Raw genomic sequence first — 1,153,433 nt, 5'->3', positions numbered from 1 at the left:
CAAGCCTTGAACTATCAGCCTGTTAGTAAGTATGGATTACAAGTTGCTCACATACCTTAGTGACAAAGAGTAATAACTGCACACTTGCAGCTCCTAGGAAACACAAATGCTTCACATCCTCCTGGGGCTCCAAGACCCTAGAGAAGTCCATTTACCCAGGGCATGGGGTACAAGTGCAGAATCCACTTGTGCTCTCCTTGTATGGGGCACCTTGCTGTTGTTGGGATAAAAGGCCTGAGATACACAATTCATTTTGGCTCATGGTTTCAAAGGTTTCAGTCCATGGTCAGCTGGCTCTAGGCAGAAACATCGTGGTGAAAAGGCCTAGTAGGGGAATGCTGCTCAACTCATGATAACTGGGAAACAGAGTGGGTTGGAAAGATCCAGAAAGGAAGGGGCCAGGGGCCAGAAAGTCCCCCAGGTCACACCCCTATGACTACTTCCTCCATGTAGGCCCTGCCTCCTAATAGCTATCAGCTATTGATGAAGTTATCAATGTGCTAACCTATTGATGACCTTATTGCCCTCACAATCCATTCACATCTCCAGGAGTCTCTTAATTCAGTCACACTGATGACCAAGATGGACTGGCACACCCCCTGTGCAGTGCACCATGTATCTGCTTTCAGAATAAAGGAATATTCTGGACAGACATTGGTGTCCTTGGAGAGAACTTCCTAGAGGTGGAATTTCTTCAGGGAATGCTGAAGGATGAGATAAATATGAGTGGTAACAAAGATATCTTCTACTTCCCTGGGCTCCTCAATCATAAGAACTTTGTCTTAGTCACCTGGGATACTCTGTACGCTTCAAGAGTAGGATCATAATACATGTTTGTAAACTTGAAGTGGATTGAATTGACTCAAGCCCTAAAGATGGAATCTGGTAAATTATTGGCAGAATTTTGCAAGGAAGTAAAGGAATTGAGGGAGGGATAGAGGGATATCGGAGATGGGGGAGGCAGCAGAGTACATTAAAGGCAAGGAGTTGTAGAGTAGCACATGAGGATCATTGAGTAGATGGACCCAACCATTGCCACTCTGCAACATGGAGGGAGATAACATACAGAGCATCAGCAAGCTCACTGCATAAAGGGGCTTGGCATGTCCAGTGAAGGTCCTTAGCAGTGCAGATTGGAGTCATTCAGAAGAGGCAGCACCCCATGGGATCTGCGGGAGGCAGCCAGGGTCTGTGAAATGGGAGAGATTTGGTGCAGGTGATTAAGGGAGTTGCTACATGACAAGAAAAATGTCTTCTGAAAAGAGTGGTCATTTTTCCAGTTTCCCCATGTGTCCAGAGAGGGAGACACTAACCAGAGTAGCATGAGCTATGGATGATAGCTAGCATTTATTAAGCAAGAACAGGGTGGCCCATTGCCAAGCACTTTACATAGGTGGTCTGAAAGGGATCATGGTAGAAATACTCACCAAGTACCCGCTGAATATGTCAGGTAGTGTTTAAGGTGCTGAGGATTTAGTGGTGAACAAAATACACAAAGTTTCTGCATGTCCAGAGCTCTTCAAGTTATACTTCATGATGACCCAAGGTGGTAATATTGTGATCCGTATTTTACAAAGGAAACAACTGATGTGTGGTATAGAAAGACTAAGTAATTTACCAAATTTACCTGGGCAGTCATCCATGCTTTAATTTATGAGTATAATAGTGAGGCCAAGACCCCAGTATACTGATGAGATTGGGAGGGTCTTGAGGATACGGAAGTGGCGAAGATACATTGCATCTTTGCAGAAGCTCACTGTGGAGAAGGAAGATGAGCCTTCAGGAAATAGTTACAGGCCAGTGTGGCATATTAAAGGTATCAAGCACTTGAAGAGCAAGTGGCTTTCCTAGTAGGGGAGGGAGGGCTTCCTTGAACAGACAAAATGGTGAGTAGGAACGGACTCAGTAGAAAAGGAGGCAGAAAGCAAGTCAGAGAAAATAGGGTGCTCAAAATACACAGAGGAGATGAGTAGGCAAGGATGCTAACCTTTGTTGAGGATGTGCTTTGTGTTAGAGCTTCACATGTTTTTAAAATTAAACATTAGGTGTATAGGAAGGAATTTATAACATGGAAAGAAACATAATAGTCTTGCATAGTGAGGAATCCTCAAAGGGACACAGCAGACCAGAGTGCTGGGCCTGGGATGGAAAGGGATCCTGGACGGGGTATGCTTCTGCTTTCACAAGGATGATCACAGAAAGTCACTGGAAGACAGGCTTTGGTCCAATTTCTGGGTGAGAACAACATGCTGATGTTGTGAAGGCCTGGGGAAAAGTGGTTCAGACAGAGCAGACAGCAAGTGCAAAGGCCCTGGGGAGGTTCAGTTGAGGTTATCTAAAGGCCAAATACTGAAAAGTCTTCCATTTTGAGATATTAAAAATGTTATATACCTGGTAGTGTATGGGATAACATCATTTTAACAAGCTTTTTATTTTAATGTTTAGTTTCCATGGAATGGAAGGAATTTGGGATTGTCTTCTTAAAATAGTCCTGTCAGTGTTGAATTTTTGTGAGAATAAAATGCATTTGGTTTCCTTATTAGTGTCTAATAGTTTCCTCTCTTCTTCATATTGTTTTTATTTTATGTTTTGTCTGGATCAAAGATAATTTATTGTGAATACTATTATAAGTAATTTTGGAGTATTTCCTTCTTATGAAATTTTGATACAGTGAATTTGACATTCTGCTTTTAATTTGTCCTCACAAGATGTGAAGAATTCCCAAATAAGATTTTTTCTTTCAAGACTCTTGGGCTAAATGAAATTAAATAATGACAATTTAAATATACTCCTTAAAGGTTTTTTAATGTAATGGATGCACACACCAAACAATACTACAAGGATGAGAATTATGATACAACTGAATCTATTATACTGTCTTATATTGTTATTTAAATTTCTATATTTAAATAATTCCTTGGCTCAAAAGGATGTAAGTTAACCAGCGAATACATTCTTTTACTTTTTGTATTGTCAACTGATTTTTCTATTTATTTAACCATTTAAAAGTCAAAATTGTTTTGGGTAGAAAAGACTTTGTGTGCCATTAATCATTATAACATTGTACTCTTCCAATAATAAATATATACCACATAATAACTGACTGATAATATTAACATATGCACTACATAAGAGGCTTTTTCCCATTGTATAGCTAGAATGCAATCTCATATTTGGAAATAGCAACACAACCAAATGACAGACCTTCATATTATTGACCTTATTATGATATTGGTTACTGACTATATGATCACTGATCATGCACAATGTAAGGGAAGCCAGAAATGACTTTGAAGTGGATTTTTGTTTTTTCAGCCCTTCAAAGACAGAGGCTCAAATTTAAGTCAGATGTATGGTCAATTCTATGGCTGAGACTTATCTTCAATGTACTCTTCACTAGTATAGACCTTTATTCTTTGGTTTTGTTTTTTAAAAGTTTATATTGCCAGACATAATTTCTGCTTTTAGGAGGCTGAGATAGGATCACAAGTTCAAGGCCAGCCTGGATTACATAGTGAGACCCTATAGTGAGGGTTCTCACTAAAAAGTCAAACATATAATGCTAAGTACTCACATCCTAAGTGCTCAATTTGATTAATTTTTGTGTGAGTTGAATATGCCTAAGTAACTAGCCCCCAAATCTGCAGTAGTGTCTCATAAGCATCCTTTGTACTCTCTCCAGAAATTTCCACCACCAAGAGAAGCATGCATTCTGATCTCAACCATTGGAGATGCTCTGCTAGATTTCGAACTTTCTGTAAGTGGAGTCATCCATGTGCATTCGTTTGTGTCTGTCTTCTGTAACTCAACACTGTGATTGAGAGATTTCCTTGTATTATTTTAAGTCATTACAGATCTATTAGGGTTTGAATCCAGAATGTCCTCTAAAGGCTCATGTGTTGGAGTCTTGGTCCTACATACTGCACTGTTCAGCAGTGGGGCTTGGGAGGTGACTGGCTCATAAGGGCTTTAATGTCATTAATGGAATAGTCCCTTGGTGGATTCATAATTTGATAGCATCATTGAGAGGCAAAGGCAACTTAAGAGGTGAGGCCTGGTCGAAGGAGTAGGACATGGGGCATGTACCCAGTCTCTTTTTCTCCAGCTCTTTGTTTCTCTTTGCTTCCTGGCTGCCATGTAGTGAGCAGCTTTTCTCTACTACATCCTTCTGCCATGATGTTTTCAGCCATCGCAGGCCCAGAAGGGATGGTGCCAGTGACCATGAACTGAAACCCTAAAACCATGAGCCAAAATAAACCTTTCCTTCTCTAGGTTGTTTTTCTCAGGTATTTTGTCACAGCTCTGGAAAGCTGACTAATATAAGGTCATTCATTGTTATTGTTATATATTTCTTTGTGTGAATGTATCATGATTTATCTATATATTTTGCTGTGCCCCAGAACTGAGCAATTTCCCAGGCTCTTAAGTGTTATCAAAATCTTATTTTATAAAGAAAAAAATGGTAAACAAATACAGTGTCTGTGCTTGTTGTAAAAACTAACATTGAGGATTTTGTTGATTGCACTATTCAGTGGCGTGTAAATCATGGTTCCTTGGTTTTTTTTTTAGAGTTTAGTTCCAGAGGAAAAACCATCTCTCTTGTGCTTCCTCTTTTCTTTTAATAAGCATGCTTATTATATTCTACCTTGTTCCAGAAATAACTCGGCAGAATAATGAAATAAAGAAAACTTTGCAAAATTCAAAATTCAAAATGGAAATCCATTTTAAAAGTTGGGGCAAAGTGGGTGCTCCATTTGACTTCTCCAGTGACCTCAATGTTGAGACTTATGCAGTCATTGATATAATGAAGCCTTTCTGCTATCTTACTGGATTATTTGACCCTGTAAGCCTCATATCAACTGATCCTACAATGATAATCATAACAGTTCTACCACACTGTGTCCAAACTATGAGAACGTAGTGGTTCCTCAGGAGGAGAGGACCCATTGCTGGTATGAGAGTCACATTTCTTTGAAGGATTCTCCATCAGAGGACTGGCTAAATATCCACAGGTAGATACAGTGGTCAGGTTACTTGGCTATTTTTTTGACCATCCTTTCACCACAGAATGATGGATTCACACCAGGGTACAATGCAGGAGTAAAAGTAAGCAATTCAGAGATGGTCCTCAGGAGACATTAGGGAGAAGTCATTCATTACTACCTCAGCTTGCACACCCCAGCTGATCTGACTTGTTCTGATGGAAGAGCAAGTGCATTTGGAATATGGCAGTCTAGAAATCTTTTGGGTCACCCCCCCACCACCCCAACACACACACACACATGAATAGTGCTTTCCTCCATTAACTTGGGAGACAGAGGGTAGTAAGAAGTTTAAAATCACATTCCTTTTTAAACATGTAGAGTATTGTATGTCATCAGTTAAGTGAGGGTAGCATTTGCTGTAACAGCCAACTAAAAAGGAGGTGGAATTAATATCCTTGTAGAAGACCTGATGATCCCAAACAGAAGATTGTCCACCTCTTTTTTTGGCTGGGCCAAGTTCCCCCATAGTAAGTATTTGGGATCTGTTCTCTCTAGGGTTGATACAAATGGCTCATTAGAGCTGCAGAATCCTACTCTAATGTGGTCATAATGCCTGTACCCCAGAACATGTTAAAGCAGATGTAATGAAATGCCCCAAAAGGTCATTCAACATTAGTCACATACCTCTCTGATGTTGAGATGACGTTATATAACACCATCTTTCCTTTCCTGACTGGGCTAGTGAGAATCTGAGCCTTATCACAGTAGTTATGCTGTCTTTACATTTAAAATATTTACTATTCTTTTTGCCTTGAGTTTCCTCTTCCCTGTTCCTATTTTATGTCCTGGGTCTAGATAAAACTCTTTTTGAACAAGGTCTCAAAGCCTTTCAGGAAAAAGACATCGTCTAAACAAATTTCAAGGGAACAAAGTATAATGGGTGAGAAAAGTGATCAAGAATTGGCAAATGTCTAGTGCTTGTCTCCACTTCCTCTACCCTGGGAATAAAGAACTGTCTGTACAAAAGCTTCTTGACAGCCAAAGGAACAAAATGCTCTCCTGGAGGAAAAAAGCGAGGGCTGCTCCATCTCCCTCCACCCCTGAGCTGCTGGGAGACAATGGCCCCCAGAGGGGCTGGCAGCTGGCCTTTGGCAGGTGGTACAAACAGCCCTGCAGCTTGCACAAAAGGAGAAAATCCAAACTTCAGCTTTCTGGAGTGGTGTGATTATTCTGCCCAGCACCTCCTGAAAGAGAGGGGACCACTGCATCCGCCAGCCAAGCCCAAGTACTGGATGCCATGGACTTCTTCTCCCCCAGGGAAGTCCCTGCTCTTATTCCCATTGGCTCAGGCAGAATCTGCAGGATGGAGGGGAGGCTGAGGGACACACAGCTCCTGCCCTGTCCTCTGGGCTCCTGGTTCATGCCCAGTGCATTCACTCACCTTGGCTGCTCTCCCTACAGTGACTTCCACTGTGGCACGAGGGTACAGGCAAATGGCCGTGAAAGGGAGAACCATACAAGGTCCAGGTCTGTGGACAGAAGGACTGTTGGTGGACATCCTCATCCTTCCCCTGGATGCCTTGCAGAGGAACTAAGGTTAAATTAGATTAGAATGGATTATGAGCTTTCTGCTTTGTGATGCTGCTTTTCATTCTTTGGTAGGAACTGAATAAATACATGTAAGTTTTGATGGAAGAACATTTTCACTACCTCTCTTCTCTCATCTATATTTCAAACCTGGCATGACACAAAGGTCGGAGTTGTTTCCTCTCAAGCTGTATTTATTCTTCCATTGCTGTAGTATGTATACTGACTGTATCTTTAAGCAGCAGAGCAGACCTAGCTCTGCCATCTACTGCGATTTCTCAAAAGCTCTGTGCGATTTACCTGACCTCGGAGCTAGAATGAGTATCTGTGAAAAATATGGAGATGCCAATGTGTATCTCATAGCTTTTCAGTAATGAATAAATGGAGCTAACCTGTGCAGATTATCTGATACAAGACAGTCTGCATTCAGTAAGTGAGTGCTGTCACCATTACGGTAATGGCCACAAGAGAAGCACTCATTCTACGAATTGCATCTGTTAGTGGAAAATTTGTGGGCTGATGACACTAAGTTTATGATAATATTCTTCAGTTTTTAAAGTGTCTAATTGTCTTTTCTGGACCATAATGATGATCAGGGTCACTGGAGAAGTGACTGTATTGTTGGATTTAAAATCCCAAAGTAGGGCCAGGATTTAGCTCAGTGGTTCCTTGCCTGCCTCAAAAGCACAAGGTCCTGAGTTTGATCCCTGGTATAAAAAAAAAAAGCCCAAAGCATCAAGAGGCTTCTCACCCTTATTAGCTGCAGGTACAGAGCAACACTAGGAACCCTGAGGTGACAGTTGTTCTCCAGGGTAGTCACTGTGGGCTAGTAGAGAAGAGATGGGACTAAAAAGATAATCTTAGTCCAGTACTTTGACAGCTGAGTTCTGTAACCTTGAAAAATCATAGAAAACAAACCTACTCAGTGTCAGGCATATCAGCACTTTGCACGCACAATTTCACTGAATTTTGTAATGATGTATGAGATGGGGATTCCCGTCACTTCACAAGTAAGTCCAGCAGCCGAGGCTGAGACTAGCTGCCCTCACAGAGCTCCTGGTGGGTCAAATGGGATGGCAGGTGCCAAAGCCCTTCATATTATTATTGTCATTTAGATTGAATGGTCACAGTCTCTGGAAAGTGGTCTGTACTTCCTCCTTTTGAAGCTATAAGTCTCACTGGCTGAATAACTTGCGCATACCTTGCACACTTGCCAACATACCCTGTCCATTTTCAGTGCACTGACCATCTACCACCACCCATGTTCAGGGCATGAAATGGAGCTCCAAATATTATCCTCTCTCCTGGGATTTGTGTGCTTGGGGGACCCCAGAGAAGTGCTACCATGCTGAGGGGATCATAGAGCAAAGGGTTTGAAGACAGGACCATGTGTCTTTGACCTGGGGTGTTGGGAGGGAGGAGAGGGGGCCGGCATCAGGGGAAGTCTTCCTGAGGACCTGCTACTGGGAGTAGACCTAGAGAAGTGAGCATGATAATTTAAATAATGCTTTTTACCCAATCACTGAATCAGTGTGCAAACATTATTAGCAACACATAAAAACAAAAGAGTAAAAGTATTTACCACATTCTAACCAATGAAGGACATTTTTGTTACATTTTGGAGATTCTTCTTACAGTATTTTCCTATGTACTTAAATATTTAAGTACATATCAAATTAATGCATAATACATACAAGCACATAATTCCATAACCTGTTTTTTTCACCTGAAATTTTAAGTGTTGTCTCAGTTTGTAAAGACTGTTCATAAACATGAGTTCAGTAACCACATAATGTCCCAAAGAAAAAACATGTCAAAATATACCTAATAAATTTCATGTTTTAAAACATTCTGATTTTCCATCTGTAACTGATCCAGCTATATGTTTAACAGAAAAAAATAAAGATAAATCCCAATTATCTGGTCTGGGACATTGAAAAGCATTTTCCCTACTTCCATCCTCTGTGCCTGCTAAACTTCCTAAATCATTCCATTCTCACATTCAGTCTTCCAGTGAATTTCAGTTGTTCATAATATAAAATCCCACTCCCACCTGTGCCATTCCAGTTTCCCAAAACCCACCCTGACTGTATGTAAATTTTTATTTCCTGCTATTGTTGTGTGACCAGTGATGTGGCCTGGCCTTATACTGTCCCTTCCCTTTCCCTATTTTGAGTTCTTTGACTCCTTAAGGTCCTCTGTCTCTACCCCTGCCTTTGTCTGGGTCTGTCAGTGCTGTCTGGCTTTCACATCTTGCTTCTCTGATTTAGATTCATTTGAGCCAGTTTTGTGTGAGGCTTTTAGCTTATGTGTGGGGCTTCTTGTGCTCACCACCCTTTGAAGATGCTCTGCCTGATCTTGCATTTGTAACATTCTATTCATTTTCTTAGAGAACAGCCTCAAATAGTGTAAGTTTTCAGGGCTCACAAAACTTGGATCTGCTCCTGAAATCCATGGTAGACACCTTGTCCCTAAATCTTCCCCCATCCCCAAGCGAGGAAGTTTATTCTCCTCTTACCTCCAAAGCTTTTCATGGTCTCTGTGCTAGAACATAACATACTGTGTTAGAATTGTTTGTGAAACCTTACATGGTAGAGACTCTTAGTATATTTATGTCCATAATAAATGCATGTTTGCTGAATATGCTGCGACAAGCTTCCCCTTTCTATTACTATGGGAACCCTTGAAATGTTACTGGAAACCTCTGTAGTAGGCTCCAGTCTCCTACTCAATGTACTTCTATGCAGGCCTGAGGGAAAAACCCTAAAAGATAGAGCTAAGAGCGACAGAAAGTGTGGTACTAGGATGACCAAAGCCAGTACAACTTACAAAGGTGCTGGCCAGTCCAAGCCACTGATTTTTATTAGTAAGCAACTGGGGTAAAGGCAAGCTATGTGCAAGGGTGTACTATGTGCAAGGATGTGCAGTTGTGTGGTTTCTATGGAAATTAATGTAAACAAGGCTTGTAAAGGACAAGACAAAGCATTCTTGAATTAGAAAGAGAATAGACAAAATATATAGTTGTAGTTAGAACATTGTCCTTCTAGTTAGAAGGTTTTAGTTGTGAGAACGGAATTTGGGTGTGAGTTACTCTGACCTCAGCATGTAGGCTTCAGCTGGACTCACTTCTCAAAACAAGCCAATTGTGGGATTAACTCTTCACAGCCTACATTGCTTACCTCCTGCTTTGGGCATAATCAGTATTGCAGTCTCCCACATATTATTGCTACAAATAATTATAAACATTTTAGGAAGCATACTAGGTGTGGTAGGTGGTAGTTTTCAGAAACAGCTAGGGCAGGGTTTCTAGTGCTACCTACTCTTCTAGATCCTTACCATGCTCCACTCAGAGTGGAAGTCATTTCCTCTCCCCTCTTTGGCTGCCAACGAATAGAGTATGGGGAAATGAGACCTTGTGACTCCTCAGGTTAAGTCATGAGAAGGAAGAAGCTACCCCTCTAACCCAACCACCAGCTGTGAGAAAGCAGAGCCACGTGGAGAGGCCACATGAAGGTGGTCCAACTACCAGCTCCAGCTAAGATCCCAGCAGCATCCAGCATCAGCCACTAAAGGTGGGAGTGGGAGGTCTTCCAGTGATTCCAGCCACCAGGGTTCAAGCTGCCCTGGCACTCCTGAGTCGGGTAGGCAGCTGTCCCCACTGACTGCCACCCAGGCTACAGTTAGTGAGCAAAATGAAGGTTATTTCAACCCACTAAATTCTGGGGTCATTTGCTTTAAAGTAATAGTCAGGCTGTGAGTTGAAAACAACATATGCATTATCTTGTTGAGGAAACTGACACTGGGTAAAGGTAAATGGCTTTCCAGAGCTCACCTTCTCTCCGCCTAGCCAATTTTGCCATTGTTTAAGCCTTATTGCCTCCACTAGGTCTTTGGTTTGTATAAATGGACTAGATCTCCCTTCTTCAACTTCAACAACTGATATATATATATATATATATATATATATATATATTTTTTTTTTTTGGTACTGGAGATTGAACTCAGGTCCTTGCGCTTGCGAGAGGCAGGCTGCATGGAACCACTGAGCTAAATCCCCAGCCCAACTAAGTATAGTTTTGATGGCAGTGTCTGTTCCTAACTCCTCTCCCAATGTAGATGTATCACATTTCTTGTTTTACATTTGAGGAAACACACACATACAGGTTGAAATTTGCTGAAGGAAACTAAATGATAGATGTCTGTCTTCATATCTCAGTATTTTAAGTTTAAACTTTTCCTACTTTGCCATTCTGAGGTCTTAATTTGGGTCAGTTATTTAGGCTTTTAATACAATACCGCCTGGTTTTCCATTTCAACTATTGTATATGCATTTTGATTTCCACACTGAATTGTACACTCCTAAACAACAGGCTGGATGTCATACGTTTCTTTGGGGTCCTTCTTAGCACTTTGCACAGTGCTAGGCACAGCCAGTGGGTTTACCAATTGAGGAAATGTAAAAAGTCATATGCAGCATCTACAAAAATTATTTTTAGTGTTGCACTAAGAAGAAAACAAAAAATGTATAGAAACACACAAGTTAAACCTTGCAATAGAATCAGTAAGGGCTTTAGGCAAATCTTAGTGATTTTACTTTTTTACTGCCTAAAAATATCTTTCCTCCTCTTTTCAAAAATGTTTAAAAGAATCACAAGCATAAAAACTTGGTTATGTCTTTTTAAAAGCAGCTTTAAAAATTTTGGCTTTTGTATTGGCTTAGTGCTTTCTGCAGCATCAGAATCTTCTTTTGTGTAGTTTTGTTTTTATTTCATATTTTAGCAGACGAGAAATTTGAATGAAAGCCTCATATTGATCTCACTTATTGCTTCAGGCTCCAGCTTCAAATTGAAACTTGATCAATATGGATTTGAGGCAGTCTGGAACATTAAATAAGACCTTGTTAGACTGGCATTTTTTTCTTTGCTGTATTTAATTGGGAGGGGCAGGGAACAGGCGGGATGGGGGGAGGTGGGCTATATTTTAGTCTTGCTAAATGGGAGCAAGTCGCAATCCACTTCCCCTTGATGTCATCTGTGCCGAGGTCCTAGCCGAGGTGACATATTGGGTCACACCAGTTATAACTGTTCCACAAACTCACCATCCTCTTGCCTCAAGTCTAGGTTCTATCTTTAAAATATCCTCTTCAAAGCCACTGAGAATTTTGGAGGGAAGGGATTGCACTTTCAGGGCCCTATGCAGGACAAGGTGGGGTCTTGGTTAATTCACAACCAATACTCATTTACTAAGCCCCTGCTATGAACCAGGCACAGGAATGTGAAATGAAACAGTGTTACCAATGTGAAAGAATTTAGACTCCCCCTTACCATCTCAAGGCAACATTCTCTGTGAAAGATACAGGGCTGAACAGAGCTGTCAAAATGTGATTTTGTCTGACATGAATGTTCTCATAGCAACACTACCTTATAGTTTGGCTGAATATGGGTCTTATAGCATTCCAAATTAATAAGTAGTTTCTCAATATAAACTGTTTAATGTGGGAGATCCTTAATGTCTGCATATCCTATAAGCGTAACGCTAATTTTGAAACAAAATGTAGGCTCTGCAATTTAAAAAAAAGGAGATAAAAATATCACAGTATAGAGGTAGGAGAACTGAGACGCCTCATTTTATAGATGAGGAAATACAGGCCCATAGCCATGAATCATTTAACTTCATCAGGGTCCATGGATCACGTAAACACATTTGCTTATCCAACATTTATAAATGAGGGCGATTTCCTTGGCAGACACAGTGGCACTGTGAATGCACAATAAATAAAGTACGCCTGCTGCTTTCAAGGAACGTAATTTAGAAATTACAGCGATGAATAAAGAAGAAAGTAACAATAGCTCATTATTCTACTGTCTTCTGAGTTTAAGACTATTTTAACTTTATTAAATCAACCTTGTGGGTTGATAAACCTTTAAGTTTTAACTTCAACTTTGTCTGACAATAATAGCCCTGTTCCTGTTTCCTTTGGTTTGCTTTTGCCAAGTGCAGTTGCTCCCTAAGTCGTGATGGTGCTATGTCTCAATTAACACATTCTAACTGAAAAATGCATGTGGTACACTCAAACTACCAAGCATCAGAGCTTAGCCTGGCCTACCTTGTACAAACTCAGCACACTTATGTCAGCAAAATCATCTCATCCAGAGCCTACTTTATAATGAAATGTTGAATATCTCGTGCAATTTATCCAATACTGAAAGTAAAGTACAGGATGGTTGTAGAGATAGGCTTTTATACTATCATAAAGTCAAAAAATTGTTAATTTGAATTATTGTAAATAAGGAACCATCTGTGCATATTTTATAGCCCTTAAATTCTAATTTCCCTTATTCTTAACAGTTAAGTTTGTGATTTTGATCCTAATTTGGATTTCAGTGTCTCCTAATGGAAGTTTAAAGATCTTTTATGCTACTTTGCAAATAGGCTTTGGTTTCTTTTCTCTTTTTCTAACTGAAGTGATTCAGATGATATAAAGTCTGTTTTCTTTCTGTTAGTAGTTACCTTTACGTTATTCCAGAATATAGTTAAGCCAATGTGTTCACCTCTAATTTACAATGTTGAGATTAAAATGTAAAAATACAAGATCACATGAGGTGTGATCTAGAAACACAATGGATGTTTAGTAAAAATTTTTACAGTAAATGACACAGTGCCATTAAACCCCCTCACTTTGAGCACACTTATCCTATCATTCTTGACACTTTCCAAAGAAACTCTGGAAATCTTCTTTCATGAGTGTCATTAGTTGTGTTGTTGCAGTTGCCTCCATGTCCTGAACTGATTGTAAATGTTTGCCTTTTATGGTCAGTTTGAATTTGTGGCAGAGCCAGAAGTTATGGTGCCAGATCTGGTGAATAAGGTGGATAAAGACATGCTGTAATGTTTTTATGAGCTTGCATTTCTTTTAGTTGGCAATCAGCCTTAGAATTCAGTATTTTATCACATGTGTAGAGACATGAAAGAAGGGACTTTGGGGGAAATTTGTGACAATATGTGTTTTACTGTAATAGATTTTTAAAAATGTAAACATTGTATTTTTAGATCGCATTTTATAGTTATATAAACTTAATGAATGAAAATTAAATCTCTGATTTTCCTAAAAGAATCTGAAATTCAGTTTACCCTGGTGGCCTCGGTCAGGTGCCATTTGGCAATGTTGTTTTTTGGTTTTTTAATTAGTGATATTGGTACATTTTAGGTATACAATATAATTACACTCATCATTGGAAATTTGCACCTTTACATAATCTCTCTTGGTTCTTATTTTCCCCCCTTCCCTTGCTCTCCATTCAACCCCTCCACCCCCTAGTCTACAAAGACTTTGTTTCCATTTTTTCTTTTTCTCATATTAATTCCATTCCCTTCTTTCCTTTCCCCTACCCCTCCCACTTCCCCTTCCCCTTTGCCCCTTTTCTTCCTATTTCACATTATCTATTAGAAGACCTTTTAGTCCTTATTTACACTTTCAGTTTCTCACACTAGAGAAACTATCCGGTATTTACACCTGTGTGTCCTATTTATTTCGCTTAAGGGTATCACCTCAATGTGCATCCATTTAGCTATAAATGTCTCTAGTTTCTTGTTATTTATGGCTGAGTCATACTCTATTTTATAAAAAAAACCCCACATTTTCTTTATCCAGTCTCCAGTTGATGGGCAATTGGGCTGTTTCCAAGCTTTAGCTGTCACAAACTGTGCTGCTGTGAACATGGGCGCCCATTTGGCAATGTTTAGGAACATTTTTGGTTGCCACAACCTGGGAAAGATGGCATTGCTGGCACTTAGTGAGCAGAGGCCCATGCACAGGACAGCTCTCTCAACAAGGTATCTGGTCAAATGTGTCAGTAGCACAGAAATTGAGAAACCCTGGTTGTATTAGTCTCCTTCTTATTGGTAGGACAAAATGTTCAACTGCTGCAATTTAAAAGAGGAGAGATATAGTTTGGCTCACAGTTTCAGAGGGTTTAGTCCATGGTTGCTTGCTCCAAGGCAAAAAAAGTCACAGCAGAAAGCATGGCGGAGAGCATCTGCTCACCCCATGACAGAGGAGGGTGGGGGTAAGGGAAGAGCCAGAGACAAGAACACATCCCTCTAGGCCACGCCCTAGTGATGTCTTCAACCAGGCAGGCCTTTTAATAGCACATTTACTCATCCATGGATAAATATGCTAATGAGTACAGCACCCTGATGATCCAGTCACCTTCCAAACACAAGAGGCTCTGGGAGGACGTTTACATGTAAACCACAATGCTGGTTTATGCTTTCACCAATTACACTTGCTTAGGTAAATTTTACTACCATAAGCTTTATCTCTCTGTTTTCAAAATTGACAACAGAAAGGAAAAAATGTGCATGTTATTTTTTATTTTGTTTTCTCTTTTTCTTTCCTGATTTCTTCTATCTAAAACTGCATGAGCTCTGTTGATGACATCTGTCTTTTCCATCCTTTATGTACTTTTGCCCCACCCCCATCCCACTTGCCAGACACATCCTGAAGGAGTTGAGGTGCTACTCAAGGGTGGTGAGTGTAAGGGACGCTACTCCTGTTACACATCTAGATTAACTCAGATGAAAGCGCAGATGGTGTAAGGAGATTCTCGAGTCTCTCTGGAGTTCTGGCACTTCCCAAGTTCCATTGGGCTCTGAACCCACCCACCTGAGGTAGAGGGCGGACATTCCCATCACCGGAGGGATGTGCGCATGTGCACAGCAGGCTATCACTGTGAGGCTCTGAGACCCCTCAGGCAGAGCTGCTCAGGCTGCACAATAGCACATTAAATTAATTGTTTTTCATTGAAGTAAAGAGTAAATATAATATGGAAACATAGAGCCAGATTGTTATTAAATTATTATTTTCATTTTACAACTCTTTTCAATAATTGTTATTAGTGATAATTATTTAATTAACTGTGTTTTAGTATAGCAATTCTCAACTGTAGCTGCACATTAGAATCACCTGGGGAACCACTTAAAAATACTTTTGGGGAACCCACACTAGACCAATTAAATCAGTATATCTGGGTGTAACAACAGTACCATGGTACTCTTAGAAGCTTCCCAGAGATTCTAATGAGCAACCACATTTGAGAATCTATGGGTTTGGGGATTGTATCACTCACCGCCAATTCACTGGTATCAAATCTCCCCTGTTGTGTTTTTTTAAAAAATTATTTTAAAGTGTAGCTATGTGGGGTAGTGAATACTTACAATCCCAGCCCAGAGGGAGGCTGAGACAAGAAGATCAAACAATCAAGTGTTGACTGGTCAACTCAGCCAGACCACGCCTCTAAATAAAATATAAAAGGTAGTATAGTGCCCTGGGTTGAGTCCCTAGTGCTGAAAATGAAATTGTGATAAAACACACAAAATGTAAAATTTGCTATTTTGATGATTTCAAAATGTATACTTCCAGTTAATTAAGTACATGCACTTCTTGTGCAATCATTTCCACTGTTCACCTGCACAACACTTTTCATCTTGGAAAACTAAATCTGTGTACCCGCTGAGCACTAACTCACACTCCACAACCTCCTTCCATCTGTTCCTGGCAACCACCATTCTTCACTCTGTCTATGAATTTGACCAGGTAGCTCCTACAAGTGCATATCATACTACAAACTTTTATTCAGCTTTAAACACGAAAGAAATTCTGATACATGCCCCAGTGTAGATGAACTTGGAAGACATTGTGCTAAATGAAACATGCCTGTCACAGGGGACAAGTTTCCGCATTCTTTCTCATTTTCTATTTTCTCTTGGTAATTCTCTTCTGATTCTGGTAGTACTGTATACATTTTTCAGGTACTGTTGTTGGTTGTCTCTGCCCTGAATGAGAACTTGGTTATTGTGCTCCGATTAGTATTTATGTATTACCATCGATGGTCAACACTATGTAGACATTGCTCCTTGTCTTTGTGTGTTTGTCCATTTATCCTAACATTTTCCTGCCTAGATTCTCCTATTATGTTTTCTCTCTCTTTACATTTTAGTAATTTATAGAGCTACATCTGGGAGCAGGTCTCTCCTGTTCTCTGTAAACATTAGTAAGCCCCTTTGATATTCAGGCACAAGTTTTTGTCTCAAGAGAATTTTCTTCTTTTATTTCTTGTATTTTTGCTCTTCTGTTTGCATGGTTATATTCTCCTGGAATGGCCATCCCATATACTGTATATTGTAAAGTTTCCCAAATTGTTTATACATTAGAGTCACCTGAAGATCTTTGAAATTTGTCAAATCCTGTGTCAGACACAGTCTAATTAAATCACACAACCTAGAGGATTTATGAGTATTATGAGTATTTTAATCTCCCCAAGTGATTGCAAAATGCAGGAAAAATTGGAAGCCAAAGAGGTGGTAGCTTTCCTGGGACTGTTTTCCAAAGCTCCATCTTGCCTTTATAATATTCAGGTGTGATCACTTGAGCATTATAAGGTTCAGAGGCATTAAGGACTCAGCTCAGCCTGAGTTGCCCTCCTTTTGTATGCTGGGTTAAGTTAAGTTTACAACCGTCTCTTTGCAGTTCTTTTGTACAGTCCAAATCCTAAAGTAGTTTATTACTTGGGTTTAAATTTTTTTTTTCTGTTAATTCCTTCTTTAGCGGCCTTTCTGTTTCTTATTATAGTGTCTTCCTTTTTGCCTTAAATAGTAGTTCTCTAACTTGGTGTTTTCTTCAGAAACACTTAAATTACACTTCTGGAGATTTAGACTTAATTCTTTTGGGGTCCAGAGGGTATACAAGTGTTTGGTACTCTCTAGGTCACCTACCTTCATTAGTATATTTGAGTGTGTGTGTGTGTGTGTGTGTGTGTGAGAGAGAGAGAGAGAGAGAGAGAGAGAGAGAGAGAAAGACAGACAGACAGAGACAGAGACAGAGAGAGGGAGAGAGAGATCATGGCAATGGCTGTCAAACTTTGGTATGTTTTATCATTTGCAGGGCATCTTAAAACAAAATTTGAAACCCTCTTCAGAGTTTCTGGTTTAGTGGATATGCAGTAAAGCCCTGTAATTTGCATTTCTAACAAGTTCCAAGATGCTGCTGATATTGCTCGTTTGGAGACTGTTTCAGGAACTATTGGACTAGAATATAGTTGGCTAAAGTAATTGGTCTCCTTTAATAATCCACTCCCCTCCCTTGCATGATATATTGACTTTATCAAAATGTGGAACTTACGTAGTATGTGAATTTTACATGCACAAGTATAATTACAAGTCTTGATTCTAAGACCTTGCGAGAACTCAGATCCAACTGGTCTTTAGGAGTGCTATTTGGCAAAAAAATAAGTAAAGCAAGGTAATTTTTAGAAAAGAAAGAAAAGGAACAAAAAGCACTGGTGTGGTTTGGATGTCTCCTCCAAAACTCATGGTGAAAAAAATATCTTTGTGCTGGGACTGAGTCCAAGGCTTTCAACTACATTTCTAGTGCCTTTCATTTTTATTTTGAGCCGTATCTCCATAAGTAAGTTGCTAAGTTGCCAAGGTTGGGTTTGAACTTGTGATCCTCCTGCCTCAGCTTCCCAGAGGGCTGAGATTATAGGTGTGCAGCACCACACCTGGCTGGTGGTGAACTATAACTGCCATTGTGGTTATGTGAAGAGGTGTGTAGGGAACAGGGAAAGGGGACGTTACTAGAACCTCTGCAGTAAGTCCTAGTCTCCTGTGAGCCATGACAGCACAAGGCGAATTAACTTATGAGACAGAAAAGATAGAGAAAATGAGACTTAGAGAAGAAGCTGAGCTTTGGGCCTGATCAGTGCTGTTTGGGGCAGCAAAGATGAAAGACTCAGGGCAGAGAGTTCAGTACACTGGAGAGTAACAAATGTAGAAGGTCACTCAGGGGGCAGCGGTGGTGAAAATCCTAGAACAATGAGGAACTGTGCAGGTGAAGACTTTGTTCCTCCCAGGCTGCTCCTCCCAGGATGTCTTCAGCTGGTGTAATCTTGTCCTGGAGCATCACAGCATCACCGGACCATTGAGATTTTAGCTGTGACCAGAGGCCAAAATGAGTTATGTTTCAACATGCCATAGTTGGCCTGTAGGCAGGAGAACTAGGCCTAATCATAATTTTAATTGTGAAATGATTTTTCCTCCAAATTACATAGAACTGCTCCTGACCGAGGTGGAACATTTATGAGGAATACCGCTGTTGTCTCAGGAGTGGGTTCCAGATTAGAAGGCTGGACTCAGCCTGAGAGCCCTCTGTTTCCCACCTGCTCACTTGCCCTTCTGCACGTTATGATGCAGCGTGAGACTCTTGGCAGAAGCAGGCACCATGCTCTTGTTTCTAGCACTGTGAACCAAATGTTCTCCTGTTGTTTGTAAAGTACACAATCTGTGGTATTCTGCCGGAACAGCAGAAAACACACTAAAACAAGCATCATGTGTCAAACAGAATGGGTCTACCAAGTAAATTCCATAGGAGAGCCCTCTCCCACCTTTACTTGATAATGCTTTCAATCCGTGTGGATGTGGAAAAAGAGATTGACTCAACATGGGAGAAAAGGAAGAGTGCTACTTTGTGGATCGAGGCATAATCTGTGTATGTATTTGTACAACGTTACTCCTGGGGTGATCTACAGAAGCACCTTTTTGGTCTACCGAGGTCTCTGAGTAGCAGGAAGTTGAGAACGTCTTAAGCCTTTTGCATGCCGTAAGGATCTTTGTAATCAGGATGCCAAATTTCCTTGGCATATGACTATTTACTGACTTGGTTGCAGTTTTTAGTTTCACCATAGCATCTGCACTTTAATGGGGGAGTTTCCTCCACTCCCTGTGACTACCTGTTGTTCTAGTTTTGTAAACAGAATGGCCACTTAAAATATGCTGAGAATGCAAGTAGAAAGTTTCTAAATTTTTTTGTGCAGTCATTTTTATAGAAGGTATTGGCTCTGATTTCTCATTGTGGATCCTCATTGTGAATGCAGAAAGTTTGCTCATTCCCGGTGAATTCTGTCCTTTCCATAGGAGTTCTGGGCTTTTCTCGTATTGCAAGCCCAGGCAGGTCTTCTCTGATTCTCTGCGTGTGCTCTTTCAGATCTCGGATTTCTCCTTTGCTGGTATGGATTGGAAGTAGCCTTGGGGGTATAGAGAGGATGCCAGATTCAGAGGCTGCTATGCCAGGAAGCTGTGCCTCTGGCCTGCAAAGGTAATGACTGTTTGTGGAAGGCAAATATTATGTGGGTTCTGCAGTGAGGTCCACAGTACCAAAAGTGGGTCAGCGGTCACCCCACCAAGGTCTCCCTCACTGTGATGGCTTTGGCATTTCTGTGCTGGCAGTGGCATTGGTGGCAGCCACATGCTCCCGACTGTGCTTCCATTGGTCCTCAGTTCCAGCCTTCATCCTTTTTTGGTGGGGGTCCCCATCTTCCTCCATAGGTATGCTGGAGGTGTAGCAATATATCAAGATCTCCAGACATTTAGTGGAAAGGCTCAGATGCTCAATGTTTAAAGTTTTGCAAGAGATATGATCTCTGTGGAAATGGTTCCTGACTGTTGTTTTAGTGAGAAGGTAGATATAAACATCACACAATCAAATAGGGATGTTTATACTGCAATAAAATTCACTTACTAAAACACACCACGGTTTGCTGACTCCTGAAATAGGTGGGCTTTTTTTTTTTCTGGTACCGGGGATCAAACTCAGGACTTTGCCCTTGTGAAGCAGATGAGGTGACGCTGAGCTAATTCCCCGGCCCAGGTTGTCTTTTCTGACTGTGATCAGTCAAGGCATCTCCAAAGTTTCTGATGTTCTCTTTTCCTAGTTTATAGTTTTATAAAGGATTTTGTTTATTTTTACATTCTATTTGTCATATCAGAGATGATAATGGTGGAGAGTCAGACACATCTCTTTGAATTGGAATATTTCTAGGAATCTCTAGTGTCTGATTTTTATGTTCAGCATCACATTTCATAACAAAGACACTTAATGTTCTTTAACTCTGCATTGATATTTAGGCTCAATAAATCATAGTATCTGAAAGCCTAGATTTAAATTTTATTTTTGGATAATTCTTTTCTTATACTTATTTAATATCACAAAGCTACTCTTCTCCAGAGATAACAAGGTTTATATGAAGCCTGAATTTTATAGCTTCACATGAATCTATTTCCATTTGTTTAAGGTGTTGCGAAAAATATTTTTATGCCTATGGCTAGAGAAAAATAAAAGTTTCTTTCCAGATTCTGAAACTTAGATAATACCAGCACTTGAGTCTCATTCAAGGAATAGTGAAGACTGAAAAACCTCCCTCTCCAGGTCCTGTTTTTAAGAAATTCTAAATAGATAAAGATATGAGATGTTCCCTGGGTGGAAATTCAAGTATTAAATATAAAATAGGAGTTGTGTTCTAGATGACACACATGTTTCAGAGGTATAAATTATAGTTTCTAGCTTGTATGAATCAATCATGAAATTAAAGGAAGGAATATTTGGCAATAATATCTAATCAGCTGGTTGGGCTCATTCATTTTTCAACACACATTTATTGAGTGTTTCTGACATGTCAGGCTGTGTTCTAGGCACTCCAACCACAAAAACCAGCACATAGTATCTGTGATGATGTTTACAGTCTTCCAAAAAGGACAGAAAAACAAACCAATAATTGCCCTGGAGAGACATTTAAGTGCTACAATGGAGTGGGTCACAAAGCATGGTAAGTGGACTCTACTTGGCAGTGAGTAGGGGAAAATCAGGAGTTTCTTTCCAGGAATTGTCTGAGAATTAAAATGACCAGGATTTTCTATTCTGATAGGGAGGAGATGGCAGAATGCACTAAGTTAGTGAGTTTACAGGGGACCTCAGAGTACTGTATGTAAAGGGATTCTTAGCATTCCCACCCTTAATGTTTGCATTTGTAACTAAGTTCAGCAGGTACCAATGGCTCTGGTATGGATGAACTTTTGCTAAATTTCAGTTTTGAATCATGTATCTATGCAGAGAGAGGTCTTATTTCATCGAAGTATTTTCAGCACCCAGGACAGTGCTCAACACAGCGTAGATGATTCTTTAGCTAGTGAATAAATACAGCCAAACTCTCAGGGTAGCAGTGTGGTTTTAATCCTCTGTATTCAATCTGCAAAATGATGATTCAATACTATTATTCCTTGTGAAAATAATGGCAGAAAAATACCCCACTGCTAATCTTGGCAATGAAAGTAAGTAAAGATAGTTCAGAGAGACTTCTGAGGGAGCAGCTCCTCTACTGAGTGCTACAAAAGTTTCCCATAGTTCCTGTTTCCTCTTTCTCTCATTCCTTTACAGACCACACACACACACACACACACACACACACACACACACACGTGGATCACCAAGTTCTTTGCCTCTTCCTTTGAATATAAGCTGAATCTATCCTTTTTTTTTTCCTATCTCCACCACCGTCATGGCTAAGCTACCATTACTGTATCACTGTGTAGTCACATATGACTCATAGATGACTCACTTTCTTCCTGGTCCCCTGCTTCCTTCTGCCCATGAGCCCTAATGATTCTTTTCCACCAGCAACTAGCATAGCATTCTAAAACTCAAAGCCCTTCAGTGGCTTCCCACTGCAAAATCCTACCTTTACTCTGGCCTATGATTCATAGATGGCCAGGCCTCGCCCCTCTGTCTGCTCCAACTCTCCCTGCCCTCCTCACCCCCTTGCTCACAGGCCACCAGCCCTTCCAGCCTGCTCCCTCCTTGGGGCTTTGGAACTTGTGTTTGCCTCTACTTACATTGCTCGCTCACTTGTCCTAGGTCTCTGCTCTAATGCCACCTTGGTAGAGAGGCTATCATTTATCCCCATATAAAATAACACATCTTGTCATCCTAAGATATACTTTATCTTTCTCTTTTGGTGGTGCCAGGGATGGAGCCCAGGGCCTTGAGCTTGCTGGACATGTATTCCACTACTGAGCCATACTTCCAGTCCTTGTTTACTTTTTAATAATTAACCACCTCTTTCCCATTCTGAGATAAATTTCGTGACATCATTGCTTATTTCACAGTAATGATTCTCAACTAAAATGATTGGTTTTAGTAGAGTATAATTCTGCACTTGGGGATGCCTGGGGTCTACAGGAAGGAAGTGGCCTGCACAGCTTCTTTGAGGAGTCAAAGTGCACCCAGAGGGACCTCACACAGGCTTTGCTGGGACATGATAAAGTCTCAGGAACTTCCATTTTAGGGATGATTTGTATAGCAAACATAGAACAATCTTACACAGTTAGTATTCTGTTGCTCTCTCTGGGTTATAAATAGAAAAATGGGTACAGAGAGACTAAGCAACTTGCCTCAAGTCTCACATTAAGCAACTGGCAAAACTGAGATTTGAACGGAGTCAGTCCAGCCAGGTCTCATTTGTTTGTGTGACTGCCTACTGCCTAACCTGTGTGGGATAAGGACCCCAAGATGTTCCCCAAATGTCTGCCCATCATGTTCTGGAACCTCATATTCTCTTACTTGTACTAATTACTGCTCATGGCAGGATATGAAGATGCTTGTCTTTGTTTCTTCACTGAAAATCTGCTCTTTACACTTTCAGGTCTGCTTTGAGCAGACTGGGAAATGTAACAAAAGGCATTCATTCGCCACACAAATCAGCCTTAAATGGGGCAGAAGGATTGAAGACCTCTCCTGAGTGAATGATTTTGTAGTCTATTGATTTGGGCAGCAGTTTATTTAAACATTAAAACCTTGAATGAAGTAACGTAGCCTGCAGAAAAATGTGTCAAATACAGTACTTGTTATAGCTAGTTTTTTAGCCTCTGAGGACTTTGTAAACTGTCCAGATATATTTATTTAAAATTTTTTTCCAAGTTAAAAAAAGAAGGATTGGAAGAAGAGTAAATGTCTCCAGAAATTATAAGCTCTTTGAAAAGAAAACTTTGGAAAGGCTTTTTGTTTTTGCTTTCTTTTTGTTTCCCCCCCCCCTCAGAAATATTGTCTGCCTTTTCTAAAATATTAGATGTTATTGCTCAGATTCTTAAAAGCCTGAAAATTGCTCCTCCCTTCCCTGAGACCTGCATGCCCTTTGTCTTTCTTCATTGCAGTTGGTATATGAGCCTGGCGCTAGCCTCGAGGGAGTTGGAAACATTAATTAACTGGCATAATTATATGCTAGTTTCAAAGTTGGGAAAAATGGATTGTTCTTGCCTTTTGTGTAACCAGGTAACAATAATAAAACTATAATGGCTATGTACATAGTTGTATGCAGTTGTATAGTCATGCTACGATTGTTTGAATCTTGAATGTCCTCTGAAGGGCCAAGTGTTGAAGGCTAGGCTGCCAACTTGGGGCCTTACTGGGAGGTCGTGGAACCTGTGAAAGCTTGGGCCTAGTGGAAGGAAGGAAGGTAGCTCCCTGAGGTGTGTGTACCCTTGAAGGAGATAGTGGGACCAAGGCCCCTGATCTTCCTATCTTCCTTTCTTGGCCATTATGATGTGAACTGGCCTCCTCTGCCAAGGACTCCCACCAGGATGTACTGGGATGCCACAGGACCAAAGCGACAGGGCTAGGTGACCATGAGCCAGAACCTCTGAAATTTGAGCCCAAATAAACATTTCTTTCTTATAAAGTTGTTCATCTCAGGTATCTTGTCAAAGTAAAGAGACACTGACTGACAGGCCTAGGCATTTCCTTTGGATAGCATTAGTGAATTTCTCACTAATTGGCTCACATGGTTTAGTGTTGGCTCTGCAGCTGGTGTGCAGATGTCCTGAGAGCCTGGGCCTATGAGATGACAGGACAGGTTAAGAAGGTGGGCTTCAGATTCTGTTTGCCATGGTTGAGTGTACTGGGCAGGTTATTTTCATAATTCTCAGTTTTCTCATTGGTACAATGGGAATCATGATGGAAACTGGGAGGAAGAAAGAGCTAACATTTGTAAAATCATTAAGATAATGCCTCACACATTGCGGGGCGGGGCTTCTTGTTACTTGGAGGTCTTTTAAATCCTTCAGTAAATTGCTATGCCAATCTTTATATCTTAACTCATTTGTGCTAGAAATGGCATCACTTGAAAAGAATCCCACTCAGAACTATCAATACCTAATTCTCCAAGAAATGGAATAAATGGGAACATCAAAAAGAAGAACAATGTGAAAATGATTAAAAACATGAGGTCACCTGTCTAATGGTGATTGTCTTGACCCTCCAGTGGGCATTATTTTTTTTTCCTTTTTTGGTAATGAGGTTTGAACCCAAGGCCTTCGTGCCAAGATACATCTCAAGCCCTGTTTAAGAGACTTTTATTGAATGCTAGGATTTTGCTCTGTTGCTTAATTGCCTAAGCTGGGATTGAACTTGTGATCCTTCTGCCTGAGCCTCCCAGAGTGCTGAGATGACAGGCCTGAGCCAGTAGGAATATTTAAATGAGAGGCCCCTGTAGTATGTTGTATTATTTTAGCCCAAACTGGACCTGTATTAAGAATGAAAATATGAACCAAACAAAAACAGCTAAGTTGACAAGAATGACTCACTAAGTGCTGTATGCACGCAATGAGTTTGGGGAGGTTAGGAGCAAAGATTTCCTTCTCTTTTTTAAGTTTCTGAGAAACTTTGGTGGGTGAGGCTAGAACACTAGAATCATTTGAGTAAAACAGAAAGCCATTCCACATGCTCATTTCTCACACTTCCTACCAGTCAAGTTTTGTCTCTTAGTCTCCAATATGGAAGCACTGACATCTTTTTTCCTTTTCATAGTGTTGTCCTGCACATGTTCCTAAAGTATGAATATGTCAGACTCCTTCTCCTTCTCAAATGGGCCCCTAAAAATTCTATCAGGTGCTGGGGATGTAGCTCAGTGGTAGAATATGTGCTTGATATGCAAGACCGTAAGTTTAATCATCAACACCAAAAAATAAAAAGTTAATAATAAAAATTTTTTTGAAATTTTAAAACTAATTGAGAGTGAACATAAAATTTGGCAAAATGTGCATAAATCTGTGTTTTAGTTAATAATGATGTCCAATGTTGGTTTTTTAGTTTTAGCAGAAAGATCATGCTTATATAATACATTAGCATTAGGAGAAACTGACTAAACAACATACAGGCGCTCTGTACTATGTGTGTAACTTCTTTGTATCTAAAAATTACTTTAAATTAAATATTCACTTAAAATTGAAATTTGAGATATTCCAATCCACTCCTTCCATTTCATATACAATGAAACTGAGTGAGTTCCAGAGAAAGAAAATTAACTACAAATCTGCTCTCCTGACCCCAGTAGTTTGGTAATATGTTTGAAAATGTATTTAGGAACTTTAATTTAGAAATTAAACAATGAGCTGTTTTATAAAAGACAACATGAGATTTTGAATTTGTGTCTTACCATGTCCCCAGAAACCTTATTAAAGTCTGTCACGTGAGCCTGAAGTGGTGGCTGCAAACACTTCAGTCACACACAATTTTTTGGCTGAGCAGTGGTGTTTGTCATTCACATCCACCTGGCCTAAATTTGCCCTAGTTCTACAGGGCAAACCTAAGTCCTGGGATTGAGGGTGCTGTGGGATTAGGGGTCATGTTCTGAAGATAAGTGTACGTGGGGGTCTCAGGAATGCACTTTTGAAAAGGAATGCCAGCCCTTTGGCCCCAAATAATGTCACAGCCTCAATGAGTACACCTTGCCTGCTTGCTTATTGGCTTTGGAACCCAGACTGGCAAAGAAACCCATCTCTTTGTTTGCTGGGCTGAGACTCTGATGTCTTCTATTGGCTATTCCAGTCTCCTACACCTGCCCATGGCCCTGCCTAGAGCTCCTGTTCTGCTCCCAGGGTTTGCCATCCCACCTGGTCTCTCCTGGCTTCAGGCATTCTGACTTTTCCACTCGTCATTGGCCTTACCTTTTCCACCTGGCCTCGACAGCTTGCCTCAGCCCTGTCTTGCAATGCTTATTGGCTCTTGACTAGTGAATCGCCATGAATAGCATTGGCCAGTATTATGGGGCAAGTCTGTCTTCTCAGTGAGAAGCTAAGCTGTCTTTTCCTGGAGAAAAGAGACTAACCCATTTGTTTTCTGAATCTATCATCTTCCCAGTGTTGAGAAGCATCACTGCTGATGGCCTAGAAGCAGTTTCAGCTACAGCGATTCTTTCTCATTTCTTTTTCCACCTTCAGTAGTTAGCCCCATCTTAGTTTCATTTTGTTTGAAAAGTAGCCCGATACTGAGAAAAGTGGGTGTACTTGGAGTTGGACAGTACTACTTTGAAACTCAACTCTACTAATAACTTTCCCCTTTAAATTTTTATTTTATGCAGAGATAAAACAAATCTTCATGACCAAATAATAAGAGAATAATAATAGCTATTACACTGTGTATCATTATCTTCAAAGTAGTTACTCAGTACAAGACATAAACCAAAAAAATTCTTGCAAAAAAAGAAACAAACTAATTACACAAACTTTCCTTTTTTTTGTTTGTTTTAGGTACTGAGGATTGAACTCAGGACCTTGAGGTTGTGAGGCAGGCAGCAGAATCACTGAGCTAAATCCCCGGCCCCACAAACTTTCCTTTTTGAGTCTCAGTTTTCTTGTGTACGAGACAGGAAATAGCCCAAGCCATTTCCACATATCGAATGGAATGAAATTGCCCAGGTGAGGAGATGTGAGTCCTTAAATTCTTCCTACTGCATTATACAGATGAAGAAACTCCTGAGATCCCAAGAAAGGCAATTACCGCAGTAGGTTATGGAATTAATGGATGGCTGGAAGCACATTTTCCAAATTAATCCAAGAATCTTCCAGGGCAGGCTTCTCTTCTAACTTTGTTAATTCAGCCTGAAAATTCTAGGTATGGACATTCTTACCATAATTTCTGAACTGAAATACAAAGCTTTACATGCAGCATGATAGAAATTTTATTTCAAACCAGGATATATGTACACTAGAAGTAAATACACTCAGATGTTATTTACTCAGACCAAAGAAAAAGGGGAGTTTCTATATTCTGGGTGGTGGCATTACTGGTGATTTTATTCCTTCACTGTTATTTTCCTTTTTCTCCAAAGAATATATTCCTTGTACAGTCAGAAAAGAATATGTAATATGCAGAAATAATGTTTATGAAAATGGTTATGTGTACTGGAACGAGGAAAGGAGGAATGAATAAGAGAGGAAGAAGTTGGAAGGAAGTGAGTTGTGGTCTTGTCCATCCATCCATCCACTTGTTCATTCTTTCATCTGATGTGCATTGACCACCAAATACATACATGTCCTTGAATTAAGTGTTGTCAGGTATAAAAGACCAGAGACAGTTTTGACCTCAAATAATCTGGAGATTTAGCAAGGGATATACAAATATGTAGGAAAGATATAATTTCAAAGACCATGTCAAACTCCCACATGAGGAGCTCTGGTTTAAACAACATAAAGGTCATTTAAGAGGGTATTTGTAGAGGCTTCATGGAGTAGGTGGGATTTGACTGGGGCCGGGGGGATAGGTGAATATTAGTAAGCCAAGATAGTAAGAGAGAGTCTTTGCTCCCTCTGTTCCTTTTTCACTCTCCCATAGCTGGCTATAAGAACAGGTGAGATAGATGCTCTGTGCAGATGGACACGCCCTAAACTCCCACCAAGTGGAATGGGGTGTACTGAGAGAGGAGCAGGTGTGATGCTGTGTAAAGGACAGGAGTTCTACCCTCATCACCTTTGTATGCCCACTGTATGGGTCAGGCACGACGTGTCTCTGTACTTAGTAAATTCTAATTAAAAAGGTAAGTCAACTACCAGTGAAGACATAAGCTAAAATGGTCAGTAGGAGCGTCCACTTTCTCAAATCCATGGAATCATTTTCAGGTGAAACTTAAGATATCCGATGGAAGCATGGGGGCTGGTCATGCAGGCGCTGCTTTATTGTTCCTTGTCCTCCAATGTGCATAATCCTAGCATCCCATGGTGCTCCATGGTCCTCTGGGTGGTCTCTGTCCTATCATGAGGAATCAATTGCTTAACTGTAATCCACCATCCCTCTCAGCTCTGTTCTCTGTGGACCATATCTGCACCTTGTCCTTAGCTGTTCCCCAGAGCCCCACAAATAGAATGCCCAGAGTGGGCCCTGTCTAAATATTTGTGTAGTGACCAAATACTTAGCATCCTGGATGGTGACAAGAAATTGACAGACACAGCTGTTACAGATGTCAACTTGACTGTAACTGATGAATATGGAGTAGGAAGCAGTTTGGGCATCTACTCACTGCTACAAGTTCTTTGGGAAGCTAAGTTGGATCACTGCTTTGAGAGAAGATAACGGAAGTAAAAGAATACTATTTTGTGTACCAAAGGACAAGCCAATTCATACAGTTAAAGGCAGTGAGGCAAGACAGTAAAGGGCCACTGAGAACTTCCCCTCATGGGGGTTGAAAGAGCCCCAATTTAGTATGGATACAGCCAGAATAACTTAACCCCCAGGAAGCGACAAGGTAAAGAATTTCAGTGCATGTCTTACATAAGAAAAATATTTAACAGAAATTGTCTGAAACCAAGTTTGGAGTCCCTGCCCTTTGTTAAAAACAGGCCCCAGTAGCCCTCCTGACCTAAACCTTCCAGTGGCTTCTAGATTCAGTCCTCTCACCTGTTAGCAGAGCTGGAACATCCGTGCTCTTATCCAAAGCCCAGTCCTCTTCCACTACTGCTGCTACATCCCAGTCCTGCTGTCCTGACATAAAGATTTTGTCCAGAAATTCTCTTGCCTTTATTCAGATATTCCCACAAATGGGTAAACATGCTGTTATTTTTCTCGTCTTAAGAAAACCTTCTCTCAAAATGTTGCTGTAAAGGATTACATGTTCTTGAATTGGCTTCTTGTATCTAATCAATTTTCAAAATAATGGCTTCTAAAGGAGTTGCATTGATAGGTAAGGCACATCATACTTTGGGATCACCATACTGGATCATAGTGAGGGAAGAACTGCCTCTGTATTTCACTCTGTCACCTATAGCTTTGGAAACTCCAAGCCTGAATACCAAAGCTCCCATTTTGCAATTTCCCTTTGAGGTGGGTTTGAGTGGATGAGCTCAGCTCCCAGTTCCAGTTTGGTCCTCATGCTGGGGATTGCCGTCACTCCAAAGGACTGATTTTCGAAGAACCTGACATACTGATGACTGCTTTTGGAGTACTAGCCAAGGCCTTTGTCCCAGGCTCTTTGCTCTGCCCTCTACCAAAGCTCAGACCACTGTCATAGGGGTGAGCACAGGAGAAGAGCAGGAGAAACTGCCAGCAGCAGGCCTGAGTCTCCTGGACGTAGGTTCAAATCTTGGTTCTGCTCCTTCTTTAGAAGATTATTCAGGGCATTTGCTTCTCCCTTTTGAACCTTGAATTTCTAGCTCATGCTCTGTTTATAAGGATTAAATATCTAGCATCTGTTATACTGCCTGAGCCAGAGTAGACACTTAGTAAATGGCAGCTGTATACACTGTTTTTGGTGCTGGGAATCAAACTCAGGACCTTGTGCTTGCCAGGCAGGCACAGCACCACTGAGCTAAATCCCCAGCCTACCCTGTTTATGAATTTGCAAAGCATGGTCACAGTTTTGACAACATTCACTTCTCATAAGAATCCTGTGAATCTTTAACAGATTAAAAAAAGAGAGAGATATGGAAAAGTTAACTGGCTTTCTTAATATCACTCAGAAATGCCATGACCGATGAAATCTTGTTTTATAAACTGAAAACATTTTGATATGGTATGCCTAATATAAATTTAAATAGATAAAGCAGTGTCTTTAAAGTACTTATAGACTGTATGGTAAAAAAATTTTAAAACTCTATTGCAGTCCAGAATGGCATGTTCTTTAATTGCTTTTTGTATTTAATCTGTTCATTTTGTAGGAATTCATGGATGCATATTTTTAAAAAGAAGGGTTCATTTTTCTCCCAGTATCCCAGTCTATAAGGCTTATTAGAAACTCAACATATAATGATATAATGTATTTCTTATTTTCTTAATGAAATGTAAGGAATGTTTTTTTATAGAAAGTAGCTGAAACTTTTTCTCCAAGAAGTGGATTTCCAAGGAAGCAAAGAATTGCCAGACAATTACTTTCCTCCCCCTACACATATAAAGGCAAAATGTAGTCTTATTAAAGTCTTGAGAACGAATTCACTTTAGCTCCCTACTGCAGTGTTTCTTTGACAAGTTCTGTCTCAGAAAAAAAAGTATGTTGTACAGCTAATTAAGAAATTATTTTGACAAGGTGAATGTTTTGAAACTGTGTGTTGTACACAACCTAATATAATCCAATTTTCTTCCAGTGAAACAAAATACGTGGATTAAAAAAAAGAAGCACAGCCAGATAATATCAGTAAAAAGAGTGCTTCAATTTCAGCTGAGAGGAATTCAAGAAGCAGCCAGCCAATTTGTCTAGGGAAATTTGCTCTTGGCTAAAATGATATAAAAGGTCTTACCCCTGGGCAAGCCATTTATTTAAAAAGTTTAGAAAAAACATTTTTTTTTCACTGTAAGATGTTTTTTAGAGTTGCCATTTCTGTACAAGGGGATGTAGGATAGGAGGTAAATGGTTTGTTGTCGGAAAGGGTAGCAAATTAGGAGTGTTTGTTGAATATTTACAATTAAACGAGATTCTTGGCTTATTTCAAGCAAGACTGTGGATACACTGGGGCAACTATAAATCCCTCAGTGACAAACTGTCTTTATCAGTCCACCTCTCAACCTCTCTCTTTGTCTTTTTCCAAATAACCCCAAATAATCTATAACTTTATTTTCTCTATTTCTTTTGTTTCTAATTAGTGTAGCTTTCAGAGTCTAGGTGAGAAAATTTGTAATGAAGTAAATATTTACCAAATTAGTGTTACTTATGACTTCTTAAATACTGATTTTCTTGCAACAATTTGAATTATACAATAAAAAATATTCTGAAATATGGGGGGGGTGCTTATCCCAAATCATATCTAAGGATGCAAACTCCCCATAGACAAATGAAAGTAATATTTCAGGTCAAAACCTAATAAGGCTCTCAAAATAATGAATACAAAATAGATGGGAGTATTTTTGTGCTTCAGATGGAAATAGGAAGCCTATACAGAGAGGCTGTTGCTAGGACTTTTGCTGTTTTATAGGACATTGGTTTATAAATACCACTGACTCAAATGGAGAGCTTTTAAAAAACACCCATTCCCTGGCCCCAGGCCAAACCAATTGAATCAAAACTTTCCTTTGAAAAGCTCCTCCAAAGTTTTTCATGAAAGGCCTTTATGATGAGGGAGGAGAGGGAGAAGAAGTAGCGTAGAAGGACTCTTGCTCTTCTGGCCTGGTTTATAGGTTACAGGATAAGAAAGAAGTAGCTTTGAGGAGAAGATGATTGGTTGATTCTGGGACATGTGGCCTCTGAGGTGCTCCTGGGAATCTAAGTGGAGACAGTCAATTGTTTGCTGTAAAACATGGATCTGGATGTCCATGGAGAAGGCCACATTAGAGGGACATGGATGGCTGACTTGCCAACCTTTCTTGATCCTTTGAGACAGGCAGGGTCTCCCATAGGGAGAGCACAGAGTGAGAAGAAAACTGTGAGCTTCACTTCTTGCAACATTACCAGGATATGTGTTACATCTCAGGCACTGAACCAGGCATAGGATGTGAATGAGCCTCTGCCTTCGATTAATTCACTGTGTGGTTGAAAAGGCAAACTCATAATGGAATATACTGGAGAATAATATTAATGTTCAAATGATATGTAGTAGTGAAGATTCTTTGAGGAGACCCAAACGGAGTGGGGGGAGGACGAGTGTACCCTGTAAACCATTGATATTTGAGACAACCAAACGAGAGGTAAAGAATACATTCATTCATTGTATCAGGAATCAATACATTCATCATGTTTGGGAAGAGGATAAAGACCTTGGAAAGCCTTTTTGCCTTGGAATTGCCGGATTAGCTACCTGTTTCCTAAAAAACAAACCTGGATGGCCAGTTAAACTTGAATGTCAGGTGAACAGAAGATGATTTTTCAATATAAGTATGTTTTATGCAATATTCGGGGGTATACTTTTAGTAAAAAAATTGTTTATCTGAAATTCAAATTTAACTGGATGCCCTGCATTTTTTCCTGCCTTTATGATTTGGTAATAATCCCTTGATATATTGTTCTTGCTATCATTATTATTATATACATTCCAATAGTGTTTTGCAGCATTCCTAATGTTTTCATAACCTTATAATAGCCCTAGGCATGTAGAACCAAAATACCTTCTCACTGTGGAATGCTTTTGCACTTGATCACTATTGTTTTGTTAATGGAATGGTCTTCAGCAACATAATTATATTTTTCACAGTGATAGCCTCATTTATTGTGAGACAGTGGGCACAGTATTTTCACACCACTATCTCACTTGTCCTTATAACAACCCTAAGAGGTTGGTAAGGCAGAGACTATTACATCCATTTCTGCACATGAGACAGGCATAGTGAAGTCTGAGGAGTGGTCCAAGGTCACTTGCCTTGGCCACAAGAGAGTGACACATAAGTTCAAGCCTACTGACCCAAACTCTAGTGCTTGTTTATTACGTTATGCTGTCTCTAAAACAAGATACGAACCTGTTACATTGAGGTTAACTTTGACGTTCTCAAATTTTACTTGATGCATGGATTTAACCTGTCAATTATATTCTAGCAGACTTAAAATTTGAGGTAAATGACATTAGAACAATGTATAAGGGGGTGAACTTCGTAAATAGGTTCCATTGATAGAGGATTAATGGAATCATTGAAAACGTACAAATGTCTTGTGAACAGTTGCCATTAATATAGCTCTGAAATATTCTTTATAATTATATACTGATCACCAGATATATTCTATTCTTATGCCTTCCTTAATTGGAAAAACATTTGCATAACCCGCTCCTTTCAGTTTGTTCCAGGATATCTGTAAACTTGTAAATAATTTCATGAATTAAAATGGCTCAAAAACAGTTTGTAACTGAAAATTTAATAAAGCACAGATATTTATGTAATTTATTCCTATATATTTACTCAGTAATGTGTTCCCTATATGTTTTATGGGACATGAATATGTGATCTCTGAGAATCTAAATTGAGACTAGTAAATCTATCATAACAAGGATGCAAGGCTGTTATTAGAAGAGCATAAAGTTTTTTATGTTTAAATTTAATACTTAATGAGTGTCTGCTGGTTTTTTTTAAATTGCTAAAATTAGAGGCCCTGAATAGTAGGTAAAGAATCCCCTTCCTCCTTTCCTGATCTTTCTGCTTCCTGTCACCAATCATTGGAATACTATCCGTTTCTTTTTCTCCTGCTATTAGCTCATACTCAATAAGTGATTATTTCTATGTTAAATGCTATGTTCTTTTTAATTTTATTTTTATTTTTTGGCTATATGGAATGTTACGAAAAACTGCTCACTTTAAGAAATTGACAGGTCCATTAGCAGAGAGCTTTATGTGGGAGAGTTGGAGCAGTTAGGCCTTCTGGTTATTCAGGAAGTGGAGGGTGTCAGCTCAGTCACTTTTATTGCAGGCTGAAATGATGGCTGGAAGGAGAAGGGACCGCATGATCACTTCCTATAAATCACCTGCCTGTCTTTCATTTCTGGCCTTCCGTTAGAAGTTGGAAAGCTCAGAGTTCTTATACTTCGAACAAGAAATGAACAGAAAGCTTACAAGCCAGCATTCAGCCCAAGGTTCCTCCAATCTAGCTCATGTCTGGGGATATCAAGGGACATTTAGGAATACACAGACATTCTCTTTAGTCAATTTCAAAGAGTTTGTATGTCCCCTAAAAATACGAGCACATTTTTATTAGCCAGAGAAACTTAGTTATAAATTTTAGCCTCCCTGTTTTGTGACCATGGCTAGATTGCTTAACCTTTAAAAACCTGTACCATGGTGATACTGATGGAAAACACTGAGGTGGTTGGAATCCTGGACTTCCCATCAGCTTGAGGAGGAGAAGTTATTTTGGCTCCTGCCATTGAGGTTTCAGTCCATGGTTGGCTGGCATCATTGCTTTTGGGCCTGTAGTAAGACACAATATCATGGTGGTATCACGTGGTGGAGCAAAGCTCTCACCTCACAGTGGCCAGGAAGGAGAAAGAAAGAAAGGGAGGAGGGAAGGGAGGTAGACAGGGAAAGAAGGAAGAGGGTACAGTGTTCTAATATCCCCTTTAAGGCATACCCCATCAAGGACCTAACTTCCTCCCAGCAGACATCTTCTCCTCAAGGTTCTAGTACCTCCCAATAGCTCCACAGGCTGGTGAGCAGGCCTGGGCCTTTGGGAAATGGCAAGAAGAGGTACAGAGATAAAGTGAAGGAATGGAGCAGCCTCCTCCCCCTGTAGCAAGATGGGCTCACCCATCTTCCCCACCCCAGACGTCTTTCTTTTGATGCCCACCTGGCCTTGCCAATTGAAGGATCACCAATGAGTAAGCAGCCCAAAGCCTATCTTCTGGTACCAACCACATGGATCCAGCTTTTCCACTTAGAAAATTCAAGTGGCTCAGAGTTTCCAGTGGAATCAAGAGAGGAAAAAGCCAAGAAGCTGAGTTATAGTCTTCACGTCTCTTTCAGTGTTTCCCATGGCCCAGTTGTGAGTTTTCCTGTGGGCTAGACTAGGGTTTCCCATCATGAGCACTGGCATTTGGGGCTGGAGAGGACTTTGATGTGGGGGGCTGTCCTATGTATGGTAGTATATTTAGTAGCTTCCCTAACATCTGTTATGCAGTAGCACCCAGCCTCCAGTGTGATGAGCAACAGTGCCTCCAGACATCCCCAAATGTCCTGACACATCACTAAATCACCCCCAACCTGGCCCTACAGATAGGAAAGAAAGAATATTGAAATCCTCCCCTCTCTGGAGTTGGACTGAGTCACTGATGCCTACACAGCAGAATTCAATGTTACAAGGAAAGGGTCCTGCATGGTACCTGGGATATGAAGTGCCCAAGGCATTTAGTGTCCTTTATTCCTCCCTCCCCATAGTGGATGTTGTGGTGTGTCTCCTAGACCCTCATTGTCACAGCTCCTGGGAGTGTTGGCTGCTGGCAACTCATAGCCAGATCTGTCCCCGGGGGAGCAGCCAGTGTCCAGTGCCTGATCAATGCAGGGCTATGACATTCTGGGCCCCTTGCCTCAAACTCTCTGAAGGGCCATCCTAACTTCCTAGCTCTGGTGAACTAACACTTTGATGTCAATGTGCATCCTAACTGTGTTAGCTTCGGCCACGGGTGGTAAGCACCTAGAAAGTGTCTCCAGACCTGTGTCGACACAGGCTCCCAAGGGGCTGCAGCAGGGTGGGGAAGGAATGTTAGACGAGTTCTCATAGAGTTCTATTAGTGCTACTTACACAATTTGTGGACAGACTATACCTTGTAAATAAGCTGGTTTCATCACTGTTGCCAGGTCAGAAGTTCTTGGGTGATGAACTGAGTGTTTATTTTATCTTTCTTGTCTCCTTTCCATCTCTGCTCTTGGTATTTCTCACCACAGGCTGTCAGCAGATAGGGACATTATTGAGTGCTTATTATGTACCAGCGTCTTTCCCGGGAGCTCTCTTTTCTCTTCTTTTTCTGGTGGCCCACTAAGTCAGGAGAGCTATTCTTATTTTTCAGATATGGAAATAAACACAGAGAACCTGTCCAAACAGGAAAGGCAGAACTTAAGCCCAGAGCTGTTCAACTTCAGAGGCTCCTGTAAATGACTTCTTTAGTATCAAATTTCTCAGAAAATTTGACCAAAATTCTTTGCAGGAAATCTTAGGGAACATAATACAAAATCTCACAAACTGTTCAGAGAGAATATGAAAATAGGAAAAAAAATGCTGTGTAGGAATGAGTCACTTTCAGGTACAAGTCACTCTCCTGGCCCTATTTTCCCTTCTTTTTAGAGGTAAGCCCATCTTACCCAGTCTTCTCATGAGTAGTTTTTCCCGTACACACTCCCAGTTTCTCCCCTGTTTTGTCACACAAGCCTGGGGAAATAAAGGCCTCTCTAACTAGAAAACATGGATAGAATAACTAAACATCCTCAGCCCAGTGACACCTTTGTTTTCTCTTAGAAGCGATCTCTCTCTTTATAGAGAGCAGGGGGCTGCCCCACCCGTCCCTGTGTGCCTCTTTCCTGGGCAGACTGTCACATGGGGAGGTGTCATGGTGGGGAGAAGCCTTTCTGGTTCAGGAGCTCACGTGGCTGATCTCCCGGACTCTCACACTGAGCCATGTTCTCTTGCTTCATTTCTATGAATGAGTGCTGCCATTTGGCTTCCATCTCGACTCTTCAGGACTTGGCTGGAGATGGGTGACTTTTGCATACTCTTTGGGGGACTTCAGGATTCCTTACTGCAAGGAATTCTTGGGGAAACCTTGAGATGTGCTGGTCTATGTACTGTTCCTCTCTCAGCCCTCTTCCTCCTTCATCATCTCCCTTTTGCCAGTATCCATAGCAAGGAGATGGAGAGGCAGAATTTTATTATGTACATGTCCTGACTTTCTAGGACTCATGCCATGAAAATCTTTTTGAAGATTATCTGGTTGTTTCAAAATGATATTAATAAAACCAACCTATGAAATTGACCATTTCCATAGGGCACCCACAGTAAAGTTCTTGTTGTTTGTGACAAACCAGGTGCAGAATATTCCATGTATAATTTAAGCCCTTTCCCTGTGGGCTGCTCTGCTGGTTTTGTATATAACTTCAGTTATTATTGCCATAAAGAAAAGATATTTTAGGGACAAACTCATTGTTTGAATAGATTGTTATCTCAAATTAAAAAAGATTACGGGAACTAGCAATCAATGCAGCCATCTAATTGCTATTTCTCCAATTAAAAATTAATATACAGAAAGAGCTGCCTGGAACCAATTGGTCTTTAGATAATTTTGAAATAAGGGGAAAAAATAACAGTTTAAAAGCAGAGGGCTTGGGTGAGTGCTGGAAGGGCCTGCAGCTCTGTCCTTCCCACAGCACAAGCCTCAGGGACAGGGAAATGTGGGCCTCATGCTGGTGGTCACCACACACATGGGGACTGGAAACCAAGGGACACTGAGCCCATCGCCTCCTCCCTCCTCTGTTGGAGACTTACTTATGAAATCACTGTATTTTGTGATATACTTAGGAATAGATGGCAGGTGTCATTTTCGTGCAGTGCATGTCATTTCGTTGAGGCGGTGGAAAAACGTGTGCGATAGAGCCTGTGCTAAAAATGTTCTGTTCTTTGAGGATGTCAGCGAGGCCGTTCCTGCTCCTTGTCTTCTGCAGAGCTTCATTTGCTAAGCAGCGTTAGGATAGATGGGACCAAGGAAAATGAAATCAAAGAAAGGCTCATGTCTTAAAGACAGGACATCCTTCTACTTAGTTTCAAATAAGCCTCTTTAATCTGCAAGAGGGATGCTTTGCATTTTGAGCATAACAGGTGCTTAGTTAGGAGCTGAAACAAAGTCTCTCACATGTGAACACACATGTAGATGGAAGTGTGTGAAGTAATAGGCCAGGCAGGAACTGGATGGATCCAGAAGTGTGGTCGGGTCCCAGTGAGGAGGTGGGTTTCAGACCTCCCTTTGTCGGAGCAGAGATCACCTGTGCAGCCGCAGCACGGCCCCTGTGATGCTGGGATGCGACCTTAGCCCTCACTTCTGCAGGAGGACAAGATGGAGCCAGAGAAGATGCAGAAAAAGAGGATGGGCATCCTTCATGGGGTAGCAGCTGTCTAGAAAAAGACAAAACTGCAGTGTGGGAGATGGGCCAGAGAAGAGATGCATGGCTGCCTCAGATGCAGAAAGGGTTTGGAGCTGGTAAACAGGGGACAAATCTGGAAAAACTCAGCCTGGGACTAGCTGTGAAACTCATGAAAAGAAATTTAGAGTCAGGAGGGCAAGAGCTGTGAGGAGAGGGAGAGGCAGGTTCAGAACAAGGACCTGCCAGGACCCAGACCCCAGGCCAGCACTCTGGGTATCCAGAGAGTGACAGCGCCTACAAATGGTTCTCACTGAAATCTTGTATGCTGGCAGGGAAGGCCAGAGAGTCCTTGTTCTCTCCTTCTTTTGCCATGACTCTGAGTCTCACTGGACAGTCCCTCTCGGTCCTCTGTCCCCTGGGCCTAGTGACTTCCTAAACACCTCCCTCCCTCCCTCCCTCCTTCCCTCTCATCCCTCAAAGCCTCAGGTTTCTGACTCCCACCCCTGCCTTCCTGATGCTCACACCCTGCTGGAGACCAATCAAGCAGAATTAGGAGCATGGGTGGGAGCTAGACACGAGTATTGGTTAAAATTTGTCCCTGCACCAAACAACTAAACTATTTTTTCCTCCCTCATACAAAGCGTAGCCACTCCTCCTCTTTGTCCTTGACCTTCTTGTGGGACGCCTGCAGTTTTCATAACTGTGTGTGTCGTTTCCTTTCGGTTGCTAAGACCCAGTCCCTAGGTTTACCCCGTGCTGCTCCAAGACTCTGGAAGACATGACAAACACCTGTGCGCCTTTCCCACAGCACATACCACTCTGGACCCACAATTTCACACATGAATGTGCCTCTCTCCTTTCTCCTTGAAGAATTTAATTTTCTTGGGATTGTATCTTTGAAATTTTTTTGGTAGCCCTTAGTGTGGGAAAATAAAGTAGTTCAAACGTGACAAACTCATGGTTCTAAGATCTTTATAGATACCTGATCTTTATAGATACCTGAATCTTTACAACCTCCCTGTAACATAGATACTATTATTAGCATCATCATCCCAATTTTCCGATGAGGAAACTGAGGCACAAAGAAGCTAGGCAAAGATTACAGCTAATGTGTGCCTGAGTGAAGCTTTGAACTCAGCCTGGACTATTTTCTTCACAGCTATGGTCTCCTGCCTTTCAAATCAGGATTCAGAGGTCCCTGCAGTGTATCAAGGAGACACCTGCAGGTTGGCAGGATCATTTTGGTGACTAGGGCAAAAGTCCTCAAGGAACCCATAGAACTTCTTTCTGTCCCCTTCTTTCCTGGGCTCAGATTCTGGCTTTTCCTTCTCCCAAAGAACCCAGCATGCAGAAGGAAGAGCAGCATCCCTGCAAATGGATTGCTCAGAGTGAGGCAGACAGAGCATCCATTGCGTGCATGGTGAGGTTAGGTATGAGTACTGTTCCCTGCTGCATTGGTAGATTTTTTTTTTACATTGAGAATGTGTTTGGACACTTTTGTGTCCCTAAATACATGCATCCCACATTTTACCATTCCATAGGGCAATTTCACAGGAGTTCAGTGATATTTCCCATCTGTCCATGCAAAGGAGGTCTTGTTCGTGCCAAAGGGAGAGAATACAGTGGGGTGAAGCATTGTGGGGTTGGGTGCTCCCCTCTTCTCTGCTCGAAGGGAGACTTTGAGAGCCAGGGATAGGTGACTGTCATGAGTAGTGGCCAGGAGAGCTATGGTAACCTGCAGCCCAGCCCAGCCCCACAAGCCTTATCAGCCCAACCTGGACAGTGTGGAAATCGCCCACCACAGGATTTCACAGGCAGCTGCTTCTTGTGAGGGCAAGAAAGACCTCTTAAATATTATCTTTAAAGGAAACTTTAAGCATGGCCACTTGGTCCCAAGTAGACTGCAGTCCCTGAGTCATCCACCCCCTTGTTCAGTCACTGAGCATACAAATGTCAGGGACAACTGTGCTTGATACCCAGGGCTGGGCACTGGCTGAGGGGACTCAAAGCCAGCCCTGCCTCAGGGACGTAGATTCTCCTGCTGCAGGGGTTGATGAATATGGGGTAGGGTAAGCTCCTCACTTACATGAAATTTGATAAGAAATGGTCTTTTAAGTTGGATAATCATTAAAATCAAACAAATATTACTTTTTAAAAACACACATTTTATCCTCCCCTCCTGCATCTTCAGTTTTCTATACTCAGTCTCTGTTTTCCTTTCCTTTCCTTTCTTATTCTTTTCCTTTTCAGTACTGTGTATTGAATTCACAGCCTTCACACTGAGCTACATCTCCAGTCCATATATATATATATATATATATATAACAGAGTCTGGTTAAGTTGCTAAGTTGCCCAGGCTAGGCTTGAACTTGTGGTCCTCCTGCCTCAGCCCCCACAGAGTGCTGGGATCACAGGTGTCCACCACTGGACCTGACAACTTGGTCACATCAAGTAGCTCTGTGTTCTGCTTTTTATCTCTTCTAGCTTTGTCAGTGTGCACCTTCCTCTCTTTTCCTCCATGAAAGGGAACAGGTCTTTCGTGAGTGGTTTCAGCAGCAAGCATCTCCCCAAAGACTTCACCCTTAAAAACCATCTCCTACTGAGTAAAGGCTGAACACTGAGGAAAGTCTTTGTGTTTGTGTTGGAGATGTAGAAATTCCTGGAATCTTGCAGAGCGTTGTCTTTCACTCAGCAGATTCCAGAACAGCGTTAGGGAGGTAGATACCCGCTCATTTGAGTTACTTGCTGGGACTCTTGGAAGTTTAGGTAGTCTCTCTTTTATTTTTGATCCTCAAAATCCACATATAATACCTGGGAAAACTGAGAGTAGAACTTCTTTTTCTCAAACCAGATTGTGTTTGAATAATTTTACCCTGCCTACGTAAATTACCTCCGATTTCACCTCCGGGAAGGGAAGACTTGGATGTCTCTGGCCAGGAAATTGAGTTAGGTGCACGTCCTGTCTTCTGTCCTCTAGTTTGTCTCAAGGCTTGTCATACAAGTGGGGGATTCTGTGTGAGGCTAAGGGTTCACCCTCTCATTCCTACGCCACAGTTAAACTAGAAACACAGATAGATGCAACAGGGAAAATCTCTGGGCATGACGACAATACAATAACCAATGAGCTTCTGACTTCTCCAGCAGCAAACTTAGAGGTGGAGTGTGCTGCAGCTAGCCAAAAGTTAATCTCATCCAACAAAGCAAGATAAATTAAATGGCAAATCGTTTGCTCTTCCTTCCTCTTCTAGTATCTGCTGTAGACTGGCTCTTGAGCTTGCTGGATAATATATCTGTCCCATTTGCCACCTATTGCCAAGAATTTTTATGTTGTGGCTGACTTTTGGCAGTGAGAAGCCACATGGTAGGGAAGGACTGCAGGTGGAATTGGCTGGTCTCCGTCTCCAGCCAGGTTCCTGTGACCTCTGCTTCCTTAGAGACCGACTGCCATTCTGGTTTCAGAGTTGGTCCTACCATCTTGGCATGGATATTCCCACAAGGTTTGCTTGGAGCCTTGAACCAGGGAAGGTTTGCCTTCCACAGTGCGGTTGTGAAGACCATCTCTAATCTTTCCCTAAATGGCTTTGCCATCTGACAGGAAGAAGTCTCAGTAATCCTTCAGGGCCCCCTGCTTTGGTTTAAGGAGCTGTTCTAGGTGGTTAATACTAAGTAAGTACAGATGGTCTTTCTGGTCAGAAGGTCCCTGTCCTGAGGAAAGAACCTCAGGTTTGATGAACATCTCCAGCATTGTGCTAGAGAGATCCAAACTCATTGCTGCCACCCTCAAAGAATGTACAATGGAATCACTAATTGCCTCAGGCTGGCTCTCAATTCCAGGCAGAGTTCCCGGGAAATGGGAATGGTTTAAATAACTTCAGAGGCCAGGAGCTTGGTCCTCTCTTAGCCACCACCTAGACTGTGACCTGACCTACTGATTGGCTGCCTAACTCTGGTGCACTGTTTCGCCAGTGGAGCTCTAGGAGGAGATCCTCACATGCTTACCACCTGTTCTGTGTGTCCGTATCTGTCAAATATAGGACAAACCAAACCTGCGTATTTGTAATGCCCTAAGGATGATATGTTGTTTTGATTTTCCTTCCCACTGCGGGAGGTCTGGGCCTCACACCTTCCACCGCTGAGGCTTATCTATGCTCCCTTACACTTGGTATCACACAGTCCTGTGCTTTCGAGAAGGTACTCTGTTGTCTGAGGATGGACCCAGCCCTAGGTTCCCTCAGGGAGAGCAACTCAACTTCTGTCTGCCCTTCTGAGCTTCAGATGAGATTGTGTTTCAGAAAAGTGCTCTTCAGACAGCTAAGGATAGTCTGAAGACCCCTGGTTTGGGCTCATTACACCTGATTATTCTTGCCCAACACCCTTGCTGGGATCACCTCCTCTGCGTCACATGCTGGTGGTCTTCCCAGGCTCTGCTTCGGTTTTTGGCCCATCTCACCTTCTCTTTGGTGGGTTTTTCTAGTAGTTTTGAAGAACCACTTCCCATATTTCTTCACCTAAATAGAAAATAATTTGACCAAAATGGAGTGATGACTTGCCTGTTAGAACTGCTATAACAAAATATCTTAGATTGACTAACTTATAAATAATAATAAAAATGTATTTCCTACAGTTCTGGGGGTTGGAATCCATGATCAAAACTACAGCCTATGTGGTGTCTGGGAAGGGACTGGTCCTCATAGATGGTGACTCTTTTTTTTCCGAGTCCTCATATGGTAGAAAAAGGCAAACATGCTCTCTTGGGCCACTTTTATAAAGGCATTAATGACATTCATGAGGGCTCTGAGCTAATGACCTACACACTTCCCAAATACCAACGTTTAATACCAACATACCATCCAGTGGGCTGAAGTTTTAGCATATGAATTTTGGGGGTGCAAATTCTCAGATCCTAGCACCCACCTTCCTCCCTTAGCTTTCTTTTGTATTTTCCATCTCCTCGGTGGCACAGTGAACCACATAGATTCCTAGCTGAGAAACTTGGGGCATATCTTAGCTTCGGTCTCCCTTTCCTCTACACTACCATATGGACTGGTTTTATTTCTTTGATATCTCTTCACCAAATCCTTTTCTTCTGCTTCCTCTGCCATGGGCTTCATTTCAGCCTGTGACATCTCTTGCACTGACAAGTCATCTTTCTAGCATAGAAATGCGATTATGTCTGCCCTTGGCTTAGAACTCCTGGCCCAGTGCCCCCATTACCTGCTGGTGAAGTCTGAACTCCTTGACATGGCAGACATCATTCTTTGTGATCCAGCTCTGCTTGCTTCTCTCACACGCCTCTGCAACCTTGCACCTGATGGTCCTCCGATAAGTAAGTTTTGTGGTTCCAGAAATACATCATGCTGTCAACATTTCTTGCCCTTCCCATGTGCTCTTTCCTCTGCCTAGAAGGCCTTTCTGCCCTTGTTCACATGGGAAATTACTGGTCATCCTTCAAATGATGGGCTCAGCACATTTCCAGAGACCCCTCCCAAGTCAGGCATGTTGCTGCATGCAGGCCTATAATCCCAGCACTCTGGGAGGCTGAGGCAAGGGGGTCACAAGTTTGACCCCAGCCCGGACAACTTAGTGACTTAGAGAATTTTAAATTTAAAAATTTTAAATTTCAAAAAGGCTGAGGATGTAGCTCAATGTGAAGGTTCTAGGTCAGTCTCCAGTATCAGAGAGAGAGAGAGAGAGAGAGAGAGAGAGAGAGAGAGAGAGAGAGAGACAGAGAGACAGAGAGAGAGACAGAGAGAATCCTTTCTAGACAGGATACTCATGCCCCTCCCAGAAGCTCTATCTTTGCTGTATTGCCTGTTTCTGTGCATTGTGATTTGTTTGCATCCTTCCACTCCCTTCAGGACTACAAGCTTCTTGAAACACATCTGTGTCTTTGTTCGTCTTTCTAACCACAATGCCTGCTGCCACGTCTCACACATGGCTAATGCTTAGCTAAGCTGAATTGTCACGGAAGGTAGCTGAGCACCGAGCTACCAAATTATAGGCTTCCTTAGTCATAAAGTGGTAACTCACTTATTTTATTCTGAGTTGTCAAAACAGTCATGTGTTTAAAAATATCCAGTCATTATTCTGCCTAGAGAGAAATAAGGCAAATGGGAAACCAAAACGATGAAGAAAAGCATTTTGCATTAGGTGCAAATTAAAACTCCTAGGTAAATAGTAAGAGAGACACAGCGGGGGATTCCAGTGTGAGTTCCTCGGGAAATATTTGCAGCTAATACTTTTAATTGATATTTTCCTGGAGCTGCGAGTGTTCTACTGTGTGGCTGATTTGTTCCCATTTATTTTTACCTTTCAGCTGGCTTTATCTGTGCATAGATTATTGTCTCTGGTTCCATTTTAATTCCAGTTGCTCATGTTGTGCTACCAAAGTAAAGCAGTTGGGGGCCCCTTGGGATTTCATAGCCATTTGATTCAAAAATTTATTCTGGGGAAACCCCTTTAAACTATGGTGCTTAAAACCTCATGGATAATCAAATGAGATGAAGAAATGGTCCCCTCTGGGAAATCACACATCAATTTGTAAAATGTTTCCCTTGGATGCCTTTGGAGTGTTTTCTGAGGATCTTCTAGCAGCGTGACACGCTTTGTGTTAGAGGCGACCTCCCTTGGAGTCCCTTCTAGGGCTGGCTCTGCACAAAGGCGTTTGATGCTCATGGCTTCTAGAGCTGCTCATGTCCCATCTGATGTCCCAGTCCCCAAGGGATTCCCTTCCTTGAGGAGCTGGCAAGAGAGAAGCTAGAGGTTCCGATTCTTGCTCTGTCAGGTAAAGGTAGCTCATTTCTTCTTTAGCTGAGAGCAGTAGAAGCTGACTTCAGTGAAGGAGCCATGGTGTGGCTAAACGTCCTAGCCCAGCCCAGATTTAAAAAATATGTAATTAGGTATGGGCAAGTGACAATTTCTTACTCCTGTATAAAATGTAAATGAAACTTTCTGATGGGGATTTTACTATTTTTAATTGATCTTTGTCATGAACCCTGGGCAAGAACAGTGAGCTTGCATCCAAATGTAACTTCCACGTGAGTCCGGGGTGCGGGGCCTCTTCCTTCAGGGTGCAGGGCCTAGTCCCTCCTTCCTAGGTATGATGTGGCCCTGCGGCTCAGAAAGCCCGTTCCAAGATCTCTGCTATTCGTCATTCAAGGCCACGCCTCAGGAGAGTCAGCCAATGGCCACTTGGGAAGAAGCGTAGACCCTGTGTACCGGAGCATAGCTGTCAGCTCTGTCCCTGCCCTAAGGAGACAGTGCTTCTGTGCACTAGCGCTTTGGTCCGCCTCGAAAGTCATGGTTACTGAGTCTGACTGACACGGAATGAGAATCACCTTAGTAGGTGAACAGGCCTATGAATTTTGACAATAAGCAGCTGTGCAACTGTTACCATCATCAGGATCTAGAATTTCTCCCACCCCCCAAAGCTCCCTCTTACTTGTTCATTGTCAATCCCTCCTACAATCTCAACTCCTGGCAGTCACTGGTGTGTTCTTTTTTCCAATAGTTTTGCCACTTCCTGGATGTCACATAAATGAACTCACATATTAATTGAGACGTTTGAATCTGGCTTCTATTATTTAGAAGCTTTGTTGATGTTGTTACATGTGTCCACACTTTGTTCCTTTTTATTACTGAGGACTATTTTATTGTGTGGATATAATGGGTGTATCCATTTGCCAGTTGATGGACTTTTTGGGTTGCTTCTAGCTGTAGATGATTATGAATACTAGCCTCTGCATATAGATTTTTATGCAGGTATAAATATTTGTTCCTCTGGGTAGGTACCTAGGGGCTGAGTTGCTGATCATGTGGTAAGTATGTTTAACTGTATACAAAATACCAAGTGGTTTCCAAAGTGTTGCTAGCCATTACGTGTCTCCTCTGGTTTTCATCCTTACCAGCATTTTTTAATTTGAGCCATTAAGCTAGTAGTATGTGGTGCTATCTTGTCATAATTTAATTTGCATATCCCCGAGGCTAATGTGGTTTAATATATTTTTCTTTGCTTGTTTTTCCATTCACAATTTGGTGCTGAAGCTTCTGATCACATCTTTTGCTCATTTTTTAATTGGGTCTTTTATTATGGTTATTGCTATTGAATTCGGAATTTTCTTTCTATATTGTGAGTAGAGTCCTTTATTAGCTGTGTATATTGCCAGTATTTTCTCCCAGTGTATGGCTTACGTTATTTTCCTAAAAGTCGTTTTAGAATAGCAGGTATTTTAAAATTTTAATAATGCCCCATTTATCAATCTTTTATTTATGACTTATAGCCAGCTCGCAAAAATAACTGGAAAAGGATGTTGGACAAAGGGATTCAGTGGTTTTGGAAGAAGAGGAGGAGAAATCACCTGGTGCCTGGAAGTCCTCCCTAGGCGCCCCCAGTGTTGTCCATTCTTAGATCTCCTGACCCCTGTCCCAGCTGCCCCCTTCTGTTTCTCATCCACCTTCCTCCTGGGTCTGCTTCTGCCATTCCCAGCTTCCTGCTTTGCCATGGCTATATGAGATCTGAGACAGCAGAAACCCTCTGTGCTCTCACTTGACAGGCACTTTCTCTACCTCATTTCTGAGCCACACTGCAACTGCATCTTCTAACACATCTCAGAAAAAAGCGAGGTCTGACTCCAACCCACTCCTAAAGTTATCCTGCGTGGCTCTTATTTATGCTGTGGGCATTTTCTGATGATCATGTTTCATATAAACTCTTCCGGCTGCCTAGATTTTCAACATCTTCCCCACAGCCTCTGCTTCTTTACCTGCCCTCCCTCTCCATGACTGCACCCCTGGCCAGACCCCTCTGGGCCTGTTACCTGTCCCGTGTCCTCTGACACACTGTGCTCTCTCTCTCTCGCCACTCTGCAAAGGCTGTTTCCAGAGCATGGATTGGTTTTCCAGCCTTACCTCCCCAGCCTGGAGAGGTCCCACTCTGCTCCAGGCTCCACAGCCTCTTCAGTGCCCTTCTGCCCCGCCATCTCGCCTCATCCCCCCATTTTCTGCGCTCCCACCATACTTGTGCTCTGCACATGGCTGGGAAAACACTTTTCATTCCTTGGAGATATGGGCCGAAAGACATCCTCACACTTTCTGCACCACAGCCTCTTTGAGGACAGAACTTTGATTTATCTTTGTTTCAAGTTTCAGGCAGGCTCCTTCCACACTACAAGGGCCTCATGCATCCCATCTTTATGAAATGAGAAGGTTCACCGTGGCCTTTCTTCGTGTTGTGTCTCTCCTATACCTTCCCTCTGCCCGTGCCAATCCTATCCCCTCCTTCAGGCATGGCTGGGAGTCATTTCCTCTATGAGGCTCCCTGCCGGCTCTGGATCTCGCTTAGTGCTCACAAGCTCTGGGTCACTTGGTCTTCCTCTGAATTGCGCATCACACTGCCTCCCACCACCACTCCCATCTTGTTTGCCGCAGGTCTGCTTCTGTGGCCTGGTTATAAGCATGAGGAGCAAAGGCTTTGCCTTTGGACTCCCTGTGTCCTGAGGCTCTCAGCCAAATGCCGCCCTTCTCCACTCCTGGTGACGTGTTCTCAAACATGCAGAATTGACCATACATCCTCAGTCATGTAGCGTACTGTGCAAACTTATGTTGTGGGGGCACCAACACTCTGCTGACCCAGACAGTGCCCCCGCCCAGCTCCCTTGACACTCAGTGAGCTCCTGCAAAACTGGCCCAAGCATGTTGAGGGTTGCACAACACAGACATCCAATTCTAGCTCCCCTACTCGGTAGCTGAGTGAAGTACAAGTAGGATAATCAACACCAGTTGTAGTGAGAATCTCACGTTCTCAGTGCCTTAACTTACCCTAAGGTCCAGTTCTCTACTATGTCACAGTAAAATGTGGCTCTCTAAGGCATGGCAGGAGTTTGTGATCAGGAATTCAAGGTCCTTCTGTGCTGTGATACCCCATCTTCAGCGTGAATGATCACTGGCATTGGGGGTACCACACACAGAGGATATTGTGGGGGCTTATTGCCTGCCCTAGGAGTGAATGTAGTGCTTCCGCTAATGTTCTGTCAGCCTAACAGCTAGAGAATCTGCCACAGTATTCCTGCTATGACCCCAAGAAAAATGATACAGGTTTATGTTATGTATATAGCATCGTATCTGGTGTATTTTGCCTTATTTTCGTTGCAAAAATGGAATTATATCACTTAAGATTAGATCTCTGTTGCATATTATAAAAAGGCCAAAGTCATATTGCTTTAAAAAGTTTATTTTTTTCCAGCACAAATGGATGTAAGAATAGTTGGTCCAGCAATGAGACAGTGGCTCCCCAGAATGTTCAGTGAATCCATACCCTTACAACTCTGATCAGCCATGAATCTCATGGTTCAAAAATGGCATCCAGGGCAAAGCCATCACATCCATGTTCTATGAGCCAGAAAAGAGGAAGGAAGGCAAAGCAAGTTTCCTTAGGGAAACTTCCTGGAAGACTGTAACATTATTCTGCTTACATTTCATCAGCTAGAACTTAGTTATATAGTCATAATTTCAAGTAAAAATACCTGACAAATATATTAACCAGCAAGGCAAAAATATACCCAGCTGAAATCAAGTTTCTGCTTTTAAGAGGAAGGAGAAATGGATATTGAGATCAGCAGGAAGTACTCTATGCCGTAGAGGTAAGGCTGTTTACTTACCAAATCATTTTAAGGGCCCAATGAGATAATGCATAAAAATGGTGGCCAATAAATGGCAGTCATTATTATTATAGGCATAGTTATTATTATATGCATGCCTAGGACACAGTTAATGCACATTTGAAATAAACTATGTCAATAAGGAAATACTTGTTGGCCCGAATTTAATTACTTCATTATCCTATTATTTATTCATAATCATGAAGTATTCATTCTCTCAGATATTAAACAGTCCTATTCTTCTGGAGAGGTCCTTATTAGCTGATACTTTGCTAGGATTATTTTTTCACAGTATCTTGTTGGGCTCAAGGTCACCTATCGTCTGGCAGCAGGGGAGTAGACTTAGGAAGAGAAGGAGAAGAGGGGAAAGGACAGAAGGCTAAGGTTTGGGAAACCACGAGCTATAGCCCTGAGGGAATCCTTTCCACCGCTGGAATTTAGACCCCTTGGCTGCAGAGTAACCCTGCTTCCTGGGCCTCAGGCCATTATGTATTCTGTGTATGTTCCTTGCTGTGTCTCCTGGGAGTGGCAATGTCTTATGAAAACAGAGGCTATGTTTGCCTGTCACACATATGCGAGGGCTGCGACACTGGCTGAGAAGGTAGAACGCCTGGGTTGGGGTCCTGGCTTCTCCACAGTAAGCTGGAGGACTTGGGCTTGTCCCCTTGTCTTTCTGGGCTCTTCAATGAAGGGCTGGTCTTTGCTCCCAGAGCATTTCGGGCTCTGAGTTCCTGAGATTGAAGCAGCCATTGCCCTCCCTACCCTCTGCCTCCTCACATGGATGATGCTGTGAAAACCTTGGTGACTGTACTGATGGAAGTGACTGTCCCTGGCCCCTTGGCCTGGCTCACTTGGCCAGTGTATGGGCTGAGTCCTTCTTGAACAACAGCCGAGTCTTTAGTCACTCGCTCTGTCCTGTCTCACACAGTACAGTCACAAATGTCCAAGAGCCTGCTTCCAGACCTACGGAGAAGCTGAAAATGCAGACTTTGGATCAGGTGGACTTGAGTTCAAATCTGCTCTGTAGCCCTTGGCAAGTTGTGTGACCTTTTGGAACCTTAGCTTTTCACTTAAAAAATGGTCAATGTGATATCTATCAGGGAGGGCTAATGCTTATGGAAAAAATAAATAAAAATTCCTAGCACATATAAGCTCTTGGGAAACAGTAAGGAGTATTATTTCTTTCATCACTATGCAGAGTTCACTTTGCCATCCATCGCAGTGACATGGAACTTTAGACGGGTGGACATGTGATCTTGTAACAATGGGAGCAGGTCTCCAGGTTCCAGTTCTTTAAACAGAACCTAAGCAGAGAGTGCAGCTATACTGCATGGTGTGGTTGTGGAGAAAGTGGCCTCAGAAATCTCTGAGCCTGTCTTTTGAGGGTTGTGAAACAGTGAGAACCTATAAAGAGCTTCACACCAAACTCCTAGGTGTCCACCTTGAGTAATAGGTGCTCATAATCATGCCCTGAAAGTATGTAATCAATACATCTCCTCCTAGAAAAATATTGCACACGCCAAATAAAACAAACTTGAGAAATTTTTATATACTTTTCAGAGAGAGATATTTCAAATCGGCTTTATTTCACCGTGAATTAGCCTAGTTAATGCCAATCTCTAGGGGCTCAGAAGTTTAAGCAACATCAACAATAGCATCAATAATAAATTCCACAACAGCAGTTTGCACATCCTAAAACCTCCCTCCAAAAGGAAGATAGGATGCCGATTGTCCCCACCAGCTTAATTGTTTGCTGTTGCAATTAATTGGGTAATTTATAAAATTTATTATCCCCTTCTGGCCAACAGAGCCTTTCTATTGAGGAATGTAATAGATGTAATTTGGGCTTTAAAACCAAAATGGAAATGAAGCCAAAAGCTCATAAAAGTCTCTCAATATCGGAAGGATCCCTGCTCAGCCCTGGGTTAGGTTAGGCCATCCTGGGGATATGTGGCCCTGTATTAGCAAGAGATCTGGAAAAGAAGAATAGCTGCAGAAGCAGATGGTGACTGCACAAATGCTGCCGTGGGTACTGAGTGTAAATATTGCTTTTCAGATGCATGGGGGATGCATACCAGAAGCTTATCTCTCTCCCACTTGCCAGCAAGAGGGTGACAGGTGGAGGGGCACCTGTTGTGTCCCCTTGTTCTTCACACTTAGAGGCATGTCCTCCAAAGTAAAAAAGTCCGAAGTCCAGAAACAATTGGGATGTTTGTCAGTGTTCTGGAGCAATGGGGCAAACCATTTGGGAAATCCAAGTGATGCTTTCTAAGAGATATTTCCGATGATTTGGCCATAACTGAGGCAAGGCTCTGAAATGGGCACATGTGTGTGGTGCTCCACAGCTCCTGAGTATGTCCTAGGCAGCCCGATACTGTGGGCTGTGGGAGCTCCCTTACAGAAGGGACCTACCCTGGTGCCTCTTCCTTATTGTGGGACAGGAGTGCCAGATCCCAGGTCATTGGCTGATCTGTCCTGGGCAGGTTCCCAGAGAAGGCCCCCTTCTCCTGGACCACTACTGAATTGCCACTGTGGAGGGATCTTCTTTCAGCCACCATGGTCAATCATTAAGTCAAACTAGGCAGAGGGACAAGAAAGAATAAATTCTTAGAAGGGAGACCACTGATAAGAGGGAGAGAATAAGCAGGAGGGAGGAAAAGGGTTAGGGAAGACAATGGGGGGTGCTGTCAAAATATGTTATATGCATGTATGAAGATGCTACAATGAAATCCAGTATTTTATAAAATTATAATATGTGCATATGTGTGTGTATGTATGTATGTGTGTATTTTAAAGAAAGAATAATTTTTCCCTGCTCCTTTTAGGCCATGAGCTTCTTTAGGTCATGACTTTGGGAGCTCTGATGTCTACCACAGTTCCTGGTGCATAGTAGGTGTCCAATAACATTTGCTAAAAGAGGCTCATTGCGAGCAGAAGGGTAAAATGCGAGAGCATCGCCTTGTTTTAGTTCCACCTGACTTGCTTATCAGTACTGGACTTGTTTTTCTGCTTCCCATTGTCACTATGGAAAGCTCATAAATAGGTGAAGTACCTGAGTGGGCTCTGGAAGATGATTAGGGTGTCCACCCAGAAGCACCCGCTCTTCAGTTCCTCCGGTTATGAGCTTTTGTCACTTTTAATGGGACTGCGGACACTCATGTGGGACAGCATCTGGAACTGCAGCTATGACTCACAGAACTTCATTAACTGCAGACTCTGTAGGACACCAGGTGCTGAGGGAAAACAAGGTGAACAAAGAGAAGCTTTGCTCCTGGATTGCTCATGGTCCAGAGTAGGATGCCTTCTCTTAGACAAACGAGGGTAATGCCCTGCAAAGGAAGATGCCATGGAGGGAAGTGAGTGCCATGGGAGTGGAGAGGGCTGAAAGGCATGGGGAAGGGGAGCTTAGAGGAGATGTGAAATGTGAACATATTCCTCAAAGGTAACTAAGAGTTTGCTAGAAGAGAGACTATCATTCCAGGCATGCAAAAATTTCCAGGACTATTTGAAATCATGGCAGTTTGGAGAACAGTGAACTGCTCTTACTATAGGACACAGGGAGCAACATATGGGGAAGGGGGAGTTCAGGCCACACACCAGAGGTCCTGCTTTGCAAAGAAATCTTTTGAAGACATAGGTGTAGGGAAGGACTTTCTGAAAAAAACTCCAACTGCACAAGAAATAACACCAACATATCAGTTATTCATTTGAATCATTTTAATTCTTAGTTACACTTTCAGTTTCTCACACTAGAGAAACTATCTGGGGATGGAGGGAAATGGGAGGGAAAGGAGGAGAAAGGGAAGCAAAATCAATCAAGTTGTGTTATGTATACGTACAGATTCCCTGTGATGAATGTATTTGTTATGTATTGCAAACATATACTAATAAAGAAGGAATTTTTAAATACAAATTTAGATGAGGACTTTAGTCATGAGCTTTCATTTATTCACTCAACAAATGTTTATTGAGATCTACCCCTGTGCCAGGAACTGTGCTAAATATTGGGGCCTCACATGAACAGAGCTGACCAGACCTTACTTTTACGGCACTAAATATTCTGGTGGGGGCACAGGGTGCAGAGAAGTGGACAAAGAAGAGGGTAATATTAGACTGCAGTAAGTGCCATGGAGGAACTCAGTGGGGTCAGTGGGAAGAAAAAGACTGGGGGAATTTGTTTAGATATGGGAGCCAGAGAAGTCCTCTTTCGGGGTGAGGGTGGCATCGAAACTGTGTCCCGACACAGTCACTCAGCTAGGATAGACTGAGGGGAAGTAATCAGCAGGAAGAGTAGCCAGGAGGCTGGTCTGTGACTGGAAGACTTGGGCAGGGAGCAACATGAAGACAGCTCAGCAGGAGGTTGTAGCAGCCTCAGACCAGGGTGTGTCTCTGTGAATTCCCAAGGCCCTGCTTGGGCAACTGCTGAGTGGGCATCAGGACTCTTTAAAAACAGACTCAGGGAGCAGCTGAATATAGGAAGTCATAACAGGTGCCCACGCCGTGGGTCCCACTGACAGAGGAGCGCCGACTGCCCTAGCTGACGGGGACGTCAGGCCCAGGAGCAGTAATGATGCCATCATCTCCTTTGCTTCCAGGCAGTCACAGCTGCTGGCTTCCTGAGGACTGGTGGGCGCATTAAGCCGGACCCCACCCTCCGTGCTCTCTTCTTGGCCCTCGCGGTTGCGTTGCCGGCCAGATGAGGAGCTGCATTTGCAGCAGAAGAGCAGAGGTAAGGGTGGCACTGTGGAAGCTCGTAAGCCTCAGAGCCCGTAGGACTCTCATCCTGGGAGTGCCGCTTCGCGTGTTTTTGTTTGTGTTTCCTTAAGTGTCTGTCACTCACGGGGAGACTGGGGCCCTCTCAGATTGTAGAGCTGGAAGGGCTGAGGCGATGTCTGCTCCAGCCTCCTGCTTTCAGGTTGAGAACCAGGAGCTTCAGCCCAATCTCCCAGAGGCGGCACTCATTGCCAGCAGGCGAGGACTTGGGCACAGGTGTATTCTCTCCATGGCAGGGTCCTCCCCTGTCTCTGAGGGGCCTTGAGATCACAGTGATGTGTGGCCATCACCACTGTTCATTCCAGTAACAAACTCAAGACTTACAACGCTCTCTCCCTCACAGTCTCTACTAAAGTTGTCACAGGCCAGCTGTGGGGTACACTTGTGGTCCCACTACAAAGGGGAGCAAGACAGGAGGATCACTTGAATCCAGCAGTTCAAAGCCAACCTGGGCAACATAGAAAGATCCTGTTTGAAAACTGACAAAAAAGTTGACAGAGTTTCCAGTAGTCTTGGATCTCTGGGGAGCCCCACATATCCCCATGGTTGTAGATCTCATTTGTTTTGTTGTCTGGTTGCTTGGGGCTGGGAAAATTTCCAAAGCTCATCAATAACAATAATATAGATGCCTATGGGCTGGGTGACAGAGCTGAGCAAACACGAACACCGAGGAAAATATTGAACTCATGACTTTCTTGCTAAAGTAAGGCTCAAATCACCCTTTTCCCCAAACACTGTACGGCCTCACTCTTGCCATCTTTGAAATAAGGCAGGTGAACCCCATCCTCCTTTCCCGCCTTTCCTTCCTGTCTTGCAGAACTTAGCAGACACAAACAGGACTAGGACTCCCTTAGGGTTTCTGCATCCCATTCAGGAAGCACAGATAATGTAACCACCCTGCAAATCCTGCCTGCTTCTCTTCACTTGCTTATAGCCAGACTCTTCTTCAGCATCCCGTCAGTTCAGCTGTCTGCATCCAGTCCCTGGTAAAGAGTGATGCCTCGTGGTTCCTAAGGGAATCTCTCCTTAGCCTTCTGTTGCTACTTCTGCAGAGTCACCCTTTGGTCTCTTCAGGCTGTGCCATTACCACTTTGGAGTCTTTCTGTCTTCCTGCCAGGATCTTTGCCCACACCATCTTGGCCTGGAGAATACTCGGTACAGTTCTGACTTGTCATTTTTTTTGAGTGATGAATTACCACATCTCCTCCCCTTAAATTTCAAGATTTCTGATGGCAATCACTATAATCCTTATTTGTCAATGTATATCTGGTCCTAGGATAGTGCCGGCCATGTAGAAGATACTCAAATAAATATTTACTCAATAGATGACTAGATAAGCAGATGAGTGGCTCATATGGAGATTTAATGGGAGATTCTATATGAAAATGCTTGGTAAACCATACAATTATTGTAGTTAGATGGTATTGTACAACACTCGGTATAATGCTTGGTACAATTGTACCAACAAGCATGGTAAAATGCTTGTTCTATGGAGAGACAAACCCTACAAAGATACACTGGTTAGGGCAATCATTGGTTGTGCTAGGGATAGAAGATGTTAGTTACCAGAGGACGCCGGTTCCATCTAGGCCTGTCCCCTCCTTGTTTACAACAAATTCAAAGGAAAGAACTAGACTCCGAAAGTGGGTCTTTTCTGTCTTCCTCTGCTATAGTATCTTCTCAGTTGGTTTATGGAGATAGCTTCAGAAGGGAAGTTAAGATCTGTGAGTGCTACGAAGCACCGGGGATTCTTTGTATTACTGTTTAGTTAATCTTTGCAGCCGCTTTTCAGGCTGACATTACCCAACCTTATCAAAAACAGAGAGAGATTAAGTAATTTGCTCAAGATTTTCACAGTTCACTGGCAGGTGGTACAGAATGGAAACTAGAGTGTATCAGTTTGCAGGGCCCTTGGTCTTTCGACTGAATGTTCTGGCTCTTTAACAAAAGCCAAGGGGCCGGTGCACAAGCAGACTTCAAGAGAAACCCACATCTGGGGCTGTTGATAAGATAGGAAATGTGAACCACATAGAGGTTCCAGTGATTTCACCCCACACCCAGAGAGACTGCAAAAGACAGCAATGCATTTGGGGGACTTGAACCCAGATCTTGACTACCCCAGCCTAATGATATTTAAATTATGCTTGTCTGACATAAAAATATATTACAACTTGCTAAAAAATGTGCTGCCTTCTGCTAAGTGCTGTCGGCTGCTTCCATTTTAATCTCACTGCTCGTCTTGTTCTACTTCATGTTACTCCAAAAGATACTGCAGAGTCCCATTAAGGGTTTTTTTTTGGACATCTGTTACTTTTTAAAATCTTCATTTATTGTTTTATTAACTATTTTTATTAAAACAGTAATGCACACAGAGTAGAAAATTTCAATAGTACAATAGGGCATATGGGAAAATGTGTCTTTTTCTTCCTTGTAGATCTCCTCCCACCATCACCACTTTCTTAGCCATCTTTCTAGAAATATTCTCCATAGATGCAAATATGTATATGTATATATATTCATATGTGGTTATGTATATCTCTTCTAATGGCCAAGAATAATTCTATGTTTTGCAGAAGTGATAATGTATAACATCAAACGTTTCTCTCTAATCCTACCCAAATTCTTACTTCAAACTCCTGATTGCCTTCTATTTATTTATATGGTTGGGATTCATTATTGGAGGTACAAGGAACTTGGCAGCACTACAGCGTTTGGCAAGATAACTCTTCCTTTTCTTATAGCAGTAGTTAAAAGCCTGTTCCAGAATGAAATTAATCTGGTAGTTCAAATAAGTTGATATTTATTAAGCAATGAGAAGTGCCCTGATGTGGCAGAGGTGGCATGGGAAGTGGGAATCATCAGTCCCTGGCTCTTCCACCAGCAGTGGGGTCCTCAACAAGTCACTTACTGTCCTTGAGATTCAGTTTTCCTACCACAAAATTCAGAAAGCAAGGCAAGATACTGTGTCTATGCCTTCCTGCTTTGCCATTTTATGGCTCTGTGAATTCTGGTTAAGAATATCCTATGCTGGCAATAGAGAACTTGGGAATTTCCCGCATTAGTTCTCTCAGTGAAATATTTCTTGCTCTTTTAGATGGATAGGAGGATTTCAGTCCCTCTCCTTTGATGTCCCACAGCCATGTGACTTGGTAGTGGTCTGTGACATGGAAGTGGACAGCATGTGCTTCACTCCTGGGTGGAAGCTACAGAAGCCAATGTGTGATTCTTCATGTTCCCTTTTTCTGGCTCAGCCCTCATGGGCACAGGGGGATGAAGCCTTCCTCAGTCTAGGTCCCTAAGTGGAGGCACTGGAAGCAGAGCACCAGATGAACCACTATGGACCTACAGAGTGAGCAAGAAACAAACCTGCATTATTTTAAGTCAAGAAAATTTGTGGTTGTTATGGTGCTCCCTCTAATGTAGATCGACCAAAGCATCGTGTGAATATGAGGTATGTTTCTAGAAAGTCAGGAACTGCAGAGCAATGATAGTGATCTCCCAGTATGTGTATAGCTCATTTTGTATTTATGCAGGATTTTTCAGTGATCTTTCTAGCCATTTTTAATTCTTGGTGGAATTTGTGGTTGTCTTTTTCCCACTCTTTTCTATCATCTTTCTTCTTCTTTTATTCATCCCTGTTCCCTTTTAATCTGTTTCCTAAACTTTTGACCTGTTTCCCTATTTTATATTCCATCTTCTGAGAGCCCGCTCTCTCCTCTCCTGTCCCCTCCTGCGTTCCTCCTTTGCCTACAAAGCATTTTCTTGACACTTATCCTGACAATTGCTTCCCTGGGTCTGCCTTTCAGCTTCATAAAGCCCCATGTGGTCTCTACTTCCAGCCTCTTTCATGCATCTTTCTTCTTTCTTTTGGATCCTATTGAATCTGCTTTGTCTGAATTTTCTCATCAGACAGACAAACATCTTCTCACATGTGTATGGAACATCCTCATCCTCACCGGCCTACTGATATGGCACATGGTTCTTTCATTCTCCTTTGGTAACTGTTAATTTCAGTGGCTCTTTCATTTCTGAGACCTTTCCCAAATTATGGATGTTCACCTTTATTCCTATGGGTACTTCCTGGATCTCTACCATGAATGGGTCACTGTGCTGGTGATGAGAAACTCCAAGGCTATCTGGCACACAGAGATAGGGCTGAGGAGTTGTCCATCCTGGGAGTTCTGGAGATGCCAGACCTTGGAGAGTCATGACAGTAACCTGGCAGTCTGGGCTCAGCTCCAATTTGGATGGACTGGACAGTAGCCAGGTGTCTGGGGAAGGATACCCAGGGCTAACTGAGCACATCACAATTCAGAGTCATGGTCAGGCACCAAGGGCACAAGAGTATGAGGCAGATGAGGTGTCAGCAAGTGGGACTTGGAGGAGGGACTGGGTGTAACAAATTCTGATGTTCAGAGCTCTGCTGGAGATCCCATTGGAAAACAAGGGGCATCTCCAAGGTTCTTCAATAAAGGACCACTTAACAACTAGCATTTCTAAACCAACAGGAGAGGAAACACATGCTCAACCCATCCTAATGCAGAGTGAATTGAGATACCAGCCACGAGGGAGCCAGGGACTATTGGGCAGCGGAAGGAAGAAAGCAGTCCTAAGTGGGGCTACCACTGGGCGACTCAGAGAGGAAGGCTTTGCAGAGATGTCTCAGCTGGCCTCACCACACAAGGACAATAATCCCTCCATGCAGGCTACAGAGAGACAGGACACAAGGAGGAGGGGTGTGAGTGTGGAAGCTTTACGTGTTTGTGGAATTGTACCAGCTACAGAAGAAAGTCAGGGTAAGAACGAAGGCAAAGGTGACTCCCACAGTCTATCCCCTCAAAGTCCTCAATAGTTTTCTCTTTCCTTTGAGAATCAGCTTGTCCTAGAATGATGGTGGCCTTCCTTCTGAGGCAGGCTGTGATCTTAAAGTGAAAGGGAACAGTTTGCAAGGTGGCTGTGAATGGAGATTCTGGACTCAGATGACACGGGCTCCATCTTAGCTCGCCGTTTGCTAACTAGGAGAAGCCAGGAAAGTTTCCTTGACTGACTAATTCTCTATTTGTTTATCTATAAAATACAAAAGATTACATTACTATAGCAAGGACTGAATGACATATTTCTTATAGTTGTGGCATATGAGAAATCTTCAATAAATCACTCGCTATTGTAACTAAATGTATTGCTCATCAGAGTTAAGTCAGGGGACAGAGAGTACTCTAGATACAGTATTTCAAACTGGAAAGGATTTAACGCAGGAACTACGTGCTTTTGACAGCTAGATAAGTGGAAGCAAGCAGAGCAGTCATTAGCTTTCGGCTTTGATTCTCAGAATCACAAAGTCACTGCCTCCAAGGGGCCCAGAACCAGCAGGAAGCCACATGGGCAATGGTCACAGGTGGTGGCCCTGCAACCCCCGCTGATTAGGGGGACATGAGGGGGATCAATGACAACGTGTCTTTTATTGTAATACATTTATAATTTAAACACAGTTTTTCGGATCACACTGAATATGTTACAGTTAGAGGCAGGAGGATACAGTGGTTAGAACAGCCTGTAATCAGTGCTGCAGAAGCCTCTGCTACTGAATTATGGCCCCTACTTGATCCATCACTGTCTGAATCCCCTTCCGCCCACCTTGGTAAAGACTCTTAGGGGCCAGAGGCCATGAAAGAAACCCCTGCCCTGGTCACTGTGGACACAATTCGACGGTGCCCAGGAGCGCTTGTGTGTTTGTGGGGGCTGAGTGTCCACGGGGCTCTGAGTAATTCGCGTTAGGACAGGGACATGTCTCAGCTCATTGTCGCCTTTGAGACCCCTTTTGTTATGAAGACGCTTGTTGTCTAAAGGCAGCTAAATTTAGCCATATTTTGTCAGCTAGAATGTACGCCCTGAAGAGAAGGCTAGCAAATCTGAGCCATGTCACACTTTATTAGTCATGCGAGCACTTAAAAGCACGGTAGAAGCTGGGCTTCCCGGGACTGGCAGTGACACAGGTGAGAAGTGCTGTGCCGACTCTTTTAGGATTTACCTCCAGAAGCAGGATGGAGGGAAGGCATGAAATCTCCTAAACAATGAGTGATTTCTTTCCCTTCTTGCAAGATTCACAAATGGGATATTCAAATGAGGAGAAAATGTTGAAGTGGGATAGATGCTGTTCCCGTGGCCTTTTTCTTAGAATCATCATCTGACTCCAGTCCCATTTGAATTCAGAAATGTTGTTTCATTGCTGACACTTGGTTAGCTATTTGAGATGCGGATGGGGAAAGAGGCTCATCTTCACCGTGTCAACTATGAAGTAGGCACTTCCTATTCATCCTTTGCTGTAGGTGGAAAAATGATGCAATAAGGTGAGAAACATGAGCTTCATTTGAAAAAGAAGAAATTAAAACTCTGAGATGGGTAAAAAGGGCCAGGTATGAATTCACTTTGCTGAAGTCCATGTTATTTCTACAACTAGGGTCATTGTACATTGAAGAATTTGATTTAACCATAGCTTTGGGACTGAAATATCTTGGCCTTGGTGTTGGCTTCCTTTTCCAGGGTTCACAGTGCTCTGGCAGGGCTGTGTAACATCATCCTTCAAGGTCCAGGGTTCAAGTAGAAGCTGAGTGACTCTGATCACCAAGCACTCTCCATGCCACTGGGTCCATGTCACTACGGCTGTTATTAAACAGAATCTCTTGTCTAAAATCAGGCATGTGTCTGCTTCTCCATGGGGCCCATAAAATGCAAAAGAAACGCCCTCTGCTGTCTGAGGAAACAGGAGCTCTCCATACCCTTTGTTCATCTGGGAGTCTACAGTAGGTTAATAATGGAAACTCCCAACAACCCTTTCCTGTAAAATGTCTGGGGTTTCTCAATATGTAAAGGCAAATGCTTAATTCAGTAAGACAAGATGCCTCCATGCATCCTGCAAAGAGCAGTCACCACAGTGTCCCCACCCCACCACATCTTTCCTTTCCTGTAAAGGGCCAATCAGAATACCAGCTGGGATATCTGAGGTCTTTCTCTCACCTAGAAGAGCATTATGAGATTTATGACCCTCTGTGACCTGGCTTTCAGAGTGTCAGTGGTGCAAGGGGCCTTGAGGACCAAAAAATCAAGTCCACAGAAGTGAAGCAATACCTGTAAGGTTTGACTGCTAGTCAGCGACAGAACCTGGATCAAACCAGGTCTTCTGACTTGATGGTCAACAGGTGGCAACATGACAGCTGGAGGCCTATGTTCTTGACTTCACCTCCATACAACTATGTGACCTCAGGAAAATTTTAACAGCCCTGAGTCTCACTTTTTTCATCCAGAACAGGATGAAGGGTAGTAGAGAAGATTAGTGATAATCAAGTATCCACTGAGTACCTGCCATAGAATAGGTTATCAGTAAATGGTCACTGATACTATTAAGGGGTAAAAACATCAAGGGATGTAAGAGTTAAGGAAAGGAGAGGTGAGCTTACTGGAGTGGTAAGGAAGGACTGCTTGGAAAAAGGCATCAAATGAGGCCTTTTCCTAATATTTGGATAGGGATAGGAATAAGTAGGGCATTCTTGGTGGCAACAATGAAGTAAGCCAGAGTTTGTAGGCGAGAAAGCTAAGGTCCAATCTAAGGATAGTGAAAAACCTGTTTGATTAGAATAATAGGTTCAGGAAAGTGAGCTGCTGGAGTTTAGTCTCTGAAGGTTTGGGGGAGGGCAACTTGAATGTCATGCTAAGGAAGTTGGGCCTGTAGGCAGTGGAGAACCTTTAAAGAATTCAGAACAGAAGAATTATTGAATACAGCAAATCAATCCGCTGTGACTCAGAAGGTGAACTGGAACCAGAAGCAACTGGAGGTCAGCAGACTAGAGGAAGGGTTCTTGTAGCAGACCAGACAGTAGAGGAATAATCCAAATAAAAGTTGTGGCTGCTGAAATGAGCAGGAAAAGTTGTCAGGAAGAGTCAATACTATAGTAGGAAAGAGAGTTTAATTAGCTTTATAATGTAGAGAGGGAATATTCATGGCTTGTTGGGTTGAGCACTATATTTTTAAAGAAAAGGTGTCCCAATCCACATATCTACAAGAAAAGGAGCATGATAAATGATTAAGCCAAAATGAGTAAAAGACTTTAAGAAATGATAAAATGAACTCAAATGAAGATTGAATGTTCAAGATCTGCAAGTCTTGGCTCAAACACAACCCCTTAGGGTTAACTTTCAATATGCATCTTGGTGATTCTTCAAAGTCTTTTCACTAATGGCAGACCTCGTTGATGAAAAATGATGGTTGCATATTAAGTCGGTAGCATAGGCAGCCTACGTCTACCTTCCTTATTTCTACACGGAGGCTCATGGAGCCTTTCGTAATGATCCTTTCCCTCTCGCCTCAATGGTAATGCTCAGAGCTGCCATTCTCCTAAGTGCTTGGCAGAATGCTGGAGCCCTGTGCTGTTCCATGAAGGAAGGCATCATACTCATATCTACAGGCTATTTGGACAAAAAGAATGTAGTATAAATGTATAAAATTGTTAACTAAGTAACCAAAAAGGCAGAAGAACACTAAATTATCACAGTTAGCAACAATTGCAGCGATCACTCCTAAGACTAGTATTACTAATGACGCCAGCTGGTTTCCGTAGGGCTGGTTCTGCTAAATGCTAAAAGCCTGCAAGGAGAGCACTGAGGAGCTGCAACTTCGATCTCGAAGAATGGGCACTGCTTGTCAAGTAAGCGTTAGACTCTGAGCTCAAAGAAGCAAGGGTTCCCCCAAGAGCCTGGGATCCAGAAGGCCAAAGAGAGGGTGCCAGCCAACCGTTATCTCTTAAGCAACGAGGCTGTTTCTGCAAGGTCTGGAAAAAGAACAAACTGGATTCAGCTGCTGCTAGAAGAAATACTTGCTGCTGCCAACCGGAAGCAGCCATGCCACGATGATGCTTACAGGTGTGAAAGGAACAGGAAACAACCAGGAAGTCCCCTCTCCTGGCTCCCTAGCCCCAGCATTGCCGACGCCCCCTACTGGCAGAGTCTGACAGGGAGCCTGGTGGCAGAGCACAAATGAGGCCTGTGGTGGGGATCCCTGAACTTCCAGCTGAGTCAAGAGCAATGGGTTTAGAGCTGAATCACAGTAGCTCAGTGACAGGCACATGCTACTTCCTGCCTCAGCCTCCTGGATAGTCTGAGAAGTTCCAGAGAAAAGAAATTGGCTCAGAACTTACAGGCGTCTTTTTAGGTGCCCTTCCCTTCCCCAGTGTACTGCAATACAAATGTATAAATTAACAGGCTGGATCTATACAAATTGACATAGAGAGACTCCCATTATGAATCACTTTACTTTCATATGAAAAGCAAGTTACGTATTTATATAAAAATAGAGAAGAAGGCTCTATGCCAAGCTATAAACAGTGGTTACCATCTGTTAGGGAGGTATTAGTTATTGGATTTCTTTTGCTTTCTACTTCATTTCTCTATTGTTTGTATTTTTTAATATGAAGGTATGTTATTTCATAATCAGAAAAAAATCCTATTGCTTTTGGAGGAAAAGGAAAGAACCACTTAAAAATGACATTCTCCCCAATGCTACTGATGCTATAGTTAAGATGTGGTGCTCAGACTGAACAGAGTAATTTTGAAGATAAGGAGAAAGGAGGTTATCAGCACTTATTGAACACTTAGTCCATGCCATGCTGTTGGGAAGTGCTATAAAGTGTCACAGTTGATCATCTCATCAACTCTATTGTTCCCATCTTCCAGAGAAAAGAACAAGGCTCAGAGTAATAAACAATTGCTCAAGACCTAAAAAGAAGGAACAACTAAAAGCTGACCGTACCGCACTGCTTTATTTTCTATCTTGTAGTTGTACCTTACATCACTTATCTTTCTGCCTGACATTATACATATATTTTTATTTATTTATTTATTTTTAGCTAATTTATTTTTCTAACACATCATACTCCTTGTGATGGGTGTTATAGGCTGAATGATGTCCTCCCTCCAAATTCTAGTCCTTGGAGTCCTAACCCTCAAGAATATCACAGAGATCACTAATGCAGAGAGGCTGTGACTACATTTGGAAATCGGACCTTTAAAGGGGAGAGGGAGTAAAGTGAGGCCCTGAGGGTGTGTCCTGATCCATTCTGACAAGAGTCCTGAGTGGAAGACACTGGACGCACCAAGAGCTGCCACCAGGTCTGGTCACACCCAGACTGAGGACGACCATGGCAGGAGAGTGGGAAAAGGTGGCCGTCTGTCTGCAAAGCAAGAGGAGATGGCTCAGGAGAAACCGAGTCTGCTAATGCCTCAGTCTGGGACTTCCAGCCTCCAGAACTGTGAGAAAATAAATTTCTGTAGTTTATGCCACCTAGTTTGTGGTATTTTGTTTAGCAGCCTAAGCAGATCAACACAAGGGAATTCTTATGGATTATACTTACGGAAATTGTCTACTAGTGCTTTGCATGCAATAGATCCTATGAGAGTATTTGCATTATTTATCATCTTCACCTTTTCTCTTTTACTCATGTATTCAATAAGTCTTACTTGCATAGTTCCCTGGGCCAGTTGTAGATCTTGCAGATAAAACAGTGATCAAAACAAGAAAAATCTCTGCCATCACACAGCTTAGCTAGGGGAGGAGATAAGAAGCAAATTAAATAAACACTTCTATATAGCAGTATATAAGTAAAATTTATAATATGATAAATAATGAGAAATATTAAAGAGAGGGGAAGAGGATATGGAATGGGGAGAGGGAGGTGACAGGGTAGACTTCACAATGTAGGATACGTTGGGATAAAGAACGGTGGCTTTTAGAATCCAGAGATGATTTTAAGTGTCCGAAAGCCCGCAAGTTTGTACTTCCTGCCCTCTTCCTGGTCTAAACCTACATCACTGTAGGTCGCTAACCAGCTACAGGATCCAGAGGTCAACCAGAGACCTGTTTCTTGGGACAGTTAAGTCCCCCAGGGGAGTATCTCTGAATCAGGAAACAGTTTCTTTTCCTCACCATCAAAGCTTTACCATTACAATCCCTCCACTCTATCCACCCTGCAAAAAAAAAAAAAAGCCTCAAAGTTATTTCTATCCAGTCAAAAATGGAAATGGTTTGTAGCATTTGTCTGCATGCTGGTGAGAAAGGACCTAGGATGCTTCATGTTTGCTTGCACCGCTTCCTCTTTAAACAGCAGGAGAAAACAGGGAAGAGTAGTGGTTGAAAAAGAGCAGAGAGACTGAATTGTTTCCAGGATTTACTGATTTGCTGGCTGACCTCAACTAAATCTCCTTAACCTCCCTTTCTTGAAGCTTTCATTCCACACAATAGCAGGGATAAAGAAATTTGTGGTTTTGATGTTGTTATCAAATGTTTAGAGCTGTGGGTGGAAGAGAGAAAAGCAGCTGCTGTGTTTTCATGGTCTTTCCATTCCCTTTCCCCTTCTCCTGACCCAAAAGGGCACAAGCGTCTGCGACCTCACAGGTCCTCTTACTCTTTGGGGACAGGCTTTGCTCAAACCTAGTGGCTATGAGCTAACAGGACAGCGGCTGCCTTGGCATGCAGCATGCCCTTGCTTGGTCTATCTCAGCTTCACTATGCCCCTCTGCACCTGCAGGGTGATGTCAGTAACGGGAAGAAGCCCCAAAGACAAAGAACTAAGTGAATTTCAGCCACCACTAGGCTGCTGGGTTGCCTGGGAATAGAGTTCAAGGATCCAGAAGGCCACTTCCCAGAGAGGACCTCTGTTCTGATGCCTCCTGTGGGTCAGGTCCTGAGACTGGAGGGGGTAAATCCTGCAAGCACAATCACTGCCCATGTGAGGCTGCAGCAGCAGCAGCCTGAGGACTGGTTCCATGCTCCTGGGGACTGACGGGTAAAGGCAGCACAAGGTGAAGAGGCTCTGGCTGGCGACAGAGACCTGGAGGTGCCCATTCCTGGGTCCTTGTCTACCCAGGCCAGATCCCCTTAGGATTCCCCTAAATGACAGATGGCTCTCCCGGATGGCCAATCGGCACAGATGTGACCCCAGCCTTCAGATAAACAATGGCCCTTGCTGGCATGTACAGTAACCTAAATTTCTCTAATTATGAACCCAGCCAATGCCACAGTCTTGGACAGACCCTGTTTCCAGGCCCCATGGTCAATTTAAGGACAGAGGCAATGCATAGAATAGAAGATGGGATTGTGTGGGCAAAGCCTGCTTGCTGGTCCCAAGTCCTCCACCAAATGCCTGAACGACCTCCTTTGCTGGTCTCAGTGTCCTCACATGAGGCTAGAAGGTCACAGCCATGGAGTTATGTGCAATGTAGGTTTTATTGTCCTGTCCCCTTGAGAGCTCCTTGAAGTCTATTTACACTTCATGCCACTTGTAGTAGTGACTTCATCTTGCAGAGAGCAAGAGGGACAGGAGAAGGAAGCTCATGGCTTTTCCCTTGCACTCCCTCTGAGCTACTATTTCAGGTGAATTACCCTAGTTCATTTCTCACGTGTGAAAACCAGCCCTGGCCTCTGTCAGCCTCCACACAGCTGTCCGTTCTTTGGTCCATTTCCACCCTGGAGCAATCACATGAACAGAACCCTTGCATGGGGCCTTTGTGTGGGAAGCAAATGGAAGGCAAATGGGAGGAGAAGGAAGGCAGCTTTGAGGGGATGCCCAGCATCCGAGAGTCCATCCCTTCCAACCTGGGCTCCTGGCATTGGCCATGTAAGTTTGGCTTGTTTTTCCTCCCCATATCCTGTTTCCTCTCAGAAAATCCTCTCACTTCCTACTTAGAGAATCCACTTTTGGGTCTGCCCTTGTCTTCCAGGTCTGCTTTTTCCTTCTACACCTTCTAGAACCTTTATATTTTCACTCTCAGATGGTCCAACAATGTATTTTCCTCCATATGGTCTGTTCCTTTCTAGAGCAATTCTGTACTAGTTGTGTTCACACACATGTGCACATACACACTCATACTCAGACCGTCCAAACTCATGAGTCCTCAACATCTTGAATTAACAAGAATTGCTGTACACCTGCTGTGATTGGCACTGGACTGCCAGCTCTGAGACCCAAAAACAATGTATCCAGATTGGCATCTTCTTAGGTGGGAAAGCAAGATCAAACACGTAGGGAACTGAGTATCGCTAACTGGCAAAATGTACACTGGAAAGGTTCAGGCATAGAAAGACCAGTCTGATGCAGGAACATTGTCATAGCAGCAGTGAACTTGTGAGGTCTCCCCACGTGAACATGGAACCAGATAAATACTTCTAGAGTTTAAAGGTCATTTTCCAAGGCAAAGAAGCAGTTACCCCAGGGGCGGAGGAGTCTTCCACTCAAACCCATACTCAGGTTGGGAAGTGTGGCTTGATCCTGCAAAGCAGTGTTCCCATATGGCCTCCCTCTCTGCTCCCTCTTAGTGAGCACTCGCTATGTATGAGTCCCTGATAGAAACCTGAATCCCTGTCTTTCTTCACAAGCTCTATTCCAGACAGCTTGGTGAGGGCAGAAATGTTGGTGCTTCAGTGCTAGGATTCATCAAAAACAGACACCCTGAGTCTGGTTGGCGGGCTGGATGCTCCCATCAGTGGCACATGTCTTTGAGAACATGATGGGAGCAGAGTAAAACTCGTCAGTCTAAAAACAGAAAAAATGAAGATACTTACCCAGAGTACCCTGGGCGGCACAGATTCATTCTTTCATTCATTGTCTTGTGGGTCAATGATAGAGTGTTTGGTATGTGCCTGGAGCAATATAGACGGGACTGTTCCCATCACAACCCAGCCCTGGCCTTTATGGAACTTGCTAGTCTTTAAATCCAGCCTGTTGACTAGTATGTTAGAGAAATGGAGGATAAGAGCTCAAGATATTGAGAAAGAAGAAATCAGCCTTCTATAGAGTTAGTTCATACAGAAGGCTTCACAGAGGAGGTGATTTTTTTGGAAAAAAAAAATAAACATAACAATTATCTAAGCAGAAATAGGAACTGTTCGGTTTACAAAAGCCCAGAAGTATTAAAGAATCCAGAATCTCCCAAAAGCAGAGGTTCCAAATGGCCGGTCTAAGATTATTGCGGGTGAAGCGGATAAGGAGAGGTACGAGGGATGAGAATAGAGGGTGGAATCTTCCCCTCAACTGTTTTGGCTTTTATTATATAGCCATGGGGTCCTAGGGAGCTTTCAAACATCTGATTTCAAAGATTCACCTGTCTCTCAGGTAACTCTGTATTGGCATGAAAGGGTCATAAATAACAAGAGGCTGCTAAATCACAAGACAGGAAGGGTCCCCATCTTCTGAGTGAGACATGATCATGGACCAAGCTTACTGAGAAGTGGAAAAAAATCAGAACTGGCTCAATTCTGGTACAGCTGTTCCTTCACAAAATTAAAACACCATCAGTCAGGAGCATGGCCATGTGGTATTGATAGACTTTCCATGGATTAAAAACGGCACCCCTGATTAAAAAGGAAGACACTTACTCTGAGTCTTCTCTTTGAAGGTTACCTGTCAGAGCTTGTGCTGGGGGAGTTGCGAGCTGGGCTGAGAGCCCCTCTTCTCCCACAGAGATTGCTGGGAGATGTATCTGGGGGCTGAAGAGAACATGACTCTGTTGCTTCTCCTTAATGTCATGAAATCCCGAAGCCCAAGAGAGAAAAATGGGCCATCCAACACAGAAGTGATTATAAAAACTGACTTTCATGTTGATTGTAGATTCTTTAACATGCCTCTCACCCCATGGTGTGTGAGAAGAAAAAGTGTGACAGGTCTTACCCTGAAGGGAAAGGCACAGCACTTGCTGGGAACTTCTGCCAACCTGGCAATCTGGTGCTACAGCCAAAGTTGTCCTCCAGAAACACAGAGCCGAAGGACATCATGGCTGACCTTTTCCTCCCTTTGCTGAAGGCTGCTATTCAACAGCTGGCTTTCCCCCTCTTCTAAATCATCCTTTGATTCTATATTCTTAGGTGTGAAGTTGTTTTGTGAGAGACTCTAGAGTTTGCAGCTGGATTTTGGGAGGCCATTATGAAGGAGCCCAATAAACTCCCTCCTTCTAAGTTGCAAACACCAATTAAACAACTGTGCTTGCACCTGGAAGGGCAGAAATTGCCTTAAAACCCTTAATCTGTAGCTGTAATTGTCAGATCATATGTAGAAATGTGGAATTTGGGAATCATTATGGATGATAGTGAAATAGCCCATTTATTACCCTTTCTCGGCTTGAATGTTTCTTGAGTGAGTTGTTTTCCATTTATTAGCCCTGGCTATATAATGCCAAAGCATCTGATCCATGGAGCCAGAATTCAGCCCATTATTTGCTGCATAATATGAAAATTAAATAATACAAAAAGAATTGGGGTGGAAGTGGCCGATGCAAGAACAGGAGAGGACTGGGAAGGGCATGGGCTGTCATCCACATCGTTAGAACATTTAGATTGGCTCAAGTTTTCGTATAATTGAAAACTCCTTTCTCAATGATGTGTTAGGGATCCAATTCTTTTGAGTGTCAGAGTGACTCTTAGGGATGGCTTCATGAAAATTCAGTGATGCCTTCCCTTCTGAGTCAAGCAGTCATTTTGACCTTTCTGGTTAGGATTTTGGGATATTTGGTTGGTAGTATACAGGACTCAAAATATGTTCAGTGAAAAATTAGGAAACAAAGATGTACAGTCTGAGTAAGATTCCAAAAAGAAGGTCAAATGGGTGCTATTGTTCTCCAAAAGTCCTCTACATTTTGGAGGTGTATTGTAAGTAACCAGGCAAGTGATGTAAGGAAATGCCTACTAATTTCAGCTCTTTCCCACCAAGCTTCACCTGATTTGCATTATCTGTATTTCTTTGATCAACTTCAAACAATCTTTCAAGGTCAAGTTATTTGATCTGGGGGGGTTAACGTTTAACTGAGCTTTTACTATGTACCAGATACTGCTCCACATTCATTTCTTGACTTAATTCTCAAGGTAGCTGCTGTTGGTATTCCCATTTTTCAGGAGAGAAAAATAGAAGCTAGGAGGATCACATAGAAGCCTCAAGGACACACAGCTCCCTGTGTTGGGGCAGAGTAGGAAACAAGAGTGTATAATTAGGTGGCCCCTAGTTGAAGGCTGTGCTGTCCCTAAAGCCTCTCTTAATGTCCCCAACACACTGCAGACCCTGCCCCCTGGTTCCCTTTAACTTTTGTTTGTACTGTATATCTAGGAATGTCCTATCACCAAATAAATATCATGTACTCTTGACAGCTTTTCTTTTGTTATATTTCATTTTTGTGTTTTATGAATTTTTTCTCATGTATATTTAAAATTCTGTCAAAGTATATAGGCCACATCTTACATACCCATGTTGTAGCCTGCAAAACCTTTCCGGGGATCTGAGGGTGCCATGGATCTGCCTGATCTACCTCGTGGTCATCATGGCCTGATCATTTGCCACGGTGAAACTAGTGAACCGCAAATGAAACACTTGGGAATTGTGGATGTGTGCTCTGAAACTTCATGGTTCTGCTCAGAAATCGGAAGCCTGATTTCTGATGAAATTTATCCACTTCTTAGCAGTAGCTGAAACACAAGAGATATTTTTTGTGACTTGAAAATTGTGGGAAGACCTCTTCCTCAACACCTTGAGCAGGGTCTTGAGAAGTGGGTAGAGAGTCAGAGTAGAAGTGTAGATTTCTTTTCTGGAGATTACACAGAATATGCAAGCCAAACTTGCAAAGTGGTTTCTATGTTCTTGGAGTTGTCATTTTTGTCACTTTGTTTGGCTGTGAAGCTGATTTTCACACAAGCCTGGTGGTTGTTAAAGTAAACACAAGTATAGTATTAATATCCTCTGCATATATTTAGGTAAAACTGACATCCAGTTGAAGTCAAGAAGTAGTTTGCTTACTCATAGTTCTTGGAAACTGTACACATACTGACTTCATACTTATGTTTCCCACATATACTTTCCAACTAACAGCATCTTCTCCTCAACTTTTACAAAATTTTACAAATTTCAGCACACAAAATATGCTTAAAATATCAAGTGAGTAATTTGCAGCCACTATACTTTGAGAATCTGCCAGGCCTACTCAGAGCATGTCTCTGAAATATTTTGCTTGGAAACTGGGGGAATTCATTCATCCCTTTGGATCCACAGGTCAGGGACTGCTCTTAAGTAGACATGTATCTCTTCTAATTAGTCACCTTTATTTTGCAAGAATCCTCTTGGACTCTTCAATTGACCTCAGTTCTCCATTAGCTCCAGCATATTTTAGGAATGAAGGGTTGCCTTGGCCAACCTGATATGCAGCTATAATTGCTCCAGCTAAGAGAAGGCTCATGCTGTCCTGGAGCTGTGCTTGGTATTTATATTTTACATCATTTTGGTGGCCCCCAGCTATGACTAATTACATTCTTTTTTCAAAATTAATGAGCCAATGACAGTTTTGGAGTCTGCTATCTCTGAGTCACTCCCAGTTTCTTGTAGGTTTAAGACTATCATACATTAAATATTTTATTCAATATAAACCTGGTCCTGGACTTCAAGGAGTTTACAGCCTATTTGGGAGAGAATAATTAAAGATCCAGCAATGCAAATTAAAGATCCAACAAGGTAAATTAAAAATTCAGTGTAAGGAAGAACATTCCAAAATTGCATGGTGATTGCCGAAGGCATGGTGATTATAGGAATTCGAGGGAGAGAGGTCACCATGGTAAGTGGTGACGGGACTTTCACTGAGCGGAAGGAGGAAGTGAGCTGAGGTGGGTAAAGTCCATGTTTCACATCAGGCTCTAGGTTCTTCATTTGTGCATGGCTAGTGTTCAAAGTCTAAGCCATTTCATTAAAAAAACAAAAAGATCCATTAGTGTTTTCATAGGGATTGCATGAGGCCTATACTGAGTGGGTTTTTTTCTTAAATTCTTTTTTTGGTACATTTTAGGTATACAATATGTTTACATTTATCATTGGGTGCTTGTACCTGTACATGACGTATCTTGGTTCTTATTTTTTCCCCATTCCCTGTCCTCCCTTCACCCCCTCCACCCTTCCCCATTTACAAAGAGTTTGTTTCCATTTTTTCCTTTTCTCATAATTTTTCCTTTCCCTTCTTTACTTTCCCCTTCCCCTACCCCTTTGGACCTTTTCTTCCTGTTTCAAATTATCAATTATTTGTTTTAATTATTTTAATCCTTATTTATACTTTTTTTTCAAATTTCTATATCTGGCCTGTCCATCTCTCCAGTTAGTCAATCTATCTTATATTACCTGGTAAAGTGTATTACTCTCATTCCTATACATTTCTCATAAGCCTGTTTCCATATACTTTATATATTTAGTGCTATCATGGATGGGGCTTTTCCTCTTACATAGTTGTCATAGTTACTTTTTCACTGCTGGGACAAGATACCCAAAACCCGTAATTTAAAGGAGGAAAGGTTTATTTTAGCTCACAGTTTGTAGTGGTTTTAATCCATAGTTGGCTGGCTCCAAAGCAGGGCAGCATGGCAGATTAGAATTGCAGAGGAGAAACCATACACAGCAAGGAGGCAAACAGGAACCAGTAAGCAGTGAACCTTCCTTTCCCTTTTATCCCATCTAGGCTACAAGCCTATTGGTTGGTGCCACCACACCCAGAGTGGGCCTTCCTATTATTTATACCTGGAGCTATGCTAAATCAATCAGTGGACTAATTCAGTACCACACACTCTTAATTCAGTATCACACACCCTAGATCCAGCCAACTGCCAAAAACTCCACATATGAGGCTTTGGGAGGACATCTAGATGTAAGCCATGGCAATAGTCTCAACGGATATTATTTTGTTTTGTTTTTTGGGGGGGGTACTGGAGATCAAACTTGGGACCTTCTGCTTGCCAGACAGGTGGCAGAACCACTGAGCTAAATCCCCAGCCCTCAATCCATATTGTTAAAAAAATGTTTTTTATATTGTTTTTACATCTAACCATCATCCTGAATTCTATTCCTGTTTCTGAGAGGCCTGGACTTGAGTGTCTTGATTTTTCTGTTTAATGAAAGAATTCCAGAAAATAACAAGTTTATCTTTCTCATCTATAATTATACTTTTCCCTTTTGTTTCATGACTATTCCTTTGCCCAAATATTTGTAACAACACTCAGCAATTTAATGACATTTTACGTTCTTATCTTACACTGTCTGCTTTTATAAGAATGCCTTAAATTTACTGACTCTCAACCTTTGGCATGTATTAGAATTACCTAGGAAAAGATAATTTACTGCTGAAGCTCAGACATGGGTATTTGGGAGTTAGAGGAGAATAATTTCTACAAGTAAATTTTGAAGTAAATCAATTTTACAGCTATTACTACTATTATGTATCATCATTATAGCATCTGGTATATAGGTATTATTATAATACTGGGTTATTACTAAGTTTCAAACACTGTTCTAAGCACTTAATGTATGTCACTTTAATTATAGCTCACACCAATCCTGTGACATAAGAAATTATTGTGCCCATTTTACAGATAGTATTAAAGCAGAAAGACTAATTTACTGAAAGTCTGACAGCCAGAAAATGTTGTATCTAGGACTTAAACCCTGGTCAGTATAATTTCAGATCACGTTTCTCATGATCAACATTCTGAATGGTTAAGTGTGATAATGAAAATCATAAAAGAAACTTTATAATATGTTTTATTAAATATAAAATGCTTATTGCTAGTTCATTAGTTATTTGGATCGTTTTTTTCCTTTGTCTTGTTGATGTTATTCATTATAGTGACAGTTTTCCTAATGTTAAGTCACCTGTTCCTAGGGTGGTCTATCTAATTGTAGAGGATAATTCTTTTAGATGCTATTGAGTTTGATTGCTATTGAGTGATATTTGACTTAATAGTTTTTCTATGTATGTTGATTAGAATCATTGATCCATAAGTAAGGGAAGATGTGTGTACTTTCCACTAACTTTGGGTTTGGGGTTATTCTTCCTTCATTAGAAAGCAAAATTATGTAGCTTTTCATTTTTTCTTGTGCTCTGGAGCAAATCATGTGGCAGTAGAATAATGTGATGTCACTACTAAAAGACTTATGGGCTTTGACATGTTTTGTACATAATTGTTTAATAACTTATACAATTTCATCATGATGATTGCTCCATGGGAAATATTTTCTTATGGATGAAAAGGGTGTCACTATTTTCTGCAACCTGCTCATTATTGAAAATTTCAAAAACATGAAAAGTAGAGAGAAACACAAAAAATAATCACCAACATCCCATACCCAAGATCTACCAATTTTTAAATTTATCCTGCACCCAAAATTTTGTATCCTGCTCTTCTCAATTAAGGTCATAGCATAAACATTTTACTTTTCTTATTGAAAGTTATTTTAAGTTACTGAATACTATTTTCCCAATTTTAGAGGACTTTGCTTCGGGTTCCACACACTTGCTTAATGATTATATTCTAACTCAACACATAAATTAACTTTCTTGAAACTCTCTCCTGCTCTGGGATGTTCCCTGGCTGGGAGTATAAGAGAGCCAGGGTAGAAGTCTCTGTCCTCCATTTTAGCTTGCTTCTATTTTGATATTAAATAACCAGCTGATTACTAATTGTACCATTCAACACTAGGATGCAGAAATAATCAGAATGTTGAATGACTCCACTAATCTAAGGGAATGGAAGAAAGGGCAGCTTGCATGTGTTTTAAAGGATGAATAGAAATTTCTAGGACAATGGCAAATAGAAAAAGCCACAGCTCAGAGGTCTAAAACAGGAGGTGTGCTGCAGGAGTTATAAGTAGTACCGGAAGTGCCAAATGTGGAGGACAAGTGCTCACTAGCAGGTCCAGGAGAGCTAGGGGTAGTTGAGATCAATGCACAGTGGCCCTCAGGAGCCAGTGGCCCTGGACCCTCTAACTTAGCTGTGCCTCTCAATATCACCCCAGGCTTCAGGTGCTGTCCAATTGCCAAGTTAAAAAATTTTAAAAAACTATATGCCTCTTCAATCCTGATTTCCTCAAATTTTGATGTAATAGGTATTTCTTTGCTGCTTAGTTGGCAATACTTGGTTGGTGTCTTATTCTGAATCCCCCCAACACAGATCCTAAGACAAGGATTTGCATACAAGTAATTGAATTGTAAACTGATCCAGGAGATGGAGAATGGGAAGGAGAGGAAAAGAAAGGGAAACCTACTGTGGGAATGGAGTTCTACCCCAGCTGGGAACTTGGGGAACTAGTAGAAACATGGTCCTCAGAGTTGTCCCACCTGAAGGGCTAAGGTCTGGAGGTATACACCAGCTCCTACCAGTCACCATTCAAGGACTGCTGAGGGACCGTGCTGGTTAGTCCCTTGCATGTCTGGCCTGCCGGGTGTGGAAGCAGAGGGGACTCTGGGTGAGGAGGCATAGGTGGACATCAAGCCAACATGTGCTGAGATAAGACTCAGTGGATATGGTCACGAACTGACAATGTCACTACAGATTAGTATTTTGTACCTTAGATATATAATATAATATAATATAATATGGATATCTTTAAATCTGCTTTGTATCTATAAGTCTTTGTTTCCTTTGACAAATACTATAACATCTTAAGAATCATGGTGTCGCACTACTCATCTTATTCCAACCTCTCTGATTCTGTGCCTACCACATGTTCATGCAGCCACGCATCCCCAGTGGTTCAATACACCCTCTCTTTCTCCATGGGCAGCCCATCAAATCTCTGGCTGCTCCGTGTTTTAAAAGTGTACCTTTCAATAGTCTGAAAAGACCTCTCTCCCAGCCATTGGCTCTTGACTGCATGTCCAGAGGCCCTGACTTCTCAGTTATTTGGGCCATTTCCCAGCTATACATCGAAATCAGCTAAGAGACATGCAGAGTTCTTCCTTTGGGGCACCTGATTGAGAGTCTCTTGGGAGTGGAAGCAGAGAATCTGTAGAATTATCCCAAGACATTCTTTTTTTTTTTTCTTTTCTGTACTAGGGATTGAACTCGGGACCTTGGGCTTGTAAAGCAGGCGGTGGAACCACTGAGCTAAATCCCTGGTCCTATCCCAAGACATTCTTATCAGGCCAGTCCAGCTCTGGTGTAGGGAGTAGGGGCCTGTTGTCTATATAGTACCCTGCTTTGTCAGTGCCAAAGCATCTGTCCTAAGAGTCCTCCTCCATGGGAAAGTGTCTGATCCCTGAGAACATCCCTAAAGTGACATTAGTTTGAGTCCCATCAACATTCTACCATTTTCTTTGAATGCAGTTATGTCTACTTTCACATGAAAATCTGCAAACAAGAACTGAACTTCATTGTAATCTGAGCATGTAGACTGCAGGAAAAGTACCCTGTCTCCCCTTTTGAACACTATCATTTGGTTAATGTGACCTCAGGTTGACAACAGCCTCTAAATCTCCCTTCTCTACCCTGGAAGTTGGGCTTTAGCTTGTTTTTCACTCAAGGATGGTACTCTACTTTCTTTCAGTAGTTTTCATTCTAATTCCAACACCTACCATAGGACAGATATTAAGGACAGTCAGCAGAATTGGATGATCACTAGGTATTTGATCAGTCAGTTCTGGATGATTAATGTAAAAGGCTCTGTGGTGGAAATCTACATAAAACTGTAGTTTTTTAAGAATTATAGAAGGTGAAGTATTGGACTGTGGGGTACAGATGATAAATTCAACTTTGACCAAGTTGAATTTTGGGAGACTGCAGGAGCATCAGGTAGAGATGTCTAGTGGCGAATATAGAACTCAGGAAATAAGCTAGAGATAACAAACTTGGAACCTGGAGGTTTCTACATGATCGCTAAAAGTTATAGAACTCTTAGCTTATGTAGTTTATTATTCACAGACTTTGTCAATCTGTTTTAGGTACAACACAGTGAGAAATTATATATATATATATATATATATATATGTATGTATGTATGTATATGATGGCAACATGATTTACAGACTTCTCTTTAGATTGCCATTGATTAGCTAAACATATTTCTACATTATATCCATTCAGATATTGTGAGAAATCATGTGAAATATCTAAAAAAAGTTCAGATATATTATTTCTATCTCATTTCTCTGATGTTCCCAGATGAATAATCAGGTTGAACAAGGAAGGTCTGACTTTAGGGACCAAGTATTAGTATATTATATTACTGTTTGCAATTCAAGCCACAAAGTTATTTTTTCACAGTTTAATGCTTTCAAGATTTGTCCAAAGTATTTGCATGTGAGTTATATTCCATGCCTGGTTTCCTTTAAGGTTTTGTAAATTGTTTTAAGATATTTGGCAAACCAAACATAGTTTGGGTGAATGATGAAGACTCTTCCTCCAGTAAGACTTTTAGGAAACCCATGAACACACAAATTAACTCATTAATTTAGAAAAGAAAAATAAGTCAAAAGAATCTTCATGAAAGTACATATTACGTTTTCTTTCTGAATTTAAGTTATGACATGGTTAAAATAAGAGAAAGCATTTTGGTGTTGAATTGCAGAATCGGTCCCTGGGATTAAATTTTCCTTTGACCTAACTTCAAAACAGAACTAAGCAACAGTATGGGGTTCTCCGAGCTTTCGGGATGTATGTGATTACTTCCTTATTATGAATTGCTTTTAAATTATTCCCTTTGCTCCTGTTTACCTCATTATTCTTTGAGCATAAATTTCATCCTCAGATAATTTATGCATAAAGGAATCTGATAGAGGAACAGAGCAGGCTCACCAAGTGTCTCTTGCTCATTACAAGTGAATAAATAAACAGGAATACCAAACAATCATTCTCATCAAAAGAATGGGGTGGGTTTTTTTTTATCCTAGACAACTCTAGTAATTACTGAGGGATTAGGGGAATCTAACCACTGTGAAACTTGGCAGAGGCATGTAAAAACCAGCACAATCAAATATCTGAGACCCAAACTTGATGGCATTATTTTCTGCCATAATAAACCTCTTCATGATTAATCAGAGATGTTAAACTGGTGGCAACCCAACACCCTGTGGAAGTGACATGGGGTTGGGAGTGGGGTTGGAGGTGTTTTACTGGGCGCCGGGTGGAGGTAGGAGGGCCACTGTTTTGTTGTAAGACATGATTCAGAGAACTGACATGGGTTTGTTTTTTTGCCTCAGATCATCTTCTAATGAAACTCACCCCCAATTCAGAATGAGCAGAAGATTGAACCTCATTGGCCTACACGGTGTTATACCCATATTCTTTACTTCGTTACCACAGTATACCAGCAATGGTCCTCTCGTAGCCACCACTACATACCCTCCTGGCCTGCTTGAGGGACTTCAGAGTTAGAAGAAGGCAGGATCTTCTGTATGATTTGCAAGTGAACTTGAAAGTCATAGTGCACTCAAAATACCACCTTGTCTCCTTCCCAAGTGACCTACAGTGCACCATTGGAAAGTTAGCCCCCAAAGCCTTCAGAGTCTCCTTGGGAAAGGATTCACTTAATAGGTTCTAAGATAAAGATCATATGGAGCTGAACATCAGCTAAAGATGTGGTACAGGGATGGTATTGGAGATGGGGGTGCAGTCATGTTGAGAAAGCTATACAAAATGCCAGGTGAACATCGAAAGGCATTTGTAAATGATCATTTCATCATTCTTCCTCCAAAAGACAAGCCTTTGTTAGGAGACAGAGAAGGTTCTTAAGACTTAATCACATGCCCAGCAGACTTCCAGGGGCAGCTTCACATTGACAAAGCCTGACAAAGCCTCCCTAGGCTTTGAAGTTCCCAAGAACATGTGCGTGAATTTTGTCTTCCTGAACACATTTGGCTGGCAATACTGAGCCCGTAACTATGAGCTCCCCAGCCTGTTTGGTGCTGAAGGATAGTGCTTGTCCTCTAAGTCTAGCACAGAGTCAAGTGCATATCAGAATGCCTAGGTCTGGAGCACATATATCAGTTGTTGGCTGGACCTGAAGATCTGTTAGAGGGCAGAACTAACGACACTGTGGAAATGTGCCCAGAGACATTTTTCTCTTGAAGCCAAGAAGAAACATAAATGATCCACTTTGAACTTATTAATAACTGTCAGATTTCTCTTGGAACAGCAAGAGAGCCAATTGGGACAGGTGCCTGGTACCTTGAGTTCTCCATAATAAGTCTAGATGTCAAGATAGTCTAGGGCAGCGGTGCCAAGCGTACAGCACGTGTACTGCAGCAGGCTGTTTGTATCATTGAAAGCTTTGCAAAGTTCACCATTGCTGGTGTAGGGCCATGATTTTCCAACATGGGAACACCATGAAGGTGTTCCTCCTGAGGAAGAGGGCCTGTATTTTAAAGCCTTCCCCATTTACCCCATCATCTGAACGATCAGTCTTCTGTGTACCAGCCATAAGCCCCAGCCCTCAAAGCAATACTAATAGCCTGAATTGACCTGAATTAAATATTTTTTGGAACAAACTAGGGTATGACCAATGAAATAAAGACCCACATCCAAGAGCAGGGCCCTGGAAAACTGCCCCTGAGCTGGGGTGTAGCATATGGGGTTTGTTAGCAGGAAGCATTCCTGAGGGGGCAGCGGTGGGAAGGAGAAGGAATAAGAACTGCACAGAGGAAGATGCTGAGCTGCGATGAAGTCCCAGAGAAAGCTCCAGGGGACCCCATGGGGATATCTGGAGCTGAGCTGGCCCCCTAAGGTCATCCTGAGTTGGAGCAGGGAATTGGGTCTTCATGCCCTTGGGTTGATTAGTCACTCAATGTGGAGAGAATGCAACCTTTGGCCAGGGAGTTGCTTTAGCCAAGCCAACCCAGGGAGAGCTGACAGCCGAAACTGTCTTCTGTGGTCAGTCCTGGCACCTAGAAGGAAGGTCTTTTATTTATCAGAGGGTGGAGGAGGTAGGAGAAGGGCGCAGTATTTCCCACAGTGTGTTTCAACTTCAGATGTGATTTGTGTGTATGTAACATCCCACCAGCCCCTGGTGGGGCTGGAAAGAAGCCCAGCTTCCTCTGCCCTCAATTATAAAGGAATGAGGCTCTGGAGTCCAGAGAGGAGTCTGGAGCTGATAGTTTTCACTAAGAGGCTCTGAAAGTTATTGCCTGTGGCCAACAAGTCGGGCTGCAATGAGAGTAGAACTGAGTGAGAACGCAGGTACTGTGCTTGGAAATCTACCACTGCGTTTGTGTAGAGGCTGGCTTTCGGGGACCAATCTTGGCCACTGGCTGAGCACGGCAGGGAAATCAATGCCAGCCCTTGCTGGGACACATGGAGGGTGCTTTGGTGCCCTCGCCTCACCTTCCTATGCATCCCCTCAATGGGGGTTCCACCTTCAGGGCAGTGTGACAGCTCTTTAGGCTCTCCTGGCTGGGCCCCATTTTTTCCTCACAGGCAATTCCCCTAATAAAATCCAGAACATTCAATACCTTCTTGGCTTCTGCTTTTTACCAAACCCCGATGAATGGCCTGGTCTTCTGTCTTAGCCGCCGGTGTTTGCCTGTTTATTAATTAACTCTTTGCACCACTGTGACTCCCCATCTCTGATAGTTGACTTTTGTATCAACATGAGTAAGGAATACCCAACTGATTGGCTTGGCATAATTCTGGGTGTCACTGAAGGGATTTACTGAAGATGACAGACCCACCCTGGGTGCGAGTGGCACCAACCAGTAGGCTTCTAGACTGGGTGGAATAAAAAAGGGACAGAAAGAAGGAAGGTATCTTCTATTTCGTCAGAGTAGCTCCAGTCTTTGCCTTCACCTTGGACATCCATCTCCTGGCTTCCAGCATAGACTCTTCTGCTTCCTGATGTGGACTCACACAGGACACTACAGTGAGCTGCAGGCCTTCAACCTTGGGATTTTTTTGGATCGCCAGTGCACAGCCAGCCAGCTCTTTTATACTCTTCCACACCTGACTCTGCAGGCAGCCCATGCATATATTTTATATTAAATCTGTTTCTCTAGTGAACACTGACTGATACACCATTCAGGTGTCTTAGAAATGATGCTCCCCATGAGGAGGCAGGACTTGAGACTCAGGGATCCTCAGAGAAAATTTGGAATAAGAACTAGCACACACCAAATAGTAAGAATAAAATAAAAAGCATCATAGCTATAAAGATTAGAAAGAACATTCCTGGATCTTATCAATCTTACTTTCTTCTCTGTAAGATTCAAGAAAAGAGAACCAGTAGCATTTGTGGAGCACCTACCACATGCCATGTGTTTGCCTGAAGAAATTTTCATAAAAGCATCAACTCAGGTGAACAGATGAGGAATCCAAGGCAGGGGAAGGTAATGTAATTAGTCCTAGGTCACATTGTGAGCAAAAGATGAGCCATATTCAGACTCTTAGGACTTGAAAAATCTGTGCACTGCTCATTTCTTGGGAGTGAAATAAGGATCGCTACTCCAGCCTGTGCCTGAAGAGGGAAGGTATGAAGCTGTCTTTGTAGCTGAGCAAGTAGTGGACCACTTCCTGGTTGTGCAGCTAAGCCAAGGGTAACCTCCTCTGCCATCTCATTGGTACCTTTGCACCAAATCATGGTGAAGACAGACCCCCAGGAGCTCTTAGCAGGAGCAGTTGCTTAGTGCCCTGAGGAGGAACTGTCACCTAGGAGAGCAAGAGGGAGTATGAGGAGCTGCCTCATGTACGTTCATGAGGACAGGCAGAGAGACAGACAGTATGACTTTCGTCTGGAAGGCAAGGGACAGCTGCACTCTCACGAATAACCACAGCATTCTCTGACAGACCAGGAAGAAACTTGGGAAGAGATACACAATCCCAAACATCACTGTGGGATGGCTTGGCCTTATTCATCAAGTCAAGTGACCTATCCAGTCCCATGTGGACAAGTGCCCCAAGATCTGAGGGAAGTTTAAATCTTTTTAGCTCATTGACTCTAATTCAAGCAGTAGTCAAGGGATTAGAAATGACTTCTACCCTCTTCATGGAGATAGTGTTCTATAACCAAAAAGCATCACGATGCAGGAGCTCTCTGGGAGGGTCTACATTTGCTCTTACCAGAGAAGAACATTATACCAATGTCTTTTCCATCCTGGAGCCCTTCCAAGTCCTAGCATGTCATATCACTGCCGTCTCTAGAGTGAGAATCAATATGCTTTTGAATGCATATCCTCCAGTGTGAGAGAAATGGAGCACAGAGTCCCAATTTCCTTTCTTTCTTGCTTTTCCAGGGTGGAGGGGCAAACCCAGACCCTTGGGCATGCTAGTCAAGCATTCTGCCTGAGCTATATATACCCCAGCCCCAATTTTATTTCTCTATTTCTATATGTATTTACTTATAAATGATTTAAATATATTGTTTGCTAATGTTCCAACGCATAATATACAATTTCATCAAGGTTTATACAGTAGGTATAAATCTATGTTTCAGTCAGTCTTTTATCGTGTCCAGCTTTTTAGCTAGCCCTTGGTAGATCTGACTAGGTCACCATTCTTAATATTTTATAAAGGGCTTGTTTATTATTGGAGTAGGAAAAGCTCAGACATTGTCTTATTTTTCACTTGTACATAATATCTTTTGTGAGACAGTTCATGAGTTTCTTGATTTTCTGCATGTCTGGTAAGCAGAGGTTCTGACAGCTTTCATTCTGGACTATCTTTTCACAAATGTTTGTACTGCAAAAAGCCTTTAAACACAGAATTGGGCTCCTTTGGTGTCAAGAGCAGGATGGTTTGCTGTTCAGTGTTATAAAGAAACGTCTTCCCCTGGGGTACCAGTTGGGCAGCTTTCTTAGCATTCCCATCTGGGTTCCCTTCCTGCAGGGATTTTCAGCTATGAAGTGTACACACTGCTTATGCATGACTTACTGGAGTGGTCCACAGTGGCCCATGAATTTGGAGCAAGAGGGGCCAAAGTGAATGAGATCCATGCTGTTTACTATGCTGTGAGTCATAACGTCCTCTGTCTCTAACCCGAGGTCTCGTGTCTTCTCTAGCATCTATGCAATGTGGCAGGTTAGCTTGAAAGTAGGGGAGTATCTGGGACCATCTATACTTTTTAACAGCATCCTTTATACATTTTAAAAACTAGAGTGTAAGACCTTTCTAGACATTTGTCTATTTAGCTTGGTTAGAACTAGGTAAAATTGGCAAAGGAGCCAATTCTGTGTTTTAAGCCTTTCTGTGGTACAAACATTCTTGAAAAGATAGTCCAGAATGAGAGCTGTCAGAACCTTTGCTTACCAGACAAGCAGAAAAATAAGAGACCTGTGAAAAACTGCCTCATGGAAGATATTATGTACTAATGAATGTGTACCTAACTGCACATGCACTAACTCATCTTGGCACACCGACATGGAAACCATCTGTAGACTTCCTGTCGTGTTGTATGGAGCCCACCCTTCCCTCCAGGTGACTTGTTTATCCCACAGGTTATTGAGCAGTGTGCCACATAGACTGAGGGGGCCAGGAGTTAATCCATAATCAATACAGATAATTTTCTTCAAAAGAAGTCATAATGTCTTCTCCTCCTCACGGTCCCAATGAATGACCTTGGAAGCCCACTGGAAACTACTGCTTCTGAATATTTCTCTCTTACCCATTGTATTTATCCCACACCTAGAACATTTATCCATCACTGACCTCAGCCCTTCAGGTCTTGCTTTGTTTGCCTCCTACCATATCTGAGCACTACTGTGTCTGTTTTACATGTGAGTTAATATGGTTTAGATGGACTATGTAAATGTTCACATAAACTTTTCACAAAACAAATTGGCTAGCAGCCTCTGACCACAGTCTGCTCTCTGTTACTGCCCCTTTACTTCACACATGACAAGACTCAGGCTGAGGTGACAGAGGTACTCAGTCCCTGTCTGTCACCAGTTCTTGTGCAGGTATCATTTGCTTGTCAGGAAAACCTAGGCGAGAGTACCTAGTCATCATTACATGAGTAGTGGTTTTGAACCAAACTTGATTAATTTCTATTGAGTGAATTATTTCTTGTTCTGAAATCATATTAGAAGAAATTTAAGTGTGCTTTTGCATTTTTGAATACAGAAATTGAGATTCTATACCTCATGGATTTTGGGCGAGAGAAGGTGGGTAGAATTGGGGTAAGGAAGATACAGATTAATTTAGAAAATAAAAAAGCTGCCAGATGACTCTGTCACACTCAGGGACACACTCCTGTGTGATCAAAAACACACATGCTTGCAGGATTGAACACTTGATGCTGCAGTTAAATTGTGACACATTGTTCCCCTAAACAGAGACTCCAGCAAGTCCTGGGCATCAGACCCACAAACTTGTGAACACTGTCATACTTCATGCCTGCTGGTTTTGAAAAAGATGGATCACCCCGACTCCTTTACTGTACTCTGACTTCTAAAACCAGCCTTTCAGTTTGACAGAACAGAACATAGTCCTCCGAAGTTTTAGAAAGAAAGTCAACTACACCTCTGGAAGGAGGAAGATGTGTTCACATGTGTGGGGAAAGGAGGCTTATGGAAGAAGGCTCAGGAAGGGAATCGGGGACATGTGAATTCATACAGATACAGGAATGTGTGGTACCAGCTGACCATAAAGTGCTGCCCAAGTGCTTCATTTATAGTCTGTGGTGAAGAAGTAGATGGAGCCTCTCTAGGAGTCACTAAATGTGCTTTAGGTGGAGCTGCAAAGGCACAGGGTAGGACAGGATCATTGAAGAGATGGACAAGAGAGGCCGGACATAATGCTGGGCAACAGCAACAGGATTTCTCGAATGTTGTTATTAGGGAGTCTTTCTTGCTTTCTTTCACACCATTTGAAAGTCCTGTGACATTGCGCTCAGTTCTGTCTTTCCTGGTCTCAGAAACCAGTCTGGCTCATGATCATTTCCTATTGATGACAGTGTTATAACTAAAGGAACAAGGGACACCGATCTACCCCCTGAGACTCTTTCACAAGAGGCTGGATGCAAATTTCTGGACTTTTTGTGAAGGAGAAAGCAATTAATGAGAAAAAATATCAAGCTAAATAAATCAACTCACCTGTAATAGATGGGGGTAATAGAAGTCAACAAGTTTTCTTGACCACTGCTCAGGGAATTTTGAGAATAGTGAATAACAGTTAGTAATTAGAAATATTGAAATTTCCTTATTCTCAGAATAAAGTCTTTTCTTATCCCTGATTATATATATATTTCAAAATGTCCAAGCTGTAGATTAGAAATAAGCATAATGAGATCATAGAATTGGCATCTAGCCCAACCTCCTCTTTTTACAGAGGAAGAAACTTAAACTCAGAGATAGGAAGACAGTTATCTGAGGTCACACAGCACTCCACAGCCCACACCGTGTCTGGAACTCAGGGTTCAGTGGTAAGCACTGGTTTTTCTCTTAAAGCCCATCATTTCCTTGAAAGATCAGAAATAAGTTTCTAATCTCTCCCTTTAAATGAGCTTTCCTTTTGGCAAGAGAAAAGTAGATAGCTGAAAAGCTATAGGTGCTAGAGAGGTAGAGGTAGGGATGCAGAAGAGAAACTTTTCATTAATATCACTGTCCCAAAGCAGGCCACCCCCAAAGCCCTGCTATCTTCATGGCACTCCTCTGTCCAAATATCCTCCACAGGCTGTATCATGGCCTACAGAATACAGTCAGTCTCCAAAACACACCCCGGGGGTTCACATCCACCCTATTCTTATAATGAGGCTCATATGAACATTAGATGAAGTATTTCTTACCATTATGGTGGCCAGATGCTGAGATGGCAGGTGACCACATTCTAGAGATGGTTTGGGGCCAAAGGCCTAAAGTGATTTGTTGCCCAAAGCAAGCAAAGCCCGCTCACTCCTGCTGATAGGAAAGTAAAAGCTCAGAAGAGGATCCTTCCCTGGGAGAGTCCTTGGGGGTGACACAGCCCAGGGTGACCCCACATCTGCGGCCTTGCACAGGACCTTGAATGTGTGGCAAGCACACACTGCCTCTGAGCTGTGTCCCTCTCCTGAACGTGTGTCTGACCCATGGAAACCATGACATAATGGATTAGGAATCTGTAATAAGAGTGTGGCAATATGTTAGGCAGCACAAGATTCCAGATATACATGTTGAGTAACCTTGGGGTGATAAACTTTGTCTCTCTGGACAGTAATCACCTGCGTAAGAACCTTTGTTCCAGGGCCTGGTGTGGGTCTCGGTCCCCAGCAGCAGGCAAGACAGGCATTGTCCTGCGCCCACGGAGCCTTGAGTCCAGCCTCAGTCCCTAGGGGTGTCACTGTTACCCTGCTGGTTGTACACCGAGTTTAAGTAGTTTCCGGTCTTTCCATCAGAAGGTCACCTGAAGCACTAGGTAGAGAGACACCAGCCTAAGCCATTCTGGAAGCTTTTCACTAGGGAAATCAGATCGAATGAATGGAGCTTTTGACATAAGCAGATGCATTTAAGTCTTTTTCCTCTTTAAATCAAGGCAGAGGTGGGGCTCCTTGTAAGAAGCACGTGACGTGCCGAGCCATTCTGTACCCAGAGCCCATCCTATGTATCTCCAGCTCAGACTGTAAGCCCTTTTGCCTTTCCAAGAGAGAAACATTACAGACATCATTTTAGGGGGAGACTACCTATCTCTTGGCCTAAAAACAATGCTCCTGTTAGGGACCTGTTTGCTTTGTCCTAGCCCTGCACAGACTAAGTCCACTGTCCCAACCTCTGGGCCTTTCAGTTCCCTTGTGCCCTTCACCTTCTTCCCCTCCCTCCTGTAGGTGACAATACATCCCTCCCCATAAACGCTGCCTGTGCTCACACGCAAAGGTCCTGTCATCCTTCAAGCTCAGTGACTCTCATGCAAGCGGTCACAGCCCCTAAAACCCACCAATTCGTCTTCTTCTATGGCTCAGTAAAGGCCTCAGAAACCAATGGCCCCGTTGGTGGCTTTGTCTGGACAGCACACTGGGCATGTCCTTGCTTCTACAAGAATGTGCTGTCATGTGTCCTCCTAAGACTGACAAAGAACAAGCAGAAACCTGTCTTCAGGAAGGACTCGGAATGTTCTGCAGGACATGGTTGAAAACAGTTAATTGTATGGAAGACTGTGAATGTTCCCGGGTCAGAAATGAAAAATGTCTGAGCTAATGACTATGCAATGTGACCGAGCTTATTTCACATTATATACATATATAGATGTGTCACACTGTATCACTCATATATATATATATATATATATATATAGAGAGAGAGAGAGAGAGAGAGAGAGAGAGAGACAGAGAGACAGAGAGACAGAGAGACAGAGAGACAGAGAGACGAGAGCTTTGATTGATTGACTGGGATTGTAATCCTAGCTCAGTAATTTATAGCTGCTTATAGCCGTGTGACCTTTGGCAGATTGTTTAACCTCTCCATTCTCTGTTTTAGAAACAAGGATGCTAATAGCTTCACCTCATACATAGGATATCAAATACTTACAGCCTGGGACATGGCGAGCACTTGTAAACGTCAGCTACTGCTACTAGTGTGGCAGAAGGAAAGACAAACAAAACCATTTCTGCGTAGGTTGACTTTGCTGAGGACACAACCAAGGAAAGCAGGGAAGGCTTAGACTCTCCTTGTTGGGCTCAGGAGGGGAGAAGCATGGATTTACCCAGGGCGTCTTTGCTTTCGATTCTGGTCCTCCTGGACCCTGTCCTCCGCAGCTCTTCACCTCTGTCCCCCCTGGACTGAGACCCTCTGCCAGGGACCCCCATTTCTCCCCCACCCTCCCCCAAGCCTGGGTCTCACTGTCCCACTTCCTCTCCGCCATATTTCTCCTCTCCCTGCCCTTGTCCTCAGGCCTTTTCCTAGCATCTGATCAACTAATTAGTGCCAAAATGTTAATCACCCTTGGTTTAAATCAGTCTTTCCCAGTTCTTTTTTTTCAATGTCCACACCACACGTGTGAAATATATAATTCCCAAGCGTCCTTCAGCACCCGGATTTCAGCACTTTGAGGGGAGGCATAGAGTGGAAGAGCGCCCCCACCTGGCCACCCAGAATCACAACGGCCATGCAGGATCCAACCAGTGCACTGAAACAGAATCTGTCAGGAAAATCCAAGTTTCTAGAACAAAGGCCATGCTTGAAGCCTGGAAGGGGCTGTTGGGTGGGGATTGGGAGAAGACGCCTTGGAGAGCTTTCCTAATCACACGTGTTAGTTGTCCTCTCCATCCAACTCTAAAATCAAATAATTGTCATCTCTTGGCCTGATTTCCCTCTGGCTTTCAAATAAAATACCATACTGGTGTGGAGCTTCAAGGCCACCGTCTGCTCATATGTTCAGAACTGGCCTTGAGCAGAGCTCTGAATCTGTGTAAGTATAAATGATACAGAAATTCTTCTACTTATTCAGGGCAGTGTATTAACTGTTGAATAGGGGAAGCCTTCTTGACTTGGTTGGCTGGCTGGAGGGAAAATGTCAGGACAGGTTGAGTGTGCTGTATGCTACTTTTCCTTATTTGGCCAGGGGAGGTGACACCCAAAACCATGGTGTTAATGTCCCATCTCAGGAAGTCCTTGGTGTCCCCAAATCCCAGTGTTCATTAGATGACCCTAAAAGTTCCATTTTCCCAGGAGGAGAAAGACTCCATGCTATATAGTAGGATCACTGAGAAGTATCTGGATGTGGAAAGAGGGATGGAAATCAGCAGGTGAGACACAATTACAAGTGTTTAATTTTGCCTCCATAAAACCATGTAAGATAGTTGATATTTTAGTATCAAAATGAAGTCTTACTTTCAATTTGATCTGGTTGTTGTTGCTTCAAGATGGAACAATTTGTGTGCACACACGTGTGTGTGTGTGTGTGTGTTATATGTGTGTATGAATGAATATGTTAAAAATCTATTAGATCAGTGCCTCTCAAACATTGCCACATATTAGAGTCAGGTTGTACCTCAGACCAAATAGATGAGGTTCCCTCAAGTATTAGTATTTTTAAAGTGTACCAGATCATCTCAGTGTGCTGATAGTGCTAGAAGAAAAAGACCCATTGAACAAACCAAAATACAAGACGAAACAAAATCAAATTTCAGCCCCAGTGAAGACTTATCTCTAAGACCATTTTCAGCTCTAAGTTTCTATTTGCTGCTTTACACAAAGAAAAATACACCTTCCAAACTATCTGTTACACCTAGCAGTTGCAAAAATATGAAAAACAATAACAAAACAACAACATAGCTCCTGAACTGGAAACTTTGAAGATTACCATGTACAAGTTCGGAGAATTTCCCAATTTCTTGTGGGATGGACCTGTATAATCTCATGCAAATAGGCTTAGAGTTAAATTTGATTTCTCCAGGGAAGATACACTGGCATGAAGAAGCAGTCAAAAGTCAGGTGGAAACCAAAGTTCCCTGGTAAGCACTGAGTCTTGCTTGTTGTTTGTGTTGGTGGGAGGTCCCAGGGCTCAATCTTGGCTGCCAGAGGCATCATTAATTTCAATTAGGGGGAAAGCCTTTGGAGTGAATTGCTCCAGTGACAGCCATTTCAGGACGTCCCGCGCATGCGTGCATGTGTGTTTCCCAAGGATACCGCTAATGGAGTTTGAGGTCTTTTCATCTAAACAGAAGCCTTGTTAAGTCTCCTCACGTCTGTAAGTACCTGTAGCTGCCCTGTTCCCTCTTAATTCATTTTCTGTGCCACATTCAAGAGTATTTGGAATCTCTGCAAGAACAAATAAACCTCTGAACTCTGATACACGTGTAATCTGCCAAGGTCCATCCCACCACTACAGACTGTCCCCAAACGCGGCTGAAACAACATCAGAAAGTATCAGTGTTTCCTGTAATCCATTTGCAAGAGACAGTGTACCAGACAAGTCACATTTCCTATTTCAGCTGTGCCTGGCATTTCTTTCCCTCTGGTAACTGGGGCAAGAGGTCAAGGGAGACTCTCAAGGTGACAGATTTGTTCAAGATGAAATGCAGCCCCTTTAGCTCCTAGGGCTCAGCCCTCACTATGTAGTTATACACCTTCCTCTCTCCTTTTTGTTTTTGCTCGGTGGATAAGGGAAGAGCTTGCATAAGATGGAAACACAATTGAAAGTTCTTACATTAATCAGCTGTGCAACCTTGGGCTTCTGTAGCTTCCTTTGTAAAGATGAAATTCCTCTAAATTTCTCTGTTCTGATCAGCAAAACAGGTTGAAATGGGTTATTTCCATTACCACAGGCACCTTCTGCTCAACTCCCTCTTGACAGTGAGTCTGTGGCCCTACAGACATACACACAGCCTTGGGAATACTGAGCAGAAGCTCGGGGCCTGAGAGGGGTCCTGGAAAACTAAGAACTTGAGACATTAGCTCAATGCACTGCCACCCCCCACTCTCTGTGTAAACTCTCAGGAACCAAGAACACTGGGGATGCTTCTCCCTCTCATAATTACTTGGGAAGGAATGTCATAGCCTCAAGCATAATTAACAGCATTTTAATTCATTCTCTCTTTTTAGGCTGTTCGCATACTTGCTGTTGCAGAAATGAGCACAGCATTATGGTGTGTTATCTTTTAAAAATGAGGACAGCAGTGTTGTGCTATGGCCATCCCCATACAAACCCTTGCTCTCAGCTGAATCCCAGGTTGGGGAGAGCATGAGGAGCTTGCATCCTGTGCTCCCCAAATGACATACAAATAAGCATTTAGCTATACTTATCTGGGGGATCTGCCACTCATTATCTGGCCAGGAGCGAAAGAGCTCATGAATAAACCACCCACTGACAAAGTTATACAGTTACTCAGGAGGCTTTGTGATAGTTGGACCACAGGCTTCTCTTCCTTCCTCCTCCTCCCTGGTCACCAGGACTAGACCAGACCTTCTCCCTGCCTGCTGCGTTAGCTGTACTCACCCTCTCTGGCCCTGATTTTAATGAAGAAAAAATGTTCGCATGTATTTGTTTTTGGAAAGACATTGCACATTGTCCCATATATTGGAATGGGATGATCTCTTTCCCTGGAACATTTTCAGCCCCTCCTGCTATGGAGCACACTGATATTTACAGCACATGGACTCCTCATGCATTCATACACATGTGCACACCTTGACTTCACAGAAGCAACTAATTCTATCATTTAATTTCATCCTCGATGGTAATGAGTTATTTCAAACAGAAGCACTAAAATGTGAAACTGACATTGGTTGAAATTTAGGGCATCCTGCTTTCCTACATATTATTCCTAGCTTCTGAAATATTCATAACCACTTAAAGGTGATTTATAGATGTACATCTAGAATTATACCCTGATAACAAGTGCTTTACATACTTGTATTTCTCAAAATATAAATATGTTGGGCAACAATTGGAAACCAAAGCACAGTAAAATATTTTTATGTGTTAATTATGTAATATAAATATATGTATAATATTTATACACATATTGGCCAAAGCTCGAGAATGAGAGATACCATGTCAAAAAGCAGTAAACTGTCAGGAATCTATGAATATAAATAGTTTTTAGCAATAGCATATTATCAAGGCATTCTTAACTACATTTGGCGTTTTTGGAGCAAGAAAAATGTGGGAGTTTCATTAAACTGCAGTGCAAAGGAAATGGAGAATTTGGATCCTATACGGGGAATGTCCTTGAAATGAATAGATTGCATAGAAATGCTGAAAGGTACGTTTATGCAAAATCAACTCCTTTTGAAAAAAAAAAATCTCACTTTATTTTTAAGTGTCCAGAAATTAGCAGAAAAAATTGTAGTAAATAATTAAGAGTATGCTTAAATGTCATATACAACATTATTCATGATGAAAGTGAAGTTCATAAAAGATTCATTTGTTTTCTTACTCATGTAAAATAATAAGATCAAATAGAGTGGAAAAACTATTTTTGTGATCTATCTCAATTGTGTATATTCTTGATTTTAAGAGAATGGTGGTTATTTACTGCTAGAAATATATATATTTTACCCAATGATAAATTTACTAAAAATACATAGCAAATTGAATTATAAATGATTGCTATTATGAAGCACATGGGCAATATTTTTGCCATGTATCGGGTGCCAGGATAGTACTCCAGGTACCTCATGTAAGCCAGCCAATCTTTGTTGTTCTCAGAAAAGAAAAACGCATTTCTGGGAAATTCTCCATTTGAAATTTCAATGGTTGCTTATCCCCTTCTGGGACTAATGGTGCCAGTTGCTAAGAAAACAGGGCTTCTTAGCTGGCCAGAGGACGTGGTTCTTTCTCTGTGTCACTACAAGACTAAGGATGGCCTTGGAGACACTCATTGTCCCAGAAAATGAGTGTATTGTGAGTCTTTTCAACCTTGGCATCCAAGAGGTGTAATCTGTATTGTGTCTTGTTTGATCCCAGGGAAGGCGCTGATAGCAGTTTGCAAGTCTGTAAGAGCTTGGTCCCAAGATGCTCATATTCTAAAGAACTTGAAGTCTAGCTGGCTGTGGAGAGGCTTGGGGGAAGGATTTCTTAATAAAGAGCCAAAGAAGAGGAGCTGGCTGTGACTTCTGGCTGTGTTCTAAGCCCCAGCCCTCTCTTTCCCCTTCCCTTAATAATAAGACACAGTAAGTAGGGAAAATGCTCTCTGTCTTCTCTGGGCATGCATCCTCTTGGCTCTGTGCAGGCCCCCTGAAGTTGATGCTGGAAGTGCACTGTTAGGAAAGGGTCTCCTTATCTTCAGTGGCTGCACAGCATGCTGAATTAGGTCAGACACAAAATGGCTTCCTTGTCTCAAGACTACACTCCATGATATGCTTCCATCGAGCTGCCAGAAGCAGTGGTCCGATGTGTAGGGACCATCTTGAATCCTCAAAATCTAAGTATCATTTATGAACTAAATGCTTTCTCTGTATTCTTCTGAATGTGAAGCTTAAAGCCTTTCTCCCTAGAATGACTGAAGAGAAGAGTACAATAGATGAGAAGAGTTGAATTGAAGGGTTCAAGAGCAAGGTAGTGACTTAGAAAGACCTGTTGGGAAAACAGAAGGAAAGCAACATGGACTAGGGGTTTAGACAATGCAGGTGGTATTCTTACCTGATCCTGAACTCTAACCAGCTCACCTTCTGCCATTACAACTGCCCTTTCCCTCTCCTATACTAGTCTTCTTCCTTTACAAAGAAACAATATGAATTTTATCATTACTATGACAGACAGCCTGTATATGTTGTTAGCAGTCCTCACTTAGATCATTCAAGGGAGGTAAAACTCTCCTTCTTACAGGTAAGAAAACTATGACTAGAAGAACGGAAGTGTCTACTCAAGACATGGCTATTTAGGTCACATAGCGGGTTCCAGTCAAGTCTGTCTGAACTCAACCTGCAGCTTAATGCCTTAACCATATTCCTGCTTCCACAGTGGTACAAATAAAATCTTTATTGTTACTTCCTCTATCCAATGCCAGCAGCTGAAGAGCACCACCCCTAACCTGGGGGCCCAAATTCAGGTCTGTCTGGTTCCAGAGCCTCACCATCTCCCACCAAATGTCCACTGTCCAGTACACATGTGACTTCTGAGCTCTTAAAATGTGTGTACTCTGAATTAAGATGTGCTCTAACTGTAAAATACGGATTTCAAAGGCTTAGAATAATGTAAAGGGTGTCAAACATTATTTTAGTAATTTTATATTGATTCATTGTTGAAAGGATGATATTTTAATCGTATTGGGTTAAAATATATTAAAATGAATATTATCTTTGGCATTCCTTTACCTTTTTAATGGGATGTTTAGATCTGTAGTTCACACTATGTTTCTGTTGGGCATTTGTGTGCTATAGGCAGGGAAGGGTGTAGTGAAAAGCTGCCAACCTGTTCCTGGTACTTTTCTCACCCCATTGTGCCTACCCTGGACCATTTGCCTCATATCACAAAGTAATTGTTTCTCACCAAAAGATTGGAGAACCCCTGAGTATCACAGAATCCCAAGGCTGAAGGTGAGCTTACAAGTTATCTGGCTAAAACCACCTAACAAGCACTTTTATAGCTCTATGTCCCATGTTCACTGATCCAAAGATTCTGTGACCCTTATAGCTCCCTGCCTCACTGACACAAAACTTACACATAGGGCTTGTGCCCCTCAATAGGGGTAGTTATGCATCTGCATCCTTCTTAACTCAGGAGTGGCCATTCAACTTTGCTTTGGTCAATGAATGCATAGGAATACATAGGAATGTCATCTCTGAAGTGTGGCTTTCACAACCCACCCAAGGCTGGCACAGCTCTCATTTTGCTTTGTGGTGAGACTTACAGCATACTCAGAGTCTAGGGGCTGCTCTGTCAGCCTGGCCTCTGGAGCAAGAGGATGAAAGGGCCATCATGACCCAACAGACAGGTAGTCTGAGTGCCGCAGAAACCCCAGGTGTCGTTAGCCACTGAGGCTTTGGCAGTGTTTATTACTGCATCAAAATGTAGACAACTATTCCTGCTCTAGCATTGCACAGTTATATTTGGATCCCTCAATGACCCAAATTAATACTGCTACCTCGCACAGAAAATCTCATATTTGACTACAAGAAAGGACTTCCTCCCGTTGCACCCAAGATCTGCCCCAAGGAACACACTTCCCATGTAGCAGAATGGGCTTGCATCTGCCTGTCAGTACAAAGGAAAGCATGAGAAGCAGAGAACTGGAAAAGCATGAAGACCCTTGAAGGTCCTTCAGAGAGTTGGAGTAAGCTAAATTGCCATGAACAAAGGGACCATGCTTCTCTTAGCAGGAGAGAACTTGGAGTGCAGGTTGAGCTCAGAGCTGTGGGAGAAGAAGATGAAAAGCCAAGGAAAGTAGAGAGTATACATATGGTTGGTTGGCTAAAAGTTGTCTGGATGGCACGGTGGCATGACAAGATCACTTCTGGATAGTTCCAAGGTAGAGGCTCTGGATGCATAAGCCACCCCGTACCCAGACCTGACATTAACACTCTGAGGCATTGACCCACTGGCTTCAGCTGTGGAACCACAGTGGACAGTTTTCTCCTCCTGCCATGTGATCACCCTCTATGTATTTGTCCTGTGCTTCATTTGCTCCTGGACAAAGCAGCACGGATACTCACTTTGTAATTCAGCTAAAACGAATATGGTAAAGATGTTCACAATTTGGGTTTCAGAGTCAGGTTAGATCTGTGTTCAAATCCTAACTCCATTAATTGATAGTGGTGTGACTTTTAGCAATTTTCTAACCTTTGTAACCCTCACTTATCCCCTCAATCTTATAGGGCTATTGTGTTAAAGATTAAACAAACTACTATGAAGTGCCTCCTATTGAATCTGCCCTTCAATAAATAGTAGTTATATACAGTAGTTTTCTCTGGTGAGCCCAAAGGGAAATTCAAAGAAAATAAGGATCAATCATGTCATGGCAACCACATTGATAACACCGTGTATCTGAGGACTCCTTCGGGATCTTGCCACGTGTTCAGTGGGTCCTGAAATTTTAGGATAGGATCATCTGCTACTGAGATTTGGCATAGGATCCTTTGAAGGTTCCTTTGAGGTGATTCAGAAGAGGGATGGATTCCTTATTTCTATTTATGTCCTATTTTCTATTGTGTTTCCTTATCTAATTCCTCCCTTCTCCTCTTTTGAAGTCAACGCTGAGAATCAGCACCTTTACAAGAGCACTACGACAAAAGAGCACAGGAATTCCACAGCCAATTCCATACAAATATTTGAAAGCCCAAGAAGCAAAAAGGGAAGAGAGCACTTATCATGTACTGTGCAGTCATAAACATCAGAAAGGCTGCAACAAAAACTGGCCCAGCCATCAAGCCAGCACGTGATTCTCTCCCTGGTGCTGAAGGCTGTCCTTTCCCAAGTCACCTTGGAAAGTTTGGATTTGCCTCAACAAATTTGCTTTCCCTTAGTATGCTATCAAGTCCATTACTAGAGCACAATGTGTGTGTGTGTGTGTGTGTGTGTGTGTGTGTGTGTGTGTATAAAGAGAAAATCTATAATTCCTCTCCAAATCACTAGGTGGTGTTTGACCTTGAACTCTTTTATCAGCTCTAGCCCAGTCCTGTGTGCAGGGGCCTGGCTGTGGTTGTCATTCCCTCAGCACTTAGGATCCCCTTCTCCAGCCTTCACCATGACAGTTGTGTTCTACTGAGGTCCAGTGACCAGACCATACTGGGAGGCAGGGCCCAGCAGGCACTGGATTCTTTCTTTTGCCGATGGCATCCAAATCCACACCTCCTTCTGGCCACTGCTGTATTTATCTTATAGCTCAAGTCTATTCAGGCAAACATGGGTCCTATAATTCTGTGAGTATACTGGGGACCTTATATTTACACAATCCATTTTGTAAGTATATTTCTAAATTTCTAACCCAATTTAAAGTGTCTCAGCGATCATCATTTGTTAACAGAAGTTATTCCCCAATTACATTCTGCTTACCTTCAGGGGGTACAATAAAATAAAGTGCCTACATTTTTGTAAAATTAGGGTTTTTAATTCCCTTGTACCACCTTCAATTAGCCCATTTTCTGTCTTTATTCATTACAGACTTTTAAACTGTGATACATGTAGATCCTGAATGGGAGATTTTGAAAATGTACTTAGGACTCTCTGCTTCTGAGTCGTTGCAGTGGTAGACTCGATGTGCCCAGCAAGCCTGCTCCTAATCATCTATTAAAATGCTTTTTAAAAATACATAAAAAGATAGAAAATGGTGACAGTATTATCAACTAAATGTGCCATGGTTGGGGAATTTACATTAAGTAAACAGTTGATAGAAAAGGGTTGAGAAGTGCATTGTAGGAATACACATGAAAAACCGTATGTCCCACTCTGTGAATAGGAGCCACTCATACTGTCTTACAGGGCAGGGTTCACACCTGCTCTCTGGAATTAACCAACACTACCATGTCCAGTGAAATAGGGAGGTGTGACTTGATATAACAGTCTTCCAAGCCCAGAATCCTACCCTTCCCATAGCACCATCGTTTTTTGGTTTTTTTAAAAGATGTATTCAGTCACTATAATTCAAACCTTGCAATACACCGTAAAGTGATAGCTCTTAGCTGTCTTAGGAAAAATATCTCAGACAGGAGGAAAGACAGAAAGAGATTTATGAACAGTGCATGTGGTTTCAAACTGTGCCTGATCCCCATGTCATGTCAAAAAACCGAGTACCAGATCAAGGCTCAACCCAGCATAGCCAGACTGGAGCAAAGCTGTCCATGGTAAATTGAGTGAGGGCACCACATATCAAACTGAGTGGAGGAGAGGGAGCTGCCAGTCCTCAAGTGGGCAACAGAGGTCTAGCAGGTCTAAGGACATCCCCTTCTCTTTGCCAAGACAGTAACACTGAAGTATGTTTTCAGTCTTTAAGGGTGAATAAAGAATAGGAGTAAGAAAATAAGGGAGGGGGTAAGTAAGGGTAAGAGGAAGAAAGGGGGAAGGAAATATATATATTTATACATGTGTGTATATGTATATATATGCACATTACAGTATGAAAATATGAAGCTATCTGGACATAGATATAAATCTATGCTTAAACATGTAGTAGAGTATAAAATAAAGGGATGCGTTCTCTTAAGGACTTAAAGGAAGAGATTACCCTTAAAGATGATTTTCTGAAATTTAAAAAATCTTATAATACATTTTTCTCTGTTTTCCTCAAAAGAGAAATACAGAGAGTATGGCTTCCACAAAACAAGAGCAGATTGTCATAACATAAAATAGTAAGATTGTCCCTGGACCGGTTCCCCTGGAGAGGAGACGAAGACCTCAACTTGCATCATCACCAAAACGGTATTTCAGGACACATGAGTGAGAGGCACTGGCAAAGTCAGCAGGCAAAGTTAGAAAGTAAGAGGAAAAAAGGAAAAGGAAAAGGACTTCAGTTTGAGGAGCTGAAGGGCACACAGCTGTCATGGAAAGGATCAGACTGGGCTGTTCCCAAGAGTGAGACTAGCTTTACGGATTAGCTGAGGTAGGCCAGGTCTGCTCAGTCCTCTCTCAGTTGTGTGTACAAGATGGTGCTGGGAGAAGTCCTTATTGGTTGAGGGTGCAGTTTGGTCTCCGTGATGTGATTATTTCTGCTTCAGGCAGCCTGAGGGTCATGGAAGCTCTGCTAGATTCCAAGGTGACCATAGGTTTAGGGCAGTGACTAGAGATTTCTAGGGGCCCATTGGCCTTGAATGTGTCTGCAAGTTTTTTATCTTGATGTCTTCTGTTTGAAGGAGAATGAGAAAAGTTCTGTGGCTTTAGCGCTAATCAACCTTGTTTTGCCAACTTTTAAACACAAAATCTTTGCTTTTAATAAGTAACAAGTTAAGACCCCGGAACTTTGCTCTCCTGTCTCTGGCTGTCAATATGAAGACAAATATGCCAAAGGATCTGATCAAAATAAGGAATGACTACAAATAAACCCAAATGTCCCAGTCTGCATGGGGGTAGGGTGGAGTCTGGTAGGAGAGTGGTTGCTCAGCACGTGCAAAGGCCCTAGGTTCTGTTCTGCATTGGAAGTCACCAAAGCACAGCTTTGATGCTGCTGAGATAAACTGAATCAGTGCTGTAAAGACGCATGTAAAATTTTAAACACCCAGAAAACACATAGAAAGTCCAAGAGAAAAATCAAGGAGTAAGAGGTTGTTCAACAGGAGATCAGAAACAAGATAGCAGAGAAATAAAAATATTGCCTATAAATCAACTTTACCTCTGATTCTTGCTGCAAACACAATAAAACAAAACAAAACACCTCACCAGGAAACAATAGAGCAATACCTACAGAGTATTAAAAAAGGAAAATTGGTGTGACATTTGTAAACCCAGAACTCTATTAATATGTGAACATAACAGAAAATTCTAAAGATACCTCTACAAATAAAGTACAACACTTCTGTCAAAATTAGAAACTCAAGAATTTGGAAATTAAAGGATCAATAGTACCAGGCATGGAAAACACTTAGAGATAAGGGGGGATACGTGCTCTCAATATGAGTCCATATTTTTGAAATTGTCAAACAAGTTCTCACCCCTACTTCTGATCTCCTATATCAGACTCCTCAAGGAACGGAGCTGGGACCTATCTGTTTCCCAAGAGGGCCTCAAAGGAGTGCAACATACAGACAAGTCTGAGGATCTTTGTAATAGATGAACAATGTCTTTTCTTAAATTTGCCTCCTTGCTCAGTGGTAAAATGAACTTTTTATATATTTCCTAGCTACTTTTGTTTCTTTTGTGAATTATCTGCCTGTGGTTTTAATAATGTTTCTATGAATATGCCAATTTTTTCTTATTGTTTTGAAAGTATTTGATAATATGTAAGGGCATTAAGCAGAGTCATAATTAATGTTGGAGTATTTCCCATTTCCACAGTTTGTCATTTGTCTGTATACTTGGTTAAAATGCTTTCACATTTATAGTTATGGAATTTAGCCATATTAGGATCTCTGGGTCCCTATAATATTTTGTAAGCTTCCACACGTTTTCCTGGTGTCCAATGTTTATACGTTAAGAGAGACAAATGAGAACAAATACACTCTTTCGAACAGCCATTACCAGTATAGGTAGGAGAAATGCTGTATGGAAGAAATACATTCAAAAGTAATTGGGACAACAGGAAAATCAGTTCACACATTTGGCCTTTGGAGAGCATTCCAATTTAAGGAAACGTAAAATCCCTGATCGAACATAGAAAGAAGAAAAAGTAGACACTTTAAGCTCTGGGTCTCATACAATTCACCGAGTGTTGATTGAGAATTTTTTCTAAACCTTGGGAGGCAGATCCCTTGCTCATTTTCTCTTTGGTTTCTCCTTTAGGCTCATGTTGAGAAAAGCTTTCTCCAACCAAAGACAATTTTAAATAATTTGACCTATATGTCTTCTAGCTTTCTGGATTGATTTCTCACCTTTTTCTTGTTAATCCTCTTGGCAGTTGGTGCGTTGGTCTCCTCTCCATTTTTCAGACGATAACATGAAAGCTCAGAAATGATTGTAGAAACTTGGCTCAAGGTCAGGTCTTCTCAGTCGCATTTGACTAATTTCCAACAACCTCAGGATGTGAATTTGATTTTCAACCCCGGTAGCCTCGTGCAAGTCTACCATCCTAGAAACGGGGCTTTTGCCTGGCATGGGTGAAAGAAGCAAGAAGGGTCACCCCTACCCCCAGCTGTGTAACACCAGTGACCGGATGGGGGCTCTGACTTTGATCATGATGGCCCTTGGATCGAGGGGGGGCAATCATTGTGTCCACACTTCAGCAGCCTTTCTCTACAGGGGAACTGTGGAATCTTTTAATATTTTGCTTATAATTATTTTTCTACATACCTAAGCTTTTCAAGAAACTGTAAGGCTAGTACTCATTCAAAAATATGAGCACGATCATTTCTGTTTACTGTAGGTACAAAACAAATCAATCAATTTCCATGCCATGAATTGAGCATTTTATTCTAGTGCTTGTTTTAGCCTATTAAATAAAAAAATAATTATTTTGGACTTTCAGAGATGTGCTGGGTTCAATGCTGGGAATTATTGAGAAACAGTTTTCCACGAGAGATAAATGGGCTGGGCGATAGCACAAGTTGACTTCTACTTTTTTCAGAAACTCTTTGATGACTTTGAAATGTGGGTGCTCACCAGTACCACTGGCCTTAGATCGACTCAATATTAAATGTGTTGATTTACAAAAGGTTTACAAAAGGACCATGGAGGGATTTGTGTACATTGTCTGAAAGTGGAAATTAAGATACTAGTCAATAAATCACTATTTGGTGTATTGGATTTTTACTGAGGAAAAGGAAATTGATGCCAGTACACAGCCTTGATTAACTCCCAGGTAGGGCAATTTTTCTTTCTTCTTTTTTGACAGAGATAGAGAAGTAACTAAATAGATTGTGTTTTATAGACATCCACATGATTTTCTTGATAGCTCATTCGTAAGAATGTACTGTTCTTATCAGGTAAACATAGTCAACTCGGTGTTTTTATTTTCCTGTCTGAGGAATAAATTGCAAATTGTTTTGGATACTATCTCTTAACTACTCCCTGTGAGCAAAGTACACTTTCTTGTGAGACAACTAAGTTAATTAAAATAGTAAAATGTAATGTAGCACACCATGGGCTGCATGGCAATTTCATATGCAGAGTCTGCAAGTCCTTCATTCATTCATCAAACACAGAGTGAATACTTAGATAAGTAAGACCTTCCGCGGGACCTGTTTGGAACATAAAAATGCAGACAACTACCTCTGAAGAAATCACAGGCTAAGGAGGGACCCTGATGAGTGAGATATGGTATGAGAAATGCTACAAGAGAGGATGTGTAAAGAATTAAAACAGAACAGAAGAGAAAGAGGCCAGTCTGCTTTGGGGAAGTCAGAGAAGGGTTCACAAAGAAGATAAAATTTGAATTGAGTGTTCCAGAAGAAAAAAAGGAATTGACCAGTTTAATGCAGGTTTTCAAGAAAGACCAAATTATGTGTTCAGAAGGAAGTGATCTGAAAGGACAACGATAAGTTTGGAGAATCGTCAGTCTGATTTTAGAGTATGATGGCCTTAGGGGACAGACAAAGAAGGAGACTGAAAAAGGGGGTTGAGGTGTAGGACAGAGCTGGTTAACTTTTCCTACATAAGACAATAAATATCTCTGACCTCGGACAGTCTATGAAAACAATCATAGACAAAATATGAACAAATGGGTATGACTGTGTTCCAATAAAACTTTATTTACAGAAAGAGTATTTGGCCCACGGGGAATAGTTTGCCAACCTACAATCTAAAGTGGGAAGGATCACTCAGGATTAGAAGTTTAAACCTACCTTGTGACATCTTTAAGCATGGCACAATTCTCTCATTTTCTGGTAGCTTTACTGTTGGGTTATTGTGGAGGCAAAATGGAAGTAGAGATGGACATTAGCATCCCCTCAGTCAGGTGGTATCTGAATGCTAAGGGAGGGAAATGGGGAGGGAGGAAAAGGGCCAGATGTTTGACACATTTCCAGAATAAGATGCTCAGGGACTGAGGTGGAAAGGTGAAGGAAAGTTAAGTTGATTTTTCTCTGAATTCGCTTCATGTGTCTTAACAATAGAGACAGGTGAATCATTCTGACAGCTCAGTAATCCTTTTTTTGTCTTATTTTGAAGATGAAACCAGAAGATCAACCCCACAGGTCTGCATCTAAGGTAGGAAGTAACTGGAAAAAGGCCTCAGTCTTGTCCCAGGGACCAAACCCTAAATTAGGAAATTTCTGTCATTTGGGCACAAAGGAGAGATGGCCATTACGAACATCTGCTGATCAGTGCCCTTGCTGAGTCCCTACAATAAACTCTATTGTTCTCTGAAAAATCCTTGAGAATCTTGGAATCTAAAGATAGGGAAAAGAAAAAGACACTCTTTTTTTTCTCACGTTATACTCTTGTTTTACATTCTTTGCTTAGATTTTTATTTATTTATTTTTGGTAGCGGGCATCTAACTCTGGTCCTTGTGCTTACGCAGCAGGCGGCAAAACCACTGAGCTAAATCCCCGGCCCGCTTAGATTTTTAAATGTTCCAAATGATTGTATTTTGACTATGAGATGCCCAGAGTGTATTGGAACTTAAAAATAAATCACCACCATGACTCAGAATTGAAATTATCTTGTTGTAAATTTCTTAGTAATCTGTCTGTCCCTGGATACCCGGCCTTGTCACCATCTGTTTAAATGCTATGATTTACTTCTTACCCTCCTCTGCTCTCCCGCCTCCACTTTTGCTATAAGAGACAGGAGTCAGCTCTTGTAGATGGCATAGTTTTCTTTGTTTTGTTTTTGTTTTTTTGGAAGGCATAGTTTTGTTCACCATTAATGCTTTGGCTTAGACTCACAGGAAATGCAGAGCTTTTCCAAAGCAGTTTTTAAAAACAGAGACACTTAACTTTGTGTGGTCACTGTTTTCAAACATGACTTATTATTTGAAGGTGTTTCCTATAGGTATGTCATGGTGTATTGCTCGTTTCTGCATCTGTCCTTTCTTGTCTAGGTTCTGTGGCGTGTGCAGAGGAGTCTTGCTTTGTGGTACTTTTGAGAATCCAAGACTTCTCTGCCTCTGGTAGGTATCGTCAGGTGACTCTGAGCTTCCCAGAGGCTCAGGAGAGCATACTTGATTGACTTGTGTGCTCTTCCTGAGGATGTACAGGTCACTTCGCAGCTCCAATATAGGTTACAATCACTGGGTCCCAAGTGAATGTAGATAGAATTTCTACTTGGAGATTTTCCCACTGAAAGCTGTCTGCATGTCAATAAAGAGATTGCAGCACATGTGTTTATATATGAAAATTATTTTCCTGATTGGACCTACAAGTGAACCAAGAGTTTTTTCCCAGGGACTTAATTAAAATTAAAAGAAAATTAATTTCAAAATTAAAGAAACTGCAAGCACATAGTAGATTGGTTTTTTAATGGTTTCATTTCACTAAAAACTTTATATGTTAGGAAGACCTTTAGGACCATGTACTAAAAATACTTTATAAGGAGCCATGTATAATTAAAGCACGGAGTTAACAGGGATGAGAAATAAGTTCTTGTTTTGATCACTACCAAAAACTCTATGTTATGGTCAAGTAAATAATTTCTTACTTGTAAAATAACGAGGTTGAACTAGATGGTTAATAACCCAACCAACTTTGAAAATATTATATTTGTTGTATGTATAATTGCAATAACATTTATATCCAGATAACTGTGTATATTAAATGTGTAGCTAAAGTCTTCAAACATTAGTCCTGATTGAGGAATTCAACATTAGGCAGCAAAGTTATTGTGAAATATTTTTGCCTTATGGCAATAGGCATTCCTAAAAGGTAGTGCTCAGTGAGGAAGGCAAGATGGGTCGGTGACTTTCTTAGATGATGTGAAGGATTACATCATTGGTTCCTTTCCTGTTCTTAACACAGAAAAGCGATTTACCATTCAGATAAAGAAAATAGCAGAGCATGATTCAGGTTCCTCCTGAGGTGGCCGTGGGACTATCTGCACACTGATCAGATATTTTTTTTTCTGTGACCATTTCTGAATCCCATCTTAAATGGACAGAATCCCAATCTCTAAGTGAGGAGCTCAGAATTTGCATTTTAAACAGAATCTCCAGATGATTTTCATGCAAACTATAGTTTGAGAACCAGTAGCTCTGTTGTGAAGGGCTGGTGCTACATGGTTTAGGGGCTTTGCTGTCAACTGGACTCATCATAAAAGTGCTGAATAATGAAATCCAGGTTGCAGGGTTGAGAGGCACTGGGAACCTAGGAAAGAAAAATCCCTCAGTACGTGATAGTTATTCATGCCATAGTCTTTTTTGTTTGATTTATTTAAATATTTAACCCAATTCTCTATTTTACAAATGGAAGAAGAACTTTGTTTTGGGTCACAAAGCTTTATCACTCAAAATGAGACTTCACATGGCTCTCTGACTGTGAGTCTTCGTTTTTCAGGAGTAAGTTTCTGACATCCAGCCATCCTTCTTATTTTCAGACAAGGAAGAAGAGAGGGAGAAACAGGAAATGATTAGCCTAATACAGAATTCCCTGTGTTATGTGATTAGATACGGAGGTGAGGTCCTGCTGTCCACAACCCACCCAAAGGACAGTGTTCTGATGTCCCTTGGGCCTGTTCAAGTTCTAAAGTTGAAAGATAGCATATAATCCAATGTTATTGAATTATAGTGTTGAAGAACAGAAGAGATTTTGAGGTCAGATTCTGTGACATTAAGCGATGTACGCTCTCTAAGGGTTAGTAAAACAGAAAGAAAGTAAAAGAACTTGGGAATATAGAAGCATTCAGTTCCTCACATCAGTGCCCCCTTTCTTCCATGTATCCCAGTGCTTTTGTGATTGAGTGACTAGAAATGGTTATGTTCTGCTATTAGGCAGCAGTAGCAAGGAATGCTCTCTCTCAGGAATAACTTAGCAGGGGAATGTGATCTGAAATGTGCTTAATTCTTGGGTTGGACTACCTTGAGGTGGACCTGAGCTGTGGTTTCTTGTGCAAGGGGCTTGCTGAGGAATTTCTGTGTTCGAACTTGCAAGGAAGCAGGACAGTCAGGAGAGGCCTTCATCTTATTCTTGACCTTATATCTCATCACCAAATATTTTTGCCCCTGGCTTTTGATATTTTTTTTTTAAAATGACATTTTTCCCTGTGTTCTTAGTTTTCTAAGAGTTTTATCATGTACTCATTCTAGATTTTATAAATGCTTTTTCTGTATCTATTAAGATAGTTGTCTTCTTTCCTTTGTTAATGAAGATTAATAGTTCTTAGTCTTTAAACCATCTTTGCATTTCAAAGATAATCCCTTCTTAGGTATAGTAGGGTACTGCCTCTACAGAGTAATACATACACCACTGTTTATATAATTGCATTCAGGATTCTTACACTTTGTTACATTTTATTTGATATATATGTAACTACTTTTATAAATTAATTTAACCTATTTGCTCTGAGGATTGTATTCAGGTCATAAAATGAGTCCCAAACTTTCTCCTTTTTTTCTATTATTTAGAACAGTTTTTATGTTTTATAATGTTGGGGAATTATCTGTGTGTTCCTTTCCTAAGGCTACTATAACCAATTCCTACAAACTTAGTGGTCTAAAACAATCGAAGTTTACAGTGCTGGAGGCCAGACCTGCAACATAAGGGCGTCAGCAGGCCATGTGCCCTCCAGAGGCCTCCCGCTCCTGGTGCCTGTCGGATGCCAAGCATCACCTCAGCCTGTCTCCCTGGTGACATCACCTCCTCCTGTCTGCACCTCTTTTCTGTACGTGTCATGGCATCCAGGGCTAGCCTGACCTCCTCCCTCCCTCCTTCCCTCCCTCCCTTCCTTCCCTCCTTCCTTTCTTCCTTCCCTCCCTCTTCCTTTTCTTCTTTTCTTTCCTCTCTCCTTCCCACTCTCCCTTCTTGTCTTCCTCCCTTCCTTCCTCTATCTTTTACTCTCCTCTCTTTCTTTCTTTCTTTCTTTCTTTCTTTCTTTCTTTCTTTCTTTCTTTCTTTCTATACTGGGATCAAACAAGTCCTTTGCACTAAACTACATCCCTAATGCTTTAACATTTTTAAAAATTTTGAGCCAGAGTCTCACTAAGCTGCTAGATTGCCTAGCTGGGCTCTGACTTGCGATCCTCTTGCATCAGCCTCCTAGAGTGCAAGGAGGTGTGTGTCACCACATCCAGGTCAATTGTATTCATTTTTGAAAGAACAAAATATCACCTTCTGAGATCATCCCCAGGGAGCCCTCTAAAATTTAACCCTCTAGTCCTCATGTGATTTCTCTACCCCAAATCCTTGGCTTTTGCCCTTACTTCATAATCAGCGTCTAGTGTGCCATACATTTTATTTATTTGCTCATCGTGTTCATTGTCTGTCCTCAAGTCAAAGACAATTTCTGTAAGAACAGAGACTTTTATCAATTCAGATGACTACGGAATCCTCAGTGCCTGTGTCAATCAAGAAAAGTTTGTTGACTGAATGAACTAACCAAAATTTGTTTGAAATATGTCAATCTCTGTCATTGTTTTGTTCTCTGTTTTGTTAATTTCTGCTGTGTATTATTTGCTCTTTTTTTGTGTGCATTTCAGTGCTTTTTCTTATTAAATTTCAACTTCTTGACTTGAATACTCAGATGATTTTTAAATTTTTTTTCTAATATAAGCATTGAGGACAAGCCTTTTTGGGAGGGGAGAGGGAGGTTCATTGTCCAAAAGTTGTGCATTATCCTAAGGGATTTTTTTTTGGAGGGTTTTCACTGCCTTTCAGTTGTAGATATTTTATAGTTTCTTTTGTCCCTGAATAATTTAGCAATCTGTAGGTTATTTTTAAAGTTCTTAAAGAGGAACAGCTATTTGTTATTGATTTACAATTTTATTGCACTTTGGTGGAAATATATGCTCCATTTAACATTAATTCAGTTAAATTTGTTAAGATCTACCTTGTGGTCTAGTAACATGTAACTTTTTATATATATACCATGTGCTTCTGGTATTATGGAAATGGTGTATTCTCTCTCCCTTTACTTCTCTCTTCTCCCTGAACTGTGAGATATAATTCTCCTTATAATATTTGTACTTAAAATTTTATGGCTATTTCTTCTGATCATACACTTGTTCTCTTAATAATATGGTCCTTGCTTTACAATTTATCAAAATTGATTCACTCCAGTGAAAAATAATTTGCAACATACATAAAAGTTAAATTGTAATTGACTATTGGTCCTCAGGATACTAAGGTCAGTGGTATTAAATAATACTTCAAGATGTCAAATTTGTAAATCAGAAAAAGTGCCTTAATACTTTTTCATAATATATTCTGAAATACCCAAAATGTTCTCCTTTACTGTAATGACTGGAAAAACTTTATAAACATTATTTTCTCCTGTTGATAAAGCCAAGGCGTAAAAATGAAAAAGTTTGTTGTCTCTCTATATCCATAGTGCTCTAAATTTTAAAGGCTATTTTGTATATTTTAAAATGTTGTTCTTTGCTAGGAGAAAGGTGTTTTCATGGTGAAATGAGAATTGTTAACCCAAAGGACATTATCTTCAATTTAAAAAAATACTTTTTATGAAACTAGGGAGTCAAAGTTAAATGTCAAAAACGTTACAGACCAGTGCTGTCACAGTTCCTAGTGCCCCAAAATGTGTACGTTTGAATATGCATGCTGTAAATTGTGACATCCAAGCCAGTACAGGCAAGCCTTAGTTCTCACGCACAAAAATAAGTTCTAATCTCCTATTGCAAAGTGAAGGGATTACGGTTAACAATAATGTATATTTCAAACTGGCTTAAAGGGAGATTAGGAATTTCTTTACCAAAAAGGAATGGTGAACGTCTAATGTGATGGATACACTAATTACTCTGATTTGATCATTACACAAAGTATGCTGTATCAAAACATCACATTATAGCCCACAAATATGTTCAATTATGTGTCAATCAAATATTATACTAAATACAGGTTACCAAAGTGAAAATAAATTTAAATATGCCTTGTAAGAAGGATATAAATCAGTTTTTGAAACTTGAGCTACAGTGGCCTTCAGTTAATATTAAAGAATGAGCTCTTAGTCCAGTCCCTAATGACCTATCCTCTTTACCCCCCAAAAATACCTAGCTGGAAAATAATCAGCCTTGAAAACTAGAGATAAAAATGCCAGCCCCACTCAGCCTACCCTTGCCTTACCTGCCTTGCAAAGCAGCCACCGGGCAAGAGAGTAGTGGTTACTAAGGCAAGGATGGGCTTGTTGGGGCTGGCCTTTTTCATCTCTAGTTATTTCCAAAGCTGATGATTTTCCAGCTAGGTCTTACTTTCAGGGAAACACAGTGTGTGATTCAAGTGCACCAGGACTATCTTGCTCCATCTTCTAACACTCATCAAATCATGTTTTTAAAAAACATTATGCTTAGAGTTCAAATTTGGGATGGCAGGCACCCATGTTCCCAAACAGCCAAGAGGCAGAGCCTTCCTGGCCCAGCCTCCAGCCTCCAGCCTCCAGCCTCCAGCTCCCAGTGAGGGCCTGCTGAGCAGAGTCACAGGGTGGAAGCGTCCTTGGGAGCTCTGACCCGCCACTAGTATGACATCCTTCCTTCTTGGACCTGCCATGTGCCCTCGCCTCTTCCTGTCGTCTCCCATCGCCAGTGGTTTATTATGAACCAGTGGGAACACACTAGCCCGGGGACAGCTGGAGATGAGGAGCAGGCCCACCTTGCCTCCCTGTTGTGGCCTTTCCTCTGCCCTTTGCCTGTTGTCCTATCTGGGTTTTTAACTCCCTATCACAACCAAAGAGCCTGGTCTTTGAAGACATGCTTGCATAGTACTTGGACCAGATGTTTTGGACCCCTCTAGTAGCTCTTTCAACTATAATTCCTTTCCCCATGAGTTTACTTCTACCAGATTTTGTGGTTAGACCCTGATTGCCAGATTCTTGCGAATCAGATTTCCTCAAATACAGCCTGCTGTAGTCGATTCTTGCACCTCTCCAAATGTGAGTGACCAGTCTGTGCTTTGATCAAACCCCTGGAACATTATTTGTATTATCTCCAACTTTTGGAAACAAAATATTTACCCCTTTAAACCAGCTTAAGTTTGAGGACAGATCAGGAAAACAATACTTTTCATTTCTGTATCTTCCTAGGACCAGTGCCTGACACAAAATATCTGTTGACAATGCATTAACTACTAGTAGCAGAAAACCAGACTGCAGTTGGTGGTGTTGACAGGAATTTGCTTTTCTCAGATAAGCTGTCCAGGGGTAGACATCTGTCTGTGTTGGTTCAGCTGCTCCGCCACACCACTGGGGACCAGGTTTTTGCTCCTCTGCTCCCCATAGCACGTTGGATTTTTGTTCTCATACTCGCTGCCCAAGTCACCAAATGACCACCCTGGGGTTCTGGCATTGCAGGTCAGCGTGCTGGACAACACCTGGCCTCCTCAACTTCTTCACACTCTGCAAGAAGCACCAACCTATCACCCTGCTTGTTCTTTGCACCACACCCCTCAAATCCAGTCTCCATGTAATAGCCAAGACAACCTTTTCAAAAGTGAAACCAGACACTGTTTCTCTACTTCTTACAACCCTCCGATGCCTTCCTAGCAGATTTAGAAGGAAATTTAAACATTTGTCCACAGATTTCACGTTCTAGAGACCCATCTACCCCGCCATTATCCATCATTTATTGTCCATTTTTTCGTTATTTTCAACTACATTGCTTTCTTGCTCCCCTAAATCACCCCATTTGCTCTCGCCATTGGCCCATTGCCCCTGCTGCCTCCTCTGCACAAAATCATCCCTGGCCATGTGAAATAAAGAGGAGCCCCTGCCCTCTGTCTCTCTCCACCCACTGGGACCCTGTTTCCTCAACTTCGTGGCTACTCATGATTCTCACTTTATGCTTCATGTTTGGATTGTCTGGGAACTGTTTTTGAAATACCAATCCTTATTTCAGAGATTTGAATGGTAATTGGCCATAGTGGTCCCTAAGCATTGATAGAATTTTCAAAGTGCCTCCACCCCAGGATTCCATGGTGCACCTAGGACTGAAAACTCCAGGGCTACATGCTTCCAGGTAGGAAAGCATGAACAATAATTTTGCATAATCCTGTCATACTTCCTTGTTTTTTGTGTTTAGTAATTTGATAAGGGGGGATTAGGATGATCTCGTTCCTGATATATATTCCCTACAGAAGGTAATGGGTATTTGTGTTGCATCAAAACTTATAGGAAAGAATGATTTTCTTACCAGAAGAGAACAATCCAATTGAGAGAAAGTGTGTTGATGCTGTGTGCATCCGCATAGTGAGCCCAGTGTCTCAGCTTGTCTGGCCTTCTGCACCCCTCTTCTGACTGCTGGGGAGTTGTCAGTTGGTTGGGGAGATAGGCTGTGGAGCAGGGATCTCCAAAGCTCTCTGTGAGTGCAGAGCCTGCCCAAGGGGTCTGGGAGAGGAGAAGGCACGGGTCAGAGGCTGACAGACGGTCTTTCTGCCATGCAGACTGCACGCAGATGGCTCTGACAGTTTGGACAAGGCTGCAACTTTGGGCTGCTGAGGCGGAGCTCGAAAAGATGCTCCGAGAAGTGGCAGGTGACACACCTCTCTCTCTTGCACTGAGCAGACCTCCAGTCTGAGGATGAATGGGAGGTGGGAGGAGGAGGAGGAGGAGGAGGAGAAGTAGCAGGAGGCCAAAAAAACAAGAGATGGGGGCTTGCTCTGTGAAGGAAGGCCTTTCCCTCACCCTCCCCTTGCCCCCCCAGGGCCTGGGCAGCAACAGTCCTGGGAGGCAGTTGGTGGTGGCTTTGTATGGAACATCTTCTTGCATAGCAGCCCATGTTCCTGCTCTGCTGCTCATACCCAGCTTCCCAAATTCACTGAGCAGCTCTAATTCTTGTTTTCTCTGAACAATTGAACCTAACTCCAAGCATGGATTTGTAGGGGCAATGTTTGTAGAAGCCCCAGCAGAAGCCTGGCCAGTGGTAAATGCTCCTAACATGTTGACAACCACTTGTGTAGCTGGAGGCTAAGAAGGTAGAAGCCCAAACCATGGCTTCACTGTTAAAGTACATTATTTTTATTTTGGTCATAGGACACCAACCTCAGTCTTATCTTACCCTATACTCGTATTTTAATTTATGCCAGTCAGTTTCTAATGAAAATCAGGAGGGAAGTGAAGTGTAATGCGGATAGAGAGGGAGAAGGAGGAGGAGGAGGAGGAAAACGAAGTAGAAGAGGAGAAGGTGGAGGAGAAGGCAGTGGAAGTGGAGGAGGAAGTGGAAGAGGATAAAGTGGAGGAGGTTGAGGAGGAGGAGGAGGAGGTGGAAGAGGAGGAGATGGAGGAGGAGGAAGCAGAGGAGGAAAAGGTGGAGGAGGAGGTGAAAGGAGAGGTAAAGGAAGAGGAAGTGAAGGTGGGAGAAGAGATGGAGGAGAAGGGGGAGGAGGAAATGGAGGAGGAGGTAGAGGAGGAGAAAGTGGAGGTGGAGGAGTTGGTGAATGAGGTGGAGGAAAAGGAGATGGAGGAAAAGGGGGAGGGAAAGAAAGACTCGTCCTCTTTTTACCTCCTTCTAGCAGGAGGACAAGGCCTGCCCCTCAGCCCCGCTGCAGTAATTGCTTCCATGCAGCAATTGGCTTCCAATCATCTCCACCAAGGGCCCAGAAGAAGGCTTTTCTGCCTCTCCCACTTTGGTTTGCAGGCACCTGGGAACAGCCCCTGCAGTCAGCACCATTGTCCTCTTGTCCCCTCTCAGTGGATTTCACAAGGCCTCTTGGCACATACCTACTGTAGACGTTTAATTAACATAAAACACTCTGTAACACTATTAAGACAGGAGCTAGATTGGGAAGCTGGCAACTCCCCAACCCTGTGCAGCCAAATTCCGGGACACAGGTATGTCCTTCAACTTGCTCACGGTGACTGGAGACACGGAAGTCTGTCCTGTTCCAGATCTGTTGCCTCTGAAGCTTCCCCTGCCAGTACCCTGAGATCCTTGGTCCAACCTAGCACCCCATGGATCACAGAGTCCCCTTACTGCTCCTCGCTGATGTCCATTTGTCTCGTTCTTTCCACCCCTTGTCCCAGCTCCTCAGCTTTCCCCTTCCTGTGACCAGAGCCTGACATCCCCCGGGGGTCTTCATGTCATATTTAACTTGTACAGCACATTTATTCTGTACGTTACGAGATCATCTCCATTTTAAGTCATGCTACATGGAAAACAGCACTGTGTGAGTGTAACTGAGCCCTGTCTCCTCTGCGTGTCCGGCTACTGAGAATGCAGGCTGCATGAGTTACAGAACATGAGGAGGAGCAGGACAAACTTAGAGGCTGACAAGAAGTCCTTAGTGCAACACAGGGACATTCACACAACACTCTGGAAGGAGAGACAAGGACTGCCTGTCCTGCCAAGGAGAAAGGATGTGGAGCATCAGGAGGTGGCAGAGACTCTGAAAGCAGTGGTTCTAGCCAAGGTTCCCTGATGATCACACCCAGCACCTTCTTTGCTTCAGCTGCAAGTGTCAGGCTTTGCAAGCACAGGAAGCTGAATGATTAGAGCTGTCCAAAGCAGTTTTCAGGGCCTCACTCTGTGGCCTGGCCTATGTCTGATATATCAGCACTGGAGGGATTTTCTTAATTGTCACCATTTAGGAGACAAATGCTCCTTAAAGCAGAAGTACATGAACCCTACAAGATGCGATCTTTTTAGGTTAGTTTATGAGGTATGATTAAAATATATAGTGAATATTTAAATTAAAATCTTAACTATAGTAAAAGACACATTGCCATGAATCCTCCTCAAAATACTCCTGGCCTCAAACACATCCCATCATTCTTGGTGCTTTCAGAATCAGTTCTGGAAGTCTTCTTTCATGAGGGTCTTTATGAGGTATGATCTGCATTACAGGGAATGCAGCTCCTGGTGCCTAAAAACATTGCTATATGTTCTCATCTACCTTATTCACTGGACCTTGGACTGTGCAACTTCTGTCTCTTCTCCACAGTCAAAATGACCATGAAATGTAAATGTTTAAAGCAATTCAGAACCTTGAGGCAGCCACAACGGCACAAGTAAAGACAATCAGAGAAGAAGACTTCTTGAACTGCTTCCAAAAGTGACAAGAACTATTGGATAAGTGCTTTTGAACCAAGGGGAAGTATTCTGAGAGGAATTAATGGCAATGTATCTTTTACTATAATAAATATTTTAGAATTTAAGCATTCACTATATTTTCTGATCACACTAAAATCCTACTTTTCTCCTTCTGTTTCTCTTTGGTTGTTACTCCAAAAGAAACTGAGAAAAGCCAGATGGAAGACAGAGATGTATACAAAGCATTGTTCAGGGGTAAGCTTATATGTGAGTAAATTTACTTTTCTCTTTAATTTGGCTGAAAAAATGATATAATTTTCCAGAAGTTACTTGATTGGAAAACCAGTCCCTGGGGTGGGGGTGGGAGTGGTGAGTAAGGAAGGAAGCACAGCAGATGGAAGCAGAAAATCTGGACCAGAAATAGCCTTGCCAGAGGCCTGACAGAGCAAGGACTATGGCTTTGAGCCCTGGAGACCACCTCCTCAGGAATGTCTGTCCTCCAGGTTTGTTTTGCAGGTCAAATCAAATTGGTATGTGAATGCCCACAGGTTGGTTAGATAAATATTTAGATTGTGTCACCTGGCTCTTATTCAAAGTGTGGCCTGTGGACCACTGACCTGGGGAGTTTATGAGGATGCAGATTTTCAGGCCCTGCCCCAGAACTAATGAATCCAAATTATATTTTAACAAGATCCCAAGTGATTCCTTTGCACATTAAAATTTGAAAAGACCTAATCCTAGACCACTAGTTCTCTAATGTGGCTGCCCATTAGCATCACTTAGGGAACATTGAAGAATACGAAAGATCGAAGCTGCTCTCCCAGAGATTCTTGTGTAATTGGTGTGGGGTCAGCCTGGGTGTCCACATTTTTAAAATCTCCCATAGTGAGTTTTACATGAAACAAATTTTGAGCAGCCTTGTTCTCTACCAAGCCACCTCTGCAGAGTGGCCATTCTATCTATATATTTCCCATCCATCTGGTTGTAAAATTCAAAAGGCTCACTTGCTTTGAGAATAGCATTGATTTCAAATTGGTGTAAAGGCTGATAAATTGCTTACTCTTGATGTGTTCTTTGACTTGTCCCAAACTCCTAACAAAGGCTCCTGGGACTAGCGACAGCTCTTGGGCCACACCTTAAATTCTACTAGTGTAGACTACTGTCTTAGTTACTTTCTTGTTGCTAGGAAAAATTACCATATACCCACAAGTTAAAGGAGGAAAGGGTTCTTTAGTTCACAGTTTGTAGAAGTTTCAGTACATAGTCAGCTGGTTCCAAGGCAGGGTGGCATGGCACAGTGACATGGCAGAGGAGAAACAGTCCATGGCATGGTAGGCAGGAGGCAGCAAGCAGTGAGCTTTGCTTTTCCTTTTTTATTCCATCCAGGCTACAAGTCTATTGGTTGGTGCCACCCACACTCATGGTGGACCTTCCCATTACCCATAGCCAGAACCATGCTAAACCAATCAGTGGACTAATCCAGTATCACACACCCATGATCCAGCCACCTCCCAAAAATCTACCTATGAATGCATGAGGCTATGGGGGGACATGTAGATATAAGCCATAAAAACCATGGTCTGCCCCAATTAGAAAACAACCTCACCCCTACCTCATACCTGCTGGCCTCCCTTCCTCAGGTCATAGGTTTGAGCAGACATTATTTCATTAAACACACACAGCACTTACTTTATCCTGGGTACCATTCTATGTGTTTAACCTGTGCACAACCAGGCTGTAATTCATATGTCTCACTGCCAGGTGGCTCTGAGCCACCAGTGGTACACACATGACTGTCTCATTGGGTGGCATGGGATAGTCCCATTGTGAGATACAAGTTGCCCAATGGGAAAATCACGCATGTACCACTGGTAGTTCAAGTAAGAGAGAATGTGTTCAAAGGGTTCACTAATATCAGCAAAGCAGCTTTTTCATTACACCTTCCCCTTTTATAGGAGCAAAAGCAGATGCACTGAATGCCTAAATAACTGCCCAAAGTCACATTGTTGGTAAGTAGCAGCAGCAGGATTGTCCTCAGGTCATCTAGCTCCTAACCAGTATTTCGCTGCCTCACCCACAGGTGCTTCTGGGAGGAGGCTCTAGCCTCCTTTAACACAGCACGTCCTCAGCCATCTGTCCTACCCCAAGCCCCTAACTGTACCTCCATCCTACCCCACCCTCTCCATCCCTTGCCTTCCCTCTGTCTCCACCCACATCACATCTGTCCTGCACCACTGTGATCACATGGCCTCTCTCCTCTCATGCATCCTTCCCATTATCAGGATAATCTTTCTGAAATGCAAAGCCGGACAGGTTCTAAATCCTCAAATGGCTCTACATCCATTGCTGCTCAGTGAAGCACTTGTTCCTGAGTGCCATACATCAGAGCCTCTGCTTGGAGCTCTACCTTGCAGCCTTCTTCTTGCCCTTTCCTATCTGCTCACTCCAGCCACACAAAGCCACCCTGATGGTCCCTCCCTCAGTCTCTCTTACCTCAGGACCTTTGCACAGCCAGTTGGAGGGGGGCTTCCATCTAAAGCCAGCTCATCTTCCAGCCTTAGCTCAGGTGTGGTGCCCTCAGGAAAGCATTCCTGAATACCGCCTATCACTCCTGCAGCTTCTCATTCCCCATTGTGCATCTCCCATAGCATCTGAGGTGCTGTCTCAGATTCCAGAGGGAGGCAGCATCCCCTTGCAGCAATGGCTGTGCTTAAATCAATTTTGTATCCCATGGACTAGTATAGATCCAAGGTCATAGCCAGCATGGTATTCCTTTGGAATAAATGAATGTGTGAGAATGGAAATATGCCACTCTTTGATGACACAGGAGATGCCCTTTGATCCTTTCCTTTCCTTCCTTCCTCTGACTCCCACATGCTCCGTGCTCTGCCTCTCTGTCTCTGACTGGAAGGCTAGAGTCTTCCTCTGGCTTTGTTGGCTTGGGAACTTGGCCTCTTGCTCTCTTGAGCAGCCAGCACCCAGCAGTGGTCTAACTTCCTCTTATCACTTCCTTGCTCTGCATGCCCTCAAGAGAATATTTAATGTGCACACAAAATACATGCTGAAATATTCATGAATACATTTGAAATTTTTTTACTTAAGCCCACTTTGTCTGAAAATAGAATTGAGGAGACAAATAGACAAACATGGCACACAAAAGCATGGAGAGAAATATACAATAAGCAATTAGTTATAACTGATCACCTTGCAGAAGGTTGTCTAAAAACCAGTTTTAGAACATGTTCCTGGGACATCAAAGGAGGCCCATCCAGTCCCATTTGGAGGAATACCCTTTTTATGAATGCCTCCTTCATCATACATTATTGGTGGCCTGTCATAATCTTGCTCTGCTTTTCTCCTCACCTTGCTAGCATCTGTTCCATTATTCTTGAGATGGCTGTGCATGGATGGACCTCGGAGAGCCCTCGGGCCAGGCACCTGGGAGGTGAGCCTGGCCTGGTGCTCTCAGGTAGCCTGAGATAGGAAAGGCCAGCCTTGCCTGGATGGGGTAGGGGATCTCTGTCCTTATAGACCTTCCACCTATACTCTCCTTGCTGCTACTTGCCATAGAGATGCCCAGTTGTTTCACCAACTCTTTTCAGTGAGCCTAGTACACCAGTACCTCAGGGTTATAACCTCCTACCATGTTAGTCACCTTTAGCACTCATCCCTCTTTCTCTCCTTCCTTTTCCTTCCTCCTTCCCTCCTTCCTTCTTTATTTCCATCCTTCTATCCTTTCTTCATTCCCTCTTTCCTTCCTTCCCTTCCTCTCTTCTTTCCTCCTTTCCTTTTGCTTCCTCTCCCTTCCCTCCTACCTCCTTCCTTCCCTCTCCTCGTTTCTTTCCTTCCTTTCTTTTCTCCCTTCCTTCTTTCCCTCTCTCTATCCATACATTTCACCCTTCTTTTTTTACCTTCTGTCCTTACCTAGCACAGAGGTTGGCTTGGTCCAGATTCAAAGGCCTGGGGTAATCTCTGTATTGAGAGGTTCTCCTTGCAGTGGGAGGTGAACAGCAGACTCCATGGAGGCTCACTAGCTGTCATGTGGGTCTATGTTCAACACATCCTTTCCATTATCCTTAACACTTGGTCAATTCCCACTTAAAGTTTCCATTGTTCTCTGCAGGTAAGGAGCTAGAAAAAACTCACCTTTGTCTAAGTCTATGGGGAAGAGGCTGGTGGGGGGGCAGCAGAATCCTCTCCCCTGAAGTCAGGGGTAGTGTGGGTGTAGCTTCACCATGCCCAGCCTAGCTGTGATCTTAGCAGGGAAAGCCAGTGGGTGGTAAGGGGGCACGAGCAGGGTGCAGAGGAAGAATCTGTGTGTTTTGATCATGAGCAGATAGAGGCAAGGTCCTGGGCAAACTCTCAGATTCAGTGGAGGCCCTTTGAGCAGGTTGATCTCTAGCACAGTGTCCTCTGGGGTCTTCAGGGCCAACATCTTTGTAGTAGTTTCCAGATGTGACCTTCAGTAACAATAGCTCCAACTTGAAGGGAAACAGAGCTTGGATGGGGACCTTTAAGTGATAGTTTGGCAGGGTTTGAATTTCTGGCCCACCACCCTCACTTCTTAATCCATTCCTTTAAAAATACTGATTTCAGCCACTTAGGTAATGTCTCTGAGATCCGGTACATTATCAATTACATTGGATCTGTAATGAGTAAGAAGTCAAGTTAGAATGAAGAAAAATAAAAACAAAACAAAACAACCACATTTCCTTGTGTGCATTGCTAGATGATCTAGATGAACAGTGTGTATGTTAGGTTCTTTCCCCTTATATCCAAAATGGCAAGGATAGGGCACTTGTCCCAGTGGCAGACACCAGTATCTGCACAAATGTCAAAATCTTCAATAGGACAACTCAGATAGAAGCTGCTAACCCATGCACTGGGATGAAAGAGAGACTGCTTTTTCTTCCAAATCCTGCCATGTAAATACATGTGTGGCTCCCAAGCTGCTTTTTGGACCTATTTCTAAGCCTTCCAAGGATTGTTGGCACCACGGAATGGAGGGTCTCCTATTTCAAATGTCAAGAGGCTGAGGATCCTGAAAAAAGTCCTTGCACTCTGCAGCTCAATGGCAAAAACAAAATTTCTTACTGAATGGTGTACGTTGTGGGCAAGTGTGGCTAACATCTTAGAGAAACGATGAAGGAAGTAGAGAGGGCTTGCCAGGAGCTTCCTGGGGGAGGCAGTCTTTGAGCTGACTCTTGCAGGATAAATGAGAGTGGCCCAAGTCAAGAAGGGGTAGGGCGTTGTGCAGGTGAGGTGACACATGCAGCAGAGGGCCAGGGAGGCAGGAACACAATGTGCACACATGTGCTGGGGACCACCCGGAGAATCATTTTGCTGGAGTGTGAAATGCAAAGGAAGGAATGAGGTTTAAAGGAGCTAGGTCATAGAAAGCCTCACATCTTGGATCAAGGAGCAAGTGATTTCAGCCATAGACAAAGGATAAGCACCCAAGGATACTGACCAGGGAGGAGCTTGATCAGATTTAATTCTGAGAAGGACATGTGGGCTGGAAAATGACTGGAACAGGAGAATGAGTTAGAGAAAGTTGTTGCTGTTGGAATGTGTGAAGGCAAATGAGGAAAGGTCTGACAACTATTTAGGAGATAAAGGAGGAGTGTGTGTTTGACAAAAGATCAGGAACAAGCCTGAAGAATAGAGGTGGCAATGCATGTCCAAGCTCCAAGATCCTGTCTCCTAAGGGTGGTCAGGATAAGAGCACTGTGAGAAGAAACCAAAGCTCTAAGGGCAAACCCTTTTGAATTTGTCACTGGTGACCCTTACACTGAAGACACCTAAATGAAAGAGACTGGCTGTCCTCATGTGGAAACTCAGAAGTCCAGGGAGAAATTCTTACTCCATGTAACAAGGGACATCAAGTGGCACTGAATTCTGTGGTCAGTGACCTATCAGGTATGGTCTATGTGATCAAAAAGCACCTGAGATATAGTATTTACTTCTGAAGCAATTTTTGTGTTAATTTTTCTGATAAGAGTTCAATTTCACCATGTCTGTGTGTATATTTTAAAGCAAAAGAAAGAAAAGCAAAAAGGAAGACAATTATACCCCTGTCTTCTGTGGGGGGAGGATGTTTCCACCCATCTTCCCAGCTCCTGTGCCTAACTGGGCAGAGGCAGGGCGCCCCTCTCCTCTTGTTCTCACCACCCCTTCTGCCCTGTAGCTGCTAAGGTGTCATGGTGCCCAGCCCACACATCCTGCTGCCCCTTTCTTGGCTCTCATACACCTGAGTGGATGAGTGACCCACCTTGGCCATCTCTGTCCCTCCTCACAGTCACATGTGATGATCGCTGTCCCCACAGTTGGGGAGATGGGCAGAGAGGCAGAAGCATGTTGCTCGGGGTCCCCTGTAGCCTAGGTCATGTAATGCGGTAGGGTTTCTTACCAGCGTTTTGCTTGCGAGTGGACTCTTACATAGCTATCCATATACTGGGAGTCTTATCCTCTTCCTGCGATGGTGCCTTGTATGTGCAACATGGTCAGGGCAGGGGACAGGGATGGAGAAACTGAGGAAAAGTGAGGATTGAGAAGACCTAACTATTCCTGGACCTCTGGTCAAACATCACAGTGGCCACACCCCTGTATCAGTCTCTAACAGCTCTAAAAAGGAAATCTGAGAAAAGGGATGCCATTGTGGAAACTTGTTGTAGAACTGAGGTTTGGAACACATCTTTCCTTTCAGATCGGAGACCATGGCCCTTTCAGACGTGCACACTCAGCTATCGTTCTCCCTGTGACCTCTGAAGCCTGAGGTCATATGCTGTGTGATCCCATGTTCTGCCCCTTTCCTCATGAGACTTATGGAGGGGACCCCAATGTGGTGGCCAATCCTGACTACTGAACAAGACCATGTACCTAATAAAGGTCCTGATCTCACATTCTTCTAGGGTATGCGGGCAGCCAACAGCTTCTGATTAAGAGAGGCAGAAGGAAGGTCTGTATCGAGCACCTCGTGTGTGCCAGACACGGTGCTGTTATTTTACTTGCTCTGTCTCCAATAATAATGGGGATTGTCTATCACCAGGAGTACTACTGCGGTCAAGTATTCCTGTTATAATAGGGCAGAGAGCATGGGTCCCGAGAGGAAAGAGTGACCTGGCAATCCCACCTGCCTCCCTCCTAGTTAGGTGACCCTGAGCCCCCGTCTCACCTCTCTGAGTCTTTGCAAGCTCATGTATAAAAATTAAACAGTGTTACTGTATCTTGCCTGAGATAATACTGCAGAGGCATCCGGGATGTGAGATTTGTTAGCAGAGGTTCATCTGCACTTAGGTTGTTGGGAACTGGGACACACAGCTAAAGACCCTTCAAAGCCATAGTCTTTATAGGGTCCTCAGATGATTCCTGCCCTGGCCTTTTGAGCTCCAGATTTTGCTAAGTCATTTCAAAGTTCCATGCCTGCCAAGGAGGTGCCAGGGAGTGTAACTTGCTACCCAGCTTTCTGGGAGTGTGATCTGCACTTCTCAGGTACGACAGGGCTGGCAGGATTGTTCTAATATTTGGTGTGATGTTGCCTTCTGTTATCACCACCTTACCCTCCCCTTTCCCTAGCTGTGAGAATGGGAGAGGTGTTATATGGTTCATAGGACGGGGCTGTATTTGAGGGTTTGAAGGAAAGATATACACATGCCTTGCATCTGAATAAACCATCCTGGATGTCACTGGAGTCTTTTACAGAGTTGGATGGCCCAGGGACCACCCACAATTTACCAAAAACTGGAATATTTATTTGTTTGGAATTTTTTTAAACTTGAAGTTGAATACTGTTTTTGTCTTCAGTAGACATTCAGTAAATGATAAGTAAGTGTCTTTAGTTGAACAGAGTCAGTGCACTCCTTCTGAGAGCTATTCAGATATCTTAGAATTCAACCCCTGGTACAGAAAATCACCAGTAGGTCCTGGCAGTGCCGAGTGTGGTGGGTAATGTCATGGTTCTCAATCCTGGCAGCACTCAGGAGGCTTCTGGAAAGCTCTGAAAAATAGCAGTACATAGGCTCCACCCCTAGAGATTTGGTTTAATTGGTCTAGAGAGGGCTCTAAAAATTGATGTTTCTAATAATCCATTGATGCTGGAGGCTTGGTTTTACTTAAAGCAGAGCTTGTCACATGGACTGTACCTTAGAAGCATGTGAGAAAGTTTAAAATGTGCAGATGGTCCAGCCCTACCCCCAGGGGTTCTGATGGATTGGTCTAAACTGCCCTGGGCATCAGGACCTTATAAACCTCCTGACTTGTTTTCAGTGTCAGCCAAGGTTGAGAACCAATGACTTAAAGAGCAATACAAGCATCTATTCCTCTCCTTACAAAAGCACAACTCATCATTAAAACAGTCAAGTTTGTATACAGACTCATATAATGTTAGTCCTACCCTGTTCGTTCTTCAGTGTTCATTAACGTATATTTATAAAAATGTCTTAACAAATCAAATACCTTGATCTATTATATAAAATTTCAGCTCTGAATAGCACCTTAGGATTGAATATATGTCCCCTTAACAAATCTTGGTTCAGGTTCCAGGTGAGATGACTCATGACTCGGTCTGATTTGTTGTCAGAAGTCTCTCAAAATTTATTCTCAACCTCCTCCTCACCCCCTTATCCTCAATCATAACGCCCTATTGCCTCCCTTCCGCATGGATTTATAGACCTGTTCAAAGACACCCTTTACTTTTCTTTTTGAGTATTCAGTAGAAAGATCAACAATGATTTCACAAAACCCCCTCTCTAGGGGAAGAGCTACAATAGACCGTTTTCCACCATTTACACTTTGGTGTCAACTTTCAAGTTCAGCCCCAAATTCTGTCAGAATTTGATAAGGATGCATTGAATAAATAGATAATTTGGGAGAGAAGTGATATCTTTTCTATACTAAGTGTCTTAGCTAATGAAGATCATGTATTTCCCTATTTAGATCTCTAATGTTATTCAATAGTTTTATAATTTTTCTCTGCAAGCTCTTGAGCATCTTTCAGTATGTACATGCCTGAATATACTGCTGAGGCATTAAATGTATCTTTTAAAGATTTATTTGTTGCTATTATGTAGAGTGTTGGTATATGACTTTTGCGTTTTGATTTTTTTGTCCAGTAAACTTACTATACTCTTTTATTAATTCAAATGGTTTATATAGCCTTTTAGATTTTAAAAATATGTAATCATATGATATGCAATAATAAAAAGTTTTATTGTTCACCATTCACTGTTTTTATTTCTTTTTATTCTCTTACAGTATTAGCTAAAATCTCTGATTTCCAATAAAATGTCAAATCAAAGTCGTAATGGAGGCATCTTTCTTTTCTCCCCAGCTCAAAAAGAGACTGTTAAAAGTCTCATGTCATCATGACATTTGTTACTTGCTATAGATTTTTTGCTGACTTTATGAAAGCCTTTATCAGTTACAGGAAATTCCCTCCTATTTCTAATGTTACAAGTTGTATCATTGTCTCTGCCGTTCAAACTTTGCCTATGTCCATGCCTTTGGCCAAGTTTCATTGCCATTCTTCTCCCTTGAACTGCTGTGCATTTCTCCGCCTCACCATGGGTCACTCTGAAAATGTAATGTTCATGGAAATGACTGTGCCAGTAGCAGGGTAAGCCTTGTGAGAGATCCTGTGCTTGTCCTGACTCTTTTGTTGCTTCCACTGTCGTCGTGAGAAGAACATGCCCTCCTGCTCTAGTCGTTCAAACATGGGCACTCCTGAATCTATCCTAAAACATAGTGAAACCCAGAGTCAGTTCTGCCAGCCAGCATCTGTTTTATTTTGATGCATTGCATAGTTGTGTCTTAGCTCACAAGTATAATGTGCTAATAATGTTTCTAACCACGAATAAGTGTGGAACTCTATCAAATGCTGTCTCTTCTTCTATGGAGATAAGCATGTGTTTCCCCCCTTCAATCTGTTAATATGATAATTTTTCCTTTAATATAAATCAGTCTTCCATTACTGAAATGAATCCTGCTTGGTCATGATGTATTCTAGTTTCTATAAATTTCTTTATTTGGTTGGCTAATTTTATTTAAGGCATGTGCATCAATGTTTATGAGTGAGACCCCTTGCAATTTTCTTTCCTTGAATTGCCCCTTTCAAACTTGGTAGCAAGGTTATGGCAGGGTTTTTTAAATAATAACTATTAGGGGGTACTCTCTCTCTTTTTGTTACTTGGAAGAAACTGTGTTAAGTTGAAATGATCTTTTGCTTGAATATCTTTAAAATTTCCCAGTGAAGAAACTGGGCCAGAAGTTTTCTTTGTAGAAAAAATTTGACCAGTGCTTTACTTTAAAAAGATAAATTTTGTTGTATATATTTCAGATTCATGACATGATATTATGGGATGCACATAGATTATAAAATGGTTTCTATAGAGAAGCAGATTAACACATCTATCACCTCAACAACAACAATCTGCTTATTTAACAAAATTCCCTAGCATGATACAATTTTATTAACTATAATCTTCATGTTATATATAAACATCTAGAATTATTCATCTTACTTTTCCACTACTTTGTATCCTTTGACCCAAATCTCTCCATTTTCTTCTCCAATTCGACTTTGTTATTTTTATTTGTTTGTTTGTTTTTAGGTTCCACATATAAGTGAAACTTTTCTTTCTGTTTCTGGCTGATTTCAATTAATATAATATTCTCTAGGTGCATCCATGTTGTGGCACATGGCCAGATTTCCTTCATGATTAGGGCTGAATAATGTTCCATTTTATACATATACTGTACCATGTTTTCTTTATTCATGCATCCTTCAGTGCATGCTTATGTTGTTTCCATGTTGCTTTTATCTGTTTTTGCTAATAGTCATCCTAGTGGATGTTAGATTATATCTCGAAGTGGGTTTAATTTACAGTTCTTGATGATTAGTGATATTGAGCACCTTTCAATATATCTTTTGGTGATTTTGGTGTCTTCTTTGGAGACATCTATTCAGGTCTTTTAAAATTGAGCTATTTGTTTTTCTGCTATTGAGTTATAAGAGTTCTTTATAAATAGGGATTATTAAATTCTTATCAGATACTTGGTTTGCAAATAGTTTTTACCAGTCTATAGGCTGCCTTTTCATTTTGGTGATTGATTCTTTTCTGTATGGAAATTTTTTAGTTTGATGTAGTAGCATTTCATTATTTTGCCTCCATAGCCTGAGCTTTTTTGTTTGTTTGGTTTTTTGTACCAGGGATGGAACTCAAGTCCTTGTGCTTGCAAGGCAGGCGGCAGAACCACTGAGCTAAATCCCCAGACCATAGCCTGAGCTTTTGCTATGATATTAAAAAAAATCACCACTCAGGCTAATGTCAAGGAGCAATTCTTCTCTGTTCTTTTCTGGAAGTTTTGTGGTTTTAGATCTTACATTTAGGTCTTTTAATCATCTCGAGTTAAGTTTTGTTTATAGTGTAATAGTTCAACTTCATTCTTTGGCATGCCAGTATTCCAACTTCAATTATGAAAGAGTCCTTTGCATTGGGTCCCTTTGGGCCCTTGTTGAAAATTAGTCAACTGTGTATGTTTGGTTTATTTGGGGGCTCTCTATTCTGTTCCATGGATCTGTGCTTCTGGTGTTATGCCAGTATCACACTGTCTTCAGAGGCAGGCGGTAGAACCACTGAGCTAAATCCCTGGTCCACACTGTGTCGATTACTATAACTTTCCAATATAATTTTAAAATGAGGAAGTGCAATATTTCCAACTTTTTTTCTTTCTCAGTATTGCTTATAATTATTCAGGTTTGATTGTGGTTACATATGAATTTTAGGATTTTCTTTTCTATTTCTGTAAAGAATGTCATTAGAATTTTGACAGGTTTTGCCTTTAATGTGTATAATGATTTGGATAGAATGAACATCTTAACAATATTAATTCTTTCAATTCATTAACAAAATACATCTTTTCACTTATTTGTGTCTTTAATTTTTTCATCAATATTATATAGTTTTCAATGTATAAATCTTTTACTTTCTTTATTACATTTATTGGCATTTTTATGCTGTTGTAAATGGAATTCTTTCTTTCTTTTCTGCCTATGTTATTTGTATATAGGAATGCTGCTGAGTTTTGTATGTGGATTTTATATCCCACAAATTTTCTGAATTCATGTGACTGAGAGTTTCTTGTGGAATTGTTAGAGTTCTCTATGTATAAAATTGTGTCATCTGCAAATAGAGATAATTTTACTTCTTTTTGACTTGGATTTCTTTTATTTTTTTTTCTTTTCTGATTACTTCTGCTTATACTTTCAGTAATATGTTGAAACAGGAGTGAGAAGAGTGGGGATATCGCTTTGCTTTTATTTATGAGTATGGAAGAATTATTTTCGAATCACTTTGAATGTTACATTTTTTCATTCATCTATTCCACCTCAATTATTCATAATACTATGGCTTCTTATTATCTGTGTCATATATGCAGCAGTTACTAAGTGTTACATTTCTTCTGGGTAATGGTTCTTTTGGACCTCTCTTTTAGAATTTTGATTTGTCTCATCAGTTTTCAAGTGTTAAATCTTGAACAACTTTTTAAAATAATAAATATTGGGTTTGTTGCTTCTTAGGGTTTATATCTAGATGTCCCCACAAAACCTCATGAATTCATAGGTGGGGCTTTTGGGAGGTGATTGGATCATGGGTGTAAAAGTTCATAGCTGAATGAGGAGTTTATAGCTAAATATAATGTTGGGAGGTGAAGTCTCGTGGGAGGAGGAAGGTCGTGGTTGGAAGGGTCTGTCTCCTTCCCTCCTTTCTCTCTCTCTCTTCTCTCTCTCTCTGCTTCCTGCCACCATGTCATGAGCTGTTTCTCCTCTGCCGTGCTGTCCTGCCTTGGACTAGAGACTGAAACTTCTATGAACTGTGAGCCAACATAAACCTTTCCTTTCGTAAGTTGTAGGTGTTGAGTATTTTCTCCCAGCAACGAGAAAGTAACTAAGACATTACTGTGCTCTGTTGTATCCTTTTTCAGTTTTATTCATTTATAGTTTTATATTTATCATTTCTTTTCTCCTGCTACCTTGGCATAACAGTGATGTTTCTTGAGACCCGGTTTTTGACTTCCTATAGAGTAAGTTGTGAATGCTTTACCCACCTTTAATGAATGTACATAACACTGGTGGACACTTGTACATTGTTGGGTATTATGTTAGATTTTTGTCAAATAGGCCAAATTTGTTAATTATATTGTTTAAATTTTCTACATTTTTACTGTTTTGTTATTATTGTTGCTGCTGCTGCTTTTGCTATCAATTACCCTTAATATAATTGTTGTTTTTTTTCCTTTCTGTTGATGGTCTTGTCAGACTTTGGCTTCACATAGGCACATATCTTTCTGGATAATGAAGAATTTTATCATTCTGAAAATTCACTTTTTATATCTAGTGTTTGTTTTTCTTTGAATCAGAGTCCATTTGTTCAGATGTGAGTGTAGTTTTCCCAGCTGTCTTTGTTTAGAATTTGCCTGTTATTTCATTTTTCTATTCTTTTATTTCCAGTCATTCTATCCTTATGTTTTAGGTGTATAGCTTATAACTGTCACATAATTAGCTTCTTAAAAGTCATCTGTATTTCTATATCTGGAATATTTAGTCTATATTTACTGCAATTGCCAATATATTTCTATCTATTTTTAACACTTTATTTTATGCTTTCTGTTTGGCTGTACTGTATGACCTTCTTGTCCTTTAATTTTGTCTTATTCCACTTTTTTCACTACTATTTTATAATCTGTATTCTATGTTTTTATTTTTCGTGGTCAGTCACTTGAGAAATTATATTGTGTACATATACCGTAATGAAGGCTGAAGTTTATACCTTTATTTTACCTCCCAACAATAAAAGGTACTTAGAAGAGTCAAACTCCATATTGCCTATATTTTCTCTCCAATCCTTTCATTACCACTGTAATATGTTCTAGTTCAGGCTCTTTAACCCTTCAGTGTTTGGTTAAAAGGGATGCATTTGTCAAAGAGTATTAGTTACATAATACTAGAACAAGTTAATCCTGAAATCTTGGTGGATTTCCTACAAAAGTTTTTCCCTTCCTCAGGCTGCAGTTCAGTGAGGGGTATTTTTGGCTGGGTGGTTCTCCACGGGGTCATCCAGGGATGAAGGCTCTGTTCTTCCTATGCCTTCATCCTTCTGTAGTTTTTGGAACATTCTCCATGAAGCTGGCCTGTGGGGAAAGCATGTGGGTGAAGGTATGCCTACTTCATTACCACTTTATCACAGAAGTGACCTGTATCACTCTGCTCAAATTCTAATGCTCTTAACTATTTGCAAGCACCCTGAGAAGTGTAGCCTGACTGCCTGCATGCAGGAATGAAAAGTCAACAAATGCACGACAGTCTAGGGTACATGAGCATGGATAGTCACCATGGACTTTGCTTTTCTTGTCTTCTTACAGCACAGAATTCTATCTAGGATCATTTTCCTTATAGAGGAAGTAAATCTTTCAGCATTTCCTTAGTTTTATGGGGGTGAAATAGCTCAGTTTTTGAGTATCTAAAATATCTTCATTTTGTCCTACTTTTTAAGAGATATTTTTGTTGGGTATGATAAATTATAAATTGAAGTTATTTTTTTCTCAACATACTGAGTGTATTATCCCATAGTTTTCTGTCTCCCTTGTTGATGTTTAAAAATCTGCTGTTAGTGTCATTCTTGGTCTTTAAAGGGAATCTGTCTTTTTTCTTTATGCTGTTAAAATCTTCACTTTGAGTTTGGTTTTCTGCATCTCACATTGCTGTCAAAATGCAGATTGATTGATTAGGCATCTTGAAGCTATAGATTCGTGGTTTTTATCACATCTAAAAATTTCTCAACTAATCCTTTTTCCAATGTCCATTTCCAAATTCCTGTCTCTTATATCTGGAATTTATTTTTTTGGATGCTAAACATTCTTGCACTGTCTTTTGGTTTTCTTATACTTATTTTCATACTTTACATTTGCCTCTCTATTTCACTCTGAGTTATTTCTTCTAATAAAATATATAGCTCACTATTTTTCAGCAGTTTCTAATTTGCTACTTAACTGTTTAATTGAATGTTTATTTTCAGTTATTATATTTATATTTTAGATGTGTCATTTTGTTCTTTCTTGTTCAAGAAAATTTATATACAACTATCTGTATATAAATATATATGTAAATATGTATTTATATGTACATATAATTATATGTGTATATATGGAGATAGAGGAAGAGATTTGAGAGATATATGAAACATGCTAAAGATGGCTATATCTCTTCTCTGTGTGACAATGCCAGTATCCAAAGTCTCTGTGTGTCTGTTTCTACTGTCTGTTGTTTCTCATCATTGATCTGTAGCATGATCATTTTTCTTAGCAATTATTTGTGAGAGTTCTGTGGGGCTTAAAAGAAAAGTCAGTTTAGAAAATTCGCATTTACCTTTGCCAGGTGTCTGGGTGCACCTACTACCTATGTACCCTTTCAGTCAAATTCACAGCTTAATAATTTTGAACCATATGTGCAAAATGAATTTGGACTGCAAATATATTTTAGAGATAATTCATAGAGATAGCTTATTGGGAAATGTTTTCATCTTTGTTTGTTCGGTATTAATGCAACTTTTCTTGCAGTTGGTTAAAGCTCAGAGGTGGGAGTTAAGTTCTGGATCTTCCTTTCTTTAAACATGTGACTGTTGAGGATCTTAGCTTTATGGAGGAGGCTTGCTATGAATCTCTGTACATGGAAGCATAGGCTATAAAAACTAAAGCTCCTGCTTCCTGGGATTTTTGGTGTCGTTTATAACACTCCCAGGGCACAAGTACCTGAATACTAAGATTATTGGTCTGAATTCTCACCTTTGCATAGATTTTTGTTTTGGTTTCAATACTTGCAAAAAGAGTTTTAAAAATATTTAAATCAATATTTTTATTGTTTGAAGGATAGGTTTCACCTAGAAATCTAGATCCTGTATTACTAGAAACAGTATTTGGATTTAGGAGATATTTGTGAAAATAGAACCTCGAAGACCTGCAGATAGGCTGGATCTGTGTGTTTGGAGGGGGGGGATGTAAACTTGGGAGAGGTATTAGGGATGTGTCTGAGGCTTCTGCCCTGAGCACCTGGATGACTGGTGGTACCATGACTGAGTTGGAAATGATAAAGGAAGGAGGAGATTAAAGATTGGGAATGCAGATTAAGAGAGTGGATTTTAATGTTATAATGACCATTAGATAATCAGTTGAAGATGTTAGTAGGCTGTTGTATATATAAGCCTGAAACTTGAAGTCTATGAAGTCTGAATCTGTAAATTTGAAAACCATCAGTATGTGGTACTGAATACCATAAAATGACAGTATCACAAACTAGATAACTGGCATCAAGTATCTAGAGGTAGGCTATAGAGAGGGAAGGAGCCTTAAATGTCAGCACTAGGATACCCTAATATTCAGAAGTCAGGAATAACGAGCTCCTTAGGTTTAGCTAAAGAGATAGAATGAGTGGCTAGTAAGGTAGGGGAAAAAACAGAAGAGTGGATGTTCCAGAATGTTTCAACAGGGATAATCCCTAACAGTGCTTCAAGAACACAGTGAGAGCACGAAAAGGTCATAACCAGATTTGAAGAGGAAGTCAAAGAATGTGGGGAAAAGGCCAGTGGGCATGGATCCAAGGCCCAGTGTGAGACAGCACATGGGAAGATGGTAATCTCACAGTGTACTTCAGAGTTTTGCTACAAAGAAAACTATAAGTATAGGGAATTTGGACTCAATGGGATTTTGTTATGTTTAAGATTCCAAAGAGGGAACATTTTTGTTTGCCTGTGAGAATAATCCAGGAAAATTTTTGATGTTTGGGAGGCAATGAGCAATGGAAAAAGCAAAATTTTCATCCTGAAAAGTAGGCACCAGACCTTGGGCTGGCTAGGGCATCTCGATTTAAAAGTAGGAGAAAATAGAAGTTCTAATTGATTACCTTTCACCCTAATAGAAGAGGTGAGGTCACCTCTCAGACCTCTTAGCTAAGTCTAAGGATGGGGTGGAGTCATGGGAATATAAGGAAACTGGAAAAGGTATAAAATAGTTATTTAGGAAAGAGAAAATGTACTAACGAGGGAATTGTGTAAGACTATGGACCTACATTTAAAGTGCAATTAGCCAGCCTGTTTTCTTCCAGCCCTGTTCATTTCTCAGGTGCAGGTGTGCAGGAGGGAAGCTGAATTTAACCAGACATGAAAAATGTTCAGCAAATAACAGTAAAGAATGGTAAAGGGTAAATGAGGGTATTGCAAGTGAGTGATGGCAGTGAAGTTGGGTAAAAACATGAGGAAAATAATGAGCAATGGAAATAGTTAGAGCAGTAGATTAGAGGCTCAGGGCAGTAAGTAACATTTGCAATGAGCACAAGAGAGGACTGAGCTGGAAAATCCCAAGGGGTGGTCCTAGGGTAAGATGCTTGAGCGTCTATTGGCACAACTATTGGTAGTCTAGGATTTGGCTGTGAGAATAGGACTTTGAGGTTATGTGGAGAAATTCATAATAAATACCAAGGTCACCAGTATCTAGAACGGTGATAGAAAGGCAGTAAGAGAAAGCTAATCAACTCGGGGCTGATACAGGAAGTCACTGCATTTAAAAGTTGTAGTGCTTAAAAAAACCACATTCTTAAAAGGGGCTTTGTTATAATACTGTACAGTCTCACCTATATGGAGAATCAAAAATAGTTGAACTCCTAGAAGTAGAGAGAGAGATAGTGGATACCAGGGACTAGAAGGCAGGGAAAGGGAGGGTGGGCAGTGCTGGCCATAAGGTGCAACATTTCAGTTAGAAGGAGTATGTTCAAGAGATTTATTGTACAGCATGGTGACTACAGTAGACAACAATATGTGTTGTATAGAATATGTTCCTACTGTATACTTGAAAATTGCTAAGAGAGTAGAGTTTAAATGTCATCACATAAAGGCGTATGAGATAATGCATGTTAATTAGGTCCATTTAGCCATTTTACAACTTATACATATTTCAAAATGTTACATACACCATTTTTATTTGTTAATTTAAAATTAATCTTAAAAAGACCTGCCAGGCAATAAATTTCCATTTTGTAAGCCAAAATATAAAAAAGAGGATTTTTCTGGTAGAGCATCACTGGAAAGCTATAGCCACGAACAGGAAGGATCTTGCCCAGCCCTGAACCCAGCAGCAGGTGGGAGGTGGGAGGACACAGCTCAAGGTAGTGGAAATTCTATGCAGAGGGGAGAATCTGGCATCGTAAGAAGCTGGATGGACCATTCAGAGTTGCACATGGGAGATGTTGTCTGTTTCAGACTCAGCTTCACAGATAAGAGATAGATAGTGCTATGTAGAATGAAACCAAAGGTCTAATTGGAAAGAAAGCCTAAAAGTTGTAGGTAGGAAGGCAAATCTGATCAAAGTCTGACCAAAGTCTGATGGGTTTCTCTCTGATTACCTCCTAGGGGAGGTGAATCCTTTTCTCTTCTCTAGAGCCTTGGACTTGAGGATGGCCTCTTGGCTTGCTACAGAGACACAGTGGCAGTGGGTGGTGGGTGTAGGGAAGGTCAGTGAGGAAGAGACTCTGAGGTGACCTCCCAGGGCCACAGGGAGCTCTTAGTTCTTTGACTTTAAGAGTCGAGGATGACATTTCCTATCTTTGTGCTTCTTCCACAGCTCCTAGTCCAGTGTCATGCCTATAAGAGGTGATCAGTAAACATGGGTTGGATGAGAAATCAATTTTTTAACAGATCAAGGAATGATGAGAGATAGTGGCTATGCTGTATGCCTACTTCTGTGACTCCTGTCCTGCCATGTTCTAGCTGTGTGATCAGCAAGGTGCTTAATTCAAATTCCTTACTCTACACTGGTACCAGCCTGACAGTGATTTTGTGCAAAAAAACCCTCATCGTATAGTTGGGAATGCAGTAAGAGCCCAGCACTTGGCATGTGCCAGTACTGTGCTATGTACATGGTTTTTTATCATCTATGTGACCTCACAGCAACATCCAACATGGGGACCAATTCAGCTCCGTTAAACAGAAGAGGCAACCAAAGCTTCAGTGAAGTGACCCCCAGCTGAGCAGTGGCCAAGGACTACTTGCTCCTTGACCCCTCCTTCCAGCAGAACAGCAGGAGAATCCTCCCAGGATGAGCAACCTCAGGAGCCTTTAACACCCCCCCCCCAACACACGGCAGTGTTTGTTCAGTTTTTCCCTTCTATTTCCATGTTGAAATGGTGTGCCTTATGCTCAGATTGGCCTCCTGGCATGGCTTTCTATTTGCTCCATGGGAATTAATGTTCCAAAGCTGATTCCAACTTCCCTGGATGTCATGAACCATGTATGTCTCACAATTAATTTATAACTCCTAAAACTGCAAGCTCAAAGCACCACACCCGGTGGGGCCCTGATACCTGTTGTTCATGCTACTTAACACTCTTCTTTATTTTTAATCCTTCACAACTCTTAACACAGTCCTGAATGCATACTACAGCATAAGGTGTGTTGCTTGATGGATAGATAGATCTTTGAATGCATTATTTGAAAACTGTCAAGGTGACTACAAACAGAATGGACCAGAGTGCCTGCCATTAAATAAATTTAATTTATTTAATGAATAAATATGAAATAAAATGAATAAAATCCAAATGACTTTGGATTTTAATTCCCCAGATTTCACCTTTGTAATCTATAATGTCAGGGGTCTAAACTCAATATCGTAGGTCTTTTGGGACTGTAAAGTTCTAAAATTTTATGGAATTTTGAGATGACAAATGTATTAAGTCCTTAGTATAAATGACCAGGTTCATTACATCCTCTGTAGCAATATTATCTAAGTTTTATACATGAAGAAATTAGGCTTCAGAATGGTTGAATAAGTTGCCTAAGGTCACACAGTTATTAAGCAGAAGAATTGGGAGTCATGCCAGGGTCCCACAAATACCAAAGTACACATTCTCCCTCCTCGCTACTCTGCCTCCTAAAACCTCTGCCTTAGCAGTAATGGAAGATTTTTATCAGATTTCCTTTAACTACTTTTCCTCTAAATGGACTGTCTTGGGCTTAACCATGTCAGAGAAAATCCTAAGGCTATTAGATCAGAAATCAGTCTCCTGCAGCCCCTCCTTGCCAGGAGCATGTTTGGCTCCCTTTAACTTGCCGTTCATTAAGCCTGGAGAAATGGTAGGCAAGACAGCTCTGATTTTGCGGGATCCAGAACAAAGTTATTACCCATCCTTAGTGTAAGCAGTTGGGTTTCATTTGGGGTTGTAAGTTTGGCAAAGGTTCAGAGATTTGCATTTTCTGTGAAGCCACTGTCTGTTCCTGTCAGGAGATCAGTACATTTTGAAAGGTTCCAGAGCTGAAGGGTGAGTCACAGACGTCCGGCTCCACAGAGCCCTGCCTGTACAAATTCAGTGACCAGATGAAGTCCTGTGGCTTCTTCATGGTATGTGGACATTTGCCATCAAACACAATACTGAGCTGAGTTCTGGGTACCAATGGACGGTAGGAGGGAAAATTGTAAAAGGGACATTTAGAGGTGGATTCAGAAGATTCTCTGGGACATTGGTCTGACCTTGCTTCAAGATATTATCAAATGCTGCAGAAACATCAAGGAGCTGAGACCTGGCTCTGTTACCTTTCCACAGACTGATCAAGCTCCTTAGCTTTTCTAAGCCTCAGTTTTCTCTTACGTAAAACAGGGATAGCCTCCATAGGCCGGGCTAGTGTGAAAACAAAATGGAAACTTGTAGCAGATACAGAGAAGTTAGCGTGTTGCCAGCACACAGTAAGCACTCCATAAGTCATAGGGTTCTTTTTTTAAACATTAAAATGTATCAGGTTTGGAAAGCCTTTGAGTACATCTTTCTGGATTGCTGAGAGAATGGAGGATCACATGGATGAATGAAGAACACCTTCATCTGGCTGTCACGGCAGAGGCAGGGTGGGAACTCATCTTTCTCTCTGTCCTGAATGGAGTCTCCAGCACCCCTTCCACTTCCTTCCTTCAGGAGTTCAGATAGCCCCAGAGGAGTGGGGAGGGAAAGGAGTCGACAACCGCATGGCTGTCTGTGCTATTAGACTACCACAGCAGTCTGGGGCATCGGGACTTCAGCTTCATACTCTACCCTTGTCAGTGTTTGATCCCTGTAGAGAATGGGCTCTCACCAAGCTCTGTGAGAACATTGAGGGGGGGCGGGGGGGAGAGAGAGAGGGAGAGGGAAAACCTCTTTCTGGCTGCCCCCTTTGTGGATGGACTCCATGGGTAGATGGTGCTTTCAACCTAGGGGATAAAGTGGGCCAGCAACTGGGAGACACTGGATTCAGTATAGAAAACTGGAAACTGCCTTTCTGTTTCACCAAGCTACCAGCGGAAATCCCATGAAACCCAAACTCTAGAAAACTAAAATAATAAAGGAATTTCAGATGTTGGGTATGTTTATAGACTTTCCCATCACAGTCTGGGTACCAACTGAGTAACCACTCACGGCAGAGCTGGCTGTCTCTGTCACCAAGTCTAACTACAGTGGAGGGACTGTCACTTCCACCTCCCCAATAAGGCCCTCAAAGGCCAACATCTTGTTACTTTGCATTCAGTATCGAGGCTGTCAGGTAACTGAGGAAAAGTACAAGATAGTTTATAAAAAACCGCCAGTCAAAACTTTGTCCCCAATAAATAGAAGAAATACAGAGGTGACCTACATTAAAACTTGTCCCTTAGGTTAGATTTTATGGTTTTTATAATTTGTAATATTTGTGTGTATAATCTGTGTGTATACAGGGTGTGGTCATTAAAAATTTATTACAATAAAAAACACATTACCATTAATCCCCCTCAAAACACTTTCCTCATTTCAAACATATTTATCCCCTTCTTGGCACTTTCTGCAGTTTACGTTTTTTGGCAATTGTTGTCAAATAAAAACATTATAATGTGTCTTCATCCACCAAAGGGTCTGGCTCTTCCCCTAAGTTAAAATGGCTACAAAAGGTAAATGTTCTGAATAGATCCAGGACGTCAAGGCAGCCAGGACAGCACAACTAAAGGCACTCATGAAAGAGGACTTGCAGAACTGCTTCAGAAAGTGGCAAGAATGAAGGGATAAGTGTTTTGGAAGCAAGGGGGAGGATTTTGAGGAGGATTAATGATGATATGTCTTTTACTATAGTGAATTTTTAATCTAAACATTTACTGTATTGTTTGATCACTTGTTGTATATCAGATATATATAAGTATGTGTGTAACAAAATGTTCAGACAGATCTGTTATTCACTCAGTTAATATATATTAGGGGCTACTATATATCACATAATATTCTTTTTAGATTATTCCTATTTGCTGTATAGATAGTCATGACCCCAAAATTTCTTCCACATTGTCATTTGACAGAAAACTTGTAGAAAATATTAAATTCATTTTAAATAAACTTAGTAGATGTGGATTCTGTACTGAAATTTGTTTCCATTTATCAAGACCTGTTCCTTAAAATGATAAGAACATTATGTCCAAAGTACAAGCTCCTTCAGAAAGAGAAATCTAAGGGCACTATGTTTGTTCAGGGGGCAATGACTAGATTTCTAATGATTGCCAAAATTAAGATGTTCAAGTCACAGGATGGTAACTTTTCAAAAGGAAATCACTTCTCCAGATATTCATAGGACCCTATGAACTCACTTAGTGATTTTACAAGTACTTGATTGACTAAATAAACTGATAAATAATTGTTCCATAAAGGAACTAAAACTTTTACACTGAATATATTAACAAAAAAATTCCTGTGTTCAATTAAATTTTAAAGCTTTAAAAAAACCCCAAATTGTCACACATTCCTAACTTTAAAAGAACATTGTGAGATAAAAGAGAAATAAATGTTAGCTGAAGATTACGAGTTTATCACATTGAGTGCTTCAACAAAATATTAACCATAATTAATATTTGTTAGCACTTTATGTGCACCAGACCTTGTGGTAATTTCTATGGATTCATTGTTTCATATAATTCTCACAATATCACAATAAGACGGTCACTGTGCTTGCCCCTCCTTAGCAGATGAAGAGTGTTGAGGATAGAGAAGGTAATAACTTGTCCAGTCACACAGCTAGTGAAGTGATAAAGTTAAGGAACCTGTCTCCAGAGCTAGCCTTTCCTGAAATGGTGAGGTGGAGCAGAGGAACAGAGCTTTGGAGACAGAGACTACAGGGGTTGGAATTTCAACTCCACCACTTCCTGGCTGTGTGACCTTGGGCCGCACTATTTATTCAGCACTGCTGTGTTACAGACTGCTTGGCTTGTAGACAATTCTATATTGATTAGGACTCAAGCCAAGTGAGGCAGTGTGTGGCTCTGAATACAGGGTTCCTATATTAACTCATCATAGGGGCCAAGGCTAATGCTGGTAAATGTTCAGCAAAGAGTCCTATGGGTGAAGGTGGGGAATCTATCTGAGTTGTAGTGTTTGCTGATTTCCGTGGTGTAAATATTCCCTCTAGGACTGATTTCAGTGTGATATAACTGAATGTCTAGCTGTAAGGAGGTGCACACAGTCAACTCTAGCAAGTAACAGAAGTTCATTCTGACACAGCATGCATGGACCAGAGAGTATATTGGTGCCTAGTTCAGTATTTGAGAGTGAGAGAATATCAGACATCAGGTAAGTCCTGGCCTGATCATGATAAGATTCACTAATGTACCTGTAAAGATGTTCATCACAGCATTGCTCACAAGAGCAAAGAGACAAATTACTGTCATGAAGTAGCTCTTCAAGAGGTACTGCAATGCTCTGCTGCAGCACTCAAAACATTCACCAGAGTGCTGCCAAATTTGCATCGATGTGGAAAATTATACTTTTATTGCAACTGAATACTGTCATGGATAGATTCAACAAGTGGAAATACGGGTGTGATTGTAAAACAGGAGTAGAAAATAATAGGATAGATAGGAGGAGTTGCTATTGTGGTTTAGATCTAATGTCTCCCAAAGGCCTCATGTGTTTAGAAGTCAGGCTTTTGGAAGGTGATTGGATCATGAGGGTGCTGCACTTATTAGTGAATCCATAGGTGAATTCAGATCTAAATGTGCTGTTAGGAGGTGGGGCTTGCTTGGAGGAGAGTCACTAGGGTGTATAACCTGGAAGGGTATGTCTCCCTTCTTAGCTCTTCCTTTCTCTTTCTGCTTCCTGGCTGCCATGATGTGAGCAGTTTTCCTTGATACAGGCCCTTCCACCATGCCATTTCTGCCTTGGAGCCAGGTGACTATTGGCTGAAATCTCTGACAACCATTAACCCAAATAAATTTCTCTTCTTTTGAATTGTGTTTGCTGGGTATTTTGTCCCAGTGACAAGAAAGTAACTAAGAATGATTTTGGTACCAGAGAACTGGATTGCTGTGAATGTACCTGACTATCAGCTAAGAAGCCTTTCGTTTGTGACAGGAGTTTGGAAAAGCTTAGAAATGCCAAGTAGAATGCTATAGATTGATGGGAGATTCTAGTCAGAGTTCAGAAGACCAGAATGCTGAAAGAAATGCAAGTGGTAAAGGCCAGGCTCAGGAGGTTTCAGCTGGAATGAAGACTTCATTGGCATTTGGGCTAGGGGCTATGAGTGCCATACTGTGGCAGAAAATTTGTGTACATTTTGCCCATGTCCCAAGACTTTGTGGAATTAAGGCCAGCAGACTAATTAATCTAGCAGAGGTAATTTCAAGGCAGTCCAATGTCTAGGCTGTGGCATGGGTACTGCTGTCAGCTTTCAGCCAGGTTTAAAGTAAGGAATAGGAGCAAAAAGCCCATTTGAAAAGTTTTCAGTTTCACCAGAAAGGAAGTGACTACAAAGTTGGGGCATAGGAAAGCCTGATTGCTGAGAAGATGAGCATTAAAAGGAAGGCAAGTACTTTGCATCAGGATGGTAGGAAAGATGCCCTGAGGGCATTTCAGGAATCAGCAGGATCTTGCTCTTTACAGGATCAAAGGTGTAAAAGCGAAACATTTTCCTTTGAGAAGAGAACCACAGGGCATTCTGCTAAAAAAGGACCTTTTGGGGAACTGTTACTTCATGATTCAGTTCACAGTGCTCAGCCCTCCAGGCACTCAGAAGTGTTTGCAGTCATGGTGCAAGGGAGTTTGGCTACTGCTTGAGCTGGCAGCAGAAGTTGGCATCATGCACATGGTGCTGGTTTCACAGGTATAAAGAATGCAAGAATTGTGGGGTCATGGAAACTTCTATCCAGATTTCAGAAAAAGGCTTGGGAGGCCATGCAGCTACCACTGTAAGGGCAATGCATGAAGCTGTGAACCCAACATGGCATAGGAAACACCAGGAAGTAGGATAAGTCAGGAGTGTAGATTATCTGTTGAGGAAAGCCACAGGAATCAGTGGAGCTACCCCCAAGAAGGAGGCCATGAGGGCTGTAATCAGCCAGGCCTCAGGGGTCGGCTTGCCCAAGCCCATTGGAATTCACATCTCACCACAACTTTCCCTAGGTGATGGACATGGAATTTCAGGGTTTAATGTTTGCCCTGCTGAGTTTTAGTCTTGCTTTTGTCCCATTGATTTCTCCTCCTCATTTCTCCCTTTTGGAATGTAAATGTTTGCCCTGGACCATTGTATGTCAGCAGCATTTAACTTTCTTTTTTTTTATTTTTATAGTAGTTTATAGCTAAGATTTTGCCTTGAGTCTCAAAGAGAGTTTGAACTTGGACTCTTCAGCAATACTGAAACTGTTAAGACTTTAGTGACTCACAGAGATGGACTAAATGCATTTTGTATAAAGAGCTGCACATGAGTTCTATGGTTTAGATCTAGAGTGACCCCCAAGGCCTCATGTGTTTAGAGGTTAGACTTTTGAAAGATGATAATCTTAGGGGCACTATACTCATCAATGAATCCATGGATGAGTTCAAAGCTAAATGTGCTATTAGGAGGTGGGTCACTGGAGGTATGACCTGGAAGGGTATATCTCCCTCCCAGGTGCTTCCCTTCTCTCTCTGCTTTCTGGCTTCCATGATGTGAGCAACTTTCTGCAATTCAGGCCTCCAGGCTATTTCTGCCTAGAAGCCAGTTGGCTATGAATGAAATCCTTTAAAAAGCTATGAGCCCAGATAAACCTTTTCTCCTTTAAATTTTGGATATTGGGTATTTTGTCCTAGTGATGAGAAATTAATTAAGACAGTAGCATACGTGCCAAGTCATTGCCAAAGAAAACGTTAATATTTATATTCAAAATGAGAAGTTGGCTTATTTGCAATGCAGAAGAATATTGTTTAGTAGATAATTACACACTGTTGAAGAGTGACCAAACAAATAATGAAAAGCTCTTAGCACTGTTCCTGGCACACAGTCAGTGGTCAATACATGTTGGAGGTAGTTATTATTTTGATTAATTATAGTATATCACAGGATAGAACATGGTCACTGGATATTTCGCAGAAGCTGTATTGACAAGAAAAGATATTTAGCATGGAAAAAGGAACCTCAATTTTTATAAAATGTATATACTCAATTTTGGTAATAGAGAAATGTCTGAAATATGATAAGGGGTTGTTAATATATGGCATGATAGTGAAGAATTAAAATTTCTTTGTGCTTAAAAGGTATCAAAAATTTTTTTCAATAAAAATATATCATTTTGTCATTCAAAATGATTTGTTTAAACTTAAAAAGAAAGCACACTTATTAAATATTTCTTTCCTTATTTCCCCAGCCTAGAAAGACAATCAGTACTGTTCAGGTGGTTAAGCAGCATACAGCCAGTGAGTCATTTCCTCATTGCTTCTGTGGAGTGATGGGCCAGTTAATAACTAAGCAGAGGGTCTGAATACTGTTTTGAATCATTTATTACTCCTGTAACCTGTAACACTAAAAATCAGAGCAAACCCAGAGAATGGGAAACTAAGCCAGAAAAAAAATAAAGAATTGTCTCATATCCTTTTTGTCATTTTTACTATTTATTTATGTACTGGGAATCAATCTCAGGACCTTGCACTTGCCAGGCAGGTGTGGCACCACTGAGCTAAATCCCTGGCCCCATTTTTTTTTACTTTAAAAGTGTATCTTCATACTTGAAGTAGATTTCTTTAGACCAAAGGTAGTTGCTTTTAATCCTGTCTGGCAATCTCTGACTTTTAGTTGCAGTGTTTGGAGCCTGTACATTTGATAAAGTTTTTACTACGTTTAGGTTTATCTTACTATTTGCTTCCTATTTGTATCATTTATTCATTGTTCTTTTCTTTTCTTATCCATTGGACCCACTGAGGGTTGTTTTTAAATGACTCTGTTTTGTTTTTACAACTGGCTAATCAGTGTAGCTCTTTATTTTCTTTTTCACTTTACTGTTTACTCTAGGATTTAAAAAAATGCATTTTTAACTTATCTTGATCAATGTTACATACTGTTGTATTTGGAAGCATCCTTTTTTAAGAATGTAGGTAGTGTAAAGCAAATAGGTTTATAAATCAATTACAATTAATGAGTAAGACATCACAAATAAACAAAAATATAATCAGGAAAACTTTAATTGATAAAGGTTAAGAACCTACTTACCATTGTGTTAGTGTCTATACTATGTCTGAGTAAATACATCACAATTTATTGTAAAGCTTTTTCTCCCTTTTCCTTTTGCTTCAGTGACCTAGAACAGTACCTCAATGTAGTAAGAGGAATGAGTGTTTTAGAAGCAGATTGCCTATGGTTACATTATAGGCTGCCACCTTTGACTCCGTGACTATCAGCAAATTACTTAGAATTTGTGAGACTCAGTTTCCTCATCTGTAAAGAGGGAGTAACAATATTTATTTTCCCAGAACTTTATGGGGGCTAGATGATATTATATATGTAAATGCTTTGGTAGCAGAGATCATATGCTTAGTGAATGATAGTAGCTTTCAATTAGGAAGATGTACATCTTCATTGCATTACCTTTTTTCCTTCCTCATTTGGTCACATATGCTTATTCCATTTTTTTGAATCAATACATTTATTGCTACATTTTAGACACACACAAAGATAACATTCATCCTAGGGGATTTCCACCGGTACATGATATAGCCTGTCTTTTTTTTTCCATCCCCCTCCTCAACCACCCCTTCTTATATACAAAAGCTTTGTTTCCATTTTCTTTCTTCTACTTGCATTTTTTTTCTTGTCCTTTCCTTCCTTTCCCCCTCCTCCTCCCTTTTTCCTTCCCATTTGAACATTTTCTTCAGGCTGAGGTTGAGACATTTGTAGCTAAATGGGTGCACCCTGAAATCGTACCCTTAATTGAAATAAGTTAGATGCACATGTTCTAATACTGAATTTTCTCTGGTATGAGAAACCAAAAGTGAAAATAAGGACTAAAATGTATAGTAGCTATTGGGAAGTGGGAAGAAAATGCATTACTTTTTTAATAGTTTCTTTTTGTCAAATTTATCTTGAAGTTAAATGAATTCTGATTTTTTGCTAATCTTTCCTAATTGCCCCTCACATCCAAAAGAAAAACTGAGCCTGTTTTTCTGACACTTTGGATTTGAAATTGGGCTGATGACAAGTTTTTGAGATTTCGTTTCCTCCTCTGTGAAATGGGGATGATTTTATTTTGCCTTTTTCAAAAAGTGATTGTGAGGGTGAGTGAAACTTTCATTTTACATGGTTCTGTACCACAGCATATCATTATGTAAGTATAAGGTAGTAATGATGACGATGAAGGTGACAAATACTGGAGCTTGTTACTGTGTATTTACCCAAAACATATGATGCAGATTCTTTTCTCCCAGGAATTTGCAGTCTAGGAGCAGGGAAATGGGTGGGAATAGGTGCAATGGCGTCTACCAGTAGCAGACAGCATGGCCTCAGCAGAGGAGAGACGAAAGCAGAAAGAGTCGAAATATTTTAAACAAAACAGAAGTATATAGACTTCAAGGACAAAAAAGTGGTCCGTCTTTATGAAGAGGAAGATGTAGGTCTTGAAGATGGGTAAGAGTCATGTGAGAAAAGGGAAGAGAAAGGAGAGACCAGATGGAGGAGACACAAGTAGGTAAGGGTTGGAAGTGAGGCCCACTGGGGCTGATGTGCTCACTAGCTCCCAACCGGAGAGCCCATCAGAGTAGCTGGGGCAGGGTCCTTTGGTAGAAGATGGGACTAAGAGGTGACACTGAGCCTCGAATTCTTCAACCAGAAACCTGAATGTTGTTCTATAAGCTCTGTGTATCCAATGCGAGTAACACAGAGAGAGGATGGAGTGCTATATGTGGACAGTGGGTGTAAACTTAGTCAGCTTTTTGGCTACATGAGAGAAAAAGGGTGCCATTCCAGTCGAATGGCATCTAACAACCTACAAATATGTTCAACATTTTTTTTTGGTGCTGGGGATCGAACTCGGATCCTTGCGCTTGCGCAGCAGGGGGCAAAACCACTGAGCTAAATCCCCGGCCCCTGTTTAACATTGTTTTCTAAGACTTTTGCAAAGAATTTCTGCATAACCTTGCTTATCTGAAGTGGTCAACTATTTTTGAATGCATTATGCCTGATTTATATAACAAAACACATACTATTGTATAGGAAGCAGTATTCTCTAAATAGTTTTCATCCTAGTTCATCAGTGACATTGCACAGGAGCCATGCACTCTTTGGGGTTAGAACATGGGGCTAGGGTAGCAGAAAGACACTGCCATCTAGAAACTACTTTCCCACAAGGGACCAGTACTGGGAATGGATCACTTCAGTAGAGGGTCTGGTCTTTGATTTGAAACACAATCAGCAGCATTTCTCTTTGACATTTCCCTCTGCATAGCTTTTTCATCCTTTATTGACTATTTTCTTCTTTAAAAGGGAAAATGTGGTAGCAAAGTTTTGCAGGTGAAGTAAAAGCTATTTTTAGGCTTTTTTTTTTTTTTTACAAGCTACTAGGGAAAATTGCATTTCACTTACCATATGTCAAAATGGCTCTAGATAGAGTGGAAAACTATTAGACTTGAGTGACTTGAAGATTCAGGCCAATAATAAAAAATTTTCAATTCAAAAAAATTCAAGGATAGTGCTCACTATGAGAATTATTTTATTTAAGCCACAACTAGTTTGGTTAACTAGACAGGCTTGAATTCAGTCAAAACGCAATTCAGTTTACAAAACACTCAAGCATACTGACAGAATTAACTAGTTATTTGACTAAATTGACTTGCAGTGTGAAATGACTAGTTAATGTAATCAGGATGTTCTAACTGGTTGTGAATGCAGATTATCAGAAGACAGAGTGGAATAATTTCTCCTGGCTACTCTTTATTAAACAAAATGGCAAATGGAAAAAGTTTTATAAAATGTAATATGAATAGCAGATTACATAATACAAACCAGAAAGCAAGCAATTTCTGCTCTGGGATTAGCACTCAGCAATCCTACTCACAGAGTGTGGGTCCTCTAAAAATATTTGCCAGATTCCTGCTTAAATTCAAATCCTATCCAAAGGCTTCCTTATATTTTCTGTGCTATTTCCGTTCACTTCCCTGGATAGCCAAAATATGTTGAGGATCTGCTGTGTTTTATGTATACCCTTATACATTACTATGTGGACAAAGACTACATTTTTCCATTTAAGGGAGCCAAAAAAAAAAACATGATCAGATTATCTGTCACATGCTCAAACAATGTACCAAATAATTTTTGGTGTGGGATGTATGATTGTCAAATTTTTGTGTCGCAAGAAAAGAGAAAGGATGGAGGGGAGAACGGAAGGGAGAAACAAAGGGAGGAAAGAAGGAAGGAAGGAAGGAAGGGAGGGAGGGAGAGAGAGGAAGGGAATAATTTTTTTTTCATATAGGACAATATTAAGTATAATCAACCCCATATAAAATGAATGAGAAATTGAATCAAATTAACTTACAGAATTTCAACTCCCTTCTAACCCTAAAGACTTCTGGATGTTTAAAAACCAAATTATTGCTTACCACAATCTTTCTTCCCCCCTTTTGCAGCTTCTTATGATAATGCTATGGCCCTTCTATTTTTAAGAAAAGGGCAGATTTTTAATGATGCAGCATACATTCAGTTATAGGCAGGACTCTCAAAAATACAAGTTCTGAATGTTGAGCTTTTGGGAAAAGGGTTCAGTAGATGAATTCTCCTTATTGTGGAGAAGGAGAAAAGTTGAACAATTCGAAGACTTCTTAGCAGTGAAACTCCACTCTGAAGAGCCTTTGAGGTGAGTGAAATGAATCAGAAACATATGGATTACATTTTGCTTCAAGTGCCTCAGGGCTCAGAGTGTTTGGCTAAGTACATTTTAGGTTTTTCCCAATACAGAATTGAAAAAATATTATTGCCTGAAGCACTTTCCCAAGCCCAACTTGTACTAGGATTCAGCTCGTGGACATCTTGTCCCTCTTCTATTAGAAATGCAGATGAGCCTAGAGCTTCAGAATGCTCTCAGGAACGCATGGGGAATCTGTGGAAGACAGCTGCATAGATGGCACTTTTTATGAGGAGAAAGGAAAGAAGGGAGGGAAGAAGGGAGGAGGAGGGAAAGGGCGGAAAGGGAAGGGAAGGGAAGGGAAGGGAATGGAAGGGAAGGGAAGGGAAGAAAACCAAAGAAAAGAAAGGTGAGAAAGAGAGGGAAGGAGGGGAGGAGAGGAAAACATTTCCCCTCTTTAACTCTCCAGATGATGCATTATAAAATTCAACTGCTTAGAAATTTCTGCATGTGTGTGCTAAAGGATTATTTGTATCCTGTCCAAATACCTCTTTCACTGAGCAAAGGTAACTAATACACAGTGGCGTATTAGTTCTTGCGTGTGAATGAGGGTACTGTGTCTTCTCGAGGGCAGGTCACTCGAAAAGATTAGGCCAGAGGATCATACAAGAAATCTCTTGATTGTCCCGGAGAAGGGAATAGAATTTTGCTAAAGTGAGGATAAGATACATGTTCCCTCCCTAATACCAGGGCAGTGGTGGTGTCAGAACTCTACTTCAGTTGCTTTTCTGGGATGTAAGAATGATACTGATGATGATGTCAGATATTTCTTGTATAGATAATTTAATTTTGATCTATTTTATGATCTCACTCCTGCATATTGTAGTTTAATTTTCGAAGACATGGTATGGATATTTAGCATCCAAGAAAGAATCCCTTGTGCATCAGGAAGTGTTTGGGAGCAACATTCTTTCGGCAATTAAAAAACAAAACAAAAACTGCCTGAAACAACCCAAATGTTTCTAAGCAGCAAAATAGAAAATTAAACTCTACCATACTTGTACAGTGGAGATTGTCTATGGCAGTGACATGACTGTGAATACTAGTTATGGACATATAAGCACAGAAATCTATCAAGTGGAGACTTGCACTAGAAAAATTACCCCTCTTGCCTCTGGAGACTGAATGCAGCTGCTCTTCCTGCTATTTCCCATCATCAAGGCAGAATTTTGTTGTCCTGGCAGTGAGTATATCTTCCTGGCAAACCCTACCCCTGATCCCAAGACAGCCTAGGAAAGTGTATCTCAGTTACTGTCAAAGCCTGTCTCTGTAGGCCAGGTTTAGATTACAGATGAAAATGTGCACAACATGGGAGGGGAGGTGACATGGTGGGTAGCTGAACAGCATACCAAATCGTTCTATGCAGTCCCCAGAAGGATCTGAGACACAAGACCCAAGAGTAAGCTAGGTAAACAGGAAACTCTGTTAAATCGAAATAAGCACAGTCCCCAATATTACCATGGTTTAATCTATGATTGTTTAATTTATGATCTTTGCAATGGTGCAAAAGGGATAGTCTTGGAATGTGAGGATTTTTTTTTTGGTACCGGGGATCGAACTCGGGTCCTTGAGCTTGCGCAGCAGGCAGCGAAACCACTGAGCTAAATCCCCGGCCCTGGAATGTGGAATTTTCAACTTTTCCCAGGCTAAACATACACAGTATGCTACTCTTTCACAAGGCTGGGCAGCCCTTACAGCTCCCAGACAGCCACAAAATCGCAAAGGTAGGCAGCTGGTGCACTGTGTTGCTAGGCGAGAGCGGCAGGCAAGGAGTGTTAAGTGCACCCTTCATCCTGCAGTGTTTTCTCTTCTTTCCCAGTGCTGGGCATCAAAAACAGGGCATTGTGTATGCTAGGCAAATGCTTTTCCACTGAACTACACTCCCAGCCCCTCAACTTTCAATATTTTCCATTCTTTGTGGTTTAATTGGGGTGCAACTCCATCATATATTGAGGAACTTCTGACTTGATAGTTTAAAAAGTAGCAGCAGTAGTCTTGAATTTAACTCGCAGATAATATCTTATGGGAGATGAAGAAATAGGAAATCAAAAACATTTTAAGGCTTTTGTGAGGTTTTAGAGACTAATACAGATAGTAATTAATGCTAAGCATTGAAAAAAACCTATCTGAATATTCCATTAAAATGTAAGGACAGTCTCTTGGATAGCACTACATAGAATGGGGTATAAGACAGACCTCTGGGATGCTGGTATAAGGTGACGTCAGCATGTAAAAACTTGTCAAACTATACACTGTCGTATTTTTTTGTCACACTTTTCTTACTTCTTTTACGTTTCCATGAAAAGTTTTCAAATTTTTATGAAAGAGTAGTATGGGTAGATACTAAAAAAATCCTTTTAAGAGAAAGGATCAAAGATATATAATAAGCAATAAGTCTCCCTCATACTTCAGGCCCACAATCACCTATGTGTCCTACCTAGAGATAAAGCTGTAATAATTCCTGCCAAATCCTTCCAGAGGTATTTTGATATTGTGTGTATTCATGTATCTTGTATATTCATACTTATGAATGCATATACATGTATGTACAATTCCTCTGTTTTCATAATCATTATACTAGTACATTATGTCTCTTGTAACTTGCTGTAATATTTTTTAGCTGATTAGGTTAATTATCCTCCTTCTTTTAAAAGATTGCACAGAAATCATGAGTTCCTCTATTTGTTTATAGCACAATTGAATTATCCAGTCCCTGGCTACTCAAAGCAATGCAGCAAGCAACATCTGTATAATTATGTTATTGCATATATGTATTAATACATCATGTAGAAACATATATAAATATACTATATATGTACATGAATATTCAGAATAACTAAATCAAATTGTATATTCCTTTCTATTGATAGGCATTGTTAAATTGATCTATGAAAACTTTGTACCTTTATGCATTCTACTAATAATGAATTCTATTCTGTATTTTATCAGCACAATATATTATTTGATATTTTCAATGTGACCAACCTGCTAGGTGAAAAGTTCATTTTAATCTACATTTATTTAATTAGTTTATTAATTTATTAAGTAGGACTCATTTCATATGTTTAATATCCATTTGTAAGTATTTTTCTTTGTTCTTCTTTTGCACATTTTTATAATGAGTTACTATTTGCTTATTGTTATAATTGTGGACATATATATACATCATAAAATTTATCATCTTAACCATTTTTAAGTCTAAAATCTAGTAGCATTAACTGCGTTCACATTGTTGTACTGTCATGAGCATTATCCATCTCCAGAACTTATTCATCACCCCAAACTGAAACTCTATATCCATTAAACAATAACTCCCTATTTCCTTATTAATTTTATGAGCTTTTTATATATTAAGATAATTTATGATTTGTCATATAAACCCTCCCAATAATTCTGTGAAGGAGGTAATTGCTTTTATGATTCACTCTAGCCATGCCTTTACCCCCAGCACTCTACTCACGCTGTTCTTACTGAGCTCACCAATGACCTCTACACGGCTAACTCCAATCATCAAGTTTCGTTCTTCTCTTGCTTGCCTTATCAGCAGAATTTGACACAGTTGATTGCTTCCGTCTTCTAGTATGACTTTTTCTACTTGGAATCCAGGCTGCCACAATCTCTTGGTTTTTCTTGTACCACAATTGCCCCTTCATCTAAGTCTCCTTTATCAACTCTTCTTCCAGGTCTTCTGACCTTTGGAGACCCCGTGTCACAGTCCTTACTTCTCCTTTGGTGACCGCTTCCAGTCTATGGCTCAAAATGAATCTCCATGGTGATGACTGCCATGCACGGGTCTAGTCCAGATCTCTACCCTAAATTCCCCATTCAAATATTTACCTGCTGAGTCAATATTCTCACCTGCATGTTTAATAAATGCATCATCTCTAACATATTCAGAACTGAGTTCCTAGACTTGGTTTTGGTAGAAAACCGGGCTGAACTATTTCTCCTACAGATGACAAGTTTAACATTCAAATGTTTTAAAAACACTACAGAGCAAAGAAACATAGAAAGAAACTGAAGGGAAGGTGATCCTTAAACGACAGGAATTATATATGGTATTGTGCACATTTGTGGCTCTTTGCCTAAGGGAACTCCCCATTCTATTTGAGGTGAAACTAGACAAAGCCACAGATAGGACCTGCTGAATTGAGATGTTAGGGGACAGAGTTTGGGGCCGGATAAGGAGCTTGAAAATTAGAATAGAGAAATACCAGAAAGGAGGAAGCTACAGAAGCACTGAACCTCAAAAGTAAGAATTTAAATTATTCTCATTAATGAGTAACCATTGAACTGTGCATTTATGTTCAAGAGCAATTCCAGGGCTTTAGTAAAAAGAGAATATGGAAGCCACAGAGCTGAGAGGCAATCTCAGGTTTCTCTGTTGCAGAAAAGATAGAGTTTGGAGTTTGAATCCATAATCTTTATTCTAAGATATTAGTATCTAGAGTCTCTGCGATGTGTTACCACAAGACCCATAATTCAATAAAAACATTACTAAACTCTTGAAAAAATAAATAAATGAGACTCAAGTCAAGGAAAAGAAACAATCAATAGTAATGACCCATGGGCCAGGGATTTACCTCAGTGGTTCCATCACCTGCCCTTCAAACGCAAGGACCTGAGGTCGATTCCCCATACCAAAAAATAATAATAATAATAATAATGACCTGGAATGTTCTCAGATGTTGAAATTAACAGACAAAACTTTAAAGCTACTATTATATATATTTTAGGAATTAATGCAAGCTATATTCATAATGAATAAACAGTTGAGAAATCTGGCAGAGTAATTATAGCTATGAAAGAATGAAAATGAAATTCTAAAATGTACTACTAATAATAAACGTTCATAAGATGGACCTAAAAGTATATTACACATGGCAGATTCAGTGAACATGTGGGTGGATTAACAGAAATTAGCCAATTTAAAATGGGGGGGGGAGAGAGAGAGAGAGAGAGAGAGAGAGAGAGAAAGTACTGAAGCAAAATGAGCAATGCTTAATCAATCTATAAGACTATGTCAGGCAGTAAAATACACATGTAAGTGGAGTCCCAAAGGAAACAGAATGGTGTAGAAGAAAATATGTGAGGAAATTTGGCCAAAAAAACCCCTCCCACAAGCAATAAAAATAACAACAAAAAACCCCACTACTATTACTTCCATACCTAATAAGCTTAGTGAACCTCAGGACACATACAAAGAAACCACACTGAGACACATCTGAGTAAAACTTCTAAAAGGAAAAGAAAAGAGAAAATCTCACAAGCTGAAAGAGTAAAACAACATTACAAATAAGTGGACAACATTACAAGTGACACTGACTTCTAATTTTAAAAATATGTGTATATGTCACTTGACAATGAAATAGTGCCCTCAAAATGCTGATATAAAAAAGTGTTTAATAATACTGCTTTCAAATGAAGACAGAATCCACATTTAGAGAAATAAAAATTGAAAGAATTTGTTGCTGGCAGATTTACTCCATAACAAATGCTAAAGAGAGTTCTTCTAAGTGGAGAGAAAAATCAATAAAAAGTAATTTGGATAGGCAGGAAGAAAGGAAGAACATCAACAATGGTAAAAGTAAGGTAAATAATAAAATTGTATATTTTTAGAAGATATAGTTATTTAAATATATGATATTTAAAGGAAAATTATTACACAATATTATGGAGTTTATGGCAAATATTGATATGTTATATACTAGCACAGTACCACAAAGGATGGGGGTATAAATAAAACTCTATTGCTGTAGGATTTATATATTTCACAGAGATAGTACAGTATAAATTCATCTACCATTCTTATTTTTCCCCACTGTGCTTCCCACCTTCTAACATGTATATAATTAGTTATTTTATATATTTTCTTTCTTCCTGCCAGCGAGAAAATCCCGGAAGTCATGCTGCTTCTCCAGCACTTAGAACAGTATGTGACCCATGCTAAATACACAGTGTTTGTTGAAAAAAATGATTGGCCATGTTACACATCAGGACACTGAGGTTTGAAGTTCTTAAATGATTTGTCCATGATCGCATGGCTGGTAAGTAAGTGAGGACATGATCCCATTTTCACTAAGAATTCAAGCTTTTAGCCACTGTACAAAAGTGCATCTGTACAAGGAAAGATGCAACTCTACACCACAAGCCTTCCACTTTCTGTGCCTGAAGATAAATGTTGGAAGCCTTATCTAAGGCTAGGCTTGCACAGTGACAGGCTATTCTCAAAACACTCTGCTTCTGATTGCTCTTTCACATCAGTGGTACTGTGTTCACGTGACTCTTAAGAAACTTCTCCCTGAAGGGGCCAAAAAGGAGTGACAGGAAGAAAGATGTCATATCAAGAGTAACAAAAACATTCACATCAGAAGAAATATGTTTGGCAACTGATGACACTTTTTTCAGAATAAAATAACCATTTCTTTGCCCGTAGGAGCCAAAGAAGCAATTGTGCAAAATAAAGAAAAGGCCCGATTCATCCTTAGTAGAACCACAAAGCTAAAGACAACAAAAAGCTAACCGAACACAAAAGGAAAAGCACTGGCTGGACATACTGTTTAAAGCAATCAGGGATTTGAAGAGGAAAAAGAGAATATAGCAGTGTAGATATCATTCAAGTTTCTCCAATTTCAAATAAGGACCTCCAGATCCCTCAAGGGGGTAAAGATCTAGGCAAACATGTGCCCTAGATTATGACTCTATGGAACTTGGAGTCATGAAACACCCACTAGTCTTCCATCCAAAGGCAGAGGTATTGAGGGGAGTTTCAGAGAGCTATGGAAATTTTAGGCTCAGTCAGACTTGGAGAGGGTTGACCAGGGCCACCCAGTATTGTGGCTGAAGAGAACACAAGACCACAGTGAGGAAGAAAGTGCTGAAGGTCAAGATAGAAAAGAAAAAACAACTCAAAGAAACAAGAATGAGCAGTGGTATTGGATGGGTGTACCTTTCAAGCTGGGTGGGATATGATCCTTAATGAGATGAGCTACTGATTTCGAATTAAGACTGCAAACAGAAGTGAGCTAGGGTCCTTTCCTGAGTGGGAAAGACATTTAGCTGAAGAGATCCATGCAGATCTGATTGAGAAATTTACACACACACACACACACACACACACACACACACCCCAGCCCAGAACACTAAACGCAGGATAACCTGCTATACTGACCATCAGTTGTTTTTGTTGGACTTACATCACTTTCTTTAGGCAAATGCCCATTCCCTAGTCCATTAGGTCCTAAAGAGGATGCTGATTACACAGTATATCTCTTTGATTGTAGGAAAAGACACATGATCTTTGCCTGAGTGACCTTAGTACCCATGACCCTTGGCCATGATGACTGGCTTAGGAATGCTCTCATGTCGAGATGGAAGGTCCTTTCTCTGGCTTTCATGGAGAGACTGAAAGGAGCCCCCACTCTCTCCTGGCTTCCTAATCTGGTATGGTATAACCCTTACTTTGTGCCCATGCTCCCCGCCCCCTTTTCTAGATGGGGGAAACCGGTGAACAGCACAAATGAATGAGTTCAAACGGAAAATGAAACAACCCTGGCAGCACTGCGAATTCTTGGGTGTTTCCAAGGATCATCACACCCCTAGACTTCTTAATTGTTTTAGTTTTTTCCAGCCATACCAAAGAGTTCTGTTCAACAGATCCACCCTCAAAGCTCCCACATGTCCATTTGTCAAATTTTTTTGACAGCATGCTTAGCACTATAAAGAAGAAAATACTGCAAAGAACCCAGTGCTCTGGGATTTGAAACTATAACATGCAATAAGAAATTTGGGAGTTTCAAGAATCCCTCCATGCACACACATTGTGGTTTAGTAAAGTTGACAGTAGCTTCTTTTGGGCCATTACTAGCCATTGGTTACTTCATGTAATCTGGGAATAAGGAGCATTGGATCTCAGCAGCATAGATAATGGGACAAGGAAGGTAATAGTAATGGGATAAGTCCAAGGGAACTTATGTAATGATAGAGCTAATCTTAAGAGCAATAAGCAGACCATATAAGGGGACTCGATCTGTGTACAGCCTCGGTATCAAGGAAACTGTATCAAGGGTGGAAGTGTCAAGTATAGGAGTGAGACAAAGGACACATGTGTAAATGTGTTAGGAAATGTGGAAGAACTCAATACAGGTCATTTGTGAGTGCAGGGTGGAGTGGGGCATTGCTGGAATTGACTTGTTAACTCAATGTCCCTTCACTTTTTGGTAGCTTTGATTCTATAGATATTTCACCTGTAGTGAGATGTCATTGCAAAACCTCGAGAGCAGAAATGTTATTTCCCTTTCTCTCTTCTCTCTGATCCCAAAAGTACATCTTTTGATTAGTGTGGATTTCACAGAATGGTAGCATTTCATATCTGGAAGGCATTCCTTTGCTGAGTTTTTTTGGGATACACATTTCCCTTCTAGAATTATATTTTCTTTTCCTAAAATGGATCTTTTAGATATCCATTTAGCAGAGATCTGCTGTTGGTAAACTCTAAAACCTTAATCTGAAAATATTATTATACATCTTCGACATGGACAGTTAGCATTCCTATGGTTAAGTAGGTAGGTGGGTAGACAGATAGGTATTGTTTCTCAGAACTTAAAAATTATTTGATTTCCAGGCTGCAGTAAGGAATCTTACATGAATGCCATTGCTGTTGACTTGAAGGTAATCCTTGTTAAGTTTGCTTTTGATGTTTTAGTAACATTTTTGTTCTTTAATTTTGTTTCTAGATACAGATTTGATTTCTGTTTGGGAATTGTTATGGTTTCTTAATTTAGAATTTGAGCTTTTCATCAATTCTGAAAACTCTTATTATCATTTAAATAATACCCTCTCTTTTCTTCTGAAACTTTTATTAGATATTTTCTAGGTTTTCTCTTTCAATCTATCATGTTTCCTTACATTATTCTATCATATTTTCATTTTGTTCTGCTTCATGATGGACTATATAATATGTAGTTTCTTTTGTGCTATCTTCCAGTTCACTTATCCTCTCCTTATCTCTATCTATTATATTATTAAATTTATCCAACGAGTTATCAATTTTAAGAGTTATGTGATGTTTTTATTACTAGAAATTTTGTTTATAAAGATGTTTTGGTGTTTTTCATAATATGTTGTTTCTTGATCATATTTTAAAATTTCCTTTTATCACTTTACAGATTTTAAACAAGCCAGTTTTATAGACTTTTCTAGGCAAGTCCTCATGGTGTCCAAGGGGATCTTAAATCTTTTGCTTGTGGCTTCAGTCAACTCTAATACATTTGATTTGTTTCCAAGGTTTATAATTCCAGCTTATTGACTCTTACTCATTTCAGTTGAATTCTTCAGAGTCCACTTTCAGAATGATTCTTTGTAAGATTTACTTCTATTTCTGCCCTGAATTTGTTCAATGGACATTGTCAATTAATATTTTTGACTTGAGACTTTCTAGATTTCCTAGGTAATATAGCAGTAAGCCTGAAATGAGTGTGAACACAGACCTGTGTCCACAAATTCTCAAGGACGATTGTTTGCCCTCCCACAAGAGTTTACACACAGGTTATCAAGTTTCTTCTCACATCACAGGCCAGTGTCTTCTAGCTTACCCTTTTCACTGGAGTTAGACTCCTCTTAATGCTGTTAACTCTGTATAGGAGTCTCAATTTCTACCCTGTAGCATGCACAGTGCCCAGGCTTGTCTCCGGTCATCTAATCCCACTAAATTCCAGGAACCAGAAAAAGCCTTGAGAGCAACCAGAGCTTCATATAAATCTCTTATTCCTGATTTCATTTCCTCTTAGATTTGGGCTTCTAAGGATTTCCATTTCTTCCTTGAAAACTCAGGAAGTCAAACCTTTAAAAAAGCATTGATATAGTTTATCCTGTGTTTCTTGGTGTTTTGGACCAGGTGAGTTTTTCCAGGATGTTCTCAAGGTTAGCCTAGGTTGATCTGTCCTTTAAAACAACACAACTCTTGTCTCAAATGATTTGAAGGACTTCAATGTGTTAGAATGAAATAAATGAAACCAGAACTTCTTTGGATATAGATAAGAAGGCCCAGAACTCTGCTTAGAGTTTTCCTTATTCTCAGTGGCCATATCCAAGCTACCTGTTGGGTACTTGAAGGAACAACATAGGGAACACTTTGTGGAAAAGGCTAATATTGACCAAATATTTTTTTAAAAAATTCTACCTTTATAGAGCTTGCCTAGTTCAGAGTTCTCTCCATGAACAAAGTCCATGCCACATACTGACATGAAGAAAGATGATAAATTTGGGGTAGCTACTGAAGCATTCTGCTCCCTATTTATAAATAAAATTGGGCTTATTTCTAATCTTAAGTTTAATATACTTACAGCAGGCTGTTGAGTTTAAATGCAAAGTTACCTTGATTTCTGCAATATCTATACCGATGACATGTTTGAGGTAAATGAATCAACATTTTTACTCACTGTCATTCTAGTCTCAGAGCAGTGTTAGCTGCAGGACCCAAAATTACCTTAAATAATGTAGAAAAAACTATTATAAATACATATTAATTGAAAAACCCAATCCCTTATAATAAAATAGTCTTTTAATAAAAGATGAAGCAAAAATACAACATTGTAAATTAGATTATAAATGAGGTATAGAAGAAAAAAAGAAAGCCTCATTTTGTTAATCAAGGCCTTCAGGCCCTAGACAGTTATATTTATTATCTCCCCAAACCCTATCACATTAAAGGATAGCTGAATTCAACATGCATTCCACAATAGTTTGTATTCAGAGAGGTTCTGGTGTGCTCTTTTCTCTGGTGTGTTAGGAGAGATGAAAACACTGTGGAGAAGAGAGCTGGCCACGGACCCTACCTCTTCAGCAGGAAGAAGAGATGCTGGGATTCCATCCCCAAGAACCGTTGTCAGTGGGAGGTCCGTTCTGACCACAGTTGCAGGATAGGGCCCTTCATTGTTCAGAAGTCAGAGCCTCAAAATGTGTTTGCGATGAGAGAGGTTGGAAAAGCAGGATTGGGTGGGACAACCACATGGCTTGAAGGTTGATTTGCTTCCTCTGCCGGACCTAGGAGCAAAGACAGAAGCATGAAAGTGAAGCAGGGAAGGGGAGGGAGACCAGAGCAGAGCCCAGGGCAACATGCAAGCAGCAGAATGCCTTCCCCGAAGGGAGCACAGCGAAATGTAACCAAAGGCACTTGCCTGCCGGCCACTTGGTCACCTTGTGGTCAGCATTCTCCATCTTCCATGGTGCACCTCCTCTTCCTTACTAGACTCTACGTTTCTTAAGAAAGGGCATCAATAATAATTGATGAACAAGGCTAAACATCTGTGGCAAAAAGCAATAACAAAGGAAATGGACAAGAAGGAAACAACCTGAGAAAATTCTTGGCACAAAATCTACGGGACTTGGGAATGGTTGGATTGAAAGATGTCAGAAAGAGTCCCAGCTTGTGGGAACTGGCAGGGGTGTTCTCTTTCACTTAAATTAGAAGCTGTGAGTGATGCATTTGGAGATAGGAAGGGAATGATGTATTTGGTGATAAAAATGTAGAATTTCAGACCCGGTGTTGTAGTCATTTTGTTTTCATCCCTGGGACAAAATACCCCATAGTACAACTTAAAAGAGGAGAGGTTTATTTTGGTTTATATTTTCAGTCTATAGCTGGCTGATTCCAAGACAGAAATAGCGTGATGGAAGGGTCTTGTGGAGGAAAGCTCTCCATTCCATGGCAGCCAGGAAACAGAGAGCAAAATGAAGTGGGGAGGGACATTCACCCTTCCAGGTCACTCCCCCACTGACCCATATCCAACCAGGTCCCAGCTTCTAAGAGCAAGTCAGCTAGCACCCACCCCTTCATGTGTTCATTCTATACACATGAAGCTTTTAGGGAACAACCCAGATCTAAACCATAACACCCTAACAGATGCCTCAGAGGACAGTCAATTGAATAGATGAGTCTGGAGCTCATGAAGGAAACCTCAGAAATGTTGATTTGGAAGTTATTAGTGTATAGGTAGAATTTTAATCACAAGTTGAGAAGAGATCCCTAAAAGATATGACTGGAAATCCAAGAACACAGCCCCAAGGAACACTAAATATAAGAGACAACCAAAGAAAAGCCCAAAATAATCCTGGGAAGGGTAGCCCAAATGAGAAGGTGGAAAACCAGAAAGAAGGGAGGGAAAAGAAGTGGGACACCAAGCCCAAGAGAGGGTGACCACTTCTCTCCATTGACAGAAGACACTTGAAATTAGGACAGAAAGCTGTCAGGTGGGTTGCACAGCAACATAGCCTCAGAAAAGATGGCATCAGGATGGAGGCGAAAGGCAGAATATAGATCACAAGACACTAAGCAGTGGGTGAGGGTAAATGTTCCTCCATGATGCTCACATGTAGAGGGAAGAACTGAGACAGGAAGGGACTGAAGGGTCAGCTATATGTGCTGTGAATATCTTCTCCCAGCCTGACACTTGTTTTATGGTCATAATCATGCCTTTTGATGAACAGAAGTTTTTCATTTTATGACACCCAAATTACTTCTTTCATATTTAATCATTTCAATGACCTCTCAGTGAAATCTTTGCCTACCTCCATGGTCATGAAGTTATTTATTCCCCTCTGCTTATTTCTAGAAGTCTTAGAGATTTAGCTCTGTGTTTAGATCCTTGATGGTCATATAGTGTGAGGTAGGAATTGAAGAGTTGAGGTTCATATTTCCTAAGCACCAGCAATTCTAGCACCATTAAAAAATATATTTTCTGTCCTCCAGAAATTGTTTCAGGCCCTTGTCAAAATTTATTTGACTGTGGAAGTCTGAGTTTGTTTCTAGTCTCCGTATTCTGTTCCATGAGTCTATTTGCTAAAGAGACAAATCCAGTCCAATTGCCTTTATTAATGCAGTGTTATAGTTAGTCTTGAAATCAGGTTATATGCCTTTCAACTTGGTCCTAACTCTTCAGTTTTTAATAATCAGTTCAACTGACTTACTCTTGTTATGGAAACAGTTTACCATTGTTTCATTATTTCACTTATTCAATAAATAACTACTGAATACCAGATTGTGACAAGCACTATGATTCATATGGAGAAACAGCAATAAATTAAATGTAATTCTACCCTTTTTCCCCCTCCTACTGGGGGTTGAATCCAGGGCCTCTTGCATGCCAGGCCAGTGCTCTAACCTGGAGCTACATCCCCAGCAATTTTTATTTTATTTTGAGACCAGATCTCATTAAGTTGTTCAAGGTGGCTTCCAATTTGTGATCCTCCTGCTTCAGGCTCCTGATTAGCTGGGATTAAAGATGTGTCCCATCACACCCAGCTAATAATTCCTATTTTAAGCAATTTAGTAAGGGAGACACTTATAAATACAAAAACAATTACATAATGCACTAAAAGTAAACATGCAGTCAATAAATATTTATTGAATACATACTATCAGCCTGGCAGTGCATAATACTGAACTCTTGTCGAATTTCAGCTCTGCCAATACAAGTGTGAACTTCCCTCCCCAGCCTGATGTCGCCCACATAATATCTTTTCCAAGCTACACATTTACTGCTAATTAGTTGGATCCTTCCCTTTTGAACATTTTCCACCACAAAAGCACAATAATATGAATAGTAATATCATATTAGCATAATGCTTTCAACTTTTCAAAGTGGTCTTACATCTCTTACTTTGTTTATTCTCTTTGCATTTCTCCTGTGACTTAGGAAAAGCTACTGTTATTATTGTTATTTGACAGAGAAAAGTAGATCGTAGAAACGTTAAGTGATTTGCTACCATCATTCAGCTACGGCAGGAAGGCTTCCTGTTCCTCCACCCCGCAACTCCCTTCCTGTTTTCTCCATTCCTGCTCTTCAGCATCTTATCAGTACATGATGAACAGGGAAGCCTTGCAATTACAGGTATCACTTACGGGCTCCAAGTTAAGCTGCCACAATGGTACCTTCTGCTGTAAGACTACAATAGACTGTCAGTGTTATCTCTACAAGCTGATGGAGATTTATGAATGGGGACGGAGAAAAGAATCACGATCATTTTCACTATTATGACTGCGTGCGGAAGATTCATAACCTTTCTGACACCTTCTTCATCCTTTTTACCAGGCATCAGCTGTCAGGGGAAGGTCGCCCCTTCCCACCCGGCTTTGGACTGAAGTGATAAATGTGTCAGGAAGCTCATGCAGGGTGCGATCTTCTGCCTTGTAAATAGTTTTCATTGATGCATACATTAAATTTTGCTTTTTCTTTTTTTAAACCTCCATAAAGGTGCTTGAAAAACAGCATCATCAGTGATGAATGTTTCCCTATCGGAGACTTTCCAGGATGTGGGCTGGTTTAAAAAATAAAGATGTGTAGATGACTGGATATCTTGCATCTTGTGGGACAGCAGGATGCCCAGCTTGTTAGGGCTGTCACTTTTACATGAGCAAATCTACACCCAGTTCTGCATTTTCTGAGCTCCTCTTGTCTCTACCTTCCATATCTTTCCATAACACCCATCAAGCCTCTCAAGACATGGAGATACTGAATGCATTTAAGAAAAATTTTAGGTCAGTTTATTTTTTTTCAGTGTTTAATGCAAAGAGGGGCTCATTTTCCATTCCCATCAGCGATGCAGGCAGGGAGGAGCCTGTAATTGGGATCATGGTGGGAAGCATGCTAGGGACCAAGAGAAAGTTTTGCACAATTAATCTGCTGAGAGGACATGAGGCAGGGGGAGAATGTTTCTTTGGGCAGAAAGTAGGATACAAGTGTACGTTTTCCCTTAGAAGTTGAGATATATTATCCCACCAAATTAGAAAACAAAATGCTAGCAAAAACAGAACATGAGATAATAGTTAAGCTCCAGGTCTTCAACTTTTGTCATTACTAATACTATTAAATTATATATGATCCAACTCATTAACTGCTAACCAGCACTTTCTGTTCACTCTTACTAATTATTCACCTTTATCTGTCCAGCACCTGCCATGGTACCTGACACATATTAGGGATTCATTAAAAAAAGTTAAATTAAACAAATCCCTCACTTGGTCATATTCCAAATATAAAAATACCTCCCACTGAAATGTGTATATTCTGCTTTATATTAAAAGGAATATTTTGTTTCTCTATGTGCCCAGGAAGATGGGAGTATAATAGGTTCTTATCTAATACATGGTCCTGCAGAAATTATGCCACCATGAGGCATTTATTTCTTTATTTTTGTATTAATTTTACTGGTACTTTTTAGGCATACAATATAATAACATTCATCATTGGAAATTATTTTATTGGGGGTCTTCCCTTCCTCGTGCATTATACTGGAAGACTTCTGTTCCCCTTCACCTCTGCTCTTTGTTCCTCTTAATAGTTTTCCAAGTGAGTTTCTTGCTTCCTCTAGAAGCACACTGTAAGTGCTTTTGGAAAAGTACTTCAGCCTTTCTGTGGAAGCCCATTTATAATTTAGAGAGGCTAAGTTTGCCTGCTTTAAGAGTCTGAAAAGGTTCTGCTTTAGGCTGGACTCAGCTATGAAGCCTTACATGATTGCAAATAGGAATCTGACCCTGACTCCCTCCAGTATGGTTAGATACAGGACAGCATAACCCAAAGTCCAAGGTACTTCCTGTGTTGGCTGGTGTGTAAGAATGCCTAGGAAGGCTCTTTCCAGTTTTAAGTGGTTATTTAATATTTTGCTTCTGCATGCCATTAAAGTTGCCATGATGCTGGCTGGTATGCCTTTGTGTTAGTTATGGGTGACGTAAAACTAGCCAGTGCAAATTTAAAGAGATACCTTGGCTGTTGTCTGACTTAGAAAACGTTTCTTAGCTCACTCTGCAGAGCAGAATGTCTGAGTTTTGGCGATGGGTTACCATGTTTAGACATAAGGAGAGGTAGAAAATTTTCTCAAAAGTAAGCATTCATTAAGAAAGAGGAGGGCTTGCATGAAGCCTGTGAGGTTGTGTTGGAGGTGCCAGTATGAATTCACGGCCTTGTAATGTACATACACAAAGTGATACACACAGAAGTCATTACAGATGTGTCATGCAAGGGATAGTTCATGTGTGCATTTCCTACCTTTGTTCAGTGAAGGGGCTTGGAAGAAATGGCTCCCTCACTGAAGCCACAAGCACTTCTCATACCCAGATCTTGGTTTCTAAGTACCGTTCTCCAGTAAAAGGACCATAAGCTCCTTGGAGAGATGGTTGATTCCAGTACTGGAGCAGGAAAACTAGAAGATGAACCTGTAACATCTGTGACTACAAAATATAAAATGTTACAAAGAAGCAGAAAAGAATGGGGATGTGTCAGAAGTACCCAGGTATTCTCTGTAGCCAAAGCCAGAGCTAACCGAATAACAAAACTGGAAATGTTTTGTTGCCTTTCAAGTGGTTCTTATCTAATATATGGTCCTGCAGAAATTATGCCACAAGGAGGTGTTTATTTTATTGGGGTCTTCCTAATAAAATAATAGTATTGGGTGCTACCATAGTATAAAATAAACAAATGTCTACAATGATATAAATAAATGAGTAGAAAAGAACAGGGGTAAAAGGGAACACTTTTCCTCACAGAATTCTAATTAATCACTGCAAAGAATGTGGAGATTATAAAATCAACAGAACATTACAGGAATAATTGTTGCAGACAAGAACCACCAATGAATGCTAAAACAGTGGACAAAAGTTTCAGGAAAGACAGGATATTTGCATTGCCTAGAAATAATTCTCCCAATGTCTTTGCTGCAAAGAGGAAAATGTGACTCTTACAATGGCAAAATCCAGCAGACTCCAAGCTTACCAGTGGTCAAGGTCCTCAGCTTGACCTCATGGACCCCTTCCTGTGATGTAGGGTGATACCCTAGCCAAGGTGGTAAGATGTGGCACGTCTTGCCCAAAACATCTGATACCTGTCTAATTATGATTGAACATCAAACAAAGCAAATTAGGGACAAACTAACTGGCCAGTATTCTATAAAAGTGGCAAGGTGATGAAAGACAAGGGAATTTTGAGGGGCTATCGAAAGATTGAGGGATAGGAGGTACAACTCAATGTCATGTGGGATCTTGGGTTGGATTCTCCATCAAGAAATGGCTATTAGTGGAAACATTGGCTAAATGCAAATAAAGTCTGGAGTTAATAGCGTTGTACTAATGTTGATTTCCTAATTTTGATCTTTGTGCAATACATACGATACTAACATTATGAAATTGTGTGAGGTGTATATGGGAGCTCACTACATACAAAATATTATATAAATATGAAAGTATTTCGAATGTTAAAAACTGGGTGTAAGTGAAAAAGCTGGCTGTAAGTAAGCACCAGGCTAAGATATTTTCTTTCACAGTGAAATTTTATTAATTGGAACCCAGCTGATAGAAACATTAAAGTGTTAGAAATTTTCTTCTCTTCACTTCTGCTTTTAGCAGATGGCCTGTCAAGCTATATACCTAAGTTTTATTCATAAAAAGTTTATTTCCAAGGGAAATCCTGGACTTACTATAGATCCAGGATAGCTTCAGTGCTGTATACTGAGGATTCCCACCCGCTTACCTTTTATAGGCTCTTTCCTCCTACATTGTCCAGCTCAGAATGCACTGAGCTCATCAGGGACTTCCTAACCACACATTTGATAGAAACTGCTTCCCCCTTCACCTTTGCACTGCCTTTGGGATCAGCCAGAACTTAGTTCGAATGATGGTCTTGCCAAAATCAGCTGCGTTTAAGTGACTTAGTTCTCTGAACACTGGCTTCTTCATTTGTAAACATAAGCAATAATCCTTACCCTGCATGAAGTTCTAGGTGGTTAGCACAATAGCTAATCCATAGTGGACACTCTATAAATTGTGGATCCGTATATAGTTTATTTATATGCATTCAAATTTTTGTTTGGAGACATTATCTTGATGTGTTCCCCAGGCTGGCCTTGAACTCTTGGGTTCAAGTGATTCTCCCACCTCAGCCTCCCTAGTAGCTGGGACCACAGGTACCCACCACCATGCCCAACCTCTGATTAGTATGAACCGTGGGAGGTTTCATGATATTACACTAAATGAACTATGTGTTTCTTCCTGAGTCAAAGGCCTTAGAGATACAAAGGCCTACCAGGCAGACTGTTCCCTGTCCTGGTGAGACAGAAACAACCTCTAACAGAGGAGACAAGCATCAAATAGTGCATTCTGGGTCTCAACTGTGCTAGCAGAGGGGAAACACTTCTTTCCAAACCTGCTGTAATCACACTGGATGGAGTCAATGCCTCCTTTCTCTACTGTGAGACAGTAAGGACAGATTCTTAGCATTCAGTGATTTCTCCCATTTCAGCATGAATAAAGGCATGTAAAATTGAAATTGATTATTTACAATTAGATAAGAAATAGCTTTCTGGAAAACTTCATTTGAGTAGAAAGCTCCTCTCTCCCTTGAGTGTCTTTCTTAGCTGAACATTAACTTAACTCCTTATGGGTGCTGCTCACTGCATTCCTGCCTTCCACTAAGACTATACTCTCTTAGGACTGGGTTTGCAGTGGGTTCCTTGTAGTTCATTGTGAGGTGGGAAAGATGTGGGTCTCAGTGAGTCCCTGGTGCAGTGGTTGGCTTAACGTGCATAAGCACTGCAATGCGGCATGGTCAGGTAGAGCCCAAATGAGGGAATGTTACATTCTACCCGAGGGAGAGAGGGAGAGTGCAGGGTGAGCCCAAGATGCATGCTGATCTGCTTTGGGGAAGTGGAACTGCATCCTGGGAAAGGACAGGTGTCCACATGCAGGAGGAGTGCAGAGAAGACACCCACGGGGCCAGCTCACTAACTGGCCAGAGCATCCCTGGACCAACAGCTAGTCACTTCACTGCCCACCCCTGGACTCTGTAGGCTATGAGGCAAGGACCACTGAGGGCTCTGTGGCATTCTGAGCCTGGCCATATTGAATGCCCACTTTGCAGTAGGTATTGCTATTTGTTTTCACCAACTTGGCTGCAATTCCAGGTGTCTGTCTTCTTTGTTTTGGTGTTAAGCTTCTTTGCATTGATATGTGCATATAAGTCCCTCCCCAAGCTGCATGCGCATATGCTCAGTCACATCCAGACACCTTCCCCTCTCTCAGACCCTTCTCTGCCATGGGTGATTCACAGGGACCAGGTTCTCCCAGAAGCCTCAGGATCCACATGTGCCTCCCAATGTGACCATCTGCAGTGGAGCCACAAAAAGGGCAGCAATTCTACCCAGGAATACAACATCTCACCCCAGGAAGTTTCCCAGAAGAATCAGGCAGTGGCAGCTCGGGTACATATATACTGTGTCTGGAATCCTTTTCTAATCTAATTTTTCTTTGAAAGAGCACACAATGGGGAGCCTCCCCTTCAGGCTGTAGAAGGAATTTTAACCCGGGAATCAGGTAATGTGGGTTAATCCCCAGTTGTATCCACTGTGAGTAAACTGTAATCTCTCCAAATGCCCAAAGTCAGTATTCTTTTTTGTTAAATGGGGATAGTAATGGAATCTGCCCATTTTCTTGTGAGAGTCAGGTGAAATAATAAACACAGATGTACTCTGTAAACTGCAAAGAAAGGTACAAATTTAGCAAGGTATTATTCATTGCAGTGATAACATTAAATAATCCTGAATATAGGGCCGGGGATTTAGCTCAGGGGTTTCACCATCTGCTACTCAAGCGCAAGGACCCAAGTTCGATCCCCAGTACCAAATAATAATAATAATAATAATAATAATAATAATAATCCTGAATATAATAGAATGAGTCTTTGTTGACATTTTGACATTTTAAAATTAATCAAGGCCATTTTTCTAGACACATTATTATGATTATCATATATTATTTGAAGAAGAAAATTCTGCTTTATGTGAGATTTCCTGGGTGGGTCAATTTGACTCTGTATCTTCAGTGTGTCATACGCTTCCAAAGTTGAACCCAACTGTAAGATTTTAGCAGAAGTGTCATCTGGACAGTATTTCCCCCAGAAATTGAGAAAAAATGCTGGTGCTCAGAACTCAGAGCTGGGGGAACAGGCAAATGAGGTTTAGACAGGAACTGCAGATGGGTCACATGAAGGTGACCTGGACACTTTTGTGTCTTCTCAGAGCTTAATGAGATTACTCAGAACTCCTTTATAACTTCAAGTGAACATAAAATAATGCCTATGAAAAACTCTTTGGAAACTGTTCAAGGTTTAAGATAAATTTTAGTTACTATCATTAGGCGAGAGACCTTGCATTCTGTTTAGGTTGACAGGAAACAGTCACGTTCCTGGGTGATGAGTGTGGGAACAGTGTAATCCACCAGAACACAGTGGAAAAGACCATGAAGTACAATCACAGGTCTTTAGTTCAAATTCTGCCTGGCTCCACTCTTAATCAGCTCGGCGACTTGGGGCAAGTTTTTACCTCTCTGTGCCTCTTTTCTAAAATGTAAATGAGCAAGGCTTCCACGTCATAGTGGTGCTGGAGAAAGAAAATAAGATCATGAGTGAAAGGCAGGACTTGACATGAAGGTGGAGCTTAAATCCTGATCATGAGAGGCAACACCTGTATGTCGGAAGCTGTCTGTTTTCTATCAGTTGTTCACACAATTTTCCATGTAAGAGGACTGGGTTTTTCTCATCTCAGCCTGGGCCACCACCAGCTGGGACATCCGACGGTGAGAATGACTGTTTCTTGGAAACCTGTTCTCATAGGATGCATCCAGAACTGAGCAGATTTGTTCATAGCCCACTTGTCACTTTTTAGACCGTGGGCAGTGAAATGGCTTAGGAGTCACTTGGTTCTGGCCCCGCCTCTACCTCAACTTCCTGTGGCCTCCAGTGAATCACTCCAGCTCCCTGGATCCTGGTGTCCGCCTGTGTACACTGGAAACGAGACATCCCTGTAAGGAAAAGCTCCACTGACCCAAATGCCTCATTCTTACATGTTTTAAAGTATACAATGTTGATTTTTTTAAATTCCCAAAACAAAACATAACCACAAGAAACGATGACAGGAATCATATTAGTTGCTCATGGGTTGTTTTTAATGCCTATTTGGGAGTAGAAATAAAGCTGGCTGTCTCGATTGCTATAGATGTGTTGTTGTGAAACCCCAATCTGGAAACTGCTGTAGTAGGCCAGAGATGGGGCAGCACAAATCGCTGTGAGCTGGCTGCCTGGTAGGTGGGCCTTGCCTTCTCCACGCCCACTCGAAGAAAGGACTTGGGACTCCATCTTGCTATTCTTCATCAAGAAAGTCCAGACTCTCTTGAATGCTTTGCAGAATTAGGATTCCCTGGGAGCAAAGAGAACAATTAGAAAATGTTTAATGAAAAATTGCAAGCCCGGATGCTTGCTTTCCACTTTTCTTCCTTGTGTCCCGTTGCAGACTCCATCTCACTCCCAACTGCAGTGATTTGTCTTCTCTTTCTCTACTCTTTAAAAGTTAATTAATATTATTGGGACATTTTAGATAGATAGATAGATTGATAGATCACATTCATCATAGGGAATTTGTGCCTGTACATGATGTAGCTTGATTCTTCTTTTTTTCCCATTCCCCCTTCCTCCCTTCAACCCTTCTTCCCCTCCTTATTTACAAAAGCTTTGTTTCCAGTTTTTCTTCTTTTTTCCTTTTTCATTTTTCTTCCCCCCTCCCTAGTTCCCCTTCTCATTTGAACATTTTCTTCCTATTTCACAATACCTGTTATACATTTTAGTCTTTATTTACCCTTTCAGTTTCTCACACCAGAGAATCCATGTGATATTTGAACATGTATATCCTATTTATTTCACTTAACAATATAGTCTCAAGGTGAATTCAGTTACCTATAAATGTCTCAAGTTTACCCTTCTTTATGGCAGAGTAGCACTCCATAATATAAAAAACAAACCTATGACTTCTTTATCCATTCATCAGTTGATGGGCATTTGGGTTGTTTCCAAGATTTAGCTATTACAAACTGCCTCTATAAACATGGGTGTGCATATATTGCTGTGGTATGATGCTTTTAATTTTTTCTGGAAAATAGAAGGGGAATAGCTGGGTCACATGGAACCTCTAGTTATAGTATTTTGAGGAATCGCCACACTAATTCCACAGTGGTTGCACCAGTCTACATTCCCACCAACAGTGGAGAGGGTTCCTTTTTTCCCACTAGCCCTCCAGCGTTAGTTATTGGTTGGTTTCTTGACAACAGCCATTCTTTCTGGGTGATGGGATCTCAGGGTTTTAATTTGCATCTCTCCAATGACCGGTGATGTTGAACATTTTTTTTCATGTATTTATTTGCCATTTGTACTTCTTCATCTGAGAAGTATTTATTCATTTCAGATGCCCATTTTGGGTTTGGGTCTTTAAATTTGGGAGGTCTGAATTTTTGAGTACTTTATATGCTCTAGATATTAGTCCTTTGTCTGAGGGACAGTTAGCAAAAAAATTTTCCCAATCACCTTGTTGGTGATTTCTTTTGCTGTACAAAAGCTTTTTAGTAAGATGAGATGCCAATTGTTGATTCTTTGTATTTCTTGTGTGATCAGGGTTTTGCTCATAAAGTCTTTGCATACACCTATGTCCTGACCTTTCAGGACACTGTTAAAGTATAGTATATTAAATATTTAAGTGTGTGCTTTCTCCTGCCCCTCTTTCCTTCCTTTACTATGTATAGCCACTGGGTTCAGCAGGACTAAGCAAGGAAGATGTAGTTCCTGACTCCCCAAACCTTGCCTTACAGTCTAGAATGCAGATAGTAAATAGACAATCACAAAACACAAAAGTGATCACAGTACAGAAAAGGAGTGTACATGCTGCAGAGAGAAAACCAGGGCTTCCTAAAGTAGAATGGCCGAAAGTCCAGCTGGGACCTTCCTGTTAGCACCCCAAGAGTTAAATAAGTGATGTGAAAGACTGACTGAATTGTTTCTCCTGAGACCATCCCTACTTACATTCATTTCTGCCAATCATAATGTCCTACTTCTTCGTGCTTGCTCGGGTGCTATCTCTCTCAGTAACACAATCTCCTGTCCTCTCCTACCTGTGGTGGCCATCTTACTTTTATCTAACTGATCAGACTTCCCTCTATCTGACTTCACATCCTCTTGTGTAATGCCTTTGCTCCCCACCTCCCTCCTCTCCCTTTCCTATTTCCTAGTGTTGACACTTCTGCTTTTGTGTCTGTCCTCTCCACCATGTGATCCACCAGCTAAGAAGGGTGATGAATTGCAGAGAAAAAGACCCCGAGCTAGGAAGAAAGATAAACTGGAGTTGAACTTCTGGCTTCCCTAATTCATCACTAGTTTTGTGACCTCGTGAGAGTAGTCAGTACTTCCAGTCCAGAAAGGCCTAATAAAAGGAGAAAACTGAGTTCCAGGAAAATATCTAGCCATTATTTTCATCCTTGAGGGGTTGAATATCTTTTACACTCATAGCTCTTAGAACATAGTAGGTGTTTTTATAAATGTCTTATACATAGTTGCTAATAAAATCTTCACAATCTTCCTATGAAGTAAAATGATAAAACAATCAGGGCCCTGGATAGCTCGGTTGGTAGGACATCAGACTTAATCTGAGAGTCCAGGGTTGAAGTCCCTGTTTGTGAGCAACCTCCTTTAAAGAAAATGATATAACAAAAATAATTCTCATTTGCACCTTCATCTCCATTTTGCACAGGAAATCCAGAAGTCCAGGGAAACAAAGTGTGCACCTCAGGTTTAACAGCTTATGAACCCAGAAACCTGATTTATACCAGGAACCTCATTCTAGACCCATGAGCTATGGTGCCTCACTATTCCAATTATACTTTTAGATTTTCTCACCTTTAAAATGAGAGTAATGATACATCCTTCAGGAAACTGGCATAGGAATTAACTCAGATAATGTATAGAAAACTCTTAATATTCCGCCTGCCATTTGTCAATGGTAAAAAATGTCACTCGTGTGCCCTTCTTCATTTTAAAAAGTACATCCCATGATTTTCCTCTTGTCTTTATTTTGCTAACTCATGCACCAAGTTCTATCACCCCATCCATATATATAAGCTGTATCGTGCTTTCCCTCTTATACATATTTTCTTGCCTATACTTACCCATCATTCAGTGTGCCATTCCACAGTCTTTGTTTACCAAAAAAAATACATGACAGTGTAAAACATGCACATAGTTCAAAAAGACAAGTGGAACTAAAACGATTAGTACCTAGCCCCCTAGGCCCACATTCAAGTTCTCTCTTAGCAGACAGCCACTTTCAGTACTTAGCTTTTTCTGAAATTTACTTTATATTCTTAAATTATATACATCTGCTGCATATGTGTAATTTATTTAAAACATTTCTATTAAGATCTTACCATGGAAAATGGGGATTTAAAAATCACCACAGCCCTCACCTGACTGACATACCCTGTATGTCCGTGGCAAGGACAGACATCCTTGTATTTTAAATCACAGTTTTGAAAAGAGTAATTCAAACTCTATGTCATTATAAACAGAATTAAAGATATGTGTGTATATAGGTAGACACATATATACATACACACATAGATGGGTGTGGGAGGTGTATGTGTTTCATTGCCTAATCAAATAGCATGGTGTGATTCCATTTCATTTTACACTCACCTTTATGTTTTTCTTGAAATTAATAACTGCTTTTCACTTTCCATGTCTTATTACTGAATAATCCCCACACTTCCAACAGAAGGGGGCAGCTCCTTTCACTGGGCCCAGGACAAGAGTAGAAATGGAAACCTACAGTCGACACACTAATAAACGGTTAATGCTACTGGACTGCTGTGTCATTTACCATGACCCCGTGGCTCCTTGAAAAATATATAAAATTAAAACAAAATATATGTGAATACCTAGTTCATGACAAATAAGTGAGCAACAGTGCAAATTCAAACTTTATTTTCTTTTGTGACCTGGAGTAGTGGAGGCAACCCCCCAGGGAGGAGGAGGGAGGGCGAAGGATTTCATTTCCATTGCTGCAGCGCTTTAGCTATCCTCCTGCAGGTCCCCTTCCGGGGCTTGGGAGATCACAGAGTAAATGGTCGCTTTCTCGTTTTTCTTTCCCTTAAAGGCCTGGCTTCTCATCTGCCCATCTCCCCTCCATCTCCCCACCATCCACGACCCCTTGGGAAGCAGCGAGTGAGTTCCTTAGCTGTAAGGTTTTGCTCACACCGCCTGGTCCACATCTACCCATGTCCTGTCTCCAGGTGCCCTAGCTCCCGTCCTATGGTCCCATCTCCCACTTCTGCCAGCATTGCTCTCTTACACTCCCCAGTGAACTTAGAGTGGAAAGCCAGGCTTTAGTTAGGAACTGCCAGACTCCTTAGGGGTCTAGACAGAAAAGGAGGGGCTGAGGACTGGGGTGGGAGTCCCCAGCTTGAGTCGTCAGCCTGTAGTCTCCCCTCCTCTGCCCACGTATGGCTCTGCCATACACTAAGAGGGGCCTCCCCCCACCAACCTAGGTGCCTTCCCTCTACTTGTACCCCATATAAAAAGTCACCTTGGGCACCCTTTGGTACACTTCACTCTCTGCAGGATGAAGGGAGTTGCAAATGCCCCAGAAAGAAGCTTAGAGTCGTTTGGACAGGAAAATTCAGTGTCCCAAATATCCATAGTATGAACTGTAAGCAAAGAGGGTGGAGATTTCAGGTCAGCATCCCATTGATCCCAAAGATACTTCAAGCAACAAGGAGGAGCCAGGCAGGAGGAAGATCCAAGCCTGTCTTGCCCTGGGCTTAGGCCCAATTCCCTCCGAGTACATGTGAAACCACCAGGTCGCCTCAGCCTGTGTTTCTCTTTTCTTATCCAGTCTTGAGCCCTCCATCCTCCCCTTGTAGCAGGGACCCTCTGTCACATGCACACCAGCTGTCGGTCAGGAGGGGTGTCCACTAGCACCGTGTGAATCCCCTTCTTGCACATCCTAGATTGATTCTGAATCCTCTTTTTTGGTTTACCCCCTTATCTTGATGGAGCTCATACACAAGTAATTTTCTAAGAAAGGATAATATAAAGTCTTTTTTGAGGCTTTCCATTCCTGAAAATAGTAATTCTATGCTTAGGTTGATATCGTAAGTGGGTATAAATTCTAGGCTTGCCTTCCTTATCCTTAAGAATTTTGAAAATATTATTTCTTTCTCTTTCAGTTTATAGTATTTCTGGTCAAGCACTCATGGGCCATTTTGCTTTGTACCTTTTTTTGCGCACAACCCCACCTTCACACCTCTTAGGATCTTCTCTGTATTCTAGCATTCTGAAAATTCAAGTTCTCACGTGCCTTGGTGGGTCTTTGAAATGCATTGCCCTGCCCAAGTGCTCAGGGACTCTTTCAATATGGCAGTCTAGGCCCTTCCACTTGGGAGTGAGCCTGTCTGAACCACAGCCCAATCAAAGCTGAGCTCCAGCCGATGTGCCAACCAGTGGGCAGGAAATGAATATCGCCAAGTGCCACTGCAACTTGGGGTTTGTTTGTTGTCATCACAAAATCTGACAGATACTTGTTGGCTGTCAATGTGTATTTAAGAATGATGTATTCAAAGGCTCGTTAGAAGCTCTGTGTATGTGTGTGTGCTTGTATGTGATTCGAGTGTGTATTTCTTTTTTTTTTATTAAATTCTTTTATTGGTACATTGTAGGTACACAACACAATTACATTTCTCATTGGGAATTGTACCTTTACATAATGCATCTTGGTTCTTATTCTTTTCCCCATTCCTAGCCCTCCCTTCACCCCTCCACCCTTCCCTATTTACAAAGACTTTATTTCCATTTTTTCCATTTCTCATCATTTTTCCTTTCCCTTCTTTCCTTTCCCCTGCCCCTCCCACTATCCCTACCTCTTTGGACCTTTTCTTCCTATTTTACATTTTCAATTACTCATTCTAATCATTGGTACATTTTAGGTATACAATATAATGACATTCAGCATTGGAGATTTGCACCTTTACATAATCTCCCTTGGTTCTTCTTTTTCATCCTTGCCCAGCCCTCCCTTCAACCCCTCCATTTCTCCCTATTTACAAAGATTTTGTTCCTAATTTTCCATTTTCTATATTAATCCCATTCCCTTCTATCCTTTCCCCTAGCCCTCCAACTTCCTTCCCCTTTGCCCCTTTTCTTCCTATTTCACATTACCTAGTATACATTTAGTCCTTATTTACACTTTCAGTTTCTCACACCAGAGAAACTATTCAGTATTTACACGTGTGTCCTATTTATTTCACTTAAGAGTATCACCTCAATGTGCATCCACTTAGCTATAAATGTCTCTAATTTCTCATTTTTTATGGCTGAGTAGTACTCCATTTTATAAACAAACCACATTTTCTTTATCCAGTCTCCAGCTGATGGGCATTTGGGCTGTTTCCAAGCTTTAGCTATCACAAACTGTGCTGCTATGAACATGGGCGCACATGTATCACTGTGGTATGATTCTTTTAATTCTTTGGGGAAGATCCCCAGCAGTGGAATAGCGGGGTCAAATGGGACTTCCAGTCCTAGTTCTTTGAGGTATTGGAGTGTGTATTTCTGTGTGCCTTTGTGCATGCTGTGTGTGTGTGTGTGTGTGTGTGTGTGTGTCTGGGGCTTGTTGATGGGGGACCCGCATAGGTAGATTAGTCAGGACCTAGCTGTGTCCTGGAGGCGCCTGTATGGGCACCTTCTCTCAGGTGGACAGTGTTCCCAGGGAAGCCTTGTGCATCCCTTTCTGGGTAGCAGTCTGAAGCTAGCAGTGTCCTAGCAGGTGAGCGGGGAAGAGGATAGGCCCCATCTGTAGACCTTGCCTGACCTTGGCTTTCCTTGCAGTCCCTTACTTCACTGTGTCTGTCCCCAGGCCTGGATCTCCCCTGACTTCGTGCCTCCACACAATGAGCCTCTGCTCTGTGTCAAGGTGAAAAGCAATGGACTCAGCTGCATTGGCTCAGGGAGGAAGGAGGGTCTTTGGATGAGTGGCTCTCAACTGGAGAAAATTTTGCCTCTGAAAAGATTAGTAATATCTGGAGACGTTTTTGTCATCTAATGAGTAGAAGCCAGGAGTCGTGCTTAACTTCCTACAGTCCCTATTGCCACCCAAACAAAGAAGTAGGAAGCTTCAGGGGTCAGTCCTGCAAAAACTGAGAAAATACAGCCCTTCTACTGCCTTCTGAGGAGCTTGGTTTTGCCAGCTCCCAAGCTGTCCCCAGGTGCCAACGCCTGTGTCAGCTGGGTCTCATCTGTAGCTGGGCGTGTACACACTGCTCTGCACGGTCCCTCACCCACAAATTTCCACCTTCTGGATGTTTTGGCAGGAACTGTGCTCCAGTGCTGTCTTCTCTCCCACTCTCGTTGTCCTGTGGACTTAACTATTTTATTCCCTTTTACCTTTTTAGCTGGGGGTGGGGGGAGAAAGGGAGAGAGAGGGAGACAGAGCTAAAATAAATATGTGCATTTAATTTTTCATGTTTAATCAGAGGTCTACAACCTTTCTAAAACTCATTTTTTTTGGCACTGGGGATCAAACTCAGGACCTTGAGCTTGCGAGGCAGGCGGCAGCACCACTAAACCGTCAGCCCCTCTAAAACTCTTAAAGAAGTAGTTTCTCTCTTTTAGTCCAGTCCCAATGTCATGGACTGCAGGTTTTTCTTGTGTTTATTACAAAGACTCAGAGGGCCACAGAATCAGTGTTTTACTCCTCTCTGGAAGTGTACTTGTATTATCAGTAGACAGAGCGATCAGTGGATCGGAGGTGAGAATACTCATCTCCAGAGCTTCAAGGACGGGTGGAAATCATCAGGACCAGGGCTATCTTCCTTCAGTCATGTCGCTCAATGCTACATTTTACATCTGGAATGTATCCCCAAAGGCCTGTGTGTTAAAAGGTTCAGTCCCAGCCTGTGGTGCTCTTGGCAAGTCATGGAACCTTGGTGGATCCTGGTGAGAGGTCTTCACGTCATGGTGTTCGTGTCCTCAAAGGAAATAGTGTGACCCAGACCTCCTTATGTCTCTTTCCTTCTCAACCATGTGGTGAGGAGTTCTCCTCCCCTATGGACTTCTGCCCTGATGCGCCACCTGACCTAGGCCCCAAGCAACAGGGCCAGCCAAGTGTGGGCTAGAACCTTCAATATTGTGAGCCAAAATCAATGTTGTATCTTAATAAGTTGATTATGTTGGGTAAGTTGTTAGAGTGACGAAAAGCTGACTGACACACTTAGCCATGCCAGCCATTTCCATTTACCTTTGTCTGAACGCTAGTACTCACCAGACATACTTTCAAACCTTAAATTCCATTACTTTAAAATGAAATATGGTATTATTTCTATAAATGGAGTACAGAATCACTTGCCATAATTGGGAGGGGACCTTAAAAATCAAATGCCACAGGAGGGCACAAGGAAGAGGGTAAATTGTACATTCTACTGGACACTGTCACCTGGCGAAGGCTCTGACTCTGAACTTTGCTCTATAAAAGGAAAATGAGTAAGAGTAGAACAGTGTTAAAGACATCTCAGCTGGAGGCTGAGGCTTTCTAATGATACAATGCAAGAAAAGTACTGAAAGTAAGTTGAGAAAAGGGATTAACATTTTGTTACCAGACTCAGTGTCAGAAAACGTTCGCCAATTCCAGACCAGTCGTGTTTGGCCCAGTGCAAACCCATGGGTTGCTCAGAAGGAGTAAGAAGACAGGAGGAAATACCCTTTAGTGTCCCCCACTGGGCAAGAGTAGTGCTGGGTTCCTCTTCCAGATCTCGAGGCCCCAGTCTATGCCTCCCTGCTGCCCCATAAGCCTCTCATTTCCCAGAGAAGTCCACGTGTTAATGAGGCAGTTAGGACAAATTGGTGACAAGATGCTCAAGCAGGAAACATGAGGCTCTTCCCTTCCTCCTCTTTCTGTCAAAGAATCAGTAGCACATACAGATTGTTAAATTTATGGGGACGTGTCAAGGTAGCTTTCTCTTTTCCTCCTTCCTTTGGATCATTTTTTAGTTAAGGACTGTTTTCTTTTGAAAATATGTTTTAGTTACTCTTTTACAACATTATCCACACTTTACAGAAAGGAAGCTTATTAAAAGTTAAAAAGGAATGCAGAAAATAGCACCTACCCTGCACCCGAACAAAAAATACATATGGTAGAAAAACTGAGAATTCTGCCTTTATTAATTAAGTGACAGTAAAACAGGTTCATTTCCATATGCATTTTTAACCATACAGATTTAGAAATAGATAGTGAACAGTCATGGTCCTGAAAATATAAATCAGGTTTTGACTTGGAGTTTTAAGAAAAATAAAGAAAGGAAGACATATATCCGGCATCATTAGTCCAAGCTACCAAATCTATAGCAGAGATTTTCACAAAGAAGCAAAACTAAGGAAATAAGTAATTTCCCCCAAATTCCTGGGCATTTTTATTTCTCTAGTCTTTATTTCTAGATGCATTTCAAAGCCCACCTTCATTTCCACAATTATGCTAATTTTTCCAATTAGGATACCCCATAATAGGGGAACCTAGGGAGACAAATAACTATTGAGCTCTTTTCTTGTGTTATACAAGTGGGATTTTGGTTTGTTTGTTTCTTAATGAAGTAAAGTTCATCTGAATCTATTACTTACTACATATTTTACTTGTCTTGTTTTCTTAAGAGTTGGACATCAACTCTAAGAAATGTGCTGGACATTAGCCATGGCACTTCTGCCTGCTGAGTCCCTTTTCATCTTCACTCATGGTCCCTTGTGGCCAAGAAAGCAGGAGTGTGCCTTGTACAAAAGTGGCCCCTGACGAATTCAGAGTGGTCCCTTGACTTAAGAATGGCCTCTTGATCACTTATCAGCAACCAGTATTCTGCTGCAAGGGTTGATAAGAAGGAAGTAGTCCAATTAGACCATCTCCTGCAAATTGGTATCCATAAAACAGAGCTGTAACAGATACCCAGGAGTGGAAACACTGCAGGAGAGAGATCATGTGGGTCAGAGAGGTGTGGAGAGATCAGCAAGCTTGATTCGACCAGTCTCCCACTTCCAGGCTACTCTGCTTGTATCCTGGCAATAACTGCCCTTTTCTTAGGGCGGCCTAAAGGCCCCTGTTACCTAGCAGAAGTAGGAGTTAGTGGATTTATTTGATAGATGATGCTGAGGCTATGAGGTTGTTTATGTATCTCTGTCGTGGAATTCAAATTCCCTTTCCATACTACCTCCCAGGATCATCATTCCAGTCCCTCTTTCTCCAGAGCCTCACAAGGGCTTCCATGCAAAGGACAGCCCCTGCCTTCCCTGTAGCCTTTCTAGAACAAGTCCAGAAACATTCAGAAGAAGGAAGGAGGCCACTGTCATTTCTGCCTTCAAAATAACCCCCATAGCCCTCTCCCCGCAACCCCCTCATGCATTCAGTTTGGACCTGGCGACGTCATCTTGCTCTTAAAGCAGATGTACCCACAGCCCTCTTCCACACAGCAGCCCGAATGGTTCTCTTAAAACATGAGGTGATGTTCAACTGATGTTCTGCTTCAACATGGTCAGTTGAGCACACTCTAAGTTGCCAGCTCCTCCCTCCCTCCTAATCCCATCAGATTTAGAAAGTGGAGAGTGAAACATGCTGCTTTTCAAATACTACACTGAGAGTGGGAAGGGGGAAGTGTGTCCATTGCAGAAATTTTGATTACTCTCTTGAGGACCGGAGGTGGAAGGAATCGTGTTGGCTGATGAAGCAGGGAAAAGGGGACCCATGCTAGACAGGTGGCAGGGAGGCAGACACTGGTCTTTGTGCAGAATCCCAAGTGCATCTGGGACAGGAGGCAGCTGGTTGATCTTTCTGTGAGGACAGAAGCCTGAAGGAAAGCTGGGGCTCCCATATCTGGGCTGTGTCTTCCACTCAGATGCTAGCATAGTCCTTTATATATAAACACAGAAAGTCTTAGAACCACGAGACAGCAGACATAATCCACAACAAGATGGTGAGCACTCACTGCAAATCACTCATGAAACAAAGAAGGGTCTGGGAAGGAGAAGGAAGCCTTTTAAAATATCAGTATCCTTAGATAGAGTTAATATTATATTAGAACCATTAAGTAAGAATGGGCCCCTGTGAAAATGAATCAAAGAAAAAGAAAACTCGTGGAAAGAAAGAAATGTATGTTTGCCAACAAATTCATTTAAGAAACTACTAAAAACCACTGAGGAGTTTCCCTAGGCATAAAATTTAAGAAGACCAAAAACGTGAGAAAAGAAGAAAATATGGGACACAGAAAATCAATGAAGAAGGACCAGCATCCATCAAAAGAATGAACAGAGACAAAAAAAGAAGAGGAGGAGGAAAAGGAGGAGGAGGAGGAGGGAGAGAAAAAGGCAAAGAGGAACAGGAATAAAAAGAGGAAGAAAATCTTTTCTAGTACTACAGAGATAGAAATCTTCAGAATGAAAGGCTTCCCTGAATGTCAGTAAGGAAGAATTGAAAAGATCCTGAATAGCTTCATTCTTGTGCATTTTCAGAACATTAAGAATTTTTCTAAAAAAGACTCCAGGAAAAGAGCAAATACTTTCAAATAGAAATACAAGCACATGTTATACATAGGTAAGAGCCCAAATAGATAGGCAGGCAAGCAGACAGACAGACAAATAGACAGACATTGTCAAATGGAAATACATGCATGTATTATCTCTGTGTATCTTTCAGTGCTAAGCACAAGAGAATCATATCTTCAAAATTATGGCTTCTGTATTTTACACATCTTGTCTCATTTGACCTCAACAGCAGCTCTATAAGAAAGCACCCAGGATATAAAAAGCTAACTCCCAGAGCATAGTAGCCTGTGTCTCATCCCAGTGACTCCAGAAATTCACACTTGAGGCATTCTTTCAGCTCTAGGGACATATCGAAAACAGAAATAATTGAAAAACCAAGAAATTAAAAATTCCGAGATGGATTTTTAAAAACTGGTCAAACATTTCTGTACACTAAAAACAGAAGAGCAAATCAAAGAGATAAACAGAGTAGTGCTAAGCCCAGGCCAGGTAGGGACTGCCAGCCTTTCCCAGAACTAAGGAACCAAAGTTGAGCTCCTTTCTTAAAGCCTGGGGCTGGTGGAGGGCCATCCTGCACATGAAAGGAGTCTGAAAATACTGTCATTGACCACCACCCAGAACTTTTCACGGTTAGTAAGGTACAAGTGTCGAAAGACATAGGGTCTAGATATTGCCTGTAAATGGGATCTGACCCAAGAATTCCTTCTCTGCTTCCATGATTATAGTTCCAATGATCTCAAGTTCACCTTGGTAAAGGATTTCTAAAATGCACAGTAAGATCTAGGAATAAATAGAGAAACTAGGAATCTAAGAAAAAATCACTAGCAGAAAGGGATGTCCACAGAAAGAGAAAGAGCAACACATGAACCAAATAGTCCCCATTCAAATTAAGTTACGCTCTCATATTCAAAAACCAACAAAGAAGTATAAGAAAGAATCCACAAAATATACAGCTGACCATCAAAATATGACATCACTCTGGATAAAATTGGTTAAAAGTTGAAAAATAAAGATGTTTATAATGCCTTCAGACAAAGCAAAAATTTAAAAAATACAATCTTCAAAAAAAATACAATCTTCAGACATGGATAAATATCACATGTTTATTTCTTGTATGAAAAACTCAAAGAATAATTTTTTTCATTAAGTTTATTGGTACATTTTAGGTATACAATACAGTTACATTCATTGTTGGGATCTTGTACCTATACATAATGTATCTTGGTCCTTATATTTTTCCCCATTCCCCTGCCCTCTCTTTTCCCCCTTCACCCTTCCCTATTTACAAAGACTTTGTTTCCATGTTTTCCTTTTCTCATATTGTTTTCTTTTCCCTTCTTTCTTTTCCCCTACCCCTCCCACTTCCCCTACTCCTTTAGACCTTCTCTTCCTATTTCAATTATCAACTATACATTTTGATCCTTATTTACACTTTTAGTTTTTTACACCAGAGAAACTATTTGGTATTTACACGTTTGTCTTATTTATTTCACGTAAGAGTATGGCCTCAATGTGCATCCATTTATCTATAAATATGTCTAGTTTCTCATTCTTTATAGCTGTGTAGTACTCCATTTTATACAAAAACCACATCTTCTTTACCTAGTCTCCAGCTGATGGGCAATTGGGCTGTTTCCCAGTTTTAGCTATTACGAACTGTGCCATGATAAACATGGGTGCGCATATATTGCTGTGGTACGATGCTTTTAATTCTTTTGGGAAGATACCCAGCAGGGGAATAGCTGGGTCAAATGGGACCTCTAGCCCTAGTTCTTTGAGGTGTTTCCATACTGATTTCCACAGTGGTTGCACCAGTCTGCACTCCCACCAACAATGGAGAAGGGTTCCTTTCTCTCCACAACCCTGCCAGCATTTGTTATTGGTTGATTTCTTGATAGCAGCCATTCTTTCTGGGGTGAGGTGGAATCTCAGCGTTATTTTCATGTGCATCTCTCAAATGACCAGTGATGTTGAACATTTTTTCATGTGTTTATTTGCTGGTTTTACTTCTTTGTCTGAGAAATGTCTGTTCATTTCAGATGCCCATTTTTGGATTGGGTCTATATTTGGGGGGGTCTGATTTTTTATGAGTTCTCTACATATTCTAGATGTAGACCTTTGCCTGAGGAACACCTGGTAAAAAATTTTTTCCCACATTGTAAGTTGTCTCTTCACTCTGTTGGTGGTTTCTCTTGCATTGCAGAAGCTTTTCAATAAGATGAGATCTCAATTGTTGATTTCAAAGTATACAGAGCAAAATAAAAAACAGATAATATGAATCAGGGAGATAGATTTTTTGGTGATAGAAAGAAGATCTGGGGGTGGGAGAAATGGGAAGGAATGGAGAAGAAAGGGAAGTAAAAAGGATCAAGATGTGATATGCATATACAGTATACAAATTTAGCATGATAAATGTATTTTATGCATTACAGATGGATACTAATTAAAATTTTTAAATAGTAAAAAAATAAAATATAATGTTGGAAATAAAAACACTAAAATATGAAATGCTATAGATAAGGTAAGCTTTATATTGGACAGAATTTAAGAAAGAACTATGAAAGAGAAAAATGAATGGGTACTAAACAGGTGACAATTACTCAGCTTTGATAGTTAACTGAGAAATTGCAAATCAAAACAGTAAGGTACTATTTCATATTTGTTTGCTTGGCAAAAATTTTAAAGCTTTAAAATAGGGTGTGGATAAGAATGTGCATATAAATGGAAATTCCATGTACTGCAAAAGAATATAAATTGGAATCTACCCATTATGAAATATTTAGCAAAATCCAGTAAAGATGGAAATTGTTGTGCCTTACAGACCACCAGTTCCACCGCTTCATACCATAGAGGGGATTTCACACATGTACCCCAGAGATATTTATAAGGTTCACTGCAGCATTATTTGTGGTAACCAGAAATTAAAAACAACTTTAATGCACCTCAACATAAGGAATGGATTGAGATAGAGCCAAACCCTTGAGTAGTATATATTACCTTAAAAAAAGAATGAACCACAATTATCCCTGTATGAACATGAAAAAAAAATCTTTAAAATTCTATTGAAACATGCAGAGTGATACTATTTATATAAATTTGAAAAAAAATGTGCAAACCAAGTACATATTATTTAGGACACATATGTATAGTAATACTACAATGAAATGTGTAATGGTACCAAACTTATAGAAAGGAGTGGAAACATCCGTCTCAGCATGGCGATCACCTCTGGGAAAGGAGGGAGAAAGTTGCAAAGAAAACAATATCTACAAAGTCAGTCTTCAATTTATGAACATTTGAGTTGCAAACTTTCACAGATGTACTGTATAAGACTCACATTGTTAGCTTATGAACAAATCTGATTTATAAACAAATCTCCCAGAATGGAACTAATGCATAAGTAGGGGACTTACTAGTTTAAAAAGATATGATGGAAAATATCAAGTATACATAAGAGTGAAAGAATAATAAAATGTTTCATGTACTTAGCATCCAGCTTCAGTAGCTGTCATTTTGCATATAAGATTCATCCATCCTATTCTTCTGGAATTTTTAAAGGAACTGTGAGATATCCTGCTATTCTACCATAAGTACTTTCATAAGCATCTGTAACAAGTGGGGTCATTTAAAAAGTACAATCATACTATTATTGTATTTACCAAAATTATTAATAATTCCTGTAAAAAAACTGAGTGAGAGTCTCCTCCATTCCTTGCATAGACCCCTGCACCCTAATCCCTGGAACCTGTAAATATGTTACCTTATGTGATGAAAGAACCTTGCAGGTATGATTAGTGTATATCTGTGTAGGTAGGAGAGTAGCTTAAACTATCCAGGTGGGTCCAATGTAATCACAAGGGCAGTTATAAGACAACAAAAGAGTTAGCTCTAAAGGCTCTCCCCTACTACCTTTGATGATTAGAGAAGGAGTCCCTGGCCAAAGTGCAGGTCACCTCTAGAAGCAGAGAAACTTAAATTCTCTTCCAGAGCTTCCAGAAGGAATACAGCCTTGCCGACAATTTGATTTTAACCAAGTAAAAGCCATGTTGGACTTATCACCTCCAGAACTATAAAGAAGATACATTTGTGTTGTTTTAAGTCATTATATTTTTGATAATCTGTTACAGGAGAAATATAAAACTAATCCAATTCCTGAATATTGTGTAATACATCTTCAATAATTTTTCTACTTCATGCCTCATACTTCAATAAATCTTATCAGCATTTATGCCTAATACTTCAATAGGAAAAGTAAATAAGGTGTTACAGACCAAGATTTCTTATTATGTGATTTGGGGAAATTTATTTTCCCTCAATGCTGTTTATGAGCTTTTCAAAAAAAATCTATATAATGGGAAGTTTTATATCAGCATCTCTATCACAGGGAATAAATTAGCAAATTTAAGCGTATGCTTTAATTAACATACTCTACAACTATAAGGTAACTGTCTTATAATTCTGATTAGCCAAATCATACTTACTGAGTAACTAGAATGTACAGGGCATCTCCAGACACAAGTGGGCACCAGTGTAAAAGGCCCACCTGCTGACCATGAGCTCTGCCTTTCATTGTGAAAAGTTGTGTTGAGGCTTGGGAGGTCTCATGAAGTAGTGAAAACACCAAGGTCTCAGAGGAAAACAGGTGCAAAGCTAATTGTATTCCTATTTTGGCCAACTAGAACCCAGGTGTTCTGGGGAAAACTATTTAAGATCCAGGAGCCCTTTGTCCTTGTAGGTTGATAGGACCAGGAAAGAATTAAGAGTGGAGTGCAGAGCATATAAAGTGGGTTGCAGGTGAACTGGCTTCCCTCCCAGGAGGCACTGTAGAGCACTGCTCTGCTAGATCCATGATTTGGCAGGAGGAAACACTAAAGACTATATGTCTTGTTTTAGATATAAAATGTTCCCCCAAAGTTTCTTGTGTTCCAAAGTGGGGATTTCAAAGATGTTTGGATCACAGGGGTGCTATGCTCATTAGTAGACTAATCCATTGTGAGTTCATAGCTGACTGTACTGTCTGGAGTTGGAGTCTGGTCAGAAGAGGCAGGTCACTGGGAGGCTGAAAGGGTGTAATTTTTTCCTCCATTCCTCCTTTCCCTCTCTGCCTCTTGGCCACCATGATGTGAGCAGCTTTCCTCCACCAGACCATTCCATCATGCCTTTTTTTTTTTTTTTTGCCTTGAAGACAACTGACCGTAGACTGAACCCACAGAAACTGTGAGCCATAAGAAGCCTCAGCTCCTCTAAGTTGCAGGCATCAGGTATTTTGATACGGAAGTTGACTAATGCAATACCAATACAATACTGTACAAGAACATAGTGTTGTACAGTCACAGACAGAGTGAGACTACTGTCAAGTGGAGGAGGCAGAGAATGCCAGGAGATTGGAGAGACAGTAGGATTTGATCCAGGACTCCACAGGTGGTCTGTGTGGGTTAGGAAAAAGCAAGGAGGAAGCCCTTCCAGCCTCAGAAGACAGAGGGGAGGGAGGCAGCAAGGAACACGGTCTGGCAGAAGGAGGGTGGATGGTTTACACAAAGCAGAACCAGGGGGGAAAACAACTTGGAAGCTCACAGCCGGGCCATGGGGAGCCTGTACTAACCATTCTTGTATGTAGTAAGCACATTCTAGGCCTACAGTGTGTGAATGTGGACCCTTCCCTTGCCTGCTGCTACCACTTCTACAAAGAACTTCAGGCCCTGGTTTGTCTTGTCTTTTGGGATTCTATAGTTTGAAAAATGCAATAAATCTAGTACAAGCCAAATTTATAAGTCCCAGACATAATGGCATCATAACAGAGAGCAGAACACGTTGAGCCTGCTGCCAGGAGCCATTTCACAATCCTGCTCTGAACCTTTCATTACTCTCCACCATTTCCATTTAATTTGGAGCCCTGCACAGAATGTCCCACACAGAATTGCTTGCTGTCTTATTCACCTTCATCTTCGAGTCCCTGCTTGTTCCTGTTTGACCCTTACATCAGCATACATTACCCAGCCTCATACCCTTCATGGTTGTTCATTTGAGAGAACCAACTCGGAGTGAAGAATCTCCTAGATCTTGTGCCCAAAAGATCGCATGGGCAACTGGAGGAAGGGATGAACATTTTGTGGCGTTAATTGCTTCTTTGTTTTCCCCTTGCTAGCTGAAGTTCAGGGAAAACTGTTATCAGTTAGGACTGAAAACAGGACACAGAAACCCCTTGTGTATTTCAAACAGAAAGGAATTTAACAAAGAATTCGTTTCTTGATCATCAAAAGGGCTGGAAGAAGGCCCTCTCAGCTGTATCCCTCCAAAGGATCCCAAAGTCCTGTCCGACTGACCCACCAGGGAAGACACCTTTACTATCCCAGCTACGAGCTTACCTTGGAGCGCAGGGACATTCTGCAGTCACCCAGATCCAGCCATAGGCAGTCCCTGCTCCACTTCTGGAATCTGCACACCTCCAGCTGAAAGTGGATAGTGGTGTGAAGCTGGGGAAGAATTGCATAGCTCTAGGTCCTGTTTCCCAGCAGAAAGCAGCCTGGCTATTTCTCACCTCCAAATCTCCCATGGTTGCCAACAATTGGAAGAGCAGGTTCTCAGTAGGACCCTCAGTTCTCCTAGGGAAAAGAGCTGCAGAGGTGGTCACCCACCTTTTCCGCGCCTCTGTTACAGGGGTACTTCCTTCCTGGGCACTTCCTGCCTGGTATATAGCCTAGCATGACCTTCACTCATGTCTCCTTGAACTCTACATGCAGTTTCCTCACTCTCTCTGGTGTCGGATCTTTTTAACTCTGAATATTTACTAGAAACTTAGGCTTGGCCAGACTGTGGGCTGCCTCAGGAGGAAAGACCAGGATAAGCTCAGATCATTCTCAGACTAGACAGGCAGATCCCTTACAGAGTCTTCCAATTCAGTGTGATGAGTAGATCAAGAGAAGCCAGGTTGAGGAGGAAGAGGGGAAGAGAGGAGAGGCACCCTGCCTGCCTGAGGAGCCAGGGGGCACTTTGGGGCCTGGCTTCACCCTCTTCCTCCTGCAACCCTCCCTCCTCTTGACTCGCACAACACATCGCTCCTGATCCCACCGTGCCCTAAACCTGTCCCAACCCGAGCTCTTCCAGCTCAGTAGCTGCCCACACAGACATCGAAGCTTTTGTGCTCCTAACCCCCACCTTTCATTTCTTCCACACCCACCCTGTCAGCAAGCCCTCAGGCTCAAAGTCTGACACTGACCACTAATCTCCAGGGCTACCATCTATGCTTAGGCCACCATCATAAATGGCCTGGACTGTGCAGTAGCCGCCTCCCTCATCAGCAGCCTCTACGAATGTCCCTTTGCATCCATCCTCATAGAGCAACAAGTGTGGTCTTGTAATTATGAGAACTGCATCATAGCCATCGTCTCCTTAAAACTTTCCATGGCTTCCCATTGCATTGAGAGGAAGATCTGAATTCCTCTGCTGTTCTGTGATGCCTGACCTAGTCCCTGCCCATCTTCCCAAACTCATCTCCTGCCATAAAACTAGGTGGCAACAGAGATGTTGCTTCATAGTTACATTGGGGACATGGCAGTGTTAATGGGACCGGTGAGCCAGTTATGAAGTCCAGGGAACTGCCAGCTGAGTAGTAGCAAGATTTGTGCACCTGGCAGAATGCCATCAGCCCATCCAGACCAGAGAGACTAAGATGATACTCAGTGGACACTAGGGCAGGATTCCCAGTGACCAAGGATGATGTGTGACATTGTGTAGGGCAGGACAGACCCAGCCAGCACCTCAGAGAACCCAGTTCCTGCACCCTGATGCCATAGAAGTCACAGGGAGGGGTGACAACTTAAGAGGGAAAAAAAGTAATGGGAGGGAGTTTGAACTTTGAATTGAGTGAATTATTATAACAGGAAACTATTTTAAGACAATACTATTTTAGTGAATGATAATTTTTTCTTTTACTTTATTTTTTTCTCTAACTCCGCCTCTTGGAATCGGGGCTCTGGAGCAAGGTGAAGAAAGTTAAAGGAGATTTTAACACTTACACATTTTGACCATATCTTATTTGTAAGTGTAAATTTATGGGTATATGGCTATAAATTGGCAAGAAGCTAACCTAAATGTTAACAATTGTACCTGGCCTGACAATAGCTCCTTTTATTTTCTTTATATTTTCTCTTTTCTGATTTTTCTACAACGAGTGGTTATGAAGTAGAATGCAAATAAAGCTGTTAACACTTTCTTGAACATTCAAGAATCTCTTCATCTTGAAGACTTCCCTGGCTCCAGAGGAAGGACCTGAGGGCTGCTTTCCCATCCCCTTCCACCACAGTGGCCTTGCAGTCCCCTCCTCACTGGTGTAATTACCTGGCTTCCTTGTGATGTAGGAGAAATAGAACTCCCAACCTTTTAAATGTCTGCTGTGCCAAGTTCATGTCCCCTAAAATCAAAGAATGAATTCCTAAGGACAAAGGATGTTAAGAATAGGAAAGGTTTTTTGGGTATAAGCATAGCTCCTGAGAGACAGGAGTCCTACGTAGGTTGCCACTGGGGCCCTTTGTCAAGGGTAATTTATACAGCAAAGTTACGAGGTGAGTACAATGTGGGTTAAAGTATAATCAACCAGGAAGATTACAAGTATAGCCGCTTAGGTAATATTGATCCAATAAGGGAGTGGGGCACATAGCAAGGGTATATGGCTACATCACTTCTAAAACAGGAACAGTGTGGGGAAGGGATGGGTCTAGATGTTCTGGCCACCCATCCAGGTCTCTGTTGTATGTCTGGGCTTAATGGGCTGGGTGGTACCAATTACAGTACTATAATCTCAAGTTTCCATTTGTCCCTTAGAGAAGTATACAAGTCTGGCCTTTGTGACTTTAATCTGAAGGCCTTGCTTTCTTCAGATAAGCCACCAGCCACAGTTCTGATGTGTTTTCATCTTCTCCACTGACTTCCTGGAGGGCCTGTCCCTGTCTGACCGCCTATTCATTTCTACCTAACTTAGCTGCCTATAATACTGGCCAAGCTGTGAGGACTTCTGACCAGAAATGCTGTCTTTTCATCTCAGTATCCTCAGTGCCAGCACAAGACACACAACCGCTAGATGTTTAACAAGTATTTGTTGAATGAAAAATTAACTTTTCACTATGAGAGATTCATTCTTTTTATTTAAACAACTGAAATTTATTTTTTCACCATTCTGTAGACTCTAAGTCCAAGATCATGGTGCCATCACAGCTGGGCTCTGGGGAGGGCCTCTCCCTCGCTTGCAGATGCTGCCTTTTTGCTGTGTTTCCCATGGGAATGAAAGAGCAAGCCAGCCTTGTGATTCTTCTCACGGGTCCCATCCTGAGATCGCACCTCCAGATCTCATCCAACCCCAACCCCTCAGAAGCCCCATCTCCCAGTACTGCCACACTGAGGGTGTGAATTTGGGAGGCACACAAATATTCAGTCCATAACACCCTGGTGAGCATTGCTTCTGATCAAAGTGGCCTAACAGGGATACCGATCAAATCAAGATGTCTGTCTGAGAGCGCTTCCTGGTTTTGTTCCTGTTACTTCGTTTAATGTTCACAAAAATGTCTGCATAAACTAAGTGAATGAACCCAAGTTTTCAAGAGCAGAGGTGTTATTTGCACCTAAGGTTTCTGTTTCCTTGTCTCTCTCCCTGGACCCATGAAGGTCATTTTATTTACCATGTACTTTAGCTCCCCTTATTCCCTTCACAGTTCTAACAACTCAGCAAGGTAGGCAGGGCAGGGATTCTTGTCCCCATTTTACAGATGTGGACACTGAGTCTAAAGAACGTTTTACTAACTCAAGTCACAGGGCACCAACCAGCTCTCTGACCATGCCTGTTCCATTGTGAGGGGCACAGAAGGAGGAGGCCAGCTTGCTGGGCCTGAGCCCCCATTAAAAGAAGGCCTTGTGAAACCACTGGCTGTCAGGCTCTTCCTGCCCAGGCTTCATGGCACAGCTTTTGGCTTCCGGGGAGAGTGGACTGAGGGGCCTTGCAGGCAAGCTGTGCACATCCTGTTCCAGCCTTTCTGCACCCTGCCAGTGCCTCCAATGTTCACAGCATCCTGTGGGCAATGGCCAGCCCCAGGCTCACAAAATGCAGATGGTCCCCAGAGCGGACTGGAGAAGAGCCAGACTCAGGTTCCTCATTCAGCAGCACTGATAACTGGCAGTGGCATCGGAGCTTTCCGAGTCTTCCAGAAACTGTGCTTTCCCCCAAACAGACACAAACACATGGGCCCAGAGCCCCATCAGGGGCTGTAAAAACGCCAGCATGTGGCTAATGGACCACACATCTTGATATTTGATTATGGCGACAGGAGCAAAATACATTACAGGATAGAGAGAGCCGATACCAGCCAAGGACACCGAATCAAAGCAGAAGGAATGAAAATCCCTAGAGGAAGAGTTCAAGGGAGGTTTCCCTTTGAAGCCCAAGGAATCAGTCAAAACCTTCATCTGTGTAGCTTAGTAATGATGAGTCTTTGGAAAGCAGGATGTCAGGTACAGGCATTTGTGATTCAAAATAAAGAACTAATAAGTGACCCAAAGCCCAATGCCCATGACATTAAATATGAATGAGAACAAAAGGGCCAGAGGCTGGCAGAGTGTTGGAAGCAGCCAGTGCGACAGGGGCCCACAGAAAGCATCTGGCATGTGGCAAAATGAACTCTGCATTATCTAAAGACGCCAGATACTTGCCTCTTCCTCCTCCAGAGTTCTTCTCCCTCCTTATTTTTTCTGTCTCTCCCTCTGTCTCCTTTGTTTTTCACCTATTTCATCCTCATTCTCTTTCCTTCTTCATGTGTTCTTCCTCTCTGTGTTTATCCTTCCTTTGCTATTTTACTCTTTCTGTCTTTCTCTGTTTATTCATTTTTTTCGTTTGTCGTAATCACTTTCCTATTGCTAGGCACGTTACCCAATATCCATTAAGGGAGGAGAGGTTTATTTTGGCTCATGGTTGCAGCCCACGATACCACTTCTGCCTCATGCCCCCAGTGACCTCCAACTAGGCCCCACCTCCTAACGGTGCCTTCAGCTCCTGAATTAATCCATTGAGGAAATCACTGATGAGTATACTACCTCCATGATTCAATCATCCTCTAAAACATGAGGCTTTTAAGGGATATTTTTTATCTAAACCATAATACCACTTCCTTCTTTCTTCACCTTTTTAAGAAAGACTTTTATGCTCCTAAATGGCTTCGGTTTTGTGAAATGGGGCTCTCTGGAAAACAGAGAAGTCTTCCTAGGAATGAAAAGCCTGTACAAAAGGCTTTCTGGCATAAGAATTGCACATGCCCTCATGCTACCTGTATGATTTCCAAACAAGGATGTTCTGCAGCCATTAGAAATGATGGCCCTGGAAACTGTGAAATGGCAGGGAAACAGCTTATTTGCTGCACTTAGATGAAAAATTCAGGATGCAAAAATTTTATGTGTGGCCTAATTACAATTATGTTTCAAACCCTGCCCGATCCTATGTGTGCATGTGGAATGCCTGGAAGGAGATATACTACCATGTTAACAACCATTCCTTCAAGTGGGGAGACATTGGGGGAATATTTTCCATCTTTCACTTCTTTCCAAGTTTTATTTGATCAGCACATATTGCCTTTGTAAGGATGAGATAAGCAGTCATCAGGGCTTGCCAGAAATTTGTGGTTACAGCACAGCCCACTCTGCCATCTGAGGCCACACTTGGCAATGAGCATTGCCAATGACAGTCGAACAGGAGGCAGTGGGCAAAAACACCATGTACCAGCCTCCTTGTGTGGCATGGTGCATGGAACCCAACTTGATTTTCAACCTCAAGATAGAAACCTCGTATTTCTCAGTTCCCCTACAAAAGACCAGGTGCAGCATAGAATCTTTGTAGAACTTGTTGTTCTGGCCCCCGGAGCAAATTGCCAGTATCATCTCTGTCCTACAGCAGAGGAGCCAGAGACTCAGAAATTGAGAGTGACTTGTTCAGCATGACCCGGTAACTCAATCAGAATAAGATCTCAGTTTGGTTGGATATGAATTGTCCATCATCCTAAGTGACCTCCCAGGAGTTCAAGGTTTTGAAAGCACCAGATGGGTTTGGAAGCTCCGTGGAGTGGTGAAGGATTATGGAAACCAGTGAACTTTGAGCTGGGACAAGAACAACCTCAGTCCAAGGAGCTCATGTCCCTCAATAGTGAATGATACAGGGTATTACTGCTGGTTTCTGAGAATTTCTTTTCCCTTGACATTTTAGGTTGAAATGTTTCCATACATAACCAAAGTATTATTATGAAGGGCTTAGGAGTCCCACATTAGAGCACATTACCATATGCTACAAAAAGGCATTTTAAATGATTTTGAAAGTCTGTCACTACTTTTACTTACTTTAGACAACTTTACAGTATTTCAAGAAGGGAAATAAGGATGTAATATAACTTCTCAGGCACATCAGTGTTCACATTTTCATTTTCTACAACTTTTCATCCATACATGTTTTTATATAGTTGCAATCTTACTTTGTTAGAATGTTTGTTCCTGATATTTATATAGTCTTTTTTATTTTTGACTGTCCATGTATCATTGTCAGTAAGTACCTAATGTTCATGGAATGCATATGCTGGTTATCTTAATTCCCTTATCACTGGGTATTCAGATATTTTTACCACTATAACTTATATAGCTTAAATATATTTTACATAGCACTTATTTTTTTTCCTTCTGAATTATTACCTCAGGACAAATTCCCAGAAGTCAAGTTACTGGTACAAAATATACAAAAACAGTAATGATTCTAAATATGTGCCACTGAATTGTAACCCAAAAGTATAGGCCTGTGTATAGCACTCGGGTCTTGATAGATGTTTAATAAATGTTTAATGAATACACAAGTAAATGCCATCAGCAACATATGTGAGTCTTCTTTGAATATCTAAACTGTTTTTAAGAAAAGGAGACTTGGTTTTACTTTATTAAATATATGTATTCTGGTCACATCGACTGAAAACAAGATTATTTCCATTCAGTTTTGTTAACTACAGATTCCTAAGAAGGGACGCTCCTCCAGGAGAAGGACTTGCAGAGATCTGCAGGGGAGGAGGTTGGAATGAGCACCATCCAAGTAACTTCAGGGAGCCTGGGTCTGTGTTGGAAGCACTTGGCTTTTGCAGGACTCTTTGGCTTTGCATTGCCCACTGGCTTCCTGGTAGTGTGGGCAGTCTCTCTATCTCCAGAATTTTGTGAGCTTACGCATTTGGTTCTTTTAGGTTTCCTCTCCTGATTCCAGACGTGGGCAAAGTCTTTAGAGCTTTCAATAATACAAACAGCCCACTGTGGTGGTCAACCTCCCACAAACAACCTGAAAAGAAAAAATGCACAACCAGAAGTCAGAATCTAAGGCCCAAAAGCAATGGGTCCATTTGGTGAAGAGAGAAAGAAGTATTTGAAACAAACTAGTGTTGCAACTCCAAAGCAGAACAGAAAGCCAGCAGAAGCAGTGAGAAGACACCATCCATGGTACAATCTCCCTACAGGCAGCGGAAATAATCTGATTCTAGGTCCTTCATAAAAAGTAGGAAAAAACAAAAAACAAATGAGAGGTGGAAGGAATAGCAAAAGACAATTATGACCTTATAAATATGATAATAGAAGCAATGACATCAGTGGCAACCTTTTCATGAGCATGAAGAATTAACTAGAGGACCCAACCCAAATCCAAGACAAAGCTATCAATACTTAACTTAGTACAAAAGAGAATGAGAAACCTAAGCCAAAAACTGAGAAGAGTTATTATGGCAGGTGGGTGAAAGAAAACCCAGAGCAGTAGGGCCAGTGGAGAAGACTGCAGAGCTGCGACCGAGGTGAGGGGGAGAGGGTCAATGTCCATCCTCAGAGAGCTTCCAGCAGCGCTTCGTACAGACAGAGGGATGGACGGTAAATGACCTGCCAGAATTGCAACTGAAAGGACAAAGCGCTCTTGTAAGTGATCAGATGCAAAAATAAGAATTATGTCACACATTGCCCATCCAGAGTTGGCCCTGAACGGGAGCCCTTGGAGGGAGGATCAGCCACACAGAGCTAAGAAAAATGAAGCTGGAATAAGTACTGCTGCTTGCCCAGAGTATTGCTCTCCTTGGAAGCAGAAAGAGAATGTTCCGAGATCCGCCCAGAGGACATGAAATGATTTGTCAACAGAGTCCCACAGACACCACGATCACTTTAGAAAGTAATGAAGATTTAGAGCCCAGGGAAGGGAAATAAGAGATAGTTTAGCCTTGTTTTCTTGAGCTCATCTACTAGTAATTGTCATTTATAGAAATTTGCTGTCTCGCGTGTGATGTTCTGCAGCCTAAGTGCTTGCTGAGTTTACGGCTCTGGTTAAGAGATGATGAAGTGCTGACCATTTTTTTTTTTCCTATTACTCATGGAAGGTCAAAGCTTTGAACTCTTTAAGATGCATTTATTTAAATGATGCATTCCTGTGGCTGTAGAAACTACTTAATGCTCTGCTCTCCAAATTCTGTGTGCTCCAAAAGTGTTGGTAATATTAAGAAGGCCTCTGTCAAAATGGAGGGAAATTTGTTTTCAAAGTGTCAGTATCATCATGCTCCCTGAACTCAGATTTTTAAAATTAATACACTAACAGTAATAATGTCACATAGTTCTAAAAGGCTCATAACAATTTCTAAGTAATTCCCCACCCAACTGCTTCACACTCTTTCCATTCTACCTCTTGAGGCAGTGATTTGGTTCTTTCAGTGTTTTATTCTAGCATTTAAGCACACGTATTTCTAAATAACAAGCACATATTGGTCCCTTTGGATTAATGAATTTTAAGGATTATCTTCTACCTTTCTGTTATGATGGAATAATATCTCCTTCCTCACTTCTCTCCTGTCTCTGCTCATCATATTTGGGTAAAACAGTATTTAGTTATTACCAAAATATTCCTATGCGTACTTTGTTTCCAGCTTTGTATTGTTGTTGACTCTATTTGCTTTCCTCTTTCCCTTTTGTCTTTTTGTAACTGGATTGTTCTGTGAGTCTGTCTGTCTCTATATGTTTTTTTCCTTCATGTGATTACTAAGTCTATATATATTGCTATATTTTTTCCACAAGAGTTTTTTGGTACAATTTTCTACACAATCACATCAAGAAATGTATCTTTTACACTGGTTTTCCATGGGTATCTTGAATATCTTCACCTTCTCCCTCTCAGCTGAGTACTCTCTGGAACAGTCCCATGCTAGGAATTCCTATTGATGTGCTCCTGGATTGAATTCCGGGCCCTCTGGTTTCTGTGATGCTGCTTAGAAATTATGATCTCAGCTCAATGACATGGAGAGTTTAACGACATTGATCTCATGGAAGGAGGGAATAGAATAGTGGTTACCCAAGGCTTGGGAGCAGAGGGAAGAGAAAATGAAACATGGGGAGAGATTGGTCAACAGACATCACGTTACAGTTGGGTAGGAGGAATAATTCCTGTGTTTCATTGCACAGTACAGTGGCCATGGTCAAAATATTATATTGAATATTTCAAAATAGAAGAGAGAATTTGAACAACCTCACTGCAAAGAAATGATAAATGCATAAGGTGCTGGGTACCGGGAAATATCTTGATGTGATTATTGTACAATGTAGTCACATATCATTACTATTAAACCCCACAAACTCGTACAGCTACTATTTAACAAATAAAGGCAAAGTAATTATTCTGATTTTTCTTTTCATCCACCTGTTCATTTCCCTGGCAGTTTGTAGGATCTTTTTCTGGAGCCAAACACTCTGAAATCTCACAATAGTGTCCACAGACAGGAATCCTTTCCCCTACTACACACTCTGTGGGGCTCTCAATCTGTAAACTCATTTCCTTTCACTCTAGGAAATAGTCTTGAATTGCTTTATTGATTATTTTGTCTCCTAGATTTCTTCTCTCCTGTCTGTAACAACTACTTTTTTCATTTTAGAAACACCTCATTTGATTCTCTGGCTTTAAAACACCTTTCGAAAAATGCTTTTGTTACCTGGGTACACACCTGTAATTTCAGCTTCTTGGGAGGCTGAGGCAGAGATATTGCAAGTTTGAGGCCAGCCTGGACAACTTAGGGAGATTTTGTTGCAGATTTTAAGAAACAGTAGTTAAAAACAAATGCTTTTGTTGAAATATTCAGTCCTGCAGTTGTATTCTTAATCTCCATAAATGCTGTGTGTGTGTGTGTGTGTGTGTGTGTGCATACTTGTTCTATCTATTCCTTTTCCTGTGTTCTGCTCTTGTTGTTTGTTTCATGGAGTTTATCTTCTTTTATTTCCTAGAATGCTAATCATGGCTGATTGCCTATTTGTTGTTTTATTTTCTATGCATAATTTGCAGGGGTCTTTTTCCCCCTCTACTCTGTAAGAGCCTGTCTCTTTATTTTTTCATAGTTATGGATAAGGAGGTTAATTGAATTTGAGGTTTACCATAGCATATTGTGGGGGAACCACTTAGGAGAGCCTCTCCTGTGAAGGTTTTATGTCCTTTTACGTCTGGGTTAACACACACACTCCAGGGAGGACTCTTTCCACACCTTGCCTGGAGAGCAGAAGTCTGGTCTCCAGCGTCTGGAAGCTGAGTACAGAAGAGAGGCTGCTCTCTGCCTTGGGTATGGAAGGAGCCACCCACTGGCATTAGCTACCCCTGTCCACTCCACACACACACTTTATCTCCTCTCCAAGGAATAAGCCTCCAAATTTCTGATGAGATGGGGAAAGTGTAATCACCCAGGAATGAGAGGAAGAGAAAGAGGTCTCCTCCCGGAATGCCCCAGTTCCTATTCAGTTAATATCAGAGCCCCATCTCTGGCTCCTGGGTCCAGCAGTCCCAGTGCTGATGGCTGCTGAGCTCTTTGGAGATTTTACGGTGTGAGTTGGCTTGGTCCTTAGATTTCCTCACCTCATTCATCTTCTACTCGACTTTATCTCACCTACTCAATTAGTGACCAATCACCTGGCTGCTTTTCAGCCTCCAAAGATTCATAACCGTTGCTCCCTGTTTTCCATTCCTTGTTGGCTTATGTCTCCCGAAACAGTTGATTTGCCTTGTTTGAGTGGGACTTGAGGAGCAAATAGTTACTTTAGATGTTCAAAACAACCATAACTACATTGGCTTTCTTTTTATTTGAAACATATGCAACTGCAACTGTTGTAGATTGAAACTTGGCTGGAGATTGACAGTTTCGTATAGCTGGACCTCATACATTTTTTTTCAATGTCACCTTAAAAATCTCTCTTTATGGGAGAAGTCATGATATATTTATCCCTAAGTGATTCCTCGCATAGGAACATAAGATGATTGACCTGAATATTTTTGACTATGTAATACCTGTCCACCTTCTTACCATCCACATTAATTGATGTTCTCCCAGCAGACAAATTTCAGTGCCCTTTGTCAGGGTAAAATAAGCCAAACTGTGGTATATTTAAATGAATAATGTTTTGACATTCAAAGAGCCAATTCTCATCACTAGAATTTTCTCTCTATCTGATATTAGGACCTCCTTGAACTTAAATACTTTCTTTCACAGACCCTGCATCTTTGGTGTTAGAGAGCACTGGATTCACATATTTATTGGCTGGTAATCTTGGAGAGTCTTCACCTCTGAGAATGAGAGTATAGCAACCTACATCATGGAATAACTATAGGAGATAGTGAAAGTGAAAGTCCTAGCATGGAACATGGCATGTAGCGGAGGCCTCTGTGACATAACTGGCATGATTTATTGTTAATAGTATTAACAGTAATATATGTTGATAGGTAATAAGTTGTCAGATCTTAATATGTGATCATTTCTCTCCCATCACCACTGCTCTATAAATTTAAGAATCCATTGAGACAATACATGTAAACTCTCTCTAAAAATGCTATCTATAGTCTGCTCTGTATTGCAGACCACTGATCAATACTTTCCTGGACCAATTAACCCAAAGGAGGTTGCACAGTGTTAAAGGTAACTGTTAATATGCTTGCCAGTCAGACAGGTGCTTTTCAGTTGCTTGTATGCACTTTACCCAGCTGTCCTGACCATTGAGATTCACACAACAAAAGTCAGGAAAACCAAATCCGCTTTAGATCTAAATGTATTTTGTTTTTCAGAATTAAATTAAGAAATAATCTTTTCCAGTAAAACTCATAGGAAAGTTAATAATTAAGGGCAAAATAAGAGTTGAGTTCTTTTTTCTCCAAATGTGATCTTTCTTCCTTATTTCTGAGACCTAAGTAGGAGTTTGACTGACCAAAACATCCTTGCTCAATGATATTAGTTTCAGTATTGTGAAATCTACTGTGGTCTCTTTATAATTTTATGAAAATACAAGTCTATAAAGAGACCATAGAAGGATCAAAAGACTGAAAAAAATTTTATCATTGTCTTGCCATTGGCTTGAGACTTATTTCTAGGCGTAAGTCTCCAACAAGAATGTCAACCATTTGTCAGTTTGATAGAATGGAAAATGGCAGGGAAAGTCTTCAAAAGAGTGGTATAGTGATGCATTATTGTTCGTGACTTAGTAGGAGGACATATCTCATAGAATAAAAGAATTGCTCAGATTCTCAATAGTCTAGATTTTGGAATTACAAGCAGTAGAGAACAAAGTGAAGGAGCAAATGAACAGTTTTTGAATATCAGCTTTTCTCAGCCTTCTGGAGAACAGAAAGTGGGAATCAATGTCTCTATTAACTAATGAGAAAATATAGGCTCAGAGAGCTGAGTCACATCCCCACAAACTCCCAGATCTTGGGTATGGTGTGGTTGTGGAGCCCAGGAACGTCTGGGGCTAAGATGTTACCTCTTTATTCTCAAGTGTGGCAGATGAGAAAACTAAGGCTTAGAAGAGAAAGTAACATCTTCAAGGTTTCACTGAATGTAGTCAGGCTGGAGCCAGGATCAAAGTCTCTTGGCTCTTGGCTTGGTTTACTATCCTCTCTTCATACTTCCTTTTTCAGAAGCCATCCACAGACTTTCATTATATGAATCATCTTCCCTTGTTCAAAAGTGGGGTGGGTCTGTCTTGGCCTCGGACTTGAACAAGGGCTAATGGAAAGAAGAGAGATGAGCATCACAGTAACTGGTGGGTGGGTTTATGTCTCACCTGGGAATAATTGACAGGTAAACTAGCCAGGGCCCTTGGCAGCAGAGTCTTTGTAGTTTCTTGACTTGGTAAAAGGGCACTAAGACTCATCTTCTTTCTGCTTCTCAGATGTCTGCTAAATCATCGCGAATGTGACTGGCCTCTTTCTAACAGGGATATTGGGAAAAAATCATGAGACCATGCATTGTTTTGACTTTGAAAAGAAAGCTAATTTGTTTATGGGAATATACTCTTTGAGGCCCCAGGATAATGATTTATGCAATCTTTTTACTAGGTCCACTCCAGATGTCACACATTCCATAGGACTGATATGGCAGGATGTCTTTAAATGAACCTTCTGAAAATCTTTAAAGGGACATCTGATAGTTAATTGATGTTCTTAATGCTAGGATGTTAGAAATTTTTGTTTTAAGTAATAGAATGTTTTCGTGCTATGAGACAATTTCCTTACTAATGAAGTCCATGTCATGATGAATTGCATACCAACTGTATGTGTGTATGTATAAATGACAGGAAACGCTTACTCCAGGTCTTTGAAACTTATAGAATATTATAAGGGTAAAGAACAAATGGAAAAAAGTTTTATAACAAACCCATGGAGATTGTTGGCAAATAAGAAATACAAGGAGTAGAATTAAGGTTGTTTTCCATTTTAATTTTTTTTATTTACTGAATTGCTAAGTGCTTATTGAATATAATGTGTTTGTATATATGTCCTGATTAAAAACTAACTGAAAAGAAGGAGGGTAATTGGTGAATTCTGATCCCATAGAAAAAGATTTCAAATTTAGAACCAGAAAAACCTGGTTGGTAATCTGTTAGACACTTAATTGTTTATTTTCCTAATGACTTATACAGATAGTTGGTCTGTCTATACCAAGGGTAATAATGTATACACATTATACAGATGATTATGCATGTCAAGAGCATAAAGCTCTCAGATGAGTGCCTAGTACATTGTGTAGAGTCATCATCTTGAGCTGTTTCCCCCTCCCTATATAGACTCTTTACTCTGTGTCTTTGCAGTGTTTTCCTGCTGTGATGTATCTCCTCTGTAGACTTGGCTTTGGTCATGAATTATGCTTTGGCCAGTAGAGTGAGGCAGATTGTAGCACTCCACCAGTTCCTGGACTAGGTCTCAAGACGCTGTATGTTTCTGCTCTTGCACTTCTGCTCTCACCGTAAGAACATGGTTAGCCCACTGGCTAGTTCTAGCAGAGGGTAAAGCATGGGGGGTGGAAATGCTCTAAGCTACCTTAGTCTAGATCAGAGACTCCACCATTTCTGTGCTGCAGGTGACCCACGCTCACATGAATGAGCCTAGCCAGGGTGAAGAGCCACCCAGAAAAGCACAGCCCATATTTCTTATAAATATATTCATTTGTCTTAAATGAATGAAAATTAAGTGAATTTGTTACACAGCAATACCTAACTGATACACTCACAACAGGTACCTAGTACAATCTTTTGCAATATGATCCAGAGTTGAAAAACCACAACACATTAGTCTGTCAACCACATGCCAGCTTATATCAATTTAGCTCCCTCATTCATCTCTCTATACATTTATGACTGAGGCTGCAGGCATCATACAAAAAGTGGGTGGCGATCCCTCCTAGTAGCTTGAGGTTGGTCCCCCTCTACCCAATCTGGCTTCTCGAAAAAGCTACCTTCAGGTTCTATTACTTGGATTCTTTCCCTAGGCTCAGCCATGCCCACTTGCACCTTAGTCAGCCTAATGGCTGTTTGGGGGGTTTTTTTAGTTTTGATTGCTACTACACACTTTTTATTACATGATATTCAGCTTTATGCCAACAGCTCAGTGCCCCACCCCCACCCCCCCGCACAAAGTCCCCATTCTCATTCTAAAGTCTGGGACATAAGTTCTGGATTTTCATTAGTCAAGGAACAGAGAGTGATAAAAAATTATCCCAGGTGAAGGGAGGACAGGGAATGGGGAAAAAATAAGAACCAAGATACATCATGTACAGGTACAAGCACCCAATGATAAATGTAAATGTATTGTATACCTAAAATATACCAATAAAAGATATTTAAGAAAAAAAAATTACCCCAGGTGACAAAGGCTTGAGCAGTGCTCTCATTAACTTTTGATGGGATGACTTGGCTGAACAATTTTTACTGGGATGCCAAGGCAATACAAAGCAGTTAGTAGGTGTGTCACACTTCTCTCAGATAAGAGGAATCCCAAAACAGTGGAATCCCAGATCCCTGCAATGGGCAAAGAGTACAGTGAACCCTTGACTTACGAACTCAATCAGTTCTCAAGGGCTCGTTGTAACTAAGTTAATATAGCTGAGATCTGGATGCTTACTTGGGTACATGCTATACATAACAAGCAGCAGATGAATCTTCCATTAGGCTGGTTAACCCAAATTATTTGTATGTCAGCCAGTCATGACTTGAGGGTCCACTTTGTAGTGGACCTGATATTTGACTCTATAGAGAATAGAAATGGAGATGACTCAAGAGTCAATATCTATGAGTAAAATAAAAATCAAAAGCCAAGTAGATAAATCATTTTAAAATGCTGATGCATAGGACTAAAGCATAGAGCTAAAAGCACAATCTAGGGTTAAGGCAACAGGATAGAAGCCAGGCATCTCAGTACATGGGGAAGTAAAAAGGACTTCACTGGAATAAATCAAACAGTCACACTTAAATATCACATGGTTTCTCTTATATGAGAAACCCAAAGTATAAATAAAGAGGAAGATAGAAGACACATAATAGGAAGTAGGAAGGTAGATGTTCCTCAAATAGGAAGGGGATCAAGAGATAGAGGGAGGGAGGAGGGAAAAGGGACGGAAAAGGGAATGAAGATATGTACATGTACCAACTCCACACAAGAAATGTAAACATTATACGCTGCAAACTTGCACAAAGAAGAAAAAGAAAAGGTCTTGACTGGAAAAGGAAATGAGCCATAGGGAACTTCCTTAAGGCATCCATGGAACTCCTGAGAGCTTAGTTTTGGGCAAGGAAAACAGACCCATGTCACATGCCAACTCCTCCTGCACCTCCAGAAAACTGCAGATTAACTACTGTTACTATCAAAAGACCTCTGACGGTTCTTAGGCTGTGTATATAACACAAGTGCAGCAAAAGAGTCCCACCTACCATCTTTTACTCAATTATCCCAGTCATTCCCCAGTAGGAAAGAGAACTAAGCAACTGCCCTAATTTACCACACCCTAGGGACAACTCAGCTTTCTCATTTCCAAGGGTCCCGTGGGTACAAGGAAGCATAGTTGACAATAGAAAGATCTGCTCTCTAAATCTGAAGAAAATTGTTCCTATCTGCCCATGGGCCATGTGAAGTCATGGAGTTTTGACCCGAGTTGGAGGGAAAGAACAGTGAGGTGACCAGGAGATCTAGAAGGAATCAGTCTTCCAGGGGATTGAATTAGTGGAGATCTAGGTGTGGATGTAATTTCAAATGCCTAGTAAATCCTTTTGTCTTCAAATATATCTTCCATCGCTCTCTACAATAGTATCATTAGAGATTTATTAACTCAATTAAAAGAATATCAAGTATTTCTCTATAAATACTCTATTTTAATAGTATTGTCTGAGCAAGAGGTAAGAATCCATCAGTCCTTTAACCCTCAGTACTAAGTAACCGAGTAGAGGAGGTTGGAGATAGGCAGGCTGGTCTGGTGGGATTTCATGGAGGTGTCAGAAGGCCCCAAACACCTGGGTGTGAAAATGATGGTGGGAGAAACCAGGAGACAAAGAAGTAAAAGTGAGAAAAACAAGAAAAGTGAGAAAAATGTCACATACTTAATAATTAGAATGTTGGAAACAAAAAGAAGGTGAAAAGGACAAGCTGTGGTTCTAAGGTTAATACTTCCCTCAGTGGACCACTTAGAGGATTAGTAAAATAGTATCTATGGAGCATCTAGCCCAGTGTCTGACACCTACTAGGCACCCAGTAAATCACAGCCATTGTTACTTTCATTTACTTAAGGAGGTGTCTCTGTTCTGATCAGGAGTGCCCACAGACCAGTCTTTGAGGCTCAGATCCTAAATCTCCTAAGGTCCTTGTCCCCTGGACTCTCTCCTCTGTCCTTAGTGTCCTCATCTGCACTCAGTCTGCTGCTCATCTCCCCCACTTCTACACAGATCATGAATCATCAGTGGTCCTTTCTTCTTGCCTGATTTTCTCCAACTTCTTTTATTTAGTCTAATGCCTCACCTAGAATATGACATCCTCCAGACATCCCTGCATCTCTCTGTCCCCTGCCTCATGCATCTGGTCTGTGTCCTGGACTCACTGGAGTTACTTAATTGGAAAGAAAATTGCACTTTTAGGAAACCTGAATGTGAGACCTGGTGCTGGCCCTTGGTAGACCATGAGAAGTTTATTCACTACTTCTCAGTCTCAGTTTCCCCATTTATAAAACTAGGATGGCATTTCCTACCTGCCTGTTCACTTAGCACTCACCTCACACCTGCTGAGTGGTGTGTTAGGTAAGGAGGATTCTATAGTGGGAAAAACATAGGCACAGGCCTTGTCTTCACAGAGCACGCATTCAGACATTAATTGGATCATGAAATAAACGTAAAATAACAAATGTGACTTAAATGAAGATAAAATACCAACTGCAGTTGTGCCATGAAGAAGGGGTTATGTAATATAATAATGTGACAGTGAAAACTAAATGTGTCTTCACATCTGACCAGGCATGTAAAAAGTATCCAATAATTCTCTTACTACAAAATCTTTGGATGCTCTTCTCTCTTCTTTTTGGTCTAATTTGCTCCTATTTGTTCTTCAGACTCTACTTCCAACTCTAATTCCCCAGGAAAAGACAATCTTCTGTGATTCCATGTTATAGGAAGAATCAGAGGCTCTTGGCATAGAGGGACAGAATTGGCATTAGTAATTGGTTCATTTTAGGCTGTATTCCTAAATCACAGTCATGAGTGAGTTTTGAATAAGTCCTAGAAATGATGGTTTCTCTGATTTCTCTTAGAAAATTGGTGAGCAGGCCTTCTTCAGAGGCTTTGTTATAATAAAGCATTGCATAGATACCAAGTATCATCAAAAGGACCATTAAGTAAATAGGTTATGAAATATCCATGATATGAAATAGTGTTCAACATTTTAAAGAAATATGTATGTATATATATGAAAATGGCTCCAATGCATATTAGTATGCAAAGAAAAGCAAGTAATGACATAGTATTTCCAGTGTTGTCTACATTTATGGTATGAACAGCAAAATCTAAGTGTGTGCAGGACAACATGTAAGGAGTGATCAGAAGGGACCTGCAGCCTAAGTGCTCTGGTCAGTTAACTCAATGGGAAATACACCTATGGGGAAGAAGACACACATGAGGAGGGGATGGCATCCAGAGTGATCGTCACCCTTTGCTTTATATATTTTTATCTTGTTTGTATCTTTCATAGCAATGCTTTTCTATATCGCTTGAGTAATTAAATATAAAGATCAAAAAAGGAAATAATATAAGTCAGCAATTGTATTTGTCCCTTCCAAATGTCTTCTGTGTGCATGGTTCTATGCCACAAGTTTATGCCATGGTTTCTGCACATTTGTGTTACTGACTACATGATGTATATTTAAACCAAGTGCTTGAATTTTGCCTGTGCCGAGGTGACTTTCATCATTGCCCATGGAAGGGCTGTCATTTAAAATATGTTTTGTACTGCTTTTGAAACACATTTAATCTTTGTCCATTAATCTGCTTTCCCTAAACCTTTCCCTAATTCTTCTCAAGGATTTCCCACCTGCTGTTCAGGATATACAACAGAGTGACTTTAATCATGTTTGAAATTATTTTTGTCAAACTTAGTCCATATTTGCCAGTTTCTTTCCATTCCAAAGTCTGTGACTTTTTAGGTTGAATACTGATCAATTTTTTAGCATTATGGCACATTGGCAACAGATATGATAATAAGTGGATAATTATCTTCTGAAAAACAGTAATATTTCACATAGGCTAAACTAAGCTTAGATCTATCTGAGTGCGTTTTAGATCTTCCAATTGTGGAAGTTTTCTCTTACCAAAAATAACACCTTTCATTGGGTTATATTCAAGCTGCATACTTTTTAAGTCCCTCTCATGCAGGCATGCATTAGTTCATTATTTCTGTTATTTATGGGCTACTTTTTGATTAAAAATCTGATTGGGGACTTTATTTTTTATTTTTGGTACCAGGGATTGAACTCGGGTCCTTGCACTTGCAAGGCAGGCGCCAGAACCACTGAGCTAAATCCCTGGCTAATTGGGGACTTTAAATGGAGAGAGAAGGCTGAGCAGCTCAACATTTGAGGCCATTTCTCTAGATTAGGCCAGGACTCCCTTTGTCCTTGAACAACCAGAAGTCAGTTTCTCCTGGGGTGGGCAACCCCACTGGCTGCAGATCCTGGTTCTACCTTCTCCCCTTGCTTGGCATCTATGGCTTGACCCTTACTACTGCTTCACTTTCACAGAGCAGCAGCCAATGCGTAGAGTAGAGAGGGGTAGAGGAGAGATTGGCATCAGAGTACTCACTGAGCACTGCTGGGTGCACTGATTTGGTTGGTTGGTTTACTGTTCTTTCAGTGGAGTGGGAGTCATGAAATGACCCCTGGAAGTTCTGATAGGAAGCTCTGAGTATTGAGCCAAGGGACTCATTACCAGTCTGACCTGCTGTGTGATTTGGACACCATCTGCAATACCTCACTGTGTGGTGAACTGCGAACTTCATAAAATGGAAATTACACTCCATAACTGTTCTCATGCTGTCCACAGTGCTTAACTCCTTTATAGAAGACAAAGCTCACCCCCATGAGATATTTACCTTCACTACTCACAGCTTTATGGGTCCAACCTTGGGCAACCCTTGGCTTTGGGCAAGGAATTTCACTTCCCAATGCCTCCACTTCTTTGTGTCTATGAATGAACTTCCTTCATAAAGTTGGCTTGAGAATTCAATTAGATAAAAGCAATCAAACACTGAACCCAGTCTGTGTCTTTATGTTTTATCATTGTGTGAAATAATAAATCCTCTTAGTTTTAAAAACACGTTCCCCAGGGATTCTTTTACTTAATCCAGTTGTGGAAGCGTCCTGACCGACACTCCAAGATTAATGTTCTGGCTTCCAGCCCTGAGGTTAGCACCTCAGCCACTGCCGGCTGATCCCTCAGGACGCTGCCTTGCAACAATGATGTCCATTGATCCTTGTCCTTCCTCTACATCATGACCACAAGTATCCAATAGACTCTCTAACTTTTCTTTCTAATTCTTAGATTCCAGGTTTCTGACTTCTTACCCACTATTCACTTTACCTGCTTCAAACTCTTTTCTCTCAATTGGAGTAGTCTGACACATTCTGTGTCTTCTCAGATATGACACTCAGGTTCAAGTTCCTGTCCTGTGGTTTCCTTTGTGGCTGTGGCTATGACTGTCATGGTGGGGATCCTGTGCTTGCTAACCCACATTTTCTGCTAGCACAACTTTTTACTGACCCTCTTTCTGGAGAAACTTCACAAGTCCTCCAGAGTCTTTACACCGAAAAGATACTACTGGGGAAAAAATTAAACAAATGATTGCATTTCCTCTTCCAGTTTTTTCCCTATATTTCTTGCCTTTGTTCAGTTCTATACTGATACGGTAACATAGGTGTAAATGAAACAACCTCAATTTTCTCAGATTTCCAAGCTATTTTGTAAAACATCTTAAAAGCTCTGTATTTTCTCATGAATACTTCATTTGACTGGAGATTTTGTGAAATAGTCTGTTTGACCCAGAAGTTTGTTCTTTAAACCACCATGAGGACTGGAATAAGACTAATTTTCCTGACCATTGAATAGATGAATAGCTTTTCTTTGCCTGATACTGTAGCTGCTAGCCACATGTGATTTTTAAATTTAAATTTACTGTATTTAAATACAATGTATTCAGTTCTTTAGTCATACTAGCCACTCTTCCAGTGCACCAAAGCCACATGTGGCTAGTGGCTACCATATTGGATAGCAGAGAGCACAGAACCCTCCCACCATCACAGCAAGTTCTATGGGACAGTGTTGGTGCAGATGTGAGATGTCAGGTTTCCAAAGCTGAGTGTCAAGATTCTAATGATGAAAGGGACATGGGCTTCACACCTCTGCTCCACAGCCTAACTAACCATACTTCATTATGAGGTAGGATAGAAGAAATAAAGATGAAAACGAAACTATAGGTCTAAGATATGAGCAAAGTTAACCAAGGTTATCCATATCTGTATTCCATATCTTTACTTCCTAGCCTTTTGGGGGGTTTTTGTCCCATCATACCCAAATCCCTTAAAGATACCATAAGTCGATGAATTAACTTAGTTGGTAAAGAAAAGGGTAACAATTGGAACTTAAGATGAAGACACAAATTCGAGGGGTTTAAAGAATGTTTTTAGACCAAACATCTTAGATCACTCACCTTAAAGGATAACTCCAAGACCATATTATATTTATGTACATATAATATTTTATGTATATAATCTCCAAGCCCAGACCAAAGGGTATCTCTTTCCTGAGTGCCCACCCTCTATTTTTTCTGAATGCAGACTTCTTTAACTTTGCCTAGTAAATTTGTCTATGTCTCTTAATAATGACAAATCCTGACATTCTTTTTTCTATGACAGGAGTTGATGAACTTACTCCATGGAGAAGTGTCTCCTCTTTGGACCCCATCCAGTGACAAATGTGCTTTAGTTATTTCCAATCTATAAAATGGTAATAGAAAGTTTATTACCCACTTCCCTGAAGAGTTGTATATGAAGGTTCTTGTAACTGCAAAACTCACACAGAATTTTGCTAAGGAGTGTAAGTGGGACACGCTATAGAAGTGATCGCCATGTGTCTACTGACACCTCTTCATTTGGGGCTGACCCCATAATAGATCAGGGGGGAGATGTGGTAATGGCCTCAGTGCCACTAACCACTGGGATTGGCAGATGTATCCTAACCTCACCTTCTCCTTTAGCCCAAGCAACCCTCAAGACTTACACTGCTTGTTTAACTCTGTTTGATACATGTAGTCTAAGGCCACAGCATTATGGGACAGTTCTTATAATCTCACCAAAGAAAATGTGAGCAGCATAGAAGGGGCCCTGGTTCTAACTTGGTGGCTGACAATGACCACCTCAAGCCCAAACACAGAGACTTCATTCTTCCTTTGGCACAAGTGCACATGTCCACCAGGCACCCTGGGATGAGGCCTTCCTACAGCAGTACTGAGCTGGCTCTTATATAATCTCGTCACCAACAATATGTAAGCCATTTGCAAAGTGCCACAATTTATGCCATTTGCTCATGGAAGAGGACATTAGAAATTCAGCTCCACTTCATTATCCATTTGAATAAATTTTTAAATTTCGAGCCTGCTGCCTAACTATGAGGGCTGAATTATGACCACAGTTTCCCTCTTTCTCTTCTCTCTCCCTTTCTCTCTTTGCCAGTGGGAGCAATAAATAGATAAGTAAAAATCACTGCAGAATAATTGTAGGTACTGTGGGCTAGAAGCTAAGCTAGGCCGATTTGGAGCCTCTGAGGCTTGTCTTTCTGGGTCTTTTTTATATTACTTTTTTCCTGGCCCATCATTACATGGGATTCAATTATCTCCAGGAGCACAGAGGAAGTTTGCATACACCAGCCCTGGGGCATTATTCATCACAAAGCATTTCTGGAGAGAAAGAAATAGAGGGAGATGTTTCTCTGGTTTTCCCTAAAGCTGTTATTTTTTTATTTGGAGACTTGGTTGAGTTTTAGCATTTTTAACCCTCTTCTAAAGTCCCCTTCTCAAGAATGAGGTATTCTCAGAGGGTGCTCATCAAATTCTAGAAAATTCTAAGTATGAAATCAAGGCTTGTTGGCTTTTCCTGGGGAGGATCCTTCTCTCAAGAAACACCAAGCAAACTAAAAGCAACTTAACCCTTGGAATTTGCCTGTTTCCATACAGGTTTTTGAGACCTTGGAATGACCTTGGGGTCGGTCTCTACTGAAGGAAAGACAACTATATCCTTCGGCATCCACTTTTGGGTACCCAATGTGTCTCCCAATAATCAGGCGCTGAATGTTTCCCCTTGGCCAGGCTCTATCCTGAGGGCTCTGAAGGTACTAACCCATTTAAGAGTCACAGTACTCCCTTGAGAAAGATAGTATAATTATTCTCATTTTGCAGGGATGAGCCTACAGAATTTTTTTAAACTTAATCCAGTTCACATAGCCAGGAAATGGCAGAGAACAGACTCAAAAGACAGCTTTGCTCAGACCAGAGCCTTCCCCTTTAGCTGATAACCTCTCCTGGCTCATGCATGGATGGATTTTGGAAACACTGAGTGAAAGAAACCAGACGTGGAAGCCCATTTATTAGAGCATACTATTTATTTGAAATGTCCAGAATGTGAAAATCTATAGAGATAGAAAGAGATTAGTGGTTGTCTAGGATTTGGGGTCTGGAAAGTGGCTACTAATGTTCAGGATCTCTTTTGGGGTCAAGGATTAATTGTACAACTGATTGCAGTGAAGGTTGCATAATTCTGTGAATGTATCGAAAGCCACCAAAATGTACATTTTAAAAGGTGAACTTTATGATATGTGAATTATGTCTTAATGAAGCTGTGAAAAACAATATGAGGTCCAAGATGGAGGTTTCTTAGGCAGAGTGAACGCTGAGTAGGTCTCAGAGCCATGTGGAAAATGGTTAGGAAGTATATACATTTTGAATCAACGCAGGACATTGAGGCAGCCACAAAAGCACAACTAAAGACCCTCATGAAAGAGCACTTCCAGAACTGCTTCAGAAAGTGGCAGGAGCACTGGGATAAATGGGTTTGAAGTGAGAGTGAGTATTTCAAGAGGATTAATGACAATGTGTCTTTTACTGTAATAATAATTTTTAAAGAATTTAAATATACACCATATTTTTTTTATCATACCTTATCATCCCAGTGGACTCCATTCCTAAATCCAGGAAGCAGGCATGCCCTATTAATCTCCGTACCCATCTCTGCAAAGTGGTTCACACAGACCAGATGCTGAACTCTGGTAGTTGACAAGCTTTTTCAAGGATGGTAGAGCCTCTTACGCGTGCTATTTACTGAATGAATGCAGAAGTGGTATTGCATGAGCAACTCAGTAGGTCAGTGACACCCCAGAGATGCCAGAGTTGGGAATGAATGCACAAGCCAGATGAGCTGACACCTCCCAACCTCAGTCTTCCTTCTGTATCTCTCCCCTACATTTGCATACTTATTATCGGACTGCTTAAAAGAATAGCATCCACTCACTGCCTCTGTTTATTCGCCTCACACTTACTCCACGACTCTCTGCACAGGTCTTGCTGGGTCTTCTGAGCACCTCCTTGTCATTGAATACAATGGCCTGACTGTCCTCTTCTCTGGCCTGCCACAGCCTGTGTCACCACCTCCCATGTCCTCCGTGGCATACACAGCCCTCCTGCTTCCATAGCCCTCTCTCTTTGTGGATTCTCTCCCTATCACTCTGGTCTCTCATTCTTAACCACCTTTTCCCTAATTTCTGAATGTTCTGTCTTGGCCAGGATTATTCTCAGCCTTCCTTTTTATCTCACTGCCTTTTCTCCCCCAGGAGACCCCATCCTCACCCAGTTGTTAACTAGATGCAACTCCCCCAGGTTCTACCTCCCAGGCTCCACCCCTGTGGGAATGGTCCAGAGCACCTCAACCCCCCTAAAGCTACTGCCCACATCTGACCCTGGGTAAACCTCAGGTAACTTACTCAGATCTCAATCAGACGGCCCAGGCCATCTCCTCTCTATCTTGCTGTGTGCTTTACCTTCCTAAAACAACTTGCAGTTACCTCGTAGTGTAATTATTGTGTCAATGTTTTCCTCTAGGGGACTGTAACCTCTGCGTAGTAGGGGTCATGGCTGCTTTGCTCAAAAGTAGCTCCCTCTTAATCAGCTCAGTGGCTGAAACCATTGCTAAATGTATAAATGCTCTGTTCCTCTCTCTTTCTCTTTTATTAGGTGATTTGTGTCAAAAGATAGCCAGATTTAGCTTCCTTCTATACACTAAGGCTGCTGTGATTGTCTTTACTTGTGTGTGTGTGTGTGTGTGTGTGTGTGTGTGAATTCCTTCAGAATCACAAATATGTATGTGACTCTATCATGAATAGGGTTGCCTAGAGCCATTTCTACCCTAGTAAGGAAATACTTGTAGATGAAGATCTCACCCTTTGCTTAACATGTTTCCCTATTATTTAGATAATATCCCACTGTTAGTGCTAGAATATGTTTTAAAGTATGAAGTCTAAAGATTTCACTTTATAGTTGAAGGAACTGAGGCTCAGGGGAGTAAGCTAGCATGCTTAAAGTAATACATTGTTTTAGTAGCAATAATAAAACCTGGCTTTGGGTTTTCTTGACCAATTGCCATGGTAAACTATATGTGGTGTATATGTGACCTGTCTAAAACTTCCCAGGAAGAGTTGTGCATAATTAAGAAGGCATGGGCAGTAGAGTCATTTAGTCTTCGACTCCGAACAACTCCTGGCCCAGGGTCTCCTGTCTTATAGCTGTGACCTGTGAGAGAGTTTGGAGAATCTGGAAGGACTGAGCACAGGGACTGCTGGGAACACTGGTCATCTTAGGTCAGCATTCAAAAACTGCCTTGAGTACCATACATTGGCCAAAGTATACATAAAAATTTATACCTCTCTTAATCTGACTTTTGCTTAATATCACAAAAAAGTTATATCTTAGGTAGTTATCAAGGGCCATGATGGTGACCAATTTGTGTATTTGGTTCAGGGACTTTTGTCTTATTTTCATGAAGGCAATTTGGGATTTAGATACCTGGAGTAGGGAAGAATAAGAGTAAGAGGATGTCCAATGAAGGAGGCCAAGGTCCAAGGTGAGAGGAGCTCTGGTTTTGAATGGGAGGGGTGGTCTTCAAGGTTGTAGCAGATGAAGTAGTGGTAAAGGAGTGAAGAGTAAGTTATGGTACTGGGGAGCTCTGCATACCCTGGACAGGAGGCTATGGTGCCTTTTTTCTTTCTCTGGAGCCATGAGGTGATGCACCAGTAGAGAGACCCTTATGCTCGGTGAAGCCCATGTGAGGCAGACAGAAACTGGTCACAGAGAAGGAAACAGCAGGCTTGTGAGGAAAGATATCTCTAGAGAGATACTAGATGGGAGCTGAAGCCAAGTTCCTGCTGCTGTAAACAGATTTTCCCATGTCTGACAGGATCTGAGAAAAGGTCAAGATACAAGCATTGGTTTTGCTGTCTTCTACTTCTTTTGTTCAGGAATTCTCGGGCACAAAATGCGAATAACAAGCTCAAAGATAGATGAGTACCAAGTAGAGGCTTTTCCGCTGAATAAAGGAATATGTTGAGAAAATTATGAAGTTAACAGTAGAGACACAAAGTGAGGAGTCTTAATGTCTGTATGGCAGTTCCTGCTCGGGCCCATGAAAACGCTGGAAAAACTTTAACAGTAATAAAAGGAGTTTAAAGATATAACTACATTAGTCAGAATTCAAGCAGAGGAAAAGAGCTACTGGGAGAGCCAGATATAGCAAAGGGTTTATTGTAATAATCTGACCTTATGTAATTGCTAAATAGTCGACTAAAGTCTTTGTTTCAGGTGTTTGAGTCTGAGGTTGGAAGGACGGTAGATGTTAAGTGGGTGAAAATGAACAGACTGGAACCCACGTGAAAAAGCTGAGCTCATGAGAACAGACAAGACCTGGAATGATCTCTCGTGGTAGCCACCCCAACTCTGATGATATAGGGGCCTTAGGAGAACATGGTGCCCTCTGCCACGGTCCTAAACACCGCCTGACCCAGATGTGGAAAAGCTGAAGGTGGATTCGGGGGCACCGGAGACATTGTGGGCTGAGATGCTACCCACAGCAAGCAAGGATAAACAAGTGGTAAAGTGTTCCAGGTAATGTTGTAAATACATGCTGCCCCTCGTATAGTTTCCTCTAAGAATATCACATTCTTCATGACTTTAAACAACTCAGAAATATAATCTTACTCTTCTAGGGGTCAGAAACTCAAGAGATTTGTCTCATGGGACCGAAATCATGGTGGAGGCTGGAAGTATCCTTCCTGGGCACTCTAGGGGAGAATCTACTTCCTTGCCTTCTTCTAGATGATGTCCATATTTCTTGTACCATTTATCTGGTCCTCCCTCCATCTTCAAAGTCTGTATCATAGGTGGCAAGTCTTTCTCATGTGGCTACCTCTCTTGTTCTCCTTTTTCTACCCCCTTATGACTAACTTGGCCCATGGAGAATCCAGAATACTCTCCCTATTTTCAGGTCAGCCAATGAGCAAATTTAATTCCACCAGCAACTGTAATTCCCCTTTGCATTAGAACCTAACATAGTCACAGATTCCAGATATTGAGACATACACATCATTTAGAGGGTCGTTACTATGTCTACCACACCCTATTCACCAAAGGAGGATACAACAACTCTTTATCCATCTTTGCTGATTTGATTCTTCTTCTTGTGTCATATTCCCTGTTTAATAATCCTACAATGTAAATGATGACACAGAAGTTTAAATATTAACAAATTCCATGTTAAATGCTAGAAGGTTCAAAGAAAAAGAACAGTTTATATATACACACTTTCATTTTAAAATAAGAAAGAACTAGTCAAATCTCTATTCTTCATGTCTCTGTCTGCCTCTGGTCAGGTGACTGTAGCTGCTGTTTATAACTATTTTCTCTTAATATTCATTCTATATTGCCTTTGTGATCAACAGGTAGGTTGGCAGGTTGTGGCTCCTTGCCTGGTAGTGTGACACACACCTTCCTTCCTAAAGAGTCTTCATCATAAGTAGTCCTGCCCATATCAACTTGCACATTACCTTTGGTTTAATTGTAGGACAGGAGGATGAAAAGGCTCCCACTGGGATTTCTTACATTTCTGATATATTCCTCTTTTCCCTTGTTGTGTAGCAGCAAACCAGTTTCCCCTTGATAGTTAAGTTCAACTACCCGAGTCAGCATGATGGTCCCCTTTCCTGCCTACTGGTCCATTGGCTTGAGAATCCTCAAATGACCAGGTGACAATTTTAACTTCCACTCTGAGAACCATTTGCTCTGCTGCAAGGGGGAAGCATTCCTTTTTTGGACTATAAAACTTCTAGATCACAGAGTTGTAGGGATGGGACATAAAAATGGCTGTAGGGGCCAGGGATATAGCCCAATGGTCGAACAATTGCCTAATATGTACAATGAACTGGGTTCAACCCCCAGCACTACAAGGAAAAAAGAAAGAAAAGAAAGAGAGGGAAGGAAGGACAGAGGGATGGAGGAATGGAGGGATGGAGGAACAGAGGGATGGAGGGAAGGAAAGAAAAGAAAGGGGACTCTTTCTTAGTGGATCACTAAAGATAATAGCAGAGAAGTCCTTACCATTTGCACCCCTTGTCACAGACCCACAGATCTTGTCTATGGGAGACACACCGCCATATATTTTTTGCTGATTTAGAGCATATACTATATGCAAGTACAAACATTATCCCTGCAAGGTTTTTGCTACCTGGCTGGCACAGTATCTGAGCGTTAAATGACATTGCATTATTCTACCAGCCCACACACTCTCAGATGAAGTTGTTGAGGAACATGTGCAGACCATAAGCATGAGCCCAGCAGGGACTGTTTGCTACAGAGTGTGATCCTTGCACAGATGCTAGGCTGGGTCGGGGATTATGACAATGAGTGAGGTGCTCACATATCAGTGGATAATGGTTCTGGCAGACATACTATAGTTCAAGGAGGCAAGTTTATATTCACAGCAAGTCTCCATTCTAGGGAGAACACAGCTCTGCTCCTTCCAGAATGGAAGAAGTGCTCCAATGTAAACAGCCTGCCACTCAGGTCTGGCTGATCCTTTGGGAAATAATGCCATATCACAAGCTTAGGTTGTTAGCAGATTGGGAATTCTGTAACAGTGAGAGCCAGGTTGTGCTTCATGAATAGAAGGCCATGGCTGAGCCCATGCATAGTCTTCATCCAGGTCACCACGGCTACTTTGTAAGCCCATCAGGCAAGGATGGAGTTGGCTGAGGAAAGAGACTCAACTATGACCACAGAAACATCATCTTGTCCACCTGCTTAAGTTTGTGGTAACCTGTGGTCGTTCTCCAGGACCATATATCTTCTGTTTCCCTGAATAAGGATGTGGTAGGAATTATGATGCCTTTGTCGTTCAAGTCCTTTGAGGGTGACATTAACCTCTGTTGTCCCTCCAGGTGGGAGTGGTGTTTTTCCCTTCCTATCTTGGCTGTTACTATCACTGTAGCTCTTGGCTTATGCCCCATACAGTCAAGATGGAGATTCTTCCTGCTTTGGAGCTGCCCAGTGGCATTTAGGGTTTCCAGGCATTGTATCAATTCAGAGCAGTTCTATTTCCTAGAAAACTGATTACTCTTCCCTTCTCCAATCCACAATCACCCTGGAAAATGTCCATAGGTCCCTTTATGAATGGTAAGCAAGATTTACAGTCTAGATTTTTGGTTGTATGACAGGGTTCATCCCTCAAGGGGATCTTCATGAAGGGTTCCTTTATGGTAGACCATAAAACAAGTTCAAATATATTTCAAAGGGTATAAATCAAACATATGTCTTCTGATGATAAGAATATTAAATTGAAAATCAATAATAAGCTATATAATAATGCTCAAATATTTGGAAATAAAGCAACACTTCTAAATGTCTCATGCGTTAAAGAAGACAGTGTAAAGGAAATCAGATAGAATTTCAAACTTAAGTATAATGAAAATACAATATATAAAACTGCAGTATGCTTAGAGCAAAATTATGGATTTCAATGGATATATTAGATCTGAAGAAAGGTATACAATGAATGACACAATTTTCCTCCTTAAAAAGCTAGAAACTAAAAGGTAATTAAACCCAAGCTAAGTAGAAGAAAGTAAATGATAAAATTCGCAGGAGGAGTAAATGAAATAGAAAAACATAATAGAGAAAATCAACAAAGTGAAAAGGCAGTTTTTAGACTTATAAGTGAATATGCATGGTATCATTATTCATAATAGCTCAAAACTGGAAATAAAATGGATTTCCATCAACAGGTGAATGGATAAACAAATTGTTATCTCCACACATCGAAACATAGAATGAACAACTGATATGTGCAATAATATACATATAATCTCAAAAACATTCTGAGTGATGGAAATTAGACGCAGAGGGAAAATACTATATGATTCCATTTATATAATATTTAGAAAAGGCAAAACTAATCTATCAATCTTTGACTCAACCAGAGGCCAAGACACACAAGGATGTACTGGCACAGGGAAAGGGAAGTTTGAGAGGGATAGAAATGATTATATTATGAGTGGACTGATGCATTTTTCAACAGTACATACACTTGCAAGGTGTGAGTGAAAAATACAGTGAATGTTTCAGTTTTAAAGTTTATTACAGTAAAAGACGCTTTTCCATTAATCCTCCTCAACATACTTCCCCCTGCTTTAAACACTTATCCCATGGTTCTTACCACTTTCTGAAGCAGTTCTGGAAGTCCTCTTTTGTGAATGTCTTTAGTTGTGTTATTGTGGCTACCTTCATGTCCTGAATCAATCAAAATGTTTACCTTTCATGGCATTTTAACTTTGGGGAAGAGCCAAAAGTCACATGGTACCAGATCTGGTGAATAAGATGGATGAGGACACACTATAATGTTTTCCTAAGCCTACTTTTCTGTTGGATGGCATTCAGCAGCAGCCTTCACTGTATTTTGATTCACATCTTATAAAGATACTCATGAAAGAGCACTTCTAGAACTGCTTTAGAAAATGTCATGAACGATGGGATAAGTGTGTTCAAAGCAGGGGAATGGTATTTTGAGTGAGAGTAATGGCAGTGGGACTTCACTGTGATACATTTTTAAGATTTAAACATTTAATATTTGTTTTGACCATACCTCATAAAATAGGTATGTTCATTGGAACAGCTTTATTGAAGTTTCAATTCCACACATACAACCACCATGATCCAACTTTACAACAGTTCCATCAACCCAGCACATTCCCTCTTTCCTCTTTGTAGTAAATTCCCGCTTATATCTCCTGAATTCAGAAATCACTTACCAGATTTTGCTTCCAAAGTTCTGGCTTTTCTTGACATTTCATACAAATAAAAGCATACAGTAAGTAGTCTTTTGTGTGTGACATCTTTCACTCAAGGCAATATTTTGAAGTTCATCCATACTGTTGCATTTCTTAATCATTCCTACCTTTTAATGCTGAGTAATATTCCTCTGTATAGATGTACCATATTTTATGTCTACCACATTTTATTTATCTGAGAATGGACATTGAGATTTTTTCCTGGCTTAGGATATCACAAAAAGCTGTTATTAACATTTGTTATTATTAACATTTGCATGTAAGTCTTGGTATTAGCAGTGAAAGCCAGCAAATTCTAAAGAATGAAGTGGGGCCGGACATTTAGCTCAGTGGTTCCGCTGCCTGACTTGAAAGCACAAGGTCCTGAGTTTGATTCCTGGTACCAAAAATAAAACAAAACAAAACAAAAACCTAAAGAATGAAATGGCCCTAGAAATGTCATTTAATCTCTACTTCCTAGTCTGTAGTCAGAAGTAAATAATTCTATATTTTATCAGTATTGAGAGAATTAATTAAGACAATGCTTATAAAGTGCCTCATAAAATACAAAGAGAAGGTGTTCAATAAAAGATAGTTAAGGTTACTAATGAAAATATAAAACATCTCGTAATCTCTTATTTAGGAAATGGAGTTAGCACAATAGTCCACTGATCGTGCCCAACTCACAGGCAGATCAAATAACAGATTTATTTGGTTTGCAGTGATTGCTGATATTGTTTTCATTCTTCCTTCTTCACTGGAGCCTTACCTGGAATATGGATCATTGAAGGCAAAAGTCTTCAAAGGCAGACTAGATAAATATGTCGACAGGCAAGAAACCAGGAAGTAAGAAAATAAAGCCCAGGAAAACAATCTTTATTAACTGTGACTAGGAAAGCCTTCCTGAGTTGCTCTTGGTCTCAGAGACTATCAAACAAGAGAGGAATAAAAAGACATGTGCCCTCCCTACAGCCGCTGCAGTCTCTGTATCTAACGGTGCCTGAGAATAGGTTGTTAGTGCTCAAGGCTTTTGGAAGGATGACAAGCGTGCTCCAGCTTCAAGAAACTTTCATCTCATTAGGAAAATGAACCTCACATCTTGGAAAGAATCAGCCAGCTCTCTACACCAGACAGTACATGGTCAGTGCTTAGTTTATGTGTTCCTGATTCTTTCACCATGGGAACCTAGCAGAAGAGGAGATGTGTATAAGAGAGACAGCAGCCTCAAAGAATTCAGGGTTTGAAAAGGGATGCTAAATATTTCCTCTTTTAAAACAGCTAACTTTAATGGGAAGGCAGAGAACTGGGAGAAAGAAAAATAACAGACAGGTGTTGGAGGGCAAAAAGGTAGAGAGAGATGCTCTCTGAAAGGATTATTCAGTTTCTATAAATGAGACACTTGAAGACACAAACTTATATGCATGTAAAATGGACAGAATGTCCAATATTCACAAATAACGACAGGTCTTACACTCAGTGACGTTGAGGTTAGATATTGAGGAAATAGTCACCTGGCAGTGGAGAAGGTGCCAAAATATTTTATAATTATATACAACCTACTGTGCAGCATGAACATCATACTTACTGTATAATAAGTACAAGGCACAATGTGGGAACTTGGATAGACATTGATACATACACACATACACATAAAAGAGAGAAGAAACGAATTTGGCCATAATCCCACTATCTAGAGCTTATACTTATTTTTACGCTGTCATTATTTCAAAAAATGTTTATCTGTGTAGTGAAATGGTTGTGGTGAAGTCACACATAGAGTCTTCCACTTCATATAAAGACTCCCTCATCTTCCCCTTCAGTGAAAACCAGATCACTTAAAACAAGGAGCAGTCCTTCCATAACTCTCAGCCATAAACCAGTTTGATTCAGTAATTAATGCTCCACCCATAGTAATAATCTAAATGTCAGCCTCTCCCTGGGAATGGAGCCCCTCCCTACCCCTTCCCTGCTTTTCACGTTGATCCCAGGTGGGTAGCTGCCTGGAAAGGAGGAAAGGCGCATCTCACCTCTTCCCTCATCCAGCCCTTCTACCTCTCTCACTTTCCCACTGGGTTTCTGACCCTACAGCATGGGCAAGGAGGAAAACAAAGGGACACAGGAGGATTATTACTTGACTGATGCTGTCATGAGCTGACCTTGATGCTATGGGGACCTGGCAAATGTTTAAGCCCATTCTCTCCCAGAGTGTTTTTATGAATTCTTTGGAGACCCCCTGCACCCCAACTTAGGGCTGGAAATTTCTCATTTATAATTCCCTTCATGTAAGTATATGCCTTTCATAGTACAACTCCAGCTTGCTTCACTGGGGCTCCTGAGTCCCTCCAAGTAGCACTTCCTACAGTGTAAGATTCAGGCACCTACCAACCCTCCCTCGTATTGGCCTTCAAATCTGGCCCACAAGAAACACACACCTCTGACCTGTGACCGATAGGAGTCACTTCCTAAGCTTCAGTCCCTGGTCCAGTTCTGCTGGTTGATTCCCCAGCTCCTCTCTCTCCAGACTCCTCAGGAATAAGTCAGATGCTGTCCAGATGACACATCCTACGTTTTCCAGCTGGTGTCACTGAAACCTCTCCCTAGGTTTAAAAGGAGGAAAAGAGGCATGGGATGCATAGAACACCAAAGCCTCTACCTCTCTAAATAAATCCTCCTGCTGTCGGTGACTTTCAGATTCTTCTAACACTCTGAAGGTAGATAAGAAGTTAAATTGCAAGACTGAAACCCTCCTTGCCAATCCAACATGGTGCTCTCACATCTCACACTCATAGGCTTAAGATCTCAGTTTAAATCAAGACCAGTGGAGTTTTATGTGTTTATATAACGATTTATGTGTAGTATGTGTTTATATTTAAGTGGGCACATACAACAGTGACTCCTATAGTGCCTGAAATTTGAGAAACCACTGTCTCCTTGGGCATACACCTGTACAATATTAAGAATTTCCATGGGACCATGACTCAGTTCTAGCCAATAAAATCTGAGTGGACATGGTGTATGCCACTTCCAGCTTTGGTCTATAAACCTCCCCCACCCCATGCATGATCCTTCTAGATTTTTCTTCTCCTATTAGCTCATATAATGAAATTCAACACTCTTGGAAAACCATACATTGAAAATAGTAGTTACCACTGGGAGAAATTGGGGCCCTGAATCTTTACAGGGAGAAAACCCTCCCATGGGTGAGGACTACTTACTTTTTGTCACAGTGCATTTGGGCCACTGTAGCAATAATACCTGAGACTGAGTAACATATAAACAACAGAAGGTCATTGCTTACAGTTCTGGACCCTGGATATCCCAGGTCAAAATGCTGGCAGATCAAGGTGTCTAGTGCAGGGCTATTGCTCACAGGTGGTCCTTCTACAAGTCCCCTCATGGAGGAGGGACCAAAGGGGCAATGCCATTCATAATGGATATGTCCTCATGACCTAATCACTTCCCAAAGGCCACATTTCTTAATGCCACACACTGGAAATTAGATTTCAACGTAAGAGCTGTAGAGAGACACAAAACATTCAGAGAGAGAAGTCTTGTCCATTGTAATAATTTGTGGAGATTTTGCTGTTCCAGTTGTAAGCATTACTCTGAAACCCTTTTCACCTCTTCATTTTGGGGTATTGTTATTGATTTATAAGAGCTCTGTACTTATTAAATATATCACACATAATTTTATCATAAATTTTGCTGAAAAAGAATCCCAGCTTGTTACTTGCTCTTAAAATTATAATTTTGAGTGCCTAGAAAATTAAATTTTACACAGCAAGATCTGGAAATCATTAGTTTCATGCTCTGAGCCCTTTGCCACTATGTTTAGAAAAGTATTTTGAAATGTTGATAATTACAAATCCAATTGCCAACTTCTCTGCTGATATCGTAGACTTCTCTGAGATTCATAATTTCTGGTCTGCAGACTGCTCAGCTACTCTAAAATTTTGAAATACTCATTTGAAATTTGCTTTGAGATTTCAGTGAAAGAGTTCTCAGGCCAAGGGGTGAGGGAGGATGTGGAACCGGACCTAGTGAACTGGACTGCCATAGCATTAGAGAAAATATCTTGTCTAGATTTATGTAAGTGAAGTTCAACTCTAGAGTTTCAGTGGACTATCTTCATCCTATCTCTTGCCAGAGACCCAGCGCTCCCAAGATAATTTCTGGTTGGCTGAGAATGTTTAAGAAACCCCTTGTTATGTCTGTACTCTTGGGCTATGATTTATGTGCCCAATTTTCTCAATGCCATCCTCCAACTTCTCCCCCACATCAAAGCTGCCTTGACCTCTGTCCTATTTCTTTGGATAACTGCAATGAAAAACAGAATCTGAATTAATATGAGCCAGTTTCTTAGATTTATATTTTCTCTGCCACAACCAAAGCAACAAAGAAAAGAAATTGTGCAATTTGGGAAAGAATCCCTAAATTCAGGCTTCCTTAGGCATTCTCATTTACCAATAAGAGGTAGCCCAGAGGCAAATGGTGATCACTGTAGTTACTTTGCTCTGGTGCAATCACATAGCAAGAAAATTTTGTCTCTCTTTTCAATGGCTGGCTTGCCAATGCCAGTATATTCAGCTTTCTATAAAATACAAGGTATTACTTAAGGAAAATGTTGCATGTTGAGTGCAGCTGCCTTCCCAAGGCCTAACACGGTGCTGGCATATAAATCATTCAACACACGTGTTACGTGAATGAAAGATTTTGCCGTCCTACGACACAAAATGTAGTTTGCAGATGTGTTGTACAGGTGTACATGAGAAACTTAGAGATAACAATGAGGTTTTGGCAAAATTTCTCCCTATTGTCTGAGGTATGGGGACCAAAGAGAACATAAGCCCAGGGCATCAGAGGAAGGAGCAAGAGGGATGGGAGGACTCTAGGCAAGGTTGTGATGGGAAGTGGCTACAGGACCAAGGGCTGCCCAATAATGGCGCCAGCTTGGACTCCCACTGAGAAACCAAGCAGGAAAGCATGGCAGAGGGAAGCATATGGCAGAGAACCATTTCCAGAACCCCACAGGACAAAAGCAGAAATGTACCTGCTCCTCTCGGTGATGCATGAGCTCGGCTGTCACCACCTAAGGATCCACGTTTCCCATGGCAGTGTCCTCAGTTGCTGTGCCCGTGCCATTAGAGTATCATATGTGCACACACGGGTGTCTTCTCACTTGGCTCTTGCTCAAGCAGTTATTATTTACCACCCCATGAATTTATTAAATAGGAATAGCTTCTCAGACTAGCTTTACAGCAAGCCAGAGTGGGAAGGTCAGTGCTCTAGGGGAGCTTAACCCAAACAAGAAGCTGGAAGACTGGATGGTCAAAGCTGAGAATAGTGGTTCTCAAGCTGCTCACTGAGTCCAAAGCATCAGCACCACAAGGGAACTGGGGGGTTTCTCTTTTTCCACAAATGTGAGACTGATCATCCCGTGTGAAATTATCTGTGTAACAACTTTCACATCCTTTTCACGTGGCCCTCCTGCAAGGCACTGGGTCCTTGAAGTAATCTATGACCCTAGTGCATCTAATAATTCCAGGAAGCAAAGATACAAATCTACTAGCTGCAATCCTGTTCATGAGGACAATACGTCTCTTTATATCCTTTTCCTGAAGTTCCAACACACCAAGAAATTGATCAATTAGCCATTCCCCAAATACCCCTGGAAAAACAATTCCTTTATTATGTCACCATTTAAATAAGATACACTTTGCCATGTTTGAATTATTAAGTTAAAAGTAATAGTGTTCATGCAATTTGCTATTATAATCTGTGCCCTGAACATTTCTCCTTGTTGCTGTCTAAATTTCATAATCTTGATTTTTTTCTACCTAATGTTCTGCCAAATATATCCCTTAAGTTTACTTCATCTTTGATATGTTATTATAATTTTGTGTTGTCTAACTTATATGTTTAAGTACCTGAAATAATCATCTTTATATACTGTATAGCTTTTTTAATGTTTTGGAGTGTTTCTTTACCTCATTTTCCGAAAGGACTGTTTGGTAGCAAGTGATAGAAACTTTAAGGTATGTTATATGTATTTATAAAGTGCTTCCTAGAAGGATTATATCAATTTATATTTCTATTAACAATAAACAAGCATTCTAGTTTGACTATGCACTTACCGAGAAAAAAGTGTTATTTTTTGGTTAGTTTGGGGAAAACTTTAAAAGATAATTATGGTACAGATATAAGGGTGATTTAATTCTCACTCATGAATAGAAATTTCTATTCTCTTTCTTGTACTTGAAAGCAGAAAATGAGTTGACATTGGCAATTTTCTTCATTGTACTGGAACAGAAACTAGAATCTTCTGATGTTATTTGCTCAAGAGTAAGAATAAGCCATGTCTGACTTGAATCGCATCTAAGAGTTTAGTTAATTTGGTTCTAAAAAGAAATCTTAATAAGAACGCCACTTAGAAGGTGCTACCAAGGTATGATCTCTGAAGTGTTAAATTAAGGTTTCAATAGGAAAAAAAGAAAAAATTTAAAAAATTAGAATAAGTCGTGTTCTGTCACTATAATCCCTTAAGTTTATATAAAACCTTTTTACTCAACACTTTCATATCTATTATGTCACTGTGCCGCATAAATAACTTATTCCAGTAGAATGAGTATTGTTATCCTGAATCTGAAGAGGCTAAAAAAAACTTAGGAGGTTAATGGACTTGTCTAAGGTTACAAAGTTAGAGTTGAGGTTGATTAAAAGTATAGAATTTTTATTCATCCTTTCAGCCACGTATCTATTCATTTATTAACTGGACAAATATTAATTGAGGCTGTCACATTTGAATGCAAAGTTCTGAGGACAGATCATTGAAGAAAATATCCTCCCTCCATGGTTAGACAATATAGGAAGCAGCCAAGAAAGTACTGAATTACATAATGCATAAGTCCTTCTGTTACACAAATTAAATGGTGGCACTCACTCCAGAGGAAGGAAATGGGAAAAGAACGATGAGAACTATATTTCCGAGATAGGATGGTCAGACAAATGCCCACTGGAAAAATGATACAGAAGCAATGATGCAAAGAATAAATAGGCTTCGTGTGTGTGTGTGTGTGTGTGTGTGTGTGTGTGTGTTGTGGTATATTTCAGAAAGATCTGGATGTCAAAGCCCCTGAGGTGAAAAAGTTCTTTACAGTTTTCTGTAACTGAAAAAAGAAAAGAAAAACACAGGTTTGGCTGATAGAAAGTAAAATAAATTACGCCAGCTGACAGATCACACTGATCTCACAAAGCTTGCAATCAGCTCTTGTTAACTGTCTTTTAAATACAATTAAAGAAACAAAAAAAGCAGACATTTTAGTAATATCTGCAAAATGAAAGAGAAGATCAAAACAAGCAATCAAATGGGAGAAGCAGAGGAGATGGGTACAAACTCAAAATCAAGTGAACAATCGTATTCTTTGAATGGTTATAGATGTTATAAATGACATTATAGCCATCAAGCAAGGTTAAGATGCTATAGAAAGGGAACAGAATGAATAAGAATTCCTTTGATTACAATCTGGAAATCACATTTTTAAAACTAGTAGAAAACTTTGAGGATGAAATAGAAGCAATTTCATAGATCATAGAACAATAGCAAAAAATGGACAGTAAGCAGGAAACAAGATAGAGATTGATACAAGAAACTAAGCATCCCACTAATTTGATTATATAAAAATTTCCCAAATTAAAAGGCAAAGTTCTCCAATTCAAAAAGGGATGATTGCATGCCTAGCACAGTGAATGAAAAAGGACTTGCAGTGTGGTACATTCCATTATATAGTTTCAGAACCCCAAAGTAGAAGAACCTAAAAGCTTCTAGACAGCATAATGTTGGACTTCTCAAAAGTAATCATGAAAATTAGAAAAAAAATAGAATGCTATTTCAAAATTCTCAGAGATTGTGATTTTTTTTTTTTTTTTGGTACTGGGTATTGAACTCGAGACCTTGCACTTTCGAGGCAGGCAGCAGAACCACTGAGCTAAATCCCTGGCCCGAGATTGTGATTTTTAACATGGAGTTATATTTTAGATAAGAAAGCTACTACAGGGTGTCCTTCAGCAAAACAAAATTGCAAACCAAGAGAAAGAAAGGGGTCCAGGAAAGACTTCACTTCACACAAAGAGTAATGAAAGGAAGTCCCAGGATGCCAGCTGTGCAGGATAGCCAAGCTCCAGAGAAGTGGAAGGTAGAAGGCCATGGGAATTGGCGCTGGTGATTATGTGTCAACCCAGTATATTTGATGTTTAGAGAATAATAGCAATGTACATTTAATAGTACTATTTGCCTTTTTAACTCTTCTCATTCTTCTTTGACAAAAATGAAAATCAATTTTAAAAAATAAGCTATTTGATTGGGTAAGATTGCCCAGGGTGAGTGAAAAGCTAAGACTTAGAGTGAATCTTGAGAACATTTAGATTGGATGTCAGATGAAGGAGAACAGATACCATGGGAATGGGAAGAGAGAGTTTGAGGGAAGGAAAGTTGACTGCCGCTGAGATGTTAGATAAGATGAGGACTGAAAGTTTTCCATTTGATTTGGCATCCTGAAAATGTCCAGAACTTTTGGTTTGCACATTTCTAGGGAAATCCCTAGGGGTACAAGGGAGCCAGAGCCAGACTGAAGAGAGGTTAAGAGTAAGTATGAAACCAGTGTGTAGACAACTCCATTTCTGAGGGCTTGGTCTATGAACTCAAGAAAAGGGTGGAACATGGAGAGGTGTGAGGCCACTAGAGATTTTTTGTTTTGTTTTCCTTTTAATAAATTCGGGAGGTAAGAGAGTGTGTTCGTTTTTTGGTTGGACTGATAACAGTGAGAGCAAGAAGAACTGATACTGCAGAAAGAAAATAACTGCAGTAGGACAGTATTTGAGGGGATGAAACCCACGGTGTGTGTAAAGGGACTGGGTGCTGCTAGGGTGGAAAAAGTGCTATTTCCATTTCAACCAGAGCAAAGAAGAAGAAAATGGGTCCTGATGAAGATTGCAGGCTTGGTGAAGGGAAGATGATTTTTCAATTTTATCCATGAAATGAAAAGTCATCATCTGAGAGTAGAGGAAAGGATGTCAGAGGTTTCAGGAGAGAAGGGAAGATAGAAAGTAGTCTTCTCAGAGAATAGGAAAGTAAGGCAAAAAGAGAAAAATCAGAAGCCTGCTGGGCAGGTCTGAGTGCCCATTTCAGGCTAGAGATCTTGAATTTAAAGTGAACCAGACAGTGCTAATCCATTTCTTCTGTCCCCCTGGAGCAGCTTGGAGAAGGCAGAGCTTGTCTTGCCCTGAGTAATATGGAAAAGTAAGGGGTGGAGGGTTTGAAAGGGATGGGTGACAGTGAGGGATACTGGAATCCAGACATAGCCTGGAGCCAAAGTGAGGGCTTAGTGAGGAAATGGTGGGGTGCACAGGCAGGAAAGTACTTTGTTGGGGCTTGTTATCTCCATGGGAAGTGGACATCTCCATAGTATATTATGGAGCAATGCCGGTGCTTTTGCTGGGGTGCTATTTGGTAGAATAGGGTTACACATTAGCGAGGAAAACCTGTGAGGTGTCCCTCAAGGCTGGAATTCCAGGGCAGGGCTAAAAGCGCCAACTCTGGGTTTCTGCACCTCCTTCCTCAAAGCCCAAATTAAACTACTTCATTTGGCTGCAGTTGGCCTAGAGTTGACTCTTGCATCTCTTCCAGCTCTGACACTCCATGTAATGTGGAAGAAAAGCCCTAGGTTGCATATAAATTGGTGTTTTAGATCTTGGGGCTGCTCCTTCATGGGATATGACGCCTCAGAAAAGCTGTATAATCTGCTGATCTTGAGAGTTACCCCTTGTATGTAATGTGTTTCTGCAAAATCTCACGTCCATTTTGAATGCATGGAATGTTTGTGTCCCACTACAGAGAAGAGAAAGCCATGCATCTCTTTATAGGTGCATGATACAGCTAATACATCAAACAAGGAAGGTCCAACCAACCTTGGTAAAAAATCACTGCAAAGAGGAAGAGCAATGGACAATCACACTGAAATTAAATATTTTGCCCATTTCTGGGTGTCACTGCATGGTAAATGACTAAGGCTGTAAGACATGGCCATTTAGTCACTTTCTTCTAACTCCTGTGTTTCCTCCAGCACCCGGGGCTTTGCACTCAGAATGCTTTCCTATTGGCACCCCCATATTTAGGCTTCATACCCTGCAAGTCACATTTGAACACCCTTCTGTGGGGACACCTCTCCCAGTCACCACTTCTACACCATCCCAGCCCACTGCCCTTATTCTCTGTCATGGAGACACTCAGTTATTTTCCTTCTAGCACACTTTTATAATTAATGCATGAGGCATGAGCAACACATACAGTGAATGTTTAATTTTTTAAAATTTATTATAAAGATACATGGCCATTAATACCCCTAAAAATGCACTCTGGTTGCTTCAAATAGAATTATTCCATTGTGCTTGGCACTTTCTGAAGCAGGTCTGGAAGTCCTTTTTTTTGAATGTCATTATTTGCACTGTCAGAGCTGCCTCGATGTCCTGAGTTGATTCAAAATGTTTGTCTTTCATGGTCATTTGGACTTCTGGAAAGAGCCAGAAGTTGCATGGTGCCAGATCCAGTGAATAAGGTGGATAAGGACACACTGCAATATTTTTATTTGACAGAAATTGCCATAAACATTTGGTCAATGAAGTGTGATCAAAAACTATAGTGAATATTTAAATTTAAAATTTTATCACACAAAAAGAAATGTTGCAATTAATCTTTCCTTCACATACTCAAAATACTTTTGCTTACTTCAAACACACTTATGTCATTGTTCTTGGCATGTGTCTTTTTATTGCAGTAAGTTTTTTTTTAATTTAAACATTCATATTTTTTAATCACCCCTTGTGTTTATTTGTGTGTTGTTGATCATTTTATCCCTTGTCTGGTATCCAACAGATTGAAGACATCAAATTCATACTGAGTTGTTGAAGAAATTGGAGGATCCTAATACTTAGACATGAAGGATTTTTGTGATAAGGTGATTATGTGGCAACTGTCTTGCATGGTCTCCCACCTACACTCGGGACTGACTCTGTGTTTTGTTCCTAAGACTGTCCCTATACATGATGAGTGCCCTCAAATACATACTGACTCAAAAATAAGCGAATGGATGAATGGCATGTTTTGCAAATAATTTTTCTAGTAAACAACATTGCTCAGTCATAAGTATTCTGTTTCTTGAAGATTTTTGTTTTAGCCATGGTGAAGATTAGTTACAATGGTCTTCAGTTTTTTTATGCTCAAATTCATTCCTGCTACATGAAATACAACTTAAAGCTTTAATCATTCAGTTATCTGAATTCAGAAAGATATTTTTAGAGGCTAGTTCTGTTCCTGCCCAGAATACTCCCTGAAGCTCAGTCTTCTAAGAGTGGAGCTGAGATGGGTTTTACTCAAGTTGTGTCCTTTTTAAGCAACTGTCCACAGTTCTCAGGTAACTCATTTGAGTCTCCATTCAACCACAACTCCCTGCTATTAAACCACCTCTAACTCACTGTTTCTTAGCATCTGCAAAAGCTGAGCTCAAGAAAATGGAATTGTGGACTGACAAGAAGAGAGGTTTCTTAAAGCACACACAACTTTTCTATTTCTCCAAGTTACCCAGAATGCAGTTCTGAGTGAAACCAGAGCAGCGAGCTGCTAGCTACTAGACCCTCCCATGTCTGCTGGGAAGGACCACATTTCTGAACAATGCTTGTTTTTCTGCGTCAGCCGCCACAGGGATCCCTGTGAGCATAACCCCATGGAGCCATCCTTAGACAATTAGAAGCCACTGTCAGAAAAACCATTCATTACAGCAAACTGTGTTAAATTTTTTAGAAAGGCCCTGGGAGATCTCTTTGTATGATCTAGGTGTGAACAATGGTTTGCCTTCTTTAAAAAGTATTTGACTCGTTTTAATGACATGATTATTGCAAAATGTTCAGCTGGCCACCTTCCTCCCCCTTCACCACCTTTGACTGCTTGGAAGTTGAGAATGAAATGTGCCTCACCTCCCCCAGAAGGTGTGTAGTCCCTGTGTGCCCACTGAGAGCCACTTCCCTGGTTCTGCAGTGTCTGTACACGGATGTGTTTTTGTGTCCACATTTAAACTTGTGCTCAGTGGCCCTCTTTTAGCTATTCTTGGATGTTGCCAATGAAACTCTGACTAATGGAAATAGACTATGAATAACTAAAAACTTATAATAATGTGTATGTTGCTGAAATGTTATAAAAATTGCCCAGAAAATAGATACGCAACTTAAAATATAAAAGGCTTCCGACTAATGATGCTGGTGTAGCTACAGTTGGTGCTGTCACTACCGCCTGTACCCATGATTTTCACCCTACATTTCCTTACCTTGCTAATCAAGTGTTGCCTGCAGCTTTAAATAGACCCTGGCTAGATTATTGTTTTAGCTTAACTCTCAGTTCTCCCACACAATTACCCTAATGGCACATACTGGATAACAGCTGGAGAGTATTAGAGATGTCAGTCTGGTTTTAATTTCATTAAGAGCTGCTTGGGACTGCTTCACAGATCTGGCCTCTAATACCTTAGAGGGAGAAGGAAGGTACTGAGGTTCCAGAGGTTCTAGTCACAGTGCAGTGAATAATAGGAAGTAATGGAAGACAGATAGTGCTTTGATTCTTAGAGTGTGGCCAGCAACCTGCAGCACAAACACCCCTTGGAACCCTTTGTGTCACATGTGATGCAGACCCTCCAGACCAGAGCCTACAGTGTAACAAGAGGCCCTGGTGATTCATGTGCACTGTGATGTTCGAGAAGCACAGAACTAGGGTGCACTGAGAGTGAGGCAGTCCTGGCAGCCTGCATTAGCTGCTGGAGCTGTGCCATGAGTCCAGTGCACTAGCAGGGTCTTGATGAGGTTGTGGAAGAGCAAGCGTCCTGGATTCTGGTGAGATTTCAGATCCCAGCTCCACCACTTGTGTGCTGTGCAGACTTGGCAATGTGCTTCACCTCTCAGAGCCTCAGTCCTGTCATCCATCCAATAGAAATAATAACACATCCCTCATAAGGAAGCTAAAAAGATGGAATGAAATACCAGATGTTAAAATGCCCACCCCAGGAAATGAAAACTTATACGTATGTCCATGTTCAAAGCATGCTTGATGAAGAATGGCTGCAATGTTTAACTAATAGACACTGGGCATTGAAGGACATCTGTAGTAACCCTAGAGGGTGGACACCCAAAGACAGGATGCCAGAGTTCCTGCCTCTGAGAGGGTAGGACTCTCCTGGCCATCGGCATCTGCCATGTATCTCTCCAACAATAGTTAGCCAGGCCCTTCATACTCGGTTCTACCAAAAAGGAAAGGCACCCGAGACAGTCACCAACCTTGAAGAGCAGGAATTATGAGTCCCACTGGATAGATACAGAAAGGGAAATTGGTGGACCCACAACCCAGAGCTGACATTCAGAAACTTGGTGTTTGATCACAGCTCCTCAGCTGTATGCTCTTCCTACTCTGTGTTTATTATAGTCCCCTCTCTGTATTACTGATACACTGAGGAACCAACCATTGTCATCGGGAGTTTAATAATACCACTCCAAATATACAAATCCTGGGGTAGGACATCCTCCTCTTGAATCTCATCCTGAGGATAGTCCAGTCCATTTGCCAAAATAAACAGTCTCTAGTTTAGATATTTGCATAAGTATAAATATCCCCTTCTATCCCACTAACTCGGGGACTCTAAATTGGCTTTGTGGTTTGCTCTGCTCCTTACAATTAGGATCCCATCTCATAGTGAATGGTCTTTTTCCTTAAGGACAGTGACCAGTGGCTTCCTGGGGTCTAACTTACATGCTTAACTTGGTAATATTTCATCCACACCTTCCTCTGCTAAAAGGCTTCAGTATTTCACATCAGGACCTTGATTTACTAACCATCTGCTCAGAAGTCTGTCATCGACCAGATGATTTCTTATTCTCTCCAGACTGCAAGGCTCTGCCAAGGTTCTAGTGAGTCAAGCCCTGACCTTGAAGGCAAAAGGCACACAATGCCTCACTCCTTAATTGGTTTCACTGTCCATCTGGAAAGGTAGGCAGTGAGCCCTTTTGGCTCTTCTTACCAATCCTCCTATATGTGGAAGATATGACTTCAAGGCAGCCTCATGTGGGGAACCTCTGAGGAACTTGTTCTTTATGGAGATTTCATTGTTAAGCTTCTTCATGCAGTGATCTTCTAGTTGAAAGGAACAGAGATTCACTCGGGTGTCTCTTAGAGGGAAAAATAAGACCGTGAAAAGAGATATGTGGATGCCAATCCAGGAGAAGCTGAAGAAATGTGCAATAACATAGGACAGAGGTGGCAAACCTATGGCACAGGTGCCACAGCGGGCTGTTCCTTATCACTGAAAGCTCTAAAACTTTTGCCACCACTGGCATAGGATAAACTGGGACATCTTTGGGGATCTGCCTTTCTTCCCTTTCCCCTGCTCTGAGGATGCCTGCTCTGTGTTTATTCTACCACATTGACTTGCCGTTTCCTCGTGACTTAATCTCACAAGCTACCTCCTGACTGAGAGACCCCTCTGTTCCACAGATATTCTTCTGTTCTCAGGCCTCACTGGCTACCAATGGCCCCCAGGGTCCAAATAGCAAAAATTTTGAAAGAGAAATTATATGACTACCTTCCATTTTTACAAGTCACACATTAGGATACCTCTGAGTCAGGCGCTACCCACGCCAATTGTCTTCTCTGTCCAGGAAGGACCATGAATGGAGCAGATCCTCTTAGGAGACAGTATGAGCAGGACATAAACTTGTCATCCAGGGCACATCCTTATCATGCCAGTCTTCTAACTGGAGCTTCAGACAGGAGCACAGCAAATATGCTCAAACTCGTGTTGACCAAAGCACTACTTGTTAGATTTTCCCATCCATGGCAACCTCAGGAGCACCCAAACACAGCAAGAATGAGTGGGAGGACAGTCAGCGAACAGCCTCTACGGCAGGGTGCCTTATCTTTTACAGCTTTGTCGTGGCTAAAGCAACTAAGCATCCCAGGCTTCTCGACACCTACATGCCATTGATTCCCTGCCTCTCAGCCTTCACTTTTTTCTGCTTCAGGTTAATCCCATCTCTGACTCTGCAGACTCAACCCAGCCCAGAATTCTTAGTTAAGTATTTTTTCTGTCCTGTGATATTTGCCTCTTAATAACTTGTTTTCCTTTTCTTATTTGGAAAACTCAACAAAAAGATAAGAGGCTGTAGCATCAGCCTTAATCTGGGCAGCTAATACAAGGAAGGTCAGCAGAATGATGGTCATGAAAACAAACGGACTCCTATAGAAATAATGTCACTGTAATATCAACTTTATGGAATATCAAGTGGCCCGAAATGTTAAGAAAAATTATATGTGAAGAAAAATTTTAAGATACAGTACTAAATAAAAATAATTTAAAATTATTCTCACAGTATGGATATTACTATGTAAAGTATGAGATACATGGATTAGAAATATAGGGAATAATTGTAAGGAGGAAAGAGTTACTCTGCAATGTGAGACCCAGGGTACTCTCTGTATAGTTTGTAAAAAAATTATTTGGATTTTGCTTCCTATTTTATTTTTATATTTTGTAAGAAAAGAAAAACCAAAACAAAACAAGTAGGGGAGGTACGAATGGTGTGAACCTAAAGAACAAGCAATCAAGGGGAGAAGAAAGTTATTTCTAATTAGCCAGCTACAATTGAACATGTAAAATGACCCTGCAGCTTATTTCTTCTCTCCCTGGAATAGCAACAGAACTATTTCAAAGTGCTTTGCCAAAAGTGATCAATAATTTTTCTTTCAAGTCTGCTTTGTCAAACTAATGATTTAAAGGGTGCAGAGTTCTAACCAGAAACATGGAGGTGGGTGGAGGGGCTGCCTGGAGGGTCAAGGCTGGAGTTGACACTTGGATTGAAAGAACAGAGACATGCTGGGGATTTTTAGGCAGGAAGTACCAACAGCATGGAGTGGAATGGCCTCCCAGGGTGATGTATTTGGAGGTTGCTGTCATGCATATAGAGTATCAGGAAGTCTCAGCTAGTGTCTGGGATTGTGAGGAACCCAGATCTCAGTGGCCCATGTGTTAACTAATATTGCCAAGCCCAGGTAACCAAGATATTGTAAAGCCTGGGTGGTCCAGTTGGGGCCAGAAGTCAGTCCTCTAGAGCTAATGCCTATCCACCTACCAGAGTCATTAAAGCAGAATCAGCCAGCTGTGTGCACTGCCAAGGACAATTGCCTCGGGCCTTATTACTGGAAGCATCCCTGCACACCAGCTTTCCAGCAGGGTGCTGTGGCTTCTTGCAATCTGTCTGTTATGCTCCACACAGCAGCTAACCCAGGGAGGAGGTGTTTATTTATGCATTGCATGCTACACTTGGTCTCCATTATATATAAGTAACTCTAGACTTTCCAAGTATACCACCCTTCTGTTGATGAAGGTCATTTGTCAGAATCCTGGGGCATACCTCTATATCGCCATGGGCTTCTGGTGGAGATAGAAGGCTCGGGTCCTTGATTGCAATACCTGTGTCTCAGCAACTAGTCAGCTGACAGTCAACGGTTCTTAAGAGGAGGATGTTAGTGTATCTAAGTGAGTTCATTAGCCCCGTAGGTGCTAAATGAACATGGATGAAAAGCAAGATGAGAGATGAGCAAAAATATTGAACAGAGTCCAGCAACTTTGTTCTCTCCACAGAGATGTGCAAATCACTTGTGTACCTTCCGCAAATCGTTCAGTCTCAGAATCTGAGTTCCTCCTGTACTGTATGGGAGTAGCATTGTTTTCAGATTTGGTTTAATTCTTACCTGACTCAGTTCCTGCTATTTAAACTGGTCAACCCATCCAGGTTTCTTAACCACAGCCCCAAAATAATGAGGCCCTGTGTTCCTTATTTGAGTCACATTCTGCATCCTGAACTTTCTCCTTCTCTTAGTCACTTTCTCAACAGGGAGACACAATACCGGGCACCAGCACATTAAAGGAAGAGAGGTTTATTTGGGCTCACAGTTGCTGTCCATGATTGGCTGGCTTGAAGGAAGAAAGGGCAAGGCAGAGGGGCTGAGCAGAGGAAAGCTGCTTATGTCATGGTGACCAGGAAGCAGAAAAAGAGGAAAAGAACCTGAGAGGAGGATGGATGCACCCTTCCAGGCCATCCCTCTAGGGACCCTCCTCTGATTATCCCCTGCCTCCACCTCCAACAGCTCACTCAGCTATGGAACTCATTAGTGGATGAAAACATTGATACGTCTACTGCTCCCATGAACCAACCACCTGCCAAAAGCTCCACCTTTTGGTGCATGAGAATTTGGGAGAGTGGTCTAAATACCAACCCTTTCATGCTACTCACACCTCAGGTCTTCTTGGTTTTCACCATCTTGCCTTTCAAGGGTGGCGACATAAGCTTCTTGGGGATGAAGACGAAAACCCTGCTTTGTCCCTTCCCCGTGCGTCTCCTTCTTGGACAGGATCTTCTTCTGAACCCTCCCCCACAACAGCCTGGGCTATTCCATTCTCCCTGACACCTGTTCCCCTGTGTCCCTGGGCCCCTTGTTAATAATCATTATTTAGTATTCAGCGATTGGATTCAGAGCCCTGCCCTCAATCAGAAAGCATATGGGTATAAGACAAGAGTTGGTCTTGGCTTCTGGTTCTTTGCTGATTAGGAAATATTCCAATGAACATTTCATAGTTTCCCTAATTTGGGGACTGACTTGATTTTTGAAAATACAGGAAACAACAACAACCAAAAATCTTCAAGCCACAATTTAAAAATCCTGAATAAATCTTGGAACACTCTGAATCAAAGTTCCTTACATCTGAAGTAAACATAAGAGATGTGAAAATGTGCCCCATAAATCAAAAGCACTTACTGGCAAAATGTTTGACAAACACTACACATGCATAAAGCCATATTAAAGGCTCTGAAAAGTTCTAGGTTAAGGACTGCTATTTAAATTTGCCTAATCCTAATGTGTTTGCCACATTGATTTAACCGAGAATCCTTTGTTCAAGTTACATGCAACACAGCACTAGAGTTACATGGAACACATTTAGGAAAATGCCACTTTGGAAGATTAAGACATCTCTAATGTTCTCTTTCTCCATCTCAGCATCATCATCATTATTATTCAGTAAATCTCCAATTAACTGCAGGTTATAGCATATTAGTGATCGGGAAAAACTGATGTGCTGTTACATAAATGCTGAGCTTGTACATAGACAACAGCAGTTATGGTGACACACTAAACGTGCCACTTAAAGATGACTTAATAGCTACCCATAGGCATGAAGTTCTTGGACAGTGAAGTACATTAATTATTCTGGACAGACGATCAAAGTAAAGGGAGATGACTTTAGAGAGCTTATAATCAAGTCAGAAGGAAAAACTGTCATATTACAAAATAATTAGAAAATAACTTGAAACAAATCTATTAATACATTAAAATAGTAAAATATGGCTATATCTAAGACAAGAATGGTCAGAGTAAAGTGGAGTTAATGTCAGAGGTAACCTGGAGACAAACACAGGGATAATCAGAAAGCAGATGAGTGAGGCATAGAAGACTTAGCAGACCTGAGAAAACTGATTCTAAGCACGCAAAGGAAGTGGACAGAAACTCATCTGACTTCACAGAATCACTAAAAGACTGAGGAATTGTCCACACCCATTCCCTCAGGAAGCTGGTATGAAGAGGCATGGGCTTGGAAGTCTCAGAAGCATTTAGCTTTTCAGGGTCCTCCCAACCCCCCCCCCCCAATACCTTCCTCCTCTCACCCCTAACACAGGCTAAAAAGCATCAGACAGTCTGATTTGGAGAAGGTCAGCCAGTTGAGAGTGGGATAAGGCTCTGAAATTGAGGAAATGCCCAGAGCTCCAGTCCCCAGTCCTGTGGCAGTCTCCTCCTGTTGCGGTTTATATCTGGATGCTTCCCGGAAGCCTCATGCACTCATAAGCAGAGCTTTTGAAAAGTGAATAGATTATGAAGCAGTACAGCTGGTTGGTATTCGGAGGCAGGGTCTGGTTGGAAGAGGTGAATCACTGGGGATGTGACCTGATAGAATGCATCCCTCTCCCTAGTTCCTCCCTTCTCTTTCTGCTTCTTGGCTGCTTTGACATGGCCAAATTTTTTCTGCTGTTCCTCTCTGCCATGACATCCTGCCTTGGAGCAAGCCAACTATTGGCTAAACGATGAGCCAAAATAAACCTCTCTTCCTTTAAGTTATGGGTGTTGGGTATCGAGTCCCAGTAATGAGAAAATGACTAAGATACCTCCTAAACAATGACAGAGCAAATAGATAGGGGTGGGTGGGAAAGATCTGTCCTTGGGAATCTGAACTATGCAAGAGGAAAGATCTAAACACAAAAAAGCAAGGTAACAACCAAGACATAAGACATCTAGGGACAACTTCTAAAAGGAAAGTTAAAGAACAAAATAAACAAAAATAAGCAATTTGGAAGTCATCGAGATTAAACCAGGAGGAGAACAGTTACAAAAACACTGTCATCAGTGTCCTAAGAGAGAGATTAGAAGACATGCCAACCGTAAAACAAGAACAGTGTGCTATTAAAAAGGCCACTCAAAAAACAGCAGCAACCATCACTGCTCTTTGAAAATTAAACAGAAGAAACAAAATAATTCAGAGGAGTTTTCCTAAATAAATAAAGGAAATTTCCTTGAATGATAGAAAACATAGAAGAGAAGAAAAAGGTAAAACCATGTAGTTAGTCCAAGAGGTCAAACACCTAAAAATTCTAGAGTGAACGAATAATAAAAAGACATCAAAATAAATAAACAAAATAATTCAAGGAAATTTCCCAGAAACAATGAATCAGTTTCCAGTTTGAAAAATGCTTACCACATACCCAGAAAAATGGATAGAAATACATTTGTACAAAACACATCACTGTGGGATGATGGCAGAATGCTAAGCTTCAAGAGAATAACATAAATTTTAAGGAGGAAAAAAACAGGTGACATAAGAAGAATTACGTGTTAAAATGTTTTCAGTCTCCCCAGAATTTACATCGTAAAGTACAAGGTAGTTGAACAGTACTTTTCTTTCAAATTCTAAAAGAATATTTGTTTCCAATTATCATCAGTCAAATTAGCATTCTAGGAAATAGTCTTGTCATTCAATAGCTCAAGACATGGACCCACCCCAGAATAGCGAAAAGCATGGAGTAGAGAGAAAGGCAACCCAGGAAAGGAACAAAGGGGACCTCCTGGGTGAGGGAGAAGGGGAATCCCACCTGTCAGCTGTCCAGCAAGTGGAGAGGGCAGCCAGACCCCTTAACTCTGGTCACAAGTCTCCATTTTTGGAATCACTGCTGTATCTAGTTGTTCTGAAAAGGAAATTTTTGGACAATTGGTGATGAGTTTGGTGTAGGTTTGAATTAGTGATGAAATATAGAAACTGATCAAAGAAACAAAAATACCATCATTTGTCTTAAGCAAAAACAAGCAAAGTGCAGGAAAAAATTTTCTCAGTTTTAAAGAGCAATTACATAGTCTTACTAAGAAATCACTCATGTGGTCAAATCTACCCAACATTATCAGATGACTCTAGCAGGACAGTGGTGAGATGGGTGTGTGGGAATCAACACATTCTGAGAACTGCAAACTGAAGGGCAATTCAAGCATATTTACCAGTAACCTGGAGGTAAAGGTCAAAATAATCAGCTAAGGCCCAGCAGTGTGGCACATGCCTGTAATCCCAGATACTCAGGAGGCTAAGGCAGGAGAACCACAAATTAACACCAGCCTGAGCATCCTACAGAGAGCCTGTTTCAGAATGAAAAAATAAAAAGGATCCGGAGATGTAGCTCCATGTTAGAATGCTTGCCTAGCAAGCACATGGCCCTAGGTTCAATCCTCGGTACCACAAAACAAAACAAAACAACAATAGCAAAAAAAACAAGCAAAAAAATATTGCCCTTTGGGATAGAAAAGTAGTAGAGGAGGGGACATTAGAGGCAAAGGGAATGCGGTTTATCTGTTTTTGGTGGCAAACTTATGAGGAGTTTTAATTTTTTAAAGTACACGTATTTATAATTTTTACTTAAACAGAAAATTTAAATGTATATCTAAGAAATGAAAAATTAAGGAAATTTTACAATTTGTTCTATAGGGTACATTAAATACATGATATTTATGAAAATGAATTTATGGACAAATTACAATTATGAATTTGGCTATAGAAATCTTTTACAAAATGTTAGTACATCTTATTTCATAGTATTTTTAAAATATTTTACTCAAACATGTTGGATCCCTTTAGACCTTTTCTTCCTATTTCACATTATCAATTATATCATAATATCATTATATCATATGTCAAAAAGGAAGAAAAGGTCTAAAGCAGGTGGGGAAGTGGGAAGGGTAGGGAAAAGGAAAGAAGTGAAAAGAAAAAATATGAGAAAAGGAAAAAATGGAAACAAAGTCTCTGTAAATAGGGAAGGGAGGGCAGGGAAATGGGGGAAAAATAAGAACTAAGATACATCATGTAAAGAAATAAGATACATCAAGATCCCAATGATGAATGTAACTGTATTTTATACCTAAAATGTATCAATAAACTTAATGGAAAAAAAAACACTTTGGATCCCCTAAATGAAGAAATAAAGCTTAAAAAATGATTAATGTAGTATACTGAAGTAACAAAGAAAAATATGACCGTTTTAATAGATTTGGATAAACCATTTGATAAAATTCAATGTTTATTCAGGAAATAGGCTCTTAGTAAACTAAATTTTGGAGATAACTTCCTTACTCTAATGTCTATTCAAAACCCATGCCATGAATTGTACCTGAAAAGAAATTTTAGAAACAATTCTATTAAATTGGAAAACATAATAAGAATAATAACTGTCAACCTTTCTAAGAGTCTAGCTATTGCATTAAGATTTTTTAAAGTTTAAGAATAGGAGGGGAGAGGAGTCTTTATAATGATTGTGTTTATACAAAAAGTCCATAAAATTTGCAAGAAAACTTCCATAATTAGCATGAAAATTCAGCAGAGATATAATTTTAGCATAGCAATATTTTTATATACTACAAAATGAAATGAAAATAAAAATTTCATTAATAGTAGCCACAGCTGTCTAAAGTAACTGAAACTAAAATCAACAAATGTGTATATGATTGCTCTGGAGAAAATGCAAGGAATTGTTGAAGAACATAAATGATTTTATGCATCGATAGAAAATTATACTATACCATGTTCATTTGTTGGGAAACTAAAAATCAAGTACATGTTGGTTACTACCAAACTAATCTCAGTCAAAAGTCCCAGGCAAGTTCCTAGAAATTTTCAAGCTCATCCTAAAGTTCCTGTGGAAGGACCAAAGAGCCAAAATAGCCAATGCAATTTTGAAAAGGAGAACAAGTAGATTGCGAGTGATACTTGCCCTATTGAATGCCAAGATGTTTTATAAAGGTACATTGAGAAAGACCATTTATCTGCTGGCATAAATACAGACAAATAGACAAATAGGTATAAATAAGGAGTACAGAAATAGAGTGATCGCAATGGAAAATTGATACGTAAGAGAGATGGCATTACAAATCAGGGAACAACAAATTCGCTGTTTAAAAAATAGGAGTCAGAGCCAGGGATTTAGCTCAGTGGTTCTGCCACCTGCCTCGCAAGTGCAAGGTCCCAAGTTCGATCCCTGATACCAAAAAAAGAAAAAAAATAGGAGTCATGGGCACAACTGGTTATCTACATGGGAAAAGAGAAAATTCAATCCCTACCTCACACCATATATAAAGAAATTCCAGGTGGGTTAAAGTGTTAAGCATGAAAAATAAAACTTTGTCTTCTACAAGAAGATATACAAAAATATCATTATAACCTAGGATAAATAAAGATTCTTTAAACAAGACATAAAATGCACTACATTGATAAATGTGGCCATGCTTAAAAAGTTTTTAATTCTGTTTAAAAATAGATTCAATAAAGATGATGAAGAAAACACACCCCAGGCTGGGAGATGCTACTTGCAATTTATGTGCACATAACTTACAAAGAAGTGATATCCCGAATCTATAAAGAATTAAAAATAAGAAGACTAAGTCAAGCTACCCAATGGAAATTGGCCTAGAAAAATAACTGACATTCCAGAATGAGGAATCTCAAATAAAAATTACTGTAATGTTCAGCCCTGCTAGTAATCAGAGCAACCCAAAACAAGACAAATAGATACCATATCATACCAATCTGATTGGCAAATGTTAAGGGGCCTGACAATACCAAATATTAGCAAAGATGAAGGGAAAAGGGGACTCTCAAAACTATTATTAATAATACAATTGGTGGGCCAGGGATTTAGCTCAGTGGTTTTGCCACCTGCTGCACAAGCACAAGGACCCGAGTTCGATCCCTAGTACCAATAATAATAATAATAATAATAATAATATAATTGGTATAGGTCCTTTACAGGATAATTTGAAAATATCTAGTAAAGTTGAAATGTGAGTGCTTTACCACTCAGGTCTTATACTTTTATAAACAAAACAACAAATGTGTACAAAGAGCCATGTAAAGCCATGTATACATTCCAGCATAATTTGCATTACCAAAAACCTGAAATATGATCAGTGCCAACAACAAGGTAGTCGTCATTGTTACCTCTTGGGCAGAAACATCAATCCCCTGATGAATCCTGTGGGTCTGAATTAGACATTGCAAATGTAGTGGCTCGGGAATTTTATAGTCAACCATTTCCTGTCCAATATCATATGGACTACACATGCCCTAACAAAGGAATCCCCCTGTCCCATGTCATAGTTCTATGCCTGTTATCAGAAGGACTAAATTATATCACCATTGAAACCAGAGCTCAGACATCTTAGTGACTGGTTCAAAATCGAATTTCCACCAAATTAAGAAAACAAGAGTGTAACCATTTTGGACATAAGCAAGCAAAATTTGACAACTGTGTTAATGAAATATTTGCAAGCTCCATGAATATCTTTTGATTCTGCTTATTTGCATCTAGCAAAAAACTACTGGTTCTACAAGTGTGAACGAATTTGGTTGGAGAAGAATCATACTCATCGATTCCCTGTTAATCAGTGGGCCCCTCTGAGTATCCCTGGTGACACTTCTCCTTTGAACACTTAGTTCTTTTGGCCAGAGCCACCACTTGGACCAGACGGCTGTGTTTCCAGAGGCCCTGAACATCTGTCCAAACTGTGGCACAAAACCTGCCTATCCCCAATTGACCTCATGACTCATTTATAAACATACAAATAGATGATGGGGGAAAATCATCCTCGTGTTCCAGAAGGGACTGCTCATTACAGTCTCCACCGACTCTGCAGCTGGCATGCATTTCTGGGGAGACATGGGGAGCTTTTCAAAGGGCAGCCTTAACAAACACCACATTCCCCCTTTGGATGCAGCCCAGACATAACAAGCCTGGAAGCAAAGAACAGGCTTTGTCCCTCCGATTCAGAGATGATTCATGTATGTAACATGAACACATCATCCAAAGAGCTTGCTCTTTGATGCTTATTTCCTGTTTCCTCTTTTAATGAGCAGCCCGGGTTTCCCTGTGTTCTCTGGGCTTTGTGAGCCCCTAAATGGTTTCTAGGGAACCTCCAGGAGCATTAGCTGGTTTGGTAAAGCATTTGGACACTTGCCCGGTTTCCACTTCACCTTCAGATGAGGAGGCACCCAGTTGGAAGCCCTGATCAGACTCTGTGCTTCCTGTAGGTTTTTATAAAAGCCCAAGGGCAGCCTGAGAAGGATGAAATTTTTCTATTCAATGTTCAGATCAAATCCAAGTTACAGGAAATTAATAATACTCGTAGCTAAGCATGGGCTCCCTGTTTGTACAAAGGATGCTTGATTTTAGAGTTATTTTCTTTCTCTTTAAGACAAAAATCAATCCATTAGCAGGAATTAAAGCATTTAAAGATTACCTAGCACAGACCATTACAATAAAAGTCACCAAAGGTGTAGGCAGCCTGCATCGGGACTCTCCCTCTCCTACTTCCTAGCCCTGTAGACTTGGACAATTCACTGAACCTCTCTGAGCCTCAGTTTCCTTATTTGTAAAATGGGAATGGGATTAATAGGTACCTCATAGAGTCACTGTGGCAATTAAACGAGTTAATATCTGCAAAATGCTCAAGACAGGGCCAACCACATGGCAAATGTTCAACAAATACTGGCTGCTATGATAACCTAGCACTTTGCAGTGTATTTTGGGATAAAAGAAAGTGTACTGCACTGCTACTTCCCTCAGAGGTATTTAATTGGAAGAGACAAGTAGTGTTCACATGAGATAATTGGTGCACAAAACAATTTCTTCATCAGCAGCCTCTGCCAAGGTATAGTCCTAAATGGAGTGATGCTAAGTATTAAGAAAAAGGATTGCAGCTGCCTTGTTGTTTAAGATATGTGGTTCTCACAGACTTGAATAACTAGACCTAAGAGTAATGAAAATATGAAGAAAATCTCCCAGTGATGTAGACCTTGAACTAGGCCTTAAAGGTTCAGCAAAACACAGACAGGTGGAAGAGAGACATGACAAGCCTTGTGTTTGTTTTTGGTTTTTGAGGCAGAATCTCACTCTCTGTGAAGTCCAGGCTGCCTTGAATTCACTATGTAGCTCAGGCTAGTTTCGAACTCGGGGCAATCCTCCTGCCTCATCCTTCCAAGTGCTAGGATTATAGGTGTGCTCCACCACATCTGGTTGAGAGACCATTTGAGAAAAAGAGACAGAGGGATGAGGCCGGAAGACAACCCTTAAAAATTCCATCCAAGTGCCTCTCACTGTGCCACATCATTTGTGTGCAACTGATTTGACTTTTTTCATTGCTTTTTCGACCAACTGCCAATGGCCCCCATGAAAATCTAAACAAAAGAACCTGAGCTTCTTACAAAGTTTTCTCCCATTTTTCTTTGATTGAAACTTTCATGTTGGGCCCTGATAATTGGCCCAAAGGAAACACAGTCAAGGCAACAGTAAAAGTGAAGACACTTTGCCTTTCTGTTTCACAGGCCAAAGAACTTCCTATGCGAGGTGTAAATAAAACAGAAATGTGTGCTGCAGCTGCCCCTGGGACTCAGGTGGCCAGACTATGAGAAAGAGGGCTCCGCACTGGTCCCAGCAACCTCAGAAGACACAACCAGAAACTTCTCCAGTCCACAGACGTCTTGTCAGAGTCTGGGGACCTGCAGGACTGTGCAGCGCCTGGCATGGGTAAGTGTCTAATGAGCAAACAGAAGGAAACATTAACAGCTCAGAATCAATCAGAACAGTGTGAGGTTGAGGAATCGGGAGGATTAATGGGACTACGATGAGGCTTGTGGGTTCCTGGACCCACACAGGTCAGCTTCATCTACGCAGGTGGGAGCCAGTGACTCATGGTGGAGGGAATTTTCATTATACACTGCATTAATTTAAGTCACATGCTGATGGGTTTGTGAATGTGATTCCATCAAATGGCTACTGAGTGTACCTAGCGGGCTATAGGCCTCTACAGTTGGCATGGTTTTTGTTCCCTCTACTCATCTCTGTGTGTGTCTTATGGGAGAACCCGTGTAAGCAATTTTGAAGTCTCAAAGTGATTACAGACTTGTTGTTTAGACAAGGAAGGGGGCATCTTCAATGTTTTTCTATAAAAGACCCAATTAGGACTAAAGAGCAAAAGACATGTAAAGGAGATCTCAACAGCAGAATGGGTTTTCTTTCATGGTAACTTTATGATATTTACAGGGACCAGGCAACCAACTTTTCAAGGGTTGTGTGGTCAAGGAACTATAACATTTCCCTCCAGTGCTGAGCACAGTGGCTAACACATAAAAGGTCCTGGTGAAATCATAAAGACTCCTAGACATCATCTTATCCTACCATAGCACTAATTTATGAGGAAAGGGAACCCCAAATCATCAGCCAACTTGCTCAGTGTCTCACACAACAAAATGACAGTGCTAGTCCTAGAGTTTGTCTTTAAATGCCATTTTAGCACTCTTTCCAATTGGAAAATCATTCGCATTTGTGATCATAAAATACTCCAGTGTTAGATATGCTGTACATACAGAGTGGTTTTCTCAAGCTGTTTCTATTCCTTCCTTGAAAGAAACAATTGTTCAGGTGATGAGTTGGAGTTTTCCACTGCATCACCAGATCCTCCACGGCAAAGTGTCATAGGGAGGATCATTTATTCAACAGGCAATAACAGCATCATTCATGTCCCAAGCACTGGGTACTACGGTTAATATCAGGAGGATGCAAAGAAAAACAAGATGTTGACACTCACCATGGTCCAAAGAGAGAAAAGACAACTGCTTTTAATATGTGTGTACAGGCCAGGGGAAGTACTGGGGATAGCTCAAAAAAGGGGCGCCCCCCAGAATGGGGATAAACAGGAGTCATTCTGGTCTTTGAAGGATTAGTAAGCTTTTTTTTTTTGGTACTGGGGATAGAACTCAGGACCTTGTGCTTGCGAGGCAGGCGGTGGCACTGCTGAACTAAATCCCCAGTCTTAGTGAGCTTTTAAAATGTGGATTAAAGGCCATTCTAGGTAGAGGGAACAGACTGGACAAAAAAATAGAGGCTGGACTGCATCCATCTGTATGTAAAATATTAAACCAACCTGACAGAAATGTAAAATTTTTGAAGAAAAATGGGCAAGCATGGGTAAGTTGTTGGTGCTAAACTAATAGAAGTTTGCACAATTGAGCAGCTTAGAGCATTTAGGGAGGCATGAATGCTGCCAGGCAGTAATAAGGTAGAGCTAAGCTGGCCACACTGTGGGGTGAATGAAATGGACAATGTCAATGCTTTTTCTAATGTCCAGGTCCCCTCAGATCCTGTTTGCTATTTCTCTGTGCATTGCTCCCCTCACTCCCCAGATTTTGTATGTTTTGCTTCTAACAGCTCACAACTGTGACTTTATTCAGGTGCCCACCTTTGGGCTATAGCAGGCACTCTGACAAAACAAGCAGCATGCTGAGAATGTTGGGAATTGACATCCCTTTGGGGAGCCCTTGGGCAGTGATTGGCAGTGTGCAGCTATTAAAGCCCCACCTCCAGCTGGCATGGACTCTGAGGTGTGATTGATTCCCAGAGCTCCCACAGGACCAAGCTGGTGCTGGGACTCTGCAAAAGCTCATATCCTTGTAGTTTCTGCTCCTTACCTGTCTTGTTTCTTGCACTTCCTCTGTCAGTTCTCCTAGTATCGGAGAACCCCTTATCGGCAGGGGACACTTTCCAAGGAAATCTTGGATAGTAGGGAATCTCATATATACTGTGTTTTTCCTATACACTTATACCTATGATAAAGTTTAATTTGTAAATTAGTTTAATTTGTAAGAAATTAACAACTCAAAATTACTCTAATAAAAATTATGTAAGATAAGCTCTCAAAATGTCTCAGCATATTGTTCTCACCCTTCCTCTTGTGATAATGCAAGATGCCAAAGTCCTCCAGTATGTGATAAATTGAGCTGAATGGTGCAAGCATGGTGATGTAGCAGTGGACTACGACTGACTTTCTCCACCTCTGGGAAACCATTCTGTAGTGTGACAGAAGCTCTTGCCACTCACTCCCTTCTGTCCAGGGCATGGACCATCCCTTTATCCATCTTGTCCATGCTGTAAATGTTACCCTCCCGTTTGTCACTTAGCAGCCCTCCCAGTTATCAGACTGACTGTCTCAGTAACAAAATGCTTATATTCAAGTAACCCTTGGGATGGTGCACAATTTAAAATTTATGAATTATTTCTGGAATTTTTCATTGAATATTTTCAGACTGTGGTTGACTGTAGGTATCTGAAAGCACAGAAACAAAACCACAGATAAAAGGAGACTGTGATTATGTTACCTGTTCATAAATCCTCATCTCAGGGTCAGCTTCTAGAGTTGAGGGAAGAGTGTTACAATAAGGCCAGTTACAAAACCCCAGGCAAGACATCACAGAGACTGACACAGGGACAATGGCCATGTCATAAAAGGAGAAATGATCTACAAACAGACAAGACCTCTAGAATATAATGTTAAGTGAAATAAATCCCATCCACAAGCTTAAATTCTGTATCACATGGTTTCTCTTATATGAAATATAAATACAGAGTAAAACAAAATATAGATAATAGGAAGTAGGGAGATAGATGTTTCACAAATAAGAAGAGGATGGAGGGATGGGAAGGAAAGGGGACAAAAAAAGGAATTAAGATGTGTTCTGTCCATGTACCAACTCCACACAAAGAATGTAAACATTATGTACCACAGACATGTACTAATAAAAAATTTTTTTAAAACACAGAGAAGGAGGAGCCAAGAATAATGTGTATTTCCAAGCTTAGGTAACAGGATTCTCTCAAGAGTTGGAGGACCCTAGAAGGAAGAGCACATTTGGAAGTGGAGACAGGTAGAGTTGGGAGATGCTGCTTGTTCAGGAAGGGGGAGAGAATGCAGTATGGGTGCTGGACAGCTAGCAGGGGGCAGCGCCAGAGGTCTTATGTTGATGTAAGCAGTGACGTATCACTTACCGAAGCCCTGACTTGAGAGAAGCTTCCGAAATCTTGGACTTTGTGACCATATATGGAGGCTCCTCCCTGACACCCCATCATGCCCCCCAAAATAACAACACTCTCTAAAGTTCTCAGTCTTTGGAAAACCAAGTCCAACACAGCAGTGGACAGGGCAAGGCCTGGAATGCATCTAAGCTCACTTCTTGTATTAGTCGCTTTCCGCTCACTGGGACAAAATGCCCAACCTCTGCAACTTAAAGGAGGAAAAGTTAATTTTGCCTCATGGCTTCAGTAGGTTCATAGTTGGCTGGTGCCGAGGAAGAAATGGCATGGTGGAAAGGCCTGGCAGAGGAAATCTGCTTACCCTGTGGTGATCAGGACAATGAGAGAAAGAGCTAGGGCAAGAACATACCTTCCAGGTAAAGCTCACTGTGATCCACCTCTTCCAACTAGGCCCAAGCTCAAGGAGTACCTTCAGCTATCAACTCCTTCTGAATTCACCCACTAGTGAGTACAGCATCCCCATGATCTAATCGCCTTCCAAAAGCCCTACTGTGAAACACAGGAGACTTTGGGTGGACAGTTTTAGATCTAAGCCATAACACTTCTGTACCAATGTCTGCTAATTCTCAGAGAGCACTCTACCTGGGAACTGACCTCTATTTTGTACCCCCTTTCCCCAGAGAGGTGGCCTGACACACACTGGGGAATAAGCCCAGATAGTTCTAAGGATGTCAATCTGAGAGTATATTGGAAGGCATCATTTTGGGGATCTTTTAAAATGGAAATTGTTATTTTAATCTAAAGAATTTTCATAGGATTTTAAGGCTGGCAGAGATCTGAGAAGTCAGCTAGTCCATTTTATAGATGAAGAGATGGAGGCTATGCTGTGTGGCCATTCATGACTAGCTCAGGACTGAAGAATTCACACCCCCTAAGTCCAAAGCGGCTCTTTCTCCCCCCAAAAGCTGTGCCCACCCTCCTCCCTGGACTTCCCACCCCTGCCCTGGACTCCCATTCACATCCTGCTTGCTGGGTGGGCAGCTTCCTACAGGGAGGAATTTTCCCAAATGAGATGCTGAGTTATATCTACCGCTTTTCAGGGAAGTCCACAACAAAGGTGAGGAAGTGGGTAACTTTACTGCTTTCGAGAACTTCAAGGAGATTAGTATCCCAGGCATGCAATGGCTCAGTGAGTTTTATCTGCTAAATGAAAGATGGAGTGAGTGGCAGGGCTGTGGTAGCAAGGGAAGATAGGGTTGAAATAGGGGGAAGCCACAAGTGACTGAAGACATTTTATGCCACAGTGCCCTGCTGGCCTTACACGCTCCATGTGCACCAGTGGGTCTCAAAGTGTGTTGTCTGCACTAGGGCTGAAGCAAACCCTCAGGCTGCCACCCGGTCCTATTGATCAACAAGTCTGGAGTGGGACTCAGTATTCTGTGCTTTAACATGACCTCCGGGGAATGCTGATGAGTACACAGGAAGGAAACAAGATGAGCAGAATAAGTAGAGTCTTTTACAGGTACAAAGAGCCACATTAATTTATTGGGGCTAAAAGGGAGAGAGAGCATGTTGACTGCTCTCTCTATGAAAACGTTAGCTCCATCCTCTGGCAGCACTCAGCCAGAGTGCCTGGGGTCCTGCCTGGGCCTCTCCAATCCAGTCCCCCTGTCTCATCATGTAAGTAATCTTGTAGAAACACCAGCTCATTAGCTTCCATCATATGAGCAGTGAGGAAACACTTTTCATTTGAGAGCTGGATGACTGGAAAGATTTGTCTAGGGCAATCACAGTCGATGGCAGTGATTTAGGCTGAATTCAGTTCCGGAAGATGGCTGAGCAATGGGACAGCTTGTGCAATGTTTAGGCTGAGGACTCAGCGGGAATGTTGTACGGGACTCTCATGCCTGAAACTGCAGGAGTGAAGTTCACTCATGGATCCTCTCTCAAATCGATTTATATATCGAAGCAAATGGGACTTGTACACTGCTCCTCCGTGAAGCGAAGACCCATTGTCCGCAACTTAGGTGACTCAGAAAGCAGTCAGTGGCCACCATCACCCTCCTCCAACTCATGAAAACACTAATGAAAGAAAATGGAAAAATCAGTAGAGAAGCCAAATGATTCATAAAAATCAATTTAAAGTAGCATGAGATAAGCAGAAAGCTGAAATTTAAAAAAAAATACAGTGAGGGCATCAGACAATTCCAAATGAAAATAAATATCTTTAAACAGGACTGTATATAACCTTAGATAATTGAATTGGGCAGGATTTGACCACAGAAATCCATGGGTAGAATCCAGACAGACATCCTTGGCCAGGGACATATTATAACAGGTCAAAAAATGACAATAAAGAAAAGGTAGAAGGACAGATCTGAGGACCAGCATCGTGCCGCAGTGTCCAGGGGGTGGGTGGACAGGCCCCAAAGTCGGCTTTGCAAACATGCTGGAAGCTTCCACTGCTGCCCACCACACTGATCCTGACAGCTGGGCTGGCATGGAGGCTGGCAGAGCACATAGTCAATAGGCAATTACAGTAATCGAATCTTGGAGGAAATGACACAAGTGTAAATAGCCTACTCCCAGTTGGCCTGTGATTAACATGACACTAACTTGGATGTGTTTCCCTCCACTGAAGCAGGGCAGCGAGTCAGTTGGAGCAAAATGGATAAAAGCGTGTCTTACTCTATTCTTTATGCACACACTCTCAGTCCTGGCTGGAGAAGAAACCTCAGAGGAAGGAGTCAGGTACCCCTAGAAATAAGAGAAGTGCATGTAGGAAGTGCTCAATATTTGAGCAAGGTTTTGCACAAACATTAATTCACTCATTCCTTTCTGAAGCAGATGTTAGCATCAGCCCTGTTTTCTGGTCCCTGTCTGGCAAGGAGAGAGGCTCGGAGTGGTGAGAGAGTCTTTCCAAACATGCTGCTGAGCTACACATTACATTTGAACTCATTGTGGGTTTTGTGAACCTAGAGCCTAAGCTTTTCTAAACACAACAAGAGTAAGGTGGTTATTAGGGGTTACTGCCAACCATAGGAATCAAAGTCAAAACCGCCTTAATCGCCGTGGCTGTGTGTGCCGCGGGAGTGCTTGGTAAGGTGCACTTGCCCGAGTTGATTACAGTGAACTCTCCAGGGAAAAGCCTGTGCCTTCACTTGGGGATTCAAGAGAGCGCAACAAACTCAAAGACATGGAAATTTTGAGTGTGGTTTGAAAACTGAGGTTTGGCAGGATAAGTTAGAGAGAAAGGCACCGTGACAAGCGTGATTGAGGCCCATACCTCACTTCTGGTTGGGGTGGGGACTGGGAGTTCCCTAGGTCTTGTTTTTGGAGAAACTAACTTTAAATTAAAGTGGAAAAGCGAGGTGATCATTGAAGCCCCAGGGAGGATGAGACTGGGTGTATTGGAAGCAGCACTTTTCATCAGAAATCGGTGACAGGGTGGAAAAGCAAGCTGTACTAGGGGAAGGAAATGGTTGGAGAGGCAGGAGAAGAGACAAGAGAGGATCATCTTTCCTTGTTTTCTTTCTCTTTTTTTTGTACCAGGGATTGAACTTGTGACCTTGCACTTGCGAGGCAGTTGTGGTGCCACCATGCTAAATCCCCGACCCTTTTGTTTGTTTTTTAGGAGTTCTAATCCTGGGGATTGAACCCAGGGCCTTTGTTGAGTTACATCCCTAACCCTTTTTAAATTTTTTTCATGTTGAGACAGGGTCTTGCTAAACTGCCCAGGCTGAGCTCAAACTTCAGGTCCTCCTGCCCCAGTCTCCTCAGAGTTCTGGGATCACAGGAGTGAACCTCCACATCTAGTTTCCTTTGCCTTCTTGAGAGAAGCTGAGGCACCAGAGAGAAGGGCTAGTACCATCTGCTACTGAGCATTTGGCCCTTGGGGGGGGGGGGGTCCTGGCTGGGGGCGGGCAGGGAGCTTTGGGCTGTGGACACTACCTGCCTGGGACCTGCAGTGCCACACAGCTCATTCCCCAGTGCCTGTGGACACCTAAATGCTCAATAGGGCTGAGTGGACAGTGAGGACACTGCTCATCCATGGGCAGCTGGGTGCAGGGAGAAAGCTCCCAAGCAGTGCTCTCGGACCCATAGGAGAGGGTGGCAAGGTTGGAACTCTTCTCAGAAGGCCTGAATGCCACCTGTAGCTGCTCAACTTGCCTCCTTCTGAACCATTGCTCCCTTGAGAGAACAGCCACACATTAACTTACAGAGAAGCGATTTTATTCCCTTTTGGGGAGGTTAATGATGGGAGATGGGGAGGAGAAGGTGCTGCTCACTGCTGACATGAGCTCATGTCACAAAAGATGCTAGCATGTGCTACTAACTCGAGGCCCTGGTTTCACAAATATCATGGTGATGTGGAAGAGAAAAGGGCAGGAGCAAGTCAACTCACTCTACCTCCTCAAATGTGGGAGAAATTGAAGCTGGGAACATGGGGAAGAAGCTTCCAGTGACACCTGGGATCTCTGTGAGATCTAGTCAGGAGCGAAGGAGTGTGCTCGTGTCCTAAGTTACTTTGTCATCACTGGGACGTAATATCTAACACCCACAACTTAAAGGAGGAGAGGTTTATTTTGGCTCAGGGTTTCAGTTCATGGTCAGCTGGCTCCAAGGCAGGACAGCATGGCAGAGGGGCCTGGTGGAGGAGAGCTGCTCATGACATGGCAACCAGAAAGCAGAGAGAAGAAGGAGGGAGACAGGGAGGAGGACATGCACGGTGCCCCACCCCTTCTGACCTGACCCCACCTCCCAAGTCATCTATAGCACCTCCGTGGTACCATCCTTGTAGGAAACTCGACACAAAGATCAAGGCCCAGTTAACCTTCCCTGTGGACACAAAGGAGGGAACAACAAGCTGATCCTCCTTTAGCAATCTGCCAACACAATGCGAAGAAGTCAACAGTAGCAGAGATCTAGTTTAGAGAACTACTTACCTGGGTATACTTTGCAAATAATGAGAATCAGATGAATTTCCCATTAACCTAATTACTTGTTCCCTTGCCTAAGATAAATAATAGCAAGGTGAACCAGAGCTCTTTGTCCACTAGAGGCAAGAGCCCACTGCTCCCTCTTTCAAAATTGTCTGTGTCTTATCTTTAATCTCCATTTGCCCTTTCCAGGTGGGCATTCCTCGCAGCTGGTTTCCTATAAATCCTTTTTCCAAAAGCCCTCCCTATAAGCACATGAGGCTCTTGGGGAAACATCTAAATATAAACCATAACAGCCCAAAAGGCCAAAGAGAGGTGTTGGAGAACAGGCACGACAAAGGAGGGGTTTCAGACTGTTGGCTGTGAGGTGTGATGTAAGCATCTTCTTCTGTCCCTTAGCAAAACCTTCTCCAGACCCTAATGATTGGTGACACATTTCCACAAGTAAATTATTAGTGGGAGAGAAGCCAAGCTCTGTTGTTTGCATAGACACAGAAGTCTGATGCCCTCTGGGTTATACAGGGACCATATCATTTACTATGTCCAGCCACTGTGTCAAATAGATACTCTTACCATCTCTCTCAAAGTGAGGAAGCTGAACTTCCAGCAAGTCTAGTAATGGCCCAAGAAGCTAAGGCAAGGATGCCCCAAAATCTTAGCAATTGTGGAGCTCACTGGCTGCATCTACATGTAAATGGTTCTCAAGTGTTCTTCCCAGCCAGAAACATTTAGCATCCTCTAGGGACTTGTTAGGATCCAAACTCTCCATCCATGTGCCCACCTACTGAGCCAGGACCTCAGGGTAGAGCCTAGTATCTACACTTTAACAGGGCTTCTAGATGATTCTAGTGCATGCTGCAACTTGAGGACCATGGAGCTATACTACAGAGCCTCTTTGGAAAGTCCTGACGGTACTGCAGGGTGGATGGCCCAGTAACTCATTGCTGAGGAGAAACATGCCCCTGGCCAGGCTGGGGTGCTGGAGTGGCAAAACCTGCAGAGACACAAAATGTAGTCACTGTAAATTGAGACACAATCCCAAACAGGATCTTATGGGGTTTCATGGGTGGAGCACCAGCAGATTTAATCATAACCCCTATGAAAGTCAAGGCCACAATGTTACAAGTGTAACCAGGTAGCTCTAACAGCATCCTCTCTGAAGGCCACCTCAGTGGTTTCTGCCATTGAATGTGGTTACCTACTCTGAACTTGGTGTTTGTCATGTCTATAGACTGTCCTAGAAAATGAGGGAAGTGGGTCTTGGGGATTTCCAGTAGACCGTATATGTATGGCTCAGGAAAGCTGAATTGTGAGCTGAGCTATTGGAGGAGCTGGTACAATAGAGGTATCGTGGAATTTGAGCTCTGAATTCAAATCTTAACTCTGCAAACTCTGTGATCCTGGGCAACTCACATAGCGCTTTGGTAAGTGAAGATGTTACAGCATCTACTTAGAGTTTGTCATAGGAATGCAAGATAATATATGAGGCAATGTTCTGTAAAATGCAACCTTTCATGCTATCATTATTTTAATTCCCCTCCCCACCCCTGACTTTCAAACTCTACAAATATGTGCTTTGTTCCTTAATTTCCCTTTTACTAGACTCAGCAGTGGGCAGCAGTATTAATCAGATCAGTGACTCCTTGTATTTACTTAGTCTTTTCAGGTAACCCAGTGACCTTACCTACACTGCTGTCAAGAGACCTGGACAGGCCTGAAGGTGGAAGCGATGTCTCAGCTCTGGGAGGCTTTTAGCCAGTTTTCTCAGGGAGAAGTCACATTGGTTTGTGGGAAGTTAAAGAGTGGCATCTGGAAATCATGGTGTGTATTTTCACCACCACCCACCCTTTTATTTATAGACAAGGAAACAGTCCCCGGAAAGGGAATGACCTGCCCGAACAGCCTAGTTCTTTATTTGTAAGCCCTGACCTGGGATGTCTTCCAGTAAGTGACAGGCCCTGGTAGGAGGCAAGGGGGACAGCAGCTGCCAGAAGGACTGTGGGAGTCACCCTGGGAGGATGTGCTGGTGTGAGACAGGAGCACCTGTCGTGAGCCATCACCACAGACCGAGCCCTCCCCTGGGTGCTGATGCAGGCCATTCCTCAGTGACATCTGTATGCAACTAAAAGCCACTCCTGGTCAGCAGGCTTTTCTAATTATATTGTATAACCCAAGAGTCTGCTAGATTGTGAGTCAATGTGGGGCTGGGGAGGAAAATACACATTCAGAAAGAAAGAAATTTTTGAATGCAGTGTGGTTACCATACTTTTATAACCTGAAAGGTAGCGTGGTGTAGAAAGAATGCTAGCTTTTAGGAAAATGAAGTCTAAAATTGAGGATTACTCATAATGATAATTAACACTTACTGGTTCCTACCAAGTGTGAGATCTTGTTATGCTAAGTGTATTCATGAATCACCTCATTTTTACCATTCAGAGGCCCAGGAAGTAGGAACAAGTATAGTCTCCACTTTAGAGTCCGGAAGTCAGGTAGATAGGGGATTTGCCCAAGGTCAAGAGAGCTTGGTATGAACCAGGCTGTAAAACAAACAATTCCAGAGCTTGAGACCATTTTTTTCTATTTGCTGTGCTGTCTGTTGAAACCACTGTTTGCAAGCTGGGTGACTTAGGCCACACAAGTTCACCTTTCCGAATGTCATTTGAAAACATCAAAAGAGTAGTTATGTAGCAGACCTGGAAGAGTTGTTGTAATGACCAAAAAAAGAAGAAAAATCACTTTAACTTGCTAGACACAGAACCTATTACTAATAGTGTTAGCTTACAAAAAGAATCAATGGCGAAACTATTATGTGACAGTTCAGATGAGGTTAGAAGATTGTACGAGGAAGCCTGAGGTGAAGTGAGTTACTGCAGCTGGTCCGGAAATAAATCAACCTGGAATTTCCCATAGTCAGGGTGAAAAGAGAAGACACCTTTCATTGCTCTCAACAGTTCATAAATGGAAGGCTGATGCATGGCCAGGAATAAGCAATGTGTTTGTACTACATTCTAAGGAAAATTTACCCTCTGGTTGTTTCATAAAGGATATTAAACAACACAGGAGAGGTTGCCAATGGCGGCGGTTGTGTTAAAGTTCCCTGGATGTTTTCTGGGCGGCCTTTCTTAGAAAACAGTGGAAGGCTGCATTGCTGTTGTAGGAAGACGTTCTGTTAAATTAAAATAATACAGGCAGTGTGTCTGCTGCTTTTTGCTACCTTCGTAGATGCATTGAGTCTATTGGCAGAGTTGATATTTGCTCTCCACGATGTGGGGGGATTTTAAATATAGAGCATTTTCCTTTGGGAATGTGAGCCCCAAACTCCTCTAAAACTGTCCCTTTATGCATCCCCCTATACTTAAGAGAAAGAAGAAAGACTTCTCCAAGAACTGCCTTTTGTAAGACAACAGCACATCAGACAGATGCAGAAGAGAGTCCCTTTCAGGGGTGGGACCCAAACATCATGAGAGCAGGCCAGGGGGGCAGAAGCGCAGTAGGGCAGAGGAAGTTGCAAGTAGGCAGGGTGGCTGCGTGGAACCCCAAGGGCCCGCTGGCCAGGCCGGCACACAGGCTCAGCATCCAGAGATGAGCACATGGCAGCCCCCGCAGGCCATGTGATCTTATCACAGTATAGGGTAGTGGTTAACTGGCCCCAGATGCGGCTCTGGTTGCCTCTGAAAGTTAACTTGTGTGTCCTGATTTTCATGGCTGGGACATCTCTGAGGGCTGGGAAAAGAGGAAATATGAAGGAAACAGAGGCACTTTCCTCCCTGCCAGCCTTCCCGGTGAGCCTTTAGGAAGCAGCACAACAGTCCCCACAGGATGAGCTGTGCCACCACTTGCCCTGGCTGCAAGCCCAGCTGCTTTGCTTACTGAGGAAGAGTTTCCTAGGGAGCAGTCCCCACTCACCCCTTCCATACTAAGGAGCCTGCAGTTAAGACTGCACCCTTGGGCTCTCTGGCACCTTGACTTCCACTGGAGCACAGCCAAGAGATGAGGGAAGAGAGGGGTCATGGTGTTTATTACCGCCACCCACTCCATTCTCACCGATATGATCTGAGAAGTGGGTGCAGTCCCCAAGAGCCCTGGAGGGCAGCTGCTTCCCTTAGTGACCACAGCTGGTGCCTTGAGAGTCTGAGAGCCCTGTAGCTCCCCTCACCTTTCCCATTGCCGGGAAGAGAAGTAATGCTCCCAGGGTTGCTGGTCTGTGTGCTGCCCTGTTCGTAGTAGGTCTCTTAGTCCTAATGACATGTTTACAAAAATAAATAGCTCTTTTTTCAAACTCTTCAATTATGTGGGGAATATTGAATATGCTTTCTGGCATATTGAATATTGCTCCAAGCTTGCAAGAAAAATCACTGTTTGTGGACAGCACCTGACACAGTAGTGGTGATAATACCGGCTGTATCACCCCAAGGAAAGTAAACAAGCTTTTCCAGATCTCTATTGGCTGAGCCATCCCAGGGTATTGTGCGCTGCCTGATAAGCCATCAAGTTCTCTTGTCAGAGCAGATTAGCTGCAAACACTCATTTGATTTGGACAGACTTTTTGGAGGAAAGAAAGGACAGTTCGTGCTCCTCCAAGAGAGTGTGTCCCCCCTCCTGACATGGAGTCCATCAGTCCTAGTGCTGTGGCCAGAGCCTGGAGAAGGTCACTGAGAGGAGGCGGGGCCCTGGGAGGCTGAGCAGAGCCATTCTTACAATTCTTAGACTCAGGCAGGGAAGGTTTCTCAGCGCAGGTGGTCCTGCCCTTAGTCTCCCTGGCAGTGGCAGCCGACCCACAATGCTGTGGGTCACTTTTAAGCAGACCCTTAGTAAGGGGGGGGGGCTTCAACACTCGTGCTTTGGGGAAGAGTCTGGGGCAGCCTTATGCCCCAGAGGAGGACCCAAAGGAAAGCACCCTCCTGGGACTTGTGGAAGAACTTCTAGCAGCAGGAGTTGCCTAGGAAGAACTGTGCTGCCCTGCAGATGTCTCTGTGTCATTGCAGGCATAGAAGCAAGCACGCCCACCATTTTGGGAGAAGGCTGGGTCAGTTGGGTCCTGAGAGGAAACGGATGGCGGAATCAGAGTGAGCGAGCGGTCAGTGCAGACCTGCACAGGTGAATCGGGACGATTCCCAGAGACATGGGCAGGCTGCAGAGAAGCAGTAGTGCCTGCAACCCACTCAAGGAGCCCAGGATGGTAGATCATGGAAGACCTTTCTCTTGTCTTGATGATATCATATGGATAGCTTGAAATTAGCTATGGTGGGAGCAATTTAGAAATGATCACAGTTATCTGCAGATATTACAAATCTTGGTTTGCTTTTTTCTTTCTTTCTTTCTGTCTTTCTTTCTTTCTTTCTTTCTTTCTTTCTTTTTTGAGGTAGTTTGTCATCATATCCCTTTAAGAAGCATCCCATAGGTGTTAATAGCTAGGATCTCCTGTCACTCTTAAGTTTGAAAGAACCAGAGGAGGTAGCTTTTACCAGATGCGTTAGGCAAAGAGCCACTGTGCAGGGCCTCCCACCAGGAGCACAGGCCTTTGTTGGAGGAATGAACATAACCCATGCTAACCCCATCCGGGAAGTATCTACTGAGCTTCACCCTGCTCCCCCTGGCAGGGCTCCCCACTGCCCACACGGAAAGGCCAGGAAGCCACGCAGGCAGCGGACAGAGCTCACACAGGTCAGCCTTCTGGGCCTGGAGGGGAAGTGCTTAGTGGCAGATTTGGGGAACAAGTAGCAGCTAGGCAACTCTCCTGCTAAAGGAAATTCAGATAAGAGTAAGGCCCTGGAGATTTTGAGCCCTCCCAACCCACAAGCCTGCAATCAGAGAGCAGGTTTTTCTAAAGTCCAAAGGTTCAGGCTTGTGTTGAGATGCTCAAGGGAAGGGAAGGACACTATGGCATGCATGGAAGCAAGTCCAGCTGTGTGGATACTAATTTGCCTGCTTTGAGTCTGGTCCAGGCCAGCCCAGCATCTACTCAGGAATTTCATGGTAATACTAGTTCAGGGTTTGCATGTCAGGGCCCCAGCCTCCAAGCTCTGGAAATCCAGCCTGTGTGCCTTTGGAATTCATAATGAATCCCTGTTCTTTGGCTTCTGTTATTTAGCACATTTCAGACTAGAAGAGAAACATAAACATTTCCAGGCCCACATCTAATACAATTATAAGGTCATTACACATTCTGTAGCACAAAACAGCTGTTCCAAAATCCCTATTAGAATTTAACAAAGTTATTTGTTTGAGACCCAAAAAAAGCCATCTTTTAAATTATGATTTAATGAGAGTGTTAAATGTTCATCACCAAGTGGTTATGTATTAAACCTGCACGGAGCTTAGTTATTTGGGTTCATAAGAGGTTAAATGGATTTTTTTTCCCACCCCGACCACACACACACACATACACACATGTCCACATAAATTCACACTCAGTAATAAATGCAAATATTTTAATTCAAACCCTCTCTTCTCCCAAATTGTGGCCTATTATTTTAAAAACAAACTTTATAAATCTAAATAAATTTAAATTCTGCGGCTGAGTTGGCTATTAAGTCGTATTCATGAGGAATCTATATTTAAAAAATACCTTGGCTTCTAAAATATCCTTCCTGGCATATTTGAAGAGGGACAAATTAGTATTGCAAGTCACCAAATGATAAAATGCCTCTGACCAGGTCCAATATTTTGGATTCTATCAATATATAGGTTCTGGAGGATTTTATATCATTTCTTGGTGAGTTGGGAAATGCAGCCCTGTTTTCTAGGATGAGGCTGGGGGGTAGAGGAGAGGAAGGATTTTGCCTGATGACCTACAAGTGATCTAATACGAATGTGTCATTTTGTCAGACTGCAATACTGTAGCTGTTCATCCACCAGCATTTTAAATAATTGCCGAATCCTGCAGGAGCCTTACTGTGACACAGTGTATCCCTGGAATTCATAAGTAGGTTGTTTAAATGCAAAATAATTATTAAGCACTCATTCTTGGAATTCATCCTGAGATAAGTAGCCCTTAAGAAAATGTCTAATACAAAATGACATTTGGGTTTTAGAATATATAACCTTTTGTATTAATGGTATCCCAAGGTGTTTTACATAGTAATTGGATGGTAGTGTGGTAAGTATTTCAGTAAGTGAAATGGCTCTTGGGACTGAAGTAGAGGTGTAGCTATTCTTGGATTTTGAGTTGGATTTCATTGACTATGGGGGTGATGTGGTAGGATGCCAGGCTGTTTAAAAGTGGCTCAAGGCCTCCTTAAAACTTCACTGAAAGTGACAGGAAGCCGGGGGGAAGGTCTCAGAGGTTCAGAGAACAAACTCTTCTGTGATAGGTGAGGAACCCAGATCTCCGAGACAGCACCCAACTTATAATAATACTAGTTCAAGATTCGCATGTCAACTATACCAGGTCCTACCAAGTGACTAATTTCCTATCTACAAAAGGAGAAATTATATCTGTTGAGAGGAAAAAGGGGATAAAAATAAAGTAACAAGTACTGTTGCTAGAACATAGTAGGTGCTTCATACATGGCAATTACTATGAATTTAGGTTTGTAGAAATATTTCCTATGTGAACCTTTTCAGCATCGATTCACCTCACTTATCGGATTAATGCTGTTATGTTTTACAATTACAACTTATAATTATGCAAATATGACTCGTCCAACTTTCCATGTCCAATGCTCAGCACTCTAATAGCACATCAAGAAACAAATCAAAATGCAATTAGATGCTGACTTGATGCTAAATAGAAAGTTTATAATTTATTGTCTCATAGAAGATCACATTGGAAAAGAGAATTGATCTCAAGTCAGTAATGGAGGATTGGAAATTGGGTCTGTGACAAGTATGAAGATTAATGTAGATGCTAATTTGACATGTTTGGTGGGAGAATGTCTTAAATTACAGTGGATGGGTGTTGAAAACCACTACCACATAGCAACACGCTGAGAGGGAGACTTTGCCTGACATACTTGCACAGATAATATTTTGTAATTTTTATATATTAAAATATATCCAAAAATATTTTCACATACACTACTACCGCCCAACTTCAATATGTAGAAGTTCATATTTAACCTCTCCAAAAAATTAAAAGTGATTATTAATTTTGTCAAAGAAGTTTCAAACAGAGTATCCTTTGAAATTCATCCCCCTGGTGTAGTAAAGTATGATTTAACTCATCTTAAATCAATTTACAAGTCAAAATTTAAGGAATGCACCTGCTAGGTAAAGCAACTTCTGCCAGTATCCTGCAGTAGAAGTGACATGATATGTTTAGTTTTTATAATGGATAAAATCATGTGAGCAGAGAACATAATTATATGTTTAGAAAGAGCATAAAAGTACTTAAAACCTGGGCATTAAAAATCACATTTTAACTTTATAAACCAGTGCATGGAACTATTCGGTGTTTGCATGTTTTTCTAGCTCACCCATTTTTGAGATGTGGATCCTCCAATAAATATGGAAAGTCTGATAATGACAATCCTGGAGGTTGCTGAAGAAGTTGGAAAGCCTTGGACACTGAGAATCTCATGAAATCCTCAGCAACTCCATGGTCTGGTATATCATTCCCCCTTCTACTGTTGAAGGAATTGAGTCTCAGAAAATGAAGCTAGTTATACAAGCTCAAAAGGCTAAAATGTGACAAAGGGGCTGGTCTTCTAAAAGTGTCTTAAATCAAACTGCTGTCCCTATTCCTCCCACTGACCTATTTCAATATGGCAGCATCTTTCATGACATCAAGCTCTTCTTCCTGCCTCTGTCTCCAGTCTTGTTCCAGTTCATACTTCACAAATCTGACCAATACTACTCTGCTCAAAACTTCATGCCTGCTGGGCATGGTGGTGCACACCAATGATCCCAGCACTTGGGAGGCTGAGGTAGGAGGATCACTGTGAGTTCAAGTCCAGCCTGAACTACATAGAGAGACCATGTCTCAAAAAGCAACAAAACAGAAGCTTTTTAATAAGAAGAGATCCCACTTGTTGATTGTGCTAGTTCACAGGCAACTGAGGTTTAGTTCATAAAATCTTTTCCTACACCAATGTCTTCAAGAGTTCTACCTAACCTCTGTTCCAGCTGGTTCAGCATTTCTGTTTTAATATTTAAATCTTTCATCCATTTCAATTTTAGTTGAGTGTATGGTGAGAGATATAGGTCTAGTTTTAATCTTTGGCAAGTTGAAACCCAGTTTTTCTAGCACCATTTATTAAAGAGGCTATCTTTCCTCCAGTGAGGGTGTTTGGCTCCTTTGTCGAAGATGAGGTGGCTGAGTATCTCTGGAGTTGTTTCTGCATCTTGTAATCTGTTCCATTGGTCCTCAGGCCTGTTTCTTTGCTGGTACCATGCTGTTTTTATCACAGTAGCTTTGTAGTATAGAGAAACCACCAGCAGTGTGAAGAGACAACCCACAATGTGGGAAAAAATCTTCACCTGCTCTTCCTCAGACAAAGGTCTACTATCTAGAATATATAAAGAACTTAAAAAAATCAGACCTCCCAAATTTAAAGACCCAATCCAAAAATGGGCATCTTAAATGAACAGACATTTTTCAGACAAAGAAGTAGAAATGGCAAATAAACATATGAAAAAATGTTCAACATCACTGGTCATTCAAGAGATGCAAATAAAAACAACACTGAGATTCCACCTCACTCCAGAAAGAATGGCTGCTATCATGAAATCAACCAATAGCAAATGCTGGCAGGGCTGTGGGGAAAGAGGAACCCTGCTCCACTGCTGGTGGGAGTGTAGACTGGTGCAACCACTGTGGAAATCAGTATGGAGATACCTCAAAGAACTAGGACTGGAAGTCCCATTTGACCCAGCTATTCCCCTACTGGGGATCTTCCCCAAAGAATGAAAAGAATCACACCACAGTGATATATGTGCACCCATGTTCATAGCAGCACAGTTTGTGATAGCTAAAACTTGGAGGCAGCCCAAATACCCATCAACTGGAGACTGGATAAAGAAAATGTGGGTATTTTTTATAAAATGGAGTACTACTCAGCCATAAAATATGAGAAATTAGAGACATTTATAGCTAAATGGATGCACATTGAGGTGATACTCTCAAGTGAAATAAATAGGAGACACATGTGTAAATACCGAATAGTTTCTCTAGTGTGAGAAATTGGAAGTGTAAATAAGGACTAAAAGGTATACTAGATAATGTGAAATAGGAAGAAAAGGGGCAAAGGGGAAGGGGAAGTGGGAGGGCTAGGGGAAAGGAAAGAAGGGAATGGAATTAATATGAGAAAAAGAAAAAATGGAAACAAAGTCTTTGTAAATAGGGAGGGATGGAGGGATTGAAGGGAGGGCAGGGGAAGGGGGAAAAATAAGAACCAAGAGAGATTATGTAAAGGTGCAAATTTCCAATGATGAATGTCATTATATTGTATACCTAAAATGTACCAAGAAATAAAAAGCAACAAAACAAACAAAAACCTCATGCCTTTCCATTGCCAATGGATAAAGTCCAAGCTCTGTAACTGATATTCCAGAATCTTCACCATCTACTTGTTGGTATCCTTCTCTGGCCTGGTTTTCATTCCCCCTTGCTTTGCAGGTCTTAATTCCAGGCACACACAGCCTGATTCTAGGTCTATGCAAATGTTCATATGAACCTCCTCGCATTTGCTCCTGCTGCCTCTTCCCTCTAAGATGTTGTTTGTGACTCTTGGTGGGGTTTTTGGGAGCTGATTGGATCATGGGGGCATGGTTGACAGTGGACTGATCCATTGATGTTGGGAGGTGAAGTCAGGTTGAAGGAGGTGGCTCCCTGGGGGTATGGCCCAGACAGTGTCTCTCCCTCCCTCCTCTGTTCCTTGCTCTCTACTTCCTGCTGCCATGCGCCATGGACTGTTTCTCCTCTGCAATCCTCCTTTGATGTGCTGCCCTGCCTTAGTGCCAGCGACTATGGACTGAAACCTCTACAAACTGTGAGCCATATAAACCTTTCCTCCTTTAACTTGTGAATGTTGGGTATTTTGTTCCAGAAGTAACTAACACAGTCATCCTTCTACCTCTTCACATGGCTCCCCTGCTCACCCTCCAAGACCCTGTTTGTATATCACCTCTGAGGATTCTTCCCTTCCTTCCCCCAATCCCCTTGGATAGCTTTGTTTTACCTGCGTAGGGTGTTCGTAATCCTCTTTTATCATCCTTTATGCATTATTCCACAGGAATGTAATTGACTGGACATGTCCCTAATCAGTGGATCCCCCCTGTCAGGTGAGAATATTTGTCTCCCCAGGACCTAGTTCAAGGCCTGGTCCATATGAGGTGTGGCATAAACATGTGCTAAGTGGATGAATACATAAATAATGGAACACAGTTCAGGGTTCTCAAATTTAATCCCAGTTCTCTGATCAATATGCCAAAACTAAGAAAAGACAGAAAGCTCCCTAGGTCTCCCCATGCTGTGAGCACAGGATTCCCCCAGACCCAGTGGATTTGTGACATACAGACCCAGGACTAGCAAAGAACAGCCTCAAATGGCACTTTGTCCCAAACTTCAAGATTCCTGACAGTATCGCTGCCTCTGAAGACTCGAGGGAACAACCTTGCCCTACCTCTTCCTAGTCCCTGGTGGGTGCCAGAAATCCCTGGCTTTCCTTGGCCTATAGCTGCACCATTCCAGTCTTGGCATCTGTCTGCAGGTGGTCTTCTTCCCCGGGGGTCTTCCTTTTTATGGGGACCCCCATATTGGCTGTGAGGCCCACCCGACTCTAAGTTGACCTCATCTTAGCTTATCACACCCACAAAGTCACTGTTTCTGAGTAAGGTCTCTTTCTGAGGTTGCAGCAGACCCGAATTTTGGAGGGACACCATTGAACCCACAACATGTGGTATCACCCAATCCTTTCCAGAGATTTCCAATTTACAAAGTAGCTACCAAGACTCTGCTCTTCCCACTTCCCAAGCCCAGGGTAGAATGTCTGCAAAACTTAGCTGAACTTGATGTCTTCTTTTTGGTGCCATGATCAGGATCCCAATAGCCAATGCCATACCTTGTTAATATTGGCTCTCCTCCCTTTCTGAATACCAGTCAGCTTCCCACCACCTACTCTTTAGAGGATACTCTGAACTAGGCAGAGCAGATTCACTCTGGACTTCGGTCAAGCAAGACTATGCATCCTCCTGACATTGCTGTCCAAGACAGACCACTGGATTCAGAGCAACCTCAGACTCCTTTCTCCTTGTCTTTGTTTCCCACCTTCTGCTACAGGGCCCAAGTCCACCCTGCCCAGCCCTGGCCGATTCACAGCTCCAGTTGGATTCCTCCTCCTGCCTCTCTCTGGGCTGGGCCTATCTCATCTCTCAAAAGGCCCTGACTCTAGCAAAGAAATATATTTTACTGAAGCAATTTTTCCCTTCTTGAAGCCCCCTGGGGCTGCTGTAGCTCTCATTTATGAACCAAAATAGTCCCAATGACAAGGTCCAAATGTACTAACACTTTAACATTATAACCTGTTAGAAGGGAAATATTCCTGGGTGTCTTCTTCCCTTTAAGATCCTTCTGTTGATCAGTCTGCATGCTTCCCTCTAGGGCACCTCTTTAAAACACCTATAAAGGCAAAGGCAGAGTATTCAGCTATATTTGTCCAAGCACTGCTGGTGTGCTGTATGGGGATGGATGTGAATTTCATCTTTCACTAGCACAGTACTCATAGTCTTTTAAAAATCGACTTGCTTATGAATGTGAGGTATGAAATCCATCTGAATATACTCTTCACCTTAAAAAAAAAAAAAAAGCAGCAAATTTCACACCAGCAACTTCCTCCTGTATCAGGCAATAGGGTGAGATGAGGTTTTGACAAAAATGGTAGGTATTACATAACACCGGCATCTTCTTACAGATGCGTGCGCAGCTTTAAAATAGAAACGAGAAGGCAAAGCGGTACATTGTCTGCAGCAGCAAACGGTTTGAGGAAGGCTAACACTTCTCTTGCCCACAAACATGAAATTAACAAATAAAAAGGGGGTGGGGAAGGGCTATTTATTCAGGCATCTCCATGGGAAAGGGTGGAGAGTGCCAGAGGTGACAGCAGGGGTCATCGTCACCTTGAGGCCCAGCTTTGAGTTAGCCAGATCTGTAGCTGTGTCCAGAAGCAGAGCCCTGGTGGCAACTTTGTAAATTGAACCTTCTGTACAAAGCACCAGGCTGTGCTACTTGTGCTGGGTGAGACAGTGTCCTTTGCAGATTCATGTCCACTTAGAGCTTTCGAGAATTCATCAGAATGTGATCTTCTACGGAGATAAGGAACTTGCATGCACATTTAGTCCCATTAAGACGAGGCAATACTGGATTAGGGTAGGCCTTAAATCCGATGACTGTGCTCCTATAAGAAGAAAACCCTGTGATGTTGGAGGTAGAGTTTGGAGTGAGACACCCACAAAGGAAGCTGGAAGAGACAAGAAAGGATTCTTCCTGGGAGCCTTTAGAGGAAGCACAGCCCTTCTGACATCTTGACTTCAGACTTCTGGCTTCCAGAACTGTGGTAGACAAGCATCTGCTGTCTAAGCCACCCTGTTTGCAAGAATTAGTTAGAGCAACCCTAACCAGTGGCATGTTAGGGATTTGATGCAACCCACATCCATTGTCACAACTGGAGGCATCAAGCTTGCTGTCTTACTACTGCCCCACCCAAGATGCTGCTGGAAGTTCCACAAGCTCCTTCTCAAGAGTCCCACCTTCAGGCTCTGGTCACACTCTCAACATGGCCCTTTCTCCTTAACTACTCACTCCACCAGCAGCAAGTAGAGTTCTTTTAACAGCTTTCTTAAGGCCTCAGCTCCTCCTGACACTCAAGCTAGCTATTTTAGATCATCCTCTTGCTTCTCCACTGACCATTAACACTCATTCTTTGTGCCCACCATGGCCAGCCTTGATCTTTCTCCAAAGCCCATGCTCCTGCCTGTCCTCCACACCACCTGTTTCCTAGCCCTGGGAGGCTCCATAGCCACATAAGGCCCTGACTGAATTTATGTTGAATGTGTGTTACATGCCTGGTGGGTCAACAGCCAAACCAAAATTGAACAGCTTTTCATGTCGCCTTCAAAGGCTTGCTCTGAAATGTAGCTCCAAAGAATGCTGTAAACAATGCCTTAGGTTTAGGACACGGTTTGCCACAGTGGGAAGAGTAGTCACTTTGGAAATGTAGGCTGGAGACCCAAAGCATTTGCTGCTGATTAAATTTGCAAAAACAAATCAGAATGATTGTGAGCAAGTAGCTTTCTTCCTCTTGATAATTCCTAACTGGAGGCCCATCTCTGGCTGAGATCCTTTGTTAGACTCTTGGCTCTATCTGTGTGCTCAGATTGCGAGGGGAGACAGGGAGTTAGGATGTGCTATTGAGGGTCCAATTCTACATGTGACTCCCTGCAGTGATGGTGGGGAGGCTGTACACCCCAGGCACGAAACTTCTAAGACTAATTGATGAGGGGAGAGAGCTCTGCCCACCATGAGTTGCCTTATCCTGCCTGTCTCTGACCCAGCACCCCCAGCTCCCGCTCCTACCCACTGAGAGAGGAGAAGGTGCCTGCTGATCAGCTCCCCCATCATCCCTGGGGCCCTGCTCAGGGCACCCCTCTCCTGGGCCACAGACATCTTAGTGGTATTCCCAACCTTCCGCAAACTGCTGTCAGAAAGAATCATTGTTCAGTCTGGATCCTGTTACTCTCTTTCAGACATTTCTTATAATTTCTTCTAGTGCCCATCAAGATTTATCTCCTTATTTTCCAGTTTTGCTGTGATTTTGTCTCTTTAACTTAGGTCAGGCTGCACCTGTTTCATCTACCACCTTAAACAGTAAGATAGGGGGAAATTGTTTAACTTCTCTAAGCCTTGTTGTTTCCATCTAACAAAATTAGAAAACAAGATTATCTATCTCATAAGTTGTCCACATAGATTAAATGAGTAAGGGTGCTTAGCACACAAGGCCTACGCACAGAAACAGCATAGATATGGTCATGCATAAGCTTTATTAAAATACCTAACTTCCTTGAGCTTCAGGTTCCTCCTCGGTCAATATGTTTTTCCTTATCTCCTTCCCCTTTTCTCCTGAAAAACCCAGGCTCCAGCCACAGTGAGTCATTTGAAGATCCCTAAGCAGTTCATTCATTCTCATGCCTTTGTGCTGCATTGAATTACATCCTTTTTCCTGCCTGGGAGCCAGTGCTCATCATTATCATTGGGCGTCTTCAAATCCCACATTCTCTAGGAAGCCTCCTCTTTAATCAGACAGTGGCTACTCAGTCATTCAATCAAGAAATATTTATTGAGCATCATGTCACTAGGCTTGGGGCAAGGAACCTAGCAGAGAACAAGATAGATAAGCCTGTTGCTTCTATGAAGCTTGTTTTCTTTGTCTTTTCTTTCTTTCTTCCTTTATTTTTTCTTTCTTTCCATTTTTTGAGAAATTTGGAGTTCACTGCAAAATTAAGCAAAAGGAACAGAGATATCTCTCTCATGTGTCCACCACCCCTACACATGCATAGCCTCCTCCGTGATCTACATCCCAAATAAGTGGTTGAACCCACATTCACACATCACCATCACTCAAAGTGTGTAGTTCACCATAGGGTTCACTCTTGTTGCACATTCTATGGGTTTTGACAAATGTAGAATGACGTATATCTATGTATCTTTATAATATCATACAGAGTCATTTCAGTGCCCTAAAATTCCTCTATGCCCTACTTACTTATCCCCCTGAACCCTACCCCTGCACCACTGGTCTTTTTACTGTATGCATAGTGTTGCTTTTTCTAGAATGTCTTAGGAACGGAGTCACACTGTGTGTAACTTGCTCAGATTGGCATCTTTCACTTAATAACTTGTATTTAAGATTTCTCCATGTCTTTCCATTTCTTACTAGCTCATTTCTTTTTAGGGCTAAATAATACTCCACTGTCTGGGGTGCAGCATACCTTATTTATCCATTTACCTACCGAAGGTCATCTTGGTAGCTTCCGAGTCTTGGTAGTTGCAGTGTGCAGGCTTTTGTATAGACACAGGCTTTGCTTCCTTTTGGTAAATACCAAGGTGTATGATTGCTGGATTGCAAAGTGAGAACGTATTTAATTTTGCAACAAACAGCCAAACTGTCTTCTAAGTGGCTGTGCCATTTTGCATTTCCGCAGCAATAAGTAAGACTTTCTGCTGTTCCACATCCTTTACCAGCATTTGATGACACCACAGTTCTGGACTTTGGCCATTCTCACAGGTACACAGAGGTGTTGTTGTTGGAATGTGCATTTGCCTGAGTACAGATAGTGTGGACCATCCTTTCACTGGTAACTTAGACCTTCCTCCCTGCTGCCACTAGCCACTGAGCACAGCCATCTCCGAAAGCCCCATTGCCCCTCCTCGGGCGGACAGGCCCTTCTGCTTCCATTTTTCAGTTCCCCAGAACACTTGGCCCGCAGTAGTTGCTCCATAAATGCATGAGAGATGCCTGAGCATTGAAGGGCTGGTGGAAGACCTCAGCCGCACACTGGCCATAGAATTCATTCCTAGGGACAAGAACAGAGAGCCACACAGGTGTATTTGTGCAGTAACACCCAGCAGCATGTTGTCAGCCACCAGATCAAGTGCTGCTCTCAAAATTGCAAACTGACTTCTGGCCAGAGCCCCGTGGAAGTTTCTTCATTCTGCAAGGGCAGCTCTTTCTCCTGCTTGACAGGGGAATGTATTGAACACTCCCAGATGGGCCTTTCCCCAAGATGGGCCCACTGGGGCCCAAATGAATCGAGTTGAAGGGGAGTGAGCAGAGTCAGCAGCCAGAGAAATACTCAGCTGCAAGGTCAGTGCCCCACTAAAAACGGGCTCAGAGAAAGTCAGACAGTTCTTCTTGGATCCTTGTAGGAGGAGAAAGGATGCCTCATTCTGTGGATGCACACTTGCTCTCTGTGTGATCCAGTGACACCACTGTGACCAGATCCATGCCTGCCACCCAAGAAGAGTCCCAAGGGCCTGGATGCAAATGCCTGGCACCCATGTTAGAAGACATAATTTCGAACTCTAGCACCACCCCATACCACTCAGGTGACCTGGGACTCCTCATCTCTCTGGACCTTGGTTTCCAAATAAAACATGTGGTGAAACTTCTTTCTAGGTCTGCTGTGATGAAGAAGGATGGTAGTTAATATGAAGGCCCTTGAACTGTAAAGCACTCTTCAGGAGCAAAGCATTAATAATTCCCTCTTAGGAGGCAGTTCTTGAAGCGACCTCTCACCTAAACTGGCATCCTTTTCTTTTTTCTATCCCTGCTGCAGTACTTAAAAAACGAGGCAAAAAAGAGAGTGCAGAATTCAAGGAGTAGAGGGAGAACAGGAAGCAACCAAAGGCACCAAGTGCAGGTGATGCCTGGCTTCCTTGGGATGCTTTGCTGATTTCAAAGTACACTTATCCCCTTATTGTAGTCACAGTCTGGCCAGTCTAGTGTGTCCAACTAAGACAGACCTTCTGTCCCATTCCAATGATAAGCAAACTGAGGCCCAAGAGGGTGGGTGACTGCAGTTAGTGTAAGCTTAGGGTAGAATCCAGATTAGAACCCATATCTTCAATGCCAGCCTTGAGCATCTTTCTGTGGAGCACACCCTTCTCAGGATTGAGCAAGAGTGGCTGCACCCTGCTAAGATAGACTCTGGACTCTTAAGGGTGCCAGGAGATAAGGTCCAAGCTTTTGGGTCTGAACAGACCACCCTGACGGCTCCCTAGGGCCAGCTTCCAGAAGAACATATGTACACACTATTAGTTTGCCTGTACGTCCAAGGACCTATGGAGAAGCCATTTGATGGGTATAAAGCTAAGAATCTGTCTTCTAGGATATACTTAGATGCATGTTCTATGCAAAGAAGTAAAGCATTACTATTTAGGAGGTTGGTGATACATAAGAGAATCATTTTATTTTTTTCTTAGTAAATGAGTTTGGGAGCAGAAAAATCAAAAGAATTAGCCTGTTCCAAAGATCGCCAAAACTTTAGTGATAAAAGCCAATTTTTAAAAAGCTTCAGAGCAGACCCAGTAGGTTATTAATTTTAGGAAATGCTGCTCTTGCTGTTGTTACTTTTATTATTTTTAGCATTTGTGAAATTTTAATTACTCTGCCCAAATCTAAGATTTTACTTAAAAATACTAGGTAGGAAAGCTGACTACAAAATACAGAAATGTTCAAAGCTTTTTCCCCCAAGAAAGAATCAGCTGGTGGTTTTAAAAGTCATCAACTAGGAAGGAAGAATACTTTAGTCTCCTGTTTGTAAACTGAAACCATGACCAAGTGTAGAATGGACTGGTCATGGTTTTTCCTAGTAAGAGTATAAATGCCCATGGCCATTCCTTTAAGCTTGAGTCCAAATATCTCCATACCATTTTTAATGCTAATCCATGAAAGAATGAAACATGGAGGAAAATATTGGTTCAGTGGCATTTGAATTTCCTAATCAAAGACATGGTTGGTTTATCCAATCTGAGAACTCTTTATGGGTTAGAAATTCCTTTAAAAAGAGTATTTTAAAAGTCTTGCCCAAAGTAAGCTCACCCCTTTACAGGGCTACTCTGCAGCCCCTCCTCCTCACTATGGCTCTAGTACTCCACATTGTGACCTGTCACCTGGAAGTGCCCCCAGAATCCCTCATTCAAAGTACCTAAAGCAAAAGTCTCTTACCCCTTGAAGCTTACTTCTGTTCCTTCTCCAGTTCCAGCATAGGCCAACTTCTAAGATACCCTGGGAGCTCTCCCCATCCATTCCAGCCAGCTGCCAAATCCCAGATTATCAGTTTTACATAATCCCTGAGCAACCCCTTCCCCATCCTCATTCTGCCTCTGGAGCTCTTAGCTCTTATCTGTGCTGATGTTACTGATTTTCCCATTCATAATATCTAGGTGCTCTTTTTCTAAACAGCTCTAACCAAAGACCCATGTTCACAATTTTTTAGGGCTTTTGTAAATGTGTCTAAATTAGTTGGCCTGACCTTCAAAGGTCTCCATACCTGGCTCCTAACTAGCTCACTAGGTGTCTCCTCCTGCTGCCATGCTATGTTCTGGGCCCCAGGGAGACCGCATAGCCTCTGCTCCCTTAGAGGGAGAGTTGCAGAGCCTCCTCAGCCCATCACAGACCACCACACTGAGCAAGGCATATAACCTCTCTGGGCTCTCTTTGGTAAAAGGGGAACCTGACATGTGTGCTGTCGAGATGACGTGATTTAAGTATGTAAAACACTTGGCAAACTTCCCAGCATACAGGAAGTTATAAACAATTGTCAACTATTATTATCAACATCCACACGCAGGTTTTTTCCTTCTTGATATATTTGTAGCCAAATTCTTATCATTTTTAAGCCAAACACAGATGTCACCTTTCCTTTGAAATCTTCTCTCGTCCTCACAACTCGAAGAATAACCTTGATGTTCCCTCAAAAAAAATCAAAAAATAGAAAAACCAGCTATCCAGCAATCCCATTTCTGGATATTTATCCAAAACACTGAAATCAGGATCTCAAAGAAATATTTTCATTCCTATGATATTTTCCAAATACATCCAAAGAGATACAGTTCCAAAATATCCAAAGAGATATTTTCACTACAGAATTATTCACAATAGCCAAGAGATGGTAACAACCTCAATGTTGGTAGGCAGAAGAACAGATGAGCAAATGTGGTGTATACACACAATTGAGTATTTTTCAGTCTCAGAAAAAGAAGGAAATCCTGTAATATGGATGTAATATGGGCACATTATGCTAAATGAAACAAGCTAGTCACAGAAGGGCAAATACTACATGATGGTGCTTACATGAAGTAATAAAATATTCTGACATATAGAAGCAAAGAGTACAATGGTGATTGCCAGGGGGAAAGGGGAATTATCATTCAATGGGTGTAAAGTTGGTGCTTTGCATGATGATTAAGTTGTAAGTTTGTACTATACAATGTTGAGTTTATAGTTAACAATATTGTCTTGTGCACGTAATAATTCAGAGCTGGGGATGTAACTCAGTGGTGGAACATTTGCTTGGGACATGCAAGGTCCTGGATTCGATTCCTAGCACCACAAAAAAATGTATTAAGAGCGTAAATCTGATGTTAAATGCTCTTATCACAATTTTAAGAAAACTTCATCTTTCTTCTCTGAACTATCCCACTGCACTCCTACCCACCTTCTTTATGGGATTTTCTAACATATTTGTTTGTATACGCACATTACTTCTAGTACCTAATTAAAAATTCTATTTTTAAAGGAGAACATATTCGTTTAATTAATAGTAATTGAGAAGCTACTATGTACCAGGCACTGTGCGAATCACAAGGTAAATATTCCTCTTTCTAGCTCACCAGCACGTAGCTCACTAAACAAATATTTTTTACCTTAATGGATAATGATGCCCATTTTATTTACGATTTGGTGAGGATCTAAATGATCTCTTTTTCTCCCAGATTAACTATGTTTACATTTCAGTAAAGTAGAATTAGCAATCTCATGTTAATTTAAAACAAATTTTGAAATCTTGTAATGCGAAGAACTTTCACTTTTTTAAAATAATATTTTAAATTGATCTTTTGTTGAATGAGATGCCCAGTTTATGTTAGAATTTAAAAGCAGGTGCAGGTTCACAGAATCATCCTCAGCACCAGAAAGGAAAGAACACAGGACCCCTGGGACTACCTCAAGGGCATTTTGTGGGTGAAAAAACTGATTCCAGAGAGGCACATTCTGAGTGATTCGGTTTGTATCACATTTGCAAATTGAATCTGCAAGATGGGGGACAGATCAGCAGTGTTCAGGGGTGCACAAGGGAGATGTATGTGACTCTAAAGGGTGGCACAAGGGAGAACATCAACTGGAAAATGGATAAAGAAGATGCAGGTTTTTTTAATAAAATGGAGTACTACTCAGCCATAAAGAATGAGAAACTAGAGACATTTATAGCTAAGTGGATGAACATTGAGGCCATACTCTTAAGTGAAATAAACAGGATGATGGGCTTTAATCGCAGCTACAAAACACCTTTACAGCAAGCTCTAGGTTGGTATTTGAGTAATTGGAGACTCTCCTCAAAACTCACCATCTAAAATAAACAGTTATATGAGCATATTTGGATTAATTCCAACATCTTTTGTGGATTTTCTATTTACTTTTTTCTTTTCTTTTCCTCCTTGCTGTTCCTCCCCATCCTCTCTTCTCCTGTTCCACCTTCTTTCTTAATTTCCTGCCTTCTGATGAACTGTATTTCTCAATGACCTTTGAACTAGTTACTAGTTTACAAGGCATAAATTTCTTTTCTAATTTTGCAAGCAATCACCCTTAAATTTGTAAAACCCATATCTAACTTTATGTGTATTTAACGAAGTCTAAAGTTAATCAGTATCTGCATTTACTCAAACAAGACAAGGAAAATTGAATACTTTTGTCTGAACTACTCCCCATTGCAACAAAGCAGTTCATGTTTCACAAAGCCTTAGTTTTAACCTCATCCTCCTTTGTGCTTTTCTCACCATCAACTCTCGCTGTTATTCATGAACACACTAATGTATTTACTACCACATGGATTCTACTCTTTCTTTCTAGCTTCTGTTTCACTCCTCACTTCCCCTCTTTCCCTCCCTTCTAGACTCATGTCTTTCTAGAAAATTCTCCACCAACGTACTTACATGTACTCCATCTCCATACTCCTTCTGGAACTGTGCGCACATAACACTGGAGTTCCTTAGCCTATCTGTTACGTCTCTCACTGGCCCCTTCTTAACATGCATCTTTGGAGGCCTCTAAGTTCCATTCTTAGACCCATCTTCCAATTTATGAATTTTAGCTTTGATCTTCTTTGACTTATTCTGTTGAATTTTGCGATTATGACAGCAATATTTTTTGCTTATAGAATGCACATTTATTTTCAAGTCTTCTGGCTGTTTATATAATGACTTCTAAATTATGAGATCAGTTGGTGCCTTTAGGTCTTTGAAAATGTTTAAACACACATATTTTGAAGGCTTTTGGAGAAGACTTTGTTTTCTTTAGTTTCTCAACTGCGAATTCTTTCCTTTATCCTATCTGTTGAGTCTGTGTTATGGGGGTGGATTTTCTGATGGCCTTTCTGTCTTTTTGCTGTTAGCTTCTTTTCAACAGTTGTCTTCCATAGTACTTCCTCTGTGGCACCTGCGTCATGGAGGCCATCTGCCTTAGCAGGGAAGCCCTTGCTTCTAAGAGGGCCCTCCAGATTTACCAGTTCTGGGCCACTTAAAAGTTGTTGTGTAATAAAATACGTCAGACATAGAAAAAGATAGAAAATAATGTAATGGCTATCTGTGTAGCCATTGCCTATTTCAACAAATAAAATATTATGAATACTCCTGAAGCCCCTGTGTATTACTTTTCATTTGCAGTTACTTCCCCTCTCACCTCAAGAGGTAAATACTGCTGAATTTTGTGGTTTTGGGTCACAAAATATATGTGCATATATTCCTCAAAATAATGCGTGGTGTTGCTTTGTGTATATATAAAATAGTACCACACTGTGTCTTGGTACTACTTCCATTCTTCAATTAAAATTTTCTTAGCTATGTTGGTACATAGATATCTAGCTTATTATTTTCAATTCTGTATTTTATTCCACATCATGACTATTATATAACTTAAGTGTGTATTCTACCATATATACATATTTAGGTATCTCATTTTTTGCATTTATCAAAATACTGCTGTTAGCTTCCTTCTGCATCCCATCTTGCACAGAGGTGCAAAAATCTTTCAGAAAAAAAGACCTAGGAAAGGTCTTGTTAGGTAATAAAGGTCTATGTTGTCGATAGATTTTGTCAAACTGCTCTCTCAACTTACAAATAATTTGTCCTCCTATTGCTATCAGTATGATTTCACCTGCCCTTCACCAATCAGCCTTTTCATGTCTGCCATTCAGTGGGTTTGTAATCCTGGTGTCTCATAATCTTCATTTGTGCTTTGTGTAGTTCCCCAGCGAGATGTAGCATCTTTTCATGCTTTTACTTATTCCATTTGACTTTTTTTCTCCTGTTTCTTTTATTTTTAAAATTCCTTTTCTTCTTGACTTGTAGGATGCTTTAGAATTAGCAGAATGCTAATTAATCCCCAGCAGTATGCACAGAAAATGCCTTCTTCCAGCCTGAGAATTATCTTTCTTTTTTTTATTAGTGACTTTAGGTTTACAGAAGTTTTCACCTTAATGGAATCAAAATTTTTAATCTATTAGCTTACTTTATACAGTGTATACTGTTTATTCTGTAAATGTGTTTATTTTCTTAGTTGAGAAGTCCTTCAACACTTTGAGCCATAGAAATATTATCTAGCTTCTTTTAATTTAAAAGAAGTTCAGCTCTCTAATCTGAGTAGAGAAGCCTATTTGGAATTTATTTTGAATATGGTATAAGATGTGTTTTCAATTTTACTTTTACTTTTGCATATGAATGAATTGTACCAGTAACTTTTATTAAATTTTCTTTTTTTCCTAACTGTTCTTCACCTCCACCTCTTTCATGCTTCAGGTTTGCATCTCCATACATGTTTATTTCTTGCATTTTGTCCTCTTCTATTGATTCATCTGCCAATTCCACACCTGTTAATTTGCTAGACCTTTACAGAAGGATTTAATAGTTGATAGGATAAGCTCTGCTCAATGTGGTCTTCTTCAAAGTTGCCTTGGCCATTGTGACACATGCCACACATTTCAGGGCCAGCTTGTTGAGCTCTGCTGAAGAATTTGTCAAATTTTATTTGAATTGCATCGAAATAGTAGTGTAATTTTGTAGAATCTGAATTCTTTTGAGTCTTCTAAATTCTTTTGTTTTTCTTTTTGCAGCATGAACCCAAAGTCTTCACACTGAGCTAAATCTCAGCCTTTTGATTTTTTTTAAATTCTGAGACAGGGTCTCACTAAATTGCTAAGTTGTCCAGCTTGTGCTCCAACTTGCAATCCTCTTGCCTCAGCCTCCCAGAGTGCTAGGATTACAGGCGTGCGCTGCCACACCCAGCTTAATCGAAATCTGCATTTGAAAGAGATCTCAGGTGTTTCAATACATATTTTTAAATTTGAGACGCTTTGGTATAATCTATAAATATGGAAGCCTTCTTCAATTACTTAGAACTTTACAAATCCCCCTATAAAGGTCAGATACCTATTTTTAGAGCTCCTGTTAGATATTTTTTGCCATTATCAATGACATTTTAACGATATTTTCTAGTAGTTCAGATGTAAATGAATGCAGCTGATTTTTTATTTTTGTATGTTGAACTCATGAAATTTGTTTTACAAGCCTATCTTACAATTCACTAATACTTCTATTGTGTCTAAAACACTATTAAACTAATGTAGCAAATAATAACAATTATAAGACTTTCACTTCTAAATTTTGTTTGATTCCTTATAAATTCTGCGATGCATCCTCAGACAAATGCTTCATTTTTTCCTGTATTTCCCGGAGTATACAGTCATCTTGTGATCACCTGACGAACTATTTCTGTTGTCTGTTTTAACTTTAACTTGGTTTTTGTTGTTTGGTTCTGTTCCTGGACTTGTGTGGCAGTCTTTTATTGAATGTTGGACTTTGCGTGTGACGGTTTAAATAGCGTGAAACCTCTGGGTGACGCTAACTTCCTGCAGAACAGACCTGGCTGGGTTCAGGCAGGTGAACAGAGTGTAGGCCGATGCCCTCCCTGCAGGTGAGTCTGAATTTCATAAGGAAGGGGTCTGTTTTCAATTTGCATTTGCTCCTGGAGCACGGCTCTGATTCCCAGAGCACGGTCTTCAGGTATCTCAGGTGTAAGCCTTTAGTTCACCAGGGCCTGTCCTTTGGGATACACACCCAGTTCCCATGTCTTTGTCTCTATCCAAAGTCTCTCCCCAAGCTCTGTAGCCTGACAGACACTGCTTTCTGCTTGATTTCTTGGCACATTATGCTGTGCACATGCAGCCTAGGAGTTGACAAGCAACTCTAAGGAAAACTGAATGTGAATCTCTGCCTCACTTCTCTGCAGTTCCTGCCTCCTTGAGATCCAAGCTCCTCTCCCACCTAAGCTGCCTCCCCTCTCTACAGCTCTGTCTTCTAACTTCTCCAGTCTCTAACTCTGCCTCTTTTGGGGCAGTCTCAGTAGCACCTTCTTTCTAAAATAGACTCTGGAGTCCTGTTCACTTTGCTGGAACTCTGATGCCTTCCTGCAGCTCTGTTTTGAATCTTATCCAGTGTGTATAGTTCCTCTTAGTGGTAAGAATACCATTATAATATTTTTTCCATCATAGACAAAAATAGAAGTCATACATTACTTTATTTCTCTCCATTTTCTAATTTTGTCAAGGAGAATTCTAGGCTTATTGATTTTTTTCAATTGTTCCTAATAGAAGCATTTAAGGTACACAGTTTTGTGTATACAGCCCTGTATCCGTATCCTATATGATTATTTATATATCAAGGTCCCATTGATGTTTGGCTCTAAATATTTCAGTTGTCCACTATTTTATTCCATGACCTGTGAGTTATTTAGAAACAAGAGTTTTGTTTCTCATATATTCATGCATTTTCTTTTCATAATGATTCCTGTTATTTGTACATTCTTCAGAAATGTAATTTGTATGCTATAATTTTGGGGGAATTTATTGAGACTCTTGTAGCCTTGATTTATACGACATGCTTCACGGTCAATTTTCATAAATGATTTGTACATCCTTGAGATGAATTTATTTTCTCCAATTCTGTACATGTTCTATTTCTAACCATTATATTAAGTATGTGTATCATATTGTTCAGATATTCTACATTCTTACCAAATTCTAACCTCAAAAGACAACCTTATAATAAGTTACATATTAAAATCTTCAAAGATATAGGTATTGATATAATTCTGCCAATTTTTATTTTTTGGTGTTCAACTTTTAAATTGTAGCTTTCTAGTGAGCTATGACTTTTTTTTGGTACCGGAGATCAAACTCAGGACCTTGTGCTTATGAGGCAGGCAGTGGCACCACTGAGCTAAATCCCCAGCCTCATGAATTATGATTTTTATCATTATATAGACAACATTTTTATCTCTAATAATGCTTTTGGTCTTAAAAGGCATGTCTGTAAATTTTTAATCACACTACCCAGCTTTTCTTGGTATTTTCTTAGTATTTTCTTCATACATATATGTCCTATACATATGTATATCCTACATATATATAGCATATATATATATATATGTATGGGATATATATGTGTGTGTGTTATATGTGCATATATAAAAATGTGTAACATTTATTTATAGTTATGTATTTATTCTTATTCTTCTATTTTTCTTTTAGTGCCCCTAGGTTTTAAACTAACACAATTCTTATTTTTTCAGCTAATCTGACCACCTAATTTAGATCCTGTACGTATCTCACTTATTTATACTGTTAGATCATAGCTTTTATTTACCCTTTTAAGTTTTTTTCATTTTCCTGCTTTTGTTTTAAATGGAGCGAGGCTTTTTCTAGCACCAAGGCTTTTCTCTCCTAACCCTCTCTCTTCTGGTCGGGAAATTACACGTTCTTCATTCTTCTAGTGAGTCCCTTAAAGCTGTAGCAATGTAATATTCTAATTATGATTCCTGGGAAGAGGTATTCTTGGCCAAGCTTAAAGTCAGGCCCCTAGGCCAGCAACGTGAATGTGGCCCCCACCCACCCATGACACACAGACCCAGCGTGGGATCCCAGTTTCTTCCCGAGGCAAGGTGTTGTCATTTACAGGCCAGGTTGACTCCTGTGCCACTGGGCCACCATGTCGCTGCTCAGGCTGCTGATCTGACTCTCAGGACAGTGAGCACCTGTTTGTGCAGGGCCAGCACCTGAGTTCCATCAAGCATCTCATTCCCTCCCATGGCACCATCAGTTCCCTATTCTGAGCATCTGGACATTTCTATTTCTTGCTTTCATCTTGAGTTATGTATTGTTTTTTAAATTTTAAACATCCATTCATAATTTATCTTGTTTGGAATGAAAGGTTGACATCAAGGCTTAGCTCAATACCCTCATCTGAACTTGTGCTACAAAGTCAGAGAATTTCAGGAAATTTAGAGAAGTTGCTATTCCAACCTCGAAGATCCTTACATCCAAACCCCCTTATCGTTGAAGGCTACATCTGCTACGGGACATGGGAGGTAATAAGATGCTGGGACTAGACGTTCAGACAGCAGGTAGACAGAGAACTTTACTATGTGTGTGGAAGTTCATTTCTTATTCTAGTTCTATCACTAATTTTCTGACTTTGACTAAGTCACTGGATCTCTCTGAGCTAAATATCTTTTCCTCCATTTACTGTAGCTACTTCTGCCTCTCTTCTCCCTACTTATTTCAAAGAGTCTCCTTGACTATTAACTGGAAAATTAAAAGATCAAATTACATAAGTGAAAGTCCTTACATTTTTAAAAGTGTCTTTATCTCCAGCACCACAAGAAAAGTATCTTTAAACAGGTAATTATTACTTTTGTTGTCATTATTAATGACTAGTTATCTACAACATCAAAGAGAAGAGTCAAAACTCCTAGCAGGTAAAAACTGCATTTCAGCTTCCCTATAGCTACAAACAGCACTGTAAAGAGAATAGAACCTTAAAAATTATGGATGGATCAATATAAAGCAAGGAGTCCATAGCACAGTCTATACACTAGTTTTATATTTGTTGGAAAGTTAATGTATTTAGCTTTAGACCCCATGCCATAGTTTGAGGTATTTGTCAGGAAATATCGTCTGGGTATTGCTCTCTAGAGTAGAATTCAAGCAAATCCAAACATATTTTCAGTTATTGGTAGACACTTAAGCTTTCAATAATGGGTAAAAATATCTTACTCAGAATGAATGATTGCCCTTGATAGCTGAAGTGTAGTAAAATCCTAAACAATACATTAATAATTGCTACTTTTCTCTGATGTTTGTTTTTTATTTGTCACATATGCATTTTTATTCATTTGCCCTTGAAAGTAGAAAACAGGGAAGGTTAAACATGGTGACTGTTACCAACCCCAGGAGCTAGCCAGGTACACTTCGTGTTTCACCTGTTCAGATGATATAAATTGAATTCTCCACATGAGCCCTTCAGACAAGTTCTTTAGGATAGAAACCCAAAGCGAGAAAGTTGATTGCAGTAGCTCTCCTGGGCAGAGTCTTTCAGAACAAGCTGTTGACCAGTATTGTCAAAAATGCACTTGTGGAGACACAATGTGGTTTTTGGGTCCCAGTGGGATATCATAGGCACAAGATTTGCCAGGAGGAAAAGGGAGCAATATTAAAAACTCCCCATTATATTTATGAATTTAACCAAAATGTGGGAAGCCATCAGGCAAGCTGAGGCCCTAGCCATAACTAATTTGAGTTACTGCTGTCTTAAGTGAATCCTTTATGGGAACGCCAGAGTCCCCATTGCCTGGGGAGTGGAGGAAGGTTGTCATTACCTGTCTTACTCTTTTCTGCTCCAGTGTGGTAAACCCAACCAATGCTCTTCTCAGTCAGCAACTTGTGCCTTCTTCTCATCAGTCCCTCTACTGGCAGAAAAACACCATATATTTCATCCCAATCTCCTACCTGAAGATACGCAATATCTCCCCATTGTTTCACATCTAAACTCCTTATCTATATCTAGAGCCATCCACCATGTGTGTCTGGCTTGGGTTCTGATTCTGGTTTAGATTCACTCTCTCACATTAGTAGCTGTACTCTGCCAGCCCAGTTTGGAGAGGGACCTCAATGTGTTCTACTCACTCACTCTGATGTACCTGCCACCTCACTAGTAAAGGGGTTTTCTCCCTCACCTCTATGTATCAGAATCTTATTTATGACTGAAGACAAGTCCTAGTCTACTTGGAAAGTTTCCCCCTTTTTGACCAAGCTTCCAGTTTTTGAGGAGCTCCTCTTGGAGCCATGCAGGGTGAAGACACCTTTCTAGCCCCCTAGGTGAGAAAAAACAATATGAAACCAAGAATGAAGGACAAGGTCACGTGAGCATTTCAGTAGTTTCAAAAAAACTTATCAAAACTCAACATCCCTTTATAACAAGGAAAACTCTCAAAAGTTTGATGTAAAGGGAATTAAATTCAACACAGAAAAGACTGCATGTTAAAACCTACATCTAACATCATGCTGAAGTGGGAAAAGTTGAGAACTTTTTCTCTAAGATCTGGATCAAGACAAGGCTGCCCACTTTCACCACTGATTCAACATAAGGTGAATTTGGAGAAGAGAATGGTAACTGAAATAAGCCAAGCACAGAAAGACAAATCACACATTATCTCACTCATATATGGACTCTCCCCCCAAAATTGATCTCTTAGTAAAGAATAGAATAGTCACCAGAGACTGGGAAGGTTAGGAGACAGCAGGGGAGGAGCTGTTGGTCAGAGGATATATAGTTACAGTTGGATAGAAGAAATATAAGAAAAATCTTCAGAACAGGCAAACATATAGAGACAGAAAGTAGATAAGTGATTCCCTGCAACTGGGATGCTGAGGGTAAAGAGGATGGTAGTGGATGACTATTAATAGTTAAGAAGTGGGCTTTTTTTGAGGGGGGTGAAAATTCTAAAATTGATTGTGGTAATGGTTGCACAATATGTGAACAAACCAAAAAAACCTTTCAGATTTTCCATGTTAAATGGGTGAACTGAATGATGTGTGAACTATATATCAAATGTTGAAAAGGAAGTAGGTAGATCTGGAAGCTTCTCCTCGTGTTATATTTTTGACTTTGTGTTGGATTGTAAGAAAAAGGAGGCTTCTTGTGGACACTGGTGTTCATAAACAATTTGGCCATTAGTAGCTTCCTCTCATGGTGACTCAGAATTTAGGAGAGCAGAGTAAGAAATATCATCATTCTTAGGAAGGCAAGAAATTGTACCGACATGCTGGGGGAATTCTTCAGTGATTTTGTATATTTTCTTCTGAGTCTTGCAGCTGTGTTAGATGATAAAAGACATAAAGGTGATAAAAATTAATTTAAAAAAGTAAAGTCACCTGGGTGGTGGGTGGCACTCACATTTTGAATTCTACAGTTTTCAAAGCTGGTTCAATTCCCTCCTTCTCCAGCCCATCCCAGTGGATTCTGGCTTTACTCTCAGTGATTATAAATCTTGTCTATCTGAGATAATAAAAAATAACAATTCTCTGTATTGGTATCTCCCAAACAGGACAAACATATCAACCTCTCCACTGGGGGAAAATAATTGTCATATCCCTAATATTAACAGGTTAGTTTTACAATGATACTGAGCTATACCAACATTAAATACAGTGCAAAATCTTTTACACTTTGGTTTGGCAGAAAAAGTTATAAATTAAGTAAAACAACCCCTCAAAACCAAAATCAAGCTCACAGCATGTCACACATGACATCACCATGCTGAAACTAAACCACCAATAGGAGTGCGGGTGTGGCTCCCAGAGTTCTGGTGGAGGTGGGCCTGGGTCTGGCCATCTGTCACCGATTAGCTGTGGAACCATGGGCAGAAATCCGGCCTGAGCCTCACCCTCCTTGTCTGTGAAACAGATAAATGGTTGCATAATAAATCTATTCTGAGACCTGAATATACCTAGACAGTTTTTAACTGTAGGATAATTGTGAGGGATTCAATTAAATATGTACATAAAATACTCTATAGAGTGGCACATGGTATACATTCAAAAGCTGATACCTATTAGAACTAGCATTAGTGTAGTCATTGTCATTCTAATGGTATCATTTAAAAACCTCACCTAAGTGACTCACCTAAGTTTTAGTCACCTGAGTAACTCTCTCTGCACAACACATATTTCATTATGTTCAAATGCTCTGGTCAGAGCCTGTCCTATAGAGAGGAGATGTTGTGAATTTAGGCTGCTTTCTGGCTATGAATTAACTTTACTTGAACAGTACTGTCTTCCAAACACTAAGGAGCAGAATATTGATGTCACAAGAATATTTTATTCACCAATTTATTCCCAAACTTGTGTCTAAAAGGTTTTGAGGCTGTGGTCATGTGCATGATGCAAAAACATGATAGAACCAACTGAAGAAGAAAGCAGAATGAAGAGAAGAGAGTAAGAAAGTCAAGGTTAATATCAGTTAGGTGCGCTATTTATTTTGGCAAAGTTGATGAAGGGAATGCCAGTTTCCTGCTTTTGATTCTGTGCTACAGTTACCAAAGGTGTAGCCATTGGAGGAAGTTGAGTGTGGGTACATGGGAACTTCCTGGGCACATTGCTGGGCAACTATAATTATTTCAAAGTGAAAAAGTTAAAAATGTATAGATTTAGCCAAGGAAGTAGTGCAGAGCTTTCAAGGAACTCAAGTATAAAAGATCTTTCTTCCATGGGTCCTCAAACAGGAAGACAGAAGGAGAGGTCTGGATTTCTACAATGTCCCTGCCTAAACCCAATTGTGAGTTTCATGCAAATGGTAAGTCATGAGCTCCCCATACCAGCTAAAGGCATGGCACCAAAGATGAGTCAGCACAGACATGGCCACTTTGTATTAAGATGTTCCAAACTATTCCATGGCTGATGTGGAGGGACTGCTACCCGTCATGACATCCTGACAATAAATTCCAGCTGAGCCTTTGATAAATATTGAATCATGGATATTTTGGACTGATAAAGATTAAAAGTAGCTGTGCTGTGAAAGACTCAGAAGGCCACCAAATGCTTTTGTTTTCATTATCACTAGTAGTATTGACATATTCAGTGCGTCCTACGTGAAAGTTTCGTGTACTGCTATACATAATGACTATAATGTGTCCTACAAAACCTTATCTTAATCATGAAGAAACCAAGGACCGGAGAGGTCCTTTCACATGGCTAGGACCACAGAACTATAAGAAAAGAAGCTGAGGTTCTAACCCAGTTCTCTCTGGCCGTGAAGCCAATGTTCTTAACCACCATCTTATGTGGTTACAGAGACCAGCCCTTCTCTGCATGCTGGGGGATGACCTGAGAGCAGCACTAGGCTTTTCCCATTGGTGACTTTTCTCATAGTAATGACTGCAAACACTCACATAGGGTGTCATGTACCAAACACTGTGCTCTTGAACTTCAATATCTTGTGACTCTAATACAGTACTTGATAATCCAGTAATAGTTACCAATATTATTATTGCATTTTATAGATGAAAAAAGTGTGGATTTGTAAGGTTCACTAGATTTCTCAGGATCACAGAGATAGTGGTGCTAGAATTTAAACTCAGACCTGATTTCAGAAATGGTCCTGCTATATTATATTACAGCTTGGAAGGGCATAGAGGCCAGAGAAGAACTAATATTATGCCTTTTTACATCTCCCATTTCACATGGCCATGCAACTGTAGGTACTCAGAAAGTATTCACTCACTCACTGACTACCAGGAACATCAGCCTGGAGGGTTGCATCATGACAGCTGGATGCTAAGAATGCCAAGCACAGAAGGCAGAGGATTTTGGATGCAATGATAAGAGGTAGGTAGGTAGATAGATGCTAGATATACAGATGGGACATCTGTAGCCCCAAAATCCGAAATCTACAGTGCTCCAAAATCTAAAACACTTTAGTGCCAACATAATACCACAAGTGAAAATCTGTACACTAGACTTCATATGATGGGTCACAGTCAAAATGCAGGCACATTAAAAAATATTGTATAACATTAAAATATTGTAAGGGCCGGGGATTTAGCTCAGTGGTTCTGCTGCCTGCCTCACAAGTGCAAGGTCCTGAGTTGGATCCCCATTACCAAAAAAAAAAAAAAACCCAAAAACCAAAAGATTAAAAGATTGTTTAAGGTGTATATGAAACATACATGTATTTTGTGTTCAAGTTGGGTGTCATCCCCAAGATATCCCATTATATATATTCAAATATCCACAAGTCAAAAAAAAATCCGAAATCCCAAACACTTTTTGTCCTGAGTAGTTGGATAAGGGATATTTAACTTAGATAGAGGTAGACAGATTTCTATTATAGTTTCATCTCAGAGACTGTTCATTTCAGAAAATTTGACCATCAGGATTACCAGCCACATTGGCAAAACAGCATGCTCTCATGAGGAGCTAAAGGATATAGATTTTATGTCAGTAATTTTGAATTGGGAACTTTTTCTTTTTCCTGAACAATTTAGGTTATTATATATTTTTTAAATGAGGTCATATGGGGAAAAATTACATTTGGTGCTCAATTGATTAGGAAACGAGTCCCAATTCTCTACTTGTCTCAGTAAGTATAGACCAAGCCAAGATGTCCTCAAACATCCTTTCCCACCCTGAATGCCAGCCAAGCTCTGGGGCAGAAGGTAACAGATTTCTGGAACGAAACCTTTCAGCACCAGCAGCCCATCACATGGGAAGGAAGAAGAGTGCTCTTTCCTACAACTGAAACCACAGAAGAGTTAGAACAGGAGGCAAGATAATTACCTACCTGGAGGATGGCCAAGGAAGCAGCCCAAGCCTCTTGTGAAAAATGCCATGGGAAATGTAATGACCACATGTGGTAAGGAGGACCTCGGTCTCCTACCTGATCTGATAAGCAAGGTCAGGGCAGGACACCGATCCTGGGGACAGAAGGGACTGGCATTTATTATTTATCTACTACTCGCAACCAGGTAGACACTGCGTGATGCAAGAAGCCAGCTAGGCCCCGACCTTACAACTTCAGTGTTTTCTCTGAGGACCTAAATATCTTGAGTCCTCATCTTCTCTGTTTTCTTACATTAAACCTTCTTAAGCCTGGGGGTCTTAAGTGACTTGCAGGGGTTGGGGCAATGGCTTCTTCACAGGGTACTTTCCCCCAAGTCCTCACACATTTCCTTCTGTAGGCTTCTCCTCCTTTCGCATAGCATTGACCTGTTGCTCACTCTTCAGGACTCAGCCTCAGGGTCTCCCCTGATCCGCTGATCCCCCGATCCCTCTTGGGTGCAGGGTTCTCCTCTAACATACTCTGCCATACCTCTCACTTCACTGAACTCGCAAATGCTGCTTTCACTATTCTGAATGTTTCTTACAGTCAGGACCTTGTCAGTATTTTATTCGAAGCTGGAACCCCAGTTCTTTTATAACACATGGATTCTGGAATGCAAATTACTCTCATGCCCAGTTCATAAATAAGGGTACAATGTCAGTGTGCTGTGGAAGTCTCATCAGTTCATAGGCAGTCTGTGAATTTCTAACACTCTATTGTTTTGTTCCACCACACAACAGCCGATGTAAACTAACACGGTGACCAACACAGGGCCCACCAGCTCCCTGTAAACCATCCCCAAATGCCTACTAAAAGAACATGTAGGTTTCTCACCTAGATACTCCCAGCCTCCCTACTTCACTGGTCACTTTCTCCACCTCTCTGACCAAAGGTGTTCATTCGCCTCTAGGAAACATTGCTCAGCCTGTGCATAAGACAGGAAGTGCCAAGGAGTGCATGCCAAGAATGACCTGACAGGGTCAAAGGGAGCTGAGTTCCTGGTGCCCATGGTGGTAATCCATTTACTGATGGTGCCTCCAAGGTGAGGGGATTTTATCTCTACTTCCTCATGGTGCTTTCTAGGATCACATCCCACTAAATTACTTGCACTGAAACCTTGACCTCAAGGTCCATTGTGGAGAAAACCTAAACTTTACTCTTGACCTCATCTCTAAGTTCTGTTTTGCAAGCTCTGTGGCACATGGTCCTCCATCACGATGGTCCCAAGTCCGCCCTCCCTCACCTCTCACACCCACATTGACCAAGCAACCATCACCTATAAAAATCTACTTACTTCATTAACATTCACTCTACTTAGTAAATATGTACTATATTATCTTTATCTTAGAAATTTAATGGCTCTTTTTAAATATGTTACTATTTCTTTCAGAATCATCATTGTTTTTTGTTAACTTATATTCCTACTCTGGTTCCAAAATGACTTAAGTTCTGACTGGTTTGTCTCAATCTTATCTTTCCTTGGAGTCTTGTTATTTTTAAATGCATGATTTTTCAGGATGTAAGGTTTTAGGGAATGCAATTACTATGTTATAACATAAGTGCTGTATAGAGCAGGGTATAGAGCCTCACATTTATAATTTGATCATTCAGTATTTGGTGAATGAATGAATAAGCATGCTAGTTGTTCCACTTAGACATTAAAGAAGCCACACTCTTTTGTGTGACAGCTTTCTATTTTGCAACCAAGACACTAATCCATATATCCATCAAAATTTTCAGCAATGTTTTCATTATAGTGGTTACCTTGCTTATTGGATTTAATTGTGTATCCTTAAGGTATTGGAAGAAACTCTTAAATGCTTGAGGAAAATATCCAAACGAAAAGTCCAGCCTAGGATTCAAATGTGCATAATACATTACCTCTACTTCATGTTTGTTCCCAAAGAAGCACCGCACCCTATAGATTTGGTGACAGCTATTTCCTATCTACATGTAGGTTTGTCTTATTCCCACTATTTCTAAATTTTAAAAAGATTATTCACTGATAACATGTTATTATAAACAGTACAAATCAATTTATACAATTTAAATAAGAGTATTTCAGCTAACAAGATTGAAACAGTCAACTTAATGCCATGCAGCAATTGACTGTGTGTATAAAAGTGATTGAACATCTTTTACATCAAAGCATTGTGCTATGAATCATGAGAAGATGCACATAAGTAGAAAATGACTATAAGTCTAGGTTCTCGGGGTTAGCCTTTACCCTCTAGTACCCAGAAATACATGAGCCCAAGCTTGGGATTTATATGCTGCGGTAACCATAATAATCGAAGTTCCCTACCTTCCAGGAGTCTTCATTTACTGGGGAGGACATGAGTGTGAAGAACAACAGATTGATGCAACCATACAACAGCTCACCCCCCACCAATTTATCTTTCCCATGTGTCCTAAGAAATCTTTGGGAAATAAGAGAAGAGCTGAATTTGGGGTGTGAAGGACATCAGGGAGATCTACTCTTTTTAAACTGGACTAATGCATAACATTTCAGTGGTTTTTTTTAAGATTCCATTGTCGAGTAAGGTAGGGAAGTACCATAGGCAGAATTAATGAGAACGAAGAATTGGGAAAGGGGATGGGGTGGGCGATTTCTGTGAGCTAGGGTGCTGTGGGAAGGTCTTTGAGGGGAGAATAAGGAAGAAGTCCTAGGCTTGCCTTAAAAGAGAGGGATTGAAATTAAGACATGTAGAGAGAAGAGAAAATTTTCAGCCAACAATGAGATCCATCTTTATATACTCTCATAAAAATGTGACATTAAGGCCATTCGCAAGTTAATACTGCTCAGCTCGAAAAATCAGACAGAACAAAACCTGCTGCCTAAAATATTTAGATAGCTGAAATAGTTAGTTTAACCTGAACTTTTCAAAAGATTTCAAAAATTTTAAAAATATTTCTCTTTGTTAACAGTCACCACTTTGTTGAAGGGAATGAACAAAAAGCACAGGATTTTGGATCAGACATTGCTAAGTCGGAATCCTACCTTTAAAATTTACAAGTCACTCAATCACCCAGGGATTAGTCTTTTCATTTGTGAAATGCAGAATTGCCATGTAAAACACCACAGAATTATGCACATGATAGGTGTAGCCATTGTGCATGAAACTCCTCCAGGAACAATGGTGTAAATAATTTCGTGTGTTGCAACTACACTGGTGTGTCACCAAATTGTCACCATTCCACAGAACGCAAATCCCGCTAAGTAAGAGTGATGCAGGGCCCCTTACTGCCTGTAAAAGACAGAGGAATATCTATGTGAAACTAAAACAGTACAAGGAAGTATTAGGGTCAGGTGTAATAAAAGATCAAACAAAGGATCGATTCTTCACAAAAACACCAAGATGTTTTGGGTCTCTGTACATTTCTCTTCTTTATATAAGTAAAGAATGCTATGCACATGTAAGGTTTACAAAATAATATTACAGAATACATAGATATGGTGAAAAAGGTACTGCAGCAAAGCTGGTTAGTATACTCCATGCTCTTTTCCACCCACATCAGGGCTTCTCTAACACCCTTGTGCACAGGGCTCACCAGGAGATCTTGCTGAGGTACAGATTTTGAGTCCTTGGGCCTGGATGGGGGGCTCTGAGGTTTTGTATTTGCAACCAGCTCCCTTGTGGTACTGATGTTGTCCACCCACAGATCATACTATGAATCAACCTTGAAAGCCCAACCCCAGAATCTCCCTCCAGAAAGCCCCTTCTGGCCTTGACATTGTCTCAGTTTTTTGGTAAAATGCTAAGCAATTAAAGGTGCGTGCAAGTGTCTTACCATCAAGTCTGCCATATAAAATCCAGGATTCCCAGTTAAGTATGAATTTCGAGGGGCTGGGGATGTAGCTTAGTGGTCGAGCACCTGCCTAGCATAAGCAAAGCCCTGGGGTCAGTTCCCGGCACCACTATGAAAGAAATAATGAATTACAGATAAATAACACCAAGTACACCTAGGATATTACATGAGACATACTCATGCTAAAGATTATTTGTTGTTTATCTAAAACTCATTTACCTGGGTGTCCTGTCCTGTATTTGCTAAATCAAGCAACCCTACCTCCCTGCAATGGAGATTGGATGACACTTATGAAACAGAACCAGATTTCAGGATATGGTCACCTTAGAAGCTCTCAGAGTGATGTTGGTCTTAGTGGCTTTTACTAACCCCTTCCCAAGTGCATGTTTGAATGCTTCTTTGCTAAATACTAGAAAACCTTTGAGCATGTCCCAAGATCATTTCCAGTCTGGGCGAGCAACTCTGAAGACCCTGTCTCCATGAGAGCATCTGGTACCCAAGCCCAGTCTTGCACAGCAAGGGGGAGCTCCTGCAGGAAGGAGGAAGAGCCCTGCTTGTCCCTGCGGCTCTACCTTTCAGCCAAAGGGAACTGTGATGAGGTGGTTGCAGTGTGGCAGCTCTGATGCAGTAGATTCAGCAACTGCTGCCTCCAAAACCGCACTAAATCATGGAAGGCCTGTCGCAAACAGCAATTTCATTTTAATTCATTATTCAACATTTACACAAGCTTCGGCTTCATTTGGTATATGTAATAGCTACCCAGCCAAGTTTCTTTTATGAAAACGGAGAATCCAAACAGAGAGTAATTACTCTGAGGAGGGAAGAACCAGCCTCGGTCAAACAGGACCACTCTAAATATTGACACTGCATACTTTCCACTCGGGTTAACCATTTGGATACCCCTGGTCTCCAAGTGTAATGCTGTCTTTGGAACAAAAAGTGGATACAGAAGCGGAAAGCGTTAGATGCAGGATAGAAATGGGGAGAGGGCTGAATGTTGGCAGCAGCAAGGAAGAGAATGGATCACATTGCCAGCTTCAATAATCACAGCCACCAGTGACTGGTACCTTCTAGTTGCCAGCCCCTGTGCCAAGTGCTCCATATGTGTTAGCTTATTCACCGCCTACAGGAAAGTCTCTGGAAAGCTGTATGATCCCATCTTACCTCATGATCCTGAGGTCTGAATGTGCAGCTGTTGAAGTAGAATACAGCAGGTCCCAATAAGCAACTTCCAAACTCCTCTAGCTCTGGATAGCTCCATCATTCCTCCTCCCCAAGTGAACCTCTGTTAACATTTGCTTTGTATTCTCTTTTCCCTTGTAGCAGTTTACCTTCAGCATCTTTTCATGCCAACAGTTTCCATCCAGAGCCCAGGATAGATTCCAGAATGCCCGTCCCCAGGCGTTTCTGATCCTAGAGGCCATGACTTTGGGTGGAGACAGTCACACATCTTTAAGATAATCAGTTCTGATTTTCTTGCTTTAAGAAAGCTGACCTCAAAAGGACATCATGGCAGAAAAAGGATCCCAAATATTCTAAGAAAGAACTTGGAAATCGCATGCTCTGATCCTCTCATTGTGCTAGTGAGGAAACAGGTTTCATGGACATTAAAATCATACCCACATACCCTTAACCAGTTAGTCTCAAATCTCTCTGTGTTTTAGTCACCTCACTGTGCCACTCTGCTAACTGGCTTCTCACCGGAGGGCAGTGATAACAGAAGAGCTACACCAGTTCGAGTCTGGAAACACAGTTCTATTCATTGAGGCCTCACTCTGAGCAAGAATCTGAAACTAGGGCTTGCCTAGCACTCACTCCCAGGCAGACAGGCAAGCCAAGTACCAAGCTCGGGGTGAGTGCCACCTGCTCTCTACTGAACAGAGCATCCCTCTCCTATCATCACTCAATGTTGGGGATACCGGCAACGACACTGCAGTAGGCTACAAAGAAGCCACATGCTCCCACTGCCAGGCACACAGGCTAATGGAAATGTGTGACATTGATAAGGGAAAGAGGGATGTTTGGCATTTTATTAGACGTCATATATGTATAAAGTCTAAAATAAGATAAAGATAATAAAATAAAATGTAAAGACATCTAAAATCTCACCACCCGCAGGTAATCACTGTCACCATTTCATCCAACTACCTAGATGATTTTCTACCCATGTATGTGTGTGTATGCATCTTATACTTAAATATGTTTCTTTACAAGAAGAAGATAGTATTATACTTTCTATTTGATAAGTATTCAATGCCAGTAATAGCAAATACCTCTTAGTGTCAGTAAATGTGCTTCCAAGCCAGACATGTGGTACACATCTGTAATCCCAGCATTCTAGAAGCCTGAGGCAGGAGGATCACAAGTCTGAGCCCAGTCTGGGCAACTTAGTGACTTAGCAAGACCTTGTCAAAAAAAAAAAAAAACTAGAGCTGAGGGTGTAGCTCAGTACAAAGGCCCTGGATTCAATCCCTAGTACCATGAATGAATGAATGCATGAATGAATGAATGAATGATGCAGTTTAATAACCTATTTGGTGAATGCAGAGAATCTTATCATCAGATATTCAGTTAATTTAGCAAATGTTTATCCAGTGCCTGCTTTGCCCCAGTACTGTGCTAGGTCACGGGGATGCAGAGGTGAAGTCAGCTCCCCAGGGACATAACTTGGTGGACTTACCATCACCATGTAATACCCCTATTTTCTTCCTAGCCCCAGTTCACATTAAGAAGTCACCCTTAGCTACGTGGAACAGGAGTGATGGCTGTTCCCCAAGATACGGCGATGGGAGCCCAAGGACACTCACAAGAGCAAGGAGACCTTTGGGCTTGGTTTCATGAGAATGTGAGACCTTCTCTTAACTCACCTCCTTTTACCCTCAGATCCTGTCCTTACTGTGCAGTTTGAGGCATATTGAGCACACAGTTCTTTCAGGGTGATTCAATCACAAGTACTGCTATCTGGCAGATGAAGCTGTTTTTAAAATATGCACTTTTAAAACAATTCATTCCTCAGCATTTTAATGTTAGTAAGCAGAGAACACTGTTTACCATGTAATTCTTTATGCTAAACTATTCACTATACTGTATTATAGTATTCTATACTGTGCTCTACTGTAATTACTACCACGCAAATAGCTTATCACATAATTATTCTTTTGTGCTCGCAATGATTCTATCAAAAAAAAAATGTTTTCTCCTTTACCAGTCTTGGCAGGGAGGGGGTGTTGTCCCCCTTTGGGGTATGGAGAATGTGAGGCTTAGACGTGTCAGGGAACCTTCTGAATATCCCAAGCCAGTAGCTTCTGGAGCTCAGGCTAGAATATAGACGCTGCTTTGCTTGTTACTTTAGTGGCAGAGTGTCAGAAACAAGGCAATGAAATTCATATAAAAGCACAGTAATCGTGGTAAAGTGTAAAATGAATGGCAGCAATGCTGCCTCAGTCTATGGAGCTACAGAAAGGCCAAGAGAGAGCTTTAGAACCTAGAGACATGGGTTCAGGTCCCAGCAGCACCACCTAAAAGATCCAAGCTTCTGAGCCTTGTTTCCTCACCTTTGAGTAGGGATTTGCAAATAGCTGTAAGGCCTAAATGTAATGTACACAAGTATATACCGCCTTACATGGAGTTGCACGTAATCATGTTCAATAAGGCGGTGCTATTGTTAATAGTATCGTGACCATTATTGATCTGCTTACATCCTATGGGAGAAAAATATATATTCCCTTCCCCAGTCCTTTAGTAGAATATTCAGAAGCTACAGATACTTGTCCTGCTCATCTGCCATGGGGCTCTGTTTACATCTTGAATTACTCAAATGAAATGTAGAAACAGATTCACTGCATCTTAAAGTGCTCATTACTTTAATTCAAACAGCACAGAGTTCCCCTCAAAATAAATGACTGTCCATCTGTTTATTTCCCTCTGCTAAACTGATTTCATGCTTTTCTGGGGCTGGTAGGAAACACTTCAAAGACAGCTGATGGAGACCAAGTAGGAAGGCTACAGCCCACACCACAGAGTTTCCTACAGCCTCTGACTGGGAAGAGCGGGCAGCAGCTGTGGCAGCCCAGGGACTCAGGTTGGGAAGTGTAAGGTACACAGGCACCCGAGGGCCACCTGAGGGGAGGACTCATTTGGATTCCATTTTACATTAACCTTATTCATATTTTTGATAAAATGTGTTCCAATATTATATGATTGAATATAAATTTATTTTTTATCTTTCATATCACTACTGTCCTAGAACATAATTTAAGCTGAAATTTTGATTATACCTAATGAATAATATACATACATAATACATTATATTATGCATGATGATTTTGGGTAGAGATTATAAACATAAATTTTGTGGATTTGATATACAGCAATTTATAAATTATGTTTTGGCATTTTCTTACTCATCCAAGCATAGAAAGCCCTTTGAAAGATCAACTAGACATGTCCAGTAATGACATTCTTAAGCACTGCAAGTATGAATCAGCAATATTCTAGCCACTTCCTCAAAAGTTGTATATTGTACAGATTCTCCTATTCAAATCAGGAAAATAATTACCTAAAACCTTACTGTTGCCACAAGTCACTTATTTTTATTTGTATCTACACCCTCAGTATGTATTTTCATTTTTTTCATTACTAAAAAAAGTATATTTTTAGTTCTAACCTAGTTAGAATTTTTTTGCTTAATATTATTGGATGAATAATTATTTCTATGTTGTTTTAGACTCATCTCAAATCACAAGAGATATTTCATCTATTTGATAATTCCCTATTTCATAAGTCACTGTACATAATAAAACAGACAATAAAGCCCCAAGTTTTGTAAGTGTAATCATGTAAAATACGGTTGGGCATAACATAAGTCTTTTGATGAGATTTATCAAAGATCACCATAGGGCTCCACCCAATATGTGGAGAAGTGTTCTTTCACAAATGGAGATGTACAAAGGACATCTCTTCATTTGATGAGGAAGCTTAAAAACAATGTTATACTTGAAATTATGTTTTTATGCACTTACACAAAGCTTAGAAGTCATGGTTGTAATGATATGCTTTCATGGAATCAAATTTGCAAAGGAATTCATGGAACAAATTATAAGTCTCTAAAATTCTTTACAAAATTTACAGTATTGGAAATGGTGCAAAGATGAAATATAAAGCATACTAAATTATAAAGATAATGATGACAACTTATAATAATGGGAGAAAAAAACTAAAAAAGAGGGAAAAAACACACTAAGAAGTAAATTTAATGTATGAAAAAGGGTACAGTATTACCAGGATAGATTATGGGTGATGTCATAGAGGAAATCCTTAAGACCTGGCCAACTTCCACATTCACTAACTATATTTTGATACCTTTCATTATTATGAGTAGTGCTTTTTTCCTTTTCGAGTGCAGCTTTCCTCAGAGAATGCATTCACATCATTTTCTATGTGGCACTGCTCTTTTTGAACTTATTCTATGACCTCATATACACTGACATGAGCATTCCCTATTAAATTTTCTCCTCTTCTGTGCCATGCTGTATGTTGCTTTGGTCCTGAGAAATCCATTCCACAAAAACTGATACACAGACCACAAATTCGGCAGAAATAATCTGATGAACAAACATCACTGCCATTGCATGGGTGTCGTTTTAGTCTACCACGTGCATAGCAATTTCTCAGTCAGTCAGTAATTTTGCTGGCTTCTTCAGGGAAATGTGGCTTTAATTCATTAAAAGCTCCTGGAATTTCATCAGCTAGAAAGAATGCCAATGCAGATAAATGATGCATTTTTAAACTGAGGTTTCTGTTGTTGCCATTTGGCATGGGCAAATCCTTCCCCAGAATTCAACTTTCTACCCTCTTATAGATCCTTCTTTGCACCCCCTCAGTGGAATTTTGAGATTTTTCAGGACAATGGTTTCCAGGATTTCAACATTCTAGATTTTAAAATTTGGGGGATGTGACTTTTAGGATTTTTGACTTAAGAGATTTTGATTTTTCATGATTTAAACATTTGGGATTTGGACATTAAAGATTGTATCTTTCAGGATTGCAATCAGCACCGAGTTTATATGTACTGCCATACATTAAGGTACTATCTGCTCATTTGTATTTTCTGAAGAATTTTTATTAGGAATAGATGTTGAATTTTATTAATTTTTAAAAAATCTATGGACATAATCATATGGCTTTCTTCTTAGTGTAATTAATATGATGAATTACAGTATATTGATAGATGTGCTAATATTGAACCATCCTTGCATTCCTGGTTGATGGCTCAATCACTTTCCTAATGTGAAGTAGGAAACTGTTTTGCAAATATTTAAATTTTTGAAATTGATATTTCTAAGTGCTGTCACCTGTAAATACCTCTGGTTTTCTTTATCAAGTTTAGGTATCAATGTTATGCTTGCTTCATAAAAAACATTTGAAAAATGTTCTTCATTTTCCATAATTTGAAATAATCTCCAGGGCTTTGGTAATATCCAGCTTCTAAAGATAGAAGATAGAGCTTCCTATGAAAATATCTGAGCCCCCTGCTTTTTAAGGAACATTTCTTTGAAGTCTTTTTGTTTCTTCCTTACTTTTATGGATATTTGTTTAAGCTTGCTATGACTTCTCAGTTCAGTTTGTTAAACTATATTTGCCTAATATATTTCATATTTCCTCTAAATTTTCACATTTACTTGCTTGCATAAATAAGAGAGATAGTAGGCTTGCGATCATTTAAAACATAAACTCGATATCAATAGCTATCTTGTCATTCCTTGTATGTCTGAATTGTCTCCCTTTTCAATTGATTAGCTGATCTATTAATTTTTTTAAAAAAAAAACAGAATTTTGATTTATTTTTTATTTGACCTACTGATTTTCTGTTCTCTATCTCATTAACTACTGCTTTTTTTTGTACTGGGGATAGAACTCAGGACCTTGCACTTGCGAGGCAGGCATGGTAGGTACCACTAAGCTAAATTCCCAGTCCCATCTCATTAACTACTGCTTTTATCATTATGATTTCTTTTCTTATGCTTTCTTTTGGTTTATATTTTGTTACTTTTATATCAAGAGCTCTTGCCATTTTGTGCTTAATCCATTTATTTTCATTGTTTCAATTTTTATCAATACAGATGTTAAGGATTGTGAATTTTCCTTTGACCACTGCTTTAATTGTATCCTCTATTCTTATATGTAGTATTTTAGTGTCATTCTTTTTTTTTTTTTTCTTGTACTGAGGATAGAACTTGGGTCCTTGCACTTGCGCAGCAGGTGGCAGAACCACTGAGCTAAATCTCCAGCCCTAGTGTCATTCTTTTTCAGGATTTATGTAATGCCTGCTTGTATTTTACCTTTAACCAAATAATAGTTTAATTTATGGCTGAAGAAAATTTAGGGGGTAGTTAATCTTTAATTTCTAATTGAATTGCATTGTGATCAGTGAGCGCTGTTTGTAATATTTCTATCTTATGACACCTACTTTGGGCGCTAGTATGATAATATTTTGGGTGAAATTTCTATATGCACTTGAGAAGAAAGCATGTTCTTTATTGTTAGAGTGTAACATTATACATATAAACCTCTAAAAGATTTATGCTGTGGTTATGTAGTTTGACATTTTGTATTATATCTGTATTTTATCTTCTTAGCCCATTTCACCCTGAATGGGCTGCTTTAAAGCATTTAATCATTGGTGTTTCTGGCAATTCCTCCTCGCTTACCTGTACTTTTTGTTATAGCCAAGCAGATATTCAAACACATTGAATCTTTATTGAGGAATGTAGCTTTAACACCATAAAGTGTCCTTCTTCATTTAATGCTTTTCACCTTGAAGACTATTTTGGTATCAAGATGACAAGCTCTCTTTCTTACTATTTCCATTTACCTGGTGTATCTTTTTATTTTTGTCAACCTTGTTGAGCCTCTTAATATTAAGAATTTCTCTTTTGAACAAGATAGAGTTGGCTTTACTTTATATGTAAATTTGAAAACCTTTTTCTTTTACTAGTCAAGTCTGTTCATATTTGTAGATATGAATGCAATTGAATTTTGTCATATCATCTTATTTTTAATTATGGGTATATTATGTTGTATTCCCTGAGTTTATTTGAAGTCATTCAAAAGGACTATATTTTTATTATAATGTATTAATGCTTTTCATTATCTTAGATTTCTTCTTTCCTTATAATTTAAATGATATCACTTGATTCTCATCTATAAACTATGTAAGTTATCTTATTCTACATTCTTTCTTTTTCCTCCATTCTATCATTTTTTCTGCTCTCTTGATGCTTTAACAGAACATATGATGTTTACATCCTTCAACCCATGGTGCACTCTTTTCTCGTCTTAGATCTACGGGTAAATACAGAAAATATTCACCATCATCCCTTTTGCAGTTGGCTCCTTTATCCACTAGCTGCCTGCAGCTTGCTGGGCCTAAATCATCTAATTTAAGCCCTATGATGTCTGATGGGAACTTACTGTGGTTGAACAGATAAGGAAATGGAAACTTAGAGAATATAATGTCTAACAAGAGAAATTTCAGAGTTAATTAAAACAAATGAGAAAGACACAGGAAAGTTAAAACATGAAAAATTATAAATCACTTCTATTTCTGCTATCTTAAGGCCATTAAAATAAATATTTTACTATCTCTGCATCCAGCTAATACACAATCATATACATAGGCTCATACTTATGAACTACTTTGGAAAATTTTCCACTTAATATTTAGTAAAAATATTTTATTATTAAAATATATCTCTACATAATCACATTTAATAACTGTGGAACTTCTTTAAAAGCATGTAGAATAATTTATTTAATTGTACCTCTATTTTTATTATTTTTGATTACATAAGTAATACTGTAAGAATTTCGCAAAGGGAATTGTTTTGTACCTACCTTAATAAATTCCTTGGATTTAATACTTGAAAGTTAACTTATTGAAAAAATATGCATGTTTAAAAAGATTTAATAAAAACTACATGTACAATAAGCTAATATGTTTCAGATCTGAAAAATACTTTATGTCATAGTTTTGAATGTCACTTAAGATGTTGAATTGTGAGTAACAGAACTCTACATGTATATACACACCCCAAATGCAAAGAATGGTTCATAATATACTTCTATTGAGATAATTTTTTTTGGTTTTAATTTTTTATTAGCACATGTTTGCATTACATAATAATTACATTCCTTGTGTGGAGTTGTTACATGTATAAAGCACATCTTAATTCTTTTCTTCCTTCCCCTTTCCCTTTCTTCCATCTCTTGATGCCCTACCCATTTGAACAAAAATTGTTTTCCAGTTTTCTGTTATCTTTTATTTTGCTCTTTATTTATATTTTGGATTTCTCATATAAGAAAAATCATATGGTATTTAAATTTGTATGTCTGATTTATTTCACTTAACATTATGGTCTCAAAGGTTGTTTTCTTTTTTTAAAGTATCACTGGAGCCATGTGTGGTGGCACACACCTATACTCCCAGTACTTGGGAATCAGAACCATGAGGATCACCCTGAGTTTGAGGTCAGCCTGGGCTATATAGTGAGACTCTGTCTCAAAAAAAAATAGTATCACTCAAACATTTTTGAAGAGTAAAAACACTCAAAGGCAGTGGGACCTGAAACCTTAGTGCTCCTGGATTCTAGATTAGAAGCAGAAAAATGTAGCTGAAGGTTCACCCTAAGAGAAAGGGATCAAGCACCACAACTCCTGGGGACAAGAGGTTTTTATATGCTTCTTGTATAAAGGTTCTAGGGTAAAATTCTCCCAGTTAATGGATGCTGAAATAAGTTTAAGCTACTGTCTGAACCCATGGGTGGTATTGAGCTGGATGTCTTGGTGATAAAAGCTACAGTTTTATTGCCAGGTATAGTGGCACATGCCTGTAATCCCAGCACTCTAGGAGGCTGAGGCAGGAGGTGGTAAGTTTGAGCTCAGCCTGGGAAATTTAGTGAGACCTTGTCTCAAAAGAAAATGTAGAAATGGCTCAGGAGGTAGCTTAGTCCAAAGGTCCTGGGTTTAATGCCCAGTGCTTAAAAAAAGAAATACAGTTTCATGGAATGAGAGCTGGCATGGCAGTCCCGGTCTAAGACCTGTGTTATGGCTTATATCTAGATGTCCCCTCAAAGCCTCGTGCAGTCATAAGTAGGGCTTTTCAGAGGTGGGTGGATATAGAGTGTGTGATGCTGGTATTAGGTGTGTGGTACTGGGATAAAGGGTGTGGGATACTAATTTGGGCAAGTGGTTCTGGGAGTGTATAATGAGAAGGCTCTCCCTGGGTGCCAGTGCTACCAGCCCTAATTTAAGGGACAGAAAGAGGGCTGCTTGTAGCTTGCTGCTTTTCTGCCTTCTGCCTGCCATTAACTGCTTCTCTTTTGCCGTGTCTCTCTCCCATGCCACCTTGACTTGAAGCCAGGAGACTATGGACTGAAACCTCTACAAATTGTGAACTAAATAAACTTTTCCTCCTTTAACCTTGGGTGCCAGGTATTTTATCTCAGCAACAAACCTGTTTCTGAACTCAGGATCCTGCCATGGGGACCCTGAGGAAGGCAACCATACCATCTATATTCACAAGGTTGAGTGCAAAGAGCAAACGTAACAACTCTCCCATATAGAATGAGTTTGCAGGTGCCTCATCAATGTTGGGGAAAACAGAGGTATGCAAGATGCCTTCTCATCCAAAAAAGTTTAACCTCAAGGAAATCGATATAATAAAGGATTCTTGAAAAGATTTCAAAATAAACATATTTAAAATATTTAAAGAGACAAAGGAAGTAGCCCAACCATAATAATAAGTTGCAGAGGATTGTTAAGGGAGCCCACTAGAAATTCTGAAAATGAAATATGTACCTATGAAAGAGGAAAACCCAGAAGACAGAATAAGTACTACACTGACTGACACAGTTCAAAAGAAAATTAATGACTAGGATGAGAACATTGGAGAATTTACATGGATTGTAGAATAGATAACAAGGAAACTGGAAAATAATTTAGGAGTCACAGATAACAGATTGGGATGGCTATACGTGTGCATTTCAAGAAATAAAGAACAGATGGGGTGGTAGAAAGGAGTGTGGAAGAAATGTTAGCTGAGATCTTGAAAAATTAAAGACTTCAGCCATCAGATGAAAAAAAAACCCTTGAATTTCATTCCAGATAAATAAAAATAAATTAATCCCTAGATACATCGGATTGGAACTAATGAATACCAGTTTTTGCTAATGTTAGAGAATATCGGCAAGATTGCATGCTTTACTTTAATACTTTGGTTACTACCATATTATTGGCTTTGTTTCTTTTGTAGCAATTATAAAATGCATGTGACTAAAAATACGGAAAAAATTTCCTTGTGTTATCCCCAATATAATACATTATATGACTTAAGAATGTTTCCATATAAAACGCTAAAGACTTTAGTCAATAGTTTCATTTCTTTAATTTTTGGCCACTAAATACCATTTAACAGCTATTCTTCATACATAAAGACAAATGTAAGTTACATTTTTAAAGATTCATCAAAATGGCATAATAAAATACTGATGTGCTTACACCCGAACATCAATGATAATTTTATGATATCAACTTTGTATCAAGTTTGTATCAATTGGAGCCTGTCACCGACTTATCTGAACTGGGGCACACCATGAACTTGTCCATAGCCACACAGTCTCAGTTACCAAGGCCCCTGACTCACCCCCTGGCTGAGGCTGCTCCAGCTACAGCCCCCTCCGTGCCCAAGATTCCAAAGCTCTGCTACATCCACACCTAAGGAGACCCTCTGAGTAACATCACCTGATGAGGAGAGAACCGAGTGTCTGTGCACCTGCCCTGGTGGGATCTTGGGGTCTTTGTCTTCTCCCCTGCCGCCGAGAGGGCCTGGGTGATGTGACACAGAAGACAAGGGCCACCCTCTGTGTGGGCAGCAAACACCAGAAGTGGAGAGGCAAAGGGGGATCCAAAGACACATTATCAACCTCTCTCCCACCCCTATCCTCTCCTCCTCTCCCTTCCCAGGGCTGTTTTGAAACCATCCTTACAGTCTCAATGATCCATCTCTAAGAACGAGCCACTGAGCTGTATTTGGTGTGGAATTTAACCATCTCAGTCATGCACTCCCTTGTATTTGATCTCTGCCCTTCCCTTAGTCAATTCCCCTTTTCCCTTACTCTTAATTCCCTGAGATTACACCTCCCAATAAAATGTTCACAGATAATCCTTTGCCTCAGGCTCTGTTTTCTAGGGAACCTTGGCTAAAACTATATTAATATCTGACAGATGACTTGAGCCACAGGCTCTGTTCTGTACCTACTCAATTTCTCTCTTTGCCCTTTATATTCCTATATAGGAAAATCCAAATTTGCAGTCACGGGTTGTTAGGGAGGACAGCAAGGTTTGGGGGACTCTGACAATTGGTTCTGGGTTGAATATGGACGTAGAAATCACAAAGAGATTTTTTTACAGAAGACCGCTGCCGTCAGTCAGATGCTAAGTCAGTCAGCACATTAGCATACCATATGCAAAAGCCAGAAGGTTGAATATTTCAACTTAAGAGATGGCAGCAAGTAGGTTGCCCATTTTGCACAACTGCATTTGATTTTGGAAAGTATTTCTGCACATCCTTATTTTTCTCATTCTTTGATGAGTGTCGAAAATCAAGTTATGGAAAACATCCGATTCTTGGTGATTATGTTACTTGCACCGTACTTTGGTCTTTGTGAGACATCCTAACACATTATCCCTGACATTTAAAAAATTTTTGTAAGATATTTAAATAAAAAGTTTATCTGATTCAAAAGACTTAAACTACTACTAAGAAATACCACATGATTAATCCTAAAACCATGGGAGTGTTCTCTGAAAGAATTAAGAGAGTCATTATTTTAGTTCTTTTTATCAAACTTTTGCTTTCTAACATACTATATGAAAATATTTAAACATATGCAAAAGTTGAAACATTCATATACTATCTAGATCCTCCAGTTAACATTTATATTAATTTTTTCCTATTCTAGAACTTCACAGAAGTGAAATCATAGAGTGCAAGAAATGGTCTCCCTAGAAAATGTTCTTGTGCATTAGAAAAATATTATATATGCTTTGCTATTGTTGGATGGAATGTTCTATAGACACTCAATTGATTTTTGAGTAGCAATCCAAAAGAGAAGCAGTCTTTTCAGGAAATGGTGATGGAACAATTATGCATCCATGTGGAGAAGAAAGCAACCTCTACCTCTCCAACATACATACACAAATTTATTCAAAGTGCCTCACCATAACCTTAATGTAAAATCACAAACCCTCAAACTTAGAAAATGGAAGATAGTATTTCCTCATGCATTATTTTTGTAAGGGCTTTTGTACTTAGCATGATGCTTTGATCAGTCTCCCTCCACGGGCTTTATCACTGGTCCATGCTTATATACTGCTGTGCTATTTTACATCATCCACACATACCACTGTTTATTCAGCCATTCCCCTGTTTATGGGTGCCTAAGCCACTTCCACTTGTGGATTTTATGAATAAAGTCGACATTCTTGCACAAGTCTTTTCGTGGATATACATTATCACTTTTCTTGGGTAGATAAATATCTGTGATTCATATCCCTGGGTCATAAGGTCAGGGCATATTTAGTTCTACAAAAAAACCTGCTTGACCTTTCACCAAAACAGTGGGTATGCATCCTAGACCATTAGTAGTATATGAAGGTTTCCGTTGTTTCACGTGCACACATGTTGCCAATTTCTTTTCTTTTCCTTTAATTTTAGGCATTGTCATAGGTATGTGATGCTATGTTGTCATAGCTTTTATTTCCACTTGATGATGTTAAGCACATTTTCAGGGACACCTTAGCCTTTTTAATATTTTCCTCTGTAAAACATATGAACAGAGATTATAATCAGTCACTTTATATTGAGTGATTTCACTTTTTCTTATTGCATTGTAGAATTTCATTACATATCCTGAAAGGTACTTTTCTGCCATATATGTTTTATGAATCTTCCTCCTAGTCCATGATTTGTCTATTCATTTTCTTAAGTGTCAATTGATGAACAGAAATTTTTGATTTGATAAATTTTAATACCTGCATATCATTTTTTCTTTTATAGTTATTGCAAGGTGTGTCTTGCCTAAGAAAATCGTCTCTGCTTCTCATTTACAATAGTATAGCTATATTTTCTATCATAAGTTTGAAGGTTTGATCTTTTACATTATGCTTATTATGTTCCATCTTGAATTAACTTTTGTGTATATGTTAGGGAGAAAGAGAGGCTTCTTTCTTTTCCATGTGGACATATACTTGTTCCGTCACCATTTGTTGGAAAGACTTTGTATACTTCTCCCTAATTAATACAAGAATATTTTTCCAAGTAGACTATTTTTTATGCCACAAAACTAGTCTCAATAGATTTAAATTGTTGAAGTCACAATAAAATATGTTCTCCAACCAAAGTAGAATGAAATGAAATATTAGTCTAAAAAAAAAGACCTGTAGGGGTGCACACCTGTAATCTCAGCATTCCGGGAAGCTGAGGCAGGAGGATACCAATAGGAACCCAGCCCAGACAACTTGGTGAGGCCCTGTTTCAAAATTAAAAATAATTTTTTTAAAAAAGCTGGAGATATAGCTCAGTGTAAAGGTCCTGGGTTCAATCCTCAGTACCACAACAACAAATGTAAAAAGGGAAGGAAGGGAAGGAGAGAGGGAGGGAGGAAGGGAAATAAATTTTGGAGAATTCACAAATACATGGAAATTAAAACAGTACAGTTTAAAATAACCAAATGGTCAGAGAAGAAAATAAAAATAAAACCCTTTGAGATACATGAAAACAAAAATGTAGCACCAAAACATATGCAGCTGTGCCCAAAGGGACCTTTATAGCTATAAAAATGTATGTTAATAAAAATCTCAAATCAATAATCTAACCTTCCACCTTCAGGAAGTAGATCAAATTAACCCTAAGGCAAGAGGAAGGAATAAGATAAGATTAGGATAAACAAAACAGAGGATAGAGAAAATCAACAAAGCCAAAAGTTAATTTTTTGAAAAAATCAGCAAAATTGGTCAATAAGTTCATGAAGAGACACTTGGTGTTATTAACTGTCAGGGATGTATATATCAAAACTATAACATGGTGCTAACACCTGTTTCCCTGAAAATAAGACCTAGCTAGAAAATAATCAGCCTTGAAAACTAGAGATCAAAAAAGGCCCAGTCAACCCATCTTTGCCTTACCTGCCTTACAGAGTAGCCACTGAGCAAGAGAACAGTGATGGCGGGTCTTATTTTGGGGGGAAACATGGCAGTTACAGGGTTTGTTTTGGAATGTTGGAAATGGCCTAGAATTAGGTAAGTGTGATATAACAGTGGCAGTATTCTAAACAGCCACATATTTTACACAATTGTACACTTTACAGTGTTGAACATTATGCTAAAAAAATTACCCGACGACATTAAGTATGGGGCTATTTCTGGGCTTTCTGCTTGCTCCATTCATCTCTGTATTCCTTATACCAGAGCCACGCTATTGTAATTATCCAGTTCAGTGTAAGCTTTCAAGTCAGGTAGAGTTAGTCTTCTAATTTTACTTTTTTTTCAGTACTGCTTTGGATATTTTTTTCTTTTGCTTTTAAAAAGTTCAGGGCACACCTATTTGTTCCAAGCAAGCCACACTGGGGTAGAAAAGCATATGTGTACCTGCTGCTTTTGCAGCAGAGCAATTGAAAAAGTGTACACACTGTGCCTGTCGCTGGCTGGTATTCGCTGAGGTCAGTGCCAGCATTTCCTTCAGTTTTGCATGGATATCAGAAGGAACATCATTCGCTCCCAGTTCCCTTTGGAGTAAATCAGTCTGTGGGCAGGTGTTTGGACAAACCATCTTTGTGTGCCTGTTGTGCTGTCTTTTCTTGCTACATATGTGCCGGGTGCTGCATCGGTTTTTATCACAAAATACTTTTTCCAAGGTTAACATAGTTCACCCAATGTCATTACCGAAATTCCTGCACTTTATCCCCCGATCAACAACAAACACTCCCCCAGCACTTTCCCCTCATTCATGTGCCTTAACAAGCCAGGCCTTGCTTGGTCTGTACTGAGTCCATGGCGTCCTCAGCCTGGAGCGGAAGTTGCCTGTTCCCTCTGCAGGTCGATCCTGCTGTGCTGGAACCACTGGCCTCTTTGGATAGACACCATCCCCGCCCTGAGCTTCTCTCATTTCTCTCTGTGGGTAATATTTGTTATACCGGGATCATTTCCTAAGCTTGTCAGGAGTGACACTTGTTCTTTTTTAGGGGGTGTGACTTCACAAAAACGCTTCCATACTTTTCATCTTTGCTTTGCCTTCAGCAATAATGTTTATCAATTTCATGCTGGAAAACATTTTGTGTTTATTATGGAAAACATAAATTTGTTTACTAGCGATGTCTCTGCCCTTGGAGAGGTGTTTTTGTGTGTGTGTGTGTGGTTTTTTTTGATGGTTTATACCATGATTTGGCAGTTTTGTATCAGACAAAACACTTCGAATTGAGAGTCAAAGACTGGCTAGCTCAATAAAATCTAATTTTTGATTCATTATAATTCCTCCTACTCATTCTGTTTCTTTTCTGGCTGTGTAGGAAAGATATGCGTGTGCCAGCACACAGAGATTCGTAGCTTCTCTTTGCACTGAAACAGCTCACTATTCACATTTTAGACATTATTGTGAATCCTACTATTTTATCATCTCTCATATACTTCAGGCAGCGATTTCTGAATTATTGACCCTTTCATTTCACTGAGAATATAACAGGGTTGTGACAAGAATAAATGCAATGTTCACAAATAATAGTAACATACAGAAGACATAAGAAAAAAGATTTTAACCTATATTAAGTAAACTGATTATCTAAAAGTAGCTGAGACCCAATTATCGACACGAGTCTAGTAGTGCATAACCAACTTAAAAATACATATACTGGGGCTGGGGTGGTTAGTTCAGTGGTGCCAGCGCCTGCCTGGCAAGTGCAAGGTCCTGAGTTCAATCCTCGATTCCGCAAAAACAAAAAAAAAAGAATACAAATACTGGTTATTAACACTTTAACTAGATTTGCAGAAAATCATAACTAAGCTCAGATTTTAAACATATGTTGACAAGATTGCTTTCAACTTTTCCCCTCTGAGACTATGAAAAGACCTGACTTGTTTACACACTCACATCTCCATTGAGATACGCAATTTAAAAAATTAACTATGGCCAACCAGCAAGTTTATTTACTAAAAATGCTTCACCAAGTTGTTGCCCAGCTCTGCCAAAGATCTGTCCCCCTGCTTGTTGAATAAGCTAGGTTCTCAAATATTTTGTAGGCTGTTACATTTCACTCCTCACCAAATGATCTTCAAGAAAACTGCTGTCAGCTTCTATTTCCCAGCAGCTGTCAGTGAGGAATTCTGTCTTCCAGTTCACTCACCAGCTCTGGATAAAGAAAAGGTGTATGTGATGATAAGATTTTAAAATCAGCACTTAAAGCAAAAAAGTCAAATACCGCAGTCCAAATGGCTCTTGGAGGTCACTTCCATTGTCCTAGAAGCATAGAGACAGATAGGTCCCCATTTCTATCCCATGTGCAGTCTAGATTTTGGGCTCAATCCATGGGACAGCAAGCAGAAGGATCCCAGTTGCTTTCTTTGTGACCTTTTCCTTCCTTTCCTATTTGTTGTTTTTGCCTGAATTATGTTGGAATTCATGTAAATTGAACATAATGGTTTTGTAAATTCCTTTTGCCATTTTTTCAATTTGAGATTCACCTTTTCCTTACATTAACAGCCTTATTACTCTATAATACAAAATATAGATTTTATTTTATGGACTTTGCATTTAATATATATTTTATATAGATTTGTTTTTACTTATTAGGAAATATATTTCCTAATATGCTGTCTCTATATACTGTGTCATGCATCTGTGTGTGTGTGTGTGTGTGTGTGTGTGTGTGTAATCTCTTTAGGGTCCTCCCCAGCACAAGATTAAATAACATAAAATTCTAAATTTAATTGCAGAATGTGTCCATGGCTTTGGTTAAAATTTGAACATTTAATCTTTTTTTTTTTTTGGTACCAGGGATCGAACTTGGGTCCTTGCACTTGCGAGGCAGGCAGCGGTACCACTGCACTAAATCCCTGGCCCTTGAACATTTAATCTTTATGGAATGTATCTTCATATACAGCATGAGACAAAACTTTAAGTTTATTTTTCTCCAAGAGATTAAACAATTATCTTCTAGAGACACATCTTTTAAATTCTTCTGATATTTTTATATTTTCCTGTCCTGGTTTTCATACAAGACTTTCCAGTGTTATTAATTTGCAAGGAGAAAAACGAGACCATTTTTTCCTGTAACACACTCACGCCTAGGGCTTTTTCTCCCTCTTGTAGGAGAGTGGTGCTACTTCAGCAATTTGCTTATAAATAAAACAATAGAAAAAAGGAGAAAAGTAAGCTTTTTAATCCTGTGGCAAAGCTGTTAATTATCCTTCAATATCATTTCTTGCTTTCCTCCTTAGTAACACAGCTCTCAATTCTTAGCTGGGTAAATGACCAATGAGAATAATTAGCCTTTCTTGAAGCTAGGAAGTATCAGGATTTTGTGAAATGTCCTTAAAGGAAAAAGGCATGATCTTCCTTGCCTTTATTTTGTTATTGATCACTAGATGGTGGCTATGATGGCTGGAGCTAAAGCAGCCGTATTGGACTGTATGGCATTATGTTTAAAAAGACACCAAAATAGTGACACAGTAATATCCTGAATCCCTTGGAGATGGCAACCTCAGAAACAGAATTGGCTTCTAACTAGCATATGGCATTGTTTTGGAGTAGATTTCTGTTACTTAGAGTGGAATTTTATCCTAAATTATATAGATCCATGAGGATGGCTTATGATTCATCATTATATTCACAAGACTCGATACTGGGCCTAGAACATAGTAAATAACAAGTATTTGTATGGGGCATAGATTTCCATTTTTTATAGGCAATCTGATATAGAGTAAAACCTTGGATTGCAAGTAATTTGTTCCACAAATGTTCTGTAAGATGAACAAACTTTTCTAATAAATTTTAACTTGATAAATGAGCAATATCCTACAGTACGAGTAGTATGTGATGCTAAATGTCACAGCTGAGCCCATGGTCCCCCCTCCCCATTGTGGGTGATCATATCCCAAAGGCAAGAGGTTATAGAGGAGATCTTGTCTACAGAAAAGGAGGGAAAAAGGAAGAGGAATCCCTCACTTCAAGTGAGGTTAGGAAGATGTGTAACATGTGCGAGACAGTGTAAAATTTGTAGAGAAGAACCGCCTGAGTAAGGCTGTAGCAGTGCAGGAGATGAATCTGTTTAAGAGCAGTGCAATGTCACATTTCTGTGAAATCCTCAAAAGGAGACAAAAGCAAGTGTCCTTGGATAAGTTCCTTGTGAAAGTTGCAGGAAAAGAAAAAAGATTCCATTGAGCCAACAGATAGCAGTGATTCTGCTAGTGATCATGAAAGTCATGCTATACAAGAGCCTTCCTCTCTCCTGTCTTCCTCACACCAGGCATGAAGGTTTTCAAAGGTAAGTTTGGGTTCATTTGTTTATTTTTCTTTATATTTTCTTCATTATTTTGTATTTATATTGTAATCATTTTTATATGAATATTTTTGGGTTGTGGAATGAAGCACCTGAGTTTCCATTATTTCTTATGAGGAAATTCACTTTGATATACAAGTATTTTGGATTCCAAGTGTGTTTCCATAACGAATTATGCTCACAATCCAGGGTTTTACTGTCTACATTCCTGTTCCATCTTTTGTCTTTGACCTTGCTTATGACTTTGAAATCTAAAGGAAACATGGTAACTTCTCAATTGTGTTTTCCATCCCAGTTGCCTCTCATAGGCAGCTCTTCAGAAGGAATTCTTCTCTTTGACTTTCATTTTTTAAGAATGGATCAGCCTGGGGTTGCTCACCACCGTGTGGCTGCCCTTTTCCTGGGAGCACAGTATGAATGCGGAATGGTGAATGGTCTAGAAGAGATCGCAGCCCAGCTCTGGCCCTGCCGTGACAGCTCTCTGCAAGGTTTATGCTCCTATTTAATTGCTGTTACATCCTTCTCCATTCCCTTAGGGCCCATCTTTATGGAGAAATAGGCAGTTGGCCGAGGATGTTGGAAGTGAACATGCCTTGCTAATTACTTAATTTTCATCTGGCACAAATGAAAGCCTCTTAAGTTTAGTGGGAACCATAAGTCAATTACCTTCCTTTGCTACCAAGGAGCCTACGACTTATAACCCAAAATGAACACAGCTCTATTCCTCATCCTTGTCCTCAACCACTGCCTATGAGTCTGCTTTTCTCCTATCCTTACCATGCACAGAATGGTGGCAGGGAGTCTCTCTGAGTGTTGTTGTGAAACTGAGACAGGGGAAAAGATGCAGTATAGACAGAAAGTGCCGACATCTCATACCTCCTCTTCTTCCAGAACCTGCACTCCCCTTCACTGCCTCTGGGATACAACTGATCAAGCATGGCTCCTAACAGGCCAGTGAGGAACAGTTCTGGAAACTGAGGCTTGGAGAGGTGGTTACACAACCCCAGGTCCTGAGGCTAACAAGTGCAATTCGAGAGTGTCAACCCGATCTGTACTGGTTCTGATTTTAGACCCTGAACCAAGGACAGAGACCTTCATTGATAAGGTTGTGTTTGTTTGTTTTGTGATCCTGCAGACTGAACCCAGGGTCTTCATACTGAGCTACATTCTCAGCCCTTTTTAAATTTTGAGTCAGCGTCTTGTCTCCTGCACGTTTCATGTGGTTTATCCACTGTGGTCTCATAAGCCCTGTGCAGAAGGCTAGCATGATTACAGCCCATGTGAAGGAGGGCACTGAAGTTGCAAATTCAGGCCTTTCTTACTCCAAAGTCTGTGCATTAACCATTAGAGTATAACACCATATGGTGGCTTTATTAACTCGACCGTCTCCCTCATGGGCCCAGAGTTCTTCAGTCTTATATCAGGGCAGTTTCCTATTCATTTTGCACTCTCAGCCTGCAAGCTAAGACTTGTCACCTCACAAGCTCTGGCCCATTTGCACTGAACCCTCCTTTCCTCCAAGTGCCCCTTGAATGAGGTGCCATATATAAGATGCGTAAGTTAATTTTGCACGGAATATTTTGAAAAAGGGAACCGTGTCATCATCTTCCTGTTGTAGACACAGACTCATAACCTCAATGGAATTTCCTCAGGTCTTCCCAAGTCCTTGATGGAAAACGCCTCTGTGAAGAAGTTCCCATGCAAGGGTGTCCCTGTGGTCACCTCCACTGTCGCTCTATCAAGTGCTGGCCATGCTCCCCTCTGGGGACATGCTCAACTTGTCCTTCCCTTCACCTTCAGTGAGGTGAGCCCACGGGACTGGCTTTGGCCCACGCAATGTAGACATAAGTGACTAATGTCAGCTCCACGATGAAACTGTAAGAGTCCACATTTGATTTCCCCTAGTCCAGTAACCAGTGGGTTTAAAAGGTGGCTATGAAGAGCAGATCCCCATAGCTGACCTGCAGTGAATGTTACTGTCAGCGAGACACTAGCATTTGTCATTAGGAACTCTTAGCATCTGCCAGTAGATTGATATAGTACTTCAAGCCCAATGCAGTGACTCGTGGTGTGGTCATTTCACATAGCAGAAGGGAAGGAATAGCATCAAACAGGGCCTTCACCCCAAAGCTTTTGATCCCACTGGGAACTTAATGACTGTCATCAAGCTTAAGAAAGTCTCACTCAGAAGATACCATGGATCATTTGTCCTCCATCTCCACTGGGTGGTGAAATGATTGAAATTAACCCAAGCTACTGCTGAAGAAATGTATGTTGGTTGAACAGACATAACACAAAGGTCGGAGGGTAGAGTGACATTCCAGAACCTCCTTCCTGAGGCCCTGTTGACATCTGCAGAGACGTCCACCAGGCTGAGGAGGTTGTGAGAGAGTGCTGGGAGGAGGTGGACCTATTGCTCCCAGAGACAGTTTGGTGGCTTTATGATTTTATTATAGCTTCAATCCTGGCTGGTTAGAAGATTCATTTATACATTTAACCAGACTTTCCCAGGGTGAAAACTTCCCCCAGAGGTCAGTTAAACACTTTTAGGGATACAATCAGTCTATGAGGCCACCAGGGTATCATTCGCCACATCGCAGCAGCAATTTACCAAATGGCACCCTCGTGGCCGAGAGTGAGCGTGCACATCTGTAAGGAGCTTCCTGCAGGTCCAGGGAGGCCTGCTCGCAATTCTCCTGGCCATGCATGGACAGCCAAGGTGGACGATCGGAACAGCAGGGCCTCCCGGTGTCTTTTGTGTCCTTATCCCGTCTCACACTTGGCTGCTGTGTTGGTAAAAGGTCCCCAAGGTTAGCTAGTAAGGGAGGCAGGTGCGAGCTTTTCCCCCTGGTTAGGATCACCTCCCATGGGCACCTTCCCTCCAAGAGGCCTGCTGCGTTGGCAGCCACTTTCTGCCCAGGATCCTACCCATCAAGGGCTCTTCCTGGGCCACATCCCCAGGAAATGGACCCCTGACTTAGCCTTGCCTTCTCTCTCTTACTTTATCCTCATGAATGTCCCCCTGTCTTGATGTTACACTAAGGATCGGTTGGAACAGTGCGTGAAAAGACTTAAGGTGCTAAGCAGAGAAGAAACATCAACTGCTCTTGTTGCTTGCTATCTACTGTGTGTGCCAGGCGCTGGAGTGCTAGAGGCAGAAATGCCACGTCGTCCTTATACTGAGGAAACCCACGAGTTTGGAACAGGGATTCTCTGTGGGTCCCTGAACTCCTGGGGACTGATCAACCCATATTCAGACCTCTTTGAGGGGAAACTCTGGGGCCCATTAGCTGGGAAGGAGCCCCCCCAAGTGACTCTGACCCATGCTCAGCTTGAAAACCTCTCTTGCTCAATGTTAAAGCCCTGGGATCAATCCTCTGTACCAACACGCATGTGCACACACACACACACACACACACACACACATATACACACATACCCACATACACAAACCCTGCTGGCCACAGTGTGGCGGGGCACTTGTGTAGAAGGGGAAGGACCCCCTGGGAGCAGTAGGCTGCCCAGTAAGAGGAGGGAGGCATGCCACTTCCCTGTCCACTGCTTTTCCTCTTCTCCTTCATCCCTGTCCCCTTCTTTCTGTAGTTCCTTCCTAACACACACCCTCCCTAGTCTCACTATCCTATACAGATTGAGCCCAAGTTAGTGCTTTGGGAAGGACTTGTCTGACTGACAAGGAAGCTGTTGTCCATGAAGGCAATGATTTATTCAGGAGCTCTGCACAGGCCCAGCAGAAAGGAAGTGATCAAGGGCAGGGCTGATGTCACTCTGCAACTGAGGGAAGGGGCGCTGTCACATAGCTCTGCCGCCAAGAGTTGGAAGATACTGGTCTTTTCTGTGTGTCCCACTTCCCCCAGCCATGACATGGGGGTAACAACAGGAGCTGCCTCACTGTGCTGGTACTCGGGACATACATATAACGTGCAGAGAAAAGGTCTGCGCCCCGGAAAGGTGAGTGGCCAGGAGCTGTTAGTACATAAACATGAAGGGTGACATGACATGACAGCCCTGGGACTTAGACAAAGGCTTCTCCGTTCTCTTCTCTTTCCACTCATCTATGCCCTCTTTCCTTTTTTCTTTTCCTTGGTCTGAGATTTTAGCTTCATTTTTGTTTTTCATTTTATTATTGTTTGCATTTGAGAGAAAATGTGTTGTGTAAACATGAGCACTAGAATTAAATAGCCCTATGTTGAGGGCTTACATTTGCTGAATATTAACTTGGGAGGTCTGGTCAGACTCTTCACACAGCTGGGCTAAGTTTCTCTGCAAGCAAAGATGGAATGAAGTAGTTCCTAGCTCTGAGGATTTCATGTGCTGGTGTCAATGAGCAGCCTCAGTAAGGTTCACGATATGTGGTTTCTCGTCCCTGAGGCCACATCCCAGGAAACACAAGGTCACAGATCCCAAGTCTGTGCCCGTGTCCTGTGGTACCCAAATCCACCCCGTCAGTGAGATCAAACTAACTCCAGTCCAGCCCAGTGCTTAAGGCCAAGGCTGATTGCTGACCTTGTCCACCCAGCTGGCCACGGTGTGGCTGCCAGTGAACTTCAAAGACTGGCCACCTTCATGCTCACATGCACGGGATGCTTCTGTGTCCCCTCCCACAGCCTGCATCTGGACCCTGTAGATCCCTTTGCTCACATTAAGACGATGGCGATTTAGACACTGTTTTGCCAGCAAGTGATGAGAGCAGCCAGTGAAGCTTGGGGCTGTAGCCTCAGACAGTGGACCAGGGCCCTCAGTGGCACTTGGGGGCCCCAAGCCTGCCCTTCACTTAAACACCCTGGGAGTGACTTCAGACAGATCCCTGCTGAACTCACTTGTTTCCTCCTGTCCTTGAAAGCCTGCCTAACCATCTGAGTCCATAGTATTACTTATTTTCTAATAGACTTCCTTAGCACCAGAACATTCCACCCATAACATCTTCCACATTGAACATCTGCTTTTACCCATCTTTTACCCAACTTCCTCCAACGCTGTGTCTTTTGTAGTGCCAAGTCTTCTTTAGGCAATTAAATGGAATTGCCTAGGGGCCCTCGAAATCATCTAATCCATCCAACCAAAAAAAGGGGAAACCCAGAGATGTTGAGCAATTTTCCAAAGTCACACAGCTTTCTGGCAGCCGTGCTAGGGCTCCTGAGTTTGGCCTCTGCAGTAGAAAGGTGGCCGATGAGGAATGATCCATCCGTGCATGATTTTTGGTCATATCACCATGAATAAATGTGAAGGATAACAGCTGTGCAGACCCAAGGATTTATGTCCTTTATTATGACAACATATCCCCGGGAAGAAAATATTTGTGGGTCTAACTTTCGGATGTGAAGTAAGTGTCACACTGAAATGTTATTGACTCTATAGTGCTTCCTACTCTGATAAATGCATCCAATATGTTCCTGGTGACTCATGTATGTACACAGCAGCTATATTTTTTCCTTCTCAGTAATATTTTTGTTGCTCTACACAGAGCTCCCCTGAAACCCTGCATATGCATTGATAATTAGCCACATCATTATGGAATTTCATCCAGAAATTAATAATGTGGTTATTCAAAATCTCAAGCAGGCTGACAGCCAGCAATCACTTGAGGGGAGAAATAACATGCAAACTGATGGTTTATCTTCTTTCTTCAACAAATGAGCGAGTCTACAAGCCAGACAACATATTGGAACGTGTAGGTTGAACAGTGTATCTAGGAGATCCCTGTAAACAGGAAGGGTTTGCTATAATGTAGATTGGTTCTTTCTTAAAGAATTATTTTTCTTAATAGAGAAAAAAATTATATAAAGGGATGTGATGCAATGTGTTCGTTTTTCACATTGTCCTAAGAGGTTTCACAAGATCCCAAACAGAAAACTGTGAAATAAAATTAACGATGTCATAAATGACATGAAAGCTTTAGGACTAAAAATATGCAGAGACCCTTAAGTGGCAGAAACTCTGCTGAAAAGAAGCATAGTTTACAAAAGGATGAGGATCCTGGTCTTATCAACCTCGGGTATCTCTTTTCCAAAATATATGGGAAAAATCACCCGCCCTTTAGAAGAGACCTTTTATGGTCCTCAGAAATCACTTTAAGGTCCTTTAGAGTTTCCAGGTATTTATATAACTTTCAATGCCAGAAGGCACCAAAAAAGGGAAAAAAGAGATCTTTCTCAAGATCCATCATACAAAAATATGGAAAGAAATGAGATGCAAAATAATAAATAAAATACATTTTCTATGTAAGTACCCCAGGTCTTGCAAAAGCAGATCTGACCTTCAGATGATACAGCAGAATTCTCTAAACATCGCTTCACCAGAAATTGGCACCCATACCAGTGTTTTTGCTTTAAGGATAGATAGGTAACACATTGAATCGCCAGCAATTCATTAGAATTCAACACTGAGAGAATCTCTGGTGATATCTGACCCGAGGCTGCTCACTGGAGACAGCTGAAATGGCAACTGATACAGCCATGTATTTTAATTGTAAAAGGTCTTAAAAGATGACGAGTTCCAAAACTGAATGGGAAAAGGTCCTCCCCAAAGTATTGGTCAAAATTGTGTTTGTTTAATCAGTGCATTTGGTTGAACAAGAGTGATTCTCAGACTTGTCTGCTCATTAGAGTTACCTGGGGAGCCTTTACTACGCCCAGCCTGGGCTGCACCGAAAACTAATTACAGCAGAATCTCTGGGGGTGGAACCCAGGCATGAGCACCTTTTAAAGCTCCCTGGGTGAGTACAGTGCCAGCCAAGCTTTCAATCCTCTGATCTAGAGAAAAAGACACCAGAGTGATGGAATTATTCGCTTCCATTGTTTACTCCCCTCACAGTAGTTCTACCCACTCCCATCCTTGCTGTGGTCTTTTGGTGGATAGAATATACTTCCCCAGCCTTTGACTTTGAGTTGGGTCATATGACTTATTTTGACCAATAAGATGTTAATAATGTAATGCTTGTGCATAAGCTTGAACTGTGCTTGGTGGATGGGCTTTCTCTCTTGTGCACCTGCTTTTGGCTCCGAGTGGAGCGTTGCTCAGTCTGTCACTGACCCTAGAAGAATGAGAGTCTGGTAAAGCAGAACTAAGCTCAACCAGCACCTGGAGCTGAGCTTGGTAACTCCAGCTTGCCTTTGGATAAAAGAATGAAAAAGAAGTGTTTATATCAATAAGCAGGGCAAAGTTTGGGGTGGTTTATTTGGCTGTATAGTTCAGAGGTAACTGATATGCCTAAAATGGAAAAAAATATTTAATGTGTGTTCAAGAACATGCTAGGTAAACGAATACTTTTGCTGGCATTAGAGGGTCACAAATCAGAAGTTCCTCTGAAGAAACATTTGACCCACAATATCCACCATGTTGTGGCTTTTTGGAATAGCACTACTGTGTTTGTCACCCTTCTGATCTGTTAAGCAGAAAATATTTCTGCTGATTTCCTACTCAGCTTCACACAGGGCCTCTACCTAAATATCTGTCTTCAGCAGGGCAGAGCTGGCCTTCTGAATCATCAATGCCCCAGGCTAGTTGGACAGCATTTTTTTCTTTTTCTTCTTCTTTTTTTTAAAAAAAATTCAAATTTAAGTTTCATCCAAGTTTTTCTAGAAGAACAACAATAAAAAGCCTTCTCTATGTAACTACCACCAAAATGGTGAGACATACGTAGACTCACAGTAGGTTCTTACATGGGGCTGGAATTCTGTGGGCTGCTACCGTCATAAGCCATAGAGGCACAGTTCTTACTCTCTTAAAAAGAACTCTCCTTTAGAATCCGTGGTGTCCACATATGTGCACTCATGAATCAGATGCTCTTGTATCTAGGACAGTGTTCTCAAACTTGAGCATACATCAAACTCACCAGGAAGGCTCATTGCAACAGACTGCTGCACCCCACTCGGAAAGTGTCTCACTCTGCACGTCTGGCTGAGTCCTGAGAATCTGAATTACTACCAGCTGCTTGGTCACGCTGCTGCTGCTGGCCTGGGGACCACACTTGGAGAACCACTCATTTGGGGTGAAAAAGTCTGTGTGTGTGAGAGTTTCCCTCTGGGACATTGCCTCAGAAAAGAAAGGTTCTTACGTATTTCCTTTATTGGAGGTGTTTGTGTACAATACTGGGAAATACAAATGGAGCAGCAAACTCAACTCTTTGGAAAACACTCCTATGTTCCCATATTTACTTCCTAAATTTGTATCTTTAGCCCTGAGTCTAGGAAAAACAATGCATGAAATGCCTCCTTTTCGGGGACACTTCCCTGATTTCTCTAACAACAAACACCAGCTTGTTCTGAGGCTGTTTACCTAAACCCATTCCAAGGCAGGTGATGTTTGAGCTCTTAAGGTACAGGTGCTGACGGCCTTGTCTTAGGCCCTCATAGAGAATGTACGATCTATCTGATTCATCTTAAAATCCCCTACAGTCATTAATGTATTTTTAAAAACAAAATAAATATTTATAGAAGCTAAGACTTATGAGTGAATTTCTATAAAAGGGTGGCTCAGAAGTTCAAACGAATAAAACTTAGCATTGTCAAACGCAATTACCATTAACCACACATGGGTACTTAATATCAATTTAGTGACAATTAAATAAAATTAAAAATCCAGTTCCAAGCTACAGTAACCCAGACAGTATGGTGTTTGCAAAAGAATAAACAAATGGACCAATGAAACAGAAGATAAAATAGGTACACATATATATTGTCAACTGACCTTTGGCAGAGCCACAAAGACAATACATACATTGCCAAATGTAGTTCTCCTTACTGAAGCTCTACAGGGGAATATAGCTGCCCAGGACAGGGCCCTTCCTGCTACATACCTAGAGGGAGAGGCTGTTGTGAAGGTCTGTGGGCAGTTCAGGCCTCGTCTCTGAATGATTTTAGGACGGGTACATAATGTCAGTTAGTATAGCTGTGAACATCCTACATTCCCTGTAAGATCCATGTCTTTCTCCCTTCTCTTTAGCATGCAGCTCTGGTCTCCTTATAAGGACCAAAAGCACAATTAAGATTTTCTAAAATTTTATTTTATTAGTATATGTTTTTGCTGCATAATCATTTGTTTTGGGGAACTATCCATCTATCTTTCTATATAGTATCTTAATCATTTTTATCCCATTTCTCTACTTTCTCCCCTCTCCTCACTTCTCTAGATCCCTCCTTCCTCCATCCCAGAACATCTACCTCCCTGTTTCTTATCATCTCTCCTTTATTTTGCTCTTTATATTTTGCGTTCCTCATATAAGAGAAACAATGCCACGTTTAATCTTCTGTGTCTGATGTATTTCACTTAGCATTATAGTCTCCAGATCCATCCAAGATTTTGTTAACTCTTGGGCCAGGACGTCTCCAGCTGTACCCTAACAATTACACTTAATAGAGTGGCAGCACACCTACTGTGTGCCAGAGGTGTACCCTGCTGACCCTGTCCATTATATCTGTATAAGCCGTGTAGTAATTTTAAATTTTCTAGTAGGCAAATTTTGAAAAAGTTTAAAAGGGATGAGATTGAGTTGCATAATATATTTCATTTAACCCCATATCCAAACCATTGCTATTTTACCATGCGACCAATATACAATTAATGCAGCTGATGAACTGGGTGGCTCTGAGCAAGTCACCTGTCTGCATTTTAGGGTCCTCATCTATGCAGTGGGCTGGGGTGGGGTGGACACTAACCACTTCCATCTTTCTCTTTTCTTCTCTATGTCTACCAAACTTGGCTCTCCTGTTTCCACGCAGGAGGATCTCAGCTTCTCGCTGCTACTGTGATGTTGACAAGGGGTTCCTCTGACCCTGGTTTTTCTTGGTGGGCAGCCACCCTGAATGCAACCCCTCCAGCCAGAAGAACGCCCTCCCATGCCAAACAGGAGGGCAGCATTTGCCTTCCAGTTAGTTTCTTCTGTTTTCAGCATATGGCCCAGCTTCAGCTACTCCATGAAGGAAAAAAAAAAGAAAAGAAAAGAAAAGAAAGAAAGGAAGAAAAAAAAAGAGCCTTATTGTCCAGGCACTCAGGTTTAATTTTCTGTCTTCTTTGTTCTTATGCATGTTGTAGAAAGCTCCACACTCCCAAGGAAACTCTTCTGTATATTTCCATCATTTTCCTTCTCTCTCTCCCTCTCTAAGAAATGCAAGAAAATAACTGTCAACTTTTTTTGCATACATAAATTTTAACAGCCCATACATGTCAACTAATCTTTTATCCCAGGAAGGAAAGGCTTATTTCAAGTGACTGAAAGTTGCAATGCTTAGGTTTTCATTCTTGTTGTATAATGGAATCACTGTGTGGGCATACTATTTTATGATTAGTTCATCCTTTGCATTCCCCAAATCCACTAACTCTAATAAGTGCCTACTATGTGCAAGACCATAATCCCTGTTGGCAAGAAATATATTTTCTACCAGGGAGGTTGAGGCAAATGCTAAAGCAGCTGTACCACAAGGCAGATGGGACATATCATTTCCTTAAGAGACACACAAAGCACTCAGTTCAAACACTGTATTTGTTTTGGGGTAAATCAAGGAATGCTCCACAGAAGAGTCATCATAGTCAATGGACCCTGAAAGAAAGGTAGGTTGCAGTATACCAGGAAGACAGGGAGGGCACTGAGGGAGAGGAGGCACCTATGTGATGAGTACTAAGGGAGGAGCAGGAGAAGGAAGAAGAGGAGGAGCAGAGAAGGAGGTAGTATGTGGCCTGAGCCGAGGACCACACCTGCATTGTAGAGATTATGTAAGGATGTAAAGCACATTGGCAATCTCACACTGGCCTGAGACGCACACTTCCTGTCCTCCACCCCTGGGAGACAGCATTAATCAAACTCAGCCCACGTCTTTGCAACCAACCTCAGGAGCACCCCCTCAACCCCATGAGATCAACTTGCCATCCTTGGTGTAGGAGGGCAGTGATAAGTGAGGTAGAGCCTTGAATACTGTACTGACTAGTTAGTAGTTAATTGGACGGGCAATGGGGAGCCATTAAAGTGTTGTAAGCAGGAGAGTGACATGGTGGGAAATGAGAGCTGTAGTTCAGGGTAATTAACTTGGCAGCGCTATCTGGAATGGATCAGAGTGGTTACAGGACTGAAGGCCAGTTATTTGGAAGGTTACTGCAATGGTTTGGGTTAGCAATAATGGCTGGAACCGGATGCATGCAGAAAGGAAGTGCAGATGTCATAAAGGATGAATTTATACAGCTAGGAAAGTATGTGAGGAAAAGGAGAACTAAGTGTAGGAGTGAGAGAAAGGAGTTGATTACCATAGGGTAGAATAGACTTAATATCTGGAGAGGAGACTGGGACTGGCTAGGGGGCAGGGAGAGTCCTTGTGGGGTTGGGGAGAGTAAGAGGAATGGCCAAACAAACAAACCAGCAAACCTGGATTCAGGCTTATTTCTTCTACAAAGCCCAGCTCTTCTAAGCCTTTGCCTGTCAGAGAAGTCGGTGGTACAAAGTAAAATAACCATTTTTAAGCACAGAGGGTTGCCCTTTGTCAATGAGCAGAATGTAAGGAAGGCTCCCACTTCTCCAAATATTTGGAAAATTGGCAAGCCTTAATTGGTAATCAGGAAAGGGGCGTGAGGGAAGGAAAGAAATGTAAACCTAATCACTGTGCTTTTCAGATTTCAAATGCTTCCCCAATCCAGGTAATTTACACTTTCATAACAATGATTGACACTCAAGGAATGTATCTAACTTACTTTTATTTTTCCCTTGGGGAAAGCAGTCAAGTTCCCAATTGTTTTAAATTGGAGAAGCAGTAATTGTTTTAGAGAGTTAGAGGAAATGGTTTTTAGGGGCTGGGCTGTCTCTGTGAGGGGAATATGGTCTCTCTTAATTGATTGAAGTCAGTAGGGCCATTTTCCTGGAAAATCTATTCAGGGTGACCAAATCTCACCTTAGTTAAAGGAGAAGAAAAAAAGGAATCAACTGAATACCTAGGGGAACAGATTTAACCAAAAAAAAAAAAAAAAAGATATGTCAACAAGTTGCGAGGGATACTTTTCCAGCTACTTGTGTCCCAAGTAGAATTATTGGTGAAATTTAACATGAAAGTATTTTTTAATATTCTAAAATAAATATGGGGCAGTAAATGGATTTTGAGAGGCTTGCTATCCCAGAGGAAGTTGTTTATTAAACTGCACACTTGCAAGTATTTGTTTACTTCGAAAAGTCAAGTGCAATCAGCTAGGGTCAATTGCATCAAGAACATTATCAACAGGCAAACCCATGGCAAATGTTGTGAAGGCTGCGCTGGAAATTTCAGCTTTGATACACAGGGAAACCCACGCATCTGATTTGGGATAGCAGAGCCAATCCTGGCATTGTGTGCAGGTGCCAACAGACAGGCTAAAACCAGGGATCCTTGTAGAGACCGGATTAAGGTATCAGAACTGTTTGCATCTCATTTACATCACCCTGAAGAGAAGTTCACAGGTTTGCTGATTAACACACAGACCATGGCAAAGAGCTTGTGTATTTGGAATCAGATCAAGATCAGTAGCATTAACACCAATCATGTGTGAAATTCAGCACAGGGAGGTTCCCCTTATATCACTGGGCCCCTCCCCGCTTCGTTTTTAAAGGCATTTTTCCAAAGTAGGAGGTTAGTAAGAACGCGTTTTGCACTTGTCTCTCTCACCCCACTCCCTTAGACACTCATATTTATGCCACCTTCTGGTATGTAATAATATTCTTTATTGTCAAAAATTTTCAAGTTTTCTGAAAGGAAGTGGGGGTGTGTGTTAAAAATGGACTGATTTCATCAGTGTCTTAGCCCGCAAAAGGAAATGGTGGATTGACAGTTGAGGCAGAGCGATCAGGCTACCAACCTTTGAATATTTTCCATGCACCCATTTGGTATTGCTCCTTTATACTGGAGTTTTAGGGTGAAGACACTGTGTAATCTTCGGCTTTTCTTGGGTTTCTTGAAGTTCATAGGGGTGTGTTTTGGTGGGAGGAGAGTAACAATGGTACCTACCAGGACAGGACTTACTAGGAGCTGTTAACTGAATTTATCATGGACTCATTATCACAATACCTCTCCAATCTGGCTTATCTTGTATGGGTGAGACTATGCATTTAATTGCAAAAGTACCAGTGGGAATCGACAATCAGCAGCCACCATGTGGCTTACTTCATCTAGTTTAGATAGTCACCAACCAAACAGGCCAAAGTTTTCTTCCGTAGAAAGTGCTTTGCCAAATGGTTTCTGGATACTTCGCGGAGGAAACAGCAAAAGGGCTGAAAACGACCTCTTCCATCAGCCAGAAACTGGCTGTCCATGGCGATTCTAGACTCACACAATGTGTTTCAGACGCAGACTACCTAAGATTAGAAACCCACTGGCCGTCTCATCCCAAAGTAAAAAGTGCCACGACCTCGTTCTCCTATTCTACTCTTTCTTTGGGCTTCCAAGTCCTCCTCCGTTTCCAGGCAGCCCTGGGTAGGGAAGGGCAGGCGGGGAGCTACCTTCGATGCCTCCACGCGGGCTCACCGGGTTTGTCTCCTCCCAGGTTGGCTGCGGATGGGGCTAGTTCTGCTCCCGAGAGTCTCAAAAGTAGACACACAACCGTCTCTACGATTTTCATCTCTGTCCCTGGGCCGAGCCCAGGGGAGGACTAGGGCGCAGGAGGCCCTCCCCTCCCCTTCCCCCTCTTTTCCCCACCTCCCAAAATCGGCAGCCAGTCGCTGGCTGTCGGTCTGGGGTCTGGAGGGTGGGGAGTGTGGGTGTGGGGGCCGGCTGCAGCGACTCTCGCTAGCGCTGCCTGTGGCCAGACCGCCGCCACCCGCGCGGGGCGCACACCGCCGTCCCCCGACGCGACGCGCGCTCCCTGGCGCACTCGTCCGCCGCCGCTTGCTTTCTCTCTCCTGCCCTCGCCGAGCTCCTTCTCCCTTTTTTTTTTTTTTTTTGTTTTTTTTTTTTTTTTTGGTACCATAGAGTTGCTCTGAAAACAGAAGATAGAGGGAGTCTTGGAGCTCGCCATCTCCAGCGATCTCTACATTGGGAAAAACATGGAGTCAGCTCCGGCAGCCCCCGACCCCGCCGCCAGCGAGCCGGGCAGCAGCGGCGCGGATGCGGCCGCCGGCTCCAGGGAGACCCCGCTGCACCCAGAATCCGCCCGCAAGAGCGAGCCGCCCGCGCCCGGGCGCAGACAGAGCTATTCCGGCGCCAGCCGAGGTAGGAGGCGGCGAGTGGGGCTGGGGAGGGGGCGGCAGGGCGGGGGGCGGCCGGAGGCGGCGCCCGGGGCGCGGGGTCCGGGGGCGCGTGCGAGCCTCCTGCGTCGGCGCCCCAGGCCCGCGGCTCCCGCCCCTCCCCCCGCCGCCCCCCAGAAATGTTGCAAACTTTTGCAGCCCGTGTTGGGCTCGCGGGAGGAGGGGGCGGGGAGGCGGCGGCGGGGTTGACAGCCGCCGGACGAAACCCCGGGCTTTGATTTTTTTTTTTTTTTTTTGCAAAGACGGAGGAGAGCCTCGCTGCCCAAATTAAATTCGCTCCCCCCCAACCCAGAGCCTCGGGAGAAGGGGCCCGGGATAGAAACTTTTAAAGCGGCAGTGTCCTTTTAAAAGGAAAACAAAAATCTGTTCGTGGCCACCCTCCTCCTCCACCTTTTCTCCTCTTGACAGTTTCGGCCGCAGCTGCTGAGTCGGGGAGGTGTTTTCCTAGAGCTCAGTGAGGGGGGGCGCGGATGGACGGAGCGACCTCGGGAGCCCCGGAGATGGAGAAGGGGCGCCCCAGGGGATCAGGGGTGACTTGGGCACCTCCTCCAGAGCGCGGTGTAGGGTGTGGGGCTGGGGGAGAGGCCCGGGGCAGCGAACCGGATGCGGGCGCGCGAGGTGCTCGCCGAGTTGTGCGCCGCACAAGTTTGGAGCCCGGACTGGGAGCCCTACGCCTCAGTCGGCGGGGGGCGTGTACGCCCGGGCGCCCTACGCGCCCCGGAGGCCGCGGCCACCCAGACAGGAACCAAGAAAAAGCTCCACGGGCACCCAAACTTAGTTTTGGCCGGACAATGCTCCCCTCTCCCCCTTAGAGGTTCCTGGCGAGTCTGGGAGAATCCGGGTCCGGTCAGGGCGAGTCGAATGGTGGTTGGATAGTTGGAGCGCTTCATTCTGGTGTGCGTGTGCGTGTGTGTTGGGAGGATAGATCCGTTGCTTTTCCTGGCGTTTTCCTGGGTAAAGTCGGCTGTCAGGAGAGCTTACTCCCCTTAAAGGTGTGGGAACCTGATGTGGGTTTTGTCCCCCACTGGGGGAGGGGGGCTACTTGAATGCTCCTGGAGTTTGCAAAGAGGAGCAGGAAGCTGCCGTTTTAATTACTGTTGTAAATAATGTATAAATCACGCCTGTCACTCGGAGGACGCGGGCCCGCGGAAGCCGGGAACCAGGCGCTCTCCACCGGGGTTGCGCCCGGCCCGCGCGCCCCTCTTCTGGGTACTGGGAGGGCTGGGGAGACAAGGGGCCCGGAGCCGCTCCCCGCCTCTCCGGTGTCTTAGTTGGAGGTAGGAATATGGCTGATCATGTGCTGGCTGTTTCACAGTACCCCCCCCCCCCCTTGCGCGCCTCACCTTGGCCACACCCCCAGTCCGGTCGCTTTCCCATTCACGGAATTCGAGTACAGTAAAAGCCATCGGGATGACACACGCGAAAAACATTTAATTAAAGGAGATTTCCAAAGAGTGGCCGCAACGAACCGCGGTTGGAGTCGGGGGGGGGGGCAGCAAGGGCTGGGACGGAGGGGAGAGGGCTGGGGGCCAGACCTGCCGCCGGCTGGTGAGTTCGTGTTCAGAGAGCTTTGGACTGCGAAGAGTATATTTAGACCCTGAGACGGTGGATTTGGAATGCGAGTGGGTTATGTAACAGGGTTAATCAGAAACACTGGAGAAAATCCCCTTCGTGTGTTTTTGTGGCTTTTTTTTTTTAAAGAAAGGGGAGCATAGTATATGGGAAGCCACACTGATTTCTGGTTTGTGCTGCTATCCCCTCCTTCTTAGCCCCTCCCCTTCCGTATGTTATTAGTGTCTTCAGGTGTCATTCTTGCCAGAAGGTGTTCTTGCAAGAGATAGGGGTGGCAGGCTGCAGAACCGACTAGCAAATCCGTAACTTGCTGTTCCTGCAAATTATATAACGCCAGGGCATTCAGTACCACCAGCCCCATAAGCTCAGCCAAAAGGGAAGAGGGACAAATAGGAGCGGGTGCATCTTGCACAGCTGACCTCCTGACCTATATCCCCTGGCCCCCTAGAGCGCCACCCCTCACTTATTCTTTGAACCAACCCCTGTCCATTCCTCTTAGGAGATTCAATGGGAGGGGGGAGGTAAGGCCCAGACACTCAACTCACATCCTGCACGCAGGCACTAGGTTATATAACAGTCTGAATGGAAAAAGGAAGGTCAGAGATGGAAGCATCCTTTAGCTAACACAGCAGTAGAATAGCTTCCAGAAATTATGTGCATTTGCAGACTTTAACCTCAGATGTAGCGTCTGCTCTCAGGGGTACCAGTCTTTCTGTGTGTGTGTGTGTGTGTGTGTGTGTGTGTGTGTGTGTGAGAGAGAGAGAGAGAGAGAGAGAGAGAGAGAGAGAGAGCGCTAGGGAGAGAAAGAGAGAATGTGTAAGTATGCCTGAGAGTTGAGAGTGATTTGAAAATGGGAAATGTTTGGGTTTTCAGATGATGTAATGGAGTTGGCAGAATATGCAAGTCGGCTCCCAGGGTGTAAGCAGTAAGAAAATTGGAGCTGGCATCCAGTATTAATGTTGCATAAATTACAATATCGGAAAGAAATTAACCTACACACTAGGTGATTACGCCTCTTAAATACTTAAAACATAAAGGCACACGACTGGAAAGGAAAGCAAGCATCACCACCTTATAATTAGTGTTTTCCACCTCAAAGAGGGTTGAGGGGAGTTCTTGGCAAAAGGGGAAGCTTCCTGATTTGGGAGGGACTTTCCCAAGGGGGTCCCAGGGTGAGCTTCCCAGCAGCTAGCCTTTGAAGTCTGCAGAGATTGTGGTCTGTCTTCTCATGACATTGAGGTGACCTCATGAGACATTGCCTAGGTAGAGTTGAGGCTCCCTGAATTCCTCCTTCCCTCCTGGGAATTCAAGTGTGAATAGACTGTGTACCTTTAATCCAAAATCAGATGTGTGACTTGATAATCTGAGAGAGGACTTCCCCATCCTTACAACTGCAGGGAGCATTAGCAGTTTTAATAAAAGCCCTCCCTTTGCTTGGTCTTCTTGATGATGGCTGGTACCATTCTGTCCCATCTTGATGGCACAATGAAAGGGGTGGGGGGAAGACAGGCAGGAGGCAGTGTGGGAAGTAAGAATGAAGCCGGAGAAAACCACAGTGAATCTTTAATCTCACAAGGTTTTCAGGGACTTGAGAGAGACATGGGCGTTGTGACATAACTGTTGTTAAAAAACCCTTTTCCAGATCTCCTTATTCTATGCATGCCGGAAGTATTTTACTTTCCTGAATTTACTCAGGGCTGGGCACCACCCAGTGGGTTAGCAGCGCTAGTGTAGAAGATTGAAGGCTTTTAGGGCAGGCTGACCTAAGGGGGGAAAAATCGAAACCTACAGATGGGATTAACACTGAAAAGCCCAGTTGGGTTGAGATCGAAGCCCCTAGAAGCTCAGTTTAGATTGACTTACAGTCAGTCCGTTAACAGGGCCAGCCTTGTATTTCTAGCCCCAGGGACTGCTACACCCTTACAACTCCTTGCCTTTGAAAATGTGTTCCCTTCTTTCTTACCTTCAGTCTCCACTGACTGGCTGTTTAGTAGGTTCTCTTAGCTAGTGATGTAGCGCGCTTTCTAGAGATGGGTTCTCAGATCAACTTCTCTGGCATGGACATAGCTCTCTGTAGTGAGCAAATGATGGCCTAGAGTTTGAAAATGCTACTGGCTGGGAGAAAATCTTCTGCCAGAGGGATGAAATGATTATTTTTTAAACTAAAGGACTTTAATTTTCCAGTAAATTGCTCATAAAAACATTTATAATTATACTCTTTAAAATGTAATAGAATAATTTTGGAAAACGCATTACATGATAAGTTAGGATAACTTTTTCTGTTACTTTTACTTCTTTCTTAAAAGGAATTGAATTATTAATCTAGAACTCAAGTCCTGAGTGACTCAAACATTTATAGCGGGACCTTTTTTATGTTAGTCACCTGCTAGAATTTTCCCAAAGCCACTGGCGTTGTAAGGAGCCTGTTTCTGCAGCTGGAGCAGCTGGGAGCCTGCTCTGAGGCCTGGTCAGCTGAGACTGTTCTGTTTGTGCATTCGAGGCTGCAGAGGTGGGCAGACACCCGCCTATGGGCCCACAATGGAGTCCCAAAGTGGGGTGCACAGCTGCATTAGGCTGTGCCTCCTGATGGAAGGGTTCTTCGGATTTTTAATGCCAGCTCAATTGCTTTTGGAAGCAGTCACTGTCTGCAGCTAACCTTTGGCATGAGAGAGGCCAGTAGGCTGTCTGTTGTCACTTTTGAATCAAAATGCACATTTTCCTTGATTCTCCTGCTTTTGCATTTAGGTCCTCATAGTGTGATGTAGGAAGGACAGACTGAGCATGTGTTACTGAAAATTGTATTCATATGGGACCGACTCTTAAAGCATATGCCACATTTTGGGGAGGATTCGGCCTTTTTTCTTCATCCTCCTAATCCACTTGGTGAATTGTGCTCTTTTTTAGTTCATGTGTGTACTTCTGTGTCTCAGGAAGCAGAAAACATAACTCGGCTTCTTTAGGGAAAGAGTTGTAATGTGACTGCCCTGTGAGTAAAAAATAAAATGTGTGTGTGTGTGTGTGTGTGTGTGTGTATTCCATATCTTTTAATATGATATCCCCTACTGGTCACCCTCTTTGTCTTCCATGAGATGACGTGCAGGGGCTTTGCTGCAACTTTCTTCCGCTCCCTTGAGACCCCTGGACTATTCATCCCATATTAGTGATAAATTCTTCCAAAACAAGGAGAGTTCCTAGCTGTTGAATTGATCAGTAACCTAGAATGTAGAATACCTTTCTGAATAGGAAGATGGTTGTCCTGGCTCAGAATTTAGAAACAGTACATTCTCTTCTTCATTCCTCTCTTTCATCTTTTCTGTGGTTTTTTTTTTTTTTTTGGCAGTACCGGGAATCGAACTCAGGACCTATCACTTGCCAGGCAGGTGTGGCATCACTGAGCTAAATCCCCAGATGTAGATTAGATTTTTCTATGGTTTTTGAAAATCTAATTCATGATAGGAAGTGTTGGGTGTTGGTTTGGAACTGAACTGTTAAAATTTTTTACCCATCTTTTTAGGCTCTTCATTAAAAAAAATAAAACTATCATTTTTGAATTAATGCTTCAAAAGAAAAAGCCAGCTCCTGATCACAGAGCTTGAACGTTGATTAACATGCTGTAAACTGTGATTTTTCTTCAAGGTCACCAGGATGTTACTGATGAATTGATATTTTTTGATTAGTGGTAGATTAACCCAAAATATTTTTTTTGATCTTTTACTTATTGAGTATGGTTTTTAAATGTGATGGTTCCTTTCCTACCCTCGAAAGTGCATTGAGAATGTAATTGACTCTTTCCATGAGGTTCGAGAATTTTATGGGGCCACAGGGTCACTGCTTTGAGGAGGAATTCTGATTGCACCTTACAGAACCATGAATGGAGAGAGTGTCAGAGGCAGGACTAAAGCTGTCTTGATCTGAGTTTGGAAATTGTATCATCTCTTCTTTTTGTTAAATCCTCAGCAGAACCATGCATGTTTTGTTACTTGCCTCCCTTGTTCTCTAAGTTGCTAGTAGCAATTTAGAAAACTGAATTAGTAGGTTCTGGTTAATTGAGGTTTTTATTTTATAGAAAAATTTCTACCAGCATCTAGAATCTTCATCATTCTTTCTGTTGTAGAAGATGCAAAATAATTCTCAAATACTCAGGAAGGCTGTGATGTTCACAGTAAGTTATCTATTTACTCTATTACTGTAACACATTATAGTTTCCCACCTACATAATATAATAGTAGATAAAAACTCTCGCCAATTTTACCTCTTTCTCAGATATGTTGTAGAGTTTCTTGGTTTGGGGCTCCTAAGGCTGAAAATTAGGCAGCTCTAGGGTTAGAGCAAAGAACTGGGAGGATATGGATACAGCACATTTTGATTCTGGGGAAGCAGCTCTCTTTCTAAGCTTAGTTTGTTGCTTCGACCCCTGTGGACAGCTTCCCTGGGGCCACCCTGGTGTGGCAGAGTGTGGCTTCCTTCAGGCTATCTCTTCTGATTTAATGATCATCTTTGATTATTTGTGATCACTTAGAGGGTGTTGTGTTGGGAGTTCAGCTTGGGGGTTCTGGAGTTCTTTTGTGACAGCCTGTTATTATTATTATTATTATTATTATTATTATCAGAGTTATTTTGGGGTAGAAATCCAGGAGATTGTCTAAATAAATCCTTAGAAAAGATTGGGAATGTGATGAGGAATAAATGTAGCAGAGCTCACAGTGTAGGCTGGCTGGCCCTTTGCTTCAGCTCTTACATGCTCATGCTAAAAGGAATCACAAGAAACAATCCCCTTGTGTTGGAGAAAGAAGTCTTTTTTTCCTTACAGATTTTAATGGCTTTACACGACCCATCCTTACTGCTCATTGCCTTACCACGTTACACACTGCAGCACATTAACAATGGCGTGGTGCTGTAATTTCCTTGTGACCCGTCTGGTCCCCAGAACTGGGGCCCTCTTGGGTGGCCTGTGCAGGGCCGACTCCAAGCTGTCCTGTGGGGTGAGGTGGGTTCTGTACTAACGGTGTTTCCCTAGAACTCCATCAGAGTTTGGGAATAATGAAGAAACATTATAGTATAGAGGATCTATAATTCCCCTGGCCTTGACCCATCTTCATGTTTTTGAGTGTTGACATTTTGATTATGAGCTCTTTAAAGTTTTCTGAAATAATTAGGAAGTTTCTGCATGCATGCCCACACCATAACAGATGAAGTCTTCTGGGGTACAGGAAGGGCCCCCAGTTAGTATGGGGTCCTCAAGCCAGTGAAAGAGGCAGTGCACTGTTAAAAATACCTAGCTTACTTCAGGGGAGGATTTGGCAGAATACTGATGAAGTTTATGAAACACGAATGTGGCAACATTGCTGTACGTAAGTGGTAGGCGTGTGTGCAAGAAGTAAGAGAAATAAAATTGTGTACAGATGACATTCTGAAATTTGACGGGATTGTACACGTGAGGGGAATGGTGACATTTGGATCTGTACTTGATGGGGGAAAAGAGACAGGGTTAAAATCTGTATGTCAAGCCAGACATGGGACTAAAAATGATAGAATAGAAAATCATTTGACTTACTCTGTGAGCAAAGAATACTACCAAGGATAAATAGGCGGGTTGCAAAGAATAGAGATGAAATTTCCCAAAAGGGGGAAAAACGAGAGAGCAGTGTTTGAATCTATAAGGAGGTATGGTAATCACTGTCTTAAGAATTCCAGACTATTAACCACAGCACTGTTAGGGTGGGGAATTAGTTATAGCCAAATAAGAAACAGAAATATGAATTTTAGGTTGTGTGGGAGAAATCCTCGGGATCCCCCTAACATGAATGTATGTATTGAGATTCCAAGCTTTGCCTGACATCATTTTTCCTGTCTTGTCCTGATTAATTGACAACCTACTGGATGCTTCTTTCCTGAAGGTGACTTTGCAGTCTCTAGACGCAGACATTGCTCTCCAAAGTGAAGGGAGGAGAACCATAAGCCAAAGTGTGTTTCACTGGGTGAAGTATTTTGCGGGAAAGTAAGGATGGTGCCAAATGGGAAGGGAGGAGTGTGTTCTGAGGTTAAGAATGCCTGTTTAGGGCCGGGGATTTAGCTCAGTGGTTCCAGCGCCTGCCTCACAAGCGCAAGGATCCGAGTTGGATCCCCAGTACCAAAAAAAAAAAAAATGCCTGTTTGGGGCTGTGGAGCGGAGGCTGTGGATGAAGGCAGGGAATCTCTAGAGGGGAAAAGAGACGTTTGTGCACAAGAAAAGGAAATTAGCATTGACTCTGAAATGGCTGGGAATGTGACTTTCTAATTTTAAATTATCTTTAACAAGGGCAGTGAAAAGAGGAACGTTGACACTTTGAGAAGTTATGACGAACTTGTCCAGAATGCCAATTGACAAAGGCAGGTAAGGGAATACTTGGGAAAACAGCCGGAGCAGGTCTGAAGAGCCAGCGATCTGCTTCCTGGGGTGTTAGGGGAATTGCTGGGGACTTTATTGACTCTTCCAATTAGTTTTAAAGAAACCTGAAGAAATGGACAAAAGGAGAAAAGGCAACCACATGTGATTCTGCCCTTCTAGAAGCCAGGAGGCTTCTATCATTCCAAGGGATCCACGCGAGTCATGGGGAGGAGTAATTATGTGGAAATTAATGGATTTTCAACATCCAATCACAGAGGAAATGTGTATATTTAGCAAGACTCAAACCTCTTAAATAAACTGCATTGCTTTTCATTTTCACTTTCCAGTTATAAAACCAGTGGATGATGAAAGGCCATGTGACAATGCAGCGTGTCCTCCCAGGAGCGCTCGTATGACAGGGACGGTACAGCTGAAGGGACCGGACTTCACAGTATGAGGGGACAGTCCAAGTTAGTGAGGTTCAGCGACTTTCCTGAGGTGCAGGGAGACTCCGGAATCTGTAGAACTGACCCTCGGTGAAGGTCTCTTGGATGTTCTAGAGCTTGCCTTTTAATCCGAGCTTCGAGGTGCACGTTAGATATGTGGCGCTCACTCCTGATGCTGCCACTGGCCCTGTGTTATTAGGGTGAAATATGTTAGAGCGGGGGGTTGGGGTGGCTGAGCACCGAATTCTCCAGCTGGGTGCCTGTTTGAACTGACACTCATAGAAACCTGGTGAGATGTGGAAATCATACTCTGCCTGTGACCGGAACCCAGGTCTTCTATTTTCTCATTAAATGTCCTTTCTATTTGTATGCTTGGGCAGGATCCTTCGAAGTTCCAAAAACATACAGGATCGAGTTCGTGCCTCCCGGAAACCCCCCTGAGGCGGTGAAGATGATGACACAAGTTAATCCCAGCGTTAGGCAGTGCATATGTATGAAAGTGAGTGTCTCATTTTGGCCTTTCATCAATAGTGGAACATTGTCCGTGCTTGTTATTTTTTTTTAAATCCCAGTAGGCATTTTTATTACTAATTAGAAAGTAGCCAGTGAGCCGTGGCCATGTCAGCAAGTCAAGGTAAAGCATAGTGAAAATAGTGTGTGAGCTTCCCATTCTGATTTAGTGGGAGTAAAATACTGTGGTGGACTTGAGTCTCTTACAGTGGGATCTCTGGAGTTGGACGTAGCCGGGGGCCCAGAGAGAGTGTGTCCCTCCCCTGCTAAAGCTGTGCCTTCCTTGTGGGACCTGAGAGAAAGCCTGCTACTGGAATACTACAGAGCCACTAAAAACTTGGTGGCAGTAGAAAAGTATTTCTTAATAGAGAAAACTGTTCATGATCTCTTGCTAGGTGAAAAGTACCAGCATTCATTGCAGTGTGCAGAGAATCACATCATTTTTGTAAATAACTGTAGTGAGTGTACATGTGTGTGTGCATGCGTGTGTGTGTGTATGTGTGTGAAGTATAATGATATCAGGAAATTTTCTTGGACCCACACATTCCAAAATTATGCAGTAATAAGGTGGTCATTTGTGCATGTTGAGATTATCTGCTTCTTTTCCTTTGTGTCGTTCTGTATTTTCTGAGCAGCTGCCCTGCATTATGTATGCACTAATTTTATAATTAGAAAAAAAAATAAATTTCTTTTCAAAAGGATTGATGGTGTGTTGTTAAACCGGGGTTGTGTCAAAGGATCTGTTTCTTAGTGTGTTCCACAGAAGTTTCAGGATGGACCAAGTTTACCAGCCCTAAAAGACCTGTATGTACCATTTTGACAGTCACACTCATTGAGGAAGACAAGGGTCAGCTTGAACATAAAAAAAAGTCCTAATTCCGAAACTTCTTAACCCTTTACAGTGATATCTTTGAAACATTTATATTATGATCTACAATGAGAAAAAAATTTATTTTGTGAGCCAGTTGTACATATGCACACACACGGAAAGAAGCTCTTCACATAATATTTTCATATAAAATATTTACCCTTTCCCCGTGCTACTCTGTCATTTTTGCTTTATTATTTAAAATACAGGCCAAGACTCACCATATTGGTTTTATGATCTGCTTAGGAGCTATACCTCATGTATTTGAAAACTCTAGGGCACGCTGGCTGCAGAAGCAGCCCTCCAGAGCCCAGGGCATGGCGGTGGGAAGGAAGAGGGGAAACTCATTTCCACAGTAACTCACACTGACCTCCAGGTGTTACTCACTATGGTTTCAAGGAGGAGGCAAGGGAGGACAAATAACGTAAATACTTATTATTATAATCATACAGTATCTTTATGCCACTTTTAGTACATGCTCATTAATATCCTGTTACATTTAGGCATGCATCTGTCCTAGAATATAAATTCTGAGGCCTCTCCCCCATTTGTTTAGTGTGGACATCACTGTGTTAGAGCCCAAGGTGGTCTTTCATTCATCCAGTGTTTAGGGAGCACTTTCTATGTGCCTGGTACTCTGCTAGGCTTTGGGGAACAAAGGGGCCATCAAGAGCATTCTGGTTCCTGCCTTCCTGGTGTGATGGCATTTCTCAGGGTAGCCCAACACTGCATGTTTCTAAACATGTCTGGAACTTCTGTATGTGCCTTCATCTTTCCCTTCCTCCTGTCCCCTGTCTAGTTCCTATGCTGGCTTGTTATCTCACTTTGCTTATTGGAAATCCTTCCATCCATTTAGCCCTGCATGAGATCTTCTCTCCCTCTGGACTTCTCAAGGCTCCTGTCTTTTACATTTGTCAGTCACATGTGCCTGCCTTGCTCATTCAAGACAAAGGAAATCTCTTCCTGTGCCTGCTGTTTCCATGCTGTCCTAAAGTGCTGTTTTGTGGGTATGAGCTTGGCCTCTGCTAGGCAAACACCACGGCTTGTTTCCACCCTGCGCAGTGCCTTGGATAAGGCAGGTGCTCATGTGCTCTGTAGCTCACCTTTCCCACATTGCCCTGTGGGGCTCAGCACTGTTTGATGCTTTGAGCCCATCTCCAACTGGCTCATGCTTGCACCTTTAGCTTCAGTTCTAACCTGGCCACCTTCTCGTTCCACCCCTGCCCCTTGGATTCAGCAGCCTTCTGCACACTCAGGCTTGCTCCAGTCTTAAACAACTCGCAGTGGGACATGTTGGGAAACAGAGGACATTCAGCTGGCTGTGACAAGCTTCTGGGAGTGCTGTGTGACAGCTGTATGGCCTTAGGTAAGTCCGTGGACCACTTGGTCTCTGTCTTCACCTGTGAATTAGGCATGGTGGAGATGCAGCCTCCCGGGGTGGTTGTAGGAACCTGTGTATTAATGCATGTGAAGCACCTGGCACACAGTGGGTATGGCTGCAGTGATGGTGGTGACCATAGAGCAGACACGGGCTGGTGAACCCCGGGCCACCATCCCCTCCTCCTTGAGTCTTCAGTCCCCTTTGCTGGGAGCACCCTCCTTGGCCCTGAGTGGCTGCTCTATGAAACAAGCAAGAGTCTCTGGGCATGGGTGGAGGTTTTGATGCTTTTCCTTTTGCTGCCAGTTCCAGTCCTGGAACTCGATCCAGCCCCATCTCTCATTTCAGGCACCATGGGCTGGATCCTGCCAAGTGAGGACAGATCACTCAAGTTCAGTGCTGTCTACCACGTGTCAGGCCTCCCTGGTATTACCTCTCATATCTTCAGCGAGCAAGAGGTGGGCTTGAGCCTAGCCGCTCCCTGCCACCCTGCACACAACTACCACCATTCCTGGGGTCCCTGCTGGTTTTCCTGCTCCCCGTCATTGAGGCCAGGGTAGCTCCTTCCCTTCCCACCGTGCTCCAGTGCTCTTTGGTGCCTCATTTCTCAGCATCTCACCGTTCCTTGCCCTCCCTTCCCTTTTACTCACTTTCTCTTCCCTGCCAAAAACTTCCATTGGAGAAGCGCATCTACAAGGTTTCCATTCAACTTGTTCTACATTAATGCCCCACTATGGTGGCCCTCTGCTGAGTCTTTCACTTGTAATGTAATCTAATAATTTACATGCACTTTGCAAGCAATGCTCTCCGAGACTCACAACCTGTTTGAAATTGCTCTGCTGTTACAGTATTTGAGCTGATGAGAGAGCAGCGTGAGAAAGAGTGGTTTATTGGTATCACAATGGTACTGGGTAGACGCTGGAAAATAGTGTTAGCGTGAAGTGAGGGAGGGCTGATGGATTATAATATCCTTTCTTAGAGGATCAATTAAACTTGCTAAGGGTCTTTTATTGATTTTGCTTGTAATTGCACTAGGATAGGTCAAAGTAGAGAAGAGGTAGAGGCATAATAAGCAAGAGGAAGTGAAGCAAGAGCAGACTCTTATCTTTCTGGAATGCTACAAACATGTCTTAGTTTTGATATACAGGATGACTTTTACAGAATTAATTGGCTCTGTGATTAGGTAGTTTTATGTCTTCACCCAAAACATGTTGGAAGCTGATTCTGATATGCACTGGTAATGAAAATAGAGTAATGCTGTAATAATAGTGCCATTGTAGAGCGAATTACACCATTAAGCATCTATTTTGTCTAATTTGTATTGTAATAATGTGGGTGACACACACACGCATATTCACATACATATACACACAGATTTGGAGTAGCCAATCTTTAAGAAATAGATTCTAGCTAAGAGTAGAAGCCCCAATCTGGTAAGATTGAACAGTTAGGAAACGACATACGGTGAATTTATACACATATATATGATACATGCATACATATGTATGTGTCAGGCAGGCAGATTGGGAATGGCACTGGGTTGAAAATGCTTGGTTCGTGTGTGTCCTTGCAGCGGAGTGACTCTCCTGAATGGGGACAGATGATCAGTTATGGAGGGTCAGGTAGTGATGGCATCACTAGCAGAGTTGAGGACCAGGCTTTCTCATCCTCCTCCTCCTCATTCTCATTAGTAGCCCCAAGAATGTCTGTTCATGGATATTCTCAAGTTGGAGAAGACGCATTAAGGGTCCAGGAATGTTGGTCATTTGTCTAGCAAGGAAAGATGGTAGTGGAGCAACTGTAGCAGAGTTATGTTCGTAGCAGGGATACATTTTTGTCCTGTAAGTCATTGCCCAGCCCTATGAAGAAGATGCTATCTCCAGGAAGGTTTGAGAACTTTCCTGGTCCATGTCCAAACTGGATGGCTGCCTCCAGCCCCACCTCGTGTTTGTTATGGTAGCATCTAAAACGGATTGTACTGGTGGCCCTTTTGTCATCCCTTGTCCTTTGCTTCCCTGACATTACCAACCCCATCACTTGGCCATCCAGAACCTCAGAAAGACCTTGCCTGGAAAACTGAGATATTTTGTGTGTAATTTAGAACATTTAATTTTTATGTATGATACCTGCTTGGGTGGCCAAAGTATTGAAGGTAAGTTTGCTTCATAAACAACTGTGTGCCTCCTGTATTTGAAATCAACGCTGTTGATTTTAAACTCCGTGAGGATTTAAGGGGAGGGAAGGCAGCCTCAAAGCCTGGCATCTGAATTAAGAATGTACTTAGTGGAGAAATTTATTGCAATTCTCAGTGAAAAAATATCAATATCATATTGTGTCTAATACAATGTTATAATGAAAATTACCATGGCATTTGACAACATCCCCTTATTAATTGCTCTTTTCTGTTATGATTTTCTTAGTAGCAAACACACTCTGGTTTTCTCTCTTATTAGTTATAGTCTTTATTGAATTCATATTTTGATGCTTCAGCTGTGTTTGTCTTCCCTGTGGTCTCCGTTCCTTGAGGGCAGGGCTGTGGGTTGTCGCCATGTGCCTTCCTAGCTCCCTGCCTCCTGCTTGGGCAGTCAGCGAATGCCCTCAGGATGCTGGTGACACTGCAGTTCAGAATCAATATGTGAAAGATGAGCCAGTGGAGAGAAAACCAGAATGAGGCAAGAAAAATCTAATATTCTTCGAAAGCCTCAGCTGTTTAAGGCGAGTGCGATACATCATCTGCTTGTGATGATTCATCACGTGTTTCTTAAGCACTTACTTTGTGCTCGGCCCCAGGTTGGTTACTGGAGGGACACAGTTGAATTAAGGGAACTGGTGGGAGCAATGATACATTAATTTTGAAAAATGCAGGGCTATGATAGAGATACTAAGAAAAAATATATATGCACGGGAATGAGGTGATGGGGAAACACTTCAAGGGAAAGCACTAAGGTGTCCTATTTACCCAGGTTTTGAAAAAATGGGGAGATTCTCAAGGTATCAGGCTTGGGCTGAGGAAGGAGTGTGTTGGTGAGAACTCTGGGATGAGGCCAGAGAGAATGGATGGGGCCCCAGCTGAGCATTTTAGGCCTTTTTCCGTAGCAAAATTTTGGGCAAGTGAAAAAATACCTGATTTATTTTTTGGTAAGGTATTAAAGTCCAAGTCCATGAGGTCAGGGATGGAGAATTGTTGTGTAGACAAAAATCCAGGTGAGGGGCCTAGGATGTAGCTCAGTGGCACAACTCAGTGGCAAGCGCAAGGCCCTGAGTTCAACCCTGGCAACTGTGGGGATAATTCCGGAGAGAGAGAGAGATTGCAGGCAGTAAACTCGGAGTAGAGGGCAGGGGTGGATTCTGAGGGACCGTTTCCTGGGAGTGGGATCAGGAGGATGTGCTGGGGCAAGTGACTGGAGTCAGAGTTAGGCGCCCGAGTACTGGCTGGGACAGTTTGGTGGGGTGGGGTGTGAAGAGGAGAGAAGGCCCGGGTTCGATTTGGGAGGCACTGATCCGCCGATCTGGAGGTGCTTGCTGGAACTGCAGGCCTGGCAGGAAGTTGTAAGGGGATAGTACGTGTGGAATGAGGAGGAATAACATTTAACAAGGACTTGGGCGCAGGAGAGCTGGTTTGGAGACAGGGAGCCCCAGCTCTGAGCAGCACTTTTGCTAGGGAGTTGGGAGATTGAAACTCTATAACCGTGAGAACACCGTCGGGTTTTTGAAGTGCTTTCAGTAGAAAATAAATCTAAGGTCCAACCGAGTACATGTGGTTGGGGAATTGAATGTGGTAATGGGTGCAGGAGAGAGAAGAGTGTCTTTTTAAAAAAAAAGCTGGAGTGGGAGCTGGGCGTGTGGTGGTGCACACCTATAATCCTAGCACTCTTGGAGGCTGAGGCAGGAGGATTGCAAGTTTGAGCCCAGCCTGGGCAATTTAGCTACTTAGTAAGACCTTGTCTCAAAATACAATAAAAAAAAAAAGTTAAAAAGTGTGAAGGCCCTGGGTTTAATCCCCAGTACTGCAAAAACAAACAAAATAGATTGAGAACTGGACATCCTGTGTGTACTTACAAAAATCACGGGTGTTTGTAAGCCCAGAGCCAGGGTCTCAAACTCTGCTGCCCCAGTGGCGTTCGAGTTCTCTGTGTTTCAGAGGTAAGGTCTTCCCAACATGGACGAGGGAAGAACTGCTGCTGCTTTTTCTTCTTAACTTTCTGCACAGCCCAGCAGGCATTGATTTATCCTGTCTCTGAGGGGAATCTGCCTCCCGCTTGGCAGGACCTCAAGGCTGGAGCAGTGGATGAATAGTGGCTTTGGAGAGGTCTCCGTGCTGCCCCCGGAGGAAGGCTTTGTTGGGGAGGCAGTTGAAAGAGGGGCCTGAGAAGGGCAGAGGGCCTTCAAAGGACGGGTCTGGCCATGGGAAACTGCAAGATTTTTTTTTTTTTTGTCTTTTTAAAGTTGACCAGGAAAAGAAAAAGCAGTGAACAGGCATTGGCTGGTCCGGCTGTCAGGGGCACTGGGGGCCAGTCACTGAGGCTTTGTGTGGGTGACACTGTTGTTTCTCCGGCATTTTCCCATGTGGAGCACTCTCGGGAAGTCTTGGCAGGAAGTTGATAATGTTGCAGGCTGGGGAGGGACAAGGGAAGTGCCGTGTTCTCAGGGGGACCCGATATTATTTTTCATTCCAGTGGCCTGAAGGAAGGGCCTCCTTGGTCCTCCTAGACTCTCAATTGTTTTCTGCCCGCTCTCCCTAACTGTCCACCCTGTCATTGTCCCGCTAATGTGTGCTATGTGTTTTTCCTTTATCTCTGTGCTGGGAAATTAGAAGCCTTCACCCACACTGTGGTAAGTAGATTAAAGTGAAAGCCTGTTTTTATGGTGTGGGGAACACCGGGCACATAGGAGGGCAACATTCTGTGTGTGTTGGATCTGACAGCAGGGTAGGGGGGCTTGCGATGCCAGTGTCTTCTAATACCCGAAAGCTGAGCCCCGGCTGGAGTTTTCTTCAAAGAGGTTTATATTTGATCTGTTGGCACTTCCGTGGGGAAGGGAGGTGTGGAGTGGGTGATTCTGGGATGATTCTTTTCTTGCTGTTGTTTTCTTCTCTGTCTTTTGAACTTTGCAGAAAGGCCTTCCAGTTGGACAGTCAGATCCTGCTTAGGATGTTGGTGACCAAACAGTCCCCTTTTGTTAAGTGAGCGTCCTATTTTTGTTTCTATTGAGAGGTGCCCTTCAGGACAGCAGAGCCATTCTTCGGGCTGTTTATAACCGGGTCCTGAAGAAACCTAAACAGAAATCATTCTAGACCTGGGCCAAGCACCTCCTTGCCTTGCTAGGCAAAGCTAAACCCACACAAGGTGAAATCTAACCAGCGGGTTACCTGAGAACCACCTTGGGGAGCTCGCCAGCTTGACTTCTCTCCTTGGCCACCATCCAAAGAGCTAGAGAAGGCCAGACCAGGGCCTTCCTGAGCCGACATGCTGTGAGAGAGTTACAGCGCTTGGTGGAGCAGGTTAGCTCGGGTTATGCTTTAAAAAGGCCCTGTGTGAGCTTGAGACACTGAGCGTCTATGAGAATCCTGGAGGAAATGGCTTGAAGAAGTCAGTTGTGGCTATAAGTCTAGTTGTCCTAGAGTAGTGTAATTTAAGGGAAAATTTTCCTCTTTATGATTCAAGCTTTCACTAAGTTTATATATATTTCAATAAGCATATAACACACACACACACACACACACTTTTTCCTTATTTTAAAGAAAAATATGTTCATAGCTTTAGCCCATCTTGGCATGTTTCCATCATTCCTGTTCCTGCCTTTTTCCTTCCACAGAATAGATAAACTGAGACAGTTGAGAAAATTCTGAGATTATAATATATATATGTGTGTGTGTATATATATATATGAATATATATATATATATATATATATATATATATATATATGATTTGCTAATGTAGAGAACTGGCATTCTGTTGTATGGGGTTAACCTCTGTGATGTGAAATAGAATCTTTGTTTCTTACCCCAAATCATCTGGTATAAGCCTTCCTTCCGATCAAACTTCATTGCCCACAAGTGCTGCCTTTGGTTTTCAGAAATGTTCTCTCCGCTTTAGGTATCAACTGAAGGGTCATTTCAGGTTCTTTGGGTGAAATAGGGAAATAATGTGGGACTTTGTCAAAGAAAGAACAACTGGCTAGAAAAGTTCTAACTCCTCAATCGTTTGGAGCCTTCTCACAGGTGAGATCATTGGTGTGTTTGAGTTCCGAGCTCCCCCTTGGACTGGCCAGTGCTTCCCGCTTTGCTGGCTCTATGCTTTCCCTGTGTGTTAGAGGAGGAGACACCTGTCTTTGGGGGATCCCCCAGCAGTATGGGAGCATCTGTCCAGCTGGCCTCTGTGGAGACAGACGACTGAGGAGGGAAGCAGTTTGGAGCGGGGCATCATTTTTGAGGCTGAAGTACATTTTAGGAAGTTAGAGACTTGTGCTGTAGCAGAGAAGTTGAGCTAAATATGCAATTCTATTTTAATTTTCATTTTATGCCAAGGCAAAAGTGTTGGGAGCTAGACTGTAAATGTATAAGTAAGTCACTGCAACAAGAGCCCCTTGCAAAAGGCAGATCTGGAGAGGCCAAATACTTCCTGACATCCTTCAGTGCCTATGAGTAACTATTCCCGGAGTGAGCTCTGGGGAAGGAACCGCCTAACCTCCATCATTGTTATGGGTCACACAGAGGGTGACCAAACTGGGAAGTATTTGGTTGTCTTCATCAGCTTGGGCTGCTGTAAGAAAAATCCCAAGGACTGGGGGGCTTAATCTGTTTTCTCACAGTTCTGGAGAGTAAGACCTCAAATCCCAGCTGAGGGCTCTCTTAATGGCTTACAGATGTTACTTACCTCCTCTCCATACACTCATGTGGCAGAGAAGCTCATGTCTCTTCTTCTGAGGATACTAATTCTATCATGGCGCTCCACCTTCATGCCTTGTCTAAAACCTAATTACCCCCAAAAGGCCACCTTCTAATACCATCCCAGTGGGGCTTAGTGCTTCAACATATACATTGGTGGGGGGCGCAAACCTCAGACCATTGCATGGGTCAATGCTTAAAGCATTCTAATAACTTTCAGGGTGTTCAGTCTGTCTCCAAAAATGTTATTAAAAAGCCTTAACTCATTTTTTTGCTTAAATAGAGCCCTGTTTTTTGGTTTTTTGTTTTTGTTTTTTTTCTGAGTATGTTTTATCCTCCTCTTCCTGTATTGTTTGAAATCTGTGGCGGTAAAGCCCAAGGTAATTAAGTCTGTGGTATCATTGTTTTAAATTAGAGTGTATGATTTATTATTTATTTATTTTTTTTGGTAATTCAACAACAAGTTCCTTCATATTCTGCATAATTGGATCACATTTTAATTTCATTGCAAGTAAAGATCTATTTTACATTTCTATTAGGAAGACAGGCCCCTGTGGCTAGGTCTGAATTAGGTTGTTTGCTGTTGGATGTACTGAAACAGGGAGTCTTAAGAGTCGATTCAACTTCTAAAAAAACTCATCTCTAATTCTTTAAGGCAGGGAAGGAAAACTTCAATCTAAAACTGATAAGCAGTCATGGATTTTTACCTCAAAACAAGTATTGAGAAAACAAAATGAAATATACAGGCACTGTAGCAAGCAGAGAATAACTAAATCGTGGGTCACATATACTCTAAAAACATGCTGATCTTTGACACAGACATATATGTTTGTAATTATATTTTATTATCTGTATGGTTAACACCCAGGGTATTTACATGAAGCCAAAAAATAAGACTGTGAAGGGTACAGAAGACATATAACTAAGAGGCCTGAATTCCGATCCTGCTTTGACTATTAATTATGTAAGTGATTTTGACCAAATACATAGCTTTCATGCAGCGGCCTTACCTTCTCTATGGAACAGCCATGCCCTGAGCTACTCTTCTTACAATCCCATGACTAAGACCCAACATTTTAAAAGAACCAGCAAAGATCACACTTTCTTTATACTTCCAGCTTAAAAAAATTATTATTGGGACATAATTTATGTATCATTCAAGTTTCTCATTTTAAGAGTGCAATTCAATAATTTTTAGTAAAGTTATGGAGTTGGACAACCACCACCATCATCCCAGGAAGATCCATATCTATCACATTCCCTTACTACCCTTAACCTAAGACAACTATTAGTCTCCATGTTCCTTTTATGGATATTTCACTTAAATGGAATTATATAAAATGAAGTCTTTTAGGTCTGGTTTCTTTCGCTTAGCATCCTGTTTATAGCACAAATCAACACAGGTTGAGTATCTCTTATCTGAATTGCTTGGGATGAGAAGTGTTTCACAATTCAGAGTTTTTTGAATTTTGTAATATTTATGTAGACATTAATGGTTGAGCATGCTTAATCCAAAAACTTTAGATTTCCAGATTAGAGATGCTCAACCTGAACCTTTTTATTGCCGAGCAATATTCCATTGAATGGATATACCACATTTTGTTTGTCTGTCCATCAGCTGATGGGCTCCTTTTCCTCTTCCATCCAGTAGTCACTTACTGTCCCTGTAGCCATCTCCACACCTGAAAGGAACAGATCACACTTAGAGAAGTGCAAGGTCTTTATGATTGAGGCCTTCCCTTGCAGAAAAGGCTAGAGTTTGGTGTTTCTGTCTACTTAAAGACTTCCAAGTATGTGCACAAGTATGACCGGGTTGGGTCACTGAGAATGTGACTGAGTAACTCTGCAGTAGCCATCAGTAGGTTTGACAATACTAGATGTAGTGCTTCTCTGCAGTATGCTGCAGTAAATATGAGTGTGTGGCTTCCCCCGTTAGCCAGTTTCTTGTCTCTGAGATGAAATGTCTGACACTCAACTTAAAGGAGAGGTTTACCTTGGCTCATGGTTTCAGAGGATTCAGTTCATGATTGGCTGGCTCCAATACAGAAACAGTATGGTGGAAGGGCCCAGCAGAGGAAAGCTGTTTTCCCCATGGCAGCCAGGAAGCAGAAAGAAAGGAGGAGTGGGGATAAGAATGCACCCTTCCAGGTCACACTCCCAATGACCCAGGCCTTCAATTAGGCTCCGTCTCCTAGCAGCACATGAATTCATCAATGGATTAATCTACTGACGAGCACTCTTCATGATCCAGTCATCTTTGAAAGCCCTGCCTCTGAATACATGAGACTTTAGGGGACATTTCAGGTCTAACTGATAACAGTCACTGAGCAACTGACCCAGTTCCTGCCTATAAAGCCTGCCTGCTCTTGTACATTTGTTTTACATTGGGTATGATGTATCTGATGTATCCGAGTCAAGAGTTAAGGACCCTGACTGTTAATCTGATTTAGTAACGTCATATTCAGTATTATCCCCTGCAGTCATCTGAATTGTCATGAACAACAAAGCCACCCAGGGAAAGAGTTGTGTGCTTTGCTTTTCATCTGGGGATCACAACTGTTAAAAATGGTAAAGGAAAGGTGAATAGATTGAGAGGAGGACTGAGCTAACTCTTTGCCTCTTCATTTCTTTAAAGAGAAGCTATGAACTAGCCGACTCTCCTGTGTTCATGTTTGGTGTTCTTTTTGTGTTGGGAGTGAAGACGGATGTGCATTTCCATCTGGTAAGCTGCTAGCTAATGGAGGGTAACAGCTCAGTATTCCAATGCTTCTCAAATGGTTCTGCAGCTTGGAGCTCAGCTCTGGAAATGTGGTTCATCTGTAACATGGCTCCATCTTGCACTGTTCCTAGGACTCTCATTTCCTGGAATTCATTCCGGCTCATGTGTCCGTCAGACTGAAGGAGTAAGACCCTCTGTTTGCCCCTCTCATGTTCACCGAATAGGAGTGTTTTTAAGCATGCTGTGTTTTCCATTTCAGAAAGGTGGGACCCAGTATGTAGTGTGTGTGTGTGCGTGTGTGTGTGTGTGTGTGTGTACACGTGTGTACATATGGATGGATATAGACCCACATGCACATGTATACACCTTGTTCTCCAACTGCATAACAGGACCAGGCGTATCAAAGCCAGCAGCTTGCTTCAGTTTTATTTAGCATGCTAATTATAAACAGCATCAGTAATATCTTTTGGAATGTAGAAGTTAGACTATTGGCTATTCCCAGCAGTAGAAGTGATGTGTAGTGCATCACGCCCTGCCTCCAGGGGCCTGGGAAAACTTTGCCTTGGTGGCATCCACATGGCAGGGGTTCTGTACAGAAAGATAAGCAGGCATTTTTCAGTAAACATCAGACCTCCCCTGAGTGTTGCCTGAGCTCCGGTGACTGGGGCAGAGACAGCTCATGCTGCCCGGCCTCCTGAGGACCCACAGGCCAACCCAAGCGTGAGCACATTCTTCCCATTCTCTTTAAAGATCTTTACATTTTTCAGTGAAAAATTAAAAAAAATTATTTAATGAAATTTTAAAGCATTACATTTTTTTTCTTCTTTCTACCAGGAAAGGACTAGTTAGGAAAAAAAAAATGTAGCACCATTTTGCTTGGTGGTAGAGGGAGAGGAGGGGAGGTCACTGTCCTTTCTGGGTTGGACTTGTAGGATCACAGCTGATCACGGTGGGGGGTGGTTTATGTAGGAGCCTCTGTCTAAGCCGGGGGAGCTACGAGAACAGAGAAGCCATAGCAGAGCCTTTTGTTTCCCCGGGAACCTAGCACAGCACTTTGCAGACCGGAGGCACTCAGATCTCAGATGTTGTTTCGGGAGTAAGTAGCTGATAAATAAATACTTTCTGTACATCCATGCTGGTGTTCATGGTAGTGCCTGACTCAGAAATAAGACCCTCCAGATCTTTCCCTCTCTCTTCCCTCTTCCTCCACTTCCTGGCTCCTTCCCTTCCTCTCTCTACTGCCTTCCATAGTTCAACTCTTATGCTTTGGAGCCACTGCCCAAGGGGCTGAGGTTACAGAGATGAAGTAAGATATTATCTGTGTCCACAGCAATGAGTCTGTGCCATCATCTCGGGGTTCAGCTGTGATTTGACAGGCATCCATCATATTTACGGGTTCCCACTTATCCATTACTTACTCTGCTCCAGGTACTGGGCTCACAGGGCTCAGGCCTTCTAGTCATCTCTGCCTTCTCACAGGGGGAAGAATTTGATCTCCGTTTTGCAGATGAAAGGCTGTGGCCTGGACTAGCTGTTTAGTCTGAGTCCAGATCCTTGATCTCAGAAGCTGTGGCTATGTCTCCTAGCAGTGCTCCCTCACCCATCCCCCTAATGGTGGTAAATGTGTCTACATAGCCTCTGTGCTCTGGACTCCTTGCCGTTTCTGTTCTGCCCTCCCCCATCTGTGAAGATGGGAAGTTGCATGGGGGCCGGTGGAACTCCATGGGGTTGTGCAGTGTCCAGCCCAGCCAGCTGACCATAGCAACCCCTAGAGATTGTTTTCTTACTTTCCCTTCCCCTCCATTTTTTCTTAATGCAGCTTCTTCCCCCTTCTGGTGGCAGATTTTCCTTTTATTCCTTAGGTATTCTGTTGCCCTTCCTAGGCCTGCTGTGGCCATGCCAGAGAACTCCTTGAGATTTAGCTGTCTTCCTCCCTGTCTTGGTTGACTTCTGGCTGAGTAGACAAAGAGAAGCTCCGATCTTTTGGGGGGGAGTTCCTGCATGCAGTCCTGACAGGTAACCTGAACCAGCTGAGAATAACTTCCGACTGGGGCTCAGCATACCCGGGCACTGTGGACTGTGCGTTCTAAAGAAGCAGAGGCTCTGAACACAGAGCTGTCCAGGTCCTCAGCGCTCTGCAGCCTGACCAGGAGCAGCTCACAGGGAAGCTGCTGAACTTGGCATTGGGGGAGGAATGGCTCTATTCAGCCAGACTCTTGTGGGCTCACTGCCCCTTTCTGGAAGATGTCTATGTGAAGATCCCGAGCATGATCACCACAGACCTGTCTCTTGGTCTACTGCTTTTTTGAGCAGGGGAAAAAACTCAAACTCCACAGAAGTTAGTGAGGTTCATCTGAGTGCACATGTACCACCCTGATAGTTTGGAGCAGAATCTGCCCCGTGCGGGCCAAATGCCATGAGAATGGCAACAGGGCAACCGCGCACTGGAGCTTTGAGATCACAAAGCCTGGACAGTGTTTGACTGGAGCTCGGGATATTTCCGTTGCCTGTTTCAGCTCTGCTATAACCCTTGGGCCTGATTAGAAAACACATATTGCAGGATTTGTGGAGCCAGGATTTTATGATTTTTTTTAGACCTACTCATTCTGACCTCCTTTTGTCTTTCATATCCATTCATTTTCCTTCTTTCCTTTCACCTGTCTATCTACCTGCAGTACCACACCTCTTTTCTGTAACAGAGCTATGCTCTCATCTCTGACGATGACACTGGGGTCCGAGTGATTTCTGAAAACCCTAGATCTCGTCTGTTACTTCCTCGCTTAGCGCCCTGCATCGGATCCCAGTTGCTCTTCGACTCTGAGGCCCTTTCCGGTGCCTTCACCCAGCCCATCTCTTGCGCCTCCGCCTTGGCCTCACCGTCCCTCTGTCCCCATCATGCTCTGCCCTCCAGCTGCTCCGCATGGTGGTCCCCGAGCGTGCTGTGCCTTCTCACCTGCACGTGCTCTCCCTACACCCAAGTTCTTGCCACCAGGCACCCATTTAGCAAGCACTTCCTGGGTGCCAGGTCCTGCTGTGGAGCCCCGGGATGCAGCAGGGTACAGATATGTAAGGCCCTGGGGTTTGGGGTCCTCACTTGCTGAACCTGTCCATCTGAGGACTCTCAGCTGGGATCTGCTGTCCTAGAAGCTTCCCTGACCTCTCTCCCGTGGGTTACACATTATTCCTTTATCCTCTAAAACACCTAGATTTTCCCCATCCCAACACTTGTAATTAATTCATCTGAGTTGAGTGCTGAGCTCTTTGAAAGCAGAGAAGCTCCTTGCCTGGGCTAACACATAGCAGGTGCTCAACAAAAGTCCAATGACGAAATGAACGAAGGACACATTTAACCCAAAAGATCATAGTAAGAAAATGCATTCTCTCTGCAATCATTCTGAACAAAACTTATTCTCTACAGTCAAGGGCTTGGCAGGGGCCTTTGACCAGTAGGCGGCATCGGATGTTGCGGATGATAAGTTTGCTGTCAGTCAAAGCATTGCTTCTTTACATGTAATTTGTCTTCCTGGTTGCTTTTAAGGTTTTCTCTCCCTTTGGCATTGTGCAGGGTCATTATGATATGTTTAGGCCTGGGTTTATTTATTCTGTTTAGGACTGAATGTTCTTTTTCACTCTGATAACTTGTTTTCCTTGAACTCTGGGACATTCTTAGACATTTCTTTTTTCTCGATCCTCTTTTCTGGAACTCCTGTTGGAGACATAAGAGAACTTCCCATTTTATCTTCTATTTCATTTCTTCTTTATGCTTTTATTTGTTTCTCTGTGTCCAGTGCTCTGAGCAATTTCCTCAGTCCTTTCTTTGAGCCCACTTTGCTCTCTGTCTAATCTACTGTGTAAACTGCTGATTGAATTTTTTAAGTGATGGTTTAATATACATGCTGTGAAGTAATGAAGCTTTCCCGTGATGGTCCACTCGTGTGTGTCACCCACATCCTTAGCAAACATCTCCAGCTCCCTAAAATGCCCCTCCTTGCATTATATTGAACTTCATATAAATGGAAACCTACCAAATGTATTCTTTTGTGTCATGTTCTTTGCTTTTTTAATTTTAAAGACTATATTTGTTCTTACTGGAAAATGTTTTTCTTTTTGTCTGTTTTTTGGGTCATAGTTTTCTGTTAGCTTCTTTATGTTTTCTATTTCTTTTTAAAAACCTCTTCAATAATTTTACACTTGCTTATTTTATGAACCTTCCAGAATGTCCTGTTAGTCAAGCTCTGTGGTACTAATCTTTGTTACTCGTATCTTGTACTTAGTGGATCTGCTTCTTGAGTGATTGCAATTTTGGCTTGCAAATTCCTCTTTGCCTTTCCCCCCCAGAGTGCTGTGTGTCTTGTGTTGTAGGTGTGTCCCTATCCTGTGACACAGGGGTAGCGCAAATTCAGAATCTAGAAGCATTTGTGTATTCCACAGGTTTAGAATTTCAAGTTCTCCTGTGAGCTTGGTTTTAATTTTTTGATTTTTCTACCTAGAATACTGAGTACATGCAGCTCTTCTTTTTCCTTTCTTGAGTGAGGGGTAGAGTTTTTCTCATCTCTCTTTCATAAAAGGGGGCTTCGTCCATCGATCCTGTCTTATTCTGCATCTCAATTCTAATTCTGGCCAGGGATGGTACATCGTTACCTCTACCTTTCTGGGAGGGTTGGCATCTCGGGGCACCCCCACTGGGGTGTGTATAGGTGGGGTGGCTTCTCCTCCCTCAGACCATCACTATGTGATCTGCTCATTTTTTTTTTCTGATTCTTTTTGTTCGCCTAGCTTCTTGACTTTGAGAGTTTTGCTGTTTTTACCTCTGGTAAGTTTATGTAAAAGAAGAAGTTAATAAAGGAGAAAGTAGGAAATGGAGAGGTGACGTTTTAGAGTTGGGAGGGGGGACTATTGGGGGGAAGAGTTAGGAGTTGGGGTAAAGGGTTTGAAAATGTTCTCTCTCTCTCTATATATATATATGAATGTCACTGTTATATTTTACAAACACATATTTACAAAGAAATAATAGCACAGGTGATTGAACCTAGTTCAGGGCTGCTGAATTTAAATTTTTTTAAAAGGACCTATAAACTGCAAGTTTTTTAATTAAATGCTGCAGGTAAGTATTCGGATCAAGCAAGTTTGAGAAATAGTAGAAGTTCGAGAAGTAGAAACATATTACATAAATATTACATAGGCCCTAATAGTAGGTTTTATTTAGCCTGTCAAGTTGTGATTACCTGATGGTTATGTCTCTATTTCTGTCCATTTTCTTTTTTCTTACCTCTAACATCCTATCTCTGAAAAAGCAGGCATTGCACTATCTAATCAGGATTTTGGGAAAAAATGGATTGATCCCGTTCTATTTTGGGTTAAATTAGTCTTTCCAGATGCATGGTTCGTGAAGGCCCAATGGGAATAGTGTTTTCTTGGGTTGTGTGTCTGTGTCTCCTCAGAAACACAGTGATAAAACAAATTGTGTGCAAACTTCTGAAGAACAACAGAAAAAAAAATTACTGACCATTTTAGTTAACTCAGAAATATTTCCTGGAAAAATCGGAGTTAATGTGAAGTGTTTGAGAAATCTTGAGTAGTTAAAATGGCCTGGAGACTGAATCTGGCCTGAGGTAAATCCCCCAATTACTGTTTACAGAGAAACCTTCAGAATTTTCTCTTTTTCATTTCTTTACCTACTTTTGCTTACAGAGTGGTGGTGTTGCTTTCAGCGCCGGGGCCCGGTTTGGCCTGTTTTGGATTACTTGAGCTGCATCCCCCTGCCTTTCCATGAACATGGCTACCCTGGGATGCAAAAAACTGCCCGAAATTCCTGCTCTTTATTTCTGAATGAGCCTCAGGCTCGCAGAAGTGCCAACAAATGCACAGGGACTTTGACATTCACATCATTTGCTAAGATAGGTCAATCTTGTCTGACCCTGTTTACACCTGTGGGCTTATGAACAATAGTCACTCATCCTATGGGTTTTTTTTGTGGTGCTTCCAAGAAATGTCTCAACTTTGCAAATGAAAATCCAAATATAAATTCTGAAGGTGGCGTGGAAGATAATACTTGTTGTGAAGCCTAATTTAGAAAAATCGTTTATTGTGCCACCCCATCACTGTGAAAAAATATGTGGTCTCTTGCATTTGTTGAAACAAGTCGGCTTCTGCTTTCTGGTTTCAAAACACACTTTGCATTTTTTTTCCCTGGGACGTCAATTTAATTCAGGAATGATCTAATTATGAGGCAGTGAATCCAGGCCTCTGGATGCTAAGTGTTGACTACCCGGGGAGAAGCCCTGGCAGATGGTTAGTTCAGAGTGAATTTACCTTGGGATTGGGGCTTTAGATTGACAGCTTTTTCCACTCAATTAAATGCAACAACTCCTAAAAGGCCACCCTGAACTTGCTGTAGACCACCACTGTTGCAGGCCAGGGCTGAACTTGGGAGGGTGTTTCCGGGCGCTACATTATATGAAAGAAACAAAGCCTGAAGTGCATAGAGAGGCCGGCCTGGGATGCCCCCTCCTTTAAAATGTAGGTATTTGTTTCCTTTCCAGGTCAGTTGCTTTATTTAGGGCCTCTATTTTGGTGTCCTGTCTGTCAGTGATTCATTAGGTATCTCCTGCAGTGACTCCACATTCCAGAAAATTCATGCAGGGCTTTTATTTGGGGTGCAGTGTGACCCCTCTTTGTGTGCCTTGGCACACCCTGGATGGCCCCTTGGTCCAGAGAGGAGAGAGGCCTTCCAAGCTGGTGGATGCATCTGCATCTGTCTAGAGTCGAGAAGCCCAGTGGGCCCCAGTCGTGTGCAGAGTAGCTCTTCCCACTGCCTCCTCTGGCTGGGCTGGTTCACACTCCAGTCCTCTCCGCATGGGCAGCTTTGACCTCTTTGTGTCTCTTCCTTTCCCTGAGGATGCTCCTGGTCTCCTCCCTGACTTCCTGCTCTCATTCTCGCCATCCACGGTAAAGTCCAGTAAAATGTTTCAAACAGTGTAAGGAGCCCTGGCATCCCACACCTGGAGTTTTCCAGAGGAAGGGTCTTTTCAGAGGGAGCCTCCCTTCATGTCGTGTCTTCTGTCCCAGGCCATCCTCACCGTCTGCCCAGAGCACGCAGGTGCCCAGGAGCACTAGACAGCACAGCCTGTTCTGTGTTGTTATTTCTGTTTTACAAGCCTGGGGAGTCTGAGCCTGAAATTCCTCAGTCAGGTACACGCTGTTGTCAGCCTGTTATCAGTTTCCTGATTTCCTGTGTAAGCAGTTTGGATAATCCCTGTCATATGTGATTACATTCTCCCCCTTTCCCCTAACATCTCTGTGTAATTGGTTTGATAAACTCAACCTCAGTCCAGTAGTTGGCTTGGAATATACTTTCACCTTCTATCTGTGTGACTAAGATGGTTTTGAATTGCTCTGCTCGGGAAAATCAGGCTTTTGAGCAGCAAGGCCCTCGGCGGTGGAAGCCAATCACAGGGCAGGTGGTGTGGACTTGGGAAGGCTGGGGACTTCACTTTAGCCTCGGGTCAGAATGGGATTTTTCTCCCCTCCTGCTTATGTGAAGAGCAGTGTGCCTTTCTCTGTGTCCTTTTCAGGATCCAGGGAGCATTTACCCTGTTTATCTGTTTGTGACTCCTGGGGCCATTGGACCGACTTCTTGTCCACCTGAAGTGGGAAGTGTTTGTGTATTCATTTATGGATCCCTGCTTTGTTCAAGAGCAGTCAGTAGGGAACATGAGCTCTATTTTTCCTTCCCCCCCCCTTTTTTTCTTTCCCTCCCCTAATGGCACTGCTTCTGAAGGCAGCGGAGGAATCAGTATCCTTTGACAATGGGAATTTTTTGGGAGGGTAGAAATTAAGTGTTTTGGTTAATTTCATGTTAAAGTAAAACACCAGAGCTGCTTGGGGCCATTGCTTGCTGACTTTAATTTGTCTGATAATTTAGCACCTAACAGAGCTCCAAGGCTTCTGAGAGAATTGAGTTGGAATAGCCCATGAGATTTAGGAAAGGGCAGGTAGTTTGGGGAGGTGACCGAGGACTTTCCTAGTCCTGGGAGAGAGCAGCCTCTGCAAAGGCAGCGGTTGCAGAGGGACAGGTGGCTGGCGTGGGGTGGAAGGAAGGCAAGTAAAGGGCACTCATAGGGATTAGTATGCAGAATAAAGCTCTCCACTGCCAAGCTTCAGAATTTAAGCCTGTAGGCAGTCGGGAGCCATATAAGGTTTGTGAGCCGAGGGTGGCATCATCAGGACTGCACATACAGAAAATAAATGTATGTGGCTCCAGCATATACAAAATCTTTTCTATTTAGAGGACGATACAATGCAGGCCAAAACTTTACCACTATTTAAATAGTAATTATTGTAAACATTCATTTTGAGTGAAACACTTTGTGGATAATATTTCCTTCCAGGGTGCAGATTTTCCCTTGCTCCCCCTTGGGCATGTCTGCTCAACTTCATCTTAGAAGATGGATGTGGACCTCCTCCTGTGGGCGGATCCCGCCAGTCCCATTTTCAGGATGTTCCACGTGACAAAGACGAGAACATGGCTAAGTCAACAGGACTCATTTCTCCTGGTTGTGTTGCTAGATTGAAATTTACAGGATGTTATGCCAGGCTTTCCTTTACATGACACAGACCCATACCTTGTACCTGACTATCTCTAGACTGTCACTCTCTTTGTTTAGATTTTTAGTATTTTTCGCTTCAGAGAGATAGTTTCACATTCATATTGATTTTCAAAATATTGCCTTGGAATATTATTTATCCTGGTTGTGTTCATATCTTCATCAGCCCTGTGCCTAAGGTGGGCACCTTACGTGCTTCCTACTTGTCCAGCCCTGTTGCATTTACAAATCGGAGTGGAGGATCTTTCAAACGCTCTGGGTCATTTGAGCATCTCCAGATGTACAGTCATCCCTAGAAAGTCTGTGTGCCTCCCGCCATGCGGGACAGGTGGAAACAGGACCGACCTGGCCGTCCATTCTCCCAGAGCTCACTGGGCATCTCTCAGCGGGCTCTGCCTGGGTTAAAGCCCTCACCATAGACCTTAGAGATTGCTTGGAGCAACATCATCTAAGTAGGAGGCTCCTCGTCTGCACTGACTCCACCACATCTGTCCCGCCTGCTGCCTGCTGAGTTCTGCTGGGTCAGGACAGGTATTGGAGTGATGCCTTTTTTTGTTTGTTTGTTTTGGTACTGGGGATTGAACTCGGGACTTTGTGTTTGCAAGGTAGGCGGCGGCACCACTGAGCTAAATCCCCGGTTCTGGAGTGATGCTTTTTGATGTTTTGATCTTTCCCAGTGAATGGCCTCTGGTGGCACCTGCCGGCCCCCTGAGAAGGGACTGCAGGAGTTAACTTCCTTTTGCTGCTGGCAAGCCTGAGGGGCCCCCTGAGCCCAGGGGTGGCAGTGCCTGGCACTCAGGCCATGGTCACATTCCTGGCAGGCTTCTCTTCCATGGGAGGTGGTGGCACCCAAGCCTGGAGATGAGATCCCCTTTGTTCCCTCTGTACAGCACCCTGTTACCAAAGCCTTCCCCCATTCTGGCTTCGGCACCTTTTCTTCTGAGCTGCATCAGGCCCCCTATGCACCTTTATTGCCGCATAGGGAGAGGGAAATGCAGATGGCTTTGTAATTGAACAGCCATGCTCCTGTCACTATTTATTGTCTTCAACCTGGCTGTGTTGGGGGCTGATGCCCTGGCAGGAACCAGGCTCCCCAGGCTGGCTGTGTCCTCACCAGCTCCCTAACCAGCCCTCCCTTGTGGTCCACAGGGCAGTGTGTCTTTAAATTTTCCCTGTTTTCTGAGTTCTGCTCTGGCAAGCCAGCTCTGCGTTCAACCTGCAGAGTTAAATTTACCCGGACTGACAACTGTATATGCCGGGTTTAGTTACATAACAGCGGTGGCTGCTTTTCACACAGTGCTAATCCAAACATGGTGCACAGGGGCTGGGAGGAAGCAGTCCTACATTTGGGGTGCCTCATGGGTGACTGGATCCTGTGTCTTTAACAATTTTTACAGCACTGTACCAATTATCTCATCCTGACTTTGTTGCCATTAGGTGACTTTTTTAATATCTTAATTATTAGGTTAGCAGATGCTGTGTGCACATATGCAATTTGTTAATTTATGCTATTTGAAATGAAATCCAGTTGTTTTGCAGCATATTTGATAGTATTATGGCCAGCTGAATCATAAGGCTGCTGGCATTACAGAGCTGCCCTAGGAAGATGAGTGCCTCAGTCTTCCTATACTGTTTGGTAGTGACCTTGAACATCACTTATGCCTCCCACCTCCCCAGTTGGTTTCCATCTGAGAACATATTTGGGCCCTTGCAGGCTGGCAGGGGCTGATGAGGCTGGGCAGAGGACTTTCAGGGCCGCTGGCATACTGGAGGAGAAGATATTCCCATCCCTAAGCAGCCCTGACTTGTCCGGGGAACTGCAGAGGGGCGCAGGGGTCTGAGGGCCATGGGTGTGGGCTCCTTGTTGGTTGATAGTCTGAGACTACAGATATGCAGGAGAAGCTGCTCCTTAGCTATTCAAGGAACCTCTAAATATTTTTGAGTAGGTATAGCAATACCTCAGTTCACAAATGCTTCTCTGTTAGCAAACGATGGGGTTCTCAAACAAAAGCATTCAGCACCATTTTGCTTCCCTTCGCAAACTCCACATAGGGTGACAAACACAACCAAGGCTATCTTCCCCCAAACTGTAAAACAAATCAAGTTTGTAAACCAAGGTGCCATTGTACGCCCTGCACCACTGAGTAGATGTGTTATAGACCCAAAGCATGTGACCTTTGGAATCAGATCTGGATTTGAATTGAGGCTCTTGGCTTACAAGCAGTGAGGCCTTAGCCAGATTGTTTTATTTCTTTAAGTCTCCATTTCTACAAGAGGAATGAAAATTTCTCTTGAGTAGCCTTATTGATCGATTGTAAAGTGATCAGTGTGTGCTTGGTCCACATCAGGGACTCAAATGGTCAGACCTTCCTTTCTCTGCTTTTGGACCCTCATTCAGGGTGGTAAGACTCCTGCGAGCTCAGTTGATCGTAGACTAGTGGGAGAGTCAGTCGGACCATCAACAGGGGATGATTTAAATAAAGGAAAGAAGTAATAATACAAGAATGTCCCGAATTGTCTGTGACTCCTTGCCTAGTGAATGGAATAGATGAAAAGTTCAGTGAGTTCAAAGGATGAAAGAGATCACCGGGAAATTTCTTACAGAAGTAAATCTTGACCAGTCGTGAAGGGTGAAAAGAATTTAGGTGGGTGTAAAGACCATCGGGCTTTCGGTGGGGGAGTTCTCGGTGGAGCAGTTAGTGTGTGTAAAGGCCGGTGGCCCAATGTTTGCTTGGGAAACGCGTGAGACTATGCGTTGGTTTGAAAGTGATGGTTTGCATATGATAAATAGTAGGATAAAAAGAGGTTAGAAGTGTAGATCAAAACGCTGCTGTGGAGAACTCTGAATATCAGATTAAGGTCTTCTGTAATTTGATTCCTTTAAACAGGGAGCACTAGACCGACCTGCAGAACTCTGGGAAGCCCAGCAGAGCCCTAGCCCATGCTTCAGGAGGGGACCTCTAGTGGCCAAGAGAGTTACTGCAGGGCTTAAGAGCGTGACTTGTTTAATGCATACATAGCTCCTGCCAGATAAGCTCCAGTGTAAACTGGAAGCAAAATGTAAATAACATCCAGGCTAACAGCAGCATGGCTGATAGCCTAAAATCTTATCATTTAGAGTTGCAGAAAGCATTAAAAGCATTAAAAAGTGAAGCATCCCAGGGCCATTTAGTGATAGGGTAAACTTGCCTGTAAACCTCTGTAGATCTTAAAGACCTCACTGTCTTACCAAAAATCATAATTGGCAACTTTGAAATAACCCTAACATTATTACTGTTATTAGCAACAGTGGCAACCAAAGGCCCCATATTTTTTACCTGGCACTGTGCTAATCATTTCAGCTGCATTGTCTTATTTAATTCTCACAGCGCTTCCATGAGAATGGCATTGTGATTATCCCTGTATTATAGAAGTACAAAATATGGCTGAGAGAGGTTAATTAATTTGCTTAAGGTTACACAGTTGGAAATTGTATAACTGGAATACAAATCCAGGCAGTATGGCTCTACCTGTGGTTTTACAAATAGTGTTACTGTCTAGTGACCTCCAAGCCTTAGGTCAAGATGAAATAATATTCAGGAGACCCTTTGAACAACACACTGACTGTACGGTGGTGGTGCATTTAAAGATATTAACCATGAGAAAATGAGAAAGGATGTGCTGCCCATGAAATCGCTACTGCGGGGGAATACTGCTTTTTCTCACAATACAGTCTAAGTGAGATGTAATTCCACATTTTAAGTCAACAGAAGACATCCGAGATGGCTTGCTTCTCCTATTCTCCAGGTCCCCAATTCCTTTTCTGTGGGAATGTGGCAAGGCAGGATGCTGCGTGTCTCTCAAAGGCACGAAGCTTACCTTCTGCTCTAGAACGTGAAGCAGTTTCATTAGTGCTGTCATTGATTCACTGCAGGCACTTCCTCTTGGCCATTTATTACCATGGCCTTGGCCTTGCTGTGGAGAGTGAAGAGCAGCTGGAAGTGTGTTTGTAAAAGCATGCTCCCCAGGGCTGTAGGAAAGTGCTGTGGAGCTGCTGCCAGCTAAGTGAGTTCTTGGAAAAGTGACCATTGTAGCATCAACAACCCATCCTGTGTGCCCCAGAGCTATGCGCTGGGGCCAGGGCCTCAGGGTGGCATATGGTGGAAATGGAACATTAAGCTGGGAGTCGTGGCACTTGACACTGTTAGACACACTGAAGGGAGGCTGGAGGTACATTTGGCCACCACCACTATTTGTATGACCTTGGAAAAATTCTTAAGACTGTGTTGAGTCTCAGATTCTGCCTTTGCAAAAGAGGAGAATGCAAAGATGTTGTATGTGTACAGGAGGTCACATAATGTTTCTTCACAGTGTTATGGACCTGCTATTATTAGTCATATTGGTCATGGTTCTCTGGGGTTCAAATGCAACAAAACAGATTCAAACTATCCTAAGGAAAAATGGTAATGAATAGGCTTACGGAACTAGAAAGTTTAAGGAGAAGATCAAACTTCAGGAAAGGGTGGATCCAGGGAGTTAAAGTGTTTCTGAGTTGGCCTATTTCTGTTCATAGGGAGTTTGTCTCCAAGAAGAGACCCAAGGGGAAAAGCATGACTTATTCTGTGTGAATCCATAACTACATACTCAATGGTCCAGGCTGGGCCGTGGGACCCCCACATCCTTCTTTACTCCACACCAGTAATGAGTCAGGGCAGGGGCAGGGTGATACAGTTCCCTAAGGGCCACCGTGGGTCCATGCCTATTCTTGTGGAGCATATGGTTCTAAAGATACATCATTGCTTTATGAGTGGATAGAATTTAGATGGGCCGAGCTTTGAAGAAGACAAGATTGTGTCGGCCTGATGAGAATGAAAGTGTCAGAGGTAGGAACTGAAATACTGTATTCAAGAATTCATAAAAGGACATGTGTTCGTGTAGATGGTTCATACTGGGAGGTAGGACAGTACAGATGGGCTGGGGAGGGCCTTGACGACTCTGCTGTGTTTGGGCTTGGCTGTTGTTTACTTGAGGATTGGGAGGTATTGTTGGCTTCTTGCTAAGGTGTTGTAAGATAATAGTAATGGCAACAACTAGACTTTGCAAACACTCTTTTACTTGCCAGACACGGCCATAGATACCTGTCTGGTCTGACCTTATAACAACCCCATGAGGCAGGTGTGAGCTCTTTTTTAGATTAGAAAGTCCAGACTCTGGGATGTGAAGAACTTGCTTCAGCTCTCTGACAACCAAACTTGCAGAACCTAAGCGCACCCGAGTCTCTGCCCAGTGAATCACATGTTCTTGGAAAGAGCATGGGGGTTAGGATATGACCTGGCCGTGAGATGCACACGTCACTCATTCATCCCATTGATAACCCAGGAGAAGCAGCAGATGGACTCCTTGCCTCACATGTGTGGGCTCTCAGGGAACTGAAGACTATATTGGATCATGGTAGACACTGATGTTTGGGGTTCCCCAGTTTCTGAGCATGCACTCCTCCTTCTGTAGCAGGTATATCCTTGGTTGAGTGGAGTACTAGGGTAGGGATATGGGTTTGGGTTAGAGATGGGAGATACTGTTATCTTTTTTTTTTTTTGTAGTACCTGGAATTGAATCAGGACCTTGTGCTTGCAAGGCAGGTGTGGTGCCATTGAGCTAAATCCCCGGCCCAGTACTGTCATCTTTTGCTGATCATCTAGATTTTTTCTCTACCCTGGGTAGAGCATGGTGGGTCCCTTGTAGCCTGGTTGGGAAACTGGCAATCCAAACTAATTTGCCTTTAAGCAGAAGCCAGTGCAACATGCCACTTTTAAAATAAAGCACATTAATTCCCAGAATGACTATTTTATGGTGAAGAGAAGCCTGTCTAAATGAGGGGAATTAAAGGCCAGTGGTCAAGTCCTCTGCATTACTCACACCACCCTCCTCAATAAATCACAATTGCTGAAACCACAGGTTGGCTTTTACTTAAGTAGCAGCACGTTGGTTCAGGGTGCCGTGTGAGGACATGACCTCTGTTTGCACACTCCATGCTCCATGGAGAGATACCCCCTGCCCCCCGCCGAAGCTGCACACGTCCCTTAGCTCTCCGCCTAAGGATCTCGTGGACCATTAAACAAGGTTGAGACTGAGCCTGGCCTGCAGCTGTAATCTCCATTCTAGGCAGCCTTTGCAGAGGGAAACGAAGCTTGAATGGCAGTAGCATTTGGCATTCAGACCTGTAGCACTTTGCAGACCTGAGTTTTAAATACTTCTGTTTCCACCAGGTTTTCAGAGCAGTTTGAGCCTGGAGAATGTGAGAGAGCAGAATGGTCATGAGCCCATAGGCACCTGGGGTCTCTCTGAAGATGCTGTGGTGGACAGAGTTGTACTTTGGGTTCTTAGGTGTTTCTTTGGGTGCAGTGGGAGTAGGAGTCCCACTTGACTCCTTCATTGTTTGCAGAAGGAGGCCAAATAAACGGACCCTGTTTGAACCCCATTGGAAGGCAAGAGGGAGAGTGGATGAGTATTTTAAAAGTTGACACTGTGTTCATCTGCAGAGCATGGGCTTGCCTAAAAGGTTTTAAACACAAGCTAAGAAACCCAGTAGCTACCCTCATGGTATTCAGGAGCACTTGAATGGAGTGACATCTTCCCATTTCACTCTCTCTCTCAACCATTTCCTGTGCTCTGATCAGAACTGATTTCTGTTTTGTTTTGCTATGAGGAGGTAGCAGTGTAGATGTGCTTTCCTTTAAAAAATATTAATTTGCCCCACAGTATACAGTGGCAATCCCCAAGCATGCACTCTGCCCAGAGTTGCACTAGGCTTCCTGTGTAGTGTTTCTTTCTGCTGCAGATTGTGCAAGCAGAGCGCCGCTACTCCTATTTTTAGGTGAGGAAACAGAGGTTCAGCGCTTCACCCAAAGCCACAGCAGTGGAGCTGCATTTCGACAAAGGTCCCTTCACTCTAAAGATGATGCTCTTTCCTGGACACCAGCACTGCCTCCACCTTGAGAACCCAGACACCGGAGGCTTCTCCCGAATGCATTCAGTCTTTCTTTAGAGACCATTAATTTCTCAGCTGAAAGACTAAGAATCTTACCTTATGAGCTATTGAAAATCAATCAGAATTTTTTTAAGGGAAGCCAGTGGGAAAATAAGATTCATATATACAAATAAAATATTTATACTTTGTGTCTGTTATACATAAAATTACACACACACACACACACACATGTTCTGTAATATGCTCATTAGGTGACATGTAGCTTCCTGCTTGAATTTCTTATGTGACCTATCTCTCATGACTTTATTTTTTATTAAAGCATCTTCTGATATTTAAGAGTGGGCCTGACCTTATGCAGAAGATGATTCTGTAAAGTTCATTTCAGTTTAGTTTTCTATATGGCATCGTGTAGCATGTATCATATAAAACAGTTTCACAGGACCCTTGGTGCCTCTTTGGTTAATGGGAAAACACCTTTCATAAAGAGAGATGGTCTACGTGTTTTCGTGTGTGTTTCCTAATTTTAAGTCTGAGCACACTGATGTCTTAAACGCAAGACAGTTTGATTTTTTTTTCTGGACCAAATACTAATTGATAAAAAACCCTTGTTTTTGTTTTTATGGGTGAGAATCAGTTTCAAGAGGGTTTTTTGGGTTTGAGGGACAGATACACTGCAAAAAGGTGCTATGAATGTCACTTCAAGACAATAGATATAAATCTCATGTATTCTTTTTATTAAAAATTATAACATTTTCTATAGAATAGACAAGTTGATTTATTTATCCCTATCAGTAATATAGGTGATTTTTTTTCCATTATGGATACTGCTAGAATAGTGCTGGATATCTATTCTGCCTTCTGGGTCTGGGACCCTTGTAGGCTGCAGCCTCTTTTTTTCGCTGGGATAGTGACATTGTGCTGGCCTCAAATGGTCCCTCTCTGAATCACTTTCCTTGTCACTGAGATTCAGTACCCAGCACCTAAAACTTAAAGGAGGAGAGGTTTATTTTGGTCATAGTTTGAGTCCTGAGTCAGCTGGCTCTAGTACAGAAATAGGATGGCAGAAGAGCCAGGTGGAGGCAAAGGGTCTCAACAAGTGGCAACCAGGATGCACAGAGAGGAGGAAGGAGCCAGGGAGGGAGATTTCCCTTTCAGTGACCCACCTCTTCAGTCCATGTCTCGCCTTCTAACAGCACATTCACCTATGAACTCATCAGTGGATTAATCCCCGAGGTCCACTCACCTTCTGAAAGCCCCACCTCTGAATCCATGAGACTCTGGGGGAACATTCTGGGTCTAAACCATAACAGCCATCCTTTTTTCTGCTATCCTTTGAATCATCTGCTAAAGGGCTACTGGACTCTGGGAAACCAGAAACACAGGCTGAAGGAGACCTGCTGTAAAACAGGGCTCTGTGGAGGCCAGGAGGAGCCTGCAGAGAGCCCACATGTGGATCCTGTGTATTGTTTGTGCCTTTGGCCCTTTACTTTCTCCTTCATTATGCTTTACCTCAGGAAGGCAAAGCTCATCTCATCCTCATTTAAAAAATCTTTTATAACATCTCACATGGACGTAGAAAGGCATTTATTCAAGAAACATGTGTTGAACTCTGAAGACTCAAGGATTGAGGAGACATGGTTTGAGGCCTGGTTTCCCCTCGCTCTGTTTTCTTTCTTCAGTGCTGTACATTTCTTCATCTTGTTCCAGAAAGTCTGGAACTGGATCGGTAGGGCTTATACCATGTTTCCTTTCTCAGCAAGTACAGCATCAGCTCTTCCTATTGAGAAAGACGCTAAAGCCTTTTCACACTGACTTGGTCATTCATGGATCAGGAGGTGATGTCCTACTTCATTAAGTGTTTTGAGCTACTTGCAGGAATGTCCTAGAGACACATGTGGCATTGATGCTTTCGAGACCCCTCGTCTGCTCTCAGAGGAAGCACAGAAGTGGTGGGCTACCTCTGTCACTTGCTTCTCCCCATCGTGAACCTCATGCTTTGAAAGACTTTGATCATCCAACTCTATTTATTCACGATTATTTCCCACGTTTTCTGTTCAGACAGTGTGAAATAGGACTGGCAAAACAAGCAGCAGACATGATTGCAGCCAAGACACTGGTCAGCCCGCACTGCTGGGGAGAAGGCAAGCACCCCTTTTCTGCAGAATGTTTGAAGTACTCTATACAGCTGCACAGATCTCATTAGTACCCGGGTCCCTGGATTGGGCCACTGCTGCCCTCTGATCAAACCCAGCTTTCTTTCTCACTGCCTGTTGTTATAAATAAAGTTTTATTGGAAACAACTGCCCCCATTTCTTTTCACACATTGCCTGGAGTTGCAGAGGGGAGCAGCTCCCACAGAGACCAGGGGGCCTGCAGAATCTCGAGTATCTGCTTTCTGGCCTTCTGTAGAAATAGTTTCCCATCCCTTTTCCAGACGAGAGGAAGATGATCCTCAGGTGCTTAGGGTGGAGAATCTCTTCAAAGCATAGGCAGCCCAGTGTGTGTGGGGGCTGGCTATAGGATATTTGGGTGGGGGAGCCATGGGGAATATCTAAGATGCTGAAAGAAAAGGCATGGGGAGAAAGGTATCACTTTGTGGGGAAAGAAAGATGATCCTATAGGTCTGAGGCAAAGACTTCATGGGTGTGACAGGTCAGTTTGATTAATTGCCAACTTGATTGGCTTGGGAGCCACCCAGGGGATTAGCACAGCATACTTCTCCATGTGTCTGGGTGGACTGTGGAGGTGTGGCCTCAGCTCTACTGTCTGGTCTCTGGCTCCTTCTCCCTGGTGCTGTTCTTCTGCTCTGCTTCCTGCCTACCACAAACCAAGCGTCTCTGCTCCACCACACCCTGCCACCATGGTGTTCCTGCCTTGGAGCCAGCTAACCATGAACTGAAAACCCTGAAACCATGAGCCAGATGAAACTTCCCCTTCTTGAAGTGATGGGTGTTGGATATTATGTCCTGCAAAGAAAGCTGACTAATTCAAGGTTTATGCTGGGGAGCTGATGTCGGGAGACTTGCTTTAAATTCCTGCCTGAAGCCTAGCGGGAGAGAAGCAGAAACACTAACAGGGCGGCACATCAGGCAGCTCTGTCTTCTCCTTCCCTCATGAAATGTCCTCCAGAGTCCCTAGGGTGCTTCCGGGGAAGCAACCAGATAAAAACCACAGCTCCTGCCAACAGTGCTGGCTTGTAAAGTTTTTTCCCTTCCTTTTCATGCCTGTGGTGATAAACATATGCTTTGAAGCATGAGATTTGATTATCCTGTCTTAGCGCTTATAAATACAAATGTGATTAATGGTCATAAGAGATAAGTTGACAGTGTAAGACTAATTCTCAGCAAAGCAGCCCTGCACAGTGCCCAGGAGGGAGGCGGCTGCTCCAGGCAGAGGCCTCATGGGTCGGGGTAAACTACACTCCCATCCCTTCCTCCGACTCCTGTTTCCCCAAAGATCTCCTGCCCGCCCTTCAGAGGCGCTTCCTCCTTGACAATTAAAATTGGTGGATTTTCCCCTGGAGAGCTACCTGAGGTAAGTATCCCAGTCTCTTTGTCAGGCCATTAATAGTCTGGAACTCTGCAGAAAGGCACTTGGCCACTGTCACTGTTCCCCACTTGGGCCTGTCGGATCACCCACAGATGTTGGGGACAACATAGCCTAAATGTGGACAGTTTGTATTTTAGTAGTGATGGGGATATGCACTCTCTCCTTCTGTCATTTTGCGTTAAGAACCTGCCACTAATAAAACTAATTAATAACTGCTGGCTCGATGTGGAATCATTGGACTTCTTAAAGCTGGCAGCCTGCCACTGCTGCTTTTGAAAGAAGCACTTCATCTTTGTCAGGGACAGGATGAATATTTCTCCACACTTCTAATTGGACAAAGTGCCTTTCAAACTCGCTGGCATTTCAGAGAGAACAGATAAGTAGACTGTGTGCTGTCCTGACACAATCACCTCTCAGGCGTCTCTCAGGGTGAGAGCCTGTCCTGAGGGAAGCCAGTAGGACTCTGAGCTTCCTCTCCTTTAGTGACCTCTGACCTCCTCCGTGACCTCTGACCCCAGAAGGAGGGAGCTCAAGGGCCAAGGAGTGCATAGGAGCTCAGCACACTCACAGCTTCCTGTGTTTGGGGATCCACACAGTGGATCGGAGGGAGGGGACACCCAGTGATAAACATATTTTTTGGGCCCCTCCCCAGTCCTTCTGAGTCAGAATCTGTAGGTGGCAGTCTAAGCATCTGGATTTTATTTTGTTTTATTTTTGTAGTACTAGGATTTGAACCCAGACCTTCACAGGAAGCTTACACCCAGGTGTTTTGTTCTTTGTTTGTTTTGTTTTGTTTTTGAAATAGGGCCTCACTAAGTCACTCAGTTGCCCAGGCTGAGTTCAATCTTGGAATCCTTCTGCCTCAGCCTCCCAGAGTGCTGGGATTACAGGTGTGTGTACTACCACACCCAGCTGGTATCTAGATTTTTAACAAGCTTCCCAACTGCTTCTGGTGTAACTGGGGTTGGAAGACCACTGGGATCATCCCGCAGCCTCATCTTCTGGTACAGAATAATGAATTTTATTCTTCAGTCCCTCCGCCAACACACGATTATGGAGAACTTGGGCTTTCAGGATGCTGGGCTGGGCAATATGTCACAGGCAGATTTTGCAGCCTAGTTAAAGACACAGTACATGCAAATGTGAAAATTTAAGCGCTAAGAGTTAAATAATTAAATTCAACAAACAAATTGTGCTCTGCAGGCCATTCATAAATGTGCAATTCTCTATCTGCTAGGAGGGGCCAGCAACATAGAGACTAGTCATTTTAAATACCAAGTAATGCAGTTATTTTCTCTGGGGAGGTTAAACAATGTGGCTTTGGAGCTGGGCAGTGTGGGATGTGTAGGAGTTTACAAGTGGAAGAGAGTGTAGCATTCCAGGGAAGAGGAGCAGTAGCAATACAGATCTTGGTCCAAATACTTCCAGGAGCTCATGTGGTAAGAGATGGGACAGACCACCTCCTCCTGATGAAGAACTGAGACTGAGCTGAGCCTGAGATGCAGATTGGAGTGGCGTGGAGTTAGGGAAATCAGTGAGGTCCTTGTCATCACCAGACAAGAAGAGATGACAAAGTTTGGGACTTGAGTCCATCTGCAGAAAGGGGAGGAGTGAGAGGATGGCTTATTTCAGTGGCTGATTAATAGTGTGGTCAGTAGCTGGCCAGCAGCAGAAGGTTTTTAAGTGCATGTGGAGCCATGAGAAGAAGGCAGCAGTTGACAAGCTAAAGTTTCTAGTTTGGAGGAGTAGCGGGATAGTGATGGAATAGCCAAAAGTTCAGGACCCACCGTAGGGCTTTGTGAATATCAAGGGCAGTCGAGGACAAGCACTCCAATCAGAGGCTGCAGAGATGAGTTTCTGATGAGACCATTCTGGGAAGATTTCAAGACTAGAGTACAGTGGGTGTCACTAGAGCTCCTGCTGGTATGCCTGCTTAAATTCATTTCCCGTCCCCCTCATTAAGCATTCATGCTCACAGAGGAGGAAAAAAGAGATTGGATCAACAGGTCTGGAGGCTAAATATCATTTAGTTTGCTACAGAGGCTCAGTGAGATCAGAATGTCAGCAGATAATCACTTCATGCTTCATCAGTATGCTGAGGCTTCGTTCACTGAGAGTCGCCACCAGACCTACAGGCTCGCAAAGGATCCACAGAATGGCTTTGCAGTGTGGTTCAGTAGTCTTAGGGAATGCCATGCCTTCCACACATCTGCTGTCTTAGTAAGTTCCTGGGTGAAGGACTCAGAGTATGGGAAGAGCAGTCTTCTGTGGTTCGGCAGACCTTTCTTGTGCAGCTGACTGCATGCCAAGTACTCTCCCAGGGGCTAAGGATGCACAGTGGAGAAAGCAAAGTTACTGTGATCACAGTGCCCCCAGTACAGTCAGGTAGATGGATGTGTATAGAGATAATTAAAAGCAAGTGCATTAAAGCAGACTCACATCCCAGGTACATACGTACCACAGAGCAGGAAGTGATTGCTTTTGTGGAGGAGCAGACTTGTCTAAGGGGTGTCCAGGGGAGGCTTCTTGGAGGTGACCTGATGCATAAAGTCCCAGGAGATGACTGGACCTGTTCCCAGCCTGAGCAGGAGGGGAAAGGCAGTCTCAGGGAAGAGCACAGGGAGGTGTGAACAGCTTTTGCGTCCTAGTGTTGAGCCTGCCTGGGTAGTGTGCTGGGCTGCATGCTGTGGAGAGAGGGAAATGTGGATGCAAACACAGCTTGCCTGTTTCCACTTACAGGGTGGGGAGATGGGCAGAGTGGGCCAGTGCAGCAGGACACGTGTGCCTCGTCCATGGGAAGCAGGTGCCTTGCCATTGGGAGTTCTGAGCACATGGAAGTGGGCTTCAGCACGGATGCTCAGAGAGACGTTTCCACCCCAGGTGAGGAGAGGGTCCTTGTAGTAGGCCTCTGGGAGCATCAGGACCCTAAGATGGACAGGGCTGGACAAGGCCCGATTCAGTTGCAACAGGGACGGGTGTGAAAGGAGCCTGGAGTGCTGAGTATGACTCTTTCCTTTACTTGGCAGAAATTTTTTTTATTGAGCATTTATTTTGTGACAAAACCCAGCCCTAGGTGCTCTTTGCTGTCATAAAGCTTCTCCCTGCTCTCTTCCATTAAAATTTTACCATTGTTTCAAAGATAGGAATACAAACAATCAGAATAAAGGAGGACAAGGGGGCTTCTGAGTTCTGCTTTTGAAAAAAAGAGGAATAAGTGAATGATTCTAAGGAGGGGCCGAGAGGAAGAAAAGCCCTCTGCTCCCTCTCCTACCTGTCTACAAGCCACTTCTTTTTAGATTTTGAAATAATTTTAGACAGGCATAGCAGTTGAGTAGCTGCCTCAAGTTGCTCCCACATATGCCTCACCCAGCTTCCCAAAGCTAACATCCCCCTGTAACCATAGGTATGGTCATCAAAACTCAGAAAGTAATCTTGTCACAAAGCTGCTGTGTGAACTAGACTTTGTTGATTTCCACCCAGCCTTCCACAATGGCCTTTTTCTGTTCCAGAGCCCAGCCCAGGAGTCCGCATTACACTCAGCTGTCTTGTCTGCTTCGTCTCCTCTGACCCGTGACAGCTCGTTGGCTTTCCTTGCTTTTTCTTGATCTAGGCCCTTGTAAAGAACACTAGCCAGGAATCTTAGAGAAGCTCTCCCGTTCTCTGGCATTCTCTCTCAGTTAAGTGAAGGCCATGAATTTTTGAAAGAATGCTGCAAAGGTGTGAAGTGAGGGCCTTTGGTCACACATCGTATCGGTGCATCATGTTATGGCATTGATCTGTCCTATTCCTGGTATAGGAGCCTCCATCTTCTGGTTAAGTTGGCACCTGACAGACTTTGGCACTACAGAGTCTCTGCTTTTCCTTTTATAATCAGTGAAAGGTGCTGAGGCTAGGAAAATATCCTGTTCTCCCTTAAACTTGTGCAGGGGCCACTTTTTTGGCCTATGCCTGGCTCTGTGACCCACCTGCTCCCAGGAGCAGAGCTGCTGTTTTCCTTCAGTGCCATCTTCTGTCTTCCTGAAGTTGGCTCCAGGGAATAAACACACACACCACCCCGTGAATGTTCCCAGAGTGACAGTGGCATGCACCAAGCATTTCTTTTATTTATATAGAGAGGAAATGGTGCTCAGGGCTGGCAATGTGGCCAAACACGTATTTCCCAGTGAGCATCTGGACTGCTTTGGTCTGGTATCATGGAGACAGTTTGAGCTAGAGGAAGACCCAAGCACCGCTCTGTTCCTGACCTTACTGAGCTGTGTGGCTTCAGGCAAAGAACTTGAGTTATCTGGGTCTCAGTTTCCCTCAAGTGGACAAGGTTCAATTATCAATTCCTGGGGTGGCTTTCTGCTCCAATGCTATGTGATTCTGCGGTGATTTTTCCTGTGGGCTATAAGACTGTGCCTCTAATGAGGAAAATGGAATTATAATAGGATAAAGAAAACAGATATGAAGAGTGCCTGGGTGTTTCATGACCTTGGAGTCTTTGATAATTGAGACATCTGATAGTGTGATTTGAAATCAGTCTAATGAATGAGAAATAAATTAGTATCTTCAAAGTCTAACAAAAGGATACACATCCAATTATATCGGATGGTTGTAAGGATGGACAAGCTCTTTATGCTTCAAGTCCTTCCTTCTCTGTGGCTTTTCATAAGATTAGATTGCTTTTCGTCACCCAAGCTCAGATTTTCATTGGAGTGCTTCTGGTATTTCCCTCATTGGGAGTATGCAGACATCACTACCAAGTTAGATTCCAGGCAACATCTTAATTCTTACCCCGTGGCCACATCCTTTAAGCCCAACATGGAAATGACTGACTTTACCCATTTCTTTGCCAGAACTAATCCTAAACATACAAATCCGTTCTCTGCTCGCCTAATGAAAATATTTCTTCTTTGCTGATGGGCCTGTCACTTAAACGGTGGCAACAAAGCCTGATTGATTTTGGAGCAATGAATTTTCAACCTTCTTTGATGCTGCATAAGCATTCCAGATTGTCACATTTGTCCCCTTTCTCCACAGTCCTTTTCTGCTAATTGACTCTTTTTCGTGTTAGTATGCTTTTTGCCTTGTGAGTTTTTAACCTTAGTTTAATTTATCATTTGAAATCCTTCCCTGTACCATTTGCAATTTGTATCATTTCAGAAGGAAGAAAGGAGCTAAAGGTTTTTGCAGGTGATAGGTTTTCAGGAGAGGGCTCTAAGTGACCTACCCTTCATTCCTAATCAAAGCAAGAGTAACTCATCATCACTTGGACACATATGCTAGGTCACTAGCTGGTCTGAAAGCAAATGGCATGCCACCACTCCCTTGGGATTTTATCTAATTCTAGTGATCGTCCTATGTGCATGTCTCTAAGATGACTAGAGTTGTGTGGAGTTTTAGAGTTTACCACGTGACAGGCACAGAACCATCATAGTGACAGTGTCTGCACCCTGCCTCCAGGCTCCCATGGTCTAATAAGGGAGATGGTAAAAGCACAGACTTTTCAGCAGAATATCCCACATGCTGTCTTAGGCCAGCATGCAGGGTACAGAGGGGAAGCAGAGCAAGAGGCTTCTTACCTGCCCCAGAAAGGCAGAATTCAAGGAGAGTTTTTGGGAGGAGGTGTTGCCCACAGTGAGCTGTAGACTAAGACATTGCCAGGAAGAAAACTGGGAGAAGGATGAGAACACTGGGGTTGTGGGTTATGAGCACTGAGCCAGGTAGGATGCCGCGTAGTTTAATTATCCTGGTATTAAGTCTCATAAAAGACGTTAGAAGGACATGGCGTCTGAATTCATGGAAGATGCTGCCCTTCTGGAATGAGAAATAAGAGGTGAGAAGGTGGAGAAAGGATGTTCCTCGATCATCAGAACGTCCACACCAAAACTTAGCTGAACACTGGTATGACTTGTCCCTACCTATCTTTTACCCATGTTTACTGCAATAATTGTTGCTTTACAGCCTTCCTATCTTACTGTCTTGGTTATTATTACTTTTTATGTGTAAGTAGGAGCAGGGGAGGTAAAGATGGTCACTCAAGGGTCTTTATGGCTGTGTCCATTTATGAACTCTAGAGTCTCTTACACATTCAGAATTGTTAAAGCCCTTTAACCAATCCATTTGTCCGTTTGCCACCATGCATTAATTATCATCATCATCGTTGTTGTTGTTATGGTGGTGGTACTGGGGATTGAATCACATTGAGCTACTTCCTCAGCCCTTTAATTTTTTATTTTGAGACAGGGGCTCATTAAGTTGCCCAGGCTGGACTCAAACATGCTATCCTCCTGCCTCAGCCTCCTAGACTGCTGGGATTACAAGCATGGCCCCCCATGCCAGGCTGCATTTGCCACACATGTATTGAATGTTTATTGCGTGTCAGGCATTATGCTAAATCACTCACTGGTTGTCAAACTTTTTGGTCTCAGGACCCCTTTAAGTTCTCAAAAATTACTTAGGATCTTAAAGAGCTTTTATTTATTGATATTTGCCATCTTAGAACTGAAAATGGAGAAAAAATTTAAAATATGTTTATTTTAAAATAATAAACCCATTACATCCTAGCATAAATAACATATTGTAATGAAAAAAATAACTATTTTCCAAAACAAAAACAGTTTAGAAGAGTAGCATTCTTTTTTATCTTTGCAAACCTCTTTTATGTGTGGCTTAATAGAAGACAGCTGGATCCGCAACTTGCATTCTGCATTCAATCTGTTGTGATATCACACATCGTGCTGCCTCTGGGAAACTCTCCTTCGTGTGATGGTTATTATTATGAAAATAGTTTTGACCTCATGGGTTCCCTTAAAGAGTCTTGGGGGCTCATGGACTGTGCTTGTGGGACATGCTGTGCTAACTGATGCCCTGTTCTGTGGAGATGCCATGCAAACCCCCAGGGAAGCGGTGCCATGGCCTGGTGACCTGTGGTATGTGTGACACTCCCCCAGATTAGTCCGGGAATAATTCACGTGACTTGGTTTATTTAGGTTTGAGTCCACATAAGAAAAGAAATTGCCTGTGTTTAGGTTTTCCTTGTACCAAAGGAAAAAGGATATAGATGTGGAAGGGTCAAGTGAAAACATTAAAGGACAGGTTGTATTTACCCAAGTGTTTTCATTCCATCCAAAGATATTTCAAAAGCAGTGGAATCTCAGTAGTCACTCATTCTAGCGCTGTGCCGTTGGAGAGATGCTTCCCTCTCTCTCATAGGTGTCTCTTGGTGGGTTTTATTTTTCACTTGCCTGCAAAGATTGTTTTCTGTCTTAATTTTAGTGAATTTGTGAGCTGCTTTTTCCTGTTGTTAAATGTTATCATCTTATAATTTCTGCATATAGAATATCTTTTATCTTTAAGCAGCATTTTGGAGCAATGGTATATTTTAGAGTTAAATTAATCAAAATATCAAAAAGCTTTCCCTCTGATATTTGAGGAACATTTTAATAGACCCAGGACTACCAGTATTTCCCAATATCTGTGACACAAATGGGGATGAGTATTCTAGATAGAATTGATGTGTTTATCTGTTCTCTGCAGTGCATAAGATAGAATTTGATTGCCTTCAGATTATATTTTGCAATATCGAGGGCAATGTATTTAAAATGTTTTAAGAGTTACCTGGGAGAAAAGGGATGAAAGACTTTTAATTTCCTTGGATGCCAATAATTCAACATGAGCATTTTCCTTGCCTTCTGTTGGTTGGTTTGGGATTTTTCTTGGCCTGGGATTCAGTGTTTTGTGTCACTTTTGGAAATTTGGGATGTATCTAGCTTTTAAAGTAATAACCCAGGTGGGTTAACCCAGCAGTAACCCAGTTGAGGGGATTTAGAGTCAAAAGATTTTGAAAAACATAGATTTGTTCATTGCTCTATTTTTTTAAAAAAATACCGTTAACAGAGAAGCAGAGTATTTTGGAAGAATCCCTCCCCCCCCAATTCTTTTTATTTTTTCCTTATTCCACTCACTTTTTCCTTTTTTTCTCGTCATCATTGTTTTTCTTTTTTAAATCTTTATGCCAGCCCCCTCCCCTGCGCAGTTTTGCAACACTGAAATACCCACCGAAACGTGAAAACCTTTGAGGGATGGGATGGGTCTTGGTGCTGACAGCAGTATTTTTCACATAGTTGTGAACATGTGTGCAACCACAGATTGGTCTTGGGTTCACTGATTTGTAGTAATAATGCAATGATTCATAAGTTCCCCTTTCAAAACAAAATCTGGTGTGTGTAGACTGCACAGATTACAAACATATTCCAAGATGTAAAACATCTGGGGTGAAAAACCTATGTCTATCAGTGGTTTTCAAAACAGATTTCTGGAACCCTATTTCCCACTTACTTGCTTTTCTGATTGCCTTCTTTTCGAATTCTTCTTGTGCTCACTTGGGTTCTCCAACCCTGATTCTCAGCCTCAAGACCTCCTCTTCCATGCTGGAGGTAGCCTTGTTTGTGGATGCTGAGAAGTTCTAGATATGACGACAGAACTCCTCCCCTCAGTTCATGGAAGGCCAGTTGCAAACATGGAAGCCCCTGTAGGGATTATGCCTTTGCTATCTTAAATCTCCACATACCCACATTCACCTGAGACCAACCAACCTTGTCCCTTTCTTCTTTGCCAACCCCCCTCCCCCACATGTGTCTCCCACCTCACATTCAATAATGTGGGGTGACAAATGTTTCAGAGCTTGGTATCAAGTTAACAAGAGGTCAGGCATGACTATTCACATCAAAACCTCTGTAACTCTTCTCATAGTGTCTGAATGCCATCCATACTTTCAATAACAACAATACTAACAGCCATTTTTATTAAATGCTTACTGTGTACCAGACAATATGTTGGGTACTTAATATGCATCATCTCATTTAATTATTAGTTACACAACTTTATAAAGTAAGTACTATTCTTTTCCCATTTTACAGATGAAATGGTGGTTTGCTCAAGTTCACACTGCGTAGTGAGCCTGGTTCTAAGCAGTCAATACAAATACGGCATTTGTGCACACTGGTTTGCTGAGAGGCCTGGCGATCTCATGTGTAGCAGATGAAACCCACTCTGAAAACCAAGTGATCCCTGGGTCCTCTCCTTTAGGAGACTAGGCTGTTGTTTTAACCCATGTGAAACTCAGTGAGAGAAAGGCCACCCCTACTTTGGCAGAGCCCGTTACCTAAAGGGCAGTGGGCAGGGGGAACACCAACAGGTGACCATCTGCCATGAAAAGAATGTTTGAATGCATTGAAGAAACCTGACTGTGGCGGGTTGGACAGCATGTAGTATGAAAGCACTTGATCTGGTTACCTGGGAATATGTTTGAGACATGATAAAAGTTTCAGAATAAATAGGCATATGTATGTTCTATTTTTGTTAAAGGAGGAACCTGTGCATATGTTTGTGAGTATGTGTGTGAATTCGAGAAGTAGCATGATCATGGACATACCATACCATTGATGTTGGTGATCTTTGGGGGGCTTGGGGTTAGGGTGAGACAGGAGGAGACGTTTTTACGTGCTACATATATGCCGTTAATGTGTCACTATAATGATGCTATTTTCTTATGTGACCAAAAAATGAAAATTAAAGAAAAAAAGGCAGGCCTGACTCAGCAAGAAGCATGCACCTAGTGCTCACTAGCCTAGTGCTCCGTAGCCATGTAACCTGGCAAACACCTCATCCCCATGAGCCTTATTTTTTCCATCTTCAAAAGGAGAGAATGAGGCAGGGACTGCCCGAGTCTCCTTGGCCTTCCATTCGGTGACACCCTGGAGGTGCTGTGCTTGTCAGAGGCCTGTGCTCCTTGAGTCCTGGGCCAGGCAGCCAGCATACTCTCAGCTCAGACTTTTCAGGACCACGGACACAGCCCTCACAGCCTCTTCAGTTAGAGGTGCTATCCCAGCCCCCGGGAACTTTGGCTGGTGAGTTCTGAGTTCTGGGCATCCTGAGTTCTTATCTGGATCCTCAAAATAGCATTTCCAGGCAGCCAGAGCATATAGGTAGTACCTTTCCTTTTTCCATCTGTGTTTTGATGTCATTGATTGTACCCTAGTAAAGTCATAAGGATTTATTAAAAAATTACAGCAGTTAAGAATGGGGGCTTTATGGCAGGCAGATTTTTCAAACTCTGGCTGTGCTAGCTGTGGGCAAGTTATTTAACCTCCCTGAATTCAGTTTTCTCGTCTAGCACACAGTGATGATATCGCCTGGGTGAGGGCTGCAGTGAAGATCAGATATGGAGACAGGGGAGGCTTCAGGCCCTGGAGCATAGTAAGTGGTCAGAAAACACTAGCTGTTAATCGGGGAACAGATCCCAGGGAACAGGTGCCTGGTTGAAACATGCAGTTGGGTGGTAGAGCCTCCAGGGGGGCTGGGAAGGTGGACTCAGCCTCAGGAGGCACTGGCTGCATTTCAGGTGTGTGAGCTGTTGACACAGTGACAAATGCAAATGGGAAAACATTTTGTCAGAGTTAGAGACGGAAGGTTTTGATCATAGCAATTAATAGACTCATTCCCGAGGACCACTTGTGCATTGTTAATTCTGGATCGTGTTTTGTGTACGTGCCTTCTCCCTCTCCCCCTCCTTTTCCTCCTCCTTGCCAGTGGCGTCAGCTGCCTGAGAGGGAGAAGCCTCTCCCTCTATTTCCAGGACAGTGGCTGCTCCTGGTTGCCAACAACAAATTAAACCTGCTAATCCCCATTAAGAATCTTCTATGGCTGGGGCCCTGGCTAAGGGCTGGGAGAGCAAATGTTAGGGTTCGTAAAGGGCTCACTGTCTGCAGCATGCGACTCAGCAGCAGCTCCCCAGGATTGAAGGCAACGAGTTGAGTGCCTGGGGCAGTGGGATGTGACAAATCCTAACAGAAGACACCAGGTCAGCATTCCCAGAGGAGGCCTCTGTGAGCCAGGCCCACGTGCACTTGAAGCTGCACAGTGAGCACACTAGGTAACATGGTCAGCAAACAGTATCGTGTCTGAGCAGAGCCGTGAGCAGGATGGAAATGCTTTCCAAACTTCCTGCCCGTGAAGGTCTCCTGGGAGAGTCTGCTAAAGGCACAGATTCTCAGCCCCTCGCCTATTGCTTCAGACTCAGTGTGCATAACAGAGTTCCGGAAGAGGGACCTGAACAGAGGACGTGGGCCAGTTTAACCAGAGCCTTGAGTGTCACTTGGTGCTTTGCCTTCAGTTGACTTCACATCCCAGAGCATCAGACAGTTTTCTTCTCAAGGAGCTATTTTTGTGCAGATCTGCAAGATTCCCACAGCAGATGCTGTTCAGGTGGCTCCAGGTCAGTGGCTCCTTCTGAGAGGCGAGGGTGGCTCATGGCCCATGAAGACCCGAGTAGGACTCCTGAAGCTATTTTAGGTGTTTTGAAAATTCTCATGGAAGGTGTGCACTTATCCTTTCTAAGGTTTTAGCCATTTTCCAGAGTGCCTTCTTTAGTCTGGAATGCATGGCCACACGGGCTTTGGAGATGGGTCTGAGCTTAGACTCCTCCTGGCACCTCCAGAGCAACATCCTGAGCAAGTTCCTGCACCGGTGCCATCTGTCTTCCTACTTTATAAAGTGAGGGTGAGAGCAGCACCCAGCTCTGAGGGCTGAGTGAGGATGCCAGTGCCTGCTGGAAACAAGGTGCTCCGAAAGTATTGATATTAAGCTTAAAAAATAATGATATGGCTTCACGCAGTTGGTTTAGGTAGCAATTCTCAGGAATAACGATAGTAAAAGAGGCTTGAAAGTGAAAACTCAGGAAGCTGTCTCAGAGGACCTGTTTGCATCCTGATTGTAAGGCAGAGAGCATGGATCTGCTTTTCCTTAGCTCCATTCCCCCCACCCTAGTCTGGGCTACGTGCTCCTTAGAGGATCCTCCCACTTAAGCCCTGCTCTGGAGCGTGATTTATCCTGGAAATAGTTCTAACAGAAAATAATAGAAAATTACTTGCCAGGAGAAGCATCAAATGAGCATGTGTATTTACTTTGGGTGCTTTCCCCCCCTGCACTGGGTTATATTGCCAAGGAGTTAAAAATAGCGGTGATAAGTACTCTGTGAATTGGTCTCTCTTGGGGTGGCAAGGGTCAACTAAAAGCAGAATGACTCCTCCGGGCCCCTGAGAAATCCACTACTTCTGCCTTGAACCCAGCTTCGACAGCCACCTTTTGCAGCTCTGCTGGTCCTACCCCTGCCATCATACACATCCCCAGAGTGTCCCTCCTGTCTGGTCAGCTCCTCAGACTTGTCTCTGCAGCCCCGGTCACACCAACTGGTTTTAGATGACCTCATGTTTTCAATATGCTATTTATAACCACTAATTTATGTTTTCATGATACTTCACGTAGCAGCTGGTCCCTGTGCCTCCGTACGAAAAAATAATGAAATACATGGTATTTATATGGGTGGCTATAGTGTTTGTCATTTTGCATATGGATTGCTGTTGTAGGAGGCATGTAAAATTGCAAAGGGTATTTTTTTTCTCTTAAAGATAAGCCCCCAGCATATTAAATATTCATCTGCTGTGGAAGAACACTATACCATGTTTTTGTCTCTTTCCCCCTTATTTTCTCATGGAAATATATTCAGATGTCTACAATATGTATTGTTCTCATAAAATGTTCCTCACTGCAACTGTTCCCCTGAGCAAAACTTAAAATCTTCATCAACAGCTGTTCCAAAATATGCTAATATGCATGCCCTTCATCCTGTAGAGTCACATCTAAATAACACCAGCAGAGCATGCTGGAAAGCTTGAACCTTGGCAGGCAGTGACTTCGAGCTGTGAGTGAGGAGTTGAGGATGGGTAGCCTGTGATACCTCTGCCCTTTGAAAAGAATTGCTACCTTCCTCCATGGCCTCATTTCCAGAGGTGCCACGCTGGGTCTCGTGTTATATTCTGTTGCATAGCTGAATTGAAGAGACCGAGATGGAGGGGAAACAAAGGTTTTCCTTCTAAAGTCAAGGCCGCCATAGGGCCACCTGGAGAAGCAGTGCACTGTAGGTTCTGTGCCCTCACTGGCCACTCTCCTGGGTAGAATTAGTCACATGGTGTAGCAGCTCTGTGGGAATTTAGAGGTGGAAAGAGAGCTCAGACCACACATCTGAGCAATTTGTTCTCCTCCAGTGGATTTACTTGCAGAGGGCCCCAGAATGTTGGTTCTCAAAGTCTTGGACCAGATGAGGATCAGCAGTAGCATCCTTGCTGGGGGTCTCTTGATATGCACATGCAGATCCCCACACAGCAGTCAGCTGCAGCCGGCCCTGACTTAGTGGTTAGAGCCACTGGCCCATGTAGTTCCCCTGGCTGGGGTCTCCTGCCCCTGCATGACAAGGACACCATCACCCACCCTCTCTGTGGCCAGGGTGGGCATAGGGCTGTGGTGGACACTGCAGAGCCACGAAGCTGCTTTCTGCCCCAGAAAATTGTGGCTGGTGCTCGAATACTTCTGATGACCACAGTGCCCGTAACCCAGCAGGTCCCTAAGTGCTGGTGCCTGTGAAAGGGGTAGGCTTCTGAGACAGATACCAGTTGTACCAGTTAATCTTAGTGATCAGCTTGACTGGGTTGAGACTCCTGGAGGAGTGATTGGATCATGGGGACACTGTACTCCTCAATGGATTAGTCCACTGATGTTCACAGCAGAGTGAGCAGTGAGGAAGTGGGGCTTGGCTAGATGAGGTGGGTTCCTGTGGGCATGCCTTTGGAGGGTGTATCTCTTAGTGCCACTCTTTCCCTGGGTGTCTGCTTCCTGGATGCCATGAATTGAGCAGCTTTGTTCCACCATGCCCTTCACCTGATTGCCTTGAAGTCAGCAACTATAGACTGAAACCTCTGAAACCATGAGCCAAAATTCACCCTCTCCTCCCTTAAGTTGTAGGTGTCAGGTACTTTGCCCCAGCAACAGGAAAGCTGACCAGGACACCTTTGTTGGTCACAAACTGAATGACCTGAACATGTTATGCCAAGTCTTATCACCTTCACCTATAAAATAGAGCTATTAATTCTAGTGAACAGGAATGTTAAAGAAGCGAAAAGTATTTGTGTTTAGTGGGCACCCAAGAAACATTCATTTTTTAAAAACTGAAGTGTGAAGATATGAAACTATAAAAAGATGTCTCTATGCACTGTCTGACCCCAGTAATAGTTCCTGTTGCTTCCACCAAAATTTGAACCAAATGTCTTTGCTTTACCTAAATAAGTATCAGTTCTATTTCTTACTCCTGCTAATGGCAGTACTTGTATATTGATGTAATAATGGCTCACCTATTTGGAGCACTTACCCTGTGTGAAGTGGTGACTTGAGGACTGCATATATTTTCTTTTTTATGTTTCCATGATTCTATGAGAAAAGTGTGGTAGGCAAAATAATGAGCCTCTGAAGGTATCCACATCCTAATCTCTAGGACCTATGAATATGTTACCTTATGTGGCAAGGTACTTTACACATGTGATTAAATTAGGAACTGGATAGATGATCCCAGATTAGCTGACTGAGCTGGCAGTGATCCCAGGTCTTTATAGGACTGTGGCAGGAGACTGTGAGAGAAGGTGATTTGGTGACGAAAGTGGAGGACAAGAGAAAGAGAAACAGGCAGACAGTTATCTAACCTGCTAACTTTGAAGGTGAAAGAAAGGGTCAATGTAAGCCACTAAGTGTGTCATAGTCTGTTACTGCAGCATTAAGAACGTAGGACCGGAGTCTTACGATTGCACCCATATGACAGATGTGGAAATGGGATCCTAAAGGCAAGGCAAGTCCCTGCTGTCACAAGGCTGGGAAGTTGCACACCCGGGAATCACATTCACCTCCAGTTCCAGAGCCCAGACAGAACTGACACTTCAGACACTTCCCTCCAGGAAGAGTAGGTGGCTGGAGTTGTGGGCTGCCTATGGGGTTGTCTTTTCAAGAGTACCAGTCCAACAGTGTTGGTAGCAAGGCCCACCCTAGGGTGCTTCCCAGGAGCATTGGAATATGGTCATGGAGTCAGATGAGCTGTTCTTTCTGGGTGCTGTGTGCCATTAATGATGTGCGCTGGCTGTCTTAGCTGAGGGGATTGTAAGGAAGGCAGTTCCTGAAGAGGTTGTTCAAGGAAAAACAGGAAGTGGCATTGGCATCCAATACAGCTCCATCTGACACAACTCCATCCTCTCCAGTGACACCCAGTACAGCTCCATCCAGTACCACTCCACTCAGTATAACTCCATCCAGTTCAGCCCAATTCAGTAGGACTCCATCCAGTCCAGCCCTAGGTAGTCCAACTCCACCCAATATGATTCCACCCATTATAGCCCCATCCAGTACAGCTCTATCCAGTGCAACTGCATCCAGTACTGCCCCACTCATTACAGCTCCATAAACTACCACCCCATCCAGACCAGCCCCATCCAGTCCAACTCCTTCCGGTCCAGCCCCACCCAGTACAGCCTCATCCAGAGAAACTGATGGAGAACCCACAGCAAGGAATGCTTTTCTAAGAAAAATGAAACAACAACAAGAAATAAGACCCACATGCCTTCAACAATAACTGAGAAACATGGAGGTCAAGCAAGGATTCTCAGGCTGGAGAAAGCCCTCTTGTGCTCCTTGAAGCTGCGGTATTCATGTCTTGGAGGAGGAAGTACTGGCCAAGGTGGCCGGAAGCTCCCTCCCAATAGCAAGGCCTCATCTGCCATAGAGGCTGAGGACCTGAAGGAGGAAGGCAGAGCAGCCGCCAGGGGGAAAGCCCTGGGGATCTGGGGAGAGTGCCCAGCAAAAGGCATGGTCAGGGCCCCAAGAGCCAAGCTCCTCCCTGAATGCCTTGAACATCAAAGTCCAGCCAGGGCCAAAAGAAGCCCAGACTGTCTTTGAAGCTGTGTAAGGGCTGCACAAGGGAAAAGCCGGAAGGCTCTGGCTATGGCTAAGGGAGGCTGAGACAACAGATGCCCAAGGCAGCAAACATCTGCAGGGCAACCTGCCTGAGCTGTGGCAGGGGGAGGAGTGGCCAGCCTGCCTTCAAGCCCTCTTAGTCCCGACAGGAAGAAGACAGCGGTTTCTGTTTCCTCTGATGTTCGATCTGGCAGGGTGGGGCCCAGGGTGCACAGAGGGCTGGGAGGGTTAGGGGTGGGCTGGTGCCTCAGTGGTGGAGCCTTGCCTGGCATGTGTGAGGACCTGCGTTCAATCTGCAGCACTGCTGAAAAATAAAATCCTGGGAAGTAAGTGGAAAGGAATGAATAATTTTTGAGAGGCCACTCCAAGGCAGATTCTCAGCTGACACAATCACACAAATTCTCTCTTCCGGCTGTCAGAGACTCCGGAAGGTAAACATTACACTGTTTTGTAGATGGAGGCTCCGAGAGGTTAAATAACTTGACATAGCCAGTCCTGCCAGAACCAAGACTGAAGCTCAGTGTTGTGACTTCAAGCCCAGTGCACCTTCCTGCACGCTGACTCCTGGGGGTCGGGAAATGCCTCGTGTGTTAGCTAATGACTTGGAAAGGTGTTCGAGAGATAGTGTTAGTGGGCAAGGCAGTTATGCTATCCAGCTCTTATTAACATGCAGCCATTTATGGATCCTAGAAATAACAGGATTAATATATGATTCACTCTGATGCCATCAGGTAGCTCGCTACCTCCAAGTGTTGAAGTTTGGGGTATTTTTAAAATTGCTTTTGCTGATCTATATTTTCCAGGTTGTCTACAGGAAACAACACTTAACTGTATTCATGAATACTAATGGAACTCTGGGCTTTTAAGCTCCTTTGGCAGAGTTTGTCTGAGCAACTGTTTCCACGTAGTTTAGAGGTGCCCAAAAGAATGGGTGGACATAAAGGGCTATCTGGGAATGTCCAGAGTGGAGCAGATACCAGAAACAGGAAATGTTGCAACCGTTTTTACGTTGTGATCCTATAAGAAGCCCAGACACTGCTGGAGGATGGGGATTGCAGGTAGGTGGGGACATGGGAGTGTGCATAGTGGGGTTGGTGGCACCCTCCTACCTTGAATGTCTGGTTAAAGATCTGGTGCTGAGTCCCACAGATGATGAAGAACCTAGCCCAGAAGGGGTGATGGTACCAGGCTGGGCTTGAACTTACCATCCTCCTGCCTCAGCCTCCCAGAGTGTTGGGATTACAAGGGTGTGCCACCACGCCAGGGTAGGAGGGTTGCTTTTTTAGTACCGAAAGTCTGAATCAGGGCCTGTACCCAGTGTACAGGTCCTGAGTAGTAACACACTCTCACCACCTAGTGGCCCCATGGCCAAATTGCAGGACTAAAGAATTTAGGCAGAGTCCTGGTTGAGGAGAAATTTCTGTATCAAAATCCAGAATCATAGTCAAGTTATCCATATCTCCCAAAGCTCTACAGGTTTATAAACATCTGGATAAAAAACCTAAGTGTCATTAATAATGGGGACAGTGCTTCTTTGAGTAACTCAAAATTGTTCAAACCCTGCAGATAGAGAAAAAATTTACATCTCCAGGAATGTACAAATTTCTGGGTGTAGCTGAAAGTTGAGAAACTCAGTAGCTTTCAGACTTGTAATGAAGGGGAAAAGACTTTCTTAATAATCCCTAGCAGTTTGACATTTAAGAGACATAACTGCTGAGAAGCAAGCAAACGGTGATTTTCACTGAACTCTTGTTTCTGCTGATTCCACAGCCTGGAGAGATGTCATTAAAGCAAGCACTGAAATTTAAACAGAAGTGTTGGGTTCTTCTAATTCTATGATTTTTGTCACCACAGCCCATTTGAGACATTTGCCACATACAACTTCTTCTTCATCTTCATCCTCAGTTGTAATTCCAGGGAGGACTTGTCTCAAGAAGCAGGCTGGTCTCCGAGACATGGATGTTGGTGAGGTAGCTGTGGGGTGAAGGTAGAGGTGATCGTGGAGATGTAAATGAAAGAAGAGGGCCTCTCTTGCCATGTTGGCCTTTGCTGGCAGAGGAGCTGCGGGTAACATGGGAAAGAGCCCTGTGTTGAGAATCTGGAGGTCAGGATTTTATTTTGGGCCCTTTGTCTAACTAGGTCTGTGATTTTGGGTAAGATAGCCTTTCTGAGTTCACATATTCCTTGCTGTAAAGCTGGGCTTTATATCTGCCTTCCCTGTAGTACCATGATGGCATCAAGCTAGAACCAAAGGCACTGGGAAAATAGGAGGTGGTACAAGAATTATCAGTGGAGGACACTTCCTTTGGAAAAGTCCAGCTCTGTAGGAGTTTTATTCCTTGTTCTCCTCCACTTTCCTTCTGCTCTTTCTCCCATTCCTGCTTCTGTTCTTATTCCTGTGGGATAAGGCTGCTGTAGGGGATAAACCTGGTGTCCATGTGTCTTTCCAGTGCTTGGGCGTACAGTAAATATTCAATAGCCACTGGTCAGTTTGCCAGGGCCTGTTCCTTTCAGTGTAATTCTTGTCTCTCTGTCAGGGTCCTCAGGAACCTCCTAGAAGACAGTGCTCAAAAATGCTCCAGTCTTAAAAATAAAACAATATGTAAAATGTCTTCAATCTCTGTGTATGCCGTTTCTCTTCCGTGTGTGGGGTGCCCTACCATTGGGCTAGTGGGTCCATTCGTAAGTGGGCTCCACTTGGGAGAGTTTGAGAATTGGCCTCAGATGGCAGCCCACCATCTATGGATGGTGCAGCTTTCAGAGCCTGTCCTTAGGCAGGAGTCAGGGTTCTAATACTTAAATCTGTGTGGCCTTATGTGAGTTAGTTAACCTGTCTGGGCTTCACGTTCTTCATTTGTGAGCCATAAAAATTCTACAAACCACAGGGAGTAGTTGTGGGGATTAAATGAAATCTCTACAAATAAATGGCTGTTTTAAGTGGTAGATAGATACTAACTTTTGTAGCTTAACCAACTCTAAGTTTAACACATTCACTTGGCCTATATGACTAAGAATGGGTTGGAGATTTTTTTGTCTTTTCTTTCATTTCCCCACATTCCGCTCTCATTGCTGGGTTTCCTCTGTAAAGTGGAACCCCAGTGTTCACCAGGGCAGGGAGTTGGTGGGACACCCAGGCCTCTGATCGATTCTACATATTGGATTTTGGAATGGCGTTCATTTCTCTCTCCCTCTGCAGGGTGGGGGGGAGAGAGAGAACGAGAGACCATTTTAAAAAGCCTTGGTCTGGATAAAGACAACTGATCAAAAGAAGGAATTAGCTGAAGGACTCCACTTTGGAGAGGTGTAGCAGCTGCATAGTCGCAGAAACGCTTGTCTTGTCATTGAAGCAGGACCTCTGCAGGCAGTGGTTGTATTATTTAGGTTTGTGTTGCTCTTCTTAATAAAAACAGTGATACCTGAACTAGACAGGAAAAAGTGAACATTTTCTGTTTTTAGCTTCTGCTGACCCTCCACTCCCAGTCTCCCAGATGAGGCTGAAGTATGGTGGTCTTAGCACATGGAAATGCTATCAGCCTCTCAGAAACTGCTGATAACTTAAAGGCTTAAGGATCCAGAAAGGCAGCACATGTGCCCAGTGTCTTTAGTTGTGCTGCAACTTTGTACACAAAATCAGGAAAAGCACCTGTTGATATATACCATATTTCCCTGAAAGTAAGACTGGGACCGGTTCTCATATTAATTTTTGCGCCAAAAGATGCAATAGGATTTATTTTCAGGGGCTATTTTATTTTTTTCATGTACAACAATCTACATTTATTCATGTACAACAATTATATTTATTTGTGTAAAAAATCTACATTTATTCAAATATAGTCAATCATGTCACCTTCTTCTAGAGCATCATCTTAGCTCTCCAAACTCTGAATTCTGGCCTGAACTTCTTGTAACTCTATTCCTATAGAACAGTGATGGCAAACCTTTTAGAGATGAGTGCCCAAACTGCAACCCCAAACCCTCTTATTTATTGCAAAGTGCCAACATTGCAATTAAACCTGAACACTGAGGTTTCAGTTAAGAAAAAACAACTCATACATTAACATCTTGTTTTTTTAAAGAGAAACAAATAAGACATGTGCCACAGGTTCACCACCACTGCTGTAGAACCATGGGCCCTAATCTCTCATGTCTAGCAGTAGAGCTGTCCTTAAGCAAGCTTTCTTGTCTATGTAGCCTGCTAGTAGTGCATTGGCAACACAGCTGTCAGTGATTTTATCCCATGAATTCTTCACCTCAGTCACTTCCTGCAGCCTAGGCTTCACAAAGTTTCATTAAATCAAGTGTTAACTGAATTAATTATGAGACAGCTGTGGCAACAAAAATGATGGCAGTTAAGAATGGTGGTCCTGCGTGGTGTGGTGGCGCACACCTGTAATCCCAGCACTCGGGAGGGAGAGGCAGGAGGATGGCCAAGAGTTCGAGGCCAGCCTGAGTTACATAGTGAGTTCAGAGCCAGCCTGAACTACAAAGCGAGACCTTGTTTCAAAAAAAAAAAGAGAGAGAGAGAATGATGGTCCACATAAAAGTGATGAAAAATTACAGGCAGCAAAATTCAGAAAATGTTGATTTCACAAAAGTGCACTAAGCGTGTCCGTTACAACACAGGACATACTGAATTAGGAAGATTCGTGTTAGACACAACCGTGTCCATTTGTTATCAAGTGTGCATGTCGTTCACTCAGTGTGTCTGTACTCTGATTGGTCATTCAGCAGTGAGGCTGGAGTTCATCTGCTTATATAGGTGTTATCCTCTTGTCCAAAGGCTCCCACTTGGGTATTTACAAATACATAATTATAATTTATAACATCACTTATTTCAAGTATTAATGTCAATAATATTATTATTTGGTTTTTTTTGGTACCGGGGATCGAACTCGGGTCCTTGCGCCTGCTCAGCAGGCAGCGAAACCACTGAGCTAAATCCCTGGCCCTATAATATTATTTATATTTAATTCTATATTAATATTATTATTTTGTAGTTCAACACACTCATCTTGCTTTGCAAGGGATGTACTAAATGTGTCTGTCTGGCTGAGAATCTTAACTGGGGCTCATTTTTGGGTAGAGCTTATATCATAAGCATCATGAAAAATCATGCTAGGGCTTGCTTTCCAGTTAGATCTTATTTCCAGGGAAATATGGTAGTTAAGAATCCAAGCTCCAAGTGTTTTGGGGATGAGAATAGTCACGCAGAGACCCCTGGGCTGACCCACTGGCTGTTCCACTGATGCAAGGACACTCACCTTTACCGTCCAGGGGATGAAATCTTTGATTATAAGAGCCTGTGCTTTTTGAATTTTCATGGTCTTTTGGTTCCCAGGCAGTTTATTGAGCCCAGCCTCAGGAATCTGATAAATTGGACCAGATCTCTCTGTCACTTACTATGATACTTTGAGCAGGCCATTTCATTGTCGCCAACCTCAGTTTTTCCACGAGTCATAAAATTTCAGGAGAAAGAAATGACAGGTAAAGAGCTCACCGTGGACCTTCGTGAATGTTAGCAAACAGCTGCAATATGATCTTGAGGTGAGATGTCAACAGATACCCTAGGACGTGCCCTACGGAAGCCAGCTTTACCCCAGAACAAGACAGAAGCTATGGTTTCTCCCTGTCCAGCTACTGTGGCTGTCAAGTCACCTTTGTGCCTCATCTACGCACATCTGGTTTCAATTTCTGATCTCTTCCCTCAACATTTCCACGTCCCTCAGTAGGAAGCACAGATCTGAACCTGTTTTTATTTGAAGATTATGCCATATCTATGACTTAGTTTCTGGTGCTGCTTTCTTGCTTTGTCTGATTGCCAGACCCTAGAACCTTCTATGTGTCGTATGTGGTAGAATTTCGGGAGGGATTTCAGGCTTCTGGACTCCTGCTGCCTCTGAACGAGTGTGCATAGCTTCTCCCTCCCACTGTGACTCTGCTCTTGAGATGTTACCTACTCTGGCCAGCTGGTGTCTCCTGGAAAACTGATCTGGTTTTCTCTGTTGGGTCCAAGCCCTTTGGCTGTTTCATTCCTGGGTATCCTTCTGTAGTTTGATGTCCTCACACTAACACATGTGACATACGGTTGTGTACACACTCAAATAAATGGAATAGACAGATCGTTAACTTGAAAACAGTAGGTAGAATTTTGGTTACACTGCACTGTGTGTTTCTGTTGCTTCTTGCAGTCTTTGACGTTGGTTCATTTATTCATTGACTTATCACCCAGTCTTCATCAGGTCTCCGTGCCTCATGAGCTGCTCTGCTGTATGCGGAATGACACAAGGCTGGGAAGACATGCTCTGACCCAATTAAATGGAGCAAACATCCATTCTATGCTCTACCAACTTCCCCAGTGATTGAGGCCTTGTTTCTGGTTTTATGCTGAAGACTTGTGAGGAGCTGGGAACTGGAAATAGAAAGCTCAGTTATCAAGGTGGGTAGCAGGGGCTTACAGATTAGTGCAAGCGGACTGGCTGGTGTGTCTGGAGGAATCATTTAGGGGCCATGTTCTTTCACTAACTACCAGATGGACCATGGATGAAACCTCAGGAGCTTTCTTCTACCTCATTTTCCTTAGCTGGGAAAGGAGGCAGCTAGCGGGTCTAGATGTGCCAGATCTAAAATTCTCTTAATTAATAAAAATCATGTCGGAATGTCAGGGCTACACGAGAAGCCCATGGATTGCTATCATCTTGCCCCTTTGTGTTAGGGTTGGCAGATTCCTTCACTGAGACCGCTTCATGCGAGCTCAGGGTGGTGGTGCTTTGGGGACCATTAGCACTAGACATATCCTCCTGGAAGCACTCCTTTGTGAATATCCCAGCCTTTGTGGCCAGGCTTGTGTGTGTGACCTGGCCAAAATTTGCCTCTGTAAAGACACAGCATGACAGAGCTACTTCTGTTGCTGCTGCTATTTAAGTTGCTCAGTTTATGCTATGAGAAAATCAGCTATTGGGAACCATCACCTCTGTAATAACTTAGGACTGGGGACTGGCCCTCGGGGTCATGACACACATCTTTCTGTGGGACTGAGGATGATCCAGAGTATTCTACATGAATACATATGATGGGGGAAAGCAACAGATTACACTGCAAAGTGAATTCATTAAAGCCATCCAAGCTGTGTCATTACCACAAGGGGTGACAAAAAATATAGTGAACTTTTAAATTAGAAAATGTATTACAGCAAAAGACACTCTGTCGCTAATCTCCCTCACAGTACTCCCTTTCACTTCAAATACACTTAACCTGTTGTTCTTGCCGCTTTGTGAAGTAGTTCTCGAAGTCCTCTTTCATTTCTTTTCTGAGGAGTGATCCAGAATATGGTGAATGCCGCTGCCAAGTGCCATCAACTGAAAGGCGAGGCTTGTAAAACCGTCACAGTGTGTCCTCATCCACCTTATTCAGGAGATTTGACAGCGTGCAACTTCTAGCTCTTCCCAAAGTCAAAATGACCATGAATGATAAATGTTTCGAATCAATTCAGGACATGAAGGCAGCTACAAGAGCACAACTAAAGTCACTTGTGAAAGAGGATTTTTAGCCCTGCTCTAGAAAGTGGCAAGAATGACGGGATAAATGTGCTCCAGGCAAAAGGGAGCTTTGTGAAGGGGATTCACAGCAATGTGACTTTTACTGATGATAAATTTTTTTTTTTGTTTAGGCATACACTATATTTTTCTGTCACATCTCGTATACTGTTAACTGTAAGGGTGTCTTTAATTCCTTTCTGATTATAAACAAATGTATGTTGATTTGAGGGTAGGAAGCAGTGAAAAGTATCCTAGAAAGTGACCACTTTTAACGTACACATATGTATATTTAACATATGTACATATATAAATATTTCAGTTTGTATATGTTTGCATTCCATCTTTTGCATGAAATAGATCTTATACATTTTTCATATGATTACAAATTATTTTCAGTGACTACATATACAGTCGCCAGTGGTTCTATCATAATTTTCTTAACAGTTAGCACAAAATATCAGTGTATTTTTATTTAGATGTCTTGAGTTTGTTTTTCTGGGTAGCTTTGTAGGTGGGAAGACAAATATGTTTTTGGACTAGCAGATTTGAAGTTCACATTGACTGTGAGGAGAAATTGCCTGTAATTAGCAACTTCAAATTATCTATTCTGTCCACAATCTAAGTTATAATACATAAAGACTTTTTTTTGAGATTCTATTTTTGTACTTCTGTGAGCCCAAACCAACAGCAGAGACGAGAACAGTCAAAACAAGAAAACATTAAGAAGAGATACAAAGGGAAGGAAATGGACACTTACGGAGCACACGCTCTGTGGATGCTCTTACATTGTCTCATTGAGTTCTCACAGCGAGTCTGTGAGATGAACGGTATTTGTCCTTGTTCCGTAGAAGATGATGCTGAGCTCAGGGAGGTCTTGCACTCGGCCAGGGCCAGGTGTGTGTGGCTGGAAGAGGGCAGAGCCAGCATTTGAATCCAGATGTGTCAAATTGAAAATCTAAACTCTTCCTACCCTGTACTGTTCTGCCTAAACACAACGGCACCATGGAAGAAGGCTGCTGCTGCCTGCTTCCCAGCTTCATATCACATGTGGCTCTCAGAGAAATTCAGGACAGTTCACAGAGCAGTGGTTTTCCGTTTCTTGGAAGCCCTGAGGGGCTAGGAGTTGATATGGGGTTCATGGTCCTTTCAGCCCTCCTGCATCATCTCTCCTCCCCCTGCTTCAACAGAGCAATTCATGTATTTGGCTTCTGTATAACAAGTTGCCCCCCACTTTTGTCTGCCTTCCCCACAAATGCACCAGAGGCTTCCCTGGAATGCTGTTGGCTTTCCATGGGAACTTGGATCCTAGCAGATCTGTGCTCACCAAGAGCAAGGTGGGCTTGTTAGATCGGAATTCCTTCCTTACGTCCTTCCCACATTTGCAGTGTAAGTCTTCACTCCTTGAACCAGTTACTGATGGGACTTAATGAAGCAATGGAGGCGTTCTCTTCCTGACCCCCTGGGGTTGCCTGCTCTGCAAGTCCCCTTTCTTTCCTGTGGTAGTACTAATAGACCGCGCATGCAGTTCTGACCCTCTCCACTGGTGCCCTGGTCTTACTTCCTGCCACGTTATCCCTGCCGCTTTTCATTCACTGAGCGGGTCCTGAGCATTCCCAGCAGTGTCTCTTTCTCCACCTTCTTCTCACACCTCACATTTGTACATTGCTGTTTTGCAAGGGAATTTTACATTTATTTGAAGTACTAATAAGAATACATTTATTTACTGAATATTAAAGCTCAGTAATAAGGTTCTACAGTGTGAAATGTGGTTCAACATTAAAACAACGTTGTTGTGAAAAATGTGTAATGTGGTATGAACTTGTAAATTACAAAAAAGTTATCTTTCTCAGCTCATAGTTACTTTACATATATTAACTTAGGGTAAAGACCCAAAGAGATAGGATCTATGCACAGGAAGCTGCTTTATTATCGTTGGTGGTCAGAGGTAGGTTTATGCAACTTTGCCATTACTTTTGGCTGTGTGAACTAGCGCTTGTCATTCCGTGTGTTAGTGATAGCTGTCAGTACTGTGAGGGCTATGTGTTGTATTGATTTACCTTTCTGTGATACTTTGACTTCATTTCTTTTGCTCTTCCTAAGAACCTTTTGTTGTAGGTATGGATAAGTGTTTCCATTCCACAGACAGAGAAACTGAGGTCACATAGTTGGAGATTAGAGATGAGACTGGATTGAATGATCGTCTGCCTTAGAAACTATTACATACATAGTGGTTTGCTTTCTAGAATCGGGTAGTAATGGTGTCTTTTATCACCTGGGTGTACCCATCATCAGATGTTCACAAAATGAAAATTCTTAGTAAACACATGAATTCTAACTTGAGCAAACAGATGTTTTTCATTCATAACGGGAAGCTAAACCTCACGGAATAAAGTTGGTTAGAACTGATCTCAGTCAGTTTACCAAACTGGTAAAGCATGTGGTATCCGTGGCATTGCTGCGGCACATCCACGTAATGTGGTATGATCCCTGGCGCCTGCAGCACACCCCACAGTCCGTGTCAGTGTGCCACCTAAATGTATGAGTGCAATACAGTGTGATATTTTGGAACATGATGTTAAGTTTCCTGATTGGAAATGTTCTTGAACTAAAATATCCTCCGTGACAAGCTTTTTTGTGGTTATAAAAAAAGATCAGAATCTCACAGGTTACCTGATCTGCTAATTACTTAGAATTCAGAGCAGGTATTTGGGGTGAAATTAACATGCAATAACCATCAGTTTTTGACCAGGGCCTCTAAAGGAAGAAAGGGGTAGACGTAGGTGAGAAACTGATAAGAAAAAAAAGAAGTATATTTTCAGGGTTAAATTTTATCAGGTAGGTTAAAGGATGGCTTAATGCCTCAGTGACATGCAGGCAGGGAGATGGTGTATAAGAAAGGCAAAGTCACTTCCTTGGGAGATGGGAAGTGTCTTGAACGGTGTGGCTTTTCATTCAAAGAGGCTGATAAATGGGAATGGTGGTGTGGGCAGTTATCCCTTTCAGCCTGTGTGGGAAGCTCCCTGGGAGGACTTCCGGTTGCAGTTAACAAGGTAAGAGGTGGTTCTTGAATTAGGGGCCTTGATGTACACATTTGTGTTTCTCTAGCTGCACACATGTGTGGCTGCCTATGTGTTTATAGATGTCTCGCTGTGCTTGCAGTACACTGAGGTCTCATCCTAGATGACTGAGGTTGGATCTGAGGATAGATACTCTGCATCTGAACGTGAGCTTCCCTTGGTAGCCTGTGCCCTTGGCTAAAGGAGTTGATACAGATGTGAATGCAGTATTAACGTTGTTTCTTTCCAGCCTCTGCACTCCATCCTGCCTCTAGCCTTCCAGTGGCATAGTCCATCCCTGAGAATGGCTCACCCTCCGAAAGGCTTGGAGCCCTTTTATTTTCAGAAGTTCACAGCCTTCAACTGAAATGTCGCCCCCAACAGTCCAAACCAAGAACTCTTTCTTAGCCTCTTTGGGTGTCAGGTCTGGTGTCTACAAACTGAGGAATCTAACAGTTTCTATGTCAAAAGATTGGATGAAGAATAAATTAGAAGAGAAATTGGCACTTATTAAGGACTCAAAAATTATTTACTCAATAAAGGCAGAGACTGTTGCCCAGAAGGTGATGATCTATGTAGCTATTTAGACAAAAAAAGAAATTTTTAGAAGAGTAAAAATAATGTGCTGTGGACCAACATGAGCTGCCCTGGAGGAGGAAGGGAAGTTGATGTCCAATCTTGCTGCACATGGCACAACCCTTACCAGTGCTAGGAAGCTGGGAACCCTGGCCTCACAAAACCTCCGGGCTCATCGCCAGGAGCCGTGACACTTGCAGGGAGGAGGAGGTTGTCAGGCCTTCGTTTAAGCCAAGTCAGATCATCACGCAATTTTCCCTCTGTCTGGAGGAGTTGAAAACTCCTCACTGTCACTTCCAGCACTCTGGGGATCACATCTGCTGGGGTGGAATTGCTCGTCCCACACTCTATGGACAAGGACTTGGTGTCCAAGTGGGACATGTGACCAATGCTCTGTTTGGGATACCAGTCATGGCTATCTCTTTGGGAAGGGAATTTGGTAAGATTTCCTGCAGCTCATTGTGCAGCTGGGCCTGGACTTCGGCATGTCCTCTTGTGAATTGAACCGTGGCTTTCCCTGTTCTCTGGGGTTTGGGATTTGGCTCTAGCCGAGAATTACACACATACTTCAGAGATCTGATGTTACTGCACTCTGCAGCTCTATGTTTTATGGAATTTTCCTGATTAGGGTCTGAGACATGGGATGATTAACCCAAAACTGCATTGAATTTCATCCACTCCTTCTACCATGCATGCGGCCCCTGAGCTGGGGCTGGTCACTAGGCTAGATGTGAAGGACATCAGATGCCCTTAAAACATACACACTAGTGGGAGAGATTGGTATAAAATTACTCACATGGGTTTTTAAAAAAATCTTGTCATTTGTGTATACCCAGTTCCTTTTATAGGACTAGCAGATGGGGGAGAGGAGACCCTTGAATGTTGGAATGCAGTGGGGTGAGTATAATAGTAAAGCTGAGGACAAAGTGCTCTGTACTTCGGATGTACTGTCCCTGTGCAGCACAGCCACTTAGCCACGTATAGTAATTTCAACTTTGCATTTTGGTTGCAAGGTCATGATATCCCTTAGTTGATACAAATAGCTCCTTAAAATGAAAAGCTGTTTTTCTTACTCCTCTTATGGATGGAACACAGAGTTGCTAACCTACCTACCTGCCCAGTACAGCTCTTGTTGCCACGCCCAACTCAGATAGGCCTGTCAATCAAAATCCCTCTCATCCATGGCATTGCATACCTGTCTACCAAAGGGGCTGTTTTTATTTGCCTAGGAGGTGTTAAAACCTAATGTTTCCGAGCCTGTAACCTACTCCCACTTGGCTAAAATACTTGACTTTGGTTGTTTTTTGTCTCATAAACATGTATTGAGTTCCACCTGCCAGGTGCTAACTTAATTAAATATTCTCTTTAAGATTTACTATGTGTACTATGTGGGACTTTTCAGTTTTTGAAAGCTTGGAAAAGGATAAATTATACTCTGCCTTGAAACTGTATTGATCAAACTATTGTTTGAGTGATTTAGAAGGAACTGGAGGCTCTGACAATACCCAGGTTCCTCAGTACGAACATCCTTCTCATCATTCCTTACAAAAGATAAATGGTGTCGGGCTGAGTCTGCACTGCCCATTGTTTCACATCCGGGAAACCCTTTTGGAAAGCACATCCTTGATAGGAGCTGGTACTGAACCATGGAAATGTGGTCCTGACAAATACATTCACCTTTTTTCACCTCGGATTCAGCATCATCTGTGAAAGGGGGTGTCTGCAGGAGGACTTGGTTCCTGAGGGTCTTCATCATCCCAAGCCTTGGCAGCATCTCAACTCCCTATCCCAAATGGTGGCTTGTATAATACCATAGCTACCAGAACGTTCCTCCTTCCCCAGCCCGACTGCGTCTACCTCCTAGGGTCTCAGGCTTCCTATTTGCTTTTCACTCCCACAGATTCCTGCTGGGCTGTTCTCTGGCGCCATGTCTCCAGTCTCTGGGGACAATAATAGAGAGGAGCTGAGAAGACTCACAGAGCTGGCTCTTCTTCAGGCTATTTTATGACTCATGTACTGTAGGAGGTGCTGGCCTCTAGGAGGGAGAAGGGAAACTTCTCTTTGTTTCTTCCTTTCTGCGTGAAAGGAACAACTCAAGGCACCTACTATCTCGGGCAACCCCTTTTCCACAAAAGGTGGAAATGTATTGGACTATTTGCAAAAATGACAAAACAAACCAACAGCTCTAGAATTATCCTAAGAATGGTAACCGGAACCGATTTTTAAGTATCTTAATATATCTCTTCTGACTCCCACCCTTTTGTTGTCCCCTCTTTCCCTCTGCTTTACACTCTTAAAAAACAAGAAAGAGAAGTAGTGAGGATCTGGCTTCTCACCCAATAAAGAGTAGAAACAGTCCTTTGGCTTCTGAGCAGCTTGGGAGATTTTTTTTCTTTCAGCAAAAGTTTTAGGGAATATCTTCCAGAAAAGTCATGAGTGCAGAGGGTAAATGGTTGCAGCTGCTTTAACACTCTGCCTGTTGGGTTCAGAGATGCCAGGGGCATTATTCTTTGTAAAATTGATCCTGTTTTCCAGAACACGGAGCACGGAACACGTTCTCGTCCATACCTGCTTTGGCACGGTTAGAGCACTGGGGTCTCCCTCCACCTTGAGTGTGGTGAAGAGAAAGCTCTGCAGTCTCGACTTGTCTGGATGCTTGGATCTGGGCCCAGTGATTCACTCATTGCTGTTTCTAAACACATCATCTGCCTTTGTCAAGTTTCTGCTGTGGCTGGATAATTAATGTTATTGGAGGAAACGATGAATTTTTTCCCCTCGCAGCTGAAGATGAGACAATTTGTCAAGTATCGCACAAGTGTATTTTGTTTAATCTTTCTCATTTGAACAGTCCCTCTTGCCCAATAGTCCCAGGATTCTTCCAGAATCTTTACCCATGCCGGAGGAGGCCACAACTCCCCAAACAGCCAGGATCCTTTTGAAGAGGGGAAACCAAGCAACAGTTCTAGCTTTTGCTCTTTAACTTTCTCTTTCTCTCACTTTCTTTTTTCTTCTCAATTCGGAAACACTTCTCATGCCTTCCCTTGAGTTGGATTTGGCTGGTTTTATGCTTGAAGGTGTCTGTGCCTGAAAAAGACGTATTTCTTCCAACCTCTTTGAGCCAGGGAAGTGATGATCTCCAAACTGCTGCTGTTTCCAAACACTCCTTACCCAGCCAACCTCCCTGTCACAGTGCCAGAGGCAGAACCATCATTGTTCCCATTTCTCAGCATATGTTTTCTGCCACCACAGACATCATCAGTCACATTTCCGTACCTGCAGTGAGACACAGACACAAGTTCCCCAGCTCCGCCTCTGTTTTCTTCCTCGCTTGAAGAAATACCTCTGAATGCAGGGCAGTTAGAGGACCTTGGTGATGGGATAAACTCAAATCTCCTCTAATTTATGAAGAAAAGCTTCATTATTTGACAACTTTAGATTTTGCACTATTCACAGCCACAAATGACTCATGACACATCTGGGATGGTGCAGGTCACCTAGAGTCACTGGGAGTCACTGCAGAGGTTTACCCTGACCCTCTTGCTCAGAGACTCGGTTGGTCATGGAGTGCTATGGCTCTCCATGTCTTAGCAGTTTTATTTTTCACCTTGAAATCCAAGGCCTCAGGAGCCTTAGGGATCTGAGAGTCAACAAGACCTGGCTTGTAGATTAGCAGTTGCTTGATGGTCTTGGGGAGATTTGGTATGGATACATATTGAATCGTCTTACCTGTGGGTCTTGCTTGTCTGCACTTCTCCTTTGGTACCCCGTCCTGTCCCATCAGTAGGAAATGTTAAGAGGCAGAATGGTATGCAAAGACCCCAAAGAGTAATGCTGTTGGTGGAGAACAGTGCCTTCAAAATGGGCTGTGGACTTCAAGAAGCTGTAGTGTGACTTGAGCATGAGAAGAGGGTGAGTTAATACCTTGGAATTGGATGCTGAGGAGTCTGAAGAAAGAATTTAGTGTGAAGTATGGGTTGTAAGCCTTGGAATTCCACTCATCAAGCAGAGCTGCTACGTCAGGTTAGTAGGCTGTGTGGGCATGGTGTCTAAGGAACTAGAAGTGGGTCAGCCTTGTAACTCTGTGCCTGGGAGGAGATCGATCAATGCCTTTGGGCAGAAGTGATAGTACTGTGCTCTGCTCTGGCCTGGGCCTGCCTGTCATTGTGTGCCCTTGCTTAACACTTTGCTCCTGAGGCTTCTTAGCAATTGAAGAGGCAACCCATGCATGAAACCCACAATACAGCATACAGAAGGTCATTACCCATGAGAGTAGCTATAGGGAAGAGTCATGGAGTTTTAGAGCCTGGAGAAAATTTAGAGCATGTCCTGCCCAAATCCCCTCGTGCAAATCAGTTAACAAAAATTATATAGCCAAGCATTCAAGTGGATGCCCTGTAATGAGTGACTGGAGCGTGAGGTACTCAACAAGGTGATAAAGCCCATTAACAGCCATCAGACCCACTGAGTCTCTCTGGCACTGCTAGCGGTGTAGCAGCTGTTCCCTGGATGAAGAGGCTGAGAGGAAGAAAATGTCTCCCTGGGCGCGTTGGGCTCCATTCAGCCTGGGCCAGTCATCCCCACACCTCCTTTCTGGTCATGATTAGCAAAATTTTCCTCACTCTTGAGGGGCTGGAGGAAGATCAAAGCACTGTGGGGTGAACGTAGTGCAAGCTTATTTGAATGAGGAATGGGTAAGGGACACGCTCGTGCCGTTCTCTAGGATAAGGGGCAAGCTCCCGGATGTGGCATGGAGACCCAGCCCTTGGGGGCTCCGAATGTCTTTCCAGAATCTTCTCTTCCCAAGCCTTGTCCTGTGTTCCTGGCCCCAGGGGTACTTGTGGATCTTCCAGTCCTCTTTCTGCTCTCATGACTTTTGCTGATGTCTGTGCCAGGATAGTTTTCCTCCCTTAGTCAACCTGGTACAATCTTACCCTTCAAAGGCCAATTAGCTCTGACTTCTGTCTTCCCCTAGAACCTGAAGATACCCATCATCCCTCTGTCCACAATAGTGCTTTACCCATGGCTCCGTTTTTCTGTGAGTTGCTTATGTATTTATTTGAAAGTGGTTGGTTCTTACGTTCTTGACTTTTTGCCAGCTTAATCTACAGCTTGCCATGAAAGTAGTTACCTTATCAACCTTCGTATGTATAAGGATGCATGCACAGATAGATGTCTAAAGAAGGTGCTTTCCTGGTTTTATTTGTACATAAATATGAATTCTGTAAAGGCAGAGATGTCTGTTTTGGGCACTAAGTGCCTGAGCACCTAGAAGACCATTTAGCATACAAGAGGTTTCAATAAATGCTTTTTTGAACGAATGAATGAATAAATAAAACACAATGGAATGGTTTTTTTTCTCAGTAACTTTTAACTTCTACAAATACTAGACTTTTGCTTACAAATGTGATTGATGTAGAACAAAGCATTAGGCTTATCATGACCCCTTTTCACTCATGGATTGACATATTTTCATCTCCGTTGGGACTACTGATAGCCAGTTCGTACTAGGAGCTTCTTGTCATTGAGAGTTGGGCAGCAGCTCTGTCATTTCTCCAAGTTAAGAATTGGGGACACTTTAAAAGAATGTGAGTTTTAAGTGCTAACTTTGAGAAAATGTCCATTTAAAATATGTGTTGTAGCATTTGTTTATTTTCCACTGTCTTTCCTGCTTTATCATTCTCCACCAGAATATTTGGACAGAAGGGATGAGGGACGTGTAGTGTGTGTGTGTGTGTGTGTGTGTGTGTGTATGTGTTTATTTTAAGTTTGCATACAGAGGAGAGAAGCTATTGAGCTGTGGAGTGTGAAACAGCACTGGAATTTCCTCCTAGCTTCTCTGTCTGACTGCTTGGTGGAAAAGATGCAAAACCCTTTTTCCAGCCCTGAAACACAGTGGACCCTCTTCGTGAAATCCTTTGGCCAGTGGCAAGACCAAGCATGTGCCAAAAGTGAACACAGGACTGAGGGCAGATTGCCTTGGACCTATCAGAGTGTTCTGCTATAGTAGGTGTTTAATAAATAGCTGCTGAATTTGATGTAAATGTTTGATAAGTTCATCTTCAAAAAGGGTATTAGAGATCAGGTCTTTGAAACTTGTTGCTGTACAGGTGACCACACTGGTGTCCAGAGAAGGGAATCTGCAGTTCCACGTGGTGCAGGTCACTGGCAGCAGTCAGGACTGGTGTCTAGCACGTAGCCTGTGGGACCTAACTTGGGGGGGGGGGGCGTTTGGATCCGTAATCAAGAGATGTGTCATACCAAGATGCTCTGGTAGTTTTGAGTCTGGGGATGGGAGTTCAGTAGTCTTAGTTGCCTATACAGCTTCATTTGGTCTTTAAATATTAGGATGTGATAGTGATTAAGAGCTTTGTTCCAGACATGTCTTCCAGAAGAAAAGCAGAAGGCATGAAAGAGCAAAAGGGGGAGGTTCATTTATTCACTCAGCTAAATTGCTTATTAACTGCACAGTGCTATACCTGGTAACTAGCGGAAGAACACTAGATGAAGGGTCTGGAGTTCAGATGCAGTCCTGGCTCTACAGCTTAACTCTTGAGCATCTTATCCAATTTAGGGTTTGGTGCCATTTCCTTATCACGCATAGATGACATTACAGAATGCACAAAGCTTTCTGTTCATGTGCTGCCACTTGGTATCATCTGCCTGAAGTGCTGTGTAGTAAAGAAATCTAAGGCCACATTTGGGATTAAAGTAGGAGAATGCTGTCTGCGGTCTTTTGATGATTTCTTCTGTGGACAGTGGGTAGAGGGTTACAGCGCCGATGCAACCGAATTGCCACCCTGGATCACTTAATCCCGTGCATTCCAGCCCTTGTCTTCTATAGAGCCTCTTCTTCCTAAGCCCCTAAAAGCTCTGCAGATAATGCTTGGTTCTGTTTTGCTTAATGTAAAAAAATGAAGCCAAGAAGGGCAGCAGAAGCAATGATTATAAGTATCTACTTATAAGTGGAGAAATGGAGAAATGGCAGCTTTACTACAAACACATTATTTTTCAGACCACTGCTCTTAAACAGAACAAAAGAAAGGTATGGTTTCCCTGGGTCAAATTAGTTTCCATATCTCGAAATAAAGAATATTGGAAGGAATCCAAATGCCCCGGTAGAATTCACCCGAGCTACTGTTTAGCCTAAATGAAAGTTTAGTCATTTATGCCTCATTTCAATGAAAACCTTGAATCTGTAAATAAGTCACATGAACTTTAAAAATATAAGCTGGAGCCTTTTTGTATATTTTGGGCTAGCAGGCAGATTTAACTCTAATTTGAAATTGTGTTTCATTAGGGATGTTTTCTTTTGACTATGGGTTTAAATTAAGGTGGTTAGACATAATCATGTTAGCATAAGGAAGGCCGAACAAGGTCATAAAATATAGACCAAATTGATGAGACAGTCTTGTACGTACACATTATCTCTGAGTGTTTGTGTGGAAATAATGGCTCCATGATAATTCCTTTTAAATTGTACACACCATTTTAGACCCTGCCAATTAACATCGAGCTTTACAAGGTCAAAGAGGATGAATCAAAGGGGACCAGTAAAAGCTTCACCTGTGATTTTCAAATAGCGTATTTCCTCTGCTTTTAAGAAACATGATGAAATGTCCCTGAACACTGTCAGTCATAGGAGATCTCTAAAAACATTGCTTCCTACTCTGCAAACGTAAGAGGTAACCAACAGGTAGTGAAACAGGGTGTAGTTCTTCTCCACTCTATGTGGTCTTGTTGTGCAGATAGGGAGAAATCAGTGTAGTTAAAGATTGTGCAGTTCCTAGTGACAGGTGCCAAGAGGTTATGATACAGGTTTCTTGGGTCTGATGTGCAGTGTGAATAAATGCTTGCAGCTTTTAGCCCTTTTTTGATCAATGAAGCACTTTTTTGTTAATATTTTTCTTTGTATGTAAAGGAGGAACTGTAACTCTCCATAGCTGTACATATAACCCTTTTCTCCTAATGAGTCAGTGTTCCTATATTTTTCATTTTTTTGTCAAAGCAAGAAGTAAATACTTTAGAATTGTTAAATATACAAACAAAACCAATAAAGTTGAGCATCCTGCATGATAGAAAAAAAAAAAGCATATAACACTGGGGTTGGAAAGGGCTGTATCGAGTTTTCTGCTTTCATCTGGAAAGGTGAGCCTATTTGCTTACAGACCCCTTGAGGGTCATGGCAGAGCTTAGAGCTTGGCATCACCACAGAATTCTTGATGTCTAGTCCAGTATCTGTTCTTTCCTCTAATAATTAAGACAACAAAGCCAGTAGAACATAGTGGGAAATCCCGTGGATATCAAAGAGAAGAAATGGGAGCTCTGATCCAATGATTCGATCTTCCCAAGCCAACACTTGCTAGCTGCTCTGAAGTCTTTCTGCGCTGGAGTGTGGGAATGTTTTGTCATTTCCAACAATTAGAAACAGGTAGCAGTTCTTTCATAATGCTTTCCCTTTTGTTGTGGCTGCCTGGAAGCTCCTGGCTAGTGTTCATACGGAATCTCAACGGTTATATTCATCATTACAAGGCTAGAGTGTTTGCTTCCTCTTTTCCTCTGCAGTGATTTATGGCTTATCTGGCCTTTGTTGTAAGCTTCAAATCCTCTCTAGGGGGCTGTAGGGAAGGCAATGAATAAATAAAAGGGAACTGATTTAGAGAGTATAGTGTCTTCTTAGCAGCTGGACTGACTTCTTTTCTAGCAGGGTGGTGGGAGAGCCTTGTTTGATGAGGTCTCTGAAGGAGGCCAGGAAGCTCTTGGATGTCAAGGCTCCAAGAGGAGGTTTCCCTGTAGAAGAAGAGGGACAAGAAGGACCACTGCTGGCATTGCTGAGCACAGAGCTACATGGGAGGAGACCTTCATGGGGGCCCCTCCCATGGCCTCCACAGGTCTTCATTCACATGGACAATATGGCGAATCAGGGACACTTGGGTTCCTCCTGGAAGCTGGGGATGAGGGGGCCTCTTCCAAGGACATAGCTCAGGAGGACAATAAGGGATTGTGTGATGTCCCTGATGTCAGGCTTACATCCATTTGTGAAAGCCACACCTCAGCATTTGGAACCCTGGATGCAGCTTGTCTTCCTTCGTTGGAGGCGTTCTAAAGGCCAACAGAACGAGTTCCCCAATGTGAAGCCCCTGGAGCTAACCAGGGCCCTTTGTGGCCCCTGGCTCCCAGCCCATGTGCTTGACATGCAGGTGCGGTAAGTTCCCTGCTTTTTTCCCTCACCTTCCCAGAGCTACCTGCTTGCACATGTAAAAAATCATTTGGCCTCCTTTCCTCTTAAACTGGTTATATTGTATCATCCGTTATTATTTTCAATTCACTTCTGAGTAAATTGTTGAGGATTTCTTTATAATACTGAACATTTGGCCCAGGGATTATCCTTTTCACTTTCTGACCGGGGAGCACTGGGAGTGAAGTTGCAGGAATGCTATGAACATCATTAAGCAATTCCTCCCCACCCTGTTTATGTTGTTCTTTCTTTTGGAGGGAGGGGGTGTGGTTTCAATCAATGTATTTATTAGGTCTTGGATAGGACTGGGTCCTTGTCCTTCCTCCCCTGCCTGTGTCCCAGAGACTGGGGAGAGACAGTCTGATGCTGAGGCCCTGACCCAGGTACAAGGTCCCTCTTTGTGCTGCCTCCCTAATCCACTGTGCCACGTGATGTTGGGAAAGGAAAACTCCAGCCAGGAGTCCAGCGCCAGCCTCTGGATGGACACGTCCATGTGGATGTCTCCAAGGCCCTGACCCATGGTATTCCACATACACAAGCCAATCTGAGAGACAAATCGAATCTCACCACCTTGTGTTTAAGATCCCAGGCCATTCTCCATAACCATGCTGGTAAAGTGCGTGCTTCTTAAGGTGACACTGAACTAGCTACCTGTCCTTGATTCTGCCCTCTTCTGTTTCGGCCCATTTCTTCCATGTGAAACCAAGGCTGTGAACAGGGTCAGCATGCACAGTGGAACCCAGAGGTCAGAAACCTAAAGATCACACACACACACACACACAACTCCTGTGCTAGCTCTGAGATCAAGGTTCCTCCACACAAAACACTTAGGCTTAGAAATGCAAAAAGAGTTACAAGGTCAAGAAAGCCTCCTGGTTACTTGCCCTTCCTCCTGTCTCTTTTAGCAGAAGTGACTGGTGCAAAGCCCATTTCTCTTCCGACAGTTCTGTCTTTCTCCATTTCTCCAGCCTGTCTTCTGGGGCTGGTGGAACTGGCCTTTCTGACCAGATGCCCCCGACTTCTAGAAGGGCTGGAAATGTCCACCCTCCTTCTTCAGTGTCACCTTGCCCTTGTTACACTGCCCTCCCCTGGCTTCCTGGAGGGACCTGTGCTCAAGAGCCTTGGCTTCTAGCTGGAGGTGGAAGAGCTGAGCCCGGGTGGGACTGGGCAGGCATCGCAGAAAACCCACACTGCACTTCCCAGCCTCACGCCTCTCAGGTGCTGAGAGTGTCCAGAGATGTGTGCAATTAAAGCCATGGCTTCTGCTCCACTCAGGGGAAAGTTCTGGGGAATAAAATAAGACAGCCAGAAAAAGTCCAGACTGCAGGAGGAATCTGCCCAGTGGCCGGCCTGCGGCTCCCGGAGCCAGCTCTGGGGTGGTGGAGGAAATGGAATCCATTTAGTTCCCCTGTGACTGCCCCCTACCACTAATAGCCTGGAAGGGTTGAAAGCGGCTGCTGCAGCCTTCTGTTCCTGTCCCTGGCTTTATTGTCTCTCCCTCCTTTGCTGCTGCTGTTTTACTGCCTGTGCCCTGACAATGGACCAGGTCTATTCTCTCACTCAGCATGTTTACCCTCTTGGGTGTCTAACCAATGTCTCAGCCTCCGCTAATACATTAGAATTTGAATAAATGTATAACAGCAGGTAGCAAGTGACTGGTGACAGGGTGACATATTGACTTAATATCTTGTGTAATGTGATATGAAGGATGTGCCTTTTGGTGTGTATTTTCATTTTAATTATTTTTTGTTGCTTTTCTTAGGCAGACACTTGTAGGCAGTTTTGAGTAATTGTCTGAAATCATTAACATGTTTATTAAATAAGGAAGCAGAGTGCATTATCTAGCGAATCAATTATGTAAATGCACAAAAAGCTTAAGAAATTAGTCTTTAACTGATGCTGAATTGTATCTGTTTTCTGAAGTAGGGATGAAAGTTGCTGTGTGTGTGTGTGTGTGTGTGTGTGTGTGTGTGTTTTGGGTGAAGGGAGGTATATGTCAGTTTGTTTCCTTTTCTCAGACTTTTGAAGCAGCAATAAGTTTTCTTTGGGAGGGGCATTTGTGAATTGAAACAAGTGGTAGAGATTTTTGCAGGTCCTTCACATAGATGGTCAGCAAGGAGGAACAAAGCAGAAGATCGTGGTGAAATGATAAAGTGTCAGCAGAAGCGATGGCCACCCTCATCAGGGTTGTACCAATGCTATCTCAGTAAAAACTCTCCAACAGATACCTTTTTAAGTCAACCTATCATCCATTCTGATTCCTTATGACTAAGGTATTTTAAAAGATTTCTGCCACCGGCTCAAGTCTACTTGGGCTGTTTCCTTTGGGAATTGGTGACATGGGATATTCCAGAACTCACTCAGTACCCTATCCTGTAACTCAGTAATCTAATAAGTTGTCCTACACTTGAGGGAAACATCCTTCACTTGTCTCCCTTGTGCTTTTTTTGGTCTCCAGATGTTGTGTGGGTCTCCTTTCTCTCCACAGATTCAAATAGTTGACCCAAACCTGCACTTCCATTATATGTATACAGCCTTCGCTTTAATGATTAAAAAGAATACAGTGGAGCTGGACCCCTGCATCTTCTCATGGCTGAGCTTTTTCCCTTAATCCTTCTGATGGAAAACCAAAGAACACTGAGTCAGAGACCCTGCCTACTTTGAATTCTCTTTTTTGAATGCTTATATGCAGATTAAAGGGTACTCAAAGGGAGATAATAGGAAGATAAGAATCAACATTCTAGTGTGTGAATTTTACTTTCTGAGCTAGAGAAAAATACTTGCCAGTTACCATTTCTTAGTCTTTACTTCTTTAAAATAGAAACTATGCCACTTATATTGTAATTTACCAACGGTTGCTTATAAAGGGTTTTGGAAGTCAAAAGAAAAATAGTCTGGGAGACAGAAGGATGTTGTAAGAAGAAGTGAACATTTGCACATGGACAGTTGGCCACTTTTATTTGTATGACAGAGAACTGGCCATTTAACTTCTGTGTATTTCATTTCCTTATTTATAAATTGGCAATAAGACATAATTCAAAAGTTGTTAGGATTAAATTAGATACTATGCTTAAAGTACCTGTTAGCATAATAGGCAAATAGGAGTATCTCAGTTTTCATTATGAAAGGGTTTAGAATTGCTGAATTTGAGTTAAATTGGTGTAGTTTGCTGTGTAGAAGTTAATATGCATGATTCCCTGTGAATAGGAGTATATCTATGAAACTAAGTATAAGAGAATTTAGGAGGTCATCCAGCTCTGCAGTATGGAAACAAGAAGAAATTTCTTTTAGGCACAGGATACAGGTAGAAAGCATAGAGATTTTTTTTCAATAGATAGCATTTCAATTTTGTGTTTGGACTTTTGGTTGAGCATTATTTTTAAAAATAACACTTATACAGGGTTTAAAAGGTCAGCATGGTATAAAAAGACATACAGTGAAGCCTAAATCTCTTCTTCCTCTCACTTCCGGATGTGTTTCCACAGAGGAGCCCGTGGTAATAGCCTTAGTGCACATGTTGGATGTACACATGAATGTTACCTGTAGGAATGATTCCTAGACGTGAAGGTGCTGCATCAAGGGACATGGACACTTTCAATTTAGGAAGGTGTGCCAGATTGTCCCCCTGAGAGGTCTTATAGCTTCACATTCCTCTCCAAGGAGTTCTCCAATGTCAGCATTAATAACTGTGTTGGCCGCCCTCTTACCTTTGCCTAACTAATGGGATGAAGTGTACTTACTGTTTATTTTCTGTCAGTTGTAAATGGGGTTGAGCATCATTGTGTATATTCACTAGCCGCTTACTTTTCTTCTATGAGCTGCCCGTTCCTGACCATGGCAAACCTGCACAGAGCTGCCCAGAACCCCTTATCCAGACCCAGACACTGTCTCCCTCAGCTACTGAATGTGGAAGTAGCAGAAATACTCTCCCTTCAGTCCACTTCTGGGGTTGCTGAAGCCGAAGACAACCTCATAGCCAAAGTCTCTCTGCTGTCCTCAGATACCCCACACTAGCTGAGCACTAGTCAGTGTGGGACTAGAAAGACTCAGGCCATCATTACCAGCTTGGGGCAACTCTTAATGACCACCCCAGCTCCAGAGCTGTGGAGGAACTCGTGAGGTCTTTGCTTGGTGTCCTTAGTGCCAATCTGCTGAATAGTCCCACGTCCTTCCTCCTCCTGTGGGTGCTTATCCTGAGGACACACCCAGCCAGCCTGTCTGCTGGCCTCCATCACCCATCTGCTTTCCTGAGAGCCAGGAGGGGGACACTAACCCGCCTCATTTGTTTTTTTCTTTTGACCAGGAATCAAACTCAGGACCTTGCACTTACCAGGCAGGCAAGGTGCCACTGAGCTACATCCCCAGCCCCCTGCTCATTTTTATACAAGGTTGTTGTCCTCTTCTGAGGCGTTTTGAAAGTATTCTGTTTTGGAGAAATTAGCCTGTTGTCTAACATATGAGTTGCAAATAGTTTTGCCTCTCTGTCTTTTGCTTTGTACTTTGTTGTTGGTATCTTTGCCTTTCAGGAATTTGAAATGCTAATGCAAATTTATCGGTTTTTTCCCTTTTATCTTTTGATTTATGGCATTTTTTTTGTCTCTTGCCTAGTGAAGCCTTTCTTATGCTCAGGTTATTATTTTTTAATGTTCCCTTTTTTACTTCTAAGAAAATATCTTCTTTTTTTGCATTTAAATTTTGGAACCATCTGGGATTTACTTTGATGTAAGACCTAAGAATGGAACCAACATTACTTGCACCCCCACAGTAACTGGCCATAGATACCAACATATTTATTAGATAATTCATCTTTTGTCCACATCTGACAAGATTGGGCATGTTCAGGGTGTTATGGCCTCTTCCACATCTAATATGCCAGCTTTACTATATGATAACTTTCTTTGTACCTATTCTATTTCTGGTTTTCTTTTTCTTTTTTTTTCCCAGTTCCGGGGATCGAACTCAGAACCTTGCACTTGTGAGGCAGGTGTGGCACCACTGAGCTAAATTCCTGGCCCTATTTCTGAAAGAATTTTACCCCACTTTTTCTGACTTTTGATTTGCTAGGAAGAAACTATGCTAATTGCCTTCGGTTTATAGTATGTTTTAATATCTAGTAGGGCTAATAACCCCATATTTCAGAATTTCCCTGGCAATTCTCACAGCTTAATTTTTCATGTGCATTTTAGAATGGACTTTTAAAGTTTCAAAGAATTTTTATTGGCATTTTTATTGGGACCACATTAAATTTATAAAGTAATATGGGGGAAATAGCATCTTTACAATGCATTTAAGAACAAAGTATATCTTCCCATTAGTCATCCTTTATGTCTCTCTGTAGGTTTTTAAATTTTTTGTGTGTGAATTTTATGTTTTTAAACTTAACTCTTAAAAAATATTTCCATTTAGCTCTTGTAAATTTGAACTTCTGTATATTTAATTAGCTTTAGAAAAGCTATTTCTATATATTAGTTTTATAGTCATCAGCCTTACTTTTCTCTTAGTATTTCATTCATATGGAGTCAATTCTCTTTGTTTTTTTATATATAGTATATGCATAATCTACAAATATAATAATTTTGCCTCTTTTCAATTTTGATTATTTATGACTTTCACCTAATTGCCCTGAGTAGTATTAAGTGAAAAATGTGAAATTATAAAATACTGGTAGTGACCATTTTAGTTTTAATAAGAATGCTTTTTATCTATTACCATTAAGCGTGTTTGGGTTTTTGAATTAAGATATATTTATATCTCTCTTTTCCATATTAAAAGGTATTCATAAATCCCTACTTCAATAAGAACTTATTAATAGATTAGATTTTGATTTGTATCAAATGCTTTTCTTAGCATCTGTAGACACGATTCTATGGTTGTTCTGCTTTAACTTGTTGTTACTATGAATCCCTGTTATTGATCCTAATATCCCTATAATTAGTCCTATTTGGTTGTGGAATGTTATTTTATTATTGTACTGAGTGGGTTCTGTTTGTTAATGTTTGAGTTAATATTTTCACATCATTATTTGTAACTTAGATTGATCTAGATTTTCTTTCTTCGGTGGTTATTTTTGACAGGTTTGGAGTCAGTGTTATAGCTGTTTTGGAAAAATAACTTGGAAGCTTTCTTTCCTAAATACATATTTAAGCATTTTAGTATGAATCAGCACAAAGCAACTTATGATTGATGTTTTTGTCAGTTCTTCCCTAAATGGTTTTTAGAGAAAAATATTTAGAAGTAATAGTTGTCAAGGTTGGATCTGTCCTGCCCAAGCTGGGAAGGGAAAAGGGAAGGGCTGACACGTATTCCTGAGGAGTTGAGAGGTGCCAGGGGAGGGGAGGATGATGCCTACAGGAGCTAAGACAGGACAGGGAGCTGAGGAATTCAGCTGAGTCATGCTGCGAATGCCCAGAAAAATCTGGGAGATATTAAACTAATGACAATAACAGTTTTACAAATGGCCTGTATTATACCATGTTTCCCCCAAAATAAGACCTAACCATAAAATAATCAGCCTTGAAAACTAGAGATCAAAATTGCTAGCCCCAGTCAGCCCATCCTGACCTTACCTGCCTTTCAGAGTAGCCACCGAGCAAGAGAACAGTGATGGCGGGTAAGCCCAGGATGGGCTGACTGGGCTGGCGTTTTCATCTCCGGTTTTCAAGGCTGACTGTTCTGTGGCTAGGTCTTATTTTGGGGAAAAGAGGGTCTGCAGTCTGAAGTTATGAATCTTCAAATGTGGCTCTCCTGTGGCAAAATGTGAAAAGGGGCAGTGCTGTCTTAGTTCCTTCTGCTCTCTGCTTTGTACCTTATTGAGAGAGAGCCCCATATTCAGTCTCCTGTTCCTCCTCCTTCCTGCTTAGTCTGGGACCCACCTGGCTGCACACATTTGTGCAGGTATCTGTGTCTCTTCCCTCCCACAGCCCACCCTGGGTGGTAGCTCCGTGCCAGTGTCCTGCGCTTTCAGGAAGGTTCCTTCTGTAGGGAGATTTGATGACACTCGCCCGCTCAGCAGTAGGTAGTGACCTTCCAGGCAGGCCCGCAGGACCTTTCCCTGTCCTCAGCCAAGCCACACTTCTGACATCGGCTCTTACGGGTTGTTTCAGTCTTGTCTTCATGAAGTCAAGCCATGATATCATTGATTCAGCCTCCACAGTCTTATATCCACGGAGGACTTGGCTCCCTTTCCAAAGCATTTCTGAGGTTTTTCCTCCAGTGTATTTCTAAAAAAATTTAAATGTATTTTTATGTTTTCCTTTTTTTCTTCTTTCTTGTGCTGGACAGTGGGATTAAATTGAATCATTTTGTTGTTTTAGATTTTTCTTTTACTCTCTGGGTTTCTCTCTGCTAGTCCTGAGCAATCGTGTTAGTCTGCCAACAGGGCATAAGATTACATAATAACATCTATTGGCTTAAAATCGTTTTAGTCGCAAATTGTTTTGATAAATTCTTCCCTCAAATTTGGTGTCAGTTCTACACTTTGATCATACAAATTTCACTCCCAGTAGCAGAGAGAGTGAATCAAAAGCTTAATGTATAACATACACCTATGGATATGGCATTAACCCCTGAAGTCAGTCTCGCACCCCTTTATGAAGTCTGTAAATATATTTCTGAAATACAAATCCGGTGTTTGGAAATATAGAATGAACTCCTTGATCAGGTTCTGGCTTTAAAAATAAAGGGGATTTTTGGGGGGGTCCAATTTACTCTTTTCGGTTGCGATACTAACAGATAAGGGTACTGCAAATAGCCTGGAAGTCGGTAGGATTTAGGGTTCAGAAAGGAGGTTTCTTGTGTGAAAAGCAGCTTTTCTTGACAAGCTGCTTGTCAAGGTTTTCAGCAGACTCTCTTTTCATTTATTTATTTGGTTGGAGGGAGTTTAGGAAGGTGTTTGCTGTATTTTGTGCTGGCAGCTCACACGTCAAAAACATAAGACTAAAAATATTCCCCAAATATGAATATAGAGTAGTTTCTTCTTCTTTCTCTTCCCCCTCAGAGCACCAGTAGTGAATCTTAGACAAAGGGCTGGTCCTGGTAAAACTGTCTGAGCTGAGCTTTCTGCCCATACCGCAGGTGTGGTTATTTGTTGCTAAGACCTTGGGGTCCTCTTGTAGTTCTGTCTACCCAGTCCCCCTCCATGGATTGGGCCTCCCTCATTTCTCTGTCCACCATGGGAACCTATCTCTCCTTTTCTGTTGCTTTGGATCAAAGCACTATTTGGGACTTCCAAGCACAGAAGCATTATGGGCCCTATGCGAGGGAATCACAGAGCATTTCCTGAAGGAGATGGCTCTTCAACTAGCTCCTTCAGGGTGAGTAGAATTTCCACAGGGAGTTGTTAATTAGGCACATCTCTATTATGTACCCCTGCCAAGCAGCATAATTCCTTAGCCTACTTTAAAAACAAACACCTCTACCCAAGGTATTAAAGGAATCACGGTCTTGTTGGAAATGTTGGGTTCTGTGCTTGGCCCTCTGCCTAAGCATAAAGCAGGTAGAGCCAGGCCAACTTTTCTTCCTCTACCTTTGCATTTTTGGAAGTGAGCAGACACTGGTAAAATGAGACAATTGACATGTTGAAGAGAAATTGTCTCCTTGTCGAAAAATAAGTTCGACATTGTACATTCAGTGTACTGTGAATGTATATGCATACCGGCAGTGACATTTATAGCAGTGCAACTGAGAATGTGCAAACGAAGTCTGAGAAGTGCCAACTGGTGTCCTCCAGCATCAAGCAGAACTTCTCTGGTGTGAGAGGAGCTTCCAATCAGGTAGCGATTTCTTCCCATCCAATTTCTTCCACTGCAGTTTTAAAGGACACCTAGCAAAGGGGCTGGAATTTTGAGAAAATAAAACTGAAAGCACTGTAGGGGCATCTTTTAATTTTTCGTGTTGATTTATTTATAGGTCCTCTCTGCCCATCACCTCTTAGGCTTGCTGTGCCCCAGCTGCCCTGATATCAGCCATCCAGGAGAGGCAGCGGGTGACTGCTGTTTGGTGGCTTAGTATCTGGATCTGTGGAAAGAATGAGAAGCAAGAGGTTTCCCTGAAGGTCTCCCTGGCAGTCAAACTCAGCAGGTGCTCAAGGCGCTCTGCTCTCCCAGCAAGAATTCAGTCCCTCACGGCCATGGAGGCACCAAGGGGCTGCCAGCTTGGGTGGCCTCTGATGTGACTTCATTACCTCTTCTCACCTGTGAATCAAAAAGCTTTCCGTGCAGTTATCCAAAAGTTGACGTGTTGACCTTCTTCCCTTTTGTCCCAGGCTGACTGTAATGAATAATGAAATACTATTCTTTTATTTCTTTGTGATGTTATTTGTGCTTTCTAAGAGAGTAAGCCAAACTCTGGCTCTTCCCAAGCCAGATGTGCTGCTGCTTCTCCTCAGTTATGCTAGACATGTGTTTCCCAAACTGTGTTCCATGGATCCCTGCTTATTGGCAAGGTAATTATAGACATTGTCTTGGAAAATACTGCTGTGATCAATTTAGTTTGGGTCTAACTTACCCACTCTCTTTCCCTTGTTGTTTCTCAGTATAGATTAGTATGTTAAAGGTGGAGAAATTTGTAGGGTTTTTTTTAAAGCTTTCAACTTGGTTTCATCCAGTATTTGTTTTTTGCCAGGAACCAGGCCTTTCTTCCCAGTACTTTATAACGTCCTAACATGCTCAGGGGCACAAGTGCTCCACAGAGTACAGTGTGTACCATTCAGAATGAGACCCTCTGTGCACTTGGCATGAGCTTCGCTATCTGTGGTTCAGTTTTTTAGCTGGTGGTGGCAGTTTGGTCTGGGCACCTGGAGGGACTTGGGTTTCTTGCAGTCTTAAAGATTATGCACACTGTCCCAGGTCTTCTAAAGATCTGTGATTGAAACAGCAAGCACTGTACCTTGAGCATTTTCAGAGTGGTCCAGGCAGGGCATTTTTCCAGTTACATGAAGTCTGTTCTCTGAAGATTTTTGTTCATACATCATTCAGCATCCACAGAGCCATCCAGCTCCATCCCACGTCTGTGTGAGTCACTTTTTTTAAGTACTTCTTTTTTAAAAAATGTCTCATGCACATAGATAATTAGAGAGAAAAAAACAAGTAAAAATAAATCGTGTTGTTTAATTTAAAAACTCAAATGAATCTTAAGTACCAAATACATATGTTTCTCACTTTCTTGGATTACCAAGGACTTACCACCTTTGTACTGATCCTGTTCCAAGCATGTGAGTTAGCATTTTTTACCCTAAAAATGAATGATATGGAAAGAGTGTGTCAAAATAGAGGTGATACTGTATTAAATTCTCCCAAATGACTCAACATAAATAAAGCATGGAGAAGTCCATTGTAACCATCTGTTTCAGGGTTACAGCTCCTTGTATGTCTCTTTCCAGGATAATTATGTTGTCCTGATGGACAATAACTTTCCAATTTATATGCTCCTCTTTCAAGATTGTTACTCAGGAAATGGGATGTATAAAGTTATTATTGTTGAGTGGATTTACTGATTGTGTGATGTTTATGTCAGAATTGGTAACCTGTTATCACCTATTATTTCATCATTAAATTTAATGCATGAAATGTGTAATTTTATAGCTGTCCATTACTAGGTTAGTGTAATGTAATGCAAATTGATTGTTCAGCAAGAGTGGCGCACATCTAAGCACACATTTGAAATTTTAAAAAAATCAAATGTCCTGTTCTGAGCACTGAGAGAATGTGTGTCTGGTGGCTTCAGAGAGCTTTTGTGCTTAGGAAGGCTTTCGCATTGGCACAAGTCTTGTGGTTTGCTGCCGCAGGCTACTGCCACTTTTAACTGTGAGCTCAATCAGGCTACAGGGCACATGGTGCCGGGAAAGGACAGTGTGTGCAATATGTTAATTTTGCAGGAAGTAGCTTGAGGTTCATTCCTCTAAGGAAGTTAATATTTTAGCCAGGCAGAATGATGCACACCTATACTCCCAGGGAGTCCAGTGGCTGAGGCAGGAAGATGGCAAGTTCCAGGCCACCTTGGGCAATTTAGCAAGACTCTGTCACAAGATAAAATTTTTAAGAAGGCTAGAGATGTAGCTTAGTGACAGAGCATTTGCCTAACATGCAAAAATCCCTGGGTTCAAAAATGAAAGAAAAAATGAAAGAAAGATAATGTTAAACAACACAAAAGGCAGGTGAGCTATAGACTCTAACTTGGGGCTATTTGGGGCTCCAGATAAAAAACAGCTTTGGAAGTTAGACCTAGAGTTGCTGCTGCTGCCTTTCTTTTCTGTATTGTGTGTATGTACTGCAGGCTGAATGATGAAGAGCCTGCAGAGGAATAAAACAAGTTGGGGTGTGTAGTGTTCAGAAAGCAACTTCGGAGGAAACACAGCTGGATTTTGTTGGTCTCTTCCTTTTCAGTTGTATTAGTGAATGCTGGTCATGTTTGTCTTGGTCTAGAGAAATAATCCCACTCTTTTCCTCAACCTTCTGTGTTTGAGTCCTGCCAGCATGAGTCTCCAATCATTAGAAGTCAGATGGGCATGGATGGTGCCAGCATTGTAAATCTCAGGAAATACCGTGCAGAAAGCTGAGGCCATCTTGACTTTGGACTCAGACGTGATCATCATAGGCCTCATCTTCACAACATAAACTTCAGGAGGAGATGGTATCCCGAGTATGAAAGCACTCTGGACAAAGTTTTGAGTGTGCTACCCTGGTGATGATGTGTTATTATTGTCCTCGTAGTTAAGATCAGCATCCTCACTGCTGATTTTGGGTTGGTCCATGAGGCCTAAATCTGAATTATATTGAGACTTTCTACTCTGAAGAACTACCTGTTGGAGTGTGTGTCCATTTATTGTTTGTTTACAAGAAACAGAATCCCTTTACTTCCTCAGTTCTGTCTTAGGGTGACAGTGTGCCCATGTGTTCTCTCTCATACTGTACTCTTTTAATGAGAAGACATAGTTATCACACTTTAAAAGAAGAAAGTGCTTAAGTGATTTCCTTTAAGTTGTTGATATTACCTATAGATGGGACCCCAAACATTCCATACTGGCTACACATGCCTTCAGCTATGGACTTCACAGCCCTCTAAATGACCCAGCTCTGGTGCCAAGTCCAGGGAGTGGGGGAGGCAATGAGAGCCACGAATTCTGTGTTTTTGTGGTCAGGAAATATTCCACATTTTTTCAAAAAGAGTGAAAAATAAATTCTGCATGTGATACTCTAAATTTAAATCAGGATCAACCCTAAAACAAGTCAGGTAATGAACAAAGATATTCAAAGCACATAGCATTTGGGCCCTTGGTAGCCTTTTCTCTTGAACTTTGGAGTAGCTGGAAGCTTTTTCGTTCTCCCTCAAGCTTTGAATTTCCCCTTCTTCACTTCGGTCCACCCACACATTCGGGGGCAGGTTTGCCTAGTGTTTCGAAGGAGGCAGAGAGGTCCTGATTGAGTTAGGGCCTCACTGGTGCTTATTTAGTTGACTGTTTCTGTCTGAGACAGTGGTACCGGTCTGGCTCCCCCGTGTTGCTTGGTATCCACTGGCTTTCCCAATAGGCTAGATTTTCAATTTCAATTCATCCTTGGTTCACACCCACGGTTCTAACAGTTCTGCCCTCTGCTTTCCGGTGCCATGCAAAGGTACCTATGTATAGGGATAGAGATATACAGAAATTTTGTAGCTATGCGGTTTTAAAATTTGGTGGTAATTGTATTTTTGTAAATGCGGAAATACAAGTCTCTGACGTTACAAATGTGAAAATAACATCAAAGTGTGAGAAACACTCTCACACTTAGATATTATTCTAACACTCTGGGGAATAAAATAGGCTTTATTGGTAGATTGTGTCTGCACTTGGAGGCAGTAAGTGGAATATATATCATATTATCCCTCCAACATTATGATATAAACAGCTAACAACACAAAAGTTTTGTTAAAGCAAACATTTAAGCAGGACTTTTTTAAGAGGCAGTAGTATCACAAGTTTGAGCCTCTCCTGGATAATATTTACAAAATAAAAAATAAAAATGACCGTGGATGTAGCTCAGTGTGAGGGCCCTGGGTTCCATCCCCAGTGCCATGACCAGACACAAACAAACAGGGACACTCAGTTCTTCTACCCGAAGGAGGGAAATGGTGACTTTTTGGTATGGTTTATCCCACATTAAAAGGAAAAGAAGATAGTAATTTTTTAATTCTTTGTTTTAACCAGTGGGTATCAAGGCTGAACAACATCACATTTGGCTCATTTCACAAATAGATGCATTTTGCCCATACTTGAAGAATGACTGTTCCTAAATTACGTAGCTCCTTATCAGTTTATAATTTCTGGTCTGAATACCAGTCCTGGTCCTTGGTTTGCTTTCTGAAGCTGTCTCATCTTAAAAGGAAGCTAATTATGGACCACAAGTGTGGACTTTCTCATGTACTCACCAAAGCCAAGGAAGCAATGGAATAATTAGAGAGAGAGACCTAAAACCAAAAACACATTCTCTTTGATTGGACAGGTAATTAAGGCCAAAAGAAGAACATTTTTTTAATGTGCATCTCCTAATAGACCAAATAATTGCTTGAATTTTGAACTTTACTGTCTTAGGGAAAAATAACTTTGTAAGTAGTTCTCTTAGGCCTGTGGTCTGTGGTAGGGGATCTGCATTTCTGTAGGAAGGGAGGATAATGGGGGAGTTTGATGAAGGACTGTTCCACCCCTCCTGAAAGCCCACCACCTCTGAAAAGTCTCCAGGTGTGGCCACACTTGTTCCATTTATTGGGTCAAGGACAATCAGAACAAGTCTAAAGGTTGAAAATTACACCCTGTACTTTGTTATCTGCAGTGAGATTTTATGAAAGCTTGTATTTTTATAAATCAAACTTGGGCAATCACGTAGTTTTGTATTATTAGTCTGACTCCTGGGGTTGAAAATGGGAAAGCTTTACTCAGTTTCTTCTGGATTAGTAAGAAAGACCAGCCCTTATTGAGTTCTTGCTCTTCCTGGCTCTTGCCCAAGTGCCTCACATGTACCCTTTTGCTCCTGCCTTAGGAAGTTGGCGAGGTGCTACTATCTATGTCCCTCATCCTGCAGCGAGGGAATGAGGCACAGAGTGTGTCACAGGGAGCTGGCTTTCAACCTGTGCACGGCAGAATCCATGCTCTTTGCCGATACTAGCCTAGGTGTTCTTATAGAAGAAGGGAAATCATTTTTCAGGCCAAACTGATGGAGAAACTTAACAGACTGTATTAATCCTATTCATCACCAGTTAAGCCCTAAAATCTGTGTTCAGAGTGGCCTGGCCAAGCCAATGCTCAGACTTTGGGAACTTTCTGGAAAGACATGAAATTTCATTGAGTCAGGTGGCTAAATCAGAGTGCTCATTGTGGGAGTCAAATAAGAGGGTCTGATGCTGGGGGAAAGAGCCCCAGAGATTTTCACTTAGTAAAGTGCTTCTAGAAATCAATGACCTGCCTGCCCGAGTCTGCGGCCATATTCTGAAAGAAAGCAGACAGTGATGTTAACATACGTATGTGGCCTCTCCTATCAGGTAGTTGCATTTTGGCAGGATGCTCATGAGACACTGCCTTCTTGTGGGGGAATTTAAATGTATGTTGGTGCAGTTGGAGATTGATTTTCATTGCACCTGAGGGTACGGTAGGAGAAATGGTAGGTGTCAGAAAAGGTAAGGGCGTGCCGAGGCTCACTTTGGGCTGAAGGAGAGTGGAGAAAGTAAGTGCATGGTGCCTGCATAGGTGGTCACGGTGTGGGAACACCTGGCTGCTCCTTCCCCAAGCCTCCCTAACCTAGTGGCTGCTCCTCCTGGGCTTGACTGCCGGCCTCTGACGCATCCATGCTCTTCTGCTCTGGCTTTCTTCATGCTGTTAGATGCTCTCTAGATTCTTTTGGGTTTAGCTTATTTTGTTTCCACAATAAGATAGTTATGTAAACCTGCTGTGTGGGCAAATTAAATTTATTTTACTGGTATTACAATCATTACCCTAAGTTTTGTGACAGTCATGTATGCAAATTTGTACATATCCCGTAGTTAGAAAGCTTAGAAAGGTGTCAAGGACTGCTTTCTCTTTGTACCCCAGAAGTTGTTAGTCACTAGGCAGAAACGTATATATTATCGGATTGATTTTATTTCACATATACATCCATAATTCAGAAAATATTTCCTTTTTTTAAGGAATACATCTTTTTTAAAAGAACATTTATTCTTTTGTTTGGGGATAATGAACAAAGCTGTTGTTTCCCATATGCATTTTCCAGTTTTACTTTTGGAGAGTTTACCTTTTGAAGCATACTTAGTTATTATTATACTATTGTGTTCCCATACTTTGATGAATCTAATAAAAAAACAGGCTATTTTTATTAACTGCCAGATTTCATAACCATGGAGCGTTCCACTTTGATACAAAGAGAAATATAACAGGATTTATTCAGCGAGTTCTTTATATTTATGTGAGTGTGAATAGTGAAAACAATGCACATTTGTACAAGTCCCTCTTATAAATGCACCACGCATATGGTGGCACCAGACATATGGGCTGCCGGAAGTATGAGTGACCTTATTTATGGCACAGTAGTTAGCTCAGTGTTTGTTCTTTCTGTTGTTTGCATTTCTGACAGTAGTACTGTTACAGCAGACTTAGACTATATCTAAAAGGCAGAGCAAATTCTATTTATGTTTATAATTGCTGAAGAACAAGCCCCATATTAGTGCGCTTCCGGGTTTTTTTGAATTGTAATTATAACACATTGAAATTTATATTTTCATTAGTCATCTTTGACATTATTTATTAGAGTATTATGAGATTGCTAATTAAAAATAAAATTGGAAAGAAAAAAGAGGCAGAACTGGGATATTTAATGCCAGTGAAATATGGACAACGATGATTATGTTTTCTTTACTGTGAAAAAATTTTTTTCCAATGGCAATGACCACCTAGCGACATTCTGCTGAGTGGACTTTGTTTTGCCATAATGGAGGTCATGGTCTATTGATCATTCAAACATCTGCGAAGATACAAAAATTAATAATTTTCTTGTTGACATGTGTATATGCTAGCATTTAATGTGGTGGTACTTTGAGGAAATTAAGATGAATTGAATTTATTTTTCCTGAATGGAATGGTTTTTGTAAACCACTCTGAACTGTGCATTTCAGTGAATTTCTCCTTCGATTTTATACCAAGAGTAGACAGATTAGTGAGCAAATGCCTTCTTTTTTAAAGACTTGAATGCAAATCTGATTTCTGTTTTTAAAAGTGAGAGGGAGAGAGGGCAGGAGAAAGTGAGAGAGAAATGCCCAGTGGGGCATGAGCTCCACCCAGATGCCTGCTCCCCTGGTCCTCCGGGTCACAATCCACCCCTGCTAGCTTTCCGAATGCAATTTTCCTTCTTTACCCATTTTGACATTTAACCCAAAAAGAAGACTGACCTGTCAGGGTAACAAGTCCAGGTGGTCAGAACTGAGAACCAGCCTTCTCCACTGTTGCCCTCTTCCCCTGCCCTACCTGAGCTGGAATTTCTGCTCAGTGTTGTTCCACGGCACTAAATAAGCTCAGATGTTGGCACATTGCCTTCCATTTCATAGTAAATGAGCAAATATATAAGAAGTGCTTAGAGCCTCGTCTGACCCACAGTAAATGGCATAGCGAGCTTGCATTTAGCATAATAGGAGTATTGGATCCCTATTTCTGGAGTTTTCCAGCAGATAGCCAAAGCCCTCTCTCCTCTCTCTGTCCTTCCCCACAAGCTTCTGCCCCACCCTGCACTGGAACAGCTTCCAAAGAGACTGCAGCTGTGCCCCCTTGGGAAAAATGGAGTCACCCTGCCCCTGGCAAGCGCTGCTTCAATCTGCCAGGAGTCTGTTTCACCGAAGATTCTAGATTTCCTTTCTCCAGATGATTCGCTCTCACCCCACTGATTTGTTTATTTTTAATGGAGAAAATGCAGATAGGATTTATTTATTTTTGCAAAGTCATGATCAGGATCAGGCTACCTGGAGAGTTACTGAAATAGGCCCCAGGAAAAGCAGAGAGTCAGGGACATTAGTGACTGTCAACATGTCCCAGAGGCCAAGTGGGGTGCTCATGCTGGTTGGGAAGGCCCATGCTCAGGGTGGTTTGTGTTTTGCCTCACTGAATATTACAGAAGGCTGAGTAGCACATGCATACTCTAGACTACATACGTGTGCTCATGTTGCTTGTGTGCACGCAGCATTAGGAAGCCTTCTATTTGCAGTCAGGAGACCTGGGCTTCCTCATTACTGATACACTGTTTATAAAACCTAGCTGAGTTTGAGGATTAATTGTGAAGACAGATACCAGCCTTCTCTTCATTGATTTTTTTAAAGCCCTTTTTTCCTTTCTTTCTGTTTCCAAACATTTTATTCGAAATGCTTCTAAACATACAGGGAAGCTGAAAGAAGTTTACAGGGAAAACCCACCCCAGAGTGGATTTGAACAGCAGTAAAGCCACCAACTGTGATCACACACTGAATTCTTATGCTCCAGGTACTATGCTAAATTCTTTACCTATATTTTCCTCATTTAATCCTCTTAATAACTTTATGGCTAGATATGCTTATCTCCATTTTATAGGTAAAGAAATCAAGGCAGAAAGAGATTAAGTTGCATACTCAGAGTTCTTCTAGCTGTTAGGTGGCAAAATACAGTTTAAACCCAGGTCTGTTAAAGCTGAATTCGAAGTGCCTAACCAAGCACCCTACTGCCAAAACATCTCATGCTGCTAACCGCAGAGCATTCAGCAAGTGTTACGTTGATTCTTCCGTTTTTTCATGGGCTCAAAATCTTTAAAACCCAATCTAAATGTTGTGTTTTCAGATCTTTGCCTCCCAGGCCTCTCTCTTTTTCTTTTGTCAACCTGTGAAATAAGTGTGTTGTAGACTTTGAGCCTCTCGCAGCCCTGCGATCGTGTAGAGCCAGGTATGTCCATCATCACTAGTCAGAGATGCACCTTTACCTTGTCCCTTCTGGAACAAAGTGAGTTCCCTTCATTTTCTGGAGCTGTGACTGGTAAACTATGATTTCACTATTATCGTAACTGATACTATCATTCCTTTTCAGAGCAGTGGAAAGATATTCCTTAGGCAGTGAGGATCCAAGAGGTTTCTTCTTGTGTCCCTTTTGGTTTTCACGGTTCTTTCTTTTTTTCCCTCCCCTCCTTGATAAGGAAGACATATCAGAGTGTAACAGTACAGAGCACTTGGGAGGTTATATGAAAACTTACAGTACACTTGCAACTTCCTGCTGTTTGTAACAACCCTCAGAAATGGAGTACTTTGGAAAGTGTTCACTAGAGGGAATACTTTGGCTGACTGGGTGGGTCATCTGCTGCAACTCTGACTGAGGACTTTGTAGCCGAGAAAAGAGAGAAAGGTGATGATTTCCTCCCCTGTGGCTCTCTTTCAGCTGCAGTCAGGTTTGGGGATTAGAAGGTGAAGGCCGGAAGTTAGGTAGATAGAGGCCTTGACTTTCTCTTCTTTGATCTCTCCTGAAACCCTGGAAGGTTTAGCAGAGTGCCCAGAACTTTTGATCCTTTGACTCATCTGTCATTCATTAGAACTCAAACTTTGCATTCTACCGTTTAAAACATTGTGACACTTTTCAAATTGTAAAATGCACATAATGTGAAATTCATTATTTAAAAATATACCATACCCTCTCTCTCTATATTTGCCGAACCCAGATATTTCCCATAAATGGAACCATACAATATGTGAACTTTTGTCTCTGGGCTCTTTAACTTAACATTTTCTAGAAAACGTCACCTTTAAAAAATCATCAGGTCTTTTACTTATTTTTTTTCCCCTGAAATCATCAGTGGTACCCAATTTTTAAGCCTCTGGCGATAACTTTTGTAATACAGAGGAGGACACTATCTAAAAGTCAGGAAAGTTTCTAGAGACAGGGGCCAGCAAAAAGTAGCTGTGTTCCGTAATGCCTTGTAAAACCGCCAAATACAGCTTCTGATTTTTCTGCCCAGCTGAAGAGTCATTTAGTGTTAACCAGATATGTGAATTCTTAAATTATTCATTTTTTGGAAAAAATATTTTCAGTGACTTTAATTCATTAAATTGTTTCTTTATAAAGGGTTGGGGGCATTTGGGGACAGGAGTGGGTCCACAGTGAGCACACCCTGCAGAGGCTGGGGTCTCTTCTTGGGCACCATGTAAATTCATGTGCTAGACAGGGGCCTCGCTCTCTTCCTGGGCCACAGTGTGCGTGTGCTGATTGACTTCACGGATCACTTGACTTCTTTCCCTCTCTCGGGATGCATTGCCAATGTTGGATTATGCCCTGAGAGAAGCGATCCCTTGTGATCTGCCTTTACTCCCCTGGAGGGAATTCAGAAGTAGTTCTCCCTAGCTGACACATATCAGAGCATCCATATGTGTCCTTGGCGACGGAGAAGCAGAGAAAGAACATTGCAAGCCTTCTGTAAAGCTGGAAAGGCCAAGGGGATATATGTGACAAAATCGATGGCACGCCCCAGGACTTCTCTCTCCCCATGTCCCTGAATTATTTGCCACAAGCAGCAGCCTCCCAGGGCTCTGCTGTGGTATCTGTAATTCTCTCCATTTGGATGGATTCCCAGGGAACCCAGCCCCTGATCCTGCAAGTGGTAACTGCCAGTAGGAAGCTGCTGAAGTGACAGCATCACCGGGGATCTTGCGCATTTCGTGTGACTAATCTTAAGTTTATATCCTGTTTGGCATTTTTCCCTTGCTTTTCTTTTGAAGTTTAAAAAAATAAACGTAAGCTAATAATTCTCAGGTCAGTTTACCATTTTTAACGCACTTTTCAAATATACTCCTGGAGGGAAACACACACAGACACACACACACACACACACACACACACACGAAACATTGTGATGTAAGGGAAATTCTCAAATCAGTCCGACTTAAGTAGAAATGACAAGTAAGCTGACTCCTGAAATTCTGTTTCAGCGTGAAACCAAAATCATTTTCCTTCCCTCTCTTCATCCCATTTTTTTTCCTCCAGATTTAGAATCCTATGGGTAAGCCTTTTCCACTGGCTGCATAATTAGGTGGATTAATTAACACCTGTCCTATAGGTGTAAGACGTCGATGCACAGACTGTGGACTAAGTCTATGCCAGACCACTTAAAAAGAACTGGTGGGGGGTCAATGAGTGCCCCTTAGACATTTTCATAAATTAAAAATGTTGAGAGCCAGCCCAAGGCCTGCATCCTCGCCAGAGAGTTGGACAGGGACGGAGCTGGGCTGGTGATCTGTTTTGATGGCCCATATTAATGATGACAAATGAGCTTAAGGACAACTGTTGGAAAACATTGGAAGCCTGAGTTCTGTAGTTGAAATGTCCTGTCAAATTAGAGAAAATCAACTTAAATGCCAGCAGTGCAAATCTTCTGGAAGGCAACAGGAAGGAAATTCCTGGATCATCAAGCATGCAGCATACTTGAAATTTCCATTAATTTGGTTTGTAGATCATGTTGTAAGAAAAGAAAACTTTGAGTCGGGAGGGGGTTGCGGAATGCCTGCCCATTTCTTTGGGTAACTATTTGCTAAACATTTCAAGTCAGACAAATGACGACGTGCTGTTTGAACACAGGGCCTAAAAGTCATAAAAGCCACACATGAAACAGGTTTTTCTGGGGGTGGTTAACCCTCATTTTCCTGATCTCACACAAATTCCATCTCTTGACTTTCACCAGTTTAAAAGCTGTGTTTAATTTGTTTAATAATCCACACGAAGATTTAATATTCCTGACTTGTCACCCTCCCAAGTAAATTGGTAATAGTGTTATTAAAGTCCCTCTGCCTTGAGACATACATCAAGCCCTTTCCCCTTCTGAGAAAGGCTGTGGAGCATTGTTTAACAGACACGCAAGGTCAGGGGGCACAGCCAGAAGTACACATGGAAGCTGCTGGATGACTGTGATACCACGCTGCCTTTCAGAGAAGGTTCCCTGCTGGATCATCCTGGGTAGGTGTCTCATACAGTAATATATTTATAATTGGATTTTAATTGCAGTCTGAGTTTAGTGTATGTGTGTGTGTTTCGGTTCGCCGCTACCAGAAGGACAATGCTCCAAATGAAATTATACAATAAGGATCCCAGGGCAATTTGTTCTCTGCCAAAAATATATTGGAAGAATAAAATGCATGTGGTGTTGTTTGCCTTAGTTTGTTGACTTAACATCCAAAGTGCTTTATTCTTGGATGTTCTAGCTGGCTTTGGAGTTCACCTCAGGAGCACAGAACGGGGGACAGAGCCCAGGATGTATGTGGTGGGCTTCTTGCAGCGGCCTGCAGTCTCTGGGCATGCTCCTCAGTGACATTAAGTTTTATTCTTAAATCTGAATTGCGGATAGCAATAGCTATCAAGTGTTTATTGGAAGAGGTTGTGATTAACCAGGGTAAGACATGAAAAGTTTCTGGCATCTAGAATAGGAGGTGAAAAATGAGTTATTTGTTAATTACAACTCTTCGATCGCTGATCATTTTCTCATTCAGCACTCTTCTCTGTCCTCCGATATTGGCCATTAAAAAAAAAAAAAAAAAAAGATGAGAATGCTGAGATGCCGTTGAAAGAATTACCTGTGTTGGAGATCCTCTGGCTAAAGTTTTGTTAGGATGAATGTGTTTTTGGTATCTGTTGTACAGCACGGTGATGATGTAGTTGGCAATGTATTATAAAGTTAAAGATTGCTAAGAGAGTAGATTTTAATAATCTCACCACAAGGGAAGGGTGTGTCAGGGGATGGATACACTAGCTTGATTTAATCATTTACAATGTATGCGTACCTACATCAGAGCATCACTTTGTGCACTATACTTACATACAATTTATGGGCCAGTGATGCCTTAGTGGAGTGGACGGAGAGATGTTTAAAGGCCTCCATTGGTCAGTGGATATGGAGACGCCAGGTCTGGCTGTTGGCTCGAGGGTACTAATATTAGCCGAGGTTAATTCCTTGTGGCCTCAGAAGAGGCACTTTCTAAAGAAAAGTGACCAGAAGTCTTCCCAGCACTCATTACATAGCTATGCAGCTATAATTTCATGTAATGTGATATTTCAGAGAGATCACAACGCTAATACTTGTGTCGGTTGGTATTATAGTACAGCTTCCCAATGTGAAATTTTGCTTTCCTGGATCCTGTGCCACAGTCCCTGTGGCTATTCCATTATTGCTCACAGTAAATATGACAATATTTGACTGCTTTTTAGCTCATTAATTTTTCAAAATGTGCTCATGGAACTGATTTTATTTACATCAGAAACATTTGCTATCAGGGCTTTGATGGAAAATAGGAATTTTAGGTTCATCCCCGTTGGCAGTTCTGATTCAAGAGTGACAGGACAGAAAAGAAAAATCATAACAGTATGTGTTAAACAAAGGAATGAGAATTATAAATTTTTAAAGAATGAATCCATTCATACAAAAATAATTGAAATTGTACAATAAAGTTACTCTTGTAATCTCATCTTTGCAAATGGGAATATTTGGGATCAAATCAAATCATAAGACATTCAATGTGATCTCACCATTCAGAATAGTTTGACATGTAATGGAAGTAAGCATGAATTCCACAAAATTAGTGGAGCTGTGCCCACTTGCTGGAAGGCCACTGTGCTCTTTATTGTTAGAATGACAGCATAGACATATTTTGCAATCTAACAATACCAATAAAGAACCTGACTACTTAGCAGGGAAACAGTAGCAACAATTTTTCATTCTATAATTTGTGTGGTACTGGGGATTGACCCCGAGGCCTTTGCAGTGAGCTACATCCTCAGCCCTTTTGCATTTTTAAAAATATTATTTCTTAAATATTGAGACAGGTTCTGGCTAAGCCACTAAGTTGTCCAGGTGGGGCTCTAACTTGAGAGATTCTCCTGCCTCATCCTACCAGAGTCCTGGGATTTCAGGTGTGCACAACCAAGATCACCTCCCCACTCTGTAGTTTGATCATATCTCTTTACCTGAAATACCAAGGATAGTATCAAAATTCCATCAGCTCCTATAAATATGTATGGGGCATTTAATGTCAGGGCCTGTAGTACCCTCATCCCTTTTGACCTCACAAGATGTGCTTTTTGCAGCAATGTGATAATTGGCTTTTGATGTGAATACTAATGTTAATAAATGTAAAATGTGACATTTAATGGATGAAAAGAGGCATTTTTTTTTTTGGTACTGGGGATTGAACTCGGGACCTTGCACTTGCGAGGCAGGCTCTGGAACCACTGAGCTAAATCCCCAGCCCGAAAAGAGGCATTTTTACATTCTATAGTCTTTTTCATCACTACAGTGATAGGAAGGGTTGACAATGATAAAAAATTTTAAACTAAAAAAAAAAAAGGTCTGTTGGTCTCCACCACCCAAACACATGCTTCTTTTCTCTTTTCACAGAGTGGACCAGGATAGGTATGTAAAGAAAGATAATGTTAATACCTACCATGGGATAGCTGCTGGGAAAGAGACCCAAAGAGTAGAGTGGGATAAGAAGGAATTATAGGCATCATTATGAGATTAAGGATGGAAAGTGAGAGATCCCTTCTCAGACGGGGAAACTGAGGCTTGGAGAGGGGTTCAGCCCTACTCAGAGTTATAAGCCTCTGTGGAGATGGTGCCTGGGAGAGGATAGGGATTTTATTGCTCCCAGACAGAATTTGAAGAGTAAAGGAATTAGAGAAAAGTTATGCTGAGGGGAGGGAAAAAAAGAAAGTTAAAAAATGGTTGAATAAATACAGACGAGGCATTGCTTTTTAAGAATTACCTGTGTCGGAATCAAAAGGTTATTCTGACTTGGACATTCTCTGACTGAAAAGCCAGGCTGAAGTTCATCCCTGTTGTGCTCTGGATCTTTCCAGGCTTGGTTATGAGAAGCCAGAGCTATGAAGGGGACTCCACGCTCTGCTCCTAACTCAGCAGAGAGGGTGCTCTGTGGCCCCAGATGCAGGTCGGCTGCCTACCTCACTGCCTCCATCTGCATCCATTTTGTTCCTGCCTGGAGGTAGACTGCAGTCAGGATCCAAATATACAGGAAACAAAACCTAGCAGCATGCATTATTATAAGCTGTACCCACTAGAATATAAAAATAGTATTTTCCTAGTGTTTGCATTATCTCAGAGCCCCGATAAGGGAATGGCTTAAAGGGAAAATGCTGATACCTAAATGGTGGGGATGCCGGCTGCATAATGGGCTGAGAAGTGGGAGCAGCCAGGGAAATCTGCTTTCAGGGGAAGCAGCGAGCAGGTGTGGTGCTGGGTGCTGGAGGGTGACGAACCCTCCCACAGGCCTCCGGTAGTGATTGCCGGGACTTGTGGAAGGCTGAGGCCTGATAAGCAGTTATTTGGTAGAATAAGCAGTGACACTGACGACTGTGAAACAGGCTGACGTGGACTGTTCCTGTCTTTTTACCAGCATTTTAACTGGAGAGTCAGCAGCCTGGAAAACCTGGCCCCTAGAAAATAGGGATCGAATGGTACAGTCACTATAGTCACGCTCTTTCCTCTTCCTTCGCAGGGATGGACATGGGGGCCTGGAAGACATTTCAGGTCAGACCATGCTGAGAAATCCAGCCTGGGCTTTAACATTGCTTCTCAAACTTCTCTACTGTAGAATCACAGAGGAAAATGGAAGGAGCAGTTAAAAACCCCAGAACCCAATTTGTGTCCTGGATGAATGATATCAGAATCTCCAGAAGGACAGGGGAGCCCAAGCACCAGTATTTTTGAAAGACAACACGAGTGCTTTCAATATGGACCCTAATGAGTGGGCTAGAACATTCTCAATCTGCAAATAGTTTAAGGGGGGATCCACGGGGGTATCATTTGTCTTGGGGCCTAGGAAACTCTTTGAAGCTCTTCATGGGCCCCTAAAAGTGGTTGAGGCACCAGATGTAGCCAGGGGAAGGAAGAGGAGAGAGGAGAGGACAAGGTGGTGCCTGCTCTTTCATTGTTTGGGGAGGTGTATTTGTAGGCTAGGGGTGCTCTGTTTTGACATATGTTGGTCTGTGAGTCAGTGAAAGCTCTATTTCCCTCCCCTCTCCACCCCCACATCAGCAGCCAACTCAGTCCTTGGTGGGTTAAGAAAATCCTCACTATCCATAGAGGATGCACCATACCCCTACCCACCCAAGCGCAGGGCAGAGCTGTGACAGAAGAGTGACGCCCCGAGAAAGAAGTTTCATCATGAATCGATTAAAACCCCAGCCTTCTGACCTCCAATCATAAGTTCCTGGCCCTGGGAAATAGCTCTTTAATGGGCTGTAGGCGATAAAGCAACAAGGTTGAAATTGAGGTTACATTAAAGCCTAATTTTCTTATGAGGAAAAATGTGCAAGTGAATATGAAAGTGATGTACCTCTGTAATATAGCTTCTTGCCTCTGCCCAAACATCCTTAGCCTTTTGTCTCAATTTTCCCAGTACAGCCTGTGCCTGAAGCTGCCGGAATATATTTTCCTCAGCAATGCACTGACAAGAATTCCTCTCAGGGGTATGGGCAGAGAAGAATGGCAGAGCTACAATTTAGGGCAAATCAGGACTAATGAAGCCCGGTATAGGAATGGATGTTTTTGCCTGCTCGCCACCCACCTGGCATTCGGTTACATTTCTGGACACCAGAGAAGAACATGAGATACCTGGCTTCAAGATCTTTCTCTTACCAGCTGTGTAAGTTTAGGGAGAAAAAAACAAATCACCTCTTCTCTTAGCTTCAGTTTTTCATCTGCAAAAGAGGATGCCTTTGATAGGATATTTATGAGATCATATTTGGGAAAGAGCTTTCAGCATTATACAGCCATGTGTAAAACATAAGTGTGGCTTTATTGGTTCTGCCCTGAAGCCACTAGAACCACCAGCAAATCATGAAAGTACTCTGGGCCTGATTTCTTCATCTTTAACGCTGGGGATTTTGAAGCAACAGTTCCAAATACATCCTAGCTCTGGTTCTTGCTTCTGGATTCTAAGAAAAGATTCCAAGTGTTTTGTTTTCCCAAGCTGCCCTTCCTCAAATGCTTCGCGTTCCCAGTCTCCCTCACAGTAGAAGAGCCCCCTCCTTTAGGCACTGTGAGAATTTAGAAATAGAACATAGAAAGAAGAAACAACATGGAATAATGCCTTCCCAAACTTTCCAGCTCAAACAGCAGAGCCTGCCTTCAGAAAGTTTTCTGAGTTCACAGAAGTGCTGAGATGCAATCCGGAAATACTGTTTACTCTTTTGCAAACAGCAAGAGAGGTGATCCAGAAATACCAAGTGAAGATTTGTCCTCTTACCGCAGTTCTTATTTCCCTGGTGTTTCTAGGCGGTATTAGCCTTATGCTTAAACAACCCATCTTATATTGTCCGGGATTTCATACACACTAGACGACATTATGCTGTTATCACTTTTAATGCTGCAATAATTTTTATAACTGCAGTGTACATATGGTTCCTTATTATAACTTCTACTTGGGTCTTTTTATAAGAAGTCATTTTTTTCTTTTGGCAGCTGCATTGCTAAGGACCTTGAGGATTTCCTTAATGCCGTCACTCAAATGATTGTAGGTTCTGAATTATCATTTTCTGCTTTTGTGCAATTTCTCCTGTTCCTTGGAGCTTCGTTACCTGCTCATGAAGAATATGGCTCTTTGGAAGTCTAGATTGCAGGCAGCCGCAGCGATGCTCAGTCTTGTAGGAGGGTGCTTCTTCCCACCCTTGGCATGACAGATTGGAGATTCTGGTGCAGACGGAAGCTGAAATGAATTGCAGAGATGAGACCCCAAAGACGAAGAGATATGCAACTGGCTGAGGGTTTCAAGGGGTAATTTAGTCATTGCTGACTTCAGACTTTCTGGTTCGAGGAGTTGGTTTGTGGAACAGCAAAAGCTCCCTCTTTGAGAACTTGTTAGAGCCTGTGTCAGAGCAGGTGGGGGTGAGCTCCCACAGTCATTGGACAATCTTTAGTAATTCCCTTCAGAAATGTGCTTGGATGGCTCAGGAGAAATGTACATCGCTGCGCTGCACACAGCCCCAGTTCTGCTCCCTACCAGCTGGTGCCCTTGGGTAGGACAGCAACCTCTCTGAGCCCAAGAATTGTTAGGACTCAGTGTATTTTCCTGTGTAGTGTTAAGAATGAAGGGATGATGCTTTTGATTTCTAAGGAGGACTGACAGGACACTCAATACATTTTACTTATTTTTATTAATATCCCCCCTAAGATAGAGTGGAATATAAGACTTCAGTTCCTGCCATGAAGAGATGTAGACTTTATATGAGGTGTTTTTTTTAAAAAAATTCTTCTCCTGGGAAGAGGGCTCCAGCCCTGGGTGCATACTGGATTTGGATTTCAGGGTCTACAATGGAGCCCGGAGATTAGTACAATATGTCAGTTTTATTGAGGTATGATTTAAGATAGTAAATTATGCAAATCTTAAGTGTATGGTTTAATGAATCTGGGCTTGGAATACATCTGTGTAACCACTACCCATATCAAAGCAGAGGGCATCTGGCCCCTGTGTGTTTTTCAGATGACTATAATGGGCAGCCAGGGCCAAGAACCACAGCCCAAGCAGATGGCCATCCATGTTGGACCTGACACTGTGCTTCCTCCCTCCCCACAATGCACCCTGTGAGCCCTCATCTGTTTTCCTATCCCTTCCTACCTGGTGCTCCCATGTCTAGATATAAGCCACAACAGCTTCCCCAGAGTCCTTTGTGTTGCAGGAAGCAAAGGGCAGTAAGACCGAGGATGAGCATCAGGCATGACTGGGCTGCTCAACACATACGTGCACAATGCACCACCCCAGTGAGTGGAGATTCAGTTACATCCAGGCTTTGTGCCTGAAAAATTCTGAGTCCTGTGCAGAAGACACACACCTACCTACTCAGTACTGTGGGGGCGTGTTAGGAATGAAAAAGGCTGAGGTGGAGGGGGTCAGGGTTTCAAGTTTTCTTAAAAGAAGGTCTGGGTGCACTTCAGCTTCCCTGTTTCAGCTTTTGTCTTAGTTATTTTCTCATTGCTGGGACAAAATACCCAACATCCACAAGTAAAAGGAAGAAAGGTTTATTTTAACTCACAGATTATAAAGGTTTCAATCCATATTTGGCTAGTTCCAACACAAGGTGGCATGGCATAGGGGCATGGAAGAGGAGAAACAGTCGATGGCATGGTAGACAGGAAGAAGCAATCCTTCCTTCTCCTTTCCCTTTTTATTCCATCCATGCTACGAGCCTATTGGCTGGTGTCACCAACACCCAGGATGGGTCTTCCCTCTACAGTAAATCCATCATCCACATCCAGAACTATCCTAAACTAATCAGTGGGCTGATCCAGCATCACTCCCATGATCCACTATCACAGACCCATGATCCAGTATCACACACTTATGATCCAGTGACTCTCAAAAGCCCCACCTATGAGTACATGAGCTGTTTTCATTCCTAACACTCACTGCATATCTTTATTAGTGCACCCAGCACACTGTAGGACAGTGATGAAGAACCTTTTACAGACCAAGTGCCGAACTGCAATCCAAAACCCACTTATTTATTGCAAAGTGCCAACACTGCCATGAAACCTTCTGAATACTGAAGCTTTCATTTAGAAAAAAAAATCTCTACATTGATATCTTTTGTCTTAAAAGAAAAACACAATAACACACATGCATAGGTTCACTACCACTGCTGTAGGATTATCTGTCTATATGTCTTTTTTTCCCCTTATACAATGGGATTTTTGAGGATAGAAACCCTATCCTACCCTTTCTGTATATCCAATGCCCATTGCAGTACCATGCCATCAAATTCAGTATGTTTCTGTTGAATAAAAGAATGAATAAAATAATTAATGAAAGAATGAATGAGCAAAATTGTAGAGTTATAAAGTAGGAGAAGGAATACATCCCAGGTATCTTCAGCCCAAGCAATTTAAAGGCATTTAACCTAAATTTTTTCCGTGTTTTTTCTGGCTATTTCATTGTGGACTTTAAAAATCCTACCTTTTTATGTTAAAATATGCTAATTGTTATTGTATGTTACAGCATCAAATATTTAGAGGACACACATTCTTTGATGAATACAGCGCTTCATAATGGAAAATTCAGAATTTCAGAAGCCCTAGTACCATAGCTAAACTGAAAGTATGGACTTATTCCTTTTGCCAGGGAGTGACTTTAAGAGTAAAGTGATCTCAAAATCCAACTTCCCAAAATGTAAGAGAGAATTACTGAGGTGTAGTTAGCAGTCAAAACAATTCTATAGAGGATAACAGATGGAGTGGTGGCATTTCTATTTCAGGTCAAAATTCTGTAAATGAATTTCTGTAAATGAGAAGAGGTTGAGTGTTTGATGGCAAAATATTTTTAGCAAGAAAGAATTTACTTTGGGAGTTATATTTATACTAATGTACAACAAATTCAGCAGTCGATAGGGCATGGAAAGAACCCAGATTAAGGTAAAGAACTCTTTATTTATATCTATATAATGCAGTAAAGAAAAGTCTGTGAACATAAACTAAACCAAATCATGGACAGTTATGTGACCAGAGTCTTTGAATGGTTTTGTTTTGGATTTATTTACTGCCATTAACAGAATTTTTGTGCCTGCAACCCAGTGGAGTTTTGTTTTAATCAGATTTGTTCGCTGAGGCATTTTATGTTGTTAAAAAAATAAAATGTAACTTTAAACATCCAGCTGCTTTTCTGAGAATTACCCATCTATGAAAAAACTAGTGACGCCATTAACATTTATGAGAAACAGACTTAACATTATCATAAATTATACAGTAAACTATCTTGGCCTCAGATTGAAAGGTGTGTGTTTGTCTTTGAAGCTGATGTATTTTGACAGCGCACCAGGAGGCAGCTCACTCTGAATAATGGGCAAGATGAGAGCCTCTGAGGAAGGAAATCACTCCCTTACCTGAACATAAGCCAGGTAGGGGGTAAATGAACTTTCCCACCTGGACTCATCGCAATTTTAGAAGCATTGATCACACAATAAGTTAGCACTAGCAGGGACCTACCTAGAAGCCATTTAGTTTTATCTTTTCTGTTTACTCTGAAGCTCAGGAAACAAATAAACAAAAAATCCTATGGGCTTCCTCCAGAGCTTGAGGGTGGAGCCAGAACAGAACTCAGCAGCACCGCAGAGCCCAGCTCTGCAGCCCTGGGAAACCACAATGGCTCCTTCAGCCCCTGATTGCTCCTCCGTAGAATGAGCGTAGTTTGAGCTGTGTCCTCTCCTATTTGACCAGCCTACATTTCAGTGGGATTTGTAATGATCTGGGAAATGGCTCAGTTTTACTGCCTTGTCCATTCAGTGCATCTCAAAGGAATGGCTGCTTGGTCCAGGAATGGGGTCTCCAGTTCTAGTGGTTATGTGTGAGGCCCCCAGGAGAAGAGGGGGACCAAGGTCCTCCAGCTGCTGCTCCTCACTTCTCCAAGGATAACAGTGTGTTCTGTTCAGGCCAGGGGAGCACATAGCCAGCCCCTGTACTGTTGTCTGCTACCTAAAACCCTAACAGCAGCCCGCTGGGCAGTGGAGCCGGCTCAGGAGTCCTCTCTTGGCTGTGGCTGTTCATGTGCATTCTTTGTATGCCATCTTCACTGGGACGGCATCTGTATCACACTTTCATAGCCATCCTCTTCGTTTTATAACCAACCTCTTCGCCTTCCCAGATCAGCTTCCCTATCATTGCTAAAATGCCCATCTTCCATCAAGGACAATGCTTTTTTGGGATTTTGTTTTTCCTGTATGTACGTGAGCCATCCCGTCCATCTTGTCCCCTGCCTGCGGCTCACCTCCCAACCCCAGAATTCCTCTTTGCCGGTCCAAAACCTCACCTGATAACGGGCTCCCCTGGGGCTCAGCCTTCTAAGCTGATGACTTTATGGCTTTTCTTCTCTCGGCTCATCCTTGTAATTATGAGATTGTTTGTTTCTGGTGCCTGTGATGTCAAGGACCTTCTGGCTTCAGAGGAGTTGTGGTATTGTAGTTACTTCTTCCTTCCCAAGGATCTGTCTGTAAGGCCAGCTGGAGTCTCCCAAAGCCTGCAGCACCTTCCCGGAGGCATTTCTCCGGCATCCTGGGGAAGGCAGTCTCTATGAACCTGGCATCGTAGGACGGAAAAGGAGTCCATTCAGCCATGCCATCTCTCTCTAATAAAGAGAAACCTCACTTCACTCTGAAGCCACAAAAATGTGCTCCTGGCTTCGTTAGAGGGAGTCTGTTTTGGAAATTCCATGGTCAGAATCAGCCTAGTGGTGGCGCAGGCAAACCATGAGGAATCAAGTGTCCTGTCTTTCAAGTCAGCCAGCCTCCTTTAAAGCCAGTGGTTTACCGGAGATCTCATGTGGGTTTTCATTTTAAATGGTGCCCTTGAATGTTGCTTATATTTGCATTGCATTGACATATCCGTTACAAAGCCTTCATAGTGGAGCACCTCCCAGTAAATAGAAGGAGCCAACTTAAAGGACTCCAAAGCCAGCTCCCTCCTGCACTCTGGTGATATGGAAAAAAAGCAGTGTCTTCCTTGGACCTGACCCCAAACTCCAAACCCATGAGTGCTGGATTCCTGTGCCTCTGGGCATCTTCACCAAAGGAGGAAAATTCGTGGTTCTCTCACAACCAAATGGTGCTCACGTACTGCACATGTACTGAGTTTTGTACTGTTATTTTTCTAATAAATATAGATGCTTCGGGGATTTGTGAATATTTTAAAGTTTGTCAGAGTTTTTAATGGGCTAAAATAATAACTTTAATGATGTGGGATTCTGCATGACATTTTGATGTCATAGAGGGGCTCCCATTAGACCTCAGCTAAGGGCCAACACATGGGAACCCGAGGGTTGTCCTGAGCCTGTCTGTCTGTGTGGGCAAACATTGCCCAGGACTTTGCATCAAAAGGGATGGGCTCGCTGGGGCCAGCTCACATGACAAGAACAAGGTATAGGACCAAGGGACTAACGATCCATGCTGAAAAGCCAGTTAATCATATAGCCAGTTTCATCCGAGGGGGTCAGGGCCTAACGTCTTGCAGAACTATTTAGCAGGTGTAGCATCCAGCTGCAATATTAAAAAGTCTCTGCCCGCAAATCCTGTGGTACAGGGATGGTGATTCCTTCTGCACAACAGAGGTAAATATTAATGCCCACTTCCTTTTATTCACAATAGGAAATGCTGTAGTAAATATGGAATATAGTGACAAAATGCATATGAGATACCAGGCCCAACAGCAGTGCATTTCTCTGCTAAAGATCTTGTCAACGTAGGTTTCCTCCCTTTGGGAAATGAATGGTAATGGGGCAAATTACCTGTCTTTCCCCCCGTCCCTTATTGCAAAGGTGAAACTTACTTGAGCACTACATGTATTCAGAAGCCTATCCCAGCTGTGGAATGAAGCTGCAATTTCACCCGTTTGTCACTTTCTTCAGAGTGCACTTGGGTTTGGGGAAAGAGGCAAGAGATGACATTGGATAGGCAGGGCAGTGACATCAGTCTCCTGGAGTTTGAAAAAAAAAAATGTCTCCCGTCGCCTCTGTGCTGAGCCACATTTTCAGTTTCACAGTTAAGTCTAAACTTAAAGCTTTGTTGGCTGAAATAAGAATTCTGCGAAGTGACATTTCTGTTTTAAGGGCTTCTGTGGAGACCATATTGCTGGCGTAGGAATTCAGCTTCAGGAAACAGTTTTTCAGGCTCAAGTGAAAAATGTTCCCCTATTTCAGATGGAAAAACATTGAAAAATCATGATTTTGGCCCTCAAAGAACAGCTATTCGTGGCTGCCATGGTTAACACTGTCGCTAGTTTTGCTTTGGCAACGGAGGCCGATTTACCACAATAACAGGGACTTTGATTTTATGGCACTTGACATCTTGAAAGTTGCTAAAGTGCCTCACAAATTTGTAGGTCGGCCAGACCAACTGTGCCTTCTTCAAGAAAAGGGGTGTGTGTGTGTGTGTGTGTGTGTGTGTGTGTGTGACCTGAGAACTCCCTAGTCACACATTTTTAAGGCCTCATCTTCAGAATGGGGCCTTGGGAATGGCTGGTGGCATTGGAGGAACCTGATTTAGGATGAACTGACTGCGCTTCCAGCCCTGTCCCTTTAACTCTTCCTTTTTGTTTGTTTTTTTCCTCAAGAGTTGTGACTTAGGGCCTCACACGAGTAACTTTGTCATTTCCCATAACATTGTCCTGCTGAGCCGAAGGGTGTTCTGTGTGGAGGCAGAGAGTCTCATATGATTTTAGGCTGCCTCTGTCTGCCCTCAGAAGCACTGTCCACCTCCCAGGCCTGGGTGTCAGGGCCGCCATGTTCTCCTGGTCCCCCGTGCTCTACTGGTCCCCCTGCTCTCCTGGCCTCCCTCCTGCAGCTCTGGGACGCTGGGCCTGAGCTCGAGACATGCACACAAATCACGGCATGTTTACTTAAAAGCCAGTACCCAGACACTTAAGTGCCTCTTCCACATCTTGGGCAGCAGTGAGCAGCAAGATAGCAGGCTGAGGCCGAGGATGGGAGCCATTAAGATGTTTCTGAAGGAACGTCAGGCTTCTTTCCCACAGCTCCTCATCTTGACCTTGGTACTTATTTCTAAGTTGTTTCATCTGGTTCTGGAACATTTGAACAGCAGTAGTTTCTACCTCAGGCGTATGAGTAAAAGAAAAATTCCAAAGGACAAGAACACTTATCACAACAAGTGGGCTCAAAAACCATTTCTTCTTGAAAAAATATTCATTTTGGGGCTGTTCAGCTACTTGTTGGCTGGAGAGTGATGGAGACTCTGACACCTGAATGCTGTCACCATCTGAAAAACGGCCATATATTGAACTCTTGACTGGTAAAGATGTTTGCATTCTAGTTTGCATTCTTATTTGTTGTTCAAACCATTTCTGAGGGGGTTTTTTTGATATCCTGAGCTCAGCACTGAAGATTGCTTATTATGAGCTGTGGAGTCCAGCCTTTGGGGTAATCTCCAAATTGATTCTGGACATTGACTAGATGATCTAGTGGTTTGATCTCCAGATTCAACAGAATGCCCGGATTTGACCTTAACAGTAGTGATAGCGCTGTAAGAAGCGTCTTGGTCGGCGTCTTCAGTTTCTCCTTTTTCAGAGAAACTGACCTTCTCTTGGACACTGGAGGCTTCTAATTCATTCATCTTAGTATTTTCATTTGTTCTGTTTGCTGAATCAGATCTTGTGCTTCTCGGAGGGGGTCTACAAAAGCCAATTACAGCATCTTCACTGGTCACTGCAGCTTCTTGTGCTCTGACAGATTTCCTTGAGACTGTTTGGTTTGTAACAGTTTGAGAAGATGGCTTGTCCTCTTCAGAGGCTAGAGAGTCCGCAGCCCTCTCGGGCTCGTAAGTAGCCATAGCCGTAGCGGAGGCTGCTGTGGGTGTGGTTGCAGAAGGCAGGCAGTCCTTCGCGTGTTGCTCTCTTCCACTGCTTGGGGGCAGGGCTGCCTCCGCTGCCCTGACCGAAGATAGTAGCCGCTTTCTCTCCCTTCCTCTTTTGCAGAATCCGGCTGAAACTCTTCTGGCGGGGTTTGTCTTCCCACAGGAGACCTTTCTTTGGCCATCTGGGATTCGAAGTCGCCGTATACTTCTGGCGATTCCTCTGAGAACCTCACTTCCCACTGGCCCCCTATTTCTAACCATCTCTTCTTTTTTTTTCCTCTTTAATTTATTAATATTTTGGCATTCTCACATAAGAGAAACCATGTGATGACTAACTTTATGAGTTATGTCACTTAACATTATAGTCTCAAGTTCCATCCATTTTCCTACCAATGACTTGAATTACCCTTCTTTATGGCTGAGTAATACTCCATCGTGTACATTTTCTTTATCCATTCCTCTCTTGCGGAGCATCTAGGCTGCTTCCACAGTTTAGCAATTGTGAATTCCACTGCTAAGCTGCACTTTTGTATTGTGAGAGTTGATAGACATGAAAATATCCTGCCCAGCAGATGTAAATTTCTAAAAGGTTGACCCTGGGTCTCTCTGTACTGCTCCGCCCCAGACTGGCAATGCTCAGACTGAGGACCAGGGTGGGCCTGAGGCATGCATTCTGAGTAGTGCAGGTCACAGCACCCTGTCAACATTGGCATGGTTTCCCAGGTAGGTGTCTGATCCAGTGAAGCCAACCTTCCACACCTGGTGGAATCCTTACACGTAGAGGGGCTGGAAAACTTAGTTGAACTGAATGAACGAATAAATGAATGATTGGATGTGCAGAGCATATTGAAAACTCAATCCCAAGGATGAATTTTCTTAATGAATAGCATGCCAAAGGGATTATAGTTTTTTATCTTTGCTTTTTAGAAATTTCATGCATTTGCATTGCATATTAAGACCAATTCTTTCTCCCCCTTTTTAAAAGTTTTTCATGCCTGATAGCTAAATGGAGTTAGATTTATGCTCTCACATGAATATGGACATACTTTACAATATCTTGAGCAACAAGATATAGATGAGACTCTTAAGTGGACATACACGTTATGCTTGAGTAAGAATAAGAATTTCAGGGGCCCAGGTATTTAGCTCAGTGGTTCTGCCGCCTGCCTCACAAGCACAAGGACCTGAGTTCGATCCCTGGTACTAAAAAGAAAAAAAAAAAAAAAAGAATAAGAATTTCGGAATGTAATCATTGTTAATTAGTGAGCAGAAGGAAGAGATTAAATACAGTGCTTATATGTGTAGGAACATAAGAGCAACTCAAATTCAAGAACATATTTGAATTCACAGAGGTAACAGTGTATTTTGTAACATCACCTTCAGTCACCAAATCAATGTTAGATGAAAAAGAAAATGTTGACAGGCTCAGTGGTGCATTCCTGTAATTCCACCTCCTCAGGAGGCTGATGCAGGATGAGCTCAAGTTCAAGGCCAGTATGGACAAGTTGCTGAGACTCTGTCTGGAAGGGAAGGGAAAGAAAAATTAGAGAAAATTTTCCCTTAATCCTTGAAGAATATGTTCCAGTAATTCTTATCCACTGGAAAAGAAACCAGAGAATTACAAACATGGCTCCTCCCCCTCCTTCTCTACTTCTGCCTCAAGAGAAGAGAATGCCCCACTCTACCTCCTCTGTAACCACCTAGAGGAGGTTTTGAGACCTGACCATAAGCTACGTTCTACTCTCTAGCATTCAGTCCTCAACAGCTCCAGTTCCAATGCCTGGGATTATGAAATCCAGTGCTGTGTTAATTTCAGATGGTCTCCCATGAGAGTTCATTTTTCCAGTCATACAATTAAATGAACACACTAATAATAAACTTATCTCGTGTATTTCTGAGTGCTTACCATGTGACAGCCCCTGGTCCTGTGTGACAGCCCTCTTACTGCCATTGTCCCCGAAGCTGGGAGGCTCAATGACACCTCCAAGGTCACACAGAAGGACACAGTAGAGTGGGGGTGTGAACTGTGGGTGGTCTTCCAGAGTTCGTGCATTTAATAAGAACACCCTTCTGCATTGCATGTGCTACAGCCAAAAAAAGCATCATTCATATATATATATATATATATATATATTTCCTAATTTCTTATATAGTGGAAGTAAATCAGCCCATGATAAATACTTACTATTTAATCAGATTATTAGATTCAGTTATCCCATTGTGAAAGGGTCTTTATTTAATTGAAAACAAGAAGGACCGGAAGAGGGTTTGCTGGTTGAGCCATGTATTCATAGAGGCCATGAGGTATTAAGAGATCGAAACCACTTGATTTCAGATATCTGCATGCCACTTTGCCTGATTCTGGGACAAACCCTGCAGTAGGATGGCTCTTTGTTTTGTTTTATTTTGGTCTTGGTGCTGGGGATCAAACCCAGGCTCTAAAACATCTTAAGGATAGAGTCTCCTGCCATGTGGAGCTTTCATGAGAAGTAACTTTCATTCCTGCATCAAATATTTATTGTAGTTGATGTGCTCGCCACTGCTATAAACCCCAAGTGAATTGGAGAGACTCCTGCCCGCGTATAATTTACATCTTCATTACATAATCACATGCCCAAGCTTAATGCAGTGCGTGTCGTGTCTGTTAGAGTCATCCCTGTATGGAGTGCTGTTCACAGGTGGCTTTGGCACAGCTGGAATTTTTTGGCGGGGCGTGTCAAATGACATGGAAAGGCAACGTTTGTAAATGATGTTGGCAAATTAGATCATATTATGAGGTGATTATGGCTCTTTGGGGTCTTCGTAATAGCCACTGCTGAATTAATCATGTAACGGTCGGCTTCAGTTTGTAAGACAGCCAAAATGTTCTCTTTGAGCCTTAGACTAGTATTTTTGAGAATGTACATTTGAGTATTTTATTGTAGTGTTTTGATGCTACCAAAGTTCTGCAAATATTTTAGGTAAATTTTTGTCCATGTAAATAACCAGACCATGAATACTTGAGGATTTGCAAGCAATTAAAGTCTTTGTGACAGCTGCTAAACTGCCTGCTGCCTGTAGAAAATGTGTCTGAAAATGGGCAGATCTCTATTCCAATAAAGCTTTATTTATAAAACCAGGCAGTCTGACCCAAGGTCCCAGTTTGCCAACCTCCGTGATTCAGAAGAAAACAATTCTATGAGTGATAACATCAATCATGTTTGGAATTCGCTTTTTAAAAGGAGAAAAGAAGCGGCCAGGGATTTACCTTAGTGGTTTTGCCACCACCGGCTGCACAAACGCAAAGACCTGAGTTCGATCCCCAGTACAAAAAAAAAAAAAAAAAAAGGAGAAAAGGAGAAAAGAAAACATGAATTAATATGGCCAAGTAACATTTACTCAGTTCAAATTCACCTTATACTTAGATTCAACTCCTGAGGTTTAAATGCCCTATTTTGCATGGTTTTCCTTCCTGGTTGGTTCAAGACCAAGGCAAGTTCAAGGAATCTTTCAAGGAAGAGGTGCAAGCACCTGGAAAGAGCCTCCCTGCTGGAATCTGATTAGTGGACTGCAACTGTCCCATGGGAATTTCTTTTGGGTACAAGGAAGAATTTCAGCCATGAGGGCTTTGAAATATTGAACTAGATTATGGGAAGGGTTGCTGAAAAGCGTTTAGTTCTCTAGACATTTGAAATTCCACAGAGATTTCCACTCTGGCAGTTGGTCAACACTGGATTATTAAGGACTCACTGATTAAAAATCTTTCTCTTCTTCTCTGAGGTGGCCAATTCCTCATCCAGTCAGTAGCTTTATTAAATGGATTGTATTTTCTCTCTGGGATTGGGTGATGAGTCTGGAAAGTGGGAAGGAAGTCTTACTACATTTGCAATAAGGGAGAGGAAGCCAATCTGAAAAAGAGGAAAGGAAACAGGCATTTTCCAGTGCCATTTAAAAAAATGAAATTCTAGGGCTGGGGATTTAGCTCAGTGGTGCTGCCACCTGCTTCGCAAGTGCAAGGTCCTGAGTTTGATCCCAGTACCCCCCCCATATAAATAAATTAAATTAAATTCTAGTGGAGCTTCTTTAAGTGCCACAGGGCAGAGGGACAATGACCATCCATCACCTAACCTCGATAAAAGTAAATGTTAATTAACACATCAATAGTGTGGGGGTTTTAGGTGCTTCCACAGTGCTGGTGGGTGCTTGACAACTTTGTCTTGCCTGAAACTCTTTTGCTTTCTCTTTGAAGAACTATTTTAAGCAGAGAGAACCCCTGTTCCAATCTATTTTGATCTCAAGGATGTCTGATTTAATATAATTTTCTCACGTTCCCACAAACTTGCCCAAGGTAACGAATAATTTACTTTGTTAGGGCAAAAGAACAAAGGTATGTTTAGAATTAGAAAATAGTGGACTTCCTTTATATGTATAAGTGTGTGTAAAAAAGCACTACAGATTGTACATATTGGCAAAAGTGCCACCTGTCACTTTTAAACTTTTCCATTCATAGATGGCCTTCCTTGCATTTTGAGGCCTTGGTGGATTTGTTCAAAGAGGCAGTCATGCAAATGTGCCCGCACTTTCTATCAGCAGTCTCCTGTGTGTTTAGATTTTGGTTGATGGGTGTATTGGGAACAAACCGAGCAGGGGTGATTCCAGTCCATTGGAGACAGCAAGTAATTACTTCCCTGGTTTGGGGAAAAGTTAAATATACACCCACTTAAGCCATGCTGTCAGGATGGGAAGCTGCTCCCTGCTTAGTGACCTTGCTGAGGGAGAGAGGCTTGTGGCGAGGAGCAAGGGCTTCATGCGGAGCCTTCTTTTAGGTGTATTAGGACTGAAATAGGCCTGAGGGGAGGAACCTCAAAGCATTCATCCCATAAAGGTTACTTTCCATCCTTCCTCTGCTGGCTGCTTAAGATGCTCTTAGAAAAGCCTACTTCAGTTCAAATAAAAACACATTTGTTGTAAACCTGCCCACAGAAGACTCAAGGGCCCTTGGCATCTTAGCATTTATAACTAGATGGAGAGATGTGTGTACCGGGAAAAAGCGAAGAGAGTTGTGTAGCGAAGCGGGGTTTGTTTGACAGTACAGGCCGCGCAAATATGAAATGAGTGGTAAAATCCATCTGACAGATAGAAGAGTGCTGTTCCAAGGTGGAGAAGGGAGGAGGTGGCACTCACTAGTGCGGAGGGCTTCTCGGAAGGTGGGGTGGCATTTGACCAAGACCTCCCTCCGGGGGCGAGTAGGATTTGGCTGGAGCCCTAGGAAGATCCCAGGTGGAGAGGCTTAGAAAGCCGGAGAAGGGGACGTGTTTTGTGGCTTAATTCAGTGCCCTGTGTTTGGTAGATACTTCATAGGTGCTAATTAAATAAATGAATAATTCATTTGATTTTTCTCTGTAGTACCCAGTTGAGAAATGAATTCTATGCTGTCTCACCTTTTCAAGGCAGTTCTCTCTCTGGCTACGCTGTTCACTGTTCATGCCTTGTGGGAGAGGGGCATGGTTAATATTTTCGCTCAAGGCAAATGCTCTCAAACACTCCTCATTGAGCACCATGGTCAAAGACCCAGGATCCTAAGCCTTGTTGGGTTACCGGGGTACTTTGACAAAGAAGTGTTTGTAGCTGGAGATTGCTTTTCTCTCAGGGAGAGCAGATCTACCCCTGTGGGCTGCAGGACCCATGTGTCAAGATAATCTTGATTTTTCTGTCAACTAAATCCCTGTATGAGCTCCGCCCAGAGGACGTCTATAGCATGCTTTTAGGCCTGTGGACTTTGCTTTGGGATGATCTAACCTGGAGAATAGGAGAGCAGCTATTGCCCAGTTTCTACCACGTGTCAGGCAATTTTCTTGGTGCTTTTAGTACCTCTCTATCCTTGACTTTCATAACAGCCTCATAGGTAGTTTTCCATTTTAAAAGGAAGAAACCATGAGCATTTCAGCAACCTGGCCAAGGTCACGCCAAGGGTAAATTGTGAAGGCTGAATGGGAATCCCGCCTTGGGTCCTGAGTTGTGCTTTTAGTGTGGTGCTGGGCTGCCTCCCCGGGTGCTGTGCCTTCCGGGATGGCTGCGGTGGAGTGGACAGAGGGGATGGCGGGGAGGGGCCATGAGCAAGAAACAGGACAGCGCCTTTTGGGAGGTCCTGATGAGAAATCTTGAATTCCTGAGGGTTGGGTGGGATTACAGCGGACCCTGGAAGCCTTCACACTTGGAAATGTCATGGGAGTCACTGGGAAATATTTTTAACTCAAGGAGTGACATGATAAAATTATTAATTAGGCAATTAAACATACTTATTAAACATCTATGCCACATTCTATGTTGGAGAAAAATATACATTGTTCCAGCTCTCAGGAAATTTTTATTCTAGTGGAGAAGACATACCTTAGTTAAATTATAGATACTGTATGTCATTCCCAACCTTGGAACATGCTTCAGAATGACTATATAAAGTAAGACCCACCCTAGTTGGAGGAGGTAGCTTTTGAGGTGAAATGCTAAGAGGTGAGTAAGGGAGAACTATGTGAAAAGAAGATGTTGCATAGAGGAACAGTATAAGCCAAGGCCCTGTGGCAGGAGGAACTTGGCCCATTGGAGAAGATGGCCCTCGGTACAGCAGAGTGAAAAGGAAAGTGGGGGAGGAGGAGGAGGAGGAGGAGGAGGAGGAGGAGGAGGAGGAGGAACCACCAAGTGAGAGCTCAGTCTTTGCAGGACCTTACAACCTCATGGAAGGTGTAGGTCCGTATCCCCTTAGCTGATGGTGGGCCATGGAGAGGTGGTGTGAAGAACAGTGTAGGAGCTGCCGCTGACCGAATCTCAATGCTGCCTCTCTTTCTGGAGAAAAGGCGGACTCAAGGCACCATCTCCTATTGTGTCTGCGAGGTGTGGCTGCCACCTGGAAGGGTTGAGTTGGAACAGACTTGTCCGAGTTGGCGCCCGTGGAAACTGACAGGGCCTGCAGGTGGAGGGGCTGATTTTAATAGAAATAACCTAGGTGGGCTTGTTAATTTTCTCCATTCCCCCGATGACCTGCCTGCGTAGCGTGGAGGTGCCTTGATGTGACTGGGAGAACAGAAGGCTATTTTGTGCATAGCCGACCGTGGGACGATGCTGGGTCTGCAGTGAGGAGGGCAGGTGGATGACAGGTGAGTGGAGGGAAGCCAGAGCCAAGGACTCAAGCGGGAGGCTCTTCCTGCCTCCCCAGATGCAGCCTTGTTGATCCGAGACCCGTCTTTCTTCTTTGGGAGCCCAGTCTTTGGTGACGCTGGGGCTTTCATCATTCCCCAGGAAATGAAACAAGTTGCCGAATTATTTTGTGATTGGTGCGGTGTGAACATCAGGGAAGGGGAGGCCGTCCCCTGCTTCCCTGGGACTCTCTGATTTGCTGTTTTCCCCTCTGGCTCTGTAGCACTTGAGGTGCTGGCAGAGGGCTTTTCACGTCCCACTCTGCTGGGTGAAGGGATGGGCGGGCGGGGAAGGCCTGTCCCTGCGTTCAGATGAGTGGTGTGCTCCTTTGTGTGGCCTCTTATGTGCCGTGGCTGTGCCTGGGCACTGAGCTCTGCTCTGGGGACAAGTTGCCAGCACACTGTGACTGTCTCGGCACTTTGAATGGAGCAGGGACCTCTCACACCTCTGCAGGCTCCCCCCAGTGGCCCCCAGTGGCCTGTGGTCCCCACTGTACCCATCGGGCCTGACATGAGGAAGGGGTGGGTGCTGGTATTTGAGTTAGGAAGTCAATTCAGAGCAGAGCCTGTGCCTTGGGGCACATCCCTGCCTGGAGCCCCTGGAGAAGGCCTGGGCCTGTGGGTCACCTCTGGAATGTGGTTTTCCACGGTGAGCCCTTAAGTTGCCAGGGTCAAGGAGAGGCAAAGAGGGTCTGGATCACCCCAGCCCTAGCCAGTCAACTCTTCAACTCTTTGGAAGTGGATTGGGCACACAGCCTTGGTCCCAGCTCCTTGCCACCTTCCGGTGGGCTGCTGCCCTTGGTGCCAACCCTTCACCCTTGCCCAATACCGTGCCCTCCCCATTGACAATCCCTGTGCCTACCACAGAGTTGTCCACTGGCATCAGTGGAAGGATTTAGGGGGCCAGTGAGATAGGATGTTGGCTTAAAGACAGCTGCTGTGGGGCATTGCTTTGCCCTGCATGTAGTGGGCACTCAATAATCTTTGTTCACCTCGAACCCCACTGAGCATTCAAAATTAATAGACATTTATATTCACAGTACAGAATGACTTTTAAATAGAGGCTGAAATCTCTCGCTGGGGCTTTGAAAGACTTCCATGGTTCCTCTTAGAAAAGCGTCCAGTCCATTATCCGGGAGGAATCTGATTTTGTAAAATCCTGTCATGTAGAGAAGGAGTGGCCAAGCAAGAAAAGGAAGAGGGGAATGTTGTATAATGAAAGAAGGAGCAGTAGGTGCATCTTGCAGTGTAGGTGGCAGTGCTGGAAAGGAGCGGGTTGGCTCATGACGAAGATGAAGCTCAGCGGCCTGGGGACATGTGAGCAGAGCCAGGAAGTTGTGGGGACGCAGGGGGAGAATTTGGATCTGTGCTCCAGCGAGAAAACAAAAATATGCTTTTGACAGTAGGAGCCGTAGAAAAGAGAAATTGGATATCAAAGGGTGTTTTAAGAAGAGCTTTGGTTGTCAGAAGAGTGGAGCAGAGGGAATACAGAGCAGGACGAGGAGCTGGGGAGGCCAGAGGTCCTCAGCTGGGGCTCTGACAGTCGGGGCAGCCAAGGCCAGAACTCACAATGGGAAGCCGGCTTTTATTTTGCTGTCTTAAAGGAAGGATGTTTACAGGCCACTCAAGGAAGAGGGAGAGATTCGATTTCACTGTGTGTGTGATGGAGAGCCAGTCCTCCTCAACCTGAGCATGTGAAGTCAGCAGGGGTGAGGAAGGGCTTCCTTCTGCGGCCTGCTTGACAGCTCTTGGCTGGCAGGAGTGCATGGCTTCTCCATTTCCTGCAGCATGGCCAGGTCAAGGACCAGGGTGCAGGTGAGAAAGGGAGATGCAGCTTGGACCAGGCTCAGGAACCAGAAGGGAACCCAATGCTGGGCACAGTGCTTTTTCCACCAAAGCCCCCAGCCCAGGTGCATCCCTGGGAAAGGGGACAGGGGTCCGGCTTGGGTCTTGAGTGGAACTTACAGCGTCAAGTCCAAACCCATCTGATATCCCTGCCCTGGTCCAGCCCCTGACCCCTGACTGGCACTGGTCCTGTAGCCAGGGCTCCACCACCTTCACTGTTACCCACTCCTCCACCACAGCAGAGCAGCCAGATCTGCACCTGGAAATGCTGAGCTGGACCCATTGGCCTTCTTCTGCTTACATGGCTTTCATTCATCCTGAGGACAAAACTGAAAGCTCATCACCAGGTTCACTAAAGCTCCCACAGTTTTTTTTTTCTTTCTTATTTTAAAGGAAAGATGAAGATGGAAGACTCAGGAGAAAAGATAAATTAGCTTCCAGAGAGATTTCCACAGTCACTACGTCTTTGCATTCCTGTCGCTGAATTCGAGCTTCACTGATTCATTACTTTCTTCAGTAGATTAAGCTCTGGCCTACCTCAGGGCCTTTGCAGTGGCTATTCTAATGCTTAGAAAAGTTTGCCTTTTCATTCTCTCCCTAGCAAATCCCTAGTGACCTTTCCAGCCTCAGAATGAATACTTTCCTCTTGGGTCTGTCATTCCTCATACTTTTCTCCCATTTGCTCACTTTGTTACGGTTTGCAATTGGCTATTCATCTATGAGATTACTTGTTCATTGTCTGCCTTCTGCATAAAACATAAGCATCCTAAGAGATGGAGTTGTGTCTGCTTAATTCATTATGACGTTCTTGGTATACTTTATTTTATTTTATTTTATTTTTTTAGTACCGGGGATCGAACTCGGGTCCTCAGCTTGCGAGGCAGGCGCCAGAACCACTGAGCTAAATCCCTGGCCCCTTGGTATACTTTAAATATTGGATGAATGATTGAATGAAATTTAACAGGTTGCTATCACACTGTTGGTGTTTCCATGTAGCAGAGTTCAAGCAGTTATTCATTATTTACCTAATTTACTCATTCTACAAACATTTAATGAATGCTTAGCATGTGTAAGCTAGGAATAAGGCACATTTTTATCTTTAATGGAGATTTTGATGAAAGAGACAGTTTCACAAACTAACATTCTGCACAGGAGGATACATGCCATTATGGAACTGCACAGGTAGGGCTGCAGGCACGGGCTCTGGTGCTGGCATCCCAGGGAGATTATCAAGTACAGTGGTACCTCTGTTCACAAATTCAATTCTCTGCACAATTCTGGCCACAAGCTTAACTGGACGAGAACCTAGTCAAGTTTCCCCATAAGGTCAACATTGAACCTAACCATTGAATTTGATTCTGTTCTTGTCCAACTCAGTTTGCAACCAGAATCCTGGAAAGAATCAAGTTTGTAAACTGAGGTACCACTGTATAATGTTCTGACTTTAAAGCCAGCTAGAACGAACGTACGCAGGATGTGATCAACCATGCCAACGTCTTCTCTGAAAGACATTAACCTAAACTGTAAGGGGCGTGAGGTAAGCTGTGATCCATTTAGTTGTAACACGAGGGCCTGTGTGGGTGATGATGTGGTCGCTGATCAGAAATGCTGAAGACCAGGGCCACAGAGCAGGATTGTGTCATTGTCCTGAACCATCTGAGAGACACACCCTCTTCCAAATGAATGGTCCCCTTTGTTGCTACAGGTGGCCCTGGAGTGGAGGATGGGCCATTCTGCTGCTTGCATGCAGAACCCCTGTTGTCCTACTTTTCAAAATGCTATGATTGATCTGGAAGATATTTTTTAAATGGGCCACCTCTTGTTGGTGCTGGTGGGGTGAGAGAGGAAAGAAGGTAACTTCTGGGTCGTTTGAATTCTGTTCCTATAATTTAAAATGACTTATGATTTTATTTGGTTTAGTATCAAACTTGTTTCCTTCTTTTTCAATTATGTATGGCAAAGATAATAGTAGTGAGCCCAAGTTTGCTATTTCAAGAGCTGTCTTCATAACTAGAAAGATGACCTTTAAAGCGTTGCTCCAAGAGCATGTGGCCATAGGGTTCTGCTCACCTCAGGGTAGAAGGGTTTGAATTTTATTTCCTGAGTTGATGAGTATTTCATGATAAACCAGTTCTGGCCCATTAACTTCATTTCTCAAAACACAGGTTTTAAAAGAGTGTTTCCTAAAGGAGTTGCCACTAAAGATAGAATGAATCCAATGTGCTGGAAATAAAAATGGCCCGAGCTGAATGTGGTACATAATGATGATAAAAATATTTTTTGGTAGGGGTGTGTATTAGTTTTGACATATGTAATAGCAATGTTTTATAAATAACCAACATGCATCTGATCGGCAGTCTGGCAGCCTGGAACTCTTCTGTTAAAGGATGTGAAGTGAGAACCTAACTTTTATTCTCTTTGTATGTTGACTAATCTATCTATAAAATTAAATGGAGGGGTAATGTTTTAAAAAACCTTCTCCCTCCCCTGAGAATGTAGTGGAGGACAATACAGACTGCCTTTTAGGAGATAATCAGAAGCCCCATTTGCAGGGTCCTCTGCATTTATAGTTTGATTTGTACAAAATAATTTGTCTGAAGTGTGCCTTGGGAGGTTGGGAACCTGAACTACATTGCTGAATTCCATATTGTGGGCTGTGGTCTCATCAAGGGATATCTGCAGTTCCCATTTCATTTTTTTAAAATTCAATAAATATTTATTGAGTGCTTGTTATTGCTGGATGCAATTCTAGGTGCTGGGGAGACCTGTGAACGAAACAGAGTCTGCCTGAGGACTGGGTCACCTGCACATTGACCTCGACAAGTCCCACCCTGGTGTCAGCTGCCCAGTGGATGAGCAGGGCCGGCTCCCCGTGGAGGGCTGTGCCCAGTGTGCTGCAGGTGCCACATGGACACCCACCTTACTCTCCAGCAGAACAGCAGAGAGGGCTAGGGGCTGACATGGTGGTGATTTTCTGTTTGTTTGTAATAGTGAAGATTGAACCTGGGCCTTAGCCCTGAGCTACATCCCCAGCGTATCTTATTTTTAAGTTTTGAGATAGGATCTCACTAAGTCACTAAGTTTCCCAAGGTGGGCTCAGAACTTTCAATCCTCCTATCTCAGCCTCCCAGAGTGCTGGGATTATGTACCACCACTCCCCGCTAATTCTTAATAATAAAATCCAGCCAGGAGAGGGTGGAGCTGCTGAGCAAACTGTCTGCATTGCCGTTGTGGGGTGGGGGCCCAAGCTGTCTGGACGCCCTGTCACTGCTCTTCTGTCCTGGTGTCTTTGTTGGGAGGTCCCCAGCCAGTCCTGGGCCCACCAGGGCCCTCTCTGTGGCCCCTTCCTTGACCTTCTTGGCTTTCTCAACAAGTGTTTCGGCAAGCCCCCCACCCCCTTTACAACATGGTCAACATGTATTCCAAACCCTGTACAATCTCTATCCCAGTGCTTTGCACATGGCAAGACCACATTCCCAGACAACTCCTGAGATGCCAAAGCAGCAAAAGGAAGCCCGAGTGGGTCCCAACCACCGTCAGCTGTGTGTGGTGGATGGTCCAGGTAAAGGTGGTCATGGTCTGATCCTCCGGGCCCATGAAAGTAAACAGATGGGTTCAGTGTGTGAGCTGCCTTGGCCAAAGCCATGCTCGGCCCGGAGAAACATCCTGGTATCATGGTCAGGAGAGTCTGGGACAGGAGCTCTGACGCTGGGTTACCTAGTGGTGTGCTGTCTTTCCTCAAGATGTGTTTGCTGCAGGGATTCAGGATCGCTTGGTCCCAGGAACATGGGAGCATGCTCTGGCCAAGGAGATGTGTTCCCAACATCTTTGCTGGGTGCGCACCACGCCCGGCTGGCAGCTGTCACCACCATGCCGCACCCAAGACGCTGCCACCGCCAGAAGTTGTCCCTCCCCTGTCAATGTGAGTAAACACACAGCTGTGAAGAGCCACTGGGGTAGACCGTAATTAGGTGTGTTCTTAAGGTTTGCAGAGGGATTCTTGCATACCTTTGTAAAATCGACAGTACATGAATGATAAAATTTCCCCACAGATATTTCAGCTAATTGCTCCTTCTAGGTAAAGAATGGCCCATTTCTTGGTGTGTCTGATGATGACTTTTCATTTTCTGCCATAAATGAACCTAATTTGCAAATGAAAAATTTCACTGAAGCATAGGTTGCCTGCGAGGGAATTCTCGCCCTGCGCCTTTGGAAGTGTTCAGTAGAACACACAATTGCATTTTAAACAAAAGACTTATGATCTTAATTCACAGTTAAAGTAACAATTGCTCCTAAGTAGTACTTATTATTTTAAAAAGTTTAGACATTCCAATAACAGTAATCAAGAGAAGTTAAGTGTGCTTTAAAGCAAAGCAAATGAAGAGTAATTGTCAAAATCTGCTTAGTATTTCTTGTTTGTAGGCGAGGTTTCCCTCAGATCACCCCACATTCCTCAGCAGATACAAGACACATAGAAGCCTTAAGAGCTTGCTGTTAAGAAGAGGAATAGCAATTCTCTTCCAGGCCCAACATATCAGACAGAAGACTTGGGTTCCAGTCTTAATTCATGCAGTTGCCAGCTCTGTGATTACGAAAAGTTTCTTTGCCTTGTATCAATTTTCTCAACTGTGAAGTAGGAACTAAAACACCAAGGCTTTATGTGCAGGCTGAAATGATCCTGAATTCCAAAGCTGCAGCAGTATCTTTTACCCAACAGCTGATGGTGTATCAGACAATGCTAATCATAATCCTCGTGATAGGGCAGGTCAAGCGATAATAGAGCTCCGATAGATCGTTTGAAACTTTAAAAACATCTGAATGAATTCTCTAAGAGAAGGTTCTACAATTGTCAGCTCTTTCCTATTGTAGTTGAGAACTTTATTTAGCCCAGTATTTATTCCAGTGACGTTAATTGAGCCCCCACTGTGTGCTAGGCACTGAAGGCAAGATTATAAAGGACAGAGTCCCTGCTCTGATGGAGTTTACCATTCTGGCAGAGGAAGTACCCAGTGGAAGGTCCTGGGGCTTGCAGACCAGTGGCTGAGGGGTTTTGGTGGGCAGGAAGATAACTGGGCAATTGCAGAAAGAAGCATGCTGGGAAATGGGAGACCTTGGTTTAACTTTGGGGAAAAGTTTGATATACATATTCATTTACTTTGCATGCTGAAAGCCTATTAAAGCTTAGATATCTAACCACATCCCTGGTGTACAAGAAAAGCAGACAAGAACTCCTCTCTCCTTTCGCTCCCATCTTTCTAGTTGATCTTGCCCATCTCTCTGGACTCTGTTCTGATCTCCCTTCCTTTACAATATCTTCCACCACCTTCTCGTTCCAGACCCTGTCTCCCTCTTTTTTGTGTTTCCCTTTTTCTGGTACTTCTCACATTGTATATGGTAAAATTATTTGTGTTGGTCTCCCTTGGTAGTGAGACTTCATGTTATTGTGTGTGTGTGTGCATGCGTGTATGTGTGTGTGCGCCCGTGTGAGAATCTACTGCTCTGTACATGTGCCTTCTGCATGGAAGTTGCCCAATACATGTTTATTGAGTTGAAATAACTCAAATCCAGATAACAGCCTAGCAGAGAAGGGTCCTCACAAGAAGTGTACTAGAGAGAAGCTGATCCGAGAGCACAACAGGAAGTGGATACTGAACACTCATAAACTGTTTTATTTATTTGTGTTTACTTTTCAAGGAACTGCATGGGTCTGTTAGATATAACACTTCAGTTAGTACTTTTGATAGTGAGGATTGTTAACCTGGCAACTTTGAGTGTTCAGTTCCATTGAAAGGAAGGATATTTTTGTCCATTTTTAAAAACTACAGACACAGTGCATCCTTTGAAAAACAGACTTAACAAAATACATAGCAACTTAAACCGTACATTCTATCCTATCCTCACTCTTACCCCTTCTGCAGAGGTAGTGATTGCCAAAAAGTCTTTGTTTATCATCAATCCAGTTTTTCACCTGCTCCTCCATTTGTCTTTGTCCATGTCAGTACACATAGATTGGTCTCATTTTAGGATTGATTGGATCATCTTCTATGATGTGGGCATATCACTTACACATTCCTCAACTGATGACTGTTTAGATTGTTTCCAATATCTGGCTACTACTTGCTATATGAGCTTGTACTCTTCATACACATTAGTGTACCACTCAGTGGCATATTTTGCTGGATCAAAATAAGAGTGAATCCTTCATTTTAAGGACGTACATTTTTTGACTAAGTACTGTCTGGCTCTTCCATAGTTGTGTAGACCAAAGGTCAATTAGGCATCACCTCTGGTGTCAAGGAGGTTATTGTTTTCGTGGGGACACATGACTGTCTACAGTGAATGGAGGCTAAATGAGATTGAAGGGGTAATCACACACACTCACACACACTCACACACACACACACACTCTAACACACACAAAACAGGACCAAATCACAGAAGACTTTTTCTTTTGCTATATTAAAGGGTTTGTAAGAAAGCTTGGAGCTTTTCATGAAGTTCTTACTTGACTGCATTTAATGCATATATACCAGAAATTGAAGCATATTCCAGTCCAAATCATAATGAGCTGCTTTAGAAACGAGTCTCGTGCTATTTCAAAGCAGCCTTTCTAAGAGGCCAGTTCTGGAGCCAAGCTGGCGGTGCTTTGCAGTAGCACAGATTCTGGTTCCTGGCAGTCAGATACCTGGGCTCATGTTGTTCTTGCCACCCCCAACCCCTGCTACCTCTACATGGTCCAGCATCATTGCAAAGCCTACAAGGCAACAGCACTGGTCCCCAAGGATGTCAGCCTCGGCAACCTTCAGAGTGTCCAATCCATTTAAAAGGGATCAGGAAAAGAAAAAAGAATGCACAAGACTGCTTAGATGGGGTGGTTTATGTGGCTAGTGGCTTTAAATTTTATTTCCTGGAAAGGGTTTGCAAGAATACATGTCAGGTAAATTTTTCTGTGAAGTGCTTACAGTATTGCCATCAAGGAAACCGCAGACCAGGGCATAAGTATTGTGAATTTAAAGCAACCGTGGATTAAATTTCTCAGATAAGCCTGCTTGTCGTGTCTCCTCAGTGCATAGTTATCCAGATGTTCTTTTGGGATGGGACAGGACCTATTTTTAATGACTCTGAACCACCTTCCCTAGGCTCGCAGAGGCTGATTTTTGCTGACTGTGGGTGCTTTTTTGTGTGAGGCCTGCAGCACCAACTGTGTGCTAGTAGGGCTGGGCTCTCTCTCTCATTCATCAGAGCTTGCATGCCTCAGTTTCCCTGTCTCTGAAATGGGGATTACAACCTGTCTCACAGGGACTTTGTTGGAGCAGATAATTTTATAGGACTACTTTGTGAAGAAAAGTATAGATTTATGGTATTGAAATATGCATATCTAAAATGGCTTCCAGTGCTAGTTGGCTGTCTTAGCCTGCATTTTACTCTGTCTGTGAGATTCAGCACTTTTCTTGTGGTCTGTGAATTGCTGCTACTAAATGAGCTTGTCAGTTTCTGGTAAAGAACAAAATATCCCTGAACTTACCCAGGCTGCCTTGCTTTGCACACTTACCCTAGAGCACTGGATATGGAACATAACGCACTTGGAGTTTTCCTAAGGAGGCTGCTGCTCCCTAAGGGACAGTGGGATACACTGCCACTCCCCAGAGCCAGCAAAAGGGTTCAGGAGTGCGCAGGGTGTGGCCCTCACTAGGGCCTCACTCATATGCAGAATGGGACATTAGCCAAGAGGAGCAGTCCCCTGCTAGTCTTCCTTCTCCCACCTGGGGATGAACTTCTGGAGTATTCCTTCGTGTCCGTGGCTGATGATTCTAAACCTCCTGGCCAGTAGAAAGTAAACAGCAACAAGTAACATTCTAGACTGTTTGGTCACATGTCATCATTCGAAGTCTTTGGTGTGACAAGCGGGCAGTGTGGAAGATCTCCTGACTTTGGGAAAACAGGTTGTGCCCCAGAAGCTCCTGCATATTTGTTTAGAGCCTGTTTGGGCTACCAGGATGGGACAGAAAATATGGAACCCTAGCGGTCCACGTGCTCCTAACATTGCATCTCAAGCATTCATATTTATTACTTGATTTGCCTACAGGATTTTGCATATGATTTTGCTTTTTTAAAAAAAGTTTCTGCTTTAAAAAACTGTGAAACCTCTAGTTTATGTAACTTTTAGATTTTGTATCCTTGAACAACCTTGGCTCTGTCTTATCTTATTCTTTGTGAAATTGGAAAATGCATTTGTCACCGGGGCCCACCCCCAAACTAAGGTGATATTTAAAGTCACCGGAATTCCTCACACGGGGAGCCACTCACCTTGTCCAGTTGTATGCAGTCTTTTTATTACTGGTTTTATATGTGGCTTCCTTTAAAATTGTTAAGACATAGTATCGAAAACTCTTTCCAGGAAGTAAACCTTTTAAAAGACATTATTTGTTTTAAAGTATATAAGTTGTGTTTAAAGATATCTTTTTAGTAAACAGATTTTTGTTTTGTCCAAAATACTTCTTCATCTCCCTGCTATCCAAGGTATCTCCGAGAACAGAGACGAAAAGCTCAGCAGCTCCATGGCAGTCACATTGCTTGACTTCATCTGTAGTTATAGAAAGTGATGCCTGGATAATGGCCTTTATGCTGCCATTTGGCTGGTGCCCTTGCTAGGTGAACGCCTGACAGCCCCTTAGCAGGAGCCCATGGTTCTCTCTTGGGGAGTCTCAAATCGAGGATGGTCTCTCATGGCACCTAGCATGTTCATATTGAAAGGAACCCCTCCCAGGAAAGGAAACTAACTATTCTACTTGGAATTTAAGAAAACTCCTCTGGACTGAAGAGTATTGCCCTCTTGTTGTTGATGTTCTTTTTATCTCTGAAAACTGGGATAACTGAGTATTTTGACCTTAAGTCACATGAGAGGTGACAGGTATTAGCCATCAGTCTAACCAGAGAATGTAAGAAAACTGCAGAAGAGAAATCCAGTGCAACAAGATAGAAATATTGACAGCCGATAGAGGAGGAGGCAGGAGAGTGGGTCTGGAGATGTATCAATAAGAGGGTGGGAAGGTGAAATGTCATACATGGTCTGGAACTACTTTGGCACTTCCAAGGCTGCCATGCTAATTCGCCTGGAGTTTATCTGGAGAGAGGAGCATGGAGAGCCCCCAGATCTCCAGCCCAAATTCCCTTAGCTCATTGCTGCCAAGCCCGGATGGTATCTGTAGACTGCAGGGGAATGAGGTTTTGACTGTGGTTTGTACTTATCAGTGTGTGCGTGCGTGTGTGTGTGCGTGTGTGTGTGTGCGTGTGTGTGTGATGCCAACTCCACCTAGAGCAGTTCATAGCATTTTAATTTCCTCTCAAAGTGTGCTTTTATTTCATTTTCCAATGTGTAAGCTCATCAGCTTGTAGAGATTTAAGTAAATGGGGAATGTTATTTAAATGGAATCTCATAGAAGATACACCCAGCGATCATTTTCATTCATATTTTTCCATTTCTTTTGGCAGCAATAATGTAGTATTTCTATTTTTCATTTTTATGTAGTGTTATGGGGCATATTCTTTGTGGGTTTAGATTCCAGGGTAGTAGCGTATCTGATTTATACTTGATAAAGCAGTGTTTGCCAAGTAATTTTGCTGAAAAGCATCCACTTAGGCAAAAAAGGAAGAACCTACTATAAAAAGAACAGCGTGTTACAGAGCTGCAGTGTATTTCATTGGGACTGAGAAATGTTGGCTACCAAGAGTTCTAGGGAATAAAAGTTTACTTGATTAGGCCAGAGTCTCAATTTTATTTCACATATTTTGGACAGTCTTTCAGCCTTTAAGTTAAACGAGGTTTGTGTTTGCTTGTCACCAAGATCCTGGGTTATTTCTTCCCTGTAGAAATGGCCATACAAAACTAAACAATAAAGGCAACTATACATTTATCATAACCATAGAAACTATTGTTGATGATTTATTAAGCATTCTTTCTCCTCATTCCAAACAGTACATTGTGTTGGCCCAAGTTCCCTGGAGGATTGGTTTTTTTCCTTATCATACAAACCAATGTTAGCTTTATTTATATCTGGTTTGTTCAATTGTTTGCCGATGTTGTTGGCTTCTTAAAACATTAAAACCTATCTTGAGCCACTAGCATGTGTTTGAAGTGTTTTACAAAAGTGTTTTAAAGTGTTTAAAAGACACAGCATATGTTCTTGTGGAACAAATCAAGAAAAATTGTACCTTGCTTTATCTTTTCTACTGAATATGTAGAAATAGTACTTACGTTTCAAATAATGAATGGATAGAAAAGTACTACCTAGCAGTCCTGGGCACTGCTAGACGTTCATCAATGGTGTGTTGGTTCTCTCTTTCTTGAATTTGTTCTTGCTTTGTGAAGTTGCTCTTGGACAAGTAGGGCACAATAAGTAGCAGACCAATATGGTTAATTTACTAGGGCTTTCTACCGAAAGAAGCTGGGTGGTACATTGTTGGGTACAAGGACCCTCCTTCCTAGAGGGCCCTTTTTGGAGCCCCATAGCTGAGGACTGCCCCCCAAAGTGAGAGTCTCTTTGCACCAGCTCCAGAGTGAACTATGCTCCTTCTTAGACAAGCATTTGAATCAGGCTCTCACAGTGGCAGTGTAAAAGTGCTTGATGGACACCCACCCATTTTGATGACAGTTTGGCAAGGAGTCAAACTTTGGCCCGAAAGCAGAGGTGGTACAATTAGACAGCTGAGATGCATTCTCTAAACACACACTTTTAATTGATTTCAGCTTGTTCAGTTCACAAAGATAGAGCTCTGACACCCAGCAGCCTTCTTCTTCTTCGAGGGGATTATTTTTACTTTTCCTTTATTCAGCAGCACAATTCAACAGCAGCAGAAGCAACAATAATACAGAGCTCTAAAGAGCGTGTATTTGGCATGGCTTGGATACAAAAAGTATTATTAAGAACTAATGAGTGAGATAGTTAGATGTTAACCGGAAAAGCATTAATGAGCAGAAGAGAATTCTGGCATAAACATCTGTTTCTGAAGCAGATGTTACCTTGTGAATCTGCCACAGAGAAGCCTGTGTAAGTGGGATAGTGGACTGTTTTAGGTAACGGCAGGGACAGAAAGATACTGTGAAGCTGTCTGCTTTCCCGAGACTCACAGGTGGCTGCGTGTATGGAGGTGGAGAATGTGGGGGGGCCTTGGGGGTTGGTAAGATGTGTTGCTGAGTGACAGCCACAGATCTCTGGCGATGCCTGATATCTGTTTCACAGGGAGACATGTGGGATTCTCATTAACTAAATAGCTTGTCTCTTGGCTCGTCTTGTCTGGAGCACCATAATCATTTCAGTATATATGGATTGTGGCTGCCATCATCTTCCAGGGCTAGAGGTTTATGACCCGTTCTGCTCCCAACCCAAATTGTCTAACCTCTGGCTGACTTACTGGATAACTTACTTTATGTCATAACTAAAGGGCTGGTAATGAGTTAACGGCCACACATTCCCAAATTATACAATGAGTATACATTAGCTGCTTTGATCCCCGAACTCAAAATCACTAGGTGACAAGATTTTCAGGAGGCTTGAGCATATTTTTTTAGGGGCTTCAGAGGACACCATGTTGGCAGCTGCCTTGTTCATAAGGCATATAAGACTTGAGAGGTTATTTTCATTTAGTATCTTAGAACAATCTCAGAGCGAAAAGTAAGCTTTTGATGCATGTAACTGATCCAAACCTCTTAGTGAACAGATTAAAAAATATGAGGTCTACTGGGACCTACAGCTGGGGAAAGAGTCCTCAGACCCAGGACAGGGTTCCTAGTCAGGTGCTATTATTACTTCACCTTTTCTAGGGCAGAACTCTTACATCCTTCCATTGTCCACTGGCATGCAATCGGGAACGCCTTGCCATCCATCTTTGGAAAGCTGTGGTGACCAAGAGCATTACTAGACAGATGTCCCCCAGGAGCCTACATGGTCCTACTGCTTGTCATTGCTGGGTGGGCTGCATAGGAACACAGAAGCCAATCCCAGGGCTCTGAAGCTTGTTGCGATGGCTTTTGCTACAGCTGGGTGGGTCTTCCCCCTGCAGTGAAGAACAGGGGCTCTGAAACCTTCAAAGTCGAATTTCTTGACGAGGGAGACTGTGCCCATTTGGAGCTATGTCAGGGCTATCTTCATAGGTCTCAGGAGCTAGTGACCAGAAAGTGTTTAGAGATGCTTCCTAAGGATGGCCTGTGTATCCAGTAATGGTGAGACATTCTTTCTGCCTAACGTCAAGCTGCTTACAGATGTAGATCTCACCCCTGAAGATGTGATGTTTTCTTTATCTGTGTGTGTACATGTGTGTGTTCATGCACCAAAGTGTGTGTGCATGTATGTATGTGTGTGGTTTGTGCAAGAAAAAGCAATGAGAAAAACCACAGAATGCTTTCCCAAGTTAGCAGGGTCTCTGTGCTTCTGGGGGAATTCTCTCTCACATGGAATTAAGGCAGTTCTTAAATGACGGTGGTCACCAATCTTTGTCTTTTCCCAAGAATATGGGGATTAACACATAATCACTAGGGAGTCTTTATTCCCTCTAAGAGAAACTGGAAAAGCTCCTGGTAACAGAAAATTCTAAATTAATTCCTTTTGTTACACCTGCAATGCTGACTCATATCTCTGGAAGGAGACTTTGAGTCGGCATGTAGCTTCTGGCATGTCAGAAGTGGATTTTGTGTCCTTTCCAGGGAAAGTCTGTCACGTGGCCCTGATGGTATGGAGCCCACGTGAGGAAAACAAGCTTGTACGGGGTGTAGACCTTGGGGAAGGAGCTCATGGCAGGAGCATTTGGAACAGTGTCAGTTGTATTTGTGACTCGTCCTCTACTTGGCTGTGTCCCTTTCACCTGCAGGATGAAGACCCAGGAGAATGGGAGATTGGAGATGTTAGAGTGCGCCTTTGAGGCAAATGAGCCTTTCCATCATTACTCAGTGCTGATGGAAGGAGCTGTACATAGAATTCGTTAAAAAAGAAATGAGATGTTACTTGCTGGACAGAATGGGTGTGTTCCCTTCCTAATGGCTTTGTTATTAGTTTACCAGCTTTCTAGCCCATTTTGCTCTCAGGACCCAGCCATTACCACCCCACCCTAACCCTCCACCCTCATTTGAACTTCTGAGGGCTTCATTGCTAACAAGGTCTCTGGGGCTTGTTGGGATTCATCAAGTTATCAAGGTCACACTGCTAGCAGATGATAGAGCCGGGATTTGAACCGAGATCTAACTCCCACACAAGCCCACATGATTTCCACATTAGATAGTTGCATGTTCCCTGACTCCTGCTTAATACTTCACCAGTACTAACATGCTTATACCCCTTGGAACAAATCATCTTGCTTCTTACAACTGTGGCTTTGTTCAAGCATTTTCTTGCATGAACAATGCATGCATACACAGAGAGATAAACACACAGACACACATAAACATACAGACACTTAATCTTCCTTTGCTTATGTATTTTGTACTGGGGTTTGAAGACTTGGTTTAGAATTAAGCTCCTGCAAGCCAACTTCCATGGGCTCTTGGCTTTCCCTTACTCTGATAGGTCTGGTCACTGGCTTGATTTTAGCACTGATCCTCTCATAGTGCATATGTGCTTGTCACTCTGGCCAAGCTGTGGGTGCCTTGAGGTCAGAGGCCTTGTCTTGGTGCCTAGCCCAGAACCTGGCAACTCAAGGCCTCAGTAACTGCAGATCTGAACTAAGCCAAGCCCATTAGCGGAGTTTCAAACCTGTGTGGCTTTGATACCACCAATGACTGGAACTCCCGGAGCTGGTCTAGAAATGGCTTGCTAGCAGAAGACATCTGTGTCTCTCTACTTTTCAAGCACTGTGACAGTCTTCATAAGCAAAAAGGTTTGTAGAACTATAACATTTATGTCTCCCTGGCCATAAATTCACTGCAGAGCACATAAAAAATGCCATTCCCACAGGGTTATGGCAGAGATTCAGGATTGCAAACATCTGCATATGAGCAGTAAAGCTAACCTCTGGTGCGCAGCACTCGACTGTTGCCGACATATATTAACATTAGTGACAATTGGTTGTGATTATCTGGGATGGCATTTTATCTGCCAACTGTAGACTTATGGTTTTTAAAGGCCTCATTTGCCCTCTTTCTCATATGTTGTTTTTATGAGACTCAGATCGCATGCAGGAATTAATGATTGGTGTGGGCCTGCATTTATTTTTTGGGAGATGTGGGGTATGTATAAATTTTCAGTACTTAAATTGATTGTAGCACTTTGGTTAGCATAGGCTTTCAAAAGTTTATTAAACAGCTGAGTGAAGTGCAAAGCAGTATTACTTTACATTTGAAGACACTACTGAGAGCTGGGGAGAAGAAAAGATTCTGACATTGGCACATAGGATTTTGATCAAACTGGTTAGTAACTAATGTGTATGGTAATTGTTTGGTAAGCTATCTACTTTCCATAGCAACATATCAACTCTGCTGTTGCACAGTGGAAGAGCCATAGATACTCTATAGATGAGTGTAGCTGTGTTCTAATAAAACTTTATTTACACCAACAGGCAACTGACTAACCCTGAGTCAAACAAATACAGATGTTTCAGGCTATCAGGAAATTTAGGAAGAAAACATTTCCTTTGGAACTTTTGAGAATGGAAGCCTTATCTCACTTCCATTCCATCTGGCATTTTCTAAAGTGGCCAAATCCAATTTTAAATGAAAAGATAAAATGTTACATGTAAGTGTTACTATTTATCCTAGTGCAAAATGGTTCTTAATATTTATTTGACTTTAGTTCATCCAGTGAGCATAATGTGTTCCTAGTAATAGTAGCTCACTGTAGCGTGCCTTTTCAAGTAGGAAGTACCCTGGTCTGTTAACATTCCCCAAGTTCTCCAAGTTTCTTGCAATACTACGTAGTAGTACGACCTTTTGCATTCAAAGACATAGTATTTTAGATGAGTGGAAATTTCAGTTACTGGAAGCAAGAGCTTAGAATCAGAACTGCTGTTGAGATATAAACCTGCATCCCAGCCCAGTCTCATGCCTGACTATCACCCTGTGAGACTGGACCTATGCAAGAATTTGCAAATATTTGTTGGATGATAGTCCGACTGCTGAATGGCAGGAAAGTTTCCGGTTTTGTAGTTTGAAAAGAATTACACAACTGCATTGGAGTTATTTTGTATGCTCTTTCAGTAGTGCCTGTGACTACCAAATTCACATTGCACTGTTCCATGTGACTTGTGCAGTTGGAAAACTGGGCTCAGGATACCAGCCTAGATAAGTAGAGCTTATGAAACTTCTTCCCACTTTGCTATGTTCGGTTGTTTGTCTTGTAGTTTCAAATGCCTCAGTGGTAGAGCTATTGTTGGCAGCTGGAAGTTAAGCCAGTAGCTCCACTCACTCATGTCTTTACTACTTATCTTTGCTAATAAGTGAGCAGAAGAGAGGGGCATGTGTGAGTACGGAAAGCCCTGTGGCTTTTAGTTCTGACTGGTCAGGTGCCACCCTGGAGATATAGCAGGGGTGCGAGAGACCTTGGACCAGTGGTTCTCAAAGTGAAGGCCTCAGACCTTCAGCATCAGTTTTGCTGTGTTAGAAATGTGCATTCTCAGGCTCTACAGTCTCACTACTGGACCAGAATCTTCAAGGTGGGCCCAGGAATATTCCTCAACTGAGCCCTTTGATGATTGTATTCATGGTGAAATTCAGAATTTCGTCTTGATTCACCAGCCAGCCGCATCTGTCTAGTCCGTTTTTTATGATAGTCGAAATTGAGGATAAGTGAGGGCAGTGACTTACTGTGAAACCACTAGCTGGGGACAGGGACCTGGCTTTCTGATTCCCAGACCAGGACTCTGCTGGTGACAGTACCCATCGAAGTGGACCATGGGGGAGGTGAAGAACCATCCTGGAAAGAATGATGGTGTCTTGGGACCAATATCTGCTTATGCTGGGCTCAAAGGAGAGAGGGGAGGGCTTGGGACTTTGAGCTCTCCTCCTGCCCTGGGCAGCCTGTATCCATTTATGAGCCCCATGACCCTGCCATTGATCTTCCTCTTTTAAATGAACAGCTCCCTAGAGCATCTTTGACTGAGCTTAGTAATGGGGTGTAGTGAGGAGGAGAATGGGCGCCCCCTTATAGTGTCCATGCAATCACAGGGATTACAGTTGAGGATTAAGACTCATTTGGGGATAATTCAGCTAAGCTGGAGAGGGAAACACACAAATGCCACACACACACACGCGTGCACGCACATGCACACATGCACACACAAGGAAAACAGATTGCTAAAACTCACAGCAGCAAACAAACAGCACAGGAAGGGAGAGAAAGGGATGGGTGGAACTGAAAGGGCCTGCATTTTGAATAGGTAGTATAGGTTCCAGAATGATCTGTTTCCTAAACACTTTGGGCAAAGTTGTCTACACAGTGACTGGAGCGGAGCAGCTGCTTCCCCAGCTCTGTGCGTTGCTCTGTCTCAGAATCATAGCATCCTCTCCTCCAGGCATCTGTTCCGGAGCACACTCAGAGGTTCTGCCAAGACAGCTCAAACTGGCAAAAGCATGGTGGAAATGTAGAAAATGAGAGAGAGAGAGAGACACACACACGCGCGCGCGCACACACACACACACACAGAAAGAGAGAGAGAGAGAGAGAGAGAGATGTTCCTCAGCTTCTAAGGAGATCAGCAAGTCCCAAAGGAAAGTGTTGAATATTTCCCTATATTTAGACCCCTCTGCAGAAGGTCAGATAAATGATCCACCTCCTGTGATGGTCCCTGAACTTAAGCCAGAGACTTTAGCAAACTAGTAGTTTGCTTCTCCCAGAGGGACGATGAAATTTGCTTGCTCTCTTTAACTCTGACCATCAGAAGCAAGGTGTTTTGTGCACGCATGTGTTTTTCTTTTATTCACATTTGAGTGCCTGTCAAGCTGACCAGTTTCTCGTAAACATGGCTAATGGAATCTGGAAGAATCTTGTGCTTTTTCAATGAACCCAGAGCATTCTGAAGTAGAGAAAGTGATTTGTGTGGCTTCCTTGAGAGGCTGGGCAGGAAGTGGTACAGAGAACCAGGTGACGGTGAGAACACCCCATCAGCCCTACAGGCGCTTCCCTCTGGTTGGCAGAGAGCAAATGATCTCTGCCATCAGGAGCCTCTGCCCGCCTCCACCAGCTGAGTCCTGGGCTTTAAACACTGGTCAGGACAATAGGTAAGGACAGAAGCAGTTCCCCAGGGGTTCCATGCATGCAAACCTGAGACTTTGCTGGAAGCCATCAGAAATGACTCTTGTATTTTCCCTCCATTTTCCTTTGTGTCCTTAGACTTGATCAGCAGGAGGGGTCTATGAATTCCTATCTTCTGTTTGTCTCACAGAATGAGGCCAATCCTGCTTTATTGTCCCAGGGAAGGACAATTCCGGTGAGAGAGAAGGAACTTGGAGAGGTGGTAGGAGTATGGGCCGAGGGAGCCCCCCCCACCATGTCCCTCTTCAGTGCTAGAGAACTCTGGGACCCTCTCCCAGATGAGCAAACACTGCCACAGATGCGCTGTCAGCAGCAGTATATGTGGGGTTATTTGGGTCTGTTTAAATTGGACTTTTCCTGAACCAAAGGATTTTGTGAAATATGTGAGGTTTTGGGACACAGATTTCCCACCTCAGATTTGGAGGGACTGAAAAATGAATAACCCCATTTCCGGAAGCACTTTGGGCATGGAAGGTACCACCTGGTAACCACAGGACCTAAAGGATCAATCTCTTCTTTTTCCGGACACCTACTAGAGCTGGAAACTTCATAGTTCATGATCTCAATCGGCCTCTTTTGGATTCTGCCTGGCTACTCAGATGCTCTCGGGGTGGGGAGAAAGCAGTTGATCCGGCCTCGGGAGGAGCATGCCTCCTGCCTGCCTGGAGGGTTAGAGAGAAATCCTGCAGCAAACAGGAGATGCAGTCCTCCTCTCCCATGCACAGATTTCACAACAGTCCCACTCTTTCTGAAAGAGTCACTTTGTGGCCTCAGAGGCTGGCTTGTGTGGAAAGTCGAGATGGAAGGCTTTGTCCAGCAAGGAGCAACTGGGAGCCCCGTTTCTCTGCCTGGTTCTGTAATCCTCTGTGCCATCTAGGGGTTCATCTTGGCATCTCTCCATCTCCTCTTCCTCATCCCAGGATGGGGTGGGCCGAAGTGAGATGCCTTCTAAAACTGCTGCTCATGCCAGCGCTTTCTGATTCTTTAAAGTTTGAGCTTTAAACTGGGAAAATAGGTTACATGTATTTTACTTCTTCTCCTAGAATCCTAGAAAGTCCTTGTCAGAGGAACCCTGCAGAAATAACTGATGGAGATTTACTTCTAAATATGACTGAACATTTTAAAAATACGTGGATGTCAGTCTCCCTGAAGGAGCAGCCCCCTTGATGTTTGCCCCTCAGCCTCGATGAGGACCCGGAAAGATGTGAGCTATTGCAAGGATTGGCAGTGCTTGGCCCAAGTATGCTACTCATGGTGGTTGCAGGAAACCTGGAAAGTGATTGAACATCACCCCCATCTTGGCAGTGATTAGCAAGTGGTAAAGCTGAAACCCTAAATCTGGGTCTACTGTCTCCTAGTTTTCTAGAATTCCTGTTATTATCCCCAGGGCTAATTCTGTCTAATTAATGATTGTGAATCCTGGTTACTATAATCATGAAGTAGATTTTTCAACACCTATTATAGTTTTCTTTAAAAAGTGAAAGATAGTCAAGGAAAGGTACAACGTGCATGGAGAAACAATGACTCAAATAAGACTAGTTATAGGCAAGTTTGAAAAAAATGTATATTATTTGGTTCCAAGCTTGTAAACAGTTTTAAAAATGACTCATCCTTTTGCCTTTTTATAGGCTGTATCTAGTTCATTTCCCTCTTCCAAATATAAATCCTGAAAGGTGATGTGTACTCTTATATTTAAGGCACTGAGGAACAGACGAAGGGAGCCTTTCAGGTGTCCTCCTGTCGCCAGGACGGCCCTCCAAGGGGTCAGGATGAAATGGCCCCGCGCTTGCGGGCCTTTAGAACACGTCTCATGGGGGGTCACTGCTTTGATTCCCAGCCAAGCTGGAGGTAACAGATATGAGACTCTCCATGGTGCTTACCAGAAATATGTATGGACGGTGGGACAGAACAAGAGACTTTGAAGATTGGAGAATTTGTCAGCCCTGTGACTGTTCACTTTCTTGCTTTCTTCCTGTGCAGAACGTCTGCAGACCCAGAGGGAGAGCCACTGGCCAGACAGTGAGCCAAATGACAAGTTGACAAAATGGTTGTAATTCTAGGTGCTGTGGTCCCATCCCCCTCTGTTTATGTTGAGATAAGGGATGGAAGCAAAACCTGAAACAGCTCCCAGGAGAGCAAGCAGATAATGTTACTAATGCTTGGACTGACCTGAATGCTTTCCACATTTAGTTTTTGCCAGTCGCTGGTGTAGACATCTGAATCGGGTCCACATCCATACCGGTATCTACCAACGGCAGTCTTCCTGAGAAAGAGGCAGCCAGGCCACCTGACAGTCTCTGTCCCCACCATGTGTGGGATGAGCAGCTGAGGCTGTGGGAGAAAGGCCTCAGAGTGGCACTGCAGCCATCCCTGCTGCTTATCCAGAGATTTTATGACACTGGGCACAAGTCAGAGTGGCAGAATTTGATGCTGTGTTTGAGCCAGGCCTTCTCCCACAGGCAGATTTACACAGGTTTAGACATGGTATCTGTTTGCATCCTCCATTCATCTTCTAAACGAATGGCTATTGAACACCTGCTCCTGTCCATCGATGAACTTGGAAGGTGCTCTGAGACAAAGTCTTGCCTTGGTGGTGCACACAGTCTGGTACAGGGAACAGACAAGAAATTAGGGACTTTCAAAGGCAAGGGACAGACCCAAAGGTGAGGGTAAATTCAAGTGCTCTCATGATCAGATATGGGTTGCAGAGAGAAATGGGAATGGAGGTTTAGAGTAGGCTACAAATTGAGTACAGGTTACCAGTAAAGCTTGCAATGGGCTTGGGAGTACAGAAGTGACAGTTACAATGAAGGGAAGAGAGTGTAAAGCCCTGAATGGCAGAAAGAAGTTCTGAAGAACTCATGGCTTCATCCCGAGCTGCCTGAGAAGCGGCCCCAGCCCATCAGCTCCCGTGTGGTCAGCTGTGTGCTGGATGCTGGACTCTAATACTCCATCCTGGCTGCTGTGCCCTCCAAATACATGATTTGCTCTCGGCTCCTCACCTACTGTAAATATTATTATCTCTGCCCACACATACAGAAACTGCTCAAGAGTTTAAACAACTTGCTCGTGGTTGCAACAGATCCACTTTCTAACCAGATCTAATTCCAAACACAAGCTTTTCACCACCGTCACCCTGAAGTGCTCAGGCCAGCAGGAGCGGAGCTCTGGAGGCTGATGCTTGGTCTGAGAGCTCCCCTTCCCCCGCACCCCTGCCAGTGCTTTGAGGGAGAGGATGAGGGTTATTCCACTGGCTATCCAGTGCCTGAGACAGAGCAGGGCACGTCATATGTTCTTAATAAATAAATGCTTGCAGAACCCCAAGTCCACCTCAGCTCCCCCTTCCCACCCTTTGCTCAGGAGTTTCCAAGGAATTCAGCAATAACATTGGAACTCAGAATTTTCTTTACATAATTCTGAAACCAGTTAGGTCAGTCAGCGGGAGATGAACCAGTTGTGTAACCACTATTGAGAGACCTTTGAGAGCCTCGTATGCAACCTAGCTATACACATGGGATTGTGACTGCTCACAAAGGAGAGAGTGTATGCTGCCCCCTGGGAAATAAAGTCAGCCTTTTGTCGTAGAAAAGATTTTATGAACTAGATGAACAATGCAGAACTGCTGCTAAGATCTAGCCATGAAGTAAGTCACTTAAATCTCCCTAATTGATCTATTAATAATATCAGCATTATACATTTCCATTTTGTTGCATTTTTTAATTGTTTTTTGTTTGTTTGTTTGTTTTGTTTTGGTACCAGGGATTGAACTCGGGTCCTTGTGCTTGCGAGACAGGTGGCAGAACCACTGAGCTAAATCCCCGGCCCTTTATTGCATTTTTTTTTTACAGTGATTACCTTTTATATGAGAATTTTATGACAGTGGTTAAATGAATCGGTGGCATCATTTCTGATGCTTAGAGTAGACAAGATCTTTAAGCATATGGTCCTGTAAGAGGCCTGGATTAGAAGTAGTTTTTTTTAACTAATTAGGAAAAGGATGATAATAAGCCTGTAATTTGTTGATAGTGGGATACTGGGCAAATGGAACCAGAAAGACACCGTGAGGGAAGTCCATGGACTTTCTCGTTTAGCCACCTGTACCTGCTATGGTGGAAACCTAGTGAATTATTCAGTCTTATGGACTCCAAGCTTTCTTGTTAGTTAAATGAGGATAAAGTGTAGTGTTGTTAAAGTTTACAAATCGCCTATGAAGAACAGTTTGCTCATTGCCAAACATGTGGCAGACATGTAAACCCCTGAGATATCCGTGAGATAGATGGATACAAAACTGCATCCTCTTCTTGTCCCTGGGTAAGATGTGTCCTGAGTGTGTGCAGTTTGTGGCCCAAGTCTGAGTATGAGAGTTTGGATGCTGAAGTCAGAGAGCTGTGAATTCAAAGCCTGACTTCACCGCCATCACCTTGACTTCTGCAGTCTTATTGTTCTCTGTGGGTCACTGTTCTTCTCTGTAAAGCAAGAATCATGATAGCATCTGCGAGGCAGGGTCATTACTGGGGCTGCATGAAAGTATCTGGGGTGTGGACTCAGTAAGTGCTTCGCAGATGCAACTTAGGATCAGTGCCTTTTTCTTATTACCTGGCTGTGGCTAAACTAGAAAATGGCATCGGGGTTTCCCCAGAGTGAGAGTGCTTGCCCTCATCATGAGCCCTCATTTGCCAAAGAGGGTGCTGCTCAGTGTTCTGCAGGACATGACACAGCCACTCCATGGAGACAGAAGGCGGAGGTAGGGGTGCACACTCCACCCTTCACATTGCGGGGGATGTAGAACAAGCAGAGAAGAGGGCAGGCCTGTGTGAGGGCCCAGAGCGGAAGAGCTGCCTGCGTGGGAGGTGCAGACATCTAAGGGCAGAAGAGATTCTTCTAGATGCAGTGGGACGGGAGGCTTGAGAGAAGAGGCTTTGTATTTCCGAGATCTAACACCCCAGGAAAGTAAAAAGGCCCAGTGCTCAAAGGGAGACTTTCTTGTCCTTGGATGGCCTGCGTCTTTCTTAGGTGAGTGTGGGAGAAATAGTTACAAAAGGCCCATCTTTGGCAGGAGGCAGCTCAGTTGTGCACATGGGTGTTCTAGTTCCTGTGGCCAGGGCTGCTTCCACAGAGGTGGCTGTGGTGTGGGGGAGTGGCGGTGTGTGTGTGGTGTGTGGGCCAAGCAGTTTCTGCTCATAACCTCTGCTCAGTGCATAGTGTAGATGGAGGAGCATAGTTCAGGATTCGCAAGGGGTCATAGTTTATTTGCATGTATCTTTATTACACAGATGTAGCAAGATGATAAATGGCATAAGACTGATCCAGAATCCTTGAGTCTCCTTAATTTTTTTGAGACAGGGTATTGCTATGTAGCCCTGGCTGACCTTAAACTCACTATGTAGCCCAGGCCGGCCCCAAACTCACTGCAGCCCTCCTGCCTCAGCCTCCCAAGTGATGGGAATGCAGGTGTGTGGCACCATACCTGGCTGATGACTTCTTTCTGCTCAGGCATTTGTGATATGGTATGGTCTAAAATGAGGTCTGACCTTTCTCCTTCCACTTCCTTTCCCTCTCACTGCCCTCTGCCCTGTGCCCTCTGCCCTGATAAACACCCTTAAATCATTTAAGGATGATTTTTCAGCTCCTGGAATGGTGCCTACCTTTGTTCTCAGCAGCTCTCCATCCACTGCACCATGTCCTGTGCCCTCTGATCATGCTCCATTGTGTTCTCCATTTAAGACGTCGCCTCAACAAAATCTGTGTTAGTGTTTTACTGGCTTCTGTGTGCTGAATTACAGTCCCAGTCAATGGCCCACTTGTGTGCAGTTCAAGAAGCAATTAAGGGTTTTTTGCTTTGAACGAGGAAGGGAGGGGGTAAAGTGAAAAATGATCATTATCCTGACGATGCCTCTGCTTAGCTGAACATTTTGTGGGTCTTTGATACCACAAGTCACCCACAGCCACACCTGCCCATCAGAGCCACTGGATGGCAGGGCTCACACGCCACTAGGTTGGAGCAGCCCCATCCGACTTTAGAACTATGTCTAAATATAGTTGTAACATCTGCACAGTGATCCGTGGCAAGGTGATGTTATCACTGAAAATTAAAAAGTGAAAACTTCAGGGACCTCCCAGGGAACCTGTCAGTCTTGATTGTAAGCCTTTTGTTTTATTATGTGGGATTTATTATAATCGGAATGTGGCAGTCTTATCTTCCTATGCATGTCCGTATGCATTGTATCTATCTTCAGCTTCTGTGTTCCTAGAAGGCAGGGACTTTTATCTCACTCATGTCACCAGGTCTAAGTCAGGGCTGATTAGAAGTTGCTTAAATATTGTCCTTGGGATGATGGAGGATGCCCTCCCCAAGGTTTGCCCAGTAGGTACACCTGCTACAAGTGGACAGTAAGCGAGGCTGTGGTCTCCACGCAAGGGCCCTGCGTCAGCAGCCGCTGTGTCACCTGGGAACATGTGAGAAACGCACATTGGTTGGCCCTCCCCTTAGCAGCCCTGGGGACCAGATCTTCTAGGAGTTCTGAGGCATGCTCCTGCGGGAGAATCCCTGGTCTGCATCACCGCCGGACCTTTCATGGTTTTCCTGACTTTCCTGCTGCAAAGAGGAGAGAGGCCAAGGGCAATAGGAAGGCTAGAGGCGCAGGGACTGGGCTTTCTGGGTGATGACAAGACTGGGCACAGCCTTCCATTGCATAGGGAACATGGCGACACAGTGACTTCCCTTCTTTGGCGGTTTTAGGGGTACCTGGCAGCTGAGGGAGTGGGGTGATTCTCCCAGACCACCTAGGGTCTGTGTGACATGAGACAGTTCTTGCATGTATAGCACTGATTCCTACTCCAACTCTAAGCAGCTGAGGTTTGGTGAGAGGAGGGCAGAAACATGGGAGACCCAGGCCGAGGCTCACAACTGCTCTCATAGCTTCGGGACTCGGAAAACCCATTAACCTCATTACACTCAGCCGGACCTGAGTTTTCTCATCTCAAGAACTGAAATAATTATATCTGCTCTGTCTGTTTCATAGGACATTCTGCTCAGTGGAGACAGGAGTTGGGCTAGGATTGTGCCCAGACCTAAACTCACCCTTCTCTACTCAAACAGACGCTGGCCAAAGGCATACTACCAATAGGAACCATAGCCCTGTGGGATCAGAGCCCTTGGTTAACTGATGAAGCTGATGCATTTGTATACACACACACACACTCACACACACACCAGGGACTCCCTAGCAAGGGGTAATAGAACAGAAGGCTGAGGCATGCCATCCTAGGAGATGGCCCATTTCTTATCTGGGGGCTGATTCTACATCCACTTTCTCAACCAGCCTATGCATGAGCAGCTGGCACGCCAAAGATGACCAAGGCCAGGGTGTGAGGACCACAAAAGGTAAGAATATGAGAAGTGCCTGTCCTCTATCCCACCTTACCTGAGCAAGACCTCCCATTGTAGCTGAAGTCTGACCCTGTTGTCTTGTTGCTGCCTGGGCCCCCATTTCTACCTTCCTGGGTGCACAAGACCAACAACCTCTCAGTAATGACTGCTGGCTGGAGACCTCGTGGCTGTGTTCTGTTTATCAGGTGGGGCTCTGGGTTGCTGGGATGGTCTCTGAATAAAGCCATGCAGGTTGCAAACTAGGCAACTTGAGAATGTGCCTCTCATGTACTGGTCTGCTTATGCCATGTGCAAATGCACCTGGGAGCCCTGAGAGCCAAGATAAGATCCCAGTTTGTCGTCCTTTGCATATTACAACTTAGACAAACTAAATTTTGTTGAGCTCTATGGCTTTTTGCAAAAATTTGCTCTTGGGGTAAAAATGAGAAACTAATAAGTTTAGACCTATTATGCCACTGTCCAAATCTAAATGGAGATGTTAATACCAACCATCAACATACAGTACACACCAGCCCCTGTGCTCTGATATGCACATGCATGATTGAAGAACATCCCAAGACATGTCACTATAATTCCACACAACCATCTCCTGTTCCAAACCTGGACTGACAGGTGCTACAGTGGCAAAATCTAGTAAGTCTCCTCCAGGAGCTCCCTCCAAGAAGACCTTGGAGAATTGGGACACTATTTATTGATGTAGGACATTGAGATTTGATGGAGAGAGACTTTTCTCTCCAAATTCCTATGATTCCCAAACTTTCTCATTTCATGAAGCCTTTGTGTCTAAGTTACTTTTTTGTAATCCCCTTAGACCAAGAGAAATATCTACCTCTTAGTTACCTAAATTAGTACTTAGTTTCAAAGAACTTAGTAGTCTATGCTGCATCTGACAGGTGGTGCTGTGTTACATTGGAAATGTTGAAATATCTTTTACTGTCCTATGCACTTGTTGTAACTCACAGCTTAGGAATTCCGACCTTGACCTTACCTGAGTCACAGAGGAATGGAACTAGAACGTGGAGAGACGTTTCCAGGAGTCTTAACTCTTTCATGACACTTTCCTCTGGTATAGTTCCGTAAAATAATGAGAATTTTTACCCATTCCCATGGGAAAGAAGGTCATTTTGATAAATTATGTGGGTTTGGCAGATACAGTCTTACTTCAGCATCAGGATCGATTTCAGGGCAAATAACAGAGCTTCTAGCCAACAGTCTCTTTAAGCCTGTTTGCAGATGTGTGTCTGTAGTTTAGTCAAGAAGCAGTAGTTTCTTTCTGAGCTAACAGAGTGATTGCGCATATTGCACATCTGTTTCTATTTCACATCACTCAGTGGATCTGTGGCTACTGCAGGGTAGGATTTGGGACAGAATAGGTCCTCACTACATGTTTGAGTTTGCTATGGGTGGTATGTGAATGGTTTTAATTTCCCATTGGCTTCTCTAATGGATGCATCTCCTATCATCCTTTGGTCTTATTCTTTAGGCTTGCAGAATAGCAGAAGTATATCCATCACTGCAGCTAAGACTGCATTTAAAGTCACAAGCTTATCCTCCTGAGTTCTCAAGTAGAAGTAAGATTAAAGTGTCTTGGTCCTGGGGGTCTTGGTGGAGGTTTTTGTTCTTCCACGATAAGAACCAAAACTCCCATGTGGATTTGTGTGGAGGCTCCATTCTGTGGTTGGTATTGTTCCTGAGTAGCAACCATTGGAATCTCGTGCCACTCCACGTTTTATGGTTAAGCTCAGTTTTGAGTGGGAAGAGAAAGCTTCGGTGGTAAGAAACTAGCAAACAAGATCTTATCATACTATTTCATTGGTTCTTGAGATGGACTGCTTGATATTTTGGAAAACAAAAGAATACAATGGAATGTGATACCAAGCAGTGTCTTTGGGGAATTTGGCAATGAATTTGGCAATGCTTGGCCTTTGTGATGGGAAACTAGGGTGAGGAAGTCGAATAACTCCAGAAAACCCCACCTGCTCAATGTAGGTCTGCTGTGGCATTGCTTATCCCAAGTCTGAAGATGAGTGAAGCGGAATTATGTGATTACGTAACTACGTTGACGTAGGAATTCTCTTGAGAATGCCATACACGCCTTCCTCCTTAAGTGGGAGACTCAGTAAACTGAGATGAGAATTTCAGTTCTGTGGTTTTCTCAACTCTGCACGAGTGCTTTTTCCTTTATCCTCCAGGCTATTGATGATGAGCCTTTTGGCGTTTTCAGTGACACAAACAGCCCACTGTAGCACCTGTGCCATAGGCTCACTGCCACTGCTCTAGGTCAAAGTCCTGGGTTGAGGCAAATAAGTCACCCCCTTGCAGTGAAAGCACTGGCACCGGACTGAGGCAGCTCATGCCGCTAAGCAGTGGCAGTGCAAGGAGGTGGCCCTGGTGACCGCCAGTGGCACACCTGTCTGAAAGACCACGCTTTTGAGATGTGTGCTGTTAGCGCCCGACATGGCCATTGAGGGTTCTATGTCAAACAGGGGCAGTAAGGGAGCTTGTGCACCCTTCTCTCTGCCTCAGCCTTGCTTCACAACCACACAAAGTCTTTTAGCATGTGAACCTCAAGAAACTGCTTGAGGAGCTATTTGTAGCACAAAGTTGAGAGAAGAGGCTTGGCAGGCCCTTGGCCATTTAGACTTCAGAGTGGACATGCATTGCTCGCTCTTTCTCAACTTATTTCCTGCAGTGAATTAAGAAAGGATAGGAACTATCCCATCACAAAGTCTTCCTTTGCTACAGAACTACCTTGGGTCTTCCCAGGCTTAAATCCCTGAAATTTACATTTTCTGGGACTCCATAGAACGGGAAGATCGGCTTTGAACATTCAACATCGTTCCGATGCTTTTGGTATAGACCGTGTCCCCTGCTGAGTGTTTCTTGTAAATGGAGTTTACTCGGTGAATTCTCAAAACAATATAACAGGCAGTGATGTATTCCTTCAGTCTTCAGGGTTAGGGTAATATGATTTAGATATACGTATCCCCATTAGTGCACAAAAATATTTTTCTGGGAGTAGTGTTAGACTTTGTAGAGTAAGAATTGTTTAGATATTCTTAAATGTACCTTTCAGTAACTTTTTGTTAGAACGTGGAGAGAAAATAATCTAACTTACACAGACCTTCATTTGGGTTCTTTTAGGGTTTGATTTTTTTGGTGGAATGTAGACCTTTTAGGATAGATTTATTTGAAAATTATAGACATGCACAGTTCTTGGGACACATGATGTCTCCATTTAGCACTTAACCTTTGCTCTCCCATGACTTTTGGAGTAGCTTGGAATATGGAAATATGAGCACTTTTGCCTCTATTACTCTGGGTATTATCCTGTGTTCTAAAATCATGACAAAAATATAGACAGTATTGTGCTTCTTCTGAGCTTATCAATGCCAGTGTCCCCCAAGGGCTATGAGAGAAGGGAGCAAGATACAGGTAACGGTATATTTTCATGAGAAGGAAGAACTGGAAATGTCTTGGCTATCTTTCAGTAACGTATAATTTCTTATGTTCTTCCCCTCATTTACAATCCTGTCCATGTATAAACAGTAATTTGCTCTTCTAAACACATACTGTAGTTAGAGTTCTGTTGGGAGCAATTGGTGTTCTTTATCTGTGATATCATGAGCATTTAAAAAACAATAATTATAAATATCCTCTAGGGTGAAAAAATAGAAGAAAGCATTAGAGAATCTGTCTAGAGACTTAAGTAGATTTTTCTGATTACTGTTCTAGTGTTCTGCCCTATGCACATTTTCAGTTAACATCACACACACACACATGCAGGCACACACACTCACACTCACACACGCTCATACTTTTCAAAACTAGTACAGCTGTTACCTACTCTAAATCACTAAAGATGTTCTTCATACTTGGAGAACTTTGTCTTTACATTTGAAAGAACATGTTATCATTAACTTTGATCTTCCATTTCTGAAATCCAAAGAATAAACCTCCATTCCTTTGCATAGCACAGTGACTTGTGGGTTGTATTTTGTTTCTTTGTTAAATGCAAAGATAAATCAAGGTTTGTATTCTTGTATTTCTCTGAATGCTTTGAGTTAAACAGAGAAATAATCTTGTACTGGTAATACTGGTTCATACCCCTAGACATATGTATATATAAGTAGGTGGAAGAAAAAAGAATCAATATGTCAAAGATATTCTTCAGTTCATAAAATTTGAAGTTACAGAGTGGCATCTCATTAGGAGAGACTATTAGTTTACTTATGGGATATTTACAGAGGAGGGAGCAAAAGAAGAATGGAATCTGGTTATATAAACCACTTATGATCTTAAAGACCAATTTTACCCAATTTTTGGTAATTCAGAATACATTTCCAGTAGAAACTGTATTTTGCATACTTTTGGGTTCTCCAGCTAGCTTATGAAACCCCATGGCAAGCATAATGTAACAATGCATTTTTTTGAAAGAGCACAGAATTAGGTATAAGATAGCTCTGAGTTTGGGTACAAACTGTAGGACCTATTAGTTATAAGACCCTGGGCAGGTCAGTAGACCTTTCTGAGTTTTAGTTTACTTATCCACATAATTCAAGGTATGAAACTGTTTTGGAGCTTATGCATGCATTGCTTTTCTTGGGTGCAATCTGGTTCTTAATATAAAGTAGTCATTCAATAACTGTTTGCTGAATGAATGGGCAAATGAATACACACACAAAATATTTCATTTCTTTGGTAAAATCTGTCCAGCCAACCAGGGAATCTTAGGACTTCTGCAGCGTCACAGTGGTGATTTCCAGCCAGGATCTACAGAAACAGAGACTTCTTAGGAAAACTTCCTTCCATGATCATAAATATTACATTAGGGTGTCCTCTGCCATGCCTGGTGGCTGGATTTACAGTGGCCAGAGCTTCAGAGGCAAAGGCAAGGCTTTTGGCATGAGTTTTGCTGTCTGTGGACCAGCAGCTTTGGGGACAAGACATGGGTTTATAGATCTGTTAGGGGCACATAGGAGTTTGTGAACACCCTACAGACTCCTGTACAGGTGGTCTTGTACATCCAAGGAGTGGATGTTTGACCCAGCTAAAAGTTAGATGCTTGCTAACCAAGGGCACTGTGGATACTTTGATCTCTATAAAGTATAGTATAAAAAACCAGATTTCTAAAGAGAAGATGCAAAATAGAACTCACTTTTATTGGCCCAAAGGGCATAAATGAATGCATTTTAAATAACAAGAAAGGAAAAAAGTAAACATATTTAAAAAATAAAATCTTGGTGTCATTCCCAGAAAGGAGCAAAAAGACACACGGTATTACAGACTTGGGCCAGTTGCGTGCTGATTTTGGAAATGGACATTCAGTTTATTTTAACATGATACTGCTTTTCTAATTATAGTCGGTTGTGCTCCAACAAACATGGGGTGGAGTCATTTTAAATCTGTCTTCTATTTCAATAGGCACACCTTCCGAAACTCCTTAAAATTTCAAGAGGGACTTTTCTTTTTCTTCTTTTTTTCTCCCTTAAGCAGTTGCTGTTTTTTGAGCTCCAAGGGCTGACAGCTGTTCTAGTTTTGCTTGGGGACTTTTTCACAATGTGGATTAATCAATGTTATGAACTGGGTCCATGGGGTTTTGGGAATGTAATTGGTTTCAGATGACACTTTGCTAGTCAATCTGTGAAACAGCCGAATGTTGACACAGCTGAACAATTCCAGCTGTTTCTACTCGCCCCTTCCTCTTTCCCTGGGTGCCACATCCTTTGCCTGTATTTTTGTCTGCCCTCTCTCATGGTGACTTTGCTAAACTAATTTGTTATCCTTTCTGAAATTTCTTTTTGCTTTTCTCTCCTTTGGGAGGCCATAACTCCCCATTTATTATATCCTCCACACAGTTTTATTTTGCAAAACTTTTATCTTGGCTAGCATAGCTTTGAAGGAAATGATAGTTTTTACCCTTGAAGTGCCTTTTATTTGTGGTGATTATCTAGTTTGTTTTTTAAGGGCATGCAGCTACAAATTTAGGTTTTACATAAGTGACTGGATTCTGCAAATGTTGGTTTCACAACTGGTAGGTTAATCTTTTAGTTTAATTACCAATGGCATACCCTTAAATAAACAATACAAACTATTAGCCTCATTCAGTGCATAGTTACGTTTGCTATTGAATATCCCTGTAAAACCTTGAGGAAAAAAAAAGATTTGAGTGTCAGTATTGGTGAAATTAAGATGTGTGATTAGAAGGAATGAATGAAAAAAGATGAATCCTAAATTATGTACAGTATATTAAGACTTTATATACAGGGGAATGGCTTATAAATTATGTTCTGTGGTTTGTCCTTATCAGGCTAATTTCTCTTTGTTTGTTGGAGAGTCCTTGTTTCTGTATCTTACTGGGATGCAGGGATAGCTTTAACCACTTGCGTGCCCAGTATGATTTTTTATATTTTATTGGGTGACAGGTTGCAGATTTTGAGCTGCATGAGCCAAAGGAGAACAGGCCTGCCAAAACATGGGTGAACGCTGTCATTCACAGTGGCTCTTGGATGGGCAGAGTAATCCCATTCTTCCCTAGATGGATGCCTCAGATTGATGCCAACTCTGCAGCCACCTACCCTGCCTTGCTTGTGTGAATTCAGGTGCACAGAGCAGCCAGTTTTCTACAGTCAAATCTAAGATGTCAAAGAATGTAGAACAATTGAACTATTTTCATGAGAAAATAAATAAAATAAAAGCAAATGAAATAGTGAGGTTTTCCAGATACTTCCGCCCACTAAAATTGTTAATGAACATAGTATCAGAGGAAACATTCGAGGGTGGAGACTATCTTAGATACCAGAAACGGTGATTAGACATACAATAATTATTTCTCCATCGAGGGCCAAGTGTGCCTCCACCCCTCCAAGCAAGAAGCAGTGCATGTGTATGAACAAATCCTATGTGGGGGCTTACAGGTGACAACCTACTAAGTGGGTTTATAAATCATTTCAGGCATTTCTCCAAAGACTTGGACCAAAATGTGGATTGGTCAAGAATGAAAACCAAAGGCTGCATAGAATCATGATGTGTGTGGAGTGGGTATATCGGGTGCTTCCTAAAAGAATGCCCTGTATATTTAAGGTGTGTGCATTTTTCTTCTCACTATTGTACAAGTCTTAGACTATTTAGGTCTTCATCATTATTTACTCCTAAAAAAGTTCATTTGGTAAAATTAAAATTTTATAGCAAAACTGAATGTTCTCCAGTGTTTTGTTCTGAAGCATTGTTAGGATAGTGAGTTGGTAGCCCTGTCTCATCCAGTTCTGGTCCACACCTATCTGCCACCATGGAGTCATTAACCTCTCTTAAGCAGGTGAACAAAGGGTGAGAACAGGGAGCTCGAGTTGGACTTGGGGTGTAGATGAGTGCTAATGAACTCCTTCAGGTTAGTCTCCACACCTAAACCTGCACTAGACATTGGAAGATTGCTCAGGCAGGGTGGCCTAAGTCAAAGGCCCAAGCCTTCTTCCATGAAGGGGACCGACAGTGAGCATCGATGGGATCCCTGGCTTTCTGCTGGGAGATGCCCCACATGGAGTATTCTCTGCTTTGCAGGTAGAACAGAGAAGTCACTGCAGAGTAGAAAATGTATCAGACGAAAGAAGCAGGAGCAGCATCTTGCCCGAAGGAAATGGCCATAGAAACAAGGTCTTGATCTATCATTCTTGTGCTCTCCGAGACCCTTTCCTTCCAGGTTTGCATCAAAACTGCCCTGGCTTGGGCTTTATGTAAAATTCCTGGATTGCAGGAGCAGGCAGCAAGCAAGATAAGCAGCACATTAGGGGTTGAATTATCCAAGTGTCCAGCTCTGCCCCATGTTCTCTCACCAGCCTCTCCAAAACCAACATCGTGGCCCAAATCCACTCGTTTATTCCTGAGAGATAATCTGAGTATTTTCCTTGTGTTGATTCCAGTTGTCCTTGTGGAGCTAGCAGGGGGCAGAAGCATTGAAATCCGTTAGGAAACATGGAAAATGGAAGCATCATGAAGTGTTACAAAAGAGAAGATGTGCTGAGAGCATCCACAGTCAGGACCTCAGTCAGGAAAGCTGTCTCCAGTGAATGGCAGATCCCAAAGAATCCAGCAGGTTGGGTAGACTGGGCTGAGGATGGGAAGTTGATACTCATGGGCTGCCCCTGTGTGCAGCGCACAGTCTGAATGCAACAGTGCCAGTACATCAGTATGCTTGCTTTTGTGATGAAGATTTTCATGGGCATCGGATCACCCAGGAGGGAAATCCAGAGCAGATTCTGGGGGAAAGGGCTGTTCTCAAGGAAGGGTCTGTGGAGGAAGTGACAATTGAATTGATTTTTATTTTTTAATACTGTGGAGTGAACCCAGAAGCTCTCTACCTCTAAGCTACATCCCCAGCTCTTTTTTCTTTTTCTATTTTTTAATTTCACAACAGGGTTTTGCTGAGTTGCTCAGGCTAGCCTCAAACTTGGAATCATCCTGCTTCAGCCTTCCAAGTAGCTAGGATTTCAAGAATGTACCACCACACCTAGCTTTGAATTCTAACGTGACAGGTACTTTGTGAACCATCCCAGATCCTTAAGTACATTTTTTCCCTCCTTGGACTCATATTCTCCATGCTGAGTGAGAACACTGAGTGATTCTTATTATACTTTTCTGGGGAAAACAAGGGGAAACTGAGTACACCGGAACTGGGAGTGATGCAGCATTAGGTAGGAGGAGTCAGGGTGGGGAGGAGAACTTGGGGAATGCTGCTACTTCCCAGCCAGTCAGCTTACCTCACAGAAATTCTAGAATTCCTCCTCTGTGCCCCAAAGGGGTGTGGGAAGGTTGAGCAGTAGCTTAGAAGCACAGAAGCCTCTCTGTTCAAGGGATGACAACCTCTCAGCCACCTGTGTGGTCTCTATCAAGGATCTCCATATGGAATCTCAGATTAAATTTCCCTTCAGAATGTGGCCCTTCACACGGGAGGCATTTGGGAGGGCTGTTAATAACAACACAAGCCCCGGCTCCCACAAACCCAGGAGGAGAGGGAGGGCCTGAATTTTTAACAAGCTCCCTAAGTACCCTGGGACATGCCTGAATTACAGCCCAGGCCTGACGTTATGAGTCTTACCGGTTTCCTAGAAAGTAAAGTTAGGCTACACGAATATGCCTTTGTATTCCCCAAATAAGAACTATTCACATATTTGGCGCTAAGAAGGTACAGACTAAAATTACATGGGCAAACTTTTGGGGTAGAAACTGTAACTCTAGTTAATCACAGTCGTTCTCAGCCATGGGCTGGGAGCTGGAGTCTTGCCCCACGGTGAGGCTGTAGGACACAGGACCCCTCCCTCCCTGGACGGAAGTCTAACTGCGTAACACGGTGCTCTCATTACTGTTTGTAAAATGCACTGTGTTGATTTTTGCTACCGCAGCTGCCCTGGAGGTTGACTTCAGAATTTCACTACTGAAGGAACTGAGACACTAGCCAGTACACACAGGGTTCACGCTTCAGCCCTGGTAAGGCAATGAGACTTGCCTGAAGCACATAGAAAGGGCCAGAATTTGAATTCAGCTTTCCCAGCATTTTTCCCATTTTGTGTAGCAAAGCCTCTGACCTGCAACACTGGCTCATTTTGCTACCATTTTCACAAGAAATTGGACTTGGGATATTTTTAAGTTGAAGCGCTGTCATTGAGCATTTTTATTCTTTTTAATATTTGGTGAGTACACGGCTTGTGCCAGGCTGTGCACTAAGCACTTCACCCACATTTGCCATCTCATTTTCCCCATTTAGTATCCCCATTTTAAAGATGAGAAGACTGGAGCTTTAGAAACTTTCAAGAATGCTTCCCAAGATATGCAGCTGGAAAACAGGAAATGGAAGATTTCAACCAGGCTAATCTGATTCCAGGGTGCTATTTTATGTTCACTGCAGGGATCACACTGATGTACAAAAGCCTCTTTGTATAGCTGTGAGGTCCTGTAACACTTTACATTTGGAGGATATGAGATAATCTACATGAAGCATTTACTTTATACTAGGTTCTAGGTAACTGTTTGCTTTATCAGTTACATTTCTATACGTTTTTATACTCTAGCATGCACTCACGTGGCAGTGGCCATTCTCTTCTGTTTCTTTTCCTTCCAATGTCTGTTTTACATGCTTGTTCCTTATACAATAAGGTAGCCCTAGGTGAAGAGAATCCATGTTTTCTATGGAGACTGTCTTTAGTTAGGAATGTCAGCAGCTCCCCTATGTGAAGAAATTGGGTATTAGTTTGTCTCTGGGGAGAGTGTGTTGTTGGCAGTGCCATTAGGGGCCTGTGTTTATTTGTGGGCTTCGAGAGGCCAGCCTGGTGCAAGCAGCTACATCCTACAGGCCAGGGAGGCCCTGGGGTAGCAAGCACCTCTGGCCTGGGAGTCCTCATTGTTCACACCCTGTACTTCCATTGTGTGTGTCTGTGTGTGTGTGTGTGCACACACTCATGTGCACGTGTTATGGCTTGTGTCTAGATGTCCCCCCAAAGCCTGATGTGGTCATAGGTGGGGTTTTTCAGTAGTGGCTGGATCCAGAGTGTGTGATGGTAGACCAAGGATGTGTGATTACTGAATTAGTCCTCCGGCTGGTTTGGGATAGTTCTGGGCAGGATGCAGGCTGCCCCACCCTGGGTGTGAGTGCTGCCCACCTTAAGGGTGTGTAGCCTGGGTAAGATAAAAGGGACAGACAGAGGCTGGTCGCTTCTGCCTTCTGCCTGCCAAGCACTGTTTCTCCTCTGTGATGCCCCTCTGTCGTGCCATGCTGCCTTGGAGCCAGCCAACTATGAACTGAAACCTCTACAAACTGTGAGCCAAACAAACCTTTCCTCCTTTAACTTTGAATGTTGGGTATTTTGTCTCAGCAAGGAGAGAAAAGTAACTAAGACAGTGTACGTGCACACTCTCTGAATCAGTCTCAGGTGTATACTGAGAATGTAAATATATCCACACAAAGCATGCAAGTCCTGTCCATAGACTTCCTGTGCTGCTCGCCTGAGAAGCAGTGGTCACAGACATGCCACACCTTTGTCCAGACTGTCACTGCCTGCTCCCCTCTGCCGAGCTCACCCCCGTGTCCCTCAGCTCCCCCTCTAGGGCTTCCTTCCTTGCTGTCTTGCTTCCCTCCACCTCTTGTGGGTTGGCCGAACAGAGTCCTATCCCTGTGGAAGGCACTGCTAGACGTGCTGAGGAGGTGGCCCTGCCCTGGCTGTGGCTGCTCGCCTCCCTGGCAGTGTTGTTTCCTCTCATTAGCATGTACTGAGGGCTTGCTATCAGCAAGGTGCTGACAGTGATGCCTACTACCCTCTGCCTGTGCAGATGCTGTGAGCCCTGTAACTAACAGTACTCTAAATTTCCTTTTAGCCCCTGCCATTAGAGAGACTGTGTAAGTCTGGATTCTTTCTAATATACCTAGGGATAAATAAACCAGCAAGGGCTTTGGGCGGGTGCCAAGGAATATTTTAAAAATCAAATGTGGGAATTATGCTTTAGAATGAGGACTGAGGCCAGAGCTTATGTGCACTTTCACACCAACCCTCACTGGGCCACCCGCGCCCCACACCAGCACATACACTGGCCACACTGCCACCTGCACCGACTGGGCCTCCAGGTCAACACTGTCCACCTGCTCAGCGATGCAGATTCTGGGGCCAGGACAGCAGCTTCTCCTCCTTCAGAAAGACCTGGGGCATACCTGCTTTCAACTTCAGACATAGCATCTCACCTTGTCCCCACTGCTGGATTCCAGCCATTGGCCTTCCTTTGATGAGAAGATTATGGTGCTCTGACCACTGACATCCCCAGGGCCCTTCCCAGCATGCTCCTCGGTGCCAGAGAGCAGAAACCTCATGGAGGGGTCACTTGCCCTGAGCAGCTGACAGTCTGGGCTAGGAGAGCTGTTACCAAAGGTGGCTGGGATCTCCTCCCTAGTCCTCTGCCAGGGGTTGCGGGGTCACTGTACTCCCTCCTGCCCTGAGGTGTACTGGGGAAGGCCCAGCCCAAGTGCCTGCTCCTGGGGATGTTACCATGGCAACCACTGGGGACCGGGCCAGGGAGAAGCCGGCTCAGGCTGTGCATTGACTTGAGCTGAGCAGCATGAGGAGGGGTAGGGAAGTGAGCCAAGAGGAGGAAGCAAAGCGGGAGCCTGGGCACCGGGGCTCCTGGACGTGCTTATCAGGGGCTCACCTTTGCCCATTACCCTGTGCAGCAGCAACCTGGGAGAGGCGAAATCTGTCACTCCCTGTAAGAAGCAAGTCTGCAGTTTACTCACCAAGTGTTTCCTGAGACCTGGGGCCACGCCCTGCACTCCATGACAAGGATGACTGAGGCTGTAGGACAGAGCCTTTCCTCTTCCGAGTGGCTGATGGTTGAGTAGCACTTATCACTTATCACGAAAGGGCGCCAGCTCCTCCCCCCCCCCTTCTGTGAAACTGGTGTTTCAGTCCATCTTTTACATTTTCTGGGTTTTATTTTTTAAGACTGAGTCCTGCTATGTAATTCAGGCTGGCCTTGAACTCACTGTGGGGCCAAGGTTGTCTTTGGTACTTATGGTAGTCCTTCTACCTCAGCCTCCCGACTCCTGGGACTACAGGCGCATACCACCATGCCCGGCCTTTCGGGATTATTTTATCATTGAAAATAGCCATTTTTTCCCCTTGATTCAGGTTATTGGCACCTCAAACTGGAGCTATGAATCTACTTAAATATTTCTTCTTGATACCATCTGTCCTTGTCTTAGCTTTCAGGCTGATCCATACTTAGAGACCGGACAGATAAAGAAAATTGAGAAGAACAATGTTTTATTGTAGCCCATAAATAGCAGGAAATCCTGAACTCTAATTTCCCAGTGGGAAGAAAGATTCTGTGATATAAGTCACAGTAGTGTATCTCAGAGCAGATTTTGTATGGCGTAAGGAAGATTTCTACCAATCTCTTTTCCTCCAGAAACTTTTCCAGTTGCTTAGACAATGGTCTTGTAATAAATAAGTGAGGGCATTTGAATAACTCTTTGGTAGGCAGGGACCATAAAGTGAACCAGCTTTCAAAGAGTGACAGTTAAATATCATTATCTTCAGTTGAATAAACATCACTCCAAGGTAAGCAGTGAATGTCTTCTAGCTAAGATGGTTTACAGATGGCTCAGATGGGATGCGCTTTACTTGTTTTGTTCAGTCGGCAAGAATCTTCATTGTACTGACTCTGTTAAAACAACTGGGAATTATATTCCTCTTTCTCCTCCTGCTACTGAGATGGAGGCATTCTCTGGGGCTCGGTCCCTGGCTGTCTCATCTTCTCTGCTCTCTCTAGGGAAGCCATCTTTCCTCAGAGCCACCACACTCATCTGCCCATTGGAAAGGGAAAGCTGTAGCCAAGAGGCATCAGGAAGAAAGATACAGGACTAACTGTAATTACTGGCTGGGTGGTGGTGGTGGTTGATAGTAAAGAAATGGCCTCTTTCCCCCAAATTTCAACTCTTGTCATGTTTATGGAAATGCTTAATCTCCACAATTTCACCTGCTTTTTCACCTGACTATCTGATCTTCCCCCAAAATAGAACCTGCACTGTTCAACAAGTGTGTATTGGTCACCTCTTGTCACGAGGAGGAAATGAAGACAAGTAAGATGCAGACTTCAGGGTGGAATTGGCTGCCCTGACCAATTTTAATGTAGTGTGTTTTATCTGGTTCAGACACAAAGTCCTAAAAGGAGGGACAAAACCTCCCCTTCGCCAGTGAGTTGCCAAACTCTGTTAATGCTGTCATCATTATTTGGGTAACCCAAACGAAAAGATCTAATTCCAAGCCATTCTATCCCTTTCCCCAACTCACCCGATGATACTGAATTAGTCTGTAACTCTTCAGACATTCTTACAGTCACTTCCCTTACTTTCTCCTGCCACAACCCAAACACCTTTCTACCTCTGGCCTGTGTTGTGTTCCTTACTTCTTAACCTGATTGGTTTGCCTCCAAGGTGACCTTCCCATCCACGCCAGGGCTGGTAGCAAGGTCCCTTAGAGCGTGTCCTCCTCCCTAGCTTGTATCACCTGCTTGTTTCCCCTTCAGCAAGCCATCTTACAGTGCTTAGAGGCACCTAGAAGCTACCCCAGCTTCCAGAATGAACTCCAAATCTGCAGCCTTCTGGTTGCTCTTCCTCTTCTCCTTGCAGCGTATCCACTGCCTCCTTGCAGCCCGATTAGAGTCCTTCCTTTACATAGCGCTTCCTAGACCACTCCAGCCTGGAAACTGTAGCTGAACAGTCAGTAGCCAGCCATGCTCATGTAAGATGATGCAAGAAACCCAGGAACTGAATCTGTTGCTGCAACTCCTCTTAAACACTTAAGACCCAGCTGTCTAGCCCTCCCATCTGTGGTGGTTCACTACCAGAAGTGTTTTCCCACCAGAAGGATGGCTTCTAGAATGAAGAGGGATGTAGAGAACTCTAGAGTAGAAAGGCCAGAACGTCTATTGGTGTCTTCTCCCCTCAGTTTGCTAATTGAGGGAGAAACGAAAGAGGCAGAGAAAGGAGAAGCTTCTGCTGGGGTCTAGGCCTCAAAAGAGACCACTGCACCCTGAGTGTGGAAGGGCAGGAGGGTGGGTGTGTTAGAGAGAGCAGAAGTGCTTGTTGTTACTTTCGTTATTATATGGCAGCACAACCAGCTGACTCCAAATTCTGTGTGCTTTCAGTTTAACAATGCTTTATAACGTCTAAAGAAACACAAAGGCACCTGCCTTCCCAACCAAAAATCCTAAGCGTGATTATTTTGAGAAATGCTGGCAGAACGATCACGTGTGAGTAGAAGGGCGAGAAGTCAAATGCTTGAGTCTCTCTGCATTCTGGGGCTTGACAGTCAGAAATAATATTCTCTGTCTTCTATCCTGTGTTTCTCTTTTATACCTGAATATTAAAGAGCCAGGTGTAATGAAGTGCACATGATCGAATTAGAAGCAGGTTGGAATACCTTCACTTTACACAGAATATCTAGAAAGCCTGTTTGTGCTCTCTCCCCTCTCTTCCTCTGCCTGTCGGGCCTGAAGAGCCCTGGCAGCCTGGGGCACCCTTGGGTGTTGAGGGAGATGGTTGAAGGCAGGTGCTTCTGATGCACTTGCCTACCAAAAATGTCACATCTCCCCTGGTTCTGTTGTTTTTCATTGAACGGGAAGACTCACGAAAAGGTTAATTTCAAGTCTTGTCAAAAGTAGATCATTAAAGGCATCGCCTTTTCCTGGCATATCTTCAATATCAGTAGGGACCAAGGGGGACAGCAGGAGCAAAGCCTGAACAGGCCAGGTACTTTAGAACCCCCTAGGATGCCCACATCAGGGCATTTTCATCTCTGCTCAGCAGAGGTCATGATCAGTGACTCTTTGCAGAGTGGAACTGGATGGGTGTCTGCCTTTTATTTCATTAAAATAGGCCCCGTCTGCTCTGGAACTGGTTTTGATAACTATTTTTCATTGTGTGATTTAATTCTACAGTAGAGATTGCCCATAGTTTTTAAAAAATGGTTGTGTTTCTATTTGTTTTGATTCCTAGGACTGTGTTTAGATGACAAAAACACCAGATTGAAAGATGGCCCATCTGGTATCTTTGGCTTTCATAAAAGCCAATTTGAATCACATCGTGGTTGATCCAATGGCTGGAAGACACATATTTACCCGAAATATGGTTAATTCCATGCCTGTGAATAAGCCTGGGTTTTATCTTCGTGGATGGGTCAGATATTTTCAAGTATTTCCTTTTTACTTTTCAATTTAAGAGACACCATCCGTAGTGGAAGGAAAGTCAGATTCAGAGAGATTCTTATAGGAATTCTAGTTGTTCTACTTAAGAGCTTCCCCTTTTGGACAAGATACTTAACCTCTTCCAACCTGAGTTTCTTCATTTGATATGAGGATGTTGTATTGATTTACACTCTCCAGAAGAACAAAACCAATAGAAGATGTATATATAATTAATTATACAAGAAGATTTATTGGGTAGGCTTATAGGATCAGAGGTGGGTAGGTCCAGAAAGGCCACCTGTGTGCTAGGGAATCAGAGGATCCAGCAAGTGCTCAGCCCAAGATAGCTGGAGCTACAGAACAAGATGGATCGAAGATGTAGCCCTAATCTGAGATTGGAGACCTGGAAGCTCCAGGAGGGTTGCTGGTGTGAGTCTACATTGCAAGGCTAAAGATCCTGGAGTCTGATGTTCACAGACAGTGGCAACAAAAGATGCAACCACTTCAGCACAACGGAGCTTCCAGAAAAAGTTCATCGACTTCCTCCTCCTCCTTTCCCTTTTATTCCACCCAGGCTTCAAGTCTATTGCGTGATGCCACCCACATCAGGATGGGTCTTGCCCTCTCAGTTTGGTGACCTGAATGCCAGTCATCTCTGGAAACATACCACAGACACACCCAGAAGTGTGCTTTGCTAAACCTGTTACACATTTCTTAATTCAGTCAACTTAAATCAGTCATGATCAGTGGCCCCAGATGTTATATTCTACCTCAGAGGATTTAGGGGCTGGTCAAATGAGATAAGCCACGTAAGAGTATGTAATGGAGGGGCCAGCCAATGACTAGTACTCACTCTAAAATTGGCATCTATCCTTGACACTGTTATTTCCTAGTTTCTTATTTTCTTGATCTGCTCTTTTTAACTCAATCCTTTCCCTGTTTGTAAAATAGAAGTAGTTTGGCAATTTTTGTGCATCGGAGTTGATAACTAATTAATTGAATGTTTGAGTTATTTATCACATAGAAACATCATGGTTTTCTAAGACACTGTGCTTAATTAAAGTCTGCTTTTCAAGAATAACACTGTTACCTTGAACAAAAGGGAGTTGTAGCCTCACAGAAAGGTGCTTTACCTGTCAAGAGGCATTTGCTCTGCCGGGCAGAGAATGGAGAAAGAATGCTGCACTGTTAATTATTTAAAGCCACTTTTTCTGAAAACATTTCTCAAATTTTCATGATTCTGTTTGTTGCTTATAGATACTAGTGGTGCCATTCTGCCCTTTCAGTGAGATGGTTCTAAAAGTACAGGGTGGAAATTTTGATGGGTGATAAAAATTCAGGAGAACCATATTTTTCTCCCTGTGTTCTTTTTCTAAATATTGCTTTCAGAAACCAACTGGAATTTTGAAGTGAGTCTCATAATGGCCCAGCAAGGTGACTACACATGAGAAACACTGTAAGAAGCTATGTACCTGTGCAGCCTCCACAGTGAGGTAGCACCGGAAACAAAGAAAGTCTGTCGTTTTTTCCCTGGAAGAAGCCATTTTCTGCTGCATGGTTTCAGAAGCTCTATAAACATAAGCCACAAAGTAAATATGAGTCATTAGTCAGGCCTGGTCCTTTGGTGAAGACATGCCTACATCATGAACAGGGTAAAGAAGGTTGAGGAAGAATCTCAATAGGAACCAACCTGTGGAGCATGTTGATATCAGATGTCACTACGCAAAGGGTGAATTCAGACTTCTGACTCGAGAAAGAGAAAGTGCGGGGAAGAGAAGATGAAAGATGGTCTTTGTGGGTCCCCAGCCACCTTGGGGTTGAGCCCAGATAAATAAGTGCATGATGGTGTTCAGTATTCATGAAAGGGAAGGGGGGAATTGCATCATTAGAGCAGCCCTGCATAAACTGTGTCTTGTTTGATGATGTCACTTAACTTATTCTGCTCCCTAAAGGTAGTTGGTGTTTAAAATTACATGCTTCGTGATAGGTAGCATAATAAAACATTCTTCCCCAAAAGTGGCTGCTGATTCTTGCTTGGAACCCAAAGGAGAAGGCCCAGTATTCCTTGTGCCTCAGGGAGGAGGAGAGATACCAAGGGTGTGGGTTCTAATCCCCACCCATACTGTCCCTATTACCCCTGCTGTGCTCTGACTTCCTGTTCTCTGAAGAAAGTCACTGGATGTCATCTGACACTCCAGGAGTGAAGTATGGCCGTGCTAGCTCCTTCTCTTGCCTCTATGGCAGAAGATTTGTTTGGGAAATGAAGTTTCTTCCCTGGGCTTAGCTTCCTGCTTTCTTCCTTCTGTTCCATTACAGTATGTTTCCCCTTGTCTTCAGGGGAAGCTGTGTACATGTGAAAGCAACCACTCAATATGAAGATGCTGACTAAACCCATCTGTAAACCTTTCCATTTATTCATCACCATCTCTTTGCCTTTCTTTTTTTTCCTTCATGCTCAATCCAAATGGGTTGCTTGCGACTAACCACGGTTTTCCAAGTCACACCTACCGCCTAGCAGCTTTGGGATAAAAATGTCACGTAGCCTGTTTGTCTCTTTCATTTTGAAAGGATTCTTTGTTTAAAAAAAAAAAAAAAAAGGAAATATTTGGCTTTACAGAAAGTGATGAAAATAAATTTTCTCCCATTTCCTTAAATATTGAATTTTCTGAAGGAAGACTTCTCTGAGGAGGGATGGATGCTATGGTATACATGCATATGGCGCCTTGGGAGTGTTAAAGGACAAGGCAAGTCTGAGTACTTTTCAGTACTCTTTGTGCTGTTCACTGCTACAAAAATAGCCATCAGCTGTGTTGTCTCTCTGTCGCTTCTTGAATAGGGGAATGCAAGTATTTTGTTTTTCCTCAGCATTCTTGGAGACTGTGTCCCCAGCTTTGTTGCAGGGCTCTGCTTTTCTCTCCAGGACTCCAGATGCCGAGCCAGCAGTGACCAGGGAATCAGGAGTATCACTTTGGCATCTACCATGTGAACCAATCAGGGCTGCGTGGCATGGAAGCTGTCGTGGCCTGTGCTCACAGTGACCTGTCCTCCTCAGCTTCCTTTGCTGCCTCGGGGGCCAGCATGGTGAGGCCTGATTGCGTCTGGACAGGGAGGGAGCACAGGGAACCTGGGGCCTTTGTCCTGTCCTTAGCATGAGTTCCTGGGCCACCATGCAGCCTCGGGGAAGGAGGTGGAGCAAGAGCCAGATTTTTATGTTTAAAAAAATGTTTTTACAGCTGACAGCTGTATGCAAACAGCACTTTGCAATGAGGATCTTAAAATATGGGGAAGCAAGACTATTGGCTTTGGGCAAAAATCAAGTGATTTAGAGCCAAGGGATTGGTTGTTACAAGGACAAATGCAAGGGTGAGGTAGTGGGCCAAAACTTTAATCAGTAAAATAAATTCAGGACTGTGAATATAGAAATTATTTCTCCCTTAGGAAATTTTATTTATATTGTGCTACAGTTTAGTCTCAGAGGCACTTTTAAAGGACCAGGAAAAGATTATCTTCCATTTCTGATGGGAGGCAGGATGAGGAATGTCACTTTTGTAATCCTATATCGAGTCCACAGCTAGGTAAATGGGATATAGGCTGGACACTTCTGTGCAGTGCACAACCAGATCAGCTGTACATGGCATGCTGCCTGAAGCCCTCCTTTTAGCCTCTCTCTTCCCTAGTGGGCTCTTTATGCACCTTCTTTTGCTTTGGTCTTCTTGATGAACTATATAAAGACAATCAAGTATGCATGGAAGTACTCTGTGATCTAGATTAGAAACAATCAGTGAGGAAACTGACAACCCAGTCTCAAAATGCGCACTTGGAATATCTGGAATGTTTCCCACAGACGTGGTGATGATGTGTGGAAACAGACTGTCTTTGATCTAGCAAAGTAAATCCATTTTCAGAAACTGCAATCTGATAAATGTCATTCACCCTCCATTTCTCTCCTGGACTGATGTTTTCCTTCCTTAGGAAAACATAGAGTCATAGCTCATTATATTAGCATGAGAGGATAGCAGAAGCCCTAACAGTGTTCGTGGTACTGCAGCAGCTTACTGTACTCCAAAGAATGAAAAACAGAATGCATAAGGCTTTGCCATCCTGACTGCTAGAATTCTAGCTGTTCAGCAAACCTCTCTTCAAGGAATCTGAAAGGAAGAAAGAGGAAAAAAACCACCTAGGGTGATTTGATAACAGAGTTTCTCCTCTACCTGGTGATAACGGTTTAAAGACCTTTCTTTTCACAGCCCTATCCCAGTCAGTGGAACACATCATGCATGTTTGCTCAAGGCACACCTGCTGGGCACTCATGTTAGTGCCTCCAACTGGCCACTCTGGGTGGAGCACGTATCCTCACCAGGCGTCCTCTGTCTTCTCTTTCTGACTGCAGATGGTGGCATTTCTGTTCAGTACTAGGAAGCAGCAGATGCTGCTTGCAGAACACTTCCAAGTTGCATAACAGAGAAAACAGCTCATTGCAGTCACAATAAGATACAGGCAAAGGTGCATCTCCCATCTATGCTGGAAGACTAGAAGAGAGATGTCTGCTTTGTAGTCTTGATAACTAGTGCTACAGTGGTGAACTGCTCCTTACTGGTGTGAGTTGCTTGTGTCTCTCTAGGCACACTGGGAGTGGTCAGTGCAACCACAAGAAGTGTTTCAAAGCCAAGACTAAGACTTTAGACTCTTGCACATAGAAATGTTGGGCAGAAATAGTGACGACCAAGCCCCCCTCCCCCAAGCCTCTCCTGCATCGCTGGGATGAGAATAGTACATGCGAACATCACTAGGTGGCATAGCTGCCCTGGTATATCCTGGAGCCTCACTTGTAACTGCTGTGGGATGTTTTATGACATACCTGACAGGACTCCCATCCAGAAGATGCATGCTAGCATGGGTCATTCTGGTCAGGTGGAGGGTTCCTGTAGCAGAAGGCTGCAGGATCCACCCCATGTGAGAAGGAAGCCATGTGCTAGGTTCAGGCATTGCAGGCACCGCCATGCTGCGAGTCATCCACTCAGGCTGCTGCTGAGGGGAGCCAGGCTTTCTAGTTTATAGTCAGTGCACCCCACCAGGCTTGTATGTCGCTGCCGCATTCTCACCAGCCCCTATCTCATATATATATATTTTTTTCAAAATTCTTCCTAATTCCTTCCAAGTTAAGGATGAAGCAGTATCATTTCCTGTCCACCCTGAATGCTGTGCCCCTGCCCACCTTCTGATATCTTGCCATACCCAACTCAGAGCAGCCTTCCTTCCACCTGAAATACCTCCTGTGGTCTTTTGTTGTATAGTCAGCAAATGCAGGCTGAGTGCCAGAGCTTAGCCTGCTCCACTGGTTTTTTAAGATAGTTGTGCAGGGCATTAATGGTGCCCCAAAGAGCCCCCGACACAGCATTCACCTGTGCAGCATACTTGTTTTGGTTCTTGTTTGCCACTTATTCAATATGTCCTTTATTTAGATAATTTAATCAGCCCAAGACTCAGTTTCCTCACCTATAAGCTGGGTGATGATACCACCTATTTCATTGTGATAAGCACACAAAGAAATTCTTCATGTAGACTCCTGGCCCAGAGGAAAGGGCTTTTGGGCCACCATCCATCCCACTGCTCCCAGCCCAGAGGTAGGGGCTTCTGGGCTGCCATCCATCCTGCCGCTCCCGGCCCAGAGATAGAGGCTTCTGAGCCACCATCCCACTGCTCCTGGTCCAGAGGAAGGGGCTTCCCAGCCACCATCCCTCCCACTGCTCCCGACCCCTGTCCCACCTCTCCCAGCTCAGAGGAGGTGAGCCATGTGGGCGCCAACAACACCCCCTGCCCCGCCCCCAGTCGAAATGAGAAAACATATAAATAAGTCTCAAAACCAGACTTCCAGATCACCTACAGCAACCCCAAAGGGAAATGGGATGGGACACTCTGATACTCAACCACCTGGACCCACTGAACTGGCAACAAAAGGGGATCTGGAAAAAATGAAATCAGAAATAATTTCTCAGATAACAGAAATTGTGCCCCTAGTGCAAGACATGATTAATAAATCTAGAGAGGACCTCAGGAACATGATGGAATCCCAACATAGGAAACAAGTGGAATCAATAAAACAAATGCAAATAGATTTCCAGGAGATGAAAAACTCCATTGAAAGTCTGCACAGCAGAATGAGCCAATGTGAGGACAGAATTTCAGATATAGAAGATAAGATTGCAATTAATGACCAGGAAAACAAATTGCTTCAAAATTATAAGGGAACATGAGAAATCAATCCAGCAGCTGCTAGACAATGCAAAGAAGAATAACATAAGACTGATTGGAGTCAATGAAGAAACAGGAGAGAGTGGAGATGACATAAAAAAACTCTTCACAGAAGTAATGGCAGAAAACTTCCCAAGCAGGGGAAAAGAACTTGATATACAGATAAGCGAGGCATATAGGACTCCAAATAGCCTTGATCAAAAAAAAATCTACACATAGGCATATAATTGTTAAGATTCCAGAAATTCAACAGGAGAACAAAGTTCTCCAAGCAGTTAGAGAAAAGAAATAAATCACATACAAAGGAAAGCCCATCAGAATCACAGCAGACTTCTCAACACAAATCATCAAGGCAAGAAGAGCTTGGAGTGACATATTCCAAGCCCTAAAAGAAAACAGCCTCAAGCCCAGATTGATGTACCCTGCAAAACTATCTTTCAAAATTGGTGAAGAAATAAGGTACTTTCATGACAAAGAGCACCTTAGGAACTTTGTGAATACCAAACCAGCACTCCAAAGAATTTTACACAATATCCTAGGAACAGACATTGAGGATCCCAACCCCAGGAAGCAAAGCAGAATGAACCCATTTGGCATGACAAGAAATTAAATGTAAAGGGGGAGAACCCAACAAAAAGAAAAAGACATGGCAATGATAAGTCAATACGTTTCAGTTATAACCATCAATATTAATGGCCTCAGTTCACCAATCAAAAGAAATAGACTGGCAGAATGGGTCAAGAAGCAAAATCCAACAATATGCTGCATACAAGAAACACACTTAATTCAAAATGAAACTCAGACTGAAAGTTAAAGGGTGGAAAACAATACTCCATGTGACAGGAACCTGAAAAAAAGCAGGAGTAGCTATCCTCTTTGTAGATCAAGTAGATTTCAAACCCACACTGATTAAGAGAGACAAAGAAGGACACTACATCCTTGTAAAGGGAAGAATCCAAGAGGAAGAGATGACAATCATAAATATCTATGCACCAAACACTAGTGCACCCAACTATATAAAACAAATACTAATGAACATGAAAAGTCATATATGCACTAATACAGTTGTAGTGGGGGACTTCAACACCTCAAGGTCACAAATAGATCAACTAGATAAAAAATAAGTAATAAAATACTAGAACTCAATCGAACTCTTGAACAAATGAACTTAACAGATGTTTCAGAGTCTTCCACCCCACAAAATCAGAATACACATTCTTCTCAGCTGCACATGGGTCATTCTCCAAAATAGACCACATACTCACACATAGAACATGTTTAAGTAAGTGCAAAGGAATTGAAGTTATCCCCTGTATATTATCAGACCATAGTGCTATAAAATTGGAGATCCATAGCAAAAGAAAGTCGAAAAATTTCATAAACATGTGGAAATTGAACAACACAATTCTGAATAACCAATGAGTCACAGAGGAAATTAAAGAAGAAATCGGACAGTTCCTTCAATTAAATGACAATGACAATACAACATATCAGAATTTATGGGACACAATGAAAGCAGTCTTACGAGGGAAATTCATGGCAATGAATATGCATATTAGGAAAACAGAACAAGCTCAATTAAACAACCTGATGCTGCACCTCAAGCTTCTAGAAAAGGAAGAGCGGGACAACCCCAAAGCTCATACAAGGGAGGAAATTATAAAGATCAGGGCAGAAATCAATGCAATGGAGACTAAGAGAACAATACAAAAAAGTCAATGAAGCCAAGAGTTGGTTCTTCGAAAGAATCAACAAAATTGACAAACCATTAGCCAACCTTATCAGAAAAAGGAAAGAAAAAGCCCAAATCCATGCAATTCGGAATGAAAAGGGTGAAATTATAACAGACCCAGCAGAAATCCAGAGGATCATCAATATCTACTTCTAGAACCTATATGCCAATAAGATGGACAACACAGAAGAAATGGACAGATTCCTAGATACATATGAATTACTCAAGTTGAATGAAGAAGACCTAAAAATTCTAAACAACCCAATATCAACCAATGAAATTGAAAACGTAATTAAAAACTTATCTACTGAGAAAACCCCGGGCCCTGATGGCTTCACTGCTGAATTCTACAAGACATTTAGAGAGGAACTACTGCCACTACTGTTTAAACTCTTCAATGAAATTGAAAGGGAAACAATACACCCAAATTCATTCCTGGAAGCAAGCATCACCTTGATCCCCAAAGCAGAGAAAGACCCAACTGAAAAAGAGAACTATAGGCCAATCTCACTAATGAACATAGATGCAAAAATCCTTAGTAAGATACTGGCAAACAGAATGCAGAAGATCATCAAGAAGATCATACACCCTGATCAAGTGGGATTCATCCCAGGGATGCAGGGATGGTTCAATATATGCAAATCAATCCATGTAATACACTGTATCAATAGAGCCAAGGACAAAAACCATATGATTATCTCCATAGATGCAGAAAAAGCATTTGACAAAATCCAACATGCATTTATGATAAAAACCCTACAAAAAATTGGAATAGATGGTCTCTACCTCAAACTGATAGAAGCCATCTATGAAAAACCAACAGCCAATATCATACTAAATGGTCAAAAACTGAAATCCTTCCCACTAAAATCAGGAACAAGACAAGGACATCCACTATCACCACTCTTGTTCAATATAGTTCTGGAAACATTAGCCATGGCAATTAGACAAGAGAAAGAAAGAAAAGGAATAAAGATAGGAAATGAAGAAGTCAAATTGTCAGTATTTGCAGATGACATGATACTGTATATAGAAGACACCAAGAACTCCACCAAAAGTCTTCTAGACTTAATAACCAAATTCAGTCAAGTAGCTGGTTACAAGGTCAACACACAAAAATCAACAGCTTTCCTCTACACCAATGACAGACTCACTGAGAGAGAAATAGGGCAAATAATTCCTTTCACAACAGCATCCAAAAAACTGAAATACCTAGGAATCAACCTAACGAAAGTAATCAAAGACCTCTTCTCTGAAAACTATGGCACTCTGAAAAGAGAGATTGAAGATGATATCAGAAAATGGACAGACATCCCCTGCTCCTGGGTAGGAAGGATTAAATAGTGAAAATGGCCATACTTCCAAAACTGCTATATAGATTCAATGCAATTCCAATTGAGATCCCAGCAGCATACTTCATGGACCTTGAGAAAACAATACAAAAATTCATTTGGAACAAGAAGAGACCCAGAATAGCAAAAGCAATTCTAGGTAACAGAGACATGGCAGGGGGTATCAAAATCCCCAACCTGCAACTATACTACAAAGCTACTGTGATAAAAACAGCATGGTACTGGCAAAGAAACAGACTTGAGGATCAGTGGAACAGATTAGAAGATCCAGAAAGAATGCCAGGCACAATCAGCCATCTCATCTTCAATAAAGGAGCCAAACACCCTCACTGGAGGAAAGATAGCCTCTTTAATAAATGGTGCTGGAAAAATTGGGTTTCAACTTGCCAAAGATTAAAACTAGACCTATATCTCTCACCATGCACTCAACTAAAATCAAAATGGATTAAAGATCTAAATATAAAATAGAAGCTCTGAACCAGTTGGAACAGAGGTTAGGTAGAACCCTTGAAGACATCGGTGTAGGAAAAGATTTTATGAACAAAACCTCAGTTGCCCGTGAACTAGCACAATCAACAAGTGGGATCTCTTCTTCTTAAAAAGCTTCTGCAGAGCAAGAGAAACCACCAGCAGTGTGAAGAGACAACCCACAATGTGGGAAAGAATCTTCACCTGCTTTTCCTCAGACAAAGATCTACTATCTCGAATCTATAAAGAACTTAAAAAGAGCAGACCTCCCAAATTTAAGGACCCAATCCGAAAATGGGCATCTGAAATGAACAGACATTTCTCAGACAAAGAAGTAGAAATAGCAAATAAATACATGAAAAAATGTTCAACATCACTGGTCATTCGAGAGATGCAAATGAAAAGCCGAGATTCCACCTCACTCCAGAAAGAATGGCTACTATCATGAAATCAACCAATAACAAATGCTGGCGAGGCTGTAGGGAAAGAGGAACCCTTCTCCACTGCTGGTGGGAGTGTAGACTGGTGTGATCGCTGTGGAAATCAGTATGGAGATACCTCAAAGAACTAGGACTGGAAGTCCCATTTGACCCCATTATTCCCCTGCTGGGGATCTTCCCCAAAGAATTAAAAGAATCACACTGCAGCAGCACAGTTTATGATAGCTAAAACTTGGAAACAGCCCAAATGCTCATCAACTGGTGACTGGATAAAGAAAATGTGTTTTTTTTATAAAATGGAGTACTACTCAGCCATAAAAAATGAGAAATTAAGAGACATTTATAACTAAATGGATGCACATTGAGGCGATACTCTTAAGTGAAGTAAATAGGACACACATGTATGAATACCAAATAGTTTCTCTGGTGTGAGAAACTGAAAGTGTAAATAAGGACTAAAATGTATAATAGGCAATGTGAAATAGGAAGAAAAGGGGCAAAAGGGATGGAAGTGGGAGGGGTAGGGTAAAGGAAAGAAGGGAATGGCATTAATATGAGAAAATGGAAAAACAGGAACAAAATCTTTGTAAATAGGGAGGAATGGAGGGGTTGAAGGGAGGGCTGGGCAAGGGTGAAAAATAAGAACCAAGAGAGATTATGAAAAGGTGCAAATTTCCAATGATGAATGTCATTATATTGTATACCTAAAATGTACCAGTGATTAGAATGAATAATCGATAATGCAAAATAGGAAGAAAAGGTCCAAAGCGGTAGATGTAGTGGGAGGGACAGGGGAAAGGAAAGAAGGGAAAGGCAAAATGATGAGAAATGGAAAAAATGGAAATAAAGTCTGTAAATAGGGAAGGGTGGAGGGGGTGAAGGGAGGGCTAGGAATGGGGGAAAAATAAGAACCAAGATGCGTTATGTAAAGGTACAAGTTCCCAATGAGAAATGTAAGTGTGTTGTATACCTAAAATGTACCAATACAAGAATTTAAGAAAAAAAAAAAAGAAATTCTTCCTTTAAAGCAATTGGAATGGTGCATAGTAAGTGTTTGCTGAAAAATAAATCTTACTGTTATCACAGGATAAAGTATCACACTTGAGACTAAATCCCAATTCTCTCTGCTAAAATCTCATGTGTTTTACTCTTCTGCTTTCCCATGTTCTTTCTACTATGCCACATTGCCTCTTCTTACTACTTAAAGCACCTACTGGCACCCAGTGACCCAGGCCTTCTGTTTTCTTTATCGCTGAGATACTTTAAGAGAATTATTGCACAAATTCTACTCACCTTGGCAAGCTTCTCAATAATGCTAGAAATTTTCGACAGAGGAAAAGCGAAAAATAAAAGGCATTCAAGTTAGGAAAGAAAGAAGTCAAATTATCCCTATTTTCAGATGATATGATTCTATCCATAGAAAACCCAAGACTGTGAGCCATTAAACACATTCAGTAAAGAGGCAGGATGCAAAAATGAACAAACAAAAATCAGTAGCTTTTCTGTACACTGGTACCTTGGCTCATGAACTTGATTCGTTCCATAATTCTAGTTGCAAACCAAGTTGGACAAGAACGAAATCAGATTTCCCCACACGGTCAGCATTGAACTGAACCATTGAATTTGATTCCATTCTCATCCAATTTGGTTGCAACTAAAATCATGGAAAGAATTAAGTTCATGAACTGAAGTACCACTGAACCAATAATGAACTCACTGGAAAAGAAATCAAGAAAGTAATCGTATTCACAGTCGCCATAAACAAACAAACAAACCTGAAGATTTGAAAGATTTCTACAATGAAAATTACAAAAACTAAACAAAAAAATTGAGGAAGGTAGAACAAGGTGGAAAGACTTCCCATGTTAGTGGATTGGGACAATTGATATTGTTTAAATAGGGATACTGCTCAAAGAGACCTGCAGATACAACTCCCATCAAAATATCAATGACATTCTTTACAAAACTGGAAGACACAATCCTGAAATTCATATAAAACCATGAAAGACCCTGAATGGCCAAAGTGATCCTGAAAAAACAAAAAGAACAATGCTGGAGGGATCATAATCCAGCATACTACAGAGCCATAATAACAAAACCAGCATGATACTGATGTAAAACTAGACACACAGGGTGGGGGAACACAAGAGTGGACCAAGAAATAAATCTATGCGTCTTCAGCCAAATGATTTTTTTTGTTTTTTGTTTGTTTGTTTGTATAATTCATTAAATTTATTGGTACATTTTAGGTACACAATATGATGACATTCATCATGGGGAATTTATACCTTTATATGATATATCTTGGTTCTTATTTTTTTCCCTTTCCCTGCCCTCCCTTCACCCCTCCACCCCTTCCTATTTACAAAGACTTTGTTTCTGTTTCATTCCTTTTCTCATATTTATTCCTTTTCCTTACTTTCCCCCCCTTTCCCTTCCCCTTTGGACCTTTTCTTCCTATTTCACATTATTTATTATACATTTTGATCCTTATTTACACTTTCAGTTTGTCACACCAGAGAAACTATTTGATATTTACACATATGTGTCCTATTTATTTCACTTAAGAGTATCAACCAACTGATTCTTACTAAAGGAGCTAAAACCGTGCACTGAAGAAAGGACAACCTCTTTAACAAATGGTCCAGGGAAACCTGCATATCCACATGGAGAAGACTGGAGCTTAACCCTGTCTCTCACATTGTACAAAAATCAACTCCAAATACATCAGAGACCTTAATATAAGACCTGAAACTTTGAAATTGCTAGAAGAAAACACTGGGGGAAAACTTCATGATATTGGCACAGGCAACAATTTCCTGAGTAACTCAGGAAACAATAGCAAAAACTGAAGAATAGAATTACCTCAAATTAAAAAGCTTCTTCACAGAAAAGAATACAGAGTAAAGAGAAAACCTCTAGAATGAAAGTCTTTGCCAGCCATTCATTTGACAGAATGATATTCAGAATATATAAAGAACTCAAAAATATTAACCAAAAACAGTACTCCAGTTAAAATGAGCAAATGACCTGGATAGAAACTTCTTAGAAGAAATACAAATGGCCAATAAAGATATGAAAAGTGCTCAATATTTTTAGACATCAAGGAAATGCAAATCGAAACTACAGTGAGATTACATCTTACTGTGGTTAAAATAGCTATTCTACAAAAGGAAAAACATAATTGGATGGAGAAAAAGGAACCTTTATACCCTGTTGATGGGAATGTAAGTGAGTACAGACATCATGAGAGACAGTGTGAAAGCCCTTCAGAATTCTAGCAGAACTACATCTTACCCAGGACTATCTATCACACCTGGCTATATGTATATCTAAAGAAAATGAAGTCAACAAACAAAAGAGATACCTGCATATCCATGTTTATTGCAGCACTCCCCAGTTCTCAAATATGAAAATAGTTGAGGTGCCCATCAGTGTTGAATGGATAAGCAAACATGATATAAATACATAATAGAGTAGTATTCAGCCATAAAGAATGAAATCTTGGCACTTTTCAGACAGTGGTTGGAACTGAAGGACATCTTGTTAGGTGAAATTATCCAGCCACAGACATACATTGCATACTTTCTTTTATATGTGGACACTGAAGAAAAAAAAATGGTGACCTGAAACTAGAAGAGGAATGATTAGGAAATGGGCAGGGGGCTGAAGAAAGGGGGTGAGAGGATTAGCAGGAGAGGATAGAAACCGGGAGAGAGGACATTATCAATGCATACCATATACATGTATGGCAATGTCACAGTAAGCAAGTTATTAGTACATGTATTAACATGTTAACAATTATAATTTAAAAAGAAAAATTTATTAGAAATATGTATTCATCATCATCATCATCATTATTATTATCTTTTTGGTACCTAGGATCGAACTCAGGACCTTGTGCTTGCAAGGCATGTGCCCTGTCACTGAGCTAAATCCCCAGCCCTAATCATCATCATTATTAACTATTACTATCATTAGTGCTGGGATCTAAACCAGGGCCTTGCCTGTACTCAATGTGTGCTAGCAGTGAACTACACTGCCAGCCTGCTGATAGATATATGGGTACCGGGGATAAAACAGGTTCCAAAGCTGCGTTCTCTGGGGCAGGGTGACTTGTGCTTTCTGTGACAGGCCAGAGAGTGACTGTCTTGACCATTTTGGGGTGCGTGGTGTCCTCTGTGTCCCTGCTGAGGTCCACAGGGTGTGTGAAGCAGTCATGGACAGTATGGTAATGAGAACTCTTAGCTGTGAGCCATGGAAACTTAGTTTACAAAACTAGTCAGTGGTTGGATTACCCCTACATGGAAGTGGTTTTCTCACCCAACTCTAAGGCTGATATACAAGCTCAGGAGACCAGGACAATGGGTTTAATGGCCCTGTCCTTTGTGTTGGCTGGATACTGATCTGAGTCTGAGAAGCTCTGAAACCATTGTTTGGCTAATGGCAAGCATGCAGGGAATTTTTGTTGCATATTGACTAATAAACATCCCTTAGGCCTATAATTTGGCCTATAGCTCTCCCATCGCTAGTTCACAATACTGTATTTGTAAATGATGATTCACTAAAATCAAACCTATCATATTTTTCAGTGGTAGGGCACATGCAGGCATGAAATTGTCATTGGAGGACAGGGATATGCATGCTAACTGACTTCTGTAATTTTGTGTCATCCCCTGGAAGAGCGTAACAGCCCCACCAGAAGGCGCCTTATGCATTACATGCAGACAAGAGGCTGCTAGGGGAGGACATGTCCCCCCTCGTATTTCCCTGTCCAGCCCTAGTGTGAACGAGAGATCTTAGGAGCCATGTGGCTTCATACATCTGTCTCCTTGGCTGCCATGCCAGCCTCTCCTGACAGTGCTCTGCATCATCAGAAACTTGTAATTGCTTTTGACAAGAAGACTATTGTGGCAAGAGAACATTCCATGGTTTTCAAAAACACCCAGCCGCCAGCATTTCGAGTCCGGTGGACTTGCACAGATGTGGTGTCAGAGCGCTAGGTGTTCAGACCCAGAGGGGGACCCAGGCACTGACTCCAAGTGGCTACTTCCACAGCTCTTTTTAAGTAAGGATTTATAAATTGAGATTTGACTGCGAGATGGAAAGGCGACGTGGAAGATGGTGTAGGGAAGACAGAGTTCAAGGTGATTCTGGGCTTTGTGGAAGAGTGACCCTTTGATGGATCCGAGGCCAGAGCAGGTCTCGCCTTGTATGATGTCCAGGGAATGGCAAGAGCATGAAGAGCAAAGTCAGAAGCCGCAGAGGCTGCAGTGGCTATAGCCCCATGCTCCCAGGCTTCCCATCCAGCTGGGACCGCAAGGGCACGGAAGTTGCTTGTGCCTGCAGACGGTCCCAGTTCAGCGCAAGTCAGAAGCAGGGTGTACCGGGGACTGTGATGGGTATGGGCACTGGACAGAGGGCCCAAAAGGAGAGGTAGGGAGTGGACAAGAGGAGATCTGGGGCAGGGGCCATGGAGGGCTTTGTCCCTCTCTTCCCTCTGTGGCCTTGCTGAGCCACTGGTGTCCCTGAGTCCTGGTTAACCCAGGACAGTGTGTTCATTCTCACTTCCTGGGACAAAGTGGGTGCTGAGTAAGCAACCCTGGGTAACCTGGGAACAAGCTGTCCAAGGCTTGTGGATGGAAACGCGCCGAGCACACCTGTGTAAACTTAGCCAGCAACAGGGCACAATCTCACTCTAAAGTATCGTCCGTGTTTAGTTTGAAATAGAATTGATAGGGAAGAAGTCATGAATTTATGCTGAGAAGATGGATCTCTGCGTGCATGCATGCTTGAGAGTGTGTGTGTGTGTGTGTGTGTGTGTTTCTGAAGATGGAACACAGAGTCTCACATGTGATGGGCCGGCGCTGACCACTGAGCCACACCTCCCACTCCAGAAGATGATTCTTGATGCAGTTTTGAGCATGAGCTTACATGCTCTATTCGATGCCTGTGCTTTCTCCCAAGTCCTATCTAACTACCTAGTTAAATAAACACCTGAATCACTTCTGCTGCCTGGGGAGGTTCAAAGTCCTTCATTTTATCACCGTGAGAACAAGTATCTTGGCTAGGATGGTCCGGTTCAGGATATAAAGACAGAGGGCTCCAAATTTTCTCTTTCTTTTCTTTCCTTTGTAAAACCATTCTCAATATCCTCATTCTGATTTATTTCTTGAGAGCAAGGCAAGAGACTCTCCAAGGAGATGTTCCATTTGCCCCTGGAGGAGGTAGAGACCACGTAAGGCTGCAATTACCAAGCCCTCTCGAGGCACTCCTGTGGTCTGATGTGTTATTCCTTCTGCTTGCCAAAACTTAAGCCCTGTTGTTTTCCTTTTCTGGAAAAACGTGAATACAGAATGAGAGAGGCGGGTATAGAATGAGGTCTTCCTTTTGAAATTCTCCAGAAATCCGGGGACACAAATGTGTCTCCTGGTAAACCCCCTGCACCACTTCTGGCTATGAGTAAGAAGCTCCCAGGCCACGTGGGTGAGTGCGAAGGAGAAAGTCCAAGTCCCCGTGTCTGGGCATCAGAACTCATTCATTGTGACATCAAAGAAGACCCCGAGGGTTCGGGGAGAGGTGTGTGCTGCACTCTGCTGCCCAGCAGGCGAGAGACCCCACACCTTCTGGCATAAAGCAAGCCAATCCTCCTAGACTTCACCGCAGAGGTTCTGTAGCCGGGCTGGTCACCCCGGAGGAAGGGAGAGTTGAGTGAAGGGTTGGCTGGAGCCATGTGTGGTGAGCGCGCCCATTCATCTGCCCCAGCAGTGGGGAGACCTGGGCCCTGAGCAGGACCCTCCAAGAACAACCTCAGGGTTGCAAATACCAATTCTGCTTGTGGAAACTCCTGCTTGGCAGAGGGATGAATCCCGCCAAGAGTCCTTGGTTTTGCTCTGAGCAGCCTGAGAGTCAGGAGAAGTGGGCCTCTAGCTTGCACCAGAAGAGGCCGTCCTTCCCTCTCTGCGGAAGCCCCTTTGGAATGCATCTGGGAGTGGCGATTCTGGCCCCTTTGTTCAGCCTAGCACTGGGTCCTGCTGTGTAGTTCCTCACCCCGTCCAGCTGGGCTTTGTTGATTTTCTTGAAGTATTGAGCAACACCTGGCACCGGACCCCTGCTGCTGTGGGGTCCTGGGAGCCCCCACATCCAGCCCTCAGTCACCTCGGAGCTGCTCTGGCTGTGATACAGAGTCCCTTATGCCCGAGCCCACCATCCCTTTTATGAGAGAAACTGGCTGGCTGTCTCCTTCCCCAGCCTCTCCTGGGGGCCTGTCCCCCAGGACACTTGTCAGGGCTAAGAGCAGGATGACAACGTTTTGCCAGAATGGGGTGGAGGAAGTTGAGCTTACATAAGAGCCATTGATTTTTCAGCTCCTTCTGACCATGTATAACCTCCTCCTTTTCCACCTTTCCTTCCTCCTCCTCCTGCTAATTAAAAAGTAATCTATGTAAGGGACACTTGCATATTCTCCCATTTCCTGTGCACGCCCCGCTTCTGGACTTCCAGGACCCCATAGTCCTCTCGATTCCAATCTCCTGCTGTTCCCTGTCTTCCAACTCTACTGTCTCTTCTGCTGACCCCTGAACCGCCCCCCACCCCAGCCCCAGCCATCTTTCCTGGGTCTGAAGTTGTAGATGTCTAGGACTGAGGGTCAGGAGACGAGACAGTAGCTGGAACTCTTTTCTGCATGCCCCGACATACCTTCCCTCGAGCATTCGTTTCTGACTTGAGAAATCAAAATCAGCTTTATGTGTTTTTATAGCTAAAAGTGGCCAGACTTCCCCATGGATGTGGAGGATTTTAGATCTAGAAAAGCATAAAATGGAGAGTTGGGATGCAGACCAGTTACTTGTCAGACCTTGGACTTGCCAGATCCTGCAGGATGCTTTAGGACAGCCTTTCCTCGGGCCCTGGCCAGCCCTGGCCCTGTCTTCTGCTCTCTCTGCCCTGCTCTGCTGTCTTCTTCTCCTGTCCATGCCCATTGCTCCTCAAGAGGAGTTGGGTATTTGTGATGCCGGAAAACACAAGGCAAACACAATTCTGCCCAAAGTGCCACCTTCCCTCTCCTGTCCCTGATGCCTTTTTGCATCTGTAATGATTGAGACACCCTGTCACATCCACCCCGGCCTCTCCACCACTGCCTTGCTAACCCAGGTTCTCCATGTGTAGCTTGGGAAGGGACGCAAGACTCAGGATTCTGAATTTCTCACTTGCTCTAACACACCTTCAAGGACCACCTTCTCCCCAAGGCCTGATTCTATAGGCCTGCTAAAATGAGAAGTGATTAATCCGAGGAACGCATCGATAGTAATGAGCTAATAACAGAGCAAGGGACAGGCCTTGCCTTTTCCCCAAAGGTCCCCTGTGCAGCTACTTTATAGCCATAACTCATTTATTCATTCCACAAATGCCTCTCGCATGCCTCCTAGGTGCCAGGCTGTACCTGCAGCCTGAGGGCTGGGTTGCTGGGACCTTGAGGTCCATGTACATCTGGGCATCCTGCTCACATGCAGGTTCTGAGTCTATAGGTCCTGCACCCCTAGCAAGTTCCCCTGGAGACTGAGGCTTTGGTCCATGCACACATCATAGCTGCAGAGAGTCCAGACCAGTGCTGCCCAGGAGGCACAGAGTAAACTCCAAGTTCCCAGCACATGTGGCTTTTAAATATGTGTACGGCCATGATAAAAACAAACAAATAGGGCCGGGGATTTAGCTCAGTGGTTTCGCCACCAGCTGCACAAGCACAAGGACCCGAGTTTGATCCCTGGTACCAAAAATACAAAACAAAACAAATAAACAATAAAAAAAAAAAAAAAAAGAAGTGGAATTCATTTTGAAGGCATGTTTTATTTAAACCAATATATCCAAAATATTATCCTTTCCACATGCAATTGGCATGCAGATGACTGAGATACTGACAATGACACTGTCTTCCAGTCTGGTGCCAGAGCGCTTTTCAGTGGGGACTCTGCCACGTTGCACATGCTTAGTGGCCATGAGTGTGCGTTGGCTGCCATATCACAGTGAGGTCCAGGTGCTGCTGGGTGGCTGGTGATTTGGGGTGGTGGATTGGAGAGGAGCAGAAGGTCCCATCAGGGGCCTGCCAGTCCAGGTATAGGCCCCTGTCTTCTAAGACCAGAACCTGAGACCGGTGGACTTCACACCCGCCCATGAACACATGCAGTGAAAATCTTAGGACCGAAGGATACTTTCTTTCTACCTGAGGAAGCCAGCTGCTTTGGGGTTGGTCAGATTTCTTTTCCATCCACTCCTGCTTCATTCAAATGGAATCTCTTTAAACCCCACCCCACCCCCCCGGGCGGGGGCACTGTCGGGAGATGCTGGGGCCCAGTTCTGTGACTGCCTTCAGATTTGTCAATGACTTCAAATTCTTTGAGTACAGCCCAGCTCTGGGACCCAGGTTCTGGTGTACCTTGGAGTTGAGGGGCCTAGGTCCCTGCCTATGCCTGCCATACCAGCAGAAAGGGCCCGGGGTGGAGGACTTGGGGACAATTAAAGCAGTAAAACCCTTTGCTTCCTTGCCTCCTGCCCTTTCTACTCAGTGTTTCTATTTGTATTTTTAAAGCTACCTTATCCTTAGTGACACAGCGTTGGGTGGGGCCCAGACCCCACTCGAGGTTTACGACAGTCATACACCCAGGCCACGATGCCTTTCCATGGTCAGCGGGAATTTGCCCAGCTCTCTGCCTGATGTCTAAGAATTAAGTTGCCCTGTTAAAGTAAAATACATCCAAAAGCAGAGTTTAGGGGCTAGTGCAGTGACAGCTCTTAATGTTTATAGAGCACTTCCTGGTTTATGTAGTATTTTGAATCCTGATTTCATTTTCACAAAATTCTTGGCAAGTGAGTATTTTCTGGAGGAGAAAACACAGCCAGGGCTGGAGTCCTGACTCACCTGGGAGGGGAGGAGCAGCATGGGGACCCACCATCCCCGGCTGCCAACATGTCTGTCCTCTGAGGTTGATCTGTGTGTTCAGATATCCAGCCCGCAGGGTCGCATCTCCTAGGCCAGACCTGAGGCAAACTTTTTGGACTTCTCTCAACCACAGTGTCTTTGTCTCTAAAAGGAGAATGGTGTTTATACCTGCTGTGGTAGGACGTGTGATGCTCCATGTAAAGCACCTCATAGGTGCCTGGAGTGTTTCCATCACCATCGTCCATCACCCCAGGCCCGTCTCCCACACCTGCCTGCAGCTGTGGCTGTGTGAGCCAAAAGGATCTGGACAACCTCGCCCTCGTTTGATCCTGTTTCCTCACCAGCCACATGCCCTGATGCCCTCTGTCATGCATTGTTTTAGAAGGAGCATCTAGGTTTCTTTGCTACTGTTTCCAAAGGAAAAGTACCCCATGAGGAAACTTGGAAGCTACAAGTTCAAATTCTGCCAGGGCAGCAAAAATGAGGTCAGTAGCATGGCAGGTTTGGTCACCCATTCGCAGAGAAGCAGGCTGGGGCTACAGGACCATGGTGGGGGGCCCCTCAGGGCCTGCCGCTATTGAGTTAACACGTGTCTGCACAGCCAGCTAAATACAAATTGATCTCTGGTGGCTGACCAATTACACACAGTCCTTGGGGAGAAAACAAGTGAAGAGAAATGTGTTAGGTAGAGGAAAGGGCTAGCAGCTGTTGGGGCGGGAGGAAAATGGATTCACCCCAAGTTGGAGGATTTTGATTCACATCTGTGGTCCAGCTGATCTTGCTGGGATGCATCTGACAGGGATTGTGTGTAATCCTGTGTGTGTGTGTGCGTGTGCACAAAGCCACTGGGACCAGGGTGGCCAGGAACCCCAGCTTTCCTGGAGTAGTTTCTTGAGTGACTCCTAAGAGCGCCCTCTCTGCCTCCCATGGGGGTCTTGGTTAGGACAGTGAATGTTACAGCCACCTTAATTATGACCACATGGTGTGTCTGTGTATAAAAAATTGTTGAAAAATAATTTACAGTGCTGGAGAAAGACTCTAATGAGCTGTTGTTGTGGTTTACCTTTTTGATTACTTTTAGAGACATAAAATCAAGGTCGAATCCTGGGACATATCAACCTACACCTTCTTTCAGAGTGTAATAGTGAAGAGATGAGCCACTGATCAGCCAGTTTCCAGCCCAGCTCTGTTATTTACCAAAAATTACATGACCTCAGGGTGTATGTTCTATGAACTCTAAACAGGGACTAGAGGTACCTACCTGCTAAGCTAAAAGGAGAACCCAGCAAGTTAATAGTTAACACTTGGTAATAGTGGCTGACATTAAGCCTTCAGTCAATATTTGCTGTTACTGTACTTTGGTCCCAGCCTTATTGTTCTTTAGCTGTTTGACCACCAGCCCAATCTAAGCCCTGATTTCCCTCATCTGTAGAATCAACATACTAATTTCCAAGTCCTGCAGATGTAATAAGCAGCACATAGGGTGCTGCGTGCGAGAGCTCAGGACAACACCTGGGTTTCAAAGGATGCTCATGATTCTTCTCTCCACTCCTGCCTTCCCCTGCCCTTCCTCTGTCCTCGTCTTTGAATGCTCACCAAGCTCCTCTTCCAGTTCACTTATTTTGTGGAGACACTGAAGTTGTGCTCTTTGACGTCACCGTGAACCCGTCAGTGAGATAGCTAAGCTCTTCAGGATGCTGTTCTCTTAGTGATGCAATGATTGTCACAACGGCAAAGAGAATTTTTTAAAGTTGTCTTAACTTTCACAGGTGTCCAGAGGACCTGTGGCTAGGTACCCTGATGAGCTTTAGAGTAGGTTTTCTCTGTATCTCTCTGTCCCTCTTCCAGATTTCTCTTCCCCCTCCACTCACCCCATGTCCTCGAGTTATTTTGGCTTCTGGTAGCATTTCTATTTAAGTCACGACAAAAAAGAAATGAGGTTAAGCCTGCAAAGGAAGACCTGTATGACAGCAGATACTACAAAGCATGTCTAAAACACTGTTTGCTTTTGGCTTCTGTGGAGTAAACAAGACCTAGCCAAGAGTTTCATCAATAAGAGCAACCTTTGGGAAAATGAGCAGTTGTTGGTTGACACCATAAACTGTAGATTTTTGCAGGAGCTTTATTCATTCAGAGAGATCCAGTTGGAGCTCTTACCTCTCTGTCATTCAGCTGTCCTTTCACTTGTTTTTTTAAATTTTTTTATTTCACAGACACCGTTTGCCAGGTGCTGTGCCATGTTCAGGCGGCACAGTGGTGTAAAGATCTGTGTTTGTCCCCGTGCAGTGCATGGTTCACTTAGCGTCCACACAGCATCCCCGTCAGGGTGCACATTCAAGTCAACTCACGAGGTGTCCCAAAACACAAACGTGAAAGTAGAAATTGACCGAAGAAGGAAGTACATGGAAAGGATCTGTGTTAGTGACATAGAAACAAACAGAAAGCCTGAGTTGAGTATTTTGAAAGAAGGGGAAGGACAGTAGTGGCTCCAGCTGAGGTCCTGCATGTGGGGAGAGGAGAGGCCGGAAGCAGCTGTCTCCTGCCAAAGGTGGCCCATCTCCAGTGTAGGCTCAGATCCCTGTTCAGCTTTGCCGCCTCATTGATTTAGATGAATTTGAATGGAACAAATGAGGATGTCCCATATACCAGCTACCTGTTTAAGGTAAAGCCAACTCAAGGCTGATAAAAAGTAGTCCTGCGTGTATAAGAGCTGCCATCATAGCTGCTGCAGTGATGATTTTGCAAGAGGAGCAGACACAATTTCTGACGTTGAAGGTGGTTGGGGAGAAATGTAATTGGAAAAGCACTCTCAAAAAGGACCCAAAGCCTTTAACCAAATAGTGTTAGTTACCAGTGTTTTCCACAGGCTGTTGTCAGAGAAAGTACATCAGAATTCCTGGACCCCATGTTAGAAAGGTGGATCCCTGAGCCCTGCCACACCTGCTGAGGGAGGATTTGGGGAGGTGAAGTCCAGATATTTGTATCTGTAGCCACTTTCTACGTTTCTTCTGTACCTTGAAGGTTGAGAACCACCAGGCTGCTTGGTCTATTTTACCAAGAAAGGATATGAGCATCAGCCTCTGAAAACTCTCTCTAAAAAATGGGCAAAGCAAAAATGCAGTAAAAAAGCCAAAAATAAAGGGAGCTGGACAAGCTCCTCTTAGAGAAAATACAGACGACCATGGAGAATGCTCAGGGTATAAATATCTAGAACTAAACCTGGACAGTAGTTCCAAAGGATCACTGAGCCAAACACCTTTGAGATTCTTCAGAATTCCAAAGTGACTTTTCTCATGTTTGAGGTCAACCAGGGGCCAGATATATTTGGCAGAAGCAAGTTTTCCCCTCAAATTCTACTCCCCCGCCATGCATTTTTAGTGAAATACAGTCCTTGTACTCTTTTATGATTCTACCCTACACTCATCAAAAATGCCACTTCATATCAATGACTTACTAGCCCCATAATATTTAGAACTCTTTTGTTCCTCATTAGAAGCCAGAAGTTGTAGCCAAGTGTCCTGGTGCATCCCTTTAATTGCAGCACACTGGGAAGCTGTAGCGGGATGATCACAAGTTTGAGCTCAACCTGGGCAACTTAGCAGTTATCTCAGAATAGGACTTTGGATGTAGTTCAATGCAAAGACCCTGAGTTTAGCCCTCAGTTTAATCTCCAGTACCAGTTTATGAATGAATGAATGAATGAATGTGGAGGAGGAAAGAAACCAGAAGTTGTGTTTGGCCAAGGAGGAACCAACTAACTCCAAGCCCGGGGATTTAGCTCAGTGGTTCCGTCACTTGCCTTGCAAGTGCAAGGACCCGAGTTCGATCCCTGGTACCAAAAAAACAAAACAAAACAAAAAACAAACCAACTAACTCCAAATGAAAAGAAGTTTATTTTGGTTCCAAAACACAAGCCCCAAAGTAGTTTTGAGTTTGCCATAGGCTCTGGGCCCTCCCTTCAGGATTACAACTTAACCTGCAAGTATCCTGACCTTCCAGCCTCAAAAAGTAAGGATGAAGCAGTTCCACATCATGGGCAAGCACTGAAGTGGGAAAAAATTAGGGTTTTAGTCTTGGTTTTCCCACCAGTTTGCCGTGTGGCTTTGGGCAGGTATTTTAACCTTTCTGATCCCCTGTGATTAAACTGTATCACCTTTGATCAAAAGTACTTCTCTGTCCTCAGTACCCTAATAATTATAGAAGCTGTGGCCCAGAACGCCCCACTGCCAGTGTGTGCTGGTTGCCCCTCTGTTTCCCACCTTTGCAAGTGCAGGGCACGGCTGGGTGGTGTGTTCAGCATCTTCCTGGGAAAGATGAACGAATTTGATCCTGTTGCTTCTGGGTGTCAAAACACTCTCATCTGACCATGCCACCGAAGAAGTTTGTTGAGAGTGTGTCTGGCTGACAGGATGACTGATTGGCTGATAACAATGGCTGACAGTGATTGATTGAGTGCAAAATTATCTGCTCCCATTACTTCTGAAATTGAATTCAGATTGGTCCTATTGGAGGGTTTCCATGGAGACCATACCTGCTGTAGCAGTTGTGTGGGAAGCAGTGGCTGATTGTGATCAATACCTGTTTCCTGTGTTGGTCTAAAGAAATTAGAAGCGATCGTCCTCAGAAAGAAGCAGCTATGTACTATACGGAAAAGCAAAAGCTCATGGTTGTCTTATTGCTACATCCAGCGAACGCGAGGCTCCTTGAAGTTCTGCTTCGGCCACTGACTCTGAGATACACTGAGCAGTTCGCTGTTCTTATTTTGTTGTCATCACTGAAGGTTTGCTTTTGAGGGGGTGGTTTCTGGCACCGGGGATCGAACTCAGGACCTGCACTTGCCAGGCAGGCGAGGTGCTGCTGAGCTAAATCCCTAGCCCTTGAAGGTTTGTTTTTTAAAAGAAAAGCAGGATTCTCTTTGCTCTTTATGTATTTTTTAAAAATTATGATATTGTAACATTTAATTGAATCTTAATCACTCCATATTAATGCAGAGACAGGGACAACCCCTCTGTCCTTTGCCAGGTTGTTTCCTAGAACGAACAAGTCATTAGACAATTCCATAAGCTGGCTGTATTGCTCTCTCCACTGGCCTGTGCTGCCTGCTCTTCAGGAAGCCTCCCCTAACTACCCCATGACAGCTAACCACTAGCACCCTGCCGTCTTAAGGCCTTTATCCCTCTTCCGTGGTGGCCCTCATCTCCGGTGACCTTGCCTTAAGGTTGTTTAGACCCTTTCACCCCTTGGCTTATGACCTCCTTGAAGGTGGGGTCATTTTTTTTGTTTCCTTTGTCATCCTCAGCATCTGTTGGGGCTCCTGACACATCACAGGGGGTCAGTAAGTGCTTGTTGAATTGAGTTAACTGGATCCGCACCAAAAGGTCATCTCTTCGGGGACTTGTGTGTGATTGGATTCTTGCAGGGTGAGGTGGGGAATGCATGTTGGTGGCTCCCTTGCTCTAGCTCTAGCTGTGTCTGTGCCCAGGAGGGTGCTGGGAGATATGGTGCTATAAGAGCATCACACTGTCTGACTTGTCTGTATAGCTCCTAGACCAGCACTGACCCAGCTGGGATGGTGGCAAAGGACACCTAATTAGGATTCAGTTGTATGTGTAGCCACATTCATTCAGCAGTGCAGGTGGAATCTACTTCAGCTTACCCTCCTCTGGAATCTGCCTCATTAATTGAAAATGCTTTCAGAGAAATCCACTGTTCATAACATCTAACATGTTTTGAGCATTTACCACAAGCCTGGTGCTGTACTGAGTACTTTATATATTTTCCAATTCTTAAACATTGCTACCATGATCCAGTTTTGAAGATAAGGAAACTGAAGCATAGAGTGGGTAAGCACTTTCCCTAAAGTCTCCCAGCTAGGTAGTATTAGGGCCAGAATTAGAACCCCTAAAGGCTAGCTCCAGATACCACACTGAAACCATTTGTCATGTAGCCTCTTGACAAAAAAAAAAAAAAAAAAAAAAAATTAAAGTTTAATTCCTGAACCACTGATCAGAATCACCTAGAATTGTGTTTAAAACACATATACCCCAAGACCCACTGAACAGATTCTTGGGACTGAGGCCAGCCAACCTGCTCACTGCCGTTCTGTGTGTTTGAAGTTGGTTTTGTTGTGGTTTTCCTTCTTTTGAGAGTAGGAGGGATGATGATTTAAATCCCCCAGCTTTCAAAGTCTCTGCTGCTGGGAGACATACTTCTTGAGGCTTCTACATTAAAAGTAAGGCTTTAGGATTTTTGTTTCTCTGTCCTAGGTTACATAGAACCAGAGGTGGTAACACCAAAACTTTTGTTGTTGTTGTTATTGTTGAGTTTTCAAGACAGGGTTTTGCTATGTAGTTTAGGCTACTCTTAAACTCATTATGTCGCCTATTCTGGTGATCCTCCTGCCTCAGCCTCCTGAGCGCTAGGATTTCAGGTGTGCACCACCATGCCCTGCTCAATTTTTAAAGAGAATTATCAGGCCTTTATGGTAGAATGAGTGTTTAATGGAACAGTCCAGAAAGCCTGTCGGAGATGCTCATTTCAAGGTACAGACCTGCTTTACTTAAGGGCCCCGCTGATGTCACCCCCCATGAAGGGACTGCCCGGAGGCACATGCCACAGGACTCCCACCCTGGTACAAGAAGTTTGCTCCTGGCTCCCAGATGAATTCATGGTCTTGCCCTTGAGTCTCCTAAAGCACATATCCTGCCTTGTATTTTTCTCAGTGTTGTAAATGCAAATCAGAGGCCTCCTGAAGCTGTAGAATAGCAGCAAGCTGATAAGTGTTTCTTCTTCCTTTATCTTTGGTGATTTCTCCTACAGCTCCAGCTCCATCCTTGTCTTTCCAGCAGAATTCCAGCTGCCCCAAGCACCTGCTTGCAGGGAATTTTTTCTTCTGGCACAGCCTCCACAGAGACTCCACACCTGAATGTTTTAAGAGGGTCCTTGCACACCCCTGGCTTTCTATTCCTGCTTATCCTTCTGTAACTTGTTTCCTAACCTTCTCTGAAGGGCAGCAACTGTCTCTTCAAAGCTCCTGTAATCTCAGCCCCTGTCCCTCATCCCAGCAATGACCCCAGCTTCTCTCACAGGCCACCTGCTGCCATGGCCTCTTTCCACGTAGTTCCACTTCCAGCTTTGCAGGGCTGTTGATCTGCCTCCAGCCATGAAGTGTTTGTAGAATAAATGAATGCTTCTTTGTGAGTGGATTCTCTTTCCTCACTTACCCCAACTTTCCTTTCTTTCCCTGATCACTTACAAATGCTTCCGTTCTTGAGTGTTCTCCCACCTTCTATCTGGAGAGTCATGAACCTGGTCCATTTGCCATCAGTGGGATTATAATTGTGCACGTGGCATAACCACTTAAACAAATGACTTTGCATAGTGATTCAGGCAGTTCTCATTCAGTTTGCCTTCCTGGGTTTTTCAAGGTGAGCAGAAGAAAGCCTCTGTTTTTATTCTGGAAGCTCATAATTGTTGAAAAGTCACCAGATGATTTGCCCCAGTGCCATGACTTCCCTGAAGTTGGGAAAAGCTGCTTGTGACCCTCATGCAGGTGACGTTCTTAGGACTCCTAAGTGAAAAGGGATAGAAAATCAGATGCCATATTTTGCCACATGAATCCATTTAACTGCTACTTGGCTCTTCATACTCTTTTAGATTAAGAACTCCCCTAACATTATGTGGGTAAGTTAAAAAATTCCTTGTGTTTGTTCCATTTTTGAAAAGAAAAGAAAAGAAAAAAATCTATGCATTGTCAAAATATTTGCTTAATCTTGCAGATTTGGGAAGTTGTGTAGCTGCTCGCTCTGACAGACCAGAACAATGGTCATTAAATGAGAAGCAGATGCAATAAAGTATGCAATAAAAAGCCTTCTATTATGGGCTGTGAAGGGGAAAAATTAGTTGTTAACAGTACACAGTAAGCGTTATGGAATAAATCAGAACAAAACCATTCCCAATTACTGTACCAAGATAATTAACGTCTACAATGCTAATTAAGGCCTGTTTATGTCTATTTCTGTTTGTGTACAAACATATGCACATAGTTAAATATTTTCTATTGTTTTTTTAGGCGATGCTAACTTCAGAGTTGAATTTTTCTGAATTTAACTTTTGTTTTTGTATCACCAGGAAGTACAGTCTCCAGAAACTGAAACTCCAGACTTTCCTCCTTGATTTTGCTTTATTTTTCTTGGCTAACTTCAGAAAAATCCTTCAAGTATGTGACACTACTTCCTTGAGTGGATTTTTCTGGCCTAGAATGTTTTTAGCTGGATCAACCAGGATCCTCCCCCATCCCTTCTTACAAAGAGGAAGTGTCTTTTCCTTGAACTTCACCAACATGCTAAATTATCTTCACATAGTATTAGAGTTCCATAGGATTCAAAATGTCCTTTGAATATGAGTCTTGAGTAAATTTAAACCTGAAGAATGAGAAACGGATAAATAACCCTCCTTACTGGCTGCTCCCCGGGGTTTTCGTCACAGACTATAAATATCACGTAAATATTTCCTGACCAGTAAGCTATAATTTTTTGGATGGATGTCAATGTTTTTTTTTTAAGCAGGAACAACAATGAACTATAATTATCATTCACAAGTGATCAGCTAAACAATTGCAGAGTCGAAAGCTTTCAATCAAGGCCCAGGAATAGCTAGTGTGGATACTGTACTTGACTCAGTACCATGAATTAGGATGAAACTTGATTCTGATCTGCTGTTGATATTCTTTTGAAAATCACTTTCTCCCACCAAAGAATCACATTTTTAAAGAATGTATTTCTTCTTTCACTCTTCTTTTAATCCTATCTACTCACTCTTTCTTTCCCCCCTAAGTTTCAGGCTACCAAGCATTTAAGACAGCTGCAATTTTAATAAAATTCTTCTTTCTAGGATTAAATCAAAACAAAAACAACTTGTATGTGATAGAGAGCTTTTGCAGCCTTTAAATCGTTCTGGCAAGCCTTTATTTCCGACCAGGACTGTCCAAAAGAACTGTAATGCAAATGTCGTATGTCATTTTAAGTGTTCTAGTAACCACATTTTAAAAACCAAAAAGAAACAGATGAAATTACTTTTGATGATATATTTTATTTGATGTAATTCATCCAAAATATTCTTATTTCAACATTTCACCACTAAAGTAATTAAGATATTTTACAATTTTTCAGATGAACTCTGTAAAATTTTTTTTATATATATACACACACACATATATATGTATCACACACATACACACACAGCACATCCCAACTCAGACTAGACACATTTCACATGTTCAATAGCCACATGGATTGGTGGTGACCAAATTATGCAGCATTCAGCAAATAAAACTTGGAAAAAACCTGAACTTAAGGGTCTTATTTACTGGAATGACCAACTAGGTCACTTTGGGATTAAAGAAAACATCACTCTGTCACTTGATTGGTGATGGATTTGCAGAAAGAAAATGGTGGGAGTTCTAACAAATTCAGAGGGTCTCACTTTGTTTTCTTAACATAAAGCTACAGGTTTTGTCCTCATGAGTCTTGCTTGCAAGTGAAGGCTGAGTTGGGTGCCTTATTAAGAAGACTCAGCCTTCTCTAACCAATCTCAGGCAGAAGGCACATTTGGACAGAAGGAAAGCTTGGTGATCCTGGGGCACCTCCCACTTCAGAAATGACTCATATGTCCCCTTGTCTCCTGTTATACCCCTGGACTGGAACCCAAGCCCCTTCCAACCTCAGTACTCAACTGCAGTTGGGACAAAGCAGGAATTTTTCTCATCTGACAGCCCTCAGTTTGAACAACCGGGTGACATGTAACAAATTGCAGATCTGAATCTGTTTCCTTCTTCATCAAACAGGAAAGCTAAGGCCTACATTGCAGAGTTGTTTGAAGAACTAAACAGGGTACAAAGCTCCTGGCAAGGTGTCTGATACATAGTAGGTAGCCAATAGATGATGACTATCATTGTAATATAAATATGCAATATTTATAGACATAATAAGGAATGATTCCTTCTGTTACAGTTCTCCCATGTTGCTGCAGTGACCTTATGCAGAAGGACCCTTGTGTTGCTCTGTGGTCCATCAATGGAAACTATGATCTCTAGTTCACAATCTTGTGTGAAGATTATCCTTGGAAAAGCTGGAGCAGGAATAGGTAATTGTTTAGGCTGTGTTAGAAAATTTCTGTATTTATTAAACTTGGTTACTGCCACTTTTCCTTTTTCGTTTTCCAGAATGATTTTAGCTGTGGATGCGAATGTTTTCAAAATCCACACTTGGTCTAACCTGGATGTGTTGTTATATCCTTATGGTTGTCATCTGCAAAGGGAAAGCAGGCATATTTTGGTCTACACTGTTTACCAAATATAGGTAAAATTCTTGGTTTTTACTTTTTAGAGGCTGTGGTTTTCTTGTAAGCCAACTTTTTGCTATTTCTATTCTCCAGTTGACTTTCAAGGTTGCAAGTTTGGCCAGGACTCACACTGATTCCTTCTCATGCATGAAAAAGCACTAAGGCGTTATTTACCCAACTCAGTGTGTGTGTGTGTGTGTGTGTGTAGCTTTGATCCTCAATTCTGCATTCTTTGCTTTCCATTTTGTTTGGGCCATATTTTATAGCTTATTTTATGATCCATAAACATGGTGACCACAGTCGGTTGAGTATGATGTGAGCTTACTTTGATGGGTTTTCTTTGTGATTCTGCATAGTCTCAAGCACTCTGCATGTAATTTGCTAACCAGTGAATTAACTGAAGTGTTCTTTGTGTGCAGAGCATGTGGTGAATTTCATGCACATAGATTACCTGAAGTGTGTCCTTTTGACTGTGTATTTCCCCGTGACACAAAAAGACAGTGTTTTAGAGATGGTGATAAAGTGACCATTCTTGGCAGGATAAATAGGAGAAGAATATCTTCCAACTCTTGATAAGGGAAGGAGAGACTATTGAAAAGAAAATTATGGACGTTATATTTTACATGTAACCATCTGTATGAAATCTTCCGCAGGGGAAGCGTCTCTAACTGATTCTCTTGTTCTGCCTTCATCTTCCCACTTCTTTCATCAGATAGAACAGGGCTTAATAGGCCTACCTTTCCCATCTTTCTCTATGCATATACAGGTGCACATATGAATGCATACATATATGTGGAAGGATTTTCTCTCTCTATGGAAATAAAATCCATATATATTTTTTTCCACTTAACAGTACATGATGAACATTACTAAGAGTCAGTAGATAGAATTGTAACCCTCTCCTCCCCCCAGAAATTGCTAAAACAACCTTTAATTTCCTCATACATCCAAATCTAGAAAATACACACAACCATATTATAATTCAAGACTTAAAGACAGTGTTACAGGAAATTGATTGCTTGCTAAGTCAAGTGTCGGTTCCAATATGCATCTGAGTTAAAACCAGAGCAAAAGTATATCCACATTTTGTGTAGTCTAGAAAAAAAAATACTCAAATTGGAGGCATTATCTTTCATGAAGATTGTTAAACTTACATGAAGATGTATAAAATAAAGGCATCCTTTAGTGAAGATCTGAATAAGAAAATAAATTATGAGGTATAATTTTTAAAAGTATGGTAAATGTTTCAATTTTTTAAAAACTATTGTAATAAAAAATATACTGCCATTAATCCTCTGCAAAATATTTTCTCTTGCTCGAAACACACTTATTCCATTGTTCTTGCCACTTTCTGAAGCAGTTCTGGAAGTCCTCTTTCATGAGTGTCTTTAGTTGTGCTGTCCTGGCTTTCTCAGTATCCTGAACAGATTCAAAATGTTTACCTTTTTTGGTCATTTTGCCTTTGTGGAAGAGTGAGAAGTTGAATGGTGCCAGATCTGGTGAATATGGCAGGTGAGGACACGCCGTGATGTTTTCTCCAAGCCCTCCTTTAGTTGGGTGGCACTCGGCAGCAGCATCCACCGTATTTTTGATAACACCTCATAAAGACCCTCACAAAAGAAGACTTCCAGAACTGCTTCGGAAGTAGCAAGAACAATGGGAAAAGTGTGTGCAAAGTGAGAGTAAGTATTTTCAGGGGGATGAATGGCAATGTGTCTTTTACTCTAATTCATTTTTTAAAATTTTAAACACACCATATATTTTGATCACTCCTTGTACACTTGTTTCACCAAGTTTGATATTTAGAGTTTCTCTATACATTATAACTCAATTTCAGCTAGCTAGTAGTACTTTACATTAAATATTTTATGTAACTGTTTTTCTTATACTTTTCAGTCGCCCAAATATTGCCAAGAGGCTAATAATTTGTAAATAACCTCAGTTTAGTTCCGAAGCTATACATTAAAATGTTGGTCTTGAAGTAAATACTTGGATGATAATATTTTAAATAAACTTTTTTTAAGATTATAATGAAATATATGTGCATGTATGACTGTCTCATCCAAAATGCTTGAAAACAGAAGTGTTTTGGGTTTAGTTTTTTTTTAGAATATTTGCATATACATAATAAGATATCTTGGAGCTAGGAACCAAGTCTAAACACAAAATTCATTTATGTTTTATATATACCTTTACACATAGCCTGAAGGCAATTTGATATATTTTTAGCATGCCTGCATTTTGACTGTGACCTCTCACTTGAGGTCACATGTGGGATTTTTCATTTATGCATGACACTCAAAAAGTTTGGGGTTTGGAGGATTTTAAATTTTGGGATTTGTGATTCTCTGATGTGGATATATGGATATATATATTATATATAGAGAATCAAACAGTTTCATGAGTTTTAAACTATATTTTTCTAATATTTTTGTAATTATTATTTTAGTTTTTGTAAAAAACTTTGGTAAAGGTGAACCACTATAACACAGATATTACTCATTATTAGAAATAAACGTATAAATAATCAGTTAAATGACACATGTTTAGAGTCTTTGATGGAATTAAAAGCCATGACATGGTTGTACCCTTCCTCACCATCCTTAGGAAGCCTGCCCATCTCACTACTCTGACTCATTCTCCTACAGAACCCTAAAACTACTTCAAGTCCCTTGTGAAACTTACTTTGCTGCCACTCTTCCTTCCCAGCCCTGGTCACATCTTGTCTAGAATCTGTGCTCCCTGTCCTATGGGTCATGCCCTCTGGCTCATAGCAGGGTAACGAGTATTTCCAAAAACTTCATTGATTTCTGAATCATCTGAGCAAATGCCAGCCTCTTGCTCCATCTCTGGAATACTTTAACCATAGTCCCACGGATCCCTGGAACAACCCTTGGAATCAGGAGCCTTCACTTTGCAACCTTCTGATGCTTTGACCCCATTCAACTTTAATCACTGTCCCAATCTTACCTTTGCAGCAAATGGTCCTAGGCCAGAGTCATATCTTACATTTTGTTGTCATGTCTCCTCTGTTTCCTTTAACTGAAATGGTTTTCCATTTTTCTTTGACTTTGGTGACTTTGACTCAGGTGATGACATAGGCCAGTTATTTCATGAATGGCCCTTCATTTGGAGCTGTCTTATGATTAGGTTCCACTTACGGGATATCAGGCTACAAAATATCAGGGTTCCTCGAACCTCCTTCTCAGGCCTGTTGCCTTTTCATTGAGGTGAACTCCTGTGTACTCATGCTTTTGTTTGTTTGTGTCTAGGTGAGTCACAAGTGAACAGCTCAAGCCCAGGCGTCTCCATTGAGCTCTGGAACTATAGAAGAAAGTGCCTCCTAACACCTCCTCCTGAATACCTATGACCAAACCAGAACCATTGTCTCCACGGATAGCTTGGCTCTTTATGGAATCCTCTGCCCAAAAAGTGCCCATACCAGGCCTCTTGTTTCAAAAACAATTCAGTATTTTTTTGCCTTCAAATCCAACCCATCTTCGTGTTCTGTGGATCTACCATCTTCAACATCTTTCCAATCGTTCTACTTCTGTCTACCATTGTCACCTCCTGCTTGACTTGTGCTATTGCAGCCTCTTAGCTAGCCTATACATAAACCTTCTGGCGCCCTCTCTCTCCCTTCATTTCTGTAGCCAGAATGAGATATTGCACAGTACAAGTGGGGTTGTATCATGTCTTCCACCATGACTTGCTTGCCTAAGACCCTCCAATGCCCTCCCTTTCTTTGTCCTTAGGATGGATGACTTGGTAATTTGGAGACCAGCCCCTGTGTGATGCTGCCTCCTGCTTTCTTCCTTTGTTTGATCTCACCCCTGACCTTCCCTGACTTGTTTTCCTATTTTTCCAATTACCTTAGGACCTTTGCATCTCAGCTTAACATTTTCCAAGCCATCTTGTGTTTTAAATAGCTTTATTGAGACATAATTCACATACCATACAGTTTATCCATTTAAGGCACATGACATAGTGGTTTTTAGTATATTCACACAAGTATGTGACCATCACCACTATCTCACTTCTGAATATTTTCATTGTCCACAAAGTAACTCTATCCCCATTGCTGGTACATCTCTTTTGTACCCACTAGCAGTCACTCTTCAGCTCCTACCCTCACCACCATTATCCCATCTACCTGCCCAACGCACTCATCAACTTTGTATCTTTATAGATTCTCTTATTGTGGACATTTTATATAAATAGAGCCATATAATAATGTGGCCTATTATATGTGGCATCTTTCACTTAATACAATATTTTGGAAGTTCATTCCTGTGGCGGCATGAATCAGTATTTTGTTCATATTCATGGCTGAATAATATTCCATTACATGGATGTACCACATTTTCCTTGCCCGTTCTTCACGTCATAGACATTTGGACCAACCTTCAAATCCTGACCCAAGCATCCTTTCCCTAGGCAGCTTCCCTGACCTGCCCAGTGAGGCCAGAGGCTGCCAGATGGGGTTTCATTCCTCTCTCTCTCTTTCCCTTTCCTAGCCCCCCTCTCTCCCATCCCCCCTCCCCCTCTCCCTTTCCTTCCCCCACTTCCCCCACTTTGAAGCATGACTCTTGGTCTAGTTTAATGCTGGTCTTTCCCATCCGACTATAAAATAGAGCATGCAGGGACCATATCTGTTCTGAGTTACCATAGTATCCCAACACCTAATACAGAGCCCTGAACACAGTAGGACTCTTTACATATTTTTTAATTAATTCATCCTAATTCAATTGATTAAAGCAGGTTGGATATAGGAGGCCTTGATCTGAATGTCCTTGGCATAATGCCCATCATGCTGTATATTGAGAGGGAACTGCAGAGATGCCTTTATTACTACTCTTTACTCAAATGTATTTCCAAATCAAATTCAGCATTTTTTATATTTATTTGAATTAAAATGAACAAATGGGAAAGTAACTATAAGAGGCAAAATCAGAGAAACATCCTAAAGTTAATATATCACACACCAGACACAAATCTGTAAAGGTCTAAGTTGTCAGATGTGAAGACAAATGAGATACCTCTGGCAAGTTCATCAGTATTTGGAAAGAAAACATTTTTTAACTCATTTCTGCTTTGTCATTAAAGTGTAGGGAATAATTTATAGTAGAGACATCTTTGTTTTAAACAAGTGGCTTGCTTTAATGAAGTAGTTCCCCTTCCTGTAAAGTTTACTGCAGGCTAGGTGCTGTGCTGTGAGCTTTGGGCTTGGGAGATCATTTGGGTCTGCTATCTATTTGTGAGTCAGGTATTACCTGTGTATCAGTCAGCTTTCTGTTGCTGGGACCAAATAACAGACGCCTGCAGCTGAAAGGAGGAGAAGTTTATTGTGGCTCACAGTTTCTGAGGTTTGAGTCCATGGTCAGCTGGCTCCAAAGGCGGAACATCATTGCGGGGAAGGTTGTGGCAGAGGAAAGCTGTGGACCTCATGACATCTGGGCAGCAGAGTGAGCAAGGATGAGACAGAGAAGAAGGGGCCAAGAAATGACTCCATGACCCACCTTGACACTCCCATAATTGTGCTTTACTAATATCCTATCCTCAAGCCAATGAAGTCCACAGTCAAGATTTACCGTCACAACCTGTTAACATTTTGCAGATGAGTACCTGAGGCTTTGAGAGAAAAGGTAACATGGCCTTTGTTCCATAGTTTTTCTAACTCCAGATCATATTAACTACCACTGTTTTAGTTACAGTCTGTTCACTTTGGCAAATCTCGAGTCTCCTTTTGTTATGGTTTTCATCTAGATGTACCCCAGAGCCTCATATGCTCATAGTTGGGGCTGCTGGGAGGTGATTGGATCATGGGGCTGTGATACTCTTCAGTGGATTAGTTTAAAGTTAAATGTGATGTTTGGAGGAGGTGGACACTGAGGACATGGCCTGGAGGGGTCTATCTCCCTCCCTCCTCCCTTGATCTCTCTCTCTCTCTCTCTCTCTTCTTTCCACTGCCACTCCATGAACTGTTTCTCCTCTGTGACTTCCCTCTGCCATGCTGCCTTGCCTTAGAACCAACCAGCTATGGTCTGAAACCTCTACAAACTGAGCCAAAATAAACCTCTCCTCCTTTAAGGTGTAGGTGTCAGGTATAGTGTCACCGTGATGAGAAAAGTAACTAAGATACCTTTTAACTGGAAAGTTATTAAAAGTAGAAAAATGCTATTGAGGATGCCTGAATTGAAGAAAAAAAAAACCTCCACGTTTTAATAGGACAGAGGAAATAATAGCCTAGGCTCGGGGGCTAGATGGACCCGTGTTCTAGATGGGTCTAGATTTTACTTTTTATTAATTGAGCATGATACTTATTTCACTCATTTTCTAATTTTAAAAATAGGTATAATTGTATCAATGTCAGTAGTGTATAATTAGTGATCAAATGAAACAAAACAAAGTCCGAAGCTAACACCTGATGTAGAATAGGTACAAAAAATAAAATAAAAAGCCACCTCCCCTTTAATTTCTTGTACTTCTTCTGTGTTTACATGCACAGGAATGGTTTCAATATAAAGTTTTGGCTACCCCTCCCAATTGCCACTCTTTCAGGTTAATACAAGAAAATAAGTCCTGAAAAGTTAAAATGTTCATTAAAAATAGAAACTCATACTCTTACCTTAACTATGCTTCTCTTCATTTCAGCGAACATCAAGTCATCCAATACTGTCAGAGCACAGAAATGGATATTAATGAACAGTAGTGGACCCTTGCCCACATAGGACTCCTCTTGCAATAGAAGAGACAAATGGGCTTTTACTCTTCCATCAAATATAGCTCACTTATTAGAATAAATGCCATTGAAGTTGCACGGAGAAATTCAACAACCTCTTTTGCAGGGCAGAGGTTTCTGAGCTCCCTTCTAATGCAGCCAAAACTCCTGGACCTCTGGGAACCAATAAAAAAAACCTCACTTCCCACTACATTGTAATTTCCAGGGAGAGAAAATTCAGCCCATTCTGTGGGGTCAGATGTCCTGTTAGGTGTTGAAGGCATTGTTCTGATGTGTCACCTACAACTTCTCCAAGAACAAAAGGACATCCACCATGGACGCTTCCTGTGTCTAGATATCAAGAGCTTAGGATGAGAATAGACTACAGATACCTTGGATCAGTGCCCCCTGGAATAGTGTAATTCTATTGATAAGCATTTCTCATTACTTTGTGGTGAAACAGAACTTGGAGGCCAGCAAGTGGCTAATTTCATTGTTTATGAGAGGCAAGCATACTAAACATGACACAAACCAACCGAAATAGTGGGTAGAATAGTGTCAAATATAGGGGGAGAAGTAGAAAGAGAGGTGAATATACTAGATTTCCTTAGAAGTCTCTTTGTTCTTGAATATCCAAATAAAAGTTTGAACACATTTTTGTGATTCCTTTGTATAGAAAGCTAGCAGAATGGCTACCGTTGTAATTCTGCTGCTTGCAGCAATTCAGCAGCAGCCAACATCCTGAAATAGCAGATACACAATGCAGCATATGCTTTGGTGAATCTAATAATCTCATGAACTCCTTCACTGCTGGGTTAGTAATCCACATAGCTTGAATGGTGAACTTTATAAAATCCGGAGCCTTTACGAATCAGAAGGGAAAAAACAAAACTGGACAGTTTTCACAATGATGGATGACTTGCTGGCGAGTAAAATTAAATGGTTGATAATAATTGTGGTAGCTCACAAAGACTGATGTTATTTACAAAAGCTCCATTTTGCATGTAATCAGATGTCTATTCCCATGAGCTGGGTCATAATTCATATTCCACTTTAATGTTCATGGAAAATGTGCTTCTCTCGGTGTATGTATTATTTTTAGGATGTTATGTTTCCTTGGTGCATACACAATGAGCCTGAAATCCTTTAGGAATGTGTTTAATTTGAAAGTTTTATCCTCTGGCTCTAGTTAATTCAAATACACAGCTAGAACATTACTGTAGGCCCCAAAAGAATGTGGGCCTGGCGAATCGTGTGCACAAAGGATACCCCACCCATGCCACTGATGCTTGCTTGCCAAAAGGTAACAAGGAGGACTTTCTCTTTCCAAACGTTTTCCTCATTTAATTTTCTACACTCTGTCTTGACTTTAATAAACTTGATTCACACTAGACCAGATTCTTCTGCTTTTAAATGAAGAACTATTTCTGGTGGCTCTTTTGAATTGAAATGCTTCACCTAGGGACCTTTTATACACCCTTGTCTTTACCTTATAACTCCAGGATGTCCTGTGTTCCTCGCATGTTGTTCTCTACTTTTGGTCACAAAGGCCATGTGAGATGCACTTTCCTCTATAGAAGTAGGGAAAGGTCTGACAGTGCATGGTATGGACTCAAGATCAGTAGCTATCGGAGAGGAGCAGGGTCTGTCCGAGGCCCCGGAGGAAGGGGCTCCTGAAGGGTGTCAGTGAAGTACCAACCGACGGGGCCTGGGAACTGGGCCGAGCGGCCTGTCAAGGAACCAGTGCCTCTGGCTGCTGACAGGCCTTCCGGGAGGACATTTTCAGAGGCCTTGTGATAATGAGCCTTACACATTCACAGAGATGTATTTTATGATTTGAGAAGTCTGGGGAGGAATTAAGTCTTGTCCTCGTATATACGGTTGTGCCAGGAGAATGACTAGAATATTCCAGAACACCCTGGAAGCTGACATAGGTTTGTTGTTTTATTCGTGACAGGACTTTGGAATCAGAGATATGAATCTATATCCTGGATGCTTGATTCGTTAGATTTATAGCCTGGGCCTGGACTGAGTCTTGTGGAGATCTTAAAATACAAAAAAGATGGAATGCCTTTGACTCATCCCCAGCCATATAATACATATACAAACAAAACAGCTAAACAAACAAATTTCTGCTTTTCCCCCAGATGAATACTACTGTATGATTTTTTAAAATACCAACTTATTTCCACCTGCTCTGCTGTATGCTTGGCATAGGGTTTGTGTGGAAACTACCCCATGGGGGTACCATTTCTGTTTCCTGGGGGTTGTGTTAAGGAACCATACTAAGGAACCATAAGTATGCCATGAACCTCATACAGTCCCAGGCAAGTCACCAGCTCCCAACATTGGTGGACTTTTTGGTGTGACTCGTTACTCTAGAGACTTCTTGGAGGTGGGGCCATAATATATATGTCTCACACCCAGGTGATTCTGAACTACCAGTGGTACATGCGGCATAGTACTATCCCATCAGGTGCTTATAAGCCACCCAGTGAGACAGTCATGCATATGCCAACTATGGTTCAAGCCAGCGGGAAGGTGGTCATAATTTGCTAGTGCATTGTAATGCACTTGTAGTGCATTCTGAATTGAAGTTGCTAAAAATAAATGAGAGAGTATCATGGCTGTATGTATCATTGTACACAAACTGGAGTCTCACTTTTTCTTGAGCCACTGGGAGTTACCTACTGCTGCAGGCGGTGTGATGAGCTCCCTCATCCTATGCAAAATCATGAAGAAGGAGGAGTTAGTCTTGGGATTACAGTGGATAAAGGTGCATCTTTCATAGAGTTGTTCATTTTGATGTCTGCCCCAAGGGGACCCCTCATTTGCTTAGATGGAAGTATCCAAGCCTCCTAACTGGAGTGGCAGGCTCACTGTCTTAGAGGGTTGTGACTAATCCTGAGGGTGTCCACCTGCCCACAGTCTGTTCTTCTTAACTCTTCAACATCAATTCCCACCAGAAGGACTGCTCCCTCTCCACTGCTCTTTCCCAAAGAACCAAAGTCAGTGTTGCAAACTTGAACTTAGTTATGCTCAACAAGTCAGTTTCTCCTATCCTTGTCTAGACAGCAGAACCTCAAACATGGGATAGGATGGAATTAACCAGTTAACTAGCAGGCATTCTGTTTAAACCTGTATATTCTTTGCCATGAGGCATCTACAGTGGTGTAAAACATGTTCTATCACACAGGGCTCTGAACATGACCCTGTCTCCCAATTCTTAGTGCTGAACCCTATTCATTTCATTTTGGTTTTTGTTCACTTCATTCTTAAGGCCTTGTGAAGTGTGTTGAACTCTAACTGTGTTGTGTGTTTATGCATTTCCAAGTCTGTAGCAGTTGTCACATCAACACAACGTATGTCTGTGTGGGCACCATGGACAGTTCTGGCCTGAAAATAAAAATGACACCTTGAAATTTGAGCTCTGTTTATAAAGGCAATGGGAAAATGAAATACCCATCAGATCAAGCCCAGAGGCTGCATACACAGTCCAAACTTCTCTCCCTACAGGGTCTCAGCAAATAACACAATTGCCACACACAGTTCCATTCATACACCTTAGCCAACACACATTAGTGAATATATATATTACTTAATGGCTGCTGAAATTTTGAGCCTTTTTGTGTCAAGCATTTTACATGCATTAGCTCACTTGGTGGTTCCCATCACCCTGTAGGGTAATTCTGATTGTTGTCAGGACCTTACAGATAGGGAAATGGAGGCAGCAGAGTGGTGAAGTAAGCTATGCCAAGTCATAGAGCCCACAAGTGGTTGACCTGGTATGTGACTATAGTTGATCTGGTGCAGAGCCCATACCTTTCCCAGATGCCACCTCACGGTCTTTTGTCTGAGCAGATCCAACCCACTCTCTCAGGTCAGCCCTGAACTGCGGGACCAAGGTCACTTCCCTGAACAGAGCACTACATGAGGCACACCAGGCTTGCTCACACTGTGCGTGTACAGCCTCTGACTGAACCATCCTACCACACTAGGCACAGATGATGTGATGTGTGTGTCCTCAAGAGCTTCCCTGTGGGAGAAACCACAAGTTGCATGTCCACACGTCCTGATTGGTCCAGGAGAGTATTTTCCCAGTATAATGATGAAGCATGCTTCTGGTTACCTCGGGCACACCCTTCCTTGGCTGATATGGTTGCCCCAGCCTCAGAGATGCAGCAGAGAGATGTAAAGAAGGAAAAGAGGTTTCTGCACAGGGGACTGCACGCACCATGGTCTTCATGCTCATGGAAGAGGTTGAGATTAGTCGTCATTGTGAGACAGGTGTGAATTGTGGCCAGGGGTGGTGGATGCAGAGTCAAGCTGCTTGGGTTTGGATCCCTTTCAGCCTCACTGTCCTCCCCTGGGAGGTCAGGGTATCAAGACTCTAACCTCAGGGTGACTGTGAAGATGAAGAGTCAGGACCCGGATAGCAGGTCAAGTACCTAGTCCCCTGTAGCATGCATTTCCTAAATGTTAGCTGTCTTTATTTAAACAGACACAGACTTAAGAAAGGACATCCCAAGTGTAGGCAGAGATATCTCCAATATAGTCAGAGAACTGGAATGGTTGGTTACTCAAAATTCACAGCACCTCCCTTCTCCCTTGCAGGCTCCTGCTGTAGAGTCTAAAAAATACCAGTCACTTTCCCAGACTCCCTTGCATCCATCTGACCTGGTTATGGCCAATGGACAAGGGAGGAGTCCCTGGGGAAGGACCTACAAGTACCATCAGCTCCCAGTTTCAGACCTGGGATGCAGGTATAGGTGTGATACTTGGAGTAACCGCTGCTGTCCTTTCTCTACTTCAAGAGGAAGACCAAGAGCATTACCATCCATGACTTGGAGCTCTGACCAGGAATAACCACTGAGGAAGTGTACAAAGCCATCTGTCTCCGGAGGTCATGTTATGTTCAACAGACAGACAAATAAATGCTTAGGTGTTCAGAGTACTACCAGTTGAGTTTCTGATGTTTACTACTAGCTTCATCATAACTGAGAGGCAACAGAGATAACCTAATTTGGCACCAGGGCCAGTTACTACCTAGGAAAGAGAAAATACAGGTCCTCAGCACATTATACGGAGCCCCTAAAGGTTCCTTAGCTTGGGAATAGTGTGGTTTGAGTTATGGTTTAGGGAGAGAATTCTGGCTTCCAGTTCTACGATGGATTTGAGCTGTTTCCAGAATCTCATCACCATCCCCAGGGAACTGTACAGAAGTGAAGTATGATGGTCCTGTCATCGATATTCTGGGTCAGCATCCATGAGGGTGAAGGTTTGGGGAGCATCTGGATGGGAAGAGGCGGGCTCTTGGTAGTTGTAACAATAGGCATTATTTTTTAAAAAATGATAAGAAAATTATCTTGTGCTTATCTTAGAGATAGGAATATTGGGTGTAAAAGAGATTGAGTCACTAACCCTGACAAGGGTTCTTGAAGGAGCAGCAGTTCTGAATTCGAATCCTAGCTCACCTTTCTCAGGGCCGTGGATGTGTGTTACCCTCGGATGCTGAGATGAGGGGCCCTTTCATCCTGGCTTCCATGTGGGAAGGCCTGAGCTGGAGTGGTAGGACAGAGAATGTAATGTAAGGTGCAGAGGTGCTACTTGGAAGCTGATTAACTATGGGAGCCAGAAGGGAATGGTAGGAGGTGTTTCAAATTTGCAGAATCCTGACTTTGCTAGCTCCTTTAGGATTCGGAGCAAAGATGCAGTATTCAAAGCTGGGTTCACAGATGCTGTACAGAGGGGGACTCTGTGATGAGGTCCAGCACACCCTGGGCAATGTGAACCTGGAGCCCTGGAGACAAGTTCTCTATTCCTTTGATGGTTAATGCCCACAAGTGGTGGTGAAGGACATGGAAAGAGAAGATGGGTCAGAGGACGTGGGTTAGACAGAGTATACCAAGAGTGGGAGCAGGAGGCACAACGGGCTTTTTGAGACACAGAAAAGGAGCCAGTAATGAGCCATGCTATACAGGGAAAGGGAAGACATGTAGGTACAGGGTGATTGTCAGACCTTTGCAGAGAGTGGTCAGGTGGCCTTTGGAGAGGGTGGTCAGATGGCGTTTAGAGAGGGTAGGGCAGATGGCCTTTGCATAGGGCAGTGAGATGGCCCTTGGAGAAGATTGGCAGATGGCCCTTGGGAACTGTTTGTAAGGAGGGTGGAAAGTGTGGGAGAGAAGCATGGTACATGACCTTGAAGAGGGACTTAGAGTAGCCCAGTGGTTTGCTTTTCTGAGAGATGTGCTGAGGAGTTAGGACAGAAAGATCACTGAGCTGCTACCTCTTCCCTAACTAGTGTCCTCCAAACCTCTCCTTCTTCGAAGCATTAGTAGCAGTCATCATCTGAACCAGACTCGGTGTCGGCTGCATTCTCATTGTCCTCTAATGGTAAGTCTTGTTTCTTCCAGTTGTCAGTAGACAGTCTCATTCACAATGCACTTGATAACTGAAAACTATCACCAGAAATTACTACACAGAATGGAGGAGGAACCCAGGGGAAGATGTTTTTTCTCTTTAAAGAAAGGGCGTGATGAAGGACAGACATGGGGAAAATTCTGTCACTTTAAAATCTAGGAAGCAGAGGCTGAGAACAAATGGGGTTATCGTGGCAGTGTTAGAAATTTGGGGCGAGTGATGCCAGCAATATCAATTTCAGAGGAGCCGTGCCGGAGCTGTGCGTAATGTATTCCACTGGGCATGTTCTGTGGAGCTGCAAAGCCGGTGCGATTCTTGTGCCTTGCAGCAACTGGGTCCTTTTGTATTAGAGAGCTTTGGAGATGTTAAGAGCATTTGGGGATCTTAACAGAACTAAAAAGATCCTGCCTTTCAGAAGGTGTATTAGATAAGATGGAAGAAAACTCAGAGAATAAAGGTGGATAAGCTCTGTTTGCTTTAAGCCCATCAGCTGGACACATAGGTCTACATTTTGTCTTGGTCATTTCAATTAGCCTCTCTTGCAATGAGCACTGGTTACTTGGTGCAGATATATGTGTGTGCACATGCCTATATGAATATAAACACATATTAAATGTGCACAATTACATATATATAAGTCCCTCATCATATACATAAGAAATCGTGTATATTAAAAACGTGCATTTACTCTGACATCCATGTATTCATACATACTTCTGTATTCATCCGTGTATACTTAGGAGATATGACCAAAATATACAGTGAATGTTTACATTTAAAAATATTATTCCATTAATACCCCTCAAAATAGCCCTCTTATTTCAAACATACTTATTTCATTGTTCTTGCCACTTTCTGAGGTCTTTTTTCTGAACGTCATTATTCAGTATACAGTGAGTGTTTGCTGCCCTGTGGCATCCAACTGAAAGGTGAGCTCGTAAAAACAACCCAGTGTGCCCCCATCCACCTTATTCACTGGATCTGGCACCATGCCACTTCTGGTCCTTCCCCAAAGTCAAAATGACCGTGAAAGGTAAACATTTTGAATCTATTCAAGACATCAAGGCGGCCACAACAGTATAACTAAGACACTCAGGAAAGAGGAGTTCCAGAGCTGCTTCAGAAAATGCAAGAATGACAGGATGAGTGTGTTTGAAATGAGGGCGTATTTTCAAGTGGATTAATACTGTGTTTTCACTATAATAATATTTCTAACACAAGCATTCACCATATTTTTTATCATATATCGATATGCTTATGTGATATCAGCTCAGTAAACACACACGCAAATATATATGCTTATACCTGTGGTATGTATGTTTACTACACTACACATACACACATATAATTTGGAGACTTTATAGAGTATTTTCTGTACTTTACAGATGATTTCTGTATACTTCGTTCCATCTTTTGACTCCCAAAGCCATCCTGAATGTTAATGGAAGAAGAAAAGCCCCATAAATGAAGGAAATAAGCCCGTGGAGGCTGCTGGCCTCAGGCTGCCTGTGTACAAGGAACAAGTCACAGCTGGAGTCAGAGGCCCAGGTCCTAGTGACCTTAAATCCACTATACTTTGGGGAGAAATCACAAAGCAAGGTTCCTCTGAGTTTGTGAAAATCTTGGAATATGGGCAATTATGAAGGTGTTACATTTTATCATTTTTCTATCATCCTCTTGTAAAATATAATGGGCTAACAAAATATTACATAGGAGAGTTCTTCAGGGGGACCATAATAGACAAAAGGCAATTGAATTGTTTTACTAGTTTTCTTTATAACCAGTGCTTCTAAGTGCTATAAAAGGACATATTCCACTATGTAGGCATGCTGCAGTTTTCATTATATCTGTTGGCTTTGAAAACCCTCTTTACCCCTTATGTAAATGTAAACGTATCTGCAACCCCTAAATCTGTCCCAAAGACCAACAGAGAGAATTAGTGGAACTGGAATTCCTAAGGTTTTACTGTAACACCAGTTAGGAAGGAATGCACATGTGTTTGTCTCCAGGAAGGTTAGAAATGGAAATAAATGCAAAAATATGCTTTCTGGCAAGTCATCATTTTTAATACGAAGACGGAAAGCACAAGCCAGCTTTGTTTTGCTTTTTGGGGGGGCTTGTGGCTGATTTTCTTTTCTGGCTTCCTGGTTTTTGCTAGAAAGAGACTTGTTCGCTTCCCACCCACTCCACAGCCCCTCCCTAGAGCTGAAATATCCAAGATCATCCTTTTAAGTGCTCAGTCTTAGAGAAGGGAGAAGAAAGGAACTGTGATTTAAAATATATATGTACATCCTTTTTTTAAGCTTGCAAACTGGGATTTCTAGACTCAATTTATGTTCTTGAGACATTGGAGTCAAATTTATATATAGTTTTTGATGTAGGACCTAATTAGGTTTTCAGCATATCTTAATACTTTCTGCTACATCTGCATTAAAGATAACATTGCATATATTTGCATTTCATTTACATTAAAAAGTTAGCCATGCTGTACGTAACAATCACTTTAACCAAGTATCATTGACAGCAAATATTTTGAATAAGCATGTGAAAATCCAGGTCTGCACAAAGCCTTTCCTGGATTCTGTTGTCTCTCTCACATTTGAAACTCGTTTACAGGTAGTGTTCTTATTTCAGTGGCACTCTGAAGGTTAAGCCAACAAATAAGCCTGTAGGACTCAAAAAAATCTCATTTATTTGATATATCCAACCTGGAAAAGAATCACTGCCCTGATACTCTTATTGATGCTGTTTGTAATTTCAACAATAATGATACTCAATTGGGAGAATGGTGTGATTTTTATGAGCTGTTTTATAGGCGAGGGGATAACCTTGGAATAAAAGAGTTCATTCATTTCTTTCTCCATTCATATGTATTTGGATGAATCTTTTTGGGGCAACCTTATTTCCAGGTCTCACTTAATGAATCTCAGGTTTATCTGGGCCATTTTACTTTAAAAATGAGCTTTTACCAGGGGACTATCCCACCAGTTCCTCGGAATGATCTGTCTCTTGCCTTGTGCTGTGACCCCTGCCACACTCAGCTTTTCTTCTACACTTAGGGCTCCCCCAAACCTCTCTGGACTGTCCCTTATCAACATCAAGCAGTGTTAGGCAGAGCTTGTGACGTTTAGACCCTTCTTCAGTCCCCGGTGCCAAAGCCTGTTTTGTAGAACACACTCCTCCCAAGGAATGTTATTAAAAAATGGTCCTCCTCGCTACACACCTCTGGGAATTACTCCATCTTTTTACCTCTTCTTGGAGAGCCACAAGGCAAAGAGTAAAACTCTTGCTTAACATACCCCATGTTGGCACTTCCCAAACCTGTGGGGCCATGGAAGCCTTTGTTGGCATATCACCTGGTTAGCCTAGAAGACCAAGATTCTTTAGTGACTTTGATGATTTGGGGAATCGTGTTCTATTTTAAGAACCCAATCAGCCTATCCTTGCCTTACCCGCCATCACTGTTCTCTTGCTCGGTGGCTGCTCTGTAAGGCAGGTAAGTTAAGGACAGGCTGATTGGGGCTGGCAGTTTTGATCTCTAGTTTTCAAGGCTGATTATTCTCTGGGTAGGTCTTATTTTCAGAGAGAGCACACACACCCACATTATGGTGTTGATGAGAAAATGGTGAGCCCTGAACCTGGCCAATTCTCTTATTGGTCGCATTGTTTTCAGTCTCTCCCAAAGCTTGGTGCTTTTCTTTCCCAATTGCCCCTGCTGGTGCCTGCAGTCATTCCTCTGCAGTCATTCAGCCATGTCCCCTGCCCATCTTGGCCACTGTGCCATGGTTTATCCAGAGTCTGTGTAAACTGCATGCACAGTACTGACAGCAGACCCTTAGGTAGATTCTGAGAACTACGGAGTAGAGCTGTTCCCTCCTTTGTCTTGTGTCCCATCGTCCACTTCTTACAGGCCAAGGGTGCCGTGGCCTTTTCACAGGCAGTCATTGTGTACCATTTGGAGAATTCTCTAAGAATGCCTCCGTCTTCTTTTCCCATGTACACAGCTGATTTGTAAAAACTGACTTCTGTGATCCATAGCAAGTTACTTGGGCTCATTAAGTATCAGTCTATAGGTGAGGGAAATGGGGATAAGAACCTCTCCAGAGCTTGGAGAGCTGTGGTAGGTGCAGCTGACCACCTCCAGTCCTCACACCGCATCTTGTGCACAGGCTTCAGTTAACGCGCACAATTCACGTCGCTATTGTGGTCACCAGAAAATTAGAAATTGCACTTGAGCAAGGAAGTCTCTCTTCCACACATTTTTCTTTGCGATCCAATGTAACCGATGTTTCTTAACTTAAAAATTGTTGAATTGATATCTCAACTTACAAGAGCAGCTTTGTCAGTCCATTTTAAATGATTCCTACAATGCTGATTTAAGCATTTTACATTCTGATATGCATTTATAGCTGGTTTTCAAAGTTGCAAGACTCTAAGGGGAAAAAAGCTAATCCTTAGTTGGCAGGAAGGTCCCTCCCCAAATCCTTGGATTAAAATAGAATCTGCCGCTAGGGCTTTCCTTGTCTCCTGTGATTGGGATGTGTCTCGATCGCGAAGGCATCCAGTACCAGTGCCTGGCAAGTCCTTCTGTAGAAATAGAATTTGCAACTTTAATATTTATCGATAAGCACACTAATTCTCTTGATGATGGTAACTAATGCGGTACTTATACCTTATTTTTCCATAGTTTAAGGAGCTTCAGGCTAGAGGGGCAGATCCGGTGCTTGCTGTAAATGCTGAGAATCAAAGATGCTGGAGGAAAATGTAGAAGATGGAGTAGGAAAAAAATAAAGTTTTAGCAGATAAAATGTCTCCAATTAAAAACAGTCTCAAAACAAACCTCGGTGAGGCAGAATCATTTAAAAATCAGTGAACTTCCTGGGGAGAAAAGTCACAAATCACCTTCTTCCTAACTGTGCTATTTTTTTTTCTTTGGTACCGGGGCTCAAACTTGGGACCTTGCGCTTGTGAGGCAGGCAGCAGAACCACTGAGCTAAATCCCCAGCCCTGTACTGCTAGTTCTGACCACCCATTTGTCTTCTACCCTCTCGGCCTGGTCTCTCCCAGGTGTGTAAAGTGAAAAATCGATAGGAAAATGTAATTTGCTTCTTAAATCTTAGATAGTTACAGCCAAAACATTTTGTCATATTGGGTTTTGAATAATTGTGCCACATATACACTTAATTTTGCCTTGGACAGCTGGCCTTATGGCCCTAGTTAACCTATGTTTTCTCTTGTTCTTTCATCCTTTGAAAGTGAGGTTCACAGAATACAAATTCGGAAAGGCATAAATTCTAATTCCTCAGAAGACAAGAATAGAAGTCAAAGTGACCTCAATAAATCAAAGCAAGTTGAAGTTCAATAGGGACCAATGTAAAGTAGGGTACGTAGGCCCAATAAGTAGACTCACAAATTTAGACTTGTCGGGGCACAATTGCACTAGAAAAGCATCTTGGTCAATGACATAAGGAAGTGACACCCGTGACCTTGTCTATGTGCTAAGCATCTTGCATGTGTTTGCTGCCTTACAGACATACTGCTGTAATCTGCAATTGCTCTCTAAGCTCCGTATAATTTGTTTCTTCACTTTATACACGTGGAAGCTGAGGTTGAGAATGGTAGCATAATTCACCATGTGTCCATGGTCCAGTCAATGATTTAACTGATTTAAGACTATGCTCTTTCCACTTGACCAAGAGCCCTTCAGCACAGAGCTGCTACTTACAAAACCAACCCAGTTCTTCCCTGGATTAACTTGGCTTCCACTTGAGAACCAGATAATAACCTTTCTATTTTGCTATACATTAATTAAAATTTAAAAGAAAAATGAATAGGAGAAACTGGAGCAAGTCCAAAAGTACCCCACCCAGCAACACAGGCAGGGAAAGGACTTGCAAGTGGCCTGATAGGAGAAGGCTTAAGGTGTTTGGGTTTGTTGAGCTAGGAGGAGTGCAGCTCTGGGGTGAGGGACATGTCAATGGCCTATAAACATCTGAAAGGCAATAAAGAAGATTTATGTTTTACAGAAATACTTGCGGTTAACACAGCACTTCCAGGTCCCTTTTTGCAATGGTTTCTCCCAACAGTCATCTCAGGCACAAGGTGGCAAACTTTTTCCATAAAGGACTAGAGAGTTAATATGCTGGGCTCAGTGGGCTATATGTGATGGCTCAGCTCTGCCATCACAGGGCATGAAAAGAGCCACAGGTGTTCATAAACAAATGGGGACAACTGTGACCCAGCGCAGTGTTATTTACAAGAAGAAGTGGCAGGCAGATCTGGCTCACAGGCTGAAGCAATGTGAGTGTCTAGTCCCACGGTGAGGAAATTGAGGTTTTGTCCAGAACAACGCACAGAACAGCTCTGGACATCGCAGTCTATTTCTGTGGGTCATAGTTTGGTGCCCAATGCACCAAATTGCAGTCATGTCAGCAGAAAGATTTCAGGGCAGTTTGTCATCCCATGGTGCCCTTTGTCCACCATGGAAATTAAATTTAAACCAATTGAATCAAGTAACGTGGTTGGTAGCCTGGTGTTGTGAAATGATGTTTTCCAGGCACTTGAGAAAGGGGTATCTGGTCAAAAAACATCTCTGCTAGCCTGAAATGTCCATCATTAAAGAATTTTCCTGAGATGTGTGAATTTCATTTTAGCAACAGCATTCTTGTATCTAGGAAAGAAAATACATAAGGCAGTTTAAGAATTCATTTCTCCAGTTATTTTGTTAGAATTGATTTTTAGCTAGCAAAGGGTAGTGTCTTAGTCATGTTCTCATCACTGGGACACAATACCCCACATCCACGACTTAAGGAAGGAGAGGTTTAGTTTAGCTCATGTTTTAGAAGTTTCAGTCAGAAACACCACTGTGCTAGGGCCTGGGCATAGGGAAGCTGCTCACATCATGGTGGCCAGGAAGTAGAGGGAGAAGGCTGGAGCCAATGAGGAAGATAAGCTGTTCCAGGTCACGCCCCCAGTGACCTGCCTCTCCCGGCCAGGCCCCGCCTTCCAACAGCACAGTCACCTACTGAACTCACCAATGGATGATTCCACTGATGAGTATAGTACCACCCTTATCCAATCACCTTACTTCCTCAAGCAGCACCAGTGAGCACATGAGGCCTTCATTGGTGGGATGTTCTCAATCTAAACCGTAACAAGATCAAGAGATGATGAGACAGGAGGAACAAATTAGCATTGATAGGACTTGGGAGTGGGGATGAAAGTTGCTGGCAAAGTGTCTGATCGGAGCCAATGGGGAAAACATTAATATTATCAGCTAGATGAACTGCATACCTAATACCATTTTGCAGCACATGGTCCTGGTGCTGTGTTTGAATTGCTTTCGTCTGTCCATCCAGTAAGTTAAGCGCTGTTCTTGTCACACTTTAGAGGCAGGTCCACTGAGGCACGAAATCTCACAGTGAGAGCAGTGGGGGTGATACATGAGACTCATGCTTTCCCTGACCTGCTTATGTAGACGTCCTTCCAAAGAGCTCTGCGGAGTGGAAGCTCTCTGCCAGGAGGGGCTTGAGTGATGTGGGTGTTCCCTGCAGCAGGGGACACTGCAGCTCTTGTCTTCGTGATAGAGACAGAAGCTAAGGGAAAGCTTGGGTAAATCAAGCACAGGCTCTCCGAAAATGAATGCATCATTTCTGGCTGGCCGTGTGGCATGAACTCTAGCTGCAGAATGCTTCATCTTCTTTGCTGAAAGAATTCTTAAGTGGGCACTTGTAGCAAGCTTAGTTAAACCTACCCTGCCTGGGGTTAAACCCTCATAAATCAGAGTAGCTCAAGTGACCCTAGTAAATGCCAGGTACCCAGCAATGGCTAGAGTAATTCAGCACGCTTTAGCAGTGTCAAGTAGCTCACACTTCTTTTTTAGTATTCTTTTTTATGTGTAGAAAAGCTTTTGCAGATACACTTTCAATGAGAATATTTTCCCAATTTCTCCCTTGAGAAAATAAAAGGAAATGCCACATTTGTTTCCTGTTTATGGTTTTATTTCAAACCACTCTTCCAAGACGTATTTAAAGTGGATAAGATTTAGTACTTAAAAGCAAACAACAAATGTAAAGCTTTGGTTGTCCTCCTTGTCTTAACATCATTAGTTTTAGGTTGTCATTAACAGAAAACCTTTCCAAATTTCCATCTTCTCGTAGAATTCAGGAACTTTAACAGTCAGTGGAAAGGAGATAAGTAGATTGATCAATGAGATGAAGGGGTAAGGAAAAATTGTGATGGATCCATGGTGGGGAAGAAAGAAGGTAATACAAAATGGGGTTAGCAAAGAAAGGTCCAGAAGGCAGACATGTGTGCATTGAAATGAGTAGGCAGAGAAGAAAGCTAGATTTGGAAATCAGAAGACCTGGGTGTAGATCCAACCTCTGCCCTTAGCGGCATAACCCTTACCTTCTCACATGGCCTTCCCCACATTTCTTTTATGGCATGTACAAATAATCATATAAGCCTAAGAAAATGTTTTTGTGGCATGATATGAACGAAGGTGCTGGGCCTAAATGTCTTAGAATAACAGCTGCAGAGAGGCAAAAGGCCAAGCTTACTGATGGAAGTAGGAGAAGGAAGCAAGAAGCTCAAAGAGCAAATTCATCTGGTGCTCCTGGCTAGCAATCCTATTCTCCAGGCTCTGAAGTCACGGAACATTCCTACTGCCCCTATGAGTTACACAGTAGCCCCTTGCAATAAATCCTAATGTCACCAGGTCACTAATTTTCACCAGAACCTTATGCACCAAGAACAGGATCTAGGATGCATGCCATCTTAAAGACAGAAGCTTAGCAGAATCATTTGTTACTTCGGGGACTACAGCTAGGCTTGAAGCAGGGCTTGTCGGGGATGGTTTTTATTCAGTCCAGATTCCAGTGTGCCCTGAACAATTCTCTGTGGAAGATTATCCCAAGGCCTGTCAAATGGAAGTGTTTCCACCCTAAAGCTAGAGAGCCTCATAAGCCAGATTTACATTTAATTCTTCCAGTGTCCTTTCTTTTTAACTCACCATCTGACAGGGAATAGTTAGTATATAACTCAAAGCTTATGTGGGACGCTTGTTCCTCTCTGCCTCAATATGAGTTTTTAAAAAAAAGTAGCAGTTAAACATATGTTAAAAATGAAGCAGTACATTGGGGGGGCAAAGACTAGAAGGCAGTGCCACTGTTTATTGGTTATGTTTTTCATTTTCATGTTCGAAGAATTTTAAGACCCAGTTTTTAAGTTTTGTTTATTTATATTTTTGAAAGCTGCACCCAGATCTGCACAGGTTCATGCCCTGTTTGGGTCTTTATTTCTTTTAGATAAACAGAAGATTGGCAGTGTTAAAGCCCATGTCCAAAGCAGTGAATATCAATTAGCAAATTAATGAATTAGGATCCTTTGTATGTGTCAAATGTCCAGACTGATAACATCAGGGCTAACCATGAGCTACCTCATGAGGGAACCTTGGCATTACTGACAGAAGCTGGGTTTAGCATTAGGTAATCTTGGTGCCCTGAGTTGTAGTTGAAGATTTGTGAGGTATAAACACAGTCAGGATCAATCTGATGTTTCTACTGCTCATTGCTGCTAATACCTTTGTTAAGACTGTCTGTCTGACTTAAAATCACTGATTAGTCTTAAGCTTGTAGCTGCAAATAAACAGCCTATTAATTTTCCAATCGTTCTTTGTGGTGTGGGGAGAATCAAGCAAGGTGGAGACATCTTTCATCTTCATGTAACTGGCCAAACATAGCTGTTGAAGATAAGATGTGCCCGGAATTGTGGCTTGTATTAGGCAGCTTTTTGTGATTATAATAAAGTAACTGAGGCAGGCTAACTTTATAAAGAAAAGAGATTTATTGGCTCACCTATGGTGATGGCCATCTTACTGGCCGAATCTCCAGGCCACATGGCTGGAGACAGTAGTGTGTGTGTCAGCAAGCCACCAAGACTCAATCATGGGACCTCCTCCCTAATGACCTAATCACTTTCCAAAGGCCCCACTTGTAAACACCAGAGTTTGATTCAGTTCTACCCTCTCCATGCCATTAACCTACACTATGAGGCTTAAACTCCTGTGTGAGTTTGGGGGTGACTGCCAGGAGGTGAACCAGAGCATGGCTCATCCATTCGTTGGAGTGAGATCAGGGCTGCAAGCCCTAAGCCTTTATTAAAATGCACATTCTTTCCATATAAAGTTTTGCTCTGTGTTAATGACCTAGGCGAACAGTCTCCACCTCCACCCTTCCACCCAATGCGCTGCTTTCAGGGGCAAGAAGAGCAGCATCACAGCACAGAATGAGATGAAGAAGACAGGAAAAGTTCTTCTTCTAAAAGTGTTGGCATTGAAAAGCTTTTAAGCCTCAAAGGGATGAGTCATTAATGGCCTTCAACATTCCTTCAGAGTCATAATCTAATTTGCAACCTGCAACAGTCCTGTGAAGTAGTAGGCCGAGTATCCCTTTTGAACTCCACTTTGAAGAGAAGGAAACCCAGACTCATCCAAGGGAGTTGCAGCAGGTCTTGGTTCTTCCTGTGGCCCTTGATTTTCTTGTTGCATTCCTGGGTGCTGCCTATTCCTGGAGTTGCCTCTGGCCAGAGTTAACAGAGAGAAAGAAAGGCAATGTTTATCTCCCATCATTTTTCCAAGTCATTTATTTCCAAGTCTGTTTGATTGTTTGAATGTGAGTGTCTACATGGGAGTTTCCACATAATGTACTGTGCTTATCTGTAGAACTTTTGGCTAATGCGGTCAAGTAGTAAGCGTCCAAACGTAATCAGTCAGATAGACAGACAAATCCATCATAGGCTCGTTTTCTCCACAAGATTTCTTCCATTCCTGCGAATGGTAGCATAAATTACCAAACTTTAACTGTAAGTCATTGAGTCGGGGGATTTGGTTTTCTCTTTCCTTCTGTGAGTCAGAGCTAATATGCCCATCAGGAAACAACCTAGTGTCAGATCCGACCCTTATCCTCAGAGCTGACCCCGCTCACCCCATTCCTGCTCCCTAGGCCACCTATTTTCCTAGAGAGTCTCCTTGTGCTTGGCCTGTGGGTGCAGATGGGATGTGGCCAGGGCTTGAAAAGACTAAACCGAATATTTTCTTTGGCCCCCTTAAGCCCAACAAAATAAGTATCATTCTTTTGGGTTTCATGGAGCAAAAATAGCCATGAGATATAGTAGACAGGGAATTCTACTTCTTTTTTTTTTTTGGTACCGGGGATCGAACTCAGAACCTTGCGCTTTTGAGGCAGGCGCCAGAACCACTGAGCTAAATCCCTGGCCCTTTACTTCTTTTTTTAAAATTTACCTTTCTTTCAAAAAGCATTTGGAAATCCTTTATACTTACTACCTTACACGTTTATCTAAAATTTGACATTTAAAATTTTAAATTATAAGCTTAACTGGTTTTATTAAGCAAAGGGTATAATTTTTGCCATATTACAAATATTATCATTTAAAAATGAAACTCTTCTATCACTGTTGAAATGTATCCAGTGAAGTCTAAAAACCATTTTGAGTAAATATTTGCCATCATTCATTTTAAAAAATATATATAAGTAAGCTCTTTAACGCTAAAGAAATTTGCACCTTTTCTTTAAACTCATATTCTGTATTTTCCCGTAGAACTGTATCCCTTTCTTATATATTTTTGTGTTTAAAAAGACTTTGTTGACCATGCTGTCATGATCCTTTACAATAAAAATATGTGTAAAAATTTAAATCTTGAGTCTTATGACCATAAACTCTAGGTAATAAAAAAATGTTTTCTAGGGTAATGTAGCATTATGATAATGTTTAAGACAAAGTTGATGGAAACAAAAGAAATGTATTAAACGTTTTAATAAATAATTATTAAGTATAGAAGCACAGATTTATTAGAAATGCATTGCTTAATAAGATAGGTGGGGCTTTATTTCCCATTAGTTCATTTACCTCTGGGTGAATATTATCTACTGCTAAGGATTCAAAATCAATTCTGTTCCAAATTTTAGTTTGTTTGGTGTAAATAATGATAAGCATTGTCTACCTAACGTGATGGGAACAGAGGGAGCTTTGTTAGACCAATGTTATTTTTGTCTTCAAACTTCTGCCCATTTTTTTTTTTTTTTTTGGTACTGGGGATTGAACTCAGGACCTTGTGCTTGCAAGGCAGGCAGCAGACCATTGAGCTAAATCCGCAGCTGTCTTTGAACTTCTGAATTCTGTGCCAGAAGAACCAAACAGCAGCAGCAATATTTAGTGATCTATCAATTGGGGAAAATATTAGGTCCTCCTTTGATTTTATAGGAAGTAAAGAATTAGAAGACATCTGGTTTTCACAAATACTTGTCTGTTACTCATTAGAGTCATCTACTTTCTGAATGTGCATCAAAAAACTGTATTTCAAAGACTGCCAAGATCTCCAGATACTTATATGTCTTTTTCTACCTAATGAGGTACCACTTAGCTTGTATCAACTTAGTCATGGTAGATTAGAAATACTGGTAACTTCAATGTCCCTTTGTTTGCCAGACAGTATTTTCATATAATTATGTCAAAAATCCCTTTATCATACATATTCTTTAAATGCATATTCATCAAACCTTGGATCTGCAGATTTAGCTCATTGAGGGCATAGAAAATATCCCGTAATTATCTTCATTATTTAATCAACCAGCCAAGTCAGATTTATTTTGTGTCAGAAGAAGTCTGATTTCCATTTTTCAATATGGTAATATGCATCCCTATGATGAATTTGAATTCAAATTCCAAATTTGAATTTTATCTAGAATTTGACTAAAATGTAACTAGATGAGGGCAGGGTTTTTTTGGTTTTTTTTAATAGGGAGGGGCATTATTCAATAAATATTTGTTGGGCAAAAGAGTTGTAACTTTCTTCTAACCCACATACCAAGTTGCCCTTTCTGGAGCATCCGGTGGTATTTCTAGGTCTGGAACCAGCAGTGGGTAAGAGTCCCATCTTTCTGCTATAAAGTACATGGACAGTAATGGGACATTTATAAAACTCCTGGTGAATAGAGTGGCCTGATCCCTTAACCACATACACACTTCTGGCGTTCTCAAGTTCACGATAGAATCTTAGGGAAAATGAGACTCTGGAAGTAAATTTCCTTAAATCTATCTGTGCTCGTGTGCTTCAAGGCTACACATTTTCTAGTTTGAAGATCACAGGAACAGAGAAACTCCAAGTCAAGATTGGAATTCAGGGAGGGCATGGATTGGTTTAGGGGAGACAGCCTGTGGCCTCTAGTGGGCGCTGATGAGGCAGAATGTGTTTCCCTGGGATTTTGTGTTTGCTGTCTTCCCAAACACCGTGAAAATCAGATATAATGCAGAATCTACAGAATACCATTCCCAAGTGTTCCAGGGACTGGCAAGAGAAGGCTGTTATGGTTTAGATATAAAGTGTTTCCCAAAAGTCTCACGTGTTTGGAAGGTGATTGGATCCCGGGGTGCTATATGCATCAGTGGGTTCATCCACTGATGAGTTCATAGCTGACTGTGCTTTTCTGAGGGGTGGGGCTGGTTGGATGTGGGTCACTGGTGGTGTGACCTGGAAGGATTTACTCTACTCTTCGGCTCTTCCCTTCTCTCTCTGCTTTCTGAATGCCATGGATTGAGAACCTTCCCTCCACTTTACCATCATGTGTCTGCCTTGGAGCCAGCCCAACTAAAACTGTGGCTGAAACCATGAGCCAAAATAAACCTCTCCTCCTTTAGGCAATGGGTGTTGGGTATTTTATCCCAATGGTAGAGAATGACTAACCCAAAGGGGAAACAGCATTTCCTGAGCAACTGTTTTGGGGGGTTGGTTTCTATACTTTGTCACTTCAATCTTCACTGCACTTTACAATGAAGTGACCTTTTCCAATTTACAAGGTCTGCAAGCAGCTATGCCTGGCTCCAGTGTCCATCCAGGAGAAAAATGTCCAGGACCTACTTTCTCCTCCTCCTCACTTTCATGAGTCCAAATGAGTCAGAAGACAATCATCTCAAAAGAAATTAATTGCATTTTTCCTAGTTCCAAAAAGAAATACGTGGACATTGTAGATATCATGAAGGACACAAAAAAGCACAAAGCAATAAATTAAAATCATCTCTAAGCTGACCACTGGGACAGGACTGTGAACATTTTAGAGGACATAAATCTAGCTGGGAGGACATGTGTGCAGTAACGTACATACACTCGCACTCAGGCCAGAGGGAATAATTTCGTATGGTTTAGACCAGCTTTTAGCTGGTTTCATTGCCTGTTTCCCCACATTCCAGTTCCTGTGTCTGTGAAAAGGCCATAATAGTAAATGAGGTTGTATGAATGTTAAATGAGATAATGCAAGCACATCTAACTAAACAGAACACAGGATTGGTGGGGTGGGCAGATAGATAGCTATCTCTTAGATTTTATTCTTTGCTAAACAACATCTCTAAATATCTACCCATGTCATTAATTAGATACTGCTGTCTGTGTCGCTTTTAATTACATCCATTATATGAATACAACAGGGATAATCTAGCCAGTCGATACATTGTTACACACTCAGCTTGTTTGCAGCAGTCTGCATTTCTAAACAATGCTATGGTGAACAACATCCTACCACTCAGGCAGCAAACTGCCAAAAGCAGAGCAGCTACACTGTAATTGACACATTTCAGGTGTCTACAGCATAGTTCCTATTTGGTGTGTGTTTGTGTATGTGTGGGCCTGGGGATTGAACCCAGGGCCTTTGCACTGAGCTACGTCTCTAGCTCTTTGTGATTTTGAGATAGGGTCTCATTCTGCTGGACTCCAGCAGTTTATATTCCAATTGAGCAGATATGAGAGTGCCTGTTTGCATAAACCCTCATCAACACTGGTACCATCTTTCTTTTTTCATCATTGCTAATTGGTAAGTTTTTAAATGTGAACACATTTGAGTTTGTGTTTCTTGTGATTATAAGTGAGGTTTGCTATTCTTTTTTATTTCTTTAGATTTACCAAAAAAATCTAACAGCGAGAATGTGTGCAGGTGTCTGTTCTTCTGTTACTTAATGCTATTTACCCCCAATCCCACATCTATGTCCATTTCTTTTTTCTGTAGGAGGCATAAAATTAAAGGCTGGCTTTCCTAGAGTGAGTATGCATGCAAAAGAGGTTTAATCAATAACTGACAGGAAGTAGGGGTTCAGAGTGCCCTCCCAGGTCTCCATGGAGTTCTCTCCGAATCTGCCTGCTGCTTCTCTGACAGGTGTACTTCTTAACTCTGGGCCCTGGACAGACAGCGCTCAGCCCTCCTCAGCCCTCCATCTACCCAGTTGCCTTGGGACTCCAGATGTTGCAGAAATACATGTGGCCAGGAGAATGCAGAAGGTCACAGGCTTATTTTAGATGGGAAGCATAAGACTCTATTTTAAAGTTAAAGAATCGTATAAGAAGTTCCTTTTTGCTGTGTTATTTGTATTCTAGGTTTAGAGTCTGTCTCTCTCTCTCTCTCTCTGTCTCTGTCTCTCTCAAATTGTACATTTCAACGACAAGAAGTAAGTTCTATCAATAAAGAAAACAAATACAAAACAAAAATTTCAAATAATAAAAAATGTTCCAAACCTGAAAATGTTGTTTGCAAACTGACAGGATGCGAACCATTTTCCTTACTTTACAAAGAGTCAAAACTTCATCTTGTCCAAGTTCCTTTTGCTCTGGAATCTGAAATGTGTGACATAAGCTCCCTGCTATTTGTCTTCATCCTCAAACTCTTCGTTTTTTACTATGAGACAGGGCGGTTCTCCCAGGCCCTGTCCCTCCCACCAGCGGAAGCATGGCCTCTTCAGTCTCAGCCAGGCCTGGATGGCCAGCACCTCTGCTCACCTGGCAGCCATTTTTGTCTTCCTCTCAAAGCAGTGTGGTATAAAGAAAATTCCTTCCTGGAAGCTGGTTCTGCTCTCCCCACCCTTCCCCGCCCCGCAATACCTGGCCTTGCTTTGGATTTTGTAGTTCAAAGAATATGAAATAAACTTGGCAGCTCGCTTGGTTAAATAAACATGCACAAGCCTCACATGGACACACGGCCTACTTGGTCAGTAAAACTGCAGAAAGCATTTGAAGGCACCAGAGATAAATTTGGATTGTTTTTTCATTTCCAAAGTTTGCGTCTCCCAGATGAAATCCTCCAGTGGACCTCATTCATATACATTCAATACAGACATCAACAGGATCCTAATTAATGAGTTTGTTCATTCTTCTTGCCAGCTGGGGACAAAAAGCATTGTTTGATCTCTAGCTATTGTGTGTGTGTGTGTGTGTGTAAGAATTTGGAATCCCCAGATTTCAAATCACTGGATCCACAGATTACAGGGTCTTTTCTGTCCTTCAAGCATCCTAAAAGGTACAGATGTTTTCTTCTAATACCTAATAATCAGGGAGTTTATTTTTTTTCTTCTTGGTGCTACATATTATAAAGCCCATCCTAATGAATGTTTGGATTGGTAGATTGTTGGATGGTTAGTTATGTTCTCACATTTTCTAGTGACTTTAGGAAAGCCAGTTTTGTGACATTGGGAAGCTGAAGTTATTTATATTCCTTGGCAGGGTGCGTCTAATAACTCCTCTTGGAACTGGAGCATCAGTTCCGTGGCTGAAAAGGATCACTTTGCAGAGTGTAAACCCAAATGCAGAATCATTCATGAAAATGATTTGCTGGCTGAGATTAGCACTCTGCCAAGATGATGCTTTGGAGAAATGAAGAAATGGGCTGACTGGTGCCTGATTTAGAGGCAGGCTGTGCTCAGAAATGCGGATATTTTTTTCAATATGCTACAAGCCCTTTAATCTCTGTATGCCATTGTTTTAGTCCTGAGCAAGGCTCCTCAAAGCTCAAGATTAAATTAGGAGAAATCCCCCTGCTGTTTCTATTGAATTGAGTTAATATAATGAGTTTATTGTTAACTTGAACAAAATGAAGCTAGTCATGTGGAAGAAATATGAGTGATATCACAGTGAGGTGTAATTTTTTTTCCCTCCCACTTTGCTTCTGTGTTCCTTCAAGGTGGCTCACTGGCTCTCAGTGTACAATTCCAGCACACTGACTTCACGCCTCCAGGAGATGAATGCTCACGGTTAAGATCGGCAGCACGTGAAGTAGAAAGGGATACAGACCTTTCAGGTAGCACAGTGCTGAAAGCCTTCCCACGATGAACCCCTGCCTGGTAGATGCAGGTCCCAGTGTGGGGTGGGTGGGGTTTCTACTTCTTCCTACAGCTCCGAGAAAGGTGCTTAGGACGTAGCTGCTGGTCCCCAGCTGCTCTCTCCTCTATTGGTGCCTGTGCTGACTGTATTTTCCAGCTCGGCTCTGCACCCTTGTGCCTGACTCTCACCCAATCTTGGCATGCCTGGGTCTGTCTTCTCGTTCTGTTCTTGGTTTAAATGTTGCCTCCTCAAAGAATTCTTTTTTTTCCCTTTGCTGCCTAGCAGTGGTTCTACGGTCATTCCCTGTCCTACTCCTTGGATTTATTTTTGTCTTGTTTCGTACCACCAAATGCCTCTTCATCTTGGCTTTGCTCTTACAGAGAACAAACTCCCACTCACCCTCAGAATCCCACACTATTTGCAACAGAGTGAGAACCTCATCCATCCCCTTTAAAAAGTGACTCCTCTATCCACCCTTGGGACTTTCGGCAGGGCTCTCAACTTCTCTGAACTTTATAGTGTCCATGTATCACAGTGGAGATAATCAATGCCATGTCCTGGTGGCACTGTGAAAACAAAATCTTTTGCAACTAAATTAGACCACTACCGTGCTGGTTTCCTTCTTACAACTGTAAGATTTCAGCGTCAAGTGCTCTGCCTGCCTCTTGGACCCGGGCCTTAGAAAGCCAGAAATATGTTGTTCTGGGACTAATGTTTCCAAACAGGGAGCTGAGCTTCAACTTGAGTTATCAATGACTTCTACACAGCACACTCTCCCCTTCCCACATGGATTTGTAAGTCATTTTTCAAAAGCATCATTTCCTGAGCTGTGTCATGGGTTGTAAGGGTCCTCTTTAATCCAGTGGTGATGGACAGAGAGATGAGATTGCTACTTGGTGACACGACAGGCCAGAGGCAGGATTTGGAGAGCACCCTGGAGAAACCATAGAATGAAACGTTTTTCTGTAATTAAAGTTAAGGTACAGTGCCCTCCGTGGCCCACTTAATCCTTTTATTAGCTTTCTCAGTTGAGAGACGTTTGGGTTTTAATTTAAGTTTAGTTTCTAATTTAAAAATCATCTTGAGCTCAGAAGCTACCTTCTCTGTCCTTTGAACATTGCAGATGAGGAAAGTAAAGTCCACAGAGGATACGATGATTGCCCAGGTGTCCCTGTGTACTGGGGACCCACTGGGTCCATGTAGGCCTCAGAATTCCCTGGCCAGTCACTGCCTGCCCCTGCCCCTCCCCAAATGCCCACCTGAATAGTTCCTGGTTTCGTTTCATATCCATCAAGCCTCTTATCAAAGTCGGTCATGTTCTTGACAGTAATAACTGACTTGCCCTTTTTCTTTTCTTCTGATCTGCTGATCTTTCCCCACCAGATCTGTCTTCCATCTAATTAGTAGCTTCTCTCCTTCTGCTTTCTTCCTCTGCACTCATTTTACCCCACTTGGAAGGCAGAGCCCAGTCACTGCCTCTCTTGGCTTCCAGAACCTTCTACCCAAAGGAGATCGTTGTCACTTTGAGCTGTGACTCTTTGACCTCACCATTCCCACACCAGGGCAAATCCTAATCAATTTTGTTTATGGAACGTTCTCTTGGATCGATAACATTTTCGGTCCTGGTGCCTCTCGTCTTTGACATTATTTAGCTGGTCAGTAGGACAGTCTCTTCCCAGGCTTTAAAATGGAGATATAGATATAGATATAAATCTAGATCTGGATAAAGGTATAGCTCCCAGGAAAACCCATATAAGCCACAGTTGATTAAAGTATGATTTAGTATAGAGAATATTTGTGTTTAGTATTATGAACATTCTAAAAAAGTCTTGCCATTCATCATCAAGAAATACTAACCATAAAATGCATTTTCCAAAAAAATCCTCTTTAGCTAATAATTTTTTGAAAAAATCTAAATGCTAAGTATATCCTATAATTTTACATCTGTTAAGTGATTTGAAATGTGAAATGTTAACACCAAAAAAAAGTTTGCCTTTCCAGCTGTTGATCTGCTCTAAACACTTCACGCCAGCATGCAGGAAGTCTCAGAGAAGTTCTGTTTGGATGGTTGGCTTTGGGGGTGGGGACAGGTTGAGATTTTTGTCTGGGATTCAGCTGTTTTCATTTTCTTGTAATGTTCAGAGTCCGTTTAGAATGTGCCCCCAGAATCCAATCCACTTCTCCACGGCTGAAAGCCAGCTTTCCTGGCCTTCTCTTCAGAAAGGGTGGGGACTGGGAAATTTTAAAAAAAAGAACCTAGCAGTGAAATCTTTTCCCTCCCTTGTTGGCCACACATGTAGGCAAAGGAGCCCCCCACACGGACAGACAGCTATACAGGAAGTCCTGATAAGCCTGCAGCAGGCGGGATGGAGCACAGAAGTGTCTTAAGCTTGAACACATGGGGAGTATATAGATACCTTCTATATAATGAGGGCGTGTCTGACATACAACAGACCTACTACCTTGAAATGGAAGGCCATTTCCCCTTGTGAAATGGGGGTAGAAGTTATTATATTGGTCCTAAAAGGTGAGCTCGCATCCATGAATTTAACCAGCCAGGAGACAGAGTTCAAGTCTGGGTAGAGCAGAAATTCTTGAAGGGTCTGAGCTGCTCACTGGGGATGATTCTTGGTGGTAGTGATCCCCTGTCCCTTTGAGAACCCCATCTTCAAACGTGTTCTCTGAAACCTGCCACAACAGTGTGTTAGGGCCCTGGGTGAAATAAGCTGAATCTCTCCATCAAAGAGTGAGAATTTTTAATTGTTCAGCAACTCATTCCTCGCTTTTAATTATTTGCGATGCCAGGGGTTCATAGATTATTTAATTTCAGAAGGAATTCTACTACAGTACTTATAAAATACACTTATAACCACCACATCAGTTGATTTCTAAGCTTCCTTCTAGCTCTGGGATGCTGTGACTGTAGCAGAATCCACTGTGGGCTTTCATCAGGTTCTGGGTCCTCAAAATTTTCCAAAGAGCCATGCTGCTTCCACTATCCCCAACTTTTCCCAAAGGGGTTACCTCCCAAGAGATGCGGAATGGTGACAACTCCACTCTGGCCCTCCTTTCTCTGTGTCCCCATCGGCTTGGCTCTTGCTCTGTGGAAGGAGCGTTGTGCTGTGTCTCCCAAGGTGTGGAGCTGTCCTTTCCCAGTGTGCAGTGGTCTGGACAGGTGGCCAGGCACCTGAGTGTCACAGCATCTTCATCCTTCAAAAGGACCTGGAAGAATGTTCAGAGTACAGGGGTCATTGGCTAAAAGTGAACAGCCAAGTGAACCCAAGTGGAGATTTTGAATTTCTTCTGGGATTCAGGAAGCTCAAGTGGGGCTCACTCATTGGATCTCATCACCACTGTGTGTGGGATGCCAGTGTCACTAAGGCATTGTGCACTGGGGCTCACGCTGTCTGGGAGCACATGCTAGAGACAGAAACATGAGGCTGACCCAGATTAGGTGTCATGAACGGTCCCCATGAGACCACGGCTCTGGCAGTCCCTAAAGAGAGAAGGACAACTTGCCCAGCCCCTAAACAAAGTCGATGGAAACATTGAGGTCCAAATGAAAGAAAATGTGGGTTTCGGATGACAAAGTAGCCTTCAAAATCATCTGTTATGGAAATGAAAGGATGGAATGACAGGAATCACAAATTAGTTGTTTAGAACCATAACTGTTCATCAGAAATTATCAGTGAGTATTTTTTAAATTAATTAAGTTTATTGGTATAATACAGATATACATAATGAGTATTTTTTAAGAAGAGAAACATGAGTACTTAAGTATAACACTAGACTGTCTGAATTTTTTATGACACTTGAGAAGCAATCATTCTTAGAGAAAAACATTTTACTAAAGATGTTCTTAATGTTACTTAATAAAAAATATTGCTTTCTAGAAAATTGGTAATGGTTATAAATATTAAATCTCTTTTAAAATATTAGTGGAGGATGTCATTTAAAACAAGAATAATGAAAAACTGGAAGGAGACTGGACTCATTTTTGGCAGAAACAAGCTGTGTGCTTGTGGACAAACTGCTGTCCTTCTCTGAGCCTAAATTGTTACATTGATTTGACAAAGATATTAGCCCATATGATATGATACATTTTTATCTCCTAATTTCTATCATTCTCTTTTTGTATCAAACAGATGTTCTTGTTGCATCTGCAAATCAGCATAGTTCAAAAAAATGATGTTGCCCTCTCCTCCAAATACTCAACCAAGAATCCCACATCCAGGCTTTCTGAAGCAACCATTTCAAGCACCTAACATGTTTGACTTTCAGATGAAAAATCACACACACACACAAAACAAGAAAAACCAAAATCTACTCTGTGTGTGTGTGTTTGTATGTAACAATATTATCACCTCCTCCCCAGAAAGCTTTGTGACCTATTCTGATATTATTGGCTGCTAAAATGTATCTGAGGATGGACTAGGAATGGCCTTAGATTCCTTTGTAGGAATTCTGTTCTGTGCAAAGTAGCTGACAAAGTAATACGACCTGTGTACCCCCTGTTTCTGGTTACAGTAGCTGTCACTTTATCACTCTGTGCTGGTATAGACCTCTGTGTTGCTGGAACATAAGCCCTTAAATTTTTATTCCATTATAATTAATACCTAACCCAATGCAAAGATCATATCTCAAGTGTTCGGAGGAATTAGTTTTGACAGTTGAATACACCCATACCGTCATGAATTAAGATATAGAACCTTCCCCATCCCTCTGGAACCTTTCCTTATAGACGTACTTAATATCTTAGTTCCTCATTTTTGTTCTTTTTATTTCTATTATCAAACAGTATATACACGAGGATCACAGAAAAATGGAACCATTTGATAAGTGGAGAACTTTCTCTTCATCTTGAGCTTGACTCAATATATTAATTGCTTTTTGTCGAGTCACTGGCCAGATGTGCTCTGTTTTTCATGTTCAGACTGTGTGCATGGACACAATCATGTGTGAATAACTATGTGTGGCATATGATTTTGTGTTAGTGAAAATGTACAAAGAAGCCCTCACTGACTTGTGAGAGACCCCAGGACATTCTGTCAACGTGTTGACAGACTCTGGTTCCGTGTAATGATTGGAAAAGGAACGCACATCCAGGCTTTCTAGGGTACCTTGATGAGCCATCAGATCTGAGCTGTCATGGGAGGCAGGAGTCCTATGGGGCTGATCAGATCTGCCCTCTCCTTCCTGCTACCTGACAGGCTTTTCAGGAAGCAAGTAGAAGCCCTGCGATTTGGAAGGAAGAAAAGCTTTCTGGACAGCAGGAGGAAGGGAAAGCAGAGGAAGCCATAGAGGAGAGTCCCTCTTTCAAGGTCACCTCTATGAGATCATAGAGCCAGGAAGTGGAAGGGAGGTGGGCTCTTGAAGGCCGGGAGGCCACAAGCAGGCCACAATCGTGTCGGGAAGACGTGGGACAATCCACAGCCACACCTGGGACAGCCCGCATTTCTCTGCGTCTCAGCACCCGGGCTGCTAACAACCAGCTCAAATTGGCTGATTTTCCCACATTTGTCAGGGCGCCAGCTGCATGGGCTCAGCTGAGCATCTGCAGAAAGGAAAGCAGAGAACCAGAAAAAAAAAAAAAAGCTTTCAAGTCATTATTCTTATTCATTTCCCTATTCTCTGCCCCACCCCTCCCAGTCTCCAATGCCATGCCTCTTTCTTCTTCTTCTTTTTTTACAAATCTTTTTATAACAGTCTTTTCCTTTATGTGGCGAGAGCCCTTGGCATCTTCCCAGTGACCTGTCTGTAGGAAGACACTCCTCCCTGATCATTAGGCCTTTGTTACACCACTTCCTGGTTTGCTTCTCTTTCTCTCCCTTTTAAAGCCTCTGGCCCTTGACACCCCAGTGCCCCGGTGGAATAACCACGCTTGTTAAAATGAAGGGTCTTCAAAAGGGTGATAGAGTTGGATTCCTCATGGAGCCATGAGAGTTCATCAGGCCTGTGGTTGCAGTGGACTTTGCCATGGAAGGACCCCAAATTAGACATGTGTCGCGATATCTTCAATCTGGTCACAGCCTTACCTACATCCTCTCTAGCACCTGGTCCCTGTTCCTGGCCCTCTACATTTTTATATCGAATTACATCGTTCCTGGACTGCCATGATGTGGACTTTCCAGCAGGAGTGTAGAATTCCTTGTTATCCATACCCCTGAAAGGACACAATGAGTGAGAACCCAAAGAGCCAAGAAAGCCAGAGATAGGTGTAAGACAGGCCGATGGGCCCAGATGCCCTTGTTCTGGGTTTCATAATGTGATTGTCAAAAGAGAGGGAATAGACTTTGATTAGTTAAGCTTGAGAAAGGAGTATAGATTTGTTTGCATAAACAACTGGTTAGATTTATTCAGTCTGCTGTGCATTGAATGTGTCCCCCCAAAAAGCATGTGTTGCAAAAGGAATCCCAAACACAACAGTGTTGGAGCTGGTACCTTCAAGAGTAATAAATAAATGAGTGGCATTAGCTCAGGAGTGGGCTCCTGCTATCAGGATGAATTTGATCCCTTCCTCCCGCTCTCTCTGGTCTGTGTGTCTCTTCCCTCGTGGTATCATGCAGTGCAAAGGCCCTCGCTGGATGCAGCCCCTCAACCCTGGACCTACCAACCTCCAGAACCATGGGGCAAATATAAATTACCCGGGCCCTGTTATTCTGTCATAGCTGCAGAAAGCAAACTAAATGACAATCCTTTGAAAGACCACTGGTCATGGGATATCATAGTTGCAGCCCTACATTTGAGAGGATTCACAGTGTAAACCTACAAGAGTGTGATCAGCCTGAAATCTTTGGAACATGAAGAAACCATGAGGGGCTTTGGCCTTCCCCATCAGGACTTGTGTTGTTCAGTTCTGTTCCCTTTGTTTGAGATCTTAAATGCCACACAAGTTAGATAAGCATGTTTAGTGACCTCTCTTCCTCTAAGGAGGATTTTAGAAACAAACCTGTTTGTCCAGTCTAAACTTGGACCAAACATTGGATTTTCGTTTGCCCTCTCATTGATTTCCTGGTTGACTCAAAGTGTTATCAGGCAGCTCTAGTGGGCTTATATCAAATAAAGGTAACTGAAGGACTTTGTCTCCCCTTTTATGGGTTTTAGGAATTTTTTTAAAGGTATAGACTGTATTTTCCTTTTGAAAATTGTATATCTAGGGTAACGTTATAGGGAGAAAACGTTTATCAGTTTTTATTTTGGTGTACAGGGACCTATCCCCTCAGTTGTCTTTATGCAAATCTACCAGTGTACTATATGTAAGTATCTATTTAAGGATACCAAATGTTCTTCTTGATGGTTTGAAAAATATTGAAATTAGATGCTTAGAAAAAAGGATTAATCTGGGTTGAGTGAGAATTAAATGGGATGTTGACTGTAACAGAAAGTCTAGAACATTGAAGCTAGTTCTTAGGTTTGTAAGTTACGTACTTAGTCTGTATGTGGGGTGCATGAATGGTTTCCTCACAATAATATGAAAATTAATGTGATCCTAGGTCCAAAGTGCTTGATACCAGAGAATCCTTAGGAAACAGTCCATGCTAGAACAATGGACAGACGTAGAGGCTTTTCAAAGACCTGCAATGTGCTTTTTCAACTTGGAAAAGTTACCACTATTTAAGTAAGAGCTGAGCTTACATAGTAAGAATGGTAGGGAGCCAGCAGCTACCTACATTGTTATATAATTCACGCCAAGAGGAACAAAGTGCTAAAGGATTGAGCAAAATCTCCTCCTGCCTTCCACTTCCAAATAGGCCCACACCTTGGAGGAAGGTGCAGATGCTTCGACAGCTCCATTTTAAGGATCAGTTGTTTCTGCCAAAGCACGGAACGGTTTTGTGTTTTGTTTTGGGTTTTGGACCCAAGAAAGACTTTTCCTGCATGGACAGTGCTTTCAGTATGAGTCAAGTACTCAGACCAGACCAGCCTAGACTCCTTTTATCAGCATTTATGGACTTTTGACTTCTTTACCATCTACAGTATTATTTCCTGTGAAACCCTATATTCTGATTTCAGATATGCTTCCATCTCCCCCAACTCCACAGCCTGGAGGAGTAGCTCTCCAGCAGATCCCATGGAGTCAAAGGGTCTGACTGTGGGACACAGCTAACAACAGACCAGTAGTTGTGTGTAGAGATAAGCTTGGAGCCTCCCAATGACTGTGGTGGCCGGGAGGAGAGGGGAGTGGTCACATCTAAGTCTAGGCCTGATTCTTAGCTCTAACTGGGGGCAAAGGATTTCTACCCACAGCAAATAGGAGAATCTGGTCTGGAGTTTTCTTTGTTTCCATTCTTATATCAGAGTCACCCATATATTGAATGTGTTTTGTGTCTGTCTGACCCTACACTAGCTGTGAAGGCAAATTTGTAATATGCAGGTGAGGTAGACCTTTCATCTACAAGATCTCTCTCTTTCTGTGAATGCCAGTGCTTCTGAATGTGGCCCCAGACCAGCAGCATCAATGTGTCCTGAGAACTTTTAGGAATGCAAATGGTAGAACTGCACCCCAGAGCTCCTGAGTTGGAAAGTGGTAACGGAGCGCAGCTCTCCCAGGGAAGCTGGTGGCTGACACAGTTCTAGGAGTGCTGACTGAAGCACTGAAGGGACTCTGGAGTGTGCTGCAGTCTTGGGGACTTGAGATGAGGAGGGCCTCATAGACAAGGTGGGCAGCTCAATGAACATTTATGGCTTTCGCTGGAAATAACTTCCCAATATCCCATTGCCAGATAAAAAACAGGTGTTTTTTTGAATTTTAGATAAAGAAGGAATAACTTTTTAGCATAAGCATGTCGCATTTTATACATGTGCTTTGTTTGTTTGTTTATTTATTTATTTTTGCAGTACTGGGGTTTGAACCCAGGGGCACTCTACTACTGAGTTTTATCCCCCAGCTCTTTTTATTATTTTGAGACAGGGTCTTGCTATGTTGCCCAGGCTGGCCTTGAACTTGGTATCTTCCTGCCTCAGCCTCCTGAGTAGCTGGGGTTATAGGTATGTGCCACCATGCTTGGCTATACCTTTTGCTTTTATTTGCTAAATCTGGCAGCACCATCTGAAAGTAAAATTAGATCAGGTCAGAACTTAGCAGATTCCATCTTATATGGGTGATCAAAGTTCACATCAAAAGTATTGCCTTGTTAATATTAGATATTACTTCATGTTATTAAAAGGATATTTACCAATGAGATATGTTTCTTCAAAATCTATAACCTTATTCAAGTCATCAGGAGACATCAGACAAACCCTAAGTGTCACAGTTGTGAAAGGCAGGCAAAAATGTAAAACTGCCACCGATTGGGGAAAAAAATGAGATTTGAATAGTTAAATACAATGAGCGATTCTGGATAGGACCTTGAAAGGCAAAAAAGGCATTTTTGGAAATGAATATGAAAATACAAATAAAGTCTACAGTTACTAGTAATGCACTAATGTTGATTTCTTTATTTTAATCAGAGTACTATGGTTATGTGTGATTTCAACATTGGGCAAGCCAGGTGAATGCCACATGGCAACTCTGTGCTGTGTTTACAAGTTATTTCAAAATAGAAGTGTTTTTTAAAAATTGGATTGGGCATGCTGTGGCATTTCTGAGTACAACCTTCGTTTTCTATAGAAACAAAGAAGTATGTTATTTAAATGTGAAATTGTCTGAGAACATTTAGATAAATTACTAACACATGGCACATGTGTTGTGCAACACTGCAGGGGACCGGAAGATTGCAGTGGTTTTAAATCTGTCGTGGATGAATGTTGTTTTTTGCTGTGCACTTAGAAGTTGTCTTGCCCAAACAGTGACAGGCATCCATATTTAGGGTTGTGGCTCTTCACCTTAGAACAGTGACAGCGAACTAATGGCACATATGTTATTGTGTGTGTGTGTTTTTAAGACAAAAGGTGTTAATGGAGAGTTATTTTTTTTCAAACTAAAACCTCAGCGTTCAGGTTTAATTGCAGTATTGGCACTTTGCAATAGATACATAAGTGGGTTTGGGGTTGCGATTTGGCACTTGGTCTCTAAAAGGTTCGCCATCATTGCCCTAGAGCTAACAAAGATAGGTTATTTCGTGGGAGGTGAGGTTGGGGGCAGGTTAGAGGTGTAAGCTAAGAGCACCTGGGCTGTCCCAGGAAGATTATGTTGCATTTCTCAGTTTATAGTTTTGTCTGCAGCGTGTGGGCTCTGTAACTCCACCAGCATGAGGATGTCACAGTAGCTTTTCAACGGAAAAAGGTTTTTCCACAGCACATGCTTGCAGATGGTTGACCAAACAGTTCTGGAATTTGTGGTTTCCAGTCCAGCCTCCTGGTCGGGCCTCTGTTTGCAAGCCTTTGGAGTCAGGCTGTTTGCTTGGTTTATTCCCCATTCTCCGTTCAGTGGCCTCTATATATCCTCGCACAGGAATGTGTGTTATATTAAATTAGAAGTCCCCAAACTGAAAGGGCCCATGCTACTCTTTTCCTAGAAGCTGAGATGCTCAGAGCCCCTGGCTACCACAAAAGACCTGACTATCACGGGCAGCACCTCTCTGCCACTCACCTTGACTTGATCAAAGCTCAGTTGGTAATCGGAAATGAACAGGTGGCTCTTCAGAATCTGTTTCCATCAAATCCTTGATCTTTCACCGCCTCCCCTTTGTCCCAAACCTGCAGACCATTTCTGTCCCATTTGGCCCAGCAGGAAGCCATTGTTCTCCTTCGTTTGAAACTTTAGTATTTATTAATCCAATCATGTTTGAAAGCAGTTGTAGTACTTGGGACATTTTTATGCTCATTTTCTTCACTTCACACCATTTCCCATCTGCTACTCTTTACATCCGAAGATGATTTTATTTACTCACCGTAATTTATTTCTTATTGTTAGATATTTGGGGTGCTTCTAGCTTATTGCCATTTTAAGTGACATTTATTTTTAAAACTTTACTATTCTTCACTGTTTTCATCTTTTGAGGCATTTTTCTTAAAAAAAAAAACAAAAAAACCCTCTTAGGTGTAGTGTTATTGGGCCACAGAAACTCTTAAAGCTTTCAGGATTTACAATGTGTATTATTTGTTAATTTAAGGTTTACATGTCTGAAATGACCCAGAATATCCTTTCTTATCTTCTCTAGTCCCATTCCTGTCACCTTCTTGAAAACCCACCTTGAGATTCCCAGCACCTGCCCTGTGGCTCTCAAGAAAGTCCCACCTTATTTATTCTGTCTGTGATGTTTGTGTCAGTCATTCATTTACGTCTCTACCTTATTGATGTTTTCCCCCATCCTTGGCTAGAAGTCACCTGATCCATGTGTTCTCAGGTGCTCTGAGAAGAAGGCTCAGGCAGTTTTACGTTCTGTGGGTAATCCTTGTTTTTGCAACAGGGACTGGGATTTTCCCTCCATTTTTTAAAAATTCACTTTTGCAATGAGCATCCGGTTTACTTTTACAGTGAGCTGCACATTCATTTCTGATTAAGAACTGAGCTCTGATCCAATCAAATTGAGCACCATAAAGATGTTAAATCTGATCCTTAGGCCTTTTGTTGTGGCCAGGGACTCTTGAGTCACTTAGCTTCTAGGGAAAAAAGACACTACAGTCCTTATTGTCCTTTCTTCCCGTGCCAGAAAATGCAGAGGCCACTAAATGGAGGATGGAGAATAAAATTATTGAGTAAATGAAAATGAATCAGCTTGGGTTCTTGCTTATTTGGAAAACAGTCATTTTATGTCTTCATAAATATAACAGTAAAATCGCTTGGAATTTGGTGACATGGTGAACAATTTAATTGGGTATTGGTTTCTTACTTTAGCTAAGTAGAGCTAAAGTTTATGATTGGATTCAGCCTGCATCATGTCTTGAGAGTCCATTTAACTCCTTTTTAAGGTCCAGTGCTTGACATCCTCAAGTAGTCAGTGCATATTAAAGTTATAAAAGTCACTTTATTTTTTGTGAGCTTGGAAAACTTCCTCCTGCGGCAGATGTTAGTATTGGGCATAGGGAAATGGATGTGTGAGGAAGGAACTTCTTATTTTGATACATGTATATTACACACACTTTAAGTTGTCTGCTGCCTCATTCATAAGCAGCCCAAGTTCTAGAATTCACTCTCTTGCCTGTTTCCTTTCCTGGCACATATTCGGGATGAAGCCATTGGCTGTTTAATGAGTCATTTCTTATCCAGGACTAATTGAAATGAAGAAATTACACCATTTCTCTAGTGTGCTGGACTCCTGATTCTATTTTCTTTTTTACCCCCCACAATTTGCTACAAAGAACACAGGAACAGAAACTTAGAAATCCAGTTTCAACTTCTGAATGATTGAGTTATTGCCCAGTGATAATGCGAGACAAGAATAGTTGTATCTTAAAACAATGGCTAATAAAAAAGGAAAATCACACACAAGCCTTCCTAATTCCAAAGTATCCTAACATTTTTATACTATTAATTGTCAAATTAAAATTTCATTTATTATCTCATTAAGCCTTCTGAGTGCATAAACTCTGCATTAAGGCATAATTGGAGCTTCTTAAAAGAAAAGTTATATTTGATCTAACAAGATAAAGTCTGTTGGTATTGATTTGCCTGGGAAACAAAAAGCTCAGATCTCAGTATGAGCCAAATGAAACTACTGGATCCATGAGTTCAAATTAGTACCATTAATCATATGACCTCCGGGTGTTTGAGCTGAGGTTAGGAGTTAGCAGTCTTTTATAAAAATAATTATTCAGTGAATTTTTAGCCGAAGAAACTCTAGGTGCAGTGGCGAGACTGTGGGATTGTGGGCCTGTGACCTCGGTTCAAATGCTAGTTAAGTGACCCTGGGCAGGACCCTACCTTCTCTCAGCCTCAGTTTCCACACATAAAGCAGAAATTATATTCCTAGGTGTGAGCCCAAGAAAAATGAAAACATATGTTCACACAGAAACTTATATATCCATGTCCACAGCAGCATTATTTAAAGTAGCCCCAAAATAGAAATGATTCAAATGTCCATTATCTAGCAAATGGAATCATTATTACCTGTGATTTATATGTACAGTAGGGTATTTTTTAGCCATAAAAAGCAGTAAAGTACTGACATGTTACAGCTTGAATGAACTTCAAAATATCATGTTAAATGAAAGAAGAAGCCTTCCACAAAAGTTAACTCAGTGTGATTTCTTTTATGTGATATGTCCGGAATACTGCAAATCCATACAGACAGAAAGCAGATTAATGGTTACCAGGAGATAAGGAGAAAAGGGAATGAGGAGTGAGGTGCTTTCCTGGGGTGATAAAAATATTTTGGAGCTAGAAAAAAGTGGCAGTTGCATAATCAAATGAATGCCCTCAATGCCACTTAATTGTGCACTTTAAAATGGCTAATTGTGTGCTTAGTGAATTTCACCTCAATAAAATGAAATCAGAATACCTTTCCCTGAAGGTTATTAGGATTAAATGAAGAAGAAATAGTCACAGTGGGCACTCCAAAAATACTGTTTCCTTTATTCATTCTACTTTTATTCATCATTGTCCTTTCCCTTTCTGGATGATCTCTTTTTCTCATGATTAGAAGAGAAAAGCAAACGATAGCATGATGTTTTTGACTGAAAAGTGAGGGGCAGTGGCCAGAGAGGGGAACAAGTAGCAATTTCTATGCCTAGAGTCAGTAAGTCTCCACCAGCCTTAGGATGCGAGTGTCTGTTGAGCCACATTGGGTACCTTGTTGAGCATTCCAGGAAGCCTTCAAACATACAGGGGCTTTGGAGGGATGGGAATGGGTGGAGACAGCTCTATGGTCTAGAGCACTTCATCCAGGGCAGCCATTTTCCCAGGAAGCACCAAGTCATAATTTTGATAGTTTAGCAACAGAGGATTTGGCATGGCCGATGGGCCGTTTGTCAGTGAGACAAGTGTTCTGCCTTTGGCTATGACTTTTATGTATTCTTTCCAATGGAAGCAAAATAACAGAACAACAAAAATCCCCAAAGAGTACACTCACTGGTTGAAAACTAGGCATTTCCTGGGCCAGATAAAGGTAATTGCCTTCTCACCTATGAGGTGATCTGTTCACTTCCAGAAGCATCAACTGTGACTCCCCTGCTATTTGCGTGCTGTGACTGATGGCAGCTGTATGCACTTCTGATTTGCCACCCCAAAAGGAATTAATATTTCTCCCAGTTTCTAGAAAGAGGTAATCTGTCACTTAGCCTATGTATCCTTCCTCTCCCAATCCTCCTTCCAACCTTACCTGACCTGCTTGGAAGTTCTGTTTGCTTTCTTGTTCCCACACTTACTGCTTAGTTGCCCTGTGAAACATGGTCTGCCAAATGCCTAGGTCCTCAGAACTGTACAGCATTACACTGGTACTCAACACACTGGCAAGAGTGAAGGCCAAGCCAGTGTAGATGAACACACCTTAGGAGGTAGAGGACAGCAGGCAAAGATGCCTTGAAGAGAAACAGGCCATTCACCTAGGGCTATGAGCAGAATCCAGCTATTCTTTTGACCAGTGATGGCATTTGAGGACCTGCATGTAAAGAGGACCTGCACAGTGCTAGGTACTTGATGTGTAGCCTTCGACAAGTAGCTGTAGTTGTGCACCTCAGGTCCTGTGCCATACCAATCTCCTCTGGGCCCCTTGGAGTTACAATGGATGCAGTCAATTCCCTATCACGAGTGAATATTCCATGGGGACACAGCACAAGTGAGTGCTGCTTGAAAGATTCTGGGTGACTTCACTCCCCTCAAGGATTCTGGGGGAGACAAATCTCAAACCCTGAAAATATTATACAGATCATACAGATAGATCCTAAAGGATGTGGTTTCAAGTCTGGTGCTTTTGGTATTCGTGGGGAAAAGGCATCAGTAGTTGGCTGCACTAATAAAAGTTATAACACCTACCATTTTCGAGCACCTCTTAATTCTCACGATGATCCAACATTTAATGATGAACAACCTGTGACTCATTTTAGGTCACTCACCCATGTCTTGAACCTTGAAGCCTACATTTTTCCCACCACCCACGACTGTTTTTGGTGATAGGGTTTGAGCTGGGCCTTGAAGAATAAGCTGATGTGGATAGATTGTGAGTCTACCTTGGACAACTGGGTGGACCATCTTCCAGGCACAGAGGAGCAGCTGGAACAGAGGCATGGAGGTGAGAATGACATTTCCCCTGACAGTCAGGAGCCACTGTTCATGCACAGTGGGAGGAAATAATGGGGCCTCACACTTCACGTCTTTAGTCTTGAAATCTGCTTTCAGCAAGCCATTTCCCTAGCTGACCACAGCATGCTGCCAGGATCATACTATCCCTTTTTTATGTGATTACAGGTCTCTGTGGAGAGGCTGGTTTAGCCTTCACTAAAAAAAAAAATCATTTGGCATTCGTGAACATCAGAACCAGCTCAATCCAAAGTGTTTTAATCACCTGGTCTGAGGATTGTCCTAACTCAAAGCCTCAGTGATTTTAAGCTGTTCTATGTCTCCTTAAACTGAAACAGGACAGATAGTGCAGGGAAAACTGGAAATTGGTCAAGTGCTTATGCAATCCTGCTTGCTCAACCAGACCTCCATGTGGCTAGCTTTGAGATAGTTGTGCTGCAGTTAGAGACAGACATGGGTGAATAGCAGCAGTCACAGCATGTGATGTGCTTTATGATCTAAGCCTTTGAAAGACGGGGTTTGTGTGTCTGGGCAGTGTGCACCTGAATGGACGCCTTCATCCTGCCCATAATAGCCTTCTGTCAACAAGAAGCTCATGTCTGAAGCGTCAATGACCGGGGATAGTCACCAGTTCCCAACCAGCTAGCCTCCCTCTCTGTGCCAACTTGCCCTTTTGCCAGTGATCCAAAGGTAGCCTCAAGTTGTTTAGGAACTTGGAGAGCAAGTACCTCAAGACTGTGTGCTATGTCTAATTCTAGAAATAAAAAATTCAAAGGGAAGTGCAGTGGATTGGAAATCAGGTGGTCCCACTGCCTTTTCTACCAGTCCATGGTCCTGTGTTCTAGTCCCATGTACTTTTGTCTCGCTCTGAAATCTCCAGAAAACCTTGCTTCCTACCAACTGGGACTCTACATCTCTAAGTTTGAGTGATTTTACTTGGATTAGTCATGGTGCTTTCCAGTTCCCACAGTTATAATACTGAAGAGGTTTTAATTTAAAACTTTATTTAAATGCTTGATTTTAGAGAACTCCTTGATTTAAATAAACCATTTCAGGCTGAGCTCTTTGCCTAGCTTTAGCACAAGACTCATTTTTCATTTAGAACAAAAATAGACCTTCACTCATTTTCAAACCGAATTGTGACTTTTGAAAATACAGGTGCTAGTGCTTAAGAAAGATTTCATTTTTCTCCATTTGGATCACATATTTTGATTATTCTTAGTGCCAAACATTTTAATTTAGCTCTTCTTTCTCTTAAATGGGAAAAAGTCTTTCTACCTTATTTTAAAAATGAGAAGCCAATGTACATTTTCGCCTTTGCTCAAAGATACTACTGATCATGCTATTTAAATTCTATATGTCTTCCTTACAGAACTTGAAAGTATAGGAGGAAATTAAGAGATTTTTAATCTGTTTTCTAATCTCATTCATCATAATTGAAAGAGATTCCTATATTTAGACCAGACAAATACAGACCTTAGGGTAATTTACACACATTTCATTTCCAAACTTCAGGAAACTTGATCCTGGCATTCTCCTCCCTTCTTTGCCTATGATTTGTAGCCATGTAGAGCCCCAACCTATTTTGTAAGTTGTGCCCAGCCACTGCATTCCAAAGTGATCTTCCTGTCCTTTCAAATCCAAATAGCAAATGTTGCCCAGTGCTTTCATTTCACAAACCAAATTGCAAGGGTATCTAAACTGACACTTCTCAGACTATAGTGAAGGACTAGTTCTTTCCCTACCTCACCTCAAATTTATGGCATTTTTTATTTTTTAAAAAACAGTCAAAATGAATTATCAGAAAAATGAAATTTAAAAAGGATATATGATGCAAGCCCAGATTTATTACTATTATTATTAAACTCAGTTGACAAAAATGCTGATTTTGGAAGGGGTTTACCCATTGTCAAAGTGCTATAAGTTTCTAAATACTACCCCCAATTTTTGTACTTATTTTTTCTCAAATCAGTAATGCATGCTTGCAGAGCAACTCTGGTCCACACACTGTGCTTTGGGTAGCACTGATTGTTATATGTAGTACCTCGTTATCTTTACATGTATTATCTTCTCCACTGTATAAATTTCTTGTGGATAAATGATAGTATATACTTTTGTGTCCACGTTCCCCCACTTCCTACAGTGAGACTCCTAAGTAACTGTCAGTAGTAATTACAAGAAGGATGATGACGCCAATTTTTATTTTAAATAGTGAAAATAACTGTTGGTAGCAGCAGCAAATTGTTATTATTACTATTGTTATTTTTTAAAACAACAAAATTACATTTAGAATTCATCCTTCTTCAACTTTTATTAATATTATACTCAATACTCATTTGTTTAAATCTATTTTTAGGGAGGCTGTAATTTTTTAAATCTAAAAAAAGCATCTTTCTGATTATTATATTCAATTAAGATACCATATTTTCTTTTTCTTTTTTTTTTTTTTTTGGCACTGGGGATCGAACTCAGGACCTTGCACATGCAAGGCAGGCAGTGGCACCACTGAGCTAAATCCCTGACCCAAGATACTGTATTTTCTTATAAAGTAAATCAGAAGAATAGTGTATGAGTGACTCCATACTTGAGTATGTTCTTCACATCTTAGTTCTTTTCCTGCTAACATATGTCCAATGGTAGTTTTTATTAATAAAAATATAGCAGGGTTACAATTTTGCTGTGTAACATACAAATAGAAAATTATGAATTCTACTTTTTCCCCAGAAACTCCCATTCCTTACTGCCTTCTCTCTAGGCTTCTTCAAGGACTACAAAGGTAGAAGGCTTCACATGGGACCTGGAAAAAGTAGCAGATGCTTCACCTTGATGATGGGGGAAAATAAAACAACAGGTGATATCGGGAAAATGGTGGAGTAGAAATTCCAAAATCTACCCTTCCATAAAAATAAGGAAAAAAATCTGATAATAATGATCAGAAACAAATTTTTGAAACTCTGGAACGTAAGCCAAGGCTTAAAGTAATCTGGGAGCATTTATCTTTTTAAAAACCCAGCGAATTCATAATACAACCTCTGTGGTGTCTGAACTTACCCAGATCCTGTCCCCTATTCCCTGGTTCAGCACCAGCCTTGAAATTAATAGGCAACATTCCTTCTCAGTGCAGGTATCTGAGGGAGCAACCTGACCTTATTCACAAACAATTGTTATTTGATCTATCTGGTTCTTGTCTTGAAGACACCTCAAAAGGCATGCTTTATCTCTTCTGACCAAGAACTTGCCTAGTGCTAAGGGGTTTCTGAAGGAGTATCATCTAAAATACATACAAGCAAATATTTTCAGCTCTGCTGCCTGAAGCAATGGAAAACAGTTGGACCAAACTATAGACTAATGAGAAAAAGTTTAGGAGAAAAGGCTCAGGAATAATATACTGTGAGAAATAGGTGTTTTGAGAAACTTCAACACATTCTTGGAATCCCAGAAAAACATTCGTATGACTAAAGCTGTGCACATAATCAGGAAATACCCAAAGAGGGCCTCTGTAAAATTAACACTTGACTTTTCACAACAACTATGGAGATCTAAGGCAATGGGATGCTATTCAAAGTGCTGAAATAAAAATACTGTCAACCTGGACTTTTATACCTGGCAAAACTATCCTTCAAAAATGAAGAAGAAATTAAGAAATTCTAAGAGAGAATGAGACAGTTTTTCACTAGGAGACATAACCTATAATTTTACAAATTGAAGGATTATGAGAAGATATAATGACTGATAGTGTGTCAACAATCTGGATAACTGATGTGCAGTGAAGAAATTTCTAGAAACGTACCAACTATTAAAACTGACTCAAGAAGAAATGGAATACATGAATAGACTTATAGCAAATGAGTACATTGATTTAGCAATCAACAAACTTTCAACAAAGAAAGCCAGGATGATATGATTTTACCAATGAAGTCTACCAAATGTTTAAGGAAAAATTAGCACCAATCCTTCTTAAAAATGTAAAGGCAGGAACACATTTTAGTTCATTATATAAAGTCAGTATTGTCCTGTCCTGATACCTTAGCCAGACAAAGATATCACATCAAGAAAAAGCTGCAGACCAATATCTCTTATGAATATAGAAGCAAAAATTCTCAAGAAAATGCAAACAAACACAGTCCATTCGCATATTAGAAGAACTGGACACTATAGCTAAATAGAATTTATCCCAATAATACAACATTGGATCAAAATATGAAAATCAACTTAATGTAATAAACTATATTAATATAATAAAGGAAGAAGCCTATGTGATTTTCTCAATAGATCAAAAAAAAGCATTTGATCAAATTCAACATCTTTTCATGATAAAAAAAAATCTAATAAACTGGAAATAGCACTTTCTAAACCTGATAAAGGATATCTATAAAAAAACCCAGACATAGTATCATACTTAATTCTGAAAGACTAAAAGCTTTCCTATAATCTCAAAACCAAGATATGAGTGTGTCCTCTCACCACTTCTATTTAACACTGTACAGGAAATTTTAGCCAGGATAGTTAGGTATGAAAGAGAGGGAGAGAAATGAGAATGAATATGAATCCAAATTGGAAGAAAGAAGTTAAAACTACCTCTTTTAACAGATTATGTAACTTTTAGAAACCGTAAAGAACACACACACACACACACAACTATGGTTAATTATTGAGCTCAATAAAGTTGCCTGATACAAGATAAATATCCAAATATCAGTTAATTTCTATACATTTTTAATGAACAATCAAAAAATGTACAATAGCATAAGAATAATAAAATAGTAATGATTTAACCACCAAAATGAAAGTTCAGTGCATTAAAAACTACAAAACTGTTCAGAAAATATATTACATGGTAATAGGTTGGAAGACTTAATATTATTATAATAGTAATACTATCCAAATAGACATACTGTGTTGGTTTAATGCAATCCCAATTAGGTTTCACCTGCTATTTGCATAAATGGGCAAGTTGATCCTAAAATACATAAGGAAACAAAAGAGATGCTGAATATATTCTTAGAATAAAAAGCATTGTTGTAGACTCACACAGCCTGACTTCAAAATTTATTACAAAGCCACAGTAACTAATACAGGGACAACTGGATAGCCACACGCAAAAGAACAAAGTTGGATCCCTACTTGACACCATATTCAAAAATTTAATTCAAAAATGGATGAAAAGAGTTAAATATAAAAGCTAAAACTACAAAACTCTTGGAGGGAAACATACATATAAACCTTTAAGACTTTGGATCAAATACTGGCTTAAGTATGACCCCAAAAGCACAGCAATGAAAGAAAAAATTAATGAATTAGACTTCATCAAAATTAAAAATTTTTGTGTGTCAAAGAACACATTAGAGAATGAGAAGCAATCCACAGAATAGAATAAAATATTTTAAAATCATGTATCTCATGAGGGACTGACATCTACAACATACAAAAATTATTACAACTCAGCCTAAATGAATTAAAATATAATAAAAATTTTTCCAAATGAGATATGCAAAGAGCTTCTATGAGAAGATGTTCACAAAGGAGAACATGACAAATACTCTATCATTTTTTGATTAGGGAAATGAAAATCAAAACCACAGTGAGATACCACTTCACATCCACAAGTTTGGCAATATTAATAATGGTAATGATGAAAGTAACAAAAATTGCAGAGCATATATAGTACTTGAAATCCTCATGCATTGCTAGTGGGAATGAATTATGATCTAGCCTCTATGGAAAACAATTTGGCAGTACTGTACCTCAAAAAATTAAATATTGAGTTATCCCTTGACCCAACAATTTCACTCATAGGTATACACCCAACAGAATTAAAGACATATGTTCACAAGGAAACTTACACAGTACATTAATATTCATGGAATAATAACAAAAAGGTGGAAACAAATGTCTATTAGCTAAAGAATGGATGAGCAACTGTTGGTGTATGGAATATTATTCAGTTATAGAAACAAATGAAATACTGATACATGCTCCAATATGAACCTTCAAGACATGCTAATATAAAGAAGCCAGACACAAAATGACACGTGTTATATGGTTCCATTCATATGCAGTGTCTGAAAGAGACAGAAAATATATCAGTGGTTGCCAGGGGATAGATGGAAGGAGAGGGAAATTGGGACTGTCTCCCAACAGCTCTGGCATTTATTTTGGAATTAGTCATGTTCTGGAATTAGTCTTGATGGTCATACAAAATTGTGAACATACTACAAACTACTGAATTGTACAACTTAAAGTGGTTAAAATGGTGAACAGTAAACAGTAAAACCTTTTTTATAGAACAATATTTTAAATACAATTTGGTTTTAACATAATATTTTATTATTAACAGAGGATGTTTTGCTAACCTGACAGCTGATATTTGTTGTTTTCCTAATGGCTACAGAATATAGGTTCTTGCTGTATAATCTTAGAACACTAAATTGCATCTACTACCCCTCCCCTCCTGTAACTCAAATTGCATGTATATAATTTCCGTGTCCAAAACTTCCCATCACTGTGCATTGTGATCTTGGGACAATGATTCTGTAATTTTATCACGGGTATTTCTGTAGCTTTGTTTTTTGTTGTGTTTGTTTGATTGATTGGGGTGTTGTTGTTGTTGTTGTTGTTTCCTTACCTGCAACCAATTTTGAGAGCAACTTAGTCCTGAGCCTAGGTAGCCACTAATTCACAGCCCCCATGGGACGCTTCTCAGCATGAGGGTGCATGCAGAAGAACCCATCTCCCAAATGCTGTGGTCTGTTCTGTGTTTCCCTGGAGTTTTTTCAGAATCACCTAGTCTGACTGCTTTACAAAGAGTACACTGAGTCAAGACTCTTGTACAAAGAGACAAGACTCTTGCAGTCCACACCTGCTGCATTATAGTGGGAAGCGGTCCTTTATCTTTGTGGACAGACCATGTGCTTAGCTCCTAGTTTACTTGGAAAAGGAAAGGAGGGGACTCTTAAGGGAAAAGTTTCAGAATTGCTGGATGAGCGTCCAGAGGGTTGAGGCATTGGGTGGGTCCTGCAGGGCTGTTTGCTACACCTTGGGTTCTAAGGCCCCTCCTGCCAGCCCTGAGCCCCCACCTGGCTATGTCATGTGCCTCCTTAGTGAAATGACATCCACTGTCGCCTCTCTGGGCTGAGCTGTGGGCTAATTGAAAGTACTTTAATGAAGAAAGAGTTGCATCCTTCCAGTGGTGTGTTCTCTCAGCTCTGCCTGGGCTGCTGGGGGGAAGAAGAGATGGTGTTGAGGGCCCAGATCCTTGGGACGGGCACCAGAGAACCTCACAGGCTGCACATCCTCAGTGGGCTATATGGAAACTGAAACTTGTGTCTGATGGCCTGTGTGTGTCTGAGTGTGTGCAGTGGCAGTGGCTATGAATCGAGGGGCCATGTGCCCTGCATTTAGAAATCAGGAGAGACTGTTAGGGGCTCCATGCTTTCTCTGCCCACTCTGGAAGTGAACTGGTTATTCTGTCCCCATTCACTCTCACTCCTCCTCCTCTATTATTCAACATATGGATTCTTAACCGTGCTCTCCAGATGAGAACGGAAAGTGCCCCGAATCCAGCCTAGCCTGGAAGGGAGAGGGGGTTTCGGCAAAGCTGGCCTGGATTCCACACTTAAGGCAAACGTGTCCTGACTGTGACCCCACCAGTTCATTTCAGTGCTCTTTATCCTGATTCTGGGGTTACCTTTCTCTTACTCTTTTTCAGTTTGGAACACTGGAAATGGGCTCCTTCCAGGTCTGTAAGAGCCCACTCCTAGCTTGACAAATCCAGGAAGATGTGATGGTCCAGGGACTTAGCCTGGGAAGGAACTGGGCAGGGCCACTGTTGGGGTGAAGACTCCAGGACTGGTGTGTCCACTTCTTCTTCCCAGCCTCACTGTTAGAGCCTCTGCAGACCTCCCTGTCTGCAATGATAGTGATGGTTCAGGCCCAGGTGCTCCTCCCAGACCTCTCATCCTGACCCTGCTCCATGCTGTGGCTTCTTTGGAGTCCGCAGGGCCTCTTCCTGTTTCTGCTGTCCCGGACAGGGAGATGTGAGCCTCCTGGCACTTGTCCCCTTGGAGACATCCAGTCCTCCCGCCTCACCTCCCTTCCCCTTGGGGAAAGGCTGGGGCTACTCTCCACTCGCCCTGCTCCCACCCTGGCCCTGCCCCTCTCCAGCCCACCCTGGCTCATCGGGTCCAGCCAGACAGTTCTGTATGCCCTCGCTCAGGCTTGCAACCTTTCCCATCCTCTTTCCAATGCATACAATGGCTACTTCCTCACTTCTCAGGCCTGAGCAGTCTCAAACTAGCTGCAGGCCCCTCCTTCAGGGAAATGTGCCTCTTGCTCCCAGCTGGGGGTGCAGGCTGGGAGCCCACATTTAAATCACATGCTTCTGCTACTAACCTGTGGGCTACCGGGGGTCTTTTTTGGGGTTTCTCTGTCCATGTCCCCCAGTACGCAGGGCTTGGTGCCAAGAGGGGGCTCAGCATGTGGAATGAATGAGGTCTTTGGAGGGAGGAAGCCACTGAATGGAGTGATTGCATATTTTGGTTCTTCTGGGTGTTCAGAACTGAAATGACTTCCGGTCTCACCCCAGGAGATGGCCACAGGGATTTCGCACACCTCGCAGAAACTGCAGAGGGGACAGATGGTTCAGACAGGGCTTTTCCCAGTGGACACACAAGCCCTTGGGGGTAAAAGGGCTCTAATCAAGGGGTGCTGGTGGAGAGAGCAGCTTAGGGTTCAGATCCAGACCCAGAATCCATAATTCCTACCACACCTTCCTTCCTAAAAGCTGGAAGGATTTAAAGTAACCCAAGCTCATTAGAGGACTGGAGATTAATGATAGGTGATTCATTGCTCCTTTTCATGGGCTCCAGGGGCCAGTGGGAGCTCGGCATCCGTCATCCTAGGTGGACCCTAACCCTTCTCCAGATGAGCTGTCCTTACCTGGCACCTTCCCACGGGACTCACAGAGTAGTACATTAACTAATTAAGTCAATTAAAAGGGCCTTGAAACACAGTGTCCTGCAAGTAAGGTGTGCATTGAGTACAAAAGGGTTGGCCCGGGCACAAAGGTGACAGTCTGCTAAAAATAAGCCCCATATAAAATTCCCAGTATAAAGTTATCCTCCTCTATGGGCTAATTGCTAACAGGGCCTCTGTTCGAGAGACACTGCAGCCCCATGGTAGGACCTAATTGGCCAGGCCTGAGGCAGCAGCTCCTGTCTCCTGCCCCTGGTTGCAGAGCAAGTGATTGCAGGAGGCCCGATCGAACCGCCAGCGGTTCCCAGACCCTCAGTGCCAAGGTGACTTTTCCCTTTGTTCTTCTCCAGGCCTGGCCCCGACAGCCTCACCTCCTCCCTGTGCCTGGCTACAAGGGTCTGGAGGGCAGCTTCTGTTGTAAGCCGAATAATGTTAACAGCTGGGACGTGCTGTCTGTCAGAGGTCACCACCGTTACATGTTTCAGAGTGAACATTTTTAGTAGAAGGTGAGACAGAAGAACTACTGCAGGCTACGCTTTGAGGCTGCACATAAAAATCAGAGCCCCCTCACAGTGGTAGGCGAAGGCTGTCCAGCCACCTGGCGAGACCCTCTCAGACCTTCCTGCTCTGACAGAGCCCACTGGGGGGCAGGGAGATTGGGCCGTGTCAGGGAAAAGTCAGTGGCCCCTTAATCAGGACACAGAGTTTAGACCCTGCTCATCTGCCACACAGCTGGGCCACCATAGAGAAATAACAGAGGTCTCTGGGTCTAAGTGCATGAGGACAGAATGAGGCTTCCCAGAGACCTGGCTCTAGCGCTCCACTCAAGGGCCTCTCTTGTTTCTGGATCTTCCTTTCTGGGCCTCTCCCTTCTTCTACTTTCAGTGGCCCCAGCCACCAAGTAGGTAGGACTCTGATCATCCTTATGCCAAGATGCTCAAACTGCCTCCGCTTCCTTTTCTAATACCAGATTTCTCATGATTCATTTCTTGGTCAGGGTATGCTGGACTCTGCTGTGGTCAGAGTGTCAACGATCAGAGCAATTGTAATAACTGTAAGAATGACAACTATTAAGAGGTTACTCTATGCCAGGCTCTGTGCTGTGGAATGAATATGCTTTACTATATATAAGTAATATTGTTACTATTTCCATTTTACAGATGACAAAACTGAGTTGAAATGATTGTCCTGGGGTCCCATAGCCAGGAAGTATTGGAGTAAATACTGTGTGGCATTTTATCCCCAAAGACTTGCAAAAGACTTTGATCTTAGAGCAGTGAAACACACACACACACACACACACACACACTCACACACTCAATCCTTCTCATAATGGACAAGAGAATGCGTGCATATGAATAAATTTCAGACTTCAGTGTCATCACCTTCTAAGGTCAGTTTATGTATGTGTCCCATCAGTGTCATACAATGCTTGGTTGGGGGACAGTCCCTTAGGAGCACCTCATGCGACACACACATACACACCTGCACACACACACGCACACTCACACATATGATATTCGTACGGCCACAGTCTGCTTTTCATCCTGCTGCTGCTGCCGTTACTTTGCCTCCCAGTGGTATTATTATTCCCGTGTTCACATATCTTTTTACTAGGCTTGGCTCCAAGTAGCTTTTGGCTGTTTCAAATATGCAAATCCAATCAACCCTTACAGGAAAAATTTGCCACCATTCAACTGGTCTCACTGACTATATTTTTCTCATTCTTCCATTGACTTGCAAAATATTTTAGCAGTGAAAACATTTTTATTTCCTATTGGAATCTTTTACAGGAGCATAATTTGTAAGGCAGATAAAGGGGGAGTGTGTGCATGTGAAGCATGAATGGAAGGCTCAACCCACTCTTCTCCTGCCCATCTTGTCCTCCTCCTCAGCCTGCAGGACCAGAGAGCCAAGGGAGCCCCATGTCCCAGGGGACCCTGTTCGAAAACTGCCCCTGCCAAGCCACCCAGTGGAGAGAGGGCTGGAGTCAGGAGCTCCACACCTTCTCCTGGGCCCAGCTTGAGCAAGTTCTGCCTATAAATTAAAAGAACATTCTCATTTCTCCCGAATGTTCTTACTGGCCACAAGGAAGGAGAGCGTGACTCTAGTGAATGCCTCCTTTGGGTCTTTAATCTGCCATTTCATATTTGCGGAAGAGCTTTTAAGAGGTTTGCAGAAATGCTTTAAGGGAAGAAGAAGAGGGAGCTCAGTGCCTATAAATAGAAAGGCTACTTTGGAGGTCAAGAATGATAAAGGGAAAGAGAAAACATTTAAGGATTGCAATGGAATGAGGAGAAGAATCACAAGGTGTTAAGAAAAATCACACCAGGCAGGAAGCAGGAAGGGAAAAGCACCCTGTGTCTCAGTCCCAAGGGAAACCTTAGGCATCTGCTGTGCCCTCTAGGTGCCCAGACTTCCCTGGCAGTTAGAGACCTCGGGACTGGGAGGGTTAGTGTGAACCTGCTGGGGATGCCAGCCAGAGCCTGGGAGATGGGGAACTCACTGTGTAGTAAGGAGCAGACTCAGAACTCCAAATCCAAGAGGAAGTCAGCAAAGGCAGTAATGGAGACACAAATGGTAAGAAAGTTGAAAGGTCAGAAGGGCCATTTCTATGAAAATGTCCACCTTGATGTTAGATTTTCTGTAACACTTGGCATGGTGTCCCTTTGAATGTTTGAATATGGACTTTGGGTGAAATTTTGGGCTCCAGAGTTTATCTATACCAAACTCATTTTGACTCTCTCTTCCCAGCCCAATTCTCCAAAAACAAGAAATTACTTCTCTCTTTATACCCCCAAAGGATGTGTAAAATTATGACAGTATTTTTTTCCAGTATGAGTCAGTTGAGCCCCTGCTTTAAGTCATGACTACATGTGGCTCAGAAATTTTTCAGTTCCTCTCTTGTCTGAATTTCAGCAGAGCACAGCAAGTCTCCTTCCATTTTTGCTTAATTGCTTTAAAACTTCCTTTCACATTAGACTGTCATTATCTAGTACCTGAAACCCAATACAGAGAGAAAAAAATAAAAAACCTCTGACTGTCAAGGGAAAAAAAAAAGATCCATATTAGTTTGGAGAGCCTCAGCTAATTATTGGTAAGCTGGGGAGAAGACTGGATTATCATATGAATATAATAAAAACCAAGGGAGAGCGCGGTGGATTATTGGATTTAATCCTACGATTCACTCATTTTCTCAGCAGCCCAATGCTGGGAAACAGGTTCCAAACCAACTTCCTGTTTCCTCTTGTGAATCAGTCCTTTTCTTACCAACAGACTTTGCAGCATCTGGGCTAAGGCCAGCAGTGGGCAGCATCTTCTCTCTTGGCTTTGAACTTGAAGCAAAGCCTTCTTCAGTCTGTATCCCCAAGGGCCTGGTCTAGGAAGAATTCACTTCAATAATATTTATGGAACTGAACTGATCTCGAACAAAGGCAGAGGAGTAGGAATGTGCAGGGCAAGTTTGGGGACAAATCCAGCGATAGAAATAGCGTAGCAACAGAACACTGCTGAAGCATTTTCTAAGAACCAGGCATCTCGCTGGGAACTTGATATTTTGTTCTCATTTAAAAGTCATCAGACCTATGTGAGTAGGACGAGCGATACCCATTTTACAGGTAGGAAACAGATCCGATAAGTTATATTACAGTCTACATGGGCTCCTGTAACAAAATCCCATTGCCTAGGCAGCTTAAACTAAAGGAATTTATTTCCTTCAACTCTAGAGACCAAGAAGCCCCAGATCAAGATGCCAGCCAGGTCAGTTTTATTTGAGGCCGCTTCTCATGCCTTGTGCTCTCTGGCTTTGTACATTGGTGGAAAGTGAGAGAGCTAGCTCTATGGTCTCTCAGAAGAACACTAATCCTGTTGGATCAGGCCCCACCCATGGTGCCTCCTTTAACCTTTCTTACTTCTTGAGAGACCCTGTTACTAAATACCCCCACACTGGGGGCTCAAGCTCCAGGACAAAACATTCAGTCCCTAACAGAAAGGCAGCACACAGTCGCAGAGCTAGGAAGTGTTAGAGCAGGAGCTCAAGCCCCTCCCCCTAAAGAACACACATCTAACTGTGAGACAGCAACATCGCACTGGGTGCCGTTATAGCTCAGCGCACGGGGAGGAGCTGTCATTCGAGATAATGATGACGAGGTAGTCTGTGCTCAAATGAGCCTTGAAGACTGAGTCTCTCGCTGTTGGTTCGCACTCCCTCGCATCTGCCTGCCATGGGGAAAACCTTGCAATTCCTGGGGCTTCTGCATGTTGTCCCCACTCCTTTGAGTACTGTGCTTTGCTCCACCCACAGAAGTATTTCTCTGTCTTGGCTGTAATGTAGAATCACCTGGAAAGCTTTTAAAAAAGAAAAAGAAAAAGAAAAGACCAGGAATCAGAGCCAGATTGAAGGGCTCCCAGTGGCCTCCACACAATAATGATAATAACAGTAGGGCCAGGGATTTAGCTCAGGCAATGTGCCTGCCTAGTGCAAGGTCCTGAGTTCGATCCCTGGTACTGGAAAAAACAAACAAAAACAAATACAAAAAAGATAGTAACAGCTTATAATAGCCTACCAAGCAAAATAAGAAACTGAGTTACCTGATCTAGATCACCTAATGATTAATTTTGGTGACAGGCAGGGCATTTACATTAATTTTCAAAGCGCGCACACACACACACACACACACAAGAATGTATTAATTACAAAAAGAAAACGACTAAATTTACAATGGAGAAGCCTGGTAGACATCTGGCTAATCAAGTGACCAAGATGAACATAATCAGTAAAATGGGACAACCAGAAACCAGGAGGCCATTGGATGGGAGGTAGGAGGAAAACACCATGTCACTGCAGAACTGTTGTCAAAGACGCAAATCCTGAATCTAATGATGAGCAAACAACAGGCAAATCCTAGTGGAGGAACATATTTTAAAGTAATAGGACAATTATCTTCATAAGTGTTAAGATCCTGAAAATCAGGGGGACTGAGGGACTGTTTCGGGTTGAATAAGACTTAAGAATCATGACAACGACAACTAAAGGCAGTTCATAATTCTGAACTAGATCTTTTGCTCCAAAGAACATTATGGGTACATTTAGTAAAACTTAATGTACTGATACATTATGTAAGTCATAATATTCTAATGTGAATTTCCAGATTGTGATGGTTGTATTGTAGTTACATAGGCAAATATTTTTGTTTATAAGAAAATACAATCATGGAGTGACAAAACACTAAACCAACCAATTACTCTCAAATGGTTCTGGTTTGTTAAAAGTTACTTACATTGTGCATCCACATTTTTTAACAAATTTGAGATTCTTAAAATGTAAGCATGCAAACAAAATCCCTGCTATCTAGTTTGCACATAAAACCAATTAAGTCCCAATCTCCAGGGAGGAAACCCAAGCTTCACTGAAGTTCCCAGATGACTCCAGTGTGTGCCTGGGTTGGAACCATTCTCCTGTTTTTGAAATATGGCATTTGAACCAGTAGAATTAGAATCAGTGGGTAACTTGTTAGAAATGCATATTTTCTGGCTCCATATCAGATCTTCTGAATCATATAATCTGAGGGTAGGGTCCAGTCATCTGTACTATTACAGCCCTCCAATTGGTCTTGGCACATCCTTATATTTAAGAACTGCTGGCCTACAACTTTCCTCCTCCCTTGTCTGTCCATGTTTGCTCAGTTATGCTTCTGGGGTCAACTCATACTCCCCTGGGCTTCCACACTGGGCTTACCCTCCTTCCTGAGCATGCATCTCAGGGCTTAGAAGTTGTCTGTTTACATACTTGTGTCTTCAACCAGGGTTGGTCCGTATCTCACTGACACAATCCCCGGTGTAGAGTAGATACCAGTGCGTATGTAGTTAATTGATGCTTATTGAATGAATTGAGGGACCCACTATGGTGTTCAGTGTTATTCTCCTAAGCTACATTTATTTTCATTTGCATGCCCTTAAGAGGCATGCACAGATGTGTCTCAAGCTCATTCTCTGATGGGAATTTGATAAGGGGCTCTATGGAGGCAGGAGAGGTGAGAAGTGTTTGAAAGCACATGCAGAAGCACCCTGCTTTTATGGAGCTGGATCTAAAGCCTTTTTCTAGAAGGTGCCTGCAAGCTGCTGGGCTCTCTAATTAAACCAGATGGACTGCATGATAGCTGATTAGATTCCTGACTTAACCCATCTTCCTTCTATTTACTCACATAAAAATGTTGATGAGCCAGAAGCCATCTCATTCAGGAAAAGCACCTCACTGAATATTTTTAGAAAATTAAACTTTTATGGATGACCCAGTCTGTGAGCAGCTAAAATGCCAAAGTCTGTTTCTTGTGGCACTTGGATGGCTGAGCTTTCAGCGGGGGGACCATGAGCAGGAGTTTTTCTATCCTCATGGGCCAAAGCAGCAACAACAAATTCCAGGCCATCAGTCATTTGGAAGGAGAGAGGACCACATCATAATGACAGACATAACCAGGGCCTGAATACCTTTTTCTCTAACTGCCTCTGTCTCTCCTGGCTCCGCTGGCTGGGGTCACATTTTATGTATGCTGACTCAGAGTTCATTTTGCTCTCTTGCTTGGTAACGTCTGGGGGTGGAGATGATAAAGTAGATGCTTCAAAGAACACATAATATATGAGAACATATACTTACCAGTACATCCATATAAATATTGCTACATCAATCCATGCATAAATATGCATCTTTATATTAGTAATCATATGCCATACTCTTCTTCAAAATTCTCAAGATATAGACATGCAACAAAGATCTTAAGTAATGAGTGTTTTGAGAGATTCTTAACTTCAGGTTCTGGTCTTAATCAAAATCTATATCCATGCCCTATTGAAAATATGGATTTGGCCCGAAATGGATCTATGGATAGTCATTTTATGGGATGCATCACTATAGGGCAGTGATAGTCAACCTTTAGAGCTTTTAATGATACAAACAGCACACCGCTGCCTGTGTGCCATAGTTTCACCACCACTGCTATAGGGGCTCTCAGGATAATTCTGCTGAGATGCCAGGAGAGTATGACACTGGATTCCTGGCCCTGCAAAAACATCGTGTCAGTGGAAAGTTTGAACCTCAATAACAAGTTGCTCCAATTGGCTTTGACTATGAAAATTGGTGCTGAGTTGGACTGACTTCCTTGGCCAAACTCTATAATCAGAATTCTGTTCAATCACGTTCAGAGTATTTTTGACGCCTGTTGACTGTGCTATCACATGTTTATTTCTGTGGCTGACAAAACATATTTAGCACATATCAGGTTTATCAGAAATGTGACCGGATTCTCCGTTGTAGTGAAATTCGGGGTCAGAGTGTTCTGTGAAGGGAAAGCAGGTCTCTGGAAGGACAGAGGGATGTCGTCCCATCCTGTGTGTAACTTTCTAGATGTTTCATTTCTTCATTCATCTAGTGTTTAATACATCTCTGCCATGTGCCTGATACTGTTTTTGGTATGGGCAGTAGTTCAGAAGAAATGTAAAATTTCCTCTTTGGAGGCTTACGATTTTTAAGTGTTAAGTAAAGTAACCGTTAAGTTTTGTGAAATAGAAAAGATAACATTGGTGGATCTTGTAAAGTAGCTGGGGAGATAAGACTCATCTTCTAGAAACTAATCATAAAGTCCTATCTATGGAATATTGTTACGGGCTGAATTGTGTCCCCTTCAGAAATATTGACATTGAAATCCTAATCCCTTGTGCCACAGTATGTAACCATATTTATAGAGAGGATCTTCAAGTGGGTGATGAAGTTGAAGTGAAGTGATTAGGGGGTGCGCTCATGCAGCATGGCTGATACCTCCTCAGAGGAGAGAATGTGGACCCAGGCAGAGACGGGGAAAGAGGAAGATGATGTGAGCCTGGGGAGGAGAAGAAGGTCTGCAACCAAGGATCATTTCAGAAGTAACCAACTGCTGAGCCCATCTTATTGGACTCCTAGCCTGCAGAACTGCAGGCAGTAAATTTCTGTTGTGTAAACCAGCCGATCTGGGCTACTTCCATGTAGCACCCTGGCAGAGGACAGTAGTGCATACAGAGTGAATGCTAATGTGTAGGTGGGGATGGCAGCGACCAAGGGTTGAGATAGGCCGTTGGTCCACTTCTGAGAAGGGAGGGAGGATGGCATAATTAGGATTGCAGAGGGGGAAAAAGAAAAGAAACCAGTGCTTGGAAGGAAAAAAAATAGCTCTTTTCAAACAGAAAAATCAAGACGCAACCCTCTCTTGCTTTACAGAGGAGCAAAACGGCTTCATTTTGGACCAGTTCCTTCCTTTGCTCAGATATATTAAGTTCTTCCGGTGTAAGACTCTTTGTCCCTTGTAATTATACATTTGGCATTTCCTTAATGCTAGGATTTAGAGTTTTAAGCCCAGTGAGCAGAGACCATTGCTAATTCTACATTTGGACTCCTGCCCCGACCTCTGTTGGCCCTTGTGATGTAAACTAGGTGGCGAGAGAAGCAGCAGACTGAGAAGGCCAGATGCCAGTCTTTCCTGTTCTGTCACTGTGATGCTGGGTGACAGGGTGTTGAAAAGTTGAGCTAGGAAGAAAGGGTGGGGCCCCAGATCAGAGACAGGAAGTCAAATGCTGCACACGCTGGTGGAGGGCAGAGCATGTCCCTGGCACAGGACACATAAGTTGCTCACAGGACAACAAAGTTGTACCAGGACTCAAGACTGCCACATGTGACTCCCATTGCTGGCCTGGAAGGGATCTGACTTCCCTGGGAAAGGGTCTGGTTACTTCTGTCCTCAATATAGAAGGCCCTTCCTTCCCACCCCATAACAACATAGCTCTTATTCCTTCTTGTCTTGAGCCCCTGGGATTAGACTTTTCCCCCTGTCTGTCCCCTCGGTGGCCAGCAGGACCTCCTAGAGGTGAGGCTGGCTGCCCAGTCCCCTGTAAGGGACAGATACACAGGGGAGGCAAGGGCCCCGTCACCACATGCTCTCCTGAGTTCATCACAGCTCGTCTGACCCCTGCAGATGGAAATGGTCATGGACAGGGACATGCTGTAGTTCCCCCAGCATCTCAGGAGTCTTGGCTATGCCTGCTTTATGGCTGCCACCTGGTCCATGTCTGCACAAGGCAGTGAGAGCCAAAACGCAGCTTCTTCTGAGGCCTAGGGAACACCCCTGTGGCACCATTAATGTGCTGTGCTCCAGTGTAGCTTTTATAATGTGTGGTTTGCAAGAAACTCCAATGGGGCCCCTGTCCACCCCCAGCCCCTCGGAATGGCCTTTCCCAGGCAGCGACTCATGTGTGTCTGACCCCAGGCTCCTCGGTGCCGCTGGACCACCTCGTCTTTTCCTGCTGAGCCAGCGTGCATGTGTCTGCTGCTAGGGCTGCAGTGCTTGAGCCAGGGACCCGTGTTCTCCCCTGTTTCTCCTGGTGCCTGTGCACACCTGCCTTGCCTTCTGCTCAGACCACTCACTGTGCCACGATTCCTGTGTGTGGGCATCCTGGCTATGAAGACTCATCCAGCACCAGAAAGGCATTAGCAGAGTGGGAAGAGCTGGCAGGGATGGAGTCAGAGCAAGTTCTGTTTTGAAACCAGGCTCTGCTGTACCACTTACATGCTGTGCAAGCAGGGAAAAGTCACTAAGGCTTTCTGGGCTGTGGGTTTCCCACTGTCTTAAGTAAGGTGAGTCCATCTCCTGGTGATACAGCACGTGCATGTGAGTGAAAACAAGCAGAGTGCTGCCTACACACAGGAGGTGTTAACCTCCCCTCGCTTGTCTTGTGTCTCCATTCTGTAAATTAGGAAGAAACAATAATTTGGTGAACGTCCCCTGAATGTCCCATCCAGAGAGCTCCATCCAGGGATCTTGGGGCAGTGAGGAGCTCCTGCTAACCAGGGTAGAAGCCACACCTGCATCTCACTCAGATGTGCTCACACAGGAGCCTCCCTGGGCCGTTCCCGCTGAGTTCTGCAGCCCAGCAGAACATCGTCGTGGGCAGGGGCACAGCACTCAGAAGGGCTCCTGGGGAGGGGCTCCCATAAGCTTCCCCTGGGCAGGGCCCTGAAGAAGAGGAGGGAAGCCTCCCACAGCCCTGCAGCCTCTTTGCCAGGTGACTGACCAACCCAGGGGCCCGAGGGCCCCGCCTAGATGGTCCCAGCTTCCTTCCTGCCACCAGCCAGAAAGAGTTCACTGGCCTAGCTCCAAGGGAATTCAGGATGACCTTTTTAACTTCTGGTGCCCCACCCTGGCTCTGAAATGGGACCCCCTGTACCTTCAGCATCGGAGACAGACAAGTTCTCACCTCCAGGTCTTAGAGCAGTTCAGAGCGCAAACTTTAGAATCAGAGCTGATCTCACCTACTGAGTACCCAACTTGGGAGCAAGTCCTTTGCCCTCTGAAAGCTTGGGTTTCTTCCGATCATCAAGGCTGTCTCCTACTTCAAGGATTAAAGGAGATGATAGTTGCAGAGCGTCTGAGTGGCCGGCACACATGTCACGGAAAGGAGGGCACAGGGTGGCTCTGTGCACTTCCTCAAACTACTCCCCTTGAAGGAACCCCTCCTCCCACCTGTTAAAACGAGGCCTATTTCTCATAATCACAAGTGATACCAACTCCAGATTGTCTTTCTGATTTTCAGTAGCCATTTGCTTCCCTTGCACTTACATCCTGACTACCATCTACCATTTCCTTGGCCTTCATCTCTTGCTATCAGTTCTTCTGGGAAGGTCTTTGATGTTCCCCACGTGCTGTCAACCCTTTCAGAAAGGACCATGGCACCGGTGTCAGCCTCCATGGAGCCTGTGATCACCAGGGAATGTTACCTCCCATATCCGGGCAGGTGGACGTGTTCAGGCTGTCGAGCTTGATGTTTGAAATACCCGCCAGCATGTCTAGGTTAGCTCAGAGATGTGGAGGGTCAAGTGCAGGGTGGGTGCTGTCTCCCCTCAGCTGGGGTTCTGGCTGCTTGCAGGAGATCGGCCCCTTTGGTCTGTGAATTTCCTGTGTGACCAGGGAATGTTTGAAGATGGGCCTGGGAATCACCATCCTCCTGAGAGCCTTCTTAGTCCCTGGTTCTGACAGCAAATGCTGAAGCGAAAGAAATATTTCCACCCATCCACATGAATCGCTTATTTCTCTTACAGCTAGAAAAGGGGCTAGGGAATAAAGAATTAAAGGCTGCGTTGGGGGAGAAAGTGAAGAGCCAGGCTTATTGAAGAGCCACCAGGTCATTTTCTAGGCAGGACAGGAAATGCCGGACTTCTGCAGCTCTTGGGTGGAGCTGGTAGGAATATAATTGTTTCAGCTGTGATAATCGAAGGCGTTAAAGAAGAAGCCCTACCTGAAACACTTCTGGCAAAGCATAGGCGCGGGAAAGGCAGAGTCTCATGGCTACGGGAGGCAGAAGGCATGTTAGGTCAGGACTGGGAGCCTCCCAGTGCCAGCAGAACCCATCCATCTGCAGCTGGCGTCTGTGACAGACCGAACCCGAACACCAGTACCTTCCCTGTGGCTCTTTGCAGATGCATCCACCTGATGCAGGCTCTGCATCGCCCGTACCTGGTTCCCCACTGTCATGTCAGCCTGCGCTTATTTAGGCTTTGGCTGGAGGTTCTCAGCACTCCTGGAGCCTGGCCAGCTTGACAACATATAACCGAGGATTCGACCATTAAGGCCATGATGGCTTCTTCCCCTCCTGCCTCCTCCTCCCCTTTGGCCCATTCATGGCCCGGAAAGTCTCCAGGGAAGAAAAAGGCTCCTGCCTGTTCACGTCCTGGGCCAGCATTGCAGATGAGATGCCTTGTGACAGCACAAACTTCGTTGCTTCAGACGATCAGCAGTTGCTTTTGAAGTCTCTGTGGGGATCACTGGGCAATAAACATTTTCTTTTACTTATTTTTCTTTTCTTGTGGATTTTGGCATCTGGGATCAGGTACGGCAAGATCAGTGACCACCAGAGAATTCACCCTGTGAACAGCTTTCCTCAAGGATCACTTATCTTTGTCCCTCATACTAGGCAGGGCTTTGTCACAGATACAGATGTCATAATTTGGTCCTGGACTTCAAGTGGCCTGCAGTGCAACCAAAATCCACAGCACAACCATTACCTTGATCCAAAATGAGAAAAAAATGGAGGACGGGGGAGTGTGGCAAATTGAAGGGCGTGGGGAAAGAAGCTGGTATTAAAAACTCCAAGAATGTGGTGTTGGTGCTCACTGTTGATGAAATGGCCAGACTTGGGGAGGAGGATGAATGAGGTCCTTACAAACTGGTCCCTAAGCCTGAACACTCTGGAGTCAGATGCCAGTGTCCCAGCTGTACTTCTTCCTCGCTGTGTGATCTTGGGCAAGTCACTTACCCCCTTTGTCTCAGTTTCCCCAACTGGAACATGGCAGTGATCATGACAGTATCTATGCATGAGTGGCTTCGAGGTGATTTGAAGTAATTCCTGTAAAGCACACAGCTGAAAGGCTGTAATGACGGTGATGCACAGAGAGAGTAAAGAGCAGAATGGGCTGGAGTGAGGGGAAGGTGGTGAGGTCGAGGAGTCATCGAGTAATTTAGCTTTTAGGGGCCAAAGAGCCATCCAGAGGAATATGGACTTGGTGCAGCAGGACAGGAGGAACTGCTTTTAGAAGGGGAAAAAAATGTGTGCTAAGCTGTAATGTTGTAGAAATGGATTTTAAGGGAAAACTGTTGTGTCAGCGATTTGTCCTTCCTAGTCATCTGAGTCCCCAGTCCCTGTCCCTCTCATCAGATCAGCTGGGCAGGCATCTAATCAGCTATTCCAGTGAGCCAAAGCATAACCTATTTTCTGAGCAGGTAACCAGGTATCTTATTTTTAATCAGATGGACAAATATGTTACCTGGTTGATAGATACTTAAAGCGCCATGGCAACTCCAGCATCTCCTTCCCAAGAGGTTGCCCAGTGCTAGGCCAGGTTTCAGGACAGGTGAAAATGACTGGCTCATTTGTTCCTGACATTTGTCTCTGTCACAAGAATTTCTTAAGAGTGACATGCTTGTTAAATGCATCAGCCCCAAGCTAATGATTTTATGGTAAAGCCAGATATCTTCTTTTAACATGTCTCTGTGGAATTGTGTAATTTTGGAGTAGGAACAGACAGCAGAACTAATCTAGTCTTGGTAGCAAGGAGAGGAAGATCTATAAACTGAGGCAGGCAGCTCTGTAAACCAAGAAGAAGCATCCATAACCTCAAATTCTACTTCAGGCAAATTTTTGCTCATTCCACAGAAAGAACTGTTCCAGTGTATTTTGGGGGCTTCTGGGAAAGTTTTAACAATCTTTCCTCATTGCAGAAACTATGGAGGGTGACTCCTCTCTTCGTGAACCCCCAAACTCACCCCAAGTCTGTCAAAGGAAGATAGAGATGTGGTGAATGCTGGATGGAAGAATTGAGAGATTTTCTCAGATGTTACTTTACCTGTACAAATCTATACAGAACAAGATGCCCTTCTACCGAGGATCATGGAATCCAGCAGCAGAAGGAGCATTGAAGATCATTAATCCAGTGTTTTATAAAGTGTGTTCTACCAGTTCACCGAGACATTAAAAGGTGTGACATTTTGGTCCACTAAATGTGGAAATGATGGCTTCAAGGATACTAACAGGTTGATCAGGAATTTCATTCTTGAATGTGCTACATGAGCATTGTGACTCTCTAAGAAAGAGATATAAGCATGACTCATATTTATGGGTGATTTCTCTGTGTGTGGACAGGTCCACATGTGTGTGCATGTATTGCTCTTTACTTTTGCAAAGAGCCCTTTTTATTTTAAGCCTCTTGGCAACGTTTGACTCCTGTGGAGTTTTGGGACACACTGCTTTTGTCTACCATCTTAGTTTGCAGATAAGGAAATTAGAATGGGCCCTGTCGAGTTCATAGTTGAACTAGGACTCCAGCCTGGGTCTCCTGAACCTTTGCTTCAAAGTTCCAGAATTCAAATTAGGCACATCACAATGTCACTTAACTGCAGTTGTCTGAATGTTTCCGGAGATAATTCTTTTTTAATATAGACTTCATTTTGCCTCTCCATGGCAGTATATCTGTTGGCTACTCTGTTACACAAAGGCATGCAGCCGTAAACTATAATACGTGTCCTCTGACTAGTAGACGTAAAAGAAGAGAAAAGGAGCAGTTTCTTCTTCTCCTTGATAAGTGTCCAATAGAAATAGGAGGATATGTCAGCTGGTAATCCTGGCTTTGGAAATTTCCAAAATTCTATGCGTAATTAACGTTGGCATGTATCCGTAAGGCTCTTTTAGCAAGTACAACTTTACTAGGCATGTCAGTGTGTAGCTTTATGAGGTGTCTGAAAAGTTCCAATGTTCTGGGCTCTTGTCTTTCTTGTCCAAAAGGGCCAGGCCCACCCATTGTGTCTCTGAGATGCACCTTGCCAACCACCTGAAAATGTGCCTGAGACACGCTGCTGTGCAAATGTTGCACAGTCATCTCAGGTTGCATCTCACCTGAGCAACGATCCAGAAGGCCACCTCTCAAATAACACATTTTGTGGACATGAGATTTTTCTCAATGACACCAACTATTCCTCGCCTGTTATTACCCAGCAACCTGTCATCCCTGTGAGCCTTTCACTTACAACAATTTTATCTCATTTATTCATTGGATCAACTATTGCTAAGTCTTAATTACTCGGCCTTGAATAGGATGGTTAATTCCTCTGGGTCTCAGTTTCCACACCTGTAAAGTAGGGATGAGGTTGTAGCTCCCAGGTGGTTGGGAAGATTGGATGTTATTAAATGGGTATTTTTCATCACACCTGGCTTATACTAGACAATTTGTACAGTCATTCACTTCCAGGGGGCAGAATTTATATTATGGGGGATGTTATGGAATTCCAGTTTCTTCTCTCTCCACCTCTAGCCAAGGCAGTTTGGCCATAAGAAATATTTTAGATAGCTGTATGGTTTGGGAAGGAGGTAGTGGGCCACATTAGACCGCTGCATCCCGAATGATTCTCCAGGGCCGAGGATTTAGCTCAGTGGCATTGTGACTGCCTTGCAAGCACAAGAACCTGAGTTCAATCCCTGGTACCAAAAAAACAAAAACAGAATGATTCTCCAGGGCAGCTTTTTATCAAGATGAAATGGAATTTGATTCTCCCTGCACACGAAGGCTCAGGCAATTTGAGCCTGGTGTTTAATCCACTATGAACATCCTTTGTGTGGAACCTCTGTCGTCACCATTTAGGAAAATTAATATTTATATCAAACATCTTCTATAATGAGATATGAACCTCTGCCCACCAAAGTTCTGGCGCAGATTTTAGATTTGCATGTTTCCATAGTCAGGTTGCTGAATAATGTATTTCTCCAATTGGAGAAATAAAGTAGATGAATGCTTTCAAAGGAGACATTGAATCAAAGCGGATCACTCAGTCTTCCCTTTCCGAGGTTTCCTGGATGGGGAAAGGGTGAAGATTCTGAAATCAAACCTATTTCTTAGATCATTTTGAATATTATATATGTTAACAAAGCTTCTTAAAGGGTGAACTATGAAAAGAAGGGGACATAATGTGATTATATTTGGGGACCAATGTTTGCATTTGGGAGGAAAAGTGTAGCAGTTTGCTGGTCTAATTGGTTGTTTTGCAATAGCCTTTGCCTTCTTTTCATTCTTCCCTTTTTTTTGTCATTTCCTCTGTGCCTTTTTCCCCCCATGCACCTAGCTCTGACCCTTAAAGCCTAAGATCAAATATCACCTCCCCTAGGAAACTTTTTTGACGTTCAGCTGGGAGAAGGGGTCTTTCTCCATTTCAACGTCGTTTGTCTGTTGCTTAGCTGAAGCAACTTATGCTGAACCAATTACCCTTTGGGTCTGTGGGCCTCACTGAACTGCAGCCCCTTCTGCCCCTTAGCAAAGTGTCCTTCTCATCTGTGTTTTCCAGGCACAGTGACTGTTGCATAGTAGGTCTTTAATAAGTGTCTTCTTAAAGAAACAAATGAATCTTGGGACCCTAAGCCCCACCCTTACATCCTGTAGCCAGGAAGATGAATGGTGCAGTGGAGCTGATGGAAAGGTGGCTGAAAAGGCCTCTTTGGCATCCTAGTCCTTCCATGCAGAATAGCAGTGACAGGCACAGTGGAGTCCTCACCTGCCTTTCCTGGCAAACTTCCTAAATGTGGATGTTGAGAGGATGTTAGTCTTTTCTCTGCAGTGAAAGTGTGGGCTGAGTTCACAGTTTTAAAGCACTCTTGTAGCCCCCACAGTCTATTTCAGTAATAGGCACATTGCAATGATGCCTTCTTCGAATTGTATCATAGCACAGTCACTTCTCCTTCCGCACAGCACTCTCCCCCACCCACCGTCCTGGGGCAGGTTGGAATCACTGCCGTGGAGCGCAGTGCCTGGCACGGAGAGGGCACGCTGCCCACAGGCTGAGGATGAATGGGTGTGTGGAAGATGACGACAGCAACAGCATGGTAATCCACCACATCTCGTGTGATGCAGTCCCGAGAGCAATACGTGAGGTCTAGGACTAGAGTTGCTACCCATTTCCCACAGGCAGAACTGGCCATGAGAAAGAGTCCAGAACTTGCTCATAATCTCAGAGCTGATAACGGGTGGAATAAAGACCCACACTCAGGACTCCCAGGCCTTGAACCATACCCCAGACTCACAGATTCATCTGCTGTTTATGGCAGACTGGGTATGTGTGCAATATTTCTAAATTTTTATCAGTGCATGTCTGTAGTACATAAGGATTCTGGTCATGGTGGGGAGCTTGTACCTGTACCTAACACATCTGTTCCTACTGAGACACTTTTCCCAGGGCAGCAAAGTGATCCTCATAATAAGAGTTATATTTATTGAGTCCTTAAGAGAGGTACCCAGTAGATGCTGAACACTGTAAGTTCTCCTAGCAGGCTTGAACACCACTGGCTAGCCATTGTTCCCACTTTCGTCTCACAGATGAGGAAACTGAGGCATGGAATGTTTATGTACCCTGTACTTGGCCACAGAGCTAGTTCACAGTAAAGACATGATTTCAATCCAAGTACTTTAAGTTCAAAGCTCCTGCTCTTAATCCCTCAGCTGTACTTCCTCCCTTGAAAGACCAGTATTCTAAATTAGGACGTGATCAAAATATACAGTGAATATTTAAATTTCTTAAAAATTATTACAGCAAAAGACACATTGCTATTAATGCCACTCAAAATACTTCCCCTTGGTTTTAATACATTTATCCTATCATTCTTGCCACTTTCTAAAGCAGTTATGGAAGTTCTCTTTCATGAGTATCTGTAGAAAGTATGATAAAAAAATTTCAGTGAATGCTGCTGCTGCGTGCCATTCAACAGAACAACTTGCTTATAAAACTAGTATAGTGTGTCCTCATACACCCTGTTCACCAGACCTGGCACTGTGTAACTCGTAGCTCCTCTCCCAAGACAAAATGACCGTAAAAGTAAACATTTTGAATCAATTCAGGACATCAGGGTAGCCACAATGGCACAACTAAAGACCTTCATTGCTTCAGAAAGTGGCAAGAACAATAGAGAAAGTGAAAGGGAGTATTCTGAGAGGGATTAATGGCAACAGATCTTTCACTATAATCTTTTAAAAATATTTAAACATTCATCATACTTTTCAATCACACCATATATCATTGTTTCTTAACAGATCAGTGGTCTGTGAGCAGTTTTGACCTTGGGTAAATTATCTAATGTATTTGGGCTTCTGCTTCTTGATTTGTAAAATGAAGAAATTAATATCCACACTTTGGATTTGCTGAGAGAATTAAATGGTAATACATGAAGAATGTACTTTGTAAGCTATAAAGCATTATACAAATGAAAGTTATTACTGCCCAATGGGAAAAAATTGCAACAAGCTATTCCAATAATAATTCAGTTGAACAAGTGTTTATTAAGTTTATACGATGGGGAAGCCATGATCAAAATCAGAGAAATAATTCTATTCATCACCGAGTGTAATTCCATTAAATTTCCAGCAAGAGAATCTGCTTTTTCAGCTTCTTTTTGTTGCAAATTTGCTAGTGAAATTACCTAACAAGAAAGGAAACAAGACCAGGTAAAGCAATTTTGTTTAAAATGGTGCCCGCCATTACAATGTTGTTCATTATTTTCTAACTGTTTTCAATAATACACCACCCTACTTAAGAGCTTTCTGTACCATTATTGCAATTGCGAACATCATCTGACCTCTTTGGAGAGTCCACGTCTGTAAACTGTCCTTTTTTCAATGGAATAAACAAAATGAATAAACAGAAAATTGGTTAGAAAGCTCCACAGAAGAATCAGAGAGGCAACAGGACTACCAGGGTTTGAAGTCAAAATTCTCTTTTTGTTCATGTTGATTTGCTTGTTTGTTCTGTTTTTGTACTGTAGATTAAACCCAGTAGTACTATACTACTAAGCTACATCCCCAGCCCTTTTTAAATGTTTTTTTTAAATTTTGAGAAGTTAACTTGCCCAGGCTGGCCTCAAACTTGTGATTTTCCTGTCTCAACCTCCCAAGTAGCTAGGGGGAAATCAGAGTTTGTGATGGGGTCTGACTCCTCCTTCCGCTCTTTCTGACTCTGTGACCTTTGAGTAAGACATGTATGCTGGCCGAGTCTCCATTTCTTCACTAGTAACACCCAGCAGTAGTTGCTTTGTGAAAAACTCTTTCTCACTGTGTGAATGTGAGCTCATGTTATTATGTCCAATCCCCAAGAATATTTAGCATCTTTTTGAAAATATTTGTACTAGAGTTAGAACCAGGAATTTTAAAGTCACACAGTCTGGGTCTGGGTAAACAGATGTCTCACCACAGGACAACTACTGGCATTTATTGGGAACCTACTGTATAACCAACAAACAAGAGATAACTGGCGAAAATGCCCAGTTCTCTCTATAATTATATATTGAGTTCAAACCTGTCATTACTAAATGGCTTCGAAGCAGAACAAATCAAGCCTCGCTGCCTTGATTCACCTGGCTGTCCTGCTCCAGATGTGATGAGAGTTGGATGAGACCCATCAGGGACTTGAGATGCTCAGGAGTAACAAGCCTTTCCTGGGACTCCTGTGAGTTCACAAGAGGGGACACTTCACCTGCAGCTTCAGGTGTAACGAGATTTCCTCTCGAAGGCATTGGCAGCAATCCCTTGTCACTTCTGTTAAATCTCACAGAAACTCACCAAGGTCAATAGATGATGAGTGCCCAGACCCTACGGGGACAACACCGGGACCCTCCCAAACACCTTCATAAAGTGAAAGCTTGCAACGTGTACCTATGAGAAGGATTTAGGTCCCACCCTTACTTACACTTATGGGTAGGTCCTCTTTGAATATGTCCAGAGACCCATGTAGGCAAGATTTAGCTTCTAACCTACAGAGATTAAAATCATTCTGAACATTTCCGTTGTCTTAAAAGATCCTTCTCACTCTTGTAAAACCAGTGTTTGTGCCACATAACAGATGGTATGAAACAGGAGTTTTATCACTTGATTTCACATATACACTAAATCCAGATAAAGATATAAGGCAGAGCAAAGTGAAGAATGCTAAAGACGAGTAGGAGTGTGTCCATTTCTTGCACTCCCGTGGGATCTGTGGCAAACTGAACAAGACACTGGATGACAAGGCAAAGGGTAAGAAGCGTCCCCTCGATCCAGACTCCATGTCTCATGGCAGGGCATCCGGCTGCAGAGTTCAGGTTCAGGTTCAACAAACAGAACCAAAGCAGGGGACCTCAGTGGTGCCATAACCCATCTCCACACCTCCAGCGGCTGTGCTGGTCACACCCACAGCTGCATGGCGTCCTCCCGTGTGTAGCAACACCGGGCACTGGAGAGACAAGGGGGCATGGTCTTTGGACAGTTTATTTCTTTTTCCTGCTGAGGTTTCTCCTTTAGCTCTGTATTGAGTAGTTTTATCCCTGGGAAGTAGTGCTGTCCCAATAGCTTGACTAGAGAAGCCAAGCACAGTGAGGGCTGGCAACTTCTAGCCTTTTCAGTCTGAATAGTAGGAGATGATTCTGACGGCTGGAGAGTCACACGGGCCAGCAGCTTCTCCATCAGCCTGTGAGCCTCTCCAAGGAGGGTCATGGCTTGGTGCTGGGGTGCTTCTATGAGCCACAGAGCTCCTGGCCTGGACGTGGAGCTTTGGAAATGATAGAATTGAACGTAGGATACTTCCATGGACTATATTCCTTTGCTCCAGGGAAGCTTAGAAAGACAGCTCATGTGTTTTTTCTCCATCACTGTTGAGTATACTTCTGTTCAAATCCTGTCTGCTTCCCATCTGCCTCTTCACATCCTCTTCTCTCACCTTCTCTGGAGCAACCTTGGTAACTCCAGCCTTTGTTGGCATCTCCCGATTCTGCTTCTCTCCTTTGAAACCAGGAGAGAATATGACCAGTTTCCTGTCTCCAGTTCTTCAATAGGTTTGGGTTTCTAGGTTCCCAGAAAGCAGAGAGAAGGACCATATTCCACAGGGGAGATATTTTGGGAGGATGGAAAAAATTTGAGGCTAGAATTGGAAGATCCAAGTCTGTATCCTGGTTCTGTCTCTTAATATTTGTATTATCTTGACCAAGCCATGTGCATTCCCTAAGCCTCACTTTTCCCATCTTTAAAATAGGATGAAATGATGGTTGTCACAAGGGAACATAAGAATTAAATGTGGTTGCTTAGGTAAAAGTGTCTGTCATAAATTACATACTTATTGTTGTTTGCTGTTGTTTATCTTTGACAGATGCAAGCAGTAGCTGGGAACTTTATCTATTTTTAGTTGCTATTTGTTGAATGGCTGGGAAATGAACCAGAAGGAGTGTTTTGCCTTCCAGCAGTGACTCCTGTACCTCATTTGTAAACACTGGCATTTTGGAGTGAGGAAAAAAAAATGGATTTGTTTCTTTTAAATGGATGGTACCTTATATTTGCATCACAATAAAAAGTGGAGGCGTGTTTTCATTCCATTTTATTTTTCATCTTTGACAACTGTGACTTCTTGTTTTTGGATCACACTTGCCTAGGAATAAAAATTAGAGCCTCCATCTCCAGATCGTTTTGGCCCCAATAATTCTGGTAAGAGCTTTTCCCAAATGCTCCTTTAGCAATCTGGGCATCTCAGGGCATAGGTCCTGTGACCTCATTGTCTTGGCTGGTTTTGCTCCCTCTGTGGCTGTCCCTGGTGATATCTTGGGTGCTACAATCAGCAGCTTGTCCATGATGCATAAGGAGCTGGTGGCCACAGGGGTCAGGTTGCTGCATATGGGTTGCACTGAGGCCACTTCTGATGTCCATGGGTAGTTGCCTGGAGGCCCTGTGCCCTCTCTACTGCCACTCTACTCAGTCACCTCCTGGTACTGCTGAGGCTGCGGGCAGCCAAGCAGCCAGGACATCACCTGTGTTCAACAGGTCCTGCCGATGTTTGGGAGTAAATAACTTTTGTTGTTTGTTCCGTTTTGTTTTTACGTTCATGCAGTTGCCCCATCCATTTGCACGGGACACTGGACAGTTGGGATCACTTGCCTCAGGCTCTTCTGGCCAAATGGATGATGTGACGTCATCCTGGTTTTCCCACGGCAGAGGTGGGCTCATGATTCCAAGTCTGGAGACATGCCCTGTAATATACATGTGTGTAGCCCAGTGTGAATTACTTTAGGTTTGCCAAGGAAATCCCCTTTCCTGGCCTAAATATTTCCTTCTCCAAAATCCAGCTGGATTGATGTTCCCTTATTTCTCATACTGCTGCTGGAGAGAACAGAGCTCTGTGCCTGAGAGGAAAGAGATGGAGCAGACAGAATCCGGACAGAGAGCCAGTGTTCTCCCTGGCTGCAAGAGGCCTTATTTCTCCTAACAAGCTTGGGCCCGGGTAGGTGCAGCTTAGGAGCCTCATCCTGTCCCTCAACTTCCGGTCTGCAGTGACCCCCATGTCCCCGTGTTCCTGAGTGGGACTCAGCCACTGCCTCCAGGCTGTGAGCCAGCCAGACCTGCTGGCCCATTGGCACCACCCTTCTATATTCAAGAACGCAGTGTGACACTCTGCCCCAGGGCCACGGGCTCCTTCTAGAACCAGGCATCATCTCTTTCCAAGATGGATCTTTTGCAAAAGGGAAGGGGACCGAGACATGGGGGTGGGGGTGGGAATGAAAAAAGAAGGAAGATGTATCATGTACCTGTACCAACTCCCCATCACGAATATAAGCATTATGTACTGCAAACAGGTGCTAATAACAGTCTTTTAAAAAGAAACGATGAATGTTCCTGTTTCCCCAGGGTACATGAAGTAGATATGCTCTTGAATTTGGGTTTGGAGACAGCAGTAGTGCTGATAGGTTGTCTCTGTAGCTCCAAGGTGCTGCATTGGCAGGGTGTCTTCACCTCTCGCCTGCCTGCCTTCTGCTCTTAAGCCAATCCACTGCTGGTCATCGCTGCAGCCAAGTCACTGTCAGTGGAGTTGGGTCCATGCTGGCCTGCAGCCTTCCTGGCCACAGCAGACAGGGGAGCAGTCTTAAGTGTGACTCTTGCTACTGACATATTTCTAGGCTCCTGCAGGGACAATCATTGGAAGCAGTTTCCTGCTGTCTGCGAATACGGATGGGAAGCATCAGCCGGGAGTTCTGGGCCATGCTGCTCAGTGTGTATAGATTTCTGGTTTATTTTTCCCCACCTGCAGCTTCACCCATGAAGGCAGTCAGTGCAGAGTCCCTGGTCCCCAATACTATATTTAATACCACTGGCAAGGTCTAGACTAGTGGTTCTAGCTCTAGTTGAGAATGGAATAATAATATTATGAGGCTCTCTCAGAGGCTTTCACATAATACTGAGGCCCCTGCTTCCCCTCAGACCACTTACATCAGACTTGCAGAGCGGAACTAGGGTGAGCTGGGCTGCAGGAATTTTTAAAGCTCCCCAAGTGCCTCTCATGTTCAGCACATGTTGCAGTTCTCCAGTTCACAGGACTTCTCTGACAGCTGGATGACCTGTGTGTGTGTGGCTTTTCTCCACAGTAATGCACCAGTGGACTATGAAGGCCGAGGCCTTGGTTTCATGCTTTGTGGAACCAGTGGAGCCATATATTTATGCTCATGCTACAGACCCTCTCATCTGCTCTGCTGCGAGCCAGCTGCCCACTTCTGCGCAGTAACTGGCTGAAGGTAACCATGCCCTACTTGGCGAAAAGGTTGCACGTGGGCTCCACTGGGCTGAGTTTCTCTTTCTGTCTGACACAGTCCCAGAAACACCAGCCAAACCTGCACATTGAGAACATAGTTCTTGTAGAACCTGGATCAAGAAATTTCTATATATCCCTTTTCAAGTATGACTGTGATTATAGCAAAGAACAGAAACATCTCACCAGAGGGACTGCAAGAGCCAGAACAAGATTGAATAGAATCAGTGCTGACCTTCCTAAGTTAACTCGAGATGTACAGGGGGACAAAAAAGAAATGGAAGAGGCTAAATGCTAAACCTGGCCCAGGGCGTGTAAAATACCCTGCAGAACCTGCCCACCTTCTTCAACACCCTGGTTTCCGGCAGCATCAGAACAAAGTTGCCTTCTTTCTAAACCCTAGTGGAAGGGAGGGTGCAGTCAAAATCAGAAGGTGCTGCTGTGCATACCATATTTCCCTGAAAACAAGACCTATCCAGAATATAAACCCTAGCAAGAGTTTTCAGGATGCTCATAATAAAAGCCATATCTCAGAAGTGAGGCCCAGTTAAGATCCTCAGCCAAACAGATGCATTTAGTAAGTCCATTGCTACACACGATGGCCGTATTGAATTTTAAAATAAAAATATTAATATATAATTAAATATAAATAAATAATATTATTGAGACTATTACTTAAAATAAATAATACAAATTATAAGTATCTGTAAATATGCAAATGGGCACCTTTGGACAAGAGGTAAGCACCTGAGTAGATAGATGAACTCAAGACTTTCTACCAAATGACCAATCGAAGTACAGACACAACGTACCAGTAATGTGTGCACTTAGTAATGAACTAATGTGGTTGTGTCTAATACGAATCTTTGTAATTCAACTCATCATTTGTTGTAATGAAGCAGTATGAGAAGGCTCCATGGACAAGAAGTACTCATTTAAGGACGGTTCTATTGCTGGACATGAGAAACTAGAGCTAACAGTTCTACAGAAAATGGAGTTGCAAGAAATATAAGCCAGAATTTGGGGTTTGGAGGGTTATGATGATGTTCCAGAAGAAGATGACAGGACTGTATTTGAATAAATGTAGATTTTCATACATGAATTGATACAGTTTTGTACATGAATAAATGTAGATTTCTATGCATGAGCAAATAAATAAATATAGATTGTTGTATATGAACAAATGTAAATTGTTGTACATGACAATGAATAAGACATCCCCTGAAAATAAGCCCTATAGCATTTTTTGGAGCAAAAATTACTAAGACCCAGTCTTATTTTCAGGGAAATCCGAAAGCTACTTGGGCTTGCTGTAGAATATGATGCCAGCAAGGACAGACACAGGTATCCTGCCTCTTGCTTCCAGGACTCGGGTACAGCAATTCCAAAGGAGAACACATGCTAAAAATAGGAAGTTGTTATTCAACCATTCTATCAAGGTAGAAAAGAAAATCTAATAAATTTGACCTTGAGCGAGCTGCTATTTCAATTCTAACAGGGCTCTGTGGGCTTGATAATATGATTAGCCTTGTTTGTTCCAGAATGTGTGAGCACAGCAAGGGCCAGCATGGAGTTGTGTAAAAGTCTCTCTCTCATTACACTCAGCTTCCTGTGTCTCCCCAGCCTCATCCCAGGCTATGTTCTGTTATCACTTTTTTTTTTTTTTTTTTTTTGGTACCAGGGATTGAACTCAGGACCTTGTGGTTGCAAGGCAGGCAGGCGGAACCACTGATCTAAATCCCTGGCCCCCTGTTATCACTTTTGCACATAAACCTAAAGATAAAACTGTTTGTGTTTCAAAGGAGGACAGGGAGAGCAGAGAAAACACAGTCTTTGGTATGTATGTGCACACGGTGTTCTGACAAAGTATCATGCTAACAGGAAAATTCTGTTAAATGATATAAACTGATTTCATGTTAGTGCTCACATGAATGTATGCCTGAGGCTACATCCCTAATGTGAAGTAAAGTGTAAGACAGGAGAACCTAAACATACACCTTCTTATCCACAGACAACGGCAGAACATCTCGCTTATCCCACATAATTAGCTTTGAGAACAGAAATGTAAATGGAAGGCTGCTTCTCAAATTTAACAACACACAGAGGGAAGAGCACTGATTTGGGATTTGGCCTGCCCTGAGCACACATCTCAGTCTATTCACAGGCTCCATGGCCATGGCCGTGGCCATAGTTGTGGGATGTAAACTCAGACTCAGTTTCCACAGTGAGGTGTGAGGTCTAAAGAAGCTACTGTGTGCAGAGTTTCTAACTATTATTTAGGAGTCCCATAAGTAGTTACTTTTTATGATTGACTGTGGATGTTAGCTGAGTGTGGTGGCAAGCGTTTGCAATGGTAGCACTTTGGAAGGCTGAGTCAGGTGGGGCACAAGTTTAAGCCCAGCTTGAGGAAATTAGAGACTAAAAGACCTCTCTCGAGGCAAAAAAAAATTTTAAAAAGGGGTTGAGGATGCAGCTCAGTGGAAGGCCTTGGGGTCAGTTCCCAGTGCCACCCAAAATAAAATAAAATCGATCAATCAAAGCCAAAAACAAGCAAGCAAACAAAAAAAAAAAACCTATGGATTTTGCTGATATTTTAGTTTTCATCTAGATTCATCATATGAGAAAAAAATTCATACCTTCAAAGCATGAACAGCGGTCTTACCAAGATATTATGGATTAACTCTTAGAAAGAAAGGGTTTGCTTAAAGACTTAGCAAGTTTTATGCACAGGACATTTGCCTGCTGACCATACTGGTGGGTGATGCAAAGATCAATAATTACCTCTGTAAAAGCTCCGCTTCTCAAAACCATTTCTTGATCCTGATGGCTGTGCCACTCACCAGTATCTGGTTCACATATCTTTTCTTTTCAAAGGCAAATATTTAAAACTGTTCCTTAGCTCCAGAATCTTTGAAGACGGGAGAAAGCTGTTTCAGTGATGAGAGGGAGGTCTTCGATTGCTGACACTAACGTGTGGAATGACTCATAATTGCATAAAAAAGCAAGATCAAAAATTGATTTTAAAATCCAAAAGTTTTCTTAGAATACCAAGTGAACACTCACCAAGGAGCTAAAAATAAAATAGATAAGTCACTGGAGATCTTGAAAAAGTATCCTGAGTGGGATCATACTGGAAGCCAGCTCCTGTGTCCAGCCAAAAAGTCACCCTTGAATGATTCACTGTGAGGGTCCATGGTCAGCCAGGGTCCTGTCACTCCCTTGAAGCATCTGAAACCACTGCCCCCCACCAGAGAGAGGGCTGATATCGAGACGAGCCAGATTGGCATGGGTGCCACAAGAGCTAAAGAGAATCATAAGCTACCATCTTATTAAAGAACACAGAGCAAAGAATGGCAAAACAGTGTCATTTCAAAGCTTTTAAGCCAATTTGTCCATCCCATCTATTATAAGGACCAAGATCCTGAAGTTCAAGGAGGTGAAAACATTTTCCTGCGATCGTGTGATTATTTGAGACTTTGAGACCCAGCTTGAATGAACTTGAAAGTTGAGCCATAGGTGGCAAGGCTCCTGGTCACAGTGGTTGCTCATGTAACAGTTTCCCACTGTACACCATGGAAATCACACACTGTTCCATCCCTGCAATTTCAGGCTCACAAGGCTGACTTACCCATTTTATAAGGACAACTTGTTTCCTACACAGTGTCAATTCTCTCTTCTATGGCTTCCATCATATAGGAGGAAAACTCAGGGCCAATCCCCTTAGTCAAGACATTTTTTTCTTTTGCTCTGTTTCCATTTATGAATGTATTATTTACATGCAATAAAATCCACCAATGGCAAGCATACAGTTTGATGAATTTGGGCAATTGTGTACAATCATATCACCACCTCCAGAGTCAATATACAGAACCATTTCCTCACCCCAAAAAGCTCCCTTGGGCTTCTTTGCTCTCAATTCCTTCCTTCCACCCTCTGCCCTCCAGCAACCACAGATCTGCTGACTGTCACTATATTTCGTCTATTCTGGAAGTTTATATCAATGAAAGCACACAAGACGTAGTCCTTTGCATTCAGTTTCTTTCAATTAACATAATGATTTTAAGATTCATTAGTATCCTTGCACATATAATTATTTCATTTCTTTTTTACTCCTGGGAATGCATTCCATAGTATGGCTGAATGTATAAAGTTTTTATCCATTCACCAATTGATGGTCATTGGGATTGCTTCTAGGTTGGGACCATCAGGAAACATCTTAGCCAACAGTTTTTAATCTTCGATTTCTTTTGTCTCCTAATCCCTTGACCCTGTCTCTTAATTTTTGTGGCCTTAGGTAGTTTACCATCTCTACTATACAGAAACATTTCCACAAAATGCTGATGCAGTGGAGGAATCAGCCTTCACCCTCTCATGTGTGCCTCTGTAAGGGACCCATTCATCCTGAAGTAGCAAGGCCAAGGGCCAAGGCTGACTTGATGACCTATTTAGTGTGCTATAATGTCATTTACCTCCTCAGCCGGCCTTCGAGGACACAACGGAGTGCCACAAAATGCAGTATCTAATATTTGTAGGGAGTGGAGTAGTGTGGTTTTCTTCTCCTGCCTTGTAGAAATATGCACACACTCTTGATTCAGCCTTTGGAAGTGCTGAGGGAAGGACGGAAGTCCAGTGTGTGACACTATCCTTGTTGTAACTTTGCGCAGGCTTTGGATCCTGGGAAGAGTTAGCACTTAGGCCTAACAGGACCGACTCTCCTGAAAAATGCACTGTCCCCTGTTATAATTCACCGTAATGAGCCGGGAACAAAAGGTTGTGAAGGAGAGTATTGACGGATGGGCAACACAGCCACCGCGCTGCAGCTGGTGAGGCTCCTGCTGGCAAGAGGCGTAATATGTGACGGCTGCAGGTCATGTTGTGGTAAATGAACACTTACGGCCGCTATGGCAACTCGATTGACGTTCATGGCCACCTCCGGACCAGCCTGGCCTCAGGTTACCAGTGAGCATGTGCATTGGCATCTCTGCCATGCTTCCGTCAGGAGATGCCTCACAAGCAACCTGCACAAAACAAAGCCTCTGAGGCCTGTGGGTCCCACCTCTCCAGCCTACTTTGTCCAGTAGGGAATTTGGGGGAAAAAGTCTGGCCCCAGTAGTCGAGCTTTGTAGACCAGAGAGCCAGGGATACCATGTTGAAAGAATGCCTGGCCAGGTTGCCCAGGCTGACCTTGAACTTACAGTCCTTCTACTCTCAAAATATAGCTCAGTGTTAGACCGCTCTCTGGGTTCCACTCCCAACTTGGGAGTGGCATGCATTTCTAGCTCATAGTGATAGTGATTTGATAAATACAGTAAAATGAATAAATGTGTCCATGAGTGAATGAATGAAGGCTCAAATGGAATGCCAAGAAGTCTGTGTGAGAGAGTATCAAAGGCAGAGTAGAAAATGAGTGGGAAGGTCATCATGAGCTGAGATGCCCAGGCCCGGGGTCAGAGAGAGCAGAAGACGAAAGCCGGAAACAGCAAATTAAAACAAACCAAGCCATAGTGTCCTGAGCACAGGAGTTTGACCAAGCCGTTGGCCGTGGCTGGACTTCTCAGTGTTTCTGGAAGTGCAGTTCCTGCGTGCACGCAGGGCGTGGCCACGCCTTCTCTTTCCCACCATGGATTGTGGGTGGAATTTAGCCATGGATCGCCAGTCTTTTCAGTAACTAAAAGAAACAATCTGCACACCCACTGGCAGTTCTAGGCAGATTTGTATTAATGTTCTAAACGCACCAATTACCATTTTTATTTTTCCCAGTGTCTTCTCAAAAAATGGTAAACTGAGTTTTTCCCATCTCTAACATGCAAAAATCGATCTGGTGTGGAGGGTGGGTAACATTAAGGCTGTGTCGCCTCTCTTTTGACTGGCAGAAGACACAGCCTATGGAAAGTGAAGGTTTGAATTCGTTGAGCTTGATCTCTAAGTTGGACCATCCATATTGGCAGTGGAAGGGGCCTGGATCTGAGCGTAGCATGCAAACTGGCATTGTAGGAGCCTCGTGGAATGGCAGTAATGATCCTCTTTATTAACTGTGAGAATGAATGTCGTGATGAACTCAAATTTGCATTCTTCATTGCCTCCAAAGTAACCTTTTTAGAGACTTACTCCTAATTGCCCTTTCCGTGAGATTTTAATACTACTATATATTTATGTAGTATATGTTTATCTGTGCTTTACACATTTAAACAGTTAGATTTCTTGCCCCCAAGAACCAATTCCACCCTTCTGGGGCCACTGTCAGCTCTGCTGAGAGTGTCTGAGCTAGAAAAAGCTAGCTAGGTTCAAATCCTCCTTTGCCACTTTGTTTTCTCTCTCTCTCTGAGCCTCATCTCCTGCAAATGCCAATAGTAGGGTCATCCCTGGGGTTCCTGGCACATAATCAAAAATCTAGAAATGTTAGCTACCATCTCTTTTATTGATACATTCCCATATGGGGTCTTCACTGGTCCTTCTGGTGAACCTCTGAAGCATGCAGTGTTCTGTAACTTGTCACCCACAGACAGCATCTTCGCCACATGACTGGTAGTGCCCCAGATGGTCCAAGTGGCTGGGTGACTTGTTCAAGGTCATACAAATAGTAACGTTGGTTGGAACCGAGGCTTGAACCCAGGTGTTCTGATTGAGAATGCTCTCAGCTGTAGCTGGCTGCCTGTGCGTGGTGTTAGACCCTGCTGTGTTAGAGATTGAAGAACTGGAGGTTTCACCCATGAGAATGGGCTGTAAAGAGCAATCACATTTCCTCTTCCTAATACATAGGTAACAGGATTATTAAGTCTTTGAACCACGTGGTCATACCTAGTTTCAGGGAATCTACGATCATCACTTCTTGTGCTGCTTGGGAACGGAGGGGTGCAGTGATGCAGGATTTCCCATGCTTCGATACCTCCGCCTTCCGGCTGGACAGGGGCCAGGGCTTTTCCCACCAAGACAAAAGCCTCAGCGGACTGGTGCTGCTAGGCCTCATCTCTCAACGGGCTCAGAAAATGGTCATGTGGCAGAGGAAGGTGGTCTGAACTGTGGGTTCATGCATTCTGATTCCAGCTTTGCCTCTGGTCAGCTGTGTGCCTCAGTTTCCTTGCCCATCAGATGGGTTTATATTGATAGTACATCCCTCATGCATTTGTACAGATGAAATGAGCTATTCCAACAGAGAGCAACCTACCTTCTGTCAGCAGTGCTTTCAGTGTGTTCAAGTGACTTTATTTGAATGGTTTCAGAAATCCAGTCTTTGGCACCAGAAAATTCTTCCATCTTCCCCTGCCCCATCAAAATGTCTGTCTTGTGCACTGCATCAGTATCAACTGCCCATTTTTCTAACTAAGAGGCATTTAATTTTTTTGTACAAGAAAAAGATGGAGTGTTGGGAAGGAGGACTAGTTTCTTGGCCTGGGCATTGTGTGGTCATGGGCAGTGCCCCTCTAAGGCACAGCAGTCCTGGTCGGCACATTTGGTCCTGGGGGCTGCTAGAGCTGCATTTGAGGTACTGCTGGTTGGAATGACGACAGATTAAATGCTGAAGCAAACATCTCCCTTCTGTAACTACTGCAGGCATAGAGGGTGGAGGCTTAGGGGTAGAGGCTGAAGGGCGAGGAGGTGTGTGAGGATGGCCTCTGCTTCTCTATCCAGGCAGTTTCCCAGATCGCTCCATCAGAGCCACTCTGTGGGTTGCCTTGCTGGGAGCCAAGCTGAGACAGGGCAAGTGTAACCTACATGGTTCCAGTAAAGAGAGGGGTGTTTGTGAGCAGCTGGAGAGAAAACCATAAGGAGCATGGGGACTAATACTGCTCCAGAATGTGTGCACCCAGAAGCACTCCCCACAGCAACATCACACAGCCTGAGGACCTGGCGGGGTTGTTTTTCTGCTACAACTTTACAATGGGGCTCAGCTGAGTCCTGCACGCAGACTCCCGCATGGTATTTCCATGTGGATTTGGAGGCTGGAAACTGCAAGACGCACAGGGGCAATTGCATGGGGAACCCTTGGAGGTGGCCCAGAAACTTCAGCTGGTGATGAATCCCCCAGTGTCAGCCTCACTTTCCCCGACACCAGTAGCCTTGGAGTCAAACTACTATGTGTTGATTGCCTTCCATCCATGACGAACAACATTCCCCAGAAAGGGTGAGGCTGAGTGACTTTGGGGAAGGACACACATCTTGGGAATGATCACCTGCTCTGTCTCTCTGGGTTGTGTTTTGCTGATCATGTATGCAGCATCCAGCGGGTGGAGTCCACCCCTCCAAAGCAGTGGGCGATGCAGCTACCACTCTGAGTCTGATGTTTTATTTATCTGTGCTGGTAACTTTATATGTGGTGTGTTCCTCTGTTTGGGCCTAAAGGCTGGTTGAGCAAAAGGCGGGAAACATAAATAAGTTATAGACGGAGGGGGCTGTCCATTTATAGATTCTCAGGGATGACCTGGTTTCCACTCCCAGGGAAGCATTAGTGTTGCCTTAGTGTAATATGTGTCTGTAGATGTTGGGCTGGTGCATTTGGTGGTGATAATCAGGAGAGACATATCCATGTTCTATTTTTATAATAAAAATTAAGAAACCTCAGGCTGCAGCAGGGGCCCTTCTTGGTAGTGTGAACAACGTGAGCTTTAATGATTCCTTTTCCTTGGACTATGTGGGATCAGTGTGTTCCTTTCTGCTGTCCTCCAGTATCTGGTTATTATTAAACCACCGTGTGTGAGGGATTAACTCTGGCTTTCCTCCAAGTGAGGAGATGTCTACAAAAGCCACAGTACCCAGCCAATGGCAAGCAAATGGGTTGTTTGGTGTAGCACAGGAATAAACAACAGGTTGGCCAGCCAGTCTTTCACTTTGTGATGGCTTCTCTTGGCATAGAAACAGCCCTCTGTAACACATAGCATGAATGCTTAGGACCCTCCCTGAATTCATTCATTCAGAAAATATTTCTGAGGGCTCCCTATGGGATCCATTATTTCTAAAATGAGGATGATAGTAATACCTACTGGATAGAATGATGGGGATTAAACGAGCTAATAATGTGCAAAAGACTTAGAACACTGCCTGGCACACAGTTAAGGCTGTCAATATAAGCTTGGCTATAGAGTTTGAATTTTATTTGGTAGGCAAGGAAATGGCAATGGAACCAATGACACAGGCAGAAAGATGGTTTCTAGGACAGAGGAGGGGGCAGCTTGTAGAAGGGCAGAACCTAGAGACAGGGAGACAATCCCATGTCTTATCCAACTTCTGATGGCTTTCATTTGCCTTTCTTGGGGTAATCTGGTGCCGCGGTACTCAAAGTGTGGTCCCTAGGTGAGAATGTTGTCATAGCCCAGGAATTTGTTGGAAATGCAGATGCTTGGTCCCTGTCCCAGAGCTGCTGATTGGGTCCTCCAGTGTGGTGGCCCAGCAATCTGAGTATTAACAAGCCCTCCAAGGAACTCTGATCTTTGCTAGTTCCCAAACTTTGCCAGTTCAGCACGTGGGAAGGAATGCTTCGATGGCTGGCGCCTTCTTCCTGTCTCCATTTGGCCCACACTGAGCCAGCGTGAAGCAGGCCCACAGGCTTGTTAGCAGGTTACACGGAAGCAGGAGCCTTGTTAACACAGCTCTAGGCTGCCTATTGAGCACAGCAAAACCAAACCTCAAGTCTCTACCTGGCTCACTGCCAAAAGGCCACTGTGACCCACCCCTCTGGATGCAGGTGGTGTGGAGCTGGAGCGGGTACTACACTAAGTAGGTGTCTCTTTCCAGAACGACTGTCAGCTGGAAGATTCCAGTGAACCTCTCATCATACTGGAAAATGAGGGAGCCCAATCTCTTTCAAAAGAGAGCCCAATCCCTTTCAAAGCAGATGTTGCATCTGGTTTGGGGCAGTCTGCCTGCACACACCCAAAGACATCAGATGGCCCACAGAATGGATCGCACTAATACCTCTGCCCTTCCCCATATGAAAAGCTGTGGCTGGCCTGGTTTTTAATTACTGATGTGCAGCCACCTCTGTATTGAAATACCACAGCTGTAGATAATTTTAGAACATCCATCTAATTCTTCTAAACTTATTCATTTGTTCATCAGTACAAATTTGTAAACTTTGACATGATGGGAAATAAAATAAGGCATGTCCCCAAGCCCTAGCCCTTCCTTTAAGGAACATGTCATCCAGGATAAAACAGTCATTCACACAAATGCTGGAAATTCAGAACAGAGTGTTGTGTGTCTACTGGAAGGTATGAACAAACATGGCCTGAGAGATCAGAGGGACTTCTTGACAGATGAGCTGGGGAAACTGCTTGGAAGAGAGAACATTTGATCTAGGTCTGGAAGATTGGGCAGAATTTCAAGAGGCAGAGAAAGTCTGTCCCCAGTAAAGGGAAACAAAAGAGCTCAGGGGAGGGGAAATTCACGGTGCACTGAGGCAAAAGTAAATGATCATCCATTTGCCCAGAATATGGACCACAACTGACTAATGGAGGGAGCTGGGGCTTAAAAGAACAGAATGGAATTTTAACATGAGGTTGGGCATTTGGGGCATGATCTATGGGGAGCCAGAGGAGAGTTTAGGGTAGAGGACTGGTGTGATCACCATGGCTTTAGAGAACGACTGGGCTGGTGATGGGATTGTGAGGGGTGGCCCTTGCTGTCCACAGCAGGAGACTTGCTCAGGGTCACAACCCTGGGAAGCAGCGCTAGAACTAAGCAAGTTCATGACAGTTCCCGGACCCACTGGGAAGTCTTAGGTAAGGAGGAGGATTGAGCTTTCAAATGGCAGATGTCCTGAAGGAGAAAGCCATCCAGACACTTCAGAACCAGGAGGCAAGACGGACAGGCCACAGAGTGAACTCAGCAGCCTTTCTTCTTGGCCCTCACTCCTTGATCGCTTCTCAGAAAGAGCATTTGTCCCTTTCCAGGTGAACACCAGAGGTCCTCAGCATCACACGCCAGCCAAGCCCACATCATCTCAACAACGCCAGAGAGTCTTGGTGTGGGGCTGGGCCACGGGCTTGGTTCTGACTCAGATGAGTCGGAACCACCTACTGAGTCATTTGCAGGAGCTGTGGTTTCCTGGGAGGTTTCCCAACCAGTTACCCACCCTGACAAATGGTGGGTAGCATGCTAGATCTGAAGGAAACCGCCCTACCCACCTTGCCATAGCTCCAGGCAAACTCAAGTTAAGTATCTCAAGCTGTTGCATGGGAATTCTTTCCTTACTTTGCATGGAGAAACTTGAGGCTGGGTAGTAACACAAAGACAGATGAAAGCTTTTATGTATCTGTTAGTTATTTGATCTTAGGGATGCCTCAGTTTTCCTACTTATGAATGTGCACCTATGAACTGTGAATGAGTGGTTGATATCTGAACACATTGATAGTTCTTAATGGTTTTTCCTTAGGAAGGTCAAGAATGACCTAGCCAAATCTCAGCTGAATAAGAGTTTACAAGAATCTGCCTCCCCCTACCTAGCACCTGCCTGAGAGTCCCGGTGGAAATGAAATTCAGTCCAAGTCTGCTCATGGCAGCTCTGTTTCTTATACCTTTACCATGCTTTTCTTCCCTCTCAAGCCTCTCAATTCTCCCAGGACATTGAGGCACCAAGACAGCTCAACTAAAGAGACTCACAAGACACAGATCTCCTAGTGGGACCACCTGGGGTTGGGTCACTTGTGCATTGGTTTCTCCACCAAGTTTGGAGAGGGAAGAGACCAGGGACCCGGCCCTGAGTGAGCAGGATTGTGTCTTATTCTCGAAGACAACCCCCACAGCTCCACCTAGAAAGTTTTTAAGGAATTGGATCCCTCTGTGTCTTCACTTGTATTGACCTTGGGAATGGAGGTAGGAGAATAAGCCCTTCCTCCTCTGGTTTCAGAGTGATCCAGTAAGGTGTGCCCCAGGGGTTTGTGATGTTTATTAGCTGACAAAATAAGGGGGAGTGGGAGGAGACTGGTATTTCAGGTCTCCTGTTCATGGTGAGGTTCTACTTTGCTCATGCCCTGCAACAATTCTAGAGTGACAGTGTTAATTATACAGAGCTGCGCTGTCCAAAATGGTACCCACTAGCCACATGGCTCATAGCTCTCCCTGGCCACACTTCAGGTACTCAAGAACCCTGGGTGACTGGTGCTGATAGTATTGGGCAGCAGTGACGGAAAACATTTTCATTGGTCCAGAACCTTTCCCATGAGTCCGCAGCAGGTCTTGGTCTGGGGTGTGTGTCACAAACCCCATACATCTGCAAGCAAGGGATCTGATAAGCTTGATGAGAATACAGGTTCCTGGGCTGCTCTTTATACCACCTTAGAACCTCTGAGGGGTGGAGAGCCCTAAAACTCCGTGACTTCACAAGCTGTTGCACATTTCAAAATCCAGCGCTCCAAGGGAAGCCAAAGTTGGAGAGCAAAGCAGAGGTTCTGACCATCTCAGATACCTTGTAGGTCTTTCTACTCCAGCATAAGCTTTTCCAATCCAAAGTTTCCAAGAGAATGTGATGGGAGCATCCACCCTGGCATCTAAGGGCACCAGCTCAGTGATGTCCCGGCTGCTCCTCTCCCAGAAGGAAAACCTGGAGAAAGAGGCTGGCCTGCACACCTCCCACTTTCCTCTCAAACAACCAGGAAGACGGGAATAACCCCATGCTGCTTTCCTTGAACATATTTGAATCACAAGTACTTTCCCTGGAAAATAAATTTATCTTGTGCTACCTTTGTCCCAACAAAAAGTAGCTGGTGATGAATAGCAGACTCTGTAGTTTATCTGTCATATCATCACACCTGTGAGGATTCCTAGATAAGATAAATTTTGGTGGGGGGAAGGGGGGCTGGGAGGAAGAAGGACCTGGCCAGGAATAAATCTTCACGTATCGCACCGGCCTGTGAATGAGCATGTGCATTGCAAGGCGCGGCCCCCTGACACCAGATGATGAATTACCCTCTTTGCTGACACCTTCATTGGGTTATTTATGGCTCGTTAATTGAACCAAGAAGGGGCCTTGTAGACCCAGCAGGGGCACTGCACAAATGCTCTTCCAGTGGACCCGGCTCCCGGAGAAGACAAAGGTGGGAAGGAGGAGGGGCACCAGTGTGTCTCCTCCTTGACTTGAAACCAAGTAATTCAGGAGCTAAAGCAAACCTTTGGCGGTGCAGACAAACCTCCTTGGACAGGGGCAGCTGTGCACCTCACACCCCAGCCTCTGTGCCGTGTGGCACCTTGTCCCGCAGCCTGCCCAGAGGTGTAGGCATCATTGCCAGCCTTGCATGACATGGGGCATGCTTCAGAAGTGGGTATGGCATCCGGGACACCATCTGAAGAGCCTCAGGCACCATCCTAGCTCTCTGTGAATGTGCTATGGAACTCTGAAGAGACCACAGGATCTCCTTGAGCTCTAGATTCTTCCCTTGTGAAATGAGGGAGTTGGACTGGATGATCTTGAAGTCTTTTTCATTTCTAACAAAAAGTCTTTAAAAAAAAGAACGAAGAGCAGTTTTTTCCTTGCTGCCCTTTGTCTTGGCTTGACAGCTCCGTTTTGGGTTATTATGTAGGTATTCATTTGACAAATAGTATTTCCCAAGCTCCTGCCATGCATCGGGTTCTAGGGGGCACAGCCATATTGAGTGTGGATGGTTTGTTGTTGGCTTCCATGAACTTCCGGTTGAGAATTTTGGCTGTGTTTTCAGAAGTTAATTAATCTGCAGGACTTCAGGATTAAGTTATTCCTTAAATGAAGTAGTTCTTGGACATCCCTCATAATCCATTACTTGACAGGAAGGGAATGTGTGTCGATGTTTCCAGCTGTTATGTGTGAAAGGCCGTTTCTTCAGGGTGCCATCATGATCCAGGGACTGTTACGAAAGGACCGTTCCCCTTTGCCCCAGCCCTCCAGAAGAGTCTGTCCTGTGAAAAGAACACATCCATAGAGCAAGAGCAGCCTTGCTTCATTCATGTGTACATCCAGGGATCCGTTTACTCATTCTTCTGTTCCATAGGATTTTATTGACTTTTTACTCCATTTTTGAGTCAAAAGCTGTGCTCAGGGCCGGGGATTTAGCTCAGTGACACCATGCCTGCCCTGAAAGTGCAAGGTCCTGAGCTTGAACTCTGGTACCCAAAACAAAAACAAAAGCTGTGTTCACAAGATGAATGCCATCCAACTGAAGAATTCAAGGAGACAATATCTGTTGTTTCTGTAGGGTATGTGCCGAGTTCCCACTGCTTTTGTGCTGTTTGTTCCTTGTCAGAGACTATGAAGAACCCGTGTTGTCACAGTGACTGTGCTGGGAAAACAAGCAAGAACTCACAGGCTTGTGGCATTTTGAGCAAGAAGGAATCCTGAAAGTAATGGATTCCATCTTATGTTTCTAATGGGGAAACTGAGGCCCAGAGAGTCAAAGTGCTGTCTCTAGTCGCCTGTCTGCTGGTCACTTCCAGTATCCAGTGTGAGGTACATCTGAGTTGAGAAGCCTCTCTGGGAGTGGCCTCTCTGGGGATGGCCCTGACTTCCCTCTGAGGACAGCAGCCCAGCAGGGACCAGAGTCTGTATGACAGGGCCATGAGGACAGTGTCGTTGGTTCTGTGGGATTGGGGAGGTGCAGGGGAAACAGCTCTGTGGCTTTTCACAGTGTGTGAAACTGGCCATCTCTTGGCTGGCTCCCTGGTCTTTCTCTCCTTTAGATTTTCATGTGGGAACATTTGGGACATTCGCTTGGAAGTTGATCCTATCTAGAGGAGATAGGGTAAAGGTGACAGACTCTGAGCTGGGGGACGTTTCAACATTGCGCCACCGACACATTTCAAAACATGTTGGTTTCATGATAGCAGCCATTCTTTCTGGAGTGAGGTGGAATCTCAGCGTTGTTTTCATTTGCATCTCTCGAATGACCAGTGATGTTGAACATTTTTTCATATGTTTACTTGCTGTTTCTACTTCTTTGTCTGAGAAATGTCTGTTCATTTCAGATGCCCATTTTTGGATTGGGTCTTTAAATTTGGGAGGTCTGATCTTTTTAAGTTCTTTATAGATTCGAGATAGTAGACTTTTGTCTGAGGAAGAACAGGTGAAGATTTTTTCCCACATTGTGGGTTGTCTCTTCACACTGCTGGTGGTTTCTCTTGCTGTGCAGAAGCCTTTTAATAAGAAGAGATCCCACTTGTTGATTGTTTGTGCTAGTTCACGGGCAACTGAGGTTTTGTCCGAATAGTTTCTCTGGTGTGAGAAACTGAAAGTGTAAATAAGGACTAAATGTATAATAGGTCATGTGAAATAGGAAGAAAAGGGGCAAAGGGGAAGGAAGTGGGAGGGCTAGGGGAAAGGATAGAAGGGAATGGGATTAATATGAGAAAATGGAAAACTAGGAACAAAATCTTTGTAAATAGGGAGAAATGGAGGGGTTGAAGGGAGGGCTGGGCAAGGGTGAAAAATAAGAACCAAGAGAGACTATGTAAAGGTGCAAATTTCCAATGATGAATGTCATTATATTGTACACCTAAAATGTACCAAAGATTAGAATGAATAATCGATAATGTAAAATAGGAAGAAAAGGTCCAAAGGGGTAGGGGTAGTGGGAGGGGCAGGGGAAAGGAAAGAAGGGAAAGGAAAAATGATGAGAAATGGAAAAAATGGAAATAAAGTCTTTGTAAATAGGGAAGGGTGGAGGGGGTGAAGGGAGGGAGGGCTAGGAATGGGGAAAGAATACGAACCAAGATGCATCATGTAAAGGTACAATTCCCAATGAGAAATGTAATTGTGTTGTATACCTAAAATGTACCAATAAAAGAATTTAATAAAGAAAAAAAAACATGTTGGGAGAGCATTCTGTAGTTGCAGATATGCAGGGGCTGTCTCGATTGTTAGGTACCTTTGAGTCCTTGAAAATGGCAAACCGTCTCATCAACAGCTGCTCCTCATATCACTACAGTCATTAGAGTTGACAGAGTACTTTCACACATGGCCTAGGTGCTTCTGTCTGTGCACTACCCCATGTAATACCAGCTCAGTAATTAACTTTAATATGTGTTCATGCTTTCCTAATTAATGAAGAATATGAAGATGAAAAGGTTGAATGACTTGTCCATGGCCCCAAACTAATGAGAAATAGAGTTTTGATGTGAAACTGACCTTTCTAACTCTGTGCATTCCATTCGTTTGCCAGGACTACCTCTTCAAGGCCCTGTGTTTGTTCCCTGGCCAGTCCTGTGAGTGGCCAGCCCATAGGGGCAGCAAGAAAAGAGGGCCTCTGCCTGGAGATTTGAAGGGGGAATGGGAAGGACCCCATGCCTTAACATTTGTTCTACCCACAAAACATTCTTTCCTTTGTATTTTAGGATTTCTTTCTATTGATAGGAATTCCCTCTTAAAATGCAGTCCCCCCCTCCTCCAGTAAACTACAAGTACTATATAGCCCTAAGATAAAGTTGCACCCATTATACTCATTAGAATAGAATGGAATCGAATTTCTGTTCTGTTACAAATAGAATAGAATTCTATTAATGAGTACCAGTATGATTATGGTCATGTAAAAGTATACTTGGTAATAAATATTTGAAAAATTATAGAAGTCCCTACTATTTAAAAGAATTATAGGATGAGATAACTCTACTTTCTTCTTTGATTAATGTTTTCATATTCTTATAACATGAACTTGTATTGGTGGCAGTGACACAATTAAGAGAGTTTTCTAAGTAGGAGAGTCACACCCCAGCTCTGTGGTTCATTAACAGTGAGGGATAAAGGACAGCAGAGTCATCAGCTCACATCAGCTCATCATCTCCTTTCAGGAGATGATGACTAGCCAGCAAGCAAAGGGTCCAAGAGCTTTTCTGGAACAGGACCCCTTGTGGGGTGTGCAGTGGACAGCAAGAGACAGGGAGCGTGTGCCAGGGAAAGTTTCGCATCCCTAAACTTCCAGTAAGCTGACACTTCCTGTGTCCACCTCTACCTGTGCTCACTTCTATCCATGCTCATCTTGAAACAGCACCTTGTGCACAGTCACTGTGGACTAAGGGACAAGGGGCACAGGAGCCAGCGGAGCCCTGTGTGCAACACCTGGCACGGGGCATGCCATTGGGTGAGTTGGACAGGAGGGTTCATTCTGGCTCTTCTGGGTGGGGTGTGGCCACTGTGACATGTGGTGGGAACATGCTACTCGGGGAAGGGACAGGGAAACTGGCAAAACAAAGTCCATTGCTGTGGTATGCTCTGAAAAGCATCAGTACTTTGGCAGTTAGTTGTTAAACACAAATCGTAGAAGCATCAGTTCATCAGGGCAGTCATGGAAATGAATGCACTGTAGAATTGAAGGCCCTACAACCATCAGAAGCCCTGGAAGTCAGTGGCTTGCCCCCAGTCACCCAGACATCTTACAGCCTGAGTTCACTGTGGCTCATTCAGTTGTTCCTGGGCACTGTAGAGGGATACAGAGAGGTAGGAAGCAGGTCCATCCTCGGGGGCTCCTGCTCACTTGTTTACTGGTTATTTGATCAATGCAGGCCGATGCTTCCTCCAGGCCGACCTCATAGGTACACGAGGTCCAGGAGCCGCTCTATGCTTTGAGGATCTGCAGGAAGTGAAGCAGATCCAGGGCTGGGATCCCACCTTGCCTCTGAGAACCTGTGCCTCTGAGAACCTGTGAAGGGTGCAGGATGAGGGTGAGAGCTGCTTCCCATGAGGCTGGGGACACAGAGCAAAGGCATGGAGCCTTCAGTCCATTGTGCCTCTGCCCAGATCTGGGCAGTGTGTTTATTTGAAGAGCCTAGGGTGCTTGTTCATGTGAACAAACAGCACCCCTGGTCTGTCTTCCTAGCAATGCCCCCTACACAACTCTGCTCTTCATCAGGTGATGCGATGTTTGCTCTCCTCTTTGTATGTGCAGCCCTGTGTCACAGGTCTGCTGTCCTTCCCTGGGCTTGATCTGGTGCCAATGGTCCCAAGCAGTCAGAGATGGACACTCTGGGAGTTTCAGGGAGTCTTCAGGACAGGACAGGACAGGCTCCTTCTCCGCAAAGTGCTCTGTGGTTGGCAGCCAGAGGACAGGTCAGCTGCCTGCCCCATTGCCTGTGGTTTGTGAAGAAATGAATGACTTAATGAGAAAGTACGCACAAGAGTACCTTGTTTGTGTCTTGAACTGAGCAAGCTGCAATTGTGCCTTGCTTATCAGAAAGTTGTAAAAAGAGATTTATGAGTTAATCAGTGAAACTTGATCAGAACAGTAGTGGTGGTAGTATTTAGTGATGACAGTATTGTGTTTGTATTTTTTAGTAGGTTCACTGCAAAACCGAGCAGACAGTACAGAGATTTCCCACATCCCCCGCCCCCCCCAGTGTCACCTGCCACCAGAGTAGCACCTTTGTCACAGCCAGGAAACTTATAGTGACACATCATAGTCACCTCCTGGTTTGTGCGTGATAGAGGTTTGGACAATCTTAAAAGAATGTCCACCATTATAGTATCACACCAAGTAGTTTCATAGCCCTGGAAATCCTCCACACCCTTCCTACTCTTCTTTCCCATCCCCTAACTTCTGGTAGCCACTGACCTTTTTGTTTTTTAAAGTTTTTTCTCAGATGTGTATCTTCAAAGTATGAATTTATTTTTTAATGACTGGGGAGGCAGATATACTTCAAGCAAAACTGGCCATAGCTTGAGAATCATTAAAGCTGGGTAATGGGTCAGGGTCTGTTTGTTTTCCTAGTGTATTTAGTTTTGTGTATATTTAGTACTTCCATTAAAATGTTAAAAATTTAAATAGTGACTGACTATCAATTGAACACCTGCCCTGTGACTTTTTTTCAATGCTGCATTTTATGAGATCCTACTAGAATTTACTAGAACCTTCCCGAATTCTAGTGTGCTGATTTCTCAGATGAGGAAGACATAGTACAAAGGTAAAGTGAATTCTAGAAGTCACACTCTTAAGTGCCAGAGATGGGAACCAAACTGTTTCTTAAATGTCTTATTCAAGTATAACAAAGTACACAGGAATGTGCACAAATCATATTTGTGCAGACTGATAAGTTGCTTCTGTGAATCCACCGCATAACCTACACCACCATCAAGAAATGTAGTAGGTGTAGGGAAAAGACACCTTACTGCCTGCCAGTCTCTGCTCCTGCTCAGAGGTAACACTGTTTTGACTTGTAGCACCATAGATGAGGTATGCAGACATTTTGAACTTCGTATACATAGAATCGCATGATGTGTACTCTCTTACATATGACTGCCTTTGCCTAACATTTTGTGTGTGAAATTCATCTATGTTTATGCCTCCAACAGATTTGTCTCTTGCATGGCTATATAGTGTCCTCTGCTCTGATAGACACATCTTATAAATTATCTGCTCTGTTATGATGGATTTGGTTGCTACTTAAAGTCTATTAGAGGTGGTGGCTCTATGAACTTTTCTTTTCTTTTTGGTACTGAGATTAAACCCAGGGCCTTCACACTGAGCTACATTCCTATCCCTTTTTAAATTGTTTATTTTGCCACTAAGTTGTCAAGGCTGAGCTCAAACTTGTGATCCTCCTGCTTCAGCCTCCCGGAGTGCTGGGATTACTGGTGTGTGCCACCACAACTAGGCGTACATGTCCTTGGATAGATCTAAGTATGGATTTCTGGTGGATATATCTCTAGGTGTGAAATGGCAGGTGTTTGAGGTAGGCATAGGTGAGCCAGGAGCTTGAGTTTTCTTTTTTCTATTATGTCATTCATTTATTGGTAAGAAGAGATTTGAGAAATTAACTACTTTGTGCGGCTGATTCCATGAGTCTGTGGAGTAACATAGGATCCCAGAAGGCTCTGAGGCAGAACCAAGATGGTGGTTTGGGCCACTGTGTGCAGGCCAGGGCTGGTGAACACCAGTGCAAAGCCCGGCCTTTCAGGGCTTCATGAATCTCCTGGAGATAAGCATAGTGCCAGAAAAGCCCTACTTTGCCAAGCTCTACCTCTATGGCTTTATCCAATTAGTGTGTGTTTCAGGGCATCACAAAACATCCAACATAGAGAAACGTAAATACTCTTGTCTCAGCCATCAGCAAAAGAACAAAGTTTCCTCATGAAATTTTTCAATCAAACTCAACTTGCCATTTGCCCACTTGGAGATTTCTCAATGTCATAGCAATGGTACCACTGCAGTTCCACCTTTAAGGATGAGTGATTACTTTTGTGGTAGGCTGCCTTAACTGGAAGCCCCAGGAGTAGGCTTCTGCCCTTGATGAGGTGGGTTCCCCTCATCTTTCATCTTTGCAGCCCTGCTCTGTTCTTTGGGGAACCCCAGTTTGGGTGCTGGAAGAGCTCAGAGGCCATAGGCCAGTGAGGGCAGATCTTTTAGAACTTTCAGTGGTACAAACAGCCTGAGGGAGCATGCATGCCATAGGTTCACCAATACATATCCTACCAGTGACAGTTCTAGGTGACAGGGATTGTCTGAGGATGTGGGCATAATGGAAGGAGAAAAAATGTGGGCTTCAAATGCAAGTAGGCATGGGTTCACATCTCATGTCTACTTATTTTTTGACCTAGAAACTATTAGTTAATTCTGGTCCCCTGCTTCCTTCTCCATAAGACTAAGGATGATGAAATCAACCTTAGAGAAATACTAGAAAAAAAAGTTAACTAGAAAGATGATAGAAATGGGTGATGAAGGGCGTAGTGGTGAGTTAGGTATGCTGTAGCCATCCAGGAAATGTCAGTTGCTTTTTTTTTTCTGTTTATCAAACATGTTCCAAGTTGATATAGTTCTCTTCTAGACTGCACAACTCCAAAGCCTCCAGAGGTGCTTTTCCCTGCCTTTGTATCTTCTGGGTTTGACCTTAGTGGGGTGGATGGTAACCTACTGAGGCTGGCATGGGGACATCAGGGAACTGGCCGGCTGCTGCTTTTCACTAAACATGAGCCTTCCTCCCCTTCCTCTTCATCCATGGCTAACTCGGGATGGTGTGCAGTCCTTCTGACTCTTCTGTAAATTCTTTACAATTTACTTTCCTGTGTAACTAATTCTGAAGGTTAAGACTGTCACTGCATATTTTTTGTGTATTGATGGGTTGATATCCCCACCTTCATCTAGAAATTTTGCACTAAAGACAACTACAAAAGGTCAAAATTATTTGTTTGTAAACTAAAAGTGGGTACCAAGCAAAACAGAGGAAGAGAAAACAGAAATGCAAACTTATCCCTGAGGAAGAGTTGAGCTCTTAGCTTCCTAGCACAGAGGAGAGGGGTCAGTGTGGACCTCAGAGTTGTCATCACCTCCCTGTAGGGTTAGCAGGTCAGGAGGACCAGATGTGCCGCTCTTGAGTGGACTTTAGTACGGGAGTCTTTGTATAGGAGATTTAAATAGGCAAACCATTCACAACTTGTCAGATATGTCTATTCCCAGACTAGCCTTCAGGAAAGAAGCAGGTGCTCCCACAGGGCTGCCGTGTATATTAGAGTTAGCACATCAGCGACTCATCCCTCCAGAAGGAGGTGCATTATGGAGAATCACTTGGAGGTGGCCCATGCCCATTCAGTGATGGCTCCACCATGCATCTGCTGCACGGCTTTGGACCACACATGCAGCCCCTCTGAGCCCTGCGTTTCTCCTCTGATAAACAAGGAGCCACCTACAGTTCTGAGAGCCAGTGACTCTCATACTCCACGTGCCCAGGCACCGCAGACAGGCTTCAGAGCAGGACAGTGCACTGAGAGGACAAGGAGAAAGGCACAGGTCACCATAAGCAAGAAAACAAGTCCTGAGACCAGCTTTGGGGGGTGAGCGTGTGGCAAGGCCAGTATGGATTACACTAGCCGCATGTCTTCTCCCAGCCCCATTGGCCTGTGGAGTTTATCTTCTCTTGTTCCTTTCTCCTTTCTGCAATTTATGTTCCAGCCGAAGATCAGGCAATCCTGCAGTCTCCTGAGCTCTCTGCCCTGGCTCTCAAAGCCCAGGCTTGCTGAGCTCAGCAAGTTAATAATCCCTGAGTTTGCCAGGGCTCAGCAGCCTCGGAGCCAGGCCAGGTGCCCCTCAGGGCCTGCGGCCCTTTGCTAACACTCATGCATCGCTTTGTGTCCCCTCCCTGTCACCAGGGCACCCAGACATGCCCAGAACAGGACAGACCTGCACAACACCATCTCTGCCTGCCCGAAGAAGAAAAAATATCCTGGTACCTCCAGGGTACCTGCTTTTCCATCAAATGGGGATGAAAAATAAAGTCCCTTACATAACAACTTTTTCTTCAAAGGCCACAAGTAATTCATGCTATTAGTGAGTAATTCCAAGGTAGCTGGTTCTTGGTGATCATGCAGCCTGAGTGCCTAGTTTCCACATGGCAATCTCGATCATAATTATCATGAAATTATATAACTGCAAATTATCCTGCCATGGGAGGGATGTAAATAAACAAGTACCTGCTCTGCCACAATGCATGTGAATGGCATGGCTAGTTAACTAGTTAACTAGTAGTCACTGGAAGTCCATCCACCACTGGGCTACCAACTAATAACTTTCTCTTGAAGAGAGAAGAAGGTGACTGAATTTGGTTCAAGTTGTAGTGACAGCAAAGCTACTACATTTTCCCCCCGTCCTCTTGATCTCTATTTGACTCTGAAAAGTGAAGCTGTGTTAAGTGGGCAGCCAGCGCTCCCTAGGATGAAAATAGAACTCAGAGTTGAAGGGAGATGATGCTCACACCCTAGTGGTGTGACTTTGGGGCAGTGTGTAACCCGTCTGAGCCTCAATTTTCCCCCCTCTGTGAAGTGGGAGTGCTGCTAGATGGTGGCCGTGCATTCTGTCGAGGGCTGTCGTGAGGATCAGCTGAGGTCACTGCTCTGGGTTAGCTGCTGTGGGCTGCAATCGGGAGGAAAGCCCAGCTCCATGGCAGCATGGCTTCTGTACTCCGAGCACTGGATCTGGTTCAGCCGGGTGTGAAAGGCTGGCAAAGCAGAGGCACTGATATTCTTTGTCACTGGAGGGTGGTGGATTGAATCCATTACTAAACTTTTGTGGCTTTCTGAAGGGAGATTATAAGTCCATTTCCACCAGGATGTGAGGGGTGATGGTTTGGCTTCATGAAAGGAAGGGAGTACACCCAGAGGAACCCAGCCAATCATCCCCCAAGAGTCAACTGCCCAGCACAAACTCCGTAACACAGTGCGAGGGCTCTGGCCTGGCCACTGCAGCTGCCCTGCAGCCTACTTTTCCTGCTTTCTCCCAGAGACAGCTTTTCCTGGGTGCTTCGCTGAGACAGGTGAACAACTCCCAGCAATTTTTCAGCAGTGTCTCGTCCCAGCTCCGAGGATCTTCCAGTATGATTAGGCCAAGAAAGGCCACTTTCCTTACGACAGAAAACTAAGGCTGCTCCTTGGCTTGCTTTTTGATGTACGCAAGAGCTGCACCTTGACAAATAGAAAGCTACTTTGCGCGATGATAGATTTATATTCCAAAGTGCTACTAAACTTGTAACCATAGTAACAAACAAAGCTATTACATAAAATGGCTTTGCCATCTGAAAGCAATAATTACATTAACCAGATGGGAGGAAAAGGGAGAAGGAAGTCTGATCAATGTGGAAGGCACCAGCAAATTGGATTGAAAATGCATGACATTTTCTTAAATTACATGTGTCTGGGGGAGGGGATGGAGCCCACGGGTGAGGAGCATGATGAAGTTGAGGCCAGGCCCCACCAGATGGCAGTATGCAGAAGTTGTCAGGCAGCACCTCTGGAGGGATTGGGGGCTCCAGAAGCCAGCTTCATTCTTGTTCAGGGCTTGATTTTCCAACATTACCTCCTCCTGTTGCCGATTCGATGGGGAATTTCCCTGTCAACACTAACAATGTAGAAGTGGCCCAAATTAGATTTTATTAAAGAGGATGTTGGTTGAGAAATATTCTCGTTGCAATGAGCAGTGTGTGCTAAGCGAAACATATGCATGATCTGATTAGACCTTGAGTGGAGAATATAGATCAGGGCTCATGGTGCGGTTAATGCCTGAGTTTCTACCCACATCTCTCCCTCTGAGCAGTTGCTTTGGCAGCTCAGCTACACAGCAGAATGAGCTTGGAGGGCTTTTACAGATACTGCTTAGCTGCCACCTGCACTGTCTCTCATTTAGTCGTATGTGGTACCAGGCTGGGCACCGGGACTTTTGAAACTTCTCTGGGTGATTCTAATGGTATCTGCAGGGGTTGGATGAGAAGGAAGCTATTTATTAAGCTGGAGCTGGTGTGAATTATTCAGAGTTGGCATATTTGGGGGTGATGGGAGTTAGGGACTTCCTCTTCGATGGTTTTGTCTTTGAGTCTAGTGGGTAGAGCTCTGTTTTTATTCTAGTTCAAAAATATCAACTAAATAGCATGGAAAGTGACATCCTGACATTTCAGGCTGTTGGCACCTTTGTCATGAGGTATGATCAAAAAATGCAGTGAGTGTTTAAATTTAGAAAATTTATTATAGCAAAAGATACATTGCTATTAACCCCCTCGCTTCAAACACACTTATCCCATCATTCTTATGACTTTCTGAAGCAGTTATGAAATCCTTTTTTGTGAGTATCTTCAGTTGCGCTGTCCCGGATGGGTTAAAGTCCTAAAGTCCTGAATTGATTCAAAACATTTTCATTTTTCACAGTCATTTTGACTCTGGGGAACAGCTAGAAGTTGCACAGTGCCAGAGCTGGTGAATAAGATGGACAAGGACAACCGTAATGTTTTCCTGAACCTGCCTTCCTGTTGAATGGCACTCAGTAGCAGCATTTACTGTATTTTTGATCACACCCCATAAAGATGCTCAGGAAAGAGAACTTCCAGAACTGCTTTAGAAAGTGTACAAGAATGGTGGGATATGTGTGTGTGAAGTGAGGGGGCGTGTCTTGAGGGGTATTAATGGCAGTATGTCTTCTATTATCATAAATTTTTAATTTATTCTAATAAATTATGTTGTATATGAGGACCCTTCCCTTGTTTCCAGGGAACTGCGTTCTCAGGGATGATGCCTGCTGTATACTCCCTGGCCTGTCAGATCTACTCCTTTATGAGCCTGGAGGATTACACAATGCAGACACATCACATCTGTGGGAATCTGAATATCTAGTGAGATCTTGTGTAATGTTACCCCTCAGTAAAAGGACATGTACAGGGACAGCCCTGGGGAAAATGTAAAGTAGGCAAAACTACCTTTCCTGCTTGCCACTGCTCCTCGCCTCCCCCATCAGCGCCCCACCCAGGGAGTTGTACACCTCTCTTCCCTTCCACTCAAGTTTAGATCCAACATGTTGGTGAATGAAGCCATGGCTTCATCAGAGAGAGAAGCTGCCCTCACCCAGCACTGCTGCATGGACCTCCCCTTCCGTGCAGTACTAGGGATCGAGCCCAGGCCCTCAGACATGCTTGGCAAAAGATCTGACCCTGAGCCATTCCCTAGCCCTGCACAGAGCTTTCCTAATGGCTTCACATCTGGAGCCCTCACCGTGTGCTAGACAGCGCTCTACGTGCTGGACGTCACGGCCAACCTGTGGGGAAACTACTCTTCTCGCCTTCACAGAGGAAGAGAGACTGAGCAGGGAGGAAGGGAAGAAAGAGTTGTCTGTTGATGGCGCTCACAGTACTCTGGACGGGAAGACAGAAGAGGAAAGGCAGCTCCCAAAAGAGAGCCTTTTGGGGTGTGCTGTCTTGGGCCTGGCCGTAGAGCTGGAAAGTGGCAGAAAGGATTTGAACCCCCTGTGTATGAGCTGGACTCCCACCTTCTGCCACCATCAGTTCCGCTTCTTGAAGCCAAAGTCGCCTCTCTTCAAGGTCCCACAGAGGAGTCGCCAGCTGCTTGGGCTATTTAAATTTAATCTAAATTAATTAAGATTACATAAAATTAAAATGTCGGTTTTTCAGTCACACTAACCTCATTCCAAGTACTCAGTAGGCCTGTGTGGCCAGTGGCTACTGTGTGGAGCAGGGCAGGAATCAAGGGCTGGGAAGGGCTATGCTTAGACATAGTCTGCCAAATTGTTCCAGTTTGCAGATGAGAAACTGAGTCCAGGGAGGAAGCATGATTTGCCTAAGGGCTTCCCATCCTGCAGAGCCCCACAGTCCCCATGTGGTGAAGAGCCCAGGCCTCCTGGATCTCCACTCCAGGCTGACCAGCCACTCAAAATCCCTCTTCAACACTCAGTGAAGGAAGGCTCCGAGAGACCAGGGAGGCCATGTTGTCTGTGGTGTGTGGCATGGGCAGACCTCGGGGAGACTTTGGATGTGCAGTCCTGGAAGGGCCTCCCGTTGCAGCAAAGGCTGAGCTGCAACTGTGTGACAGCAAGGAGACCTCCCTGCATAGCAGCCCAGGCCCTGCCGTGGCAGTCACACTGCTGGGGCACTTCCTATGGGGCTTGCACTACGTAGGTTGGGGGGCAGGTGAGCAGGTTGGAGGCAGACCTATAATGGGTAAAGAGCTCCCAGTGTTTGTAAACCAGATTGCAGCTCAGGAAACAGGTGTGTGTGCTGCTTCTGGCCCACACCTGGGAGGACAGGCTGCAGGAATGGCTGTCTCAGCCTTTCCGGGACTCCAAATCCAGGGAAACACCAGGGGCCTGGGGAGAGCTGCTTCTCTAGAGTCAGACAGCTCTTTGTCTAAGTTCTGCTTAGGCACTTTATGGTGCGTGACCTTGGGGGTGATGTAGAGTCTCTCCCACGCCCCTCCTCATCTGTAAAGTCGGGATCACCGTGAACATCTGGTTTTGCTTTGAGAACTGGAATGAGAGATGGAAGCATTTGCCCTAGTGCCTGACTCGTGGCCAGACCCAAAGCAATGCTAGTTCCCTTCCTCTCTTTCATTCAAGCTTTTTCAGAGGCTCCTGAGCTCCAGGATCCTTGAATATTTCTGAGGTCACTCAGGAAGGGAATAATCACCTGAGGATGCCTGAGATTTGGGTCCTTTGCCGCTTTCATTTCCTAAATGGTGGGACTCCAGGCCTTGGTCCCATGGATTTACCTTTCATTTATTCATCATGTTCACAGATTACTTCCTAGTTAGATGAAATATCCAATAGAAAATGCATTCCAGGACTTTTATGGCTTTAGAGCAAAGGAAACACACACACACATTTTATGAGAAAGAAGTCAACTAAACTACGAAATATTCATTCACACCACAAATGTCTGCTGAGCGCATTCTGTATACCAGCTACTGAGCTGAATACTGGGGATACGGTAGTGGAAGTGATAGACAACACTAGAGCTGCAGAGCCAATTCCAGAAACCATGAATGGGAAGCACACCTTCATATTTCTTGCCGCAGATGTAGATGTGACTATCCCTGTCTGTAAGAAGGACGGGGTGCCTATTCCTATCAAGTCTGGCTGTCCAGTTAGTAGATGTGTTCTCTTTTGCTAGGAGCCTGAACCTCCTGGCCTTCTCAGCACACAAGGCCTTTGGGAAGGCCCCTTCCCTACAGCCCCCCACCATTTGGTGCTTCACCAAATTATCACACATTTTTTCCTGGCTATGTGATTCTTCAGCATAGTGAAGAAAGAACCATAGGCCCTGAGTGTGAGCACCCCTTCCCCCATGCAGATCATCTGTTGAGTGTATCTCCTGGGTGCCGGACACATTATTAGTCATGTTACAAAGCTGAGAAGAATGCCTTTACCTACAGAACTCACCATGAGGAAAGGAGACAGATGGGAAGCCGAATCACATCAGCTACCAGCCTATGTTCCACAGGAAGGAAGGACTGGAGAGAGAGAGTTGTCCTTCTTTTGACTCCCGGTACTCGGGTAGAAAACCAGAGGAAGAAAGGCAATTCTCACAAGAGAGACCAGCATGATGTGAGGGCATGAATATCTTTTGTCCAGACCTCCTTTAATTGACTCCAACTCTACAACTGTTATTTTCACCCTAACCAGTAAAGCTAGATTGTTTAAGCAGGTTCTACATGCAGCCAAATATTTGCTCATAGCCATTCTTAACCCACATCTGCCACTGACAAATGTCAGCAAAGCACAGCCGCCTTTGTTCTAGTGTTTGCCTCAAAGTAGGGTCACCTTTCTGCTTTCCAGTTGACTCCTGATGAAACTCAAAGAGCAAAGTGAGGTGGGTCATTGGATACACACAGCTGGGGTTGGAGGGATGTTGTGCCCACGTTGTCTAAGAAATGCAGAAGTGACAAAGAGACCTGACAATAGATAGAATGCCCAGATGTTGGCCAGTTTCCCTCAGGCTTTCCAGGGAGAGGTGGGCGTAGGAAGCTGGGGTGGAGGGTGGAGGGTGGATCACATGCTTGCTCTACTGGCTTCCAAACTGGAGGTGTGACCAGGAGCTCTCTGTAACTTTCCAAAAGGCTGTAGGAGTGGCAGTGGACTTCAGTGTCAACAGCAAGGGTCCCACCTCGAGTTTGAGAGCTGGGTGGCTGAGCTCTGAGCTCACCCTTAAAGCCCATCACACGATTGCTCAGAACCCAGCACGAGGAGGAGCTCTGCACAGCATGGCTGCTGTTCCCCACGGGGACAGTGGAGCTGACGTAGGCTGAGATCAATAGGAACGGACCTGGCAGTGTGGGTAGGCAGTCTAACCTTTGCAAAGTATTTTGTCAGGCTGAACTTGTTCCTAATATTAAGTTGTAGTAATGGTTGCAGCACTCTATAAAGTTACTAAGATCATCAAGTTGTACACTAATAATGTGTGGATTTTGTGGTATGTAAATTATAAATAAGCTGCACTAAAAAATGTTAAATCAAACGTGTTAATGGATCTTTAAACCATTTCCCTGGAGCCTAGAGGGTTTGCAGGCATTGCCTTAAGCAAAATAATGGACGGTCCGAAGGATCCCCAGTACAATGGCCCTGCCCCTTCCCCACCCTATGACTTTCTCCCCAGTTGGTTACTTGGCACCTTCTCTTTTAGCCCCTCTTGCTCCCAGAGAGAACTGCTCAGTATTTTATGTATTCATTAGTGAATTAGTCCATTGTCCTGCATTGATTCTTTAATATATCCACACTTTAAATCTGTCTCTCATCATAGAATGATGTTTTTTAAATCCCCATTTGATGGATATTAAACCCTAAGGGAAGGGATAAAACAAAATGAAAGAAGGGTTTTCCCTTAGGAACCTAGGAATCGCAACAGGAAGGCATCTGTTGTCTGCCAATAAAATCAGAATAAAAGCAGAGTGTGAGGAAAGATTGGGTTGGTCTGATGGGAGCAGCGTGCGCTGCCAGCCAGACTGGCTCACCATTCCTCCACCTGTCAGCGAATCAGATACAGGCAAGAGCTTCCACCAGAGAGGAGTTTGCTACAGTCATAAAGACAGCCTGAGACTCATACAGGTGTTTACATCCACGGAGAGGCGCAGGGACTCCCAAATATTAGTATGACTGACAGCATAGGGATGGATGTAATTAGTGTCACCCTTTTAGTCTTTAAGAGTGTTTTGCATAAACCCAGGAAGCATCAGTGTGATTCCTTGGAGAGAAGACTGGATGTAGAGCTAACCAACCATTCTTTGTCCCTTCCCTATTGCTCTCTAGCTGGGTGAATTCAGATGAGCCACCCAAACTTCCTGAGTCTCAGTCTTCCCATCTCTAAAATGAGACTATTTCTGCCAACTTCACAGGGTTGTTTTGAAGTAAATGCTATTCACCTGTTTACACAGCCCCCCGGCCAATGAGATGGAGGATTCAAGGCGTATTTTATAAGTTAAAGGCTGGACAGTTGGAAAATATTATTTACTAGGTTTTCCTAATAGTTTTCTGAAAATGATGCTGCAGATGACTTTTCCCTCTCTACCTGATGGAAAAAGCAGGGATCGGGGGACCAGTAGCTGAGAAGTCTGTCTGGGATTAATATTCACATCTCCTGATAAAAACACAGAGCCTTCTGGAAGCCAGCATTTTTAAGATGCAAGGTTAGTTTCTACTGTGGTTCAGGGAATCCAGACAGGGAACATCAACCCTGACATTTGTGAAGTCTTCCAATTAGTCTCAAGGGTTCACACACTGCACTCTGTTCGATACGACCTGGAGCATAATCGTTTGTTGGTAATAACCTCTCCCTGTTTAGCCTCATGGATCCGACTCCGAAGCCGGACATCCTATGGACAAAAACACCTCTTGCTCATTATTGGCATGTTGGAGGAACGGCTCCACACAGCTAGGAAACAATTTTATTTTTCCCCTTTGCAACTCAATTATGAGGCTGAAGGGCACGTATAGATTTTCCCACAGGAAGCAAAGGGCTTTCAGGCTTACTTGATTGGTAGATTTCTACATCACCTCCGTGGTGAAAGGTTCACTGCCTTAAGAAGCAAAACTGCCCAGAATGAGATAAAGAAGGAAAGAAAATAGTAGCACATTCCAGATAAGCTTACAAAAAAAGCGGGAGACATCTAAATCTTGGCCTTTAACTCCTGCTCCACATGAGGCCACTGTTCCTCCAGAAGACTCTGAACACAGAGCCAGAAGTCCAAGTTGGGGTTCTGTCCCCAGATCTGCTACTTGCTAAGTAGAGACCCTGTTCAGAGCCTTCCACCTTTTGTTCCTCCATTCCCTGTCTATAAAATGAGAGAAAGCTGGCCATGATGTTGCACACCTATAATCTCAGCACACTGAGAGGCTGAAGTAGGAGGATCGAAAATTCAACCCTAGTTCAGGCAACTTAGCAACTTATTGAGACCCTGTCTCAAAATTTTTTTAAAAAAGTGCTTAGGAATATAGCTCAGTGTGAAGGCCTTGAGTTCAGTCTTAAGATAAACAAAATGATAAGATGAATGGACTGACTACTTCATAAATGCTTCTCCTCTGAATATTCTGTGACTGTTTTCTGTAGATTTTGTCTCAGCGCATCTTCTTCCGTATTTATATGCATGAAGAGTAGATATTTCAATACAGGCTAAGCTTGAGAGAGAAAATGGAAACCAGGAATAAGTTTGGGTCCTGGGCTCCCGACTACCTTTGTGTGGTGGATTAACTAATGGGATGCCCCACTAAGCTGAATCAGCATGTTTTGGGTGTGGAAGACCCACCTGAGGATTCTTGCCAATGGCATAAAAAGAAAACCGGAGGGGAAGATTGGAGGCCATTGATTTTCTAGGAGAAACTTTCCGTGGGTTGTTTTCCTGATGTGAACTTGGCTGCTCTCACTGGAGGAGGAGCTCGGTCTTGATGTCTCTGGGAATGGCTGCTGTTCTCATCAGGGGAGCTCTGATCTTCACCATGAGCATCACTTCCTGGCTCCAGTGTGGATCCCTCAGCCTAGTGGCACAAATCCTTCACCCCACCAGTACAGGTTTTCTGGCTTCCACTACTGGCCTTTGGGTCTTCCGGGTACAAATCCTCAATATAGGCAAGCATGAAACATTGCCCTGGACTCTAGGCCTTTAGCTGGACTTGTGTGGGACATTGCCATGGGATCCAGGCCCTTGGCTGGACTCTGTGGGTCTCTAGTGTGAGGCTAATCTCTTGCACTCCTCTGCATTTGACTTTGTGGGTAACTGTTATAAAATAATCCTATAAATTATGCATCCTGTATTAAAACTATTCCCTTGCAAATCCTGGCTACAGCACTTTGACTTGTGCTGGCTCACAGAGGTGCTGAGAAGCCAATCCCCACAGCATCAACCTCTAGGATTTGCAAACGTGTTATTCCATTAAATCTCAGAAATACCCCCCCCCCCTGCTAAAATCCTTGCAGCAGCTCAAGGGTGAGTCTGTGGTGTGATGCCTGGAGTGAGTCCCGAGCAGGTGGCCTCGTGGGACCCAGTGTCCCTACCTCTGCATATTTGGGCTGGGGAGGGATGCAGCTACTGCAGCCCTGTGTGTACCCCACTCGGGATGTGCTTGCTGTCATTTCTGCAGTTTCAAGTTGAGGGGTGTTGATGACTCCAGCAGCTCCCAAGGACCTGTTTCCTCCTGCCTGGAGGTGCGCCTTGTGGGAAGACCCCATCCTCTGCATCCCCATGGAAACCATGGGAGTAGGCCCTTCAGGAAGGGAAGGCAGACTGGCTGGGCACAGGGAGGACGGAATCCTGAGTCGGGAGGGACCTCCTTTCTCTCCAGCACTGTGTTGTTTGTCCACAATAACCTGAGAGCTCTCTGTACCAAAAAAAAAAGGAAAATAATTCCCATCTTCATTGCACCAAGGGGTAAACAGGGCACAGTCGCCCCTGTTCTTAGTATCTGGCAGTGCAACACTCAGCTGGCAGAACCAGGCTTTCTGTGTGAGCACTAAGCTCAGTATTCGGCCTTCGTTCTGGGGCAGGGGCAGAAGAAACTGGGCAAGAGACCGCTGCAAAAATGAATATCGCATCCAAAGCATTCTTGTTGGACTCTCTGGAGAAAATGGCTCCTGAACAGAGAGGACTTTTCAGTAGCATTTGAAAAAAGGGATGACTCTTCTGGTTTTTCCATTTATTGTAGCTTCCCAAAGCTTATTTTTAGCAGCGGTAATAGTGCCGCCTACCCCTGTACTCATTTTCTACAGATTTTAAAATTTGGAATTATCCTGTCTCTCCAGAGGTGCCTTCCATTTGTAAAACATTAGTATCGTGGAAGGGGGGAAATAGGGCATTTTCTGAGAGGAGGGAGGCTTGGCTATTTGCACGCCATTTTGATTAGTAGGTTTTTGTTTCTTTAGGTTCATTCTGAACCAAGGGAAAACATGCTTAAATGGAACACGGTGTGATGCCAACACCTCTGGACGCAAAGGGACTCCCTCCCTCCCTCCCTCACTCACCGTCTCACACACCCCAAGTGAGTGTCCCCTGAGGGCTGGGCCTGAGCACCCTGAGTCAGGAGCATCACTGAACCCAAGGAGTCTGGGGACGTCCACCCTAAAAAGACTCTGCAATGAGCAGGTGCAGCCAGGAATTCGGTCTCTGACTGCAGAGGCTGCTGCAAGGAGATGACCATGCTTGAATTCTAACTGGAGCTGCAGACCTCAGGACTCTGCTCCGACCTCTGCCATGCTAGTGGCTTTGCCGAATGGTATGTGATGTATGTGGAGGGCAGCACGTGCCACTCGTAGCTACTGACTTCTGAGGGGCTGACCACTCCTGCGGGGGAGCTCACTGTGGATGTCCTCAGTCCTGCTCTCAGCCCCCCTTTTATGGCTCGGTGACACCGGGTTGCCTGGGTTCTAATGGGATCACGATGGGTCAAGTTTTGAGAAAGCAATGCTGCATGAGATTTCCACAGATGACCTCTTCTGGCTCAAAGAATTTATAATGTAAGAGTTTAGGGTGCTTGATCTAGAAGGGATTCCGGGGGATTTTCTAATCTGACTCATTGTTACATATTTGAAAGCATCGAGCTCAGAGAGAGGAGGTCACTGTCTCAAGGTCACCCAGCGAGTGTCTGGCCCTGGTTGATTTCCTGGTTCTTGCTCCTCTTTCTTGCTCTTTGCTCTTTCCACGGTGCTCGAATATGATTCCCCTGAGCCTCTCTTAGCCTCCTTTCCCTCCCTTGTCTCCTTCCTAGACTCTTCCCGATTCCTGTGTGCTGTGCAGCACTGGGCAAATTGCCTTACCTCTCTGTTCCTTGTTTACTCCGTGTGTAAAATGCAGCTGATGTTCGCAGTGATGGTCCTGGGACATTGAGGAGAATGACTATGGCCGTGTGTTGGCAATGATGATGGAGGTGTTGCTTACAATGGTGTCTCCCAGCATGAGCTTTAGAGTCAGAAAATTGGGTTCCAACTCTGATGCTACCTCATTTCAACTGCTTGGAGCCCTGAGAGTCACATTCTCTGTCCAGGAGCCTCAGTTTCCTTGATTTTAAACTAGGGGAAGTAATTTCTAAGTTATAAAGCTGTTGTGAAAATTAAATTATAAAGTATCTACCTAAAGCTCTTGGCCTAGGTGCCTGATGAGCAGCTACTACTATCACCGTGGTTGCCAATAATAACAATAAATTAGAAAACTACAGATAAAAGTCCTTAAAATCCTAATATGCAATAAAAATATTACTTATGACTAATCCTCATGGCTGTAATATGCATCCTAAACTGTCGGTAAGATTCCTCCCTATCTAGCAGCTGGGTAGGCCTGAGTGGGGATATTAGGTTTGTTTGCTAAAGCATCCTAAATCATTTGCTTGCCTCTGGTCCGGTCTGGCTACTTCTGACCCAGCCAAAGAGACCCCAGAGGACATTAAGCTGCAGAAGAGGAGCTACGGACAAGATCTGAGAGCGGAAGAGATTTCCTATAATGGTCAGGACCCCCTCCCTGCCCCTTTGATTTCCTGTGCAAATGTGTGTGTGGAAAAGATTTATGTAGGTGTGACCTTGAGAGCCTGTTTGAAAATCCCACATACAAACGGTCCTTTAGGCTATGTGCGCTCATTGGGGGATTGTGTTAATTACATTTGAATAGGGAGACAGTGATGGTTCACTAGCTCAGCCCCTGGTAGTTAATGTTGTTACATCCAGGGAAAAATTCTGCTGGGGTCTATGAGTAGCTGCGGTGCAATTAGGCAGCAAGAAGGGTTTTGTCAGTACAGTTGCTATTGATTAGTATTTACTTTAAAAAGAGTAAAAGCGATTCCCTCATGCAGAAGCTGCCTAATCTGTCAGCGGCAAGCCTATGTGTTCCTGAGACACGTAGCAGGCTTGCTCATATATTACGAAACCCCCCCAAAAGAGAAGAGTCCAGTTTAAAAATCTTCCCAACTGGTATTAATGATGCCCCAATAAAAGGCATATACCACGGCCACGATCTCATTAAAAGAGAAAAGTCTTTTTGTAGATTTGCTTATTTATTTATGAAACGCCTCTGAAATATTTATAAATGCTTCCCTGATATTTGTCTGAAAATACATTTGGTGGGAGAGGGAGGAAAATATGGGAGAGAATGCAAGTGGAGGAATGAGAGGGAAATTCGGCCCCGTTTCTTTCTGCAGCAAGGAAATGGAGGTGGCAGCGTGTAGGAAAGTGTCACTAGGGGGTGCCCCACGAACCAGGCCGGCCGGCTCTAACCTGCGCTGCGTGGCACAGGTGGCCTGACTCATGGCTCTCTTACACAGGACGAAGCAGTGGCAGTCGCAAGGGGTCTGTTTAATTTTCCTGACAGAACGCAGGCAGATGCCGAGGCTCCTGAGGCCTTGATCACTCCTTTCCCTTTTAGGGCTATTTATTAATTGAAATAATAGTTATGCTACCCCTGGCCTCAGACCTACTTTCATCTGTTTAGCAACTGCTTTCTGGGAAACACAAAAGAGCTCGGAGATGACACTCCTCATGGTGTCTTAATTAACCATTGAATACCTTATAGAGCTGTTGTCACAACTCTTGTCACTTGAAAGCAAGCACAGTGGTCCCTGTCTGAAAAAAAAAAAAACAATAAAACAACACATATGCAGAGAAAATAAAGTTGATCTAATGAGCCGCCTTTGATGGGTCTTCAGAACTGCGTTTCTTTATCATCCTACTTTGGACTCACACAGCAATGCAAATGAGGGACTCTAGCTGCTCCGGAGAAAACCAGGAAATTTGCATTTCTCCCCACCCTCCAGAAAAAGACAGTGGCTGCCCAGTGGCAGGGGAAATGGTTTGAGATCAGAGATGATAACAGAGCTAAACTGCCTGTCAGTTAAAAGGGAGGAGGGCTGAAGTTGGCTTTTGCAACGAAAGGATTCTCAAGTCTTTCCAGCCCCTGGGCATGAAAGTCTCCTTGAGACCCTAGCCCTCACCTGCCAGTGTAGGTGGCACAGTCTCCTGGCCAGCTCAGCCGACCTCAGGATCCTTTTGGCTCCCAGGAGGTATTTTACATGTGTGTGGGAACCAGTGTGGGCCTCCCGTGCCCAGAGTCTGTGAACTCCTCTCAGCTCTGCGAAGCCATCAGCCCTGGCCTTGCCAGCCCAAACCACACCGCCCCGATTTCTCTCAATGGTTACTCTGGACTGCTGCCCCTGCTGGAGCTGATGACAAGGCCCTAACCACCAACCCATCCCTTCTCTGGTCACATGGCTGAGCGGCAAGCAGCCAGTATGGATGAGAAAGGCCTCTGCCTCCAAGCTCATTTAGAGCACACCGGAAGTTGGTGCAGGAGGCCTTTCAGTGACACGCACAGCCCCTTCTCCCGGGGAGATAGGGCCGGCTGGGCAAACACCAGCCACCACACTTGTGGCTGCGTCCAGCTGGCCCTGCCAGCTTCTCTTGCAGTCACCCTTGTCCTCATCCCTGTCCTCTAACTTTCTCTCTCTGCTCATCATGCTTGTCTACATGTGACTAAGTTCCTGTTGTTGCTCTTTTTTAAGTCCACCCACTCAGCCCCCATCAAATAAATATTTAGGAAAACACTCTTATCCTACTCCAAACACTGTGCCTGCAGCTCAGCTCTGTCCCAGCAAGGACCCCATAGAGTAAAAGAAAACCTTATAAGGGGGCGGTCAGCCCTTAGTAAAACCCGGGATAGGTCTTAGGGAAGATGCATGTGCCAATGATATAGTAGTCGGCTTGCTTCAAATATGTTACTGCAAGTTAAATGTGTTTGAAATGTTATAAAGGACTTAAGTGCCTGCTCCCTGGTCTGTGCCTTCCTCAAGGACAATGCAAATGCTATTTCTGACTCTGAGATTGTGGTCCAGAGTCAGTAAGCAGTCAGTATGAATGGCAGGAAATCCTAGCCACCCAAGATTGTCATTATTGACCTTTCATTTTTCAAAGCAAACAAGCTGCCTTCTCCATCACTGTATATAAATTCCACATGTACCCCCCTACAAGCTTATCAGTTCAGAGGAACAGCAGAGGATTTTATTTAACATGTTAAGAGATGTTATACCCAGGCCCACCTTATCTCTCTTACGGGAATTTTAGGGACCAGCCTTCTTCTATTTTTGCATAATTCTAACGTGATGGCTCCTGGGAGGGTCATCACCTCTCCGATAACTATCATGTTTCTGTTGGTTCCAAATACAGTGTGTGGTCACCTGTGAACGTCTGAACAGCAAGCCTGAGAATCTGCCACTTTGCGTGCCAGCTGAATTTCAAAATAAAGCAGAGCCTTGAAAAATCGGTACCGTATTATGTGCCCAGGGCCTAGACAGAGCAAAGCAGCTGGATGCAAAGTGGCCAGAATTAGGGCTCTGGGACAGACTGGCTCACATGGGGCGGGAGGGCTCCGGAAGACATCTCATGTAAAGCTTCTTGCCAAATTGGCCAACAGGGCCCATAAACGCGTCCAGCAGTAGAAACAACAGCTCCTGCTGGGCTCTGCCAATGGTGCCCCTGGGAAGACAGACACTGTTACTGATTTACTGTAAAGTTTCAAGGAGGAGCATCTAGAGCCCAGCGTTGCTTGCTCCGTGTTCTAACCTCCTCTCCCTGGCTGTATTGTCCCTTTCTCAGGGCAGACTCTACCTTATTCTCTCCTCCTCCTTACTAGCAAATACAAACGCAGGGCAGTGGGTGCCTGACTACCACCTGCTTGTTGACTTGACTTCCCTGGTGTGTCACCTCAGAGCCCGCAAGCTCAGCCAGAAAGCTCAGGACAGCATCCCCGTGCACAGAGAGGAAGCTATCTCCTGCAGAAAATGCTTCCGGGTAGCCCGCTTTCTCAATGGGGCACTCTTTTTTTTTTAGCTTCATTTTTTTGTGTGTGGGAGAAATCCTCAGTTAGGAGCTACTAAACTTGAGCGTTTGCAGATCTTGCTCTCCGCGAAGAGTGTGTCCCCTGACTTAAAGCATCCTGCAGACAGCTCTGCAAGAGGAGGAAGCCTCAGCGTGGGGTGGCCCCAACCTGCTGACCAACATCCTTCCTGACCCTGGATTTTTCAGCAACCTCCTGGACTATAGGAGGAGCCTTTGTAATGCAGAGATAGCAAAGTAGATCAGGGGTTCCCCTCTAAGAGACCTGTTAGGAAGCATTGGCCAGCATATCTCCTGCCCCACCCTCCCTAGCCTCTTCTCACAGGCTTATTCCACAAGGTTTAAACCACCTTTCAGCGATGTAAACATGCCTATAAAACAGCACAAGACAGAGTCTGAGTAGAATAGGTGAGCCCAGTGTTCCTCCAGGTCTGCATCTCAACTCAAAAGAGCAAGCAGCGTCCACAGGCACTGAGCTCTTTTCACTTGAGACAGAAGATTCTCTCTTTCAATCCCTACTGAAGCACCCGGAAGCTGATCCATAGGTCACTGATTCTTACTAAGGAGATAGACCACCTAGAACGCTTTGGGTCACTCTGTCTTCTTTGGTATACAATCAATCAAGACAAGCAAACATCTGCCTAGTGCCCCAGAACCTTCACTGCAGAGTTTATCTGGTGCCCAATGACACCCCAAAGACAGCTTTTTAAAACTGAACTAGAAATAGGAAAGCAAGTCAGAGCTCTATCAAAGCAAGCCCTTTGTCCAGTTGCATTGTCCAATTCATATTTCTATGAAATAATTATGCATAGAAGAAGAATCTGACTTAGTGTGGTTGATTAGCCTCTGGGTGCCTGAACGGTACATGCTCTGCACGCTGCTGCACACACAAGTGTGCCAGGAAATATTTAAAATAGTGGAGGAAAATGTACCCACTCTTTTTTTCTTTTTTTCCTTTTTCTTTCATTGTGGCACTGGGGATTGAACTCAGAGCCTTCTCACTGAGCTACATCCTCAGCCCTTTTTATTTTGTGACAGCCTAGCTAAGTTCCTCAGACTGGGTTCAAACTTGCTATCATCCTGCTTCAGCCTCCTAGAGTGCTGGGATTATGGGTGTGCACTACCACAGGTGAACCATTACCTCAAAAGTGGGTTCTAGGTTTCACTGTAGGAGTAAACATTCTCTCGGTGATGTTGTGACATTGTGAAGCCATGTTTTTGGCAACAGCTGTAAAAATCAAGGGGGTACCTCAAAAAAATCATGGTGGAACAGGAGAGGAGGACAGGGCTCTCGATGTGGTACCCCACAGGCACCTGCATCTCAGAGGTACTTGTGATTATTTAACAAGAAAAATCAAAGTGTCATTTTTCTTTAAATGTAAAGATTTTTATTTTTTCAAAAAATATTAAGGTGTTGGAACATAAATACTATTTTGGGGGTCTAATAAATAAATAGGACTATTTAGGTATTTCTTTTAGCTTAAATAGACTGTGAAAATGTCTTTCTTTTTTCCTTTCTTTCTTATTAGTACATATTTGAAGTACATAATGATTACATTCCTGTGCAGAGTTGGTTCATGTACATAACACATCTTAATTCCTTTTTCATCCCCTTTCCCTCTCCTCTCATCTCTTGGTCCTCTTCCCATTTGAGAAAGATCTATTTCCCTGTGTCCTATTATTTATCTTTTATTTTGCTCTTTATTTATAGTTTAAATCAAAAATATTTGGTAGTTTCTCAATTATGGAGCAAAGAGAGGTGAATAATCACTGTTCATTATGAATTAAAGACAGGAAGTATCTATATCTGCATAGTGCATAGAGGCAGAACATCAGTACTAAAGAAATGCATGCACACGTACCCGCATACGTGTACAGACACACACAGAGACACATGAGTTTCTTTCTGACCTAAGGGAAGGATGACAAGAATGGTGTTAAACATGTAGTATGTGGCAGGGCCACATACCTTACGTGGAACCTTGTTATAGCTATGTAGAAGCCTACGTGGAAGATCATAATGGTCCTCATTTTCCAAAATATAAACCAGTTTCGGAAATAAGACCCTGGCTGCAAATCACACAGTGCAGTATGCATGAATCGGCTCATATTTGACCCAGCTGTGTCTGACCCAGACCTGTTCAGCCTTGTGCTGCAGAATCCAGGGTTGTTATGACAGGGGTGTTACATAGCAGTCCAGGGATATTGATGCAAATCCAGAAGATGCCACCTTACAACATCAGGGGCAATCCGAAGAACTTGTATGCCCTCAGGCTGCTGCTGTTTATATTTTCCAATGTTGGCCATCTTGTGAGTGTACTTAATTTGTATGCAAATAAAAATTGTAATGCCCTCTTTTTTCCCCAATTGTGTGATGACATGGTTTCACTTTGAAACATTCCATTTGGCCGCCAATACATGACACTAGGACTTCGTATCTTATACCTAACCAAGTTGAAAAGTGCCAAATATCAGCACCTGTACTGTGTTTGGGAGGATGTTTCATAGTCAAGCTGAATGCCCAGTAACTAAGACAACTCAGACAAGGAGGTTTCTACTCAGACAACTGAGAAAACGCTATTTTGTTCCTTTTAGCAAGCATTTAAAGTAATTTTGCAGAAAATTTACTTCCTGGTCTTTGCATGAAGAAAAGCAGGCTCTAAGGTAGAAGCAAGCATGATTGAGCCTCCTCCAGGCTCCTATATTGGCTGGATTAGGGAGTCCTTAACAGCATCTCAAAAAAGAGTTTGACCCTGTGGTCTGACATTTGTGTAATGGATGTTCTGTACACACATTCTCTGGATTTTGTTGATTCAGAGATTACTCAAACTCCATCCTGATAAAGCTCTATTTAATCTGGGTTTACTTAGTCATTTGTTTAGGTTGAAGTGTGGGGAGCTGTTTTGGAAAGTAGGTTGCTACTTGTGTTGAAAAGGCTCTCTGCTGACGTCCCTACCAGAGAGATGGGAAGATGCAGTTTTTGTAGATGCTCCAGTGCTGGGTCAGATGTTTGTCACCCTGAGGGGTGGAGACCATCGTGGGAGAAGTGTGCTGAGAACTTCCAGGTTCTGTTGCTCAGGAAACTCCCTGTCTGGGTTACTTACCTTCTCTTACTAACTTTTCACCCAGTTACTCTACTGGATTTCCCCTTTTTCCTCTCATCAAATTAGTAATCATGTCATTTCTAATCCACGTTCATGCATTGATCAGATAACAGCAGGGACATTCCTATGTCCATACTGGGTCGTGCACTTTGGTTTTTTTGTGTGATGATCTGCTTTTGATGTGTCCAGGTGGCTGAAGGGAGAGTTCTGCTCTAACTGTATTGAGGGTTTTGAAAATGGTATCTCTGCTTTTGCTTCTCTGAGATCTTATGTAAGAGATACTGAAGAAAGATGGGAGAAATGAGGTTGGAAAGTGCCCTATGCACGCTGCATGCCTGCCCATTGGCTAAGACCTGGTTTCTGGTGCACTGCAGATAACTGCAAGTGATTGAGAGGTGCAAAGCCGCTCCTCGTTCACTCAGTAGGGTGCGGACCACCCTGACCCCTGTGTTGGCTGACAGTGGCACGAAGGTCAGCTCTTTCCCTTGGGTATTCATTTGTGCATGCTTCTAGACATTCCAGGGAATATCTACCTTGATCTCATCTCTCAGCCCAAGAGATCCTTGCCCCACTCCCTCCTATCCCCATGTCAGCTCCCTGGAAATATGTGCTGGATACAACTTCACAGTCAGCTTCCCATGATATTTTCCAACAAAACAAAACCAGAAAGTAAAGGTTTTGTGGGGGAGGTAGCATATTGGTAGAGTGCTTGCCTAGCATGTTCTAGGCTCTAGTTCCACCTCATACCCAAAAAAAAGCCAATTTTTTAAAATCACAAACCCAGAAAGTATCCCTATGTTTTCTGAAGAGTTCCACTCTGCCCCCCTGCCAGCCCTAGGGGAATTGAGTCCTACAGACCATTACCTGTTCTGTGTACTAAAACTAAGCCTGCTTCTCTAGTAAACAGAAGGCCCCAAAGCCTAAAGACCATCCCAACCCCACCCATTCTTCAGAGTCCTTGGAATGAGGTTTCAGTCTTGGTGCTGTGACTTATTAATGTGCAGGTGGACAAAGCTGAGTCTCTGCCTCTTTGTCCTGTAAAGTGGGAGGGATAGTACTGTTTCACTGTGCTTTTACATCCTATGCTAGGTGAGCCAGTGCATAGAAGATGCCTGGCACATAGAGGGTGGGAGAGAATTAGAACTGTCTTTTCTGATCTTTCCCTTTCTTGGCTTCTGCTCCAGGTCTCAGTCCATCATTTATATTCCTCCAGGATAAAGGGAGTGGGAGGTAAGGGCCAGGAAAGCACCCTGTCCTGGTTCGAACTCAGGCCTTTTCTTCTCCCAGGTCTTCCTCTTTTTCTTGTGGGCACAGTTTGATGGGGCCCCATTGCATGATCTCGATGTTTTGTAGGAAGCTCAAGAAGATTGAAGTGAATGAAGGAAGATGTGAGCCTTACAGATGATGTGAGCCTTACAGATGTTAAGTCTGGATGGAATAGACCGGTCCTGGAGGGAGCTTTGTAATTTCCTGGTGTTCGCATTTTCTATGGGCAGACATCAAAGTTTTCCAGGGTTATCCCTTTCATGGAAGCTTCATCCTTTGCATGAGAATGCAATTTCATGAGAACTTCACATAAATAAAACTGACAAACCATTTGGGATTTCAAATGCCTCAATTTGGGGGTCAAAAATTAGTGCTTAGCCACAGCGCATCTATCCAGTTACCCCCCGAATACAGAAACATGGGCTCTTCCCTGAGCAATGGTAATCAGACTGATGGAAACTTTTATTCTCACCCCTCAAGATAGATATGCTTGGTGTCTGGATGTCTCACTAAGAAAATTGGTTCAGACTTTCCTTTACATATTCATTTAGGATTCACATCCCCTCCCTCTGCAAAAAGAGGATTTGAGGCGACTGTTTAACTTGCTCTTTACTGAAGTGGAGATTTCTGTGGTACGTTCTGATTACTCATTAATCCCACAGCCAAAGATCTGGAGATGGCAATTTTGAGATCATGAGTGCAAGTGGCTGATATGTAATCAAGTGAGGGCAGAACTGGAGTGAAACTGGTAAAACTGTGGGCAGATGGGGTTATCATCAGATGAGTGGGTAGGTACGAGGTTGCTCTGCTAGTCCCTTTTTGTGTTCTCTCTCCTTTGAATGCTTGTTTGCTCCCCTCTAACATTCCCCTGCTGCCTGTTAAACAACACACACAGACCCACACATATGTCCCACCGGTGACCCACTCTGAACGTGCCCTGTGTTTCTCTTCTCTTCTCTTTGGAATCTTAGCATAAAAATCTATCCTGACCTCTCTCACCTCGGCCAGTAGCCAGTGAGAAAGAAGTTGGCATTATCAACCTCTAGCCAAGTGTCAATCCCAGTACAGCGAGTACTTCCTGCTTTTTTATTTACTCCTCACACGTAGATATTATGGTGTCTTTTTATAAATGATGAAGCAGAGCCTCTCAGAGAGTGAGTTGTCCAAGATCACAGCATTAGGAAATGACTGCTCTTGATTCTCAACTCAGCTCTGTCTAATCCTAAACCTAAATTCTCTTGGCTCTGCAACCAAAATAAAAGACTTGCTAAATTCTCCAGAGTCTTGCTAATTAAATAGACTTAATGGGTTGCCTCTCAGAATAGTTTAATATTAAAAGCATATTCCTGGATCTCAAGTGTCATAAGGATTTGTCAGTGGTGAAATTTTAGGCATCAGGTAGACTGTAAGGACATGCTTGGGGCTGGGATTTTTGATCACTTCCCTGATGTCGCACACCCTATGGCACAGCCTCCTCTATAATACCCGTCAGGCCTAGGTATCAGCTTTGCCCCTAAAACTTGCAGGGCGGATCTTAGGAGAAATACTTGCATCTGGACGTGGATGTTTCTAAAGGGTCTGATGGAAGAAAGGGAGAATTTAGGAATGTAATCTGTGTGCTATGGAATAAAGTGAATTTATTCGTAGGTAGAGTGTCTTGTAAGTGTGTTAGGTCTCCATTGTGGTTCTGATGATGCCAAAGATATGTTAGCTTTGAGCACTGATAACAGAAAAAGATTTGGGCAAAACTGTGAAATAGGACAGGAAAATGGGAGTGGGTTGTCCTCTCATAGGAATCAAATACCAGAGTGTCTCTAAGTGCTTATGGCTGAAGAAAGTCTTTTGTATGTGTTCGCTTAATAAACAGAGACAAATTCTCCATAACCCAATGATGGAAACCAGAGATAGCTCAGAAATATAAGTGGGTCCCTATGGTGATTTGTTTAAGAGCCTTCTACTGGTAGAATCAAAGTGTGTACTCTCAGAGGGCTGCCACTGAAAACGTTCCACAGTATCAATGTTTGCATTTTTCCTAATTAAAAAAAATTAATCACCTAAACATTTTTAAGGATGAAGTTTAAGCTCATGCCCTCATTGAATGAATAAATTGAGCAGTTCAATCTTAAGGAAAGAGACCAAAATGGAAAGAAATTAAAAGCTGAAATAAGACCTCTTGCTTACAACAGCCGTGTGTGTATGGTTATCAGGGAAATTGCAGAGACAGAAAAACTTCCTTTGACCATGCATGTTGTTCAGACTCGCTTCCAAAACCTGCACCAGGTGCCCAAACGATTTATTTCCAGCCACTGACTCTGCCACGAATGAGAGGGTTTATTCTATTTTATTTGTTCAAGGAAAAGTCTCAGCCTAAGGAAATACAGTGCTCCCACAAGATGCCAAGCTATTGAAAGAGCCATTCTGAAAGAGAGGGTGGAGGCGGGAGAAGTATATTCTCTAAGATTTTCCGATACTAAAACCCATTTACGACTGTTGAGAAAAATCTTTCTGACGGAGGATTTAGCTCTCACTAATCCTTAAGTGACTTGTTTTGACAGAGCCTTTATAGGAGATTTTCTCAGTAACTTTGGTTTGCTCTAAAGGAGCAATTACTGATTTGTCCTCCAGCACCTTCTTCTAAATTATTTTCTTTTTTTTTTTTAAATATTTGCCTGTTAATGAAGTTCATGTATGTTTCAAACTAGCAAGCACCTCCTCCGATCAGAACCGCATACGGCAGAAATTCAGGAACCTTTGGATCTTCTTGGATCTTGCGTTTCCTCTCTTGCCCCAGGGCACCAAGGACCTGGATTTCATTTCTGGTGTCAAAGCGGCTTCCTCAGCACATTCTTTGAGTGGAGCTTCTGGAAATCCAGCCCTACTTTCTATTCACTCTGCACTTTCTTTACATAAAGACATTTTCTCCTGCCTGAGGAGTGAGCGCGGGGACCCTGGGTTTTAAGCCTTGTCGTGTTTGCTTTTGCTCAAGGAGGCGTAATCGGTTTGGAGGTAACTGTGGTAACCGCCCTGTACTGCTCACTTCCCCATTAAAGGGACCACTGGACCTTGTTATGATGGGGCCTCACATTTGGGCAGATTTTTGGGTTTTTCTCAGCACTGGGGATTGAACCCAGAGCCTTCACTCTGAGCTATATCCCCTGCCTATTTTTTTACTTTTCGTTTTAAGATGGGCTCTCACTGACTCACTAAATTGCCCAGGCTGGGCTGGAACTTGTGATCCTCCTGCCTCAGCCCCCCAGAGTGCTAGCATGACAGGTGTGCGGCACCATGGGAAGCTACATCTGTGCAGCTTTATGTCCTGCCCTGCCTGCTGTGCCTGGGAAGGGATTTTAAAATTCCAACTCACTTCCTGTCTTCCGCATTTTAATTAAGTTGCACACCAGCAGAGGCTTGAAGGTATCTTTCCTGCTGTGTGGTTGTCAAAATGTGGGCCTGGCAATATCAGCTCCACCCAGGTACTTGGTGAAAATGCTGATTCTCAGGCCCCGGTCCAGACCTGCTGAGCCAGGAAGTCTAGGAAGGGCCCCTGGATCCTGTATTCTGCAGACCCTCCCAGTGACTGGTCTCCAGGCTGCTGGTGCTGTTTATTCTCATTCCCATCCTCCAGAAAGACCACAGGATGTGTCCTCCAAAATATCCACCACCTACTCGGTCCAAACCCTGGGTTTGTGACCCCCACACCCACCTTTGGTTTATGACTTCAAAACCCTCACCTGCATGGTTAGGTTTCAGGTCCTAATTTGTGATTTTGCCCACTTTCTGGTTTTCATCACTTCAGTAAACCATGCAAGTTTGTTCTCAGGGCATGGTGGGAGAGGCCGATGACTTTCTACAAAAGTATACAAAATTCTAGGCAAGCATTAACATAGCATGCTTCAAATTATTCTTACGCTTGGAGAAGCTGTCAGCTCCTGCTCTAATCCTCTGGTCAGGGAGCCGCTGAGTCAACAAATGGGTTGTAGCCCAGTGGTAGAGTGCTTGCCTTGCATGCATGAGGCCCTGGGTTCAATCCCCAGTACTGCCAAAAAAAAGAAATAAAAACCGATCACTGAAGTGGCTTTGGCAGCCAGAGATGGTGTCCCAGGAAGAACTCTGTGTCTGCAGGGCCAGAGGAGAGAATGGCAGTCACAGTACTGATTAGAAGGACAGGAGCATTGCAGTTGGCGTCTTGGGGGTGACACAGATAGGTTCTTGTTCACAATGGCCATGTAGCAAGAGGGGCTACAGGAACCTGGACCTAGGACCTGGGAGAGCCGGGTTTGGGTCTCTGTGTGCTCTTTACAGGCTGATGACCTTAGGCAGGTCCCTTGTTGTTTCCAACTTTCAGGTCTCTCATTTAGCAAATAAAGGAGGTTGTACCGGGCAACCACTAATGTCCTCTCAGGGTTAAATAGCTGAATTTGGGATTCCTTCGCCTGTCCCACTCCCTTTGTGCACTTGGTCCCCTACAGGCTTAGCCACCCACTGCCTCTTTCTTCATCTGCCCTCTTCTCTCATAGGAGCCTCTTTTTTACACAGGACTTGGAGGGCAGGACTCCAACACAAACAGAAGCAAGGGAATCTGCTCTTTTCAGTCTCTTGGAAATTCAACTGCAAATGAGCTGGTTTGATTTGTACAGGGAGGTAAAGTGGTCACTCAGGTGGTGGAGAGTGGAAGGAGGGAGTGAGTATCCAGAAATGCTTTAGAGAAGATAGAGATGCAAGTGTTAAATGCCTGCTTCCCTCCGAAAACCAGGGCTGTCCTTTGAATACCATTCCCCCCTGCTTTGTCCTCTGAAGAAAGTGAGCTGCTGAAAACACAGCTGAGGTGAGATAAAGGCCGTGGCTGCTAATTGCTACGGAGCATCCTGGGAGAGGGTTTTAGGAAACTTCCCATCCGAGTTTCCACTTGCTTCCAGTCTGGGAGTCCTCACACCTTTGGGCAGAGCCACGTCCTGGCGTGACCTGAGGAAGCCGGTCACTGGATGTCACAGTACATGACAGGAGCACACTGGGAAGTTCTCTTCAGCCCAGCTCTCAGGGCACAGCTTACAGGGCTACATGGCCCTTCATGAGCCTCTGCCACAAGAATTCATCCCAAAGCTTCATAGAAGAAGAGGCAGTGAGAGAAAAGAGACAGACAAATGTTTCGAGTTTTTTGCCAAAGCACATAGAATTCTATAGGCTGTTCCAGCTAAATTTACATACGGGTCATGTAACTGCTCCTTGTCCTGCTGGGAGGAGGCCAGCTTTCCTTCCCTTCTACCTCGTCACCTCCTGAAACTGGAACCTACTGGAAAATTCCTTTCACTGCAAGACAGGGAAAGAGTTTATCTTATGGAACCATTGTAAGTATATTCCTTTCTCAGGAAAGTTTTACCTTCCAAGGCAAGGAATGAAAGATGAAATTGGGAACAGTGGCTTCAACTTTCTGCACTCTTCCTCCCTGAGGCAGAGGAGGGCACGTCCGTTTTGATGGTGTATCTGTCGTATTGAGAGAGTCAGCCCGGAACTCTTCATTTTAGCTTGGGTGACAGGCGTTGGCAGTGCTAACACTGAGAGAGAAGTATAAAGATGGGGACTTTGGGAGGATTAGGCAGGGGGAAACATAATACACAGAGGCTCAGGTGAATGGGTTTCTGTGTGGAATGTTTGCACCACTGTAAAATTACCCTCTCCCCTGGAAAAAGCTATGGATATGTTAGGAGTTTCAGTATTCCCGATCGAGAATCTTTGGGAATCCTATTTAAAAGGAGAATTTGCTTAGGAATCACAAGACCTGGAATTCCTATCCTGATTTTGCTGTTAGCCACCTTTGTAACACTGGATGAGCTGTCTCTACCTTTTAGCCCCATCTCACTTGTCCGTCTCACGGGGATTGTGTGTTGGATCCTACATGGCAGAGTTAGGACCCACACCCTCAAACAGCAGACCTCCTTAGCTGACTACACCATTCTTTCCAGCCGATGCTCGACAGGCTCTCAGAATCATTCTCAACACAGTGCCCCAAGTGGCCGGGACCCTTCCAAGGTTCAGAATTGGCCCTTGATGCAAAACTTCTTTGCCATTTAGGAAAATGGAAATTAGCAAGACATCACCAGAGCACATAAGGGTGGTACTGAACTTGGCCTGAAGGTCTGGCACTGGAGAAGCCTTCCTGGAAGAGGGGACCGTAAGCTAAATCTTGAGAAATGAGGAGAGATTTTTAGAAGGGTGAAAGGATTGAAGCACAGAAAGCAGAGAGAAAAAAGCAGGAAGTTTAAAAAGAGCATGCAGAGGACGCTGCATCTTTAATTTGATGGATTTATTGTGTCCCCTGGGAAGTAGCAGAAAATGAAGCTAGCGAGATGGCAGAGACCAGGTTGTGGAGGGCCTAGGGGGTGTGGCTTCCTTGACTGTTCCTCATCCTTCATGCCCCCTGCCTTGCCCACTCCTTGCTGGCTGACAGTTTCTGAGCATGCACCTCTCTGCCTCCGTTGCTCATTTCACTCCTCTGTCTCTGATTTGGGTACACGCCTTCCCAGTGCATACACAGACACACACACACGTACACACTTGCGCACACACATACCATATCTGAAGTCTACATCAAAGGTGCTGGGGAAATATTATGTAATGACCATTTCCTTCAGAGAGGCTTGGGGCCAGTTAGAAAAAAGAAAGTGGGCTCATTTGCAGGGTCCTGTTGGCTCTCATGGCAGAGGGTCTTTCTGAGGCTCTAATGGGCAGGCAGCTGGTTCCAACGGCAGAATTCAAGGTCTTTGATCTTCCCTGGACATCTCCCCCCTGTTTTGAACATGAGCTGTGGTGTGGGTCCTTCCCAGGGAGAGCTGTGAATCCTATTCAGCTGGCTCCTTGTGATTTGGACACGAACAGGGAGCTTTCTCTGTCTACTTAATTCCCTTTGAAAGCTTTCTCACCCCACTATTGGGCACTTCAGAAAGAGCACTGCATTAATATCTTCTGCTCTGGTTTCAACTTCGTATGGTTTTGTGATCTTAAAATAGACGGAATTACCACGGCAAGCATTGTTCTGCCTTGAACTTCAAGTCTCAAGAGCCAGTACTTCTAAAAAGTTAATCCCTTTCTTATTTGCAAGGATTCTGGACTGTAGTTTACAAAGAAATATGCTAAATTATTTATAATCCAGGATTACTGCAATACCAAAGATTTCCTTGCCTAACATCCCAGCATCACTAAAATGATGGATAGCCCCTGGCCACACCTCACCACGGCTGCTCTGCGCGGTCCCCGGGAAGGGGCCCCAGAACATGGTGAGTGAGTTGTGAGGATGCTCTGACCACGCCACACAGGTCCTCCCAGCCGTGCACTGCAGGGTCCCGTGCTCGGACTGCTATGGCGCCTCCAGGGCAAGAGCAAAGCTGAGATGTGGGGACCCACAACGTACCCCTGGGGGAGCAGCATGTGATTTCTCTCTTATGTAAGACTTGTATCTTGGCGTCCTTGTGAGGGGAGCTGGCATGAGCTGGAGTTAAAAAGTAGCATCACGTGAGACATTCAAGAAACAGGCCATGCTCTCCTGTTAACTATGAGAAAACTCACTGAGCTCTCAGCTTCCACTCATGTGAAATAAGGTTGAGATGAATGAAGATGGAAGTCCCTTTGGCTGTTCCATCCGAAGACTTTAAGCAAGACCTGATATTATGCAGGAATATGAGTGAGTACAGTGCGGGCAAGTGGCAAGATGGCGCCGGGGGATCTTACTAGGGCCTTGAGTCAGAACCTTCCAGAACATCTGAGTGATGTGTGTCATACATTTCCCTCAATTTTCAAAATTGGGAAATAACTTGAAGCTATTTTAAATCTCTCACTCTATATAAGTCATTTATAGATTTTGGAAGTAATCGTCTCATATTTTAAGGTATTTTTATGGCCATTGCTGTCAGAAAGGGTCGTTGAGATTTTCATTCCCAGTGGTGGTGCACGTGGGTCCGGCGTATGGTTCATACACTGGGAATTCACGCTGGTATAAATTTAACTGTGCTGATGGGCAAAGGTGAATGGGATGTGGTAGAAGCTGTGTGGTTTTCTGGTTCTGGTCTGTTGCCCAGGATCATGGTGGGGGAAAACTAGGACATTTGTGGGACATGAGAGGTGGCCCTCACATGGGGTGGGGGGCAGGAGAGGCCCTCTGAGGTTCTCCTGTCCCACAGCATCTCTCACCATGGGAACGCCTCAGGGACCCTGAGGCCCCCTGCACACTGAAGACACAGTGTTTCCTGGGCCTCCCCTGCCCTACCACCCTGAGCCTGTCCAGGGAGGGCTGGTAAAGGGGCCGGGTCGCCTCACACGGGGTGACAGATTTTCTCTCCACTGTTCCCTCTCATCAACAAGCGCCTGCCTGAACTCTGAAAGGGAAAGAGGAGCTTGAAGGGAGCCAGAAGCAGCAGGTGGAAAGAGCCATGAGGTGAAGGACGTCATCAGCCACACTGTGCCCAGAACTGCCATGTGCAGGGAGGGCCAGACGGCTGCTGTGGCTTTGGTTTCATTCAGGTGAAGAAAAATGACAATTAGCTGCTTGTCCTGAGAAGCCTTCTGGGATGTGTGTGTGTGTGTGTGCATAGGTATACATAGGTGTGGGCCTGTGTGTGTCCATACGGATGCATGTGTGTTTGCGAGTGAACATGTAGGTGCCTACCTTCATCCCCCCCATCCCTCTCTCTACTCCATGGGACTCTCTAAGACACTTACACTGTCCTTTCTGCTTCCCTGAAAGCTTCTCCAGGGCCTGCTGACACTTGGAACCAGGTCCACCAGCCTGTGGCCATGTTTCAGTCCACCCAGCACCCCTGGAGGTGGGGCAGTCTGACCTGACAAGTGTGGGGGCCCCCAGCCAGAGCCCTGAAATTGGCCCTGGAGTCTGTGAAGCGAGAGGGCAGGTGACACACCATGGCTGGCAGAGGCCCCAGCAAAGCTGAGATGGGGTGAGAGGCCGAGAAGGCAAAGAAGCAGGGCAGGAGGGCTGAGGAGCCAGGAGGCGTGGAAATGGACCTTCCTGCACTGTGTCCACAGCACAGCCAGGTCACCAGGGTGACCGGTGATGTGCAAAGTGGGGCTGGGGTTTTTTTCCTTCATTTTGAGTTCTCGGTAGCCTTCTTTTCAGATGCCATGATTAGGCTCTGTGACATATGGGACATGGTGAAGTAAGATGTCAGGAACGTGGTTGTCCCAGATGGAACAAAGTCCTTTTGCTGGGACCTTATCATGGTCTCCTGCTTCTCCCCATAGCCAGACGCTGGCAAGGTCACCCTGCGGTATTTGCATAAGGACAACTCTGCAGCCTGGGTGAGCATGTTGGAACAACCAACCTTTCATGCTGGTGCTGTCCTATGCCAAAGAGAATGTGCTATTTTTATAAACCCCTTCCCTACCCTCTGCCTGTCCAAATCCAAACTACCTTGAATGTATCGCTGCAAAGAAATAGATGTTTTCAGAATGATATCCAGGGTGCATGAAAAGATACTTTCTCTACCCATTTTGTGCTCCTGCTTCTTTGCCATTTCCTTCTCACCCTTCCTGCTTCTTTGCCCTTGTCTATAATATGTAGGGCACTGGAGATGGCAGAACTTGGGTTTAATCCTAGTAAGGGTGCTCAATTATTGTGAGACCTCTGAAATGCCTGGAAAACCCAATCTGGCTTCCTTTTATCTGGCCCTGGACCTGCACCCTGGTTCAGTATGGCTGTCAGAGCACATCATCACAACTGACTGAGGACTACATCTCTTCGGGCTGCGGAAGTTTGCAAATCTCATATGCTTTACATCTCCGTTAAAAGACCAGAGGTGTCAGAAAGGCACTCGAAACATTTTTTTAAATTCAAGTTCTCCCTCTCCCCTCCCCTCCCCTCCTCTCTTCTCTCTCCTCCTCTCCTCCTCTCTCTCTCTCTCTCTGAAGTGAGCTTTTTCTGACTTGTCTTGGTTTTCATTTGTAATAATCTGATGCAGAACAAGTCACTTTCAGAAGCCATAAAAACTATTGAGGAAGATGATTTTATAGCCCAAGAGCAGGGGAGAGAGAGACAGAGACAGAGAGAGAGAGAGAGAGTCACAGATGACAACGTCTTAGCAGGCTGTTAGGTTTCAGTGTGGTAACCGCAAGTCTCTTCCGGTCTCTGCAAATGGTAGGGATTTTAAAGTTCTTACTGCCTTCCAAGTCTACCACAGACACACACCAGGTGTGCCAAACCATTTTGGAAAGAGACCTGGTTGTCTAGGAAGAAGTGGCAGCTATAAAACATACTTCAAAAACTGCACGAGGGCATAGTAATTTTAGTAACATCTTAAGTTATTCTTCAATAGTTTTAATCATTTCACCCTCCTTGCAATTTTTACATGAAAACTGCTCTTTTCATTACTGTTGGGGCCACCTCAGGTGGAGATCAAAGCTGTCTCTATTGACTAAGCAAATGGGTTGAAATATTTTGCAGGAGGAATTGAAATCCATGATTATAACTGGTTGGCCCTTGGCAGGCGACTCTATACAGCATTTCACATATGCAAGGGCAGGGAAGGGTCCAGAGGAAGTTGGGTGGAGTTTGGGCCTTCCTTTCGCGTGGGGTATTTCTGTTCAGTTTTAGCAAAGGGGTTGCTGTGTATAGCCTTTGAGTCCTACCTTCTTTCCCCGAAAATAGGACCTAGCCAGAAAATAACCAGCCTTGAAAAGTAAGGATAAAAAAGGCTGGCCCCAATCAGCCTGTCCTTGACTTACCCGCCTTACAGAGTAGTCACTGAGCAAGAGAATAGCCATGCCTTACTGTATGTAAGACAATGCTGTCTGTTCTCCTGGGGAAATTCAATCTGCTCTTGTCTCGTTCACGTTAAGGACCATTTGAATTCCAGGTGGGGTTCTTTTAAAGGTGCCCTCTATTTGCTAGAGATCAACCCGTGAGATGACTGAGACACAGACAAGACCAACAGTGGGCATTAATTCCATGGGAAACTAGAATAAATGCAGCAGAATGGAGGTAGCAGGGAAACAAGCGGAGAGCAGCATGTTGGAGGCCAGGATGGGCATGATGGGCAGACAAGACCAGCGACAGAGGCCTTTAGCTGGGACCCACATGCCGTGTTCTCTGCTTTCACCACCTCGTCCATTAGGTAGCTGTTGTTTTCCCTGATTTGCAGATGAGAAAGCTGAGGCCAAAGAGTTGAGGCCTCATACTACTGGACAAGTGGAAATGTTAAGATTTGAGTCGAGACAGTCAGCATTTGCACTGCATTGTGTTCCATCGAGAGCACACTGTGTTTTATTTCTTATTCTAGTGATGGTGAACCTTTTAGAGCTTTCAGTTATCGAAACAGCCCACTGTGGCATGAGTGCCATAAGTTTGCCACCACTGTATATCATGTGTGTCCATCCATGGGGACATATGTGGCTCTCTGAGACAGAGCTATTACTGAAAGTAGACAAATATCATCAACCTGTTGCCTGGATTTATCACTGTATAACATGCTACTCTAAAACTTTGCAGCTAAAACACAACCACTTTATTATATTTCATAGTTTTTATGGATGAGGAATGCTGGCAGGGCCCGGCTGAACAATTCTTCTGTTTCATATGCCATCCAGTGTAGCTGCTTATTGGTGCTCATCTGCCACCAGGCTTGGTCTAAAGGATCCAAGATAACGTTCCTTACGTGTCTGGTGACTTGAAGGGGAACAGGTAGATGTCTGAGGCTCAGCTGGGCCCCTCCCTCTTCCTGGATCATTAAGTCATCTTTATGTGAAGCTACCCCAGAGTTCTAGGGCTTCTGACTGGGAGGCTCAGGGCTCCCTGGAAATAGTGGGAGCTGCCAGCCTCTCAAACTCTCCCCACAAATAGCCGCAGTATCACTTCCACTACTCTATTGGTCAGAGCTTCCCAGGTTGGCTCAGACTCAAGGAAAGAGAAAATCATCCCCACTTTGCACTGAACAGAATGTTGAAGAGTAGACTTCATCTTTAACCTATAACAGTGACATGTACATTCCACAGAATCAAATAGAAGAGCTACTTTTTAAGACAGGGCTGGCCATGAGCCCAACTATGCAGAAAACATTGGTTTCTGTGGCCTTTTTCCTTTCTGTGATGCTCACCTTCCTGTAACCCTCAGATTCCCAATCACCCTTCCCCTGGTGTCCCAAAAACATGAGACATCCATGACTCACCTGCCCTTTCGGGGGGCCTTTTTCATCTTGAACTATGTCTTTAGTTAGAAGATGAAGGCTTTTTCTCTTATTAAAAAAGATATGTTGCTCCTCAAAGTTATAAAGAAGGTAGAAGAGAATGAGCTTGGGCTGAGGGTCATTGGAAGCTCCAGTAAACTCCAGTCCCTCCAGTGACTGCAAGTTCTGCCCCATGACAAACTTGCCCGGGTGTTCCTGGTCTACAGGCCTCTCTCTCTCCCTCCCTCCCTCCCTCCCTCCCTCGCTCTCCTTTTCTATATGCTAACTCTTTTATAATTGCTACATATGCACATGTGGATTTACATTTTCAGATTTGTTTATTTCTTCAATCTCCTCACCAGGGTGACCATAAGTAGGCAAATACTTGAAATCACTGAGCTTTATTTTTTTTAACCTAGGTAACATAAGGATCCAACCATTCCAGGAAAGGGACAGATAACATTTTTCAAGGTTGTAGCCCCAAAGAAGCATTTGTGAAAAGGCGAAAAATGAAAAAGTCTACAAAGGCTGCAAGAATCATATGCATGGGTCTGGGTTAACAGGGGTCTTTTTAGGTTGCTCCAGCACCCAGCCTCTCATGTCCGTGCCACTTTCTTCTCCTCTCCCTCTCTCTTTGCGATACTTTTTTTCTGTTCTATTTTGAGCAGCACAGCATAGCTCTTTTATTCCATTTGTCAGCTGTAGACACACACACATCCAGTTGAAAAGCACCCCCAGCCTCCACGGCGGTCACAATGCCTCCGATGCTGTGGCGGCCACTGGAGCCCTGGGCCACATGAATATGTTGATTGGTGGCCTCTACCAGTGGTGGAAAGCTGGACAGAGGGAAGAATGCTGAAAGAGGAAGCCAGATGTCACACCGAAGTGTTGCTGGCCTGGTGGGTTACATATAATCCTGTATTTTGAATCCACGGTAGCCGTGTCACCGTGTCCCTGGGTTGCATCATGGAAGAGCTTCCTAAATTCTGCATGCCCTTTTCTGTGTCCTTTTGTACCACATTCTTTCCCCACCGCCACCACTGGCTTAAATTCTATTATGTTGTTTTACTTTTTACAACATCAAAATAATTGATATATTTTCTCTTTTAAACATACTACAAGCTTTGTGGAGAATCTTTGAAATATAAACAGGAAAATAAAGATACTGAGTGTCTGTTTGACCTTGATAATTACATTCCTTTATAACCACCTTCATTTTACTTGCTCAATAACCATGGCACCCTCAGTGTGCAAAGTGCTTTGGTATCAGTGCTGCAACAGGAATCAAAAAGGAAAACACTCCTGAACTCATAGACTTCAACCTAATGGGGAGACCAGTGTTGAAATAATGATGCGGTTATCGATATAATTTTTCAACAGCTGCATATTATTCCATCATTTGCATTTTTGTTGTTGTTTTACTATGTAGTGCTAGGGATCAAAGCCAGGACTTTGCATATGTTAGGCAAGTGCTGTACTACTGAGCTTTGCCCTGGCCCTAGATTGATGCTTTCTAATATAATCTATTTTATCTACACCAAACTATAATTTGTTAAACTAATCACATTGTTAGCTATTTAGATCATTTCTGGTGCTTTATGATTATAAAGGATGTTTCACATTCTTGTACATAAACCTTTGACAGACTTTCTTTCCGTGGGATAACTTTCTCATAGAATTACTAGCAAGCCAATGATGGAACATTTTCAAAGACCATGTTAGCTATCCCACCCTGCCACCTCATACTGTGGGATCTCCATATTCTTGCCAGCCATAAATATCAATTAGGGAAGCCAATTTTTTGTTTGATATAGATTTCAAAATAGAAATAGTTTCTTCTTCCTTCTTATAAAAGCAGCAAAATTTTTATTATGAAATTTTAAAATACAAATCCAGATCAGATAGGCCAGAACAAAGAAAAACATCAGTGCCTTCAGACTACATTCAGCAGTGATCACAGATGACATTTAGGTACACGTCCTTCCAGACCTTCTCTGGTCTGTAACTAAGCTAGAATAGTAAATCCTTTTGGAATACACATGCGCAGGAATGGCTGACATGGATGACACGCCTGGCTTTGCCATTAGTGGGACTGAATGGTTCTCAGGAAATGGCACCACCAATTTCCCTCCCTGGCCTTTAACCTCACCTCACGGAGTAACCCTGAGGCCAGAGATTTTCATCCTTAGCACTGTGGAGCGTCTGGTCCAGAAAATCCTTCTGGGGAGTCGGGGTTGTCTTGTGTGTTGCAGTTGTAGGCTGGTCATCGGCATACCCTGCTCTTATTTATAATAATCTAGGACATCTTCAGAGCTGTTGTCACCATACTGCTGTCCCTGATGGCGAAGCACTGTTTTAGGCTGAAAAACAATGTACTATATTCCATGTCTAATGAATTTTAAAGCCTGCAACCAAATAAAACTTCTGAGTGTCTTCCAGCAGTGACTGGGACAGGAGCTGATTAGTGGACAGGAGAATGGCAAAGTTAACCCAGGAGGAGGTGCTTCCTGAGACACTGGCCCAGATAGCATGTGGGGAATGTTCTGGAACACCTATCTGGGAAGGTAGTGTTTCCATCCATAGCTAAGTTTCAGGTGTCTGGGTGCAGGCAATGTGGAGGAAAACACAGTTCTTTTGAAGTAGTTCTATTGTAAGCCAACAAGTAATGAATTATTGAATGGGTACTTGTGTATAAACATATTTATTATCTTTCTTTTTCATCAGTCCTGTGGTGATCAAGGGAAACATTCTGCAGAGAGCTTCCAGTGTGCAGTCCCTCTGGTGAATAGCCCCCTGGCTGGAGGTGTTATTTCCTTCTTGAGTGGTCTTTCTGCCTGAGGGACACTTTTTATTGCAACTATTGTTCAGAAAATGAGTCAGCCAGTTTTCTAACACTTTCTCTTCCCTCTCCTCCTTTTTTTGTTTATTGCGGTTAAAAAAGAAAGCCTAGAGGTTTATTAAAAATGAGAGGAAGTCACAGAGTGGTCATTTTGTGTTTTGAAGTGTTCTTTGAGCCTCCGCTGGAGAGGCCAGCCTCACAGTTCAAACCGCACCCTGATTTCCTAAGTGGTAGTGTTGAGATTTACTGAGTGTTTTGATGGTGTTCACTCAATGTGGGGTAGGGAATTTCAGGGGATTCAAAACACTGAGCAAGGATAGGGCAGCCTGGGCCCTGGGCACTGGTCGGCCTGTGGCCTTGCCGGATGAGGGACATCTCATCAGGTCATTCCCAGTTAAGGTAGTAGATGTGCTCAAACACAGGACCAGAGGGAGGAATGGGGCTCAGAAGACCATGGGGTCTCAGCAGGAAGAGAGGCGATGGCACCCCCTAGGAGCTGTCTAGAGGCTCAGCTGATGATACTAAAAGTGTGTAAAGGTCAGAGAAAGACAGAGCAGGGCAGGGCTTTGATCCCATTTGCTCCTCAATTTCTTTAAGCCATTGTTTTTCCAGTGGTTGAGAACAGGATTCAGAAGAATGGGCCTCCGGGGGGTTAGAAGCCTAGTGGGAGGCGGATGCCAAGTTGTTAAATCAGAAGGTAAATGGCAGCATTTGGTTCATGGACGTTTTTATTCATTATTTTATTAGTACATGTTTGCAGTCCATGATGATCACAGTCATCATGGGGAGTTGGTATATGTACATATCGCGACTTAACTCTTTTTATCCCCTTTCCTTCCCCTTCTTCCCCACTCCCTGTCTCTTCATTAGTACATGCCCCCTCATGAAGAAATGAATACTCTAAGAAAAAGGAAAAACCGTTGAACCCATCAGCAGATTTTTGTATTTCTAGTTTCCTATTGAATCTTTTTGTACCATAATTTCCCTATAGATAAAAATCCAACCATTGTTTATTTTTGTTTTACTCATATCTTTTCTCTTCTTTGAAAGGCTTTGAGCTGTCATACAATAAATCCATAAACTAACATTGGTTAAAAAATAGGTTGAATCAAATTAACTTGTCAAAATTCAGTGAATTGTGTTGCATTAAAATGGCAATAGGTTTATCCTGCTAGAAATCACTTTTATCAAAACCACAGATAAGTTAGAGTGAAGACAAAGATGTCAAACCAATACCAGGGAGAGTAGAGGATAGACAGTAGATAGACATAAATATCTTGACCTGTTGGTTGCTAAGAGTTGATGGAGCCTCACATATTCCTGGAAACCAAAGGGTAAACCAAGATGTGGTTAGAAGAAACAAATCTCAGTCTCTGAGGAGGCTAAATAAACTCTTCATACTTTCATCTAGGAGTAATTTTTGCATGCAAGCCCTGTTGCAGGTCCATGGTTGGTGGAGAAGAGTACTTCTTCAAAACACGTCTACAGGAAATGCACTCACAGATTTCATAGATTGCTTTCTAGAGACCCAAATGACAAGCCCACATATATGGTGGTGTGGCTTGTGTGTTTGTTTTCAAAAGAAGCAGTAGTCTAAAGTGGCACATAGAGGTGGTAGGTTTACGCTTGTGTCTTCATTCACAGGTGGTAAAAGGGACATGCTTTTTTGCTTCTGCTAAATAACATTTAAAAGCATTTCCTTTTAGTATAAAGAAATTTCCAGAAGCCTGACCCTGAAACTTTTCTGTCACTCAGAGATAGATTTTATTGATATCCTTGCAGATCTTATTATCACTGATGTCATTTCATGTCCTTTTCAAGTGCGTCCTCATAATTTGTCTCTGTAATCTAAATCACTGAAACTGGTTTTTGTTTGGAGGGGTTTCCTGTTCTTTTGCTTTGGGGGTTTGTTTAGGACAATGCTTCAAATCAGATGAATAGTGCAGTTATATGACAGTGAGGTTATCTAACTAGGTGTTTGATATGTCACTTTATTGGATTTTGATATTTGTTCACCTAAGTGACACTAACGGCTAATATTTCAGCACATTCGCTGGCCATCTGTCTGTATCCTAAAAGCTTTGGGTACATCATTTCACGTACTTTACCCCATAGTCCCATGACGCAGATACTGTTATTCCCCTTCTACTGATGAACAAACTGAAGTTCAGAGAGGTTAAAAATAATAACTTACCCATCTCGAAATAAATAAATAGACAAATAAAAAGACTGGGCATGTAGCTCAGTACAAAGGCCCTGGGTTCAATCCCCTGTACCACAAATAAGTACGTAAATAAAAATGAAACTTCCCAAAGCTGGCAGCTAACAACTAGCAAGCCAGGACTCAGACTGAGCACCATGGACCCTGTGAATCTTATTTGTTAGCAGAGTCTATACTTGCCTTCCTGCAGGCACAGGTAATCGTTCCTGGCTGCTGCACAGGGGGCATAAAATATAAGCTTCTAACCCAGAAACAAGCCAGCCAAGCTTGGCATGGAGGAACTTGGGCAACTGGGCATCCTTGGGCAGCTAATTCTTAATAGCAATGGATCCAAGGGCTAGAAGGGTCCCTGGAGGCTCCACCCACCCCCTCCTCCCACACACATGAGCCAGCAGGTGAGGGGTTGGGTTGTACTTGTCTGGAAGCCAAGGAGCTCCCATTAACAAAGTGAAAGCTGAAGATGGCAGGAGAAGTCACTCATTCTGGATACTTGGAGCAAGGGCTACACAGTGGAATTTTCCTTTGTGCAGCCCACTGCAGCAAGTTGGGCAAAGGGCATTACCTCTGCCTAGGAGTTACCTCATCTGGGAAAGTAGGCAGAGTAGGCCACCGTGATAACGTGGCTGCTGAGAACTGCTACTTCTGTGGACCCAGGTTTGCAAACAGTGGTCCGATCAATACTAGGAAGTGAGATGCAGTCGGGAAGGCTAAAGAGAATCTAGCAGGGGAACGCAAGGCCTTCTGCCAAGAAAAGGCTTTCAGGGATCAGAGCTGACCTCATAATGGCCAGGGCCTGGCTTCTGGAGGGGAACAGACAGACTTGAACAAGACAGAGCGACACAGGATAGAGGCAGAAGGACCTCCTCTTCAGCTTTCTGTCCTTTCATGTCACCCACACCACCAGCAGGACGGTGCTGCATCTGCAGTTTTCACTACATCCCCAAAGAAGGAGCAATGGGCAGGAGAAAGACTCTGTCCTCCTTAACACTGGAACATTTTATTACGTTAATTTCAACTCTCTGCTCAGTTCTTCACCAGCCCAAACTCATTTCAGCTGAATCTGTTTTTAAAAGCGTGTGCGCTATGGTGAGACATTTGAAGTAGTAGAGTGTTTTACACATTTTAGTTTGCCTTGAATAGAAATGAATCCAAATCGGGTCTCATTAGAGCACCACTGCTGTATGATTTAGGCAATTTTACCATTATCTGCAAAGAGAAGAAATCATGGATACATTCAGACATAATTCCGAAGCATAAAAGTGAAATCTCCCTTTCATTGCTTTGGCTGCTGGGTTTTATTTATTTATTTATTTTACTTATGCTTCTGAAGCAGTGAGCATCAGGAACTCAGTGTGATCTCAAATTGTTCATGAAGTTTTAGACCTTGGGACACACTAATGATTCTTAGCGTAGCCTTTGGCATTTTCATTAAAATGACTTGGTTATTTATTGGATTGAAAAAAGACAAGCTAGTTCTAATTATTGTAAAAACAAATCTACTGAATTCTACTCGGGGTCAAGATGTAAGTAAGATGCCATGGAAAGATAGCAATAAGATAGAAAATAGAGGTGCTTAACAAAAATGTCCTCATGGGCTAATGTTGTAAAAGAGAGTTCCAGGTGCCAAGTATTTGGTGACATTTTCAGCTCAGTGGCATTCACTACCATGATTGTAAAGTGATGACAACAGCACAGTTCACATATCATAAAATTCACCCTTTTTAGATTTACAGCTCATTGGTGTATACGCAGATTATACAGTTGTCACCAGCATTGAATTCCAGAATATTCTCTTCACCCCCAAAAGAAATTACATATCCATTAGCAGCCACTCATACTCCCCTTGCCCCAGCCCCTGGAAGCTACTAATCTACTCTCTGTCTCTATGGATTTTCATGTAAATGGAATCATGCAACAGGTGATCTTTGAGACTGGTTCTTTGAGTTAACCTGTTTTATGAGGTTCATTTATGTTGTAGCATGTGTGAGTATTTCATTCCTTTTTACTGCCACCATAGGATTCCACTGTATGGACATACCACATTTTGTTTATCCATTGATCAGTTGATGAACCTTTGAGTTGTTTCTACTAGTGTTGCTGTGAACATTCTTGCATGTGATTTTGTATAAACATGTGCTTTCAGTCATCTTGGATATATACCTAAGCATGAGATTATTGGATCATATGGAACTCTATTTAATTTCTTCAGGTACTGCCAATCTGTTTTTCAAAGTAACTGCACAGTTTACAATCTCACCAGCAAAGTACTGTATAAAGGTTCTATTTTCTTTATATTCTTTGCTAAGACTTGTTAGTATTTTGATTTTAGTTAATCCTACCAGCTGTAAAGTGGTATCTCTGTAGTTTTTATTTACATAATTACTAATGATCTCAAGTATCTTTTTATATTGTTATTGGCATTTTGAAGAAATGTGTTTCATCTTTTGTCCATTTGTTAATTGGGCTATCTTTCTATAAGAATTGCCTCAGTGTTCCAGAGTGCTGGGATGATAGACATAGGTCACCATGCCCAGTTAGTTCTTTATATATTCTTGATACCCATATCTTATGATATAGGATATTTATAGATTTTCTTCCATTCTGTAGATTGTTGTTTTACCTTCTTGATTATGTTCTTTGAAGTAGGAAAGTTTTTAATTTTGGTGAAGTCCAGTTTATCCATTTTTCTTTTGTCACTTATGCTTTTGTTACCATATCTAAGAAGTCTTTCCCTAATCCAAAGTCACAATGATTTACTTCTATGTTTTCTTCTAAGAATTTTATAGTACTGGGTCTTGAATTTAAATCTGTGATTCTTTTGAGTTAATTTTTATATAAAATATAATGTAAGAGACCAGCTTAATTCTCCTGCATGTAGATACCAGTTGTCCTAAAATCATTTTTTGAAAGGATTAATTTTCCTCCATTGAATTATCTTGGAATCCTTGTCTAAACCTTTATTTTATTTTTCTCTCACCAACTAAATCTAGATATCTTAAAGTCACATTAAAATAGTCCCAGTTCCTGTCTTCAAAGAACTTACTATCTCTTAGAGAGAAAATGCACTAAGAAAATTTATAAAGACATTTATTCATTCATTCAATATTATTATTGTATCCTTACAAAATATCAGGCCATAAGCCAGGTCCTAAGGAGACTAAGATATATAGGAAGGATATGAATGTACCACCATGAAGCAGGTGAAAGAAACAGAGCTTTCAGATTTTAATAAGACTACGTGAAGTCCTGGTGATTGAGTTTTGCACATGCTGAGCTTATTACGTCCTTTCTGGCTTACCTTCCTTGGCAAAGCAGTTCTCACACTTGTATTGAGAAGTTCTTTCTTCTCAAAGGTATTGCCAGGGTTATAAATACCTCTAAGATAGCATTTAGCATGCTGAATTATGCCTAGGTCTCTGCCCCACTCATCCTTGGGGAAAGAACCTGCTGTCATGACATCATGTACTTGAAAACACTTAGGCATAGAAGGCAACCGGTATTTTTATTAATGGATAATTGGATCAGGAGTGCAAGATGGTGTTTCTCTTGGAAGATTTCCTGGAAGTGATCATTTTCAAATCTTCCAAAAAGACATGAAAGAAAATCTTCAGGAAAGAAAATCTTAACAAGCAGGGTACATAATGTTACCGGTATACTGAAGTCTAACTCTATCACATTGCCGTGATCTGATAGCACTGGTTAATGTGGCTGGGCACCCGTGTGGTGATGTCCCCACTTCCAAAGAGAACATTGTCTTTGGCCTGGGAAAAAAAGATCTCAAAATCAGATTTAGGCCCAGTATAACCCAGATGTCTCAAGTCTGCAGAACCATTTATCAGAAGAATTCTACTGATTCCAACAGTGTGGCCGTCTTCTAGTCCTCCCACTTCCTGACGGAAATCACAAATGACAGACCCCCAAAAGCACTAACCTCAGGAAAAACTGTGTTTCAGTGGGGGAAGAGACTGACCTCAGAAAATTAATTCTCTGTACTTTAGCTGTCACATTCGCAATTAATTAGCTGTAAGTTCCTTGAGAGAACATGTATTCTGTTGTGGCTGGATTTAGTTGAAATAACAGAAATATGTGGGCTTTCCAAAGGGTGTGGTGGCATAAAACCCTTGGCTCTTCTGGCTCTGGGTTTTTCTTTTTCCCTGAGGATAACTTATGTTAAATTCACTGAACAACTGTGGTCATCAAAGGATTTGGGGGAGAACTTGATCTTTAAGGGAAGCAAGCAAAAGGTTGAAAATAATGACCATGAAAAATAATATTCTGAAGGGCTTCTTGGGTGGTCTGCTGGAGCATGCCACCAGGTGGAAGAAGCCAAACCTCATCCTGGTCTTCTGGTCACAGAAAATCTGCTGGAGCCTTGGCTTTATTTGTCCATGGAGGGAATGCATTTTCTCATCGACGTTAGGGCTCACTGCACAACTCACTCTATGAACAGCCATGTTTGTCCCATGGGAAAGTTCTACTGATAGTGTTACATTGGGCACACTGGTCAGCTAGTAGGGACTCGTTATAACAGACAGGTGACAAAAGGCCCATTTCTCTGAAGAGTCTTTCCATATATCACAAGCCATCCCTAAAACTCTGGGTCACAGAACTGAGTGAGTCCTGCTGTCATTTGCACACATGTTGAGTTTTTATTACTCCTGGATTGTGTGATTTACTGTGACCTGGGGAGAATAATGAGTATTGTAGGCAATGACATTGGAGGCTTAGTTCCTGAGTTTCTATCCTGACGCAGACAAGCTCTTGCTGTGGGGCTGTCTATGTATAATGTCACCTCTCTCAGCCTCAGCGTTTTTGCTGTCACCAATGTTGTTGGTGATGATCTCATCCATATATGGAATTTAAGAGTTTCCTGTGTGCCATATGTCCTAATAAATGTTCACATGGATTATCTCAAGAACCTCCTGAGGAGTAGGTGTTACTATTGTCCTCTTTCTCAATGAGACAAATGAGGCCTGGAGGGATTAAACGGCCTATGCTAAGTGAAAGAGGCAGGATCTGAACCCTGGCAGGCTGATCCCAGAGGCCACATTCTTAACCGTGATACTACTTCATGAGGAGAAAGCAAGATTAAAATGAATGGATGTCCTTTCTTCAACTCTTAATTTCCATAATGTTATCAATAAATTCTATTACTTTCCTATTTTGTTTCGGTGATTTGTAAGCACTTTCATGAACAGAAACAGGAGTTGGCAAACTGTGACCTGTAGGCCAAATCAGGCCCTTGCTTCTTTATACCAATAAAGCTTTATTGAAACACAGCCACATTTATTCCTGTATTACTGTCTGTGGCTGCTCTTGCATCACAGTGATGGGACTGAGTATTCTATAAGATAGTCTAGGCACAAAGCCAAAATACTTATTTTCCTGATGCTTTATGGGAGTTTTCAGGCCCCTCGGCCAAAATCTAAGTCTATGAAGTTGGGAAATTTATTCTGTTTACTGCTGTATTCCCGGCACCTATAACAATGTTTAGCATAGTAGGTGCTTTTATATAGTATGTATAAATATGTAAAATATAAATATATAAAATAAAATCTTTTGTTTATAACTTCAACTTTGCCCTCTTGGACACAGCTTCAGTCTGCACAAAACAAAAACCTATAAAAGTTGATGTTCATGTGTATAAATTTTATAAGCTGCAGATGCATAAAATGAGATTTTTATCAGTTTTCCTGAGCACTTGGCAAAGAGAGGGCGTTCTGAATGTAAGACAAACAGTTGTTTGGGACTTTTCTTTTCCCCTTGGACTTAACGCCTTGGTTTGGTAGAAGTAATATTGACATTGAAAACCAAGTTATCCATTTTAGGTGGGTTCCCTGTATAGCTAATGGGCAAATATGCCCAGAAAGATAGACAGATTGATTTGCACCCTTTATTTGCCCTGTCTTCTGTGAATTACTATGTGAAAGGTAAATTCCCTGCTATTTTACACCTGATACTAACAAAATTTGCTTTTTGTTCCAGAATGTCTTTTGGGGGGATAATTTAAAGACCAGCCAGATATCTCTAACTATCCCAATTTAATAGAGCAAATACAGCTAGTTGAACGTGGAGTTGTTCAGTGGAAGTTATTTCATATTCTGGAACAAACTTAGGAACATCATAGCTCTGGCAGGTTCCCCACCACCACCACAAATTCTCATGGTCATTTGTCTTAGTGATGAATGAATTAATTTCCTTTCTTTGTGTGGTACTTAGTTATAAAATGTTGTCATTCTCAAAAATACTCCATATATATTGTTAATGTTACTGAACTGTGTGAGTTCACCACTACTCACAGGAATGTGTTTGGAAGTGATTCTAGTAGAAATAACATCTATCTCTAATACCAAGCTCTCCAGGCCTTTTAGAAGCACATGTGGACTTCTGGAATAGATCTAAGGGATGTGGCCACTTATTCCTTCATTCATTCATTCCAGATTCCTACTTTGTGCTGAATATTTGGCTCAGTCATTAGGATCCTGGAAAACACACATGTGGCCTTCCCCATAGAAGACTGGCATCTGCCATAGAGGATGTTAGATAAAATATAAGATGAATGGTTTAACCATGGATGAAAGAAGACTGGATCCCAGAGTAGGGACCAGCTGGGATTGAGAGAGGCAAGAGGTCAGAGAAGAATCTTTAAAGGCTTGGCACTTGCTGTAAACCTGAAAACTGAGAGGAAGAAAAGTAGGAGAGGGAGGGAGGCCATAAAATGAAGGGATTAGGAAAAGTGGAAGAGTGGGATCACCGTAGAGAGGAAGCTGTGGAAGAGAATTCAGGGAGGAAGCAAGGAAGGCGAGGGCCCCAGGGCAGTAAATAACACACACACTCAGGAAACAGCAGGTAGGGGACCAGGACTGCGTGTCAGGAGGACAGGGTGAAGCCCAGCAAAGGTGCCAGATGTGGAGGAAATTGTGTGCCGTGCTGGGAGTTGGACTTAGTATTGAGTTAGGAGCCGTGGGAGAATGATCAGATGTACTGGGATGGGAAGGAATAACAATAGCGATGACAGATGAGCAGTAGTGAGGCCAGCATTTGTGGCAGCAAGGGCCACTCTGTCTACCTACAGACTACCTCTACAATCCCTAGACAGTGGGGCCACCCTACTGTGGGGCTCCAGCGGTTCCAGAAGATGCCCACGCAACCGTGGGTACAACCACTGCCTTCCTTTGTGCTTCATCTTTGAACGTGCTGTGTGCTTGTGAGCTGCCCTGGTGGGATCTTTCATGAGACACTGGAGTTGAGAGCAGACAATACCTGCCTGTGTGTCCGGCTGCAATCACATCCATTTGACTTATCCTGACGCTTGGTGGTTCCCTTGGTCCACCTGGGAATTCACTGTTTCTGGGTTGCCAGGGCATACTCAAAGGACCTTTGCATTTGATCTTTCTAATGCCCTTCAAGAGATGTGGAGCCTTATATAGATGCAGATGTCCATTCCACAGGAAGTTGGAGGACTAATGTAAGATCCCTCCCCCCGTCTTTCTCCTGTACTAGAAATTGAACAGAAGGCATTTGCACTGAATTACATTCCCAACCTTTTGTTTCTTCATTGAGACAGGGTCCTGCTAAGTCGCTAAATTGTCCAGGCTGGGCTGGAACTTGGGATCCTCCTGCCTCAGCCTCTCAGAGTGCTGGGAATACAGGCATGTGATACCACACCTGGCTAAGGTCGCACTTTTTAATTATATGTAAAATTGGGCCTACTACCTCTTAGAGTGGTACTGGCTCTGCTATAGCTCACTAGCCTTCTGCTAGAGATCTCCTCCTAGCACTGCCAGTGAGTTCCCTTCCAAAACATAAATCCCTCCATAAAGTTTTAGTATACACTTATTTTGGAATAATTGCAGATTTGCAAAGATGGTACAGAGAGTTTCCATATGTTCTTCATCCCATTTCTTCCAAAGTTAATTTTTGCATAACTATGATTCACTCGTCAAAACTAAGAAATAAGCATTGACATATTACTATTAACTGAAGTCTAGGCTTTATTTGGATTTCACCAGTTTTCTCCCCTAATGTCCCTTTTATGTTTTGCTATTCCCGTTGCATTTAGCATCATTAATTATACATGACTAGGGCATATTGAAGCTGACTATCTTCCATAAGGGGGCTTCAAGCCTGAAGAGACTGAAAGAGAAGGAGCCATTCCTGAAAAAGGAGAAATAATATCTTCCTTCCTTCCTTTCTTTCTCTTTTTTTTTTTTTTTTTTTTGGTAGTGGTGGTGGTGATATTGGGTATTGAACCGAGAGTCTTCCCAGGCCTTTTTTAATATTCTATTTTTGAGATAGAGTCTCATTAAGTTGCCCAGGCTGAGCTCAAATTTGGAATCCCCCTGCCTTAGTCTCCCAGAGTACTGGGATTATATGCATGCACTATCAGGCCTGACTTGAAAGATCTTTCATTTTGAGTCTAAAACCCATCTAGCTTTTGTGATGTAGGAACAACATTTCCCTCATCAACTCTCCTGACTGAATGGTTTCAACAAATACAAACAGAGGCACAGTCTGAGTTGGTGATATTTTCTTGATGAGTAACAGGCACCCTTCCCGGTCATGGCTGTTGAAGCAAATGGTGCACATAAAATACTTCAAACTTCAAGTAAGTGGAATCCTCTGGCCCCATAAGCAATGCTCTATTTGCCAAGGCAGTCCTTCAAAGAAGGTCATTTTTGGTGCACCAGAAGTTTGTAAGCTGAACTCTAAATTTAACAGGAAAGTTACCAAATAACTTTTAAGTGCCCTTGAAGAATTTGGCCTAGAAATGTATGCTTTGGTGTGGTTTATAAAAACAAAACAAAACGAAATGAAACTTTGATCTGCTGCAGGAATGCAATTTGGAAACGTGTGTAAAATATCTGCTGCCTGGACCTCTCCACCCTATCTGCCTTTGTAGAGCTGACCCGTCGCATGCTGAGGTCCATTCTGATTCCTGCTCTGCACGCTTACTCTCAAATGGGCTCAGAAGCCATTTCCAAAAGTTCTCACTTTGGAGAAAAGTGGATCTGGCTGGGTTTGCACAGACCAGCAGAATCTCTCCACCTTGAATTTTCCACCAAACTGGTTAACTATGGTGTCTCCTCATTACAGGGCATGTAGCACAACTGAGAGTTAAGACATTGTTTAAAAAACACTGCTTAGGAGGAGCTCACAGTAATTATCTTGGAAAAAAGTAATATGATTAAGACCTGTCTCAATCTATGGCTGGAGGCAGGTGTGTTCTAATGGCACAAGGATAGCTGATCCACTCTACAAGTGACCCTTCTTTGGCTTAGAGAGTGTGAGGATCAGGGTAGTATGAAATGCCCGTGACCACTGAGAACTGGAACTTGGGGTGAGAAGGTGGTGAACTCAGGCCGTTAGCCAGGAGGCCGTATGCTTTGAGTTTCTATGCAGCAGTACTTGTGCATTATCATCCACATGTGGTTACCATGACTACCTTGTGTGAAGGCAGAGGGGCCTTGGGTCTTTGGGACATGGACATTTGCAGGCTAATGACGTCACACTTGTCTGTCACTGCTGACACTCCCACACACCTCCACCATCTTCTCAGATTCAGGTCCTTTTTTTCCATCGAGGACTCATGTGAACTGCCTCTTCCAGGTGACCTGGTCCAGGTGTGTAAAAAAAAATATTAGTTCTCCCTCTGAGTTGCCCCCAAATTCTCTGTAGCTCCTACATGCACTTGTCACTCTCCAGTTATGTAAGTAGGTGTCTAACTCTCCCTCATATACTATAACCAATTTGTGTGCAAGATTTATGTTTAATTTACCTTTCTATAGTCCAACTGGGCTTAGCATGCTGCTTGGCATAGAAGAGCGGTTCAGTAAGTATCTCAATAAATACCAGCTGGTATCGAAAGCCAATTGCAGCCAATGACAGAATATTCCTAACCTTTCTCATCACCTCATGAGTGAAATCATGACTAACAGGAAGGCCTGGTAAGATGCCTGATTGAATTTTAATACCACTATTAAAAAGAGCACTTCATGGAGATCTTTTCTTTGACCTAATCAACTGTGATTAGCTTTTGTCAGTGAGTGAGATAAGCAAGTGACCAAAGAAGACACAAGATCCCAAGTCATTTTCCCCCATGTTGCTATGAGTTCATTGTCCTGAGCTACATTCTACTAAGTTGCCTCTGCTCCCTGGGGTGCAGGGTATCAAAAGCAGATAGCATAGGAAAAAGTCAGAGGGGAGAAAAGGAAGAAAACCCAGATGTCATGCCCAGAATGTCCCATAGGGCTAGCACCTCTTATGTCATTTCTTGTCCATTTTAGGGTTTTCCAAAGAGAAAGGGCACTATAGTTGCTCACTTGCTCTTTTCTTTTTCCTGGAAGTCTGAGAGTCACCTATTTAAGGGATTTGAGAAAGCCATGAGCTGGGAAGAGCTGGGGCAACTTGAAACTCTGAACACATATTTATAGTACCTAATATGTGGCCAGCCACATGCTAAACACTATAGGCCACTGGAGCTGCCCACTCGCCTTTTGAGTGACTCTGTAAACAAGAGAATGTCAGCCATGTTTCTAACAAAGGATTGGTTGAACTAGAGCAGTAAGCAGAGCCATATCCCTCTTGGTTGAGACTAGCATTTCTTCTCCAGTTCTATGTACCTGGGATCCATGTTGCCCACCACCTGAGGTGATTGCTAAAGTCCTAACCTCCCTAATATATGTCCATCTTTAAAATCATGAAATCAACCCATGATCCTTGTATCTCTGGGAAATTATCCCCCTATCAACTGAGCCTCATCCTGGTGCCTTACAACTCCATAGACAAAGGTCAGAGGAGAAAATGGTCACTGTGGTTGCTGTGGAGACCTGCAATTTTATGGTCATTCCAGCCAAATTAGAGTGCTGGTGCATGCTTTTGTTCTAGGCTTGGCATATTTTCTGAAAGGTGCCACCATTAAAATATTATAGAATAGTGGTTGTGCATCCTGGAGTGATTGTGGCCAAGTTTGACTTTAATGAAGCTGGAATGTCCGTCATGTCTGGTGTGTGTGCTAGGCAGCTTCCTTGTTTGAAGTGTGCTGCCCATGTCTTAGTGGAAATAATCAGATTGCCAACCTGTGTTCAGCAAGCCACAGAGAAAGAGACTGTTTACTCACAGATAGACAGACAGCCATGAGGTGCACTTAGACATTTTCTCTTTCCTCCTCTTTCTTGTTTTTTTTATACTCTGGGAAATGCTTTACTATCCAACTGATAAGCTCCCAAGTGAAATTTAAACATAAAAGAAAAGAGGACTTCTAATAACATGACATTAGAATAGTTTTAATTCTTTTTTCTCAATACCCTTATGCTATCTCTGATTGAATGGATCTTGTCTTAGTCTGTGTGGTGTTGCTGTGACAGAACGCTGGAGACTGGATGATGTATAATGGACAGAAACTTATTTCTCATGTATGATAAACAGAAACCATTTCTTATGATGCTGGAGGCTAGGAAGCTCAAGAGGGCAAGGGGCTTTCTCACTATATCATCCCACAACGAAGATGGAAGGGGAAATGAGTGAGACAGGGAGACAGAGAAAGAGAGAGGATGAGGACTGAGCTCATCTTTTTGTCAGGAACCATCTCCCATAATAGTTAACCCATTTCTCTTCTGACAGCATTAATTCATCTGCCCTTGTTATCTAATCCTCCCTTAAAGGTCCCACCCTTCAACACCCTTAAACTGGGGATTATGTCTCCAATACATGGTTTTTCAAGGAACATATGCAAACCATAACCAAAGTATCATGACAATGGACTTCGAAGAAAGCTTAAAGATGACCTGATCCAACTCCCACCTCCAAATCGAACCCCTCACTGTAGCTGTACGAATGGGCTAGATCTGAGACTCCGAGTCTTTGATTCTTCTGATGATTGAGTATTGGCTAGCCCGAGAGATTAGCCAGGTTTCAAATGAATTTAAGCTGATAAAATAGCTTTCAATGCATGAGTCTCTTTAATAACAATAGCTATTTTTTTAGAAATGCTCACTAAATGTAGTAGTGTGCTAGGACCTTAAGTGTGACATGGACCAATGTTTACTATTTAAAGTAATTTCAAGGAGAGATACTGTTATTCCACTTTACAGTTAAAGGAAAACCAAAGTGCTCATCTAGTTTATGCATAGATGACCTCCGATGACAGGTACCATGTGGCTCTTCTCTAACCAGCTCTGGCCTTCAGGCACTGCTTCTTCTAAGCCAAAGCACATCTTCTTGGAAATCAAGCCGCAGGTATTTCCTGCTCAGTTTGTAGCACTCTGCCAGGATTTTCACATCTTTGAATCTGAAATGCCCAGTGTTATTTGTGTGGTTACTTATCTTCCACTTTATTTCAAGAAATATGTGGGGCAAATAAAAGGAAATGTATGATATACAAAAAAGCAAAAATATAGTTAAGACCAGAGACCTAGGTTCAAATTAAGCACAGTTAAAAGCTATTATGAGCAAATTAAAAAGATGCTATACCAATATATGGAATAAGAAAGAGTCTATCAGTTCATTTCATATTTTACCTGGGCTTCCTGTCCACCAAAACAGAAAGGGGAGGACTCAGCCAAATCATGACCCTTATAAGTAGAATGATCATCAGGATGGCATAAATCCTTTCCTGAAATCAGACTGTGAAGGAAATCTCTCACATGGGCCTTTCATAAGCACAGAAAATGGAAAGATCAAGTTAACTATAGCCACAGCCAAATACTTGTATGATATACTGCTACTTAGGCTCTTACAGCAATTTTTTGTAATGGTTTTTGGAAGCCAAGAGCAAAGCATTAAAATAAACTTGGCCAACCGAACAATATAGGTCAAATTTGTAGCCTGTACCCTTCCATCTACATTCACCAAGAGGAAAAGTTTTCTCAACTACTGCTCTTGCTACTTCACTTCTAACACCAGATGTGTGGCTGTTTTCTCCCACAATAATTGAGTTCAATTTTCTGCCAGACATCAATTGAGCATTCCACAATTTAACTCAATTCTGATACGACCTACACAGAGAAGGCCTCTCTGGATGGGGCCTCCGATGCCAGAGGTCGAGGGCTCAGCTTACAAGACCACCCCTGTTTCACATACCCATCCAAGCCCAGGGTGTCACCTGCATGCCTGATCGACAGGCCAGAAAAAAAAGGTTTCAACCATTTCCTCCTCAGTTCCTCGGTTTTGATGGTTTGCTAAAATGGCTCAAGGAATTTATGAAGAACGGTTTTCTTCTAGATTACTGATTTACTATGGAAAGGTACAAGTTAGGAACAACCAGATCAATCATTTGTATGAGTCATCAGATCCTCCATTCATCTTTATTGCTCTTAGCACTTAGGAAATTCTGAGGGTTTTAGGAGCTCAGTGCAAGGAATGGATGAAAACCATTTCACGATATTAACCCAAGATACATAAAATGTTACCTCTGACAGAAAGGGTCTTCTCGGTAGCTCAGAGATGATGAGTCACACAAGCAAGCCTGAGTCCCAGACTGTCAGTGAGGAGAGTATCAAGAGCATGAACTCTTCTGCGGGTCAGAGGGACCACCTGTCCCTATGGCTGAGACCAGAAAGTACCCTCTTGGAAAGGGTTGTCTTTGAACCCAGCACACCAATCAACCATTGAGGAAAGGATGGATGAAAGAGGGCAGCTGAACGTGACTGATTTGATTTCCTTTTCACTAAAACTATATTGTGTCTCAGTTTCACATGTCAATGGAGAAGCCTCATCCTTGGCAATAACTAGAACTTGTCACTACTGGGCATTTGTGGGTTCTGGGGAGGAGCAGTCAGCAAATCACTAATGCTTAGAACAGGTCTCATAAGACTTATCTGGCTCCAGGCAAAAACCACATCTCTATTTTCCTAAACTGATTTCACTTGTTTGCCCCAGTTAATATTAATAAACCCAGGGCTATTATGCTTTTCCTTTTCAGAGCATAAAGATATCAGAATAATGGTATTTTCAAGCTGAAATGGACCTTGGAGAGCTTCTAGTCCAACCTCCCCATTGAAGAGATGAGGAAACAGAGAAGAAAGAAAGGAAAGGATTCAGATAGTCAGGGTTACCAGCTGACCTGCAACCCAGGTACTCTGACAGCCAGCCCTACCCATGGTCCATCAGATCTGTCTGACCTTTTCATCTTGCTACCTCATCCCTAAACTAGAAGATGGTGGAGAATGTGGACCTGGGCAATGGCAAAACCAGAGTTTACACCTATTTTCAGTAGTCTTATCTTGAGTTTCTCTAGTGTCTTTTTTCATCTTGATAGCATCACCTTCTTTGTGAAAGTGGATGCCTGATATTGTTCCCCCAAGGAGGAAGCAAGACAAAACGGAGTCTGCCCATCCCCACAATTCTAACAATACTGTGGTCCTTTCAAATCAGCTCAGGCTTGGAGCATGTTCAGTGTTCCTAGTGCTCCTTCAGATGTTCCTTGATGCTCTGTAACTTTGAGCACATTTTCTGGCCTCCTCAAGCCTAAGCCTTACTAGACTCAAGCAATTACTAAGTGAATAAATAGTTGTACTACTTTATATAATCGTCTCCCAGTATTTGTGAAGGATTAGTTCCAGGACCTCCATAGAAACCACAATCCATGGATGATCGAGCACCTTATATAAAATGGTTTAGTTTGGGGCATATACAGTGGTACTTGGTACTTCTGTTCATGGACTTAATTTGTTCCAGGATTGTAGTTGTAAACTGAATTGGTCGCCAATCAAATCAAATTTGCCCATAAGGTTCAGTGTCTATTGAGGCAGAGTTTACAAACAGAAGCAAAATTTTGATGAATGGTTCTGTTTGTGAACTGAATTGTTCACAAACAAAAGTATTTGTGAACCAAAGTATTATTGTAATCTGCACATATCCTCCCTTATTCTTAAAGCATCTTTGGATTACTTACAATTTTATGATTCCTAGCATAATGTAAATCCAATGTAGATACTTCTTATACTGCATTACTTAGAGAATAATGACAAGGAAAATAGGTTTTTCCAAGTTCAGTACAGACACTTTTTCTCCCAGATATTTTCAATTGACGGTTGATCCCAGGATGTAGAACCCTTGTATGTGGGACCATTGAATATGGATATGGAGGGTCTATGGCCCATAACATGTGGCCTGGCATGGAGATTATCAAGATAAGCTCATTCTCACTCCTGTGCTCCTTTTTCCTTGCCAGAGGATCATATGTATAAGTCCCTGTATCTCTTTAAAGGACATGAATCTCCCAGAATTCCACATAGTCACAATGAAGGGTGATATAATATCCCTAAGTTACTTACCTGTTTCCACTGATTAAGCAAGTCAGCCTACAGAGTTCATTTCCATTTTTCTTCAACTAGACAAACATCCATTTTCACCTACATGGAACCTTCCACTGGCTCGAGGACAAATAAATCACATTTCTGGTTGTCCCAGGATAATTCAACTTTTTAAAAAGAAATTTCAGGAGGAGATGACAACATGAAGGACATTTGCTGAGTTGGGCTGTCTTTAGGTCCCAGCCAGAACTATGAGAAATTAGGGCCAATAAAACAACATTTTTCAAAATATGACACTACCCTTAAATATATCTTGACCAATAAATAGGTTTGGGAAGGACTATTTGAGAGCAATCCATTCTTCACTCAATAACATATCATAAATGAGTTGCATTATTAATTTATAATAGAATAATTGTTTTGTCTCAATAGTCATTTTCACAAGTTCTGACGTTAATTTTCTTCTTCTTTTTAATCATCTCAAAATATAAGCATTTATGCCACCCCCAGTATGCCACCCAAACCTCTTTGCTCCTCTTCTGAAATATGAAATTCTTCTGCCTGGTTCAAATCCAGAATCTTCTGACCATCCTTTTGTGATAATGAAGAGTTAAAGCAAAAGCAGCTAGTGTTGATTGAGGCTGATTCTCTGCTAAATAGTGTGTGAAATAGTTTAACTGTATTATTTCACTTAATCTTCCTGACAATCCTGTTAATTATGTATCATTATTATGCTGTTTTACACATAGGGAAACTGAGGCAGATAATCTTTTTTTTTTCCTAATGCAAAGAAAAAAGAAAGTTTCTGTTTGTTAGGTTTCATGAATACAATGTTCATAGACCAGGCTTGCTTAAATCAGGATGTGTCTGACTACTCTTTTTTTTATAACACAAAATGTAAATATCAGCTTCAATTGTACTCAAGTCTAAGTAGTAAAGGGCAGTGAAATACCCATTAGTTAAGACCACCAAAACTATGTCTTTGAGAAAGGATTCTTTCTTTCTTGACATGTATTAGGATGACCTTATCATGACATATACAGGTGTTTTGATTATTTTGCTTCTGGAAGGTCCAAATGACTGAGTGTTGGCCTCATGTTTTAGTTACTTTTTCATTTCTGGGGCAAAATACTGACACCCGCAAGTTAAAGGAGGGAGAGTTTATTTCGGCTCAGTTTATAGTGGTTTCAGTCCATAGTCGGCTGGCTGCAAGGTGACATAGCAGAGGAGAAACAGTCCATGGCAGAATAAGCAGGAGACAGCAAGACTTCCTTCTTCTTTCCCTTTTTATTCCATCCAGGCTACAAGCCTATTGGTTGGTACTCACCCAGAATGAGTCTTCACTAAGTCTATCACCCACACCCATAACTATGCCAAACCAATCAGTGGGCTAACCCAGTATCACATACCCGTGATCTGGTATCATATACCAGCAATCCAGTTGTTCCCAAAAGCCCCACCTATGAACACATGAGGCTTTGGTGAGACATCCAGATAAACACTCTAACACTCCAGCTTTGTACCTAGTCAGAAAGTTGCTTCATCTCTGTCTCAGTTCTCTCAACTGTTAAAAATTGGCCCTATAGTTCCAGCATTCTCAGAAGTTATATTGACCACAGGGTAGATATGAGTAAGTGTTTACAGATTGATCAGGAAGTTGGTAGAGGAAAGGAACCTATTGGAATACACCCTATTTGACATTGGAAGGTGCACTCTTACATCTCAGCCTGCTTGGAAGGGAGAACCACATTTTTGGACAGCAGAGGGGAAAACGTGTGCATGAAAGCTGCATAATAACAATAACCCCCCCGAAAAAAACCCTGAAGCACCATGCCACTAAAAGCTCATTAAGATTTTTGTCCCAGATATGACACTCCTAATTGAACAGTTACACAAATAAATCCACAATACAGTTGTGCCTTCCATTAAGGCACCAACCTCAGAAGCTAGTAAAAACACTTGTCCAGTTCTCAGTCCCCCTTTCAATAGCTGTTCTGGGCAAGCTTTGGGAAAGGAGACTGTCCTATTAGGACTCCATTGAAATAACATGAAAATTTAATACAAAGACTTCTTTTTTGTTTTTTTCCCAAACACATCTCCTGCTCTCCACACGTTTCCTTTAGCTTCTGGCATTGTGATCCTTGGGCAGGAGAGGATGCAGTTTGCCCATCCCAGTGTGTCCACCATACGGCTTTAAGCACTTTTCTGCAGTGCCCTTTACCAGTGTTCAAATCCCCAAGACCACGGTGTCTGGTGCTCTCATGCTAAGTTCTCTCCCCATTGGGCAGTTGGCTTCCTGGCAAATTAACTGAACTAAATATTACTTTCACTTTCTTTTGCTCACTTTTCTGTGTGTGCGTGTGTGTGTGTGTGTGTGTGTGTGTGTCTGTGTGTGTATTAGATCTCCAAGCTAGGAATTGTAACAGATAAACAGTTCTGAGTTTCTCTGAGCTCCTTTTTCTTTCCTTTTGTCTTGACCTTCTCAGAGAAGAGGGATGCCATTACCCACAGGAGGTAACCTTGGGATTAGGAGTGACACTCGAGGGCTGCCTTTGAATAATGGAGAGTCTGCTGGGTCAGAGAAATTCTAAAGAGAGGGCTAAAGGCAGTTAAGGATTTGTACATAAGAGATATCCACAAAGTGCCCATTTCCTATCACTCTGAGCTGGCCACCTTAGATGTTAACGAAAGTTGTGGTATTCATGACCAGGAGCCAAGATAATATCTCAAGTGAATATCACTTGAACTCCGTGAGTTATTTTCCTTCTGTCCTAAAACTAAGGACCTATTTTGAGGGCAGGTCGGTACACATATTGAGGAGAGGCCAGTGACCTGGAATTCCTTTAGATCCTCTGTCCCCTTAAATCTGAGTGGTGTAGTCTTCTGCAGGGGGCTTAAATGGAAGAGAATCAAACACACCAGGATACTGAGAGTCACATTACATAAAGAAAAAGTCAGCTTAGAGAGAGGCCTCCTCTCTTGGAATTTCAAAAATTATTTTTAACACTTTGAAAGTAGAGAAGGACTGTCTTTTGTTTGCTAGAGAGCATGGCACAGGAGACTCCTCGTCTCAAGCCTGTCCATACTATTCATGTCACATTGTGGCAGGCCACCAAGGAAACTGAAAGGTACCAATGTAAATAAGTTCTATAAACATATCTGGCTCCTCTAGTGGGATTTGCTTTACAAAAGGCACATTTTTTTTCTGAGATGTGTGATTGACGTTAAGCCACCTCCACTATCTTACTTAACTGAATGGATGGATGCATTTTGTCAACTGTGATCTGCAGAAGATTCCTTTGTACATTTTCTAATCCAATAAGCATCACCAGTGTTGGCTTTAGGGTCTAGTTGTATTGTTGACATCCTCACTAATAGCCAAAAAGTCTTTCAGAGATTAAGTTGGGGCACAATTGGTAAAGATCCCCCTAGAGACTGTGTATGTCAGTATTAAAGGACTTTTCACACCATGTCATTGGTTGATGTAATTGTCTTTTCTAACTAGGAGCTAAGGGACTCCAGGACAGAGACTCGCCTGCCTCAGGCCTAGTGGTGTTTCTGGGACATCATACATGGTCACTAAATACTGGAAAAGGAAAAACTGGTGGGGAATGAAAGGGAGTTCCATACTGAGCCTGCAGTATCCATCCACTCAGTAGTGAGACTCCCCAAAAGTATACATTGCGTTAATGGCTTTGATGTGGGCAGTAAACATTTGAGAATTGTAGAGTTGGATGATGCTAGACTAATGACTGATGCTTGTTTAGCATGTCACAATGTAGAGAATTTGGCAGATAAGGCTGAGGACTTTGGTTTCGGGTCCCTGGACTTGAACAGTATCTCCAAATCTCACTGGGCTATAGTTATGGGTTGCTATTTTGTGTCCCTTCAGCTGTAGTCCACTGCAGCAGAAAGTATTGTTCTGGTTTTTGTTTTCCTTAGTAGTCTAGCAAAGAATTCAGCCCTTTGACAGAGGCAACATAATGCACATCTGCTTAGGCTGGACACTGGTCAAACACTTTTTATCTTCCTCAAAAATTTTAACTGAAGACTTTATTATTGGAAAGTTGAGGTTTGACCTGGACTCAAAGATGTTAAGTTTCTCGTAACTTTTGACCTTCTCACATACACTTAGATTTTCCATTGATGAGCAAATTCTGTATCTGCTATTAGAGAAATGACTGTTCTCCCTTAAATTGGGTTGTATAGCAAATGAAAACCAGCAATCAACATGTCTGGAATGGGTTGAGAACACAGATTAGATCTCAGTCCCCATCGAGGGGTTAGATGGTTATCTGAACTTGACTCATATGGTCTTAATCTGGATCACTGAATTTATCGCACTAACCTCAATGCCTCAAGCAGGGAGGATTCCTGACATTTCTAGTGGTGCCAAGCTCCCATTGGGCCAGCCACATTTCAATGAAATGCCCTGAGCAGTTTGGCACGTCCAGTTCTGTTCCAAGTCTGGGTTGTGGTTTCTTGGAAAGTTGTAGGAGTGGGTGGTGGGTGCATGGAAGTGCACTGCTCTATGGGATGCATGTACTCTGCCTAGCTGAGGAGTGAAAGGTGCAGCATTTGTGGTTCCTCCATCCCTTCCCTCTGTCCTCCAGGCGGAGCAGTACATTTAGCAGGAATAACTGGATTTGTCATCGAATTTCCACAAACATTGATTAAGTGTCCTTCACTGTGTCCAGAAGTCACCTGGGAGTCTGGTTAAGTGAAAAATCCAGATCCTGAAGGTCTGGGGTAGAGCCTGAAGTTCTGAGGTTCTCACCATGTCCTGGATGAAACTGGCCCTGGGGAACGTAGAGTACATTCCAAGGAGCAAGGCCCTGGTGCACAAGGATGGCAAGCTCAAAAGTGGTGATGGAGCAGACAAGCCCATTCCCCTGCGGAAACATGCCTTGGGAAAACAGGCTGGAACTGTTGCACAGGTCCTTGGGGTGAGGACTGAAGGAGATCCAGCACTGGGGTGTCCTGAGCTGGGTCTCAGGGATGAGAAGGAGAATGGTAAAGAATCAGAAAGGGGTGTTTCTAGCAGAAGCCAGAGCCTAGGTCGAAAGAGAAACCAGATATAATGTAAGCTCCCCATCATTCTGCAGAGCAGGCCCCTAAGAAACTGGTTTCTCAGTTCATTCTGGAGCCCTCAGAAGAAAAAATAGGAAGAAAAGGGGCAAAGGGGAGCGGGAAGTGGGAGGGGTAGGGGAAAGGAAAGAAGGGAATGGAATTAATATGAGAAAATGAAAAAATGGAAATAAAGTCTTTGTTAATAGGGAGGGATGGAGGGGTTGAAGGGAGGGCAGGGGAAGGGAGAAAAAATAAGAACCAAGAGGGTATGTAAAGGTGCATATCTCCAATGATGAATGTCATTATATTGTACAGCTAAAATGTACCAATAAAAGGTTATACAAAAAAAAAGAAAAGAAAAGCAGGTGCCCATGAGACTCCTCTGTGGTATGTTTCCAGTGCCACTGTCCTGGTCCCCTGGGAGTCTAAAGATGGAAAAAAATAATAATAATGTCTTCTGTGAAAGCCTGGAGCATCTCTGAGGCAGGTCAGCCATGATGGCATGCCAGGGCCGCAGCCGCCTCCTGCTACACAGTCCAAGGAGAAGTCTCGGCCTCCAGGAGCCAGGAGAAGCCCCGTACAAGGCTGGGGTGCAATAATCCTGCTGAAACTGTGCACAGTTGTCTTTCATTTCTGCTAGACTGACCGAACTAGGGATTCTACTTGTTTAATGTACTTTCTCTCCTTCTTACCAAGTCTTAAAACTCAGAGTGAAAACCCCAGGCAAATAGCTCAATTTCCCCAGGTTTTTTCCTCTCCTTCTTGCTGTCCACCCTGCTTAACCCCACCCTGACTCTCCCCTTCACCTCCAGAAATGAGATCCTTTGGCCTGGAAGGTGTCACAGATCTTCACTCGCCTTGTCTTTGGCGCTGCATGAGAGCCGTCTTGGTCCCAGCCTGACCAGTAGGGAGGCCCAGAACATTTCTCCCCGGGACATGAGTAGCCCCAGTTTGCTTAGGTGTTTGTACAGCTTTCCCCTCAAGATTCCTGCCTGTCCTGGTAAGGAACTAGTGACCATCAGCAGAGCTAACAAGCCTCAAATAATCTAGACTTCTGAGAGGAAACCAAGGTCTTGGGAAGCTAAGTATATCCCTGAGCTCAGTGAATCCCAAACTTAGGGTGCAAACCCATTTGTCTGGACTGTATCACTCCTTAGATCATCCCACCACCCTTTCCGCCTTCTCTGGGATTTCTTTTCCCCTCTCTGGGATGCAGGCAGCTGTCTGGGTTCATAAAACCTCCTCGCAGCTCGAATATCCTGTGATATGGTAATTTTGTCTCGGAAACCAGAGTTCATCATTTCCAGCTTCTCTTCAGTGCTAATCATTGTGCTTAATTACGTTGAGCTGTGAGTGTTGTACGGCAGCTGTCAACATGCTTCGCTGTGTTGTGCTGCTGCGGCTGATAGCTGGGTGCAGACACCTGTGTGTCATCCTGCGGCGTCTAAGCCAAGCGGGGCTTCTCACTCGGCTGCCTGCTGCCATGTTGGGTCTCAGTGCCAGCTTAGTACCTGTGTTTGTACTAGAAAGTAATAGGTATACCTTCGGTGACAAATTCCCAGAAAGTGACATCAGCTGCCTTTGGCTGGGTGTAAATTGCTGGTTTTGTTCCAGAGCCTGGGGCCTTGTGCTGTGTGGATAAGTGTCCAAGGTGAAGGATGCACAGACACATGTACTGTGGTCCCTTCATATCCACAGGGATCCTGGACCCATGCCCTTGTATAAAACAGTCTAGTATTTGCATGTATCTGTACACATCCTCCCTAGTACTTTAAACCATCTCTAGATTATTTCTAATACCACACACAATGTAAATGCTACGTAAATAGTTGTCAGAGTATATTAAGGAGTAATGACAAGGAAAAAGTCCAAAGGTACTCAGTGGATACGCAATACTATCGAAAGTTTTTCATACATAGTAAGTTGACTCCTTGTATGCTCTACCTGTAGATACAGGGAGCAAACAGTACTTCCATTCTGGATGCATAGGCAAGGATGACTTCTTCTCTGTGGTACTGTCCCCTCCTGAACAGTGGCCCCTGTGGATTAGCTCAGCACCCTCAGTGATACCTGCGGTATAGATTTCTTTGCGAGTGGGGATAGGGGATCCCTACGTGGCCAGGGGAAATCAGGGCTACCTGTCTCCTCAGCATGCTCCTTGTAGCCTCAGAGAAGAGCAGGACCTGGGCAGTGAGTCACAACTTATGCAGGCGCCTGTACGATCTGTCTTGTGGTTTCCAGCTTACGGTAAAAGGCCATTCCAAGCTTTAGCTGCCCTGCTACCCTGAGTCTCTTGCTGTCTCTGGTTCCCAACATGAAAGGCCAGGAGACCTCTCATTCCTTTGATACCTAACACCCCAGGAAACTTTGAAGTACAGATTTCTCCCACATCTTACCAAATACCTGTGCCTACCAACAAGTTCCTTGCAGACTAGTAAAGCCAACTGGGCCAAGAGCTGTGGTCAGCTGCATAGACAAAGGTGATCTTCAGCTCGGCCCCAGCTTCTGAACCTGAGTCAGCTACTCCGCTCACACATGTAACGCTACAGCATCTTCTCCAGACTCATTTTCCAGGGGCAGATTCAGGCCTTTAGAAGGAAAACTTTTTGTCATGTTGAGTAATACTCAGTTTTGGAGCATTGCTGATGCTACGACTGATTTTCTTCTGGAAAAGAAGGGGAGAAATAGTTTGAATTACCAAAGTATCATTCCTGTCCAATCTCCTCTGCTAGGCCAATTTAAAAAGCAAATACTCCGTTAACAAAAGTAATGGAATGATGTCAAATGCCCTTTGCCAACGCACACTTGAGGGAGCGATATCCCATCCTAATGTTTCAGTGTTTAAGGGGACTAATCATCCAAAGTATTTACTTGTGTATTTCTGTTGCTAGGAAGATTAGCTGAAGTGCTACAAGTTGCTAATTTTGCTTCTGATACCCACCAAAGGCCATATTCAGTCATATGTTCACGCGCTACTGTGAATCTTTAGTTTATTTTCTTCTAGTGCTTCATGTATCATCTGACCCAAATAGTTCTGTGTATAGCAGTTTGCAGATTCTCTTTATCATCAACAGCAAAAATTCCTTACCTTTGGAAGTTTTAACACAGAAAAACATCACCCAGAATGAATGGGGATAGAGATTACTTCAGAGTAGATATTAGTACTGGTTAATAATAGTATTAAGGTTTGTGTTTATATTTATATTGTACCTGGTCATTTGTAAAGGACTTTTCTGCCTTTTCTCATATTTAATCATCTCCACGAGGGCCTTATGCAGTAGGCATTCAAATTGTTCCATTTCCAAAGGGGGAGGGACTAATGAACCACAGTCCCAGGGTGATTGCACACCGGATAGGGACAAGAATTGAGGTTTGAATGCAGGTCTGTTTGACTCCAATTTCAGTGATCTTCCACTTCTATGTTGAAAGTGTCCTAAAAGTCAACAAATGAGATGGTGGGAATGGTAGCCCCTGGTGGGCCACAGTGTTGGAGGTCATGTGTTGGAATTCACGTGTGATCACATGGCTAAGTCCTGTACTCCTGTACCAGGATAGATAGGTCCAGGAGTATCGTGAGCCCATTTCCAAATCAAAGGTGATGTCGTGAGATGTTTTAATCGCTGCTTTCTCCTTCCTCTTTGATATCTTCTTGTTGACAATACTATAGCCATTTGCTTCGCACACAATTAAATCAGCAGTCTTGTAGTCTTTTGTAGAATGTGGGAACTTCTCATTTTATGCCTTGTGACTGCTTCCTGAAGCCGACAAGAGAAATGGCGGAAAAGGTTACAGTCACTCCATCTCTCTGTTATCCCCTTTCCCTGAGAGCTTATCACCAATTTCAGTGTCAGAGCAGCAGTCATTCTGAGGCCTTATGAAATCCTACATACTCCCCAACAATGCAGACTGCACCCCTGACCTTTGCGGCTAGCGATAACCACCAAGGCTGTGGCACAGTGACCTTTAGGCCAAGAGTGGGTGACAGTGCTTTCTTTTCTGTGACATTCATTTTGTTTTGCCTCTGTCTGTAGTTTTAATTGGAAGCATGTATGGTGTGAATTTTCTGGGTTGTTCCCCCCGCCCTCAACGCTGAGTAGAAAGATTGCATCTGGCTCACTCTTGTTACAAAGGATGCGCTCAACAGTGCTAAGTTGGGGGTCTTTACTAATTGTCACAGTGACAGACACAACATGTATTACTCATGACCTTTTGAGGGAGATGCTATTAGCTGAAGAGGGCCTTTGTTCTACCTGGTCCAGCTCATACTTCTTTCTCATATTCATTTTACTCCCGAGGTCCCATGGGATGAATATGGGACTTGGATTTTTTCCCACGTGGCATGCTTTATTACTGTACAGATGTCACCATAACCCTGGAGTCCATTTCTTCAAGTCCCATCTCAGGTTTCTGTCCTCTGAACATGGGAGTCTACAGCAGACTCTCCTAGGCCTTCATTCCCTTCCCTGCTGCATGTGGCTCTACCTCTTGCAAGATCTTGTTATTTACTCTATTTAGTTCGTTATCACTTACTACCTCTCCTGTGTTCCAAGTTGCTCACCTTATTTCTTCAGATAGATTTGTTTACTACTTCTCAAAGAGAAACGAGCCATGAAAATTTCATGAGCACCAACTAAGGCACTAGGCCCTGTGGAAGGTGCTTTATGTATATGTGATGGTTTGTGTCTAGATGTCCCCCCCAAAGCCTCATGAAGTCTTAGATGAGGCTTTTTTTAGAGGTGGCTGAATCTAGAGTGTGTGATTGATTCATGGTGCAATGCTAGGCTTGAGAGCAATAGGATTAAGGGTGTGAATGCTACCCACCCGAAGTAGTCTGGATAAAATAAAAGGGGCAGAAAGATGCTGTTAAGGTTCCCTTGTTGCTTTGCTACTGTGTGGCCGCCATGGACTGTTTCTCCTCTGCAACACCCCTCTGCCATGTTCCACCCTGCCTTAGAGCCAGCGGATTATGGACTGAAACCTCTACAAACTGTGGACTAAGTAAACATTCTCCCTTTAACCTTGGGTGTTGGGTATTTTGTCTCAGCCAGGAGAGAAAAGTAACTAACACAGTATAGCTCCACTTAAGCCTCACAATAAACCTCCAAGTCAGGTGTGGTTATCCTCCTTTACTAGACACAGAACTAGACCATTCTATGGGTAAAGGGTCACAGGCAGCCACTGAGGAGGTGTGTGCTCCTTTGTGGGTCCCATGGACCAAGGCAGATGCCAGCCCCTTTGACATGGGTTGGGGAAGGGAGGAGACTCGAAGACTACATGAGGATAGGCTCCTGGAAGCCCTAGACACAAGCTCCATTTCCCTCGTATCACCTACACCCTATGATGTTCAATGAGAATGCTTCTGAAACATGGTTTTCCTCTGGCTGGATCAGGTAGGGACATGGCACGGAGCCCTGGCAATGGCGTACATCCAGACAGGGATCCTCTGCCAGGCCTGCCAAGGACTGTGATCGAAAGAAGGTCATAGTGGTATTGCTTGTTTCTCGAATCCCTCAGCAAATCCTCTATAATATGGTTGTGGGGGGACTCTGAGGGGACCTTCTGGGGACGCTGCAGTCAGGTCTTAGCCCTGAGGGAGCAGACCTTATCAGGAGACACTTTCTCCTTCCTTTGAAAGCCCAGTGATCCAGAGGGAAGGTTTTCCGAACTTAGATCTAATTGGCAGAGTGAAATTTGTGTCAAAAGCTGGAGGGAAGAAGAATCACACCCACCCATCCACACCCTCATATACACAACCATAAACCAAAGCCACTCAATTGTGCTTAGTAAAAGACAACTGACAGAAGCTGAAATCTACTCCCTTCCCTATTCAAAATTGCTTTTCATTTTCAGAAAACTCAGAGTAGGAGATAATGATTTTGTTTTCCTTTGCATTATGTAATTTGGACAGTCTGCAACCTGGCATACCTCAGTTTCCCCTTTTGGGTACTCCAGTCTGTAAACCAGAGTACCTGGAACCTCAAAATTTCCTTGGCCTATAGTCATGTGGCTGCCCATGTGACCAGCCCAACCCTTCACACTCCTGCCAGAGACCCCAGTGTGGCATAAGAGTACAGCAAAAAAATCATGCCTTCTTGCTTGCCATGGGGGCCAAGCAGGATAACACTGCAAAAACAGCAGATGGACATGTGAGATTGTGGAAGGGGACAGATGACAAAGTGCCATCATCTTAGAACACTGTGCTTTTATGTTCCTCTGATTTTTGAAATCCAGCTTCTCCCCGTAAATCTCCGTGTAACCATGTCACGGACTGGGGAGGGCTTTTGTGTTTATATATATATACACACACATTATTGTTCCTGATGATCCATGCAGCCATGCTAGCGGGAAACTCAGTCCACCTCACAAAGTGCTTAACAAGAGACCTGACAACAGCAATATGTTACCTTCTTTGTCTGCACTGCATCATCACACCCACTCACTCAGCCACAGACTGAATGAAATGTGCTCTGGTGCTTTGTGTGGGGGAAAAAAAGAATGAAAATAATGGCCATTCAGGCAAAATAAAGCTTTTTGGTGCTTTTCAGACAGCAGTCTTGTTTTCATTGTTGTCACTGTGCACACATAATGGCCTTCTCCTGGTCCTTCATTGAAACGTGCCCGAAACAAGGAAAACATCTCACCCTGCACACACGTGAATGTGTGCTCTTAAAGTGACCAACAGGGAAGCTGAGGGCTGGGAGTGCAGTAGACCAGGTGTCTGTTCAAACCAAGATACTAGGCAGGTGACTGTGGACAGTAGCAAGTGACTTGCTGAAGAATTGGCTCAGCTTCTGTCTGGCAAGACCTTGCAGAGGGGGAAAGCAGGATTATCACTATTATCACCATCCATGTGCACATGATTTGAACACTTCCTTTGCAGCAGGCATGGTGTTGGGTGTCTCTTATGCATCATAGAATCTCCCCAAACCCCTCTAGGAGGAGTCATTATCATCATCATAGTCGGTATTATGATGATGGTAAGTCCCGTGTTAGAGATTAACTGCAGTTTAAAGAGGTCAAGCAGATTGAGGTCATTCACCTGGAAAATGGTGAAATAGTATTTGACTCCACAAGTATCTGACCCTCCCAGCTCCTAAAGTGTTTTAATCACTACTCTTTGATCCTCAGAATTAACTCACATAGCTTACAAATTAGTGGGAAGACTCATACCTGAGGACAGGATTTTCAGAGAGGGATCCTCTGAGAACTGCTACAAAGAGGGTTGTTCATCTGTGGCTCATCCATCCTTATGGCAGGACTGTTGGAGGACTGCATGTTGTATCGGTCCTAAATGTATGAGAGGCCAAACAACTGAGAACATCCACCTGGACTTGGGTCTGGCCATCCTGTGAACAGCTCAGGGACACAACATTCACTGCTTCTTTCTGGACTTTGGTGGCCTCAACTCTTGACTATGACCCAGGCTCACTCAAATGAGTGCCAGCGTGGAAAATCTTCAATCAAATCTTCTGCTTCTGCATCTTTCCAGCAGCCCGCTTTGTGGTGACTTCTGGTCAGTTGCTGTGTCCATATGTCTCAGTAACAAGAAACCTGCTGAAGTTATATGGACCGCTGGGACCTCAGCTCACCAGCCTTGAAGAGATTCTTGCCTTTGTGTGCAACCTTAGGCTGTCCATACCCCACCAACTCTTCTAGGTCCAGCTGAACTCCTACCTTCTCAGCCAGAGTCCCTTGTAGATATTGTTTTCCAACTCCACATTCACAGACATCACAAGGATAGCTTGAAATTCATCATGGTAGGAGGACCTATATTGCAGAAATTTGCAAACGCTGCAAATGAGGCCTTTGTTGTTGTTTTGAGAGCTGATTTACCAGCATATGACTGCTCATACCTAAGGCAACCGTTACCCATTTGGCCCCAACAGTTTAACCATTTGGCCCCAACAGTTTAACACATACTCTGGCCATTGTTTTACCACATACTCATGCCTGTCTCTATATTTGACTGTGAGAGGACCATCAAATCCTTTTTTATCTCAGCAACGCCATTCTGCTACTCTTGTATATCACTGTGCCCCGTATCTGTCTCCAAAAGTTTTCCAATGATATCGAAGTGGGAAAAGCAAATCTTTCAATAGCCAGTTGCCATCCCTTCATCCACCCAACCATTTACCAGACAGATGAGCCTGCACTACATGGCAGGTACTGATTCCAAAGCAGGGTACCCAGAAGTACACACAATAGTTGAGGTCTCTGCCTTCAGGAGGCTCACACTCTTGTCCTGAAGGATGGGAAATAAACAAGAGAATTCATTAGGTATTATCTGATAGCAGGAAAAGATACCAAGAGAAGGACATAGGAGGTTGGAGTAGAGGAGAGTGAGAGATGCATTATTTTCTTATGGCTGCTATAAGAAATGAATTCACATTTTTTGACTTAGAACCATACCAAATTGACGATCTTATAGTTCTGGAGGCCGGAAGTCTAACATGGGTTGGCAGGCTATATTCTCTCTGGAGACCTAGGGCAGAATCCATGTCCTTCCCCTTCCTGGATTCTGGAGGCCACCTGTATTCTTTGGCTTGTGGCCTCCCATCTCTCCTACCTCTGCTTCTGTTGTTACATTTCTTTCCCTGGCTCTGATTCTTCCACCTTCATCTTTTCCCCTTATAAGAGTCTTTGTGAGTATATTGGGCCCCCTTGGATAATCCAAGATAATCTCACCATCCCCCTCTCCATATCCTGAACCCTGTCTAGAAAGTCTCTTTCACCAAGTATGGTGACATATTCACAGGCTCGAAGGATTGGGAGGTGGGCATCTTTGGAGCCATTATTCTGCCTACAATAGGAGGTGATGGAAGGCTTATCAGAGAAGGTGAATTTGAGATGAGACCCAAATGAGGATTCCAGTGTGCACAAATCCCGGGCATACGGGATGCAGCTGCAGTTTCTGGGGAAGAGTGGCAGAGGAAGGCTGAAAAGGTGGGGGCCTCCAGCACCTCCACGTGAAAGGGCTGGAGAAGGAGCCGGGATTCACTCCGAGTGTGGTGGAAGAGGACAGCAGGTTCCAGAGCTATATTTTCTTTGACTTAATCCATACTCAAATGGAAACAATTTCGCTTGTAACTGTGCAGAGCAGTTCTGCCTAATAGAAATATAGTAGGAGCTGCATTTGTCCTTTTAAATGGTCTAGCAGCCGAAGTTTTAAAAGTGAAAAGAAGCAGGGAAATAATCTTAATGAAATATTTTAGTTAACCCAGTATATCCCAATATTTTCATTTCAGCATATATACAATATAAAAACTTTTTAATGAGATGTTTTAGCTTCCTTTTGCGTAGCGCCATGTGACCAGCATCCATCATAAGTGTGGTACCTGCAGCACATCTAAGTTTGGACTGACTATATTTCCGGTGCTTCGTGGCCACATCTGGTTAATGGCTGACATTTTGGACCATGCATGTCCAGACACTGTTCCCAGAGTCTTGTACCAAGTCTACTCAGGAAGTATTTGAAAAAGCACTGGACAGGAAGGGATCACAGAGAATGCGGGCCACTTGCCACCCTATTAGCCATCCTCTAGGTCACAGGCAGTGGATTCTAGAAAAGAATGTGTCTCCTGGTGGTGCTAATGGAGCTCAATTCCAGATCCCTGACCTGCACTGGACCCTTGCCTGCATAGAAAGTCCAAGAAAGTTATCCCTGTCTGTCTATTTGATTGATCTTTAATTCACCCATCACATTTTCTCCTACAAGAGTATTAGCCCAAGCCAGACTTTTCCCATTTCTTTATAGACAGCACCATTCGTTCAGTTCATTGTAACACTATTACTGACAGCAAAGGCAAGGTCAAGAATGAGAAACATTCCATGAGACAATGAGAGGGCATCAGTGGCTAGGGCAAGAGGTATATCCCAGGCACTTCCAAATTATACCCCTGCTTTCTTGGGCTCTGGCTATGACCCTGATATTAACCACAAAGTCTAGTCCAAAAAGCTTAGTACCAAAAGAACATCATGTACATCTATTTAGATTTTACAGTGGAATTAAAAGGGCTTATGAAACAGAAAATAAAGATTTGAATTAAACATTTAGGTCATAGTGGTTCGCATAAAGGCGAGCTTATGAGAAGCATATTCAATACTGCACAAGGCAATAAAAATAACAATGTTTATTAGTATATTCTATTTAGAATCAGCAACCTGTGCAACACACTCAGGTTCCAGCAAAGGGACTGGCACTGAGTTTCCTTACAGTGGTAAAACTAGTGGGCCAGCGTATCAACCCTGACATCACAGCTGCGAGAGCCAGAAGCCCCATCAGAAGGCAGCTTAACCATGTTGCTATGGAGGGAGAGAAGCTCTAATGTACAAGTACAAAGGTGTATTCAGATGGTGCCTTGGGGCTTTAGGGCACCAAATTACCAGTGGCTCAGATCGGTGTTCCTGTGCTCTGGGGCAGTTGATACCTTCATTCCAAAAAGGAGTGGAATGTTTGCCTCTGATAACATGTTGGCACACGTCCTTCCTGAGTCAGTAGTCCAAACTTACAGGGACATCATAGTGTGTGGGGACATGCAGCTATGGTACAGAAACCCGCTGCGTTGAAAATCAGCAGTGATCTTCTAAATCAGCGGATTAGCAAATCTTTATCCAGTTTCTATGAAGTGCTATGCTCTTTAGGGGGACTTAGGAAGCACTTGGTCCCAACTTTCCAGGGGCTTAAGACCTGGAATGGATGGATGGATGGATGGATGGATGGATGGATGGATGGAATAATAAATAACAGTACATTGCAGTAATGTACTGGGTCAAGCTCAGTTCTGGGAATGGATAGCCCTTAATTCTGCCACAAACTTGGCCACTTATGAATACTGCTATCTCTGGTTTAGTCATTGTCTAAAACTAGCTACTAGATCACCCAAATGCATTTGCTCAGGACAAGTGAATTTAACTCTCTGGACCTCAGGATCCTCTTCAAGAAATTGAGAGGATCGATATCAGTGATGGCGACATCTCACTTTGTACTGATTGTGCTAAGTACTTTATATGAATTCACTTATTTTTCTCAAGTAAACTTAACTAGGAGATGATAATCCCAGTTCATAGATATGAAAGCTGAGATTTGAGTTAAGTAAATTAACCAAAAGCAGTGGGCCAATGACTAATGGTAGAGCTGAGGTTTAGCTGCATGTCATTGAGCCTCTAAAATTTGGGATCTACTCCCCCTGAGGCCCATCCTAACTGTCACATCTGTAGCTCTGGGGACCTTAAAGAATCCTCTGAAGCTTGCTTGGGAGAATAAAAAAAAATAGAGACTGGTAGAAGAAATCACACTGCAGTAAGTCATGGACAAGGCAGGGGCAGAGCTCTGTGGCTCAGAGAAATGAGACTCTAACTATAGCAGAACACCACAATGGAGACATGCAGCCTCTCCTCCTGGAATCTGATCACTCAGTGCTGGTATCTCAGTGTGAGTTAATGTAGCAGTGGTCATTCACACCTTCATACAGCAGTCAGGGCCCCCCAGAAAGGGGCTTCTGGCTGCTGCGATGCCACCTAGTTTCACCTTTCCAACCTTTCCATTTTATTCCACGATCAGCTGCAGCTCAGGAGCTGTGAGTTTCATTTTAGCCATAATTTTTAGTGAGCGCACACACACACACACAGTGGCACCCACAGAGTCTTCACTTTGAGACAGAGTGGGTTTGGTTTCCTTCACTTACACAACTGATGTCACCCAGAGACACTTTTGCTTTGATGGCTCATCAGCCACAAACCGTTTCATTATGTGTTGCCCAGTTACCTTGGCTTCCTGCACATTTTCCTGAGCAGAAAGCTCATCTCCTTATCTCAGAATTGCTTCCCCAAGTGTAGTCCTAGAGTCAGTAGCTTTGATACCATCGAGGCACGAAGGCATCAAACCACCTTCTTTGTAATTGTTTGAGTTGTATTTTTTAATGTCTGTTTCATGAAAAGATGATGTGGTTAGATTTCAGCCAGGCCTCGCTGAGGGTGTCATCTGCGCCTGGGGTTACCCACAGCATCACATGGCTCACCTTCTGCAGCCCAGTGATCTTATCTTTGCCGCTGCACCTTCCCATCAAGCACCAGCTCCTTCCAGCTCCTGTGTGCTACACACACTAAGTGTGCCTTGTTCTTCGACACCGGGAGAGGTTTGCGTGTGGCAGCAGTTGGTCAAGCAATACTTTATCATTTATCTGTAAAGGAAACCGATGGTCAAGACCTTCACTGTATGCTTAGATGAAAAAACCCAACCTTCAGTGGCTTTTGCAGTTGGGAATTTGGAACAAAGTTTTCTTTAAAAGGATGCTTTTCTCTTTCTTTTAAGCTGATAATTCTTTTGTTCCCTCTGTGTTCCAAGAATTGAGCGAGTACTCGGGGTACAAAGATGAATATGACTGAGCTACTGTCCTTGAGAGATTCTCAATATAGCCACGGAGGGAAAACATATTAACAGATCACCAGAATTCAACTCAGGAAGGGCCGAGCAGGTGCCATGAACAGAGCTCTGCAGGAACATAGACGAGGGAGACCATGAAGAGGAGCAGGCATTTCACCTCCTTCTTCAAAGACAATTACAAGTTTGCCAGTTAAAGAGAGAGGAAATGCTCCTAACAGAGGGGATGGCAAAAGAGGCTGAAGAGGTGACCCCATGACTGTGTGGCTGTGTTTAGCAGGTCCCGAGCAGAGCTGTTCTATCAGGTGAAACTGAGGAAAGATGGGGTGGGGAAGGCATCTGCATTATTCTGAGATGTTTAGCACTTGGAATATGCGTTAAGATTTAGCCCAGAGACCCAGGAAGCCAAGAGGAGGACTTTCAGGGCCCTTGGTAACATGAAGAACTATGTTTCTCCAGCCGGGAGGGCTGCACTTGCCTGTCCAGCTCTGGTTCTGACTCAGCCTTGGCTTTCTTTTGCACGTGATTGTCACAGAACTCTCCTGGTGCTGGTCTCGGCTGGCCAGGCTGTGAGTCTTGGAAGTGTCCTTGGCCTCTCCTCATAACTGAAAGCACAAGTGGGAAGAATCGCTTTTGTATCTCATGTGGCCCTTGAGAAGCCAGTGGGAAATTTACCATGGGTTTGTGTGGCTGCAGGTTTGTAGAGAGAGGGAGCGAGTTCTGTGGTCTTATCCATAGTATGAGCCCTGCCACTCACACTGAACGATTTTGGACAAGTTGTTCTCATCAGCCTCCAAATTTCTCCTCTATAAAATGAGATAGCTGGGATGTATGGATTCCAAGGAGCCTCGTGCGAATCTGCCTTACCTCTTTAGTCGGAAGAAATCAGAGTGGAAGAGACTAACTAGGAAGTGTTTCCTCTTAATACAAGGGCCCTGGAATCTGTGGCTGAGAGAAAAAGAGGTCACCAGGTGGCCCAGTGAGGATCCTCATTCCTCTCCCTCCCCCTGGAACAATGGCAGGGATGGGAATCAGAATCCAGCTGCTGGGCTGAGTAGATCTTGGGCTTGGACATTTGGAGAACTCAGCTAGGAAGAGGCTTCACTAGGAACCCCAGTGCAGAAGGAATGTGGGTAGAGGAAGAAGCTCCTGCAAGAGGTAGCCGAGGGACTTAACTTCAAAAATGCTAACAGGGGTGCCCACCCAGCCTTGGGCCAGCGAGCAGAAATTTTAACTCTTGTTTCCCAAGCTTCTCTGGCTTCCGTGAAGTAGGGTAGTCAAGGAAGGAGGTGGCATCATGGCTCCCTTCCCCTGTAGTGTGACAGAGCACAGATTGCTATCTCCACGCCCAACTCAGTGATGCTTTGGGGGGCAACTAACAGCTTTTCAAAAGCCATCGGCTCAGCTCCTACTGGCCAGGATTCCATGATGGCTCCCACAGAGCTAGGCAAGGAGGCTACGGGCTGGCTTTGGGGGACAGTGTCTGTACCCTCCCTAGACCATAACCCCCTGTTCCTGGGACATTGTGGGGGTAAGAACTTGTGTTCCCTCACCTGGAACTCTTTCTGCACCCAGCAGGGCCTGTTCTGTGAGGCAGCTTACCCACACCCCACTCTCGGTCCTCCTTCATGTAGCAGCCCTGAGGCCCAGAGTCTGAGCCAACTTGTCCAGGTCCGGTCCAAGCCACTGCAGGTGAGAGCAAAGAAAGGTTTGCAGGGCCATGACTCCAGGCCCACAGCTGAGGGACTCCTTGGTTGGATGTGGAGCGCCTGGCATGGCAGCCAGATAGAGCAGGGCATATCCTGCCTAGGACCCGGGAGACCACCCTACCTGACCCAGTGGCAAGTTTTCAGTCCCCATCAGGAAGCTCGGAGCTCTGTGGATCAGAGGCTGCTGAGGACAGGACATCTCATCAGGAGGACTAAGCAGCACCCTCCTGGAGAGCAGGCCCTCCCAGGTCCAGGGCTGGGGTCACAAGCAACCAGGGCTCCGAGTTCACATGGTGAGTGGTGATCACCCTGGAAGCAGGTCCAGCTGCTGCTGCAGACTCCAGCCTCCTCTGGCTCTGAGGGTGACCTCAGCACCAGCTGCACCATGCTCCGTTTCATCTTCACACCTTGCGCCCCTTTTATGGTCCCCCCACTGAAAAGACTTTCGCCAGCCCCTACCTCAGCTGCAGACCTTAGCAGAACTTAACTCCCAGATCCTCTTCCTTTAGTCTGGCCATCTGCCTTCACCACTTACCTATTAAAATATAGCCATTTAATGAGGACAATAGCACCAGCTGAATGCCAGCCACCATGTTAGACACTTCCTGGGATACAGAGGCATATGTAGCTGTCCCAATGTGGGATATTTCCTTCTTCCCAAGGAAATATCTGGTTCCTGTGTCTCACAACTGCAGCAGGGTCAGATCCCTGGTCCCTTAGAGAGTCTCACATGAATGGTGCTCTGGCGAGGGACAGACTCACTGTGCAGGTCTCGTGTGTGTGGGTGGCAGCCATGATGCAGAGAGGAGAATGAGTATGTGGCTCTCAGATCAGGCAAATTCAAGTCTGGGCTCCACTGTCAATAAGCTGTGTTCCTCAGGCAAGTTACAGAACCTCTCTGAGCTTCCCAGCATATAATACCGATGGAGTACCCCTAATCCAATAATCCAAAATCCTAAATCCTCCAGAATCCTTGAGCATTGACTTAAGGCTACAGGTAGAATGTTCCATACCATACCATGAGACTTTGCAACATAAACAAAGTTACTTACGTTATTGTATAAAATGATCTTCAGGTTATGTAGATAAGTAGTATATGAACATAAATGAATTTCATGCTTAAACGAGCATCCCTTGCCCAAGACAGATAGGTGGATGAATGCATGGATGGATGGACAGACAGACAAAAAATTCCAACGAAATTTGAAAAAAATCCAAAGTCTAAAATAGTTTCACTTCCAAACGTATCCGATAAAGGATATTTAACCTATAATGGTATTGATTTTTAGAATGAGTTGATAAATTAAATGAAAAATGCAAAGAGATATTTTTAGTGAGGCACATAAAGGGTCACCACATACATGCAATTATTGCTGTCACCATCATTAATATAATTACTCTAGGCTTGCTCCATATGTTCATTAAGGGCAGGTGCTACATCCTTGTGGTGCCTGACACGTAAGCATTTGGCAAAGATGTGTCGAATGACTGCTCTGAACAGCGAGCGGGTGTAAATCCTCCCTTTTGAGAAAAGAAGACTGGGGACTGAGTTAGAGCCAAAGACACTGAGCTTTTCAATGTGACAGTGGTTAAAGCATGTTCTGTGGGAGCTGCATGCAGAGGGGCCTCTCACCTGCCCACGCTTCCACAGCCACAAGAAACATCGGAAAATGGGGTGTTTGTGAGTACCCTGCTGCATTCCTGCACTTCTTTACAAAAAACTTCCAGAAAGAAATTTTCTAAGGTCTTGGGTCTGCCTTCACCCTGCACAGAGGTGAGGTACAGCCCCCAACTTGGAGGGTCTGACCCCACTGCCAGCCTCAGGTACCCACTGGGAGACCCTAGCACCTGCCACCTTCCATCCTTGAGCAGCACACCCAGGCCAATGGAGCAGGGGCCAGAATGGGGCTTCTTCCCCAGGGCAGATATCTGCATGTTCAGAAACAGCTGGTTAGCTTTTTTCCCATGATGTCCCAGATGTTTGTAATTGTGCAGTCACAGCTAGAATAAAACTCCAGCCAAGCCCTCGCCTGGTCTGGGTCACCCTGTGTGCAGAGATAAAAGAAGGGACCGGATCCAGGACTCTTGCCGAGGGGACCAGGCTTACATCAGCAGGTCAAAGTCAAGAGTGAGCTGGCGGTGATAAACATGACTCGTTTCCGGGGCAGGCTGTGAGGTCTGATCCTGGAGGAATGGCGTGCTGGGGCACTGCGATGGAAGGCTCAGGCAGCAGTCCTGAATCCATCCACAGAGGAGAGCTTGGAAGACAGGGAGGGTCGCCTTGCGCGGGGAGCGGGGGGGCGCTGGTTGTCTGTTCACCAGGGCCCTTCTCACCCATCACCCCTCTGCTGACCGTGGGCACAGAGATGAAGGGGACAGCTCCTGTCCTTTAGGCTATGCCATAATCTCCCATAGATGAGCAGCGTGGTAGGCTGTAGAGTTCCATATATCCATGTTTGTTGGCATCGTGGACAAAGTGATCAGATGTGAGCTTGCTTGGTGGAGCCCGGTAAGATTTCCATGCAGATGGAGACAATGGAGGCTATGCCCCCTGCCACTGGGTCCTTAGAGAGGTAAATGGCACACATACATGTGGCCAGCAAGGAGCCAAGGGCAGGCTAGAGGCCAGTGTGGGACGTGATTGGGGGGCGCTTCTCCCCAAGGAAGGAGGTGGCGCTTTTCTGGCTTTCTGTTTTTCCCATATTCAACTTGTACTACCTGCTGTCGAGCCGGTGTTGACAGGCATGAGGAAGGGCGAGGTTGGCAGTGTGTCCTGGGCACTGATGGATGGACCTGCATCCTCACCACACTGCAATTATCGGCACCCGCCCATGCAGATGGAGCTCTGCCATGCTGCATGCCACATCTGGAGTCACCTCAGTCACACAGCCAGTGCCTCTTCCTATTACGGTGTATTGACAGTAGGAAATACAGGGATGGAGAAAGAGCAAGAAAGAAATCATTTCAGGGGCAGGAGCCACAGGTAGAAAGGCAGGGATGCTGATCACCAGCCAGGGATCTGCCCCTCGCCTACCATGTCCCTTTTCCGCCCTGGTTTCCTTCCACAGAGCCTGGGGGAAGGTCATAGATGAGGTTGGAGAGGCCCTGGCAGTCTAAATGAGGATTTTGTGTGTGATCATGAGCTTTCAGTAGGGGGAAACCATGGTCAGATTTGTACCACTCGGACCGTCATGATACACCATAACTTGTGGCAAAACAAATAGTATCAACAAGTTTGAAAAGGATGATGGGGAACCAGAGGAGGAGGGGAGAGAGGGAAAGACGGGAAAGGGATTTAAAAAATCAAGCTGCAATATGTACATGTAATCACTCCCCAAGATGATTGTAAACTGCATGGATTATAAACATGTATTAATAAGATAAAATAGAATGGAAAAAAAAAAAGAAAAGAGAACCACCCTCAGAGGGCTGGCTCAGGGCAGCCAGGATGAGGAGGCAGAGTCCAGGTGCTCACTGAGGAGTATGTTAGGGGCTGAGCCCCTGAGGATGCGTGAACTTGTGAGCTACCTTGGGGAAGCTTTCAGGACGGTTCCCAGTTCTCCTGCGGGGTGAGTGGCGGTGTCTGCCGATGAGATGGAGAAACCAGGGGCAGTAGGTTGGGAAGGAGAGTTGGAGCCTCTCCTTGGGCATGTGGGGGGAACATCCAGGGAGCTCTAGAAGAGTGGGTGTTAAGACAGGGGGAGGGGGAACTCCGCACTAGAGGTGGATGTTGGGGATTGCCCTGTCCCGGGGCAAGTGTGCGGTGTGGGGCTCGAGCCTGCTGAGCAGGCAGCCCGTGGGGCCATGGCTTTAGGGGCAGGTGGAGGAAGAGAAAGGATAGTGGGAGTCAGAGGTCAGAACTCTTCTCACTCTGTCACTGTGAATGTTCCAAACTGCAGCGTCAAGAACGAAGATCCTCTGCTTTGCCTCCTGCCTCAGTTCACAGGCAGAGCAACACTTTGGGGGGGGGGGGTAATCCATTCCGTCATTCTGTAGAGGGGCCCCCCTTTTCCACAGGCTGTTGCATTTATACCAGCTGAACAACTATTATGCCATGGAGACCATATTTTCAGCTGTAGGAAAATGCAAACCAATTTTGTCTGTCAACCATCATGACCAAACTTTAACCATTAAACCTCTACTCATTTCTAGACATCTTAGAAGAGGTCAGTGTGATAGAATAAATGATCGGGGGACACTCTGTGTGTTAATCTCAATCTTTAGTTTCGCAGGACTTGAGTCTTCCAGGCAAAAACAGATGAATATCAGGGAGGATCTTTGCTTTTAAGTTGGTGGTAAATTTTCATCCCAATACCAATTTTTGGAGCTTAAAATAAAAAGATCAGTAATGTTTTCTACCTTTAGGGTGAATCAAATGACACAGGTCAGCCACCTACCGGGTTGTATATGAGTATCATAAGATGGAGCAGAGCTTCATAGGGATTCACAGACGGTTCGAGTTTAAAATGTCTAAATAAGCTACTGAGGAATTCATGGAGGGAAGTAGGAGCCGAAAGACCGAGTATCGCCCCCTGCCCCCACCATCCTCAGTCTCATCTGTAAAGTAGAGATGATAATACACTGACATCGCTGGTCGTCATTAAAGTTAAATGTGAATAGAAATTGACTTGTGACATGGGTTGTGCTCGGGCTATTTGTCTCCCAGTGTTAGCAGGCCACTTCTGGTGCTGCGGGCATTTCTACAAATTTGAGACTTTCAGAACTTCCAGGGCCCACGAAGCTTTCATGTACCCTCTCCACTTTCCTACTGTCAGAAGGATAAATGATTGACTGTTGGAACACCAGCAACCCAGAGAGAGATTATACCGTGGCCCAGGGCTATACTTTCCATTTTTATTAAAATTCTTATTAACTTATGGCCCAAGAGCTTCCAAGCCAGGCTCAGCCTCCTGGAGGCCCCTTGGCTTCAGAACTGGAACAGCTTCTGCATAGAGTTCTGGCACCAGGTGGTGCAGATACCATGAAGACAGTGGCCACATGGTGCAGCTCTGAAATAACGAGGGTCTTCTCTGTCTCCAGCACCCCCTGCCCCACCCAGTATGTAGCATTTGGGCTCTACAACGACAAGCCATCCCCTGTATCTAAGACTCTTGTGCCTTTGAAACTCCACATACTGCTCAGGAAAGTACCTACCAAGCCTTTCCAGCTCAGGATGCTGAGCATGTTGGCTTCTCTTCTGAGGATGGGAAGCCAGTTTGGTGAGAAGGACCCCCAGGCAAGGGTGAGGGTCTGGAGGGAAAGCTCACCATTGCAGGGGGAGAGGGGACAAAGAGCAACAAGGAGGAGGGACCAAGAGCACTGGTCATGGCTCAGAGCACATCGTTGTGTCTGAGGTCCTGGAATCACAGTGTCTTCCGCTCGTCTGATGAACACGAGCTCTCCATCAGTGGTGGGTTTTGGGCCACGGTCAGGTAAACCTGCACCTGTGTTCTTCCCCCATGGGCTTCCAGGTGATTTCTAATCCTTCAGTTGGTGTTTGTTGAAGGGCCCTCCCTGAATTTCCCACATTTATCATTCCATTAGTAGGCAGTCTTCAGCTGAATGTTATCACCTTGGTAATCTGCTAAACTATAGAGCACCTGAAGATAGCAGCTCTGGGGCCTGCTGAGTCCAGGCAGTTTCTTGGCTGACATGAAATGAACCTGGAGACTCTGTGGCTTGAGTTCAGATTCATGTGGAGACCCAGAGTTAAGACTGAGAAGTTGGGGGGGCACTGTTTATAGGAACTCACCTTGGATTTCTAGCACTGTGGACAGATTTGGTGGCCATAGATTAATTAGTAATTAAGCTCTTAAAACCACGCATAAATGAAAACTTGGGTCTGAAATCTCAGTTTGACATTTGCTCATTATTTCGTGCCTTCTTTCAGTGAAGGCGCTATCCCATTAGAGCCTTATTCTCCGCGATTTCACACTATTTGAGGAAATGTTATTTTTACCTTTTTTTCTCATTTATTAATTCTACAAAGATCCATGGAGCTGCCACACAACACATCCCTGGCACTGTGGTGAGTGAGCCATGCTGGTGGAGGATTCGAGAAAGGACAGACTCTCAGAACAAGCTTGGTACTTGATACTGATAGGTGGTGGTCACACTCGAGGGTTCTAATTCCAACCAGAGCACAGGAGGAGAACGTTTCAATCACTGCATCTATAGAAAGGAGTCTGATCCTCCAGGCCACCCTTGCAGCAAGTGTTGGAACCCAGACTGGAATCTAGATCTTCAAGTCCTAAGCCACGTTCTGTCCACCACTCTGCCTGCCTGGATCATGCAGTCTTCCCAGATATAAGACTTAAACACATGATAAAGACAGCACACAGATTCTGTGATTAAACAGCCAGTCTATACAGATGTCACCAGATTCCAAAAAAGGACAAATCACAAATCGTGTCAACCAAAACATGATGTAGCAGATGGGGCTTGATGGGTTGGTTAGCTGAAGAGAGAGTCGATGAGAACAGTACCTGAGGAGCAATGGGGCAGAAAGGATCTCAGAACCAGCAGGCTACAGTCAGGGACAGCAGGAAGACGAGGTTGGAGGTGGATAGCAGGGACCAGAGATAGACAGAATAAGGAAGGGGGACATATACCAGACAGAGAATCAGACTTTGCTGCAACAATTGTTTTTTCTCAATGAAATGTAACAGAGAAATGAAACATCCCCCTACTATATATATATATATATATATATATATATATATATATATATTTTTTTTTTTTTTTTTTTTTGGTACCGGGGATTGAACTCGGGTCCTTGCGCTTGCACAGCAGGCGGCGAAACCACTGAGCTAAATCCCCGGCCCATCCCCCTACTATATTTAAATTGGGATGAATCATCTCTCCCCATCCCCAGTATTTTTTTCATCAAAGAAATTATCAATAACATTATGTACATTAGTTAGGGTACACTATTTAAAGTGTGCTAGAATCCTCAAAAGCTAGTAGCTTAGACAAGATGGAAGTGGATGTATCCTTCACATGAAAGTCTGAGCTAGTATGGCACTTGTGCTACATCAGGCTGGCCTGGCAGGTTCCTTCTGTCATTCCCGGGGTTTTCCCCACACTGCATGGCCAATTCCATATGCCAGCAAATGGCCTAAGGAAAGAGGCAAGTAGATTGAGGGGATTTTCTAAGACATGGGACTTTCAATGTGAAAACCAGGAAAGTCCCTGACAAACTGAGAGTTTGAGAGAAGATTGTCACCCTAGCTCTAGAGTTGCACTTGAGTTACACACCTCACTCACCTTTACATCTTGTGTGCTAGAATTTAGTCACATAGTCACACCTAGCTGCGAGAGATGCTAGGAAATGTAGCATTATTTCATGCAGAAATTATTACAGGTGACCATGCCCCAGCTAAAGTCTTTGTTCCTGGCTTATGACCATAGTCCTAACCAGCTGTCTCTTGCAATAACACAGAGATATTTTTGGTGGTAGAAGAAAATAGTTTTCAGCAAAGTCACAAGCATGTGGACCATTGGTGCTGAACCAGGAATCATAGCTCTGCAGGTTCAGGCTGTGGGATCTGTGTATTTCCTACTACATTAGCTGCAACTTCACTCTTTTCCCAATTCAGGAGCCATACCTGAGAGTGGTCTTTTGTAAAAATAAACATGAGCCCTGCTAGGTTATTTTTAAACTAATCCACCATGGATATTTCTTATGACACTCCCACAATTAATTGTGACATACCGTTATGGGAAGACATGGAATCTCAGGTGATTTGTAGTGGGTTGCCAGGATGGTGAGTTCAAGGGTTAGGAAATGATCTGACTAAAAAATACCTGAGAAACATTCATCAGGAGGTTAGGGTGTCTCTCTTCTTCCTCCCTAAATACCCAAAAGAGGAGTGGACAAATCCGCGGATCTGAAGCTGTATGTTTCAATATTATCAGGGAGAAGTAACCCTCGGCTCCAAGAAGACTGTGCTATGGCAGACTTGAGGATCTGCTTCAACTTGGCCTCTAGAGAGCTGACTGAACTTGGGGTTTGCTCTTGAGGCCCCCCAAAAGCCACACCCCCACCTCCCTGCCCCTCCTCACTAACAGTAATATATCTAATGAAATGCAGAGTTTCAAAGGCCAGGCCTCATTGCTACCCCTAGGGTATAGCGAGATGCCAGGGTAGAACAAGACTTCCTGCTACAGAGCTGCCCTGGACATAGCCTCCTCCTTCCAGCCTGGCAGGGACCCAGGGGAGCCTGGACCATGTCGGCCCAGAAGGGTGACCTCACCTCTCTGGTAGGTGCTCCCCCTACCCCCTGAAGCATCCTACTCCACTCCCACGGAGTGTTCAGTTCTCCTAGAACTGGGGGAAGGGATGCCTAATGTCTTCTTTGCAGGATTCCTGGAAATCCTTCAGTGATCTCAGTAAATGAGTAACTCCTTGGATATTATGTGATGAAAGTAAACGAGTTACCCTGAGACCATAATGAATGCAAATGGATTCCGCACCTTTCCACAGGTGAGAAAGAAACTAGAGGAGCTGGTGCTGTCGGAACATGAGAGAGAATCCAAATCAACGGGAATCTGGAAGGAAAGAGGGAAGGAAAATGTAAAGCGGTGGTCCTTGGAGAAGCTATTAACCAAGATACGGCTTTTATCATTTTCTTCCTGAGGTTATGATAAAATATCCTGGCTGTTCCCACCTGGTGCTCTTGGGAGCTGTCTCTCTGAGGGCCACATCCAGGGCTCTGGGCTCACAGTTGCCACCTCTTCCATGGCTGGCTCCTCTAATCCCAATTCCTTTCCCTTCTCCTCCCTCCTTTTTCCTTCAGGAGGTCTATTCACTTTGTTCTCTCTCTCTGCCACTCCTGGCACTGCCTGTCCCACACCCTAGCGACCCTCCACTATGAAACACTCAACATAATCACCACTAGTTTTCTCTACAATGTCTATAAATCTTTTTTATTTCATCCAGCATTAATTGAGCAGCTGATACATGCCAGCCATGGTATGAGGGGTAGCAAATGAGAATGAGAGGGAAAACCTGGCAGTTTTATAAAAACAGAGAACAGGCACTAGTGGTATAATCCCATCATCCTGGGAGGCTGATTTAGAAGGATCACAAGTTCAAGCCCAGCCTGGGCAACTAAGCAATTTAGCAAGAACCTGTCTCAAAATAAAAAATAAAAATAAGAGGCTGGGATGTAGCTCAGTGCCAAAGCCCTGGGTTCAGTCCCCAGCAACACAAGACAAAAAGAAGCAAACAAAAACCATAGAAAGCAGCAGCCCTATCTGTTGTCTGGTTGTCTGAGTGCTGTAAAGGAATTTTCCGGGATGCTGGGGGGTGACCTCGCCTCTCTGGTAAGGACACCCTTTAGGTTTGCCCTTTAAGTATGTTATGGCTAACACATATTCTCAGGCTGTTTTCTGGAAACCTAACTGCCTTTCATAACTGCATTTCCAAGTAACAGAACAAAACAGGTTCATTGTGGATTTGATATGCACCAGACATGTTCTCACCAACCTTCCTCTCTTCAGAATTCCCATTTTCCCCAGCACTCCACCTCTACATGTTGACTCATCGCTTGAAGTCATTTCTGTTAAACCTGTACTGAGTGAACGCGTCACTTTCGTAAGTGATGCATATGTATTTTAGCAGAGACTTCTGATAGACTAATGTCTTAAGCCTGGATAACAACCAAAAGGAACTGTGTCCACACCTGCAGGGGAGAAAAGTCTCAGATAGGTATTAATGCAAGTTCGTTCGTAATAGAGACACCTGGGAAGGGGGGTTGGGACACTTGGAAATCATACACCTCGGTCAGTACATGTAGATGCGGCATTAATACTGTTTTCCGATTGGGCTTAATGTTTCAGTCCTGCAGAGCCCTGACTGACATTATACGTACATCTGGCGGGGGGGGGGGTCTTCTGTCCACCCAATTAGATGCCTCTAATTCCAAAATGTAATGGAAGGTTATGGAGTTTTTGATCTGAGACTGTATACCTTTTCTTCTCTGTGGTTGCCTTAAAGCTTGAGAATGAAAGCTAAGGGCAATAAATATCTTAAGCTTGAAATTTGAGGGGAAGGGGGAAACAAAGACTATGTCTTTAAAAAAGAGAGAGAGAGCAAGCAGGTAGAATAATGTCCCCAGGCCAAGAAAGCACCCGTCATTTTCAGATAAATTATAGCCTCTTCCTCCTCCATCGGAAAAAAAAATCATACTCAGACTTAACTGTCCCTTTGGCACTTTTGTCAAATGAGTTTTAGTAGCAGGAGCTGCTAAAAATATAAGCCAATTTCTTTCTTCATTTAAATCAAGTTCTTAAAAAAAGCATAGGGCTTAGAACTGGTGCAGGGCTGAGCACCGACACAGCCTGGGCCATCTCAGTCCTGGAATGGTCCTCAGCAACAACCTGGAGTCCTCTCAGAGGGGAGGAAAGTGAGCAGCACGGCTGGAAATTTACCCCGGAAAGCAGGCCTTGTTTTCAGCCCTGGGACCCAAGTTCCAAAGATGCCCTTGGGTAAGAAGTAGCCTGGTCCAATGTGGGAAGCATTCTCCAGGGTCACTTCTCATTTGCCTATTCATTCATCCTATCTTCCTTCTTTATTTTTTTCTTTCTTTCCAAAAGCAGTATTTCACAGTCCTCGTGCATATGCCAAAACCTGAACTAGGGTAGGATTTATAGCTATAAACGAGACATAGCCCCTACTCTTGGGTATAGGGAATCATTCCATTTCATCCAAGTTCCCACTGGGTGATTTTATGGTATTTGGAGAATGATTGGACCCCTGGTCCTCCCTGTAAACTGAGAAATAGTGAAGGCTGGCATTGTGCTCAGAGTTGGCTGCCTTAGAATAAAAGTCTAAAAGCCCTTTGAAGCGCAGATGGGTTTATTTATAAGGTGAATCATCAGTAATGTGATAGTGGGGACTCCTCGCGTCAAGTGTGTGTTGGGGGGGGGATTGTTTGTTCTATCCAAGGATTAGAGAAGTTACATCTAAACTGCACTCATAGAACAAACTTAGCTTCCAATTCTAGAAGTGGAAAAGCTCTCCAAAATTACTGTATTTTTTATAGATGAGGAAGTTTGAGAAGTGTTACCCGGGTACTGTCTGTCAGTCTTTCACCCTGGCCACACTGTGTGCTTGGGTGCCCCACATGCTGCTCCGGAGTGGACACAGGCTACAGGTGGCCTTCCTGCTGCCGCCTGGGGGCCAGGCTAGGGTCCACTGCCCATCACACTCCGGCTCTGGGCCTGGAGACTTGTAAACGAGACCAGCTTGCGCCAAACTCTTTATGGGACCTCAGTGATTCAAAAACCTCCTCCTAAATGAGACTCTGAGAGTTTCAGCATAGTTCGGCTCTGGTCTCCAGGGAATGGTGAACATTGTTCTTAATGTCACCCTGACTTCCGGAGAACTGCTACAGCTTTTTGCAGCTTGGTCTGTCCCACACATGGCTTTCCTATGTGTTGTTCACGTTGGCACTTCCTGTGAATTGGTGTGATATGAATAGAAGTGTTTAGCCTGAGTTTCAGGGTACAGTTCCAAAAGCAGTGATGGGATGTACCAAGCCACCCCCATGGTACTGTCTTCCAGTTCTGCTTCATGACAGTGGCACAGGAGGGATGTCAGCTGTTTAAAAGTAACACGAACCCTGTAAACTTTGTCTTCTAAATTCAGTGTTCCCATCACCTGACCTAATGACCAAGCATCAGCACAAGGGAACTCTGGAAGTTCCTGGCTGCATAGTCTTCCTTTAGCCCATTTAGACCATCTTTATTTATGATAGTTTATATTCCACTACTAAGGCCACTGCTGTGACCTTCTCCAAAGGCCTAAGGTTATATTGTCCTTCACCAACTGCTGTGCCATCCCTTAGCAGAGTTGCAGTTTATTTTGCATGGTCTTTTGAATAAGCAAACAGATGTTGACAGCAGATTGCATGGCCCTGAGACTAGGTTTGCTTTCTAGATAATGTTAACCCCTCTGTAGCATTTCCTATGAAATTTTACATAAATTATATCACTTAATCTGCATAGCAACAGTAGTATGAGTGAGGTATTATCACTAGCCCCATTTTACAGAGGGGGAAACAGAGGCAAAGGGAAGGTATGCAAATTGTCCAAGGTCACACAGCCATTAAATGGCAGAAGCTGGGATTTGAATCCGGCCGGTATGGTTCAAGGACCACAACACAGGACCACCAGCGCACTAAGTTTGGGAAGGTGGATTTTATTATTGAATGCAATGTCCCAGTTGCTGGCACCTCAGGATTCTTTTACAAGGGAAGATGTCTGTGAAAAGGGCCAGTTGACCTCTGTCAGCAGGGCTGTATTTATAGCTCACAGGGACAATTGTGTCTCCTCATTTGAACCCCCAAATCACATCCAAGAACACAGTTTGTCTTGACTTCAGAGATTAGGGCTGCTCTCTACACAAGACCCAGGGGAACAGCGACTGTTTTAACTTCCAGAAGCTTTGTGGGGTCAAAAATATTTTTAAGTCCTAGACCTCTTCCTCTTCTACTAAGACCCCCCACTCCCCACTTATGCCACTGCATAATGCAAGCTCCCTCTGATCTGGTCCATGCATCTCCCTGAACCTAAATTAGGCAGCCAGTCTGACCTGTGTATGTAAGCAGTCGACACACTTGAGTATTAGAAATAACACTCCATGGCTTACTTATGGATCCTGCTTTAACTCCCTATAAGTGAACTCTGTTTTCCCAATAAATTCAAGGCCATAAACTCTGTCTCCGTCTTTAGCATTTCTTACAAAGGGCTGATTAATATGCTGACCATCCCCAAGCTGCATTTAATAAATATATAGGGACTGGACCTAGAGGAGCAGTAGTATTTTAGGCAAAGTCACTCTTTTGGCCCAAGTCATGGTATTGATTTTTTTGGTCAGTGTCTGCTGTGTTATTATTGTTGTTTAGTTTGTTTTTTGCCTTTTCCTTACTCTAGTGCCTGTGTAAAAATATTCCTAGTTGTCTACTAAAGTGAGCTAAACTTTCTTACTTCCAGAGAAAGGACATTTCTTACACAAATGTGGAACTTCAGGTCTTGCTGAGTGCTATGAAAATGGACAATAAAGCACAATGAGAAAAAACAGGAGAATTACCTTATGTTGCATTTAGATTCCAACAAGGGCTCTGTTGCAGTCGATCCACACATTACAATCACCTTGGCTCCTTTCACGCTGATGCCTGGCCCCTCCCCAAGAGATCTGTAGAGTTTGTCTGGGCTAGGGTTTGGGCATCAGCTTTTCTAAAGACACCTAAGGCACATGAGGGGTAAAATAAACAAACAGAGCACTGATGCTGGGTGGTTCGGGGAGAGGGTGGGGAAGGGTGTTGATTGTGAGCACAGGCTGGGGTGTAGACCTGGGTGGTTTGTGCCCAAATGCTGATTCATGAGCTCAGCACTCAGTGGCTTGGGAGTTTGCCCTCTTCCAGGGTGGACCTCGAAGATCCCTGGTTGCAGTGCAATTCTGTAATTCTACCCACCTGTCATATGAAAGAACTGGATCTTAATGGACCTACTTGCCTTGAACTTGAGCTCCACCATGGAATGTTTCTGCTGAACTTAAATTTCGGATACTTGGACTCTCTGTTCCCCAGTTCACCTTCAACCGGGTTCTGATGAAGTAGAAATCTTGGCAAGAGATCCAACTCTCTGGGTAAGGCTGTCTCATTTGCAACACAAGGGAATTAGGAGATTGCCATTATTCTTTTAAACAATGGTATTCTAGCAAGTGCAGTCTTGGAAATGAATGTGAAAATAAATTCTAGTTTCATCTTTGATAAAATAAGACTTCGATTTGTGATTTCTAAGACTGTGGTCAGCCAGAAGTGCTATGATTCTACCAGTAACAATAGCAATTTAGAAGTCCTTGTTATGTAGCAGGCACTGTTCTAAGAGATTGACAGTATCTCATTTAGTCCTAACCATAAAACAGTGAAATAAATTACTATCACCCCCGTCTTGCAGATGAGGACACTGAGCCACAGAGGAGGAATGACTTGCTAGGCTCTCAGGGAAGGAGGGGGCAGCTGTGTCATGACCCAGCCCGTCTCAGCCACACCACCGCTCCCACTCACGATACTCTACCATCACTCCCCATTTCACTGTGTCGAGCCTCAGTTTCCCCAAAAATAAAATCAAGTTTTGGTCTAAATGGTCTCTAAATGTGTTTCAGCTGTAAAATGCAGTGTCTCTGTGGACACGGCCATGCATTCCTTCATTTATTTATGTCTCCATTTATTCGGCAAACCTTGATTAACTTCTTCCCATAGGTCTTTGGAGACCAGCTGCCCCAACCACCCAGCAGCCCTGTGACCTTGCTAAAGTCACCTGAACTCTTTGGCCTTGCTGACCTCATTCCTTCACAAGGGGCTGATAAGAGTGGCTCTTGCAGGGTTGTTTCGAGGATAAAGTGGTGAGGTACACATTGCATAAAGTGGCACCCTGCCCCTAGCGCAGTGCCTGCCAAGTAGTAGGCACTCAATAAATGTTTGTGCCTGATCATCAGGCCCACACTGGTTGCTAGGGCTGCAGGGATGAGTAACTCACGGTCCTTGGCGCCAAGGAGATCGCCACCTAGGCAGGGAGGAGAGGTGGATGAGAATTATTGGAAGATGATTTGGACAGAGCGAGTTCCAAGCCTTTGGGGAATGCAGAGGAGGGAGTGTTTATTTCAGGGGTGTAGATGAAAGTGGTGACCTACCTGTCACAGTCTTGTGGAAACCTTTGGACCTCTTTGTGTGGAGAGAGAAATAAAACTCTCTTCACGCAAACCTTCAAGATAGCCAAAGGCTTTGGGGACTACAAGCACCAGGACATGAGCTGCACATAGAGTGGACCCAACATGGACTCCTTGGTGCCAACAGCCAAACAGGCCCAAGACGGGCCCAGAAGGGGCAGGCAGGCAGCAGGGAGAGAAAGATCCTGCCATGAAGGGGTGGGCTGTGGCCAGCAAGCCCAAAGGCACTGAAGTGGGTAGAGCCCTTATCCACCCAGCTGGCCCTGTTAACAGTAGGGCGGAGCCAATCTGCCTGAGGTCCTGGGCCTTGCAGCTGGGACAGGTAATGGGTGACACCTGGCAGAAGAGCATCTGGCACAGGGGCAGCCTCAGCTCCAGGTGGTGCTGCTTTCCAGACAACCTGCAGCCATGGGGCTACAGAGCTGGGTGGGGTGGGGATCAGTGATCCAGCACTTCTTCACAGGTCCTTGGATGCTACCCAGCATCCTGCAGGGCAGAACTGAGGAATCTCCACCTTCACGAGCAGTTCTAATACCGTAGTGTGCAGCTCACCCTGAGAGACACCATGGGAGAGGGAAGCTTAGTTGATCTGTAACCTGGAACCTCCGGATTTACACTTTTCATGGTTTAGGAGAAACCTGTGTTTTTATCCACAAAGTTTCCTGTAAGACCCACAAACTTGCTACCTCCACCCCCCACCCTCAGTCTTCATTCTCAGTATGAAAGCTACAGATCAAGAGGGTAACATTTAGCTTGAAAGTAATTGTTAAAAAATTTACAGGAAAGCGAATGCACCAATTTTGGCCTCCAATCTTACACTCCTTTCACACAATGCTCACCTCCTTGTCCCATGTGTGAGGTAATTAATCAAAGATCCTGCTTCCTTTAAGATTTCCTGGCACTTGGAAAGCTGTGCATGGGGTTCTCTCTTCCCTCCTTTTCAGCCCTGGAAAGCCAGCTCCCTATACTATCCAGTCTTTTGAAACTTCAGGGAACTGGCATAGAGCTTTGATCGGCAGTGTTTATCTATCTCAGGGTTTAAAAAAATAGGCAACTTTCAAAACACATGCTCCAACCTGCGCTGAGCAAGAGAAGCTCTATAAATTCTCTGATCCACCCTCAGGTTGCTGGAAGGTGAAGCCCCACATTCTGACCTACAGTGTCACTTGTCACCTTGTTCCAGACAGCTAGCTTCCCAAAGGCAAGTTGGAAGGGAAGGCTTCAAAGTCCTTTGGCCCAGGGGAGGGCCAGCTGTGAGAGATGTCCAACACTACACACACACACACACACACACACACACACACACACACACACACTTCTCTTGGCCCGAGGGAGGCAGGCTTTGTATGAGATGGCTTCCTTCCAGTTTGCAGTGGGGCATTTGCAGGGCCTGAGTGAGTCTGGATCCCAGACCCCATCTCCCCAGTGGATCTCCCTAAGGGAATCCCTCCTGGCATTTGGATCCAGGGTCCTTACTTGGGACAAAGGAGCAGCCCACCAACTCCACCTACTCGAGGGAATCCTTTTGTGCATGTGCATCTGGGTTTGAGATCACCCCCTGGATGAAAGTCCCAAAACTCAAGGAATCCCCAAAAGGAATTCAGCTGCCCATGCAGCTGGAGATCAGAGGGGAACGGAGGGGCTTGCACAGAGCGCCTCCACTCCATAGGCCAACCCCACCCTCCAAACCAAATGCACCAGCAGCAGCAGTGACGAGGAAGAAATTTCTCCAGGGAAATCTCACAAGCCTGTAAGAAACTTGACCTTATTTGCATCTTCTGATTGAACCACAGATAGGTTTGAGCTCTCTCCCTTCCCTTTCCAAAGATCATCCCAGGAATGAAGAGTGGCAGGAGTACTTGGTGCTTGTGGGAGTAACGTGTCATGATCATGACTGAGTATGGACTTGGGTTCTCTGTCATAATGTTACCAGGCCTTGACTGATCCCATCATGGATGTGTGTCTGAATCCTGTGATTTGAGGATATTCCTTCTTGAGCATCATGGTTTAAAGAAAAGTTCATCAGGGAATCAGAAAACACTCCTGAAGGATTTATTAGTTGACTGGATCTTCGCCCTCATTATGGTGGGGATGGAATTGCTCTCAAGGACTACAGTTCCAGTAACAGCATAAATCAAAGACTGGGCTGTTGCTCGCTTTGCTCAGGAGTCTTATTTTTAATCTCATGCCCCAAAGGGAGGGGAAATTTAGATGTGAAAAAGCAGAGAGTGGAGCCAGGTTGTTTTGATATCACAAGTGCCCTGCTGGAATCTGTCCATAGTGCCTTTAAGGAGGGCCCAGGATGGTAGAGAGCTTGCTCCTCAGTCTGGCCCTTGGCCTTCCTTGTGCTGGACCAGCAGAGCCCATGAGCACAGTTCTGGCCACCTGGCCCAGACAGGGGAGGAAAATATTTCTGTGACAAGGACTTAGTAACTTTCCTGCTGGGGCTGTGCACACAGAAGGGCTCTGAGACATGTACCCAATCATAGGAAAGACAAGCCAAGAGCCATGGAAAATCAGTTCCAGTCATTTCCCTTCTGATGAAAGAAAGCAGGAATATTTATTTTTAATGCAGAAACAAGAAACTACACTGCAAAGTGCATGATTTAACACCTCATTGAGCGCTCAGTTCCTCTTTCTTCTTAGGGCCCCAGAGTCCAAAAAGAAGAACATCCTACCCTTCTAAATGGACAAGGTGGGATCCAAACACATTCCGACTCTGTACTGGGCTTTGCCACTTGAGTATGTGACTTTGAGCAAGACGCCCACCTCCCTGAGCTTCGCTCTCTTCCTGTTAAGTGTGGCTTGAATTCCTAGAGTAGGTGTAAGGAACAAAGGAGGTCATGTATGTAAAAATCCCATTAGATTTCTCCTTCCAGCCTCAGTTCTCATGTGGAAAATTATCAGCAAATCCCATTTAAGGATGGTTTTATTTTCAGCATCTTAACATATTAGAGTCCTTGTCCTTGACGACATTGAGATCCCTCCTTCTTTCTCACTTTGCCTTGTTCCTTGTCCCTTTTGCCCAAAGTATTTCTTCTTGGGCATCTATTTCTTCCTTTTCCGCCTTCTTCATCCTTTTTTACTCACCTGGGCTGGGTGTAGGGGAGGGGTAAGGAAGGATTAACATTAAGGAAGGAGAGACAGACAGACAGACAAGCAGACAGAGACAGAGACATAGACATAGAAGGACAGACACAGAGAGAAAGAGAGACAGAGAGATAGAGACAAGAGGAAAAAGGAAAGAGGACAGAGGGAGGGAGGGAAAGAAGGAAGGAAGGAGGGAAGGAAGGAAGGAAGGAAGGTATTCATACATTTTAAATTGCCTGCCACTCTGCCTCCCAGAGGCATGAATCACCCCTTTATCCATGTGTCCACTCTGTATATGTTACTCCCCATGCCTGTTACTGGGTTAGTACCTGTCTCAGTTATCAGATCAGTGGCTGTGATATTACACTGTTTATGTTCAAGTATTCCTTATTTTACTTAAGTAAAAAATTTTAAGAGTGCAACAGCAGTGATGCTGGGAATTCAGATATGCAAAGGGAACCCATGAAGAGCTTCCTTTAGATAAACGTTCTCAATAAGGAAAGAAAAAAAATCATATACTGAGAAGGCTAAGATTTTAAGTAATAACAAAATTTTTTTTCCATTCAGTGCTGGGGTTTAAACCCAGGGTCTTGCACATGCTAGGCAAGAACTTTACCCCAGCCCAGAATAAATCTTCTAACCATGAAATTGTGAAGAAGGAAAACTAAATTTGGGCTAGTTTTGCTGTTGCACCTCAGACTACAAGAGTTACAATTACAGAAACTGATAAGTGCTTAGTTTAGTTAGAAAAAAAAACATTACATTTGTACATATGTGTATAGAAAAACACATAGTGTAACAAAGGATTTGGTGCAATCCAAGGTTTCAGGCATCCATGATGTGTCTTGGAATATATCTCCCCCCAGATAAGGCTGGATTGAGGCACTGTATATTTATATTTCAAAATTGCTGAAAGACTAAATTTTAAATATCCTGGCCACAAAGAAATGACAAGTATGTGCAATCGTGGTTAATTTTACGATGTAAACATGTATCCTAACATCACATTGCACCCCATAAATATGCACAGTTATTATTTGCCAATTAGAAAAAAATTTTTAGAAGATCAGAATGGAGAAAGAGTACCAAGGAAAGCATGGCTGATGGTGTGCTGGCAGTTTTGCATGCCTTGGGGAGGATGTAGACTTGACTGCCAGGAGCCAGAAGAAGCAGCAGGCATAAATGGGCGGGCGCCTGTGGTCATATCTGTGGCATGGGCACCCCACTCTGTAGCTGGGAGGGTGAGGGGTCTGCTCATCTTTCCTCTGTGCCTCTCTGTTCACATTCATAAGTTTGGCCCTTAGTGTTGCCAGCTTCTAGACTTCAAAAACAAGCTGCAGGGCTTTCCATGGTCCAGCGAATTGAGATCAAAAGAGGTCTCCTGAGGCCAGGCACTGTTTTAAGGACTCTGCCGAGAGTTTAAACGGACTCATTTTGAAATGTAAGACAAACCATAATCACCAGGCAATGCTCCCTTGTTTTACCAGGGAGAGACATTTATAGGTATTAAAGTAACTCCAGAAGGCCTCTAATACAGTTCCTTAAATGCAATAATAATGCAGAATTATTAGGGGAAACTATTATTATTATTCCAAGTAATAACATAATTCTGTGCCCATGGAGGACATCCAGAGTGCTGAGAGAAGTGTGCATTGGTTAATTAAGCCTCTCCACTTCTTCCCGAGCTGGGCAAAGTATCATTAGACTTGTTTTTATAGAGGAGTAAACTGAAACATCATTGGGTTAGTTGAATTTCTTAAGGTCAAAACGTGGGAAGAGAAACTGGGGTTGATCTTCTCAACCCCTCTCACCTCATGCATCCTGCTTGTGAATGTGGATTCAGAGCTGCCCAGAGCCTCAGCAAAGAGTAAACCTCCAGGGTGGGAGACCTCAGAGCCCTGAGTCCTTCCTTCCCCACTCCAGGGTCACATAGGGAAGAGAGCTGCAGTGCCGGAAGTGATCCCGACAAAGTGCTCCTGGCTCCTGTATGCTCATACCAGCCTTTCTGCACAGAGAGAAGCTGATTCATGGTAATGCCAAAGGCAATCCTTTGGAAGAAAGTCACAGCATGCATGGAAAATGGCAAATGAAGCTAAGCAGGGTGGGGCGTGGGTGGAAGGACAGAGTCACTGTTGCTGGGGCTTCCTGTTCTGTTGCAGTATGATGTCCAGCAGTTCGTGAGCATCTCCTGGTACAGCCCTCCCCCTTGCATTCATCTTCTTCACCTCTGCTGGCTGCCTCCAAAATTCCAGAATTGAAGCTTGAGAAAGACACTTATGGGGCTGCATTGGGCATCTTAGGGAGCTGTGTCCTCCATTCTAGATCATTTGTTTATTTTTCCATTGCATGAAACTCTGACACATTTTAGAAATAGCTCTGGATGCTGGGATACAGTGCAGAATACAGCTTGATTCTTACCATCAGGAAGCTCTAGCCTGAAGGAGAAAATGGAAACTTCCACCCCTTCACCCTATCCGCTTCCGTCTACCTCTGGATCCTCAGCCTATGATCCATGCTCCAGGACAGGAGAGTCACATATAGGACACCGTGGAGAAGGCAGGCTGCCTAAGTCTGCCTGGGGAGTGGAGGAAGGCCTTGGGGAGGAAAGCATGTTATTGTCAGAATTTGAAAGATGAAATTATTGGACTCAGAACCAAGAGAGTCTTTCAGAGCAAAAGGAACAATCTAATGCTGTACAAAGTTTGGGAAACATTTAAAAATGTAGGTCTTCATTGCACAAACTTGTTCCCTTGGATGGGGAGAACTACATTTGGTTTTAATTATTTTCTCAAAAATTTTATAGATTGTACTATAAAGTGTACTATGCCTCTTTATCCAAATAGCTTTATGTTGTTGAAGTTCTCAGACTCTGTGTTCCCCCATAGCATAGAACTCAGTGGTACCAATATTTGCCTAAGAGCCATAAAGGAAAAATCAAAGTTCTATTCCATTGTGAAAACCTAGACTAGTGATGATGAACCTTTTAGAGACAAGTGCCCAAACTAAGACTCAAAACCCACTTATGTATCACAAAGTGCCAACATTGCAATTAAATCTGAATACTGAGGTTGTAGTTTAGAAAAAAACAACTCATAAATGAACATCTTTTGTCTTAAAAGAAATACACAATAACACATATGCCGTAGGTTCACCACCACTGACCTGTACCCAAGGGTCACATCTGCCACCAGCAACCTGAATGATCTTGAATGATTTTTCTCACCTTGATTTTTCTCACATGTGAAATTAAGATGATTATGATACTTCTCAAAATCATTTTAATGATAAAATAAGATGATAAGGTAAAAGTACTTTGTAAACTGTAATGTATTATAAAAACTATTGCTTTTAGATCTGGCTTAATAAATGATTACAATGAAGTTGTAATATTCTAGAGCAGTTTCTATGCCCTCTACCCTGGCCAGTTAGAGTCTCTAAGCTGAGCCACAAGGCATGCTGGGATTTCAATGGCAGGCTAGCTGGAAGATGGGCAGAGGCCACAATGGAATTGGGCTCATTTTGAAAACTGCATTTCGGTCAACAGATTCCAGGTTCCACTTAGTACTGGGATGGAGCTCCTAGCACATGCTTACCTAGATTCTCACTGCCTGAAAGACAAGAAGGAAACACAGATTTGAAATCTTTGCTATTGATAAGTTCCACAGGTCTTTGGTGGGCAGAGTTCACAGTTTACAGGCCTGAGTGCTCTGTGTAGCAGAAAGGGATTCCCTGGAAACTCACCATTTCAGTATTAAAATGATGTACATGCAAAGGAAGCAGCTTTAATGAAGAGCCTGAGGTGGAAAGTGTTTCACTGCCTAAGAGATGGTAAGTGAAATTCAGGTACTTTGGTCTGTGGCTGGTTTTACACTGCTCACCATGGATTAAATGGTCAAACTGGGATATGAGAAATGGAGATCATAAATTCACTTGGCAGAACCAGCCCTACATATGTACACTAGGTAGAAAAGAAAATTGAGATATGGGCCAAATAAATGGCATAAAGATATTGTCAGTTTTCTAGTGAATTAAGATATCTTTTCAGACAATGTTTTTATATTGTTGGTCCAAAATATATTTGACTATTTTACTGTGGTAAATATACAATGAACGAGCAGAGGCAAAGACACAGCACATTAAATACTCATACATAATCCTATTCGCTCCTCAAAACCCATTAAATTTTTTTGTAAGGAGTTTTTTTATGGATGACCTACAAGGGCAAAAGAGAACAGGAGAGAATGTGTTGGCAACAATATTTTGGAAGTTGGAAAGTGGTAGACTAGAGGCCACTGAGTTATCATATGTGAGGATGCTGAATCTCAAGCCAGCAAGGAGGAAAACCTAAAATGTCAGAACCTATTGTCATAAAGGTTCGAGAATTGATGCTGCCAGTTACCTCTGCAAATGGAGTAGCTGGGCTGAAATGAGATAATTGATTAGAGTCCCTTTCGGTAGCAGTTTCATCCCAGAGCTACTCTAGAAAACCATCTCACCACTCCCCTGAACTGCAGAATTACTCTTTGAATGGTATGAAGTGGCATCTGTGGATTCTGGACATCCTGTGGAAATGGTGGGATTAAGAGTGTGTTCATATACTTAGCTGGAGGCTCCCTGCTTTCTTCCCTGGACTTCTCTGTCCAGATGTGTACTTCTGGACAGGAACTAGAATCTTCCCTCTGGCATCTGACCAGTCTAAGAGGACTAAAATCTGAAGACATTGCCAATGGAGCTCCCCAAGGAGGTGGTCCAGTCAGTTATTCCAACAGTGATTTCATCCTCTCCTGTGCTCAGAAACCATACTCAGCTTTTTAATGGCCCATTCTTAAATATGAGCAGATGACTGAGAATTCCAGGTCCATGAAGAAAGCATCAAATATGAATTATAGAGATTGTTTTTAAAGTATCAAAATGAAGGAAATAGAACTCAGAAGACAGGAAAAAATTGGGGGTGACTGAGACTATCCCTGTCTTTAGTAAACACAGGAAGATGGTGGAGATGATTCAATTCATGGAAAAAGAGAAATGTTCTTGTAAAAAGAATACTCAAAAATGATAATGAGTTACAATGAATTAAAATTCTAGAAGTAGAAATGAAAAGTGAGAGAAAGGGCAGGGGACAGAAAGGATAAAAATATTCAGGAGGGGGCCGGGGGTTTAGCTCAGTGGTTGTGGCGCCTGCCTCGCAAGCGCAAGGTCCCGAGTGCGATCCCCGGTACCAGAAAAAAAAATATTCAGGAGCAATTTCAGGAGAATTTCCCTGAGCTGAAGTTTACCACTGAATTTCTGAGATGCCCAGTATAAGGGGTGAAACTAGATCCACACTAGGACACTAATCCATACTAAGGATTATTATGAAACTTCAAAACACCAAAGACAAGAAGCAGAGCCTAGGTTTCCAGAGAGAAAGAACAGGCTTCGTATAAAGGATGACCAGTTAGACTAGTATTCAGACCTCTCAGTGGGAACTTTGACAACCAGGAAGCCATCCAGCACAATTCTCAAAGTTATAAGGGAAAATGATTTTCAGTATTGAATTCTCCATCCAACCCAACTATCAATTGCACACAAGGTTAGAATGAAGACATTTTCAGATTAATGAGGTCACACATCACTCTCAGGAGACTATAAAAGGATGCACCATTGAAAGTGAGGGCATAAACCAGTAATGGCGAACCTTTTAGAGCTCTACATGCATGATACAGATAGCCTGCTGTGGCACTTGTGCCATAGGTTTGCCATTACTGGCACAAACCAAGAAAGAGATGAGGCTCTAAGCAACAATTAAACCAGCAAAATAGAGAGTCCAGAGAGTCCCCAGGCTCATGGGACTGAGCAATCACAAGATAGTCATGCAACAGCCCACAAAGAAACCAGCCTAGAATGGGACAGGTCTGAAGGCTCCTAGGAAAACAGCTTCAGGAAGATGAAGTTGATGAAATGCCCAGTGTGATAGAATGCATCGAGATTCTCCTAACTTGGGGACAGCTTGGGCTTGAATAATTGGTGCGCAGATAGAAAATTAAGCAAGCAAAAAAATGAATGATTAATTCCAGGAAAAACACAATATTATGCAGAAAAGGAATATGACACATTATATGTACCATGACCCAGCGGTGAAATGCATTTACAGTTTCATTAAACCAGGGGCAACCAGAATATTGATCCAACCAAAATTATGATTGACCCGCATTGACAGGACTGAGGACAAGAAATGTACATGTGTGTTGTGCGGATGGGAGTCCAGAGGAACCAGAAACCCTGTCCTCCACTGTAGAAGGTCAAGAGATAAAGCCTAAGACCGAGAAGTCAGGAAGTAGTTAGATAAGTCTGTTATTTAGAGATATAGAGGTAAATATCAGGAGAGTCAGCTGAAAGAGTCGAGAGGGGTTTCCCTGGGAGCATGAGAAGTATAGAGAGAGACTGAAGGTTTCTTCACCAAGCTTTGTGAAATTCTCTCTTCAAATAAGGTGCAGGTCTAACTGGATTTTTACAAAATGAATCTTTAAAAAGACAGTTTTAGGGTTAACTCTACAATTTTCTGCCGGTGGTTACAGCCGAGACCCCTATGACATGCAGTTTGCCAATCCAAATCTGAAGTCAACTTGGTCACTCTAAGGGGGCATGGAATTATTTATAGAATTCAGCACTGAAGAACCTTTTTCATAGACAGGAACCTCACTGCAGAGAAGTTAAGTGTGTCTGGGGTTCCTGTGCTCAAGGCAAGCAGAATCAAAACCGGAAACCCCAAGGGGCTTCAATATTCCTTCCTTGACAATCCAAGTTCCCTTGTGCCTGCAAACTGAGCTCGGAATTGTGGAAATCATGGAGAGGGTACGCTGCACAGGAAGGAAGTCCCACCTGGGTCCAGCTCTGCTCCTAACCTGCTGGTCTTTGGCCACACAAAGCATGCTGGTTGTTTTGCATCTGTGAAACAGGACTAAGAATATCCATGCTCCTTGCTCTGTAGCACATCATGGGGACAAAAGAGTATGTAGATGAAAGCACACTGCAAAGCTATCGAGGCCAAAGACACCACAAGTTGTCATTATTCTCATCACCCCTGCAACTCCCTGCAAGCAGCAACAGTAAGGACAATCTCAGAGTTCCTATTAGTGACACTGATGACAGGTCCTGTGTCATACTGAAAGACTGGCCCTCTAGAAGACATACAGGAGACGTGCTAACTGTTGGGTGCTAGTGTGGCCTACACTTACATCCCCTGCACCCAGAGGTGGCTGATGATCGGAAGGAGCACGTGGTATGGGCTTCTGCTCGGCTCATCAGCAGCAGACACCAAGTGTCCTCCCCCCGCCCCTGCAGATTGTTTTCTTAATCTTGCAGTTTTCCCTCTTACCAAGAAATCAAAAGCCGAAGAGGTAGACTTCTGACAGTTCTGGCTTCTCTGCTGAAAGGAGAATTTCAAAGCAGCACATCAGAGCCTAAAATGCTTATCACAGATCCAGTGAAATCTGCCAGAACACTCGAGGGAGGCTTCACCTGAACCCCCCAGCACCCTGTCCCATGCTCCAGGGGGCCAAGGAGGCTGGAAGAGAGAGGAGCTGATGCTGCAAGGATTCAAAGGTTCCTGGACTCTGAAATGGAAACTTCTGCTGCTCCTGTTAACAATCTGGTATTGAGCAGTGAGCAGAGGAAAAGATACCATATTACAAAAACAAACTCGGCACTGGATGGCACCCATTCATACCCCTAGTTGGCAGAACTGAAAATGGATTTGCTCCTCTGGCCATTGGAAAAATCAGGACTGGAAACCAAGGCCCTTTCATATCCCTGTTAAGTTTGGTCTGCTCTAGAATGTTCACTAATGTACAAGGAAACCAGCCCGACCATATAGTCCTATATTAATAAAACAATATCCTATTAGCCAGCACTGGTTGAGTGCAAACCAGGGCCTAAGGGTTTTACATAAGGGCTCAGAGTTGGGTTCTGTGAATTACTCTAGACAACAGAAAACTGGATCAGTGAGAGTAGCTTCTCTAAGGCTTCACACCCAGAAGTACCAGGCCCCAAAGCAGTCCTTTCTGACTGTTGACTCCTCCGCCTTCTGCACCGTCTCCCTGCATTTCCTGGGCCCAGGTATCGGAGTCCGGGTTTCAGTTGTGGCAACAACCTTTTCCATTTTCTCTCTGCCCTTTTCTGAGACTCTATCTGAGCTGCCCAGCCTGGTTGGATTGGTGTTTATGGCTTAAATGACAGCATTTTGTTTGGGCTGTTGTCAGAGTGACTGGGTAGGTGAAGTCACTCTCTGGCAGGTGTTTCGGCGTCATGGTGACAGAGGATGGCTGCTAGAGGCACAGCAGGGGAGGGGGCAGGCTGAGGGGAGCTTGGGGTAACTGGGGCTGCGTGTGGGGAAGTAACTGGTGGAAGCAGTGATTCATTATCCTGGATCCAAACGACCTCACTGATTTTATACCCTAAACACTACTCGTGCTCTAGAACTGGTGCCTCAGAAGTCCTGATTTCACTGGGCGATGTAGAAATCATTTTTAAAGCTACACCTTTAAAGAGGCCAATGACTATATTTTACAATAAACAAATCTGCAAATTAGGCTTTTGGTTTCTTCTGTTGAAAGAGAAAGCTTCTTTTAATTTAGGAGCCAAGATCCTAGGCTTATAAACAGATATTAACTGAAAAAGGATCTCTGAATTTACAATTCAGATTTGTAAACCCTGGCTAAAATGCAAAGAGACTAATTTTTGTGTGTGGCTCCTGGAATCAGTCGCCTAATCTCATCCATATTTAATTTCCTAGTCACACCCCTTGTTTGTAGAAATTCAAAAATATTTGTAGTTCCTCTTGGCTACCATTGATCTTAATCTGATGGAGCTTGAGCAATCAGACTTACTTGGCCATAACTTACTGACTTCAGCACTGTGGAACCAGAACTGCTAAGAGTCAGAAGTCCTTGGATTCCCTGCATGATCTTGGACAGGTTACCTCTCTGAGCCTCAACTTCCCCATTTTGCCAATGGAGAGGATTTGTGTGGGCCTCAGAGATTGTTCAGAGCATTATCTGAGATAGTTTTGTTGCAAAATTCTAGCATAATAGGTAACATTGAGCAATAGTTGTTGAGAGCCAATGTCTGTGCTAGCACTGGAGAGTATGTTGTCTATTCTGCACATACATGGGAGGGGGAGAGAGAGAGAGGGAGAGAGAGGGAGAGACAGAGAGAGAGAGAAACAAAATAGTGAAGTTAGAAGAGAAGACCAAGTACAAATTTCCCCTTTAGATGTATAAATGCCAGTTCTCCATATCATGGGTTACAAAGACATGGTTCTCCCTGTTCTGGCTAGTTTAGGTTAACTGGAAAAGAATAGCTATAGTCACCAGGGTTGTACGAAGTAATAAATAACTGGCTGTGCTAATAAACCTCTACTTCCTCTAGCATTCAAGTCAAGAAGGTTGGGGAATCTTGGACAGCTTCTGTTTTATTGCCGGGGAAACTGAGCCCCAGAAAGATAGAATGGCCTGATCACGTGACATGCAATTAGCAAAAAAGCTAGCCCTGCAGCTCAGCACAGCCCCTGTGGCTTTCTGACCCTCTGAGATCCTGTCCCCTTCTGTCCCCCTGCTGCTCGGGTCATCTTCTGCCAGGACATGTGCCCCACACCAGCTTGTGTCTAGGGACAGTGACCTTGCGAGGCAGAACAATGACCGACAGGTTCCCGCTTTCTTTCCACCACCGTCTTCTGCCTCCCCTGAGAGTGAAGAGTTGCACTTGTCCTTCTGGGCCCTGCATGTTCCTCATGGGTCCCACCTGGCTACTGCTTGGGTGTGAGGTGACAGGGACAACATCAGCCACCTGGAGTACTAATTTGGACCTAAATTAATGCACACCTGACCAGGTGACATTATCCAAATGATAAATTGCTATAGGCACAGGCCATTGTGTTCCTGAGGGTGATTTATGGTCCTGGTTTGGAAATGAACAGAGAAAGAAATATTTAAATGTAGCCATTTAAAACCCAAGCTGTTAGGTATAGTTAGGGCTCTCTTTAAAAAATTGAGGTGTCTTTCTTTTGTTGCAGTTGTCCATATTATAACAGTGCATGGCTTTAAAAATGTTTAAAAAAGAAACAGGCGGAAAGGATTTAGGTTTTAAATAGGACATGAAAGTTTTTCCTTCCTATTTTATATTTTCCAGAACACAGAACCCAAAATGAAAGCTCCAGGAATCTGTACACACTTTCTTTACGTAGGGCTTTTCTCAGCATCTTGTCTTTTGAGGCTAAGCAGAAAATGAAAACCTTAATTGATTTCCTGCTTTATTGAATCTGGGCAAAGATTTTCATCTCTGTAGACACAGAAACATCTGAAAAAGACAAAGATGGTTTGTCCACAACAGGCGAATATCATTTCAAAAGTAAAGAGGAATGGAATAGGCCACGAGGCTCATAAAGAGCACAGATACACACACGCACATCGTGTATATGTACATATAACACACATATTCACACCATCTGTATAGATACATATATACTACACGCATGAACACAGCACACACATGTGACACATATACAGGCATCTCACCCTCTACACATACAACGCAGCTGCACACATCACCTTCACAATACTGCTAAAGCACTAATGGCCCCTGCTCTCTTGGTCCTTACCATGGACTGCATGCCCCCATCACTTGATCTACGTATCAACCCTTGACGTGGGAATTGCTGTCCACATACCCAGATGTGGAAATTGGTCAGAAGGGCAACAGAGCCCCAAGATCGTGTGCCCTGTCCCTTGCAGGCCCGGTGTAGATCAGCCCTGTGCTCTCTCCAGTCCTCTCCTTGCAGGGGCCCTCCATAGCCAGCACCCCCCCCCTCCCAGCACCACAACAGCTGGTGTGGCCACACTGCCCTTCTCCAGCACTGAGACGTGGATCCACCCTGCCCTTCTCTCCTGGCCCTCATGGCCATCCGGATAATGTCAGTCATTCATACCCCACCAGCCAATGCGGCCGCGATGTCAAGTGCAACAAGAGGGAGAATCGTGGACGTGGTACCAGCACCCCATCCCCAGCCTAAGGAACCACCCCGCAGTGTGCCCATGCGTGTTCTCACCCGGGAGCCCTCCAGCGACCACAAAGGCCCTGGGAAGTGGGCGCATTCTCACAGCGTCTGCACAGGAACCCTACACTGTTTCTGGCCAGGCAGCAGCCACCTGAGGGCTTTGGAGGCTGGAGAGCTTCATGTCTTTATAACTATGCATTAAAGTCATTTGTAAAATGAGGAGACATTTCAGATGGCCCTTATGTTTTCCCTTTTTTTCTTTTTGGCACGGGGCAGCAGAGCAATTTTCCAGAATGTTTTAAATAGGAAAAAATAGTCATTCTCAAGGCGGCTGTTCTGTGCTCCTGGCCTCTGGGTCATATTCACATTCGGCAGCATCTAAGTCTGTAGTTCTTTAAATGGGCTTCTTAAAAAAATTATTATTAAACAAATGAAGGCAGCATTCATTCCTTATCTAATATCCTCGCCTTGGAGCCCTGTGGGCAGGAATGCTCCGAATCCTGGAAGAAGGCTGTAGGGACACACAGGACGAGGGAGGAACAGGAGGACACTACCTGGGCTGCTGGGGACCTACCTCCCAGGTCTGTGGGGCTTCTTACTGGGTCCACTGCACGGGGTTTGTGCTTCAGTGGGGTCTGTCCCCAAGCCAAAGCACAAGTGTGTGACCCACTTTGCGGTCTGCCCCTGGCAATAACTCTTTACTCTCCATACAAGGTGTGATCAAAATGTACAGTAAATGTTTAAATTCCAAAAGATTATAGGAAAAGACATATTGCCATTAATCCCCGTCAAAATCCTCCCCCTCGCTTTGAATACACTTATGTCATTGTTCTTACCACTCTCTGAAGCAGTTCTCAAAGGCTTCTTTTGTGGGTCTTTATGATCAAAAATAGAGTAAATGCTGCTGCCGAGTGCCATTCGACAGAGAGGAAAAACTTGTAGAAAGCATTATGGCGTGTCCTCATCCACCTGATTCACTGGGTGTGGCACCATGTGAGTCTGGCTCTTCTCCAAGTTCAAAAAGACCATGAAAGATAAACGTGTTGAATCAGTTCAGGACATAGAGACAGCTACAACAACATAACTGAAGATACTCACCAAAGAGGAGTCCCAGAACTGCTTCAGAAAGACCCAAAGGGATGGGATAAGTGTCTTTGAAGTGAGGGGGTGTATGTTGAGGGAAATTGATGGCAGTAATTTCTTTTTAATTTAAACATTCACCATATTTTTAATCGTAACATATATGTAATGTCCACAGCTTTAAAACCCCTCTATGTCCAGTTTTTCCATGGGACTCTTAAATAAGAAGTCAGTCATCATCTACCACAAGCCATATACCCTGGCAATGGCCAGAAATGCAGATTCCTTGAGAAGGTCACAAAGTGCTTGGGGGAGACCATATAACCATAGTGATAACTGCAGCTGAAACTAGTAAATGCTGGAGTCAAGACAGGAATGAGGGGCCAAAGGACCCACACACTGAAACAAACAGGTGGGAAGAGGGGCAAATGAACTGGGTCCTAGAGGATGAATAGGAGTTTGAAGGCTATGTGGGGAAGTTGCCCTATCAGGTAGACAGGTGTGTTCTTTACTATCTCCAGCAAGGAAAATGAGAGTCAACTGCTCCCTGAGGTTGCAAAGAATTGTCATGCATGACTTCTCGCTTCTAGCCTGGCCTCCTTCCTCACACAGCTGGGTCCTGGCCTTGAGGGCGGTTTGCATGTTAACATCAAAAGAAATAAGAAATGATGTGAGAGCTTCACCTCTTGCTTGTGGGTTTCTAAAGCTGATACTTTCCACCAGAGCTGAGTCAGAGACGCAATTACCACAGAGAAACTGCGTTTTAAATTAACCTTCCTGGCATCACCAAATCCCGAATCCCGAGCCCTCTCCCCTTGTTGTTGGGAAGTTACAGCTGCTGAGGCCAGAGAGGGCCTGGAACTGGCTGACTCAAACAGTACAGTTCATCCTTTCTCTGTTTATTTAACAAATATTTGAGATACACCTTTAGCGGTGGTGTGCGGGTGAATGCCGAACATCATCTCTACCAAGGGAAGGAAGAAAAAAGCCCCGGTTGTAGGTGGGCTGCTGTCTGTGGTGTAAACACTCTCGTGCTGGCCCACTTAGGGCCACGCGTGGAAGGCGAGTTGCAGAGGAGCTGCGAGAATCAAGGCCAAGTATGTAAACATGGTTCCAGTCCCCTCTGAGACCTGAGTCCCCAGTTACTAGGCTGGAGAAGCAGAGGCCATATTTTCCACTGGATCCCAGCACCATTTTCCTTATTGTTTTGAGCAGCAAACCAGAGCTAGGAAGCAGCTCTGAGACACAGAGACAGAAAGCTGGAGTGTGAGACAGGCATCTCCAAACGTGCATCTTAATAAATGCTAAATGGAGCATTTGTCTTTGCCATGCTCCTCCCTCCTTATCTGCCTCTCTGCTGTTGAGATCTCCCACACAGGGTGTTTCAAAGAACATCCGATGGCGGGGAAATGAGAAGAGGAAGAAGAAACAAGGAAAGCGGATAGCCAGTCTCCACACGCCTGAGACAAGCACGCTCCTCCACTTCCGTCCTAGCAGCGGGGTCTGAGTGGCATCTGAATTTGTTTGCCTTAGCGGCTCGCTCATCTCCTCTGCCCTTTTGGACCAAGGCAGAATATAAATAAATATGAATCCAGCAGAAGGGCAGCGGTAAAGTGTAGAATAAGGAGGCATCAGACTGGTGCTCAGGACAATCTCTATCTCAGACTCCTCACTGTGGTGCTTCGGGCTGCCCGGAAGCAGAAAGTGCGTACCTGGTGTGATTTCCAGGACCCTTTCCGGGAAGGCCCTGTACCCCCAAGCACAGCGCTCACCTCTGCTAGAGGTTTGTTTGGCTTAGCTCTCAGCAAGCATTGATCCCTTGGGCTAAGTCAGTTCCTCCATTCCTGATGGAGGAAGTCTGTCCCGGGACCAGCACAGGGAACAGGACAGGGAGCAGGAAGGCGCTGGAGGCCTGGCTGGAGAAGGTCCCACCTGCGTGAGGGGCTGTGTGTTAATCCTCTCCACAAGCTCAGTGTCTTCACTGTGAGCATGAAGAATCAGACCCCACCACCATACCCTGATGTCCTTGGGTCTTGAGGAAACGTGTTTTATTGAGCAATAACTAGACACTTTTGTTAGTTCCTTATGTCAACTGTCTCATGTCCACAATAACCTTATAAGGTAGTTACATTCTGTTTTACAGTGAAGGTACATATATCATTCCTTTTTAGCAGGAAACTAGGGGTCAGAGGGAGAGAGTCAGTTCCCCAGTACTGAACAGCTAATAAGTAGCAATGTCTGGCTTTCAAACTCGGTTCTGCCCCGCTCCCAGCCTGCCTTCCGCTCCACCATGTGGTGTAGATGCCTGGTGCTTCCTGTTACCCTAGACTCGGGGTTTTTGTTACCTTCTCCTTGCTTTGGTCCTTGTGACTGTCCCAGTTCTGGTGGCCAGTCATCGCTTCTAGCCAAAGTCCTTGTCCATCACCTGCGGGGTCCCCTAACCCCTAGGAGTTCACATCGCCATTTAGGAGCCAGTTGTTTCCACTTATAAAAGAAGAGCCCACGGATTCTGAGCAGTCTCTGGGGCTTCTCCAAATGTAGAACTTGATTCTTGGGACATATCTTGAGCAAGCTATTTATACTTATTTTCTCATTCTTCACTATTTACCTAAAAAATTGTGAAGTATATTTTATAGGTAAAATATTGCACATATAGATTCATCATTGTAGGTGCACCATACATAAAATATGTACATAATGCATGCCCGTGTACATGTGTATGTGCAATGTATATGTGGGCCTAAGGGGAAACTGAGGGAAGGGGTGAGAGTCTGAGTTCAGATGATCATTTGCAGCTCACCTCTAAGCATTTTCCCCTGTGTGTATTTATTGCTTTAGTGATTATTGCCAGGTAAAAATGTTTGAACTCTGCATCTCCTTCAAACCGGAGTCCAAGCTCAGATTATCAGCCCCATCATCCTCCAGGGCGGTCCTGGGCAGCCGTAGACCACTGATGACCGCTTCACCATGTTACATATCGGGGGAGCCACACCCCGAGGTCAGCCTAGCTCCTACGAAAGACTGGAACTTTCCATTAAGGCAGTTTGTGAGGCAGGTGCGTTCCCTGTCCAGGGGCCTCAGGGGCTGCATAGAGGAGGCAGTATGCAGCGAGAGCTGGACTTGCCGTGCACACCAAGGCTTCCCCGACCCTTCCTGTCATCTCAGTGCTGGTCATAGAAGGAACTGGAGTGCGCTCATGACTTCCTGAAAGACGCTGGTGTCCTTGGTGGTGTAGGTAAGGAGTTAACATCTCATCCCAGAGTGGGAGGAGTCTTACATAACTCATTCAGCCTCATCTCAGGGGTGTTTTTCTGTGAACTCTGCCAGAACTAATTTCACGGTTTTAAAACAACTCATGGTACCAAAAGAATGTATAATGAGCTGCCGTGAGATATGATTGTTTCCCATTTGTAAGGAAAAGACCTGAAGCTCCTTGGGACTTATTAGGAATAATTTCTCAATTAAACCAAAAACTCAGGCCTCTGGCAGGGTACACACTGGGCCACAGAGGTGGCTTTAGGAGGGCACCTTCCACCCGCCCTGCGCCCACCTTTGTCTGGCTTTCTTTCATGCTGTAATAATTAACATAGCATTTATCATCGTAAACTCTTTATTGTATATAATTCAGTCACTTCGGTCCATTCATGAAGTTGTATGCCCATGACCGCTAGCTAGTTCCAGAACATTTTCATTGTCACAAAAGAAAATCTAATACCTACTAAATAGTTATTTCCCATTTCCCATTCCCTGTTGGACCTGGCAACCACTAATCTGCTTTCTGCTCTATAGTTACCTGTTCTGGGTATTCATATAAATGGAATTGTACATCAGGTGATCTTTGGTGGCTGACTTCTTTCACTCGGTGTAATGTTTTCAAGGAATCATACATCCTGTGACCGTGGATGACTGGCTTCTCTCAGCAAAATGTTCTCAAGGTTCATTCATATTGTAGTATGTATCAACCCTTTATTCCTTTTTTGTGGCTCATAGTCTATGTTTGTACCACATTTTGTGTCTTCCTCCACCAACTGATGAGCAACTGAGGTTGTTTCTGCTTTGGATGATTGTGAATAGTTCTGCTATCAAGATATGTACACAAGCTTTTGTTTGAACATTTCTTCTGGGTACGTACCTCGGAGCAGAATTGCTGGATCCTATGGTGATTCCATGCTTAGCTAATTGAGAAGCCACCAACCTGTTTTCCATGGTGGCCGCACTGATTTCCAGTCCCACAGCAATATCTGAAGGTCCCATTTCTGACATTCTTGACAATACGTGGCATTTTCCTTGTTTTTGTTTGTTTAAATATCCCTCATAATGGATGTGAAGTGGCGTCTGTCTGGCTTTATTTTAGAGACTTTTTTTCCTGAAAGGTTTTCAGAGGTGGCACACTTACACAGGCCTGCTCACTGCCGTAGCCATACCTAGCACGACCCATAGGACTGCATAAAACCATAGAACTGCATAAACCTCTCCAGGTTTAGAATCAGCCTTCCACACTTAGGGAAGTCGCAGAGGTCACCTCCAGGCTAGGGCTGTGCACTGGGGGTGCTCAGGAATCCCCCACCTTCCTGTCTTGTGCTGTCTCATCACAGTTCTTCCGGCTTAAAGAGTCTGTGCCTCCCACAGAGTTACAGTGCCACCCACACTGTGACATGGAGCACCAGAGCCTTGCGCCCACGCCTGGAGTCAAAGTCACCACAAGGCGCTGGCCCCATCCTCCTTAATCGGGGCTCCTTTTCAATCCAAGATCCATATTCACTTCATTTTTCTCTTATTTGAAGATGTGGGGGTTAGGGAAATGTTGTAATGGTGATGGAAATAAGAGTTTTTATTCATTTCTGATACCCAGAATAATCCTGTGATGTAGGCCAGACATCAGGTAGTACTCTCCTTATTGCAAAGCTGAAGAAACTGAGGCACGAGGCCATTCAGGTAGTTGCTCAGCACTGTTACCCTCTATTACCTCCTCCTAGACAATATTTCACAGTGGTACCGTGCTGTACATAGGGCTGGAGAGGAGGAAGGCTGAGGGTCTGGAGAGATGACCCTGCTGTTTCTGGCCAGCACCTTGCAGAGGGAGAGCAGGGAGGGGCTTCATAGCTGTTCACAGCCTTTCTTTGCCATCACGCCCTAGGATGGGCTGCAGGTGCTGCCATATGGTGCCCCACAAAACCCCATCAAAGGACTGAGGGAACCGCCCGTCTAAACAAGCACCAAGTTCTTCACTCAGCAGTACTCTCCTGCAGTTCAGCCACCTTTGTGAGATAGGTCACGGGAAGAAGAGCAAATGTGTGTCATACAGTCCACCTAAGGGTTGGGCTTAATTGCTGCTGGTGTCCATGCTACTGCCTTATGGGGAGCACAAGGGTGAGGGGAAGAGCCCCTGCCAGCCCACTGAAGGGGACAAGCCCTTCCTGAGCACCAGGGTGAGCTGCCATGTTGAATACTCTGTCCTCACCACCAGTCTCAAAATCTGGGCTAGTTTTTGAGGACTCTTTGTGCTGATCACTGAGCTGGAACACCTCTAATGGGTGGGGATTTTGGATAGCTGATATTACCCCAGGCTCTGCATACCAGGATGGTGATAGATTGTCCATGCTAATGCTTGTGGCGGCGTTTTCTTGAAGGTTTTATAGGGTTGGCAAGGTGGGGACAGGGTTGTCACATTTACAAAGGTCCAAGATACTGATTTTTGCTTTTTTTAGAGAAACTCCTCTGAGAGCAGTCACCCTACTTCCCATCAGAGCCCTGGGTCTGAGTTCCTTTGGAGCAGTGAGCTTACAGATCTGGGTGCATTGGCCAAGCGCCCTTCTCAACAAAGAGCAAGGACGGAAGCCAGGTGCTTTTTGCTCTGATTCTAATTCAATGACAATTCCTCACTGTCAAAATACAAGTACTGTTATTCAACAACCAGTGGCCAACAGCTTAGTGGCTTCTGGTTTTCATCTTGAAAAAGTATTGGATTTTGTGTCAGAAACTCACAGATAGCTTCCAGGGACAACAGTGACTCAGTTGCTGCTGACGTCAGTGGAGGTTTGGATTTCTGAAAGCAGCCTTTGGCTCACTGATCGTGTACCCAGAATTTTCCCCCAAGGCTTCGCAGTAGTTATTTTTCCCCAAAGAATAGCATAAAAGCAGGTGTAATGTCCTGGGGTGGCAGTGTTTCAATCCATCTAAAAGCCATTCAGAAACACAAGCGATGTATGTACTGCTTTATGTGCCCTACGCCAAGAAGCTGGAGCAAATTAAAGAGAAAAATTTAACCTGGGATGTGTGTAGGAGGGAGAAAAGATTTGTGAAGAATGCTGTGAAATAAGCAGAAAATTATTCAGCATTTCTTTGCTCTATTCATTAAAGCAATGGTGTTAGGCTTAGAAATGTTCTGTTTCAGTCAGACCTTTATTCCATGTATGGCAGTATTTGTAAATAATTATATTAATGTGACATTTTAAGTACACCTGTTTTCAAACAGCACGTTATTCACAGTGACTGTTTTCACGGAGAGAAAAGAAACAATTGAACACACTGTGCTCAGCAGAATTGTAAAGCTTCTGCCAAGGAAAGAAAGGCCTGAGTTTTTCTACCTTTCCTGGTCACCTTGAAGAGGCAGTGGGACCCAGGTCCCCAAAGGCCAATCATTCTAGAGTGCACAGAGTCAGGCATGTCCAGCCTGTGCCCGGAGATGCTAGCAACACAGCTTCACAAGATAATAAATCTTTAACATTGTCATGTGACTTTCAGTGGTGTTTTTCCATGACTCCATTGCATGGTGCCAAGCATGGATTGTTCAGGCAACAGTGGATGGCTGTGTAGGGGAGGCGCTGTGTGGTACTAACTCTGCCTCCTGTCCAGATCATACGTGTGCTACAGCAACTTGGCAAGTAAAACCCAGTGATTACCGGTAATAGAATTTCAGCCTGTCTATCTCCATGTGTGTGCAGGACTGCGGGGGAGATGTGCTATTATTGTTGCTAAACAGACGTGTAAGTTTTCTTATTCAGTTATCAAACTTTGGTTTGTGTTATTTCATGAAATAATTTAGTACGTTACAATATTTTTCAAAAGGAAGTTTTGTTACTTATGCACATCATCTATATTCCATATTTTAGCTGTGGCCCAAGACGGTCGGTCTTCTCTCTCCAGGGCCCAAGCAGGCCCAAAGGCTGGACGTCCATGATCCAAGTCAAGAGCTTCGCCACACTTGCTTAATGCCATGCTCTCGGAGGCTCTGAGGCAGGAGCAGAAGGCTGCACAAATATCTCAGAGCATCAGAACTGAGCAGGGCCACGCCAGGGCAGCTTCTCAGAATCTGGTGGCCAGCAAGCCTTGACTCTAGCTTGGCTCAAGACCATCTGGGTGACACAGCGCCAGGAACCTCTTTGAAGATCCCCCACTGTCTCCCCAGAGTGAAACACAGACAGAAGGAATGTTTGATGCACTGCTCCCTGCCCTGGGGGCTCACAGGCTCTCTTGCCCTGCTCCCCACTCAGGCAGGACTTGCTCAGTGAGCTTTCGCACATGCTAAGCATGTTGGGGTGTGCTTCAGTGTAGTCCTTCCTTGGTGCTGAAGATGACTAAGGAACTGGCCTCCGGTAGTGATGTATGGAAAATGTGAACAGAAGTCGGCCAATGGGGTAATAAAACCACCTCACCTCTCCGTATTGGGCTTTACAGCATGTGGCCTACAGTGGATCATCTGCCATGGGGCTATATTTTGGGCACCGAAGCATATTGATAGGTCTAAGACACTACTGGTGCTCATTAGTTCTCATGGGAATTTTGTGAATTTGTCTGATTATTAAAAATAAGACTCAGTTTCATAACCATTATGATAAAAAAATAATAACACTAAACATTAAGTGGAGATTATTTCTAATATACTGCTCTAGTTCCAGAGCCACAACATGTTTAGGCTAAAATCAACTGAAGAGATGGTTTAGTACATTTTATAAATGCAGAAATATGGGAAGAAAATGTTCAAATGGGAAGGGAAACATGGGAGGAGGGAGGGAGAAAGGAAGGGAGGGATAAGAAGAAAAGTGAAAATAGAAGGAAAACATGGAAACAAAGCTTTTGGACCTAGGGAGGGGAGGGGGGTTGAGGGGAGGAGCGATGGGAAGGAAGAGGTGAGATGTATCACGTACAGGTGCAAATTCCCCATGGTGAGTGCTGTCATTGTGCATGCCTAAAATGTACCAATAAATGTTTTGCTATAAAAACAAACACACAAGAAATAGAATCACAAATAAGTTAAAGTTTTGTGAAAGGTCACATAGCTATATAATAGAACCAAGGTTTCTTTTCTCTCTCTCTCTCTCTCTCTCTCTCTCTCTCTCTCTCTCGGGACTCTGTAACATCATTTAGCTTAAGGTAAAGTACAGTTATGTTGTATATATTCACTAACCACTGGAAACACTAATAACTGCTTATCTTTTGAATTTTATGACAAAAATATGTCATAATCAAATAATAAGGGAATAACACTTTTTAACAAACATTTCCTGTGGTCCTTACCCCCCACCCCAATAGGTCTGGGTTAGCACTGTATTTGATGTTATTTCCCTCCCGGCTGAGGAACTTCCTTGGTGGTTTTACTGCAGGTCTCTTGGCAATGAATCTTTCAGCTTTGGTTTATTTGAAAATAAATTTACCTTTATTTTTAAAGATAGAATTCTGGGTTGACAATTTTTCTTTCTGTACTTTGAAGATGTCATCGCACTGTCTTCTACTCTTTGCTGTTTACTTAGCAAGATCAGCTGTCATTCCTACTGTCTCTCTTGTATATAGCGTGTTTTTCTCTCACTGCTTTAAAGAGTTTGTCTTTATCTTTAGATTTCAGAAAATTGATTATGATGTGCTAAGGTATGGTTTCTTTGTATTTACCTGGCTTGGACTGTGTTGAGCTTCTGCAGACTGTAAGCTGACATCTTTGACCACACTTGGAAAGTCTTCATCCATTCCTTCCACTACATTTCTCTTTTCCCTTCTCTCTCTCCTGTCCTTGTGGAACTTCTGTTTCCCATGTGTTAGACTTGATGGTCTCAGATACTTAGTTCCCCAAGGCTCTATTCACTTTTTTCAGTTCCTTTTTCTCTGTTCTTAGGATTGGATGCTTTTTATTGATCCATCTTGGAGTTCACTGACTCTTTTCTGCCATCTCCAATATGCTGTTAAACCTATATAGCAATTTTTTAATCATATACATTTCAACTACAGGATTTCTTTCTGGTTCATTCATATACTTTCTATTTCTCACTGAAGTCCCACATCTGCTCATTTATTATATATATATTTTCTTGAATTTCATGGACATATTTATACTAGCTCTTTAAAAGTCCTTGTCTGCTAAATTATCTCAGTACAACATGGTTGGTTTCTATTGACTTCTTTTTTTTTCCTCCTTAAATATGATTTACATCTTTCTCTTCTGAATGTCTAGTGACTTCACTGGATAATACATAATATAAATGATTTTTTTGAGACTCTAGATTCTGTTGTGTTCCTTTGAAGAGAATTTTTGTTTTAGCAGCCATTTAACTTGGCTAGATTCAAACTCTAACTCTGTCTTCCTTGTGGTCGGCAACAGCTAAGTTCTCTTTTCTGTTCTTGCGGCTCCCTTGCTTTCTTGTTTCTCTACCAAGTCTGCTTTTTCCTCTGACAGCTCCAGTTATCCAGAATCCGGAGCCAAAAATCCAACTGTAGACTACTTCAGGCCAGAAGGAAGAGGGGAGAAGGGTGATCCACAAACTTACAGATTTACTAGGTGGAGGCCCTGTCTTTCAGGGTACAGCCCTTCCAGTTTCTGTTTGCTTTTGATTGCATTACATTGCCCTCTAATTATTTTTTTAAATTAATTCTGTGTTGATATCTTCATTATAATCTTTAAGGTAGTTAGTAGACTATTACCAAAAAACAATGCCTCTCTGAGTTACATTTAGATTTCAGAACACTTTGACTCCACAATACAGCTCTGGGAGGCAGTACTAATATTATAAATCCATATTACAATTGAAGAAAAAGACTCAGAGAGGTTAAGTGACTTGCCTAAATCCATGCAGCATTGCGGTTGCCAAACCAGGCCTGGACTCAGGGTGGATTTAATTCCACAGTTAATTCTATTGCACATTTGATTCTAAACAAGCCAGACTTTTCCAGTACAAATGCTCCACGTACATTCTCCTCCCACTAAATACTATTAAATAAGTGAAAGAGAAACAAAAGACAGTCCTGACTTTTGGAGCTTTTGGGGAGGTCTGGAATGTCCCAGGATTACAGATGTTTCTGAGAGGAGAGAATATGTTATGCTGGTACTGGAAGCAAAATATCAGTAGTAATCCTTGGAAGTACCTGATACCAACAAGCCCCAGCATGCATGATTGTGAAATGGAAGCCGTCCCTACAGCTTCTTTCGTGGGGAGCCACATAGGAGGAGGACTAGAGTATTGTGCCTTACATATCCAGGGACTATCTGTGGGCACGCTTAGTATGCACAAGAAGTCAGCCTGCTCTGTTGGAGAAGGTTGGAGAAGGTGCTCTGTCCCTCTCTTTCCTGGAGGTCTCAGTAGAATATGTCTACAGGTTGATATTCACAAGAAGATAAGGTTTGTTCTCAAACTGGGAGATTGCGTAGAATTTTCCAAGTATGTCTACAGCCTTCTGCTCCCCAGGTTCTTGGTTCCTGTTTTCCATAGCACTGGATATTCCTTGGGCCACAGTGACTGTTCACATTAAAGTCATATCCCAGCTTCTCAGGGGAAATACAATCTAGCTTCCCTCCAGCCCCCCACCCAGCCACCACCTAATTCCCCCAGCTCACTCCCTTTCAACAGCAACATTCATATTAGGGCACGAGTCTCTCAGAGTGTGGTTTTAGAAAATCCATAGCAAAATTGGGAGTGGGCACTTGGGTTTAAAGTGGTGACTCTCAGGCTCCACTCTGGTGGTACAGTGGATCCTTGACTTACGAACTCATTTCATTCACAAGGGCTGGTTGTAACTCAGGTTGGTCAATTGAAGGTTCATGCTCCTCTACACAGCCTTCAAAGTCTCTCTCCTATACACAGGCAGATCTCAGTGTCCTTAGAGAGACACTGGCCCAGGATTTCTCAATTAACCTCATGCAGGAAAGGATGTTGTACTCTTCCTTCCAGAACTCTTTAAGGGTTAAATCTGTATCTGAGACCATCTGGAAGCATAAACAGTCAGCATTCAGGTCATAGCTCCAGACTTTGGTCTAAGTTAAAACTAAAATTCCAGTCGTAATCCAACTTGTTCCTATGTCAGGCCAGTCGTAACTCAAGGGTCCACTGTATAAAGCATCAGATTTTTGGGCCAAGAAATCTGGCCCAGGCCAAGGGACCCAAGTGTTGCTGGTGCTCGTTAAGGTGAAGAACCCTTAAAGATTGGCCAACAGGGCTGGGGATTTAGCTCAGTGGTTTCGCCGCCTGCTGCACAAGTGCAAGGACCCAAGGACCCGAGTTCGATCCCTGGTACCAAAAAAAAAAAAAAAAAAAGATTGGCCAACAGGAGCCACGGTCTTCTTGTTCTTGGCCCTTGGGGTCTTGAATAGAGAAGCACAAGTCTTGCAAGTCAGTTCTGGCTGCAGCTGTATGTGTTGTATCACCTGGGCTGTTATGATGTCCACAGGAAACGACCTGGCCGAAGGTCTTTGCTGTCCTTATTACAAACTGCAAACCCACAAGGAGTTCCCATTCCTTTGCTCATCCAATCCATGCCACCTCTGTTTATCAAATACTTGTTATAACCAATGAACTGAGCTCCAGAGACCAGAAATGGACCCACTTCAAAGCTGATAAAGCTTAAACATTAGGACTAACACTGGGTTCTTCCAAGAAGAGAGAACGGTCCTAATCCTGTGTTCTTGTAGTTATAAGTACTTGCGATATTTGCAAAAGTTAGACAATTTTATATTCTTTTTTCCTAAGGAAATTCGTTCCACTCATGTAAGCTCCAAATGCCCCAAATCTAGATTTACCCCTGCAGAGAGCTCACAACCGGTGAGAGAAAGAGACATGCACCTGGATTATTGAGATACAGTGTGGGTGGTCAGTGCAAAGGAGACCCATGTTGGCCAATCTGGGTCCATACTTCTAGGGAAGAAGGGTCAGGAAAGACTTCTGGCTGGACGTGGTACCTAAGGTTGGCCATGGAATAAGGGAAGCAGGACTCTTTATAGAAACAGCTTGAGGGCCGGGGATTTAGCTCAGTGGTTCCGCCACCTGCCTTGCAAGCAGGAAGTCCTGAGTTCGATCCCCAGTACCAAAAAAAAAATTTTGGGCTGGGGATTTAGCTCAGTGGTTCCGCCACCTGCCTCGAAAGCGTAAGGACCCGAGTTCGATCCTGGTACCAAAAAAAAAAAAAACGGGGTGAGTGTGTGTGTGTGTGTGTGTGTGTGTAAAGCACTTTGCTCTTTGAGGGCATTTCCTTTAGGCTAGGGCAGCCTCCCATGGTAGAATGAAGATTGCATTTCCAATCAGCTATATGAACTATGGGACTGTGTTCCCGGAGAACAGCTGACCATCTGGATCCCAGATCCCAGCCAGCCCCTCTGACTTCTATGAGACCTGTTGGGGACTAGACCAATGATTTTAAGGGAAAAAAAAACTACTCCTCATTGCTACCCCATATCCTTCCAGCCCTGCTGACTGTCAGCCTCACAAATCAATATTTCATTTTGAAGAGCCTTGTTTGATGCCAGTTCTGCTTATTTGCTTCCTAGCCACTGTGGGTAACGCTTTGTAGGTCTGTCAGTATGTAAATTAAACCAAGCATAGATAGCTTTGTGTTGCTTAATGTTCAGCTGATAAAAATTAATGTGGTGTGAAATGAGCATTTTATCTGACTGCAGATACAGTGAGGGAGTTAATTAGACAGGCAGAGGGAAATGGTAATAAGCGGGATGGGGGCTGTCTGAGGGAAGGGGGCCCCGACCCTCAGACAGCTGATTTGTGTGGGCCCAGGATGTAGCCACAGAAGCCGGGCTGGGGCCGCCTGGGCTCGGAGCCTGCTGGGAGGGCGCCCTCCTTAACCCAATCAGCCTCTGGTGCTGATGACTGCCTACATCCTGCCTGGGGAGGATGGGAGGGAGGCACAGGCCAAGCAGGCCGGGTACTTCCAACTCACTGCAGAATGCAAGCGTCAGCATTTGCTGAGGTGGCTTCTTCGCAGTGCAACATAACTGCCATTGGTGGAGAAAGGAGTTTCACTCTGAAGCAAGGAAAAGCGAAGTCAGAGGCCAAGAACCGCCCCACCCAGCATCGATCCAGAGGAGCCAGGAAGCCCTAGCCTCCATCTGACACGACCACTGTGCTCTCCTGGCCTTTGCAAATGCTGTGCCCTGTAGTGGGAAAGCATCTTCCAGCCCAGACCCACAGGAAGCCCAGCCTGATTATCTGCTCCGCCTTCATGCTAGACTGCATGTTCCTGGGGTCAGACGCATGCCTTCCTCTGTAAGCATCAGAGGAAGGTGTGGGGTGCTTCCTCCGCCTGGGTAGCTCTCCGGGCCCCACATCCAGCCCCTGGGCCTGGCTCACTGCTAAGCACCCTTCCCATCTCAGCTCAAATGCCACAGCCTCGCCGAGTTTCTCCCTCCTCCCAGGCAAGATCAGTTCCCCAGAGAGATATTCTCAAGACACCTTGTGCTTTCCTTTATAGCACTTTCCAAATTTACTATTAGCTGTCTGTGTGCCTCTCGCTTCCTCTAGGCTGTGTGCTCTGCGAGGGTCGGGGCTGGGGGTTCAGGCCCCCACTGCATCACCTCCCTGCCTGCCCAGGGAGGGAGGCCCGTGGAACTCCTAGTCTTTATCCTCTTCTCAGGACGGTTTTCTTGCTTCTCCTGACAGCATTTCTTGTCCTCTGAGTTCCCATAGCACCTTGCATATTGCAGGGAGAGGCTGGCCGAAGGGCAGCTGCAAATATTGGATTATATGCCTTCCAGCCAATTAGAAAATAATGCCTTAAAAGACCTCTAGGTGTCTTATTCAGCTTTGCCTTCTCAGTGCTTGGAGAACTGCAGAGTTAGTCACATAATAATACTTCTATGGATCTGTTGGTTCCTTAAATAAACAACTTCTTAGCCCCTGAATGTGGACTGTCCCCACTCTGCCCTGCAAGGGGATCCTCAGCAGAGGTGACTGCTGTGCCCTCCCTCCTCAGTCTTGGCCGCAGAGAAAGGGTAACTGATGTGAGGAAATGCCACACCTAGTGGCTCCCTCTAGTCCCTGCTAGCATTTGAGGAGGGTACAACCTTCTCAAACAAACAACACAGGGACATGTGCCCTGTGACTTGCCACACATTTGCTTGTTAACTTCTCTGCTGCTCATTTGTCAAAGGAGATGACATTACATTTTTACGGCTGGAGACTGAAGGGTTTGGATATCTCCATAAGCACCAAGAGTTTCCACTCAGCCCCACCCGTCCCATCCTGAAGAAGGCCTGCTTCTCACCCCAATCATTGCTGAGTGGTCATCACAAGCTGAAACCGCAAGAAAGTATCACCTAAACTCACCCAGCTTCTGTGGGGTGAGGGTTGGATCCAGACCCGTGGACATCAGGGCAGGTGGAGCCTCCTCTTTATCCACCCATCCCAGGGGAGGTGAGGCTCCAGTGGCGTTAGAGAAGCCACCACACTGAAGCACATCATGAGGCTACTCAGGATCCCTGTTCCTTCCAGGGTGGCCCTGGTGGAGGAGGAGGGTCTTCCCCAGCTGTGCACAGTAGCCCCAAGCTCTGTCTACCTGATGCCACGAGACTCTGCCCACACTCAGCCCTGCCACACCCCTGTGCTGGCTGTAGTCACATAGGACAGTTGATCCCAACAAAGCCCAGGATGCTCCCACAGCTGCCCATGTAGGACAATGCATGCAGGTCAAAAATGCCATCAATATTTATCTTTGCAAGGCATTTTTCTTTCTGTTATCTGGTTTTACGCCCTGCCTGTCAGCAAGGGGCACATTGATATTGTCACCATCTGACAAATGGGGAGATGGAAGCACTAGTGTGTAGTCCAAGAGAGTGGCCACTGCCTGGAAAGCTCCCAGACTCCTGATGCCTGTGCAACCCCCTGCTCAGCCCTGGTGACATTGTCTAGATAGGAAATTGTGATTTCCAGCTGGAAAACCCAGAAGCGAGGGCTGTGTCTTTTAGAGTATTCCATAGTGAGCCTTGCAAAGGTGAGTCATAAAAAAGAAAAACAGTGTGGATGGAATTATTATTTGTCATCCATTTTCTTTGCTCCATTCACTTAGTGCATCAAAAGAATTACCTAACCTCTGCCAAGGGATTGACACCATCCTATTCTGCAGAGTTTACCATCTTCAGGGGGAGACAGACCTCATTAAGTTATCACCAAATACATGCAAAATAACAACAGTGACAAGTGTGACAAGTGAAAGGCCCTCTGAGAATATATTGTCCCCAAAGGGAGGGGAGGAACACATCCCTGAGGAAACACGAATAGGACTGAATCAGGCAAAAAGAACATCATGTGCAAAGGCCCTGTGAAAAGACAAAGAGTTGAATATTTGGGAAACTGAGTGAAGGCTACTGTGCTGGAGCCCAGAAACATGGGAAAGAGTGAAATGTAAGGTGAAAGATACACAGGAGAACTTCCTTGAACTTTCTAGGCCATACCAGAAAAAAACGTGACATTTCTGCATGATATAATTAAATGAATCTGTTTGGCAAAATATATGGGATAATCCTGCCTAGTACAACTCTCCCATCCCCTTCTTAGGCCTCACTTACTAGAAATTAAAATTCAAGTCTCTTCTCTATTTACCTGCTCACTTATTTAAAATATTTACCACTGGAAAGGGGAAGCTGAAAGTTCTTTCTTTGTTTGCATCAATGACCTCAGAAAGAAAGCTCAGTGTTTCAAACCTGCACAAGCCTCCCTGCTGGAGTGAATCTTGGGAGACCATCTAGGGTGGGATCAAGCCTGCTGAAGTCTGTGGAGACTTGGCAGGGTGTGGATCAAGCCTGCAATCTCCGGTGGGAATTGAGTCTGCTGGGTGTCTCGGGAGACCATCTAGATCAGTGATGGTGAACCTTTTAGAGTGTTCAATGATACAGACAGCCCGCTGCAGCCCTCGTGCCATAGGTTCGCCACCCCTGATCTAGAGTGTGGATGGATTAAGCCTGTAATGAAAGTTGCTCGTGGGCTGGGAATTTAGCTCAACGGCAATGCACCTGCCTCCAAAGGGCAAGGTCCTGAGTTCGATCCCTGCTACCAGAAAAAAAAAAAGAAGAAAGTTGCTCACTGCTGTTTACTTTTTAAGTGCATGAAACCAGACATTGAAACTGTTCATTAAAAATTCCTATGTTCAAGCAGACAAAGAAAAATCATTTCAGAAGCTCTGTAATGAATGTACAAATAGGTACAGGTTATCTTGTCCAACACAGTAATCACGAGTAAATGCAAATAATGCTGCATGTATTCGATTTTTGCCTTTAATGGAAGCAAACTGACAGCTGCCCCTGGCCTCTGCCTCCTGGGATCAAGGGATGTGGCCTTTGCTTTGTGCTCCCCTCTGGCCAGGTTGGGGTGGGAACTGAGAAGCATCTGGTCAAGGAATAAGAAGGAGAAATTGAATGAAATGAACATACACACCGGTGTTATTGCATGATCCATCACACAGGGTTCCAGCCAGGAGACAGGTGAAGAGCACGGGAGATATTTCTGCTGTACAGATGCCAGGACAGATTTCTGCCTTACACAAAGGAAGTGAATGGGAGAGGTAACTGCTCAAGTCACACAGCTGTTGCGTGACAGAACCAGAATACACATAGTCCTCTTGAAGTGACATGGAAAGCGCCTCCTCGCATTCACAGCTGATCAGTGGATTTTTTTCCCCAGATTCGATGTCCAACTTCAGGACAGTTTAGGGCAGTGTGGCGAACCTATAGCACGTGTGTTACTTGTTTTTCTTTTAAGACAAAAGATGGTCTTGTACAAGTTGTTTTTTCTAAACTAAAACCTCAGCATTAGGGTTTCATTGCAGCGTTGGCACTTCGCAGGTTTGGGGTTGCAGCTTGGGCACTGGACTCTCAAAGTTTCACCATCACTGGTCTAGGGACAGTGCACTTTGCACTGCGTAGCCACTGCAGGGTTGCCCAGTTTTGCCACAGTAAACAGACAGGTGTAGAGATGGAAGCAAAGCTCTGAAGTTGCGGCACAAACATTTGCAAAAGGACCAAGACATTTTGCCAAACTAGTGGCCCAGTGGCAATGTCCACAATCTCCATCTCCATAGTGAATGTTTATTGACCCTAACTGATTTCACTAACATGGGGAGAGGGCATATAAGGTTCCTACATTTTTCTGCAAAGGAATAACATAAACAAAAGATAACTCAGTCTATGTTCACCATCTTTCTCCAAAAGGATAGAGTTTTAATGCCAAAAACAAGTAGAAAGGACATGTCTTAAAATTAGTAATAATTCTTTTACTTTGAGAATATTTAAGTTTATGAAAACTCATTATATTATCCTGATTTTTGCAAATGGATGCAAACCAATGAAAGTCAAGGCACAGACCTGGCCATAATGTCTACCAACTGGTGTGTGGAAAGTGCTGATGTATAAAAGAAGTGTAGTTTCTTGGTATGACCAGAAGTCACTGCGTTCATCCAATCCTGAGACGGGTTTGTTTTCATGTAGTGATATTTCCTAAACCTTGCGAGATAATAGGACACATGGACTGGGGTTTCCTTCAGTTCAGGATGGGTTGTCAAGCTGGAGGATTCTGAAACTTTGGTGTGAAGAGTTCGAAGGACGCCCCAGAAGTTCTTCCAGGACTTGAATGGACCTGAGCTAATACAGCCAATGCGGGGCTGGGTGTTTGCCCTGTACACAGTCTGCAAAGGGGGTACTTCATGGCCAAGAACCTAACTTAGACCACAGAGCGAAGGACCTGTGATTCAAGGCTGCCCTAGAATCCAGCGTGATCTCAGGGACCTCTATATCTCATTCTTTCCATTTCCAAAACCTTTAGCAGAAGCCCCTTGTGTTTTCAGCTGGCATCTCAGTGTGGCCATCCTGTGGTGCATATCTGTCTCAGAACATCATGGAGCACACAGTAAATGTATGTGATTTTTTATTTGTCAATTAAAAAGCAACTGATTTTTAAAAATAAAAAAAAACCTTTTGCACCAATGATGTGAACAGAAAAAGAATCACCCAAATGGCCCTCCTAGTACATTTTCTACAATGTAATTTCTTTTATATATTAAAGAAAATCAAGAAAAACATTCAAGTAAATCCTATCATCCTCACGATATCAGATCTTAAATTGTCCCCCTGTGTCTTTTGGAGTTTAGCGGCTGTGTAATATTCCATCGTTTGTGATTTGTTAAGCTATTTCCAATTACTGAAATGTGAGGCTCCTTCCGGTGTGTGTATTAGATCTGATCATTAGAGACAGTTTGGGTAGCTTTTTGGTTCTGTCAGGTGATTTCTTTAGTATAAATTCCCAGGGGGAGGATTACTGGGTCAGAGTAAGCACATCTTGATGATTCTTGTTACAAATTGCCATATTTCTTTGGAGAAGAATTATGCTGATTTAACTCGGTGCCCACAGTATTGGAGTCTATCAGTTTTAACACAGTCTGACTGGCAATAGGCATTGCTTTTTAAGACAAAAATGCTTCCTTCTCATAGTTGCTTTCCTAGGCATTTTTTTTATTGCTAGCAGGAACGAACGTTTTCTCCCATGTTCACTTATCTAGGACTTTTTATTGCAAATGTTTTAGAGCCGCCTTTAGGGGTGGGTGCAGGAGAGAAACTCCACTTCTCTGGCTGGAGGGACAGAGGCAGCTCTGGAGGCGGCTCTGAGCACGGTGCTCATTTGTCCACCCTGCTGTCCTCACTGGCAGGAGTCAAGGGGTCCTGGGAGGCTCTGTCTCAAACCCTTCCTCCTTCCCAGTATCCACATAAAGACTTCAGAAGCCAAAAAAGTAGTTGCACCGAGTCAGATAAGGTGCACTTCCTTAGCTGAAGCTGTGCCTTAATTTCCATGTGCTCTCAATCACGGGTCCACTGAAAACAGTCGTGTAAGAGGGCGTATCTGAGGGTATTTGTGGCCTGAGGCATGCGGAGCCTGCTCTCCACCAGCTTCCCGCACACAGCTGACCAGAATCTAATGCACGGGATGTCAGATTGTAGTACTAAGTGGGAATCCCTGGGCTCCAGACTCCTCATAGGACTCTGGAAGATTTCGACCTCTGGTTTCTTATCATTATGCTAATGACACCCTTCCTCCTCCCCTCCCTCGCCTGGGCCCCTCCTGGGAAGCACCCAGCCCGGGCTTATGTAACTGTGATTTGCCACCACTGCCAAGTTACACTGAGCTGTGGCAAAATTGCTTCCCTCCCTGTGGTCACCAGGGTGGGAGCTCAGTTCAGGATAACCGGATGACTTCACACTTAACCCGGGACAGGGGACGCAGGCCCTGCAGAGTTGAGCCCTGGGAACTGGAGCAGACAGCTCTCAGGTAACTGAATTAAGTCCTAGCACTGACACTCAGGCTGGTTAAGGTGTAGACTCAAAGGGTTGCTGAGCATAAAGCTGCCCAGGCTGCTTGGCAGTGCGATTTCTGAGGTAAAGGGAACCCTCAACACCCATCTCAGATGCTTTGTTGGCTGTATCTGGAGCACTGTAGACCCAACAAGAGAAAAGGGGCGCTCAGCTTCCCCTCCACCCACCCAGCCAGTCAAACAGCACATGCGCCCCATATCTTCTCTGCATGGAAACAATAACGTGGGGTATAAATTTGGGCTGCTCAGTGCAAAAGACTCAGCTCTCCTTTTTACAAACCTTATGACCATCACGGAGAAGTCACATAAGCCCCCTAAGTCTCTGGAATCTCCATCTGTGATGAGAACCCACTGAATAGGGTAGCTGTGAAGATAAAATGAGGTAGGGATCCAAGAGCTCCAGAAAGATTGCAGGATCCATGGTAAGAGGCCAAGTGAAACCAGCCTTTGTCACAGTACTGTTCTTATCCCCTCCCCTGCTGGACATTATTCTGTTGCTCCGTGGCTACTCTGAAAGGCAGGTAAGGCCAAGATGGGCTGATGCGGGCTGGCATTTTTGATGTCTGGTTTTCAAGGCTAATTATTCACCAACTAGGTTTTCTTTTCAGGGAAACACAATAATTACAAGTGAAAAAAAAAATTTTTTTTTTTTGGTACCGGGGATCAAACTCAGGACCTTGCGCTTGCGAGGCAGGCAGCGGAACCACTGAGCTAAATCCCCAGCCCTAAGTGGAACATTTTTTAAAATACCCCTGACTAGGCCCTACTTATTGAGAAGCAAATTCAGTACAACTAAATTAGACATTAGAGTGAGTCTTCAAAAGTTTTGCAGATGGTTCTGATAAGCAGCCTAAGTTATCGGTAGGCTAAATCTTTCCACTCCCAGCATGGCAATAAAATAAGGAATTTTTCTCCCTCTGCGTGCCCTTAAATCCCCGTGTTCTTTCTAGCTCAGCTGCAGCACCTCTGTCTTCCCACCTAACACGTTTCACGTGTGTTCTCTGTAGAGCATTATTGTTGCTTGCTCCCTTCATGAGACGAGCAGTGAGTTGCTGAAAACCTGGACATGCTTTGGAAAACTGATGTCTGGATGTTTTAGGTGAGGATGTGTCTGTGTCGCCACCCTTCAAAGAGAGGTTCCCCCGCCTTGGGGCCTATGGGCTCAAAGGAAATTCCTGCTGGGTCTCGGGTGACAGTGCCATGATGCTGCAATCATGGAGAAAGATGTTAGGTTTTATCGATGTAAGGCAACTCCTGGGAAAAAGGCTGAACCAGTTTGAGGTCATTGGTGCCATAGCTAGGATTGTCTTGGCCAAAACGGTTTGCTACAGAGTGACCACCAGCTTGACTGTTGTAAGCGAAATGTAGATCACTAACATTAACCAACAAGCTTATAAAGTGAAATGTTACAAAACGTGCTGGCCTGTTAACTTGCCTGTGTATCCACTTGTGTGCTTTGCAACAGGGCATCACCAATACCAGTGATGGTGAACCTTTTAGAGACCAAGTGACCAAACTGCAACCCCAAACCCACTTGTTTATCACAAAGTGCCAACACTGCAGTTAAACCTGAGGTTTTAGTGTAGAAAAAACAACTTGTTCATTAACATCTTTTGTGTTGAAAGAAAAACAAATAACATGCGTGCCATAGGTTCGCCACCGCTGCCCCATACAAGCCTATCATCTGCCTCCTGAGCTACAGGTGTAGGAGGCAGTGGGATTGCAGGTGACGTCCATGGTGGGGCTAGGCTGCTAAAACACAAGCCTGCATTCCGGGGGTCTTACTAGAAGGAGCTATGCTGGCCAGGCATAGGCACTCAGGTGACCCCTCTGGAAACCTTTGACCTGAACTTTTCAGCTGGCTTGGAGGACACAATCCCTCAAGACCACAAAACTAAGGATGTAAAGAGGTAATGACCAGGCCAAGCTGGGTGTGGTGGAGGTAACCATCCCAGAGAGACGACTAGGCTTTGTCTCCTGGTCCTGGGATAAGCATTTCATCAAGTTTTATGAACGAGAAAAGTTGGAAAGCTCTCACCATGCACAGGAACCCAAATTGCTTGTCCCCTACCGACTATAGCTGGGCTTGAAACAAATCATTCACACTCCCATCCAAACATTCTCATCTCTAAAATGGGACTAATTCATACCTCGTAGAGTGAGTGTTGGGAGGGGGGACTAATTAATTAATGTTTACTATCTGCTTTGAACTTGAAAAGGGTACCATAGAAGTTGTTATTAAGTGTCTATCATTTTGACTTTGAGTTCTGGGGTGTGTCTAAACCTGAAGCTCAAAGGAGACTTCAGTGTGTCCTGCTGCCAGAAGGGAGAGAAAATGTTATAAGAGTCACGCAAATATCCAAAATGTGACCTTCCTTTAGTACTTGGCAGGGTGTGCTGCAGAAAGTTCTAGTCTAAAGGGTTCCTGAAGCAAAAGGAAAGGAGGAGCCATCATACAAAAAAGGAACAGGAGCAGCTCTTCAAACTGAGAAGGGGTGAGGATGGGAGCATTCTGTCCTCTGCTGAAGGGAGCCATCAGCTCTTAGAAAATACAGCTCTTGACACCTCTGCCTCCATTATGTCCCCAAAGAAACCAGAGTCTACCCAGCAGAAGGGTTTTGCATAAGGCATTAAAGCATACTCAATGTAATCTAATTTGTAGCTTTGCTAATGTATCCTGTTGTCACTCCGCAGCAAGATAGTCAGCTACAGACAGCTGTCTTCAGCCCGGTAACTGGACCGGACCAAGGTTTCCAGTCTGACACCTAAGGTAGTGCAGGCCAGAGAGCTCCTGAAGAGCTGGTGGCTCCTCGGAGTTGGGAATGTTCAACTCTTCTGTTTGGACAGGGAAAGAAAGGCAGGTCCTTGTGCCTGGAGAAAAAACTCACCATAACCTGATTTCATAGAGAAGATTGTAATTGTAAATATAACAAACCCCAACCCAGCTTCTCAGTAAGCCAGATCAAAAATTATTAACCACACTGATCTCTGAGCACTGACCATTCCCACCAAATATAGTTTGGGGTAATTGTTTCTTACTGAAGAAAGAACTACTACCTGTGATATGTATCAATATGGGGCCTGCGCAGTTCATTAGATTCTTCTCGCCAGAGGCTATGGCTCGAGTTTTAAGTCAATTGAGTCTATACAACAGAAGCGCGTATTGACTATTGGATTAAACAGCAAGTCAATTTATTTCTGGGCTCAATATTCAAGGATGCAAGAGAGCAAAGAGATCCTCCAGATGTGCTTTTGTGAGGCAGTGGTAACCTACTTACACTGTGGTGATGCTTTTTAAGCCATTTGAAATAGCATCCGCAGACTCCTTGCTCAGCAGTTCAATATGCGCCTTGACTATTGGTATTTTACTCATTCCCCGTGCTGGTGAGATTGCCGTTTGAGTCTCCGTTCTGTGAAGTGCTATTAAAGGTGAGCACCTGGTGGGGGGGGGGGGGGTTCCTCAGTACCTCACCTCTTGGCATCAATACCTGCTCTGCTGAGTAAGGGTGCTTAAATCAAGGTGTAATCCACCTGCATCCTGTGTGATGGGGCCAAGAGAGGCAGTTTTAACTTCTGTCCCATAAATGATCAAATTTAGGTAGTAGGCTTTTTTAGCGTCTTAACATCAAGTGGGAGTCGGTAGGGTTCTGCCTTTTTAGAACTAGAAGTGAATATTCAATGTTGAGATTGAATGAAGCTTAATATAGAAGGAGAAACTGAGGCACAGATGGGCAAAATGACTTGTAAGTTCATACAGCTGGCCTGTCCAAAGCTGGGACTTTAACTAGGGTCTTTTTCTATGTAGGCCAGCGGATTTTCCATGATATCACCAGGCTTCACCTTGTGATTTCTGTCTCGCTGTGACTCTTCCTGAGCTGATGTTCTGGGTTTGGTTTTGTTTTCAGTTTTTTGCTTAACTAATTAGGTTACACTTTGTTAGAGAGGACCAAACTACACAGTCTTTGACTTTGCTGTTGTGTTTTTGCTACTGTCATAAGGAGCCCCTGTGCTTCAGAGTATGAGGACTGCTCAGAAGGACTGCAAGATGCACTCATGTATTCAATCAATACTTATTCAGCATCTGTATTTAACTAGGCACCATTCTAGGTACTAGGGAGAAATCTGCAGACACAAAAAATATCTATGCCTTTGAGGGAGCTTCTAGTCCCACAGGAAGAAGACAGAGAAATGGCAGTGAATATAAGGAGCTCATTGCATAGTGCATAGGGAGGTGACAAGAGCTAAGAGAAGGAAAAGTAGGGCAGGGTAAGGAGTGGCAGGTTGCAGGTATGAATGGCGCGCTTGGGACAGGCCTGCAGACTTCCAGAGGCAGCAGCTCCACTGTATAGATGTAGCGCGGAGACAGTGGGCCTTACAGAGAACATTTCAGGACTCCATAATAACTCCATTCCCCAATCAAATCTGGACCACAGACCTAGCAGATCCACACAATTGCAAACCTCTTACCCTTCTGGCTAGCGATCTGTACTCTGATCTCTCAGTTTGCTTTACACCATCTAGAAGGAATAGAAAAATACACTTCAGTGAAGGGTGGTTGTGAAGTCTTTGCGCTTTCCTTTAGCCCCAGCACCCAGCTCTCTGCTGCCACTCGCTAGCTCCCAGCCCCCGGTCACTGCCAGGCAGTCTTTAGCATCTCCGAATGCCCAAAGTTGCCCTGTTGTAGTTTCCTCCTCTCATGAAGAGCCTGATGGGAGGTGAACCAGCCATCTGAGTCACCAATCCAGGCTGAGGGAGACTTGGCCATGTGCTATTACACATTCTTCCTGGGTGGCATTTGCCTTTATAGAATAATCATGATAGCAAGCACATAGCAGTGTATCCCTTTGATGTGTGATGTGCACCAAGTACTGTTCTCAGCATTTTTAATAATATTAGCTCATTTAATACTCACAATAAGCATAGGAAAAACAGACTATTTTTATCCTCATTTGACAGGCACAAAACAACCTGGCCACAGTCATGTGTTCACATAGCAGAGCTGCCATTCAGATCCTGCAGCCTGGGCTCTTTCGGGGTGTAACCCGGGGGTGTAAGTTGGACTCAGCTGCCCTTTGAACACCACTGGAGTGGCAGTGACTGCTGGGAATTCTGCGGGGAGAATGACGTGGGGGCTGTGTATGGATTTAAAGGGCAGAATCCTTGACGAGCAGTCGGAGGGGACAGTGTCAGGCAGGGGCAGAGTGGAAGAGGGAGAGCCAGTCCCTGTTAACTCGTATTGCAACGTGGACTGTCCCATTTCCTGGCTCAATACAATGCCTATGTTTTTATCGTGGACTTTTTCCCTAGGAGTGGGAAAAGTGTCACCGGGAACGCAGGATTCCATGCAGTGCGTTCAGGGGAGCAGCGGGGAGCAAAAGGAGCATAGAACCACGGAGCGGCTCGATCCTGCGCATGCTCAGGAGTCCCTTCCCGTCAAGCCGGTGGGCTGTCACAGTATCTCGGGTGCTATCTACACTCACTTCTAACCAGGCCAGCAAAGTACCTGCCCCTTCGACGAAGTTTCAGGTCCCCATCGAGTTACCGACAAGAGCTAAGCCACAGAATTTGAAGTTGAACTAGTTCACACACAGGCATTGCTGACGTCCGCAGATCTGACGCCTCTTCCTGCACTTCAGGATGAAGAGATGGGTTTCGACTCCTACCCTCTGACTCCCTCGTGGGAGACTCCCCCCACCCCACCCCTTAGTCCACAGTGACCCAGCTGTGACGGGGGGCGGGGGGTGCTTCTCAAGGCAATTCTTCTATGTCAGGAATGTTAACCCTAAAGAGGTTTGATGTCCCATAAGCATATTCATCTTTGCATGTTTATTAAATTAAGCCTTCCACGAATCCACAACAACATATTGTTCATTAATAGGGAAAGAGACCATTGTTTCCCCCCAGGGAATATGTTGGCTCAGATGTGTTCCAAGGTAGGCTTAAATGAAGTGTGTGTGTGTGCGCGCACGTGCATGTGTGTGCGAGCAAGCACGTGTGCAACTTGAGTAGTGGGTAATAGAACAGTGATGAGCAAAGAAGAAAAGAAAAAAAGGTCTTAGACTAGAAATATCCAAGAAGGATTTTTATCAGAACTAAATTTAAGTACTGCTGGCAGAATGCCTTAGCAAGATATTAGTTTTTATAAGGAGAAAAAGGAACGTGTAATTGTAGTGTCTCCATAGGAGGAAGAAGAATGCGGATCTGTTCTGGAGAACCCCCACACAAATTTAGAAATGGCTTACATATAGGAAAATCAGTATTTTCCTTCTAGCAACATTACCATAGTCAAACAACTGAAGAGAGATTTCTATTAACGAAGTGAGCTCCATCAGGGGAAAGCTGGGTACCACTGCCATCAGGGCTCGGCAGGAGGCTCATCATTTGCAGCTTGGACCAGAATAATGTGGAAATCCCATCCATTCAGAGACATCTTAGTGCTGATGCTCAAGGCAAATCCTTGGAGCCCACTAAGTGCAGGGCACATAGAAGGGTTGGAAGAGGAAAGAAGAGTGAAGGAAATTCAGGCAGCCATGTGACTCATGGGTGAAAAACTTTAGAGGTGTAGGGAGGCTCAGGCCCCTCTGATCTCTTGTTTCAGGACAACATTGTCTCTTCAGAGAATGTTACAGTAATAGACTCAAAATATCAGTCACAAAGGAAGTGGAGGAAATGTGTTGAGTAGTCATGAATTGATACTATAATTACCCCAAATTTTCAAGTTTCCAGTTAAAGCCAATGGTTGTTTTGTAACAGAATCTAAGGAACATGGTTATAGTGTGGGTTCAACTCAGAGAAAGCTTTCGTCCTCAATTCTTAAACTCTGCTTCAGGATGAAAATAAGTCACTGTGGGAGGGGACAGACAGGAACATTTAGAAAGAGACTGGAAAATGACTTCTGTCCATTCAGAAGTGACAGATGTGGTGTATCTCGGTTCTTTAGCAGAGGATGAAGACTGTGACACATTTTGAGTCACCTAGATGTGGCGCATCTGTTGAGACTCCCAAGTACTTCTAAGACAGGTGGCTCAGTGAATCAGCAAAACAGGAAAGGGCTTTGCCTTTTGTTGAGGGGCTGTGAAGAAGATCCTTATGAAAGAAGGTCTGGTGGGGACCCAAGAAGGACACTGAGCCTTGGTAGTCCTAGTGGACATCTGTCGGAGACCTCTTGGTATGATGTCTCCAGGATTGGGACCGGTTTTCAGGTGGAGACATCATGCAATGGGGTAGCACATTGGATGATGACTAAGAATGACCTTGACATTGATAAGTACCCCAGACTCTGCTGACCCATAAACTCTAAGGAAAGGCACTCTAGAGAAACAGCATGCTTAGATTCCTTGGGGTCTAAAGCAGGGAAGTGCCCTTGTAGAATCCTACAGGAGCCACAGGTGTGGGTGCCAGATGGCTTTTGTACTCTGAGTGAGAACGAAGTTCCAGTCTATCATCCGAGGGCCTTCAGCTGTGTTCCACCTTTGTGTTCTCTTTGCTGCCGAATATGCCTGGTTTATGCCACCCCAGGTGGCCATGCAGTATTTCATAAGTGACTGGAGTTTTAAACCTGGCAGAAAAGATCTATTTTAGTGAAATAAGTGCTCCTATCTCATCAAGTCTATTGCACACCATGTAAATGTCAAGTACACCCCAAAACACTCAGGGCTGCCGACCTCTGTGCTTGGAAAGCTGCAGTTTCTAGCTGGACAGGGGGGTGTTGAACTGGCTGGGCAGGTGACTCTGAGCATTCGCAGAGTCATGCTGACCTGACCTCCCTGGGTCTATGTGCTCATCAGTGCCTGGCTAGGAGTTGGGACTCTTCCTGAGCTCGGACTCAGCTGTGGCTGTGCGACCTTCGCCAAGTGATTTCTCCATTCTGGGCTTCACCTCTCTAAGATGGAGAGCTCTTTTCTTTCCATCCTCTCTCCTTTTTGTAACTCGATTTTAATGACATACCTAGGGCGGTACTTAGTGGATTTCAAAGGAAATCAGTATTGCCAGCGTAAATAAAGGTATGATACTAATGTAAATCTATCAAATTGATAGTTATGTAAGAGAATATTCCATTCTTAGGAAACACACACTGGATTCTTTAGGGCTAATGGACTGTGCTGTATATACCTGATCCTCAAATAGTTCAGAAAATAGAGTGTATATCCACATGTATGAAGACAGAGGGAAAGACCAGTAAATTACTATGAATGATGAAGGCAGTGGTAAGTATATCATTCTTCAGGTCCAAAATCACCATAGAAATTTAAAGCCAAGGACCTGCCAGAAAGCCTGCATTCCACCTTCCAGAGTGTGTTCAAGCTGGAGCAAGGCCTTACCCCCTACCAAAAAAATTCAGGTGCAAATGAGCTGTCCAGGAAGCTGGTCCAAGAGCAGGGACCCTTCCTTAGAGGGAGGGACTGGGTCTTCCATTTTAGTCCAAGGAAGCTAAATAGAACTTACAACCCAAAATATGTAATGATTCACCCCATGGTAATAAAGCAGCCCTGGAAAACTCTCCAGAGGGATTAATCTTAATCGGCAATTAAGATAAAGTCTGGGCACATGCTAATCCAGGGCTTAATCAGAGACATTTTAATGTGCTGCTGTGGTGTGGCTATAAGACTGGGATTCCACTAATTGAGCCTGGAATGTGGCTGTGAGGAGGAGGAACTACAGTGCCTGAATGGCCTACAGATCTGGCAGAAAAATGGAGTTTTTCAGGTCTGTTGGGCAGTCTTGGCTAGCACAACCCCCAGGTGTGGCCCACAGAGCACCACACAGGTAAATGCACACCCCACCACCTCACTGCAATGCCAGGAGAGCAAAATGAGAAAGCAGGTTGGGGAGATGATGCCCAGGCGATGTCCTGCTTTGCCAGCCCGTTCAGAAAGCCCTGGTTCATGACAGGATCACTCACATGCCGTGTGGGAAGCTAAGAGCCTTATAGAAAAGAGAAGAATTTTCAAATAATTTTCAAAGAAAGTTGAACCCTGAATCATGTTGTTTGCTTCCTAGAAATTTCTCATCTGCCTACTTCTTCAATCCAGGAAATCAGATGATAACAGTTTGTCGGTGTAAATTCCCAGGGGTCATGACATAGTACCCTAAGTTAGCAAGGGAGTCCCACCACCTGCTCACCAACTGGTTTTGTCTCCAACTATGTCATTTTGGCCATTATTTTTTGGCCATTATTTGAGGAGTTGATGCTGGCCTTAGCCCTGAAATTCCCATTAGGAGAACAAACATCTGATTCAAACCATATACACTTCAGAGAAGTGTATTCCGTATTTTTCTCCTCATCACCAGTGCATTTCAGCCACACATTGCCTACATTTTTCCAACACTGTGTGTCCTCATGACCCTTACAGGCAGCCGGGCACCCGGCCCTTCACCCAGATGCCATAGATGATCTTTAGACAGATCAAGTGCTTGCCCACGTGTGTCTGAGCTTTGCATTATTTATTCACATATCCGTGATGAATTCATCTGACCACCAAACTGCTAATCAGAGGTATGACTGAGTGCTTATGGGTGGGCTTCCCCATGCTCACACTGTGGAGGAGGCACTGAGCCCTCTGTGCAAGAAAACAAATATGAGAAAGAACTGAAGTTGCCAAAGACCACAGCTCAGTGAGGATCAGTCACCTTTAAAATCAGTAGGACTCCCCTGTGCATCAGCCTTGTGAAGGGCCTTATGCCAGACTGTGCAAAGCCCATGAGGAAGTGGAAGGGGAAGGTCAGTACCACCCAAGAGTGTGTGTCCTCTCAGAAAGATAACCAGAGCTCATAAGAGAAATCGGAGCGATCCAGACAGAACCGTTGTTCTCTGACCTAAAGGAGTGAGTGTGCTAGTGGCTGGGTGTTCAGGCTGCCCTGAAGAGGCATCTTGAGTCACCCAGGGAGAGAGGAGACATGGGGGTTTTCCAAATGGGAGAATAACCCCAGCCCACTGGGGAGAGGGGCAGAGTTGGATGGTGTGAGAAACCAAGCAGAGAGAAGAGGCTGCCTACACCACACCAGCAACCCTGTCTCCTTACACGCTGTGCAGAAGGTTCCTGGAGGTGGCAAAGAGAAAGACAGGATGCCTAGTTAGATTTGAATTCTGAATAAACAGAATAATTTTCAATACAAGTCTGTCCCAAATATTGTACGGGCCATAATTATACAAATGTTACTATGTGTTGCTCATCGAAAATGCTAATATAACTGGGCCTCTTGTATTTTATCTGGAAATCGAGATGAAATCTTCCAGAAAGGAGGCTGAGACTCAGGTGTCGAGGGACATGAAACCTCCTCCCTCTGCCCTGTTCTGTCCTCGATGGGAAAGCTCAGCGGGAATTTCATGCTCCATCTAAGGGGTTCCCAGAGCTGAAATGCATGAATTACCTGCTTATAAGATATGAGCTTTCATGAACCATGAATTCACCCATGTCACAAATGAAGCCCTTGTCCCTGGGAAGGCTGATTAGTGCAGAGCTGAAAGAGGCTCTGAAAACGTCACTTGTACAAGGTCCCACTTCTAGGCTTTCTGTGCCTGCCTGTATGCCCTGGTCACTTAACACAAAGAGTGTCAGACATCACAGGCATGCCACAAAAAGCCTAATAGGACATTCATACTGGACCACTGCAATTTTCATTAAAATCTTTTTTTCTCTGAGGAAAAAAAGGCATATGTTTGAATATTTCTAGTTTTTAGAACTTAAATGGGCAGCATTCAGAAACAAAAAGCCCTTTAACGAAGGTGTAAATTGTGCCTTTTTAAAATGACTTTTCTTCCTTAGCCGGGTACCCACAGTAATGAACACTCCTACCCAATCAAAATATGAAAACGAAATTGGAGCTGTGTCAGCAACTTGGCTGCAAATAAAACTCAAAACAGGTTATAGCACATGCTAGGAATACAAAATAAGGTTAGAAATAATGCTTCAGCTGTGAGTTCTTCAGGCTGCGGAAATAATAGAGCATAATTTAGTAGAAGAGGAACGAGGGAGTCAGCACACGCAGGAAAAATAAAAGCAGCAAGGAAAATGTAAGGGGTAGGAAACAGGGGTAAGAAGAAATTGGAGGAAGACAATGGGTGAAAACCATAGCAGGGGAAGTGAGGCCCGGGCTGGTGAGAGAAGGTCTGGAGCAGACAGTGGCCTGATTGGGTGTCACAGAAATTGCTCCTAACACTGAGTTTTCTTGGCAATTCCAAGTGGACACCACACATCAGAAAGGCAAGTCCATAGCATAAGCGGTTGTAGTATCTGTGTCTGACTTCCTGAAAGAAGAATCCACCGAGAACTCTACAGTCTTTTGTTACCTGGAGACTAGAACATTCCAGGATGATTTATTTTATTAGTCTGAAATTATCCTCTAAAGCCTAACCAAATTTGTACAGCAGCTCTGCGATTATCTTGGCTTACAGTCAAGATGTCAGCTCTGAAGGTTCAATCAGATGGGTTTTTTTTTTCTTTCTTTCCTTCTTTCTGCAACCTCATCAAGGTATTTCTAGTCTAAATGCTCTTCACCCTGTAGGAACACTAAAGTCTGGTAAATAGAACATAAAGAGTTAGCAGGTTTCTGCTTCGGATTGTGTTTGTAAGAGGCTTTATGGAGATAGCTCTCCCAAGTAGCAATTAGCACATTGACTTTCGCTGTGACTCAATTAAAAAGTATTTTTCTTAAATATTTATCATGGAAGTTAATTTCCTTTTGTGCCTTTCCTTACTGGGGCTAACAGTTAAGAACCTGTGATTAAAGGAGATAACCTTTCTTATCTCTCTGGCCACAGTGGGAAAAATAATTCAGAAATATCTCTACCATACACCCATCTTAAACAGGGGATCACCTGCCTGATTACAGTGACCAAGGTTTCACAGGCTGTGTTCTCGGCTCACAATTTAGAGATAACCACGCATACACTGTACCACATTTGCGAAGATTTAGTAGAGAGGAGCAATGAAAATATGCTGATTGTGAGTCCCCTAAATGCACTACAACCTATACTCTGGATCCTCCCTTGACAAAATCATTTTGCAAGAACACACATTTCTCACCTTTATTAATTCACTGCCAAAGTCAGCTCCTCCCCCCAACCTGGTCAATCTTTTCTTATTGTCTGCAGGTGATGAGTTCATTAAAAAGAATAAAAATCCATTTTATCCGCCCAGCTTTCGCTTCTGTCTGCCAGTGTACCTGCTCTTAGTTTTACCATTTAGGATTTACTTGTGAGGTGGATTTTAAGGCTTGGCCTCTGATTTGCTTTATTTCATATGGATGCTATTCCATATTAATTTTTTTTAATGAGGTCTTTAGTGGTTAGCTGCAGGGGCAATTTATTTTACACTTTCAGACATAGTATGGGGGCAGAGAATCAGAACTGAAAGTTCATTTGAGGCCCAGCCAATGATTTACAGAGTTATCAGTTTCACTCACTGCTCCGCTCACACCTGGGCCAACCTGCCCATCCTTCCTGCAGGGTCACAGGCTCTCGGCAGGGCTGCTCATTTCTTGATTAACTTTCCAGCCCCCTGGTGACCCAGCAATGTATGCCTGCGTGGTTCTTGTTACCTGTTCTGTGTCTGGCAACTTTCTGATGTGTTTCAAACTTAACGTCACTTGAATGAAAGTACTGGGCATTCAGAAAGGTGTGTATGTGGCCATCAGGTGGCAGAGCCTTGTTAGGCAGAGAGGGTAGCAGCTGAGTGAAGGAGTTGTGCGGGGCAGAAGAGACCAAAGGCAAATGTGATGATGTGTTTATTCGGTTCAAGAATGGACTGGTTGAAATGACACCTGCCTGCCCAAGCGATGCTTGGGATAGTCAGTATGTAAATACACCCACTGCCCAAGTGATGCTCGGGGTAAACTGTTAAGTGGTTAAAGAAGCTAATAGATAGCAGGAGGCCACAAATGGACCTTTTACCATGGATGGGACACTCGTGGGACAGTGGAGATTCCAGGAGCTCTGAGGTTGGAATACCTGACTTGGAGTTCCTGAACTCTTCACCCAGTGAAGCTGACTTGCAAGATGAGAGGGAGCTTGCAGGAACAGAAGGAAAGGTGAAGAGAAAACACTCAAGGCAGAAGGAACAGAGGACACAAACACAGTAAGTGATGGGGCAGCCAGGACATGGGGCCCAAGGGACATTCAGTGTGTGCTGGCCACAGCAGAGCTCGACAGGAGGCCAGCGTAGGTTCCTGGAGCTCCTGCCTGGCCCTCAGCAGAAGATAATGGAAAGGGGGATCTTCCAAAGCCAATGGGTCTAGATCTGACACCCAGCAAAGTAAAACTGAGCAAGGTACTAAAAACAGGCCTCAATTCCTTCATGTGCGAAATTGAGCATTATAATCCCAGCCACATAGTTGTAGGAAAATCAAATGAGATGACATATTTAAAGTACCTGCCATCACAATTTGTAGTAGCTAAAGCTAGGAAACAGCCCAAGTGCCCATCAACTGGAAACTGGGTTTTTTATAAAATGGAGTACTACCCAGCCTTAAAGAACGAGAAACTAGAGACATTTATAGCTAAATGGATGCATATCGAGGCCATACTCTGAAGTGAAATAAATAGGGCACACATGTGTAAATACCAGATAGTTTCTCTAGTGAGAAATTGAAAGTGTAAATAAGGGTTAAAATGATTAAAATGAATAACTGATCATTTGAAATAGGAAGAAAAGGGGTGATCAGAGGGGAAGGGGAAAGGAAAGGGAAAGGAAAAATTAGGAGAAAAGAAAAAAAAATGGAAATGAAGTCTATGTAAATAGGGAAGGGCGCACAGGTAATGGGGAAAAAATAAGAACCAAGATACGTCATGTACAGGTACAAGCACCCAATGATAAATGTAAACACATTGTATGCCTAAAATGTACCAAGAAAAGACTTTAAAAGGGAAAATTAAGAATAAAGTACCTGCCATGGTCCCCCAAACTTGCCAGTTATTGTCACCTTTGTGTGTGTCCTTATCATGCGTGGATCCCAGGCTCAAAAGCCCAGTGGCCCAGCAGGTAAACGAAGAGACTCCAACCACACCGAGTACAAGGAGCTTTGGAGTATCTGTTGTGCACTCTTAGAGGACAAAGAACGGGTCCCACGCAGACACATGGCCCTGCACAATCACACCTTCAGTTGTCCAGGTGAAGCTGCAGTCCAGATTTCTGAGTGAAATCCCCCATCTTCTCTGTGTTAATGTGAATTTAAACCACAGAGCAGGCCAAACAGTCCACGTCTGTGGGCCGCCAGTTGATGGCCTTTGATCTCCATCTTCTCTCCCACCACATTACAGGCTCTTGCAGGGTGAGGACTGTGGTTGTTAATGATTTGTGTCAGGGCTGGCTCCTGGCAGATGCCTCGTGGTCGGAGGGCACTGACTTGCGCCACATACAGACATTGACACCAGGGGCGAGGAAAAAGCAAGCCAACAAGTGAGGTGTTCAAAAGTGCAGAATTTCAAAGAGTGACCCAGTGCCTTCGCATAAGCCCAGGAATGAAAACTTTTCAAACTCGGCCCCAGCAAGAAGCTCCTGGGAGAGAAGCAGATTCTTGGGAAGAAAAAAAAGTACAGTCTGTGAAGGGCAAAGTTTGGCAATCTATTAAACAGCAAGTTACAATAGGCAAGTGCAGAGATCACAGAGGCCGGGATGAATGTACACACATCTATACAGGGAACTTTGATGCTTTCAAATGCCTCCTCGCCATCTGAAAAGCAGGCAGCAGGCATCGCCTACATATTTCACAGCAGTCTACCTGTCTGGGTGTTTGGGTTTGACAGCAGGAAGCCCTTTGAAAGGAGCCTGAGGCATTTCAAACGCTTTCTCTGGGATATCCAGTTTGTATGTTCTGCTGATACCTTTTTTAATTGCCTTTATTTTTTTTAACTAATTCTAGAATCTCTTATTAAGCTATAAATCTGCAAAAAGAGCAAATTACTAAATAAGATACCTTTTGACCATCTCCAGTGAGCACATACGCAGATTGTAGCTCACACACCATCCCGGGTAACAAGGAGAGGAGTTAGATGTACAGATCAGAGCTATTTTCCACGACAGGCCAGTGAAAACTGCCTAATGTTTGAACCTCTTGCCTCCTGCCCAGATTATTTCATAATGGTTTAGACAGGGATATTTACAGCTTTCTATGAGTAATAAATAATTTAGAAGCCATTCATTAAAACCTGCTAAATTACAGACACTGCAGATTCCTCCTTCTAAGAAGGAAAGGATGACCTGAAATCTGGTCCCCAGTCTCTGGCTTTCTTTTCTTTGATTCTTTTTGCTGTTTCTTCTCCCTCACTAAGTGAGCTACATGCCAGGGTTTAGAGGGGCTACATGGCCATCAGTGCTGAGAGCCACAGTGCAAGTGGAAAGGAAGTTGGGCTGCATTGCCCTGGTGAAATCATGGGTTAGAAATTTGAAGGTCTTTGGTTTGTTCTCAAGGAGGTCTCATCCATCCTCCTCTGCTCGTTTTTTTATAAGGAGATGCCATATGAAGGAGAATGCCAGGGTCTGCAGGAGAGAGGTGACAGAAGCGTGGTGGCCTGGCTATCTCTTCTAACAGCCTGCTGATTGTGGGGTGTGGGAATCTTATGCAAGCCTTAACCAAGCTAGGAGTAATAGCTTTAATTTCGTTCGAACACTGAGAGGAGGAGCAGGCTGTTAGGACTCTAAAGTGATAGTTAGGAACAGGGAAAAGTGAGTGGAATCCTTTTGGGAGTGACAGTAAAACCAGGATTCAGAGTTGATCTCAAGAACTCCCAGGCCAGACTCGGTATGAAATGAGCTTGCTGTCATTTGGTTTGCTGGCAGATCTTGGGAGCAAGAGAGTGCTAGTTTAGCTCACAGATAGCAAAGGTAAGAAACGAAACTGTGGATGTGGGACCAATAGGCTGTACCAGAGAAAGACACACACACACACACACACACACACACACACACAGAAATTAGAAGTGTGAGTGGACTCTAGGGTCTTCTCAATGTAAAGCCATCCTTACCCCTAGTGGAAGCATCTCTGATTCTCAGTGCATTGTCACACATAGGGAAATTTGTCACCAACATTCTAATTTAGCCAAATGCAATGTGACCCTCTCTTTTGTGGGGACAGTCTCAAGACCTCTTCGTTGAGATATTCTCCAAAGAGGACTTGCCTCTAGTGCTAGGCAGAGTAGCCATCTCCAGCTAAATGATGAACACATTTTTAAGATGTCCTTTTTATGGCTTCTTAAATGACAAGGCATGTTAAGCACAATGTGATAAAGGGGCAAGATCATAAAATAATATGGATGGAAAGGAAGGTATTTTATGTGAGCAAGGAGTGTCAGAGCAGAGCTTTATCAATGAGTGGAATTTCCTGCAAGTAGAAAGATAAATGAATTAGTAACTCAGAGTAATTTTTTAAAAATACATATCCAGATGAAAGCTTGGATAAGTTTGATCCCTTCTAACCAATGAAGTATGATCTCTAATTAGGTTTCCATGCAGACGGTGCGGGCTTGGAGTACATTTCTGAATCTAGTTGACCTTTTCAGCTGCAGAAGCCAAATGATTTCCATTCCATGCTCTTTAATTCTGGAGGAATTTCTAATTTGTTGCCAGAGATAAAAACTCACTCCAAACAGGAAAAAAGTTTTATATAGTCCAGAGTCTCATTTATAGAATATTAAAAATTTTAGACCTGGGAAAACGCTAGGAGACCACTTGATTTAATCCCCATATTTTACCAAGAATAAAACTGAGGACCAGACAAAACCGAGACTTGCCCAAGGTCATGCAGGAACGTGGGACTCAGGACTAGAACCCAGGGCTCCCCTTCCTACCCTAGACTCTACGTCTGGCTGATTTCTTGTTTGCCCGCCGGGCTGTTTTATGCTGTCCAAATGTTGCTGAATCAAAGGTCCCTCCCTGAACTCCACCAGCCCTGCTTGAGGGAAACTTGCATGGGCCCACACCTACCCTCTTGCCTTTCTTAATTTCTTTTGGAAATTCTCTATTCTCTCACCTTATTAATGTTAAAACAAAACGGGTTCTTTTATTGCCACAGGCAGCAGGAAAGTTAAATTCTTGATGGAGACAAGTGTCTTCCCTAGTGAGAGCAAGTAAATTAGTTCTGAGGTCCTCTCACTCACTGTGACTGTAATGAGAGAGACACCAGCCCTTCTTCATTAATGAGATGCCAATCACAGAGGAAGCAGCCTCGCTGAGCCTTTGGGGAGGAGGTGGCGGGGGACAGTGGGTGATTGGCACCAGAGTGAGAAGGGAGGAAGCAGAAAATAAAAGTCTCCAGAGGTCAGCGAACACGTGGATGGTCTGGAATCAGAAGGGCAGGCTAAGTGGGAGCTGGTGATGCCCCTGAATGGGCGAGGTGGTGTGGCTTATAGAAAACATCTTTGGAAGCACACAGGAGAACTGAGGAGCTACCCTCTGGCATATTTCCCATATGTGCTTCCGGAGGGGTTGTGTTTACAGTGGATCCCACTTGGACCCAAATGACTGGTGACAATTGGGGTTGACTAATGATTGGATTCTCATGCAGGGCTGGCAGGAGTATATCTTGTCTCTCCTCTGCCTTTGATCTTGTCAAGATTTTAACGTGCTGTGTAATCACTTAAAGTTAGAAAAAGGAAACTTTCTAAAGAAAGCTAAAGTGTTTGATGCTGCGGGAGTCTTGTCCTTGCGTGAAATCATTTCTGGTAGGAGTCCCTGGTCTGAAATGTACCCAAAGACCAGTTTAACCCAAGGCTGTGCTTCCAGGGTAGTGGAAAAAATCTGTTGTTCAGTTCTTCCTGTCAAAGTGGCTTGTGGGTAATCCTCCCCTCCAAAGATGGTACATGCTGTCTTTCCCTCAATCACCCGCAGCAGTAGTCACAGCACTGTCAAGAAGGTTGGGGGATATCTGCACAATTTCCCTATCTCAGCTTTCAACAGCTGTCTTTGTGTTGGTTGCTGGTAAAATCTGCATCTGGAAATGAATAGGATCTCTATTTAAAATTAAATGCCCCCCCAAGTTGTTTTTTATCCCTGCAAACTTTTTTTTTATGAAAATGGCTCTATATGAAGGTTAAGAGACTTTCGCCACTCCAAACAACTTAATAAAATGTCTAAGCACACAATTAGGTATGCTTACATCCTTCAAGAATCAGGTAGAGGAAGTTCTAATTGGCAAAGCAGCATCTTGAATGTCATTTCCTAAACCCATTAGACCATATCTAACAGAAAGAAGAGAAGCAGCCGCAGTTTACAAAATACGCATAGTGTCCCTCTCGGAGATGTACATCCAGGGCAGCAGTTAGATGGCATTAAACTTGTAGGTGTAACAAAATGTAGCTACAAATCCACAATTGCTCCAAATGAAATGATGTTCTTAAGACTGTAGGCTTACCTGATGATAATTGGAGACAACATGGGCCAGCAGCCTAGAGATGATCCTCTGTGTGTGTGTGTGTGTGTGTGTGTGTGTGTGTGTGTGTGTGTGTGTTGGGGTTGTTTAAACACACAGGCAGCCTTGGGTGCTGTAACACATCCCATTTTCTCTGAGTTGGTGGTGGCCCGAGCCTGCCAGCGCATCTGTCTGTAGTTACTCAAGTCTGATATGGCAACTTCCACGTCTGGAGGACTTGGCTTTACCACCATTAAAATTGAAATGAAGAAGAACCGGAAGTTTTTAATAAATCTAGGCCAGAGCAAGGCTTCTCAGGGCCTGCAGCCTGTCTGGAAGCCCCTCATCTAGTGTAGCTTTGCTTTTGGAAAATCTGACAAGATTCACCTAGGAATTTCACTCTTTGTTGAAAGCCAAAAGGAAGAATCACCATGGAAAATAAAGATTCAAAAAGCCAAGCGTGGGTTGGGTTTTTTTGACATTTTGTTTCTGTGAGAAATTTTTTTAAAACTTGGTGGACAAGACCTTATCTGTCCCTTTTTTTCTTATATATTAGACACCTGGGTTTTTAAAGATGAAATTCTTACAGATGTTTTAGATTAATTTGTTTTCAGAAGTGCTCAGAACTTGATTTCCAAGGACTAAATATTTTTTCTTTCTTCCTTACCAAACACCATAGTCTGCCGAGGGAGAAACTCAACTTGCTGTTGGTGTGCTGGGTCGTATCATGTCCTCCTGAGTATGCCAAGTCTGCCTCCTAAGACAAGTTCCCTCTCTCCTTCCATCCCTTGCTCCTTCCTAGGTATTGGGATTGAACCCAGCACCTTCTCACTGAGCTACAACCTCACCCCTTTTTATTGTTTTTTTTTTTTGAGACAGGGATTCACTAAGTCACTGAGTTGTCCAGGCTGGGCTCAAATTTGTGACCCTCCTGCTTCAGCCTCCCAGAGTGCTGTCATTATGGGTGTGTGCCATGATGCCTGGCTCTAACTCAGATTAAAAAATAATAATAATAAATGTATCACCTTTGCCACATCAAAACCTCTCATATCATGACTTGAGTTGGATTAAAGACAAATTTGAACTGCTAGTGAGAAATTCAGAAGCCTACCCTGAAAATGGGTAGACTCATGGGCTAACAAGAGAATTTACATTTCACCTGCTTAGCATATTACAGAATAGCTGAAAAGGGAGCAGAAAAGGGAACCATTTTGAAAAAATAATTTTAAAAAAGAAGCCATATTTTAGATAAGAGCTTAAAAGAAAAAAAGGCCTAGAAAATTTTTGTTTTTAATATTATAAAACAAGGTTGCCCAGCACATTCTCGACGAGTACTTCTAGTGAACTAGCTCTTCCACACACTTACCATAAAGTAATTGATGTCTGTAATAATGCTAACCCTAAGGCATTACAGGATCCTAAAGTGCCTCCTGAATCATCAATGATTCATCGGGTTCTGAGTGGTTTTCTTGTTGAGCATATTTTATTGTATACTAATCCCTCTGAAAATCGGCAGTATGTCTCTGGTTGGTACCAGAGCTTTGCAACCCAGAGAGCACAGCCGCAAGAGGCTGCTGGGAAGTATCTTCGGTGCCCAAGCTGACTGCCACCTACCGCCCCCGCTTCCTCCTCCCTTGGTCTCAGGAGAGCCAGTGCTGCTCAGGGCGTCTGCAGAACTTGGTCTCTGTGATGGTTTCATCTCGCTCCTCCCTCTCCCTTTCCTGCTCAGCTTGCTGGATGGAACCACAAGCAAACTGCGATTCCATGTTCCCGACCCCTCCCTGTGCCCAGAGGAGAAGGGCAGCACTAATTAGGTTGAACCCTAGACAAATTCTGACGTTTGACCACTTTTTGCTCTACACAAACAGCAACTTCCTGTGACCAGCCTCAATGATTACAGATGCCGGGCACCTGTGGGTGTCCGTGTGTATAGATGTGTATATCATCCAATTACCCAAAGACTTGATTAACAAGAATGCCAAAGCTCAGGCGGACCACACAATCTGCTGGCCCTAGTTAAGCAAATGACTTTTCCTTCTTTGCGGTTCCTTAGCTCTTCACCGGGGATGGAACCCTGGCGTTTTCGTAGCTCTGGATGTGTTAGGTGAAATGCCCTTCGGACTGCTTGGTAGGCTCTGTTTATATTTTAATGCTGTTTACAGATGGAGCATTCCATAAGTATTCATTGAGTGCCTTACAAAGGGATGGCTCCAAAGAACACTTTATTAACAAGCTCCTGCCTGGAGGAGAAACTACAGGAAAGAGGTCTTTATTCTTTCTCCTCAAGTTCTCTCCCAAGAATCCAGGTACTTTCTTCACACATAGAGTTGGCATGACCTGGGATTTACCAGCGACTTTAACAGCCCAAAGTGTTAGCTAATGAATTATTCCAAGTAAATTACAGACCGAGGAAATCCTTTTTCTGTCCCACGCCAACACTCCTTCCATTAGCAAATATTCAGTGCGGGTGACTCGTCAACCGGATACCAGAAAATGGTTTAGCCTGTGTTTGCCCCTCTATATTAGAGATAAATTTTAATACTGAACTTGTAAGGAAGCAAACTGAAACCATTTAAAACAAACTTCCAGATTTGCGTTTTGAATTTGGATCTGTACTTCGTGGTAAATCCCAGGTACTTTTGGACTGATCTTGGTACCAAAAACAGTAAATATAACAAATCGCTTTGTATCTCCTTGGTGGGCAGAAATAAGCAAACAAATGCTATTCTTCCCCCATCTTCGTTTTAAACATGGTGAAACAGTGCCTTCTGCTCAGTCAGATCATTCTAACTGGTAAGATAATATTTGGGGAGAGAGTGGGTAAAGGGAAGAATGAAATTGGCAGGCGCCGAGACCCACAGGGCGCCATTTGGCACGAGCTTCTTTGAGGTCTACCCAGAAATGGTTAATCAGAATAGGGGCGATGTCAGATCACAGTGAAGGCAGATTTCTCTGTTTATGGGCAAATCTGAGACAGCCAGTCTTTCAGGTCTGGAGCTGCAGTTGCATGTTAAATGGGATCCTAAAACTGAAATACCAGTGTTTCATCCTTCCAACAACTCAGCCTCCTCCTTTGTCTTTGTGGGATTTGTGGGCACTACTGACTCAAAACTGTCCTGCCTTTCCCTGATGGGCAATGTGTTAATTGCTAGAGGTGACCCCGGCCTTACCTCAACCTGGGTTCCAATGGGGGGTCCTATAGTGAAAAGTCAGTTTGTCTCAAGCAAAAAATCCAGTGGCAAGGACTTTGAAGCCTTGAAATGCACAATGCTATGTGTGTTTGTGTGTGATGTGGGGCTCAGCCTCCAGCGTCATCCGGGCTGGTTTTGGAGGGGCGGGACTCCAAGTGTACTCTCCAAGTGAGGCCTTCCTTGGGGAATATTTCTTAGCAGAGTGCATTTTTGTTACATGAGGACACAACTGCATGTGGCCACTGAGTCAGCCTCTTGACGTAAGTCAGTTCTTTCCACTTGTCCTCATGGCAGTTGGTTTGAGCATTTGATTGGCTTTGTGTAGGTTGGTGTAGTTCAACTGAGTCAAGGTGTAGTACAGCGGGGGAAAGAAAACTGGATTGTAAATCTAAAAACTAGATCCACATTTAGCTCAGCTGGTCATGTGACATATAAATTCCTTAACCACTTTTGAAACGTCAGCTTCTTTGCCTATAAGATGATATCTGCCCGGCTTCTCTTAGCAATCTCTCAGGGTTTTTAATGAGGAATAAATGAGCCAATGGGTGTGAAATCTCCTTAATCCATATGAATGATAGGCTAGAACTTCATTATGGTTAGTTAGAGTGGCGCTATAGGACATGATTTGAAAATAACTTCACAGGACTTGCTATCAAAGTCTAAAGGAAATCTTTTACCATGCACCAATGGCAATAAGAAAATGAGACAGACAGCTACATCAGTTGAGCTCACTCACTCATGACCACTTTAAAGATGAGCAAACACTTGGAGAGAATCATGGCCAATTCTTTGCACTGGCTGTTACCAAAGAGATGAAAAGGAAAATCCCTACTCCCCAATTGTATTTGAAAACCAAAAAGTCTAAAGGCTTGGAACAAGTGGTGGTGAATGGAGAGGATGTCCTAGCATGACACTGGCGGTGTAAATAAATCACTGGAACTGATGGCACCCACCCAAGAGTTTTGAAGGAACTCAAGGGTGAAATTGTGGAACTGTTGGCCAAAATGTGTCACTCATTACAAACAAGTACTGTGCTCATGGCCTGGCATGTTGCCACCAGGACTATGAAAGCAGAGAAGTACAAATAGGTGAGTCTCGGTTTTATACCTGGCAAGCTGGAAGAGATTGAGCAGGTGGTGTCACTGAAGGCTGATCAGCGCTCAGAACATTTACTGAGCGTCCACCCTGGCCGAGGACTGTACTAGTGAACACATGCAACTGTCTAGAAGGCAGTTTGAAAAAGGGGTCACAAAATTCCAGGGCTGAAAACAGATTTGGGAAGTCATTTGCACTTAGGTCAGAGAGAGCAGATAGCCTTCCTGTGCTGGGGAGCTCTCCCAGTTTACGAACCCTGCATGCAAGAGCCAGTCTGCCTTGGAAAGTGAGCTGAGATCAATAAACAGGGTCTGCCCTGATCAGCACTCAATGCCCTATGTTTGCCATCTTCATGCAGACAGCGCCCTATGTCTGCCATCTTCATGTGGATGGGTGCTGGAATTGCAGTAAACAGGGGCTGAGGGGGTTGGACAAAAAGAGAAGGCAAGAGGTGCAAAGGCAGAATCCCACAGAAAGTGAGGGTTGAAGGAATGAGTGGAGGAAAAGAAACCAGTAATGAGGCTGAAAATTTTCATCATGTACTCATCTGTTCATTTATACACATACACACACATAAAGCACTTTCAAAGTGCCAGGCACCATTTTGTACCCTGAAGTAACATCTAGAAGCAGACAATGATCAGTATTTGGAGACATCAAGAATAGGTCAGATAATAATAGACACTCGTATCAGAAGAGGGGAATGAAGTGTAAGGAAACCGAATGGGCCCTTTAGCTTGGCTGGTCAGCTCTTGGAGGAGCCAAGACCCAACTGGCAAGACTCAGCCAGCTCTGCAAAGAACTGAGAGAAGAGCACTCCAGGTGGATGAAACAGCTAGTGCAAAGGCCAGGAGAAGAAGAAATAGCAGAAAATTCTCTTACCAGAAATTCAATTATGTAGGATGAGAGATTGAAGGAAAGATGAGGCCGAGGAGTAGATTTCTCGGTGCTGTTTGTAATCTATTTATTGGCTGGCTGTGCAAAATGGGGAGACCCGAGAAAATCTGAAGATTCGGGAAAGGAAAAACTTGAAGGGGGAAGACTAACTATGCAGGAGAGAGAGAGAAAGCATGGTCGATAGTGTTGAGAAGCGCATTTGTCTTGAAGAAGGAGCTGAAATGGTAAGGTAAAGACAGGGATAGATAAAAAGATTGTCAAGCGGCATTCCCTAACCATATTTAAATGTCTGAACTCATTTCTCAGTCGTGTGTATTATTTGGAAAAAATTTTAATCATCTTTTCATTTTGCATCCTATGCAAAATGAAGTGATTTAATGTTTTTAAGTGTACATCATTTTAGATAAGTATAAAAAGTTTTATTAAAAAATTAATTGAATATAATATTTACTAATATTCATGGATTATGAAAATAAATTCAGAATGAGTTCCATCTAACAAGTGATGCACATGATTTAATTTATTTTAATTATGTAAGAAATGGCAATTCATAAAACATACATTAAAATGACATCTAATAACAGGCTTAATTTGAAAACCAAATACTAAAATGTGAGTTGGAATTTAACTGTGTATCATAGTAGCAAAAATAAGCAAAAAACAGAACAAAACCTGCTTTCGGAACTATTAGTAGGAAACTTCTCATTTCTTTAAAGCCAGGTTTATTTTTGTTCTTTGTTTCTTTTATTTCTAAATAATGAAGTAAAAGAGAGTATTTCTGGCCACTATTAATAAACACTTCTTTGTGAAAATTATTAAAAGCCAAACTGGATATGAATAACACCACATTTTCTGGTATTACAATTGATTTTTGAAATTATAGAGAGAGCTCAGTGACTCATGTGACACAGAGAAGGGCATAATTCTGAAATATGGTGAAGAAAAATCTTGACATGCAGTTGGCTTTCTATATCCAGGGGTTTCTGCATCCACAGGTTCCACCAACCATGGATTAAAACTATTCCAGGAAAAAATGCATTTGTACTGGACATAGGCACACTTTTGTTTCTTTCCTTGTTCCCTAAGTGATGTAGTGTAACTGCAATTTACAGAGCATCTGCATGTAGTAGGCATTATAAGTACTGTAATGTCAAGATGATTTATTTCTGTAAGGGGCTTGTGTTTCCATGGATTTTCATATCCACAGGGACAGGGGTCCTGGAACCAGCCCTTTATTGATCCTCAAAGATGACTTGGTATCTGTGGGATTACTACCATGTATCCATGTAACATTTTGAATGGTGTGATGGTCCAGTAGCCATGGTGACCTATCTATCCAGCTCCTTGTGAGCACAGGAACCTGACTTCACCCTCTGCTCTTTCAAATGGAAACCACAGTTAAGTGGTTATGTGGATTCAGTTATTTAAGTAGAAACTAAAATATATGCCATTATCACATTTAATGATATGAGAGCTCCAATCTTTTTGCCAAGCACCGGGTTCTGCTCTTAGGAGAAGGTGGAGACTTGGTGGAGTGAGGGTAAAATGAGGTAAAGAATTTTTAATGTCTGTGAATCAAGGGATAATGGACAAAAAAGGAGGAGGACAAGGATTTCTTTTCCTTGAATGTGCCTCCCCCACATCTAAACAATGCCCAGCCCAGAAAGGACCCATAAGAGATACTTTGCTGGATATGTGAAAAACTCCTGAGCGAGAGCAGGCTATGTGGCGGGTCAAGTCCTGCAGAGCTGTAGAGGGGAGTGGAAGAGAGGTTGGCATTGAAAGGAGAAATGACTGTAGGAAGAAGAAAGGGAATTGAGATCCCAGCCGCATGCTTCACGGACCTTGAGTAAATAATCCAAAAATTCATTTGCAACAAGAAGAGACCCAGAATAGCAAAAGCAATTCTAGGTAACAGAGACATGGCAGGGGGTATCACAATCCCCAACCTGAAACTATACTACAAAACTACTGTGATAAAAACAGCATGGTACTGGCAGAGAAATAGACCTGAGGACCAGTGGATCAGATTAGAAGATGCAGAAACAACTCCAGACACACTCAGCCATCTCATCTTCAATAAAGGTGCCAAACACCCTCACTGGAGGAAAGATAGCCTCTTTAATAAATGGTGCTGGAAAAACTGGGTTTCAACTTGCCAAAGATTAAAACTAGACCAGGGCTGGGGATTTAGCTCAGTGGTTTCACCATCTGCTGTGCAAGCGTAAGGACCCGAGTTCAATCCCTGGTACCAAAAAAACAAAACTAGACCTATATCTCTTGCCATGCACTAAACTAAAATCGAAATGGATTAAAGATCTAAATATTAAAATAGAAACTCTGACCCAATTGGAACAGAGGTTACGTAGAACTCTTGAAGACATCGGTGTAGGAAAAGATTTTATAAACAAAACCTCAGTTGCCCATGAACTAGCACAATCAACAAGTGGGATCTCTTCTTAAAAAGCTTCTGCAGAGCAAGAGAAACCACCAGCAGTGTGAAGAGACAACCCACAATGTGGGAAAAAATCTTCACTTGCTTTTCCTCAGACAAAGGTCTACTATCTCAAATCTATAAAGAACTTAAAAAGATCAGACCTCCCAAATTTAAAGACCCAATCCGAAAATGGGCATCTGAAATGAACAGACATTTCTCACACAAAGAAGTAGAAATAGCAAATAAATACGTGAAAAAATGTTCAACATCACTGGTCATTCGAGAGATGCAAATGAAAAAGCCGAGAAAGAATGGCTGCTATCATGAAGTCAACCAATAACAAATGCTGGCGGGGCTGTGGGGAAAGAGGAACCCTGCTCCACTGCTAGTGGGAGTGTAGACTGGTGCAAGCACTGTGGAAATCAGTATGGAGATACCTCAAAGAACTAGGACTGGAAGTCCCATTTGACCCCGCTATTCCACTGCTGGGGATTTTCCCCAAAGAATTAAAAGAATCATATCACAGTGATATATGTGCGCCCATGTTCATAGCAGCACAGTTTGTGATAGCTAAAACTTGGAAACAGCCCAAATGCCCATCAACTGGAGACTGGATAAAGAAAATGTGGGTTTTTTTATAAAATGGACTACTACTCAGCCATAAAAATGAGAAATTAGAGACATTTATAGCTAAGTGGATGCACATTGAGGTGATACTCTTAAGTGAAATAAATAGGACACACATGTGTAAATACCAAATAGTTTCTCTGGTGTGAGAAACTGAAAGTGTAAATAAGGACTAAAAGGTCTAATAGATAATATGAAATAGGAAGAAAGGGGGCAAAGGGGAAGGAAGTGGGAGGGGTAGGGGAAAGGATAGAAGGGAATGGGATTAATATGAGAAAATGGAAAAATAGGAACAAAATCTTTGTAAATAGGGAGGAATGGAAGGGTTGAAGGGAAGACTGGGCAAGGGTGAAAAATAAGAACCAAGAGAGACTATGTAAAGGTGCAAATTTCCAATGATGAATGTCATTATATTGTATACCTAAAATACACCAATGATTAGAATGAATAATCGATAATGCAAAATAGGAAGAAGAGGTCCAAAGGGGTAGGGATAGTGGGAGGGGCAGGGGAAAGGAAAGAAGGAAAAGGAAAAATGATAAGAAATGGAAAAAATGGAAATAAAGTCTTTGTAAATAGGGAAGGGTGGAGGGGGTGAAGGGAGGGCTAGGAATGGGGAAAAATAAGAACCAAGATGCATCATGTAAAGGTACAATTCCCAATGAGAAATGTAATTGTGTTGTATACCTACAATGTACCAATAAAAGAATTTAACAAAAAAAAAGGAAGAGAGGGAACCCACCGGGGATAAGTTACCAACCAACCTTATAGATGAAAAGGTAAACATTCACGTAAATGGCAGTCATCTATCTCCAAAGCATTTCTGGAATGTCTTTTGCTTGTTGTACTCTGAACTGTCCTATGGATTCAGAGAGTGAAAAGACTCCACTCACACTCTCAGGATGCTCCCTGAGTTGATTGGAATAAATAATGAGACAAAGTCCATGGTAGACCACGTTCATACTGTCTGTATAACACAGACATTGGGCCTGGGGAGGGAAAGACCTAGCAGAAGCAGCACTGGTTTCAAGAACAGAGAGAATAGAGTTCAAGTTGTAGTTGTGGTGCCATGTGGAAGTCATCTGATCTCTCTGAGCTTAGCCTCCTCATCTGTCTAGAAAAGACAAGGACTAGAACCTGCTGGGGGCCGGCGCAGCAAACCTCCGACCTCCTGTGGGCTTTGGAAACTCGAAGTGGGGCCATCGGTGTGGGCAGAGCTGTTAAGAGAAATGTCCTTCCTCCAGGATGAGAAAGTTGGGTTGGACTTAAAGAATGGGGAATGGGGAAGGGATGTGGAAGTTTAGAGCCAAGCATTTCAGGGAGAAAGTGTAGCAATGAGCTAAGTCATGAAGGGAAAAATGAAATAAAGAAAGTTTAATGTCTGTGAATGAAGGAGTGTACAAAAAAGAGCAGAGTTCGGTGATTTGCTAGATTCCAAGCTCAAGGTGGAATTAGTATGTGTCTGTTTATTGTAATGAAGGTGGATTATTAGCATACAGGTCCGAAATAATGGGAAAATTATCTAATTGGAATAATCTAGATTGGAAACCTCATCTGTTGATATCAAGGGCAGGTTTATACCAGAGCTAAATGAGGGAGTACACACGGAAATCTCCATGTTCGCCTGTGAGGAGGATGGTAATCAAAGAGCATGAAGAAATGGGACCCATTCTCATAAAGTGGGGAAGTATAAAAATAGCCAAGGCTATATTTTGAACATCACTTCCTACTCAGACCTAGATGGACCAAATGAGACAATGGGAGTGGTTTTCCTTTTAAAAGAATCAAGAACTATATTTGTTGTAATAAGGCATTAAAAATTGTGTATTTCCACACAGAGGTATACTCCTGTATGCCCAGCATTCTGGGAGGCTGAGGCAGGAGAATCATAAGTTTGTGCCCAACCTGGGCAACTTAGTGACTTAGCAAGACCCTGTTGCAAAATAAAATAATACAAAGGGCTGGGAATGTAGCTCAGCGGGAAGGCCCTAGTTTCAGTCCCCAGTACCACCACACATACACACACAGGGCATTTGTGATGGATATTTAGTAAGCACATGAATAGCTTCTACAGACACTCTTTAAAATAATTTCTTGTATTTGCAGAGTACTTTAGAGTTTATCAGGTTCCGAAATATATACATAAAGGGTCCCTGTACACCTTGAAATTCAGAACATCTGGGCTTGAGTGCCAATCCTGTCGCTAATATGTTGGCTAATGTGACTTGGGCTAGAGTTACTTAATGGCCCTGGGCTCACTGTCCTCATCCGTAACATGACTGCAGTGAGTCCTGTGCTTACAGGATGTTTGGTTTTATTTCCACCCTCCGGTAGGATGCAAACTTGCAGGGCTGGGACCACATCAGCTGTTGTTCCTAGGGTCCTCCATAGCTCTGAGGTAGAGTTGAAGCTCAGAATTTGTTGAATGGATGCGTGATGGAAATGCACAGGTAGTGAACAGCAGTGCTCTGTTCTAGAGATGAGACACAGTGACCTCTGCCTTCGAGGGAAGAAAACCCAGTCTCCGAATCTCAGTGATTGTCCAAGGATAGAGTCAGACTCTGCCCTATGAGTGGAACCCCACAAGTCCCTTTTCTACCCATCCTGTGCCCTCTCTTCTGTAAACCTCTGGCCTCTGGTAGGATCCTGGGTGACATTTTTCTGAGCTGTTGTCATATCTTTTAGAAAACTGGAAGCAATATTTGCCTTTGTTTTTGTTTTTGATGAGAGCTCCTAGAATAAAAAAATATAAAGCAACTTTTAAACATTTAATTTTGCAAAAAATCCAAAAGAAAAAGGAAAAAAAACCACAACTCATGCCAAAGTCTCAGCTATCTCTGGTTTGCACTATTCTTGGCCGGCTGGACATAGCTCCGGAAAATGGATCTGCTCTTTAGGGAAAGGTACAGTTTGTTTCTTTCTCCAGTCGACAGAAATATGTTTGGAAGGCTGATTCACCCGTGGCCCCTGCACCAGGCCCAGCACCAGTGCTTTTCAGTATTTGCTGTGTTCCTCTTTGGTTTACAAGGTCAGACTGGATGTTTTGGTTGTTTCCCCAGCAGTGCTCTACTGACCGACTTCGCTCTAATCCCTTGATGTCACTTAAATAAACTGGAGCCTGGTGGGGGCGGCTGGGGGGGGGGGATCAGAGCTCTCCAGTGATTGCCTGCCGCTGTTGTTCTCGGCGGCAAATTAATTTGCTGCTGTTATGTAAGTGTAATCATCCTCTCTAATCACATCACAGGATTGGGAACTGCCAGAAATAACAGAAGGGAACATTCGAGATATCAAAGGGGAGCCACTAAAATAGATTGTTTATTTAGGTACCAAATTGAAACACTATTATGGGGAGATGGAAAACAACCTTCTTCCCCACACTTTCCTGCCACACATCCGTCCCTATGCTTTGCTTACTGTATTTGTCAGGCACATCATGCAGAGGGAAAAGGGAGAATGGAGCAGTACAGCCAGCTTTGCTTCCGGGAGGACGGGAGGGGACTTGGTGGTGTCTGACCCTCGATGGGTTTCTGTGGGTACCTGAACTTCTCTGTCTTGGTGCTGTCCTAGCAGCTTCCCTCTGACCTGATGTTCTTTCTTAGGTCTGCCCCACTCCTTCCTGGATTCTCCCCCGCACTGCCCATTGCTTCCTCCCGCATCTTCTTTTCTTTCTTTTTTTTTAAGCAAGGCAGAGAAACGTCAGGGGAGCTCATATGCTGTACCTTTCAAGCTGTGGCTCCCCAGAGACAGGGCACTGTTTACAGTTTCTGAGCCTGTAACACAAAATAAAGGGCCCTCCTCTGCTCAGAGAGCATTTCACATGCAGCATGGTTTGCAGATTGGTCCAACTTTTGCATCTCAGCTCTGTTCCTTCCCCTAGGCAGGTGGGCTAGCCTTTCAGAGCCTCTGTTTCCTCATCTGTAGGAGGGATCAGCACACTCAGCCCCACTTGCTGCTGCTGTGAAGATGCAAGGAGCAACAGCCCATGAAAGCTTGGCCCATGATGGTTATGGACACAGGGTCTGGAGTTGAGAATCTGGATCCCAGCACTACCACCCCCTGCCTGATGACCTTGGTCCAAGCTTTGCCCTCTATGCATGACCACATCCTCATCTGTCAAGTACGCTAGTGTAGACTAGGTAGAATAGGGCAAGGGTTAGATAAGATTGCATATTATAAACACATGCCACAGTGCCTTGTCTACCAAACGTTAGTTATCGTCCTTAGCGTTCTCATTATTATTGTTGTCATAAAAGCAAGACTTAGTTAAATGATGATGATCTGTTTTCTGCTTGTTGTACTCTTTCTTCTCACTCCTGATTTCACAATTGTCAACTGGTGTTACCTGCTGTAACTAACCAATGAATGACAGCAGAATTAAAGCCACTCTGGGAGGAGGGAGCACACTTGGAGCCCCGGGCAGGTTAGGAACCACACTCCACGGAGCAGGTGAAGTACCTTGGCCAGGGATTATGGAAGGCTTTCTCCTTGGACCTCCAACCATGCTGCCTTCTTCTCTTCTGGTGTTTGAAATCCTCTGACTTGTATCCAACTCTCACCAGCCTTTCTTCTCTGGGCTGATCACCACCTACCTTAGATGCCTTCCATAAGCAAAGTTCTTGTGTTGGAACAGAATGTGCCCAGCCCAGGGCCAGGAGGCTCCAGTCTTTCCCTGCCCTTCATCCTGCTGGCTTTGTGTATGGGTCCAGCTGGCCTGGTCTGAGCTATGTAGATGTTCGGGACATGGTCCATGCAGCATGGAGTGCCAGCCATGTCGCTTTTCCTTACTGTAGGAAGACACTACTTTTCCTTTCTTTCCTTGAATAGGATAAAAAAATGTTGAAGTAGAACATGAAAATTCATTTCTACAAGTGTTCTCTACATGCTAATCACAAGAGGGAATAGATTACTATCTGTGTTCATCTCTCCCCCTTTCTCTTTGACTCTAATCTCAGCATGATGTCTTCCCTCCTTTGAAGATGGTATACGTGGAGGGCCGGGTGGTTGGGCTACCCGAGCTGCTCCTGTCTCTGGACAGATGCTGACTGAGGTTCAGTTGTCAGATTCTGGCAAGGCTGAGCTCAGTGGCAATCAGACATATACACTGATACGAAAATTGGAAATTGGTTTTCTTTTTCTAAAGAAAATTACCTGCACAAATTATTCTGAGTACATCACTTCATTCAATGTGAACTTTTCAAACCATGAGTTTTTCAGTAGTTAGTTTAGGCCTAGAACAAAGAAACTATTGTGAAGGGACCAGTGACAGTGTGGAGAGGAGTCTTTCCTCTTGTGTAGACATAGCCGGGGTCTCCTGGTTTGGGGGATGAGTTTTAGCTGTGCCACTTTCTGCCTCTCTGACTTTGGAAAAGTTACTTACCCTTACTGAGCCTTGCTTTTCTCATCTGTAAGTGGAGTTGAAAATTATACCTATTTCAAAGCATATTGTGAAAACAATTTGAAATAACAAATGTAAAGTACTTGGCATGTGGGAAGGGCTTGATTAATCCTACTTGCAGATCTTTCAGTGCCTAGGATGACGGAGCATGTTCTCTCTATGATGTCCCTTGGTGAAAGGAAATGCTCTCTCAGTGTCCTACCAGACACTCTGCTACAACTCTTGGGCAATTCTGCTCCAGATCCACTTCGTCTTGCAAAGCATAGTTCGCTGAAGAAGTATTACTCAAGCTGATCGTCAACTCTGTTCTGCCTCTTCACTTTACAAAGATAGACCTCTATTAATCTCCAAACGTAGCTTTTAAAATTCAATATTTGACTACATAACTCACTACCGTAGAATATTAGTTAGGAAAAAAAAACAAGCATTTACAGAAATCTGATTAATTTGCATTTCATCCCTCCTTAGAGCAATTTGCAGTAATTCAATCTGGATCGGGCTATGTTAATTTTTACATCTATGTTTTATACAAATGATTTGCTTGAATTAATGGTGCAGAAGAGATTGTAGGAGATATACCAAACTTTTTAATAATGGCAAATATTTTCATAATAATAATCTCTAGGAAAATAAAATTTGTAATTCACACATGGATGTTGTTCAATGAAGATGTCCAGATATGGTTCTCAAAATTGCACTCAAGAGAGAATCCTGGGGAGAGAAAAAGTGGAAGAATCCCAAACTGCATCCCACAGCTTCTAAATCAGGATTCCCGGTGATGAATTTTGGGAATGTGCGTTTTAACAGGTTCTCTGGGTGATTTTTATGTTCCCTGAAGTTGAGAATATCTATTATATGGAATATTGATTCTTTGATTAAAGTCATAGAGGAAACTTCTTAGCCATCACTAGAGCACCTCTGTGTTCTAGGAAATATTGGAACCTCCACTCCTTAAAATATTCTAGCATTCAAATGCTTTCACTGGTGTGCATGGATCTTTACCGCATCAGGCAAGACCCAACTTCCTGTTACCCATGTCATGCTTCCTGGATTGGAAACCTTTAACACTCAGAACTTCTGACAGCCTCCAAATTATGGTGGTGAGATTGGGGGTCAAGAAAATGATGAGAGGAAAGGAACCAAGCTGAGACCTGGGAGGCCTAGAAAGAGAACCAGAATAGAACCCGACAGGAGCTTGGTTACTGAACCAGGAGCAGAGTTGGCCTGAGTTCAGCAGTCCAGTTACAGGAATGAGGCTCAGGACAAGTTTGCCAGGGGCTGCCTTGATTCGGGGCCAACATTGAATCCACCCTGAGTTGGCATAGAAGCCAAAGAATCCTATCAGAAAGAGAAACCTCTTCATTTATATATGGTTTTCGAAGGTAGATGGCTTTTTCAGTCTTTGGACCCATTCCCTTGTTAATAACTTCATGTCTGAAGATGCTGGCTTACATTTCTGCCTGTGTCTAGGGACTCGGTGACTGTTATCTGAGATTCTTGAGACCAGAAGTGGTTCCCATGTGGAATTTTTCTGATTTTAGAATATTTTGATAGACTTCACCAATTGAACATCCCTAATTTGAAGTCCAAAATGCTCCAAAATCCAAAACTTCTTCACTGCCACATCAACAAGTCAAAAAGTTTTGGATTCCAAAGCATTTCAGATTTTGGATTTTCCAGTGAGGGTTGTTCAACCTGTTCTGCTATTTGTACTATCAACTGGGTTAGGACCACTTTTTTTTTCATCCATTTCTCTATAAAATATATCCTAAAGATGTGTGCGTGCACACACACACGCACACACACACATTTCAGACCAACACAAGTATATACATACTTAACATATTTTAAGCCAGGGCTGACTTAAAACCAGTTCTTTTGATCTGATTTTATAACAGCAAAGAATGTACAGCAAATACAAAGTTGACCCAGAAGTTCATTTATGCTTCTGTTTTCCAGAGATTAAGACCATGGGGTGAGCAAGTTTGCTGGTAACGAAGCCCAGACTCTTGGCTATTTGCAACATTTTAAACTTTAAAAAGTGTGCAATGCAATATAAATGATGCTTTAAACATTTATGCATTGGGTGGGAATCTATATTAATTATAAAACAAAAGGCCAAGTCCTAGAAACAAAGGAGCATTTTTTTTCCCTGAGCTTCTCTACTCAGAATTAGATCCCTAAAGGAGAGGCATAGAAACAAGAAAGCTTCTACCTACTTGATTCGTGGCTTCCCTGGGAGGCCTGGACAGTTTCATCCAGGGGCTCGCGGGGCTGGTCTGTGTGTTGTGCTCTGTGCCTTCCTCGTGTCTTCTGGGGACCACACACTATCTGCCAGCAGACCACCTCTCTTGTGCACAGAGTCATCATGGGGCCCGAATGGCAAAGCCACGCCTGTTCCCACGTCCTAAGATGGTGGAGGGGATCCAAACCATAGATATTTACAAAGTGTCTCTGGGAGGTGATCAGGGCATGTTCACACCTTCCTTTCTGTTTAAAAATATTTCTAGGGGCTGGGGAGTGTAACTCAGTAGAACAGCACTTGCCTAGCGTGTTCAAGTCCCTGGGTTTGATCCAGAGCACTGCTTTTTAAAAAAAAAAAAAAAAAGTATTTCTCCAATAGGTCAAGGTTAAAGAAAGAGATGGCAATTTTTATAAACCTATCCCTTTATCTTTGCTCTGCTTCCATTCACTCAAACCCTATACCAGAGAGCAAAGCAACTTCATCCTTCCCCTTCCACCCCTGTGGAACCTTCTAATATTCCTGTGAAGCTGGTGAATAAGAAGGATAGAACATGCTCACCTCTTAATTTAAATGTTTCCCCTAGCAGCTTGCTTTGATTCCAAGGATCCCACACTTTTTTCCTTCTTGCTTTCCTTATTTTTTTTCAATACTAAGGATTGAACCCAGGGCCTTTGAACTGAGCTACATCCCCAGCCCTTCTTTTATCTGGGGACAAGTTCTCGCTAATTTGCTAAAGTGGCCCGGGCTGGGCTTGATCTTGGGATCCTCCTGCCTCATCCCCCTGGAGTGCTAGAATTACAGGCGTATGTGACCATGCACAGCATTTTTTTTGTTTTGTGTACCCTCCCTTGGGGCCTAAGCCAGTGCTGTTTTGTGGGAGGTGGGCCATATCCAGCCCTTCTCTCCGTAATAGATATTGCCTTACTGCTTTCTTAGGGAAGAGAGCTCATGGGTAAGTTTTACCTTGAGCAAAAGAATATCCCCCAAGCCTGGGGTGCTTTAATGGAGGGACCTGCCTGATGGGAACACAGGGGACCAAAGGCAAAAGGAAGGGGGCTGTGAAGACAAATAGTAACCAGTTAACAGCTCAGCCTGAGACTGACGCTCACTCCAGCTGTCTGTGAACTGGTGCTCACTATTTTATTCAGAGTAGTTCAATGTGGAATTTAATAACTCATCGCCCTGGAAATCAAGTCCTTAGCTCTTCAGGTTTCACTAACATGGGGAACCTAGAGCATGCGCTGGAAATAATAATCTTATTTTTCCAAAATCAACAAGGGCAAGGTATTTTTATGACTATATTTGAGATGCTCTCTGCAGTTTGAAGAATCCAGCTCCTTGTACCGCCCTAGGTTTCCTCTTTACTGTCCCCACACGGCCTTAGCAAGACTGGGTCATGCACAGTGAGCTCAAGCCTGGGATCTTCCCTTGTCCTGAAAACTGAGTAGAAGCTCCTGTCTCCTTGGAGTTCTCTTTCAGAGATTTCACTTTGCTCTTAGGATGGGCCAGTGAGAATCTGGATCCTTGATCATGGGCAGTTTCAGGTCAGAAAGTTCTCTCTCTCTCTCCCTTTCCAATTTGTAACCGTGTTTATCCAGAGTCTTAAAGACAGAATTTATGAATCTTAGTAGCCTCTTAAGCCTCCACCCACCATCTAGTCGGGGCTGGGACTGTACATTTCTGCAGGGCATACCTAGCCTGCCCAGCACATCAAAAGCTACAACTGGCAGCCAACTAGAAAATCAAACCTCCATTCATTTCAAAAAATAAGAAAAGAAATGCATATGACCCACCACCCCTGACAGCTGCTTGCCTATATTCTTCCAGCTGGATTTTAACTTAACACCTTTTGGGTTGTCCAAGAGGCTGTATTTGTGCTTTTCAAATCTTACTTTTGGATTAACAAAATGGAGCCCAAAGACTCTTTTGGCCTCATACTTATTAGTCCATGAAGGCTCAGTCTACAGAAGCCACAGGAAATACTATGATATTTTGGAAAAGGTCGAGTTTCATAGATTCTGTAAGGCACTCAGCAGGTTGTAATTATTTTTTTTTTATTTAAAAGCCTTCCAGATATTTTTTTTCCAGAGGGTCTGCAATTGAGGGTAGCAGACATTTTTTTCATACTGTACATTCTTTTTGGCCGAGTGCTGGAAATACACAGGAAATCAAGTGGCTTTGGAAGACCCAGCAGAGGCAGGGCCAAGCCATCAAGTCACTGAAACAGAATGGGAAATCTCCAGATCAGCAGCAACAGGGTTGGCTGCCTCTGTCCCCTTCCTGTGCGGGAGGGAAAAATATTAAACAGGTGATCGGCTTGTTTTAACAGAAACCAAATGTCGCTGAGTCTGCAGGCAGGGTGCAGCAGCTGGAGCTGCTCAAGAGGTTTAGACACCAACCGACAGGACAGATGCACAGAGGCAGCCAGGAAAGTGGAAAGAGTTGCCTGCGTCTTAATTCAGTGTCCTGGTGCTGCTTTGGATCCCTGGTTTCTGCTGGGCTGGCCCCGGGTGAGGGCAGAACTGGCCATGCTGAGGCCAAAGAAAGCAAGCTGGTTGCTTATTGACCAGCCTCTGGGCTACCTCTTAGGAAAATCAGTGGAAGGCTGCTCGTCTCCAACCAGAAAGTGAGGGACCAGGCTTTTGGTCTCAGCTCCTCATAACACAAAGGAAAGATCTGATTCTGAGGCACCAGGTAGATGTCAGTCTGGTTTCCTTAGAGACCTCTACAGGCCTCCTCTGGCCCTGGCTCCAGCCTCTGCAATAGATGGAGATGCTGGTGGAATCCTGAAAAGCAGAGAGAGCTCCCTGGGAAGCAAGTGTGCAGCCAACAAGGCCTTAGCTCCCCGCAGCCGCCTCCTCCAGGCTCTGTCTGGCTGAGAAGGGTTTGGCCTCTGGGCTGAGGAGGGTTAATGTTGAGCAAAAGGAGGAAGGATTTGAACCAGCATGAATGAAGCGCTCCCAAGACAAGTCACAAAATGGCCTTTCAGAAGAGCCGTCCATTGAGCTGGGCACCAACGGGTGAGGTCACCTTAAGCACAGTGGCTGGGCATTGGCCGGACTCGCAGGACCTGGCCTGGGCCCATCACGCCCTCCAGCGTTTCCATTTAGTCAGCAGCAGAGGCCCCGTGGGAAGCCAGGGGGAAAGTTGTCCAGTTCCCCGTTGGTTTCTGAGGACTGAATTAATTCCTCCCTGGCTCTCAGCTCAGAGAACCTACCAGGAAGGGGTAGGGAAGAGTTGCTGTCAGCCCCGGGTGGAAGCAGTTTTGGGGGCATCCCAGCCTCCATGTTCCCAGCAGGGACGTGACTCCCAGACTGTCCTCTGCAGAAGAAGCCATGTTAGGTAGCGGTCTTCGTAGTTCACACGGCACTTCTCTTTCTGTGGGTTGTCCCCCACAGCCTGTGGTGCAGAGACTCCTTATTGTTGCCCTGGTTGGCATGAGAGGACACTCAGCTCAGGGACATTAAGTGACCTGCCCTGGGCCAAACAGCTCTTAAGACAGGGAGCCCAACTCATAGTCAGGGCTTTGGATTCCCATTTCAACACTTCCCTAACTATGGCAAGATGCCTGCATGGATCACCCTCCTGTATTTGGGTCCCTGGAAACAGAGTCTGCAGCAAGCACCAAGGGTGTCACCATGTGACTTTATGAAGTAGAACTGCCTCGTGTCTCCAGAGCCAGCCCGGAGTCATTAGCAAAGCAGCCCTCATTGATTTCCAAAAATAATTTAAAAGCAATTTGTATCTTTGTGGTGCTCCTTCAGAAAATGCTAAAGGACGAGATCCACCTCTAGCATACAGCAGGTTTTCTGAAAGCTGTTCTCAATCCATCAGTACCCCACCCATCACATATGACAGTGGCCTTTGTCACATCCCTTCTTCAAAAAGGAACTCCCCCCAACTTTTCTCCAATCTAGTGCCAGCTGATTCTTATCTTTTTCTCGTCTACTACTTAGCTTCTAAATTTTCCTCTTTCGGAAATCTAGCTTCTCTGACATGAAACAGACAGTCCTGGTATCCTTTGTTGTTCTCCATCCTCAGCCACTCCTAGTCTTCCACTCCTTGTCACACATGGACAGAACCAGAGATGGTGGCCTCCCACCTTCAAAGCCAGCAGTGTGTAAGATGACCCTGGCAGAGCCTCATACCAAACTCAGGTTTAGAATTGGACTGGTGACATCTGGAAAGGGACAGAACCCCTGGCGCATTCCCTCGCTGTGCCTTCTTTATGCTGCTTTTGTCAATCTCTTTCTTTCAGTGGTGGTTTGTTTGGGGGACAAGGTCTCGGTATATAGTACAGACTGGTCATGAGCTTGCAGTGCTCTTGCCTCTGCCTTACCAGTGCTGGGATTCTTCCTGCCTTTATTGGCCTCATCAGCGACTCTAATGAACTGCACTCAACTACCACTTCGAGTGAAAAGGCCACTTCTCTTCCATTTCCTTGTGGTAGACTCGGTTAAGGTTAAGGTCTCCACTTTGTTATAAAAATTACCCTTTCCTGGTAGGATGTCAAAAGGACCAATAATGAGTCGCCACTTTTTGCTTTGGAAATTAGCCTCAATTTAATTTTGCCTGTGTCATAGGGCCAATATCAGTGGAGAGTAAATGCATTTACATAGAGCAGAGTGTTGTGTGGGTTGTTTTGTGTGTCCGCATGCCTGGGTTCACTGCAGCATTATTCACTATGGGGCTCAATCTAGGTGCCCATCCGTGATGAATGGATAAAGAAATTTTACACTGAGTATACATACACAGTGGGGAGTTAGGTGTGTATACAAAAATCAGTCTTATAAGGGTTGGTGGAAGGGTGGGAATCCTCTCCTTTTCAGCATCATGAATTGACCTGGAGGACCTTATGTTAACTGAAACAAGGAGGCACAGGAAGGCAAATCCCACACAATCTCTCTCCTATATGGAATCTGAAACAGTCGACCTCGGAAGCACAGAGGAAGATGTTGCTAAGTGGGACTGAGGTGTGGGGGATTGGCGAGATGTTGGACAAAGGACTCAAAACCTCAGCAAGATGGGAGGAATGACTTATTTTCACTTTGGAAAGCAGCCAAAAGTTGCACGGTGCCTGATTCGGTGAATAAAGTAAATGAGGACACTGAATATTTTTAGGAGCCTGACCTTCCCTAGAATGGCATGTGGCAGCAACATTCACTGTGGTTTTGATTGCACTTCCTAAAGACACTCACAAAAGACAACTTCCAGAACTGTGTCAGAAAGTGGCAAGAATAGTAGGTGTTATGGTTTGTGTCTAGATGTACCCCCGTGAGCCTCATGCAGTCATAGTTGGTGCTTTTTCAGAAGTGGCTTGATCTAGAGTGTGTGATGCTGGGATTAAGGGTGGGTGATTACTGAATCAGTCCACTGATTGGTTTGACACCACTCTAATCCCGGTAGCCTAGATACAATATAAGTGGAGCAGAAAGACACCGTTAAGGTCCCTTACTTGCTTGCTTGCTTGCCTTGCTACCTTCTGCTCACCATGAACTATTTCTCCTCTCTGATGCTTGTCTCCCTGCCTTGGAGACAGCTGATTATGAACTGAAACCTCTACAAACTGAGCTAAATAAACTTTTCCTCCCTTAACTTGTAAGTATTGGATATTTTGTCTCAGTAATGAGAAAAGTAACCAAGACAACAGGATAACAGTGTTCAAAGGGAGATTAATATCACTGTGTCTTTTAACATTGTAATTTTTTACTTAAATATACACTGCAGTTTTTATTGGTTCTTGAATTCTGTAGAAACATTCTATAGATTTAAATACATCTCATTTTTTCAAATGTTAAAATAAAAGTTAGAAGAAAGTATATCAAAAGATTTAACCATGAAGAAATGATAAATGTTTAAGAATATAAGTATGTTTAACCGGACTTCAGCACTATGAAATGTATACTTGTATCAAAACATCATGTTGCCACAGGTTTACAATTTATTTTTAATATATGAGTTTAAAAATAAATAAAAACTTTAATAATAAAAAAAAAGATGGGAGGAATGATTTCAAGAGATCTATTACATATCGTGATGACGACACAAAAATATATTAAGGCTATTTTGCTGAGAAAATTGCTGAGAGTTCATTTTAAATGTTCTCACCACAAAAAGTTATTTGTATGTAAGGGCCGGGGATTTAGCTCAGTGGTTCCGCCGCCTGCCTCGCAAGTGCAAGGCCCTGAGTTTGATCCCTGGTACCAAAAAAAAAAAAAAAAAAATTATTTGTATGTAACTGCAATACATATATTAAATACAACAACCATTCCTCTATACATATTGAAACATTTTGCACACCATAAATACGTACAGTTCTTACTTGTGAATTAGGAGATACATTGTTGTTTTGTCTTTGTTTCTGTTTTTGGTACCAGGGATGGAACTCAGGACCTTGCCCTTTGCGAGGCAGGTGGCGGAACCACTGAGCTAAATCACCAGTCCAGGAGATATGTTTTTAAAACATTCTTTCCTTCCCCAAATGAGTGTATCTCTGGGTACTGATGTTTGTGTTGTTTCTGTCTACTCATGTGACTGTTCATTGTGAGCATGTATCATTTTTATAAGCAGTAGAAAAATAAAGTTATGATCATTTTTGAAAAGAATGGCATTCAGCATGGATGGCAGAGAAGAGACAGGAAGAAGCATGGTGCATGTTGAAGACAATAACTCAGACTTTCATATGTACATCTCCAGTTGGGGCCCTGCGAATCCCTTGAATTTCTCTTTAATGAATGTAGAATGGCTTCCTGGAGGAGGCTGGGTTTCAGAAGTTGCACAAACGCAGTGAGAGGACCTTTTGTTTGGCAGGAGCCTCTCTGAGGAAGCTGGGCAAGGAGGAGCTTGAGAGCTCCCCAGGCAGTTTGCGCAGTCGAGGGTCAGCTGTGGCCATGCTGGAAGTAGAGAGCAGAGAAGGGGAAAGGAAGGTTGCTGGGCCTCATGTGGATCATGAAGATAAGGGCCCTGAGGCTGTGCAGATGGGATTGGAGGCAGAGGCTGACTCCTGACGTCCTTCGGGCCTGGGTGGTTGTGCTGCTCTGTCTACAGGAAGGCTGTAGGGAGGGACAGGACATTTACTCAGTGCGCTCGGCGTAAACCTGCACATGGTCCTCTATGCACTGTGTAGCCTTCGACTGGGATTTGAATCCAAGCCTTTGGTTCACTGAGCTTTCCCTTTCTGTCCTGCATTACTGGCGAATGGTCAGTGCTGTATCTGACTGCACAGTTGATGCATTTGGAAAGGATTTGGGGAAACCTCAAGCTGTTACAGACTGAACCAGAGCATGGAGTGTCTGCTCGTTCTAAACCACATCATTTCTCCTGCTCAAGCTGAATGCCAAGGACCCCATACTTTGTAACTGCTAAATGGCATGTAGGAAATACAGGTGAACTGAATGTGAGGCCTCAAATACCACAGCTGGTGGCTTACCACTTCAGGGGAGTCTTGGAGTAGGTACACCAGCTCGCCCTTGTTGGAGGCAGAATCTGACCAACAGGATTCTGCTAGCTCCTTCTAGCTGGTCATAAACACACTAGAGCTGAATTATGGAAGCTCCCATAGGAGAACAGTTAAACACGTCACTTGGTCCTGCATGTACACTGAGCAATGTCAGCTTTTGTCATCTCTCTTGTAAGATAACAAAAACCTAAGAGACTTAGGGCTCCAAGCGCCACTTCTGTGATTTCACTGTCATGTAGTTGGGGAGGGGAGCTTCTCTTGTGTAGTTCCTACTCCTCCAGCAAACATGAAGCTTGGGGTTTAGGCTCTTGTGCCCCCAGAGGGATCACTGTTCCTTACCCCTGCCTGCCCAGAGGGTCATTTCATGGAGACAGTCAGCTTTGCACACAGCCTGCCTGGCATTGTTGCTGGGGCCTAATGCTGTCGCAAGCTCCAGTCCACATCTGGGACTGTGCATGTTTCATGTACCGCATGTGCTTGTGAATGAGCTGGGTCTCTGCAGCATAAAGGGACAGGAAGAGTAACATCCTCAGTCCCCGGGCTGTGCTGCTTTGGTGGCTGTTTCTGTGGGAGCAGATTTTTATTCTGAATTGGGGTGGGGAGGGAAACATGGAAGGGTATCCCACACCTTGTTTGGGTTTATAGAATCTGTTGGGAATGAAACCATGGAGCCATGGACTGAGAAAGAATCTAGGGCCTTTTGTCACTGTGGACTGATAGTGACTAAAAAAAATTGAAGCCAAAGAAGGGAGTGATAATCTCAGGTGTCCTTTCCAATGTCCCTTGCTCTCTTTCTCTCTCTCCCCCAAGTCAGGAGAAGAGAGGCTGGTGGCCTGGGTGCATGCATGCACCTCTCTGTTTTCAGTCATCAGTTAGGAGCTGGGGAAAGCTGAATGTTGCTTGCAGGGCAAGAAAAAAGTGAACATGAAGAAAAGAATGAGAAGAGGATGGTCTCTGTGAAAATCAAATGTAAAGAAAGAAGAAATTGTTCCTTAGTTTCTAGGAAGGCTCAGCAAGGAGAAAGGAGTGTTCCGTGTATTCGGTTGCTCTGGAACTAGGTCCTGGGCGGACTCTGGGCAAAGTTGAAACTCGAGCTGGACCCCTGTGAAGCAGGGTATTGAGAGGCATTCATTTGTCTCAAATTGGCCCACCAAAAGATCTCTCTCGATGTGTGTTTAACTCCTGAAGTATTCTCTCTACTAAAGAAGGAAGGGAGCAAGGGAGGAATGAAGGAAGAAAGGGATATAAGAGACTTATTCCTCTTTCCCCCTCAACTCCTCCTGAACTTTGATCTCTTTTCTGATGCAACTGAAGACCCAAGACTGCTAATGCACCTCCAGAAACTTGGACAAGGCCTTGTAGCCATTACTCATCTGCTAAACACAGGGCCCAGGGCCCCATTGTAGAGTGAGTGTGTCCTCCTCCCCCAAATGCACATGGAGACTTCCTAATCCCTAGTACATCAGAATGACCTTGTTTGGAAATAAGGCTGTTCTGCACATGTAGTTACATTAAAACGAGGTCATCTGAGAGTAGGGTGGGCCGTCATCCACCACGACTCTCATCCCTATAAAAAGAGGAAACTTGAAGGCAGCCATGTAGGCAGGGAAGGTTACAGTCACGCTGCCATGAGACAAAGACCGGCAGGAAGTAGGGGCAGAGGCCTGGGACAGAGCCGCCCTCAGCACCTTCTGAGGGGCTCAGCCAGAAGTCTTGGACCTCTGGACTGTGATGATCATCAGATCATTGTCAGTGCTTTAAACTGCCTAGTCTATGGTGCTTTGTTCCTGCAGCCCTAGAAACTACTACTGCTCAGAGATACTTTGGGGAACCCATTAAACTATTTTATTTTCAATTGAGAAAGAAGAGTATGATAATGAATATATAACAATTAAATCCATCCTAGGTTATATTTGTCTTTGTACCAATTCCATCATAAAAAATTTTTTTGCTATTATATTGTTAAATGAAAGAAAGGGCTTGTGAAGGCAGAAGTGGTGCCCGAGGCCCACAAGATGTGCAAGGCAACCCCGAGGCCCTGAATCGATCTGAGACAGGTGAGGCGCCTCTCAGTGGGTTTTTGGAGCAGTGCTGGAATTTCGTGGTTGAGGCTGAAATTAGCCAGGGCACCTAAGAAGCAATAAAACGTCTGTTGCTCTGAGCCATGGTTTGCTGAGACAGTCCTGCAGCTCTGTGATCCCGGTCCTTCATCCCTAGTGAAGAGCTGCTTTTGCTTTTGGTTTTTGCAAGAGAAGCACAGTCTCAAATGTGCCTGTCAATGTTCCGAAGAGCCACCGCACAGAGTGGAGCAGGATCCATTGTGGCCTCGGCCTCCCTCGAGGAGCTGCTTACCTCCCTGAAATGAGAGGGCACAGCTTAAAATTAACCCCACACGCCCCCGCTCCCCTCCCAGTACATCCTTCTTTTCCACCATCACTCTCAAAAGCCGTGTTACTTATTTATGACCCAATCCAGTGGAAATAATATGCACTCAACTTGCACTTGTAGCTCTTACCCTGTTAATGACTCAGTTAAAATCCATAGAAGAGGATGGCTGTCACCAAAGTGTCTGCTTGAGTCCTCACCAAAGGGAGCTACTCTCCGTTAACTAGGATCTTCCCTGTAGTTTTTGGAAGGCAAATAGGCAAGCTTCTGGGAGCCCGGGTGGCCTGTGCAGATTGTATCCTGTCCCCTCCAGTTGACAACTCACAAAACTATGGAATGCATAGAGTAAACAGCTTTTCCTGACAAGCCGTGAAAAACAAGAAACTAAGTCAAACCTGCAGATGATTCTAAATCAATATCTGAGGTGTGCAGGTGACCCTCATAGTGCCACTGAATAGACCAGTGGTTCTCACACCACAGTGAGTGCCAAATCTCCTGGAGGGCTTGATCTAAGTAGGTCCCTGAGCCTGAGCTCACCCCCAGAATTTCTGATTCAGTAGACCTGGGAGGAGACCCAAGAATTTGGATTTCTCCCTTGCTAGGGCTGAGGTCCAGGTGCTGCTGGCCAGGGGCTGCTCTCTGAGAGCCTCTGGGCTGGACGTTAACCTTCAATTGATCTTAATTGCTAAAAGGGGGAAGAGAATCCCATCTTGCAATTACTGGGTGACGAAACAGACTTTCAGCCCAGGAATGGCTGTCTGACATATAGACCTTCCTTTCCTGGAAGCAAATACCATCACTTCTGCAGAAGGGTGGGATGCAGTGGGATGCAAATGCATGAACCAGTGACAGGGTAATCAATGTGATGGTGCTCCCTTCTGTGCGAATGGCCTCCTCTTCCCTGTGACTGTAGTGGTATGGGCTGGGTTATGGTACTGCTGGGGTTCAATTTGGAAAGTACCCTCGGATGCAGAGATACTGGGGAATAGTGGCCAAGGTGGAATCCAAGAAAGGGCACAGCAGGGAGAAGCAGTGCTTCATGAAGGCTGTGTCAAACCTCCATCTTCTGAGAAACCCTAGTGAGATGGCGAGAAGAGCTTGAATCCTCCAGGATGCCTGCTTTATCCAAAGTGTATGTGTTGAGTGCCTCCCCTGTTCCAATGTTGGTTCCAGGCAAGGTGGAGGAAGCCCAGATGACCCACCCTGGGAGCTAGTGCTCTAGTGGGAGAGAGTAAAGTGGGCCCTCAGATCATTATAATGCATGGTGGACAGGGCCACAAGCACAGATTCACAGTCCTCAGAGATGCTCCAGAAACCATGATAGCTCCAATGCAATCATCTCTCAGGGAGGAAAAAGTGAATAGCAGATCAGAATTCATGGAAATCCAAGAATATCAAGTCAGAGTGCACAAACTGAGAAATCAAAGCCAGAAGTCTCAGACTTTGGCCTAGGCAAAGCCTTTCCTTGGGGCAGGAATCCTTTCCCTGATATTACTGAATGATCAGCTCCTTCTGATCATGGCTAGCTGGTGGAGGAAGCAGAGGGGTCTTATCTGGAGTTGTTTTCTTTATTAACTCTTCCCTCCTGCTGATCTGCTAGCACCTCTGTCTCAGGTCCCTGTACTAGCTGAATTGCTACTCTGAATGCTTGTAGTCCAACCAGAAAGTGCTATTTCAGGATAATTGGGGACCAGGGGTAAAACAGAAGGCTAAATCTGGGCCCTACATTTACTGAACAGTGAGTTGCCATCTCTGTTTGCCCCCCTCACAACCTGTAAAGCACCTCCCTAAACCCAGTCCTTGCCTCTGATGGAATCTGCCCTATCCCCAGACAATTCATTAGAGGGGAGGGTAAGCAGTAGTCAGGAAAGGGGATACCTGAGCTGTGGTGGTAGCACCCTGTTATAAAGTCCATGCATGTGCCTAATCTCAGTGTTTAGAATTGGAAGTAAAGGGTTAACTTAGGCTTAGATGGTCACAACACTGTTTCTCTCTCTAAAGGAGGCTCAGTCTTCCTGGGGTCACACTTTGCTGCTTCCCAATGTATCATCCCAAATGGAAGTGAGAGATTGAATTTATCTTCAGAAGCACTGAGTCTCAAATCCAATGAACTGCTTTGATTGTGTTTCCTGCCAGACTACCTTGTGAAATTTTACCCCCTCCGCAAAACACTGTCTTCTACCAAAAGCTTTTCCCTGCCACATTCCAATTCCTATGGACTTTTCCAAACACACACATTGTGGCACCAAAGAACTTCTGTCTGTCTTGTCTCTTCGGGAGGTAAAAGTAGTACTGGTTAGGTTTTCTGTTCTGTTTTTGTTTTCTTTCTTTCTGTCCTTTGGATGCCTAGCACAGTTTGAAAGGCAGCAGTCTCTCAGTAGTGCAACTGGTTTTATTCTAATTAAATAGCATTTGTTTCAATGCTTTATTAGTAGCAAATTAGAGAGATATGGTGTGGGTGTCACATGCTTTCCCAGGCACAGATTAGAATGATGCCTGCCACAGATATGACATTTGCTAGTCTGTCTCTTCTTAAAAGAGGTACAGAAATAGTGTTTGGCAATATTATATAAAATCAACCTTTTATAAAGCAAGCTATGTTTAGTTAGGGGTCAGACGATGCTTTGTTCAGTATGTCTTGTCACAGATGTCTTTTATCATAAGCAACAAATCTTTCTGTGTTGGGGGAACATCTCTGAGGCAGATGTACTGTGACCCAGGTGGAGGCTTAGTCTTTGTTCTGTGATATATTTGCCTTCTCTTCAATCGCCAGCTCAGTGACTCAGCTTCTTTCTTGCCTCTGAAGAGATGTCAGTGACTGTTGTTTTGCTCTCTGATGCTTTGTGCCTCTGAGATTTGCTTTTGTAAATTGCATGGCTAAGGTGCACACCTTAAATAACACTGTTAAATAACTCTCTTTTATACCCAGCTGTGCTGCCCACAGTTTTCTGCAAGTCAATCTTGAGTGTGCACAGCAGAGAAAATGAAACAAGAAAAGCACGGTAGAAACAAATACCAGACTGATGTATTGGAAATGCAGGAACGTAGGTTAGTTAGCCATTGCCAGATGTGTCACAGAAGTTTCTAGCCCTGTCTGTTACCTCAAAGAGGCTTCGTGATTACTGTGACATCACAGCCCATGCTTTGTAGTCTTTGGGTAGAGTATACTGGACTTGTAACTAAGCATGTTACTAAGGTGTGTGGCTCTCATTCTCTCTCATTTCAGGGAATCTTACTTTGCTTAAAGTGTCTGAAAATGAAAGAAGACACATCCAATCCATGGAGAGGTCAGGGATCCCAGGAAGCCAGCAGTGAACCATTACCTTGGAAACTGTCCCATGAGCAGAGAGCCCTTCACACTCAAAAACTTGTCTTTGCAGTGTTCAGAATGAGGACAGACAAGCCCCTCAAGCTGCCAAAATCGATGTATAAAACCAGGATATTCCTGTGTTTTATTACTCCAGATGTTTTTTCAGGGAAGTTCCAGGTGTAGTCATTACATTGTGTTTAGGGCAGTGGTTCTCAAACTTTATCATGCCTCAGAATCACGACGAGAGCTTGATCAAGCACAATTGCTGGGCCGCACCTCAAATCTCTGATTCAGTAGGACTGGACCAGACCCAAGTTTGTTTTCTTTTCTTTTTCTTAGCACTAGGGATTGAACCCAGCGTCTTTTCACTGAACTACATCCCCAGTTCTTTTTTATTTCAGTTTTTATTTTGAGATAGGATCTCAAACTTGACCAGGTTAGGCTCAAACTTGTGATCCTCCTGCCTTGGCTTCCCAGACTGCTGGAATTACAGGTATGTGCCATCACAACAGGCTCAAGCTTGCTTTTCTTACACATTCCTAGGTGATGTTGGTGCTACTGATCAAGGCCCACTCTTGAAGAACATCATTTTGGGGTCACGCTGGATGAATAATAGCTATGTTCATATGCTAAAAATTGTGTGAGCCTCTAAGAGGCTCAAGAGCTGAAGTGGATTGAAGGTCAATGGAGTTGCTGCTCCACTGCCATCTCATGCTCCTTCTCCCCCACCCCACCCCATTTTCCCCTTTCCTCTCTCCTTCCCTTCCTCGTTCCCATCTTGCCCCCTCCCACGCGTGCACATGCCTTCTTCCCTCACCTGTGCATAGACAACTGAGTACCCATATGGAAGGTGGGTCAACTTCATAGTCACTGGCGTCATCAGACTCAAAAAATCCCAGCGGGTCATTGATCATGTTTACCACAATGACTCCCTTTCCCGCCACTTTAGTGGCCACAGTTGATTTCCATGCCTTCTTCTGATATATTTGTAAATTCAGGCAGGTTCCAGTCCAACTCTGCCTTCCAGGTGGCTCTTTGTGGTGACTTCCGTGACTCTGCCATCACCCTTCGGGTGGGGCCACGCAGTTTAACCTTTAGACCATGGTCTCTTTTCTTCCTTAGTGTTCATTCTTGGGGAATACCCTCTCTAATCCCCAAATATTGGCAACATTAATATCCATATTTTAGCTAAAGTCCAAAGACCTCCCTTGGAAGTGCACAACAGCACTGTTGGCTCTTCAGCATGAAATGCGTTGGCCACATGGGACCCTTATTTGCCCATGGAGCCTTGACCTATACTGACCATACTCACAATAAGCTGGGCATTTGTTTCCTTGCTTTTCAGTTTTCCATCTTAATATAGCATCCTGTTTCTAGCTGCTACAGTTGGTAGTTATACTTATTTAAAGAAATCACCCCATGAAAGCTGGGGGTGCAGGTTGAGAAATGACTATGGGAGGAGGTTGAGAAGGACTTTGACTAATGTATTTCCTTATTTAGCTCCATTTCCAAATTTAGGGAACTCATAAGAAGTATAATTGAGTCTCCTACTTATGAAAGTTCTGAGGCAGAATTCCTCCAGAGGAACAGGATAATACCATCTCAGCAATAAAGTGGCTGCAGCAGTGCGGGCACACGCTTATTTCCTATACAGTCCCCTGAGCCTGGGTTTATGAGACTGTCCCTTTAGAAGAAGGAGATTTCTATCAAAAGAAGGAAATTTTTTGTTTAGACTGAGAGTAGTATAATGGGAGAGGGGAAATATAGTCGAGTCTGCTTTGTTGGGCTAGTAATAGGGCAGTACGTGTATGCACGAGTGTACGTGTGTGTGTAAATCTAGGTGTAGAGGGTGTGGGTATATGAGTGTGTGAGTGTATGGAATGTATGTGTGACTGTCCATGTGTATAAGCGTTTGCATGTAAGTGTGCACAGGTGAACGTGTGTGAGGATGAGTGAGTGTGGGTTGGGTAAGAGAGAAAACAGCAGCAAATATCACATCTCAGACAAGCTGAAAGGTCTTGCTCAGCCAGCCCATCACACACTTGTACTAGGCTGGCCAAATCAGGGTAAGGCCTTTTATTTTTTTGATTTGCTTAATTTTTCTGATGAGGATAACTTCCACACTGAAATTGCAAGTAAGCTTCCGGAGGTATGGAGGCAGATTCTTTGGTGGGACATGGGAGGCCATCTGCTTGCCCCAAGAACAAAACCTTAGGCCTGAGCTGGCTGTGGGCACCTGCCCTTTGCTGCCTCTTGGATATCTGGAAGGTGCTGGCTCCCTCTCACCCAGATTCCCATCGTGTATAACCCCGCACTGAGGCACTCACCCTTCCTCCTGTTAGGTTTTCCTTAGTGGTTACTGTGTTTTTCCATCACATTGTATTTTTAGGTAATAGGTCCATTTAACAGTATCTCATTGGAGCATATATGCAAAGACTTGACTATCCAAGCAAGATGTTTTAAGACAACAACTTTATTAAATTCTTGGACTCTGTGTACTGAACATCTTCCACAGGTACATTCTATTCTATTTACAGTTGATCCTTGTAATTATTCAGCTTTGGCATCTGCTCTAAGTTGAGTATTTGTCTTGGACTGTCCAGAGAGCGAAGCCTTTGCCTGCACTGAGCTTCTTATCTGGTAGGGACAGATCCTGATATGTCAGCTCGGAGAAAGGCCGCCCCCTTTTCCTGCTCTACAGATACTTGGCTGAAAAAGAACCCAGACAACAACATGAAGCTTATGCAATTCACATCTCCTTGTGAAACTCTAAGTCATGGTTAGTAATAGTGGAGGCAGTGACGCTGGTGATGGAATGACAAGCTGGATTGCCTGTTGGGCACCAGCTACAGTCTGTGGTAATGGCTGCCATGAGTACTGAGTGAAGACGAGGTCCGCAGCCCTTGGCTCCTTGGGAAGGAGCACCGCAGTGATTATAGATGCTGCCTCGAACAGGGAGTGGGTTGACATGTGCTTGCTCTCCTTGCCATCAACTTTTTATTTTATTAAAAATGTACTTTTGTTGCCTGAAGACAACTTTTGCTCTTAGCAGCTGGGACCATCTGTAACAAGTGACTGATTGATTTCTTCAGTGAGTTTGGAACCCTTGCTGTTCTATTTTCTCTGATTTCTTCTTACGGCTCATCTCCTTTTCTTGAATCCCAGTTTCAGAACCCTTTCCCACTGAAACAGTGTTCTCCGGTTGAATCATGCTTTCTGGGAAAGAAAACACCTGACAAATTAAATAGTTTCATATTTCTAAAATGTCCATGTCAAAGAACATGCTTCGTGCTGGCCATAGCCCCAGAAGATGAGGTGCTCTTGGTGGAGGAAGATGCACTGTTGTGAGGTTGAGAGTGTGGCCCTTGTTCTTTCCGCCTGCTTGCGTGAGCACCCTCGCCCTCCCTGAGGGCTCCTTAGTCTATAAGGCTCACCAGACTCCTCCAGCTTCCTCAGTCAAAATTGCTGGCCTGGGTCCCTATTCCCTGGGTTAGCTGCAGTCCCAGCAGGTGGTTACCAAGAAAGGGAGAAATGCAGCGCTCCCTATTAAAGGAAGTGTTCCATGTAAGAGGAGCTCACTGAGATATTATTGAAACATTGGATTTCATATTGTAATACATCTTTGTTCATCCTGTGTGACACCATACCCCAATTAGAAAATCATACAAATATTGCGTAGATATATTGACCTGGAGATCAATCCATGACATATTATTAAATAAAATAAAACAAATCATGGAATAGTGTGCAAAAAATACATGAGCCTGTACAAACACATATAGAAGTACATATTTAAAGTATGTAAACTAGACTAGAAGAAATTGCATGCATTAAAAGATGGGCCGGGGACTTAGCTCAGTGGTTCTGCTGCCTGCCTCAAAAGTGCAAGGTCTCGAGTTTGTTCCTCAGTATCCTGGAAGAAAAGAGATGGATTAGGGAATTGAAAGATGCCTTCTGACTTTTATTCTATGTACTACTGTGTCTTTTTAAGGTAGTTCGTATCGATTCTGCAATTTAAAGAAAGAATGGTTTAAATTAATCAAAAGACAACAAAACAAGTCAGACCATAAAACCTTCAGGCCACTGGCCAGATTCAGTTAGCAGATGAAGAAGAACAGAGGATTTCTTATGCTCCTTGATGACCCCCAATTTCCAGGCATCTGCATGGCTCCTGGATGCACTCCTAGAATGTCATAGGAAAGCTGTCTCCCCTTACAGAGGAAGGAATACCTTCCAGCCTCCTCCCCATCGGGCCCTGTCCCATGGTCAGCAGAAGGAAGACAAGATGCTGAGAGCTGCATATGGAAATGATGGCTATTTAAAATGATACCAGGGACTTCTTTTTAACATTGCTTCCCATGCATGAGCCATTTACTCTCTGTGGTTTTATTTATTCTAGTACAACAACAGATAAACATAAAGAGGGATAGGTCACAGCAAGGACCACTTTGATTCAGCACTGCTAGTGTTACTGTTTCCAGAAATGGAGCCAGAAAAGAAGGAATCTAGCCCTTTCTCATGTTGAAACCGAATCTATTGTGAGCAACTAGCCTTAAAGCAGAGAAGTAGGATGTTCAACAGAATGTGGTATCCCATCAGAATGTACTGATGATATGAAGTGTAAGTTGGATTAAACTGTGCGTTTTAGGTTTAATACGCAGAGGAATAAATGAATTGGTGCCTGCTCAAATGATTACAACCCAGTAGGGATGGGTTAGATGCCATTTGCTGGCACACTTCTTGCTCAGGACAAACCTACCCTACCCAGGGCACTGTAAACCAGGATCTCGGCAAAAGATCCCCTCTGCCTAACAAGATTCCTAGGCCTGGCTGTATGAGAATGTGTTTGTGTAACGGTGCAGGGCTTTGTATTGTGTCTTTGTACTCACAATGCTGGGAGATGCCAGTGTTGAAACTTAATAACAAAGGACTTGGAGGCGTGGGTACATAGATGGGTTTTTCCAAAGTCACTACAGTGAGTGACTGTTCTGAGATCTGAACCCAGGACTCCTGACTTCTTTGGGTTTCTTTGGGTTAAGGACTTATTCCCAGAAGATCCAGTTAAAATACATTGAGAATGTTGGAATAAGGAAAGTGATCAACAGATTGAACCTTTATGCTTATGGGGCTCTTTAGCCAATAGAGTTTTGATGGTGCACGATAAAAGTGGGAGCAGTGAAGAGGACCAGGTGGGAGCTCAAAGTGAGGCCCCACAGCCTACTGCAAGGGACACCAGAAGAGAAGCAGAGTCAGCGTGAGCCTCACCTCTTCCTGTTGGCTTCAGGCTCCTGTCCTAACAGTGATTAAACCTACCATAAAATTCCCACTGAAGGGAACTGTGAATATCCCAACAAAGTGTTAGCTATCTGTTCAAGCGGGACAATTCAAATGAGATGAGTAAGACCCTCCATTTATGTAACAGCTTCATTATTTTACAAAGTTTTTCTTAGTCTGCACCTCTCATAGTGCTTTCACACTGGAACTTACAGTTTAATGATATGTAAGTGTGAGTTGGTTTCCCTGCTACACTGTTAGTTTCCTAAAGGCAGCATCAGTGTCTGCCTCATTTTCAGGTGATAAGGAATGACTGGTACTCAGCATATACTGATGTATTAATGAATGGATTTGGGGGAGTTAATACAGAGTTTTTAAAATTCTATTTAGAGTACAGACACTCCTCGTTTAATGATCAAGGTTCATGCCAGAGACTAGGTCATTAAATGAATTGGTCGCTAAATGATGAATTACATACAGTGTGGACATTACAATATTCAGAACAAAGAAATGGTCAGAGGAAACTCCAACTTGATGACTTTGCTTTATTTGTATAACTCTTCCGTGCAATACTATAATGTACAATACAACATAAAACTACAGTACTGTACAAACAGCAACAATTACAGTACTGTACGTGGAAGAAGCCACCATAAGGCCATACTGCTGCTCATGCGCCTGAGATGTAAATCCCAGTCCAGGTCCTAAGTCCAACTTGCAGGTCCCAAGTCCTTACATCGCATCTCTGGTGAGTCACAGCAGTCGTTAACTGGACAGGTCATTAAATGAGGAATATCTGCATTGTACTTGTAAATGTGTCACACTTGTAAAATGTAAATGGCGGGAGACTTACAACCTATTCTTTATTTTTAATCTGCTTGTCCAAATTTGAGTGAATTATGTGTCTATAGATGCATGAGGAGGTAATGATTTATTTAGTATTGATATTGTATTTAAAGTGAAAATGAAATAATATCATTATTGGTCTATATTAATGAGCTGTAAGTTACTGTTCAGCCATAGATCATCAACTCAAAGCCACCTCCTCCTTACACAATACAATCCCTGCCCAATACTGCCTAGCTGCATGGTGGTTGGGTGTATTTCAGATCCTTAGTGAATACTGTTGGATGATGAGAGAATATTTGTTTTTCAGTGTGATTATGGTTTAAAAGTAAAAAAGGAAGCATCTTATCTTGCTAAGTTCTCCATAAAAAAAAATAATCACCCAGATGGGAAGGATAAATGAGGTTTTAGTTCCAGTAGCACGCAGGAGAAAATGGAGAGACTCCTTTGGCATTCGTTCTTTTGATACAGAGGAAAAACACTGGGCACGGTGTTTCGCTCACTAATCTCCATTTCCCCCATCTCGGAGTAAAGTGGGGATGTGGCCTATTGTAAGCAGAGGCCTTTCACAGACACTGGCTGTGCATCTGTGGGGAGAAGGTGAAGCCAGGTCCAGGAGTCATTCAGAGGGGACGGATACCTTCCGAGCACTGTGAATGTCAGAAGTGCCCCGCACCTCTCCTAGGGTTTCACTTGGCAGGCAGGCACCCATTGAAACTATCTCCCCTGGGATCTCATGGGATTGGAGATCCTGCTCCTTCTCTTACTGGGTGGGATGAGAGCAATGGCCGGTTCATGTAAGGACAGAGACAGATTCTTTTCACTTTTGAGCCATTGAAAAAAAAAGTCACAAAGAACCTGTCTCAGGCCCTTGGCTCTTCTCCCATGGGTCCCACCTGCTTTGCCATTGTGTCTTTGTTCTCAGCGAGCCCCAGACACCTGAAATCCAGAACTAGCTGCCTCTTCTCTCTGCTTTGTTTTGTGCCTGAAGTTTACTAGTTGGCAGTTCAGAGCTTGGGTTTGTGAGGGATCAGCTGTCAGTGAGAGGAATGTGCAGCTCTTATTTAGGGTGAGGTTGGAGCAGTCTGTCTGAATCCTTGCTTGTGTCTGGAAAATGCTGAGAACTATCACAGCAATATGTGTGCCTGGTGGCCTGGGAATATAGGTGAATCCAAGCAGGGCTCTGTTTGCTAAGGAAGCTATGCTGGGAGTCCAGTGGGTTTTGCAGCCATGACATATTCTGAGACATACAAAAGGCTAAAAAACGAGCACAGGGAAGCAATTACAAAGAAGAGAGAGGAGGCACAGTACGGTTGCATTTTGGGCTATTTTTGCAAAAAAGGAGGAAAACAATGGCTGAATTCAGTGGGATGGGGGAGTTGCCTGAGGGCAGACATAGTCCCCTTCTGGTTACGAACATCAGTGCAATCTGGAGACTTACTGGGGAAGGAGTCCGGCCAACCTGTGAGTGCTGATGTTTGTGAGGCGTGCACAGGAGTTTGCGATCAAAACGATTGTGAATGTGAAAGTTATTACTGCTCAAAAAACACTTTATATCAGGTTAATTATAAGGAGATTCTGTAGTATAATTAGTGTTCTTTCTATGGAGGATTAAGGGGCTCTCCTAAATGGCCTTTTTGATTGCCTTCTTCCCTTTTTTAATTTCCTCCTTGTCCCTTTTTGATTATCTACCCCACGACCCTCAGGGCTCCTCAATGTAATACAATTAAAATAACATTTTTGTGTTAGAGGGTTTTATTTTATGAGCTATTAACCCCCTGCTTGCCTGAAGCCTGCCTTCTCACCTGCACACCCACCCGCCCCAGACACAGCGGTGTGTCTGCAGCCCCGAGGGACCAGTAGGCACCGATGAGGCTGAGACGGCAGGCTGGGCTGTGTGGAGCAGGGGAGAGGGGCAACCTCAGTTGCAGAGATAACTGGATGCTGATGCCCCAGCAACAGAGAAAGGAAAAAGGAGCCCTCCTGGAAGTGCTCGGCTGGTGTTCCTGTGTCGGAGGCTGGGTGTATGACCTTGTCCTCCCTCTGCCGCACACTGCCCCGCACACAGTAGGTGCGCAACGCTGGTCCTTAGTGACCCCTCTCAGAACTGTTTACTTTCCTCGGGTGTGCAATCCCACTACAGCCAGGAATGGAGACGCTTCCACTTGCTTCCCTGTGGGTCCTGCACCCATTCACTCATTGGACTTGCCGTTCGCCTTTCTTTCCTCCCTGCTCGCCTGGAAGGGTTGGTAAGTGGGAGGGTGGCTCTGAGAAGCAGAATGAATGGACAGGGACAAGTTTGGAGCCAGGTAAGCCTCGAGTCACATCCCAAAGCTGCCTTGTCCCAAAGCCTTGCTTCTCACCGTTCTCATTTGACCAGAACGTGGACAACTCTGCCTGGAGACTGCTCTTTAAAATCTCCTTACATTCACTTATCAGTGGCCCAGTGCAGGACATTTAAAATAGGTTTATTTGAGGGACATAGCCTTTGAGGACTTGCCATGGCCTTTCTCAAACGACTGTTAAACCAATCCTTGAGTTAGTAGACACTGAAGAATCTCCCGAGACTTGAGTCACAGTGGTCTCTTCTCAAGAAATTTCCATAGAAAACGGTCAGAAACCTGACTTAGCCATGCACGAGTTAAATAACAATTGGGCACGATGGCATGGATGACTAAACCACACATGATTAATTGTCCAGCAAACAGCCTGGGTGATAAAAACACAGGAAACAAAAGAGAAGAAGACTGTCCAAGCAGGAGAGACAGGGATGGCTACGGTGCTGGCCAAGTTCTCATAAGATAATTAAAAGGACCCGTTCCAGCTTGGAGAGTGGGACTTCTGAATGTAGTAAGTTAGACTGAAGTCACGTCTATTTTATTGTCACTAATCAGGAAGGCATTTCTCCCTTGGAAAAAAATGCTGTTGTTTTCCCAGTTTGATGATACTTGAATGCATATGCTTTACAACTCGCAGAGTAATAGTTGCATAATTTTAGAAGCACCACCTAGACTTGTAGAATGATCCCAGCACAGGCAGGGCATGCTACAGAGTGACCACAAAGGGGCCGCCAGCACCGGCAGCAGGGAGCAGCATCCAGATGTGCCTCTCTGGGAGAGTGGCCGGAGGATCTCAGGCACAGTGGGCATGGCAGAGTGATAGGGCCTCACTCGTTCAGACAGCCCACGTCCAACTTCATTAAAAACCTGCACGGCTCACATGTCCTCTCAGGCACTGACAGCCTGACAGCGAGTAGGACATGGCCTCTCCTTACAGAGCTCCCCCTACAGAGGGACAGGCCCCAGGCGTGGGAGCTCCCACCCACCCCTGGATGGGGTGAGGGAGGATTTGAGAGAGGGTGGGCCAAGGTTGCTGAAGGACCAAAAGACTGGGCAGCACACGGGATAGGAGTCCCCACGTGAAACAGCAGGGGAAACCTCTGAACCCAGCACAGGAAGCTGAGGCTGCAGCCCGAGCCGAGACCCCAGAGCTGGAGCACCTGCGAGTAGAATATGTGGAGATTAAAATTCCAGCCCTGCCTCTTCCTAACAGGGTTTGTAATAACTCTCAGTGCTTCATTTTCCTCATCTGTGCTAGGGGTAATAACTGCAGCAATCTCAACAGATGATCCTAAAGAATAAATAAGCCAGCACTGGGAAAGCGTTTGGAATGTTGCCTGACAGAAAAACCCTCAGCAAAAGCTACCGGTGGTAAAAGTTGCTGTCTGTATTCTGTGTCTGGTAGGGTATTTATTCTTTCAGAATTTAGACCTGTGTGCTTTCCAAGAGAATTTGACATGGCTTACAATAATATGTAGAGGACCCAAGATAAAAATTCAGCAAATAAACCAGGGTAGGACAAAAACAAGAATGGAAATAATAAAATGCAGCCAGGGGTATAAAGGAAGTGTCCAGATGGCATATTAGTAGATGTCACACATCTGCCAAGCCACAGGAGACGAACACCTTTACCTTAAAACTATAGTCTATCCATGACAAGGTCAAGGGTTCCAGAGTTAGATAGACCATCCAGTCTCTAGGTGGCAGAGGTGCCCTGCACACGCATACGTACTGCCAACCTTTGGCTTTCTACCGGATTGAGAGCTTGTCTTGGCCCTTCTTACAGCTCCAAAAACAGCCCCCCCCGCAGCAGTATCTTGCGTATAACAAGCACTCCCAAAATACCTGTACTTCTTGGCGTGGTATTTGCATGGACGAGTGGCTGTAGACCCGCATTGGGTGGCAAAGTGTCTGCACATACTGTCGTGATAGTCCTGCCTGGAGTCCTGCCTCAGACCCTAATAACCTCTTGTGCACTTACCTCCTCATTGTTTGGGTGAGAAACTTCTAGTGCGAATTGTTTGAGAGGATCTATCAGTTATTTTAGTTAGGGAGATTGTTTTGCAAATCGTTTCACTGGAAAAAGTGCTCAATCAGCCTAGCTTACTTTTCTTTTCCCATCCTTTCCCCTTCTCCAATTCCTGGCCTGACCTGAGGGTGAAAATTGTCAATGAAAATGGAATTTACCCTAAATTTTCAAAGAAAATTGTGTGTGTGTGTGTGTGTGTGTGTGTGTGTGTGTGTGTGTGTTTGATTGTGTCACATCTGTTCATTCAACCAATTCAACAAATGCTTTTACATTTCTTTTCAGCAACTTTTCGGCCTCTATATTTATTTAATCCAAAAGTATTACTATTGCTAAAGTGAAACTTCACATAGTAAGCCATGTATTTGTGTATAATCATTAGACTTTTTATAAATTCTGGTCTGCATTATCTTCCATGACATCTTTCCTTAGGGAAGAAGTTCTGTGTCCTAAGAAAATGTCTATATATTATTATAGTGTTATTAATAAAAACTGAAATTCAATTGTCCACATGCCCTTGAAGACCTCAGCAGCCCAAGGACAAGAGTCTGGGGATCCCAGGGCTTCTTGAAAGCCAGTTTTATTGCCTCTTAGCAGAGATCTGTTGAGAAGTTGGGCTCAGTGGGCAGCACACCCTATGAACATGTGCAGAATCCCTTGGTTTCCCATTGCTTGTGGGACATGGAGAGGGAAGGATGGGAGATGGTAAGCAGGATCCTCATGCCTGCTGTTGGAAACATTCCTCCAAGCAAGAAGATCCTCATGTACCAAGGGTGTGGTCGTCCATTCCTTCATTCTTTCTGGATGACCGCAGGAAGGACCAGACTGGCCAATAGTGACCAGAGTCCAGCTTTGCTTGAGGGACCTGGCACGCAGCTCAGCCTCAGGCGAACAAGGAAGTGAGTCCAGTGTAGCAGCTGAAACAGGGAGGAGCATAAGGAGGTGAAATCCTTGGGTGGGCAGGGCCTAGAGTCCAGGAGGTCAGGAGGTGACAGGAGCAGAAAGTGGAGCAAAAGTTCTGAGTCTTCACAAAGGCAGAATTCTGCTGGTGACATCAGCTGGTTCCATGTGGGAGACCCAGTCCCTCAGGGGTTAACAAAGCCAGAAGCAGGTCAGAGAGCTGCAGGTAAGTCCTCTCCACTGAAAAAGCAGGATAGAATATACTCTATTTGTATGTATATAAAGAAAAATCTTGTAAGGAATAGTTCACTGCGTGTGTGATTTTTAGCTGCACCTCTGTTTACTGGGTTCTTTTTATGATTTTATTTCCTGTCCTTTTTTGGATACTGGAAACCAAGATGTTTTTTAATGACATGTAGCTGATTTCATTCACTGATGTGAATGATAAACCATATATTGGTGACACATTGACATTTTCTTGAAATTTAGAACTTAAAAAAATAGTACTATACATAGCTAAGTGAAAGAAAAGAAACTAGAGACTAGAAGAAAAGGTCAACAGTGAATAGTGATGACTTGAACTAGTGTCATTTCTTTGATAGATTTTCAGTAGAAAAGGATTAGTATAATGTCACTAATTGTGATCATTTAGACTCTGGAGAGGCAAACCTATGACAAAATAATTTGCTCAGCCAGTGAATATAGGCATCCTTTGTTGAAACAGTCACTGCATTTCAAAAGAGCTGGTTATGCACCTTCTGTGGCAGTGGTGGCAAACCCATGGCACAGGTGCCGCAGCAGGCTGTTGTCATTGAAAGCTCTAAAGGTTCGTCATCACTGCTTTATAGTAATTCTTTAAAATGAATCAGCAGGGCCAGGATTTAGCTCAGTGGTTCCGCCGCCTGCCTCACAAGTGCAAGGTCCCAAGTTCAATGCCCAGTACCAAAAAAAAAAAAAAAGAATCAGCAGCTTATGAAGAGTGATCCCCAAAGAGAAGATGCTCTTGCGGGGACAGGTGCTTCTCATCAGAGACAGCCCTTTGCAGAGACAACCTTTTTCAAATTGCAAAGCCTTTTACTTGTGTTTTAATTTTTTTTAAGTTTAATCCCTGACTCATCTGTTATAGAAGTGTTTCATACGTAATTGTTCCTTTTAAAATAGCCTTGTAGGGCCAGGGATTTAGCTCAGTGGTTTCGCTGCCTGCTGCGCAAGCGCAAGGACCCGAGTTCGATCCCCGGTACCAAAAAAAAAAAATAGCCTTGTATATCTGGAGTATAAATAAGAATCCAGCATTATTTTTTCTACTAGGGGAACAACTTGTTTAGTAGCACTTAAGAAATGGCTATTTACCAAGTTTTTTGAGGATACTTGTGTCTTCCTTCCCCCAGGGCACTTAATACTATGAATTCTACTTAGGGATGCTCAATACATCTGATATGTGTGGGTAAATAAAGTATATACTGAAATCATGCACATAAGAATATACAAGAACATCACTATGATGGAATAGATTCACTCCTCAGAGACATACTTGGCTATTTGTGGTTTCAATTTCCTTTTATCTATTTCTGACTCAGAACTTACACTAGCAAACTTGTGTAGCTCATGAGAACTGTATATAAAATACCAAAACTGTGTTTTGGTCATTCAGAGTTTTTGTTAATTTGGTCAGTCCTCCCACCAGCCCTTAGTTGAGCTTAATGAGGTCATGCTTTTCCCTCTCTGGCTAGGCCAATTTCTGTCCAAAACACAAGTCAAAGAACTTGTAGTCTCTATGTCTCTTCTGCCCTGACTCATTCAGTGACCTTCAGAATAAAGGCTGTGCTACCCCAGGAAAGGTGGCTGTAGGGATTGCAGTTTCGAACTGAGCTTTCTGGCTGACTGTCTGACTGGTGGTCTATGCTGTAGGAAAGGCAGTGGGCAGGGAGACTCTGGGGCGTGGGGGCAGAGGTAGGAGGTTTAAGAGGACCATCAAGCTGAACCAAGAGCAGGATGGGGCTTTTGGGCAAATCGTGTTTGAAAACCCTAGCAAGCCCCCAGACGAAATACAGCCAATTCAAGCCCAAGGAAGACTCGAAGTCATACCCACAAACTCTGGGAAATTACAGCCAACAGTTATTAGTCATTCTTACGGGCAATAGAGAATACCGTTTTAAAAACTACTCAAATCAGGAGCGATGAGTAAAGAGCTGCTCTTTCCTGGACCAGATAATAATATTACCAGGGTGGATTCAAGAAATTCACCAGAGACCTTGGTGCATGCTGCCAGCAAGCTTTGTTTCTTGTCGCGTCCAGCCTGCATAGAGGTGTTCTCATGTTTGTGGGGGAGCCATCAATCCATACAGTCCCCAGGAACTCGCTTTTTTCAGCATAAATGATTAGTGAAACAGAGCAGCCACTCATGGGGATTGTCAAATATACTGTTGATAAAAGGCAATAGGGCCCATTCACACATTTTATGTTAAAGAATCTGGATTTTGACATTGTTAACCTCCATTGTGCTGGTTTTCTTCTTCCTCTTCCTGTTCATCTTGAGCTTTGTGACCAGATGGGAGTCCTGTATGCTACCTGGGCCCAGAGAGAGAAATACAGGGGTGATGGTTAATGGTTGAGGGCATCAGGCTAGCTCTCATATGGGTCAGAACCCATGCACTGGAAGGATGCAAGGGAGCTTGCTGAGTGTGAGATGTTGTCCTGAAGTAGAAGTGCCCAAGGCAGAGTCACTGGCCTAGTGCTTACAATAACATGGAGCTGTGGGAAGGACTGGATTTCAGTTTCCTGCTTCATCCTTCTTCAAAATGTTGCCTTTTTTTTTTTTTTTTGTAGAGACTAGAAAAGGACCCATAAAGGAAGGGTTTGTAGAATCTAAATGCCTCTCCAGCAAGAAGGTATATTTTGCATCTCCAGAAGGTACTACTGCAGTGTAGCTCTGCTCATGCTTTCAGAGCTGGCCATACTGCTGCTTCTGAAGCATGCAACACACTTCTGTTACCTGCGGACCCCCTCGCCCACCCCGACTTCAGTTTTACCAGTGCCCAGGTGCCTCACCCAATCCTTGAAGTAGGAGTCCACAAGGTGAATTTTCTAACAAGCTGACTTTTCAAAGGCTTTTCAGCTCTTGAAAACATGAAAGCCATGTTTAAAAATTTAAGGGTCTGATATGTACCAGTTCTGTGAGCAGCAGCAGGACTCAGCTTTTTGCAGGGCCACAATTCCCCAATCCCCAGCTCTTTAAATTAAGATGTTTGTGACAGCTACTTGCACTTAATGGAATGTGCATCAGATTGGCCATTAGTTATTGCTCGGGGTTTTTGCACCTATTGCCTGTACTGCAAAAGTCTGTATTGTAGAAACTACTTTAGGGCTTCTTTAAAGAAACTCTATTTAACTGGGGTTAGATTTTTTTTAACTTTTATTGTGAAAATTTCCAAAAATACTCCAGGGCTGAGAGCAAATGCAATCCTTTAGTGGACTCAGCGTTAGCATCAGCAGCCATCAACATGTTACCATGATTGTCTGTCTACCCCTCCTCTAAACACACACATAAACACACATTGTTTTTTAAATTTTGCTATAGTATTTCCATGAGAATCTCAGTCACCTTGTCATCTTAGTACTGAATGCTTCGAGGTAAATATTTTTTTTAATATTTTTATATTTGATCCCTGGTACCAAAAAATATGGTTTTATATAACCATAAAACCATTATCCAACTTAAAATTAATAATTCCTTCATACTGTATAATATTGAGCCCATTTTCAAAATTAGAGTTGATTTGATTGGATAAAGATCAAAATAAGGAAGAAAAGCTCTTTCACAGAATCATTGTGCAGCTTTAATTCTGTTGTTAACAATCACTTGGAAATGCCACACACACACACACACACTCACACACACAGCTATTTTCTTAAGAAGGTCAACAATTGAACCTGGGGACTTCTTCACCTTGAGACTGGATCAGGAGCCTCTGCTAAATAGAAACTTTCCCCAGGTCATGAGAGTATCCTGTATCTATTGCGCCATGTTCAGATCTGAAACAGCGAGTGTTATTTTTCTTGTGGCCAATATTTGTACAATTCTTTTTGATTTTCACCAGTGGAAGGCACATGGTCTTAGTGTACCTTGGAGAGATCCCTTTTCCACATATGAACGACTTCCTCATCTGCTTCTGGCAAGTGCTGTGCTTTGGGTTAGGAGGAGGTCAGAGTGTAGATGGGTAGGCGGATTCCTGCTACCCAAGCTCTGTGTATTAAGTTCTCATTATTCCAGCATGGCTCAAGTTAGCTTTTTGAAGTCTATTTCCAACATGGCGACAGTGTTGATGAGAAAATCAGACTTAGCGAATGATCCTTATTCATTCAAATGTGATTAAACCACAGACACATATCTGTCATTCATATTTAACCACAGCCCCTCTTCTAGAGTGGTTTTTCCTGTTTGATTTGTAAATCTAACTTCATTTTATCGGCTAGACTGCTTTTTAAAAGTGGACAATCACCTTTCTCAAGGTGACTATCTTTACTTCTCTCCTGTCACTTCCATCTTGAATTCCACAACAAGGAAAAAAACCTTTAGCACATGGGTAGGTGCAGGAGTGGCATCTGAATGTTCCATCAGAGATGAGAAGAGAAACAAGCATTTGAGAAAGATCCTTCCATCTGTGATTAATGGATGGACAGAAAAGTAAGAACTGCCCAGTGATACCCACGCTATCATTTATTTTACTAGTATGCCAAACTAAATGTTCTTATTCCAACTTTACCATGTTGGCATAGTTTTGCTGATCTAAAGGCCCCACCTAGAGAACATGGAATGTTAAAATAAAAACGCAGCATTTTGAGTAATCATCCAGAGTGTCCTTACCTAAAACCCAGCTATTCTAGGGCCTGGTTGTATATGAAGGTTTGATCTGGATATTTGAGGTGGTGTCAGCATATAAAAGCAGCTCAGTAAAAACATGTTAATTATTTCATGAGGCCAAAAGATACCAACTTACAAATAATAACAGAGGATAATGAAGCAGCATAAGGGTGTCCCGCACACGTGTACAGTGTGTGTGTGTGTTACTAGGGACTGAGCCCAGAGCCTTCACACTCAGCTATGTCCTCCACCCTTTGTTTTCTTTTGATTTTTTAAACACAGGGTCTCCTTAAATTGCCCATCCTGGGTTCAAACTTGCAGTCCTATTGCCTCAGCCTCCTAGAAGCCTGGGATTATGGGTGTGCACCACCACACTCACCTCATCGTGATTTTTAACATTGGGTTTTGCAACTTACTGCCCAAAGAGGAAGCTTATACCTTGCTTTCCACCTTCCGAGGTCAGAAGCAGATTTTTACTAGTGTGCTTTACGTATTACAGTCCCCATAGCCTTCTCCAGTTCACAAGCTGCTGTCACTCTTGCAGCACTAATTTGGGGCAAGATACTTGAAAGAGGAAAGAAGACTGGTGTTTATCGAACTATTGTGTGTAAGACACAATGCTGGGTGCTGTATATCCTCTCATCTCCAACGACAAGCTCATGCCTGGGTGTCTTGGCCCCATATTACCAATGTGTCTCACAGATGAGAAGCACCTGGCTAGGAAGTGGTATTGCTGAAATTCGAACCCAAGTTTGCCTGCTGTCCCAGTGCTACCGGCTGCCCCCTTTAGGTTGGCAGCTGCAAGTGCATGCCGAAAAGAAGGAAGGAAGCTGGTTCAAAAGGAGGAATATGGGTGTGAGCAAGGGAAGAGTCACAAAGGACATTGTAGCTCGTAGAGGTGTGCTATCCCAGCCATAATGATCTGTGGCCCACTTCTTACCCTATTAAGAACAATGACAGATGGGCTTGGTCTGTAATCTTGCTCTTCTAAGTTCAGTCTGGACTGGAAGTTTTGTCATCTCCTATGAGCTTGTAAAGGAGTACAGAATTTCAAGGCCCACCCAGACCTACTGAATCAGAATTAGCATTTTTAATAAGATTGGCAGGCAATTCATCTGTACTTTAAACTTGGAGAAGCACTGACCTAGAGGCTGGGAGAAATGAAAATTAAAGATGCTGACTGAGTAGTTCTAGGATAGTGTAAAATCATTCTGGGCAAAGGAAATTCACTACATTTGCTTGAGAGGAAGAATCAGAATTTTTTATTTTTTCTTTAAGTGTGACACAATTTCCTGCAACTGTGAATTTTATGATTGGTGGCTTGAACTAGGAAATGAATCTTTCCTTCCCCAAGCGTTTTAGATTGATTTCAACTACAAAGCCATGAATGTGTTTTTATGCACATGCACACAATTATGTATATGATTAGAATAAAACTAACCTATGACTGACGTTATTGGAAACCACTGCTGGGCCCTGGTTGGAGGGCTAAAGGATCTCAATTGTGTGTTCATATTTCTTTTCTAAAAATACAATTTTGGTTTTGTTTTTCAACATGCAGCACAATTTGCACAATTTATATAGATGCAGACCTTAAGAAAGAATGAAGTTGTGATTTTTATAGTGTTATTTGCCCAGACTGCTTCTACCCTCCTTAGTCCCAGAGAAGCTCTTTTAGGGGACTCCTCTGAAGGTCTTTGGAAGTGACCTTTGTGTTACATGGGCCATTATTTTCCCATCTACCTGTTCTTTTCACAGAGGTTAGAAGAGGAGGAAGATGCTGGCTGTGCCTCACACTTCATTGAAAGAAAATTCTCAGTATTTACTGTTTTCATACTTCCGCTTCTGCATTCCTCACCCCTTCTTGCTCCTTACCATAGCCTTGTATGTTGGATTCCTCTCCTTGTAGGTCTGCTCGTGGAAATGATTCTAGGCTGGGAGGCATGGCCAACTGCTTTCATCACAGAGCCTGCTGGAATAGGCATAGGATGTTTTGTATAAAGCTGTTTCTCCCTTGTAGGAAGAGGTAGGATCAGAAAGTCTTGCAAGGACTAATGCTTTCCAACCACACAGTAAATCAACCCAGACTCCAGAGGCATCTTGGTGAAATACAAGACTTTGGTTCCAATTCCTCCCTTCCCCCTAATTAATTAGAAAAGTTTGGTCATATCTCCTGAACTCAGTAACTCTTCTGGCCTTTCGGTTTAAGGATTCCATCATTCACTCTACAAAATCATAAGACCACATTTCAACTGTCTCACTAGATGGTCTGTTTTCCTATGTGGTCACACAGCACATCCATATATTATCAGGCTGGAAAGGTAGAAGCCCATTTTGACATCCAAGGAAGCCCCATAAACACAAACTTTCCATATGGGAAGGAAAAATCATTCTTTACAGAAGGAATTAAGGAAGCATTGATTTGGTTGCTCTTGGATTTCTGCAAAGCCTGGTTTTAGCCCCTGAAACCACCTCACTCCTTTGAGATGGTTATAGAACTTTACTTCATAACCCTGTGAAATCTTAGCTTGAAAGCTGCGAGTTGGCACTATGCAGCTAACCACTATTACTCTGCATTACAAACACTGCTGTAAGGCTTGAATCTTAGAAATCAGGTGCTTTCCATAAAACACTGAAGACACTAGCAGCTCGTGTGTATTCAGCCCTTACTATGTGGCTGGAGGAGAACTGGGAACTGTGTTAATGTCGCTGTATTGTCGCAGAGACTGACAAGGAAAGGTTTTGTCACTTACTCAATCCTCCCAGCTGCTTGGGATGGCCTGAGGTTTAAACACAGTCAGTGGAGGACGTTACATCAGCTGCCTCCTATGAGAGTATTGCTCAGGGCTGAATATGACTCAGTTGGGAAGGAGAGAAAATGGCAAGATCGGAATGCTCAGGGAAGTGGACTTTAGAATGTTCTTTACTTTTGGATCTCTTCCTCCTTGTTGCCACTGTTCAGTCTCAGTTTCACAAAACTCTCCAAATAATCCATTCAGTATTCCCTGAGAACTGAAAATGCTGACAACAGGGACTGAGAACTTTAAGTACAGAGTTAAACATTGCCTTTGTATTTCTGCCAAACTGATAAAAGGTGCCATTGGGTTTCTTAGTAGGTGAAGGGGGATAGGAGGAGCTAAGAAGCCATTTCCTCCAAACAACCAGAGGAAGAATGTATCCCTCATGGGGGCCAGTTCTTGTCCTCTCTGGCTTGAGTTGATTGCTGGTTTTATCACATTCGTTTTCTTATGGAAGAAGGTTATGTTAATAACTATCCTCTTCCTCCATAATTTAGAACAATTTGATGTGATCTTTTTTTGCCAGGGAAGTCTTGGCTATGGTCTGAAGAAAACTAGATGAAATGGAAAATCTGTTTGCCTTGCTGATGCATGTAACCTAAACTGTTGTTTTTTCTCTGCTTAACCCAAGTTCTCCCACAGAGGAGAGAAGTCTGCCGAAGTAGGCCCCTGAGGGGGAAATGGGAATTCTCACCCCACTTGATTGGCAGGTCATTGACTCTGGCCGCCTGGGCTCCCAAGCCCCAGTGCCAGCAGTCATGAAAGGCTCCCTGGAAATGTGTAGAAACTGAGCAGGTCCTTGTGGGCTTTGGAATGAAGGTGAGCCTCAGGCCTCTGCAGGAATTGCCAAAGCTTAATTTGGAACCCGAGGTCTTTAACGCACAAGACTGCAGAGCTTGGGTGGGCACTTGAAGCTGGCAGGGTGCATTTTAAAAAGAGAAGCCAGCTAGGTGCAGTGGTACATGCCTATAATCCCAGCTACTTGGGATCCTGAAACAGCAGAACCACAAATTTGAAGCTAGTCCAGGCAACTTGGGAGAACTTGTCTCAAAATAAATGGTTTAAAGACTAGGGATATAACTCAGCACTCCTCAAGTTCAATTCCCAGTACCACCAGAAAAAAAAAAAAAAGAGAGACTGCAACGGATCTAAACCATCATGTGAACCTGATGCTAAATGGCCATTGATGATGGCGTCACTTCCTTTAGGCAGTAGGACAGTTGTGGACTGTGTAGACCAGAGAGCATGCATCCTGCCCAAAGATAGCAGTCACACCTGCAGATCACATTTAATTGTATAACACACTGGGTTGACAGACATCCTAGAATAAGTCTTCATCCCTACATCAAGCCAACCATGTTTTCAGTGTATTGTATTTAGGGTAAGAGTTCCATTTGAATATCTTAGCCACTCTAAGAGAACAAAAATCACTTGTGATATTCAAAGAAGAAAACAGACTGTCATTGACATTTCAGATTACATTTGTTTTTTTAAAAATCAGTGTATTATTAGACTGCATATCACAAAATAGTTTTGTTGTACTGTTGCAGAAAAAGAATTGAAACTGCTATTATAATTTATAGCATCTCGAGAGTGAACATGGGAAGACTAAGAAACTTGCTATTTTATATTTGCTTCAATAAAGTTGTTTAAATTTTGGATCTTTCTAGTAAGTCGTGGAGGCTAAGGTGGGTTACTGCAAGCTTTGGAGAAACCTGGAAGGCCGAGAAGTGGTGGTACCATCTACCCGCCCCCCCCCAAGGAAGTCATCCCCAGAAAACTCCTGGTTCTGAGGGGTATCAGGACCAAAGGAGAAGACAGAGCAAGAAAAAAAGGGACAGAGTCAGGGATGGATGGGACAGAATTAATTAGCCATCCTTAGGATCACCCTCACCCTGGCTCCCTTGTCCTCTGTGGAGCAGCTCTCCAAAGAGGGGCCCTTCTGGTTCCAGGTATGTGGACTTGGAAGCAGCACATAGCAGTGGGGAAGACAAGCCCCTTTAGACTACCCTTGTTGCTGTTGGCTTTTAATTAGCTGTTGCCTGAAACCATCCATCTTCTTGAGTACTGTAGGCAACTTCTCGACATTTATTCATTGTATATTTATTTAGTACCTATGTATTGATTACCTGCTCTATGCTGGCATCTCTTTGGGCAAAAAGAAATTGACAGTTAAGGAAGACAGGGATGTAGTCCCAGGCCCGCAGAAGTTTGTAGTGTAGAAGAGGGAAAGAGGAATGGGCATCAGCGATTCATTGCAGGTGAGATGAGACATGCAGGGCTTTGAGGGCATCTAGGCCATGTTGGGAGCCACACAGAGGAAAGATGGGCATCCCAAGGGGCTGTGGGGAAAGAGGAACCCTGCTCCACTGCTGGTGGGAGTGTAGACTGGTACAGCCACTGTGGAAATCAGTATGGAGATACCTCAAAGAACTAGGACTGGAAGTCCCATTTGACCCAACTATTCCCCTGCTGGAGATCTTCCCCAAAGAATTAAAAGAATCATACCACGGTGATATATGTGCGCCCATGTTCATAGCAGCACAGTTTGTAATAGCTCAAACTTGGAAACAGCCCAAATGCCCATCAACTGGAGACTGGATAAAGAAAATGTGGGGTTTTTTATAAAATGGACTACTACTCAGCCATAAAAATGAGAAATTAGAGACATTTCTAGCTAAATGGATGCACACTAAGCCCATACTCTTAAGTGAAATCAATAGGACACACATGTGTAAATATCGAATAGTTTCTCTGGTTTGAGAAACTAAAAGTGTAAATAAGGACTAAAAGGTCCAACAGATAATGTGAAATAGGAAGAAAAGGGGCAAAGGGGAAGGGGAAGTGGGAGGGGTAGGGGAAAGGAAAGAAGGGAATGGAATTAATATGAGAAAGTGAAAAATGGAAACAAAGTCTTTGTAAATAGGGAGGGATGGAGGGGTTGAAGGGAGGGCAGGGGAAGGGGGAAAAATAAGAACCAAGAGAGATTATGTAAAGGTGCAAATTTCCAATGATGAATGTCATTATAATGTATACCTAAAATGTACCAATAAAATTAATTTAAAACAAAATGACAGGGATCCCCATCCTTACAAGAATTCATAGAGGAAAAACGTCCTCTGGGATAGATTTGTCTAACTTGGGCTGCAGGGAGGAACCAGGCTGAGAAACCCAGGTAAAAGGAACCCGGAATTGGAATTCTAGTCTCAGTATACTACTTCCTAGCAGCATGATGTGCTTTGCCATTGCCTCAGCTCCCCCTCCAGGTGATGGGCCTAGGGGAGTCAGCATGGGGGCCTCTTTCTGCTGAAGGTCCTGAAGGTCTTTTCTGTGTGTTGACCTAGTGGGTGGGAGGTTTAGCAGCAACGCTTCCCTCTTCTGAGGCTGGGACTGGTGCAGTAGGAAGAGCTTTGCCTCTCCAAAGCAACCAGGAGCCATCTGAAAGGCTCACCGTGCTCCTCCCGCTGCTCTGGGGGAGGTGGGCTTCCATGGGGCTGGGGAGCTGAGAGTTAGGGTGCACATGGAATAGCGCTCGTCAGTCAGGCCCCAGCGCACTGTCCTTGCCTCGATAGATGCCTCAGCATCTCCTGGACCACATCCTGGATGAGTCCTTTATCCATAGTCTTTTTGAACACTCAACATGGAAGCATTATGTGTTTTGTTTTTTAATGTTGCTCTTAACATAAGGAGAAATCTGTCTTCCCAAATCCAAGTGCCAGGCAGGGTAGGGCTCTGTGCAGAGTGGCAGAACTTGGGTTGGAATCCAGTCTCCAATCCTGCCAGTCCTCCGGCTTTCAAATGACCCTGAGTCAGTGAAATCAATGTAAAACATCCCAACAAACCATGCACTGGATGTTTACAGCCTCTACCTCTTCTACACAGTATGGCCTCAGGCTCAGCCTGCAGAGGCAGGGTGATGTACAGGAACAGGACAGCCTTCAGATCAAAGGAGCTGGGTGTTCAATCCCCAGTCTGGCTTAATAAGTAATGAGATTTTCCCTCTTTGAGTTTCTTAATGAAATGCAAGTGATACTGACCAGTTCTTAGTGTTGTAGAATGATATAAGATCTACATGCAAAACACTTGGTACATAGGAATGATAGTTGGTATTAGTCTCTGCTACTGAAAGGAAAAGAGCCTTAAATGCAGTTAGTTCAGAGATGAATTTACTTGGAATTCACCAGGTTCCCTGAGGACATATTGTATGGTGGAATCCTACGACTGGTCTTTCTGATACAGGATTCGAGGTGGGACAGCCAGAAGGAAGGGTCTGGAACTCAGTGGCTTCTTGAAGACCTCTGTGATTCTCCCCACGTCCTTGAGCTCTCAGGAGCTTTCCTGGGACACTCTGCACATCATGCCTTGCCCCCACAAGCCTGTGTTGTCTATGGTCGGAGTGAAGCCTTGTGTGGAGCAAGGGGGTCTTAACCTTCTCATTGCTGTTTGTTTCCAGCATGAGCCCTGCCCACCCTGGTAGGATACGGATCTCCTGATTCACCCCCTTGTCAGAATTCTACTGCACAGGCTGAGCTCTGAGATACAAATAATTCGAACTTGAATACCAAACAGACTTAGCCACACTTTTGCTGCTGTGCTCTGGGAACAGGGAGTATGAAAGTGCAGGGAACTGAAAGGCCCTGCAAGGGAGAGGAAGATGTCAGGACTTCTATGGAGTCTAGGGAGTTAAGTGAAAGGATTTTTGTGCAAATATTAAGGAAAATTCCTAGCTATTCCTAAGTGTTTCTCCCACCCACCTTGGGACACACACAGGCATAAAGTGACAGAGAAGCTGTCGAATGTCAATTGGGTGGAAAACTGGCAACATTTTGTTTGAAACAAAAAAAGGCCAGCTGGACAGTCAACACAGACAATTCAGTGGGCTGCTCTTGGCAGAGTGCTGGGGGGAAGAGCACAGGATCCTGTAGACAACCCTTTCCCCTCCAGAAGCCTGAGCTGTGAGTCTCACTCCATGCAGTTTGCGCAGGAGGCGCAAGCTAACCGCATATCTGTGCAAATGTCTGCAGGTGGGTGATGAACATCAAGCCAAGTGCATATGTGATGAGCTCTTTGCAAATGCTGTGGGGCTGTGGAGACAATCAGGGTGTGAAGCAGGTCTGGAAGAATTAAGTGTGGACCCCAGTGTTAAAGAAGCAGAGAGGCTGGCCTTGGAGCAGTGGGGTGATACTCAGGTCAAGGAGTGGTAGAGGATGAACTAAGAACTGAGGGCAAATGCTTTGTTTCCCCAAAAATAAGACCTAGTTGGAAAATAATGAGCCTTGTAAACTAGAGCTGAAAAATACCAGCCCCAATAAGCCCATGCTGGCCTTACCCACCATCACTGTTCTCTTGCTCAGTGGCTACTCTGTAAGGCAGGTAAGGCGAGGACAGGCTGAGTGGGACTGGCATTTTTGATCTCTAGTTTTCAAGGCTGATTATTCTCTGGCTGGGTCTTACCTTTTCAGGGAAAGTGGGTTACTGGAAGGAGAGAGGAGTTGTGAGAAAAAGGGCGGGAAAGAGCAGATATTCCAAGAGGAGTGAAATAAGAGGTGGCCTTAGGGACCAGCTGAGTATAGTAATACCTCGGTTTGTGAACGCTTCTGTTTGCAAAGAATTCAGTTCACAAATAAAAGCATTTGGCAGAATTTTGCTTCCATTTGCAAACTCCACATCAGGTGACAAACACAACCACAGCCATCTTTCTCACACAAACACAATCCCAGCCATCTTCCCTCAAATAGTAAAACAAATTAAATTCATAAACCAAGATATCCCTGTATCTTCCAGAAGAGAGGGCCATAGGCGCTTACAGGAAATGAATTTTGCTAGTGTGAAGAGCAAGCTAGATCCCCGAGCACACCAGAGTCACTACAGGTGGCTGAATGAGCAGTCTGTCCTTTACGCCAGCCCATTCTGAGGGCTTCATTGGGTATTCACCTTTCTAATGACAAACCAAGACTCCAGCACCTACACGAGGCCATTGATTATCTAATAAGTTCCAGCGCTGGACAGAGTGGTGTCTTCCCTCTGGGCACACTACATATATTCATTATTAGTGTCTTTAAAAAAAAAAGTGACTATTTTTCTTTGGCTAGGTAAATAAGAACCAGAAGCTATTTATTGTCTCAAAAAAAAAATGTAGTTCCCTTCAGAGGCAGCTAGTTTATTAATTTGATTGAATTTTCTCTTGGGGTTTTTTCCTTTCTGGGAAGTCATTTTAGCAGAGTCCTAATGCCCCAGAGAGCACTGCCCTAAAAGAGTGTGAAGTTCCGCTCTGATTTGGAGGCTTGCTCACACTGTAGAAACCCGGCCTCTTCCCTTTCATCAGCTATTTGGGGGGGGGGGGGGGGACCGGGGATCGAACTCAGGTCCTTGCACTTTCGCAGCAGGCAGCAGAACCACTGAGCTAAATCCCCAGCCCTCATGAGCTGTTTATTGAGACCACAGTATAGGTTTCTGTCTCTAGGCAGAGTCTGTGCCTGCACAAAGCTGAGTTCTGCCCAGGGAATGTTTAAAATGTAGTGAAATAGGGTGAATCCTGCCAGGTTCGGATCTCTCCTTGATACATCAGATGAAGACTTGCAGTGTGTCTCCTATTGCTTGATAAACAGCAGCTACCCAGTGACTCTGCAAGCCCCTGCTCCTCACTTACCACATTGGGTCCCCCAACCCCAAAATACCACCCAGAAACCCACACTGCAGTGGCACCAAGCAGTCTTGGGCAACCAAATTTAGGCAAAACCAAAGCCACATGGCTGGTGTGCTTGCTGTTGGAGGGTGGAAAATCTGACTTGTCTGAGCTATCAGGGCTGAAGAGACCACCATGCTGAGGGAGAGAACTGAGAGTTCTTTGGTTGGCATCTCACTAAAGATCACACACCAGGAGCCCAACCAGGGGAGAAAGCAAGGCAGTCAGCGAAAAGGTTTCTATCCTATTGCTCCTCTGGCAACCAGTACCAAACTGGATTGATTCTTCTTTTGAATGAGTTGATTGAGTGCTCTGAGGTCATGCAGACCTGAATAACTGGGCGTGTTCCCTTTTTGTTACACTCTATATAGCTCCCCTCTCTCACCCGAGGCAGGTGCATGCATGGTCCTTGGAAGCCTCTCTAGTACCTGCCACCTGCCTCCCACCTGGGGAGCCTAGAAGGATTAATTAGATAGATGTTCGATATACTTTACATTCCTTGGAGAAAGATTCTACATAAAAGCAAAGTATTATTATTTCTGGGAGTGATGATACTTATTAGCTCCTTGTAGGACCATTAAGCAAATAGATTATGTTTCCCTTTAGAGAAATTATCTCCGGGTTTTCCTCATTCTTACAGTCTATAGAACATAGTATACTCTTAAAAATTTTTTCTAAGTAATTTTGAAAGGGAGGAGTCTGGTGAGCTGGTGAAAGGGGATGGGGTAGATTTCTAACCCTAAGCAAACTCCAGAGGCTTGTGTTCGAGGGCTTAGTCACCAACGAAAATAGCTATCACTATCATCTTCTCTCTGATTTTATAAGATGCCCTTGTCTCCCTTCGAATAATTACACACTAAAGACAGCTCTACATTTCTAGCTTTGTTCGTTTTATGGCCTTTTGCCCCAGCAACTGCTAAATCCTTTGATTAAATCACACTGTAGTTAAGTGACTGTTCAGAAATCACAGGGTCATCATTACAAACATACTTGTGGTGATATTTTACAAATTTATAATGTAAGCTGTGAGTGGAAAATTTTAAATCCAAACTGCAGTCTCCATAGAAGTCTCAGGGAAAAACTCAAACCAGTATTTTCCACACTGTATCAAAATTTCTTCTTTGGTATTTAATACACATTCAACGTTCAGATAAAACCAGTTGACCTACCCTACCTTTTGGAATATTTTTGTTTGTTTGTTTTTGAGACAGAGTCTTGCAATAGAGCCCAGGCTGACCTCGAACTCCTGCCAATACTCCTGCCTCAGCCTCCCAAGTTTTGTGATTACAGGTGTGCACCACCATGCCTAGCTTCATTTTGGATCATTTGACAGAAGGAAGTAAAAGCTGGCCAGGTTTCTTCACTGTGTAGGAAGGAAATTGTTTGCTCTCTGTCTTTTTTTGGGGGTGGTGGCCCAAAAATGCCATAGCAAAGATGAGAACCTGGCTAGCAGGAAAGCAAAAGCAACCATGAATCAAGAACAACAATGATGAATACTTGAGCCCTTCAAGTGAGTTGCTGTGTGGCTTGGAGAAGAAAACTCAGAACAAGTGTTCATACCACCTCTGTGGGCTCAAAAAGGGAAGTACCAGCCCCTTCTGGCCACAAGGAGAAGCTGATGCCAGCAGGACCTTAAATCCTGGACCCATCCACAGGGATGCTTGAGGTGGTCCTGGAGAGGGCATGGTGTCATGTGCGAGCTTGTTCACACCCAGGTCGCTCCAGCCCAGGGAACCCACCTAAAGGCCCTCAAGCCAGTGCTGTGTAGCCCCAAAAGGTAATGGTGGTGTGGCCGGAATGTCGAAGCAGCAGGGCCAGGTCAGGTATGAGTTTCTGTGACGCAGAATTCTGTGAAAGAGCACCTATCCACTCGTCCTAGGTCCTCTGGCTTTAGGGACATTTCCTTGCTGCAGGGCATTCCTGGCTAGCCTTGTATTTTTATCTTGTATTTCCTGAGAATCTTACACTCCCTTCTGAGGGATTTAAGCAAAACCAACCAACCTCTATGGATAGTAGGAGGAGGGAAAAAGGCAACAACAGAGACTTCCCTGGGGAGAGCCCTGGCGTGGACTGGTTTTATTTTTTGCGTCTCAGCCTCTTCAGCCCCACGCTGGAAGAGCCTGCTCTGCATCTCCAGGGAGCCGCCCAGGCCACATGACAGCCCTGTCTGTGAGCCTGGTTTGCTCTCAGGCTGGGTGTGATGAATAGAGGGAAGTGACCCTTTCCAAGTGCACCCTCACGTGCCCCTCCCTCAGCTCACCTCCAGCCCGAAACCTCCAGAAAGCACCCAAAGTACTTTTTTAAAGTAGCTTTGAACACATCCTTCCTTTTACACCGAATGTCAGTTTACTTGTAGTCACCTTCTTCTTGAAGCCTGCCGTCTGCAGTCCAGGGTGAAATTCCTTCAGGACAGGAAGGGCTTTCAAAAGTACATTTCATTAGAATCATTGTGTTTTAAAAGAGGTTTCAACAAATAATCAAAATCAAGTTGGTTTTATTATGCCCACCATAAAAGTAAAACAGTACTCGTTATTTTTAAAGAATTGAAAAAGAGAGATAAAACCTCGGTTAAAATTTTAGTATGTTTCCCTCTAGAATTTTTCTCTCCTTTTTTAATATTTTTTTCCTTTCTTTCTTTCTTTCTTTCTTTCTTTCTTTCTTTTAGTGCTTTTTTTCCCCCTCTACTCCCAGGTAATATGATTCCAGGTACATATGTGTAGTATTTGGCAGTAGATGACATTAATGAGAATGCAGGGATGTGGCAGGATGTGTCTAAAATACTCCCCAGAATTCTCCAGCTCCTTCTCTGCTCACGTCTGCTCAAAGCTGGCCCCTCCTTGGTCCCTGAATCTAATCGCCATGAAGCAGATTAAGCGGTGGAGCTCCAGTGGTAAAACCTGCTTGGGACTGTCCAGTCCTAAGCTGCACTCCCCACCCACATCTGCTGCTGCCGAATGGTGAATTTTCATGCTTGACTGCAGAGGGCTTGGTACAAGGGGTCTTTCAGGAGCTCTGTGTTCACAGAGGGAAGTGCAGCCGAGTGGGAATGTGGCCTGCAACACGACTGACACATGCGGCTCCCGTGACACGTCTCACTCACTGCTGGATCTTTCAATAGACACAGGGCCACTGAGAGCATTCCAAGGTGAAAACCTAACATCACTTGTGTGAAGTTGAGGGTAAAGCCCTTAACCCTGGGACTTAATGAAAACAAAATTAAGTGCTTCTTTAAGCAGCTTAGATTTATCTTGTCAGTATAAGTGATGGAAGGTTTCTTTGTATGCTTTAGAATGAGACTGTGTGGTGTGTGTGTGTGTGTGTGTGCGCGCGCGCGCACGATTGTGTTAATCTGAAGCATCGTCTCCTTGCTTCATTATGTCACCATCCACTCTGTCCCTTTATGATAGACAGGGCTCGACTATTCCCTTGCCCTAAACTTAATTACTTTGCAATTAATTCTTTGTTGAAAATAGCAAGGCTCCTAAACTTGGAACATCTCATTGTGAGGAAAGGCTGTTTATGGATAGAGGTCGAGGGGACGTGTTGGAATATTCTGCAGCACTGCCACAGATATTCTGAATGAAGATGGTGAGCGACCAAAGGCCCATTCCAAACAAGGCGGCTGGGGAAGGAGAGGGCTTTCTCCAAGTAGACTGGGTTAGAGTCAGCCTTGGAGAGTGAATTTTGAACATAAAATCATAGAAAAATCTCCTTCCGATCTTAAGGAACTAATTTTTTTTAGGATCTATTGTATGATACCCGTTTGTACAATTCATTATTTTAGCTAACCCTTGTGCAGTGTTCCAAGTGAGGGGATGCTAATATTATTGTCACAATGATGCAACTTGTTTAGATGACACACGTAGCCTTGAAGGGGTTCAGCCCATGCTGGTTTACACCCCCCAAAATCGCGGAGGCCCCATCACAGCCCTGTAAGAAAGGGACCCTCAATATTCCAGATTTCGAGAAGTGAAGACTAAGGCTGTGAATGGGGAGGTGCCTGGTCCAGGTCCCCCAGCCCTCACCCTGCCCTTGCCTTGTCCTTGTCCTCCACCGGCTTGTGCAGACACCTTTCAGATGTGGCTCTTGGTCAACTGAGTGCTCCCAGGAGGAAGGAGGACTCACCAAAGCATGACCTTTATGAGCAGTGTTGTCTCCCAGCATCCGGGACCTTTGAAGAGCAGAGACTGATGAAGCGGCCTAGATCACCCAGCGGCCCTGTCCATGCCGCCCCATCCATCTTCCCTGCAGACAGCGGAGGTCGTCCTGAGCACCTTTGTGATACAGAGGGAAGAAGCACCGTCCTTGTCTGCTAAAAAGCCATCCGAGCATGGGAGGACATGTCCAGGACAGGGCACTCCCAGAGCACATGCCACCAAGGACAGCCAGGCTCAGCCAGTTGTGCATGGAGCAGGTCGCAGACAAGAGTGATGAGTGTGTGTGTCTCCACGGTTACAAGGGAGGCAGAGGAAGGACACTGCACTGGTGTACAGAATTTGCCCACTTTACCCAAACTTTAGAGACACCGAGCCTCTGATTAGAAGACTGTCTGTGACACACTGTCTCCTCACTTCCTGCATGAAACTTCTCTCTAACTTCTCCGGTCCCCTTGAGTACATTTTGGTTGTGGCCTGTTCCCCTCTTTAGACTGAATGGAGGAAGCTTTGGGTACAGTACTCTTAGGAAGATAAGGTGCTTTTGATTCATTCAGAAAATATTCAGGAGCTATTTTCCAAGGAACTAAAGCCATTGTCCCCGTAACATACTTGGAAGGGATGATGTTTTATACCCTCCGGGATGGAGCGGGGAAGGAGACAGTGTACCTGGAGAGCAGGATGGGTAGAAATAGTGACGCCCCATGACAGCTGTAGGAATGGCTAGAATAAGAAAGAGCAGGGCACCTTTCGGTGATTCCAGAAAGCTGCCCCGTCCTGTGCTGGACGCCTTGGACTAGTGCATGAGACATGTCCTCACCCTTCCCTTCACGAATGCCCTTTCCCATAGCAGGCTGTACAACAGACCACGGTAGGCTTTCTGAGCATGCACTGTGGAATTAGTCTAGTAAAGGAAAGCGGGGGGTGGTGTTCCTGGCAGAAAGAACAGAAGACTCAAAAGCTCAGCAGTCTTTCAGAATGTGGAACGTTTAGGGAGCTGTAAAGGGTGGGAAACCAGGTGCCTTTCTTCATTAAGGCACTTCCTGGATGCTTGACTACAGCATTATCCCTGGAAGACATTTATCGCTGATGAAAAACACCGATGAAGAGATTCCTGACTTCTCTCCCTGCTTTACTGACTGGGCCATTCCTTCCCCGTCACAGAGTAGAGATGAGTGTAAGTTAAACTTGGGCCCCATATCATGGAGGAGGAAGTGATCCCTGAGGGTAAAATCAAGGAGCCCCCTTACCTGTCATCACATCAACTCTGCTCGGAAGATTGCAAGGGTTGAGGAATGGTCAGACAGCTGTCCTGCCCTTCCAGGGGCTTTGCCTCACTTTCCACACTTGCTGAAATTACGACTGCAAGTACATTCTTGTAGTGGATGTCACTGTCCTGGCAAAAGGGAGAAAGAACAATTTGTTGCATATTTGAACTGATAGATAAATTGGTATTTGAACCTCATGCAATGACCAGCGTGCAGTTATTCTTCCCCTGCTCAGTATTTTTTATTTTTTGGCTTTTTTGTTTTGTTGTGTTGTGTTTTCAGAAAGTATGTACTTCCCTTGCCTGCTGGCTTCTCCTAATGAGGACACTTGGCACATCTGGGTAGGACAGCCCTCTCTCAGGCCACTTCCTCTCTCAAAGCCTCTCTGGCTCTCCTCTTGGACAAAAGGCGGATGTGCTAGGGGACAGGACAGGGGTCCCTGTGTACCCCCTCAGAGATGGAGAAGCCCTCTTATCTCCCGGAATATAATTCTGATCTAAGCAAAGGAGTAAATAGCACAAGGCGCCTTTTTAAAAAACAATAGAATCAGGCTTATTTTGAAAATTCTTGGTAGTGCTCACTTCGGCAGCACATATACTAAAATTGAAAACACTTGGTAGATAATAAAATATCCACTAGTAATTTTCATCGTGGGCAAATACTAAATTTATCAGAGATAAAAGTGAAACTTTCTGTTCTGCCAGCGAATTGGTGCACAAAGTGTTCATTGTTGGTAGCGCAGAACTGTGCTTTCCCTGCCACCATCCCCATTTCACGTGGAAGTCAGGAAACATGGCCAGGATCACTCAGTGAAAACAAATCTAGGAAGTGAGTGCTCCAAATGTCGGGGTTTGGCCCCATTTTCTAAAAAAGGATGAGATGACTCAAATTCTACATGTAAAATTGGGACCTGGAATTTGGCTCTAATCCTTTTGATATTCCTGGGTTTTTGTCTGACATGAGACACAGTGACTTCTCTCTCTCTGGAAGAAAGCAAAGAAAGACATAAGGCAGTTGGCGTGTTGTTTAGACTCAAATCTCAAGAAGCAAAGTGGAATCGTTTATCTACAAGCTAAGCTAAAAAAAAAAAGATAAAGATAAAAGTATATCTAGATAAATTCCATTTGAATTTTTAAGTTAAATAAGGAAAATAAAGCCATAAAAGTATTTTAAGATATAAGTGAATAGGTTTATGGATTAGCCTAAGTCTTTATCATAAAAGACTCTCTGATTAAACCCTTCCCTCTTAGATATTTTAAATTTGCATGTGTGAAAAACAATATTTAATAGGAAAAAATGTGAAGAGAGAAAAAAGCAACATATCATTACTCAGAATTCTTATAAATTAGGAAGTATAGGATTAAAGCCACAATGCAAAAATGAGCAAAATTCTGAACAAGCAGTTAACAAGACAGGTAATGCAAAAGTCAGAAAACTTACACAAGGATCTTAAAAATAAAGAAATATAAGTTTTAAAACCTTATGAGCCAACTAAGCTAATTAGGATTTACTTTTTACACTTATTTTCAGTGTTGGTAAGGGAGTATACTACTCCAAGAATTAAAAATTGGTACATCCTGTCTGCAGGACAATTGGATGAAATATATTCAATTGTTTCTAAAAGTTAAACTTTCAGAACTGTACCTTTTAAAAATAACATGCCACAAAAGGTATATGTTGTGTAGATATTTATGCTAGGGGTTGCTTTTAACAACCAAAGAAGAAATAACATAAAGAGAATGATTATCAGTACATGGTAAGGTTAACGTGAATTTTTAGATCTCTCTTGAAAAAAATTATTTGTTGTTATTTTCCAGATTTAAAAGGATGATGACCCTTCTTAAGAATGGTATTGAAGTCCTTTCCCAGTGGTATGTGTAGTAGGGGCTGAGGTTATGTGGTCAGCCCTGCAGGAAGGAATACTTTATCACTGACATTGCTGCTGTCAGCACATGGTGTTAATCAAAAGCCAACAGCTTTTAGTTGGGCTTTTTATTGTTTTTAAATCATTGTCTACACCCAGGACAGCTGGGTGACGCGGGTGATGCATCCCACACTGTCCTCTTCTTCAGACTGCCCGTGGCTGCTTATAATCCCGGACAAACAAGGGAAGGGGCCACGTTTGGTATCAGCATGAAGCAAGTCAGAATCACTCAAAATTGTGCTCTATGCCAATTTCTACAATAAGATGCGAAATAATTTCATGAGTGCAAACATCAAAGAGACTTCCATCTGGCTTCCTGAGGTGACCCTACTTCGGTGGCTGTGGCTGCCCTCACTTTGTAGGTGACTGTCATAATCCGCCATATCGTGTGCGCTGTCCCCACGGGGGCCGTGTGACAGTCCTCTGCCGCAGCTTTGCAAGGGGGAGGCATGCTGCTGCTAGAGGTACAACTCAGTGTTTCCATTGCCGAGAAACTCTGAGTGAGACACCATCGAATATGAATGGAAATTCCTGCAGGCACCCCATAAATTTATTATAAAGCACTGGATTTTTGAAATAACAACAATAACTTATGAAATTTGAGGAAAATGTAAAAAATTAGAAATTTATGTCTCTTCAGGGTCACTATAGCCCCCAGAATCTACTGAGTTGGGGGTCTGATTTCACGCACACGGGAGCAGCCGAATCACAGCAGCAGGGGCGAGTGGCTCTGAGGGCTCCTGTACTGGGGAGCAGAGAGAGAACTGATGTGGGGGTGGGGGGTAACGATCCAGGCAGCTCTGTAGGCTGAAGCAATAAGAACTGCTGGAGAGATGGTGCTGGGATCACTTTTTAAATCCACCTGTGTAGGATCCTTGGAAAGGACATAGTTAGGTATTGGACTGGCCCAGGAAGGTACAGACAGGGGAGGCTGCATTCCTACAGCCGCTTGGGATACAGAGTGTCTTACCAAGGCCTGTGGATCTCAGAACAATATGTTGAGTATCTAGAACTCTTTATACCAATATATTTCCTACTGGCTCGAAAGGAAGTCATAAGAAGAGGTAAAATGTGTATTGCAGAAGTGCTCAAATTTGCACAAAAAGTAATCAATCCCTACATTTGGCATGACTTTTAGTGCACTAGAGCTGTACAGTCTCTCCCCTGCTTGCCATGATAGCCACTCCAAACTGAAGGCAGGACACACGGCCTTTTTCAGAGACCAGGCACCAGTGTTGCCCCTAGTTCTGCTCTAAGTACACATCCTCCAGATGCCCAGCTTTCCTGCAACAGTTCCCCACCTCTGGAAGCAAGTAATATTTATAAATTGTATTTTACCAATGTAAAGAGCCCCATCTCTCACTCCTTATGTTGAAAGTTGATCAGAAAAATCAGGACCAAGTCCTGTGAGAATAAATCTCCTCTAAGACTACACCGAATCTAGGAAAACCAGGTCCTTTGCCTTTGCTCTGGCTTCACCTCAGCATTTTTTCCTGTAGCAGAAATAATGTGTTTAGTCATTTTGGAACAATGGTTTAACACATTTATTACATGGCTGTTATTTGTACGTCTCTCTGCCTGGTAGCTCTGAACTACCAGTGGTACATGCGTGACTGTCCCATTGGGTGACATGGGACAGTCCCATCGGGTGGTATGAGCTGCTGACAGACCAGTCATGCATGTACCACTGGTCATACAAGCTACCTAATGGGACAGTCATGTACTGCAGGTTGTTCAAGCCTGTGGGAACATATTAGTACATTAATAACTGATGGTGCTAGTCCTAGAATTTAGGCTCTATCAGTGTTCTATGGGGAGTGGATCAAAGGCAGCAAGCAAGAGTCATGTAAAGTGAGTATCTTGCAAAGCCAGAATTCAGCATGGTGAAAAAAAAAAAAAAACACCCTACCTGACTGAATGTATGGAAACAGGAGCTATTTAGACTGTCAGAGGCCATGTTTGGGGGGAAGTGGTAGGAGGGGAAGAGTGGAAGGAAGGGCATTAAAACATAAAGGAAAAAGGAGAAAATGCCAGCTTCCCCCTGTTCCTTAGCTTGTGGAATTAGGGAATTGTTTCATAATCCAAGCCAGCAGCTTGAGATTTGGCCACATTACCTTAATTTTTCTGGAGTGTCTTTATTTTTCATAAGTCACCTTAGGTGGAAAGACAGCGGCACTCTCGTCAATGAATCAAATGGCAGGAGGGATGATCCAGGAGCCCGATTGCCCCCGGGCCAGTGCATGGTGTGTCTTCTGAGGCTGGTCTGGGCTTGGATTATAGGTTAAATGAATAGTCCCCGTTAGCGAGCTCATAGGACGGCTCCGTAGAGGAAGGAGACTCTGTACCTTGAATGTCACCATGAAGAAAAGGTAGTGCTCTTAGAAAAGTTGACACTGCCACTTGGCAGTGTCTTACTGTCATTGTTGAACTATAGAAAATGATGCCTTACAGTGAGGCTTGGAGTTTCAGCACAGTATATAATAAGACCTCTGCCAGGGATTTAGCTCAGTGGTTCCGCCGCCTGCCTCATAAGCGCAAGGACCCGAGTTCGATCCCCGGTACCAAAAAATAAATAAATACAATAAGACTTCTGTCAGCGTTCAAGTGATGCAGGAATTCTTTGCCCCTGTGCCTCATCTGGGGTGTGGTGGTCGTGGAGGCAGGACCTGAGCCGTGCTGGCTGTCTGGGGCTGATCCACTCTGGGATGGAGGCACCACGCGTCATCTTGCTCTCTCACTCTCCTTCGTCACTTTTGCCTTCATTAGCTGGAAGTGAAAGCCTGAAAGTTTACTTGCTTCGTCCATATATGTTTTATATAGCCATATTTAAAGCACCCTTCTGTGAGTGACATGAAGTGTGTATCATTGGTGAGGGGACATCTGAAAAATCAGGAGGAAGCTGAGCCGGGTGAGAGGCTCCCAGTGGCTGAGAGCAAAGCCATCGATTTTACCAGAATTGACATCCAGGCAATGACTTGTTTTCTTGGCTCTGTTACCTTGGAAACTGAGGCACAGATTCCATGTGTGTAAACAGAAAGGAATAGAATCAGTCATCTTCTTCGTATAGCAGTGGTAAGGATTATTCGGAATGTTTAGATAATGTATCAGCAAGTTTTGAAATACAAGATGTTTGTAGGGGGAAGTACAGTCACACATGGCTTCAGGACAAGGACACAATCTGAAAATTGCATCCTTATGTGGTTTCACACTTTCTTCTCTAGGACACAAGAAATTCCAGGCCACTCTCACCAGCAGAGGAAGTAATAGTCCTAAAATGTATCACGGTTGGCAAAATTGTGATTAAAAATAAAGACTTAAGTGGACTAAATATTTCTTTTCATAAATCAATATACATAATACCTGTATCTACTTCCCAAAGCAATCTGCTCTGGTAACACTCACAGCTGCTGAGGAAATACCACTGAAGCATGTTCATAGGCAGAATCCCTTGCACATTTTATGTGAAGGAGACAGTCTTATCCAGGCAGACTCTTCCAGCTTTTTTACTATAAAAATTTTAAATATATACAAAGAGAAGCAAAAGCAAAATGAACTGCCTGCTATCAACCTCCAGATGCAACATTTAGCAAGAATTTGCCATGCCTGTTTAGTTTATCCCTTTTTCCTTGGCTGAAACATTTCAAAGCAAATCCTAACATTGTATCATTTCATCCCTACCTGTTGTAGTATGCATACTGCTTGATATGAATGCATGTTGTCCCTTGTTTCCTTTTCAAGACCCCTCAGAAAGGCTTCGTGATTGTTTGGTTTTCTAGACCTGCTATGTTGCAGAAATTTATTTTCCCTTTCTGTCCTACCCTTGAGACCTGCCAGTGTAGCCTGGAAGACAATCAGCCAAGAAATGATGCTGTATCATTACATTTAAGAATGATCCAAAACTCACATATAAAATAATAATAATCAACCAAGAATGCGAACATGGGAGTGTATATATATAATGGCTATTTTTAAAATAAAGTATAAAAATTAGTTTGGCAAACAAGGTTTTGCCAAACTGCTGTTTCCTATTGGTCCCAATGTAATTGAATGGCAGTAACATCCTGACTTTTATTGAAAATCATTTTAAATAGGAAGGAAATTGTTAAACCCAAGTTAACCTCTGAGTTGTTACATCTAATAATCCTGAGTACTGAAATCATTGTTTTCAAAATAGCTTCCTCAGCCTCAGAAATGGGAGAGTTGAAGCTCTTCTGAATTGCCCTGTACGCCAAGCCACCCAATCCTGCATCTTGCAATAGCCCACAGTTAAGTGGAAATTTTTCTGCAGGTTCTTTATTATCCCAGAGCCAATATGAGATTAGCTTTGTAAGTTGGGTTTTCACCTTTACAGCTTCCGTGTTGGGGATCCGTTAACAAGATCATAAAGAGATTTCTAACAGATGAAGCATGCATGCCCTGCGTTCAGCTCTGGTAACGACCAAATCGATGTTATCAGAAGTGTTGAGCAGGGCCATTTTAACTTTTCTATTGATTGTCTAGCCTCTGCTCTGGGTCCTGGGGTTAGAGTGCATGTTTTCTCCCTCTCCCTCTTTGTGTGAAACCTTCTGATTTCCTTTTTCCTATGCACATCTCTCCTTACACGTCCTCAGGCCACTGTGTTCAGCACTTTTCCCACCACCTATGCTCCTCAATTTTCCAGAGACTCTGGGGTCACAATCAAACGACCAAATGTATGGTTTGGGGGAATCATCTCCATTCATTCATTCATTCATTCAATAACTTATTTTGAGCTTCCAGCTTTTTTTTTTTTTTTTTTTTTAGCTACTTGTGCCAGGCACTATTCTAAGAATCACAAGTACAGCAGTAAATCCAAGGACACTAAGTCCCTACTCAAGAGTTAACATTACTGAAAAGACATGGCACAATCCCGTAGTAGCACATCTGAAGGAGAGTGGTCCTGTGATGGAAAGCAAAGCAACATGGAGAGCAGAGCAGAAAGCACAATTCTATATGAGAGAACTGGGAGATATCCTGGGAGGTAACTGTTAAGCACAGATATGAATGGCTGTGATGGAGGCCAAGGGAGAGCTGCAGGAGAATCCAACCAGGGAGAATTAGAAGCGGAGGGAGTGGAAGCCACAGTAAATGGCAAGTGTTACAGAAGACTCAGAAGGCTGCTGTGGAAGAGGAAGATGGAGAGTGTGACCCAGCCAGCCAGGTGGTGTCGGAACTCAGGACCTGGGAAGGAGTTGCAGCAGGGGATCCACAGGACCTGCACTATGGGTGACAGAGGCTCTCTGGCTCCCAGAGGCTTCTGAACGATGCTGATGGAGTTGTCCCTGGCTCTGTCTGCTGCATGCAGTTCTGGAAGGCTGAACACATCCACGCCTCAGAGCCTACACAGCCTTGACCTGCTGTCTGCTCTGCCCCTGTTATCTGGCTGACTTGGAGCCAGTCAGTGAATCCCCTGAGTCCTCGTTTTTCATTCTTTTTCAGGGAGAGGAACACTCCCTCGAGTCGCTTCCACGTCCAGCATTGGTGATTCTAAGCTGTAAAGTAGAATTGTTTCTAAAAACTCCTATAGCTGAGAGACTCAAGACCATGGTGACTTACGTGAGGTAGAAGTTCCACTCTGTCTTCTGTGATGATCAGGTCCACAGATACTTCTAGGGAAGCCCCCGTCATGGGCCAGTTCAGCACAACCTGAAAGGATGCAGCAGGGTAATTAGTATTTCCATCTCCTTATCATCTCTTTGTGTTTGGAGCCTTTGAACTACTCTTTCCTACTTTTTCATAAAATATAGAATAGATGGTTGTAAACTCTAGTCACCTTGTGGTGCTGTAGAACACTGGAAATCTATTACACGGCGCAGGGTCCTGGGATCTCTCAGGGCAACGGCAGAAGTGTTCTCTCTTGCCTTGAGTGATCTGTAACCAGTCCCTGAGGTTGCTCAGTTGCCCCAGCCGTCGCTCAGCGTATGGCTGGTACGTGGTGACACTGTACTTATCTGCCTTCTAATCACTGGCATAAGCAAACTTACATTTGGTAGCAAATGGATGTTTGTTTTCCCAGGAGTCGGAAGTCATCTGTCATCACTGTCTCAGTCTCTCGCTGTATTCTGGAATATTCCATAAAACACACTGAGCTCCACAAGGCTGATTTCCAGACCTTCCCTGACACATTGATAATTACTGTCAATCAGATTTACACCACCATGGGCCCGCTTGAAAGCAGCCAGCTTAGCCATCACACTTTACTTCAGCCTACGTGCAGTTCCCTCAAAAGTATACTGCAATTAGTAGTTGCTATAGGAAACCGAGTCTCCTAATGGTCACAAAGAGATTTTTGCAATAATTACCAATATTAAGTTAACACTGCCATTCATTATTTCATTCTGTCCTCACAGTAGCCCCTTGAAGTAGATATTTCAATATTAACTTTTCTTTCCTATTATTAAAATTACCTTTATACAGTTTTGTTGTAGAAAATATAGTAAAAAAAAAAAAAAGAAAAATTATCCATAATTCCTCCAACCAGAGATAGCTACTCTCATTAATTTGTTGCATACATTTTTCTTTCCTGTCCGTATTTGTTAATTTTTTTTACAGAATTGTATTACACCATACTTTGGGGCTTTGGAATTTTTTTGTTTGTCTTAGAACAATTAGAGAGTCTCAGAGATTCACTTTTCATTTTTTCAGTGATGGTAAAGTATTCCATTACATAGACATATCACCATTTACGTAAGTCGTCCCCTCTTTCAGAATTTGTGTCGTTACCCAGGATGTTTTGCTGAAATAAACAATGTTATGATGAGAAGCTTTATGTATATCAATGATTAGTTCCTAAGGCTACATTTCCAGTCGTGTGTTTTTAGAAGGCAAGAAGAAATTGTTTTCCTTTCCTTGTACAGATGGGGAAACTGAGGCTTGGAGAGATTGTTCTGTCCCCAAAACACACATCTGGTAAGTGGCAGAGTTAGGAACAGTATTCAGGGTTCACTGGTTGTAAATCCCTGAAGGGAAAACAATGGATGCATCAAATCTAACACTGACCAAGTACTTGGTAAAATCTGGTATTGCAAGATACCTGCCTGGATGACTTCATCCTTTTCTTGGATTATTACCCAGCAATGACCAGTCCAGACACATTGCCTAAAATTCTGTGATTAGAGTAGAGGTTATAAACAGTAGTGACTTAGATCTAATAAATGATGTTCTCTTCAGTTTTTCCATCTTTCTTCTTCAAAATGGTGGTAATGTAGATTTTTTTTTAAAAGAATTCTTTACGTACCCTTGGCACCTAATATATTCTGGAATAATTGAAGTCACCTCTCTACTTTTAAATCTTTTTTCATCCCATTGGATTTCACCCTTCACCTGTTTTGACAGCAGAGCTCATTTCCTCCAAATTTAGAATGGATTCCCATTATTTCCACTTTGGAAGGTTCCTTCTGTTTTCTAGGTGACTGAGGACATGCGTGAACTCATGAGATGCTTTCCTCCTTCATCCTAACTTGGTCTGTCTGTGCTTCTTCCATCAATAGCAGACTGGACAGGGTGGCTGCAGATTAGTAAACATTTCTTCTGCCTTTTCCTCCCTTGACTCAGTATATTGAGGCATGAGGTATGAGCTGTATAAGAGGAATGACTAGGTAGCCTATATAGTAGCGTAATACATGCAAAAATGTCCATAGTGTCTGACTTGCTTTGGGGCCAATGATGCAATAATCTTTGAGTAGTCCTTATCCAACCAGTTCTGGTAGCTTTAACTTTGGGAATTGCAATGACAGCCATGTGTTTATAGCATTCAGGTGAGTCACCTATAGATCATTCAAGTCAGTACCTGTCCCTATTAGTGGCAAACATAAACAGATTCAACAGATTCCAGAGGTACATAAAGTAAAGCATTTCCTGTAAAAGCACGGTAAAAGCTGCTGATTTTTACTTAGCTGATTTATTCACTTAGAAGGTATACCTACTCAGTTCCAAAGAGTGCACTGGATGTGTTGATAATCATCAGTTCACACCTCTGCCCAAAGCCCCAAGATCAAATTTCAGCCAATCAGGTAATATCTAATGGGTAGCTCCATTGTCAATACCTAGACTCCATAAAAGGTTATCAGTTTGAAAGAATAAAGATTCCTACTATTCTTACTGTGCATTTGTATTAATCATGCATTTGGCATCAGCAGGAGAAATTACCCTCCTTAGGTGTGGACTCTTTGTAATGTATTGAATAATAATCTCTGAGAGAGAAGATGGATGCTTTCCAAATAAGTTTTGTCTCAAGATTTCTTTCTCAGATGGACTGATGGGCTCTTTGTGCTCCCTGTTCTGGGGGATCTGGAATGAGGCTTTGTCCTTGGAACTGTTTTGTTAAAGATAAAGGCAGGACTTGAAAGAAGGCATACCTCTGGTCTGCTTGTCCAAAATTAAAAGTATTTCTGGTCACTAATGTCAGGAAATATGACCTAGACATAGAGGACACTCACAAAATTTTTAATTCAAGAAACAGGATGATTTTTTTTCTTCTCATCCATCCCCCTAACCATTTTTTAAACTGAAAAGGAATCTTTTTCATGGTGTATAAAGCAACTGAGTTGGCAAAAGAGTTGAAATAGCATTATGGAAACGGCTCACCTAGGCTCAACTGTAACATAAAAGAAGCCTCACATTAAAGTATTATTAATGTTCATAATTAGTATTTCCAAATGATTTCTAAAGGCTTTTATGCAATTATAAAATGTTTGATTGTCGTCACATTGCTAACGCTTCGATGCCTCCTGCATGTTGTCCTTGGTCCTTGAACCCCGGCATATCATTTATTTCTCTTTTGAGTGAACTCTAAGCATTAGTGTCCATTAAGAATTTTTGAAACAAAGTCCTGAGATTACTTGGAGCACTGTCAGTAACATGTACTGATCATCATTAATAGTTCTTTTGTCCTACACAAGGGTGATGTTTTCTAACAGCATCTTGTTTGGCCAGGCTGCTGGGGCTGCCCTCCGGAGCCGCCTCCTGCCCAGATTTTCTCCTGGATTCTGTGTGAATGGGGCGAGCTTGTAGGACAGCTCAGGAAGGAGGAGCAGAGTATGTAAGGCCAGCATAAAGTGGAAGCGTTTTCTTTGTGAAACAGTTGTTGGCCATTCAAAAAAAAGAAAAAAGAAAGAAAAAAACTACAATACAGGGCCTTATTTTTAGCTGGTATTTATTAGCAGCTGCCTATAAATTGTTGGTTTGACTGTTAGCTCTGAGAAAGGACCAGGAAGAAACTGTGCACTCTGCCCCGGGACTGTTTGTTGATAACATGGCAGGGAGGAGGTTAAGCATTCCAGGTTCATTTTCAAAATCCTTACCCAAGCTCCCGAGCACCAACTTTCCAGGTTATGCCCCTGTTTAACAGTTGTTCCTTATGAGCGTGCTTCTCTCTGGCAAAGGGCTCACTTTCTGTTATCTGATTCAAAGTATCCTCAAGGGTATGCAGTTAGAAACAGTTTTAGCGGAAAAGAAGCTTTATGCCCTTTGCCCCATGTAGATCATCTTAAGTCTTACCATAAACCTAATTACACCTCCTTTCCTGGTCTACCTCCCTCCCTCCTTCCTTCTTTCCTTACTTTTTTGGTACCAGGGATCGAACTCGGGTCCTTGTGCTTGCCAGGCAAGCAGCGGAACCACTGAGCTAAATCCCCGGGCCTTTCCTTTCTTTTTGGTCAAGGTCCTGGGGCTGGAGGCTGGGGCCTTGAGCATGCTAGGCAAGTGCTACACCACCGAGCTAACTGCACCCCGCCCTCTCCCCTTTGTATGACTAGGAACACCAAGGTCAGAGGGATCGAGCCATTTGCCCCAGACGTCAGAGCTTCAGTAACAAGCGTGTTATGGAGTTCGGGCATCTTGAGGGGAGGGAGAATAAATCTTAGGAAAGCCTTCAGATTTGTAACTCTTCTAGGAATTAAACAGTCAGTGTGCAGGGTGAGTATAGTATCATAAGTTAGGGGCCGGGGATTTAGCTCAGTGGTTCCGCTGCCTGCCTTGCAGCATAAGGACCCGAGTTCGATCCCTGGTACCAAAATAAAAATATGTATCATAAGTCAGGACAATAAAAGATGATGGAATTAACTCAGCATCTCTCTGTCTTCCTACCTTCCTGCCACATTTACCTGAAATGGGGTAATTTTGACATATTTTGAGGGGAAAAAGAACTTCATTCCCCCCGCCACCCCCCACCATACCAGGGATCAAACTTGGAACCCTGTGCTTACAAGGCAGGCGGTGGAACCAGTGAGCTAAATCCCCGGCCCCCTTCACTCCATTTTATATGTATTGTTTTCATTTGTTATTTTGCTTTGTGATGAGCATAGAATGAATCCATTCTTATTATGCTATGTCTACTCAACACTTGTTATGTCATTACAAAACAGGGCAAGAAATGGTACAGGCTGCATTCTGGCAAGGTGGCCAAGGAATATGTTTGTAGCTGGAGACTTGTCCAGGATTCAAGGCCTCTGGAAATGCTAGCTTTGTAATTGCTATATCTGAGGAAGAAGAAAGATGCCATCTCATACAAAAAAGGGGGAAAAAAGTTAAAATTAACTTGATATCCAGACACTTGCCTAGAAATGGAGAGACAATAAGAGGTCCATCAAGGAAGTTAATTGATCCAAGATTTGGCACTGATTGGAAATATCAGATTACATTCCTAAAGTGCTCTGCTCTGGATGGCTATAACTCTGAAACTTTTCCCTGCTGATAAGCATGACAGTGACAAATTTGTGTTATTTTCATGACATTTCCTTTGCTTTCCTTTGAAGCCTGGTTGGCTAAATTGAATCAGGCAGTCTAGATGTATTAGAAGCCCTACTTTGCTCTGTGTAGAGTGTTTGTGGGGCTTGTTCCCCCTCATTTTCAGAAATTTTAATTCGTAATTTTAAACTATTGTCACATTATAAAGTACTCTAAAGCATGGGCTGGAAATGCCCCAGGTACATGCCGTGTGTGTGTGTGTGTGTGTGTGTGTGTGTGTGTGTGTGTGTGTGTGTCTGTATCTGGGAGAACAAGGAGAGTTTGGCAACTCCATCAAAAGGTGCCGTTTTTCTCCAGCCCAGATAATTTTAAAAGATTCACCCAAGAGGTACATCTCTTACTTAATCTGTTATTAAGCCGGCCTTCTTTCCCCTTTGGTTTTTAAAGGCAAGAAGAAAGTTTCAGGGCGTTACCTTTGATCAGATGCTACGTTAGGTTTTGTACAGTGAGGAAGGGATCTGGCAACCTGTCACTCAGAAAGAGATGTTGCTCTGATGTTTAGAAGCATAGTTAGGAACCGTCAATGGATGAACTGGAAGGAAACAAAGAAATCATGCCATGCAACTACCCCACTCCGCAGATGAGAAACCTAAGGCCCAGAGAAGCAAAAGCCCAAGTTATCCACTGAGTTCATTCTGGGCTCGGGAGGTGAGTTTTTTGTTTGGAAACTTGGTTGTCTTCTATCACTCGCCACAGTAGGACCAAGGCCCTTTCTCTGCTGGTAGCAGCACTCCACCCGTACCTCTTTTTCAGCTCTCTGGGGAAAGATCTTGGTGTTCTTCCCAGTCATTTGGAAGTGAGTCAAAACCTTCGCAAACTCATTTTGAGTCCTTCGGTGGAGGTGATCATTGTCCTGCGACTGCTGGACCAGCAGCCCCTACGAGTGTCTTCCCTTGCTGTCCTGAGTGCAGAATCCAGTGTTTGGAGTTTGGAATAGAGCACATTTACTTGAGAAATGTGGTTCCTGGCCTTGCACTGTCTTGCATCATATATATGAGGACATTTTCTAAGAGTGTTTGGTCTAAAAACACAGTCCTGGGCCCTGTGTCGGTGGGAAACCCAGGGACCTTGTGTAAGGTAATGGGATGGCTTTCTGTAGCATGTGGTAGTTGAGTTTCTTAAACTCATACTGGGTATACTGTTCAACCTTGACCAAAGTGAATAATTAACATTTATATCAGTTTGTAAAGCTCATATATCACTTTAATTTTCATGACAGTCTTGTTGAGTATTAGGATGATTATATATAATTTTAAAGACCAAGAAATTCAGGCCTAGAGAAGCCAGGTAACATGCCCAAGGCCTCTCAGAGGCAGGAAAGTGAACAGACTAAGATGGCAAGCTCAGATCAGCTTGCCTCCAAATCAAGTCCCCATAAGAGCTGCCTGGATTTATCATTTTATGCTTTGGAATAGAATTAGGGATATTTCCCGCCTTAATACTCATGGTGATTTGTCTTTAGGAAACTTAAGTCTCCCAAGAAATCTCCATTCACAGCTGCTGCTGGTGGTGGTAGCATTTAATTTAGAGAAGTTTTTTTCCAAAGGTCTTCCCTTCCACTTAAGAGGAAAATTTCAGAAAGAATAACTGTTGTGATCTGGCTGAGGCTGAGCTCTCTTCTTGGTGAGAAAGATGGGAAATCTTGGAACCTCTGAAAAAATGAGAGAGGAAAGGGAAGACTCATAGCATATGTGAAGGCAAAACATAGCTGCTGGTAGCAAGAAGGGCACAGAGCTGGTTGTGAAGGAAGGTGCTGGGGCACAAGGGTAGGTAATTCAAGATTCCTGGCAGGATGTTCTCGTTCTTCTGGAATATTCTGGAATATTCTCCATTCAACTCAAAATGTCTTCTAGTTAGAGAAGCTGTGGTTTCTATGTGTTTGCACCAGTATCTGTTTTAGTACATCTTTCACCTAAGCCCAGATGAGGTCAGGGATAGGGCCACCAAGTTTAAATTATTTACAGAGCTGGCTCTTGAGAGATATGCACGTGGAAGTCAGTCCTTTCTTGAATATTTATTCTTTTGAGAAGTACTACCTATACCGGGTTTTAAAGACTTGTCATGGGCATTTTTGCAATCCAAAATTAACTTTACAGAGAAAATATTTTTCTTAGTTTCTCTGAGAAATGAAAAGGATGTTTTCTGCTCATATGTATATGGGTGGTGTGTGTACATGTGTATGTATATCTGTATCTGTACTCTTATAGGGTTATTTGCTATAAAGTACTATAGAAAGGAGGGACACAAATTCCACCCATTAGTGTGATCAGGGTTGTTTGCCAAGGAAAATAAAAGGGATTTCCAAAAAATTTCTGAATATTCCACAAAATTTATCTTTTGTGTGCATTGCTTTTATTTGTTCACTTTTTCTGGAAAAAATAGAATTCCGTAGTCAAAATGACTACTAAGAAAAAATAAGCAATATAATACAGTCATAGCTGTATAACTAAGAATTATAGTGCACCTTCTAAAAAAATTGCTTTTCTAACAGAGATGTGTATTTAAGCTTTTCTCCACTCTTCTTAAAAAGGTATATTAATTGATTAATGTGTCTTCATTGAATATAACAAATATAATCTATGTCATATTTATATAAGTTAGGGCTGCCAGATAAAATATCAGGTGCCAAGTAAAATTTGAATTGAAGATAAACAATAAATTAGTATCTGAAATTCAGATTTAACTGGGCAATTCTGAAAATTATCTCTAAAATCAGGCAACCTCAATATAAGCATAACCTCGAGTTGCTTGTATTAACCTTTGACAGTTTTACAAAACTATAGGCCTGAGAGTCTGCACCATTGCTGGCGGGCTTTCTCCAGGAGATAGATATGCAAAGCTTTAGCTCCATGCCTACTCCTGTGACCTCCAACATCGGGCAGCTTTATTGGAAAGAATTTCAAAATCTATTATCAGTGTAATCATCATGAAAATATTTGATGAGAACACCATATCACGCTGTATAGTAAATTTAAGTAGAAAAGTCAAAGCAGTGGTATTTTCACAAGGGCCCTGGATATCAGGAGAAAATAGTTCCACACTCAGCGAATATAGATAGGTCTGTTCGGGGCTGTGTTAAATCCAATTGTGTGGCGGTTTTGAATAATCAAGAGTGACGGTCTAAGCACTTTCTCTCCAAAGTGATTTTACAGAAAGCACCATTTCCTAAGGAAATACACCCTGAGCTCCCACAGTGGTGAAAGAGCACTAATGTTTCAATTTATTGGGGTTGGTGTCAGGAGCTAGAGTTGCAAACTGTATTCAGATGTTAAATTTTACTCACTGTTGCTATTGGGGGCAGTAGCTTTCCCATGCTAAAGGTTCCTTCAAAAAATTCTTAGTTTCGATGTGACAGCGCCTTCAAAAATCTTTGCAGAAAGTTCTAACTTCACTTTGCAAAGCCAACTCAAACATAATGAAAAACAATATAGCCTTCCTTAATAAAACGAAGGAGGAAAAAAGGAATTTGAGTTGGGCTATGTAATTTCAGCTTCCCTAAATACGGCCTTTGGAAAAGAGTGGAGGGAACAAGTGTGTGATTTTGGTCTTAGACCACAACTTTGGAACTAATCTTTTTTTCTTAATGTCCACCATGGATTTTCATGACAGATTTCTTCCTTGGACACCATGTTCCATAGTTCAGTAGTAGATCTGAGCAGAGTGCCAAATGTTTCAACAACTTTTGCTTGCCACATGAGGGTTAAATACTTTTCTTAATAACTCAAAAGAAAAAAAATTATTTTCAAGGTTTACCACAGTTCGTAGTCACAAGCTAGATGTTTTCAACAGTTTGATTACTTTGGGCCTATTTAGTCTGGGGAATATCTCCCAAGAAGAATGAAGCATAAAATGAGTGGCGAATGTGGCGATTCTGAACCAGAGGTGGTAGGCTTTGCGTTGAAGCATGGGTGTCTGCTGTCTCTTTCGGCCCTCAGGTGCCAAGTACCACTGAGCAACACTTGTCACCTGCCATCTGTCAATCATCCCCCAAACATCAAGCGTGCTGACTCATGAATCCTCCATGTTTTCATGCTGTTCTATCTCATGCATTTTGGTGCCATTTACGGAGAGGTTCCAGTCATTCCCCTTCTTGGCTGTATGCGCACAGATACTTAGGTACATTTTGTGGCTGTATTTTCCCTCACCGTTAAAAGTTACATTTCACATGAGCAGGAAGAGCCCTTTTCATTAAAAAGCTAACATAAAATAAATAAATAAAAAGCTAACACAGACTCAATGGCCGTGCCAAATTAATTGCTCTGTTGCTCAACTGACTCTTGTCTTAGATTGGCATCGCTCTTTTGTACCTTAAATCTTTCCCAGTCTGCCTATAAACGCAATTGTCTCCCCTACTTCCAATAAAGAAATTAGATCCTTCTCTCATCCTGTTTCACTCTGTTTCATTACTGTCTGCTATTTCTTTTTTCCACAGAACCTTGCACACCAGTGGGTGACGCTCATAGTCTGTCATTCACAGGTACATATGGCTTTGGGTCGGTCTGGTGTCCCTGCCATACAAAATTAAAACTAATCTCACCTCTCCATCCCCATCTGAGCATGATGTCTTTCGAGCACACTCTGAATGATGTATATTCATTCAAAGGAGTACACGCAGGATACTTTCTTACCTTTGCATTATTTCTTCTCTTGCAGGTATCTCAGTAACGAAGAAGACGCATACATGTAAGTAATGCTTCTTTTATTTTGTCCAAAGTTTTCTGAAGAGTTGGAATTCACATATGTCTGGCTGCTGTGACCCTTCAAGTATAAACTAATGTTTCAGCTGTGATCCATGGTCAACAAAGGTCTTCTTTTCAACCTGTGCTGGTCAGAAGTGGCCCATATCCACCTGTTTGTACTGAGTGTGTGTTGAAGAGAGGCTAAACGTACTCTGATGGATTCTAATGTTCCATGTCACTTAGCCAGAGGATCAGTTACTTACTGATCACCCTTCCTCTAGATTCTTCTTAGGAAAGTTGGTATGTTTCCAGGAAACATCACCTTGATTTCTTTTAAACTTTGATCTCCTTTTGGTTCACCAATTAGGCTGTTTTGTTCTTATGTCTGTGGAGCAGAGATATGACTGAGACTGCAGGCGCTGTGGCTGGACCATGGGCATGGCCTACGAGGGCCCCAGGAGATGGACTTGGTAGTTTGAGATGGAAATGTGTACTGGATTTCTGCTCTGTATTCATCCCATTTCTCAGGTTAAATTGCTTCATCATTTGCCTTCATTCCAGCTACACCATAAGTTTACAAACTCATGAAAGGTGTCGTGATTTGCAATCTGAGAAATCATGTTTGACTGTGCCTTGAACCTCAGGATGAAATAATATATCACCGATGCAGGCAGTCAACTTTCACCGTACTTGATCAGCATATTATATAGGCTTTGAATTAATGGCGTCATTAGAAGTGGGTGACTGTTTTAGTACACAGACATGTGCTACCGTACCTATGAGATGTGCTTGGGCATCTTTCTCAGGCAAGCAGAGGAGCTAATTTTGGCACAATATAGGAACAATGAGGATATGTCCCCAAAGTTTTCTTAAGTACACTTTTTACATTTTTTATTTCATGTGAACCATTTGGGGGGAAAAAAATCTGGGTAACATCAAAGTAGTTTAGCTCGTGCCTCAGTTGATTCTTGAAATCTGCTCTTGGGTTTGTCTGTCTGTCTATCTGTATCTGTAGAAAACAAAATTACCAAAAAAAAAAAAAAAAAGCATCAAATTGCACAAGAAGCTGCCTTGAGGAGCACGGAGAGGTCCGGCCTCTACCAGATGCAAGATCAGGATGGCACCTCCCTCTCTCACTGCACAGTTCCAGTCAGCTCTCCCTCCATCAGGGTAGTCTGTGACCCTTAGCTTTTTGGGGGTTGTTTTGTCGTTGTTCTTGTTGTTCTTGCTGTTGTCAGTGCATAATTGAGCTCATGATGACTGAGAGATTGACAGTGCAGGAGACTGAAGTCCTCTGTATATCCGCAGGGCAGGCATGGTACAGAGCGCTCCCTTGCACAGCCTTGCCCATGAGCTCGTCCCTGGCCTGGAGGGACCCACTCTAGAAGTGGTAAGTAATTCAGTCTTTCTGCTAGCTCAGTCCTGGGTCTCTCCCAGGCAGGAGCTGATGATTGTGCCTACTGTGTATAGTGCTTTGGGGTATGGACTCCTGACCAGCTACCAATAAACAGAAAGCTACTGACTGTTTACATTATGACTTGGCTCTTAGATAAGTGGACAAAACCACTACTTCAACTCCAGTGGACCTGAAGAATATACCACAACTAATAAGATAACTTAAGACAGAGACCATGGATGTTAGCTAATATAGAGACAGTCCATCTATGAAGACAGTCAAGGAATTGTCAGCCGTGAAAATAACTTCATTGGCCTATTGTAGAAATAATCTGTGGTTGAGTAAAATTCATGGAAGGGTTTAGGTAACAGCATGAGAGTGGTGGTTAGCAAGGAGAAATGGATGTTCCAATAACAGGCAGTTTCACCAGGTGGGCCTTCCACCAAAGGCTTAGAGAATTTCATCAGCTGTACCTGCTTTAAAATAAAATTAAGACATATTGAGAGTGGATGGACTTTGAATGTCTTGCTAATCTTGAAGATCAGCAGGAAAAGTTTTAGACATTAAGCATGAAGTTAATGTTGAAATACTTAAAGCTCCTATATGTAATTGACAGAAAGAGTAATAGGAAATCACGTTGGTTTTTTCTGTTGATGTTTACTTTCATAATTTGGGGAAGAGGGTCACGAATAAAATGGCCCAGTGCTAAGTTGGAAAGAATAGCACCTGCATAAGACAGCTAATATAAAACTTCTCGAGGAGAAATTGAATTGTCCAAGTCCCAGGGCTGTGAAAGTCCTCCATACCACTGAACATAGAGATTGTTCTTGTCACCCAGCTTGGAAGACAGCCTATCGTATCTCTGATCTAGCAAGTCTACAGGACCCACAGTTTGTGAGGAGGGAGAAAATCAATCGGTTCTTTCTCTAATATCAGTCACCCAAATGACTTCCTCTTTAGCATCTGTCAGATTTTTCTTGAAAACTGAACTGTCCTAACTTGGCTCTAAGTTTTTTTTAAATATTATATTCGAGCTCCTCTTAAATCATCTTGACATCTGTTCTTCGAGAAGTTTCACTATCAGTGAAGTGTATGAATTCATTTTTGTACTGTCTCAAAATTTCCATTTTTAGCCAGGGTTCTGGAAACTTTGGTCCAGCCCTGACTACCTAATAATTGACAGCTGAGGTCACCTCACATTAGTGATTTCAGTCTGAGTTTCCTAACTGCCCCCACAAAGAGATTGTTCAATTTACAAATTAATATGTATAGTTGCAGAATATATTATCAGACCAGTGTGCCAGCTCATAGGCTCACCAGTCAGAGGTGCAAGACCTAAAAAATGAACCTGAGGAGTAGTGGCTCTTGATAATATTTTAGGCCACCCTGCTGTCTGGAAAGTACAGATATTGCTCCTTTGAAAGAATATTTTGAGTTAGTTGAGCCATAAATTCCCATAAGAAGACATTTGATTGCTAGGTTCCACGGACTCTATGAACATAGCCTGTGGAAAATTCATGCTCTCCTGAGTTCCTGAGAAGGATACCTTCAGTGTTTGTCTCAACTGTAGTCAGCTTTGGGAGATGATAAAGCATTGGGCTTCTTAGTACAAGGTCATCTCTCCCAAATTGGCCAAGTAATTCTTCCATTTGTGGTGTTCTGAAGTTGATGATAGGAAATATTGCTATTGGTTTTTGAAGTATGAACATTAAAAAAAAAGAGTATTTACTTGTGGGGAAGGGACATATTAGATCAATTTTACACTGTGGTGCAGAGTTTCAATCTAATTTTCATGGTGATTATCTAGCACATGGATTTGGTTGGACACTTATGAGATCGCTTTTTGCTTTGGTGTCTCCCAAGTTTTCTCTGGTTGCTTTCCTGATGAAATAGTACCATGTGGATAATGTCTTTTTCTTGGAATCAACTCCTGTTTTGGTTTTTATTGATTGCCAAAGACAACTGGTCATTCACGTTTGAGTTCTTAATCTAATTCTACTTGGATGGTTCTGCATTTACTAAAATAGTATAGGAGGATGAATATAGAGGTAAAAAATGCAATAGACCTTCCTCTCTGTTTCCACCTTCTGTGAACTATAGCATTATGGAGTTAAAAACTTCAAAGCAGATCAGAAGTTGTCTGGAAGGCCCTTATGTTATCCCAGAGTTATCAGAACACTCCCTCCTGGTCATGTGCTTTTTTCTATTCCTTATTCTCCAGTCCAGCCCTGCCCTGCCTCTTTTGTTCATACTCAGGAATCTACAAATGTTTGAAATGTGTAGCTATCTCAGTGGTGAGCAGTTGAGAAAATGTATCAGTTTAATCCCAAGTCAATTTGTCATTTTCCTCCCCAAAAAATACCAAAATAAAATATGCTTCTTAACCTTCCAAAATATTTTAATTTTAACTTAAAAAGCTATTAAAAATAACTCAGTACATTTTGAAATGTTTTCTTGTAGCAGGATAACACCTAAAATGTAGAAGTAAAGCACTGTATTATTTATAAAGAGATTTTAGTTCTCCATCGTGAAAATACATTAGCACAAATCTGAATATTTCTTTCAGAAGTAATCTTCTGCATCCATAAAAGTGTTTATTGCAATCATTTAAAGTGGAATAGGTTAATGTATTCACTTTTCACCCCCAGAGACTTGGTTTTGAATTTGACTAAGAGAAAATTAGTTTTGAGGGCTCAACCTCCTCTCCTTAGGCATTTGTTGATACCACAAAATGAGCCCAGTGATTTGTCACAATTGTTGCCATTTACTCAAGAGAACCAAAAACCGGGATAACCTTATTTTCTCATTTTCTTTTCCTTTCCTTGAGGCCATTCTTTTTTTATTGTAGATTCTCAGCAACCTCCAACTTGAGGCTCCTCCATGTAATTTTCCCAGTCCAGGAAAACCCAGGAACCATTCTTGCCGAAGCTAATGGAAGGTGATTTTTGGTAATGCAGTTAATAGGTGGCCATGACAACTCGTGTGACTCAGCATGTGACTCATGGCAGTTAGAATCTCAATGGCTGGCAGGGCGTTTCATTAGGACAGACCTGAGAAGAAACCATACAGTTCTTTTGGTACCCCTTCATCAGTATCCTGTCTACTCAATGACACATCATCAGAAAAAGGGACAGCTGGTGCTCACCAAGTGACTAGAAGATTCATTGCTAAGTTTATTACAGTTTATCCCAGACACTAAACTTAACTACTAAATGGACAGCTGTCTACTAAGACCTGCTATGTGCTGATAGGTTTTTTATCCCAAAGAGGTCAGAAACTAGTTGAGGAAAGATAATAGCGGGGAGACAAGGAGAGTAGGGCCTCATTGTAAATACTAATGTCAAGTCCAGAAGATTTGGATCATAACTGGAAAGCATGCTAAGATGGAAGCAGGGTAGAGGAGAAAAGAACGAGGGAGACCATCCTCATGCTTGTGAGCCAAGCGTGCTATAGCAGGGAAGCAAAAGATAAGGAATTAAACCTGGTCCTGAAAACTAGCCATGCTGTCCACTTCCACCAGTTCTCAGCCAGAGTGACACCTATTTAGTTCCTTCAAGATCAGCCAGTCTGAGGAAGTAAAAACCCCTCCAAAGCATCTGGAAACAAATGCCTTTTGTAGAGTCAGCCTGTGTGGCTAGAACCAAGCCCTCCTCAGCTTAACAAGATTTTTCTGTCTCATCATATTAAAGATAAATCGACTGCATTTGGCCCTGCCATTCCTTCCAAGGTAGAAGATTTTCATAGTCTTAAAAACCAAGTTCATGGTGAGGATCTATGAATTCCGTAGAAATGCTGAATATTTAGCTAAGTGTTTCCATCTGAACATCCAGTTTGTCCAAGTTTACTCAGTCAGTAGACTCCAGATTCTTGAACTGAATTTGGATAAAAAGTATTTGTGTTTTCATTTCAGATTGTAGGTTCAAATGGGTATGTGGAGGTAGGGACTGCCTCTGAAATTCATCGTCACTGCTAGCCTACTGGGTCCTGGTGTGTACTTACTAGATTTATTTCATAGTTAATAAACTCTTAGACATGATTGGATTGCACTTTAAAGAAGGGGCTAGTTGTCTATGACAGAAGTTTCCAGAACTTGTAGTTCAGTGATGATGTAGCAATGTGCGTGATGGGAACAGCAGAACTATCCACAGTTGTACCAGCAGCAGTGGAGCTGCCACCAAGATAGTCTCATATTCCAGGCCTTGTGTTTACTGCTTAAATTTACTATATCATTTAATTTCTCATGAGCTTTATTCTACTTACCCCATGTTTTAGATAAGAAAACCTATTTGAGAGATGGAATGAGTAGCTTAACTTAAAAAATGAAAAATCTTGTTTACCCACCCAGCTGGTCATGGGCAGAGCCAGGGATTTAAAAAAAAAAAGCATAATTGGCCCTTTGTGTGCATATGAGAGAGAGTCCTTGTATCTCCAGTATCAATATCAGCTAATGCTTCCAAATTACAGGTGGAAATTGAGGCCCATGTCCCACAACTGGCTAGTATGTGTCAGAGCCAGGATATAAAGGCAATCCTCGAGATGCTTCTAAAATGAGGAACTCCATTCATTAGAGTGGTTCTACCACTCCAGTACAGCATAGTCATTCCTACAGTTGACTGAGGCTTTCTTTTACCTTGCAACTACCTCACCAAATCACTTGAAGAACCAACTGATTATCTCACTAGATGAAAAAATTCATCCAGCAGAGGTGGTCTTCTGGAAACTATCCAGCCTTTCTGCTTTAAAATGACCATTACTTTTTAACACTCTAATTTAATTCAGCAAAATACTGGTGTCCACTTAATGTCACTGTAAATACAATACAGCCACAATAAAAATAACTGTTCTGAATGGTCATTGGTGTTTTGGGGAGAGCTGTATCTCCCACACTAGTAGTAATGAATTTTTCTTATGTTTCTACTGAAACAAAGCTTTTAATTGCCATCATGACATTTATAATAAATTTGTATATTGTTCTTTTGTCAAACAACCTGGTAATTCATGTGTGACTTTCAGTGCCACGTGGAGATAGTATGATTCAGGACAATGTAGTGTCCTTCAAATCTAAACCCAAATAAACAAATAAAACCCTGAAAGCTAGAAAAATACCCAGGAATGTGCACCTCTTGTAAGTGATGTAAGAGAATTAAACAACTAAGTTTTGAGGATTCTAAAGCTTACTTCCATTCAGGGTTGGATTTGGACTGGATTTATATCTGTATGCAAAGGAATAAAAACATAAAAGAAGCAGAAACACAAATGAGTTTGAAATGTGAAGAGAATGACTGCTCTATATTTACTTCCTCAGTGATGCTGTAGTTTTCAGGCTAATTTCTATATCAGTTGTATGGCCTAGAGGTCACTGTATTTGTAGCCATGTGGCCCTGTAGTTTATCATTGACGTCTACATCTGTACATGAGAGTGGCTTGGATTTTCACACCCAAGCTCTCCAGTTCTCCGTGCTCTTTGACAGCCCAGACTCCCTCTGGGTACAGAGCTGCCCACCTACTCTCCCATCTACCTAGGGACAAACTCTTCTCCCATAGAGGAGTCGTGATAGCTCTTTCCCCACTTTAATGCATTGATCAGTTAGGCTTCGCTTCTGACTCCTGATGTCTCAGTCAACAACCAAGCACAATGATTAAAACCAAGCAAACTGGGGAACAGAAAATGCTAGCCTGTGCTAGGTGAAGGTTGGGATTCAGTGAAAGGAAATTAATCCATAAATATTTTATTTTAGGTTTCATTTTGAAGGAGAACAGAATAATCTGTAAACCTATAATACCAGGACCTAAGGAAGGAAAGCAGATTGCTGCCAGTCCCCATACAACATAGGTGTGGGGACCAGGGAGACTCACTAGCTTTCTATTCCTTAACTTCTCCTGGCTTCCTAGCACTAACTGTGGCCCAGTGTAGAGTGAAAAGTGTAACTCATTCCCCAGTGTATATAACTGTTAAATGTGAAGGTGAAGGACAGGTCTATTTGCAGAACTTTAGTAATGGAAGCATTGCAGGACAAGGCAGGGCCGACTTGTGTTTAAATGGCTGGTGAGTTGGGGACACAGGTGGTTCCTGCCTTTGATTCAAAAGGATCTCAAGGATTGAGTGTGACTGATAGATCAGTGGAAGGCTCAGGGATGAGGATGTGGACCTGTTCAATTAGAGTAGAGGGTTCCCAAGGAAAAGGAGAGGCATTGGGAAGAAACAGCAGGTTTGGACTCTCTCATAACCAATAGGGAGCTACAGAATATGTGTGACTGATGCAATAACCTATAAACAATGTTTTCATGACATTGTCACTTAGCATTGCAAGAATCAGATGTTGCCTGCTTCAGTCTCCTCCTCTGAACCCAGATAAAATGCTTCTCCTTACACAGAGGTTCTCTTCTGGCTCTTCCTGTGACCGGCTATCTAGAAAGAATGCTTACTGAGCAGGAAAGATCTAGTCCAAAGCGGGAAAAGAAAGTGTCTCCCTTTTTCTTTGTCTCCACTGTTTTAACATCTAATTGTCAGGCCAGTTCTTGCCATTTCATTAAAATCAGAGGCCTGGAATGAGCAGCCAACCTTGAAAAATACATATGCACCTTGAATTTTCTGGCTAATAGTTCCCCTTGCCTGCTTTCATTCCGCAGCTAATTGGCTGGAGGTGCCTGTGACATGCTGGGAACCTATCTCTCCAACCCTTTGAACTCAGCTGCAGATAGCTTTAGAAAGATTTGAACCCCAAATTCCAAATGTTGCTCGCCCCTGAGGTCCATAGAGTAAACTACACTGATTATTATGTTTACATCCCAAAGACCATTTCCCTCCTACAGTTACACAGAGCAAGGAAAGGACAGTTTCATCCCCTTTTTCCTGATGGGTCTCTTCATTTGCAGAGAATGGGAAGGTCCAGATGAGGTATTTTCAACAGCTGTACATTCTTAAAAGTCTTCGGTATAATAAAATATATTGAGTTAATTTATCTGTCTCTGCTACACCGTATCTTTTTGTCGACAAAACTGAAAATTCACTTTCCTTTACCAAGTTGGGGCACTGAGATAACTGATTGTTACCAGGCTGTGCTGTTAGTAGACAGGATAACATGGGCGCCTCTAGAGAACGGGTGAAAACTAAACTCTGTCCCCTGAGGCCAGTGAAATAGCTGTTTGGTCCCTTGTGTGAAACTTCCTAATAACTTAACTGGGCAGCCTGTGGGTCCCTGGAGGGTCCTCCACGAGAGTATTCCCTCTCTTTGTTAAAATTGCTTATTAAAAATGATTTTATAATGAAGTTGCCTCAAATAGCAGCTCTTTTCCTGGTTGTCCTTGAAGCGGTGGTGAAGAATCTCAGAGAAAACCGACTAGGGTTTTTCTCCTTGTTAAAAAAAAACTTCGCCCTCACCGTGGTTACTCTTGATTTTTAAGGAGACAAAGCCTGTCTGACACAAGTCCCTCTCCGGTTGATTACGTCACTTGAAACGCTGTGCAAGGCATGATTGGTAGTTGAGCTTGTCGTTTGGGCTCCAGAATTGAGTTGATCTCCATGGACGGGGGTACATGTGAGTCTTCAGAGGAGACAAGACAGTCAGGCCTCCCCAGAGAGCTTCAGACACAGCCCCCAACTCCAGCAAAACAGTGATTGCAATTATGTCGTCGCTTTGGTTCTGGATTCCTTCTATCTGTAAACTAACCACTTTCCTGACATAGGGAACTGTCACAAAGAGAAATCAAACAATAAAAAACTGATATGAGATTCTTGGCTCTCAGTGCACTGTATAAATTCAGAGTGTTCTTAATATGTGTAGGAAGTTGTGAGGAAAAATCAGGTTTCTGTTGTCCATATGATCAGTGTGGCCTTTTGTCTTAAAAGAGCTTATGTGAAGGGTGCGTTTAACATAAAGAGTGACAAAGCCATTGTCATAAGGCAGTAGAGATGTCTGCCTCCCACTCAGTATCCCGTGGCCAGGCATTCTCAAACAGCAAGCCATATAAAGTTGTTAGTGACAGATACAGCTTGAAATATTTTTCTTACTTTAAGGCTTATCGGGCAGTAAAACTGCAGATGCTGGCGAAGTGGCTTCGTACTCCTTTTGCTTTGCAGGGTGAATTCAGCAGAGCACAAAAATTGGAGGCATCATTGTGAATCTTCTAGGGAGGGAGATAAGAGTCATGCCTGGTCACACTCAGACTCTCCGGGCCCTCAGGTAGTGCTGGAACTTGCTGTGAGTCTACCTCTATCTATCCCATAACTTCATGTTATGGACCTCAAATATACACAACAAAATTTATTTTTGAATAGAGCATCCACTGTCTATATTCTGTTCCCAGAATATAAGAAAGGATCGGTATCGCTACTCTTACATTCAGCAATTCTCACCACCCCCTCTCTCAACCAACACAAATGAAAGGGGGAAAAAAAAAACAGATGGTGGGCCGGGGATTTCGCTCAGCGGTGCCACCGCCTGCCTTGAAAGCGCAAGGTCCCAAGTTCGATCCCCGGTACCAAAAAAAAACCAGATGGGCTTCTCTGGACTTCCGTGGTCAGCAGGGTCTCCTGATTCCTGTCCTCAGTGGGCCTCCCATCGCCTGAACAGTCTCTGCTTTCTGATGTGGCCCTTGAGGCCCTTACAGTGTGGCTGCATCTCCTACTGTCCACTCTTCCTACTGTCTACACTGCAGGCCATGGTTGTTGTGTTGGCAGTGAGTTCCCAGAAGACTCCGCCCTGCGTCTCCTGTGTCTTGTTCTTCTTGAGATGTCTTTCGTCAGCTTCTGCCCCTCTCCACTCTCCTTAAATTCATTGCCACAGCTCCTCTACCCCCATAGTACATGGTTAAGGCCACAGTACAAAAGTACTTGGTAAATTTTTTTAAAGTACTTTGTAAAATAGCTATTGTTTATGTAGCTTTGTCCCAGTACATATTTCTTAATTATTTTTATATCCCTTGGGCCTAGTAGAGTGAGTGGTATCTAGTATGTGCTCAGTTAACATCTGTAGATGTTAACACACACACACACACAAAATTTAATGGCCAGACATTCTTCCCGTACATTTGAATTTGGAAGAAAAAAATAATAATCCCTTCATGGTTAACTACTATGAGAAAGACTAGGTATTTATTATTTGAAATAGCAAGATTTGAATTCTATTAGACTCTGATACCAAAGCTCAAATGGCTTCTTGATATTTTACCTGTGTATCTTAAGTCTCAGTTTTAGGGCCCATTGTTTCAAATTTGCCCTCAGTAGTTTGTCAGATTTAAGCCAGAATCTCATCCAGAGGTTTAAAAACACTTGTAAATCTTTCTGAAGATGAAGCACGTGTTATTTTTCAGAGTGATCTCCTAAATACCATTTGCTTTCATTATCGACACAAGCTTGCTGGGAGGCACGTGATCAGATCTGTAGGGTAAAAGCTAAAGGAATATTTTCACTTAGCGTCGGCATCCATGTAAATGTAAGTAGAAAGCTGCCTATGAGAGAAGAGGATGACCAACCTCTCAAGAGTGGAGGGTAGAATACACTATCAGGGGAAATAGCCTATGGTTTTCCAGTCTGTGAAGGAAAAAGTCATCTTAAAATGTTAAACAGCTTCTGAAGTAGATGTTCCGATAATCCCAAATCAGTTACTGAATTTTAAGATAGATTCTAGCAAAAAATGCCCCTTTTTTGTTCAAAGTCAGAACACAGGACCTTTCTGTTTGTCTGGCCTGGCGTGTAAGTATGCTTCCTTAATTTGCCAGGGACTGGTGACTTCAAAACTATCGTCCTCCTCGTAAGTGACCCCATAAAGCTGTGGTTTCTTGTACTTTTCCTTGGAATCCTTTTTTTTTAAATGTCCTTTAAGCTTCTTATACAGCTTCTTCCCTACTTTTGTTTGTAACATTTTCTTGAGTCAAAACAAGAGAAGCAAAATTATCCCCTGCAGTATCAATTCCTTGAGTGGAAACCTTGCTTACAAATGAGAAGATGAGATGTGACCCAATAAAAGAATCTATTTTAATTTTAATTTATTTCCTGGTGGCCTTTTATGCCTCCTTAGGCAATGACCTAACCAATTCTATGTTAACACTGATTTTTTTTTTCTTCCAAGGTCAAAAAGGCACTTTGAAATTATTGTAAGAGGAGGACCAATGTTTTTCGCCTGCCCTGTCAAATCTACCTCTTTATGTGAAACTGAAATCCTAGTTTTCATGACTCCACAATAATTCTTATCTCATTAGGCTTCTGTTAGGAGGAAGCTCCTAAGACCCGGATGGAAATGAACAAGAAGACCATCTCTGGGACTTCCAAGTCTCTACTTTTGGCAGAGACACTATCTCTTGTACTGTCTTTCATCCCTTCTGTCCTTTTTCAGATGGGAAAACCTTTCACACACAATGAAGAAACTGCCTTCACTTTGAGCTCAGTTTCCTACAGTGACATGCAAGCAAAGTAGAAACTGCCTAGGAGGGGTCAGCCTATGGTTTGCAAAGTTGGAAAGGAAAAGCCATTGCGTGACCACAAGCACGTCCATGCCACCATGCCCTTCCTCCACCTTCCATCCCCTCTAAAAAGAGTTCTGTCTGATATCTCTAAATCAAAGAACTTTCCGTGGCCTGATTTGTGGAAGTTACCTAATCCTGAGTATAATTGGGGTGATTTGAAAGACGGGACGATGTTCTCATTTTCATTTATGGGAGCCACTCGGGGACAGTAGCATTTAGAAGAATATCCTTTTATTGCCCTAAATTACTGTACCTGAGATTCCATTGATGTTTCTCTTAGGTTAGATTTCTTGTGAACAAAATAACTGACATGGGTCCCATTCTCATAGATTCTCCAGGGCAGCGATGAGTATCAGCAGCAATGAGTTCCCCTTTATTCTATCCTGAAATCTCTCTTAGAAGGAGGAGCTCTGGAGGGTTGGGGACATAGCAGAGGCACCTTTTCACATTCTGTATGTGACCAGAACCTCATCTTATAGTTTCCCTTATTGTCCAATCACCATTAATGGAGCTCACCTTGCAGTGCCAGACTGGGACCCATCTGGAACCAACCCTCTTGACATAAAAGCTAAGCTGGGTCAACCTTACATCAAGCACAATGAAGATCTATTATATTCTCATCTAGAATGCATCATTATTCCCAATTAGTCACTCCACTAATGTATCTTGAACTTAATGTATATATCTGAGATTGACTTCCTCAGAGAATAGGCTCCGAGCTTCTGGAATTTGCATACAGCCATTTCCATTTGCATATAGCAAGTACCAAGCCAAGCAGGGGAAGCCAGACTGGCTGGGAGAGATTGTATCATCACATGCTTGACACCTAGGCTTTTGCAGCCTCCACCAGCAATCAGAAGAAGGAGTGGCCTTGTGGTGCAAGGGGAATAGATCTTTTACTCTGCCCCCGACAGCCCACCAGATGGCGGCTGCATCCAGGGAGGGGCAAGACTCTCTCAGAGTAGCTCCCATTGGCTAAGGGCAAACCTCAAGGAACAAGTCTATGTGAGCATTGGTACCCAACTCTCCAGGCCCTGGGCTGAGGGTGGGGGGACATGGGGACCTGAGCCCTGGAGGGTGACATCTGGGTAGCACACTACAACATTCACTACAGGGGCAAAAATGGACATGAAATTCAACTCTTGTGAAAAACATATTTTATTTAAAATGACATATTTCATTGCTTGGTTAGGACTTAAACTAATAAATACATATACTTGGCTTCAGCATTACTGTTTACCAGAATTGCAAATGCTGAAGAAAAAAAGAATGCTTTTTTTTCTATTGAATAAAGTTCTTCATTAGGATTTCTGGTGCTGGACATGTGCATTATTAATCACATATGTTTACAATTCCGTAGACTGTTTTATTTTTCCACACATGGACATTTCAGAACATTAACACATTTTTCTCAGTTATAGAAATAAATAACACATTTCCAACTGTTTGGGCTCATGCAAAATGTGTTCACGTAAGAGCAGTGAGAATGCTGGAAAGCTCTAGTTAGTTATACATATTACATGTTACTGTTCAGATTTTGACAGTCTGCTACTATCTTAGAATTAAGGTACAGTATCTAAAATATTTTTACAAGGCCTCTTTCCATGCATAGTCAGTTCCTTTTTTGCGAGACTTTACCTTCATTTTGCCTGTGCTTATAAATAAAGCCAGAAGTAGGAGACAGTGGTAATGGAAGCCACGATGAGCTAATGGGCACATCCCCAACTATCATCATACAAGAAGAAACTTCACAGTCAGAATGAGTGATAAAGCACACAACAAACTTGAGTTTCCTTCCTCAGAATCCTGACATAGCTCGGATTTAGTAAAATTCGACTTCAATTTTACTTGTAGGCAAGGGAGCTCCCAAAGTAAAATAAATTCAAGCTTTCTTCATAGAGTACTTAAATATTTCCTTTCCGTACTGATGCAAAATACATCTCCCCAACAACCACCCCAGCATTCTGAAGACCTCGGTTTGTTGATTTGTTTATTTTTCAGGTCTTCCTGGGGTTTTCACTGTTCAAAATGTCTCTATTCCCTCAGGGACCCAAAGCCCCAGACACCTTGCAGGTCTGGACAAGGACTGCCTGTTTCATGGTGCTGAAGTTGCAGACAAACATCAAAACCTCTACGGTTCAGATGGAATCAGGGCTTATCTGTATGGAGTTCAGTTTTCCATGGCTTTCCAATGTTTGGGGCCCTTTCAGGTTGATGATGAAGTTAATGCAGATGATTCTTTTTCTTTTTCAAAGAGAATCAATAGATTGGAGAAACACTTTACCTGGTCTAAAAGCATCCCTGGTTCCAGCAGCTTCTACCTGGGAAAATCCCCAGCCATTCTTTGGACACTTTCTGTGTTTGAGTCCCTGGGAAAGAAATTCAATGGCAGCTTGATCAGTCTGCCCTACATATTACCATAATAATTACGAGGTCTTGGACAGAAAGCAGCTTTTCAAGGGGGCAAAATCATGACTAGGACAGCCTCCTGCATCTCACTCTTGCAAGAGGAACCAGTAACCCACCTACATTTGCCATTTCCCAGATTATGTCTGATCCAACCCCTCCAATTGCAGGCCTTGTGCAACTGTGCCTCAATCCTGACATACAAAGTATAGAGACTTTTTACATATAAAGGAAGCTAATGAGCCGAAATGTAAAGTATAGCTATTTGCAATGGACAGGATGAATCTGCTCCTTAATTTTTTCCTGGAAAAAAATGCCTTTTCTTTTTTTTTTTTTTTTTTGGTGCCAGAATTTCAGTGAGTGATTCATATTACTGTCAATTACACACCCTTATGGATTACAGCCACTAGGCAGCTGTCCAGGAAAACACAAGTCTGAAAATGCTTCTGTTTTAAGAAAGTTGAATTCACACTTACTCCTCCTGTGGGCATGTATTATCAGGCCGGAAGCCCCACTTGGTTGCCAAGAAAGGGGACAATATCTTGCCTCTTCTATCTGGCCGAAGCAGCCACTCGGATACGTCAACAGCTTCACACCAGGGCTTACATGCAGTGCTTCAGTTTGGTTTCTAAACAGCCTTCATTTATTTATTTTTTTTTTCTTTCAGTGCATGTTACAAAACACAGACTGGTGTTATAAAACAGGATTTCTTGTGATGAGTCACACCAGTTGCCTGAGTGTTACCACGGAGGCCAGGAGATGAATGGAGAAACTGTTCATCTTCCTGTCCCCAAAGTCGAAGGCAGAGACAAATTAGGACTCTTACCTCTATTTCCAGTGATGCCCTTTGTTGTCACCACGTTCAGCTAGATTTCTTTTCCTTTTTTTTTTTTTTAAGTGCAGGTAAAGCTACAACTGCTACAACTGAAAATGTTACATTTGCTGTTGAGCTGCTCAGTGGTCTAGAAAAGACAGCTTTTATCCAGGTAAAATCTTCTTAGAGTCAGGCAGATGTGCTTTCCCTGGGAATTTAACCAAACCTCCTTAGAGTGCTCAGTTAAGGTTGCCTGAATCATTTGCCCTGTTAGAAAAACTATGAGAATTGTTGATATTTTTCCAGTTTTTCAGTACCTTTATATCTGATTCATAGAATCAATCAGAAATTTCAAATAATGAAATATTTAGTAGTGAGGAAGCTGGCCTCATCTGGACTACTATCTGCATTCCAGATACCTTCTGTCTAAGGAATATTAGCATCTGAAAGAAATATTTCAAAGACAAAGGATCGTGTGTTGGGTGAAATCAGTTTCACCTCTTACCTTGTTTAGAGGCTGATTGAAGCCAAAAAGTGAAAGAAAAAAAAAATATATATATATATACACATGCATATACACACAGATATATGAATATTTCAAATGATTAATGAAATTTTGATATAGAATGCCATTTTGCATCACAGTAAGCAACCATTTTTTAATATTGTCAGGTATAATAACATGTAGTTGTTTTTAAAAAAGCTTTATTAGGTAAAGACTGAAGTAGTTATGAATGAAAGGACAAGATATCTATCTGAACCTTACTTTAAATTGCTGTAGATAAAGAGTATCTTGAGGAGGGACTGGGAAAGGCAAAATGCCATTTTAGCTGGGGTGGGGAGAGGTAGGAAGAGGGAAATGTCAATTGTGTTATTCCATTTTTATATGATCTTGAAAATTTTTAAAATAAGTTTACTTTTTTAAGCTTCCTTATTGCCTGTGAATTATAAGATGATTATGTTTTACACTTGAAGTTCAGTTACTCTGGCCAGTTAGTATTCACTTAGAAAGCGGTGACAAGGATGGGCATATCAAATTTAGAAAATTGACAGTGACCTCTTAAATTACTGTATGTACAATCCATGCATTGCTATGGGAGTTGTGCTTTGACTATCTGTCAGCACACCAGTAAGAAAATTTGCTTTTGATAACAGAGTTGCTTGATCTTCATGGCCGGTAGCAAAAAAAAAAAAAAAAGCATAAGCATTAATTGCTCTTGTTTTTCAATCTTTTCAATGTTCGTATCATCATAAAAGGCTAGACTGGAGGACCTTGGTGTGAACCAGAGCTCTCAGGGAGGAAGGGCTTTTCTTGGGGCAGCAAGAAGGTTTTGTTCTACTTGCTTACTGACATGGGAGCCAGCCTGAAGCCCTCCTAGAAACCAGGACCCTTTCCCAGCCTATCAGGCTATCTGAGTCTCATCCTTTAAAATCCTCATTAACAACCGACCCTCTGGGGAACCAGGCAGTTTTCTAAATCCAGACCAGTGACAGCATGTCAGATGTTCATTCCAGGTCGCGTGGCCCCAAATTATCTTTTCTTTTATTGAACACCATTTCCAAGTTGTATGATAAGTCCCAGAAGCGATCACCATTAATTCTGTCCTTGTTACTGCTCTGCACAGGCTGGCGGCCGCTTCTTCCTCCTCCTGCTTGCATGGACTTTGTCAGGGATGAGCATTCCGTCAATATGCTCGAAGGACAGTGGGACGGAAAGGAGGGTACATGACCAAGGGATTCCACGCAGACCCCCAGGCACTCCTGTAACAGTTTCCTCAGAGGCCTATACATTTTAGGCTGAAATTCCAAATGCTGCCATCCAAACACTGACATTTTCCTTCTAGTGACAAAATGAATCCTGTTTAGCATTTCTGGCCAAAGCTTTTTAAACACAACTTACCTGCCAGAATGTTATCTTCTTTGCATGCAAAAGCAGCTCTGAGATCCAGCAGAGGATCAGGCTGACATTTATAAAATAATTTTTACAACTGGAAAAAAAAAATCTTTTGCAAGAGTTTACAAAGAGCGTCCTTCTTTTGGGCCGGGTATTTAGCTAAGTGCTTCCACCGCCTGCCTTGCAAGCACGAGGATCCAAGTTCGATCCCTGGTACCAAAAAAAAAGAAACAGAGTGTCCTTCTGATTCCTAAAAGCAGAGTTGTTCAAAGAGATGGACGAGTAGAAATAATGTACCTACAAGAGGGCTCAGCCCTCTCAGTGTGGGCTGTGGAGAGAGCAGCCCCAGAGTTGGATCTTCTTTGCCTGTTCAGAATTCAGGCTTCTCAAGCCTGTTGGATGCCCGGGAAGTTCATCTAGTCATTGGGGAATTCCCCACCCTGGCTTTACTGCTTTCCTAACATGTGGGAAACACCAAGGATAAGACAGAATCTCCCATGTTCATCCATCCGACCTTCCTCCCTCCCTCTTTCGGAGGAGGCAGGGGTACAGAGCTAGAAGAGTTCAGTTCATGAAGTTACCCTATGAATCCTTTGCATGCAAGTGCTGAGGACAGAAGCCATGGCCCTGCCTCCTGGGGTCCTCCTGGAGGTCAGTGTGGATGAGGAGATGGCTGAGTACATTTCAGAGCAGGCAGAGAGGTGGAGCAAGGGAGACAGGAGCACCTGGCATGGGCTGTGGGAGGCCGGCACACAGATGCAGCTCTGTTCACGTTGGGGTGTACTTCCTCCTGAGGTTCTAAACACTTTATCGTTCTCTTTTTTGTTTCTGTTTTGGTTTTGGTTTTGGTTTTAGTTTTTTGGTTTTGGGTGGGGTTTTTTTGGTACCAGGGATCGAACTCGGGACCTTGAGCTTGCAAGGCAGGTGGCAGCACCACTGAGCTAAATGCCCAGCCCCTGGTTTTAGTTTTTGGGACAAACTCTCACTCTGTAGTCCAGGCTGGCCTTGAACTATGTAGTCCAGGCTGGCCATGAACTTGTGACAATCCTCCTGCCTCAGCCTCTGGAGTGGTGGCATTATAGGCGTGCGCCACGAAATCCAGACTTCATTCCTTTTTCCTTCAATTACACCTTCAGAGACACATCTACTGACCCAACTGACAACCCAAGGTAATAATCCTCTTGGGACAGCCAGAGGCTGGGAAGGACCTTGCTTCTGTTTTTGACTCCCAGAAGTTTTTGAAGGGTCCCCACCCAGGCTCAGCTGCCCCAGAACTGGCCCTGTTGTCTGCACTGGGAGGATCATTCCTTTCCTGGGCTCTCAAAGGCAGCATAATCTGACTAGGGGCCAGCTCCTCTAGTTATCCAGGGCCAGAAGAGTCTGCTTCCCTTGGTTCTGTTCAGGCAAATACGGTTTTCCCCATTGTCCGGAGCTGCTTGTGGCTTTTGTCACGGAGAGGCCTGGTTTCCCAGGGCTTGGCAGAAACATCAAAAGCTCCAGGCAGACCCACCAAGGTGCCCATATCCAAAGGGAGAGGCGAGGGAGAGGAGGAAATGCACAGGTCATTCTGCAGCTCATCCAGGGTCTCCCAGGAGCCAGTCCCCAACCTGGCAGTCTGAAGACAAGACCTTTTTACTCTGTTCAGGAAACCCTGGAGATTTGTGGTTTCTAATATTCACAGTGCTGTGTGCCAACCCACAGAGCTGATCCTGCAGGCAATGCATGCTGCAGACACATGACCTGTATTTCTCACAAACCCCACTATTGAGTGGTCTTTCCCTTCTCCTTACTCCCAGGAGATGTCTCCAGAGGGCAGTAACCTCTCTTTGCTAGTGTTTTGTAGTCATGTCCCAAACCAAGGCTTTGCCTCTTTTCCAGCTTGAGTGGTATTTTCACTTTTGAGCACGCCACCAGTGTTGGGGAAGAGACTTCCCTTGGCCCCCTCGGGTGGTAGTCAGTGGATTTCTCCTCTCCCTTTCCTTCCTTTTTGACTCCATGCCTCGTTTGCTTTGGCCTGTGTGGGTAGACAGGGAGACACCTGCCTGGCAAGGCCCGTCCAGCTTGCATTGTGTGGTCAGCTGTGGTGTTTATATTTTCAAATTGGATACTCAAATAGTGTGCGTTGTGCAATCCCTAACTAAGTTATTCCAAGTACTTGGTTTCGAGGAATCTTGCAAAAAGGAGGAAGCTGCCCATTGCACAAGTTTTCTTGCTATTGTTAAGAAAAATTGGGAAAATCTCAGGAACAAATGAGTTGAAGACTCAATTTCAATCTATATCTCTTCTGTAGAGCATGTCTGTGTGCATGACTTAAAGTTTTGTGTTTGCGTGTGCTATCTGCCTTGCTAGACTATAAACCCTTGAAGGCAAGATGAGCGTTGATTGATTTTTGCATACCCCAAACTCTTGGTCTGTCATCTGATGGGTTTGCACATAGGACTAGGGATTCAGAGGACCTGAGTCCAAGTCTGAGCTGCCTGCCTCTGGCTGGAGGAGCCAGGAACGCTCCCACGGGGACTGTTTTCCTCATCTGACAAGTGAAGATCCCCAAGGTCTCTCCCTTTCTATCTTCTAAAAACCTCCTATTTCTTGACTTAGGAGAACTAGAATTACTTCAGTCTTTATCATTAATTTTTCTCCATTCCAATGTTTCAAAAATGGATCATCTACATTTCTCCAGTTTCATATAAAGCATTGATTTTCGCTTTATAATACATCTGAAGGAATTCTGAATGAGAAGTTACTGTAAATCATGGATATAACCATTAAGCGTTAGGTTCCTTAAGGGAACTATTTTTCAATCAGCCAGAATGGCTTCCTCTAGCTTTCTTTAAATTGAAAGACTTGTAAAAGGTGAAAAACAAATTGAACAGGTGGGCGGGTCCCAGGAAAGATGAGGCGTGTTGCTGTGGACTGCAGGGCCTGTGTATGTACCAGGTATACCAGACATGTTGGCAGGGACGGGTTCCTGGGAATGAGGCTGGAGGTCTCTCTCTCTCTCTCTCTCTCTCTGCACTTCTGCAGCTTGTAGAGTACATTTTGGTCAAAATTAGCAGCAAAGGAGACAGAGAGGGTAGAGATGGAACAACACTGACCTACTAGGATAAAGCTTGGGGGAGTCAGGTCACCTCCATACATTGGCTCTGAATGCCATTCATCCTGTCATACATTCATCACATGCCTACTAGTCTCAGCGATCACTTATATCCCTTACTTGTGGGCCTTCCTTTCATCATCAAAGCCAGAAACATACAAGTATCCAATCCTCTTCCTTGGTCCTGTCATTTTTTATGTCTTTCAGTCTCTTTCCTCCCGCTTGTTTTTTTTGTTTCTGGTACCTAGGATCGAACTTGGGACCTTGCGCTTGCGAGGCAGGTGGCAGAACCACTAAGCTAAATCCCCGGCCCTCTTTCCTTCCCCTTGTAAAGGCTGTGTGATTACATTGAACCGTGCCCCACCACCACCAAATAATCCACAATAATCTTCCCATGTCAAAATCCTTAATCACATATACAAAGTCCCTTTTGCCTAAAATAACACATTCCCAGGTTCCAGAAATTACACTGTGGACACCTTTAGGAGTAGGGTACATGGTGACATTGGTCAGCCCATTGTCAACAAAGCACACAGCATTTCAGGTCTCATAGAGTTTAGGTTCTAGTTGCAGAATGAAGAAGAAAGGAGGTAGGATTTTGTCAGCTTACTTGTTTGCTTTTTTGCCTGCTTGTTTGTTTTTGATGTTTTATTCTAGTCATGTAGTTTCCGTGGAAATAAATTTGTAAAATCAAATATGGAGAAAATGTCTGTTACATTCACAGTGTGTCCAGGCTAAAAATAAATCTTCCTCTTATAAAATGCTTTCCATAAAACAGAAAGCTAACTCTACCATCAAATGTTTTAGGGTATAAATCCAGACATTTGTGTTATTCCTATTTCAAGAGGAAAAGATTGGAATCTTTATTTGCAAAGGGAAAAAAAATAAGACTTCTCTGTCCTTAGCCTGTGAGAAACTTTGGTCACAAGTTCTTATTCCACAGCGCCTGGGATTAAAATGATAGACATTCTAAATCCCAGCCACCCGAAGAGGCAGCTTTCACGGGAGAGGACGAGAGGCCATGTCCTTATCTGAAATTTGGCTACAAAGGTTGGGAGCTGCTGGTAGAGCTCATGCTCTTGCTGGGATTTTGACTGTCCCTAAAGCTCTTGGTCATTTTAAAAATTCAGAAGTAAAAAAAGGTACTGTAAAGTATCTGAGACATCAATTGTTACAACACTAGGTAAATAAGAGAACCAACTTGGCAGGGAAGGAATTTGACCACAAATAATTGGAAATGCAATATCAGAGGCAAACAAAAAAAGACTCAAGGTGGCTAAAACAAGGCCAGAGAAGCAGAGGCAGTCACATTCTGAAGTAGGAAAAAATCAAATCCAAAACAGAACATTGCCATGGGAAGTCCGGGGACTTCCAAGGGACCACCATGGCTAACCTCAGCCTGGACCCCTAGAAGCGGTGTGGCTGTGGCAGTTACTTCATCTCCATAAGCCTCCTCTGTGAATAGAGATAATGGTACCTGGCCAGATAAATGTGATCAGGATGCTTCCTCGTGCTGGCTGATGGGTGTGCAGTCCAGGACAGTCTCTTTGCCATGAGGGTGAGGTTGGTAGCCTGTCCTTGTCCGACATGCCCCTCAATCTTTTCCAGCCCTCCTCCCACTGAAAGCTGCCCTTGGCATTCACTTTGTGCCAACAGCAGACACTGCTTTGTAAGTGGCTGCTGTGTGTGTGCCCTGTGCATGTGCAAATACACAGGTGCACACACACAAAGTACACACATGCACACGCTATCTATGACCCCTATGTTGCAGCCAATTTCCTATCAGACTCAAGCATCAGAACAAGGCTTTGGGTTTTACCCAATCAGTTGAGGTTCGGCTGCAGGCTCATAGGTCATTTGCCCTAGCAAGCTAAAAAATTCTCTTTCAAAGCAGTTCATGACCTGTAGAAATGAAAGCCCACAGAGCAGCTTCTCCAGTTTAGAAAAAGCAAAAGTCAGTGTGGTTCCGATCAGGCGCCAGGGCTGACCTCTGGTGATTAGGAAGTGAACTCTGTTGTTAGAAACCTGTTCGGGCTTAAAGTCTGACACCGCTGCATTGGCAGGTGCCAGGGGCTTGGATGGCAGAGGACTGGGTGGGGAGGCACCACCGAGCCAGTGGGATGGGGAAACGATGCAGAGGAGGAGAGCTGGAGGCAGCATAGAGCATTGCAGTTGTGCTAAACATGGACCTGTTTGTGTAGTGGAGAGTAATTAAAAGTTACGGCCATGTGGTTTGTGTTAAATGTGAAGTGTTTCAAAATGGCTCAGTGTGTTTGTGCACTCAATGGAAATGTGTTCTCTACCAACTAATTGAGGGGAGGAGGAAAAAACATGGCTGGGATTCGTTTTGTAGAAGGAAGAATGAAAATGAAAAAATATAATGTCATTTTACTCTTTTCCTCATAGGGGATTTTGAGCTGATTTGTCTTGGCTTTTCTGGGAAGCCACATACACAAATCAATCCATTGTGGAGTTTCAAGACGAACAGTGGCCTTTGCCTTTGCCAGTCTGAGACCCTGTCTATTCCTAGGAGCCACCACCCAACGTCCAGTTTATGTTCAAAGCCTGTGGGAGAGGGCTTTCACTTCTGTCTCTCTCCCATTGAGGTGTGTGTGTGTGTGTGTGTGTGTGTGGTACTGGGGATTTAAACCAGTGCCTTCATACTGAGCTACATCCCCAGCCGTTTTTATTTTTTAGTTTTGAGACAGGGTCTCTACATTGCCCAGGGTGGACTCATACTTGCAATCCTCCTGCCTCAGCCTTCCAGAGTGCTGGGATTACAGGCATGCACCACCACACCCAGCTCTCTGTTTCCCAGAAGGCAGCTCACTTTATTTTTGAGGCAATCTGTCTGTTCAAAAGCTCTTTTACTAAGTGGGAAATCCAGCTTCTATACACTCCTATACACTATTCATTGGCTCTTGTTATACCATTTTTAGTCTATTCATTACGTTTAATAATTTTACAAGTGGAAAAACTGAAGCCTAAATGAATAAAGAAATGCATGCATTGTTTCATAGCTACGAGAAGGCAATGTAAGAGTTTCAATCCAGGTCTGCCTGGCTGAAAACCTCCCATCCTTCCTGTGTCACCAGCCTTTCATGCCAGGGAACTGAAAGGCCAGCTGCCATCTAGCACAGGACAAACCGTAAGACACAGAGCGGAGTAGAAAGGACACCCTTTCTGTTCAGGGCCACACTGTCCTAAGCCAGGCTGGCTGCGGTCAACTCAGTTAACTCACATCCGGCTATTGACACCTGGTGACATGCTTAATGGCCCATGAATTTCTAGCCCTCGGGGCTCAAGGTTGATATTTATGGTTCCCCACATAAACCGAAAGTGGATTATAAATTTATCTCTCTCAGATTTAGGTGACTAAAGTGGCCGTTCAAAACTGCAAGGGACAGTTGACTTTGTGAACACGGTGTACCAACCTGGACAAAGATCCAGGTGGAAGGAGGGTGCAGAAAGCTGCCACCATTTGTGAGAACGATTCCAGACGTCCCCGGCAGGAGAACCTGCTCATGTATATGTGGGTATTGATGATGTGGGAAGGGCGCTGGGGAGCAGCCTGCAGATGGATTTGCTACCGTAGAAAATAGGTGCATATTTTGGGTAACCCAAATCTATTACATCATGACAGAAAAAGCATAAAGATTTGCAGACATTCTATAAAGGGAAGTTCAGCATAGGCAGGACACTTTTTTCCAAACTCCTGAGCATGCCAAGTATGTACTGATATAGCCAGGCAAGTATGGAGCGGGGCTAAATAGGAATGCTCTACTTCTGGAAGGGTGGCTCTTGCTGATGTATGGGTGACCTTCTCCGGATGCTGGCTTAGGTGAACATCTTTGAGACTCGATGCATCTGAAGATAGCAGCTTTCTGGTCACTTGTATCTCTGAGGTGAGCTTGCATCATACGCTGGGTGTGGGTGAAATATTACCATCAAGTCTCAACAGGAAGGTTTAGGAGAAATCATCCATGGACCTTCACAAAAAGATGGGGACGTGGTAATCAGCCAAAATAATATTTCTTGCTTCTATCCATTCCACAAAACTCTTTAGTATCCAGGTTTCACTGTCAACCCACTGGTGATAACATGGGATGTTAGAAAGGCTGTCTGTAGTCCAGAGATGGTGAGGCCTATTGGAAAGAACCGAGGCACTGGCAGCAGAAGGACCCAGGTTCAAATCCTAGCTTTTCTGTGTAGTTCCTTTTCACTGTAATTTGGGACTTGTTATATAATCAGTGAGCTTCAGTTTTCTAACCCATCAAATAGGGATAAAAATTTCAACCAAAACATTGTTATGAGTATGAATGATTTGAAAAGTAAATTGCTTTATGAAAATAGAATATTGTTGGCATACTTCCTTCTTCAGCCTGGAAGATACTTTGCTTGAAAATCCCAGCACTCAGGAGGCTGAGACAGGAGGATCACTTTGAGTTTAAGGCCAGCCTGTGCTACATAGTGAGTTCAAGGGCGGCCTGAACTACATAGTAAGACCCTGTCTCAAAAAGAAAAAAAAAGAAAGAAAAATTTTAACCATGCACCAAATTGTCCATCCCAAGGACCCACAGGAAATAGCAAACTCCTTCCGTGAGCACGCCTTCCTCAGGGTTCCACAAATCAGCTCTGTCTCCTGCTTTTGAGCTTCCAAGGCTGCTCACACCCTGAGAAAGCTCTCTGGCCTCCTGCTGTGGAATTCCTCTCCCCAGTTCCTGAGAGAGCCTCTCCTCAAGGGCAAAGCACATTTGGAAATAAATTCAAATGTGAGTATTTTCCCCTCCCTCAGCCCCAGACGGGGTTTTCAGGCCTCCTTTTCTGAGGCCACTCCAAGGAACCTGAAGTTGGAATGCTCTCCTGAGGTTGATCTATAAAATCCAAGGCCAGCAGCATAAATAGGAACTGAGGCCGGAGAAAGCAGAAGTGTTCTCCACCAGCTTCAATAGAGAAAGGTTTGTTTGATCCTCTCTCTCTGCTTCCTGAAACTAAGCTGAATATTTGTTTGTTTTATGGTAGCTCAACTTTTTTTTTTTTTTATGGCCTCTGAGTGTATGGCTGTTGGTTTCTCTGTTTAAAAGGAAAACACGTTTTCTCAGCAATGATCTCCGCATCCTGAACCCAGCGATACCCACTTCTAAAGGCCATTTCATCATCAAGATGAAGTTCTGCTAACTCTTGGGACCCTAAAGATAAAAGGATGTGGCTAGCAACTATGACTTGTGCTCACCTGGCAGCGTATGTCGCTTGTGTGCCTACCCAGAAGTGTGTGAACAGAAAGTCTCTAGATTTATTTTTACACTGGAGATTTGATCACACAGGGGGTGGGGAGGATATCAACGTAAGTGACTATGCAAAAATAACAAAATAACATTTTGAGCTTTCAGTTGACAAAGGCTGAGGCCACATCAAGGTGAGTGGGCCTCTCCATTGTTTTGGAGGGGCCTGCTGGTAATTAGCATGATTTATTATTTTAATAATCGTAGTATATCTGTGTTTACTCAGCTTCCATGGATGCTTGATCCAAATTTAATAGCCACCACCACCCCCAAAAAAAAAAACAGAGAGAAAAGGCCCAGGGATAAGGCGAGGAAGGTGGGGCGGGGAGTCAGGAGCGATGTGATCTTTCATACAGGTAATGAAGGAAATGAGTTTTTCCTTTTGACCTCCTTTCTCATAGATACGTATCGACATCATAAAACCAGAACATGGTGTGGGGTTGACTGACAACTCCTAAAACAGAATGTTCTGAATTTGGGAGAGTCAGAAGGTGGCAGGGCAGGGCTGAGGTGTTTGGCAGTCTTCACACACACACGTAGAGTGTTTTATTCTGTGTTTTGTGTCTAAAATTCTAACCTCCCAGGGTCGCTGTTTGTCTGAGTCCCTCTAAGTGTGCGAGGTGACACTCAGAGCTAGGATAGTGTTGGCTGGTTGGCCTCTCCGTGGCTTGTGAACACAGGGGGAGTGCCCGATGTGAGAAGGAACAATCTTATATGCCATGGATTTTTTTTTTCCTGGAAGCAACTGGAAACCAACCTAGTGACACTTAAGTCCTTCACCTGCTCCATGCTTCTAGCCAGCGTATGTGAGTCATAGTGGTACTGAGATGGGCCTTTGGCAGAACAGCCGCAGGAGTTACGGTCGCTGACTTGGAGTGGGAATGTTATACTATGTTCAGAGTCATGGCAACTTGAACTTGGCAGCCGGGTCTCCTTCTGAGATTACCAGTGCCTCGTGGCCAAGTGCATCTGTGATGTGAATTGAGCACAGAGTGGGTTGTGGATTGAGAAACCTCTTTTGTAGCTAGCGATTCATTTGCACCCTTTTACCAGCAGGGTGTTTAAGCAGGGTTGTGTGTGTTAGAATCACCTTGCTCTGTTTTCCCTCCATTCTATTGGATATAAGATACTCTGGGGATCACTAAGGGCATCTTCCATCTGCTGCCTAAAAGGCCAAGGATACCTGGGATAAAAAGGATATTTCCATGGTGTCCTTTGCTTCTATCACCAAACCTGATAAAAGCCCCGTTAGAAACTCACAGCCTTCCCAAGGTACAGTAATGTTAATTTCCCTTTGCAGAAAGGCTGTTTTCCGAAGGATGGCTAAGATCAGATTTTACGACAGACATGTTTCAACATATCTGCACCTCTCAGCACACACTGTATTTGTCTCTGTGTGTTGTTTGCATGTTTCTGTGTTGAATCTGTAAAATGTAGCATTTTTTTATAGTTGTACTTCTACAGAAGATTTTACCCTAGGCTTGGAAGAGACCAGTGATAATGCTTTGGTTTGGGGGGAAAAAAATCTGTTAACAGTTTCTTAGTCACAGTCTCCCAGGAAAATGATCTGTGAGTACCCCTGGTAAAAGTTGCAAAATTATTGTTGCATTTTCCTAAAGTGGTTTTTAAGTGAAGTGTAGAAATGATACAGATGGAGTATTTCTCATCCAGAAAGCTGAATTGCCAACATCCAAAATATTTTGAGCACCAATATGATGCCACCCGGTATGGAATATTCCAAACCTGACCTCCTGTGACAGGTTGAAGTAAAAACGTGGGCACTCTAAAAATACTGTATAAAATGACCTTCAGGGTATGTGCACAAGGTATATATGAAAAACAAGTGAATTTTGTGTTAGGTTTAAGTCTCATCCCCCAAAATATCTCATTATGTATATGCAGTATTCCAAAATCCAAAAAAATAAAATCTGAAATCCAAAACACTTCCAGTCCCAACATTGCAGATAAATGTACTATCGATACATCCAAGGTGAATGTAATTTTGATACCTATCATACTCTGCTAATGCTGAACACAGCTTGTTACATATCAGGTTTTCTGAGTATCTGTCCCATCCTCAGGGCCATGGTAGGAAGGTGCCTACAGGTCCCCTTGTACACAGAAGTGATGCTGGCATGCTATCCCGCCCTCCTCCTCCCTCCATGGCAGCTTCATCTCCTGCCCTTTAGCCTGTGTTCTCTGTCTCCTGTGTAAACCATGGTGGCCCCATACCTTCTGCAGCCACCTGATCCAGCAACCACAATAGGTGTCTCCTCCTCCTCGTCCTCCTCCTTCTCCCTGATCTCTGGGGCCTGAGTCCCTCCATGGCAAGGCTGGTGGCAGTGGGCAGGGCAGAGGGCGATTTCTTAGTCATGCCCACTGAGGGTGCCCAGCAGGCTCCGTGGAAATGGTGGGCTTGCTCTGTGTGTCTTTCTGTCTCAGCAAGTACTGCACATGCCATTTCTGAGAGCCTCCCAGGTAGATGGCACTGGGCTCCCTCCTCTTTCTGAACACTTTCAGTCCTTGAATATCCCTGACACAGGGCCAGCCTCTCCGATTAACCCTGTAACAGTAATAAGAAGGCTTTTCAAAGTGTAAGTCGACCCACTATTTGGGTCTGTTTTCCTCAGTCCCACCTTCTCCTCTTGCTTCGGGACCCAGAAGGCGAGTCTGTTTTCTCAATTCACTCAGCAAACAATTAGCAATGGAGATGCTGACTGGATCTGCCAAGGGCTTCTGATCACTCCAAAGAAAGGGGGGCCCATGAAGGCAGACAGAGTTGGGGGACTCCCAAGTCTTTGTCTTTCCCAGCTCAGAGAACTGCCCTGAACTTCATTCATAAACTCACATGGTTTAGAGTACAGAATCTGAGAGCAAAACCTAAGCTATCCCATTGAATCTAAGCATAATGGAACCACCAAAAAATAAATAAATGAAATCCTCACAGTCAAGGAAACTAAGCCTAGAGCTAGTAAGCCACACACAGAAAGTTAGCTGTGAGCACCACAAAACATTCTAGAACAAAAGGAAAAACTCCAAGGTCCACTCCCAGTGAAGACCAAGTGAATCATTTTAGGAAGAGACCAGCTAGTGATGTTTCTCCATTTTTCATTAGACTCTTCTACCAGGTCCTAAGCTCTTCCCGCCGACAGGTTCCTGCCCTCAAAGATAAATATGGAAGAAAATCTGTGTGCATGCTGCACTTTGTGTTTCCTGCCTCCTTCTCAATCTTTAATTAAGCTCTGCAGCCACCCTGTGAAGCCAGTCATTACCACTGGGTGAGGAAACAGTCCCCGAGGAGCTATGTGACTTGCCCAAGCATACGAGCCAGACAGGCCAGGCCGGGTAAGGCTCTCAGGTTTCTGAGGCCCACACCTCGTGTGCAATCCAGCCTTGTCACCCTGGGTCTTGGCACAAGGAATAAATAAACAAATGACTGTTCCATTGCTTTTACTGCTAGGGGGCAAGGGGTCTTGTTCAAAGTAGGAACAAGGGGCCAAACGGATGACAATTAGACATGCCATGACTTGGGGAAGGGGGCGGTGGTGCCACCATTTTGGAGCAGTTACTTTTTCTGAGGCAGGGAATCCAGCTGTTAAGTTTCCCTTTGTTGCCCACATGCCTGGGTGTTGTGTGGCAAAAGTGACAGACGTCTTTGCTGGGCACTGGGAATTGAGAGGTGACACCGTGAAGTCTTCCTTGTTGGACTGACACTGTGTGACAAAGTATGATAGAGATGTCCATGCACGTGAGAAGTGCAGAAGAGGAAAATGACCCTCTGGTGGGAGGCCAGGGAAACCCCATGGAGAAGGTGACATTCAAACAGAAGCATAGAAGACGGGTAGAAGTTTGCTAGCTAGAAACAAAGGGAGAGAGCACTGGGGCAGCTGTCATAGAAGGCTGATGATGACTTCAGGATCCACCTCCATAGTCCCGTGATGTTCTCTAAAGCCTACAGTGTAAAACTGTGAAACAAGCTCCACATCTGGCTGTGAAGTCAGCACTCTCTGTCCTACAAGATGTTCCTTAATGCACTTTCCCAAGCCACCTGGAAGGTCAGGCATCCATTGGGATCTCAGAGAATTCCTAGGTGTGGGAGCATAGGGACAGGCACCCAGGGCTGCATTTTCATGGTTTCTTATGGTGCTGAATTGCTGCTCTTCCCCGATTTGTTTCAGTTTACTGGGTGGCAGGGGTGTGTAATGCACACATGTACGCATCTGCTTATGAAGTCAGTCCTGGTGGTTTTTAATGTATCCTTGGAGCATCGTACTAGCTGGGAGAAGAACACAGAGCCTTGCTGAATCCCCACAGCCACTAGGTCACACTCGCTCTTCTCTCCTCTCCTTCCCACCCTGTTATTCCTATTATTTCTCCCCAGTCCTTTCCTTTCTCCTCTCTTCCCCTGAAAGTGCCCAGCTCCCTTTCTCTTGCTTCCTGCCACCCATATCCTCAAAGTTGCCACTTTACACGGGATTGTCCTCAACAGACAGCTCCTTCCTGAGGAAAAACTTGCCGTTCTGATGGTTTTCATTGCCATTTGTTGATCTGCGACTCACCGTATCTTGGTAGATAGCCTAATCCCTGGTCATCGGGGGAGATGGATATTAGGTGTTCTTCGGGTTCATTACTCAATTCCAGTAACTATAGGACAGGTCTGCCCTGTCCTGCCATTTCAGTATTCTGCAGTTCTGACCTTGAGTGCTGGATAAAAAGAAGTTCGGCCCCTATACATAAGGCAGCTCCCAAATCCCAAAGCCAGGCTGCTAAATACTCTGGAGCTCTTGTTCAAGCCAAGTGGCTGTGTGGTCAAGCTCACCTCAGGGCCTGAGATGGCAGGGTGCATGCCATCTGCCAGCCCCATTTTCCTCTTCAAAACGCGGAAGAGAGAAGCATGGGAAGGGGAGGGACCCAGCCATAGCATTTCATTACTTTTTAAAAGGAGTCAAGTAGATTGGCTTAAATGTAAACAGTTACAAAATCTGGCAAATCAGAATGTTCTTTGGCAGTTTAAAAAAATTCTATAATTGTAAAAAACAAAACCCAACCACATCAAAGATGCCAATTGGAAGTAAAATTGCCCTGCTGATAGACATTTCAAAATATGATGTTCTTCCAAGAAGTGTCTGTGACCTTCCGTCTCCCAAGCGGAAGTGGCCTCCAATGAATGTCACCAGGGAAAGGTAAAAACCTTAAGTTCTGCAGGACCCCTTCTTGCTCGGGCCTTTGTTTAAATCCTGGGAGGCCCTTGTTTAAGGCTCACACCTGTCCACACAAGCAATCCCAGCTCTCTCACGTACTCTCTGCCCAGGAGTGTTGCTAAGAACTTTCCTTTTTTTCACTGTGGAAGATTGAATCCAGGGTCTCTGCACTGAGCTGTATCTCCAGCCTCCCCATCCCCCTTTTTAATATTGAGGCAGGGTCTTACTAAGCTACTAAGTTGCCCGAACCAGCCTGGAACTTGTGGACCCTCCTGCCTCAGCTTTGCGGAGTGCTGGGATTACAAGCATGCACCACCATGCCCAGGTATTACTAAGAGCTTTAAAGAATTTTCTCAAACGAGTCCTAGTCTCTTCCCTAATCCTTTTTTAAAGTAACATGGAAATGGTATTGCGAAATGAATCATTTTTTTAAAAATCCCTGTGGCTCCTGTGCTATTCTAGTAACTTCCGGGTGAGGCGAGAAAGCTGTGCCGTTCCAGAAGTTGCTTGGGTCACTAATAAGTCTCACAGAAGCCCCTGTCACCAGGCGACGTCCAGGTTGCCACACACTGTCCTGAACCTTCCTTCTCAGTTTTTTTATTTATTTCTTTCTCATCCTAGAGCAGCCAGCCAATGATTTCACACCTTTTTGTTTTGCTGCTAAAAGCAACACAATAACCGGCCCCCAAGGCTCCCTCTCTGGGTTCCAAAAATAAAATGGGCTCATTTTCCTGCAAAGCATTCAGAAGCTCCAAGGAATTCTAATGAAAAGCTGAGGGAGGGAAGGGGGAAAAGAGAGGGGTCAGGCTGAGGAGGGTCCACCTCAGCCCAGAGCCTCCGGCCGGTCTCCTAGAAAACAGAGGCAGAAGGTAGCACAGCTTTCAGGCTGCAGACCAAAAAGACTTCTAAGACACCTGTAAACTCTGCGGGCCCATCTTTTATCCCAAAACCTGGGATGACTTGAGTAGCCTGTGTGACTTTCCAGGTAAGAAATCTCTTCGGGTAGGAAAGAAACAGTAACTTCCTGGGGGTCAGAATACAAAGCCAGGGGTCTGAGATTCTAGGTTAACTTTTCTTCGGGCAGGGTGGGTAGATAGGGTCTCAGTATGTAGTCCAGGCTGGTCTTTCACTATGGAGCCCAGGCTGGCCTCGAACTCACAGTGATCCTCCTGCCTCAGCCTCCTGAGTGCTGGGATGATAAGTGTGAACTACCATGCCTGGCTCTAGGTTTACTTTTGAAATCAAAGTTTTCCTGGGCATAAGTCATTAGCAGATTGATCATATTCTACACACTACATATTAGAAAACATGCTGCATGATGCTGGTCATATAATATGGGGCCCTGCTGGCCAGCCCAGAATACATGGAGGGATCTCAGGGACAGCTTTCCAGGAGTGTACATGCTGCCCACCTACAATCAAAGGGATCCTTGTAGGATACTAGTTAGGAGGTGTCATTGGCAGGTGTTGACATGGCAGAGAAAAGCTGCTTGATGCTGGGTAGATTCTGGAAGGAGAACCACCAGAAGTTGCTAACAGAGCATTTGGAGTCTGGGGGCTTTGATGCCGTGGCTGAAAGAAGAAAAGGGAAAGTTGTGAGCCCTTAGGGGAGCCATGCGCTTTAACCCTAATAGTGACCCTAGCGCCTTCAGAGGGATTAGTGTTCTACCTGCATCTCATATATACGGATCTTCAGACTCAACAAAGTTAAGTAACTATGTAGCTCCGGCTGGACTTGAACTCAGTATGTAGTCCAGGCTGGCCTTGAACTCGCAGCAATCCTCCTGCCTCAGCCTCCCGAGTACTGGGATTCTTATAGTCACTTTCCACAGGTCCATGTCCTTTCCCAAAGTTGTGACCGAGAAGTGATCCTGAGCAGAGACTGCTGGGGTCCAGCTCCATCTGGCTGCCTTTTCCTCTGAGTTATTGGTGTATAAGGAGCTCATAAGCAATTGACACCATCAACGGCAGATCCAACATGTCATCCTACTTAACCAAAACAAAAATTCCTCTTCCTGTTACCCTTCTCTCCCCTTCCCTGGCCTCAGTCTGGGCCCTCTCGGCCAGGTGCTCTTCACTCCTGCCTGCAGAACAAGCCCTGGCTGGAAATTGCCCACCCGCCCATAACAACTTCTCTATATTTAGCAGAAAAAATGGTGGTGAGGTTCTGTCCAGCTCAATAGTTTTTACAGTTCCAGTGTTCAAAATCTCACAGGCAATCTCCTGGAAGGTACATTGGCCCTGACAGTCCCTGAGTGGGAGGAGGTTTGTGTATCTTCCAGGGGTACCCAGTGGAGACCTCGTTCCCAAACCACAGGAGCCCCAAAATGAAGAGACTCTGAGCTGTTGGTGCTTTGATGAATTTTAAGTGTTATTCTAAAGAAATAAAGCAAGCGTGAGAGATTTAAGGGGGAAATGGACTATTACTTTGTTGTTTATGCATTTAATTGACATGCTCGGGAGTTGGCTTTTATTTCTTTTCAGTGCGGCAGGGAAGGGAGATACAAAGGGCTGCTTATGATTTCACAGCAAAGATAAACTTGCTGGCTGGGGTAAGGGGTGGAGAAATTGCTGCAGGTTCTCAAGTGCTTACTATGACAAAATCATCGCCTTCTGGGAAGCTGCTCATCCCTTGTGCTGAAAGTGACTAATTCGAGCAGGAGGTGCAGTTTAGCTTTTCTGGAGCTGCACTAAAGCAGATAGAGTATACAGCCTGTGACTCTGACCCTAACCACCGCTGGTCAGCCAGAGAGAATGACCTACTTGTGAAAAGCTGAGCAATTAGGAAGAACCAGGAAAAAAAGAAGGTAGAGACCGTGAAAGAAAAAATGAGAATGTTCATGATGGTAAAATAGTGCCAGTTGTAACACAAAAGAGGAATTTATAGGAGCACATAATTATTATTTCCAGTGAGTACTTACCTGTAGCCTTCACCTTGCAGGATGTATCAATTCTTACTTGTCATCAGAGGAGAAAAGCTGTGGCAAAGGAATTCCTATTAGCTTTAGAAATAGCAGCTTTAAGAAGTAGTTTGTTTTTTCTACCTTCTTTCAGTCCCCAACCCCATGTTGGGTTAAATCTTATTCTGAGGAAAAGTACTTGGATTAGAAATGTCCTATCTCATTTTCACAAAATCGCTTCTAATGAGATGACTTTTTGTGTCTCCGTGCCTTAAGGTGAGAGGTGAAGAAATCGAAAATCCACTTTTGTTGTAACCTTGCACTTCTTGCAAAGAGAGCATCAAACGCTGTATTCCAGAAGTTAATTAACAATCTATTACTAAGAAAAAACTTTTATGTAATTTAAGAAAAAAATGAAAATGCAATTAAAAATGAAAAAACGGTCATCTCTAACCTCATTGTCCTGAAACATTTGCTTTTAACAAGCCTTAAAAACAAGATTATTCAGCCACACTTTGTAGGACACTAACAAAATCACTGAAATTCAGGCTTTCTCTCATTTTCTATTTTGTGACAGTTTCTAGCAGTTTAACACAAATACGTGGGTTGATACCTTTACCAGGGCCCTGGAAGCCGAAGTAGCAATGATCTTTTAACATTAAACATCTCAGTCTCTCTGGAAATCATTTCTTAAGATGAACCGAAAGATTCATAATTCTTCTTTCTATTACTGTTCCTACAAATATCAAAAAAACCAAGAAAGTCCTTTCTGATGTCCCATGTCCTAGCAGGAGCCCCACCCCTCATGGACACAAGAGCTAACCCTGTATCGTTTTCACTTGAGACCTGAAACTTTAAAGGTAAAGATTCTTTCTCCAGTAAATTTAGACAGCCTTCTGGAATGTCATCTTGGGCCCTTTTTAAATTGAAAGAAACCAGTATAAGAATAGCTTTAAGAAAAAAAGAAAAAAAAACTTCTAGAAAAAAAAGGAAAAAAGATTAAGGTTGGTGAAACTAAAAGAATCAGCAAAGGGATCAATACAATTTTGAAAGAAACTCCCAAACAAATTTTTACACATATAAAAAGAATCATGCATATGTATAAATAGAATACTTAGACAAGCTGTGAGAGATAAAGAGTTTCTGAAAGATACCATGATACTTTTTAGCTTATCAGAGAACAATAAATTTTTCTGTACCATATAACAAATTAAGTTTTATGGACTAAAGGTATAATATTTTTGGAAAATTAAATAACTAGAAAAGTATCTTTCTGCATATTTATCTAGATGAGTGCAGAGTTTCTATACTGTACTTTAAAGCAATGGAAACCACAGATTAAACAGTTAATAAATTGGGATATAGTGAAATATAAATTTTCTACATGAAATAAATAAATGCTTATAAAATGAGAGGAAATGGGCTGTGTACAGATCACTGGTAGAGTGCTTACCTAGCATACAGAATTGCTGATTTCACTACCCAACACTGGGAGAAAAAAGTCAGAGAGCCAAGCATGGCTATACACACCTGTAATCCCAGCACTCTGGGAGGCCAAAGCAGGAGGATCACAACTTCAAGCCCAGGCGGGGCAACTTAGTGACTTAGAAAGATTCTGTCTTCAAGTAAAACTTTTTTTTTTTAAAGGGCTGGAGATGTACCTCATTGTGAAGGCCCTGGGTTCAGTCCTCAGTACCTTAAGTAAATAATCAGAAGACAGAAAAGCAAACTGGTAAGAAGATACATATTTTTAAGTAGTAAAGGCACACACAAAATTAATAACCTTAATATATAAAGTGTTACTATGAATCAATGAAAAATAGGTACAGGTCATGAACTGACAATTCACTGAAGGGAAAATGCAAAAAAATAATTAGTCTGTGAATAATATTCAGTCTTACTAGTGAATCCAAAGTTAAATACCAGGGATATAAAGAAATAGCAATGATTTTTAAATGCCATGAATCGATGCAGTCAGAACTGCAGGAAGACATTCATAGGCTGTATTAAGATAAATTGATATAACTTTCCCGGTAATGCTGTATATATTAAAAATCCTGAAAAATGAGGATATTCTTTGATCTAGTAATTCTATTTCTAGTAGATTATTCTAAGGAAACAATTTGAAATGCCAAGATGGATGCACAAAAAGATTATGTTTATTGAAGTATTATTTATAACAGCTAAAATTATAAGCACCATAATTGTCCACTACTTGAAAAATTGTAACATGTCATTTGAAGAAAAATTATCACATATTCACATGAGGGAAAATGATACTGCCCTTAAAATATTTAAAGGATTAATAAACATGAGATAGTACTTCAACTGAACAAAAAACTGTATGTGAGATTCTGTGTAGACAGTGTTCTCAGTTATGTGAAGACAAAAGAAAAAATATTGGAATGAACTCTCCAGAGAAGTTAATAGGAGTTGTATTAGGCTATGATAATATGATTTGATAATATTTTACTTGTTTCTTTTTACCTCTTTCTAAATTCCAAGTTATCAACCATGGACGTGTATTATTTTTTCAGAATCCTTTAAAAAGAAACACCAAACTAATATGGTAAGAGAAAAGAACCAGGGGTTGGCATCCTTTTCCCTCAGCAAACTGACTTCGTCCTAATTTCAGTGGGGACAATGGGGTGCTTCGAACCCAGCCTCGCCCCCAGCTCTTGGTCAGTTTGCCCAGAAGGGCAGACTGCTAGGGAACTTGGGGGAAGCAGCTACCTTCTCCATTTCCAGTCTTCTCCCTTTCCAGTCTTCTCCCTCCTTGATGTAGAGTTCCTCCTTTTTTCTTCCCTTCTCTGCACCTCACAACCTGTAAGGCAGGAGAATATGAGTTACCCCCTTTCCAGGAGTGGTGAGACAGGAAGCCTCCCCTGATTTTCTGAGCCTGAACAGGACCCCAGTCTGAGGTAGATGAAAGTGGATGGAAGGTCCCTGCTAGGACCAGGTCTGCTTTCCTGTCCTCCTCCACACTCTTCTAGAAAGCCAAACACTGCTGGATATGCACAGAGAGGGCTTCCTTCAGGGGCTCGCTGGAGAGATGAGCAGAGAAAGCTTTCAGTGTTTGCAAATGGTGGCTCTTCTGGTCCAAACGCCATTACTGCTGCCACCACCACCAAGAGGGCCAGCCCTGCAAAGGAGGGCCAGAGACTCCTCAGGTACTCTGGGCACGGGCCGCCTGGCCGAGGACGACCCATGAGTAGGCTGAGTGAGGGTGTTTCTCAGCTAAGACCAGCACGGGATGTTTGTTTTGTTTTTTTGTTTTTGGTTGAAATCAAAAAGAAAACATATGCCTGTACTTTGTCCAGTTCATTTACCCTAACGATTTGGAGTATGTTTCTGTTTCTAAGGAAGCAGAAGATCCACAGCCCTGACTCATTTCTTCCCCACAATGAAGCATTCTTGGGTAGAAGCTTCTGTCATGTACAGGTGCAAATTCCCTGTGATGAATGTGATCCTTATGTACACCTAAAGTGTACAGATCAACTTAATTAATTAAAAAAATAAAGTGTGCCTTTCCCTGAAGTCGCATAGTTTCTTTCTGATGGCAGAAAGCATATTTTCACTCAATAGAAACAAATACAATTAAAATCCCAGCATAATGGATTTTGAATATGTCTGCCAACCTTATTAAAAATTATAACACCTATAATTTAATGATTATGAAGTATCACTATTTTTTTTTAAATACCTAGAACTCAGGAACTAATAAAGTCTAGCTTTTTAAATCTAATTTTCTTTAGATTCCTTGCTCCTCCTTTTTCTCCCTTCTCCCTACCAAAAAAAAAAGTCTAATTTATTCTAGTCAAACTAAAACACATAATTCAGCAATATGCTTACCATCACCCTAAGTTTTAATGTTCTTTCCGCTAAAACTAAGCAAAAATAGCACATGATCCTCAAGTTTGGTGGTTAAGAAGAGAAATTCATGGGATGAGTGTAACCTAACAGCTATCCTTAAATTGCAGTTTGTGGGCCACCATCATTTGCATTCTGTTCCATGCCCTGAGGCAGCAGAAGGTGTGCAGAGTCATGGTGGTAGCAGGGTGGCCAGGGTGACAGAATCCATTAAAGGGAGATGGAGGGCCAGGCCGGGCTCTGGGTTTCATTAGCTTACTTGTTGTGTACGAGGTAAATGGTATCTGAAGGGCTCCGGATTAGCTAACCAAAATGTTAATCACCTAGAACAGCAAGAAATTAGTTAGATGTTTATCAAGTACCTGGAGCAAGAGATGACTTTCTGTGAAATATGCTAGAATCAAAGCCAAAGGCTGGGTCCTATTCAGTTGGGCCTACAAAAAAGGAGAAAAAAAATCATATCAGAATTAGTAAGGCAAACAACAGAGACACAGAGGTGAAAGTAAACTGATTCTTACCAAAGGCTGGAGGAAGCTGAGCTTTGGGTGTTACAGAAGAGCTGGGTTTTGAAAGTTGTTTTGTTTTTGTTTTTGTTTTGTAGATAGCACTGCTTCTCTTAGAAGACACATATCTGTAGGAACCAAGAGGGGCTGAATTTCCTGGGTCATTGAGGATGAGTTATAGGACTTCCGTTAGGTGATATTGGATGGCCTTCCTAAAATCCAAGCAGAAGTGACCTTTTAATGGGCACGGACATGTTTTGTATCTTTGTTTTTTATTTATTTTAAGAGTGAGAAACGATTAAAATTATTTTAAAATTCCATCAATACAGCAAACATAATATAGAGGAGGCTCCACCCCGCATGCCCTAACCCAGAGATTATTTTTGTGAAAAGTTGAGATTCTTTTTCATATTTTTCATCTTTTATTTTCTTCTGGTACCAGGAATCAAACTCAGGACTTTGCACTTGCAAGGCAGGCATGGTGCCACTGAGATAAATCCCTGGCCCTCTTTTTATATTTTTAAAGCATGTACAAATATAACTTTAGTATTGTATATACATTGAGAAGTCAGTTCTTTGCTTCAAAGAGCCCTTGAAAAAAGGACACTCGATTTCCAGCTTGATAGCTATGAGGAAAAAGAAAGAACATTTGGGAATCATTGATAAATAATACTTTGAATCTGTCTGTACCATATGAAATTGAATTGCAGGCTTGTTTAAGGAAGTACTTCCTTGATAAAAAATGACTTTATATATGTTTCTCAGCTTAGAGAAGGATAGAAGAAACTACTCATTAAACTTGGGTTGGGCAATTGATTTTAATTGTGGTTTCTATTCATTACTCAGCAATTTCAGGCAATCCTCCATTCTCATGCCATAGTTTTCCCTCGAGTACAATGGAAAGGGTAATAGAAAACCCTGAACTTGGGGGCTTGGTCTCAAAGCACCGCTACCAACTACACCTCCTTTTGGCAACTACCCAGCTCTTCTTCTCCAGCAGGTCACAGGTTCTGCCAGCTCACAGGAGGCTTAATTACCTGTACTTTCAAAGACCTCTGAACTTGCTTAGGCAGAGGGCTATTTGAGTTCAGTGTCATATTTCCAGTTTCTGAAGCATTCATGGTACAGAGCTAGAAAGGAGGAATTCTGAGATGAGCCTGTCCTTGCAAAGGACATTTAGAAAAGGGTTGGGGGTAGTCTTCCTGGTTTCCAAAATAATATGCCTCTCAGAAATAAAATTCTTAAATGAAATATTAATTGAAGGTCATCAGAATCCAAACTAGCTGGTGTTCATGCTCTCTTTCCTTTACTGAAAGGCACTCTATGAATTTCTCCTCCTGGTCGCAGCCTGTGTAATTGTTTTACAGGTGCAACCTGGTCTGAGTATTCTGTTTCCAGAGCAAACACCAAACTAGAGTGAAGCTTTCCCAAAACATGAGGGCCACACATTGTAAAACCTCCATTTTATTTAAGAAGTATTGTTCTTTGTTCTCAGACTGAGTCCTTCCCTAATTTGGGGATATTGAAATATTTCTTTCTTTTATGAATTAATGGTAATTAATAATGGTAGCTACATTTTCTTTTAGCCAAATTTAAATTTGGCAAGGGAACACTGATCTCACAATTTCAGATATATATTTTTTTTTTTTGCTTTGCTTTGCTTTTTATATGTTACTGGTCTGCAAAATCCAAACTCTGGAAAACATCAGCATCTAGCTAATTCTGTTTATATTGGCAATAGAGAGAGTGGAGATAATCACCATTTTCAGTCCAAATTATTACATTCCTTCCCAACCAAAACTTGTACCTCAGCTAGTGATAGGTAGAATACCCCATGTTCTTGAGTTATATTTCTCTCCATCCTCTAATAAAGCTCCTAAAATTAAGTCACTGAAAGGTTAAAAAAAAAACAAGCAAGTCAAAAAATAATCTAAATAATAAATTGCCTAGTGAATGGATTCAGTTTCACTTAACAATGAATAAAAGTTTGTACTCTGCAATATTTGCAACACAGTCATACTAAAAACTGTTAGTTGTTCATTTGAAATTCAAATTTAACTGGGAATTCTTTATACCCAAAGCTGTTTGGCCCTTTGGAAAATACATAGGTAATGAAATGTGAACCAGAGTAGCTGCTGCACATAAATGGGTATTAATAAAAAATATCTTTAGGTTATCTGTTTGTTGTCCAGTTTTCTTGTCTAAATGTGAAATATTTAAATTCCTGGGTTCTTATAAACGTATAACAACCTTCAGTGATACCCAAAGAAGTGTAAAACAAATTAACTTGTTCCTAGTGTGCTGGTAACCAGTGTTTATAAGCAAATCCTGCCATTCTCCACTGCCCATCACTGAGGTGGCCCTTCAGGTACTGCCCAGAAATTCGCTTCCACCTACACTGCACTGCAGGAGCTGAGTGTTTGTGGGTGGGAAGCGGGGAGGAGAGCCAGCATCCTGTGCTCTGGCACCCTTGGCCGCACTCGGCACATGGCCAACGCACTTAACACTTTGCTTTGTTTTGCTCCCTGATGTTAAAACTAATACAAAGTTTAAAGTGCCACAAGTTTTTCACCATCCTATCTGGCATATGTGGAATTCTTTACCTTCGCTAAAACAAAAGTCATCATAGGGGCCAGGGATTTAGCTCAGGGGTTCTGTCGCCTGCCTCGCAAGTGCAAGGACCTGAGTTCGATCACTGGTACCCCCCCAAAAAAAAAACAAAAGTCATCGTAAAACTCAAAGAACATGAGTGGCCTCTCTGGTAATATTTGTAGGGAAACTACTTTCTGTCTATAAAGTGGACGCCAGTTTTCTGTTACGGAAATAAACTGGTATGATATGAGCTGGAGATGGGCGGGGAAGTAGGAATAGATAGCTGGTATGAAGTTCATTAAAATGTCTAGAGATGCGATTGGTTTTGTTGTTGTTGTTTCCCCCTGACCACCTCAAGGTTATTACAGCAGTGATGTTGAGTAACGGGATAGATATTCCAATAAATGGGAGTGAAAATCAAAATGTGACCTCAGAGCTGTTCTGGTAACCAGTCACTCACCATGTCCTCAGATGTATAGGACTGTGAGAAGAAAGTCTCAGCCCAGCCCAGATGTCATCTCTAGGGTGACATGGGGCAGGTCATGCCTCCTCCTGGACATCAGTTTCTCCCCTTGCAAGTGAGGGGACTGGACCTTCTCAAGTCTCTGGGCCCTTAATGTAGCCCCTAGGAGGTTCAGAGGGGAGCAGGAACTCCTGAGTTACACATGAATCCACTGAGCAGGACTCAACCTCACCCCTCCTGGGGCTTCAGCAGCTGCAGATTTGAAAGAACAACACACTCCTTGCTCTTGCTGTGACCGCCACGTACAGAAGTGCAGCCTTTCTTTGTGCCCTTCCACTGCCATCCCCCACCCTGTCGGAGGAAGCAGAAGCTTGGTTGGACAGTGTGCTTGGCCCTCCAGGAGCCGGCCGGTCATTGTTATCATTCTCTTTCAAAGCTGTTCCGTAGGTTGGATTAAAAATACTCAGTATCAACTGCCATAATTACTTATGTGGGTATTCACAGATAAGACATGTTACTTTTTTTGTTACTGCATCACACTCAGAACTTGAGATTTTTTTCACTGTGCTTTCCAGGCCTTTTTCCAGTGAGCTACTTCTGGCCCAAACTGGAAGAAATGCTTCTCTTTTAGCCAGTCTTTTGACATTGAATGGGGATGGGACAGTGTATGTGCTTTCCAAGGTAGGCAGCATATCCCCTAACTTTGCCCTTCATGACTCTGGAGAAAGTGAAGTGGACAAGACCAGAGATCTCTAAGGAGTCCTTGCCATCCTGAGCCTGTAGCTCACTAGGGTGGTGTTCTGCGTATTGTTGGGCTATGACTGTGCTTTTCTAATACTAAATCCCCTACCAAAACCATAGACCTTTCATTTTGTTTGTTATTCAGAAGGACTTATTAAAGTGCCATTTTTCTTCATGGGTTTGTGTCATTGTTACTCTTGGGGTACATCCTACTGGTAATTTGTGCAGTCACACCTCTGACCCCTGCCCCTCCATGATCACCCATTCTTCCTAATCCCCTTTTTCTTTGTCCTATGAGCCCTTGTTGGTCACTCCAAGATGGAAATTTACTAGAGGGCCTGTACCTCTGTGCGGCCTACACCTAGTACATAACTGGCCTTTGCCCAAGTTATGCCATCCCATCCGGGATGACCTAACACCATTGTGATCAGTCTGATGACCTGGCTGCATCCCATCTGCCTACCCAGTTCTCTCTTGCACCATTTTGGTGTCTCTTACAGCAGGTGATCACATCTCTTGTCACTCTCTTATGTCTTACCCATCTCATCCAACAGGAGCTCATTCATTGGTTCTACAGAATAACTTTGAGTAGCACTATGCACTGTGCCATGGTGAATAAAAAGTATAGTACTTGCCCTCAAGGAGTTAAGACACTGGTGAGAGAGACAGACAAGAAAGAAGGAAAGGATCAGTCATTTCAAATGTTGACAGAAATTAGGAAGTAAACAGGGTGCGGTAAGAGTGACTGGTGGAGTCTATTTGAAATAATGGAAGTTTCCCAAGGTGACCTTCAGGCCAAGACCTCCAGGATGAGAAAAAGCCATCTGTGCGAAGGGGGTGGCCAATGGCTTCCAGGGTTCAGTCTCCACACATAAGCAGACCCTGAGCTCAAGGAAAAATTCAGTGTGCTTGAGAACTGAAAAGAAACTTCTCTTTCCTCCCTACTTTCCAGAACCTTCTTTCATGTAGATGCTGCTAACTTCACCTGCTCACACTGATTAACCCATCTCCTAAGCTGTGCTGCTGATCACTTGATGGAGCCCCTGGGTTGGCACTTGGTGGCCCACTGTCTTCTGTTATTCAGGAGTATAGAAGAGCTTTACAGGGCTTGAGTTTCATCCTTCACTTACCAGAGGCATCAGTCAGGCTTATCTTTATGTAGAAGGTGCTGAAGAAACACTTGTCCCCTCAATACACATTAATCAGGTGTCTTATCTAGGCTAGGTGGTTCATGCTAGGTGTTTAGCTCAGTGCTAGTGTTTAACAATAAACTGTGGTCTAACCATAAGAAAATACCAGACAAACTCAGATTGAGGAACATTCTACAATATACCTGACCAGTATGCCTCAGAACTGTCAAGGTCATCAAAACTAAAGTTGGAGAACCTGTCACAGCCCAGAGGAGGCTAAGGAGCCATGATAAGTAAACATAATTGGAACCGGGTGGCATCCTAGGACAGAGAAATGGCATTGAGTTAAAAAAAAATTAATGAAATCCAAATGAAAATGTGAAGTTTAGTTAATAGCAGTGTACCAATATTGATTCCTTAGTTGCAACTAGTGTACCCTAGAAAAACAAGGTGTTAACAAGACTGTAAAATGTATGGGAATACCCTGTACTATTTTTACAACTCTTCTGTACATCTAAAATTGTTCTAAAATAGTTCTTTTAAATTAAAAATAAGCATATAAATTACGAAGACATGTTCCCTGCCTTCTATAAGCTTATAATCCAATAAAGGAAACATACATCTAAGCTCTAGCATTACATTATGATAAAGACCACAACAAGAATTGACAGGTAGACAAGTAGCCCAAAGGAGAGCATGATTTCTCTAGAGAAGGATTCACTGAGAAAGATGATACCTGGAGCTGGGTTTTGGAGGATTGATAGGAGTTCATAGAATGTGGAAGACAAACTTAGAAAATGTTCATTTGAGCTCAGAATGCTTTCAGGTAGTTTAGCACTCAATGAGGAGAAGAAAGAAAAGGGAGGAGCCCCCCTTGGGTATGCACTGAACAATGATGGTGGAATAGTTGAGGACCTCATTACAGTCCTCCCTTGGTACCCATGGGGGAGTGGTTCCAGGACTGTCCCCTTCCCCCTCAGGATACCAAAATTCAAGGTGAGCCACTTATATATAATGTGCAGTATTTGGGTACAGCATATGTGTATTCTGCTATATACTAAATTCACCTCCAGATTACTTAACATATCTATTCATATAATTACTATGGTGCCTAATAAATGCTATGCCAATATGGTTTGAGGATAATGATAAGAAACAAGTCTGTTTCTTAGGTTCTGTACGGATGCAATTTGTTTTGAAATATTTTTGATCATCAGTTAGTTGAGTCCACCGGTACAGAGCCAGCAGATAGAGAGGGCTGCCCATGTTCTGGCCAGGACTTCACCGCCACGGCAGGCAGTCCCCACGCCCTCTGAGCAGACCCACCAGGACGCTCTCCTGACATGCTCCAAGAGCTCTGTGCTGTCCAGTCCACCACCCTGGACTCCGCAGCCCAGCCTCTTTTTCTGGAAGTGGATGGATGTCCAGGAAAAGGCCCGGATGCAGGATCCACCTGGCTGATGACTTGGGAGCTGAGGGAAGAGTTCAGTGGTCGATCCCGGGTAGGTGTCTCTGAACAGGACAGGCCAGGGTATCTGCTACACCCACAGCTGCAGGTGAAAGGGCTGGAAGAAAGGTGCACTGTGGGTAGGTGTCATGATCTGGTGACTACTGCGTCCCCAGTGCCTGGCTTAAAATCAGTTGTCAAAAAGTACTGGATATGTGGAGGAAAGGACTCAGCCCATGAGGTCCATTAGGGTGGCCTTTGGCCACAGATGAATAAAGCAGAACAGGAACCTGGCATGTGGTGGCCAGCTCACAGGTTGGGAGGTGAGCAGCGGCAGAGGATGCTCAATCCGGCCTCGTTCATGAGAGTTCGAGCAGGAGGTTCTGGAGAAGTTCGGAAGGACCTCGAGGTGGCAGAGGTTCACAGGCCCTGGGTGGAAGCAAGTGCTGTCAGGAAGCAAAGCAGTGAGTGAGCCTGGTGAGTCCTGAATAGGCCAAACCAGGAAAAAGGCAGATTCTCCAGATCCTATTGCGGGGGTACCCGCCACTCTGTATCGCCCATGACCTCTACAAGCCTAAATATCCGATAAAACTGGGGTCTTCACCATGACAGCCTGGCAGGTCAGTGGTGGAGTTGAAAAGAGAAAATCCTCTCAGAGTACTTAGCACAGTCCTAGGCACCAAAATGCTCTAATCCTGTTATTTTTGAGATGATTTTATTATTCTTATTAAATTCTCGGGAGAACTCTACTATGCACATTGCTCTGTATTTTTGCAAAGACCTTCCCTAAGTCTGGTGAGTCTATTCATCGCAAACAAGAAAAGAAAAAAAAATTTCAAGATTCTTCCTAGTCAGAGTTGTGGCAAATATGTGAGGCAGAGAACCATAGGCCCCTAATCCCTTGGTACCATTAGCCCTGATTTTCTCTGCCATTAGGGTACAGGAGGCCCCTGGATATTCACACATGAGTGGCAGTGTGTGGCAGGGCTCAGGGGTTTCCAGCTGTGGAGAAAACTGGCTCAAAGTGGCAGCGGGGCAACCCATCGAAATGGAGCTGTGGGGAACCAAGGAAGCGAGAGGCGGGGAATGGTAACGGGGTAATGCAGGCAAGATCTTCCTGGCGCTTCCTGGGGTCCTCTTGCAGGGACAGGCAAACTGAATATACATTCAGGAAGGGGGGACATGGAAACTGAAGACTCATCTAGTCCACCTTTATCTCCAGAAACCTTTATAAGGTACTTCTTTTTTCTTTGTTGTTCAATCAGTGCCTTCACACACATTAGCATTATTTATTTTTGGAATAGGGCACATAAATACGTGATATGATCTTCCAAATTAAACAAGGCTATAAAAAGCATTGCCCTGTCCCTTAGCCATAGTAACTAATGTCTTATGCAGCCTTCCAGAAATCCATTCTACAAATATATTAGCGTGAAGAATTCAGGCATATATATTCAAATGTGCATATTTGTTGGTACACACTTCTCCATCTTGATCTCTTTCATTTAGCACTGAATCTTTAGAGATCACCCCCTACCAGTTGATTTCAAACTGCCTTTTTCTTTTTAACCACTGTGTGGTATTCCTGGGTACACCAGAAGTATCCAGGCTTTGTGAACCCAAACAGAGCCGCAATAAATATCTCATAACCTCTCCCATTTTGCATATGTGCAAACAGACATACACATTAAATCCTTCAATGTGGAATAGTTGGAATAATGGGCAAGTGGATTTTTAATGAGACTGCAAAATATACGTCTCTTTCTCTCTCTTCTCATATGTATATGCACACACAATCACTGCCCTCTTTCTACTGGAGCAGGATTTTAAAGGCTTTCTTTTCTATATTGCAATAGGTTTCAGTCTTTGTTGGTTTTAATTTGCAAAAGGAGAGAAGCAGTTGTTGGGCAAGTGTCTTTAGTAAACCCGACATGTCCCAGAGTAGGGGGTCTTTTAATCTTTCCAAAAGCAATTGCTTCTCTCAGTAGGCCTGGACCCATTTCTTGGTTAATTTCTCCAAACCCCTAATAATACTCAGTAATGCTCAGTATTTACAGGGCTTCTCAAAAGCACTCAACAGCATTCGACCAGAGTTCCTTTGGCTCTCTCAAAAACATCTCTGAATGTTACATATATGACGCAGAAATCAAAGCTCTGCTTTGCATCCGGACTGTGTGATAGGTGACCAAGAATATAAGATTAAGCAGCACAATGCCTCCCCACCATAGCATGCAACTTAGGTTACCCCAAAATTGCCACCTTTTGTGGATACATTTCCAGTGAAAATTTGTCTCTGTGTATATAAGCAGCAAACAGAAAAGACTCTTCATGGCCTTTGAACCCCTTAATCTCTGTAGTCTGGGTCTTTTCTATTCTAGAAGATGTATAAATATAACAAAACAATTTCCAATGGCCCAGAAAAAGTAGGAAGGAAAACAGGAAAGGAGGAAGGAAGGATGGTCCAGGAAAAAAAAAAGAAAGGAAAGAAGAAAAAATTAAAACCTAATTCAGACCCAATGTTGCCCTCCAATGGGGAACATACACCTTATGACTAGAAAGCCCAGCCTTGGGCATAAAGTTTGATTCCCCCCATAGGAAATTATCCTTACAGAAGGGTTTTTTATCCTCATCTCACCCTATTCCTCCCCACCCTTTCCTGCCCCCCCCTAGGCTCCACGCCCTCCATATCCTAATGTATAAACACAAAATTCTAACTGTAGAGCAAGGATTTCAGTGGGAAAATGTTAGCAAACATTATCTCATATTTCAGATACAAAACCAAATTGCTGAGAAACTATAATTTATTTAGTGACAAAGATTCCATGTTACACATGTCTCAAAGTATAACTACTAGGTCGGGAATGATCAAACAGGTTGGATTTTTTAAAAACTATTTATTATACAAATGACTGTGGACATCAAAATGAAAGTAAACATTACTGCAATCCTGCTACTCCAGCTAATCTTACTGCTTTCATCCCCCCTCTGTGTCCTTTGAAATTCTTTGTCCTTGTGCCCCTAAAGTCATAACCAGAGCTTAAAGCCACATAATTTTGTGGGCAGGAGCCCATGTTCTGGTTGTGTGTGCTTACATCCAGAACCCACCATTGACTGATCGGCCTTTAGTTACTTCATCTGTGAAATGGGCACGTTAATAGTGCCCACCGCACAGGGCTGTTGGAGGAATAGATAAGATCTCTTTCTTAAATAGTTAGCAAAATGCCTACATTATTATAAGCATTTGGTAAATATTAGCTGCTGCTGTAGTTTTAAAATTTTGCTTTCTGACTTTAAAAATGTATCACAAGAGCCAGGCATGGGGATGCACACCTGCAATCCCAGCACTCTGGCCAGCTGAGGCAGGAGGATCTCCAGTTCAAGCCCAGCCTGCATAACTTGGCAATTTAGCAAGACCTTGTTTCAAAAATTTAAGAGAAGGAGTGGAGGGGCTGGGGATGTAGCTCAGTGCAAAGGCACTGGGTTCAATTCCCAGTGTTGTATAAATAAATACATAAAGGATGAATGCGGTGTATCATAAGCAAGTACAACAGAACTGCCTGGTGGATCCCAGGCCCTGCCTGTCCCTGGGTGAAGCCTCTACCTCTGGAGTCCTGGGGGCCCCCAGGGTCTTGCAGATCTGCCTGCTTTGGGCTTCATTGCTCTCCTGACCTTCTCACCCCGAGAATCTCAAGCATAGGGGAGGAAGTGCCCAGATGATGTGACGATCCTCAGGTTCCAGGTGCCTATGTGAGTGGCTGCATCCTTCCAACCAAATGATAGTCTGGGTATTTTGCTGATGCTTTTCAGGATAATGGTTTAAAAAACAGCACATTAGCATCTTGGAATTTTTTTAAACTGATTGAGTCATTTTTGTACTTTAAACAGTCTTGTTAAAATTGTTGCAGTATTATTTGTAGTGACTTTTTGCATTAACGTAATTTCCAACTTCTGGGAAAACTGCAAGTATAGCATGAACAACTCTCATATAGCCTTTATCCATGTTCCCAATTGTTAACATTCACTTCTGTTTCCTTTATCATTCTCATTTCTCCATATGTATGTATATATGCACATATGTATGCCTGGAAGTGCACACATTTATACACTTTTATTATTAAGCAGACACCACACACTGTGTGAAACACTGTGTGAAAGGCACCATTCCCGCACCCTCTTTCAGGTGGATTTCCTAAGAACACAGTCTTTCTCTCCCATACCATAGCCCAGTGATCAGTCGGGGAACGTGGTGTTGATACAATTCCTCTATTCTCTAGCCTACAGTCTCTTCTGTATTTTTAAAACCTCCCTTGAAAAAGTAGGTGTGGGACAAAGATAATACATGTACATCACAGCCTAATTAGGCCACTTGTTCACCTGCTGACCTCCTCGCCTGAGCCATTCTTCAAAGCGGGGCTCTCACCAGACCCCCCTGCAGGCCTGCGGGAGCCGCCTCCTCCTCTCCTCCTCCTGCAGCTCTGTGTGTGACACCAGTTCAGCCCTCCCCTGTCCCTGTGTCACAGCAGCGATTCACTCTGTCCCCACCCTGGACTGTGAGGCTCTCCGGCTCTCCCGGATCTGTAGGGCCTGCTTGGGTAGGCGACAGGTACGGGGTGCTTAGGAGATGTTTGCTAAGAAATGTGCCTGCACGAGGACCAATGAAGCCTCTGGTGAAATGAACTCGATGAAGGGGGCTTTTTTAAAAAATTATATTGGTACATTTTAGGTATACAGTATAATGACATTCATCACTGGAGATTTGCACCTTTACATAATCTCTCTTGGTTCTTCTTTTTCCCCCTTCCCCTGCCCTCCCTTCAACCTCTCCACCCCTCCCTGTTTACAAAGACATTGTTTCCATTTTTTTCTTTTTCTCATATTAATTCCATTCCCTTCTTTCTTTTCTCCCCACCTCTCCCACTTCCCCTTCCCTTTGAAGAGGTCTGTTTTTAAAATCCCCTGGAGGAAAGCTCAAAGATCCGCAACACGGGGTGAAATGATGTGTTCTTTTTAGGAACAGCTCAGCAGGGATAAGTCTTGCGAGGGACCTCAGCTCTATTCGCCCCTCTACTCCCTTTAACTTTTTTCTCCTCTCTCTGCCCCCAAATATTGCGACGTGCACGGACTAGACTCTCCCAGAGCCGGGCCTGCAAGCAAGACGCAGCCAGGCCCCGATCCCAGCCCTTGGCAGCCCCGGCTCTTCGCCGTTCCTGCCACGTTAGCAGCAGTAACTTTCCGTGAGCCCGGGGCGGGGCGGAGCTCCGCTGTCCCCTCTCCGCCACCGAGGCGCGGCGCCAGGGTGCCCAGCAACAGGAAAGCCGCGAGCTCCGCTCCAGCCGAAACTGAACTCGGGCAGGACCTGTGAGTCCCAGCACCTCTGAGCTGCAGCGCTGAGTTTGCTGTGTCCCCAGGATACCCCCTGCAAGCGCCGCAGCCCCGGGTCCCAGCAGCGGCTCCATCCTCAGCCCGGCTGCTCCAAGTGTCACAAAACAGTGACAGCGCTGGCTTCTGCCTGGGTAGCCACACTGTGGGCATTGCTGAGTTGTTTTACTTTGTTTCCCTGTAGAAATGCTTGCATAACATTTACTGCATGCCTGGCACTGTGTGAGCTACTTTACACACACGCTGGAATCCTCCTGACAGCGCATGAAGTAGCGTCTGTGCCTGGTTCAGTTTTTTAGATGAAAAAACCACAGCGGAGGGAATCTAAGTCACCAAGAGGATGAGATGATCCTGCCCCTGTTGGAGCTAACACCCTCGGTGTCTTTATCTCTTTTGCATTTTCTACATTATTTTCACTTACAGTATGTTCTATGTTGCTTTTCCATCTGACAGTCATCTCATCAACACTGTGACTTGGATCTGTCTATAAACGTGCATTAATACTTCCTGTGCGCTAGATAGCCTAGAGACTTCAGAGAAGCCTAAGGTATATTTTGTGCCCTAAAAAGAGTAGCATTTGGGTTGGAGGATGAAGTGTCTACACTTCGGCAGCAAAAGGAGGTTGTGTGAGAGCCTGGGACCTTTGGGAGTTCAAAGGAAGGGGAGAGTCTTAGGGACAGGGTGGTTAGGCAAGGCCTCCGTGAGAGGAGATGGAGCTCTTAGAAAGTCAGATCAGCTTTGGCTAAGTAAGCAGGGAGGACCAGGCTTGGAGACTACGGCTTCCTGTCCCTGGAGTCCTGAAATGTCTGTAAGAATTCTGTCCACTTCTGCACAGTGGGACTTGGGCAGTGCCTGTGGTTGTAGACCTTAAAATCAGAAGCCCTAACATCCGGGGCAGTTGAGTTGTCCTACCAAATCCTGTACCAGTGAGGTGAACAAGACGGATTCACCATGATAAAGAAATGATACGAAGCGGGGAGGGGGGCAGCTGGTCTGTAGAATTCCAGCTTGTATGCACACGGACTTCGGTGCTGTGGCAGCCAGGAACAAAAAAAGCGGATAATGTGTTTAATGATCCAGGATAACTAGTGAGCTTTTTCACTTGCCTTTTATGTTATGTTATTCTCATGCCAAAAATAAATAAATACATAAAAATGAGCAAATAAAAAAAATCTCTCAACCCTGCTGATTATGATTAGACTCTCCCCACTACATGATCATTGTGATATTTTGTCTGTGAATATGGGTAGCCATATTTGCCACTCGAAGTTATTTTATGCCACAGTGGATCAAAGGAAGCTAAATTCTGACGCTGCATGAAGCTAAATTCAAGCCTCGGTGGTAGGAAGAGCCAGAACTCGTCTTTGTTGTCAAAGAAAGATGGCCCAAAGAACATGCATCAGTTTTTGTAGTTGTTTTATGACCATAATCAAGTTTTAAATCAAAGTAAACATGGCTGTGTATGAATTCTGGAGTAGACTTTTTGTTATGAAACATTACGGTGAGCAGCTTATGTCCAACAGATTGCAATTAGAGTTCAGCCAACCACAAGAAGGGGTGGCCCAAGTAGAATGCATTAGTAAGATGGCATTTTCCAGGAATACGTTTTAACCTTTTGTGCAGCAGCTTGGGGGAAAGGTTCCAGCGCTTGTTGGAGTAGAGAACACTTACCTTGTATTTTAGAAGACCACTCCCTTTCTACGCCGAGCACCTCCGGACATGTGTCAACAGGAGGTGTTGAGACAGATAGAGGAAAAACAAAAAAAAGAGCGCACAAGCTTGCAACTCAGCAGATTAGCAAGAGTTGGGGAAATGACAAGACAGAAAAAATTCCAAAGAAACTGTCCCTTCTCCCCATGTGCAAGCATTGGAAAATGACATTTGGCCGGTTATTAGGGGACTGAGAAGAGGGTTAACCTTAAAAGGTAAAATTTGTAGAGAAGTTGATTTTCTCCTGTCTTGAAATAAGAAAATAAATCATTTTCCTTCTTGTCTCCCAAGTAGAGAAAACATATTGCTTATGTATTTCAACTCTCACAGAGCTCTTAGAAAATAGATACACTACAAAAGTTGTGTTGAAGTATTTTATAGTGAACTGCAGTTGAATAGGGTCAAATACAGCTTCAGGTAAGTACCCTGCCTGCTGATAGTTTAATCCAAGTAACAGTTGATGTATTTATTGAGCACTACTGTGTTCCAGATGGGATAGGCTTCATGGTCGTGTGCACGTGTGTGTGTGTGTGTGTGTGTGTGTGTGTGTGTGTAGGGGCTCTCTGTCACTGTGTACTACACGTATTTATAGGGGCCTGTGTCGGGAGGTAAGGATCAGCAAGGGGAGGAATGTAGCAGAGGTTGTGTATTGGCTTTGGTCAAAATTTATAGAGACTTACTTGCTGGTACCCAAGCGTTGCTTGGCCACCATTTCTGAGGCTGATGCTGTTGTCAGATTCTTGGAGTGCCCAGCTGCTTCCGCTTCACAAACAAGATCATGAGAGAGAAAAACCAACCAAGCTAAGGGTCAGTGGCCCAGAAAGGAAAGATATATAGTAGCAGTCAAAAGAATGTCTATTTTACAGTTTATCTATAGCCTGTCCTAGTCTTTTCCCAGCTTGATAAATAAAAACTGCCCTGAGATACAAGCCCCATCCACTTCTTTATGGCTTCATGGTTTTAATAGCCAGATTTAGGCTTAGCATTCTTGCTCTGGAGACCACAAGCTTTTTGAGCATGACTTGTCCCCAGCTGCCTCCCTGCCTTTCCCCCATGCACACAGGAGCATCCTAGTCCCCAGGACAACTGGGCCCGGCCTCTGAAATGGTCCAAACAAAACTTGGGCATAGGAATCATTGTTAAGCACCTTGTGGGAGCGGGGGCTTCCTACCCATCCTCAGGCAAATCTGTGCATTGTTAGATTTGTCTTAATGCAGGCCAGGTTTCAAAGAACATCAGGGTTTTATGATTTCCTGTGTGTGCATGGGTACGCTGTGTGTTTGCTCTGTTCTTTCGTCCTTTCTGATTCATACAGTCCATCAGCTGCCATGCCATGAAACTGTAACAGGCACGGAAATTGTTCTGCAGGCGTTTCCTCTGCATGAGTCTGTGGACCGATATTCTCTGGGAAGGCTGCTCACTGTTATGATTCTACGTCTTGCTAAGTTGCTCCCTCAGACCTGGCTGCTCTTCAAGAGTCAGCACAGGGCTCATCCTTTGCTTATATTCTCAAGGCAAAAATAAAGACCCCAACTTTCCTTGGCACCAGGAATAATTTCTTTGCCTCTATTAGTGGACAAGTATATGTTGAGCACAAGCTGGGTTCCCTGCCCTGCACACTTTATTTCTTTATTCAGCAAATATAAGCAGTAAAAATAGCACCTACTGCGTGCAGGCATTGTGGCAGCCCCTGAGACTGTCACACTGAGACAGTGACATTCTGTCCCAGTTGGGCTCACTAGCAAAGAGCATATATGATCTGTGCCCTTGGTAAGTTATACTGGGAAAGAAGGGAGCAAAGGCATGAGGCTACCATGTTGTTATGGGCCTTTTTGTTTGGGGAAGAGATTTTATCTTGGAAAGTCTTCCTGCATTGGTTGAGAATTATAGGTAAAAATTGTATACTGTATTCAGGAGTTTTGCTAATGAGTAGGTTATAGCTGCTCTCAGGGGATGGCAGAAGAATGGGTGACTATGTGAAATTATGGATGTGTTCATGAGTCCTGTCTTTGGCGAAGTACATCTGCCCTAGTAAAAGTATGTCCATCAGGTCTTCTTTGAGCCATTTTCCCTGAGAAATCCTCCATTTACTTAAGTGTACTTGGTGCTGACTGAGAACAAAGGGGTGTTTTGCTACATCCTTGCATAGACTTCACAAGCTCTTGAGTCAGGCTGAACCTGGGCATGGCCTGGCCATTGGATGGAACCATGGTCATTTTTATTTGTGTGAAGTGTGAGATTATTCAGGGAAAATTGGCTTATCCTGACCTAAGAAACTTCTTTTCCTAAAATGCGGTTCTGACATATTTGGGGAATACAAATTTGGGATCAGAATTTCTGAAACACTGTCTCCCATGAATTCCTCACAATGCCCTTCCCCTCCAGATACCCTTTTGCTTCTCTTCCAGACTCTTGGTTCCTTTCTGAACCCTTGTGAGGACTACAAGAAGGGATATTTTCTAACTTTTAGTTCTTTAGGGATACCAGTAACTCAGCAATGAGAGGTAGAAATTGCTCATTCTTCAACAACCAGCCGTGGCCACCATGCAACTGGAGGGTTTCCATGGCAATGACAAGGGGAGGGAGAGGAGAAAGCAGGTGCATGCGCTAGCTTTACACCCCTGTGGCAAGGACACATGCCACCCTGGGAAACACATGCCCTTTCAGGATCTGATCAACACTTCTATGGAATTGTCTTAACATCATCCATTCATATCTTTTCAAATCTACATTGCTCTAGTTGATACCCAGACCACAAGTCCCTCTGCCTACATTAAATATAGCATGGCTTCTGTGCGTGAGCATATGTACACTTATAAAAGTTTATGTATTTTCTAATCTTCTTTGCAATGAGTTTTGTAAGAGCCACACAGAAGTGTGCGGGCTCCTGCCGGAGCAAGGGCCATTTTGTAGAGGAATTAAGCTCAAACGAGACACAGCCCATGGCGGTAATGGTTACAGGCTTCCCACATGTGTGGGGGCGGGCACACAGAGTGGACGGCGAGTGGACAGTGGACGGTGAGAAAGCAGTCTCCATCCACAGACTCCAAGCACAGGCCCTTTCTCGGCCAGCCGGCAGGGCCCCGTCAGAGCCATCCCTCACTCATTAGCAGCAGGATTTGTCATCTGGAGAACTGGTTGCCATGTGTTGATTGTTAGGAGTTCAGGACAAACAGGTTTCAAGCAAGGCACAGAGGCTTTTTTGGCAGAGAGAAAACACAAACAGTTTCCTTATGAGCTGGGCTGGCAGGGAGCAGCTTCTCTGGACCTTGGCTATCTTGCACTCACATTCTTCCTCCACCCATCCGAGATTGCTTATTGGAGGTTAGGCCAGGCAAACTCAAATCCCATGATTAGCCTCTTCCTGCCCGGCTGCAGCCGGAGCTGGGAGCAGTTACCTACCTTGGGAGCTCCCGATAAGCCCTCAGAGCCCTATCCCCTCAAGACACTGGGGAGAATCTCCCCCCTTCCCACTTTACACACATTGCCAGGTGAAGTTTAGAGATACAGCCTGGGCTGTTACTCTTTCTTATTACCAGCTTCCCAGATGAGACAGACTTGGAACAACTCAGGACTTTGCAATTTGGTCTCAGGGCTCAGTAGACAACAGAAGCCTCCCTGTGCCCCTTTATCTGTATTTTCTGACCCCAAGCACAGCGAGCACTGGCTGTGACTGGACGCAAAACATGGGAATCGGAGCCATCAGCTCAGCCAGGGCTCCAGCCCTCAGAGGAAGGCCCACGAGAGAGCTTTAGGACTTACGTGGAGGATGACAGCAGCTAATCCCCAGCCCTGTCCTTGTCTGTTCCCGTCCCCTCCTGAGCTATAAGCCTGGCTAGTGTCACAGCCTGTAACTGTAGCGATTTTCTTATTATCCTAGGATGGAAGTTCTTATCTTTCCTTCCTTATAGGAAGAAAGGGTACATTATTTGTTGTTGTTGTTTTTTAGTATGCTCTAGGCAGTTTACATGCATGCACGTGTAATTTTACTTAAACCTCGAGATAACAATGAATATCAAGTGTCCTGTTTCCTTCATTGAGAAAACTGAGTTTCAGAGGTTCAGCACTTTGCCCAGCACATACGGCTAAGGGAGTGGCAGAGATGAACTTGGACCTTACTCTTTTAAGTCTGGAAGACCTGAATCTTTGTGCTGTGCCAGAATGTGTATACACACACACACACGCACACACACACGAGGGTTGCAGAGCCAGCAAAGGAAGCTATGCCTTTTTTTTCCCCCAGCAATGGGGATTGAACCCAGGGCCTCATGCTTGCTAGACAAAGCATTCTCCCCCTGAGCTATACCCCTAGCCCAGAAGCTGTGTCTCTAGAAGCCAGATTGTTGGTAGGCTGTCTTCCAAACTCTTGAGTGCTTTTCTCGGACCCTTCTTGTTACTGAATTTTGTGAATGCCTCTTTAAAAACAAAAAATACACCCCCCCTAAAAAAGAACCCACCCCTTATTGCTCTTCTCTATATAAGCAGACCCCTAAAAAGTACTATTTTTATAGCTTTCTCATCTTCCTTCTGCAACTTTCCACTTTCTATTTACTCCATTCTCTCCCCACCGCCCACCTGTCTGTAATCCACTTGTTCCAAGTCTACTGTGGTCAGTGGTGGCTCGCTCTCTGGAATTCTCCTTCCTTTCTCCTCCCAAGTTAATGCTGGCATTCACTCAATACTATTAAGAGAAAAGGATCCCATTAACCCAAACTCTACTTAACTTCAGTTCCTGGGATATTTACCTTCTGAACCAAGTAGCCTCATCAACTTAAAAGGATGAATCTCCAATCACTGAATTCTCTGTTTTTCACCTAAATGTCTAAACCTCATTTTTTTAATAAAGGAAATTATCTTAAAGGAGAAAAAAAAGCACTCATTGTTCTCACTATCTACCAAAAAATTTCCATCATATACATGTATCACTTTTATGTCTTTGCAACTAGTATACAGATTCAGTGTTATGTTTTATGTATACATTGCCGTATCAGCCAGCACCTCTTTGTCTGAAAGAAAAGCAGAAGGACTCGGGATGCAGCAGCATCTTATTGTTCCCCCAATATCTTCCCAGGAGTGATCTCTCCAGATTTTGAGGGTACTCCTTCACTGCATAGTAAGATAACAGGAGAAAGTCTTTCTCTTTGCTGTCTCTTTTCCATTTGCCCTGGCAACCTTAATCCTAATATGCGAACCAGACCTCAGTTTGGAAATGTTATGACTATTATGTTCTCTCACATATTAAGAACTTGTAGGATTTTTCAGAGAGAATGGACTGCGACATTCCTTCAACACCATGTGGCAGACACCATCCTGGGCAATTTACAGTGAGTTGTCACTTTGAAATCCTACAACAATCCTCATTTACAGACAGGGAAACCAAGGTTCAGTAAGGCAGAGCTCTTTGCCCACCTGGAAAGGGAAAAGATAAGATTTAATGTCAGATCTGACTCCCAAGTTTGTGGCAATTTGCCGCCTTTCTCAGAAAATCCTTTGCTAAATAAGGCTTAGTCCCTGTGTCACTCTGAAGGCACACCAGATAAAATGAACAAAGAAAGGAAATCAAGACAATATTATGGTCTTGACACACAGAGATATGAAGCAAATGTAAATTTATTCAAATATCATGAGAGAGGTGCTTATAGTGAAACACAGTAATAGGAGACCTATTACTCATAATTGATTTTACTAGTATTTTAGCATCTGGCCTGTTTCTCTTAATTGAATTGAAGTGACTTATGCAACACATTTGTTTTACTGACTTTGGAAAGATACAATCACCTTCACTTACACTTTTATTTTTAAACCAGCATTTTAAGAAGTAATTTCTGAATGGTGATCCTACAGATAAGTGAGCCACAACTGAGTTCTCTTCCCTAGGAAATGGCTACAGAATTGCAATTATTTTGTTGTAAGGGGAAAAAAGGCATTTTGCATGAAGATCTGTGAGGTCACCTTGAACAAAAATAAAATATGTCCACTAAACCTTTCGGAAGAATCACAGATTGAGTCCCTCGGGACTGTGTAGAGGATTACTCTGCATTCCACTTTAACTTGGTTGGAATTAGTACTTTCAAAGCCCTTAAAGTATAAACTAATTTTGTGTTTGCAGAAAATACTTTACCACTAGGGATGGGGTTGGGTGGGGAGAGGAGAGCATTCTCATAAATAAAGAGGGTCTCAGACCTTCCTTTCTGCGTTACTTATTCTACAAAGTGCAGAGCTTATCAGTCTGCTGGGTATGCTAATGCCTGGCCTAGCAATACCCCAAGGATGATAATTCAAGGACATACTAGGGGATTGTCTCCCAAAAGAGGTAAAAATTATGCCTCTAAATTCAGGCTTCAACTGGGCCAACTTCCACCAGTTTCTGCCCGGGGTTAGTTGAGGCTTGGAGGAACATTCCAGAATCAGGGGAGGTTCCTTTTTGTTTTTCTAGTTGGCAGGTCTCGTCTTGGCAAAGCAAAAGCCTGGGTACATGAGCTTTAATGAATTGTAAGATGATTGGGAATTGGGTGAGAGCAGAGAGAGGGAAAAGGCAAACAAAAAAGGAAACTGTCATTCTGAGAACTTTCGAGAAATCAGTCGTGCTGGCCAGCAGTGGTCTGAGGTGGACATCCGGTGTATGTTAGTCTCCAGTGTGTGTTTCTTAGTAAATGATCTCAGACCTTCAGTGATAACATCCAAGGGAGAATGAGAAAAGGGGTTTGAGGATCACTTTTCTGGGTTCCTTCTCCCTGTGCCCAACAGGGAAAGAGCTGACAGAAGCCCTGCCTAGTCTAACTTGAGGCCACCCATTGGCTGGTAGGACTAGGATGAAACATCAGCACCTTTAATGTAGGGTTGAAAAACGGAATGCCAGGAAGTTAAAAGGACTTAGGGGAAAATGTCCTTTGGCCTTCCGCTGCGTGACAGGATTCTGAAGTGGCAGCTAGTGAGCAGAGTAGACTCAGTTAGTCCAGTCAGAGGAAGAAAGCAGCAAAACCAGAGGACCAACATCAGTAATATCTTTGAGTACAGTGATGAAAGAGTGAGGATGGCTGTGCCAGAAAGGCGGGCCTGTCCATCAGGTTCCCAAGCAGCTCTGCCTCTGCCCAGCTCTCAGAGGAAGCCCACCCTGCCTGCTGCCTAGTGTTTATTGAGCACCTACTAGGTGCTCAGAGCTCTCCAGACCTCTTGTACAAACAAGACTCCATCCTTCTTTTTTTTTAACACACAAGATTCTTTCGGGGGTGGGGACAGAAGATGATTTTGTTTTCTACTGGGACAAAAGAAAAGAAAATGCAGAATGAAATTGTGCACACAGTGTATTTTTATATTAATAGGAATCCAGCAGCATCCAGACACAGAGAAGTTGAGCAGAGTTAAAAGCATGGCTCACTGGAGCCTTTCTCTCCCACACATGTCTTGTCACTGATTCAGAGTGGGAACGTGGTGGGACACAGAATGACTGACCAGCATTTAGGGACAGAAGAAATCAAAACAAAGCTCCTGTCACCCCTGCCATGGGGACTTTCTTGGAGATCTTTTGAGATCTGGAGTGATTGAACCCATTCGAGAGTGGGGAATTTTCCATTCCCCACTGTCTATGTGATAATACCCAGCCCAGCAGGGTGAAGATAATTGTGTGGGAAGAGAAATTTTATTTATCTCTGAATGCAAATTCCCTCTACTTGTTTCTATTTAGAAATACCTCCTTCCTCCCTTTTGTCCGAAATTCGGTTCAGGTTACCTAGCCATAAACTTTTTTTAGGTGGCATGACTTCTTCCTTTTATCTACTACAAACTTTTGATCATCTTCTGATTTTTCCACATTACATGAACCAAAACATTCTCATTCCTGAGGGGCTATCAAATAGTTATTTGCATCAAAAATTATTTTTTCCAAAAGAAAATCTATTTTATCCCCACTATGCAATTTAACTACATTATACTTGAATGAAATTCAAAGTTTTTATTTGGATGGTAACCCTGGGTTGGACACAGTTCCAAAGAACCTCTCTGATTCTTCAACTTTTGATTTCTCTCTCCCTCCCTCCCTCCCTCTTTCTCCCTGGGTGCTATTGCTCAATTGTGCTGTTTCTGTCATTGCCTACTTAGTAACAGCAATAGGAAATGCACCTTAAAACTGATAACCCATCATATTTTTTATTCTGCTGGTCTCTTACAAAACCACCAGTCATTTATTTCATCTCACTTATTGTCACTCAGTCCCACATTTTTCCACCTCCTTATCATGATTTCCTTTGTGCTGTGGTTCCCAGCCATGGCCTGCTTCCTGCTGAATTTAACTGCAACCCAGACAAAACCAAAGAGCACATCTCTCCCCACGTTCCCTCGGAAGGTCACCCCTGGTGAGATGGACATTGCAGATGTGCTAGAAAGATGAGAGGCCGCTTTGATCAGCCCGCGTCTGTTCTTCGCTCCTGGTCCTCAGAGCAGAAGATCCGATGGATTGCCATTGCCTTGCGTTTTTTAAGACCTTTGACAAACATCTCCCATCAGAATGCCCTACAGATCCTGGCCCGTGTGTGTGTGTGTGTGTGTGCGCTCTCGTGCACATGTGCTTTACACGGTACTTCAGAATGACTGAGATGTTCAAAAGGACACTGCCAAGTGCACTCTTTGTGGGGCTTCCATTCCCTCCGGTTGCCCTTCCTTAAGGTCTCTTGGTAGCCCTTCTCTTCTGTTTGATGGCGATTTCTGTTCATTCCAGATTGTATTACATCTCTTTAGCAGCTTCAAACAGCTCTCTGGAGCTGCAATTTTAGCATTTGGGTGCTGATCACATCAGTCCCTGGACTTTTGTTATTTTTCACCCCTTTGATGGTTTCCCTCCGTTCTTCTGTTTTCATTGGCTCCTACTTTCATCTCCACAGTCTGTTCTGCAATGGTGTTATCTATTCACTGGACAGAATCCGGCCACTGAGCCTGTGCAGACGAGGCCCTTCCCTCCCTGCTCTGCCCTGACTGCCCCAGTGGGCAGCCCACTATTTGTGCCTTTCATTGGCCACTGTAGAGACCCCTCTCAGGCAGCTACTTTGGTGCTGGGATAAGGATTAATGTGACACAATTTCATTTTTATCAACCTCTTCTGGGTTCTCTCACCTGGGCTGAGATGAGGCAGTTTCTGCTGAGGCTGGTATTTTTATAGATGGCTTTGTCTCTGATTATTGCAAATGATGAACTGCAGGCCACTCATGTCCATCTCAGGGACCTTCCACAGATATGTGTGTGCTGCCCCTTTGTAGGTGTGACAAAAATGACCAGAGCCTGGGGCAAGAATCCCATCTGGAAGCTTCTATTCCTGGAATTTCTCTACCTCTCCCTGAGGCTTTAAGCCCCTACAGGTACCACATTTTTTTTTTGGTACTGGGGATCAAACTCGGGACCTTGCACTTGTGAGGCAGGTGCCAGAACCATAGCTACCACATTTTTGTTCCTTCTACATCCCCATAAATTTGGCATGTTATTTTTTGGATTTTTTTATTAGTACTTATTTTCTATATATAATGAACATATTATAGTAGGGAGTTAGTACACATACATATAGCATCTTAATCCTTTTTACTCCTCTTTCCCATTGCACCTTTGCTTAAATATTTCAGGTGTTTTATTTCAAAAGCTCTACTGCCAAATAGTATCTTTAAAAGTAATAGAACCTGTTATGGTTCTTTTGTAGACTAATTCAGTATTTCCTAGCAAGCAAAAGATATTAAAAAGCAAAGGACTGTGGCATGGAGAGCTAAATGAACATCCCTTAACTGCGGAAAGAGGTTGATTTTAGACAATCTTAGAAATCCTTCTTTTATGCTATTGTAAACACAAGAGGTACAGCCCCATCTGAATGAATATAAAATACATTGAAAGGTACAATAAAGGTTTAAATAAATTAATTTTAAAAAGCTACTAGAGATATAATTTTTTGATGAGAAATGGAAAAAATGGAAATAAAGTCTTTGTAAATAGGGAAGGGTGGAGGGCGTGAAGGGAGGGCTAGGAATGGAGAAAAAATAAGAACCAAGATGCATCATGTAAAGGTACAATTCCTCATGAGAAATGTAATTGTGTTGTATACTTACAATGTACCAATAAAAGAATTTAATACAAAAAAAGAGAGATATAATTTTGGGATATATTCTTAATATCTGAGGCCAATGTTATGATGAACACCAGAGGCCCCCTGTAAAACACTTTCTGTATCTCTGTCACTCTGAGAGGTCCAGAAACTAAAATAATCCTCCCACGATCAGATTTGCTTTAAGCTGCACATAGTAAGCCCTGATTTCTGTAGACTGCAAGGAGGCCCGACTAATTAAAACTTAATTGGTGATTTATTGGTGGCATGTTGTGGAGGAAACACATAAATTATCTCTTGTGGCAGGAATGAAGTAGTAATATAAAAATATATGAATGAAAAGGAAGATATAATTACTGACAAAATGTCTTCTGAAGAACTAGGAGACAGCTTTGCCTTTCACTTTCGAAAGTCCTCCTGTGGAACTCTTCCCTTATGCTTCCCAGCCCAAGTTCCTCAGAATATCAGTTCTCAGTGAACAGGAGGTTGGGTTTTCAGGACCTCATATCTGGCCACGAGTAGTGAGCCCTGGACTGAGGGGCGGATACCTGGGTTTGAGTCCCAGCCCTTTCATTGGCAACTTTACCCTGGTTGAACAGGGTGACTGCAATACTAACAGCGTTATATTCCAGAGTGTGAAAAACAGTAGAGGGGAAGTGTCAGAAGCCCAAAGCGCCTGCGCTCCCGGTCCAGGAAGTCCTCGGCAGGGCCTTCCCCTGGCTCCTGCCGCTGTGGCGTCACGTGACACGGCGGGGGTGGGCGGGGGGAGGCGGTTCCCATGCCTCCAACAAATTAACTAGTCACACATGTTTTGCAGCTGCCCTGGAAACAGGCTAGCAGCTTTTAAAAAGGACTGTTGCCGCCGTGCAGAAGGCATCCGCGTCGTGTGTGTGAGAGAAAGCATCCTTTCAGAGCCCCGTGACTTCACCTGCGCAGCGTAGAAACAAGACCAACTTTGTGCTTATGGTTTTCTTGTCGTTCGTCTTTTTCCCATCAAATTCACTTTCACTGCTAACCTCTCTCCCTTTAAAATTCTGGTAGGTTAAACTTTATACGTAAGCAGCAATTACAATAAATATCTTAATGGTATAAATTTAAACCTTTTCCCTGAACACTCATAATTCAAGGAAATATTTACAAAAAGCAGGCTAGATTTAAACAGAAGTGTGGGAGGAATGTGGGAGCAGTTTTTATTTTCTTGCTGTTGGCTGATATTAGAATTGAATGAAATACCTGTCTGTACACAGGTATCCTACGAAAGAAAGCTTTTTATTTTTCCAGTAGGCTTCAGAGCATGGCTTACTGAAAACCAGTCTCGCTAAGTGCCTGACTGGAAGGCCTTAGGTAACTAGGGTTATTGCTTGAGGTTTATTTGCAAATGCTGAGTTCACAGGCATTACCAAAACATGACCTATCCCATATAAATTAATTTTCTGACAATTTCTAAGTGCCTAAATTATTGTACATTTTTTGGTGGAGGGAGTAAATTCAAAATAGGGAAGTCCCTGTCATCCTTGAGTTCATGGGTTAATCAATTCTTAATGATTCCAAGACATTATAGACATTAATTATCATGGCATGTGCAGTATGCTGTAACTCACAATGGCCTCTAAGGCTGCAGGTGTGACTGGCTATTTGCCCCTGTGCTAAATGGCCTCATATTGCCATACTTCTTGAGTTGGTATGTCCAACTTTTCACGTTTTTATGCCTTCCTTTTATATTTATTGCTTCTCTTTGTTCCTAGCAAGAGACTTCTCTTCTCCTTTCAGCTGTGCTTTTTTTTCCCTAATATCTTCTGTATACTGGACCTCCAGCTATCAAGGTTATGAGAATATGTCCCATATATGAAAAAAATTGTCTCTAAGCAAATGCCAGAAAGATGCATTTTAAGCACATATGTTGAACTTTGGTTCTAAGAATTTCCCCGTATTTTTGTCAATCTTTGTATCTCTGTCGATCATTGTGTCTGTGCTTTTGTTCTTCTTTGGTTTATTTTTGTTTTCTTCTATGTTCTACTTCAAAAGACTTTTAAGTAAGAGATCTCTAATTATGAGAAGTTTTATAGCAATGATATACTTCCTCTGACAGCAGTTCTAATTTCACATTACCTTTGATTATCACTTATCCTACCTGTGGATATATTGACCACTGTGGACCTTCTTTTCATTTTAATGGCAATTATTGGCACATAAACAAGAGTAGCGCTCTCTTCTTTTAACTTCCTTTTTCAAACATCTCCCTCAGTGTCTTACCCGAAGTCTGCTCCTAGAAAATATCTGAGGATTAACTGAGATTTTAAAAGTTATTGCACACAAGCTACATACAAATAAATCTTTCTAGGAACTATACTTGCCTTTTATGTTCTGGAAGATGCTTCTATGTTTTTTCACACTTCAGTTTTAAAAAGAAATCAAGAAAGACCAAGTTGAACATAAATAACAAAAGAAAATTTGTAAAGAGCTGAAAATGGAGCTCTTCGTAGATATGAATTCCAAGTGCATAGCAGCTTTCCTATGGGATTATTTTGTTGATGGAAGAATTTGTAGTTCCTAATTAGGAACCCTTTCATTCATTCATTCGTTCCAACAGTTGCATTTATTTAATGCCTGCTGGGCCCCACCAGGGATGTACTGGGAGCTCAGACACAATCTCCGGAAACAGACAGTTTGGCAGAAACTGAAGCTTGCTATGAGTCAGACCCTAGCTACCATGTGTTAGAAGCATTCTCTCTTTAAAAATGAAAGCTTTAAAGTGAAGCATAACTTGTTATTTTTTTTAATTAGCCCTGATTCTATTAGAATGATTCCAAATATTTCATGTTCTGAGAAGAACTCCGGAGAAGCGGGATCATGATGTTTTCCTGCTCACTGACAAGTCGTTCAGTAGCCTTGTCCAATACCATTTAAAATAGCCTGGAAAGACTCAGAAGCGTCGTTTCAGCTGAGCACACTCAGGGCATTCCTATTGGCAGATGATGTTTGAAACCCTAGGTTTCATTCAGGCCTGTTGGGAGGTTCCCTATGAGAACTTCCATTTTTAAAATTTCATCTCCAGAAATGTTAATGTGAATGGAAGTTAAGAAACGATGAAAGTTTCATATGCGATAATCATTATTGATTCTATGGTATTGCTGGTCTGATTTGTAACCAAATGCACACACTTGCTATCTCTCCCTCCCTCCCATTAGCTTGCTTTGTTAGTGATTCATCGCACTTTGCATCTATGAAAGACCAGTAATCTTAAATAGTGTCACTTAATCATATCTGATCATCATACTTTTGTAGACAATCACTTGTATAAGTTTGGGGTGAAGTAACTATTGCCTTGTTTATGGAACTTCTTTTCCACTGTATTTTAGCATTTAGATTATCTTATTAGCTTTAGTTACACACAGGAAGATTAGATAATTGTATGGAAACATTGATTTTATTCCATTGAAGAATACAAGAAGTTTTTGTGTTCTTAAGGAACACAATAAATTTTTTCATGAAAATATTTCAGATTGAATCATTTTATGCTTAGTAATTAAATTTGTTTTTTAGGAATGTTTGAAAGAGAAAAATATCTTGTCTTGAAAGTATAAACTTATGGAAGAATCACTTTTAAGCTTTCAGCAAATATTTTTGCAATTGAATAGATGAGTTATCCATTCTTCTGATAACATATTGTGTTTCTGAAGATTGTAGCTAGATTGACAGAATAAGAAAACATTCACTTCCCAAGTGAAAAATTCTCTTAAGGGGATGCTCTGAAAACATAACACCAAATACATGGACAGTTGGTAACATCCACATGACTGAGATAATTCACTATTCCCACTATTCATCTGTATTGCTCATATAATTATAAACAATAATTCATAAACCATCATAATGCAGTGATTATTAGATACCAACAGTGTGCTAGATACTAATGGTTTCCATGTTTATTGTCGAATTTTAAGGTCCTAAAAATACCTTTTAAGTTAGACATTATTCTTAGTTTTATAGGTGAGGAAACTGAATCCTATGAAATGTAAATAACTGGTCACCAATCCCACATGGCCAACAAGTGTTAGAACTGGAATAGGAATCTAGATTTTCCAATTCCAGTTCCAACCCTCTTTGCATCATCCATGCCACTTTGGGGGAGGAAGGATTCACTTATTTGGTACATATTTGTCCAACATCTGTGTGTGCCAGCACTATGGTAGCTCTTAGCAGTGGTAGACAGGTAGTGTGTTTCCTGACCCTGGAGTCTAGAGTTTAGTAAAGAAGACGGAGGAGATAACAAATGATTACAAAAATCAGGGTGAAGAATCAGATTTAGGAAAGGGAAGAACAGAATCCTAGCAGCACACAAATCTCACCTAATAGAGGCTGCGGCTCTGGCCAAGACCTCCTGAAGGCAGTGACATTTAATGTGAGATCATAGGGTGGCAAAAATAGACAGACATAGTCCATCCTCATGACAGGAGAAGTCTGTGTTTATGAATTTTCTTACTCTCTGAAATGGATCCATCACCTCACGTCAACACCGGTCTGCAGCACAGGCTGGTTAGCGCATGTGCAGAGCAACCCAGCACACGTTCCCAGCAGGGTAGGCCAAGGGGTGCTCTGCTTTATTTCACCTCTCTTACTGTAAACACATGGCCTTTCCAACTTTTGTTTAGTCTATTTGTGTGTGTGTGTGTGTGTGTATGTGTATATGTGTGTGCGCACGCATTTTGTGCATGATCTCACAGTTTAAAATGACTCCCAAAGCCAGGCCCGGTGGCTCATGCCTGTGATCCCAGCACTCCAGCACTTGGGAGGCTGAGGCAGGAGAATCGCCACAGGTTTGAGGCCTGCCTGGGCTACACAGTGAGACCCTGTCTTAAAATAAAATACTCCCAACCATCACCTTTGCTGAAGAGCTGTTTCATATTCCTGTGTTGTGGAGGAAACATGTGTTGGGTCAGCTCCCCTCAGGCCTGCCTCCACGAATCAGGCTATTGACCATCAGCTCCATGTTAATAAATCAGCAAAACATTAAATAAGGTGCTTTTAAACAAATGCACATCAAACAAGGTTATGTATTGGTCAGTCGGCAGAAATCTCGAAGCCTGGCACCATCCCTCCAGGAGCAATTGTTCTGTGTCCACTGATTGACCCTGTGCCTGCTGACTCTGCTGGATTTAACTGTAGCAAATACTGTAACCAGGACTGGCAGTGGGGCAGGTAACTATGGGGCAGCATCAGGACTGCAACATGGACACCTTGCCGACAGGAATGCAGAATACCCTGGCCATGTGGTATTTCTTACAATGAAATGGATACATTGGCCCGTGTGATCTAATAGTCCCACTGCTTAGTATTTACCCACATAAAATAAAAACATATTCACATGACAACCTGTAGATGAACATTTAGAAGCTTTATTTGCAGTTGCCAAGAAAATGGAAACAATTCAACTATCCTTCCACTAGGGGATGAATAAACAAACTGAGGAATAGACTATCAGTGAACAATAAAAGGGAATAAATTACTGATATACTCATCAATATGGGGTGAATCTCAAAGGCATTGTGCTACATGGAAGAAATTAGACTGTAAATGACTCCATGATGCACTATTGTATTGAAATACAACTTTTTAAAGGTAAAACTGAAAGAGTAGAAAACAGATCTCTATTTGTCAGGGTTTAGAGTAGAGAGAAAAGTATCCTATGGAGGAGCACAGAGGAGAATATTGGGGAACAGCTGTCTTGATTGTGTTGGCAGTTGTAAAATTAAATGCCCATGTCAAAACTCAAACTACTTTTCCCTAAAAAGAGTAAATTTTACCATATGTAAATTATGTTTTAATTTTTTTAAATTCTAATGAGATCTTCTAGTTTGCCGCAGTAAAATCAGAAAATACATTAAAAGAGAGGGTACCCAATGTGTCCTTACTGTAGTGCTACTTGATAAATCACTGCTAATGTAAAATAAACACTGCAGTAATTTTTATGCCATGAGGCATGGAGCAGTATTAGCTCTGAACATATAATGCATGTTTTCTTTCTTTGCGTTTGTGATGCCTAAGTCAAACATGGTGACAGGCAACAGTTTCTGATGGTGTTTTTTATTTATTTTTTTTCAAGTACTGAAGTCTGCAATTATACTATGGTTCTAATGCATGCATTATGTATAAGAGGACAAAATTTTGTTAGATTTATCCAGTGAAATGGCAATTTGACCTTGGGATAATCCAGAAAAGAAGACAACAAAGAAAATCTGATAATATCACTTATCTTGCGTGCAGATGATTACTTAATGATAGGCAACTGTCAGACGTGGATGGCTTAGCAGCTCGTGTCCTTGGAAGCAGGAAGACCTACCCTGTGATTTTTTTTGAGCGCCTTACTTTTTGTTTATAATGGCTTTGCCACATAAACTCTTTCATATTTCAAGGAGCAAGGATGTGGTATTCCAATCACCCTTACATCCTAGTTTAGGAAAGTTCATTTTGCCATACCTGTGCCTAACCTTCAGAAGAATGGAAAGTTGGGCTTTCTGAGACTATTGTTGTACTTAAGTTTTTATAAGAAATTCAACAAGCTTATCAACAATTCCTTAGTTCTGTGCGCCATGTGTACACAAACAGGTCCCTCTGTCCCCTTGTGTCATGCTGTTCAGAAAATTACTTTATATTATAGAAGACGTGTTGTCAAAACATCTCAGGCTATGTATGGCCTATGTTTTGGTACAGAGAACGAAATTATGCTTCACTCTAGGTGCTGCATAAATGGCAGTGATAATTCAATGTGCATTGAAAATTAAACGGTTCTCCTTAAGATTATTATGCTATCAAAGCCATTTGTAGGTGATTAAAGAAAATGAGATGCCACATGGCATGACATAAGTGGCAGGAATTTTCCATAAAGGGGCAGCAGTGATACAAATTTCAAATGTGAAAATAGCAGAGATCTTTATTTTGTGCTTTTTCTGTAGAATAGTATGAACTCCAACTTCTCAATTTTACATTTTTGACAGATTGGTTCTTTGGTTTGGGATCTTTTAGAAATGCAAATATTGGCTTTTGTGTTGTTGAGTTTTCTTACAATCCTAATATTCCATATCAGTAACCCTAACCCTAAAATCTAAAGGAAAAAAACCTCCCCTTGAGTTAATTTAATGTGTAGCAACTGTTTCTTAAATATACACATAGCAACATTGTTTTCAAAGAGGTTAATTACAACCATGAACAGTATGTTTCTTCATTAGTAGTAATTAAATAATTTACTAAATTATGTAATAATTTATAATGACACATGCTAACCCTGTTTTACTACAAGAGCTAGTGATAAAAAAATTTCTCGTACCCATGCTGCTAACCCATAGATGTTATTTGAGTGGTAATTTTTGATTCATGGAGAAGCCAGGCTGGTTTTTTCAAAATACTTAGTAGTGCTGACTGTAAGGAAAAATTTTATAATACTTGAGTTGTAGCATAAGAGTTAAGTGTCTACCCTAGAGTCAGTTTACCTGGATTTATTTGTTTGTTTGTTTGTTTGTATGATTCCACAGTTATCTAGCCTTGTGCCCTTAGACAAATCACCTATATCTCTGTACCCTCATTTCCTCATCTGTAAAATGTGAGTCATAAAAGTGCAGAATGTTGTTAGATAAATGGAACTTTAAAAGAGCAGAAAGTCACTGCCACAGAGGAACCCCCAAGAAGAGATGGTTAACCAGTAGGAGAGCGTGAAGCAGCAACAGCAGCAGTATTGAATAATGATTGGAAATCCGTTTTGATTTCAGAAAATTACCTTTTGCGACACACGGCTAAACTGGCTACGAAAAATCCAATGTGAATTTTGGAGCTTCTGGACAGAATGGTTGATTTAATCTATCTCCATCTTATAAAACATAAGAGTTTTTAATTCGAGGGAAGAGTGGTAATTATTTTTTAAATGTGAGTCTAACACACTTAGAAGACTTCAACATTTTAAAATGAAAATACGTAGTCAAGTCTGCTCTTGTTTTAGTGCTCACAACACACTTCCAACATGCAGGACTGGACATAAATAATAGATGGAGTTTTGGGAGCAGAGAATAGACTTCTGATCAGATGCTGTCAGCCCAGGTAAATCCCATCCTATAAGCTGGAGCTTAAATGTGAGCAGCAAAACTACTATTGACATGCGGCACAACTGTCTGAAATGTCAATAGTTATAAAATGAGTATTTCATAATGCAGAATAATTGATTACTTTGCTTGACTGAACAGGAACATATTTTCTCTGTGAAAGCAAAGGAATGCCAGCGTTTGCTCCTGGAATCCTCCTAGCTGCGGGATGTGGGTTTCCCGGTGAAGCCTACGTTACTCTGCAGTCTTGATCATGCATGACAAAAAAATAGGGGGAACCATCTGTAATTGCTTATCTTTTCTCCATTATTTGGAAATGTTTTTAAGATCATTCTTTAAAAAAAAATATGACCTATGTCAGCAGCGTCTATATTGATAGAAGCATCTCAGAGAATTTCAGCACTCAAACAACATTCAGTTTATCTTGTTCATCCCCAAATGCTCTGCTTAGCTTTTCACTCTGACTAAATAACAACCATTTCCAGTTGTATTCCTCCTTGGTGTGCCCTGACATGGAACTCTTTTGCTCTATGTGTTTTATTAAGTGTCATTTAACTTTATGACTATCAAGCCAACTATTAAGTCTTACAATAAGACTACGAAACAGGCAAGGTGCAAAAAGGATTTATTTTCTAAAGCACAGTTCCCTTCTCTGCCCTCAGAATTGTTTCCCCAGAAATCATTCTGTGAATATATATACTTTGAAGCATCCTGTTCTAGGTACTTTGAGGGAAGACAGCAGAAATAGCTACAACCTACATTTTGGGCTTTCTTCTCTCCTCATCTGTGTGTATTTTATGCTTCGTTACAAGTTTTCCTTCAGTGCAAAATGCCTTCTCTAGCTCTGGCCTCTTCCCTGTGTTCTGTGTCCCTTCACACAGGCCCTCCTTTGCCATTTCTGTTCTATAGGATTTGAGGTGGCCTCTGAGGTGTAGCTCAGATGCTGTCTCCTTCATGAAGTCTTCCTTGCAAAGCTGAAAGCAGACCTTGCACCAAAGAACTTCTCTTATTCTTGACTTACGTTGCTCTGTATTTCTGGAACACTTAGAATGTGTGTCGCGTGTTCTGTCTTGCATTGTGAATTGCATCCATTTTCCGGCTAGATTATCGCAGGCCCCTTGAAGGACAGACTGCTGTCTTGATCTTTCCCTCCCCTCTGCATGTCCCAGCCTGGTGAGATGTGCACAGAAGGTGGTTAGCCACTGCTCATTGGATGGCAGCTTTCTCTCTTACAGGAAAAGAGACCTCGAAAGCCCACAAGGCCTCTTAGGCCTATGGGTAATTTAATTTTATTCATCTTTTATCCTCAGTACTTAGCAAGTGCTTAATAAAGACGACTTGCTTTACACACATAGAGTTCCCAAATTGTACAAAGTTTAGCAAAAGTGCATCTGAAAGTGACCTCGACCCATTTTTTATGAAGGCTCGGTATTGATACCAGGCATGGGCTCTCAGTGTATCACCGTCAGGGCCGGTGGGGATGGCGCTAACAGCCCTGCTTATAATCCCTACGAAGAGATAACCACCCGTCCTTTTAAAATATTGTTTGATTTAATCCTCCCAGTAGCCCTGCAAGACTCTGCTGTTCTGACACCTGTGCTGAGGTAGATCTGCCTAAGGTCACTCAGCTATTGAGTGGCATGGAGACTGGTTTTGCTCCCGACTTTGTCTCTTGTACCATGATGTTCAGTGAAACAGAGACAGCTCCTCAGAGAAGTGACTAGACTTGGCACAGCACAGAGAAAGGATGGGGGTGAGCCCTCAAAGCAGATGGGAGGCGATCCTGGGAGTGAGGGGCCTGATGTCCTGAGAGGCCAGATGATTTGCCCATGGTGATGCGGAAAGCTGCCAGTGACAAGTGTGAAACTGGAGCCCAGGATTTCAGGTTCTGATTACATTTGTATTTCCTGTAATCCCTTAATTGAAAACCAATCATTTCCTGAATAGCCTGTTTCCCTGCCAGCCCTAGGCATGGGGTGAGGACAACCCTGGAGCACAGAGGGATGGAGGCCCCTCCTGCCCCAGGCCTGTATCTGTTTGCATGTTCCCTTGCCAGGTGTCTGTGTAGACAGGCACCGGCTGCCCACCTGTCCTGAGGCAGGTGCCTACCTCTGTATGCCTTGTGAACTTTACCCTTTTCCTCCTTGTGATGGTTATAAAGCATGTGCCAGTCCTCTGAGTTTCCTAATAGGTGCGTGTAATACTAGGTGTCAGAAATCCCAGAGTCCCTGGGCCACTGTCTCCATCCAGCCAAACCTTTTATCTCCAACATTCAATTCCACCCATAGCCACACTAAGGATTTGCAGCTGTCTATCAACCATGGGGGGCAAATGCTATGGCGACACCTTTTCAATAGACAGCCAGGTTCTGTGCTCCTTCAGGAGCGAGCGTGCTCTCTCTGGGAACTGACCCGGGTAGGGTTTCAGAGCAGAGGTCAGCTGAGGAGGGAGATGCTTCAGTCCAGGGCTGCTGTCTTCTTCCAGCTCCATTTCCCAGCACAGTGCCAGGCACACAATAGGTACTCAGTAAGTGTGGCTGATTATGAGAAATATGTGTGTGAGCATGCACAGGTGTGTGTAAAACTGAACATGTATCTTGCCACCAAACTACAGTTGATTTCACTTTATTCCATGGGCCCTGGATATTTAACTTCATATTTGTTTCAAAATCATGAATAAGATTGACCAACCATACCAATAGCCTCATTTCCCTCCCCCTCAACACTCATAAATAAGGGGTCTCTCTCCCTCTCCTCTCCTCTCCTCTCCTCTCTCGCCTTTGATTTCTGTGTCTTACCAGTATTATTCCATTCATAAATATTCTCCTGAGACACTGGCTCCTGCGATCTTTGTAGGAAGTTTGTATCTTCTCTTAGCTCTCCAAGTGGTCTTGTTTAGGATGAACTCACCAGGTCTGACCTTGTTGGATTCATAAGTAGCCTGGTACCCTGGCTCTATTTCGGCCAGAATGATCTTATAAAGATCACCGAGTGGGGGTGGTAAGGACTCAGCTGAACCAAGCTCCGTAGACTCACAATAACCTTTCACTGATCCTTTTCTTGTTCAGTTAAAAAGAAATTAATTCACTTAGCAAACTGCCACACACCCAGGAGAGAGAGGGCCATGGTGAAGGGAACCAAAATACTCTCTCACATGCACCAGAGATCTTTGAAATCATCTTCCTCCTACGAGCCACTTGCACACGTGGGATAAGTTTGTCCCTCCACTGGTTGGACATTCTCCCCAACAGCACTGTATGTGGGATTTGCGGTGGTAGACCTTAAGATCAGGCCCTGTGTAGTGACAACCTAAGTACACTCTCAGAAAGTGTCATTTCTTTATTTAACCTCTCAAGATTGGCACCATTTGTTGACATTACTTAAATCTAAACACCTGCAGACATGTGCCAGGCGTTTCTTGTGAGTGTTCTGGAGCAATCTGGTGTAGAAGTATCTTTCTACTTCCCACTAAATGGCAGTTCCAATGTGAAACCAGCATACAGGGACACCATGTGGGGCTGCAGCCATCTCTTGGGGACTCCAAGATGGATCGCATGTGTTTATAAGTACGTTCCATGCTTTCTTTTTCAGAGATTACCCAACAGAAACATTTGAGTTGGGATTATTATATAACATACATCGTTTGTAATAGAGTTTTTGTTGTGTTTAATTATCTTCATGTAAGCAATATTCTTTTCAGAATGCTTGGTACAAAGAAAAAGATGTTGCTTAGCCCTAATTTCCCCCCATAGTAGGCACTTCAGAGGGGTCTGTTTAATAAAATACAAGCAGTTATTCCTACATACGTATTGTATTTCAATGTTGTATTCTATTTCTGTGGTATTGTTTTTTAATATATGGTGGGTTACAAAATCTGTATTGAAATGTATCATTTATGACTCCAGTTTGGTATTAGTGAAGGCAAATGTGGATCTTTTCATTCTTGGCTTACTTGGTTGGCAGGAGACTTATAATTCCATAGCAAATTTGTATTTCAAGTGGTTTTTTAAAAATACAGCCTCTCATTTTTACTTTCAAAGTTTCACGAGAGCTTTGTGTTAATAGAAAGAACAATAATATACCCTGGGTTAAAAGCTGAAGACATATAATAGAGGCATGTATTACAAATAGCATCTAGCCACACAGGAAGGTTAGGACTTCATATCTGAAATTCTGTTGCTTGTTAGTTGTAGGATGCGAATGAAATACGTTTCTAAAGAGCAAGGTCAATATTACATTATCCTGGAAATGTCTTTGTTGAATAAAAGTGCAAATATTTCAAATAAGTATTATGAGATTATATTTCTATTGGGGACATTTCTATAGGAAGAATGATTCTACCACTTGTAATTGCAGGAGCATTTGTCACGATACATGACTTTCCTCATTACCAATTTCATTTGAAATGGTCTGGAAATAAATATGAATTGCCAGTGATGTAAGACTATTTACCTTGGACTCATGTCTGACAGGCAGGCTGGAGGGAATGGATTTGGTTATTTTCAAGGCATTATTTTCTACAGCAGGATACTGTTTTAAAGTAACATTGTGCATGCTCAGAGGTGTGTATCCAGCTTCATTGTCATATGAAGAATATGACATGGGATCTGGGACATTTCTTCATCCTTTGACTATTTAAAGGAAAGAACATCATACCAAGGACCTACTAACAGGCTAGGGTGGTGTTATCCTTCCTCCTCCTAGTTGTTAGCACAAGGGAAATCAAGAACCAAACCTACATGAGGGTGTCCTGTAACTGAGGGGCGTTGCCTTAGTGGGAGACATAGTTGCATCATGAGAACGTGGCGTGATTTAATTTCACAACTGTATACATTACAGTAGGTATGGCTGATTCACTTGAAACTCTTGTCCACTTCGCTATGGCTGGACAGCTGAGTTAACATGGGTAGGTCTTGGCTTCACACTTAAAATTTCTTTTCTTTGTTTCTTTTTTTTGTGGTTTTATTTGGAGAAATTTCTAAAGAAAAAGATTTTATTAGGATGAATGTATCTGAAATCAAACTTTTTTTTTTTTTAAAGCCACAGCTTGACTGAAAGACAGTGAACTTTTCTGACCTTATAAATCAGAGAACTCTGTAAATGCTTGGAAAACTTAATTTTGCCTTGAAAGGGGGGTTGGAGGGCAGGGAGGGTATGAATCTTTGTTTTCCGCCATGCTGATTGTCTGCATGTGTTTTAAATTACGGCCCTACTTAGGGACAAGGGCGACTCAGTTGTATGGAAAAAGAAATGCTGGAATTGTTATTTAATCATGAATGCAACAATGATTAGCCATTTAATATTTTAAATTGTAAATGGAAAAATAGACCAACAGAAAAGAACAATTTAAAAATCACGAAAGAACAGCAGTAGGTAGCAAACTTAGCTTTTGAACATTTTCTTTTTCTGTTATGCTCAATACTGAAGAACCACTTGCCAAAGTTTTAAATAATGCAGACTCTGGCTAAGTGGCATCTGAAATTCATCATAAAGAGATTCCATCTGTAATATAACGATGTGATTTACGTTCCCATAAGTCCAGAAAAAAGAATTAAGCTTCAAAGTTTGGAGACTGTTAAGTCTTGGTTAAAAGTTACAATTCGCAAAGTTGACCTTTAGAGACTTTTTCTTTTTTTCTGTCCACAAGGCAATGTCTCATCTTTAGGGTATGAAAAATACAGCCTTTTCCACTTGTAGATGGGATCTCTGGAGAGAACGCTGGATGTGACAAGCCGACTATAGTGGCTCTAGCTGGCTGGCAGCTGGAGTTCCTTTAGGAAATCTTCGTTCAGTGTTCGCTCTTTGCAGGTACGGGTGGTCCTGGACGCGGGCCGGAGACGGATAAAACTGGGACTTTAGAGGCTGCCCAGCCGGGGCTGTAGCGGCCTTGAGGGTGGAGTCCCTGGGCCCCGGCAGGGTCTCCCCGAGGGACCCAGGGAGCTTCCTCCTCTCCGAGACCGGGCCCCCGGGGCTCCCTTCTCCACCCGCTGGTGGGAGCTGCGCCTCTGCAGGAGACGTGGACACCCAGGAAACTGAGGGAGACTGCACGCTCCCGCCTGCCACCAAAGCCCCTCTCCGCCAGCCGACGGGCGCGGGCCCCGGAGAGGGGAGCGTGGGGTGGGTCGGGTGCGCGCGTCCGGCCCGCGTAGCCGGGGGACAGCGAAGACCCTCGTTCCGAGGGGCCCATGCGGCTGCTGGTGACCGGGAGGGCGTGGAGCGGGCCGGGGCTGGGCCGGGGAGCGGGGTGGGCCAACTCCCGCTGCGCTCTGCTCACCTGCCCACGGGGGCGGAGCGGGGCGAGGGACGCGCCTGCCTCAGCCTCCGCCCCCGCCCGCCCGGGAGGAAGCGGAGGGGCGCGGTGTAAACAGAACGGCGGCCGTGATGTCAGCCGGTCACATGGAGCCTCTTATGGCTCGGGATGGCTCTCGGCGGGCGGGCAGCTGCGGCGGCGGCGGCTGGGGCGCGGCGGCGGCCGAAGGGCTCCGGGGTCGGACCATCCGCTGTCCTGCGCTCTCCGCACCGCGGCTTGAATGATGTATTTTGTGATCGCAGCGATGAAAGGTGAGCGAGCGCCCGCGGGCCGGGCCGGGCCGGGCCGGGCGGGGGCGCGAGGAGGAGGGGGCGCCGAGCCGAGTCCAGCGCAGCGCAGCGCAGCACACGGTCGCCGGGCTGGGCCTGCGCCGCACCCCCGCTCCCGCTGCTGCCCGCCCGGGCTCCCTGGAAAGTTCGCCCGGCTGGCGTCGCCGTGGCCCGCAGAGGGAGGGAGGGCAGGGCTCCGGCCCGGCCTGCGCGGGAGGCGGCCGCCCCGTCTCCCCGGGGCCGTCTCGCTCCCGGCCTTCTGCCCGCCCGGACGCGCGGCTGTGGGCAGCGACCGGTGCTCGCGGGCCCCCGGCCGGCCGGGCCGCAGGGACGTCGCTCCCGCGCTGCCAGATGCGCAGAGAGAGCCGGGCCGCCGGGAAGTTTCCGAGGCGAAAGCAAAGTTTGGAGGCTGCGGGAGTGGTCAGGCCCCGCGCCGGAGAAGCAGCCCGAGCCGCTCCAGGCCTGGCCGCCGCCTGGGGATCCGGGATCCGGGCCGGGACGCCAGGCGCGGTGAGCGTTTGCCCGGTCGGAGTTTTGTTGCAATCCGGGATGAAGGCCACCAGTTCGCTATCTGCACCGGGTTTACATTCGGATCACCGAGCTTTGCCTTTCTTCACTAGAGATTGGATGGCATCTCTTTTATTAATTATTAACAGGCTGAAACGTACCGGGCGCTAAGATGAGCTGCTTGAGACGCAATTTTCTTATACGATGTGTCCACCAAGGCTCCTTTTGCCTTTTCCCCCTGTGGCTTACAGCAAACGAGACTTGATCATTTTAGAATACGCAGCTAATGGCAAAAGAGAGATCCATGCTCTGAAGCACGTAAAATCATTTGGGAAGAAAAAAAAAATGTTAAGATTTCTTACCGACTTCTTACGTAAAAGAAATCTCCCTTCCTCCCCCTAAAAACTTTCATGCAACTCCTGTGCTTTATTAAGCCTGTACGCATAAAATGACTTCAAATAGTTTTTTTCTTCCATTTCCCCCTAAATTATGAAATACATTTTGCTCCTGGGGAGGTGTCCATGCGAGTCCTTACCCATTTTATTTAGTGTCATTTGTGTTGGTTGGGAGGAAGAATGAGTCAGGAACATTTTAGACTGCCTTCCCCCCAATGAAGAGTGACACGAAGGAAGGTATGTTTTAATAATCTAACTTGGATGTTTCCTAGTACATAGGCTTTTGTTTTTGTAGTTTCTAGTACAAGTTGGAGTTGTAGTACACACTGTCCCTTACTAATGGAATCATGAGTCTCGCACGTTCCCCCTCCCCAAAAGCTGTCTGCCACACATTTGTCTTGGGGTGACCTCTGACTGCCATAAAATAATAGCTCCATGCTACTGAGTTTTGAGAAAAGTAGCTCAGAAGTTCTGGTGATGCAGTTTTTCTCTGAGCTCAGCTGGGGGTGGGGGGATAGGAGAATGAATCTGGACAATTGGAATATTTCATTCCCAGTATCTCACATCCTGCGTCTTGAAGGGATTATCTTGCTTTGGTGCCGATTTTAACTGAAGAAAACAGTTTGTGGGAAAACGAGCCATGCTGTAAATGTTTCCATATCAGATTTAAGAGAAAAAAAACCTGTCCCAGAATCGTATTAAATACTTCCCTACTGCCTCTCAGTTTTACGATTTAAATTGGTTCCATGTATAAGAGAGTCTGTATAATTAGATTTTCTGTGTAAAGCAGAAACACTTTTCCGTAGGTTTTCAGTATGTGGAGAAGAGAGTACAAGTGTCCATAAAAGAAGTATTCTCTTCGTTGGCTGATGTTGTTTAAACATCAGTCTATCAGACCTTTTGAACTCTCCCAAGAAGAAAATCCTTCCTCTGGGTTAGTTGTCTAATGAGTTTAGGCTTAAAGTGGTTTCATGCTTAGAAGTAATAAATCTTCATTTGAGCAATTCTAGCCTCATCCTTCAGTTCTGTTTTTGTTTAATTAAGGACAAAGTTCCACTACCATTTGGACTGCTTTGGACAGAGGCAATGCAGCATTTCGAGTGAGGGGAGCCTTGGCCAAGTGTCACTGGCTAGGAGACCACATGGCAGTGCAGGGCTTCATGCTGTTCACAGGCCACAACCCTCTGCCGCGTGTGGGGCTCACCCTGTGTTCCTGGGAATGGAGTCTGAGAGCGGAGCGAGGAGGGGCCTAACTCACGTCCACTTGTGAGGCCCCCAACTACTTTGAAAATATCCCATTTGGTGACGAGTTTTATGTCCAGCCCTCATACATAGAGCTTTGTGATTTTGAAGAACTTGGCCTTCCTTTTTCCATGTGCAGTTTGAATTCATCCCTAGTCTCATTTTAAGCGCCCCTTCTAAGAGCTTTCTCTGAGTCTCCCTTCGCTGGGATGTTTGTCCCATATTAGGGAGACGTGAAAAGTGGAGTTGAAAGAGGCTGATGGCTGGGTCCTAGGAGAAAACCCAAATGACTCCTACTGCCGAGAGGAGTCAGTGCTGGGCCAGGAAGGGAGGATCGGTTCTTTTCAAGACAGAGAGGTCTGAATGTGCCGTGCATGATGGAGGGTGAGCCTGAACCCTCTATGAAGCACAAGATCTTTTAAAGTCTGGTTCTCACAGCGACCTCATGATTGCACGTATTTCAGTCATATCCCCTGAGGTGCTAAGAAGCGGGCAGGTGCTTCAGTAGAGCACCTTGCTGCCCACTTGAATTGAGACCCTCATACTGTCATTTCTTTAATGCTAGACAGGTATAAAATCTCTAAACTGAAATTGTCCTTTGAAAAACAAATGCATACAATGTGATTTAAATCTTGATTTTTAAATACCTAGTAGATACTCTTGTAAATATATTAATAGTTCTCTAGACTCCTGTTTCTCCCATCTTTCCCTCCCAGCCTAGTGAATCACAATAAAAATGGATGAGATCAGCAAATAGATAATTGCATAGCACCTGCTGTAGTCCCCAGCCGCTTTGTAATTTGCTCAGGGGTTCCTAAGAAAATATCTACAAATGACATTTACTGGGGAAAAAAGTTGATGGATGAATAGATAGATCTGTGAAGGAATTCACAGATGGAATTTAGTTTTCTGAAAAAGATCTTGCATTGTTTTAGTACTCAATAAAGTTCCTTGTATGGGATCTGTATACAAATCTAGGAAGACTTTGTAATAGAAATATATTCTGCATACTTCATGGTTATTGACAGTGTTTATTAATAAGCAATCAAGGCTACCTTAATGTATATGTTTAATATGTAGTAATTTGAAAAACGTAAGTAGACACATGGAGTCAGCATCTATACTAGTCTTCTTTACTTTAAAAAAAATGCGGTGGGGATATATGTACCAGTGGCAAGTTGGGTGTGAATTGACATTGGGTACTGTTTCAGAGTCCACACACTGGCCCTTTGAGGAATGAATAATGACGACTCTTCCTCTATCTAGTCACTCCACTGAAGATCCCTCATTTCTGCCCTGGCCTTTCAGCTCGTGGATGGAGAGATTTATAGTCAGAACTCTTTTATCCATTGGTATCATATGTGGCATGGCAGAATGTGTTTTTTCCTGTGTGCCAGGTCCAGAGATGAGGTCCAAATAATAGTGTGTACTATCCAATGGGCAATATACAAGAAAGAGCTTGAAATCTTGTGTTTATGGCTTTTCTTTTTTAAGTGAAGTCTGTTAGCATTCATCATATTAAAGGGAGATAAGATGATAACTTTAAACTCTTTTTCTCATGGCTTTCAGAAGTGATATCAACTTTCTTCGCAAGGTTAGACAGTGGTTTCATTTTTTGCTTTTGATTTTCTTGCCTCTGAAGTTTGCAAGGCATTTCACAAGTAAATATGAGGATGATGCTAATCTGTATCTAGTTTGTGCTTTCTGGTTTACACACACTCTTATCTCCTCCAGTCCTCCCTACAAAGTTGCTGATAATCCCATGTCTTCTTCAAGTTGAACAAAGTGAGGCTGTCACGGGGTGGTTTGTGCTGCAGCCAAGGCCTTCACACTGACGCTTGGGAAGCGAGGACCAGAACCTTAATTTCCACTAGCTGCCTGCCTCCCCCAGAGGAAGCTGTGAAAATGTCCTGGATATAACTTTGTCTCTCGTTAGTGGAAATTATAACTCTGGCATGTATATGGGAAAAAATAGATTCAATTATGTAATGCTTTGCTGAGCCTAATATCTTTAAATTACTATTTAATAAAATCAATTTGGTACAAATGGGGTTATTCTTATTTGCTTATCATTAGCCCTCTTCATCTATGATTTTCATTAAGTCTGCTTGAGGATCTGGGTGAAATGTAATCATGGTTTTCCTAAGGAATACAGGATACCACACACTGCAGCTAACCTGTGTTACCAGTCACCGTTATGATGGAATTGGACTAGATTTATTTCTGTGTCCATTTATCTTCAGGCAGAGGGAGTGTTCACAGATGCATCTTGTGATTTTAATATGCCTTTATGTGGTAGAAACCTCCTGAAGTTTTGGCTCGTGGATGCTCTCAAGATTATATCCATGACAGCTAAGGATCATGATTATAGATACCTTCTTGAGAAATTTGTTGTCTTTTGGAAAATTACCTTAAGTACAAAAATTTTCAAGTAGATCTGCAGAACCTCATTTCTCACTTGGTGTAGGTCCTTACCTTTCTGACAGTTAGATTGAGGTGTGTTTCTCTGAAAGCAAATAAGCATTATTTAAGACTCTCAGGGACAGAAGAAACCTTAAAAGTCACTCCAACTGGTGTCCCATTGGCATTTGGGACATTCTTGTGAAATAATTGGTTATACTTGAACACAGCTGGTAATGGGGAACTCATTATCACTAGAGGTAGCTTGTTCCATGTTGAATTACAAAAGTCTCATATCAAGCATAAATCTCTCCCTTTGTTCTTTTAATCCCTCGATTTTGACCCTGGGGTGGAGGTGCAGAACACATGTAACCCATCTTTCAAATGAATGACTGTCAGTTATTTGAAGACCAGTAGCATCACACACAGACACACACACACACACACACACACCACACCTCTCTCTAACCCCTCACTCTGCTGTTCCGCTCATGTTTTATTCAAAGTTCATGGTGCAGCCTTCCCAGGATCTTGGTCAGTTTCTTCTTCCGATACATTTCAGTTTCTCTAGAACCACTTGAAATTTTGATGCCAAAAATGGAACCCACGGATCAATTCTGGTGGGATGGACTTGGCACTTAACTCACTACATAGTAAAGAGGAAGAAGTGACTGAAAGACAACAAAAACCTTTTGTTTTAAACATTTTAATGTACATAATCAAAGCTGTATCTCTAGCCCGTCATGGCTAGTCTTCGTGATATAGTTGTAATTTGTGAAAGTGGAGCTTTAATCTGTTTAGGAATGCTTTTAGTTCAGCTGGTGTTGATTAGTAAATATCCAGGAAAATTAAAAATACTGCAAAAAAATTATTAAAGGAACACCGGAAGTATTTATGAGAGGTTTTTCTGCAAACCATGGTCAGATCTGAGATAAGACTGCCCTCTAGTGGTTACTTGCTTGAGGAAAACTAAAAGCCACGACGGTGCCAGTGAGTTTCCCATCAGGCTAGTGGTGGAGAAGGTCAAAGGTTGAAATTACTTTCTCAATTCCTCAAGGGTATTCTTCATCAGATTCAAAAGTGTAATTCATTGTTTTACATAGTTATTAAAATGTCACGGTGGGAAGATAATGAATTTTTAAAGTTTGGAAGGGAAAAGTTTTTTTAATGTGGATTAAAGTTGATTTATAAAATTCTATTTCCTTGTCAGTTGTGAGATTTCATTTGTGAATGAAAAGCTATTATGATCCCCATAGTGGTCCTTGTATCATTAAAAGCATTCCAACTTTAGTCTGTCTCCCCTACACTTGAATATTTTTCTTTCAAAGAGGTCATTTTGGCCAGTGAAATCCAGCATTTTCTCTTTTGAATCTAGAACTTTTGTTTTTTAAAAACGCAAATAATTAAAAAGAAGTAAACTGGTGGGAGTTCATTCTGACAAGAAGAACCATACCAAGCATGCAAAAAACTTTTAACACTGGTTTTTAAACATGAAGATTATTTGGTTCACTTGAGAATATAGTTTGCCTGCAAAATAAAACAGTGCACCAGATCTAGGTATTTTGAGCAGAATAGAATTTATTATTAAAAAGGCTGTAGAAGCCAAGATAAGAATCCATTTGTGTAAATTTTAGGATAAATAGAAAGTGAACTGTAAATTTAGATTTCAATGCTCTGTGAAATTTGAAGCAATCATAAAACAGTCTGATTTCTATGTAGCAATCGGAGGAATAAGTATTGATCGTCCTATTTCCTTATCATTTATCATTTGTCTCTGATGATACACAGAAGTATAAGAATTTTGCATTGCTCGAGATGTCCTGGTTTCCGGTGTGAGGTAGAACAACCATGGTTAGAAAAATGAAATGGGATCACTAGGATGTAAAAGGATGACAGTGCTCACTTTTTGGTACTAGAAAAGATGAAATCGAGTCTTTTCATGAAAAATAAGGGGAAAGAGTCCGGGAAGCCCTGGTATTTTGACCTTTTCATCACAGATGGAAGGCAGCAGTTCAGAAGTGAAGATTTGTGGTTACATTCAGATCAGTTATCAAAGCATGCTGTTTCACAAACTGCACCACCCAGAAATGGGACCCTGAACCACATTAGTATTCTTTTTCACCAATTGTTGTTTTCATTTTCCTGTTGTTGGAGTTTTTTCCCCCTTGTTTTTGTTTATTTCACTTCAGGTCTTCTGCTGAACACTGGTTATGCATAAACATTTTATCTTAGCAACACTTAAGTGCCCACTGGGTGCTCAGTAATTCCAGTACCACCCTTGTGCTTTTCTAATAGACCTAAGACACCTTCCACACAAGCAGGTGTCTCCAGCCGTGAATCAGCATTTTCAAATGCTCTGGGAAGCCAGCAGCCTCACTGGAGTGGGGAAGGCTATGCTACCACCATTTGGGCTTATAGGTTTGCAGTTCCCGTGAGCCACAGGTCATTTAAAACACAGGCACTTTTGTAACATGCAGAGCGATCTGATGAAATGTTCATTCATGAGTGTACACGGTTTGCTTCCAAATAAGCCATGAGTTAACTCTAAAATCCTGTCTGACCCAGTGCTTCTGAAACTGTGTTCCCACTATAACCCTGAGTCTGTTACAAAGGCAGTCTGGAATCTGTTTTTGTTGATTTACACAGCAGCCCAGGCATTCCTGGTGCCCATGGTCCTCATGGCTCTGAAACCTGTCTTACGCTGTTCGAGCAGGAACAGGCACTGGGGGGCTCTGGTCCTTCGGCCATGCCCAGATACCATAGATCTTCACAGTCACCTGAAAAGAGTTTAACCACTCATGACCTGCCTCCAATGGCCTCAGGCAAGCCCAAGGGGCCCACATTGACAAAGTTCTTGTGATTGTGAGGATCAGGTGGAACTGGGAACTATTGCTTCAGCTCAGCCTTCTCTTACTAAGGAAAAAAGTAAGCTCGGAAAGGTAAATGATGTAGGGGTGAACATATGCTTCCTTTTGGTCTACGGAAATGGCCCAGCACAAGCAACTTCTGCCATTATTTAGATATCATTCATACTTGTAATTATTTTTATGGTCCTTTGGCCCTGCTATCAATGGTGTATAGGAGGAAGTGGCAGATTGTCTTCCCCAAGCTCTTTCCTCTAATAGCCTAAGCAGGAATGATCCTGAGGCTGATACTGGAGGTACCTGTGATCGCTCCTGGGCCCTGTACTCCCTTTCAGCAGAAAGCCTTGTCCTGGAGCCCTGTCTCTGCGTGTGACATAGACACAGTAGATCTAGTACTCACTGTGAATGCCAGTGGGGTCTCACCCATATTGTGACCACTGAGTGTGGGCAGGCTGAGGATGTCACCACAGCAGTCAAGGCCAACTGTAGCGAACCAACGGCAGTGTCTTTTCCCTATTGCTTTTCTTAGCAACAAAGTAAAGGTTTTGGTGGCCTGAGAGCTCATTAGCGCTTCCTTCTGACGAGATGACCTTTCTTGGCATGAGTGCCTAGCATGCATCTTCCCAAGAATGGTCTCTGGGCATGGGGAAGTCTGAACAAAGTGGAGGACGCTCCTGCCTTCCTTCGGCTAAAACAGTGCAGAGCAGAGCTGCTCTGGCCAGTCTGGAAGGTGGCGGTACCCGGGCCCATGATTGCCGCACTGGTGACTCGGAGGGCTGTGGGGACAGAAGCGGTCATGACTGAGTCAGTCTCTGCCTCCGTGAATAAACACTGTGGCGGGAAGAGGCAGGCAGTGTTTAAGTAAACATACAAATGAACAAGTTGGTGACAACAGCAAGGCCAGCATACAGTGGAGTGGCTCAGAAATGCTTATGGCTTCAAGGACAAACATCAGAAAATGGAATCAAAGAATGTTTCTGTATTGGTGCATATTAGCAGTACGGAACAGTGAGGCTCATTTTGGTGTATCAGTACCTGCGTATAATGTTTTATTTTCATCCCCATTTCTCCTCTCTGCTTTCTCTCCCCTCTCCCTCGCCAGCCTCCTCTCCATTCCTGAAAGCCTACCTTCTAGTAGCCTGTCATCTCTCCTTTATTTTTAGTTATTTTTAGATTGCTCACATGAAACAAAACATGGTATTTAACTTTCTGAGACTGGCTTATTTTACTTATCTTGATGGTCTCCAGATCCATCAGTTTTCCTGTGAATGATAGGATTTTTTTTCTTCTTTATGCCTAAATTCATATACATATATATATAGATATATGATTTCTTTGAATCAAAGCATTTTTCCAACCATTGATGAACATCTGCTGCAGCTGAGAGGTCATCTGGTCCTAGTATCCACTCTTATCCATGTTACACTGCCCAGAGAGAGTGGTAGCAATCCAGAAGCTCTCTGCTAGTTGAGATTCTGCACAGATGCTAACGTGAAGACACTTCCAAAGTCTCATGCCTTTATTTTGTACATGAGTCACCTGGTCCCCAGCGTAGTGACAGTGTTGAGTTGTGGAAAACCCCTGGTGTCCTGTGAAGAGGATGCAGACACGGGTTTTTGCCCCAGATCTGCTACACAGTTATTGTGTCACCTCCATTGCCCACTTTCCCCGGTTGTGAAATTACAGGGCTAGATTTGATGGCCATCAAGATCTTTTCCAGCTCTATTTGATAAAAATGTTCCTAGTAGAGCAGAAAGATACTCTTGTTTCTTGTTTGCAATGTGTAAGGAGCAAACAAATGCCGCCTGGCTTCTTACTCCTTGTCTTAGCTCCTAATGCTGTAGGTGCCTCGCTTAGCTAATCAGTTCCTTCTGGAAGTGAAAATTTAAGGTAGAAGGAGATAATTACTTTATGCTAGTTAAATTTAAAAAACAAGCAAGTTTTCATTAATATTAATAATAAATACGCCCAGGCTTAGTTCTGATAAATTACAGTCATACTTTATTTATCAAATTCCTAGCCCAAAGCTTTTCCCATTTATTTTTTAAAGCTTTTCCCATTTTTGATGATTGAGTTAAAACCAAGGGTGTAAGGGTGTGTGGAGTGACTTAAAAAGGGAAGCCTGCAGTGGCCTTAACCATTGCGTACCACAGTAATTTCCAGTCTTTACCATATATTGAAGGTAAAACCCAAGAATAATCTGAGCACTCCAGGGAAGCTGAAACAGGATGAGGGCAAGTTCAGGCCCATCCTGGAAAATTTAGCAACTTAGACACTATGTCAAAAAAATTTTTTAAAGGCATAGTATGTAGCTCAGTGGTTCGGCCACCTGCCTCACAAGCACAAGGTCCCAAGTTGGATCCCTGGTACCAAAAAAAAAAAATTGAAAGTAATAAAAGGACTGCAGCTGTAGCTCACTCAGTAGGCCCTGGGTTCAATCTCTAGTAAATTTTAAAAATTTTCTTAAATGTTTTTTAACATCTTGGAATGCAGTAGTTGCAATTTAATAGCAAATAGAAGCAGTGTATCTCTTCTGTTCCTGATTTATCCAAGGAAAATAACAAAATTAGACTATGGCCTGAAAAACAGCAGTTTACTTCCTCATTCGAGACCTGGTATCTCTGAGAACTTGAGTTTCACTGAAACATTTATACAGAAAGATAGCAGTGCATTATAAACTAGAGTAGTAGGAGGTAAGCACCTTAAGTTTACTTCCTTTTTGTGTGGAATTTCCCAGTGAGGTTTGATGATTTTCAGCATTTCCAGAAGTGATAAAAGAGTTTGAAAAGAAAATCTGATGGGAGCTGGCAAATAAAATTGGAGCCATAGATTTTGCACCAGAAATATTTAAGATTAACATACTGCCAGTTTTCCTGTATATATTTAAGAAATTTTACACAGTGTACACACAGCAGCATGACTGCCTTAGATATAAGATTACAATAAATCATCTTCCTCTGAAGTTGCATCCCTACTAGTAAGCAACTTTTTTAAATGACACTGTTCGACAAAATGGTTTGGTAAAAATCTGTTTCAAAAGCAATGTATCTGTGGCTAGCAAAATCATGTAACAGAAGTGTTTTGTTTCCACCATTGCAGAGGAACAAAGTTGTTTAAGATGAGTTCAGATGTTTCAAGGTTTTGGCAGCTTTTCTAAGCCCCCTGGTTCTGAATCCCTTTTGAAGTGGCTTGGAAGTTGCTGTGTAATTTCAGTGGCTGCTTAGGAGAAATATTGGCTCAGCTACTCATTTTGACTGTTGAGATGGCTTGAGTGTGTTTTCAGAATGTTTTCATTTGCTAGAAATGTTTTGCACCCGGGCTTCTCCTGTGAAAACAGGTTGGTTACCAGCCAGCTAATGGTGCTGCGGGCTGTTTACAGAAGATGTGGTGCTGTCCTTATATTTGGGCACAGCCCTCCCCCACCAAAGATAGTGTGGTAATCAGCAGGAATGTGAAAACATGTATTTAAGGATTGATGCTTGTAAAAGAGGTGCTGTAAAGAAGCATGGTTATTCAGATGTAACAAGTGACTGACAGCTCTCCTTGTAGGCATGCTGGTAACAATAAAGTCTAGAAGTTCAACATCAAAGCGATCACAGCTTACTCCACCAGTGACTTGCACATCAAAGGGGGAAGCAAAGACAAAGGAAGTGCACAGAGGTATGTTTCTGCCTGGTAGCCAGGTCTCAGGGGGAGCTCCCCGAACTCTTTTCATGAATGCAAAGTGATTTTTGCAGATCAGCGTCTTCATTTCATAAATGACCGGGAATATACAAGGAGGGCAAATGAGCGCCGCATTAGTTGCTGCCCACCACCATACATTTGGTTGGGAAAGATTCCACACAGGAGAGGTTGGTCTCTCTGGCTTCCTTCTTCCTTCAGTAGTGAGTTCTCTACCCGTGTGGGCAGTTCTGACTTCACCTAGCATAGTACAAGGAATTATTCACAAAATGAGAGTACAAATTGAATGTGTTTCAGGTTGCTGGCTGGGAATTATGCTTGACAACATAAACCTGGACCGCAGTCTTTGGCATTATGCCTCCTTTTATTCTCTCTCTCACTTGCTTGCTTTTTAACTTTTTTTTCAAGTTAACCTTGTGGGTGGATTTGTGCTGAATCAGGTGTTCATTACTTAACAGGTGAGTGATAATGAAATTTAGACCTGTTAAACCAGCTCTTAATTAATCACCAGATCTGTGCCTCACTTCTCTAACTCAAATTGTGGGTACTCCAAAGTACCAAAAGTAAAACAAGAAAAATCTAAAATCGACTCCCACCTTATACTAACTTGAAAGTAAAATTAACCCTGCAAGCATTATGGATGGTTTGGAATAATGTAGGCTTTTTTTTTTTCTGTGCTTGCTTTTGAAATTTGAGGTTCTTTTATAGTTCATTTTAAGTAATTTACTTGTTTTTAAGCGCGACTGAAAAATAGTAGTACTCTGTATAGTCATTAATAAATACAAAGCAGCTTTCTCAAGCTCTAGGGAGACTTAATACACACAACTGTGTTACTAATTGATGCTATACTGAGCTGACAAAAGCAGTGCATCGATAAAACAAGTTAGCAAGCAAGAAGTTAAAGAACTATAGGGGATTATGTAGACATCAAGGGTTGGAAATTATATTAAGGCCTCTTTAGGGGAGCATTACTTTGCATGTGGCTGAATTAGGACACTCAGTTATTTCTGAGGACACTACTACGAACTCCTCCAGAATACCCCCAAAGTGAAAGATTTGGGTACTTTGAGGCTTTGGTGGAATGGGAGAAGAGAGACTTATTTCCCATAACTCATGATATTTTGATAGTCTACTCAATGGCATATTAGAGTAGTTTTCTTTGTTAGGGAGAAAATGCCAATGAAATCAAGAGCACTGCAGTTTCTTTGTTCCATGCACACAGTTTATGTTGAACTACCACAATGGAATTTTTTTTTTTTAAGCTCAGGGCAGGAGGGTAGAGACAGAAATAAACCTTTTAAATCTTCTTTGCCTGAAGCCCAAAAGGACACAAGCATCGAGCAGATTAGACAGTGGATTTTATGGTTACTATCCGCCACCATAGTGATCTTCAATGTGTGAGCCACAGACCCAGGGGCCCCCCAAAGCCCTCTTAGGGGTCCGAGAGATAAAAACTACAGGCATAACAGACAGGATCGGGCGTGTTCAGGGTGGTATGCCATAGACTACGTGCATAACAGCTCTTAGCCATTATTTGTTCTTTTTGCTATGTTGCCCACTCACACTGATGGTGGGAAGCACGGGTAGGTAAAGCTGCCAGCCCCTCAGCAGGAACCGGCCAGTGACACGAACCTGGGCCAGCAGCCACAGCACCCTTAACACCACATGGGGTAGGGGTGGGAGGACAGCCAGTGCCAGTTTAGAATGTCCTTGATGACGCAGAAAAAAATATTAAGTTTATTAAACTCTGACCTTTGAGTAGGAGCCTGCTTAACCCTCTTGGTGACAGAAAGGAAAGCGCTGTTCATAAAGCACTTGTGCTCCCTTGGTAAGGGACTCGGCTGTCTCCCAGGAAAGCATTTCTGCCACTGTTTGGGAGAAGAGCTGAACAAGCTGCTTATTGAACAGAATGCCACTTTACCTGCTAGAAGGACTGTGTTACTCAGACTTGCCTGTGTTCACTATTTTCCCAAAGATGAACAAGATGAGCCTGTCATGTGAAGGAAAACGGCTGACAGTATTTATTACCAATACATTTAATTTTTAAGGCAAAAATTAGAATTGTGCAAGAGTGGTATCCAATCCCATGAGCTCCATACTTTAAAACTGTGTGGATGATGTGGGTGGTAATATTCATGGGCACGATTCCTTGATAGAATCACGTCAGATAACAAAATACATCAACATCTGGAAAAGCTATACAACTCAATGAAGCAATAGTTTCCACGTGACCAAGGCAGGCCTTACAAAAATAATCATGGGCAAAAGATTCAAAGTGCAAAATGCATCAGTGTATTTGAATGTAACATTACAAGGAGTCACTGGTAAAGGCTCAGGTTTCATATTCTGTCTAGTCTTTAAGAAGCTGCCACTTGTGAAGTGCAAGTGTAGCATCCACGAATCTCCAAAATTATCTGAAAAGACTATTAGAATACCCTTCCCTTTTCCAGCTACATATCTCCGTGTGGCCAGATTTTGTTCACATATGTCAACCAAAAAAAGCCAACACAAGAGATTGAATGTCAAAGCAGACATGACAATCTATTAAGCCAGACAGAAGAAAGATTGGCAAAAATGTAAAACAATGGCGTGCCTCTTACTAACTTCTTTTGGTTTGGAAAATACACATATATTTCACATTTTATTATGTGATGAGCTTATTAGTGTTGTTTTTTTAAATGAATTACAAGTAAATACATTTAGTTGTTCCCAGTTTGGTAATTGTTGGTAATGGTAATTGTTGACACAGAGCTCACATAAACAAAAGCTCTCCCTTGGATCTCATAAGAATGGGGGAAGATACAGAGAACCCAAAAGTTTGAGAGCTATTGCAGTTTAGTTTTCTCCAGGAGATAGAGCTAGAAGATTCTATGACAAAGCACAAGTTTATGACAGAAGGGGCTTTTTAATTTAGGCAGATGTATCCGATTAGTCAAAAGTTCTTTATCAAACAAAGCACTTTCAAACATGAATTCAAGAGCAAATATTTGAAGCTTCATTTTCTTTATAATGTTTTCATTATATTCATTGTATTCATTTTCTTTATAATCTTTTCATTATATTCCAGTGGAAGATTGGAATCATTACTGATGTTATGGTTTCATTTTGTCTTGTTCCTTGTATCATATAGCAGAGATCTGTCAGAAAATTGTGGTTCACGGGGTCTTTACAATTTATCTGCAATCATCTATAACCTATGTTCGCAAAAACAGTACTAGTAAATTACTGCTATTTTTCTTTTTGGTTTGGACTTGTGGAGAGGAAATGTCACCCAGTTGGTGTCATCAAGCTACCGCAAATCCTACTGGCTGTGAGACTTTGGCTAGTAAGTGGGCACCTTGGGGGATTTTGTTACTGTGTGCAGTGCTGGGAAGCCCTGGCAGATACGGGCACAGGACAAGGGATGGGCACTTTCCCACGAGGACCCTGCAGCCTTCTCCACAAGGGAAATCTGCCCAGATGTCTGTTGGCACCTGCCATGTGACAAAAAGGCTGGGCCCTCAACTAACTCCTGATGCCCGTGGCAGAATCAGTTCCATTACACTAATTAAATATATGAAAGCCCAACTTTCCCTGAAATTTCTTGTGAAAAATGACACACAGTTAGAAAACAATGCCCAAATACTTGTTCTCAATTTTATAATCACTTTGCTGGCATGTGACAGGTAGACACTTACACTGCCCTCGGTCGTAGGGCCATCACCTTAGTCATTATTGAACACAGGTATGCAGGCCTGGCAGTTCACTTGCTTTCCTATCACAGAGCTGTGGATGGGAGCCAATGCAAGTTGGCAGGATCTGCATTTCCGGGGTCCTGCTCCTGCCACTGATAACTGAGAGAGCAGGAGGTGCCCCTGGAGCCCGCTGCCTGCTCCCAGCCTGGTCTGATCAGCCAGTTAGAGCTGGAGGCCGAAGCACATGCGCTGTGGAAGCTGAGGTCGTGCAGCTGGCTGCTCATGGCTAAAAAACAAAATGAAACTCCCAACCTTCCAAGGTGGAAAAGCAAATTCCAAGATAACTGTCCTCTTTGAAGTTAAAATTGACTTTTTTTTTTGCTTCTTAGGCATTGTATTTTGTTAAGTTTGTAGGATTTTCCTAAGTAAAATAATAACTTTTATACATTGTTTTGCATTTTTGAGAAGTTTTGACCCAGGCATAGAAAGGCCTTTTCCTCTTGGTGGTGGTGGGCTCACTGTGAGAATCCATCCAGCTTGTGATTCTAACTTGTGTCTGTTTCTGTATATTGCACTTTGGATACAATGCTAAATCAAAGTGGGCAGCATTCTGCTGGCTTTTTTTTTTCTAAGTAAGGTATTCTCAATACGGAGAATAGACTTGGAATTTTTCACACTTTCATTTAACAAACATTTTGTTTCCTTTCACCTCTTTCATGCCACCACTTTATGGGATAAAAGCGAACCCTTACCTTCCTTTAGGGACACTAGAAGCTTGCATGCATTTCCAGTGTATGAGCAGTCACACCCCTCTATCGGGAAGCCCGATCCTCCACCTTTGAGTTTTCTTTTTGTCATCATTGGCTGGGAATGGGTGAGCCTTGAGGTGGGGAGAAAGGAAAAAGTGATTCCGAGGGCACGGTGATGGTGACACAGGCACAGGAAGGTCTTCTGAGATGTAAGCTTCCTGTGCCCTTTCTACAAAAGGTGGCCTTTGTGGGCCAGGGATTTATCTCAGTGGTTTCGCTGCCTGCTGCACAAGCACAAGGACCACAGTTCGATCCCCAGTACCAAAAAAAAATAAGGTGGCCTTTGCAAACCAGGCTATGCTTTTAAAGTGGTCGCTCCCCCTCTTGGGGCTCTCAGAGATGCCCTGTCTTAGCCAAGGATGGAGATGCTCCCTCACCACAGAAGCAGCAAGCAGTGCATCCAGTCAGTCTCCCGGTCCCCTGACCCACTGCTTTGGTCTTGTGTTCCGCTCTAGGTGGCTCCTTCAGGTAGCATGAGATACATGAATAAGGACTTAAAGAAACTTTGCATAGGTGTAACAGCAAGTATGGACTTGAAAATTTTTCCAGATTTGCTATTTAACTCCCAGAAATAGTACATTCTGGCTGATGAATCTTGGGCAACCTCAGCTTGATCATCTGTAAGATAAAGATACCTACTTCAGAGCAACTTTAGAAAGGAGGAAGAAAGGACACACAGAAGGCCCTTAGTGACACCACGGAATATCCGTGTCCTCTTGCACGCCTGGCAAAGGGTGTGCATCACATGCACAAGTGTGAAGTTACAGTCATGGTTTCATCCACACTTACCTCCATGGCCACACCTTGGGCTTTAACTGGGGCAGTTCCAGGTGTCCACACGTCCGTCCTGTGTGATCTGGCCAGATGGGGCTGATGGGTGGGGAACTTGGATGTTTCTCATCAGGTCACATAAGAGGCTTCTGATTCCGCCTCGTCCAAGCCCTGCTGTTGTAACCATTATTACTTGTTCCTTCCGCTGTGCCAAGCACTGTGAAATGGGTTACCATGTTTAATACGGACATTAGCCTTTCATCCCCTTTTTTTACGACGGTGGAAGCTGAGACTCAAGCAGAGCAACCTGTCCAGGATCACAGGCCTGGCATGTACCTACAGTTGGAGGCTGGGTCAGTCTGCCTCCTGGGGTTGAATTTCCCCCTCCGCTGTTCTGACCCAGTGGCCCCTGCACCACAGGAGTGTCACAAAATACATTGTTCCTGACCCCAAGATCAAGCCAGCTTGCATGTATCAGTTGGGGGCTCTTTCTGAACACTTCAGTTGAGACAAAATACACATAGAAATGTATTAAGCATCTGCTGTATCCCAGACACTAGAGAAAGCGCTGGGCGGTTGCGGGCTTGAGGGAGAAATAGAAACATGATGGAGGGTAAATTCCGGCTTAGAGTAGTGCAGCACAGCACAGGAGCATATTAAAAAGGAAGGGCCCTCATAAGACCCACAGCTTGAGAACAGCTTTTGGAAAGAGGGAAAGGCTTAGCAAGCTCGAAGCAGCCAATTCCTGACAAAGGGTAGAGTCATGAAAATTATCAAAGGCTAGACATGAGTGGGGCCAGTTTGGGGACAGCAAGAAGTTCAGTGTGACCTCTAGGGACTGCCAGAAATGAGGCATCCAGAGGGGGCCGGCAGGGTTCAGACCATGAAAGGCATGCGAGGCCCCAGGGGAGATTGCCAAATATTTTTTAAGGCACATGGCATCGTTAGGCACAATCAGATGTTCTCAGCATCTTCCTTTCCCTTAATCATGTCGGGGGGGAAATAAAAAAGCCTTTTGGATGCAGCAGAGGACCCTGCGCTGGCTTGATTTGGTGTCGGTGCTGTCGTAGGGCCACTTGTGTGCTGTTGAGAGAGAAATGAAAGGCACCCGCTACCGACTCCTTCAATGGACTTTCCCACTTTGCTTGTTATAAATTGATTCAGGGACTTCATTATGATGTTGCACAGATGAATGAGGCAGTGGTGTTTTGGCTTGCGCTGCCAGGAGGAGGGAAAACAAGTTCTGTGGCTCCGCAGTTCAATCGCTTGCTTACAGGAGGGCCATGAAAGGAAGGAGTACTGTGTCTTTGATACTAGAACCCCTGTCGCCCTGTTGGGGCTACAAGCGAATGCTTAAATTAAAGGTTGGAGCCGGCTTTCAAGTATTGACTATCGAGCAAAAAGCTCAGCCCACACTCATACACTTACTCAGGCTTGTTAAAGTGAAAATGCACTGCGGGCTACGCTCATGTCACAGCCAGTGTAATTATTACGTTGAAGATCGGTGTTTGAATGGGAGCTGGTGTGGCACACGTTTATTTAAAGATATGCTTGGTGATTTAACACATGGGAGTCCGGGCTTATGCCCAAACCATGAAGTGTCGTGACCAGCTGCCTCTTGGGTTGTTTTTCCTCCAGGTATTCAAGGTAAACACTTAAGACTTGGCACATTTGTACAAAATACAAGTGATTTGACTTCCCAGCCCCAACACTTGTTTAATATCACACGGAGCTCCATGGATTATTCTGAGGGTGAAGTGAGATGACACATTTAAGGCTTGTCACTAAGTGCTTCAAAAATAGTTTTATTACAGGTCTTATTTCTAGTTGTTGGTTTTTTTTCTTTTGGTCTTGCTACCAACAATTAAAGTGTGATGAGCCAGCTATGTAGAATGGCTATGAGTTTACGAAACCCTCAGGTTCACACAGGTTGTGTGTCCTAATCTGAAAAATCTGAAATCTGAAATGGCCCTGAAGTCAGAAATGTTTTGAGTAGGGCATTCTGGGTTCTGGAAGATTTTGGATTTTAAGATTAGGGATTTATATTTTATGCACCTATTCTAAAATCTGAAAGAAAAAGGGGCAGGTAGTCAGGAGAGAGAGAGAGAGAGGGGAAGGGAGGGAAGGAGGGAGGGAAGAGAGGGAAAGCTAAAACTTCTGGTTCCCAGCATTTTAGAAAGGGATACCCGACCTGCGCTCCCTAAATTTCTTATGGTTGCATATGCCCCAAGTATTCAACTGTTTAGGAACGTTGTGAAAGGCTATGCAAATAGGTATCGTGTTCATTTGGTGATGGGTGTTTTGGGGGATTCTTGAGACATAAATGTCTAAGTGACTTTCTTGTCCTTGTCCTTTGCTGGTCATTCAGGACAACATCTTGTCTAGCAAATTATTCCACATATACTCACTGAGCTTCTCTCCACATTTAAGGCCACTCAACATTGCTGTGTAATTTTAAACCCCCCAAAATCAAATTGTGGTATGGTGGACTGGATGAGGTCATACATACCTGGCGTCTTATCCAGAGACCTTTGGGTTCTCAAGCACAGAGTGTAGTTCTCTGGCCCCCTTCTCCCATCTTGGAGTGCTGAGATTTGTGAACTTCTCCCACATGCTCTGTAGAACTACAGGCTGGTATGAGTTAGAATGTTGTCGTTATAAGTCACCCTCACATCCTACCCTGTGTATGGGTTACTGCTTTTTTAATGAGGGTAATACAAGTTGTGAGCTCAACTTATGTTTTGGCATAGTATTCAGATGAGTACGTTTTGATATCTTCTTAGTTGGGAACAGAATTTTCATCGTGGAAGTGACATAGTTTGAAATAATCCCAGGAGTCACTGAGGTCAAAGGAGAGAAGGGTGTGTTTCCAGAAGAAGCACATACAACTATGTATGTATCGAGTACACAGTACTCAATAGTGTGATAAATGACTGTTACTGTTTTATGTATTTCTTTTTTTCTTTTGGTACCGGGGATCGAACTCAGGTCCTTGTGCTGCAAGGCAAGCGCTGGAACCACTGAGCTAAATCCCCGGCCCTGTTTTATGTATTTATGATAACATGCTGTGCTTTTCATCCTTTAGAGCGTAATCCTACTTGTATAAAAGAGTTTACTGCAAAGCAGTGTGCTGCTATGCCAGTGGTAGCCTCATGTATCTCATGTTTAACTGCGTATTTGGATAATATCAAGGACCCATCACAGATGACTGACATATACCTTCTCAGTTTGCCCTTAGAAGTTGGCACTCAGTGTGGTACTTTGCAATATACACGGATGAAACTGCCTAATAACATATTTCTCAGATTATATTTCCATCACATGTCACATGACTGTATGAAATTTAAATTTTAAAGATTTGGTCTATGTGGAGTCTACTAGCTATTAGAATTTTTTTTCCAGACCACTATTTTTTCAATATTAATTTTGAAAATCTTCCTAAAACAAATCACATCCTTTGATGTCTTGTTAAAGCTTGAGATGTTTTTTTAAATTATATGGAAGAAATGTTTGAGTACTTTTCAGTTTTGCTTTGGTTGAGTTCTATTATATTTGAATATTATTATAGTTTTTTCCCTTGCATTGCTTTTCTTTGAATAATTTTAATTTTTGTATATGTGTGTGTTTAGTGAATGATAATAAAGTTATACATTTTTTTTTAAAAAAGAAAAAGAGGTAACAATCCCCTCACCAGTGGGACATTTTATAGAATATTAGGACTATTAAGAGGCCACAGAACTCAACTGGTCCGGTCTGTTTACAGTCAAGCTGTATGGAAGCTAAAAGCATTGCCCAGGGTTAGTTAGCAGCAGGCTAAGGACCAGAATCCAGCTTTTCTCATGCCTCTGCTATGATTTTTTGTTAGCGCATATTCACCTAAGAATGCTACAAAGACTTTAGTTATCATCTTACCTTATCAAAAAGTGCTGCAAGTGATATACGTGACCTGTTTAATTCTTTAGGAACTAGGATATAGTTTTGTATCAAAAAATTTGATTGGTCTGCACAATTATTCACGTGGCTTCCTGGCATCACTCTCTTAGCAGCAGAGCCAGTTTTGGAGTGCTGGTCTCCTGACTCTCAGTCCTATGCCCCAACTACTGCATCGTGACCCGCTAATTGAATCGGTGGCAGCACCTGTGTCGGGCTCCTAGATGAGGTTGGTGGCAATTTCTCTAAATGAACCGCTGTTTGGGAATCATCATTAAAACTGCCTGTTTTAACCATCTCCAAAGGTGAAAAGTTGGTCAGGAGAGTACTGTAGAAAATCTCAGTTTATCTTCATATCCGGAGAGAAAGGAATTTTTCAGGTACACTGAGTTGTTCAACAAATATTTATCAAGTGCCCATGAAGCACTTGTGTTCAGGATCAGTTATCTTCTGTCTTTTCTCTAATGAGTCCAAGGGAGATCGCTGGATCTGTCCCCTTCGAGTCCCTTTTCCCCCCCGAGGACCTCATGTCACATCATCTTACTTCTCTCTAGTTTTTCCTATCCTTTTAATCTGGTCTTTAAATGTCACTTTCTGTTCTCTGTTTTTAGCCAGTGTGGTTTTCTCTCCTTTATCTTGCTCTCCTTTTGCTGACGTATTTGCATCACTTTGCCTGCAGTTAGTATCTGCTAAATCAAACCATATTGGCTTGAATAGCTTCCATTCATTTGCGAATAAAAGGATGCTTCAGCTGCTCTCTGTACGGTCTTTGTCCCCGGGAGGTTTAACTTACTCAAAACCTTCCTTGTCTGCATCCCTCTTTCACCCTTTGTATTGTTCAGCCTCCCCTGTCCAAGCCAGTTCATCCTTTGAGCTGCCCTGACTGTAAACATGACCCTGTTTGAGGGGATGGCGGCTGTTTCGTTTACTCACTGTGTCAAATGAGGAGACTGATTGTCATTTTTCTTCTCTGTTATCTGGTTTGCACTTCTAACTACCACCCATCCCCAAACTGCTTTGAGGACCAGAACCACTGAAGTCATTACCTAAGCCACATTGATCATCTACTACCTTTGTTCTGAGCAGCATTCAGAGAACTGGAACCTGGACACCGGAGCCTTTCTTTGGTTTCTTTTGAGAAAGGGAACAAAATGAACAAGCCACTTTCGTTGATTAATGCAGCCAGTTTCCATATGTAATACCTCTTACCACAGAGAAGTGATTAGCGTCTTAAAGGCCAGAAGAAAAAGGTGTGAAAATTCAGTAACCACAGAAAGGCCTCTCGTAAATTATATCACCTGCCTATCTGTTTCACACTCCAGGAAATGCCATGATCTTGAGTTTTTTTGTGTGGTTTTTTGTTTTTGTTTTTTGCTTACTACAAAACCAGACAAACCGAAATCCATATGAAATATACCAAAACTACTCAGTCAACTTTTACCTGCTCCATTACTTTGCCACTCGACAGCTGCTGGCTCTCAAAGCTCACCATTTTTACTTATCATAGAAAAGCTTACAGAACCATACTGGTGGAACAGTGATGCTTGGATTCAGGTTAGGGTCCATCAACTGAAGTGAAGGGAGCTCTCCTGCCTGGCTGCCTGCTGCCTGCTGCCTGGGAGTTAGCAGCAAACCCTGCTCTCTCCTTCAAGGTCCTGCCCAGCCCTTGCTGCTGCCTCATTGGAGGGAAGGGGCTTCTTTAGAGGCATCTGACACCACACAGGGGACCTGTGTGAAGGTTTAAGATTTTAGGCAACATGGCGTGCGTTCCTGGCATCGCTCCTCTACTGCACCAGCAGAGAGAGAGAGAGAGAGAGATGCATTGTCAGAGTTATTCTTGCTAGTACAAGTGGACAACTCTAAAAGAGAAGACACCGACCTAAATGTCTGGTGCCCTGGGCAGGTGAAGGGAGTGTGGCACACACAGGCAGCTCCTTGGTCACTGGACAGCACATATACTGTAGAGACCACCCTTGGCTCCACTCGACCGTCACCATTTGGAATAACTGATCTACCACAGCTTAGTCTTTGGTTTTGTGTTTTAAGAGACTCTGGAAATCTGAATGAACGTCAATGCCTCATTTCCTTGGTATAGTTAGAAACAAATTTCTTTAAATTCATAGGCGAGTTACAGAGCCTGACTAGTGGTTGTGGCTGGTTCATCTCTATTTGTTAGTGCACTTATTGCTGAGTTGTGGTTAAACTTTGGGCAGAGGAGACAAAACCCTCAGTTCTGACACCTGGACCTGACACACCACAGATTTGGCACGAGATGTTGCCAGGTCTGTGCCTGGCCCGCCTCGTGCCTCCCACGTGGTAGCTAGCCGCCCTGAGCTCCTCAGTGAGACTGAGGCCAGACCTGGTCTGTTATAAAATCTTTAAGTGCCTTAGAAAACAAGTCCAAACTTCTCAGTGGGATATTCAGAGCCCTTTAGGATCAAGTCCCACCATCCTAGCTACCTACGTTTGCTGTCTCCTTTGAGGCTCTTGGACACACCACGCATGTTTGTGCTGAGACCCCTGTCTGGCTTTCCCTCACTCCCATCCCAACTTCTGCTGCCCGGGGAACTGGGATATTCATGCCCCAGAGCAAAAGACAAATGGGCATCCTGAATTCTCTCAAAAGAGTCTGGTTTGATATATGACTATGATCTTTGCAACAACGTGTTCACTCTCTTTTCCATACCAACTCAGCTCTCAATAAATTTAAATCACCTTCCACTTAACCATCCACTAGTAATTCATAAGGCACTTTCTCGATGTAACACCAAAACTTCCCTTTTCCCTTCCTATAACCACTTTTTCAGAAAAAAAAATTTTTCTTAAATAACACTAAAATAATCTCATGAAAGTAGTAAAGGAATTATGATTTTTTTTGCATTATCTAAGATTTTTTTATTAAGTAAAAAGTAGTGGTGGTGCATGCCTATAATCCCAGCACTCTAGAAGGCTGAAGCAGGAAGATCAAAGGTTTGAGCCCAGCCTAGGCAGCCAGTAACTTAGTGAGACCCTGTCTCAAACTAAAAACTGGCTATGGACATAGCTCAATTCAAAGGCCCTGGATTCAATCGCTATTACAGCAAAAAACAAAACAAAGAGAAAAAAGTAAAACCTGACCAATGAGTAATACTTACTAAACATTTGGAATTGCATTAAAATAAGTGTTTTTACACAGTTAAATATTTGCGTCTATACTTAGATGTATAAATTACTATTCTTTGAACTCAAAGTGGATTTTGAACTGTGATCTCCATAATTATAATAATCATACAGTTTATTTATATATAGTTTAGCTGTATAGACATTAACCAATTAGTTCTTGATCACATCACCTAATAGGGAGACTTTCCTCCGTACCCTATTTTTAGCATGTGCATATGAGTATGTGTTAATTATAGACCTCAGTTATTAACTTTGCATCATATTACCCAAATGCGTACTTAACAATTTACCAACATCAAGGGGGTAGGTGGGCAAGAAACTTGTATCAGAGTTCACTTCTGTTTTTAAGCCAGGAGGTAAGTGATACTTAAGACCTGTGAGTACCTGGCCTGAATCCAAAGACAGTTCATTTTCTTTAAGCGTTTTGGCAGCTGTTTCTGGTGTTGCACTGACTTTCTCAACTCAGGTCCCATCATAATTACCTAATTTTTTAAAAATGGGTGATACCTATATATATTTAAACCAACCTGAGCTTTATTGTAATCCTGGTTCTGTGTAGGTGAATGGCTAATAATTAAGTGATCGCTACTAGGTTTCAGAAGTTGCTGCTGCCCGCTGTCTGTTCCATTAAAAAACTACTTTCATCACTAATTTTAACATGAAACAGAACCAATTGAGAAAATCCATTATAAATGAAACCGAGCTGGCTGTTGAATAACATTGGTTAAGGCTCAAAGGCCGAATATAAATGAACTCTAGATGGGAAGATATTGGACAAGTGCAATTTATCTCAACAGCAAAAAGATATTCCAGATGTCTCTGCTACTACATATATAAAATAGACTCTATATAATATGCACATTGAGCACCATATTTGCACAATGACTTTTGCCACCTTTGGCACCGTTTGAAACCAACATGGAACAACAGTTCTTGAACTTGTAGCTACAAAAAGTATGCCTTTGGATAAATTTTTTAATTTAAAAAAAAACGAAGAAAAGTAAGTGTCTCATGTGTGCCATTTACCATCTAGAAAGATTCCTGGGAATATACCAATTGTATCTAAATCTAATTCTGTTGTCTAGTTAAACTTTAGTTGTCCCTTGCAGTCCGCCCATCTGAAAAGAAGACAGTGTACTTCAAGCTCTGATGGACAGATGCAGAGTCTGAGGTTTCAGGAACACCTTGTCTCCTTGCTGAGACAGTGGAGGAATCGATGCAACCTCACCAGAAGTCATTGCTCACCCTGGCAGCTGGCAAGGAGTTGGCCGCAGCATGGAACCTGAAGCCCTAAAGGGTGAAGTAAAAACATATAATGGTGCTGTTTTTGCACTGGCTACAAGGGTTTAAATCAAGTGTTATCAGGGTATTGAATTCCTTAAATACCACACCTTTATGGTCTCCTACAATTTTGTTAGAATAGTATTTTTTCACTGAGAAATACTTTCAGTCTAGGATTCCCTCAGATCTCCCGTCACCCAAATATATTTGAACAGTGTGCTTGCTGCAAGTTCAAGGATGAGTTTCTCTCATGAGCTCTATGCTTCCCCGGCCTTTGTCCTTCATGAGTGGAGGACATGAGACCAAAAGACCAGATTAATGCAGCCCCATAGGAAAATAGCATTTTATGGCTTTCGGCTATACCCCGACCCTACCCACTCTCTCATGAGTGAAGTAAGTAGATGAGACAGTGGGGTGCCTCTTTCCAAGCTGACCACCACCAGTAGAAACAGCCCCAAAGGACGATCTTACTTGATGTCCCAGATGTGAAGAGTGGCGTATAAGATGATGTCAGGGCCGGGAATTTAGCTCAGTGGTTTTGCCGCCTGCTATGCAGGCGCAAGGACCCGAGTTAGATTCCCGGTACCAAAAAAAAAAAAAAGATGACGTCAGTAACCACACCACCATCTGACATGCATTGCATCTTTATCCATATGCCAGGCATTGGACTGAATAATCAACATGCACGATCACATTTAACTTTCAACAACTCTCTGAAGTCGGAGCTGTTGTTATCCCATTTTATAGATAAAGGAAACTGAGGATCAGAAAGTTAAAGGTTTCACACAAGATCACAGAGCATTGTGAAGTGGGATTTGAATTGAGGGGTCTACTCTGAGGAGCCTTTTGACCTTGCCGCCAGAGCTGTGCTGTGTACCAGTTGTCAGATGCATGTTTCTCAGATGTTAGATTTATAGCCTGGTCGAAAAGTTCAGAGATGAACAGGAAGAGGTGATGAATGTGTTCAAGTCAGGAGGCATACAGAAGGCTACACGTGAGAGGAAAAAGTAGAAGCTAGACCTGGGCCCCTGCAATATATCATGGTGTTTCACACGACACTGAGTACCGCATTTGCCAGAAAACCCCACTTGAAAACATGTAGGTAGGCCATCACTACCTGGTGCGCGCTTGCTGTGTTGGAACAAACTTCCCAGTGACCACTGAGAAGAAACCACAGTGAAGTAGAGCAAGTGTCCCCTGATAAGCAGTGCCTATGATGTAGCCACACAGGAAAAGCCACACTCTGAACCCCAGGGGAGCCTCTTTCCCCATATCCTCCTTGCGCAGAGCAATAAGAGGTGAGGTTTGCTGAGAGTCCTCTCTGTCCCCTAACCACTTCACCTTCTCACTTGCTTTGTTTTTAGAATGCCAGGAGGTGAGGAAGTGGTAAGTTCCCTCTGCTCCCAATAAAGAAACTGAGGTTCAAAGCAATTCCCCTAGGATCTATCACACAAGCAGCAGAAGAGGAATGCCCAGGGTTCTGCTGCCGAAATAGCTGAAGACAAGGCATGGAGCATCCCTGGTTACAGTCCCAAGGTCAGTTTTGTTCTGAAGTGAAGTGAGACACCTTCTAATTCAAAAGTGTGTCGAATGTTCCCCACCCCAGACCAGAGCTGCCCCAGTGCCAAAAGGGAGGGAGTAGAACTTCACCTGGGCGGCTGCAGGCATCTTGCTGGCAGAGAGGCCTAAAAGGCAGGACAGTTGCCTGGCACATCTATGATAGATGTTGTCTGGACCTTCCACTTGGTGGGTTCTAAGCAAATATTGTGCTTTGTTTCAAGAATGGGTATTTTTATCTGAATATTGAAACATTTGTCTCCTTTCGGTTTTGCTTTGGTTCATATACTGGCTCTATGTTCACTTTGGGAGAATTTCAAATAATGGAGAGTGTTTAGGATTGACATTTACTTTCCTTTTGTATTGATGACCCTTTTTAAAAAATACACCGGTGTTTTGCAGTTCATCTCTCGCCATGCACTAAACTAAAATCGAAATGGATTAAAGATCTAAATATTCAAATAGAAACTCTGAACCAGTTGGAACAGAGGTTAGGTAGAACCCTTGAAGACCTCGGTGTAGGAAAAGATTTTATGAACAAAACCTCAGTTGCCCGTGAACTAGCACAAACCACCAACAAGTAGGATCCATTATATTTTGGAAGGGAGACCACAAACCTCGGGGGCCATCTTTTGGTTAAAAGCGTCTTCCGCTTCTGCCTCAAGTTTCTAGGTCTACAACTCATGAAGCTCTTCCTTAGGTTCAAAGTTAAGAGTTTCACTTTTTTTCATTACTGTAAATAATCAAAATTTAATTATACTTCAATTATTTATTATCAATTTGCATTTTCCAACATTAAACATACAAATTTAAAACTTCTACTTTCCCATGTGTAGAAGAAACATTTATGTTTTAAAACATCACCGGGCTAGGGATTTGGCTCAGTGGCACCATGTCTTCCTGGCAAGCACAAGGTCTTGAGTTCAATTCCGGGTACCCGAAAAAATAAATAAATTAAAACACCTTCGATATGTGTACTTGTGTGTGTACAGGTATATGAGCATACATTTTTAACCCTTGATTATCTCAGGAGTGAAGATAATGTTTTTTTTTTCTTTAGGCCTTTGTGTTTTTTTCTAAATTTGGTTCAATAAGCCTGTATAACTTTTAAATAGGAAAAACAAATCAGCCTAGTTACACTTAAATTTTACTAGCAGGTGCAGCAAAGGGGAGATGGACAAGCTGCCCTTGTAGCCACGCGAGAAGAAAATCAACACTTAAATACGCGTGTCCAACATAGAGAAATGCACCTGCAGCCTGCTTCCTGTATTAATGAAGCAGTGGCTAGCCTGGGACACGTCGCCCTGGATAGGTCCTATGAATTTGATGTTCAGAAAGCACTCTTAAGATCAGAGAAGGAAGAAAAATTTTATAGTGCACTCTTGTTATTCATCGTCGTTGTCGTTGTTTTAAGGGACACATTTTAGCATAGGTCTGAACTCCATTCTGTGGCTGGGTGATAACTTTCATCCTAGATCTCCTTAAGAAGTGCATCACCTGCTCTGGAGAGATCTGAATGTGATACAGTCTTGTCGGGAACGCAGTGAGGAGGAGTTGCTCTGTGAACTTTTTACTTTGCCAGATGTGGGCGACACAGGATGGGCTGGTGTGCTCCAAAAGTGACCTGAAATCACAGATTCCAACCATTCCCAGGCCTCTCACTATGGCTTAAGTTCCTGCCTTAAAAAAAGGCAACTATAGTAATATATCTTGGCTATGTATAGTCAAGAAGAAAAAAGATAAAACACACACAAAAACAAAAATAGTGGCCAAATATATGAATTAGGTATATTTGGGTTTGAATTTTTTTTTTTTTTGGAGCATGAAATTTGCCTTGCGTAAATGAGTAGTAACTCAGTTTCCCATTCTTAACCCGTACCTATTTGAGGCATTGAGGTGGAGAGACTTTCTCAAATTGAATAAACTTATGATAATCATCACTGTATTACTCAAATAACAGAAAAGTGACTATCACCCCAGGCGTCACTCTCTCTCTGGTAATTTGAAGGATGTGGTCTTTCGGTTACTTTTTTTGTCTCCCTGCTCCAGAATACCTCACCCATGATGACTTGGTCCTCTTGCAGCCTCTTCTATCAGGAGCCATCTGAGAACTTAGGAAGCCAGCAGAGAGCCCCTAAGTTGAAACACTACAGTGCATGCGCTTGACCCAGGAAGTCCCTTCAGACCAAGGCATCCTAGTTCCCATTAGTATTTACATCAGTCCTCTGACAAGCTTAGTAATCTGGTTGAGTTCTAAGAACATAGCTAATTCTAAGTCAAAAATATTCATTTCAAGTACAGGGAGGACCTGCTACAGTCTAATATGTGACTACTTAGACAGATATCTGCCAAAGGGGGAAAATTGTAACAGATTAGGGCCATTTTAGTGTGGGGACAAAATGCCAGATAAGTCTTAGAAGGCTTTGAGAGTCTTATGACATTTATGATCATTTTAAATTGGGGGGGGTAAGTTTCTAATAAGTCTTCAAATGAAAGTTTAATAATGTTTTATGGGGCCGGAGATTTAGCTCAGTGGTTCCGCCACCTGCCTTGCAAGTACAAGGTCCCAAGTTCGATCCCCGGTACCAAAATAATAATGTTTTATGATGAGTTCATCATGAAAGAGTAAATTATGTTCAGGATACTCTAAGAGAAAGATGTCATAATTTTAGGTATATTCCATAAAAATATTGATGGTAATGATCCCCTTTGTTTTCATGTGCTTACTTAAAATTCCAGCTACTTGAAAATTCAGATTACTTGCTGAAGCTCTAGTCAGCTGAGATTCACTGCTCTGTGCTGGGCTGATGCTGTACAACACATGATATTCAGAAAGCTTTGTGAAGTTAGGAAGCTGTCGCTGCATTCTTTGAGAGAATTAGCCAGAAAGTAACTTCTTTTGGTTTCCTGTTTGCAGGATATTTCTCTTGAGCCCAAAGAAATAGGTTCCTAACCAACCAAGTACAGCATTCCCTGTGTTTAGGCTTCCATTCCAGAGTTTGTAGCAGTTGACTCTGGATAAACTCCAGCAAGGAAGGTTATAGCTCATTACGTAACAGTAGAAGGTACTGTAACTTAGCCTTTCCTTTCATGTCGCTCCCACTTCTATCTGTGATTATTGCTGCTTCCAAATGAAGGCCAAGCCACCTATGTTATCTAACACACCCTCTCGTGGTTCTCTAAAGCCCCACTGTCAGGTTCCCAGACAACCATAAGAGTTGTGTGCATTTTAGATCTTACTCAATTTAAGAAAGTGAGTCAATTTTAGGTATGACTAAATAATGCAAATTCCTCCACGACAACTTGAAGTTCAGGCTTCACAGAATCACTGAGTACTAAGCAGAACGAATAGAGGAGGGAGAACATTACACCACCAGCAAGTAGTAATAGGAGGAGTTATTTAGAACAAAAGGAGCAGAAGACATATTCAGAGATTGTGGGATCACATTAGACAGTGGGAGTTGGCTTTTTTAGTGCTATTCAGTGAATACGTAACTGCCATTCAAGCATCTGGGAATCCACTGTGCAGAAATACATGTCCTGGTAAATCTACTCCATGTCATTTGTCAGTGGACAAACAAATGTCCCTGGAGGGAAGATGGCAGGAAGATGAGGAAGTACAGCCTGGATGCGTGAGAGGTGAAGAGAAACATCAGTTTAATTTGCAATGTTTCTTCGTCTTCCAAGGCTTTTAGGAGTATGTAAGGTTTGAACCAAAGATGGGACCCCCTGAAATGGAGAGAGAGAAGCATGAACCCCAGGACTAGAGGGCCTCAGGTGTGCCCAGTGGATTGCAGAATGGCACTCACGGCCTTTGCAAACAAAGCAATGCCTGACTTTGGGTTGTGGTCCACAGGTACAGTCTCGAATCACACTTCCTTAGACAAGCGGGGAGCAGTCCGTGGCAACACCTTCCCCTGCAGAGTGAGCATGAGAACCTAGAAAAGAGCGTGGGCACTTAGATAGGGAAGACACTTCCCTCAAGTACTCAGGCAAGTCATGCAGAGCTTATTTTCAGATAATTATCTTAGCTCTCTAGAAATGAGGGGAGGGGAAGGGGATCTTCCACTGTTTTTATCAAACTGTCCACAGCATCATCAGTTCCAAGGGTAGACTTTCAACTGTGTGCTTTCATTTGGAGATGGGTGTGGAACCCAGAGCTGCTCGTCCATAATTGGGTGGGTTTACAAGGAGAAAGAACATGAAATAAAAAGGATAGACACCCAAGATGAGCCCTGTTTTTCCCCAAACAGTTGCTTGAAGTGCCAGACACCCCCAAAAGCTCTTGCAGTTACAGAGAAAGGGAGATCTCTCTGCTATCTATGCTTCGCCAGAAAGTAGAGGAGGGACTCGTACTTGTCCTTGTGGGGGAGGTGTGCATAGCAGAAAGAAATGGTGGAAAATAGGTCAGCAAAGTCAGGTGATCCACATGGATGGGTGTTCTGAGGTGTGTAAACCACCCCATGCACTTACAGATATCAGCAGTGAAGGCCTGAAGCGGAAAAAAAAAATTTCTGGGCAGGAGAGAGTGAGGAAGATGGAGAAAGCAGTTATTCTTCTTTCAAATAACTACCGCTTAAAGCATTTTTTAAAGTTTCCTTAAAGTCATTTTTCCCAACAGATGACACAGTGACAGTATTTCTTAGAAAAGAAGAAACATTTCAAGTAATATGAGTGCCCTGCCGCCCACCACCCACCTTCCCTTCCCACCCGTGATGGATGAGACCACGTCGCCCTGTGCTTCTGGCCCGTCCTGCTTGAGTGTTGCAGTGCCGTGTGGTCGCTGCTGGTTCTGAACAGCAGCCCGGCACCACGCAGAATCTGAATACAGCCACTGATTCTCTCGAACAAGGCTGTGTTGGCAGTCATGAGACAGGGTAGACATTGGCATGCGCTTACAGAATAATTATAGGGTTCCTGGAGTAGTACAGTATAAATAATTGCCAGTTTAAAAGCGTTACTGTGAACAGCAATTTATACTAAAATTTATATTTGCTCCTTGAAACCAATACACGTCAAGAGTGGCTCGCCCCCACTCCCACCTCCCCACCTGGAGATCTCAAGGGCTCTGGAACCTTTTGATTCCTTTACACTTTTAACTGAGCAGGGCGACTGCAGGGTGGATCTGTGTTGTAGTAAATAAGGGAAAGACTGATGCATTTAATCAGCTGGCATGAATGAAGTAATGAAACTGCTCTGGTTCTGGCCACCTGGTGTGCTCAGGATCCTGATGTGCAGGAAGACCACCCTGGTACAGAGAGGAAATAACTGCAGTGGTGTCACTTTTGCTGGCAAGTAGGACACAGCGAAGATTATCACCTCCTCTCCGGCTTATGATGGTATAGACGCAAGACACAGAGGACGAGACATAGGAAGCTCAGGGAGATAATGCAGCTCTAAAATAGCCACAGAGGCTTATTAAAACCCAGATTTTCCTCTCTGTGGGACTTTTAATTTTATGCTATGGCACATTACAAATGAGCAGGTACATTGGGGAAGCAAGGGGTGAGAGTGGATGGTGGGGAATCGTGTGTGAAGGGCTCCCCTCTTTGGGACAGTGCTGAAAAGAGACCCTTCTTTTCCAAGTCGGTGACCCTATGTGGCACCTTCTCATCTTTCTGTGAAACCTCGTGGCTTCTCTTACCCTATCTGAGAACTCCCCTGAGATGCTCACATCCTGAACCTTTCTCACCAAAGCAGCGAGTGTATCAAGATAATGTGTTTTTTGTTTCAGCTGCTGGTCTTGCTTTCTGCACTCGAAAGCCATTTTAAACCATATTTCCCATGATTGTTTGGAGGAGGCTTTGGTATTTAAATAAATCTTTCAATGGGTCATTAGCCCAGTAATTAATTCCAGCTATTTTTAAACGGTGCCTTGGTTATTACAGAGTGGCCATAGTCACAACAGCCTTCTCTTTCTTGGAGAGTCACTCAGCGTTGGCTCCTTTTTTTAGAGCCAAAAATACTATAATTTTATTCTCATTTCAAATATATTTCTCATTGATAGAAAGAGTCAAGCTTTTTGAATGAAGACAAAAAATCCTTCACTGTAACACTTATGTACAACAGCCTTGTGCCTTTATTTTTCTTTCAAATAATCTGCCTGTATCCTAGGTCATGCCCTATACCGTTTTCCTTACATTTTTACAGTCAGTACTGGCAAATCTCAGGATTTTAAGAAGTGATTTTACAGAGTAGAAATGCCTCAAAAATCAGTTATGTAATGTTAGGGAAGGCTAAAACAAACCGATACCTTTTTTACTCTACCCCTTTATGCTCAGTGTCTGGGGTCCCACAAAATAAACTGGAAAAGATAGATTACCAAGAGAAAGAGCCTTATTCCGTGTGTGTATGGGAGGTCTTCAGAGAAATGAGGTGAATGTGCCCAGGGGCTGAGACCTGGAGGCTTCTATACCATTTTAACAAAGAATGAGAAACTTAGTGAAGTGACAAGATAACTGAAAATGGTTTGGGGCCCTAGCATCAGGGCAGTAATTATGGGAAGGCAAATACATGGGAAATATTTGAGCGAACTAATGGGCATCAGGATTATGCTTCTGCAGACTCCAGTCAGTGCCCATCTCTGGGGATGAGTCCGCCTTCTCTTCCTATAGCTTCACAAAGGGAAATGTATACCCTGCCTTTAGGCAGATGGGGGAGAGGAAGGAGCTTTCTCTGCATCTGCTGTTTCTCAGTTGCCATCCGCTCAAAATAACCCTTATGCCAAAGTGGCATATTTGGGGGGTGGCACATCCTGATCCCACCACCAGTCAGTTGCAGAGCTAGAATTAGAACGGAGCCCACGTGACTCTTAGCCACTGTTTCCAGTGCTGTGTTTTGTAACAGTAAGTAGCTGTCAGTCTCTACTCACCACTTCTGATATCACAACCATCGAGCCTTGCCCCTACCTCTGCAAACACCACAGGTTGTCACAGCTCAGTGCAACTCTACCCACCCCCCCAAGCATCGGTCAGAAAGCCACCCAACCTGGACGTGCTCACCCTCTTGGCCTTACAGTAATCCGAGGATCACACCGTAATTCCTGGTTCAGAAAAGCAGATGGAGATTAACTTTGATTATTGAGAATTGTCTGAGATCAGATAAAAATGTCAATCACATAACAATAGTAATAGTGGTTACCAGTCACTGGACTACTTGTACACTTGCACGCTCACATGTCCACCCTTCCGTCTGGGCCTCACAACCTTGTGAAGCTAATGATGTTATCTAAGACTAAGAAGTGGAGGGTTCCAAGATCGCAGAGCTAGAAAATGGCACCTTTTGCATTTGGGCCCAGGTCTATTTTAAAGCCACTTCTAGATAATTCACGGCACACACAGGTGTCTATGTGTGGACCACTCACAGCCTAGCTCTGGATGTTGCAAGACTAATTACAGCCTTTCTTGCCATGAGATCCTCCCTTCCCATAGCCTCTGGCTTTGCTCTTAGTACTGTCAAATCCGTTGTCATCTTAGGTGTTGCAGGCTCTGATAAATATGGTTCAGTAGAGAATGCCTTCCCCCAGTGGTTTTGGGCTTTACTTTATGACACGTTCGGAACGTTCACTGTTTTGCTTCTTGCCGTGCTGGGAGGAAATGCTAGGGCTGCCCTTGGATATCTTGAATAACCCTTTTGTTCTGCATTCAGTAACGGGGAGCAGGGGAAGCAGGCGATAAGGTTCCTTAATCCCTTTATTCCTTCAGGGCAGCTGCTGTGTGTCGTGCACCGAGCTAGGCACAGGGAACAGCTCACATTCTAAACACATGGTGTTCCAAAAAGTGGTAAATGCCATGACAAATGAATCCAGCATCCATAGCAGGTGATATGGGGCAGAGGGCCAGAGGTACCTCTGGTTTTTGATATCCTGTGGATCCCAGGACAAACATAAAGGAGAGTTAAAGAAAAGGCAAGATAAGATTCAGAATCTCTGGATATGTCTGCAGAGCACTGTGACTGAGGTGGGGACAAAGTGGACACTTTGAATTCAGTGTGGTCTTCCTCTTTAGCAGCACCCCCATTTTGGCAGACTTCAAGAACCTTCTCTCCCTGATAACTACTTCCACCCCAGGTGTCTAGCATTCCACCCACAGTGCCAAAGCTCACTGTCTGTCCCCAGCACCACCACCACGAGGCATTAATGACCCTTGGTTTCTTGTCCTCAGGGTCAGGCTTCCTGTGGTGGCCAGGGCTTAACTGGCTGTCCTGGCAAAGCCCCCTGTGTTCGCTCCTCCCGAGTGACGTGTTCCTGTGGCCGTGGGTGGGTTCTCCTGTTCAGTCTGGGAAATGAGCAGATGTGGGTGGTGGCATCCTCCAGGGTCACCCCAGCTTGGAACCTTGGAACAGTTCCTGTACCTCTCTGAGCTTCAAGTGCCATGGCCAAAAAACAAGGGTTCTGATAGAATAATCTCAGAAGTCTTTGTAGGTCTAAAGTTCTATGATTTGAAAGGTCTAGTTCATCTTCTTCTACCCCTTTTTATTCATATATAGTTGCAACAGACAATAAATACATTCGTCATAGGGAATTGGTACATAGCCATATCGCATCTTTATCCCGTTGGGCTCCCTTTCTCCTCTCTCACCTCTCCCCCTTCCTCAGATCCCCTTCCTATCTCTTTAGCCACACTGAACAACCTAACAACTATCTTCACCAGGGGAAGTGCCTCTGCATCGGTGCCGAACACAGGGGCATTTCCGGGGGACAATAGCGAGGTATCATTGTGGGCAGCAGCAGAAACTATCCAAGATGCATTCCCTTCACTTCCTAGGGACAGTTAGTGCTGGGGATCGAGCCTGTGGCCTTTTACTTGCTAGGAAGCCCTCCTATTACGGGCCTACATCCCAGCCCGAACTTCTTACACAGAAATAGCAGGTTTTAACTAAGACATCCCCATCTGCTAACCACGATGTGAGACTCAGGTGGGACCCAATCACTCACTCGTGTTGGTGACCTGGGTCCCCTTAGCTGTCATTTTACTCCCTATTGAAGTCAAAGTAGTAAATCTAGTAGGCAGTATACATTTCCTTTTGTTTAAAAGAGATTATAGAGAAAACAAGCAGGGACACTGAATCCCTCCTACCAGAAATTTCTAAAGGCTGAAAATGAATGTGCATGGGTGTATCCTACATGGATGTGTTTATGTGTTGTGTATTCCCTGTACAATTATACTTAAGACTTAATTGATTTCACTTATGGAATCCTGTGAAATCCCCTCACAGAAAACTGAAAGATGAAATGACAGACTTAATCCATAGCTGTCTGGTATTCTAAAGGTATTGGTTCGGTGTGACAAAAAATGAGTGGTCAACACAGCGAATCCATACAAACTAAATTAGCAGAAAGAGCAGCAGAACCAGCATGCCCCTGCAGAATGCTTCTTTTGTTTTTTGGGATTTTTTTTTGATCTAGTAATGATTTCACACAATTGAAAACTTATTTTTGTCTGCCGGTATTTGGTGCAATTTAGAGGTATGAATTCAACCATTCGTGGCTTTGAGCTTTTATTATCCAAGATTTAAGGTGGCATTATTATCCAAGATTTAAGGTGGCATTATTTATGTTGCCTCTTCACCTTCTTTGGGAGTTTCCATTTACATGGTAAAATTATCTCCCTTTACGTTTTTTTCTTACTACCCTTGAGGAGAACAAACAAAATTTTAAAAAGGTTAGTTCTTTCCCAGTGAAAGCCGGTCTATATGTGTGCTGATGATAACTTTAATCTCTTTAATGTCCAAATGGGGAGGATCACAAACTGATTAACACAGCTGTTGATGTTTTCTAGATGTGATAGCAAATATTTTTGGAAAATATATTTTTGGTGAGCTCTAACAAAAAGAACTATTGACACATAGATTATACATTCTACAGCTCTAAACGTATTTTGAGATGACTGTGTTTGGGATTAGATATGAACAGCTTACAACATTAGAATTTCTACCTAAACCTCGAGTCTTAGATGGTCCTCTCTCATACTTTACATGAAGTGGAAAGCAGCTTAGATATAAACAATTACATTTTGGGCCACTTAGTTTTCAAGTATCATTTATATTTGGTTTAATAAGAAGATCTAACTACATTGCCTTGCAATTCAGTTAATAGCCAGAAGAAAATCAGACACTAATGAAGTAGGATTTATAAACCACTGGTATGATTAGTAGTTGTTTCATAATACAAACAGTAAAAGATAGATTTCATTTCTATAGATTGCAAAGAAGATGAGAGAAGGTGGAGACTGATGGTGCCCTTGGTGTTTATAAAGTGTAGAAAATAAGTGGAATAAAAAGATAGCCATGGAGGGCCAGGGATTTAGCTCAGTGGTTTCGCCACCTGCTGCGCAAGCGCAAGGACCCAAGTTCGATCCCCGGTACCAAAAAAAAAGACCATGGGAATATAACCAAATGCCACCTCACCTACCCCTAGGTGATCTTTTTGTGAGAATTCACCCCACAAATGGTATTTGAAAACCATTGCTGTGAAAAAGTGATATTAATACTGGTATACTCAGCTAGGTCAGGTGGCACACACTTGTAATCCTAGCACTCAGGAAGGCTGAGGCAGAAGGTTCAAAAGTGTGAGCCCAGACTGGGAAATTTAACAATTTATTGAGACCCTCTCTCAAAATTTAAAAAGAGGCAAGATGAAAGTCCTGGATTCAATCTCCAGAACTGGGAGGGGAAAAAAAACAAAACGAAACCATGAAAGTATGGCAAATACGTGTAGTGTCTTGGGAAACTGCAAAATATTTTCTCATATACTCTGGTACCTGTTCTCATAGTGTTTGAAAAAGTATGGCAAATACCACTTTAATATTTAGTCTATTCCCCAATGCCTTGTTTCTTAAAGTAATTCACGGGCAATGCATGGGAGGAGGCAAATAACAACATAAAATATACCCTGGTGCTGTGATAGCAAATACCACTTCCTAACGCTCACTTCCTAATAGCTGTTTTCTTCTCTTGTTCCAAACTTGACTGCATAAAGCAAAAGAGTAGATGGCAGTTGCTGCGTTTTTTTAATCATTATACCACTAATTCCACCCAACACAGGCTGCTGCATTCCTCATGACTTGGCGATGAAGTATAGTGTTTTGTTGCTTGTTTACAGTGTAGTCAGGAAACAGGCCCAGAACACAAAAGATGCTACCCATTATCAACTGTATCAACAAAGCCAGGGTTTTTTGTTACTTTCATCAATAGGACCTTGTTAAACTTTGGATACCAAGAGGTTCAATAGAAGCCATGTAAAGCTACCCTGTGTATTTGGATCCACAGTATTATTTTGAAACAGCACTATATACCTTTCAGGATATTGTTTTTACTTCTGGCCTCCCAGAGCTGGAGGTTGTCATCATTAACTGACAGCATTTCCAAGAAAGGAATACGTCCTCCCACGGATGTTATTGGCTGACTTTACCAAATTCAGGCCACCTATTCACTTAGCAGTGTGTGTGTGTGCATATGCCTGTGCTTTTCCCTAGACCAGACTGCCCAAAGATTCTCTTTCGGAAAAGCACTAACACAATGCCTGAAGTACCAGAGTGGAAAGTCGTGGTCGCAGCAGGGAAATGACTACCACGCTCATGGCGACAGTGTTTTCGCATGGCTGACATTAATGACAACCCAATGCCACGCACTTGTGGAGGGTTTTCATTTCAGAAGAACATCAAAACCACCGAGTCCTTTCAAGTCGTCTTCTTTTACGGTGAAACCAGAAACCATGCCGACGGCTACTTTCAGTAATAACCTGTGTCCCAACTGCAGGCTGTAGAAACTCCTCATCATATAATTTTCTAATTTGTGCGTAGGTAGTTGGAGCAAACAAGTTAGTTTATTTCAGAGCATGACTTCAGAAAGCATATTTTAATCAGCGGTGATGGGTAATGAAATCAGAATTTCCACCAAGACTGCCCTAATTGGATGGTATTGTCAGGAAACAGAATGAGTCTGAGACTCACGAGTTCCCTCCCTACGTTATTTACATTATTAGGCAATGAGGCTGATTTTATTTTAACAAATGTTCTAGGAGGGATGCTTCCATGTGAACATTGCCCCTTGAGAGCAGTCAGCTGGGGAGGTTGAACATCCACGGCAAGAACACCATTACCGCCAGTAGCTAATGTGTAATCCCTCTTCTGGAACTGTCTTTGCCTCCTCTAGCAATGTTTTAACATCATCCTCTTTAGTGGCCATGGTTCTCCTGGAAAAGTGAACTGGATCCTTGAAAACCACCAGCAGTTAAATGTGCTATAGAGAGTAAAGAAACCAGTCCAGGCCCTTTCGTTAAAAAAGAAGAGACGGAGGAGTATACAGTTGCACACTTGTTGTTCTCATCTCATTGGCACCGTCAGTGGTGACAGTAGTAATGCAGAGTGGCTTCTGGCAATGACAACATCAGCACTGCGAACAGCAGACCTGACTTTGTGAGGCTGGAGCCAGTGAACCTGTTGGAAGAAGACACTGGCCCCTCTTTTTCTTCCAGAAGATTGAGAGTAGGTGATGGTGACCGGGACAGCAAAGGAGCACCCCGTCTCATACATGTGACATGAGTCAGATAGCTGTGTGGTCTCCCTGCTTGCACACATTTTGAGGTGTCTCAGAGTCGCTGCTCCCCAACTAGCAAAGCAGTGCGTGTGGGAAGCTGCAGGGAGGGAGAACAAAAGGGAAACTCCTGACCCAGAAGGCTGGTGAGGGTGACCTTCACTGCCACCATCTGACAGTAATCACAGGAGAATTCTGACTTCAGCTGCCAGTTCAGAAATCACTTAAGAGGGAGTCTTGTTTGGTCATGGGACAGCTCGGTGCTTTGACTGCACTTTCGCGGAATGCCTCACTTCTGGGCTTGGCAAACCTGTTGTGCAGCCCCTGGGTCGGGTCGAGGATGCACGGAGGGAGTCCAGTCTGAGTTTTAGTTGTGACATTGGTGTGCCCAGGAGAAGTCCTTTGGAGCAATCATTGTTTTTTCTGAGTAGATATGTCTGGGGACATAGAAATGAGCTTTCTTAAAATCTCATTTTTTATGATTGATGAGATGCTATTTAAAACTGGTACTTACTGTCTTTTCTCTCTGCCCTGCTCCTGGGGATTGCTTGGCTTTCTGCAGACAAGCAAGAATGGCCACACTGGAGGGAGGTGATTGCCAGCCTCCAGGGAACAGTGCCACTTGTGTCTCATGCTCACAACTGCAGACCCCTCTGCCCATGGCCCATTGATGCCCACTGCTCAAGCATTTGTGACTAATTTCCCCTGGTTTAGCAACTTTTCTCTCAATAGACAGCCCACACGTGAATTCAAATAACAGTGGAGGTGAAGTCAAATTCATAGACTAAAATATATCATTAATTTAGAAAATTTGTTAGTTGACCCTCGGAGTTTTCTGTTGTCTGTTACATGGTCCTTTCTTGCTCCCCGTTTTCTTGGTAACAGTTGTGAAGAGTGGGCCCTGGCAGTGTCAGCAGGGGTGGAGGTGGCGCTCAGCCATCTGCCGAGTTAGGGAAGAGGGGAGGTGTGCCGAGGGGGAGGGCTGAGACCGAGGGTTCCACAGTCCCGTGTCTCCCTCTCATGGGACAGGCTGAGGGCAAACTGATCACTGCTTTGGAAGTTAGGTTTCTACATTTTACTGTCTGCCATGAAGTCCCTTTAAAGAAAGTCCTTGGAATGATAGAATATAAAAATCACACAGATCTTTTATTTTTAATTAATTTTATTGGTACACTTCTGATGTACATAGTTACCATATTCATCATAGGGAGTTTGTACCTATACATAATATATCTTTTTTCTTCATTTCCCTCCACTCTGTTCAACCCTTCCCTTATTTATAAAATCTTAGTTTCCATTTTTTCTCCATTTTCCCTTCCTTCCCTTTTTCTTCCCCTCCTTGTCCCCCTTTCCATTTGAGCATTTTCTTTCTACTTCCCAGTATCCTCCATTTTGGTCGTTATTTACACTTTCAGCTTCTCACACAAGAGAAACAATGCAATATTTAAATATCACGCAGACCTTTTAAAATCATTGCTATTGCTGTGCCTGCAAGCTCCAAGCCTTACTGGGGGCATTATTTTTTTGCATGGTACTTTGCACTCTGATACAGCTTCTCAAAGCATATTTAAAATTATGCCTAAAGAAAACATCCTTTGATGATTACTAGTGGCCAAAAGTCAAGAATGAGGAAAGGAAGGGAAATGATAGATTCACTCTGGAAGGGTTGTAGTGTCTCATCGGGCCCTGAAATGTACTTCCTTAGCACAGCTTACCTCAACAGAAGTGGAAGGGGCTTCACCTTTCTCTCATAGGTACCATAATTCTCTCAAGACATATCTGAAATAGACCAATACTCCTCCGGCAGCATTACCTGCTTTTACTGTTGGCAGTTTAATTCCACGGCAAAGTAATCAGTTCCTCTGGTCTGACAGCTCAAAGAAGGTGATTCCAGGAACAGATAATTGGCTTCAACAGAAATGTTATTATTTATTTTGGAGACGGGGGATGGATAAGGACCAGTCGAACTAATCCCTGTGACATATCGTGACGGGTGTTGGAAAGGAACAGCAACTTCTTGAAGGTGCTAGCCTTCCCTCTGATTATTGGTGAGTATGTTTGAGGCATGACTGATTTTGAAAACATATATATCAAAGGAGATAGATAGATAGATAGATAGATAGATAGATAGATAGATATCTCCCAAAATATCCTGTCCCAATCAGAATTTGAATGTGGAAGGGTGTACCTTTATTCAGGTGATTTTTTTTCACCTTAACTCCTTTTGGACTCCATTTCTTGGAAATGCTTTCAGTAACTGTATCGCGTCTCTGCATGACACTGAAGCCACAGTCAGGAAGGGAGGGCTGTACACGGTCCCCGCACTGGGCACTGGCTCCCCAGTATCTCACAGGGAAGGTCTTGTCTGAGGAGTACACTTTGGTGAAACCACCAGATTCTGCCTCCAAAATCATTTCTCTGTGTCCCCATAGGCCGTGGACTTGGCCCTTGTGATCTTCTACCTCAGACGGCTGCAGGTCTTAATGGTGTAGCTTGAGGCCCTAACACTAAAGCTACCAGTTAGGGACTTTGCCTCCATAGAGTTCCAGCAAAAGTACCTTCAAAGAGACAGAGAGAAACAAATACTAAAAAACAAAACCCTGGACCATGGGCCGGGGATTTAGCTCACTGGTTTTGCTGCCTGCTGCGCAAGCACAAGGACCCAAGTTTGATCCCCAGTACCAAAAAAACAAAAAGAAACCCTGGACCAGCACATGCAATTAAAATTGTTTCACCTGAAAGAAAAAGAAAACCAATATTTTCCATCAACGACATGATAGCATGGTTTTGCCCTGTTTCTTCGTGGCAATACAGTATTCAAAAGGCTTCTGTTTGATGTAGTAAATGTTGCTTTTAAAATAAGGCCAGAGGAGAGGAGACAGTTGTGTAGTATCAGTGTACCTGCTCCAGTGGGCACTCTTCCACACACTAACTCCAGGTCTTGAAGAGAACGTGTCAGAGGGTTCATGCAGAGCATGCAGTAAAAATGGACAAACTGGTTACCAGGGAGGCCTCTCTTCCAGCTTCCACCTCCTCCCCGAGTAGACAACACCTGCTGGAGAGACGACAGTCCCAACTCACTCACAGGACGAGGTCTGGAGTGTTACCCTGTCCACCACTGTGTGCCCAAGAACAGACAAGGCCAGGCCCGGAGACGACTGGTCATGAGGTTTCCTGGGTGTCTGGTAAAGGCTGCTCCACTCACCATACAGGCAGCTGCGGAGGCCTCCTGACCCTGGAGTTCAGTCTTCCCCCCACTTGACCACAAGGATCAAGTGTGTGAGGCCTCTCTCCCACTTCCTCCTCTCTGAGATGCTAGCCCTGCTGTGGGCGTCCCCTAGAAAAAAAATGCTGGTTTCTTTCAATCATGTTTGTGCCTATTTAGGGTTACCCATTAGGCTTAGCTACTAAATGCTGTCTTGATATAAAAGGGTTATCATGACTTCAACCCTCTTTGATTTTCTGATAGCTCCCTCAACTCTAGCAAAATGCGACCACTGTCCTTAAGATAGGTGATGGTGGTGATACGAGCTAGCATTTATGGATGCCATGGGCACAGAGAATGTGCCCAAGTTCACACAGGGTGTAAGAAGCAGCAGGCAGGGAGCCGACCCTGTGCTCTAGAGTTTGCAAAGCCACTCTCTACACTTCACCTTCAAGCTTGTACTCAGCTCTTTTTTCTTTTCCTTTGCAAACAGTTTTTGCTTTCATCACCAATTTGTGTGCTGTAAGCTAGTGTAACAAGATGAAATGACCTAGAGGGTAGTACCCCCTCTTCTGTCCCTGGTACCTGGTCTTGCTGCTCCTTGACATGTGGTAGCAGGACTTGCGGCTGGATGGACCTGTGTACATGGAACATGGGTGTTGTGAGCATGGTGTACATGCAAGTATGCTATGCATGTGCTCTGGGAGCATGTGTGGGGTGTGCAGTTGTGTGTGCATGCTATGCCTGTGTGTGTAGTGTGTGATGTATGTAGTATGTAGTACATGTAGCATGACTTAAGATGGGAGCAGTCATTGGCATTAAAAGGGACCTGCTATTCTGAGCTCCAGCTGTGACAGGAAGATGTGCCCATAGCAGCTGCTAGCGATCATAGTGCATCTCCATCCAGTGTGAAACACGCTGCCACCACTTGTAAAGTGGATTTGAAAACCTTGCTGTTTTGAAGTACCATAGAGTGTGAATGGTACACTTTCATTGAAAATTGGAAGAATTCACTTATGCCAGTGACAATTTCACGCTCATTCAAGCTACCTTAAGTGAAAAAAATCACACGTGGGCCAACGCTGGATAGCTGAGAGGGTGTGTGCAGGACAGTCACTGAATATCAAAAAGCACTTTGGACTTTAGGTGCAGAAACCAGAAGGGGGAAGGCAGTGTTGTACATCTTGTTTGGAAGTCTACATGGCCATTGTGTTTTGCCCTCAGTTCTGTGTGTGACTTACATAAAAATCAGTAGCTTCAAGATAAACACCCAGGATATACATTTCCTTTTGCTGGGAAAAAAATGACATTTATTAGATATAATACCATGCTGATTGATGTTCAGATGTCGCACCTTCTTAAAATAAATCTGACAGTCTCTTCGCTTGGTCCAGAGCCTTCCTGCTCCTATCTCAAAACTGCTTCATATCCCCAAAAGCCCCACTGCCTTTTTCTACATTTTCCTTTCCTACTAAGTAATAGCCACCAACTGTAGCTCTTTCCCCTTGGGAATGAATACAGAAACAACTGTGCTTCAGCTGTCAGGAAATACTGCTAGCTAATCTCTGGTTGAGCTTATACAGTATAATTAAGGATGGAAATGTTTCCTTCACCAGCAAGTTTAAAGAGCGTACAGTCAGAGAAGGAATCAGAAAAACTCATGTCATTTGTCTGGTGTTTCTGTGCCTGGCTGGACTGATTGTCTTAGATGTGCATTGTAAAAGAAAATTAACAAAAACATCATTGAGCTGCAATACCAAAATATACCTATAAAATATCTGAAGGCTCTGAACTTGCCAGATCTATGGTTTGGCTATTACAGACAGGGTTTGTCCTGGAAAATGAGAGTTGAGGAACTAAAGTAGAATTTGTCATCTAAGAGTTGGTCACAAATCCTTCAAGATCTTACAATCTTAAAATGATTAGAATGACAACTTTTGTGTCTCACAAGCCTAAATAGCTTGCTTGTGCTTTTTAATCGAAACCAGACCCTTCTCTGATCTCTCATTTAAGGTCCAAGGAAGCCTGGGGAGGCCTCCTTGAAGTGGAAAAGAGCCAGAGGTGGAATGAGCAGACAGGCGGGGGCATCATCTTCACCCCCTGAAGTAATCTGGGCACCAGGAAAATTGTGGTTTCGTGACTCAGTGTTGCCATGACCGTGGATGTGTTGTCTTGTATGGCTCCTTCCACAGGGATATAAATGCATTTCCAAAGCTTAAAGTTAAAAGTTTTTTCCAGTCTTTCACCATGAATCCAAAATCTGTTTGGTCGGGGAATATTTCTTAAATGACACAACTGACTATTCAATAAGCAGTAACTGATCTTCAAAAAACCACCCAAGCTAATGGAAAGAAACAGTGGGTTCCTTCTCCTGGTAAACTCTTGTGACCTACCTGGATTCTTGTGACTTTGACCTACTTCTGGGCATCTTCCTTCTTCCAACTGGTTTTTGTGATGGTACAGCCAGGAGGGCATGGAAATTGTGCAACTGGAGTTAACAATCAATGGTTTACCTTTTAGGCAGGAGACTTTGGCCTTTTAAAAAGGACTGTGCCAAACAGAATATTTTGAATTATTTATTCAGTGACTTATAAGGCTATATTTCAAGCATACGTGGGACCACTCTCCTCAGCACAAATAGATCTAAACAAATGTCCTATTTGTTAGGAAAGCCCTTTTCTTTGTCGATGGATTTTTGTATTTGGACTTGGAATTCAATCACCAGCTCTGTTCATTTTTGTAGCATTATATGTTTCCATTATTTTTAAGCTTAAAATTGAAATACCAGGATTATAAAATGGGTATAGTTTGTGGTGTGCATATGCAGGTGTGACCTTAAAAGCTGTAAAATGGAGTGGTTATCTCTTGGGCTTAGGTGTGAGAATTCTTCTGGCGTGATTGTGTAAGGCTGTGTTACGAAATGGCAGTAAGTATTTCTAATGTTTTTGGTTGAGCAGAAACTAGATAAGATCTCCAGAATTGGTCTAGTTTTAAAGATATTTTCTGTTGTGTGAAAAACAAACTTTGAACGATGACAGGAGACCTGACCCCAATGTTCTGAACTGTGAGGAAAGGAAGACTTAACCTAAATGTGGCTGTATTTGTTCTAGGTAAGGGGAAAAAAGGAATTGCTATCTAGAGTGAGGTTGATCACTAGAAAAGATTAGATGCAGTCCTATAAATCAGATGACATTTTGCATCTAGTATTATCCAGGATTACATGAGGGACACCTAATGTTGGAAAAGAAGTTATTAGGAATTTCCCTTGAGCATACTCTAACCAATTAGTAATATAAAATGGGTTCTTCTTCCTTCTGGTATGAAATGACATTTATTGTACACTGAAAGATTCAAGAGAAGGATTTAGTTTACTGCAGTTTTGCTTGGTTACTACATGGTTACCCAAAACAGTCAGGAGTCAATTGCTTTAAATTTAGGCATTTTTGTGCATTATGTGAGGTTGGAGAATTCCAAAACTCAAACCCATCCACTGTTCCTCTACATGAAAAATCTGTTCTCTGTCTGATTTGACAGGATTTCTCTGTCGAGGGACAGACGTGCTCATCTGGATTTGGCTTTTAGCAAAGATACATATGCATCAAGAAATGTGAGTCAGTTCCTTTGGAAAGCTTAATCTTGTAGGGATGGAAACATATTACAAAGGATTAATATTCAGTTCCCAGTGTCAGAAGTACCTGCGTATTCACAGAAAGCCACATGAAAAGATGTGCCTGGCTTCCTTTTTCTTCCGAGATTTCCTGTACGTACGGCTCAGCTTTCTCTGAATTCATTTGGGACATTCTGGCCCGCGTTTTAACTCTTACGTACCTAAGCGTTACATAGAGAGTCAAAGAAGATGGCCCAAGTTCCACACCTTCGGTGTTGCCTAATTTTAGTGTACAAATGTTTGGCACTAGTTGTTTGAGGTAGGTGTGTGTGTGTGTGTGTGCATGTGTTTGGCAGGTATTTACAATTATTTTTTTGAAAAATGGTTTTCTACGGCTGTTTTCAGTGGAAATCACCATCAAGTTAAAATCTAAGAGGTGGCTTACCAAAAGGTAAAGTGCAGAGCACTGTGGAAAGCGGGGACAGTGTACTCCAAGTCACGTGACTTCACACGAGGCGCGAGGTAATGTGGGGAACGCGCACGTTCACTGTGTTTAACAAGTGGAAATTGCACCATTGTCCTGATGCCACAGCAAGACCACGCGCCCTGGTCCAACAGTTAAGTTCGGTGACTGTGTGTGACAGCTCTCACAGGGAGGTGACTTCTCCACGTAATTGCGTGCTTTTCCCTCCGATTCATGCTAAGATACCAACGGCTACACTCTCATCCGTCCTCAGGAAGGCATTTTGAAAATTATTTTTTAAAACTCCATCAAGTTTGCAGATGAAAATATCAGTACTGTGTATTTTTTCTTTCTGTTGTGGGCAGCGAGGGTGCTGCATGCAGGTTCTTGCCAACAGCGCTATATACCAAGCTCCTAAAGCTTCCTGGTTAGGCAGAGTTTTCATCTTCAAAGAGATTTGAAAGCTTTCATTTACCAGCACTTGCCTAGGAGGTAAGGGTTATTCCCATTTTATAGGTGGAGGGAGTGGAAGTATGAGTTACCGGCCTGGGGCCACCCAGGGAGCCAGGTGTCAAAGGGTGACTCAGCAGGGGACTCATCTCTTAGCTAGATGGCTCCTCAGCCCTTCTCTCTAGTGCCATTCCCCTCAAGAGCTCCACATCACTGGTAACATAAATCTAGAGGCATCAAATAATCCAGAAAAGAAAAGAGACACGAAGCCTGTCTATTCTGTGGCTGCGTCTCCACTTCAACCCTGGGAAATCTAGACATGATGAAGGAGGATTGCAAGTCCCAGGCCATCTTGGGAAACTTAGTGAAACCCTGTCTCAAAAGGATAAGGGCTGTGCTAGGGATTTAGTTCAGTGGTGCCGCCGCCTGACTCACAAGCCCAAGGTTCTGAGTTCGATCCCTGGTACCAAAAAAAAAAAAGGAAAAAGAAAAAAGGCTGGGAATATAGCTCAGTGGTAGGCAGTGAGGCCCTGGGTTCAATCCCCAGTACCACCACCAAAAAAAAAAAAAAACCTAATTAGGTCAAAATCATTCAAAACTGTGTAAAATTCTACAAATATCGGGTAATTGTTTTTGTTGCCAGAAATGACAACCAGACTGCTTACGGAAGGGGTAGGACTTTTCTAATTAGGGGTCTAATTGTTTCAGTGATGTGCAGCAAGGATTAAATGGTGTCACAAAAGAATCCAAAATCAAGGGAAGAAAAGACTGTACTGGAGGAGAAACTAGCATTATATGTTGTGTATATTTAGTAGATGAAATGGCAAAACAAGCTGATTATTAGTTTTCATCACATGCAGCTGGACCACTGAACACGCAGGGGCTGGGAACACGGCCACGATGTCCTGAGCCACTGCCCTGCATGGACATGGGGGGCGATGACAGAGTGGGAGAAGCCATTTCACACCCCCAGAGCACACGGTCATTTACACTCAGGAGCTGAGGTCACCACCTCCAGAAGGGTGGTTTGAAAATTTGGGCAGTCACATCAGAAAAAGCCTCTCTTCCTCCCAGCCTCTCGGCAGCCCCCATAGCCAGGTGAAGTTCAGCCCCTCCCCTTGCCCTCTCCGCTGGGTTCCCTTGGGCAGGGCCCAACCTGCTTGGTCACCTTTGGGGGCCACCAAACTGCAAAAGCTCAGAGCTCACAGAGTTGCTCCAGGGAATGAGGTGGTGACTCTACACCCACCCTCTAGCCAGCCTTGACACACAGGCCTCAGAAGCCTTTAATACCCCGGCAGTTGTTAGACAGGGGATGAAATGAAGTGACTAATCCATGAAGGACTCGAGCCATTTTACTGAAAATAAAATCAAATGCCTTAGGGTTTTTCTTTTTAATCTTTATTGGTTTTCCTGCTTGCAAAAGTAATACATGTTGGTTGTAAAAATATATATATTTTTTCAAACATCAGAGAAACGTGTACCCTAACAAGTGTCAAGTCCTCTATATTCTCAGCTCTCCAGCAAAAAGCTGCCAACAGCCAGCAGTAAAAGATTATTATTATTATTATTATTATTACTATGTAAGACATAGTTCTTTTCTGCTTTTGCAAGATACACAACAGTGGTTGACCTGCTTGTTCTCGGTGTGGACGCCAAGTCTGTCCACTGGCCATGTCCTGGTGGGCCAGCAGGGACCCTGCCATCCAGCCCACTTCGGCTAAGTTAGCGGTAAGCACGTGAGCGAGCGAGAGAGAGAGATTCCTGGCCTAACATCAGGTCCGTACCGTGAGCTATTTCACTATTACGAGGGACAGATCCCTGTGCCATGGCAGACCCTGAGTGCCAGTGCTCTGAGGGATTGTGGGGGCTGTCACAGCATTTGGAGGATAAGCAGCTTTTCTCCATCCTCACTTTGGAAAGAGCTCTAAGTCTGGAGAACAGAATTTCATTTTGCCGTAAAGCAGGATCCCTTATCTTCAACAACAATAGTAATAACCACTGTTTATTGCATGCCCACTATTTCTAAGAACAGGGTAGTGTGCACATAGAGCAAATACATGTATGTAAAGATCCTCCAGATGCCAGCTCGCTCGTGACTTGTATCATCAGATCTTCCAGTATCAAACTGGGGCTCAGAGAAGGTAACTAATTTGCCCAGCCTGAAGGATGGTTAAACCTTGGTTGGCATCAGTCACTTTACGGTCCAATATTCCAGGTAGAATTTTGCAAAATGGAGGAAAAGGGCCAAAATATTTTTGGTTATTTTCAGTTTCAAAGTAGGCAAATAACTCTCAGGAAAAGGTCCTAATATCAGCTCCCAAGTGGTAAGTTTAAACAAGTGACTTAGCTGGGGTCTTTTGCTCCTCAGTAATGATTGTGTACCAAGAGCAAAATCATTTTTATTATGAGAACAACTTAGCCTGGTAGTGTAGCATAGTGAGAAATTAAAAAGCAGACAACATGTTGGGCGTAGTGGCCTATACCTGTAATCCCAGCACTCAGGAGGCTGAGGCAGGAGGATCGCTGGGAGGTCTAGGCCAGCCTGTGCTACATAGTGAGTTCAAGGCCAGCCTGAACTACTTAGCAAGACCCTGTCTTGAAAAAACAAACAAAAAGAAAAAAAAAAAAAAAAACCTTACTTTTAAACAAAATGACAAAGTGTCCCCAAATCTGAGCCTTTCCACTTAACTGTCTGAATTTGACAATTTATTAAGCTTCTCTGATCTTCAGTTTTTACATATATAAAACAAATGCAGCAATAAAGTAATGATGATGGTAACCATAGTATCTATTGCATAGGGCTGTCGGTGATAATGCCTGACACATGATGAGCATAAATATGGATTAGATATCATGAGTGATTAGCAACCCACTGTATTGTCAAAGAGAACAGTCCTGACCCACAGAATGAAGGGATGTGTGCCTCTCTTGATTAACTTTATTTATTTTTTTTGGTACTGGAGATCAAACTTGGGTCCTTGCGCTTGCGAGGCAGGTGACAGTACCACTGAGCTAAATCCGCGACCCTCAACTTTATTTTTTAATGATTTGGGGGAATGGGCATTGCTGTCTGGACCATTATACCTCGCAAGATATTCCTGAGGACTCTGTTATAATAAAAACTATGGGCCGGGCATTTAGCTCAGTGGTTTCGAGGCCTGCTGCACAAACACAAGGACCAGAGTTCGATCCCCAGTTCCAAAAAAAAAAAACTAAAAAGCAAACATTTTATATTAGCACATGTACGGTGCTTGGTGACCACCCAGAGCAAGGACCACTTGGTTAATTAGCATGCTTGCCTTCCAGGATTCCCTGCTGCCCCTCGTCACCAGCTCCAGAATTTGGCCTCTGCAGGTGTGCAGAGTCTGCTTAACTTACTTAGGGTGCATGAGAGAGCAAATCATTTAGATAACAGAGCTGAAAATGTGGACAAATTAGAATTTTCCATTAGCAAGACTGTGAAACCAATTCATGGTGAGAGAGAGAGGTCTTGCTTCAGATACTCCATTGCACAATAACCCTCTTTGCTGGGATCAATATGTATGTGTGCTAATTTAATCAACATACTTGTGAAGGTTGGCAGTGGTGGTGCCTGATAGAACTGATCCTTTGAAATGCTGGCTGAGCTCATGTATGCAGCATTTATATGGAAGAGACTCATCATTTATGTTGAAAATATTATTTTAGGAAGACAACGCTGCCCAAGAGAAGATAGAAAAGCTGGCAGGATGGGAAGTAAAGGGCTTCTTTTCTGTGGGACTGAAAAACCTAAATTTATGGGATTAAACTGCCTTCCTTTGGAAAAATATATGCAAGATGTGGCTTAGATTTTCCCCCCCTCTTTGATTCTGTAAATTGGGTGATGGGACGGGCTCTTGTGGATTGCTGGATTAACTGGAGAGATGCCTAAGTGTCCCACTCCCTTCTGCAAATGTTTGCTTTCTGGAAATATCAACACATGTGAGTGAGTGATGAGCTTGCACCCGGAGGGCTTGCTTTTGGAGCAGCTGGGTTTCAGTCATTTCGTAAGGAGCACTTACAAAGGAACAAGTGAGCACAGAGGGCTGAGCCAGGACAGCAGTTTGATCTGACCTGGGAGAATTCTGAACCTGTCTGGAGAAACCTTTCCATCCCTACCATGACACTTCTAGTGATGCATAATCCAATTCTTGAGCCAGCACTGCCCACCAGAGCTCAGCACAAACACAGTGGAACAGGGACACTCAACTTGTTCTTAGTCCACTCATCCTAAGCTTCGTGGCTCCATACAGCATGTGACGTCAGAGCCTGGGTACCCCTGAGATCCGAGAGACCTTGGAACTTAAGCAAGGCCAATCACCAAGGAGACAGGAGCCTGACTCGGACCAGCAGTCCTGTAACCATGGCACCAGACTGCAGGTCTATGCTGCTCTCACCAGGCCATGAGCCATCCCAAAGCAGCAATGCTGGGCCGGGGTTTCTGCCTGCCAAAGCAGACATATCTTCCACTTTGAGGACACTGGAACCCTCAGCAGGCACTTTGGTCACTGGCTTAAGCATCATTCGCTCATGATTCACAATCCGCTAAGAGCCAGCCAGGTGATCAACAATATGTCATTTTCAGTTTGATCCAGATACAGTTTTGCTCATTGCTTCCCGTGCGGCCTCCCCGGGGCCTTTGTATTTGCCTAAAGGCCTAACCACATATGCTTGGTCTCCCCACTCTTAAAGAGGGGATGAAGCTAATTCATGAAAGGCCCAAATTGAAGATGAGCGTTGTTCTCGCTGCCTCAGATAGTTCTGCTGCTGGCATAAACTGGGGCCTCAAGAGGTTTGCTTATCTCCAGTTTCTGCAACAACAGCTTGAGTGGAAACACTGGTGGAAGCAGCTCCATGTTGGTCTTTATTTCACATATAAATTTATTTCTGTTCAATAGGTGGTCCAAGTGCTTTGTGTTGTGTAATTATCCTACTCCTGGTGGGTCAGGGTGAAGGAGACTCGTTCTCATTACAGCCTAACCCATGTGGGAAAATCCAGACAATAACTCTCAGCTGATATCACCTTTGAAAATTTCTTACTGCTTGGCTTCTGTGAGTCTGGAAAATGCCGGGCCTAACTCTTCCTCCTGAGCAGTGCAGTCAGTCTGTGGCACAAACCTTTCCCTTGACTGTGTTAAAAATATTAGAAGGGCCATTAAAGATGATGCATGATTTCATATTTCCTAAAGAAAGTGAGGCAGACTTGCAAATGACAATGTTTGCTAAATGCAACCTCAAACATACTAAGTTGCATAACCCAGAATATACCTATTAGAACTATTATCGGGGTGTGGATTAGCTCCGGATTATACCAGTCCCCATTGCGGGGAGTTAGCAGGACCCATAGTTTCTAAGGAGGTGGCTTCTTTTGTGCTCTAAGTATTGAGTACAGCATCACATCATATCCGAAGTACACATCTGCAGAAATTCTCTCGGGATGTGAGGTTATATTAGAGGAGCAAGGAGTGGGTATTGCATCACGTGATATCATGTGTCATTGCTCCGTGTGAGGCATGGAGGGAAGCAGAAACTGTATAAAAAGGAAGTAGACTCAGGCACTTGCGGTTGAGTTTGTGTGCATAATTTAGCTGATAATCTGACATGATATCCAGCAGTGAAAACCATGGAAAGTAAAGGAAGCAGAATGGAACATTCCAGGTAAAACGGTGACCATGGCCAGGCTGTCTGAACACCTCAGATTGGTCCTCTTTATCTCACAAGTAAATTTGGTATTATAGATGCTCTAAGAACTTTCTTTTGTCTAGTTATCCTATTCCTTAAATTACTATTTAAATTCTTTATTATGCTCTCACTCAAGATATAATGTGTTTGCCTAGAAATGTGCTGTGCCATATTTGAGAACACTGGTTTAATGTATGCTAATTATTTGATTAGTCTTCCAGCATGAGGTATCTTTAAATAAGCGGGTGAATAGACACATGCACACTGTACCAAGAAATCAACTTCAAACACACGAAAAACTAAGCAGAACCATATCCTACTTGTCATGATTCATCACTATTAAATTCAGATGAGATATTAACTTATGGCTGAAAGATTTTGACTGTATACAAGTGAAGTACTTTTTAATAGATGACAACTACGTTAATCTTTTTTAAAGATGAATAAAGAATTATGAACTTACCATCATATGTAAACCACCAGTATTTTGAATTGGACCATTTTCCTGAGTACACCTGACTTTTTTGAGTATATTTTTCTCAACCAGCTACAAGACTCAGCCAAGACAGACTAATGACCTTTTAAAAATAATGATGGAAAGTGATATCGGAGGAAGCATTTTACTATCTGCTTTGCTCTGAGCCTTAAACTGCGAACTCTCCAGTTCTTGAAGGCATTGAAATGCTGATTCCAGTCTTCTTGTGGGTTCTTAAACACCTTCTCAAATGACCCATTTTAATAACCCGAAAGCTATTATATAACGAGCAGCCATAATTTAGTCCAGGGCTCTAGGGGGACCCTCACAGTTCAGCAATGAATAGTTAATGCAGTATAATGTTTAGCAGGTTATTAGTTTTCACTATACAAATGCTGATCAGGGAACGCTTTTATAAGGTGTTTAAAAGAAAATGTAATTAACTGGTTGCGTGCTTCTGTTGCAGCTCAAATTGAAATTATTCCATGCAAGATCTGTGGAGACAAATCATCAGGAATCCATTATGGTGTCATTACATGTGAAGGCTGCAAGGTAAGCCTTTTCAATTGTTGTTGTTTCTATTAATGTTACAATGTAGCTCTCTGGTTTCTATTTTTTACTAATATGTTTTAAATTTCAACTCCTCAGAATTCTGAGTGATGGGAAATGACAGGATGGAGCAAATATTGAATATTAAGTTACAATTAACCACTCACCAGTCCAATTGTTTAAATACAGGGTGACCAAAAATTGCATATTTTTTGTTAACTTTTATGATACAACAGGAAATATAAAAATGACAATTATATCACATTTATTCAGTACAAGAACTGACTAGTCGAAATGACGCTTGCCCGAGCAAAACTCAGGATAGTCAGTATGTAAACAAACATGATGCTGGGGGTAAAATGTTAAGTGGTTAAAGAAGCTATGTGCTTTTACTCCTTCCCAGAGAGGATCTGGAGACTGAAGAAAGGTTTTGAGCTTTGTTTATGTTTGCCACTTCCAGTCCTTGAACTGACTGAAGCAATGAGCTGTCTGGTTATCTTTTGTAAAATCTAGACTGCTATCCTGCCCCTGCTACAAAGTGTCTAAAAAGGTATTTCCAGTAAGTTTACTCAATTTGTTTGAGTCTCACTGTTCACTACACACGTTAACACATCCAATTGGTTATGGGAAGGCCTCCCGGAAGAACTGAATGCTAGAGCTGGTGCCGCCATTTGCCCACACTGTTCTGTGCATGTCTTTACCTTCTGGTGACCCTGTTTCTTCATCTAGGGAGTGGGTATGACACCAGTCTCCCTACCTTCTAAGGCTGTTCCAAGAACAGAATGAGCAACTGTAAATCACGTGGGAATGGAAAATAAAGATGTTTACCCTAAGAACTCAGGACTACCCCTCCCACAACCCAGATTGCCTGTCATTTAAATTTCAATTTATTAAGATTTAAATCCTCCTGCTTATATTGGAAGGGCCTTGAGACAGCTTATAGGATAAAACAGCACAAAATAAATAGGAGAGGAGCTTTTAAGCATGCAGGAGGCCTCTGAGACAGCTGATTGCTACAATCAGGCCTGAATTAGCCCTCAGGCTTTTTGCGGTTGAGGCAAAAAAATAAGATCCACAAATTTGGGTTGCTTTCCTTTAGTGAAACCAGAAAGTACAATGTCATAAAATTCAAAATCACCTACGGACACAAATAATTACTGAGACTTTGGGGAAATTAGCCTAATACTGTCTTTAATTCTTCATTTTACTGTTAATCATCCTAACCTCCTAATTTCTTTCGATTCTTCATTTCACTGTTAACCACTGTAACATTTGGGAATGTGTACCTATATCCGTGCTTCACACTCACCCCAATTTCATGAAGCTGGAGATTTCTGCACACCACCACACACACTTAATCCATTTTTTAAAAAATTACCTGCCTTTCAGGAGTGAGGAACTTGCTATTGCAAGGTGGTTTTGAGTTATGCTTCTCTGTGATAACCCTCAGTGCCTGTGGTTCTGGATTACCAAGAATAAATGTCACACCCTTTTCTTCTTCACTCTGCCCTCCCTCAAAATTAATTAAGGATTGAGAGGATGATCTGCCCGTGGCAGCTGTCACCCCATTGATTTTCAGAGTTGATCTGGCTGTCCTTCACCCGCATCTTAAGCGTGTCCCAGCTAGAATAACAGGCCTTTCTCATGAAGGGCAGCTACACAGCGCCACTTGGCTCTTAGCCCTGGGCACCATCCTGGACCCCAGGTCACTACTTGTCCCTTATTCTTCCCAAGAAAGGGACTGATCCCTCTGAGTCCCGCCTGCAAACTGCACGGTCTGGGAAGTGAGTCTAGGGGAGGGGGCGACTCTGTATGGAATATTCCAGCAAGTTGAAAGGTTAATGAATGACATGCTATTCGGTAAAACCTGAATTGAGTGTTTACATATGTATAATGCAGGCACTTTTGCCCCATAAGAAAAAATAAAAATAAGAAAACTAAGGGCAGCTACTACTCCATAGTTATGCTTTTTCTAGATTCCTTGCCAGATCCTGTCCCCAAAGGCTCATTGCCAAAGTGGTTTTCAGTTGTCCATGGTTCTTTTCCTCCGCTCTATGGATTTCATACAAGGGAAGGCACTGAACAAAATGATTTTATTAACAGACTGGGACCGTGTCCAGTCTGGGACTTATTTAATGTTTCTTTGTGACACATACAGTATTTGTTCTGCATTACAGTTTCGCTCTGCTTTAACATTTTTTATTCCTAGTTACACTGAAGTCAAGAGATTTCTGCATGGATGTTATTTATTACGTTCTAACCAGGTGAAGTTGGTTATATCATGATGAATTATAAATAATTATGTCTGTGATAGTATAATTGGACATAAGGAAATTTCTAATTAGATACATCAACTAGATACCTAATGAGAGAAAAAAAGTGACTATTTCCTGAAGAAATCATGTTATGAGTGTATTTTCGATTGCATTTTAAAATCAACAACCTGAAACCCTAAGAAACTGGAAACCCTATTTGATTGCTGGGATAGTTAGGATAGTTATCTGTTTCCCACACATTTGCCTGGGGGAAGCAGCCCCTTTGCCCCCTGCTCACTGGGTCTCCTTTGCTGCCAGGACAGTGACAGTCTGGTGCTGTGCTCTGACTGCCCCCAGACTGGCTGGGTTGGAGTCCCCACTCAGCCTTTGACCAATGTGAGCACCTTCCAGGTGCTCTGGACATCAGTCGGTCCCGTCTGTCACTGAGGACAGCAACTGTCACTGTTTCAGAGTTACCGTGCATGTTCAGGTAAAGTGTGCAAAAAGTGCCAGTTATGTCGCAAGCAATGACAGAGAACCAGGCCAAACCCCTTAGTGCCTTGGTAATGTTGCTCGGTATGGTCCGATAGTATTGCAGCCACTGGCACTTTCTTGTAAAGAATCTGCCAGTAAACAGTAAGTCAAACATGGTGGCACACACCTGTACACTCAGCTACTCGGCAAGCTGAGGCAGGGAGATGGCAAGGGTGAGGCCAGCCTAGGCAACTTAGAGAGACCATGTCTCAGAATGAAAAATAACAGTTGTGGAGGTAACTAACCTGCTACTCCCTAGGTTCAATCGCCAGTACTGGAAAAAAAGAAAAACGATGTAGATAGGAGCACTCCAGTGGGACCAAGAGCTAATCCCTCCTTTGAGCAGTTTCTAGCCTAGTGGAGATGCAGCCCACACAGGGAGAGGTAAACACAGGCACCAGAACTAAACTGGAGTCTGGCCTCGTCTGTAACGTGACGCAGCAGTGCATGTCCACGCGGCGGTCTGTCCGGGGATGGAAGGCGAGAGGGGTGGCAGAGGCGCAGCACAGGGGAAGTCTGGGTGGCATTTACTGGATTTGGGGAACATGTGGAACCAGTCTGATGGGAGCAAAGGGCCGCTTTCTGGGCACAGCGGAAGACAAGAGTAGGTAAGTTTGCCTTCCCCCAAGTTGTAAGGCTCCACTATGCAAATCTTTTCTCAGAAATGTATTTTACTACTTGTTTTGGCAAAACGAGGAGACAGACTGGGAAGATTCAGAGAGGCACAGGTCAGGACACAGGGCTGCAAGGGTTTTGTGCTGTCGAGAGCATCCTGGGGCTGGTTAGCATGGACTCCCAGCTCAGGAGGGGAGGTGGAGGGGCGGGCAGAGGAAAAGACCACAGACTCACTACGGCCTGCGGGTGGAGGGTCGGGCCTCAAAGCGAACAGAAACATGATGTGTTTAAAAATCCCAATCGTTAGTCAAGGTGTCCTTTGGAGAAGGGCTATGACCTGTCATTCAGTCTCAGTTCCTGCCTTCACAATGAGATACAGTGACAGCTGGCATGATAATCCACACACACTTTTTATCTACCTCCCTTTAGGCTTTTTAAACTATACATTTTTTCATGGTAATGTACAATGCAGTATCTGGGCTAATGAATTGGTTTCTGATTACATTTAAGACCCTTTGCTCTTGCTGAGTAAAAAATAGCAGCATTCATTTGTCAAAGGATTTAGTCATCAATTAATACATCTAAAACACAAAACACAAGGTCCTCTGAAAAGCGTCCTCTTCCAGGCAGTAAAGAGAGAATGTGAATCATTTCCTTGTATTAATATTCTCTTCAAATAACAATAGAAAGCCTTTTCAAAGACACCTAGTGTCTATAATTGATACTTTTTTTTCCCCATGCAAAGAAATGGGCAAAGCAACTTCTGGCGCTTTTTGTGTATTAGGTTAAAGAGAAATTGCCATAAATGTGCTTTTTAGCCCCAAGTTCTTTTTCAGTGAATTCTGATATTTTTACTTAAATTGTGAAACTGCCCCTGAATCTATTGGGCCCACTTTTGAGCACTGATGTATTCATGCTCAGGATTAAAGCTGGCCCAGGGAGGGCCCCTCACGCTTGTCTGAGAAGCAGTGACTGTTCTCGAGGTCTTTGCCCAGGTCGGATGTGAATGTGACAAATCTCAGGCAAAACAAACATCCGGACTCACCAAATATGCCCTGAGAGGTCAGCTTTCACAGTGTGAAAGGTCAGCTTTTCATTTGTGCAAACAATTCTGCAGGGAGGCCAGTCATGGATGGAGCAAGAGTGGACTTTGGGAGATCTGAATTTCCGTGATTTACTGTGGCCAGATGTATGATGGTTAGACTCCCCCCCCCCAACCTCGGTAACCAGAGATCGAACTCAGGACCTTGCACTTGCAAGGCAGGCACAGCACCTCTGAGCTAAATCCCCAGCCCTGCAGATGTACGATTGTGGTGCGGCATCGGCTAACTTTTGCAAACAAGATTGACTGTTCTCTTCTTCCTCATTTGCTTCTTAGGGGACTATTATTCCTGTCTCCTACCCCATTTTCATTTTATCATCTCCTCGATCTTAATCTAGACAGGCATGCCTCTCTTTCCCCCTTGGTAAAACTGGGTTACCCTCTTGCCACCTTTATCCAGATAGGTAACTTTCTCCCTATATTTCTTCTTCCTCACCCTCATACTTCTATACATTCTCAAGAGAAGTTCCCACGAGAGAGAAAACTGGGGCATTTCTTACAAGATTCTCTGCTCTTGGCAGCCCCAGAAATAAAATGAAAGGTAGACATGCACCCACTTTAACAATCCCCCAAATTTCCAATTTTTAGCTGCACTGGAAAATACAATAGTTTGAGCAGCCATAGGCGCATTCACAATAAATCACAGCGTTATGAATAAATCTTGGTTGTCAAAAGCAAATGTGTAGCCGTTCCAACGCGTCTGCCATTAGAATTCAGCAAGGCAGCTGTCAGCTGTTTTCTTGTAATTAAACAGCCAATGAGCAGCTAATTAAGACATATGTGTATACAGAAGTGGAAGTGGGTATGTTAATGAACTGTAGGAATCAATTCATTAAGTGAAAATTGTCAAAAGACCAAACATCAGATCAGCATTTCAGCCTGTGCTTCAATGAGAAGCCCGGAGCAGGAGGAGACCCCTCTAAGAACCTCCCCAATTGCACCCACAGTTCCCCATAGGGGCAAACTATTAATAACCCCAATAGGAAGTGCCATGTACATCTCAAAGCCTTTTATGAAGTAGATTAGCAAGTGTTTCCCATAGGGTACTTAGGACCCTATAAAATGCCATCTCCCTCACCTGAAATACAGAACTTTTGAATACAGAACTGCAACACGGCGTGCTTTTTTGCCATTTATCTTGGGTTTTCATGGTCCAGTCTGCCCTGCATGTGTGCCCCGATGCTTTTGGGTGGTGTATGAAGAAGTCTGTGGCCTTTGAAATGAGAAGCATCCAAGACTGAGGAATCAAATCCCAGCCCCTCGTCTTACCTGCTGTGTGATTTGGGACCCATAGCCTCTCTGCACTTTTTCTCATTTGTAAAACAGATGTAAAAATAGCATCTTTGCAAATGATAAGGTGTGGTGAATCACAAGGAAGGTTTGCAAAATGTTCTACACAGTGCCTAGTATAGAATAGGTGTTCAGAATGTGATTGTCACTACCACCGTTTTCCCTCTGGGTCTTCATTCCAAAAGGATCTGTTGACTTTAAGTACTTGGAAACAAAGAGGCAAGGCAGTCCATGAGGGAGACCGATTAGTGACAAAGCAAGGTAAGGGCTGTTGCGGGGTCGGGGGGGGGGGGGCTAAGTTCAGAGGCCCTGGGAAGGGTCAGGTCACAGGAAGTCTCAGAAAAAGTAAATTTCTCTATGAATTCTGAAAGGAAGGAGAGTTTCCATCCAATGGCAGGGAGAGGCTTCCATGGGGGAACTTAGAACACAGCTGTTTACACTTGTTTGGCTGGTGACTTTAGGAAGAGGCACAACAGGAGGTCATCAGTAGGGAGCCACTGGGAACCGCTAAGCAGGATAGCAACATTTATGTTTCAGGAAGAGATCTTTAGAATGAGAATGGAAACAGGGCTACCAGTTGGGCCGCTGTATAATAACCAATTCAGAAGATGACAGATGTGGAAACTTCAAAAACCATTTCAGTAAAGATGGAGAGAAATGGATGGACCTGAGGACTGGGGTGGTGATGAGAAGCTGCCTGAACTGGCAGCTGTTTGGGTGCGAGTAGACAGGAGGAGGAGAAGAAATGAAGCCCTTCCGCCTTGAGTAGCTGGTAAGGGTAGAGAGAGACACCTGTCACTGAGCGAGAGGACACAGGGATGTGAGGATGGGAAGTGGGCCCTGGGCTGAGGTACATTCAGCTCGAGGCTCTGCAACTCGTGTGGGTAGAGGGAAAGGGGACGGAGGCCCTTGCAGGCCAAACCACGTCCTGGGGTGAATGCCTGTCAGGAGTCTGGAGGGCTCCTTCAAACAAGCCGATGGGGACATGGGGACCCAGTGAGGACCAGGCTCAATCCAGTCCCCTGCCATGGCAATGGGCTGTCCAGAAAGCAGAGCATCTATAACTGGGGTGTGTCTCACTGGTTCATTTCAACAATTTACGCATGAAAAAAATGTACTGTATTCCTTATTGTAAATGTTGTGTCCACAAATGAGTCTTGTGAAATGCTCTCAGTGCTTTTTACCCAGCTCCTACATCCACGCCTGTGGTTGCAACTGATGAAAGTCCATAGTCCAATATGAATTTTGGTCAGCATTTCATTTACAAGTAAGAAAAATGTGAAACAACAAAGACATTTTTCGAACTTCGGTTACTCATCAGTGATGATGTGTGAACGGCTTTGCTGAATCAGATAATAGTTTTCAAATACTGGAAGAATATTTCCTTTCTTTTCTGCTGTTCGCAATGTATTGGCTCTGAATATGATGTACTTTTTGTTTTACCTGAATTACTGTCATTTCCGTTATGGTTTTTAAATTGAGACAACAAAATCAAGCCCTGGGTTTGTAGCATTTGCCAATTTCTGTGTTATGAATCGTCCTACCACGTGGCCATTTCAAGCCGCCCAGCACGCCATCTCATGGAGTGCAGAGTAGAGATGAGTAATAGTACTATCATGGAGAATTTCCACCATTCAGATACAACTGGCATAAATGACCTCAAGAACATAAATAAGTTATTTTTTAATAATGGTTAAACAATTGGATTTAACAACAAATCCCCTGAATACACTGGCCTCAGTCCTCATCTTGGGGAGCGCCAATCTAGTGGCGCTGGTGGACAGATCCCTAGCATCCAGCTTTACTGGGCTTCTTCTAAACATTAGGGGATAGACTTTCCCAGAGAATGGAAGGCAGACATCAGAAATAAAACCCAATGAAAGGCCCTTTAAAGGTGAGGCAAAATAAGGCAAGAGATGTTGGGAGAAGCCTTGGAGACATAGAAATTGAGGCAGAGAGCTGATGTGTAGGGGCTTTGTGGTCACAAGTTGAGTCCCTGCCCTCAGTCTTGTTGGTCCAGTACTTAAATATCTATCCTTAAGTAAGAGGGACCGGGACTTAAAATCAGGATGCTGGCATTTGAGCCCCAGCACCGACACCAGCTGTGGGAATTTTAACAAGTCATTCAGCGTTCCAGCTCCACTTCCGTTGTCTGCAAAATCAGAAAATTAACAAGAGCAAAATATAAACTTCAGGGAGTTTTTGTGGGTGTTTTCTTTTTTGACCTATAAAAGTAGCAATTGCATGGTATTCGAACTAATATGTATCCCTGAACTATATTTCCAAAGGTAATAAATCTAAAAGTGTATTTTTAAAAGCTTCCCGGTGACTCTGATTGATGACTACTGGACCTGATTACTACCTCCACTTCCCACTTCCGGTTCAAGAGGAAGGAAGGAATGTCTGTGGAATGACTGCATGTTCGTGTACGGCCACCAGGTGGCGGCAGTGTGCCGCTGTTGCACTAAGTAGCAGTACCTAAAGTTCATCGCGAAGGCTCTGCCCCAGCCCACCATCTTTGTAACTGCACATCCTCATGTATTTTGATATCCATAAAAACCATGCTTTTATGAAAACCAAAAAGCTCCTTAGGAGCTCATCTTTTCGACATAGGTACAAAATTATGTGCTCAGTAGCCATCCCAGTGAGCTTACACCTTCAGCGCTTTCCTTAAGGTACGGGCTTCCCAGGTCCTCCCCATGCTGCCGGCACCATCATGAGCTGCCCCGGCCCCTGCAGCTCAGGTACTCATTTCTCAGAGGGACTTGCTTCAGGACTGCTCCCAACCAGAACACACCCTGCTTCTCTACCTGTAGGTCAGAAGGTACCACCTATACTCGCCACTTTTCTTCCGCTCTCCTCCTCCTCCTCTCATGCGTGTTCTTCAGCTTTAGCATTTTATCAGTTCAACTTCCCAAATGCTTAAACTTGAGTAACCCCCAAGGCACGCTGAAAAGGTTTTTAAAAAAAAAAAAAAAAAAAGCGGCCTCTGTGGTATATACACACAATGGAGTAGCACTCAGCCATAAAGAAGGATAAATTTGAGTCATATTCGGGCAAATGGATGCATCTTGAGACCATAATGTTAAGCTCAATATATCAAACAAGATTAAATAGCACATGGCTTCCCTTTGATGAGGAAGCCAAAGTATACATTATTTATAGAGAAAAATAAGACAATAGGAAACATGGAAGTAGACCTTTTGCGGATGGGAGGCAGACCTAGGGATGGAGGAAGGAAAGGAGTAAAAAGGATTCAGATGAGCTGTGTGGACGTACCAACACCCCACGATGAATATTCCTTATGTATTGGATATATGTACTAATAAAACATTTATAGAAAGAAAGCTGGCCACTATTCATTTCCTGCAACGCAGGGCTCGGGGTTTCGGTGACGCGAGGCTTTCCCGGCGTCTCCTGTCTCCGCCGTGTCCTGACAGCCCCACCAAGCCCGCATGGCTAGAGCAGGAAGCCCGCTCTGCCCTTCGTCGTGCACCCTGCGGAGCTGAGCGGACGAGGCTGAAGAGCGGGCGCGCCTGCGTGCACCCCCAAACCCAGACGTCTAAACAAATGTCCTCCTGTGAGGAGACCGCTCGGCTGGGAAGCAGGCACCTGGCTGGGCCTCGCGGGGACGGTGACGGTGCAGACACCCGGGCGGCTGTGGAGACACCGCTGCCTGCGCCGAGCTCCTCGGTTGTCTGCGGTGCGGCTGAGACAGGGGTGAGAGGACGAAAGGGGGCGTCTGTGTGACTCCGCGTCAGGCCCCAGCCCTGCAAAGCTACGTGCTGAAGTGAAATAATACCCGGCCAGAGCATAAAGCCCCAAAACCATGGCATCGGAAGGCTGTTTCTCGCGTTGCTTGTGGGCTGCACCCGGGCCAGCCACAGGAGGGTCTGCTGTGAGGCCTGGGGCCCCGGGCTGCCTGGCGAGCCGGTTCACACCGACTGAGCTCACGAGACGGGACTCTTCCAACGCCAAGGCCAACAGCGCCGCTCGAGAAGGAAGCCCCGAAATTCACGCTGGGCTCTACTTCCTGTGCGGGGTGGGTCCGCGCCAGGTCACTGCACCTCAGGTGGGCTCGGCTCTGTTCGCCTCATAACAGGGAAAGGGGAGTCAGTGCCTGTGCCTGTTAACGTGAAATTGTGTGCCACTGCGGGGCACACAGTGCCTGGCACGCAGGAAGTGCTGCTACCGCGACCCACCATCCCCGCTCCCTGGATACGGAAACAGCCACCATGAGGAAGCCATTTGTGACGCTCACAGATCCCTACACACAGGCCCCAGGCCCGCCATGAGGGCCACAGGAGCACCGGGGGATCCAGAGCAGGAGAGTGACAGGAAAACTTGGGCCAGGGCCTCTGTGGGGTTCCCACAGGAAGGCAGTGTGCAGCAGGGTAGCAGCCTGGCTGTCATCGTTACAGGCACTGGGGCGTGGCTCTGCTGCTGCAGCTGCTGCTGCTGCCTGGCTGTGGCTCTGGGCTGGAGATGCCGGGGGAACAGACCCTGGAAGCAGAGTGCCCAATAAGGGAGGTGGTTGGGTGTCTAGGTTCAGGCTTGTATGGAAAGGCCTGAGGCAGTATGCTTGCTCTCTGTGGGGATCAGGTAGCCCAGGGTAGTGCACTACCTCAGGGTCAGCAGGGCCCTAAGATATCAGAGCATCAGAAATACGGAATAAAGCTGTGTGTGGTTTCACAGGACCATCACCCCAGCACTCTGGGAGGCTGAGGCAGGAGGATCTCAAGTTCAAGCCCAGCCTGGGCAACTTAGCAAGACCTGGTCTCAAAACAAAAAAAATAAGAAGAGCTGGAGTCATAGCTCAGTGCAGAAGTGTGAGGTTCCACTGCTATACTGCAAAACAAAAACCCAGAATGAAAAGATGTGAGTAATGCAAGCACACATTAAGGCCTACCGTCATGACACCCTCTCCGAGCTTCTACAGACAGAACAGGCTGGGGTCACATAAGGCTGCGGTGCCAGCATCCCAGAACTTTATTTATGGCTGGTGTGAGGTAAATTAATAGATGGGAACTGAGGTAATGTAGCATGGTTTTGTTACTGACCCGACCATTACTCCAGAGCTGGGCCTAGTTCTGGATTTCAGACTTTTGAAAGAAGTGACGGAATTGGAGAGGATCCTGAGAAGAAATACGAGAGGTGGAAAAGAACCTAGGAGGAGAGGTGACAAACACTGGGAGGGGGTCTGCAGAGGTCCAGGAGACGGTCTGGTGGCCTAGGGTGATGGTTCCACTGGAAGGAAAAGAGAAGATGGACAATGACAGTCATTGAGCCAACTGTTAATGGGCTGAATGCGAAGCTAACAAAATTCAGCCCCCACTAACAACAGCTAAGCCCTACTTGTCCGGAGCGAGAGATAGAACACCCTGCAGCTCTGATAGGGAGCTGCATCTCTGCCCACAGCAGACCTCCCCAGGTGACCTTGATACCTCTTTCCAAGGACTGACGTCCCCGGTTCGTGTATTCTTGAATTCTCTCCATTCATCCCCAAAGAGGGATTCACTTCTTACTTCCTCTTCACAGAGGACAACACATAGCCCACAGCTCTTCTGAGAAGAGACTGCTTTATAGAAGAGGCCAGGCCTGATAGAGGCCAGATTTAAAGTCAAATAGAGAGTCAGAGATGCTGGGCCCCTGGCCTCGCCCGTGTTTAAGTTAGCAAGCAGCTTAGTGGAGTGCGGGAAGGGGTGAGAGGCCAGGCTCCTGCCCCGCCCCCCATTCCCAAAAGCAAAGAACTGGGGACCAAAGTCACACACACCATACATATCGCCCTGGCCCATGAAGCCCCCTGGTCACCCACACAAGGAACTGGAGGTACTAGACTGCTCTTGCCTCACATGTCCTTCCATTGCAATAGTGTAGGAAAAAAACCAGAAAACAAACAGAAAAATTCTGAATCACCTGGGACCCCACCCACCAAACCAACAGTTCTCACTTTGGTGCATAATTTTCCAAGTTTCTTCTCAGTTAAATATGTGGGTTCCTTTTTTAAAAAAAATTACACCGTTTAGCTCTTTAGCTGCTTTTTAAAAATTCTCCAGTATATTTTTCTGACCTCTTTCTAACAGTAATTGCATTTCTGAACTACCATTGTTTTGCAGGGGCTGAATTCCACTGTAAGGGTGGGTATACAGTAGGACTTTTGGTTCACTAATGTTGGACATCTAGGATCCTTCTAAATTTTTTCATATTATAGGTAGTGCTATGAAGAATATCCTTGTGGGCTGCATCATAGAAATGACTGGTTACCTTATTTTTCTTCTGTGTTGTGCCTCGCTTAAAAAAGGGGCTGGGGATTTAGCTCAGTGGCCCTGCACCTGCCTCACAAGTGCAAGGTCCTGAGTTCGATCCCCGATACAAAAAAAAAAAACACCCCACTGAAAGATAAGCCAATAATAAAAAGATAACCCAAACCCATCATATATTTGCAAATTAAGAAATAGGTTTCTAAGGAATGGATGGGTTAAAGAAGCAATCTATGGAGAATTCAGACACATTTTCAAGTGAATGATAATGAAAATAGTACATAGTAAAGCTTATAGGCTGCTGGTGAAACATGCCTAAAAGGAAAACTTGTAGTTTTATAAGAGAGTAAATATTAAGAATCAATGAGCTGGGAATACGTAGTGCTGAGAGTTAATAAAAATAGGATTCTCGGGGTCCATGAGTAGCTGCTTTTGCACATGCTCTCGTTTGCAAAGCAGTGCTTAACATGCAGAAGAACCCTGAGGAACATCAGCTTGGATCTGTCAAATCTTGAAGGCCATGGTTCTGCTCACTGGTATTTCCAAACTAACCGGGATTGAGGCCCATTCCCACTGACCCATCGGCCACCAGAGTCCACTGTGCATACCAGGACTGCACACAGTTGCATTTGCCCCGACTCTGGGCATCCCAGAGGAATATTTGTGTTTACTGAACTAAAAATACTTTCAATATAAAGTTTAAAGATAAATCTCTTTTCATCATCTCATCAAACTCATTGCTTTTGGTCATTTGAAGCCAAGAACGGGAGCCGATCTCCTGCCTTTGACATAAGCAAGTGTCGTGCAGTTAAAGAAAGTTCTGCATGTGTAAGGGATGGAAGATGAGGCTCTGGGGATCACTTTTACTCAAGGAAAAAGAAGTGACTTTAATTTCATTAATGGTCTCCTGGATGATGCTGCTACAAGTTTAATTCTCCATTAAATATTAATGCCGCTCAGTGCTTAGCATACTGCGTTTAGTGTCCTACCCGTGGAACTGACACTAACCTGTTTTATATTTTATAACTGAATCACAGGGCTTTTTCAGGAGAAGTCAGCAAAGCAATGCCACCTACTCCTGTCCTCGTCAGAAGAACTGTCTGATTGATCGAACCAGTAGGAACCGCTGCCAGCACTGTCGGCTGCAGAAATGTCTCGCCGTGGGGATGTCTCGAGATGGTGAGTGTGTGCAGCTTGACTGCCACAGTGGCCTGGAGTTGAGACAGTGCAGGGCCCCACCCTGGCTCCTCAGCTTTGTGGAATCCACAGCAGTTGCCTTCTCTCCACATACCACTAGGGGCAGCAGAGTGGCTGCGGGGAGCTTCAGAGGATGAGGGTCTGACACTGAGAAGTCCCTGGGGTTTTTGACACTTCAGACATGACAGGTGGATGAAGGTTAGCGTCATCTGAGGGCCTTGATACCTACCCTTCCCACAAGCAGCCCCGCAGAAAACACAAGACAATCATCACTTGCCTTACGCTAGTGAGTTTACTGGCAGCAGGGATGAAGTAGCTGTTGTGCTAACTGGATCTTTGGAATCCCAGGCCAAAGTCAAATATTTGTTCGGACAGAATGTGTGGAAATAGCTTCTCTTAATGAAATGAGCATTTGCACTATTTTAAGGACTAGAGACTGTCTACTGTTCTTACAGACATTTTAAGATCCTCCTGGAAAACTATCTTAAGTGCACTGAATAATCAACACCAGATTTCAAGACGGTTATTCTTATATAGGGAAATTAGGCGGAAAGTACAGCTAGTCCGTCTTAAGGACTTTTCCAAATATATCAGCTGCTGTCTTCAGAGATCCCTTTGAAGGAAAAGGTCCCATCCAGGGGAGTTTCAGTCAGTGGGAAGCCTGGCGTCCCCAGAATCAGAGGTACCCAGGGTCTGTGGACCCGCCAGGAACAAGTCCACTTCTATTCCTACGGTCTGCATGGCCACCCTATCCGCCACTAGAAAAGTTTCTGTCATCCAAAGACTTCAGTCACAGAACTTATACTGTATTCTCAGAAATTCCCAAGACACGCAGCTCTGCAGTTCACCTTACAGTGACACCAGGGTGACAAAGTTAGGTGTACTCCTTACCAACCTGGGGTTAAAATCATTAGTTCACTTAGGAGCCTGAAAGTTAAAGTCACAGGTGGTAGGTGCATTTTCTCAGGAGCTGGCCCCTTTACTTCGCTTTCTGGATGATAAGATTACTGGTGTTGATGTTAAAGTTAAAACACAACTGTGGAGTCTCACAGCAGAGTAAGTTTCACCTCTGGGTATTAATTCCCTTGGGTTTCTGAGAGTAATCTTTTTCAGAAAATGAAGTGCCCTCAGGATACCTTCTGGAATTTTTATATATAACTCAGCATGAGGCCCTGAGTTCAATTCCTGGTACCAAAAAAAAAAGAGAGAGAGAGAAAGAAATAACACAAGCTAGGTATGGCAGTGCACATTTACAATCTCAGCTACTCAAGAGGCTGAGGCAGGAGGATGGCAGGGTGGAAGCCCGGCTGCAAACTTAGTAAGACCCTGTGTCAAAATAAAAAAATTTTTTCAAAGGGCCAGGGCTGTAGCTCAGTGGTAGAGCACTTGCCTATTATGCAGTAGCCTGGGTTCAATCCCCAGTACTACGAAAAAGAGAGAAAGAAAGATGGGAGGGAGAGACAGAACAAACAACTGTGGGTATGGAAAGAATCTGGAGGCTTATAAAGTCACAGTCCTGAAATCCGGAGCCCACATCAGCTGTCAAAGCAGTGCCACCTAACGTCCTTACCTAAGTGGTAGCAAATGACAGCTGGCCAGTGTTCTCCATTCATTTGTTTTCCCTGTGCAGAGCGGCAGCACATTCCCCTCAGCAGCAGGAGAATCCCCCACCTGGTGGGTGGACGGACACCACCTCCGTTTCCATCTCTCCTGCCCCAGACTCGGGTAGCCAGGATGATGGTCAACAGGACAGGTTCACCTCCGTAATCAGGACTAACTAACCACAGTTAGGGGAACTAGGGCCCCCAGCAGAGGTTTTAGCTGCAGGTAAGAGTCCAGCTGAAGCAACTTAGAGGGAGAATTCAGAGCAGGCAATCAAAGGCTTCTGACCCCACCCCCACTTCAGGAGAAACAGATTCTGATTAATCTGGAAAGTTGCTGAGGCCATTGCTCCACTTTAAATACAGGGGCCCATTCCAAGGAGAAGCGTTATAGATGCAAATCCACCCAACGGGAATCTAATACAGTGCTCTACTGGAAGATACATGAGAACAGCAGAAACTGTCACTTCAAGATGGGTCTGAGGATTTCCCAGGGGCTTCCAGGGACCATGAGTGGAGGAGGGGACTTCTTAGGTCAGGGCCAGTCAGAGGTGCTGTAATTCGGAGAATTAGAGCCTCATGCAGTCTGTCCGGGCCTCTGCAGGAAGCCGCAGGTGCAGCTGTCTGACACAGAAGGAACTCATTTGAGCAGAGAGAAGAGTCAGACAAAAGTGGAGGCCTGACAACTCTGCCTCAGTGTATCTAGGGGGACTGTGCATCCCAGGCTGAGCACTGGCACAGGAGAAGGTCCAGGCTGGCTGCATGGTGCAGCGTGAACAAGCCCCTTAAGTTACATCTCGGGGTACCCTCCCTGAGCCGGCTGCTCCAGCGATGCCCCTGCAGGTGCTGGGTCTGAGACATGGCTTTTCCTGAGTGTGTGTGCCAGAGAGGGATGGAGCCGGCCTGTGTGGGGCAGGATGGTTTTGACAAGGGGACAGTGTCTGACTTTGTGGCCGTGGGGCTTAGGACTGAGGCGGCTTTTCTCTTCCAGCTGTGAAGTTCGGGCGGATGTCGAAGAAGCAGAGAGACAGCTTGTATGCAGAGGTGCAGAAGCACCGGCTGCAGCAGCAGCAGCGAGACCACCAGCAGCAGCCCGGGGAGGCCGAGCCGCTGACGCCCACCTACAGCATTTCGGCCAATGGGCTGACGGAGCTCCACGAGGACCTCAGCACCTACATGGACGGGCACACCCCCGAGGGCAGCAAGGCCGACTCAGCCGTCAGCAGCTTCTACCTGGACATCCAGCCCTCCCCAGACCAGTCGGGGCTGGACATCAATGGCATCAAACCCGAGCCCATTTGTGACTACACACCAGCATCCGGCTTCTTTCCCTACTGTTCCTTCACCAATGGAGAGACCTCCCCGACCGTGTCCATGGCAGAGCTAGGTAAGGCCATGCACACTTCCGCAGCAGGCTGCCACCCACAAAATGACCAGGTTGCTAAAGCACTGCAATGCACCTCAGTCATCCAGCTGCCCTCACTACTGAGGATTTGAACCAGGGCCTTTGCACTGAGCTGCATCCCCCAGCTAAGTTGCCCATGCGCGGCTCGAACTTTCGATCTTCCTGCCTCAGCCTCCCAGGGTGCTGGGCTCACAGGTATGCACCCCCTTGCCCAGCTGACACCCTTGCTTTTGGCAGCTTACTGTTTGCCCCAGTGTGTCCAGGAACACATTCACCTCTCAGCATCAGCAGTGAGACGGGATGAACGAATGCAGCCTTCACGGTCCACAGTGCACAGAACACTCCAATGGCCGCATGACCCTCAGAGTCACTTCCTTTCCTTATACTCCAGGTATCACTTTGTACCTGAGGCCACTGGCAGGCAGGCTTGTTTTTGTTTTTTTTTCCCAGTGCAGAATTTTAAAATTTTTGAACTGATTGCTAAAATTGAAACTTGTTTTTTTCAAAGACACATAAGTGTGTCCACTTGCGGAGAACAGTGTGCTGTTTTGATACATGTATAGAGTGTGTAGTAATGGAGAATACTTAGCATGCACATCACCACTCAGAGGGAATATTCACAGCCCTCTCTTCTGGTGAGTTTCAGATATTCCCTACAAGACTGTTCAGCACAGTCAGTGCGTTGCACGGCTCAGCACCAGAAGTTACTCCTCTTGACTTTGGCTTTGTCCCATTGGCCAGTCGTGTTGTCCCGCCACCCCGACATGGACATTTGCACTGAAAAGCTCACGTTTTCAGCCCTGTGTTGGGGTGGGGATCAAATTCCACCAGGCCAACATTTGCAAATGTCAGCAGCCAACTGGTACATTGGGGTTGGGGTAGCGACTCCTGATGTCCACCTCACTAATTCCACCTCTGTCCTTTGCCCGGCCACTGCAGGTACCTAAGCTTTGCAACCTTGAAGTATGTTATAAATATTCAAAGGCAGCTTCTTTGCTTGCCAAAATGCTCTCAGGATGAATATTGATGACAGAATTGACAGATTTCACATAAGGATCACAACACCAACAAATGCCCGTAATTTCTGTCATTTCCTTGTTGCTGGGACGTGGCTGCTTCTTAGGAGATGTGACCTAGAAATGTTGATAACACACACAGTGGAAAACTTTCCACTTTGAGGAAGAGATGTTACCATCCTCTGCTATATTTAATTGATTTTTAAATATAGCACTATTATTAGAAAAACTCTGATAAGGACCTTTGCAGTATGAGAGTTTGATGTGCTCTTCCTGGTGACCCCTAACACAAGGTTATAATCCTTTGGGATATTTCAATTAGCAGCAGTGGAGGGGACTAAGTTAACACAAGGGGAGAATGAAGACCTCAGGTAGAAAGAACCAGCAGGTTCTGACTTGAGCACAGAAATCCTCAGTTCACAGAAATAATGGCTGTGTTCTTTAGATGGTTTCTCCCCATCTGTACTCCATAAAACATCTTTTAAGTGAAAATTTTTATTTCCAGTAAAATCTTTCTCCAAATAGAACAAATTGAACATTCTTTACAGTTTCTACACAAGCATCTCTTTATGGGGCTAAATTTAAATCCTCAAGCGCAGAGACATTTTGAGCCTGGTCTTTAACCACTGAACAGCATTAAAGGTGTATTGCAGCTCTTTTGATTAACAGAGAAACCTCTGAACTAGAAGCCAAGCTGAGCAGAGAGGTAGGTTTGATTTTTTTTTTCTTGAACTAGAACAAAACCATCCATTTTTGTCATGAAATCTTGGTTGACTGAGCCTTAAGCAGAACTGTAATGAAAGTAAAATTTTCAGAAATGAATAAGGATTTGATTGAAAGGTGACATGAGCCCATGAAAAATGACCTCACTCACTTTAAGTTTGCTTCCACCTTACCAGAAATACTAGTGAATCAGTCCTCTTTGCTTGTCAGATGTTCCATCCTAAGACAGAGCCACAGGGCTGAGCCGAAGTGCTGCCTTTGAACTTGGCACTTTGGGTGAAACTGCGCTAATACCTGATGGGGGCCAGAGATGTCCAAACGCCTCCCCCAGGTCCCCAGACAAACAGTCTTTTTTCACGGTGGGCATCTCCAGTGCAGTCGGGGGGCCCTAGGTCCTCAGGCTTTGTGCCCTTTTAAATTAGGGCTTTTTCAAATGCATTGGAGCCTTTTCCACAGTGAACTAACTCATCACTAAGAGTAGCCCCAAACTCAAAACTAAACTGGAAGGAAACAGTGCAGTGGCACACAAGTAAGACCCTGCTTCCAAAAAAAAAAAAAAATCTAGAAAATTAGAATTTTTGAGAAAAGCATAAAATTGGTTTCCAATTTTCTGTGTCATTTACATATGCAGAATAGTTCAGGGGTCCAAAAGTGACGAGAAAAAGGCCCAAGGTGAGCCGCACCACCCCCAGAGCAACCTGAAACTCCTTGGTGCTTCCTCAGAGCTTCCCCTGCCACCTGATGACTCTCATCAGACTTTAAGCACATGAAGCCAACTGTGCAATAAGAAAGTGTAAATTACCTTAGCCTACGTCCAATCCTACTTTTCAATAATAGTATCCACAGCCTTTCACTTGCAGTGGAACACGTCTCCATCCTTGGGTAGGAAATGCTGCCCTTGAAGTGCAATTCCAGCCTGAATTATATACTCCCGATGAACAACCTAGCTTCCTCCTTTTTTAAAGTTCTGCTCCTGTGTGGCGCCGTAATTGTTGATTAATGCTGACATACTGGACAGAGAGTGAGAAGACGTCGCCCCTTAGCAGTCCTGGTCCCGCTCCTGCTCTAAGTTGGACAGCCCTGTGAAGTCACGTCCCCTGTACCTCCAGTCACCTGCAGTCCCCCTCCCTACAGAGTGAAGCCTGAACACAGACCTGGAAGCTAGGCTGTGTTCAGATCCCAACCCTGCCCCCTGCTAGTCATGACACCCTGGCGAAGTCACTCAACCTCACTGCGGCTCAGTCTCCTCAGATGTAAAATGGAGACTACCAGTTCTATTCTCCCGGAATTATGATTAAGTGAGGCAGGGGGAATACAGTATACATATGTTCATATATTCACAATACATGCGAAATATACGAGTCTGGTGGCACATGGTCAATGCCACATGAGTGTTAATTGTCACCAATTGTTGATAATGTCACCTGAAATCAGCAGAGTTTAGACCAGATCATGTCTAAAGTTCCTTCCCACTGTGAACGTCTGGGACTCCGCAGCCAGAGTTTCCATCTGATGTACCTAGAAGGTGGCGGCACTGATGAACTAATCGTGGTCGAGCAGAAAAAGGGACTTGCCCGCTCCACCCCCCAACACACACGCACACACGCACGCTCGCACACACAGTGAGACGTGTGAGAGCAGACTAGAAACCCAGTCTCTGTAGTTACTAGGTATGTCACCATTCACGGTGTCTGGAAAAGGCCACACCCACTCTTAACTTTTAGTCACCCCTTCCATAGTCTCCTTTGATGAAATGGAGATGTAAAAATTGCAAAATATCTAAAATCCAATCTATTTTAAATTAAAATCAAAGACAGTGAGCAGTTGGTGCGAACGCAGCCACTGCCCTCTACTGGTACATCCTGTGAATTGCACTGCCCGTTGTCTCGCTTATTGGCTGTTCTGAAAGCTGGATACAATGAAGCAGGGGTGAGTTGCAATCATTTCTTTTCCCTAAGTACTGGCGATCGAACCCAGGACCTTGCACTTGCCACGAAAACGCTCTACCACTGAGGCGCATCCCCACCCCGGTAACATTTTTGAAGATGAAGTGAAACAAGATGCTGACTCTCTGGTGTGGAAAAGCAGCATACCCAGAACAGTACAGTATGAGCTGCTTCCCATGCCCTGTAAACGGTCAGCTTCACTTTTTTCATACCTTCAAAATGGGCTTACATTCCAGGAACACTTACGTAGTGAGAGATCTTTCCACTGGAGTTAGTTCAATGCCGTATTTATGCATTGATGTTCTGGTTTCTGACTCCCGTTACCCTTTCTCTTTACTCTTCATAAGCACCACGGATTCTGAGACACAGGACTGACTGGCTCCTTCCTCTGTTGGTTTCTCTCTTTTTTTGCCTTACTTTTTTTCCCTCTGTTTATGTTTTATTTTTTATGCCATCTATCCATGCTGTTTTAGCGTCTGTGTGTTGCCAAATAGGACCGTTAAGATTTATTATGTTTCTGTGTCTCCAAGGAGATTCTCGTTTCCAACTCCATTTAGGTGAACCTGCTCTGTTTTCACACAAACAATCTCCTTCTGTTTGAGGGAAGCAGTAACAAATTTACAGACAAACACTCTTTTGAGTGTTGTCAAATCTGCATTCAGCACCACTGCCTATTGTATATCCAGGACTCGGGGAGAAGGGGTCATTTTTGGGTGTGGTTTCTTATTTGCAGATGTGCGTCAGTTCTTTTAAGCACATGCTTGTGTGCATACGTGTGTTTTGGTACTGGAGATTGAATTCAGAAAGCACTAAGCTACATCCCTAGCCCTTTCTAAAAAGAATTTTAAATTTTGAGACAGGCCTTGAACTTCTGATTCTCCTGCCTCAGCCTCCCGAGTAGCACCACTTTCTTTCATCAGTCTCTTTTCCCATACCAGTCATTACCAGCCTGCTCCTCACTCGTCCTCTAGCAGCCTTATTGGTCCTCCTGCCCCGCCTGTGCTCCCACCCCCCCACCCCCCCCCAGCACGAAACTGCTCATCCACCGTCTCCAGGTGCACTTTTCAATCCTGCTGATTGCTTGTTACCTCAGGTCCAGATTCAATCCTCCCACTCAGGGGCCAGGCTCTTCCCTGTGTTTCTACTTTGACATTGTTGTCCATCACAATTACCTGCCCCCGATAAATGCTGTATGTGTTCTTCGTCCACCACCTCTGCATGGAGCTGGTCCACCTCCCAACACCCCAAATCCCACTGCCAATCTTGCCGGTTCTTCAGGGTCCATTGCAACCTGTCTGCCAAGAAACAGCTCCCGGTTCCACTCAGTCAACACTGGCCTCCCCCCTTCCTAATAGTGTCTTTTTTTTTTTAATCTCCTGATGTAATTCACCTTCATACCTTATTGCCTGATCTCTTCAATTTTCCTTTTCAGTGTGTCTGCACATGTCCACAGATTATAAATTTCCAAAGAAAATGTCTTTGGCATCTTAGTATCATCAAACTTCCCACACTCAAGTATAATAATTGTACACACTATGTAACCCTTCCAAGTGCTCAGCTATTTAGTTTCCACAGCAGCCCTATGAAAAAAGTACTACTTTCTTCACTTTGGAAATGAGGAAACCAAGGCAGAGAGAAGTCAAATAAAACATACCTAGGATCCCACAGCTAATAAATCAAAGCTCAGATGCAGATCCTGACAGTCCAGGGGCAGGGTTTCTCTCTTCATTGCACTACACCTACTCAAATGTTAGGCCCTGCAGTGTCTGTCCTGCGGTCTGTAGGCAAGACAAAAGAGGCATACCTGTCTTCATAAAATAATATTATTTCCTAGTTTTTCATGAGCTTTTCAGGCTAGCATAAAAATGCCAAGAAGATGTCGATCATTCCCCTTAGCTCTCTAGGTCAGTGTTGGTTCATTCCCAGACACTAGTGAAACACAGAACAAGGTCAAGGTCAACAGGTCTCTGAAGTCACCAAGCCTCCTCATGAAATGATGGCTTTGCAATGTCCCGCTCCTCCCTCCCCATTCCCCAATCCTGAACTGTCCCAAATGGCTTGTGTAGATGTGGAAAGATTGTCAGAACAGGCCCAGCACACTGCTTTACCCTTGTTGCTTCCTAAAGTGAATGCCGGGTGGAGGCATCACTGAGTATCCAAAGAAGAATGTGCCCCTTTTCATGTCTGTGATCTCCTGTCTTCCCTCTTAGAACACCTTGCCCAGAATATATCCAAATCACACCTGGAAACCTGCCAGTACTTGAGAGAAGAGCTGCAGCAGATCACGTGGCAGACCTTTCTGCAGGAAGAGACTGAGAACTATCAAAACAAGGTACAAACTGGAGGGGCTGGCTCAGGGCTGAGGCCACACCAGGGAGGGTTTGGTGGAGGAGATGTATTCAAGAGCACCAAGTAGCCAAAGTATGAGTGTCTTTTACCAGACACCAGATCTCTGATTTAAAACCTGCCTTCCCTTCCAAAGCTGATTGTGTGCTTGAGGCTCTTCAATCTCAGTGAGATGCCAGCATTTGAAATTTCCATGATAACAAATTCTCATTTTATAAAGATGCACATATCTCCTTCAATTTGTCAGTAGGGGACTAGATCAAACAGCTTCCAAAAACCTAAATGAATAGATTTGTCCTAGTATCACAATGGAACTTTTTAGGAAGTTGATGTGAAATAATCTCAGCCTTCTGTTGCCAGGGGTTTACACCAAGGAGTTTATAGCACATATGAAAACAAGGTTTGGAAGTTATGATTGTAACTCTGACCTGAACCTAAACCTAGCATTATGAACCTGCCTTTCCTATACAACCCCCCAGTCAATAAGCCACTATCACAGGAGGGTATGCTGGAGACGGGGAACATCTAATTATCTGTTCAGCCTTTGGTAAATGAAAATGCTGTGAGTTTTTTCAATAATCTCAGAAACTCAGTCCTTTTGAAAGGACTGTGGAGATTATCTAGCTTAAACTTCTCTCACGTTTCATATGGGGAAACTAACATCCCTTGCCTATGGCTGGAGAATGGAAACACCAGGACCAGACCGACTCCTGGCTCCCAGTTCTGTGTTTCTTAGACCCCAGCAGATTGGGGAAACAAGAGTGTCATGCGACAGATCCAGGTCACTCTGTAGCTGGCTCGGAAAGTGAGTATATTAAGGGAAATTAAGAGGCCAGGCCAAGGAATATGTCACTCGCTGCCTTCAAGGCAGCAGGTAACCCTGTGGCCAAAGCTGCAAAGGAGAGGCGAGAGAGCATTAAGAAACAGCAAGGTCCTTAAGATGGGATTTCAGAGTCAGACATGCTGGGATTTGAATCCAGCTCTTACACCACCTAGCTGCGGAACCTCTCTAAGCTTTCCTGTCATTTCTGGATGATAGATAAAAGTCCTTATGAAGATGCTAGGAGACAAAGATGTCATAAAGCATCTAGCTCACAGTAGGTACACAATAAATTGTATTGGCTCCCCTTTACTTGAAGGGGAATGAAGTGTTATTAAATGTCCCAAGGCAAAAAAATCATTGCTTGAAAGAAGATCCTACTTGGCTCCTCTGTGGCCTGGGGCTAAAGCAGTGGCAGGTGCTGCTCTCCTCACTTCTCAGCACCTTATGTTCATAGCTTCTTCCACCAGTGCCACTGCCATCCACAAGAGAGGCATAGGAGGCAGCAGAGAGGACACAGAAGCGGTGCTTATAAGAAATAACAAGGCCATTGTTTATTTTTTTATCCTCTAGCCTTTTTGAACCTATTTCCAAAGACAGATTTTACAGAACAGGGACAAACAAGTTGTTCCAAGGATACCGGGTGACCTGTGTGTTAATATTTCCCTCTGTAACAGCAGCGGGAGGTGATGTGGCAGTTGTGTGCCATCAAAATTACAGAAGCTATACAGTATGTGGTGGAGTTCGCCAAACGCATTGATGGATTTATGGAACTGTGTCAAAACGATCAAATTGTGCTTCTAAAAGCAGGTATGCACTTTGCAAGTAAATTCTGATGTCTCTTCCTAACCTGCTTTCGCCTGCTTGTTAAAGAAGTGCTTGGTAAGGAAAGTGTCGAGAGCAGTTTTTTTTCTCCAGCAATAATCGCTCAGGTTTTCCTTAGCAAAAATTGAGTGCTTTTCAAGGGTTTTTGAAGCCGTGTTCAGGAAACATTCCCTCCATACTGTTTTTCCTCTAGGTGAAAGGATTAAATTGAAGGACACCTACATTCCCAAATTTTACTACCACCTGTGTCTTGTCTAGCCTCCAGGTCCTAATACTGAGTTTTTAGCAAGAGACTAGCAGAACTCAGGGAGCCGTTCCTGGTTGTGATTGCTTTGATAAATATGACTAACCACTTCCCTAGTAACTCTGAGACTCCACTGTGCAAGGTCAGGAGTATAGGCCAAGTCATTTGTAAGTCAGTCCTCATTCTGAGAGGGCTGTTTTAGCAGGATGGTCAGTGCTTACAGTGGTGAGCTCTCCACTTTTGCACAGAGAGGGACAGTGACCAGGAGCCCACTGCAAGCTCCTCCGCAAACAGTGCCCACTTGCTGTATCAGAGAGGGCTCTACATTAGCACCTCGGGAATAAAGTCCTCTAGATCACATGACCCAAACCAATTCTGTGTCTGTCAGGTTCTCTAGAGGTGGTGTTCATCAGAATGTGCCGTGCCTTCGACTCTCAGAACAACACCGTGTACTTCGATGGGAAGTACGCCAGCCCTGATGTCTTCAAATCCTTAGGTAAGGACATCTCAAGCTGCCTTCCTGGATTTTCAGTCAGGGCTATGGGGAAAGATGTGGGTTAGGTGAGGGCTCTGAGCGAATAAAATGAAAACTCGTTATTTGGACCAAAAGTAAGATTTCATACTTATTTTACTTATAGAAAAGTCCCATATCTCAAGTGTTTTTTGTGTGTATTCCATGTAAAGATCTAGATTTTCATTTTATCCCACTGGTAACTAAAGAGATTTATATTCTATGTCCTTCCATTTCCCCTTCCAGATTTTAAGAAACCACATTTGAAGGGGATATAAAAAAGCAAGCAAGGAACATAAAGTCTGCCATTCCTGACCCCTCAAATAACATTTAATGAGGAGGAAATGCAAATATCAAGGAAATAAAGTAGAGCTAAGTGAAACTATGACATATACTTTATAAATTATTTTGAATTTCTGTAATTTAAATAAAGTGGAATATAGTCATGAAAAACAATGAGAAGGCATCCAAATTGTGTTAAAGGATCTTTTTTAGAGTTACCTGACACATGCTGGGTGTGGGGTAAGTGTAGGGCACTCCACTGCCATTTAAGCATTTCCACTTAAGAAAAGGCCACTCTGAAGGAACAGCCACCAGACTTAACCAGTCTTTTAGGGACTGCATCATTGTTTTAGCGGACTTTCAGAGTTCATGTTTTCAGTTCGGTAAGCAGTCGCAGTAGTTTTCCCACCAGGATATGTTACTTGTTACCATTTTAAGGTAAAACGAGAATGAATTTAACATCTCAATTAGATTGTCGCCATAGACCACTAAATAGGTGGGCTCTGAAGTCACTCAGGCTGGCTGTCTCAGGCTGTACTTTCTACCTGTGTGACCTCAGATACATGACTCATCTCTGCCAGGTCTCGGCTTCTTCTCCTACAAAACAGGGCTGTACCTCCCTCACAGGGCTGTTTTGAAATATGAGAAAATCCAGAGAAACTTCTTAGAATACATGACATAATAACCATACAACAAACATTAATTACCCTTGTCAATGACGATAGCGTGGTGATGATGGTGTTAATGGTGTAGTAGTGATGGTGAGACTGACTAAAACCGATTTTTCTTTCACGATTTCGAACTGTTCACTTATATAATTACTATCCCCTCTGATCTTCAGTTACTGGATCTTTCTTCATCTGCATCCACATTTTTCTCCAAGGTTAATAAACAAAATCCTGAACTGTCTTTATTTTAATTTTTCACAGGTTGTGAAGACTTTATTAGCTTTGTGTTTGAATTTGGAAAGAGCTTATGTTCTATGCACCTGACCGAAGATGAAATTGCATTATTTTCTGCATTTGTACTGATGTCAGCAGGTAAGACGAACAAAAAGAAACTAAATGGTTTAAAATTTTTCCAGGTAAAGAAGTTTTACAAGGGGCATAACTTTTATTGGTTTAGAACACTTGAGGGGCTCTCAGAAGCAGCTGCCATTTTTGTAAAATCTAAAGTTTTTCAAAGAACATCCTGCCCACACATGTAAACTCTTTTTAGAAGACCTCATGCCTTTCAGATAAAATTGTAAAAAATCAGAATTGAATGAAACCCAGTCCAGAGTGCAACTCTAGATACCAAGAGAAACTGTAGAGTAGGGCTGTCCTCCTTAACTCAGTCTCCAAGATAACATGTCTTTTTTGTTTTTTGGTACTGGGGATCGAACTCGGGTCCTTGCACTTGTGTAGCAGGCGGCGAAACCACTGAGCTAAATCCCCAGCCCAATAACACGTCTTTTTTAAAGATTTCTACCTTTTCTTAAATCCATCTGGTTGCTGTCCACAGGTTTTCAACCAGCGCTGTTTCTTGGGGACAGTCACTTTTGCAAATTTACTGTCTTCTTACACATAAAGACTTTATCCTAATATAACCACCCTTAAGTCATTTGGAGTTCTACTGACAATTTTAGTTGCCCGGGATTATAAGGCAATTTTCATATTTTCCAAAAAGGCTGGCAGGATTGATATAAGTATTTCATCCAGAAATATAATTATTGAGAAGGCCTGAGGGGACAAGGTGGTTTTATTTGCAGTTGTATGAGTATGGCCTTAAATTCAAACGGCTATGCTTTGGAAAGGGTGGATCCTCCCTTCTTCTGAGTAGTAGTAAAAATGGAAAGGCTTAACACTGTGTTTTGTAAAGGTCATGGATCGCTTTTCCACTCCTTCAGTGGGATTTTTAAGCAAAATTTGGAAGACGGGGGCAACTGGCCTGTGAGTCTTGAAATATACATTGCAGCATAATCATCTGTACCTCGGAGGCAAGAGGAGTGGGTGGTCCGACATGGTGTTTGAGGAGGGATCCTAAAGAGTGTAATTTTTCATGTTCAGATCGCTCGTGGCTCCAAGAAAAGGTAAAAATTGAAAAATTGCAACAGAAAATTCAGCTAGCTCTTCAACACGTCCTACAGAAGAATCACCGAGAGGACGGGATACTAACAAAGGTAAGAGCTGAAGGGCTCCACTTGGCATGGCCTAAATTATCACGCTGCTAGCTGCCCTTTTAAATCATAATCCCCAAAAGTGCGCCACAGGCTACCTCAGAGATAGAAATCTCCATTTCAAAACATTCTGTTAGGAAAACCCATTACTGAGGTTAACTTCTGTTTATTATCATTGATCACATTGGGCCCTACATGAACAGGGCAATTGTAGATAGAAAGGAGTTTTTTTAAAGCATTAATACATTCAGGAAATCCTCCTCTTCCTATTCCATAAGGTTGCACATAAAGTAGAGTTAAGGTTCTGCATTGTTATAGGTTAGAAAAAGAATCTTTAAAAGAATTTAATTTAAAAAAAAAAGAAAAAGAATCTTTGAATTTAGAAGAAAAAAGTGATGAAGGACTAAAAGAGCCAGGATAACCATGTATTTTAATATTAGTCCTCTTTCCATTAAACTCATTAGTCAACTATAAATAACTTTTGTGTTTTATCAATTTCTTGCTGCTGTCCCATGTTCCCAGCGTGAGGTTTCACTTTTGCTAGTTATTTTTTGGAACACAGTTAGGATGCCAATTTAAAATATGCTAATATCCTTCAGTGTTAGTCTTATAGTATTTGGTTTGAGAAGAAGCCATATTCTTATTTTATACATTTTACTACATGAGAGGATGATCTGAACAGTATTGGGTTTTGTGTTCCTGTTTCCTTTTCTGCTGTGAGGGCAGAAAGGAGAAACTGATGGTCAACTACTCTTTTCTTCTTGATTTTGCACCTGTTACATGGGTGACTGGTGCAGGAATGGGAAATGCAAGGGAAGGACCCCTCTGGAACTTCACCCGTCTTCTTGCCCAAAAGCAAGACCTCTGTAAAATTATTTTGTTAGAGAGCATCTAAGAGGATCTGGTAAAAAACACTTCCTAAGAGGGCTATCCTGGGCTGCAGCCATAAGCACTCTTTGTACAGTGCTTTAGACTTGAAGGGCACTTTTGCAAATCATGCTGTTACCCTCAGCTGGTAAAGAGTCAATGCAAGGACTTCCATCCAGGCCTTCTGACTCGCTTCTTTTCTCAGACCCAGAATGGCTATTACAACAAAAGTTCTCTATCTAGAAGGCATTTGTTGCCCTTAGAACTGACTGGTACTAGATCTGCATAACATGTGCAGGGGATGCCCTGGTCTCTGGCTGAGTACCCGCACACCCAGGACTTCGGTTTGCCCACGTCTCCATCACCAGAACGCTTCCACAGTGGTAGAGGGTAGGGCTCGGGGTGGCAGAGCAGAGAGCATTGTGGAATAGGAGGAGGAGAGAGCGCCTTGAGCTTTCATCTGGACCCTGCCACTGACAAGCAGGGCCAACTTCTGCTTCGCATTACCATTTTAGGTTCAATTATTCATCTTCAAACTAGCATTCAGTATTCCTAGCCTCCTATGACACGACTGTATCATCATTTAATTTTACCAGTCCTCTTTCTGCAAGGTTAAGTTGCCTCAAGTGTTCTTCAACCATTATAAACAGTGTTCTAAAGATCAAGCAGACTCCTTGACTCTTCATTCACATGCCTGTTCCCACCTGACCTCCTGTCCTTTCACTTACAGTTAATATGCAAGGTGTCTACGTTAAGAGCCTTATGTGGACGACACACGGAAAAGCTAATGGCATTTAAAGCAATATACCCAGACATTGTGCGACTTCATTTTCCTCCATTATACAAGGAGTTGTTCACTTCAGAGTTTGAGCCAGCAATGCAAATCGATGGGTAAATGTATCACCCGAGCACTTCTAGAATGTCTGAAGTACAAACATGAAAAAGGAAAGAAAACAAAAATTAACCAAGACACTTTCTATGGCCCTGCACAGCCCTGGAGCGCCAACACACTGCACATCTTTTGGTGATCGGGGTCAGGCAAAGGAGGGGAAACAATGAAAACAAATAAAAGTTGAACTTGTTTTTCTCATGCATATGATTTCCATTATGCCTACAGATATGGACCCTTTTTCTGTCTCAACTTGAGTGCTGACCTGTTTACAACAGAAGGAGGGTACTAACATCGGAGGATTCCTTTTCTTGTAGCTCACTGCCCGAAGACTTTCTACAGAGTCGTCAGGCTGTCAGTTCCCACAGAGCGTCCAGCAGTGATCGGTGACGGTGTGCATAGCGGAAGTTGCAGCATTACTTTGCTCAACTTGCTCTTTGTTTCATGAAGGAAGTCTTTATTTTCTCACCGATAACTGCCAGTCAGCAGGATGGCATGAAAAGGGTCCATAGCACTGGCAACAATAGCATTATAATATATTACAGGGTAAATGGGCATGAAGACTATATATAGCTAAAAGAGATATTGTTTATATATTGTTTTAATTAATATAAAATGTAGTTACTGGTGTAGCTTTTCCTGTTGAATTGATAAGGCACTTTCATTTTGCACCTTTTTCTTTGAATTAAATGCTAGCGTGTTCACTGTCGTGTCGCATGTGCACCAGAAACACAAGTTTAACTGAGAAGGCTCGGAAGGTACGTCGGGAGGTATTTATGCTGCTGTTTACAAACTGACTTTTAAAAGACTGGCTGGTCATATCTAGAAATCAACATGTTGGACTTTTTTCCACACGTGAATTTGAAATTAGAAACAGAACTCTCCCTAAGTTATATTTTGCTTTTTGATAAGTTTAAGGATAGATGTGTTTATGCTTCATACAAAGTTGAATGATTGGTGCTGTGGACTTAAACCATCATGCACATTTTTTTAAATTAAAAAAAAAAAAAAAGCTTTTTAAAATGCCACCTTTCGGAGGCAGGGGAGGCTCATTTTACACAATTCAGTAGTCACGTGGACTCAGCCTAAACTTGGAAATAAATCAGTACCCAGAATATTTATTGGAATCTAGCTTTTATTATAAGAACCCAAAGATTCTATCTGGAACAAGCACACACTCCCCACATGAGGATATGATGCATTCTTTGAATGTTTATGCTCTTGGTATAATCTAGGAAACTTACACATTTATCTCAGAGTGATCCGATTCTAGACTAGTCCCTACATGCCACTATTCTAGACTACAGCTCTCCATATTTGGTAGACGATGGATAGGACGGTGAGGGAGGTATACAATGTTGAACCAGTTTCTCTTATTTAATATTAAATATTTTAAGCCTTTAAAGTGAAGTGGATGCTAGCTGCAAACATTTACTCTTGTATTTATCTTCACTAGAAAACTGTGGATTGTAATTTATTTTATTAAATATTTAGAAGACTGTCTGGCTTTTGTGTTGAGGTGAGAAATATTGAGTTCTTTTTGTTTAATTTCCTGTTCTTTTTTTAATCATCCCCAGTGGGGAATGGCAAAGGAACAGTCTGATGTACAAGGGTACATATTTTGAAAACAAGTGACCTTTTGGGAATGTAGGCATTTAGATTTTAATCACATCCAGAGTGGGATTCAAACTACTGGTCCAACATCAAAGACGATGTTTGTAAGGAAAAGACAGTATCTTCCATGGTGTGACAGTGGGAGTTTCTGAGAAGCGCACACATTCAAAGGCCTCCTCTGCCACAACGACCCCCTCAGAATCTTCTGCAGGACTGCGGCCCCTGCTGTTGAGCTGGACCACTAGGACTGGCTTCTCAGAGCACTTTACTCTGCTTTGCACCTCACTGATTTCCTGACTCGTTTCCTGAGGCACTTGGAGAAGGAATTATTCACACAAAAGTGTGTATGAAGCCTAAATAACATCCACATTTTTTTTCAAAAGATAACATAAAGGTTTAACCATAAATAGAAGATGAGAGTAATATTTACTTAAATTTCTTACAGGCATATAAAATTTTATGTGAGTGTTTATATAGAGAGGTTAACTGTCAGCATATAGTATTTATATTTGGGCAAGAAGGGTTAAATCAAATTTTTATTTAAGTAAGCATAGTTCCTTTAAAGTTTAATATTTATACTCTGAAAAGAGTAGCAAGCTTAGTTCAATTATTTATTTGTCCATTATATGAGGGTAAATGGTGTGGGGTCTCTTGGGGGAGGGGGTATTTTGGTTTTTGTCATTCAGATTCACTAAATTTGGGGATGGTTTTATTAAAGTATAATAACTTCTTTTTAACCAAAGCTTTCTGAATATGACCAGCCTCAGGTGCTAGCGTATTAAAGAGCAACTAAACCTAATTCCAGTGTCCCATTTGTGAATAAGAAGAGCTAATTGAACTTCTCTAAGGGTGAGAGAGAAAGTAATGTGGAACTTAAAAAGAAATTCCTTTGCTGGGGATTTAGCTCAGTGGTTTCGCTGCCTGTTGTGCAAGCACAAGGACCTGAGTTCGATCCCCGGTACCAAAAAAAAAAAGAAAGAAATTCCTTTTCTCAGAAAGGATTTTGCATGTGTATAATGCAAAACAAAAATGCTCTAATCTCATTAATAGTTATGACATGGTGACATTGCTTTTATAGTAAACCAAGACAGAGTAACACGATGCTGCTTCTAGGTGTTTCTGAAAGAAAAGCAGGTGAACTTTCAGAGTAAAGTCCACTGACAGTGTAGGAACAGAATTGTAGAGACAGAGACGTGCTTGGAGAAACTGAGGGAACAACTATTATTTGGATCTATGTTGGGATCTGAAGCTAAACAATAAATGCAGTTGAAAGAAATTCTGAGTCTAGAAAAGGATGTGAAAACATTTGCATTTTTATTTTCTTCCTAAACACCTGTGTGATGACACAAAACACTAGGTGATACCAAAACAATTATTCTTGATAGTTTATATAATCAGAGTCTCCTAAACTTAAATATCCAGTAGTCTTTTAAGGATTGGAACCACATTATTGTCAACTTGGCTCCACTAACATTTTTATATAATTTTTAAAAACAAGGTAAATGAGGTTTTGTACAAAGCATTGTACCACTGCTACAATGGTATCCAAACAATCATACCGTATTGTGAAAAAACTGGCCATGGTCACAGTGAAATCAACAGTGCAGATGAAAGTGCTTTTTGGACAGTTTGCAAACTGTGTTAAAGTTATGGATTTTTTAAAAAGTGTTCAGCATCCTAATTTGTGTTAAAGCTATGAGTTTTTAAAAGTCTTCAGCATCCTAATTCACCCTTCCTAACCTAAGGAAAACCTAAGACACTGCTTCTAAGTTTGGTTGTTCTTTATAGTGTGGATACCCAGATCTCTGTGAGCATATGGGAGTGGACGGAGGGTCGGGCGAGGAAGGCGTGTGTGTGCGTGCGTGTGTGCCTGTGTATGTGTGTGTAAGACCTGCGTGTGTATGATGTGCATGTGTCGGACCGCTTCTAGGCTACTAAGTGTCAATGGAAAAGAAAATGTATTCAAAATACTTAAATCAAAATTAGAAGATGGAGAAAAAAAAGATTTATTCTATACAAAGCCTTGTCTGGACCACTTTAGAGAGACTTCTATTTTTTTAACCCTTCTATAAATATTTGATGGCACTTGAAATATTCCTGCAATAAAATGTGATTTGTGTAAAGAAAAAAAAGATTTTGTAATGTGAAACAAAGAAAGAAAGTAATGTAATTTTCTAAAAAAAAAAATACAAACAAACAAACTTTGTATTATTTTCTTGATGGAATTTGTCTGTCTTTGGAAAACTTTTTATTTCATTGAATGTGCCATAGTAGGGATTTGTGTTTTTCGTTTTAGACAAAGGAATGGCTGTTTGTGTTCCGACATTCCAAAATACAAAGCAACGTAGCGAGTCCTCAATGCAAAGGTCTGAGCGGTGTGTCAGCTTCTCACTGTTGCTCTTTTGCACATGTTCTTCATTCCTCTCCAGTGCAATATGTACATAGAGCACTTGCGGGTGTACCTTGAACCCTCAGGGAAAAATACATATTTGTACAGTGTTTTGTTTTTTTGTTTTGTTTTTTTTTCCTTTTGTTTTTGGCTAAGGAATGTCGATCGAATCACTTGTTATTGTTGAGGGGCAGCCAGATAATAATCCTAAAGCCACTGTTGCAAACATTGATTGTTTAAATCATATGTCCTTCCAGTGCTATTATTTTAAGATAATAATAAAAGTTATTTTTCTGACAGTCCTTTGTGCTGATTGATGAAAAAAAGGGTAAATTAAGCACCTTATGATTGACTTACTGTGAATGACAATCCATCTTGATATCATTTTGGAGTTGGGGTTAAGAGTCAGAAACAATGTGCTCAGGGATCTTCTAAAACTCTTAAAACAGGGTGGCCAGTACTACTGGGACAAATTGTTTTTTATTATTAATAATAATAATGTTATCCCTCCAAGGCACAAATGAACTATGTAGAACCGTGTATGCGTGTAAACTCTTCACTATTGTCTCATTTCGTTGAGTTCAAAACTTATGTGCTCTTCGGTTTTGTGTATTTAAGAACACGAATAACTTGCAAAGCAGTGCAGAGTTACACAGTATGTTCAAAATAGAAATGCACCAACATGGTGCATCCAAGTGCAGCCCTTACATATCCTAGTTACCATTTCTCTAATAATTAAGATATTTTAAAATATTAAACATTTTATGTTTTAAACTATTATTAAGGATAAAAAATTTTAAAACCAGTGATAAGACCTATCAGTGAAATGGATAACGATGCAACTTTTTTTTAATGCCAGCAATTAACTTGTTTTCACTATGTTCTCTAGAAGTTAACCAAACATCCCTTTATCTAAAACAGTTCTAACTGACACATCTGTAGTTTGTAGATATCTGATGAACTGCTGTAGGAGCTACTGTTTAAAGACAAATCAAACTCCACTTGTATGACAGCTACTTCACCTAGCTCTTAGGGTTACACATCAACACTTTAAAAATAATCTTTGTTTACACATTCCCATATATTACTTTACCTAAAGTCAGAGGAACTCAGTCTGATTGCTGGTTCTGATTCTTCCACCCTTGGAGTAGACTACATTCACTCTATTTACCTATTACTGTTGAGAAGCATAATTTGGGAAAACTTTCCGTGCCTATCACGTGACAAAGGTACTTTCACCTTGTTAAGAATATGAAAAATTGCAGAAATCTCCCTCCCCATCTCATTGCTTCCTTCCATTTATATTCATACACACAGGTGGTTGATATTTTTACATAGTATAACATGTGATTGCCACTTATAATAAAGTTATGATACAGAACCCCATGAAAGAGACTTTATACTACAGCTCAAATTATGTGCCCAGAAATACAATTGCAACAATAAACCTTGATCTGTTGCTAATGGTGTATAACACAGGTCTTCATTTTGTCCCTAAACACCAGTACATGAAAAGGTCCCACCAGAGGTGATTAAAGAGGCCTTCCTATTGCTCTTTTTTTTTTTTTTTTTTTTTTTTTTAAGAGATGAGAAGGTTGACTAGCAATGTCTCCAAAAGTAACTGGTTTCACTTCCAGGTCTGTTTCCTTGTTTGTGTGTGTATGTATCAGTTTTGTCAGGCTCTCAAAATAAAAAAAATAGTCCAGAAGCCTGGCTTCATACCATGGAGCCAAGTTAGGGAGGGGGCATCTCCATGTTCAACCACACCCTCAGAACTTAGAGCAATAAATACATTCAGTCATTTATTTCCTTATAAATGAATGACAGAATATTCAATCCAAATAGAAACCACCTTTTTTCAGTGATGCAACATAACATGGAGTCTTGTGTGAAGAAAGTGAATCTGAATGTTTTCAAATAGATACCTAGAGAATCCGTGTCTGCTGTTTACATTTGGTGTGCTTTGCCACATGAGCAGTACCACACTTTTGTCTTTGAACCTTCTGGGGGCTAATGAATGATAGTTTGCTATTAGCTCTGATGTACTGCACATGCCATCGTGTTGTTCTCTAAGAACAACAAAATTCTCTCCCATGTTCCTTTCTCACTCACTGTTACTCTAACGTGGATGAATACTATTTTTAGGAACTTGATTATCAATGAACAGATTGCATTGGAAATGCAGATCATTCTTGAGCAATATAGTGAATATGACTTCACACAAAAAAATCTGTATGTACTGTACACATCTTCCTGAATTCAAAATTCTCTTCTTATCCACAATGGTTTGAAATCTCATATATAACAGTGGTAAATGCTTAAACATTAGGACATTAGCTGGCTGCTTCTTTAAATGTACCTGTGTTGTCTGTTGCTCCTTTTGTGGAGATGTGTTTTTGTATTGGATGTTTGGGCCAATGGGAGGCTTCAAGCTACAACATATTTTCCCAGTTTAAATATATTTAACATATGACAAACCCCAGACAAGGCTTTTAATATGTATAAAGAACTGCAGTGTTAGGTGGTTTATTTGCAAACCGTTTTCAATATTGTCCATTTTTATGGCACCTTTAACAATATTGTTTCCAAAGTACAAAAAAAGGTTAAATAATCTAGCCATAACTGAATGTCAAGCAATAAAACAAATGACTTTTGTGCATAGACTTAAAAAATACAAATTTTAGACATCTGCATGTAAATGCAATCTCTTGTTTACTGCTTTCAACTTGAGCGATTGATTCCTTATTTACTATTAACTTAAGAACTTGTAATGGCCTGTAAACATTTTCTCTCTTACTCTTCCTTCAAGTTTACCTTCGTCCCTGCTTTTGAGTCATAATATTTAATGTTGTTCTGCACATCTCTATACAGTTAACTTTTTGGCTTTCATTCTGTATAGATAAGAAAATGTTATATTATAAACAGCCTACTCAGTGCAAATATTTATCTGTTTATCAAATCCACAATATGCTGTATAATATCGGTTTTACTATATAATCTATTTTAGACATAGCTGTTTAGAACTAGAGTGTGCTATTTTTGTGTTTTTCTGATGTGTGGTGCTAGATAAGTTACTTTTGTGAACAAAAAAAAATTATCCCTTTTATTCCTAGACAATACCACCTTTGGGTCTTGTTAATTTCACTGAGTATAACTATATATTTGTATATATATACATATTATATATATATATATATATACACAAATATATATATATATCTACCTGTGCCCAACTAGCAGCTGTATCAGAGTGCTAGATTTGGGACATGCTTTTCTCTTTAAATACATACTGTCATTATATAAATTATTCTAGAGTATATTTAATTAGGATAAAATTACTTCCTTAGTATGGATATTTGACATCTATATGGTGAATCTGTTTATAAATATGGACATATGAAAATTTATTTGCATTGACTTTTATGTTTGCTACTATTTGGCTTTATTCTATATCTCCTTAGCTGAAAAATACTTGGCCAGACCTTCAAGATCCCAAAGAAACATTCTCATTTAATGGAATAATACATTTTTCTCTTAAGGAATTATATCATTGGTACTTGACAGATTTGTATACTTAACTCCTATTCTAGAATATAAGCAATTATATCAAATTTTCATGGTGGCTTGACAGCAGACTAGACCTTTCCCAGCCTGAGTCATAAGAAGTATGGAAACATCCATTGGAAGAACATGGGCCATCCAATTCGACAAAGGATAGTGTGTTTTAACATTATCTCAACCATCTCAACTAGTTCTATGAACTGAATAAAACAGCTTCATTTCTACAGTCATTTAATAATGAGCTTAAACACTTTCATTTATTTTCCCAAAACCTACTGGCATTGTTAAAAATCAGACTATATCAAATATCTAACTAAGGATGTAGTTAGCCTTATTAAATATTGATTAGAATTGTTCTGTAATATTACTGAATTTGTAAGATCTTTAGCAAAGATTTTTGAGCAATTTATAAATATAGAGCAAATGTTTCTGTTTACTGCACTTTTTGTAACTGAAAGTGATAAATTCTCAAGCCATGATCAGTGGCTCCCATGCACTGCATATTTACCCACCATTCTAGATATTTTCCATTTTTATGGAAGAGTTCATATTACCTTAATTATAAATGCAATTGTGTGGTTCATGAAAGCGAATGCTAATAGTTAACCCTTTAGAGTGAATTGGCTACTGTTTAGGGAGAAATCGCTGAACACAAATCACGTCATTCCTTAACTGTCTCACTTGGAAAGAGATTAAAACTTTTTTTAAGGCACTATTTAGCATCCTAAGCACCCCTAGGGTAGACAGTGTATCTCTTTGTGCCTGCACAATGGCCAGCACATGTCAGCATCTGCTAATTATTAAATTACAAGTGGCCCCAATTAAAACTTTTTTCCTGGGTTGTTTTGGCAAATTTATGAAGTATACCAAGCCTTATGATTAACATTTTCTTCTACAACCAAGAATAAAAACCACATTTAAAAAGACCACATGAAATGTTGATTCTAATTGTGTGTAGGTCTTGAGGATTAAGCACACAAATTTCACAAAACTCTGTGAGTAACAAACTCAGCCTTCTGTAAATATACATGCAAGTTTGAAAAGTGATACTGTACCTATAAACATATGCTGTCTGTGTACAGTATGTAAAATCTCCTTTTCTGCCACACTAAAAATGCAAGCCATTTACAAGAATCCTAAAAAATAGCATTGAACTAAAACTTTGCTAATGATCTTTATTAGAGCATCATCCAACTTCTCACTTACATTGGGTTTTCTTTTCAATTCACTCTTTACAGTAGTCTGCTTATTTCCAGCTGTTTATTTTCTTGACTCTTGAATTTAAAAAAAAATATTTTGATTCATTTTGTAAATACAAGCTGTAAAAAAGAGAGATTTAATGTTGTCTTTTAAATACTCCGATTTTCATTCTAATATGAATGTTGTTATATTGTACTTAGAAACTGTACCTTTAATATTACATTACCTTTATTAAAAGTGCATCGAACACATCAATTTTAGATGTGCTTTATGTACTGTTATCCTATAATAAAACTTCAGCTTCTAATGGAATATCTGCCTGGTTTTTGTTTGTTTTCTTTGGTTATTGAGTGGCACTCAACATAATTTTCTAGCTTTGTCTTGTCTCTAGTGGATGGTTTAGTGCTGAACCTTGATCATCAAAGTGTGGTCCACAAACCAGCAGCATGGGCATCACCCACAATGGTGCTGGAAACACAGAAGCTAAACACCACCCCAGATCAGAATCTCCATTTTTATAAGATACAGGTGATCCATGTACACATTTAAAGTTTGAGAAGCATTGGCCCATCATAGCCTTTTTTCTGTCTTTCCTTCTTTTGGGGTGGAAGGTGATACTCAGGGTCGAACCAAAGGCCCTGCACATGCTATGCTAGTACTCTACCACTGAGTTACATCCCCACCCCTTACCATATGGTAATTTTTTTTTAAATAATTCACTTTTTTCCCAGTGCTGGAGATTGAACCTAGGGTTTTACACACACTAGGCAAGTGCTCTACCATGTAACTACATCTCCAGCTCTTCTTTATTTTCTTTTAATTTTAAGACAGAAAATGGGTACTATAAGGATCAAACTACCCTTTTGGTCAGAGAAAGCAAAGCAAAAAAAAGTGTGATCTACGCTGTTAGAAATGCAAAACTGAGGATTCTGACGCTAATTCCTAGCTCAAAGGAGAAGGGTGTCACAGCCAATTAACGATACCTTCTTGATCCTGACCATGTGGCCCATCTTGTGATCTCTGTCTTAGAAATGGTTGCACTGGGGGCCAGGGATTTAGCTCAGTGGTTCCACCACCTGCCTTGTGAACACAAGGTCCCGAGTTCGATCCTCGGTACCAAAAAAAAAAAATAGCTGCACTGGAATGGCAGAAATGATGTCAAAGACTTCAAAAATGTGACTTGAACTTCAATGTCACTGCCCACCCCACCTGGTTCTGGAGATTCTTAGAGGTGACCCACACATGTAACATAAGCTAAGTATCACACCATCTTAACAGTGCAACAGCCTTAACATGAATTATTCTTAAAGTAACATCGGGACATTTAAATCATAAAATAGTCTGAAGTCAGAATAAAAGCAACTGAGTTGGGATTTTCCTCCACACATATGACAATGCTTAAGGATCTCTTATGAGCAGGAGATAGCCAATAAATATTTAAAATGATCACAAAACTTACTGCATGTAGCAAACAACTCAATCCTGCCTTTACAATGAGCAACCAAAATATACAGTGAATGTTTAAATTTTTTAATTATTACAGTAAAAGACATTGCCAATAATCCCCTTCATAATACTCCCGTCATTTCTAACAAATGTATTCCATCATTCTTGCTACTTTCTAAAGTAGTTCTGGAAGTCCTCTTTTGCCTTTATGAGATATGATTTTAAAAAATACAGTGAATGCTGCTACCTGAGTGCCATCCAACAGAAAGGCTTGTAAAAATATTATAGTGTGTCCCGATCTACCTTAGCCACTAGATCTGGCACTGTGCAACCTCCCAAAGTCAAAATGACAGTGAAAGGTAAAAATTTTCAATCAATTCAGGACATTGAGGCAGCCACAATAGCACAACTAAAGACATTCAAGAAAAATGACTTCCAGAACAGCTTCAGGAAATGGCAAGAACAATGAGATAATTGTGTTCAAAATGAAGGGAAGTATTTTGAGGTGGGGCTAGTGGCGATGTGTCTTTTACTGTAATTTTTTTAATTTAAACATTCACTGTATTTTCCCATCACACCTTGTATTTCCAACCACCTCAGAGAAGGGGAGGAGTGAGATCAAGCATGTAAAGTCTTTGTAGACCATCAAATTCTACATAACTGTAACTACTATTTCAAGGTATCTGAGGAAACAGTTAATGAAAATAATGGAGCTTAGAATATGAAATCATCTCTGTGCCTTTGCCTAACCCATACCTAACCTCCTGCTGAACATAATGACAACATCTCTCCTGCAACTTGGACTAACTCACTCCATGTGCAGGGTGGCACTTGAGTGGGAGGGTAAAAGGGTCTTCTTAGAATCTTTATAATGACCTCACAGGACAATCTGAAACGTGAACAAATGTCAGAGCAAGTGTATAAATAAACTCTGGGAAAGAAAGCAAAAGTAGTTGCATAGACTAGCCAGGAGACCTGACCACAAGACTCTCTTAATTGTTCCAGTCACTACCAAACGTTTCTCCTGAGGCAAGATAGGTCCAGCCTCTCAAAAGTGAACATCTACTGTGCACTTGGAGGAAATGGACAGGTGCTAAAGCCTCAGCTCTGCAGAACAGGTCTGTGAAAATGCCAGGCCACACTCACAGCGTGAGGGACACAGCTAGCTCCATACCTGCGCACCTTCCCCGTAAAGGTAAACAAGAAAGCAAAGATGAGGCCCAGCACGTTGAAAGCCATAGTCCGAGAGAGGCTGCTGGGTGTCAGTTAAGTCACCAGAGAAAGGAAGAAAAAAAAAGATGTCTCCATGCTTAAGTTCTGAGAAACTCACAGCAAGGAGGGAACTTTTCTGGCATTTGCTGCAACATGGATGAATGTGAAGGAAACCTCATGTTACGTGCACTAAGCCAGGCACAAGAATTCACATACCTCGTGTGCTTGCACGTGTGTGGAAGCTACAAATGTGCATCTCATATACATAGAGGGCAGAACACAGGTCACCAGGGGCTAAGGGAGGACAGCAATGAAGGGTGGATAATGCGCACCAAAATGCAGATAGGAAGAGTCAAGTAAGGTTCTGCTGCACACCAGGATGCCTACAGTTAACGAGTGAAATACGTTTGAAAATAGCTACAAAGGAGGATTTTGAACGTTCCCAAAACAAAAATGATTGACCTTTCAGGTGACAGAAATGCTACTTACCCTGATTTGATCATTACACATGTGCACCTGTACCACAGGCCACACAGAACCCCTACCTATGCACAATTACTATGTGCCAAGTAGAAGTTAAAAGGGAGGCACATTTCGTCAAAAGAACCATCCTGGATCCCAGAAGAACCACACTCACGGCTCCTACTGCCACTCTTCCCTGCCCTGCCTTAACCGGCAGCCTAGACTTGGTAGTGGCAGAAGCTTCAGGCTAGAAGACTAACAGGAGAGCCATCCTTTCACAGTATCAACAGGCATGAGCTCAAGAAAAGACCTACTCTTTTTTCTGTAAGGTGGGCGAGGGGTCATACTGGGGACTGAATGCAGGACCCCTGTACTGAGCTATAACCCCATCCCTTTTTATTTTTCAGACAGGGTCCTTCTAACTCACTAAGTTGCCCAGGCTGGGCTCAAACTTTGAATCCTCCTGCCTCAGCATCCCTGAGACGTGGGATCACAGGTGTGGACCACCATGCCCAGCTGAAAAATCCTGCTCTTTTCTAATGTCATTCACCTCTGATTCTGGAAAAAGTTAAACTACTCTTTTAACATTTAATTTGATTCTGGATTTTCTTCTCCTTCAGAAGGGAAATACTGATTCCAGTAAAATATAGTCATCTCTCAGAATTCATTTGTTGTTTAGGCACTTGATGGACTTTTCAAGCTGCATTTTATATTGCAAGATGACTTCCTTTGTGAGACAGAAATCACTTTATCCATTGTTTCATGGTTGGTGGACAAAATTAATTTGAATATCAGTCTCACCCCAAATTAACTCTGGCAACTATCTCCCAACAATCTCCGTGCCCAACACTTCTATAATGTTCTCCCTACCCTAGGATAAAGCACACACCTTCCTTTAAAAACAAATCTAACCAGGCCAGGGATGTAGCTCAGTGGCACCGGGCCTGCCTGACAGGTGCAAGATCCTGAGTTCGATCCCCAGTGCCCAAAAATAAAAATCTGAATGACTTTTTAAACTACTCTAGTTTGGAATGACCTCTGCTACCTGCCACCCTCTGTGGGACAGTTAGGTACACCGTACAAAAAAACAGCACTCAGATGAAGTTATTTCTGAGTCTTTTTTTCATGGTCCAGAGACCATGTAATATATAATACAAAATACATTTTACAAGATATCTTCTGATTAGAATTTGAACACTTCAGCCATTCTATACCAACATAACATATGCTGAGCTAGAGCATTTTGTGGGTTTCAGGATTAGCACAAATGCAAAGCCAAATCTTTCTTCTTCTTAAAAATCCTCAGGACAAACATGGTACAATAACTTTAGGAAACAATATGGCAATTTATTTTTTGTTAGTTTTTGTTTTTGCTTTTAGAGACATGGTCTCACTGTGTAGTTCAGGCTGGTCTTGCACTCACTATGCAGCCAAGGCTGGCCTCAAAATTATGGCAATCCTCCTGCCTCACTCAGCCTTCTGAGTTCTGGGATTACAAGCGTGAGACACCACACCCAACTTCAGTGGAAATTTCTTAAAAACATAAACTGAAAATCAGCCACACAACTTAGTAATCCCACTCCTAGATATGTGCTCAAGAAAAATAAAAACACAAAGTTGACACAAAGATTGCAAATCAATGCTCATAGCAACATTACTCATAATAGCCCAAACTGGAAACCATCTAAATACCTATCAAATGCTAGAGATAAACAAAGAGATATACATATATATGAGCTACTTTGCAGCAACAGAAAGGTATGAACTACTAATATGAACTACTAATATGTGACATGGATGAATGTTTAAAAATTATAAGAATCCAAATTAAGAGTACATATTGCATTATTTCATTTATATGAAATGTTCAGAAAGGGAAAATCTATAAAGACAGAAAGTAAATTCATGCTTGCCAAATGTAGAAATGACTGACATGCTATTATTGGGCACAAAAATGTTCTCGGGCAATGGAAATATTCTAACACTGGGTAGTAATGATGGTTGAAAACCTCTGTATTATCAAAAGTCACTTAATGGTACAACTAAAATGGATGAATTACAGTATGTAGATTACATCTCAGTAAAACTGTTTAACATACACACAGACACAAATACTTTCCAAAACCCAAAGAATAAAGTCTAAAAATCTCTAGAACAGTATGGAGACCATTTCTGCCCACCGCTGTAGCCCAATGGCCTTTTCTCCCCCATACAACAATGCAGTATTTTTTCCTCTTCCCCAGAACATTCAGTGCTGTTTCACACCTGAAAACCCACTTCACCCCTTCTCCATTCTCCAAGTGAATGCCGACTCATCCTCCAATACCCAGTGCAGGAAGGGGCAAGACGGCTGAGCAGAAGCGTCCAGTGCTCACCACAAAGGAGCAAAGCAGCAGGTGAAGAGCTGCACTGAGGGGACTGTAGGACAATACTGGGTATCAACTGAAGAAAACCTTGTCAGATCCAGACACCCAGGGCAACAACACATTAAGAGAGACAAAGTCTCCCAGTGTCACAGGACAGGGTCAGAGGAGGTCCTCCAAAGCACAGATGGGGAAGTTCAACTCACCCCACCCAAAGGATAAGTTATAGGTTCGCTGACTTCCATCACACACACAGAAAAAGAATTTTCAAGATTCATCAGAAGAGGCACAAAGAGGTTTAGTAGGCAGATTTTTAGAGCACATACTCAAAGAGAACAGAACATGCGTCCTCAAGACAGGAGTGCCTCATGTCAGTGGCAGGGGGTTTAGGGAGACTTGAGGTGTCCGCAGGATGGGCCATGGAGGATACATGTCCCAGTGCCTGTCTGCCACCCATCTGGTGAGCAGTGTTAAGTCTGGAAATCACTTACACAGGTTTGAAGCTGAGATGCTCTGCCTGCTTAACACTGCACTTCCTGAGAATGGCGGTTACAGGGGAAAAGTGTGGGCCCAGAGCCCAGTTTACAGCTCAGTGTTATTTTTTTTTTCTGCTCAGTGTTATTAAGACCCTTAGGAATTTTTTTAAATGAATTTCATAGAAAGGAAAATAGCTTAAATAACTGGTGTTTTGAAGCTTCAGTTTTTCCTAAAAGTGCAATTTTAAAATCATGATTTCATGGTTTTTCTTGTCTCCTTTCTACTGTATCTTGTTAGGTTTTTTTCCTACCCTACCACCTCTGCACCACTGCAGCCAGCCCCCAGTGGGTCTCTCCTTTGCAGGAGTGAAGATGAGGGTCCCAGCGGCTTCAGCATCGGTGTGGACTCCAGCAATGGTGGCTCCTTTGGAGTTTCACGGCCCTCCAAGCCTGCAGTTAATTACATCAGGACCTGATGTCTGCACTTTGGAAAAGGCATTCACAGCAGCCCCCAGCAAACCCCCAGGCTGCTGTAGCCACGAGCTATCTTGAGAAGAAACCTACTGCCTGCAATTAGACTGCTCTGGGGTTGGAAACCTCTGCATGTCCCTATCTCTGAGACCCACAGACATTCCACTCCCTGGGCTTGGTGGCAGCTGCCTGCCTTTAGTATGACACAAACTCAACAAGAGTGCTGCTCTGCACAGCAATGGCACTGCCACACAAGGGATTCAAAATGCACTGCCCATACCAACTAGGGGTTCCAAACGTGCCCTCTGAGGCCAGGGCATGGCAGATCATGCGCAGGATCACACTGGCCCCAGGACCAGAGGCAATTAGCCAAGCAGTGCCTGCCACAGCTATCCCTGAGGTACCTGTCACTAGCAAGGTGGGGAAAGAACTCTACGGTTCCACTGCTCTCCCCAACAAGGACGTGCTGGGGCAGTCTTGAGCAATGCCAGGGCTCTGACTGTGCCCTCTGTGCGCACACAGCTGAAGGAGGTCCCAAGAGTGCACCATGCCTGCTGCATTCCTGCTCACTTTCTCCCACAAAGACTTCCACTCAGAGCAATCATGTCTGGCTCCAGGTGGGACCTTCTGCTGCTCCAGCCCTAATGAGAACTACAGCTCAAAGAATAAGCGGCCAGGTACTGATCATCACCCCATGCCCAGGCGTGCACAGCTAGGAGAGGCCTAAGGTCCCACAGTTGAACAGGAGCAGCCACAGCAGCAGTAAAGAGAAACATGACAACTCCTGCTGCCACCTCATTGCATGGCTCCCGCTGTTGTTTGCCCCTACACCTTGTCTCATCACCCACTGCTGACAAGACTGGGTATGAGTGCCATGGGTGGGAGGGGAGCTGAGAGTCCTGCTCTCATCTCTCCCCATGAGGCGCTTGGCCCCACTATTGTCTCCTTTGAGGACAAGTACTTAGGCCCCCCTTCCCACTAGTGTAGCCGGTGCCTGAGACTCTTACATGTAACAGAGCCAACAGCAACAGTGCCTGATGAGACCACCATCATCCAACAGGGGCAATGACTCCCACAGCAGGAGGCGACACATAGTATGTACCCCACCCTGCTGTCCACACCACACTTGCTGGAACTGCTAGTGTTAACCCATTCTTGTGCTACCCAGAGAGGGTGTGTCTCTCCAACTGCAATATGGTGTGGACTGCACCCACACTCACTACACACAGCCAAAGAGGCTAAAGGAGAATGCACTACAGTGCCCAACAGGAAATAAACTCAACACTGCATAACAAACCAATTTAGCAAGACACATCTACAGAAGAAAGCCATTTACTAAGAAGGCGATCTCATAAAGATACAGAGATATCTATCCCACCAGACACAAACTGCAAAGTAGGAACACAATATGAAAAAACAAGATGACACCTTGAAAAGATCACAGCCCTCTAGTAACAGAATCCAAAGATATCAAAATGGATAAAATACCTGATAAAGAATTCAAAAGAATGATTTTTAAAAGCCTAATGAGATCTAAGAGTGTTGTGGAAATCTCAGAAAGAAATTCACGGAGACACAGAATTCGGATCAAATAAAATTTCTTCTCGCAAGCGGGCAGGAACGCCAGAAACAGGTCCGGTTACTATCCACGCCCCCTTTATTCAGCAGTTCCCTTTTTATATCCTTTTTAGCCATTATCTCATCCCTAGTGGTCTTTGATGTGTAAATACAATTTCAGTTCCTATTTACAAGTCACAGACAAAAGATAGGCACATATACATTGTAAATTCACCCTGGCATGGTAACTTTGTCAGGTTAATGAAGTTACGGTTAGAGTCAGATAATCGTCACCTTAAACAAGAAGTTATGCAAAAAGCAAATCTTAAAGAACACATTACTTATTTTGTTTCTACAACTACCTTAATATTCAATCTATTAAGTTACCTAAAACTTTCCCATATCAAGAGAACATAGAAAAGCAATTAAATGAAATCAGGAAGACAATGCAGGATATGAATGAGAAATTTAGCCAAGAGAGATTCTGGAAAAGAACTAAACAGAAAGTTGGAGATGAAGAGCTCAAAAAGGCAAATAAAAAATGCAGTTGAAAGCCTCAACAAAAGACCATATGAAGCAGAAGAAAGATCAGAGCATGATGACATATCTTTTGAAATAACATGTTAACATAGAAAAAAAAAAGAAGAAAACATTCAAGATCTTTGGGACACCATTAAAAGAGCAAACATTGACATCACTAGCATACCTGAAAGGGAGGAAATAAAGTTTAAAGGCATAGAAAACCTATTCAATGAAATACAGTGGCACTGTACCTCAGTTTATGAACTTAAATTTGTTTTAGGATTTGGGGGAAGTTGGCTGCGTTTGTGTTTGTGTGGGGAAGATGACCATGGTCATGTTTCTCACCCAATGCAGAGTTTGGAAACAGCAGCAAAATTTTGCCGAACACTTTTGTTTGCAAACAGAAGCATTCCTGAACCAAGGTGTTACTGTAATGGCAGAAAACTTCCCTAATCTTGAGAAAGACATGTACATTCAGGTACAGAAAGCTTAAAGAATCCCAAACATACATGACCAGAATGGAGACTCCCCACAGCATATTATAATCAAGCTCTCAGAAGCACAGCACAAAGATAGAACTGTAAAATTTGAGGGGAGAAAAGCACTAAGTCACATATAAGGGTGATCCATTTAGACTGGAAGTACATTTCTCAGCAGAAACCCTAGAGCCTCAGAGGGCAAGGAATAATGTATTTCAAGTCCTGAAAGAAAATAACTGTCAAACAAGATCACAACCAAAGGAGAAATAAAGAACCTTCTAGATAAGTAAAAAGTGAGAAAATTCATGACCATCATATCAGGGTTATAAAAGATGCTTAAGAGAGTCCTACATGCAAAATCAAAAGAAAGATAACTAGCATTGTGATAGCATATGAAAGAATAAATCACACTGGAAGAACATATACACAAGAGAGAAATAGAAAAAAGTCAAATATTAGCAATCCTGCAAACCACCAAATCATAAAGATGAATGAATACAATAAAGCAAGAATATTCAAAACAACTGGAAGAAAATCTACAAAATGACAGGTATAAGTCTACACCTTTCAATAATGATGCAGATGATCTTCATTCTCCAACTAAAAGATACAGACTGGCTGAAAGGATCTAAAAAATAAGACCCCAAAATAGGCTACCTACAATAAAGTCACCTCACAGGAAAGACACACAAACTGAAAAGTGAAAGGATGGCCAGGACAGTCCAAGGAAATGGAACCAGAAAGTGAGCGAAAATAGTTTTCCTGTAGAGGCAATGAAGGTCCCTATATAATGGTCCAGGGATCAGTTCATTATGAAGATATTAACTAGCTGGCCATGGTGGCACATGCCTGTAATCCTAATGCTCTGAGAGGCTGAGGCACGAGGATCACAAATTCAAGTCCAGCCTGGGCAAATTAGTGAAAGCCTAATTAAATATCTCAAAGTAAAATTATTCCAATAATTTATTATAACAAAATAATAATAATGACACAGGATTCCATTACTGCTTCAGAAAGTGGCAAGAATGGGATAAATGTGTTAGAAGCAAAGGGTATTTTGAAGGGATTAATGGCAGTGTCTTTTACTGTAATAAATTTTTTATTTCAACATTCACCCTAGTTTATGATCACATCATATATGATTACTAGCAATTTTTATACATCTAATGTCAGAGCATCAAGTTTTATTTTAAAAACACTATGAGGGCTGGGGATTTAGCTCAGTGGTTTCGCCACCTGCCTCACAAGTACAAGGACCTGAAGCGATTCCCGGTACCAAAAAAAAAACAAAACACTATGAGACTGAAAGGAGATACAACAGATACAATAGTCAATTATAGGGAATTTCAATATTCCATTATCATCAATAAGGAGATCAGCCAGATCCCCCCCAAAAAATTTCAATAGATAAATATCAAAGCTAAATTACAGTATGGATCAAATGGACCTAAAAAGACATTTACAGATGCTGGATATGGCAGCCTGTGATCCCAGCACTCAGGTGGCTAAGGCAGAAGGATCACACTGAGTCCAAGGCCAGTTTCAGCTAGATAGTGAGTTCAAGGCCAGGCCAAACTACATAGCAAGACCCTGTCTGAAAGAACAACTGAAAAAGACAATTACAGAACATTGTATCCAACAGCTAGAGAGTACACATTCTGTTCATTGGCACATGAAACTTTCCTAGAGTAGATCACATATTAGGCTATAAAATAAGTCACAAATTTTAAAAAATGAAATCATACCCTGTTTTCTTTCTGGTCACAGTGTACTGAAACAACAAGAGTAACTTTAGAAACTATACAGTTACAAAGAGCCTGAGTGACACACTTTTGAACAAACAGTGGGCTCTGAGGAAGTCAAAAAAGATGTTTAAAACTTTTCTTGAAACAAATAAAAATGGAAACAACATACTGAAACCTGTGGGATGCAGCAATGGTGGCACTAAGAGGTATATTTATAGCAATGACTGTTGACATAACAAAATGGACTTAAAATAACCTAATGAAGGGCCGGGGATTTAGCTCAGTGGTTTCGCCACCTGCTGCGCAAGCGCAAGGACCCGCGTTTGATCCCTGGTACTAAAAAACAAACAAACAAAAAGTAACCTAATGATGCATCTCAAGGACTTAAAGATCAAGAACAAAGCAAACCCAAAACAAAAGGAAAGAAATAAAGACCAATGTAGAAAAAAGTGAGTCTAAAAAACCACAAGATCAATCTTGAAAAGATAAACTTCACAAATCTTTAGCTAGACTACAAAAAAAAGAAAATTCAGTAAATAAAATTACACACAAAAAAGAAGACATTTAAACAGATAGCCCAGAAACACTAAGTACTGAGTTACTTTGAAAAACTATATGCTAAGAAATTGAAAACTCTAGGAAAAATGGCCAAATTTCAGGACACACAAAACCCACCAAAACTGAACCAAAAGCACAAAAAAACCTTAATGGGCCAATATCAGGTGACGGGGTTGAATCAAATCCCATTAATAAAAAGTCTCCCAACAAAGAAAAGCCGAAGACCAGGTGGTTTCGCTGCTGAGTTTTACCAAACTTTTAAAGAAAATCTAATGCCAATGCCAAAATTCATTCTACGAGGCGAGCCTTACTATCACCATCACCTGACAAGGACACAATAACAACAAAAACTATAGAGCAATATCCTTTTTGAAGACAAATGCAAAAATTCTCAACAAAATACTAGCAAATTAAATTCATCAGCAAATCAAAATTATTATACACCATGATCAAGTTCGTTTCATTCCACAGATGCAAGGATGGTTCAACAGATGTAAATCAAGCTAGGTGTGGTGACATACGGCTGTACTCCCAGCACTCTGGGATTGCAAGCCCAGAGTAGACAAGTTAGTGACTTGACCCAGTTTCAAAATAATTTAAAAATAAAAAGGTGGGGATATAGGTCAATACAAAGGCCCTGAGTTCAGCCCTCTCAGTAACACAGAAATAACGAACAAACAAACCACAAAAAGTGCAAATCAATGTGCACATTACATCACATACATAGAATAAAGGATAAAAATCATTTGATCAGCGACCAGGAGACGTGAGGACCCCCCACCTGGGCACACTCACCAGCCGACAGCTTAGCCGTGCAGATGCCTGCAATAACAGGCCCCCCCGCGCCCCCCCCACCTCTGGCCTCTTGGCTGTGCAGCTACCTGGTTCCATACTACAGAGGCACAGGGGGACATAAAGGCCATTGTCCTGAGCTGCAGAAGTGAACAACAGAGAGAGGGCCTCTCTCAGGCTCCCTGATGAAAACTGAAGCCCACTGGAAAAGTGAAGAGAATCTCTGCATAAAGGCACACCAGACCACTATGCTTGGTAAGTTGGAGGGATCATCACCTCCCATCGGAACCTGGACTATCTTCAGGGGAAGGGCAGCTGCAGCCTGCAATAGAACCTTGCAGAGTTCAACCCTGCAGGAGGACAAGGGAGCTCAACTTGGGACTTGCAGCGAGAAATCTGTCTGAATCTCATGGGTCTGTGATAGCTTACTGAGACTCACTGGCTTATAACTGCACACTGCTGCCCGTGTTGTCTATTGTGACAGCAGAGACATACCCTGAAGGAGGCCATTCATTTTTATCTATTTGTTATTTTCAAAATTACCACTATTATTTTTTCTCTTATTTTTAATTTTTTTTCTTCTTTTCTACCCTTTGAAAATTTTTATTTTTCTCTTTTTTCTTTCTCTTTTCTTTCTCCCTCTCTCTGCCTCAATCCCTTGCTGCCCCACATTGTTCTTCATCTCCCCTTTGTGTTCCTGTTCTGGCTGCCAACAGAGTTAAGAGACAATCTACAAATGGGAAACAATTTCTGCCAACTACTCCTCAGAGGACTAATAGCTAAAATATATAAAGAACTCAAAAAAATTAGATCTCTCAAATTTAAAGACTCAATCCAAAACTGGGTATATGAAATTAGTAGACACTTCTCAGGTGAAGTACAAATGGCCAATAAATACATGAAAAAATGATCAACATTGCTGGCCATTTGAGAAATATAAATTAAAACAACACAGATTCCATCTCACTCCAGAAGGAACAGCTATCATCAAGAAATCAACCAGTATAACAACTCAGATAATCATGTTCAGGTACAAACATCCAATGATAAATGTAAATGCATTGTATACCTAAAATGTACCAATAAATATATAAATAAATAAAAAAGAAAGAAATCAACCAGTAACAAATACTGGTGAGGCTCTGGGGAACCCTCCTCCACTGGTTGGTGAAATGGAAATTGGCACATCCGCTATGGAAATCCATTTGGAGATTCCTCAAAAAACTAAAACTAGAAGCCCCATTTGACCCAGCTATTCCCCTTCGAGGAATCTTCCCAGAAGACTTAAAGTCATCGTACCACTGTTATACATGCACACCCATGTTTACAGCACCACGATATATAATAGCTAAATCTTGGAAACAGCTCATATGTCCATCAACAGATGAATGGATAAAGAAAATGTGGTATTTATATACAGTGGAGTACTACACTCTGCCATAAAGAAGGAAAAACTTGAATCATTTTTAAGTAAATGAATGCACCTGGAGATCATAAACTTAAATAAGTCAGACACATAAGTTTAAATATTGATGTTTCTCTTGTGTGAGAAACCTATTGTACACGTAGGGAGCAAAATGGAGGACAGATATTAGGAAGTAGAAGAAATTTTTCAAGTGGGTAAGGGAACAAGAGATGGGGACAGGGAAAGAAGGAAACAAGGATTGAAAGAATAAAAAAGAATTTTTGTAAATGAGGAGGGAAAGAAGGGTTGGAGGGAAGAGAAAGAGACCAAAAAAAAATTAAGATGTGTTATGTAAAACTCCCCCATGAAGAATGTGATCATTATATACCGCAATCATGTACTAATAAAAAAGATATATTGCAGCAACCCCGAGTTGTATAAATTATTCATTATATCTGATAATATACTCAAAGTTATAGTTGAAAAACAGATATGCCATACAATGTGGCTTTAGCACAAAAAGAAAATATCAGCAATGGGGAAATTCCATTACAGTTAGTGAGATAAAAAAATTTATATGTATGTTATTAATGATAGTACCATTATTATTTGGAAAATAATATGTATGCCAATCCCATAAAGAATGCCATGCAATGTGATGGTTTTTGTTTTGTGGGGTTTTTTTGGCTATTAAGAACTGTTTACATTTCTCTGATAATAACACATGCAGAACCAAGGATCTCTTGAATACATTCAGAAAACTCATGCTGGACATGGTGGCACACGCCTGTAATCTCAGCACTTTGGAGGCTGAGCCAGGAGGACTGCTACAAGTTCAGGGCCAGCCTGGGGTACATAGTGAGCTTAAGACTAGCCTGGACTACACAGTGAAACTGTCTCAAAATAACAAAAAAAAAACTAGAAAAAAAAAACTCATGAAAGAAATTATTAGTATATTCAAGAATGCAGTAGAATGGAAAAATGCAGTGATAAAAGGTATGATTTTATGGTGAGGATGTCTGCATTTTCAGCAGTATATCAAAGGAAAACATCACAAACAGATGAGAAAATTATCTACATTATGTTTGCCTCATGATTAAACCTATGATTTTACATGTCTATGCCAGAAAAAGTGAAAACCCTTCAATGCATGGGCATCCTTATGATGCTGTTTTGAAATTAATGAACCACACTTATTTGAACACTGCAGTTACGTGCAGATATGTAGCCCCTTTTTTTTTTTTTTTTTTTTGTACCAGGGATCAAACTCAGGACCTTCCACTTTCGAGGCAGGGGTCAGAACCACTAAGCTTAATCCCCGGCCCCATAGTCATTATTTAAATATACCCCAGAACAAGAACTTTTACAAAAAAATGTATTTTGCAGCACAGTACAGCCAAATCAAAAATTTTTACCTGTACAAAGACAAAGCAAATACATGGCAAAATCACAAACTCTGAAAATCCTTCTGGTGTAAAATTTGTTAAGCAGACTGATAAAAGAATCGTTTGCATATTAACCACTTGTAAAAATCATATATGTACCTTGAAGGAAGGAAAACCTGGAAACACAAAACCTCATCTTGTCTTTGATTTCAAAGAAAGGCTCTGACTTAGCACACCAGATGCCATCCTATTACAGTTCCTTAAGGTAAACACTGAAATGGTATAAAAAATTGCAATCCACCTAATTTGCAGTACAGCAGCTGTACATGCATATTATATACACTAACAATGGAGTACTCACAAGAGTTCCATGGTAAAGTTGAGAATTCATTATTGATAAACTATTAACCTGTGAAGACATCCCGTGGGCATAAATTACTCCAAAAAATCACTTTGTGGAAGCTTATTTAGGGTGGGCAAGAAACACATGGAAGTAATAAAGAGAATGTTATAAAATTATCGGGAAAACTGGGTGCAGTGGAGGCCACAAAAGAGGTCAAATGAGTTAACCTGGGTTGTGCACTCTGCACAAATCAGCTGCTGTTACATATAAAATGTTTTAAAGAAATTCAATCCAAATTTTTTCAATTTAATGAAATAAATTTGATGTGTAAGAATTTTTAATCGGTATGAGTAGCGCTGATTAATATTTATATCTGCACAGTAATTATTCAAATTCAAGCAACACTGATAAAAGTGATTAGCTCCGTCTGTACCAGTGGCACAGCTGCCTGATGGGACGGTCATGCATGCGACCCCAGCGGTTCTAGCCAGCGGGAACGTGTTAAACAACACATTTATGCATTTTCTCATAGCTCGGGAGGCTGGAAAGTCAAGATTCAGCTGCTGATCAATTCAGCTCTCGATCAATTCAGCTCTCGATCAATTCAGCTCCTGGCCAGCAGATGGCCACCTTCTGGCTACGTCCTCACAAGGTAGAGAAAGTGACCTCTGGTCCCTCTTCCTCTTCCTAGAAGGGCACTAACCTCATCACAAGGTTCCATCCACACATCTTAATCTACATCTAATTAGTTCCCTAAATCCCACCGGACAAAGCCATCACCTTAGGGTGTTATAGCTTTAATTCGGGATGCGGCAGGGGTGAGGGCAAGCGTTCAGTCCGAAACAAATGGCAAACGTATGAGACCTGATTTCTAGTATTTGTGATCATATGATGTTGGAAAAGTCACTTGGGAAGTTAAGTCTGTCTCCTTACCAGCAAAACAAGGGGGTCAGACTAGATAATCTCCAAAGTGATTTCTAGTTCGAAAAATTGTGACTCTGTGTGCTATTTTGCAACCACTAGAACTAGACAACTGTGCCTGTGCATGACAATCTGAAATCCCAACACAAGGCATGTATTGTGATGCTCCTATACCACAGTCCAGGGTGGTATGGGCGGATATCTGCCAGTAGCACAATTCTTAATCACAGCAGCTGGCACAGTCTAGGGCAGGACTGCCTAATTCTCCTTGACTGCACGCTTTATGAGTCCCCTCATTCCCAGAGATATGTTCAGTACCTCAGTGGCTACCAGAAACAGACAGTACCAAGCCCTCTATTACTGTGTTGTTTTCCTATAATACCTACCTAGATAAGGTTTAACTTATACATTATGCAGAGTAAGAGATTAAAAATAACCTAAAAATAAAATCATAACCACATATTGTAATAAGTTATTTAAGAGTTATGAATTATTAAAATGTTTATTTCTAGACTATTCCATTTAATATTTTCAGACCATCACTGACTGTGGGTAACTGAATCCAGACTATGGGTAACAGACTATAGCACCCAGCATATTTAGTTTTACACTGTCCGTTCTAGTACAGCCATAAATATCACCAACCTAATAAAAAAAATAACTGCACAGTGTCAAGCTTGTCACCTGGCGAGGACCATCTCCTACCTGCCCGCCCACACACACCATTCATTCAACATGTGGCCAGATAAACTCCTGGAGCAAGTTAGCCCTGACTGTGTCATCCCTCAGATTATAAGCCCCCCATTCTATTTCTTATAAAGCCAAACTTCCTTCATCTGGTTTATAAAGTCTTCTGTGTTTGGCTCCAATCAACTTTTTAACCTGTTTCTATTACCCTTCAAAGACCTTGCAATTCAGTTAAAGTAGATTACCAAGAGCCCTTGTAGCAGTGGTGTCGAACCTACAGCACATGTACCACAGCTGACTGTTATCACTGAAAGCTCTAAAAGGTTCTCCATTACCACTTACAGCATTTTTCTTTTTACAATAACACTGCTGCAATACCATTAAACATTCTAAAATTCAGAACACAGTTTCCTCATCACACACAAACTAGACTTTGCACATGCACTCGGTTAGCACAATTCCTCGAGCTGGTGTCTGTCCGAAATGCCTGTTCCCACCAGCCCACATACCCACAGTGCACATGCTCAATGCAGTTACTTGATAAAAGCCAACCATTAAGTCCAGATCGCTCTCCCTCAGCATGCCGGGGCCCTACTTAACTTCACCTGACTCTCATTTTTCTTCTCTGGGCAGCTACTGACTCCTAAGCTCACCTTCCTGTACTGTCAGGAACCGCACGCAGGCCAACTAATCAGCAACAAGAACCACCTGAGGAAATAATGCTCATTGACAACAACCACCAGTTTTCTGGAGATACGCACAGCTGGAAAACATGTTGTGATGAGGCACTTAAGATCTCGCTTCCACCTGTGAGAAAGGACCCACCAATCTGTGTCACCAATCCGCTATGCAAACTGCTCCTGTATCAGCTTCCTGGTAAGACGATAATGATCTTTAGGGCGTAAGATCAGAAATCAACTTTCAACCTGGTAGTCCTTGCTTAGCCAAATTCCAGCTCTACTACCAGCCCACACCCTGACTGCCTGGCTTAGGATAACAAATTCAAATCTCTAAGCCATTCGAAGCTCTTTCTACCCCCACCCCCCACACCTGAAATTTCTCTTCCTCTTAGAACTCACATCGTGTTTCTCTATACCTCTTGTGTTATATTTCTGTCGCTGTGAGGAAATCCCTAAGGTAAAGGAGGAAAGGTTCATCTGGCTCACGGTTTCAGAGATTGCAGTCGTGGTCACTCGGCTCCCTGAAGAAGCAGAACATCAGGCCCCAGCGCAGGAGAGAGCACAGCTACTCAGAGGTAGAACAGAAAGGAAGAGACTGGGGTCCCAAAATCCCCTGCCAGGGCACACACCCCCTGACCTAATTGCAACTAAGCCCCACCCCTTAAAGGATTCACCACCTCCTAACAGATTGGCAACCCAGCTTTTAGTCTATAGGCCTTGGGAGATAGTTAAGATCCAAACCATAATACTCTTTAAGTAGTTTAAAGCTTTCTAGTTTGGGTTCAAAAGCTCTGGAAAAGCTTACATGCCTGTAATCTCTGCACTCTGAGAGCCTGAGGTGGAAGATTCCAAGTTCTAGTCCAACCCAGGCAATTTAGCAACTTGGCAAGACCCGGTCTCAAAATAAAAATTTAAAAGATCACTGTGGAGGCCTTGAGTTAATCCCGATTGTGGAAGTGAGACCTCTGGAAATACCACTTAGTCCCACAGGAACCACTAGCGACCCTAGAGGAAGTGACATACAAAATGGGACAGGGAGCAGGGTACAGGCCCATTGGGAGCCAAGTTCTGTGCTGGGCCCGGGAGCGCGTACTCCGTCATTTCCACTTTATGGTGAGGAAACGGGATTAGGAAAATTAACTTCCTAGAGTCACAACTAAGTCTGTGTGTGTCTTTCCAATCACATGCCTCGCCTCCTTCCCATATACCACAATCCTGGCTAGCAGGACGGACACCCCGAGGCCTGGCCTTCCTGGAGTACAGAGAAAACCAGGCCTCGCCAGGCCGGCGGGAGCACCTACAGCGCGAGCGGGGCTCAACCAGACTCCCAGCGCACGCACGCCCAGCGCACGCACGCCCCGCCCCTGCGTCCCGATGACGTCATCACGCAGGGCCGGGTCAGCGCGGCCACGTCCTTTAAATACGGCTTTCCGGCCCGCTCGCGGGTGAGGATTGGGGCGGAGCGTGTGTGGTGTGGGGTCTGCGGCCGGCCAGGCGCCGCCGCCGAGCGCGAGGTGGGCGGAAGGACTGCTGAGAAGCGGCGGGAGGGCGCGGCCCTGCGTGCGTGCGGGTGGGCGAGCCCCTGCGTGCGTGCGGGTGGGCGAGCAGGCGGCTCATGGTGGGGGCTGAGGGAACATGGCGGCTCTGCGGCCTGCGCTGCTACCTCCGGTGGTGGCTGCGCAGTCCCCTTCCCCTGCCGGGTCTCCTTTACCACCACTGTTCCCTTCCCTAATCAGATCCCCACTCCCCATCCCCTCACGGGGGTCTCTGTGGAAGCAGGTCGGGCCTGGGAGGGGCCAGGATTCCCGAATCTGTTACTGTCTCACAAGCCACGTTGTCAACCCGCTTGCAAAAATCACGCCTGATCATCAGTCCTGATGATACCTCCAGGCAGTCCTGTGAATTGTCACTTTAGTTGCCTGGATGTGAGTCTCAGCCGTACGTTAGTTCTTTTAGAAAGGTCTGAGTTCTTGCTATTCCGAGAACTTTTGCCATGCATGGTGTGCAGAATCTGTCCCATAACACTATGACTGGGAAACAAGATTTATTTTGGTAGTAAGGGACATACACCTCCTTGCCATCGAGTCCAGTACCTAGTATGAAAGCAATGAGAACATGATTCTGTGTTCCCAAAGAAACAGTTACTCCGCAGTGACTGTCCTAAGAATGACGCTTCTGGCCAGAGTTAAATAATGGAAACGGGTTCATCCTACATCATCATTCTCAGCTACAGAGAACCTTGGGAACGAACGTTCATCGGTGGGCACTATTCCATTCTAGGTGTCACATTCGGTTGATATTGAGCAGAGATTCTTTCTCACCCAAGTTAGCAGCACCTAGCCAAGCCAGTCCCTTGCTTTTGATTGTGATCTTTTGGTTTTCTTCAGTTGAATAGATGCTGGAGCGATCCTGCCTATCTTGAAGCCTTTGCTGCCAGGTAACTCTAGCACGTGTGCTAGAGTGAAGCAGAAATCTAGGAAAATGAGCTCCTGTATATCCATGAGTGAACCAAAGCTGAACTGGTGAGTTGTGTCTCTTCCTAATCCATTGAAGAGGAGTGGGTCTGGGCTGGTGGTTGACATAGGAAAAGATAGCTCCTGGCCCAGAAAGATTTGCAAGAAACAGAACATAAAGTTCATAGTCTTGGAATTTACTCTCTTCTCATCTTCACATACTGAACACTTCTGATTTATGATTTCATCGTGTGTATGCCATTGGTCTCTTCTGGAGGGGAAATGCTGAGATTTTCTTGTATCTAAAAACCTTGCCCATTTCCATATAAATAATAAAAGAGGTCTTCTTTGAAATTAGACACACTTCTTTCTGTTATGTTACAGTCTATATCAAATGATAATATAAATGTGTAGACTGTATTCTGTATTTTAGAAGTGCGTAAGAACTTCTCAAATGGAGAAACCAGTTAAGTAATGTGGTTCTGTAGACATCTAACTAATACATGCTTCTGCTTTAGGTCATTTTAACATGTATTTACTGAGCCAGCCAAGGATGACACAAAGGTCGCACCGAGGTTACAAAGATTTTTTTTAAGTAGTACCTGATCAAAGATTATTAAATCAGGATGTGCAGTAATAACCTGTTTATTGCAAAAGCACTCTCATTCCCAAAGGAGCCCACAATCCCTGAGGCCCTTGACTTTGTTTTACAATGATATGTGGAAATCTTAGAATTTAATGAGATATTACACATGCAGTACCATAACAAAGTAATAAACTTTAAGCCAGGCGCGATGGTGCGTGTCTATAATCCCAGCTTTTCCAGAGACTGAGGCAAGAGGATCACAGGTTCAACGTCAGTCTGACTAGCACAGGACAGCCAGGCGTGGTGGTGCATGCCTGTAATCCCAGACTTGGGAGGTTGAGGCAGGAGGATCACCATGAGTTCAAGGCCAGCCATAGCCACCTAGTGAGTTCCTGGCCAGCCTGAACTACATAGCGAAAAAATAAAAAGAAAAAGAAAGAAAAAGAAAAGCAAAGCATGGGAGGTAGCTCCGTGACAGAGTGCATACCTAGTCCAAAGCCTTGGGTTTAATCTCCAGGGTCACAGGAAAACAAGGAAGGACAAGGGTTTACCCTGGTCCATAGCAAACAAAAACTTCTAATTTTACCATTCATACCTTCATTGATTATACAGCGAATATTCTAAAATTTCCAATTTGGGTACTGGATCAGCCAGAAGTTGTATTTGATTAGAGCATTCTACTATAGGTTTTAGTAGGCACATTTGTGTTCCTTGCCAGGACTGTAAAGTATGTGTTCAGCTGTTGAGCACATTTTTCTTACACATGTACCACTGGCATTGTGAAACCAAATCTTTGCACGTGATTGTAACCCTTGAAAGAAACTATGGTTTCCCACAGAGTTCTACTAACTGCTGTCCTTCATAGATTAATGATTCTCAAGTGTTTTCAGTTTTTAAATTCTTTCATTTGACCAGCATTTTGGGGATACTTGCTACAGTACATGGAAAGCATTGGGTATAACATGTTAATCTTGATTGATTATGGTCTTATGAAAAATCATATATCACTTCAGAGGTGATTTTAGCAAAGGCATCCCATTTGTCCCATTTGCCAAGTGAACAAAGATAAGTAGGATATTCAGTTTTTTGGTCTGGCACAATAGTGGTTTAAAAAATAATAAGTTATGAAGCACATTCTTTTTACCAACGATCCTAATGTCATGGCCCGCAGCCAGAGGTGAGCCTGCCTCTCTGAAAGACTCTTAGTTGTTCTATCTTTAACCCTCGAGTCTCTCTGACGTTTATTTAATTGGGTGCTACAAGAAAAGCAAGGGTGATTGTAGGAGCTGGAAAATTTCACAGTTGGCCTGAGCTTAAAGCTGCCCAAGAAATAAAACATCCAGGTTCACAGATCTGGTACATGAAATTAAACACATTAAGAAGTGGTTGTCTGGGAAGAGGGGGCAAAGGGCATGTAGTCATATTTTACAGTTGTGCCATTATGCTTCTTGGTCTAGTGTGAGATTTTGAATAATCAAATGCAAATAAATTACTTTATTTTACAGGGACGTTTCCCCCAAAAATGGCCTGAAAACATTTTTCTCTCGAGAAAACTATAAAGAACATTCCATGGCTCCAAGTTTAAAAGAATTATGTATTTTATCTAACAGGTAATATGTTTATTCATGTGGCTATTTATTTTCATATATAATTATTTTTCTGTTGATTACAGTTGTATATCTATCTTTACTATTGCACATTCAAATGACAGAAATTTAGAAAATAGAAGAAAATTACTATTAACACTATCTCTCTCCACACATGAGCAAAACTCTATACACAGACAAAATGGGATTTCCTGTAAAGACTAGCATATTTATAAAACTATTTTACAGTTTGCTTTTCCATTAAAATCAATATTTTGTGTTTCTTTGCCTGCTTTTATATATATGTGTGTATATATATATATATATATATATATATATATATATATATATAGTTCAATCTTTTTTCCCTGCTCTTCTTAGTAGGTATATATTATTTCATTATATAAATGTACTTTTAATTCATTTATGTAATTCTATGTTGTAAAATGTTTGTATTTCTCTCTTTTTATAATTGTAAATAATAATTGGTGAGATTTTTTTTGTTGCAATTTAAAGATCAATTCTTGGAAATTGAATTGTTTAGTTGCACAATATATACCCTTTATATTTTAATCGCTACTGCCAGATTGCCAAAGCTGTTTTTCCTCTCTGGGATGAAAATGACTATTTAGTGATAATTTTCACTTCTTCCTGCTCACGTGCCTGTAATAGCAACTCTTTCCTTTTTGATTGACCTTCTGCTTCATTGTGGATTAGTTGGGAAACCAACAGATGCATTTCCTTCATCCTTTTCTTTTTTACTACGGAGGAAGCCTATATCCATGTTTTCCTGCCTTCTCATGTTCCTCTCTGCCAGTGTCACCTCTTGTTCCTGTATCTGTGTTCTCTCCCATTTTCTATCATCTTGATCAGTAGTTGAATGTGGTCAAGTTTTCCTGTTTTAAATAATCCCTGAAGCCCACATTCCACTCTAGACATTATCTTACTTCTTTCCTCATTTGTAATTAGACTTCTTTAAAGACTTGTATATGCTTACTGGGAGGAAATGAGCAAAAAAAGCTGTAAGACATACGGAAAGCATTTAACAAAACAGTGAATCTTTCTCTCTCAGTAATTACTGTAAGTGTAAGTGGATTTAGCTTCCCATCAAAAAACAGATTGACAGAATGGAGTGACAAACAGGATAAAAAGCTTCATTCACTACATACCCCACTGTGCTTGCTTTCAGCTGAACATCCCACTCTACTCTAGTTTCCACCCTCACTGCTGGACTGGGAGCTGTCTCACTCTTCTAGTTTTCTTCGCAGTATTCTGGTCACTCTGGTATTTCTCAGGTCTTTTGCCATCCTTACCTTCAGGTTTCTTGTCATGGCCAATCATCAGATTCCCCAAATATTTAAGAAACATTTATTTTGCACTTTGAACCCAACCTTTTAAATGTGAACCTCAGAGGATTAAGGTTATATCTGTGGAGTTCATTCTGCTTATCATGGTGCATCATTCAGCATGCATCCATTAATGTGCCCTTTCTTTTTAATACAAAAGGAGCATCCTGTGCATAGGTAACTTGCCTCCTATGTGGTACTTGCCTTCTCCTAATGTATCATGGTAATATTCTTATAGTAGTACATTGAATTTGACCTCATTCTTTTCAGTAGCTGTTTCGTATTCTATTGAGGTGTATAATTTTAAGTGACTTATTGATACTCATTTAGCTCATTTCCACTCCTTTACTATTACAGTAAATAAGGCAAATTTTTTAAGCGGAAGGTATATGCGTATTTATTTTGATGAATATTACCAGATTGCTGTTACAAACATTCATGAAACAAGCACATTTTAATGTCTTCACTAATGTCAGGTGTAGAAAATTGATAGACCCCTTTTTGTGTGTGCATCTATGGATTTAAAACATATTTCTGCGATTCGACTTGTGTCATTTCTTACTGATAATTTCATAAAACTTACCAATTAAAGAATTGCCTTTGTTTATTTTGATTCAAAGAATGCCTGTCAAACTGTAGTATCCCGGGATTAGGAAACCTACATCTTTACCTTTTATTAAAAATCTTTTTGGACCAGGGATTTAGCTCAGTGGTGTTGCACGTGCCTCAGAAGTGCAAGATCCTGAGTTCAATCCCTGGACCAAAAAAAAAAAAAAAAATCTTACTACTTTTGAACTTCTATCTCACTTATACTTCAGACTAAAATATTTTGGTATTGATTTTGTTCATCCTTTCACTGCTTCTTAAAAGTGTCTGGTTCTTTTTGGGTTCATTTTGTTCAGTATAACTTAGGTGTGGGTTATAGCCTCATTTTGTACAAGGCAGAGGGCAAAGTGAGCGTGCAGGTGCGTGTCTGCGGTCACATCATTCTGGCAGACTGAGCCAGAGAGGTGCAAGTTTGAGACTGCTCTGGGCAACTCATTAACTGAGACCCTGTCTCAAAATAAAATAAATACATAGGGCTCAGGATGGAGCTCAGTGCAGAAGCCTTGGATTCAATCCCCAGAACTACCAAAAAAAAAAAAAGATGGGGAGCGGAGGACATTTGGCTGGCATTTGAGTATGCCAAACTCCTTAAAATCTTTTCTTCTCCCTTCAGATTCTGCTTGTTTTTCTGTAGATTTGTATACAGCACAAAATAACTTACTAGCGTAATTTACCATTTTATATAGAAAACAATAAAGACACAAGGAATTCTGATATGTTTCTAGATTTTTTTTCCCCTAACCGTCAATTTTATGAAGTATTGTTATAGGAAGGGGTGGATTTTCAGACTCTACGACTAATTTACAACTGTTTTCTTGGTGGAAATACCAGGAAGAATATAAAATTTTTATTAGCCCTAATTTTTCATTTAATTTTATGTATTCTTTGACATGTTGGAAAATATTGACACCTTTAATCACACCACTTTTAACAATAGGAGGCTTTTATTCAACCCTTGTCTTGTCACAGGAAGGCTCTACTCTGTTTTTATTTGTTTATTTTTGGTTTTTTGAGGCAGGATCTCACTCTGTAGCCCAGGCTGGCCTCGAACCCCTGCCAATCCTCCTGTCTCAGCCTCCCGAGTGCTGGGGTTACTGGCTTGCACCACCACGCCTGGCCAAAAAGGCTTTACTCTTAATTTCAACATAAAGAGCTTTCCTGTTACTCTGCATGCTCTGTATGTGTTTATAAAATGAAAGAACCACTGGAATTACACTTTTACATATGACTCATGTGATAACTTAATATGGTGTTTCTTTCCTGTGAAGCAGCAAAAATGAATTATGTTCATTATAAAATATTTGGAAAGTTATGTAAGAAACAGAATTAAAATGCCCTGTGAACCACTTGTATAGAAATAACCACTATAAACGTTTGCCTTTATTTAAAATTAAAGATTCTGGTTGCAGATATTTATAACTGAGTTTTAAGCCAACAAGAGGAAAAGTAGCTTCAAATAGAAAAGAGCTGAATTTTTAACACAATCTTTATAGAAAAGTAAATCAAACTCAGGAAATATAGGGAGACTCCAAATGTAGGCCAGAAGTATCATTTCCAAATGGTACTTTTTTTTCTCCCCAAATGGTACTTTTAAAGAGGCTGCCAAACCAGCAGACTTAAAGTATAGGAAAACAACAATTTTGGATTCTGCCTTTTTCCATAGAATCTTTCAGTAAAATGAAGAAGAATGGGTAGTTGACAAAATGAAGGGAGGAAACTTCAAACTATCACCTGAAATAAAATATAATGCTGTAAATGTGGGTAGAGAAACCCTGTCAGGTACTGTTGGTTTACACCCTGATGAAAATTTTGACAGCACTGCACTTGGAAATGATCTTGATGTACTGCCATCCCATTCTTCGCTGAATGTAGCCAATTTAAGCTGCTAGAGTTTCTTGACATTCCTACTCTGGCATATCTGAGTCAGCATCTTGTTGCTGCAGCAGCTTAATTAAATTTGCCAGTTTGTGCCACAAGGACAGACATGTTCTCATATTCAGAGAGACAGCTGTGTAGCAGAATTGTTAAGAGTTGCGGACATAATACCGTTAGGTTTGAATAGCTCTCAAGACATTTTCTAGTGAGAAATCAATTTGCTGTAATACATTTCTTCCAAGATCAGCAGTTAATACTCATTTTGTTAACCTGAAATGTGCTTATTTTTATACAGTCGTTGGAGAAACTCTAGTAGCTAAATTTGTCTTCTTCTTTCACCTGTATTATTTTCAGAGCCAGTCTGAGCATCCTAATTTTAATTTCCAAACTTCTTTTCCCATTAACTAAGTGGCTCTTTTGATTACTTTTTTATTCATATTTTTAGCTCTAAGAGAGTTGTCTTGAGCTACTTTGCTTTATTTTAGGAGACTAAATATTTTTCTCATACTGTGTTCAAGTTTTAGAATTTTTACTATACTCGTTCTAGTCTTAGAAAGTTGATTGAAACAAATCAGGGCTAATTTTGGATTGGGTAAACTCACACTTTGTCTAGATACAGATCTAAATTCTTAATCCTCAACCTTATCAGGTCAAAACCCTCCCACTTTTTATGAAAAATATTTGTAAGAAACAGGAGACTTCTTTTACTAACCTGAAATGAAATTAGTAGCTAATAATTACTACAGACTTAATTTCTTAAAATAATATATCTTAAATATAAAATATGAAATAAAGCAAAATGATTTATAATGTGTATTTGGTGTGGAAATACACAGATGCTAGTATACTAGATGATATACAACAGTTACAATAATAAGGTCAGGGGGACCGGAGTAGTTCAGTGGGAGAGTGCTTGGTATGTTTGAGATCCCAGGTTTCAAAAAAAAAAAAAGAGAGATTGCACTTAAGAGCAGTAAGATAAAATTATACCATAAAAGAATCATAGACCATATAAAAGTGACTAAAATGTAGGATTAGAATATATAACAACAGACCAGAATTATTTTAACAGTTGCACAGGACAGTGAGCACATAGGCACCTAGTATTTCTTACCTCTTAATACCTTTAACCCTCTTCACTCATTTCCAACAACCTTGATGTCCCTACAGCTTCCACAATGCCCTACAGAAATAAGACCACAGAAATAAGACCATGTGATTAAGAATCACTGCTCTGTGTATTTCTCCTCCATTCTCTTTCTTCCTCTTAATCCCCAATCACAGTATCTTTAGACTTCTCAGTCATCTGGTTGGTATATTCAGTTTGAAAACCCTAAGCTCCGCATAGTCACATTTTATTGATATACATACTTAACTGTTCTTTGTTCTCCATTCACTTGCCTAATCCACTTAATCTTAAAGTCTTGGAGAACAGAGAGTGTGTTGTACTTAATGTTTGTTGTATCTCCAATATCTAGCATGGGCTGGCACGTGTAAATATCAGTAAATACTAATGAATGGAGGAATGAAGAATGAATCAGCAGATGTCCATCTTTCTCACTAGGTTCCTCCCATCCCCTCTGAGTTTGTGTTGCTTAATTTGAAGCCAAATCATAGGTATTATGGCTATGGTAGAAATTAGAGTTGTAGAGGCCAAGGAAATGTAGCTTTTGGTGGAATTTCAAATTATCTTACTGAAAATACAGACTACAGTAACTAACTAGCAAAAATAAAGAGAGATACTTTTATAGTAGCATCTAAAAACATGAAATATCTAGGAATCAACCTAACAAAGTAAGCAAAAGACCTCTACACTGACAGCACTTTGAAGGAGATCGAGGAGGATATAAGAAAATGGAAAGATATCCCTCGTTCCTGGATAGGAAGAACCAATACAGTGAAAATGGCCATACTTCCAAAACTACTATATAGATTTAATGCAATGCCAATTGAAATTCCAACAATATACTTCATAGAACTAGAGAAAACAATCCAAAAATTCATTTAGAAACAGAAGAAACCTAGAATAGCAAAAGCAATTCTAGGCAACAGAGACATGGCTGGGGGTATCACAGTCCCCAACTTGAAACTATACCACAAAGCTTCTGTGATAAAAACAGCATGGTACTGGCAAAGAAACAGACCCGAAGATCAGTGGAATAAATTAGAAGATGCAGAAATAACTCCAGACATACTCAGCCACCTCATCTTTGACAAAGGAGGCAACCACCCTCATTGGAGGAAAGATAGCCTATTTAATAAATGGTGTTGGAAAAACTGGATTTCAACCTGCCAAAGATTAAAACTAGACTCATACCTATCACCATGCACTAAACTAAGATCGAAGTAGATTAAAGATCTAAATATGAAGACAGAAACACTAAACTTGCTGGAAGATAAGCTAGGTAGAACTCTTGATGACATTGGCATAGAAAAAGACTTTATGAACAAATCTTCAGTAGCTTGGGAGCTAGCACAAAGAATCAACAACTGGGATTTCATCTTATTAAAAAGCTTCTGCACTGCAGGAGAAACCACCAACAGAACTAAGAAACAACCTACAATGTGGAAAGAAATTTTTAGCAGCTGTAACTCAGACAAAGATCTACTATCAAGAATATATAAAGAACTGAAAAAAATCAGACCCCTCAAATTCAAAGACCCAATTCAAAAATGGGCATCTGAAGTGAACAGACATTTCTCAAGAAGTAAAAGCAGCAAATAAATATATGAAAAAATCTTCAACATCACTGGTCATTCAAGAGATACAGATGAAAACAACACTGAGATTCTACCTCACCCCACAAAGAATGGCTGCTATCAAGAAATCAACCAATGACAAATGCTGGCGGGGGTGTGGGGAGAAAGGAACCCTTCTCCCTTGTTGGTGGGAGTGCAGACTGGTGCAACCACTGTGGAAATCAGTATAGAGATACCTCAAAAAACTAGGACTAGAGGTCCCATTTGACCCAGCTATTCCCCTGCTGGGGATCTTCCCCAAAGAATTAAAAGAATCATACCACAGCGATATATGTGCACCTATGTTTATAACGGCATAGTTTGTAATAGCTAAAGCCTGGAAACAGCCCAAGTGCCCATCAACTGGAGACTGGATAAAGAAGATGTGGTTTTTTTATAAAATGGAGTACTACTCAGCCGTTCTTCAGCCAAGAACGAGAAACTAGAGACATTTATAGCTAAATGGATGCATATTGAGGCTATACTCTCAAGTGAAATAAATAGGACACACATGTGTAAATACCGAATAGTTTCTCTAGTGTGAGAAACTGAAAGTGTAAATAAGGATTGAAATGATTAAAATGAATAATTGATAATTTGAAATAGGAAAAGATCCAAAGGTGTAGGGGTGGTGGGAGGGGAAAAGGAAAGGGAAGAAGGGAAAGGAAAAATTATGACAAAAGAAAAAAAAATGGAAACAAAGTCTATGTAAATAGGGAAGGGTGCACAGGTAATGGGGAAAAAATAAGAACTAAGATACATCATGTTCAGGTACTAACACCCAGTGATAAATGTAAATGTATTGTATACCTAAAATGTACCAATAAATATATAAATAAAAAAATAAGATAAATGACATTATACCTGCCATTAAAAAAAAAGAATAAGGAGAGATTGTGATCATGATAAGACATTTGTGGTCAGGTGCCTTCATGGGGATGGTAAGGTGATTTTTGAAAATTGGAGGTAGCATTTCATAAATAAATATGGAAGCAAGTTCTCTAGCTGTTCGCTACTTTCTCTAGTGTGTTTCATTCTAGATACACCAGGATTTTTTCTCTTGCATCCGTAAAAAGCATAGAGACATTCCCATGGAATTAGCCATGTATATGACTAAGAGGGTTATACAGCTTTTCTAAAAACACTGCTGCTTCCCTAAAATATTGTGTACAGTTGTTGGAATTTTCTTCTTAATTCTCAAGATAAACAGAGGAGCCCAGAAAATTTTGCAGCTCTGTAAATTTATTAGTTTCAAGTTTGTGACTGTTCTTTTCCTGTTCTCAGTAGCTTTTGTTTACCATATTAACTGATACCCCTTACTGAATAATTTATTTGTTAAGAAACAAATGCCATTGTATCAAATGTAAACATGAATATAGTTGGTAAGAATGATTTTCCCCTCTCCCATAAAGGGGGAAAAACTTCCAAATTAAATAAGTAGTGTACCACATGTGGCTCTTCCTCTCCATCAGGTAGTTGAAGGTAAGTATGTAATGTGGTCCTTTCCGGCAGAATACTTAATCTACACGAAATGGTAAATATCAAAATGCAGGTGCAGAGTTGGATAATAATCCAGAATTTACTCAGTTAATCACGCTATATTCTCCCTTGTGATTGAGAATCATGAAGTGCCATGATAGTAATCTTCATGTGAAAAGCACATATTTGTAAATTGTATTTTTTTTTCCAGACATGTAGGGGAAAATTTGAATGCCTCAGCAAGTTCTGTAGAAAATGAGCCGGCAGTTAGTTCAGCAGCTCAAGCAAAGGAAAATGTTAAGACCAGAGTTGGAATGGTTCTTCTTCCAAAACCAAGAGTGCCTTATCCTCGTTTCTCTCGTTTCTCACAGAGAGAGCAGAGGAGTTATGTGGACTTGTTGGTTAAATACGCAAAGATTCCTCCAAATTCCAAAGCTGTTGGAATAAATAAAAATGAATACTTACAGTACTTGGTATGTATTCCATTCTTCGGCTTCAGTAAAAAAATACTAAACATCAGGAAATGTTTTAAATTTTCTCTTATTATAATGTTAGCGGCATATTGATGAGAATGGAAAAGTAAGACATTTAATTACCAGCATGTCTCTCCAGTTCATCTCAAGTACTAATGATAGAACTTTATATAGCTTATTGGGAGATTATTAAGTCATTGCTTAATTATGACTTTAATTAATATTCAGTTGTATAAATGATCCAGTGCGGAACATCTTTTTACCAAAATCATCTTTCATATCTATTATTTCCTTAAGATAAATTCTTAAAAATAAAAATTCCAGATCAAAGATTGCATATTTTTAAAGCTTTGATCTACAGTTACACGTGGTAAATTTTTCTGTAAAAAGTTTAAACCAATTTACTTGTACCACAATTGTATGAAAATTTAAAGCTATCTTTACTAATACTAGACATCACCTTTTTTGCCTCTAAACAGACATGAGGAAAATTGTGTTTCTTATTTTACCTTAATTTATAGAGATTACTACTTAAAATAACCATTTCCCATGTCTGTAAGCTATTTTTATTTCCTTTGGTATCTTACCTATTTATACTGTGTGCTCATTTTCTACTTTTTTTTTTTTTCCCGATACTGGAGATGGAACTCAGGACCTTGCGCTTGCAAGACAGGCACAGTGCCACTGAGCTAAATCCCTGGCCCACTGCACTAAATCCCCAGCTCTCTACTTTTTTTTTTTTTTTTTATGTCTAATTCCTAAGTGTGTATTTTGTACTAATCATTTGCTTTTCTATTTTTGTAGAAAAAATTTTTTTGTCTTTTTTTTGTGCTGGGGATTGAACGTAGGGCTTCATGCATACTAAACTCATACTGTATCACTAAGCTACAGTCCTTGGGCCGGGGATTTAGCTCAGTGGTTCCAGCGCCTGCCTCGCAAATGCAAAGTCCCGAGTTCAATCCCCGATACCAAAAAAAAAATAAAAAATAAAAACTAAGCTACAGTCCTAAGCCTTTCAGAGTTTTTAATAAGATGTTTATTCTTATATCATTATAATAATCTTTATTAACTTTTTCTTTGTGTTTTTTGCTTTGGATTTGGTATTATTAAGTTCAAATTATTAGAGTGATGGTTGAGAAGTGATTGTTTTCTAATGAAATGTTTTATTCCAAGATGTGTCTACTTTTTTAAAAATCAGGATATGAAAAAACATGTGAATGAAGAAGTTTCTGAATTCCTAAAGTTTTTGCAAAATTCTGCAAAGAAATGTGCACAGGATTATAATATGCTGTCATGTGATGCCCATCTCCTCACAGAGGTAAAAAAAAAATTACATTTGTGAAAACTGCCAAGTGATAGACAATAGCAGCTTCTAAAATGTGTGATGATCCTTCCAAAAGCCTAGGGAACTGTCCATATTATCAATTTGGAGAATGAGTTACGTGTAGGCCTTTTATTCTTATACTGAAATAGTAGAAATACTAATATCTCAAATTTGTGTACTTAAGTACAGTCACATGAATGGTGTTTGTATTTTTAATGATTCATCTGCATAGAATGGTCCCCTTTCATCCACAGAGGATGCATTCTGAGACCCTCTGGATGCCTGGAGGTGTATATAATAACAAACCTTACATGCACTCACTTTTCCTGTACATACACACGTTTGATAATGTTTAATTTGTAAATCAGGCACAGCAAGACCAATAATAAAAAACCAGTAATAACACCAGTAATAAAAAAGTACAGCTATAACAAAGTTATGTGAATATGATGTCTCTCCCAATGAAAATACCTCACTGCACAGCCCTTTCCCTGCTAGTGATAATGTGAGATGCTCTGCCTATGCGATGAGTTGAACTGAGGTGACTGATGCAGGCGATGTGGTAACTTTCTAGGCTGCCACTGACTATCTTGCTTGTACGTGAGCGCAACTACCACGCTGCCATGGCAGTCGATCTGGTAACTGAGATGGCTGCTAAGTGATGTACTGGACAACAGATGTCTTCCATTCTGAACAGGATGGAGCATGAGATTTTGATCACACTCTCAAAATGATACATAATCTAAAACTTAGGAACTGCTTATTTCTGAAATTTCCCATTTAATATTTTCAGGCCCCAGTTGACAGCAGGTAACTGAAACTGTGGAAAGTAAACCACAGGTGAAGGGGTCTACTGTACTGTGGTTGATGTGCACAAGGGTAAAACTCCCTGCTGTTTCTTTGACTCTTTCTCTTGCCATACAGAATTAAGAGAAATTCTGTGAAAAGCACTGCAGCATCAGCAGTTTTACCAAGAACAATGTGCCAGTGAAATATCTAACTAGAATAGTCTTCAAGTCAAATAGTTCCTTTGTATTGCTTTACTTTGCGTATTTAGATTCTTGTAATGACTGCCATTCAAGGGGAACAAAAGAGAGGAAATTTAGCTAATTTTGTAAATAAGGAGCAAAAACATTGTGCAGATACGGGTTTTTAGTTGAGTAAGGTTATGAAACACAACTTTTCCATATTAGCCCAAGTCAACATTAGTTGTGAGTAATATCCTGAGTTAATTATCAAGATTAGCATTGAAATGTAGATAAAGGGAGAAAATGTTAAAGATAGCAGGGGATGGGAACTAGAAAAGGGGAAAGAGGAATATGAAACTATAGATGAAAAGATATATCTATATATTATTAAGATATGCTTATTGCTGAAAACTTATGATCTAGAATACGTTCTAAGAGGTTAAGATAACATTAATTGACAGAAGAAAAAGTAATGTATCTTGGAAGATAGTATATGGGTGTTTTCAATTATAAACACATTCCCTCACCAATGCCTATGCTTCTGTGAGTTATTTACATGTTATTCTTTTTAGGTAGCTGTGGGTATTCCTTCCTTCCTGATTACATTTCCTGATAAGTCATTAATATTTGGAAAACTGGGGAGAAGGAAATACTAAGTACTCCATCATTTGAGTTAGTTATAACATTCTCATTTATTTTTTAGATTGTAGATTAGAATAACCTGTAAGCTAACTACTTCATGAATTCACTGTGCTTGGGACTTATTTCAGAGTGTTAAACTTATATATTTCTAATCATTCATGTAATTGCTTTTATTGCAGTACATTGTATTGAAATTTTTATGTGGCTTTATTTCTTTGACAGTTTCTTAAATAGCAAAGAAAATATGATGTGTCTTCTGTATTTAATTTTAAAATTTAATAAGATTGCTAATTTTAGTATTATTAAATATCAGTATTTTAGGAAATTAGGTTAAAAATTTGTTATGAAAAATAAAAGATTAACTCAAATAAGGAATATACAGTATGCCTGAATTGTTAGAAGCCTGATTAACACAACAGTTAACTTTTGCAGTGAATAATTACATAGTCCCATGTGTAACTCAAATATTTTTGTTGCATTGTTAGAGAAATACAATACAAATGTGATTTTCCTTAATTTTTATTTTCTAGCAAATTTTAAGAGCTTGCATTGAACAAGTAAAAAAGTATCCAGAATTTTATACTCTTCATGAAGTCACCAGTTTAATGGGGTTCTTCCCGTTCAGAATAGAGGCAGGATTAAAATTAGAAAAAACCCTTCTTGCATTGGTAAGGTTTATCATATGAAAGTGTAAGCTTTTGTTGATCTGATACATCATCTGTATTTCATATAGATACTGCTGGGGGGGTGGTTGAAACAGGGTCTCTGTAGTTCAGGATTTCCTTGAACTCACTGTGTAGTCGGGGCTGGCCTCGAACTCAACAATCCTCCTGCCTCAGCCTCCCAAGTGCTGGGATTACAGGTGGGTGCCACCACACCCCGCTTCATATACATACTATTTTATGTTTAAATCTTTGAGCACTAATGAGATGGCTTTGAAAGCATAGCACAGATGGTGTCCCAGTGCTTTCATTTTATGGATACAAATATTTGACCTTTTAAAAATGACACTACTAACTAACTGTATTTCTTGATTTTCTTCCCATCTTCCTTAATGTTCCTGAACAGACAGGAAGCCCTCCTTCTGTAATGGAACTGTATTTACAAACTATTGAAATAAGTAGATGGAGAGAATATTTTAGGGGTTCTACTATTCCCTGCTGAGATTTATGCTTCATAAAAAGAGAAGGTGGAATTTAAGGGGGCCAGGAAATTCCATGAAATCCTTCTCTTAGACCTGTAAAAAAAAACAAAACTAAAAAAAAATTGGTGTAGTCAAGCAAAAACAAGAATAAACATCTTGGCTTATGGAGGTCCTAAATTTGATAACTGTATTTAGTAGAATAATAAATTTTACTTAATGCCTGTGATGAAAGATATTTTTCTCAGGAGAAAAATGTCAGGATTTTTGCAATAACGTTCATATTTTGCTTATATAGGGCAGTGTAAAGTTTGTGAAAACAGTGTTCCCCTCAATGCCTGCAGTATTGAAGCTCTCAAAAAGTAATGTGTCTCCCATCGAAACTCCAGAACAAATCGCTGAAGCTATGCACTATGTGAGTAGCATGGTGGTTTGGGTCTTTCTAAATATCTGTACCTCACAAAAATACAACCTGATGGTTCTAAAGTCCCCTTTCTCCCTTTTTTTCCATACCTTATCAAAGAAATTTTCAGACTATAACCAAGTAACAATTTATACATTGTTTTTCAGGAGATTAATAAAGATCCAAATGCAGAGAAGCTTGTTTCAAGATATCATCCTCAGATAGCTCTGACTAGCCAGTCACTATTTACCTTATTAAATAATCATGGACCAGACTACAAGGAACAGTGGGAAATTCCAGTTTGTGTTCAAGTTATACCTATTGCAGGTTTGTGATTTACTGTATCAAATAATGCTCTTAAAAAGTGTTGGGGCTGGACATGGTGGTGCATTCCTGTAATCCTGGCACTACAGGAAGCTGAGGCAGGAGGATCACAGTTTTGAGCCCCTGCCTGGGCAATTTAGCAAAACTTTCTCAAAATAAGACAGAAAGAAAAAGAGCTGGTTATTTAGCTCAGTGGTGCCTCGCCTGCCTCACAAGCACAAGGTCCCGAGTTTGATCCCTGGTACTGCAAAAAAAAGAAAGAGAGGAAGAAGGAAGAAAGGGGAGGGGAAGGAAGAAAGGGGAGGGGAAGGAAGAAAAGAAGGAGAAAAAGATAGATTGGTTGGGGGGAAGTGGGTGGGTGGTGTACTGTGAAAGCCCCAGGTTCAATCCCGAGTGCCACCACCCAAAAAATAAAAGCATTGAGGACCACGTCAGCTGTCTAAATATAGATGGTCTTTGTTAAATACAAAAATCCAAGTCTTGTTTTAAGGAGAAGGTAAATTTAACATTTAAATTCAGAATTTTAGCCCAGTGTGGTGGCACACACCTATAATCCCAGCACTTCGGAGGCTAAGGCAGGAGAATCACAGTGAGTTCAAGACCAGCCTGGGCCACATAGTGAGTTCAAGGCCAGCCTGAACCACATAGCAAGACCCTGTCTCAGAAAACACAAAACAAAACAAAACAAAAAACTCAGAACTTTTTCACATATAAAGCTGCTACAGTATTAGGTCTACAGTACCTGTGGTACCTTAGCACAGTAAAGTACCTTAGGAAGTGAGAGATAAGACGGGTGATTGTGACTTAGGCCAGAAGTACGTAAAATGGTGAGGTGCTTCTGTTTTTCTCTGAAATGAAAGAATGTAGTAGTTTATTAGACAGCTTCAAATAGTTGAGTTCCAGGACTTACTTACTTGTCTGTTGTCATTGACAATCGGTTAAAATACATCTGTACTAATCTGTCTTTCAGAATTAATATTATTAAGTATAACAACATAAATACAATAAGCAGAAGTTTTTGTCTACTGAGATAAACTCACAATTTAGAGTTAAGTGTAATGTATTCTCAGTGGCAAAAATCTCATCACTTCCTGCAAGTTCCGGTAAACTGAGTAATAGTGACAGTAAGAGTACAACAATGAAAACCAGAAGCCGGGTGTGGTGAGGCACGCTTGTAATCCCAGCACGCAGGAGGATCACTGTGCGTTCGAGGCCAGCCTACTGACAAAGTGAGAGCCTGTCTCAAAAAAACAAAAAAGGGAAACCAGAAAGTAACTAGGCATTGTTAGAAAACAGTTCTCATACCAGTTTAGTTCTCTCGTCTTTAGTAGAAGCTAAATTTAACATTTAAACTCAAGACTTTTTCAAATATAAATCTGCTACAGAACTGACTTTAAAAGATTTTAAAGGACTTTAAAATCTTCTGGTCCAAGAGTGGCAAATACATGAGGTCCCCTTGCTGGCCCTGTGTCTCTTTGTATCATGATCCTTCGCTCATACATCCATGTTTTCTAAGAAATAAAACAACTAGATGCTAATCACCCCTCTTTTCTGTTTCTGTTTTAAGGTTCCAAACCAATTAAAGTAATTTATATTAATTCCCCACTTCCTCAGAAGAAAATGACAATGAGAGACAGAAATCAAATCTTCCACGAAATTCCATTAAAATTTATGATGTGCAAAAGCACATCTGTTCCAGTTTCTGCAGTATTTATGGACAGACCTGAAGAGTACACATCTGAAATGGATGTATGTAATGTTTTTTTCTTCCTTTTTCTTTTTCGTTAGAGGAATGAACTTATTTATCATTTTGAAACGTAAAATTTCATTGCAAGTCTTTAAGCTTAGTAGTTAAAAATACAGTCTTCAGCTTGTACATGTACTGAAACATTACATGGTACAACATTAGTATGTACAATTTTTATGTTTTTTGTGTATCACCTAAAACCACGATGAGATACCATCTCTCCTCAGTTAGGATGGATGTAATAAAAAAGATTTAAAAAATGACAAATACTGGTAAGGGTGTAGAGAAAGAAGAAGCCTTCTGTGCTGGTAGAAATGTAAATTAGTACAACCACTCCAGAAAACAGTATGTAGGCTCCTCAGGAAAATTAAAAATAGAACTAACATATGATCTAATCCCATTTTTTTTTTTTTTTTTTTTTTGGTACCAGGGATCACACTTGGGTCCTTGCTCTTTCTAGGCAGGCGCCAGAACCACTGAGCTAAATCCCTGGCCCTCTAATCCCACTTATATATATGTATTCAAAAGAAGTGAAAATTATGTTAAAAAGATACCGGCATTTTCATGTAGCACTATTCACAGTAGCCAAGATACAGACCCAACTTGGATGTCCACTAATGGATAAGTGTCTAAAAAATGTGTATATAGACACATTGCAATACTGTCTAGCCTCTAAGGAGGCACTCTTGTCATTTGCAGCAGCATAGATGAACCTGGAGATCATATAGTTAGGTACAATAAGCCAGGCACAGAATGACAAATATTGTATGCTTTTACTTACATATGGGATCTAAAAAAGCTGAGCTTCTAGAAGTAGAAAACAGAATACTGGTTACCAGAGGCTGAAGACGGGTGGGGAGAGTTTGGCTAGCAGGTGCAAATTCAGCCAGATAGGAATAAGTTCTCATGTTACTCTGTTAACACAGAAAGGGGGTTAGAGTTAATATTATATTTCTTAATTCAGAATAAGCAGTAGAAAAGAGCTTGAATAATTTCCCTTCAGAAAGTCCTGATAAATGTCTGAGATGATGGATAAGCTGTTTCTCCTTAGTTGGTCAGTACATCATGTATAGAAATGTACCAAAACGTCACTCCATACCCAATAAAGATGAACACTTACTATCTGTCCAATAAAAACAACACCATGCTTCATGGAAATTATATGAAATTTTATATGCAAAACACTCATTCAGATAAATTTAAAATCTCATGACAAGTCCTCCATTGATTTCCAGAGGTCACAAATCAGACAAAATAGATAATACAAGGGCTGATCAAAAAATACTGTGTGTAGCCAGGGATTTAGCTCTCGTTCCAATGCCTACCTCATAGGCACAAGGTCCCAAGTTTGATCCCCGGTACCAAAAAATAATAATAATAATACTGTGTGTGTTTAAATTAAAATTTATTACAGTAAAAGACACATTGCTGTTAATCCCCCTCAAAATACTCACTCCCCCTTGCTTCAAACACATTTATCCTGATATTATTGCCCTTTTCCAACCAGTTCTGGGAGTCCTCTTTCGTGAATGTCTTTACAAGCTGTGACCAAAACTACCATGGGTACTGCTGCTGTGTGCCATCCCAGGGAGAGGCAGGGTGGTAAAAACACTGCGGTGTGTCCTTGTCTGCCTTAGTCATCAGATCTGGCGCACTGTGGCTCCTGGCTCTTCCCTGAAGTCAGAATGACCATGAAAGGTAAATGTTTTGAATTGATTCAGGACATCGAGGCAGCCAGGACAGCACAGCTAAAGACACTGACAAAAGAGGACTTCCAGAGCTGCTTCAAATGGTGAGAGGAACAAAGGAATAAGTGTGTTTGATGCAGGGGAAGTATTTTCCAGAGGATTAATACTTTTACTACAAGAAATTTTTAATTTAAACATTCACCATAGTTTTTGACCATACCTCATATTCCTAAATAAATTAAAGCTGTGTGTAGTTTTTCCATTAACAAACCCTGTGTGGAGAAAGACAAGGTCAATATGTCATGTCCCGATATACAATACAACATGGCCTGTCAGTGGCTGCGCCGTCTGATGTCACTCAGATTTGTTTTCCCAGAGTAGATAGAGAGAAAGTCACTGCTTGAAGACGTTTCTCTGGCTACAGTAGAAAGCAGCTTCCTCCCAGCAGCAAACAGGCTTTCCTCCTGATCAGTAAGACCAAGTGTCTCTGCAACAGTGTAGAGTGGGCAGAAATGAAAACTATTGACTTCCTGTGTAGCCCTACATTTCTTCTTGGTTGTCCTGTCTTTTCACTGTTATAAATTCCTCTTTGATACGGTAGTCCAAAATTTACTGTTTCTTGTGCTGTTACAACATGGAAATTTTGTGTTTTCATGAACATTTCAATAAGAAAGTGAGGTTGCTAGTAGTTTGTTGTTGTCTAAAGCAAAATCCTTCCAGAGCCAATCCACTTTTCTTTCTACTTTTAAAAACATGAACTATGCATGTGAGGGAGAGGAGGGACATTAAGAGCTGAGGCATGCCCTTAAATTTTGTCTAATAATATACCAGTATATTTTCTTCCAAGACATCCAGTGAAGTTAATGAGTACCGAAAAATTGAGACTCTTGAAAATTTGGATCTGGATTTTGATGATGATGTCACAGAACTTGAAACTTTTGGAGCAACCACAACAGAACCATCAAAGTCACCTAGTCCAGCAAGTACTTGCCCCGTACCCATCATGACACATACGCTCCCAGCCCCCAAAGTAGCTGCTACCCCGGTGGCACCACCTCTAGGAGATCCCTCTGCTGATACCAGAAGTTTATCTCGGATTCTGATGGAACAATTACAGAAGGAGAAACAGCTGGTCATCGGTATGGAAAGTGGCCCCGAAGAGTGCAGAAATAAAGATGACCAGGGACGTGGACCACATGGTGAAAAAGTGTCCAATTCCAGCAAGTCTGTGATGCAAGATAATGACTTGACATCTGATGCCTTGCAGTTGGAAAGTTCTAAGAAAATTCAAAACTCTGATGCAAATGATATGGCTACAGATGTGGTATGTGCTGATGATGAAAGACTAAATGTCCTAGAAAACAGAGACAGTTCAAAGGAAAAGCCTGCCACATCAGAAACAGCTGGAACTGAAACAGTAATTCCTTGCAGTAGTGATACAGATGAGGACTGTTTAATCATTGATACAGAGTGTAAAAATAATAGTGATGGAAAAACAGCTGTTTTGGATTCTAATTTAAGTTCTAGACCAGCAACTCCAAATTCTTCCTCAGGAAAGGCTTCTGTAGGAAACCAGGCTAGTACTACTCACAATCCTGAAGAATTGTGTGTTTTAAAAAAACCTATCAAACGAGTATATACAAAATTTGATCCAGTTGGACAAATTTTAAAAATGCAGACTGAACTCTTAAAGCCAATTTCCAGAAAAGAACCTGAATTCCCCTTAATGAATTTAGAAAATGCTAAACAGCCACCTGTTTCTGAGCAACCTCCTACTGCTCCTCTACATGCCTCTAGTTGGCCAAAATCTGGGTGGCCTTCTGCATTTCAGAAGCCAAAAGGACGTAAGTATTTACAAAGCACTTCCACTGTTTTTATCTATTTCTTTTTCTTAGCTTTTTCCTCCCTTGTTCATTATTGTAACCTGTTTTATAATCATTAGCTGCTCATTAACATTTCATTTTTCGAAAGCTCAGTGTTTCAGCTTCCAGAATATCCTCTCTATAACCCAAAGGTTTACTTGTAACCTGTGTTTATCCAAGACGCACAGTGGCTGCTGAGCTATGAGGAATGTAGTTTGCCAAACTAGTGAAGAGGAAGTACATCATCATAATGATAAACATTGATTAATCCAAAATTTATGTAAGAAAGGTAATAGCAAAAAGGAAGAAAACCTTAAAGCTTTGGTTTCACCTCTTTGCTGCAATCCCAGTAAAAGTAAACAGAAATGATGGTGTTAGAAAGTAGGTAAAAGAAGTAGAAAAGTTTTTTTAAGTTTTAAAAAATAGTTAATTGAATTGTTTTATCCCGTATTATGATGGAAAAGACTAATGCATTTTAAAGTAAAAATGAAAAATTATTTTTAAAGGATTGCCATATGAACTTCAGGACTATGTTGAAGACACATCAGAATATCTAGCTCCTAAAGAAGGAAATTTTGTTTATAAGTTATTCAGCCTGCAAGACCTGTTGTTACTTGTGCGTTGCAGTGTCCAGAGGATAGAAACAAGACCACGTTCTAAAAAACGGAAGAAAATCAGAAGAGTAAGTTGTTACCTTGGGAGTTAAGAGGTGGTGGAATAAGTAGATAATCAGGAAATATGTCACATTCCATTATTATGAAGTAATATTAGATTGTCAGTCACTCTTATATTTCCAGGTTGAATACTTTTAGTAAAATATTGAGATCAATTTTAATAAGAGAAAGTATTTAATTAAATGTGTCTTAAATGCCATTAACATCTTCTCGTGCACCCTGTAAACTATGAAAAACTGCACCATGATGGATTTGACCTTGTTTACCCTTGTGAATTTGGGTTTACATTATGACATATGAGCCCCTTTTGCTCACTCTTTGGGGTTCTTCCTGACTTGTTTTAGAAGTACAAGCTTTGAAAGTAAGAAGTATTGAAGTGTCTTCTCTTTTTGCTTAAGAGAGTTTTTCTGTGGTGTACATTTGTCATAGTGCACTTTTTTTTTTTTTTTTTTTTTTAATTTTAGTGTATATCCAAAACCCCTGCCCTAAAAGAATCATCATTGACCACTTGGGGATGTTTTGGGATAGGGATCAAGTGGATCAGGAGTAGTGATGGTCCAATACTCCCTGACTGCTGTATTATATTAAAGAATAACTGCAAACAGAAAGAAAAGAAGTGCTACCCTTAGCACATTGCTCGTTACAGCAGCATGAGGGACTGGGTGCTGTGAAAAACTCCAAGACCAACCCATCCACAGCCAGAGTGTGTGCTGTGGCCATCAGACTCCAGTGAGCTTGGTGGAGTTTTTGCTTGATAATATTTTTATCTTTTGTGAAGTAGAAGGAGCATTGACTAAAACCTAAGTTTTAATTATTAAAATCCTGATTCTCATAATTTCTTTTTCATCATTAATTCAAATTTGAAATTCTAGAAACCAAATGATTTCGAATTAATTGTATGAAGAAGTGCTTTTATTTATTTAGGCAGTACTGGGGATCAACCCAAGGACCTTATGCATGCTAGGCAAGTGATAATTAGTCTTCTATTAGATAAATGCTAATATTCTCTGTATTAGATTTTACTTTATTTGCTTTTTCCTGCCTCACTTATATTTAACTGTGATAAACTTAATAACCTTAAGTGTGAGCAGTTTGAATGTATATAGTATCAGTACTATAGATTGTATTTTTAAGGTTTTATTTCTGTAATTCTTGCTGTTTCTTAACTTCATTTTTTTTTTCCTGTTTTGAGGCAAGGTCTCACTATGTAGCTCAGGCCAGCTTTGAACTCACTGTGTAGTCCAGGCTGTCCTTGAACCCACAGTGATCCTCCTGCCTCACCCTCCTGAGAGCTGGCCTCGCAGCTGTGCGCCACCACACCCGATGACCTGTCTTTATTTCTTACCATGTGAACCCATACCACTTTGTATTTCTCTTTTAGCCCATAGTCAAGTGGTGGCAAACCTATGGCACTCGTGCCACAGTGGGCTGTTTGTGTCATTGAAAGCTCTAAAAGGTTTGCCATCACAGCTGTAGCACTTAGAAATAGCTTAGGTAAATTTTGGATATTGATTTAAATTTGATGTGTTTTTTTTAGTCCATGTTTGCATTACGTAATGAATACCTTCCTTGTGGGGAGTGGGTGAATAATGACACATCTTAATTCCTTTTCCACCCCTCCCTCCCCTCCATCCTTCTTCCATCTCTTGGCCCCCTTCCTATTTGAGAAAGAGCTGTCTTCCTACTTTCTATTTTCTTTTACTTTACTCTTTATAGTTTGAATTTCTCATATAAGAGAAACCATGCGATATTAAGCTTGTGTGTCTGACTTATTTCACTTAACATTTTCTCAGGATGCATCCATTTTTGTACAGATGACTCAAATTTATCTTTATGGCAGAGTACTACTCTATTGTACATAAATACCACATTTTCTTTATCCATTCAGCTGTTGATGGACATATAGACCGCTTCCAAGATTTAACTATTTTGAATTGTGCTGCTGTAAACATGAATATGCACGTATCACTGTGATACGATGTCTTTAACTCTTTTAGGAAGATACCTAGAAAGGGAATATGTGGGTCAAATGGAATTTCTAGTTTTAGTTTTTTTAGGAATCTCCATCCTGATTTCCATAGTGGTTGTACTAGTTTACATTCCTACCAGCAATGTAAAAGGATTCCTTTCTCCCCGTGACCTTAGCAGCATTTGTTATTATTTGATTTCTTGATGATAGCCATTTTTTTCTGAAGATGGAATCGTAGTGTGGTTTTAATTTGCATTTTTCTAATGGCCAGAGATATTGAATGTTTTTTCATGTGTTCATTGGCCATTTGTACTTCTGAGAAGTGTCTCTTTATTTCAGTAGGCCATTTCTCAATTGGATCTTTTATTTTGGGGGTGTAATTTTTTTTTTTAGTTCTTTATATATTCTACATATTTGTCCTCTGGCATCTTAACTCCCCATTCTATAGGTTGTCTCTTCACTCTGCTGGTTGTTTCCTTTGTTGTGCAGGACCTTTTTAATTTGATATGATCCCATTTTTGATTCTTGGTACTATTTCTTGTGCCATTGGAGTTCTGATCAGAAAGTCCTTGCTTATATCTTTGTCTTGTTCAAGAATGTTTCCTGTTTTATCTTCTAGCAAATTGTGTTTCTGTTTTAACATTTAGATCTTTGATCCATTTTGATTTGGATACTGATTTAATTTTGAATAAGATAATTTGATAAGGATATTGTCATTTATTTGACGAACATGTGATTTGTTAGCTGGGCATGGTGGTGCTTGTAATCCCACTGCTCAGGAGGCTGAGGCAGGAGGATCACTGAATTCAAGGCCAGCCTGGGCTAGGTAGTGAGTTCAGGGCCATTCTGAACTACATAATGAAACCCTGTCTCAAAAAAAAAAGTAAAGTGAATTTGTAAATGTCAAGATGTATTATACCCTAATAGAAGAATATTCATTTTTGATCAAAATATGTCAAAACAATTAAGCCCAAAAGAATATCTCCATAGAAGTTTTATATTTCTGATTGTATCAAACCCAAAGTAAAATTTAAAATTTTTAAGTGAATGCTTATCCTGCTGCAGCTATCATTATGTGATGGCTTAAGTCTGTAGTGGACTGTGTGCCCTTTGGAATCATGCACCATTCATCTGTTCCCTTCAAATGTTTTATACCACAGAAACTCAAAAAGATCTGAGTAAATGAGAAAAATTGAGGACTCGGGAGGGGGAGGCTGAGGGTATTGTTAAGGAAAAGAACTTCAGAGAGGTTAAGGTACTTAGTTTAATTAGATAAAAATGCATTCTCATTAATATTTCCTGCCTAAAAACCAGATTGTTTAAATAAAACTTTGGGCCAGGGATTTAGCTCAGTGGTTCCACTGCCTGCCTTTCAACCACAAGGTCTCAAGTTCAATCCCTGGTAACAGGAAATAAATAAATAAATAAGTAAATAAATAGAGCTTTAAAAATATTTAGAAGTCTCTAACCTAGGGTACTCAGGGACTTGACCTGTCCTTTGTTTCCCCGTGATTCTTCAGTTCTGTATTATCTTAGTGGAGATTTCAGTTCCCATTCATTTAAGCTTCCCCATCACAGCTCTGCTTACTAAGAGCGGTGTTTCTGAGGAGAATTAAAACAGCAGCCAGTTTCAAGTCATGGGATGAAGTGAAGGGGCTAATTTGGACCACACGATAAACTGGGAATTTACTGAAATCTTGGAATTTATGTGAAATTACGAAATCCAGACAACATAACTTTGGATTATTTCATATCTGTTACTGTCTGTCACAGTTGACCATGTATTCTAAGTGCTATGTTCTAAAATTTAGATGCAGTCATTTAAAATTTATATTGGCAAAATAAATAAATAAATAAATTTTTAAAAATTTTATATTGGCACTATAGGGTCAGAAAAAATGATTTTGAAGATGCTAAATTTTAGGAAGAACAGGGCTGGCGATTTAGCTTGGTGGTTCTGCCACCTACCTCACAAGTGCAAGGTCCTGAGTTCAATCCCTGGTACCAAACAAAAAACAAAAAATGTTATGAAGAACAGAAGATACTATTTAATGGGATTGTTAAGATAATAACTACAAAAATGTCTATTTAGGAATATAGGTAAAGGTTTAAGAAGTTTATGTGAAAAATTGGAAGACAGAATCAAGAAAAGCTTTTACTTGAAGAGAAGAGAATAGGAGCCATCTATCAGAGGGAAAATGAAATACTGAATTTAATTTTTGTAGTATAAAAACCTTGCCTGGGCATAGTGGTCCACACCTGTGATTGTACTCTGGGAGACCTGAGGCAGGAGGATGGCACATCTCAGCCCAGCTTGGGCAACTTAGCAAATTAGTAAGACCTTGTGTCAAAAAAAAATTTTTTTTAAAGGGCTGGAGATTTAGTTCAGTGTGAAGGCCCTGGGTTCAGTCCCCAGTACTGAAGAAAAAATTGTAAATTTTCGAGTACTAAGGAAAGATAAAATATTGAGGCCTTTATTTCCCATGGCTTCCTGGAGGTGGCAGTAGAATACGTGTAGAAATTAAAACTGGATTTAGGGATTTAGTTTTATAGATAAAGTATTATCAAAGAAAATCCCCCAAAGTACTTATTTTTTAATGTATACTTTTCAGAAATAGTATAAGTTTTAAGTTAAAAATATATAGATTTAACTTATTAGCCATTCATGATCCAGAAGGGAGATCATTTTATCAATTATTTTTCTCCAATTCTACAATAAATATCCTTGAAACTAATTTCTTAACCCTCTAGGCCTTTAGTTTTTTAGCTTCTATTTGCTCTAAAGTTATGAAGCTGAATCATATACAGATTACCTTTTGCTAAAAAATTACAGTGACATAATTTTTAACATAAAGTTATCCTGATGACAGTTTACATTTTTTTTTTTTTTTTTTTTGTACCAGGGATCGAACTCGGGACCTTGCACTTGCAAAGCAGGCGGTGGAACCACTGAGCTAAATCCCCGGCCCTACAAATTTTAAATTAAGAAGGCCCATTAGTGGCCTTGCTACTCCAAGTGTAGTTGCTAAAGCAGCAGCTTATTAAAATAAAAAATCATGGTCACCACCCCATTCTACAATTTCACAAGATCACAAGGTGATCCATATGCAGAGTGACATTTAGGAATCCCTACTTCAGTGTCTGACAAAATCCAATATGAACTTCACTGTTTCACATGTTGATAATAGAAATTTTACTGTATTTGAATTGTTCTTAGCCACCATCATTGTGCCAAAGCTACTAAGTTAGCCACTTCATGAAAATCAGGAATTCAGAAACATTGATGAAATCTTTTCAAATCTCTCTGTCAGTGTCAGTGTCAGTGTCTTAGTATAATTTCAAATGTGCTAACTAGGCATATCACTTTGAGTAAGTTCCTTAAATCATGTGTTTGTTCTTCTGCAGCAGAAAATGGATTGTCCTATTAAGAGTAGAATTTTTGGGCCGGGGATTTAGCTCAGTGGTTTTGCCTCCTGCTACGCAAGCACAAAGACCCGAGTTCGATCCCCGGTACCAAAAAAAAAAAAAAAGAGTAGAATTTTTGTGCTAGGGGTATAGCTCAGTGGTAGAGCACTTGCCTAGCATGCTCAAGGATGGGTTTCATCCCCAACACTGCAAAAAATAGAGTAGAGTAGAATTTTCTTTGACAGATATACGGTAACATGAGCACAGTGAATATAACTAACATATTATTTCACAATTATGTATTTTTTTGCATATTCTCCTTTAGACTAGTAATGAGTATTTTACTTACTCTGTTTCATGTACTGACCAATAAAGACCAAATAGATAATTTGTCAGATACTACTTAGTGTCTGGAATAAAGCCTTTTATATTAATAAAAATGGCAACATCCACAAGTTTTGTTTTTTGTTTTTTTGGTGGTACCGGGGATTGAACTCAGGACGTTGTGCTTGCAAGGCAGGTGGCAGAACCACTGAGCTAAATAAAATCCTCAGCCCACATCCACAAGTATTAATGTGGGTCTTTTTTTTTTTTCCTTTCCTTTTTGTACTGCGGATTGAACTCGGGTCCTTGTGCATGTGCAGCAGGCAGCGAAACCACTGAGCCCCTTGGCCCCTAATGTAGGTCTTAATGTTCATTCATTCATAGAGTGAAAGCCAGCTGGTCAGAGTATTTGAGCCTGACAAGTGACTAATACTTAAAGCTAGCAAAAGTTTCTTACCTTTTTTTAATCTTCTTGAGAATTATTATACATTACAGTCTTTGCTTCCCAGCATCTAGCTTTGAACATTTGGACAGTCTCGTATGATAGGCTGTATTCCAAGGATTCTGTGTTATTCTTGGTAGAAATAAAGTATATTCATATGTGAAGTATATTGATTTGTTTTGGGCACAGGGATGGTGCTGAGGGATCTCCCTTATTCCTCCACTTCTTGTCCAAATGTGCCCAGGGTTCTTGTATCCAGCAGGTTCAAGTATATCATTTTTTCTATCTGAATCCTACCTCATATGAAAGGATGAAATAAGATTACCTGAAAGCATTTTGAAAGCTGCAAAGCTATGTAGACAAATGTATTTACTATTAATAGTAAACTAATGGAGCTTTGAAAAAGTCTAATCTTGCATTGCAGCAATTTCCGGTGTATGTTCTACCCAAAGTGGAATATCAAGCTTGTTATGGAGTGGAAGCTTTGACTGAAAGTGAACTTTGTCGCTTATGGACTGAAAGTTTATTGCATTCTAACTGCTCCTTTTATGTTGGTAAGTTAAACAAGAACTTTTGTTCTCCTTTTTAATTCCCTTGTAAATACATACATTTAAGTTCATTTGTAGATACTTCCATTCTGTACTTTTTTCAATTTTGATTGTGTTAACTTTCTATTAAATCTCATCCTACTTGAGAATTAAATGGCAGAGTGGAGTTAGTGATATCAGATGTTTCATTTTTTCCTCTTATTCATTACTCTTTAGCTGTACACAAATATTAACATAATCTTTTATTTCAACAATACTTATTTTATTTAACAATATAATTAAAACACAGATGTAATTTCTAACAAACTTCAAGAGTATTAATACTAAATTTACTATTTAATTGATTTGTGCATATGTTTTTAAATTTTCTTAAAATTATAACATCGTAATCTTCTTAAATATCCTGAAGAAATGGCATTTTGTTTTGTCTTTGTTTTGATGTTTTAGAGGGGAAAGAATTAACCAAGGGTCTGATTGGCATGGATTGTGTTCATTTATAGTTAATATACCTCATTATTTAGGGCACTTCCTAATCATGTTTCACCTTGTTTCCCCCCCCCCCCGCCCCGGGATGGCTAGTTACATCATCTCATCTCATCTCTACTGCCCTCCATGTAGGCTTTTCCTTCCTTTGATCTCTCAATCCATTATCCTTCACTTCTTTCATCACATGTTACTTTCTACTTTATTGTTCTTTTTTCCACCTGTCCCTTTTTTCCATTAGACAATAAGTATGATACTATTTTGTATTTTATACTGTGTAGCGTAATGCCTTGTATTAATAATACTAGTATTGGGGCCAGGGATTTAGCTCAGTGGTTCCGCCGCCTGCCTCGCAAGCACAAGGACCCGAGTTCAATCCCCAGTACCAAAAAAAAATAATAATAATAATAGTAATAATAATACTAGTATTTTTCTTGCCTAGTCCAAAAAAAAGTTAGTCACTTACACACTCCTATTTGGGTTAATCCATATTTTGTTTTTATATTTTATGAGAGTGTTAATGAAATAATTGACTCTCTGCTTAGCCCAAAATGGAAGTGGTGAAATGTACTTCTTGGTGATGCACTCCCCTCACCTCCTCTTTCACACATACTGCTGGAAGTTTATATAGTAGTTTTTGATCAGTAACTGGAATTTTATTTTTCCTCCAAAGACTTGATACCAACAGTGTTCCTGTAAGCTACTTGAAAGCAGTTACCAGCCATATAGGAACTCATCAGTAAACTCCTTTTAAAGTACTGACAGATAATGCGTGTTTATTTTTTAATGTGCAGTTTAACAGATAGAACTACCATCACCTGTATGAATTACTTCAAAAACACTTTTTTGGGGGGTTAGGGACTGGGAATTGAACCCAGAGCCTTCACATTTTAATAAATACTCTTAAGAGTTCTGAGTAATCATTGCCCTGTGTGCTGGTTATCCTCAGTGAACCCTAACTGCTTATGAACCATTTATGTGGTGGACCAAAATATACAGTGAGTGTTTAAATTTGAAATATATTACAGTAGAAGACACATTATCATTGATCCCCCTCAAGATACTCAGTTTCAGATGCAACCATTTGGTGAAAACCATGAGTTATATATTGTTGTTTAGCTGTGGCTTTTTGATGTTTTATTTTTATATGGGTGTATATATATATATGGGGGTAGTTTGTTTTGCTTTTGCTTGCTTTGTTTTGGTGCTAAGGATTGAACTCAGGGTCTTTTTTTTTTTTTTTTTTTTTTTTTGATACCGGGGATCGAACTTGGGTCCTTGCGCTTGCACAGCAGGCGGTGAAACCACTGAGCTAAATTCCCGGCCCTAACTCAGGGTCTTGTGCATGGTAGCACTAAGCTATGGCTCTGCCCTAGGAATACATTTTAAGCCCCATTTTTTTTTTTGGTACCGGGGATCGAACTCGGGTCCTTGCGCTTGCACAGCAAGCAGTGAAACCACTGAGCTAAATCCCTGGCCCTTAAGCCCCATTTTAAAAGCATCTGTGTTCCTGTTTTGTTTTGGTTTAACATGGAAGTAAGAAAATCACTACAAGGCTTGTTAAAAAGCCGACTGCAGGCACCGACTGAGTAGGCCTGGATTAGGACCTGGAACTTTGCGTTTCTGCCACATCCTCCTGGGAACTTCGAGTTCTAGTGTCCTCATGTGGTGCTGCTGCTACTCATCCAGGGGGCATGTTTTGAGAACCACTTTTATAGTTCATAGTCTCTCTTTCAGAGAGGTAGAACACACACACTTGTTTGGTTTGTTTTTTTTAATTTGTTTTGCTGTGCTATAAACAGATTCTCCTCTTTGCCTTGATTATAGTACATTTTTATCCTCTTGCCCTATAAGAACATTAAATTTATTCCTTGTAGAAAATTTCCAAAGTAGTCTCATCACAGCTTCTGTCTCCACCCTTCAATCCTAATCTGTGTATTAATTCCATATAGTTGCCATACAAGCAGTTCTCTCTTTGCAGTTTTTATAAGCATAAATTTCAGTTTTTACTGAACATTGTGAGTAAACACAAAGAGCCTTCATGCTGGCTCTTCAGTCTGCTAATCACTACATAGATAACAGATGCACAGTATGAGCCTCTTCTTTCAGAGTCTGTCTGTGGTTGGTCACTATGCACCTATTATTGAGTTCAAGTTCAGAAAGCCACGTGTGCAGTTGGGTTACCTCCTTCTCTTCAGTGATAAACCCATGTGATATTTTATAAAAAAGATCATCAAAAGGGGGAATTAATTGGCCAACAAAAATTAAAATCAAGAAACAAAAAGTAATACTGTTAGAAAAGAACTTTGACTCACACTTGCATGGACTTAGAGAAGAAATACCTTGACAGTGAGAATATTGGTATCAGACCCCTCTCTGTTCAAGAGAGTCTAGATTTGTTGCCAGGGGAACTTGGTGAAGCCTCTCTTGTTGATATAAATGAGGAAAAGTAGTTGTGATATGGAAGATGAAGAAATGGCACCAGCATAAGATTTTACATTAAAGGAACTCATGGAGGCATTTCACGAAAGCCCACAGAAGAGAATGTTGGAAGCTGATCCCAGTTCACCATGGTGGAGAAAAGATGCTTACTTCCTTCAATGAGTTGTATAAGAAGACAAAAAACACTATTCCAACTACTCCTGATAAAAACTTTTCATTCTCTATGTTTTTAATATTTTAATTACGACTGCTGTGTACAGCCCACAGGCCATGTGTAGCCTTGAACAGCTAATAATACACCCTTTTAACTTTTAACATTATTATGTGATTTTTAGCAGTATTTGTTATGACTTGATTGCATGGTGCTCAAGTGTAGACTGCATGAGTGACAACAGATTGCTGTGTAGAGAGGGCACCATGCAGTTCTGACTCTGCCTCCTGTGCCACGCAGCTGATCAGTGGAAACCAGCATGTCTCAGATATTCCAGGCACTCGTGCAACATAGAGAGTAAAATGCAGTGATGACTGCTAATATAATATTTCAGCTTGCCTACACATGGATGTGCCTATGAAGACGGACATTTACTGGTATTAAGCCCATATGTAAATATTCTCATTTTATTATTAAACTTGGGCATGGTGTTATTTCATAAAATGATCAGTTAAAATGTTAAAAAATAAGATGGACATGGTGGCACGTGCCTGTCATCCCAGCACTCAGGAGGCGGATTTAGGAGGATCACAAGTTCAAGGTCAACCAGTACTACATAGTGAGACCCTGACAAAGAAAGGAAGGGCAGAGGGAAGGAAGGAAGAAGGAAAGGAAAAGACAAGAAAGTTTTGCCAGTTATATACATTAACTATATTATATGCTTTATATGTGGCCCAAGACAATTCGCTTCATTCAGTGTAGGTTAAGCAAGCCAAAAGATTGAGTACACCCATGATACTAAATAAATATTTTACTGTTCTTTCATTTCCTTATACATTTATAATTAATAGAGTATTTATAATGATTTGACAAAAAATTTAAAGGTAGTAGAATAATTCTAAATTTTACCATTGATTACTGAACATGCTTGCATGGTTTCAACCTGTATGGTCATGTTTGTGCACTGCATGGAAACCAGGGACTTTTCTGCATGGGTGTATATAATTATGAATACGTGTATATTAAAGGCTTTATTTGTACTATATAATGTATTCCCTTCCAACTTTGACACATGAAAAATATTTGTACCACACACTGTGATATATAGAGATTGCTTGTGACTGGAGGCAATGGCCAGGAAGCTTTTACACCCAAAGCATCTCAGGCATAGTTATAACTGGCTTGGAGGCCCACAGGTTGGATGCCTCTAGTGTTGAAAGGTGTAATCCCTTGAGGAGGGAAGGCCCTTGTAGCACTTAGGATGGTATTCTCTGTGTGGTTATTTTTTTCAACAGACCATGTTTGATGGATACAGTACTATAATAAACTTTTTTATTGAATTGCTTTTAAAAGGTGAGAGCTGATAGTCTCCTCAAAGGCTTATTTAGTAAGCATCTAAAAATGTACTGTACTTAATACCTTTCTATGGTTATTAAGCCATTAAAATATGTCTTTGTTATTAGAATTGTCATTGTATAATGAGTGTTAGCAGTGCAGAAGTGAAATTAAAACTTGGCATAAGAAATAAGTGGGTGTGGGAACAAATGGGTTTGTTGTCATAGAGGAAGGAGTCTGGTAAAAATGTTTCTAATTAAATTCATTGAGCATAAAGCAAATGAAATTAAAATAGGCTAGATATGAAAATTAAGTATTAAATTATGTACATTTTCATTGGCCCCAATGATTGATATCAGCTTTCCAGGTAATTTATTTTGTCAACTAGATATTAGGAGTTTAAAAATGAATCCAAAAACAGCACTATTTTCAGCATTAGTGAGTGATACTCCTACACTACTTGGCTTTTATCCATAGTACAAGAGCGTGGTTTTGGGTTGACTTGGTTTTTGAGCATTAGACTCAGGACTATCTTGTTATCACTCTGCATTGGTGCACCTACAGTGCATCAGTGTGTTTTGTTTCTCAGCCTGTTTTGTTTTCAAATATACACATTACTTTTTTAAATAGAAATGTCATTTTGAGAATGTGCTGTTTTGTTTTTTAAAATTCTGCATTCATATCTTGCTTATAAGAAAATAAGAATTTGAGCAGACTGCTTTAAGCATGAGAAGTCTTATTGTGTGCTTTAATTAAAAATAATAAGCCTTTTGGGGGGGGGGGTACCGGGGATCAAACTCGGGACCTTGCGCTTCTGAGGCAGGTAGTGGAACCACTGAGCTAAATCCCCGGCCCAATAAGCCATATTTATAACCTAATTTTTATTTTAAGAACCACATGTGTCTTAGGTATTGAGCATGCCTCGTCTATACATTTGAGTTTTAATAACTTGTTTTGATAATAAGTATATATTTCCTTTAAAAAAAAACTTCCATGCATCTGAGTATGTACCTCGGTAGTAGAACACTTGCCTAGCATGAGCAGGGTCCTGAGTTCAATCCCCAGTACCACAATAAAATAAAAATAAAAATAAACAAACCTTAAAAGAACTGCATAAAAATGCAACACTTCTAAAAATTGGAAACACTAATGCTTAAACAGCTATGATTCTTAAATTGTAGGGCTAGAGATTATTTTGTTTGTGTGGACGTGTGCGAACTTTTCTACAGTCAGAAAATATTTTAGAATGAATCCATATTCCTTTTATAATTTGAACTTTATATTATTTTAAGATATAGCTTTGCTTGAAAGACAATATGTATTCTCCTTTTAGAATATAAAATTCCTTTACAGTCATTAAAATTTTATGAAAAACATCTTTAAGGAGTCTAAATAGCTTGATGGGGTTTTGTTTTTTAAATACTGTGACTGGGCCGGGGATTTAGCTCAGTGGTTCCACCTCCTGCCTCACAAGCTAAGGACCCGAGTTCGATCCCCGGTACCAAAAATAAAAATAAATAAATAAATACTGTGACTGCTTTTTTTTAAGTTTGATATTTTCTTTTAGGACATATTGATGCATTTACTTCAAAGCTTTTTCTCCTAGAAGAAATTACCTCTGAAGAATTAAAAGAAAAGCTTTCAGCACTCAAGTAAGAAAGTTTGCTTTGTGGTGGAAATTGGAAAAACTTGTTAATATAATCACTATCCTTTATATCTGAATATTAGTTAAGTTTAAATAATTTAGTTTTAATACTTTGGATCATTTCATACATTGACTCCACTTGTGATCTATCCATATGAATTGTCCTCAATTCCAAACTGAATGTAATGCTGATATCACCAAGTCTTCCTACTTAACACGCGAGAGAGACTGGAGCCAGAAAGTAGCTACCACCTTGATGTGCGCTGGACACAAACATTCTGCCTTTGTCAGAGCAGGAAAGGCGAGGACAGTCGTAGATCTCAGCTCTTAGGATTGGGTGCATTAATTTGGACAGTTTTACCTAAGCATTCTTGTACAGCAAAACTAAATGAATGTATTGTACTCAGAACTCTTAAGTGCTCAAACGCAAGGGAAAATAATTTATGAATATTATCTCATTTGTGCCTCACAACTTATGAAACGCTGGCGGTAGTGTCATTTCCATTTTGTATATGAGGAATCTGAGACTTTTAGTGACTTACCCCAGAGCAGACAGCTGAGTTAGTAGCAGAACAGTCTTCGTAGTTAAAGTGCTTAATTTACTGCTGAGGGTGAGAGGTTGTCTGAACTTATACTTGCTGCATATTTCCAGTTTTGAGACGCAACAGTTATTTAAGAAGCTCAGATTCAAACTTAAACCCTCTGCTCATACTTAAATATGTTCACTTCTATTTATAAGAATAAATATTCTATTTATAAGAATATTGCTTTTCTGGGGTGGTAACTTTTCTTTACATGTGTAAATAGAAACACTCTTCCATACCCTACTCAGTACTTGCCTCAATTCTCTCAATGAAAATTATTTTTAAAATGAGAAATAATAAAGGGACTAAATCTAGATCTAGAAGAAGTAAAGAAGTATTTAGAGCATTTCGTTTTCTCTTTAGGGTGTCCCCAGCCACTGGCCTCTCTGCCATCACACACTGACCCTTTGCGTATCTTTTATGGGATTGTAGCCTTTATGTCATCTCAGCTGCCGCTCATCTGCCATTTGCGTTTGTTAATGAGGTCATTGCTATGGCTGAGATCCTATAGTTGTTAAAGAGTAAGGTTTTTTAGTTTAATATTGCATTAATTTCTTCTGTTTAATAGGATTTCAAGTTTATTTAACGTCCTCCAACACATTCTGAAAAAGTTAAGTAGGTAAGTATTTTTTGGACATTTTTACATTAATCTATATGATTGTCTGAGATGAACATTCTTAGAAACTTTGAAAATATGCTTCAGGGATAGAGTAAAAGTGGAAAAGCAAGAATTATTTTGTCGGGGCCAGGGATTTAGCTCAGTGGTTTCGCCACCTGCTATGCAGGCGCAGGGACCCGAGTTCAATCCCCGGTACCAAAAAAAAAAAATTATTTTGTCAAGCTAAAATTGTAAAAATCTACGTAAAAAGATAGTACTGTAGTATGTGTTTTTTTGGGGGGTGGGAGTACTGGGTATTGAACTCAGGACCTTCCACTTCCGAGTCAGGCAGTGGCACCACTGAGCTAAATCCCCTGCCTACAGTAGTATGTGGTTTTAATGAGCTTGCAAATATATTTTCCTAGAAGATTATTGTATTAATTTCCTATTGCCAGTTGACAAATTACTAACTTGGCTTACACTAACCAATAAAAAGTTATGCTATAGTTTTGGAGACCAGAAATCCACTGGGCTAAAGTCAAGGTATCATCAGGACTGGTTCCTTCTAGAGGCGCTAAGGGAAGAATCGATTCCTTGCATTTTTCTGTTTCTAGCGGCCAGGAGTACTCCTGGGCTTGCAGCTCCTCCCTTCATCTTCAGAGTACATCACTCAAGTCTCAGCATCCACACCGCATTGCCTTCTCCTCTCTTGTATTTTCCTCAGCCTGCTTCTGATTAGGACTCTTGTGAGTCCATTAGTCCATACCCAGATACTCCAGGACATCAGTGTTATCTCAGAACCCTTAACCTGATCACATTTCCAAAGCCATTAAAAGTGATGTATTCATCCGTCAGAGAGATCTGTATGTAACCATTGTGAGCATCATGTGTGACCAGTATTCAGTCTACCATAGTTATAGTGGGATTTTTCAATATAAAGAAGCAGCATAGAGCAAGGAGCCCAAAATTATTATGTCCATGACACATTTTAGAATATGAATTCTCCATCTGATCATTTATCAGACTGTTAAAGAGTTTTGCATATCTTGTCTTAGTCCCTTACAGAAAGATAAAGTAGAAATCAGTTCCAATGTCTGAACTTAAAATCTCCAAGTTTGAGTTCTAAATCTCCACTTATCTTATGTAACTAGACATCAGTTTCCTGATTTATAAATAAGATGATAGTGTCAGATGCAATAGTTTCCTAAGTACTTTTCAAGTGTGAGACTCCGTGGCAGAATTTTTATTTTATGTATTCTGTTCTTCATGTGAAGTACCATAAGATGAGTGTAGTAAAAAAAAAACCACAATTGTTGCAATTCTATAGATCCTAAGAGCTAACAGGTCTCACTAACAGGTCAGGGTATGGGTTTGGCTGCTTTCCTAGGCCCCAGGAAGGGTCTGTTTCCTTGCCCTTTGTAGCTTCTAGAGGCCACCTGTGTTCCTTGGTTTGCAGCTCTCAGCCTCAGAGTTAAAAAGTCCAGTTGAGCTCCCACATCAAACCACTGGACCTCTGCTACAGTTAACGTCTCTGTGAGTCACTTCTGCCTCCCTCTTCTACATTAAAGCAGTCTTGTGATTACTTTGGGCCCACCCAGATAATCCAGGAAAATCTGACCATTTTAAAGTCAGCTAACAAGCAACCTAAATCCATTTGCTACCTCAATTCTCCTGTGTCATACAAGATAACATATTCACAGGTCCTAAGGTTTGGGACATAACATTTTTAGGAAGCCATTATTCCGCCTCCTATAGTTTATTCATGTACTTTACGCTTACATGGTACTTGTAAGTTACTCTCCGGAGTGTCTCATTCTCCATCCATTAACTTCATTTCCCAGGAGCTAGGCACAACATCCTATGCCTATAGTGCCAGCTATTCAGGAGGCTGAGGTGGGAGGATTGCTTCAGACCAGGGGTTCAAGACGAGCCTGAGGGCTGGGGATGTAGCTCAGTGGCACTGTGCCTGCCTGGCAAGCATAAGGTCCTGAGTTCAATCCCTGGTATGGGGCAGGGGGTACCAGCCTGAGCAAGATAGCAAAACTGTATCTCAAAAAATAAAAAATTGTAAACCAGCTTTTCTTCATTTTTCATAATGGTAGTTAAGATACATGCTTTTCATAGATAAAAGCTCACTCTTTGAAAGGTTATTTATTCCTACTAACAAATTGATTATTATTCATTTTCTTATATGAAAGTGATTGAAAAAAAATTCCCCAGAAGATAATTCTGTGAACCTCCTTTGTCAACACTTGTTACTTTTTGGCTTAAAAAATTAATGAAAATATAATTTACAAAGTTTGTAGGCAGATCTATATAGCTAAAATGTGATTAATCTTTACTTTTAATAATGTAGGGAAGAACTGTTCTCCTTTGCCTCTTTGATCCGGAGAAATGTATAATCCCAAGAAAGCACAGTATATTAATCATATCCCTTTACCTCTTTATGGTGATACATTGAATCCCTTAAAGCTTTCTAAGAAGGAAAGAAAAATGTTGATTGGATATATGACATAACTAATTATTTTGACAGTATCATATTTAAGGATATGGCTTGTGGAGTTTGTCTGCCTGGATTTATATCCAAGCCCTACTATACTCAGAACTTTGGGCAAATTACTTAGCGTCTCTCTTTTGTTTATTTATCTCCAGTATGGAGTCAGTAATTAATACTGTGCCTGAAAAGTTTACTGTAGTGGACTTAATGCAAAAATGGATTTGAAGCAGCATTAACAGTGGTTAGCTCATGACAAACATTCAGTAACTGTTAGCTGCAATTGTTACTATGATATATATCTTCGTAATTCCTCAGACTGTATTGTGACTGTTCCACTGACTGTTTCTGCCACTTTAAAGTATTCGATGTAGGCCAGGTGTGGTGGTGCATGCTTGTAATCCCAGCATTGGGGAGACTGAGGCAGGAAGATCGCTGTGAGTTTGAGGCCATCCTGGACTACATAGTAAGTTCAAGGCCAGCCTGAACTACAAAGTGAAAATCTGCCTAAAAAAATTTTTTTTAAAAACAAGAAAAGAAAAAGTACTCCATGTAGTAGTATGTCACTCTCACTTTTGTATCTATTCACCTATGATTAGGTACAAAATAGGTTCAACATTGAATGAATAAAAATATTACAGTCGTATAAGTTTCTCTTCTTCATAGATAATTAGACACACTATTTGTTTTTCCATTGTGACTGAAAATTGACAGACTGATAATAGTAAAGAAAGAAAATGATGAGATATTCTCTAAAAGGCATTGTAATAGTTTTTAAAACTTCTTAGATCTTTGTACTTTTATTGTTCATAGAAGTATTTTTAGAGGTGGTGTTCTACTCCTGCCGTTGTTTTAGATTTACTGATAGGCAATGATTAAGAAAGGTGCTGTTGGCCGGGGATTTAACTCAGTGGTACTGGCACCTGCCTCACAAGTGCAAGGTCCCAAGTTCGATCCCCAGTACCAAAAAGAAAAAAGAAAAGAAAAAGAAAAGTGCTGTTGAAGCTAACACAGTGAGCCAGCGACCTGAGTTCTGGTGTGGATTTAGCTTGCAGGAGGGCTCGTACCTGTTGTCTCATGCAGCAGAAGATTCTTCGCTCCTGATCTACAAGACCTCAGATGGAAAAGTTACAAGGACAGCATATAACCTGCACAAAACACATTGCGACCTTCCTGGTGTGCCTTCCAGCCTCTCAGTCCCCTGGGTCCCCTTAGACCCCAGTCTCCTGCTCCCATATCACATCCATCATGGACGGATACCTTGTACTTTTCCACCAAAATCCGCCAGTCCTACACCATCCCAGAAGGTAAGACCTTTTTTAAAAATCAAAGGTTCTATTATTAATCTGTTTCACTGACTATATTTCAACCTGATGTCCTCATCTGCCGTCTTAATCATAACATCTTTCTTAAACCTGTGTCCATAGGAAAAGTAGATAAAGTTGTGTGTGCTGCAGAGTCCGTCTTTTTGTCCATGGAACTTTGTTTTTTTTTTGGTACCAGGGATTGAACTTGGGACCTTGGGCTTGCAAGGCAGGCTCCAGAACCACTGAGCTAAATCCCCAACCCTGAAACTTTCTATTTTTGTAAAGTCCGTAAATCAGCCAAAGATAGATGTGTTAGCTTGCCCCATGGGTGCATAGATATTGCATTCACATAGTTAAACCCTTACGTTCTTATTAAAAGGAAAGGGGGGGGCCAGGGATTTAGCTCTGGTTTCGCTGCCTGCTGTGCAAGCTCAAGGACCCGAGTTCGATCGCCGGTATAGAAAAAAAGGAAAGGGGGGGTTGATAATTTTTATTTACATATATTCTGTTGAATGTTATTAAATATTTGAAGGAATTTGCAAAAGAATGCCTAAGATGTTATGTAATTATGATGCAATTAAAAAGTGATTAGTAGATGCTGAAAAATTTAAAGCCAAGTATGAGTTATTAGTAAATGGAGCACCTTTTTAAAAATGCAACAAGAGGGTTTGGAGATGTAGCTCAGCAGTAGAGTGCTTGCCTAGTATGCATGAGGCCCCGGGTTTGACACCCTGCACCAAAAAAAAAAAAAATTAAAAACAGCTAAAGTATTAAAAGCTAAATTGTGTTTTGCTGAGTATTATCTAACTCAATATTTATTGAATTATAATTAATGTTAATCTGTAAAATCCTTCTCAGAAATGCCAACTGAATCACATTTCTTTATTGAAATTTGTGGCCAGGTATGGTGGTGCACGCCTGTAATCCCAGCACTCAGGAGACTGAGGCAGGAGGATCACCGTGAGTTCAAGGCCAGCCTGAGCTACATAGTGAGTTCAAGGGCAGCCTGAACTATAAAGTGAGACCCTGTCTCAAAAACCAAAAAAAAAAAAAAAAGAAATTTGTAAAGCCTTGGTTAAAGATATTCTCTACCATGTTATCATTCTCCGTATCATGTAAGAAATTCCAGTTTGAGTTTAGTTGTAGGAAAAATTTTACTGTCTACAAATGAATCTGAGTGGTCAGGAAACAGTTTTAAAACACAGTGAATTTTCCTTCCCTGCTGCCAAAAACTCCTTGAGTCAAAACTACTGTGTGAGCTCTGCAGCCTTGTCAGTGTGGTTGCTTCAGAGCATCTCACATGTGTATCCTTGAGATGTTCTGTTCTTTTTTGTTTTCTAATTATTCTGACTCAGTAAATGTCCTTGGGACCTGATGAGAAATAGATATACTGAGGACCCTCAACTTAGTGAATAAGGTGGTTTGTGCTTTTCAGTTCTCCACCCTAGTGGTACTCTTTGGGGGCCCATTCATTTTTATGGATTTACCTTTTGTACTGGGGATCGAGTCTGGTGCCTGGCCTTGCGTGCTAAGCAGGCCCCCACCACTGAGCTGCTTGCACATTCCTGGCTAACCCTGCCAAGAAAGTATAACTGCTTAACTAGGTGAGACACATGTAAGAATAAAGGGAGTTAATAGTCCACAGCTTAGGTTATTTCATCTACAGTGTTGGTTGACTGTTTCTACTATATACACGTCAGGAGTGATTTTTGTAAATTCCTTAAAAAAAAAACCTTTAAGTAACTTAAAAATAATAATGGCCGAACTATTTTCGAAAGATTTCTTTCCATTCTTTCTGGGAGAATGACTTTCTTTTAATTTAGAAACACTGATTATAGTCTCTCAACTGTAACATGTAATTTTGTGTGGGGGAGGCTTACTCCTTGTCAGTGAAAATCAACAGTGTAGTACTTTGGCACTAAACATCTGTAACTGGAAAGGAAAATACATACAAGATGCTTTTAAGAAACAAATGAATAATATACTTTCCTTATTGATATAGATTGATTCTAAAATAATATTGAGTGCTTTATTTGGAAAAAGAAATAATTTATGTTCAGGATCAGCCACATAAATACAGATTTTAGTACATAATTCATTATGTGTATATCATTGAGCCCTTGTTGATTTGTATTTTTCAAGATGCTTAATGCCATCAGCCCAGCGTCAAATATTTAGTGAGTTTATCTAGGACCAGGTTGTGGTACAGCCCAGCATTCGTTATAGTAGACAGTTAAATAACTAATTCGAGGTTGGATGTATTTTTGAAAGCCAGTGGAAAGTTTTTGGTGATGATCTATGTACTTCCTCACAGTCTACTCCTACATTTAGTGTGGAGTACTCTGCCTTCCTGCCTCCTTCTCAGCAGGCCACAGAAACAAGTCTTTCGAATCCCAGCCACCAAGCTAAACACCAAGAGGGATTCTAAGCTTAGCCCTTGGCACAAGGGAGAGATCAGAGCTTTCCACAGACTAGGGAAGTAAGATCCTGTATGAAACAGAAATCATCTGCATATTTCCTAGTATGAAGACTCATTTTACAAGTGTTGTGTCCCTGTTGTGATCCCTTAGTGCCTAGAAAGCAGAGCGCACCTGTGTACAGTGCCTCGGGCACTAACCCTGGGCAGACTGTGCCCCCTGGAGCAGTGGCACCCGAGTCTCCTGCTTCCTGTGCTGTTTCTGACTTCTGCTTCCAGCCTTTCTGCAGCAGTTTCGTACTTAGCCCTGTCTTCTTTTTGCAACTTTTGTAATAAACATTGATGACACACATAGTCTTGCAGTGGAAATCAGAATGCTTGCTTTCCTCAAAGTTATAGCAAATACAACCACCATGGTCAGTTTACATTTATAGGAAATACCAGCTGAATGGAGAGTGAAACTATGTCTAAAAATCCCAGCACTTATCTAATCAGAATATTACAAATGTTCCTCAGTCCGACAAAGTGTCAGGTTCAAATCTCTATTCAAGTTTGTCCTTCCTAGCCTGGTGTGGTGACACATGTCTAATCCCTGCCCCCTGGAGGCTGAGGCAAGAGGATCACTGCAAGTTGGAGGCCAGCCTGGACTACATAGCGAGACCCTGTCTCAGACTGCACCCCCCAGTAAAAGTCTATCCTTTCTAGTCGTGTAATATTCAACCGCAAATGTCCCTTGGAGGTATTAGCTGACAGGTGAGGGACGCTGTGGTCTGCTCTACTCCTGGTGAGCTAGCAGCCCTTCCAGCAGCCAGTCCTGTCGCGTCAGGTTGGGATTACTAGAGAGTGCTTGCTTACTGTACAGACTCCAGCTGTGGAGAGACGGGTGCAGGGCAGCTAGTGCAAGGCAAGCGAGGAGGGCAGGGGCTGTGGAGATGGCTGGGCTTCTCTTCAAGGCCTGGCCACCTTTGTTACCTTACCCTTCTGCCAATCTCGGTGGCCCGGACACGGCAGCGTTTCCAGATCTCATCTTGAAACACCATGTGTGTGATGAGCAGGGACTGCGTGCTGAGAGCGGTGTTTCCTCAGACCTCGTGGGTGAGGGCCGAGAGGGGAGGGCCAGGAGGTGGACAGCACCGCAGTGGGGCCTGCTTCCTCCTCCCGGCCTTCCTCTGCACCCTGTCCCACTTCCGCCTTCCTCTTGCTTGTTTCTTGTTCTCTTTCAGCCCCTCGGTTTTTCCTTCTTACTCTGGTTCTTCTGGCTCCTCCTCCTTTTGTTCTTTCATATTTATTCTTTTTTCATTGTCCTCTCCGGTTGCTTTCCTTTTCTTTAGCTTTTTGCTCTTAGCAGCTGCCCTCCTGTTTTGTGCATGAAATTTCTTCTTCCTCTTCACTCCTTCTGTCCTGCTTGTATTTGTTTCCCCTGACTCCATGTTTCTCATTTCTTCCTTTTTCTTGTCCTTCAGCACAGTCATTGCAAATACATTACCATAAAGGCCTGGCATTCCCTCGCTTTCTAACTTAACATTTCAGCTTCTTCAAAATTTAACAAAGAGGAGTAGTTTTCCTGTTCACTTCTCTACTCTGGTCCATCTCCTTCCCTGAAAGTTTAGTATTTTAAAATTGTATCAGATTAAAACTTTAGAAACATCCAGGTGCCTGGGGGTTAAAACTTAAAGTGGATGCTTGCCAAGATGGTTAGGACATGTGTCTACAGCCATAGCACCCTGAACGCGCCCGACCTCGTCTGATGTCGGAAGCTAAGCAGGGTCGGGCCTGGTTAGTGCTTGGATGGGGGACGTGTGTAAACAGTGTGGAGCTGACTGTGTACAGGTTGTAAATACACTCTCTCCTCTGCTCTCCACTTCATCTCTCAGGTTGCTGGAACAAGAATGCCTACCCACAGCCGCAGGAATCCAGTTTCCGTGGAAACCAGAGGCAGTTGTTTGCCTGCTCAGCAAGTTGAAAATGAAGGAGTGGCTTCAAATAAAAGAAAAATAACTTAAGGGCTATGACATGGAAAATTAAATTTCACAAAAACCCGGTGGAACAATTGTTTAGTTTTGAAAAGTTTGAGGGGAAGTGTGCCCAAAAGAGCAGTTGGAGAGAGGAGCATTTTTCTTTTTGGTACCTTTAAGAGTCCAGAGTGCCTTGAAAAAAATGTGTGGGCTGAGTGGAGGAATGTTTGCACTGACTCGGGGTGGTGCGCTCTTCACCCTTAAGCCTGACCGAGGAGCTAGGTATGGTTTCACTTTATCATGGCAGGGAAATAAAGAAGAGAAGTATTTTTATAGTAGACCTTCCTGAAAAATTGTAAGTAGGAAAATAATTTGTTTTTTTAAAGGAACATTTATCATTATGTATTATGTCAGTAATTTGAGTTGTATCATACTCTGCAGATCAAAAGGTGAAATATAGCCACTGCCAGAAATAATTATGAGTGTTGTAAACCTTGTCTCTGACTGAGTTTGAGTTTTTTATACTACTTAAAGTGATGATGATTGCACATTAATAAAGGTAATGCCCTGAAAACCTGTTGAAATTATATTGCGGACATCAAAAGTAAAAACAAAATACTTCCTTCCTCTGAAAAGTCACAAATTAGCATTTTCATGTTGGGCAACCATCCGTTTGTCAGGGGGAAAAAAACGTCTGCCGTCTAACAGGTTTGGCAACAAGCAGAGGTTTCTTGGCGCGGATTCCAGCTGAGTATCGCAGTACCCTGTGACACAGAGGCGAGGGAGTCTCCAGAAATCATCCTTTACTTTTCCAGCCAGCATGGTTGGTGTCATATAAAGTATAAGCTGTATTTGCCTCATCTGTTAAATCAGGTTTTCCAGGGCCACAGGTTCAGAAAACATCGGGATCTGCCAGTGTTCCTGTAGCTAATTTGGACTTTATGGACGCAGACCTGTTGAATTTTGGCACCCCACTCTTTCATGTACACTAAAACAATTAGTGTCAGTTGTAAAATACAAATTTTGTAATCCAAGGCAGTATCTGTGTTGTTCGGGGAATTTTTTATAGGTTCTGTGTAATGTAAGAAATTAGGCCTAAAAAATCTTCTCAGGTATGATAAGTAACAGTTGAAAATTTTTATCTGTAACTATCAAGTTTTGTTTTGAATATTTTTAGTTGATTATAAAATATGAATAATTATTAGTACAAAAAGTTTTATGTATTTTAATATTTTCTTATCCTGCCATTCTCTTTTTAAAAACACTTAGAATTTTTTTTAAAAAACATGCTCTCCTCCACATATCCCAGGAATGTTTTAGCGGTGAATCACTTGGCAGCAAGCTACGAGAGAGGCAGGGGCTCCATGGGAATTCAGGCTGAACGATGATTACTTCAGATTTCTCAGTGCCGGAGAGATGTACCTTTTGTTTTTTGTTGTTGTTTTGTTTTGTTTTGTTTTTACCTTTTGGTTTTTTTTGGTTGGTTTTCTTTTTTCAACATTAATTTTTACATAGCAACACGTGTGATCTTGTAAGACATTATTTTTAAATTATCTAAGTTATACATTTAAGTAACCCTAATAATATAAAAGCTAGTCTGTCTCTACTTGGGCTTCATTAAGCCTCTGTTTACAACATGTATTTAATCATGCCTTATATTATTTTTCTTGATTTTTAGCATAGAGAATTTATAAGCAAAAGTATGACTGACAGTATTAGTAAAGATGTTTTAAAAATAAAATCATGGGCTGGGGATTTAGATCAGTGGCACTGTGCCTGCCTTGCAAATGCAAGGTCTTGAGTTTGATCCCCTGTACCATTAAAAAAATTAAAATTAAAAATTAAAAAAAAATTTTTTGAATTTAAAAAATAAAATAAAATCAGACATCAGGCTGAGATGATCCTACCACATACACCTCAGTGGTGAAAGTCTAATTTGTATAAACATCCTGGAAAACAGTCTAATTCAGGAAGTGTCTGAGTAGCCATGCACTTTGCAATCTGAAGTAGGTCCTCGCTGTTACCATCTCATAACATTCTTTTTCCTGACCTCAGACTTATTTCTTTCTTGAATAGACAGTAAACTCTGGGAGGACAGGTGTATGTCTGTTGTGCTCACTATTAAGTAATACACACCTAGCGTAGTGCCTGTTAAGTACTTGCTCCAAAGACACACCTTGTATGTATGTATAAATAAATATGTCGCTATGGAGGATAGATATTTTTTCCCCTATAAGCTCACATTCTACTGCAAGACACTACACTGATTATGTGCTAGGTGCTCTGATAAAGTAGTATGAGGAAGTCAAGCTGGGACCAGTGGTGTGTGCCTGAGCTCCCAGCTACTTAGAAGGCTGAGGCAGGAAAAGCAAGGGCAGCCTGGACTACTTAGTGACACTCTGCCTCCAAATAAAAAGGGCTGAGAATGTAGCCCGGTGGCAGAGTACCCCTGGGTTCAATCCCATACTGGGCAGGGGGTGGGGGCGGGTGGGTGAGTAAGAGTTATAAGGGAAGAATGAAAGATTTTCATGAAGAAAGCATACAACATATGAAACAGTGAAGAGCAGCCAGATTAGAGGCTGTGAACATGGGAGGTGAAAGGGAACTACAGGACAGAGACAGACATGACATGCCAAGACATCTGAATTTTGTCCTGTGCAATGTAGGAACCAGTAGTGGAGTTTAATAAATGAACAACAGGATCAAACATATGTTGGGAAAAGCTCTAGTTCTAGAGAATGCAGTGGTGCTGCGAAACATTGCAGGGAGGAGAAAAGTCGGAATGCTGCGTGGTAGAAATTGGAAAATGGTAAAGCCAGAGTTAGAGCAGTGAGAGGAGGGGTAGGCTCAAGTGATACCGAAGGGAGTGATGACAACTCCACGTGTGCGGCTTCTAGGTGTCCCATTTGGGATACGGGGTAACTGATGGTGTGTCATTCACTGAGGAAATGGGAGAAGTGTGGTTAGAGTGGAGAGAGAGTTCGATTCAAATGCTCATTTCCCTTTAACCGTTTCTACTCTTTGTATTCTGGGTTTGGGCACTATATTGGTTATTTAACCAATTTGTTGAGTACTAAGTTACTCCAAAACTTTAGCTATTTAACCCAATAAATATTTGTTACCTCACAGCTTATACAAGTCAGAAGTCTGGTTGCCTCTAGCCCAAGGCTTCTCGTTAAGTTGCAGTCAGCTGTGGGCAGGGGCTGCAGTCACATGAGTACTCAAGTTGGGTGAGAGCACCCACTTCCAGGAGGGCTTCCTGGACTGGTGCAGGGGAAGACCTTGGTTTCTTGCTCTACATCCTCAATGCGGGGGACTCCCCCTAGATGTGCTTAGGTGGCAGCTGACTTCACCATAGAGAACAGTCCCAGGAGGAAGCCTGGCCGACTTTTGACCTAGTCCTAGAAGTCAGACATTGACTTCTGCCATATTCTTGTTTGAAACAAGTTACTAAGTCCACAGTCTTTTTCTTGTTTTTTAAGACAGGGTCCCTCTGTTTGAAGCCAGGCTGGCTTCAAACTCACAGCAATCCTCCTGCCTCCACCTCTTGAAGGGAGGAATACGAAAACAATTTATGAATGTATCTTTAAACCACCACACAGGCCACTAACATTTGAGGGATGTAGAAGAATTAGGTTTAGAATAGAAGAGAAAGAAGTTCTTTCAGATTACTACCAACATGTTAAATCTGAGGTAGAAATAGCTGTTTGTATCAAAGAGAGTTAATAATTTGAGTCTTGATCTCAAAGGAGATGCTTTATCAATACAGAGTTAGGAGTCATTGGTCAGTGTGTGGTGATTGAAATCACAGCAGAGGGAAGGTCAGATTACTCAGCAGGAGTGAGTGGAATAAGAAAAGAGTCATAAATTGAGCCTCAAAGGGAAACCATAGTAGTTTAGTTGAAGTTTCATTACAGTGGCTAGTATGCATGCCAGATTCATAAACGTAAAGGAAGAAATAGAACATGGGGTTCGGGGGATTTAGCTCAGTGGTTCCTCAGCCTGCCTCACAAGCGCAAGGTCCCAAGTTCGATCCCGGTACCAAAAAAGAAAAGAACTAGAATGTGGGTTCAAAACAAATTATTCATTGTCAGCTGATCAGCAAAACTTGGGAAATAGTTTCATGATTTAAACCTCTTCAACTACAAAGGAAGTTTAATTCCCTGTTCTACTTAGACCCTAGGTGTGGACACCATGAACACATTCAAAATGCAGGCAAGAGCGAGTTTAGAGTGCAGAGAGGGGAAAGAACAATTATTTTTAATATTTTACTATCAACATGCTGTACCTGCAATTCCCAGTGGACTCAAAGTAAAGATATTAATAGGTTAGCTATGCATTATAAGTAGGTGGTACTTCTCATAAAACCTTTTTAAAGTATTTGACCTGAAGGTTTATTAAGTTGCTCATCGAGATGTACAAATAAAGAGGATGCTTTTCAATAATCCTTCATTCTTGGTGTGTTCCCTTGGCTAATGTCCAGACTATTTATCAAGGAACAGAAGAGCAGACACCCTTAGGAGGTATATATGTGGAGTTTGGGTCTGACCTTCCAAACAAACTTTAAGGCTCTGAGGCCCAGACCTGTGTTTGTTTCTAAGACAGATCTCTAGATTGCCACATTACAGAGTCAGTCAGGTTCACCTTGGCAGATGCTTGCTTTCAATATATGTATGAACGGTTGTGAAAACACAATCAAATGATCGCTTCTTGGCTGAGATCAAGTGTAAAAAGTGATCAGATGAGCTATGAAAGGTTTTCTTGTTTTATTGCTGTACATGCCTGGTATAACCTGGTTAATTCTCTACAGATTGGAGTGAAAAGCCTGAGCATAAATTGACTTTTGTTCTGAAAGTGAAGAACCCTAGGGCCGGAGATTTAGCTCAGTGGTTTCGCCGCCTGCTTCGCAAGCACAAGTACCCGAGTTCGATCCCCGGTACCGAAAAAAAACAAACAAAAAAACCCTAAAGATTCTGTGATGAGCAGCCTGAAATTCTCCTTCCCTTTTCAGGAGAATGCATTTCTTGGGGGTGTTGGCAAGAACTGTTTCTAATCTCACAGATCAGGAGAGGCCAGAGGCCATACACATTAGTCTTAAGAACCACACTAATTCCGTGGGTTTCCAGTCCCTCCCTCTACCCCTTGAAAAAAGGAGTGATGTGTTCAGATGGCAGGAAAGAATTATTGGTAACCATCTTTGCAGAAATCTACCATAGTCCTTAAGCTGGTAGTAGGAGAGCTTAGACCAGGATATATTTTTTCTGCTTTTCAATCCATTGCTTTTAAAATTATGCCATATTTCTCAAATACCACCAATACTTCACTGAGATACATGCTGACCCCAGGCCCTCTGCATGGTAGGATTCAGACAGTTACGGTTTAAATCTAAAATGTCCCCCAAAGACTCATGTGCTCACAGTAGAGCTTTTGGAAGGTGATCAGCCCATGGGGGCCCTATAGCTGACTTGCTGTTAGGAGGTGGGGTCTGATCAGAAGAGGTGGCTCTCTGGGGGCGTGGCCTGGAATGGTTTTTCTCCTTGTCTCTTCTCTAGATCTCTCTACTTCCTATCCCCCATGCTGTGAGCAGCTGACCTCCGCCATGCCCCTCTGCCAGGCAGTCCTGCCTTGGAGCCAGTGAACTATGGACCAAAACCTCTACAAACTGAGCCAAAATAAAACTTTCCTCCTTTAAATTGTGGATGTCAGGTATTATGTTTCAGAAACAAGAAAGTAACTAAGTTGCATACTAGATTAATTAAGCAACAAAATAAATACATTGTAAATGATGGGAAAAAGGAAGCCAAAGTATGAATTGGTCCTGGGCCATTATGTCTGCAACTCATTTTGAAATTGGAAGATTTAAGCCAGGCATAGTGGCGCACACCTTCAATCCCAGCACTCAGGAAGCTGAGGCAGAAGGATTGTCGAAAGTTTGAGGAGAACCTGGGCTACATAGTGAATTCAAGAGCAGCCTGAACTACATGAAGAGGCACCGTCTTAAAAATTGGAAGATTTAGACAGAGAAATGTTAACACTTAGGCTTGATGACAGATATATAGGAGTTAAATGAAATATTTCTGCAACATGTCTACGTTTAAGATTATTCAAGATGCAGACATTTTTAAAGGGTATTGTTCCCAGTGAGAGGTCTTATAGGGAGGTTACAGAGAATGAAGACTATTGGATTGGCCCATCCACAGATCACAGTGGAGTGAGACAGTGCACTTAGAGCAGGCAGGAACTGAGTGGACTTAGATAAGGAAGGAGTCGGGGAGCATGCAGAGGCCGTTTGGAGAAGTGTATGGAATGGAAGGTAGGACACTAACGGCAGGAGAACCCAGGAGTTCTGTTTTTGTTTTCAGAATGGTGTGAACTTGTCCAAGTTTACTAATTTGGGGAAATAGTCTGTCACATGATACAACACAAAGTTGCAAATGGAAGGGATAATTATTGCTAGAAACCAGTTGGGAGCCCTGGGGGAGGGGCCATGAGACAGAGGCAGAAAGTAAGGTCAGGATGCTGGGTATACCTGGAGAGGGTCACTCACTCCCCCCCACCCCCTGAAGCACCCGTCCGTTCCATCCCTTGTGTTGCTGCCCTGAAGTATGGGTGAAACTGACCCTACTTCCAGCTCCCTGCGTGGCGTCTGGTGGTTTCTGTGGTAACCCTGATGAATACCAGTCAGTACCAGTAAACCTCTTAGACTCAGGAGTGATTTAAGGATGTGTCCAGTCACTAGGAATCCCAGCACTCTGTGAGACGAAGCACTCTCTCTGGGGTGAGCAAAGGCCACCGTAGGCACACCTGGTGCTGCCGGGGCAGGTTTTGAGGACAGATGCTACCCTGAAGATCCTTCTGTGCTGTGGAAGAAGAAGCCAGGAATTCACCCGGTGAATCAGAGCTCGAGTCCCAACTGAACCATACCTAGAGCTCTTCCGACCCCTAGACTTGTAAGCTCTTTTAGGCAGTGCCTCTCTTACCTTGTTCCTTTGTGGGTTTGTTTGCCAGTTTGAGTAGGCGTTTTGTTATTTAGGACCAGAATCATCCCAACTGACAAAAAAAAAGATGAGATAAATTGTCGTCTAACAAATGTTTCAAAGAGGCACAAAATCAAAAGTGTTGAAAGTAATAGAGAGGAAACCAGGAAATTCCTGGTTTTTCAGGTCTAGAGCATGAAACTTCCTTTATAACACAATCTTCCAAAAGTATTTCCTCCAAATCCCTACTGCACTTTAATGGCACAAGTTCTGTCAGACATTGTCTCACGTTATTCTTTTTCAGGTATCTAGTGTGTGTTACATTTCTGAGCAGATAGTGAGCTCCTCGCAGGCAATGATGGGATCTTTCTACAGCTGTGTTCCTAACCTGAGACTGAGCCCAGGCCCCGGTGAGTTCTATCTGTGCAGTGGATGTGAGTGAAATGGCGCTAAGAGCTCCCCATAAACCTGCGTGTTGCTGGGTTGTCTTCACCTCAGCTTGAAACCTCCCATTCTAGGACAGCTCCACAACCAGTTGTGCATAAAGAGAGAAATTAAAAAGCAAACAACAAAACCCTTGTATTTATTAAATGCCACAGAAGTCTTCCCTCAAGAAGGAATAAAGTTCCATGTTTGGGGTACGTTTTGACCACACTGTCTTAACTCATTTAATGTTTCTCTAGCTCATTTAAGAGCAACGAAAGAAGTACAAATTCGGGTTAGAGTTAACAATTTGGAAAGCACCATATTTCAAAACCTCTTACAAGGGATGATCAAATTATATTATAAATGTTTACTTCTTTAAAATTTATATTAGAAGACACATTGTCCTTGATACCCTTCAGAATATCCCCCCTCTTCTCTCTTCGAATACACCTGTTCTTGCCACTCTCTGAACCAGTACTGGAAGTCCTCTTTCATGTCTATACGAGAGCTGATCAAAAATATGGCAAATGCTGCTGCCGAGCGCCATCCAACAGAAAGACAGGCTCATAAAAGCATTCGCTGGATCCGACACGGTGCAACTTCTAGCTCTTCCCCCAAGGTCAACATGACTGTGAAAAGTAAACGTGTGTGAGTCAGTTCAGGGTACTGAGGCAGCCAAGACTGGGCCTCCAGAACTGCTTTAAAAAGTGACAGGAACCATGGGACACGTGTATTCAACTCTAGGGAGGAGTATTTTGAGGGACATTAAGAGCAATGTGTCTTTCACTGTAACAAACTTTTACAAATTTAAACAGTCATCCTGTTTTTCTGTCATACCCCATAATAACATTCTGCCTGGTGGTGAAACTTGTCTGGACCTGAATATGTAGTCTGTGATTCTAATAGCACAGACACATCAATAATGGCAACACACTCACCTCCAATCACTAAAGTGCTAGGAAGAAGACACCTACTCTCCCTGCCTCCTCATCTGCAGGAATGTTCCCCAGTGCCAAGAAAACATAGTCATCCACAGCTTTGGGAACTGGTGTTTCAGCAGGCCCCCATCCAACTTCAACTTCTGCCTCCAACCTGTAAGGTTTTTAGCTTAGCCTGGTGGGAATCCAAATAACTAAAAAGTATATAGTGTCCAGGAACAGCTGCACTGACTACATATTTCTTCATGAGACAGTATCTTGCTTCTGAAGTTATCCATTGAAAGTGAGAGTTGGTTGGCAAACAGGTACTCAGTTACGGTGAGAAGAAAGAAGGTGTGGTGTGCTCATGAATAGTAGAATTTATATAGACAATAATATGCCAGGTGTGGTGGCACACGCCTATAATCCCAGCACTTGGGAGGCTGAGGCAGGAGGATCACCATGAGTTCAAGGCCAGCCTGGGCTACACTGAGTTCAAGACCAGTCTGAACTACACAGCAAGATTTTATCTCAAAATAAATAAGTTAATAATGTGCTGTATATTTCAGAAAAGAGAAGAAAGAATTTTGAGTGTATTCACCACAAAAAATAATGACGAATAAGAATATAGACATTATATTCACCCTGACTTGAACATTGCACTACATATATGTGTATTGAAATAATGTATGGTACTCCATAAAATTTTAAAGTATCAATTTAAAAGATAAATACATAAATACTGGTGGGATGGGAAGGCATGAGGCCTTAGGAGGCACTGAAGTGATTTTCCCCAACCAGAAAGCATCTTCAACAATAAAGAATTGAGATTTCTTTTAAGTTGAGACATAGACCCAGATTAAATGAGTAAGATCTATTTGTTTCATCAAATGAAAATGTTAATATTTTTATACAACTGAAAGATGCACTGTATTTTATATCTATTTGAATCTCATGGAATTTGTGTTTTGTTTTTAACCATTTAGTCTTGGGTCCCAGCAAATATGAAAAGGGCACTTTTAGTATTGTGAAAAATAAATAATTGAACTCATTTTGCAAGAAGAATGTCTGGCCTCTGCCCCAGCAAAATGGATGTGAATTATAATTCCCAAGTGCTGCAGTGGGCAGCTGGAAATAGTTCTGCCCAGCTCCAGTCTGCAGTCCCACACAATGACACAATGAGTTTTCTTTTGAGTTTAGAAATTAGGGAAATTGTGAAATCACAGGGCCCTGCCCTTGAATGCCTCCATATCCTTGTGTGCTGGGAGCTTAATAAAGTGGTAGGTCAGTCCTTAATTCAGTGTGGCTCTTTTTATTGCTATCATCCAGTGCCAGAAAACTTGCACTCTGTAGGAGCAAGAACTGTGGAACTTACCAAGCGCCTAAGGCCACAATGTCATTTTGCATACAGGGGAGTGCTGAGCTTGCTGTCAGCCAAGATTTCCACCTCCCAGGAGCCCAGGCCGGGCAGTGGGGAAGTCTCTGAATGTTAAGATTGTCAGCTGCAACGTGGAGAGGCAGAGAAGCCAGGGGGCTGAGTCCAGAGCTGGGCTTTGTTGGAGGCAGTTGAGAGCACTGAGGTAGACTCAGCTCTGCCTTTTGCGAAATTTGCATCCCTCCTCTCTCCAAACTGCAGAATCCAGATATTTACCCCCCTCCCCCACCTCAGCATATTCTACAGGCCAGAGTAGCCACCCAATAAATAATGGATATAGAAATTCCTTTTGGGCCACGAGTCACTGCATAAATGTGTTGTATTGTCAGATCAAACCAATGAGAGGCGCCATTTGGGCTGCAATGTGAAGGGAATTTCAAGCGGAGGGGAAAAGGGTGATAACATTGGGGTGACGCAAACACAGCACAAGGGAACAGCAGGTCAGCCAAGGAGGCACAGGCCTGGCCAGGGTGCCACTGGGACAAAGGGAACACAGGAGCCTAAGGCAGGGCAGAACTGTGAATAAGGGGTCACGGGCCTTGGTAGGGCGGGCATGGGGAGAAACCAGAAGCTCCTTCGGGGGAGGTGGGAGCAGGGCTGGGCAGCAGTGGGCAGTGCAGCTGTAACACAAGAGCCGGGGGCAGTGGGGAAACCAGGAAGTCTGCAGGCACGACGGTCAGGGGAGGAGCTTTTTTAACAAATCTAAGGGTGCAGGGATCACTTTCACCTAGCAAGCTGCTCAGCCTTGTTTCTTTTGTTCCAGGCAGGCCAGCTCTATTCGAGAGGATACAGGCAAGCCGGGGAGATGAAGGTGCAGGTCCTAAATCCACCGAAGGTCGAGTGATAGGTGGCCAGTCCCACAGACCTGCACACAGCTGGGCTCTGCTCTCCCTCCTTCCTCCACGCCACAGGGCTGGAAGGAATCCAGGGAGCCCTTCCGAAAATTCCTTTAGAGAACTGACCTCATTTGAAGCGGACACTGAGCCTGGAGAAGGTCAGTTACCTCCCAAGAAACTCACTTAAAAAATAATGGATGACTTTTTTTCCTCCAGTACTGGGGATGGAACCCAGGAGCCCTCTCTCACTGACCAACATCCCCAGCTCGCTTTATTTTTTATCCCGAGACAGAGTCTCAACTACGTTGCCCAGACTGACCTCGAACTTGTAATCCCTGTAACTTTTGAAAACTTAGATTCTGGGGTATAGGAAGGAAAAGCAAGTCAAGCAGCTGAGCCCAGCTGCCCAAACTAAAGCCTCTGCTGCCGGCTGAAGTGGGCCCCGGCATGAGCTTCTCCTCATGTCGTTTCCATGTCTATTGTATATTATGTTAATGTTTAAATGGTCAAGTGCATACAGCAGCCTTGAGAGGGACAATGGGGCTGTACCAGTTAAAGCTAAATAGTAATGTGGAGGGACAGAGATACCTATTTTTTTCCTCATACTCCTTTTTTTAAAGAGTCTCATTGTGTTGCTCAGGCTGACCTCAAACTCCTAGATTCAGGTGCTCTTCCTGCCCCAGCCTCCCCTTTACCCTGGGACTATGAGCAATCTACACTTAGATTGATTGACTGACTGACTGATTTTTTTGAAGATTGAACCCAGAGCCTCGTGCATACCAGGCAAGTGCTCGACCACTGAGCTGCTCACAGCCCCGCCCCGTGTTAGCCCATCCATCCACACCTGCATGGGGCTGCAGTCATTCACTGGAAACTACAGCACACTTGGCTGTCCCTTGCTCATGGTAGCATTGGTTTGTGAGACCTTTTTGTTGGGATGCAAGTTCATTATCCATAGATAAGTCATCGCTGAGGACTCTGTTTCACCCCACTATATTTCTGAACATTTTTATCCTTCCCCCTACATTAATTACTTTTGAAGAGTACTACATGAATTTGAATATTTAATATCTCTAGATCTCTAAAAGCTTGATTGGGCTGGTAGACCTCCTGTCCCAATGATCAAACTTACTTAAAACTAGGAAATATATCCTGCTGAGTTCATGGAATAATGTTAACTGAGGACTCGGTGGCTTCATGTGCCTATAAACCCGGCGTGGGCAGTGATCTGTCCTCCCACTGACCTTTCCCTCTTAGTCACCAGCTTTGGCTTGGCCTGACCGTTGACTTAGCCCAGAACTCCTGCGCAGTGACCACCTTTTATCTTTGGTTTTGAGGGAAATACTTAAGTGAAGAAGTTCCAAAGCTATTCTCACAACGGTGGCATTAATCATATCCCTAGTGACCAATTCTCTTTACCAGATGTTATACTGAATGGCATGTTTAAAAATAAACAGGCACACCTCTCTACATTGTCACTTCCTGCCCATGCCAATGCCTTTGGTGTACGTTACATTTCCTGTTTCGTGGTTGTGCAATGGCTGCAGATAATTCTGGGCAACTGAATGCACAGGCAGAGACAGTATGGCTTATTTCTTTTCTCTATAATGGTTAACTACCCCTAGCAGGATTAGTCATTCTCCTTTTCTGCTTCTGTAGCACTTTGATTTCATTTCTGATACATTTGTCAGATTATAATTACAGTACTTACATGAGACCTTAAGAGGGAGTCACTGTTTCTTTTTTGATTGCTTATTTGTCTATTTTGTTTCTTATTATGTATCTGTTGTGCAGTCTGGCCCTGGTGCCTGGCATTTAGGGGATATTCAGTGTTTGTGAAATTGGATGATTTGCCTTGGGAGTTTCTTGATTATAGACATGTAGATCCTGGCAGCGTTGTCAGGGACATGGATGAGCAAAATGAACCAAGCTTCCATGTGTATCAGAATAAACATTTTTTCCAAAAATTTTATGAAACAATTAATAAACAAGGAATTTTGCTGAGTTTGATGGTGCATACCTGCAATCCCAGCCCTGAGTCAGGAAGATCACAAGTTTGAGGCCAGCCCAGACCATCTAGCAAGACTGTCAAAAACAAGGAATTTTATGTCATTGCAAATTAAAGAGGAAAAGTAAGGGATGTCAGATATAGGTAATCCTCCTAGGAAATATCCTAGGAAATATTTCTGAGTTAAGAGAATTGTGAGTTTGCTTTTTCTCTTTCTTATTTTTTGCAGTGCTGGGGATTAAACCTAGAGCCTTGTACAAATTAATCAAGTGCTCCACCACTAAGCCACACACACCCCACCCTCTGCAACCCCCAACCCCCACCCACCCACCCCCTGTCTAATTCTTTTACAATCCTAACTGTTTCTCTAATCCCTTCCTTTTGCACTGGGACATTCCCTCAATACTAGAGTTGTTTTCTTTTGCCCCACCCTCGTTGCTATAGCTGATGAATCATAGAAACCAGAGACGGGAAAGACTAGTGAATTCCTCTCCAGATTAGGGAGTGGAGCCCTGGGATGTGGGGAAGACCGACCTTTCCTTTAAAAGAGAAAAGAATGGGGCTGAGAATTTAGCTCCATGGTGCTGTGCCTGCCTCGGAAGTGGAAGGTCCTGAGTTTGACCCCTGGTACTGGAAAAAAAAATAATAAAAGAGAAAAGAACAAAGCTGCAGCTAGTGCGAATCCTAGGACTCGCCCTGTTGGAAAGCAATAGAGCTCTCCAGGGGCCCCAGGAAACCAGACACCAAGTGTTCAGGAGTCAAACTAAAATTCTGTTCCCCAAGTAATTAAGTTAGATTAGTGCATGTTCTAACCAAGATTTCTTCTTCTTCTTCTTCTTCTTCTTCTTCTTCTTCTTCTTCTTCTTCTTCTTCTTCTTCTTCTTCTTCTTCTTCTTTTTGATACAGGTTCTTGCTATGTAGCTTAGGGTGGCGCTGAACTCACTATGCAGTTCAGGCTGGCCTCGAACTCCTGGCAATCCTCCTGCCTCAGCTTCCTGGGTGCTGGGATTACAGGCATGTGCCACCACTCCCAGTTTAACCAAGTCTTAACAAAATGTGAGACTCTGTTATAGCAGGGTTTTACAAATTTAAGAGATAGTAAGGAAACTACACATGATCTAGGCTGTAATATCCAGTTTGCAGATGCTAAGAGACTAAGATTGACACTGGCCCTTAGAGAAATGCAAATTAAAACAGCACTGGAATATCATTTTACTCCAGAAAGAACGGCTGGTGTCAGAAAATCAGATAATAACAAATGCTGGCAATGATGTGGGGGAAAAGGAACCCTTTTCCATTGTCAGTAGGAATGTAAAGTAGTATAGCCACTAAGGAAATCAGCTTGGAGGTTCCTCAAAAAAAACCCCTAAAACTAGAAATTCCATTTGATCCAGCTATCTCCCTTCTAAGTATCTTCCCAACAGAGTTAACATCATCATATTACGGGGATTCACGCACACCCATGTTTATAGCAGCCACTTCCTAATAGCTAAGCCTTGGACGTGGCCTCTATGTCCATCCACAGGTAAATGGATAGAGCAAATGTGTATTGACACACAATGTATACTGGTCTGCCATAAAGAAAGATAAACTTGAGTCATTTGTAGGAGAATGGATACACCTTAAAATCATACTATTAAGTGAGATAAATCAGACACACACATTTAAATATCCCATGGTTTCTCTTATATGAGAAACTCAAAAACTATATAAAGTAAAATAAAAGATTAAATAGGAATAGAAAGATCTTTTCAAATGGATGGGGAAAGGAGAGATGGGGCAGGGGGTGAGAGAAAAAGGAGACTGTAATAAAAGAATTGAAGAAAAACAATGAAAATAGAGCTTTTGCAAATGGTCAGGGACCCGAGAGTTGGAAAGAGCAGGAAAAGAAGGATAAGGCTAGAGGACCAAAAAAAAAAAAGAAAAATTAAGATGTGTTATGTATATGTAAGAACTCACCACGGTAAATATAATCATTATGTACTGCAAACGTGCTAATGAAAACCAAACGAAAACTGAGATGGTAAAAACTATAGGCTCCCTCGGCTGGAGCGCACGTCGCCCACCTACATCGCTGTGTCCCGGAGCTTCCTCCTCTGTCTCTCCTCTCCCTTGCCCGCCTGGCCTGCCGTTCTCTCTTGCCTTTGCTGTCTGAGGAAGTGGCGAGGATGCCATCGTCTAGCACTCACACTGGACCAGCGCACCGTGCCAGCCCCATCTGCCGCCTGCCCACCTCCTTCCTGGCTTCCCTCCTGCTCGTTTGTGTTCTTCCAGCTGCGGGGTCTTGGTTGCATCTGTTTAGATTCTTCCCTGTCTTTTAGACTTTTTTTCTTTTTTGTACCGGGGATCGAACTTAGGACCTTGCGCTTGCGAGGCAGGTGGCAGAACCACTGAGCTAAATCCCCGGCTCCTCTTTTAGACTTTTTAACAGGTCATAGTGTCCTTGGCTCTTCCCATGGCAGATACTTTAGCTCTTCTCAGAGCCCCCAGTGGCATCCTAGTGTCAACTGGGGCCTAGTGAGAGGAGTCTTCGTTACCCATGGATAGGGTGGCATAGCTGCATCTCCAGCGTACATCCCACACCTAGTTACCTATGTATGTTTTTGCGGGTTCACACTGTTCAAAGCCTAAGTTGTTTTGCAACATTAAGGGTATTTAACAGTTGCCGGTTATTATTTTAATAATATTGTACACAAATTCTTTTTAAAGTGATATTTCTTAATCACGGCTATAGCTGTGATATATATTCATATATATATATATATATATATATATATTTGAATAATCTAGATGCTAAAAACATATTGGGGTTCTGCAATCCAAAGACTGAATTAAATCAGTGACTTTATATGGATATATGCATGCATCATCCTTCAGTAATCCAAGCAGAAACTATTTCAGGCTTCCTTACCCCTACAGATATCGACATCTAGGGACACCAGAGTCCCGTATATAAAACGGCATGCCACGGGCTGGCGATGTAGCTCAGTAGCACCGCACCTGCTTCACAAGTGCAAGGTCCTGAGTTCAATTCCTAGTACTGAAAAAAAAGACAAAACAAAAAATAAAAATAATACAATGGCATACCATTCGTATATAGCTATGCACATCTTCTCATATATTTAAAATCATTTCTAGGTTACTTATGACATCTAATACAATGTAAATGCTATATAAATAGTTGTTCTACTATGTTGCTTAAAGAACAGTACAAGGGCATAAGGCCTGTATATATTCAATACAGACACGACTTATATTTTCAACCTATAGTTGGTTGAATCTATGGACATGGACCCCAAGGATATGGATGGTCAACTATATTCAGTTACACAAGGGATACACTTCTCATTTAGAAAAAAAAAATACAGAGTATCAATTTGATTTTTAAAAATCTGTTGATCTACTTGACAAGAGATATAGTTTAACTATTCAAAGTACTGCCACTTAGAAACATTGGAATAGATAAAACTTATTTCTGTTTGTTATTGTCCATGTATATGTACCTAATCACCATGCTTAGATTCTAGTTTTAGAGCTAAAAGAGAACTTGATTGGGGTGGAGATGTAGCCCAGTGGTGCCATACTTGCCTGGCAGGTGCAGGGTCCCAAGTTCGATTCCTGGTACCAGGGTGGGGGAGCGGAGAGAACTTCATTATTTTCTAGTAAAAGTCTCTGCTTCCCAGATGAAAAACAAGCATAGAGTTTAAGTGATTTGTCAAAGTATACACAGTTTACAGAGGGTCCAGGACCTGAGCTTGTCTCTTGGGGTTCTGTGATGATTAGCAGAGCACCCAGTAGTAGAGTCTGCTCTGACAGTCAGGTCTTCCACACGGAGCCCCCCACAATGTGATGGTGAAGGATTAGAATTTGTGGCCTGATGCTGCAGTCTGAAAAAGAAACGGTCATGGCACCATGAGATAAAAGAGCAATGCAAACATTACAAAGGTTATATGAATAAAGAAACTTGCCCTTTCCATAAACTTTGTACCACAAGTTATCTTATTGATTATATTAATTTGCTTAGCAAACTTTTTTTCCTTCATGCATTGTAGATAAATGCCCAGCCTGTGTTATATAATTATAGGCTATGATTAAAAGAATCAAAATCAAATCAGGCTTAACAAATACACAATTTTAGTGTTTTCTTTGTCAATAGAGTATGTACAGTTTTTCCGATACTTATAAATTTTTTCTTATTAATATGTTTTCTTAAAGATTTAAAATACCATTAAAAAGATTAAAGATAGCTCGGTGTGGTGGTGCACACATACAACCCCAGTGAGTAAGGGGCCTGAGGCAGGAGGGTCACAAATTTGAAGTCAGCCTGGGCAACTTAGGAAGACTCTGTTTTAAAGTTAAAAATTAAAGGGCCAGGTGTGGTAGCACATTACTGTAATCCCACTGCTCTAGAGAGCTGAGGCAGGAGGCCAGCCTGGAGTACATAGCAAGACCCTGTTTCAAGACAAACTGAAAGATGGGGCCAGGGATTTAGCTCAGTGGTTCCGGCACCTGCCTCGAAAGCGCAAGGTCCAGAGTTCGATCCCCGGTACCAAAAAAAAAAAAAAAAGAAAAAGGAAAAAAAAAGAAAAACCAAAAGAAAAAATTAAAAATTACAAAAAGGAGCTGGGGATGTAGGTCAGCAGTAGAGTTTCAAACTATCAGCTTCTCTTGTTTCTCTGAGTAACATGCGCCACATAATTTTGCACAAAATACAGATAAATATTTAAGTGTTAACTGTGTGTTATAAATTGAAAAAAACAAATTTTGCAATACAGTGTATATCTCTTAGCCATAGTCTATTGAAAATGGGACAATATTTTTCATGAAATAAAATATTTTACTGAGTATAAAAAGATTTTTTAAAAAGCAGCCTCATTATGACTGTTACCTTCTCTATTGAATGTCCACCGGATACTATCAGCCTTTTACTTCTGGCCGGGTGAGTGTAAGTCGAAATAAAGGCAAAGTCGTGCATTTGAAGATAAGTGTGATAGTCCCCAGCACAGAGTGAGACCATGGCAACACACAAGGACACAGGAGCTCCTGTCTCATGACCAGAAAACAAAACCCAGCCATGGTGAGTCAGGAGCACCGTGGGACAGAGGTAGGTAACAATGCCTGCAGGGTTTGGGAAAAGTTTCACTTTAGGATGGAATGTTTGCCCTGGGCTTGAAGGATGCAGGCAGGGGCAACAGGGATGTGGTCTGCGGTCTGAGCCAGGTGTGATGCACACAGGAGCAGGGAGAAAGGTGGGACCGGGCAGTCAGACCACCCTGGGAAGGGTTTCTGGAGAAGGCCATCGTAGCCAGAACTGTGTCTTGAGAAGATGGAGCTGGAGGCTTGGAGAGAACAGATGTAGAGCCGGAGTATCTGCTCCAGCTGGGAAAGATGTGGCACTGCAGAGGTTTCTCTCAAAATGTCTCAACACTGAATGGAAGTTGCTTTCTCCACACCAAGAGTTCTCCTCGGTTTGGGTCAGGATGCCTGAGCTCAGCAAGGATTTATTGACCTTCTACACTGAGTTCAGCAGAGCCAGTGAGGTAACCACTGCTTTTCAGCCTCTACATGGCACCAACCATTGTGTGTGTGTGTGTGTGTGTGTGTGTGTGGTATTGGGGATCAACCCAGGGGCACTCTACCAATATGCTACATCGCCAGCCCTTTTTATTCTTTGAGACAGGATCTTGCTAAGTTGCCCAGGCTGGGCTTAAACTTGGAATCCTCCTGTCTCAGCCTCCATCAGTGCCAGGATTACATGTATGAGCCAATTGTGCTTTATACATCTCCTAATCTCTATACTTACTAGTCAGTCCTGCAGATGAGAAAGCTGTGGTGAGGAAATGGAGATTTTCAAAGGCTTTGCCTGGCCGTATATCTTTCCTGACACTTTTGTAAGTTGCCATTCATCTGTAAACAAGAGCTTTCCCTATCCAACCTTAGTGTGTATTTTTTAACTCTCAGTTTAGACTCTTCCATGAGATATAATCCATTCCTATCAGTGTTTGATTTGATGTTCACGGTATCTCAGGTTTTTTCCAGTAAGAGTCTCTTCAAATTGGCTTTTATGTCTTTTTTGGTATGTGCCCATGAATCATTTACCCGCGTTTCCCCCCAAATAAGAACTAGCCAGAAAATAATCAGCCTTGAAAACTAGAGATCAACAATGCCAGCCCCACTCAGCCCATCCTGGCCTGACCTGCCATTGCTATGCTCTTGCTCTGGGGCTACTCTGTTAGACTCCTTTGGATATGACCTGTTTTGTCTCTCTATCTTAGGGATGTCACCCTGTGAGAGCCTAGTGTTCTGAAATGTCGTGACTGTGTGCCTTGGGTTGCTTTGTTTTGCTATTTATAGTAGCTTTTTCAATCTAAAATCTCACAGCCTTCAATTCTAGAGAAATGTCTTGGTATTTCTTTGATCCCCCCCACCACCATTTTGCCTATTCTGTCTTTTAAAACTCCTATTATTTGCATGTTGGATTCCTTAGATTAACCTTTTTTCTCTTCTGGTCATGTCTTCAAATAGATGACATTCTCACATACTGATTATGCATAGCGGGCTCAAGGGAACCACAGCTTTCTGGCCGGTGAGTGTCTTGGTCACTTTCTTATCGTGAGAGGTAATACCCAACACCCACACCTTAAAGGAGGAACATTTTATTTTGGCTCACAATTTGTAGAGGTTTTAGTCTTTAGTCCACCAGCTCCAGGGCCAGATAGCATGGCACGGGGGATGGCAGAAGACAGCTGATCACAGCATGGCACCTGGGAAGCAGAGGCAGAGCGAAGGGAGAAGCTGGGAAGGGAGAAGCTGGGAAGGGAGGCACCCCCGCCCCCAGGTCACACCCTCAGTGACCCACTTCTTCCAGCCAGACTCCACCTCCTAATAACAAGCCGGTTACACACACTGGCTCATAATCGAATCACTTTCTAAAAACCCTACCTATGAGTGCAGGAGGCTTGGGGCAGCAGTTAGACCTAAACCATATGAGGAAGGAACAGAGGGGTAGAAGCCAATGAGACCAAAGCAAGGCTGAAACCCAGCAGAGCAAATATCAAATCCTATAGCTCCACGTCTAGCACCCGGGGCCAGTTGTCAGGATCTGAGGTGAACTTCAAGCCGCTTGCGTGGGCCACTCCTGTCTCACTGCCAGTGGTGATAGTCCTCATGGCTTCTCTTTTCAGCTGGCTCTGATCATCCTACGCAGCTTTCCTCAGATGTCCCACACTCCTGGCTTCTCCAGCTCTCTGGGGTTTCCAGTCCAGGTTTGCCTTCACTCTCAGAGCTTCACACACTGCCCCCCAGAGCCACACTGCCTGGCTTCCAGGGGAATGAATCCCAGGAGGCCAGTTTCCCAGATGACCTTTTTTTTTTCCGAATAAAAAAACAGTTTTGTCGAGGTATAATTAACATACAATAAATTGGACATATTCAAAGTATACAATTTGGTTTTGACAAATGTATATAACTGTGGAAACATCACACAATCAAGATAATGTATGTATCCACGCCCCCCAAATTTTCCTTGTGCCCCTTTGTAATTCTTTGTCCTTCCTCTGCTCATGGCTCCTCCGCCTGCCAGGCAATCAGTGGCCTGCTTTCTGGCAGCGAAGGGATCAAACCTAGGACCTTGTACATGCTAGGCAAGTGCTTTACCACTAAGCCACCCACACTTCCAGCCCTGATCTGCTTTCTGACAGTGGAAATTAGTTTTTAGTTTCTCTTTCTTTCCTTCCCTCTTTCCTTCCCTCTTTCCTTCCTTTTTTTATTTCCTTCTTTTCCTTTGTTTCCTCTTTCTTTCTTTCTTTCTTTTTTTCCCTTAAATTCTTTTATTGGTACATTTTAGGTATACAATATGTTTACATTTATCATTGGGTGCTTGTACCTGTACATGATGTATCTTGGTTCTTACTTTTTCCCCCATTACCTGTGTGCCCTTCACCCCTCCACCCTTCCCTATTTACATAGACTTTGTTTCCATTTTTTTTCTTTTCTCATAATTTTTCCTTTCCTTTCTTTCCTTTCCCCTTCCCCTCCCACCACCCCTAAACCTTTGGACCTTTTCCTCCTATTTCAAATTATCAATTATTCGTTTTAATTATTTTAATCCTTATTTACACTTTCAATTTCTCACACCAGAGAAACTATTTGGTATTTGCACATGTGTGTCCTATTTATTTCACTTAATAGTATGGCCTCAATATGCATCCATTTAGCTATAAATGACTCTAGTTTCTCGTTCTTTATGACTGAATAGTACTTCATTTTATTAAAAAAAAAACAAACGCATCTTCTTTATCCAGTTTCCAGTTGATGGGCACTTGGGCTGTTTCCAAGCTTTAGCTACTACAAACTGTGCCTCTATAAACATGGGTCTATAGGTGGCCTTTCTTGAGAGCTCTCCTCTTAAAGCAAAGTCTTTCATTTTTCCACCCTGGAGTCTGAATGGGGGTGGAGGTGTATTTCAGATCCCACCCATACCCTCAAGGCATCCTCTTGGCTTCTAACCTTTTCGGCAACCAAACTCTCCTCTGCTCAGACTTTACAGGCCCCAACTTCACAGAAGCTTCTTTTCTGGTGAAACTCAAAACTTTTAAAATCACTCAACTGTAGTTTTTGTTCTTGATCCTCAGTGTAGAGCTGGATAAAAGCCTCCAACAGTACCCATGCTACCACAAGCGCAAGGTCCTAAATTAGATCTCCAGTACTGGGGGAGGGGAAAGCAAAATGTAGACAAAATTTTTGCCAGAGCATAACACACATGGCCTATAGAGTCCTTGTTCCCACCTAAAACCTCCATAGCTTGGTCTTTACCATTTAAGTTTTTGTCAGCATTCTGGTCTCTGAACTTTGACCAGAGTCTTGTATCAAGATTAAGGCTGCTTCTCCAGCTGGTCAGTATCTCCAAGCCTTTCCCAAATCCTCCCAAGCACTAGTTCAAAGGTTTCTGAACCATGTGCTCAGGTAGCATCACAGCAATGGCTGCACTTCTCTGGAATCAAAATCTGTCTTAGTTATTTTCTTGTCACTGAGACACAATACTGACATCCACAACTTAGAGGAGAAATGTTTTATTTTGGCTCACAGTTTGTAGAGGTCTAGTCCATAGTTGGCTTGCTTCAAGGCCTGCCAGCATGGTGGAGGGGCATGATGGGGGGACATTGCTCACTGCACAAGGGACAATAAGCAGAGAGGGCAGAGGAGCTAGAAAGCTTTCCAGGCCATGCCCCAGGGACCCTCCTCCTCCAACCAAGCCACACCTTCTTTGAAAGCCCCACCTATGAGTGCCTGAGGCTGCTTTAGGGAACGTTTTAAATCTAAATGATAACATTCTGCCCTGGCTCCCAAAGGACTGTTGGACATTACTTTATATAAAATACATTTAGTCCATCTTTATGAGTTGCCAAAATTTTAACAATTCCAGCATTGCACAAGGTAAACATTCCCATTCCAAAAGGGAGGAAAGGGGAGACAGAAACCCATGGGACCAAAGCAAAACCAAAATTCATCAGGGAAACATTAAATCCTATTGCTTTGTGTCCAGCACCCTGAGCAAGATATGAATTCCACATGGCTTGGATGTCCCTGCCCCTATGGCATTGCCAGTGGTTGTAGCCCTCATGGCTCTTTTCCTGGGCTGGCTTTGATCATTTCTTGGAGCTTTCCTCAGAAGCTCTACATTCCTAATTTCTCCAACTTTCCAGGGTTTCCATGGCTTCTTTCTCACAGCCTCACACAGTGCCCTACCTGGGCCACACTGCCTGGCCTCCCAGACTTTCTGAAATCTGGGTAGAAGCCTCCATGATCCCATAACTCATGCATTCTGCATGTCTATAAAACCAGTACCATGTGGATAATGGCAAAATCCACTGCCAATTCAAGCAGTTAGCGAACTCCCTTGAATCATAGCTGTGGAGGCCTCTGAGTGCCTGGATGACTGAGCACAGTGAACCAAATCCTAGGCAAATTTCCTAGGCATCCTTTTTCAAGCCAGGTGCCCTGAGACTCTTCTCAAAGCAATCTTTCACTTTTGCAACTCTGAGCCCAGGAAGAATGGAATCTTGCCGCTTGCTATGATGTCCTTAAGCCATCTTTTCTGTTGTCCTGTGACAAAGTACTAGGCTTTTTTTTTTGCTTAAATTCTTTTATTGGTACACTTTAGGTATATGGTACATTTACATTTATCATTGGGTACTTGTACCTGTACATGATGCATCTTGGTTCTTATTTTTTCCCCATTACCTGTGCGCCCTTCACCCCTAAACCCTTCCCTATTTACATACTTCGTTTCCATTTTTTTTCTTTTCTCATAATTTTTCCTTTCCATTGTTTCCTTTCCCCACCTCCTCCCACCACCCCTACCCTTTTGGATCTTTTCCTATTTCAAAGTATCAATTATTAGTTATTAATCCTTTTAATGCTTATTACACTCTCAGTTTCTCACACTAGAGAAACTATTCGGTATTTACACATGTGTGTCCTATTTATTTCACTTAAGAATATGGCCTCAATATGCATCCATTAAGCTATAAATGACTCCAGTTTCTCATTCTTTATGGCGGAGTAATACTCCATTTTATTAAAAAATCACATTTTCTTTGTCCACTCTCCAATTGATGGGCACTTGGGCTGTTTCCAAGCTTTAGCTATTACAAACTATGCCACTATAAACATGCGTGTGCATATATTGCTGTGGTATGATTCTTTTAATTCTTTTGGGAAAATATGCAGCAGGGAAATAGCTGGGTCAAATGGGACCTGTAGCCCTAGTTCTTTGAGGTATCTCCACACTGATTGCCATAGTGGTTGCACCAGTCTGCACTCCCACCAGCAATGGAGAAGGGTTCCTTTCTCCCCACACCCCCGCCAGCATTTGTTATTGGTTAATTTCTTGATAGCAGCCACTCTTTCTGGGGTGAGGTGGAATCTCAGTGTTGTTTTCATCTGCATCTCTCGAATGACCGGTGATGTTGAACATTGAATTTGGGGGATCTCATTTTTTTCAGTTCTTTATAGATTCTAGATAGTAGCCCTTTGTCTGAGTTACAGCTGCTAAAAATTTCTTCCCACATTGTAGGTTGTCTGTTAGCTCTGTTGGTGGTTTCTCTTGCAGTGCAGAAGCTTTTTCATAAGATGAAATCCCAGTTGTTGATTCTTTCTACTAGTTCCCATGCTACTGAGGTTTTGTTCATAAAGTCTTTTCCTATGCTAATATCTTCAAGAGTTCTACCTACCTTATCTTCCAGTAAGTTTAGTGTTTCTGTCTTAATATTTAGATCTTTAATCTGCTTCGATCTTAGTTTAGTGCATGGTGATAGATATGGGTCTAGTTTTAATCTCTGACAGGTTGAAATCCAGTTTTTCCAACACCATTTATTAAATAGGCTATCTTTCCTCCAATGAGGGTGGTTGCCTCCTTTGTCAAAGATGAGGTGGCTGAGCATGTCTGAAGTTGTTTCTGCATCTTCTAATCTATTCCACTGATCCTCGGGTCTGTTTCTTTGCCAGTACCATGCTGGTTTTATCACAGTAGCTTTGTAGTATAGTTTCAAGTTGGGGATTATGATACCCCCAGCCATGTCTCTGTTGCCCAGAATTGCTTTTGCTATTCTAGGCCTCTTCTGGTTCCAAATGAATTTTTGGATTGTTTTCTCTAGCTCTGTGAAATATATTGTTGGAATTTCAATTGGCATTGCATTAAATCTATATAGCAGTTTTGGAAGTATGGCTATTTTCACTATATTGATTCTTCCTACCCAGAAAGAAGGGATGTCTTTCCATTTTCTTATATCCTCCTCAATCTCCTTTTTCAGGGTGCTATAGTTTTCAGCATAGAGGTCTTTGGCTTCCTTTGTTAGATTGATTCCTAGATATTTCATTTCTTTGGATGCTACCTAGGCTTCTTTTTAATGGTAATCTTTCCAGCAACCAAGCTCTGCACTGCTCTAACTTTATAGGTCCTTCCTTTATGGGAAAACTAAACCCTTTTCAAATGGGCTTTTGGCCTCTGATTTTCAGTATAAACCTGGTAAAAGCAGCAAGCAGTATTCATGCAACAGCCTGAACATTAGACTGCTTTGCAATTTCCTCTGCCAGATTAATTAATCCACCACCCATAGTCTCAGTCTCCAGTAAAATCTCAGGACATGAGCAAAATCTAGACAAAATTCCCACCAGACCATAAAACACACAATTGCCAAGGGAGTCCTTATTCCCAACTGAAATCTCTTGAGGCTGATCTTTGCTGGCTGCATTACTATCACCATTCTGGTCTTCTGAGCTCTGATCAGAATCTTCATCAAGTCTGGCTCACAGCCAAATTTAGGGCTACTTCTCCAGCCAGTGTCTCCAAACCTTTCCGGATTCCCCCTGTGAAAGTTTCAAAGGCTTCTGAATCACATGGCCAAGTACCACTTCTAAGGTACCAAAATATATCTTAAATCACTTTCTCATCACTGAGACACAGTACTGGAAACTTGCATTTTATATATATATATATATATATATATATATATATATATATATATATATATATTTGGGGGGGGTACCAGGGATCGAATTCAGGACCTTGTGCTTGTGAGGCAGGTGGCAGAACCACTGAGCTAAATCCCAGGCCCGTGGACACTTGCATTTTAACGCAAGAGAGGTTTATTTTGGGTCATGGTTTATAAAAGTTTCATTCCTTGTTGGCTGGCTCCAAGGCAGGACTGCCTGGCAGAGGGGCATGGCGGAGGACAGCTGCTCACTGCATGGGGGATAGGAAGTAGAGCGATCTAGAGAAGAGACAAGGAGAAAAACCATTCCAGGCCACGCCCCCAGTGACCCACCTCTTCTGATCAGACCCCACCTCCTAACAGCAAGTCAGCTATAGCGCCCCCATGGGCCGATCACCTTCCAAAAGCCCCTCTGTGAGCGCATGAGTCTTTGGGAGACATTTTAGATTTAAACCGTAACAGTGTCTGAATCCTACCATGCAGAGGGCCTGGGGTCAGCGTGTATCTCAGTGAAGTATTGGTGGGATTTGAGAAATAGGGCATAATTTTAAAAGCAATGGATTGAAAAGCAGAAAAATATATCCTGGTCTAAGCTCTCCTACTACCAGCTTAAGGACCATGGTAGATTTCTGCAAAGATGGTTGGCGACAATTCCTTCCTCCCATCTGAACACATGTCACTCTCTTTTTGAAGGGGTAGAGTGTGCTTCCCCTTCTTTGGAATCTAGGCAATGTGACTTGCTTCAATGAGTGCATGCAGAGAAAGTGTCATCATTCCACTTCTGTCCACTTCTCCTTCCCTCCTCTTGATACCAGCATCCTACCTGTTGGAGGGGACCCTCTTCCGAGGCTACATAGACCAGAAATAACCCAGCCCAGGGAAATCTGCCTTCTGCACATTTATGAACAAATGGATAGTGTTTCTTTTAAAGCTTCTAAGATTTGAAGATGGTTTATTTCATAGAATAAGCAGAGGAGACAAATTGGTACATAGATGTGGAGTGTTGCTATAAGGAAAACCTAAGGATTTGGTGCCATGGACCCTACTGCCAGGTGTTAACCAGGGGGACACTTTTGTTGGAGGTTGGATGGGCAGTGAGGCAATGGCTATGGAAGTTGGAGGAAAGGCACCCTGCATTGTGTAGTGGACAGCACGCTGGACAGCACCGTAGTAGCTCTGGTAACAGACTAGGGGAATATCTGCCTAAGAACCCTATGGATCTAGCCAAGGAGATTCCTAACAGAATATCTGAAGCACCCATGGGCTTCTTTTAGGTGTTTATGATAATGGATAAGGAAAAAGGAAAGAAGAACAATCTGTTTGCTTTTCAATCAGAATTCTAGCACGTGAAAGATTTTCAAAGTAAGAAATTAGGCCGGGGATTTAGCTCACCGGTTCCACCACCTGCCTCACAAGCACAAGGTTCTGAATTCGATCCCTGGCATTAAAAAAAAAAAAAAAAAAGAAATTGCTTCAGGATAAAGGTTAAATTATGAGTGTGACTATGAAAACTTAAAAAAGGTCCAGAAAGATTTAATGTCATGCTTTGAAGACCATTCCAGGACTTCTAAGAATCTTAAGTGCACCAGATACAGTGGTGCATGTCTGTAATATCAGCATTCGGGAGGCTGAGGCAGGAGGATCACAAGTTCGAGGCCAGCCTGAGCTACGTAGTGAGGCTTTGTATCAAAAAAAGAAAAGCACCCTAAATTTCTTGTTGGTAGGAAAGTAAACTAGTGCAGGTCAATATAGTGATTCCTCAAAAAACTAAAAGTAGAAATCACATTTGACCTATTTCACTTCTAGGTATCTTCCCGAAGGGGTTAAAGTGATCATATTACAGTGACCATTCCCATGTTTATAGCCACACAGTATGAAATAGCTAAATTCTGGAGAGAGCCTATCTGCTTTTCAGCAGATTAATGGATAAAATGTGGTCTTCATACATAATGGAGTGCTACTCTGCCACGAGGAAGGATAAACTTAAGGTATGTATGGGTAAAAAGATGCACCTTGAGACCAGAATGTTCAGTGAAGTAAAGGAGGTACAGAATTTTAAATATCACATAGTTTATCTTATATAAGATACCCAAAATGTAAATAAGGAGCAAAATAAATGATAGATAGTAGGAAGTAGGGAGACACTTTCCAAGTAGAAAGGGGGATAAGAGGTGGAGGACAGGAAAAAGAGAAGGAAGGGAAATGAATGAAAAAGAATCGAAGACAAGATGGAAATAAGCTTTTGCACATGGGAAGGGGGACAAGAGTTGAAAGGAGCAGGGAGGGGCAAGAGGGGAACAGGACAAAAAGGACTGAGATGTGCTATGTATGTGCACCAACCCCACACAGCAAATGTAATCATTACAACTGCAAACGCGGACTAATAAAAAATACGAAATGTAAAACACTGTAAGTGCTTTGTCCCACTGCAGTATGTCATGTCCAAAAGAGAAAGGCGCGTTTCAGAAAGAATTGTGAACGTGAGTACTGAAGCTCAGAACTAAACTTCAAAACAACTTTAAAAAAATTTTTTTTGAGAAAACTGGATTGAGTATGAATTTTGGACCATGGAGTGAAACTCAGTAAGATTCTTTTTTTTGGTACCAAAGATTGAACTCGGGACCTTGCGCTTGCGCAGCAGGAGCTGGAACCACTGAGCTAAATCCCTGGCCCCAGTAAGATTTATTTTTAAATCCACATGATTTTTTTCTGGGTACCGGGTATCGAACTCCGGACCTTGTGCTTGTGAGGCAGGTGCCAGAACCACTGAGCTAAATCCCCGACCCAAATCCAGATGATTTTTAAGATACATGTAGTAAAGAAAAGTCAGCTTGAATAATGAAACAGCTGGAAATGGACAGAAGTTTTTAGACCTTTGACTCTCCTGCTGTGAAACTAATGACTGAGAGAGGCACTCAGCTCCAAGTATGGGCTGCTTTTAAGGAAAAGGAAGACATCTCAGGATGGACCCTGGCAGACAGAGGGCAAAGGCAAACACTGAGCAGAGGAGGGGACTAAGGCCAGGGTCAACGTAAGTCAAATCCAGCCCACCCTTTGATTTTGCTATGGGTCTGGCCAATTCAGCTTTTGCTGTCCGGAAGCAGCCGCCATTACTGCCTTGGTGTAGAGAGGCAGGAAGATGGGTGGAAAGGGAAACCAAGGGTGAGGAGGGCCCAGGGAAGCCATTTTGAGTCCTCCAACCCCAAATGACCTCCCCAGGCCAATGCTGTGTGGAGCAGACCACCCTGTCCCACTGAGTCCTGCCCAAACTGCAGAATCACCAGCAAATAAATGGCCGTGCATGTTTTAACCAGTAAACGTTGGAGGGTGACATTCCAGTGGAATGAGTACCTGATACAAGGACTTTGAGTACATTATTTAATTCCTGCTTTCTTTGTGCTCCAATTTCTTCACAGGTAGAACTCAAAAGCAGGATGAGATAATCTCTAAGGCCCTTGCCTGCTCTCATATTCTCTTATTCTGTAAATAATTCAATTCTATCATTCTAGGGAGAATTCTATCATTCTGTTGTCTCTAATGCGTGTCTATCATTGCCAGCGAGGTGCTATTAGAGATGTTTAGGTGCAGCAGATAAAAGTGTGAACAAATATAGCCAAGCATTTAGAGGTCAACTTGCATTAGAGACATAATCTGAATGCAGTGAACAATTCTGCACAATCACAGTGGAAGGAGGAGAAGGGAGAAAGAGAAGGGGGTGGGGAGAAAGGAAAGAAAAAGGACTTTTAGACAAAGACTAAAGTTGGCAGAACTGGCCTCACATTCCTCAGAAATTGCAAACCATGACTTCCAACCACTGCACACTTTCCTGATAACATCAGCTTACCATGAAGCAAAGCCTCACAATTGCACAGATCTGAGTTAGTTTGGATTTGCCAGATGCTTATAATAAGGAAAAAATTCTTTGGCATATTTGCTGGCTTATCTGTACTCCACATGATTTGAATTAAATGTTATCTTCTGTCCAGAGCCTCCTACACCACGAGTAGGAGTAGGGGACCCGGGGAACCTGGCCTGAGCTGCAGTGGGGAGGTGGGCTGCTGCTACTCTCAGTCTGAGTTTCTCCTATGTCCCCAAATGACACCCAATAGACACATTGTTCCCATCTTTAGTCAAGTTGGAGAGCTACATATGTAACTCAGAAATGGTATCACGAGTTGCTTTGTTTTCTGTTTGTCCCCGTTACATATTATTCCCAGTGGCGCAGCTGGATGTTGAGACCTCAATTGTGGTAGATTTTGCTGCGCACTTCTGGGGGACAGTGTGCGCAGCCTGGAAGGTCTTGCTGTCCTTCTTGGATTCCCAGGAGTGGAAAGGAAAACCCGATGTCAAAAGGCACGGGAGATGCGACCCGCAGCACTGGGTCGCAGAAAAGCAGGCCTTCGAAGACCAGGGGAAAGGTCTCCGGGATTCCTGGCGAAGGTGTTTGCTGACCCGAGTCTGGATGCAGTATTTACTCACAGGCCACACACACCAGTACGTGTTGGCCAACATGTTGCAATGACTTGGCCGCAGGGCAGGTTAAGAAAGCAAGACCCAGGAAAACTGAGCCTGTGCGCTGGCTGAGCGGATGCGGGAAAACCCGGGCAGTCCCGAAGGAGGGAAGCGAAGAAAGTTCTTTGTTGGAAGCCGGGTTCTGAGCCCTGGGCTGCCCGACTCGCGGGGCCGTGGAGGTGGGGAGGCGCAGAGACGCGGGGCACAGCTGCCTCCAGGAGGAGACCAGGGCGCCTCCGGCGCCTTTGGGGCGCATTCTGGCTCCTGGCTTCTCCTCCTGCCCCAACCCCGGGTCCGGGGGGCCTCCCTGAGTCATCTCCTTGCGCTGCTCCTGCTGGAGACCAAGGGTTCAACTAAATGTGCGTTCAGAGCCAGCAGCCCCCAGCTCAGGGAATCCAGACGTATTTCTTGAAACAAATTTTCCTCCATGACGTCGACGCCTCACTCCCCCTTTTGATAAATGTTCAAGTGACTTAAGCAAGCCAGAGTCTACTGAAGTCCTACTCCCGTCTTCAGCCCAGCCCAGGCTGGGAACTCGACGTGGCACTCGGAAGAGGAATCAGCCCTGACTGGGGCTCCGGGAGGCGGGCGGGGCGCAGCAGGGCGCGGTGCCCGCGGGCCGGGGCGGTGACTCAGGGACCCGGTGGGAGCGCGCGGCTGGGCGGGGCGGGGCGGGCCTGGCCGGGGCGGGAGGAGTGGTGGGTATAAAAGCCCCACCCTGGCCGGCCGCGCTGCTCGGCCTCCGGGACGCTCGCAGCAATCAGCGCGGCCCAGGTAAGCGGGGCGCAGCGCGGTGGCCAAGGCGGGGCCTGGCGGGGGCGCCCATCGGGCCCGGGGTCTGCGGGCGGGTGGGGTCCGAGGCCAGGCGTTCGGGGGACGTCGAGGAGCTGGGGTGCGGGGCAGAGGCCGGGGTCGTGCGCCCCTGAGGTCCTCGCGGGAAGCAGGCCGAGGCCTGCGGGCCTGAGCCGAGGGCGGCGCTGCAGACGCGGGGCGCAGCGGGGCGCTGCGGGGCGCAGGGTGTGGCCCGGAGCCGCAGTCCTGGGCGTCAGTCTCCCTGCATCCGCCCAGAGCCTCCGCCCTGGGCCTGGGTAAAGTCGCCCCCGAGGGCGTCGAGTTACTCCTTGTGCAATTTGGGGCATAACTTCTGTAGAGACTCCCATTGGGGTGCACTCATCCACCCCGGAAAGGAAGCGTCCCCCGCGGCCCTGTGAGGAGGGTGGCCGGACACTGCGACTTCGGTGCGACAGTGAGTCAAACCTGGGGTGCAGAAACGGGCGTGGCCCCTGGTGCAGGGCCTGGGTTCCCCGTTTCCCTATCTAGGAAGGTGGTTTCCGATGCCCATTTTTACTGCCACCCAAATACGGTGATTACTGAAGATTGCAAATCACACGTTCATTCAAAACTATGTAAAGTACACGAAGTGCCATACATGAGGCCAAAAGGCTCTTACTGGTGGCTCTTGGCCATAGGATTTGGAATGCGAAATGAACTCTCCCACGCAAGCAGTGCCGTAGAAGGTGCTTAGGATCCCAGGGGCTAGCCCAGAAAAAACTTGCTGAACTGTATGGTCTCAGAGTGGGGCCTCATTTCTTGGAAGAGGTGGGAGTGCTGGGTGGGTAGGAAGAAGAAATCACTGAAACATTTTTCTGGTTGTTAGTTTTGAGGATGGTCTTGATTAAAATATTTTAATTGAGAAATCGTGTCTTTGTCTGAGCTCTATTTCCTTTTCTCCTCCTCCCCCTCCCCAGATCCATTTCCCTGACACAGCACAGCCTCCTAGCTCTGCTCTGCTCGGGGCCAGTGTAGAGACCACACCCAGCTGGACACGAGCTGATTGAATCAGTATGAAGTTAGGAAGGGTTGGTGGTCCTGAAATCCTCTGCCAGACAGAGTTATGTCTTATAAAAAAGATCAGAATTGAAACCTCTTTCACCTAAAGGGACCTGTTTATAGAGTTTGAGGCTATGGCAGCAAGGAGCAGTAAATAATATAGTAATTAGGCATCATGAAGGGAGATAATCACTGCCACTGGGGCTGGAGAGAGATCTGTGCCCAAGGTGTCAAACATTTCCTGCTTAGCAGTTTCTTCTCTCCTTCTAAGCCCATCCATCATCTAGAAGTCTCAAGGGTTTATCCCAGAGCATCTTTTGCATCTGCAGTGGGAGGATGTGCCCATCTATGCAAATTTTTAAAGCCGGAAGTTTAAGATTTGGTGGCTTGCCTGTGATAGAGCCTGGGGAAATAACTGGCTTGGATACAGAACTCACCCTTGGACTGGAGCCTCAGTATTTAACATTCTGTGTTTGAGCTCTTAAAGTACTCTATTGATTGACATTAGGCCTGTGGCCTCAGCCATTAGTTTCCGGGATAATTTCTGATTTCAGTGGTTTTCCTGGCAGGTGGGTACTCTTCTGTAATTGCTATTGATTTTGAAGGCTGTAGGTTCTTTCTGCACAGGTGGGCATTGGGAGGGGCCTTTGTTCTCAACCTGCTTGTGCAGTGGCTGAGGGACCCCTGAAGCCTTTTTTAATTAAGGGAGGGTGGGCATGTCACAAAAGGAGTCCCAGGCCCTAGTGGACTCTTTTTAGACATCCAGTGGCCCCATAAAATATACAATAACACTGTGGTTTAGCACAGAAGAAACGGACACCCCCCCGCCACACACTCACACACACGCGCACACACACACACAATCCCTGTTCTTTAGACCTTAAATCTAACGGGGACAGAAAGAGGCAAAATAAGTCAATTGTATAGTTAATACTTGGATTTGAAATTTTATATTTTTAGAAATTATTGTTCATTTCCACAGTTGATGGGGCTCATTGTCCCTGTTAACCCACAGTCCTGACCCTTGCATTCAGCTCTTCTCTGGGGATGCATTGTTTAAAGTCTAGGGGCTTAACCTGCCTTTCAGATTTGATTGTTAGAATTAAGTGAGAATTGGATGTTCCTCTTCTTTTGCACTTGGGAATCGTCCTCCTTCTCTTCCCCTGATGCCACACCCATTCTCGTTGGAGGCCACACCAGAGGAAATTCCAGTCCTTTAAAAAAATTCTTTCCGCCCATTCACTGTCTGGGGGCATTTTTCCTTCTCCCGTTGCCAGTGACAGTGCTCCTCTAACTTTTTTTTTTTTTTTTTTTTTTTTGGTACCGGGGATCAAACTTGGGTCCTTGAGCTTGCAAGGCAGGCAGCAGAGCCACTGAGCTAAATCCCCAGCCCAAGTGCTCCTCTAACTTTGTGGAGGGGACAGGTCATCATTTAGGAGCTAGGAGATGTTGCTTGTGATTCTGGGTGCTTGCGCTGAGACTGCCTCCAAATCTCCTTTTAGGATACACCCAGAAGTTTTTTTTTTTTGGTACCAGGGATCGAACTCCGGTCCTTGTGCTTGGGAGGCAGGCGGCAGAACCACTGAGCTAAACTCCTGGCCCCACCCAGAAGTTTTTAAGGCATCTGAGCCAAGTTTTGTTGGGAAATAAGCTCATCACACCCAAGTGGTCTGTGTTCTACTCCCAGGCATTGTGTGGAGTGCTGTGAATCCAGGGAGTGGCCCTGACACAGAACCATTTGTCCACACACTTTGCCTCCATACCACACCCAGACTGCACACTCAGAGCTCGGTGGAAATCAGAGTCCTGGGGCCAGGTGTTCGTCCTACCTCCTTGCTGCCTCTTGGTTACTTTGTGCCTGCAGATGTGGTTATGTTCCTGCATTGTCCTCTGGCAGGGCTGGGACCCAGGCAGCCCTGACCGGACAAAAGTCAGGGTGAGCTGGGGTGGGGCTGCCTGCCACTCACTGTGGTAGAAGGACGCCATTCCTGAGCTATCTGCCAGGCTTTGCAAAGGTGGACAGAGGCTGGGAATTAAGGAATCGAAGCCTCCTGCTAGAAATTCGTGGAACCATCTTTCCACTTAAAAGGTTGAATCTGAGGGAGAAAGGAAATGGAGGGAGGAAGGTATGTTGCAAAAGAAGAAAAAAAAATTAAGCCTTCTAAAATGGAAAGACCCAGTATGTGTAAACCATCTCAGGATGCAACTGAATGCCCACTGTGTGCCAGTCACTGTGCCCGGACCTGTAAGTCAGGAGGCAGGAGTAAGTTAGAGGCCCTGTGGGAGGACATTGTGGGCTTACACACGCAACTCTGTGTTTCACTGACACAAAGCAGGGCATAGAGCAAGGAGGCTGTGTAAGAAAGGTGACATTAGCTAAGATTTTCTGTATCCAAAAGTCCCATTTGGATGTCAGCTGATAGAGCATTCTTGGTGGAGGGAACTGGGTGATTTGGCAGGGCGGGGCTGAGCATGTTTGAAGGAGAGTTAACAGTCTACTCTGATTTCTGTGCAGGCTGTGTGTGTGTGTGTGTGTGTGTGTGTGCAGGTGTCCAAGGAAACACAGGTAAATCCAGAGTGTAGAAGATCTTGAATCTGGAGGTAGACGTTCCTGTGGGCAGCCGGGCCCTGTTGAAAGCACAAGATATAGGCCATAAGACACTTCAGTTGAAGTGTAGACGTGCAGGACTGTATTTCCCAACTCTGAAAGTGCTTCATGCCAAGTGACATCATGGTTCCTGCCTGTCTCTTTCGGCCCACTCCAAACCCTGTCTCAGGAGACTGGCAGAGAGAGGCTCTGGACAGAGCAAGAAGCCACCTGAGGCTGTAGGCAGCAAACAAATATTGATTTAGATCAGGCAGTGAGAGGGACAAGCTAGAGCAGGCCCTGTTGGGCCCCTGCTCCATCTGGTCAAGGCCACTGGGCGGAATTCCAGGGATTCTGGGGAATGACTGGGCCCTATGACTCAGGCTTTAATCAGGACCATAAAACCACGGAGAAAAGAATGTGCTTTCAAGAAGGTTCTGTTAAATAAAGATGATTTAGAGGGGCCGATTTAGGGTGGAGTACAATGGGAACTCTCCTCTCCCTCATTCAAGTATTATTTTTGGCTTGGAATCCCAGCGCAGACTGCAGGGCCCAGGGCAGTACAGAGAGGGCTTTGCTGGGGAAGCCCAGCGCTCCAGCCTCCCACCCCCACTCGTTTTGGCTTAAAACCCTCCTTTGTGTCATCCGCTCTCTGATTGATTCATCGTGGTTGTTAGGGGTCTGTGTTGTGGTAACTCCACAACACTCCAGTTTCGGTAGCCAGTGGGTGGGTGTGTCTCCTCCCCGCACACCAGCCCCGGCGCTACGTGTGTGACCGCCTGTGTGTGTGTGTGTGTGTGTGTGTGTGTGTGTGTGAATTGATATCTGGGCTTTCTGAAGTTGCCTCTTCTTATTCAGTTCAGTGAAACTTGTTTTCACTGTTGACTTTTTTCTAGGTTTGCTGTTTTGTTGTTTCTATTGTTATTCGCTTCAGACTTGTTTTGCCTTCCTATTTGGCAGAGAAGCTAAAACTATTTCCCTTGTACTTTTTCTGTGGTAACTCTGATTTTGGAGGAATACAAAAAAATTTATAGTATCTTTTTCATTTTTAAAAAGGACAAACCCAACTTTAAACAGTATTTGAGTTGTAAGTGATTTACTTTTCAAAAACCCCCAAAATTTCATGACAGCCTAGCTTGGTACCCTAAGATCTTTGCAAGTCAGGTATTAACAGTCTCCTTTGCTAATCCTTGCAAGGACAGAGGAAATGGTTCCCTTCGGTAGGGTGGAGCCCAGCCAGTCTTTCCCCACCCCCACCCCGTAATAGAGGATTTCAGAACCGCGCGAGGTGGGTGTGGCTCTTTCAGTACCGCTCCCTGTTCCTCTCTATTTTATTTTCCTAAACAGATTCAGTTTCCCTGACCAAGCCCCGCTCTAACGAGGCTGGCAGGTACCCATCTGTCCCTGGGAACGAAGGCTGAGGTGCTCATCAACAGATCAAACTGCCTGATAATCTCTCTCTCCTTTGCAAGTTGAAACCGGTTGGCCGCCCGGGTGAGGTCGAAGTGTTAAGAACAGATGGGCAGGCTGCTGTTTCTGGCTTCTGGGGAGAAGTTAGCCTCCGAGGAGAGGATGAGGAGCTAGCAGAGTACAATTGTCTCTGAAAGCGGGTAGATGTCATTTTTAATCCTCAAAAGAATGGGCACACTAAAGGCAGAGGGATTTTGTTGGCTGGAAAATCCAGGCTCCAGAGCTAATGTTTTTGGAGTCCAAGTAAAGGTAAATATGGCGTCACAGCCACGCTGCCGCTCAGGGCTCCAGGACTGCCGAAACCACGCTTAACTGCACGATTCAGACACTTCTTAGGTTACCACATCGGACTCGGTTCCATTTCATATCTGGCCTCTCTTTCTCCACCACCCTGGGGTCTCTGCCCTTCCCACCTCCCCAGGGCTTCCCACATGTCCTGGCTGGATCCTCCCTGGTAAGTCAGGCTCCCAGCCTTGGCATCCGGGACTCTGTGTTGAGCCCTGTGCTGGTCTCTCTGTTAACCCTCTGATCTACCTGTCTTTCTCTCTCTGGGTCTTAATCTTCAGGAAAGAAGGGCTGCAGTAGCAGGGTCTAAAGGGCACTGGCCCAGGCCGGGTCGAGTGCCTCCCATTCGCTGGTGACCCTGGGCTGGCCTGTTTAGTGTCTCCCAGAGGGGCAGGGGCTGTATTCCACAGTTCTGGAGGTGTCTCTCGTAGATCTAAATGTAGGACAGACAGGCCCAGCGTGTGTTTATTTATGGGTTTGCAGATTGACTACTTGAAAATCACCAGTATGTGTAACCTGCATTACTGAAGCCAAGACATTCTCAGTAGTCAAAGGGACTGCATTAAACTAATGTTTTAACCTTGGGAATGGCACACCCAACTGTTTCTCCATTGCCAGGGGGGTTGAGAAAGGGAAGAAGCCAAGGCCGTATTTTCTTTGCCAGGTGAAAATGTGTTTGTGTTAAATCTCATGAAATTCACAATATTTACATGCATACAAGCATGAGCAGGGAGTATTAGTAAGCTTCCTGGGTACTGCTCTGTAGTCACTGTGACTTTGTGGTTATCCTCACGTTGTTTTTTATACAGAATGATTATAAGTGATATAATTGCTCCTCATACAAAACAGCAACACAGTTTTCTAAAGTTTATTTAGCAACTAGAGAGAGCAGTGATGGTGAACCTTTTAGAAACAGAGTGGCCAAACTGCAACCAAAACCCCACTTATTTATCACAAAGTGTCAACAGTGCAATTAAACCCGAAAGCTCCACTGCTAGGGCACCATGCTGTTGTGACTTGGCTTGCGTGCCGACAGAGGGCTCCGAGTGCCCACTGCAGCACATGTGCCATAGGTTCACCACCACTGACTCTTAAGTTTGTGTGTGTGTGTGAGGGGGACTTAGTACGAGCAATGAGACAAGACACACCCCTTCCTGCTGGGAGTCATACCCAGGAGCTTGCAGTTTGAGCACTGGTCACGTGGAGGGCACTTGAAGTATGCTCCTGGGGCCGGGGGTGTAGCTCAGTGGTAGAACATGGCCAGGTCCCTGGGTTCCAACACTGAAAGAAAACATTGCTTGTGCCCTTGAACAGCAGGGGAGAGCTATGTGGAATGGGGCTGTCACTACCCTGTTGGAGTAGATGCCAGAGCAGTGCAGACTTGAGGGACACGTAGACTTGCATTAAAAAGCACGTGGTGGGAGTAAGGCGGTGAGAGAGGAAACAAGAACCAGTTTGCTATAGACAGGAGCAGGGAGTACATGTTTTCGGAAGAGGCAGGAAGCAATGTGGGCCAGGCTCCTTTGCTCAGGAGTAGAGGAAGGGCAGGCTGGGTGCACATGCTCATCTTCGAAGGCAGTTTAATCTACCCGGAAACAACTCTGACTTGCTCTGCTCCCCTGTTTTGTTTCTGTTTTGGGCATTTTCTTAGTTGTTTACCGTAGGACTAGAATTCTGCAAAGCAGCTGATGTCTGCTTTGGTAATGTTCAGGCTGAAAGTAACTGATGTGGCCTCCTGGGTATTTCTGGGCCCAAGTTGAAATCGAAGATTTCTTACCTTATTAAGGGAGACTTTCTGTCTTGCCAAGAAATCTCACACTTAGGCTTGAACAGACCTGGTTACTACACCAGCTTTTGGAATGAGATCGAGTCCTGCTCTGTAAGATCCTGTGGACCACCACCGCTCAATGAACCTAGAATGTGAGCTGCAGATGCAGTTGCGAACATAAAAAAAAGAAATAGGTGAAATTAGCTTTAAATAAAATATTTTATTTATTGTACCATATCCAACATGTCATAGTTATAATATATAATCAGTATAAAAACTACAAATGAAAGATTTTCCGTATTCCATCTTGAAAATCTGTATGTCCTTTGTATTTAGAGCACATCTCAGTTTGGCCTGGCCACATTTCAGATGCCTGCTGGCCACATGGGGCTGGTGGCTGGTGCAGTGGACAGCTGAGTTATAGGACAAGACATTTTTAAAAATAGACTTATTTGTTAGGCAGTTAGAGGTTCACAGCAAAACTGAGCAGAAAGTACAGGGAGCACCCTGTCCTCTCTACCCGATCCCCAACTCACAGCCTTCTGCCTATGGGCATTTGACACCGGGGGAATGTATGATAGAATCAGTGGATCTGTATTCAAATGTCACCATCACCCCAAGTCCGTAGTTTTATTAAGGTTCACTCTTAGTGTTGTGCATTCTTTGGATTGTGACTAATGTATAATGACATGTATCCATCATTATACTATCACATGGAATAAATTAACTGCCTAAAATTCCCCCATACTCCATCTACTCATCCCTCCCTCTCCCCAAACCTTGGCAACCACTGGTCTTGTTACTGTCTCCATAGTTTTGCTTCTTCTGAAACATTATGCAGTTGGAATCATTCAGTATGTAGTCTTTCCCAATTGGCTTTTTTGCTTAAAGTCCCTCTATGTTTTCTCAGGATTTGATAGTTCATTTCTTTTTAGCACTGAATATTTCATTTTCTGGGTGATCTGTAGCTTACTTATAGAGCAAGATTTTTACCATACAGAATGATAACTCTTGAGCAGGACATATTGGCAAGAGGAGAGGAACAGCCCAAGAGTTGTGGGTGTGGGCCAATTGGAATGGCTTTGATCGACTTCCTTTTTGCCTGCTTTAAAACACTCCTGTGAACCAGGTGCGGCGGCACATGCCTGTAATCCTGGCAATTTGAAAGAATCTCAAGCTTGAGGCCAGCCTACGCAATTTAGATGGACTTTGTCTCAAAGTAAAATTCAAAGAGGGCTGGAGATGTAGCACAGTGCTAGGGCACTTGCCTAACATGAGTGAGGCCCTGGGTTTAATTCCTAGCATTACAAAAAACAACAACAACAACAAAAAAAAACAAAACAGATGTGAATATCAAGAAGAGAGGAGAGAAGTCGGGATAAAAATCTTCCAGAAATACATGTATAACCACAACTAAAGGTGGATCTTCTCTTATATCTCCTCATGTCCCAACCTGTACAGGGTCCAGAATCTGCTTAGTATAAAATGCTCGTACAAATTAGCAGATGTCTTACTGGGCATGGTAGTGTATGCCTGTGATCCCAGCACTCAGGAGGCTAAGGCAGGAAGATCGCCATGAGTTTGAGTCCATCTGAGCTACTACATTGTGAGTTTAAGACCACCCTGACTTACATAGCGAGCGAGATGCCATCTCAAAAATAAATGAATAAATAAAATAAAATAAACTGGCAAATGTCCATGTCAAATACTCTCCAAATCAGTACTATGAACATGTTTAGACTAAGAAAATAATTTGGAGAAAATAGGAAGGTGAATTTCCATACAACCATTTCCTTGATCAGAGAACTTTTTTTTTGGTACCGGGGCTCGAACTCAGGTCCTTGCACTTGCGCAGCAGTCGGTAAAACCACTGAGCTAAATCCCCACCCAATCAGAGAATATTAAGCAAAAAGAAACCTCAGCAGGAGTTTCTGTCATTTAAATGTTGTTCCTGACTCTTTCAGTATACTCCTCTGCCCTGTTTGGTTAGTTTTGGGGTGATTATGCAGAATGACCTATCTTGTCTCAATTGAAGTACACTTACTGGCATTTGGGGTGGCAGTTCTGAAAACTAAGCAGTGCTGGAAAGGCAATTTATCAGGCTGTGGGGACACTGGCCAAGGAAGTAAATGTATTGGCTGGGAGAAGAGGACTTCATTTCTACCATTTTTGAATCTTAAATACAAGACGTTCCGTTCTCTATGGGATGAGTCAATATGAGAAAAAACATTGTCTTTCTCATAAACAGTTCTGTACTTTCTTAGCATCATTGGACTCAGGAAACAATTATGGACCTAATAATACAGGGGTCCGCTTAGGAATGGGCTGCATGAAAATGCTGTTGATTTCAGTTCACACCTGTGGTTCTCAGGCCTTTCTCCATATGTTAAATTACTTGTGAGATATGCGGAAGTCATGACAAGTTTGACAAACTTACCACTCTGAGAAGTTAGAAGACTCAACTCTATCCTTCTGACCAAGTTGTATTAGCCTCCGGGGCCTTTTGTTTTTTCACTCACAGATAAGTCTCTCCAGGTTCTGTTTGTTCACAGCAGGACTGTCTAGTTTAGTTTTGTTTTTTGGTATGGGGATTGAACTCAGGACCTTGCGATTGTGAGGCAGGCGGAGGAACCACTGAGCTAAATCCCCGGCCCTAGTTTTGTTTTTTGTTTTTTTGTTTTTTGGTATGGGGATCCAACTCAGGACCTTGCGCTTACGAGGCAGGCAGCAGAACCACTGAGCTAAATCCCTGGCCCTAGGACTGGCTAGTGTAGTAGCCCATCCCAAACCTAAGGAAAATCACTGCTCAGTTTTCATTTTCCCAAGCATTAGATGGGAATCTATTCCAAAAAACTGCTCTCATATCCTCAGATGAAATGGTCCAAGAAGTAGAAATTAGTATAATGAATCTCTGCTTTGGAGGAAAGGAAAACCTCTTTATAAAGACTTTTTGTTGTACTTTTTTTTTCAGCTTCGTTCAAAATGTCCACTGTTCATGAAATTCTATGCAAGCTCAGCTTGGAGGGTGATGTAAGTATAACATTTTTCACTTTGTAATTTTTGAAGATTGGGAATCTCTGCCCAGTTGTGCTGTTTCCCTGCATATCTAAGGAAAGTGGACCCCAATTTCCAGCATTATTGGGTCCCTCCTCTTCCCCATTACTGTAGCTGTTGGAGTTCAATTTGAAAAAAATGTTACAGCACTAAAATCTTTGGTATCACATTAAAATTGGACAGAGTTAGAGAAACCAGGATAACTAGAATTACATTCTGCCATATTTATCATTTCAGTGGTAATCATCGTTATGATAATATGTGATATTTTTATGTCATGCTTGTAATTTTATTTGTGTTTATCATATGCTTCAACTGTATCAAAAAATGGTTCTGCATCTTCTAGACTTCTACAATGTCCAGGAAGTTATTCCAGACAAGAACCTACACCTTTCTTTTTAAAATTTAGCACCTGGCAAAGCTTTTCTCCAAAAAAGCCAGGATGTTTCTTCTTTCTTTCTTTTTTAATGAAATTACTATAATTCATCATGTTTTGGTTTGGCTGTCAGGGAGCTCAGAATTCAATTTATCTTTCACAGGAAATATGTGAACCTGGAACGTCTGCTTCTTTCTTTCATAATTAACAGTTTTAAAGCTATATATAAACAATTGCAGCTACTTTCAGAATCAAGTGGAATATACATTATGAATATAGAAATGTCTAATAAGGACCATGTGTCTTCCAGGCCTTCTTGGCAGAAATAGCTCCTACAAAAACTCAGCATTGACATAGTTTATAAGCCATATCCTGTAGACATTTCAAAATACACTCTCATTCAGGTGAAACTTCAAAGAATCCCTCAAAGGAACTGACAAGAACGTGGGTCACATGGTACAACATCCTCTATGTTGTCTCTGCCTATTGCTGTCAAAATGCTCAGATGAATGGGTCAGAGCAAGCCCTGCTGGTTTGGAGATAAAGCCTGTCTAACAGGGTTTATTTTTGCATTTTAAAGTCTTTCTTCTTCTGGGAACTTGTGCTGTCTGTTATTGGCAATGATATAAGCTGCATGTTGAGGCCTGGATGCATGCAGGAGTTAGGTGATTTGTTTCTGTAATGGATTTGATCTTTAGATTGTTTTTAGTATGAGTTACATGAGAGCTATTAGGTCCCTCTGAGAGTTTCTCTACTTCAGTATGATATGTTTCTCCGAGTTGAGAGATGGAAATCATACGAAAATGTCACTGATCCCCAACATTTTAAGGGCAGAAAAGATCACTTTTGGCCCAGTAACTTAATTTTTTTGGGAAACAGGGTCTTGTTATATAGCCCAGGCTGGCTTTGAACTTGCAGTGGTAACGTAATTTTTTTTTTTTTTTTGTACTGGGGATCGAACTCTGGTCCTTTGGCTTGTGCAACAGGAGGCGAAACCACTAAGCTAAATCCCCGGCCCCAGTAACTTAATTTTTTGATGAGTGCATTTTGTAGCTAAAAGGTCTAATTGTTCATTTAATTGTTTCTACAGATACTGTAAACTAACATAAAACTTTTACCAAATTATTCTTGTTTTGGGATACAGTGATATACCTGATAAAGCCCCGTTTGTGGCTTGAGGCTAGACTTACCACCTTGGTAAATTAGTAACTGACAGCCCTGTTAATAAATAGGAAAATATTTTTCCTTAGGTTTCCGCCCACATTTTGTAGCCACCATAGTAAATACAGTACATATTTCACAACAGCACTTCGGTTTTGTATTTCCCTGAATGGTTGTTCCATTTCCATTGAGTTATTCTTCTGGAAAGTTTAAGTAGTGAAATTAGATTAAACATGCTTTGGTAATCCATTTCTCTTGCAAGATTGTAAGTGTTTACCAGGTTTGTCATTTGGCCAATGCATTTGGAAATGTGTATCTAACCCTGGAGCTTAGATTCCTGCCATATCCTGGGGGACCTTTGAGAGACTGGCATCTTGGTTGCCTCCCATGTAACCTCGTGGCTGTAAAGTGGAATGGTGGGCTGGGTGTGGTGGCGCACACCTGTGATCCCAGTGCTTGGGAGGCCGAGGCAGGAGGATCACAAGTTCAAGCCCAGCATGGGCTATGCAGTGCATTGGAGGCCAATCTGGACTACATAGTGAGACCCTGTCTCAAAACAACAGCAACAAAAATTATAAACTGGATGGTGCGGGTGCTGGGCTGGATGGGTGTGGGGCCTAAAGGAGGGGTAGGTGGGGCTACTCCTTACAAAAGCTGAGCCAGGCGCTGCTGTCACTTGACATGGGCTGTGGATGGCACAGGTGGCGCTGGGGGCATTGCAGGATGGGACTGTGGGGACGGCTTTGCTGCCATCAGCCAGCCAAAGCCCCAGTGTCTACCCTTCCCTTGGGACAGGATGCAGGGATTAGGGACCCAGAGGCAGCTTGAATCCCTGGAGAGGAGAACTGATAGGGAAGCCGTCCTCACTGCAGTGAGGTGGGTGGGTGGACAGAGCTCTCATCTATCAACCTAGGAAGAGTCAGGGGCTTTGATAGGCTCAGAAAAGGAAGAGGGGACGGCTTGACAATGTGATCAAAGCGCTAGGCAGAGTGGTAGGTGGAACGGACAGAGTTGAAGAAGGTAGTAGAAGAGCAAAGGAGAGTGGGAAGCTGGAGCTTGGCCAATCAAAGCGGACGTGGGTTGTCTCCCCAGACACCTTGGTGCCACTGTGGTGGCCAGAGTAGGGGATGGAGCAGGATTTCCTCTGCTTACCTGATAGAGACAAACATGTAAGCACTTTACATTTGCTTCCTCTCTCTCTCTTTCTCTGCCTCTGTCTCCCCCTCCCTCCCTCTCTCTCTCTCTCTCTCTCTCTCTCTCTCTCTCTCTCTCTCTCTCTCTCTCTCTCTCTCTCTCTCTCTCTCTCTCGATGGGAGTCTTGCTGAGTTTCTCAGGCTGCTCTGGAACTCCAGATCTTCCTGTCTCAGCCTCCAAGTAGCTGTGATTTACATTTGCTCTTTAAAGATTTGAGAGCTCAGTAGTTTGGGCCCAGGGGACATTCATATGCCTGTAACAAAAACTAGGCAAAACATACTAGTCATTCAGGGATTTTCGCATTTCAGCTTCTTTTGAATTGTTGCTAGATCAGTGATCACAACCTTCCTGAATAAATGCTGGCCTCAGGTCCCCAGCTTGGCAGTCACCAGTTTCGTGCTCTCAACTAAAAGTAGGAGCAGAAGTACAAATGCAGACAGCACCATGGTTAATACTGACTTACCTGGGTTCCTGGAGTAAGAATGGTTCGGGTTGCTAACAGAAACAGAGAATCCGCTTTGGGAACTGATATGGAGCGAGCGATGTTCGTGTGTGTGTTTTTGAGAGTGTTTGTGTTTCGACCTCAGCACTCGACACCCTCAAGTGCATATGGATCTGTCAAAGCCTACACCAACTTTGACGCCGAGCGGGATGCCCTGAACATCGAGACGGCCATCAAGACCAAAGGTGAGTGACATGAAGCATCCTCCTCTCCCCCCCAAGGACTCTGTGGGTCCTCTCTGTCCTCTAGCAAACCCCTCTGCTTTGGTTGTTTGAGGTCCCGTGGGCCTTTAAGGGCGTGGAGCCAGACCTAGGCGGCTGCTCTCTTTTGGCTTTGCTCTTAGGCCACTGTCGGGTGGGAATGATCCGGGCCCCCTTTAGCCCTGAAGGGACACTCCTGCACTCATCCTCGAGCCTGCAGCCCAGATCGGAAGGACTGTCTGACCACGAGCTTTCTTCCAGTTCTGGATGAGTGGGAGGCGGCCAGGACACATAAAAGCAAATACAGCATTTAATTGAATGGGGTCGGACAGGAACTTGTTGGGGTCATCATGTCTTGCAGATGCGCAGCCCTTTTGGCTTGTGTTAGTGAAGCAACCTTCGGGTTGCCCCACACCCCGATTCCCTGAAATCGACCATTGCTATGGTCATTCTCAGGGTTCCCCAGTTTCTTCTTTTGGACAAAGCACTTCCTTCCACCATGAGACAGGAAGGAGAGTAGGCAAATCCACCTACACCCCATGGTTCTAACAGAACCCTAAGCAGCCTTACTTTCCAGGAGACACATGGGCCACCTCCCAGTGGCTGGCAGCTCTGCTACAGGGGGGATGTTGTGAAGGATTCTTGTTAGACCTGTAAGAAGTCTTCTTTTTTGGAGATTTTACTTTACTTGTCTTGTGCTAGGGATTGAACCCATGGTTACTCTACCACTAAGCCACATCCTTAGCTTACTTTATTTCTATTTTGAGATAAGGTCTTGCTGGATAGCCCAGGTTGGGCTCAGACTTGGATCCTCCTGTCTCAGCCTCCTGAGTGCTGGGATTGCAGGCATGCACCACCACCCTTGGATTTTGGTGCTTTTTAAATGAATTCTTGTCAGAAGTCATAATCAGAACGTAAGCCTAAAATCTAAAGGGCTGTCTCACTACAGTTAGTTCTAGTCAGAGGAGTAATCCTGGATTATTCACATGCTGGCTCTCCACTGGCTAATGATCCAACTCCAAGGGCTCTCTGACTCTCCGTTTCCTCACCAGCAGAGTGGAGCTAAGGAGCCCACATCACACAGTTATTGTGAAATAGGAAGCACTTGGTAGACAGTGCTTGAAATTGAAACAGGCAGAAGCCAGGCTTCTAGGAGGGACACGCCTGTAATCCCAGCGCTCTGGGAGGCTGAAACAGGAGGATCAAAAGTTTGAGTGCAGCCTGGGAAACTTTGTGAAAATCCCCAGTGGCATAAGACAAGAAGGAAAAGCCATAGAGACACAGGAACCACATGCCTAAAACTTGCCCTCCTTCACTAGCGGGTGTGCCTGGGTACTCGTGTCCCAGTGCCCTTGGCAAATGACTTCAGAGCTTAGCAGTTGACTCATTTGACAGAGATGGTACCTTTGACGGGCTGAGACAAAGGATGTTTTCACCCATCCTGAGAGCTTTTGGATCACTGGAATGTAAAGATTGCACAAATGAACTGCGATCATTACAGAAGCTCTCTTGTTAATAAAAATACCTTCAGGCCCTTTCTGAGTGAGTAGAAAAATACTGTAGTTCCCAGGCAGAAGTCTGGTGGGGGACCTTGGGATTCCTGCATTCCGGTTTGGTCAGAAGTAGCTGACACATTGTGATTCTCACCCAGCACTTCGGGAGAGTCGGCTTAGGTGAACTTCAGAACCACCGCTGATGGAATATCCCACCTGGCCACTTTGTGGGTGATGCAGCCCAGGGCTGATGTGCCCCGTGTCTACTGCCCCCGGCTCCTGCTGGGATTTGAACTCAGCTCTGCCTGGCTCCGGGCTCCACGCATGGGCTCTCAGGCACCACATGTGGCACCCAGCTGTTGGGATCAGAATTATTCTCTGAGCCTTGAACTATTTCCAGGCAGGAAAAATGTTGCCTAGCTGCGATCCTGTGGTCATCTGATAGCTTCACATTTGTCACACAGCATTAGTTAGGTCCCCTGGCTCTTGCTTTTTTTCCATCCTTAATGTTCAGCGTTTTTCACTTAGGACCACTTTTTATTTACTTATATTTGATGCCCAGTGATTTTAGAGAGTAACTTTTCTGGAGTTATGTCCATTGGTCATTCAGATTAATTTCAATATTGTCAGTTAAAAGTAAACTTAAATCCTTTTAGGAAATGCTTGGAAAGAAAGAATATCGTATCCATAAGAGCTCAGTGTACTGTTGCATGTTAATATCAGCCTGTCCGTGACAATGAAAACCTGGATATATCATTCAGTTGAGGAGTGCTAAGTAAGTCACTTCAGGATGTCTGAAGAATATCAAGTTGATATGAAAACTTGTTTATGAGCCGGGTGTGGCAGTACACACTGTAATTCCAGCACTTGGAGGGCTGAGGCAGGAGGATCACTGTGAGTTCAAGGCCAGCCAGGGCTCCATAGTGTATTCAAGGCCAGCCTGAACTACGGAGTGAGACGTGAGACCCTGTTTCAAAAAACCAAAAAAACCTGCGCAAGCGTAAGGACCCGAGTTCAATCCCTGGTACCAAAAAAACCCAAAAAACAAAAAACCCCCAAAAAGGGGGGGGCATTGGTAATAGAGGTATAGAATTATGGGTGGATAATTGATTTTGGCCTTTCTTATGCTTTCAGTATGTTCTGTATTTTCCAAGTTCCCTGGATTGACCTATAGTGAAAGGCAGGGAACTTAAAAGCAGAACGAACTGGCCAGTGGGAAGGGAACCACCATTCTGACCCCTCCTCCTTGGCCCTGACTGTTTCCGGATAACTGAGGTCCCTTGTGATCTGGGTGTCACTAAGGTGCTCCTCCCATACCCGGGCCGGTCCCACCCAGCACTCTTATCAGGTGCTAGTCTTTCCTTGATATCCGAGACAGCAAAGGGGAAAGGCAAAGGCTCACACAGACACAGGGCAAAGACCCATGGGTAGTGTCCACGGCCTCCCCTGCCAGATAAGGTGTGTGTACCCCTGCGGAGTGCAGGGTGGGGGCTCCCTCTGGCGCCCTGCTGTCCCTGTTTCTCTGTGGTGGGAAGGAGAGGTGGGTGAGTTAGTGAACCCAGTGCTATTCAGCACCCACCGTGGGGGCAGAGATCTGGGGTGATGCCACCGAATTGGTGATGAGGTCCCTAGGAGCTCGGGCCTCCCTGTCCTGTCTGGTCGCACCTGTCTGAGCTACACCTTGCAGATTTTCTCTCTAGCTTCGCCCTCTGGCTCTGTCCCTCTCTTCCATGCCCCAAACCTGGCCCCACTCAGGTGTGGCCCTTCTGCAGGCTCTCGTCCCTCCCCTGACTTCTCCTCCTACCTTTCCTCCTCCCATACAGCTCCTATTACACTGCACTGTCAGACTGTTTACTTCTGGATTTGTCTCTGCTTAAGGGCAAGGACTTTCTTTCATTAACCTTTTTTAATGCTTGGGCCCATGAGACTGCGAGAAGGTAAAACTTTAAACCCAGATAGCAGTCAGAGGGCCCACAGGTAGGTACTGTAGCACACAGAGGATTGTTCCAGCAACTGGATGGCATCCAGAAGGGGTAAGAGTCCCCTGGTGAGCTTGGCTCTGTAGTCGCTAATGCCATTTGGTTCTCTCTCTCTCATGGCCCTGTCCCTTGTCTGGTGGGGGTGTCCAGAACGATATCCGGGCCTCACAGTGGCCGCTTTGTGCGTGCTCTGGCCTGAGGTAGTCCCTGCAGCCACTTATGTTAATTTAGGTCTAGTGAGCAACCGAGTTAAGCCATGCCAAAGTAGTAATATGCTTAATTAACAAGAGATTTCTGAGATTTAATCTGCAGGAGTCTCTCGGTCTAGATTGGCCTTGGGTTAAATATATACAGTGGCGTGTACAACACAGCTGTGAATGGTTTACCATATGGGTCCAAATAACTAGGAAGGAAAGTCAGCTAAATTGGAAAAGGACAAATCTAGAGTCCATAAAATAGGCTGTAATTAGCGGCAGCGCAACCCCAGAGTCAGCGTGAGTGCCGATGAACGGGAAGAGCTTTAGTTTCTCTGGAAGGGGTGGTTCTGCCATCACCACTGACTTCAATTTTAGCAGCTTTTGTATTCTCGGGAAGGGGAGAGTGAAAGCAGGCGATTTCCCACTTCTCATAAGAACAGCTATTGCAGGAAAACTACAGCCCACTTCTGCACTTCTTTCTTCTACTTCTCAAATGGAACTGCTTAAGGTTTCCAGCATGGCCCGGACCCTAACATCCTATCCCACTGTTTCTCTTTTTCTCCCTGTACTGGGAATTCAACCTGGAGTGGAAGCACTGTGCTGCCTCTCCAGCCCTTTAGATTTTTTGTTTTGAGACATGCTCTTGCTAAATTGTCCAGGCTGGCCTTGAACTTGTGATCCTCCTGCCTTGGCCTCCAGGATAGCTGGGGGTTAGCTGGGATCTTAGGTGTGTCACCGTGCCCCCCAACAACAGGTATTTTGGTTTCACGTGCGCCTGCAGACACATTTAATCAGTGGAGCCCGGAATAGGGGTACATTTTCATGCAGGAGGCAGGGAAGAGGAGGTTCTTGCCCATAAAAGTGGGGTGCAAGGAGCCAAACCTGGAAGAGCCTGCCAGGGTGAAGGTCCTGTCTGCCAGAAAGGCCTCAGGACTAGCGCTGCCCAGTGCCTCTCCTTGTCCCTGAGGTGCCGCAGAGACCCGGGCTTCCTGTGGCCAAGGCTGTCCTTAGTTTACCCTTTCTCCACTTTCGAGGCCTATGCTGAGTCGCAGCGTCTGTTCTCTGCAAGCACAGGATTCTTTGGAATGGATTCGTGTAGCCGTGTAGGTGCTCAGCCCCAGCCAGGTGGCCGTGGCACACACTGGGAGGGCTCCCTGGTCCCTTTCTCATCATGGACATCACTGTCATCGCCTGCCCCTTCCTGGCCTTTCCTTCCTTGTAGAAAATATTACCTCTTTTCCTGGAGGAAATCCAAATACCAGTTTACCCAGGGACCAGGACAGAACCAGATTCTTATCTGGTGTCAGCAATGCTAAGTACTGAGTTACGGGCAGGGGTGGGGCAGACTGGTTTCTCTTGGATCTGTTCAGAACTTTTCTTTCCTGTCTCATGGGGTGGATGGAATAGCATGGCTGATTGATTGGTTGCTTGATCGAGGCAGGGTCTCACTATGTAGTCCAGACTGGCCTTGAACTTGTGGTCCTCCTGCCTCAGTCTCTTGAGTGCTGGGATTACAGGCATGTGCTGCATGTACATACAGGCTGTTATGTGCATTTTCTATGTGTTCCTTTGTTTATAATTTGATTTGATTTCAGTCTCCTATTTTGTGTTTTCCTGCTGGTCCTTTAGACCATTTCACAATCATACTTAACGTGTGGAAGGCAGACAGGGTTGTAGATTATTTACATATCCTGTAAAATTACCAAATAGATGAGGCCATAAGTCCTTTCTGAGGTTCAGAGCTGAGGTGAGATCAGAGCAGAATGGGAATAAAAGAAACTTGATTTCTGGACCCAGACTTCTTGAGCACTTAGCTATGCCAGGCTTTCTTCCGAGTTCCCCAGTGCCATTCTGTGCAGTATATTTTCTCTCCTGTCTCCCCAGAAGTTGCCAGAGTTTACCCTGTAACAGGACCACTACTCTCAAATGTGCTGATGGCCAAAGTGCCCCCCTTCTTTGTGCCCTGTGGTTTCATAGACAAAATTAAAGGGAGACGGGGTGGGGGGAGTGGTCTGTGCAGACACGCTGAGAGAAGCCAGCAGCATGTTCCCCAGCGTTCCCCTCAGCCAGTCAGTCTTCTGCACCAGGTGGTATAAATTATCACAGTGTCTGTTTTATGGGGTGAGAAAGGTGGGCATTGAAGTGAACCATGCACCCCAAGATCTCATAGGTCTGGGTCCCCTGTGCTTACCAGAGCACCCCATCTTTGCTTGCCAACCTTGCACCCATCACTCACTGTTGTTCCTGGATGGTCCACAATTACCTGCTGCCCACTAACCGTGAGTGCCCTCCTATGTACTGAATCGTAAGCTTAGCTCTGGACACTCGACCATTCCAAGGCCTTGCTAGGAGCTAGATGGAGGGTGTCAGGCGAAAAAGTGTCCCAAGTTTCAATTCAAAGGTGCAATCATGACTCATATAAATACAAGATGAACGTGTGCCAAATATTAATTCATTAAGGTAAGGCTAGTTTATAGGGAGATTTGGGAGATTGGAATTTTACAGGCACCCAGGAAAGAATGTTGGAATAAGATGTTGGCTTGATACAGGACTGTTAATGTCCCACAGGGCAGTGAACCATGTTTGGGGTTATCTTTAACCTGGAGCAAGGTCTGTATGTAAGCATAAATCCTACAGAGTCTGTGCCTAGGTTCGTAGGAAGTGGTGAGGCAAGGCAGGCGGCGCACCCCAGAGAATGGGTCCAGGGGCCAGCGAGACCAGGGCTGGCATGGTGTGCCTCCGGGCCCTGAGCCTCTGTCTTGCTGCGGACTTGCTCCTGTGACCTGGAGTGGGACTCTGCCTTTGGAGCCTTGGTTTTTTGTACAATGAAGATGACAGCAACACCCACCTCTCTTGATTATAATAAAAATGACCAGATAGCCCTCACGAAGCACCTGATGAAAAGCCTGCCGTGTAGTAGGAGCTCAGTAAAAGGCTGCTATTATTATAACAAATAGGATGCGTCCCTGTGCTCACCCCCAGATCTGTGGTCCTGTCCAAGCTTCAATGCCAATGTGGCCAGCAACCTGAGCCATGGTTTCCTGTGATCTAGATAAGCAGCGGAGCCAGGCAGTTTCCCTGTGCTTTCCATCCAGGCCACCCCCGCCCCAGGGCCTCCCAAGCCCTTCATCTTAACACAAATGAAACCCATTTGCTTTGTGCAGTCGGTGTATGTCTGGGTGGCTGTGAGTCAGCATCCGGCTCCCAAGCTGCTGGTTCCCTGCCATGGACAATAAAGACGCACAGTTTCCATGGGATGCCCGGCTGTGGAGCTGACTTGGGCTTTCTACCTACAGTGAGGAGAGGAGACTGCAGGAGGCACATTGTGTGGTTTGAACTCAGCGGTCACTGTAGATTTCAAGTCTTCTTAATGCTTGAAAATACAGTGGACAGTTCGATGCTCTGGCCTTGCTGTCTATGAGGCCTCCCCGAAGCACCCACTTAGCAAAAGTTGCCTGGTGTTTAGAGCAGCAATGCCCTTTCAGGTGCCTCTGACCAAAGTGTCAAAAATATTGTTGCAGTCAGCTGATTAGATGAGCTGACTGTTTTCACTCCAGCAGGAGATGCTTAAAAACTGCTTCATGCTCTTTCCCACCAGAAGCCAAATCTGTACATTTGTGTTTTGGCTCCTTGCCAGTCTTGGGAAACCTGAACTTCTGTTAGTCTTTGTGAAATTGAAGAAGTCAGCCTGGGTCATGGGATTCACCCTGCTCTCAGCCACCCTCGGTGGGACCCTGTGTACATCCCCGTCCCTGGGGGGAGCCCTTGCTTAGAATACTACTGTGTGATCACCCAGGAGGACAGGGACAGAAAAGGACAGAAGAGGAAGCCTTGTTCAAGGTTGTTTCTTCTTTAAACCTGTGCCCAATGTGTACAGATGCTTTTAGACCCTAGGTTCTTCTGCCCAGCAGGCCCTTCCCAAAGCCCTGGAAAATGAAAACTCAGGATCCACCCAGAGCGGCATCTCCTGAGTGTCTGGAACTATGTCCCTACAAAGCCATTCGAACGTCCTTGCTCCGGGTTGACAGTGACTCTGCTGCATGAGTGTAGAGTTCAGGTGGAGCCCAGGGGACTATGGGGTTTTTTTTTCCTTTCTGGTACTGGGGATTAACCCCAGGGCCTTCATACTGAACTATATCCTCTCTCCCTTTATTGTTTATTTTAAGGGAGGGTCTCACTAAGTCACTAAGTGGCCCAGGCTGGGCTGCAAATGCAATCCTCCTGCCTCAGTCTCGAAGAGTGCTGAGCTCACAGGCCTGTGTCACCATGCCCAAACTGGGGCTATGTTTTTTTTGGTACCAGGAATCGAACTCAGGACCTTGTGTTTGCAAGGTAGGCGGAGGAACAACTGAGCTAAATCCCGGGCCCCTTGTTTGTTTGTTTGTTTGTTTTTCTGGTACCGGGGATCAAACTTGGGTCCTTGTGCTTTTGAGGCAGCCGGCGGAACAACTGGGGCTATATTTTTAATAAATGCTCCAGGGAATTTCGGGGACAGTCGGCCAAGGACCACATTCTGGCATAAATTCACACTTTGCATTTGTTGCCAAGGGAATACTTTTTCATGGGTGGGTGAAAATATTAGTTGAGGACTGAATTGTATTTTGTTATTTGTCAGCTTTTTCAGAATTGGGTCATCAAGGCAAAAATATGTTAATAAGTTAATGGTTTTCCTACTATAAATTTAGAGCCTTTTTTTTTTTTTGAGACAGGGTCTTCCTATGTAGTTCAGGCTAAGTAGCTCAGGCTGGCCTTGAACTCATATTGATTCTCCTGCCTCAGCCTCCCAAGTGCTGGGATTACAGGCATGTGCTACTACGCCCGCTTGAACCATAGAAGTTTGGAAAGAGAGTAAGAATGAGAGAGAACACATGTAGGTAGGGTGTGCTTGTGTACACACACTGGCCCACTCAAGTCCCGTGCAATTTTAATGAATTATTAATTATGTCTATCCTGCCCATACCTAAATGAAACAAAATAGGAATTAAGGTTTATTCTGTAGTATCTGTAGTGGCAACTGGAAGTCTTGGTCCCATCCCCCAAATCCCAAATATTTTGCAAATAATTTTCCATGTCAATGAATACTTCTAGGCCATCATTTAAAATGATTGCATGGTACCATTATGTGGACAAAAGAACATTTAATTAGACTCTTATTGGATATTTTTTCCTCTCCTTTTATTTTTCAACATTATTTTCAAGGGTGAAAACAAGTGTCTTTGAATCTGACTCTAATATATAGCAGTTGGGTTTCTGTGTTTATATTGCCTGCTCTAAAAGTCAGAGCTAAAGTCATAGATGCTTTGGTGAAGGTAGCCACTATGTTGGTATGAACTCATTTTGAAGTGAGTCTAACAGAGTCTGTCAAAAAAAGTATCTGCACTTCAGGGAAAGAAAAACTCATATAAATATTTTAGTACTAAATTCACTGAGACATGGCCTCTCCAATTACAAAAGGTGCTCAGAGTGGTGGCCTTTAGCTTCCAGACATTTATTAGTACAGTGAACTGCTGCCTGGGTAACCTTGGTCATTGAGATTGCTGCACAGTCATTTTCAATTTCTTCTCTAAAGGCCGGCAGTACTGTGGGTTTTCTGCGATATATGACATCCTCTAGGGTCCCCAATACAAGGGTAACACCATCTGTTAAAAAAAAATACTATTTTTGTCTTCCTGAAGTGTGTATATATTTTTTTGGCAGACACTGTACATATGGTAGAATTTTATTTCTGTGCTCAGAAATTCTTCCCTTGTGGTTTTTGATCTTTCTACCACACTTGAGAGGTCAGGATACCTCCTCTGTCAGTCTATTGCTTGTCTTTTCCTCCAAACATCACAGTTCCGGCTTTTCTGTCCCCTGATTTCCATTGGGCTGAGCTGTTTGCAGTTGGCGAGTGACCTTGCGGGCTTGGAGACTCTGCTCGGTACCTCAGAATTAGCTACTCACTTATGCCAAAGACTTCCTTTTATTAAACAAAGTTCTTAATCAGTTGGGAGAGACACCTTTCACATTTGGAATCCTTAAAATTGTGCTTTCTTCAGTTAAATGACATATTAGGAGTATTTCCGATATAAAATTGGAAACTTTCAGATACCACAAGGCATTGCTTATCTTTGTAAATACACATGTTCCAATTAAAATAGGTACTAAAGTATTTTGGTGGCACATCAAAACTCCCAATTTCGATTTAATTTAGATTAAAAAACTTACTCTTTTTAATAAAGTTATAAAATTGATTATTAAAATTGCCTATTGAAGATTGAAAGCAGTGGAACGTTTATTTTTCCTTACAAAACAATTTACTCTTCAATAAGTATGATTATATTAATCAATTATGCTATTAAACCACATTAAACCTGCCACATTAAACCTGACTCATTTGTCACGACAGTTTCTATAATTATAGAAATTATACCTAGCTGCTTATATAGGCATAATCCTGCAATAAATATAAATAATTGTCTCTATTAATTCATTTTGCAGTTGCTGTCTATTAAATCCCCAGTTAAATGGCAATTTGGAGACCTTCATTTAAAATCCTCTTAAATCTTCGTTGCTCTGGGTGACTGTCAAAGCCCCACAAACGCACCTCCTACTGTTGATTTCAGAAACCAATTTACCAGTCAAACAGTTTTTAAAATAAAAATGTTTTAAAAGTCTATTTAGGCTTGAGGTTCGAGGGTCTCAGGAGCAAAATGAAGAGAGGGTGTTCATGTTGGGTAGGGTGTGCTGACAAAACAGAGAATAAACCTTGGCGTCCTAGTATTTTCGTTTGGAAAACAGTATATAAATTTCAGTGTGTAAAGTTCTGCTTAAAGCTTTCTGCAACAGCCCAGAGCCCTAGAAGATGCAGCCAAGTTGGGCCAGGCATTTAGCTCAGTGGTTCCGCCACCTGCTTTGAAAGCAGAAGGTCCGGAGTTCAATCCCCAGTACCCAAAAAAAAAAAAAAAAATGCAGCCAAGTGACTGTTCCCACCTTGTGTTTCCATAGGTGTGGATGAAGTCACCATCGTCAACATTCTGACCAACCGCAGCAATCCACAGAGACAGGACATCGCCTTCGCCTACCACAGGAGGACCAAGAAGGTACAGGGCGCCATAGGGACAGGGACAGGGCATGCCTGGCTGGGGTTTCCTCACATGCCGCTTTCTGTTGTCATGAAAGGTGGTACTCACCAGCAAGAACCTTCTGGAACCCTTGGGCATCAAAGGTTTCCTTCTTATATCCTTCTGGGTGCCACTATGTGAAGACAACACACTTTATTCCAACATCCTGTTCTTCCCACCCAGTATACACAGAGGGGGGATGGCTGGAACAGAAAGCTAGAAAAGAATAGAGAATAATAATGACACTAAAAAGAACGGTGCTGTTTATTAAGTGCTTACTTTGGGCCAGCACCAAGCTCCCTTCTGCACATAGCAACTCATTTCATCTTCATAACTCCTGCTGGCTCTTGATAAGCTGTTTCTAATTTAGTCTTGGGACTGTAGCCTCCACTAAGTATTGATCCGAACATGCTCATTCTTAGAAAAATGCACTTGAAGTCTTTTTTGGGGGGTGGGGGTGGGGTGTCAGGGATCGAACTCGAGACCTTGCGCTTTTGAGGCAGGCGGCAGAACCACTGAGCTAAATCCCCGGCCTGCACTTGAAGTCTTAAGAAGTTGTCGAGAAATGGGCTTAGTTGGCAGTGTAGGCGGCCCGCCAGGCTATCTTTACCACGCCACACCTCCACTATTTAAAGGGTCTTTTTGAGCATTTTACTTTGCTTGTCCACCAGCGATTAAAGAGCAGCCAGCTCTTTTTCAGACTTTACTTTGTCGCGGTGTTGGGATATTTTATTTTTAAAGATGTGCTGCTGTATTTTTAACTTTTTGCTATTAAAAGCTTCTGATTTATTCTTGGACAGTGTAGTAGCAGTGGCTTCCTGTGGCTCCCGTTTGACTAGGGGCTTTCACTTAGTCAGTAAGGTGAGCTGCATGGATTTGGGAAGAGACTTTCTGTCTTGGAAACTGTAGGCTCCCTCCTCCACCCTCTGAAACAGTTGGAAAGGACATAAATAGGAAAGCAGCTGGCTTCTTTCATGTGTGCTAAAATTCTTCTTCTGCAGTGAGCCTTTTCCCCAGCTTCCCCTAAGGACCTGTGAGCTAGTAGAGCCAAGCCCCTGTTGGGTCAGAGTTCACCATTTTGGACAGTAGGTGCAGAATTGCTCACGCAGCTGTTGCTGCAGTCTTGGAACACCAGGTACACATAGGCGTAGAAGCCTGGATCTTGATTTCAAATTTGATAGATGGAAAACAAAACTCTCAGAAAACCTGGTGGAGGGAAAATGCGACCAGAATAATGGTGGGGTTCGTCCACTGCACAGGCTGTGCTGTGCATGGAGACAGCTCATTGTCTTACTGGTTCTTGATGACTCTTCGCCTTGGGCTGGGAGAATTGTCTTTCATAGAAAGTTTCATAAGCTGCAGACAGTAGTCACTGCAGGAGATTCTAGAAACAGAGCCTTAGCATTTCAATGAGTTGTTGACAGAGTGCTGTGAAGACATGGACCAAGGCTGCCTGAGGGTGAGCTTGGAGACCCACACACAGGTGGCAGAAGAGGAGAGGAGCTGGGGGCATGGCATGATTCCATGTTTCTTTCATTCAAGCAGATGCCAGGTGGAAGGTTTCCTTATGTCGTGAATGGTTGTGTATTAGGTAGCAAGCCTTTCTGGAGTTTTTAAGTGCAGAGCCCTGTGCGGGACATTGTAAGAAACAGAAAGTTGAATGCCTATGAAGAGTCCAGAATAGAAGAAACCAGGAGGTCTGAGCAGAGAACAGGTATGGGGGTGTGTCCAGGTCAGCTGAGCCTCACCTAACTTCAGAGTTCCACAGTGGAAAGCTGGTGTTACAACTGGGAGCTGAGCCTCACCTAACCTCAGAGTTCCACAGTGGAAAGCTGTTGTTACAACTGGGATATCCACTCCTAAGCACAAGGTGTACTTAGGACAATGGGAAGCAGGAGAGAGCAGGGGGCCAAAGCACTAGTCTAGGGGGTTTTTCATATCCTCATTAGTTCTAATATTCTTGACATCCCTGAGTGATTTGAGAAGATGATGTCTTAAGCAGGCGACAGATCACCTCTTAAGTTTACAGGTATCTTTGGGCTAACATTATAGATGCCATGGGTGCTGTTGGAAAGCAAGAGGCACAGAGTAGGGAGAGAGAAGAATTACAGTGAGAGTGCTCAGCTACCACCCAATGCCCGTGATTTGTACAAAGCTTAATCCAAGACTTCATCTTTAACAGCCACATTGAATAAGTGCTGTCCCTCTACATGCATGGGTGCTACTCAAAGCTCTGCCTTTAAATCTTGTCTCCGTGGTGACAGCAGAGCCCTTAAGAAAGCGCATCCAGTGGGAGGTCAGGGGACCACTGGGAACTGGGGTCCCTGTTGCCTCCACTAACTCCGCCCTGACTTGGTGTGGACTAGGAGGTTATTTGCTCAGTGTTAGATGAAGCGATTGCATCGAGAAGCTTTGCAACTACTTCTAGCCATGGTGGGGCCCCTGGGTCCTTCTGGAGGCTTTGAGGCACCATCTCCAGAACAGCTGCACAAACGCTTGTGGGATCTTAGCAGCCACAAGAGCTGTGCTTTCCCAGGGTTCCCCATTTACCCACCTCCTTGGCAGGTGGACTCCTCGACCCTAGAACAAAATCTGCCTCCCATGGGGCATTGCCACTCCCACTCGTACTGTGATTGCCCTCACCCTTGGAGCTGTTGGAGGCACTGCTTGCTACTCCATTGTCTCTTTCATCCCCAGTGCTGGGGACTGAACCCAAGACCTTCCTTGTGCCAGGCAAGCGCTCTACCAATGAGCCACACCCTCAGCCCTTCTGGTGTCCTTTTTGTGATTGGAGGAGTGGGCAAAATTTCGTGGATTTTAGTGGATCTTCTTAGGGCAAACTTGATCTTTAAATTTCTAACATCTGAGTCTGATGATGGAAACTCAGTAGAAGGAGTTTTACCCGAGATCCCAGACTGGTTAAAGGCTCACAAACTTGCTTTACAAACAGAGTGGTGGACTTTTGTTGTACTCTCCAGTTTGAAAGCCAGTATTGGTCACTAACCACGTTTTCTGTGTGATTGCCTGTTTCTTTAAAGGAACTCGTGTCAGCGCTGAAGTCAGCCTTATCTGGCCACCTGGAATCGGTGATTTTGGGCCTATTGAAGACACCTGCTCAGTATGACGCTTCCGAGCTAAAAGCTTCCATGAAGGTGAGCACGTGTGAGATGTCACCGCTGTCAAATCTCCCATTAATATTTGTAAATTACAGCTTTTCGAGAGTAATTAGGTGATTTTCAGTTTTGTTGAAGTCTCATTTGGAATTTTTCTTTTTTGAAGGAACCGAGGCTATAAGCTTCAGGATTTGTACCAAAAATATTTCAATTACTTTTTTTTTAAAGACTGCAAAAATTTCACGATGCTGAGAAGTCAGTTAGCAGCTGCCACCTGGGCGATTGGAACACCATTTGGGAAAACTACTTCCTTGATTACACTTCCTCCTTAAGAAAGACATGTTATGATATTAAGGAGAAAGAAAAACTCAAGAGCTTTTGTGAAGCAGAGCTTGCAAATTCTGCCCAAGCTCTTGTGGGGTTTTTTTCCCCCTCTACCTTCTCCGTGTCATGTTCCATTGTTTAAGTTTGGGCACAGTTGGAACAGCATAGTGCACGTAAGGGTGATTGCAGATGGTGGCTGGTACCTGTGTTTTGTTCGAAGACTTGCAGCACATACTTTTGTATTTTTCTCCTGCAGTTATTTTGACTGTGGAATTTTAGGATAAATGAGTAAAAATTCTAAGTTGAAACCCTCTGACTTTCGTGGATACCTAAAACACCAGCTGTTATTTAAATATAATAGCTACATAAATGTGGATATGGAAATGTACGTTCCAACAAAGACTGAGGACCTGACCTTTTCACCATGTGCTTGCAACCCTTTGAGTAATCTGATGCTGCACTCTGCTGGCTTGACTGGGCATAGCCTCAGTAGGGTGAAGGAAGTCACATCTCTGATTTTTTTTTTATTCCAGTCTCAGTGTTTTCTGCGATGTCACTGTTTCTGAATTGTGAGCCGACCTGGCTGTAAGCCTGTCACAGAGCTAATGTCACAGTTCAGTTATCATCCTTTCCCCAGAGAGCAGCTTGAGAATGAGGCTGCTTTACATATGGGGCATTTCCAGGGCTGCTGAAAGCTGTGTTGCTAAATCTCTTCCTTGAGCTGTCCAGCTTATCTGGAGCTCTGCTCAGTTTACTCGAGTGGACTTGCTCTGAGCTTACCCAGCAGACTGTGCTGCAGGGAGGGTGTAACTAGGGAGGATGGCATGTCAACAGCATTTAATGATTCTGCTCGAAGACATCTGCACAGGTCAGTTTCTCCTGGTTTCTTCTGACCATCAACACTCAGATCAGTTTCCTTATTTTCATCAAGAATCCATTCTGTTGTGAGTCATGTGATTTTCTTCATATCTGTTACTGGTTCTAGTGTCTTCAGACAGACCCGTGGGATCTGTCCATCACAGTCATCATCTCTGCAATTGGACCTAATGAAAGATGCTTTCCCTGCTAAGTCTTTGACCCCGTGCCAGCTCTTCCATTAGCTATCATGGTTGAGTACCCTTCTGAAAGCCATAAAGCTGGAAGACACGTTAGCCAAACTATGCTTTAAAAATCCGTTTTGACTTCTGGCGATACCAGTGGCAGTATCTGCCAGATGTCCCCCGAGAAGTTGGCCTTGGGATTGTGATTGTGAGCAGTCTGTGGAAAGCTTGGGGCAAGTTTTGGAAATTGCCAAGGTCACCTTCAAATGCAGATAAAAACACTATTAGAATTATCCGATGTTACCCTGGTGTATCAGGGATAGAAAAAACAATGCTTATATTACCAGGCCCATCTTGTAGTTCTACACTGTCAGGATGTAGCCTTTCTTCCAAAGCATGAATTAACTTTTAGGTTGTATTTCTATCATCCTTGAGATTGAAAAACTGCCCCTCATAAAATATTCAGAGATGCACAGGAGTCATTTTATAACATCTGTATAGAATGCTGTGTGAACCTTTCACTAACAAAAGGGGAATTCTTGGCTTTGCTGGAAACTGTACAAATCATGATAAAAATTCTGGAAGATAAACCTTTGGCTCAAAGATTAGATTAAGAATAAAATTCAAAATCAGCTATTAACCCGAGGCTTAGCTTAGATTATAGAAGCCACTTTTTTCAGGGGCATATAAACTCTAATACATTTAATTAATAGCTGACACACTTTTCTTGTGGATAAGTTTCTTATTGTATTAATACCTTATAATTGATTTACATTTTAAACAGTTGTAATTCTACTTAGTTCAAAGTGATATTTCCATATTCGGAAAGACAAGTATTAGAAAATCCTGATTATTAAATCTTGACTTTGATCATGAAGCCAGCTTTGAAATACATGTTTCATTGAGTCCTTTCAAGCTATCTGGCTTGCTCAAAAGTGTATATATTAAATTTGAATACATCACTCATCGAATTCTTATTCCTTAATAAAGTGTTGGTGTCTAGGTTTATTTGGCATGTCATTATTTCCTTTTGCTTGCCTAAAGTGCCCGAAGAGTGCATAATAATCAGGGAGAAATGGGAATACAAGAATGAAATTTTTAACACTAACCCAATTTTACATTTCAAAGAAGAGAAGCTAAAAATTTTATCATAACTGTACCTTTCTCTGGTAAGAAGGCTTATCCTAATCTTCCAATGCTGGCTGTATGTGACAACATAAAATATTTTGTATTGCATAATTTTAGATTAGTGAGTTGTTTATTGAAGAAAGTTGTTTCTCAGCTATTAAAATAAGGGGTGGCTATTATAGAAATGAAAAAATAAAAATAGAAGAGAAAGTTACTTAATAAGCCTATCACTACTTTGAATTTTGGTGTATTCTATTGCTGTCTCTTCCCATTCACCCTTTAAAAATAAGTGAATAAATAAAACCACAGCTTTGTTTATTATACACGAGGCCCTGGGTTCAATCCCCAGTACCGCAAAACAAAAAAATACAGTTGAACTGAAACATACCATCTTATGTTCTGGTGAAGCATTTTTTTCTTTTTTCTTTTTTTTTTGGAGACAGTGTCTTGCTCTGTAGTTCAGGCTATCCTTGAGCTCGCTATGTAGCCCAGGCTGGCCTCGAACTTGCAAAATCCTCCTGCCTCAGTCTCCTGAGTGCTGGGATTACAAGTGTGTACCACCATACCTGGCTGGTGAAGAATTCTTTTAAAGAATAGAAAAATATACCAGATAACTCAGTAGACTATGGAAAGAAGAATTCTGACAGACCTGCCTCAGCTGGTTTCTAGCTCACCTGGTGGAGATCAGGGAGATGGGGCAGGGGTGCACCAGACTGCTGATGTCTGTGTTTCTTGGTTCCCAGGGGCTGGGGACCGATGAGGACTCTCTCATCGAGATCATCTGCTCCAGAACGAACCAGGAGCTGCAGGAAATTAACAGAGTCTACAAGGAAAGTGAGTGGCCCTGTCTGTGAGTCTGGCTCCCAGCCCAGTGTCCTACTCTGTCATGGCGGCCTGGGTCAGGGTTTGGAATGGCCCAGGCCCCGGTCCCTTCCTCCATCTCCTTATTGCCTGTGATTTCACTGTTCCGCTCCAACTAGAATGCCTGCGAAGGGATAGGCAGGAGGGAAAGGAAAGGAAACAATGTATTTCAGAAAAAGATCTAATGGGGAGAAGTAGAAAGTTCTACCTATGGGTTCCATATACCAGACGCTGTCTAGTCTCTGTTTATGAAGTTCCCAAGTCTGCACTGTGGATAAGTGAAAAATTATTGCAGGAGACCCACCAACCTACGTACACCAAGCAGTACAGGAGGCAATGGGTGGAGTAGGAAACGCAGCTCATGTTGCTACTGCATTGCAGTGTGGATACTATTTTGAATAATGAGATATAAATTCCTTCAAAAATATTATTTAATTTGTACTAGCTTTTGCTATTGGTGCATTTTCTTAATCTGTGAATAATACTAATAATTATGTGTGTTTGGGGGGGTGACACCAACTTTGTTAATATTGAAAGTGATTATTCATAGTTAAGAAGGTTGGGAACCAGTATTTCAAGTCCAGAGAGAGCCTGAAGAGCCCGATTTGATTTAAACCTGTCTATTCCTTGTCACTGATAACGCCAACACTGGAATTCATGGGGGATCAAGTCATTCTAGAGAGTTGACTTTCAGTTTGGGGTTCAGAATATTGGATGCTTCCATAGCAACCCAGCCACTCCTTCGTTTGGGGCCTTGGTGGGTGGGTAGGGTTGCTGGGCTGGGTGGCTGTCAGCTTCACAGGCAGGAAGCCTCATGTAGATGTGCTGTTTTTCAAGTGTACAAGACTGACCTGGAGAAGGACATCATTTCTGACACGTCTGGTGACTTCCGAAAGCTGATGGTTGCCCTCGCCAAGGTTGGTTTCTTCCTTTGCCCTTCCTTCCTTCCAGGGAAGCCACATCCCTCATTTTATACTCCGGAGCGAATTAGCCAAATCCTCTGTGCCTGAATCCGAAATCCCACTGCCTTCTCGACAGCAGGTTTGCACCCGTTGCTACAGAGATGTCATTTTTTTTTTTTTTTGAGTTGTCATTTTTGATAGGATTTCTTATCCTGAGAAACCGCATGGACAATTGGACTTTGGGGGCCAGGCAGGAACAGGCAGCCCTCAAATTCCGGCCTCGATTCATGCACCAGCCCTCACCGTGTGATTCAGGAAGGTCACGTTGCCTCTATCTGGGGCCTCACAGGGCCCACCAGGAGTGACCTCTCATCTCTGCTTCTTAATGAGGGCTTTTGCCCACGTCGTCCTTTGTCTACAGTGGGCTCTGAGGTGAACATTCACAGGGATGAAAGGTGTCTCCTCTGTGAATCTCAGTTCCGGCCACACCCAGGAGAGGGAGAGAGAAGCTTTTCTTCAGGAGCCTGATGGAGAATGACTTTGTTTGTGCGCTGCCTCCTGGCCACGAGCACCTCTGTGATAGCTCCCTGGCTCCCCTCTCTTCCTCTGCTCCCTCCTCCGTGGAGCTTTTGATGGACCACTTTCACCATGTTACTGCCCTGATCGAAACCCATTTCTGCATCTAATCCACACTCCCTGCTGCTGCTCTCTGGGCCTCTCTTGGCAGCACTGTGGTCCTTGTGTCCTCTGAATCCTGGGCTAGGGTCTGGCTCAGGCCCCACCCCGTCCTTCCCAGACTCAGGACCCTGCTCCCTGCAGGAGTTCTCTCTTCCTCTGCATTTCCCGCCTTGTTAGGGCCCTGGGTTATTGTTGTTTACCATGTGTCCCCTGCTTATTTCTCCTCTAGAGGAAAGAATTATAGGTCTACCTCATCAGGGGTGGGGTGAGGCCTTGATTATGTCACCCTTTCTCGTCTTCTCTAGACTCAAAATGAAAGAAAAATATTAGTGGGCATTTGTTTAGGAAATGAAATTGTGGGTTGTATGAATTGGGGAGCAAAGATTTGCAGTTTCAAAACTACACAAAAAATAGATTCGATGGCCTTCATTTTTTTCCTATAGGGTAGAAGAGCAGAGGATGGCTCTGTCATTGATTATGAGCTCATTGACCAAGATGCCCGGGTAAGTGCCAAGGTTTTTAGTTTGAGTTTCTATTTCTGGTCAGACTTTGAAGACCCTGTGTAGTTATCTATGTCTCTGTAATAAGTTACCTCTAAACTCAGTGGACTACTCAGGAGGCTGAGGCAGAAGGATTGCAAGTTTTGAGGCCAGCCTGAGCAACTTAGCAAGACTCTGTCTCAAAATAAGAAAACTAAAAAAGGACCGGGGATGTAGCTCAGTAGGTCGAGCACCCTTAGGTTTTACCCCTGGTACTAAAAACACTGCCACCACTACCAACAACAAACACTTAATCTCTCTCAGTTTCTTGGGTTAGGAACTGGGGAGTGACACAGCCAGGTGGCTTGGCCCAGGGTCTCAGTGAGATTACAGAGTGTTGACCAGGACAGTGGTCACCTGAGGGCTTGACTGATGGGGTCTGGTGGCCCACGGGACTGTTGGCAGGACACCTTAGTGTCTACCTACAGTCATCTGGGTGTCCTCACAGTATGGCATTCAGCTGTCCTGGGTGAGGGATCTGAACCTTGGGGGCCTAATCCCAGGAGTGACACACTGTTGTCACAATTGTCCCTGTGTCCATTCTTGTCAGCAGGAGGTGCTGAGGACCCACCTCTGGAAGGGAGGGTGTCAGAGAGCTGGGACCACATCTTAGACCCACACAAGCAGAGAACGTTGGTTTGATATGTTCCCACAGAATGCTGGTGGCAGCCACCACAGGAAGAGTGGGCTCCACGTGTGCTTTTGGGCACTGCCTGTGTGGAAGCATGGTTTCTGCAGGGTGGCTTGGCTGTGCGCACCAATGGCATGAGCGAGTGGGAAGCAGGAGACTGAGGCACAACCAGGAGGGAGGCTTTTTGTGTTACCGTAGTGGGCAGTGGCGCTGTCCTAGTAGAACTCTGCTGAAGTCCCTCAGAACTGTTCGAGAGGCTGATTTGGTCTGCTTGGGACAATTTGACAAAAGGGTCAGCAGTTATCTCAAAGCATGTCATAAAAGTTGTAGGAGAAAAATTAATTTAAATTCATTTTAGTTTTAAAATTCAGTGTATTCTACACAGCACTTTTAGTGAGAGATGGAGAAGAGGTGAAAATACAGCAATAGAAACTGAGTTTCATAGCTCCCAGATAGCAGAGGATCACTGGATGAATCCTTACTTAGTCTTAACCTTCCTGCCATTCTTAGCATTATTAACAGCTCCTAAGTTTTCCAGAAACTGAAAATGAGATGAGACTAGCTGCTTTTCCTGCTCTGTCACTTCCTGAGTTTCTGAGAAGCCTGGCCTGTCGGTGTCTTTAGTAGATGACCGTTAGCTTATGGGCTACGAAACGTGCTCAGACGTGCTTATGCCTGTTTGCACCATGAGCTCTCCCTTTTCTTCTTGTGCTCAGGGGGGAGATGTGCACAGCACTGCTTGTACAAATGGTCCTCAGTCTTACACTGCCTCTGTCTGTGCCTCTAGAAGGCCCTTGTGATTCAGTGTGCATCTTGGCCATGTTTGCAGCACAGTCATCCTTGCTCACTCGACACTTGGGGCGTGTGGCATTTGGGGTTCTCATGTGACATTGCTCACAACCTTGCTCCATTGGCTGTGATCTCCAGGATCTCTACGACGCCGGCGTGAAGAGGAAAGGAACGGATGTTCCCAAGTGGATTAGCATCATGACCGAGCGGAGTGTTTGCCACCTGCAGAAAGGTGGGTGCCATGCCGGGGAGACCCTGGTCCCCAGGGCTGCTCAGGTGGCCCTGTGACGTCTGTGCTGGGCCTCAGATCTGCCCAGGAAAGGCTCATGCTCACTGGGCGCTCGAACAGGCTCCCATCCTGCTCTCCCCCAAAATAGTTTCCATGTTTAGTGCTTTAGCTTACTTCTTCCTCTTCCTCTCTTCCCCACCCCTTCTTATTCCTGTACTGAGGATTGAACCGAAGCCCTTTGCACTGAGCTCCATCCCCAGTCCTTTTTTATATTTTTAAGTTTGAGACAGGATCTTGCTAAGTTGTTAGGTTGCCCGGCTTGGGCTCACACTTGTGTCCCTTTGCCTCAGCCCCCCGGGTGCTGGATCATGGGTGTGCATCACCACACCCAGCTACTTCCCCTCTTCTTTGAGGGTCACTGTATCTTGCCACATTTGCTGAAGTAAAGGACTTGGCTGGGTACGCCCTGCTGTGTCTGGTGGCATCCAGGCAGAATGGGGTCCACTCGGGGAATAATGGAGATGGGGATGGTCACACTCTGTGGCCTGAGCAATGTCGCTTGGGACAGGTTTATGACCCAGCTGCTCCAGGACTGACTGGTGCAAGGTCGGCTCTGGTTTTCCATGGCAACCTAAAACCACTGAGGTGCTCTCTGGGACCATCGTCATTTATTTTTATCACGGCACACACTGACATGGGTGATCACCGCAGCTTTGACTAGCGGCTCTGATGCAATAATTATTTGCTGCTCTTCTTTAGTATTTGAGAGATACAAGAGCTACAGCCCTTATGACATGTTGGAGAGTATCAAGAAGGAAGTCAAAGGAGACCTGGAAAATGCCTTCCTGAACCTGGGTAAGCAGGCCTGGCCCATTCTACCCTCTCGGACATCAGCTTTCAGGGGACAGTACAGAAGCAGGAGGGACAAGCGGCCACCCTCTTCCTTCGAGCCTGGTTGGCAGCGTGTCTTCTCTGTGATTTGCATCATTTTATAATCTTAACTATAGAAATTTAAGGACATGATGCTGAATAGGGGCTTACATTGAGCAGAGTTGGGAAGGACTAAGATGATAGGAGAGAAAGAGGTCACTGTGGGGAGAGCACATGTGCACGTGTGCACACTGCTGTCTGCAGCCCTCGGAGTCCCCTGGTTGGAACCACAGTGACCTCGCATTTCAGAGGAGCCCCCGGTTTCCCTTGGCTCTTCACACCCTGCAGCTCCCTTGGGGTGCACCAGCTCATTTCTGCTTGGTACCCAGGAATGTCATCGACTCCTGGTGCCGGGGAGATGGTGCTGGGCCCTGACGTGTTTTCCTCTCTCCACAGTGCAGTGCATCCAGAACAAGCCCCTGTACTTCGCTGACCGGCTGTATGACTCCATGAAGGTGCGGGCTGCCTTCCACACTCAGCTGCTCTGCTTCTGTACCCCAAACTGATAAGCGTCCTTGACGCATGGGTGGAGGAAGGGACCTGGTATCTGCATGTAGACACGTGCTGGGCAGCTGCAGCAGTGTCTAACAGAGGAAACCACAGGCCCATCCTCCCTGACCTGTGTGAACGTATGTTTGGGTACAGGTGGAGAATAAAGTGCCCCTGGAGGGGAAATGCGAGGGCCAGTGGTTCTGACACCTGGTGGTGGTGTTCAGAAGAGCTGGGGCGCCTGCTCTGCCGTGCCTGGTGTGCACCTCACTGGCCTTACACCCTGGCAGGAATTCTTATTTTTTGAAGAGGATTACTAGGGATTGAACCCTGGGCCTTCCCCCTGAGCTACATCCCCAGCCCTTTTTTGCTCTTTATTTGAAACAGGGTCTTGCTTAGTAACCAAGTTGCCCAGGCTGGGCTCGAACTTGCTATCTTCCTGCCTCAGGCTCTCAGATTGCTGGAATTCCAGGTTATTCTTTATAATGAAGAGACTGGCACTTACAGAGCCTCAGCCTGCCTGAACCTGCATCTGGCTGGCTCCAAAGCCAGCCCTATGCCTCGCCCTAGGCAAACCCCATCCTGTCTTCCACACCCTGAATGTTCCTGTGTGTTCTGGCCTCTGGGCCTTGCTGCTTTTCCCTGCAGCACCTCCCTTGCCCACATGGCTGGCCTCTGCCATCTCTCCTTGGGTCCTTTGCCACATATGCCTCTGCCTGGGGCTCCGGAAGTAGACTCTGAGGTCCTCACTGCCCGTTCCATCCATGCTGGCTTAGAGCCCCGGAAAGCCATGCCCTGGCTCGTTCTCTGAGTCCTGAGAGTTGCAGACTCTCATTGTGAATAGAAGCTCACAGATTGAGAGCAGAGCCAGGTGTAGGTGCTCAGTGTATATTTATCAAATGCCCAGAGCAGGGTTTGTGCTGATTAGACCCTGCTGTATTTGGAATTCAATGCTCCTTTTTCTGAAGGGAATTGTTTCAGTCCTTTAGAGAGCCACACATGTGCCAGAGAGTGTAGTAGTTGCCTTTTCAATGATAGCATGGTCAGGAATTTAACCTGGCACACCAACTTGACTTGCAGGGCAAGGGAACCCGAGATAAAGTCCTGATCAGAATCATGGTCTCCCGCTGTGAAGTGGACATGTTGAAAATTAGGTCCGAGTTCAAGAAGAAGTATGGCAAGTCCCTGTACTCCTTCATCCAGGTGAGTCCCATGGAGCTAGCTGTGCCCTGCCTAGCCATCCACAGGGTGTCGACGTCTAGGTCACCTTCCTGGGGTCCTCAGGCAGGTAGACAGTCAACAATAGTAGAATGATGAGTTCCTATTTTCTCATTCTCTGGGGAAGAGATGCTGGTCATCAAATCCCAGGGATTTATTTTGAAACCACCATTAGGACTGGTCCTGCACTCTGTGGAATCAGGCCAGTGTTTTCTATTCCCCACATCTGTTACTCTGAGTCTCTGAGAATTGGTGACCTCCAGAAGAGACTTTGAAGACCAGTTAAATTTATACTCTATTTTACGTCTGTTTCACGTCTATTTCTTGAAAACGTCTCAGAAAGGCCTGGCAGTATTTATTCACAACTCCCATCTCTTTAATCTGTGTATTTCCTCTGCGTTTTAGAGAAAGGGGGAATGGTGTAGAAGGGGAGGCTGCATTCACCATGGTCCCCAATGCCTGGTTCATACAGGCTTTGCAAATCCCCTTTCTAAGAGATCTCGACAGTGCCAGGGACCTGTCTGTAGTCAACAAGGGTAAACTTAGAGGTGGGTTTGGTGGCCCCCGGTTTAATAAGGGTGCATGTTCAAAGTCCAGCGTCTTACTTCCACTTGAGAATCTTACTTCCATGGTACCTTAGGAGTCATGGGACAGCAGTGGGGTGGGGGTGGGGGAGGAAAGCGAGGTGTCTGCAGGGCCTCACAACCATCTGGGAACTTAAGTTCCCCAAGCACCTTTGGAACCAACCCCCACCCCCCTAGAGGCCCTTGGGCCCCAGCCCACAGAAGGGCCTGCAGAGTCTGCTCTCTCAGCCTCAAGAGGGGCTCCACTGTGTCCGAGGCTGCCCGGAGGCTCCCGAGGATGCTGGCCTGACTTCTAATACAACCTTCTCTTTTCTCGGTGGCCACTTGCAGCAAGACACCAAGGGTGACTACCAGAAAGCGCTGCTGTACCTGTGCGGTGGAGACGACTGAACTGTGGGCTCCCTGCCCCTCTAATGTCCTTGAGAATCCGCTTGCGACTAACAGACCCCCAGCTGCTCCTCATGAAGACACGTTAGCGCTGCCCCCAGCCCCTTCTAGTTGCTTAGGGTGCCCGGCTTCCTGTCTAGCCTCTCCTTTAAGCCAAAGAAATGAGCATTCCGAGGAGTCGGAAGTGAAGTCTGTGACGTGAAACACTTTGCCCCCTGTGTACTGTGTCATGAATAAACTCTTATTTTTACTTTAGAAACAACTAAGGCTTTGGCCACGCTTTCCATTTAACTGCATAAAAATCAAACATGCTTCAGATCATATTTTTCAACTGGCAAAGCTTTCCCTAAGGGAAGAAAGCTCAGATACCATAGCCACTAACCAGATGTGGCTATTCAAGTATAAATGAATTTAACCTATACCAAGTTAAAATTTAGTTCTTCAGTCACATTATCCACATTTCCACTTCCTTCTTTCCTTTTTTCCTCCCTCCCTCTTTTTTTTTTTTTTCAGTACTGCGTATTGAACCAGGGTGTTTGAACTGAGCTACATCCTATACATCCTGGACCTTTTAGTTTTTGAGATAGGGTCCTGCTAAGTTGCCCAGCCAAAGCACAAACTTTCAGTCCTCCTGCCTCAGCCTCCCTGAGTGTTGGCATTATAGGCATTCACCACCACGCGCAGCTACCACCCACATTTCCAAAGCTCAGTATCCACTGTGTCTGCAGCTAGCATATTGGCCAGTGCAGGTGGAGAACATTTCCATTTAATGTGATCTCTAGGGCAGCACTACATGCCCAGGGGAAGAGAGGACCTTGGGGAAAATCCCAGACTAAGTCTTCCGTGCTCATCTCCCTGCAGGTAAATTAGGTGGAAGCAAGTAGAGGGCGGGATGAGGGAGTGGATTCTGTTTAGCTAATACTGCAAATACTAGCAGCTGGAATCAGTTCTTTCCCGCTCCTGCTCCAGAACTGGCCGCCAGCGAGCCAGGCTGCAGTTTTCCTGCAAGGAGGGCTGACGCAGGTGGATTGGGAGAGTGGAGGGGAAGCTAATGTCTTCTGATGGGCAGATTGGGAATGATGACCATGAGAAGAGAACATCTGAGCTGCATCCTGGAATCCAAGGTGAAGTCCGACAGCTGGGAGGAAGCTCTCCATGCACATTCTTAGGGGCCAGGTCTGAATATTGGCCATGGCCACAGCTGGTAGGTCCACGCCTCTGACAGTGTGTCTTTGGTGACTCCATGCTGTAAAGACTATATTTGCCCCTTGCTCCCCCGAGACCCCCCTGCCAACCAGCCCTTCCCTGGAGTCACTGGTTTCCGCGACGTCCTTGCAAGAGATTTTTCACAAGCACACATGTGTGCTTGCAGGGGGGGAAGGTGCTATGTTTGGACTCCTTCCCTGGCCCTGAAGGTGGCTGCTAATTTAAGGACTTTCCCCAAGCAGGGTATGGCCAGGGCCAAGGATGAGTGGACAGGACCCTCTATACCCTTGCACTACATTCCCTCCTGGTCGGGATCTTTGTATCATAGGTCAAATCCTGACGCCCGGCTGGTGGAGCGAAAACTGCAGACTGCAGAGACTGGGCAGGGAGGGGAAATTGGTGTGTAAAGGGGGATCTGTAGACACGGTGGACATCTGCCCCCTAAGTTCAGTTAAAACAACTATAGCAGCTGCAAAGCGTTGGGCAAGTGAAATCCACCTGCCAGCTGACTGGTCTGCTATCGTGACCCCTTGGGCAAAACTTCAGATGAAATTTGGACAGAACAAAGCTGGAATCACTAGGGGGCTGTAAAGTCCCCCTCAGACCACTGAGATGCTCTTTCAAAAGGAGGTTATGCAAAGACGGTGTTTGATCAAACGTGACCTCCAAAGCATATTAGAATTGATTCCCAAATCCAGAAATGTACTCTTCCGTGGGCTTGCAGCAGAGTTCAGGGAACTGCAGAAGAAGCAGGGCCTTTCTCTTTAACCCCAAATTATCACTCTGAACTCGGAAACTGAGGGGGCTGGGCAACACTGACAGGAGCAGTGATTCAGATGAGCAAATATGTGGGCCTTCAAAGAGCTCCAGGCCTCGCAGAGAACGGTGGCGGGAGGAGCACGGGGCAAGACAGGGTGTCCCGTCCCACTGCCGTCCCAGGGCATCTCTCAGGGCAGAGATGACCACCTTGGAGATGTGAAATCCACTTTACCAAGACAGGGGCAAGGGCGCCAGGCAGGCTTTCACATGTTGTGTGCTGATAACCACAAAAAAAGGGGCTGATTTTATTTTTTGAAGAATAAAAGCCATGGATGTGTGGCGTAGCCATGGAAACTTACTGCACCATGGCACCACAACCAAGGCATGATTTTTCCCCGTATTCTGTACACCTTGGTCTGTGTGTAGGTTACTTCCCCTGAAGTTGTGCGGTGGTCAACCCAAGCGACCATACACAATGGACTTGTGTTGTGAACCCCCAGGTCATGTGTGAGATGGACAGTTAGGCTTTCTGGCACGGTGGTGGCTTCTCCGTTTTCCTAGGCTATGGGCAAATGACCGTGTATATAAATCTTCCCCAGTCAGTGAAGTTCCTGTGGTATGAATTATTAGTAAAGATAGCTAAAGCAGGGGAAACTAGGCTCACAAAGTAGCTACATTTAGCAAGAAAAATGATTTGAGGACAGAAATATTTTAAATCAATTTTTAGTCTTTAAATGACTCCAATCTCCAGGCCTTTGCTTGCGTTTTGACAAATGGCTTTGGCTTCTTACCCACATCAGTTTATTTGACCTCCTTTTTCCATCAACTATCAAAATGAAAACTGCTACAGAGAAAGAGAGAGAGCGAGAGAGAGAGAGAGCACAATTTTACACATCCCACAGCAATGAGGCAGAACATGCTATAGCCATCAAGTTCTAGTTGTTCATTCTATTTATTGAAAAAAGCCTGTAGCCTGATTTCTTTTATGCGAGTACATTTGAGCAAGCAAAGTTTATAGAGATGACTTATCTCATTACATTAGAAGAGTGATTTGCTATCTCAGCATCTATAAGCAATTTTAACAGACATGTCTGGATGAAGAAAAGCTTTTGTAAATATATGCGAAAGACACGATTTCATCAAGCATTAAATCGGAGGTACCCTGCAAAAATATTACATTTGTGCATTCAATTAGCTTGATTGTGGCTGAATTTTGTCCACTGAAGGCAGCATTTCTGCAGAAAAACAGAAGCATTTCCTATGTCAGCAGGTTTCCTGAAACGGAAAGCTTGGTTTTCCCCCTGCACATCCTATTTGCGGCTGGGCAGTTCCCAGCTATGTGTTCCTAATCGGACTGCTCAGACTCAGCTTCATAGTTATGTGGGACAAGTGTGAGCCCAAAACTGCTTTACTTAGGCCATGGAGAAATTCAGATCTGACAACGTTGGTTTAAATAGCCCACTTCTAGTCTGAAAGCATGGCAAGTTCTCAGCAAAATTGGGTTGTGGTCACAAATGGACAGATGTCCTCTGCATTTCCTCCTGGTCCTTGCAAGGCCACTCTGTCCTTCCAGGGTCTGAAGGATGGGGTGGAAGCCTGGGTCTGGCTCCTAGCCCAGATGCCTTTCTCAGAGTTGAGTTTATAGGATCAACCTTATCTTCCATCCTGTTATGAAAGCTTTGCCCTCTGATTACTGGAAGGAGAGTTCGTGAAGAAATGGAGAAATGTTGGGGTACAAGAGGGGTTGGACCTCTTAACCCACAGTGAAGAAAAGGGTTAAGTATAGTCACGCATCCTTCATTAGATTACATTCTGAGCTCTGAATCATTGGTGACTTTTTCACCATGCCAACATTGTAAAGTGATGTTACACTGAGATGCTTTTGATTTGTTATGGAACCACCACTATACATGCAGTTCATCATGGCCTGGAACATCATGGCAGGGTGTTTAAGATAATCCCCAGCCCTAGTCCAGTGGACTCCCCCTCCCCTAGTTCAGGGAGTGAAAATCAGGAGATAGGGGGCTTTTGGTTTTTCAAAATCTAGTTCAAGAGGGTTGGGCCTGGACTGTCTCCAAGAGAAAGGGCTCTGGGGTGAAAGGGGAAAGCAACTAGCCTATCCATGGGACAACTGGATAGCTAGAGACTGAGAAGGGAGGAACCCAGGGGTGAAGAATGATGTCCAGCCAATGTGCAGTGTTCAGAGGGTCTTGACCTCAGATAGGGGATCAAACACTGACCGTATTTGTGTTGGGTCCTTCTGGAAAAGCCTTAGCAATGGGACATGGAAAATAGGGTATGAGGCTCTGCCCAGTGTTCACAGGTGCTTTGCAACCTCAATCTGATTCCAGACCACTTGGCTCTCCGATCCCAAGAGCAGCCCACACCCTGTGAGGGAGAGCTAGAAGGGCATTTTTTAGGCATACCTCTGGGCTTTCTCTTCTTGGTATTTTATGATTTATGCTATCCATCTCAGATATATCAAAAGTATTCCAGACACCTCAGGGCCCCATAATTTGGATCTAACTCCATGCTTTGAAGAGCCTAAGTGTTATGGCTTGTATTTACATGTCCTGGCCCCCAGCCTCATGTGACCATAGGTGGGGCTTTTTGGAGGTGGCTGGATGTAGGTGTGTTGGGTGTGTGGCACTAAATCAGTACACTGATTAGCTTTGCATAGTTCTGGGTGTGGATAATGGGAAGGCCAACTTGAGTATGGGTGGCAGAATCCAAAAGGCTTGTAGCTTGGATGGGATAAGAGGGGAAGGGAAGCCTACTTTGCTCCTTGTCACTTGCTGCCTCCTGCCTGCCTTGCCATAGACTGTTTCTCCTCTGTGATGACCCTCTGCCATGCCACCCAGCGGACTATGGACTGAAACCTCTATGAACTGTGAGCTGAAATACACCTTTCCTCCTTCAACTTTGAGTGCCAGATATTTTGTCTCAGCAATAAGAAAAGTAAGACACTAAATTAACTAAATATCATGTATCTGAGGCAACTAAGTCCCTATCAAAGTTACCAGGCCAGAGAAAGAAAATGAAGGATATGTTCTGGATACTGTGTTTCAAGTTGTTGAGAAAACAAAGAAACCTCTGAAAATTATTTCAGAGCACAGAGAATACCAAGGAAAAGGTGGAATCAAAACGTTTCAGCTCTTCAGTGGGATGACTGCCAGCTCTGTTTCAGTAGGGAGTTTCCACATAGCTGTCCTTTGGCTTCCAACAGTTACAGTAAGGTGAGGAGCACCATCCGTTTCTGGGACTCTGATCATTTGTGCCTCCCAGGGGCTGAGGACTTGCAATGGTTGGATTTGGATGAGGTTGTCCCCCACGAACTCATATGTTGCGGTGGCTTGGTCCCCAGTGTGATGTGACATGTGGTGGAGCCTATGACAGGCAGCATGTAGTGGAGGTCTCAAGACCTGCCCTCTTCCTGGTGCTGGCTCCCATCTCCCCATGGACTCTCTCCTGTGCCCTCCTGCCTTGGTGGTGCCATCAAACAGAGGTGATGCAGCCCAGGGGACCCTCACTGGAGCTGGAGCTATGCAGTGTGAAGCTTCAGCCTACAGAACTGTGAGCTAAACCTTTTTTCTTTTTCTTTCTTTCTTTTTTTGTGGTTTTGGGGATTGAACTCGGCTTCATGCATGCTATGCAAGCACTCTACTGCTGAGCTACATCCCCAGCCCACCTTTCTCCTTTATAAACACTTAGCCTCCAGTATTTTGTTAGAACAATGAAAAGCAGACTGATATGGCTTACAAATCCCCCCTTAGAAATCAAGCCCAGCCTGCCCCAAGTGTGAGATCTGCCTTGGCCCATTCATGGGACATGTAACCTACCCTACCTCTTGCTGTTCCAGCACTCTGTTGGCTCCTTACCACTCTGGGAAGGTGTGTCTGGGGCTCACACTTTATCCCCAGCACTGTGTCTCTGCCCTGCCCCAACAACCCCATTTGGCCCCGTGTGCACTGAGCCTGTGATAGCTAGTCTTCTGCCCTGTTAATTGAACTCATTCTACAACTTCCCTGAAGCCCTTTCCTCCCATTGCTCCCTCCCCACATCCAGGAACCCGAGTCTACATACCCTTCCCCTCTGCAACACTGCTTCTGGGTCGATTTACTTCCGGGTTTGATATCGTGAAATTCTAGCTGAGGTACTAGATGGTTTGGAGGGCTCCTGTCAGAGATGAACTGAGTTGCGTATGTACTCTCCAGCTCTGGGCAGTGGGTCCATGATGAGAGGGACACAGGACCAACTAGATAACTGTCCCTGGGCTGGACTCATCCCAACACCAGCCTTTTCCCCTTGAACCCCAGTGTGAGTCTGGGAGTTGTGCACTGCAGCCTCCCCTTTCCTGGTGAGTAATAGGATCTACCTCATAGGGTTGTTGTGACCATTAAATGAGCAGAACAGGTAATGTTCCTAGTGCAGTTCTTGGTTAGAAGAAGCACTTAATAAATCTGGTAAATACAGCCAGAAAGATCCTGTATAAATAGTCAGTGTTGTGTAGATCATGACAGAGCCGGCTGAATGGACCAGGAGAGACACTTCCTGCCATGTGGTGTTTGTCCTCAGAAGTACCCACTGGGGGCATTGGAAAATCATGTTGGGCCTCCCAAGAGGTTTATGCTCCTTCTGTGGCCCGTTTCCCTTTGGGGTTCAGTGGTGGAGTTGTGGGTATCCTTGAGCCTCCTGCAGAACAACGTCATTTGTCTTCTTGCTTTTTAAAGTTTCCATCAACTCTGGACCTTATGAAGCTGACAAACGCATGCAGCCGGATGATGGGTAGGAACTAGTGCTCCACAGTGACAAATCCTCCTGTCCCTGAGAACTGTTTAATCTCATTACCTCACACAGACGAGTTCCTCAAGGGAGAAGATTGAATGGATTATTTCCTGGAGCTATGTGGGTATGATTCTGCCACTAGCAAAAGGTGGAAATGTGGAAATGTTGAGCCAACCAGATTCAAGGCAGTGCTGGTTTCACAAGATCAGAACACACTTTCTGATGTTTCTGGCTTCTATGACACCTTATCCTGCAGGTCAGTCCGACATTTGGGAACACTTGATCCTGAGAACCTCACTTCTGGGGACACCATGGAGGAATGGCCCATTTTACATTTATTACATAGATCGGGAGCAGTTCCACCACTGGAAAATTTATAATCATAGATACACAGATTCCATGCCTCAAAAACGTCTGTTCAAAATATGTTTAGGAAATGACCCGTGTAGGGCTGGGGTTTTCTCCCTCCTTCTCACTCCTGTCCTCTCCTTCCTTCCTGGAATCTGGCTGCTGGGTGGGCAGTGGGAGGAGACTCAGGGTGCAGGACTCCTTGTAACTCCCTAGGTAAGAAGGTGTCCTTGGGGGGTTGACCTCTCAGGGGATGGGTGGGGTTGGAGTGGTTTTGAGTCTTGTCCATTTTTTCCTGTTCCCTGAACTTGCCTCACTCCCTTGGCGTGGGGAAGTTGTTACACACATTCCTAGTATGATGAGGTTTTCTGTGTCACATTTTGTGTTCTAGTCTGAGATTCTCTGACTTCCTTATTTTGTTTCTAATTTGAACTTCATTTATGGTATCATATGGGAAATTTAGCACCCTGAAAAATCCACTGTTCTGTTGCCTGTGGTAGTGCATGCCTGTAATTCCAGCACCTTGGGAAGCTGAGGCAGGAAGAGCTCAAGTTCCAGCCCTGCATGGGCAACTCAGTGACTCAGTGAGCCCTGTCTCAAAAAAAAAAAAAAAAAAAAAGGAGCAGGGAATGCAACAGTTTGCAGGCTCTGAAAACAAAGAAAGACAAAACAAAACCAAAAATTAAATAATCAAAACAACAATAGGGCCGGGGATTTAGCTCAGTGGTTTCACCGCCTGCTGCGCAAGCTCAAGGACCGGAGTTCGATCCCCGGTACCAAAAAAACCACAAACAACAAAACAACAACAACAAATCCCAAACCTCTGTACTTTCCCTCCTCAATTTTGCTCTTCTAGTTTCTGGCAACCAACGATCTGTTTACCAGCTTTACTTTTCGAAAATGTCATATAATTGGAATAAATAGATAACATATGTAGGTTTTCTTTCATTTAGCAGTACTTTAAGATTCACCGATGTCTCTTAGGGGCTCGAGAGCTCAGTCTTTAAAATTGCTGTATAATAGTCCATCGTGCAGCTGTACCGAAAGGCCATGGGTTGGACAAGTTTCTCCTAGGAGCCCTGTGCTAAGGGCAGATGCCCAGCCTGTGGCGCCGACTAGGGGTGCTGTACCTTTAGGAGGGGCGCCTGGGATGCTTTCTGGTTCATGGGCCCCTCCTCTTCCGTTCTGGGCCCCTCCTCTTCCGGCGCCTGGACTCCCCCGCCTCTCCCTGCTTTCACTTCCCAGCTGCCCTGAGGTGAGCTGTTTGCCCTTGCTTTGATGTCCCCTGGCCTTAAGGACAAGTCCAGAAGTAAATTTTTCCGAAGTCAGCTACCGCCGGAAAGCTGACAAAGTGCAAACTGTTGGTTTCTCCATGAAAACAAACCTATTACAAGACGCTGGTTGCTTCCAGTTGGGTGATTATGCATAAAATTGTTATAAATATTCCTGTGCAGAAAAAAAATCTTTATTTGAGATGGAGACTTGTGTCGCTCATCCCGACGTCAGGTTCCTGGGCTGAAGTAGTCCTCCTGCTTCAGCCTCCCAAGTGCTGGGACTGTTGGCACGGGCCACCATGCCTGGCTCTTAGCAGATTTTTGTAGGAAGGTAAGTTTCAGCTGGTGGCAGCGCCTTGCTCGATGACCTGGAGCGCGCTTGCTGGGTCGCACGGTAAGATTCTCTTTGGCTCTGGAAGGAATTGCCAAGTGGTCTTCCAGATCTCCGCACTGTTTCCAGTCCCCACCATTGATGAGTGGGTCTCTGTTGCCCTCTCCGTCCTTGCTGGCAGTTTTGGGGGTGCTGCCATCCTATAGTTGTGTAGTGATTCAGTTACGATTTCCTGAAGATGGAGGAGGTCGAGCACGTTTTTACATACTTATTTATCATTTGTCTCTTTAGCACGGTGTCTATTCTGATCTTTTCCGTCTTTTTAATTTGTTGTTAGCTTTTTTCCTTTTTCCTCTTTCCCCCACCCCCCTTTTTGAGATCCTGGGGATTGAGCCCAGGGCCTTTGCACTGAACTGCATCCCCAGCCCTTAAAAAAAAAAAAAAAAAAAATTGAGACAAGGTCTTGCTAAATCGTCCAGGTTGGGGTGAAACTTGCAATCGTCCTGCTTCTTCCTCCTGTTGTTAGTTGTTTTTTTTTCCTCCCAGTACCGGCGATCAAACTGAGGACCTTGTGCTAGCGAGGCAGGTGCAGCACCACTGAGCCAAATCCCTGGCCCTTTGTTGTTAGTTTTTTAATTGCTGAGTTTTAAGAGTTCTTTCAGGGGACTGAGACTGTAGTTCAGTGGCAGGGTGCTGGGACAGTATGTAAGAAGCTCTGGGTTCCATCCCAGTACAAAACAAACTTCTTTCTTTTTTTGTATATAAATTTATTATCAGATACATATTCTGTTTTCTTCCAGCTTGTGGCTTCTCTTTTCATTCTCTTAAACACTGTTTTCCACAGAGCTGAAGTGTTTGATTTATTTATTTTGGTACTGGGGATCAAACTTGGGACCTAGAGCTTGTGAGGCAGGCAGTGGAACCACTGAGCTAAATCCCTGGCCCTGAAAATTTTAATTTTAATGATGTCCAACTTACCAATCTTTTCTTTTATAGGCTGTTATTGGTGTTGTCTTTAAAAACTCATCAACAAACCCCAAGTCGTTTAGATCCTCTCTGTAGTTTCTTCAAGAAGTCTTACAGTTTTGCATGTTACTAGGCCTGATCCTGTCTGATTTGGGTTTTCTGTAAGATACAAGGTTTCTGTCCAGGTTCCCCTTTTGGCATGTGGACACCCAGTTGTTCCAGCAAAATTTGTTCAAAAGTCAACAGTCATTTTTTTTTTCAGTACTGGGGATTAAACCCAGGTTCTTTGCACTGAGCTACACCTCCAGCCCTTTATTATTTTATTTTTTCAGAGTTTGAAACAGGGTCCCTCTAAGTTGCCCAGGCAGGGCTCCAATTTTTGATCCTCCTGTCTCAGCCTCGCAGAGTGCTGGGATTACAGGCATGTGGTACCTGGCTCAGCCAACATTAATTTTTTATTAGTAAATTATTTCTGTCCTGTTTGCCAGACTTAAAATGCTGGGGAAACAAGTCTGAGGGCTCCAGCACTAAGCAGGGGGGCTTTCTGATAACCTCTGTGTACTCTTCGAGAAGTGGCCAAAGGCAGAACTGGTGGAGCCGGCAGGGGGCATAGGCAGGAAAAGCCCAGTTGTGGGGCAGTCTGAGGAGTCAGGGCCCTTGGTGGAGAGTCTCTCCTTCAGCCCAGAGGAAGGAAAACTTAACGGGTCAGCCAGACCTGGTGGTGCAGGCCTGTAATCCCAGCTACTTGGGAGGCTGAGGCAGATGCATATTGAGTTTGTGGCCAGTCTCGGAAGTTTAGTGAGACAGTGTCTCAAAATTTTAGCTTAGTGGTAGAGCTCTTGCCTAGCATGGGTAAGGGCCTGGCCTTGATCCCCAGTAAGGTAAACAAAACAAAACAAAAATACATAGTAGCTGGTTAACATAACTGAGACTGGTTTTGCTTTCTAGGAGAAACTTCCCTTAAAGTGTACATGTACACTCGCCCTCCCTCCCAAGGCCTGACCTTCCCAAACCTTGGGAAGCCAGGCAATTGTCCCCTTCCTGCACACCTCATCCTCCAGGAAGTGGAGGAACTGTGATGCCAGTTCCAACATGAAACATGGTGGTCTATGAAATCACCGACGTAGTCCACAATTCTAAGATGAATTAGAAATAAAAAAGCGCGCCATCTTGTGGACAGAGGCAGCTCTCACAGCAACAGCCAATCCTACAGGAGGACCAGTGACCTTTGCTCTGGGGACGCAACGCATTTGCTTACACAACCTCTGCAGCAGACTTTAGGGCAGTAGGCCAGGGGTTTCTCTTTAGGGTTTTAAAAAACTTACAATGAATAACTATCGGCTTTTATTTTAATAAATGACTAAAGCTTCTTAGTAATCATAAAATCCATCACTAAGAGGTACTAAAATTGGCAGTTTTGATAAAATAAGCACATTGTCTGTTCCTTTGCATCCTCCCCACTCCATTGGCTGACACACCTGTGGTGCCCAGTACACAGGCCAGGATTCCGGATGGCTCCCCGGAGGATGTTTGGTGTTCATGGTTCTGTGGAAATTGATTGTGCTTCTCAAAAGTTGCTAGCTTGCCTGCCCCACAAGTGCAAGGACCCGAGTTTGATCCCTGGTACCAAAAAAGAAAAGTTGCTAGCTTATCTTAAAGGACATGGTGATCATTTATTCATCATTACAGAGAATGAGGAAGGGCAGTCAGTAGCAGTGCAGGGCAGTGGAGCCACAGTGCAGACCACTGTGAGGGACTAGATGCCAGGAAGCTCTATGGCCATGGAGAGCCAAGGGGGACATCGCACTTGCTATAGTTGGGACCCTCCCTTTTAAACCTAGGTCTGCTGCCTTTTCGACAAGCCCACACCCACTACTGTACCTTGGCTTTTTACGGTCTGTAAAATGACAAGTTGGAAATCTGTACTCTCTAAAGTCCCTTCAAGGCCTAAACTATGTGTCAAAGAGAAGACTTTATCGATCCTTTTATCTTAGTTACTTTCTTCTTGCTAGGAAAAATACCAGCACCCATAAGTTAAGGAGGAAAGGTTTATTTTGGCTCACGGTTTGTAGAGGTTTACAAACTAGTCGGCTGGCTGCAAGACAGGGTGGCATGGCAGATGGCCTTCACAGAGGCAAAACAGTTCATGGTGGTGGCAGGTAGGGAGCAGCTAGCAGTGAGCCTTCCTTTCCCTTTTTATCCCATCCAGGCTACAAGCCTATTGGTTGGTGCCACTCACACCCAGGGTGGGTCTTCCCATCATCTATATTTAGAACCATGCTAAACCAATCAGTGGACTAATCCAGTATCACACCCATGATCCAGTATCACACAGCCATGATCCAGCTGCCTCCCAAAAGCCCCACCTATGAGCATATAAAGCTTTTGGGGGACATTTAGATATAAGCCACATCACTTTCTTAATCCAGGTTTTCTGGCCAAAGGCAGTAATTTCCACTGAGAGCCTATTTCAGTGAATATTCTAGATAACAATGGCTTTGGAAGACTACCTAGAGTATTATGTTTTACACAATAAACAAATGATGGAAACACTTGAACAAAGAATTTCCTTCAATCCTTTCCCCTCTAAATTCCAAAGTCTCATTAGGAGAAGGTCTCAGAAAAGCCACACTGGATTCCATTCAAGGACTGGGGTGGCCGGACCTTCTCCATGGGAGATGTGTGTCCTCGCAGATGAGTGCCCTCAACATTGCAGCATTTTAAGAGGTCCCAGAAATGGTGGGTGACATTACCCAGACCCCCTGGATCTGTTCCATCAATATCACACTTTTGGTGTCTGATAGTGGTGCTGTCACTTGGGAAAGAAACCACTTCCTCCGTGACCAGCTGAAGGACATTTGGGGATGATATCACTTCATGAGGAAAACTTTATGCTGAAATCATTGAGGAACATTGTCTTGCATTTGTGTTTCATTTCTGGATTTTTAAGAACCTTTATACTTGCCTATTTGCTTGAGTGAAAATGCATTTGGAGGTGTTTTTTGGAGAAGAGAGGAGGATCCAAAATTGCACTACTGTGGTTTTGTCAAATGTGCCCTTAAAAAAAAAAAAAAAGGAGCGACGTTGTGTTGGTGACATTTGATCACAAGAGGGCGCTCCAACAAAACGCCTCAGCTCAAAAATTTGCCTGGCTCCCCAAACATTTACATGCTGCAATTTCTGGCTGATTTTATGATAGAAATCTTAGTGTCACAAATATTGTTTCAAACTATATGAAATGTTTTAGATGATTGGGAGTCTGGGCATTGAGTCCCGAGCACAAGTTAGAGCCCTTTGATTGCTAAAATGATTTTATCATTTCTCCATCAGTTTTGCACACACACATACACGTAAAGAAAAGGAAAAAAGACCGAGACTTCAAAACCTATTCTTTAACAACAGGACAAAACAACACAAACTCAAAGCATATTTTAAAAATTCCATTTCAAACCAGAGCTTTTTGGGGTTTTCTGCCTAAGATCTCTAAGTCTAGAAAGATGGTAAAAACCCTGTTCTGCAATCTAGACATAAGCATCAGAGAAAATGCTATGTTACCTCTTCCAGGATACAGATAATTGAAACAGAAAGTGGGAAGAAAGCTATGGGATGGTCTCGGAAATAAATCATAGCATAGAACCATGTTTTCCTAGCAGTCAGATAATACTTGCGGGCATAATTGCCAACAATGAACACCCTTTACAAGGAACAGTTTTTACTGATAATAAAATAATTAGGATAATTTATGTGCATTTGTGCAGTTATTAACATGGCTTTGCTTAAAGGAGATTCAGCTGGTTATTCACGGATATTAAGAGGGTCTCCCCTCCTACCTTCTCAGGCGACATGTTTATACCCAGGCAGTACTTCTAAATTTTTAATAGAGAGGAAGAGATTCCATTTAATTAGGTGGAGTGACTTGTTTATGTGCAGGTTATACATTTACGAGTTCTAATGAAGAACGGAAAATACCCATTGAGTAGCCTTTGAAGTTGTGCTTATTTGGGGATAATTGTAAACCCAGCTCGATACAGACAGCATCTCGGCCCCGCAAATGATTTGAGGATAGAGAGTTAAATCCAGGTAAAATAATTGCACGAATTGCATCTTGATCAATGTTCAAAGGATTTTGTTCCCCTTCCTAAGTCAAATCTCTTCAATCTCACATTTGATTGGAATATCAAAACTGGGTTGTAGGAAAAAAAAATGTTAAGGATGTAATAAGTTTTTCTTTTCTTAAAAATAAGACTAGCATTTACATAAAAACCTGCCTCTTTTTTTCCCTTTGGATTTTAACTTCATATATTCTAGATAACCTTTTAAAATTGTGAATTGGGTAACATATACATGTTACTGTCACAAAAACATTTTTCCATGATCATAAATCCTTTCCAAAAATGAGAAATTAATTTTTTCTTAAACTGTGACCTAAGGTAAAAACTCCAAATATTTGTGTGCCTCAGGTGTATGCAGAAAGGCCACCTAAATTAATGAGGTTTCTTGAATTGGTGTAGAGAAATGAATTACACAGCTTAAGAAGTCGAAGAGATTTCTAAAGCACAATTAATGATCGTATGGAATGAGAAATCGAGCTTTGTGTTATTACTATAGGATTAGTTTTTAGTTCCTGAAAGCTGGTCTATTTATGGGTATCTAAGATGGAATTAAACTCTGAAAAGGTTAATATTTTTTTAAAAAACTGTTCTGTTGAAGGTCTATTTCCTATCACCTTTTATAAGTTTCGCTTTGAATTGTAGTTGCAATCTGCATTTGGAGTGAATCCAGGAAGCTTGAATAATAATGTAATCCCCGGTGGAGCTGCTCTTCACATAGGGAGTAGGATAAATGAAATGCTACATACAGATTCCTGACAATATATTCATCCTGGTAACTCAGAGCTGATGAATTATAGCAAGGCCACTCCTAAGGACATCCTTTTACCTCCGTGGTGTACATCATAATTTCAGGAAGAAAAACAAAACCCCAGCTTACAAAAGAAATAAAGCCATCCCTGATTGAAAAGCAGTACCTTAAAAATATTTGTTGAAAGGAAATATTTGTTTTGCTGCAGGCAGAATGAGGGGTAGAGAATAGAAGACTAAAGGAGACAGGAGAAGAAACCGTTACCCTTTGCTGAGCTCGCTGGCCATCTTTAAAGCTCTTGAACATTTTAGCAGTTCCACATCTTTTTTTTTTTTTTCTTGTGCGCTTGTCTTATTTTCATAAGGAAATTTCTCCTCTTGTCTGGAGCCAGCATTATGTAGCTGAAATCTTGGATGATGTGATTTTAAGATCAAATAAGCCCTAATAAGGTGAGATTTGTTGTCTTATTGATCTTATGGCTTGGGTGCTACAGACAAGCTTTGAGACAGCGAGGAGGTGTTAGGGTAGCAGCTCTGCAGAGAAACATGTCTGGATTGGCGCTCCACCTGGACAGCAGAGGGTCAGGGTCTGCAGACAGCACCAGACGTGGGCATTGCAGCTTTGCAGAACACGGGGCCGGGAGATGCCCTGCACAGTAAACCTGAAAAGTGGAAGATGTTAGCAGATTTACTTTTGTTTATTTTAGGCTCTGGGAGGTTGGCTGATGTCCTTGATGAGAGCTAATCACCATGCCTCATTCTGGCCTAAGTTAAGGAACGAAAGCTTCCCAACTCTGTGGAAGACTCAGGGAAGATGGGCGGGGCATCATCTGTGGAAGAGAAAAGGGAAAAGTTGTGTGTGTGTGTGTGTGTGTGTGTGTGTGTGTATTTTAAAGTTCATTTAGGAATCAAATTGTACCAAGCTGTTTAAAAGAAGCTAAAGCCAATTAAAGTGGGAAGAAGAGTTTTGCAAATAAATTACACTGCCAAGGAATGTAAAAAAGCAGCAGAAAAAGGCTTTTTGGTGCTGGGTAGAGATGGGGAAAGTGAATTGTTACTAAAAATACATCATTCTGGCCAAGTCTTTCAAAAATAAAGAATTGTACCAAATAGCCACTCAAGGTCTATTTGATAATTTAATTGAACTAGGGAGCATTATAATTTGTCTTGTACTGCAGTACATACTGTATATTTAACTTTCTTACAGACTAGAACGCCAGCGTTTTCGTAGCATTTGGTGAAGCAGAAAGTGTGTCTATAGATTCTGCATTATTTTAAACAAGCTCTTGGGTCAGCTCAGGCATCAGGGATGATGTTCTGCTTCTGCCCACCTTTTAGGGCTACAGAAAAGCACGAAGGGAATTGGAACAGGAGGGAGTAGCCAGGACAAGTGAAATATCACCGAGGACACTGAACCTCCCCGCTCTGAGCACTGGCTCCTGGAGGCTGTTTGGTGAGGTATTTACAGATGCAATATTTCTGTCATTCTCCTCCCTTATTGCACCCTTTATTCCTTTAATGGGTGAATTAGCCTTAAGTTCTTGTTAAAGCTATTCCTTTTGGAAGAGAAAATGATGTACATCATTATAACCAGGCAAACGGCCACTGGAGCCCATGTCACCTTCAAGGATGCTTTTCCTTGGGGATGCGACTTTCACCAGCAGCCACAATGTGAGTTCCTTGGCTCACACTTTGTTTCCTTTTTGTGCATCTGAGTATAACCTGGAGGGATGAAGGGAAGAGAGAGTTTAGGGTGTACCCAGTTACACCAGGACCGAGGGAGCATCCTTTACTGTTGGCGAGAGGAAGGGATTTACAGGTCAGCTATTCCATGCTTTCCATTTCACAGACAGATAAACTGGGGCCCTGGGCAGCTTAGTGAATTGCACAGGACTAAGCAGGAAGTTAGCGGTGGAACAGTTTCACTCCCTTAGGCGGCCCTGAGGAGGAAGCGGCTGGGAAGTGGAGACTGAGAGGGGCCTGAGAGGACAGTTAAGGTCCTTGCTCCTCAGAGAGGAGTTCTTGGACCGCAGCATTGACATTACATGAAATTTGTTAGAAATGCATCGCATTGCACCCCAAACTGAACCTCCCGAGCCACGATCTGCATTTTAACAAAATCTTTAGGTGATTTCTATGCATGGTAGAGTGTAGACACACCAAGCCCCAAACACAAATTAGAATTATGGGAGAGGTCAGAACTGCTCGGGTTCTGCAAATGTCATAACTACTTCTAAAAGATGCTCCTGAAAACATCATTTTTAGCAAAAGTGAGTACATTAAAACTTAAAAATGCTAAATGCAGAGAGTAAAAAGAGTGGTAGCATGCAATGAAGGTGAGGGGAAATGGTGATTTTTAATGGCTCAACCTTTCTAGAGGGCAATTTGGTAATAGGTATTAAGTTTTAAAAATGTGCAGTCTTTGATCCAACAGTTCCATTTAAAGAAGTTATTCTGGAGAATTAATTGGACTAGGTTGAAAAGATGTGTGAATAAGAATGTTGTTATGGTTGCCAAAAAACTGGAAGTGGTCTGAAGATCCAACAGTAGGGGGCAGTTGTTGAAGAAATTATAGTATGTTCAGGTGTGTACTGTGCAGTCATTTAAACCGATAAATTAGAGGAGCATTTACTACTTTAAAAATATGTTTATAGGGGCCAGGGATGCAGCTCCGTTGCCTGCCTGGCAAGCACAAGGTCCTGCATTCAATCCCTGGTACTGGAAAAAAATATTACATATTTATATGTGTTGATATATATAAAATGATATCATAATTTGTTTAGAAATAGATAAATATTTAAAAATCTGGAAGTCAGTATGACTGTTAACAGAGTTATTTCAGAAGATAAGATGATAGGTGATACTTTTTTGCCTCTTTTCATCTTATGATTCTTTTACAATTGATGTATTAATTAGCTAATCAAATGAGGCAATGTAGTTATTATTGTAGAGAATATTTTTTCTTTAAGTTCTGAATATTTTACTTCCCAGACCAAATTCCTAAAAGGAAAAAACGTGTCAACATTTTCTATTTAATTTTATCATTGGACCCAGTACATTGGATTATAATTATCTGTCAGCTGTCTTTCCCCTCTAAGATCCAGTCATGAGTCTTTATATCCAAGGCTTAGGACAGAGCTTTGGCATATAGCATTTGCTTAATAAGTGTGTCAAAGGAACAAATGAATGAGTATTGGATGACTATCTACCCTTGTTTTTCTTCATGAGTAGTCTACAGGATTGCTATTCTAAGTCTACGGGAATGAACGGGTTGCCATTGCATATAAGGAATGTGCTTCTCAGGTAGGTAACTGTGGAGGGCACAGTTCTTCTTGGACGTTTGGTTTAGCTGCAGTCTCCACTCTGGTGACAAATGACTCTGAGAGGTGTGGGCCGGGACAGGACAAGCCAGGAGGTCAGGCCGCAGAGGTCTCTAAAGGGTTGGAAGAAATGTACTTCCCTTGGCTTCTGCATCTGCCCTTGCAGGGCTCAGTTCTGCCCCAGCCCCAGGTGGCCCAGGGCACCTTAGGAAAGGGCTGTCCTGCCCATGCAGAAGTTCATAGGCGGTGGAAACTGGCTTTGTTTGTTGGTATGGTTTTGAATCTTGCCTCGCTGGGGGTTGGATTTTGAGAGGTTTGAACTGTAGCTAACTCCTGCTAATCAGCGAGTAACAGTTTCAGCCTTGTGCTGGGAAGCATTGGTGTGAGTCTTCTTCTCACAGCTTTCTTAGGAGCCGGCTGTCCATTTTACACAGCAGGAGGCCAAATCTGTAAAAGCCTAAGCTCCTTGCCCCAAGTTTAGGCACAGAGCTGTGGGGTTTGGGACCTATTTTCAGAAGACTGCTGGCCCCAGAGTCAGGCCCTCCCGCCATGCTCTAAAGGAGTTGAGGATGTTCTGAGGGCTTCCTTCAGCTCTAGCACCCTGGGGTGTGGCTGCACCCGGTAAAATGTCCCTGGCCACTCTGAATCCCCTTTCCCATTCTTCTTGTTAAACAGATCTGTTTAAAAATGAGCCTCCACATTCTTTGATCATTTATTTTCTTTCTTGTTCTTGGCTCTTAGTGAAATCAGAAAATCAACTTTATAATTAAAAAAACTGAGAGGATAAAAATATTTTTAATAAAATAATTTATTTTTAATTAATTAATTTATTGGTACCGGGGATCAAACTTGGGACCTTGCACTTGTGAGGCAGGCGGTGGAACCACTGAACTAAATCCCTGACCCTTAAAATAATTTATATTATCTGGAAATAGTTATGAGGTTTAAGAAACTGGGTTGCAGCTGGATGTGGTAGCACATGCCTGTAATCCCAAAACTGGGAGGCTGAGACAGGAGGGCTGCAAATTCTAGGGTAGCCTGGGCAATCTGGCGACTTAATGAGACCCTGTCTCCAAATTTAGAAAGGTAGGGTGGGGGTCTTGTAGCTCACCATAAAGGTCCTGAATTCAGACCCCAGAGCCAGGGCAGGGGGAGTGGATTGCACATAGAGTTTGAGGTAAGACCTAGCTTTGATTTGGGCAGTTATTCAAAAAGTTCAAGAAAATTAATGGAAGATTTATTGAATATATTTGATAATAGGGTTATTTCTTGGGATATCTCAGCTTCTGTATTTGGAAATGTTAACAGGATTTTAAAAGATGAGTTGTAATGTGAAAAATTGATGGTATGATTTGAATGTGTTCCCAAATTTCGTGTATTAGACACTTAATCCCCAAATTCGAATGTTAATGGTATTTGGAGGGGGGGCTTTGGACATGATTAGGGTTAGGGGAAGTCATGAGGAGGGGCCGTCACGGTGGAATTCGAGGCTGTGTAAGCAGAGGCGGCAAGGCCAGGCCTGGCAGCCTTGTTCCAGCCACTGCGTGATGCCCTCCATACACGAAGTTGTGGCACACGTGGCAAGGAGCCCTGGCCCGGGGCTGGCATGAGGCTTGTGGACTTCTGAGGGTCAAGAACCGTGAACCCAGGAGCCAAGCAAATGTCTGCTTTATACTTACCTGGCATCAGGTATTTCGTTAGAGCAACAGAAAGTGAGCTCAGGTAAGAGGGACACTGCTTCTGATAATAACATAACAGTGAAGTATGGGTATTTGTTTATAAATCTTTGGGGCTGCTTCACATTTGGAATTTGCATGGTAATACAAAAGGAATTTGAAAAACACTGGAGGAAGAATCGTAATTTGGTCCAAACTGCATATCCAAGAGGTTTCAAAGTCATAAAATGGCATAACAATACTCTAGACCCTTCTTACGTACCCAGAGTACCTAAGAATAGGTTTCAGGTAGATTATGTCTTACAAATAGATACATTTGAACTGTAACCGTTTGTAACTTAGTTTATTTGTGTGGTTGATTGATGCCCCCCACTAGCCCTTGCAGGAGAGGCACATCTGTTTCTTGCTGCTGTATTTCTGATACTTAGCACATAATAACATTGACTAGCACGTATCAAGAACACCAGGAGCAACAGCAATAATGAATCAGAATGGTAACTAGTACATGTGCAGTCCCTATTATGGTGCCAGGCATTATTTTCAGTGTTCTATGCTTACTAACTCATTTAATGTAGCTCTTCAACAAATACTGCTTGAATTATATAAATGAAAAATAAATTTTGAGTTTGTGCATCTGTTGACTATTTAGTGTAGGGGAGGTTTGATTTGGGAGCCTGTTTATCATATTGAAAACTGGAAGACATTGATTGGACTTGAAGTTGTTTGGCAGAGTGCGGCTTTTCTTTTCAGTACCTGGCCAATATTTAAGTTTTCATTTTCTTACATTTTTTAATTTGTTGCCCCCCGCCACAGATGTTAGGAAACAAGGAAAAAGTCCAGACACTGTCTAACTACGTAAAGAAATAGAGTGGCAATACCATTCTAAAATTGGGCTTTAATTTTAACCGCAAGGTCTTTGATGAGCAACTCTCCACTCCAGTTTGTGGGAGGTTGTCTTTCAAGAAAGTTTTAAGCTGCCATCTATGTTGCGGCTGCAGTAACCTCCACTTAATTTATTGTCATTTAGTGCAAAAATTGATGAGAACATAACCTTTGTAAGGTTTTTTTTTATGTTTTATTGGCCATAAAAGATAAAATATAGAGTAAAAGGAAGTAAAATAGTATTTTGTTAGGTCGAGGGGATGGATTTATGCTTTAACTAACTGATAGAATAATCAAAGGGTCGTAAAGATCAGAGTAGCTGCCTCCTATCTCCTCTCTTTTTATGTATACATTCAACAAGCTTCTCTTTGTGACTGTCAGACCCATGGGAGCTCACCCAAACACCAGGCCCCCTTTGTCCAAGGGTATTAACTCAGCTGTTTAGATCAAGAATATCACAAGGCTTCTGTTGCAGACATTAAGCAATTGGGATAAGTCTAAATGAATCAGATACTTGACATGTGCGAAGGGGATGTTTGTTCACAAGGGACTCCAGGGTTTCATTGTGCCTTGAATGAGCAGGCAAAAATAAAGTGTGTGAGTTAAATTGAATTTTGCAGGAAACACACAAAGAGACCCTGATCTTTGGGAATTGCCATTGATTGTGGTGTCGGGGAGGATGCTGGGAAGGCCCAACCCCCCCAAACTCCCTCAACACACCCTCCCTCCCTGGCAACAACAAAGCCAAAAAAAAAAAAAGCAAGAAAGGCGTTTAACAAATTTCAAAGTGGTTCAGATTGATAGTCTAAGCCAGTGGTTCTCAAACTTTACACATGCCTCAAGATGGCTTGTTAAACCCAGATTACAGGGCTCTGCCCCTAGAGTTTCTGATGAGGGAGATAGGGATGGGCTGAGAATTTGCATTTCTAACGGGGCTCCAGGTGACCAGAGCTCGCCTTTGAGCTGTCTGTGGTGGAGCAGGGTGGAAGTGCCTCAAGGTGCTGTAGGAGTCTAGGAAGACATCTTCTCACCTGAGAAGCATGTGGCTGGTGAGTCCATAGATGGATGTGTGTGTTTTGTGTCGTAGGCAAACTAGTCCAAAGGATAAATAACTGCTTTCATCTTTGGAGCTTTCAGTGTAAGATTGGACAGTGGGATAAAATATGCAAGTTCATTTCTTTCCTTCAGTGTCCTGTTTGTTTTGTATGCTTTGCTTCCAAAGTAATCCACTTGGTTTGGAGCTCCTTGAGGGTGCCTTTCTGTTTTCTTGCTGTGTTCTGGATGCTAAGCACACTGCTGTGTGCCAGGCCCTGATGTGGGTCTTGCAAGACTAAGTGCAAAATGGAAATGCTGTGCTCCTTGTTCAAGAACAAGGAGGAGTTTGATTACAGCGACAGGCAGTGTAGACAGCGCAGCATCTGAGGCTGGGAGATAGCACCGTTTGCACACCTAAGAAGCTGGCCCTGCCTGTCACCTAGCAGATACTTAACAGAAACAATCAGTTAATTAGCTCCTCTCACCAAAGATCACCACCGACTCTAGATTAACCAGGAAGAATTTTGAAGGACCTCTTGGCTTGATTCCCTCATTTTATGGTGGAGACAAGCGTTTTTATCCTGTTTATAGCATCTCTGTGGGACAGGAATTATGAATCCCATCTGACTGAAGGCTCAGCTAGGACTTGACCATGGTGATTTGGACCAGTTTTCTGAAGCCCAGTACTTTTTGTGAAATTTGATTTTTAATTGCTACGCTTGCTTGTCAGAGTTTAGTTAGATGCTTAAAAACGCAAAGCCAGTAGACAACCAAGTAGGAATTTGAATCCAACTTTTAAATCTAATTCTTTCTACTCCTCATCACTGAAGAAAGCATGTTTGGGGAAGTTCATTGATATATTGGCTTATATTTTTGAGCTCTGAAGTGTGGTATTGATCCTGATAAATCTAATTGACTCTTGGTCTGTTTCTGTGTTCTCTTTAGTTCTGAAAGCAAACGGTTCCTCAAATACACCCTTCTCCCAGGAGAGTCTGGCTCCTTCTGTTTTGCCACTGATGGCTTTGAAGGCTTTTCTTCCCAGTTACTCCCCACTCCCAGTAGTCTTTTGCCTTGCTACCTAATGTTTAGATTACATGAAAATAGTTAATTCCTAGTTACTGGAGTTCTCTATTCCCCTCATATGCTGTTGTTTTTGTGTGGGTACTTGATGTTCACTCCCCTATTCTCTGTGAGTGTGCAGATCTTTACCTCCAGGTTATAAAGACGAGCAGGTGTGGTGGTAAAGGCTGGGCACCAGCCAGTGGGCAGATGCTCTTGGCTGGAGCCTTGCTTCTGCCTCTTACTTGCTGTTCATGGCCAGCTTTTGGGTTATCCACACCTGAGCTTGTTTCCAGGTCCAAAAAACAGAGGACAGTTCAGTTCACGGGTCTGTGGCGCTCATGAAAGAGCTCATGTGGTGCTCATGGTTCAGGCAGAGTGCTTTGGTAATAGCATTGCTGGGCTCAGGGCTGGCCTCACACACAGCTAGGCAGTTGGTCAAACTTCATTGCTCCAATCTCTAAGGCTCATTTCCTGCTTCCTCTCCCTGGCTGGGGAGGTGATGGAATGCTGCCTTTACCTGTGGCTAATCTGCACTGAGGAACATTCAAGATTTCAAAAGCAGCCAAGCGTGGTGATGCATGCCTATAATCCCAGCATTCTGGGAACTGAGGCAGGAGGATTACAAGTTCCATCCCAAGCTAGGCAATTTAGTTATTTAGGGAGACCCTGTCTGAAAATAAAAAGTCAAAAGGTCTGGAGATGGGGCCGGGGATTTAGCTCAGTGGTTCTGCTGCCTGCCTCACAAGCGCAAGGACCCGAGTTTGATCCTCGGTACCAAAAAACAAAACAAACAAACAAACAAAAAAGGGCTGGGGAAGTAGGTCAATGGGAAGGTCCTAAGTTCAATTCCCAGTACTGCAACAAAATAAAACAACAGAGAGGAGCTGTTGGCACAATTGGCAGTAATAGTAGCAGACTTTTTTGGTGGGTAGGTGCCTTCTAGGTGGCCCTTTATTTAACAGTGTGAGACGATGAGTATGTGTGTTAGTGTGTATAAATGCAAGTGTGTAAAGAGCTTGTGAACCTCCTCATTAGGATTTTTTTTTCCTCCCCTAGGTCATCTTCCCACACCTCCATTTTTCAAAGTTTTAGATGAAAACAACCATGGCTGTATGGGGCTCAGGGAAAAATCACTTTACTTTGATGTGCTCACCAATGCTTCTTCCCAGTTCTTCTGTCAGTTCCCAGTGTTGGAATAAATGCAAATGTTTATTTAGCAAGAGCCTAATGTCTTCTTACACACTCAAAACTATTTTTATACTGCCAAAATGTTAAAGTAAGCATCAAGGGATGACATAAAGGTAGGCGTGTCTCATTCCCACTGCTTTGTCCTGATGATAATGGGGGAGGTGGACTCATTGTCTTTGAGCCTTAGGTACCATGTCAGCACTGGCTTGCTTCGCTGTGTAGCAGTCAGGAGGTCCAGCCCCGTTTCCTCCCTGCCCATCTTCCCCAAAGACCACCTTTGGGGTTGGGCAGTCATTAGCGCCCTTATAATAGGAATGAGGAACTTTATTTTGGGGGACATGGGGTGAGGTTGAGTGAATGGATAATAGAGGCAAATAGTGTTAAGATTGATCATCAAAGCTTAAGTGAAAGATTCACTCATTCTAAATGCCTATAGAATTCTCCGTAGTTTTGCATTTATTTATAATTCTCCATATTTTTACATTTGTTTATTTTTACAGACTTTCACTTGATGGCACACATGAAATCAAGACTGTAATTTGGCCTATGACAACTTCATGGAAAACAAACACATTGTCAATGTACAAAAAAAGGTTGTTAAAAATGTATATATGAAATGTAAAGAGCTACTACCACAGAATCAAACACTCAGTGTCTGTCACCAGGCCTCGGGCATAGGCCTTTGCCGACACCCCCAAGCCCTGTGTCTGCCCTTCTGATCTCATTTACCTCTCTCCCCCTGTAGGTAATATGATCCTGAATTTTGTGACATTATCTTGCTTTTACTTAAAATTCTTAAAAATGCCACCTAATATATGTACCCCTATAAAATGCCACCTAAGTATGAATCCTTAGTTTGAGCTTTACATAAATGGAATTGTTCTGTTTATGTTCATTTATGACTTGCTTCTTTCTTTCTTTCTTTTTTTTTTTTTTTTTTTGTACCAGGGATTGAACTTGGGACTTTGCGCTTGCAAGGCAGGCCCCTGAACCACTGAGCTAAATCCCCGGCCGACTTGCTTCTTTCTTTTACTATTATGTTTATGAGATTTATTCTGTTGATACGTGTTGCTATGGTTCATTCTCTTTTTTCATGGTTGTATAAATCCCACTTTGTGAATACATCATATTTCATTCACTGACTCTATTGTTGAAGACTTGTTTCTAGGTTTTGTGATTATGAATAAGGCTCTCTGAATATTCTTAACCATGTCTTCCTGCATGCACACAAGATTGGATTAAGATACCTATAGCTAGAAGGGAGATTATATATTATATATGATATATATTATACATGCAAATATATATGTTCCTTTTTTTAGCAGGCAACTCTACAGTTCTCAAAGTAGTTATACTGGGACTGGATCTTTTTAATTCTTGGTGTCCCTAGCACCTAGGTAGGTGAATGGCCAAACACAGTTGTTCAGTACATATCCACTGGATGAAGGTGGATCCCCACAGGATATATTGTCACACACTTGTCTATGAATAATGAACACTTTTTACCCCAACCGTAGAGTGGGCCTATTGGCTTGGTACAGAAGAATGTGGTTTAATAATAATGAAGATAGGAGCAATATAATTGTAATGTCTTCTGTCACCTTAAAAAGGATTCATTCTTAGAAGGCCCAGTTGAAATGTCTATGGCAGGCAGAACCTTCTGAGCAAAAGGGGTCCCAGCTATCCTTTGGCAATTAATTTTCATCCCAGATGAACTACTGAGTCCTCATCATCTACAGTAAGCTGAGGGCAGACTTTGGGAGCTCTGTGTCTTGCAGTGTCGGTCTCCAGTCTCCGTGGCTTCTTCAGTGCTTGAGGGTTGTAGGTCTTTAACAGAGGGCGTCTGATGTTGCTGGAGGGGTTGTGAAAAATCGCAAATTCACAGAGCTACAAGGAGAAAGACATAAGTGGGCATTCTGTGTAGCAAAGCACTGCTAAGTCCTGTTCAAATGCAAGTAATCCATATGGATAAAGCTTTAATTACATGCTTTGAAATACCTCTCCATAGAGCAGTACCTCAGGGACCCCTTTCTCTTATCCAATCCTTTTTTAACAAACTGCTACATTTAAAAAATATTTAAAATAATTTAACTTGTAATCTAAATTTAAGTGTGTGTGTGTGTGTGTGTGTGTGTGTTGCTAGGCATTGAACCCAGGGCCTTTACACTAAGCTACATCCTCAGACCTTTTGCTATACAGTAATATCTTGGTTTACGAATGCTTCTGTTTACAAACAGCGTTTAGCAAAATTTTGCTTCTGTTTTCAAATTCTGCATCGGGTGACAAACACGACTATAGCCATCTTCCCCCCGCCCCAATACAAATGCAGCCATCTTCCCCCAAATCGTAAAACAAATTAAGTTTATAAACTGAGGTATCACTATTTCATTTTGAGACAGGGTCTTGCTAGGTCACCAAGTTGCCCAGGCTGGGCTGGAACTTGAGATCCTCCTGCCTCAACCTCCCAGAATGCTCAGATTCCAGGCATGTGCCAACATGCTTGTCTTAAAATAATTTTATATTTGCAGAAAAGTTGCAAAGATAGTATCGAGTTTCTGTGTACTCTTCACTCAGTTTGCACTGTTAACATTTTACATAACTGTGCTAGACTTCTAAAAAAAAATTTTTTTTTTTGGTACCGGGGATCAAACTCGGGTCCTTGCGCTTGCGAGGCAGGCGGCAGAACCACTGAGCTAAATCCCTGGCCAACTTCCAAGAAATTTTTAATTTTATTAGTACATGTTTGTAGTTCATGTGGTTCACAGTCACCTTGGGGAGTGGTTGCATGTACATACCACAGCTTCTTTTTCTTTTTTAAATCCCCTTCCTCTTCCCTTCCCCTCCCTCCTCCTCTAATTCCCCATCCCATTTTTCATTCTTGTTGATATTATCAGTCTTAGCTCATGTTATGGCATTTAGTGCTTACATTAATTGAGGTTATTAGGCTCCTGTACATGGCATGTCTTTATTCTATTTATTTCCCCTTCCCCCTCCTTGCCTCTCATGCTTTTTCCTTTGAACCTCTCCCCTCCTTGTTCCAAGAGATCCATCTCCTTGTCCCCTTCTAGCTATCCTTTATTACTCTCTTTGTTTGTACTTTGCCTCACTCAAATGAGAGATACTGTAATGTATTTAAGCTTGTTTTTCTGGTTTATTTCACTCTACATTATTTTTTCCAGGTACATTCATTTTTCTATAAATGTCTCAGATCTGTCACTCTTTACAGAAGAGTAGTATTTCATTGTATATAAATACCACATTTTCTTTATCCAATAATCTGTTGATGGATATATAGGCTGTTTTCAGGGTTTTGCTATTATGAATTGTGCTGCTATAAACATTGGTTGCATGTATCGCTGTAGTATGATGATGTAAGCTCTTTGGGAAAGATACCTAGCCAGGGGATCACTGGGTCATATGGAATTTCTAATTTCATTTCTTAGAGAAATCTCCATACTGATTTCCATAATGGTTATATTAATTTACATTCCCATCAGCAATGACAGAGGGTTTCTTTTTCACCACATCCTCGCCAGCATTTGTTATTGTTTGATTTTTTTTATGATTGCTGTTCTTTCTTGAGTAAGATGGAATCTTAGCATTTTTTAAAATGTCCATTTCTCTGATGGCCAGAGATGTTGAGCATTTCTTCATATATTTGTTGACCATTTGTATTTCTTCCTCTGTGAAGTGTCTGTTTATTTCTCTTGTCCATTTCTTGAGTGGCTCTTTAATTTTAGGTGGTTTAAGTTTTTGAGTTCTTTGTATATTCTAGATATTAGTCTTCCACCTGAGGACTAGCTGGAAAATGTTTTTTCACTTTCTGTTCGTTGTCTCTTCACTCTCCTGATTGATTCTTTTGCTATACAGAAGCTTCTTAGTCTGACATAATCCCATTTGTTGACTCTTGCTGTTATTTCTTGTACAAATGAGGTTCTGTTTAGAAAATCCTTTCTTACACCTATGTCTTCATGTGTCTTACCTATTTTATCTACCTTTACTTTTAATCTTTTTGTTTTAACATTTAGATCTTTGCTCCATTTTGACTTTACTTTAGTATATGGTGAGAGATAAGAGTCCTGTTTCAATCATCTGCGCTCAGATAACCAGTTTTCCCAGTACCACTTGTTGAATAGACTATCTGTCCTCCAACATATGCTTTTAGCCCCTTTGTAGAAAATCAAATAGGTTAATGTGTCTGGGGAAGTTTATGTATCTTCATTTCTCCTCCATTGATCCACATATCTTTTTTTTGTTCCAGTACCATGGTGTTTTTATAACTGTTGCTTTGTAGTTTCTTTGCATTTTCTGATTTCCTCTTCAATCTCCTTTTCCAGAGTACTGTAGTTTTCTTTGTAGATGTCTTTAACTTCCTTGGTTAGGTTGATTCCTAGGTATTTCATTTTTTTGAAGCTACTGTGAATGGTGTAATTTTCATAGTTTCCTTCTCATCCTGCTTATTGTTGGTATATACAAATGCTAATTTATTTTTGTGTTGATCTTTTATCCTGCTACATTGCTGAAGTTTGTTATTTAGTTCTAAGAGCTTTTTTGTGAAGTTCTTTGGGTCTTCTATGCACAGTATCATGTCATCTGCAAATAATGATGATGTGAGTTCTTCCTTTCCTATATGTATCCATTTTATTTCTTTCTCTTGCCTAATGGCGCTGGCTGATATTTTAAGTACTGTGTTGAATAGAAGAGGTGATGGTGGACATTCTTGTCTTGATCCTGATTTTAGGGGGAATGCTTTTAGTTTTTCCCCATTTAGTACAATGTTGGCTATTGGGTTGTCATATATAACCTTTATCATATTTAGGTATGGTCCTTCTATACCTGTTTTTTTCAGGGTTTTTTTTTTTAAATCATGAAGGGGCATTGGATTTTGTCAAAACCTTTTTCTGCATTTATTGATATGATCATATGGTGTTGACCTTGCTTCTGTTTATGTGATGTATTACATTTATTGACTGATGTATGTTGAAACATCCTTGCATCTCTGGGATAAAACCTACTTGATCATGATGTATGATCTTTTTGATAATGTGCTGCATT

General features: G+C 42.8%; 3 protein-coding genes, 7 long non-coding RNA genes and 1 pseudogene across 22 annotated transcripts; 7 read left to right on the top strand and 4 right to left on the bottom strand.

The window, feature by feature from the left end:
• Positions 1 to 59,250: 59,250 nt before the first annotated feature.
• Positions 59,251 to 85,377, bottom strand: LOC101721288 (uncharacterized). 2 transcript variants are annotated; one of them, XR_205704.3, is made up of 4 exons: positions 85,157 to 85,377; positions 84,465 to 84,509; positions 64,022 to 64,212; positions 59,251 to 59,941 (listed from the first exon to the last, which is right to left on the bottom strand). It is a non-coding gene; the product is annotated as an uncharacterized LOC101721288 (long non-coding RNA). The 2 variants fall into 2 exon arrangements; XR_001184166.3 differs by having other exon boundaries at positions 64,128 to 64,212.
• Positions 85,378 to 318,454: 233,077 nt separating this feature from the next.
• Rora (RAR related orphan receptor A) lies at positions 318,455 to 992,835 on the top strand. Of its 5 annotated transcripts, none has more exons than XM_021237123.2 (11): positions 318,455 to 318,791; positions 825,564 to 825,593; positions 954,791 to 954,876; positions 967,967 to 968,108; positions 970,719 to 971,114; positions 977,028 to 977,149; positions 978,661 to 978,793; positions 979,441 to 979,548; positions 980,775 to 980,885; positions 981,894 to 982,006; positions 983,601 to 992,835. In XM_021237123.2, the coding sequence occupies exons 1-11, from the start codon at positions 318,626 to 318,628 to the stop codon at positions 983,763 to 983,765; spliced, it is 1,572 nt and encodes a 523-aa protein (XP_021092782.1). In that variant the 5' UTR covers positions 318,455 to 318,625; the 3' UTR covers positions 983,766 to 992,835. The 5 variants fall into 5 exon arrangements, with proteins under 5 accessions (XP_021092782.1, XP_087055279.1, XP_087055278.1 ...); XM_087199153.1 differs by lacking the exon at positions 318,455 to 318,791 and adding an exon at positions 788,566 to 788,682; XM_021237124.2 differs by lacking the exons at positions 318,455 to 318,791; positions 825,564 to 825,593 and adding exons at positions 901,458 to 901,599; positions 912,575 to 912,685.
• On the top strand, positions 318,902 to 426,609 carry LOC147821825 (uncharacterized). The gene is made up of 2 exons (XR_015446506.1): positions 318,902 to 334,800; positions 357,207 to 426,609. It is a non-coding gene; the product is annotated as an uncharacterized LOC147821825 (long non-coding RNA).
• LOC106010335 (torsin-1A-interacting protein 1 pseudogene) lies at positions 428,760 to 434,830 on the bottom strand (annotated as a pseudogene).
• On the top strand, positions 435,922 to 638,628 carry LOC110344142 (uncharacterized). Its single transcript, XR_002386470.2, has 2 exons — positions 435,922 to 508,969; positions 512,440 to 638,628. It is a non-coding gene; the product is annotated as an uncharacterized LOC110344142 (long non-coding RNA).
• Positions 526,776 to 538,201, bottom strand: LOC106010337 (uncharacterized). 2 transcript variants are annotated; one of them, XR_015446508.1, is made up of 4 exons: positions 537,886 to 538,192; positions 528,333 to 528,978; positions 526,981 to 527,060; positions 526,776 to 526,895 (listed from the first exon to the last, which is right to left on the bottom strand). It is a non-coding gene; the product is annotated as an uncharacterized LOC106010337 (long non-coding RNA). The 2 variants fall into 2 exon arrangements; XR_002386472.2 differs by having other exon boundaries at positions 526,981 to 528,978; positions 537,886 to 538,201.
• LOC110344143 (uncharacterized) lies at positions 684,443 to 696,192 on the bottom strand. The gene is made up of 4 exons (XR_002386471.2): positions 695,769 to 696,192; positions 693,289 to 695,482; positions 688,668 to 688,742; positions 684,443 to 686,677 (listed from the first exon to the last, which is right to left on the bottom strand). It is a non-coding gene; the product is annotated as an uncharacterized LOC110344143 (long non-coding RNA).
• LOC147821824 (uncharacterized) lies at positions 706,355 to 748,913 on the top strand. The gene is made up of 2 exons (XR_015446507.1): positions 706,355 to 729,645; positions 734,996 to 748,913. It is a non-coding gene; the product is annotated as an uncharacterized LOC147821824 (long non-coding RNA).
• An 18,563-nt stretch (positions 992,836 to 1,011,398) lies between the features above and the next one.
• Ice2 (interactor of little elongation complex ELL subunit 2) lies at positions 1,011,399 to 1,056,615 on the top strand. Of its 7 annotated transcripts, none has more exons than XM_013076257.3 (16): positions 1,011,399 to 1,011,472; positions 1,012,415 to 1,012,549; positions 1,014,572 to 1,014,676; positions 1,022,909 to 1,023,170; positions 1,024,369 to 1,024,488; positions 1,026,635 to 1,026,772; positions 1,027,544 to 1,027,660; positions 1,027,816 to 1,027,975; positions 1,029,540 to 1,029,721; positions 1,032,255 to 1,033,251; positions 1,033,776 to 1,033,951; positions 1,040,508 to 1,040,637; positions 1,046,610 to 1,046,694; positions 1,047,840 to 1,047,890; positions 1,051,412 to 1,051,670; positions 1,055,961 to 1,056,615. In XM_013076257.3, exons 2-16 carry the CDS (start codon positions 1,012,509 to 1,012,511, stop codon positions 1,056,087 to 1,056,089), a joined length of 2,952 nt encoding a protein of 983 aa, XP_012931711.1. In that variant the 5' UTR covers positions 1,011,399 to 1,011,472; positions 1,012,415 to 1,012,508; the 3' UTR covers positions 1,056,090 to 1,056,615. The 7 variants fall into 7 exon arrangements, with proteins under 7 accessions (XP_012931711.1, XP_004855773.1, XP_012931713.1 ...); XM_004855716.3 differs by having other exon boundaries at positions 1,011,429 to 1,011,541; XM_004855717.4 differs by having other exon boundaries at positions 1,011,446 to 1,011,472; positions 1,023,069 to 1,023,170.
• Positions 1,056,616 to 1,073,585: 16,970 nt separating this feature from the next.
• LOC110344163 (uncharacterized) lies at positions 1,073,586 to 1,075,999 on the top strand. The gene is made up of 4 exons (XR_002386514.2): positions 1,073,586 to 1,073,744; positions 1,074,098 to 1,074,180; positions 1,075,166 to 1,075,226; positions 1,075,825 to 1,075,999. It is a non-coding gene; the product is annotated as an uncharacterized LOC110344163 (long non-coding RNA).
• Positions 1,076,000 to 1,086,316: 10,317 nt separating this feature from the next.
• Positions 1,086,317 to 1,124,949, top strand: Anxa2 (annexin A2). The gene is made up of 13 exons (XM_004855718.3): positions 1,086,317 to 1,086,420; positions 1,096,558 to 1,096,616; positions 1,099,959 to 1,100,058; positions 1,110,730 to 1,110,824; positions 1,113,884 to 1,113,997; positions 1,117,194 to 1,117,284; positions 1,118,149 to 1,118,228; positions 1,119,335 to 1,119,394; positions 1,120,989 to 1,121,082; positions 1,121,839 to 1,121,934; positions 1,122,406 to 1,122,464; positions 1,123,579 to 1,123,701; positions 1,124,631 to 1,124,949. Exons 2-13 carry the CDS (start codon positions 1,096,569 to 1,096,571, stop codon positions 1,124,688 to 1,124,690), a joined length of 1,020 nt encoding a protein of 339 aa, XP_004855775.2. The 5' UTR covers positions 1,086,317 to 1,086,420; positions 1,096,558 to 1,096,568; the 3' UTR covers positions 1,124,691 to 1,124,949.
• Positions 1,124,950 to 1,153,433: the final 28,484 nt, after the last annotated feature.

The sequence above is a fragment of the Heterocephalus glaber genome, unplaced genomic scaffold, assembly GCF_053883595.1.
Source record: "Heterocephalus glaber isolate CG9 unplaced genomic scaffold, H.glaber_assembly_v1.0 deba00001689, whole genome shotgun sequence".
NCBI lineage: Eukaryota > Metazoa > Chordata > Mammalia > Rodentia > Bathyergidae > Heterocephalus > Heterocephalus glaber.
Note: the sequence above shows the minus strand (reverse complement) of the source record. Positions and strands in the feature narration are given on the sequence as shown.

Coding starts and splice junctions, on each gene's coding strand:
- Anxa2 (XM_004855718.3), top strand. CDS start 1,096,569: ATGTCCACTGTTCATGAAATTCTATGCAAGCTCAGCTTGGAGGGTGAT. Junction 1,110,825..1,113,883: donor ACCACAGGAGGACCAAGAAG/GTACAGGGCGCC, acceptor GTTTCTTTAAAG/GAACTCGTGTCAGCGCTGAA. Junction 1,121,083..1,121,838: donor TGTTTGCCACCTGCAGAAAG/GTGGGTGCCATG, acceptor GCTCTTCTTTAG/TATTTGAGAGATACAAGAGC.
- Ice2 (XM_013076257.3), top strand. CDS start 1,012,509: ATGAGCTCCTGTATATCCATGAGTGAACCAAAGCTGAACTG. Junction 1,033,952..1,040,507: donor AACGGAAGAAAATCAGAAGA/GTAAGTTGTTAC, acceptor CTTGCATTGCAG/CAATTTCCGGTGTATGTTCT. Junction 1,046,695..1,047,839: donor GAAAAGCTTTCAGCACTCAA/GTAAGAAAGTTT, acceptor TCTGTTTAATAG/GATTTCAAGTTTATTTAACG.
- Rora (XM_021237123.2), top strand. CDS start 318,626: ATGGAGTCAGCTCCGGCAGCCCCCGACCCCGCCGCCAGCGAGCCGGGC. Junction 968,109..970,718: donor CGTGGGGATGTCTCGAGATG/GTGAGTGTGTGC, acceptor TTTCTCTTCCAG/CTGTGAAGTTCGGGCGGATG. Junction 978,794..979,440: donor AATTGTGCTTCTAAAAGCAG/GTATGCACTTTG, acceptor TGTGTCTGTCAG/GTTCTCTAGAGGTGGTGTTC.